The sequence below is a fragment of the Balaenoptera physalus genome, assembly GCF_965194825.1.
Source record: "Balaenoptera physalus genome assembly, chromosome: 16".
Classification (NCBI taxonomy): Eukaryota; Metazoa; Chordata; class Mammalia; order Artiodactyla; family Balaenopteridae; genus Balaenoptera; species Balaenoptera physalus.
In genome coordinates, this window is record NC_138898.1 from 50631544 (window position 1) to 51645076 (window position 1013533).

Sequence of the window (1013533 nt, forward strand, 5' to 3'; positions counted from 1 at the left end):
TTAAGAAATTACTCCTTCCCCACGTAGATGCTCCAAAATACATTAAGCGCAGTGAATAAACGTGCTGAAATGGATTATGGCATTTGCCTAAACAAAAGTACCTGGCGAGACAGCTACACATTATTAGAGAAAATTGATGGTGTCATAAATTACATGCTATTATTTCTTTGTTAGAAATAATACAAAGAGTACTAAATGGAGTCTCCTTTCCTATCTGTTTAGAGCTTTAAAAAAATCTTTCTCTGAATTAATTTGAGGTTTCGATCTCAAGAAAGAAATATGCCTTTGTTGTTCTTTCCAAAAGATGAGTGGAGAACCAGCTCCATGGCACAGTTTTGAGGTACATATCATTTAAAAGCTTAAGAGAGAATAATGGAAACCATTAGTGGAGCACAGAATGTGCTAGGAATTTGGACCAGTGTGTATATTATATTCAATAACAGCCACTGCAAACCTTTTCTTTTCCCCATTAAGACTTTTTATTTTTTTGGACCATGTGTTCTGTTAATATTCCTATTTTAAAAGGCGGGGGTTATCTTTTTGGATAAGGTCATTTTTATATTTTATTCAATCAATGATCAAGAATGGATTGGGGGGCTGTTCTGTGCCACGCGTGGCTCTGGGGAGACAGCAGGGAACATCGGACGTGCTTCTGCTCTCAAAGTCACGACTTTCTGGCGGGAGAGGAAGGAATTGCACAAGCAGGCAGATAACTAAATAGGAGAAAACCACCTAGAGACAATACTACAGGGAGATGTGCTACAGTGCCAGGGGTCTCCTTTGAGTTGGATGGTCAAGCAAGGACCCCATGGATGAGGTGACGTGTGATCTGATGACAAGATAGGCCCATCACTTGCAGATCGGAGAGAAGAGCATTCCCGGCAGCGGGAACTGCCAGTGCAAAGGTCCTGGGGCAGGAATGGACTGGCCTGTTCAAGCAGGGGAAATAAAGGGGACTGGGGGGGACGATGGAAAGAGGTGGGGACGATGGAAGGAGGGGAGGTTGAGGCGGGAGGCAGGGGCCAGGTGAGCAGCATTTCTGGGAGGCTCACAGCCTGAAAGGCTGGCTCTCAGTGTGAAATGCAGGGCTGCCTGCAGCAGACACCTTGGCGTCTAGTCAGGCTCTTTGTCCGGACCCCGCTCCCCCCACCCCAGAGCCCCACTTGCTCATTTCTTTGGCACTCCTCTCCACTTTTCCTTCTTGGTTCTGTTTTTCCCAGGAGAGCTGCAGAATGGGTTCATTTCCTGGCTTTTCCTCTCCCTGAGGTCTCTGAAAACAAGCAAGTTTTTATAAAAAGTAAACCCAGGGGCTCAGAGCAGGCCTCCCAGTGGCATCAAAGACAAGAGAACGCCGGAGCTTTGCCACGTGCCGAGGTCCCAATTTCCTGGTGCCCCGAGTGCTGGTCCTAACTGCTATATCAGGGGTCCTGGCCTCTTCCCCGACTCAGCCTCAAGCCCAGGACCGAGACTCTCCCAAGCCGCCTTCCCCCATAAAGAAGCTGTGACCCAGCCCCCCAGCCCCCATTCTCCAAGCGTCTGAGTCGGTGACCAGTAACTGCTGTCGTATCAGCCGCCCTGGTGCTGACCCCCCAGACCCTCCAAACCTTGCTGCTCTGGTTCAGGCCCACGCCCCAGGCAAGCACGGCAGGCACGTGTGACTCTGCCCCTCAGGGGCTCCTGTGGCCCCAGGAGTGAGCTCGGTGCACACACTGGGCAGGTGGGCAGTGCAGGGCCTCCCGGAAGCGGCACTCATCCAAGACCGGGGGCCCAGGTGCATGAAGGCCCCAGCGCTCGCACTTCTCTGTTGGGATAACTCCAAGGCATGTCGTACACAGTCCCCGGAGGGTGTCAGCCCCAGATGCCCATGGAGAAGCCCACTCATCTATGTGCCCTGAGTGGGACTCCTCCCTTCCGTGTCCCACTGTCCTGCTTCCCTACATAAAGATGCTTCCTTTCAAGTCAATGACTTGACCTCGATTCCTTGTGTCAGAGTCAGTCTTCCCAGCCACCTCTCCCACTGCTCAGGAGGCCCTCAGCCCTGATTTTGTCTTGAGGAGCTGCTTCTCCCACACAGGTTACAGCCCTGATGGGACCATCAAGACATCCTGCCTCCCTCTGCCTGCGGGTGGGCAAGTGTCCAAACCAGACCCGTTGTTGGAATAGGAGACCTGAGTCTAGCGAAGCCGAGACTGAATGTGCTGGAGCTGCCCCGTGATGGGGGAGTTCTGACGTGGTGCCACTGCTTCCCGCTGTGCGTCCCTGTGCCCAGGCTTGCTGCAATCCCTGTCCCTTTTCCAGGCTGGTTTGGGCCAGCTCTTCAGGCTTCCCTTCAGTTCTGAGAGCTACACTGCATGCTTCGGACATGCTGCTTGTTTGTTTTCACTAGTCAGAATTGGTTTCTGTTGCTTGCAGCCCCAGAGATCGCAAAGATAACTGCTAGTGAAGGAGGTTTGGTATCAAGGGGCAACTCGTGGAAGTTTGGATTAGGTTGGGTTGCCCCCAAAGCAGACCCTAAACAAGGTCTCAGGTGCAGGTGGTTTATCAGAGCGGTGATCACAGGAGCTCAGTGCGCCATTGGTAAGCACCAGTCTCAGCTCCAAGCCGGCCTTTCTACACTCCAGTGCTGGGGCTGGAAGCTGCAGCCCCGTTCTTGCTCTGCCAGCATCTCCCTGGTAGGAGAAGAGGGAAAGGCTGGAGGAGGGAGAAGGGCCCTGCTCCTTGTTTGTTCTCATCTCCTGGCAGCGCTACTTCACCCTGGCAGCGGCAGCTCCTTCCCAGAGCAGCTGAAGCCAGTTCTCAGTTTTTCCAACATTTGCCGAAGCAGCCTCGCTACAGTCTCCTCAGGGGTCTGCGTCTTCCAGGGCGGGCCTGCCTGCCAGGGGCACTCTCGCTCCACCTCTGGGCAGGCGGGGGAGTTGGGTGGGCGGTGCCCCCTCCCCGGGACCCCAACACCATCCGACAAGCCGCCTTCACCTTCACGAAGGTGTGAGACTCCTTGGTCCATGCGGTGCTTTAATGTTCTCTTTTGCTTTTCTAATTAAGAAGGCATTACGTCTTTATACTCAGTTTTAGTGCTTTATATTCAGTTCTCTCAGTTAACATCACCAGTGGGGTTTCTGTCCCCCGACTGGTGAAGGAGAGGGAGTGAGACTGGGAAGTGAGATGCCTGCACAGGCACCCACGGGGAAGAGACCAGGTGGAACATCTTCAAATTGTCCTGACAGGAGGTGAGGAAGCTGGGGTATCTGTGGACCAGCTCCCACCCTTCCTCAGGCGAGGGCGGCCATGGGGCGCTGATTCCCTGGCCCTTCTGCTCGCGGTACACGAGGACTTGTGTGCAGCCAGAGAACATCCCTGGCAGAGAGAACATCCTTGGCATGTATAGAAACTGTCTACAGGTGACCTCTGGGGCCACCCAAGGAGATAGATACAGGACAGAGGTTGGCAAACGTTTTCTATAAAGGATTATAGGCTGTACAGCCTCTGTTATAACTACACAACTCCGTCGTATCAGCATGAAAACAGCCACAGACAATACAAAAGCAAATAGGCATGATTGCTTCCAATAAAACTGTATTTACAAAACAGGCAGTGGGCTGGATCAAGTCCTTGGGCTGTAGTTTGCTGATCCCTGCTGTAGGGCAGGCACCAGCAAGGTCTAATACAAAATCCAATTTGCATATCAGGGGACACGTCTTACCTGGCATCGCTGCTTGTTTTTCCCTTCCCTTTTCATGTTGGAAAATTCCATTTAGGTCTCTCCTTGACTTGAAACTTATATTTTGAGAAAGGATCTTCAAGCAACCACCATAATCAAGTTTATCCTAAAACGGTTGTATCCCAGGTTTGTAGATGGGATGTTGCTGGTGAGAGAAGTCACCTCAAAACTCACACAGCATTTAGCACATTGATGATGAAGAACATTATTCAAGCCCCACGATTAGTGCAAATGTTCGACTCCCATCTCTCGTGCTTGGATACAAGCAAGTAAATGCCACAAAAAAGCCATGCTGACTTATGTTTTATTCAGACACATGGGGTTTTTGAGTTGAGATGTGTATTCTATCTAACAGGAGATTACATCCCTGGTCAATAACTCACCTGTCACACCTGCCCCTTCACCCGTGTGCTTGTGACCAGGAGTTACCTGGTGGCTTACCTGTCACCTGTGGCCAGTGGCTCCAAGACATGGGGTCGAAAGAGAAAAATATAGGTTGCAACCTCTGCCTTCCATCCAGCTTGGAGTAGACCAAGGGCATCCTCTTGGGTGCAGGGGAACATCTTTCAGGGCACTGTGATGTGGGACCCCTCCCTGCTGGGAAGGTGAGGGTGGGGTGGCCTGAAGCCTCCATGGTAGGAAATGGTGACAGTTCACATTATAACTAAGGAATTCCCAGCCTCAGTTGGCTGTTTGTGCATCTGAAACTCTGTGGGCTGAGATTTCTAATTGCCCCCATCCTACCCCACACAGCGCAGGGCTGAATATTAGGAATTTAGCAACGCAGAGTCTGCGTCTCCTGGCCCGGGCACATTTCTCATGGTCAAGTTCATTCTATCCCCAGGTTCACAGTGAGTCTCCTCTAAGTCCTGAGAGAAAAATGAAGCTGGCAGGCTGGCTTGGAGAATTTGCCTCGGGTCAGATTTTGATTCCTGGCGCCTTATAAACTCAAAACCAAATTCAACCAATGTTTTTTAAACCCAAGGAAAGGGACAATTAAATGCACAAGAGATTAGTGGACCAGCTCAAGTACGAGTTTATTAATTTGCAATGCAAAGAGGGAGCCTCCTTTCCTAGAGCTCCAGGGGCCCGCCACCCCCTCTCCTGGTGTCAATGTCCTTGGGAACCTGATGAAGGCATCAGGAGGCTGTGTGTGGGCTTAGAACCCCCCCTGGCAGGCGGATGGGGTTTCACGGTGCTCGTCTGGGGATGGCTTCTCTGTGCACTGGTCTCTGTCCTCAACAGACTTGAGCTCTTCAGAGGATGGAATCCCCCTTTATACCGGCGTCGCGTTTCCCTATGCTGAGCACCGCCAGATACTGTTCCTGACTTCTGTCCCCCACTCTCCATTTCCTAAGCTCCCACGTGCTGAGTGCTGGCCCCCCTTTCCCCACAGCTTGTTCCTCCTTTGGAGACAGGGAACCACCTGGCAGCTGCAACCAACCCCCTTCACTGGCGCAGGACACATCCTGTGCTCATGTTACTTCAAACTCCCAGTGTTTTTCAAACCCCTTCTTCTCTCCCACAGCTAGAGCCTCTAATCTTGGCATTCTGATTTTTAGAAATTTCTATCAAATTAGACTCTGCCTCCAAAAACTGACTCTGGCTACGCGTTCACCAATTCTCTTAATGCATTCAGCATTTTTCTCTCTAAATACGAAATGCTTGGCTATGTTTCCTAAAGGTTTTGTAGTGTGTGGTTTTCATGTGATGTCTCCAACCAGTGAAGGCATTGATCCCGTGAAAACCACTCATTAATTTGTAAGTGACAATAAAAATGACACATAGTAGTAACTCTATAAGAATGATCAGTTTTTTAACTTAATCTTTGGGAAATCATTCTTTGAACTTAAGTATTGAAAAGAAGCCTTCAGTCTGTCACAAGATCAGACTGGACTTTACACCTTTCAGTATGTGTTTTCAGCTTTTGGCTCTCAAGATTTTACAGTAGTGTTTCATAGGATGAAACTGCAAATTGTTTTTACAATGAACTATGATAAATATAATATATTTGTATTTTATTAATAACGATCAAGATTTGCTAGAACTGCATGTGGTCTCATGGGTGGAGCTGGTTTGTGATACTCTTCATGGTACCGTCCTGTGAGGAGAGGCTGCCATGTGAATCAGTACCTAAGAATATGTTTTTTCTTTTTTGAAAGAGATCAGTTCTTTTTAATAAACTCCTCCACAAGTCACAGGATTTGCAAAGTTGGTAAAGTACCATTTTCCATTTCACCTGGAAGCATGCTTAATTTTGTGACTACTAAATACAGTTCTGGATCAGGGAAGTTATAGCAAAATAAGTACCCTCTTGACACTGAACAGACACTGAAGTCAAGCTGTGGTGTTGATGCAGGGGTAGGCTTTCATTACATAGTTTATGTTATAAATACATCCCCAGTTACTCTTCCCTTATATTTTCCACTCAATTTACTTTCTTTACATAAGAATATGTTTTAAAGTGGCGTCAAGTTCTCTCTGTGGTAGAGACCCCAGTGCTCACCAAGTATTCCACTAGTTGTCCTATAATCTCTCAGTTGCTTCCCGTGTAGGCAGGGTCACTGACCAGTACTGGCCAGTGCACGGTAGGTCAAGTGACATGTGTGTCACCTTCAGAGTGAACGTAGAAGAGTGAACAAATCTTCATGGGTTCTTTTATCCTGCCTGCCGACTGTCGCAGCCTCGCATTGTGATGATAAACCTAAGGTTGAAGGTTGAAGCAGCTTGAATCCCTGGGTCACTGAATGGAGATCTGTGGCCTTAGGGAGTCACCCAGATCCTCTGTGAAATTTGTGCAAATCATAAATAAACCTTTGTTGTGTTAAACCTCTGAGATCTGGGGGCTGTTCATTACTGCAGTATAACTTAGTCTAGCCTGGTGAATATATTCTAGAATAGTGTTTCTGAAAGATCTTTGACTGTGACCCCAGTAAGAAATGTATTTTACATTGTGAGCCAATACACACACTCAGACACACACACACACATTTCTGAAAAAAAAATCTCAGGAAACAATAGTTATCATTAATATGCATGATCTATTCTATTCTATTCTATTCCAAAATGCTGGTTTTAACTCCCTAAATTTATTTTACAACTACTAATGGGGTGTAACCTGAGTTTGAAAAATGCTGCTATAGATCATAATTTGGGTATGATTTATTTGCTAATTATAAATCTTTCATGAATATTTATGAAAGCAAGTTTTTTAGATCTCTCTTTGGCAACTTTTAATTATCTGCTCCCAGAATGGATGGAAGTGTTTTTATGTAATACATATCACATCCCACGTAATTTCTGGAAGGTAATGTTTTATTGTTGAATCTCCTAATTTACATCATGTACTTTTAAATTTACTTATAAAATTTTGTCACAGGGAATAACAATGTTAACTTGATTAATTATTATTCACTTATTTTCATTTTTAAAATAAATGACTATAAATAACTATCTCTTGCATTAGAATCAGGATGTCATAAAAACCTCACTAGGTAGACATATTTTAGTGTTAATACTGGTGTAAAACATGAAATAGAGGCCAAATATTTTTAAATAGCACTATATATATTTTTATGTACTGTATACTCATATCAAAACTTGCCATTTCTATTAAGAAGCTGATAAGTTACTCTCTAATTTCACAAATTATACCATAACTGTGAAAATATGGACAACTATTTTATATCTGTGCTGCTATATAAGACACTTAATGTTTATACAGAGAGGTGCAAGATTACAGAGGTGAAGTAATGGGAGTTGACGAAAATTTCACCTGAATTTCCACCAGCCTTTTTCTTCAGCCAGAATCATCTTGATACCCTCTGAATATTCTTTTAGAGATGAATGTGGTGTCTGTTTCTTCAATAAATACACATACACACATTTTATGTATATGTGTGTATATACAGTTATACAAGTGTATATAAAGATATATACACATATATACACACGTGTATATAGTCTACATATGTATATATATTTCTGTGTGCACTTATACACACATGCACACATAACGTCCTTTGGTTTATTTTCAGACTGTTAATGTGAAATGAAATTTTGATGATTTCCATTTATTTTTTCTTTAACTCTAAACTGGTTTAAAAAGACCTTTGCAACATGTAATAAATTTCTTTTAAAAATCATAAATAGTATTACATTGTAAAGCATTCTATAGAGAAGGTCATATGGTGTTAGAGAAGACAGAAATTCATGCCAACGTGGGGGGAAAAAGAAAGAAAATGGGTTTTCCAGACTTTTCCCTTCAAGTTGCCACCTTCAGGGGATGGAACCTCCTGCTCTTGTGTTGCTGGCTTTAAGGAAAGGAACTCCAGGCTGAGCTACCCGCTCCCATGGGAAGAGAGAAGTGTGGACAGAAGTGGTTGATCAGTTCTTTGGAATCAAATCAAACTAACATATCATTTCTTGGGAGCGGGTGGGCATTGGGGTTGGTGATGAGGAGCCAATCCTCGAATAGGAAAACAAAGTGACAGCTGCTCAGAAAGCATTTCTATTTGGTGATGAGATGGGGTCTCTGGGGGTTGACTGGGGAAGAGGGTGTGTCACCTTTGGATTACATGTAAACCCCCTCCTGACAGCTTAGCTGCCGAGATGGTAACTGAGTGCTTCCGTACAGAGGGCTCCTCCTGCTTCCTTCGGGCCTCAGGTCACCGGGGGAATGAGCTGGCTTTTCCCCTCTTCAGCAGGAGGGGCTCCATACAAAGGGAGGGTCCATGTGAGATGGCTGGCCCCTCGCCCTTCACACACCTCTTCTGGAACAGAGGCCGTTTCCCCAACTCATCGGAGAAATCACAACATGCAGAAGGTGTTTCGCTCTAGTCATGTGTTTTGGCAATCAAAGCCCAAGCAGAAAGCTCTCGAAAACACTCAGCTTACCTCTCACTTCCATCAGATTAGGAAGCCCCAGAGTGACTGCAGAAAAGGAACATTCCTGTGTTAAAAACCACTAAGCTACCCTTTCCCAGAAGTGTTGCCATCCTGCCTTGCCTTTCTTCTTCTGAATAACTATGGGAGGAACCCCAGAAAATTGGGGATGAAGGCTACACACACAGGGTAATTTGGGCATCTCTAGCAGAGTTTACCATCACTCAGAGCAGCAGCTGGTAAAGGGCAGCCGGGCTACTGAGATTTTACACGTATCACGCTGGCCGAGTGAGACTAGCCATGACGTGGGCGTTGGTGGTAAGATTTCCAACCTTCATGCTTTCTGACTCTCTCTTCCCCATCTGGTAATTAGGGCACCTTTCAATTCACGCCACCTTCATTTGCGTCCCTGAAAAATCTTGCTAAAAGTCAAAACATCTTTCCCCAAAGGATTTACAGCATCTGTGCTTTAAGAGACTCAGAGCTCACCTCTGTCATAATCTTGGATTCTCCTTTTAAGTAACAGGTCCTCAGCTGAGACCGTGAATAAACGTCCTTGGAGTCACCGTGCCTGGCTTTTTAAATGCACTCTCTTCTATGAAAGAAACCGAGGGGAAAGCTGTCCCAGGTTTGTTGGCAAGATATCACCTATCTGAATGACAGAAATAAAGAACTTCGAGTCACAAATAGGACAGATGTGTTGGTGGGAACACTGTATTTGGGGCACAGAATAAAAAAGGTTGCTTCCATGGTAATGAAAATAATCACTGACAGTGAGCGAAGCTTCGGAGCAAGAAGTTGGAATCGCTTGTGTGGGGGGGAGGTTCGCTGCTAGGTGCCCGGCGGGGGCGGCGGGCTGGCGCTGGGGAGAGGGTGCCGAGGGGCTAGTTCTCGCCCAGGATGCTCTTCAGGCTTCTCTCCACCGCTTCGTCCAGCTCCTCCTCCAGCTCCTCCTTCTTGGACATGGCCAGCTTGGACTGGTAATCCCGCACCACCTGGTCGATGTAGGGGGCGCTCTGCGTGCCGTGCAGCATCAGCGTCCACTCCTTCAGCACCCCCTTCTGGGGCGCGCTCCCCACGAAGCCCAGCTCCAGGGTCCAGGTCCCCCGGGCGTCTTCCCCCCAGGTGTGGGTGGTCATGAAAGGCCACTTGTCAAAGCCCACCTTGGTGTCGTCGTCCCGCGGCCGCCGGCTCAGCAGGATGGACTTGGTGCCCATGGGGGACGTCATGTTGATGTTCAGGTCCCCTCGCCTGGTCGCGTTGACCGTGACGACAGCTTGCACGTGCTCCAGGTAGCGGACGAAGTTCTCCTTCCCCTCGCAGGCGGCGGTGGTGAGCGTCAGCACCAGCTTGCCGGTGGGCGGTATTTTCCTGAGGGCAGAGGGGAGGAGACCGTGAGGGCTGGGCACACCCTCCCAGGGGCTCTGGAGGCAGCTCCGGGGAGCGGGGAGAGCAGGGGCCCTGGGGTGAATTCTTTTTTTTTTTTAGGTAGCTGAAAATTTTATTAGAAAATTAAAATTTAGAACTATACAGTAGGGACTTCCTTGGTGGCCTAGTGGTTAAGAATCCGCCTGCAAATACAGGGGACATGGGTTCGAGCCCCGGTCCAGGAAGATCCCACATGCCACGGAGCAACTAAGCCCGTGCGCCACAACTAGTGAGGCTGTGCTCTAGAGCCCATGAGCCACAACTACTGAGCCCATGTGCCACAACTGTGGAAGCCCTTGAGCCTAGAGCCTGTGCTCCACAACAAGAGAAGCCACCGCAATAAGAAGCCCGTGCACTGCAATGAAGAGTAGCCCCCACTCGCTGCAACTAGAGAAAGCCTGCGCACAGCAACGAAGACCCAACGCAGCCAAAAATAAATAAATAATAAATTTATAAAAAAAAATAAAGAACTATACAGTAGGTTCGCATTAGTTACCTATCTTATACATAGTATCAATAGTGTATATGTGTCAATCCCAATCTGCCAATTCCTCCCACCCCCTCCTTCCCTATTGGTGTCCATACATTTGTTCTCTCTGTCTGTGTCTCTATTTCTGCTTTGCAAATAAGATCATCGGAGGAATGGATAAAGATGTGGCACATATATACAATGCAATATTACTCAGCCATAAAAAGGAACGAAATCCAGGGTTAACTCTTACACTTGCTGTGTGAGCCTGAGCAAGTCACCCACACTCTCAGAACCAACTGTGTGTGGACGGGGCAGGCAGCAGATGCTGTGGACACTGTTCCCGCTTCTCCTAAGTCACTGCTGGGTTTGCCTGCAGCTGAGGCTACTGTGGACCCTGACTGCATCCACCACGGTATCAGCATCTCCCAGCTTCTCTCCTGGAACCTTTCCCTGCCTCCTGGGAGCGTCCTCAGCCTGCGTGCAGGCCGGCCCCAAAGTGTCAGGGATTTAAGCCCACAGGGAAAGACCCGTACCAGCGACTGATGGAAGGTGGTGAGTACATACACCTGGCTTCCTCGTTCCCAGTGGGGACAACTCAGTGTTGCCCAGGGTGGCAAGATGCCGGTCAATCGAGCATCAATGCATCTTTATTGGATTGCTTCCTCTTCCCCGCCTACAGCTGTACCTCCTCACTTGTTTCCTGAGATCATCTCTCAAAAAATTGTCAGTACCCAAGTCCCATCAGGGTCTACTTTTGGGACAACCCAGACTGAGACAGGAGCTGATATACTTTTCTTTTAAAGTACTCACTACCTTGATAAGGAGAAATTATTGCTAATGTGATTGTTATCACTATCATAAAAAAGCTGAAATTGGGTTAATTAATCCTAGTGAAGAACAGTCCTTTGACAGATCAGGGGAATTTGGGAGTCTCTTCGGTCATAGAGTTGGAGCCCCACAGACGGTCAGTCTAAGATTCCTCAGCTGTCTTTCCATATAACTGATCTCCTTTCTGGAAGTGGCCTCCTTTGGAGGTGAGATGCTCAAAGGTTCTTGCACTAGAAACATAATACAGGAAACTACATTTGAGGAGTGCATGGTATAATGGAAGGACTCCAGACTTCGGGAATAAACCTATTTGGGTTAGAATTCTGCTTCTATGCTTAGTGGTCAGGAGAGCTTGGGAAATTTTTTCAAATACTTGAAGTCTCATTGTCGTTGTGGGTGGGTTTAAATAAGACCATGTAGGAAAACACTGGGCACAGTGCCTGGACCATGATACTAGCTCCCTTTCTCCGGCCCTTTGTCTTTGTTAATGTCCTCCCTGGACATGGCTTTTATTTTGGAGCATAAAATGCTGTGTATTTTTTTTTAATTTTTATTTATCTTATTTATTTATTTTTGGCTGCGTTGGGTCTTCGTTGCTGCATGTGGGCTTTTCTCTAGCTGCGGTGAGCAGGGGCTACTCTTCGTTGCGGTGCGTGCGCGTCTCATTGCAGTGGCTTCTCTTGTTGCGGAGCACAGGCTCTAGGCACATGGGCTTTGGTAGTTGTGGCTCACGGGCTATAGAGTGCAGGCTCAGTAGTTGTGGCGCACGGGCTTTGTTGCTCCATGGCACGTGGGATCTTCCCAGGCCAGGGCTCGAACCCGTGTCCCCTGCATTGGCAGGCAGATTCTTAACCACTGCACCACCAGGGAAGCCCATGGTGTGTATTTTTAAATACACATCTTGTAGAATACATCTACAAAAAGATGCTGGCCATACACCCAGCTCAGAGCCAAGCCTTGGTTCTACATTGCCCTTGGAACCAAGGCAATGAACCTGGGTGGGCTTGCTGGAGCTCCCCTGCAGCTCATTGATAAAGGCAATACTTTCCCAAGGAACTTAAAAATATACACATAAACAGTCTCATGGACCGTGTGTGCTCTGCGTGGACTCTGGCCACGGAGATCCAGTGATGGTGCAGGGGCGGGGGCTCCCCAGCACCAGGCTCTGGGGAAATCATCCAATCTGGTGGAAAGCAGGCATTAGGCCAGCTTTGGAGATGTGAGTACGGCAAGCCACTACCTGGACCTCTCAAAGAAGATGCCGCTTACTCAGAACAGGGTCAGAAACATAACAGGTGAGCTGATAAATGATTAATGATCACATGGGCTCCAGCCCCTGGGCAGAAAGCTACATGGGTAGACTAAAGGTCCAGTTGTGGGTAAGGAATTTGAACTTCCTGAGCTCATTTTCCTTACCTGTACAATGGGGTTATGACTTCCTACCTTGAAGAGTTGCTGTGAAGATAAATATAGACACACACTCATATACGTTGTACATTTACAAATGTCTAGACCAGTGCTGGCCAACAGCACTACCAATTCCTGCAAGGACGAAAATGTTCTATAGCTGTGCTAATACAGTAGCCACTGGCCACATGTGGCTTTTGGGCACTCGAAATGTGACAAGTATGAGTGAGGAACTGAATTTTTAATTAATTAAATTTAATTTTAGTGATCAATTTAAATTTATTTAATTTCACTAAATAGCCACACGTGGCTAGTTGCTTCTGTTTTGTATAGCACAGATCTAATTGTTGAGAAAATAATTGGAATTTTGCCATCCACCTGGGCAGGTTGGCGTGGGAACAAGCACACACACCTGTTAGGATTCACAAATTGTCCTAGAAGCCTTGGGGTTGTGGTGTGTGCCAGGATCAGAGGCCCCTCCAGGGACCCCTGGGCCCCAGGGAGTCTGGCTTGTTTAGCGCCTGGGGGACTTGCCAGCTCCCCAAACTCCCATCCCCACCTGCCCGCTGAGGGCGTGGGGCCCTGGGGAGAGGACATTCAACTGCACTCTTCTTGGAATGTTAAGTCACTTTGAAATTGACTTGAATTGTGAATTCCAGAGGCAGCAAGCTTGGCAGAGAAAAGGGAACACCACCCCCTCTCACAGGCGACCTGGCGTCGGTCGGTCGGGAGAGCCGGGGAGCAGCTCTCGTGGATGTTTCTTACCCTCTTCTTGCTGCTTTGAATGTTCTGACTTTCCTCCAGTGCCATATATTGCTTTTAGAAGAAAAGGAATACAACTCATTCTTATTTTAAAAGAACAGGGACAGGTGTTCAGGAAAAGTCAGTTTATCAGAAGGTTGCAGTAGGAGGTGGTTGTTTGCGGAACCAAAGAAGCTCTTCAGAGACTCTGATCTAGCCACACAGCCACGTTTGGGAACACACTCGCTGCTGAAAATGCGGCACCCATCAGAAGGTGTGAGCTCTCTGAACTTTCAGAAATAAGCACAGAAGCCTGGGGCTCAAGTCCTATAAAGACAAACATGGCTTATATCTTTGTCTTACTGCATGTTGGTGCAAAATGAGGGCTCAGTGACTTTGTGCCTAGAAATAGGCGTTGCTTCCCAGGGGGCCCTTGGAATGTCCTTTGGGTTCTCAATCCTCAGCCGTATGATAAAAACAGTTATGAAGCTGTAGTTGTTTTGCTAGAATAATAATAGTAACAATGGCAGCTGCCCTTTCCCGAGTGTCTAAAACGCCTGCCATGTGGTAGTCACTGAAGAACACTCAACAGGGGTCACTCGATGTTTGCTCTTCCCCATGTCACAGTGTCAGGTGGGCATTAACCCACACAGAAGACACTGCAGCTCAGAAGTGACCAGTCCACAGCCACCCGGCCAGCATGGTGTGGCCAAGCACACCCTCTGCTCTCTCTACTATGCTGCTTCAGGCATTCAGATCAGGTTTCAACGTTGATCTCCAAATTCACTTAAAATCCGGAGTTCGCCACAGTCTTCAAGGAGCTGAGTGAACAGGGGAGGGTGGAAGTGGCCTGCGCCTGACAGCGTGCTCTGGGGACACGCTGGCCGATGGGGCGGCCTGGGCTTCCTCTGCTCACGGCCCTTGGCTGGTCCAGCACAGATGCTCACAGCCAGTTCTATTTTTCCCTTTTATTTTAGTCAAGCATCCTTTACAGACTCTCCCGATAAAGTCTCTTTAGAAAATTGCTTTTCGAATTGACTGCTTCTCTGGGAAGATGAGTGCTGAGGAAACGCATAACCCTGACGGTTGCCACTCACCCGCTCAGAGGCCGTTTCTGTGCAGCCCTGCATAGAAAGTGGCAGCTGTCAAGCCTGCAGACCCCTGCAGACCCCGTCCCAGCCCCTGAGAAGTTGGATTCCTGGTGATAAGGCTTCCTCTGCCAGAGGCATAAGCTGGCCTGGGCATTGCCCTCAGGACCCCCTGCCCAGCCTCTGAGTTCTTCCATGAGCACATCTGCCCCAGACCTCACTCACCTGCATCTGAGAACAATTCAGGTGTGGGTGGACGAGGGGACACAGAGCCCTTCCAACAAGGCTGCCTGCCCCCTGCCCCTGAATCTCCCTGGCTGGTCTGGTGGTTTTATTGCCACCGTGTAGACATCTTCCTTGTGCCCAGGTGATGCTGGCTAAATGTTCATTCATTCATTCATTCCACAAATATTGATCCCATGACCACTAAGTTCCAGGCGCTGTTCTAGGCCCTGAGGACACACCAGCAAACGAGACAGACTAGGTCCCTGTCCTCCTGGAGCTCAGCTGAGTTAGTGCTGAAATAGCTCTCGAGTTTCCTTTCATTAAAATAATGCTGCTGAGACCACCCACAAATCTCAGTCTTCTGGACCTTACCCCAAACCTTAGAAATCAGAACCTCTGTGGGGTGGGGCGTTGATATACGTATTTTCACACGCCAACCAAGAAATTCCTCTATACTTTAAATTTTAAAAATTGCTGTCACAGTATATGTGTACATGTGTATTTTGTTTGGAATAAAATTGTCTCAACTAACAGAAGGTTATTTGTGGAAGGTAAATTCTCAACAGATTTGCATAAAAACCTGTAAGAAATATGTTTTCTATATAGACAAGAACATCTATAGATATTGTGAAATAAATTTCACCTAGTGAATCAACTGAAATATAATAAAAGACTTTTCCAGATTAAAACAAAATAATGCTGCTGATATTGGATAAGTTCCCAGTTAGTCGTGAGCCATTGGGACGGTCACATCTCAGGGCTTCAGGTTCCTTAACTAAAATGAGGCATCAGACAGCCTATTTCCAGTGTTGCCTCTGGCTCCAAATTCCAGCCTGTACCTGGATTATGACAGAATGTTCAGCGCACTCAGAATTGGGAGAGAAACGGTCATTCATCTCGGCATACGTTCCGCGTCTCCCTCCCCCTTCCGCCCCCCAGAAGCACAGAGCTTGAGGATCAACAGAGACCCATCGTGCTTGTCCAGGGCAATTGCGGGGAACAAGGTCTGATATCAAGGTGAACCTCGACTAAGCAGGCCCCAGCGCCCGTTCCCCTAAATACTGCAACCGTGCCACCTTCCTGTCAATCTCGAATGTAGCCAGGATGCAACTAACTGTACATCCAGCGCTGGTCACACTGCCCATGGTCCCCACCTGCTGTGGCCCAGCGTCCGCAAAGTCGCAGACGCTCTAAGTCTTCCCCTTGGCAATCCCTCTTTGTAAATCTCTCCCTCTTTGCAATAAGGGAAAGAAGTTCCAGGCCCCAGGGCTTTGTAGACTGGATACTTTGGAGTTGTGCAACACTGCAGCTCTGCCTGGAAGCTGGTTGTCCCTGAATCAAATCCAGTGCATCTCGGGATGACGCAGAGAGGGAATCTGTTATGGTCACCAGTGCAGTGGCGCCATCTCTGGGTATTTTCCACAAACAGCAGTAGAACTGCTGCCCCCACTTACTCAGGGTCCTGCACGGAGCCTCCCACACAGTGGAACCTCTCAGGCACAGTTTTCCAGTCTTTGGCCATTTTCACCATGGCGCCTGCGTCAAGCACCCCGTAGCCAAAGAGGTGATTAAACTCCAAGCCGACCCCGTTCCTCCGCCACTGATGGACCTCGTCATGAAGCTGGTTTCGTTTGGAGGTGAGCACGGTCAGATGCTGCATGTCTCTCCAGGTCAGACCCAGGCTGGGTACCGGAGGCAGAGTGTTTGAGAGCAAGGGCGGGGGAAGAGGGGGGAGAGAGAGGGAGAGAGACACAATGACTAAGGTAGGACATAGACCCCTGGTAAGATTGAAACACCTATGAACCCACAAGTCAAGGGAGGATTTCCATGCACTACTGAGAATATAGGTATAGATATATGTCAATTAAAAATATCTTGCCTTTCTTACTTAAATACATTTCAATTGCGATATCTAACACACACTGGAATGGCTAAAATGAAAAAGACTGACAATACCAAGTGTTGACAAAGATGTGGAGCAACTGGGTACTTTGGTGATGGAAGTGTAAGTTATTGCAAACACTTTGGAAAATGGTTTGGCTCTATCTTCAAATGTTGCCCATGTGCTTAAGCTATGGCCCAGAAGTTCCATTTTTAGGTATGTATCCAACAAAAATGTGTGTATATATTCACCAGACATATATGTATTGGAATGTTCATAGGCCTAAACTATGAAGTCCTCAAATGCCCATCCACAGTAAAGTGAATAAACCAATTGAGGTGTGTTTATAGGAAGTGGAACACTGCACTGCAATGAGAATGAACTATAGCTACTCAGAATAACAGGGATCTCACAATTGTGTGAATCTCACAATAAGAATTCTGACCCAAAGAAGCCAGACACAGAGGAGAACATACTGTATGGTTCCATTTGTTTAAAGTATAAAAAGAGGCACAATGAATCTGTGCTGTCAGAAGCCAGGTTAGTGGTTGGTCTTGGGGTGGCAGTGCCTGTAAGGGACACAGGGGGCTGATGGGTGCTGACAGAGTTCTGTTTCTTGATCTGGGTGTTGGCTACGCAGGAGTGTTCCATGTGGGGACATGAAGCTGTCAGTTCTTCAAGGGCAGAGACAACAGCTTCAGCATATTTGTCTCCCAGTGCCCAGGACAGCCCTCGGCACACTCTTCGTTCAGCAAATAGACAAGTTTGCTTGCAGACTTGTCTTTGGAAATTAATGTCTAATAGTCTGTGCTATTGACATTAGTGTCAATGTCTGTGCTTTTCAAAGTGTAAGTCATGACCTGTTTGTGGGCTAGGAGGTCAACTGATTGCACAGGCTATGTATCTTGGCTGCACAGTAAAACTGTCTGGTAGGGACATTTAAAACCCCACTGCTCAGGCCACATCTCAGACTATTTAAATCAGAATCTCTGGGAGTGGGACCCAGGCTTTGGAGATTGTTAACCCTTCCCAGGTCATTCCAGTAGACAGCTGAGGTTGAGAACCAGAGATTTAATGGATGGGGCTATCACAAGTGGAATAGAACAGAAAAGAATAACAGTGTGCACGTAATATGGGAAACTCTGTGTGTGTGTGTGTGTGTGTGTGTGTGTTTGCACGCACTCTTGTGTGGTATTGTGTTATGTGTTTGGGTTGCAATGCAAAATTAATTTCTCACTGAGAGTCACGGTCACAAAAGTTGGAAAACCCTGCACTACGGTTCTCCTTAGAATCAAATGATTCAAAGAACACCATCACTCATTTGATAAAATCTCAACACAGGCAGCATTCATTGGTTCAAAGCTTCAAAACAGAGTCAAAAGATGATAGTGATTCATATGCTCTTGAAATGCAGACCTTCAAGTTCTTTTCCCATTTAGGTTTGTACATAATATTGAGCAGAGGGAAGTCCAGGAAGACCTTCAGCTATTAAAGAGAAAGTTTCAAGGAAGGTCCATGCTTATTTGACAAATGTAGGAACATATCTTGGACATATGCTCCCCTGGACATATGGACCAGGTGAACAGTGTGAAATTTCCTGAAGTTGATTATGGCCGAAAGCTCAGTGTTTTGCTGGAATAGGATTCTGAATTCATTTAACTCAAAAGTGTCGATAAACGAGGATCTGGTGACCTCAAGGTGATCCAAGGGCTGGCTGGCAGGTGGAGCATCTCTCATCTTTGCTAGGGGTTCTGCCGCAAAAATGAGCCATGCTTCTAACCCCACTAGACGTTTCTCTGCGTTTTTATTCTCAACGGGTCCATAAGAGAGAAAGAATGTGTTAGAACAAGGATGTTCTATTTCTAAAATAAATCAGAGCGTGCTCCATACTCCAATGTCACTGAATTTGTGACACCATTTGAACAACCATTTGCTTATGTCTGAAAAGTAAAACAGAGTCCCTCTTATTTCCCCATTCTGAGCAACTTCTGAATTGACCGAAGATACTATTGTGTAAAATAATTATTTCATCAACGTGCTTTAGGCTTTAATCCTACCATAGCAGCTCAAGGATTGTAGGTGATACCTATTAAATAATAAAAAATAAATTTACAGAATATCTACAATATAAAAGTCACTGTGTTCAGTGCTACAGGACAAGGAACATGACATTTTCTCAAATATTTTATATAATAGCTGGGAAAGTAAGACAGATATATGGAAAGGTATCGTGTCCAGGCTCCGCACTAGTTCCGGGCAGGTCGTAGGAAGGTCCCTGCCCTCTCAGAGCCTACAGCCCGGGGGACAGACAGACAACTCAATATTTTAAAAGGTGGGGGGCTGTCATGCCAGGGGAGCCAACAGTGAGACCCTGAGTTATCCCAGCCAGGGAGTCTCACAGACTGTGGTCCTGCATCAGAACCGCATGGGGACTCGTGACAGATATGGATTCTTGGCCTCAACCTCAGGTCTCTGGAATCGGCCTCCTGGAGGCTGTGGGTCTGAGGATGTGCACTCAAGACAGAGCGCAGGTGATGCTTCTGCACACGGGTTTGAGAACACGGGTCTGAGATGGCGGTTCACAACCTCGTCTGCACATGTGAACCAACGTGAACACAATGACGAAGTCAGACAGGACCCAGAGATGCTGATCCCATGGGCCTGTCCAAGCATCTGCCAAAGGCTCCAGCAAACCTGCTCGGGGCGGGGGGGGGATGGTGGTTCCTAACTTCCTGGAGGCACTGGGGGTGCTTGTTAAAACTGCAGCTTCTGGAGACTCTGAGTCTGTGGGCCTGGCGTGGGCTTGGATATCTGTTCTTAGCAAGCACTCCAGGGATTCTGATCAGCGGCAAATTTGAGAAACTCTGGTCCGGGGGGTCAGCAAGGGTCTCTCAGGAAGCGGTATTTTTAGCTAAGGTCAAAGGGATGAGTGGGAGTGACTGAGTAAACACAGGGAAGGGGAGTTCCTAGGCAGAGAAGGTTCTGGAAGGAAGGATCTAGAGGCAGGAGAAGGCACGTATCAGCACAGGAGGTTGGGAGCCCTGCGTGAGTCAGGGAGGTAGAGCCAGGAACAGAGGTGGAGAGGATGTCACAGTAGAACGTAGGGACTTTATCTTAGCGACAGGAAGGGCAGAGAGACCCGTGATCCGATCTCCAGAAACATCATCAGGGAGAAGGAATCAAGACATGGGACTGGAAAGCAGGACCACACTAGTCAGCGGATGCTGCAGGAACCTGGCCCACGAACAAGCGACCACGAGGAACGAGCCGGGAGCTGTAACAAGGCCATGTGCAAGGAACCCCCTGTGAACTATCAGTGAAAACGGTGACATCTGTGCAGCTGGCAGGGCACCTATTGGCTGGGTCCAATCGCTCATAGGACCCTGTGATGTTCTGGGGTAAACGTTCAGCTGTCAGCAGACTGGTCCTAGGCCACTTGGGATGGGCCATCTGCCTCTCGGTTCAGAGAGAACGTCCCCCGAGGTCAAAGCCAAACCCAGGGCTTCTAGATAAGATGTGAGGACAGGCCAGGGCTCCAAGGAGAGAGGTCACTCAGGGCCTGGCCAAGGTGGCAGCCGTCTTGAGCAAGAGAGTATGGGATCTTGGAAAAACCAGTGTGAAGCCCAGGGAGAGACTGGCCCCGCATGGCTGGAAGAGGAATCTTGCACCAGGGAGACCTCAGGATGGGCTGTTTCCTGAGCCTCTAAAGCTGGTCCTGGCAAGTGAGTTTTTGCCAATGAATGATCCATAGAACCGTATCTCCTACAGAGCCCTGCACTTACGGTTGGGTTGGTGTACTAACTTCCCACTGGTGCAAAATAGTGACCTCTTTTTTCTTTTTTTTTTTTTTGAGTTCCCTATTTGTGAGGATTACCCCTGAAAGACCATTGTTTTTCAGAGTTCTTCTATTTATGGTATCAAATTCTCTGGAACCCAATTCACATTTTCCTCCTGATAATCAAGACAGCAAAGGGAATTTAAGGAGAGAACAGCTACAAAACTACATTTCCCATCCTCCCTTGCAGTCTGGGGTGGCCACGTGACAGTTCTGGCCAATAAGAAATAAGTCCCTGGGTGATTTTTCGAAAAACTTTTAAACAGGGATCACTCAGCTGGTGGATTTCTTTTTTCCCTTTGCTTTTCCCCTCTTCCTGCCTGACATGTAAACATGATGGCTGGAGCTCCCGTGGCATCTAGATAACACGAAGGTGTAGAAGAACAGAAATCTCGAGACAGAGTCCCTGATTCTCGGTGGCCACCCTCCACTTGCCCGGGCTCCTCACCTCTGTATTATCTTCTGCATGATAGAAAAATAAACTCCTTCATAAGAAACTTATTAAATTAAATTAATATTCTATTTTAAATATATTGTTATTATGCTATTAAAAAAAAAAGAAAAGAAAAGAAAAATAAACTCCTGTCTCAGTTTAGCTGTTGTTTTTGGATTCCCTGTTTTCAGTCTAATACGGGCACCTAGTCAGAGGCAGGGTCCGATGTTCATATTCCGCAAACGGCACCTGAGTGCTAGGTTCACAGAGCCTTTGCCGTACTTCTGGATGCCACACACCCCAGGCCACAGACCAGCACGGGGCTGGCTGCTCTTGTAGTCCCTGAAAAAGGCGTTGAAAAGACAGATTCCTGGGCCATTCATCCCTAAGGATGTGATTCAGTGACTTTTGGCTGAGTCTTGGGAATCTATCATTTTCAAAACTCCCCAGTGCTCAACTTCACTAGTTATCAGGGAAATAAAAATTAAAACTACAGTGCAATTCCACGGAATACCCACAAGAATGGCTAAAGTATAGAAGACAGATAATAGCAAATGTTGGCAAGGATGTGGAACAGCTGTAACTCTCATACACTGCTGGAGGGAGTGTCAGCAAGTGCACCAAGTCTGGAAAACTGCTAGACCTGCACCTATGTATACCCCATGACCCAGCTTTTTGACTCCCTAATATACAGAAATGCGTCCACACCTGCACCAAAAGACATGTACAAGAATGCTCACAGCAATGCTACTCACAATAGCCCCAGTGTGGAAACAACCCAAATATCCACTTATACAGTGGAGTACTATTCAACAACAAGTAGGAACCACCTATAAGCACACACAGCAGCATGGAGGAATCTCTCAGACATAATCTTGAACCAAAGAGCACATCCTGAGACTTAGGTAGTGGTCTGTTTCCTGATTTGGGTGCTAGTTACATGGATCTGTTAACTTTACAAGAAGTCTTTGAGCTGTACCTAATATTTGTGCACTTTTCTCTGCATCTAGCAGACTTTGATAGAGCTCACATGAAAAAATCCATCCCTTGGAAGGTCAGTTTTGGAAACACTGTTCTAGTTCAGTATATGGGCTGCTTTACTATGGATGGTTCCCCTGGGTCAAGTTTGCCTCTTTTGACATCTACCCCTCAAACCCAGCTCAGCCCTCTTGAACCACCCAGAAAGCCTGGGGTCATGGAGAGAACCCCAAATATCTGAAGGCAGCAGTAACACCCCACTAAAGAAATTCTCCGGAATTTCTCTAATATCGGTCTCACTGGGAAATGTGAGCAATGTTCCCGACAACTCAAGAAGGCATTTTCAAGCATTTGGCAGAAAAGCGTTTTATGAGATTAAACAACAAGGTGATGACTGGTCAGGACAGAGGCGTGGTTTCCCTTTGTCCCCTGGAGCCATGGGGGTGGTCATTCTCCCTCTTCCATGGTCCCGATGGGAATGCATTTGTTTACTGTATTCAAGTTGCTTTGGAAAAGCTGTCTTATTGGACCTCTGGGTGGGAAACAGCCCTCGACTGCTGCCACGTATGTCACCAAGGACTCCCAGCTGCCTCGTCTGAAGATAAAGAGAGATGAGCTGTAGGAAGTGTTCCTGGAGAGTCTTTCCCTCCTCCGCCCTCCGGGCTCTCTCCTGGGGCTATTTCATGCTGAGCAGTGGTTTCAGCTCTTGGCTGTTGGAGCCTCTTGGCCCACAGAGAAGCCTTGGAGTTTACTTTCTCAGGTGGGGCTCTTAGCCGAACAGCACAAGAATATGGCAGCCTAGCTCCCTTGTCTTGATGTGGAACAAACTCTGAGGCATAATTTACCCTCCAGAGCTCTCCCTGGGCTCAGGCTGAGGCCAGAACTTCTGAAATCGCATCCTTGCTCAGCTTCTTCCGCTCCCTTAACCTGCTTCCTCTCCTCCCCAGTGGTCCCTGCCAGGAGCCCTCTCTTAATAAATCGCTTGCATCAAACTCTAATCTCAGGGTGTGTTTCCAACTCAGGTGGTTGGTGTTCTGAGGAATTTTTGAGGACTGGCTCCCAAGATGGGCTTGAACCACCTACCGCCAGGTATCATTTTTTCCCTCTTTATGGCAATAGAGAGCACTCAATTCATGACCATTGCTCCAGAACAGAGTGTGCCTAAGTGGTGATTGCATTCTTTTCTGTAAGGAAATCTGCAAGTGTGCTAAAGAATGGAGAATAATCGGTGCAGAGCCCGTGAATCTGTTTAACGTTCCAGCAGCCTGCTCCATTACTTTGATGTATGTAAGGGGTCACTCTGCAGGCATATAGGCCTGGGAAAGTGACTTTTTGCTTGCCAGAATCGAAGGAGACTTTGAGTCAAGTTCTGCCCTCTTAGATTTAAGGGGACACCAGGAACCCCTTCTTGTTCCCTGTCCCCTGCGAGGCTCTGTGGCAGGCAGCAGCCCCCCTCTGTTTGTCTGCTCCCAGCTGGAGTGAGCGAGGCCAGCTCAGACTCCAGGACCCAACAGGCCCTGAGAGGAACAGCTTCATGTTCAGGAAATGCACATAATACGTGAGTTAAGTTTTGGTCTCTGTGCTTAATAGGAAGGCTTTGACCAGTGTCCATCTCCTCTTTCCTAAAATTTCCAACTGACTTTTGTTAAAAGAATCAAAGCTTGGCCTGGTCCAAAAGAGAAGTCACTCCCAATTTGGGGCCTTATCTGTAAAAGGAGAATAATGATGTCTTTTCTGCTTAAAGGCAGAGGGGTTGGACTAGATAATCTTTTGAAGTCCTTTCCTATTCTAGGAATCAGCTCTTACCTCCTTTACAAGTCAAAAAATGCACTGCATATGTGGAGAGTCAAGCAGGGCTGCCTGAAGAATGATGCTAGAAGCTCCGGTTGCCTAGCAATGGCTGACAGGGACAGGAACTCAACTTCCCTTCCCCAGGAGCCTGAATTCAACTTCTTATAAGTTGCTGGTTCTGTATTCTCGGATAATTCCCTGCCTAGCGGGCATTTGCACTTACATTTGAAGGACAGGGAACAAGAAGGGGTTCCTGGTGTCCCCTTAAATCTAAGAGGGCAGAACTTGACTCAAAGTCTCCTTAGATTCTGGCAAGCAAAAAGTCACTTTCCCAGGCCTATATGCCTACAGAGTGACCCCTTACATACATCAAAGTAATGGAGCAGGCTGCTGGAACTTTAAACAGATTCATGGGCTCTGCACCGATTATTCTCCATTCTTTAGCACACTTGCAGATTTCCTTACAGAAAAGAATGCAATCACCACTTAGGCACACTTTGTTTTGGAGCAATGGTCACTTACATTTGCACTTATGGGTGGTGCCTGAAGCCACAAGTTCATTGTTCAAACCCAAGGCCAGCCTCTGGTTTGCACTAAGAAAAAACAGGGGAGTGGGTGGGCAGGGACATCTGCTGATGTCCAAATCCAAGATGGGTCCAGCTGTACTGACGTGTGGCCTCTGCGGAGGTGGTGAGAACAGAGGGGATGGTCTCCCCTCTCTGGTAGCTGGCTGGTTTCCCAGCAAAGCCCATTTCTTGGTCTACGTTGTGTGACTTCGCCCACCTTGTCTCAGTGTTAAAATGAGTTCAGCCTTATAAGTTAACAAATCTGGAGCGAGAGCATCCTGTTTAACACGTGTTCTGAAAACCTTGCTGGATACCCGGCTTGGCAATGGTTTTCCTTCATTTAGCTGTTTGGGAGTATTATTAGAGTAAAACAGCCACGGGATCCACAGAAGATGAAAGGGTGTTTTCACCAAGAAAACATCTATGTGTCCCTATGCGTGGTTGGACGTTGGGCTCTTGTGCTCTCTCAGGGATGTAGTTTTGTGGTGTGTGTGTGTGTGTGTGTGTGTGTGTGTATGTGTGTGTGTGTGTGTGTGTGTCATTTAGCAATGCCCACCAGAGTTCATTGGCCCTGACTATTTACTGACTCTCACACCCACTTTTGCCTCTGTGGACACCTGGTATTGGGTGGGGAGACATGTCTCAGTCCACCCTGCAGAACCGGCCCTTGGTCCCGAGCAGGAAACATACTTAGCCTCTAAAGCCAGTGCAAATACTCCAGCTGCCTCGGGAGCAGCCGCGGATGTCCCAGAATGCCTCAGGGTGCAGTTGCCGTACAAATCTGTGGTTGCCTGGAGGGGAAGATAGTGAGTAATGAGTGAGTCACACTGCTTTAAACCCAAAACGTCATGGAGCAGAGGATTTTCTGTTTCTTTTACTTAAACTCTGCCTTGTTCTGAAGAAGATTAAGATGAAGCTAAGGATAAGCTTAGCACCCATGTATCTATTTTGCCATGCATTTTATCTGAGTTTCCTAGTAGCCCGTGCAAAAAGGGAAACACAATCAGTTATAGTTACAGCGTCCACAAGATAAAAGCAAGTCAATTGTTCAGAGAAGCGTATCTGCAGCTATTCTAGAGACCAGAGAGACATTTATCTTCTGGATCCTAAAAGGAAACATCATAGGTGGAAAGTGACAAGCCAATATCACCACCATAGTCAAAGCAATGGCGAATTTTGTTGCATTGGGATTGGCTCGGAAAGCTCAGGGCCAGTCCATCAGCAATTTCTTTTCCCTTCAGGAAAAAGGGTGGCATTCCCAAAGAGGAAAGACAAAACAAGCTCAGCCACAGTTTGCCTAGAGGGACAGGCCATTAAAGAGAAAGTGTTACATTCTCTACATCTAAAATCCACGGAGAGAGTCTGGAACACACTGAGCAACACATCTGATACAGGAGTGATCACCCCACGGGAGGCGGATCAACTGAGTTTTAAAGGATTTTACAAAGAGAAAATCCCCATTTGCAGTGTTTGCGAGAGCCAGGGTTTTCATTAAGATCATTTATAAACCACGAGAATACTCCTTCCTCCTGTTTGTCTGTAGGCTCCTCAAGTGGGCCTATTATTTTGGGGGACAAAGTATCAGGGAGGTTTAAAAGCATCTACTTGCGGAAAATGGCGATATTCAAAGAGAACTCAAGGCCCCTCCCCAGCCGTCGTAGAAAGAGAGTCATAGACAGGCGTTGAGGACAAAGTGACACCATTGGGAGGCTCTTGGGGCAGGGAGGGGGAGCTTCTAGAGGGAGGAGAAGCCTTACAAACAGAACAGGATTGGGGACGCTCTCACTCGTCCCTTTCTGCCCATGTAGCTTGTAGGATGAGAGAGGCGAAACCTCCTTCTGTGTGGGAGGAGCTGACACGATCTCCGTCCTCCCCAAGACCAGGGGAAGCCCCAGGCTCATGGAGGGAGTCAGGCTAAGGTCTGTGTCTCCTGTAGGTAAAGGGCTTCTCCTGGGTCACGTGAGAGCCCGGCCAGCTGGTCAGGTGGAGCCCAGGCAGGCACTTGGGACTGCAGGACTAGCTGGTATTGGTGACTGTGTTCCTCCCAACCCCAGAGGAGGCGGAGGCCGGGCAGGGTGTATCTCAGCGGGACTCCTGAGCCAACCACTAGATTCCAGGCTTGGAAGACTGAGGAAGGGCCCCTATGTGAGTGAGATACCCAGAGGGAGGAAGAGATCCAAAAATGCTCATTATGCCCTACAGACAGATATTTCTAGGGGCCTTGGAAAATTCACTATGAAACCTCGGTGCCCAGGAAGGAAGAGGTGCTCAAAGCGCAATAAATAAGTTTGTGATTCCTAACCTTTTTGTTTTCTCAGCCATGGACCCATTTTAAAATACGCTGGAACACACGACTCTTCCTTTGAGAAGACACGCATGTGCCCAATTTGGGGGGTTTTATGGACCCAGAAAAGTCCGTCCATGGATGCTAGTTTTAAATTACTGTAATAAATGGATGAGTTCTTGGCTCAGATGGGTGCAGGTGTGATGCCCCAGTTCTTAATATTAGTTATCCTTATAAGTGACGTGCTGGGGGCAAACCAGCGTTCATCATTATTTGTAAGCCAAAACAATGAACAAGAAAATCGATGGAACATGAGCGGGAAGGAGGTCATCACGTTCTCGTTTATCGTAGGTCTCTACCTTGATAACAAGGCATCATCAGCCTGGAAGAGGGTGGATCTCCCCCCCCCCCCCCGGGGATAGGCGCTGACTCTTTGAGGGAAGGGGGGCGGGGAGCTCCTCCTCCCATGACGTCACTGTGTCTGCACATGACGTCAGGAGTGTCCGCCCACCCGGCCTCGCACTCACCACGCCGGCCTCGGGGTTGCGCTTGCGCCCGTTGCTGAAGGTGGAGGCCAGGGTGGAGGAGCAGCTCTCGTCGTACAGGGCGGTCCTGCCGTCGTTGATGGCCGAGTTGATGGAGATGGTCCACATGCTGGAGGCGTAGCCGTCGCAGTTGCAGTCGTCGTAGCTGCCGCCGTCCCCTGAGGCCCACACGTAGATGCTGCCTTTGCCCCCTCGGCCCTGGTTTGGGGGGGGGGGAGCGACAGGGAGAGATGCGCAGGCTGCAGGGGGTCTCGCCGGGGCTGGGGTCGGGGTCCGGGTGGGGACCTGGGCTTCTTCAGCAGCTGAGCACAAGGAGTGGCTTCCTTTCTATCTGCCCTTGAAAACCACTATCCTTCTGGCCGGGCACCGTGAGAATCTTTCTTTTCAGGAAGGATTCAATAGAAAAGTCATCCGAATTTACAATTTAAGCTGGGGATAACAAAGTGAGAAAAACTGGAAGAATCTCCTTAAAACTGACAAATGAACTGCTTTTAAACATAGTACATTCTCATGGTAAAAAGGCAAAGTATATGGAAAGGAAAATGAAAAAAAAAAATCCCCCTGCATGTAATTCTTATATATTCTTTCAGGCATTTTTCAGCAAAAATGCAAATGTACCTGTATATTTATATCAATACTTAGCTAAATAAGATATAAAAGATATTTATAGCTTCTATTTTATATATTATATATATTTTATATAAGTTTACATATATATGTAGATATTGTAAGTATAAAATACACATTTTACTTACAGATTATATATATGTTGGTGTGTGTGTGTGTATATATATATATATATAATACACTTTTTTTTACTCAGTTGGCTCATACTAGAATTCTTTTAAGCAAAATATTATATATTGTACCTGTGTAAGGGAACACCAAATATATAAATATAAGAAGAAAGTCTAGTATGATCAAGTAAAACATACAGCAAAAATAATTTTAAACATAATGATGTGCACAGTGATTACTACCATATGCTAATTAGTTATAACCAGCAAGCTTAGTTGTAGGTACCCACAGTTTGCATTGCTTTTCTGTTTAAACCACTTTCTTAGTGCTTCTGTTTTTCTTTTCCTGTTCTCTGTCTTCTAGGAGAATTCTCTCTGCCTCCACAACCTGAAGTGGCCATTCCTTCTGGCTTCCTACATTCTGACCCCAGGGGCAGGAGGGCCGGGCTACCCTGCTTTGCCCCGCAGGCTGGGTGGGCGGTGAGGAGGGCAGGGGTGCCGTGTGGCAGGTGAGCAGTAGGTGTCCTGCCTGGCCAGGACGCTGGGTAACCCTCTAGGGCGAGGACACAAGTAGAAATCACGGCAGAGAAAGTCTGTCCCTGAGCGGCCACCAGCGGTCCTCGGTCCTAACTCAGTGGTTTAAGAGCAGCGACGCCAGAGGAGAGAGGATGATTGGGTCACTGCCAAAGTCTCTCTGCCTCCTGACAATGAGAAGTGACATTCTGATTGCTTCTAACAGGACTTGGAGTTAATTAGCCTGTGACTGACTGAGTCAATACATCAACAAAGGTTGATTCAGCCACTAGCTGAGAACTGTCTTCAGCACCTTGGTATACCTGTCCTGGAAAACTCTATCCAAACGAGCAACTGCTCTCAGAAACCAGGACACAGAGGGAAACAAATGCATCATCCTTACAGCTGGTGCAGGAGATCATCCTCTCAAGCAGACTCAGATTTGGGCTCAGTGTCAAGAAATGGCACCCTCGGAAAGTGAAACACGTGAATCAGGGTAAACGGGTGAGGCTGCCACCTGAAGAATCTTCCTCTGAACCAGCCCACAGGTGGGCTGCTAGTGAGACAAGCAACCTTCGCTAAAAGGAAAGCAGTGCTAAAAGCGTTCTCAGTTTGGTGTAGGGAGATGGATCGTGAATCTAACTTGTCAGGCTTTCTCTGTATTCATGCCCCCTTTACTGCATGATTTGCAGCCCTGCCCATCAAGAGGAAAGGTCTGTTTCTCACTGCTTGAATCGGGGCTGGCCTCCTGTCTTGCTTCGGCAAACAGGATGTGGTGGGAAGTGGTGCTGTTCCAAGCATTGGTCTCAAGGAGCCCTACCCACTTCCGCTCTCCCTCAGGGCACCATGGGAACCAACCCGAGTTAGCCTGCTGGTTGATGACCGACAGTCCAGTCGGGTTCACTGTCACAGCCAACAGCTGCCAGACAGGGGAGGCTACCTCAGACCAGAAAGTCTGTAGCTCACCCCACAGCTGACCACAAGTGCATGAGTGAGGCCACCTGAGATTAGCCAAGGATGGCCCAGGTCGGCAGACCTGTAGACCCATGATCAGACTTAAATGGTTGTTATTTTAAACTACTGAGTTTTGGGTAAGTTTGTTATGCGGCTTTGCTCACTGATACACAGAGAATAACTATCAGCGTGTTTCTGAAGAGTAAGCAGCAAACATTAGTTTTGGATGTAAGACTTGCCCACAAGAATACTTTGATTGGGGCTTCCCTGGTGGCACAGTGGTTGAGAATCTGCCTGCCAATGCAGGAGACACGGGTTCGAGCCCTGGTCTGGGAGGATCCCACATGCCGCGGAGCAACTAAGCCCGTGAGCCACAATTACTGAGCCTGCGTGTCTGGAGCCTGTGCTCCACGACAAGAGAGGCCGTGATAATGAGAGGCCCGCGCACCGCGATGAAGAGTGTCCCCCACTTGCCACAACTAGAGAAAGCCCTCACACAGAAATGAAGAACCAACACAGCCATAAATAAATAAATTAATTAATTAAAAAAAAAAAGAATACTTTGATTGCTAGGAATATTAAACTTCATTTTCCTAAGATGTGTGTGTGTGTGTGTGTGTGTGTGTGTGTGTGTGTTTACATGAGGCAGTAATAATTATATTCTTGCTTCTAATGATTGGCTATCAGCACCAAATAGTCCCTGGCTTCTGGGGAAGATGGGCCACTGAGGAGCAGACCCTAGTTCTGGGGGCAGATGAGTGGGGAGGGGCATCTCTAAGAGGCTGAGAGCTGGCTGTGGGATGGGCCTGTTATCAGCATGCCACACTTTCCTGTTGAAATGACACCCCAAGATCCACTTCTGCCCCCCAGCTTCACCTGAACAGCAGCTGGGCTGAAACCAAGATAGAACAACTGTGACCCACGTTCAAGCAATCATCCATTGGAGGGTATGACAGATGATAATCGCAGCAAGCGCTTCTGCAGCACTTACTGTGTGCCAGGGGCCGCTCTGAGCACTTTACATAGTAACTCACTGCATCCTCACAGCAATCCTATGCAGCAGCACAATTCATACCAGCCACACGAAGGATAAAATAGGAAGAAATTCAACAAACTAAAAAAAAAAAAAAAAAAATAAGACTTTGAAATTCTATGGAGGGACACAGGTAGAAAGACACATCAACACTGTCATGTTCTTGGATAGAAAGGCAGCATCACAGAGATGTCAGTTCTCCCCAAGTTAACTTACAAATTTAACTTGATCCCGACAGATACACTGCATTGATCGAGATACTGCCACGCTGGGCAGTTTAACAGAGGGAATTTTATCCAGGGAGCAAGTGGTAAAGAAGAGCAAAACCCCAAATGGGGTGTGGAAGGGTCACCCAGAGATGAGGGGGTAGATGGCCCAGAGCCTGCACTGTGCAGGGGTGGGCTTCCTCCTAGGGGTCTCCTGCCCTTACTCTGTAGCGCATGCTCAGTGGAGATTGGTGGGCACACTTGCCCTCCATGTTATTCCGGTTGACGATGGAATTGCCTTCTCTGCCTCTCCTGCCACTCCTGCTTTTTTTTTTTTTTTTTTTTGTCAAGTGCATTTAGATGAAATTAAATATGTGGTGCAATTCCACTTTGAATTCTGTCTTTGTCTTAGTCTTCTGGAGTATAGCGGGATTAATGTCTCTCAAAAGTTTTCACAAAAAGAGAATTTTTCGCCAAGGCACTACTGGCGGTATTTAACCACCGATGTTGTCAACCAGGGGGTGATTTTGTGCCCCAGGGGGCATTTGGCACCGTTGGAGACATTTTTGGTGGTCACAACCAGCATCTAGTGGGTGGATGTGTGTGGTGTATGTATTATTAGCATCCAATGGGTGGAGGCCAGGAATGCTACTAAACTTTCATAACGCATAGGGCAGCCCTCTGCCTCCTGTCCCCACCAGCCACCAACTAAGAATTATCTGGCCCAAGTGTCAACAGTGCTGAGGCTGAGTCTTTGCTCTAACCTATTGGCAAAGGGCAGTGAGTTGGAACTTGCCGATTTTAAAAGCATAGCCTAAAGCAGCCTTTCACAGACTCACATTTCTTAAAAGTTCTTGCCGATTTTGTATTTTGCTTATAATATAAAATAATGGCACAAATCGCTTACCATTGGCTGTGGTAAAGTTCCAGCTTTTGGCTGGTGCGGTGGCTCTGTGTACCCTCAGCACATCACCTGTCCCAGGAGGTGAAGATCCCGCTTTGAGAGACTTGGGGCTAAGGTGAGTCGGTCCCTTCATCCTCCCCAGTGCCTAGTGACCCGGACTAATGACCCCCCTCCCCAGGCCCTGGCCCAGTGGTGGTATCTGCCTGCAGACACTGGTGAGGCCAGCCTGATAAAGTTTGTATTTCCTAAACACTCAATTACACTCATTTTTATTTTCCAGTCACCTTGACATCTTAATACAACATTGACATACTTAAAAAAAGTCATTGTATTTTTATAATGAAAACCATATTCATTGTGGAAGAACTGGAATCTAGAGCATGAAGAAGAAAATAAAAATCCTATGTGATTGTCCATGAACAGAAAATCACTGGTGATATTTTGTGTATTCTTGCCAGTTATATATATAAATGCAAAATATAAGAACAGGTTTAAGAATGAAATTGGGATCATAAAGTATAGCCACCTTTGTGGCCCTGCTTACAATGTATTTCTCACTTACCATTACATTATTAACATTTCCTCACATAATTAAATATTACTCTATGTTATAAGTTTTTATTGGTCTTCTTAAATAACCATTCCATAATTTATTTACTCTTTTTCTTAGACATACGTGGAAGGCTGTTTCTACGTTTTAAAGTGCTGAAATGAACATTATTTTAAATACGTCTTTGTATTTCTGTTTATTTCTTCAAGCAGAGTTTTTAAAATAGGGAATTTTAGGTGAAAAGTAATGAATGAAGATTCTTGATCCATAGTGCCATATTATTGCTCTTTATATGGCTTATTAATAATTTATATTTTCACCAGCAATGCACAAGAACTCCACATCCAGCCCATCTGGGTCAAGATTTAGAATCATTAAAAAAATAGTTTTTCCAGCTTGGTGGACAAAACTGGTACCTCATTGTTTTGAGTTATATATTTTTTTCCACTATCAGTTGAGCTTATCTTTTTATACCTTTACTGCTCATTAGTATTCTTGCTTTATGAATACCTTAGTAAAGCACCAAGCCCCCAAAGATAACGTCCTGTACCTATTTTTTCTTTCATGATATCCTTTTTATTGATTTGTTAGAGCTCTTTCTATATTAAAGACCTTAACAAAGTTTTTGTCATCTATATTGCATATATATATTTACCCACTTTTTTCTTTTGTATTTTGCATTTTGACTTGCAGAAAAATTTCCACTTTATTACTTATGTCTATTATTTTTTTACAAATATATATTTAAATACCATATAAAACTATGTATTGATTTACAAGCACTGCTTTTCTGTACTCACAGTTCATGGAACAATTTTATTCAACCTATTCACAAACACATTTGACATTTGTGTGTTTGTCCTCACAAGATCACTGGTCACCTAGCAGTTTTTCTGGGCTCATTGTAGTAGTTGTTGGTGCTGATTGTCAAATATTCCTAGCTGCCCACTGTCTAGGCCCATGATAATGCCCCCTTGTGCTTGGGTGGGGTCTTGTAAGCTGTTTTAATCAGTGAGTTGTGAGTGGGAGTGACAGATACATGGTATCATTCTTTGGCTGAACCATTTACCGGTCAGTGCCAGCTGTGCAGAGCTCTTTCTTTCCCTCTGCACAGTGAGTAGCAATGTTCCAGGTGTCGGCTCTGATCCCCAGGAGACTGTGGTGAGCAGAGCCTTCTACTGACCATGATGGCTGAGCAGCTGACTGAGAAATAAACCTTTGTGCTTTCAGGCCCCTGAGCTTTGGGGGCTGTTTGTTACTGCAGCATAATGTAGCCTCTCCTGACTGATACAGTTCATCACGTTTGGTTCCATTTAGTTTATATAGATATAACATTAAAAAAAGATACAGCATTAAAAAAAGCTCTATCTTTTTAATATAGTCCCTGAAATATATATATTCAGGGAATATAATATAGTCCCTGAAAATTTTATCCCAAGCCACAAGTAGCCATTTGTATAATATTAGAACAGTTGCTGTTTTCACTTTTCTCTAAATGTATATTCTGACTCTTGACAACTTAACCACCTACTGAATTGCTTTTTGCTTTTTTTTTTTTTAGTGTGAATAAAAACCTTTTAACTTGAAAAACGTTAAGCGTCACAAAAACTAGAGTGAATAGTATAATGAATCTCCCTGTATCCATTGATCAGCTTTAACAATGACCAGAGTTGCAGAAATTTTGAAAGGTTTTATGAGTAATATTTATTACTCTTTTTTGGGGGGGGTAAATATTTCCTCTTTTACGTGTAGAAAGTCCCTCTCTGGCACAATATCAGTGATTACATTATATTTCTGTGTAGCTGTTTTATGTTTTCATTCTTTATTCCCTTCTTTTCTGTACCTGGAATGTTGGGGGTAGTGGTGAAGTCACACAGCGCCTTAAACAAGGGTGACAGATGAGTGGACCCCTCCTGGGAGCGGGGGCTCACTCTCAGAGAACTGCCGGTCACGCCTACAGGGAGAAGGGGTTGGTCCCAATTTATGCCCCTTCAAAAACAGATGCTGAGACCAGGACTTGGGGGGCGATCTCAGGAGGCACAAGTGAGCATGAGATGGGCATAGGGGTGGGGGGAGGGAGAAGGGCCAACCAAGTGTGAGCTGATGAGGAGCCTCCCCCCAGCCTCTGGAGACCCCCGAGAACCTGCCCCGAGGACAGCGCGCCGTTGGCCGCCCCACAGTCCGGGCTGCGTGCCCTGGGACTGGGAGCGCCTCCCGTGGGGCCGGCAGGTTCTCAGGCAGAGGCGCAGGGAGAGGCAGCCGGTGACGCGCAGGAAGCCGCCCCCGGGCCAGGGGACCGCAGCGCCTGCCTCGCACCCCCGTGGGTTCCACGGAGATCAGCAGGAGTGGGTGGGGTGTCAGATCCCCAAGAATGCCGAACGGAGGGTGGCACTACGTAGCCTCTGCTTAAATCCTTCACTTGAGCCCCTGTTTCACCACACCTGCGGTTGCCCCTGACCTGTGCTGCCGTATATCCACCTCGGAGGTAAGGCTCCTGTGCCATCCTGTCTCTTTCTAGCAGGATCCAAACACGCCGTGATGAACCTTTCTGATGTCACGGGGGTTGTTGAAGGCTTATGTCCACATCAGTCCCTTAACCTGGTGGTTGGGTTTCTCCCTGGGCGCAGATGGGTCGCCACCATCAAGAAGGTGAGTGACAACTGCCGCGGTTTGCCCGGGATTGGGTAGTTTCCTGGGAAGTGGGGCTCTCAGCGCAGAACCCGGGAAAGTCCCGAGCCACCAGGACGGTTGGCCACCCCAGCTGGGGCTGGCCAGCTCTTAGGAAGGGTCACCAGAAACCCGCCAGCTTTTCCTCCCGTTTCTCCTTCTCAGAAGTGAAAGGAGGGGCTGTAACCGCGAAAGGCATCTCAGAGGCCGAACCGCAGATTCCAAGCAGCAGCATCCGCTGGGAACCTTCGTTTGGTTCCAGAGCATCAGTCAGGGCTCCTGGAGGAGTCCTGAGAGCTTCTTGGCAGGAGGCATCATTGCCGCCAGAGGCCCCGGCACTTGTGCCGCTGTGTCAGGCCCACTGCGCTGATTAAATTTCAGCAGGGCGCCAGGCTCCTCCTCGCCCGTCCTGATTAATCACTGTCTCCCTGGGCAGCCTTCCCCCACCCCGCCCCCCTTCCTGGATGGTGGCTTTTGAGCCAGTCTTGCAAGTGACCCCTAGCACAACATATTCCAGCTCCAAGATCTGGGATCTGTGTTTGAGCCCTTTGCAACCTCCCATCCCCCGCCCAGGAAATAAACTATCAATGCTCTGTCTCATCTGTGCCTCAGAGGATTTTCTGTTCCCTTGTCTTTAAATATTCCTGAGATGTTCCCTCTGGTAGCAACCCTGAGGTGTGATTAATAAGAGGTTGGGGTGTAGTCATCAGAGCCAGCCAAAAACGTGCCAGAGTTGCCCTGGGTGCATTTCCTTAAGATGTGGAAAGAAGTTCATGAGTCAGTTGTCACTTTCAAGACCCTCTAGTGGTCTCTGAATTCCTCTTCTGGTTGTCAGAGTGATGTAAGATGCCGTATCCCATACCAGCTGGGCTTTGTTCTCCATCAATCTCTTTGTAAGGGCTACATCCTTTTCTGACCAGCAAACACATCGCCGTATTGGTCCTTTATTACCCAGAGAGGGATGACGCCAAGTTCAGATTAGGCTTTGCCCAAATTGCACTCTGGAGATTGTGGTAGATGGTAGTGGGTGTCGCCCGTATTCCTTCGAGCTTGTGGTTTCTTGTGCGCTGGGGGTTTCCAGATGTCAGCACAGGTGTCTCTTCATGTAAGGGATTTCTCCCCAGAGACTGAAGGCTGCCCTGCACACCTCCCTCCTGGCTGAAAGTGCTGGGACATTTATGCCCCTTGGGAACAACCTGAACCACTGACTCTTCCGCCAGCTCCCGTGCCGCCAGCTGGGATAACTTCAGTGTGTGTTCTGCATGGTTTCCCAGTTTCCCCGTGGGATTAAGCTCCAGTTGACAGTAGTAGCTGACTTGATAACAAATCCTTTAATAGTCCCTTTCTTCCCTGTTATACCTCCCCATTCACTCCCTTTACCTCCCAAATCAACGACCTGAACTCAACCCTCACCTCAGGGTCTGCTTCTGGGGGATCCTGAACTAAGAAGTCAATTCCAGGATATATCATAATTCAGGGGTCTCTGTCTGTCACCTATTCCCATATGTAATGTGAAGAATGTCTTAACTGTAAATTCAACACGTAGACTATAAAGAGGAAAAAATTGAAATAAACAAATGGGGGAAAGGTTTCCTTCTTCTCTTCCTTCATGCCAGCTGCTTGCTGTCTCCGTTAAGTATTTACTGAGAAAATTTAGGAGGTGCAAACTCAAATCCCTAAGGAGCCAGGTAGGTGATGTTTATGTGAGAAGCAGATGTCATCTGATTGGGAGTGGTGGGGTCTGTGGCAGACGGTACATCCCTGGAAAGTTCTCTTATCCTCTGTTTCCTCTTCCTCTTCCCTTTTATCATTACAGTGTTGGTCAAACAAAACCTATCTGCAAGATGCTAAAATTCAAAGACAAGCATAAGAATTTCTTTAGTGTAACGGGTAATTATCTGACTCCTTTGTTTAGGTGGAGATCACCTTTCAGGGGTACATTTTCCTTTAGACCTGACCAGTCAGCTGAAATAACTGAGAGGAAGTCTTTTTGCTCATGTATAATACCCCATTGCTCACACAATTCTATAACACTGTCCAAAAAAATTTCACCTTGAAATAAGGTAAGAATCCTTCCTACAGCTTGGGGGAAAGTCAAATGAGAAACTGTATGTTTCACCATACTCCACTTTGTAAAATATTTACATGCTGTCAGCTGAAGATAATTATTCTCTTCAGGGCTGGTCCAGCATCCGGATCCCTGTGGACAGAATTAACTTATTCTCTTAAGTTTTGGTGTACTTGGCATGCTTTGCAGAACAATCACACTTGAAAGAGCCTTTTCAGTTGCAGCAGGGGACGCTACAGATGGAAAGAGAGAAGTACCCTGCCTTGAAATGTGATGGAGCCGTTCAGAAGCGCCCGGGGATGCACTGCACTGAGCCCATCTGCACTGTCAACTCTGACAGAGGCCAGATGTCACCTACTCTCTGACTCTCTTTTGGCCTCAGGTGTCAAAAAATGCTTCTCAGTGAAAATCCGTGTCTGATGGGGAAGGGGGGCATCTGCCAGGTGTCCCCCTGGGTATGTGCTGTCACTGTCACCTGGTCCCGGGCCTGGATGTGCAACCATCTCTCTCCAGCCACACCGCGAATAACGCAATAAGGAAATAGCTGTCTGTATGTCAGAAGTCTCACCCTATAAACTCCTAAGGGTCTGGGCATTGAAATGGGGCAGCAGCACTACCTCCTGCCCCTCCCCCGCCATCCTATTGGTGACCCCCCCCCTCTGTAAACTGCACTGTGCCATTCCAATATCAGGGATCTTTGTGGCTGTCTCAGACGGGCTGAAGGAAGGGACAGGGCATCGCATCAACCTGATGGAAAGTCCAATCCTGGGAAAAGACTAAGACAAAGTGACTAAGTGCCCCGAGGAGACGGTGCCGTGGCACCAACGGCCAGTAATTCAGCCCCTCGCAGGAGCCTGCAAGCACACACCAGCCTGGAGATTCAAGTCCCCAGCCTTCCAGCTGAGGCCCAGCAATTGTGGAGCGGGGACAGGCCATCCCCACCGTTCCCATCTGAATTCTTGGACCACAGAGCCCACAAGCCTAGTGAAACACTGTGCATTATGCCTCAAAGTTCTGGGGCGGCTGGTTGAGAGTCCCTAACGACCCAGGCAAACGCCAGCCGTTTGTGGGGCCTCCCAGGGCCAGCGCTTGCATGTCTATCTCACACCTCACAGCGACCCCAGGAGAAATGCACCGTTATCACCATTTTACAGGCAGGAAAACGGAGGCGCAGTGAGGTCAGGTCACTGCGGATAGACACTCAGACCCTGAACAGCGGACCTGGGACCTGAACCCAGGGAGACTCTGGCCTGGCTGTGGTTTGTAGGGGGACTCTGCCCTGGGATCGCAGAGGCCACCTCCTTCCGCTCCCCACGGGCCGCTCACCCGCACAGTGACCCGCGGCTCCCGGCTGCCTCCCTTTGAGGTGCTGCTTTGGTCCCTGCTCCTTGGCTCTGTCCATTCCCGGACTAATCCCAGGGATGGGCAGCCACGAAAACGCGCGCTGACTCCCCCACGGGAACATCTGGACGCAGCTCCCCTGCTGTGCTCTGACGACACCCGGTTTGCGCGGAGACCCCGCTCCCAGGGCTGCTCCCAGCCACGCCTGCACGGTGGGGTGCTAGTGCAGCTCCCTGTGGGACCCTCCTTCCCCCCTCCCTTCGCAGGGGCCAGGATAGCGTCGCCCTCCGAAAGGCCCCCGCCCCCTCGCCTTTGTCCTTCATAGGCGCCCCCTCCAATAAGTCTGGACCTCTAACCCGATTTGGGGTCCATTTCTCGAAAGACCTGAGCTAAGGCACAGGGTAACAGCCCCACCTCCGCCGCCGCCCCGCCCCTCGCGGCGCTCAATCGGCACCTCCGCTCCGCCCCTCCCCCTCTTGTCGCCCCTCCCCCTCCCCCACCCCCACCCCGTACCCCTCCTCCCCGGGAGTGGCCCAGGGCCTCCTGGCACAGGAACGACCTTACCTTGTTCACGCCGTCCGCCATCGCCTGGAGTGTGAGCTCCCGGGGCCCGTCCACCGTCTTCCCGTTGTCGGTGGGGCCCCAACTGGCGCTGTAAATGTCTATCAGCTGAGGCATGTGGCTGATGGAAGAGGCCTCGATAATGTCCGTCATGAAGGGCTGGTCCAGCATCCGGATCCCTGTGGACAGTGAGGGCCGGGGAGCGCTGGGTGCCGGTCCCCGGTTCACAGGAGGCAAGGTGGGGTAGGGGGCTGGGGTCCTGGGTGTGGTTGGAGGTCTGCCTTCCTGGTGCCCTGGGCTCAGCCGGGCGATCCTGAATCCAGCCTCACGCTGTGTGTGTGATCAGAGGATCAGGCAGGTGCACAGACCGATCCACTCCATCCCTTTGGACCCCACCCACTCCTTTCCTTATGCAACTATTTGGAGACAATTTTATCCCCCTCGCAAAAGTTGCTAGAATTCCTAATGTGGTCTGTTTCTAAGGGGAAGCTTGGCTTCCAGGGACTGGGGGGTTGATGGGGGACACGTTTCAGAGGAGAAATAAAGCTACTGGGCATGACAGTGTGGGGAGGCGATTGCTCTTAGATATTTAAGGAACAATTCTAGAGGGCAGGGGGGAGGGGCAGGACAGTGCAAGGGGGAGGGGCAGGGAAGGAACTCTCATTTGCATCGTAGCTGAGAAGGGGCTTTGGCGGGGGGGACAGAAATGTTGAAGGGGTCATTCTAAAATATATTTGCAGTGGGGTGCAAGATACACCCCCTCCTCCTTCTCCCCTAGGCCACCTTTGTAAAGTTTGTGCTACTCTGATGCCTTGTAGGAGTGACTTCTCACTGGGAACTTTTCTCTGTGTGACTGTGTGTACAGGGACTCAGGAGGAGCCCAGGCCTGTGGCACCCACGGTTCACATCACCCTTGGACTCTAGAAAGGGTCTAGAAAAAGCCTGTCCAGGGTTCACTCAGCAGCAGCCAATGGGAAGGGCATTTGTTCCTTCATCATTACCCTCAAAACATTGCTGTTTGGGGCCAAGATTGTTCTCTGCCTGATACGCTATTTCGTAGCAAGGGACCTAGAGTGCTGCTGAAGCTGACCTAAGTCTTTCCATCCACAGGAGTTTTGAAACGAAGGGCTGGGCTGTACATAGTCAGAGCCTGGCTTCTGACCCTTCTTACTTGTCCCCAGTGGTCAAAGAGCATTATTACACAAGCATCACCTAATGTGGTGTGCACACCAACTTAAAGAAGGAAGATTCACATACATTGGTTACCTCTGTACCTGTCACCACTTTCAAAAATCTACAGACAGGGACTTCCCTGGTGGCGCAGTGGTTAAGAATCCGCCTGCCAATGCAGGGGACACAGGTTCGAGCCCTGGTCCGGGAAGATCCCACATGCCACGGAGCAATTAAGCCCACGCGCCACAACTACTGAAGCCTGCGTGCCCAGAGCCTGTGCTCCGCAACAAGAGAAGCCACCGCAATGAGAAGTCCACACACTGCAACGAAGAGTAGCCCCCTCTCGCCGCAACTAGAGAAAGCCTGTGCCCAGCAACGAAGACCCAACGCAGCCAAAAATAAATTAAAAAAAAACAAACAACCCCAAATCTACAGACAGTTCATGTGGATGAGACCTAACTGCTGATTGTCGAATAAAGTTATAGGACTGCCTTCGCATCTCGATTTTTCTTTTCTAGTTGCAGGTAATAGGCTTGTATATCTTAAAGCAGTTCCCAATCATAGGGTCACTTGGAGAGCGTTTCCTAAATACTGTGCCTGGGCCGCTTCACCCCGGTCCCTGGAGTTTCTGAATATTTGCACAAGGCCTAAGCAGGTATTGGTCGAAGGTGGTTTTGAAGTGCAACCTGACATGAGAATGACTGTTTAGGTAATTGGGACATTGGGTGTATAAAGTTAATGCCTTTACATGCATGTTTTGTTAATTCTGAGATAAACATTTTTCCAGAAAAAAAAATAAAGAAGGAAGATTCAGGCTCTTACAGGGCTCATGAAATTGACACAAAATTGTCTTTTCTCTTAAGGTTCTCTTTCCTCCTCCCACGTCGCATGGCCCGTCCCTTGCGCTTGCACTGCAATGTTCCCCAGCGCTCACCCTCCTCCTGTCTAACCTATGAGTTCAGTAGGCCTTTCCCCCGAAGTCTTTCTGGGTCCAGCTCTGCAGGCCCTCTGTTAGCACTGCACTGTCAGCCTTCTCTTACAATTGTTTATTTGTGTGTTTCATTTACCACCAGACAGCAAGGTCTTTGTGTACAGGGCACGTGTCTATTCTGTGTACTTCTATGTCCCTGGGCATCAGCATGGCGCTTGGAATTTATCTTAAGCTTGATAAATATTTGGTGAATAAATGCATGATATTATTACCTAATTGGGTTGATTTTTTCCCTAGCAGAGATAACAGGTCCAGACTTTCCATCCTCTACTCATAAATCAGGTCACCGTTTTTGCCAACGAGTCTAATTATTAGTTAATATCCTTTCTCCTGGAGAAAGCTCCTACAGCATAAGCATAGTCTTTGGTTTCAACTTTCCAGAAGCTAAGTTTTATGGTTCATTTCATTAGGGATAGGAAATCTAAAACTCCACATTTCGCTTTTGGCCCACCTATATTTTGCTCATTTAAAAAGTCTGTTTAGGGCTTCCCTGGTGGCGCAGTGGTTGAGAATCTGCCTGCCAATGCAGGGGACACGGGTTTGAGCCCTGGTCTGGGAAGATCCCACATGCCACGGAGCAACTGGGCCCGTGAGCCACAATTACTGAGCCTGCGCGTCTGGAGCCTGTGCTCCGCAGCAAGAGAGGCCGCGATGGTGAGAGGCCCGCGCACCGCGATGAAGAGTGGTCCCCACTTGCCGCAACTAGAGAAAGCCCTCGCACAGAAACGAAGACTCAACACAGTCATAAATAAATAAATAGAAGAACGTGAATTTCTTAAAAAAAAAAAAAAAAAAGTCTGTTTAACAAAGGTGGCCAACAGCTTACAGAATAAACTGAAGAGCACAGCTTCTTCTCACACGTCGTGTCCACTTTGTGGACTGGAAATGTCGCAGAGAGGCTGGTGTTCACTCGTCTGCAAGGAGGAAACTCAGATGGTCTTGAACTCATCTGGTGCCCAGATGACCAGCACTGAATAGCCTGCCTCCACTGGAAAGAGGGAGAAGTTCAACTCTGGCCAAAGTGCGCCCGGACTGTCCCACGTGCCAAACAGTGGCGACCTTGCATTTTGTCACCAGCTGGTGCCCTTTGCCCTCTCTCTTTGCAGGTCCTGTCTCTCTGCCTCTCTCCCTCTTCATCCCGCCCTGGCTCCCTTTGTGCCGCCCAGAACATCAGAGCTGTTGTGTATTAATCTTCTGACTGTTCAGCATCTAGGGAGGCAGGGGCGGCCACAGGCTGGGAGCAGGGCTCTCATTCACATTCAGGGGCCAGGCCCCCGGCATTCTTTGAATCTCATTAAGCTCGGAGGGAATGAGGCATGCATGAATTGAATGAAATACAGTATTAATTTTTGCAGGCAACTGCCCCATTAGCAGCCAAGACCCAGGCTCAGGGTGACCCAAGGGTTTTTAGGGAGGGACTCTGTCCCTGGATGGTCTAGGGGGTCGGGGGAGGGGGAAGAGAGAGAGCGAGAAAGATGGGGAAGGCAAGAGAGTGAGAGTGAGAGGCAGAGGGAGAGCGGGAAGCCCAGGGAGCCAGGACTCAGCATCCTCACGTTTGCACAGTGCTCTGCTGGCTGCGGCGAGGTGATGGCAGGAGAGCCTGCACATCAAGCATTTCTGTCCCCTGCCCTCCCGCCGGCCTGAGCACCGCATTCATGACCAGCAGTGAATCTGTGAGTCCCTCCTGCCTTTTAGAACCTGAGCCTCACGCCTGCTGCACTGCTTGCTTACAGCCCTGGGCTCTAGGGGCTGCACAGCCCAGGGATTTGAGCTAAATCCTCTGCCTCTCCTCCTGTTACAAAAGGTGAGCTTGTACGGACACCAGGAAGTGCTACATCTGTCCCCACACCTCAGTGTCGATAATCGCCACTTTTGTGTTCACTAATATGCATCTGCAGGCTAAGGAGCCGATGCATGCTGGTCTAGGTCTTAAGGATCTGGAAACATGTTAATCATTGTGCCAACAAGCGATTTTTACTGCTTTATTTAAAAACTCAGATAAAATATGTACAAACTCACTGGACTATTAGGAGTTCTACTGGCCAAATATGTGGAAGCAATTCATCGCTGGTAGAGAAATTTCCGGGTACTTTGATAACGGTCTACAGTGTGGTTTTCAAACTCTTTTTAGAATCTTTGCTCAAAGGAGCGCTCGTCAGCAGATGCATAAGTCTATCTGCTCTGCCTTCAGAGGAAGGCAGGTAAGGCCAATGCCACCTGGCCTGGCCCCAGCCTGGGGCTGCTCTGAGGGGTTCTGCAGAAGCCCAGGTGTGATGCTGTAGAACCTGCCCTCAAGTCCCTTGCCGTGCCCCGGCAACCAGCAATCATGATCTGATATTGTCGTGCTTGTTTGCTCCTTGTCTGGGTCTCCCTTTAGACTCGAAGCTGTGTGAGGGCAGGTGTCTTGTCTGCTGGCTCACTGCTGCATCCCTGCCCCCCAGCAGGACCGGCACACGGTGGGCACCCGGCTGCAACTCCTGAGTCCTGGAAGGGACTGAAGGCAAGAGACAGCATCTCCGAAAAGGCATGATGCATTTCGAGCCTTTTTCATACTCTCAGAGGTATAAATCTGACAAATTTGCAAGAAACATCATTTGAAGTGTTCATTATTTATATTGGTTGTCCATTTATTTGGTTTTGTGAATTTTGAATAATACACTTCCAATTTCGATTTTTTGTCTCAGTCCCTTTGGCTAAAGATGCCAAACATTGATTTAAAAATTAAAACTAAGAAAAGAATTAGGTTGTCTTAAAGAGTTACTCTAATAAAGGCATATTTAAAATAAAAAATGGAAATTAACCTTTCTCTTCAAAACATATAAATAAGTGGATAAGGAAATGTTAGTAATTAAACTTTCAAAAAGTTTTGAAGTTATTAAAGCTTTGAGACAGCACCAAGACTTTGGGACAGCCCAGATGTACTGGTCTGTGTGTTACAGAGCATTTACTCTTTGGGAGCCAGACTAATTGGAATTTTCCTCTCTCCTTGCCATGTGTTAGCTAGAGGAAGTGGTAACAGCTGTGCTCATGGAAACAAGCAACAGAAGTCAAAGAGAGAGCTCATCTTAAGGAAGAAGTTTCTAGAGTTACCCATGTCCAAAGGCGGAACAGACTTTGTTGTGAGTGAGTGAGTTTCCGGTCACTGGAGGCGTGCAGTTCCAGGTTGAGTCCAGGCTACATCAGGAGAGCAGGAAAAGAGAAGCTGTTTGGGACTTCCCTGGTGGCACAGTGGTTAAAAATCTGCCTGCCAATGCAGGGGACACAGTTTCGAGTCCTGGTCCGGGAAGATCCCACGTGCCGCAGAGCAACTAAACCCGTGCGCCACGACTACTGAGCCTGCGTGCCACAGCTACTGAAGCCCGCGTGCCCAGAGCCCGTGCTCTGCAACAAGAGAAGCCACCGCAGTGAGAAGTCTGCTCACTGCAACAAAGAGTAGCCCCCGCTCACTGCAACTAGAGAAAGCCCGCGCACAGCAACGAAGACCCGACGCAACCAAAAATAAATAAATTAATTAACTAAAAAAAAAAAAAAAAAGAGAGAGAAGCTCTTCAAGCGTTTTAGTGCAGGGGCCCAGGCTGCACTGGGTGCTAAATTGTTTTACAATTTACTAGCTGTGTGGCCCCATGTTCAGTTTCGTTCTCTGTAAAAGAGGGATAATAATATATAATAAATATGTTCTCTTTATAAAATATATAATAATGTATGATAAGGCTGTAAAGAGGGTTAAGTGAGTAAAGCGTTTTGCATCGTGCCAGACACATTGGAAGAGACGATATGTTATTATTATTATTGTTACTGCTATTGTTGTTATCATCATGCAAGTGTCAGTGGGTGTTCGGACTCAGGGAACTTTAGACCCTCTTTGGGGCCCAAGATTTTGAGATTCTGACGGGTAAATGGAAAAGATGAGCCGCTGGGAATTCACACGCTCTATTTCCAGCATCCAGATGACATACAGTGGTTGGATGGCCGTGATGCTCGTTGGCCTGGAGTGGCCTAGGGTGTTGATGCAAAGGGGTCCCCTGCCTGTCTTCACTGCTGGTGGACATCCCCAGTGTGCCCTTGCTGGGGAGGGGAAGTGGGTGATGAGAAGGCCCAGGTCTCCTTGGAACTAATTTGATTGGGATAAAGTAGCAAAGGTGAGACGGTGCTGGTAGAAGGGGAGATACCTGGTAGAAATTCCATCAGCTTTGGGTACTTAGATCTGTATGCCCTTAATCCCTCAACTCCATTCATCCACCGATTCTTTTATTCAGTGACTAATCTCTACTAATTATCATGGATTTATCCACTGACGCTTCCTTCTCTTTATTCCTTCCTTGCTTTCTGTCACTCAGCAAATAGGGTTTCAGCACCCTCTGTGTGCCAGACCCTGCTGTGGGTGCGGAGGGGAGAGTAAACAGACATGGCTCCTGTCTTTGTGGACACTGTTGTCTGCCTGCGGAGAATGATACTGATCAAAGAACCAGGCACAAGAATTTGCGATAACTGACAGTATTAGTGCTGGGAAGAGAAGATTCAGCATCTTTATCTGTGGATGGGGACTGGCCTGGGCAATGATGTTGGAGGATGCCGTGGGGACCCGCTTGTTGCAGGATGAAGAGGTAGTGGCCAGGTGGGCCGTAGGCGGCAGGTGTTCTGGGCAGAGGGAGAGCTCATACAGAGGCCCAGTAGAGGAGGGAGCATGGCTACACTTCCTGATTCACAGTTGCTAGAAAGTTTCCTCTAAATTATATTTACACAGAGACTAACCACATGTGTATGGGAACTTAATATACAATGAAGGTGGCACCACAAATCAAAGGGACGGGATGGATTATTAAATAGATGGTATTGGGGATGTTTGCTCACTATTTGGAGAAAAATAAAACTTGATCCCCAGCTGGCATGACATACAGAGGTGGAATCCAGGTGGACTAATGGCCTCATGTGAAAGTTTGGGAGAAGATCCTTGTGCTGATTAAAACTGATCAGGGGCTAATATGTGGGACATACCAAGAACATGTGCAAATTAACAGGAAAAAGACAGGAACCTCCGTGGAAAAATGAGAAAGTGTATGAATAGAAGAGAAACCCAAAAGGCTCACGGGCCGATGAAGAGATGCTCAATGATTTTTTTCCTTGTTTCCCTTCAGAGGACTCATTTTATCATCTCGTCTCCACTTTCCTTTCTTTTTCTGGACTGAGATTCTGCAGCACCTTAACTTTAGCCTTTTTCTGAAGACAAGAGACCCGGGATCCAGGGGGCATTTGGGACATCGCCTCCCTACCCTGTGACTAAACACCTTGAGACGAGCAGTGATATTGGTCAGCCACCAGATGGCGCTCCAGACCTCCCCAGCTCAGAAAGCTCGGGAAAGGAAAGTCTCCGGAGAGTACGGCCCATTTATCAATAGAAAAGGAAAATCAGCCAACTTTTGAAATTGCCAGCCAGAATGAACAAAATGTTCCCCCCAAATCTGTAAGGAAGAATTCTGCTTCTGTTGCGATTCCTGAGTACCTCTCCAGGGCGTTCTCAGGAAGAGTTCCTTTTGCTCCCCTGTGGGAGCCCTGAGTCACTGGATGTCGTGCCGGGCACAGGGTGGGGACTGGACCTTCCTGCCCATGAGCGCTTAGGACCCGTAAGAGTGGCTACAGAGGAGACAAGCTGGGGTTAAGGGAGCGCAAGAAGGCGGCCCCTTTGTTCAGAGCCTCTGTGGGGCTGGGCCTGCGCCCCCACCCCCCGCTCTGGGCTTGGCTCCTGGATCCTCAGAGCCTTGCCTTGAGACCTGTGAGCTATCGGGGCTCACGGACACGGGTCGGGTCGTGTCTTTGAGGTATCGGGCTGCATCCGCTCGCCTTTGGCATCAGGGGTGAGTCAGAGGCTGTCACACCCTGCCTGGATCTGCCGACCCCAACGAGGGGCTTGCCTGGGGCGTGTCCTCTGCCTTGGGGGTGGAGCTGCAGGCTGGACAGGCCAGGTTCTCGTGGCTGAGGTCCCATCCCCCACCCCCCCACCCCCACCGATGAGGGATGGGAGTTGGTGGATAAACTCCCAGCCTCCTCCTCTCAGGGGGCAAGAGCCCCCCAGAGCCCCAGTTAGGCAGCGACCAGCTCATCTACACACCCTCTGTTGGTCCCTCTTCCCACCATCTTTCCCTCTCTTTCTCTCACTGGCTTCCCAGGGTCACCTCCCAAAGAAACTCCTTGCACCCACATTCTTGCTTCAGGTTTGCTTTTAGAGAGTTCAAACAAAGAGAGCAGGAGAATCAGGTACATTTCATAAGCAGCTTAGATGTTTTCAGAGTGCAAATTACAAGAGAGAAAAAGAAGAAGCAGATGGAGAAAAAGACCCCAGTGGACCCCCAAACGCCATGAGCTAATCCCAACTCTTCACTGTTGCAGGCAGTTGTTCTGAGGAGCCCTTGTTCAAAAACCCAGTTACTTTGGGCATGCAGAAACTTCAAAACTCTTTTGAAGACCGTCATTGTGAATGAGAAATCCACGTTTGACATTTTCAGTTGCCTCCACTCTGCCCTGCGAACAGGGAACCCCCCACTCAGATAGCACCCAGAGTGTGAGCCTGGCTTATAAAATATTAACCAGGTGATATTCTTTCCCCTGAGCTCATAATGTCTTCTGACCTTCTGATGCCAGAATTTTGGAGGCACACAGAATACAGAGAGATGAAAGCCAAGGGGCAAAGCCGCCCCAGTTACATTTCAGAACCCTCTGGATGTATTCGTTTGAGGAATTCAGCACCCAGCTCAGGCAAACCTCTTAGCAGACAGTGTTGAAAGAGGTTAATGGTGGGTTTGTATAGGTTGCTCTTGCTTTATTTAGGTCCCTGGAAATGCAAGTGTCAGCACAAAGTATGTTTATGGTTCCAGTAAATCACCAGGAAAAAAATATCAAGACAGTTGTAAAAAAAAAGAAAAGCAAGGTTGGATGACTCAGCCTGAATAAATTAAGAACCAAATTTGATGCAAAACTGGGAATGAGCCAGGAGCCACTCCATTCTCCAGCATCTTGTTGAAAGCTTATGAACCCCTTTCTCTCATTTTCTCTCTCCCTTTCTCTCTCTCTCTATTTTTTTTTGGGGGGGGGAGGTGTTGGTTTCTAAATTTCTGGTGATCAGCCACCCTTGTTTCTAAAGGCCCATAAAGAGGAATTTGTTAAATATCTTTCTGGTGGAACTTAATAAAAAGGTTCTAGGTAGAATATTTTCCCTTAAAGATGAGAGGCATTGTGCAAACAAACAAACATACAAAAAACCCCACCAAAAACATTTGGAAGAGTTCTGAGTATGTTTACAATAATTTGTACACACCTCCTTATATTCTACCATCTTTATTTGATTCCTATTAAAATGTTATGGATACTTGGACAAAACTATAATTCGAAAAGATAGGGAACCCTCTTAACTGTTGGTGGGAATGTAAATTGGTGCAGCCATTATGGAAACAGTATGGAGGTTCCTCAGAAAACTAAAAATAGAGTTGCCATATGAACCAGAAATCCCACTCCTGGGCACATATCCAGACAAAACTATAATTTGAAAAGACATATGCACCCCTGCGTTCATAGCGGCACTATTCACAATAGCCAAGACATGGAAACAACCTAAATGTCCATCTACAGATGAAAGGACAAAGAAGATGTGGTACATATATACAATGGAATACTACTCAGCCATGAAAAGAATGAAAAAATGCCATTTGAGGTAACATGGATGGACCTGGAGAGTATTATACTAAGTGAAGTAAGTCAGAAAGAGAAAGACAAATACCATATGATATCACTTACATGTGGAATCTAAAATATGACACAAATGAACTTATCTAAGAAATGGAAACAGACTCACAGACATAGAGAACAGACTTGTGGTTGCCAAGGGGGAGGGCGGGTGAGGGAGTGTTGGATTGGGAGTTTGGGATTAGCAGATGCAAACTAGTATATATAGAATAGATAAACAACAAGGTCCTACTGTACAGCACAGGGAGCTATATTCAATATCCTGTGATAAACGGTAATGGAAAAGAATATGAAAAGGAATATCTATACACACACACACACACACACATATATATGTATAACTGAATTACTTTGCTGTACACCAGAAACTAACACAACATTGTAAATCAACTCTACTCCAATAAAAAAAAAAAGATGTTATGGATACTGACACACAAAGAGTACACACAGTACAATTCCATTTATATAAAGTTTAAAAACTGGGAATAACTGACATTTGCTGTTAGAAATCAGGGTCGTGACTGTTCTTGTGCGTATGGGCAGTAACTGGGAGGGGACACAAGGAGGGCTTTGGGGTGCCGGTCGTGTTTTGTTTCTTGATGGTTACATGGATGTGGTCAGTTTGTGAAACTTCATTGACCTGTGTGCTCATGATCTGTGCACCTTAAAAATTTTTTAAGTTTATTGATCTTGCCATATAGGCTAAGTTAAAAAAATGTTTTTCACTCTTGCTAAATGTACCAGTCCCCGCTCTCCGGCTCCACTGGGAATCTTTGCCGCGCCGTGGCCAGGCCCGAGACCCGAGTGTGATGCCTCCTGGGGTTGTTTGGCAGGGACAGCCTACCTGCGACCTTGGAGCCGTAGGCCACTCCGACCCCGCAGATGTTGTTGTTGGCGACTGCAGAAACTTCCCCGGCGCATCGGGTCCCATGGCTGCAGAGAACAGTAAAGACAAGTCAGATACAGGGTCAAATGACTTGGAGAAGATCCCTTAAACTCTATCTATGGTTCTTTTCAATGGTTCAGTTAGCCCGGAGCCAGCCCAGGCCCCTGGATTTTCCATCTGTGTCTCTCCTTTTGACTCCTTCCAATTCCCAGCTGCCCTTTCTGACCTTGGCTTGTTTCTACCATGAAGAGTCTTCTCAGAACATTTTCAACCTTGAGAGGTGATCTTTACTTTAAAATTCGAAGTGTCTTACTGCGGAAAACAGTTATAGGTTTTCTGTGAAAAGGAGACACAATCTAAGACAGGTTGATGCTGGTCGAAACAGCTGATTTTTTTTTTTTTTTGAAGCGCTAGAATTGTGGGCTGGTGTTTATTTTCAAGGCTGGTTCTGTCCACAGGCAGGTAATGAATGCTGCCTGTCAGTTGTGGGATAAAAGTTATTTGCCTTTTTGGATTATAGCCTCCTTTAGGACATACTGAATGCTACACATCCCCCACCTTCCTCGGGAACCAAATAAACACACACTGGCAACTGTTTGCATTCAATTTCGAGGGGTCCACAGAAACTTTGAGGCCGACCAGATTAAGAATCCCAGGCATCTATTAGATAATCTTTCTGAAGTTCGCCGGTCTTACAATTCTGAGCAAGGCCTTCTCAGGGCTTATGTTCCAGAATGTTCTCTGCAATAGACACTGGAATTTCATTAACTTTTTCCCTTTTGCTCCCTTTTCCGTTCCACCAAAGGAATCCAAACGGCTCTCCCCTTGAACTGGGCCGGCCTGGTGGCTGGCTTGGACCCATGGGAGGTAGCGAGAGGATGCCCTCTGTCCTCTGGGCCAGGGTCCGTACAGAGGAGCTTGGGCTACAGCTGAGGCCACGCGGGCAGTGCAGCTGGGCAGCCCCCGTTGTTCCAACACCTCAGGTGAGGCCCCTGGAGGCCTCCCTCCCCCAGACCCTGCCAGGTTACCCCGTCAGCAGCACATGGAGAGAGACAGGTGCCCACCTAAGTTGCAGGATTGTGAGCTAGTAAATATTCTCTTTTAAGCCACTAGGTTTCGGGGCCGTTTGTTAAACGGCAACGGGGAACTGAACCCTGCGTAAGCTCGAAGTCAATCAGAATGCCGTGTTTTAACCCCAAACAGCATTCAAGAGGAGGAGTGGTCCAATGTACACATCACTGGAAACGGCCAGCCCCAACCTGAAAGTCCATCCTAATGGCCCATGAGGCAGCTAAATACGAAGTCGGCTGCAGAAGTGTCAGCTTGGCCTGCAGAGGGGATGGTGGTGAGGGCTGGCTTCCCCCTCACTATTCACACGGCGGGTGCAGGAAGGGATGTGGGAAAGGGACTTATTGGCTGCGTTGCCCAAGAAGTCCTGATTTCTGCAGTGTAGACTCTTTGCCACATTCTCTTGGGGCAAGCAAAGCTCGCACCCGCCCTTAAAAAATCACATCGGAGGACTGAAAGTATACACACATATTTTCTTTCTCTATATGAGCAAAAGTGAATCCTGCCTCCACGAAGGCTACACATCTCATGGACTCAAAATTCCCTTTGGAACAAGAATGAAATCTGTATGCGGTGTCCGAGGAGACCTCGTCGTGACTGCAGAGGCCAGCCCTGTGGTCAAAGCTCTGTGAAGAGCCCACGTGCTGACTGAGTAAACCCCTGTCTTCTTGCCTGTAAGTTTTTGGTAGATCTCATTTGAGATTTTTGAGAAGGGACTTAGTTATGGTTTAACTTGCTGGGAGAAACTACCATGGACATGGCTTTCATGGCCGCCATCTTATTCTCAGTGCTGAAGAAAATGGTAAATAAAATTCTGAAAAACAGCATGGAAGTATATACACATGTATCTATATAAAGTGAAATATATACATACACATTTTATATTGATCCATATGTAGACTTTAAATGTATATATTTAAGTATAGAGTTGTACTTATATCTACTTATGTATTTGTAATTATATACTTCTATATTCATATGTATACATATTCATATATTCATATTCATATGTATATGTATTAAGAGGACATGCATATACTTTATATATACACACATATATATTTAAAAATGGAACTTGTGCAGACACTGATTAAATTTGGCTGGCTCCCTTGCTGTTTGGTTCATGCTGAACAAATAAATATTTGAATAAAAGTTTAAAAAGCAGTGCCAGATCTAATTCGAGTGAGCACTAATTTCCTTATTATTTAATAATCAGCCCTGCCAGGCTCTCCTTTCCGAGGCCTTGCCTGTAACACTCGATGCTGTGACCGACATCTGTGAAGCACATGTTATGCTGGTGGAGGGGGAGCCCCGCTCTGAGGAGCGAGGAGGACCAACAGCACCTGCTGTGGACGGGGCAGTAGTTCCTCACCAGGGACCACAGTTGGTGCTTTTCTTGTCGCACCCCCTTTACCCCTCGCGGGAGGAGGTACTGCTCCAATTCACAGATGTCAAAGCTGAGTATCCGAGGATCTGGGCCAGGTCTGAGACCCAGGGTCAGCTACTGGACCACCCATCACCCTCCCACCCTGTGACAGACCTTCTCTGCCCTAAAACTGCTCGTGAAAGGCTGGAGGACAAAATTGTGCGAACTTCCTTGAGCAGATTAAAGACACTGAATGCTTCCATATCCTTAATTTTGGCCTTTAAGTGGGGAGATGACCGTCGTGGTCCCTCCAGAGGAACATATGGGAAAAAACATTTCATTGCTAAATTAGGCGACACTAATTATAAGCGGGTAGTGGCTCCCTGTAATTGTTGGTGACACCAGGCCTCTTCGCACCCCTGGGCCTCTGTCAGCTCTGTCGCCACGGCCTTGAGTGCCTTCCCTTCAGTCCTGTTTTTCTGATCATCTCAGAGAGCGAGCTTGCTCCCCTGAATATCAGGAGAATCCTTTTCCAAGTCCATGTTCACCTGGTCCCTTTGCTCTCTCAAGCACATCCAGTAGCTTCCCTTTGTCTCTAGAGTAAAACATGAGTCTGTCAGAAGTGGAAATAGCTGTGGGTGTGAGGAGGAGGGACAAATCTCGGTGGCTTGATTGGCCTCCTTTTTTTTTTTTTTGAAATTCAGTAAATGTTTATTGATTGGCTGACTGAATAAAACAGTCCAGGTGAGAAGTCTGATGAGCTCACAAAAGAGTGGGATTTGGCAAAAAAGATGTTATCTAACAAAATCTGAGTAAGTTATAATCTTTTTAAACGTCTTCAACATTTTCAGAACGAAAGTAATTTAAAAAATAGATTACTGAACAGTGCACCACGGGAAGGGCAAGAAGACTGATTTTTGGTGAAGATCCAACACTTGTGTGGACCCATCGTCTGGCCCCTGGGAGACCTGAACCGCTGACTAGGGTTAGTGAGTGCTCTCTGGTTCTATAGAAACAAGCCCGTAACTTTGTGCTTTAACTAATTAATGGCCTCCTTCTGACGAAGGTCATCGGGGGGCAAGTGACAGGAGTCAGGGGTGTCACGTTGCCTCGATCTACTGTTCCCTTGGGCCCGTGCCCTTGGCAGTGTGATTTTCTTGCTCCTTCGTGAAGAGGCGAAGCACATTTCCCCTACCTTGAGTCTGGCTGGCCTCGTGACCTGCTTTGGACAAAAGAATGTGGTGGAAGTGATGGGCCTGGCCCTCAAGAGGACCACAGCTGCCCTTTCTCCTGAAACTGCCCTGGTGCCATGTGGACAAGCCCAGGCTGGCCCATTGGATGGTGAGAGACTGTAACCCCTCATGCCTGTCACCCAAGCTGACAGCCAGCTGTCCCCCAGACATGTGAGAGAGGCCATCCTAAGTCAGCCAGCCCCCAGCCTCCCTGCCAGCCAACCCTGGATGCAGGGACGAGCCAGATCAACAGAACTGTCCCGCTGACCTACAAACTTGTGAGCGATATCAGTGCTTATTGCTTTAAGCTACTACTTTTGGGATGATTTGTTATATGGCATTATTTGGCAATAGATAACCGATACGCTGGACAAGCAAGGCTGGAGGGACAATTGCAGATTAACCTGTTCAGGGTGGGGTTTAAGCCCGGACCCTGATGATGGCTGCACTGGGGCTTCCCTACAGCCGTGGCGGCTGCTGAGATGTCCAAGAAAACCCTGAGGACCTGCTCCGACCCGGGGAGGGGGCACATCTCCAGAGAGACAGTGCCCCTTCTTCCACATTGCTGACCTTTCACTAGAGCGACTGGCCACCCTTCTTGCCCTTTCCAGCCAAAGCATGCATTTCTATGTGACTCCATTCAGGGAGAGATGCACGGGGCAGCATGCATACAGCACCTCTCATTTACTGACACCCACCGTGGGTGGGCACCATGCCGAGAGTGCTGCAGGCTTTGTTTTATTTAATTCTCACAATTATCATTATCCCCATTTTAAAGAAGAGGGAGTCGAGCATCAAGATACTAAGTCACTTCTCAGTTCAGAGGCAAAACCAGAATTCAGATACAGGTTTGCTGCTTCCGACCCCCTGTTCTTAAGCATGACCTTTATAAACAAGATGAAAAGACAACATTCACAATCGGAGAAAATATTTGCAAAGGAATTTACAGACAAAGGATTAATCTCTAAAATATATAAACAGCTCATGCAGCTCAATATTAAAAAAACAGACAACCCAATCAAAAAATGGGCAGAAGACCTAAATAGACATTTCTCCAAAGAAGACATACAGATGGCCAAGAGGCACATGAAAATCTGCTCAGTATCACTAATTATTAGAGAAATGCAAATCAAAACTACAATGAAGTATCACCTCACACCGGTTAGAATGGGCATCTTCAGAAAATCTACAAACAACAAATGCTGGAGAGGGTGTGGAGAAAAGGGAACCCTCTTGCACTGTTGGTGGGAATGTAAATTGATACAGCCACTATGGAGAACAGTATAGACGTTCCTTAAATAACTAAAAATAGAACTACCATATGACCCAGCAATCCCACTAGTGGGCATATACCCAGAGAAAGCCATAATTCAAAAAGACACATGCACCCCAATGTTCATTGCAGCACTGTTTACAATAGCCAGGTCATGGAAGCAACCTAAATGCCCATCGACAGACGAGTGGATAAAGAAGATGTGGTACATATATACAATGGAATATTACTCAGCCATAAAAAGGAATGAAATTGGGTCATTTGCAGAGACGTGGATGGACCTAGAGACTGTCATACAGAGTGAAGTAAGTCAGAAAGGGAAAAACAAATGTCGTATATTAACGCATATATGTGGAATCTAGAAAAATGGTACAGATGAACCGGTTTGCAGGGCAGAAAATGAGACGCAGATGTAGAGAACAAACGCATGGACACCAAAGGGGGGAAAGCAGGGTGGTGGTGGTGGTGGTGGGATGAATTGGGAGATTGGGATTGACATGTATACACTAATATGTATAAAATAGATAACTAATAGAAAAATAAAATCTTAAAAAAATATATCATGTATTCCTGATGCTCAGAAATGTGCAGATAAAAAGTGTGATGGTTAAATTTATGTGTCGATTTGGCTGGGACATGGTGTGCTCAGATATTTGATTAAACATTATTTTGGGTGTTCCTGTGAAGGTGTTTTTTGGATGAGGTTAACATTTAAATTGGTGGGCTCTGAGTAAAGCAGATTGTCCTCCGTAGTGCGGGTGGGCCTCATCCAATCCGTTGAAGGTCTGAATAGAACAAAAAGACCAGCCTTCTCTGGGTAAGAGAAAATCCTCCAGCACTGCCTTTGGACTCCAGCTCGTCTCTCCTGGGTCTCCAGCCTGCCAGCCCACCCTGCAGATTTTGGACTTGCCAGACCCCATAATTGCATGAGCCAATTCCTTATAACAAATCTTTCTTTTTAAATACATATCTGATTCGTTCTTTTTCTCTGCAGAATCCTGACTAATTCAAAAAGTAACTTAGTGGTTTAACCAGCTTTCACTGGTTCTTTGGCTCACTCACTGGTTAGGGTCCTTGGCTTAGGTTTTCTGCTACAACATGGTCAGTCTTTGCCACATGATTTTTTTTTGGTGACAGAACATACTAACTGGTAACCAAGCTCATTTTCTTTTCTTCCTGGGATCTGGTTAGGCTCCATTTCCCAGCCTCCCCCGCACGTGCATGTGGCCAAGTGACTGGATTTCAGCTGATGTTATGTGGATGACGGGATGTACGCTGCTTCCAGGCCCGGCTCATAAAAATCCCCAGAGCCATTGTCTGTGCTCTTTCTCTCTGGTCCCTCATGCAAACCTCCAAGGTGGAGCTTTAGTTCCATTTTACAGATAGGGGAAACTGATTCAGGGATCACTTGTTCCATACCAAGCGATCAACATACCACTACCTTTGTCCATTATAATCTACTGTATTTTTCTCTCTTAAGAAAAGAATAATTGCCACCTGAGGACCATAAAATCCCCCCATATGGCAAACATTAGTTTCCAAAGTAGAAATGATTATACCAACATACAGATATTTCTTTTGCAATCTATATGATTCTCTCCACAACCCCAAATCTGTGTTACATCTATTTCTTTTAGCTGAAGGGGAAATTTTAAATAATGAAAACTTGTGTCATCCAGGTAGCGGACTAGAAATTTTTTTAAAAACTCACAACTTTGTGGTATTTCTCCAGTGGCTCAGAAGAACTCACAAAATTAAACTCTGTTGGATTTCACTGTGCTTTGGATTGGCTAGAGAGAGGGGGTTGATTGCAAAGACCAACTTTTGAACTGATGTCGGCTTATGAGGTAGTCTCAACGCTCACATGAAAGAAAAACTTAGATTAGATTTTGAAGGCAGTTTGGATTTTGTTATCCAGGAGGCAATTTCAGAATTAGTCCGTAAAGACAGAAGGGAAAGATGTTTGTCGATTTCTAAGCCATTACGTGTCCCCAGGGTAAAGTATTGGTTTCCATCACTGTGCTAATAGCCAACCAGAGAGAGCAATTTTCCCCCCATGTTCTTTTTTAGGCCTGTTTATTGGGTTCTTCAGAATAAAATATGACTTTTAATTAAAAAAAGTTAATCACTGAAAATCTTTCTTATTTGAAGGTTTAACTAATGCTATCAATCAAACGTGCTCACATAGAGACAGATGATCCTTGGCATCCATTTATCCATACTTCCCTTCATTTTGGTTGCTTGAATAATAAATGTCTTCTCTCTTCCTGAATTTACAGTAAACTTTTGTGACCAGGAATTGCATCTAATCCAGAATCTCTTACTCTTTAGGGCGTAATAGATAGAGCATGCTGCACCCAGTGGTGCTCTGTCAATATTGCCGATGGTGGGGATGACATTTCAGTGGTGCATGCCTGTCAAAGAAATGCTATGCAAGAGAGAGTTTTATGGACAACAGCACAGCAATGGAATACAGATCTGCAGTGCATCACCAAACATTGACCTAAAACCCAGCAAGGCTGGAAGATTATTGACAAAGTGTGAGCCGCAAACCTTGGGAGAAGCAGGCAGCTCTGAAATGGACAGATGTCAAGGGCACTCAACATCTTGGCATGGCTGAGAAAGTATGCCACCCATCCATCAACCAGCCAATCAATATTTATTGAACGCCAGAAAAAAATGTGATACTAGATCCTGATACCTCATAGCAAATCAGTTATAGCTGTGTTGCATATTATTGATGCTGATTAAATATGTATTATTTTCTACCTTTTTGCAGTTTGGGTTATTGTTGCTACTGTGGCTGTTATTATTTTGCTTGGTCGTCTGTATTTCTCTGATTGCAAGCTAGGAGGAAATGATACTCCTTTTCCAAATTTCTCAACTGTGTTTCAAATACATACCTGGAGCGCAGATACCGCATACAATTATCAAATGGTTCACAGTAGAATAAATACACTTGCTCTGCCGAAAAAGGAATAATCCTACAAAATCAAATGAAGCACAGGGCAAGGAGTTCTAATATACAGGTCCCCTAAAAGCAGTTCTGCATATGTATGAAATTTGCCTTCATAAGGAGTCCTTGGCTTGGAGTTTTAAGTATGTTCTTAAAGAAGCGTACACTTGAAGGAAAACAAGTTAACCTATAAGCACAGAGAGGAGATATGATGGTTTAAAGTGTGAGGAAAGCCCAGGGGAGACACGCGGCTATTAAACTCAGTTTCTCAACCAAGGGGAACGTTCTCCTTGCTTGCTTTTGAGAGCGCCCCTGGTAGAGCGTTTTATTTTCTACTTTCCACAGCAGTGAGAAGCCAGTGATGGAGAGCGTGGCCTTTTCTGGGCTGGAATTGCCTCTGCGTTCTAACCGGCCTGTGTGGCAGGCAGTGTGGCTGGAGATGCAGCGGCAAACCCACTGCTGGTCAGAATCGGGCGGCCCTTCATTGGAGTTTCGGTGCCGAAACTAGCTTATCCAAGAGCCCCGAGTCTGCTGAGCAAAGATGGGGTATTGGGACTGGTGCCCAAGCCCAGAAGAGAACACCTGAAGAAACTGGCAGGCCAGAGGCTCAGGCTGCCTGCTCCAGCCAAGGGCAAGTGCTCAAGGCTCTCAGAGCTTCTGGGCAGCGGCATTCCTAGAGTGCAATGGGAGAATCGTCCTTGTCTACGCCCCACACCCAGTTTCCGACCCAATCACAAGATCTCTCCTCTTTTCTCCTAGCAACCTGTCCAAACCTTTCATGCTCACCTCCTCCATGAAGCCTTCTCAGATTGCTGCCTTCTGCACCAGTCTCTAACTCCAGGACCAGTTATCCAGGACACCTCCTGAACACGTCTGTACCTCCTGCCTCTGCTTCTTTGCCTAAATTGTACCCTCACCCCAGAATACACTCCCCTCCCCTCCCAACTCTACCTAGTACCTTCATTCAAATCCCAGACCAAATGCCACATCTTCAAGGAAACCTGTCCCAGTTTCCCCAGCCAGAGATAACTTCGCATTTCTCCACGCTCTCTCTCCAAAGCACTTTTATTATGAGGCAGTGCTTGTAATGGCCCCTCACTGGTGTCAAATCCTGTCTCCAACACTTGTTAGCTGCGTGACCTTGCACACATTACTTAATCTTTCTGTGCTTCGGTTTCCAAAATAGGGATAATAATGTTCACACCTATTTCAGAGGGTTAGATTGAGAATTAATACGTGCAAAGCACTAAAACAGTGCCTTAAACATAGTAATTAATAGGCGTTCGCTTTCCTTGTATGATTTCAGCCCTGGCTACACTTAGCACTGCAGTGATTCGGGCTGCTGTCGCCTCCTCATGGGACATTGCAAGCGCCTCAGAAGCTTAACCACCAAAATGAATAGTTTCATGAGTACCAAGCTAAAGGCCCAGTTCTGTTTATCTCTTTTTACGTCCTACGCTTTTAAAATTTACTTTTTGTTATAGAAAATATCAGAATAGACAAAAGTAGAGTGAAATCTCATGTAACCATCATCCAGCTTTTTTTTTTTTTAATTAATTAATTAATTTATTTATTTATTTTGGCTGTGTTGGGTCTTCGTTTCTGTGCGAGGGCTTTCTCTAGTTGTGGCAAGCGGGGGCCACTCTTCATCGCGGTGCGCGGGCCTCTCACTATCGCGGCCTCTCTTGTTGCGGAGCACAGGCTCCAGACGCGCAGGCTCAGTAGTTGTGGCTCACGGGCCTAGTTGCTCCGTGGCATGTGGGATCTTCCCAGACCAGATCTCCAACCCGTGTCCTCTGCATTAGCAGGCAGATTCTCAACCACTGCGCCACCAGGGAAGCCCCATCACCCAGCTTTAACAATTATTAACTCATGGCCAATTATATTTCCTTTAAACCCCCCTTTACTCTCTTTCCTTCTTCTACAAGCCCCTAGTTATACTGAAAGAAATACTAGGCATAATATTCATCCAAGAGGGAATTTTTAATAAACTTATCTTACACTCAAGGGAAGGATGCTATCTTCAAATTCTATTTGTGCCAAGCAGGAACCACCTCCAGGACAGACACGACTTTTCGGACCACAGATCCTCCCAGGGCTGTGGCCTGAACTTTGACCCGCCTTCCTCTCATAATCACTTACAACAGTAGTTTTGTTTCGAGAAGCCGTGATTTGAACCGTGGTACCGTCCAGTCTTTGTAATAACAAGTCATGATAGATGAGGATCTTTGAAAATGACTTGATAATTGTGAAAAACCCCATTTATGGGTCAAAGTGGCCACTGTGTCTTGAGTCATTGGTTCCTTAAGAGGCAAGGATCATACTTGCCTGACTCACGATGACTGTGTCTCAGGCAGTTGGACACTTGGGGATTCCACCTCTGGCAATGAAGAATTTTAGTGCCCTGGGCTTCCCTGGTGGCACAGTGGTTAAGAATCTGCCTGCCAATGCAGGGAACACGGGTTCGGGCCCCGGTGCGGGAAGATCCCACAAGCCGCGGAGCAACGAAGCCCTCGTGCCACAACTACTGAGCCCTCGCGCCTAGAGTCCGTGCTCCACAACAAAAGAAGGTACCGCAGTGAGAAGCCCACGCACCGCAACGAAGAGTATTCCCCGCTCGCCGCAACTAGAGAAAGCCCATGCGCAGCAATGAAGACCCAATGCAGCCAAAAATAAATAAGTTAAATAAATTAAAAAAAAAAAAGAATTTTATTGCCCTAAGTGCTCATTAGTCCTAGAGGATCTTAGCCAGTTTAAAATTGAACTTTCAAGAACAAGTTTGCAAATGAAATTATTTAAGGTAGAGGACATCTCCGTTTTGCTTTTGTTTTTGTTTAAAGAATATTCTTACAGCTCATCACACAGGAAGACTTACTGGTGGGGGGTTGTGTTTGGGTTCAGAAAATGGGATGGAGGGAACCATTCTGTTGGTTATATTTTTGTGCCTGGGTCCATCCATTGAAGATGAATTTAGTACCTACTAGCTGCAGAGAGAAAGCTAGGAGCTGGCACGCGTGTTGCTACTGCCCTTTTTGATAGCGTGTGGACAGCTGGTGACCGATGGTGCTGAAGCCACGGCCACCCTCGTTGTCCTTCTCAGCACAAGGTTCCAGGCTGCTGTTAATAATTATGTCTCGCCTCTGGCTTAGTGACTTCACATCCCTGTGTCTGAAAACGGTTTATTAGCTAAGGGTATGCAAGGATCTAGGTGAGTAAGAGACACTTCAAGTCAAAAGTTCTCTGGCCTTTTTTATACACCCTCACCCCCTCAAACGCACACTTCCAAACCCTGCATGATGATTTTAAAGCTGCAGATGGGGTTGATAGAGAGTGAACTGTGCTCTTGGATATTAGCAATGATCTTTTAAAAATGTTACAAATTCGAATTGTGTTTCCCCCTTTATTCTTTTCTGCATTTTCTGTAATTACCAAGCCCCGTGTGCTCTGTCTGTGCCCCACACAGTCTCTGGTCAACTTGCTAACTGTAGGAACAGAGTTTAAGCTACCTGGTCCACTGGGGACCCATCCCTGGCCACTCTCTGGTCATCATGCCTTCTGTCTTTTATAATAAAGATGATGCTTATAAAAGAAGGGTAAAATTTGGGTTTAGAAACACTTACAGAGCTTGGGTTCAAGTGTCGGCTTTGATATTTACTGGTTGTTTGTCCAGGGAAGTCAGGCAACTTTTCTGAGCCTGTTTCCTTGTCACTAAACTGAGGATGACAGCATTTGTTTCATCTACGTTGAGTTTGTCACGAGAAGTAGAAGAAATGAGTAAAGTGCTGTACACACAATATATTTTTATATCATTAATTGAAGTTCATATGTTCTCATCAGCTCCACTCAAAAACATCAATAATGGGGAAGCACTAGGTTTAGAACTGAGTCAATTTTGATTGAACAAGCCACGTGCCTTAATTCCTTGATATTTCTTACATGTGATCAACAACTTAGGCAAGAATTTTACTTGGAGAAGAAAGAGACTGCATTTACACGTTTTGTAGCAAAACAGGCTGAAGAAAAATCACACTTTTGGATGAACCATTCATTGGGTAGTGTTACATAACAGGATGCCAAGCAGTATTTCAAACCTAGAGTTAACAATACTGTACTGCATATTTGAAAGTTGCTAAGAGAGTTGGTCTTAGAAGTACTCATCACAAGGAAAAAAGTTTTTTTATGTGACTATGTGTGGTGTCAGATATTAACTAGACTTACAGTGGTGATCTTTTTGCAGTATATACAAATATGGAATCATTATGCGGTACAGCTGAAACTAATTATACCTCAGTTAAAAAAATACCTCAAACCTCTGCCAATTATGCTTACTGTTTTGTCAAAAGGGACTACATGAGCTGTTATAAGGTTACAGCAAAAACACTTTGCAAAAACATATAGACACAGACCCCTGGGGCAAAAGAGCTCTCTGCAATAGTTTCAACAGATTAAGTAAAACCCATTTGTTTACAATCAACTTGTGGTGGGTTGAGAAAGGATTTCTTATTATTCCTATTTTTTTTTATCTTTAATAAGGTGGCAAATAATTCCTAGTTCAACAGAACAAAATAGTCAAGAGATAATTCTAGAAGAGCGTTGCCATATTAAAAAAAAAAAATCAAGAATTTAAAGAATGTAGCCACGAAGAAGGAAAAACAATCACCATATAATTTAGCAAGGCATTGAGAGCATTTTGCTGGTGATATTTAAGCCTTAAAAACACAACAGAGAGAAATAAAACCCCACACTTGACGTCCCAGACACCTCAGGAGGCCCCATTTACCTGTTAAACCAGTCATCTGTGTATCGAGGGTAAGGATAGGGGTCGTTGCTGCTGAAGTCGTAGCTTGCTTCGGCGTTCTGCAAAACACAAGGTGTGTCATTAGGTCATAAAGCCAGAGGCACGGGCACAAGAGGATCCAAGAGATGCAACCGTCTTATGTGGACGGTCCCTCCGTGGAGGGCTGTGTTAACATTCTCTCTGGACCAGCCCTTGAGGAGGTGACAGAGCAGACGTGTGTCCGTGGAGGGTTCTATCCTCCCGTTATCCTCTTTTCCAGACTCCCTCATCCCATCCTATTCCAGGCCCTCAAAGGGTTAGCAAATTTGCGTCCTGTGCTACCCAGGACTGTCTCCATTTTAAGCTGAGTGACACTTGTGGGTCAGTGGGTCTCCCCCGGAAGCCAGGACTCTCGTTAAGCTTCCTTGCACTGATGGCCAGAAGGATCTAGTTCTCATGTCACAAGTGAGGCAGCCTCTAGAGTTTTCTTGCTTTATGCAGAGCTCACTCCAGCTCCCTGCTTCAGGCTGACAGAGGCTTGTCTCCTTTACATTTACAGGTGTTAAACCCAAGCCCCGAATACTGGCCATGATATCAACCTCATTTATTCACTCAACAAATATCATTGAGTCTAATATATGCCAGGGACTTTCCCAAGTATGGGAATACAATGGTGACATCCCTGCCCACATGTCAATTACAGCCTGGTTGGGGGACAGACATCAATCCCACACAAAATAGTTGATTGCAAACAGGAGTGCTCTTAACACTACAAGATACAATGAGAAGTTTAAATTCTGTTCAGTCCAATACCTCCAGTTTTCCCATTGAGAGTCTTTCCCCACAGAAATCAACTACCTATTCACTTAAAATGATTTCATGCTTTAATTTTGTCCATTTAGGTCTTCAGTTGGTCAGCCTTTTATTTTGGTCCATGACGGGAGATGGTCCCCCACCATCTGTTGGCTAATCCCTTCCTTCCTCTCTGCCTGTCAGTTGCCCAGGGATGCTGAGCTCCGTGAAGCTCCTCTCTCCTCATCCCATCCTCCCTCCTTTGTTTCTGAGGTGTGCAGCCAAGACCCTGGATGGTTTCCTGGTCCGCAGTATACACTGGGCTGGGAAACACTGGGTTAGACACATATTCCAGCTGGGAAATTTCTCAATTCCATGGGCCCTGAGACGTTTTAGAGAATTGTGCTCTTTTATGAGTCAAAACACTTTAGTTTGTAAACTTAATGTATTAGTGGCATAATGGTTTTAAGAGCAAATTGACTAGTTCCATGAGTTTATGTGTTTCCATTTGCTGGATGACAAAGGGCCATCAGTAGCTGGAATGACCAGAATTGTAATACTAATTTATTTTTTAAAATGTGCTTGGGGCAGAATTCACCTTGAAATTTGTTTAAAATTTTTTTAACTTAAAAGTTTTTAGCTTTATTGAGGTATAATTCTTATACAAAAAATTCCACACATTTAATGTCTACATCTTGATATGTGTACACTCATGATGCCATCACCATAACCAAGGTACTAAACATACCCACCACCTTCAAAATTTCCTTGTGTTCTTTTGTGTCTGTGTGTTCTTCTTTTTTTTTTTGGTAAGAACATTTAACGAGATCTATCCTCTGAACATATTTTACAGTGTATAATACCGTATTGTTGACGTCACATGGCAGAGGTCTAGAACTTATTCATTTGCATAACAGAAACTTCATACCCATTGAAAAACAATTCCTCATTTTTCCCTCCCCCACCTTTCTATTCAAAATTTGGACCAGTCACTTATCTTGGGCATTGAACATGGCTATCCTGTGTTCTAGAATCTAGGTTTTCCTTCAAACCCTAGTCTTTAGAGAGGATGTGTTCCTGTCTCCACTGGCCATAATTACTGGCAAATACCCAGGTCTGCTCCTCCCCCACTTAGATCCCAAACTACCTTCATTCACCTTTAAAAGTTTAATTCTCTATCTGGGCTATAATCCCAGTCTTTGGGAGACCCTCTCAGATTTGGCATATTTTTTTTTCTTGATGTTTCTTGAGCTATTTGGATCTCACTTCTTTTGAGGGATACTATTTTGAAAGTAACTTATTCGTCTTCCCTAAGTATGTTCAATTACCCCAATCTTCCCTGAATTTTTGAGACAAGAGCATGCTTAGGTAGAGCTGGTGGGGATGGAATATTAAGAGGAACACAAGTTAATAGTTTTTCTTTGGGGTTTCAAAGCTGAGGTTGAAAGTTAAGCGATAGATCTGGAAGACTATTTGCTAGGCCTGGTTTGTTTCTCTGTAGAAGAAATGAAAATGGCCCAGTCTAAGGTGAATTGAATAGAAAATTCATTGAGTAGCACTTGTGTAGGGCCCTCAGAGGGAGCCCTGAGTGCTACCTCTCTCTTCTGAGCTGTGTTCTTGGAGTGGGAAGGGGGTGTGTTGGGATGTCCAACCTCAGAGATGTCTGGGACTCATCCTAGGACAGGGGCGTGGAGCTGAGGACCAGAGGTAGCTCCATGAGGCGTCTTAGCTGAGGGACTCGGGGACACCTCACTCCGTGTTCCTGTGACGCTCACTGCAGAACAGGAAACAGCAGAATATCGTGTAGGAGGCTGAGATTAGTGAGAACACGACAGAGAGAACCAGCTGCCCTAGGAAGTCCAAGGGTCACGACAGTGAGGATCCAGGGTTCAGGCAGGATCTGCGTGAAGTGATGACCGAGGCCAGTGGGGTGGGGATGCAGCAGTAGTTTCCACGGTGGACAGATGATGAGACGTGAGCTCCGGGAGCCCATCCCCTCTTCTTGATGCTGTGCTACTCCTTTGCAACTTGAGGGTGGAGGCAGGAGGGTGGGAGCAAAACCTGTGTTGGCCAAGGTCAAATTTCTACCATCGGTGCCAGTAGGTTGTTGGAGAGAAATTAAATTCCACTAGAGAAAAATAAAATCAGAATTTTCTGCACCTTTGTGTTTGCTGCCTAAGCAATTGACCTATTTCACCAGCTTTCCGCCCTGGCTCACCTTTCTTGCTCACAACTGTCACCTGCGGTCTCGGCCGAGGTCTTTGGCTCTGATTTCTGGTTCTGGAGAAAATGGCTTGCCGCGAGGTGGGTGGAGTCAGAGGGGGGAACTGGAGAGTTCAGACAGCAGAATTTGTTCCTGAGAATCCACGGGACTCTGAGACCACTTTTACAGCAAGAAGAAAGATCATGTATTGTCTGCAGTCAAATTCACCTCAATGTTGAGATGGATGAGGACTTAGGAATTCTAATTTGTTGTCTTTACAATTAATTTGATGACTAATGCTAATTCCTTGTGTAATAGTATAGGCTGAGGCTGAGTATTAAGGAAGGCAAACAGGTATTCTTCTTTGGTTGTATATTTCCTGGCAAAAAATCAAATGGCTTACAGCAAGAAAGAAGAATGAGCAATTTTTTGCAAGGGTTCTGTTTATACTTTTATAGCCCAAACCGACGAGTCATTTATTGATCTGAATTACAATGTCGTCTTCCATAAAACTGTTTGTGTACAGGAATAAATTAAACTGGTCTTAGATTATACTGGAATTTTCTAAAATATCCATTAATATAGACATGTGGGAGGAAGTGGAGTCTCTGTAGATTTAATGCTCTGGTATCCTAGGCTAAGCCAGAAGTTTGTTTTGGTTTGAATTCTGTAACTTCGTCCTAAAATGCATTAGTCTATTTTCTTTTAGAAAATACTAGCTGTTTAGTGAACATAATTTAATCATTGATGATTCAGTATCAGGATGATTCAGAGTCACCATTAAGAACTTGAATTATCATTGTACCATTGTGGAGAAAGTAGGAAGATTGGGCTGAATCCAAACTGACCTCAGGGCATCCCTGGAAGTTATTTCTAGAAGAAACTTCTGATAATGGCTCATTTTCTCTTTAAGAGTTGAGTGCAGGCAAAAAAATCCCTCTAGCAATTAGTATTTCTAAAGCTTAGTGTCTGAACACTTGAATGCATAGTCAGAAAGCAAGGCTAGATTAACTCTCAGCAAAGAAGTTTAATAATTATGCTTTTGGCTGTTGTTTGCGCTGCGCACTTTCCCATCAGATGGCCTGCCCGCACACTAGGCTAAGTAAGGACAAGGGACTTACTTATTTTCATGATATCTTCTGACTCCGTTATAGCTGAGGTGCTGCCATCAAAGGCACAGGCTGACAAATGGCACCTGTCTGATGCTATGGCTGGTCTCACCTTGGAAGCTGGTGGTGGACCCAGTGGCAATCATGTTTGTTGCTTTAACATTTTCAGAGGAGCTTCTGAGGCCCTTGAGACTGAACTCAACTCTAGCACTGCCACCCTTAACCCCCAAATCTGGAATTTACTGCCTCTGGGACAAGTGGACTTTCCTTGCTGGGTAGCCCAAGACAGATGTATCTGCAGGTGTCAGCTTGAAGTAGGGGAAGGAAGAGAGGCATTAAATCAGACAGATCTGGTTTTGAACCCAGGCTATTTGGTCTTGGCAATATTCTTGTTTTCTGGTAACTGAGGTTTTCCTGATCTTTAAAATGCAGACAATAAAAAAGTAACTGGTTGGTTGTTGTGAGGATAAAAGGAAGGAAGGGATGTGGGCCAGCTAGCACACTGCGGACAATGTCTCACCTCTTTCTTCTGCTTTTGTGTCCTCTACTTTCTTTGATCACCTACGGCAAGAGTCACAAAATATGACCCAAAGGCCAAATCTGGCCCACCACTTGTTTTTGTAAATAAGGTTTTATTGGAACATAGTCATGTGCATTTGTTTATGGGTTGCCTAGTGCTGCTTTCACAATATAACAGCAGACTTAAGTTGTTGTGGCAGAAGCCTACCAATCTTAAAATATTTACCATATTTTATAGAAAGTGTTCATCAACGCTTGACTGGCATCCTAGGCCTTTGGGCGCCCAGGCTGCCTGCTGATAGCCTGAGGCTTGCGCTACAGCACCTCACCCAGTCCTGCCTTCCTGGGAGGCTCCTTTGCCCTGAGACATACCTGTCCCATGGCCCTTTCTCTCTAGGTGAGCTGCAGCTGCCGAAAAGGAATCTGATACAAACTAACCTCACTATGTTGCTAAGAGTCTGAAGTTTACCTGTCCTGGGCCTCTCAACAATCAAAAGTAGGTTATCGGGTGTTCCTGTGGCCAGAAATGGGGGCTCAGCCCACTGGGGTGCTTGTGGAGGCTGTGAGGGCATCCCGCTGGGATGGCGGGGAAGCCCCACCATCGTCCCCACCACCCATCTGCCCATCATGGGTTGAAGGCTAGTCCTAGGGGCACCGACCCTCTAGTTCAACTGTCTTTCCATCTACAATTATCCTGTCTGTGCCCACGGTCAGAACATCACCCTTGGCATGTGTTTGCAGTAAACAGCATGTGCCCAGGTGATATGGGCACACGTGGTGTCTGCTACACAAGGGCTCACCCATCTTTCATTTTTAAACCTGATGTTGCTTTGACATTCTGACAATACCAGGCTTTCGTAATAGACCAATGTATTTAATATAAAGGTCCGTTGGTGTGATTGAATTTTTTAGAGCACTAAGGAGCAAACTCTGTGGTCTGACTATAAAATTAGGTAAGTGGCATTTTTTTTTAAACATCTTTATTGGAGTATAATTGCTTTACAATGGTGTGTTCGTTTCTGCTGTATAACAAAGTGAATCAGCTATATGTATACATATATCCCCATATCTCCTCCCTCTTGCGTCTCCCGCCCACCCTCCCTATCCCCCCCCTCTAGGAGGCAAGTGGCATCTTTAATCAGGGCTGCCTTGCACAGCCGTGCAGGTCATGCCTTCACAAGCAGCCACGCCCAAGGGGAGCAATGAGGGGCTGCACTGGACTCGCAAGCCTGTGCCCTGGGGAGGGGCTTGAAAAACTAATCAGTCCACCTGCCCGGAGGAGCCACCTTTTTCTCATTTGTCTGCCCAGAAGGGGGCACATTTTCTAATCTATTTGCCCAGAAGAAAGTGCTGTTTTGCAATTCACCCACCAGAAAGGGGCACTTTTTTCAATTTCACAAGAAGGCACTTAAGTACTAGCATGTCTATGAGCCACGGCAAGAAATGCGTCTCCTAGTTACAGCCATGTACAAGCTCAGACCGCAGAGAAATTGAACCAGGGAGACAATGTGGCCCCTGTGAGATGTCAGGTAATACCAGACTCACATAATATCTCAGGCAATAGGAGTTTGTGACTATGGGTAGAGCATGGCATAGGATACGTTGGCAATGTAATTCCGCAGCTATAGGCACTCAGAACAAGAAAGTACATTGCATATGTCCCTTTATTCCAACTTGCTACTTTTCCTAAAGGCATTTAATCAAATAACCCAGCTAGGAGCTGTGTAACGGTATTAGCTGAAATTGCACTGTGCTCACGGATTAATGAAGCAGGAATGAGCTTCCCCAGATAGACTCTCCGGCTGCAACCATATTGCCCCAGAACAAAGCTCCTCTGTATGGAAACTGAGCAGCAAAAGGGTCCAGTCCACTAGAGCCGAAAGAATTTTGCTTTGCACCTACTTGCATTTAACATGGTCACGGCAGAAATTTCCCGACTGTGCCTATTTGGATTTTCCTCAAATAATTCTCCCACATGCACTGGTTTAATGATAATGTTCAGCTCATTTTTGACTAAAACCAGCATTAAAGGGATTTATGTCTATCTTAAGTCTGGCTGTAAAACTTAATGAAATTTAACATTTCTCCAGCACACACACACCAAAAAAAGATGCATAGTCAGAAAATTGTTTGAAATCTTTCTTCTATACTCCTAAGATTTCCAGAGTCATGTGTTTTTCCAGGGACGGAGTGTTCTCTGTGGATTTGACACCCCTTACCATCACCTCTTTCTTGCTCCTAGACATTCCAGCAACTTCCCTAGTCACTGGATTACTGTCTGGGTAAGAGGAGCGTAATAGCCAGGCCGGGCAGGTACCACCAAGCCTAAGCCACGTCCTGGACCGCTATGCTTTTTAGTTTCCAAAGCTGAGCGGCTCCATTCTTTGGCCCTAATGTCACTCTTATCAGCCGATCTGAGGGAGGTTCTAAGAACTAAACATAACAGGAGGTAATAATAATAATAATGTAAATTCCTAATGGTTAACACAGTGCCCTAAGTTAATAGAGTGCCTTTACGTTTTTCAAAGCAGGTTACGTTCTCTTATTTTATTTAATATTCTCCAAAACCCTGTGCGGGTAGGAGAGCAGACACATTGAAGGCAGAAGTGGGGCAGTTACTATCTCTAAGACACGATCAAGGCAGCCCCTCTGGATGGCTTTAGAGCTATCTCTGCCTGCTCACGTCTTCTTAGTCCGTCTTACTGCTTTGGAAGGCCAACGAAGCCTGTCTCAGGCTAGATTGAGGCCAGTTCCCACTCATGAATTTTAATAGCTGCCCTAAAAGCATGAATTCCTGGGGCTGAACTGATGCATGGAGGAGAAGCTGCAACTCACTGTGATTAATCTCCAAGCGCTGACTCTGAGACAGGGTCCAACACTTGTTTGGAAAATATTTACATCTTTTTTTCTCACCAGCTGACAACTCAAATTTAGCATTTCCTTCAATTATGGATGTGAACTACAGGTCACAATATTACTAGCAGTGCCTGAGAGCTTGTCACCAACATGTACTTTCATACCGCATTAAAACTATTACAGATTTGCTGAGATATCTTTTCTACTCACTCCTGCCTGGCACTAGATTTCGTTATTTAGTGCATTTATTAAGAGGGATACATACTACTGTTTTGCAAAAGCATATTTTTAATCTTTTGATAACTGTTTCAATATAATTGCTTTTCCTTGGTTATCCTATGCATTTTGTTTCATGAATTTAAAATATTATCCTGAGTATGAGAAGAAAGACATACTTGTGTACATAGGTAGGTGGTGTGCAAACTGGTGTAATCTCTTCAAAGAGAAATTTGGCAATATCTATCAGAATAAAAGATGCACAGACTCTTCGACCAAGCGATCCCACCTGTAAGAATCTCTCCTAAAGGTATACTTGTACGTATATGAAAGATTTGTGTTTAAATGTGTTCACGGCAGCATGATTGTAAAAGTGAAAGACCAGAAGCGGCTTGTGCCCCACATGGGGGATGACGTAAGTCAAGGATGGTGCAGCCACACAATGCAAAACAGCAGTCCCAGCAAAGAACAAGGTACGTGGCCTGCAATGTACTCCTTCCCAAGAAATATTAAGTAAAAAAGACAACGTGTAAAACAGAGTGCATGGTGAGCCCCCATTAGCATAGAAGAGAAGGATACACTTGATGGTAAATGCATAAAGTATTTCTGGAAAGATACACAAGAGCCTTTTTATACTGCTTTGTGTCTAGGGAGAGGCCCAGGGCCTGGGGTGGAAGGAAGACAGATTTCATTGCATTGCCTTTTGTTTTGTGTGTTTTTCTGACATAATGATAACAACAGGTAACACATATTGAGCGCTTATTTTGTGCAAGGGGCTCTTTTAGACGCTTCGTCTGCATTTGCTCCTCCCTGCGATGTCCTTATGTGGTAGGACTCTTATTATCACTCTCATTCTGGGAGCAAGGAGACTGAGTGAGGCACAGAGAGGTTGACTATTTCCCCTGAGGTCACACAGATATAAAAAGGGGGCACAGCAGGGACTTAGACCAGGCAGTCTGGTCCCGGAGGCCTCTCCCCTAACTCCTCAGTCTTGCCTCTGCATTAGAATCACAATGTCACATTTTACGTGTGTTGCTTAAAAGAAAAACAATCAGCAAATAAAAGAGAATAATTCAGTGGGTTTATTCCCTGAAATATCAATGGGTCATTCTGTCCAAATCCAAGCATATGAACCGAGATAAGAATTTACCTCCCGACCCTGGGACACACCTCACTAAAGAGCCGGGAAGCTCGTCTCTTACTTTGTCTGATCCATTCATTTGATAACAGCATGGTTTTATTTAGTGACTTTTCTATCCAAGGCTTAAACCAACAAATATGCCTCCAAAGAGAAAGCTAATTCCCCTGTTTTCGACAGCCAGGTTCAACCTGTTCTGATTTTCTCTGTTGATGATGCTTTTCCTCTTAGAAGTAGGAAAACAAACATCACCCTGTTTACAGACAGATCACATGGATGACTGGATTCCCCAGAAACTGAGATCTAGGAAATACTTCCTTTTTTGTTCCATAGCCCCATCTGCACTAGTTGGTGACCCTTGGGTTTCTGGGTACAACTTGAACTTCATTGGCTGGGAATGGTGTTCCCTGAGGTGCTTGCATGTGGTGCCTTCAATACCTGGCATCGCAGAACTTGACTGTGACTCCTTGCAAAGCACCCCTCCGATCCTTCTTATTATGCCAACGACAAGCCTCCATTAAGTGCGCCCGTGTCTTTAATTCCTCCCTATTCCTTGCAAATCCATCTTCTTATCTGACAGGGGCAAGCATTGGCAGGCAGCAACATCCAGCTTGAGTTGCTTTCATTGTATTTATTTTGACAGGTACTTCTATATATGTTGAGGGATATTGGTTGTTTTTCTATTTGAAACAGTGATTTATAGTTTCCCTTTCAAATACATCCATCTATGTGAAAAAAGTGAGTCTATTGAAGGAAACATGCTAGGTAAGTAATAGCACCGATAGCAAAAATTGTGCAAGTGTGTTATGACTGGTGGATGACGGGGAAACACTGGAATAAAGAGATGGTGATGTTTATGGCTTTGACTCCTCTAGTTACCAGCAGATCCACCCTTAACAGTGGCTCGAGAATTGAGTGTCTATTTGGGGGATTTGTAAGAGTAATGGAAAAAACTTTCTGTCTTCAAATTTCAGCCCTGTCAGTTGTCATTTCAACGTTGTGAATTTAATCCTTGACAGTCTGTAGACTGTTGGCCTTCAAAGGTGTTCAATCATTCATGCATTCGGCCGATCATTTATTTATTCATGGAACACATATTTATTGAGTACCAACTATTTACCAAACATTGTGCAATAGCAAGTTCCCGTTGGAAAAGAAGATGCCCTTGGCTGGGGTATCTTGCCTTTAGCCCTCACGAGCTAATACATCAGCCAGGGACTGACACCTGAGGTTCCAATGAATTTATTGGCTAACAGCGGTTCTCAACTCAGGCTGCTCAATAGAACAACCTGGGGAGCTTTTAGAAATATGAATACTTGAGTGACCCCAAGATTTTGATTTAATTCATCTGGGGTGGGGCTTGGGCATCAGTAGTTTAAAAAAGGACACAAAAACTCTTCAGGTGGTTCTGATGAGACAAGGTCGAGAACCACTGAGCTGACATCTCTGTTCACCGCTCAAGTTCCGGCCCCCCTGCTGCTTAGTGTCTGGTCTGTGGACCAGAAGTACTGACATCACCGGAGAACTTGTTAGCATTGCAGGACTTCAGGCTGTACCCGAGACTGGCAGAATCTGAATCTGCGTTTTAGCAGGATCTCCAGGGAATTCATGTGTGCGCACTGATTCTTTTATTTATAAAACGAGTGCATGTTTGCCTTTGGCCCGTTCACTTCCCCTTAATCTCCTACTTTCCTTCCTCCCTCTTCTACCTAAATTCTATAACAGAAAGAAATTGAATTTGAGAAGCCATTCATACTTTAGCATGGATAAGTTCAGTACACTGCCCTTCCCAGTATTATTTGCTTTAACAGAAGAGCATGGACATTGGAAAAAGCTATAGTTCTCAATCTCTAATAGCAGAGATTGAAGGGTGGTATTTTGGGAGCATCAGGAATTTCTTGGCATCTCTTAGGCTGAAGTTCTTTTTATGGAGAAGTTCAGTTCTAAGAACAGAGCTGTTGCAATGAATTCCTTTGGTTGGGAAGGGAAGGCCTGATGAACCAAAGAAAACCAAAGAAAGCAAGATAAAGTGTGGCTATTTTGCACAATATGACTGGATTCCCTGTGCTCCTGGCAGGTGAGGGCTCTTGGGGCAGTGGGGAGTTGATTCTGCAAGAAAGGAGAGTAAAATTCAGAGTGTAGGGTCTCCTGCTGTTAGATAAATTTTGATGAATATTAAAGTTTGAATTATTTTTTGCCTCCTGCTGCTTAAAATAAAGTTTCTGTCAAAACTTAAAAAATACACGCAATTATAATCAAACTAAATGCCAAGCCGTTTTAGCAGCAGTAGGAGTTAAAACATTAAACAATGTGTTTATATTACGATGCATACCTATTTCTATGCCTTGCCTCTATTCCTGAAAAGAAATGATATGTTTCCTGGATCCTAACAAATGGTACAGACAAGCTAAAGTGAACAGTATAGCAAGATCTAATTTGGATTTGGTAAAAATGAGGGTGCACCCAGGTAACCGCAGGGGTGCTGAGATTCTGTGCTCGGTCTTTGCTTGGCCTCACAGTCCGAATCTGCGTATGGATTCAACTTGGAGCCAATCCAAGCTCCTGACCGGTTCCACTCAGGCGAGTACCCTAGAACTGGCCAGTCCTCCCAGCTCTGGGCCAGCCCTGCTGGATTCCTCCACAGCCTTTACTGCTGAGGTCTCTCTGTGCCCCCCACAGTGACAAAGGTGAACTTGAGCAAGTTGCATAAAAGCAGCTCTGGGCAGTGCTGGGAACCTTCATCAGTTCAGTGCCCACCACTCCAGCAGAGGAGAAGAAAGATGGAGGTTTAAGAAAGGCAGTTGAATTTAGCCTTAATGATGTAATAAGATGGTAAGCAGAGCGATCGCGCTCCGGGGCCCCGGACAGAAGGGGGGCAGCCAACAAATGGGCTCAAGTAGCTGCTCTTATGGACCTCCCCGGGTGGGAGATTGAAGGGGTCGGGAGCGACTGGCTAAAGACAGTTCGAGCCTGATTCACGCAGTTCCACAAAGACTGAGTGTGCTGTCAAGGCCCTGCGATAGCAACCCTGTAAATCAGCACGAGGAGAGAGAGACACAGTTCTGGGGTCTAAATTTGCACTGTCAAGGGGGCCAGGTACAAGTCAATTTGTGTTTCCGTCTCCTGTGACTGGGGGCCCTACGATGCTGCAGAGATGCTCAAGGCTGCTCCTCTGCTTCCTCTTTGAAGGCTCTGCTTGCCTTCGAATGGCTGCCGAGGTCAAGGCCACTACCTTTGAGTACCCTCCCCGTGCGACCGATTATACAACTTCAGCATCACCTGCTTCTCTTTTTTCCAGCCCTAAAAATAGCAAAGATGAGTTCACTGATAGCTGAGTCACCTCTTCGAAGGAGTTGTTCTGTCCAAATATTATTTATTGGAGACTTTGTCTTAAACACATTTACACAATGTTTTCCTTCTGTCAAAGGCATAGCTCTGTGAATAATAACTGTGTCACATAGGAGTCTGTTGCTATTACACATACACATGTCAGTTTTATGTATAAACTAAGTGTGTGTATAATTCAACACAAACTGAACTCAGCTGAGCCTCACAACAGTTTTTCTTTTCCTTTTCAAAATTAAAAAAAAATTACTGAACTATAGTTGATTTACAGTGTTGTGTTAATTTCTGCTGTACAGCAAAGTGACTTAGTTATACATATATACATATTCTTTTCCATTATGGTTTATCACAGGATATTGAATATAGTTCCCTGTGCTCTGTAGTAGGGCTTTGTTTTTGTCTCACAACAGTTTTGAGAATTGAGAATTGTAACCTCCATTTTACAGATATGAAAACCGAGGCTCAGGGAGGTTATGTAATTTGCTCAAGGTTTTCAGCTAGAAGTGGTTGAGTTAGTATTAAAAATTAGGACTTCTGATTCAGACTCATTCTCTCCTTTCTGTAGTGCATGGCATCTACAGCTCTTTCCTATGATAAAAAGTAAAGAAAAAAATTATGAGACTGATCACTTTGGTTGTCCCAATGCCCTTGGAGCTGAGTGGGAGCATTAAGACCTAAGATGTAGTAAATGGCAGAGAGATGGGGAGTGGGGACCCCAAGGCTTTGGATTGTTACGCAGTTTCAAATCGTTAATAAATCAAACTCAAAAGCTTGTCAGCACCCTTCTCGCTTGTCCCTTTTTGCTTCAAAGAGCTAATCTCTGCTTTGGTGATTCTTTTTAGGATAACCTTGCTAAGAGGAGAAGATGGAAAGAGAGTGCTGTGACCTTGGGAGATAAGCAAAGAGGATGAGGAGGCACGTAAATATCTCAGTGTTTATGGCTGGAAAAAAGCGAAGTGAATCAGTTCCCTTTCACGAAGAAGTTGTTTGAATCTTACCTTTGAACGAGACCAATTTTATGTTCCCAGCCTATGTGAAATGTGACACAAAAAAAGGACTGATCCCCCACTGTTCTGGAGAAAGATTAAATGCACTTCTGGTTCCTTTCACAGCTATTCATCATTTTAATTGGTTTTGAAGCCAAAAAACTTTGACAGCATTTGTGATGGGAAGCCAGCTTCATAATTCATAACCTATGGAAAAGTGATTACAGCCTTCACTCCGAGGCTGTGCACATACCTTATTAAGTTGCTACAAGGATCGAACAGCAGAATCCACATTGATCACACAATCTGTGTACGGGGGTTGCAGCAGTTGAATTATGGACACTAGTCCCTCGGGAAGGAAAATACTCTGCTCTAGACCTTTTGGGGACAACGTGCCCTTGACTCACGGTGCTCCTCGCCACCATTGCTGTTCCCGGCATTTCTAAGAACTATGACGACGCTCATCTGGCCCCCTGGCCCTCTCCCCGCCACTCCAACAATTCCCCTTCAATTTCACCCCAGTGTCTTCCTTCATCTTCTCATAACCCAGAACAGTGACTCTGTTGAAATCACAAAATTCCCCATTTCATTCTCCGCCCTCCACTGCCTGTTCCCCAACTTCTCTCCTTCTCTAATCACCGAGATGTTTCATCGGGGCCTGCAAATCCCTCGCCCACTCCACTTTCTTATTGCCACTTCTCCATCCCATTTCGCACGCTTTCTCTCAACACCAGGCTGCATCCCCCAGAGTTTTCAGGGTCAAGTTCTTAGTTCGTAGCTTCACTCCCAAGGCAGTTCATGATCAGCCTTTTACCAGTTTCTCTCTAGCTCAGGGGTCACCAACCTTCCCCTGGAAGGGCCAGATGGTAAGTGTTTTAGGCCTTGTGGTCTCTGTCCCAAGGACCCACCTCTGCCTTTAAAGTGGGAGAGCCGCCCTCAGTGACGTGTAAACAGATGGGCGTGGCTGTGTCCCTATAAACCTTATTTACAAACAACAGCAGCAAAAAGGTGGTGGGTGGGTGGGCTGTGGTTTGCAGAACCCCTCTTCTTGTGAGTTAAATGCGTCTCCCAAAAAGGTATGTTGAAGTCATAACTCGGGTGTGGAAAACCTAACGCCCACACCCCACGTGAAGATGACTTTATTTGGAAATGAGGTCCTGCTAGATTAGGGTGGATCCTAAGTCCCATGACTTGTGTCCTGATAAGAAAGTCATATGAAGAGACTGAGACACAAAGACACACACAGAGGAGAGGGACAGGTGTAGATGGACACAGAGATTGGAGTGATGGGTCTCTAAGCTGAGGACACCAAGGGCTGCCCACAACCACCAGAAACTAGGAGAGGCAGGGAGCAGACTCTCCTTCAGAGTCTCCAAAGGACCAGCCCTGCTTATACCTTTTGTTCTCTGGCCTCCAGAACTGTGAGAGAACCCGCTTCTGTTGTCTTAAGCCTCCCAGTTTGTGGTGTGTGTTACAGCAGCCCTAGGAGCTAACATGTGGCTCTACTGTTACCTTCCCCCCTCCCCAGCATGCAGCTCCATCCAGCCGTGTCTGAACTCCATGCTGTGGCGTCTGCCTGGAACTCTCTCCTCCCTCAGTTGGGCTCACTTGAGTCAGGTCAGATGTCACCTCTTTTTGGGTGACACTCTGCTGTGGGTAGATGTCCCTTCACAGCCCTCACCTCACTTCCATCCCCTCCAGATCACAGTAAGCAGTTCAAGAGTGTGGAGTGGGTCTTTTGATGCCACAGTGCACAGAGCAGACTTTCATTACACGTTGAATGAGTGAACGAACTAGTGATAAGAATTGTCTAAATTATTTTGTGGACTCCAGCATCATTTGATGTTATGGGACTAATCAGGTGGAGTGTACTCATTTTCTGTACCTTACAGAATTACAAAATTAGTAAAATAAGGTCGTTTGTTTTTGGAATTGGGCAAAACAGCACAAGTGTGTTTCCAAGGGTTTCCAAACCTTTAAATATTCACCTTTTCATTACTTGTATTTTTGTACATTAAATATTGATATCCCCAGGCCTCCTTTTATATGCACCAGCCTCATGCCACTTTATTTATACCACGTTTAGCAATGGTGGTGTTGTCAGCAGCATTATTTGCATATTTTAATTGCATTTTGCCCTTATTATTTTAGAAAAACAAGTGGAAAATGGAAAAATAAAATGAGCTGATATTAGAGATAAAAATAGAGGTCTCATAAACTTAATTCAATTGAAGCAAGATCGACATCATTAGTTGTGCTACAAACAGCGAACTTTTAGCCTCAATCTAACAGTCACTGGATTTAACTCAGCGGTGTTCAACTGTGATAGAAAAGAGGAAACATTTAAAATATTTATCTTTTTGAAGACAAATCATCAAAATTTATGTTTGAGTTGAGACATAATAGGGAATGTATAATTATGGTGATTTAGACTTTTTTTAGCTTTCTGGGACTATAATCACATAAATTCACATTTAATGTTCAAATTTGGGGACTGCATATATTTAAAAAATTCAAATGGAAAAATGATCAGACTTCTACTGAAATTTATTTCATTCAGTTAAAAATCCCAATATCTATTTGTGTGTAAATCTTAATGAGACTTTTAAGATACAAAAGTTGATGGGAAAAAGAAAGGAAATGGAAGTGTCTTGGTTTAGCTTGACTTAGGGCCTAAAACAAAAATGGGCAAGTGATTTTCTGAACTCACTGGACTGAAGGCATCAGAGTTCACACCCTGAGTTCCCTATCCCAGCTAGAATGGACGTTTACCCCCAGACCCATGCTGTGTGAGAACAGTATTCCTGGAGAAGAGCATTCTCACCCCAGAGGCAACAGAAATGTTTCCAGGCTCCTTGCACTCTCGGGACATTTATATTTTCTGGAAATTAACCAGCAGTTGGGTTAGCATATGACACAGCAATCCCAAGATAAAGGAAATCTTATTTTCTCACAAAAACGTGTATGTGAACATCTATGGTGACTTGATTTATAATTGCCCAAACTGGGAGTCATCCAAATGTCCTGCAAGTGGAGGATGGATAAACGAATTGTGGTACGTCCGCACAATGGAATACTACACAGCAATAAAAAGGAATGAATACTGATATACACAGCTGCATGGATGGATCACAAATGCATAAAAACAGCCAGACTCAAAAGACTTTTACTTTTTTTTTTTTTTTTTTTTTTTTAACTGTAGGATCCCCTGTATATGAGATTCTCTAGAGAAGGCAAAACTACAGGGACAGAAAACAGATCTGTGGTTGCCAGGGACTGAGGGTGGGGCTGCAGTGGGTTGACCACAAAGGGGCAGCATAAGGGGATTTTGCAAGGGTGGGGGTGATGGAGGTGTTCCGTCTATCAGTTGTGGTGGTGGTTACATGATTTTATGCATTTGTCAAAGCTCATAGAATGGTGCACCAAGAAGAGTAAATTTCACTTTCTGTAAATAAAAAGTGAATTGAAAAAATAGCAATTGGCTCCCAGACTAGAGTGATTTTAAGCGATAATAAGTGAAGTGCTCTTATCCTGGTGGAGTATGCAATATGATTTCTAGTTAGAGCTTTGGAATATACCGCCGTTTCTCTCAAATCTTTTTTTCCCCCCATTCTAAAGAACTATTTCCAACACAATTGACTACTAGGTGGGTCATGAATTCTCTCTGACCTGGTGGGCAAGATGCTGAAGCACTGCCTCTGGGTTTTTTTCCTGTTTGTGCATTTCATCTCAGGGACAGGCTCTGTTTCCTTCAGGGTCATATTCTTTCGGGTTCAGAAAGAGTTTAACTCCACTTAAGGAAGAAAAATACCTTGGGAATACAGCCAAGGTGTGTTTGTTGGCAAGTGTCCTATTTCCTGACGGGCAAGCTGTATGAGGCGGGGGGGGGGGGGGGGGGTGGTTTGGGAAGCCGAGGCAGGATGGAATTCTGTGTTTCTGAGAACCCAGCAGACATTTTGGAGGATGAGAGCTGCATCCTTTTCTCAGTCTAGCCAGTTCTCGCCGTCCCATCCCCACCAGCAGCTCATTACTCAGCACTTAGGTTGAGACTTGGCTGGCAAAGAGGGTCCCTGTGATTCATCTTCATCTTTGGTTAATTACTGTAATTGACATAACAGTGTTTCTATAACTCTGTTAACCAGCAAATGTTCAAGTCATACCTCTCAACTCTCATTAATCTCATAGCCTGAGTTTTTTTTTTTTTTAAATGATGTGTTTTATTTCCTCATTATGGAAATTTCAGATCAGCAGTGAAAATAGGGATGTGTTGGCCTCTGCATCACTTTTGTTTTTCAAGGGCGTTGGAGAGTCTTTCAACATTGCAGTATTCTCTTCAGTTTATTGTCCCTCTCTTTGAGATCAAAACAAGAAGTGATACTCTTGGGAGGACTGTAAATTAATTCAAGCTTTTCAGAGAATGATTTGATAAGCTTTATCAAAATTAAAATTGCATATACTCCTCGACCCAGAAATATTACTTCTAGGAATTTATTCTACAGGGATATTCACACAAGAATTCAGAGATCTATGTTCAAGGCAATATAGTCATTCCATAGTTTATCATAGCAAAACATTGGGGGAGAATCAAAAAGACAATTTTTAGGGGTTCAATTAAACAAATTATGGTGTATCCATTCTATGGGAGAGAAGATGTTGGTACATAAGAGCAGACTGCACAATATGATCTACTGTATGATTCCAGTTTTGGGGGAGAAAATCTGGAAGGATCCACACAAAACAGCTACATCACGAAAACTGAGAAGTGAGTAGGTTTTGTAGAGGAGGAGTAGGAGAGGGGAGAGAAGAGAAATTGCAGTTTTAATTTTATTTACGCTGTTATACAGTCTGAATCTTTTTTTATGATGAGCAAGCCTCCTATATTAAAAATGCAAATATGGAAAAAAGCAAGAGTAATGCAGTTCTTTTTAAAAATTTTTCAAAATTTTTATACAATTTTAAAAGTTACTTTTCATTTACAGTTACTACAAAGTATTGGCTATATTCCCTGTGTTGTACAATACATCCTTTAGCCTATCTTATACCCAGTAGTTTGTATCTCCCACTCCCGCACCCCTATATTACCCCTCCCTGTCTCCCTCTGGTAACCACTAGTTTGTTCTCTACATCTGTGAGTCTGCTTCTTTTTATATTCACCAGTTTGTTGTATTTTTTAGATTCCCCATATAAATATCATACAGTATTTGTCTTTCTCTGACTTATTTCACTTAGCAAAATGCCCTCCAAATCCATCCATGTTGCTGCAAATGGCAACATTTTGTTCTTTTTTACAGCTGAGTAGTATTCTATACAGAGTGAGGGGGTTCTAAGACTTAAGAATCATTAAACTACACCCCTTCCAGAGATTGGAGGGAGGAGGGCAGGCACCTGTCTTCTCCCAGGGCCAGTGAGAAAGCGCCTCTCCCAGGAGATGGGCGACTTCCCCTCTGCTTCTTCCCACATTCACAGGGCATTTTCAGTAGTAACTCATTTCTACATTGGCTCTTTTGCTAACAGGTAATTTTAAAAATTGTATTTAAAAAAAATTGAAGTATATTTTACCTATAGCAAAATATGTGATGTTAAATGTTCAGCTCTATGAGTTTTGGCAACATACACTCCCATGTAGCCATCACGGCAATCAAGATATAGAACATTTTCACCTCCTTGGAAAGTTCTCTCACGCCCTCCATCCACCTTGGTCAACCCCTCTTCTGATTTTTATCACTGTAAGTTAATTCTGCCTGTTTTAGAACTTGATGTAAATGGAACCAGAGAGTATGTACTTCTTGTGTTTGCCTTCTTTAACTAACATAACATTTTTGAGATTTGCTTACTTTGTTATTTGCATCAGTAGCTTTATTCCTTTGGCTGTGAAACAGTATCCATTATATGAACATGTTACAATTTTATTTGTCCTTCCACATGTTAGTGGGCATTTGAATTATTTCCAGTTTTTACAAAGATGAATAAAGCTGCTATGAACATTCTTGTATATGTCTTCTAATGAACATATGTTTTCATTTTCCCTTGGTAAATACTTAGGGTGGGATTGCTGGTTGTACAGTAAGTGTGTGTTTAACTTTGTAAGACTGCCACGCCTTTTCCCAAAGGGATTGTTCCATTTGACATTCCCACTAGCAACGTATGAAGTTGAATGTAGGTTTTGCCCCTGAAAACACCTACCTTTAGGTACATCTGTAAATATTGTTTAATAGAGTAAAGGCTAAAGGAATCTTTCAGCAGCAGTAAACACGGTACTGAGCTCCCACCCATTTCATTCCCTGCCCCTCCCCAGATAACTGAGTCCTGGTCCCTGGCCCAGGAGGTGAGTCCAGAAGACTAGCCTCTCTCTGTCTCTTAGCTGGTGGTCCCTGTAGCTGCAGCAGGTATTCACTGTTGTTCACCTGAGAAACCATCCTCTTTTCCTCCTCCATCCTTTCCCTGCATCACCTGCTGTGTGTTGCAGACTCACACAGCTGTGGGAACCCATGACCCTGGCTATGCATTCTGAGATCCTTTGCTACAAGCACATCCCAGCCCAGCATTTCTTGGGGCGTGCACAGGGGATTTGGGGTGGACTGTATCTATTTTTAAAGATTGTCCTATTTGCATAGCAAGTGAGGTTTTCCACTATGGTGGTAAACATATAATTACCCTTAAAAGCAATCTGATAAATGAGTGAGTCAATTAAGTAAAGATGGTTAAATAAATAATAGTATAGTGGATCATATTTAGAAAACCCCAGCTCTGGTCCAATCCCTCACTAGCTGTTAAAGACACTGAGCAATGTGGTTAATCATCATAATCAAAAGAGATGTGCTAAGCACCCACTGTCACTCAGGATATAATGAGCCCCAAAGTGGATATAGGTCTCTGCTTGTGACGGAACATCAGTGATGTTGCTACTAAATATATTCCTGTCAAAATCTTTGTCATATCTAACTGTCCATGGTGTGTGAAAAACCTGAGCATCCAATTAATTTCCAGATCAACGCTGCGTGCTTGCTGATTAAGGATCATAAATGCTATTCAGAGCTCTCTGTGGGCTGGTCCGGGTTCCTGCTGACAGTGGAGCAAAGCGTTAAGATTGCTACTGAATCCCCTTCCGTTTTTCCAGGACAAGGTTCCTTCTGGACCCTGAGCTTACACGGTGCCTAGTGAGGCCTGCATTATTTAACAATATTTTTGCCTACTATTGAGAAATATTTCGTTTGCAGACATCACCTTATTTTAAATGTTCCTGAGCTGTTTGTTTTTTGAGAGGAAGAGGGAAGTGATCGTTAGTTAGCGTCTCCTAAATTCAGAGTGTTACATTTTCTTTTGCTTTCTCTTTAAAAAAAAAAAAAAAAAAGACAGCTCTTTTAAAAATACTTTCTCCTAGAAAAGTCCCCCTATGAGGTCTCCCTGCTTCCATTCTTGCCCACCCCCGATCCATCTCCATAGCAGACAGATCTTTGAAAAAATACCAAACCCAGGCATATCATTTCATGTCACACTCCCACTCCACACTGTCACCCAAAAGAAAAATTTTCCCTTTGCTGCTAGGATGAAGTAGAAAATCTTTATGGCCCACAAAGTCCACACAGTCAGGTCTCTTTCTGCATCTCCAGTGTCGCTCAGGCTGTTTTCTCCCTGGATGGATATTGACAGGCTCCTGCGTCCACCCCATCCCACCCCCAACACACACAGCAGCTCTCTTCAGATGCTGGAAAGGGCTGAGCATATTTCTGCCTCAAGGCCTTTGCACAGCTGTTCCCTCTGCTGCCAGATACCTGGCTAACTCTTCCTCATACTTAAGGCATCAGCATAAGTGTCTCTTCTCCAGGGAAATCTTCCCTCACCCAGCAAACGAGATCAAGTTCTTCACATAAAACACATTTACAGGAACCAGTACTCTTGCACCACAGCAAAGCACCGCAGTTGTAAATAAGCAATTGTTTCTGTAATTATTTATTTGGAGTCTATCTGGAGACCCTTCTAGGCAAAAAGGGTTTTGAGGGTAGGGACCATGTCCACTCTGTTCATCAATGCATGCAGCCCGGCCCCCAGTGAGTCTGGCCTCCCGGCGTTCATGACCTTGCACAGAGGCTCCCACAGTGAGCAAGGCTCACCGTCTTGGAAGCAGAAGGTCCAGCCTCAGTCAGGCCTTCAGATGATGCAGCCCTGGCAACATCTCGAGAGACCCTGAACCAGAACCATCCAGCCAAGTTGTTCCAGAATTCCTGACCCACAGATACTGTATGTCCAAGGTTTGGGAGTAATTTTTCTGCAGCAAATATAATATAGGTAACTAACATAGCAAATATTATATACCAAATATTACATTAGGTAACTAATATACCATAGATCTTGTTCTAAAGTATAGCACTCAATAAATAGTTGTTGAATGACTAAATGAAAAGATATTACTATCTTTCTTTTACATTTGAGGAATGTACAACCCAGAGAGGTTGATTAACTTGCCTCAAGTCTCAGTAACTAAGTCGTAGAGAGGGATTGGACCCAGAGCCACCTGTTTGCATGGACCTTCTCAGTGCCATTTCTGTTGTAGTGTTTTATCTCCCTTGAAGACAGAAATCGTCATGTCTAGCTAGCCAAAAGAGTTTCTATTCAGAACCTCTTACTGATCACACTAGACAGGGTTACACACTGGCTAGTGAGTGCAAAGGTCTTCAAAATGGTCATGCCCACCCCAGGGGATGTGTAAGATGATCCACTGGAGTGGGGGAGAAAATATTACAACTTCCTTGTTTTAGCTTGATTTTTAAAATTATGTATTTATTTTCAGTTGTGGTAAAAAAGGCATAGCATAAAATTAATCATCTTAACCCTTATAAAATGTGCAGTTCAGCAGTGTTAAGTATATTTACATTGCTGGGCAACTAATCTCAGAACTTTTCATCTTCCAAAACTGAAACGCTCTACCTATTAAACAATAATTCCTCATTCCCCAGTTCCCTCAGCTGCTGGCAACCACCATTGTACTTTCCATCTTTATGAACTTGACTCTTCTAGGTACCTCAAGCAAGGGGAATCATACAGTATTTGTCTTTTTCGTGACTGCCTTATTTCACTTAGCATAATGTCCTCAAGTTCCATCCACAGTGTTGCATGCAATAGGCTGAATGATATCCCATCGTATGCATGGGCCACATTTTGTCTATTCATTCTTTTGTTGATGGACACTCGTGTTGCTTCTACCTTTTGGCTCTTGTGACTAATGCTGCCATGAACATGAGAGTGTATTATAACTTTTAAAATATTTATTTTTATTTTATCTTTAAAATTGTCTTTCTCGAGTATGTTTTATAATGTACACACTCCATTATTACAGTAGTACATACACTGTGTGAATAAATAACTATGAATATACTTGGTAAGTCTGCTCAAAAATTTTTATGGATGGGGATGTGTGATTAGAAAGTTTGGAGACTTGTAATTAGCAGATGTTGTTGGGTATCCCATTCATGACCTCTTGCTTTTAGCCTTTCGATTTTGACTCAACTTTCCTCTGCCAGATTTCCATCTCTGTGTCTCAGGAGCCCAATCTGCCCATGACCCTGGCAGCCCAGAAGAAGAGGAAATTGCTCTCCCCTCATCCTGATAGCAGCCCTCAATCAACTACTGACGGGAGTTGGTGTATTAGTACCCCAACTCTTTCCCCCTCATGGTCTAACCCACAGCCCAGGGTTTCCCAGCAGACCTGAGCTCCACGGCACTAACTTACTTAAAACATGCCCTGTCTGGACTCCTTCCCTTGCCCTTGCTTCCTGGGACCACCTCTCAAATAAACTATCCAAGCCTCAGGGTTGGTTTCTGGAGGAATCCAAACTAAGACAGTAAACAAATGCAAAACTCTTTGAAATCACTCGGCCACAGTGGTTAATGTAGAGAGCGTTATGCGTGGAAAAGGCGCATAACTTTGCCTTTATGTCTGTCATTCTCAAAAGCAAGTTAAGTAGATTCAAACTATTTGACAATTTCATTTCCTTAGAAAACTAATTCAGCTTTTGTTTCTTAATCAGTGATATTACTGGAAAGGAGAGTTTCATAAGATTTTAGGGTTCCAGCAGACAAGAGTCCAACTTTCTCCGCCTACAAATGAGGATGTTATGCCCCCAACATGTAGAGCATCTTGTCAGATGCCCCACAGCTAGAAAGTGGTTCAGCCGTGACTGGACCCGCATTGCAACTCTCTGGACGCGTGTTTCTAAAATAAGCCATTTTCCTATGTCTTGACGCACAGCAGATTACATGAGGGGATTTCAGCAGACTTTTCCTTAAAGAGTCAAATAGTGGAAATTTCAGGCTTTGCAGGTCTGATGGTCTCTGTTACAACTACCCCATTTGGTCATTGTACTGTGAAAGCAGTCCTAGACAATTAGTCAACAAATGGACATGGCTGGGTTCTGATAAAAGTTTATTTACCCTAAGAGGTGGCCGGCCTATGGATCATAATTTGCCAACTGCTAGATTAGATGATAGAGGAGACACAGGTCCTTTTTGTTTTGATATTTAAGGGAAAGATTTTAATTCTTCAAGCTCTCCTTTAACTCTTCAGCTCTTCAGTATACGCGGTATAATTTATTCTTAAATATCATGTAAGTGTGTTTCCTTAGACCCAGAGAATAGCTAAAATGTATCATTGCCATGTGTCTCCCGCCCCTTATTCCTGCTGTGTTAATCCTGCAAATTAGCCCTGCCAGGCACTACTTATAGCATACACAGCACACACACAGACAAGTCTGCACCTCCCCAGAATTTCGAAATAAGAGTGTATTTTTTCACAGTGTCAACATTAATTACTCATAATTTAGTGTTCGAAATTATTTTCTATATTAATTTCAACACAATGGAATGGGCCTAATTTGGAATGATAAGATTCATTTGCATTTAAATTGATATTTTAAGCATTCCCTGTGAGGAACAAAGAGCATCTGTGATTATAATTACAAGCTTTGTTTCCGGGGCAGGTTTGTTTTCCTTTGGGAGGATTTGTATATATGGTGCATTGAGTTTAATACTAATCATGAGGACACATGACACCACATGTTTCTTAGGAGAGCCCTGTGAGTAGAGGTCCCATATGTCGGGAATTCCCTTCTCCTGGTGGAATAGTGGATAAGCAAAGCTTACCAGCTAAGAACATGTCCATGTACAGCTTTTTTATTTTTCAATTTTCTAAATCTTTTAGATACTTAACAGAGTATAAAAAACCTAGGTTAATTTTTTTTAGCTTGAAAACGCATGCTTGGAGAAGTCGAATGGCTATTGTCACTTGCCTAAAACAAATGAATGAGTTAAACATCAAGACAACCATGGCTGTTGCTTTTTCTACTTCCTCTCTTGAGGGATACAAGTCAGCCTGGGTAGAGGGGGGTCTCCTGTTCCTTGGGTTGTGGCTATGAAGAAATAGAGCAGCTCTCCCCAGAAGCCGGCAAGTACTAACAAGTGCTCATTTCCTGTGCAGACCATCCTCCTGATGCACTGACCAGAGGCTTCCTTTCATAGTGTTTATGGAGGTGCACATAAATAATTTCTTCTATGAGCTGAACAAAAAGAGCAGAACAAAAAAAGCCAGGGAGAGGGGTTTTGTGAGGACAAAGCATGACCAGAAGATATTAGGGGGTGCAGGCTAAAGAAAGGGAAACAGAAAGCACTTCTTCATCAGACTGTCATCCAATGCATATTGGTCAAGGCCATTGTGCTTTGTTGAGGGTGAAGAAGTGAATGAGGTAAAGAAGACCCCTGTCAGCTCCTGGAGCTGATATTCCAATGGGAGGCACAAAACCCAAAAACCAAACACTTAACTACAAACTGTTTTAAGAGCTAGGAAGGGACTAAGCCAGAGGTTGAAACAGACTCAGTGTATGAGCCTTCTAAGTCTTGAATTAGGACAAATCCTGCAATTGTAGAGCTTGATAAATACTGAGGGAGCAAGAGGTAGGTTGAAAGGGTGGCCAGAGCCAGGACACGTGGACCTTCGCAGGGAGGGAGGGGTATGACTCTGGGTGCAGAAGGAGCCCCTGGATGGGTTTAATTGGGGGTGTGACCTGGCCTCTTGTCCTTTTTTTCCTCTGTAATAACTCTCTGGTTATTTTTTAGTTTTCGGCTGCTATGTGGGATCATAGTTCCCTGACCAGGGATCAAACCCACGCCCCTGCATTGGAAGCACGGCGTCTTAACCACTGGACCACCAGGGAAGTCCCCCTCTCTGGTTATTTTGGGGAGATGGCTTTGCAGAGGGCAAAAGTGGCAGCAGGAAGTTGGGGCTTTCATGGGGTCCAGGGGGGAGTTGATGCCGGCTTGGTCCTGGATGCCAGTGGCAGAAACAGAGAAGCAGATTTGTTGCAGAGTGGGGCTGGGACTAGCAGATCTGGTGGCTGAGAGGAGAGGGGTAAAGAGAGGAGTCCAGGACCACTCTTGCGTTCCGGGCTTTGTCGCTGGGTCCACGGCGGTGCCATTGGCTGAGCTGTGGGAGCCTGGAGGGGGACTAAGTTGAACAAAGTTGCTTGACAGATGGTGAACTTCACATTTCACCCCTCGCTGGCTGTGTGAGCTAGGGCAGATCACTAACCTCTCTGATCTTCAGTTCCTCTCTGTGGGAGGTGGATGAGAAAGCGCCTACTTCGCTGGTTTAACATGCAGATTAAATGCAATAATACATGCAAAACACAAAACCAGGCACATAGCACCTTCTAAAAAATTGCCGGGTAGAGAACCTCCACATTTCCAAAGAAGCCACTCAAGACCGAAGGGATCAAAATATCAGGACCAAGGCAGGGAGAAAAGAGGGATCTTACACTCCATTACAAACAGTCAACTCTCCGTGTTGGGGGTGGGGGGATGGATTTGTGAGCTAAGACCAAACAAGAAACAGTGAAAACTCCCAAACCAAACCATCATGTGGGATAGAATCATTGCAATTGCTAGCAAGTGACTAGGTTTTGAAGAGTTAATGAACTTAGGCTATGGTCTTGTTCACAGAGGACATATTTCTTGTTTGTAAGGTTCCTGGTAAGAATCCCAGCAAGGTACTGACTGTATCAAATGACTCAGTGCCTGCCTGGTCATCACGCTGGCACCCACACAGGGACTGGCTCCTTCCTGCCAAGGCTTCTGGAACATTCTCTACAAGTCCAAGAGAGGACATGTGTGTGTGCCTTTGTGGGGGATGTTGGAGAAGAGGCCCAGGATCAGTACCAGATGGGCATCCATGCCTTTAGCACTCTGAGGAGTTCAATGTATATTTTTTGATAGATCAACGAAGACCCACTGTTCATATCAGTAATATGGCCAGTCATCATATTCCTTTGATTCTGAAGTGGGAAGATGATCACCCCATTTTACAGATGGGGAAACTGAGGACCATGAAGATCAAACACGGCATTTTTGCTCACAGTGACTCAATGGGACTCCTCAAGCTGGTGCTCCCTGAATAGCTGAGATTTACACTAAACCTCTTATTTAAAAAATTGGCAACGTTTGAGCTATAAAACGTAAGCCTCCTATTTCCATAGCTTAATGAAAACATCTCCCACACACTGTAATACATCTTATTCTTCCGCATAGCACAGCACTCAGTGTGGAGGGGCTGTGTGCGCATGACATTCAAAGTACAGACCTCCCCACCCTCCTGCAGACAATGGTGAGCAGCGTTGCTCAGACCCAAGCCCCTGCTTCCTGCACTTGGCTTCAGGTTTTAATTATTGGTTGGTAATTAAGGGTTCTTTCTTTGTGAAAAATAATTTCCCGTAGGTTGGGAGCCAGCAGGGTTACCGTGGTTGAGAAGTTAATCTTATTTCTATGTCAGAGATTCTCTCTGCCTTGGCCACACAGGATGGAAAATTCTGTTTTGCCTGAAGCTCCAGATTGCTCAAATGTAAGGAGGTCAGGATTCCCAGTGCAGACTCTGAGATGAAGACTTGTGGGCAAGTGATTTATTAAAGATGTGCTCCCAGGGGAAACCAGTGAAGGAGCCAGGGAGGCAGCCCGGAACAGGGAAGAAGCCAAGCCAGGGTGTGATTTCAGGTGAGTCCGGCAGGGGGCCCTGGAGGGCTGGTTACAGCCCAGAGGTTTCCCAGCCTGAGACAAGGCTTTCAGGCTCCCACAGCCAGCCGAGGGTTAACGGGTGCCAAGACAGGGTGGACATTCCCAGTCTCATCAGGTCGCCACGCGTGTGGGGCAGAGCAGTTTCCAGGAGCCCTAGGGCAACCCTCCAAAAGAGCAACAGGTGCTGGGAGCTGGAGGCAAAACCAGACGAATGCCAGGGTGGGCACGGAAATCAGGTTCAAGGGGTTGGCGAGGCAGACGCTGCTCCCAAGGGCTCTCTTTGGTGGCTGAATGCGGGGTAGTAGTGGCAGAGGGTGGGTTGAGAGGACTTGGCAGGGGAAGGTTGTGCTGAGAGGGGCCGAGGGGCTTGAAGCCCCTGCAGAGGGACACACAGGTACTTCCCCACTGGGGCCAGGTTTGGCCTGATGTGTGCCTTCGCCCTGTGGTGTGAACTGTGAGGTGAGTGGGTGCAGCCATGCCTCAGGATCAGGAGATGCTGGAGACCCAAGTCCAGGACTAGCTCTGCTTTAACCTGCTGTGTGGCCTACGGCCATTCACATTTGTCCTGGGCCTCAATTTCCACCTGTGTATTGAGTGAGGGACTGGACACAAACACCTCTCAAATCCTAATAGTTTCATTAGCATCTATCCCCCCATCTATCCATCCACTGTCCATCCATCCATCCATCCATCCCCCATCCATCCATCCATCCATCCTCCCATCCATCCATCTATCCATGCATCCATCCATCTATCCCCCATCCACTCATCCCCACTTCCATCCATCCATCCATCCCCCATCCATTCATCCCCACTTCCATCCATCCATCCATCCCCCATCCATCCATCCCCCCATCCCCCATCCATCCATCCATCCCCCATCCATCCATCCATCCCCCATCCATCCATCCATCCATCCCCCATCCATCCATCCCCCATCCCCCCATCCATCCATCCATCCCCCATCCATCCATCCATCCCTCATCCATCCATCCATCTACCCCCCCATCCATCCATACCCCCTTCCATCCATCCATCTATCCATGCACCCATCCATCCATCCCCCATCCATCCATCCATCCATCCCCCATCCATCCATCCCCCATCCCCCCATCCATCCATCCATCCCCCATCCATCCATCCATCCCTCATCCATCCATCCATCTATCCCCCCATCCATCCATACCCCCTTCCATCCATCCATCCCCCCATGCATGCATGCCTGCATCCATCCATCCAAAATTCAGTCATTCATTTATAGAAGAATTTCTATTAATGATCTCCTTGGGGAATGAAACCTTTGGTTGAGTTTCTCATGAACAAAAGAATTGAAAGACATTACCTTAGTCTTTAAGACACTTACATTTAGTTGAAGAGACTCTGTCACTGACATTTGGGGATAAGAAAATGATTTTAATGGGTTACTTTTAGTCTAGGCTTCTTGGTAGAAACAAAGCTACAGATGAAAAACCAATTATAATCCAATGACCCTTTGTTCAGTATCATATAGATCAAGCTTCTAGATGAGTTCCTATGCTGTATCGACCCAAGAAAACATTCTTTAAATGCACTTAAGTATCTTCCCACCTCTAACATTTAGGGCCAACTTGCTTGTTCTTGTTGCTGTTTTCCCATAGTGGGCGGTGTTTTTCCTTCCAGGACAGGGCTGGGCATGTCATGATGTAATGATATCATGTCATACTTACTTGTGTGCCTCCCCCACTGAACTCTGAGCTTCCCAAGGGCAGGCACCGGATTTTTCACACTTTATCGTCCAGGCACCTAGCACAATATCTTGAACACAGTAGAAACTCAATACAGTTCTCTTAACTTTTGACTAGGTTCAATGGAAGAAAACTAGTCAACTGAGCAATGTGGAAAAATCTATTAACCAGATTTTTTTTCCCCTTTGCTTTCGTCTGCAGTTGTAAGTCTACGTCCAAATAAGTAGCTTCTTTTCAGTTAATCAAGATTCTATTTTCTTCTGTTTCTATGTCAAAGTACATTCCTGTAAAAATGGACAGATTCCTCTAGTACATGGCTTGAGTCAGATCATAGTCATTTGACTGATGGTCTGTCCAAATGATTGAAAAAAAATTCTTAGCCCCAATATTCAGTCTAGCCTCCTGGTGATCAAGTACCCGCTGTGATCTGGCCAGCATTAATGAGTACATCAAAAAATGCCAGCTCCTTTCAACAAGACACAAAGGTTGTTTAAACCTCAATTTCATATGCAATATTAATGTGCTTATTTAAATATTAATCAGCCTAAAAGCCTGAAGTGATGCATGCCATCAATACTTCATAGCATCTGAGTCACTCATGGCTGAGGCCTGGCCCATGTCCAGCAGCCACCCTCTCATCACAGCGGCCGTCTGCCACGTGGAGCTCAAAGGCCCCGCTTCAAAGCCAGTCACCAATCAGGAACCCATCAAAAGAATGGAAAAGTGTGGGTCCTTAGGGGTGGGCTTTTTTCTTTTCCAAGAACTTCTGTTGGTGAAATAACAGCCCTGGAGCATAAATGATGTTCCAAATTTTGAACTGAACCAAAGAGGATAATTCATCTTTTCCCATCTGGGAACTTAACTGTATCTCCCCCAACCTGAGGAGTTCTAGACATTACAGAAAAGAAAGAGCTCTTGGTTATGTGTAGGTGGTTTATCCACAATGAGAATCACATTCTCTCCAGGCCTTCAGCCATGGGGACCTCAGTTAGTTCCGGGGTCTTCTATCCCCTCACTGGCAACACGCATTATGGGGAATGGGGTGGTGGCATCACCTGGAGATGGTTGGCAGCTGGGGGTCAGAGGGAGCTCTGTATGCCAGCATTTCCCATCACCACTGATAGAGGCCCATCATGCGATTTAGCTCCTGATTTCATTTGCAAAGTATGAATGATTAATTAATATGCAATGCAATTTAACACATATTTATTAAATGCCTGCTTGGCACTGTGCTAAACGTGAAGGACACAAAGTTTAAAAGTTACTCACTGTTGAAGATGGGCGAGTGCAGCACACAGGAACTGATGGAAGAGCAGCTTTCTAAGTCTTGGCAAAAAACCAAGCTGACAATAGAGATCTATCTTTACATTTTTAAGAAAGGGGCAGAGGGGGTGTCAGCTGAGGTCCATCACTTTTTTTGCCCCCCTTCACCCCGATAGATTTTCTGTGGTAAGTGGAACTCAGTGAAAAAGAGGGGAGCCCTGCACTAGGCGTCCCCATAAACAGGTACTGTAATTCTTTGTATATAGAAAAAAAATTACCGTAAATTTTAACTTTACTCTTAAAAAAAAAAAAAGTTACTCACTTCCCTACACAGAGCTTGTGATCTAGTTGTGATAGAGTCACACATTTTAGGGGAATAGCATTGTGGAATGAATAAATGAATGACTGAATGAACGAGTGAGGAAAGTGCCGAAACGAATGATGACGTTAATCATCAGAATCTGGGAATGTTGTCAAAGAAATACATGTGATGACCTCTGTTCCTAGAGGTTTTGTTTCAGTAGGTCTGGGGTGCGGCCAGAGAAATCTATATTCTGCTTAGGCTGGGATGGGCCTCAATTACCGTCAGAGGACCCGGAAGAGGGTCCAGTGTGGGTGACTGTAACAGTTGCCGCATCAAAACCATCATGATGTGTCAGCGCCGTGTAACAGCAAGCATGTGTATCACTCATGAGTCTGCAGTTCGGCCGGGAGTGAGGTGACCCAGGCTGGGTGCAGGTGGGCAGCTCTGCGGATCTTGGCGGTGCCTGCTTGCTGCTGGGGGTTGCCTGGGGTTCAGCTGATTTTGGGGGGGCTCGGCTAGGCTGCTCAGATTCTTCCTGCCGTTCTGTAGGTGGCAGCGGGTGGCCGCGCTCTAGGCTTTGGCAGCTGGGGGAGCACTTCCCCACAAGCCTGTCATCGTACCCCCGGGTGCCTGCAGGCCAGCCCAGGCTTGCTCTTCTAATGGTGATGGTAGAAGCCTAGGAAGGCACGCAGGACCCCACAAGGCCGCTTGCGGCCTCTGACCTGGCCCACTGACACTTCTGTATTATTCTATTGCTTTAGAAAAGTCACAAGGCCCAGCCCAAAGTCAAGGGCTGGGAAATACACTTCACCGTTTAGGGGGAGGTTCTGTGGAGCCCCATAGCAGAAGCTGAGAGAAGGCTGGGGAGCGGAGTCAGGCAACCTTCCGCATTTGCTGCGTTCAAGAATTTGTGGAAAAACTGCAGGAAGAGCACGTGAACTTGCACCGATTCTCAGCGCAGGATCTTGGAGCTGCTCAGAGGGTGACCCACAGTTTCCAAGCTAATAGGTGGAGGCCCGAGTGTGAGAAGGGCCAGGATTCTCTGCGTCAGGGCAGAAGCCTGGGCTCCGCACTGTGACCACTTAGGTGTCAGGAGAGGTCATTTCTCCGGCCTGGAGAAAACCTCATTTGGAAAAGTTACTGTTGTACAATTCCTCGCCCACCTAGGGCATGAATATCCGTGAATATCGTTTTAGTTCAAAGGTCTGTGACGGAGAAAAACAGGTCAGAAATTCTCTCTCTGGGCCTCCCCCTTCCTTCTATCCTGGCTGCAGGCAGTTGGTTCTCTCTCCCTGTTCCTTCTGTTTGCTTGGCTGCTCTTTTTCAGATCAATCTTTTATTTTTCGAATAGATCTTTGAGATTGACTTTGGTAACCTCCACCTTTGCCCTCTGCTTTTCCTAGTCTCACAATCTTACGCTTAGTCTGGAGGTGCCCTTTTTTCTCTTTTGATAACGCTGAGCTCGCTGGGCGTGCCCCGAGCAATTGCACCGCTTTCTGGAGGCGTGTCCCTGCTTCTCCATCGGGACAGGCTGCCTTCGTGTCATCTCAACTCTTTTGAGAAAGAAATGGATTTTTATTGAGCATCTATTATCTGCCAGGTGCTGTACACACGGTATCTCAGCGATACCCCACAACACACCTGATACTCTTTCGGCCCATTTCACAAACGAGGAGATTAAAGTTCAAAGAGGTTTAATAGGTGAGTCTAAGGTTGCACATCTTAGACTCAGGCAGCCGGGAGTCACACTCAGGTTTCACTGAGTTTCAGGTTTCACCGCTTTCCAAGGGTCAGCACGGCCACCCTGCCTGACCCCACTCTGCGTGTATGGCGGGCAGGCCAGGAGAGGCGGCTCGTGCTTGCTCGGGTCTCCTCCTAAGTAAGCTACTTGCCTCTGAGAAAACCCTCACCCCCATGGGAAGGCTCTCTCTGGATTTTACAGAACCACTAGCCATCTCTTCTCTTCACCTCCTTAGCTCCAGCAGCAAAGCATCTGAAAGGCTCCTGCTTTTGGAGCAAAGCAGGAGATGCTCGGCTTCAGCCGCCCCCATGCTCTGAAAGCTGCCGCCTCACCCACACTTGCATGTTCTTGAATAGAAGTCTCCCTCTATTCTGCAGGCCTGAAAGGACCCCAGGCTTGGACCTGTACCGTGAACATGGGCCCGTGATCATTGCTGCATGGGGGCCACACAGCACCAAGACGGCCACCTCCCTGCCTGCCCACCCCTCACCTGCAAGCCACGCCCCACACCTGTGTCCTTACTGACCTCAGGCTCCTCTGGAGAACACCTGTGTCTGGTTTCTCTTCCTCCGGGGCTCGGCCATAGCAGGCCCAATGCACAGCCATCTGACTGAGCTGGAGCAAATATCCAGAGAGGACGGGGTAAAGGAATCCCAGTTTCAAGTTGGTCTAAAATAGGGTCTTGGTCAAGACTCATTTCATGTTATTGCTATTGAGATGAAGAGAGGTGAATGTATTTATTTGGAATAGTGAGCATTTACCAGTGAGACTGGGTTCCTCAGATTAAATTCAATCATAGAACGATAGAGTAACAATAAAAGTGGCCATTATTATCCTTTGCTCCTAACACTCAACAGATACAGGGTAGAATTGTTGAATTAAATGAACACTAATGACATATTTATATATTGATTTACAGCTTTCAGAGGATTAAAATTCTCAGTTTAAATAGAAAGAACACTGGATGACCAGCCTACCTTGAGTCTTTTCTTTTAAAATACAGAATAAACAAGCTTTGAAAATTATTCTGTTTCGGGAAACATTTTGCCTGGTTTGATTATGAAGAAGTTTTTGTCATATTTGTCTAAGAACCTCTGATACGGTTTTTACTTCTCACTGAGCACATTTCTGTTTATTTTAATCTTTAATATATTTCCAAGGCATCCTCCCTCTGGCAGACGTTGCCTGGACCCAGCCTTATGCCACTTTCTGTCATCTCTGCGTCCTTGGTGGACTCCAGCTGCCTGTACCCACTTCTGTTTGCCGAGGGCGTTTCCCAAGACAGTGGGAAGGTAGGAATAGCTGGGATGTTAACATCCCCCGTGACCAACCCTCAACCAATGACTGATGGGAGTTGCTGTATAAATACCCCAGCTTCCCGGGTATCCCATCCAGTGGGATAACTCTGGTGCACATCTTCTGCGTCATCTCACAGATGCCCCAGTGGGATTCCAGCCACTCACCAGAGTGACTTGTTTGAAATGCACCCCTTACTGGCTGCCTTCCCTTCCCCATCTCGCTCTCCCTTCCTCGGACCTTCCTCCCAAATAAACTAGTTGCCCTCAAACCCTTGTCCCAGGTCTGCTTCTGCGGAAACCCAAACACAGACCTCCCCAAAGTGCATTCCACTGGAAGGGCACGGGGCTCGCTGTCACATCCAAGCCATTAAGTCACCTAACAAGGTGTGAAGCTGCCTGTTAATCCTTTGCTCAAACAATTTTCGAGTATATCACCATCCACTGATTTCATTGCCCTCCTGGGCAGGTCTACTCCACTTGCCATGCTCATTCTGTTAATTATAGTGTAAAAATTTTAATTAAAAATAAAGAAGATAAATCTGGTTAGTAGCTTCAAAGTTGTCACTCTCAGCCCTTCAGAGTGAGGGAGAGCTGTGACTGGCGAAAACTAGCTGGTTCAGGTTCTCTGCTGAGGAATTAAGGATGAGCTATTGGGGCGTTCAGTTTTCTCACCTATACCAAAGACGTAGGACATTTTCAAAGCCATGTGTAATTAGATACAACTGGTTTGTAAAGTTCCAAGGGTCTTGATAATTGCTGAAGACTCAGACCTTCCTTTAGAGGGAAGTTGTCAGATTGTGCAGTTTTGTCCAGAGCTCACATTTTCTGGTCAATTCTTAGGTGTCATCTAGTTTAAGTCATCTCCTCAACATCCCCGCCAAAAGGCCATCAACTCTCCTCATAAACATTTTCAGATAAGGAGAACCCATTACTTCCTGGGAGAGCTAATTCTTTTTATTTATACCTTAATCATTAGATAGTTCTTCCTTTAACTGAACTAAAATCCTCCTCCTGCAATGGTCACACGTTGGTGGGAATTTTCATGGGAGAAATTACTGAACAAGTTGAATGCCTCATCTATCATGGAGAACTGGAAATATTTGAAAACATATTTAATGTGCTTCTTAAGTTGTGTTTTTTCCAGTTCTTTCCACTCTCCTAAGCATGTTGTGGTTTGGAGACCTCTACCACCCTTGTCACTGTCTGTCACACTCCCTCTAAGAGTGAGACTCCCATTGGAAGCAACCTAGTTGTCCAAGAATTAGGGATTGGAAAGTTTAAGTAAATTACCGCATGAGGCAATACTATATAGCCCTTATAATCATGTTTTGAAGATTATTTAATAATATAAAAATGTTCATGATGTATCACATAGAAGGGGGGTACTGTATATGCAACAAGAGCCCAATTTTATTAAAAATATATACAGAGAAATGAAGTCCAAAATATGTTAAAGTATTAAGAATGGTGATATAGCTAGTTTTGAATATGTTTTATGTTTTTCTACATTTTCTATAGAGGACAGGTATTTATTTATTTATTTATTTTACTTTGGTCAGCAGTGACTTATTGTATTTTATTTTGTTTCTATTGGAGTATAATTGCTTTACAATGTTGTGTTAGTTTCTGCTGTACAGCAAAGTGAATCAGTTATATGTATACACATATCCCCTCCCTCTTGGATATTTTTTTAATTAGAAAAAAGTTTTTTGGAAAGAAACAAAGGGGAAAAAAAGGAAAGCAGAAAACCACACTCAAAGAACCCATAGGGTTTTCAGGTATGTTCTGATATTGCAGAATTGGGTGGAGCTGGCACCTCTCAATGGTTATCTTTCCCTTTCCAATTTCAGATTAGAGTTTCTGGCAGATGAATCACACTGTCGACTGGCATCGTACCTGCAGTTCATCAGAGCCCCAGAGGATTTTTCTCCCACTTGAATTACTATCTCTTTTTAATCCGGTGACTGGTGTCAGGGGCAGCTGTCACGGAAACACCTGGGCTGGCCAGGGATGCCCAGGTCAGTCTCCATGTAAGTGGCCTTCGAAGGAGGGAGGCCGTGCGCTGCCCACCTTCCATCCTGACTGGCAGCCACCCCACCTTGAAGTCTTAGAAGCTGTAAGAGGAGCAACGCTGGTTTGCAAAAGTGAGCAGACCCTCATTTGGCTTCCCCAAGAGGCGCTGGTCTGGGGGATGGTGTGAACCCTGTGCAGCCGCAGCTCAGCTGGGAAGGAGACCGGAAATGCCTCGTGTGCAGGGCAGCCCTGAGGCAGAAACTGCCCCCCCTTCCGGCTGTTTTTTCTGCCATTTCTCCATGAGGAAGGGCCTCTGGGTATCAGAAACTTGGAGAAAATGAGGCACATGCATCTCTCAACCTCCCCATTGGAGAATTCTCCAAGGTCCTGCAGTTACTGGGGAGGCTGGGAAAGGCAGGGCTTTGGAGGGGACAGACGAGGCCCTGTGTGGCGCAGTCCCTCTAAGGAAGCAAAGGAACAGCCAGCTCCGTGTGCCAGCAGTGGGGCAGGGGGTCAGAGGGGAGGAGAGAATGCTGTCCTTGGACTCTGCAGATGGTCGTTGAGGCAGAATCTGCAACTCCTAGGTGGCTCTTCACTGCCTTATCTGCCAGAGTGGATTCTCATCTCGGGGAGTAGAGCTTTGGATTGATTTCTGTCATTTCTCTCTGGAGGCACGTTGGTTGGACCACGCCCAGTGTACACTCTCCCAGGTTTATAAGACCCATGCAGGAAATAGAGACCCAGCACCTTGGTGCTTTGTTTCCCAATTCCCAGTCCACTACACACATGGAAAATCTCCCTTCTCTTCTTGCAATGTGGACACTCACACCTTCCAGGAAGAATGACCCGGAATTTTGATCCCCAAACACTTCTGCTTGTTAACCAACTTTCCTCTATTTAAATTCATGTTCTCCTAAATATGAGTCTTTTCAGCAAAGAAATAACATTTAAAAAAATACTTAGCTCTGGAAGTTACAGGAGAAATGCAACTTAATAATAGTTTGGGTAATTTTAAGTGACTACCCCAATGCTTGAATCGTATACTCCCTGGGGTTAAAATAAAGCCATCGCTTAATGTTTAAAGGGTTTGGAGATTTTATCAGGAAATCAGCAGGTGACTTGCTGGGTCAAAAGTCAGAGCATGGGGTTCCAGTCCAATAGCATTTACTGTGATTCCCTGTTAATATTTGTTATTTGTCAAGGGATACTAAATGCTATACTCAGAGTTGTGGGGAAAGTCAGTGTGGAGCGCTCATCAGCCCCAAAATAAGAAGAAGGCGGCATGCTTGATTTCACAAAGCTACGGGTGCAATGTGAGTTGCTGCTCTTTTTGGCTTTTGCCATCGGTTTTGTCCAGCAAGACCCCAAATGGCTCATTCCCACCCACCTTTCAACATCCTCAGCTGGAGTTGATTTTAAACCTTGCCAAGGCTCTCTCTTCCCGCTCCCTGTAACTTTTTTCTCCGCACTTTGTTCTTTCAGATCTCAAGTTTCCTTCTTTTCTTCTGGTGAAGTCACTCACCCCTGCCTGCCGCCAGGCCCCATGCCTCATCTGTCTTTGGCCTGAGCTGTGGCTCTTATAAGATGGGCAGTCTGGGGTGCATGCATGTGCAGGCGTGCCCGTGTGCCCGTGTGCATGGCCTATGTGCATGCAGGCATGTGTGTGCGTCTGTGTGAGTTCCCACTCTGAGGGGCACCAGAACACTTAGGACACACGCGTTTCCCCACACAGGGCAGCTTGCACTTACATAGTTTGAGGCCAGGTCCGGGTGGAGATAGTCGATCCCTGTGAAAAGACAATAGTACAGAACAATAGATTAATACCTGCCACGTATCCTCAGGAAAGCTGCTCGAGAAGGCGCGCCCCTTATGTGCTGGCACCAGGAGATGTGTGTTGGGGGGTGAGCGCTGGGCCCCAGCTTCGAGTTTCCATCCCTGGGGGAGGGTGCTGCCCCGCCCACTTGGAGAGCCAGCGGCCACCAGATGTGTCAGAGGAGGGAAGCCAGTTAGAGCTTGAGGCCCCAGGATAACACTTCTGACATAAATGCCAGCTTTGTGACCTTAAGACGGATGGCTCAACAGAGAACTGGTCTAAGAGAGATTTGTGGAAATCCTGACATTTCTAAAGCATCAACTGGCATTTCTTCTGAAATGAAACCGGTTCTGGGGAGGAAGAGCGATTATTATTTAACAGAGCCCGGACAGCAATGGATTAGGAGCGCGTTGCCTGGCCCAGAAACCAGAGGAACACGGCTCGGCGAGAAAAGCCATTAGGCAAAGGGCAAGTGATTTCCCACGAGGTGTCCTGGGTGGGAGCTGGTTCTTGCCTCTGCAGAAGGCTTTCCAGGGAGCCTCCCAGCAGGAGTCCTGCCCTTTCTCCCGGATGTGGCCTGTCTTGCTGTCCAAGAGTTGTTGCAATGGTAGAATTTTGGTCCATGAGCACTGCTGGGTTCCATTAACACGTGGATCTAGAAAACACTGTGAAACTTCAAAGGGCAAATTGCAAAGCTCTCATCCAGGTCTGCAGAGCCATATAATCATTGCAGCAGTGACAACAGAGAATCCAGCCCTCTCAGAAATCGGCTGGCTTCCTGTACTACCTAGCATCATGGTTATGAGTGTAGATTTTGTAGTCAAAGACTCAAGTTTTAATCACAACCACGCTGCCAACTGGCTGTGTGACTTCAGGCAGGGTGCTTGGCCTCTCTGTGCTTGCTTTCTTCTCAACCTGGTAGGGGTGAGAACAGGGTGGTCCAATTATTCCAGTGGCATTCGTAACTCTATTGGGTTGCAATATTTGAAAGCCAGAAGCGTCATTAAGTCCCTATCATAGTGGCCATCTTCACTGCATGCACACCAAGGCCAGGCCACACTGCAGCTTTGTCCTGTGAAAAAGAACTTGTATCCAAATGTATATCTCTAAAAGGAAGTTTTCCTTTGTTTTTCCTGGTTACACAAGTAATTTCTGGACTGGGAGTCACTGTTCTGCTGACGTTTTGATGTTTTGACATCGGAAGCAATTGCTGTCCTCAGGCTGCTTGTGAGAGTATAGCCAGGCCCTTCCCCCCCACCATCCTCCTCTCCTCTCCCCAAAGCTGCAGGAGGACAGCAGTCAGGAGATTTATTTATTTATTTATTTTTAAATAAATTTATTTATTTATTATTTTTAGCTGTGCTGGGTCTTCGTTTCTGTGCGAGGGCTTTCTCTAGTTGTGGCAAGCGGGGGCCAGTCTTCATTGCAGTGCGCGGGCCTCTCACTATCGCGGCCTCTCCTGTTGCGGAGCACAAGCTCCAGACGCGCAGGCTCAGTAGTTGTGGCTCACGGGCCCAGTTGCTCCGCAGCATGTGGGATCTTCCCAGACCAGGGCTCGAACCCATGTCCCCTGCACTGGCAGGCAGACTCTCAACCACTGCGCCACCAGGGAAGCCCCGCAGTCAGGAGATTTAAAGGCTAATATTATAAAAGTTTCAGACCTTTGCTCTGGACCCTGATTCAGAGATGGTCAGTGTAGGCTGTGGGGTGGAGTTGGGGACAAGCACAGGCTACGAGACCAACAGATCAGTTCTGTCCAGGCTCAGACACTGTAATATTTGTGTGGCTTTGGCCATATAGCTTCTCTGAGCCTCAGTTTCGTCATCTTTGAAATGGGAATATTGTCTACCTTGCAAAGCAGTTTTCGAGGTTGGAGCCAGTTCATTCAAAGTGTTTAGCTTGCAGTAAACACTTAATAAATTACATTTCTTGCATCCTCATTAGTACCTTCATCTACCACATTATTAGGGTTCTGTGGATGGTGCAGATGAGCAGAAATATTTGAAAAATCTACTTGGTTTTAGAGTGTTGTGTTGAAATTAAATTGTCCTATATGTTTGTGGAAATTGGTTACATTTTTTGAACTCATTATTAGGCAAAACATTTTACAACATACAGATGAGTTTAAAAGATACAGAGAATACTTTTTTTTCTTAACAGGGAGTCAGTTTTTTTTTAAATATATATAATTATTTATTTATGGCTGTGCTGGGTCTTCGTTTCTGTGCGAGGGCTTTCTCTAGTCGCGGCAAGTGGGGCCGCTCTTCATCGCGGTGCGCGGGCCTCTCACTGTCGCGGCCTCTCTTGTTGCGGAGCACAGGCTCCAGACGCGCAGGCTCAGTAATTTTGGCTCACGGGCCTAGTTGCTCTGCGGCATGTGGGATCTTCCCAGACCTGGGCTCGAACCCGTGTCCCCTGCGTTGGCAGGCGGATTCCCAACCACTGCGCCACCAGGGAAGCCCAGGGAGTCAGTTTTTAAAACATGGCCTCAAGTTCTGATAGTGCAAGTTATTTAGGAAAGGAATTTTCTAAGAGGCAGTAGTCTCTTCTCTGTGATGGGAAAATATTAAAGCAAAGAGGTAATTTGAAACCAGAAGGAAATCAGAATGAAAATAAGATAAATTTAGCCTAATTAAAATAAAGGATGTTTAATTAGGTTAAGTGGAAGACTGAATGTGAAGTTAGAACAGATACAGACTTTGGTCTGAGGAAGAAAATATTATTGATAGATTAAGGATGACAGACATGACTCAGAAAAAATAATAATGAACTAAGCATGAAAATAATAACCTGGCAATTAAATAGTATTTCAATATTTTTGTATATTTGATTATCTTTGAAGGTGGAAGTCACTGAATACATCTTCTTAATCAGTTTGTTTATTTTTCAGTTCTTATATTCACTCTTATTTTCATTCACTGGTTTATTTTCAGCAATGAAAGCCAGGTGCTATGTAGGTCCTGGAAAAACACAATTTAGACACAGAACCTGAGCTGTACAACCATGTAAGCCTCACTGTCTACAGGGGGCACTGACTCATCACCAGCCAATCATAATGCACACAAATGACAAATACTTGGTTATATTTTTGTTCATAAACCATTAGTATCCTGTCATTAGTTTGAAAGTCTAATCTACAACAGTCCATATTCTCAGGAATCCCTGGCAGTTCTGGAGACCTCAGGGAATTAGTGAGCTCCATGTACATATTCTTAGTTATAATGCTAATTGTTCAGTTGAGATGTATAACATTTCTGGACTCTGGTCCTAAGCCCAGTTCCTTCCATTGTCCCAAGAGAGCTAGCCCTTGCACCACACTGAATGACTTATATGTTGATGAGGAGTAACCTCAGTGGATGGATTGGATTTTTCAAAGATGGTGGCCCAATATCTCCCATCCATATGGTCTTCTACAATGTGACAATGTGAGCCTCCCATTGGAGGTCGGTCTATTCCCTCCTCTTCAATCTGAGTGGGCTGAGTTGCTTCTACCAATAGGATATAGTGGAACACCACTGTGTGACTTCCAAGTCTAGGTGAGAAAAGGCCAGGCATCTTCCCCCTGTTGCTTTTGGACGTTCGTTTACTCTGAGGCAGCCAGTTGCCATGCAAGGCGCCCACTTGCAGGTGCTCTGACAACCTCAGCTGAGCTCCAGCAGCCAAAGTCAACCACTGGCCATGGGAGTGAGCCGTCTTGGACGCCCAGCCCACCCTAGCCTTCAGATGACCCCCACCCAGACAACGCCTGACCTCAACTGCATGAGAGACCTCAAGTGAGAACTGTCCAGACTTCCTGAATTCCTGTGCCACAAATATTATGAGCAAGATAGTTACTTTAAGCTGCTAAGTATTGGAGTCACTTGTTACACAGCAATAATAACGGGAACAGACACCCTGCTGGACCTTCTGGGACCTGCAGAGCCCAAGGTAGGAGAGAAAACACCGCTTTTCAGAATATGACAGAGTTCTAAATCTCCTGGAAGGCTGTGGGTGACTGTCTGGCCCTGAAACTTGTACCTCTGCTTATAAGGATGAGGCCCCATCACAAAGTCTCACCAGGGAGGCGGAGCCACAGGGTGTGTTTCAAGCACTGAAGATGGTGGTGAAGATTAGTTTGGGCAATTTCTCCTCTCCCTAAACCTTAATTTCTTCATCTGCAAAATGTGGATAATAATAACACAAACCTTAGAGAATAATTATGACTGTTTCCAAAATGTTAAGTGGAGCCTAGCACATAGTACTCTCGAAATGCTAGTTTTTATCTTTACTTCAGATTGAAAGCTCTCTCTGACCCTGCCTCACTGGCCTTCAATCTTACTTCCTTGGCTCCATCAGCTAAAGGACTTGACTCATGCCTTCGCTGACCATCTTTGACCTCGATAGCCAGCGCCCGTCCTGGGGCTGGGTGACTCCTGTCTATCGCCGAGTCTCCTTATGGCCACATCCTACTTTCCAGGTTAAGTTCCCAACACCAAACAATTCCATCACAACAAAAGGGATAAATCATCATCATTAAGCAGGGTCCTTGCTGACATCAACATGCCCAGAATGTCAGAGCAGACACTTAAGAAAGTCTTTCTGCCCTTTTGGCAACAGTTAGCCACGGAGGTTCTTTCCCAGAGGTATGTAGGGTATGGCAGTCACATTGGGTTGCACCTAACGAAAGCACCTACATGAAAGCAGTGAGCATCTATCAAGTCATTGGATCTAGCAGAGGGGATGACGGCTGAGTTTTTGAGCTGGGCAACCAGAGAGGGGTGAACGGGTATTAAAACTGTGCTTGTCCACAAATCGAACCTTCCACACGCAGATCACCAATTATTTCCCACACAAGGCAGGCTTGTAAAATATGACATTAATTTTGCTCTTAGGTCTCAGGGTCAGCATCCGTGTGTGTCTTTGACCTTGTTTTGGGGTGATGTCTTGCTGAGAGACTATCTGGGGAACGATTCCACACCATCCACGTGTGCAGGCAGCTGAGAGAGAAGATGCAGCCCTGATGCTCCCAGCTCATCATCTCTGCTTCCCGTCTGTGGCTGTTCAGGCAGAGATGCCCCACCACATGGTGAGAGGCTGTGCGTCTGGTCTTGCCCTTGCCGTGGCCGCTCTTGCCCCGGCTGCGCTCATCTTGCTGTTCAACAGTGGGTTTGGAGAACGGCTTAGTCGTCTTCTTTTCTTCAGTTATCCTACTGGACAAGCATGTGCCGATTTCAACATAGCCACAAATCCTTTGTCTCTCTCCACACCAGGAGGCAGGATCTATTGATATTTCTCCTCCCCTGGAGTCTGGCTCTCAGACTGTTTATCCCGTGGAAGGGGCAAAGCAATGCGTGCCCATTCCAGGTTCAGCCTTTGAGAGCGCTGGCAGTTCCTGCTTCTTGTCTCTTAGGATGCCTGTTCTTGGGAGCCCCGAGCCAGCCGTAAGAAATCCAGCCACCCTGCTGGGGAGACCACGTGGAGCGGGAGGGAGGCCGAGCTGTTTTAGCACCCAGTTGAAACTCCAGTTGACACTGGCCCCAGCAGCCTTCTTACCCCAACTGTATGAGAGACGCCAGAGAGACCAAGAGCCAAACTGTCCCTCTGAGCCTGGGCAACCCACAGAATGGTGAGAGTTAGCAACAGGGTGGTTGCTTTAAGCCACTCAGTTTTGGGGTGGTTTGTTCTGCAGCAGTGGACGACCAAAACAATGGAGAAGTTAGGAATACAATTGAGGGGCAGAGAGTTCACTTTTTTTTTTGAATCTCAAAGGCCAGTAAATCAGCAGGAGAAATAACATCAAATAGGAAATTCTGCTGAGACTTTGTAATGGGCTTGGCTTCTCGGGCCAGGAAATGTGGACCAGAGGCAGGTGACGTCCTCTCTTTAGCTCTCTTCAGAAGGGACGAAGAACGGTCAGTCAAGGGGTCTGGAGTTAAAGAATCGTGAAACGGGCATCTCGGGGGCTGTTGGGGGTTCTGTGAGAGCACCGTGCCTGTCTGTGGCCACTTTTAAGGGTGCTTCTCTGGTCCCCCACATCTGTGTGATGAAATGGTGATTACAATGTATCCCAGGCAGGTTTCCCCGAAACCTACATGCATGTTTCTCCTGGGTGAGCTGGCCTCATCCACGGTGGTTTCTAAGCCAAAGCATTAGGAAGGAGAATCAGGTAAGCTCTCCACATTGGCACACGCGCGCGCACACACACACACACACACACACACACACACACACACACACTCTCTCTCGTGAGAGCGCCTTTCTTCTTGTGAGAGCCCTGGCCCCTGGAGAAAGCTTTTACATCCATTTCAAAACACCTCACACCTCAGAAAACACTGCGCATTGTTTTTATGTTAATATTTAATGAGCCCACACAAAGACAGTGCTGATTTTAAGCACGCTGGCTCTCCTTGTTTTCCCATCAATCCTGCTTCAAAGGCTTGCTGTAGAGAACATAGTGTTCTCTGAGGATCTTGAGAAGAGAAAGGCTCCATTGTTTCATCTCTGTATAGACTTTATATGTAATTGGACCAATAGTGCACAGTGCAGCTTTTACGCAGGACCCAGACAGCTAACGAAGAGCAAGAATACACCCCCGACGGGACGACGGCAGGGCAGAGATGCTCCAGAGTCTTGGCGGAGCCAAGGGCATGTGTAGTTAGAAAAACAGCAATTCATCAAACCCATTGGTTTTCATATCACAAACTATAAAAACGAAAGCTCTGCTAAATCTTTGCTGGGCAGGCATGTGGGATAAAATAACATATTGCAGGGGGCATGTATAATAAAATGTCATCAGTTTGCTTTACAAGGACTCATTCTGAAAGTAGCAGTAAAGTCAAAATTCTCCAAACCCCAATCCCGTTACTAAAAAGCTGTTGTGGGGATCTAGAGCCACACTGACTAATGGAAATTTCTGGGATGCTAGAAATGAAGTTCAATTGAATTGCCACTAGCCCCATGTGGTTAGTGAGACCTTGAAATGAAACGAATGTGATCGAGGAATTGAATTTTTAACTGTATTTAGCTTTAACTAATTTAAACTTAAATGTAAATAGCCACATACTGCTACCACACTGGACAGTGTAGATCTAGAGAAATAGATGGTAAATATAAACAGAAGCTGTTTTAAGGTAAGGTGTAAGCAGTGGCCCAATAAGAAATTACAGTTCAATGATGGTCAACTTTCATTAGTTCATTTTAATTTTTTTAACTTATTAATTCGATAAATATTTGTGAAGGGCATCCTCAAGCTTGAGGACCACTGATGTGGAGAAATGTGAGGATGTCGACACAGTATAGACGACCATGCCCAGCATCTGGCCATTCTGCCTCTAATTTGCATCTCCAAAACAATGAATCTTTTGTGTTCCAAAGGTGTGCAAAGACACACTTGCTTCCAGGTGATGTACAGCCTTTGAAATACTCACCATCGTCCATAATTCCAATGGTAACACCTTTCCCTGTGTATCCCAGCTCCCAGGCTTCTGCCACATTCAAGTCAAGGCCAGGAGTACCATCAGCTTGCCCGGTATTGATCTGGTTCAGGAATTCCAAAGCAGAGAATCTTATTAGTTTGGTGTAGGTGGTAAAGCACCTGCGTAAATGTTTACTTGCCACACTCCTCAGCCACCCGGTATTCCAGGGCCAGATAAAGGGCAACATCGTCCATGAAACAGTGCTTTGGGGTGTTTTCCCATCCACCTCTTCTAGTCTTCTCCCTCCATTTTTTGATATACACAAAATCGATGTTTTCTGTTTCACGGAAATACGCAAACACAGTTTCAATCTTCCTATCTCTTATGACTAGATCATTATCTTTAAACTCCTTAGAGCCAACATTGCAAGAAACCCTCCCCAATTTAGAATTAAATGCTCGCTCTTGTAGCTCTTTTTTTATCCCTCACTTTCAGAATTCAGTGCATATTGTCTCGGATTATTCTTATTTGAATGTGATTTCCTCACTAAATAACAATATTCTTTACAAGAGGGAGCATGTTCTATTTATCTTTGTAATTTCAGTCCCACCACAGCAAGTCTTGCTTAAAAATATTTGTTGAACTGAATTCAAGAGAGTTGGCTCAACTTTGGTGCATGTTCTAATGCAAAAACCAAAAATGCCTTCCCCCTAAAAAATCAAAAAAGAAAGAAAGGAAAAAAAAGAAAAATTCCATACAAATATGTTCACTACCCTCTTTTTATGCTTTTTTGTCCTGTGCAGATTTTCTCAAAGATAAATCATAAAAAAAAATAGCGAAGTCAGAGCTTGTACTGGTAGAAGCCCATAGTAATGAGCTGGCTGTTACAGTGTTGCTGAAACATTGTGTGAATGTCATTAGTGCTGTTTATAAAAATGACTGCTCTTCCCCTCCTAGGCACATGCGAAGATGACACCCCTCCATCCCCTTGGAAGCTAGAACCACATGACTGGTTTGGGGCATTGGAATGTGAGCTCATGAACCATTTGTCACATCCAGGCAGGAGCTTTAAGAGCCAGAGTGTGATTTGCCCCTTCCCCTCGCTGAGATGCCCATGAAAGCAGGGGTTGGGATACAGCTGAGATGGAGCTTGGGTCCCTGGGGATTACAAAGCATTGGATGTGAAGCATGAGTGAGAAACAAGCTTTGATTCTGTTAATCCACTGCGATTTGGGGATTGTTCGTTATTGCAAGAAACGTAGCCGATCCTAATACACATAAGCTCATTCAGTTATGCAGATTGGATTTGTAGAATTCCATGCCCCAAAGCATAAAGCATAGTCAAGCTCTGAAGCCCCAAGAGGGAAGTTGTGATGCATTCCTACAGTGGGCGGTTTATAAATTATAAACATTTATAAATTAGTCACTCCTTTTCCTTCAATATGCCCTGCAGTTTGGGTTGGTTTGGAGACACTGAGCCCCTTTTAAACATAACCAACTCACCCAAATAGGTCAAGAAGGACTGCTGGTGTGTGAGAAAATATTCACTTCACCAGGCAGACGGGGTTTCCATGCCTTGAATCCTGCATCAGTTAAGCCCCAGTGAACTGATTTCTTGTCATTATTTTAGGAAGCACTAATACATGCTACTTTTGTTACTTTAGCCTCTGAGCTCTCTTGCTTGTCCCTTGTGAAGTCACCTGATTCTTTTTCTTATGCCTGTGGTTCCACCATGTCCTCCAGTTCCTCTGTCCATTGAGACCCCCGGATTGCTCCTCCCAGAATTTTGACTTGACTTTCACATGCTTTTGCAAGTCTTCACTCATACACTGGTCTGGGAGAATCTGATCAGCTCTTGGTGGTTGCTTTGACCCTAGGAGGTCATGGCTATTTAAGCCGTTCCAGAAACAAAGCAGATTAGAGGACAAGATGCATGGAGGGTGATAGAAAATCAATACCTATCAGAGGGGGCACTGAGTCGCTAGCACCGAGTCGGGTGCTATCAATACCTAAGCTAGTTCCGAGTGGGGTGTTAGCTGACATCCCACAGAATAATGAGGAAATAGAAACGCATCTTCTATCTGAAGTTCCAAGCTGAGAAACGTTAGGAATGATACCGAGACGCTTACCAGATACCACTGCTTCGTAAAAAGAGGGTCGTTCATGTTGATGTAGATCTCGTTGATGTCTCTATACCCTCGCTTTTTTCGGTTGAACCCTTCCTGTTGCAAGGCCCTCTTTACCTGGAATGACAATACTGGCATGTTACCTGAACACCCTTCTTCTGGACTTCATTTCTACAAATTCAAATTCTGTTTGTATATAATGTGTTTTTGGTTTTTTTTTTCCTCAGAAGAAACCAAGTTCATTTCATGCATATTCTTACTTTATGATTATTTTCCAAGATCATTTACTTCTGCTTGCGCTCAACAAAGAGGCCTTGGGGATGGCTCAAAGTGAGTGTCCTTAAAATAAGAAGGAGATGGAGAAAAGTATTCTCAAGGGAGATAAGGCGGTAGGGGCATTAGTGAAATAAAACAGTGAAGCACTTCTATTAAGGAAAGGAATGTGGATTCATAGAGGGAAACAGTGGAACTGGCACAGACTATTTTTCTGGAGGGCTTCCCAGCATCCATTTTGGGAATCAGCCAAAAACAAAACAAGAAAAACCTGCCTGACAAGCCAGCAAGTCCACGGCAAAGTTCTAGAAGGTAAGTGAGGCACCTTTGAAGATAAATTGATGCTGTCCTTGCAATGATGACGCTTCATTTGGGGACAGTCAGACAGAACCCCAAGCCCTTGGATGGAAATGAAACTTAGGAGCTGAATTAGGAGGCTCCTGGCAACAGCTGGGCTTTGTCCCAAATGGGAACCTTTCTTTCACTTGGGCAATAACTAGTTCATTATCCAATAGCTGTGGCCGAGCATCTACATACTCAAGGACTATGCAAATGGATAAAAGGGTGTGTGCTGGGTGCTTTTAATTTTTTAAAGTTATATTTTGCTTCTGAACATTCATTTCTCCTTCTGCCAGGACTCCCCAGTGCATTTGGGAGATTACCTCAAGCCCACTGGGTTCTGTGTTGGTGGGAGTGAAATTCAAGGCACCAGCCTCCTGTAAAGAATCTGAAGCCTCTCTCTGCCTCAGAGGTGCCTCAGTGGGTATCTCTCTTCTAGGATATGAACCTTGGGAAAGTGATGTGAAGGCAGAAGGGACCCTTGGAGGCTATTTATCTCAGAGGCTCACTCACCAGGCTCTCCCCATAAAAGATCCTGGCCATCGTCATTCCCACAGCCCAGCCTGGAGCTCCCCCAAGACCAATCCATCAGCCTCCTACAGACTGTGAGCTCCGCATCCCTTTCCAACAGATTCACTTTCGTTCACATGACCCAGAATCAATTTCTGTTGCTTGCACCCACAAATTCTGACATGGGATGAGGGAAAATAGAAGACTCCAAGTCAGGAACAAAGGGACCACAGATGTGGCCGATAACCCTCCCTTTCCTTGCTGCCCTGGAAGGCGGGGGAGGCTATGGGAGGGTAGTTCCTCACTTCCCTGCTCTACATGCAGACGCCGGAAGGCCCGGGGCTCATCTGCAGAAAAACTCTAATTCTACGAGAAATTCTACTTCTAGAGAAGTAGTGGGTATGGCATTTGCTCTGTGAGTTCTTTGAGGGGAATTCCAACAAGAGACAGTCATTGTGGCAGAGTTAACCCCTGCCCCCTGAAAGAAATAGCAAAATAACTGGAAAAAATGGGATGGATGGTTATTTTTATAATGTCACAAATCTGGACACAACTAGTGTCCATCAAATGGAGATAAATTATGATTCAAATATATCTATTCATATATGTATGTGAGTGTGTATATACATGTACCTTCTGAGAAGCAGATGTCAAGAGGAGATTAAATGTGTAAGGATTTTGTTAGGAGAGAAAACACAAGAAAGTGATGCAAGTTTGACCCCATAAAGAAGGGAGTGAACAGGCGGAGCCAAAGTGTCCTCCACTGCCCATCCACTGCCCCATCGCCTGAGGCAGGCTTGGCAAGGCTGCTGGCGATCAGAGGCAGCTGCTGGAGGAACCCTGAGTCTCTCAGGGTAGAACTGCGTCAGCACGCTTGCATCTCCCATCCTCGGCTGGAGCAGCTGTGGAAAGTGTGGCCTGTGGTCAACACAGTGGTAGCTTTCAGAGGATGGCAGCTAGGGTCCCTGAGGTCACAGGTCTACAAGGTGTAGTCTCACAGCTGCCACCATATATATATGTGCATGTATATATGTTATATATATATATATATATATATATATATATATGCTTATCTATGCATTTCTGTGTGTGTGCATTCATTAATGTAGAATATTTAAAATGTTGAAGTAAATGTAGCTCTTGTTGGAGCCCTGGGGGGCCACCCCAAATTGTGCCTCAATGGCATATTGATTATTTATTAAAGTTACTTAAGAAATGGCCAATGCAAGAGGGACACTCTGACCCTCCTTCCTGCCTCCCTAGAAACAGGAAATAAATCTCTTATATGAAAGGTGCACTCCCTGCAACTGGAGGTAGAAGGACACCCTATCACCAGAGACAGGGAATTCGAAGCCAAGGAGCCTGTATAAACAAACCTTCTTACTTCTTTAATTCACTACCTCAAGCCCCAATTCTATTTAGATTATTCACTAATTGGGCACCCAAAACCTGAATTTCTTCGTCCTGTCAATTTTTCCCAAATTTATTGTTTCTTTGTCTAAAAAGTATAAAAGCTTCTATGAGACCTGCACATGCATGAATTAAATTGTGTTTCTTTTTTCTCCCGTTCATCTGTCTCATTTCCGTGTATTATTAGTCCAGCCATAAGAACTCAAGAGTGGTAGGGGGGAGATTCCCCATCCCCTACATTCTCAACCTGTAAAGAACCACCACATGCCCCCTCAAAACTTCCTGTTACTGTGGAAGCAAGTTACTGGCCATCCATCCTGAATTCGCAACTTCCCATTTCAGTCCCACAACCAAGTCTTTACCTGCTCTGCTCACGGATGGGAGCCTTGCCTGACTTCCCCTGAAGGGTCCCCATTATACTGGACTCATATTGGAAAACTCCTCCGCAAGTTGTTCCCAGCAGTGTAAGGACAGGAAGACTCATCTCAGATTCCATCTTTTCCAATAACGGTGGAGGAATGGCTATTACAACACCACTCCAAACTCAGTTAGACCAAGTGCATTCTAATGAAAGGCTGTTTAAATTCATTTCCATAAAATTAATTTTTAATTCCATAAATTAGGTTTTAATGGAAACCAATGATGCTTTAGGATGTTGTGCTCCCTGGACGGCGCCCTCCTTGCAACTCAAAAGCACTGAAGCATGACTCAAGGGTCTGCCATTTTGCACCTCATGTTATTAAAAATCAGGAATCCTAAGACACTGCAGAGGGCTTTCTGAATCGTGACCTCAATGAAGATCACAGTTACAATTCCAAGAGAGATGAACACCTTTAAGACACATATTTTCACTTGTTACACACAAAAAACTGGAGAAGAGTGCACCCCCCCACAATGATGCCAGGTACTGCCATCAGCTGTTTCCATTTTTTTGGTTCTTGTCCAACCCTAACTTGCATTTTAACCTAATTTTTACATAATAGTAATCATACTATAGATAAAATTGTGTATCCTTTCTTCATTAAGTATCTAATCATAGAAATTTTCATATGTTGCTACATAGCTCTCATCTTTTATTTTATCTTTTTTGGCCGTGCAGCCTGTGGGGTCTTAGTTCCCTCAACAGGGGTAGAACCTGCACTTCTTGCAGTGGAAGTGAGGAGATTTAACCACTGGACTGCCAGGGAAGTCCCTCTCATCTTTTAATTTTTAATGACTACCTAAATATTCCATAGAGGAATGTACCATAACTTACCCAATGAGTTCCCTCTTACTGGTCATCTGGGTTTTTTTCTATTATAAGTGAAATTGCCATGAGCTGAGAGATGAGGTTATAAACTAGTTTTAAAGACTCCTGGGGAAGATTTCAGTGTTACAATTCTATGTGTGATAAAGCTCTTAATGTCAAAGAAGTATTTCCAAGCATTTATAATCCTCCCTCACATTATAACTAAAAGGCCACTTTCATTCTCTTTTCTCCCTCCTCTGAATTGTGACCTTTCACAGACAATTCCTTTCACTACCACTTAGATGTAGTACGAATGACATGCATACAACTTAACCATAGCTTCCTGCCTTCTCAAAAGAAACAAAAAACAAAAACAAAAACCATACAGCTAGCTTCAGTAGAATTCTCCCCCAAGTTGGCCCATTGACCTAAACATTTATACAAATAAGAAATATAAGAAAGCAGGTGTGTGTGTTACTGGGTATTATTTTATTAAAAATGAACAGAAGGATATTCTACAATTCTGGTTCAAATTTTAAGCCTCAATTTGACACATGTGCAAACACAGATTTTACCCAAACAACACCCACTGCCTTTGCTCTCCTGGTGTCTCTCCTTAATTAAGAATTTTTCAGTCAACAAAAGTTTTTGTGCATCTACAGTGTGCTAGATACAGATGATACTAGGGTGAAGAAGACACCACCCCTGCATACTGGCGTACTATTTTATAACTTATGTTAACAAGTTACTTTCCCTACATTTAGCCTTCTCAACAGAACTGTGGGTGGGTATGGTTACAACTGAGGAAACGAAGGTTCAGAGACCATTGTCCAAAAACTGAAAACACAACAGTCACCCAGGTTGATCAGTTCTAAAGGCCATGAACTTTCCACTAAAGCACGCAGTCTCTCCCTAAGGCACGGAATACAGTCAACCTTCCTGTATCTGGGACAGCATAACTTCATAAAACTCTCTAAGGATCAGGGCTGGGATCACTTCCCTGCTGGGCTGATAATTAAACAGCTGCTAATTAGCACCGACTGTGCAGGGCCAGGGAGGGGTCAGGAGAAAGGGGGGCAATCCAGAGTGCTGACTCCAAAGGGCGTGCAGAACATCTTGGCTTGAAGTGAGCATGAGAAGAAAAACCACAAAACACAAAACTGGTATGTTGCTGAGAATACTGGTTTATGAAATCTATGATGCTGTCGATCATATCACACTATTCTTTTCTGTATTACTCAGAATTATTTTGTTTACCACTATTACGCGTTGACTTAGTCCCCCTAAAAGATATATTGAAGTCCTAGCTGCACGTAAATTCAATGAAGATAGAACATGCCCTCACACCATGCACAAAAATAAACTCAAAATGGCTTAAAGACCTAAATATACGACAAGACACAATAAAACTCCTAGAAGAGAATATAGGCAAAACATTCTCTAACACAAATCGTACCAATTTTTTCTTAGGTCATTCTCCCAAGGCAATAGAAATAAAAACAAAAATAAACAAATGGGAACTAATCAAACTTACAAGCTTTTGCACAGCAAAGGAAACCATAAAAAACAAAATGAGACAAAAAGAAAAGACAACCTATGGACTGGGAGAAAACATTTGCAAATGATGCGAACAACAAGGGCTAATCTCCAAAATACATAAACAGCTCCTACAACTCAACAACCAAAAAACAAAAATCCCAATTAAAAAATGGGCAGAAGACCTAAAGAAGACATACAGATGGGCAGTAGGCATATGAAAAGATGCTCTACATCACTAATTATTAGAGAAATGCAAATCAGAACTACAATGTGGTATCAACTCACAGCAGTCAGAATGGCCATCATCAAAAAGTCTACAAATAACAAATGCTGGAGAGGGTGTGGAGAAAAGGGAACCCTCCTATACCGTTGGTGGGAATGCAAGTTCGTGCAGCCACTATGGAACACAGTATGCACGTTACTCAGAAAACTAAAAATAGAATTACCATATGATCTAGCAATTCCTATCCTGAGCATATACCCGGACAAAACTGTAATTCAAAAACATACAAGTACCCCTATGTTCATAGCAGCACTATTCACAATAGCCAAAACATGGAAACAACCTAGATGTCCATCAACAGATGAATGGATAAACATGTGGTATACAATGGAATACTACTCAGCCATAAAAAAGAACAAAATAATGCCATTTGCAGCAACATGGATGCAACTAGAGATTATCATATTAAGTGAAGTAAGTCAGACAAAGACAAATACCATATGATATCACTTTTATGTGGAATCTAAAATATGACACAAATGAACCTATCTACGAAACAGAAACAGACTCATAGACATAGAGATCAGACTTGTGGTTGACAAGGGGGAGAGGGGGTGGGAGAGGGAGGGACTGGGAATTTGGGGTTAGTAGATGCAAACTATTACATTTAGACTTGATAAACAGGGACTTCCCCGGTGGCACAGTGATTAAGAATCCACCTGCCAATGCAGGGGACACGGGTTCGAGCCCTGGTCCGGGAGGATCCCACATGCCACAGAGCAACTAAGCCTGTGAGCCACGACTACTGAGCCCGCGCGCCTAGAGCCCGTGCTCCGCGACAAGAGAAGCCACGTCAATGAGAAACCCATGCACCGCAACAAAGAGTAGCCCCCGCTCGCCGCAACTAGAGAAAGCCTGCGTGCAGCAATGAAGACCCAAAGCAGCCAAAAAACAAATCAATTTAAAAAAAGAAAAAAAAATTTTTTTAATTGCAAAATAAAAAAAAAGAAGAATGAATAAACAACAAGTTCCTACTGTGTAGCACAGGGAACTATATCCAATCTCCTGGGATAAACCATAATGGAAAGGAATATTTAAAAAAGAATGTCCATATGTGTAAAACTGAGTCAATTTGTTGTACAGCAGAGATTGGCACAGCACTGTAAATGAACTATACTTCAATTAAAAAAAAATACGGAAAACAAAATATGTTGAAGTCCTAACCCCCAGTACCTCTGAAGGTGACCTGATTTGGGAACAGGGTCGGTGCAGATATGATTAGTTAAGGTGAGGGCAGCCTGGGGCCCAGTGGGTCCTAATGCAGTGCGGCCGATGTCCTCATAAGAAGAGGATGGATAGACACAGGAGGAAAATGCCACAGAAAGACACACTCACCCTCCCCACCCATACACACCGCCACCCCCATGGCCACACAGACACAGAGTGAAGCCACCTCTGGAGGGAGGAGGCACAGGGCAGACTTTGCTACTAGAAGCCAAGGAGCCCTGGGACTACCAGAAGCCAGGAGAGGCAAGGGAAGGGCCCCAGCCAGAGATCTCAGGAGCACAGCCCTGCCAGCACATTGGTCTGAAGTCTGAACTGCTGGCCAGAACTGTGAGAGAGTAAATTTCTGTTGTGTTAAAGCCACCCAGTTTGTGGTACTTGGTTATGGAAACCGTTACAACAGCTAAGAGTTAAACTATGTCCCAATGCTTCCTTCTTATTTGTAAGCTTCATGTGGTACGTAAAGTGCTCTTGTAGTTTCATTTGGACAAAGATTGCTTTTTACCATATGTCACTTCTGCAAACAAACAAAAGGAAAATGTTAGTAAAATAAATTGGTTATGAAGTTCCTAAACTCCTTCACAGACAGAGTCAAACTCAGAGTTGTCCGTGTCTGTTTCCCTCCATGCCATCCAGTGCGTTGGTGGTCAACCTTTCTTGAGAAAATGCTTCACTCTTGTCTCCAGGGTTTTCCTCCAAGCTGCCCACACCTATTCCACACATTTTGTTGCACCAGGGGAGGCAATGAACATTTTGTCGCACCAGGGGAGGCAATGAACATTTTGTCACTCTTGGCATTTGCAGAGAGCAGTTGTAAGATGCACTTAGGAATAGATGGTGTATGATAGTTTTGGCTTTTCTAGATTTTCTGATGGTAAACTTTTCTTTTTTAATTTAATTTATTTTATTTATTTATTTTTGCCTGCTTTGGGTCTTCGTTGCTGCGCGCGGGCTTTCTCTAGTTGCGGCAAGCGGGGGCTACTCTTTGTTGCAGTGCGCAGGCTTCTCACTGCGGTGGCTTCTCTTGTTGTGGAGCACGGGCTCTAGGCACACGGGCTCAGTAGTTGCGGCACACAGGCTCAGTAGTTGTGGCTCGCAGGCTCTAGAGCGTAAGCTCAGTAGTTGTGGTGCACGGGCTTAGTTGCTCTGCGGCATGTGGGATCTTCCCGGACCAGGGATCGAACCCGTGTCCCCTGCATTGGCAGGCGGATTCTCAACCACTGCGCCACCAGGGAAGTCCTGATGGTAAACTTTTGAGGGGTTAATCACAGTGGAACTTCTCTCAGTTTGCCTCACCCCAGGACTGGAGACCCTGAGAAGAGGACTGGGAGACAGTCGTCTGTGGGAGCGATGAGGTTTTGCGGGCAGAGCCCTGGATCGGGGTCAGGAGCTCTGGGGTGGGCCTGAGGTGTAGCCACGAACGTGGGTTTGAAACCGGCACCTGCCCCTAACCCTGTGTCTTTGAGCATCATAGCGATCTTTCTGAGACTCAGTTTCCTTACCCCTAAAATGGGAATCATAATTACCTCTGAGGGTTGTTTTGAGAAATGAATCATGTCAACTGCTGTGACACACCCAGCACAGTGCCCGGCACACGGCAGGTCAGGTCCCACAAACGCCAGTTCCCTTGGTCGGTCCTCTAGTCGGCTGTCCTGGACCCGGGTGCACATCAAATCACCTGGGAGCTTTAACAGTCCCCACACTCAGGCCACACCTGGACCCAAGCAGACCCTCTGGGGCTGGGGCCGAGCATCGGAGGTTCTTCAAACTCTCCAGGGGGCCCCTCCCTGCACCAAGGTTGACTCTGTCTTAGAGGCCGGTTTTCTTCCTCCGTAAAAGACCTGCCTCCACCTCTGGGAATTGTGATGAGACTCTGGCTGGATGCAGGCTGTGGAATCCTCACTTGGTGAAGAGCTCTGCAGACGTGGGACTCGTGCCATCACCTTGCTGAAGGTGTCACCCCAAGGCGGGGCGGGGGGACGCCCACTGCCCTCAGCCAGCACCCCGCCCACTGCCGGGCCTGGCTCTTCCTCCCTCTCTGTCTGTGGAAGGTTGGGGTCGGATTGGATCATTTATTCTCTAACTGGGCCACACAGCAGAGTCAGCGGGGTGAGCTGCTTCTTAAATTAAACATTATTTTAAAACAGAGAAGTAGGAAAGAACAAAAGAAAAAACATGATTTCCCCCTACCTCCCCATAATTCCTGTTGACACTAAAAAGAATAAATAAGGTAGCACATGTGCATGATTAGAAAATGAAAGAGGTACAGTTACCTCTGTTCAGTTACCTCTGAAAATGAAAGAAAGTTACATGACGGAAAGGGAACATTTTATCCTGCCCTCCTCTTCTCCGCTCACAAATAGTTCCCCTGAAAGGTAACTGCTGCTAGTAATTTCTTGGGAGCTCTTCCAGGAAATGTTTATACATACGGTCTAATACATATATATACAGAAAGAGGGAAATTTTGTTAAAAGCAGCGTATTTAGCATGATCCTTTTACAGTGTAGTGAGTTGAATGTTCCCCCAAAATATATATCCCTCAAAAGTTTTTTTTGAATTTTATCTATATCTATCTATCATCTATCTATCTGTCTATCAATCTATCTATTAACTATCTATCTATCTATCTATCTATCTATCTACCATCTATCTATCTTTTGGGCCACATGGCTTGTGGGATCTTAGCTCCCTGACCATGAATCAAACCCAGGCCCTCAGCAGTGAAAGCACGGAGTCCTAACCACTGGACCGCCAGGGAATCCCCCTCCCTCCAAATTTTATGTCCACGTCCTAAACCCTGGAACCTGAGAATGTGACTTTATTTGGAAAAAGGGTCCTTGTAGATGTAATTATAGATCTTGTGATGAGATCATTCTGCATTATCTGGGTGGGCCCTAAATCCAATGACACGTGATCCAGAGCAAGTATCCTCACAAGAGACACAGGAGAGAAACACAGAGGAGAAGCCTCGTGGAGGTGGAAGCAGAGAGGAGAGTGATGCAGCCCAAGCACAGGAACGTGACAACCAACAGAGGCTGGAAGAGGCGGAAGGAATCTCCCCCAGAGCCCCTGGAGGGAGCACTGCCCCAAGGACACCTTGACTGTGGACTTTTGGCCTCCAGGACTGTGAGAGACTAAATAGAAGTTGTTTTAGATCACCAGGTTTGCGGAATGTGTTACTGTAGCCATAGGAAACTCATGAAACGTAGCAAATTTAAAAGAGAGATTTATATATACACATACATCTATACAATATCAATATATAATATCCATGTTTAATATCTAAATATAGATATTATATAGTATATAACTAGCAGATTTACATATATATGTTATAATCTATATATTTCTACATATCTGTAGATATATCTATTGTAATATAGATATAATATCTGGTGGTATCTTTTAAATTTACTATGAAAGGATCATGCTAACTATATATACTATTCTTTTTTTTTCTTGATGAACATAATCAAGTTTTTATTTTTTTTTCCACATTTTTTTTTTTAATAAATTTATTTATATTTATTTTTTTGGCTGTGTTGGGTCTTCGTTTCTGTGCGAGGGCTTTCTCTAGTTGCGGCAAGCGGGGGCCACTCTTCATCGCGGTGCGCGGGCCTCTCACCGTCGTGGCCTCTCTTGTTGCGGAGCACGGGCTCCAGACGCGCAGGCTCAGTAGTTGTGGCTCGCGGGCCCAGTTGCTCCGCGGCATGTGGGATCTTCCCAGACCAGGGCTCGAACCCGTGTCCCCTGCCTCGGCAGGCAGATTCCCAACCACTGCGCCACCAGGGAAGCCCCTTTCCACATCTTTGTTGGAATATAATTGCTTTACAATGTTGTGTTAGTTTCTGCTGTACAACAAAGTGAATCAGCTATACATATACATATATCCCCATATCCCCTCCTACTTGAGCCTCCCTCCTACCTTCCCTATCCCACCCCTCTAGGTGGTCACAAAGCACCAAGCTGATCTCCCTGTGCCATGTAGCTGCTTCTCCCTAGCTATCTATTTTACATTTGGTAGTGTATATATGTCAATGCTACTCTCTCACTTCGTCCCAGCTTACCCTTCCCCCACTGTGTCCTCAAGTCCGTTCTCTACGTCTGCATCTCTATTCCTGCCCTGCCGCTAGGTTCATCAGTACCTTTTTTTTTTTTTTTTTAGATTCCATATATATGCGTTAGCATACAATATTTGTTTTTCTCTTTCTGACTTACTTCACTCTGCGTGACAGACTCTAGGTCCATCTACCTCACTACAAATAACTCAATTTCATTTCATTTTATGGCTGAGTAATATTCCATTGTATATATGTGCCACATCTTTTTTATCCATTCATCTGTCGATGGGCATTTAGGTCGCTTCCATGTCCTGGCTATTGTAAATAGTGCTGCAATGAACATTGGGGTTCATGTGTCCTTTTGAATTATGGTTTTCTCAGGGTATATGCCCAGGAGTGGGATTGCTGGGTCATATGGTAGTTCTATTTTTAGTTTTTTTAAGGAACCTCCATACCATTCTCCATAATGGCTGTAACAAGTTACATTCCCACCAACAGTGCAGGAGGGTTTCCTTTTCTCCACACCCTCTCCAGCATTATATATACTCTTCTTAACAAAACCTCTTTCATTCCCTTTAACAGATGCATATTATTTCATCATGTGGTTCAAGAAAATTTCTTTATCTCGTCACCTGTCGAAGGATGCCCTGGTTGGCTGCATCTTTTGTTGTTGTTATTTTGCAGTTCCACTGAGTGCTGCAGTGAATATCTACACACACACACACACACACGCGCACACACACACACACACAAACACACACACACACAGAGTGGTGATGTTTCTAAAGTATGTCATCAGGATAAATTATAAGCAGTGGAATCGCTGGGTTGATGAGTACGACTTTAAATTTTCATCAGGCAGTTATTGCCAAATGCCCTCCAGAAAGTTTATAACAAATTGCGTGCTCACTGACAATGCATCAGAGTGTGGGGAACTTTAAAAAGTTATGGATCTCAGACACCGTAATGGGGCTGTTCTGAACCAGGGGCCTGGGGTGCTGCCCGGGAACCTGTACTTTGAAGAGCTCCCAGGGGACTGGGCTATAGACCGGGGCTGAGAACTTCAGGAGGCTCCAAACTCCGAGGTCCCTTCTGGTTCTCTGATGCATCCAGTGATGCTTCTGTCTGGGGAAGCAGAGGTTCCGAGCCCGGCCTCACAGAGCAATCGTCTGGGGAGTTGTAAAACGAGTCCCTGCGGGTGGGTCATGGCCTCTGGTTTTCTCGAGCTTTCCAGGTGATTCTGAAGAGCCCCCGGGCTTGAGACACAGTGTGCTGGACTCCTCTGCTCCCCTTTCTTCTCTCTTGACCCCGTCCTGACACATCACGGACAGAGAACTGAAATCAAATTAAACTACAGCTGAGAGAGGGACAAAGTGCATCTACACTAAGCAACTTCAAGAGTGCGCTCTCTGGAGGAGAACAAACCCAAATCCCTAAGAAAATACATTCTGTTTACTCACTAAAAATTCATCTCTCCTTATTCATCTCAGACTAGTTGCTGGGAGTGGGGAGAGGGCAGGCTGGGGGCGTGGGCAGTGGGAGGAGTATCAAGAATATAGCCAAGCTTCCAAAGAACATTGTTCTTTAAAAAATAATTAAAACCCTCTTAATTTGTGAGGTAAATTACCTAGCGTTTATTATGGGCCGAGGACTTCCGTTCCCTGATAGGTTCAGACAAAACAAAAATAGCTGTTCCAGAAACATCCTGTCCAATACATCAGCTGGAACATCCGTGGGTGGACTTGAAGATGAGTCCACACGGGGCGCAGGATTAAGACTGGAGTAGACGGCCCTCTGGCCCCTGGCCTGACCATCCTGTCTGCTGTTACTCTCCTGGGGAGGAGGGGAAAGACCCGTCCTTTCTGCTGTGTCAGCCAACCTGGAGAGAATCTGTCTTCCTCTTGTGAAATGCCAGAGGTGCGCTGGGGGGCTGTCCTTTGAAGATTTGAGCTGCCGGGGAGAACTGAAATGGATTGGGGTGGGCTTCATCTCACGGAAAGGACAGTACAGCTTGACTTCTATTTAGTATAAAATGTGGAAGAGGAGGCTGCGTGGCAATGTGGATGAGTTGGTCTTCGGGACAGGCAGGCATGGAGGCCCTGATGTACCTACTGTCCACTGCTGTGACATCTCGAGCAAGCTACAGAAACTCTTTAAGGCTCAGTTTTTTCACCTGTAAAATGGGGATGAGACCTAACACCGACTCACAATGCTTGAGGGCTGACTGTGTGCCAGGTGGTGTTTAGTCCTTTTCATACCTCATCTCAGATAGTTTTCACAACAACCTTGGGGCGGGGGCAGGGGGCTAGGAGGGAAGGCATGAAGAAGTTAAGTGGCTGGAAAAGTCACACAGTTAGCCAAGGGTGGAGCCATGAGTCAGATCTGTTACAGGTTGAATTATGTCCCCCTAAAAAAATTCATACCTTAACGCTGTAACCCCCAGTATGTCAGAATGTGATCGTTTTTGGAGAAAGTGCCTTTAAAGAGATAATTCCGTTAAAATGAGGTCATTAAGCTGAGCCTTAATCCAGTATGGCTGCTGTCCACGGAGTGAAGACAGACACCTTCAAGGCATGGAGAAAGGCCTGGAATAGGTCACTCTCTCATGGCTCTCAGAAGAAACCAACCCTGCCGATACCTTGTCTTGGACTTCCAGACTCCAGAACTGTGAGACATAAGTTTCTGTTGTTTAAGCTGCCTGGTCTGTGGTGCTGGGTTACGGCAGCCCTAGGAAACTCACACGTTGCCCCAGCAGACCCGTTGCACAGTCTGAGTATACCCCTACTGTCCCAGGTGGTTGCTTTGCTCCTGCCTCATATTTGGGTCGTGGTGAGGGTGAGGCTCAAATGAGACAATGCAGACACACATCCGGCCCCTGGTATATACTCAGTAAACGCCAGCAATTGCTACCGGAATTATTGCCAGTGTTGTCATATTTCCGGCCCTGTGGAAAGATAGCGGGGTGGCGCCTTCCCTTGTTCCATCCTACATCAAGCCAGGGTTGTCTTTTCCCAAAGCAGCCCAGAGAGTCTTTGATTCATTCTTTTTTTTTTTTTTTTTAATTATATTTTATTTTTGGCTGCGTTGGGTCTTCGTTGCTGTGCGCAGGCTTTCTCTAGTTGCGGCGAGCGGGGTCTACTCTTCATTGTGGTGCGCGGGCTTCTCATGGCGGTACCTTCTCTTGTTGCAAAGCATGGGTTCTAGGTGCTCGGGCTCAGTAGTTGTGGCGCACGGGCTTAGTTGCTCCGCGGCATGTGGGATCTTCCGGACCAGGGCTCGAACCTGTGTCCCCTGCATTGGCGGGTGGATTCTTAACCACTGCGCCACCAGGGAAGTCCCTGATTCATTCTTCTTGCTCTTAGCTAGTGGAAGACAAATCAAATTCAACATGGCAAGAGAAAGCAGCTGGAGTCCATTCCCATGTGTGTCCTGACAGCAGAAGACCCCCGGGCAGGAAAAGCACATCTCCACTTCTTTGCCTTCACCTTTCCAAGGCAGCATGTGAGCTCAGTGTTTGCACCGAGGAGCTGAACACAGCTCATCAAACAAGAGACCCAGAAAAGCCCTCATTGCTGGGGTGATGTGGGAGATTATGGAGGAAGGAGGCCACGGCTAAACTCAGATAGTCCAGTTCCTCACTTTCTACGAACCGTTGGCCTTGGTTGTCAGGATCTAGAGACGGAGGTTTGGGGAGGGAAGACTTGACCCAGGGAGGTCCATCACCGGCAAGCAGGGAGAGAGCAGGCAGAGAACAGTCGGAGAGTCTGGCTGCTTAACTTCCTCCTTGAACAGGCAGTTGTGACTTTTTGAAAGTCCAATTATAGGCAAATCACAGGGCTTAACTTTTCAAAGAACAGGGAGTTAAGCCACAATTATGGTTGAATGCACCATATTGATTGCCCTCATTTAGAGAGGTGTGAGAGAATGAAGACGATCAATTGAGGGGAGAGGATATGGCTTCGTGCCTCTGGCCACAGTTCCAGCCACTGCGTCTCAGTGACAAGATATTAACAAATTGCTATCTAACTACTAAAGCTGTGTATACAAGCTATGCTACGAGATAAGTCAGTGTAATTAGGGAGGGATCGAAAGATGCTTCTAGTAGAGCGAAGGGCAGAGGCCACTGACAGGAATGCCTGTAGAAGGTAAAATTCCAGCTGGAATGTGTGTGTATCATCATGATCTCAATCTTCATCTAGCTCCCGTTTCCACGGTGGTGGGGAATGTCACGAGTTGGATTTAGGGGATTATATTACAGAAAAGGAAATTAAAAGACAGTAGGTGCTGTGCCAGATGTTGGGACAGGGATGGTTAGACTGGGGTACACTTGAGAGGATGCCAGGATCCCCTAAATGCTGTCTGTGGCTACAATGACATGACCCTTTCAATGAGGTTCTCCTGACAAGTGAGTGTGGAAAAGAAGCAAAGCAAGTCTAAGTCGCTTTAATATATTAATAGCTTTGGGTATTGATCCAGAGCCTGTTGGCCAGGTGGACGGCTCTGATTCCCGTTGCAGGTGGGCAGAAGGACCTCAGTCTAACAGAGCAGTCTCCTGGGAGGTCAAATGGGGGGAGGAGGAGGAGGACAAGGGGGAAAAGAGGAGTGAGGCAAAGGCTCTGCCCTGTCCACTCCAGGTGTGGTCCCCTCCGAGTGTCCTCACACACGACCAGCCCACTCAGCGCTCCAACTTCCTAGAAAGGCACCGGGAGAAAGAGGTGAAGAGAGGCCAGCAGGGCCCACAGAGAAAGTGCTCATGGCACCCAGATGGGAGTGAGTGGCTACATCCCCTGCAAAGCCTCCAGTGTGATGCTGGTACATGGTCCAGTTCTGCTAGTGGACCAGACAGAGGAGACTGGGTAGGATGTATCCAGGATGTCCCTGTACTTTGCTGGACTGAGGGTTCAAGAGTGTGCTTCTGGAAGGAATGGGTGAATCTGACTGCATATGCAATGCAAGTTTCATTAACCACGTGTCTGCTGCTAGTAAGCCTCTTCAGGCAGAGCTACAAGGTCAAGGGCACCTGGCTCAGACCTGTGGGTTAGTTACCTTCACTTTGCTTCCATGATCGCAGGGTACTAATGGTACCCCAGCCCAGCTGCTGCCCCACAAATGTTTGTGGGGAAAAGGGGATGGCGGGGAGTGTGGGTGATTTGATACAAAGTCATGGCTCTACCTAAGTGCTAAAGACCATGCAGTGTGGTGCAGGGAACAAGCACTAGACTCAGAACCAGAAAGAACAGGGTTCAGTCCTGGCATGGTGGTTTGCTTCTTATTTGTGTGTGTTCTGAGGTAGGTCCCTCTAGGTCTCCGAGTCATGATTTCTTCATCTAGGGCAGAGACGTTTTTGTAAATAAAGTTTGTTAAATGCAGCGGTGCCCATGTGTTTGCATCCTGCCTCTGGCTGCTTTCACTGCAATGGCAGAGTTGAGACCACAAAGCCCACAAGCCTAAAGTAAGTGCTCTCTGGACTTTTACAGAAAGCCTGTCGACCCCCGATGTACAGCATGGAGATGACGGAATTCTTGACCAGACAGGCTAATGGTGAGGATCATGTAAAATAATCTTTCCTTGGTGGACACTACGAGGCATACGATAAATGTTACTCTCTATAACTAGGATGAATAATATGTTTTCAGAATCTGTCTCATCTATAAGCGTGGAAGCAGGGGCAGAATTCTGAGTAGTGGTGCAAATGGTGTGAATTGAGGGGCACAAAGAAACCTTTTGGGCGTGATTCAAATCACCTACCCTGACCACAGGCACACTGACTCAGTTCCAGCCAGGAAGAGTTAAGCTTTAATTTTAAACCTTCATCATCCAGGTTGATTATGGATTGAAAAGATTTGGAAAACAAGCCCTCTGGGAAAGGCAACACATCCAGGTGTTACCACTTACCAACACTTGTGCATGAACTCATTAATTAGACGGCTTTTCTCAATGATGCTGGTTGAGATTGGTGCAAGGAAAGAATGGGAGTTTACCGAAACGTTTGTGGAAATTCTTAGGCAGTTTCTTGCAAGCCAGGGAGAAGTGCTTACTGAAAGCAAAAACAAAGGATCCAGCGCTTAGAACTGGGTGCCCCTGGAAGAGGGAGGATTACGATAAAGGAGGAGGGCTTGCTTCCCTGGTGGCACAGTGATTAAGAATCCGCCTGCCAACGCAGGGGACACGGGTTCGAGCCCTGGTCCAGGAAGATCCCACATGCCGCGGGGCAACTAAGCCCGTGAGCCACAACTACTGAGCCTGCACTCTAGAGCCCGAGAGCCACAACTACTGAGCCCGTGCCACAACTATGGAAGCCTGAGCGCCTAGGGCCCGTGTTCCGCAACGAGAGAAGACACCGCAATGAGAAGCCCGCGCCGCAATGAAGAGTAGCCCCTGCTCGCCACAACTAGAGAAAGCCTGTGCAGAGCAACGAAGACCCAACACAGGCAAAAATAAATAAATAAAATAAATAAATTTATTTTTAAAAAAAGATAAAGGAGGAGAGTGGGCAGTGAAAACCCTCTCGGACTTGTTTGCTTCTCTGGACATTCTTTACGCCTGACGTGTCTTCAGCGCAGGATACGCTTACTGTTTATTCGCTATGACAAAGGTTGTATTGTTTCTTCATACTTTTTCAGTGGGGGAACAAACCAAAAAGCTGTCTGCTAGAGAGCATAAATGGATTCTTGAAAATTCACAATCTCCTTTTCTGAAACTCACACACACTGAAGGTTTGATTTTTGGATTAGGACCATAGACTAAAGAGTTCAGGAAAAGAGAAGATTCCCTTCCTCTTCTTCCTAAAGGACATCTATTTTTAATCTTCCTCAAAGGTTAGCCTCTTTGTCAACAGCAATGCCTTGTCAATTCTTTCCTTCTATCGGTATTTCATCAATTGCCAATGGAAAAATTTCGGCTTGACAGAGTGGAAAAGTAGATGTGTGTTGAAATTACAATTGGCGTATGTCTGAAATATTTGGGGGCTGGTTACTGTGCGTCCCCCGCACCAGGCGGCTGGAGAGTAATTCAAACATCAAGCCAAGCGGCCCACGAATGACAAAACAGCAACAGGGCATAAAGGTTAGAGTGATGGATTCTTAAAATACTTCTACTTAGGCACAGAGCACCTAGTGCAGAGCATTAACGAGTCCCAGAAAGATGATGCAGAACAAATGAAGAAAGTAATGAATTGACTTTGCAGTCGTGCTCCTGGAAGGTAGAGAAACAACCATGCGCTTAGATCTGCCCTCTGAGAAATGCCAGGAGAGAATAGCTTTTCATTCTGCAGTGTCTTGGTTTCCTATGGCTGCTGTAACACATCACCAAAACTCAGTGGCTTAAAGCAACATGAATTTATTCTCTTACAGTTCTGGAGGCTAGAAGTCTAAAATCAAGCTGTCAGCAGGGCTATGTTCCTTCTAGAGGCTCCATTTCCTTTTGCCTTTTTTTGCTTCTACAGGCTGCCTGCATTCTTTGGTTCATGGCCCCCTTCCTCCACTTTCTAAGGAAGCAACAGCGGGTCAAATTCTTACATGGTATCACTCTGACCTCCTCTTCTGCCTCCATCTGATAAGATCTTTGTGATGACCGGGCCTCTGGATAACCCAGGATAATCTCCCTATCTTAAAGGCAGCTGTTAGAAACTTTATTTATCCCTTGCCATGTACCATAACATATTCATGGACTCTAAGGATTAGGTCGTGGACATCTTTGGGGGCCATTATTTTCCCTACCACGTGCTGGAAGGGAGCTAATATTCATGCTGGGGAAGTGAGGCTGAGTGTTGCCTAATTCTACTGAAGATTCAGGGATGAAGGCAGTTTGATGGAGATACAGAGCACCCAGAATTCTTCAGAAAAAGAAACAAAGCAGCTACACTGCTGGATGAACCACAGTTGGCAAAGTGCTGATGAAGGTGTCTTACCTAGCGGTGAAAAGACAATAGTGGGGTAACTGGAACTGTTTCTATCAACAGCTGATGCATGATACTAATTCAGAAGAATGGCCAGTCTGTGGATGAGTATCTTCACCCCAAGAGATCTTAGCAGGTTGAACTGATTGGCTTATATCAACTAATCAAAATTTGACAGCACAAACAGATGTACGACGCTGTTCTTAGGTTAAAAATAATCAGCTGTACGATCACAGGAAAGAGAAGAGTGTCTTGGTGGGAGGGTAGGGTTTTAGCGACGACCAGCTTAACATGAAAGAATAATAATAGTTAATGGGAAAAACCTGAAAAAGCAAAGTCAAACTCTGGGTGCTTTAGGAGAAGTAGGGTCCCAGATGAAGGACAGGGCAGATGTTTTTGAGACATCTGGTCCAGTTCTGGAGTCCACTTGCAGGAGGGCACTGGCAAATTTTGTGTCCAGAGGAAGGAACTAGAGTGATGATAAACCTGAGAAACATCACATCTAGGAAACTGGAGACGAATATACAAACCCAGCTCATGGGGTGGACTGCAAGTGGGGTTACTCAGACTGGGGGGCTACTGAGAGTTCCAGATGGTGACCCCATCGAGCACAATCTTCCAAGGCCTGTTGCAGAAACTTTTACCAGTTGAACTACACTATTTGTATCTACTTACCCGCCTCTGACCTCCCACCTTACTTACAGGAGCGTATTTCTCTGCTCCATTGATACTGGGTTTGGCTGTGTAAATTTCTCGGAACTTATGCTGGAAGAAGTCTACTTGACCACTCCTGTACTTCTTGCCTTTCAGTCATGGCCATGAGAAGATATGCCCAGGGTGGCCCATTTTACTTTGGGAGCTGTAAATCACGAAAGCCCAGTGCCATCTGTGTGGGTAAAATCTTCTAGGAAGAGCCCTGGTGGCAGTGTATACAGTGGATTGCAATTTGTAACCACGTCATTTGTTCAGAGTGTCAGAGAACTATGCAGGGAGGGTCAGAGGAGATTCCATCTCAATCCTGCTAGTCCTTTAGACATTGGAAATTTGGCAAACTTTGTGCTCCCAACACTGTATCCAAGAAGGCAGTTTAACTAATAGGGCCAAGGGCAACCCAACAGTGAGTCAGCTGGCAAATGCTGGGTTTGGATAGAGCTTATTTCATTCAGAAATAGCCATAAAAAAGAAGAAAAAAAAAACAGAAAAAAGTAACCCACATAGGAGAACTGGAAAGAAAAATACTAGGAAAAGGGAGGGAGGTAATGCTGAAGACTTAGGGGAAAGGATTGCACGAGAAAGTGACTCAGCATCAGCGCCAGAAGGAAATTCTTTGATACATTGATTAGGACACAAATCGAGATTTTAATGAAATAGGTAGTCCACATCCATAAGACTGAGAGGAAAAAACACATCAAGACCAAAAAGTGAATTGTTGAAACATAGAACAACTAAGAGGATACCAAACACAAAAGCAAAATGAAAATTTGTTTTGAAAGCAGCAAAGAGCAGAATTGACAATGCAGAAACAGATCAGCAATGATAAAGGTAAATTTTAATGGTTTTACCAGAAAGAGATAAAAATGTTGAAGAGAAAATTATCGATGTGTAGGACATAGAGAAACAGAAATTCAACATAAAAGTTATAGTTAACTGGGGGGATGGGAATATTCCCGAATGCTTTCTCAGTAGCAAATATTACTGACCTCTAGTGGGAATAACTGAAGGTCAAATACCCAGTTCCTGGTGCCCTGGAGATCTCCATCTCTAAGGTGTCTGTGTGTTTTCACTTCAGAAGCTTCAGCTCCTTACTGAAAAGCCTCAAGAGGAGGAGATGAGGGTGTGCTTTCTTGTCTTATTTGTGTTTATTGGTGCCAGCCTTTTGGGTGGGTATCTTGTTTAGGAATTTATGGTCAGAGAGCCATAGTTTCTGAGATCTAAGGGGGGGGAGTGAGTTCCGTAACAGGCAGCGTCCTGTAGGGTGGGTTACACGGATGTTATAAAGGACAAAGGTTGAGCCTCAGGTCCTAAGAGGTCCAAAGTGTTAACTGGAGACCCTTCCACTGCTGGTATTCACTGTGATCACAAGTAAACTGAGCCTGTAGTCTGCACATAGTTAGAAGCTGCTTGACTCTTTTCTGCTGCTGGTCCTTAGATCTGGAGCAGTAACAGGAGGTGGGCAGCAGAGGGAGGTGGCTTGAGCTGAAGGTCCCCAATTCACCAGGGAGCCAGCTCCTCAGCTTGGGAGTGTTGCTAACAATATTCTTGTGGGGAGAAAGCGTTCAGAGCCATTGGAAGAGACAGAGACACAAAGCAAAACACTTGAGTATATAAATGGAAAGGCAAGAGTCATAATGTGAGATCTATACTTAGCCATATTCCAGGGAATATTTGAATTGCAGCAATAGAGACAAAATCTCAGAAGCATCCAAGCAGAAAAAAATACATATTAACCACAAAGGAATAAAAAAATCAAACCAGGCTGCGCCTTCTCTGCAACACTAAATGCCAGAATCCAAGGAGGGAATGTAGACAGCTCAAGAGGTCAGTGTTTGTGTTGCAGCTACTGCTGCTGCATAACAAATTGCCCCACGGTGTGGTGGCTTAAAGCAACCATTTCCTTACATTCACAGATTCTGTGCTTTAGGAATTTGGAGATGGCACAGAAGGATGGCTTGTGTCTGTGACATTATTTTGGGGGTCTTGGCTGGAATGACTCAAATACTGGGTGTGACTCAAGGGCTGGGGCTGCCTAAGGTGTAAAGATGTTCATTCCAAAGGCCAAATACTTTGGTCTCCAAAGTATTACTCTTTGGAGATTCTCCTTTATTGTTTCTTGAGGCAAGTTCTCTAGGAATTGATATTGGAAGCAGAGCCAATTAGAATCCCAAAGGGCCCTTCTCCACCCCTAGTCACTGATATCCTTTACAATGGTGTGAGTTGCAGGTGATTTCTAATCTGCCTCCCTTTGGCTGCCTGGGGGGAACCCCTGGCTTTTTTTTCCTGAGCAGAGATAACCACACCTTAATTTCCCTGGGTGTCAATGGCAATATAGTGTCCATGGGTGGTTTCTTGAACTTCCTCTATATTAAAGAAATTCTGGTTTATCTGTCACCACTGAGATAGACTAAGACAGACCTTCCTTATCATTTCCAAGGTTATTAGCAATTTTGCACTGACTCCTGGGATGCCTACCCCATCCTCAGAAACGCACAGCACTACCTGTCATCCCAGATGGGGCTGGAGCTTCGTTTCCATGGGTTGGTTGGGGATATTTTCCATGATGCCATTTAGTGAGTTGTATCATCAATTGGCAGATAATGAAGTGTGAACAATGGTGTGTACCTTCCAATCTAAAACCAAAGTTGGGGAGCACCTGAACGTAACCAGCTTCATGGTCAGAAAGCCATGGAGGCCTTTGTTGCTCCTCACTTGACCTATTTCTACGTGGTCTGTCATTTGCCTGATGTTTGCTCAGCACCTGGTAAGCAAAGAGCTTTCAGAAAAGGTAGAAAAGAAAATCAATATCTCGGCCCATTTAGACAGCCTCTCACCATTCAGCTACTTTCACACAGTGCTGGGGAGGAACGCAGGAGATCTATGCATTGTAGGGACCTGGAGAATGCACTCAGTCAATTCATCTAAGCGATCGATGGATTAGTTGCTAGCCTGGATTCAAGAGACTAGGATTTTATAAAACTGTGGCTTGAAGAAACTATACCGTCTACCCATGTTTCTCTCTTATAACGTGCCTCTCTGACTGATGAGAAGCAGCACCCTATCATCCTGCTATAAGCCAATAATTATAAAAATCTCAATAACGCTAGATGCAAAATACAATTACTAGATGTCTGGTCATTTCAGCAATCTTATAACATGGTGTTATTATTGTGGCAACTTTAAAACATGTCTGTAAATTCTTCAATGGTCCTCTCATCAACAGGGGGGACCCATGTCCCTCCCTGTGCTCTGAGTGGGCTTGTGACCAATTCGACCAGTAGAACGTGGTAGAAGAGATGTTGTCTGACTTCCAGGACCAGGTCAGAAAGGCCACCTGGTCCTTTTGACCCAGGGAAGCCAGTTGCATGTAAGGAGGTCCAACCACCCCGAGGCTGCCATGCTGGAAGGTCGTGCGCGAGTCCTCGGGTCCTGCAGCCATGGGAGTGGCCCATCAGACTGCAACCATGTGAGACCCCAAGCGGGAGCTGCTGAGCCCTTTCCAAATTCTTGACCCACAAAACAGTGAGCCGAGTAAAACTGTGATTGTTTCACTTCTCTAGTTTGAGGGTGACTTATTACACAGCAATGTTAACTGGAACAATTATCCACCATTTTACGAGTGAAGAAATTGAGCCTCACAAAGTTTCAGGAACTTGCCCCAAATCACACAATTTCAAAGTTGCCATTTTTTTTTTTTTGCCAGATTTGTTCTAGTTTGAAACCAATGCCCTTGACTCCATACCATAATGCCTTTCTAATCAGCCAGGTAATTGCAGGGGAAACACAACACCACTGAGAATGTGTGAATAAAAAATGAAATCTCACTATTTTATATGCTTCTCTGAAGATCCAGTTGGTGGTGAAGATCTTCATCCCAGGCCCACGAGTGTGTGAATGAAAAGTCCTGGTCACAGGATCCTGGGTCTTTTCTCAGGGCAGAAGCCTTGGACGCCTTTGCCCAGGTGTCGTGCTCTACCCCACCCTGGTGCTTTCCTGTTGACCCCACCAGCTGGACATTTACCATCAGCTTCTCTGCCAAAAAGTCAGCCATCCCCCTTTTTTGGGGCAAAGAACCAACCATCACTGACCACCGTGGCCCCAGACACATCCCCCCAGGAGTCATTTCATTTGATCTTAGCCACCCCACTGAGAGAGAAGTACTGCCACCCACCTCTTGTGGATGCAGAAATCGGGCTTAGAGAAATTAAGTGATTTGCTCAAGTTAATTGGTAAATTTTAACCCACAGTCTTCTGACTCATTGTACTGTGCTCCTGTGGTACCTGGCCCTTCCTCATTCTGATGAGTCTGATGAGAAATATTATTTCCACTTCAGGGGTGCCTGGTACCTTAAGGCAAAGCTATCTCCTACCTGAAAACTTTCTCTGGAAAAGCAAAGAGCGCCCTCACCACTCTCTTCCAAACCCCTAACCTTGACAGTATGCTGGCAGGCAGAGAGATTTCAGGCACAGGTGACTTGAATTGGTAAGTAATCCTGACAGGCTGTGTTCCCTCAGGCAAGTGATTTAACCTCTCGGGTTTCCTTTTCATCAGGTGTAAAGTTAGAGAGTGACCCAGATAAACTCGAACATGCTGTGAACTTCCTATGGATTCACAGCTGTCTGAACTAGAAGCCATAAATATATGAAGTGACTTATAATGAAGACACATATGGTAATAACAACGTGAGATTCTGTGAAATCAGTTGCATGCATACTGTCATGGTGATTCTACTTGCTTTTCCTTTTTGAACTTTTATTTTGAACTAATACAAAAAATTGGAAAAACAGAATAGAATTCCCACTTATTCTTCACTTAGACTTTCCAAATACTAATACTTACCACATTTGCTTTACCATTCTTTCTCTCTCACCACACACACACACACACACACACACACAATTTTTTTTTCTGAACCATTTGAGAGTAAGTTGTAAACAGTATGCCCCCTTACATTTAAATATGTCAGTATGTATTTCCTAAAAACAATTACATTTCAATTGTGAAAATCAGGAAATTAACATTGAAACACTACTATTATCTAATCTCCACACCTTATTCGAGTTTCATCAGTTATCCCACTAATGTTCTTTAAGGCAAAAGAAAAAAATGATTCAGATCCAATCCAGGATGATTTATATAATTTTCAAATGGGAAAATGTTGCCAACTTTCCATCTCTAGAGAAACCAAAGCCAAAGATAATACGAGGTGGGGTCCTCCTTGCAGGGCACTGGCTAAGAAGACTATAAGCAAAGCCATCCACTGTGTATCCAGTAAAATAAAGGCAGAGCTCACAGAACCAAGAGTCTGGAAGCCACAGTAGAAGACCGTTAACCTTTTAGCGGGTCAGCAGTGGTGAACGCTGCACGCAGCTGTGTTTGTCTGTGTTCTCAGAATCCCTTAGAGCAGTGGTTCTTATATTTAGAAGCAGCATCAGAAGCCTCTGAAAGCTTGTTAAAACACAAATTGCTGGTTCCCACCCCCAGAGTTTCTGATTCTGTAGGTCTGGGGTGGGGCCTGAGAATCTGTATTTCTATCAAGTTCCCAGGTAATGCTGCTGTTGCTGATCTAGGGGACCACAACTTGAGACCTGTTGCTCTAAAGAAACCTGTGTCAGGTGATGCCCCCACCCAGGAATTTCACATGCTGGCTTAATCAACGATCACCTCCTTATCAAATCCAGTGACCTATTCTCAATGCCATTCCATCCTGTGACAGAGGCAGACATGGGGCAATTTCTCTACTTGCTGGCAGCCTCCCATTTGTACCCAGACACTGAGGGACTCCAGTTCCCATTCAGGTGTACCGAGAAAATACTATTTATGTGTGAGATCCACTGACTGTGAACCCTACAGGCAAGATGTTATTTGTGTTAATCAGACAGACAGACACACAATGTAGGTTGGTCTCTGTAAATTCCCTGAAATGATGATAGAGATGTCTGTAAGTGAAATAAGTCAGAAAGAGAAAAACAAATATCGCATATTAACGCATATATGTGGAACCTAGAAAAATGGCACAGATGAACCGGTTTGCAGGGCAGAAATAGAGACACAGATGTAGAGAACAAAAGTATGGACACCAAGGGGGGAAAGTGGCAGGGGGTGGTGGTGGGGGGATGAATTGGGAGATTGGGATTGACATATGTATAAAATAGATAATAAGAACCTGCTGTATAAAAAAATTAATTAAATTCAAAAATTCAAAAAAATATTCAAAAAAAAGAGAAAAGATTAAGCAAAGCTGGAAATTGAGAGAGTACCCCCCCATTTTTTTGTTGTGCCATATGAATTCAATGTTAAGGAAGCGAAGCATGTTCTAGACAGAGTGAGTCCTATTCATCTTTCAACCACTACATCTCAACTCTAGCACTTTGTAGCTGTGCAACTTTGGGAAAGTTTCTTAACCTCTCTTAATTTTAGTTTCCTCATCTTTAAAAAAGGAACAATAATACAATTCGCCTGTGGTAGATTAAATTACTGTACAGCAGATAATCATCCTCTCCCCCTCAACCTCCATGGGAGGAGCATACTTCCCATCCCATTGATTTTAGGCTTGCTCATGTGACTTGCTTCGGCCAATAGGATGTGGGCATAAGTATGGGGGCTACAGAAAACCAATATATAAGTATAAGGAATCATGTATTTCTGTTTTTCCTTTGGGAATTTTTGACTTCTGTCAGATAACCCAGTGGTCATTAAGTGATAAGATAATTGGCACAAACTTGAACCCAGCCCTTGGCTTAAAGCCACACCAAGCTGAGCCTACCCTAGATCAACTGAACCACAGCCAAACCACATATACATTAATGAGAACTGAGCGTCTGTCGTAGATCCCTGAAAGTTTGTTGGTTATGCAGAAATAGCTGACTGATACACAACATTATAAAAGTACTGTGAAGATTAAATAAGATAACAAATGCAAAGGGCTCAGAACAGTGTTGAGCACATCATAAATGCTCTGTAGGTGTGGGCTGTAATTATTATTACACCTAGTGCCTAGACCACTGGGAAGGTTTTGATAGTAGGAGAAATGGAATCCTCCCTTCACCACTAGCATCCAAGCCTTTCTTATATGTTCTGGAATCCAAGACCTGGGTCTTAGCTCACATATTTTTTTTTTTTTTTATAAATTTATTTATTTATTTGTTTATGGCTGTGTTGGGTCTTCGTTTCTGTGCGAGGGCTTTCTCTAGTTGTGGCAAGCGGGGGCCACTCTTCATCGCGGTGCGCGGGCCTCTCACTGTCGCGGCCTCTCTTGTTGCGGAGCACAGGCTCCAGACGCGCAGGCTCAGTAATTGTGGCTCACGGGTCCAGTTGCTCCGCGGCATGTGGGATCCTCCCAGACCAGGGCTCGAACCCGTGTCCCCTGCATTGGCAGGCAGATTCTCAACCACCGCGCCACCAGGGAAGCCCTTAGCTCACATATTTGATCTTGACCCAATCACTTTACTTCTCCAAGCCTCAGTGATAATTAATTAAGTAGATCTGGACACTTCTGCCAACCTCATAGGTTTTTCTTCTTTTCCAATCACGTCAGATGATGGACAATACTCATCATTAGGTTTTTACCATGAGATTTTTATCTTCTCTTCAAGAATAAAAATATCCTGAGCAGATCACAGTAGAAAGATCATTCAGTGCCCCAGGATCTGTCTGCCTGGTGCTCAGACAAGAACTGGGCACACAGGGGTTTTCAAAAATACCAGAGATTATGCCCGGAAAGGACTGAAGCTTACACTGTGTTTTCAAACCGGTCATAAAATTAAGTTTGAGATTCTTTAATTATGCATTCAGTTTTCATGAACGATTCTTTACTGGTCAGGCAGATCTCAGCTGAGAACAGAAGAAGCAGTGAGTTTGTCGACAGAAGACCTGGATTTAAGGGATGGTTCATGGGAGAGCCTCTCCTTGTCTGTGACCTGGGGAAGTCATTTAACTTCTGGGTAGAATAAAGGCAATGCTCATAAAGGTATAACCTGTATAGGGATGTTTGAGAATCCAATCATGCCAATGCTGCTGCAGATGTGGTGAAACAAGTTTTTTTTAAATCCATTTTTGGAGGAACTGTAAATAGCCCACGTGGGGTGTGTGTTCAGTCCATCTGACTTTAAAGTGAGCATGCTGTTTGAGCCAGGAATCCCACTCCCAGACCTGTACATGATCTCTGGGTGCCTCCCCGTTACCCATTCCTGAGCCCATTCTCCTTTTCCGGCTTCTCACTGCAGAGACTAAAGTAGCCAGACACCTGTTTACCCAGTATTCCTGTGACTAGGGAAGGCTATGTGATCTGTTCTGGCCAATGAGCTATAAAGGGGGAATCTGGGAAAGGCTTTTCCCTCCATGAATAGAGGGAGAGCCTGTTCTCACTTTCCCAGCCATCCTGCTTCCTGTCTTTGGAGGCTGGTGGATGAAGATGTGCTCTCTGGACTGGCAGCAGCCATCTTGCAACCACAGGTAAGGTTGAGAGAATTGCAGAGACACCAACCCAGACCCTGGATTGTTAGTCGCTGGCCCAGCCTTGGAAATGGCTGCCTTGGAAATCTAGATTTCTGTTACGTGGGCTAATTAGGGCTTTTATTATTTAAGCTATTATTAGTTCTGTTACTGGCAGCAAAAGAACTCTTAACTGATATACCATCCTACACCTCTCTCTCTTTCTGTTTCACACACACCCGCACACATACACCGTACTCTCGATACATATAGAAAGAAACTTCTAGAGCTGCACGGTCCAATAGATAGTCACTGCCCCATGTGGCTACTGAGCATTTGGTCAGTGTGAATTGAGATGTGCTGTAAGCATAAAATGCACACTGGGTTTTGAAGACCTAGCACCAGCAAAGAATGTAAAATATCTCACTGTAATTTTATATCGATTGCATGTTGAAATGATAATATTTGGGATATACTGGATTACATAAAATATATTATTAATTTCACTTTCTCTTTTACTTTAAAAAATGTGGTTATTTAATATCATGCACCCATTTATGGCTTATGTTATATTCTACTGGACAGCACTGTTCTAGAAGGATAGATACCAAACTAATGACAATGGTGACCTCTGGAGTGCAAAAGTGAAAGAGGGGCTCGATATGGAGGGAGATGTTTTTCTATATATATTTCTTGAATTTTCTACAATGAGCATATCTTCGTAGGTTACTTCTGTGAGTTTTAGGAATATAGGACAAAATGAAAATAAATGGTTTACTTGCAATCCTGCCTTTTCAATTGTGAAGTTGTGCACATGTGAGTTGTAAGGACACAGCTTTTAAACCTGATAATCACCTATGTTGGAACATTATTTGCACTTGAATATAGGTACCAGGCATTTTAACTCTCTACAACTTTTAGACAACACATATACAGAGAAGTACTCAGGTAGTGTTTATGGTAATGAAAAAGAGTGTATCTGTTTTTTTACCAGAAAACTTTATATATAAAGTGAGCTTGCTTTTGAAGAATTGGGGACATTTTCATGAAATCAACATCAAAAAACTGAAAAGGTGACATAAAGAAGTTAAGGTGCTTTGGGGTTAGCTCGTATATAACTAGCAATATTGATGATACCTCTGTTTTCACTGGTAGAACTCATCCTGGTTCTTGCCTTTTTGTGATGCCTTGGGAGGTTTATTTTTCTCCAAAAACCTCTGAGTCATTGAATTTCAGATTTAACATTGATTTATTCCTTTTGAGAGTTTGCCAAATACAAAGATAAATTGCTCGGCCTAAGTGATTAAGGAAGAATAATGGTTTGTTTCTAATCAACACTGTGTTTAGTCCTTTAATTATTATTATTTTTAATTAAAAAGTCAGTACACAATTCTCAACCTGCTCGTGGAGCTGGAGAAGAAAATAACAGCTAGGATCCTGGAAACCAATGGCGGACAATTCACTGGCCCAGCTGTGGGGAGGGAGGAGACCCTGCAGGACGGCCTAGTTGCTGCTTGCTGGGTTCCGGCAAAGGTTTGATAATTGACGTTAGGTGTATACAGTGGAGGCTTCGAGTGTTTTCATGATTTCCCACAATTCAAGCAGAAATCCAAGTGGTTTTGCGTGTTTCATCGTTTTCCTCACAGCTCAGCCACAGGCTGGCTGTGTGACGTTCCCCTTCAGACCTCATCTTCCAGGCCAGTAAAACAGATAATCTCAAAAATCATTTCCAGCTTTGAACTTGTCTTATCCTGCCCTCCTCTTCCTTTCCCTTCTACATCACTCTCTCTCTCCAGATGTTCAGTGTAATCAGAGAAACATGCCATCGTCTGACATTTATAAATTTATTTATTTATTTATTTATTTATTTATGGCTGTGTTGGGTCTTGGTTGCTCTAGTTGCGGCGAGCGGGGGCTACTCTTTGTTGAGGTGCGTGGGTTTCTCATTGCGGTGGCTTCTCTTGTTGAGGAGCATGGGCTCTAGGCACACGGGCTTCAGTAGTTGTGGCATGTGGGCTCAGTAGTTGTGGTTCATGGGCTCTAGAGCACAGGCTCAATAGTTGTGGCACATGGGCCTAGCTGCTCCACGGTATGTGGGGTCTTCTTGGACCAGGGCTTGAACCTGTGGCCCCTGCATTCGCAGGCAGATTCTTAACCACTGTGCCACCAGGGAAGTCCCATCGTCTGACATTTAAAACCACAGTTAATTATCTGCATTACAGATGTCCCTACTACTAAAATATATACCTTATGTATATTAAATTGTATGTACTATATATTAAGTTATATATATTATATATTAAATTATAGACTAACATCAAAATTATATATAAGTATGTACAATATAAAATATTATACATTTAATTTTATACACTTTATGTATTTTATTATATTTTAATAAAGGTGATTTATCAAATATTTAATAACATAAATTTATATATAAATGTAAACAAAATAGAAATTTTTAATTTAAAAATATATTTTTAAATTAAATATATTTAATATATATTTAATATATTTTATATTATGTATATAATCATATATATAATTACATCTAATTATATACTATATTTAAATATTTGTATGTGTATACATAAATACACATACACGGGGAAGAAACTTCATTGTGGAAAACTTACACATAAACTCCCAGACTGCAAAAATTTCTCTGGGAGAAGTCAGAGAAAAAAACTATGTAATTATATTTCCAAATATGTAATAAAACCTAAGTTTAAAAATGCTTCATAACTGTTGTTTGGAAATTGAATTTTAGAGAATGGATGGTAAGCTTAAATTCTCTTTAACCTGCTTTGTTTTTCCATTTCCCTGACATCTCTAAACTAGAACTCCTTGAAGGATGAAGAGTTCTTTGCTAGCATTCATTCCACTATCTACTAGAATTTCATCACAGTTGCTCTAGGTGTATAGTCAGACTCAGGACCCAACAAACACAGACTATTAACAAACCTCTTCTCAACATGGGCATGGCGTGCGTGTATAAAAGCATGATTTACTTGGATTTATTGAGGCGGCAGTAAATAAATTTGGGAACCCTGAATTGCATTAGAAAAACATGACTGAGCATTTAAAGCTTTTTCTCAGTAAAATAAAGGGTGTGTTTTCTGATAATCTCTTTCCCATGCATTAATATGGAAAAAGTAATTTATCAAAAAATGGTAACAGAAACCAGCAAATACCTTAATTTGTGCTATTATCCCGGCCAATATAAAATTCAGGGAAGCAGAAATGGCTCTGGTGGAGACCAGCGGTAGCAGCTGCTCCACGACTCCATGGAGCGTGGTCTACTTGAGGGATGCCAGTTGCCATAGCAGCAGCGAGGCCAGTGAGCGGCCTGCAGCCTCAGACAGCCGACTCTGCCCCAGGGAAGGGGCGCAGAGTACGGGCCCTTCCTTGGGGTTGGCAGGGTGGAGGTGGGGCATATGACCTAGCTCTCCATTAATCTTTGGCGGATACAGGATGCATTCAAGTTTGTCCCTGCCTCCAAGGAACTTACAGTTAGGCTGAGATGCCCTAACACAGGTATATTATGTGATATAAGGGCTTCATGTGTCCAGAGGAAGGGCAATTGATGAAGGCTAGGACAGTCAAGGAAGCTTTCTCAGAAGGAGGTAGGATTTAAATTAGATCCTGAAGAATAAATGAAATTGAAGTGGCCACCCTCATCCCATCGTAGCTGTGGATTTTTAAGTTAGCCTGTTTGCATTGTGTAACTCCAAAATCTTAGAAGTTTGGTGTTGGGTCTAGAACTTATCCAGTCTTACTTTACGTAGACCTGAGGGAACAGAAGAAGGAGAGGAACGAGTAGAGGGTTTAGGTGCTGAGAGGAACGAGACTGCAGTGGCACAAGGCTGGAAGGGACCCGAGGGGAGGCACTTAGGCCCGGGGTTAGGGTTAGGGTTAGGGTTAGGGTTATGGTTAGACCTGGGGACCAAGCAGGCAGCTGTTTCCTCCTGGCTGACAGGAGCCCTCCACACATACTTCCAGCCCCTCTCAGGTGAGTGTAATCACTGGTCGTAGAGTCTCAGAAAAAGGGGTCCTCCCCCTCCCCAACCTCCACCACTCCCCCCTCCCCCAACCCCCGGATCAGGCAGCAAATCGGACGTTTGTAAGACAGTAATAAGGTTAAGTATTTGATGAGTCTGGACAGCAGATTATTCTTGCTATCATAAACCATATTCCATACCCGACTGCTTTTTTGTTTCAGTAGAATAGTTTACATTTGCAGAGAAGTTGAAAGTACAGAGAGCGTGCATATTCCCCACACTCAGTTTCCTATTATTAACATCTCACATTAGTTTGGTACATTTCTCACAACTAAACATTGTTGTTAACTAAAGCCCATACATTATTCGAACTTTCTTAGATTTTACCTAATCTCCTTTTTCTGTCCCATTATCTCATCTAGAGTTCCACATTATATTTTTTTCTTCTTTTTTCCTGATTCTTTCTTGGATGTGACAATTTATAGACTTTTCTTACTTTTGATACTTTGACAGTTTTGAAGGGTACTGCTCTCCACAGGAATTTAAACCTACATACCAACTGAGGAGGTGATTGTCACCTGACCATTTGTTTTTCTAAATGCATCTGATCGCTTACTTGACCTCTGCCCTTGAGGTCGATTGAATTGGTGGCCTTGATTTTTCACCCCTAAATGAAGGTATTTCCTGTATTTCCCCACTACTTGACTTTAGGTTTGATCATCTAAGTTCTGCTGGCCAAAGGCAAGTGGGCAGAAGTGGCAGCGGGCCAGGACTGAGCCGAGGCTTTTAGAGGACCCTCTGATTTCACTGACCCCCTCTGCTTTTGTCATGGCCACGAGGAGAATGTGGCCGAGCTAGTCCACTGCTAGAGGGAGCAGAGTCGCCCTCAGCTGTGCCAGGCTTAGACCAGCTCACCCCACCCAATGCATGGATGAATGAACAATATTCAAAGCTTGTTATTTTTAGCCTCTGAGCTCTGGAGAGATTTGTTATGCAGCAATAGTTAACTGATACATGCCCTGAGGCTGAATATACTTAAGATATAAAAAGCTTTTTAAAAAGTTAGTTTTAAAAAAACTTTTTCTGAGAACATATAATCAAGAGGACCACAGGCCTCATTGGGTTATTTTAGTGCCTGTCACGAGAGGACAGGCTTCTCACTGAAAATCTGAGCTGTCTCACCTCTGAGCCCAAAGGACAATGTCTTCAGCTGTTGACAAGCTTGATTTGGGTAAAATCTAGACTGAACTGTTGAAGAATGTGTTCATTCATTCCTTCAACAGCTATTTATGTGGTGCCTAATATGTGCTGGGACTTCTGCTTGGTGCTGATCACACAGGGATGAGCAAAAGGGGACAGACATGGTCCCCGTCCCCAGAGAGGTGACTTCAGGGGAGAGATGAGTAAGAAGGCAGTGACGAGGGGGTGTGGTTCTCCAAGGAAAGCTATTGTGCACGCGTTTGTGGGGGATCTGACCTGTCTGCAGTCTCAGGAAGAGCTTCCCTGAGGAAGGTGACCTGAATTCTGAATCAACGGGAGTTGACTGGGCAGAAGCGGGAAGCAGAGAACAGCACTTTCTACAGCAGGAGGACGGGTGGGCTGGACTTCAGGGCAGGGAGGGCCCGGGGGCAGGAGGGGCTTGGCTCCTGACTGCCTACCGTCTGAGCGCACGCTGCCTGTTTCCGGTGTCCCCACCAGCCGCTGTGCATGCCAGAGCGGGGAAGTTTCCTCTCCTCACATCCTGGCAACATGCTTATGTTCTTTTTTTAATTGGGGTATAGCTGTTTTACAATGCTGTGTTAGTTTCTACTGTACAGCGATGCAAAGTAGAGTTCCCTGTGCTATACAGCAGGTTTTCATTAGTTATCTATTTTATACAAATTAGTGTATATATTTCAATCCCAATCTCCCAATTCATCCCACCCCCCGCTTCCCCCACACGTTTGTTCTCTACGTCTGTGTCTCTATTCCTGCCCTGCAAATAAGTTCATCTGTACTATTTTTCTAGATTCCATATAGATGCGTTAATATACATTTGTTTTTCTCTATCTGACTTACTTCACTCCGTATGACAGTCTCTAGGTCCATCCACATCTCTACAAATGACCCAATTTTGTTCCTTTTTATGGCTGAGTAATATTCCATTGTATCTATGTACCACATCTTCTTTATCCATTCGTCTGTCAGTGGGCATTTAGGTTGCTTCCATGACCTGGCTATTGTAAATAGTGCTGCAGTGAACATTGGGGTGCATGTGTCTTTTTGAATTATGGTTTTCTCTGGGTATATGCCCAGTAGTGGGATTGCTGGGTGCAGATGGCCAAGAGGCACATGGAAAGCTGCTCAACATCACTAATTATTAGAGAAATGCAAATCAAAACTACAATGAGGGATCACCTCACACCAGTCAGAATGGGCATCATCGAAAAATCTACAAACAGTAAATGCTGGAGAGGGTGTGGAGAAAAGGGAACCCTCTTGCACTGTGGGTGGGAATGTAAACTGATACAACCACTATGGAGAACAGTATGGAGGGTCCTTAAAAAACTAAACATGGAATCGGTGCCATGCTTTTTAAACACGCCAGGCCTGCAGCTCTTTCTCAGGCTCTAACTCGAGGGTGGGCCAAGAAGGCACGTGATGGTTGGGGACTTTCCCATGGGGGCTGCTGGTGGCCGAGCCTTCAGTGGCGGGGGGTGTCTAGCCATGGCATCTGGCAGCAGAAGAGTGATCAGAACAAGGTGAAAATAGGGTGTCCAGGGGTTTCCTGCACAAACGGTTCTTCCAGCAGGACCTTGACTGCTAACCTCTGAATTAGCCTGGTTCCCTGCCTTCTAGCTGATTCTGTAAGAGAGGCCTTTCTAATAAATTACTTTTCTGCTTTAGTTATCCAGATTCTATTTCTGTTGCTAAAACTAAGAACCCTGAAAAGGAGCAGATCATGCTGGGTCTTCTAGGTCAGACTGAGGAACATGCCTCTAGCCTAAGAGAACTTGAGGTCCACAGAGCTGCCAGAGCCAGGAGTTAGAGATTCACGTCTCCAGCTGAGTCCCTAAGACAAGGAGTTGAGTGCAAACAGCTTATTAGGGAAGTGATCCCAGTGAGCAGCAGTAAGGGACAGATGGCAGCCATAAAGAGTGTGTTAACAAGCCAGTTACCTCTGTGGACAACTGGGGGTCAGTCCTACTGGGAGCTGTGGGAACAGAGTTATGCTACTTGAGGGAGGCCGGAACTGGGGTATTTAACCACCAACTCCCATGGGTCATTGGTTAAGAACTGCTCCAGGGAGGAGGGTATTCACTGCCCAGAACCTCCTGTCTGCCCTGAGCAAGGGCCAAATGGGCTACAGTGGCCAGGGAACCCGCTCAGGTGAAGAGTTGCAGGTGTTGGCAGTTGGAAGTCTCAGAATCTCTGCCCTCAAAAAAGGTCAGTGCTGGAGGGGTGTCGGGGGCTGGGTTGGGGGAGGGCAGGAGGCACAAGAATGTTCTCACCATCTGGTGCTTATATCTTGTAAACTGTAAATGTTAACCTAGCCTGGAGGCTGTAGGAAAAAAAACCGCCATGGGTGTCCAGTGCTGTCCCCTGCCCCATGAAAAGCTAACCATTCGATAAAAGGTATAACAAAGCCCATCACAGGATAGAACCCGTGTCCCCTGCATTGGCAGGTGAATGCTGATCCACTGCACCACCAGGGAAGTCCCTTTTTTTGTTTTTTTTAATTTATTTTTATTTTTGGCTGATTTGGGTCTACGTTGCTGCGTGCGGGCTTTCTCTAGTTATGGCGAGCGGGGCTACTGTTCGTTGTGGTGCGCGGGCTTCTCATTGCAGTGGCTTCTCTTGTTGCAGAGCACGGGCTCTAGGCACAAGGGCTTCAGTAGTTGTGGACTTCCCTTTGTGTGTGTCTGTGTCCCAATATTCTCTTTTTATGAGGATGAAGGCTCACCCATGTGACCTCATTTGACCTCCTGACAACCTCTTTAGAGGCCCTATCTCCAAATACGGTCTCATCCTGAGGTACTAGGAGTTAGGAGGAGACTCAAATAACACCAACTAAACAGCCTACTTGTCAAGATTACCTCAATGTGCTCACCAACCTGAAGTAAATAATAATAAAGTCATACATTTTGCCCAATTCCAACAAGTTCTTTGCCTTGCAGGATTCACCTCCAAATCACCTAGCTCAGTTCTAAAACCATTCTCTGTCAAGAGAGCATTCTCCCTTACTGCAGCAAGTCTAGTCAGTGTAGCTTTGCTTGATCAACAGCTTCCTCTGGGGATCTTTGGGGAGTTTGACAGGATCAAATCAAATGATAAAGGAAGACCCCATCATAATACCTGGCACTTAGAGGTACTCAATAAATGTCAGATTTTTTTTCTCCTGGTCCGATCTCATCACAAGAGAAAGGGTTTTCAAAGATCGGAAAAAAATTTTTTATTTTCTTCTTTTGGTCATGCCCAATTGACAAAATAATCTCACTTCAGAAACTTTCTATCTCTCTGTTTGGTTTGAATAAATCTGTGCCTAATGCAAATCAACAGTTTCCAAATTATTTTCAACTCTTATAATCTTCAGAATGTCGGAATCAATTAGAGCTTAGAGGTTTTTTCATGTGTAATACGATTCCCTTGAACATGGCAGCTGCTGGGAACTTTGCAGACTCTAGAAGTTGAGTGTGAATTATGGAACCAACTACTGTTATGTAAATTACAGGAAAATAGAGAATAATTTCTCCCTGTAAGATCGGAACATAGCACTCATTATAATGAATGCAATACCTACTGCTACCTGATTTTATTAGTTACTTCTATATATGTCTGCCTTTCTGCAAAGCAGAAAGTGACTGGAAGAAAGGGTTATGTTTTACTAACTCTATACTTCCCTTATAATCTAAGATGGATTTTTCGCACACAGTGAGGCTTCGATACAAATTGATGGAATAGAATAGAATTTAGTCTTCAGTAATGAGGAGAGCCTTGGAGAGTGAAGGAGGAGGGCATTTGTGTGCCTCTCTCATGGGTGAGCTGCTCAATATACTTCTTTTCATTCAGTCCTTACCCACGATCCTGTGCAGACAGAATTGCTCTTCTCTTCTAATAGATGAGGAAACTGAAGCTTGGAGAGGGTAACCTGGCCAAGGTCACAAATGAGATAAATGACAGGGACAGAGTGAAGTCCAGATCTACTATTGCTTCCTAATGGAAAGCAGTAAAAAAAATCTTTGGGACTTCCCTGGTGGCGCAGTGGTTAAGAATCCGGCTGCCAACGCAGGGGACACGGGTTTGAGCCCTGGTCCGGGAAGATCCCACATGCCCCAGAGCAACTAAGCCCGTGCGCCACAACTACTGAGCCCACGTGCTTAGAGCCCATGCTCCACAACAAGAGAAACCACCACAATGAGAAGCCCACGCACCGCAACAAAGAGTAGCCCCTACTTGCCGCAACTAGAGAAAGCCCACACGCAGCAACGAAGACCCAATGCAGCCAAAAATAAATTAAAAAAAAAAAAAATCTTTCCTTTCCTGTTGAGAGATTTAGGTAGATAACTGAAAGTCAACCAAGCATGTATTATTTAAGGCAGCCAAGGCATTCTTAGTTTGCATAAAAACAATGACAACAGCAACAAAATAAACCAACCAAAATGTCAATTCAAGAGGAAAAAAATAAAATAACCGAAAGGGTGGTTGTCATAAGGGTTTGCTCATTTTAATAATGTTTTGCTTTTCCGTGCTTCCCTTGGTTTTACTCCCAGCTTTTATACATTTATTTCTGCCCTTCTGGTTAGTTCTCCAAGGATGGTTAAGGCGGAAGGACTCTAGGCTCACCCACACACCTTCTGCACTGTCCTCTACGAGCCGAGAGCTGCCTCTGTAAACACACTCCGGTGACTCTACCTGAAGGCCTTTCTCGAATGCTAGGCCCCTGCCTCAAGAAGCCGAATGTGCTGGAGAATTACTTCTACTGGGAGCCCCCTTGACCGGTGCCTGCTAGGGATTTGGTGTAAACACCTTCACCGCCTCCCTGAGGGCGGGGTAACCCCAGGGCAGGTTCAGCACAGTCTCCCAGAGGGCCTCACAGGACTGAGCCCCTGTGCCACGACGGGAATTTGCTTCACAACACACACTTTATGGGAGTCAATCCCTCCCCTGTCTCACTTCCCCACCCCCTCCTGCTGCTTCCTGAGGCTCTTCTCCGGGTACAAAACCCTTTTAAACAAACTGGCCTGGACAGGGAGTGGGGCCGTGAGAATTGAGGCCTCCTCTGCCTCTTCTGTGGGTCATCAATACAGTGATGAAAGGAGGATGCCGATTCCAGGAGGAGGGGACGTGGGGAGAGAGGAAGGAGTCTCACTGAGGGACGTAGCGAGGGGAGGAATCTTGGTTTCAGGATATGTCTTATGCATGCTGTGTTATTTTGGGGGTTAACCTGAGTGAGAACTAAGTGTCTCCTGGGCATTCACCTCTCTCACCAGGAAGGGCATTGCAGTCAGATTTCTGACGTGTTAATATGGGAAGTGGTGATGGCAGTGAGGGGAGATGAATAAAGGCTGAAAACAAAGATGAGAGATGAGGAACTAGATAGACAAGACCAGCTTCTAGAGCTTTGCCGCCATGGTCCTTACACCAGCAGCCCTGGCCTCACCTGGGAGCTTGTTAGAGATGCAGTCTCAGGCTCCGCCTCCTGAATCAGAATTTGCATTTTAACAAGATCTCAGGTGATTCATATGCATACAATTTGAGAAGCACTACCTTATAAATCTAAAAAAATAAGAGGAAAATATACCTTGAGCTTTCAATTGGTTTTCCCTCATTACATCTACCTCTTCACCTGCCTACCTGAGCTCGGTCTTTTCTTTCCTAAAATATTTTCCACACTATCTAGTCCTGATAGGGTGTTTTTTTTCCCCCACTAAAAATCATTTTACCTACCCTAAACACTAAATCAAACTACTATATCAGTGATTCTAGATGCTTTCCAAAGTCTTTATAACTAATGAATTATCAAGTTAGTCATGTGATCTTGGGCAAAAAAGTGACCTGCGTGAATTTAAGTTGCCTCATCTTAAATCATGACTGCCTGATTCTAAGTCCCCTAATTTCAGTCTGATAGATACAGATAAAAATGTTTCCAGGAATACTTTCCTGGTAGATTGTCAAAGTAACGGTCCCAATTTATTCATCTCTCTCTCTCTGTAAACACACCTTTGAGTATCTCCTGCCCATCCTGACCCTGGGCCTGACTACGTAACTTGCTCTGGCCAATGGGATAGAGCAAAAGTGCCTCAAGCAGAGGCTTGAAAAGTGCTTGTGCCCTGGGGCTTGCCCTCTCTTGCTGCTCTCGGAAACAGTGTGACTACCAACATGTGAACAAACTCAGCTGGCCTCTTGGAGGTGCAGGGCCCAGTCACCCCTCCCACCCCAGCCGACAGCCAGTGCTAAACACCAGACATGTGAGTGAGGCCATCTGAGACCAATCAGCTCCCAACCACGCCACCATTTGATGGCACCCACTTGAGTAACCCCAGACAAGGCAAGCAGCTCTGCCCAGCTGAACCCGTCCTAAGTTGCTGACCCAGAGAATCAGGAGCTAATACAAGCTGGTTGTAAGCTACGGCACCTCGATGGCTGCAAAAGCCAATCTGATATGACTTCTTTGTCTTTAATTCTCCATTACAACTTCTTAAACAGGGCTTGGTAGTTATTTACAACGGGGATAAAAACAATCATTTTTATCATCAGAAATTAGTGCCCCGTCCCCTTACGACTGACCCTTTAACCGCCCACTCTAATGATTGATTCTTGGTTGACCGTACTCCGTTTGATGAAAAAAGAAAATATATTCTTCTCACAAAGTTAGCAGCATGCTCCTTCCTCAAACACTGGTGCAGAAATAATGAGATGGGGATTTTCTCTCTTTTTTCCCTCCCTTCTTTTGATTGCAGCTGAATTGGATGGTCCTGCACCGGCCATTCTGATTGTGTGTGTGCTGTTCCCATGGGCTTCTCGTCTAAAGTAGCAGATGTATTTCTCTCTGTCTCTCTGAAGAAATGACAATAGAAGTAAACTGTGGCCCTGTAGCTTATTCAAAGCTCTGAAAGCAGAGGCGGGCTTCAGAGAAACCCAGCGGAACTCTGACATTCGTATAGGCGTCCCCGCGGACGTGGTTGTTGGGTGGAATGCCCAGTGGAGGTGAAAGACCACCAGCCCCAAGTGGTTTGGGGCCATAACGGTTAGAAAATGACAAACATACTCATTGTTTCCTGACTTAGATGAAAACAAAACAAAACAACTCCCACGCTGCAATCATAGCCACTTGACATTACCCAGCTCATATACAATGCAGAATGCATTTTGCCTTTGAAATGGGCTGGTAATGTTGTTTTCTGTCTATATGGGACCAGGGCAGATGAAAAACATGAAGACAAACACGGCAACTTCAATACATTTTGGATATTAAATACATACTATTCTCCAGGGTCCAGGCACATCTCTCATCTCTCACAGTGGGCGGGCATGAAGCCATGTCCCCGCAGAAACTCTGAATGGCAAATAACAGATCGGAGTGCCATTCTGAGGACTGTTTTTATTTTTCCACATTGTGGATGGAATGGAACTGGACGTGTTCTGTCCTCTGCTTTCTTTGGCATTCGGAACTGTGTTCCTGCCGGGAGCTCAGAATCAGGCAAACATTTTTTTCCTCTTCTGATTTATACCCTTCATCTTTGTCGTAGGCTGTCTTCCAGCTATTTAGTTATTATTCATCTTTCCAGCCATACCCTAATTGTCCTTCCTGCATCTAGATCTCTTTTAAAAAATTCACTTTCTTTGTTATTTCCCAATATTTCACATGTTGCTTTTATGTTCTTTTTTTCTTTTAAAAAAACTCTTTCCACGTCTCTTTTATTTAGGGGTAATATTTTTATTAGTAGTTCTATTTTGAGTTACTTCTTATTTCTCTTCTTTCAAAAATTGGTTGTCAATTGAATGCACAAATGAATAAAGAACAGTGAATAGAAATATCTCAAGAGGATGTTGGAGGGAAAGGGGGATTATGTCGAGGTGGAGGGGAACAGATGGCAGCTGCTAGTGAAAGGAAAATACCTCTAATAAATGAATATTTAGTTACCCATTTTCCAAACCCAAGTTTGCCAACAGGGGCGCTAATGGACACAGCCAGAATCAGCCGGCCAACACACCAGGAAACTGCGAGAAACTATGCCCACTCCGGCAAGAAAAGTCAGAGAGAGACAGGTCAAGAGAATGGAAGGAGCTTCTGGAGAACCCGAGTAAATATTGGACCCCTGATGTACAGAACCAACAAGGATGTTCCAGGGAGGAAAGTTTAACAGCGGCTAAAATTATTAATGTGTAAACATTAACATTTCTCCCTTTTCATGCTCACCGCCTTCATCTGGGGATCAGTCGAGCCGGCTCCCAAGCTCCCCATTATTACGGAGACTTTGGAAACTGAGAGAAAAATTAATGCACGTGGAGACGCTAAGTGATTCCCCTAAGAGCTGGCTGGGGAAAGAGTTTGTTGAGAGAGGAAAAAAAGCCTTTTGGGCATGATGTTCAGGGTGCTGGGAGATGTGAGGGCAAGTAGAGAGGATGTGACACCCTCGACAAAGTGGAGAAAAGCAGAGCGTATAGAAAAGGTCTGTAGGAAATGCTCCCATTAGCGTTCTTCGCGAGAGGTCGGGCAAGATTTGAATGAATCTAAATTGGACTGGGAATGCAGTGCTGGCTGAGGCTGGACTAGGTGGAGGCTAGGTGGAGTTACCTGTGTAACAGAAGATCTCCTGGTTCAACTCTTAGGACCCAGCTGTCACGTCACAACACCACACATCACACACCATAACATCAGAAATGCAGAGAGAGTGGAGAGGGGCCACGCTTCCTTTAATGATCAACACAAGTTGAAGCTATTTTACGATCCTAACTCTCTTGTAAGGATGCAGGTTTTCTAGCACCTGAATTCTGGGAAAGGGTGCTATGTGCCAGCACCCTGGATTCCCCTGGAATCAGATCCTGACACGGGATTCGAGAGCAAGGAGCTTATCTGGAGGTGGTCAGAAAGCTCAGGTAGGCGAGCAAGGAAGGGACATAGGGAAGGGAAGGAAACCAGTGGAGGGTATGTTTTCAAGCCTGATGTCTGAAGAAAATTGTACAAAGCCTAGCTGAAATGGTATTTCACCTATACACGCATTTGTAAAGCAACTGAAACACACAGAGGCTGACATATATATATATATATATATATATATATATATATATATATATATGTGTGTATATATATATATGTGTGTGTATATATATATATATATATATATATATACACACACACATACATGTTTATGTGTGTGTAGACACATACACACACACATACCCGATAATTTCAAAACCCTTGAATGACTTGGATACATTACTCTGCACTCCTGGTGTGTTTTGCGTCCATCAGCCTAGCTTTGGGTCAGTAACAGTGCGTCTGGAAATGTGCCAGTGCAGCAGAGAGAGGGCTGTGGGGATGGCGCTAACATTTACTGAGCAGGGACAGCTTGCCCACACCCGGCGCCGGGTGCTGGGGTGCTGCAGTAACGCTGTGAGGTCAGGGCTACTGCCATTCCCACCTGATCGCCGAGGAAGCAGCCGTAAGAGGATGAGGCTTAGAGGTGACACCCAGGCAACCTGACTTCAGGGGCTGAGTCCTTGGCCGCCGAGCTGCACCTGCTCCTGGGGTGGGCGGCGGGGAGGCTAAGAGGCGGGGGAGCCGTGCTGTCAGCAGGGACGATGGAGTTGTTAACAGAGATGAGGGTGAAGCCCTGTGGTTAATCTTTAACTCTGGGAGATGGACGTGGCCGTTGTGTCCAGGGAACCCCCAGCTACCTCGCCCTGCCCTCCCCGCAGGCTTGGCGTCACTCTGGCGTGGTGCCTGGCCGTGGGGTGAACCCACAGGAGAGCGGGACGGTCAGAGGAGTGGGAGGCCCTACGAGAGGCCTTGAGGTCAATTTATATTCACCAGGTCTGGCTTCACCTTAACATTTGGTTTTCCTTTTTCTCAACTGTTCACCATATACGTGTCTCTGGACAGTTATGTGGGGAAGGATGGGCACGTTCGTGGCTAGAAGCCCTGCCCTGATTCTCTAGCCTGTTTGGGGCCCACGGTGCCATGTCTGGAGCCTGGAGGGGGCAAGGTTGGAGACACAGGGGAAGGGGAAGGAAGAAGGCAGCTGGCGTTGCCTGGGGTTGCAGGGCCTCTGCTTTGGCCTCAGGGACGTGTGGAGACTGCACCCTGCAGCATTGCCGCCGAGGAGCAGCCGGTCTGGGGGCAGGAACTTGCTTCTCCAGGAGGGATCTGCCCGGCGGGGAGAAGCGTCAACTGTCAGCCAAGCTCACTGTTCACTTCAATAAATAACTTTGCCAAGACCAACATTTATTGTGCTTTTCTAGGTTCTAAAAAAGCTAATTTCCACTTCTCTTCCTCTTCCTCCACTTCTCCACTCAACTCCTTTCCCCAGCCCCTCCCACCCTCCCCAGCCATCACATCCACAGATGCACATCAACACCAGCACCATCAGGCTGCATTCTGAGAGTCAGGCAGTTACGTCAAATTCACGACAGGAACTACCCCTTGCCGTACCCTCAGGTGTCGGGCTGGCGTTCCAAACTGGGGGACACACAGGGAGTACCATTTGGACTTTTCAGGGAAGCCCCACTAGAGTGGTCCCATTGCTTATTTCAGAAAGGATTTGAGAAGCTTCTTGTTGTGAGGAAGTCCTTCCTTATGTCTTCTCTAAATCTCTATTGCTGCAATGTAACAATCAGCGCATCCCCAGAGAACAAATTTGCGACCACAAGGAACATGAGACACAACAAACATGAAAAGAATCACATTTAGATTAGTAAATATTTAAGAAACATCTGATAGCGTTAGTGACAAAGGCAACATATGAAAAGTTAATTCTTGAGACCAGTGACTAGCAGAGACTGGAGAATTGGAAAGGGTTTTTTAAAAAATCTATAGAGCAAATCAATATCCTCTACTAGAGATATTGTTTTAAAAATCATTAAAAAAGCAAAAACCTGCATCTTTGAGTTTATCTGGTTTAACGTGCAGTAAGAGAAAACAAGCCCACCTGTGCAGACCAGCCAGAAACCAGCCTGCACCTTCCTTTGGGTCACTGTCCCTTCCCCAACATGGTCACACCCAAGGCGGTGACGGAAAGTTGCTCAGAACATAACTAGGGCAACACTCTTTCAGTCTACCACTGCCAAACCAACACGGTTTCTACACGGATGGTAAACGCTGCCGGAACTGAAGTATTGATATTTCACTGCCTGTAGATTTGGAAACCTCTGCCCACTTGTGCTCTGGGTCTGCATCTCAATGTCCTGGCAACGTTCTCAATCCCGGTTTTCCCTTGATATTGCAAAGTTGGTGCTGGATGAAACACAAAATTAAAAAGCTACGTAGGAAGGACATTAAAGCGGATTTGAAATCCTGGAAATTGCTTGGTGGAAGGTGTATTTATCTGGTGAGGTGCTGTTTTAAGACAGAGTTTAAATGGCTGCAATTGTTCGGTGTTTGGTCATCTGCATGTTTGTTTGGTGACATATGTTAATGCTCAGAGTTATCCAGCCTTTTCGGGGTGGGGTGGACGTTCAGGTCTGTTTCCCACTGGAGAGAAGCACTCAGTCTTTGGTAAAAACACAAGTGAGTCATTCATCCCTGCTACCTTGGCTGAAAAATGGAGTTTTCAGAGTTTACCTTGTGCATGCGAGCTATTCATTTACAATCAAGTACACATGATTTGTGTCTCATTTATCTAGTAGGAAATGTTAATGGCTTTGGGTCTGGGTTTCTCAATGGAACAAACATGCACCCTTTTATTCTCCAGTCTGTCAGCATCAACATTAATGTTGAACCACCATTAGCCAAAGTCGACTTGCGGAGAGAAACCTTATAAATTATGGTCCATTGTTGGTTGAATCAACCAGCAGTGACCCAGAAAGCGGCTATGAAGGCTTCTCCCCTCTCCAGGATGGAAACAGGCTGGGGACGAGGTTGGTGAGGAGGAGGGACAGCGATTCCTTTTGCTTTCCCCACGAAGACGCCACTCTACAGTCTAATGCCAACTGTTCTCCACCCCTGGCCTTAGTGCTGCCTGTGGCCTCCTTGGAAACAATAGTATGAGACCTTTTGGGGTCCCCTCTGGTGATGGGGGGAGCAGCAGGGGTGGGAAGGGCAGGGTGGGCTCAGCCCTGAAGAGACGGTTTTATGAGATCCGAGGCATAGCTCACAAGAGCCCTTGAGCTGTGCTGTCAACCACGGGCCATGTCACATGAGGCTCTGGGCACTCGAGAGGCGGTGGCCCGAACTGGGGTGCACTGTGCGTGTAAAGTACACGCTTAGTAAGACGTGGGAGGAAATTAGAAGGTAAAGAGCTCATGAACATATCTGAGAAGATTGAGTACCTGTTGACATGATAGCATTTTGGATATATTGGATTAATAAAATCTATTATTAAAATTACATCTTAATTGTTTTGTCTCCCTTTTAAAATGTGCCTGCTAGAAGTTTAAGATGGCCTTCGTGGCCCACTTTACATTTCTAGGGGACAGTGTTTGTCATGATGGTGAATTCAGAGGGGGAAAACACTTTGACTAGAGCAAGTGACCCAAAGTCTCCTTTAAGGAAATAAAGTTAGTACTTGTGGGAAGAGTCTGAAGGAGGGGGAGAAACTCTGAATTTGGGACAAATAAATCTAACGGTGTTAGAGTTCCAGACATACAGTTGTACCGGCTCCCTTCCCTAGTTTGGAGGCAATTCTTCAGAGCAGGTTGGTGGCCAGTGCTAAGACATTACAGTAAGTCCCCTACATACGGACCTTCAAGTTGCGAACTTTCAAAGATGCGAACGTGCATTCCGTCAACGTTAGGTGTGAGTGACATTGCAGCTTGCCCTCCGTCTCCTATTGCTGACGATCCTTCACCTCTACCATCTCCCACCTCCTCTCCCTCCTCCAGTCAGTAATTCTTCTTGCCTGTTCACTCGATGCCAGCCCCTGTGTGCCAGTTGTTGTACTGTACTACTGTACTTTTCAAGGTACTGTACTGCAAGATTAAAAATGTTCTCTTTATTTTTTGTGTTTGTTTTGTTTGTTTTTTCTGTATTATTTGTGTGAAAAGTATTCTAAACCTATTATAGTAGAGTACTATATAGCCGATTGTGTTGGTTGGTACCTAGGCTAACTTTATTGGACTTATGAACGCGCTCTCGGAACAGAACTCATTCGTATGCAGGGGACTCACTGTATTGGAAACACTCCACACCAGCCCACTGCTGGATAAGACTGCACCTCCTCCTTCACAGTCTTGAAGAGAAACTGTGCAGAGGAATAGGGTGGAAAAGCTCCCAGTCAGGGATCAGGTCAGATTTTGTTATCCTGGTGATGCTCCAGTTTTCTGTTCACTTTTGGGTTAAACACTTGGACACTCTGTCTCTCACTTTCTCATTCACTAAAAGTGTCAATATTTGTCCCGCCAACCTCATAAGATTGATATCTGGATCAAAGGAGTTCCCGGGTTTGGAAGCATTTTGGAAAGTATTGAAGTTTCTTAAAGAGTGATGGTCCAGGAAGAGAGAGGATTTACTTCTTGAGAAATTACAGGAAATCAGAAGTCCCCTGTTTCCCTGCCCCTGAATTTGTTGTCACTCTGATTTCAGAATTTATTCCTGGCCGGAGGTCTGGGCTGGATTGGAGAGCTGACATCTGAGTTTTGAAATTCGCAAAATCTAGTCTCTAAAATGGAAAAAGGAGAGATTGCCTTTCAGTGTCAACTGCTTTGTTGAAATGACGTGTTTGCAGCCGAAATAGATAATTCTCAATAAAAAGAGGTTGCAGCGAAAAGCAGTCACGTTATACCAAATGAAATATCTTTTATTTATTTATCTGGGTCCCTCTGTTTAGTTAGCCATGAGTGCCTACTGAATAAAGAACCAGGAAAAGTGCTATCTCCACAGATCTTTGGAGCAAGCTGGTTTTAATGGCATTTGGAGTATATGCCAATTACAGAAGCAGGGAGAGAGAAAGAGAATTATTCTCTAGAGATATTGCTAAACCTATAAAATCAGGTTTGGAGCCATTGTTTTATGTCTTGTAAAACTCACAGCCTATTTCACTCCAGTCCAGATTCCTTGCAGGGTCGTCCAGGGGAGTCAGGCTTCCTGTAAAGACACTTTACCAGAGCCAGAAGACGTGGGTTCTTGTCCCAGGCCCGATCTATCCATTTTAAACCACATAATGAAGGCACATCCATCATGGTCAACATGCACTTGAATGGCACAAGTTGCATCCGAAAAGCCGAGAACTTCTTCTCATTCCCCCAGAATGAAGTGATAAATCACCCACTTTTAGATTCAGTCATCTACTTTCTGGGTCACCTTGGAAGTCCAGCAGCTTACAGCATCAGTTCAATGGTACTGATACCACCCGGCCCTTCATTGCTCCTGTTGGAATAACAATCAGGCTATTTACGTTTAAGCTCTTTAAGAAATATATACACATGAGAGGAATTCCCTGGTGGTGCAGTGGTTAAGAATCCGCCTGCCAATGCAGGGGACACAGGTTCAAGCCCTGGTCCGGGAAGATCCCACATGCCGTGGAGCAACTAAGCCCGTGCACGACAGCTACTGAGCCTGCACTCTAGAGCTCGCGAGCCACAACTACTGAAGTCTGCGCGCCTAGAGCCCGTGCTCTACAACGAGAAGCCACCGCAATGAGAAGCCTGCGCACTGCAATGAAGAGTAGCCCCCTCTGGCCGCAGCTAGAGAAAGCCCGCGCATGGCAACGAAGACCCAACACAGCCAAAAATAAAAAATAAAAGAAATATATACACATGAGATATTCCTACATTATTTTTCAGGAAATAAACTATTCCAAATAAGTGAATTTTCCAGGAACTGAAACTGATCTACTTATCACTAACAGGATTTAAAAAGTAGGTATTTTTCAGTGGAAATCTTTCCAAAATCTATTAGAATGCAGAATAGAAATTAACGCTTTTCCTTAGAGGTAGAGTATTTTCATTAAGATGCTCAGTTAATACACAGTGATGAAATCAGGGTTTCTCAGAAGATATTTGCCCTGCACTTAATGGCCTCAAACTACTCTGATTGTTGAATCTTTCTGGTGGCTTTTAAATTTTTTATTTATTTATTTATTTAAATTGAACTATAGTTGATTTACAATGTTTCAGGTGTACAGCAAAGTGATTCATTGAATCTTTTTCAGATTCTTTTCCACTATGGGTTATTACGAGATACTGAATATAGTTCCTGTGCTATACAGTAGGTCCTTGTTGTTATTTTATACACAGTATTCTGTATCTATTAATCCCAAATTCCAAATTTATCCCTCCCCACCTTTCCCCTTTGGTAACCATAAGTTTGTTTTCCATGTCTGTGAGGCTATTTCTGTTTTGTAAATAAGTTTATTTGTGTCACATTTTTAGATGCCACATGTAAGTGATATTATATGATATTTGTCTTTCTCTGATTTACTTCACTTGGTAGGATAATCTCTAGGTCCATCCATATTGCTGCATATGGCATTATTTCATTGTTTTTTATGGCTGAGTAATATTTCATCGTATATATGTACCACATCTTCTTTATCCATTCATCTGTTGATGGACATTTAGGTTGCTTCCATGTCTTGGCTATTGTAAGTAGTGTTGCTATGAACATTGGGGTGCAGATGGCTTTTTATTTTTATCTCCTCTATTCTCGAGGAAAACTTCATTCACTTGTTCCACAAGTATTTTCTGATGACCCACTTGGTGCAGGGGGTTATGTGACCACCTGGGTGCATGAAGATGAACGAGGCCTAGTCCCTGACCTCAAGGAAGTTGCGATGCAATGAGGAAACAGACCACTTTTGAGAATTATGTTTCAATAGAAGAAAATATAGTTTGAACAATCTGACATGCATTGATTGGCAACATTTATTTTTGGCATTTCAGAGGTCAAGGTAAGATGAACAAGGCAAGTTCTCAACCAGCGTTAGTGATTACCATATTATTATTTTATTAGCTCTTTTAAACGGGTGGGTATATCAGATGATAAAATTTCCACATAAAGGAAATATAATCATGCTTGTTTATTATCATCAATGTTTTCTACCTTATGATAGCAACCAAACTTCCGGACATAGTGCCTGGGGGAAGAGGTCAAACTTTAGACGTCTGCTTTTGCATTTCTCAGCCTCTTAGGTGGCAGCAAATGCTGCAATGTCTTTAATCAAGCAGACAGCATGGTGGATGGAATGACTCTTGGATGGAAATTAGGAGACCTGTCAGCTCATCTGCTAACTCTCTGGAACTCAGTGAGGAGGAGAAGATCGCATTCGGATCAACAAAGCCTCTTCCAGCTTGACAATTCTAGAATGATCATCATTAAGGATTTTATTTCCTCCTTGCTACCATAGCCCTAACTGTCATTTTATGATCATATGAAAAGATACCCTCCCTTCTCTTCTGGTCATGGGTTAAGCAGCAGAGGTTGCTAAGCCCTTCATGGTCTGTCTCTGGCCAGTCTCTGCAGTTTTATGGGAGACTGTGCGAAACTGGCCATGACACTTCACTTCTCTCTGTATGCTTCACTCACTCTTTTTGCAAGGTGATTTTTTCCCTCTTTTCATCAAGAGGTAAAGTCTATTTCCCCTCTCCTTGAATGTGGGCTGGTCTTTTCACTTGCTTTGATATTTATTCTGCAGCGGAATTTGGCAGAAGTGATGCTGTGCCCATTCTGAGGCCTCAAGAGCCATGGCAGCCTCTGCTCTCCCTGGGGCCCTATGCAGTCACCAAGCGGGGTTAGCCTACGGGAAGATGAGACACCACAGGAGCAGAGTTGAGTAGCTCAGATGTCCCAACTGAGACCCCATACATGTTAGGGATCCTGGCTAAGACCAGCAAAGTTGCCTACATAACACACAGGTATCCACAGATGTATGAGGGAGTCACCTAGCTGAGCTCAGCCTGAATTATTGATGTGCAGAATAGTTAGCTGAATAAATCATTGTCATATTGAGTCATTAAGTTTAGGGATGGCTTGTTATGCAGCAATAGCTGCCTGATATTTATATACAAAACTCCCTACATTCCAGCCACCCTGGCCTCCTTTCTATTCCTCAAACAAATTAAATTTGTTTTTTCCTCAAGACCTTTGCACTTGTGCCCAAACACTCTTCCCACAGATCTTCGCATGTCTGGCTCTCTTTTTGTGATTGAGGTATCAGCTTAAATGGAACCTCTTTGGAAAGGCTTTCCCTGACTCTACTTCCTAATTGTACCACCTAATTATCTTCAGTCATATTACCCTGCTTTAGTACTCTACATAGTATTTACTATTTCTTGATATTTTCTTTTTAATTTATTGCTATTTTGGTTATTAGCTATCTTACCTAATTAGGATGTAAACTCCATGAAATCAGGGAGTCTGTTGTATTTCCAGGGCCTAGAATCCTGCTGGTACATGGTAGGGCACTCAATAACACATTGGTGAAGGAATAGAAGGCATTCTATAGCTTGCTACAGTTTGGCAGAAGCAATATATAAAATATGGGTAGTCATTACCCACTGGTACTAGCAGAGTTCCTGTAGCTCTTGTTCTGGCCTGGCCATCTCTCTGTCTGCTCCGGACACTGCCAACACCACCCTTTGGCCACGCTGGGCTGTGTGTCACATTCCCTAATGGCTCATTACTTCTGACCAAGCCTTCACTTCAAAATGGGCTTTGATACACTCCCATCCATCCCTCAAGGCTCTTGGCTCCACTTTCAGTTCCTTCCTCTTTTCATCCCTGGTCACCAAGGAGAATTAATTATTCCTTTACATTTTTAGAGCTCATCACAAATGTTTCTATGATATTTTTCTCCATTAGCCTGAAAATTCACTGAAGTTAGAGACTATTATTTATTCAACTTTGCATTCCCCGTGCTTGGCAAGAAGGCTGTCCAAAAATATGTATTTGCCAAATTAAACAAGACACAGTCTGTGAAATAACTCTGCATGGTAGAGGGGATTATAGTCTTACAATTTAACATGGTTGTTTCTAGGGCTGACCTAGCTGGGTAAAAATATTGAAAAAATTAACATCTCACCTCAGTCTTAGTGTAATGAATGAGTAAGGCACATTTGGAATATTTTTCCTCCCAAATTAGCTATCTAAATGAGTGATACATAACATTTGGATTTCAAAGTTTCTTCTAAGTATCAATATAGTTTTAAGAGAGACTTTCCTCTAAGACCTATGGCAGAGTTATAATTATTCCGACAGCAATTTCTTCAGGTAAGGTATCAAGACTGAAAGAGTTTGTATGCCACTCACTACATATTGCTCTGAACTCTTTACATGGGACATAAAGATTCTGGAGTCACTGAAAGTTCTGTTAATGAACCCAATGGTCTAACTAGGCCTTGTATAGGGGGAGTGCTAATGAGAAACAGTGGTGGGATAGGAGGACATATAATACACATTTAAACTTAGAGAAAAGCAGTTTCACCTTCAAACTCCAATGTCTGTGACTTACAGACACAGTAAGTCATCATCTGTCTGGGGCCATCTGTCTGAGGATTCAAATGCTTCTCCTTAGGAAGCTTCCACCTTTTATAATCAGGCAGTGTGCAGGCTCACTCACCAAAGGGCTCATTTTAATTAACTTATTTATTTTGGCATACTTCACTCATTTAGTGTTGATGCCAAGTTGAAAACAAATCATCTGCTTAACATGAATAATTTAACTGCAAACCAAGAAAGAACCATGGAACTAGAAGTTCACGTAAACTTTGCACAAATGGCATTGGCTATACTCTTTAGCTAAAGGGAGATAAGATTGTATTGTCCATCTTATGTCCATATAATTATGTTTTAGAAAGCCCTATAAAAATAGTTCATCCTAATAAATCCAGTGGTTAGTACTAAAACACTATTTATGCAAATTCTGCCCTCATTTTGGAAGTGACACTTTTGCAGAAAAATGTCTGGCTATGAAAATACTGTGGCACTTACAATGGGAACGTCTAACAGTAAGGAAATGTATCATGTTCAACTTAATGACAGTAGTAATATTCTTTTCAATGTTTGTGTATATGGCACCCTGCTAAACTTGCAAAGGTTTGATGAATTACCCATTCAGTGAATTAATAAAGCTTTTTTTGTTCATTTATTTGTTTTAGGAAAGATTTAGTAAGTGCTTATTGTTATAGATGCCATGTCAAGTGCTAAAAGTGCAAAGAATAAATAAGGTAAATAAAACCGTTTTCTGTGCTTATTTTATGTTTTAAGCTTCTGTGTCCTGAATGCACATTTAATAGGCTGTATGCTTCATCTTTTTCTAATTAGGTTCTTATAATGATCCTTTGAGGGATCTTGTACTATATTCATTGAGAAAAAAGAGCAAAGCTAGAGGTATCACAGTCCCTGACTTCAGACTATACTACAAAGACACAGTAATCAAGACAGTATGGTAATGGCACAAAAACAGACTCACAGATCAATGGAACACAATAGAGCGCCCAGAAATGAACCCACGCACTTATGGTCAATTAATCTACAACAAAGAAGGAAAGAATATACAATGGAGAAAAGACAGTCTCTTCAACAAGTAGTGCTGGGAAAACTGAACAGATACATGTAAAAGAACGAAATTAGAACATTTTCTCACACCACATACAAAAATAAACTCAAAATGGATTAAAAACCTAAATCTAAGACTGGAAACCATAAAACTCTTAGAAGAAAACATAGGAAGAGCACTCTTTGACATAAATTGTAGCAATATCTTTTTGGATCTGTCTCCTAAAGCAAAGGAAACAAAAGCAAAAATGAAACCTAATTAAACTTAAAAGCTTTTGCATAGCAAAGGAAACCATCAACAAAACAAAGAGACAACCTATTGAATGGGAGAAAATATTTGCAAATGATGTGGCCAATAAGGGGTTAATATTCAAAATATGTAAACAGCTCATACAACTCAGTATCAAAAAGACCAAAAAGGGCTTCCCTGGTGGTGCAGTGGTTGAGAATCTGCCTGCCAATGCAGGGGACACGGGTTCGAGCCCTCGTCTGGGAAGATCCCACATGCCGCGGAGCAACTGGGCCGTGAGCCACAATTACCAAGCCTGCGCGTCTGGAGCCTGGGCTCCGCAACAAGAGAGGCCGCAATAGTGAGAGGCCCGCGCACCGTGATGAAGAGTGGCCCCCGCTTGCCACAACTAGAGAAAGCCCTTGCACAGAAACAAAGACCCAACACAGCCAAAAATAAATAAATAAATTAATAAATAAATTAATTTTTTTAAAAAAGACCGAAAAAATGATTAAAAATTGGGCAGAGGACCTGAAAAATTAGGCAGAGACATTTTTCCAAAGAAGATACACAGATGGCCAACAGACACATGAAAAGATGCTCAACATTACTAATTATCAGAGAAAAGCAAATCAAAACCACAATGAGATATCACCTCACACTAGTCAGAATGGCTATTATCAAAAGCCTATAGATAACAAATGTTGGTGAGAATGTGGAGAAAAGGGAACCCTAGTACACTCTTGGTGGGAATGTAAATTGGTGCCACCACTGTGGAAAGCAGTATGGAAGTTCCTCAAAAAACTAAAAATAGAGCTACCATATGACCCAGCAATTCTGCTACTGGGTATATATCCAGAAAAAATGAAAACACTAATTTGAAAAGATACATGCACCTCAGTGTTCACAGCAGAATTATTTACAATAGCCAAGATATGGAAGCAACCTAAGTGTCCATCAACAGATGAATGAATAAAGAAGATGTGGTATACATATACAATGGAATATTACTCAGCCATAAAAATGAATGAAAATTTGCCATTTGCAGCAGCATGGGTGGACCTGGAGGGTATTATGATTGGTGAAATAAGACAGAGAAAGATAAATACTGTATGACTTCAATTATAGGTGGAATCTAAAAAAAATTTTTTAAAAAAAGAATGAATATCACAAAAAAGAAAAAGACTCACAGATATAGAGAACAAATCAGTGGTTACCAGTGGGGAGAGGGAAGGGGAGTCGGGCAAATAAGGGTAAGGGATTAAGAGGTACAAACTACTATGTATAAAATAAATAAGCCACATGGATATATTATACAGCACAAGGAATATAGCCAATATTTTAAAGTAACTTTAAATGGAGTATAATCTGTAAAAATATTAGATCACTATGTTGTACACCTGAAACTAATATAATATTGTAAAGCAACTATACTTCAATTTAAGAAAAAGATGAGAAAATAGAGACTAGTTTAAACCACGTGGCTGGAAAGTGGCAGAGCTGGGATTTAAAGCAAGAAGTAAAGGCCTGGAGAGGAAGAATAAACACAAGAAGCAAGAGTGAACAATAGGAACAAACAATCTGGGAAAATGTTGGTAAGTTTAATCGTGTTCAGGGATAAATGATAAAAAAAAATTGATGGAAACTGACATGGGTTGGAGGGGGGTTGAGAAGTGGGTATCGGTTCATGAAATTCCAGGATTAAAGAAAATTTAGTGTCAGATAGCTGTGTTGACATGAGCAGGGAGCCCCTGTTGGAAACCAACAAGAAAGTTCTTGGTTTCCTCAAGGCTTGGGGTTGCCTGAAGTTCTGGGTTAAGCAGAGATGGCCTATGGAGAGAAGTCAGAAAAACGTGTGATTTTTTTTTTTTTTTTGCCTGCCTTCTAAACCTGGCAATTTCTAGGTTCACACACATTGACTTGATGTGAAGGTCAAGGCTACAGTACCAAGAAGCGAGTGAAAGAGGAGAAATCTATCTGTAGATTTATTTTTATCTTTTGGATCCTGGTTGTTGGAAAATGTAGGGGATCCTTCAGTTTGAGGATCCCAAACAACTTCACTGTCAGCAGTATTTTTTTGCCAGCACCAAACAACCATCGTCTTTCGTGCCCCTTAATCGAAATTAAAATCATCAAGACACTCCATTGGGAACATACTGCAACTTGCTAATAAGCAAGGAGGACAACACAGAATCAACTATACATTGTTCATAACCTTGGTGATTTATAAGGTCATAAAGAGAATTGGGCTATAAAATGAAATGAAAGGGCCACTTCTGCCTTGCAATATTCTAGGTTTTATGACAGTGTTTATACTGAATCTGTCCAAATAAAAGGTGACCTCAAATCTAAGGCGAGGCCCCATTTTCCCAAGAAGAATATCCAAAAAATGTCTTAAGGGCAATGTGAATATAAAAGCTTTTTGGAATATAGATGAATCAGTCGAATGTCTCCTTATGGTAATTAGGTTATCTGTTTACTTGACTTTAAAATGACATCTATGGAATATTAATGTAAGAGTTGCTTTCTCACTTCCATAGTCTGTGACACTATTTTTTCCAAACTCTTTGCAAGTGCCTCGGACATCAGATCCTGACCCTGACCCTCCTCCTCCAGCTGCTTTTTGAGTCATCACACTTGTCAGGCAGGGCTTCTAACATTTCCACTTCTACCGTGAGTATCTGAGATACAGCACTTTTGAATCCACATAAGATGTCAGTGCTGGAATTTTTGTCCTAAGTCTCCATTCCTATTCATATAACATCAAACAGCTTTCCTCTTTTCATTTATCCTGTAGGTCACCATCTCCACTCTTAGTGTCTTGCTTTTTACATTGATTTTTCAAAGGCTTGTTTACAAGTAAGTTTGGTAAAATCCCAGCTCACGTTAGGACAAATGCAATACTTTATGAATTATTTTAAATAATATTACTGAAAATCCTTCTCGTCAATATTAATCAAAAAAGTATGAAAATAAGAAATGAGAAGAATAAGAATATTCTCACTTTTTAAACCATTGAAACATAAATAAAAGCTCAACTTTCCCCTGACCACCTCTGAACTTCTTAAATCCAGAGAGTGGGCTGGACACAGACCTCAAAATCTCATCCTGCCAAACTGCTGTGGAAATCACCAAAAGGGATGTAAAAAGAGAAACCCACACATAGGCTGTAAACTAGGGAGTGTTCCAGGATGGGCCTAGATGGGCCGGGCAGGGGCCCTCCGGGAGGACCCAGCCGGCCAGGCCCTGGGAGATGCACTTTAATCCCCTCAACGCCGCTCACTTGGGAGCAGCCGCCCACAGCAGTGCAGACTCCGCGCCAGACGGGCACAGATGGCCCTGCCGGGAGGACAGGGCTGCGGATGTGTAATGAGGGCAGCTGCCCCCAGTGGGCGGGGGAGACCCTGCTGGGGTTAATTCACGGCTGCTCCGCCAAGGGGACAGGGGGCCTTGGGCTCGGGCACCTTGCCCTGGGTCTCTGAACAGGTGGGATCCAACCAGAGTGAATCTCAGCTTTTCACTCCTTCCTTCCCTGGCCCCAACGTACGTGGACAGCAGTCTCTCCGGGAGCCAGCGAGGTAGATACACCTGCTTCCCCAGGCTCTAAGAAGCCTGAGTCATTCATTGCAAAGGCTTAGTGCTGATGCTTTCCACCAAAATAGATCCATGGCCAGCGATGGGAGGAAAGAGTGAGGTATTTTTTAATTCCCCACCAGGTTTGTGAAAGGAGAGCTGACAGTCCCCAAAAGGAAATGCTTTGATATCAGGAAAGATTGCATGAAGAGCAGAACAGGATTATTAAATTCAACACTGCCATGCCAGAAGAAGGGCAGATAAAGTAGAAAATCGGATTAGTGAGGGAGAAGGTAAATTTGAAAAATTCTTCCCAAACTCGGAGGAAACGATGAGGACATAAAAATGATGGGAGAAAAGAGAGATAGAAGATGTATCAGGGATATATCCAGTATTGCAAAGGTGTCAGTCCTTCACACATTAATTTCAAAATTTAATGCAATTTTAGTCAAAAGTTCCGAGGGATATTTTTTTGGAATTGGATAAAATTACAAGAGTTCTTTTGGAAGAATAAATGGGCTGGGAAATCTAAAACAGATGGTTGGTTGTTAACAGTAATTGTAGTGAAGGAAGAGTGGCAGGTATGAAAACATATTCTACAGCCAAAATAATTAAAACTGAGAAGTTAGTGCCAGAAAAGTTAGGTTCAATGAAACAAAACATAAACTCCAGAAACTGGCCCTTGTATTTAGCACATGATAAACGTGGCATTTCAAATTAGAGGGGCAAAGATGGATTTTTTACTAAACCATATTGTGAGAATTGCTTAACTGTTTGAGAGTATTTCATGATAAACACCCAGATAAATCCTGTTGGGTTAAAATTATTGCACTTGAAAACATAATTTGAGACAACTAGAAAACTATCTGATCTCAGGATGCAGAAGGCCATTCTGGCAAAAAAGTAAAGGAGGAGATCATATAGTAAATTTTATTTTTAAATATTTTAATACTTCATTTATAGTGTTTTTTTGCTATATGTCATTTCAAAAAATTTTTTTAATTTTTTATTTTTATACAAGTTTTAAAGGTTACTTTCCATTTAGTCATTAGAAAATATTTTAACATATACACACTACTATATATAAAATATGTAACCAACAAGGACCTACTGTATAGTACAGGGAACTCTACTCAATATTCTATGATAACCTATAATGGAAAAGAATATGAAAAAGAATATATATATGTATATACATATATATATATATATATATATATATATACACATATGTATAACCAAATCACTTTGCTGTACACCTGAAACTAACACGACATTGTAAATCAGCTATACTCCAATAAAAAAAAATTTAAAAAGGACAATATTGGCTATGTTCCCTGTGTTGTACAATACATCCTTTAGCCTATCTTGCACCCAGTAGTTTGTGCCTCCCACTCCACCCCTACATTGCCCCTCCTCACCTCCCCACTGGTAACCACTAGTTTGTTCTCTAGATCTGTGTTTGCTTCTTTTATGTTATATTCATTAGTTTGTTGTATTTTTTAGATTCCATATATGAGTGATATCATACAGTACTTATCTTTGTCTGGCTTATTTCACTTAGCATAATGCCCTCTAAGTCTATCCATGTTGCTGCAAATGGCAAAATTTCATTCTTTTTTTATGGCTGGGTAGTACTCCATTGTGTATGTATATATATACAATGGAATATATATATATATATAGGGTTCCCAAACAAGCTTTTTGGCTAACCCAATATATACCATGTTTTCTTTATCCATTCATCTGTTGATGGACACTTAGGTTGTAAATTTTAAAAGTAAATTAGAAAAACTAAAAATTTAAACTTTCTGCACATAAAAAGTCTGAAATATGATTAAGATAGCAATGATATCTTAAATATCATAGATTAAATATTTGTAGTCCATATTGTAGACATCGGGCTACTACTCATAGAGAATATAATTGCGTAAGAGACAACAGAGATAGAAACAGGGGCAAGCAAAAGACAGGCAATGAACGGATAGCAGTGTAAAATGTGCCAACGTATGGTGAAAACATCTACCAGGAAAAGACCCCTTCCCAGAGGAGGGGCGGCAGATGAAATAGTCTCATCTCCTTCAGGTGAGTGTGTCTGTGGGAAATGCTCCAGCACTGGGAGTTTCAGAAAATAGAGTTCTTCTCTAAGGTCTGTTTGACAAAAAAATTACTTGAAAACATTTTCTAGCCAGTCAAGGGATAAATAGCAATGGAAAATCTTTAAGAATGAGGGTATAAAAATACTGGCACTAAAAAAAATTTAAATATGATAAGTAATATTAACTTAACCATCACAGCAACAAAACCTCTAGAGCTCAGTTTCTCAAGCTCAACACTGTTGGCATTTTGGGTTTGGATAACTCTCTGCTGTGGGCTCTGTCCTGGGCACAAAGAATGTTGAACAACATCCCTGGTCTCTACCTGCTGGACGCTAGGAGCAACTGGGACAATCTTAACTGTCTCCAGGCATTGCTGAGTGTCCCCTGGGGGCCCACATCACCCTTCTTCCCCCAGGTGAGAACCATTGCTCTAAAGCTAAATTATAAAATGTCGCGATGGGGTGGGGGGTGGGTGGACTTTCGCTAAGTCTAAGCCCCACCTGCATCAGTTGAAACTGGAAAGTAGCCAAGTGGGGAGGCAGTAACAGCCTGCTGAAATGTAGTATCTGCCTCAGGAATGATTTAATAAATATTGCTTGATCATTGACATTTTATAATTAGCGAAAAATGGGTTCATATATATTTTCAGTTTTACAGGAACCATAAAGAGAATAAAGATGGATTACAGCTTTTAAAGCCCAAGAGGAAGGAAAAGAACAATACAAATATAATCCATAAAATAAAAAACAGAAAAAAGGAACTAGTGTAAAAGTCATAAGAACAAATGTACTAGTTTCGATAATAAATAAAAATGCCTTTGGGGCTTCCCTGGTGGCGCAGTGGTTAAGAATCTGCCTGCCGATGCAGGGGACACGGGTTCGAGCCCTGGTCTGGGAAGATCCCACATGCCGTGGAGCAACTAAGCCCGTGAGCCACAACTACTGAGCTTGCGCCTCTGGAGCCTGTGCTCCGCAACGAGAGGCTGCGATAGTGAGAGGCCCGCGCACCGCGATGAAGAGTAGCCCCCGCTTGCCACAACTAGAGAAAGCCCTCGCACAGAAACGAAAACCCAACACAGCCAAAAAATAAATAAATAAGTGAAATTCTTTTTAAAAAAAAGTAAAAAAATAAAATAAAAAAATAAAATAAAAATGCCTTTGAGTGCTTTACTAAAAGAAAAATACTTTTAGTTGAGACATGTTATTTTTAAAAATTACCTAAAAAAGTAATTGACTCAGGAAGGCAAAAGACTAAAGGGATTAGCAAGACAAATCTGGTTCATGTACTAATATGAGCAAGGGTGGTGATATTAATATTGGACAAAGTAGACTTGAGGGCAAAAAGCATTGAATAATATAACTTTTTATTGATAAGAAATTAGGTTCACAATGAGGATACAACAATGGTGGCCCTGAACCAAATAATATTATGTCAAAGTACATAACCCACTCTTGCCATTTGCCATGTGCTATAGACTAAACGTTTGTCTCCCCCCTGCAAATTCATACGCTGAAATCCTAACCCTCAGTGTGAGGTGATGGTATTTGGAGGTGGGGAGGTGGCCTGTGGGAGGTGCTTAGGTCATGAGGGTGGAGCCCTCAGGAATGGGATTAGTGCCCACAGAGTTCCTTGCCCCTCCTGCCACGTGAGGACACAGAAGACAGCCATCTATGCGAGGAAGCTGGCCCTCAACAGACTGAATCTGTGGCACCACGATCTTGGGCTTTCCAGCCCCCAGAACTGCGAGGAATAAATGTCTGTTGTTAAGCCACCCAGCCCATGGTATTTTTGCTACAGCAGCCCCAGCGGACCAGGCACCACGAAAAGGGCAGGCTCCGGGGAGCCGCTAGTCCTGGAAAGAGAGACACAGGGATAGACTTGAACCCAACTTGCAGGCTGAAGCGCCCTCAGGCCCGCCGCCAGCTAGTGCCGCTCAGAGATAACGGCACTGAGCCTGGCTCCCTCTGTGACAAGTCCATTCCCAGCTGGCCAGACGATGCCCCCATGCTGAATAGCCTCTCTGTCCCTCCTGCCTGAGGAAGTCAGCCTCAGCACCCGGCCACTCACCAGTGTCATCCTGTTGACATCCACCCTCTTCTAAAGTCTCAGCAGAGCCACCAGACTAGTCTCCCAAATCCCATCTCTTCTTACTTCCTTCTCCAAACTAAATCAAAGCTCACTGCCTTCACTTCCAAAACCCCAGGTCTCTACCTGACACTCAGTCCCCTGTCGCCTTCTACTCCCTCTTCTCTGGCCAGGCTGGCCTCTTCCTATTTCTCTAATATACACAGATCCTTTTTGACTTTGAACTTGGCTGTCCCATTGTGTACAGCACCCAGCATGTACTTTGCAAATTTGCACGTTCACTAAGTTCTCTGTTCAAACGCCAACTCTTAATTAATGTAGCTTATGCCATTGTAATTAAATTCTAATGTCATAAAAACATTGATCCTCTAAAATACTCTTAAAAATAAATATAAAAATACAAAGGGGCCACTTTGAATATTATCTGAGCTTAGGTTGCTCTCTAGGTACGTTGCTCTGTGATCTGCAACAAAATATATTTTACTTTCATGTAGCATCGTTGGGCCAATGAATGGAACTTTTTAAAACACATGTTAACATATTGTTAGGAGCTGTCACCAGTGAGCCTGCTGCCTACCTTTTAAAGTAGAAGTGAATTCACCGAAACTATTAGGGTTGAGGTGACTTTGCCATAAAGAAATCCATCCCACACTTTTTCATTCTGATTAGAAAAATTATGATAATTAATTTTAAAATATGCAACACAAAATCCGCTAGAAATACAGCAAGACCCATTTTCAAAGCAGTGATTTGAGCTCAGAGGTTCTTTTTCCTCCTTACAAAAATGATATTGAAATAACCAAAGGAATGTAAATGTAAGATAAAACATGCAACAGAGCTGAAAACCCAGAAGGACAGACTTGACAGTCCAGGTTGGAAGAATTTCCAGAAGACAGGAAACAGACGGCATCAAGGTGAGTCCAGGTGAAGGGTGATGGGGGCGCATATGGTTTGTCTGCTTCAAAGGTAGAGATGTCAGCAAAGTGTCATACGTCGTAGGACCTTTGAATTTATTCTTTATCTTAAAAAATTGATCACTCTTTTTACACTTTTAGATTAAAAAAAAAAAAACAACCTGTGATTTAGGTTTCACAATTTATGTAGGTGATTAGCTATCTCTTGTTCTGGGATGTTGGGAGTCTGCTGTGTGAGGTGTAGCAGATTCTGCTGATGTCCTGCTCATATGCCGCTGGCACTCACCCTCCCCGCACCATGTCTCTGGCCCCAAAGGAGTTGCCTGCTGTGCTCAGGCAGCCTTGCGGCGTTGCGCTGACAGTAGCATCTCTGCTCGGCAGCCATCAGGGGCTGGAGCCGTGAGTCAGACAGACACCAGGTCCTGGGGCTCTGGAGTGGCTCTGAGCGCTGCACCCTGGAAGCTGCACAGCTTTGCCCCAGGGCTCATCCTCACTGGAGCAAGCACTTCGCAGATTCCCTGCTATCATTTTACCTCGCTCAGAGTCACACTGGTTATTGATATGAATACATTTTAATTTTTATTTATAAAAACGAGGCAAATAGAAAAACCATAGACATACATTTATAGAAGCAGCAGCTTGAAAAAAGAGACCCTCCTGAGCATAAAAAGCAAACGCCAGGCTTGCACGGTGGGTGGTGGGGCTTTTAAGGCTCCAGAGCCAGATGGCCAGGGTTGGCTTCCAGGCTCTGCCCTGCTCTCCTTGTATGTGAAATGTTGGTAATGATAACCTCAAGGGTTGTTTGGGATTCAATGAGTTAACATACGTAAAGCATTTCAAACAATATCTAGAACACATTTAACTCTCCATAAATGTTACCTGAATATAAGTGTGGACCTCACTGAAACAAAGGAAAAAGCAGAGGGGATTATCCCAACTTTGAATTCATAACCTCAGTGAAATTTGAGGGATACTTCTATCAAAATGACAAGAACAATTTGCTATGCGAAAAGAATGAACAGGAAAAAGAGAACATTTTAAGAAATTCGAAACGATTGCTGTCCCAAATTTAATTTAGGAATAAAACAGACATTGCTAAAAGCCAAGTTGATGAATAAGAAGATGACTTCAAGGAGTTATCCCAGAGAACACAGCAAAGAGAGAGAAAGAAAGCAAGCAAGCAAGGGTCGGAGGCACGGACCCAGAATATCTCATATCTCTATGACATCACTTTGAGAAGGAGAAAACAGAGGCAACGGAGGAGAGTAAGCAAAAATATTTTTGATCTACAGAAGTTTTGTTTCAGATTGGTAACTCTCACTGAATGACAGACAAGGTTATTGGAAATAAATCATATCATGGGAAATTTCTAAAGTTCCAGGATAAGGGTAAACTTATATAAACTTTTAGACAAGGCAAAAAAAATTGCAAAGGAGAGAGAATCAAACTGGACTTAGATATTCTTAGATTCTAGACTTTTTTTATTTGAAATATTAAATGCTAGGAGAAAACAATAAGGTTTACAGAATTAGGGGGAAAAGAGATTGTGTCCCCTGGATTCAGTTGGAAGCTGTAACTTCCATGTGTGAGGGTAGAAGAAATAAACTTGGTTTTCCAGCAAAAGACTGGAAAGGGAAAAAAGGAGATATTGGAAATGTACAGACAACTTAATATGAGAGGAATAAGATACACATAAATCAGTGGTCATCATGAATATGAATGATTTAGACACCTAATAAAAGACAAAGGTTGTCCAAAAAAATAAACCAAAGCAAATGCCAGTTATATACCATCACCAAGAGACACATCTATAAGAGAAAGTTTGAAAATAGATGGTGAAAGATTTGCCAAACAAATGCAAAATGACCACCACCTCAAAAAGACAGCTGGCAATGTTAATATCAGGAGAAACAGAAATTATGTGAAAAGTACTAAAAGGAACGAAAGGGAATATTTCATACTGTTAAAAGGAACCCCTACCAGAAGCTACAACAATCACAAACTTTTACACATTCATTATAGCTTTGGGATATGCAAATCAACAGCTCCTAGCAATAAAAGGAAAAATCACCTGGACATCAGTTATAGCGGAGACTTTACATACTTCTTTCAAAAACTGGCAAACTAGGAAGAGCAAAAAACCATAAGGATACAGAGGACTTATGTAGCGCCATGAACACATCGAATTTTATTATACTATTTTATTTTATTATGTAGAAAACTGCAATTGTCAAGGAGTTACTGCACATTTTCTTCAAATACTCACAAAATAATTGTAGGCTACTGAGAAGGGAATAATAATGGAAGATCACATTTCAAAGCCTGTGAGATGAATCCAAATCTTGATTCAAAGGAAAACATTTTAATAAAGTATATATATAAATAGAAAATATACAGCTTTTACTGCAAATAAAATAACATAGCATTATATCAAAAAACAAAAACAATAATTTCAAAGGAAATAGGGAAAAGGCATTAAGATAAAAACAGAAACAAAATCCACCCCCTGTAAGAGTTGTATTGAAAAATAAATCCAAGTTTTGGTTTTCTGAAAAGGCTAACATAATAGACAAACCTTCTGAAAGTATAATAAAAAAGAAAGAGAAAGTAGCAATACACTACATTAGAAATAAAACCATATAATTATAGATACCGAAGAGATTTTTAAATGGTAAGAAAATACTGTACACAAGTTTACAGCAACAAATTTGATAATTGAGATGAATAAGTACTCTTCAAGGAATATATAAATGACCAAAATGGGCTCAGGAAGTGGTAGAAAACCTGAATAGACAATATGCATTTAAAAAGAAGTTGAAAAGTTGTCAAAGATACACTTCTAAAGAAGGACCAGAATAGCCCTGTTTTAAAACAAGTTCACCTTTAAAACATTGACCTTCAAGGAGCATGTTGTTCTTTTGTTATCAACTGTTAAGAAGCATTAGACGCAAGAGGAAGAGATATGGGAACATATGTATATGTATAACTGATTCACTTTGTTATAAAGCAGAAACTAACACACCATTGTAAAGCAATTATACTCCAATAAAGATGTTAAAAAAAAAAAAAAAAGAAGCATTAGAAAACAGAGCTTCCAGTTCATTTTATGGACTTAACAGTTCTTAAGAAACAGGCTGCCAAAAAGGGAAACCACAGACAAATATCTTTTAAGAATATAGATTTTAAAATTCTAAATAAAATATTGATAAATTAAATCCAGAGCATAATAAAGATAATATCTCATGACAAAGTAAAATTTAATCAATTAATTTGGGGGTGCTTTTATATTAGGAAATCTGTCAATATAATACAATTTATTGAATTAATTGTTTAAAGGAAAAACAGACAATATGATCATGTAGATGTATATTGCAAGTATGTTTGATAAGGTTACCATTTCTGATAAATACTTTTTATAAATCAGAAAAATAAAAAATGTTTTGAAACATGATAAAGGGTATTTGTTAGGAACCAAAAGACATAAAAACAAAGCAGAGGCACTCTCATTAAAATCATGAACAGCACGGGGACACCCACACTGACAGTTTTTGGTCATTTCTCTGGAGGTTGTAACCAAAACGTCAAGAAACAGGTATGAGATATAAATATTATAAAAGATATGACAAATGATCATTATTTATACTTCATCTGAGTTTCTTCCTAGAAAACTCAAGAGAATCATTTTACGGGCTATCATAATAAGTAAGATTCAGCAAGCTGGAGAAAGCCGACATTTAAGAATTTCACAGCTCTCCTATGCACTAGCAATAGTCTTGCAGAAAAAATAATTTTAAAAGTATTCATAATAACAATCCAAATGATAAAAGCCCTGGGAACAAATCTATAGGAAATACGTAAAAACTAAATAAATAAAACCATGAAATTTTACTGAAGGGCCCACGTGAAGAAGTAAATAAATGGGGAGACATACCATGATCTTGAAGGGGAAGCCCCAATATTTTAAGGGTATCGATTTCACCTTTTCCCATAATCTGTAAGTTTAATGTCCCGCTTCTTCTAGCCTGAAGGGGAAGAAACTCATCTGGTGGAGGGAGGTGGGGGGGAGGGCAAAGAACCCCCCTTTGCTCGGCGCCTTTCCTGTGCCACACGCTACATCTCCTCCCCACTCTGCAGATGAGGAACTCAGGCCAGAGGGGTGAGCATTTCCTGTGAGTCACACAGCAGGTGAAAAGCAAAGCTGGGATTCCAACACAGCTTATTTAGCTGGAAAGCCATTGTTTTGGAAGCAGCCCACCCTGCCTCTTTGAGATTTCTTTGGGAGAGGTGGGGTCTACACAGGGTTGCCTTCATGTGGGTGTCACTCGTGTGATCACAGGGACCCTGCCCTTGGTTAAATCGGTTCTGCTGCCACCACCCTTGAAATTCTTAATGATTTTTGAATAAGGGGCCCTGAAAATTGTGTGGCTAGTCCTGGGTCTACGCACAAAAGGCTGTAGGACCAGATGTCTCTAACTGCAGAGAGCTTTGGGCCAGTCACTTCTACTAAGAGTCCGTATCTGCACCGTAGGAGGCTGGATGAAAGGGCCAGGCCACGCGAGCATCACGTTCACAGGGCCTGAGTCACGCGGCCTTGGTGAGGACCTCTTGGGGGAAGAAGGACCCTGAAGGAGACAGAAGCTGGGGTTCAGCCTGGGAAGACCTGGTACCTGGTTGAGCTTTAGAGTGACTGACAGCTGCTGGAGACCAAAGAAGGGGGACACAGGAGCCCTCCTGGATGCTGTGGGTTGGTGGAGGGCCCTCACCAAGAACCCAAACTGCTGGCTTGATCTTAGACTTCCAGCCTCCAGAACCATGAGAAATAAGTGTCTGCTGGTTAACCCACCCAGTCTATGGTATTTTGTTATAGCAGCCTGAACTAATCAAGACAAAAGTTAGACTCTTTAAAAATATATATTGATTTATAGATACAGATAAATTAATGGGTTCCTTTCTTTAATAGTAAAAGTGTTTTTTAATTGTTACTATTTCAGTTCTTTTTTAGAATTAATAAACATTATTTTTAGAGCAGGTTTAGGTTCACAGCAAATGGAGTGCAAAGTACAGAGGGTTCCCATACACCCCCCTCACCACACACACGCACGGAACCCCCCACTACTGACATCCTGCGCCGCCGTGGAACATCTGTTATAATTAGCGTGTTTGTTAGTTTTTAAGAGAGGGTCATACTGACCCTCCAGTATACATTTATTAGCTCTTGTGGGGTTTTTGTATGCAAAACTAATTAGGTTCATTTTAGGTGTACAAATCTAGATTTCAAAAAGACCAACTCCACCACCCATTTTGCCTTTCAACCTAAATATTGATTAATCCAACCAGCTTATAAAATCAAGCAAAGGTGAGAGGTAATAGCATTGCATAAATTTATCTTCAAAATGGTAAGGAATTTTATCACTATTGATTCAGCATTGCCTGCACTCTGCTGCGGTTCCCCTTCTGAGGGAAATGAAACGTCTCCTTCTAGGCACCAGGTGTTTTGTAGCAACATCTGCATCCTTATTTCCTTCTATGATCCAATAGCACAGCCCAAGAACCCAGCTTTTCATTTCCCATAGCCTTTTAGGATAGCTTCGTGCAGTCTTTTAGAATTGCCAACTCTAATTCGATTTAGAGCGAAGCCGGCCGTATCAGCTTGCTAGGGCAGCTGTAACAAAGTACCACGGATTGGGTGGCTTAATAACAGAAATTTATTTCCCTGCAGTTCTGGAGGCCAAAGTCTGAGGTCAAGGTGTCGGCAGGGTTGGTTTCTTCTGAGATCTCTCTCCTTGGCTTGTAGACGGCTGTCTTCTCCCTGTGTCTTCTACATAGTCTTATGTCTGTGTGTGTCTGTGTCCTGATCTCCTCCATTTGTAAGGACACTAGTCATATAGGATTAGGGCCCATCCCGATGACCTCATTTTAGCTTAATTAGATCTTTAAAGACCCTGTCTCTAAATGGAGTTATATTGTGATATACTGGGGGTTAGGACAGCTACATGAGAGTTTTGGCAGGACACAGTTTAGCCTGTAACGCCGGCATCTTGTTGTTGGAGAGACCCGCCACTGCTGCCTCTCCTGGGCTCTCTCATTTCTCTCTGCACCCTTGGACTCGTACCTGCCCTTGCCTTGTTGCCCTGGTGTGGCTCCCTGTCAAAGCCACCCTCCCCTGGGCCAGACCATTTTGCAAAGTCCTTGTTATTCCCCTTTTTGAAGGGCTTTCCTGGATTTCCGCTGCCTTTGGGAGCATTCTCATATGTCTGAGGGTAACAGGGTACCTGCCGAGGTGGAGGTTAGCTGGAGGCCCCGTTAAAGGACCTCCTTGTAACGGTGCTGATGTCATCTTCCACAAGAAGGGTTCGCCTAAGAGCAGAGCTGTCTGTCCCAGGAAGGGCCTCGTGGAGGGCTCCTGCTTGGCCAGGTGGAATAGGTCAGGAGGAGGGAAGGACAGGTGCAGCCACATGATCCAGAATGCAGAGCCAGCCTGGGGGCGGGGCAAGGTCATTTTACTTAAGGAAGGCAGGGCATTATAGGAGAGAAGGAAAAACCATCCAAATCCCAGATTCCAGGTCAGGTGGCTCTCTCAGGGTGGGCTGGGGTGGCAGCTGTACGGCAAGGGCAACGAGGCCCCCGGAGTAAAGCCACGTTGAGGATAAATGCAGGAAAGCCTTCAGGCCAGATCCTACACGGCCCAGGGGCTCTGGGAGGCTCACCCAGCCTCCCCAGGCTTCCCCAGGCCTCCCTAAGTCTCCCCAGGCCTCCCCTCAGGGTGCCTTGGGAGAAGATTGCGTGGCCAGGAGTGGGAATTTTACCTACAAGGAGCTGTGGGTTTGGTGCCCGGATACCCTGGAACAGTGGCACCTATGACTGCTAGTGGCACTGCTGCCGCCGAAGCTCCAGGTTCTTGGAGAACCAAGGACCTCTTTCCAGTAAGGATGGGGATTCCCAAGCCAGCAGTTAAAGAATACACACCCACATTTGCTGCTATGCCTGAGGGACAAATCACACTGGACACAAAAGAATAACCCTTCTCCTCCTTGGCCTGTTTACCTCTACGGGGTCATTTGTATCACAGGAGCTCACTCCTCATTTTAACACATGAGCGCGCGCACGTGCACACACACACACAAACACACACACTCCCTCTACATTAAAAACATTCTGGGGACTTCCCTGGTGGCACAGTGGTTAAGAATCCGCCTGCCAATGCAGGGGACACGGGTTCGAGCCCTGGTCCGGGAAGATCCCACGTGCCGCGGAGCAGCTAAGCCCATGAGTCACAACTACCGAAGCCCGCGCACCTAGAGCCTGTGCTCCGCAACAAGAGAAGCCACCACAATGAGAAGCCCGCGCACCGCAACAAAGACCCAACGCAGCCAAAAAAAATTAATTAATTAATTAAAAAATAAATAAATAAAAACATTCTGGGCATGAAGACCCTTGAAATGTCCCCCTTGCCCCCCTTTTTGCTGTGGTATACGCTCCAGTTCATCACCTTCTCTCTGCAGCCCTCCCCAACACCCCTGCACATCAGTTGCTATTTGATTTGGTGGCCTTGCCCATTGGACTGTGTGATGGTTTTAATTTTATGTGTCAACTTAACTACATTATGGTGCGTGGATATTTGGTCAAACACCAGTGTAGATGTTGCTGTGAGGGTAGTTTTTAGATGTGATTAACATGTAAATCAATAGACTCTGAGTAAAGCAGATCACTCTCCATAAGGTGGGTGGGCCTCGTCCAATCAGTTGAAGGCTTTAAGAGCAAAGACCGAGGTCCCCTGAGGAAGAGGGGATTCTGCCTCCAGGATGCCTTCAGAATCAAGACTGCACCACCAACTCTTGTTGGAATTTCCAGCCTGCCACCCTGCCCTGAAGATTTAGGACTTTTGAGTCCTCCCCATCACATGAGCCAATCCCTGAAGATAAATCTCTGTCTCTTTACATATGCATCCTGTTGGTTCAGTTTCTCTGGAGAACCCTGACAGATACAGACTGCGAACACGACCCCCTCCAGCAGGGCGGGGACAAAGGCTGAGGGTGTTGGGAAGTGAGGTCAGGACCCGTCCGCAATCCATGAAGCAAAGCAGGTGGGCTTAGAGACATTGCAAACTCATTGAATTCTTGACAAAACCAGGATTTATATGTAAACCTCTACCCAAATATGGCGGAAGGGTAATAGTCAATGCATTGCAGCAATTGCTACATTTTTCTCCCTTCATATGCATCTTAGTAGGTTTTTGTGTTTTTTTTTTTTAAGCTTAAACTCCTGGAACGGTATTTAGTACATTTCTTATAAAGCATCTGACACATTCTAGGTGTTAAAGAAAAGGTTAATTTCCTTTCAAAAACATTCTGTGCAGAGCTTGCTCTTCTAGTGCAAGGAGGCTGCACCTAATTTCCCCATTTATCTTCAACACTCTTCCTCCTGCCTTTGAAACTCTTTCATTTAACATTAGCATTTGATTAACCTTTTATTCAAGAGGCATCTGGGTTTTGTTATACACTATTATGCTGATTATGGCCTGTTTTTATTTCAGATAATTTTCGAGTAGCCTCATGAGCCAGGTAGTAACGTCTTCTTTTACTGCCAGTTTTTGGCAGTGGGCTCCAGGAAGAGTAGTTTCCTCATTATGTGGAGAAAACAGGAACAACGGAGCGGAGATTTTATTTGCAGGACAGTCTTGGCCATCTTTACCTTATATGTATGCATTTTCTGCAGGCTTTGAAAATTAGATTTTCTATCAATTAAAATTCATATAAAATACAATTTAACTGAACATACCAACGATAAACCTGCAGTTACTGTCCTGTGGGAATACTTGCAGCAGTTCCCGTGGGTTCTGGTATAGTCAGATTGTTTTTCAAGTGTCCTCTGAGGCCACAGTGCTGAGCCACAGGTGGGCCTGTGATGTGCTCGGGCCTGGACGATGTAGACTACGGCCTGACTTCTAGATCTGGAGGAAGGAGAATTCCACTCCTGATTCTTTAACTGTAATGATGGGTCATGGTTGCCAGGGACAGAAGAGACCCAGGATGTGTGCAAAGCTTCGGTCTGAAGGTTACTCATCTCATGGGGCCACTCTATCCACCCTTGTCCAAAGGAGGAGCTCAGAACACAACCTCCTCAAGAATTCAGGGCAATTGAGAGATTTACAGCTTGTGTGAGCTTGCTCTCTTGCACAAGGAAATGACAGGGAAAATGCAGCGGATGTAATTCCTGGAAGGAAGAGCCAAATGGCCATGGTGGCAAGTAGGAAATGCCTCAGGGAAACCTGAGAAATGCTTCATGGATAGGGTGAAAGGCACTGCCAATAATAGCATGCCGAACCTTACAGTTAGCCAAACACGAGGGGGAGTCCCCGGAGATTCGGTCAGTCCTGTTAGCTAAGAAGTAGTCAGAGGCCAAGACTGATACCAATGAAGACGTGGATGTTATTCTCACTCTTCGACTTGTTAGCTCCATAAACCTCAGTCTCTCTGTCTAGTGGGAACAATGTCCCCAAAGTGGGGACAATGATACCTTCTGGATCATCTCACACATCCTCCATCGGGGAGGATGGAGAGCTCTGTAAACTCCCAACCCCACTGAGATGCTGAGGAGGGTGGGGGTGGAGGTAATACTATGGGATGCCCAAGAGAGGCAGGGCTACATGGGTGCTATATAGATGCCTGCCAAAGATCTAAATATCAACCGAGAATACCAGTGGAGCCAAACACATTGGAGATGGCGATGTGGGTTCCAGCCGTGGAACCAGCAGTGGTAAACTGGGTCATCTCAGGAAAGTCAGAACACTTCTACGAGGCTCATTTTGTTCATCTGTGCCATAAAGAGAGGCTTGAGTAGCAGTGAAGTAGATAAGTGATTTCTCTGCCTGTTGATCCTGGTCTGGGTGTGGCTGCAAATTCAATTTGGAGGGTGGGTTTAGCAACTTGAAATCGAATTGTCCTCTGCCTCTTTCCTTAGCGTGACAAGACAGCTATTAGTTCTTCATCACAAGAAACTGAAGCCTTAAGCACCTGTCAAAATTGCTTACCCTTGAAATCATACAGCGATCATACTCTGGCCTGATAGAGAAATAGAAATCAGGCCTGATCTAGCATCTAGATACCTCATGTGAGGAAATCAGCCTCAGCATCCCTTCTTTTGGTCCAGCAGGGATTGTGCTCATTGAATTGGCCAGTTTCTTCTGGAGATTCCAAGGCCGTTTCTGTGTGTAACCATCATGATGGGAGCGGGGTGGCAAAATGAAATCCAAATAAGATCTCAGCTTATCATGCAAATACTAGACATTACTCCGCACTTCCTTGAAACCTCCTTAAGGATTCACTCAGCCTAAGCTCCCCTATCTGTGAATAGCTTTTTTCATTATAGATCTTTCTTCAGAGTTGAGTCTTCAATTGTTCTCTAGTCTCTTTATCTATGTATCTGTCTATGTATCTATGTATCTATCTATCCACCCCTCCATCCATCTATCTATTGTAGCACCTTTTCCTTTCCTGTTTGACTGCAGCATCTTGAGGGAAGGGGTCATCTTCCCGTCCAGGTGCTCAGTGGGGAAGGACCCACAGAAGATGCTATTGGCAAGTGGTTGACCAGTTAACTGGGAATGATGGGGTCTAAGCCACCACACTTAGGTCTGACTCCCTAAAGGGGTTCCCAGTTCTAACCATCCTTCACACAAGACCATGAGCAGTGAAGAAAAATTTCCCCTAAGAACAGGGAGAAACAAGTAACCTGAGATCTGAATAATCTTCAAATCATGGTAGCTTATCTACAAGACTCACAGACTCATTTTCTCCAGCCTGTGTGATAAATAGCAAAAAAGACAAAAGGTCTTACTTCATTAAAAAGAAAAGCCTGGCATAACACTTTTTTCACAGCATGTATGCCCTTTCCAAGGAAATATTTCCATTAATGAGTCTCCTTTGCTCGTCCGTTCGTTATTAGACACTTCTTAGGAAAAAAACAACTTTCCTTTAATTAATGTGGCGTTCTTTAGGCCTCCTTTGGAGATTTTCTTTTTATCCTGAGCTACATAAAAAAGATGAGGACGAGGTATTATATTGGCATGAGCTTATCTGCATTTGATACAACAATGGGGCGCTTCCCTCTTTCTTTCCCTGAGTAAGCTTGCCATGGCTTAGAGATTATACTTGGGTCAAAAGCAAGCACAGCCAAGGAAAGACATGGATGTTCCATATTTAAAGTTACACAGGAATCAGCACAAATAGCACACTGAGAGCCACCCCCCCTTCAACTCCTTAAATATTACAGGGTGATAGATGATACAGAGATAGACAGATATTTTTAAAACCCTTAACTGCATTGGAAAATAAGAAAGGGTTCCCTTGGTAGCATATGCCATAAGAAATTTCTGAAAGATGAATCCAGAGTAATAGAGAATTATAGGGCAGGAGAGTGCTGTTACGGGTTGTGCACATGGCACTGGGAAGCTCAAAGTTTGAGAATGGATATAAGGATAGGGCGGTATCCAAGGGCAAGAGTCAAGTGGCTTATTGGGCATCAGAGTAACAATAGCCAAGTAGGATCCCAGAGAATTCCCCACAATTCCCAGAGAAAGCCTCCGTCCACAGGCAGGAACAGTGTGCCTGGGAGTCAGGTGAGAGAGGCAGGGCAATATCCAAGGTTCAGAGACATTCTCATTCCTATAGGAAAAGGTACTTAAATATCCTGCTTGGCTAACAGATACAGCATGCATTGGGATTCACAGCAACCAACAGGGAGCAACCAATATAAAGATGACTATCCAAGATAAGAAGCCATTCCACCCATGTTAAGTGGGCAGATTAATTAGAATAAAGAGAAACATTGCATAGGGCCACTTACATGCCCGGACCAACCACCCTGGCTGGTAGAATAACTGGGTGGGAGGTCTCTGAGACATTCTCAGCATCACCATGGGAACCCAGGTATAGCAAAGGCTGGAACTAGTTGTATAAAGCACCCAAGTCTGGGATCCTGACCTTACTAAGGTTTTCCCCCAAGGGGACAGGAGCACCTGACTTCAAAGTTCATTGACTTTTCTTCTGACCTCCACTCTTCATCAGGGTCAGGGGAAGTGTCCAGATAAGAAGGGAGTTCCAGGGGGGCTGAAACTAGGTGAGGGCCCATTGTAGGTATGGGAGACATCTGATTCCACTGCGCAGTTAGAAGGATAAAGAGGTTGCCTCCAAAGTCTGCGCAGCAGATGGGTAGTCAACATGAGTGGTAAATCAACTGAGAGGGAGGATCACATGGCCAGTTTGACCCAAATAGAGAGGCTTGATGGTGAACTTCACCAGGGCCACTTCACATTCAGCTAAAATGGTTTCAAAAAGGACATAAAGGAAGTCTTCAGGGAAAAGAGGGAGAAGGCAAAGATGGCAGAATATCAGATTCGGCTCCATGCTGTATTTACATCACTTGCTAGGCCTGCTGAGCAAGTAAAAGTGCAGTGTGTAGAGTGGAATAATCCAGTGAGGTTACTGAAAAGCAAATCAGAACAATTGATTTTTGCAGGAGACGTAGGGTCCCCAAACTCTTGACTTGGGAGTTTATCATTTGCTACGCTTTACTTGCAAATATACCTATTTGGACTCTAGAAAGTCTCATGGGACATGCAGAATGGCAATTAATTATTTAGGTTACTTTTGACCTTAAACACCTGGCACTAGGTATACCTCATTACCACTTCTTGAAGGGAGGAGTAAATGGAGAATCTTCTATTTGTCTTAGATAGATCTGATAGGTGCTGGACTATTTTCCTAACCAAAGAATTCTGGAACAAAGCCACCTACTTATTATATATGTCCCACAACACTTAGGCGTAGGTCCTCTGTGACTTTCATAACTCATTACTCTGTTCCATTGCATGCGATGCCAGGGTGTACTGGATGTGGCATCCAGTCTGATGGTCAGCATTAAGAGGTGACCACTGATGCTGGGGACATCAGAGATCAAGTGTCTCAACAGCGGGGAGGTGAGTCCATCGCACAGTGGGATAAAATTAAATGCAGACAAGGCGTAATTAGTTAGGCCACCAGTGAACTTCCTCTGGGTGACTCTGAGGACGAGAGGAAGGCTCTGCCACACTTTCTGAAACACAAAGGGTCCAGGTCCAAATTCTGTGGGATGAAGCCTAACCCTCAGTCCAGGGTCAAAACACAACTTTGACCCATCAATTCCACTTCTGGTGGCTACCCGAAAGAGGCAATTGCACACGTGCTCAATTGCTCAATCGCACATGTGCTCACTACATGGTAACAAGTTTGAAACAAATTAAACAAAGAAGGAAACCCTGTCATATGCTACAATGTGGGTGAATCTTGAGGACATTATTCTAAGTGAAATAAGCCAGTTACAGAAGGACAAATGCTGCATGATTCCACTCATATGAGGTTATCTAAGGTAGCCAAACTCATAGAAGCAGAAAGTAGAACAGTGGTTGTCAGGGGCTTGGGGAGGGGGAAAGGGAGAGTTCCTGCTCAATGAGTATAGAGTTTAAGTCACACAAGACGAGAAAGTTATAGAGATCTGCTTTCAGTTAACAACACTGTACTGCACGCTTAAACATTTGATAATAGGGTAGACTTCATGTTATGGGTTATTTACTGCAGACAAAAAAATGTCATTGATTTAACTGAACTGGGAAGCTGGAACCTAAGTGTACGCTGAGGGAGAAGCTAACAAGGTGCAGCTGACTCAGACCATGCCATCCCAGAAACACTAAAAAATCAGAGGCACCAGCCACATCAAAGGCAAGGAGAGGTGTTAAAAATCTGTATGGAGAACAATTAGGGTTTCTATTTTGGAAAATGAACCAGAAAGTTTCAGTATTGGAAATAACGAACACATAAAGAGCTGGGAATAGGTGTTATATTAAAAGTGGGGATTAACTGAAATGGTCTCACCACTGCACCATGATATTCCCTTCTCATGATTAGATCCCAGAATGCAAGCAGCCAGACTTCGCTCTTCTGGCTGGATGTGGGTGTATTCCTCTTTGGAAAACTGACATGATCAAGAGATAGGACCTACAGTTATTTGGGGGTACTCCCCCCAAAAGGCTGTGTCTCCATTCAGGCACACAGAGGTTCAAATCAATTTTTTAAAATGAATGGACAGCTAAGGATAATCAGGCATTTGAGAAAATACTCTAAAATAAAAGTTTAAGCAAATAAATACTAACTAAAACCATAAAATAGTGAACTCAGAGGAAAGAGAAAATGCAGGGAGTAGAACAAAAGTTTAAAAGAACTAGGAGTTCTATGTGGCAGAAACCTACATGGAAGGGTGCATTACAAGCATTTTCTGAAACGTTAAAAATTAAAAACTCAATATATAGGAATATTTTAAAGAAAGTCATTCTCAGTTGGGTTAATCCATTCTATATAGTGAAAATACTAGACTTGTGACACATGTATAGCAAGAAGTATATAACAGTGTATTCTTTTAAATCTTTTTACATTAACCTATGCATTAAGTGCCATAGAGGTTATTAATAAATACTTTGGTGGAAAACAAAAATAAATAAAAATAAAAGAACTAGGAGGAAAACTCTGCAGAGAATAGAAGTCGCATCAATGAAACAAGAGCACGATGCTATACAAAAGGAACAAGAAAGAGCTCTTGCTGTTAAAAATGTCTGTATATATAAACACACACAACATATATATGGATATATGGACATACATAAATCTTCTCAAAAAGTAGAACAAAAAGACAAAGAATATGGAAATAAAACAAGGAAAAATAATAAAACTATAAGATTTAGCCTATAATTTGCCCAACAACAAACTGATAGGTCTCCAGAAAAGAGAGAGCAGAGAAGGAAGTTATCAAAATAATAATAATATCAAAATAATAAAAATAATAATAGTACAAAATATCAATAATAATCATCTCACAGCATCCCACTCCATCCCATGTCCATCCCTTAGTCATTTGGTTATCAAATTGACTGTCAAGGTGTCTTGGTGCTTGTGTTCAAGTAACTTTTGTTTTATTGAATAATGGCCCCAAATCACAAGAGTAGCAATGCTGTGTTGGCAATTCGAATACGCCAAAGAGAAGACATACAGTGCTTTCTTTAAGTAAAAAGGTGAAAGTTTTGTACTTAATAAGGAAAGAAAAAAATCATATGCTGATGTTGCTAAGATCTACAGTAAGGATGAATCTTCTATCTGTGAAACTGTGAAGAAGAAAAAAGAAATTTGTGCTACTTTTGCCATGGCACCTCCAGCTGTAAAGGTTATGGCCACGGTGAGTGATAAGTGCTTCGTTAAGACAGAAAAGGCATTAAATTTGTACAATAAGATCTTTTGAGTGAGATAGAAAAGAGAGACCATGTTCACATAACTTTTATTAAAGTCTATTGTTATAATTGTTCCATTTTATTTTTAGCTATTGTTAGTTTCTTACTGTGCCTAATTAATAAATTAAACTTTATCATAGGTATGTATGTGTAGGAAAAAACACAGTATATATAGGATTCAGTACCATCTGTGGTTTCAGGCATCCACTAAGGGTCTTGGGACATATTCCCCAGGTATAACGGGGGACTACTGTATTCAAAAGCTGGAAGAAATATAAATGTGTGTGTGTGTGTGTTGCATTTGAAGAAGTAAAATTCTCACCCTCCATAGAAGAAAGCCAATAGACTATATCTGAGATGAAATAGCACATTTCAGCATACACATATTATTTTAAAATGTGGACTTAACACAAGGAACAGCTAAAGCATTGACGGATAATGCCTCTGAGGGACTGGGACTTGGTAGAGGTGGGGCAAAAGATCGCCATCATTAACGTTAAGCCTTGCATTTAATTTTTAAAACTGTATTATTTTGGCAAAATTACAGTGAAAATAAAATCACCTACTCAACTAAATGTGATGTGTTCATGACATAGGTGTAAAATTGTTAAAGGACTGCAGTGAATAAACGTGCTAAAACAGGTAATTTTCAGAAATCCGTATCAGTCACTTTGTAATTATACACTGCAGAGTAAAATATCGTTAGTCACGGCTATCATCTCCTGATCACTTACCTGAGCATCATCTCGTGATATGTTCACCCCAACCCTCGAGATAGGTGCTATTAATACTGACCACACTTCACAGATGAGACTATGAGAAGCTAAATAACTTATGTAAATTTATGCAGTTGGAGAAGGAAGTGGTGGACATGCGATTAAAACCTGAATCTACCAAAGCTCCTAAACTTGACCACAAGTCTACACTCCAGACAGACTAGGAGGTTACAGGAATTCAGAGAGCGGCGAGAGCTCTGGATTCACCCTCTTTTTCCAGACCGAGCAACCCAGCAGACGGCAAGTTTCCTTGTACTTCAAAGAAAATTTAAATCCAATGTAATTTGCTATTTGGTAAGGCACAGGTTTGCATTTTAAAAAATAATTTTGAGGCTCTTTTAAACTCACTTCCTACATGTTTTTCATCAGGTTATTTTTAGATTTTTCAGCATGAATTTTTTTAAATTAATTAATTATTTTTGGCTGTGTTGGGTCTTCGTTTCTGCGCGAGGGCTTTCTCTAGTTGTGGCAAGCGGGGGCCACTCTTCATCGCGGTGCGCGAGCCTCTCATTATCGCGGCCTCTCTTGTTGCGGAGCACAGGCTCCAGACGCGCAGGCTCAGTAGTTGTGGCTCACGGGCCCAGTTGCTCCGCGGCATGTGGGATCCTCCCAGACCAGGGCTCGAACCCGTGTCCCCTGCATTGGCAGGCAGATTCTCAATCACTGCGCCACCAGGGAAGCCCAAGCCAAGTGGTTTTGTGTAACCCACACAGACGATGAATGACAGGCCTGTGATTAGAACTCACAACTCCTGATGCTGCCTCCACCACTCTTCCCACCACCGTGCAGCTCTTCACGTGGCTCCTCACGGGGCACCCACTGGTCTCTCTGCCCTGGAAGGGCCATTTTGCTTTTGTCTCACGCCAAAGTTCATGCTTTGGAGAAACCCACCTCTATTAGATCTTTTGCAAATTCATTAATTTCTTAAACTTGAACAAACCTAAACAAGGAATGGACTCTTATAAGGAAAACCATTTTTCCTTGGCTTCCCCATCTTGGCAGGTTATTTAAAATATACACAAAATAAAATTTGGTAGCAACTCCTAATGCTTATACCTCCCGTATACCTATGAAACTAACACAAGTTTACAAGTAAAATATAGACAGCATAATATCCAAAGAAATATCATGGACAAAAAGACCCTGTGGATATGCTACAGACCACTGAGGGGCAGTGTCCCAGGGATCAGCCTGTCTGTCCATTGTAATAGGCTCCACGCCTGACTCAGTCCTCCACGATTCATCCCCAGCTGAATGGTGGGGAAATTATCTATTGCTGTACACTCAGCTACTCCAAAAGTGAGTGCCTTGTATCAACTCTTTTATCTGGCTCAAGATTTTGTGGGTCCGAAGTTCAGAGGAGACACAGCTGGGTGGTTTGTCTCCAGGTAGTAGCAGACGGAGTGGCTGCCGAGGCTGAAGGGACCACTTCCAGGATGATTCTTCATTCCCACGTCTGTATCTGCGCGCACTTTAGCATCCTCTCTCCTCGTGGCATACCAGCCTTTCCATCTGGCTTGGCCGTCTAATAGCAGGCTGTTCTCAGGGTAGTCACACTTCCTGCATGGCAGTTGGGTTCCAAGAGGCCAGAGTAGAAGCTACCAGGTCAGGTAAGGGCCATATCAAGAACTGGCATAGCATCACTCCTACCACATTCTACTGCGCAAAAAGTCACAAGCCTGCTCAGATTCACGGGATGGAGAAATAGACTCTAGCTATCGATAGAGAAGGGCCAGGTCACATTGCAGAAGAGCACACGTGATGAGAGATGTTGTTCTAGACATCTTAGCAAAATGCAAGGTCCCCAGTTTGGCACAAATGCCCCATCCGTTCTCACTAGCCAGAGACTGCATGGTAGTAATTGCTGCCGACATAATTATAAACGTGAGTGCCAAGCTTATAGGAAAGTCTCAGTCCCAAGGAGTCACCCATAAAGTTAGAACATGCTTTTATGCATATTTTTATTATGGTTCTGAATAAAAAATGCACCGTACAGGGGACTTCTACTGTTCCCCACGTCTAGTTTTTCTCTCCTTCCTGAGCACATAGGAGGGCTCCACTTCTCGGCTTCTTCACGCTGACTCAGGCGTGGTGTCTCTTTCTGGCCCACGGGTGATGAGGAGAAGTGATATGTGTCCTTTTCAAGATGAAGCATTTCATCATGCTTCCTCTTCCCCTTTCTCTTCCGGTGCCCTGGGAGCCATGTTAGGGTGGTGGCACCTCAAGATGCTGGAACCTTCAACAGCATCAGTTACTGAAAGATTATGTTAATCAGGGCCCCCATGGACACGTGCTGGTCATGCAGCACGAGTGCACGGTAAACATTTGTACGTCAAACCATTGGGACGTGGGGGCAACATAATCTAGCTTGTCTTAACTAATATTTGTATTATTCACAACCTACTGGTAGAAAATGCAAGGACCCCAACATAACACAGTTTGAGGAACACTGATTTAATTCACACTACAATTTTTCATGGAGTAGAGGCGGGCAAGGAGAATAGTGGAGAATTAAGTGGGAGAAAATGCAAAAGAAGTAGATGACACCATCCCCTTTTCTGCTCTGGCAAAAGTTATCATATATTTGTGAAACAACTATGTACTTTCAAAGATGAAGTCACCCTTATAGTTTTGAAATCTTAGGCATTTATTTGTAGACGTTTGCACTTTCATTGTGATTCCATGATAGAGATGAAAAATTAAGGCAATTTATTTCAGACATTTGGACTTTCATTGTTATTTAATGATACAGATGGTAAAAGAGAGGCAATTAGTGAAGGTTAAGTGACTTGCCCATGTCACATGAATAAGTGGTAGAGGAATTTTTTGGAGTGCTCTGATAGAAGTCAAATGATAGGTTATATTTTAGCCATGGAGAATATGATCCTGAGCTGAATTAGTCTATTTCTGAGATGTCTTCACTTACTCATTAAAAAGGAATCACTGTATTAAGTTTTAGAAAAATCTGATTTGGTCCACACATGAGTGCCACCTGGTACTCTCATGATTAGCGTTGATGATTACTCATTGATTTTGGTTTTTTGATTAAAAATTTTCATGATTAAACAACCATTTGCAGATGTGTGGACAAATTATCAAGTGAATTCAAATTACCTCTAAAGACGAGATTGAAAACTGATTGGTCTGGTGATTTTGGTCATGTGAATAGCTGAATTAGATTGCTCCATGGGAAACGAACTGATTGCTCAGAGAGCAGTGTACACAAACAAATCAACTAGATTCAGAGTGATGCAGTTAAGCTATATAAACCCAGTCTTCAAATAGCCTCCTTGGTGAGACACTGTTTTTCATTTAACCTGAATGCTGTTTTGGGGGCTTTGGGTACTTTATAATTTCCTTTCAATATGAGGTCAGTGTGAGATACTCCTTAGGGTCTATAGTAATAGATTTATATCATCCTGGACAAAGGGTTTTGAGCTTTGTCATTTTTTTCTGTTCTATTCAACCTTTTTATTAAGAACTGGTTGAGGATATTGATGTTGATCAAAATCAGAGATGACAGGGAGGAGACTGAATCAGGATCCAACAAAACCTTGACAGGTCATAATGAACTCTGATAAGATGAAACATTCAAAAATTAAACCTAAGTCCTTGCTTTAGGACCAATATCCCAATCTTCCAAGGACGGATTGATTTGCAGCATATTTGAGCAGAAACTAGAAGTTCTGGCTAGTTGTAGGGTCAGTATTAGTCAATATAAGATCTGTGACCTCTAAAGAAGGATAAAGTGATCCTATGGTATGTTCATAGAAGAACAGCTTTCAAAATATGGGAAATAAGATTCCAGTGCTACGCTGACATCATCAGAATGTAGCTGGATTGTCTGTTTAGTTCTCAGACAATGTTCAGAGAGGTGTGATGAGGAAGGCCAGGAAATAAGACCAAATTCAATGAAAACATCTGAAAGAACCAGGAATGTTTACTCTGAAGAAGGTCCAGGGCCATGGTAACTATCTTCAAATGTTTGGAGCTTTCTCACATGGAGGAGGAAATGATTTGGCCCCAGAGAGCAGAGCCTGGATTGTGTCCCAGTGCTTTGGGGTTGCCTTAAGGAAGAACTTTTATGCGGACCACCTTTGCAAACTGTGAGGTTGGGGGCTTGTCATAGAGGTGACTTGCCCAATGCCAAGTCATCTTGTTTTGGGAGGTTGAAGAGGACAGATCACAAAATGGAGTCCCATGGACAAATCTGTTCTGCTGACAGATTTTCTTCAGTTTTTTCACGTGTCAAGAATTTTTTATTTAGTCACTAATACTTTTAAGAAGCACAAAGATTTTGCACAAAGGTTGGCATTTTCTGATTTTCTTGAAAAACTGGGATATCTCGCAACCATGGACCTCCACTTTTGTGAGGTGACAATCATCTGAGGAAGAGGTTCTGCTTCCTCCTTTTGATAGGGTTGTAACTCTGGTTTTCCACAGTCCCCACCACTCCCTATTGTATTCCCACCTAGAGGCAGAAGAAAATGTGATCATTTGTCCTCTTGCTTGAGTTACTGCTTTGCTTACACCCAACCCACCTCAACTGGTAACTTATTTGCCCAGCCTCTCTAGGCATTCTGTTTGTGATCCTGATCTGACACACTGATTGACTGGATTGGAGAATAGAACTTAATTAGAAATCACTGGTTTTCAAACTTAATTTTTTTAGTTGAAATACCTCTGCTCCATCACACCCAGCTTGCCAAATGAAATCTTACACCAAATCCCAATTCATAAAACAGGATAGAGAACCTATTATCTTTGAGGTGGATGAAAAACCTCCACCTCATCATCTAGCATTTCCCTTGAGGCAAGAAGTGGAATTTTAGGGCTCTGATGAACTAGTTTGAACAACACACAACATGAAATTTTCTTGTAAAAGATGAGGATACTAACATAAATGGTAGTTCTTCCAAACACTTTAGAGAATTGGTTTAAAGAAAATCCCCATTTCTCAGATGAAAGTAAAGACATGCTAAGGAAGGATCACAAACTAGTGGGAAATCTGGGTTTTAGTTCTGGCTTTCACATCAACCAGTTGGAGGAACTTCAGAGTTGCCCCTGGAATCTCAGATATCAACACCTGAAGGGACATTTCAGAGGTTAACTAGTCTACACTCTTTACTGTATTGACAAGGAAACTGAAGACTGGGGGATAAAATGGTTTGTCAAGGAAATGTGGCTAGTTGGTATCAGAGCTAGTGTTACAACCCAAAAGCAACCTCAAGCTGCACGCCCTCCTTCACGCTCCTTTTCTCCCTCGTAGGCAATTATTTGAGTCTGTTTCCACACAATAGATTTGAACCACTTTGGTTTTCTTCTGCTCTCTGGGAGGGCTTTCTCCTGTCATTTCTCTGAGGTGTCCTTACAAACTGACATCCATTAAGCAATTCTTTACATGGGGTGGGCTGCTCTTCCTTTTCAAGGGGAATGGAAAATAGAAAATTGTTTTGTCTTACCTGTTTTCTCTCAGGCAGTTAGTTCTTTATTGCTAAATGGGACATACTTGCCATAGAGAAGATGGAAAACACAATATTTTTGGTACAGATAATGGGAAACCAATTAGATAAACTCCAGCAACTGGATTGTTATTCAGACCTGAATCTCTTTGTCTCGCTGCTTTTTACTCTTTTCCAGACCTGGCTTCAGTCATTTCCTCTCCTCAACCCAAAAGGGTTTGAAACTACCTGAAATGGTAAGAATTCAATTCCTCTCATTTTCTAAATTCCCTTGACTTAGATTTAAGAGCACGAAGCTTGTTTATGGATGAAGATGTGATCACAAACATGTCAATGGACATCATAAAAGGAAAATGGCTAAACCAATTTAAAAATAGCCAAAGAGGGTTTTAGAGTATTTTTTAAAAACTTTCTGAGGCTTATCAACTCCAAACATAACTTTGTCTCATGAAACATGATCTTAGCCAGATAGACATACTTATTTTAACCATTTGTTCATGTCATCGTTAAGGAACACCGATAGCCTCCTTCAGCTAAACGTTGAATACAATTCACTTTGGACCAGTGGTTTAAGGAGTGAGGAATTACTTTCTAGATAGATATTGAATCTTAATAGGGAATTATTTTAAGAACTCTATCTTTCTGAAATCCATGAAAATGTGATCAAGGTTGAATCAACACAGCTTGGATTTTTGTATTTCTTAATTGCAGATTAAGGTTCTTACCTTCGGGTCTACAGTCAAACTTGATCTGTCTCACAGCTTTTATAGTTCCTTAAAATTAAAAAGAAATGCCCAACTCAGATTTTCCTCTTGCCACGTCAGACAGAGGCTGTTTCCCGGTAACTTCACCCAGCAGCTCACAGAACTGGGTCTTGGCTCTGAGATATTGCCTAGTTGGGCTTGAGGTTTTAGAAGCTTGGTTCTTATGCATTCTGAGTCAAATGTGACACCATCCAGCCCAGATACAGCAGTGTCTGGTTGAGATAAAATTCATGCCACCATTTTTATTTCATAATCTCATGTTTGCACCATGAAGTTCAATACTCTTTCAGAAAAAATAGATTAGAGATGGAAAAACTGAAGAAGCATATTCCATTGATATCTCTAAGTGGTTCGTAAGAAATAATTATAGGGACGGCCAAGATACTCTGGTAAAATGTGAATGAGGTAGGGCACATTGACTAGATTAGTCTTTGCTTGACCTCTGATCCTCTTCCTCTATTATTTGTCCCTTCTCTATCTCCTCCGCTGGTCCCCAGTCATCTCCCAGGCTTCTACATTCTAGAATGCCCTAGGGTTCCGTCCCACACAGCTTGTCTTCTCTAGTTACACTCATTTCTTAGATAATCTCAACTAGTCTCATGGCACTGAATGCTATCAATGTGTGGGCGACTCTCATTTTATGTCTCCAGCTTCAAACTCTATCCTAAATTTTAATATCCCTTCGCTTATTTTACTTCTTGACTTGGATGCTCAATGCAACCCTCAAATGTTAACATGCTTAAAACTACTCTCTTGATTCCCTACCCATTCCCAGTCAACCTACTTCTCCCCCAATCTGTCCATCTACATAAATGCTACCTCCACGTGCTAATAACTCAGGCCAATAGCTCTAGAGTTACCTTTGCCTGCTCTGTTTCTCTCCCATTCCTTATCTAATCTGTCAACAAAAGAATCAGCAAATTTGAAGTCTCTACTTTCACAAAATATTCCTAAATATTGTTTCTCACCACCTCGACCAGCTTCTACCCTGGTCTAAGCCATCATCCTTTCTCCACCATCCTTTCAGAAAAGATGCCATCACCTTGCACTGATCTCCCTGATTTCCAGCGTGCGCCCCCATGCCCACCCCATCATCTATAATTCACCCCAAAGTAGAGAAATCCCATCTCATTCGGTCAGTCCAAAGTCCTTACCCTGACCTGTAACGTCTTCTCTGGTCTCGCTTCCTTGCTGACCTCATTTCTTTCCCTGTTCTTCTGGGCTCCCATCTTCTCAGCCTTCCTGGCGATCTTGCTGTTCACAGAACACATCAAGTGCGCCTTGGACACGAGGCCTTTACCTTTGCTGGTTCCTCTGCTGGGGATGCCCTTTCTCCACAACCATATGGAAACCTTCCTTACCTCCTTCAGGTCTATATTTAAATGTCACCTCACCAGAGTAGCCAACCCTGGATGCTTTTTATAAAATAACACCCCTCCCCTGCCACTCCCTCTTCCTCACAATTTTCTCTATTTATCCTCATAACACCTTCACCAGCAGTCACGTAATTGCTTTATTCATCTGGATTTCGTCTCTGTCCTTCATCCCCACTAGTATATAAGCTTCACGGGAGGAATTCTTGGTCTGTTTTGTTCCCTGTTGTGTCCCAGTACTTAGAACAGTGCACAGCATGTAGTTGAGCTTAGTAAATACTTGCTGAATAAATAAATGGTTTGCTAGCAAGCAACTAGATAATGGAGTTATATTGTGAGTTTAATGAGCGTACACAAAATGCTTATTTTTAGGTGATATAATAGAGGCATTTTAGATATTTAAAGGCATTTCCTTTGCATCTTGGGGAAGGCTGGGGAAGGAACGAGGTAAGGCAGGTCAGGAGAAATTTGCCTTAAAAACATTGAAGATTTTGGTAGAAAATCCTAAAAGTTTGCCAGCTCACCATTTGAGGGTCATCATCTCGTGAGTTCTGAAGACAATACAGAAGCACTTTCTTCTTTCCCTGTTGCTTTCCTCTGCATTAGAGCTTCTTAGAATTCTCCCAAAGACAGTTAAGACTCCCTGGAGATCCCTGGGCTTGCTGGAAGGGTGTCTTCCAGAGTGTCCTTCCTTCTCTTTTGGTACACGTGGCAGCGTGAGCAGGAGTGATCACTTAAAATACACTCACAACAACTAGAAAAAGCCTGGCTTACTCCTTAGCAGATTTGCCTGTGCCTTTCTGAATCCACAGTAAACACTTCTCCCCTGTTCCCCACAAAGAGTTAATTATATCACTGGCAGCAGTTCTTTGAGGCAGGAAGCCAGGCACATCTGCAGCGCCCAGAGGAGATACAGAAAGTCCTCCCTGCTGAATAATAAAACCAGCAGATTAGGGCAGATCAGCTTTTCCCACAGGTTAGAGCACCACTGAAGGCATCTCTCCTCTGCTTCCTCCCGCAATACACTTTCCCTTCTCCAGATGCTGTCAAGTCACTCTCAAAATGTGTAACCCATGAAGGTGTACACTTGCTGAGCCAACCTCTTGATGACGTGTCTAGAAAATGAATTTGGTCACCAGCTGGGATGCTAAGTCAGAAGCCGCTCCACGTGGGTTCTCAGCTTCACCCTTTGGGCTCGAAGTGTGGTCAGGGTTGTGTGCCTACAAATTCATGTTTCCCTCTGAGCTAAATGCAATCCCAGGAGCAGGGCAGTGCGGGGGAGCTGGGCTGCCTGGAGAAAGCTGCTGACCCTAGAGGCATGCCAACTCTTCCAGAAAGACCAAGGCTCAGGGCAGAATTTTGGCCCCCATGGTCTCCAGACCCTGGCGTTACTCTCAGGATTATGTGATATATCACATAGTAAAAGGGACTTCATAGTTGTAATTAAGGTGACTAATCTGCTAAGACCAAGAGAGAGAGATTATGCTGGGTTATCTAGGTGGGTCCAACAGAGTCACAGGAGCCTTAAGCAGAAGAGGAAGCAGAGAGATGTGAAGCACAAGAATGATTTGATGTGTGTGGTTGGCTTGAGCATGGAGGAAACCACAAGAGATGAAAACACTGCACACCACATTCTTAGAAACATCTTTTATACACGCAACTCCCCACCTCAGAGTCTGTTTCCAGGAAATCTAAGCTAAGATACCATCTTTGTTTACTTTTTTGTAGAGAAATCACACCGCAGGGATAGAGTTCTGAAGTGGGTAAAGTGCAAACTATGCACGGTCAAACTGAACTTTGAAATTTTCTTAGGAAAGTTAGAAATCAATATACTGTGTCTCAATTCATCACAAACGTGTGGAATTTCCTTCCACAAGGAATCTGGTCCTGTCCTATTGTTCACACAGCAGACGAACACGTTGGCTTGTGCTTAGGAAATATTTTGCATCAAAAGTATTATCTTTAAACGCTGGAGTCTCTCACCCAGAAAGGTGAACTGCTCCCACTTTGAGTCAGGAGGGAAAGAGGCCGTCTGCATTCTCAGATGACTCTACTTATTCATGCCACTTCAGGGCATATCCCAGTTGAGCAGAATCGTGAGCAGAAGTGCCCACCTTGCTATTATTTCCCCTCCTTTTTCACTTTTCTATTTATAGCTGAGTTCATTGAATTCACATAAATCACATAAGCCAATGATGTAACTTCATATTTTCCCATTACACTATTTCTGATTTAGAGAATCCAGTTATTTAGTGAGAACAAGGTCTTAAAGAATCACAAGTTCGTAAGCAGTATCAATCCTCATTTAGCTTTTAATTATTTATTTATTTATTTATTTATTTATTTATTTATTTATTTTTGGCTGCATTGGGTCTTCGTTGCGGTGTGCAGGCTTCTCATTGTGGTGGCTTCTCTTGTTGCGAAGCACGAGCTCTAGGCGAGAGGGCTTCAGTAGTTGTGGCATGCGGGCTCAGTAGTTGTGGCACGTGGTCTCTAGAGCGCAGGCTCAGTAGTTGTGGCACACAGGCTTAGTTGTTCTGTGGCATGTGGGATCTTCCTGGACCAGGGCTCAAACCTGTGTCCCCTGCATTGGCAGGCGGATTCTTAACCACTGAGGCACCAGAGAAGTCCCTCATTTAGCTTTTTATTTAAATCAGATGTGCTGTTGCAAGGAGTCGTGAGTTTTATTATTTCTTCCCCATCAGTTATGGTCGTGTGACCCCAGAGAAGTCATTTACCCTCTCTGGGTCTATTTTGTCTGAATTATATTTTAAAGCTTCAAGGCAAAGCGTTGAATCAATGTCTCCTTTGGAATCTTCCTGCTCTACTATTCTCTTTGTGCAGAGGAGGAGGGAAATTAGTTTATAAAATCTAAGTCAGTGACAGAGCAGCACCATGCAGTGTGAGAACCCCTCATAAACCACAGGATGGTCGGTAAGTCATGAGCCTCCCTAAACTCGCATTTCCTCACCCGTAAACTGGGGATCTGATACCACTTAATTTGCAGGAGATATCTGAGGTTTAATGAGATGACGCCTGCTAAATCCTTAGCACGGGTTGCATGGTAGGATTTGCAGCAAGAGTTCACCTGCCACTGCCGACAGCTTCTTGCATCAAGCATCTCCATCTGCCACTCTGCTTGGGGACTTTCTCCAGCATCCTGAGGCTTGTTCAGCCTGTGCACAGGGCAGTTCGGAAGTGCCAGGGATTTAACATCCCAGGTCAGCTTAAAAATGAGAGACAGAGCTAGTAGATTACTCATCGGGCAACCGCCTTCCCTGTGGGACAGCTCTGAAGGGCCCCCAGTGGGACTGAGTCTCAGCTGCCTACAATGCAGACCTGCTAAAAATCTCACCCTCTATTTGCTTTCCTCACTTCCCTCCATCATTTTACTCGTTCTCTTGTGCATCTGAGAATCAACCTCCCAAATAAGTGACCCTCTTCTAAGCCCCTGTCTCAGGGTTTGCTTTTTGCGGGAACCCAAACTAAGACAACAGCATTCAACAGACACGAACTAGTCTTACGATTGTTATCAAATTAAACTGAGAGGAAGCCCCAGAGAGATCCCCTCTGGCCTCTTCTTACTCAGTGGTCTGGTTCCTGCAGAAATGTCATGAGCGTAATCTTGCTTTCTCCTCACTTATGTGCAGAGCGTCACTAGCTGGCTGGCTGGGCATTGAGACGGATGAGCCCAAATGCCCTCCTAATGGATTGCGCTGTACAGGTATTCACTTGCATTTGTAGTTCAGTTTTTGTAAAGCAGTTTTCCTCTTGAACCCTGAGACACACATTCTAAAAGCGTGTGCTTGTTGCTTCTGGATTCTTGAGGAGAGGAAATAAGGTGGAGAGAAGCAGGGAGGGAAAACCAGAGGAAAAAGGGAAGAAATGATGCTAAACTTTGCTATGCACTCCTTATGGAGTGATTTGCCTCTTCAAGGTAGGCAATGTGGTTCCCTTTTTTATGATAGAAAATTGAGCTGTTAACAGAACAGGAAAGGTCCAGGTCACTGAAGGGGTCACATGACAACTGTTGGGAGGTGGGTTTGGGGCTGAGTCGCACCCAATAATTTTTTTTTTTAATGTTTCCTGTGCCTCTGTCTCTCCTTCTCTATCTTATTCTGCACTCTCTGGCATCAACATCACTTTATTTCTGTTCCATATGTCCCCAGTTTATTTCTCTGTCTGCAGTAGACATGCCAGATGCACCCATGAACCCTTGTTATCCCATGGAGGAGTCTCTCTTGGGAATTCTGGCTAATCTGTGCCTCTAAGGCCCCAAGAGTTAAGGGAATTTCATTCCACTTTCAAACCCCACCATTGGCCAACTCTATACTTGCACGGCTTTATTCATGGACCATCGAGCTCTTATGATCGTGCATCATGGACCGTCTTTTCCCCGTGAGAATCCCAATTCCAAATAGGTTGTTCCCTTGTCTGACCAAGAGACCTAAATCCAGGTTGGAAAAGATGGTCACCATTGTTGGGGACCCGAACTGCTGTTTTGGGCTTTCCAACTCATGTGCGACTCAGGCACACGTCAACCTCTTTGTTACCTCCATTTCAAGATGGAATAGCATCTGTTGGTCCAACTCATGGTACAAGGAAAGGAGAAGATGAAGAAAAGGCACCCATGAATGCCCTCTGGAATAAAAGCTCTACAGAAATTCAAAATACTATTGTATTTGCTATACGATTTATAATAAACTCACCATGTCTGTGTTTCTAAATAAGTAAAATATAATTAAATCTATCGGCTTTCTTTTTTTCCCTAAAGAAGACATTCAGAAGATAAATTAGGGGATTTCTATACATTTCTTAGAGCAGTATCTCAAAACCTCAAACCTCACTATTTTAGAGTTAAGTATGAAGATAAAAAACAACCTATTAAAAAAAAGAAATGTGGAAACCAGAAACAATTTTTTTAAGGTATAAAAATCAAAACCAACCAAATAAACCAAGCTATTTTTTCTGGGTGGGGGTTATAAATTTTTTTTAAAGGCACTAATGATCTAATTTCTATTTTTAGCAGTCCCGCAGGCTGAGACTCTCATGCGTCACTGTGACATAAGGAGAGGACACGCCCACTGGAGGAAGGTTTGGTCAAAACCAAAACGAAAAGTGAGGGAAGGCATTTTTCTCCACGACATTTTCTATTTGAAAGTAGATTTTCCAGAACATAATTGTGTTTTTTCTTCTCTTCTCCAAATTTTAATCGAAGTACAGTCAGCCCTCCGTATCCGCAGATGTGGAACCCGCGGATATGGAGGGCCAACTTCGCAATGCCATTTACATAAGGGACTTGAGCATCTGCGATTTTGGTATTCGCGGGGGTCCAGGAACCAATTCTCTGTGGAAACTGAGGGACGACTGTGATCAAACAGTTATTTAATATTAATCCAAGGAAAGACTCAATACATACAAGTGGATTGTCCTTATCATTACAAATTACTGTGACTGATGTTAGGTATTTGAAAAGATTGGAAGCTAAGAGCTTAGCGATTATGACAAAATTTCAGGGCTTCCCTGGTGGCGCAGTGGTTGAGAATCTGCCTGCCAATGCAGGGGACACGGGTTCGAGCCCTGGTCTGGGAAGATCCCACATGCCACGGAGCAACTGGGCCCGTGAGCCACAACTACTGAGCCTGCGCGTCTGAAGCCTGTGCTCCGCAACAAGAGAGGCCGCGACGGTGAGAGGCCCGCGCACCGCGATGAAGAGTGGCCCCTGCTCTCCGCAACTAGAGGAAGCCCTCGCACAGAAACGAAGACCCAACACAGCCAAAAATAAATAATAAAAATTAAAAAAAAAAAAAAAAAAAAAAATTTGTGGAGGAAGAACGTAAATGAATTTCTTTGCTTGTTTGAACTGCTGAAGTACCCAAAGCAATTACAAGCCATTCCCAGCTTCTGTCAACCACCTGAGTTTCAGCTATGATAATGAATCCATTAAAAAATAATATCAATTATTGTATTATTAAGTCCCATGGACAAAGGAAGCCTGATTCACTCATTATTCAGATTTTTACAAACAGATCACACCAGTCATGTCCAGTCAGTTTTAAAGAATAGGCAAAATTCTCTTTTGTTCAGATTGTATCATTCTATGAGATTTTTGAAGACTATCCAGTGAAACTAACTTTTGTGGATTTTTGGAGTGCCCTGAAAACTCACAAATATGCTCAGAATAGACCTTTAAAGAACAAAAGTGAATCACTGTGGGATCATGTGCTGACACCTATGGTCATAAGACATGTGAATACACTTGGATGAGGAAGAAGCTAGGAAGATACAGTTCCTGTGTACAGAACACAGAGGAAACATGAAACGTCCTTTGAGACCGGGGAACTGAGAAAAGGTTTCAGTGGATGGATAGGAGTTTCTGACTCGAAACGGGTGTAAAAATGATCCCAAGGGATAATTGGATGGTCTAGTAGCATTGCTGAGAAAAGGAAATAAACGTTTGTAATTCTTGAATCAAATATAACTTCTCGCAACAAATGACGTTCAGGTTATTTTTTGTTAAATTATCTGGCTTCCATATAACTGGTGGGTGTTATTGAACCATGTGAGTCTTTATGTTTCTGAACGTATTTCATTTCAATGCTCTCTATGTCAGATGAGCAGATATGATTCAACAGGACTGTGAAACAAATGTCTTAAATAAATCTATTCCCCAGCAGCTTTTCAAGTACTTGTAGAACGTATGGGGTTTGATGTGTAGACTGTGGACCACAGTCAGGTTTGACTTTGAGATTTGTTGACGCTGCTCTTAGCTAAAGTTTCACAAATGTCACAGAGGTTTTGAACATGGATTATTTGTTCTTGACCTTGATGCTGAGAAGGAATTTTTGGTTTTATTATTTCATTTCAGCTTTGGATTTATTTATTACATCTTCAAATTATTTTAGCTATCCACACACTTTCCAGACATGTTGTTCTTGCTTCGGTGGTTGCACTGTGACTTCGAATATGATCAGGAACACAGAGTGACTTTGGAAATTAAAAACGGGTTCCTCATGGGATTTTCAGTGACAAGACTTGAAAATGATGAAATGAATTGGTTTCTTTTACCCACAATTAAGAATGTATTTAAAGGAAGCGTTAGAAAGAAGGCTATACTTCTGTTTCCTAGTGGATGCACATTTTAGAATAGCAATGAAAACATAAGATGAGATGAACAGTATTATTTCATAGATTAAAACTCTGAAAAAAATCATTAACCATCCATCTATTCGTTTGACAGTCACTTTTTGAGCATCTACTGTGTGCTCAGAACTGCACTATACAGAGATACCCAGAAATAAAAAAAGACACCGTTTTTGCTTTTTAGCGTCTAAATGATGTTACACGGCATTATGCTAGTCTTTTTAGCAGAAAGAAATGGAAAGGCAAGAGAATACCTTTAAAACAGTCTGCACCAGAATCTTTTTCTTAGCTATTGCCCTGAATATTGATGAACAAATATAAAGATAATTGAAAGCAGCCCTGTATTGGCCTGGACAAAAAGTCCATGTGATCCCTTTCTAGTCATTTTCTTCTTTTCCTTAAACATAAAAGTTAGTCGTGAAATGAGGGACAAACATCCTTGAAATTTCTGTTCTGAAGCCAAAACAAAACCAAAAGTAAGCTTGGTCCTCTATCTTTTTCTTCTCTGTTTGTTGGGTTGATAGGCGATCTTGGTAGTTTCTTTGGCTAAAAAGCTACCTAGGTAGATTGAGCCCTGAGAGTCTATAGAAGCTGAAACCCTCCCGGACTTATGTACATGGCTCCTTGGGCTCTGTATTGTCGTTCACAAGCCAGGGGACAGCTAGTGAGAGAGGCCAGGAAGTAATGCAGAGACAGGGGAAGAATGAAGCTGGGGCTGCGAGCATGATTAAAGCTGATAAGCCTAGGAGACAACGTGTTTCAGAGAAGGATAAAACAACTTGCTCTTAGCATCTTGATTCATGAAAAGTAACTTGCAACGTCTGTGCAAGAGACAAAAGGATCCTTTTCAGCTACCTGATCCTTCCCCTTTCCTCTCTATACGTCTATTTACACCTCTTTTGGAAACGTGTTTGAATGTGCTTGGGTAACCCCACGTTGAGGTATCCTAACTCGACATATCTGCCCTTAGTTTAAGGTCTAGAAACCCACAGGGCTTCCAGAATCCTCATAACACTGCTGTTGTACTGTTCCTCATCAATGCTTTTTGTTTAAGAGTAGTCACCCGATTCCTGTCAGCCGATGCCAAAATTAGGTGACCACAAGGACATCCTGCAGGAAAGACTGAGGCCTTAATCTAATGTTTTGTAACGAGGCAGTCATTACTAGCAGGGTTTTTTGTTTTTTGTTTCTTGTTTTTTTTTTCTTTTTGCAAAGAATCATGAGGTTTTATGCTTTATTTCTTTTCCTAAAATGATTTTATTATTCACAGCAGCCCTGACATTTAACCTTGATGAGAAGGCAGATAAAAGCTACGGGAGATTTACGACCTTCAGTTTTGCTGCTCTCTTCTCTTGGTCTTTGTGGGCAGGTACATGCATACCCCCACCAGGTAGAGGCAGATGGCTACCGGGACCTTATAATGGGCAATGGGGAATGGAGGCTCCTTTCGGTTAAAATAGATACTATTTTTTTTGTTTTGTTTTGTTTTTTGTTTTTTGTTTTTTTTTATTTATGGCTGTGTTGGGTCTTCGTTTCTGTGCTAGGGTTTTCTCTAGTTGTGGCAAGTGGGGGCCACTCTTCATCACCGTGCGCGGGCCTCTCACTATCGCGGCCTCTCTTGTTGCGGAGCACAGGCTCCAGACGCGCAGGCTCAGTGATTGTGGCTCACGGGCCCAGTTGCTCCGCGGCATGTGGGATCCTCCCAGACCAGGGCTCGAACCTGTGTCCCCTGCATTGGCAGGCAGACTCGCAACCACTGTGCCACCAGGGAAGCCCCATAGATACTATTTTGAGGAGAAAGACAAATGATTGGAATCACCAATACATGATTTCCTTCCTTATTATCCATCCCATCTTTTCTTCTCTTTCAGAAACATCACTCCACACTTCAAGAATCAGCATTTCCAAGATCATTTCAAGTAAGTGCAAAAATAAGAAAATCTTAACCTAATGGGCCTGAGGAGTCTCTCTGAACCCAACAATGGCTTCTTAGTTTAACTGTTCCTTGGTTCTCTTTCCCTATCCAAGCCTTTTAAGCACCACTTTCCTTCTGCCCCAATTTCTTTTATGTGCTTCTCTGAATGATCTCGGGGCAATGTGTTTAATTGTGGAAGAAAAGAAACCAAAGGAACTTTTAAGAATTATATAAATAAAAGTAAAACATTGGCCATAAAGGGTAAGATCATGGGGCAGGTAGGAAGCATAGGGAAAACCAGTGTCACTTGCCCCAGAGTGGTCATTGTCTGCTGGTACCCACTCTGGGTCCACAGGTGAGACAGGCAGCATATCTGTCCAGGGCTTCTCAAGGGCATCCCCAGACACTGAACTGACACAGCCAGGCCAAGGCTGTGATGACAGAAAGGAGAGCTTCTCCCTTAGGTAACGGTGCCAGCTTCTACAACACACCCTTTACTAATGCTGGGCATGGGCTGACAGCACCGGCAGCTTGGATCTTACTGCAAAAGCAACGATAAAGGGGCTTCTCAGAGCAGTATTTTCACTCTAGGGAATGCGGGATCCCCTGGGTTGAGGAGATAAAGGAAAATTGCCTGTGGCCTGTCAGTTGGTGATCTGCGGGGAAGTCTGTTTCATCTGCGTTCCTAATTAAAGGCCACATTAAACCCAGTCAAATGTTCACATGAAAAGCCCCACAAGAATGATTCCAGATTCCATCAGCTCCAAAGGAGTCTCATGTTAAACCTCTAACTCAAACGTCTGACCCTCTTCACATCCACTGTCGCCCAAGTCCTGGGGAAGAGGGTATGAAGCCTTCAGTGTACAGAGAGCAAACTGCCTGGATTATTAATTTCCCTCTTGGTGAACTGCATATGAGAAATCAGAATCTCCCAGTTGAATGAGCTTGGGAAGGGCGGAGGAGGTGGGGACAGTCAGGATTCAATGACGCCCAAAGTTCTTATTCTGAGAAAACAGGAAGTGGGAACACTGGAAAAGGAGCTGCTTTATGGCCAAGATGATAAGTTTGGTTACAAGAAAGTTGAATTTAGGTTTCTGAGGGGAAAGGGAGTAGGAAATGAGAGCTGGTGTCCAAGAGCAAGGTAAAGATCGGAGGTAAAAGTGGGAGTCATGAGCATTCAGAAGGCATGGGGCATGGGGTATCTTATCAGAAAGAACAGTGTGGGAAGAGGGGCTGAGCAGGTCTTGTGGCTTCAGTCGTGCTTGCACACGGAGAAGCCCACTGCCTATTGTGAGCTGATCGCTCACTGGCCATATGGGGCACGGCAGTCTCCTCAGAGCATGTGGATTCGCCAGTAGAAACCGCCCATAAAATGACTTATTAAACTGCTTGGTGTCTTCCCATGCATCGCAGGCCAAAGCATGTCCCCGGGCAACCAGCAGTCCTCACACGGTAACGCAGGAGAAAAGGGCAGAAAAGAGGTGGTACTCCTGTTTACTCCCCCACCTCCGGCCGATCGAGGGTTTAATTATTATGCGTAAGACAGAGAAGCAGAGTCCCCAGGACCACTCTGCACGGGATCCATTTGGCCTACATGTCAAGTGCCTTTACTTCAGAATTCCTGCCTGCTCCCTTGTACACCCCCCCCACCGTGGGCTCATTTGCGGCAACAGAGGTTAGAAGGCAGGTTTCCAGGAAAACTCACCCTGGGGTCTCTCTCCAGCTGCTGCTGATGGCGCAGGCTGCGTCTCCTCTTGGCCTTTGCCAGGCCATTGTGATAAAAATGATACAGGCCTTCGGCGAAGGGGAGCTGTGGAGAGTCAAACAGACACAGGCGTGGTTAGCTTCTGGCAGTGCCCTAGAACAGGGACCCCAGAGCTGGGGTGCATGCCGGGGCCCCCTGGGATGGGCATGTATGTGAGAAAACCCCTGCTAACCCCCTGTCAGACTTGGCACTCTGGTTCCCTGTCACCGTTCTCCTCCCCATTTCCCTACCTTTTCTTATGTAATGCCATTCACCTCCCCTCCCCCCAAACCTTCTATTCTTTCCTCCATTACTTTAGTTTTTATCCATCTTTTAATCTTCTCTTCTCCTCCGTGGAGCCTTCCCTTTATATTCATCCCCACACCAAGTTCTCCATTCTCTTCTCTTAGGTATCACAAGAAGAGAAAACTACAGACCATTACCCATTAAATGGGCCCCATGTGGACCACAGCAAGCCATCCGCACTGTACCCTGTATGAATCTTTGATCCCAAGTCCATGAACATAATAAAGTGGTTGTTGTTTATACTAAGAAGTTTGGGGTTGGTTTGTTACTCAGCAATGGATAACAGGAACAAATAGCTAGCTGAAAAAAATGTTTTATTCCTTCATTTTTTAGGACTGTGCAGACCTGAAACTCTACAATAATATTGGCTCTGTCTGTCAGCGGGTGACACCAGCCTGGAGCAGCCCAGATAAGGGCCCTCAAGGGACATTCCTGGCAAAGGAGGAGGGGGCCTGAGGCCAGAGAAGCAGATACTGGATGAACTTCAAGGGCACAGCAAGTTTGGCTAGGGGTCTGGTGTGTAAATGAAAATCTTTTAGAACACTGTAGCATTTGTGATTTTGTTCCTGTTCATTAAAAACCACATTCTTCAGGGAGAATTAAACATAAATATTTCATGTGCATTTTTCCAGGCTCAGTGATTCTTGAATGTTTTCTCTACTTAACCCTGCTGATGTACTCAGGGTAATGGTAAGATCTGATCAAAAAGGTGCAGGGGTGGAGGGAGAAGGAAAGAAAATGTAAGTGTGCTTATCTTTTGCTCTCCAAAGACTTGTGCTCATGACCACTGTCAGGTGGTGTGAACTTGGAGTTTTACTTCCTATTCTGGAGGGCATGAAGAATCTGAGAATTTTTAACACAAGAAAGGAAATTTGGGGCTATAGAGCACCAGTGAGCTTTGGAGGGACATTGTTCTGGCTCTGTTTTACTGATTTTTTTAAAAAAATTTAATTTGAATAGAGGCAAATGGAAAACTCTTTCTTACAGTGGAATTCCAATTAACAAAAGTAGAAGTAATGAACAGAAATTGAATACCACCATTTGGAAACACCATAAATAATTGTGGCTGGCAAGTGTCACCAAAGGATGCTAAAATTAGTGGGGGAAATATAATGATAAACAAAGAGAAATAATACTTTACAGTGGAGAAACCTGGCAGAGACATCCTCAACCAAGTGATGTAAGTTAACCTCACTACAGATGAAACATATCAAAATCATGTGCCTCATGATACAATGCACTGAGAAGGAGACATCACTTACATAATTTCCTTGCCAGAAATACATAACCTGTATTCAGTCAGGAGGAAACATCAGGCAAACCCATAACTGGCTAGTACCCTTCAAAATCTTCAAGTTCATAAAAGACAAATAAGGACTGCAGAAATTTTTGAAACCGGAGGAGACTAGGGAGACAGGACAGTTAAATGTAATACAAATCTTGCATTGGATCCTGGATCAGAAAAAAGGACATTAGTGGAACACTTGGAAAACTGTGAACGAAATCTGTAGATTAATTAATAGTGTTATATCAATGTTTTTCCTGGCTTTGATAAATTGTACTATGGTTCTGTCAGACGTTAACTTTGGGAAAGCTGGATAAAGGGTATACAGGAACTTTGCTGCCATTTAAAAAAAAGTAATATTTTTATTGTGGTAAAATATACAGAATATAAAAATTTTTCATTTTAAAGTTTTAAGTGTACAGTTTAGCGACTTTAAGTACATCTCCATTGTTGAGCAGCCATCACCGCTATCGATATCCAGAACTCTTTTGATCCTGCACATTCAACTCTACATTCATTAAATGATAACTTCCTATTCTCCCCTCCCCCCAGCCCCTGGCCACCACCATTCTACCTTCTGTCTCTAAGAATATTACTACTCTGGGACCTCATATAAGTGGAATCATAAAATATTCGTCCTTTTGTGACTGGATTATTTCACTCAGCTGAATATCTTCAAGGTTCATCCATGTGAAGCACTGCCAGAACTCCCTTCCTTTTTAAGGCTGAATAATATTCCATTGTACATATGTACCACATTTTGTTTATCTGTTCACCAGATGATGGACACTTGGGTTGCTTCCACCTCTTAGCTATTGTGAATTATGCTGCTATGAACATGGGTGAACCTGTGTGCAATTTTTGCCAACTTCTTAAGTCTAAAATTATTCCCAAATTGAAAGTTTTTAAAATGTACAAATACTTTTAAAATGAAATTTGAATGCCCTTAAGAGGGCCATATATTTAAAAATTTCAAGCCAGAGGTCTCACCACTTCCCTTTGTCACATACTGAAGTCACTTCACATGGTTATGTTAACTGAAGGCAGTTGAGTGGCACCCCTGGCTTGGTCTAAGTGCCTCATTTCATAGAGAAAGACATTGTGGCTCAGGGAGGGGCAGGACTTGCCCAGTCAAGAGGGAGCTCGCAACAGAAATCCCTGGTCTCCTTGACTGTAACTCCAGACGCTTCCCACCCACCGCTTCCGTTGCTGTCTCGCTCTATGTGCCGTCCCCCTTGATAACCCTGGCTATGAATCCAACAGATTGCAGGCTGGAATTCCTGACAAGGAGGAGTGAGACTCAAGGACAGCCAGGCTGGCGAGTGACCCTCTGCGGTGTACTTGGGACCCACGACCCGGGATTCTTTGATTAGAAGCACTGTCTTGGCTATGGAAGAAATGGAGTTAATTGGTCTCATAGAGGTGAAATTGGAAACTTGGGCAATAAACAGGTAAACTGACTGACCACAGACTTAACAGGAGATTAACCTGCAGGCACTGGTTATTTTTCTGAGCCCTTTTTGCCTCTTGTCTTTGGAGTGCAGACCCCAAATCCACTGCCCTCTGAGCCTCTGAGAAGCAACTGTCTGGGGAGATCATGTGCAAGCACAAGCTAATCACGGGCAGGGAAAGACAGATGCCGTGCGGCTTACAGTAGTGCAAGATACCTGCTGCCCACACAGACCTCAGTGAAGAAATGCTTGCGCCTTCCTCCGTTTCTTAAGTAGAATGCTGATCTTCCAAGTAGAAAAGACATATTAAAAGCAATCTTAGGTCCCCAAACCCTCACCTGTGTCCCAGTAAGAAACCGCTCATGTATTTCAACACTTAGTATATTCTCAAATGTTTCCTTCATTTAAACACACACACACACACACACATACACACACACACACACACCCTTCTTTTCTTTTACACCATCACCTTTGTGTCTTAAGGCAAAATACACATGGTTCCAGAAGGAAGGAGAAAAAAAGAAACGAAAGAAGAATTCACAGCAAATTGTCAGCTTGAAGGTTCAGGCTGGGTGACAGTATAATAACGTTGCTAACTCAGACTTGCAGTTTTTAGAAATTCTCATTATGCCGCGAAATTTTATGGATCCCAGCAACGCTTCTCATTGCCTCTTTTCTGTCCCGCCTGCCTCCTTCTCCCACTGATAACCATGGCTCCAAGCTAAAGCTCCTCTCTGAACCCACACACTCGCTTTCCTCAACAGCCAGGAACCCCAGGGAACTGGCCGCCGATCGTGAACAGATAATAAGGCGTGTTAAATCCTCTTAGAGCCCACTGCCCACCTTCCTTTAGACCAGAGTTCTTTCCCCTCAGGCAACCCCTGGACGCTGGTCCGAGAACATTGTCTCCACCCCAAATTTTGTGCTTCTATGCATTTGCTTGTTTCAGGAATGACCACTGCTTCTCACAGATTCTCAAATGGGTCCAGAGCCCCCAAGCAGTTAGGACTCTCTGGCTCAGACCCATCACTTTTCCTTAAGCGGCTTTGTCCATTGTACTGATTTTCATGATGCTCAGTCATGTTTATTTGGGAGTCTAGTTTGGAAGAACAATGGACTTCATTCCACATATGAAGAAGTTTATAATTTTATTTTCAAGGGGAGCTGCTGTCAAGAGGTTCAAGGAATAAAAACTGGGAAACAATACATCAAGGATTGAAAACTGGTTCAGCTGATAACTGCTTGTCAATTTCATTTAGGGGTCCTGCATTTTACAGGGAGGGCTAGGCGCTGCATTTTACTGACATTTCCTGAGACCATTCTTAATTTCCCCGGATTGCATGCAATCTCTTACGGGTGGGGGACTGCACTTTGCAATAAGGATGAGGGAGAAAGGGAACTGGGTGGAGGTGGGTGGGGTCCCAGGCTCTGCCCTACTGGTACTTATAGGCCAATGAGGAAACACACGGGAAAACTACATTGTGCAATTGACAGAAACATATAATATTATAGAAAGAAAGAAGGATAGAAATAAGGAGATCGCAGCTGTGCATTAGACAAGAGAAGGTAAGGAAAGGGGAGAAGGAGAGAGGAAGGGGGACCCTTAGAACTTCTGGGGGAGAGGCAGTGTCAGCTGGTGTGATTTAGATAGCATTAAAAGGTTCCCACTCAGCCCCATCCTAACTTTAATTTGTGTGTGTGTGTGTGTGTGTGTGTATTGAATGCTTGCACGAAAGTCCAGTTATCTCTGGGGGGATGGGGTGAGTAACACCCTAAGCCATGGTCAGCTAAATGCCTCACTGAGATTTGCTGACAGGATGGAAGTTCCTAGGGCCAGAAAGGAAGAGAGGAGAATTGAGAGAGGAAGGAGAGGGGCACCAAAGGCATAGTCCTGCCTATGTTACAACCATGCTTCAGCCTGAACAATGTCTTGTTTACAGGTTCTCAATGCTCACCTGTACTGAGTTGCATCTTACCCCCAACCAAAGTTCCTCCTCCTTAAAGTTTGGACCTAGGATCACACATCTCAGCTATTTGAATACTCTCACCTCTTTCTGTCTTGCTTTGGAAAAAGAGATGGGTAAAAAGTGGGTCTGGAGAATAACAGGGAAAGGCCACCTCCTCTCCTGCACAAGACTCTTCCTTTGTCTTCTGCCTCAACAGGACCAACATTAATTGCCTCTGTTGTCAGGCTCTTAGGTGATTCACAAAGAAGCTCAGAGAACATGATTAGCGACTGAGAGTTGGAGAGATAAGCAAACCCATGGAGGTAGTCTGTGGCTCTGGTGGCTGAGGAGCCGCAGGGGTCCTCATTAAGGTTCTCTAGCCTTGGAGAAAGCCTCTCAGGCACTTGAGTTTCAGTCCTGTATCACCATGATAATCTGTGCTACAAACCACCAAAAATCTTAGTAGCTCCAAACAGAAACCGATTATTTAGCTCACGATTTCCTGGGTCAACAATTTAAGCTCACTGAGTAGTTGTTCAAGTATTGACTTCATTAAAATTAAAAACTTCTGTGAAAGACAATATCAAGAGAATTTAGAAAACAAGTGACAGACTGGGAGAAAATATTTGCAAAGGATACATAAAGGATTGCTATCCAACATATACAAAGAACTTTTAAAATTCAACAATCAGAAAACAAAGAACCCAATTTAAAAATGGGTCAAGGACCATAACAGATGCCTCGCCAATGAAGACATACAAGTGGCAAATAAGCATATGAAGAGATACTCCACATCTCATGTCATGAGGAATTACAAATTAAAACCACAATGACACATCATTACACATCTATTAGAATGGCCCAAATCTGGAACGCCGACAACACGAAATGCTGGTGAGAAGGTGGAGCAACAGGAACTCTCATACGTTGTTGGTGAGGATGCAGAATGGCACAGCCACTCTGGAAGACAGTTTGGCAGTTTCTTACAAAGCTAAACATACTATTACCATATAATCCAGCAATTGCACTTCGTGGTATTTACCCAAATGAGCTGAAAACTCATGTTCAGACAAAAACCTGCACACAGATGTTTATAGCAGCTTTGTTCATAACTGTCAATATTTGGAAGCATCCAAGATGTCCTTCAGTAGATGAATGGGTAAATAAACTGTGGTACATCTAGATAATGGAATATTATTCAGTGCTAAAAAGGAACGAGCTATCAAACCACAAAAAGACATATTACTAAAGCAAAGGAAGCCAGTCGGAAAAGTCTGAATGAGTCCAACTATCTGAAATTCTTGAAAAGGCAAAACTGTTCAGAGAAAAATAAGATCAGTGTTTGCCAGGGGGTGTGGGTGGGGGCAGAGAAGAACAGGCAGAGCACAGAGAATTTGGGGGAAGTCAAGAGATTTTGTATGATATTATCATGATAGATATATGTCATTAAACTCACGTCGAAACCTACAGAATTTACACTAAGAGTGAACCCTAAGGTAAACTACGAATTTTGGGCAATTATAATGTGTCAATGTAGGTTCATCTTTGGTAAAAATGTACCATTCTGGTGAGTGATGTTGATAAAAGTAGACAGTATGCGTGTGTAGGGGCAGGGGTATATGAGAAATCTCTGTACCTTCCTTAATTGTTGTCCACTTAAAGTGGCTTTTAAAAAATAGTCTTGAAAATAATATAGCCCATTTCAGTGGATTCCAATTGCTATAATGACCCAAACGGAGAGCAACGTGTTGGAAATGGAATATAGAGGATGTGGCTTTTATTGTTTTAATTTTTATTTATTATTTTTCTTTATTTTGATCATTCTTTTCCTTTTATTTTTTGAAGGGGCCTAGATGGGCAGTGAATAAAATGGAGATGAGGAGCTGGGCATTTTGAATATATCTAATGATTCTAAAACTATGAAAGGGTATAATAATTGGAACTGTTCAATAAGAAGTCATTCCATTCTTAGCAGAGAGGCATATGGAGGCACAAAAAATATGCTATCTCATAAAAATCAATCAACAAGAAACAGGCCAAGACAATTTCATATTGAAGGCAAATAAGCCACATTATTTAGATGAATAAAGTAAATATGATTTCACTAGAGGAGTGGAAGGCTTGACAGCTCCTTTGAACAGATGCCGCTCATGCCACAGAGGAGCCTAATTGTTTATTTGCGCCTCCAGCTCCTCTGTCAACAGAAGGAGGCCTGTGGTGTGAGGACTCATTTCTTTGAGTAACCAGATGTGACAGAGAATCTTATTCAGCCTGAACTTATCAGGGCATAGTGTAAGGTTAGCCTGCTCTGAGGAGGTCCTCTGGGTACAGAACCAGAAACCAGTTGCTAAACAGAGTTTTCCACACCCCAGCACATGAAATAGGTAACTTGTAAGAGACTGGATGGAACCATCAGATCAGGGGAAGTCTTATAAACTGGTCTAGAAAACTATAATATGCTTTTTGTTGCACATAAATCTAAATACGTTACCTTTCTGTCTGTAAAACCCATCCCTTTCGATGTGCTCTATCTCTGCAGGGCTCAATAAAAACTTGTCAATAAAATATAACTGTTTGGATGGATGTTCCTTTGGATTAGCTATTTGTAAGGGGGGAATTAGCTATCTGAGGGGAAGTGAGAGGGGAGAGTGGAAAATCCTTGACCCAGCACTCAGGACACCTGGCTCTAGGCCCACCTTGCCCATTTCTACGCTTCTCCTAGGTATTGTTCTCCATGGACAACACTCAACTCTCTTCTGTGATGCTAAGAGCTGCTCTTCCCTATGACCAGGAGCACAAAAATACCAAACGGCTAGTGTTGTCCAGGGTTGTTTGTTTTTGTGCAATGGAGCTACTGGTCCACAGTGGGATTCAAACAATGATACACTCCCAAGAACCTACACAACTTATTTATATCAAGTCTAAAATGACAGTCAGACAATGAGATAGGTGAAGAATAGCTGACCCTCAGCCTCATTCACAAACAGTTCCTTTCTAACCTAAGGCAAGATTTCCATGTATTATCTCAGAAATGAAAATGTAAGAACATGCATTCTTCCTGTGGACTATCAGGGAGTAAGCTACTTATCAGGAGTGCTGGGATGACATTATTGTCCTGGCTTTTCTTTTTGGCTTCTAAGTTAGGGGGCTTGTTTTAGATTCATGTATCTGTGTGTCTGGGAGGAAGTAGTACGCATTTAGTGATTTTGTTCTTAGCGGGAATAAATTTCATGGATAGAATTGGCTGCCTCTACCAGCCATCCACTGTGGCTTCAAAGACAATAATTAAGCTATTATTATCCCTGATGTCATCAGCCAGTGGCGGTAGGATCAAAGGCATGATTCCCTAGTAGCAACATCTGTTAAAAGGGATGGTGCTACCTGCTTCCAGGATATGAATGATTCCCTGGGACAGAGGAACAAGGCTGGGAGATCCAGGCCCCTCTACTTCACTACTAGCTCAACTTGTTTTTCTAGGGTTACCTGTATATGGCCACTCTGCTATACTTTCCAAGTATCCTTCAATGTTTCCTTCTACTTATCCACAAAATCCACGCTCCTAACATGGTGTGGGTGACCCCGCATGAACCATCCTCAGTCCACTTTTTTGGTTTCATCTCCCAAAAATGTTGTCTAGTCAGGCAACACTAATTGTAATCCTTCTAAAATTCCGGTGCACTTTGTTGCACGTGCTGTACCATCCTCGATAAACCCCCTTTTATTTTAACTTGTTGAAACTATGAGCCTCAATGCAAACTCACCTCGACTTGGCACTGCCTGCCTTGTGAAGGCTTCCCTTCTGCTTCACATGTCCTATATCACAGATCTCTCACAAAACACATTGCCAGTACTCTGGTTGCTCATAAAGAGCACTCCTACTTGTCTGTGATTCCTGTATTTTATCTAACCTGTGCCTTCCGTGTAGCAGATGATGTTTTGATGCCCTTTCTGCATTCCCTTTACCTACCCTGGAGGTCCCCTATAGACAGTGCCTGTACATGCCACAGTCTTCATGCATCTCTCTGCCTGAGGGTGTTCTCTGACTGTGGAAGCAGGCTTGGCCTGCTTGGGGCAAGCAGAAGTGCAAGGGATTTGATGTCCCTCAGGTGTAACCCTCAACCGAGGAAGAATGGGAGCTGGTGGCTACATTTCCTAGCTTCCTCACCCTTGGATGGGATAACTCAGAAATGCTGCAGCTCCCAGACTCTTCGGTAGGAGAATGTTGCAGAAGTGGTCCTCGTTTGTTTATGTCTCTCTGTATCAATTCCTTAGGATAGTTCCCTCCTGCACTGACTCTGAGCTTGGCCATATGGCTTGCATTGGCCAATGGGACTTAATAAATGTGACACAACCAAAGACTTGAAAAGGGTTTGCACACTGGAGCTTGATTGCTCCTTAGTATCTGAAAACTTTCTTACTTGTCCCCAAGTCCATGTCTCAGTGCCTGATATCATACTTGCTTACTGAATGCGCTAAGTACGTGTTTATTGAATGAACGGAATATTCTTCTGCTTCTGCGCGTCCCCCGCTATGACGGTGCTCCTGTTACTTTGTTTGTCCATTGGTTTCAGACTTCCATAACTTTTCTTTGGTCCTTTCCTCCTTTCTAAGTTAATGGCCAGAATGGCTTGTTTCGGGCTTCAACTTCTGGGTCCAAATTTGCTTTGTGCCAAGCCTCATTGAAGACACACTCTCCAAGGTTCCCTTTGGCCTGATTCTGCACCCCACCCCATGGTGCTGCCCCTGGACCCACAGTGGCTTGTTTCCCATCCTTCTCCCCCCATCTCAGGCTCTGCAAGCTCTCTCTTGGTCTCCCATTCCTGGTTGACACTCCCTAGAAACACAGTCAACAGGAACTGACTAGAATTGACTCTTTCATGCCAACTACCTTCTTATGTTTGAACTTCCATCATTTTTGAAGAGAACTGATAGCCTTCTGATGAAACTGATATTTTCCCCTCTTCACAGAAGTGAAGAACAAGCTAAGGGCAAGGAAAGATAGGATTTGTGAATCTCCTTGCTCTCCTCTGTCATTGGCTTCTTAATTTCTCATTAAGTCACAAAATTTTAGGCTATTAATGGTAGTTAATTAATCGAAGTCATTTAACACAGATACAAATTAGGATATTCTTATAACGTTTCCTCGCACGCGTGGTTTTCCTGATTGCGGTATCTCATAACACATCTGTCTGTCATTTAGTGAGCATCTGATGATAATGTTAAGCCTTCAGAATGTTTTCTAACCATTGATTTTGGTATTTATTAAGTGCTTGCTAAAAGTACAGCACTGTGCTCGTCACTAAGGGGGCAGTCAAAGAAATAGAAAATTCCTATTCTAGCTTTTTACCAAGTGTTAATCCAATAGGTTTTTGTTTTTTGTTTTTTGTTTTTTTGCTGCACCATGCAGCTTGCAGGATCTTAGTTCCCCGACCAGGGATTGATTGAACCCGGGTCCATTGCAGTGAAAGCCCAGAGTCCTAACCACTGGACTGCCAGGGAATTCCCCAGTAGGTTGTTGTTGGTGTGGAATCCCTGAACTTATAACTTTCCCAGTTTTGTTTGGGAAACTGGAATCAGTAAAAATTTTAGGGGTAAATTTGAGAAAAGCAGACCAGGAGGACCTGAAATGAACTGGTAACCAACAGGTTGGTTTATATGGTTAATCACTCATAGAAATCTCTCTCAATCTGGTTCTCTCTTCCAGCGTGAAAGGCTGGTGCAGTGGTTCTGATGATGCATCGTCTGAACCACCGTCAGGGAGCAACAGGGTTCCAATGCTCATTGCAAATAGTTGGGAACATAAACATCATGTTTGATCTCCGTTTCCTCATGTATAAAATTAAGGGTTAAACTAATGCCTTTCCAAGGTCTCTTCCTGCTCTGACAGGCTGTAATTCCATAATTTCAGTTACTATTTGTTAAAATTTAAATTAGTCTGGATAAATCTGTTAGAATAATCAGTCAAGTATGTCACAGTATTTTGGTGGGGTACCAATCTCCAAGTGGTCTGACAAGTGTTTAGAAACCATTACCATAAAGATCATTAAAACCAAATAAATTTGTCACCATAATAATACTTTTCTTCTTGTCCTCCCTTTACCACTATATTTTCTGAAGGAACTGTCTACACTTGATACCTCTACTTCATCATACTTACTGCAGCCTTCACAATTTGGCTTCCTTCCGGTCATAGACACTATCACTTTCCTGCTTACATCCCTTTGGGCCTTAGCATTTAGTGCATGAAAGCCTCTGGATCTATTTGTATGAGAGTTTTCTCTGGCGGCCAAATTCTGCTCTGTTTGAGCATTTGCCAAGTCAAAATGCTGGAGAGTCAAAGCCACCCAGGAAAAACTATCAATCATGAAAAATTATCTGATTGCAATTGGCATATAAATACCGCAGTTCCCTCACCCCTCAGGCAGGATGACTCTCAGACGTGTTCTAAACCATCTCCCAGAGTTTCCTGGTGGGATTGAGCCCTGGTTACCCGCAGTGACAACTTGTGCTATAATACACCCTTAATCCCTGCCTTCCCTTCCCGGTCTCAATTCCCCACTCCCCTACCGGTATTTACTAGAATCATGCCTTGGATAAACAACTTGCATTTAATTCTTGTCCCAGGGACTGCTCCTGGGGACCCAAACCGACATATTGTACTTCTCCTCTTCCCATGTGCTAAGGTGCCTCCTCCAATCGCACCAATGACTTCATCTCCAAAACCAGTGGCCACCGTTGCCCCATTCTTTCTTAATCCTCATCTCCATTCCTTTCACAGCCCTGCACTTTCTCAATTAATCTTCCATATCCCTAACTGTCCAAGTTCCGTCTCCTCTTTCTCCCTCCACGCCCGAAGTTCTCCAAGATTTTGTGCTAGAACCTCTTCTCTTCATTTTCTCTCCACACTCTCCCTTGGCAATGCTATTTAGCTTTGGCACGACTGAGGTGCACGAGGATGGATGCTTGTGCATTTGACTTTCAGCTCCTTGACCACCTTCACCTCCTTTTGGCTTTGGTAACTCACCTCCATGGACCTCATCATTGTCTGGAAATGCTCAATTTTGGGAGTCTTGAGTTCCAACACCCTACTCACTAACCATAGCTTTCTCCCTTTCAGCTCTCTCACTACTAATCCCAATTAACCTTCTCTTCTATTTTATGGCTATTCCATTTTTTAAAACTCCATTTCCTTCTCTCCCTACTTCCACCACCCCCACTTGAGTGCTATTGAAGAAAATGACTCAGTTGCTGCTGCTATAAATCCATGCTCTCCCACTTGGCCCCTCAGTACTGGCCAGAAGTCATTACCGGTCCTTTGTCAGAATCCTCTCCCATCCCCATTTGCAGAGCACAAAATTTTATCTCTTTTGAAGCCCCCAACCCAGCACCACTTCCCTCACTCGAAGAATTGACCTTGCCTCCTACACCTTTGAAATAACTGTGACTCCTAAGTGGATATTCTCCTGATATCCTCCTCTGTGACCTAAAAACTGAACTTCATCTGCTCATTCTTCTCTCTTTTATCTCAAAGAGAGGAGAGTTCCTTTTTCATGTACAGGCTAATCCCTTCGCTTTTCAATAAAACCCAGCTAACCAAGAGATGAATGAAAACGAAGAATTTGGGACTGAAGAAGTTCTGGTAAAAGGACTTGTGATGAAATTAGAATTTAAGAAAAACTAGGAGAAGAATTGGGTCTTTAGGGAGTCAATGCCACGTTTAACGTTATAAATGAAGGGCCACTCTAGGATCCTACAGTTTTCTTCATGTTCTTGTCAACTTTCTAACGGGGAAAGTATCAGCATGTTGTAACATTCTTAAGTCTATTTCACTCTATATCAGAAAATTAACAGTTTGTGTCAATGTTTCACTTTCAACCTAAGAGTTTATTATTTTCAATTATTCTCATCAGAGGATCTCAACACATCACAACATTATCCAAAAAGCCATGGTCAAATGAGCTTTAGGGACAAAAACAATTTGTCAAGAGAGTTTACTGCAAACGTTTATTGCTTTTTCTATATACCTCATGTAGAAGCAATCAATTAATATGCAATCATTACATTTAGGATAGAAGAGCGTTAACTCAGATTTAATTTCTTGATTCCCTAACCATTAGAGGATTTTAGCCACTGAATCATCTTTAGCTATAACAAATACATCTTAGTAGACAAAGTCAAGCTGTAATTCCTGTTTTTCAACTGCCCTGTGGTTCTTTGAATCTCAACTAATATATTCCAGAAATTTAGTACAGTGTTTCTGTTCAAAATGATGAACCTGGGCTCAAATGTAAAATAAAGCCACTGCTGTAGTGAGGGGAAAACATTTGAACTTCAGGTTTCACGTTTTATTTTTAAGCCTGACTTCTCTGAGCAGTTATAGCTGCATATATAACTATTGCAAATTTAACTATCAGCATTACTCTCTGATGTGCTATAACATTATGATCTACAACTAATAAGACCTTTTGAAATAGAAATTGATTTCTAGATAGTCATTCATTTGAGAAAAAGAGGTGTAATTTCCCTCCTTCTTTTGTATTTATCAAGTTTTAACTGCAGGCTTTATTTTCTCTGCTCAAAGAACTCATGTATTCTACTATTGATAATTTCTAAGTTGGGAATTTTAGGGAAAAACAGGAGTCTGTCAGTCAGTGATTTGCTGGTTGTTAACTACTTCTATTTCCTAGCTAAATTTCTGCCTATTAATAAATGGATATTACAGGGGTAGTTTCTTAAGACTAGTTCTTCAAGTACTTTCTCTCTGAGCTGACGGCTTAAACCATCATCTTGTGACCCAAGTGTCTTTATCAGTCAAGAAGCACAGAATGAGTATCTACTATGAGTAGGGCATACTGGTTGCCAGTGCGAGCAACAGAGAGTTGAATGGATTTTATATTCTTGCTGGAGAAGACAAGTCACAAAGACCTGAAAAGTTGGTTGATGTTATGAGATGAAAATCTAAGAACTCTCATAAGCTTTTAGATTATTGTTGTTGTGATTTGCCTTGGTTTGGTTGCAAAGTTTGGAGAGTCATTTCAACAGCTTGAGAAAAGGAATATTTATGGAGAACGTATTGGTTTAGGTAATACTGGTTGTTCTAAAGATAAACTCCCAAATCTCAGTGCCTTAATGTAATAGTTTAATTTCTGCTTCACGTAAGGAATGAGAAATTCTAAGTCAGGAATCAGGGACCTGGGCTCCTTTCATGTTGTGACTCTGCCATGTTTAGCATTTGCTTCCAGAGTTACTGTTCTCAATCACATCAAGCCTCAGAACAGAAAAGAGTGTGGAAAATCAACCTACACGGAGTTTTTATGCATCAGGCATACAAGAAAAGCACATCACTTCTGCTTACAATACATTGTCTGGAATTGTCATATGACCACACCTACCTGCAAAGCAGGCTGGGAAATGTGGTCTTTCTGTGGCTCCTGTAGAAGAGGAAATTAGTTTGGTGACTAGCTTTAAGCCTCTGTCACAGAGTTCTTTGGCTGGGAATTTGGGCTGGAAGTTATTAGAAACTCAGATGCAATGTTTGCATCTCCCACAACCTGGATGGGCTTTCTCATGCCAACTAGACTCCATTCTCCATTCTATAGCAACTAATGGGTCACATTTCCTAAAGAAGCCAGTATGATTGGTTGAGATAATTACCATGGTCTGTAACAAATTGTAGACCACTGAATTATTTGGGCCAGGCCATCTCATGGACCATGGTTGACTCATGGATGGGTTGCCATTGGGTTGAGTGTCTATTCCTCACTCATTCAGTTGTCACTCCTGAGAAAGTATAACCCACAACTGCTTTCTTGAGTAAAAAAAAAAATGTGGCTAGGTCATCACCTTATTATTATTACTACTACCAATAATAGGTTTTTATTCTATGCACTCAGCAGTGTGTCCAGAACCTTACATGCACTATATTATTGATTTTTCACAACTCCCATATTTTGTTAACCATTTCAAATAAAATAAGCCTCTGAGGGATTTCATAACTTAGCCAAGTTTCCGGTGCTGTCTAATCCAAATCCTGTCATCTTTACCTTTTAACATCACTGTTCCTGGTTTCCTTCAGCCACAGAGGGGCTTTGGGCATGGCGAGTGCTGTGACAGATATGACTGGTGACTGGTCCAAGGGAAAGGAACAGATTATATGCAATAGAAGTTCCAAAGAGATAGAAAACAACCAGAGAAGGCATGAGGGATGAACTTGGACTTGACCTAAGGCATAATGTATTAAGTTGGGGTCCAAAAGGAACTCATGGCAGTCATGTTGGGGAAATGGGTTTCTGGGCTCTTTCCCTTTAGCTATCATGATAGTAGATCTTGTAGTTCCAGAAAAACTGTCCCTTAAGGGTTTTTAAGATAGGAATCCTTTTGGAAATACTTAGGATCAAATCTTTTTCCTGTTATTTCTGCCTTCGTCCCCCAAACTACGTTAAGAGGACGGGGGAATATGGTTAGAGAATTCTTTTGACTGACAATTGATTGTGTGTGGAAGTGAAAGTAAAATTATATTATGGATTCAATATTGTTGGGACATTAAAACACCATTAAAAGGGTGAGAATATATATTCAAAATACATATATCTGACAAAAGATTCCTATCCATAATAGGTAAAGAACTCCTACAAACCTAAAGCTAAAAAACTACCCAAGTGAGCAAGAGGGGGACTTATGGAATGCTGATAATATTTTATCTCTTGATTTAGGTGCTGGTTACACATGTGTGCCCAGTTCATGAAAATTTATCAAGTTATGCTCTTTCCTAAATTATATTATACTTCAATAAAATTAAAATGACCAGAAGTTTATTCTTTCATTACATAACAGCACAATTATTAGATTAAAAAATTTTTTTAACAATTATACATATAAGAGCAGTCACATGATTTTACTTGTTTAATCATCCTAGCCTCAGTTCTACATGGATAAAAAATAAAACATATTATAGTAAAAGAAAAAAACTTAACTGTCAGTTATTTGGATTTCTACCTTAATTCTCACATGATTTTTGGCCAACCCTCAACACATTAATAAATAATTTTCATTTTCTTTTTCAAAGGAATTAAAATTAGTAGTGTACTGAGAATTTTAAGGCAATCTTTAGAATAACATCTTTGTCATTATTGCAAACTCACTCATTCTCCTAGACATATGCATCTTCTCTGGTGAACTTACATCTTTGGACCACATCATGATAAAATAGAAAATTTTAGTCTCAACACACCTTTCTGAGGGTAAAGTTATAGGTATTTTTATTCCTTTTGAGAGAGGAAATATAATTGTTTGCTCATGGTCTTGTAAGAGTTAGGCAAAATAATCAACAAATATTCATTGAGTACCTTATATATAGGACACTGTGCTAAATATAGAGGTTATAAAAAGACATAATATATTGTCTCTTGGGAGATTTACAACTTACCTGAAGAAGTGTATACTCATACACATTGGTTAACAACATATGTTAATACCAAATAAGTGTTAAATATATTGTAGAAAAAAGAAATAAAGGAAAGGAAAAATATCTGAACTCTAAAATGGTGCCCAAAAGGCAGAGTTCTTGGCAGTCACGGAAGGCTTCCTGGAGGCAGCATGATAGAAAAACAAAATTATTTTGGCTTTAAATCTGAGTTTTTTTCACTTTCCAGATATAAGCAGTTACTTTTAACCTCTTAGAGCTTTAAGATTTTCATCTGAGAATCAGAGCTGATGCCAATAATTTCTACCTCACAGAGTCGTGAGGTTAGATGAGATAACTTTGTAAAATAGTAGGTCCCTCCCTTCTTTCATATGAATAAATAATTACTGAGAATCTTTGCTGTCTGACACTGAGCGTCTGGAAGGATGGGGCGGTAGGGGGTTGGGAGGTATCCTAGGTGTTAGAAAGAGGAAGGAGAAGGAGGTATTGGGGGTTTAAAATGAAAAAATGAATAAGAAATGTTGACAAAAGTACAGTACAGCATGACGAAAAGAAGACGGGACAGTGTTTGGGAGACCTGGAGGAATAAATAAAACTAAGGAAGTTTTCTTACAGCCTGGCAATAATATGCTGGCTCTGGTGAGGAAACCAGAAATATAGAAGATCCCATCCCTGAATGTTTAACTTTTAAGTGGGTAGACAATACTTACACCCATATTTACTTACATATATGAACTGACTAGAGGACAAGTAATGAAATGTCCTAGCTTATGTCATGTAGTCTTTGCTTTTTAATCCCACAGGAATTTGGAGAAGGGAAAGCTCATGGCATCAGGGAAAGTTTGGAGCTCAGTCTTGGGGGATGGGTGGACATGGATCCAAAGGAGGAAAAGAGGGTTTATTCCAGACAAGTGTAGCTTCGTGCAACAATTCTTCAGAAGTCTCTTGCCATAGACTGATGTTTACTTAAATATGTATCAGAGCAAAAATCATTTGGATAAGAGTACTTCTGAGAGGTTATGGACAGGTAAGTAGGAGATGGCAAGGTAAAAAGCCCATTTCTCCTGGATGGGAACTGCCCGTTTGAGACTGTAATGCAAAACCAGTGGGCTCCTCTCCAAGAAAGGATGGGAAAGAGGCTTAGGTATCTGATTTCGCCCCAAAGTATGAGTTCCCTGAGATTTTAAGGTAAGTGTATTGAGAGGATTCAGATTCATTTATGGTGAGATTGTCTCTACACCTCCTTGTTCAAGTTCCATCACCAAAACTTTAAAAATCCTTCATTAGGCTGTTCACCTCTATACAAAAAAGAAGTAAGCTTCCTGGAGAAAATATGTTACGCCGTTATCAGTCTCAGCTACACCTAGATTTGGTTACATCTCTAAGATCAAACGCTAAGGGCATATTTTCAAAAGGGGAAGTAAAGAGGATAGTGCTGTCTGCCCACCCCATGGAAAGGGCGCTGGTATGGGGAGAGAGTAACAGGTATTTCTGCATCAACCGCAGCCCTTTCACAGAGCTTTTGTTTTGCTTTTGTTTTTTTTTAAGAGCCTTTTTAAAGAACCTGATGCCACATCCCTTTTCAGCATACCCTAAAGGCCAACGTACCCTGCAGAGCACTTAGCTTGGTGTGGCATGTACTAAGGGGTGAAGAACATAAGTTCATCTCTGAAAGATCTGGGTGTAAATTCTTGGCTGTTTTCATCTTGGGCCTTTATCTGAGCCAATTTCCTTATCAGAACCATCGGGTTAATAATAATAGTAGCTTCCTCAGAGTTGTTGAGAGTATTAAAGAAAAGTATTAAAGAAGAGTAGCTTTCTCAGAGTTGTTGAGCGTATGAAAGAAAAGTAAGGACTGCATCACATAAAGGTGTCCTATAACTGTCAGCTAATAATAATCACTACTATATTTATGGCTCCTGGGTCCTGGATCTTGCCAAGTTTGGGGCAGGGGTAAGGGTGGGAAGGAAGGAGGGTCTCCTTGTTTACTGTATTGGCGGCACTCTGTAAACAGCCCCCGGGCCCTGGGCTAGAGCGGCGGCGGGTTGCACCCTCAGCTGGCGTCTCCTCTCCCCTGCTCCACCCACACGCTTCCCGGGAGCAACAAGTTCCTCTGCGGGACCCGCCCGCGCGCCACAGGCAGACCCGGCGCCGCCTCCCAGACCTCTGTCAAACTCACTTGTCAAACCCATTTGGGGTCGAAATCGCGGTGGCCAACGCCCTGCGGAGGCGGGAGAACCTGCAGCAGGTGAAGGAGCCTTGCGGCGGCTGGGAGGGAGGCTGGAGACGTGGGAAGTCCGGACCGAAGGGACTGCGTCCCAGTTCGCGCTGCCCTTGCGAGGCAAGAGCAGCACAGAAGCACCCACCGCTCAACTCTAGCTTCTCTCCTGGGATCAGGAGGGAGGAAACGGGACCCGGAATCCCACAGACCTCCCCCCGGTCAGCGCTCTGGTCGACAGATCGCATCCCTCCCGTCCTCCAGGTTCAGCTCGCCCCGGTCTCTCCTTGCACCCTCACTCCACCGCACCCCTCGCCAGGTCCCCTAAGGACACTTGAGATCCCTGGCGAGATATTTCGCAGGAAGCAGGTAGGTCAGCCACGGCCCCCATCCGGCGCTCTCCACTCCCTTCCCTCCCAGACTGGGTACCCTGGCGTCTCCAAAGGAGTCCCGAGGCATCCGAGGCTGGGGACCTCATCCAGCTGCCCAAACGGTTGAACTCTGACAACTTCTTGGAACGGGGATCCCCGCTTTCTTGTGGGAAAGCCAAGTTGGCCGCCCACATACCAGGAGAGACACCCCGAGTTCTCCGTAGGGAACTACCCTCAAAATCTACCTCTCCAGCGTCTACAGCTGCGAGTTGAGAGCTAGAGAGATGAGTACGCTTCGGGGTGGGCGGGCGTGGGCGGGGGCGGGGGAAGTTCAGCCCCGATTTTGGAAAGAAAAACCAGTTCTGTCTCCAAGTCTCGAGCCAGGGAGCTGTCTTCCCTGGAAAAGAGCTGGGACAGGAGTCAGGGAGGGAAGTCCTCCTGGCGCCGGGTTCGAAAAGCGCGGAGACGAATCGCAGTGTCCAAGCTTCCAGCCTTGTGCGTCGGAAACTACCCGTTCTCCGGGAGGCAGGGGCGGGGGAAACATCCCTGACGAGTCTGCCAACGCCAAGCCCAGCTGTTCAGCACTTCCTACCTCATCCCCAGGCAGCCTTGAGAACTTGGTAGCTCGGACAGCAGCCCGGGCGCACCGCATTGTTTGAAAGGTGTTATCCTGTTTTCGCCCCCAAGTCAAAGAGCAATAAATTGTTTTTATGACCTTACGAGTTCAATTTGAAGGGCATTTTAATTACATAACCCGTGAAAGATCACCGGAGGCAACGTTGTGTTAAAGAGCCGATGGCAGAATATCTGCATCGCGCAAGAAAGAGAGAAAACTTGCAAATCTGCAATGAGATTGCGCAGGGCTGCCCCCGTTTTGAAACAACATGCGAAATGCAAGAGAGGTCTTACCTTTCGGACTCCAAAACCGTGTTCTGCTGCAACTTGGCGAGCTTCTTCCTCTCCTCCTTTATGCAACTCCACAAGAAAATGATTCGTGAAGACCGGTCTCTCGGCAGATGCAAAAACCATGACACAGAAGAGGAACCCGGCGGCCGCCTTCCACTGGGAGACACAGCCACCTTTCATCTTTCTTTGGGAGTGAAAAGTGGTGTTAGGAGGCGCGCAGGCTGGCGGAGCAGTGGTCCCGCAAGGAAGGTGCAAATAAAAAAAAAAGAAAAAAATATATATATAGTTTTTGTTGTTGCTTGTTTTTAAAAAATCTTTGTGTAGAGAAAAACACTGACTAGGGGTTTGGAAAGGAGCAAATCAGTGTGTGTTCTCTAGCATCTGGCTGGCGGGGAAGCCGTGCAGTCAGGCAGCCCGGCTTGCTCGCAGAGGTGCTAATGTGGAGAGCTGTGTGTATCTCAGAGAAAGAGCGAGTGTATCTGTGCCTGATGCTAAATCTGCATTTTCAGCTCCTCCTCAGCTCCAATTCCTCTGGGGCGGGAGGAAGGCTCCAGCCTGGGTGACGTGCGCCCGCCGGCAGCCAATGAGGGCTGCAGAAGCGGCGGGTCCCGCCCTGGGCCGCCCCGGGCCCGCCCCTGCCCGCCCCCGGCCGGGCAGGTCCGCCTCCGCCGGCGGGGGGCGCCGCGCGGCGAACCCGCGCCCCCGCCCCTTTCAGCACCCTGGAGAGCGCCTCCACCTCCACCCGGGCCCGCGCGCTCCCAGGAAAATCCCCCCAGCTGTAATCTGGTCGGCGGCGCCGGAGTGATGTCATTGTTTGTGGAAATCTGCAGGGCTCTGGAAAGGGAATTACTGTGTGTGCCGCTCTCTGAGGCCCCGAGGGGAGCTGGGGCACCGGCCTCTCCCGGTTCTTCTTCCCTGTTTATTTTCTGCTGCAAAACAACTCTCTCTCTCTCTCTCTCTCTCTCTCTCACGCGCACACACACACACACACACACACACACACACACTCACACACACACAAACACACACAAGCACTCAAGGCATACTTGCTTCCCCTTCTCTCAATAACAAAGCAAACATCAACCCTCCTCCCGCCACTTTGGGCAAATCCCAGGGCAGGGCTGCTCCCCTTCCTGGCAGGGGAGGGGGGCGTTGGGGAAAGTAGCCTTCTTGGGGTGACTCATGGGGGCGAGAGTGCAGAAGCGAGCTATTTTTTAATTATTTTGTAGGCTCCAGGCGGGTCTGGAACTAAACAGCTGGGAAGCCTGGCAGGAGATCAGGCTCGCCCCCATCAGTAAGTGTGAAGAGATGAGACCCCTCCAGAAGTCTGGGCTGCTCCGCTGAGACTGCCTTCAAGAAAGCCGCGGCCGGGATCGCCATGCCGCGAGGTGCACCCCCAGACTTGAGGACGTTGCGCAAGGACAGCCAGGCTGCGCTTTGGGAAAGGCGCAGCCACAGATCCCAGGCACTGGGCCGAGGCTGGTTGAGCGTCCTCGACTGGGGCGAATTCAGGCCAAGTGGCAAACGGTCAACTAAGTTATCCAGTTAAGAAACGTGCACTCACAGTCTAGGAACTGCTTACTACTGACTTCTTCCTGCCCTAGTGTAGAGGAAGCAGGGAGGCGATGTCTGCAACAAAATGAGAGTGATTGTCTTAAAGCAACTCAAATAGTGCTGAGTTACAGAGTATGTACACAGATCTTGACTGTGTAGCTCGATCTTGACTGTGTAGCTGCAAAGTCCAAAATCCTGCCTTACTTGGATAAGCGGTAAGAGAATTTTTTGCCTAGAGGCTTAAGTGTATGCAATACATCCAGAGAGAGGGAGAGGGAGGAAGGAGCAAGGGGGAGAGAGAGAGAGAGAGATTATAATATTGACACATTACATATGTGTGTGTTTCAGACTTCCTCCTTTTCACTTTAGCATGAAGTTAGAATCTACACAAGAAAAACACTAATGGTAGAAATGAATACACAATGCCACGGGACACACTGTCTTTGAAACAGATCTCATTGTTGACAGAGTTGGCTCCCCGAAAGCCCTTTCAAGCATTGCCAAGTAAAAATGTAGGGATTACTGAAGACTTTGATACAAGCACAAGAAATCTGTATGCAGTTATTATTATTATTTGTATTATTATTACTTGAATTTCTTTAAGAAAAGCTAAGTGAGATGCTGAGAAGGTGCTAGGACATAGGCTAAAGATGAAAGGGGCCAGAGTGGAAACAAAGTTTCTGGAAAAGTATTAATAAAAGGGAACTGAGCTACTCTATTTTTCTCAGTTCTTTACTGCTCAGAGGCTCATTTCTGCCAAGATTTAAAAAAAAAAAAAAATCACCCTATCTTACTCTACTGCTTACCCCTTATAGTCCATCTATTTGATTCTAACACAAGGTTTTCTTACTCAGAGACCTTCAACTCTTCCTTTCGCTTACTTCCTTATATTTTACCCATATTTTGAATCAAAGTACTAGGCTGGTATGAAGAAATACCAAGTGGTTCTTCCTGCCCTGTATTGTCATTTGAGAAAAATGGCACCAAATGTGAAAATTACATTCAATGGATTCACAATCATGGAGAGCATTTCAAAAGCAGCAACAGAGATAAAAATCTAAGCCTTTAGAAAAATAGATCTGAAGAGCATCAAATAAGTCAATTTAGAAGATTATGGGTGTTGGGAAATAGTGCTGCTAATGTAGCTAACTCTTTCTGAAAATGAACATGAAATTACCATCTATTCAGAGATATTTATTAATTTTTTCCTGAAACCACAGAGCAATACTTCATTTCCTAAATAAATTCCAAAGATGAAATGCTAGTAAATGTTGAATCTTATGTATCTGCATTTTAAATAATTAAAACCATGTAAAATTGGATACAAGCTAAATAAAGCCTGGATAGTTGATTAAAATAAGCCCTTTTTAGTGGTTTACACAGAATGCAGCTCATCGTAATATTGTCAGAACAGCATAGCAAATGAAAATAGAAATTTTTTGTGATGCAAATGCTAAATTTCTAATGCATAACAAAGTAGTAAGCAAGTGGAGGAAATGTATTGATATTATTTGAAATACAAATATACATCCATGTGTTTTATATAACTATTTCTAGCTCATTTTTTTGATTAACAATAGTAACTTTGGTGTAAGAAGGTGAACTGGAGAGTGAATGGCAGCAGAATATTTCACAGACTGAAATGGAATCCAGTTGACAGGAACTCTATTGTATCCTCTGCTGTCACTGGCTGTGCCACTGGGGTCGAACCATTGCATCTCTCAAAGCCTCTATCTCCTTATCTACAAAAGGAGACAGTTGAATTAGATACCTTCCAGGTCTGAAAGCCTACAATTTCAAAGAGATGTCAAAGTACAGACTGTGATGTAGAAAGCGTCACAAATAGCTTGAGGAATGTTGAGGATAATCATACTTTCTTAGGTAACATTATGGTGGCCAATAGATCTATTTATTTTTATATAACCTCTCTCAAGGAGTCTTGTGTTTACTAATTTTGTGAATTTGAGGAAAGAGTAACTGATACAAACTGGCTGACACTCAGATTCAGACATGAAAACCATCAGTACTGAGGTTCTTATTATTTAAGATACTGTTGTATATGTAGAGAAAACATGGGTATTTGCTTCTGGTTCATATGTGGCACATACCCCTACAGTTTCTTTGAAGACATTGTCCTGAAAAGACCAGAATATTCCCATTTTATGACTTCATAACTGTAAATCAGTAAGCTTATGTGTCATTAAAAGAGGCAAAATCACCCAAAGTATGATTGGGATCCTCCCATTCAGATGTATTTCTGGGGAGAATTTTGGGCCCAGGGAGCTTCAGGTGAAGGGAAACCCATCACTGCGGAGGAGAGAGAAAGGTAGAAGCAGTCCGAGGAGAGGTTGCTGGATCTTTGAATATTCTTTGGACCATTAGAGAAAAGATCTTATGTTTCTATTCATTTCTCTTCAGTTGGATGGGTGTGTAATCAAATTGGGTGAGATGAAGGGCAATAAGGTAAGAACAACAGAATGCACAGTTTAAAATACAGCCTTGTTAAAAATCAGGTTGGGCTTTTCCATTTCTGTTGAGTTCATTCTGAGCACTTTCAGTGCAGTAATAAGAATTTCTTTGGGTGCCACAACTCTCTACAATCATAGTGTATTACCAACCTTTTCAGGAAGATCCCTCCTAATGACACTGCCCTCCTTCTCCTCTCCACCCTAGTCCATATTTGGGCTTTCTCAAGTACTGTGATTTCTCACCTAATAGGTTTCTACCAAATTTTGAACTCAATACTGATCAAGTTTTTTAAAAGTTTTCTCCAGATAATTCTTATTTTCCAAGATGTCACTTCATTTCCCTGTACTATTTATTGACATTCTCATATTTGCTGTAACTTAAAATTTAGGTGCTCAAAATTTTTTATTTCCTTGGCATACATTCACTCCCTTTAAATCACCGGGACTCACTTGGTCCTACCTCCCATTCCTATAGCTTTTACCAACTTATACCATTTCCTTAAATGACCTATCTCTGTTGACTCTATCTCAGCTGACTTTTGTTATCTAAGCTGTCAAATCAATATAGTGCGGAGGACTCATGGGGCTTTACTGAGAGTTTTGTTATCAACAAGGCATTAAATCTAGAATGCTTTGGGTTGTATTCATTTTATAACTTCATCAACAAGCCATCAAATTTATTCGGACTAATCAACTCTTCATAAACAGAAGCTACTCATTGCTTCCTTATTTTTCAGGACAGTAAAAATTTATTTTTTGTGCTAATTTAGGTTCTACTATTTTGCTAGGATTTGAAGAAGCTAAACAATGAGGACCAAGGGCCCTTTTAATCTCCTTTTGAAAATTAGGAACACATTACTATTCACTATCTTTAGATTCCTCTTTAAGTCTACAGGACTACAAAATAATGTTTTCTCACTTGGAAAATTAATTAGTTATTTCTCAGGGCTTATTGGGAGATTGCTTATTGTCTGTAGAAAGTGATTACCTATTCATGAATTCTCTACCTTGTGTTATTTCCTTTTCTGTTTCATAGTCTTTTTAAAAATACAGCAAATCTTCCTCAATTCATTCTTTTTTCAATGATTATGGAAATTATCTTTAACAGGGAGATTTTTTTGAGCTCTTCAAACTACCTATAACAGAAATAATTCAGAGAGAACAAAGTACATGGCTTGTTAGCAAATATAACCTGGAATTTGAAAAGTTAAAAATTTTATGTGTGAAATAATAGTTCAGACATTAAAAATGTATATACTAGTTTTTTAAGGTTAATTCTGCCATTGCAAGAAACATCTGATTCGAGGAAAGTCCTTACTTAGACCTAAATTCTTTCGTTAATTATATAACCTTTAGTATTGTTTTGGATGACCTCATCCAAGTGGAGAAATTGATGTATGATGTTATTTAACATGCTGGAAGAACAGCTATAAAGTTATGGCTGTTCTCTCGGGTATCCCACTTTCTATTTCTTCTGAAAATATTCTAAAATTTCATGGTTTTGGAAACATGGCCTAGTCTATTTTTAGGAAACTTCATCATATAATATCCATTTTATCTTCTTATGATACTAAAGAGACTGAACCAAAAAGTACACCTTAGAAACACATTTCTAGAACTAGCTACTCAAAACAGTACTTAGTGGCTTTATTTATTTATTTATTTATGGCTTCATTGGGTCTTCGTTGCTGCGCACAGGCTTTCTCTAGTTGCGGCGAGTGGGGGCTACTCTTCACTGCGGTGCGCGGGCTTCTCATTGCGGTGGCTTCTCTTGTGGAACACGGGCTCTAAGGTGTGTGGGCTCAGTAGTTGTGGCTCATGGGCTCTAGAGCACAGGCTTAGTAGTTGTGGCACGCGGGCTTAGTTGCTCTGCAGCATGTGGGATCTTCCTGGACCAGGGCTCAAACCCGTGTCCTCTGCATTGGCAGGCAGATTCTTAAACACTGTGCCATCAGGGAAGTCCCTACTTAGTGGCTTTTATAGAATTATTTTCTCTTTTAAAATTCTACAATCAGGAGATTATAATTCATAGAGGACCTAATCACAGTACTCAATGTCTAATAACACCCTCTATGATGTATTAACTTATGCTAGTGGCATCTGGTTCACAAACATTTTTTGTATGGATCACAATGTTAAAAAAAAAATAGTCACCATCCTTTAAAAATGGATCATTTCCCATAAAAAATTCCAAGATGGGGCTTCCTTTGAAATAATTAAAGATTTGGCAATATGGTCACAGTTAGCTAGAGTTAGTAGTTACCATCAACCACCCCCAAATGTAGTAGGGCCTGAGCTGCCCAGTTTGCTGGAATTCTCACCCAGCTTTCTGATTCATGTGTTTTACATTCCTGACCTGGATCATAAAGTCATCTGAGTTTGTGACTTCTGGTTTAAACCGTCTATGAGGTCTCAATTACTTTTGCTAGAAAGATTTTTATAATGCCTTTAATGGGACACATTCAAATAACATGGAAATAAGAATGTATCCTTTAAAACAACTATCATCATAGGTGTAAGAAAATCTAACAAACTAGACTCAGATTTCCAGACTACAGACTCTCAGGGAAATGGAAGCAGTCTCGGCCAAAGGCACTCTTTTTTTTTTTTTTTTTTTTTTACATGTACACATATATTTACATATATACTTCTCCTCCTTCCTCATAAATACTTATGTTACTCCGAATCCTCTTTAAAAAGCAAATTTTTTTTTTCACACACACACACTGTATTTTATTTTTACAAGAGATAAATAGCCTGACACCAAGCATTGTACATGGATGACCACAACAAAAGCAACAATGATTGCCATTACCAAACACGAAACACACTCATACTATGTCATAATATTGACATTCAGCCCAGTAATCCTCCACTGTAACAGCTCCTTTACTTTGAAAGGCACTCTTCATCCACATTAGATAACACAGAGTAGACATATTGGGATTTCCTCCCTTCTCTTGTAGTGAAAACCTTTGCAAATGTCTAATATGGTTAGTTTTTCTTATATTCTGCATTCTGCTACAGAGTAGTTCTTAGAGGAATGCCAAGGGAAGACAGAATCGGGGTTGCCAATGTGAGAAGAGTGAGATATTGAAGTAGAGTATGAATTATTAGTCTATAACTACTGAAGGGAGGGTAGTAGAGAGGCTTTGTGGGAGGATCACGAAACTGGAAGTAAAGATTCCTTTGTTTAATGCTCGTTCTTTGTCATTTTAGCCATGTGACCTGAGGTAAGTGGCTGCATCTTCTAAGCTTCAATGTAAATTGGGTGCAGTATTTGCTTAGACTGATTGTGCCTAAGATGCTGTTTAAGGTTAATTTGCAATAATAATATTCTAGACCAAGCACTTATTTCTCTTGTGCCTGTCATATCCCTTAAGATCTACTGGCTGCATGAGCTATGCTATGGTACATGAAGCACAGCAATGTGGTTATACAAAGTATAGCAGTCCAGTATTGCCACTATAATGCTGTGTAACAAATCACCCTAAACTTAATGGCTTAGAGCAAGTGTTTTATTCTTATGTTACAGTTGCCTGTGGTTTGGCTGATCTAGGCTGGGCTTGGCTGAGTGGCTTTACTTCAAGCTGCAGGTTGGCTCAGCTTGGCTCTAACCCATGAATTTGGTTTAGATCTTCTCCATGTGTATTTTTTTCTGAAGCCCAGGTTGAAATGGCAGTGGTTACCTGAGGCATGCTCATCTTATGACTTATCAATGGAGCTCAAAACCCAAGCCAAGCCATGGAACAACACTTACAGCCGCCATTGCATCATGCCCACTATTATTCTATTGGTCAAAGCAAGTCACATGGCCAAGCCTAACTCTGTCCATAGTGAGAGAGTGAAGGGAAAGAATAGTTGTTGAACAGTAACCCAGACTTTAACACCAAGCAACGTCCAGCATCTATAGACATTTGAATTGAAAAGCATATTTTCACAAGCCAACTTAAATGATTGAAGACCAATTTGAACGACTGACTCCAGAATCATTTTAAAGTGTTAATTTTAAAATGATATCTATAATGTGTCTGCGGTATGTTGTTTTAAAGTGTTGGGAAAGAACATTTCAATAATTCAATTTCTGTGTGGAACAATGAATCACTCTCCTCTTAGAGACCTCAAGAATTAGAGTCCTTTTGGACATTTTCTTCAGAATAGCCAAATAAGCATTGCTGGGGTCTGAATCTGACTTAAATGGCAATGTTCAGTTTGAGGATGATGGAAGTAAGGCTGATCTTGGCTCAAAATGGATCAACTCAGACTAAGCCGTAATGCAATATATGAAGCCCAGAGTTGAGACAAGGTAATGGAATCTAGTTATGTGACCTGAGACTTTTGAACACATTCCAGATTGTATTAATCAGAATAATTCCTATTTTTCTCCCTCTTCCCCCTCCTCCCCTCCCCCTCCCCCTCCCCTCCTCCCCTCCTCCCCTCCTCCCTCCTCCCCTCCCCCTCCTCCCCCTCCTCCCCCTCCTCCCCCTCCTCCCCCTCCTCTCCTCCCCCCTCTTCCTACCCCCCTTCCTCCTCCTCCTCCTCCTTCTTCTTCTTCTTCTTTTTTTTTAATTTATTTATTTTTGGCTACATTGGGTCTTCATTGCTGTGCGCAGGCTTTCTCTAGTTGTAGCAAGTCTTCATTGCTGTGCGCAGGCTTTCTCTAGTTGTAGCAAGCTGGGACTACTCTTCATTGCGGTGCATGGGCTTCTCATTGCGGTGGCTTCTCTTGTTGTGGAGCACGGGCTCTAGGCGCGTGGGCTTCAGTAGTTGCAGCACGCAGGCTCAGTAGTTGTGGCACATGGGCTTAGTTGCTCTGTGACATGTGGGATCTTCCAAGACCAGGGCTTGAATCCGTGTCCCCTGCATTGGCAGGCAGATTCTTATCCACTGTGCCACCCCTTCTGATTCTTCTTATTCTTCTTATTCTCCTTCTCCTTCCCCTTCCCCTTCTCCTTCTCCTTCTCCTTCTTCTTCTTCTTCTTCTTCTTCATAGAACTACAACAGTAGCTGGCTTAAACAATGAAGGAAATTTCTTGTTTTGCATACTTAAACAGTCCACAGGTAGAAACAGATTTAGGTACGGCTTAATCCAGAACTTTCTCCATCTTCATTTTTAGGATCTGTTATCCTCTTTGTTGGCTTAACCTCAGAGGAGAGGGAGCTTTTTCCCCAGTAATTTTTATAAAATCTTGGCATAGAAGTTCATTAACTTGACTTATGGCATGAGACCAATTCTTCCCCAATTACAGGGTCCAGAGGATTGGAATCAGTTACTGGCCAGGCCTGTGTGTTGTGCATTCTCCTGGAGCTGACACATGACATGAACTGCAGGAACTAAGTATAAGGACATTTTTATTAGACAAAGGAAAACAAGAGGCTTTTCCCCAGAGAAAGGGGCAAGGATGTTAGGTGGGTAAAAACAACATGTGTCTATTAAAATTCCTGTTCAGCAAAGATGGACAATGCATTAGGGTGAGGGACAATTTATGAAGCAGAACTATACTGAAAAGTGTTGACTACAATAAAGCTAAGATGTAAATTGTCTGGTGCTATACTAACACATCCTCTAAATGCTGGGCAGAGAGAGAGATTTGATGCATCAGTTATTTGTCTGTGGATGTTAAGAAAGATCATTCCATTTTCATGGGCCCAACTGGCAATGATAGTTCCTAGTCCTATGTCACAAACTCATATCTGGTGACGTTGGTGATGGGCTGACTCAGCTGTTCTGGGTACAGCTGTAGCAAAGTCAAATCATGGGTTCAGTCTTTAAGAGGGAAAGTCAACGAGTCATTTTACTATGTAGAAGTATGTAAATTCCAGGATTCAAATGGTGATAAGAATAAATCTTTGCAAAGATATACATCTATGCTAGAATGAGTCTTCGTATTTCTTTCACTGGCAGGGAGAGGAGGGCTCTTGTTCTCAGTTCCACATGAGATGCCTTGCCCACAGTACTTTATGTATAATTACAATGTTTCTTCAAGGTGCCCTTATTTCTCCTCTCATCTTTCCCAGGAGACATGCACCAGGAAGAGTTGGCAAGTTCACTTGGCAAGAACAGACGAATAAATACGAAGCATGAGCTTGCGTCTTTTAGCTGAGGTGATTTGTCAAAAACCACAGCACTGTGGCTATGTTCAGATTTTAAGGGTTATGTTCAGCCTTAATCAAGGGGAATTTTAAAAGCTAAATCATTGAATGAATTGAGGAAAAGATTTTGGTAGAACATGAAGTCAATCGTTCTCATGTAGCTGAATGTATTGGCCTGAAGGCATTTCAAACATATGTTAGAGTATTAGACAATGGTGAGTTTTCTACTCATGTTTGTCTGATTTATTGAGTGAGTAGTATTGAGTGAGGAATCCCATGAAGAATAATGGGCTTTGATACTCAAGAGAGAACAAAACGAGACTTCCCTGGTGGTACAGTGGTTAACAATCCACCTGCTAATGCAGGAGACACAGGTTCAATCTCTGGGCCGGGAAGATCCCACATGCCGTGGAGCAACTAAGCCCGTACACCACAACTACTGAGCCTGCACTCTAGAGCCTGCGAGCCACAACTACTGAGCCTGTGTGCCGCAACTACTGAAGCCCATGCGCCTAGAGCCCCTGCTCCACAACAAGAGAAGCCTCCGCAATGAGAAGCCTGCACACCACAACGAAAACCCAATGCAGCCAAAAAAAAAAAAGAGAGAGAGAGAGAGAGAACAAAATATCTGAACAAGAGACCCCTGAGGTCAGCTACTTGTTATAAGGCCATCAGGTGGTGAATATGGATACATTGGGTTCTGTAATACAATCTGAGTTTATAATATCTTTGTAATTTTCAACATTATTATGTTTTATTACGTAGATGTCAACTATGCATATTATATCTGTCTGTTAATTTCTGTTTTCCTCTTCAGATCTCCGCTCCACCTTTCTCCAATGTGTGCTGTGCCCTGGGAGATTGACTTTTATGGGCCACATCAATGAGGTTCATTGCTTTATAGCATCCCATTGGATTCAGCCAATGGGAAGAACCGTTTGAAAAAAATTGGAGAGTAAGGCAGGAGAATCAACTCAAGGTTTTTATTTTCTAGGCTCCCGCCCTTTTGGGTCACTATATATTGACTTCATCCCTTTTCTAAATGCCACAGCTTTGTTGGGGAGCCCTCTCCATACAAACTCCCTCTCCAAATTCCACTGACCCCTCCCTTCCCTTGTCTCTTCAGGCTGAAGGGATAATGGCTCCTGTAGGTTACTAGTCTTAGAGAGTTGACTATGCTTCTTTGGATTTGCTTGATCCTCCCATACATTTGTAAACAGTCCCTTAATATGCTCTCCTTAATTATTCCACCTGCATGTTCCATCTCTTTTTTGCTAACATCTTGACTGACATATTACCTATGCAAAATATGACACATGCTACATATTTTCAGGACATAGAATACATTTACATTAAAGTTATTTATATTTAAATGCTGCACTTAGGACAAATATAACCAAAACAAATCTCAGCCTTCTGGGAGGCCAGCTGAAAAAAAGCAGTAGCCAAGGTAAAAACAAACAAACAAACCAACAAGAACAAAAATGTAACATATACTCGGGCCAGTGGAATAATGTTAAGGAAAGCTGTGTTCAGAGGCATAGATAAAATGGGAAAATCAGGATTTGTGGGAAAAGTTCCCAGGACCAAATACCAGAATTCAAAATTGTGAACAACCAGGAAATCTTAATATCGAGGGCTAAGAAATGAGAGAGACAGAAAAAGAGATGGGGGGGGGGCGGGAGAGAGAAGAGACATGTCAGTAAAGATGTGTGTCTGTGTGTGTGTGTGCGTGTGCGTGTCTGTGTGTGTGTATGTGTGTGTGAAGGGCATAAAGCGCTGGGATGGAGGTTGCAAGACCCTGCACTCAGAATCATCTGAAGAATCCGCCTGGTGGCTCTGTCCATGGTGCTGGCTGAGCTACTGCATGGACTGCTCCTCTCCCTCTGAGGACCAGGTGAGCTGAAAGAACTCAATGCTTGACTGATGTGCCTTCAGACTTCCCGGGAAATTACTTTGTACTAAAGGCATCCTCCAGAAGAGCAAACTGTACCAGGCTAAAAGAAGGGGGGTAATATCATCTGTCTCCCAGTTATTACACGTTTGTACATGATTGATACTAACATTACTGCTGCCGGCAATTGATCTAAGCATGCTACCATGCTAAAGCAATTTACCATGAGACAGGCGTGAATGTGAGAACTTTGAGGAGCACTTTCAAAATAAGAGTCCAGGGTGAAAATAAGATCATGGGATGGAAATACTCAAATGTCTGTACACAAATACAGGACTGAATTTCTCCTATTTCTTCCATTATTTTTTTCTGGGCTGAAAAAATGATTACTCTATGCAATGACATGCCCAAAAATGATTTTTAAAAGTTAAAGGTTAGGATAAAAGTAAATTAGCTTATACAACAAAGGATACTTTTGTGTTTTTGGAAGAAATCAAAATTTAAATCTAACGTTTTACCTTTTACATAACTGTTACATGTAACAACACTAACCAAGGGAAAGAAATAGGTCTTTTCTTTAAAGTCTGATCATTATTAAAGAAACAAAGAATGTAGATTCTCAGGAAAATATCGAACGTATAGTCAATGAGAAAATTTTATGCATCTGGCAGTTTTGAGCAGTTTTGCAGCTCTGATATTAAAGATCTTAAGTTTAAAATGTAGCATTTAATATTAATGGGAGCACTGTAGTGACTTCTTAGATTAGAATAACTGGTGTGAAGAGGGGAAAAGAAACCTGGAACGAATTGCAACAAGGAGGAGAAAATTCATCTGATGAAGTTACCAAACAGAAGCAGGAAGTGTCTTCCAAGTTTTGTGATCATGTTCTCAAAAAGCACAGAATACCCTCACAATCACAGTTCCAACCATCATCACTTGGAAATGCAAGCACTTGAAAGCCACCTTGTGTTCAACCTTATGCCTTTCATCCTCTGATTTTGGAAAAGTCTCTGGTGTGGTGACAGGAACATTAAAGTATCTCAGGACCCAGGTTCCCAGCCTTATCAGAAAGATGCTGGACAAGCTGTATAACCTTTTGCAACTTTATTTTGTCCCCAAAATACATGAGCTGTCTTGTTCACAAGGTTATCTTGGGTTTTAAACAAGCACACATGGATGTAAAAGAGATAAACATGGATAAAAAGTAACCCAGAGATCACCACTGCCTCTTCCAGCCTTTGGGACCTGAATAGAATTGTCCCAAGCCCCAATTGTATGTCCTGGAGGAATCCTAATCGTCCTCAAGGTGCCTGAAAATTCCTGAAGACTACTTTCTCATACTTGCATTCACTGCTGGACTCCTGGTACCCATTGACAGCTTTTCACAACACTGTATTAACTCAGATGTGGAACTCAAGACTGCCTTGAATTTTCTCTCCCAAACCATGCAGGTACTCAAGAGTATGTTTGCTTGTGGACTTAGCAGGAGGCACTCTCTGTAGAAAGCAGGTGAGTTACAGAAAGTAAAAATACTTTTCCTGTTATATTGATTTTAATGACCACTAATAAACTGATCATACAACAGAACCATGGAAACTTTCTTAAGATGACACAAAAATAAATAACAAGAATTCATAGACTCTACTCAAACAAAGCTACATAAATACTGACTGGTGCAGTCCAGTGAAATGTTACAGGGAGAAAACACTGAGAACTAGAGATAGACTTATTCCGTCTCTGTCATGATATGTTCATGTCAGTAGAGGATAAATCAAACAATCCTGTGGTATGACTGTCCTTTGACACTTAGCAGACGCTTTAAAGAAAAAATATGTTCAGAGCACATGGCGCAGCCTTTGAACTTAATTTGCAAGTTATTTTTAGATAACAGCCCCTCCTTTTCTTAGAAATTTGGGTTATTAGAAGTTTCTCTGGGGACTTCCCTAGGCAGTCCAGTGGTTAAGACTCCATGCTTCCAATGCAGGGGTGCAGGTTTGATCCCTGGTCGGGGAAGTAAGATCCCACATGCTGAGTGGCCAAAAAAAAAAAAAAAAGAGAAGTTTCTCTGCTTATGAACAAAATAAAGTACAGTGCACTTAATAAATTCCTTTTTGAAACTGGTGGTCTGTCCTAAGGGGTTCCTGGGGTCTTTGTGGAGGGTCTATTTTGATGATTTTGGTCATAATTTTTTGGATAACAGTGTTATGGAGGATGCAAAACAAGGACTACCACCCTTCTTTCTTGCCATGCTTCAGTCCAGATCATTGGTACCTTGACCCCATTAGCAGAATGAGAGGCTGTGCTTTTAAAATCAGAACAAAATTCCACCTTCTCACCAGAGTCCGACGTATGGACAATAAAACAAAGACCTTAATTATGCAATAGCATTAAGAACAATATATTAAAAGAATGTCTTTTTTTTTTTTTTGGCTGCTTTGGGTCTTTGTTGCTGCGCGCGGGCTTCTCTAGTTGCAGCAAGCAGGGGCTACTCTTCGTTGCGGTGCGTGGGCTTCTCGTTGTATGGAGCATGGGCTCTAGGGCACACAGGCTTCAGTAGTTGTGGCACCTAGGCTCAGTAGCTGTGGCGCACGGGCTTAGTTGCTCCACGGCATGTGAGATCTTCCCAGACCAGGGATCAAACACATGTCCCCTGCATTGGCAGGCGGATTCTTAACCACTGCCCCACCAGGGAAGTCCTAAAAGAATGTCTTGAAATGGATGTGTGAGTGGGCACATAATGTCCTGGCCCAACTCACGGACTGGGGTTGTGCGACTTTGAAGGAGGAGGACTTCAAGTGTTTAGCTTCCCAGGCATACTGAGATGAATTCCCAGAACCAGAATGTCAGTGGCAGTGTGCTTGGCAGCTCTAAGCAAAGCATGTAGAGTTTCTCATCTTGCTATTACACAGCCCTGGCAGGGTGAACAACCCAATCCAGTTGCAGGATGTGCTTGGCCTTCAAATTCCCCTGAAAACTCCAACACATCCACTCGTGGCAGTGCTACCAGAGACCAGCTTGGTGATTTCCCCCTGATCTTCCTTCTCTCCTTTTTGGACCCTTTCTTCCCCAGCACCTCCCACAATTGTGTAATGTCAAATTCCTGTAAGAAATTCCTTATTCCATAGCACTCAGAGTGGTTATGCTTTCTGAATTCTGCCCTTGTATTACATGGGATTACTGTCAGCATCATTCTTAGACCATATCAGCTTAATACCCTCAAGAAATCATTCGAACTGAAATGGATTTTAATGTTAACCTCTCAACTTGTTAGGCAAGTTCCTTATTAAAAGATCCATGTAAAAACCTGGTCAGCATTTTAAAAATGAAACTGGTGTCAAGAGACCTATCATGTCACTCAACATTATAAGATTCCACATGAGAAAAATATCACTATTTCTGGCCAGTTTAGACTTTATTTCTTTTGAAGCATTGGTATACTTCTTCCTTTCTGGAGCGTTCAATTTTTGCCCTGGCTTCTAGGAGGCTCAGAGACATATATGATGCCTAATTAAAGGAATCATCTTAGTTTCCAATGTATTTGGTTATTGCTCTCTTCCATGCATTTAATTAATTCTATTTAACTAATCTTAGAGTATACCTGTCCTTTATTTTAACTTGTGTCAAGTAGGAAATGGTTGAGACAGAACAAAGGATTGGCAAAATCTGTTTATTCAGTGCCTACCTAGTGTCATCTGGGTTTGATATTCTCTCTATCTTATTTTTTTCTTCCATTTCACATACAAGGAAACTGAGTTTCCACTAGATTAGGGGATGCTAAATGGACAATGACAGGCTGTGTCAGGCTGTCCTAAGGGCTGAAAGAGTCAGATAGAAACACAGGAGACACACTGAAATAAGAAATAAGCATCTCTGTCCCTCTTAACCTGACTTGAGAATGGAGACCTCAGCGTGGGTCCCTTCTTTGTCTGGCAGAGAAGTTTGTGCATATAAGTGAAACATAAAGCAAACGTGTTTTGAAATGGAAGTTGGTGATGAAGATAATGAAATTGATGGTGATAATGAAAATGATTAAGAGGATGGTGGTGATGAAGAGGATGATGTATCACTTTAGTTGCAAAGAAAAATTGTGATTACTTTCAGTCACTTTACTCCCTCATTATGTATATATTTTCAAGAGGTACAGCATATGGGAACTTACATCATGATTCAGAGGTTTTTATTACTGGATGCAATATATTTCCTGACTTCAATAATCACGTAAAATAGCTAAAACCGTTAACTGAGTGCTCAGTGTATGTCAGGCACTGTTCTAGGCACTTTACACACATTAACTCATTTCATATTTAAAATAGACATTTTTCTTATCCCCATTTTACATATGCTAAAACCAAGGCAAAGGGGTTAAGTTACTCCCCTGATTAAGATCACTGAGCTACCAAGTGGTGGAGCTAGAATTCAAACCCAGGGAGTCTGGCCCCCAAGTCTATGCTCTTAAGCATGATTGTGTCCCTCATTCTCTTTCCAATGACCAGGAAAAAGAGCAGATTTGGATTCATATCTGGATTCCATAACTTCCTAGCTATGTAACCTTGAGCTTAATCTCTTTAATTCTCAGTTTCTCTGAGGTTCTTTTCAGTGCCAAGAGATAGGATTCTTTTGAATCAACCATTTAGTTACTCACTGAGCACCTATGAGCAAAGAACTAAGCTAGGTGCCATGGGCTGAAAAATTAAACCACCAGTCAAGAGTTTTGCTCACGAATACAAGTATAAAGATGCCGAAAATACTTGCTTAATTGGAATAAATTTCCTGCAGCTGGTCCTCAAACATTCCAGCTTCCCGTAAGAAGACAAGTAAGGCTGTTATTGAAGAAACTCTTCCCTTTTGCTCTTCACTTTCTCCCTGCAATCCACTGCATCCTTGTCTTAGAGAATTCTCTTTATTGTATTCCTTTGGCAATGTTAACTCCTTTGAACATCTACCATCTACATTTACCTTCACAAATCACTAATGCACCCCAGGCCCCTCACTATGAATGGCCCTCACTGTGAGACCTGGACACTAGGACTTTTCAGAGGACTGTGAGTGTGTAGCAGAGCAGGAAGGATGTCATTTCACATCCCTACGTTAATACTTTTGGGAAAATAGCATCCTGGCCGTCACACGACAGCAAGTGCTAGTGTGGAAGACTGGTTCCTGGAAGATATGAGAGGCTGTGAGTTGGCTCTGAGCAAGGGGAAGGCAGCAGTTCCAAGAGACAGATTGTAGCTGTTCTTTTTTTCCTCTCTTCCTTGAGTTTGGTGGCAATAAGGCATATGGCATGGATCACCCAGCCCGATCAGTCTCAGGTTGTTAAATAATCTCCAGGATGTATGAAGGCAACACTCACATGTCCAATAAAGAGAAGCCACAGGACAAAGAAGGCACTTATTTCTGGCGACTGAAATTCTGCCCCAATCTGTGTAATCACCAAGGCTTTTTAGACAAAGGGAGAGCAAATGAAAGAGAAAGGCTTAAATGAATCTGCCATCTGAGGCCTCTGGGTTCCTGCTCAGTTGGCAAGAATTGAGAAGCAGACAGGAGACCTGGTTGCTTCCAGGCTGAGCACTCTCGAGGCATGGCTTAAATCGACATCAGGTACTTTTTCTTTATATTTTTTAATAACACTAAAATTATATATCAGGAAACATATAAAACAAGTAGAAAATATGACCTATACAAAATTTTTTTAAGCATTCTAACTGCATTTATTTATTTATTTATTTATTTATTTATTTTTATTTTATATTGGAGTATAGTTGATTAACAATGTTGTGTTAATTTCAGGTGTACAGTAAAGTGATTCAGTTATACATATACATGTATCTATTCTTTTTCAAATTTTTTTCCCATTTAGGTTATTACAGAGTATTGAGCAGAGTTCCCTGTGCTATACAGTAGGTCCTTGTTGGTTATGTATTTTAAATATAGCAGTGTTGACATGTCGATCCCAGACTCCCAATCTGTCCCTCCCCCCATACTTCCCCCCTAGTAACTGTAAGTTCATTCTCTAAGTCTCTAAGTCTGTTTCTGTTTTGTAAATAAGTTCATTTGCATCATTTTTTTAGATTCCACATATAAGTGATATCATATGATATTTGTCTTTCCCTGTCTGGCTTACTTCACTTAGTATGATCATCTCCAGGTCCATCCATGTTGCTGCAAATGGCATTATTTCATTCTTTTTTATGGCTGAGTAATATTCCATTGTATATATGTACCACATCTTCTTTATCCATTCATCCTTCAATGGACATGTATGTTGTTTCCACATCTTGACTACTGTAAAGAGTGCTGCAGTGAAAATTGGGTGCATGCATCCTTTTGAACCATGGCTTTCTCTGGTTATATGCCCAGGAGTGGGATTGCTGGATCACATGGTAGCTCTATTTTTAGTTTCTTAAGGAACCTCCATACAGGTGCTTTTTCTTTAAACAAGGGATCAATGTTTTCAATACCATACTTTCCAATGTCTATTTTTCCACCTGTGAAACACCATCCCTACTGTGGTGGAGCGTTCTTAGAATGGAGTCTGAAAATCTAGGAAAGGCCACTGGAACTCTTTTCCTCCCAAGGTTTCTTCTTGCCCACCCACCTCCAGCCTGCCTTGCAGTTTAGTGTGTGTGTGTTGGGGGAGTGGTCTGGGCTGGAATAGCACTCCCATTTGATGCTGCTGGAGGTCAAGAGGGAAGGACCTCACCACACCCCCAAGAGGGGCCCATGTGCAAGAGCTGGGATTGATTGGCAGGTGGGAAAGCAAGTAGTACTCTTATTTGAGTAGAGGGTTGGAATTTGAGTAGTGGGGAGAAGTAGAGGAGAGAGTGCTGGTTGCCTGGTGTGTGTGTGTGTGTGTATGTGTGTGTGTGTGGTCCTGTGCAGAGCATAACTAAGGCTTTTTCCACTTCATATTTGCTCAACAAATGATTGTAGAACTGATTGGAGCTCCCAAACTTTTTCTCATTGGAATATAGGGGGGACTAATAGGAAAGATAAGAGGTGTGTGGCTTACTTTTCATTATACACCCTTACTTCCCATAAGCCATTGCTTTGTCCTGAACTAATTTCTCTCTTTTCTGAGAAAGTGTCAGCAAAGTGTTTGTGTGTGTGTGTGCGTGTGCACACGTGCGTGTGTGCGCTGTTCTCCCTGAGACCTCAAGTGTCTGAGAATACTGATATTTTGCCTTTGCAATTAAATTGTAGTTTTGCTGAATGTAACTTTTACTTGTAGATTCTAAGTTTGAAGGTGTTACTCCATCTTCTTTTTTTTTTTAATTAATTAATTTATTTATTTTTATGGCTGTGTTGGGTCTTCATTTCTGTGCAAGGGCTTTCTCTAGTTGTGGCAAGAGGGGGCCACTCTTCATCGCGGTGCGCAGGCCTCTCACTATCGCGACCTCTCTTGTTGCGGAGCACAGGCTTCAGACGCGCAGGCTCAGTAGTTGTGGCTCACGGGCCCAGCTGCTCCGCGGCATGTGGGATCCTCCCAGACTAGGGCTCGAACCCGTGTCCCCTGCATTGGCAGGCAGACTCTCAACCACTGCGCCACCAGGGAAGCCCACTCCATCTTCTTACTAGATTTTTATGCCAGATTTTTTGATGCAAAAACTTGTGCTCATATTTACTGAATTATTTTTGAAACAGCCCTAGAAAAACCAGTTGGTTGTATAACTGAGGGAAGACACCAATAATAAGGCTTAGCAAACTACTTCAGCAGCCTAAGATATTTTTCACATTTTAATAGTCTTCCCATTTCTAGTCTCTTTAAAAATGACTTGAAATTATACTATCTGTGAGGATATATTTTCTGATCTGATACACCTACAACTGAGCAGGCCATTAAAATAAAACAAATAGCACATGGCTCTTAAGCACAGAGTGGAAACTCTCCCCACTGATTTTTGCAATTATTATAACCAAATATGTCTGAACTAAAGTATTCAACTAAGTTATTTTGAAAAATGCATTATGGCCTTACGTTTAGGTCTTTAATCCATTTTGAGTTTATTTTTGTGTATGGTGTTAGGGAGTGTTCTAATTTCATTCTTTTACATGTAGCTGTTCAGTTTTCCCAGCACCACTTATTGAAGAGGCTGTCTTTTCTCCATTGTATATTCTTGCCTCCTTTATCAAAAATAAGGTGACCATATGTGTGTGGGCTTATCTCTGGGCTTTCTATCCTGTTCCATTGATCTATATTTCTGTTTTTGTGCCAGTACCATACTGTCTTGATGACTGTAGCTTTGTAGTCTGAAGTCTGGGAGCCTGATTCCTCCAGCTCCGTTTTTCTTTCTCAAGATTGCTTTGGCTATTCAGGGTCTTTTGTGTTTCCATACACATTGTGCAATGTGTTTTTTGTTCTAGTTCTGTGAAAAATGTCATTGGTAGTTTGATAGGGATTGCATTGAATCTGTAGATTGCTTTAGCCAGACACTATAAAACTCTTAGAGGAAAACATAGGCAGACCACTCTATAACATAAATCACAGCAAGATCCTTTTTGACCCACCTCCTAGGGAAATGGAAATAAAAACAAAAATAAACAAATGGGACCTAATGAAACTTAAAAGCTTTTGCACAACAAAGGAAAACATAAACAAGACGAAAAGACAACCCTCAGAATGGGAGAAAATATTTGCAAATGAAGCAACTGACAAAGGATTAATCTCCAAAATTTACAAGCAGCCCATGCAGCTCAATATCAAAAAAACAAACAACCCAATCCAAAAATGGGCAGAAGACCTAAATAGACATTTCTCCAAAGAAGATATACAGATTGCCAACAAACACATGAAGGGATGCTCAACATCACTAATCATTAGAGAAATGCAAATCAAAACTACAATGAGGTATCACCTCACACCAGTCAGAATGGCCATCATCAAAAAATCTACAAACAATAAATGCTGGAGAGGGTGTGGAGGAAAGGGAACCCTCTCGTACTGTTGGTGGGAATGTAAATTGATACAGCCACTATGGAGAACAGTATGGAGGGTCCTTAAACAACTAAAAATAGAACTACCATACGACCCAGCAATCCCACTACTGGGCATATACCCTAAGAAAACCACAATTCAAAAAGAGTCATGTACCACAATGTTCATTGCAGCCCTATTTACAATAGCCAGGACATGGAACCAACCTAAGTGTCCATCAACAGATGAATGGATAAAGAAGATGTGGCACATTTATACAATGGAATATTACTCAGCCATAAAAGGAAACAAAACTGAGTTATTTGTAGTGAGGTGGATGGACCTAGAGTCTGTAATACAGAGTGAAGTAAGTCAGAAAGAGAAAAACAAATACTGTATGCTAACACATATATATGGAATCTAAAAAAAAAAATGGTTCTGAAGAACCTAGGGTCAGGACAGGAATAAAGATGCAGATATAGAGAATGGACTTGAGGACACGGGGAGGGGGATGGGTAAGCTGGGACGAAGTGAGAGAGTAGCATGGACATATATACACTACCAAATGTAAAATAGATAGCTAGTGGGAAGCAGCTGCATAGCACAGGGAGATCAGCTCAGTGCTTTGTGACCACCTAGAGGGGTGGGATAGGGAGGGTGGGAGAGAGACGCAAGAGGGAAGAGATATGGGGATATATGTATACGTATAGCTGATTCACTTTGTTATAAGGCAGAAACTAACACACCATTGTAAAGCAATTATAATACAATAAAGATGTTTAAAAAAATACATTATGATTTCAGTACTGTTTCTGTTCCCATTGGCTGCCCAAATATCTGTTAGATCAGTTATGTAACTATGCATTTGCAGATTACTGTGGAATTGGTTAATTGATGTAGCTTGTGTTGTTGAAGAAACATTTTCTTGATTTTGGGATATGGGAAAATAATGCAATTGTAAACGCCATATTATTTATCTCTTTTTTTGAAATAAGTAACATATTTGGTCCTCAAATCCAAGAAATGATAGAATCATACTTTACATCATAATATCCCATCTCTAAGGAATCAGGTAAAATGACTTAGTTCTGCTTTTCTGGGCCATTATATCCTGTCTAATGCCTAAATGTCTCTAATTGCACAGTGAGATTTGTATCACTCACTACTTTCTAGTTGCATAGAATGTCATGAAGAATGTAACTAATATTTCTTTTTTTGTTGTTTTTTATTTTATTTTATTTTATTTTTTGGCTGCATTGGGTCTTTGTTGCTGCGCACGGTCTTTCTCGAGTTGCGGTGAGCAGGGGATACTCTTCGTTGCAGCACTTGGGCTTCTCATTGCGGTGACTTCTCTTATTGTGGCGCATGGGCCCTAGGCACACGGGCTTCAGTAGTTGTGGCTTGTGGGCTCGGTAGTTGTGGCTTGCAGGCTCTAGAGCACAGGCTCAGTAGTTGTGGCGCATGGGCTTAGTTGTTCCGCGACATGTGGGATCTTCCCAGACCAGGGATCAAACCCGTGTCCCCTGCATTAGCAGGTGGACTCCCAACCACTGTGTCAGCAGGGAAGTCCTGTAACTAATATTTCTTATGTAATTTTTAAAGTGTAATTGTTTACACACACACACACACCATACCACACCACAACTTTTCCAGAGCTGACACAATCATTTCATTTGTAAAAGTATCTTAAACATTTGGATGGAAATCTAGCTCTTAATAAAATAAGGCAATACATTTGTGGTTGTTTTAGGACAGACTCTTAGAAGCAGACCAACAAAGGATTCACGTGTAAGTGGTTTATAAAGGATGTGCTCCCAGAACACTCTGATGAAGGACTGGGGGAAGCAAGACAAGGGAAGGGGATGTAGGTGGAACAGTTGTGTGATTTCAGGTGAAATCTCCACCTGGCCCTGCAGGGAAACTCTGGATATAAATTACGTCTCAGAGTTTGTCTTAACTGTAGGCAAAAGAGCTGTTTCCTTTGGACGTGCTCTTGAATTTGCCAGTCTCTACCCAGTCCACGTTGCTCATTCCTGCACTTGTTACTCTTGCAAGGCTTAAGCTGATAAGAGAAGAGACAGGTAATTTTGAGACCCTCGTACTTTAGTTACTGCTGTTAATGAACTTAAAATGATGAATAACTTGAGGAACTAAAAGGGATTGGAGAAATCTTTGTTGTCAGTTCTTGGAAGTTTCCCTAGTCCTCCATTATTCAAGAGCTGGGTCCTTTATGACCTGCTTTGTCTATGGGATGTGTTTTTTCTGCCTCTCCTTTGGGCTACATATTTCTTAAGCACTGCATTGCTAATTAACATCCTCTTTGAGAGATGGAGGGGAACCATCTTTATGCAAGAAGCATAAAGAATATTTTTTGTGGAGGTAAATCTGAAACTGACCAGTTAAATTAAGTCTTTGCCTAATCTGTAACATGTTTTCTCCTGCCACTCTTCCGTTTTATCAGCACATTTGAAGAGTTTATCCTCATATAAAACTATTTTTATGAACACACACATACACACACATCAGAGTTTTGTATGCCCTTTGCTCAAGGTGGGTATAGTTCTTATATTTTTCTCTGTGAGGCAACAAGAAGAGATGGGGATTAAACATCTAGAGAGCTGCTGGTTTGCCTTTAAATCTGTGATGACCATCATTTTGTCACTAAATCTCCTAAGGTTTCAGTTTCTTATTTAGTCAAATAAATAGTGTGGGAAGTTGGAAATGATGCTTAGTTAAGTTCCTCCTGGATTTAAAAGCCATATAATTTCCCAGCTCTTCCAGGATCACCTGACAATTTAATATTTAAGCTATGCATTGCCCTATATCTTGACTGTGATGCCCAGATCGCAGGCAGCCAACCCCTAGAGGAGGTATCATCTAGTTATAGCTTAAGTGGCTTTGACAATAACTTCAAAGATGGGAGACAAAGGGCTAGAAATTCTTTTCCGTAATTGTACCATTTTTAGGTACCTTCATGTGGTATAGCTTCTTCACCCAAGATTCTACTTTATTGAGGTGTTATCACATGAATAATGATTGAAATATAACTTAAATATATGCATCATTCTTTAAAATATCAACTTTATCCTAAGGCTCTTCCTAGTACAGGCCAGGTCCTACACATTTTACTACCAGACGTCAACACATTTGCCATGCCAAATTCAGTTCATCAATCTCATCCAATCAGAATATAACTGGAAAAAAAGAATAACTCAATGGAAAAATAATGAATCTGAAAGTAATTTTTTTAAAAGACGGGAAATAAAATCAATTTGGTGTTGCTTTAATTTTTGATGATTTACAGTGAGAGTTCTAATGCCCAGCAGGTACCATTTGACATTTTCATCTCCAGTGCTGTGAAGAGATTAGCACTTACTGGTATTGATTTAAACTAGGATTTATACCAGGGCTGTCATTTTTATGGAAAGCACAATAAAAAAAGATTAGAAAGAAATTGCCAAGCGGCCTGGGTCTAATCAATTGCAGAATGCTTTCACTGGGAATTTGCAACTTTACCAAGCAGAAAGTTAACATGCAGGATAAGCAACAGGAAATGAAATTCACATCACAACTTAAGAATTGTGGCCAGGCCAAAACCACAGCACGTCACACAAAAAGACACAGGTTATGGTTCAGCACCACTCTGTTCATTTTCCATGGAGTTTGTGAAAAATCTGTAAAAGACAGCATTTTAAAGCCTACTGAAGAGGAGCCGACCCCTGCCAAAGGACTGGGGGAAACATTTATGATGGAGTTCAAGACAGAATATTAGAGGAGAATTTCTTAGAGCTGAAGTCAATACGAATCAACAAGGGTATATGACTTTTATTTGGTTTTGACTGAGAAGGAAGAGTTAGTCTAGGACTAGCTGGAGGTCAGGAAGGGTGGCACCAGTGGACTCAGTGTTCACTACTGAAACTGAACTCACAGCCCAGGAAAGGCAGAGAGAAAGTGAATGTGGGGGAGGCACTGACTGCTAAATTCTGAATCCTAGCCCTCCAGCAGCTGGCAGTGCCATATGTGAACACTGAGACAAAAGTATCAAAAGGATACTTTTGAGATTCTTGGACATTCCAGCCAAGAGATACCCAAACAATCTCAGGCAATCTGCTCCACTGGAAAAATCACACAGAGAGAAAATTCTATTTACTATACAATTAATCACAAATTAAACACATACCTGATGGCAGTAATTAAACAGAGGGCTCAAGATAAAAAATTAAAACATGGGGACATTGGGAACTTCCCTGGTGGTCCAGTGGTAAAGAATCTGCCTTCCAATGCAGGGGACGCGGGTTGGATCACTGGTCGGAGAACTAGATCCCACATGCTGCGTGGCAACTAAGCCCGCGCACCACAACTGCTGAGCCCAAGCACCCTGGAGCCCACGCGCCACAACTAGAGATAGAAAACCCACACGTGACAACTAAAGAGAAGCCCACACGCTGCAACAAAAAGATCCCACATACCGCAACTAAGACCCGAGGCGTCCAAAAAAACAAACAAACAAAAAAACCCATAGGAACATTGCACATAAGTGGCTCACAATGTACAGGACAGAATGATAAATATGATTATAGTTTTATGTCTCAGAAGAGGATGTAGTTATGTCTTTCTGGGAAGGGAGAAGGAAGGGGATCAAGGACAGTTTCTATGGGGAGTTTATAAAGCAGAGTTTCGGAGAATAAATGGAAAGACAAGGGAGAGAAGAGGATATCAGGGTGAGGGAGCAGTGGGTGGAGGGGTACAGAATCATGACCTCTGACAGGATCATGTAGGACAGGAGTTGGGAAAGGGGTCCAGAGTTTGACTTTATTCTAGGGGCAGCGGAGAAAACTTTGGCTGGTTTTAGGTGTGTGTATGTGCAGTGCATGCAGGGGCCAGGTCGGGAGAGTGACCTGCTCAGAACTGTGTTTTAGAAAGACTGTCTGCTGCCATGCTAATCTTCACCACGGGGACCCATGCAATGATCTTGTACACTGTCCCTCTGCTTCCCCCTTGCCTCTTCAGTGTGATTTTCTAAAAATGTCGCCCCTTTGCTTAAACCTGTCAATCATTCCACCTCTGATATGGTTCAGCCTGTGACAGCTGCTCCAGCCACATCTCCTGGCACTCAGCAGAGATTCTCTGCCTTCTTACTGGCTCACGAACACGTCTGTCTCAGAGCCTTTGCATGTATCGTTTTCTCTTCCTGGAATGCTTCCCCACCCCACCCCCAAATCTCCATGCTCACTCCCTCAGTTGTCCCAGCTGCTCAGATGTCACCTCTTCAGAGAGGTCTTCTTCAGCCACTCACTCTGTGTACTCAGTATGATTTTTCAGTGGATGGTTGGATGGAAGGATGGATGGATGGATGGGAGATAGATGGTTGGATGGATGGATGGATGGATGGATGGATGGGGGATGGATGGATGGATGGAGGCAAAGTGTCCCTCAGGAAGTTTGTAAGAGTCTGAGAGGAAGTAATATGAGCATATGGGGATTCAGGATAATGAACGGTGCTTGGTGATTACATAGCTATGGCAGAGATGGGGGTGAGGAGACTGAAGGATAAGGTGCAGAGGATCCCTCCCAGGTTCTGGACTGGAGGACTGGATGGATACAGGACGAAGGGAACCTTTTTGAAGGGAAGCAGGAATGATCAGAGAATAAATAAAAAAAGAGTATTATCTAATTGTTATAGGGCACATATGTACCAGTCACTGTACCTTATGTATATCATCTCACTTAATTCTCTTAGGTAGATAGATACTCTTATCATCGTCATCTTCTTTTGAGGAATCTGAGGCTCAGAGAGGTTAAGCAACTTGCCCAAGATCTCACAGTAGAAGGTAGAGCCCAGACCTTAGGGCAGGTCTATCTGATGCAGTTCACATAAACTTAAGTTACTTTGGCTACTGCTATTAGTTTTGATTGTGAGAATCAACTGCAACAATCTATGTGAAAATCTAGAAAGTATATAAATTGGATATAGCTTTGTATCCTAAAGAGTGTTACAAATACATTGCGCCTACTATTATCTTGGAGTTTTTTAAAGTAAGAAGTTCATATATTGCTTAACTTGAATCTTTTATGCAATAGACTTAATCCGTTCCCCTCTACCTGAAACCCATAGAAATATTACTGCTAACTCCTCTGCACGGTGCTAGCCAGGCTGCTGCCTAAGGGGGGCGCTCTGAGCACCGCACAACGACAGAGAGTGGCATGACGCGAACCCCACCCCCCACCCCGGAGCTGTGCAACATGGCAGCTCCGAAGTTCTTCTGACACATGAACTAAAATTGGCATTCACTATACTAATATACCTTAGTGAAATAAGGTAAGTGGAATATTTTCAGAGAGATAGAGGAAATGAATAAAAGAATGAAGCCCTTGCCAACGGTGGAAAAAAGGCTCAACTCCTTTAGAGAGGATGTGGCAAAAATATCTCTGAACGGCACGGAGACCAGGGCAAGTCTTTAGCACATCCTAAGTCTGGGTGGCTGGACCCAGGTAGGGAAACAAAGAAAGAAAAGCCAAGGCTATTTTCATAAATATTTTATTCACAGCAAGAACACTGACCTTTTCTCCAAGCTAAGCCCTTTATAAACATATAAATGGGCAGTCATTTCCTATGAAATTACCTATCAAATCAAAGAGTAGTTGAAAATATTGCCTAGGATTTTTTTTTCATTTAGGCAAAGAACATCAGTCTTGCCAGTGGGCTAAATTATACAATTTCTTCCCTCCCTCTCTCCTTCTTTCCTTTCCTTTTAATTTGCATACAATTCACCTTTTAAATCTCTTTTATTATAAAATAGAATACATGTACAGAAAAATGCATAAAACATAAACCCACATTTTAGCAAATTTAGCAAACACTCAAATAACAGTCGCACAGGCCAAGAACTCTGCCACTACTTCTGAGATGCAGTCTCTCCCAATTACATTCTCCTCTCTCCCACCTAGAAGTAGCCATTCTTTTGACATTTATGGTAATCACTTCCTTGCTTTCCTTTGTAGTTATACTACCTAAAAATGTGTCCTGAAACTATAGTTTGTTGGCTTTTTGAACTTTATGTCAATGGAATCATATTGGAGTTTTTCTTTTGGTCTTGCTTTTTTTAGGTTGAATGATGTACGTTAAACACCCAACCTTGTTGATGTATGTAGGTTGGGCTCATTTATTTTCATTTCTTTGTAGCAAGGGTCAGCAAACTTTCTCTGTAAAGGACAAGAAAGTAAATATTTTAGTCTTTGTGGGCCACAAAGTCTGTCATGTATTTGCTATGGAAAAAGCAGGTCACAGGCTGGATTTGGCTGAACCCTGCTCTGTAGCATTCCACCAGATGATTTAATACTCAGTCCTAACGATGAGGCCATTTTGATTGCTCTCATTTTTTTTGGCACATTACAAATAATATTATTATTATCATTATTAGTGTCTTATGCAGTCAATCATTACTTAGAATTACCTATGTATTTATCTCTTTCTTTGATTTTCATATATTCTAGCTATTCTTATTTATTGTTTCTGCTGATTCTCATTTATTATGTCGTGTCTTTTTGTGTGCCTGTTTATCTTTGACTATGTGCTGGGCATTGTGTTTGAAATATTATTTGTAGAAATACTTCACAGTATAGGATGACTTTTCTTTCCTCCTCCAAAGATTTTCTGTTGACTTTTATAGGCACCTAGTGGCACCAGCAGTCTGGGATGATCTTAACCCAATTTTAAGATTTGCAATTTTCTGGACTACCCAAAATAGTTGAAGCAAGGCTACCATCTGTGTAAAGGCTGGCTTATTTTAATTTCACTCTTACTCTTGGAATCTTAGACCAAAATTGGGGGTGGTTTACTGTGGCAGGCTCAGAACTCTGGCACGTGTAGCCAGGTGAGATTTTTTCAAAAGTGCAATTCCGATTGTCAGGCCTGTTTTTAGGACTGGCAATTGTCCTTGGGATGGAGGTGGCCTGGAATGCTGGGCTTACCTTTCTGGATTCCCTTCCTCTCCTGGAACTTGATCCAGAAATTCTTTACTTTTGTTAGCTTTTGGTGCTTTTACGTATTTTTTTTCTGCTTGTCTAGTTTAGATATTACCTAGTCATTCATTACCAGGAACAGAAATTTTCCTAACTTACATTTTTCATTTAAAAAAGGACAAATTTTATATTAGTTTTCACATGAGAAAAAAGTATTGTAAAAAACAAATTAGGAAGTAATTCTGATAGGATTAAACCCATAAAACAAAATGCAGTATTCCATAATCTATAATCATTTTCTCTTCCCACAGTCAGTTCTAGAATATTTTCAACCTATAAATTATTTTATTTTTAATTTTTCTATCAAATCTATATCAAATCTGTTAGAACGTTTTAAAATGAATTTTTTTACCTAAATACAAAAGAAATTATGCTAAATCCCATATTCTGATTATTCTATTGGTGGATTTTTTTCCCTTGAACCGTTTATGAATTCAAGGAAAGAATCTGATCCCATAAGTGATTCATCTCACACTAATGAATACAAACACCACTTCACCTTGTTCTGATTTACTTCCCAAAAGAATTAAACTACAAAGTGAACTCAAGGCTTCAGGTGAATAAAAACCACTGTGAATCCTAAGCATGTACTGTCACTACTTTTAACAGTTTCAGGGTAGGTAATGAAAAGTTCAAAAGAGTTAAGATTTGGAGAGAAAATTGATATGACAAATCAACTAAAACTTGATTCCCAACAGAACCATAAAACAAGATGTGGAAGATAGATTTCCATGGCACTTGTCCTTTATGTGGCCAGATGAAAAGCACAGGGCATGTCGGATAATTAACATTGAATATTATGTTCAGATAGACAAATTATTAATTTGCACCAGGTAAAAAATACTGCAAACAAAATAATGAACAAAATCACATGCTGAAAGCTACAAAAATTTCATGGAGACTGGGGTGAAAATGACACAACAAGCATGAGTTTTGTTCTCCTTCCTTGTCGTGAGCTCTAAATTCATCTTTCCCTCTATTTCACCCTGGGGATCAATGATCTTCGGTATATAATGGAAAAAGCTAGAGAACGAAGGTTTCCACCTCACCCTGGGCCTTTAATGCATCCAGACTGAATGAATGTTGTGGCTTAAAGTACCAATTTGCTGGTAATAGAGTCCTTATAGCTTTCCCTGTGCATTATGCAGCTGAATCAAGGACTTCAGTCGTTAAACAGAAATAAAACTGTGCAGTACTCTTCCTGGTCAGCCAACTAAGCAGCAACTGTGGCAGATAGATAGAATTTAGGTTGAAAGTCAGAAGATGCTCCCATTTTGGAAGGCTTCTCAGATGCCTTTGAACAAATTGTCTCACTATTCAGTATTCCTGACAAATGCTTACTCAGTGCTTATTAACACTCTGTGCCCAGGACTGTACTGGATGCTGAAGATCATGACCAAGGGCCTGGCATTTGGAAGCTCACTGTTTAGTTGTGAAGCATAATGTAGACTTTGGAGCCTGCTGTCCTGCATTCAGTTCTGTGTTCTGCCACTCCCTGAGCCTTAGTTTGCTCATCTATAAAGTAGGGATAATGAGTACTACCTTATAGGACTGCTTTCAGAATTACAGACCCAAGTAAGCATGGGATAAACACAACCGTTGCTGTTGCTGTAGTAGCAGTAGTTGTTATTATTATTAGCAGTAGTATTAGTATTTAGACATTTGCACCAGATATGTAATTATCAAAATAGGCCATAAATAATAAATGACCAATAAGAAGTATAAAAGAAAGATGTTACTTGAGAACCAAACCATCTATACCCACACAGCGTAAAGCCTACATCGTATGACTTTAGTATTCCACTGTCTTTATTAACATGCTGTCACTATTTCAGGTAACTCTTGCCCAGGAAGTTGCAATATAACATGATTGATCATTCCAGAAACTTCCTGAAAGACCCATCAACTCTTCAAAGAAAGAATCAAATGACATTTTTATACCCCGAGGCTTTGAACCTCACAAATTTAAACTTCACCACAAATTCCCTACCCTGCTGTATCTACCAATCCTAAAGTATGATGTCATGATCCTTACCCATTCCTAACCAAGCCCACAGCCCCTCCTATTGAAAGATTCACTTTAAACTAGATTTCAAAATCTCATAAGTACCCCTACTTTGCCTTGCCCCCTCTGAAATGCTACAAAGGCCTGCTAAGTAATATTCTCACTCACTGCGGAAGAATAAACTCAGCTCTGTCTTATCAAATAAGTTACAACTAACACTGGGCCTTATTTCCAGGAATAGCTCAATAATGACTGGATGAACATCTGAAGTGACTGAACACATAAATGCTATCTTCGCAGGGCACCTTCCCCAGATGAATTTAAAGTGTGACTCCAGTCATTTTAAATATTAATAAAATTAATACTATAAAAGCTAATATTTATTGAGTATCTATTATGAGCTAGGCATTGTTCAAAGTTCCTATTAAAGGGTACTTTTTTTTTTTTTTTTAATTTTTTTTTTTTTTTTGAACTCAGATCACGTGAGACTTTAATCGTTGAACAAACAGACAATTAATAGCAGTTATACCGTTGAAATGTCGTGATCCAGCATCAAGGTCATAAACCATATTGCCCATATGAACTCCAGAGTACAATTACACTGTTATCCCTAGTAAAACTTGTTCCATTGACCAGTGTTTTAGAAGAACAGGTGATAAAGCATTTTGACTAGCTGGCCTAAATTTTAATCACTCAGAAGTGGTTTTATTCTCCAAAAAATAAATGGTGCACGGGCTCAAGACACACCGGCTTCAGTAGTTGTGGCGTGCAGACTCAGTAGTTGTGGCCCACTGGCTTAGTTGTTCCGTGGCACGTGAGATCTTCCCGGACCGGGGATCGAACCGGGTCCCCTGCATTGGCAGGCGAATTCTTAATCACTGCATCACCAGGGAAGTCCCAGATTCGCAGTCTCCTAAAGGGTACTTTTTTAACAGGTAAAATCGTGACACTTATACAGATAAAAATGAGCACCTGTCAAAGATTTATTTAACTCATAGCTCATCCATCTTGGTTATCTTCACCTTCCATTGTCTCTGAGTTTTTTCACAACTCTGTAACTTGTAGAAAACTGATAGTAATACAAATGATTCTTGTCCATGAAATGCAAATGCAGTCCAGTGGAATGCAATTGATTAATGTCTTGTGGCTATTGACTGGTTTTGCATCTAGCTGTCAATTTATTTTAGCATCTTTTGTCTATACCTATGTGTGGTACTTTGGATTCTCCTTTGAACTGGTTGTAACATCTTCCCAAACTGTTTTCCAAGGTGGTTAGACCATGGTTGGACCATTTTACATTCCCACCATTAGTGTATGAGAGTCCCAGTTCCTCCACATACTTACCAAAACTAGGAGTGGTCAGTCTTTTTGATTTTAGTATTCTAATAAGGTGTGTAGTAGCATCTCATTGTGGTATTAATTTGCATCTTCATAATGACTAATGATGTTGAGTATCTTTTCATGTATTTTTATGCCATCTGTGTATCTTCTTTTGTGAAGTGTCTGTTCAAATCTTTTCTTACTTTCACTGGGTTGTTTATTTTCTTATTATTGAATTTTCAAGGTTCTTTACGTATTCTAGATACAAGTCCTTCATCAGTTATGTGCTCTGCAAATGTTTTCTCCCAGTTTGTAGTTTCCCTTTTTATTCTCTTAGTAGTGTCTTTCAAAGAGCAGACATGTTTAATTTTAAGTTCAATTTAGCAATTTGTTCTTATGTGGATCATACTTTTGTTGCCATATATAAGAAAACTTTGCCTAAACCAAGCTGCAAATATTTTGTTTAATATTTATGTGTTTTTTGTGTTTTTTTTGTCTTTTTTAAAAAATTTATTTATTTATGACTGTGTTGGGTCTTCGTTTCTGTGCGAGGGCTTTCTCTAGTTGCAGCAAGCGGGGGCCACTCTTCATCGCGGCGCACGGGCCTCTCACTATCACGGCCTCTCTTGTTGCAAAGCACAGGCTCCAGACGTGCAGGCTCAGTAGTTGTGGCTCACGGACCCAGTTGCTCCGTGGCACGTGGGATCTTCCCAGACCAGGGCTCAAACCCCTGTCACCTGCATTGGCAGGCAGATTCTCAACCACTGTGCCACCAGGGAAGCCCAATATTTATGTTTAATTTGTTTATAGTTTTGGGTTTTACATTGAACTGTATGGTACATTTTGTGTTAATTTTTGTATACTATGCCAGGTATGAATCAAAGATATGAATATCTAATTATTAGAGCCCCATTTAGTGAAAAGACTATTCTTTCTTCACTGTCTCTGAAAAAGTACTCTCCAATTTAATCATCTCTTAATTATCTAAAATATTGAGCAGAGAGATAGCCATACACGTGTGTAAGTGTATGAGAGCACATACACACAAGTGTGTCTGTATAACGATCACCAGAAATGTGAGTCTTCAGACTCCAAGTGGCAGAGCTTCCTGTCTTACTCCTTACCACTTATTTCAGATGCCCAAAGACAGCCCTTACATCTTTATCAAACCGGGTATAGCCTCTCTAAGGAAGAGTTAGTAGCTCAATGTAAATGGCTGTCAGGGATGAGAAACGTTACCATAGAAAGTCGATATTGCTAGGTCTGAGATGTGACTGGATGCGTTTAAGCGGCACCATCTGTGATCTGCGTCTGGTCTCTCCCATCACCCTCTTGCTCCTCTCCCAGCAGACCCCAGGCAGAACTTCCTCTCACACAGTTCCCTGAGAGTTGTGCAATTCCCTGAGCCCAATGGATAAGCCATTCTGCTTTAAAGGTGAAGAAGGAGGAAATGCTTATCTTTCTATCCTTAGCTAATTTTGATTTTAATAGAGACTTCTGCTGCCATGGCTGCCCCCGAGATGGGGCTCCATCTAGACTAACTGGAAAGAGGGTGGATCCCTTTCTTCCCGTGAGCTCTGAAGATATCTTTAAGACTGTGCAGGTCCTGCGACACTTTGAGAGCTCTCTGTGTGCAGTCTGTAGTCTCTGAGACAAGGCCAAAGACTGATGTTATCACGGCGGTGATTGACAGGAGCCTCTTTCCACATTTACCATGACAAGCAAGCTAGCCTCTCCTGCCTATCTGCATTTGCCTGTGACAGGCATCTAGCTAGCTGACTTTATTTATTTATTTTTACTTTTTAGAACAAGAAGTCCTGCTATATCAAGTCATATTATGCATGCCTGTGCATTCAAAGAGGCTTAACCGAAGGAGTAAACAAACATGAAAAAACGTTAAAGGAGCTGCATAAATCATAGAACACGGCAAGATTTGTAAACAATCACGGGAAAGGGATATGTCAGAGAAAATTCTTTATATCTCCCCTCCCACGTTTGGATCTACGGGAAGCAGGGGGCATTGTGTCCCACTGCTGTTTTTAACACAATTCAAGTCTTTGATGCAGAGAACTCAGTTGACCCTATGTACCACCTTATTTTTCACTCCCGGAATGGCTTTAGAGATTTCATGTTTCCTGTGGCGGGAAGCTTAGAGGATTCCCGAGACATCCTGTGGCTGTGCTTGGCTATGTCCCCAGCCCAGACTGTAATTTCTTATCTGTGTAACCATGTTGGCAAAAACAGTGATGGTTTTTATTCATTTATCTCCCAAGTGCCCCACAATTGTGCTGACCCGACTTCTCACCGGTCCCTTCAAAGGGACTCTTTCCTGAGGCCAAGAGGAAGGCGTCCTGAAGTTAGTTTCCCTCACGACCAGGCCCTTCCCTGCAACCTTGCTTCACCAGGAGGATGGGCAGGAGCGGAAGTGGCCGTCAGAGTGCAGCCTGGTGCTTGTCTCTGGAGGATTCCTGACGCTGCAGGGTCCCAAGTATCCCTCACATCGGGCCTGGGAGCCAAAGGAACAGGAGACCTGATGGTGGCTGACACGTCAGCCACGGGGGGACTCGAACACCATAACCAGAATTCACTTTCTACAGCCTACTTTATTTTATTTAAAACAATGTGTAGAAGGAAAGATCTGTGTAGCAAAGAGAAAGTCCTGAAATAGACCCAAATGCATAAAAAAGATTAAAAAGATGGATCATTTATAGTAGTATTAGGACTCCAAGATAGATGTGTGGAAAATCAATTACATTTAATTTAATCTTTCATACCTAATACAAAACTGAATTCTAAACTAATCAAAGGTTTCAATGTGAAAACTGAAACTGTTCATAATTAGAAGAAAGCACTTTAAAAAATAATCTTAATGTGGGAAAGACTTTCAAAGCATGATCCAAAAGCCAGCAGCTATAAACATTAACTACATAAAATTATTTTTAAAATCCTGTATAGGGGCTTCCCTGGTGGCGCAGCAGTTAAGAATCTGCCTGCCAATGCAGGGAACACGGGTTCGAGCCCTGGTCCGGGAAGCAATGGAGCAACTAAGCCCGTGTGCCACAACTACTGAGCCTGCGCTCTAGAGCCTGTAAGCCACAACTACTGAGCCCGTGTGCCACAACTACTGAGCCTGCGCTCTAGAGCCCGTGAGCCACAACTACTGAGCCCGTGAGCCACAACTACTGAGCCCGTGTGCCACAACTACTGAGGCTGCGCTCTAGAGCCCATGCTCTGCAACAAGAGAAGCCACCGCAATGAAAAGCCCGCGCACCGCGACGAAGAGTAATCCCCGTGGGCTTCCCTGGTGGCGCAGTGGTTGAGAATCTGCCTGCCAATGCAGGGGACGTGGGTTCGAGCCCTGGTCTGGGAAGATCCCACATGCCGCGGAGCAACTAGGCCCGTGAGCCAGAACTACTGAGCCTGCGCGTTTGGAGCCTGTGCTCCGCAACAAGAGAGGCCACGACAGTGAGAGGCCCGCGCACTGTGATGAAGAGTGGCCCCCGCTCGCCGCAACTAGAGAAAGCCCTCGCACAGAAACGAAGACCCAACACAGCCAAAAATAAACAAATAAATTAATTAATTAAAAAAAAAATCCTTAAAGAAAAAAAAAAAAGAGTAATCCCCGCTCTCCGCAACTAGACAAAACCTGCACACAGCAATGAAGACCCAATGCAGCCAAAAGTAAATAAATTAATTTAAAAAAAATCTTGTATGGTAAAAATCCTGTATGCAAAGCAAAGTCAAAAGACAAATGACAAATAAAAATTAATTGCTACTCATATTCAGATTAATTACTTGAACATATAAAGATTCATACAAACTGATTATGCAAAATATGAAAACCACAGCAGAAAAATGGCAATGGATGCAAACGGATATTTCAGAAAAAAGAAATACAAATCACTCTTAAATAACAAGCCCATGAATAATAGAAATTCACATTAAAACTATAATTAGAATATAATTTTTAATTTTATAATCAAAGCATTTAATAACTTTGTGATAGCAAGAGTGTTAGCATATAGAAGCTTTAAACCTTGCTGGTGGGGCTGTTCAATGGCCACCATGGGGGGCTATTGGCAATACCTATAAAGATTATAAATGGACATTTGTAGGACGGCATCTTCTGAGTATTTATGGTAGAGATATACTCACATATATGTACAGAATTTTTGTATGTCCAAGTATGCTAGCTTTCTGTGGCTGCAATAACAAATTACCCCAGACTTGGTGGCTTAAAACAAGAGAAATTTATTTTCTCATATTTCTGGAGGCCAGACGTAGGAAATTAACATCACTGGGATGAAACCAGGGTGTCGGCAGGACCACACTTCATCTGGGGGCTCTAGGGGAGAATCCATTCCTTGCCTTTTCCAGCTTCCAGTGGCCGCTTGCCACATTACTCTAACCTTGAATTTCAGCATCTATGCTGCCTAAGCATCTCTGTCCACAAAACTGTCTGGTTCCCTCTGAATAAGATACAGTGACACAAAGCTAAGGTCAAGATAACCATTTGGGGTCCACCAGATATTGGAAGAGAAGGCAGTAAGACATTAATTTTACGACAACATTTTGAAACTTGGGCCAGGATTCTCCGGCTTAAAGGGACTTGGTTTGCAGGGGAGCTCGGTGAGATGTAAAACACAGGAGGTCAAGGAACACAGGGCCAGGCATTGCTCCCTAGGATTTGCCTCAAGTTAGGGCATTTCTGTCGCTCACTTCTTTATCATCAGGACTATGGTCTGTTTAGCAGGAATGGGTGTGCCGCTGAGAGAGACGCTTTGCACAGCAGGGCCCTTTCTATTTGGATACAGAAAAGTCGCTTCCTGTAGTTGGGGGTGGTCCATAATCAGAGGAAACTGGGGCAGAAAGATTCAAGATGGAGACAAACCCCACGACCCCCAGAGATGTTTGGGCTCAGAGCTGCCTTTATGCCTGTCTTATGAGTTTTTGCTTCAGCCCCTTTGGGGCCCAGGTGAGCTCCTTGTCTTTGGACCTTCACACTTATCTTTTTTTCCAGCTAATTTGAGTTTCTCCTTGCAACACTGAGAGAACTGACTAGAACATGGGTTCATTTTTCAACATTCCTTTCCCAAATGAAATGTATGCATAACACACAATGTGAAATCAATGCTTGTAACACTGAGAAGGGATCGATAACATTGTTACATGAATGCAAAATTGTGGTTGCAACAATGTGAGTTGCCAAATGCTAACGGGGGCATGTGAGGCAGTGAGAAGACACCACTTTAGACTCAGGCACACCTGTGTTCTAATCGTGACATTACCATTTCTCTCACCATTTGAGCTTACTGAGATGATTTTTTCATCTGTATTTTGGGGAAATACCGCATGCTGTTTTGCGTGGAGGATTAGAGATGACATCTCTGTTATCTCTGAGCAACGTGTCTGCACCTAGTAGGTACTTGATAAATAGTGACAGATCATTGTGACAATGAAAGAGCAATGAACTAGTTGGTCAATTGTGACTGTAATGGCAAATGTCGGAGTGAAATGAAAACCACATTCATGTGAACAGACTAATCTGAAATCAACATGTAAAATTGCCAACGACCAGGTCTGTAAGAAGGGTTGGAGTCTATGTGGAGATGGAAGCAGACTCCAGTTACACGAGGAAACTGCCTAACAAAGAGTAAGGATGTCGAGGAATTAACTGACAAAATGTACTTTGCGTCACATGGAAAACCTAGGAATTACCTCACTTGGAGCAGTGCATCGTGAAAGCCGACAAAGCAAGCAGTGGAATTCCCACACATTGGATAAAGGAGAGACACTAATGACAGTTATTACAGTAACTGTGGTAACTGTGACGGAATCATGCAAACCAGATGGGTTAGCCTCCAAATACACTTTGGGTATTAACAGATCTCCTGAAAATCAAAATCCCAGGCTTGTGTGCTATTTCATCTAAGGCTCTAAGCCCATGGGATCTTGAATCACAAAAGGTTATTTGTTCCCCTTGAAAAAGTGCAAGTCCTTTGCTCGAGATTTTTAAAGTGCATAATATTCACTTGGGATGCAAATCCTGTTAAAATGCAGATCCACACCCAGCAGGTCTGGGTGGGGCCTGAGATGCTGGGCATCTAACATGCTCCCAGGTAATGCTGTTGGCCCACTGATCACAGCTTTGAGAAGCAAGGCTCCATGTGACAGAACAACTCATGGGTGAAAATAAGCTTCACCTGTCCCTCTAGTTTTTCCGCCTCCAAAGGACAGTGTTTACGTAAAAGGAGTTGAGGGCTTCCCTGGTGGCACAGTGGTTGAGAATCTGCCTGCCAATGCAGGGGACACGGGTTCGAGCCCTGGTCTGGGAAGATCCCACGTGCCGCGGAGCAGCTGGGTCCGTGAGCCACGACTACTCAGCCTGCGCGTCTGGAGCCTGTGCTCCGCAACAAGAGAGGCGGCGACAGTGAGAGGCCCGCGCACCGCTATGAAGAGTGGCCCCCGCTTGCCGCAACTAGAGAAAGCCCTCGCACAGAAACGAAGACCCAACACAGCCAAAAATAAATAAATAAATAAATAAATAAATTTAAAAAGAGCTATGTCATTTAAAAAAAAAAAGGAGTTGAGAATGTAATAGATCTCAGAACAAAATAGTCCTCAAACCCACTTGCGAAAGCCTGGGCGTCGGAGGACAGCCTTGGGGTTGAAACCTGTGAACATCGGTCTCACTTTTCCACTGGGTGTCCAAACTGAGAGGCCACTGTTTGCGCTCTGTCCTTCCGCCCCTGGGCACTTTCTCCGACAGTGCCCTGCTCTTTCATACCTGTGCCATAGGCAGGAAACGGGCAGGTATGATTTCTGGGTAAGGCAGGAGGCGGCCTATGAATCGCGTCACACTAGGGGCTGTAATCCTTTTGACTGTGACAGTTCATTGTCCCTTAGCAGAAATTGCTCGTTATGAATATTTCACAAATTTGCAATCAGCTCATCTACCAACATGATCACCGAGATGGAACGAGCCATTGAATAAAGCTGGTAGGATTATGTACATAATGCCTTTCTGATTATACATGCCTACACATCTGTTTTTGTTTTTCCCTCTCTTCTGGCACCGTTTTTACTAATTTTTATCAAACCACATGCCACACCTCTCTGCCTTCTTACAGTCTCACGCTATGCTAAGTAGGTAGATCAAGGCATTTTTCAGATTCTTGGTAGAAAATTTAGTCTTAAGCTTCTGAAGTGACACCATCTGATGCAGGGTTACCCCGCAGCCAGAATGCCTGGAATCTTCCCCTAATTTCTCACGGATTTCATCTGCGGTCCAATTACCAAACTGTCCAAGTTTTTTTCTGTTTCCAAAAAGGCATCACATATTATCTGCTTGATTCATCCTAAGTGGGTTGTAACGCAGATTAATTACAAACAAATCCGGCGGGGAGGGGAGAGATCACTGGATCTGAAGTCAGGAAATCTTGCAACTTACTGACCACCTTGTGATCCTGGATCCAGTCCCTTCATCTCCCTGGGCTCCAGATTCTAAACCGAAGACAACCATTACTTTCTGGTATTTAATTATTAACGTCGTAGGTTGTCCTCTTTATTCTGTTAGAAACAGCTTCCTGCTACTCCTTTGGAGAAATAAAAGAAACACCAAAGAAAAGTAAAGGGTTTACTCTGTGATGGGAAGTGGTAAGAGTGTCTTATCCAGTGGAGGCTTTTTCCTCTGTCGGTGAAAACAAGTCGGAGCAGCCACATGAAAACACTTGTGTTTGATCCTGGAAACAAAAAGAAAGCATTGCATCGCTCAAAACAGACACTATTGCTCTGCTTTGACAATTAACCAGTTCTGCCGGTAAAGATTTTTATTTCTCCTAAGTGCATTTCAAATTGTCATTGAGGCAGGGCAGGTCATATTACCTTTGAGCTCTTTGATGAATTGTGCTGTCTGCCTGGTTGAGAGATCTTGTACTTTTTCTTAGCTATTTTAGAAAATAATCTTGATGATTTTTCACATGCAGCTTGAATTCCTAAAAAAAACACTGTTTCAGAAGTGCAAGAGATACTCAGGAATAGTATGAGTTACCAGAAGCTACTGATAATAAGTCACACCACTTTGTGTAAGAGCATAGGGATTTTACGTTTCCAAGATCCTTTCATGTGCATTAGGTCACACATTCTGCTGATGCTTGCAGACACCTCCTGCTTTTTAGGATGAGTTTTTCCCAGCCCTTCTGCTGATGGAGTCTGGGTCTTAGCATTTGGAATCATCCCAGCACTGATTACACTCTAAAGGCCAAACATATGAGTCAGAAACCTGCCTGTCCACAAAAACAGAAATATAGATCAATGGAACAGGATAGAAAGCCCAGAGATAAACCCACGCACATATGGTCACCTTATCTTTGATAAAGGAGGCAAGCATATACAGTGGAGAAAAGACAGTCTCTTCAATAAGTGGTGCTGGGAAAATTGGACAGGTACATGTAAAAGTATGAAATTGGAACACTCCCTGACACCATACACAAAAATAAACTCAAAATGGATTAAAGACCTAAGTGTAAAGCCAGACACTATCAAACTCTTAGAGGAAAACATAGGCAGAACCCTCTATGACATAAATTGCAGCAAGATCCTTTTTGACCCAGCTCCTAGAGAAATGGAAATAAAAATACAAATAAACAAATGGGACCTAATGAAACTTAAAAGCTTTTGCACAGCAAAGGAAACCATAAACAAGACCAAAAGACAACCCTCAGAATGGGAGAAAATATTTGCAAATGAAGCAACTGACAAAGGATTAATCTCCAAGATTTACAAGCAGCTCATGCAGCTCAATAACAAAAAAACAAACAACCCAATCCAAAAATGGGCAGAAGACCTAAATAGACATTTCTCCAAAGAAAATATACAGATGGCCAACAGACACATGAAAGAATGCTCAACATCCTTAATCATTAGAGAAATACAAATCAAAACTACAATGAGGTATCATCTCACACCGGTCAGAATGGCCATCATCAAAAAATCTAGAAACAGTAAATGCTGGAGAGGGTGTGGAGAAAAGGGAACACTCTTGCACTGTTGGTGGGAATGTAAATTGATACAGCCACTATGGAGAACAGTATGGAGGTTCCTTAAAAAACTAAAAATAGAACTACCATACGACCCAGCAATCCCACTACTGGGCATATATCCTGAGAAAACCATAATTCAAAAAGAGTCATGTACCAAAATGTTCATTGCAGCTCTATTTACAATAGCCAGGACATGGAAGCAACCAAAGTGTCCATCATTGGATGAATGGATAAAGAAGATGTGGCACATATATACAATGGAATATTACTCAGCCATAAAAAGAAATGAAATGGAGGTATTTGTAATGAGGTGGATGGAGTTAGAGTCTGTCATACAGAGTGAAGTAAGTCAGAAAGAGAAAAACAAATACAGTGTGCTAACACATATATATGGAATCTAAGGGAAAAAAAAAAAAAAGGTCATGAAGAACCTAGTGGCAAGATGGGAATAAAGACACAGACCTACTAAAGAATGGACTTGAGGATATGGAGAGGGGGAGGGGTGAGATGTGACAGGGTGAGAGAGTGTCATGGACATATATACACTACCAAATGTAAGATAGATAGCTAGTGGGAAGCAGCCGCATAGCACAGGGAGATCAGCTCGTTGCTTTGTGACCACCTAGAGGGGAGGGATAGGGAGGGTGGGAGGGAGGGAGATGCAAGAGGGAAGAGATATGGGAACATATGTATATGTATAACTGATTCACTTTGTTTTAAAGCAGAAACTAACACACCATTGTAAAGAATTATACTTCAATAAAGATTTAAAAAAAAAAAAAAAAAAGAAACCTGCCTGTCTCCCCATTTCTTTCCTATTGCTTATCATTACTCCTAAAAGAATATTTGAACATTCATTTGCTCATTCACTGAGTAATCAATAAGCATCCGATATCTGCAATTTGCTCTATTGTAGGGAAACAGAAATAAATATGATACAGTTCCTGCTCTCAGGGAGCTCAGTGTAGCGGCAAGCTTAGACAGGAAAGGCAAGGCCCCAGACAGCTGGGGTAAGAGTCTTGCTGGAGCACGGTATGGATAAAAGCCCCCCCCACCACAAACATTTCAGCCTGGAGTGGTCAGCAAATGCTTCCAGCGCCATTAGCCAGGAGAATAGGTGCTGTATGAGAAGAAGGGCGTTTCCCAGAGAAGGACTGATCAGCAAAGATTTGGTGCCCTAATAGCATGGCCCATGGGCACCTGCATTCAGTGATGCCGTCTGTATTCCACTACGGTCCAAGATGCAGTACTTGCGCAGCTCTTTCTTATGCAAACTAACAAGCATACACAAAAGTAGAGGAGATGGTATAATGAGGTCCTGCGGGCCCATCATCCAGCTTCAACGATTTTGTGTTATTAAAGGAAAACGAAATTCATGTCTGCTTTTAGCTTTATGGCTCCGAGCGATCACACAGTGGAACAAAAGAGAAGACCCAGAAGCAGGTCCGTGCCCACATGGAAACTTGATAAACGGCAGAGTAGGCAATGCAGATGTACTGAGAAAGACTGGAATATTCAACCAGTGGTGATGGGATAAGTAACTGTACGGAAAATTTAATTTCGGTCCTTCCCCCCTAATGTATGTAAATATAAACTCCAGGTTGGATTAAAAACAAAAATCAAGTCGTTAAATTTTTTTAAAAGAAACTGTAAAAGAATATCCTTATGGACTTGGAGTAGGGAAAGATTTCTAAGAGTTAAAAGTCACAAATCTTTAAAAAAGTGGTAAGTTCAACTATACTAGGGCAAAACACTTATGTTCATTGTAGGCCAAAACGAAAAATTAAAAAGACAAGCCACAGTCTGGGGAAAAATATCAGTGTATTTGATTGTAATATAATCAATATACATGATTAGGATTCAATTCCAGAATATATAAAGAACTCTTACAAAGATGAACACTCCAATAGAAAAATCAATTAATTACATGAGCAATTTTTAGACTAGGAAACATGAGCGGTCAATAAACATATGAAAATACATTCAACCTCACTAGTAATGAGGAAATTCAAATTAAAACCATAATGTTCTGGATGGGTTACACAGGAGGATTTGCTGGTATTTTTAATGTTTTATATCTTAAGCTGGATGGTGGGTGCATGGTGTCCATTATATTATTCTACTTGCCTTGTTGTATATCTGAAGCTTCATATATATGTATATACATATATATATGCATATATTTATATATTTATGTATAAAAAACACATATAGGGACTTCCCTGGTGGTCCAGTGGTTAAGACTCTGCGCTCCCAATGCAGGGGGCCCAGGTTCGATCCCCGGTCAGGGAACTAGATCCCACATGCTGCAAATAAGAGTTCACATGCCACAACTAAAGATCCTGCATGCTGCAACGAAGATCCCGCACGCGGCAACTAAGACCTGGCGCAGCCAAATAAATAAATATTTTAAAAAAGAACATATATATACACATATGTATTATGTATGTGTTGCATTTCATTAAGTAAGTTAGCACAAAACTCTTTGCAGTGTTTAATTATCTACCATGAGCACCTTAAGAATTGTATTGTACGAGAACAATGCAATTGAATTTGCTTCTTCCCCAGAAACCAAAATTGATATAATTTGATAGGAAGGTTTCGAGGAAAAGTTCGAGGCCTGGGGTGCACTGTGCAGTAACCAGATGGGTGATCCAGAGGCCTGTCATTAAACCTCCCAGACTTCAGTCCCCTCACCTGGAAATGGAAGGAATTCTATAAAAGAACGGCACTGCCTTCTGCGAGCTCTGTTACCAAACAAGTTGGAAATCATTTATCACTGTGATGCTCTATCCTTCTGGGGGTGTGGATGTGCAGTGCGGAGGTGGGGAAGGAACAGGGACACTTCCTTGTGGGAGAGGGAAGCCGGGGGTGGGGACTGAAGCACCTCGGGCGCGTTCCCTTGTACTGTCCCACTTCTGGCTCCGGGGGCGTGGGAGTCTTTTATGTGACAGGCACTTATTCAATCCTTTTGTGCAACCAAAGATAATGAGAGACAGGAGAAGGGACAGGGAGACCTTCGGTTCTATGCTTCCCAAGTCCCTTCTCTGGAAGCATGCTCCGGGGAGGCCATATATCGCTTTGGCCTGTGAGAAAACAAGGCCAGCTGGCTGCACCTGCTTCCTGCCCCAAGCTTCCCAGATGTACTGAAGTCAGGAGGGGTTCACACGCGGCATGGGTGCCTTCCTACATGAGGCTGGTAAACAGCTTCAGCCTGGGTTTTTATTTTCTGCCAAAAGCAACTGTGCAGTGAATAGGTGTGTGCTTCTGGGCACTGCACTCAACCCACCTGGGTTCCTTGTTCTCATCTTTAAAAAGAGGAGGTTTGATAAGATTATTTCTGAATCTTTTTCTTGTTCGTTCGTTGCATAAGACGTTTATTAACGTGGCCTTTCAAAAGCTCTTAGGACTTGGTTGAAGACGTTGGGGTAGGAGTTTTCAACAATAGTTCAGTAAGACATTCATCAACATAATAATTATTGAGGACCTACTATGTGGAACACTGTTTTCAATGCTGGGGAGACAGCAGGGAACAAAAGTAGACAAAGTTCCTTCACTTGTAAAGGTTACATTTTAGTAGGAGGAAGGACTTCGCTGGTGGCGCAGTGGTTAAGAATCTGCCTGCCAATGCAGGGGACATAAGTTTGATCCTTTGTCTGGGACGATCCCACATGCCGTGCAGCAACTAAGCCTGTGTACCACAACTACTGAGCCTCCACTCTAGATCCCACGAGCCACAACTACTGAGCCCACATGCCACAACTACTGAAGCCTGCATGCCTAGAGCCCGTGCTCCGCAACAAGAGAAGCCACTGCAATGAGAAGCCCACGCACCGCAACAAAGAGTAGCCCCCACTCGCCACAACTAGAGAAAGCCCGCGCACAGCAACGAAGACCCAACACAGACAAAAATAAGTAAAACATAAATAAATTTTTTTTTTAACAAATTTTAGTAGGAGGAGATAGACAATACACAAAACCCCAAAACTACCTATATCAGGTAGTGTTAAGGGCTAGGAAGAGTCAGAAAACAGGGAGTGTGGACAGGGGGCAGCAAGGGGTTATTTTGTACAGGATCTTTGGGGAAGACCTCTCTGTGAAGGTGCCATTTGAGTAGAAACTTAAATGAGGGGAAGGGTGAGCCACTCTTGGTGGGAAGAGTGTTCCAGGTAGAGCAGATGATTCCTGCAAAGGCCCTGGGGTGGAAGTGCATCTGGTGTGTACGAGGAATGGCGTGGCGGTGGGAGCAGAGTGGCAGGAAATGAAATGGGGGAGCCAGTGGGAAGTGGTGAAAATTCTCAATTTCATCAGAATGGGATGCTAAGTCAAAAGAGAACTGAGAAGACAACTGACATTTGAGTAAAGTTTTGGAGGAAAGATTCGTCTGGCTCTTGAGAGCAGAGCAGCCTGTGGAGAGAGGAGCAGACGGAGGGCTGCAGGGACCAGCTGGACACTACACAGTGGTGTCACAGTGGCCCGCGAGAGGCGACGTGACTAGGCTTTGGGGTGAGATTTTGAAAAACCCCAGGGAAGGACTCCGATTGGCTCAGCTACAGTCAGAGCGACAGGATTCTATGACCAGCAGCTCCTCCTTGAAACCCAAGACTGGGTCAGGAGACGTAGCCCCCCAGAGGAAGGTGCGGGTGTGAACAGAGGATGTACACTCAGCCATTGCAGAGATAAAAACAAAACCAAAAACACCACGGGAACGAAGAGTAGAAGACATGAAAACTAAGAGCTATGCTCAAAATTATTTCCTCTCATAACCATTATAGTTTTTTCAAAGAACATAGGGTTGCAACACATTAATTCTTCCTGTGGCATCGTCAATACATTGATGTGCATTGGTTTCTTCTTATGTCCCAGGTGCTGGGTGAGGGAGGAGAGCTCACTGGTGTGAAGACAAAAGAGAATTAATAGTATCAAGCTGCTTTCCATTCTTCCTTGAGTCTTGGAATGGCGCCATTTCTCGACTTCAGAATGTCCATCTGATTCATGGTTTCCTTTATTTCTTTTCTCACAGCTACCACCCTCTGTTTGGAAAACACTTCCTTTCTCCTTTCAGAAAATGCAGATCCTACAGGACCCTGTCCTCGGTGAGGCCACTGACATAGCAAAAGAGGAGGTATTCCTGGGCCTGCCCTGCACGTGGGGATGCTTTGGGGCTGGGGGTGCCATGAGGAGTTTGGATTGAAAGGTGTGGAAACCAGGCAGAGGCCCTAGGCTGCGTGCAGCGGGGCAGGGGTACTGAGTGTGGTGAGGTGAAAGCAGCAGTGAGCAAACAGCACCTGGGACAGCCTGGAAGATCTGGGACGGCAGGTGTGCAGAGACAGAGACCACCTGGGAAGTTACTGCACCAGCTTCGCCTGAGGAAAACCCTCGCTCCTCGGGTAACGGCCGTGACAAAAGAATAAAGGGGACAAAGCTTAGCTGCATTTCAGAAAACAAATCTAAAAGTTCTGTTATAAAAATGGAAGAAACAGCCTCCTTGGAACAACAGTGTAGAAGGAAAACTAGTGTAGCCTGGCCAGTCCTTCAGTGTTGCCCTATCTTGTTTTCTAGCTTGAGGCCAGGCACTGTTCTCAGCACTTTACAGGTATTAGCTCACTGACTACCCAAACAATCCCATTTTGCAGATGGGGACACTGAGGCACAGAGAACTTACACAATGGAGCTGGGATTTGAACCTAAGCCATCTGACTCCAGATGCCACCTTCTTAACCACCTTCTTTCCCACGGGGAACTCTGAGAGCTGAAACTGTGTGCCTTTGTAGTTTCTCGGGCTTCATTTTTGAGAAATGTCAATTCCACATAATTCCTTCACTCCCCAGTGGTTCGCTGGATTGGAAATCACAGACATCCTTTATAAGCACATCACTTCAAATTCGGTGCCCCCTCTCTCACTCCGTCTGTGGTAAAACACTGTTATTAACATGCATGAGAACATATATGGAATCTGCTGAGGCGTATATGTATTTGTATGAACGCACACACACAAGAAAAACCAGCATCAATGGCAACTGGGGAAATTCTTTGGGTTACCAGGAGAGGGCTGAGTTCTAGTTTTTAACTTCCACTTCCATGGGCTTCCACCTCTTCAACACACCATTAAATAGTTGCCATTTCTCAGCCAGAGCCTCATGAGAAGCGAAACCACAATCCCGCAAGCTCATGGCTCTGGAGCAAAGACAGCAGTGGCTGTGTTTGACGTGTGGTCCAGGCTAAACCCTTACCTGTAAATGTGTTGAGGATTTAGGACTCTAAGAGCTGCAGAGCACAGCTTGTTTGGAAGAAATGCCAGCCCCCTCGTATTTAGATTCAAAACACCTGCATTTGGAGAAACAGAAACAAACAGCGGGTGCTTTTTTGTTTCCTGAAAACAAGGTGCAAATCTTGCCTTCATTAGCCATTTCTCCAGGTTTTAGCCTCCATACTCGCTAAGACTGGAGGCGATGTTCCATCAACCAAATTTGCTTCAACTTCTTCTGAATATCCCAGAAGTGTTTCTCATTCCTGTCCTTCCTCTAGATCTACTCAAATCCACAATTTACATTATTGGGATTCAAAGAGATATAAATCTGGCCTTAGAGGCAAAATTAAGAGAAAAAAATAAATAAATAAGACTCACTCCAGTACCATAAATATCCCCAACAAGCAAGGCTTTAAGGCAGGCAGCTTGTTGGAGAGGGAAATTCTGTAAGTAAAAAAAAAAGAAAAATTTTAAGAGTTCTAAATATCACCTTCTTCTTATGGTAGGTATGTGTACCTACTACCACACCTGGCACTGGTGATTGCAGTGGACATCAGGGTTCACATTACTGTCTGTCTGGTGACTTATTGGAAGAGAAGGCCCCTGGCTGGCAGCTGGAATTCAACTTCATTCTTATTTTGATTTCACTTTTTAATTTAATTAATTTTATTAAACATGTCTTTTGTCTTGAGCCACATGAAATTCCCCCTCCTTTTTTTTAGCAGGTAGAATTTTAATATATTTCATGATTTTAATGAAGAAAAAGGTATTATCTATAAATTTTAGGTTTGATTTTGGCAAAAAAATGATAAGGTACAGAAGCAAGTGGGAATTCTTTCCCAGAAATATAAATAAACAAAGAAAAATTCCTTTTGCTCCGGGGCTTTGAGAACATGAGGTGTGATAAAGTGGCATAAAGGGCTGTGAACATTTGCGTCTTCAAAAAGCTGTATGTTTTGTTTGTAAATTCTGAGACAAGCAGATTTTAGAAAATTGATTTAGAAGAAAGTTGCTGAAAGGATTTGTTTCCGTAATATTAATTGAACATTAAAAAACCATAAATAGGGGGTACACAGGACTGCTCTTTAGAACTGGGATCCCTCAGTGCTAGAGCTTTAGAAGGAGAGGTGAATGATGGAGAAAGTGTCCACAGAATCCCTTTTTAGCCTGTTCACCCTGAGGTCCATGCTCCTGAATCTGTGAGAAGAAAAGAGTCAGTCACTAGGCAGGTACCTGGCAACACAGTAGTGATGTAATTGATTGGCCTGTTTCGTTATTTTATGTTCATTATATCTGTGAGCCACCTTTAGTTTTGCAGTTTTCTGAAACTTGGGAGGCTAGCAGCTCATTAAATTTTTGAAGGAGCTGAAATCCACACACAAAACTGATATATGTATTAGAAAACTAATATGTTTATAGAAACTAATATATATATATAGAAATATGTTTATATTTCTCTAAACCAATTTTCCCAAGTCCCTTTCATTTTTTCCATTTCCCATATTAATTAGAAGAGAAAACAGATAAATAGAATAACATTACATTCATGAACAAATGATACAAAAATGAACTTCATTTCTAATTAGTTTACCTACCTGTCTTCATTTTGCTTAAATAAAATGTAATTAGTGTTTTGTTATTTGAAAGTTAAACCTTGGCTATAACTGTGCCTTTTAATTCCGAAGTAGGTCATTAAAAAAATAACCAGGCATTTTCCTTATTGTTCTATACTATACTGAACTTGAATTATAGTTTGGTATTCACAATTTCTTTGCCCATTATTAATTGCATGTCTATTCAATGATGTGTGGTTAACATTAGACAGTGTTTAGTGTTTAGATTTGTTTCATCTTTTATTTCAAACACACTCATCATTTTAATTTTACTACAGAAACTATAAGCTATACATCTGGATTTCTAACGTCCTTAAATTACATGTGACAGCCTCAGATTTAATGGTTTAATTACCCTGAAAGCTTGATATGATAGTCATAAGAAATGATAGAAAACTCAGTCATCCTCTATCGGTCATCTATTGCTGAGTAACAAACTACCCTAATGTGTAGGGCATAAAACAGCCCTTTTGTTATGACCGTGAGTTCTGCAGGCCAAAAATTTGGGCAGGGCATAGTGGAGATGGCTCGCATCTTTGCCGGGATGTTGGGGATCTTAGCTGAAGAGGATAGAAGGAGACGTGTGTCTGGATGGCTGGGGCTACAATGACCTGGAGGTGTCCTCACTCACCCGTCTGATGGGGAAACTAGCTGTTGGCAGGAACTTACACAGGACCTGTTCATGAGATTCTCTGAGATTCCTCACAGCATGGCAGCTGGATTCCAATAGGAGTACTCCAAGAGAAAATCTGAAAGCTATATCACTTTTTACGACCTAGCCTTGTAAGAAACATAGCGGCACTTCTGCTGTAGTCACAGAACCTACCCAGAGTCAAGGAGAGGGACATAGACCCCATCTCTCCACGAGAGGAGTGTCAAATCACCATGCAAGAGGAGCATATGGGGAGAAAGCGATGTGGCCATTTTTGGAAAATGCAATCTACCACACACTCGTAGTTTATTCTGACATTTTTTTTTTCACTAGTTCTTTGGCATTTCTCCCGTGAGCTGCCCACCATCTTATCCATGATAAATGTCCAACAAATTCTTTTCAAATGTTTAATGTCTGAAAGACTTCTGCTCTTGATCAGCTACAATGAATCACACATTTGTGCAAATCTTTGCTGATTTGAAGCTTGATAATAAGCTCTAAATCAGTTATTCCAAGAGTGAGATCACATTCAACATTCCTAATTTTGGGTGTGGAACTTAGATATTTAAGTTGCTCTCTGCACTCCCAGAGACCCTCTCTTGAGAGGGTTAATCTTCCTCCAACTCTTCTCCACTCCAGGCCTCCCAACTCACTGGGGAGTTGAATGTTCACACAGCTGAAACCTGTTACCAAACCAGCTTTCTGGAGAGCACGGCATCTGGTCTCAATCCGTGTGCTATTTCTACAGCTCCAGGAGCTGAGTTTGAAGGATCTGGGTAAGAATAACACATGGTTCTGTTTTCAGATGGCTTGTTCATGCTTTCAAAGTCTACAGAATTGATTGACTGTGTAGGGCAAGTCCTGGGAGAATAACGGTGTCATGATATGGGCTATTCAAGGGGACCCTTAATCAGCAGACTTTATAAGTGAAGGGGAGAGGATGGAGGCGTGGGGAACCATCCTGAGGACGGAAAACAAACAACATATTTTAGCAGCAATTCACAGACAATGTGCCTCAACATAAATGTTCTTTGCCACGTGCACAGTTGTTGTTGTGTTTTTTTTTAACACATTGTCTTCCAGAGAAGTGCTTCTGGGCCTTGAGTGCACGGTGACAACACCTGGAAATCAAACCGGGATCCCCGTGAGTGAGACAAGTCCAGGTAATTGCAGGTGCACTGAAGGCTGAGAACCAATGCTAGACGGGGTACTCGTTTCTCGTTCTTTAATCCTGGGCCCCTCAAAACGTGCTTCAGAACAAGTAGCATCAACATCCCACAGGAGCTTTACTATAAATGCGGAACCTGGGGCCACGCCACTGCAGACCTACTGAGTTATAATCCACAGATTATATCTGCAGGTGAAGTTCTAGAATCCCTGTTCTGGTGCATTAGTGCTAAAACCTGACTACATGTTAGAATTAGGGAAATTTTTAAAATCCAGAGGCTCATATCTCACTGGGTCTAGACCAACTAAATCAGCATCTCTGGACATAGGATCCAGGAAGAATCCTGCAAACAGATCAGTTAACAATTGCCAGTGCTCAGGACCACTTTGTGTTTCTCGCATAAACCGTGCCCTGATTCACCTATCAGTTCCAATTTCTGATCTCTTTAAAGAGGGACAAGAATAAAATTACAATGACAACAGCAGGAACAACAAGAGGGACATAACCTGAGTGTGGAATCTTTCTGCTTTTGACATTTTCTCCCCAATATTTCACATTGAGGCCACATTTAATTTGAGAGCAATTTTTAAAGTCATTCATCTTTACTGAGATTTTCCAAAGTACTCAACTTAGTTTTATTTTTAAAAATCTCTTTTCATTCACATCTCGTTGTTTTATATGAGTTTTTAATAGCTTGCATGATTTTAAAAATTGAGAAACGTGGATAAACAAGTTTGGGAACAAGCACAATTGACTTGGTAAGGACAGGACTCAACTTTTGCAATAAAAAAGACAAGGTACTTAGAAAGTATTCCTTAATAGCTCATGTTGACCCATGAACAGCAGATATAAATACAATTCTCCAGGTGAATTAGACTCAGCATATCTCACTCCATTTGTGAACTGCCTCCAGATACAGGAATTACCAGAAATGTTGCCATCTTTTATGTGAGGACAAAGTTGCCTGCTCACATTTTATGTACAAATGTGTTGATGTTTTTGGACATTAGCTCCCAACAAACACAAGGGCTCCAAGTTTCCTCATACGCTATTTTCAGGAAAATACATCTTTCAAGTTACAAATATTAACCTTTAGGTAGAAATGGGTAGCATAGGTAAAGAGAGTTGGGAGGACACATAAGGTCTTGTTGGATGCAAAGACACCTCAGGAACCTGGTTTAAATGTGCACTTAGCTATTTTCGGATCTAATTTGTTCCCCAAGCAAAATCTAGGCAAAATCCTAAATTCCTCCCCCAGCCTCTTTGGAAATAAAACACTTGGCACGTGTCCTTTTGTCTGCAGTCCAAACCAACAACGATGCTTCTGCCAATTGCTATGGTTTAAGCTATTATGGTGAGCAAATGAAACAGTGACAGAAATAGAAACTCCAATTAAAAGATAATGCTATACCAGATCATTCTTGTTCCACACTTACTCCACATCCATAAGCTCCGTGATACCGAAGGAAGACGCAGTAAGAATGCACTGCACATGTTAAGCCAGGCTGCGGCTCTCTGCTCTCTCTCCGAATGCATTGCATTAGCAGTTAAATTCCCTCCTTGTGGGATCCAGGAAGAACTGATATCAGTGAAGCATGTAGTTATATTACAGTGAGTGACTATGAAATATGTATTTAAATAAACATGCAGAAATTGTAGGCACAATGATATATCAAATATTGATAAGCAATCTATTTTATTTTATTTTATTTTTTCCCTAAGTAAAAGGTTTTCTTTTTTTTTCTATTTATTATTTATTTTTTTATTTTTTAAAAAATTTTATTCTTTTTATTGGAGTATAGTTGCTTTACAATGTTGTGTTAGTTTCTGCTGTGCAGCAAAGTGAATCAGCCACACGTATACATATATCCCCTATTCCTTGGATTTCCTTCCCATTTAGGTCACCACAGAGCATTGAGTAGAGTTCCCTGTGCTATACAATCTGTTCTCAGTAGTTATCTATTTTATACATAGTAGTGTGTATATGTCAATCTCAATCTCCCAATCCATCTTGCCCCCGCTTCTCCCCTTGGTATCCATACATTTGTTCTCTACATCTGTGTCTCTATTTCTTCTTTGCAGATAAGTTCACCTATTCCACATGTATGTGTTAATATATGATATTTGTTTTTCTCTTTCTGACTTACTTCACTCTGTATGACAGTCTCTAGGTCCATTCACGTCTCTGTAAATGGCACAATTTTGTTCTATTTTATGGCTAATATTCCATTGTATATATGCACCTATCTTCTTTATCCACTCCTCTATCGACGGACGTTTAGGTTGCTTCCATGTCCTGGCTATTGTAAATAGTGCAGCAATGAACACTGGGGTGATGTATATTTTTGAATTATGGCTTTCTCTGGGTATATGCCCAGGAGTGGGATTATTGAGTCATATGGTAGTTCTATTTTTAGCTTTTTAAGGAACCTCCATACTGTTCTTCATAGCGGTTGTATCAATTTACATTCCCACCAACAGTGTGAGAGGGTTCCCTTTTCTCCACACCCTCTCCAGCATTTATTGTTTGTAGATTTTTTGATGATGGCCATTATGACCGGTGTGAGGTGATACCTCATTGTAGTTTTGATTTGCATTTCTCTAATAATTAGTGATGTTGAGCATCTTTTCATATGTTTGTTGGCCATCTGTATGTCTTTTGATAAGCAATCTATTTTAACAAGAACCTTGAATGATAATGTGTATTAAAGCCACCCAATTCTTACAGATATTTTCCTATGGTTTGGGAAAATGCTTACAAATTTTAATTTTATAGCTAAAGTTTTGCCTACAATCAGTTTACAACCACTGAATAAAAAGAATATCTATTAAGTTGTGAGACTATAAATAAACCCATTTGCAAATGGTCTGGCTCATCAATATCTTTAAAAAAATTGTCAAGGATGTATTCACATGCAAAAACTGCCTAATTCAGAATCGAAGCCAAATTATAGTTAATATATAAATGCTCTTACTGAATTTCATAACAGTAAACTCAAGCACAATTATGTTGATTAAAAAATCTCACATTTTTGAGAGTATATTTCATTTCAACAAAAACATCTTTCTTGTTTTTATTCTCACTACAAATAGTAAAAGTATTCAATATTAAAAAATCAGAGAGGGGCTTCCCTAGGCCCGTGAGCCGCAATTACTGAGCCTGCGCGTCTGGAGCCTGTGCTCCTCAACAAGAGAGGCCGCGATAGTGAGAGGCCTGTGCACCGCGATGAAGAGTGGCCCCCGCTTGCCACAACTAGAGAAAGCCCTCACAGAGAAACAAAGACCCAACACAGCCGTAAATAAAATAAATAAATAAATTTAAAAGACAGACAGCTGCTGGTGAAACAAGACTGTACATACTGCTGAAGGAATGTTGATTCTTAATGTTTCTGCACATTTCTACCTCTGCTTCTCTCTCTCTTTTAAAAAAAAAAAAATCAGAGAATGTAGAAAAATGTAAAACAAAACTGAAAATTATCTGTAATCCTATCACTCAGAAGTGACTCCTTTTAATATATAGGTATATATCCTTTCATACATTTTTTTATGAGCACACACACACACACACACACACACACACACACTCATACATACACACACACTTATTAAAGGATATCACACCATAAGAACTGTTTGATTAATTTTTAAATTTAACAGTATAGCGTGAACATTTCTTAGTCAATAAACTTAGATGCAGATTATTATTCATAATTACTTCATGGTTCTCCAAAAACTAAAATGCATCTATTTACTTCATAAACAACTTATTTTGGGACATCTAGATTATTTCTCAAAGTCACTTTAAAAATTAATTATTCTTAAATGTTTTATCTCAAAAATTGTATTGGAACTTAGAACACACTGTTTAAAACTTCAAAGAAGTAGTTAAAAAATTTAACTTTGTTTTTACTCTGAGCCGTGATTTTCTTCACGTTTACATAGGTCTTATTTTTCTACATTACATGAACATAGAGAATCAGGCCAGCTCAGCATCAAAGAAAAAAATCACATAGTGCTAGACCTGTCTGATACCTGGCTTTTTTTTCCTTAGAGAAAGAGTATGCTAGCATTTTGTCCTCTGACATGTCTTATTGTAATAGGATTGTGAAACTGAAGTTCCTAAAAAGAACCAAGGCACAATAGAAATGGAATCCAAAATGAGGATTTAATTTACAAATAATTTAATTTCTAAAAATATTAATTATTTAATTAATAAATAATCATTTAATAAAGAAAATAGAAGATAATCAGTTTCAAGACTTCTGGGCATGTCATCTAGAGGCTCAAGAAGTGTGCAGATGTAGAGAGGATTTTGTGATGAGTACTTTTTAGAGAAAACTGCTCCTGAGAGGTCTAGAGAGGTTAGCGATTCCTGCATCTGAACCCTAGTTGCTTGCGGGGAGGGCTCAGTGGGACCCCTCAGAGAACTTGAGATATATCCCCTGAGTTTTGGAGGCCCAGGAGCTGGAAGCCTGTCTCCTACCCTCCAGGAAATCTGGAGATCAGGGGAAAGCTGGTGAGATCCTTTGGTGTTCATCTGTGAGTAGCTCTTGCATGTGGGAAGTAAGTATACTCCCTTCATCCCTGGACATAGCGTGTATGAGTGACTCCCATGGACCAGCTATTGACCCTGGAAGAAAGAGACCCTCCTGGAGCCGTTTCAGGTCCAGGGCAAGAGGACCGCTTTGAAGGGATGATGAGACCCTCAACGGTGAGTATGTGCGCCGTGGGCGGGACATGGAGTATCTGGACAGAGGAGAATGGTCTGTGTTGTAAGATCTGCACCTGGAAGGACCTGCAAAGGTAACTGCAGAGCGAGGTTCTCACAAGCCCAGCTCTGCCTGGGCCAGTACCTGCAGGAGGAGAGAGCAGGATGGGGTAGGAGTGAAGAAGGACCACCCCCGCCTCCACCCCTGCAACCTGACAGGCTGCAGTGGCTGAGCTGGGAAGTGGGAGATTTGACACGAAATCATCACGTTCAGATATTTCATTGCTATCAAGGATGGGTCCTTCTAACTTCTATGTTGAAGCTTTGTGTGTTGCTTAAAGTAGCCGTAAAACTGTCTATTGCCTAATTCATTAGACCTATCCCAATCTTTACCAACAGGCAGGGAATTTACTTTAAAGGGAAATGGTAGAAAAAATTAAATTGTGTTTTGAGTATATTCTGTGAATGGTGAATGTTCAATGGGCTGGTCGCCTACTTTCTGGTGGTTTCCAACCGAAAACATCGTGGGTCTTCAGCAGCTCTGGTAGCAACACTGTCAAGTGGTGGGGGAGCGGGTGTCGGCATTTAAAGCCTCTCGTGCATCATGAAAAAGGCTCTAAAAGGCAAAGGTAGAACTTTAGAAAAAGAGTACAGGGTATACCCCACTTGGATATTCTTAGTGAAGGATAGTTTACGTGACTAAGACGAAAATAATGTTTCTTGTCAAAGAACAATTCAGAGACATTTGTTAGTTTATTTTGCAGGCAGATTGTTTACTCACATGAGAAGGAGCTGCTTGGCTTGAGCCAAGGAATGAAGGCAAAAGCAGGAGTCAAAGACAGAAGGGAGAAAATGAGATTGGTACAGTCTGGGAACAGTAAATCTTGTTTGCACCATTTTTGCATAAACTGATTATCTGGAAGCTAGCAGAGGGAGGTCCATCTGGGCAGACTGTTTTGAGTAGGCCAACTAGGGGCATCAAAGATAGCAATTTCCATTGTTTAGGAATTCTCCAGAAAGCCCTGGAGGTTGGGCTTGGAGCAAAGGGATGGACCATCTTTCTCAAACGTCCGCCATCTTCCTTCCCTTGGCCCTTCTTCTTGGTTCAGCTGCACCTGCACCGTGTGACCTGCTATAATTCCTCATTATTCGCAACCTCCCCCCACCCCGCTGCATCTGTACTTTCTAAAACAGTCTCAGTGTGTTTGCATTAGCAAGGAAGTTAGGGAGGAAAACCAGAGATGTTCCTAAAGGCTAAATTTTTCTACATTAGAAAGAACTGAGAGCTTTTCCTCTCTCTAAAAATGTGTATTTGTGCAGGGAGGAGGGTAGGAGAGGACAAAGGGGACAAGATCAGCTTGGAGCTCATCTTGGGAGAAAGCTTTGGGGAGGTTTATTTTAAAAGGATGACTACAGTTTGGGGGCAGTTGCTGTGAGGTGATCAGTAGGCTTGGGGAAAATGAATGAGGATTTAGGGGCATTTTTACTTTACATAATGTAGTATATTTCCCCTGTGGTGTTTTTCAAGAGTTCTGCAATAAAGATTTAAATTGCTTTTCAATTCTTTTGTAGCTCTTCTGAAAGCAATGCTGTGCCAAGAAAGGTAATGAAAAGGGACAAGCTTGTTCCGCTTTTACATGTTAAAGGTTTGTTAAGGCTTCAATAAAGACACTCTTCTTCTTTTTAAACCCAGCATTCACCAGACTTTTTTGAGCATACTATCCTAGTTTTAGAGAATGCAATTTCATACGTAATTATTTGGAACACACTTTGGGAAATGTGATTCTCAGCTCACATTATCTCAAGGTAGGTCACGAATTTTTTTTTTTAATCACTCTCTCTTCCCAATTTTTTTCTTTTTTTTAAATATATTTTTGGCTGTGTTGGGTCTTCATTGCTGCGCGCAGGCTTTCTCTAGTTGTGGCGACCGGGGGCTACTCTTCATTGCAGTGCCCGGGCTTCTCATTGAGGTGGCTTCTCTTGTTCAGTAGTTGTGGCTTACGGGCTCTAGAGCGCGGCCTCAGTAGTTGTGGCGCTCGGGCTTAGTTGCTCCACGGCATGTGGGATCTTCCTGGACCAGGGCTCAAACCCGTGTCCCCTGCATTGGCAGGCAGATTCTTAACCACCGCGCCACCAGGGAAGCCCCTCTCTTCCTAATTTGATTTAACAGAGCCATATAGCGTTTAATGGGGAGGGATGACTATACTTGGGTGCATAATGTCTCCCCAAGTTCATGTCCTTCCTGGATCCTCAGACTGTGAACTTATTTGGAAATAGGATCATTGCAGTTGTAATTAGTTAAGATGAGGTCATACTGGAATAGGGTGAGCCCTTAACCCAATACCACTGGTGTCCTTACACGAGGAGGAAAGACACAGAGACACACACATGCCATGTGACGAGGAGGCAGAGACAGAAATGCTGCATCTAAAAGCCAAGGAACACCAAAGACGGCTGCAGCACCAGAGGCTACAAGAAGGGCACGGAACAGAGTCTTCCCTTTAGTCCTCAGAAGGAGCAGGGCCCTGCTGACACCTTGATTTCAGATTCTAGCCTCCAGAACTGTAAAAGAAAAAAATTTCTGTTGTTTAAAGCCACGCAGTTTGTGGTAATTTGTTAAGGCAGCCCTAGGAAACTAATACAATGGACAGGTCTCAAAATTAAGAGGTACCTGATTTTGCAAACTTGCAAACTTGAAGACCCCACTTGGCAATAAAAAGTAATGGACTGGGCTTCCCTGGCAGTGGTTAAGAATCCGCCTGCCAATTCAGGAGACACCAGTTCGAGCCCTGGCCCGGGAAGATCCCACGTGCCGTGGAGCAACTAAGCCCGTGCACCCTAGAGCCCCTGCTCCGCAACAAGAGAAGCCACCGCAGTGAGAAGCCTACGCACCGCAGCAAAGAGCAGCCCCCATTTGCCGTAACTAGAGAAAGCCCGTACACAGCAACGGAGACCCAATGCAGCCACAAATAAATAAATAAATTTATTAAAAAAAAAAAAAAAAAAGTAATGGACTACTGACACATATAAAAAACACAGATGAATTTCAGAATAGTTATGGTGAGTGAAAGAAGCCAGATTAAAAAAAGGTACATACTGTATGGTTCCATGGATATAAAATTCTAACAATGTAAACTAACCTATAGCAACAGAAAGCAGGTGGTTTCCTGGGACAGGGGTGCCAGTAGCAGTAGGAGGGGACAGAGGAGAACATTTTGGGGTGACGGATATGGTCACTCTCTGGATTGTAGTAGTGGTTTTATCATGTATACATATCAAAACATCAAAATTGTACACTCTATTATATGTGTAATTTATCGTATGTTAATTATACCTTAATTAAGTTGTTTAAAATGAAACAATGTAGGAATTCATTACTTTAAAATAACCAAGAAAACATTGTGCCAGTTTATATGGAGAAATGGTGGTGGTGACACAACAAAGTACTTTCACTGTTGGGTATGTGCTCAGATCCATTCTCTCTGTCTCTCTCTGTCTCTGTGTCTCTGTCTCTGTCTCTGTCTCTGTCCCTGTCTGTCTCTCTCTCACTGTATTCTTGTCCTTAATTGAAAGTGGTAAAGCATACACATTATCAAAACAACTCTAATTATTTTCTCTAGACTAGTCTCCAGAAAATTAAGGAGAGGGAGCTGAGAAAGCCATTTCAGCCCTGAGATAACACACGAGCTCTACATCACGTGCCCAGGGGACATCCCCACGACCGTGTTTAGTATGAACCTTGGGTGATGTGCCTTTCCCCTTCTGGTGTTGACACATTTATTATCTCTCTCACTTTCCCTTCTGGCTTTAATTAAGCACCACAGCTGAAGAAGATTAGCAAAGCAAATGACAAGAAGAGTTGTGCTGTCTTCTACCCATCCTCGAAGACACGGGCCAGTCTGTCTTCCTATATCGAGGCTGTGCTCACTTCTTCCGCCTTGTTGATTCCCCACAGCGTTTACTCTCGTTCATGCCGCGTACAAGAGCTCTTCTTACATGCTGGTTTCTAGTGCTGACATCTTATGTGTTGGTCTTGGCTCCTCAGTCAAAAGGAACCCTGTATCTTTCTACTTTGATGCCCTCTTGTCCACTTCTAGATTCATCCCTATCCAGATAGTAGGACCTATTCCATCTCTAAAGGGCTCAACAACAGCCCACATGCTTTCCTCTTAAGCTTCCCTTCCCTTTCACTCTAGGCCCTGGATGCGTCACTTGTCTGCCTGGAATTCTATTATGTCAACGTACAGCTGATGGCTTCAGAGGCCTGCTCCTGCATCTCTGTGACTGGAGACTTTCAATAGGGCTACTCTGGCTCAGGACAGGCCAGAAGTGCCTGGGGATTAAGCATCCCCCAGGAGGACACTTGACAAATGAGTGATGGGAGAGGGTGTACAAATACTCCAGCCCCCTCGCCCCTCAGGTGAGCTAGCTCAGAGGTGTGTTCTACAGTTTCCTCAGGCTCTCCCGTGGCGTGAAGTTCCAGTTGCTCATTATACAGCTAACTTAACAACACACCCTTTGTAGGCTGCCTTCCATTCCTGTGTTAGGCCCCCACATCCTGGCCAGTGTTGAAGGAAACTTCCAGGTAAACTGCTTGCCTTCAAATTTTCATCTCAACATCTGCTTCTAGAACGCCCACCTGAGATTAAGATGTTGTCTTAGAGCCCATTGCACACTCGCTGACCTCCCTCCACACCCTCTATTAAGGCAGCATTAGCTGCCTCCTTCTCTTCAGAGCTCCCTGTCCTGTGGTCAAGTCCCCACTCGGACCCCCACCTGTCGCCTTGTGCTTGCTCCCTGAAGTCTGATTTCCTATTTTCCTTTCCATCACACATAGCTTGGAAGAATAGAGAAACTACAGCTGTTTCTCATGGACCAACACCACCACCAGAGAAATAGATCTGGTGTGGTGAAGGGGTGAGGAGACCTCAGCAGGAATGTGCTGGACAAACCTTGCTGAATGCACAGAAGCCGGGAGAGGAGTGCATTTGACCACTTGGATAGAGATGTACCTTCTTTTGCTCAAGAGAACTGCAGGGGAGCGAGGCCCTGCAGAGATTCTCTGAGGAACCCATGAAAGGGTCCTTTAACCATTGGCCAGGACAGTGAGTGAAAGACCCACAGCCCAGTGATGACTGTACTACCTTCTTGGCTTTCCTTACTCCAGGGCTTGGACCCTGCAGGGAGGGAGTGGAGAAGGGGAAGGAAGGACTACCCACGTGCCTTCTCCACCACAGGGCTTCCAGCTCAAAGAAGAACCTTTCTGTAGCTGAAGTGCCAACTTGATCCCCAAACTGTGAGATCTAACCTGTGCTAGGTCCCCCCCTTTATCCCACTGTGCAAAACAAAGGTTTCCCCCAAAGGTTCCACACCTTAGTGCCTGGAACTTGTGAACACATCACCTTACATGGATGGCAGAAGAGATGACGCAGATGTGATTAAGGTGATGCAGCTGGAGATGGAGAGAGAAGCCTGAATTATCCAGATGGGTCCAGTTTAATCACATAAATCCTTAAAAGCAGAGCACTCTCCCCAGCTGGGGAGAGATACACTGGAAGAAGGAGGAGCGATCTGAAGCATAAGTGGAACTTGACCCCCCACTGCTGGCTGTGAAGATGCAGAAAGGAGGTCATGAGCCAGGGGACATGGGTGGCCTCTAGAAGCTGGGGACAGCCCTCAGCTGACAAGAAGCAAGGAATCTTGGTCCTACAACCCAAAGGAAATGAATTCTGTCGACAACCAAATGAGCAAGGAAATGAATGCTCCCCCAGACCCACCAGAAAGAAACACAGCCCTGCCCACACCTTGATTCTAGCCCAGTGAACCCTGTTGAACTTCTGACTTAAAGAAGTTTAAGAAAATAAATTTGTGGTTCCATGAGCCACTGTTTGCAGTTATTTGTTCTGGAAGCAATGAGAAATGAATACACTGACCATCTAAAGAGTTTTTCTCCCTGCTTGGGAGTCCTCTGAGAGGAGAAAGCAAACCTTTGCAAGTAGCTCCCTGCAGGTTGCTAATACAGGGAGACTAATACTTTACCAAATCACTTATTGCACTTCTGCTTATCAGGGAAAAGAGGGAGAGAACTTGGGTACATGATTTGAAACCAGTGGATCTGTTCTCGGGGTTTCCTCTAACTGGACAACACCAGGACATACACCTGGCTCTTCCTCTTTTCTCATTGTTCTCTTCTGCTTAATCTTATTGACCCCCTAGAAGCTGCATGTACATCTAGACTGTTGTTCAGGAAGGGTCTCTGGAAAATTCCAGTTGATAAAAACTGTATTTGTTCAGTTTTTACCCTGCTGTTAAATCCACTCTCTAATTGGATAGAAAAACCCATCTCTTTATTGGAGCCTGTAATCCCAGCTAATACACTGAACTGTTTTTTTCCCTCCAGAATTTCGAACCAGTGATTTTCCAGGCAACAAAGCAGAGTAGAGAGGCCTAATTAATTGATAGGACTGTGGTCACCTGTGCTGGGCTTGACACTGTGTCGGACTCAGTACACAGCCTCCGTAAGAACACTTCCTGCCTCACACTCGAGATTAAGGAGGTCTGAGGAAAACCAGCTGCCTAACAGTACATTTATTAGACCTTGCAATTTTTTTTAAATTTATTTATTTTTGGCTGCATTGGGTCTTCATTGCTGTGTGCGGGCTTTCTCTAGTTGTGGCGAGCAGGGGCTACTCTTCGTTGCAGTGTACGGGCTTCTCATTGCGGTGGCTTCTCTTGGTGCAGAGCACGGGCTCTAGGCACATGGGCTTCAGTAGTTGTGGCTCTCGGGCTCAGTAGTTGTGGCACACAGGCTTAGTTGCTCCGCGGCGTGTGGGATCTTCCCGTACCAGGGCTCGAACCCATGTCCCCTGTATTGGCAGGCGGATTCTTAACTCCTGCACCACCAGGGAAGTCCCCTAGACCTTGCAATTTTATCTGTACATATTGTACTGGTTTTGGAATCAGAAAAAAAAATCCATAGGGTTTTTTTTTTTTTTTTAAAGAACATTCTAAACAAACTCATCCAGATATATGTAGGTGTTTTTATCTCAGGTATTGTCATGTTTTAGAATGGTTTTTGCTTCTCCCAAGAATGGTATTTATTTTAAAAGCAAGCTTTGGTGCCTGCTGTTACTCAAAGCTTCTCTAGCCTATGCTTCCTCCCCCCTCCCCCTTACCGACAAGGGAGAGTTAAACATCTCCTACTACTATGGTAGATTTGCCAGTTTCTTCCAGCCTTCTGAAAAATGTGTTTGTTTTAGAGCTTTGTTATTAGTATCATACAAATTTACAATTCCTATAATATTTTTTGTGAATTGCAAGTTTTACCAATTTTTAGTGACCCATTTTACCTCTGAATAATGCTTTGCCCAGAAAGTCTATTTTGCTTAATATTAATGTACACCAACTCTCCTTTAGTTAGTATGTACATAATATCTCATGTCATTTGTTTTAGATGTGTTTATAAATACCATTTGCTTGACAATTTAAAAGATTATATGGTGGTATGTAAATATTTTTTTGGTGGTCTGTAAATTTATGTCTTTTAACAGACTGTAAATTTTTGTCCTTTAACCAAATTTACATTGATTGCAATTACAGGTATATTTGAATTCTCTTTTATTATCTTATTTTATATTTTATTTTTTATTTTACCTTTTCATGCTTCTTTTCTTGTTTTACTTTACTTTTTACCTGGTTTACTGTCTTTTGTATCATGTGTGTGTTTTTCTAATTCATTCTTTCCTCTCATGGTTGGAAAATTATATATCCTATTTATATATTCTATTTGCTCTAGATATTTCCATCCTTATATTTTAAATTGTTTCTGAAATATAACTCACATATAGAAAAATGTACATATCATAAGTACACAGCTTCCTGGATTTTCACAATATGAACACACTTATGTAACCAGCGTCTAGATCAAGAAATAGAGCCCATGCCCAGAAGACCTCCTTATACACCCTAGAAAATCAAACACACTTACCTAACATAAGCTGAACAAGTTCTAAAATTCAGAATAATCTTTATGTTTCTTCCATACAAAATAAGATTTTACTTTAGAATATTTTACCTCCAGTCACTATACCTCCTGCTCTCTATACTATTGTTGTCAAGAATTTTAGTTCAACTTTATTTTTTAACACCATTAATTTACTATGGTGTTAAAAAATAAATTTAAATTACCATTAATTTACCACCATGTTTATCATTTTCTTTGCTTACCATTCTCTCTTGCATCTTAGATTTTCCAAGCATGACTTTTTTCTTTTTGAAGTTTATTTTCTGAAGTTTCTGTGCTTAGTATCTATCAGTAGAAAAGTCTCCATTTTTTTTGCCTGTAAATGTCTTTATTTAATCTTTTTTTTTTCAAATTTATCTTGACTGGCTGTACAATTTTATGCTGGTAGTTACTTTTTTCATAGTGCTTTGAAATATCTTATTCTACAGTCCTGTGCTTTCTATTGTCATTGATACAGCAGCTCCCTTTCTAATTGTCATATATTTTTCTTTTTTTCTGCCTATTAGATTTTTTTAAAATATGAGAATATATAGTCTTACTAGGATATATTTACATATGGGTTTCTTTTTCTTTATTCTGATAATCAAGATCAGTGTGTTTTCTGAATCTGAGGATTAATGTAATTTTTTTTTCTGGAAATTTCTTAGTCATTAGTTCTTCAGATATTGCCTCAGTTTTTTTTTTCTGGAACCTTGATCACATGTGTTAAACCTCTTTACCCTCTCCTCCTTTGTACTGTCACTGTACTGCATTCTGTACCTACATCTCTGGGTGCTTTCCTCAGAGCGATTTTCCATTCATGAACTCTCATCTCAAGATGTGTATAATCTGCTGTTTTCCCCATCCACTGAATTTCTCATTTTAATTACAACAATTTTCTTAAGAAGTTCCATTTGGTTCTTTTTTCAAATATGCTTAGTCAATTTTGAGTGTCTTTTATTTATTCCTTCATCATATTTCTAACTCTCTTCTATCTATACGTTTATTAAACCTATTTATCGTAGATTTTATCTCTGTTAATCCTAATGTCTGCTCTCATTACCAGTCTGATGATCTCATTTGTTGTTTTTCCTGACTGTCACTCATGGTACCTTGTTTCCTGTGTGTCTGGTGTTATTTGATTGTGAGCTCTTTTCTTTGGAACTTCATCTCTGGGAATGTTTTTGGATTTTTGAGTCAAGATAATAGTCCTCCCAATATGATGTGCCTTTGTTTCTGTCAGCTCTTAGGGTACTACCAACTCAGGAACACTTAACTTTACAGTCAGAGCTTAGATTATTTCAGGACACATGGGTTATATAAATTTTGCCCCCAGCTTGGTGATGGTGGCTTATGGTTACAAATTTTCAAGTTTCTTTTAAAAATTATTATTATCGGGCTTCCCTGGTGGCACAGTGGTTGAGAGTCTGCCTGCCAATGCAGGGGACATGGGTTCGAGCCCTGGTCTGGGAAGATCCCACATGCCGCGGAGTGACTAGGCCCGTGAGCCACAACTACTGAGCCTGCGCATCTGGAGCCTGTGCTCCTCAACAAGAGAGGCCGTGATAGTGAGAGGCCCACGCACCACGATGAAGAGTGGCCCCCACTTGCCGCAACTAGAGAAAGCCCTCGCACAGAAATGAAGACCCAACACAGCCATAAGTAAGTAAGTAAGTAAATAAATAAATAAATAAATAAATAAATAAATAAATAAATAAAAATACAGATTCCTAGAGTCTATTCCCTGAAGCTCCAACGTATCAGGTCTGGAGTAGGATATAGAAATTTCCTTGAAACAAAACGAAACAAACCACTTGAGAGAGGATAGGGAATTGTATACTTTAAAATAAAAAAAAAAATTATTATTATCATTAATGTTTCTCCCATTGCCACAGCCAGACATGAATGGATCACCACCCTCTCTTCCATTGGCAGAGTATTTTTTCCTGGTCTACACCCCCGAACATTGTCTTCAAAAGGTCTCAACTTCTTGTATGGATTTTTGATTAAGTCTCCCGCCCAGTCTGGGCCCAAGTTTTGTCTCTTGTTCCCTATCACATGCTTGCACTAAAATGCAAGGTTTAGAGCACCTGAGATCAGAGATAACTACAGAGAAAATGTTGGCATCAGCATTGCTTACTTCTTTGGATTTGGCTTTTCATTATTTCTACTTTTTAAAGAATTCCCTCATTCCTTTGCCAGCTAACTTATCCATGAGTTTAATTTTTTTGCTTTATTTTTTTCAATCCAGTATTGGGTGATCCATGTACTATTAACTAGAATTTCTCCTCACATTTTATTATACCACATTACTGCTGCATTTGTAACTATGTATATGATCAAGGAGTTTACCTCTTTGGCCAACTGGAGTGCGATGTAGCTGAAGAACTCTGGGAGACTGTGTAGAACACGCTTAAAGTTATCGTAAGTGAAGGATTAGGAAACTGAGATCATTAGGGACCAGCTCCCCATTCATCATTGGTTGAAGACAATTCCAGAGACATGGGAACAGGCTTGCTCTGGCTTGCTCTGTTCATAGGCAAAAAGAGAGCCTTCAGGCCGAGAATCACTGGGATTTGTTCTCAGCATGTGGAGGTGAGTACTGAGAGGTTACGGAAAGGATCCTCATAGTACCTGCCACAGGACATCGGGTGACATCAAGATTAAAGCAAACCTGAAACTTTAAGCACTTAGGCTTTCAGCTTCTTGTCCTCAGCAATTCAAGGGCATATGGAAGGATAATTTTTTTAGTTGAACAGAACAGACTTCAAGATCACTGATGCTCCAAAGAGCTGGCTGAGCCATCTGACAGTATAATTGATCAACTTCCAGGGTAAGGTAGGAATGTGCGGAAGACATGGAATTCTGTGCTATGAGAAGAATGATGTAAAGGGAAGAGACAAAGCTATGGACCTGGAGAAGGATGGTGACAGCCCAGGATCTTTTTGCAGATCAGAGCTGATAGTAAGTGGGTGCACACAGTGGGACTCTTTCTTGTAATGGGAGACTTGTGGCCTTACCATTTAAAGGTCAGAGCCTGCTTGAAAGACATCATGTGTGACTAGGGAAGGCACCAGGGACAAGCCCTGTTTATCCCCAGGCATAACCAGGTGGTAAGTCCAGGGTGCCCTGCCTCAGTTGCTCTGTCTTTATTTGTAAGAGAACTTCCCTGTCTGAATCACGGACATGCAATAATCAGCAGCAGATGAGAAGCTTGTCACAGTTTCCCACCTCTATTTCCAAACTCATTGCTTGATTGAAGTCCTGTGAACTGATTTAGGACTCATGTCAAAGGGTTTGTTTATAAAACACAAGTGTTGGCCTGAGAATCAAAGTCTTGTCCTAATACAGAAGTTACCTTTTCTAGCCTTAAACACTGTTGACTATGCCCAATCTTCCTGATAAGAAAAACAGCCACCGGTAGGAAAAAAAAAAAAAGCAGACTGATATATAAACAACACAGTGACACAAGAAGCACAGCTCATTTGCTGCTAATTGGTGTAGACTTGTCAAAACTTGGACCTAAATTGCTACTTGTTCAAAGACATCAATTTCCATGGTACTCAAGATTCTGCAAACGCTCTACCCCTGAGCTATACCCCCATCCAAGGTACCCAAGATTCTGAATGACAAAGGAATCTCTTTAGTGTTCTTGAGATAATATATTTCTCACCTTACACAAATGGCAACACAGTCTATATATTATCTTATTTTTTGCTTTTCCCGCTTAACATTAATTCTTGGCATTTGTCCCAAATCAGTACATAGAAGGCCTCCTCATTCTTCTTTGTGGCTGTGTGCTTTTCTATTCTATGGAGAAGCCACCAGTCCCTTATTTATAGGTATTTAAGATGTTCCCAGTCTTGCTTGATTAGAAACTGTGCTGTAATCATTAACTTCAAGCACATGACATTTTGTACTTGGGAAGATAAACATGAATGATATTTCCTAGACTTAGAAAGACATTGCTGAATTGAAAAATGTGTGTACTTGGGATTTTAATGGATTTTGCCAAATTTCTCTCTATAAAAGCTGTACCGACTTCCCTTCCCACCCGCAATACATCAGTCAGAGCTGATTTCCAATGCTCGGCGTGCTCTCCATTGCAATGTGTTGTCAGGCTTGTTGATCTTTTCCACTTTAACAGGAGAAAGAGGGTAACTGCAATTTTAATATGCATTTCTCTTCCCATGTACAACACTGAGCATCTTTCCTGATGTCTAAGAGCTGTGGGCTGTGGCTTCTATTCCTTAGGCTGTGATGAGGGTGGTTTTCTACTTTGTGGATTCCAGGAACTCACTAGAATTGTGTGTGGAGCAAAGTGAAGCTGACATAGGCAGAAGAAATTCAGGACAGACCTAATTTGAGAGTCAAGCTTATTTGTGTATGTAAAAGCCACAGGGAGATAAACTATGCTGATAAGATGGTGCTTAGATGCATATTTAATTACATGGAACATATATCTATGATATAGTATTAAAGGAAACAAAACAGGTTAAAATATAGTACAGTGTGATCTCTCTTCCTCTTTTAAAAATACATTACAGCTCTACCCACCACCAGTCCCTCCCATCAGGAAACTTGCACAAGCCTCTTAGATAGCCTCATCCACCAGAGGGCAGACAGCAGAAGCAAGAACTACAATCCTGCAGCCTGTGGAACAAAAACCACATTCACAGAAAGAGACAAGATGAAAAGGCAGAGGGCTATGTACCAGATGAAGGAATAAGATAAAACCCCAGAAAAACAACTAAATGAAGTGGAAATAGGCAACCTTCCAGAAAAAGAATTCAGAATAATGATAGTGAAGATGATCCAGGACCTCGGAAAAAGAATGGAGGCAAAGATCGAGAAGATGCAAGAAATGTTTAACAAAGACCTAGAAGAATTAAAGAACAAAAAAACAGAGATGAACAATACAATAACTGACATGAAAACTACACTAGAAGAAATCAATAGCAGAATAACTGAGGCAGAAGAATGGATAAGTGACCTGGAAGACAGAATGGTGGAATTCACTGCTGCAGAACAGAATAAAGAAAAAAGAATGAAAAGAAATGAAGACAGCCTAAGAGACCTCTGGGACAACATTGAATGCAACAACATTCACATTATAGGGGTCGCAGAAGAGAGAGAGAAAGGACCAGAGAAAATATTTGAACAGATTATAGTTGAAAACTTCCTTAACATGGGAAAGGAAATAGCCACCCAAGTCCAGGAAGCGCAGCGAGTCCCATACAGGATAAACCCAAGGAGAAACATGCCAAGACACATAGTAATCAAATTGGCAAAAATTAAAGATGAAGAAAAATTATTGAAAGAAGCAAGGGAAAAATGACAAATAACATACAAGGGAACTCCCGTAAGGTTAACAGCTGATTTCTCAGCAGAAACTCTACAAGCCAGAAGGGAGTGGCATGATATACTTAAAGTGATGAAAGGGAAGAACCTACAACCAAGATTACTCTACCCAGCAAGGATTTCATTCAGATTCGATGGAGAAATCAAAAGCTTTACAGACAAGCAAAAGCTAAGAGAATTCAGCACCACCAAACCAGCTCTACAACAAATGCTAAAGAAACTTCTCTAAGTGGGAAACACAAGAGAAGAAAAGGACATACAAAAACAAACCCAAACCAATTAAGAAAATGATAATAGGAACATACATATCAATAATTACCTTAAACGTGAATGTATTAAATGCTCCAACCAGAAGACACAGGCTTACTGAATGGCTACAAAAACAAGACCCATATATATGCTGTCTACAAGAGACCCATTTCTGACCTAGGGACACATACAGACTGAAAGTGAGGGGATGAAAAGAGATATTCCATGCAAATAGAAATCAAAAGAAAGCTGGAGTAGCAATACTCATATCAGATAAAATAGACTTTAAAATAAAGAATGTTACAAGAGACAAGGAAGGACACTACATAATGATCAAGGGATCAACCCAAGAAGAAGATATAACAATTATAAATATATATGCACCCAACATAGGAGCACCTCAATACATAAGGCAACTGCTAACAGCTATAAAAGAGGAAATCGACAGTAACACAATAATAGTGGGGGACTTTAACACTTCACTTATACCAATGGACAGATCATCCAAAATGAAAATAAATAAGGAAACAGAAACTTTAAATGACACAATAGACCAGATAAATTTAATTGATATTTATAGGACATTCCATCCAAAAACAGCAGATTACACTTTCTTCTCAAGTGCGCACGGAACATTCTCCAGGATAGATCACATCCTGGGTCACAAATCAAGCCTTGGTAAATTTAAGAAAACTGAAATCATATCAAGCATCTTTTCTGACCACAACACTATGAGATTAGAAATGAATTACAGGGGGAAAAAATGTAAAAAACACAAACACATGGAGGCTAAACAATACGTTACTAAATAACCAAGTGATCACTGAAGAAGTCAAAGAGGAAGTCAAAAAATACCTAGAGACAAATGACAATGAAAACACGACAATCCAAAACCTATGGGATGCAGCAAAAGTAGTTCTAAGAGGGAAGTTTATAGCTATACAAGCCTACCTCAAGAAACAAAAAATCTTAAAATTTGTATGGAGACACAAAAGACCCCAAATAACCAAAGCAGTCTTGAGGGAAAAAAACGGAGCTGAAGGAATCAGACTCCCTGACTTCAGACTATATTACAAACCTACAGTAATCAAGACAATATGGTACTGGCACAAAAACAGAAACATAGATCAATGGAACAAGATAGAAAGCCCAGAGATAAACCCATGCACCTATGGTCAACTAATCTATGACAAAAGAGGCAAGGATATACAATGGAGAAAAGACAGTCTCTTCAATAAGTGGTGCTGGGAAAACTGGACAGCTACATGTAAAAGAATGAAATTAGAACACTCCCTAACACCATACACAAAAATAAACTCAAAATGGATTAGAGACCTAAATGTAAGACTGGACACTATAAAACTCTTAGAGGAATACATAGGAAGAACACTGTCTGACAATCACAGCAAGATCTTTTTTGATCCACCTCCTAGAGTAATGGAAATAAAAACAAAAATAAACAAATGGGACCTAATGAAACTTCAAAGCTTTTGCACAGCAAATGAAACCATAAACAAGACGAAAAGACAACCCTCAGAATGGGAGAAAATATTTGCAAACGAATCAACGGACAAAGGATTAATCTCCAAAATATATAAACAGCTCATGCAGCTCAATATTAAAAAAACAAACAACCCAATCCAAAAATGGGCAGAAGACCTAAATAGACATTTCTCCAAAGAAGACATACAGATGGCCAAGAAGCACATGAAAAGCTGCTCAACATCACTAATTATTAGAGAAATGCAAATCAAAACTACAATGAGGTATCACCTCACACCAGTTAGAATGGGCATCATCAGAAAATCTACGAACAACAAATGCTGGAGAGGGTGTGGAGAAAAGGGAACCCTCTTGCACTGTTGGTGGGAATGTAAATTGATACAGCCACTATGGAGAACAGTATGGCGGTTCCTTAAAAAACTAAAAATAGAATTACCATATGATCCAGCAATCACACTACTGGCCATGTACCCAGAGAAAACCATAATTCAAAAAGACACATGCACCCCAATGTTCATGGCAGCACTATTTACAATAGCCAGGTCATGGAAGCAACCTAAATGCCCATCGACAGACGAATGGATAAAGAAGATGTGGTACATATATACCATGGAATATTACTCAGCCATATAAAGGAATGAAATTGGGTCATTTGTTGAGACGTGGATGGATCTAGAGACTGTCATACAGAGTGAAGTAAGTCAGAAAAAGAAAAACAAATATCGTATATTAACGCATACATGTGGAACCTAGAAAAATGGTAGAGATGAACCGGTTTGCAGGGCAGAAATTGAGACACAGATGTAGAGAACAAACGTATGGACGCCAAGGGGGGAAAGCCGCGGGGCGGGGGGATGTGGGGGGGGTGTGATGAATTGGGCGATTGGGATTGACATGTATACACTGATGTGTATAAAATTGATGACTAATAAGAACCTGCTGTATAAAAAAATAAATAAAAATTAAATTTAAATTTTAAAAAAGTATATGTGAAATCTCTATACTTTCCTTTTAATCTTGCTGTGAACCTAAAACTGCTCTAAAAAAATAAAGTGTATTTAAATTTTTTTTTTAAATACATTACATGTTTGTAGAAAGGTGATTATAAGGCAACATATGAAAAATTAACCATGATTATTTCTGAATGGAAGGACCATATGATATTTTAGTCTAATTTGTGTTTTGCTGTAGTTTTGAATTGTCAATTATTAATTGCTGCCTTAAAGAATTAAAAATAATATTATATTAAAATACATTCTGCCTCACTGACAGTTGTACAAAATATACAAAATGATGAGAAGAGCATTAGACGAGGAGTCCGGAAACCCAATTTTTTATCCCAGTTCTGCCATTAATGTGCTCTGAGACGTTGAGCTTATGGTTTAAATTTTCTGGGCCTCAATTTCATTATTTGTAAAGTGGGGGAACTGAACAAATTTATATTTTTAAATCTTTATACTAATATCCTCTCATATATTGAGATGAGTGGGACACTTTTAAACTAATGCTTAGTGAATCTTTCACAGATACATGTTTAAACTTTAAATAGTTGCATTCCATAAAATCAAGGTGATTCCACGAGCGCCTGTTGTTCTTACGTGAATGTCTTACGTTGTCTGTGAACTACATTGGTGTGCGATGCAAAGCAAGTCTTCACACAGAGTAATTCTCCTCTCAAGGCTTCTTGAAAGAGGTTACCTTGGTAACAAGAAATCAAACTCACCCACCTCATCTTAGGGGTCAGAACAAGGTTCTCAATGTAATCATCATTTCTACTCTTCAGGTACAAACTGAACCAACCTTCATGAGAATATTCAAATATTAGTAACAAGTACTTTTGCTCTCAAAGACACAGTGCTTTGAATTATTCTCTTATCATTTCATATGAGCAGGTTTACTCACAGCATCAGAGTGCAGGAAAGTCTTTGAGGACACAGACATCACTCTTACTTCTTTAGTACTTTGTCACCCAATGGGATAGTAATGGCTACCCTCTGTGGAATATTTAGTATATTCCAGGTACAGTACTGAATGCTATATTTGTGGAGCATCTCTCTAGTTCCTAAAACAACACAAGGTATATCAGTGAGCTTTTGCTGTGTAACAAACACTCCAAACTTGTTGGCCTAAAACAAAAAACCATTTATTTAGCTCATGATTCTGTAGGTTGGAAATTCAGGATAGGCTTAGCCAAAAGTATATTCTGGCCTCAGATGGGCTTACTCATGTGCCTGCAATCAACAGCTAAATTGTTGATTTAGCTAAATTCACTGGTCTAGGGTAGCCTCATTTGGAATGGCTCTTTTCTGTTCTATGTGGTCTCTCATCATTCAGCAGGCTAACTTGGGGTTATATGCATCACCACTGCAAAGTTCTAAAAGTGACAAGAGATCGTGCCCTAATGTGCAAGCATTTTTCAATCTTCTGCAGTATGCTTGCTAATGTTCCACTGGCCAAAGTAAGTCACATGGCCAAGCTCAGAGTCAGTGTGGGAGGGGACACCCAAGGCCATGGATAAGGGAGCTGTTATTGCAACAATTTACCACACAGATGGTTTGATACTAGGTCCTTGATAAATGGTAGACTAATGAGAGCCATAGGATTAATTCAGTGCATGTGGTCAGAGGGGTAGAAAGCATGCAGTCACAGGAAGCAAGAAGAGGAGTAACAGTGAAGCACTTATCTGGGTAATCTTACCCAAGGGGTGCTGCTCTCTTGAGATGACCACTTGTCCCAGTTTAAGTCTGTTGTCCGGGTGGAAACATTAAGAGCCCTCTCGTTCATTTTCAGAAGTTTCCTAGTTTGCATGAAAGACTATTCTTATCCCTCTACCTCCTTAGCACCTTGGACAGTTCTAATCCACGCCTGTAGCTGGAAGGATCTGACAGCACTGATGTTTCTCCTTTGGCTTCTACCCGATAACCTCACTGATCAAGAACAACTAGCATTAACTATTCGGGGTGCATTTCTAGGAATCCCAGACCCAAGAGGCAGTAGAGATTAGATAACTCCCTGCCATGATTTCATAGATGAGGAAGCTATAAGATTAGCAACCAAGCTTCTGACTCCAGGGGTCTTTTCCTGCCAGCACTTCCACCAATGAAATTCCAGCCCTGAATACTCCCTTATACGTGATTCCTGCCTCCCCCTCTCACAGTAATCAAGGGTTGCTGCAGAACTATACAGAACCTCTCCTTTCTTTCCTTTTTATACCAGGAGCACACTGTGTTCACCATATAGCCTCCTACTCACTTCACGGAACTGACAAGGGAAAACAGTGTGCTGGGGCACCAGAGCACAACACAGGCAAGTGACTTGAACAGGGGTGAAGTCTGGGACAAGCTCGCACTGGGCACCTTCCTGCCCTCCCTTCAGGTTCTCTGCTCAAGTTTCTGAAGGCTCAAGGCCATAGCTGGCAGCACCTGTCTGGGGAGACCCAGCCAGTCTCCCACCTGCACAGGCAGCCCTGATGAATCAGTCAAGAGGATGTTATCGTGAAACACTGGCAGGCTGTTGCTGAATGGCTTTTTATCAACAGTCCAGGGATCCCCTCTCAGGGCCTGGAGAAAACAAAGCCACAAGAATCAGGTTGTATTCAAAGCACTGAGCAGGTGTCAAAGGCAGCATCAATCCAGCCAACTGGAAACTCGCTTTAAATAAAACACAATTTTAGGGCTTCCCTGGTGGCGCAGTGGTTGAGAATCTGCCTGCCAATGCAGGGGACACGGGTTCGAGCCCCGGTCTGGGAAGATCCCACATGCCGTGGAGCAACTGGGCCCGTGAGCCACAATTACTGAGCCTGCGCATCTGGAGCCTGTGCTCTGCAACAAGAGAGGCCGCGATAGTGAGAGGCCCGCGCACCGCGATGAAGAGTGGCCCCCGCTTGCCACAACTAGAGAAAGCCCTCGCACAGAAACGAAGACCCAACACAGCCATAAATAAATTAATTAATTTTTAAAAAATGTGTGAAACATCAACAATGTAATAATTGAACACCTCTGAATCCACCCTATAACTTAAGAAATAGAACCAATAATAAAAAACTGAAACATTAAAAAAAAACAAAACACAGTTTTATACCACTAGTAAGCCTACCTTGGCAACATGGGACCCCCACCCCACTCCCTCAATAGAGATCATTTTATTTCCTTCATTAAAGGGAAGTGCAGAAAGATGACTGTTTCAGTGCCTGTAAATAACACAAATCAATCAATAAATGCAGCAATCTCTTGCTTAGCTCTGGGTTTGGAGGGGACCTGGAAGATCCTCTTACAGTCTGATCGTCTCTCAAGATTTCTGCCAACATTCCCCCAGAAGGTGGCTGCCAGCTCAGCCCCTGAGAACTGGCTGACTTGGCGTATGAGAGTTGGAGACGGTTAGCCAGATCTCTGTCCAGCCCACGCATTTTATACTCAGAAACACAGAATCAGAAAATTTATGAGACCTACCCAAGTTACATTATTTGCTATTTCATCATTTTACTACCTCTTCTAGAGAATTGTTGAGATGAGAGGTGACTATCAGATCAATTGAGTTAACAAGTAATTATTGAGCGCCCATAACATACTCACTGCCGGGAATGGTCCTGGGAGATGAGGAAAGGGCCCAGGAAACTGGCTTTCTGGGCTCCAGCCCCAACACCATCTCTAGTCACAATGACGTGACCCCTAACATCCTTTCCTCCTGCCAGTTCTACCCAACAAATGTGTCTGTGGTCTGCCTCTTCCCCCATGCTATGTCCTGGCACTTAGCCCCCAACCTGGACCGTCAAACCTCAACAGCCTCTGTCCAGTCTTCTCGCCTCTATTACTGTTCCCTCAAGTCATCATCCACACTGCTGCCGGAATGAGCCTCCTTAAAAACCTCAGGGGATGTGTCCCTGCCCTGACTAAGCACTTCCATAGCTATTTAAATTCAAACTCCTGCCCGACTGTGAATTTCTCCTTGAGGTGGATTATGTCTACTCACCCGCCTTTCTCTTTTAGGGTTGAGCCATAATACACGAGTTCCCAGACATGCGACTCCTTCCTGGTCCCACCCTTTGTGTTGTTGGTGCTTTGGTTGGAAATCTCTCTCCATTCATCTACCTGGGGGACATCTACCTAACTTCACAGAAGGGAGTCTCATCGCCTGTGAAGACTTGGTCCAGAAGTCAAGGTCAGGGAAGGTCAAGAGGCCAAACCTGGGATGGGAAGCCAGTATGGGAAGAGGGGTGAGGGGTACAGTGGAAGAAAACCTGCAGTGGTCTTGGTCTTCTTTGCATCACAACGGAGTGGGACCTTGAGTGCTGCCAGGCCACCAGCAGGGCTTTGACTAGTGAAATGCTCATTTAGTCATTCGTGGGTCCTCTCTCATCTCCTTTCTTATAGTGTGTCAGCATTCATCACAGGCCATTCCAGGCACTGGGCTTCATAGAATTGATAAGTGTGTGTGTGTGTGTGTGTGTGTGTGTGTGTGTGTGTGTGTGTGTGTGTGTGTGTGTGTGTGTGTGTGTGTGTGTGCACACTCTAAATTCCATAGCCTGACAACCTAGATTCATCAACTAGCATAAAATCCCTTGAAACGTGGCTTCAAAGAACACCACGTAACTATTTTCCAAAGGGCTTTCTTTGACAGTGTTTATCATCAGGCTCTTTAAATGACTGTTTTCCAGTCTCCTGGGTACCTTCTTACACAGAGAAGAGCAAGAAGGTAATTAAAGTAGGTTCCTATACATGAGTAAAGGGGAGTATTCTGCTCAGTGAGGTGGGTTTCTCGCTCCCAGTTCTCTTCAGGGGATGCTCGATGGCACTGCAGGTTAAGTCATTTCAAGAACTGTGACGCCTCCATGTTATGAGCAGAGCTGGGACGTTTCTGTAATTACCCTTTGGGTCATTGGGGGCTCGGGAAGGGAAAAACATACCTCTCCAGCAAGTGCAATTATAAAATAAATCAGCATGTGTGTAAATTAAATGCTAACTGGGTCTTATTATTAGTTCCAGAGCTGGCTTCTTCCCTGGTGCTCTCATTTCTTAGGAAAGCATACAGTGTAGCAAATGGGAGGCCGCCCCAAATTCTCACTCTGGAGGCTTGTGGGAGGAGAGGTTTCTCTCCCAGAGCACACTGTAGCACTTTTTTCATGCTCCTAGAAGGTTAGGTACTGACCCCAGAGCTCACACCTTCCTAACCCTGAGGTTTGCTTCTTAGTGATACTGACAGAAAGGATGCTTTTGAATGACCCCAGACATTTGGTCAGACATTTTTCTGCGTGTTTCCGGATGAGATTAATATTTAAGTCATACACTGAGTGAAGCAGATTGCCCTCCCTGATGTGGTGGGCCTCATTCCAATCAGTTGAAGGCCTAAATAGAACAAAAAAGTGGAGCCTCCCCTGAGTACGAGAGAATTTTTCCCGCCTTCAGTCTCAAACTGAGACACTGGCTCTTTCTGGGTCTCAAGCCTGCTGGTCTTTGGACGGGAACTACACTATCACCTCCCCTGGGTCTCCAGCTTGGTGACTCACCCTGCAGATCTTGGGAGCTTGCCTGTCTTCATAATCACAGAAGCCAATTCCTTATAATAAATATTTCTCGTCTCTCACCACCACCACCCCCTCAATCTCTCTGATTTTCAATCTGAGCAAACTGGAAATTCAGAATTACCATTTACTGAGATGAGAAAGCCTGGGAGGAACACTCTTGAGGGAGTAGGAGACCAGGAGGCCAGCTTTGAGCATTAAGTTTGAGGTGCCTATTATTCATCCAAGTGTAGAGATCGAGTGAGCAGTGTGATGTAGAGTGCTGGGTGAGGTCCAGGCTGGAGGTAAAGTGTTACAGGCTGCAGCATAAATAATTTTACTAAAGCTAAGCAACTAAGTGAAATCATCAAGGGAGTGAGGGTAGATGGAAAAGTTGTGCCCATGATGAAGTACAATAATTCAAAAAGAACATGAGGAAAGGACTCAGACAAAGCTGTAACCTTCCAGAAATGGGCTGGGGAGCCACAGGAATGAGCAGAGTCATCCCAAATCACCAACGTGTAAGACTGGCTCTGAGCAGGGATGATTATGGCAATATTAGGCTGATCTGCCAATTTCAGGCACGTTTCCTTTTCTCTGATTACCTACTGTCATGTAAGAAGCCACCCCAAAACTTAGTGGCTTTAAAAAAGCACCCCAGCATTTATTTTTCTTATGAACCTGCAATCTGGCTATGGCTAGGTGAGCACGGCTCACCTCTGCCCTGCACATCATCAGCTGTGGAGGCTGAAAGCCCAGGGCTAGAATCATCTGAAGGTTCGTCTACTCACATGACTAGTGGTGACATTGGCTAGTGGCTGGGACCGTAGCTGGAGCTGTTGTCCAGAACTGCTGCAGATGGCCTTGCCCAGAGGCCTGTACTTCCTTACAATGTGGTGGCAAAAGGGTGAGTATCCCAAAAGAGCAAGGGCCAGGTGGAAGCCATATTGCTTTCTATGATGTAGCTTTGGAAGTTACACAGCATCACTTTTACAACACTTGAGTATCTATGAAAGCAGTAACAAACCACCACACAGATTCAAGAGGAGGGGGAAATGGACTCCCACTTCTTGATGGGGGTGTGGCGAAGCTCTGGAAGACCCTGTGGAACTGGAGCTCTTGCTGTGGCCATTTACGGAAAATAAAATCTGCTGTACATCCTGCGGAATTTGCCACAGTTCAGGGTTGGCTCTCAAAAGTGGAAAATCCATCACTTGGTGGCTTCTTATATCAAAATACTGACGAATAAGACTGGAATGCCCATTTATTTTTTTTTTTTAATTAATTAATTAATTTATTTATTTTTGGCTGTGTTGGGTCTTCGTTTCTGTGCAAGGGCTTTCTCCAGTTGCGGCGAGTGGGGGCCACTCTTCATCGCGGTGCGCGGGCCTCTCACTATCGCGGCCTCTCTTGTTGCGGAGCACAGGCTCCAGACGTGCAGGCTCAGTAGTTGTGGCTCATGGGCCCAGTTGCTCCGCGGCATGTGGGATCTTCCCAGACCAGGGCTCGAACCCGTGTCCCCTGCATTGGCAGGCAGATTCTTAACCACTGCGCCACCAGGGAAGCCCCCCCATTTATTATTTATAATGAGAAGAAAATGTCATTGCTATAGGACCCCTCAGATTCTTTTTGCCTCTATACACCTGGTGAGCATGGAATCAGAACACAGGAGTGAGGGATTTGGGTGGATGACTTGAGGGGCAGCAGGTTAAAATGGGACTGGTCTTGTCAAAGGGACATGAGTTATGATATCCACGGACTGAGGCTTCCGGGCTCTCTCCCAGTGCTTCTCTTTGCCACTCCTCCTGCTGTAGCTTCCTCGGCTGGCCAACTGCTCCCTTGGCTGGGATATTTTCTTTGGGTATTGCCTGTCCACTCAGTCTTACCAGTCTAGGTTTGCTGAGGGGAGCCTTTCTACTCCTATAAATGCAACTTTCCACTTTTTTTTTCTGATTGTCCATGTCTTGGTCTAAGAGCATATCCCTGAGAAAGCAACCTTAATTCTTTATTTCCTACTTCTTGTGGAAGGGAGGAGTTCACATACTTATGGTAGCCTAGGTGAGGGATGGTGGCGTGGGCTAAGGTGATGTTGATTGAATAGTGAGACAAAGTTTGTGTTGGGATATCATTTGGAGGTCGAGCTGTCAGGATTTGCTGACTGAGTGTGGAGGAAGCAGTTCTGCGAGAGGAATAAAGGAATCCAGGATGGTATAGTAAACTCTGTCAGTGCTCCACGCAAACCCCTCCACCAGGTCAGTGCACCCATCCCCCAGCTGAGTTCTTAGCTGCCTCCTTCTCTGGAGAATTCACCTCAGGCAGTGGAAATATTGGGGTAGGAGGGGGAAGCTTGTAACCAATGACTCACTGACAGTGGAATAACAAAGGCCAGCTCCTTGCCTCACAGTGGCCAACGCTGTTGCCATTCGTGCTCCAAGCTCCCCGTGGCATCAGGCTAGACGCCAGCAGAACCTACATCTGCCAGGCATCTTCTCCTGCCCTTACAGCTTCCCTTACACCTTTACAGGTTTTTTTCCTATGAGCTTTCTCACAGTACGTCACATACACAAGAATCTCCAACTCAGGCTCTGCTTTTAAGGAACCCAACCTAAGACAGATAACTCTAAAGCTTTTGATTTGAGTAACTAAGTAACTTCTGGTGACATTTACTGAAATGGGGAACCCCAGGGGTAAAAAGGTTTGAGGGGAAAAATGAAGAGTTCAGTTTATATTTGTTAGGTTTAAGATGCCTTAAATTGGACATCCATTGGAGATTCCAAGTAGGTGGACACCAAAATCTGTGGTTCAAAGGAGAGGTCTGGGCTGTAGACTTGAGGATCAAATAAAAGTATACAATTTAGACTGGAAGGTGAGGGAATGCTTCTCTAAAGAAGTGATATTAATTCATGACTTGAAGTATAAGCAGGAATTAGTGAGGTTGTAAGTAAAAGGAAGAGCCTTCCAGGCAGAGGGTATGAAGTCTCTGAGTCATTTTTTATTGATGTCAGAGGCAGGAAAGTTCCCAAGTCATTGATTCCAGATGCATTGCTTACCCTTTGTCAGAGTGGGTAAAATTTCTTTGAAGCTGATGAATTTAGGGGTATTTATTGCTCGGTGACATCCTCATCATTTTGTCTGTTGCTTTTTAGGCAGACTCTATCTTCACCAGTAGGCAAAATTCATTAGAAAGCCTTATCCAGAAAAAGACATGCATGTCACAGAGTTTGCTATTTTGTGCTCAAAGGTAACTGTGGAAAATGTGGAGACCATTGTTCACAGGAAGAAAGGAGGATTAGGAGTCAGGGGCCAGCTGCAGGGACCTAAGGAGATACAATTTTTTGTTGAAGTGTAGTTGATTTACCATATTATATTAGTTTCACGTATACAGCATAGTGATTCCATATTTTTATAGATTATACTCCATTAAAAGTTATTATAAGATAATGGCTATCATTCCCTGTGCTATACAATATATTCCTTGTTGCTTATCCATTTTATACACAGTGGTTGACATCTCTTGATCCCATACCCCTAATTTGCCCTTCTTTTATTCCAAAGCTACTTTTAAAAGAAATTCAACAGTGAGAGAATTAAAAGGAAGTGAAAGTGAGCAAGAAAGAAAAATACTGCCATCAGGTAAACACTTAGAAAGGAAGAGTGCTGATGCAGAAAACAAATATTGACTGAATTGGAGAGAGTATTGAGTGTGGAGAGCAAACATTCCTAGGATAAAAGCTGGACAGAACCAAACCTGTAAGGAGAAAGATTCCAAATGCAATAAACAGGGCCAGCCAGCCCTGAATTGGAGCTGAGGGACACGGACCCAGGCAGGAGCCAGGGAGTATCATGACAGAGAGGATGGCTGACTCTGACCCCACATGAGGGGCACTTAGCATGGTCACAGGCTCACTGCAGAGCCCAAGAGCTGATCTCCTCTGTAGAGGAAAGGGGGCTGGTTACGTAAACAGAAGGATTACCCCTGGCCCATCAACAAGGGAGAAGCTGGCTCTCCATGTAAAGGAGTGAAGCCCCCAGGGAGGACAAGTCCTTGCAGAGCCCAGGGCTGTGGCCTTTGCCCATAGGACTAACGAAGTGACATGTAATCAAGTGTTCTTGCTGCAAACAGGAATGTTAAGAACCTGGGTTATTTTTATGTTTGGTGCAATGGCAATTAACGGCCCAAAGGAAAAACAACAGAGACTCAAAGGACAGCTTAGCTGAGAACACATGAAATAAAAAGTGGCTCAAGCTTCCCTCAAACCCCTCCCTTTGCCAATAAAATAAAACTGGAGAATCAGGCAAGTCCACACAGGAGTTGCTCAATGCTCTGATCCATTGGTGGGTTTGCTGTTATAAAAGAAAGGAAGATGGCAGCAAGGAAGTGATGGCAGTTGGCCAGTCGTGTGAACTTGGGTGCCTCTCTGAGCTCCTACAGAGCTTTCGCTTTTGCTTTTGAGAAATGAGTAAGGACTATTTTATCTCTAGGTTCTTTTCTGGATCTAAAATGGTTGGATACCAGATATCGTTTCACTTGGGTGATGGCACATGCCTGAGAGTTTAACCAGGGAACTCTGGAAGTGAGTGACAGATGGGAGATAAAGAGAGGACATCAGCAGAGGATGTACACAGAGCGCTGATGTGGGCTATATACGAAGCCCCCACTTGAAGGAGTCTTTCCCAACATCTATGCCTCACAGGCGATCTCTTATTTCTGTGTCTGCTGAGACATGGAGAGATTTTTAAAAGTTACTCTACCCATGAAAGGTTCTCATTTATCAGTGGCCAAAAATCAATGAGTAAAATAGAAAATAAAACAGTAATGTCAATACTTCTTCCTTTGCTTGAAGTCCTGGAGACTTAAGTCAACAAGATGTTCATGGTTGGATCACAGAGGATTCCCAGGGTCTCCTTTTATGCACAAAAACAGAATAAAGTCCCTACCTCATAAGTAGGTCCAAAGAAAAATAAATTTTCTTTGAATTGGAAGAATCTATTGTTTACCATTGTCTGTTGTATGTCATCATTTTTTTTTAGTATTCAGTGCAAAGGCAATTAAAGGCACAATAAACTGAAACAAAACTAGTTAAAGAAGGCGGCAACCTTCCATATGTACAAGTATATTGTTTCTTCTTCCACAATGCAGCCTTTAAAAAAGTCAGGGAAGCCCACTGTATGTCATTTGGTTATTGGATTCCTATGGTTTTTCTCAAGTGAAACTGTAATCAGGCTTTGATGAGTAACAAAGCTTCCTCTTTAAAGAATGTTCAGACTTCCCTGGTGGCACAGCGGTTAAGAATCCACCTGCCAATGCAAGGGACACGGCTTCAATCCCTGGTCCAGGAAGATCCCACATGCCCGTGAGCCACAACTACTGAGCCCAAGCGCCGCAACTACTGAAGCCCGTGCACCTAGAGCCCGTGCTCCGCAACAAGAGAAGCCACCGCAATGAGAAGCCCATGCACTGCAACAAACAGTAGCCTCTGCTTGCTGCAACCAGAGAAACCCCACGCACAGCAACAAAGACCCAACGCAGCCAAAAAAAAAAAAAAGAATGTTCTGTCTGAGCACATTAGGGTTTAAACTGGATACACACACATGTATTTTTATAAAAATTATGATTTACTTACTAAATATCCAAAATAGTCTCAATAATATCTGTTTAAAGTATTAGAAAAGTACTAGAAAAATTCTAGAAAATGTTAGAAAAATACAAAAATAAATTATTAATACAGTTTGGTGAGTAAGTTCACTGTATTGGTTGACACTGTAGATTCATATATGCATACTGCAGTTAAGTATTTATTTTTTTTAAAAAAACTTGCAGCATGTTTTAGCCTAACACAACTTCTCCCCAAGAGCACACCCTGACTTTGCCTGAGAAATATCGTACCTGCAGAACCTAAAACCTCTGACATTAAAGAGTGTGGAAGTTGTTTCTCCTATTCTTACAGGAAACATCCGGACAAACTGAAATCATAGACTTTTCTTGGATCCATAAGAGAAGTGAATTTGCAGGGAAAATCGACCACCCCAAAATCTGGAGAGGAAAGGCAATGCTGAGAATCATGGCTGAGACTTTCTTGGAGTGGAAGCCAGGAGCCATGAACTGGTTGAGTGTTCGAAACACTTACATGGCAATTTTGATGAATTTCTGGAGGCTGAGTGTGGACAGCATGAGAGGGAGGAAATCCTGGGAGCTGCCATCTGCGCGGGCCCTTACATTGGTGTAGGCTTTACTTGCAGGAACCCACCATGTTCCATATTAAAGATCTGATAAAGACCCTATTGTGAATCTGGCAGGGGGAGGGAAAAAGAAATCTGTGTGGAAGGTGCCCAGAGCTTTCTCCATAACAAATGCTTACCCTCCCAGGGAGGACTTAACCAGAGTCTCGTCTCAGAGCTGTGGGGGAAGGGTATCCCTCCCACCCCAGCCCCCGCCCCCACCCCAGCTTCCTATCTTGCTTCAGTAGGAGGAAGTTCTATAGGACAAAACACACGTGAAGGTCACAATCCAGAGACACAGGCCCACTGTGTGACTGAGATGTAACTGAAAGATTACAGAATGCTCCTCACCCCCAAACCTGCCATCATACTAGCTGGGCTCTAGTATAACAACAGTGAAGTACAACTGGAAGAGTTGTAAGACACAGACTTTCTCTGAGGAGGAGCAATTACAAGAAGCCCTAAGTCAAGAGGGAAGACAAAAACTAACAAACAAAAACGAGAAGAACTTGAAGCTTCTGACTCTATAGCTATAGGAAACATTAAACAAAGCCTAGGTTCTAATTAGAGTCACATAAATCTTCACACTACAGAGCTATTTACTTAGTTCCTATTACCTAATACGACATGTCCATCAATTAACAAAAGACTACAAGTCTTTCCAAAAAAGTGAGAAAAGCACAGTCTGAAAAGACAAACCGAGCATCGGAACCACACTCGGATATGACATAGAGTTTGGAATTATCAGACAGGGAATGAAAAATAACCATGATAAATATGTAAAGGAATCTAATGGAAAAAGTAGACAAGATCAGATGCAAGAATAGATTGATAGCATAAGCAGAGAGAGGGAAATTCTAAGAAATAATCAAAAGGAACTGCTGTAAATAAAAATACTGTTGACTTGGCAAGGCAAAGGGTAAGTTAGCTTGAAGATAGGTCAATACAAACTTCCCAAACTGAAATGCAAAGAGAAAAAAGAATGATAAACACAGGACAGAACATTCAACAACTGTGGGGCAATTTCAAACGATGTAATATACCTATAATTGAAATAATAGAAGGAGAAAAAAGAAACAGAAGAGCACAAAAAGATATTTAAAGTAATAATAGCTGAGAATTTTCCAAAATTAATGACATACACCAATCCACAGATCTAAGAAGCTCAGAGATCATCAAGCAGAATAAATACCAAAAAGCAAAAACAAAACTAAAAATTCTTATACCTAGGTATAGAAAACTGTAACAAGCATGGTTGATGTTAAACCAAATATATCAAAATCTCTTTAAATAAGATTAAATATACCAACTAAAAGATAGAGATGGCCAGATAAAAAACAGGACCCAAGTATATACTGTCTACACAAATCTACTTTAAATATAAGGACTCTGGTAGGTTAAAAGTAGAGTTGGAAAAATATATACCATGCTAACACTAATCAAAAGACAACTGGAGTAGCTATATTAATTTCAAACAAAGCAGACTTCATAACAAGGAAAATTGTTAAGGATAAAGAGTGTCACTACATGATGATAAATGGGTCAGTTCTCCAAGAGGATATAACAATCCTAAACATACATGCACCTAACAAAGAAAATCAAAATACATGAAGCAAAAAACTGATATGACTGAAGGAGAAATAGACAACTCCACTATTACACTTGGAGACTTTAACACCCATGTCAGTAATTGATAGATTATAGTCAGGAAATCAATAAAGATATAGTTTACCTCACCAGCAGTATCAATCAACTTGACCTGGTCAACATTCATAAACTGCGTACCACATCCAACAATAGCAGAATACGTGTTCTTCTCAAGCTCATATGGGAAATTCTCAAACATAGACCACATTATTAGCCACAAAACACACCTTAACCTGATTGTGGTAATCATTTCACAAAGTATACATTATCAGATCATCATGTTGTACACTTTAAATATATATAATTTTATTTGTCAATTATACTTCAATAAAGCTAGAGAGAAAAAAAAAAAAAAGGAAAACCTAATTCTCCATTCCTTAGAGTGGGCTGTGCAGTGACTTTCTCCCAGAGTACAGTAGAGAAAGGTTGAAAAAGAAGGGCAAGTTTTCAGTGGAGAGACCTGACAAAGGTACCTCACCCTAGATGATTAAAGTTAACATCAACAGTGATAAATCACATTGATGGTATGCACCCTTAACATGATATGATGAGAATGGTACTTTACCTTGGTGCTTTTCCTCCCCCAAAACATATTATCCTAGTTTAATCATTAGAAAAACATTGGAAAAATCCCGAGAGGGACATTTTACCAAATACCTGAAACTTTAAAGGTTTTCGAAAACAAAGAAAGGCTAAGAAACTGTCACAGCCAAGAGGAGCTAAAGGCAACATGAAAATCAAATGTAATGTGGGGTCCTGGATGGAATCCTGGAACAAAAAAAGGACATTAGAAAAAAACTGAGGAAATCTGAATAAAGTATAGGCTTCAGTTAATCAGTGTCAGTATTGGTTCATTAATCATGACAAATGTATCATAATAATGTTAGATGTTTATAATGAGGAAAACTGAGTGTGAGGTGTACACAAAGTCTGTGCTATCTTTGCAATAAATCTAGAAATGTATGATACTGTAATGGTGGATACTTGTCATCACACATTTTCCAAAACCTATAGAATGTACAACACAGAGTATGCCCTAATGTAAACGCTGGACTCTATTTAGGAACAGTGTATCAATATTGACCCTTGATTGTAACAAATGTGGGAGATTTTAATCACATGGGACATTGGTTGGGGATGAGGGGTCCATGGGAACTCTCTGTACTTAGCATTCAATTTTTTTCTGTAAACCTAAAACTGTATCCAAAGAAGTCTATTAATTAAAAAAAAAAAACACAAAAAAGGAAAAGCTAATAAATCTAAAAATTTTTAAAGCCTCCAAACGTGCAGCTAGAAGAATTTACTACTGAAAATTGAATAGACGGGGGAAAGAAACCTAGAAAGTACTTTACAAATAACTGGAGAAAAGGCTCAGCTGGCTGAAGTTTCTCTAGCTCCAGAACAAAGTTTAGCAATGAGGGTCTGCATGGCCAAAGGGTGTGCATGTTGGGGCATCTCAGGACAGAAGAAGGTTCCCTGTGGCCACCTGAGTTGCTGGCTCTGTTATTTCCTCTCCCCAGACCCTCACCTCAAACAGAGTGGTGTTCTGCTGATTCATGGCTTTGCACCACCAAGCAAAAGAAGTCATCCATATTTCTGTCCAAACACACACCACCTGGGATTTTAGATCCATTAAGCTCTTCCAAATGATTGGTAATGGAAAGCCTCGCAGCTTCATTAGCAGAGGCAAATATTTGACTTCATGAAGGATCATGTCCTGTTGATTCCAACTAAAAGAGACCTGAGACACAGGGACAGGTGATGATGCCCCACAAGAGAAGATCAGAGTCTGACACTTAACACCGCCCTGACGCTTTTGGATAAAAAGGACAACTGTCTCGTTTCTCACAGGTCCTGATGGCTCATGCCAGGTACTTATTTCTACATACCAATTTATCCCATACTTAATGCTTAAGGCAAACATTTTATTTTGCCCAGACATTTGGAGAGGGTTTGCCTGGATGGTTGTCGTCTGATTCACGTGGCATCAGCTGGGACAGCAGGGCTGAAGGATCCATGCCCAGGATGCCTTCTTCACCCACATATCCGGTGTCTTGGGGCTCCTTGGCCTCTTTCCTTTTTCACGTGGTGCATCATCTTCCAAGGCCTCTTCATGTGGCTTGGGCTTCTCACAGCATGGTAGTCTTGGGGGCCGTACTTGAACTTCTTCCATGGATCTGGCTTTCCTTGAAAGACAAGTCTTAAAGTGTGCTCTATGAGACAGAAAGTGGAAGCCGCCGGTCTCTTATGGGCCAGGCCTGGAGACAACTTGCGTCACTTCTGTCACATTCTGTTAGGCAAAGCGGTTCCAGAGCCTGCCCACATAGGAGGGTTGGGGGCATCGACCCCACCTCTTCATGGGAGGAATGTCAGAGAATGAGTCGCCATCACTAGTCGGCCACATAGCTCCCAATACCCTACCTAGCTGTAAGGACGGCAGTGTCTAGTCTAAGCTGGCCCATATCCTATGAACCAAAATAAAGACCAGCCGTAAACAAACTTCTGGGGAGATACAATTTCCTTTTAGGTGCATCCTGTCACGTGATCAACAAAGTGTGGACAAAAATGAGTAACAATTAAAACGATCTAAAAGGATGATGGGAAAAATACTGTTGCTACTCCATGATGAGACCCATATCCTGCTTTTATTTTCGTTTTGTATTTTGCTGTATCTATACCTCACTTAGTGGCAAGCAAGTAGGATGCCCTCATGATGATAAACGTCCAGAGTGAGTTGCCTTGTTGTTAGTTTTGTTACCATCCCTATGTCAAAGTGTGGGAAACTTTTTGAAATGTTCTAGAAACTCTCATTCGCTGCTCTGTAGGAATCTTAGAGCCGTGAGCAATGTGTATACCATTTAATACACATTCCCTTATTTTACATTTGACAGAACTGTGGCCAGAGTGGTAAGTCGCCTTGTCCAGGGTCCACAGTGATTCAGTGCATTAGCCAGAACCAATATGAGGCAGCCAGCTGGCTGCTCTGTCATCACACCGTGCACTGTGGGAAAAGGCAGGACCAGTTTTATAACAGGAATGCGGAAGAGCTTCTACTCACAATTCCTCAAAAACTACCACTGATGCCTGAAATTCTTCCCATGGGGGCTCATTTGATGTTATTCCTGGTAAAGAGTAATTATTACATTAAGTGAATGTCACTGTGTATAAGGGGAATGGGAGGGAGTTAAAACATAAAATTCCAAGGTTTGGTGTAGAACTGTTTCTTAGCCAGGTCTGCCCTCTTGTCGGCAACAGCCAAGAACAAAATGAAGAACATGGGAGATTCTGTGATGCAGATATGGCAGGGGATGTCAAAAGGAGGACATTTACAGAAGAAAAGGGAAGATTGGGAGAAGGATGGGCCATGACAACCCTTTTTGGCTTTCCCATGTGGCTGAGGACCATAGTTAAAAGGATATATCCCCTGAAGAAATGAGAAAGAAATACCCATCCTTTCGGCTTCAGCTCAGAGCCCTGGAAGTGCGGATAGATACAAAGTGTCAGTTAAAAAAAAAACCAAGAGAAAAAACAAGATGAACAACTGTTAGCTGTAAATTGAAAAATAATTCCAGCCTAGATGCAGCCTAGCTGTTACTGTATATATCAGACTGTATCATGTGATTAAAAAAAATTAGCCGTGTCTTGTCTGTCTTTTTGCGGGTACAGAAATGCTGCATGCCACAGATGTTTCCATAGAAAGATGTCAAACCTGAAATGACAGTGCTGGCAATCAAAGACATTGTACATCAGAGAATGCAAAATGCAGCAAATCACGATCTCCCAGCAGAAAATTCCCTCTGATTGCAGCGCCCAGCCGGCTCCGTCCCAACTGTCAAATCTTACAGATGTGACATCGTATCATAGGCGACCCAGTTTCCTGGGAGCCGAGTGCTGCCCTGGACCATATGAAAGACACACAGCTGAGAGTCAGGTGATTCAGACTACCACAGCCATCAAATATATGAGCATCCACAAAGAGTAAACCTCCTTATATGAAGTATCAGCTTAGCCTCATTAAAAGGAGTTCTAGTTTGAACTTTGCTGCGGAGGTAACACATCGCTTGCCTCTTGGTGACTCAGTTGAATGTGGGTACAATTTGGATATCCCCACTTGCCTTACTTTACCATACCATAAAGACATCTGGGGACAAATATCCAAAATGATATCTAGAAACCCCCAGGACAAAGGATTTGAGAACTGTGGAGCTGAAGAAGACTTTAGAAATACATTGATCCAAAGTCCATATTAAATATACTCAACTTTGATTCAGTTTAACATAGATTCCCCTACTACCAACTTCAGTGTCCCAGTCAAGCTCTGGATACACGAAGATAAATAAAATACAGCCCAATGTCCTTAAGACATTTCCAGTGTACTAGAAAAGAGAGACAGGTGAATAGACAATTCGGATTCCATGTGATAATCTCTATACTCAAATACACCTAAGAGGGATGGAAGCTTGGTAAGTGAAGCTAATCAAAGAGACTTCCTACAGAAGGTGTCATTGGTTTTAAAGAATGAGTAAGAATAAGCCAGGTGGATGGGGTGTCAGGGTGGTGAGGGTATTCCTGACAGAGGGAATGGACCATCTCACATATCACATGGCACAGGTAAGGAATTGCCAGTAAGCAGGCAGAGCTGTACCGGGGGATTGTGCCTGGCTGAAGTAAGCCTGCTGCGAAGTCCAAACCACTGCTAAGAAGCTGACTTTACTCTGAAAGAACGGGAGGAGTGAAACCCAAAGAGGTTCGTTGGCTAAGGCATTGGCAGCCAACTGAGGAAAAGGCTTCGGATTTGAGCCTTCAATGTGGGTAAAATTGTCTTAAATGAAGAAGGGCATTCTAGGGGTCACCTCCCAAAAAACAAGTTTCTTTTTCTCTTTCGGGAAAGCCTATGGAGCCTGTAGAAAGTGGATTTATTTTTGCTTGACGTACTAATTCCTTTTCCTTCTCACTGGCTCTGCTCATGCAAATGTCCTGTATTTGCTTGAATATTTGCTCTTTTTCTGCCTACCTAATCAATTCCGTCCTACCTACTTTTTCCATTACGCGTTTCCACATCTAGAAATACCCATTTTGCACTTTAATGCATTCAGCCTCACTTTTTATCTCCAGAACTTAAAAAATATGACATTTTAACATGTGCTTCTGCTCTGGGACATCTAAAAAGGCAGGCTTCTCTCTCTTTGATCACATTTTTCTGTAACATTTTAAATGCATTTTTATTACAATATGAAACAAGGAATTCTGTTTTTCTAACAATAATCTAAGATGTGTTTGCTCATCACATCCTACTGCCTAATTTTGACTCTTTTGAAAAACTGATTTCAGTTATTACCACAGCATGATTGGAAAAAAGCTTAACCCATTACCTTTGAATTCCACGGCTTCTTGCTTGCATGTGGATTTTTGTCAGTTCTATTGGGCAGCCTCCCAGGGTGGAGAGCTGGGGGACAGTGGATCTGCCAGGAGCAAAGGGAAGACACCCAGCACTCCAGGTGAAGAACATTATGATACTAACATGAAACGGCAATTACTTTCATTGGGCAACTATTTATGCACAACTTACAAAGCAGCAACCAAATATACTTTGTTACCAATGAAACAGAAACAAGAAAATGCCCTGCAGAGATATTAAAACTTGAAAACCAGTTTAGTAAAAAGGGACTTGCCAGTTCTAGATGCTTGTATTCCCAGAGCCATGTCTGTGTACCAGTGGCAGGGCAAATTAGCTCTTCCCATTTTATGAGGCACTGTGGTGTAATGGGAAGAGGCATGTGGGACTGAACCAAGTTTTCCTATTTACTAGGAGTATGATCTTGGGCTAGTTACTTAATGACTCTAAGTCTTAGTTTCCTTGTCTGTAAACCAGGGATGAACATAGTTTATCAAAAGTGTATAAAGGGTGTCTCATTTTTTTGTTCCTCTAGAAGCTAATACTTAGTGACTATAGTTAATAATACTGTATTGTATATTTGAACGTTGCTATGAAAGTAGATCTTAAAAGTTCTCATTACAAAGAAGAAGTTTTTATAACTAGGTAGGGTGCCAAATTTTAACTAGACTTGTCATGGTGATTGTTTTGCAAGGTGTGCAAATATTCAATCACTATATTGGACACCTGAAACTAATATAATGTTATATGTCAATTATACCTCAACAAATTTTTTGAAATGAGCCATAAAAAAGGAAGCTAATCCTGAGACAAGGATTATCCAGATGAGGACCCCAGGAAATTTAGGGATGTGGGAAGTGAGATGGGGAAGGAAGTCAATCCAAAGAGCTTTAGTGAGCAGGATACAGTGAGGGCACCTGGGGCCTATATCCTGCTGGGACTTCCAGGACACAACATAGAACATGCTTCCAACTGGTCCCACCTGAAGGAAACTAGGATATTTGTTTACCAAATTTAAAAAATCAAGACTCAAAGAATTGCATAACTTGGGGGTCCATCCATTCCCAGATGTCCCTGTGACATGACACTCCAGCTCTTTAGAAACAACCTTTCTACAAATATTGACAAGTACACTTTGGTCACCAACTCGGAATAATTCAAGAGATCCCAATAGCCCAGAGACACATCGTACCCAATCATGCCAAGCCTAGTTGTGCAACTTTGATCGTCACACTGGCAGCTACCTTCTGGCCAAGGTCCTGTAACACATGCAGAGTGAAGGCTGCAGCTGAAGCGGGTCCAGGGACAGCACCCGCTGTTACAAAGTTCTAACTGGGAGGGATTGGGGCTGGGAGATTAACAAGCAAAAAAAGCTAAAATTTTGGAAATTTTTATTGATGGTGTTCTTTTTGGATGTTGTGTTGATGAAGAGAAAAAGCTACAAGAGGGTAGGAGAGAAATTTCTTTACCTGAAAAAGAAGCACACTTTTCTCAAACCCTTCAATTATCTGAATGGTTTGAATAATTATTTGGCTTTCAGGAAGCAGAAGAAAGTTCTGAGGAAACCAGTTCCAACTTCTTGGTATATTTTGAGCTCAACTGATGAAAACTGAATCTAGAAGGCTATACCTCTTGACGAGCATAATAAGTTTTTTTTCCTACCAGAAATAAGGGTTCATGTTAATTATTTTGACACATAGGTTGTTGTTAGCAGGTACGCTCCTATGTTCCATCAGCCAAAACTCAACAGTTCATGAGATTGCAACCCAACTGCTTTATTATTATTATCGCCATTATTATTATTTACTATTATAACACATGGACCTACCTTGAATCCGAGCATCAGTACACGAACGTCCTGTCAAAGAATTAAACCTTGAACCTCCCACTCATCACCTCTTACTGAAAAGGCAGCGGAGAAAAGCCACATTGAGGGAAGAAGTTGTTAAGGACAAGTCCCAGCTTCCTCCATGTTGTCTGAATTCTGTCCCTGTACTAAGTTTCATCACTGTCAGGCCCCATTCTTTTTTTTTTTTTTTTTTAAGTATTTGTTTATTTATTTATTTTTGGCTGTGTTGGGTCTTCGTTTCTGTGCGAGGGCTTTCTCTAGTTGCAGCGAGCGGGGGCCACTCCTCACCGCGGTGCGTGGGCCTCTCACTATCGTGGCCTCTCTTGTTGCGGAGCACAGGCTCCAGACGCGCAGGCTCAGTAGTTGTGGCTCACGGGCCCAGCTGCTCCGCGGCATGTGGGATCCTCCCAGACCAGGGTTCGAACCCGTGTCCCCTGCATTGGCAGGCAGATTCTCAACCACTGTGCCACCAGGGAAGCCCCCAGGCCCCATTCTTGAACTACAGCTGAGTAATTCCCTGAAGAATCACCTTGACTCTGTTGGATTTTAATATTTAGGCTCCCAGTAGATCCAGGGTCTATATAAACAACAGTCACATGGAAACTCTTCAGTATTTTTTTTTTTGGAAACTGGCCTCAGAAAATCACACGTAAAATTTCACAAGAAAAACATCTTTTAGAATTTGAGGTCAAGGTAAACTCATTTTTTTTTTTTTTTATAAATTTATTTATTTATTTATGGCTGTGTTGGGTCTTTGTTTCTGTGCAAGGGCTTTCTCCAGTTGTGGCAAGCTGGGGCCACTCTTCATCGCGGTGCGCGGGCCTCTCACTGTCGCGGCCTCTCGTTGCGGAGCACGACTCCAGACGCGCAGGCTCAGTAGTTCTGGCTCACGGGCCTAGTTGGTCCGCGGTATGTGGGACCCTCCCAGACCAGGGCTCGAACCCGTGTCCCCTGCATTGGCAGGCAGACTCTCAACCACTGCGCCATCAGGGAAGCCCCTCATTTCTATTGAAGAATTATGTACTTCTTTGGGGGAAAACTTCCTGTGTAACCCAGAGCCAAATATTAGCTGTTAGAACTAAATTGGCTCTTAATGGTTTACATACTTGCTTCCCCTTCCCTTTTGTGAGTTTTATTCTTTGTTTTCTTATTCTGTTATGTAAATTCCGTCCTTTGGAGGGGGTCAGGTGGGGACACGGAGCTGATTCCAGAGGTCTGGCTGGTGCCTTCTACGTTGCAAGTAAGTGGCTCTTGATCTCCATTTGATTCCAGAGGTCTGGTTGGTGCCTTCGATGTTGCAAGTAAGTGGCTCTTGATCTCCATTTGCTCACTGTGAGGTACGCCCTATTTTCCTCTCCTTTTACAGATGAAGGTATTTCCCCAATTGCACCTACCCTTAGTGATACAGCCTAGATTTGACCTCTGGTCAGGGGGCCCTGAACCCTGGTTCCTTGGACACATCCAGTCTTCTTTGTGCCAGGCTGAAAGTAGTGTGGTATGAACAGTGAATCATGGTAAAATCAATCAGTCTGTGTCCCTCTTTATCTGACTCAAGAATGAAGACCTCAGCACATGCTCCTTTTCTATTTTCTCAGGAAAGGTGGTAGCATGAATGAGAGCACGGAGCAGAAATGCCATGAAACGGATGATAATGAAGTAGAAGAGGAGGAGGAGGAGGGTTGGAGGTGCGAGTGGAAGTAATGACGCCGATGCTGAGGCTGCCGGCGGAGCTGACGGTGACGGCAAGGTTGATGAGGATGACGGCCTGGATGCAGATGCTGATCTTGCTGCACCCTTCCTGGTCACAAGGTATTTATGGTGGGTTCCAATCACCTTCCCCTACTCCCTCAATTGTGCTCAAGTTTCCCAGAGATGAAGCCAAAGGAAAACTATAGCTCATTTCCAGGACTGGATCCAGGTTTTGAAGGACCAAAAGCTCATACAATGTGGGGGGTTCTCTACAAGAAAAATAATAAGACATTACTAACAGAAATTAAATGAGAAGCCCTGGAGCTTACGTTTCATTAGTTTCATAGTGAATGTACCTCTGTCTGTGTCTTTGTTACTGGATGAGGTTTCTGCCCTGACTTTAGTAATAAAGAGCTGGAAAGGTCTAGTGAACCCTCCTGTTGTAAACGCTCCCTATGTCATTCATCGAGCATCATGTGTTAATTCATCTAATCCTCAAAATAATTCCAGAAGGTAGATGTGACTGTCATTCTCATTTTAGACCTGAGGAAAGTGAGCTACAGAGAGGTTAAGTAATTTGCCCAAAGCCTCACAGATACACTAGGGACTGGGATTCCAACCCAGGCAAACCACCTACAGATCATGAACTCCCCGCCACCACACGATTCTACTTCTCAGACAAGGAGAGCACAGGGCGTCTGCATGCAAAGGGTCCCTGAGAAAGGACAGCATTCCCTGTCCCTCGTCACCCTTTCGCCTGCTGGATTTTGATAGGCTTGGAGAGATTGAAGGGTAAAGGAGGCCTAAGCCCAGCTTTGTGGGTGGAACTCATGGGATGGCAGGTTTCTACTATGCCTGTGCCTAGCCCAGCACAGCAGGGATGGTAGCAGTGGCTCTGGGCTGCCCCGTCCAGGTGGAGAGGACACCTTTCCAATGGGAAGGCTGGGGAACTGCACAGAGAGACCGAGGGAGGGCCCTGCAGGGGGCTCTGTGTTCTGACCAGGTCCCTTTGGGTCCCTTTCACTGTTTGGGTGCACCCTTCCTGCGGCATCAGTGTGCTTTTGTGTCTACGGGGGTTCTTCAGAGAACTGGCCTTGGATGAGTGGAGCTGCTTTGCCTGCATAAAAAGTCAGGGTGGCTGAGCGTTTAAGCTCCCCCCAGGGACGCTACCAGTGACTGACAGCAAAGGAATAGGAAAGCCTGGCTCCCCTGGAACCTACCAGAACTCCCTGCGGGATAAGACTAAAGGCACCCTCTGCAGGACTTGCCTGGGACCGTCCTCCTGTGTAGCTTCCTCCCCTTCCCTGTCCTGCTTCCCTCACCCCCTTACCTGTTTCTCCCAGGAACTTTTCCTTAATAAACCTCTTGCAAAGGAGTCTTCACCTCAGTGACTGTTTTTAGATAACAACCTGAGGAGGCCCCAATGCCTAAATGGTTAAAAATGCTTAAAAGCTGCACCAGCTGTGTATCATACACATATAGAAACAAGTTAGGAACTCTTACGGAATGGCACATAAACAAATACTTGTGATGAATCAAATATAATCTAAATATGAATACTTTGGCACTAGGTAGATACAGTCTTCTGTATCAGATGCAGCTGCAAGCAGGGAGGACTCCCTGAAGGAGGTGAGCTAATGGACTTATAAAGTGAATGTCATGAATAGATCGAGGGATATAAAACAGCTCAAGCCAACTTGCTTTAGCAGGATCATGTTTGGGGGCCCTCAAAGTAGAGTTCACACTTGGGGGATTTTTGTAAATATTTAGGTGTGAATATTTGAAACCTAAACAGCTGTATTGGGATAGTCACTGAATATGTGAATTTAGTTTACACCAATTCTGCTTTAAATTTACAAAGTACTCCTCATATAAATACCATGGCCAACCATCTGATATCCTAGCCTGAAGCATGCAGTAAACCCTGGTGAATGTTCTCTGCTTATGTGAACAAAATACTCAACTCCGTTAATACTTTAAGATTAAAATAAAGTTTGAAAAAACTTCTTGGAGGTGAACATACATACTATAAAGTACGTACTTAAAACTTAAGCGTATAATTCAACCTATTTTTGCAAAACAAACACACCCTTGTAATCACTCCCCAGCTCATAAAATAGAGCTGCTAACACCCCAGAAGTCTCCTTGTGGTTTCTTCCAATCAATGCCCCTTGCCATTCTGACATCCATCACATGATAATGTTTTTCATGTTTTTGAGCTTTATATTAATAGAAGCAAGCATTATGCACTTCCAGTCTAACCTCTTTAATTTAACATTATCTTGATAAGCTTCATTCCTGTTGTTTGTTCTTTTTCATCACTGTAAAGTATTTTATAGTGTTTTATGTATTCATGCTACTATTGTGAATGTAATAGTATTCCAGTTTGGGGCTTGTATTGTTTTCTAGGGCTTCTGTAACAACAACCACAAACTTGGGCACTCAAAACAACAGAAATGCTTTGTCTCACAGTTCTAGAGGCCAAAAGTCCGAAATCAAGGTGTCTGCAGGGCTGCGTTCCCCGTGAAGGCTCCGGGGGGAGATTCCTTCTTTGTCTCTTCCAGCTTCTGGTGGCTCCAGATGTTCCTTGGATTGTGGCTGCATCACTCCAATCTCTGCCTCTGTCTTCACACGGCCTTCCCTTCTTCCTCGTCTCAGTTCTCCTCCTCTGCTTCTCAAAAGGACACTTATCATTGGATTTAGAGCCCACCAGCTAGTCCAGGGTGATCTCATCTCAAGATCCTTACCTTAGTTACATCTACAAAGACTCTTTTCCCAAATAAGGTCACATTCACAGGTTCTGGGGATTAAGACCTATCTTATAGGGGCCAACATTCCACCCACTCTAGGACCATTATGAATAGTGCTGTTGTGAACATTCTCACACACGTCTTTTGGGGGGCATGTGCGTTTCTGTTGGGTTTACACCTGGGAGTAGAAGTGTAAGCCATAGGGTGTTGTTTGAGCTTTATTACATCTCATCAAACAGTCGTTCAAAGCGGTGCAGTGCACCTTAGAGATGACCAAAACTAATCACAGCATGTTACAAATGCAAAATTGATAAAAAGGGAAGCTCAGATATGTTAACTAATTACCCAGAGTTTCACAGATGATTAGTGGCAGAGCAGGAATGAACATATTTTTTAAAACAGCACAGGACTCTGCTTAGCAATGTTAACATCCCCCTGGATTTTCCTTGAATTTCACTTTTCAAGTAAAACACGATTAGCAGATCTGTTTATTAGCCCAGATGCCCAGATGCTGACATTTCTTTTCCACGTGCACAGTGTTGGCTCCCGATGGGCTCTAGGAGAATCCCAAAGTGGGGAATCACAGCTCCACTCTGGCATCTTAAAAATGAGAAACTCAAGTACCAAGATGGGAAGTGCCTTTCTTAATGCCCAGTTACCATCATGATTTCAGTTAGATACAGGGCTAGCTTTTTTATAGGATCTTTTGTTTGCTAGAGTTAGACAACCAAAGAAATTATTAAAGTGCTCTTTGGGATAAAAAGGGGAAGGGCTTTCAATTATCGGTCTTTGGAAGAGAAGAGAAAGAAAAGAGAGAGGGGAGGAAGGGCTGCCTAGAAGGTCAAACCCCATAGTTGAAGGTGACGATGGAGGACCAGGAAGCTGGGGTTGGCAGGGTTACCAGAAAGATTTTACGGAGGAGGAGCACCTGACCTGTGTTTCTCCAAGGCTTGCTACACGATGCACGGTGTTCTTCTCCCCAGATGCTTGATGTGAATAGGTATGTTATGCAGACAAGGAGGGAGAGACCAGGTTCTATGTGTGGGTTGAAAGGATTTAGAAGAGAACACATATTGAAAGATGAACCAAGATCAGAGATACCACGGCAACATTTACCTCATCCCAGAAATGTACAGAAAACCTGGGAAATTGTGGAATTCTATATCATTTAGAAAAAGGAGAGTGAGGCAATAGTGTAGAGGTCTCAGCGAGCCAGGAATGCCTACTGGATATTAAGGTTCCATTATATGGATCCTTTCTAATAGAGTTGGTCTAGTACCAGGATTTTCTGACACCTAGCCTAGTGGTCCTTTCTGTAAATTAAATGTGGGTGAAATGCCTAAATATGGCTCACAAAATGGATGAGACCTTTGGGAAAATTACCTTTGCAGCTGTCCTACACTGGGACAGGCATAATATCAACATACTCTTTGAACAAGAACTTGGCTGAATTCAAATAAGATACTGGCAATCAATGACTAGCATTGCAGCTAGTACTTTGGGGTTTATAGTTTTTTCTCTTTGTCCTAAATCATTCCTTGGCTTTGAACTTTTCCTCTGCTTTCCCCAGGGGGACCCTTCAATCCATATTACAGGTGCTTCTTCAGCTGCCACTGAAATCCTACATTTCATCAAATGTTTTCCTCCTGCCCCCAAGACAAGCCAATCCCAGAGAGACCATGTTTGGTGGCCTGGCAATTGGAAAGCTTGCATCCGCTTCCCACTTTGATTGCTTTCTCTGATTCCTGGGGATTCAAATCAAACTGTCATCTTTGGGAGCAAGTGTCTAGTTCCGAACAAGATGCACTTTCGTAACAGCCTGATGGTAGAGGAAATTATGTATTGTCTGGCCCCTGAGATTGATGAGTAAAGGAAATTGAAGAGGCCTTTGCCTGGTTTGGGTTGATAAGGGGCACTTGGGCATGCGGACATTGTTTACCACCAAACACTGCAGATTCGGGCTTTAGGACAAGCCATACAAGGAGGGGCTGGTCTGATCACCTGGATGTGGATAAAACTCCATGGTGTTCCCTTGAGAGCTTCTAAGGAGACTCCCACAAGAGGAAACAAAAGCCAAAGAACAGTCTTGGGGCAAATGTCAGCATTTACTCATGTGAGAGTGGAGGAAGGAGGGAATTAGTGACTTTTTTCTTTTTCCTTTTCATGTACGTGTAGGGAGGAAGGCTAACGTCAGCTCAATCAAGAAGAGAGTATCAATGGCCCTGGGAGGGGGCAGACCTCTTCCTTGTGATAATTTAAGCCATAAAGCTGAATGCTATGACTGGCTACCAAGGCATGTGAAGCATCCAATCAGTCTAAAATCTAAGTCAGTCATGTTATGTGGGTCTGAAGGACAGCTTAACTCTTCTGACACTGGAGGAAGTGGTACAGGGGCAGCAGGACAGGTCGCCTTAAATGTAGAGAAGACCTTTCTAATTTGTAGAAGGAGGGAAGGATACATCTCCCTTTTAAGGTTTTCCGCCAAGAGAATACTGTCCTTCAAGGCACCAGGATTAAGAAAATGTTTTAAATAAGGATGAAATAGACTTTTATTTACTTTAAAAAATGTATATTTCAGAAAAGAGCTATGTCTTTGTCTTGGGGCACTCTGAGCTCATACACTTCATTCAGTTGGCTCTCACTGAAGCTTGCAGCTTGTGGAAACGTGAGGGGTTTTATGGGCCATGGAAAGACTCTGAGGATGGAATATGATTTTCTGTTTCAGGGCTTGAAAGCAGTCCAAGTCTAAGCTTTGACAATGTTCCAGTTACTACTGCTGCATAAGAAACTACCCTAGAACTTAATGGCATAAAACAATCTTTTTATTACGCTCATGGATTCTGTGTGTCAGGAATTTGGATGAAGCACAGTGGGGACAGCTTCTCTCTTCTCTTTAATGCCTGGGGCCTAACTGGGGAGATTCATAAAGAGCGACTGGGATCTTTTGGAGGCATCAGCACTCCAGTGTCTGGTGGTTTTTGCTGGCACTTCACTGGGATCTCAGCTGGGCCATTGGCTGGAACATTTACACATGGACGTTCTGTAGGAGCCAGTTTGGTTTTCTTGCAGGGAGCTGGATTCCAAGACCAGTTGCACCAAAAGAACAAGGCAGGAGTGCATAGCATTTTAATGATCTATCCTGGAAAGTCACAGAGTATTATTTCTGCCATACTTTGCTGGTCATGGCAATGACAAAGTTCCGTCCATGTTCAAGGACAAGGGACATAGAGTCCAGCACTCAATGGGAGGAGCCCTGGAGTCACATTGTAAGAAGACCATGTGGGGTGGGAGATATTGTTGCAGCTGTCTTTGGAAATACAACCAGCCACAGCCAACAATGATTTTTAGAACAACGTGGGAGATAGATTGGTGATGGGTAGAAGGATGAAGGGTGCAGCCCAACTGTGCATTCAGAAATAGCTATGGTTGAAGTAGACCAAGGTCGTGGAATCTATACCTGTAGGCTCAAGGCCTATGGCCATTCTCTACCATGAACACATTTACAAATGCGTGTGGCTGGTCACAATTGAGACGAGGGAGGAAAATTTGAGTAGCTTGGTGAAAACTGATCTCCACTGCTGACAGACAACTCAACAATGTGCTCTTCTGCCTGTGAGCTGGCAATATGCCCAGTCTGTATATAGAAAGGCAAAGGTGCTTCCAAAGGTCTCAGTGTCAGAAGGTCTCAAGTCCCCTTTGCCTGTTGGCCAGTCATCTGGAGTAGGTAGTTGATTAACTCCTGAGACACTGAACAAAGAGCATGTAGCTTCCATGGGAAGCACAAGCCTGTATTGTATTCATCTGCCTAGGTCATTTGTTGGATGCTATCATATTTTTTAGAAGAACTAATTTTGGGTCTGGTTCTCTCGGAAATTTTACTCACAGTTTGCACCCTCTGTGGGAATTACAAATGAGCATCATCACCTTCGTAAAATCAAGGCATTTAATGGTCCTTATTTTCATTAACATTATATATCATTTCATACCTATATAGACTCTTTAGAGAGGTTTATAAGTCAGATGATTTATTTCAGGCACTTAAAAGGTGCCTGTTCAGTTAGCTTAGTACTTAATAAAATCATGAGGAAGTGCAAAAGTTCTGCTTCTCAATAGTAATAGAGGTTTTCAAAGTGATAAAAAGCTCTTTCATGTCTTAGGGTCTTTCTTTTGTAAGAACTACACTTGTGGGACTGACAATGGTAGCTCTTTCACTTTCCAGTGTGTTTGGGAACCTGCAAAGCATGATCTCAAGGCTGGATCTGCTCTGCTTTACCAAGTACCACAGACCTGCCTTTGGCCACGTGAGTCCAGATCCTATGTCACCTCCATGCATGACAATATTGGCTCTGATTCTAATTTTCTATTAACTCTCAAACAGCTACACATGTATTGAAATGAATCAAGACTTACTGCCAGCCCACTTGGCAATTGCATTTGCATCTGAGAACAATTGGGATGAGTTACCAGCCAAGTGGCTCTTGAAGATCTAACACAATCTTAAATGTTTTCAATATGCCTAAAAAACAATGAGGCTGGGAAAGGAGAAGATGGGAGAGAATGAGAGATGCACAAAACCCACAATCTCCGCGCTCTTTCACAAGCCTCTAATTGGAGAACCTTAAGAACGAATCAGACGACAAAGGTGACCTTCCTCTTGCCAGGAAAGTGGCATGGAAGTGCCTGCCTGACTGGCCCGATGTGAAGCACATCTTTCCCCAGGTGCTTCTGTAACAAGGGGAATGGAGGAGGGAAGACGAGGAAGGAATTTTAGAGACCCAGAACTGAGCTGTTCAAATGACTGAAATATTTGGGTTCTTCTTAGAAAGTATCTATTTAATTTTTTTTCTATGAGTGTTCTTCAAGAGGGTGTTTCCAACCTGATTTATTACCTTTCTCTTGAGAAAAGTGGATTTATGGAGCAAAACTAATGTTACACAGACACATTTACACATACAAACATGTTCACACATATTCCTTAAACATTTCTGGGACAATCAGCCTTTCAATAGGAAGACAAAGGGCAAGAGCAGAAAAAGGAAAGAAGGAGACTTCTAAAGGAAAACAAGTAGGATCAAATCATTACCTCCACCTGTGCTGTTCCAGAAGCCGTGGGCTCCTCCACCATCTGCTTTCAAGTCCAGAAGTCAGCAGACAGAATCATCCCTCCTGCGTGGAGAATGCTTCATTAAGTCTCCCAGGTGACAGCAAACATGGCATTTTATAGCCAACACAACTCAACTGCTCCAGTAGTGTGAGCAAGGAAAGAGACACTTTGCTTTCCACTGTGTGCACATCCAGTCTGCGGGCTAAAAAGATCCTAAGGACCTCATAGCCAGGAGCTTGTATTCCGGACATTTGAATGCATGAGGTCAGCTCACCCATCCTTTTTACAAACTAAGTGCACTTCCAAAAATAACTTTGCTTCAGATAAGACTAGTTCTCGTGACAAATAAGCTAAAGGAAACAGCATTCCTTTCCTTCAAATAGTTCCTAGGACAGTGTACCATTACTTCTTTGTACGATTCTGGAAAGTTGCATAGTCTATTACTCTCCAAAACTGAGCGGACTTGACTCCCAAATCTATTTCTTCAGCTTACGACCAACCTCCAAACTCATTAGCAAAATAGAGATAGTAATATCTCATTATATAATTGAGAGAATTATACGAAGCTGCATATGTAAAGGACCTTTATAAATTGATCATCATTGATCATCACTACTTAAACATAACGCATTTCAATCAGTATTATGACTTTGTAGTCCACACTACAAGCTCATGGTCTGTATTTGTGGAGAATATAGAAGGAGAGTCAATATATTTTTTGCTTCAAAAAGGTGGCAAGACAAAGCTCACAAATATTCCAGCATGATTTCACACACTATTAGTTTGAAAGATTATGCACACGTGGCCTGGGTGTTTCCCAGCCATAGGCATTTGCTTATTGTACTGTCAATTCCGTCCTCTTCAAATGTACCTCTATAAACTAACTACAAAGAACCCTAGTTTATATGTCACCAGTCAAAGACTTGGCCAATTTTGAAAATTACATTTTTAAACCATGGGCATACAAGGAAGAGTATTTCATGTTTTTCTGAAAAAGACATAATCTGGGAAAATTTTAAAAATAAACTGAATTTGTGTGGATGATTGCTTCTCTAAAGATCAAGCATTCATTACCTAAGAACAGTGCAAGTAGTGCCTTTTCTCCATGCTGCCAGAATGTCAGTGATGAATACAGGGACACTGATTGATTAAACGGAACTAGGATACAAAACAATATTCAACCACCCAATGACAATCAATTGAATTTGATATTATCTGATGGCAGAATACCAAATACAGAAGCCAAGAACTATCCAGGCTCCGTCAACCGTAAAGCAGCCCCACGACAACTCAACACTCATATAATTGACTCAACTCTATAGACACTTTCTTAATCTAACCATTAGTCAAAATGGAATGAGCTAGGCTTCCTGCTTCCTTCATGCAACCTCTGGGTGTGAGGAATGGGAGGAAGAGAAAGGGGACTGGAGTAGAAAGAAGAGTTCAGAGGAGGACCTGGAAAAGGTCAGTCTCACATAGCTCTGCATTTCAGGATGTTGACGTAGCCAGAACCAAGCCTCCACAGTACTCATGCCTACTTTTTCAACCAGCCACTCTTTACAGACATCAGGGGAATAAGTGATGTGACATCTCCAGGCCACAGTGTGACATCCTTTATAATTATCCTCTACGTGAGCTGCACTTCGTCACCATAACAACCTGCACCCCATACTAAGCAGGAGATAATCGTGGAAAATGGAGAAAATGAATCCTATTTCTGATTTGCCTCTGTACCCCATTAATGGATATTTATCACGGGGAGACTGTTTTATTTGGTGACCTCATGAGCTCTTTATATATCAATACATGGACCAAAAAATACTTTAAAGTCACCATCTGAATCCAGGTAATCAGGACTTCTTGGCACCAGTGTGGTTCCTGGCATGATAGGCAAAGCTAGAGTGTCTATATCATTTAATGTGCAACCCAGGACCCTTTGATAGGAAAAGGGGATGCTATTAATACTTATTACAGGGCAACAGGCATAAACCAAGGCTACCTTGAGCCAATGAGACACAGGTAAAATTCCTTCATGTGAACCTGATGACGTGTTCACCAGCCCGAGGTTGACAGTTGGCCAGGACAGCGTTTCACTTTGAAGCCTTAGAAGCAGGGGAATAAAAATAACAGAAAATGACGTCAGACACTTCACCTGCTGTGGTCAGCCATGCCACGTCCTTCCATTTCTAGGAGAGACAACGCTTGGGGGGAAGACAAAAGAGGTGTGTGCCAGTTAGGAAGGAACTGCAGGGACTGGGAGGGAGACTGGGAGATGGGGTGAGAGTCTTGAAAATGAAAGGTTTACCCATTCAGGTTTACTCCCATGCTGTAGAGTTGACTATGGCAGGATTTGACATAACTCATTATATTTTTCTGGGAAAATACAGAAGTATACACTTATGTTGAGTTAGAAATACTAGTTGAGTTAGAAATACTAGTGCCTTCCGGACCTGGTAAAGAGGTAAAGTGAAGATTTCCACAGAAGGTTACCGTAAAGGAAAAAACACTCGCGTGTGCCTCCTTTACTGCCCTCACAGAACACTTCACTTCTGACACTTCTGGTTACCAAAGGTGTGGGTTTTTTCCCCCATATGCAATCCTCTGTGACACCAACTGGATGTCCTACAACTCAGTTCTATTCTGAGACTAGCCAGAGTTATCACGAACCCCACAGCTCAAGGGCTGGGTCTCATGATTTCCCCCACTTTAGATGCCAATCACAGTAGCAGGTCTCCAGGTGACCCACAACTTCTGTCCTACTTGGTTACAAATCAGAGTTTCTCATGTCTCCCTCCTTGGATTCAATCATTTGCTACAACAGCTCACAGAACTCAGGGAAACATGTTTACCAGTTTATTATATAACAAAGGATTCTATTAAGGATACAGATGAACAGCCAGATGAGGAAGTACACGGGGCAGGGTCTAGAAAGGTCCTGAGAGCAGGAGCTTCTGTCTCCATGGAGTTGGGGTGTGCCACCGTCTAGGTACATGGGAGTGTTCACCAACCTGGGAGCTCTGTGAACCCCGTACTTTTGAGATTTTTATGGAGGCTTCATCACATAGGTATGATTCATCATTAACTCAATTTCCAGCCCCTCTCCTCTTCCTGGAGGATAGAGGTGGGCTGACAGTTCCAGGCTTCTAATCATGGTTTGGTTTTTCTAATGACTAGCCTTCATCCAAGAGCCCACCAAGAGTTGCCTCATTAGAACAAAAGACGATCTTATCACTCAGGAAATTCTAAGGGATTTAGGAGCTCTGTGTACAGAACCAGGGTCAAAGACCACATATTTGAACAAGAGATGCTCTTAGTATTCTTAACACTCAGGCAATCACAAGGGTTTAAACACACTGATTCAGAAACTCAGCCAATGCCCTGCCACGGTGGTTATCTCTGCAGTACTCATGCTTGCCCAACCCTCTTTACCTGGGATTGCACAGGAGCAGTCCCACACCTTTACATTCTCCAGGTCCCTGCAGTTTCCCTCCACTCCAAAAGTAGGGTAACTAATCCTACTGTAGAATGTGACCCTCCCCTGTCTATAGGCTGAAGGTTTCCGGATTTGCATAATGCAAAGGGAGAGAAACTCAGACTCAGAATTCAGTCCTTCCATCTTATTGTTGAGTACCGTAGAATTACGACATCACTGTTTATTAAAACTACAAAAGGACTTAGAGATCATTTTCTTCATTTACCCTCTCATTCCACAAATGGAAGAAGCCAAGCCACAGAGAGATGACAACAAGCCAAAGGTCAAATGTGTAGGTTAGGGGTAAGTCAGGGATTAGGACCCAGGCTTTCTGACTGCCTATACAGAGTTCTTTCCACTATGGCACCCTATTCTCTGGAGCATTATTTATATGCTTCCCAGGTGTTTTATTTAACAGGTAGGAAGATGGATTGAAACCTTGTTCAGTGTTTCTAGGCAGGTCCAAGAGGTAGCCATGTTGCTTTTTGCCACTTTCTTTTGACAATGTACAGTCCAAACCCTTAGGTGGCCACCAATCAGCTTCTCTAAAACCCACAGATTGTTGTGTAAGACTTTGATCAGGAGACAATCATTTTTTTTTTTTCTAATTTGAATCTTACAACATCTTTCCCTACTAAAAAGCCTCCTGCTATCAGCAAACACAAAATGTAGACATCAGTGCCTTAAAGCTTGGTAAGGTTAAGATTCTATTCATCATTTAGAGCTTCCTGCTAGTAGGAAATGTATTCAGGAGAGAGCAAGAACAGATGAAAAAGAATCTCAAAGGGAAGAGAAAGAAATAGTGCAATTAATGTGATCTGAAACCAAAATAAGAAAATCTACTTTGAAGAAGCAACACCACCAGATACGGGAAATATTTCTTTGGCTGAAGGGAGAATGTTTTGCATCCGATTTCTCTGACAACGAAGTTTTCAAGTTGAAAAATGCTAAGGGGTAAGAGAGAAAGCTTGCTTCTCAGAACCTTATGTTAATGCATATTTGGGGGCATTTTTAGGAATCTGAAGGTAGACAAAGATTGGGAGGAACAAATTTAGATGTTTTGTTTCACACAAAGAATAAAGTGATTAGAACTGAAATTAATTAGCGTGGAGGTGGAGGAGGAGGTGTTTATCAAGCCACAGATGTTTCCTGATAGATTTGACTATAGTCTTCTATTAGCTTTAGGAAAGTGATGCTTATGGTGGCAGCACAGAGGTGAAAAGCGAGAGAAGATCAAAGCTGGAATGCACTGGGATAAGACTGAGTCACAGAAACAGTTCTGCCCCAGGCCTGCAGAACAGAAACCAAAAATGTCATCAGAATAGTCCCTGTGTTTTCATTGCACTTGAGAAAAAAAAAAAAAATCCTTCTACAAGGAATCACAGCTACTGCCTCTCTAAATGAGTACATTCTAAGGAAGCCCTATATGCATACAAGCAAAGAGGATGCAAAAAATGTTGAATAAATATGCAGTGGATTTAACCAAACTATTCTGTTTCTCCCCCACCCCTTGGCAGCTTTCTTGGATGGTACCATTCAGATAACTGCCTCTCTTTTCCCCTGCATGCACCTGTGTAGAAAATATTCGTGGTTCCAAGGAATCAGCTGGACTCAGGGACGTGATATCTCACACAACACTCAGCAACACACAGAGTCTAGAAAAGTGGGTTTTATTGCAAGTTTTCCCAAATGAACACAAATCTGTGAATGGGTTCAAGTTGTTATAGGTGGTTCAGTTTTACAAGGAGGGACTTCTGCAGCTTTTGATAGCTGCATATTATCAGCAGGGATCAAGACCTGTTTTCTGCTGTTTCATGTTGGAGCAGGTTGTTTTATCAAATGACCGTAGTATAATTGAGTGATCAAAGGATGGTTAAGTCACAAAGCCATGGAATATTCTAGTTACAGGATCCTCTATGGCTGTAAGGTTTACAAAATATTTAAGGTAGAAAAACATTGCATAGCAGGTGCCTCTGAAGTGCAAGCTGGTTCCCCAGCATTGGTAAAATATTAGCTTTTAATTTCCTTTCCTTTATCTGATGATACCCATGCAGGTTTTTACTTTTCATCAGTGATTGCTGCCCTTGAGAATGAATTTGAAATAGATAAGTTTTGCAAGAAACTCATAATCAACACAAATACTATGTCATCCTTGGATGCCTCTTGAAATAATCTCAGTGCTCATTTCTGCCACTCATATTTTTTCCCTTCAAGGGTCAATTCATTTCTTCTCAAGAACACACCAACCCCTGTGAACTCTCAACGCCTCCACCTTTACCCTTCAGGAGCTGATTGTTCAAAGGGCTGCCTTGTGACATTTTCTGTGTTTTTGTCTTGCAGAGCTATTCGACCTTCCCTATCTCCCTCTCATCTTCCCGGCTACACACTAAATCAAATTCTCTGTCCAAGAGCAGTAGCATTTTCCCCCACCTTTCAGCCACTTTTTGGACACATGCTTAATGAACTTACATATTTTAAAAACATACCAACAGAAAGTTAAACATACAGGAAACTTGCAATACTTTCATAAGCTCTGTCCTACCCACAGCTAACAAATCCACAAGGAGAAAAACACACTAAATCGCCATGATTCATTGGGTTCGCACAGCAGGAAAACCTATTCATCCTCTATGATTGCTTCAAAGAACTTGCCGAAGATAGGTGTTATATTAATCTAAGAGATTCCTGGTATTGCAATGTGGCCTAATGTAATTCTTAGCTGTTAAGTACCTTTATTGATTCGAAAGAATTCATCGGAGAGACATGGAATAATAAGGTACATGAACACTTTCCACGATGCATAATCCTTCTCAGGAAGCTTTGATGCCCTAAAGGACCGGAGCTGAGAAAAATAATTTTCTCTCCAGTCTCCTGTGACTCTTCTCCAAGAAGGAAGGCAATTTCTGTCAGCAAGATTTGCATTTCGCTGACTGTTTTCCATACCCAATACAATAATATTATCGTATTAATCTTATGCTTGCAAAGGAATGTGCAATATTTACAAGGGTTTATTTTTGTTGTTGCTCTTTAAATAATGCATGTTGTTTCTTCACAAATCCTGGGATTAAAAGAAACTGCTTAGTTCTAACTACATTCGACAAAATAGGAAAATTGATAAGCCCTAAATAATACAATCCACACCAGTTTTCCTGGCACTGGATTTAACTTGTTGTTCTTTACCTAGAAATGTGGGCCATAGAAGTCAGCGTGTAGAGAAGAGGTTGAGAAGCTTGGAACTCTCTGGGGTATGATAGGGTTCCTGAACTGAGGACTGAAGAGGGAGCCCATCCATTTAGTTACTCAGTCACGCAAGTTGTGTTTCTTGGTTGTCTACCATCTGCCAGGCACACTTCCGTAGCCATAGAAGCCAACAACACAGGCCTGGTCCTTGCCTTCATGGAGTTTATACTCCAGTGGTGAACAAATCATCAGTCATAACCTTATGCCCACATATTTACTCAGAGTGCCCCAGGGGAGGCAGAGGCACAGGCTGAGAGGATGTGCCCTTGGCCCCACCTCCTCTCCCTAGGCCTTCCAACGTGAACCTTAGGCACTTCGGTCTTTTAAGACATCATGGTGAAAATCACAGTGGAAGTTAGGCAGGAATAAGCTTAGAAAGAACACTTTGGTTCTAACGTCTATGGGGCTTAGAGAGACACTGAGTCCTCAATACTAGATTTTTTGCCCTAGCTCTGACATCTTGGATAATTCAGTCCTGCCTTGGGAACTTGGATTTTGTCTTCTGTATAATCAGGATGTCAGGATGGGTGGTGAGTGAAGTTCCTTCCGGAGCCTTAAGATTCTCTGTCTCAAACCACAATTTTTATATTTTCTATTTTCTGCTTGAATCCACCCTCCAAGCAAGGATCTTTCAGATCCCTCCATGTCTTTCTTGCCTTCTGACCTTTTCACAGGTCGTTCTTTCTGCCTGGAATGATGTCCTCCGCCTGAATAACTCTAATCCATTCTCCAAGTCTCCCTTAAGGGTCACTCTTCTCATCTCTTCACTCTAATTGGTGTCATCCTATTGCACGCCACCACGGCTGCCCTCACAACCACTGCCTTCTCTTAATACCATTGTTTTGTACTCATCTATGCGTACATTTGTCTAATGACTATCTCTGCAACAGGGCTGCAAGTTCCATGAATGCAAAGACCATGACCGTAGAGCTTATCGCTGTTTTTCCAGAACTTAGTACACAGCCAGTGCTCAATACATACTTGTCAACAGAATGGATGCTTGAATTTAAAGGACTAATCTTTTCATGCTAGCTCATTTTTAGATTATGTTCTAAACTTAACATTCCGTTTTCCCATAGATTTCCATTCTAAGCTGAAATGCTTTGTTTCCAAAAACTCCAGAAAATCCATTCCTCTTTTTTGTTTTTTCCATTTGGTTGACAGTGTTCAGCTGTTGTTTGGAGCAGTATTTTTCACAGCGTCTGTCTCCCGACCTTGACAAATTAGCAGTCACTTAGGAAGCGCTTCTCTATGCTTTTGCCCAAGGACTTTATAAAAGGTTAAAATAAACCTTTTTAAAAGATGAGCTTTTATTGGCAATTTATTTCTCTAATTGATGGAATTAAAATAAGAGTGGCAAATTAGCCAAGTTTGATCTCAGGTACAGGGATTGGACGTGAGCAATCCCTGTAATGCAGTCCTAATTGCCATCTGCATGACTCTGGGAGAGGAACATCACATTATTGATTTAGCCTTTGATGCTAATCTTAGAACCAGAACCAACCAATAGTTCTTCAAATTGCTACTCTCAGGCGCCGTCTGCTGCTTCTGTAAATTTAGACCATGAGGCCCAGGAAGCTGCCCGTGGTGTACCCAAAGCCTGATGAGGGGACATCTTAGCTGCCTGAGGAGACCAGAAATGGGGAGGAACTCCGGGTTATGAAACACTGGGGAAAGTACAGATCGTCAGAACAGCAAGAGCAACAGGCAGTGTCTTAGAAGAAGAACCACACTAGCAAATCTGTGAGGTCAGCAAGCTTGACAGTAGGAACAGCAGTAGATCAAATTGGGGGTAGGCTTGTATTGCCCTTGGTGTACCCGTCAGGCTGCCCTCCTGAGGGTCTGTTTCTCACTCCTTTTCAAAATTGCTCTCCTCGGTGCTAATTCCTGTTCTTAATTACCCTGATAAGGGAGGCAGCTTGCTGTGGTGCAGGGGCAGGGAATTTGCTGTCACAGGGACCGGGATTTAAATCCCAGCTGACAAGCATAGGATCTTTAGCAATATCTAATTACCTTTTGGCTAAACTACTGTTTCCTCTTATAAAACCTGGGGATAACAAGAGCTCCTTCATCAAGTTTTATGTAGTGCAGACAAGGATCAATAAGATATTACTTTCCTGTCCTTTGTAACTATTAAAGTCTTCATTTGTTAGCTCTCAGGTAACAAGAGCTTTATCAGAAATAATGTCTCAGTCTGAAGAAGTTACTGTGTGTTGGTAAAATGTCAGATACTAGAATGTGTGTGTGTGTGTGTTGAGGATTGGGTACCTTCGGCCCAACGTGGTAGATTGAACCATTAGTCTCTGCTCTTCATTCCTCTGAAGCTTTTTTTTTTAAACATCTTTATTGGAGTATAGTTGCTTTACAATGGTGTGTTAGCTTCTGCTTTATAACAAAGTGAACCAGTTATACGTATACATATGTCCCCATATCTCTTCCCTCCTGCATCTCCCTCCCTCCCGCCCCTCTAGGGAAGCTGACTTTTTTATCTTGTCATGCCTCATGGACCCAGTAACTAGACTCTTGGCTTTTTTCTTAAAACTGAGCACCCTCAACCTCCACACCTACAACTCCATCAGATGATCCCTACTCTTGGTTGCCCCTGGCCAGGGACTATGTCTAGATTCCTGGTGCCCATGCTCACCTGTGCTTGCTCAGCCTTGACTATTTGCATACAGAGCCCCCCCTACTAAGTGAGATATGCCCAATTCTTGAGTTCCTGTCATTGATGATCTGTTCTCCTTCAACACTGGCTTGAGGACACGTTGTGACATATGGCCAGTCGTCCTTTCTTGCAAACCTCTGATGGTGTGAGACCATGTGATCAGCACAAACATTTAGTAGGTAAACCACTATGGGCACTGCATTTGTAATCAACTGTGTTTCCAGTAGACTTATCGGCACAGAGGACCTATTGCTATTTGTCTGCTATAAAGACGGGTGAAAGCATTGTAATTAATTCTTAAACCACTGAGAAGAGAACTAGAAGGGGAAAAAGTACTCAGGATTTCTTATAAAGTGGATTCATCCAAAGCTGACCTCTTTGTCAAGGAGATCACTTAGCACCAATTGTAAAATTTCCCAACACCCAAGCGATCGTTTGATGGAGTTCGCCACACTCCAGTCAGCACTGTTCAAGTTGCTAATTATTTATTTTGGATTAAAACCTTGCTAATGAGAAGAAACTTTGAGAGGTCTCATGCAAAGCCATGCTGGGATTACAGTGAGAAAGCAACTAACAATTTCTAGGAGGTTCCTTCTGCTTTGGGAGAAGAAAAAGTATAGGATACAGTTCCTGCCATGAAGATGAAGCTTCTACGATGAAACCAGCAGGGATGAGATAAATTGAGAAAAATACTGTCATGAAATAAATAATGACACAACTAACACATCACTCAGCTTTAACCAATATCAAGTTAATTTCAGATTCTCCTCTTTTTAAAGAAATAAAATACTACAGATACAGGTGAAGCCCTCACCCATTAAATTTCCCTCTCATCCAGAGGTAAACATGAGTCTGATTTTGGTGTGCATTATTCTCAGTCATAATTTTATACTTTTACTATGTGCATAGGCATCCTTTAGAAAACATTTAGTCTTGTTTTGTTTTAAAATTTTACATTCCATCACACTGTGTATTTCTTCACAACCTGCTCTTTTGACTCAACATTGTTTTTAGATTCACATGTATTGATACATATAGACCTAGCTCATTCATTTTAAATGCTGTATATTATCCCATTTAAATACTGTAATATATATGTGTTTGTATCCATTTCTTCTACTGATTGACAGTTAAGCTACTTGATTTTTATTTTTCCTTTATAACTAGTTCTGCAATGATATTCTAGAACTTATCTCAGTATCCATGCTTGAGAGTTTTTCTAAGTTATACGCCTAGAAGTAACTGCAATTTCAACATCCTATCTATGATATGGTATATTTTCCTCTTATTTAGCTTATTTTATATGTATTTCACTACAGACTTACATTTTTCTCCACAACGGTTTTGTACTTATTTTGATAGATAAATATTTCTTGCCTCTTAGAATTCATGTTGCTTTTGATGATGGGTTTATTATTATTATTATCACTATTATTATATTTCTAATTTGTTTCTGATTATTGATCTTGTATCCAGAAATCTTGTTGAATTTGTAGTAATAAATGGCATACATATATTGGGCTTTTTTTTCAATGTAGATAATGTTATCATCAGAAAATACTGACCGTTTTGTTTCTTCCTGCTGTATATGATTTCATTTACTTGCAGCATTGGCTATTGGTAATACAGATAAAAACAACTACAGTGATTATCTTTGTTTTATTCCTGAAATAAAGGGAATGGTTCTAATACTTCACCAGTCGGAATAGTTTTTGGTGGCATGTTTTTAGGTAAAGTAACTTCCCTTTTATTTCTGTTTTTGTTTGTTTTGTTTTGTTCTATTAATTTCTATCATGAGGATTTTATCAAAAGCTTTTTGCATCTATTAAGGTGACCATACGGCTTTTCTCTTTTAATTAATACAATAAAATCATTGAAATGTTTTCAGATTTTATGCTATCTTTTTATTACTTGGGCCAATATTATTATTTTTTATATCTTACTGGCTAAAAGTATGAACATATTTTCTGCTAGAGTCAAAGGCAAGAGCCCTCTGTGAAACTGAGACCAATTTACACAGTAATATCATATGTTCATCCATCTGACCCCTGGGTTCCTGTTCTTTTCACTCAAAATAAAGCAGGGATCCTCTGTCTACACAGTAACCATCCACATGGATGCAGTAAACCTCTTCCCACTGTTTTCATATTTACCCTTGGAGCTGTGGTCAGCCATTGTCTACACAACTAGGGAACGAGGGAATGTATGACCCTGTTGGCTGCCTGGATCTTTTCCTTAGGGACTCATGGCCATGCGTGGCCTGTAATGTGTTGGGAATTGTGTCGATGATGTTGGATCTCAGTGACATCATTCCCACAAGAATGAACCCCACCTGAGAGGACTGGGGAGAGAGCGTCTCTGCAGACACCCTGGAAGGCTCTCAGTTCACCCTAGAACTTAGGGAGTTTTTTATATCTATAATGCCTGCTCTTGGAACCCCTGTGCCCAGGGTCACTCCTAACTGTAGTCTCTCAAGATTCTCTTTCAAAGATCCCCTCATGTTTAACCCTCTCTCTCCTGCATACAGAACACTAGGTATTTCCCACTTATTCCATCCCTGTGTTCACTTAACGGTAGGTTTAGTCCAGGGTTACTCAAACAGGTGGGTCCCAGTGTCTGTGGTGTATGAAAGGTTCTCTGGCAGCTGTGATGCTGACAGAGGGTTGAGAACCACTCAGAAATACTCTGATGTTAAGAGTGGTTACATATGAATTATATGGTCTCTGCCTCTTTCTTTTATACATACATTTCTGAATTATTTCCAATTAGCTTTTCTTTTAAAGAGAAAAATAGAGTGAATTTCATAATCTAAAGGAAGATTTGAATTTGTACAACTTGTCCAGTTTTCCTAGAATAGGCCGGAGGTGCCTGACACACAATCCACACCACCCATGTACTGGTCCCAGTCACGGCATCACCCGGAAGCTTGTTAGAAATGCAGCCTCTCGGGCTCCACCCCAGACCTGCAGATCGGAGCCTACATTTTAACAAGGTCCCCAAGGGATTTGTGTGCACATGAAAGTTTGAGAAGTGCTGATCTATCGAACCAAGAATATCCTGGGCTTTAAGTATCTCCTAAGATAAGAAAGTTCCCAAGATGAATATCAGTAGGCCGTCTCTCACAAGCTCCAAGAAGGCTAACTTATTAACATTAAATCAAAATTTCAAGTTAAGTGTTCCTAAGTGTTCCTCTTTGAAGCCACAGCGGTAAACTGTGTTTTAGTCACATTTGCCCGTAATGCCATATATGCCATAAATACAAGGAACCCTCTCCAATATGAACATAATTCCTTTAGCAATCATTCCAAAGGTAAATGAGGCTCTGCTTACGCTTCTCCTACTGCATGAAGTATTTCTGTAACTCATTTAGAACATGTATCAGGATGACCTAATCCAACTTGTATTTTTGTTTCTACTCAAATATTTGGACTCAAATATGCTCCTTGTTGAAATATGCATTAATTTCTCCTTGCTCTGCTTTCCAGGGGAATGGAGAAGAGCTTGTCAGGGCCCTATAATAACAAATTATATTTCTAAAAATCAGAACCCATAATAAACACAAGATTGTTCAGATTTAGAGACTATTTATCAAAGCCCCTGAAGGATTTTGAAAAACATAATTTCCAAGCTTCTGGGGGAAGAACTTTAAATGTTCCTGCGATGTTCTCAATGTGTCAGCTTTTGACACATTCACTACCGGGGTCCTCTGGTGGGTGTCTTCATAAACACCATTTCCCATCTATTCAGAAGATGAAATACATGAAAAGGGCTTAATTGGGCGTGTTGTTCTTTATCCTCTGACAGTCAGACAATCACAGAAGGCAAAGAAGTCGAAAGAAAGCAGGAAACCTATACACGCAAAAACCAGCAGACAAATGAGGTTCCCATACCAACGGCACCTGTTTTCCGAGCTCCTGAAACGTGTACCTGGGATGGAGGTGATGGTTACATGCAGTGCCTGATGGCGGCCACTTGGCATGACATTTCCTACGGGCTGAGAATCTGTGCTGTTGAGCGGATTTAACTCATCTGCTGAAACGGTGGTAGCGAGGCACACATCTCCTCTTAACACGCGGCGCACAGCTACCTGTGGCCACGTAAGAGAGCTTGGTACTCACCCCAGCTTTGAGGTCCCACTCCAGTTGGGTGAGTGTCCCCAGGAGGAGAAAGAGAATATTTGAAATGGCAACAAACCAACACTTGCCCACTGTTTGTGGTACTGAGTTAACAAAAGAGCAAGGTCAGGTCATCTGAGACATTTGCCTTTAATTTGGACAATAATCTTCCTTGAGATTTCATGTGTTGCTCACTTTAGGTGACTCCGGAAAATGGGAAAAAAATCTTCAGTACATGAATTGCAGTACGTGAATGAATTGGTTTATGAGCATGACTGTTACTTTCTCATAATATAAAGGGCCATATTTGAAAAGAAAATGTTGTTTTAAGCTTTCCCTTGGTGTTCAGAGTCCATTCAATATTCCTGATCTATGTCTTCAAACCAGCCGACAGCTTCTAGAAAATCCCAGGCCAGTCAACATGCATTTCTAGAGTATGCTTTTAAGTAGAAGAACTGCTAAGGTTTAAAAAGAAAAAACATGACAGACATCTACACATTGTTTCTTCTGGAGCCTGACCTTAGGATCAAGGCTGTCTGTGTGGGAGCTCTGAGCCGACCTTGAGCCTCTCTTTCTAGCAGAGCCAGTGCTGCTGCCCAAGGGTGGGCAGAGAAACTTCCCCGTGGGATTTTTAGTGGGGTCACAAGCTACCGGGCCAGGATGTCAAAGCCCTGAATACTCCTTGTATAACTTTGCACAAAGGTGCTGTTCAGAAAGCCTGCAATCAAGTGGATACATTTTGTCCTATTAGCACAAATTAGTTCTATTGATTGGTTTATTGGATGGCACCAAGCACAGAGCTGGTTTCCAAAAGGATAACACCTACACAGTGGCTGTGTGATTTAATTAAAGAGACCGCATAAGGGATACACAAAGGTACCATATGCAAGGCAGTGGAACTGGACAGGACAGAGCAGGTGCCACGCAGACGGTGACAGAGCACATGGGCTTTAATATCTACTGGCTCTTCAGTTACGTCCTTAGTTGGCAACTTATTAGCTCTGTGGCCTTACACTCGCTTCTTAACCTCTCTGAGCCTCTATTTCCTCATTCACTAAATGAGTGATAATGTTAGTCCCCATCTCCAGAAGCTGAGTAAGCACTAAAGAGTTAACCACTCCCTTCTGTGTAAATGGCACAAGCCAGCACCTCGGAGTCTTTCTGGACATTCCCCCTCCCCTCTCCTCACATCCACCAACTCATCAAGTCCTGTGCATTTTCCTTTTTTGAGATCTCCCCATTCCACTCATACCTCCCCATTTCTTCTCCTGCCACACCTCGCAGCCTACTTGTACCTTGCTGGTAAGTTGCTGGGGTCGTCTCTTCATTGGTCTCCCAAATTGTGGCTGATCTACTCCAACCATTCAGAACTCTGGAACTAGAGCGATCTGCTAAAATGCAGTCAGACTCTTCCCCCTCTCTACCCCTTGGCTGTAGCTTCAACTTGGCAGTGGCTTCCACTGCATTTACCCTTCGTGTGTCCTTCACAGTCTCCAAGCTTCCTCTCTACCACTCACCACACACCCACCTTGTTCATTATTTTCCAGCCACACTGGTCTGCTCTCAGTTTCTCCAAATTTCCATGTTCTATCTTCCCTCAGGGGCTGTGCATGTGCTATTGTCTCTACTTGAAGTGTTCTGATCCCACTTCTCCCCTCGTTTTCTCCTGCTCATCCTCCAAGCCTCAGCTTACGTGTCCTTTTCCTGTGCACTTTCCTCTAAACCCCCAGGCTAATTAATCGGATCTCCAGGAAGTGCAGTTCATCCATCAGAACCCTCGCCCGAGCACAGACATTTATTTATATCACTGTTCAGCTCATGCCTGTTCCCTAGTCCACCCTCCCGTAAGGGTAGAGGCAGTGCTTGTTTTGCACATGACGTTATTCACAGACTCTATCACAGCTCCTGGCTGTGGGGAGTATTTGATGAATTTGGCTGAATAGTTGAATAACTAAATAACTGATCAATGGACAGAGCTGAGTACAACGCCTGGCACATTGGAAGAAACCTTCTCTGCCTGCGATGGATTATTATTATGGTTGTTGGTTGGGGTGAAAAAAAAGATGGTGAACAGAGACAGAAGATGGGAACTTCAGTTCAGCCCCACACATTGTAGCAGAGCTGCCAGAGCCCCGCCCTTATCCTCGGGGCCCTCACCTCTACACGCAAGACTCTCTGCCTGAGCAGTCTCTTGTTTGTATGTTTTGTTTCTGGCTGCAGGAACCTTTTCTACGATCATTGAGGAAAAGCCAGAGGTGCCGGAGAGCTAACACCCCTGGAAGCAGCCTTCAGCAACCGATGACCAGGGGTTTGCAGGGCGATGCTGCAGCGTCCTCTGCCCTAGGTTGGTAACGCTCATGTTCCACACTGCTTCTCGGCACTCCCCAGTGGGGCTAAGCTCTACTTGCCCACCTCGTTGAACACTCCATCCTTTTTGCTTCCTCCCCTTCCCTATAGCACTTCCTTACTTCCCTACTGGTGCTTCCTGGGATCACCTCACAAGTGAACCACTTGCCCTTGACTTTGTCTGGACTCATACTCTGAGGAGCCCGTATGATGCAGTTTCACGGTGAGGAAGACAAACTTTAAATCCATCGTGACTGGGTTAACAATACCTACGCTTACTCTTAGCACGTTTTACCTTGTAGGGCACAGCTGAGGTCCTGGAAGAGGCCCTGTAATCCTTGTTTGGGCTTCAGACCCAGATCTGAGGGGCAACATGTGCCTTCTGAAGATGCCCTTGCAAGAGGATCTACAGAGTCTGGCTCCAATTCCCCAAGTGCCAGGTGCAGCCCCCCGACAAAGCTGAAACCCTGGTTTTGAGGGGTGTAGAGTCAGTGACAACAGACTATAAAATCTAGGAAGATAGAAAGGAGCTTGCAGAACTGTCCAGCTCAGTTCCAATCTATCTCAGAGTTCGTTACCTTCATTCCACTCCCAACACATCATGTGAAAAACAGGCATTTACCGTGATTTGGTGATTCTCAGGTGAATGACTTGTCGGCATGCACACAAACCCTGGTGGAAAGAAAGGGCGGAGCCTGTTGGATATTGGGGAGAGGATGGGACATGGACACTTGAACAACTCTGTACCCCATTCTGTTGCCTTTCTGCTGACAACACATTTACATTACCGTCCTGTCCCACAGGGCCGCCTGGATTTATGATCTTTGCTGTGGCTTAGCTCAAATAGAAACCCTCAGTGAAAGCTTCCCTGACCACTGAGGCTGAATAAATCACTGCCTCCTCTTGGTCCTCATAGCAATACATAAGCTACTGTGCAAGATTCTGCTAGCATCCATTCCCCACTGCATTAGAATGAAGTGGGCACACCTCTCTCGCCCCTTCAGGTCTTTCATATTCACCCCTATCTTCTTTTTCCCTTTTGAGGTGAAATTCACCTAACATCAAACTAACCATGTTAAAGCGAGCATTTCAGTTGCATGTGGTACATTCACAATGATGTGTAATCAGCTAGTTCCAAAGCATTTTCATCACCCTCAAAGAAAACCCCATACCCACTAGGCAGTTACTCCCAACTTGCTTTCTGTCTCTCTGTATTCTTAGCACTAAGCATGTAGTTAGCATTTGATACATTCTTTTTGGGGGAATGAATGATAATTTACTGTGATAAGAGGCAAGGGGTGGAGCTGCAGCATCTTCAAATCCAAGCACAGGTGGTTGAAAGGATCACTCTGGATCCAGACTGCCTGAATTTGGACGCCAGGTTTACATCTGCATGACTCAGCAAGATAGCTAAACTTTTGTGCCTCAGTTTCCTTGTCTATAAGACGAGAACAAAAATAGAATCTACCTTGAGGAGATGTTATGTCAATTAAATGAATCAGTATGTATAAAACACTCAGAGCAGTACCTGGCATGTAGAAAACCAGATTAGTGTGTGTTAAATAACAACTGACACCCTACACTATTGCTGTTGGAGTAATAGCCTCTGAGTTCATCTTCCAAGAGAGAGTTAGAACAGAAATCTACACCTAGAAAACTGCCATGCTGACATGTGACGGCTCTCCATGAAAAGGATGTTCATGCTGCATTCGCTCTTAAGTAACTGTCCGTCTTCTTATCCCACTCCTGCCACCCTGACCACTCCACCCCACCGCCCTCCCCCACCCCAACACCCAGACTTCTGCCCTAGTCTCAGTTGTGTGTATTAATGCGATCAGCATGCAAGTTCCAGGAGGGTAGGGACCACGTCTGTTTTTTGCATCTCTGTTTTCCCTACACCTAGCACATAATCAGCACTCAGTGGCTGACTGTTGAATAAATAAATTAATTAATGTATACAATGATCTATCCTTCCAACCATAAAATTTCAGAATATATTACCATCTCTGCCTCCTCAGCTGCTCCCTCTGCTTCAAAAAGGAACTTGTCAGAGCATAAAAGCTCGTGCAAGGTGTACTCCTCCCTCAGCTTCCTGTCTGTACCTGTTCACGCCTCCTCTTTCCACCTCTGTCCTTGGTGGGGGAGGGAGGAGAGTGACAGGGGACAAGGGTTACTGATCCCTCGTGTCCCTTTGCCTCTAAGCTGGTCCCCACACAGCTTTATGTTCTAGCTGGGCCTCAGCCTTGATGTAAAACTCTCCAGTTCCATATAAATAATGGTTGTAATTAATAATAAATGAAGAGCCTGGGGGATTGCAGAGCAGAATTTAGTGGCTGGAGATATTACACAGCTGTATTCGGTGCCAATAGGAGTCATGGATATGGAAAAAAAACGGTGGAGCTACCATCTCAGATCCAGGACACTGCTAAGAGGCACCAGGCAACCGGCAGCTCTCAGCCTTGTAGAAAATCGCAGTTGTAATCGCAGTTTCCTGGGTGTAAAGGAGAGGAGGGTATTTTTATCTTTTTGGTCTTTCTTCCTCCAAATCAGGGTTATATTCCCCCAAAGTCCAAGCAATTTATTTGGGGAAAGGCAGAAATCTGAACATGAAAGCAAGGCTGGGGAAAGGATTTGGGTACATGGAAGGAAAACGAAATAAGAGCGCTGTGTACTTTTACAGGAACCAATGGGACCAATGAGTCTTGAAGAGATGGTGAAGACTGACTTCTACAGAAAGCAAACAAAAATGGACCATAGGATGCACGGTTGGGGTAAAAACCTCTTAGCTCAGATGTTCTCACTGAGTGCAGTGGGTGAGCTTCTTCATTACATTCGGTCCTTCCAGGCAACACACGTCTACATTTCCCAGTCCAATTCCTCCACCTTCTCCCAAATCTTGATTTCCTGAGATGGAAGTCAACAGCTGCAAACATTTTCAAGGTCACTGGCTGATCAACTGCCCATAGCCACAAAGAGGCAGGAGGTAGAACAATGCCAGGTTGCTGACAGGATTCCAAGACAACACATGTGATGGGCTGAGCCTAGTGGCTGACACATAGCAAGCACCTAATGAGTGAAAGCCGTCATTGTGATGTTCCAGGCTCAGGGCTGCCTGATACCTGTATATTGTCCCATTTTCTCTACGTGAAACACACTTGAGATTCAGAACTCTGCTCAAAAGCAGCTCATAGCACTGTAGAAAATTGCATTTGTAACCACACATTTTTTCTGAGTGCAAAGGAGAATATTGTTCTTCAAGTACCATTGTACTTAATTTATAGAAGCTGAACTGAGGCTTTAAGATGTTAGGTAACTTGGCCAAAACTCCAGCTTGTAAATGACAGAACTGTGATTTGAACACAGATCTGTCATTTCCAAAGTCCCTGAACAACAGCCTCCCTTGTCCTGGACCTCCAGGTTAACATCTCTGTGTGAAAAGAAAAGGGAGAGTGGTCACTAGGAACCTTAGGGGCTCACCAAGTCAAAACTTACCAGACTAGGGACTTCCCTGGTGGTCCAGTGACAAGGAATCCACCTTCCAATGCAGGGGACGTGGGTTCGATCCCTGGTCAGGGAACTAAGATCCCACATGCCGTGGGGCAACTAAGCCTGCGCACCACAACTACTGAGACTATGCACCACAACAAAAGATCCCTCATGCTGCAATGAAGATCCCGCGTGCCGCAACTAAGAACCGACATAGGCATAAATAAATAAATAAATAAAATATTAAAAGAAAAACTTACCCGACTAAACACAACTCCTTCTGGACGCGATGGATGAGGGAGACACCCTGGACATACACAGATCATATAAGACGTTGGATAAGTAACTGTAGTGACTGTGTGGCCAAGATGAAGAGATCCGAAGTAGATATTGGTACAGATGACTAGAAATATTGGGTGCAGGCTTTGAGGAGGCTTCACGCATCCATCCCAAGCAAGGAAAATGTCTAAGTTTTTATTCATCCCATGCATAGTTACAGTTGGTGAAATGGCAGGGTGCTGTGGAGGCACTAAAAGAGATGCCAAAAAACAGGCATTGTCTTAGGTCAGATCCCCTAGAAGCAGAGCCTGAGAAAAAGACTTGGGGGCATTTAATTTTTTGAGGACATTCTCTTAGGAGAAGACTGCAAAGGAGTAAGAGAAGCAGGATAGGAAAAGAAATAAGATAGGATGTAGTCTCAAAGAACATTTAGCCTTGGCCTGATCCACAGGAACATTCTGGAACCTAAATTATATTGGCAAGCTGTCCTCACCTTGAGTCATGGGGCTGGATTTTGCACTCTGCATAAGTCCATCATGTCTCTGGGTTTCCCCTCCCAGGGTGGGGCATCCCATCAACAGAGGGCAGTTCTCCAGAGAAGGGAGCAGCTCTGGGCCGTTAGCAGCCAACGCTCACAGCAGCTGGGGAATGGTTGCATGGCAGACACCAAAACAGTCTACTACAGACATTTTCTCTATAGGAAATGCCATGACAGTGAGAGGAAATCTCAGTAGAGAGACCCAGCCAGGCACTGAGTGGGGTTCAGAACAGGCCAAAAGAGCAGGTATGATTAAGAGACTGATGAGAAGGGATTCTGAACATGAGAATGGTACGGTGGGTAGGATTATTGCTTTCAATTCTTCACTCCCTCCCGGTTATAGAATTAAATGTCCCTGCCATTGCCATGGCTTCATGGTGGACTGAGGGCACTTCTTCACCCCTTGTTTTGGGCCTGATTTGCTTTGGTCAATGAAATATTAATGAACACCATTTGCACAGAAGCCCTGAACATGGCTCCCGCACTGCTGTGAACCTCCATGGAAAGGGCATAACCTCAGCGGCTACTGGTCAAGGAGAAACGTAGGGAGTAGACATCAACCCAACTGGAACCTTGAGCCACATCGAGCTGAGACACAGCTGACCCACAGACCACAAGCAAGAGGATAAATGTTGTTGTAAACCCACTGGTTGGTAGGCAGCAGGATCTAATTGACTAGAGGGAAAGATTTTAATGGTTCACTCTTACAATTGTAAGTGGAACTAGAATTTTATTAGGGCACCTGTACTAAAAACACAATTTTAAACGGTAAACAGAGCTCAAGTTTCTCCACCTCCTGATATGCCATCTCCTCTCATTGGATTTTGTCTAGTCCACCTTTTCCTGGCCTAGAAAAATATCCCAATGACTTCATTTATCAGATGGGGAGACTGAGGCAACAGAGTGAATGACTTTGGGGACAGTCCTCAGCCAGCAGAGAATGGGGGCAGGTGGACGGATGCCCAGCCTCCCTCCCCACCGCGGTGTTGACTCTGAGGTTGATTGCTCACCAGGTGCCCCCAGGGGCAACACTCAGTAACACTCTCTCTCTTGCCTTCTTTCTTCCTTGCTTCACTCTCCTCACCTCCTCACAGAGCTTTGTGGGACTGTCTCCCAAATAAACGCTCTACTCCCAAGCCCTTGTCTCAGGATCTGCTTCTGGGGAAAACCCAAACTAAGGCTCTGTGCCACTTCTTCCCAATGCTGTTTGAAATGGCAAAGGGGAAAAATGAATGTTAGTAATGGTTTGACTAGAGAAACAGAACTACAACGAGGGATATACAATGGGGCTTATTATGGGGATTAGACCTCAAGGCAGTCTCCTAAACTATTATACTATTTTGGCCTTCTGCTTCAAAAGTTCTAAAATTTGATAAACTCCTCCACATAAAAGGTCTGAATAATTTTCTTGATGTGCCACACATTTCTCTACAGGGGGCCATTCAGTGGAGTGAGCAAAATGTATATTGAGTAACCATTGGTCAAAATAGTTGAAGTACTTTGTTGACCTGAAATGTTAGTTGGGGCTTCCCTGGTGGCGCAGTGGTTGAGAGTCTGCCTGCCAGTGCAGGGGACACAGGTTCGAGCCCTGGTCTGGGAAGATCCCACATGCCGCGGAGCAACTAGGCCCGTGAGCCACAACTACTGAGCCTGCACATCTGGAGCCTGTGCTCTGCAACAAGAGAGGCCGCGATAGTGAGAGGCCCATGCACCGCGATGAAGAGTGGCCCCCGCTTGCCACAACTAGAGAAAGCCCTCGCATAGAAACAAAGACCCAACACAGCCAAAAATAAATAAATAAATAATTTTTAAAAAAAAAGAAATGTTAGTTGACACGCTTGGACCTTCTCTGGTAGGAGTGAGCTTCACCCATGAAGGTAAAGGTCACCATCCCTGGCTGCTGAATCGGAAGTTCAATGGACCATGGTTGTTTGCCACCATTACAGCATCACTGCCTCAAAATTGTTTTCCAGAGTGTGCTTCAAAGGAGGCATAGAACTTATACCTAAGGAATGAATGCCCTGTCCAACCAGCTTTGGTATTGTTGCTTTTCCTAGCACAGAACATTGAGAAAATTAGCACATGTGGAAATCATGTATGTATTCAGTTTGTTCCCATTCTAACTTGACTCATGTTTGAAGAATGTGACATTGGATTATAGGAAATTAAAACTGGGCAAAGGAGAAATATTTCCCTATTTACCGTACACATGCATATATTCACGTATACACACACACACACACACACACACACACACAAAGCCCTAAAGTGCAGGATCCAACTTCAGAGTGATAAATATATTCCATCCAGTCAATGAAAGGATCAAAGGAGAAATGAGAGAGAGAGAGAGAAGGTGAGAAAATGTAGTACAAAAAAGGCCAATTAAAAAAAAATAGAACATGTCTACAGAGGTAATATGATTTCAAGTAAATCATCTTTACTAATTTTTTAAGAGCTAGATTTTTAAAAGAAAATATACAATTTAACTGGGCAGATACGTATATGTCTACTGAGACTTTGAATATACCTTATGTAATCAGCAAAACTTCTTCTCCTTCCTGTATCCACGTTGTTGCTCTCCTTTGACGCTGACTCTGACCTTGGCCGTGTGACTTGCTCTGGTCAATGGGACAAAAGCAAAGGTGACAAGAGCAGAGACAAGGAAGTGTTTGCACACCGAGCCTTTCCTCTCTTGCTGTTCTTGGAAATCTGCTGTCACTACATGAAGGAGCTGGGCTAGTGTGCTGGCTGCTGAGAACCCTGCAACCCAATCAATCCCTCCACCTCAGTCAACAACCAGCCAACTCCAGAAGCAGCGCCGCCGACATGATGCAACACTGAGCACAGATCTGCGAGTAAGCCCAGACAAGGCCAGCACAACAGCACCACCGAGCCTAGCTCACATCGTCAATTCACAGAAGCACAAGCTAAGTCAATGGCTATTATTTTACGCTCCTAAGGTGGAGCTTAAGTTTTAAGGTGGTTTGCTATGCAAACCTAACTGGTACGCTTGACATTATGACATGAAGTACAGCAGAAGGAAGTATAAGACAAGGTCCCTGCCAATAGGGACCCACAATCTAGCTGGGAACCAAAGAATGTAGAATAAAATAGCCAGGTAGTGAGGCAGCATGCTGTCAGCATTATGTTCTGGCTTAATAAATTATAGAAAAGGTGCTAATTAGGAGGTACAAGCAGGAAGTGAGAAAGAAGTAAAAGGTGTGAGCTAATAATGTGTCTTTAGAGAAGGCAAGGTAGGACAGCCTGAATTCGTACAATCCAGGGAGGTACTTGGCGGGGGGACATGGGAAAGGAACACATGCAGGGAGTAGGGTAGCAGGAGGGCTTGGGGTCTTCTTGGCAGAAACATCAAAACAGAAGGCAACAGGCAACTGCTTAAAATTCAGAAATAATTTAATTCTCAGTAAGTCCAATAATGTGCTTACCTTAGAGGCTGTACTGGGACATTAATGAGGACGATGAACTGTCTTGGATATCTAGGGTTCCATCTGCCCAACCCTTCTCTTCAGAGCCCCGTGATCCCCATGGCAACTCTGGGCCATCATGTTATTACTCTGGGTCTTAGCTTGGCCCAACGAATCCTCCCAGAGGGAGAAAAGGGAGGGATTGTTAAGTCCCTCTGTGAAGTTGTTAAATACAAAGCTTGGGAGATGCCATCAGCCATGCTTTCCTTCTCATGGGAGAGAAATGAAACTATCACAGAGAAACAGACATGAAAGTCAAGCACAGACCGAGCACCATTCAGGGCTCCCGAGCCGTGGGTTCACCCTGTGGAGGGAAGCAAAAGTTTTCCTGGACCCTTGTAGGGTGCCTGACCGGGTCTGAAAAGTAGACTGCCAGAGACAGATGAACAGGAGAAAAGGATACACATTTCGTTAAGTTTTACCTGACATGGGCTCCTTCATAAGGAAAGGAAGATCCAAAGAAACAGAACTGGGTATTTTTATGCTGGGTTTGAGGAAGAGCAGATAGTCGCGGAGGAACATGACAGGTTAAGGGGTAGGAGGAAGGCTAGTAAACAGGGGAGACTTAGCATGTCCTGTTTGCTTAGATTCTTCTTGGTGTCCCTTTGTCTTGGGAGACAAAGATTCTCTTTCCTGTGGGTATAGGAGGGCATCCATCACATGAGGATTTTATGACCTTTTTCAGGGAGAAGGTAGTTCTGCTGTTTTCTCAGACTCCTTTAGCTTAAAATTTTCAACACGTCAAGGTGCCGTATTTGGGGGTAGAGGATCCTGAACCCCATCACTGGTCACTGTCCTTCCCAGCGTTTGGTTGTACAACCCACTTGGATCTGGCTTAGGCTGGGTCTGCAACCAAAGTAACACACTGTGAAAACTGAGGTGCGTAATTAACACGTAGATCAAGATTTCCCCAAATAGAACCTGGGCTCTTTGCCCTCTTTCATGGACCTATCTGAGGGAGACTCAAACAAAAAAAAAAAATGCTACTGGGATGGGGATTTTTTTAATCGAAGTAAAGAAAGAGCATCGATTATGGTTCTGGGGAGACCAGAGAGAAGGAGAAAGATGCTCTTCGTGTGGAAAAGATGAAGACACACCCTCAGGAAAAGGGGAATAGTGATTGGAGAACTGGAGAGAGAAAATCCTCGCACCTGTCTTCCCACAAATCCTGTGTGTATACAAATGGAGCCAATCCCCAGTGCCCTAGTATTGTCACTTTGAGCAAATCCAGGATCTGTTAGGAGAGAGGAGAGAGGAAGGGACAGTGGCAGACAGCAGTGGCGTCCTGAAAAGACAGGAATTCCGTTTCCCACACAGCTCAGGGAGCCCAGCAAGGAGAGCATTTCTGTCCACCTTGGTGGACTTCAGACGTGGTTAGGGTCAGCGTCCTCATCTGTAAAGTGGGTATGATAATCACCCGTAGCTCAAGGGCAGCCATCAGTGTTACACGAGATAACCCACGAGAACACTGGAATGGTGCCTGGCACTCAGCACACACTCAGGACGCGTGAGTTATTCCAAAGAACTATTCAACAGTGAAAACCCTGTGGTCTCAGAAGGTCACATGACTGATCTATAAAGCAGAATATCAGGAAGAAAACAATTATAGTAGAGGTGAGTCTTCTGAATAAGAGTTAGCCCACTAGCACCTCGAAGGCATGGCCTCCAAGACCCGGGAGCAGAGCTGGGAGTCTGCATAGTTCTCACTGATCCCTGCTATCTTCCAGATCCTGCAAAGGACAAAGAACGTAGACTCCAGGGAAGCTGTCCCACAGTCGGAGTGCGGTTGTCTGGAGGGGGCATCGTACATAATAAGCAATTCTGTAGTTTCATAGAGTCCCTTTGGGTGTGCCCCAAAGCCCGCCTGGCCCACCAGGCCACTGGCTCATTAATGGGGCATCTTTGTCATGCAAATGAGATCTCCAGCCAAGCACATTTTGGAAATGTTGGTAGAGAGAGATAATTGCTCATCTTTCTTTAGTGGCTGCACAAAGCAGTAAACACAGGAAAGATCAGCTTCCTTGGAATTCAGGCATAAAGGCAGCAGAGATAAAAGGCAAAGAGATTCTGTCAACTCCAGCTTTCTTCTGCTGTAGACTGTGGGGAGGAAGGACTGGACAGGGAGTTTCCATAAAGCACAGTGAAGCTAACAGAGCAAATAATGGAGACGAGGGTACTGCCTGCTCCCCTTCTGGGATGGTTAATTTTCTCGTCAGCCTGACTGGCCACCGGGTACCCAGAGAGCTGGTTAAACGTTAATTCTGGGTGTGTCTATGAGGGTGTTTCTGGAAGAGATTAGCATTTGAATTGGTAGTTTGAGTAAAGCAGATGCACCTCCCACCCCCCAGTCGGGGTGGGCATCATCCTATCTGTTGAGGGCCTGAATAGAACAGAAAGGGGGAGGAAGGTTGAATTCTCCTGCTTCCTACCCTCTTGGTTCCCAGGTCTTTAGGCTCAGACTCAAACTTACACCATCAGGTCTGCAGCTCTCAAGCCTTAGAACTACCGTCCTTCCTGGGTCTCCACCTTGCGTAGGGCAGACCTTGGGACTTCTCAGCCTCCAGGATTGTGTGCACCAGTACCTTATAATAATTCTCTTCTATCATATTAATTCTATTTCTCCAATACGCTTTCCTTCCCTCCCAGCACGTATTTCCAGGTGCAGAGACTAGAATGAGGAGGGAAAATCACGTGCTCCCTGTCCTGTGGAGCAAGCAGCAGCTGCTTGGCCAGTTGGCTGGTGGCAGCGAGTCTCGAGGGCAGAAGATTTGTGGTCAGGTGACATCTGTGATGTACGCAGCGAGAAGGACCTGCTCCTCCGAGGGTGCGTCTATGTCAAAAGTACCAAGAATAGGATGGCTTCTTCTTCACAAGACAAAGTCACTCCAGGGTCTTATCTACGTAGTTTGTGTTGAGTAGCATTCCCGACCTGTGAAAGGGCTCACACAGCTCTGGGAATGAACTTCGGGTCCCTGTTTAGCTCTCGGGCCCCACCTGACCTCTGTTCTAGTGCTCTAGCCCCTCTGGCCTTCTGGGATGCCGTAACCCTACCCCCTCCTTGGAGCCTTCGCCTCACTGCCGTTTCTGCTCCGTTGACCCAACGCCCCTCTGCTGGCACCTCCCAGCTGATCAGGCCACGACTAGTTCATGCTCCTCCCCGAGTTCAGTGCAAACATGCCCCACAGAGAAATCACCACTAACCTCTCCTATTAACGTCCAGTTTAATTTCTTCATAATGGTTATCACTTCATGGCACTATCAGTCTCTGAAACTCTCTTTTTTATGTTTACTTGTTTACCAGTTGCTTTTCTTCTTTAAAGGGGCGGCATAGCCCGATGGTTGAGTTTGGACTCTACAACTAGACCCCCGGTTCTAATTCCAGCCCTGCCACTTTCTAGCTGCGGGATCCTGGGCACGTCGCTCTACCTCTCTGTGCCCCTCTGTAAGAAGGGTGTGTAGTAGCACCTATCTCGGGGGGTGGGGGTGTCCCATGGGGGATGGGGGGAGGTCGGATGACATTACTCACCCGGTGGCTGCCTATTGTTAGCGCTGCTCCGCATCGCCCACTGGTACGTGTGTTTCATGACAGGAGGGTTGCCCTGTCTCACCTCTTTACTCTGCGCATCTGCAAAGTGCCTGGAACATAGTAGGTGCACAATAAATGTCTGTTGAATAATGAATGGGTATCACTGATTCAAACTAATGGGGTCACAACCAATCAGCCAGTCTTTCAGGTATGCATGAAAGTTTTGTCAGGCTAGCCTTTCCTGGGAAATGTATTGTTCAGTAATAATAAATAAACAAATGTTTTATTCCATAAAAATGCATTAAAATTGCTAAATGAATCTAAAGAAAAAAGAATCATTCTAGAGAATAAAAATGTAAAGGTAAACCTAATGTCATACAAGTATTTTGAAGAAAGCATCTTCTGTCCTTGCTAGTATAGGTTTAGCCCGAGGTTGTAATTTCCTTGAAGGTAGTGGATGTTATATTTCTCTTCAACCTCAAGGGTTCTGTTTTCCTAAATGTATGTTGAGGAACTTCAGCCTTTATGGGAGAAGTCTATTTGTGAACTTGTTCAAGTTCTTTCACTTGATATTTTTTCCATTCACTATAGTCAAGTAGAGCATAAAATACTTAATGAGAAAATATACTAATGATATTTTACACATTTTTGTGTTAACCCGACTCCCGTGGAATTGACACACTGACATTTTGTCCATTTGTGTATCCGTCTAACTCTTATGAATTTGTTCTGTTCCTTTAGCTCCAGCACCAGGAAATCTGCCAAGTTCCTTACATAATTTAACTAGTTAAACTTCATGGGACTCTATAGGAGGTAGTATAAAAATCCTGTTTTATAATCAAGAAATTAAGAATCAGAGAGGTGAAGTGACTTGCCAAACATCACACAGCTATGAAGTGGCACAGCAGAGATCTGAATACAGTCCTTTAAACTGTAAACCCCATGTTGTTAACCACTACCTTAAAGGGTTACCCTGAGCAGAGGAGGGCAGGAGAGCTAAGCTTTGTGGTCATCCTACCAGGGCCCTTGATGCCTCCAGACCTGAAATCCCACCTGACCTTCGGTTTGAAGGTCCCCCTTTTCAGCCCTCTATCTGTTACCCTGAGCTGGCCTCCAAGGGAAGCTTCCTAAAACAGTGCCAGCATCCGCCGCCCTTAATGGGACTTCCCAACCAACCACTACCGTCAATTGATTCCAGAGTTGGCGGGAATTCTCAGGTAGGTGCTTCATCTCCCATCCCGTTACAATGACACCTGTCCAGCACCAGCATTTCAAAATGGCACCATTTTTAAAGTTCATGGCCCTTTGTTAATTAATTCAGATATGTACTCTTTTTCAAATAAAATCGTCCTTTCTGGCCTGGAATTACTTTCACACTCACTGTCATAAACTGGCAGGTTCTTTAACTCTTATCTGTAATGTATTCATCTAAAAGATTTTTTACCACAAATTTGTACAACTAAAAAAAATAAATCCTACGCTTTTAAACATAATGCGTGGGGTTTTTTGGGTTTTTTTTTTTAAACATAATGTATTTTATGGCACCTCCTCTCTCAAGATAGTTATGTGATTATTTTCTTAAGGGAAAGTAACGTGGATTGCTTTTAAAGGAAACTCACGATTTCCAACCAGATCAGGACTTAGAATGCCAAGCTGAAGACAGGGGCTAGGAAGCTGTGGCTTGGCACTAAATACAAACCCTATTCCACAAAGAACTCGTGCATTTCTGTAAAATGGGACCGATGATACCCAACTCCTAAGAATACAGCAAGAATTAAAGGAGATAATACCTGTAAAGCATTTAACTCACTGTCTGGCACATCGTAAGTGACCCACCTAAACTTCCATTCAGTAGTTCAAGAGTTCCTTGGAGGGAATGCAAGATACACTTGCCTTGTTTTTAATTCTATTCAACAGAGAAAGCACAAAGACAGATCCTAAAGCCCCATGGCATGTAAGTTTCCAAACCCTCATTGGACGTTTATATTCAGTTCTGCTTTTAAGACTTCCCTTAGGCCGTTCTCAGTTCTGAATCTGTACAAACCTCACTAGTTCTCACAGATAGGAATGGTCCCTACAGCTGCAGCATCAAAGCATTTATCTGGCCAAACACAGGCACAGTTCTGCAGGTATCCCCACTCCGGAAGCCTGAATGGAGGTGTTTACTAAGTGGGGAGGGGTTGTGGATGGACCCGCATCACTTGACAGCAGTGTTTTAATACTGCTCCGCTTCTGTATACGTTGGCCAAAGCATCGTTCAGTACTGTAAAGCCAACAGCCTGTACTTTTCCATTTAATTTGATTAGATTATTTCTAAAGAGAGTTTCCACACTGTTTGAAACCCACGTTTCCATTTTAAGCCACTGAAGTTCATTCCAGTAAGGGCTCGGTGGCCTCTTTAGTTCAGAACAGGGAAGGAAAGGGTGTAGGTTTGGTACCCATATTTATTTAAGATGCCCATCCCTTACTGGGGGACAGACTTAATGCAGCCACATTCCTCATCCCACCCTTCTTCCTTGGCACTGCTCTTTTCTCCTCTCTGCCTCTTGTGTTATGCAGCCTTTTGAATAAATACCCATTCCGAAAAGCATCTTGACATGTTGTTTCCAATTAGTTTCCTCTGTAGATTTGGCTCCAACGCCAGCACCTGCAGAGGTGGCCGGTAACATCTACAAGGTTGTTTTTACATAACTGCACGGCAGAAGGATAAAGCCTGTGCGTACAAGCTAAAGTGGTTTGGAAACCGATTTGAGAAACAAATATCCCAGGAAGTGATTAATAATTTAAACCCTGACCCAAGCTCAAAACAAATGTAGGATGACAGAGAAAAATGAGCCTTCTGCAGTGCCGTGTTGGGAGGAGGATGTGAGTGCCCAGTGAACAGGTGTGTGGCTCACGGCCAGAAGCCCTCAGTCTGTTGGTCTTGCCTGTCATTCAAAGTCAGCTTCCCTCCATGACACATCTGTAGAAGGGAACTGAAGGACACTAAAGAAAATACCTTGGGGCTTCCCTGGTGGTGCAGTGGTTAAGAATCCACCTGCCAATGCAGGGGACACAGGATAGATCCCTGGCCCGGGAAGATTCCACATGCCATGGAGCAGCTAAGCCTGTGCACCACAACTACTGAGCCCACGTGCCACAGCTACTGAATCCCGCACGCCTAGAGCCCGTGCTCTGCAACAAGAGAAGCCACCGCAATGAGAAAACCATGCACCACAACGAAGAGTAGCCCCTGCTCGCCGCAACTAGAGAAAGCCCGCACACAGCAACAAAGACCTAACACAGCCAATAAATTAATTAATTAATTAATTTTAAAAAAAAAAGAAAAAGAAAATACCTTGGATTCAGGCCAACTCATTCAAAACCAAAGCCAAAGTGAAGAGGTTCCTCTGGCTACCTGTTTCCCATAGATTTTTTTTTTTTTTTTTTTTTTTTGGCTGTGTTGGGTCTTAGTTGCGGCATGCAGGATCTTTCATTGCGGTGTGCGGGCTTCTCTCTAGTTGTGGCATGCAGGCTCCAGAGCACATGGGTTCTGTAGTTGTGGTGTGCGGGCTCTCTAGTTGTGTCATGCAAGCTCAGTAGTTGCGGCACGTGGGCTTAGTTGCGCTGTGGCATGTGGGATCTTAGTTCCCCAACCAGGGATCGAACCAGCGTCCTCTGCATTGCAAGATGGATTCTTAACCACTGGAGCACCAGGGAAGTCCCGCCCATAGATTTTAATCCAGTCACTTTGGCATTTGGTATCTGCAGCTTTCAATTGCCTTAAATCAGTGATTCTTCATCTTTTTGCACCATGATCCCTCTGGCTGTCTGAGCGAGTCAGTGGGCTGCTTCTCAGGATAATATTTTAAATCATAAAATACAGTACACAGGATTTCAAAGGAAAAGAATGATTTTAAATACTTTTGTCAAAATGTTCGAAAAACAAATTTTGATAGAGTAATATATGTGGTTCTTTATTTGTTCTTCAGTTCCTAAATGTAATTCTTTCTAAACTTTTCTTTTGAAATAACTTTAGACTTACAGAATGTTGCAAAAATAGTAGAGTGCGTTCAATACACACTTCACTCAGAGTCCCCCAATGTTCACATCTTAGATAACCGTGGTACATCTATCAAAACTAAGAAATTAACATTGGTGCAATTCTCTGAACTTAACTGTGTACTGTATTTGGATTTCACTGGTTTTTCCATCAATGTCCTTTTACTGTTCCAGGATCCAATCCAGGGTCCCACATTGTATGGAGCTGTTGTGTCTCCCTAGTCTTTTGTGACCTTGACACTTTTGAAGAATACTTTAGTTATTTTTAGAATGTCCCTTAATTTGGGTTTTTCTGGTGTTTCTTATGATTAGATTGTGATTACGCATTTCTTACAAGAATGTGTTTTCTTATGAATACATTTAATAACCAGCTACCTTAATAAATGCAGCAAATAACTATCTATTTAATGCATTCAATAGCTAACTACCTTAATACATAACTATCCTAATTTTGAAGTGGCGAAGGGCATAAATGATATTTTGTGAGCTGCAACAACTAAAATGTGGTATGAAAATATCTGTGACTTCTGTTAGTGACAAAATCACAAATACTGCTAATAGTGCTGTGGATTGTTTCCAAGCTTTAAGTTGGAAGGAAGTGATAAATATCAGTCAGGAAAATAAAGACTTTCTTCAATCCAAGTTCAAAGACCTCCCTGATTTCTATTTATGGATCTGGGGACCCCTGGTGAAGAACCCTGTCCAGAGCTACCGATATTCACAGATAATAGAGATGAATAAACCATATGCTAAAAGTTATTGCCACAATTGATCTCCCCATTTTTGCCTAGAGACTTTGGAAAAATGACCACAGCTGGATAGATGATCTTTCTTGGAATGCCTCCAAATCATTCAGGTATAAATCTACAACAGAGCAAGGAGACTAAAAGGTGACCCAACGGCTCTAAGGTACAAAGCCTTCAGTTCTTGGGGGAAGTCTGAGGGACAGACAGCTCTTTGTAAAAATACAAGGGACTCATGTGGCAATGGAACCAGTGACTGACCTGATTTTTTACTACTTTCATGGAATGTCCTCGTTTGTGTGTGTATGTGTATTTTTTTTCTTCATGCTACAACTCACATTTACAAACATATCTTCTATATGTTTCCATCCTCATGACTTTGTTTCTATTTGGATAGGAAGTTTCGAAGCAATGGTTTCCTGACCCTGGTTTTGAGACAGCCAATGTCCAGTGTCAGACAGGTCTGGGTACCGAGTCCTTCAGTTACTAAGGCCTAGAAGGGTGAGGTTGGGGGGATGAGGCCTCCAACCCAAGACTGGGCTGAAGTGGAACCTGCAACAGTTAGTAACAATGTCCTGAATGACTCCATCATCTCTGAGTAAGAGCGTCACATGCATTATTCCCCTTAACCCCCCACCAACCAGCTGAGGTAGACACCTCATTTTATAGACTAGGAATCAGCAGCACAGAGAACAGCGTCACAGAGAGCGTCTTAGCCCAAATTCAACTTCACGTCTGACTCCAGAGCCCTCGTTTCTAACCGCTGCACTGTTCTGTGACGGGTGGACCTATTCCGGCCCTACCTGGGGCTTCCCTTGTCACAAATCTACAAAGATAGCCTTGTTAGGCAAGGTTTTATTTCTCAAAGGCCCGGCTTTTATGGAATATAGTCAAAGAGCAGGGCCCTGGATCGGTGGCAGTTCTAACAACCAAATCTTCGAGGTATCAGGCGTTGGCAAGAGGGTCAGACAGTTGTGTGAGGTCTAAACAGGGATAAACACCTGGGAGTCATGAGAGCAGCCTGGATTATGAGGAGGGACACACAGAAGACTAAATTCCAGTGCACAATTCCGTTCCTTATCACCCCCTTTCGTGTTTCCTGCTGAGTGTGGATCTCATTAACTTACACTGGCTCCCAGGTGTGTGTGTATCTGGAATTCTACTTATAATTCCCATAGAGGACCAGGAGAACCTTGAAATTAATTGGCAAGACAATGGGCTGATGCTTCCGGTGAGACTAAAAGAAGAGCTAACAACTCCTATGATACAGATGAAACATAACAACTGTGCCTGCCTGGGTATCAAGCTCTTCTCTCATCACTGTTAATGATGGAACTCCCAAATTCTTTTTTTCTTTTTAATACAATTGACTTTTTTTTTTTTAAGGCTTTATTGAATTTGTTACAATATTGTTTCTGTTTTTTTATATTTTGGTTTCTTGGCCACGAGGTATGTGGGATCTTAGCTCCCTGACCAGGGATCGAACCCGTACCCCCTGCATTGGAAGGGGAAGTCTTAACCACTGGACTGCCAGGGAAGTCCCTAGAACTCCCAAATTCTTATCTCATAGCTGGCTACAACAGCTTATAGATCTGACCCTCATATGTTTTATTCAGGCTACTCACTTTATTAGGACCCCATGTTTTCCTGTTTATTGTATTTTCTTAATCTCTAGGAAACAAATTGCCCTAGTTTACAAAATAATTAGTAAGTTACTTTCAAAAGGAGTTTTTTTCACGTGCTTTGCAATATCATAGGAAAGTTGTGGGCCTTATTATCTGGCCTTCATCAACAGACCACTTTCAAGTGGAATGAAAATGGAAGGAAATTAGAATATATTTAAGAGAAACTATTTCTTTAACTGGATGGATTCATAAAAATTCATAAATTTTGCAACTGTCAATGAAAGAGACCTCATGGAGGGTCTTATAAAAATTTTAGTTAGGAATTTTCCCCTTTAGACCTCCATGGAAAGAGGGTTCCAGGATGAATTTGGGATATTGCCACTCAGTTGTAAAAATGCTTTATTTGGATTATAGCAAATAGCCCCCAGCCAGAGCACACTATTATCAAATTACTTCTCCAGCATGAAGGTCATCCATGACTAATCATTTTCTAATTGGCAACTCAGTGCAAGGTTCTACTGTGTTCCGAGTTCCTGGTTCTGAGGGTGTTGTTAGAGCCAAGGAGATGTGTTTTCAGGGAAAACAAAACCAGCCTGTTATAGCGAGTCTTTTAAATTTATAGTCATAATAACAATCACAGGCTGATTAAAGGCCATCTATGAGTGGAAGAGAAAGAGTTTGGAAAAGGCCATTTTGGTCCTATCACTCTACCTATTTTGCTCACACATTCAACAGATGCTTAGAAAGCACCTTCTCTGCCATAATACAGTGGTGAATGGTCCCATGTGGATGGGTCGGAACTCTGGGGCCTGGGTTTTGTGAGTGGGTCAGGAAGGTCAGCCTTTTGTCAGATGCCAGGCCTCAAAGGCTCTCTGTCCTGACCTTGACATCTGTGTGCACTGCATGTTTCTCTAGGGGTCCTCATTTGGGGCGCAGTCAGCTTCCACAGGGTACAGGCCTCTCCACTCAGCAGCCCTCCCTCCTCATCAAGCATGCTTCCTTGTTACCTCTGCGTCAGATGTTGGTCTCCAGAGCAACAGTGATACTATATACAGAAAAGTTTGGTTTTCTGACTTATTAATAACTCTTCATCCTTAACATCATCTACTTCTGCAATCCCAGGGAAATTTAGACTCAACACCTAAGAAAATTTGCTAACATGTTAACAGAAATTATCTCCGAGTAATGAGTTAGTGATGCTTTCTTGTTGTGCTTATCTGTATTTTTTCAAATTTTACATACTGAGGATTTATAACTTTTGTCACTAGAAAAAAATTAAAATCTTCAACAGTGACATTAAAAGCATCAAATGTAATGTGTTGATTCTCCACAGTTTCTCCAGGATATGTACTTTCAACCCAAGATGGTGGCATGGGCAAAGCAAATATGATTCTTTAGTGACTCTACTTTCTGTACCATGTACCCTTCAAAACAGGGTAAATCACACTATATTTTTTTCTTCAAGTTTTACTGAGTCATAATTCACACATAGCACTGTGTAAGTTTAAGGTGTATAGCACCTGATCTGACTTACATACATCACAAAATGATTACCAAAATAAGTCTAGTGAACATTCATCACCTCATATAGATAAAAAATTAAAGAAACAGAAAAAATATTTTTCCTTGTGATGAGAATGCTTAGGATTTAGACCCTTAACAACTTTCATATACAACGTACAGCAGTGTTAACTGTATTTGTCACACTGCACATTACACCCCAGTATTTATTTGTCCTGTAACTGGAGGTTTGTACCATTTGACCACCTTCATCCAGTTCCCCCATAGCCCCCCCCAAATCTGATCTCTTTTTCTATGACTTTGTTTTTGAAGTATAATCGACCTACAACACTATGTTACTTCCTGTTATACAACAGGAACTTGATATCTCTATACATTTCAAAATGTTCACCGGGTAAGTCTAGTTATGATATGTCACCATACAAAAGTGTTACATAGTTACTGACTATACTTCCCACACTGTACATTTCATACCCATGACTCATTTATTTTGTAACTGAAAGTTTGTACCCTTAATCTCCCTCACCTATTTCTTTCCTTCCTCCACCCCTCTCCCCTCTGGCAACTACCTGTTTGTTCTCTGTATCTATGACTCTGTTTCTGTTTGATTGTGTTTGTTCATTTGTTTTGTTTTTTAGATTCCACATCCAAGTGAAATCATACAGTATTCGTCTCTCTCTGACTTGTTTCACTTAGCATAACACCCTCTAGGTCCATCTATGTTGTCACCAAGGACAGGATTTCATTCTTTTGGTGGCTGAGTAATATTCCTGTGTGTGTGTGGTATATTTATGTATGTATGTCGTTTAAGTGTTTCCTAATTAATTTTCTGTCTGGATTTTCAGCACTGGTGCTGACAGGCTGGTGGGTGGGCCGGTGCCTGTACTTATAAGCTAGAGGCAGGATTCCAAAATAGTGCTTGTCAGTACCAGTGTCCTTGTGGTAGAAAGAGCTCCCCCATGTGGCTGCCCCCAGCATCTATGGCCCCAAGGGGAGCTCCAGTCCCCTCCGGCCCCTCCAGGAGGGTCTCTAAGATCAGCAGGTGAGTCTGACCCAGGCTCCTTTCACACTACTGCTTCTGCCCTGGGTCCCGAATCTTGCAGTATTTTGTGTGTGCCCTTTAAGGGTAGAGTCTATTACCCCCAGCCCTCTGGCTCTCCCAAAAGCAAGTCCCACTGGCCTTCATCGCCAAACGTTCTGGGGGCTCATCTTCCCCGCACAGGATGCCTGGACTGGGGAGATCACTGTGGGGCTCAGACCCCTCACTCCTGGGGAGAAACTCTGCATTTGTAATTATCCTCCCGTTTGTGGGCCGCCCACCTGGGGGTGTGAGTCTTGACTGTACCGCGACTCTATCCCTCCTACCTATCTTGCTGTGATTTCTTCTTTATATACTTAGTTGTAGAAGATCTTTTCCTCTAGTCTGCTGGCCTTTCTCCTCAATATTGCTCTGTAAATATTTGTAATTTTGGTGTGCCCGTGGGAGGTGAGCTCAGGGTCTTCCTACTCTGCACTTTCATAAGTCACACTGTTACCGAGTCCCAGCTCGCTCTGCTCGCCGCACGACTTTATTCGGAAAGCCGGCAGACGGAGAAGATGACAGACTAAAGTCTCAGAATAACCATCTTACCGGGGTTTGGATGCCAGTTTCTTTTATAGCACAGAGAGGGGGTGGAGATGAGGAAGTAAAGTAAACAGGCCATAAGATTTGCAAATATCACCGGAATGGCCAGCCTCCGGGAGGGGATGTGTTAGTTTCTTCTTTCCTGCAGCCATCCACAGGTGGACAGGGTCGGGATGTTTCCCTAAACAAAGGCACTTTGGTTTAACATTCGGGCAGAGGGGCAGGGTTCCCCGAGGCAGGCCATTATGTGCAGACGGTATCCTTTTAGTGAACAAAAGCAGCGGAAAGCAAAGGGTAAAGTAAAAGAAACAGATCCAACATGTAGTCAGATTTGGCTCTTCCGTTACAACACTCTTTAACGTAAACATCAATGATTTATGTATAGCTGTTATTTTATTCAGAAACGTGTTTGAGATTTTTGTATTCAGTTAACATTCTAGGACTTTGGGGAAAATGTTGTTTCAGAAGGTCTTGCCCTCTTTTTGTTGATTTTAAAATAAATCAATCTTCACAGGAGAACAATCTCCCTTTTTTCATAAAATGTTGGGGCTATTTGTTCCTTATTATTTAATTTCTTCCAACAAACACAATACAAGCTAGAGAAGTGACTGCAAACCCTTAGAAATTATTAGGTCCAAAGTATCTTTCATAACCACTGGTATGCTAAGGCATGCTAGTATACTGAAAGCCATCACAGGTATTGCCAAATTTTAAAATCGTAATTATTAGCAATGCCATTGGTGGAATGTTGAGCTGGATAAATTAACATTATTAACATTATAAAAATGTCTGGAACTGGAGAATGCTTATTATAATATTAATTTAAAAATCGAGACAAATCACGTGTCTTAATATTAAGTAAAAAAATCAAGAATCAAATCACATGTATGGCAGAAAAAAGTCATCAAGACTATTAGTAAGCCAAACCATTCCATAAAACCCACTAGGACAATCCATTTGATCATGCTTAATCCTCAAGTGTCTTCCATGAAGCAAGAGCCAAGGGAAGCAGTGTAGCTCCAACACCCTCATGTTGTCTACACTGATTATGACTGAGTCATTGGGGGATGATAATAGCTAATATTTACTGTTACTTTTCCTTGGATCAAGTGCTGTTTTTAGCATTTTACATCCTTTAATTCTCACAGTCATCACCCCAACTATTACCGTTCCCATTTTACTATCAAGGAAACTAAAAGGCTAGGCTTCTTACCTAACCAGGCTTTGAACCCAGAGTCTGAACGTGGAGTCTACACCTTTAAACACTGTACTAATTTGCCTCCTCAAATCTGTGGGGTCTGTAAACTCTCGGATTTTACTTAGAACCCAAGTCCATTCCCCTCGTGATCTCTTTTTCCTACTGAGAAAACTACTCTCTCTTCTTCCTTGGCCTTCCCCCAGGTGGAACTTTCTAGAACACACATGCCTTTGCCCCAATTACTGCTTACTTCAAATGCATGTGGCATTTCTCATTGTATTATTATTGTCCTAGAGGGGCCCATAACTGGGGCAAGAGGAGTTGCCCCTGCTGGGTTTCATCTTACCTAGACCTCTGCTTCATTTAGTTGAACTCCAAAATGAGTTACTGGCTCAATCCTTTCTAGTCTCAAAAATGTAAACATTGTGCAGTCTCTTCCTCCTTATGTTTCTCCTCATGTGTCACTTTCTTAACACACGTCATTTTCCTGTACCACCACACACAGAACATTTCCCCACATTCCCAAACCCGATTCAACCTACCACTTACGTTTTATACATGTGTTTTAACCAAATACAATACCCTCCTCTAATACAAGACATTTTACTTCCAATCATACTATCAAAGTCTATGGAAAACAAAAATGTTAGCAGTTTCCTCTCTTTAGGGTGGGTGAATTTATAAGTAATTTTTCCCCTTTTTTTCCCAAAAACTTATAAGTATTTTAAAGAAAATAAATAAATCATTTAGTTTAAAAAGGGAGATTCCCTTTTATTTCAAAACTAGGGAGCTCATAAGTGGTACTTAAAGGAGCCAATCAATGAGTAGTGTCACATTTTAAAGCCTGAATCAGGTTTATCTCTTTCTTTACGAAGCTCTCTAACTGCCAATTGTACACAAGCTGACATGTGTCTGTGGGCCAGCCCCTGCTTATGGGTTATAAAATTATCCAGTCATATACAGTTCACATGATCCAATGGTAGTACAACTGACAAATGTACAAAGTGAATGTTATTTATGACAAATAATTCACAAATTTTATTTGGACCACAACTTTTGTAGCAATACCAAAGCTGCAACTTTGTAAATACAATGGCTTTCTTGGAGAATAAACATTCATACTCACTGCAAAGAATCTATGATGTCTGAAATAGACAAATTATCTTCTTGCATACAAAGCAGTCTTATGTTTTTCTTTAGAAAATAATTAGCATATTACAATTACAGCTCTGAGTTGATTTGATCATGCACGATTTGACATGCATGCAAGTGCAAGAGGATGCATCTGGCTTTATTAAGGGAATGCATATTGCAGGAGCTCTAGAGAGCACGGAAGCAAAAGTCTTTACTCTCCTTCCCTATAACCAGCTGCCTTGAACAAATGCTTACCTTTAATATAAGAAAACGATTCACAAGCCATTGGAAATATCTCCTCGGTTAAATTCCACACTTGATAGTCAACGATGGGGCCAAGAAAATGGACCATCAGGTCCCAATGTGCTGGAGACTTTACCAGGTCGAATGACAAAGTGTGTAAATACATGAGCTGGCCATGGGGTAATGAGCCATTGAGTCACCAAGCAGGGTTGCCCAAGAGTGGTTTCCATCTGGCACCTTAAAGAAAGCCAGGAACATCAGCCCCGCACAGCAGAAGAACAAGGGTGGGACTGGCTCTGCTTTGCTTGCCATCTGCAGATTTAATCCCAGTTGTGTTGGAAGAGTCTCTCCTCTTCTTGGCTTTCACATATCCCAAGAGTCACCTTTAATTAAGAATAACAACCAAATGGGTTTCCCTGGTGGTGCAGTGGTTGGGGGTCTGCCTGCTAATGCAGGGGACGCGGGTTCGAGCCCTGGTCTGGGAGGATCCCGCATGCCGCGGAGAAACTAGGCCCGTGAGCCACAACTGCTGAGCCTGCGCGTATGGGGCCTGTGCCCCGCAGCAAGAGAGGCCACGATGGTGAGGGGCCCGCGCACCGCGATGAGGAGTGGCCCCCGCTTGCCACAACTGGAGGAGGCCCTAGCGCAGAAACGAAGACCCAACATAGTAATCAATCAATCAATAAATAAATCTTTAAAAAAAAAAAAAAAAAAAGAATAACAACAAAAAAAGTTAAACACTCTCGACTATGCACACCCATTTGAGTATTGCCCTTTCTTCTTACATTCACAGCCAAGTTTCCAAGAGGAGGGCTCCTATTCGACCATGGGGTTCGTTTAGGGCAGTAATTTTTTTTTTTTTTTTTTTTTTTGGCTGCGTTGGGTCTTCATTGCTGTGTGCGGGCTTTCTCTAGTTGCGGCGAGCGGGGGCTGCTCTTCACTGCGGTGCGCAGGCTTCTCATGCGGTGGCTTCTCTTGTTGCGGAGCACAGGCTCTAGGCGCGCGGGCTTCAGTAGTTGTGGCTCGTGGGCTCAAGAGCACAGGCTCAGTATTTGTGGTGCACGGGCTTAGTTGCTCCGCGGCATGTGGGATCTTCCCGGACCATGGATCGAACCTGTGTCCCCTGCACTGGCAGGCGGATTCTTAACCACTGTGCCACCAGGGAAGCCCTAGGGCAGTCATTTTTGTGCCACATTAAGTCAGCTGAGTCAAAATGGGAAATTACTGCTCCTTATTACAAGGTAATGGATATGACTGACGTTACCTCCATATTACTCCATTCCAGTCTCTTATCCAATCTTAATTCCAAACACAAGTATAAGGACCTTTATCTTATTCATGTCTGTATTGCTTAAATGATTTATAGGTTTGAGAAATTTTATGATTAAGAAATAAAGGTCTACCCTGGAGCTGAGAGTAAGAGCTCGCACTGTAAGCTAACACCTCAACACCCCCACGGTCCAAAGATAAGAGATCAAGTAAGGTTGGCATAACTAAGAAGCCTCTAAACAGAATGTGATGTACACTCCGAAAATTTCAAGTGGAAAATGGGGTAAGTTCCACTAATAATAGGCATCCATAAATGACATTGTTAACATGGCGACACAGGTGGTCCCCAACACAGTACCCCTCACAAGGAGACCAACTAGCAACTATCCAGCTATAGACGAGACACCACTGTGAAAATCCCAGAACCAGAAGGTGAGGCTGAAGCATCCCCTGGACCATAAAGACTGAGAAGGATGCACTCTGACTGCATCACCCCTCCTCCAGGCCGGCACAGCACTTCCCCGGGGGGGGCCCCCCGGGCCTGTGGCTTCTCCAGTGGGAAAAGAGAATCAGAGTTGAACATCCAGCTTCCACAATATTGGAAGCACTTCCCAGAGGCTCACTCAGGTCTGGCCTCATGGGGGTCACTGGGGCAATCTACTGAACTAGACCATGGAGAAGGGGGAGGGGCTTACCGAAATTGGTGCTCAGATCTTATTGGACCCCATTCCTGAGCACAGATCCCAGCCAATGGCTCTGCCCATCTACAGAGCTAAGCTGGTGGCCTCATTTAGCCAATCTTGAAAGAAGCCAGAGGGGGAAAAAACACCTTAGCTGTAGAGTAACAAATACAAGAATTACATCCAACTTCTCCTTAAAAACTATGCAAGCAAGAAGGAAGTGGGATGAAATATCTAAAGCGATGAGAGAAGACTTTGAACGGCAAAAGGAGAAGAAAGCTTTGTAAGAAGAATGTGGACGAAGTGAACTCTACACCTTGATGTCGGGGGTCTGAGAGTCAAGGGAACCACTCTTCTGTCTCCTGCCTGGACCTCTTGGAGATGGAAACACTGCACTTTCTGTCTATCTCACCTGCATGATAGAGAGCATTAGAGAGCTGCAATCATGGCAACTCTTGGTGTTCAAGACACCTCACCTCCCTTGAATCTAAGTGGTGTGTAAGAGAATCCTGAAGTTTATCATGACTCCAACCCTGGTATGAGGTTTGCAGAGAGAGAGAGAGCAAGTACAAGGTTGAGATTGACAATGAGAGAGAGAGAGACAGAGAGACCACTTCTGGGGTCACATGGTTAAACATGACATGCATTATTGCAACAAAATGTGCCATGATAAGAACCGGGGGAAACGTAGTTACAGCTCCAAGACTGAGTACATACGGATGCTGGAGTGAGAGTGGAACTCTGCCTGGTCCACACGTGCATCATTGATTTCAAGATCGCTTTAGACAACAAGTAGTGGACATAGTTCACCTCTACAGGTACCTCTGCTAATATCCCCCGGGGTAATGGAGCTGTCTAGGTGGCTTAGGGCTTCTGAGCTCTAGTCTGTAACTGGGACACAAATGTAAATGAGCCTCAGCTGACCTGAGAAATCACTGTATTTCACAGGGACAAGAGCACAAGTAAACTAGTTTGGATTATACTAGAGAGACAGCGTGCAGAGTCATCCAACATTTTCAGTTACAAAATCAAAGAAGATTACATGTATAGCACACCTGGGTTTGAGACTAAATTTCATATGCATTGCATTTCTTTTTTAAAGCTAAGAGTTTGTTTGTTCTTTTAGACTTATCATGACATCCTCATGTAAAAAACAACACAAGGAACATTTTTTTTCTTTTGGCCGTGCCATGCAGCATGCCAGGGAAGTCCCCAAAAAACATGTTGACATGACTGCATGTCAAAACTAGCTATGTCAAAAAGTCATATACCAAAATTTCAGTTATGAAACAAGTCCTAGGGATGTAATGCACAGCATGGTAACTATGTTTAATAATACCGAATTATATATTTGAAAGTTGCTAAGAAAGTAGATCTTAAAAGTTCTCAACATAAGAAAAAAATTTTTGTAACTATGTGTGGTGACGGATGTTGACTAGACTTACTCTGGTGATCATTTCACAATATATACAAATATTGAATCATTATGCTGTACACCTGAAACTAACATAATGTTAAATGTCAAGTATATCTCAATTAAAATGTATAAATAAAAGTAATCTACCCAGGACTTGAGGATTACAGGGGCAGTTTGAGAATAGATTGCCCAAAATATTTTCTTTTTGCCATACAAAATAATAAAGACACCGCCAAGAATAAAGTAGTAAACATCAACAAAAGAGACGCCATCATAAATTAAAGGGAAGAAACATATGGCATACTTTGTGAAAAGAAAAATTCAATGAATAAAAGAGCCAAAAATGTCTAAGAAACAGAATAACTTATTATAGCTAAAGCTTAGTTCATAACAAACTTTAAACTCTTAAATACCATATAATTATTAGGAAACATAATTAAATAAACAGCTAAATCAAATAGACAAAAAAAAGAATAAAATTAGCTAAAGGAAAACAGAAGGGAAAAGTAATAAAGAGAAAGTCAAATAAGGAGTTAGAAACAAAATAAGAGATCAAATAACAAACCCCCAAACACGTTTAAAACAAAATGACAATAAACTATAAATGACAATACACTATAAAAATAACTCAATTAGGAAAAAGAGGTGAGAATATGGAACTATAAAAGAAGTAAAATGTTAAAAGGGAAACACTAATTGATATAGAGAGATTTAAAAATAATCACAAAACAGAACATTTCTAAAAGCTTTGGGAATAAAATGGAAAGTCTAGCTCAATTAATTCTAGAATAAATACCAATCTTTCTCTACCTGTGCACCCAGCATGGTAGCCACATGGAGCAATTTAAATTGAAATGTACTTAAATTAAATTAAAAGTTCAGTTGCTTAGGTTCACTGGCTGCGCTTCAAGTGTGCAGTAGCCACATGTGGCTAGTGGTTACTGAATTGGGCAATGCAGATAAAGAGCATTTCCATCATTGCAGAAAGTTCTATCAGCCAGCACTGGTCTAGAGAGAAGACCATCATTTTCATTAGTGTTTGCACAACATTCCAGCCCTGTAGTTGCCCATGTGGAACTGTTTCCTGATGTGATGACTATGAACACCACCACAAATAAACACACCTGCTGAGGTCTCTTTGTCTCAGAAACCTAAATAAGCTCAGCCCAAACTCTGCCTCAACACTCCATGGAGGTTTTAAGTCCTGCCCCAGATTTCTGGATGTATTCATGATCCCTTTGTTCCTATGGCGACCTCTGTCTCCCCGATTCCTGCTGTCTTACCGCATCAACCCAGACATCCAGCCAGCCCCTTGACATTGTTTTCCACGCACAAAATATCCCACCCACAGAAAATGCTTATGAGTAGGGTAAGGGAAGAGAAGACTTCCCGGTGCAGTAAAACGAAAGTTGTCAGTTTAATATCAGGCATCTTGGAATTTCCTCCAGGTGCCTGAGCATACAGCACCCTCCACCAGCTCCTAAACTCCAGCATCAGCACACGCTGCTATCTCCCCTCTCCCCACCTGTTTCTCACTCTTCTCTCCTGCTCTCAGGCACACCACGCATACCTCCTCTGGTGCCACACGGAGCTCTTTAGGCGTATTTTATAGTCCTGCCTCTTTTCACACCCTTTCCCCCCTCAGGATCTCAGCTACTCAAAGAAAAGCTACTTTTGGTCATTTCCAAATAAGAAACACTCTAGAACTAGTAGCTATTAAGAGAATGGACATTTCACCTCCATAGATGAGCACAATTCCTGTTTTCTTTGAACCCCTTAAAGCCTGCATCATTATATAGATTCTTTACGCTGTTGCAGTATGCTAATGGAACAGAAGGAATATGTTCTATGCCAGGGAGAGGCTATCCTCTGAGTCACAGAAAGGCTTGCAGTGGACAGGAACCCCCAGCTCTACTAAGCACAAGGCTCAGAATCTCAGAGTACGGCAGTGTTAGATGAGGAGGATTTTAAGATCCCACGGAGCTAAAAAGGATTAATGCAAACTTTTCAGGTTATGACTATTTTTTCTTTAAAGTCACCTAAATGACAATGATTATTTCTACATGAAAATAAACATCTGAGCCTTCATTCCTCAACACATGACTGTTACCTATAACCCCAACATTGCTTTAATTTCCTGGGTAAGTAGCTGAAACAGAAGCAGAAAACCATTTTGGGGACTGGCTCCTCTCATTCAGAGTTCCTTTTTGTTTTTTCTTTTTTTTTTAATGGTGAGCTGTATTTTTGGGTTTTTGTTTTTTTTAATTTTATTTATTTTTGGCTGCGTTGGGTCTTTGTTGCTGCATGCAGGCTTTCTCTAGTTGTGGCGAGTGGGAGCTACTCTTCATTGTGGTGCACGGGCTTCTCATTGCGGTGGCTTCTCTTGTTGCGGAGCATGGGCTCTAGGCGCACGGGCTTCAGTAGTTGTGGCACACGGGCTCAGTAGTTGTGGCTCGCGGGCTCTAGAGCGCAGGCTCAGTAGTTGTGGCACACGGGCTTAGTTGCTCCACAGCATGTGGGATCTTCCCAGGCCAGGGATCAAACCCGTGTCCCCTGCACTGGCAGGCGGATTCTTAACCACTGCGCCACCAGGGAAGTCCCCAGAGTTTCTTTAACATAGTGGTTCCCCAACCTTAGGGTTCCCCAGGATGCCCTAGAATTCTCATTAAAACACAGAGTGCTTGGCCTCACCCTGGAGTTTTTGATTTAGTAGGTCTGCAGTGAGAATGTCTGTTTCTAAATGCAAATTTGGAGACTTTAAAATTTAAAGATTAGACCTTTTTTGTGTTTGTGTGTGCACGTGCACACATGTGAGCATGGACTGACCCTACACGTCTCCCGTAAATGCGGGCTTATTTTTCAGTTTTCATCTTTATAGCCTAGACTCCTTTCAATTCCCCAGGCAGACTGGGGAAGATTTTGGGAACACAGAGATGATAGCACACCTGACTGATTATCCCACCTATATTCGGCAGATGGCATTTAATCCAAACCAGAAATCTAGAACCCCTAACTGGCTTCTGATTACCTCAGAAGACAGGACACTTCTGGCAGACAAGGTTTTCAGAGCTTTCCAGGCAAGGGAAAATAGATCAGTTATAATGGTAAGGCCAGCCACACTAGGACTGCACCTCAATTTTCGAGGGTTCTTCATTGCAGGAATAAAGTAAAGGTAGCTATGGGGTAGGGAGAATAAAAGGGCCTATGAATCTGTTGGCCTGTTCGCATGTTTACCTTCATCAGGACAACTGTTCTCCCAGAACCCTCCTAAGACCCTGGGATTTCCTTGTCCTGAGCTCTCTTTAAACCTTGGGGACCATCTATTCACCCTGACAATTGGCAGCTACCTGTCTTGGCCAATCTTACCATAACAGCTGGCTGCGATGTGTCTCATCCAATGTTGCTTCCTGCTAAAACTGAAAACTGTATGTACTGGGACTTCCCTAGTGGTCCAGTGGTTAAGACTTCGCCTTTCAATACAGGGGGTGCGGGTTCAATCCCTGGTTGGGGAGCTAAGATCCCACATGCCTTGCGGCCAAAAAACCAAAACATAAAACAGAAACAATAGTGTAACAAATTCAATAAAGACTTTAAAAATGCTCCGTGTCAAAAAAAATCTTTAAAAACAAAAAAAGAAAAGAAAACTTTATGTATTGCATGGCTCCATTTTAACTGATTATTTTATATAGGGTAACATTAATAACCAGAGATTTTTCACGTGTAATTACACGGGACCCCCAGACATCATGACTCTCAGATGGAGAGTCCCGGTAACCCAATGCCATTCAGAATAATTAAAGCTTTCTTCTTGTCATCTGTTTTATTCTTCTGAAATTGGAATGCAAAAAAAATCACAATTCATTGAGCCAGCTTGAGGTTTAGCTCAGTTAGTTAGGTTTTACAGTGAAGAATTACTTTGTTATTAAGTCTTTTATAACAAAAAGGGAATTGTGTTTAAAACAAAGTGCATCTTAAATCATGAGAAGCTGGATTATCTTGCAGCTGAGAGGCAATGCTTACCTGAACATACATTACTAGAGTGCACGAACCAGAAGTGTCCTGAAAATGTTTTGCTACTTCTCCACTAATTGAAGAGGAGGATGGTAAGAAAGGAAGCCCTTGGTAAAGCTGTGAATTCGTGAAAGACTGTCTTTGTTCACAGCGTCCTCCTTCAGCTTTTACCTTTACCTAATTGGATATATGGGTGCATTCTTGCAACTTTTCTATAATACTTAAATCATTACAAAATAAAAAACATTAAGTATACAGTGACTGTGGTTATTATTGAGTGAAAGGTGGGTCCTGACAGTAAGCACACTCTTCACTTTTCTGATATTCTGTATTTCGCCTCTATTCCTTCAAAAATATTGCTATTCTTAGTCATGCTGTTTCTGGGGAGAAAAATAAAGTTTTTCTAGAATACAATTTCTGTTAATTTCATTAAAAGAAAAATTTATCGTCTATGAATTCAAAGCTCTCCACTGGGGTTTCCCTGGTGGCCCTGTGGTTAAGAATCTGCCTGCCAATGCAGGGGACACGGGTTCGATCCTTGGCCCGGGAAGATCCCACATGCCTCGGAGCAACTAAGCCTGTGCTCCACAACTACTGAGCCTGCGCTCTAGAGCCCATGAGACACAACTACTGAGCCCAAGTGCCACAACTACTGAAGCCCGTGTGCCTAGAGCCCGTGCTCCGCAACGAGAAGCCACCGCAATGAGAAGCCCACGCACTGCAATGAAGAGTAGCCCCTGCTCACTGCAACTAGAGAAAGCCCGTGCACAGCAACGAAGACCCAACACAGCCAAAAATAAAAACAAATAAATAAATTTATTTTAAAAAAAAAACTCTCCACTGCTACACTCACCAACCCTAATAGCTAATATTGAGTACTATAATATGCCAATCACTTTGCAAGTTGCTTTATTCCATGGAATCCTCATAAAATCTTTAGAGGTAATTTCAGATGAGGAAACTGAGGCAGGGAGGTAAACTAAACAGCCCAATGTTAGTGTGAAAACTCATGCTATCTTCCAAAGGTGGGAACTCATTTTTTGCTTCCCAGTAGAGGGGGAAATCCAACACCCCACAGGGAGAAGGACAGCTCCCATAATAGGCCCTGCTGGCTGTAAAATAGACTATTTTATAGGGTGATATAAAAAGCAGGCAGAAAGGTGATGTTAATGACACTTGAGACTCCTTCTTGGTATCTTCGCAATTCTAGATGCTGAGCGGGAAAACTTCTCTGTCCCTAATTGCTTTTGACAGTCTTGAAAATGAAGTCAGGTCAAAGTTACAGTCAGAATATTTAGTCAGAATATTCAGGCTGCAGCCGAATTTATTATGAGAGGACAGAGAAGAACTTGATTTTAGTATATACAACTCAGTCATTGCTTAAAAAAAAAGAGTTAGTAGAGGCAAAGGTGAAAACATATATAATTGAAGGAACAATAATAATTATGAAGATGCAAGGTACATTCCTATAGAACCCAGTAAATACCCAAGTCAGCGCTTAAATCATAGCTTGTAAATTTATCTGTCCTCTGTGATGCTAAAGCAATGTTCTAAACCTGCAAAGAAATGATGGAACTGAATAATGAAAAGAACGAAACGGAACACTGTCCTTGCAACTTCAATGGCCCTGTTCTTCAAAAGAACTCATCATCTCTCATGGAGAGACCCAGAAACTCTTTAGAAACACGTTCCTTCCTCGTTCTGTGACTCTGCCCTATTTGCATGGGCCCCCCGTTTCCTCCTGCCATTTCCCCTGACTGCCTCGCCCCTGACGCTCTTCTTGACCTGTTTGGGTCCTGCCACGCTCCACGGTCGGCCCAGTTTCACTCTTCCAACATCCCACACAACACAAATGTCCTCTCCAAGACAGTTATCACACATGGTCTCGTGGTCATTCTCAAATTATTGTCTTCAATGGCAGTTTAAATCATGAATCCTATTTTAACGTTTAGTATAACACAGCTTTGTGTTTTTATCCAGTTTGGAAGTTTTTTAAGGCCAGGTTTGTGTCCAGCGTGACTTGATGGAGAGTGGGACCCTTGGCTCTGGTAGAAATGGCAATGGGGCTGTTGGAACAAAGTGGAGGCGGAGGGGAGGGGAGACAGCCCAAAGATGCTGGGGCAGAGGTGAGACATACAGTAAGCAATTTATAAGGTACAGAGCTCGAGAGAGAGAGAGGTCAGGTAGATCCAGATAAAGAAATGGGGAGAAAAAAAAAAGGATTGGGGAGAGTAGTACTAGAAGTTTGGAAGCCAGGGTCAGATAAAATTAGCTGCTGACTCTCAACGTTGAAGATGTTTTAAACGACGTGCAGAGAAACTGCAAACTGCGAAAATGAGGCAGAATGATGTAAAAGAAAGAACATAAGCTTAGGAATCAGACAGCTGTATTTGGACTCTGATTCTGCCACTTCCTAATTGAGTCAGATCAGGCCAGTTCCTTCAGCTCTCTGAGGTTTCCTCAGCTGTAAAAAGGAGATAAAACGACTTATCTCTAAGTACTGCTGGGAGGATACAATGAGATAACGTATGTGAAGAGCCCATCATGATGTCTACACCCTGCAGCTGTGAATGCATGCCCCTTTCTTTCTACTACAGGGGAAATGTGAGAAGAATTACAGGATTGGAAGTGGGCTCAGTGGGAAAACATGGGAGATATTTTGAGACCCAAGGGCCAACCTAACATACATGTAGTAAACATCTGAGTTCCAACTCCATGATGATGAAAGAAAGAAGAGGACAAGGGAAAACAAGTGCTGATCATGCACCTCTTATGTCTCAAGCAGTCTGTTGGGTTCTAGGGAGTCACGGATAGTGAATAAGACACAGTCTTTGCAGCCTGAATCCCAAATAACCGGAAGTCTCTTGTAGCAGATTAAATACCCAGTCTGGAAAATTTAAATAACATTATTTAAAGACAGAATATAAGCTGGAGTAGGGACTTCCCTGGTGGCGCAGTGGATAAGATTCCGTGTGCCCAATGCAGGGGGCCCGGGTTTGATCCCTGGTCAGGGAACTAGATCCCACATGCCACAACTAAGAGTTTGCATGCCGCAACTAAGGAGCCCACATGCTGTAACTAAGGACCTGGCCTGCCACAACTAAAATCCAGCCTAAATAAATAAATAAAATTAAAAAAAAAAAAAAGAATATAAGCTGGAGTAAATAATTACATGCTAGTCAGCTTAACACCATTTGTGGAAAAATACTAGAAACAGTTTTGTGAAAGGAACAACTTGACAATCATAAGGTAATTTGATTAGGAAGAGGCAATATGCTTCTAACGGGAGCGATGTTCTGACAGCTCACTTGTTGGCTTTCTCTGACAAGTCATTTACTGCCATTGTGTCTGACTTCAGACCAACACCCCTCCTAATAACTATAGAGAATTTGGACCAGTAATCATATGATAGCTAATAGCTTAATATTTTTTAAGTGTGGAAATAGAACAAAGAATAAAAACAAAGGAATCCAATTTTAAGCTATCTAAATGTTGAAGGTGAAAGAGACAGTATGTAAAGAATATATAGTTCAAATCTGAGAAAATCCCAGATAAAATGTGAATTTTTAAATTTCCACAGAGTTTGCATTTGGAACATGGGTAAGTATTCTCATTCTTTCAAAAATACTGTATGGAAACCAAAAGATTCGTTAGAAAATTTTAGTTAGTGAGTGCATTAATCAATGAATGTATTAATAAACTAAGGACCATTTAATGAAGATGGTTAGTGGAGGTACCTGGGGATGAACCTACCCCAGTGCCTCAGATAACACATGGCACTATCACCCCGCCTTGATTTTCTCTTCGCCTTGATTTTCTCTTCGCCCTGATCAAGAGCTCCGCCTAAAGTCAGATGCTAGAAGGTGGCCGATCAATGACTTCTGTCCAGCCATGAGGACGTCCGGCTCTCTGTCCAGGCACTCTATGAAGGCTCCAGGTAGAATGTGGTGAGGGCACAACCATCTATTCTGGGTCAGCTTCATGTCAGATTCACTCCATGCTGGGGGTGGGATTGTCCCGCCTCCTGTCTCAAGTGCTCTGGGGTCTCACTGTCCTTTGGATGTGCAGATCCCATTCCCCCCCAGAGCAGCAAATTCATATTAATATTTCCCTTCACTTCCAACGGTGAATTCTTGCCTTTCTCTGGCACTAACCTGCTGTGTGATCCTGAGCAGACCGTATCATTTATCTTGTCTTGTGGAGACAATCACAGCCATCTCGCCGCCCGTCAAGCTGTAAGGTGCCATCTTTCAACCAGAATAGAAAAGCATCATCCCCTTTATCCCTTCGGAGGCCTTCCTAAAATACCTTCTGGATTGGAACGATAACATCTGTGCTACCTATCTTACCAGGTTATCTGGGTGTTGAAATAAGCTAAATCATGTCAAAGGTTTTTGAAAAAATTGAAATGAATACAGGACAGCAAAATAAGACTTTTTTTTTTAACACTACCATTTTCTATGAGATCAGTTTTTGCAAACTTCCTAGAGGAGATATTTAAGTAATATTACTGCAAATAATCTCTAAACATTTGACTCTGTCACAAAAGACAACTTGATAAGTGAAACATTTTTATTTGTTCATTTTTCACTACAAAGATAAAAACTAAAGCTGAGATGAAAATTAATGATATGGAGACATCTGACTCTTTAACTCCTTCATGACTGCTACGTGTTTTATTCGTCTCTGTCTCCCTAGGATCAAGCAAAGTGCTGATCCCCCAGTAGAAGCTTCACAGATAATTCTTGAACTAAGAAACATTCTCCAGGCCACATGGCTCATCTAAATAGTACAGATCCTCAAGTTCCCTTGTTTCTCTATGAATAAAGACAGTGCACGATTAATTCTCTTCACATGAATGTTTGTGAAATGCCAAACACCTTTTTGAAGAATTCAGTGAATTATCTCCTATTGCCTTACTATTTCTTATGATGATAAATGTTTCCTAGTTCCCTCAAATACACATGAAAGCCTTTTCTTTCTCTCCTGATGGTCAGAGCATTGCTGGACTTCCTGTCACATGGGAAGAATGAGGGCTCCAGTGCAAAGTCTGGGCTGCACACCACTTTGTGTTAGTGAAAATGAAAGGAAAAAGAGAAAAAGGGATTGGAAATTAAATTGATAGAAAAAGTTCCTCATATGGCTGGTGAAGTGACCCACAGACCATGTGGCACTTCACCATTGCCAAGAATAATCTGCAATTTGGTCAGAAGTCATATAACTCACCTTAAAACTGGAGAGACAAGGGGTTGCCTGGAGATGGGGTGTCGGGAGAGATGGATTGCAATGGGACACAGGAAACAACGGTGATGTTTGGTATTTTGGTCTTACTGGTCGTTTCATGGGTATATACATCTGTCAAAACTCATCCAACTGTATATTTTAAATATGTCCAGTTTATTATAGATCAATTGTACTTGAGTAGAGTTGTCAAAAAAAAAAAAAAGGTGAGGGGGCAAGACAAAGAGCACAGTAAGAATTAGCAGGTGAGGGAAAGAAAGAACCTTGGCTTTAATCCTAGTAGGGCTCTAAAAATCATCGAATGCCATATTTCCTAAAGTGGGTTTTATTCAACAATAGTCTTGAAAGATGAGAGGAAAGTGTGCTCCAAGGTCAAATAAATGTGGGGAAAGGATGCATGTTTTCCATCAGAATATGTTAGCATAATAAATGGGCTTTAAGAAGTCCTGTAAAAAATTCTCATTTAATTTATTTCATCTGGCATTCCCCTAATGTATTTCAAGTGACATCTATTCCAAATACTCTTGTCTAATTCAACTCTTTCATGTAGACATAAGAAAAGCCATGTGGGTAATTAGGAGACAGTGCTCATTAAGAGAACAGGCTTTGACAGACAGATGTCTGGGCCTGTTCCACTATTTACTTCACAGTGGGATCATGGACAAGTCATAGAAACCCTCCAAACCTCAGTTTTCCTCTCTGTAAAATGGGATAAATAATAGACCCTAAATCATTGGACTGCTCTGAGGACTAAATAAGTAATTTGTGAAAATGCTTAGGGCAGCACACAGCAGGCTCCAATAAATACTAGATTTTATGGGTTAGTAGGAAAGCTGTGACTACAGTTCACATTTCAGATGTCCCCCAGCCCATCACCTCAGATTGCTGAGCCATCAGCAAGAAAACTACCTCTGAATTGGTCAGGCTCTCCGTGGACATTCATTGCCCACACTTAGTATTCCACAGCTGACCTCCTCCCTCTTTGTCATTCACACCATCTTACAAGTAGCACAGGGAAAAAAGCAAAGGATGTAGAAAGACTGACTCCGTGAAAGAGAAGTTCATCCTCCTGAGGTTAAATTTGCCGCTCTACTCAAATCAATCAAAAATTTTTGTGACATTTTTGTCATTCCTCCAAATAAAGATACAATTAACCTCCAGGAGGTGGGGGCTTGGAGTGGGAAGAAGTATAAAAGTAGCAAACTCAGAGAATCTCTGAAAAAACAAAAACCAGAAACCAGCTCTCCACTTGTTTTACCTGTGATGGACCTGAACCAAACACCCAGACACTTAATTCAGATTACCGAGAAGTGCCGCTGATGGTTAATATTCAGATGCACTTTTATTTAATTATCCTGCTCTATCCACAAGTCCTCATCTCCAAATTGACGACATGAACGATCTGCACTCCATCAGAGGTGGAGCCCACCGCACAGCACAGGCAGCCTTTCAGAACACACGCTGGGAAAGGATGGGGTTGCCATAGCAACATCATCCAGCACTCCCCTTAGCACCCTCCTTGCCAGGCTCTCATCTTCCCTGGCAGATTTCTTTATTTTTTCACTTCATGATTTACACGGACAAAGAGTGCAGAGGGGCAGTTAATGCCACACCATGCTAAGTGCTAGACCGCTGTCTTGCTACAGCACCCAGGATCAACAAAGTAATTATGTCCAGTTATTCCCAAAATGGGATGTACATGAGAATCATCCGTAACTTAAAGCCTGGGTGCCTGGGCCTGACTCCAGACCTATGAACTCATTCTTCCTAGTAATTCAGCCTAGGAATCCAGACATTTAATAAGCTCCATGAATCTAGGGAGACATTAATTCACTCCAAATCTTTTATTTTGTACATTAAAAAAAATGAGATCCTAAGGCCCTGGGAAATGAATGAGCCAAATCTCCTGACCCTTGGCAACTTATCTGTATTTGACACTCAAACTGAGCCCAATTTGATGTCCCCAACTTCCAGGAGAATTATCTGCATGTACCTGCTCTGTGCCTAGTCTTATGGTAACATGCCTTTCCCCAGATTCTCTGCCTCTAATTTGCTTGATTGATTAGCTGCTTGGCTTGTCTCTAAGTGTGGCTGATTATAAAGATTCTCTGGAAAACCTAGAAGAAGCTTCCAGCTCCCATGTGTTTGTATTGGCTTCTGTACAGATTTTCCATCAAATAAATAAATCTACAAACTTTATTTCTGGGCTAGATAATGGCTAAAATTCCCCTCCTCCACCTTGTGAATATTTTATAATCCTTTGAAATTGGATTCAGAAATAACACACCGTCAATGAATTCTGATTATTTGTAAATTAAGATAAATTTATTTTCCAGTCTTTAGAATAAATGGTAACTTTTCTTTGATCCCTTAGAGTTTATGAAAGATACACTAAACGTGGGACATGCCTATAGGAACAAATTAAAGATATACTATTTTCTATTTATTTCCAGTCTACCAGCTCTTGGAAATTGGTCAAACATCAGTGAATTTCCCCCAAGCCAGAACCTGGGTGGTCAGCAACTCTATATAAGAATCAGACTGAAGGCTGTTAGACTGAAATTCTCAGTATAAATGATGCCTTTGGGTAATAACGTCCTACCTCTACTTAATCCAGATTCGTCTGGTAGGGTGGGGAATATAAAGAACAACCCTGTGAAGTAGGTACTACTATTTGTCTGACTCCTTTCAGCTAAAGCGGAATTTCTCAGCCTCAGCACTACTGACATTCTGAGCTGGATAATTCTTTGGTGCAAGGGCTGTCCTGCACATTGCAGGATGTTTAGCAGCACCCTTGACCTCTACTCACTAGGTACCAGTAGCCTTCTTCTCTGTTATGACAACTTAAAATGTCTGGAGACATTGCCAAATGTCCCCTGGGGGACAAAATCGCCCTTAATTGATAACCACAGCTCTAGAGTTTACTGGTCTGGGATACCCCATCTCTGATTCTTCCCCACAGCTACTTTTAGAATGTTTTCCCCCATCGCTTCAGCCAAATTACCTACTTAGTTCTTTCCTTTTTAACATCTTTATTGAAATTCATCCTTTTGAAGTGTACAGTTCAGTGGTTTTAGTATATCCACAGAGTTGGGCAGGCTTCACCACAATCTAAGTTTAGAACATTTTCATCACCTTAAAAAGAAACTGCCCATCAGGAGTCACTCCCACCACCTCTGTCCAGCCCTAGACGTTCACGAATCTACTTCCTCTCTGTATAGATTTGCCTATTCTGGACTTCTCACATATACAGACTCATACAATATGTGGTCTTTTGTGACTGCCTTCATAGTGCTTTCAAGACTCATCCATGTTGTAGCATGTGTCAGTAATTCATTCTTTTTTATTATTGAAAAATATTCCATGGCTTGGACATACCATATTTTGTTTATCCAGTCTTCAGTTCATGGACATTTGGGTCATTTTCATTGTTTGTCTAATATGAATAATGCTGTGCTGAACATTCATGTACAATGTGTTTTTTTTTTTTTTGCATGGTTATATATTTTTATTTCTCCTGGCAATATGCCTCCAAGTGGAGCTGCTGGTCATATGGTAAGTCTATGTTTAACTTTTTGGAGGACTGCCAAACTGTTTTCCAATGGCTGCACCATTTACATTCTCACCAGCAGTGTGTGAGAATTCCAAGTGCTCTGCAAATCTACTTCATTCTTGTGATCCGTCTACATCACTAGGGGCTGTCTCCTAGGTGCTTATTCAATTTAGTGGCATTACATATAATGCTATGCCCTTTGGTGATAGAATAAATATAAAAAAAATAAGAAGCATTCTCTTGTCTGCAGTTGGTGAGGTTTTATCATCACCACCTATGCAAGTTATTGTCAGGAAAAAGGGTTAGAAAGCGGTCATTTAAAACCAAAACCTTTGGTTTAAAACACTAACTCCACCTCTACCTGCTTTCACTTAAGCTCTGCATATTTGACATCCCTCTGAAACAACTCACCTCATTCAAATGTGCAGTCTGCAGTTAGCTAATTTTGGAGGAAGTTGACCTTCCAAAGTTGGACTTTCTCATTTTCTGAGTTTTATTTTACTTTTTAATATGTCTAAAGTTACTGTTGGTTATACCAGCTTTAGAATTTTCCTACAACCATGCTTGGAAAGCATACTTTGCCCAATTGTCCAATGTGGTTAAACCAACCAAAGATTGTCTTCCGGAGAGAATTGTGGACCCACTGACAAATGCTTCCTCTGATTACCTTTAAGGGGAGATGAAGAAGACGTTCCTTCAGGAATATGGCCTTTCCCTCAGCTTTTATACCATGTGAGTCCTGACCCTAAGCTCTTGAGTCACTTAAGCAATGGTTCTACATTTAACTGAACCTGCAGGGTGGTTGACCCACAGGTAACAGCACACAGACAACTGGGCACTAAGCACTTGCTATTCATCAGGAGCCAGGCTTACTTTGAAATGTTTTTCTCATTTATCTATCACAACAATCCTGTAAGGTAGATATTATTTCAGCCATTTTATAGGTGAGGAAACTTAGGGAGCTTAAGTAACTTTCCCCAGATCTCACACTTAGGAAATGGCAGAGTTCAAATTTCACCAGGATGACCTGAGCTCGTACTCAGTCTGGTACTTGTTAGGGTATGTAATTTGGAACTCTTGGTGGCTTGATATCTTCAAATGCTTGGCAGAAAGAAACAAGATTTAATTAGAAACACATGATGCATAAGAAATCTTTTCATTCCCCTAGATACTTTGAGATATCCCTGGATTAACTTGGATTTGTAGACAGCCACACACTTGGGCCAAATCATTTTGTTCCCCCTGAAGACTGCTTATTCTGAACTGTGCTGTCACAATCGCTTCAGCCTGTGCTAAGGGATGTTGTCAGAAATAGCCTGATGGCACTAATTTTGGTTATTACTATGGAAAGGCAGTGGTTAAGATCATGGACCAACTGTTGTGTTGTGTCTGTCACTTGTTCCTCATCTGTAAAATGGGCATGTTGGTTGTTTCTACTTTATGTGATCATTGTGAAGATTAAAACAGTTCACACATGTCAAGTACCCATGACACTGCCTGGCACACAGGCAGGGGAAATTGTGTGCCCCATAAGGACATTTGGATCAATAAGGTCTTTGATCCCAAGCAAGAGAAATATATTTGCCTAAATTGAACAGACAAAGGAATTAAATAGAAGGAAGCTCACAGAACCTAAGAGTCAGGGGAGGGCCAGGAACCCCAGGGAGCAGTAAGAATTCAGACAGAGGAAGGAAATGATGAACATGTTGTGTGGTCTGTTTTGAGGATTTATGGAATAAAATGTTGTTTATTTTAAAAAATTATAAATAGTTGTACCTCTTCTGAACAGTTGGTTGGTTTTGACCTTCTGAATATTGTGAAACTTTTAACTGTTCATGTTTCTTTCATGTGATCAAGTCTAAACCATCTAAGTGGCTCATAACTGGCAAACAGATAAACTGTATAGCTAGAGGTTTGTATTTGTATTCTGTCTTCTATTTATTTAGCGATTCTTATGCTCCAGGAAGTATGCTGAGCACCTTAAGTGCATTATTTTCTTTAATCCACATGCTCACCCGCCAACAAAAGCCTGACATGAGGTTATTGTTATTATCACATTTCACAGCTGAAGGCACTAATGTTCAGAGAGACTAGGTGACCTTCACAAGGTCACATGGCTATAAGGAGCAGAGTTGAGTTTCAAGCATTTAAAAGTAACAAGAACTTTTTACAGTTATACATAACTTCTCAGCTCACTTTAAACACACCTTCAATTATACTTTTAAATAACAGTAGTGATGGTGTCACAGCCATTGCTAACATTCATCTACTGTGTACTGTGCACCAGCACTGTGCTAAATGAGCTACATTCAATACCTTGTAGAATTTTGCAGCAGTGTTACAGACTGAATTGTGTCACCCAAAAGTTATAGCTTTAAGCCTTAACCTCCAATGTGACTGTATTTGGAGAGAGGGCCCATAGGAGGGACTGAAGGTTAGATGACTCATAAGGGTAGGACCCTAATCTGATAGGACTAATGTCCTCTTGAAGAGGAAGAGACACCAGGAGTGCATGCACATGCAGAGAAAGGCCATGTGAGCACAGAGAGAGAAGGTGAACACCTGCCATCCAAGAAGAGAAGCCTCAGGAGAGATCAACTCTGCTGACATCTTGATCTTGGACTTCCAACCTCCAAAACTATGAGAAAATTAATTTCTTTTAAGTTACCTCGTCAGCCCTAGCAAACTAATATAGGCAGGTATTGTTATTGTCACCTGTTTAAGGAGAGAAAAGATTCCTGACATTGGATTTGGCAGTAATTTGTTGGCTATGACACCAAAAGCAAAGGCAACAACAACAAAAATAAAAAAGATAAATTGGATGTCATCAAAATTTAAAACTTCTGTGCATCAAATAACACAATCAGGGCTTCCCTGGTGGCCCAGTGGTTGAGAATCTGCCTGCTAATGCAGGGGACACGGGTTCGAGCCCTGGTCTGGGAAGATCCCACAGGCCGCAGAGCAACTAGGCCCGTGAGCCACAACTACTGAGCCTGCGCGTCTGGAGCCTGTGCTCCGCAACAAGAGAGGCCACGATAGTGAGAGGCCCGTGCACCGCAATGAAGAGTGGCCCCCGCTTACCGCAACTAGAGGAAGCCCTTGCACAGAAATGAAGACCCAACACAGCCCAAAAAATAAATAAATAAATAAATAATAATTAAAGGTGCTAATAATTTAAAAAAAAAAAAAAAGAACACAATCAATAGAGTGAAAAGGCAGCCCACAGAATGGGAGAAAATATTTACAAATCATGTGTCTGATATCAGGTTAATATCCAGAATATATGAGGAACTCCTACAATTCAACAACACCAACAAAATATCTCAATTTTAAAATGGCCAAAGGACTTAAATAGACATTTCTCCAAAGAAGATACACAAATGGCTACTAAGCACGTGAAAAATGCTCAAGATCACTAATCATCAGGGAAATGCAAATCAAAACAATAATAAGATAACACCTCTTACCCATTACGATGTCTCCTATCAAACAAAACAGAAACAGATAAAGAAGATAGCAAGTGTTGTCAAGGATGTGAAGAAATTGGAACCCTCGTGCACTGCTCACTGGAACATGAAATGGTGCAGCCACTATGGAAAACAGTATGATGATTCCTCAAAAAATTAAAAATAGCATTGCTATGTAATCCAGCAATTTCATTTCTGGGTATTTGTCCAAAAGAATTGAAAGCAAGGACTTGAAAAGATATTTGTATACCCATGTTCATAGCGGCATTATTCACAATAGCCAAAAGGTAGAAACAACCCAAGTGTCCACTAACAGATGAACGGATAAACAAAAGGTTGTATATACATAAAATGGAACATTATTCAGCCTTAAAAAGGAAGGAATTCTGACATATGCTACAACATAGATGAGCCTTGAGGACATTATGCTAAATTAAATAAGCCAGACACAAAAAGATAAATATTGTATGAGTACTTATATGACATATGTACAGCAGTCAAAATCATAGAGACAGAGAGTAGATCGTCAGTTGCCTACATTTTGGGGGCCCGGGAGAGGAGGAAATGGGGGAGTTATTGTTTACATGTAATTTCAGTTGTGCAAGACAAAAATAATTCTGAAGATGGATGGTGGTGATGGCTGTACAACACTGTGAATGTACTTAATGCCACTGAATTATACATATAAAAATTATTAAGATGATAAAAATTTATATGTGCGTTTTACCACAATAAAAATTAAGCCACATAAAAACCCCATATATTTGTAAATTTTTAAAAATTCCAAATTACTCAGAAGTAAAAGAAGAAATTATAATAAATTCTTTAAAATCTTAGAACTGGGGCTTCCCTGGTGGCGCAGTGGTTGAGAATCTGCCTGCCAATGCAGGGGACACGGGTTCGAGCCCTGGTCTGGGAAGATCCCACATGCCGCGGAGCAACTGGGCCCGTGAGCCACAACTACTGAGCCTGAGCGTCTGGAGCCTCTGCTCCGCAACAAGAGAGGCCGCGATAGTGAGAGGCCCGCGCACCGCGATGAAGAGTGGCCCCCACTCGCCGCAACTGGAGAAAGCCCTTACACAGAAACGAAGACCCAACACAGCCAAAAATAAAAATAATAAATAAATAATAAATTTAAAAAAAAAAAAAAATCTTAGAACTGGATAGTAATTTTAAAAACTCTTCTTTCCAAACAGATGAGATATAGATAAAATGGTATTTTAAATCCTTAAAATTTTAGGAGAAAAAAATAAGAGCATAGTCTTTTCAATTGCACGATGAGAAACAATTTCTTAGGACAAAGAAAACTTTTTTAAAAACTCTTTAGAAGTGTAGATATGCCAGAATCTACAATTTCTGTTCACCAATAACCCCATTAAAAAGTGAAAAAGCAAGCCACAGCCAGGAAGAATATGTCTGCAGTTCATGTAACAAAGAAAGGACTGCTATCCAGAATACATAAATAGATTCTACAAATCAATAAGACAAATCGCTCAATAGAAAAATGGACAAAACATATGGAAGGAAAAGTGACAGAAGAGAGAACAAAGAATACACATATGAAAATACATTCACTCTCACTACTCATCAGGGAAATGGAAATTCAAATAACAGTATGATAGCATTTCAGAAATTTCCGTTGGCTACTGTGAGTCTGAGGCTACTAAGTGTGGAAAAGATGCAGAACAAAGGAACTCTCATTCACTGCTGCCGGGAGGGTCAATTGACACAACATTTGGGGGAAAAACTGACAGCATTTGTTAGAGTTGAAGATACATACATCTGGTGACCTAGCAATTTTATTCCTAGGCACATAGAGAAACTCTTGCACATGCGGTCAAGAAGATATATATACAAAATGTTTGGAAGAGAATGTTGTAATAGTAAACATTTGGCAACAGCATAATTCCATCAGCAGGAGCCTGGGTAAATCAACTGTAGCATATTTATACAGTAGAATACAATCCAGCAATGAAAATACATCAACCAAAACTACAGAAAACAATATGGATAAATCTTACAAGCATAATGTTGAGGGGAAAAAATCAAGTTCCAGAAGAAAGTATATTATTATTTTATTTATAGACATTTGAAAAACATGTAAAACTGTATGGGCCCAAGACTAAAATTACTGAGTCTTAGGATATGTTAATCTTTAGTTTTATGAAATAACACCAAATGTTTCTTAGGGATTGTTTTGTATTCTTTCATCAGTCAGTCAGGTGCAGCCACAAGGCTGGGACACAAGAGAGACACAAGGAAACAAAGTTTATTACACTCTCAGGTCCGAGAGACACAGTCACCCATGCCATGAAGGGAGCCTGTGGGAGGAGCGCCAGGGGAGTAGGCTCAACCAAGCAGGTAGGGAGCAGAGAGAGAGAGCGTGCGCCCTGGGAGCAAGATCTGGGTGGAGAGCACCAGCAAAAGGCAGAAGGGGATTTCATTGGTGCACCTGAATGTCACTCAGTTAGGACAAATTAATTCTTTGGGCAGTCTAAATCCCTCTTCTCCCCAACCCTTCATTTCAGTAAAGCCTGCCCTACACAGAAATAGTAAGAGAATGTAAGCGCCTCCAGAATTTAGAGAAATCTTTGGGATTTCCCAATGCCCAAAACCAGGGAAAGAGAGATCAAATCAACTTCATCCACATAGCAAAATACTGTAAGGCTCTTGACTTCAGCAGACATTTGGGGAAGCCTGGGTATTTACAAGGGCCGTGAAACTGCATCTGAGAGAAGTTGTATGTAGCTCTCACTGTGCTCCTCCTAGGGAGATGGCAGATCTGTGGACTGTTTAGTTTTCCATGTGAACCTCATGTGATTCTTAGGGTCCATTTTCATGCTCACAGCACAACTCTTGAGTAGGGAAATGGCACTAAGATTGTCATTTACTTAACCATGCTGGCCCTGGGATGTCTCTTGAAGATTGCAAAATGCCAGGTATCAGCCACATGTTCTCATCTTTGAAAGAACCACACGCGGGCTCACACAGTCCATCTAATCTTGAGTTATGATCAGTGAGCATCTCTAGCTCCAACCTGCTCTTTCTCACCAGCCCTCTCCCTCCTTCCAAACAAGGGGCAACAATAACGTCCCACATTCAGCGATGTTCAGAACAGGAAGCTCTTCAAAAGAGCCTGCCTTGACTAAATGCAGTGAAAATCCCCAGCACCACCAAATTTTAGGAATCGTGGCTCATTTTCCCAAGGACAAGTGGTACCCATTCACTGAGGAAATATCAAGTACATAAGCCTCAGTTATTTTTTATTTTTAAGCCTCAGTTTGCTGTTCAGTTATAGGAACACAAGATGTGATTTAATTACCTGTAGGCTAATGTTTTATGTTTTGTTTTGTTTTTAAGGTTTGCATCATCTAGACTGTATTTGGAATAAGGACAAGTAGAGATTCATATTTGCATTTTTGCAAAGAGCTGGCCATCTGATCCAGAGAAATCTATTACATAGCCTTCCTTTTCCCACTTACATTTAATGCCACCTTTAAATACAAGCAATTCCCACATGCATTTGGGTCAATTTCTGAACTCCCTATTTTATTTTGTTAAATTGGCTATTTTCGCCTATACTAAGCTGTTTTTAAATTGTTTCGATTTATATAATGGTTGAATAGCTCATAAGGTCAGTCTCTACTTATTACCCTTCATTTCCCTGGATATTCCCAAATGTTTATTTCTCCAGCTTACCCTTAGTATGATGGAGACTTCCAAAAATAGTGCTGGTAATATTCCCACTGGGATGACTTTGAAAGTATAGATAATGCCGGTAGACTTGATACCTTCACATCATTTGTTCCTCCTACGTGTTTCTCCATTAACCTGCGTGATCTCTTAAGGACCTCAGTACCTCTCCAAACTTTTCTGTGAAAATTTTCGAAGATACAAAAAAGCTGAAGCAATAGTAAAATGATAATCCCTGTACTCACCACTTAGATCCAAAAATTGTTGATACTTGCCATATTTTATTTCTATCTATGGATTTTTAAAATTTTATTAATATTTTTTGCTGAGCCATTTGCAAACAAAATACGGCCATCATGATACTTTATTCCTAAATATATCAATATGTATCTCCTAAAAAAGACATTCTACTGATAATCACAATATCATTATCAAATTATAGGCATCATGATATCTTATTTCTAAATATATCAATATGTATCTCCTAAAAAAAGAAGTTCTCTTACTCACCACAATATCGTTATCACACCTATGTAATTTCTTTAATATCTAATATCCAATCTAAATTCAAATTTCCACAAAAGTTCCAAAAATGCTCTTTATGGCTTTGGGGTTTTTGTTGCCTTTTGCAGCTTTGCCCTATCACCTATCTATCTATCTATCTATCTATCTATCTATCTATCTATGTATTTATCTATCTTCCTATCTATCTATCTTGAAATATAATTCACATACCATAAATATCACCCTTTTAAAATACATGATTTCATGGGTTTAAGTATATTTACAAAGTTATGCAACCATCATTACTGATTCCAGACTATTTTCATTAACCCAAAAAGAAACCCTGTACCCACTTAGCAGTCACTCCCCATGTATTATTCTCCATTTCCCCTCCTACAGCCCATGTCAACCACTAATCTAATTTCTGTCTCTAAGGATTTGCCCTATTCTGAACATTTCATATAAATCAAATCATACAATATGTAGCCTTCTGAGTTTGGCTTTTTTCACTTATGCTATTTTCAAGGTTCATCCATGTTATAATATGAATCAGTCCTTCATTTCTTTTTATTACTGAAAAATATTCCATTCTATAGATATATCCCATATTTTATTTATCCATTCATCAAGTGATAAATATTTGGGTTTGTTTTAAAACCAGAATCCAATTAACGTCCACATGTTTTATTCTGTTGTTATGTCTCTTTGATATACAACAGTCCTCTACCTTTTTTTGTCTATGATATTAACTTCTTGAAGAGGCCATTTGCTCTGTAGAATATCCCACACTCTGGACTTGTATGTTTATTTTCTTAAGGGGTTGTTTCATTTTGTCAAAAATTTCAACATAGCAAAATTAAAACCACCAGATCTATAAAATAATATTTAGTAAGAGTTTGTTGTGCATATCAGAACAGTTTGTGAACTGGGAGCTCTCAAACCAACAGTAGAAAGAGACTCAGAGGTACGTGGTGATAAGACAATTTATACAGTGAAAATGCAGAGGGTGTTTATTCTTTAAAATGATTAGTTGTAGGGACTTCCCTGGTGGTGCAGTACTTCAGAATCCGCCTGCCAATGCAGGGGACACAGGTTCGAGCCCTGGTCCAGGAAGATCCCACGTGCCACGGAGCAAATAAGCCTGTGCGCCACAACTACTGAGCCTACACTCTGGAGCCCGAGAGCCACAACTACTGAAGCTCACGTGCCTAGAGCCCGTGCTGTGCAACAGGGGAAGCCACTACAGTGAGAAGCCCATGCACTACAACGAAGAGTAGCCCCTGCTCGCCGCCACTAGAGAAAGCCTGCATGCAGCAACGAAGACCCAACTCAGCCAAAAATAAATAAATAAAAATAAAATAAATAAAATGTTTTTAAATGATTAGTTGTATCACTAGAGTTTTCCAAGTTACAGGGGAGTGTTCATTGCAGCTCTATTTACAATAGCCAGGACATGGAAACAACCTAAATGTCCATGACAGATGAATGGATAAAGAAGATGTGGCACATATATACGATGGAATATTACTCAGCCATAAAAAGAAATGAAATTTAGTTATTTGTAGTGAGGTGGATGGACTTAGAGTCTGTCATACAGAGTGAAGTAAGTCAGAAAGAGAAAAACAAATACCGTATGCTAACACATATGTATGGAATCTAAAAAAAAAAAAAAAAATGGTTCTGATGAACGTAAGGGCAGGACAGGAATAAAGACACAGATGTAGAGAATGGACTTGAGGACACAGGGAGGGGGAAGGGTAAGCTGGGATGAAGTGAGAAAGTATCATTGACATATATACACTACCAAATGTAAAATAGATAGCTAGTGGGAAGCAGCTGCATAGCACAGGGAGATCAGCTCAGTGCTTTGTGACCACCTAGAGGGGTGGGATAGGGAGGGTGGGAAGGAGACACAAGAGGGAGGGGATATATGTATACATATAGCTGATTCACTTTGTTATACAGCAGAAACTAACACAACATTGTAAAGCAATTATACTCCAACTAAGAGTATAAAAAAATAAAAATAAAAGTGGCTACAGCATGCCAATTTTGGAGAACAGCTTAAGCTTCCTTTATGATTTTCAGAGGCATTTACAAGAGGTAGCCCAAGTAAAGTTCCACTTGCTCTGCAGAATATGCTGTTTCACTTACATGTAAGTTTATGTAAGCTTCACTTAAATGGTTTTGCCTGCTTAAGGAATTTTCAAGTTTGGTCTCCATTTTGTATTTTACTTTAACAATTTGCTGTTTGATATTTCTATATTTCCTGTAAATCTAAAGTGAAGTCAAAAGGCTTGACTAGGCTAGTGTGCATGCATCACAAGAGATGCTCTCTTCTTCAGACTGGATCATGCAGGGAAGCCCGCAGTATCAGGTTGTTGCAACGCTAATGATACTGTTCCATCAGTTGGTCCAGGTGATCTTGCCACTGTGAAGGCTGGCGATTCCCTTGGGTGTTAGGAAGTGCTCTATGGAGTGATACTTTAGCACCACGAAGATATCTTGCTCCCTAACAACTTTTCACTATCTTCTCCACATTTTTACATAAAGAATTTTATCCATTCTATTCTGTAAGAGTTCCACATGAGATAGAAAATTTTATGCATCTTATTAAGTTTATATCTGGTTTTAAAAATTATTTGGCCTCCTTTTTAAAATGAAATCTTTACTTCAATTATACTTTCAAGTTGTTGGTAGCAAACTGTTCCCCGATATATAATCTCACTTTTTCTCTACTAATAGAAGCTTCCCTGATAGGAATGAGCATAATAGTCCCAAGGTTACCTACCTCTGGACTTGGTGAGAGAAAAATATATATCCCTATTTTCAAGCCACTGTTGTATTTGTTTTGTTGTCCTGAAGACTCTATTATTGGTAGCTAGGAAAGCTATTAATTTTTGCATTTTAATTTTGTAACCAGCAATCTCTTTGAATTATTCTATTGTTCATTTTGTTTGTTTCTTTCTTTCTTTCTTTTTCCTAGATTTTCTTGGTAGACAATAAAAAGGTCTACAAATAATGGTATTTTCTGCTTTCTTTCTAACATGTAAATCAAATGCCTTTTTCTTGTCTCGTTACATTGGTTATTATTTTGAGAACAATGTTAAAAATGATAATGATGGTGTACAACCTTGTATTTTTCCCAAATTGAACGATAATGTTTCTGTTCTTACCACCATTAAGCAGTGTGTCATAGTTCCAGCCAAGAATCCAGGTGCAAGCAACAAAAACTAAGTCTGATTACCTTAAGCAGGAAGGAATTTCTGGAAGATTATCAAGTAGTTCCAACAGTCAACAGATGCTAGAAAACCAGACTAAGAGCATGAAAAACTAACATCTGTCTGATTTGTATCTTATTTCTGAGGTTCTCCACCACTGGACACTACTGCCTTTGTCACTAGTTACCATCTAAGATATTTCTTTCATAACAAATAATTGCTCATTCTTTTTCTCTCTCTCTTGCTCACGGTTTAAATTCCCAAATAAAAGCATGAGCATGCTAAGTCCTCTCTACCTGATGGCAAGAGGAGAGAACATTCAACCCTTAGATTTCTAATGTGGAAGAAAGGACTGTACTTTTCACTAATTAATTCAACGGGAAATTCCTCCCAAACAGAGTAAGATTGGACACTGGGAAGCCCTCCTCCCCCAAATTAACAAATACTGGCTTACAAGATCCTGGCTTTAGTTTTATACATTTTAAAATTGTTTTGAGTAATAGGGACTTCCCTGGTGGTCCAGCGGTTAGAACTCTGCACTTCCACTGCAGGGGGCACAGGTTCCATCCCCGGCTGGGAACTAAGATCCCACATACCTTGCAGTGTGGCCAAAAAAAAAAAAAAGAGTTGAGTAATAGATGAGTGTGTTGTAAGGCAATTTGGTTTGGTTTTGTTTTCATAGAAATGGATGTTAAATTTTCTTAAATTTCCCCCTTAATTGATATTATTTTAATCTATTGTTTAACATTGATATAATTATGTATAGAATATTATAGATATAATACATAATATTGCTATATTTCACTATTGTTAGATTTTACATCATATTAATATTTATTAATTCTTAAACATTCTTGTATTTTAGGGACTCACTCTCCTTGATTTTAAGGTGCTAATAGCCTCCATTTGCTTATATTTTTATTTATGATTTTTAAAATTATTTTGTGAGATCGAATTCAAACTATATCAAAAGGTTCAGTTTACTCTTAAATGATGTGGGTGAATTTTCCTTGAACTCTTGAGGCTATTTTTCTTGCTCTCAGAACTTTAGTTTAAAAGCTGTGAAAATTGAGGACTTTTCTACAGCTTAGTGGATTGGGAGTTAGAAATACTTCTATTTTCTCTTTTGAAATTTTAATTGCCTTGAGGGCTTCCCTGGTGGCGCAGTGTTGAGAATCCGCCTGCCAATGCAGGGGACACGGGTTCGAGCCCTGGTCCTGGAAGATCCCACATGCCGCAGAGAAACTAAGCCCATGCGCCACAACTACTGAGCCTGAGCTCTAGAGCCCGTGAGCCACAACTACTGAGCCCAGGTGCCACAACTACTGAAGCCTTCACACCTAGAGCCCATGCTCCACAACAAGAGAAGCCACTGCAATGAGAAGCCTGCTCAACGCAACAAAAAGTAGCCCCCACTTACCACAACTAGAGAAAGCCCTCGCGCAGCAACAGACTCAACGCAGCCAAAAAAAAATAAAATAAATAAATAAAAATTTTTTTAAAAAATTTTAATTGCCTTGAACCAAGGTTTACTCTATTTGGTCTAGGAGACACTTATGGACATCTGCACATTTCAGATCATTCTCCCAATTCAAAACTGGGCCTTAGAGCCTTCACTCTCACCAAACACCCCCAGTTCATCCCTTCCCCAATATCACCTGCTTCTCCCTAGGTCAATTTCACATCCTCCAACAAGTGGAGGGAAAATATAGCTGAGACCAATGAGTTTTCAAGAGTGAGGAAGAAACTTCATCTGCAAGCCTCACTACTCTTCCCCCAACCCTCGCCTTGCTCCTTCAAAGAATCTTGGCATATTTGTTTCCTCTTTTGTCTTCTATTCTGCTAGATTCCTATTCATCTTTGGAGATAATTAGTTCAGAGTCATTATGATTATTTTGTCTTCTAGTTCATCTTGTCTTCCAGGAGGAGAAACAAAATGGCAAAGCCTGATAGAATTTTTGTCTCTGTTGGGACCTCAAGGTGGTTGGAGCATTTATTTTCACAGATGTTTCATTTATTCCTGGACTGCCTACACATCTTTTTAATTCACTCTTCTCAAAATTTGGGCAGATTTCTAAAGATTTTTTCCACATCTTCTTTCCTCTACACTGCTTTGGGGTGGGGTAGGGGCTCTGAGTCATGACAAGATCTGTCTTTCACTTCTATCACTGCCATTTTTCAAATATTAGAACATAGAGTGTTGTGCTCTTATCTTATTTAATTTCTTCTGGTCACCTTTCTTGATTTTTAATTTCTGTCCAACTTGCAGGTTTAAAAAAGAGTGAGTTTGCACACAGCATCATTCTTACCCCTGACATGCAAGAGTAATCATTTTAAACTAATAATATATCAACACATAGCCAGTTACAGCTTATCACTACAAAAGGCTGTGATATATACCAAGCACAATTTATATCCACAGCTTATCATTTTAGTTCAGCTGTGATAATTAACTAATGCAATATTATGTCACCAAAATTATACTTTATGCAATGCACCAAAAACAACCTAGCAATATTATTTTTTGAACAACCCTTAAAAATGTTATTTGATAATAACAAGCTGTAGGAATAGTGATTTGGTATAAACGCTGAAGCTCAATTTCAGAAGAGATAGGCAGTGAAGACTCATCAAAAGCACCTGGAAATTAGGTGCTGGAAATAAATCTACAAATTAGATCATGTATAAGCTAATAAAATTCTTGGTGTCTTTGTTTTTCCATCTATAGAAGAATAATTATACTCCCCAATCCCTTTCATTGGGACTTTGTCTTCCAGCTCGGCTAGTATTTGCAAGGATGGTCTGTGAAAGAAGGATGAAAGCTGGGGCACAGAACCCAGGATTCTGAGTGGTAAGGATCTCCTACCACCACAACTCATGCAGGCGTCGTTGTGCAGAACACAAGGAGAAAGATTCAAGAGCAACCACCGATGACCTGAGGGTGGTTGGATATGCAGAAGGCATCCCCCCTTGACAACCTCTCCCCTCAGGTCATATGCCTCCTCCTGGTTTGCTCCTGGACTCTAGGTTGGGACCTTCATTGCTCATTTGGACTTATTCTTAATTGTTACCTGGGACTATGCTGTATTGGGCATTTAAACATGAGCACACCTGCCCTGTATGCGGACTTTCTCCGTGGTCATAGTGGAAGCCTCTTCAACTGGTTGGATCAGCCCAAACAAAGCCACACCTTTCACTTGTTCTACATTTTGGAAATATCTCCACGTGTTTCTAAGGCACATTCAGATTTGGCAATCACTGAGGACCTTAAGTTAGACAGCCTCAAATTTTAATCCGATAGACCTCTCTGAACCTCCATGTCTTAGGCTGTGAGGGGGCACCAGTGCAGAACCTCTGCCCTCAGCTGTTAGAACCATCAGAAGAGAAGGTGCAGGATCAGTGCTCCCTCCAGGTCTGGCCACACGAGACAAGGCATCACTGTCATCGCTGTCCTCATGCCTCTCCTTTTCTTCCTCGGAAGAGACCACATGAAACCCAGCATGTTGTTCACTATTCCTTCCTCTTTCTGTTGAGTTTGTTTTTGCTGTTCTTTCAACTCCTCTGCTTGTTTTATGTTTCCTCTGCCACAGCCAACAGCATCCCTTGTCATCCTGCAGCTCTTCTACCCTCTGGTCCAGCCCGGTAAATTGGCAGCTAGACGGGGACCTCCCCCTTCTTTCCCCTTTGGTAACCATAAGTTTGTTTTCTGTGTCTGTGAGTCTGTTTCTGTTTTGTAAATAAGTTCATTTGTATTATTTTCTTAGATTCCACATGTAAATCATATCATATAATATGTGTCTTTCTCTGTCTGACTTCACTTAGTATGATAATCTCTCATTCCCACCTATATTCCAAGAGTCAGTCAGTCACATTGTCAAACCCAAATCAAAAGGGCTGAAAAGCAAACTCCTCCCACAGGGAGCAAAACAAAGGGTCCTGAGCAAAACAAAGGGTCTTCTTGTGAGTGAGCTACATGGAAAATGATTTTTCCTTCTGATTTTATGCATTAACTGGGCTTCTCTATGCTTCTCTTTCCATCACCTGAAAGTTCCCCAGAGCAACCTGGGTTTACGACCAGCACTCAGTGAGCCTGGAGCCAGCTAACAGAAGGTTGAAGTGATCCAGGTGGCAGTGATAGGGATGTCCCTGGGATAGAGGGTAGGCCACTTGAGGTGAAAGAAGAGGCACGTTGAAGGAAGAAGTAATAAGATTTGATGGTAGGCTGGGTAGAGTAATAAAAGCAGGCCGGGTTCAAGGAGGACTCTGAGATTTCTAATTTGGAAAAGTGGAAGAGTAGCGGTATCAGTAAAAAAAGAAAAAAAAAAAAGGAATTATCACAAAAGGCAATTCTAGTGTTGGAACCATCTGGGACATAAGAGTTAAGTTGTTATGTTACTCTGTCACTAGGACATTGAGAATCATAGCAATTTTTGCATTCTAGAAGTAGTTGATTTTATAGTCAGTTCTAGTAAAGAGGTTCCTATTTTTTCGCCCACTGGCTTTCATTGAAAAGTAAGAAATAAGTTCCTATAGGAAAAAAGGATCAGAATCTCCCAATTGATATGATTTTCTGTTTTCTTTTTTTGGGGGGGTGGGGGGGTGGAATAACAGTGTAAATAGCAGTGTTGGAATATCTTGAAATCTCTTCTCAATAATGGCACCTCCCCTCCACTGCCACCACTCTAGTCCCAGTCCTCACATTAAAACTTAACTCCTCTCGGGACTCCCCGTGTGGCACAGTGGTTAAGAATCTGCCTGCCAATGCAGGAGACATGGGTTCGATCCTTGGCCTGGGAAGATCCTACGTGCCTTGGAGCAACTAAGCCCGTGCGCCACAACTACTGAGGCTGCGAGCCACAACTACTGAGCCCACGTGCTACAACTACTGAAGCCTGCGCGCCTAGAGCCCGTGCTCTGCAACAAGAGAAGCCACCGCAATGAGAAGCCCGTGCACTGCAACGAAGAGTGGCCCCTGCTTGACGCAACTAGAGAAAGCCTGCATGCAGCAATGAAGACCCAACACAGCCAAAAATAAATTTATTAATTAAAAAAAAAAACCTAACTCCTCTCCTCTTTTTAGCCTGGTTGCTTCTGTGTTTAATAGATTTAGCATCAATTAAACTCCCTTATAATATATATGTTTCAAGTGAGCTGGCCAAAGCAAGAGATGTCCACTGTAGCTTTCAATTCACAGTTAATGTCTTAACTATTCTTCCAGTAGAATTATTCTAAAGCACTGAAGTTACAGACGACCACTTATACCACTGTTTAATGGGACATCAATGTATTTTAGATATGAGCATAAAGCAGCAGTCTCATCCTAGCAAAAAGCACAAAAGTACCATGACCGTGTGTATACGTATTCTTCCCTCCCTCCCTTCCTTCCTGCCTTCTCTCCACAGTTACATATTGAGCATCTGCCCTGTGCCTGGTACTGGGGATGCAGCAGCAAGAAACTAAAGTCTTGGATCCAATGGAACCTATAGTCTAGAGTGAAGAGATAAGACACACAAATCAGTGGTGATAAGAGCTCTCTGGGAGGGCTGTGTCAGGGAGAGTGAAAAGCAAATTCTCAACCTTTACATTTTAAGACTATTTCCCAAAGCTATTGTAAACTTTTCTTCCCAGTGGCAATACTTGATAAGTTTCAGAACTATGATATTAATTGTTATAATTGAATATGAATATCAGTGTTAAATTTCACTCAAAAAACTTTAACTTCTACTCTGTTATCCAGGGGCTTCTAATCTAGTTGGAGACAGAAATATACACCTGAAATAACAAAATATGATACCATTTTAGAATGTAATGGACACTATCCCTGACCAGAAATACAATCTGAATTTTAATAGAAAGGATATCTGAGTTCAAATAGTAAGTGAATAAGAGAATAATAGACACATATACTTCTCATACATATTTTCATACCAGATAGCTCTTATAAGAAATCAAAGAAAGGAGACAAATAAATCAAGTGGAGGAAGGTAGAGAAAACTTATCCATTCACAATCTTGTCTATAAAAGCAAAGATGACTCGGAAAAACAGGGTTTTATGGCCATTAAATTTGGGAAATATTGTATTGAGAGATTTACAACACACATTAGCAAGATACAGATTCTGGGAAGTCCTTCAGATTAAAATGAACAACAGTTTCCTCATGTAAAGTCTATTTATATTCTCACAGAACATAAATTTGACTGGGATCAATCCTCTTAAAACAAATTTCCACTAAGAAATGTAGCGGGAAGTAATGAATTGAATTTGTTCCTACCACCAGCAGCTGTGACTTTGAGCTCTAGACCAGGAGAATTCTGATCTCCTCATGGTGTCTGGGTAAATTCACCACCTGACACTCCCAATTCTCAGGGCAAACGTCCTACAGCCATAATACGTGGCAACTCATGTAATGAAATGTCCCGTGCAAGCTAATTATGACTCCGTTCTTCAGACTCAGAATTAGCTTCTAACTCCCCTCCAACTTGAGTAGGTTTCCACAGGGAAACTGTTAACTTCTGTTGACCGAGAGGAGGGGGTATTCTTTTGTTCATTAAGAGAGTTGATTTATCAGTCTCCCTAGTCATATTTCTCAAAATGAAAAAGTCACTTTTTATTCCTGTCATTAGAAGATTGAGGCTTATTATCATTCCAGTTTTGATTTTTCCCAAAAAACCCTGAGAGTTCAGAATACTGTTGCCATCTCCACATTCCTGAGATGTTCTGATGAAATGTGTTTGGGCACCACCAGTAAGAGAGTCTACAATCTAAACCAGACACTAGTGCTGAGTAGGAAAGCCCCTTTGAGCACGTGGATTTCTAGGACTATCTGTTGAAGAGGACCTTAGACTGGATTCCTGGGAAGAGGCATTAAAAAAGAATTTGTCAGGCATGTATTAAGGAGATTCTCCCAGGAGAAACCAGCGAAGGAGTGGAGACACAAGCCCAGGGGAGGGGAGGAAGCCGAGCAAGGGTGTGATTGCAGGCTCAACCCCACCCTAAGGGGAGCTCTAGAACATAAGGAGCTGGGCCTTCCTCTCCACACTCACCAATCTTTGCTAACAGCCACCTTGGGGTCTTAAACTCAAAGGCATTTCCAACTCTACACATGTGGGCAAAGTGGCTCCAGAAACCCAATGCCTGGCCTTCTTAGAGAATCAAGATAAAGGCCTTTAAAAGCAAAAACAAACAGAAACCAAGGGAGAGGTAAAGAAATGGTAAAAGAGACCAAGAAGATGTGGACGCAGCCCCTAGACTGTCTGATAGAAAGGTTGCAGAGAAGCCCATGAGGACCCAACCAAGCCAACGACCATTGCCTCTGGGTCTTGAAGGTCAACTCAGTTGTCCTCCTTTCACTTTCAGTAACATCCATCCCTTTTCTATGCGAACAAATTCAGTTTAACCAATGGTAACTCTTCTTCCTCTTTAAGGAGAAAACCCTCTGCTTCTACAGTTCCTCCTCTTTGAGTCTGGACATGACAGTCCCCCTGCAGGGGAAATAAGATGTAGAGTGTATTCACCTCTACATCTTATTTCTATCTAATGATTTGCTTCCATTGTGCAGAGATGGAGATGGACTTTTGTGGAGAGGCCAGTTCACAGCACTGGACACAGAGATGGACCCAGGCTGCCTGAGTGCCACTAGACTTGGCGCCACTCATTGTCAACCCACGTGGATTTCTACAGAGATGAGTAAATTTCAGTTTCCTTCAGAGCAAGTGCCATCTGTTAGCACCCCGGAAAGTAGCACTGATATATGATTCATTAGCTTATGTATATTCTAATATGATCCGTGAGTTAAAAATAATTTTTTCAAACCTTTGTGGATCTTATGACTCATTTTAGAATATTCTTCCTTTATTTCCAATTTATTATTTGGCTCCAGAATCAAAATTAGAAGCTGAAGTGAATATTTTATGGCCCACACTGTCTCTTGGTTCCCGTATGCATAATACCAAGTATTTGCAATTAAAGGCAAATGAAGAATTTCAAAAATACCGTTCAAAACTAAAGAAGCTTAGAAAAGGTTGAATTTCTAGTATATGGAGTCTATTCATATATAACTCATGTTTTCCCAGGGAAACATGAATAAAACCAGGAATAACATTTATATTGCTGGCTCTCACCCTGCCAAATATAGCAGACCCTCCAATACTCTGTAAAACAAACCCCACACATATCTCTGGGCACCCATGGTGGTGTCCCACACTTTCTCACAAACAAATATTGTTGGAAGATAAATGGCTGCCTTCATTTTTCTTCCTTTTCTGCTCCAACCCTCCCCAGTGGTGTCCACTAAGGCTTCAAACGCCAGTGAAGCTCCAAGAAGTCTCTCTCGTCTCTAGAACTGGCCTCAGAGCTGTCCCTTAGGTACATTCCTGTTGGATAATGCAGTTTATTGGCAAATGACCAGGAATCCGCCCCCCCAGAAAAGAAAAAAAAAACTGAATTCAGGAGGTGGTGAGGCAATGCCAGAAATTCTGCAGCCCTCAAATTTCTGAAGCTATGTGTATTTCAAGCAGAAGTAGGGAGATTTCATACTACGTGCTGTTACCCAAATAATACTAAATATTGGGACTTTAGTATTTATATTACTGTTTGCTTATAAGGCTCCTTCTCCCTAGGACAAAAGGTGAGAGAGTTCTTCACGGAGTTTTTGCAAAATGATGGGCAATATGACTTCATTCTTTGCTTCCCCAGTAAAATCTTCACTAATTCCTAGTACTTGGGGGGTTAGCTTAGAGCTTTGATGGAGGAAAGGAAGAAAGAGAAAGGGAATACTACAGTGAGCTAAAGGCATGCAGAGGCCCTGCAAAGGGAACCCAGCTACGTATATGCTTCATAAGTGTATTCATGGAAAGAAGGGAGTCTTCTTCTGAATATATTATTAAAATTGTTTGAGGAAAATTAGCTATTGCAGTTCTAACCCAAGTGTCAAATGCTATGAAAACTATAGATGCATCCCTTTGTGTAAAAAAAAATATTAGAAATATCTCTGCCAATCAGCTACTTCCCACCCACTGTGTGCTTCTCTAGCTCCCACAATGGCTTGGAGAATGTCAAAGAAAAATTATTTTAAGCTGTCTGTCAGAGTAATGAAATATTTTTGTTGCTGCCGGCTGTGTCATAATGAACTCTAGTTATAAAAGGTGAAAGGGGCCAGGAAACTTACTGAGGATTATAAGACTGAACGATTTGCCTCCATATTTGACTCATAGCAGGCTAGAAAGACAGATGATGTCAAGGGAAGAGAAATATTAAATAGCCTTGGAATTCTTGAAAGAGGGAAAATCTTGGCAGTGAGCAGTGCAGAAGGCCGGAGAGTATCACCAGCACTGAGGAGATGAGGAAGGAAGCTGGACCAGCCCCCATCTCAGCAGAAGTGGCTGGTCGATTTGCCCACGTTAGATGTGTGGTCATGTACCCACATAACTGCCTACACACTTCCCACGACTCAGTCACTTAGAACAATAAGTATAAATTTAGCCCATGAGTCCGTAGGTTTATACTTTGTGCTGAGCTCAGTTGGGTGGCTCTTCTGCTCTCGGCTGGGCTCACTCACATAGCTGGGGGATGGCTTGCTGTTGGCTGATTGTGACTGGCTTCCCCTGGGGTGACTGGGGTGACTCGACTCTGCACCACATGCCTGTCATCCTCCAGAAAACTAACCCGGGTGCTCACGGCAAAGACAGAGATGATGCAAGAGAGAGAAAGCTAAAATAGGCAAAGCCCACGTCAAGCCTTTGCTGGCATGGTGTCTGCCAACAGGTCACATGGCAAAGCAAGTCACATGGTGGAGCCCAGCGTCACGAGCCGGCGGGTTTCCCAAGGTGGCAAGTACCATACTGCAAAATCTTGTGGTGAAGGGGTGGGTGCAAGGAGGGATGGATTGGGTCGTATTTGCAACCCAGCACATTAACCGTTGTAGGCTTACGTTGATTTATCAGTTCTGTGTTATCAGACTTCATAAGCAAAACAGTAGTACGACCAAGACCAGGAACTACTCACATTTAGAATAAAGCCAAGTGACCAGGAAATCTACTGAATAAAATATCTTTTAAACCGGTGGCGCACTGGAGAAAAATAGCACCAACTCTAAGCACTGATACAGCTCCATCTTTTTCTCTGGGTACCCTGAAATACAGTATTCCACATTTGTTACTTAACATTTGTATAACACTTCCCTATGTGCCATGTGCCTCACAACAATATTTAGGAATTATCCTCACAACAGCCTAGGGAAAGTGGTGCTATGCTTATTTCAGTTTATTCTGAAGGTGGCTGAGATGGCAGATGTGTCCCAGCTACACTAAAGTAAGTAAGTGAAATGAGGAAAGTTTCAACGGTCCCCTGGGTATTGGGTTTATACCAGCAAACATGTTTCTGGCTGAACTGACTGATGATTAGACTGAAGTAAATAAACCAAACAGATGTTTTAGCAACATGTTTTCATAGCTTCAAAGAATATTAAGGATTTTAAAAAGAACAATTCATTTTCCTCAGCTTGCGATAGATGATTTGCTTTTATAACTGATGACCTGTAACTTTTATATGTGGTGAATCGTCCTGTAACCTAACATATGCCACCCCAGTGAACTTGGGGTATCAGACTGTCTTAAACTGAGCTCCTGCAGAAGCAGATCTGAAACAAGGGTTCCAGTGAAAGTATTTTATTTACGAGGTGATCCCAGGAAGCACAATATGCGAAACAGGGGACGGACACTGCCAATAATGGCGCACTGTGAAGCCGCCACTGCTGAGGGTGACCGGAGCTGCACCCCATGGAGAACTCTGGGGTCCACACAGGACACACACCTCAGAGTTACCCTGACTGCGGGGCGAGGGAGCTGGGGTGTCGGTACCCTGAATCTTGTTGGTCACTGGCTGACACCTGCTCTTAGGGTGTATTAATTTCTTGACACATCTGAACTGCCATGTGCTTGGGCAGAGCAACTCTGCAGCTTCAGAAAAAGCTGACAATAAGGAGATTTAGATGTCGGCGGCGTAGGTGGGTACGCTGAAGTGCTGAGGCCCAAGGCATACGAGCAGAGCACGGACAAGTCTGCTGCACACACAGTGATGCCAGAACAAATCTGCTTAAGTGTGGAATAGAGGCATGTGTGCCTGAGCCTCCCTTCTAAAATCAAATAAAAACAACAAGGAGAACAAAAGTAATTTTTAAAAAGAGAGAGAGTGAATGAGAATATCAGTCAATGTTCAAACAGGAGACAAAACCGACCCCACTTACTTGAACAAGGAAACTTTAATCCAAAGAATCATTAACTAGTAGAAGGTAGTTAACTGCCAGAAGGGGTAGAAGAGAACTTGAAGAAGTGCAAAAGCACAAGCACAAAAATCAGCTGCTTTCCCTCGGCTCAGTGGCCATGGAAGGAACTAAGGATGGGGACAGAGGTCTCCCTACCCTTCCCCAAGGCAGAGATTCCGGTGAGGGCACCACAGAGGTAGAAGATGAAAACCACATCCTTCAGTGATATCAGCTAGAAGAAGCTTCCCTGAGCAAGGTGGTGGTGAGCGTGTGATAGGCAGAGGCTGGGATCCTCAGGCTGTGCGTCCCAGCATCAGTACAACCCACATTTACCTCACTCCAGTTAGTCTTCCCATGTGGAATCCTTTTATCTGCCCCTCCCATTGCTCATCTTTCATCTTCCCCAGAGGCTCCCCAGCCCCACAGAACCTTCCCAAATCCCCACAAATATAAGTACTTTCACAGGGCGAGGCTTAGTCCCATTTTGTGCACTTATTCTTTCTTATTGCCTTGAATGGTAATCGTGTACATTATTTAGCTCCTCTCTATGAGACTAGAGACCCTCTTTTTTTTAAAGGGAAGACTGAATATTTTTATTTTATTTTTTAATTTATTTATTTGGTTGTGCCGGGTCTTAGTTGTGGTAGGCAGGCTCAGTTGCAGTAGGTGGGCTCCTTAGTTGCGGTTCCTGGGCTCCTTAGTTGTGATGCAGTCTCTTAGTTGTGGCATGCATGTGGGATCTATTTCCCGAACCCGGGCCCGCTGCATTGGGAGCAGGGAGTCTTAACCACTAGACCGCCAGGGAAGTCCCCAAGACCCTCTATTTTTAACCTTGCAACTCCTTAAAGCTGCACTGTCAGCTACAAGCCACCTGGGGCTACTGAGCACCTGAAAGGTGTCTAGTCCAAATTCAGAGGGGCTGCAGGAGCAAAAGACTAACTAGAATTCAGTCACTTAGTATGAAAAAAAAAGAATGTACAATAGCCCATTAATAACATTTTTATGTTGCTTATATGTCAAAATAATATTCTGAATGCAATGTGCTAATTAAAATGTATTATTAAAATTAGGCACCTATTTATTTTTACTTTTAAAAAATGTAGCTACCAGAAAATTCAAAATTACATAGTTGGCTCACATTTGTGGCTCACATTTATCTCTCCTGGATGGTGCTGCCTTAGGACATTCATGTACAAGTAGATACTCAGTAAATGTTTGATGAATAAATGAGTGGGGTGAGCATATTCTCTAGAGATTCTAAAATGTTTGAATGCCATGGTCCAGCATGTTTGTGTTTCTTTAGTTTCATATGGTGATCAACTTTTTTATTTTGCCCAAAGTCAATGTAAAACCACTTAAGTCATCTACTATTGTTTTTTTTTTTTTTTTTTTGGCTGTGTTGGGTCTTCGTTTCTGCGAGGGCTTTCTCTAGTTGCGGCAAGCGGGGGCCACTCTTCATCGCGGTGCGCGGGCCTCTCATTATCGCGGTCTCTCTTGTTGCGGAGCACAGGCTCCAGACGCGCAGGCTCAGTAATTGTGGCTCACGGGCCTAGTTGCTCCGCGGCATGTGGGATCTTTCCAGACCAGGGCTCGAACCCGTGTTTCCTGCATTGGCAGGCAGATTCTCAACCACTGAGCCACCAGGGAAGCCCCAGTCATCTACTATTGATACCGAGCAGGACCCTGTGGAGCTCCTGGGTACAAAAGCCTTCCTGTGTCCCCCATTTCTTGATTACAGGAAATAGGCTTCATTCAGCCTCCAGGACCTTCCCTGAGTTCCAATGGGCAGGTTCAAACAGTTACTAATTAGGAATGTGGAGACAGGGAGGAGCCCGCAAAAGAAACAATAGTGTAGCCTCAGGGCAGGGTCCCGGTTCCCCCTCAAGGGATACACATAACAACATCTTTGAGCTGTTCTGCAGAGACTGAAACCCAGGTGGGAAAAGTTAACAGTATGCTTCCCACAAGCACTTAGACCCCAGACCAGTTGGAACCAGAAGGTTGATGAAGCTGACACCCGATGACCTCACCACCAACCAATCAGAACAATGTCCACGAGCTGATCACACCTTCTTTGAACCATTACTACAAAACTCACCACTACGCCCTCCAGGTCAGGACACACAGTCTTGAGGGCATTAGCCCACTGTGGCCCCCTTTGCCTGGCAAAGCAATAAAGCTATTCTTTTCTACTTCACCCAGAACTCTGTCTCCAAGATTAATTCGGTGTCAGGGTACAGAGGCCGGATTCAGCTTCACTATAAACATCAGTTCATGAAAGAAAGGAAACATTTTAACACTCAGAAGCAGGCAGTAAGTGATCTCAGATGAAGGAGAATTGTGGTTGATGTTACACAATTAATTTTAAAACAAACAAAAGAAATAGAATACAAATTTAAATTTCCAAGTGCAGAAAAAGTGCAATGTAAACTGCTCCTCTGAGTTATTCCATTGTGAGCCATTGTTTTCTTGACACAGTTGTCAGTTTTAGGACAGCCGTTCGGCAGGAAGTGGAGCTGCTCAGCCCAGCTTGTTAGCTCTTTGTTTTGACCACGCTTGCCGAAAATCCAGTTTGGCGTGGGAACAGCAGTGAAAACAGGACAGATACAGTTAACACGACTTCAGTCCAGTTGGAATGTTCTGAGGTGACTGACTGCTAAGGTCCCATCCTCACACTGACATCACTCCAGCTAGCCTTCCTGGATGCATTTCCCAAACTCAACTCTGTTCTCTACGGTTGGAGCAGACCAGGGCTCTAGCTTTTCAGGGCTGCAGGAAAGAGGCTACAGGGCTGACCACTTGACCAGTGACTCCCCAGCTTGCACTGTGGTGGCTCAGTATGGAAGCAGGGATTGGTCTGAAAAGGATGCTGTCCCAGTGAACGGTCACAGAGCAAACGCCGGTATGTTTGGAAAGCGGATGAAAATCTTACCTGAAGCGCATTAGTGTTGTCAAAGAAAAACCAGAGCTGGACAGAAGTTAAAGAAGATAGATTTTATTCAATAAATGATTGCAATAGGAGATGAGGGAACCCAGCTTAGAACTGGGCTCGATTCCAAATACAACCAGAACAAGTGGGGATTTTACAGCCAAGGAGCAAGTGGTGGGGAGGGTGCAGCATTTGTGGGTGGAGTTACTAGGAGGAGACCTCAAGTCTGGGGGGATTCTGGCTGAGCTGACCCAATAGGATTCTTGCTAAGGGTGGGCCAGGGTGATCAGCTATCACCTGAGTGGGAGGGGTGGGGGGGGATGGTAGGGATGAGGAGTTTGATAGTGGGGAATTCTTGCTAAACTGACTTCAAGGATTTTTGCTGAAACTGGTTTCTACAATAAAGCACACAAATAGGGCTAGGGAGATGGTTCAGGAGGCCTGACTAAAGTTTGGTCAAGCAAAGAATCTTTGTCAGTGTCTCATCAATAAGCTGCTATGATGCTGCTTTATCTACACCCACAAGTGGACCTAGAATCACTCCTTTTCCTATCAGTCCAAAGATTAAGATAATCACTGCCTTCGGTCCCCAATATCCCTCGTCTGTGATTTGTGTACTCCCTGTATCCGAACGTCCTCTGCTTATCAGGACCCTGGATGTGGGGGAGGGATGAAGATTGTGGAAAGAGACAGAGGAGGTGGTTATTTCACCTGCACCTCTTGGATTCCTCAGCTGTCAGTTCCCCTGGGGCATCATCACCGGCCAAATGAGGGGCTCTTAGGCTGGGTTGAACAAATATTATCGTCCATATGGGAAGCTGCACTTTTTAATCAGAGCTTCTGTTTGCTTCACAGCTCTCCAGAAGGCAGGGGCATTTTCTCAAAGTTTCCTTCCAGTGAGAAAAGACAAAAATAATGGAAAATAAAGATTTTCGTAGGAATCTATTTTCCAGAAAAGTGTTTGCATTGGTGTAGTCCTTTCTTCACTCACTGTTTCTTGTGCTGCTTCTGGGAGGTCCCTTATTTATATATATCTAAAAAGCCGAAAGTTTTTTTAAAAAAGGAAAATGGCATTTTTTCCTTCTCTGCATTAATCTTAGGAATCCAGTGATGGGATCTAGCGGTCTGACATTTACAATCGAATGCATCGAGATCCAGGCTTACAATATGAGCCTCACAAGCTTTTGTTTCCTCCTAGACTGCGTGGGTGGTCCTCCCACACAGGTGAGGGTGGAGCCTGCTTCAGCAGCAAGGGTCAGCCCCAACCTGAGAGTATGTCTTAGGCGAGATAAGAAGAGAGAAAGCTGGAAGGAAGACGGCCCGCCATCCTGTCAACTGTGCATTTCCTTTAAGTATATAATTATTTGTTTGCATAATTAGCATCATATTTTCACTATGTCTAATTACCATGCAAAAATACACAAATACACAGATGAAAAAACAGTCAAAACCAATGTTACAATTTGTTATCTTTCTCATTCCAAACTTCACCTATTTCTAATCACTCTGGGGCCCACCATGTTAAGAATTTTTCTACCCTCTTTGTCATGTACTAGGAAAAATAAGGACCCAGTCACATGGTTCAGTCACTCAACGGCTGCAGGGTCTGACAGAGCCTTCATCTGCTTACCCTTTTCCTTGGAGAAGTTATCCCCCAGCCCTCCCTGTTAGCATTTCTTCTGACTATGCCAGAAAGGTTTCTTTCTCCCTTTTCCTTCTTACTTTCTTTTCTTTTAAGAAAATCTCTTTGCTCCAAGTGATTTGGCCAGAGCCAAAAGAAAATCACCCCGGAATACACTGCAGTCAGAGTGTCCTGTCCTTTGAAGCTTAGCTGGTTTAATGTAGTACTTAGGTCCAAATGCCAAAGATGAACACTTAACCATGTCAGAATCCTCCAGTCCATCCTAAACCTGTTCCTAAAAGATGTTTCTCTTTTTTAATTCTATTTTTAATACAATTGAACAGGATGAGCTGCACTCAGAGCTGGCTGGTTCTCTCAAAGCATTCATTTTGAGGTACTAGATAAGAGAAACACACCACCCCTCTTTTGAAGGTTTTTAAAACAATCAGCCTTCAGGTCCTGCCTGCTGGTGACCTGTTATGCATTTATGTAGCAGAATTCAGGGCAGACTGGCTGTTTAGAAACCACTCAAATTCTCTTCAGTCAAAAACACTACAATCTTGGTCGCGAGGAGGAAAAAGCAGACAGACGTCATGTGTGCCTCCTACAGTCTCTGGCTCAGGACCACTCGGGTTCTGAAATAATCTGCTTCCACACGATCTCACAGATTTTTAGGAACACAAAGCAAGCTACACCAAGTTGCTACAAACTAAAAAGTAGAATTGAGAACATCGTGAGTGCCCTTTACTCAACGTTCTGATGTTTACCCAGAGAAGCACATCATATTCTATTTACTAAATAATTTGCCAGTGTCTGAGCTTCGGCTGACTGTCCCTCTTCTGTGTCCAGTTCTTTTCCTCATCCTACTCTTCATTCAAGAATTTAAAGAGAAGCCCTAAGGATGTAAGAATGAATGTCAACAACCGTGGTACATACTTAATTTAGTCCTGAAAAAAAGCAGCAGAATATTTTATAGTCCCAGGCATTATCCCCATAGGAGGAGAAAGAGGTTCAAATACGTGAATTCCAAATTATATATTACTCAAAAGATGAATGATTTTTCCCTTAGATAAATAGACCATTGAAGAGGCTGATCTTCCATGCAGACAACTAGTAGTTCAACCTGGGAATGAGGGGCTGGTGTGTTAGCCAGAAAACTGAAGCTGGAGATTAGGACCAGGTCAGTAGGGGTGGCCCAACAGGGGCAAATGTTGGGAGATAAAACGGAGTGGGAGCTGTCAGAAAGGAAGGTGCCTGGTGTGGGCGCAGATTTACAGAAATAAAACCCAAGAAACCTTCCCTCCTGGCTCTGTGAGTGGATGAGATGATGAGGAAGGGGTGGGGCGTCAAAGTTTTTGGTGACGATACAATTTACCACCCAAACCAGGCACGTTGAAGACTAAAAGGGACATTTAACCATGTTGCGTAGGGTAGTGACTAGAATTACGTCTCCTGAAAAGGTACATTCGAGTATTAATCATTTGGAAATAGGGTTGTAATCAAGTTAAAAGGAGGTCACGCTGCATTACTGTGGGCTCTAAAGCCAGTGACTGGCATCCTTATAAGAGCCAAGAGACACCACGTGAAGACACCATGTGAACGTGGAGGCAGAGGCTGGGGTGATGTGTCTGCAAGCGCCAAGGATCACTGGCGACCACCAGAAGCTGGGAGAGAGACGTGGAATAGATCTTCCCTTAGAGCTTCCAGAAGGAGCCAATCCAACAGACACCAAGTTCTGGACTTCTAACCTCCAGAACTGTAAGAAAATAAATTCCTATTGTTTTACACCTAGTTTGTAGTATTTGGAAACTAATGCACAGGGTCAATAGATGTAAACCAGGATGATTCTATCCAAACTGGGACATGGCCACCCAAGTCCAAAACAGCTTCAATGTTTTAGGTTTGGGTGACCAAGACAACGACACAATTAGCCACACTATGAAACAAGTCAAGTGGCAGGTTCTGCAGGCAGATGCTGAGTTTGGTTTTGGACATTGGGGACTGAGGCACTAAAGAACATCCACCTAAATAGAGATGCAGGTAAGTTTTATACAAATCCGCCCTGCAGGTAAAGGCCAACACTTTCAGCTTTCATGCATGACTACATTGCTAATCTTGGCTTTGTACAGAACTCTTATTTTTTTAAAGCATTTTCACATCAACTATTCCCAATTGATCTTAATAGCAACACTGGGAGGTATAATTATCTTCAATTTATAGGTAAGTAAAGGGAGATTTTGAGAGGCTTAGAAACTTGTCCATAGATACATAGAAAGCTAGGTTATCAGCAGAGAAAGATGGATGAGGAACCCAGGACATTTCCTTCCTTATCAACTTTCATTTCCACCATTGTCATGCTGCCCCTTTTAATGTTCAAATTCAGAATAATGTAAATTTTTGCTGACTTGGCCAATAAGCAGTGAAAAAGAATGAATAACATTAAATCCTTAAAGAACAAAAGAAATGGTTATCACTAAATTAATGTACTTTAAAATAAGAAAATATAAGTTCTACTTATTTTTAAGTCTTTTATCTTTTTTTAATTTATTTATTTTATTTATTTTATTTTTGGCTGCGTTGGGTCTTCATTGCTGCGTGCGAGATTTCTCTAGTTGCAGGGTGAGCGGGGGCTACTCTTCATTGCAGTGTGCCAGCTTCTCATTGCGGTGGCTTCTCTTATTGAGGAGCATGGGCTCTAGGTGCACAGCCTTCAGTAGTTGTAGCTCGCGGGTTCTAGAGCACAGGCTCAGTAGCTGTGGCGCACGGGCTTAGTTGCTCCGTGGCATGTGGGATCTTCCCGGACCAGGGCTCGAACCCGTGTCCCCTGCATTGGCAGGCAGATTCTCAACCACTGCGCCACCAGGGAAGCCCTAAGTTCTATTTAATTATCAAAGTTTCTCTGAGAAGCAACTACCAAAGGGTCATGAATGATAAAACCAGGAATTGAAGAAGAGGCCAAAATAGAAAGAAGCTTGACCAGGGATTTTATGTTTGACAAAGATGATTGTGGATACTCAAATGCGGATGAAGGAGGCAGGAGGGTGTCAGGGCTGGATGGTGGTGTGTTGGGAAGCCAGTGGAGGATCAATGAAAGAAGCTGTGAGGGGGCTTCCCTGGTGGCACACTGGTTAAGAATCCTCCTGCCAATGCAGGGGACACGGGTTCAAGCCCTGGTCTGGGAAGATCCCACATGCCGCAGAGCAACTAAGCCCATGCACCACAACTACTGAGCCTGTGCTCTGGAGCCCACGAGCCACAACTACTGAAGCCCGCACACCTAGAGTCCGTGCTCCGCAGCAAGAGAAGCCACCGCAATGAGAAGCCCACACACCCGCTTGCCGCAACTAGAGAAAGCCCGCATGCAGCAGCAAAGACCCAATGCAGCCAAAAATAAATAAATAAAATAAATAAAATTTAAAAAAAAAGAAGCTGTGAAGCTATAAAACTGTTAATTCTCTAAGAATAAATGAAATGGGAACCACTGCACAGAGAAACACACATGACAATAAATTACCTACAGTTTATGTGAACTCACTGAATTCCACATGAAGGTCTTCTCATCTTGTTTTTGACTCAATTCAGTGATTGAAATTCAATGTTTAATTTAGTTCAAAATACTTGTTAATCATAACTTCTAGGCATTAGAGGGATACACATGAGATATAAGACTGGGGTTTCTATGCCCAGAGCTTGATTTTATTGTGCAGTCAAGACAGGCACTTCAACAAAATTGTCCAGCCTGACAAGATGGTGTGTGGCTTGCCCAAGAGCAGAGCTGATAACAGAGACTGCATCAGAAAAACCTCCCCGCTGGTTTCCCAGCACAGGTAGTTTAGAGGACAGGGAGGAAAAACAAACAGACTTTGTAGGTCCAATTGAAGAGTCATTTTCCACGTGACCTGAGACGTATTAATGAATATGAACAGCTCACACCAGATGAACAATTTTATATCATCAAATTATGTCTATTAAACTACATTTCATGCTTCCTAATTGTCGAATTAGAGAGGTCTGTTAGAATAGCAATAACACACTCAAACTGGTTGAGATTTGTGCTTCAGCACCCATTTTATTAGAGCGATAGCTAATGAGGCTTAACTAATGGCTCATTAATTAATACTTAAAACTCTTTGAGATGGAGCAAGCAAGGTGTCCTATGAGTAATCTTAATGTGGTTTGTGGAACAGCACCTCAGGTGGCACCCTGCTGGGGCACTTCTTTCAAATCAATTCAGCATTTCCTGTGCGTTTATTCAGTCATGTCTCTGCTTACCTGTGACCTTTCCCCTTCACTACTTGCCCATTATCAGGGATTTAGTGGAGAATTGCAGAGCAATGAATTTCCCAGAGTGATCTGTGGTCAAGAATGTATCCCTTCCTTTTCTGAGGTCCTGACAGAGTGGGGGGAAAAAACACCAGGAAAGCAGGTGGAGATCAAGGAAAAAAGGATGAAACAAAGACAGAAAAAGAGCTAGAAAATAAGCGGGGGAAAGGGACAGAGCTTCCATGCTCTCTCAGAGTTTACCACTCTCCCCAAATTTCTACATGTTCACCAACACGGAAGCTCTCCAAACCCCCTCCTTTGGGATTTTTGTGGAGACTTCATTATTACGGCGGTGTGGTTGAGTAAATCATTGGTCTTTGGTGATTAATTCCTCTCTCCCCTCCCCAGAAAGGGTGGGACTGAAAGTTCCAACCTTCCATTCCTGGTTGGTTTCCCTGGCAACCAGCCCCCCTTCTTAGATGTTTTCCAAAAGTCAACTCATTGACATAAACCCACATATGGTGGAAACAGGCTTGTTATGAATAACAAACAAGATGCCCATTTCACCTTTAGGGATCTGAAGTGATTTCAGAAACTGAGGACAAGAGATAAAATATTATGACAAGAGCTACTCCCATTGTTCTATTGCTTAGGAAATTCTAAAGGTCTGGGAAGCTGTGGGCCAGGAACCATGAATGAAGACCAAATACATATGAGAAATATATTTCGATCATCTGAATGACCAGATATATATTTCTTCTAAATCACAATATCACAGATATCCAGTTGTTCCATCATTTGTTGAAAAGAGTTTCTTTACTTTATTGAATCTCACTGAGTCCTTTGTTTAGAATCATTCCACCATATATGTACCACTGTGCTTCTAGGCTGTCTATTTTGTACCATTTATCTACATGTCAATCATTACTTCACTGTCTTGATTGCTATAGCTTTATAAGTCTTGAAATCAAGTAGTGTAAGTTCTCCAATTTTGTTCATTTTGACAAAATTATGAGATTTTCATAAAATTTTTGAGCTTGTCAACTCCTATAAAAATCATGTTTGAATTTTTATTAATATTGCATCAAAGCTATAAATTGGTTTAGAGAGAATTACCATTTTTAATAATATTGAGTCTTCCAATTCATAACATGGTATTTCACTTTATTTATTTAGGACTTCTTTAATTTCTCTCAGCAAGATTTGTAGTTTTCAGTATAGAGGTCTTGCACATCTTTTATTAGATTTATTGCAATGTAATTCATATTTTTTGATGCTAATGTAAATAATGTTATTGTTACTGTCATTTTTCCAATTGTTTGTTCCTGGCATAGAAATACATTTGACATTTTTATATTTAACTTGTATCTTGTGACCTTGACCTTGGTAAATCAACTTTTTTCTAGAAGTTAATTCCTTTAGATTTTCTATATATACAATATGCTGTCTGCAAATAAAGTTTTACTTCTTTTTTCCAATATTTATACCTTTTATTTCTTTTTCTTGCCTTAATGCATTGGCTAGGACTTCAATTACAATGTTGAATAGAAGGAGGGATGGTGGCAGATTGCCTTGTGGGCTTTCCTCTGTTGTTCCTCTCTCAGAAGAAGGGAAGAGTCAGCTGGCACAATGCCCTTTCCTACTGTGTGTGGTCTGCCTGCCACCATTTTCTCCAGGTCCATTCCCTCTCCAAAGACAGTCCTCTGTAAGAACCTTTTTCTTATTCTTTGTACTTCAAGTTAAATAACATCTTGCCATAGAGCAAGTCTATGAAGTACTGATGACAAGTCTACATAGCATTCCTCGCTACTCTGATACAACATACCACGTGGGTAAGCTCCACCCATAATTATCACTTTTATTTAGTTAGCTATTAGTTTTCTGCATCTCCTACTGAAATTTAAGCTCCCCACAAGCAAGGGTCTTGCTTGTCTGCTTTGCTAATGTACCCTGGGAACTTAGCATAGAGCCTGCTGTCTAAACAGACATCTAGCAGATGAATAAACATTTTTCAAGCCAGTTGTCCTACTCGGAGGAGAAATCATGACACTCTCTTTGCACCATAAATAGGACGGCATCAAGCGGTGGGAACACACTGCTAAACCTGGTCACGTGGTTGATAATCCTCAAGTATGGAGAGTGTGGATTAAGCCACATCTTTCCTCTGAAGGTCCACAGATCTCAGATAACAACAATAACAAGACTGGAGATGGGGTCTGCTCCGAGGTTAGGTCAGCAGGGAGGAGAACTGGTAGGTCACAAGAGGCCTTGAGGGTCAAGATATCAGAGAATTTTGAACAGGGGGCCCACAGAATTAAGTCTGGTCTTGAGAAGGTTGTCTCCAGGAGCCAACTGTAGCATGTGGAGAATGAAGGCAGGATGCCAGTGAGAAACCAGTAATGCAAGTAAAAGTGGCAAGTGATGGTGGTGAGCTGAACTAGGGAATGACCATGGGTGTGGAATCAAAGGGAAATTGTCAACAGAACCTGTGGTCACTATAGTGCGGGGACCAAGAGATCAGAGTAGGGTTAAAGGTAGTGCTTTAGTGTTAACTCTGGAAAAATAAAAATAAGGCCCATCTCTCTTAATCTAACCTGCCCTCTCGACTTAGCAGAAACCCCAGGCACAGCCTGTCAGATAGTCAGGGCTGTCTTTTTCCCATGGTCCCTAGCTTCCTCATTGTGAGAAGCTCTTTTGAGGTCTAACTGAATCCCATACCCTGTAACATAAAAGGAACAAATAGCTTATTTAAAACTCAAATATTTTTACTAGAGGCTCCTCTGTCTTTGTTTCTATCATTCTTAGGAAAAGAGAAAACCTCAAAAGTTTCTAGCACTTCATTCCGTTTTCCTTGACCACTCTTGGGTTGCCTTGGGGGAAAAGCTCAGAATAAAATCAGATCTGCGTTAGGCACCTGTTCCTCTGCAGTCACAGCCACAGCTCTCTGCTTTGGCAGCAATTTTTGGTCCCCCCCGCCTTTCAAGAGCATTTTGATAATAAAAGCAGTCAGATAATAAAGGAAAAGGCCATTACCCTGCACGCACACCCACTACCAGCTGCACTGAGAAAGCAAACGTGGTTTCTGTCAAGCAGATAGCAAAGGAAACCCCAGCTCCTAGACACCAACACCACAAACAGCGCTGCCTTCAGGCTGTTTTCTGTGGCCTCTCTGGGGGCAGTGGTTTGTTCTCAGACTGTGCAGAAGAGATTTATATTCAGGTTGGTTTTTCAGAGCTGCCCGTAGAGACAGACATCGCACGAATGAAGCAAGTGGGACTGTCTTTCAGAGGATCAAGGGTGCTGTGCAGCCATCGGAAGCTGGTGGCTGGTCTGGCATGCTCAGAGAAGAACTCTGAGGGCAAAAGGTTGACTTCAAACTTTCCAGCTTTGTCAGCCTCCCACAGTACCTGGCAACCTCAAGAGTTTTCCAGTGCAAACTAAATGACTTTGCTTCTTTAAAGAGATAGAAAACAGAGGTTCAGGGAGAGAATTTACTTCTCAAAAAAACTAAAATGAATTCCAGGCATGCAGAATAACGCAGTGGAGAACAAGGAACATCCTGTGTCTTTCTCCCAGTTCTGCCATTGACTAGCTGTGTGAACTTGGGAAATCCATATAAACTCTCTGATCTTTTGTTTCGTCATCTGTAAAATGTGGGGATCCGTGTAGATAATCTGTACCATCCCTTTCAGCCACAACACTCTGAAAAGACAAAATTTATTCTCTGTTACTCCTGCCAAGCTAACATCTAGTCTCCATTTGAATGCTCCCAGTGATGGGGAGCTTGCTGCCTATTAAAATGGCTCATTTTGAGTGGTAGAACTTTCTTCCTTGCATCTCTTTTTTCTGTGCTCTGGCAATGTAAAAGTAAATCTGTTCAGAAGGGGCCATATTTCTAGGGTCAGCACTAATATCCTGGAATTCTAAAAGTACCACATCACTTCAGTAAGAGCTACCCAGCCTTTCTTTACTTGCTGCCAGTCTCTTGGGATTGTCCTAGCTCAAATCTCAAAATATTCATGCAAATTAAGCCAAAAAGGAAGAGAAGGCAAAGCAAAAAGCAAAATACTGTACAGTGGATTTGTTTTTTGCTTCTGTTTTTGTTTTTGTTTTTTTGCTTTTACTATCTGAACAGTGATTGTTTTTTTAAGGACACCATTTCTCACAGAATCAAAAAACGTTAGAGCTGGGAAAACTGCTGCTGGTGAACTTCATCCAACACTTCCTTTGATCCCGCGACAACACTAAAGGCCAGAGAAGCGATGTGAATTACCCAAGATCACACAGCTAAGATGAAGCCCATGTTTCTGGATTCCTAGTGCTCAGTCGACAAACCTTTGGGTGTTTTCCAAAGGGTGCACCATGGAACACAGATTCCCCCGGATATTAGAAGGTGTTTTCTGGGGGGGCAGGGGCTAGAGTAGGATGGGGGGATAGGTTCTGTGATCAAGTATGTGGAAAGTGCTAGTTTAAACTATTTTGTCTTGTCTTACAGCAAGACTTCTCAGAAGCTTATCTATGCCATACTGTTGGGGTCCAGTCAACAAAGCAGCAACCACATTAGGATTCCAGCAGAAAAGGATTGACCGCAGGACATGGGGAACTTACAACCCTACTGAAAGGGCTGGAGTTGCCAAGATCAGGTGAAGGTACCGTGAGGTCCAAGGATCAAAGAGGTGGGAAGTTGCAGCAGACACCACTGCCATCTCCAGCCCTGAGACAAACGTTCAGGGAGCTCTCTGGAAAAGACTGTGAAACCTCACATCCCCCAAGCTCATCCGCGCTCCTGCCACCTGCGGAAAAAAGACAGTAGGTCTTCTCTCCCTTCTGTCTTCTCTCTCTCTGGTAAGTGTCTCTCTATGGCAGCGTCTCCTCAGAGCTCTGTCCCTTAGGGAATCTCAATAATGTACTTATCAGGCTTCTAGTCCCTAAATTTTGCAGACATCACAAAAGGGAGTGACGTATTTTGTTGTTATTGTTTTTGGAATTACTCTCTTAACCCAGTTTTGAGGCCCTATCAGTTTCCCCTGATTATGTCCACATCCCAACCCTTTTACCCACCAGGATCTCATACTTTGGGCCATTATGCACTCACCCCAGTCGCCTGGGGTCTGGTACCAGACAATGAAGGACAGCCCCTATGCTCTAGAGCCCACGGAATTATTCAAATGAGCCAGTTCACAGAGAGCCTGTGAAACCTAGCAAGCCCCAGCCTGCTGCCCCAACATCTCTAGTTTGCTGTCATCCTGCCCCCAGATGCAACCTGCTGCACAGCCCTGTGTGGCAGCCTTCTCTCCTGTGGAGCGCTAAGTGGCAGAGTTTTGCTTTCATCTAGCCAAGCGTCCCTGTATTATGCCCTGCTATCATGGAATCTTTAAGACTTATAAAATGGGGGTAGGGACTTCCCTGGTGGCACAGTGGTTGGGACTCCGAGCTCCCAAGGCAGGGGGTCCGGGTTCGATCCCTGGTCAGGGAACTAGATCCCATATGCATGCCGCAACTAAGGAGCCTGCATGCCACAACTAAAGAGCCCGCCTGCCACAACTAAGACCTGGTGCAACCAAATAAATAAATATTTTTTAAAATAAAATGGGGGTAGGAGTGGGTTGGAGTTACCAAAATCAATCTGGCAAAGCTACCAATGGGTATTGAACGTCTCTGTTAGGGACACAGTAGGTAGTGTTTCCTAAACTTTTCTGCCCACATGTCTTTATTTTTAGGGCAAGACCTACTGATATACTTCAAAAGGTACAAAGGTTCCGTGGAACTCACTGCAGGCATCGCTGTTGTAAGTTATAATCTCAAGGGCTTGTGCACTTTGAAGGCCCTGTGACCCAAAAGCAAGCAGGAGTGAGGACTCCAGCCTGAGCTCTGCCATCAGTGTATCCAAGATCCCGGTCTGAGCCCAGGTCTGAGCCCAGCTGTACCGTGGGTTACACTGCACATAAAGGCTCTGCCTGGGCGGACCCAGCGAGCTGATTTGCACATTCCTTCCACTTGCAAAGCCAGCCTTGTTTTCTTTTCTCATCCAAATCCTAGTCAATCATCAAGGCCCAACTCAAGTCCCTTCTTTTCAACAGGAAATTCAATGAGAAGCTCAGCTTTCACTCATCTCTTCCTTCTCTGAAATCTTGACTTACTGTCAGCACTTGTCATATATCTGCCCATGACATCGTTTGTATGACTTCCTTGCTCTATTTAGCAGCTCTTAGTGTCATTCTCATAGCTTCTCAAAGGCAGGGATTTGACCTTATGCTGCTGGGCACCTCCCCAAACATTCCAAACAATCCTTAGCACGTAATGGGCTCACAGATATCTGGGGACAGGATAAATTAATTCATTAGCCACTTCAGTTTCTAGCTAAGTTTTCTTTTTTTTTTTTTTTCTGGAACTTTAGTTGAAGCTGGACCTAGTTTGCATATGGGTATATTTGTCATACAGATGAGAGTAAAAATGGAGTTCCATAAAAACAACTATTATCAGGTGGTAGGAATGCATTTTCTTAGTAACATGTCTTAGCTCCTCTGGTGTTCTTAAACCATGAAGAGCAATGTGACACTTATGAAGTCCCAAATGACTTTCTTGCTTCCAAGAATTATTTCAGGCTTGGATTCCCGGCAATTCAGAAGCAATTTCTATTTCTGCCATGTTCATACTTTGCATCTATATAGACTTTTAACTTTTTTTTACATCTACGGTCTGTTCCTCTCACTGCAATGACCCTCTGATCTGGGTTGAGCTAACACAACATTACTGTCCTCACTTAAGCACTGAGGAACTGAGGCCCGAAGACACCATTTAGCTGGTGGCAAAACTGGGGTTTAAACTCAAATCACCCGCCTCCCAATTCATTGCTCTTTCTAACGTGTTCCAAAGTCGAGAGAAGTGTTTGAATGTGAATGTGTGCGTGTGTGTGTAATTAATCAGATAAAGGAAAGAATTCAAATTAGAAAATATCCAATTGTTTTTCATCTCATGGTTTTTCAGTAGAAAGATGACCATACATCCAATGCCCAAAGTAATTTTTATCCCAACCAAAAAAAAGGTGTCTGCCTGCCTCTTCTTTAGCATCTTTAGCAATTTTAGAGCTTTCATACTGCTTTAGTCTGCTCAGGCTGCCATAACAAAATATCATAGACCTAGAGACTTAAACAATAAAAATTTCTATTCTTACAGTTCTGGAGGCTAGAAGTCCAAGATCAAGGTGCCAGCATGGCAGATTTCTGGTGAGAGCTCTCTTCTGGCTTGTAGACAGCTACCTTCTCACTACGTACTCACACGGTAGGGGGAGAGAGAGAGAGAGTGCTTTTCTTTTCCTATAAGGGTACTAATGCCATTATGAAAGCTCCACCATCATGACCAAATCAAATTACCTCCCAAAGGCCCCACCTCCTACTACCATCATATTTGGGGTTAAGGTTTCAATGTCTGAATTTGGGGTGGGGGACACAATTCGGTCCATAGCACACACAGAAACGTACTTTTAGAAGTGTCTGTGTATCTACAAGTTGTGTGTGGCTGGCCGATGTAGGTAAAAGGTTCCTGGAGAGTAGTTTTAAACCTGACTCCATTTGCCAAAATCCTTCTTCAAATCCATCCTTCTTCCAGGCAGCAGAGTGTAAAATCTAATCTAACCGTGTTCCACTGCCCCTGACGCTCCAGCAGCAAGACGAGACCCAGTCCTGCCGTTTAAGAAACTTCCTCACTGAGTCTCTCCAGCCCCACCCATCACTCCCAACCCTGAACTCTAATTCACACCAAAATGTAGTCAGTTCTTGGGACTTCCCTGGTAGTCCAGTGGTTAAGAATCTGCCTTACAATGCAGGGGACACAGGTTCAATCCCTCTTTGGGGAATTAAGATCCCACATGCTTCGGGGCAACTAAGCCTGTGTGCCGCAACTACAGAGCCTGCGCACCACAACTAGAGAGAAGCCTCCGTGCTGCGACAAAAGATCCCACATGCTGCAACTAAGACCCGACACAGCCAAAATACATAAATAAGTATTTTTTTAAATGTAGTCAATTCTTATTATTTGCTGTCGTTGTGTTCTATAAAGTCACCACGAACAATGAATTAGAGATTATTGAATCATTGCTCCCAGGGGAAATACAGGGTTTAGTTCCTGGGAGCCTCTGGTCACATTTTCATCAGCTGATCAGCAGGTACCTTGTTTTATGTGACTGTCTGTTTTAAAACACCGTATTTAACGTGTATTGTTGACTCGTTAACACTGACTGCACAGCCGACAGCCCTGTAACTCACGCCTGAGTGAAGCTTGTCCAGCACCGTATTTCTCCCTGAGGCACATCACGGGCTTCTTGCACTTAGGAAAGCGAGACGGCTCTTCGGCGCTGTGCTGGGGGGCTACTCTGAACAGTAAAATCACCAACAAAAAGCACAGAAACGTGGAAAAGGTGGCATAGTACACAGATCATGAAAAGGACACTTGTTTACGGTATGAGAGCTGAAACATCCCCTGGTTCCCCTCACCTGGGGATGTGCCTGTCGAGGGACTCAGATGTTTTCCCTGCTCTACACACGTCTGTGAATGACCAGAAAAACTTCACGACAACTGATGCTGAGGTAACAGATTTCAGCAAGTAGGTGAGTTTGCCAATGTGGAATCCGGGAAGGAGGAGGCTCGCTGCGCCTGCGGCTCCCAGCCCTGCTCTGTGACTGTCTGTGCCCACGACGGGGCAACCCCTGAAGGTCGGGGACTACACTGCGGACCCACAGGGAGCAGCCACGTGTTAAATATCTGCTGAACTGAACGGAACTTCACGTGTCTTATCCCCTTGTGGTTCGGCAGCCAGTGGATGATGGAGCCAGGTTGGCTGTACCAGCCGGGGACCCTTTGGGCTCACACAGCGAGGCTCTCACCTGGGGTCTGGAGCTCTCACATCAGTCTGAACTCCTGGGAGGCTCCCCTGCCGTCACCTTGCTTCCCCGTGCACTCACGGCCTGGGAGGGTAGAGGGGCTAGCTGTTCACCCCGTGTGCTGAGGGACAGCCCGTGGGCTCCCAGATGGCGCGTCCTGCAGAGGTGGCTGTCCCAGCCAGGGGCCTCTGACACTTAAAGTTCTCGCTGGAACTTTATTTCTTCAGGTTAAGCACTTCCATTCTGAGGGGAACGAACATTTTAAATTTTAAAGGGTCTTTGCACATGTTACCCTCTCTAATCCATACAAGAACCCTGTACAACAGGCAGAAATAACTCTTTAGAGGTGAGTGAAATAAAGGCAGTGAAATAAGAGTATGTGGTCTAGCTGACGTTTGTAGCCAGATTTGTTTGATCACAAAGACCTGGTCATTTTTGTCACCCCATGCCACCTTTTAAAACACATTTGAAACAAAAATGCTCCTGGCCAGGAGGTCACACAGCCATTATCAGTCACGAGTTATTTCTTTGATTCACTCAGCAAATATTGGTAGAGAACTTACAACTTGCAAAGCAGTGTGCTGGGGATGAGAAGAAACCAAATTTGAATCGGACATGGCTCCCAGCCTCACAGGATATTTAGGATGTGAAGTAGAAATAACATGTGCCACAAAAAAATGGAATAGAAGCGGGAGGTGTCTTCTTAGCTGGGAGAGCAAGGAGGGCTCCATGGAGAAGGGGACCCATACCTGCCTGAGGACCACGACTGGGGGAAGAACAGCGAGGAGACATCACGGCACCTGGGAACAGACAGTGGCCATGGGAGGGCAGCGAGGAGCACACAAGGCACTTAGTCTGCGGGCTTTCCCTTTTGTACGATGGAAGACAGCCGCAGCCAAAGTTCCGTAAAGGGTGCAGTAAGGGAAAAGGAAAGGCAGCCAGATTAAACGGGGCAAATTTTCCTCAACCCAGGGAGACATCCCAAAAGCCATCACTTCCCACTGCCTCCCTACAGAGAGGGGGCTGCTGCTGATTCCCAGCCCACCCAGGACCAAATGTCTCATTGCTCTACCGTCTCACGGGGTTTACATCACACACTTTCACGCCCAGAATCTGAATCACAGCCAGGACCTTCCTGCATGACAGTCCCCACCAACTAATTATTAATGTTCCTGGCACAAAGTCTGGGTGAGCATTTATTTCCATTATCCAAGCCTGGTGATGAATTGAGCTTTGCACAGGCTGCATAATTTCTTCATTTCACCATAAGTCTGTGCCTTCTGCTGGCATTTTAAGGAATGTATTTTTATGGAGTTGGGTGCTGTTCAGTAATTTTCCAGGAGGGCACATTGCCCAGGCCAGATGGACAGAGTTGTTTCTATTTCCAGCTGGTGAAGTCCTGTCTGATAAGATTCTATCCCATCCTACTTAAACACGACTCACAGTTCGCTTGCAAAGTGGGTGGTAAAGAATTAATCAGCAGTTCATTACGGTGGACTGGGGTAGAAGGACCACCCTGGTACCTAAAAGCTCCCTAAGCAAGCAATGCCACAGAAAGACATCTTTTTAGGAAGAACTGTTATCCAAGTATGGAATGTAATAAAACAGGATGTTGAGAAGCCATTCTGTCTGAACAGAGTTACTCGGTTACGACATCAAGAATCCTGCGTTTCTCTCAGGACCCACTTGTCTTTAGAAAGAGAAAGAAGCCTGGTGTGTTGAAGTGTGATAGGGAGGAATGAACTTTGGCTTTCTGAAGAGGGTCCCTTCAATTTTTCAGTCCTGCTGCATGATACGGTTCACTCATAATCAATTACATGTGCAGTTATTGGGACTGAGCCTCCTTGCAAGTTGACTTCTCATGGGGAGGTGTGAGCACCCAGAGAGAGAGGTGTGCAAAGTTCCTTATACAAGAATCCTTGGATTCAGTATATGGGATCTTCTTGTTTAATTTTTTATTAACCTTCTAAAGGGAACTGAGCCCAGACAATACTTGCACAGAAAAATACCGTTCCAAAGGACGTCCTAACTACATCATCAAAGAATAAAAACACCTGGCTTTTTATTACTTTTCCATTTGGGGACTTTCTCTTAAATTTATTGAATATTAATCATTTTTTATATCTGCTTCCCAGACTTCTCTCTTCCTGCTCTGGAGTCTAGCCATGTCAAGGGGAAGTCTCTCTGCTTACTGCTGCTCCTTGTCTTCCTGTAAGTAAGGATCCAACAATACTTTATTCCATCATTTCTTCCCCTGTAAATGCTCACTTCCTTTTTGCCTCTTCAACCTGCTGCTCCTAACGTAAAACTCTCAAAGCCCAAACATTTCTTTGCCTTTTCACTTCAGGCAAATGTCTTCTGGCTTTTATCCTAGAGGCAACACAAATGTTTCCCAAGAAAGACAGGACTGTTGTTCCCATTTAACAGCTAAGAAAACTAAGTCACACAAAGGCTAAGTGACTTGTCCTGGCTATGGCTTTAGAAAGCAAGACTTGTATTTTTTTTTTTTTTTCAGAAATTCTCTAAGAAGAAAATCATTCAGACAAAGAAGTTTAACCAACACCAATCAAACAAAACAAATAAATGTTAGCATGAACCATAAAAGAAAAAAAATAATAAATTGGACTTCATCAAAAGTTTAAAGTTCTGCTGAATATCTTATTTGGCAGTAAAATTTTGCAGGACTATTCATGGGAGCTCCCTTTACAGTGCTCAGGGCTTTTTTTCTGGGATTCAAGCAGCTCACGAAGGAAAATGCTAAGCACTAAAATTCTGACAGGATTTTACCACCTGGAAAGATGACAAGTGGGGAAAAGAGAAGAGGCAGCCAGCAGAAATTTCTGGAGAAAGACCACCATCTCTGCCAATTCAATACTGGAACTTTTAGCTTTTGCTTGAAGAAGTTAACAATCCCTATGCACCCATATCACATGTAAGAATTTCCACCTATACCCAGTGTATGTTCTTCTGCGGTTCTGCTCATCAGCTGTTTCAGGTTCTCAAGAAATACAGGGGATCCAGCATTCTGTCCCCATCACATTATCGGATGTTTCTCTCCTGGCATTTCTTCGTAAGTACACACAGTAGGTAAAATCTCAGGCCAAAAATGCAGGGATATAGGAAATGTGATGTGCTATATTCTTCTTTACCTGAACTTTATGTCCATTTTGAGTTCCCACTGGGCCATCTGGTGGAAATGTAATAGAATTCAATTCATAGCCAGCTCTGACCCTACCGCTACGGGTACAGGTACAGTCCAAAAGGATGTGAGAATGCTGGGGCGCTCTGCATGGCTGGACTGGACGTGGTCTATCCGCTCTGGCATACATTGGGCTGAGTATGGTTGCTGCCACTGCATCTCTCACTTCTGGCCTCTGGTCCACCCCAGGTCTGACTACCCCTCAGCTGAATCCTGGGCTCTCTGAATTCCACAGAAGATATGTTTCTGCTCCCACCCTTTCCAGGGAGTCTGAAGCTAGATGCCTCTGGCCCTCTCTATCTAGATGTGCTGGACAGCCATTTCTACTCCATGGCTCTCTTAGTTCAAGAAAAAGTATCCACAACTTTAAAATAAGACAAAAACATGGTTGGGAGTAATTTAAAATTAATTGTGGAGCATCATCGAACAAGCCCTCTTACGGGTCATCTGAGGAGGCTCTAAGGCAATGTTTCTCAATGTGCTTTTGTTTTTTTTTTTAATTTCCCTCCAAGGAGAAAATTTTAATTACATTCCATTTTAATTTTAATCAATGAACTTAAGCTAGTTAATTTAATTAATAATCAGACGCAAGAGGGAGGAGATATGGGGATATACGTGTATGTACAGCTGATTCACTTTGTTATAAAGCAGAAACTAACACACCACTGTAAAGCAATTATACTCCAATAAAGATGTTTTTTAAAAAAATTTTTTGTAAAGTTTAAAGTTCTGCTTTTCAAAAGACACTGTTAAGATAATGAAAAGGGAAGCCAAAGGCTATGAGAAAATATTTACAAGTCACATATCTGATAAAGATATTATATCTAGAATATACAAAGAACTCTCAAAAGTCAATAATAGGGAAATTAAAAAACCAATAAGAAACACATAAAGATTTGAATAGACACTTCAGTAGAGAAGATATACAGATGGCAAATAAGCACATGAAAAGATGCTCACCGGGACTTCCCTGGCGGTCCAGTGGTTAAGACTTGGCGCTTCCACTGCAGGGGGCACAGGTTCCATCCCTGGTTGGGGAACTAAGATCCTGCATGCCAAAAAAAAAGAAAAGAAAAGACGCTTACCCTTACTGGTCTAAAGTAATGCAGATGAAAGTGCGCAGTTAGCTGAGTGTTCTGGTGAGGAGGAGGAACTCTCATACATCGCTGGTCAGAACGCAAAAAGATACAGACACTCTGGAAAGAGGTCTGTTCATCACACACTTACCCTATGACCCAGTGATTCCACTCCTGGGTATGTTCCCAAGAGGAATGAAGACATAAGTCCACACAAAAGCTAGTTCATGAATGTTTGTGGTAGCTTACTCATAACCCCCCAAACGGAACACAATTTGATGTCCAGTGGCTGGTGAATGAACAATCTGTGATAAATCTATAAAATGGAATACTTCTCAATTATAAAAAGAACTGAAGTACTCACAGCAACCATAACAGGAATGAATTTCACAAGTGTTATGGTAAGTGAGAGAAGTCAAATTCTAAAGGCTACGTATTTTATAATTCCATTTATATGACATTCTGGAAAAGGCAAGACTAAAAGAACAGAGAATAGATGAGTGTTTGCCAGGGGCTAAGGGAGGGGGTGGGGATGGATGACTACAGAGGACACGAGGGAACTTTTTGAGGGGATATGAGATTTCTATCTCTTGATGTGGTAGTGATTACCTGAGAGTATATACATTTGTCAAAATTCATAGAATGGTACATCAAAAAAATGAACTTTACTGTATACAAATTATACCTCAAAATATTTTTTTAAATGTTAAATGTAAGAAAGGGTTTTGTGACAAATACTCTACTTTCACTCCTTCTCTATCAGATCCTCCCCAGGGAGGTCCTGTTTGTCAGGTGCTGCCCAACAGCTCAGAAATCTGGACTAAATAGTGGGGTCTTTACTCACAGTGTGCTGGGCAACGTACAAGAAAATCTGTCTGTTTTAGGACAGCATATTCTTTGCTGTGACAGAGTCAGCTGGGAGAAGTGCTAAGGTTGTGGAGGAAGAAGAATAAGAAAGCTCCCTACTAAGTCTTTACCAGAGCTGAGGCCAGTAGAACAATTAGAAGGGGAGGCAGAGGGCGCCCAGTGTAAGGAACAGCAGGAGCGAACCCAGAGGGCAGCGAAGAGCCAAGGGAAGCGGATCCTCTCCTCCTCCCTCTGCAGCTGTTGTTTTGGGGATCAAACAGCCAACGGGAGCTTAACTGACCAGCACTGAACCCTCCAAGAACAGAAGGAAGGCTGGTTCCCTGACCTGCTGCCCTCACAGCACAGACATTTAGAACATACTTGCTAAATTCTGCCTTAGAGTCAAATTCCAACTGACGAACATTGAAAACATAGAGGACATGATTAAAATGGAAAATCATCTTAGGTAGACACCACAGTGATAATTGTTGACAGAATCTTTGATGGGTTCTGAAGTTAACAGATGAAAGTATGATGAACAACAAGAATATTTACATCGTCTCAAAGTATGTCCTTACAGCATTTTACCAAAGGGAAAATAGGAGGATCTACAATGAAAAAACTCTGTAGACACCACCTTCATCAAGTAATCGAGTAAACCTCTGCCAGAGATAAGACAGGTTGACACCATGTTTCCTCAATATGATACACTGAAAGGGCAAAGTACACACAAAGTATCACCACATTGGGGATTAAGATTTCAACATATGAATTTCAGGGGACACAAACATTCAGTCCATAACAAATGCACAGCCTAACTCTAATTCTGAGAGAAACATTGGAAAAACTCAAATTGAAGGATACTCCATGAAATAACTGATCAATATCCTTCAAAAGTTCCAAGGCCATGAAAAAGAAAGAAAAACTGTCATAGATGGGAGAAGACTAAGAAGATACAGCAACTAATTGCAATGTGGGATTAGATTCTAGACCAGAAAAATGTCATTAATGGGAAAACTGGTAGCATTCAAATAAGGTCTGTAGGTGATGTAGGTTACATCAATGTTAATTTCTTGACTTTTATAACTGTAGCAGAACCCTGTAAGATGCCAACATTAGGGAAAGCTGGATGAAGGGCTTATGGGAACTCTCTGAACTATATTTGCAAGTTTTCTGTAAATCTGAAATTATTTTGTCAAAAACTTAAAAAAAAGAAAATGTTTTCTAAAAAGAAGCAGGATAACAATAGAACTTTTTACATCTGTGCACAAGGACATTCCTTCTATGTTAGTTATTTTTATTTATTTATGTTTTTCCTTAGACTTAACAAAGCCCAGTTATGAGCTTCTGCAACTAGAGGCAACAAAATCATTTTGTAGGACAGAAACATGCTCTTACTTTGCCTTTTTGCTTAAAACATGATAGGATCACATATTCAAAAGTCATCTAGTCCATCCCAGTTCTCAGGGGTCTCAAACCTAAACTCCCTCAGATATGAGAAAACCTATGCTATGCACTACATTCCGCATACAATCAACGTTATGAAATCCTCACAACTCTAAGTTCAGTCCCACACACTGCAGAATAGAATATATCTGTGATTTGCTTGAAAGTCAAGATTACGTACAGCAGCCAATAGGCTGATGCTGCTGTCACCACTGGCTACTCCCCGGGGTCAAGTTTCCATAAGAATGTCAGGTTTTCTTGTGTGCATCTATGCTCTCTTTAGCTCTCTCAGACACTGTGGTTTTGGTTTCTGTCTGAAGAACTAAAGGACAAGCCGAAAGAACACGTTTTTCTTGATAACCTTTTAGTATGTGAAGCTAAAGTGGGTTTTAGGACCCAACTGCAATTGAAGTACGTAGAATGAATCCTTTCTAATGCCACCGGAGTATAAGGGACTGTTGACATTTACTCAGACCAGCCTCCATTTGCCTTTCCTGACTGCCTCAGTTTCCTCAGGGTAATTAACTCTCCTCCACTCTGTGCAGTCTTAGTGGGACAGCAAACCCAAGTGCTTGCACACACACAGCAATAGTTGATGGTGACCTTGAGGGCTCCTGCTAGATCCTTCCTTTTACTTTCTTGGTACATCCACAGGCATACTTTATGTCCTGATGTTGGCCAATTTATCCCTTCATTCTCAAACTTTGAAACTTGAGTTGAGTAATGCAAGTAGCAAAAATTGCTACAGTTCAATTCTTCCAGTTTTTTTTACCCCCATGAGGCTGGGGAGGTGGTCCTGCTGAGGAAGCACTCTGAATTCCCTTGGCCTTACTTGTTTCAAACCCAGTTCTTCATCTTTCTTCATCCTACGAGCTGGACCACATCCTTCCAATAAATTCCCTGATACCAAAGCAGACAAAAACACTACAAAAAAAAAGAAAATTACAGGCTAATATCTTTGATGAATACAAATGCAAAAATCCTCAACAAAATATTAGCAAACCAAATCCAAAAACACATAAAAAGGATCATACACCATGATCAAGTTGGATTCATCCCAGGGTCACAAGGATGGTTCAACATACACAAGTCAATCAATGTGATATGCCACATCAACAAAAGAAAAGACAAAAACCACATGATCATCTCAGTAGAAGCAGAAAAAGCATTTGATAAAATTCAACATCCATTCATGATAAAAACTCTTACCAAAGTTTTTGAGGGAACATATCTCAGCATACTAGAAGCTATTTATGACAAACCCACAGCCAACATAATGCTCAACAGTTAAAAGCTGAAAGCCTTCCCACTAAATTCTGGAACAACACAAGGATGCCCACTCTCACCACTTCTATTCAACATAGTACTGGAAGTCCTAGCCACAGCAATTGGAAAAGAAAAAGAAATTAAAAGTATCCAAATTGGAAATGAAGAGATAAATAGGTCACTATTTGCAGGTGACATGATACTCTATATAGAGAACCCTGAAGACTCCACACAGAAACTATTAGAACTAATAAATGAATTCAGCAAAGTAGCAGGATACAAGATTGACATACAGCAATCTGTTGCATTTCATTGTAATGAAATATCAGAAAGAGGAAGTAAAGAAGCAGTCCCACTTAAAATTGCATCAGAAACATAAAATACCCAGGAATAAACCTAACCAAGGAGGTGAAAGACCTATATGCTGAAAACTATAAAACACTGATAGAGGAAATTGAAGATGATTCCAAAAAATGGAAAGACATCCCATGCTCTTGGATTGGAAGAATTAATACTGTTAAAATGGCCATACTACCCAAAGCAATCTACAGATTTAATGTGATCTCTATCAAAATACCTTTGACATTTTTCACAGAACTAGAACAAATAGTACTAAAATTTAGATGGAACCACAAAAGACCCAGAATTGCCAAAGCAATCCTGAGGAAAAAGAACAAAGCTGGAGGCATAACCCTTTCAGACTTCAGACAATACCACAAAGCTACAGTAATCAAAAGGGCACAAAAACAGACATGTAGATCAATGGAACAGAAGAGAGAGTCCAGAAATAAACCCACACACCTATGTCAATTATTCTACAACAAAAAAGTCAAGAATATACAATGGAGAAAAGACAGTCTCTTCAGCAAGGGTGTTTGAAAAGCTGGACAGCTACATGTAAATCAATGAAATTAGAACACTCTCTCATACCATATACAAAAATAAACTCAAAATGGTTTAAAGACCTAAACATCAGACATGACACCACAAAATTCCTAGAAGAGAACATAGGCAAAACATTCTCAGACATAAATTGTAGTAATATTTTCTTAGATCAGTCTCCCAAGGCAAAAGAAATAAAACCAAAAATAAACATATGAGACCTAATCAAACTTAAAAGCTCTTGCACAGCAAAGGAAACCACAGACAAAATGAAAAGACAACCTACAGAATGGGAGAAAATATTTGCAAACATGAAACTGACAAGAGATCAATATCTAAAATATGCAAATAGCTCATACAACTCAATATCCAAACAAACAACTCAATCCAAAAATGGGCAGAAAACTTTCTTCCAAGACGACACATAGATTACCAACAGTCACATAAAAAGATGCTCGACACTGTTAATTATTAGAGAAATGCAAATCAAAACTACAATGAGGTATCACCTCACACTGGTCAGAACGGCCATCATCAAACGTCTACAAATAATAAACACTGGAGAGGGTGTGGAGAAAAGAGAACCCTCCTACACTGTTGGTGGAAATGTAAATTGGTGCAGCCACTATGGAGAACAGTATGGAGGTTGCTTAAAAAACTAAAAATAGAACTACCATATGATCCAGCAATCCCACTCCTGGGCATATATCCAGAAAAGATAAAAACTTCAATTTGAAAAGATACATGCACCCCAATGTTCATAGCAGCACTATTTACAACAGCCAAGACATGGAAACCCTCCCAGGTGCCCATCAACACACGACTGGTTTAAGAAGATATGATACAGACACTGAATGAAATGGTGCTCTCTCAGCCCATTTGAAAGTATTCTATTGTATTTTTGCCAAGTCCAGTGCAAACTTTTTTAAACCAATCTTTTCCTTTTAAACCACATTAGTGAAATTTTACTGTTTATGTTTTCTCGTGTTTGATTATAGAGTAGAAGGATTGATGGAAGTAGACCGGAGAGGTAGGAAAAAAAATTGAGAAGACTTTGCCAAGAAGAGAAAGTTGTTTCTTTAATTGAACTTGGTATAGAGCAAAAGTAATTTAGCTCTGTGAAAAGGGCTTTTGCTTTCTCTGACCTGAATTTTATTTTCATAATCCAGGAGCAGTGCCACAGATACACGCTCATGACCAACCTTAATTTAAATTTGTTTCCACCAGGACAATATATGTGCTACCAGCAGGACTGCCGGTATGATGCGCTCAGGAATGAATAGGTTGGGGAGGGTACTCTGCTGTGATTCAAGAGATCATGACTTTTACAAGATTTTATAGAACTTCTGTGATTAATTAAAATAAAACCAGATGCTTCCCTCTCCCATTTCTGGGTACCCACCTCCCCAGGTATGACCAAGGTTGAAGTGACCTGACCTCAGTGTCCATCTCTTCCATAGGAATCCATATACATAAGTGACGGCTGTCAACAATGGCTTTTACAAGTAAGACTCACACATGCACAAAAAGCTAGCTAAGCATTTTTTAAAGGATTATGACAAAAGTCCTATGATGTTTTTCCTTCTATATTTTGTATCATATGGAAAGAGGGGAGGGAAAGCTGTTACTCCATGCCCAGCCTCAGACCTGGGAGCCCATCGTGGAGGTCTGGGGTTTCTTCCTGAATCCCACCAGGGCACGGAGCACCACAGAGAGCATCGTGGACTGAGTTGACAGAAATGGGGAGGACTAGGTGAAGGGCTAGGTGAGTGTAGTTTCGTGGGGGATATGGTAAAGAGCTCTCACCTTCCTTCTCTTGAGAGTGGCACGGGGACAACCATTTGAGAGAAGGTGGAAGAGTAGTAAATGCTTGGAACAGCTGCTGTGTAAAATGGAATAAAGGAGGGGGGCACTGAGACTGAGAAAATAATTGCTGAGCAGTGTGGTGGCCCTGGGGAGGCTGGGAGTCAGGCTGCCAATCAGTCGGATGGGGGGACTCTCTTGCACCAAACTTTGGATGGGATTGAGCCCAGGTTAAGGGAGACAGGACAGGAGCAGAGAGTGTGATGATGCAGCAAGAACAGCGGGAATTAGAGATCCTGGTTGCAGAGCCCTCCATCCTCTTTCCCAAGTGGCACTCTGAGAAGTCGGGGACGATTTTAGCAGAGAAACTGTGCTACCCTTACTCATCCCCGAGGTGTGAAAGCTGAAGCCACAGCTGAGTCATGCCATGAACAGTATCCCATGTTGGCCGAGCCTAGCTCTTCTGATTGGACGCACATAGGGGCCTCTCTGAGTTGGCACCTCTGCTGTGTTGCCTCACGCATATAATTCTGAGTCCAAAGTCTGTCTTTCTTGTTCAGTGACCGCATTTTTACATACCTGATACATATATTTGAGGGCTTAAGGAATGAGGAAACTTGAGGTCAAAGAGGACCTGAATTGTCAGGTAGAGATGGGCACCATCTGGCTCCCCGAGCCTCCACCAATTGCAATAACTGCAAAATTAGAAAGTGATCTGATACAGCCTAGAGCAAGGTACTTTCCAAGCCTTAGTTTTCTTTCCTGTAGAATAAAAACTGCTATTAATAGTAATAACCTCCTCATAGGGGGGTTATTCGATGGCATATAAAGCACTTTGAAAAAACTTTGGGCACTTAGGTGCTCAGTAATGGGTAGCTATAAATGAGGTAATGAGCACACACAGTGCAGTATATCCAGCTCTATCTCGCTTGTTAAGACTGTGTTGTCTTAGCCTGAATTCTCCAGAAAACAGTGGCTGAGCCAATAGCTTATCTGAACTCTTTTATTAGGGAGTACAATCCCAGGGAAGCAGAAGTGAGGGAAAGGGAAGGGGTCAGGGAAGAGCAAATATGAGGGGTGCACCACAGAGATGGCCAACGTTTCATATTAAGACCAACTAATTGCATCACTTCAAGGGACCATCTTCTGAGAGGCCATAAGGGCTACTGCATCTTAAGATTGTCTGTGGGGAGGAGGTGAGGTGTGAAGCAAGAGGGAGGAATATTTATCCACTAACCCTCAGTTCCCACTGATCGAAGGTTTATCCCCTGGGGCATTAATTCCTCTGCACTTTGGTATGTATCGCTGTGAGTTCCAAGCAGGTCCCGATGTATCTTAAGTCTCAATGTCAACGGGGAAGCCCTGTGTTGAAGACAAGAGGCTCAAGCCGTGGGCTTGAGACAAGCTGCTGTCAGGTAATTCTTGCTCAGTATCGCGTGAGGCCATGGCAATTATGAGAACCTACGTGAAGTTTGTCTCCAAAGTGAAAGCTGGAGAGAAAAAATGGCCAAGAGTCTTGGAGAAAGATGAGCCTAGGATGATCTGAAGTAGAACTAAAATTTCCTGACATACCTAGGTTTTGAAAAGCCCTTTTAAACATATTGAATTATACTTCTTCACGTAAACATTTCAAGAGAAGGAGCTAGAATTCCAACCTTCATGGATTCCTAATATTCAAGCTTCTGTTTACTTGGCAGTTCCCCTTAACCATATCAAATAGCTGTTGGTACAAAAATCAAGAGTTAAGTACTAGAGGGGTACTTAACAAATCAAACATTTTATAAGAAAAAGCCTTTATTCTGTGCCATAATTGCCCTTTAACCATTCTGTTTTGATATGTTGGATTTTCTACCAATAAAATGCTCTTGTAAAAAAATAATGCTCTTGTACAATGTCTTTCTTTGGAGGGACTATTTTCGTTCGGTTTGCCATTAGATTCTGTGACATTGGAATTCTTAGTATCTTCTGCTGAAATGTGAAGGCTATTTGTTACACAGTCTATCTGACTCACATATTCAGTCTCAAATTCCTCGAGACAAGAGGTAGCTCCTTATATATCTTGTACTCCTGCGGCATCTCTAGAGAATAACAAGCTTTCAATTAATATTTGTTGAGTGGGAAACAACCTAGATGCCAGACATTAGGAGACTAGTAAATAAATGGTAGGGCAGCCATACAATGGAATTTCACACAGCACAGTTGTAAAAAAAAAAAAAAAAAGGGCTTCCCTGGTGGCGCAGTGGTTGAGAGTCTGCCTGCCAATGCAGGGGACACGGGTTCGAGCCCTGGTCTGGGAAGATCCCACATGCCACAGAGCAGCTGGGCCCGTGAGCCACAGTTACTGAGCCTGCGCGTCTGGAGCCTGTGCTCCGCAACAAGAGAGGCCGCAATAGTGAGAGGCCCACGCGCCGCGATGAAGAGTGGCCCCCGCTTGTCACAAATAGAGAAAGCCCTCGCATAGAAATGAAGACCCAACATAGCCATAAATAAATAAATTAAATTAAATTAAAAAAAAAATAGGAGTTTCCCTCTAATATAGACATGGAGAGATGGAAGACGGTTATTTTAAGTGAAATAAGCAAGGTTCAGAACTAATGTATAGGATAATCCTATTTTGCTTGTACATGCATACACACTTGTATGTGGATATGCACATTTAGAAATCTAGAGGGACTTCCCTGGTGGCACAGTGGTTAAGAGTCTGCCTGCCAGCAGGAATAAAGACGTAGAGAATGGACTTGAGGACACGGGGAGGGGGAAGGGTAAGCTGGGACGAAGTGAGAGAGTAGCATTGACATATATACACTACCAAATGTAAAACAGATAGCTAGTGGGAAGCAGCTGCATAGCACAGGGAGATTAGCTCAGTGCTTTGTGACCACCTAGAGGGGTGGGATAGGGAGGGCGGGAGGGAGGCTCAAGAGGGAGGGGATATGGGGATATATGTATACATATAGCTGATTCACTTTGTTATACAGCAGAGACTAACACAACATTGTAAAGCAATTATACTCCAATAAAGATGTTAAATTTAAAAAATTTTAGAAAAGAATCCACCTGCCAATGCAGGAGACATACGTTTGAGCCCAGGTCTGGGAAGATCCCACATGCTGCGGAGCAACTAAGCCTGTGCACCACAACTACTGGGCCTGTGCTCTAGAGCCCATGAGCCACAACTACTGAGCCCGAGTGCCACAACTACTGAAGCCCTCGCGCCTAGAGCCCGTGCTCCACAACAAGAGAAGCCACTGCAATGAGAAGCCCATGCACCGCAACAAAGAGTTGTCCCCGCTCGCCGCAACTAGAGAAAGCCTGCATGCAGCAACAAAGACCCGACGTAGCCAAAAATAAATAAATAAATTTATTTTTTTAAAAAAAGAGAGAGAGAAATCTAGGAAGGAAGTGTACATACAAAGTTGTTAAAGGCTATTATCTTAAAGGATGAGATTGGTAGGGGGAAAGAATTTTCTCTTTTTACTTGTATTGTTTGTGGGGTTTTTGCAACAAACATTTATTAATTATGCAATCTAAAAGATGAACAAGTAAAACAAGCAATGCTTTGCATGAATCATGGGTGTTTGATGACACAGTAGAAAAAAAAATAGTCTACTGGGTACAAATGACTCTTTAGTTTTGACACTGAATTAGTCAGGTACCATTCTTTATTTAATCCTGCATGGAGAAAATGCTAGTTCCATTTTTTTTTAATCCCTATGAGAGCCATTAGAACCTCTGCATTCTCAATTAGCCCCAAAATAACAGTGTTCTTGGCTAACTTGCTTGGCTGTATATCATCGTATTTGTAGTATCACTCTTCCTTCTACAGAGAGTTCTGTTTGCAGCTCTACTGAGGAGATTAAAAAAACTTCCTAGCCAATACTGGTCATCAGCTATAGATAACGAGCACAGTCTTTTGCTTTTTAAAATTCGTATATTTTCACTACCTAAGTCTACTCCAAATGGAAATACTCTTGTATATTTCAAACAGTTCAACAGTAATATAGGAGTCAGATGCCCTGGCATAAACGGTCTCCACACCCTAATGAATCCCACATAGCAAAGCATGATAAGTACCTACTAAAATTCTTTGAAAAGAGGGATAGGTTATTTCAGGTTCTTTTCATTCCTTAGATCTTTTTGTGATGTCCCCCACAATACTTAGAGAATTACCCAGAAAAGGCAGAGGAATGGGATGAAACATAGCTGCTTTCTGGGTTTGCATCAGCAGCCCTAACACCCGGCCCCTCCAACATTTCCCCTAAACACTGACCAGAAAACATCTTTGTCATACCAGAAGAACTGGGTTTTCATCTCATTCTTCATCCCTCCCTATTTATGTACTTCCTGGTCTCACTCCTCCCCACCACCCGCGCCGCCCCCCCACCCCCGACAATCTTCATCCTCAGGCTACCAACTACAAATATGTTAGAATGGCAGACACTTATCTCAGGCATCAGAGAATCCTTTGGAAATATAAGGTCGAGGAAGGCTCATGTAAGTCCTGTGAAAATAAGAGAAGGGTCAAAGAGAGCTCCCTGGAGCTTTAGCAGAATGCCAAAGAACCTCACATCTGAGTTAGGAGGAACATTTTGTTATGCTAGACACTGGAAGACAACACATAGCCCATTAAAAACCCCAAGTAATAACAGCCAACAAAAATTTGAAAGAACATGTATTCATCAAAATGGAATCACTATTTCCCCAGATTTTTGACACTCACACCTTTGCTTTTCTTAAGGAAAAAAGAAGAAGAGTGCAGCCGTAACCCATAAGCAGATTTTCCCATTTACGTAGAGGAGAATAATGACCTTGAATGGATAAAAGAAATCTGCATCTTGATTTTTCACATCTTCTGAAATGATATTTAACATTTATTTCCGTTATGAATTTAGGCAACAGATGACAGTCATATTGTTAGAATTCATGACTTTGGAACCAATAGAAATAATAGGTATACCACATTAAAGTTTTTGCAGAGATCTCAAAATATTGTTTACATTCACCACTATTCAAAATTATAGTAGTTAATTGACCGGCCACTGGATCTTGGTACTCCATGTGTTAATAAAGAATCCATACACTGCGATATAAAAAAATCTGTAGTGTCTCGACACTTGTATTTCAATATAATTGGTTTCCTTTGTAATTCTATGTATTTTATTTTATGCCTCTAAGAACACTATTTTGAGAAGGAATCCATGGGATTCAACTCACTGCAAATAATGAGAGAATCAGCTGGGACCAGAGCAACCACTCAGCTGAGTCTAGCCAGAATTGCCCACCCACGTTATAGGATAAATGAAATGGTTCTAGTTTGAACCACTGACTTTTGGAGTGGTTTGTGATACAGCAATAAATAACCAGTAAATATCCTTACTTTTAGGTATTCAACATTTTTCTCTAAAGCAACTTTTCCATTTAAATAACTTAATTTTTAAATAGTCTTCGTAGCACTGTGCAAATAGAAAAAAAATTCGCTTGACACAAATATAGAAGTTAACCAAAAACAGATACAATGAAAACACTAAAGAATGTTACTACAATTTGGCTAGATATGTTGTCTGGGAAGGTTTTTTTTTAGAAAAGAGAGGTTAAGTGCTAGAGGAGTGATAAAGACACATTACCTTCAAAGTGAGACCTTCACCTTGATGAAGGCAGAAAGACCAAAAGAGAAATATGTGATTCCATGTCATTTAATTCCTGTCCCTTTCTCTTTTATAATCAGAACTCTTAGTGGGTGATCTTAACCCATATTTTGGGAAGCACTGGTTAGGACAGTATAGTCTGACTGGACTTAACAGAAAAATGAAATCTTTGTATAAGCGGGTGCTTTATCTCCTAATATTGGGATAAAATGGCCACACCACAGACATTCCACCCAGACAATGGCTATGAAGAATCTAAGATGTCACAGACCAACCTCACATGGATAAGAAAACTAAGGCCCCGTGAGATTAGACACCTTGGCCAGGGTCACACAGTGAGCCTGGTATATGAATATAATTATGAATAATTTCACTCCCGCCACCAGAGGACAGAGAGCACGGTCCTCATGATATACAGATGTTCAGATATCATCTGTTAAATTAAGGAGCTAGTAGAAAAGGCACAGTTCTAGCTTTCTGTGAACGCATGAGTTTAAATGTTATAACAAGGAACCCAAAGGATTCACTAAGGAATAGTAAGGAAAGGAGCAAGGAATTAGGTAACATTGACTCACACATTGAGGAAAATCATCTCCTTTTCACTCTCTTTTGTCCCTTGGCGTTGGTCAAGGCTTTGCATCTAGCTTGGCACATATATCAGTAAATGATATTTATAATTAATCATTATAATGCTGGGACTTCCCTGGTGATCCAGTCAGTGGTTAAGACTCTGTGCTTCCAATGAAGGGGGCACAGGTTCAATCCGTGGTCAGGGAACTAAGACCCCACATGGTGCACGACATGGCCAAAAAAATTAAAAATATAATATGTAATTGTAAAATTTTTAAATAATGATAATGCTAATATTAATAACACTAATAAATAGCTGAGCAGTTAAGAACATGGGCTCTGGATTTGAACTTCATCTCCTTGCACATACCAAATTTCCTACCCTGGCAGCTGAATTTGCTTCTCTGAGCCTCAATTTCTTCATTTGTAGAACGTGCATTAAAAAGTATTTACATAAACAAATGGGACCTAATGAAACTTAAAAGCTTTTGCACAGCAAAGGAAACCATAAACAAGACCAAAAGACAACCATCAGAATGGGAGAAAATATTTGCAAATGAAGCAACTGACAAAGGATTAATCTCCAAGATTTACAAGCAGCTCATGCAGCTCAATAACAAAAAAAAGAACAACCCAATCCAAAAATGGGCAGAAGACCTAAATAGACATTTCTCCAAAGAAGATATACAGATTGCCAACAGACACATGAAAGAATGCTCAACATCATTAATCATTAGAGAAATGCAAATCAAAACTACAATGAGGTATCACCTCACACCAGTTAGAATGGGCATCATCAGAAAATCTACAAACAACATATGCTGAAGAGGGTGTGGAGAAAAGGGAACCCTCTTGCACTGTTGGTGGGAATGTAAGTTGATACAGCCACTATGGAGAACAGTATGGAGGTTCCTTAAAAAACTACAAATAGAACTACCATACGACCCAGCAATCCCACTACTGGGCATATACCCTGAGAAAACCATAGTTCAAAAAGAGTCATGTACCAAAATGTTCATTGCAGCTCTATTTACAATAGCCAGGACATGGAAGCAACCTAAATGTCCATCGACAGATGAATGGATAAAGAAGATGTGGCACATATATACAATGGAATATTACTCAGCCATAAAAAGAAATGAAATGGAGGTATTTGTAATGAGGTGGATGGAGTTAGAGTCTGTCATACAGAGTGAAGTAAGTCAGAAAGAGAAAAACAAATACAGTATGCTAACACATATATATGGAATCTAAGGAAAAAAAAAAAAAAAGGCCATGAAGAACCTAGTGGCAAGATGGGAATAAAGACATAGACCTACTAGAGAATGGACTTGAGGATATGGGGAGGGGGAGGGGTGAGATGTGACAGGGTGAGAGAGTGTCATGGACATATATACACTACCAAATGTAAAATAGATAGCTAGTGGGAAGCAGCCGCATAGCACAGGGAGATCAGCTCGGTGCTTTGTGACCACCTAGAGGGGTGGGATAGGGAGGGTGGGAGGGAGGGAGATGCAAGAGGGAAGAGATATGGGAACATATGTATATGTATAACTGATTCACTTTGTTATAAAGCAGAAACTAACACACCATTGTAAAGCAATTATACTTCAATAAAGATGTTTAAAAAAAAAAAATATTTACAACATACTTTGTTCCGAGGATCAATGGAGACAATATATGAAAAGTATTAAGAATTCTCCTTGGGGGCTTCCCTGGTGGTGCAGTGGTTGAGAATCTGCCTGCCAATGCAGGGGACACGGGTTCGAGCCCTGGTCTGGGAAGATCCCACATGCCGTGGAGCAACTGGGCCCGTGAGCCACAATTACTGAGCCTGCGCGTCTGGAGCCTGTGCTCCGCAACAAGAAAGGCCGCGATAGTGAGAGGCCCGCGCACCGCGATGAAGAGTGGCCCCCGCTTGCCACAACTAGAGAAAGCCCTCGCACAGAAACGAAGACCCAACACAGCCATAAATAAAATAAATAAATAAAAATTAAAAAAAAAAAAAAAGAGAATCTTTAAAAAAAAAAAAAAAAGAATTCTCCTTGTTTCATAGTAAGTAAATTACATAGTAACTTTCTTACATATTAAGTATATTAAGTGCTCAACAAAGTAACTGATGATGACACTGATGGGGAGGTAAATCAACTTGTCAGCAGCAAATCACAGGTAAAGCAGAGACTCTGAAACACAGCTTCCCTTTCTAAAACAAATTCTCACTACTTCTCCACATGACAAAGGTAGAACCTTGAGATTATCTTTTGAATTCATAACAGTGTTTCCAAGGTATATGTTCAGATACAGTATGACTTTTGCTGTTGGTGTTGAGCATCTTTATACTTTGTGACATCATTTGAACCCAGGCTGATGTATGAGATTCACATGCAAATCTACTCCTGCATGAAGACTCTGCTCACCCCACCACACCCCTCTGTTACCCAGCTCCTTTTCCTCATTACCATGTGCTGGAAACCTCTACAAATAGACGCAATATAACTACATTCTGGTTCCAAGAGCGACTCTGGCATTTGCACAAGATTCATACATGGCATGCTATTTTGGTAAAAATCATTTTCCCAAAACAGCATTATGAGAAAGTGAGGCCAAAAAGAACTTGCTGTTCTCCCTCACGCTGGCACAGTGTGATGTGCTCAGGTATTCAAAACCTATGGTACGAATGTTTTTCTCTTTTGCTTTAAATGGCATTGCAACTTTGCCTGTTGCCTAGTCTGATTTAAAATAAACCTAGACGTGCAAAGGGATGGTACTGTTTCCTTAGGTCCTTGTGTGAGACTAGGTGGGTTAATGAGTTGCTATGGTGATGTTTTTAGTAATGAAATTGAATAACGGTAAAGAGAATCGGTTTTGGAGTCAGATTTAAGTTCAAACTCACATTCTGTCTCTTACTATATGTTTGACTGACTTTGCGTAAATTAACTGACCTTTCCTGGTACGTGTTCTCATGGGTAAAATAAGCCTAACAATACTACCTTGGAGAGGTATTATTTTGATTAATTCTCAGAACAACCCTCTGGTGTAGGTATTACTAGCACCATTTTAAGTTGTATAATCTGTCCGAAGTCACACAGCTAGTCAATGGCAGAGCTGGGAGGCCCAACTCATGATTTCTGGGGGGTCAACTGGGCTTAACTAGGTGGTTTTCACAGAGTCAGACAATGGCTGCGCTGCAGGCATCTTAAAGGCTTCCTTACTCTCCTGGTGGCTGCTGCTGGCTGTTGGCTGGGACCTCAGTTTGGTGCTATCTGCTGGAACGCTGTGTGCAGCCTCATCACATGCCCTGGGCTTCCTCACAGCATGGTGGCCGGGTTCCAAGAGCAAGCGTCCTGAGAGAGGTCAGATGTAGGCTGTATCACTTTTATTAAAGTAATAAAACAGTTAAGCAACATCACCTTCTATTCATTACAAGCAAGTCACCAAAGTTGGTCCATATTCAGACAGATGAACAACCAAATGCAAGATGACAGTAGATTAATATCTTCCAAGTGTTGATGGAAAATAATTAAATCGTAGAATTTTATATACAGCTAACATCAAATCACAGTTTTCTTTTCTAAATGGATCCAATCTAAGACATTTGAAATTGGTCATGAAATTTATTCAGTAGAACATTCAGACCACTTAGTTTATTGACTTCTTTGTTAGTAGGTTTTGTGGCTTGGTGTGGAATATGATTTCTTCATCAACACTAGAAGGCAGAAAAAAAGAACAACAAAGAGAGTAGAGGTAGAAAATAATAAAGATAAAAGCAGAAAATAATAAGATACTGTGATGGCTAATTTTATGTGTCAACTTGACCGAGATAAAGGATGTCCAGATAGCTGGTAAAACATTATTTTAGCATTTGAATCAGTAGACTGAGTGAAGAGAGCCACTCTCACCAATGTGGGTGGGCATCATCCAATCCTTTGAGGGCCTGAATAGAAAGAACAAAAAGACCAAGGAAAGGTGAATTTGCTCTCCGTTGAGCTGGGACGTCCACCTTCTCCTGCCCTCGGGCCTTGGTGCTCCCAGTTCTCAGGCCTTTACACTCAAACTGAATTACACCCTCACCTTTCCTCGTTCTCCAGCTCACAGACAGCAGGTCATGGTACTTCTCACCCTCCATAATCTCAGCCAATTTCTATAATAAATCTATCTATATCTATATCTGTTCATATTTTATGTATTTTCTCTGAAGAACCCTGACTAATACAAATACAAAACAAAAATGCAATATAGTTGATTAATATAATTAAAAATGTAAATTTTGAAGACTAATAAAATAGATGAACCTTTGGCAAGTATAACTAAAACAGAGAAAGAGAATGAGAGAGAGGAAATATACACCCATAGGAAAAAGCATAACTGACAAATATAGAAAACATAAAAATAAGAAAATACTATATACAAATTTATACTGATAATTGATACAACATAAAGTAGAAAAATATGAATCATCATACTTGACAGGAAAATTAGAAAATCTGAATAGATCAGTAATTACAGAAGAAAATGTCACTGTAGTGAAAGATCTATTCCCCAGAAAGGCAACAGATCCAGGAGTATTCCACTAGACTTTTAAGAACAGATAATTCCCATCTTAAATACATTATTTCAGAGGATCTACCCAACTCATTTTATAAGACAAGTACAACTTTTAATGCATAAACCATAAAATGGTTGCAGAGGAAGGGCAAAATCATAAGCCAATCTCACTTATGAATATGGACTGGAGAAATTTTATGTAAAATATCAGCATACTGAATACATATTAAGACAAAATGATCATAACTGAGAAAGAGTTACCCAAGAAAAGTAGGTATTCCTCAATATTAGAAAAGCATTCACATAAATTACTACATTTACAGATTAAAGAAGAAAAAACTGCAACAATTGCCGTAGATACCAGAAAAAAAATATTAGAAAAAAACTAATTCTTCATAAACCAAAATGAGAAAGATATTTACCAGAGCATTTCAACAGACACCACACTAAATGTGGAAACATCATAAGCAATTCCATTAAAATAGAAACAAAGAAAAGAAGCCAGCTGTCACTACTACTATGCAAAATTATCCTTGGGGATTTAAGCTAATCAATTTTTAAAAGGGGGAGGAGACACAAGTAATTAATACTTTCAGTTATATATTTATCTACCTAGAAAACTCAATAGAGTCCACTTCAAACTATTTAAATTTTACAAAAATTCAGTAAGATGTTTAGAAATATGATTGGCATACTAAAATTAAGTGCCTTCCTATAGAGCAGTAAACAAAGAGAGCTCATTACATGATCTGCATGAAATGCTCATTCCCCTGGGCCGGCTGCTTTGGAGCGAGGCTTCAGCCCAGAGTAAACCCACTATAAAGCCCCCGCTCTTCCTGGCCACTCTGGATCCACCTCCCTTTACTTCCTTCCCAGCTCTACCACACCTTAAATCATCTTGTCTTTCATTTCTTACTTTCTTTTTCATCACCCTCCACCAGAAAGTAAATACTACAAGCCCAACACACAGGACATGTTCCATAAATATTTGTTGAATGAATGAATGGATGAGCCTGGGTATGTCCGACTTCAAATCCACTATTTTCCCACCATATTGAGTTGCCTCCTGATGGAGTCTACACATTTTCCCTTTGTCATCCATTGTGGCTAAAAGCATCAGTAACAAAAATGCTTTTTGAGGGCTTCCCTGGTGGCGCAGTGGTTGAGAATCTGCCTGCCAATGAAGGGGACACGGGTTCGAGCCCTGGTCTGGAAAGATCCCACATGCTGCGGAGCAACTAGGCCCGTGAGCCACAACTACTGAGCCTGCGCGTCTGGAGCCTGTGCTCCGCAACAAGAGAGGCCACGATAGTGAGAGGCCCGCACGCCGCGATGAAGAGTGGCCCCCGCTTGCCGCAACTAGAGAAAGCCCTCGCACAGAAACGAAGACCCAACACAGCCAAAAATAAATAAGTTAATTAATTAATTTTTTTTTTTAAGTAGAAAAATGTTTTTTGAAATGGTGAAGTATGAGTCAAAATGGCACCAAAGAGCTTGACTATTTTTTTAAATGTTTACATCTATTGAGGACAAGAGTCACAAAGTGGAGGTTTTGAATCATTAGCAGAATTGGCAACACCAATGAGCTTTGATTTTTCCAGTTGTGGGGAACACATCGCCCCCTTACTGAAGATGCATTTATGGCATTCTGCTGTCCTTACTACATTAGTTCCCTGATGGCTAGATGAACTACATCTTTCTACAGGAAGAACACCTTTGTGCTGTCCAGCTTGAAGTCACAAGCTGGATCAGGAGACTCAGAGCACTCCCCAGATCCAATCCGCTGCTGGAGGTCATATTTCTCCTCTCCGTGCTCTGTAATCCAGCTGCATCATCCCTGACCTCAGATAGCCTCACTCAGCCTTCACTTTTTTTCTACTTGCCCCCCGCGGGGTGACTCACATATTCTCTGTCCTTCCCGCAGCTCCTCCCTCCCTCACCTGCAACGCTCTCTCCCCTGAACCCCTCCTTCCCTTGGCTTTGCTGAGCCTCCCACCGCTTTCCCAAATCCGCCTGTGGTCCCTGCCTTGTCTTTGTCCTCCCTCCCAGGGAGGGGCCAGCTCCCCATTCCACTCCCCTACACAGATGCTTAGAGCTCTCACACGCCACAAGGTAGGGGAAGATAGGTGGGGTTTCATAAGCATCCGGAAAGATTTTATTTGACATTTTGTTTCTGGGGTTTTCAATGCACTTATTGATTTGGGGAGGATGGTGGCCGGGGTGAGATTTCATTGGTTGCTCTGACCCCCGCAGAAATCATCTTTCAGCCTGGCAGGAGATGGATATTTTTTTCCTCTCTAAAGTTGATCACATATAAGCTTTGAATGTAAATTGGGTGTCAGAACCCTGGGTATTTGATATTCTTACCAAGTGCCATGTTCTGTGTTTATTTACTTCTCACAGCAACCTCGTAAAATATGATTTATTATTCCTATTTTATAGCAAAGGAAATGTACTGAGAGAGATTAAGCAAACTGTCGGTGGTGTTTCACTCTAAATCTCTTTCTTTCCCCAGATCATGTAAGGAGGTACAATGTAAATTCATAAAACCAGTTTCCTAGCTGTTCTCCCACCCTGCCCCCAAACTCCAGCCACAGAACCTCGGTCTGGCACTATCCCAGGCCCAAAAGCCTCATTAATTCACATATCAGATGGGTATCACACTGCAACTTCTCTTGCATAGCAAAAGGAAAGTTTGAACAGCCAAGTAGAATACAAATGAACAAGACAGCCTTCTCATGAGCAGGTTTTTATAATGCATTCTCCAACATTTTTAATTATGAAACATTTCAAGCATGCAGACCACCTCTGCTCTGCCTACGTGCGTGCATGCGCGCGCGCACACAGACACACACCCCCTACACGCCACCACCATCACCACCAGAGGTAACCACTATCTGGAAGATAGTATGTACATTTCCTGGGCATGCTGTTATGGTTTCTAACACACACACACACACACACACACACACACACACACACAAAAGCCCAAGTGTTGATTTATTGAATATATATTCATAAGCAGTGCATCATACTACTTCATGTTTTACATTTGACATAAAGTATACCACACTGTATTTATGTATAATACTGCGACTTTCTTTTGCTTTTTTCACACATTATGTTTTTGAGACTTACCCTCATTGAACATATAGATCCATATATTTATTCATTTTCACCCTTGTATCGTAATAGTGATAATTACCATTTTTAGTGCTTTCTGCCAATCAGGCTGTATTTCAGTATTTCATATGTATTTTCTCATTTAATCCTCACAGCACTGCCATGAGGAAAGCACCAATACTATATTCTCCAGGTGAAGAAGCTGGAGGTGGATGGTTAGGTGGTTCCCTGGAGGTCGTAGTCCTGATCATTGACTCATCAGGATCTGACTCCAGAGCCCAAGAGCCTCACCCGTAGGCCATTCTGCCTGTTCCACAGACAACCTCACGTTCCCGGTATAGAGACGTGGATTTAGCGAGACTTTTAAAGGAAGGAGAAAACCCAGATTGGCAGCCTGGGTTCTCCCTTCTCAGCTGCCCCACCCTGCACACACCTAGCAGACAGTGTGACTCTCTTTCTTTTTTTAGTTGAAGTATAGTTGCTGTACAATATTCTGTAAGTTACAGGTGTACAACATAGTGATTCACAACTTTTAAAGGTTATACTCCATTTATAGTTCTTATAAAATATTGCCTATATTCCCTGTATTGTACAATATATCCTTGTAGCTTATTTTATACCTAATAGGTTGTACCTCTTCCTCCCCTACCCCTATGTTGCCCCTCCCCCCTTCCCTCTCCCCCCCCCCCCCCCGGTTAACCACTAGTTTGTTCTCTATATCTGTGAGTCTGCTTTTTTGTTTTATTCACTAGTTTGCTATATTTTTTAGATTCCACATGAAAGTGATATCATACAGTATTTGTCTTTCTTTGACTTATTTCACTTAGCATAATGCCCTCCAAGTCCATCCATGTTGCTGCAAATGGCAAAATTCTGTTCTTTTTATGGCCAAGTTAATTCCATTGAGACAGCATTACTCTTGAATGAGAAACAGGGGCTACTAAAGCTTCAAAACAAGTGTTGAAGGGGGAAGGCCATGCTCAGCTGTCAGATGTGTCTTGGTGGAATTTTTTTTCTTTTAATTTGGAATCATGTGCAAAAGGGATCCTGGAGGGACTTCCCTGGTGGTGCAGTGGTTAAGAATCCATCTGCCAATGCAGGGGACGTGGGCTCGAGCCCTGGTCTGGGAGGATCCCACATGCCGCGGAGCAACTGGGCCCGTGAGCCACAACTGCTGAGCATGCGCGTCTGGAGCCTGTGCTCCGCAACAAGAGAGGCCACAATAGTGAGAGGCCCGCGCACCGTGATGAATAGTGGCCCCCACTTGCCGCAACTGGAGAAAGCTCTCACAGAAATGAAGACCCAACACAGTCAAGAATTTAAAAATTAATTAATTAATTAAGAATCCATCTGCCAATGCAGGGGATACGGGTTCGAGCCCTGGTCCGGGAAGATCCCACATGCCACAGAGCAACTAAGCCCATGTGCCGCAACTACTGAAGCCTCCGCGCCTAGAGCCTGTGCTCCGCAACATGAGAAGCCACCGCAATGAGAAGCCCACGCACCACAACGAAGAGTAGCCCCTGCTCGCCGCAACTAGAGAAAGCCTGCACGCAGCCACAAAGACCCAATGCAGCCAAAAATAATAAAAATTTTTAAAAAAATTTTTTAAGGGATCCTGATATCAGAAGATCCAACAGGAGTCAGGACAGATGAGGCCCTGCTCCCTGGGGGCCTGTATACACCTTGGTAATGGAGATGATGAGGTGGTCACAGTTGCACAAAAGAGGGGGTGTGCTGGGGAGGGGGAGGAGCAAGGGAGAATTAGGGTTCAGTGGGCACAGCGTTTCAGTTTTACAAGATGAAAAAGTTCTAGAAGGCTATTGCACAATGTGAATGTATCCAACAGTACTGAAAAATAGTTAGGATGGTATATATAATGGTATGTATTTTTTACTACAATAAAAAATAAATAAATATTAAAAAGTTGAAAGAGGAGATGTGATGGGTTTGGGGTACCCGTCTCAGAGGGGGGCAAACTGGAGGTGGATGAGATCATGTCACGTGGCCAGATGTCCATTTCTGGTCTCCTTCTCTGCCGTCTCAGTGTCTTTACTGGACTGTGGACTACTCTTGCGGCTGAGGTGCTGTCAGTTCACCCTCATCAGAGCAGCAACGCCCATTCTTGCCGCACATGCAGAGGCCACCCGACAAACGCTGAGGAGTCTCCAGAATGTCTTGGCAGTCTTCGGTTGCAGGTGACAGAAATTCAGTTTGTGGAAGTTCAAGGCCGGGGGAAATTATTCACTCATGAAACCAAGGAAACACTGAACAACCTTAGCATCTATGTGAACCAAATCACCATGGGCCTTGGTTAAATGTAGAACCAGCACCTTGAAGTCTCCCTACTTTACAGTTTTCACCATTGCCTCTCTCTGAAATGAGAGCTTTCTCCCAAATGGGATTAATCATAGGACTTACTTCCTGGGGTGAGTTAATACATGTAATTAAGCATATTAATACATGCAAAGCATTGTGTACAGAGTAAGTGCTCAGTAGATATTCACTACTGTTGTTGTTATAATAGCAGTTTTCATTATTATTATTAGTAGTAGTAGTAGTATTATTATTATTGTGATGGTTGACCAATTCTGGGCTATATTTTACATTTATATATTTATTTGTCTGCGTGTTTGTCTCCCCACGCCCACCAGACTATAACCACTCACCATGAAAGAAGGCACTCTCTTTCATTCAGTGCCAGAGCCTCAGAGCCCAGCACAGTGTCGAGCCCTAAGCAGGTACTCTGCTTCAGAAATTAGAGAGAGACAGTCCCATTGCCCTTGGTCCCCAATCCAAAAATTCCACACGGGGATTCTGACTGGCCTATCCTGGTCAGGTGCCCATCCTTAGACTAATTAACTGAGGTCAGAAAGATGGGGTATGTTGTGCAAAAGGCTGCGTTTCGTTAGCTGTGATGAGAGAAGGGAGAGGTACCCGAGCCAGGCAATCCTGCAGATGACCACGAGAGGTCATGAGGACTTTCTCCAAACACCAAATCAGACGCTGATGACTTACCCATCATAGCCATCTTAGGGTGATCGAGGGTCTCAGAATACCCATAACAACCTCATAATCTCAAGGTTGAAATATCCTTTATGCCACTTGTAAAACTGTGCTGTGTGGTTTGGGCAGACAAAAAGGAATATTGAGAAATAAATGTGAACAAATTTCCAAGCACCTGACAATGGGGATAACGCCACTGTCTGTGGGTCTGTTCAGAAAAAGATGGAGGGTATCCAATTATAATTCCTTAATGTGCAATAAAAATACCACCTGAGACAGACTCAAAGCTATTTTGCAAACCAGGACCTCAGAGGGAGACTTCGGCACGTCGGCCCCCTGGTGTCGCCCAGCATTCTGTCCTTGTTGGAGCATGTCACCCACCCACCCCCACTGGCCTGGATGGCTTTCAGGGATGGTTCCACATCTCATCTTCCTATGCAGCCTCCCAGGCACCAGTGTAGTATGCTTCAAGTTGCCATTCAATAAATAATTAGCTAAGGAATAAATGTAGGAAGGCATGGACACAGGTTGATCACCACCTGTGATAGAGCTTGTCCATCCCTGGGAAATAGAAAGAGAGGAGAAGAGGATGCCTTGGTAGTTGGAATGCACTACCCCTAAGATAAGAAGACTCCAAAAACCTCTATACCTGTTTGGGGTACCCTGTAGATTTTTTCACAAGAGAATTCCCTTGGGCTCTTTGATAGAAAAACAGGCTCAACAGACTGGCCAAAGTCTTATGACTTCTCCCTTTATTGCACTTTTGCAGATGGACATGAGTGTGGCAGGGTGTGGTCTTCAAACCCAGCTCCATGGCAGTATACCTGGAGAAATTCAGGGAGAGACAGTTTCCTGAGCCTTCCCCCAGCCGTACTCATCCAAAGCTCAGTAGGGGGGCCCTGGGATCTGTTTTTTCTCAACAGCTTCCAGATGACTTTATTATAAAATTGGGGGAGGGGTCCAGAACTGACCCCAGACTAGGAATCAAGACGTCATGCTCTAGTCTAGCTCTGCCACTCACCTTATCCCTCCTCTTGGGACCTCAACTATTCTCTCACAAAACGAAAGGCTGGATGAGCCACTTTAAAGGTCCCTCTGGTGCCAGCGAACAACCTGGCCCAGTACAGACCTTCCAGCAGAGAGAGTAGGAGAATTCTTCTGCTCTTGCCAAAAGATCCCAAATCCCCCCTGAGGCAGAGAGAGGGAAAGGCACTAAATTAATGCTATCAGAACAGAGATTTGGCTATGACGTCTTCAGGAACCATAGATTACTTTTTTTTTTTAATATTTATTTTATTTATTTGGTTGCGCTGGGTCTTGGTTGTGGCAGGCGAGCTCCTTAGTTGTGGCTCGCTGGCTCCTTAGTTGTGGCATGTGAACTCTTAGTTGCAGCACACCTGTGGGATCTAGTTCCCTAACCAGGGATCGAACCCAGGCCCCCTGCATTGGGAGCGCGGAGTCTTACCCACTGTGCCACCAGGGAAGTCCCCATAGGTTACTTTTTTTATTTGAGCTATAACTGACATTTAACACTGCACTAGTTTTAATGATTTGATATATGTATATAGTGCAAGATGATCACCACAGTAGGTTTAGTTACCATCCATCACCTTTTGTTTTTCTTGTGATGAGAACTTTTAAGATCTACTCCCTTAGCACCTTTCAGCTATGCACTACAGTGTTGTTAACTCTAGTCATCATGCTGTACATTTTCACCTACTTTACACCTAGAAGTTTGTATCTCTTGACCACATTCACCCATTTGCTTACCTCCACCCCCCGCCTCATATCTGATGCAGCGTTACATCTGTGAACCCCATCTGTGTTGCTGTCGGCACCTCCAGATCTTCCCTCCCAAAAGCGGGAGTCTATCGTGTCTTCTATGCATCCCCCCAGGGATGGGCATCCAGATCAGCTCTAACCCCCTCCCCACCACCACCACAGGCCACGCTGCAGGGTTGTCCTTCCTGTTTCCTATGGACCTGGGGGGCGTCTCTTCGGGAACTGTAACCCAGAGTGGAAATGCTGAGCCACATGCTGTGAACTGACCGTTGCCCTTTGGAAGCACCGTCCTTTCAGTGCACGTGCCAGCCTGGCCTTCCTCCTCAACAAAAATCTCTCTCCCACCTCCATAAAGTGTGTGAAATTCCACCAGTAGAAATACTTCCAGGCCATAAATTCTTTTAGGTCTTTAAGGGTTCCTCTAACAAAATTCAAATATCCCTCTGTATGAAATATGGGACATGTTTTTCTACTCTTTGGGTTTTTGTGAAGATTACATAAATAACTCATCAAAGGTGCCAAGACCAAGTGCCTGGCACATTCATGGACACTCAATATGTTTTGATTTCTTTCCCTTTTTTGAATACAGAAACTTCTAGAAAAAACACTTAGGAACAACACCTGGGAAGGGAGAGCGATTGAGAGGGGGTGGGGATGAGGTACCTTGCAGAACGCAGCTGCCAGAGGAGGAGGAGCCTAGGGCAGCAAAGTCCCCTTCACCCTCAGGATTGTCACCTAGGGCAGACCTGACCTGAAAGCTCATCCTTAAGCCCGGACACCCTGGAGGGTCACATGAATCCCTTGGAGGGCTTGTCAAAACACGGAAGGCTGGGCCTTCCCTCAAGCATTTCTGGTTCAGGAGGTCTGGGTGGGACCTGAGAATGTGCATTACTTACAAGTTCCCAAGTGATGCCGATGCTGCTGGCTTGGGACCATGCTGCACTGCCTAAATTTCCATCACAGAACTCGGAGACTGTTTACGCTTTCTCTGGATTTTCCTTAGAAGTAATTCACTCTGACAGGCCAGACAAAAGATAATTTCAGGCATCCAGAATGAGTCAGATGTAGCCCTCAGTGATATGAACAAGCCAAAATACACCCCAAGATTTCATTTGATATATTCTTTTAATATGAAAACTTGGCAAATGGGTTTTTATTTTTAGGTTTTAGGCTGGATGGGCAAATTCACCTCCCTTACCTCTATTGAGCCTATAATTCCCTTTCTATGTTTATTTTTTGACAGGAATGTTTTCTGAGAAGACAGCTCACTTTCTGAGGGCTCTCAGGTGTCAGAGGGCCTGGTCTTCTCATTGAACATGGATATTCTGGGCTCTGCCCTGGGCATCGGGACCTCTTTGTATTGTCCCTGCAGCATTTCAGAGCTGGCGGAACTGAGGAGGACCTCTATTCCAATCTTCTCAGTTTACACAAGCGAAGTCACCTGCCAAAGCACTGAGAAAGAACCCACGTGGCTGTACACAAAGCCCCAGAAGTGATGTCTGCAGAGGACGTGGGTTTGAATGCAGCCTGTGCCACACTTCATTAACCTGACCACCAGACCCAGGCTGTGCATCAACTTCTGCAAACCTCAACTTTCCTTTCCACGGAATGGGCATCAAAATACCTACTGTCAAATAAACACCAAACTTAGTAAGAATTATTGCAAACTGTAGGGGGGCAGCTATTGTCATAGGATGAGGGGGGACTGTTGCAATATGGAAAACACTGTAAGCCCATAAGCTCTACAAGCATCTCAGAGTTAGGTAAAAAGGAGTTCCCTTTTATAGAGAGAGGAACGAATAAAGCTAGAAAGAAGCAGACATGGGGAAGCAGGGTAAAAGGGCCACGTAATGGGACAGTAGATCAGAGAATGTTTTACCCTGAGGAGAGGCTGTCTGCTGCCGTGGCCTGAGGGCGGGTCAGACTTCAGGGGCCTGGAGAAAGGAGAGAACCGTAATCAAAGTTCGGCTAACAAACATTTTGCTCCGAATGATCAATGGGGACAAAGCAGTCCAGCTAATCATTTATGGCAAAGAAAGGGACCGTGTAGGCTTGTCACAGGTAGAGAAGGGAGGCATTCGTAAGCCTTCAGGGAAGTCATGTGGGGAAAGGTGGTCCTTTGCAGTGAACCATTTTCCAGAACACAAAAAGGTGGGAGGATTTCTTAAACTTCAGATCAAATTCAACATTGTCACTGCCTTACCTCTCACAGAATTGACAAGAAGTTAAATAAGGTAATGCTGTGTGAAAGCACTTTATTAACCGGTGGGAAGTGTGATGGAGGCTGGACCAAATGGATACCTGGGTCTCCTAACTTCTAGCTTGTCAGGATTGCCTGTCCTCTCCCCACTTCACACTCTCTTTTATAGATTGGAGTTCTGAGTAAGATTTCAACTGATAGGGATCTCTACAACTCAATTAAAAGAAAGAGAGAGACAGCAAATCGTGGAATTGCAACTGCCCCTTTCTAACTCTTACCTCCTATGGGTCTATAAAATATTTAAGAGCCACACCAGGATGGGGTATAATCAGTGTATGGTCAAATGATAAACCCACAACATCGAATTTCAGTTCCTCCAGGAAGATTCTCTGGAACACCAGTGCCAGCCAACACCTTGCAGAGGTCAAGGTGAAAAAGGAGAGTGTTGGAAGCAGGTTTTCAGAGGCGGGTGTCCTGGCTGGTGCTGCTCTGACCATCCAGGGCTGAACCATCTACAGGAACCAAGGCAGCCCCTCTGCCCTGGGAGTGGTCTTTGAGGTGATCACTTCCTGATCACTTCCTGTCTCGACTATGCCAGGGCTGGAGTCTCTGAGCCCTGAAGACCACCCTCTTGTCCCTCTTTCCGTATTGTTTTTCCTATCTCTCTTTTTCTTTTCATCTCTTAAAATAAATTCTGGGAACTTCCCTGGTGGCGCAGTGGTTAAGAATCCGCCTGCCAATGCAGGGCACACGGGTTCGAGCCCTGGTCCCGGAAGATCCCACATGCCGCAGAGCAACTAAGCCCATGTGCCACAACTACTGAGCCTGCGCTCTAGAGCCTGCAAGCCACAACTACTGAGCCCATGTGGCACAACTACTGCAGCCTGCGTGCCTAGAGCCTGTGCTCTGCAACAAAGAGAAGCCACCGCAATGAGAAGCTCGCACACTGCAACAAAGAGCAGCCCCCGCTCGCCGCAAATAGAGAAAGCCCGCGCACAGCAATGAAGACCCAACGCAGCCAGTAAATAAATAAATAAAAAGATCAAGTTGAAGAAATTTTTAAAAAATAAATAAATAAATTCTTGCTGGAAAAGAAAAGTCACACTATTCCAAGTCACTCTGGCAGAAACAGGCTTGAAATATTAATTTGAATCATGGCAAAATAAATCAAATTTATCTATTACACAGCTGAGCTTGGAGAATAAGATATATATCTCTTATGTTTCTTTTCTTAATTCTACATCTATCACGTCTTTGGTTTCATGATACAATTAGAACCCTGAGAATGTGCTTAGAATGTGCAGCCTCTCCCCGCGGCTGCCCCGCATGAATGCTGAGCTGTATTCACTGTGGTGTATCTTACTGCCAATTGAGGCTAATAAATAAAACTTGTCACTTTCACTCCATAACCCAGAATTACTCAAATATGTCCTTGTCAAAATAACCTATGTTGAACAAGCACTGGTAAAAAATGTAATTTTTTTCCCTTTAATCAAGAAGACTTTCACTTCCTGGAACACTGAACAGCAGCAATACAATCAGAAGCAACGCTAAGGAGCACTTCCTCACATTTCATGCAGCTCTTTGTGTAGCGCGCAAGTTCCCTCTCCTGGAGCCTGATCATTTCTCTGTGGTCAGGCCAGAATTTTTATGAGTTTGACTAAAGTCTTATGAGATCCAGAGCTCAAGGAAAAAAGACAAGGTGACCTTCTTAAAAAGTCACAGATTAGGGACTTCCCTGGTGGCGCAATGGTTAAGAATCCACCTGCCAATGCAGGGGACATGGGTTCGAGCCCTGGTCTGGGAAGATCCCACATGCCACGGAGCAACTAAGCCCATGCGCCACAACTAGTGAGCCTGCGCTCTAGAGCCCCAGAGCCACAACTACTTAAGCCTGTGCGCCTAGAGCCCGTGCTCCGCAACAAGAGAAGCCACTGCAATGAGAAGCCCAGGCACCACCACAAAGAGTAGCCCCCGCTCACCGCAACTAGAGAAAGCCTGCACGCAGCAACAAAGACCCAACGCAGCCAAAAATAAATAAGTAAATAAAATTAAAGGGCAAATAATTTTTTAAAAGTATTAAATGGTTATTGATCTGGTGAGGTCTTCTATTTGAATTAACTTTGAAAATTCATGTTCTTGTAGAAAATTGTTTATTTCACTTATAGTTTCACATTTATCAGCACAGAGTTACACAGTTTTCTCTAAACATTTTTAAGTGTCTGTATTTCTCATTTTGTGATTATTTTACAAACTTAAATGTATGTATTTACTTTATAATAAAGATAACATTAGATCAGTGGAGAAAGGAAAAATGATTAGAAAATAAAACTTTGACAGCTATTTATAAGAGAGAGCAAATATCTTGAATATAAGGTGAATATGTACTTACATATTCTAGTTGAAAAGCATAAAATATTTTTAACTTGACAGATTTTACATCATAAACTGTAAAATTTCATGCATCAAGTTATAAACAAAATTTTAAAATAAGCAACAAACTGGTGAAAAAATATACATTTTTTTTTGCAAAGGGCTAAAAGCCTTATTACACAAAGAATTTGTTAAAATAAATATGAAAAATCTTCTGGCACAATCACTAGAAAAAATAACAAAAGATATGAAAGGGAAATCCATAAAAGAAAAAATTCTAATGGCCAATAAGTACATCTTTAAATGTTCTGTTCAAAGTTAAAATGTTCACATCAGAGATAAGCAACTGAGATCTCATTTTCTATCCAGGAAAAAATGAAAAGAATAGTAATGTGTCACTTATGAAGCAACAGGCATTCCCATACACTGCTCGTAAGCATGTAAATCAGTATAACTTTCTGTAGGAAAATTTGACAATCTGCATCAAAATCTTTGACTCAGCAGTTTCAGTTTTACAATTTATCCTAGGGAAATCATCTATGTTTGCAAAGATAATGCACAGGGACATTTCAAAATATTGTTTTTAACAGAAAAAAATGGGATAAACCTAAATACTGAACAATAGGAACGTGGTTAAATGAATTATGACTTATCCACAAAGAGGGAACCCTGCAGCTGAATCATGAAAAATCACCCTGTAAGAGCATCTATGTGGGTATCTGGACTCTTCTCAGGGCCCCACTCCTGTCCTTGAACTCACCCCCCCAGATAAGCTCCCTGCACAAGCCCTAGTCACAGGCTCTTTTTTGAGGAGGCAATCCCAGCTGAGAAAACTGTATGTCATTTCCACTCTAGAATGTAGGCTTGGTGGTTCTCCACAAATTCACCAGTCATCTTCAAAAAGTCCCACATTAAAGAACTCCCATTAGACGGCTTTGTACCTAAAACTATAGTTTGGGCAGACCCTGCCTACATTTTTTTTTTTTTTTTTTTGCCTGCATTGGGTCTTCGTTGCTGCGTGGGGCTTTCTCTAGTTGCTGCAAGCGGGGGCTACTCTTCGTTGCGGTGCACGGGCTTCTCATTGTGGAGGCTTTTCCTGTTGCGAAGCACAGGTTCTAGGCTTGCAGGCTTCAATAGTTGCAGCACGCAGGCTCAGTAGTTGTGGCTCATGGGCTCTAGAGCGTAGGCTCAGTAGTTGTGGCGCACGGGCTTAGTTGCTCCGCGGCATGTGGGATCTTCCCTGACCAGGGTTCGAACCCGTGTCCCCTGCATTGGCAGGAGGATTCTTAACCACTGCGCCACCAGGGAAGCCCCCCTGCCTCCATTTTTAGAGTCAAAATTCTGGAGCTCAGTTTTGGCAAAACCAGGTAAGGAGCCTCATCTTAGGATACTGTTCTAAAGAGGCTTACTTCTGACTGAGTTTTTATATGGCATCGGTCCATCTTATATTTTTGCCATAAACTTCCTCTTTTTTATTCCACGTAACATCTGATACGTTCTTAATTACATAGATATTGAATAACTGCTCTGGCTAGCCAGACACATTAGCTGGAGCCAGCAGCTGAAATATCAGAGGAAGCCTTTTAAGCCCTGAGCAAGTGGGAAATTGCCTTTCAGAAAAATAATCCATTGTGATCTGTGAGATGAGGCAGCAAGAACTTGCCAGGTTAAAGCATCAACAGTCTCTCCTCCTATTCCTGGAGGAGATGCAGTACAGCCCTGAAGGCATTAGAAGTCTCTAGCAATGGGTCCACTTTGCAGAGAGAGAGCAGAGTAAGGTCACGGCAGGCGGTGACGGATAGGTTTCTGTCCTGCAGTTTCCGCAGGAGGCTTTGGAGTTGCTGATCAGATGTCAGCAGAACATAAGATCTGAATGTATTTTTACTTTCACAGTGATGGATTTTTGCTTCTCTTTCCAGTTGCCCTTATTATCAAGAGCACAAACTGAATTTGAGGGAGGGAGGGAGGCCTTGAACTTGGAATGGTGACCATAGACCCAACACAATTTCTCTTTTTAGTAAGTTTCCTAGAACACTGACCTTACCCCGAATCACACCATTGTCTGCCCCTCCCTCCCCCTTGAACTCTGGCATGTTCCAATATTGACCGGTAAATTCTCTGGCCATGGAGGTGCCACCCAGCCTAGCCCACATTTATCTAACAAACACTATAAAGGGATTCTACAGCCCAGGCACTGTTCTCAGCCCTTGACCATTGTCAACTCACTTAATCCCATTAACTCCTTATCAGGTAGATACTGTTATTATCCGTATTTTATTAGTCTCATCCACTGGGGGTTAGTAGGTAGTTTATTTCCTTACTTCTTGTCCAAACATCACAGCAGGCTACAGATTTGTTTCCCTATTGCTAGTCTCTCCATTTTATCCTTCATTCATTCTGTTTCTAGAATGTTCTTCTTGCCCCCAAACCTTCAGTAGCCCCCTAACTGCCTGTAAAGCAAAGTTATATTGCATGAGCCTGGTGTAGAAGACCTCTTTTCTCACTCCCCACCACGTCACTCCATAAATCAGCTTTCCTACATTCAGCCACAATAAATTATTCAGCATCCCTCAGAAAAAGCAAGCCCTTTAACATCTACATGCCTGTGCTTTCTCTCTTAGGATGGATTTCCCAGGAAACAGACTCCGAGGCAGAGATTTGCAGGCAAGAAGTTCTCTGGAGAGTTCTCTCAAGGACATTTGTAAAGGAGTGTACTCACTATCTCTTACATAGAAAATTACCTCAAACTCTGCAGCTTAAAGCAATAAACACTTATTGTCTCCCACAGTGTCTGTGGGTCAGGAATTCAGGAATGTTTAGCTGTGTGGCTCTGACTCCCATGAGGATTCATCAAGCTGCCCATCCATCGGGGGATCTACTCCCAAGCTCACTGCATGGTGTTGGCAGAACTCCTTCCTGGCCACGTGGGCTTCTCACAGTGTCCATAACAGGGCAGCTGGCCTCCCCAAAAGAGCGTAAGACAGGGCGAGAGAGGGATGGGGTGTACCCGAGACTGAACCCGTCTTTCCATAAACTAATCCAGGAAGTGACACCCTATCCTGACTGCTGTGAATCTGTTCACCAGGTTGAGTCCGTAAGTCCCGCCTGCACCCAAGAAGAGGGGAATTAAACTCTACCTCTTGAGGGTAGAGATGCCAAAGAGTTTCTAAACAAACCTTAAAAGCCACCACAGAGAATGAGGGAAAGAGGGATGGGCAGAGGGAGAAGTTAAATGGATTCAGTCTCAACAGAGGCTCGGCTGACCCTAGGAGAGGCTCTGAAGCTTGGATGGCCCTTCAGAAACATCACAAATTGAGGTAAGGGGGCCAGCTTTTTTATGCCTGCATCTCCTAGTCATGGAAGCAGATTGGTCCCTGGAGGGGTTTGCCAAGGTCTACGTAGTGTCTTTTGCCCCATAGATTCCCCTCATGCCTTAGGGTCTGATGGAGCTTATGGGCCAAGCAGCAGGGCTATTTATACCAGAGTCTGGATCTGCTACAGAATCCTTTCCTGTCTGGCATCGACTCCAAACTGGTGGTCTCCCATGTCATCTAGCAAATGGATAAGCACTATATGATGTGTTGGACATGCTACTCTAGAATCTAAAAAGTCCTGCCAGGAATTGTGCTTCCTTCTTAGTGGTCAAAGTTTTTGGAAGACCCAATAATTTGCATGGAATATCCCCCATGTTCCCAGACCACTGTACCCCTAAACATTTCACTGATGTAGGAGGTCCTGAATCCTTTATAGGGTTTACTCCTTCATCTGGAACACAGGACTCTTACCAAGATCGCTGTACTCTTTCCAATCTTGTTAATTTAGCCCAACCAACATACAGGATGTCCAGATGGTAATAATTTGACCACCTTCTCTGGAATTCTGCCACTTTTTACATTAAATTCTAGGCCTGGTCCTTAGATTTTTACTGCCTTCCAGCTACAGGATATGACAGTTCTTTCACACAATGGCAAGGAAGTCCTCCGACATTCACATGTTGCCTTAAATTGAGGATTAATCACTCTTGCCCATTTATTAAATTTGTCCAATGCATCATTTGTACTTAGCAAGAGGCCTCCAATTCCATAGTCATTATAATTACCGCTTCCCCTGTGCCTCTCAAATGCCAGAGCTTTCTGTTCTACAGGAATCACACTCCAGGTGGCCAGTGAGAATACAGACTCCTATGGGGAGAGATTTTGGGGTCTTCTCTCCACTGCAGCCTAGACCTTAGAACAAGGCCTGGCATTTAGTATTCCCTCAATAAACACGTGCTAATCTGTGGATAACTTCACTGACTTCTGACATCACACACTCCTGGTATCCCATCTAGCTTATGCTATTCTATCTTTCTGGAATATTCTTACTCAGTCACTGAGTATAGACTCTCTCTCTCTCTCTTTCTCTCTCTCCTCTTTCTAAGACTTCCAGTCATTCTAAGAATCGAAGTACTTCTCATCTCTTTCTCCCTTAAGCCAGTGTTTACCTCCATCCTTCCATAACAATAAAATACTACATGATATCACTCTTCAGTGGTTTCTCATATGATACCTTGTGTCTTACCTTGATTCCCCCAACACACACACCAAGACAGTACTGGTTGCAGTTAGTTTCTATGGGGAGTGATTCCAGAAGCATAAATGATGGAGCGGGGAGAATGCAACAGAGAAGGAAGAAAAGCCAAGCGAGTACATTAATAAGTGGGTTACTTCTATGGGAAACCTCAACTCCATTCTGCTGGGAACTTCCTGAGATACTGTGTCCAATACACCTCAGAATCAACTCCACAGAGGCTGGGGCTGCTGGAGGGGCTGGGGCATTGTCCACCAACTTCTACACCTCACAGTCTAAGAGCTGCCCCCAAGGGCATTCATTCCCTCGCATCTCAGAGCTTCCCTGCACCTTGGTGCTGAAGAAAACCCTCAAGCAGAAAAAAGAAAAATAGAGGCATTGAGGAGAGAAGTTCTCAGCTTGGTGGAAGCTGTCTGCTGCAGCTGCAGTTGGCTCTGGGAGATGAAGATATGGAGCTGACAATACTGTTTGCTGGGCTGGTCTTTCAAAGTTTCGAGTAAGTGTTTTAATGGTAGGGATTGCATAACATAGGTCTACCTGTCTTCACAGTGCCTGGCAGAGTTCTGGATGTCATGACACCTGTTGTGTTTGTTTTACCCTTGTTTGTTTCTGATTCTGCCCCAATTCCTTTCACTCTTATTCTGGAAACTGTATCCCATTGTTCCTCTAGGAAGTCACTTCCTGCCCTGCTCTAGTTCATGAATTTTCAGTGGAATTGATTCCACTGTGGACTCAGTGGACATGGCTCCAGAGAAAGACAGGTAAATCAGGTCTGGCCAAAGTATTTTATTTCTCTGGCCATAGTAATCAGTTCAGAGATGGGCAGGTGATGCAATCATACCCAATGAGTCACAAGGAGACTTCTACTAAGATTGCTGGGAAACCGTCTCCTCTTTTCTCCCAGCATTAAACTTGTAGGTCTTCTTGAAACCCCATGTTCGAGAGTTACCCACGAATAAAGGCAGCGCCTAGAAAACTGACACAATAAATAAATAGAGGAGAACCAAGTCTTGCTGACATTACTTGAATCAGATCAAATTGGGTGCCTGGAGCCAAGCATCCCCATTTGGCATAAGCCTGTTTGGTTGATTTTGCTGTTACATCAATGAAAAGAGTTCTGATACATGTGCACATTTGTCTAGTCAAGATGCTGGTTTCAAGGAACAGCTGCCAACTCAATCTTCCTCAAGTTTTAATAATTAGAAAAAAGCCACTAACTCAATCCACCTCAGGTTTTAATCTCAAGGACTCTTAGCAACAAGGAACAAAGCTCAGAAAGACTACACAGGAACAACGGCTCTGGAAGGCAGCTCACAAGTCCTCTGGCTTCTCTACTGGACAATCACTGAGGGAACTACTGAAGGATGAGCTTCAGGAAGGAGAGAATTAAAGTCAGAGGAAGGGAATGAGATACAAGAATAAATGGGGGGAAAGTTGCTGAACATGAGGGTATATCTGAGAAAGCTCAACTGTACAAAATGGCAACAATGGCTAGACTGACGGTTTAAAAAGACAATGAGGACTTCCCTGGTGGCGCAGTGGTTAAGAACCCGCCTGCCGGGCTTCCCTGGTGGTGCAGTGTTTAGGAATCCGCCCGCCAGTGCGGGGGACAGGGGTTCGAGCCCTGGTCCGGGAAGATCCCACATGCCACGGAGCAACTAAGCCCTGTAGGCCACAACTACTGAGCCTGTGCTCTAGAGCCCGTGAGCCACCACTACTGAAGCCCATATGCCTAGAGCCCACGCTCCACAACAAGAGAAGCCACCGCAATGAGAAGCCCGTGCACCGCAACGAAGAGTGGCCCTCGCTCGCCACAACTAGAGAAAGCCCGTGCGCAGCAACGAAGACCCAACGCAGCCAAAAATAAATAAATTAATTAATTAAATTAAATTAAATTAAATAAAAAAAAGAATCTGCCTGCCAATGCAGAGGACACGGGTTTGAGCCCTGGTCCAGGAAGATCCCACATGCCGCAGAGCAACGAAGCCCATGTGCCACAACAACTGAGCCTGCACTCTAGAGCCCATGAGCCACAACTACTGAGCTTGCGTGCTGCAACTACTGAAGCCCGTGAGCCTAGAGCCCGTACTCTGCAACAAGAGAAGCCACCGCAGTGAGAAGCCTGCACACCGCAACAAAGAATAGTCCCCACTCGCCCCAACCAGAGAAAGCCCGCGCGCAGCAACGAAGACCCAGCGCAGCCAAAAATAAAGTAAATAAATAAATTTATTAAAAAAAAAAAAAAAGACAATGAGATTCATTCATGAAGCCCAGTGTCATGTGTGATGTGGGGTTGAGATCAGAGTTAAGCCCTTCAAATGTGTTTGCATTGTTTGAGAGAGGAAAACGAGTATTAATCACACTTGGCATAGTTTTCTTTGAGAGTAACCACTAGAGTATCAGAAATAAATATACCAGCATTGATTGTAGTTTTAGAATATTGGAAGCAATTTAGTGTCCACCTGTAGGGGGAAAAGTACAAATAATAATTCTGTGTATATTCAAACAATGCAGTACTACAGCTGTGAAAGTGAATACAGACCAGTGATGTATATTAACACAGAAATTTTCAAGATGGAATAAGTTAAAAAAAGCAAATTGAAAAATATATGTAGGGCTTCCCTGGTGGCGCAGTGGTTGAGAATCTGCCTGCCAATGCAGGGGACACGGGTTTGAGCCCTGGTCTGGGAAGATCCCACATGCCGTGGAGCGACTAGGCCCGTGAGCCACAATTGCTGAGCCTGCGCGTCTGGAGCCTGTGCTCCCCAACAAGAGAGGCCGCGATAGTGAGAGGCCCGCGCACCGCGATGAAGAGTGGACCCCGCTTGCCACAACTAGAGGAAGCCCTCGCACAGAAACGAAGACCCAACACAACCATAAATAAATTAATTAATTAATTTTAAAAAAAAGAAAAAAAAAAAGAAAAATATATGTAAAGTATAATACCATTTGTATAAATGTGGAATAGTTTTACGAGAATAATATGTAACTTTTACAAATGGATATGTACGTATATGTGAATATACATATGTATGTACATGTATTTATATGTATATATATACATATATACACACAGTCATGCATAGGAGTTATAAACACAAAATTTAGGATAAGGCTACATCTGGGGGAAGAAGGGAGAATAGGATTGAGGAAGAGTATACACATTAAAAACAGAATACATCTTCTTTTCATGTGTCCATGAAACTATCAAAATCTCAGCCAAGTCTAAAAATCAATACAGGCAACATTCTCAGACTACAATGCAATATAACTAGTATTTAATTTTTTTAAGTGAAAAAAGCTCATCTACCTAGAAGTTAAAAATACTTCTGCTTAAAAATTTTTTGCATCAAAAAGAAAATCAAAATTAAAATTACTGAATATCTAGAAAAGTAATAGTAAAATAATTTGTCTATTATATAAATAAATATGAATATGGATGTAAATATAGATATGATTTAGGTATAAACATATATCAGAACATATAGGATTCAGCTGAAGTGCTCAGAGGAAAATTTATAGTCGTATACCTAAACAAAGAAAAAGGAGAAAATTAATCAGGGAGTTAGAAAAAAATGTAATACTAAGGAAATCAGAATAAAGAAATTAATAAAATTAAAATTAATAAGTTAGATAATATAAAAATAAGTAGATAAATTTAAAAGCTGATTTTTTTTGGAGGGGAACAGAGTAAAATAGCTAACTCCTTCCAGAAAAAAATGAGAATGCATAAAATAGTCAAAATAAGCAATAAGGTCAGGTAAACAATACAAATGAAAGTAAATTAAAAGACTAATAACAGATTGCTTTATTCAACCCTAAAACTTAAAAATGTAGATGAAATGGTGCCTTTCTAGAAAACAGAAATTATCAAAAGTGACCCCAAAAGAGTTAGAAAAATCTAAATAGACTAAAAACCCTGGAAACAATTGAGAAAGATCTCAAAGAACTATGTTCTCTCAAAAAAAAAAAAAAAAAAAAAAAGTCAAGGTTCTGGGCTTTTCACAGAGGAATTCTATCAAATCATTAAAAAGTAGATACCTCAGCATGTATTTAAATTGCTTCAAATCACTGAAAAAAGGAAAAATTCTAAGTTCTACTTACAAGTAACAATGCTGCCAAAACCTTATACATAAATCCTAATAAAATCTTACCAAATAGAAGCTGGAAGCACATTTAAAGAGCAATAGCACATGGATAAATGGTGTATATTTTAGGTATTCAAGGATGTTTCAACATTAGATTTATTATTACATTTCAACATATTAATAGATCAAAAGAAATATATGACTATCTCTAATACTGAAAAGCATTTTCAGTATCTATTTTTAACAGCAAGCAAACAGCCTTTTAGTTAAATAAGACTAGAAAACTACATCCTTAATGCTATGTATCTCCTGCAAACACTGAAACACCCTGCTCAGTGGGGAAAAAATAACAGTGTGGCTAGGCAAGGATGTCCAGAGTTATTTAGCATTGTTCTGTTATTTAGCATTGTTCTGGAGGTCCTAGCCATTGCTTTTAGCAAGAGAATGAAATAATAGATATTTAAAAACTGGAGAGGAGGTGGTGAAATTATTATGAATTATATATAATAGGTATTTAAAAATTGCAGAGGAGGTGGTGAAATTATTATGAATTATATACTCTGTTTACCATGGAAAACCCAAGAGAATAGACTGGAAAGTTATCAGTAAGCGGCCTGGGTACATTAATATACAAAAATCAATACTCTGCTCTATATGAACAACAACCAAATGGAAAATAGGAGGAAGAAAAGAAAAGTTAGGAGAAAAAGGAATTAAAATACTAATATGTGTAGATTATAGAAGAAACATGTAGTATATAGAAATAAGCTTAACAAAAGACGTACAGGATTTATATGGGGAAAACACTAAAATGCTACATGAGAATATGAAAAAAATGCATGCCCCGTTTTGTGATAGAAAGGATCGGTAATATATTTTAATTCATTAAAAAATATGCAGAGGGCTTCCCTGGTGGCGCAGTGGTTAAGAATCTGCCTGCCAATGCAGGGGACACGGGTTCGAGCCCTGGTTTGGGAAGATCCCACATGCCGCAGAGCAACTAAGCCCGTGAGCCACAACTACTGAGCCTGCGCGTCTGGAGCCTGTGCTCCGCAATGGGAGAGGCCGCGACAGGGAGAGGCCCGCGCACCGCGATGAAGAGTGGCCCCCGCTCGCCGCAACTGGAGAAAGCCCTCGCACAGAAGCGAAGACTCAACATAGCCAAAAATGAAATAAATAAATTTATTTTTAAAAAAAATACGCAGAAAGTTTTTTTTTTAAAGAATGAACTCTAAATTATTTAAAGCTGATTCTAAAGTTAACACACACAAAAAAATAAACAAAAATAGCCAGAATGTGAATGAAGTGGAACTATCCCAACCAGGTATTAGAACATATTATTTATAGGTACAACGCAGGCCTCAAATGCAAGACCACAATGAAACAGAAAAAAGTTACAGAGTAAATGTGATAAAGATAATAGTGCATGTCAGTGGGGGAAGATGGATTATCTACGAACGGTGCAAAACATCCAAGCAGCTTCCGGGTAAGATATGTGTTTGTGTCTCTGCCTGTGCTAAAAAAATTTTGGATAGATTAAAAAACATAAATGCAGAAATAAAGTCCCCAAAGCACTAAACTAAAACATGGGAGATTTTTCATAATCTCGAAGTGTAGAAAGTCCTTCTAAGCATAAAGAAAGAAAAGAAGGAACGAAGAGAGGAGGGGAGCGTTAGGAGGAGGGAAGGATGGAGGAATTTCAGCATCACAAAAACATTCTTTAAAAAGTCAAAGTGCAAATGACAATCTATGAAAAAAAAAATTGCCACCCATATCACAAGAAGAGCTATTTTCCTGAATATATAGAGGTCCCCAAAATCAAGTTGATAAGGGAGCAAGAACTCGTAGAAAAAATGGAGAAGGGGCATGAACAACACTTAAGAAATCTCAAAGCCCCTAAATCACATGAAATGATGTTCAATGTCATTTACAACAGGAGAAGCACAAATTAACCTGCAGTGAAATTCCATTTTCTCATTTATCAGATTGGTAAAGTCATCACGTTTGGTAACAGGCTTAGGGAAGATTTGGAGAAGCCAGCCTGCTGGTGGGCATACAAATGAACACATACCTAACAAGGGCCTGCTGCCTCTACAAAAACTCAGCGGCACATGCCCATTGACTCAGAAAATCGCTGCTACAAATTTATCTTCAGATGTTTTACAGATATGCAAAATGACTCATGCAAGGATATTAATTGCAGGGCTGCTTGTAATAGTAAAACTACGTTAAGTGTTTATCAGCGGAGGCAGGTTCAATAAGTGACAGTTGAGCTGCATGGTGAAAAGTTACACCAGCGTAACAAAGAATAAACCAGGTCTGTATATAATGGTGTAATAGGACCCCCAAGACATACCGTCAATTGACAAAATTAAGATACATGACAGCGTATGCCATTTGGAAAATATTCACATAAGTAAAGTATGTCTACATATATATAAAATTTAGCTGTAAGAATACACAAGAAACCACTAACAATGTTTGTCTCTGGGGAAGGAAACTAGACAGGAGTGAGAAATAGTTTTACTTTCCCCTATATAACATTTTGTACTTTTTATATTTATTTATTTATTTTTGGCTGCGTTGGGTCTTCATTGCTGTGCGCGGGCTTTTTCTAGTTGCGGTGAGCAGGGGCTACTCTTCATTGCAGTGTGAGGGCTTCTCATTGCGGTGGCTTCTCTTGTTGCAGAGCAGGAGCTCTAGGCGCGCAGGCTTCAGTAGTTGTGGTGGGCAGGCTCAGTAGTTGTGGCTCGCAGGGTCAGTAGTTGTGGCGCACGGGCTTAGTTGCTCCGCAGCATGTGGGATCTTCCCAGACCGGGGCTCGAACCATGTCCCCTGCATTGGCAGGCAGACTCTCAACCACTGCACCACCAGGGAAGTCCGCACATTTTATATTTTGTTGTGTTTTACCTACCCAGAATATTTTTTAATTAAACAAATAAACAAAAAAGCAAATTAACCTCAAACTGTTTGACTATGTGTCTGCTGGTGTCAAGCAGAGGGTGGAGGTGAAAGTAAGTCAATACTGCTGTTCTTCTCCAAGCTAGACAAATGTTTTATAAAGGCAACACATCTCAAGCTGAGAAGACCCTTTTGTTTACTTGCTTCTGAATTGAAAACGATGCCTTCAAGTATCGCTCTAACTGTAAACACCATCAGCTGCTCTAAAAATATTTTCTGAGTAAATGCCACTTGTACCTTCTGGCATTTACTCAAGGCATCTTTTAAAGCAGCTGGGAATCTTGTTAGCAAGGCTATGGATTAGGGAGCGATAGAATAAAACAGCAAAGTAAGTAGAGGCTCAAATTCTAGAAATAGCACAAAGGAGAGAAATCAACGTTCACGAGAGGCCATAATAGATTCTTCCCCTGTAACCAACAAATTCTTACTGAGTGTCAAAGATGGACAAGACACTTGTCACACATTTCAGGGGGTTCAATGAATATGAGTAGTGTTGCCTTCAAGGAATATGGGGGTAAGATAAAAACAGAAGTGACTAGAATATTACATAAAGCAAGAGAAAATTACATCACAATTTTAAATACTACACACACACACACACACACACACACACACACACACAAACCTTTTGGAGATCAAGGAAGAAAATTTGAGACAGATAATAATCCTGAAGGCATACCAACCAGACAGTTCCCAAATCCAAGGTGCAATGACAATTTGTGCCCAGTGCACCAGGAAAGTGGTAGTGCCATTTAAAAAAATGGAGAAAGTCAGTGCAGAATTAACCAGGATGTATCCAGAAGAGAAACAGGTGAACTGCAGATGTTCTCAGCCTCTCCTTCCAAATATACATATCTCAACGTCATAAGCACCTTCCACTTCAAATATCAACAGCCCCAAATGCTCACAGGATTGGATCCAGGAACCATCTTAAGAATGAGCTTGTCACTAAAACCTTTTTTCCACTGTTTCAACCCAACCTGATTTCTCCTTCTGTCCATTGCTAATACTTTTATGGTCATGCATGAGTGCTCAATCAGATTCTACTTTCTGTGTGAATTATCATCCTTTTTGGATTATAAGGTGTTCAATAAAAGAGACAGTCTTATGCTTCACTTGAATGGTTACTCAATGGTTACATCCATTCAACTTGCAGAAGACTCAAAACTGTTAGATTACATTTTTTCTTGGAAATTATAAAACCGAAACCAAATACCACCATTTCCTGAAGACTTTATGAAAAGTGAACCTCTAAAGGTAGCTGAGGTGGGCATGAGGTATGAGAGTTCTCATGTTTTCTAAAGTTCTCTTGATGACTTCATCCATCTACAGCTCCTATACATTTCAAATGGGCTATTTTGGTCCTAAAGACAAAGTACTCATTCAAATGACCTGCAGTCTCTTGAGTACAGGGCATTTGATAACTATTTCCTAGGCATCAGATCATTTCATTCTCAAAATGCCTTGAAAGGTAGATGCTATTGAAAGTTCCACTTAGTCTGTGAGTAAACTGAAGCATGGAGAGTTTATATCATAGCGTGAACCTTTTTTAAAAATGCTGGTTATCCAGTGTCTCTGCACTCTCCCTAAGTCTAGGAAAGTCTCTGTTGTATGAATTCAAATGGGAGATTGACCCCACCACCCATCGGTAAAGGCTGAGGAAGGGGTGATCATGGGATCATTTCTATGCAAGGACCTTGGCATGGTTACTTAGCTTTCTTTAATAGAAAAAAATAAAATTGTTATTGAATTCATAAATAATCACAATTGCTTTCTAATGAGATTACTTTCAGGTGTCCTGTTGGGCATGAAACAACTTCCAGACTTGGAATTGGATTAGAAAAGGGCTATCTCATTTCTTGTTTTATGTTCATTTTCACTCGATGCTTGCTTCTTAACTTCCAAGATTATACTTTTTTTTTTTTTCCACAACTGGCATGTCATGGAAGGTAATGTGGCACAATCTAACGCTGAAACTGCTAAGAACCTTAAGTTAGTAGTTTGTGGCGTGTCCAGCAGATGTCGCTGTATTTCCCGCTGTATTTCTGCTGTTCATCTTATGCTTATACAGTGATGTATGCCAATTACATCTCAATAAAACTGGGAAAAATAGCCCGTAGCACCTCTGTGAGTTGGAGTCAGTGCCCCAGACACCTGAGTGCACCTCGTAGGAACCGTGGATCTAGAGGAAAATCATCCAGACGGAAGCAGCGGTCCACGCCAGTGCCCTGAGGAAGCCGGAGGGGCTGCGGTGGTGAGAAATGAGCATGAAACTAGTAAGGACTTACATTTAACATGATCGCTCTGGCTTCTGTGCTAAGAGCAGAGTGTGGCAGGGGTGGCAGGTCAAGGGTAGAGGCGGGAAGACTGAATAGCTGACTAGCACAGTAATCACCATGAGAGATCATGGTCCTCAGATCAGAGTTGGGGGAGTAAAGAAGGGCAGAGGTCAGATTCTGGATATACTTTAAATATGGAACAAGGAGAATTTCCCAATGGATTGAAGGGGAAGTGTGAGAAAAAGAAGAGTGAGAAAGTGGAAGAATGGAGTGAACTTTAATTGAACGAGGAAGAACAGAAGTCCAGTTTTGGGCATGCTGTGTTGAGTTTTCTCTCGGACATCCCAGCGGAGAAGTTGAGTAGGCAATGGGGTATGAGTCTAGGGCTCAGGACAAAGGAGGAGTGGAGATGTAAATTTGGGAGTCAGCATCATAGAGGTAATATTTAAAGCCATGAGACCAGGTGAGACTACAAAGGGATTGAGTGCAGATGGTGATGAGAAGACCAAGGACTGAACCTGGGCCTCTTCAATACGCTCATTGCTTACAACACTCAAGTCCAGGGTGACTATGATAGCATCCGGTGCAACGGTGGCAACTAGTGTCCAGGCATCGTGATAGCAGCCCCTCAATAGATGCTCCTGGAGTGGGACGGAGGCTGTGGTTCTGCCTAGTTTCCCTGTTCTTGTGTGTTTTCCTCTCCCTGGTTTCCCAGACTTCCTATCTGTTATCCTTCTAAATAATTCCCACCCTGTCTAAGTAAGGCAGAGTCTTAGTTGCTGCTTATAACCAAGAACCCTAATCAAAGCCAAATAATTCATCAAGTTTATTTTGCTAGTAAATGGTGAGGCCAGACTGGAGAAAAATTATGTCTGTTATCAAAGGAAAGACTTGCTTTTAACCATTAGCCGTGTCACACCTATATCCCCTTAATTGTAAATGGTTAAATTTTAGGGTAAAATTCCCCAAATAGATGTTTATTATTGCAATATCATTCCTGTATCAAGCTATTGTCACTCTACGTAAACTGCAACATAAATGCACTAATTTGGCTTTAGAGATATAATGAAATGATTTGAGATATGATTAAAGTTCTAGACATATCTGTATGTCTCAAATTATTTTATAGATAGGGCTATGATCTCTAAAATAGCATGGGACTTAAGAGAAATTCATATAAAATATCTGCTTTGCTGCTTTTTACATCTGCAGTAATATAGGAATTTGCAATTTAATAGGATTTTACCTCAGACTTCCTTTTGTTATTCCAATGACATAATTATCTGTCCTATTTACAGGATGGCAGAATAATGAGGGGGGAAAAAGAAAGAAACCCTAGTTGATTGTTAAAAATAATTGAAACATGGCTTGAAAAGTTAGTTATAGTTCTGTCTTTATGTATGAAGCGTCTTTAGTTCTCATGAAATGTCCTATCAGAAAATCTCAAAAGATACAACCACAATAAAATTTGTATGATTTATTTAAAATAGCCCCCTAATTAAGTGGGCTCTTAAACACACTGAGCATGATACAGACAATAAGGTTTCTGTTTTTTTACTTACTTTAAAAAAAAAAAAGAAAGAAAATCTCCAAAGAGAAAAAGATGTCCCTGTATCTCTCTTACTCCCTTTGCTTATTAAAAAATAAATGTTATTAAATAAATAAATAAATGTTGTGGGTACCGTGCAGAGGTGACCTTTCCTTTGCATATCTCTCCTCCAAATTCACATAAGAGAAAACTAGGGACATCTCAGGCACCTCCTTTTAGAACCAAGAACAGCAGAATTATTTTCCATAACACACGATGGCTCTAAATGACACATCAACAACCTTGGAAGGTTAGAAGCCCACATGCAGGGCCTGTTCAGGACACAGAGATGGCCGTGAGTGGCGAGGCCTTGCACTCAGGAGCCTATAACCCACAGGGGAGGTTGACAAGTAAGCTAACATTTTTATAAGACTGAATGAAATAAGTAGTAGATTAAAAGCTAGTATAGGGCTTCCCTGGTGGCGCATTGGTTGAGAATCTGCCTGCCAATGCAGGGGACACGGGTTCGAGCCCTGGTCTGGGAAGATCCCACATGCCGCGGAGCGACTGGGCCCGTGAGCCACAACTACTGAGCCTGCACGTCTGGAGCCTGTGCTCCACAACAGGAGAGGCCGCGATAGTGAGAGGCCCGTGCACCGCGATGAAGAGTGGCCCCCACTTGCCACAACTAGAGAAAGCCCTCGCACAGAAACGAAGACCCAACACAGCCAAAAATAAATAAATAAATAAATAAATTGATTAAAAAAAAAAAAGCTAGTATAAATTACTCCAGGGGAAGGAGCAAGTCGATCTCATAGGAGCATTGTGGAAGATGGCAGGAGAATGAGAGCCTTTATCCTGAGTCTTGACATGAATGGAGGAATTATGCTGCTGTGTATTTATTGATATATTTATTCATTCACATATTCACTCACTGAACAGGTATTTATTCAATGCCTACTATGGGCCAGGCACCATGATGTTCCCTGGGGGTGCAGAGATGACCAAGATGAAGCACTGCCCTCAGGGCTTATATTCCAGTGAGAGGAGACCAAAAACAAACAAGCAGGCATTGTTTCCGTCTGTGGCCACCAACTGCACTCTAGAAATTAAAGCAGGGCAAGGGGATAGAGTGAGCTGCAGGGGCTCAGGCACCATCTCAGAGGAAGTAACATTAGGGAAGAGGACTGGATGTTGAGAAGAAGCACGTCGTGCAGATTTCTAGGTGGCAGTAAGGAGGCTGGGTTTTATGCCAAGTGAAGTCAGAAACACTCGAGGGTTTTAAGAATTGTGGAATGATATGAATGGATTCATTTTTATCACTTGGGCTGCTGTGGAGAATGACTCCAGGAAGCAAGAAGGAAAGAGGAGGAACCTGTGGGAAGGTAGGGAGGCGTCAGTATGGTCCAGGCTGGAGGTGATGAGGTTGGTATAAGACTGATGGGGGGCGGGGAGGCCAGAGTCAGAGCTGGGGATGTGTCTGCAGAGAGAGCAGGCGGTCAGAACTCATTCAGGAGTTGGATGTGGAGAGGAGGAGGCCAGGAGGACAGGAAGGTGGCTTCTGAGTTGAGCAGCTGAGCCCGCGGGAGGTGCCTGTGACTGGGATGGGGTGGAGGAGAAGCGGGTAGGGGATGATCCATCAAGAGTTGGCGATGGGGGCTTCCCTGGTGGCGCAGTGGTTGAGAGTCCGCCTGCCAATGAAGGGGACACGGGTTCGAGCCCTGGTCTGGGAAGATCCCACATGCCGCGGAGCGGCTGGGCCCATGAGCCATAATTGCTGAGCCTGCGCGTCTGGAGCCTGTGCTCCGCAGCAAGAGAGGCCGCGATAGTGAGAGGCCCGTGCACCGCGATGAAGAGTGGCCCCCGCTTGCCACAACTGGAGAAAGCCCTCGCGCAGAAACGAAGACCCAGCACAGCCATAAATTAAAAAAAAGAGTTGGCGATGCCTATTCTATAGCTATGTTACCCACTCTGAGGATTCTACAGCAAGTAATATTTTGTGATACAAACGTTTATCTAAAACTCCGAGAACTGGGAAATGGATAGCAAGTATTTTAGGCTGAGAAAATACCCCCAAAGAATGGGACTGGTGTGACTGGGGAACTGTGAATAAGATAATAGGACTAGGGCTTCCCTGGTGGCACAGGGGTTAAGAATCCGCCTGCCAGTGCAGGGGACACAGGTTCGAGCCCTGGTCCGGGAAAATCCCACATGCCGAGGAGCAACTGAGCCTGTGCACCACAACTACTGAGCCTGCGTGCTGCAACTACTGAAGCCCACGCGCCTAGAGCCCATGCTCCACAACAAGAGAGGCCACCGCAATGAGAAGCCCGCGCACCGCAACAAAGAGTAGCCCCCTCTCGCGGCAACTAGAGAGAAAGCCCACGCACAGCCACGAAGACCCAACGCGGCCAAAAATAAATAAATAAATTTTGAAAAAAGATAATATGAAACAGAATGTGCCAAAGGATGCAGAGGTTGGTGGAAGCTAGGAGGATTGGTCAGAGCCTGATGCTGGAAGACCTCCAACACTGCTCTCTATTTCGAAGACAGTGGAGAGCCACCAGATGTTTTGGGGTTAGAAGAGGAACATCAAGCAATATCAGTTTTAGAAGAGTAACTGTGATGAAAGTGTAAACAGATGGATTGGAAAAGGGACCTACTTAAGTCAGAAAGTTTTGTAGTGGCTCAAGAGAGACATAACTAAAGGTGCAAAGATGAGCAGAGGTCTTATGGCTGGAAAGGAAAGGAAAATGCACGTCCAAAGAAGACTTGGGAGACTCCACTCCTCAGTAGGTACCCAAGAGAAATGCCTGTGTGTTTCCACAAAAAGATACATTCATAAGAGCCAAAGCCAGAAATCCACCCAAATGCCAGTCAATATTTGAAAAATAGAACTGAAAAATAAACTGTGGTATATTAAACAATGGGACACTCTATAGCAATAAAATGAACAAGCTGCTACATGTACCAATGATTTAAACAGCTGATTAAATGTAATATCGAGTGAAAAAAAGCCAGACTCCAAAGAGCACGTGCAATACAATTTCACCCGGGTGAAGTTCAAAAGCAGGCAAAACCAATCTAAGGGGTTAGAAGTCAGGGGAGTGGTGCCCCTTGGGAGAGGGATAGTAGCTAGCATGAGGGGACATACTGTTTTCTGGGGTGACTGTTAATGTTTTGTTTCTTCATCTAGGAGCTAAACAGGCATGTTCATTAACACTACTTGTATTCAACACAGTGTGTTAGTGATTCTAAACAGCCTCAGTGATAAATGAGTCCAGCACGATGATTCTCTGTAACACAATAATACCAACTCACCACCTCCCATCCATCACTGGCAAGCACTAAGTACCCAGGTCTTCCAGCCTGATCCTTGACTGGGCTGAGAAAAATCCTGTGGCCAGAGAAAACTCTTAGGCAGAGAGTAACAGATGATTGCAGTAAGAGGCCATCAGAGTACAAAGAAAGATGCTTATCCAGAGCTAAACAATGGTATATAATGAGGAACTTGAGTTTGAACTGTCCCTAGCATTTATAACCCAGGTGTAAGTCTGTATAATTGAATAAAAATGGCCACAAATCCTCTGCTATTCCTTTCATGAAGAGGTCAATTCTCACTCCCTTCCCTTTGAATCTGGCTGCGCTTGGTGAGTTGCCTGACCAATAATAGAATATGGTAGAATTGCTGTTCTGGGACTTATGAGCTGAGCTTTCACATATGAATGCTTTCAGCTATCACTCATATTGGAGTCCTCACTCCAGAAGCTCTGAGCTGCCACGGAAGAAATCTGACTGTCCTGAGACTGCCTTTTGGGATATGCCATGCGTAGGTGTTCCATTCCAGAGACCCAGTGGAGTTTAGCTCTCCACAACCCCAGCCAAGATGCTGGATGCATGAGTGAAGCCACCTTGGACCCTCCAGACTAGCCCTTCTACTAGATGAATACCAGCAAGTGACTTGAGTCAATGCCCCATGGAACAGAAGAACTACCCAGACGCACCTATCCCGAAGTACCTAAGAAATCATAAGACATGATAGGCAGTTAATTGTTTTAAGCCAGTGAAGATTGGGATTGTTTCTTACATAGAAATAAATCATTAGAACCGTCTAGACCATGAATCTGGAGGGATGTTGGTCTCTGGCATGTGGGGCTGCACAGCACTATTGCATTCATTTAGAGTAAATCAACTTCAGAAAGCTTCCTTTCCAACTCCAATTCCATTCCTTATTATCTGAGAAGAAGGAAAGGCTGTAGCACAATTTTTCTGGCTTTTGAAAACAGTGAACACTAGCCCCACACTGTCATTGAGCTCCCATTCGGGAGAGTAATTTATGGTCCTTTTTTTTTTTTTTCCTGTTGTTAAGCTTTGGGTTGGGTTTTTTTTTTTTTTTTTTTTTTAATTTTATTTATTTATTTATTTATGGCTGTGTTGGGTCTTCGTCTCTGTGCGAGGGCCCTCTCTAGTTGCGGCAAGTGGGGGCCACTCTTCATCGCGGTGCGCAGGCCTCTCACTATCACGGCCTCTCTTGTTGCGGAGCACAGGCTCCAGACGCGCAGGCTCAGCAATTGTGGCTCACGGGCCCAGTCGCTCCGCGGCACGTGGGATCCTCCCAGGCCAGGGCTCGAACCCGTGTCCCCTGCATTGGCAGGCAGACTCCCAACCACTGCGCCACCAGGGAAGCCCCTGGGTTGGGTTTTTTATTTAACAGATTGGCTTCTATGGAGTCAGTTTCATATTTCCTTTCTGTGACTCATTTAATAAAAAACTAGGAAGGAGTACACAGAAATATTTTGCCTGGTTCACAATCACTCATTCACCGTGGCTTCCTGAGTCATCACTCATTTAACTTCACATACAAACATCATAAAATTTCTATTAGTCAGCACTCAGTGTGCCTGAGTGTAAGGAAAAAGGCTCCTCACTCCTCCATCCACTCAAAAGAGCTACAAGTTCTTTTTCTTTTCACTTTCGCAGATTTTAGGTAATTTTCAACTTGTAGAGAAAAGCACACCCTTGAGAGCTAAGAGAGTGTCTAACTCATTTTCCACTCCTCTTGCTACACCTGATGTAAAGGGAATAGAAACAACATCAAAAACAATAAAAATCAATCCCACCTTAGAACCACAAGGCGTGGTACTGTTATACCACCATGACAGCCCTGACTTTCGAGAAGGTTTGATATTCACTCCAGCTGACATATGAGTGACAAGACTGGGTACTGAGCCCGGATCTCTCTGACTCTAATGTTCAGGCTGTTAGCCCCGCACTATGACACCTCTCAAAACCTGGAGGAAGACTGAACATCAGGATTGAAGGGGCATTTTTTTTTCACTAGCCTGTTGGAGAATGGTGTCTTCACACTGATTTGGACAAATCCCCTACTGCCTGTTTCCTCTCTCCTCCAAGTGCAGATGAGAGACAACCACGCTGTTCTTGCCCCATTGGTAGCGTTTAACTACACAGTATGATGACTTTTGTCCTGTTCCCATGGACCTCACACTCTTTCAACATCTCATCAGTTTATTGTTGTATTAACTATTCTTTCACCACTTGCATGCTACAGAACCGGTCTCCAGATGTTTGTGAATGAATACAGGGATCTATCAATAACCCACTGTTCCTTAGGGCAGTGGTTGGTGGGTAAGACATGGCTCGTGGACCAGCATTCTGGAAAAGGGTATAGTTGACCCCTCTTCCATCCCTAGTACAGGGACACCCCAAACGTTTGAAACTTCAATGCTCAAGAAATACTGACTCTACAAATGACCCAATTTCATTCCTTTTTATGGTTGGTATTCCTTTATATATGTACCACATCTTCTTTATCCATTCATCTGTCGATGGACATTTAGGTTGCTTCCATGACCTGGCTATTGTAAACAGTGCTTCAATGAACATTGGGGTACATGTGACTTTTTCAATTATGGTTTTCTCTGGTTATATGCCCAGTAGTGGGATTGCTGGGTCATATGGTAGTTCCATTTTTACTTTTTTAAGGAACCTCCATACTGGTCTCCATAGTGGCTGTATCAATCTACATTCCCACCAATAGTGCAAGAGGGTTCCCTTTTCTCCACACCCTCTCCAGCATTTACTGTTTGCAGATATTCTTTTCTTTTAATTATTTATTTATTTTTGGCTGCATTGGTTCTTCATTGCTGTGCGTGGGCTTTCCCTAGTTTTGGCAAGGAGGGGTTACTCTTTGTTGCGGTGCACAGGCTTCTCATTGTGGTGGCTTCTGTTGTTGCAGAGCACGGGCTCTAGGCGTGCGGGCTTCAATAGTTGTGGCACACGGGCTTAGTTGCTCCGCGGCATGTAGGATCTTCCTGGACTAGGAATGGAACCCAGGTCCCCTGCATTGGCAGGCAGATTCTTAACCACTGTGCCACCAGGGAAGTCTCTGTTTATAGATTTTCTGATGATGCCCATTCTAACCAGTGTGAGGTGATACCTCACTGTAGTTTTGATTTGTATTTCTCTAATAATTAGCGATATTGAGCAGCTTTTCATGTGCCTCTTGGCCATCTGTACCCAGCAATCTCACTACTGGGCATATACCCAGAGAAAACCATAATTCAAAAAGACACGTGCACCCCAATGTTCACTGCAGCACTATTTACAGTAGCCAGGTCATGGAAGCAACCTAAATGTCCATCGACAGACGAATGGATAAAGAAGATGTGATACATATATACAATGGAATATTAGCCATAAAAAGGAATGAAATTGGATCATTTGTAGAGATGTGGATGGACCTAGATACTGTCATACAGAGTGAAGTAAGTCAGAAAGAGAAAAACAAATATCGTATATTAATGCACATATGTGGAATCTAGAAAAATGGTACAGATAAACCGGTTTGCAAGGCAGAAATAGAGACACAGATGTAGAGAACAAACATGTGGACACCAAGGGGGGAAAGTGGGGGCGGGGGGGGGGGATGAACTGGGAAATTGGGATTGACATATATACACTAATGTGTATAAAATAGATAACTAATGAAAACCTGCTGTATAGCACAGGGAACTCCACTTCACTGTACTAACACATTGTAAAACAACTATACCCCAATTAAAAAAAAATTTAAAAAGAAATACTGACTCAATTTTCAATTCACTTCAATGGCCAATGATTGATGCTTGCTCTGTGCTAGACTTACATGATCCCATGAAGTTGACACAACGAGGACTTCTAAACTCTGGTGTTCCTCTTCGCCCACTTGCCTGTCTATACTCCCTCCTAAGTGACCTCATCCAATCCAATGACTTAAAACCCTGTATATAGGCTGAAAACTCTCAAACATATATTCTTAGCATAGGTGTCTTTTCTGGTTTCTTGACTCTTGCATCCAAGAGGTTACATGGGAGAATGTCCAAATGACTCACAATGAGAGTATAAAGGAAGGAGAGATTATTTCCAAATTAGAGGGGAGATGCAGATCAAAGATGGTTTCATAGAGGAGGACAGGATATTGAAGACAGGATTTCAAAAGTCAAGAACAGGGAGAAGACGGTGCCCCAGGAGCAGAAAACCACAGGGCAAATTAGGCAAATTTAGTGGAAGTTTAGGGAATATGTGAGTGCAGTAAAGGAAGCATTGGGAAGTAGTGGGGTCAAAGGCCGGATAGGTGAACGAGGACAAATGTTAGACAAAGGAGTTTAGAGTTTCTTCTGTGGTCAAGATCCAACCCAGACTCTTTAGCAAGAAAGGGTCCTTATCATAGCTGTGTATAAGGAAGTTATGAAAGACGTCAGGAGATGGATGGAGTGAAGAAAAAGGTATCTTGGGATCAGCAAGTAGTCCTGGTGAGCGGGCGGTAGGACTATTACAAAACAATGTAAGGGAAATCAATGAAGGAATGTTAACTGAAAGATGGGGAGAGAAAAATGAGTATGTAAGATGGTTTCTAGGTTTGAGTCTTGGTCCCTAGATGCATGGTGAATCCACTGTTCAACGATGGGTAGCAAAGTGTCCTTCAAAGGATAGTCCCTCCCAGAAACTGCATTTCATGATCCTCATTACTGTGTGTTGTTTCTTCATGAGGGAAGTTGCTGGTTATATTTTAATATGGGCTGTGGCAAAAACATATCGAGACAGAGCTTCTCAGTTACACTCTCACACACGTAGTTATAAAATTATAGCATTATGTAATCTTATACGTTTCAAATATTGCTCCGAAGAGGACTGTGTGAGTCACTTTTGGAATCCAGAACAACCACCTGTGCACCCCTCCAGGATCAGTGCTAGGCCTACTCCGTCAGGCCTACCCTGCTTTGGCCCTTATTTCTCTGGGTTTTGGCCAGTCATTCTGATTCACAGTGACTGGTCTTCTAATCTGGAAGTTGCAGAATCCAGTGTTCCTGCTATCCCGGGAGGCCCTATCCTCCTTTCCTGGGCTTGGAGCATCACCCTACTGACCAGCACTGCATACCAAGAGGTGGGGCAGGTTTTTCTCAAAAGGTGTAGAAGGAAAAATTATAATAGACGTCCAAGGATTATGAAGTTCTTCCTACCCTCCTTAAACTTAAAAAAGTTCAAAGATTTCTTGACCTGTCTAACTATGTAGAGAGGAACAGAAGAAAGTCAAGAACGTGGCCACACTTGTAGCTGCCACACGGGATGGTTGCTGGGGCAGAATCTTTTCAAAATCCCAGGGGTTCTGTAGGAGATGATGTCTCCGGGTTACATTCAGTCAAGAACACATCAAGCCCAGTAGGCCTGTAGAGTTCTTGGCAGACAGGAAATGACCTCCAGGGAAAGTATTATTGGCACCAGAAGCAATTTCCCTCCTTGGGGCCAGTGCTACCCAACAGACAGACTCAAGCGTATTCCTGAATCCTTCGGTCTCTAGGGTGGTCCTCTGTCACCACACTACCCATTCCTCTCGTCACAGATACCCAAGCATCACATGTTCTCAGACTGGAATCCATCCCCTCCAGAGACCCATGGTCTCAAATATTTCTCAATACAGAAGGCAAGGAATATGGAGCACTGGAGAGGAAATAAACTGGACTTCTGGACTTTATTCTGTGACTCTCTACATAGATAGAGAAGTCATGTAATTTCCCTACATTTATGGCTAATAAATGGCAGAGCTGGGATTCAAGCCCTGGTCTGTTTGACTACCACACCAAATTGCCTCACAAATTATCTTTGTCTCTGTGTTCTGAACACCTAGCTCCTACCCAAACACAATGTAGATACACAATAAAAATTTAACAGAAGAATGACAGTAAATCAAATATCCTTGCTTTATTACTTAATGCAGTCCTGCCCAGCGAGTTGACAGCAAAACCAAGAATAAGATCAGTGAATGTTTTAAGTGATGCTCTGTCAACTGCTTCTGACTGCTTCAAAAAAAAGATCCCAGAGTATATGCAATAAAACTTTAAATACCACCATGAGGTGATGAAAGAGCACTGGATAACGAATCACAACTCTAAGGTTTCAAGTCAAGTCCTAATCTTTGAAGGAAACTCATGACTCCTCTGGGCTTCAAATTCCTCACCTGGATGATCATCACAGTCTCTACATGTTCTGGAGTTCTGTAGACCTTAAATGATGAAGTCCTTGATTATCTGGAATTCTTGTGGCAATATACTGTGATGGGAAACAGCAAATGTACAGACCCAAATACTCATATCTGGAATTTTGTTGAAACAGTCATGCATGCAAAGGGGTGCCTTGGGTCCTGTGGCTAATCCTCAAGTCTCACCATACTGTGGCCCCTCTACTCCAACTGCAGGGACGACGTTACACCCTCAGGGTGTTCAGAATGACAGCAAGTGAGTCTGCAAGGCACCCTCTCAAAGGAGTGGGACTACACTCACCACATGAGAGACATTTTGTGGCACTGCCCTGACACAAAGAGACACATGCATTCACATGCAATGTTGGGAACCAAGATAAAGAAGGAACAAGTTTTTTTACCAACCCCAAGATACATGACTTAAAACATTATATCATGAAAATAGTTTTTTAACCTCTAAATATAAGCTAATAATAACAGCTGTAGCAAATACCAGGAAATTCAATTAACTTGAACACTCTCCACTCAAATGTTCTAATTTATCAATGTCTTTTTGGATTTTCTTAAATTGCTTTTTATAAGTAAACTTCATTTTCAGACTTGAGTGGCCCTCATGGTGCCATGTTTCAATTCTAGTTTCCCAGAAAGCCAATCAGTAGGAAGTGTATGCCTTAAACACAACAGGCTAATGGTGTTATAATCATATACAAAAGACACTCAAAAACAATTACACAGCTAGTAATATCTTTAGTAACCCATTAGGGAGTCAAATGATAGTTTGTGTCTTTATTAAAATGTAAACAAAGCCTGTCTTTATATCATATCTAAAATAGTGTGAATATCTATAAAATGACCCAAAAGTTTAGTAAGAGAAGGCTTGGGAAATTACAGTACATCATACCCTATGATATTATGTCACAGAGTAGTTACAAACAGCCATGAGAAATGGGAAAAGGTGTTTATGACACAAAGATAACTGAAAATAGCAGAATATAAAACCAACGACAGTTGGATTATTCTACCAATACCTCTGTAAAGTACATATGCTCCATACGTAATATACATAAGGACCAGAAGGAAGCACAATGATATAAAATAATTGATACCGTAGGGTGGTATCATATTTCTTTGGTTAAAAAGGGCGCCTTCCTTTGTGCTGTAATACTGTCTGTGCAATACATTGTATATGGAGGGGGAAAATGGAAAACGAATCACCCACAAAGATTTAGATACCCTGAGAGCCTGCGGCTTGAGTTCAGAACGCTGGTTTAGGACAATCGATGAACATAGTTAAACTTGTTGTGGGCTTTGAAGCCTCACTGCCCTGTGCAGTTGGAAAGCCCAACGTCAAATCTAGACACAAGATGCCCACCAAATATCCCGTAATTAACAAAAACTGTGCCATAGGGCTTCCCTGGTGGCGCAGCGGTTGAGAATCTGCCTGCCAATGCAGGGGACACGGGTTCGAGCCCTGGTCTGGGAAGATCCCACATGCCGCGGAGCAACTAGGCCCGTGAGCCACAGCTACTCAGCCTGCGCGTCTGGAGCTTCTGCTCCACAACAAGAGAGGCCGCGACAGTGAGAGGCCCGCGCACCGCGATGAAGAGTGGCCCCCGCTTGCAGCAACTAGAGAAAGCCCTCGCACAGAAACGAAGACCCAACACAGCCAAAAATAAAATATAAATAAATAAAAATTTAAAAAAAAAAAAGAAAAAAAAAAACTGTGCCATACTCCCCTTCTCGCCTAAAGATAACAAAAATGGCAAAGAAAACTATGATGCAAAAATTCTCTCTTGTTGGTTGAACTTCATTTTTTTTTCCTATGAAATTTTCCCAGAATAAGCGTGGGGTTACTTAAGGAGAGATGCCCTCTCTGCCGACTACGTTCTGCACAGCACCCACTGCCAACCTCCACGTTACTTTTGATAGATTACTCAGGACCAGCAGAGGGCTGCCGAACATCTAAAGGAGCAGCAGGTATGGAGCCAGGCCTTCAGGTCCTACCAAGCCTAACAAACGGTCCTAAGAGAAAAAAAAAAAATAGGAGGAAAGTGAAGAAAATGTACTCAGTGTTTTGTGTCTTTTCATTCATGTATGGGGCTTTATGAGTTGGGGTTTCTATTCATGGAGTTCCTTTCATTTCACAAGGTGAGATTCGGGGGACCCACAAAATGGTTAAAGTCTTCTGCAGAGACCCCTCAGCTTCTGTCTGCCCCACGAGGAAGCGTTGCTTTGATCCTCTGCAAACAGCTTTTCTCGTTTCTATAGATAGGTGTTTGTTCCAGTGAGAGTGGCTGAACAAGGGCCCCCATGGACAGGCCCTGTTGTGGGGTCTTCCCTTTCTTTTTAAAGCCTGTCTGGATAGGAAGATCACTGCCAATTAAAATGTTTTCAGGTTTAAAAAAAAGGATAGACTGGCTTGTGCCAGGAAAATCTGGGCTATCCTTTATTTGTCAATTATTTTATTTACTTCATCAAGAAATTAGCAATCTGCATTAAGAGGCTGCTAACTTGGCTTATCTCACCAGGAGGAGGCAGGTCTGTTTGGGGGACACTGTTCCTATGCAACCAGCCCAGATTCTGCACAAAATCGTACCTTTTTCACTTTGCTCACACAGGAAAAAATACATACCGAGGATATTTGAGATTTAGCACTGGTTAAAAATAACCTAGCACTCTCTTCAAGTGACCAGGAGCCATGACTGTCAGAGTATTTATAATTGGCTCTGAAAAATATAGCCCATATGAGAGGAATTCTAAGTTATAGACCTCGGGGCTGAACTGGGGATTAGAGGCTATCTTCTCCCAGTGGCAACTAAATGAAACTCCTTCTATGGAATTTCTGTCAGTTAATCTTCTCACTTCTGCTCACTACCTCTGCTGATGGGTGCTTTATTGCCTTATAACCTGCCCCACCTTTGAGCAGCTCTAACTATTAATATGTCCTTTTACTTTTTTCTGCATTATTATTATTATTATTTTAGAAATTTATTTATTTTATTTATTTATTTTTGACTGCATTGGGTCTTTGTTGCTGCACGTGGGCTTTCTCTAGTTGCGGTGAGCGGGGGCTACTCTTCATGGCGGTGCGCGGGCTTCTCATTGCGGTGGCTTCTCTTGTTGCGGAGCACAGGCTCTAGGCACACGGGCTTCAGTAGTTGTGGCACGTGGGCTCAGTTGTTGTGGCTTGTGGGCTCTAGAGCTCAGGCTCAGTAGTTGTGGCGCATGGGCTTAGTTGCTCCGTGGCATGTGGGATCTTCCCGGACCAGGCCTTGAACCCGTGTCCCTTGCATTGGCAGGAGGATTCTTAACCACCGCACCACCAGGGAAGCCCTGCATTATTATTTTTATGAGACAAGAAATGCAGACTCATGGATAAATATTAGAAAACATAGATAAATAAAAAGAAAGAAAAACACTATTATCATTTTAAACTAAGTCTTAAAGTTTTTATTGTGCATATATGCACATTTTCCTTTTGATAAAAATAGTATCATACTATAAAGACTGCTCTAGAAACTGGGATTTTTTTTTTGGATACAGAATATATTATGAATATGAAGTCATGTCATCTTTTTAAGAAAGTTCTTTCACTTATCAGATTGAAGTCTGCCTTCTAAAATAAATTCCACTCATTAGTCTAAGATGTCTTCTGGACCAGTACAGAGTTATCTTCTCCCTCTTCGACAAAACAAATTCCAAGACTTTGTGCATAATCTCAAGAATTTTATTCAGAAATCCCGGCATAAGATCCAAAGCAAATAGATTTACCATTTCGATGATTGGACATTTTTTTGTTTGACTGTGTGTGTTTGTGAGTGTGTGTGTGTGTGTGTGTGTGTGTATTTTTTAAAGAATTTTTTTTTTTTTTGGGTAAAAACAAAAGTCAGAATTTTATTGTTTTTGGCTTGTAACTCCTCTTTTTTTTCCCTACATTATTTAAAAGACAAATACATAAAATAATCATTATAAATCTATATTAATGGGCACAAAATGTATATAGATGTAATTTGTGACAATAACATAAAGGGAAAGGATAAAATTGTATAGAAGCAAAATTTATGTAAAGTATTGAAACTAAGTTGGTATTAATTCAAACTAGATTGCTATAAATTGAAGTTACTAATTGTAATCCCCACAGTAACCTCTATGAAAAAAGTATATAAATTACTTAAACACAAAAGAAAGCAATGGGGGAACTGAGGACAAAATAGGTATAAGATATACAGAAAACAAATAGTGAAATGACAGAAGTCCTTTCATATTAGTAATTACTAATTAGTAATTAGTAAATGTGAATGGACCAAACTTTCCAATTAAAGTACAAACATTGAAAAAATGGATAAAATAACATGATCAAACTATATGCTGTCTACAAGAGACTCACTGTAGATCCAAAAACACAAATAGTGTGAAAGTAAAATGATAGAAAAGATATTTCATGAAAATTGTTATCAAAGAAGAGCTGGGTGGCTATACTAACATTAGACAAAATCAACATTAAGTAAAAAGAAAAATTACAAGAGATGAAGAAATATATAATATATTGATAAAAGGGTCAATACATCAAGAAGATAACAATTATAAACATATGTACACCTAACAAAAGAGCCCCAAAGTATAAAAAGGAAGAACTGATAATTGAAGGGAGAAATAGTTCTAGAATAGTTGGAGAATTTAATACTCCATTTCCACTAATGGATGGCACAACTATACAGAAGATCAATAAGGATAATAGAGGACTTGAACAACACTCTAAAATCCAGTAGGCCAGATAAGTATATACAGAACACTCTACCCAACACCACCAGAATACACATTCTTCTCAAGAACACATGAAACATTCTCCAGGATAGACCATATATTAGGCCAGAAAACAAGTCTCAAAACATTTAAAAAGATTAAAATCATACAAAATATCTTCTAAAACAACAATGGATGAAACTAGAAATCAGTAACAGAGGAAAACTGGAAAATTTACAAATATGAGGAAATTTTAAAAAGCACTTATAAATAACCAATGGGTCAAAGAAGAAATCACAAGGGCAATTAGAAAAAAAATTTTTTTTTTGAAAGGAAGGTTTAACCCAGCATTCCACAGGATAAGGTCACATCTTACTACATCTTAAAGAATTAAAGGGAAAAGGGGTTGTCAAACGTTTTTTTCTTTCAGTAAAAAAAAAAAAAGAGAGAGAGAGAGAGAAAATGTTTCCTGTTTATTTCTGACAGAAAGTAGCTTTCCTCTTCCGCAGAGGTGATCATACTAACCATACAAGACAAGGTAAGGCTGAAATGAGCTCTTTAAATGAAAGTCCTTCATACAATCAGGCCACGAGTTTATGATGGGGAGGGCAGTCTCTCAAACATTTACAGACTCTGTGTTTCATCAGTTCCACAGGAATGTCCTAAACATATCAGACCCTCCATAGATAATGAGGTATAAAAGGCACTTCTTGACTTAATGAAATTAGGTGCTGGTTTAAAGATACAGAAGACACGCAAAAGGGGAATTCTTAAAAGAGAGTAATTTCCAAGGGGAACAGGGCGCGCTCAGATTTGTCTCTTGCAACCCCAGATGTTCTCAGAGAGGGCAAATGGGAGGCGTTCCTAAGACAAGGTGAAGGAAACGTGGCAGTGCCCTCGGCATGCATGTACGCTAAGCCACCCCTGCATCTTGAGCGTCCTGGTGTCCTGGGTCTGGCCGTTCAGGTTTCACTGGATAATGTGTGGCTGTTCTGTTCAATGACCTGCACTTAGGCTCAAAAAATGCTTCAGACTCATGTGTGGGCTCATCCTCACCTCCAACGAGTCCCATCCTGTTCCCTTTGCACTTCTCTTCACGGGAATTATACCAATGTAGGGATGACCAATGTTAATCTTCAGAATGGTGTAACAGGCGTGGAATTACCATGGATGAGGCTCATAAAGAACTGATCTTAGAGGCATATACACCTTTAACAAGGGTCAAAAAAATTATCCACAACATATCTTATATTTCCCAAGCCACTGACGGCACTGACAGCAGTAGATTTCCACTCTAGCATCAGCCAGCCCAGGAAGCTGAGAATTTCACAGTGAGGTAAATCCAATTAAATCAGCTATAGTAAACACCTCTAAAAAATTTGCCCAATAAAAGTGTAGAGCCCTGCATTTTAATCATTGTAACAGGTATTTGTGGCCCACAGTATTTGAGTAGATGAATCACCATATTTCTTTATTCTTTAAAACAAGTTAAGCCTGGCTCCCAGCTTCCATTTACCAACACCAGTAAGATGTCCATCCAATATCAGTCCTTACTGGGGCTCCCTCACCCCATCTATTGGATCATAGAGAACCCAGAGATTTTCTTATATGACATCAAGAAAATAAGAAAGAAGTCTGGCTCAGGAAAACCACAAGTTGGTCCCTCTCAAGTGCTCACCCCACTGACCACAAGCTGGACCACTGGGGCTCTTTTCCTCTAATCCCCAAACCACAGTGCTTACTGCCCAGCCTTCAAAGACATTCATGCTGACACTCCTTAGGTCCTGCCATCCCTGGAGAGCTTGGGGGCTACAGTTAGGATCTTCTGTGTGCTCCAAAGCACCATCTCCCCATCCCAAAGATGAGGAGGCCATCTTCTCTCCTTCCGAGATAATTCAGCTGATCTTATAAAGTGAAACCAAATTCCATCTTAAACAGAGTATATTCAAGGTGAAAGGCTGCCCTCTTACTTTTATATAAAACCAGAGCCTTCACACCAATTACCTGTAAGGAAGAAGTGCTATCACCTGTGGGAATAGACAGTATGAGGAACATTAGGACAGCAGAGGCTGGAGGACACAGAGCGTTTCTCTGGAGGACTTTCCAACACTATAAATAACTGGGTGTGGTACTCTTTTAATGAGGTCCTGACTCAGAGGTGGATAGACAGACGTGGCATTTCTAGACTCCTTCCTTTCATCCCCTCGCACGGCAACCTGCCATGTCACAGTCACCCAACTTCTTCAATGTCTCTCCAACAGGTTAATTCACGTCTGTTCCTGGTGCTGCGTAAGCTCTCCTTATTTCTCACCCAGACAATTTCCAAGAGCTTCCAAACTATCCTTTCTGCTTCTAATCACCAAATTCTTAGATAATTAACCCGTCTATCACCACAGTAAATTTCTTGAAAGCAAATGTTGGTTTTATCAATACTCCATTCACAGAATTTTAGAGACTAACTCCTCTGGCCAACTGAATTCTATGCAAATTTCTGGGCTCTGTGTTTAAGCATTTCTCTCTCTCGCTCTCTCTCTCTCTCTTCACTGTGAGTGTGTGTATGCACATGTATATGTTCGATGTTTGACATCTTGCTTATACACACACTATATATAGCAAAGATGTTATGCAATAAAATCTGAAGGTTAAAAGTATTTACACAAGAAAAGATCTTTTCAAGGGCCAGGGGTGCCGTGCAAACACTCACGATGTACCAGGTATGAATCCTGGCCACAAGTAGCTTGATGTCTACTGTAGTTGAGGAAACAGGCTGCTGTGACCCATCAACGGAGTAACTGGTTCACCTCAGCTTCTTAGCTTTTAATCGTCTGCATCTCAAATTCCATCCATCTATTTAAAATGGGCCCTGATCTCCCTGACCCGCTGTCGTATTCCATTGCTCTGCCAGGAGCCAGAGAGACACACGGCACTGGCTCACACAGGCTCTGTGGGCTGAGAGAGAGTTGAGGAATGAAGTGGAAGATAAAGCCCACTTTGGTGTCCACAGTTCCACACCTCAAATTACATGTAAAATTTTCTCAGAAGAAAGGTGCTCTCCTTTCCGTTTGAACTCATAAAAACTGTCTTTTTAAAGCATTTTTAGTTACAAAAAATTGATTTGCCACTCAAAATGTGTGTTTGTTTTGGTTTCTCTTGCATTTCACGCTCTCTTCATATTGTCAACCTCTGTCTCCCTCCAATTCTGTCCCCAGATGCATGCATGTGCCTGTAGCAAATGTACTTAGAAACATATCCCCACTGACAGAGCCTGCATGAAAATTCACACCAAGTAGGTGGAGAGGGAAGAGGCAGCCCTTGTTGCTCTTCTCTCCCCATCGGTGCCTCTTGTCCAATTCTGTTTCAACATCGTGTTTTTGGCTGGGAGGGGAGAAGCTTGCTGAGCGAGGAATTCTGACATTAATTTAAAGATTTTTTATATTTTTAATTTTACAGAATTTTAACCAAACCATAAATAAATTAAAAGGCCACAGGTCTAACAAATCAGTGAATGCGAGGCATCTCATGAATACTTCTGCTATAAAATGATCAAAATAATAAAAAAGGCAGAGGAGCGGAGTCAAGACGGTGTACTAGGAGGACGTGAAATTCGCGTCTCCTCACAACTAGGGCACCTACCAGGCACCGGTGGGGGACCATGGACTCCTAAGGGGACGGGAGGAACCCCCCAGCGACCGTGTAGGATGTGGGGCGTGGGGGGGGGGTTAAGGGGGAGGAGAAGTGGAGGCCAGGGGGCGGCTGGGGGAGGGGAAAGGATCCCCCGCGGAAGGGGGAAATTGGGGAACCATTGGGAGGGCAGAGGATCAAAAGGGAGCGTGGCCAGGTTTCCCCTGCCCACTTGGGCCCCCAGGAACCTGCTGAGATCCCGGGCCTGATCCTCTGCCCACCAAGGCCCCCTCCACCCGCACGGGTCCTGAGGGGGTGGGAGGGAGGGAAGGGGGAGCAAAAGTAAAGGCCAGACCTCCGGGAGGGGACCCCTGAGGGGTGGCTGGGGGAGGGGAGGAGTTCCTACACCCAGAGGGACCCACCCACAGTTAGGGGTCCAGCGGCAATGGGGGAGACGGTGGGGGAGGGGCACAAAGGAACTGAAGGGAACGTGGCCAGTGCCTTCCCTGTCCACTTAGGCACCAGGGAGCCTGCTGGGCTCCTGGCCCTAATCTTCTGCCCTCGGAGCCTCCCTCCTGCCACGCAGAACCCAAGCCCCGCCCCTACACCCCCACCCAGGGCCCTACCTCTACACTCGGAGAGCCCCTCTGAGACCCCCTCCAACTGCACTGGGCCTAAACCCCACCCACACACCCTCACTCAGGGGCCTACCCCCACACTCCTGAACTCCACACTCTGGAGGCCGGCCTTTCCACATGCTGCCTCTCTGCCTTCCTTGCAGGTCCTAAACAGAGGCCCCGCCCCACGCTCAAACGTCACCCCCCCCACCCGCCTAGGTTCTGCCCCACCCTAAACCCCACCCCTGCCTAAGTTCCACCCCTGCCTAAACTCCACCCCCATACCCAAGGTTTGTTTTTTTTTTTCCTTTCTTTTCTTTTTTCCTCTTTTAGATTGGGGTTTGGTTTTACCTTGTTGATTAATTGTTGTCGATTCTTTTATATTTTTATTTTTCCTAATAAATCTTTTATTTTTCTAATTTTATTTTATTCTTTATACTTTGTTATTGTTCTCTCCTTTTGGCTTCTTCCCCCCACCTTTTTTTTTTTTTCTGTTCTGGTTTTATTTTATCTTGTTGCAGTTGTTTCAATTACAGTTTTATTTTTCCTAATATATATTTTATCTTTCTAATTTTACTTTGATTTTTTTAATAAATTTATTTTTTTATTTAATTTTATTTTTTATTTTTGGCTGTGTTGGGTCTTTGTTGCTGTGCGCGGGCTTTCTCTAGTTGTGGTGAGCCAGGGCTACTCTTTGTTGCGGTGCACAGGCTACTCATTGTTGTGGCTTCTCTTGTTGTGGAGCACGGGCTCTAGGTGTGCAGGCTTCAGTAGTTGTGGCATGTGGGCTCAGTAGTTGTGGCTTGCGGGCTCTAGAGCTCAGGCTGAGTAGCTGTGGCACACAGGCTTAGTTGCTCCACAGCATGTGAGATCTTCCCAGGCCAGGGCTCGAACCCGTGTTCCTTGCATTGGCAGGCAGATTCTTAACCACTGCGCCACAAGGGAAGCCCTTATTTTGATTTTTATTCTTTGATATTGTACTGCTCCTTTGTTTCTTTCTTGTTTTTACCATGCCACGAAGCTTGCGAGACCTTGTTTCCCAGGCCAGAGGTTGGGCCCAAGCTCCTGTGGTGGGAGCTCTGAGTCCAAACTGCTGGACTAACAGAGAACCTCAGATGCCAGGGAATATTAACTGGAATGAGGCCTCCCGGAGGTCCTCATCTCAGCACCAAGACCCAGCTCTATCCAACTGCCTGCAAACTCCAATGCTGGACGTCTCAGGCCAAACAACCAGTAAGACAGTAATACAGCACCACCCATCAAAAAGAGGGAAAAAAAATGAAACAACAAAAAGACATGTTGCAGATGAAGGAGCAAGGTAAAAACCTACAAGACCAAATAAATGAAGATGAAATAGGCAACCTACCTGAAAAAGAATTCAGAGTAATGATAGTAAAGATGATCCAAAATCTCAGAAACAGCATGGAGAAAATACAAGAAACATTTAACAAGGATCTAGAAGAACTAAAGAGCAAACAAACAGTGATGAACAACACAATTACTGAAATTAAAAATACTCTAGAAGGAATCAATAGCAGAATAACTGAGGCAGGAGAACGGATAACTGAGCTGGAAGATAAAATGGTGGAAATAACTGCCAGAGAGCAGAATAAAGAAAAAAGAACGAAAAGAATTCAGGACAGTCTCAGAGACCTCTGGGACAACATTAAATGCACCAACATTCGAATTATAGGGGTCCCAGAAGAAGAAAAGGAAAAGGGGCTGAGAAAATATTTGAAGAGATTATTGTCAAAAACTTCCCTAACATGGGAAAGGAAATAGTCAATCAAGTCCAGGAAGCACAGAGAGTACCATACAGGATAAACCCAAAGAGAAACACACCAAGACACGTATTAATGAATCAAAAATTAAATACAAAGAAAAAATATTAAAAGCATCAAGAGAAAAGCAACAACATACAAGGGAATCCCCATAAGGCTAACAGCTGATTTTTCAGCAGAAACTCTGCAAGCCAGAAGGGAATGGCAGGACATATTTAAAGTGATGAAAGGGAAAAACCTACAATCAAGATTACTCTACCCAGCAAGGATCTCATTCAGATTAGATGGAGAAATTAAAACCTTTACAGATAAGCAAAAGTTAAGAGAATTCAGCACCACGAAACCAGCTTTACAACAAATGCTAAAGGAACTTCTTTAGGCAGGAAACACAAGAGAAGGAAAAAACCTACCAAAAAAACCCCAAAACAATTAAGAAAATGGTAATAGGAACATACATATCGATAATTACCTTAAATGTAAATGGATTAAATGCTCCAACCAAAAGACACAGACTGGATGAATGGATACAAAAACAAGACCCATACATATGCTGTCTACAAGAGACCCACTTCAGACCTAGGGACACATACAGACTGAAAGTGAGGGGATGGAAAAACATATTCCATGCAAATGGAAATCAAAAGAAACCTGGAATAGCAATCCTCATATCAGACAAAATAGACTTTACAACAAAGACCATTACAAGAGACAAAGAAGGACACTACATAATGATCAAGGGATCAATTCAAGAAGAAGATATAACAACTGTAAATATTTATGCACCCAACATAGGAGCACGTCAACACATAAGGCAAATGCTAACAGCCATAGAAGGGGAAATCGACAGTAACACAATAATAGTAGGGGACTTTAACACCCCACTTTCACCAATGGACAGATCATCCAAAATGAAAATAAATAAGGAAACACAAGCTTTAAATGACACATTAAACAAGATGGACTTAATTGATATTTATAGGACATTCCATCCAAAACCAACAGAATACACTTTCTTCTCAAGTGCTCATGGAACATTCTCCAGGATAGACCATATTTTGGGTCACAAATCAAGCCTTGGTAAATTTAAGAAAACTGAAATCGTGTCAAGTATCTTTTCCGACCACAACGCTATGAGGCTAGATATCAATTATAGGAAAAAAAAACTGTAAAAATACAAACACATGGAGGCTAAACAATATGCTACTAAATAACCAAGAGATCACTGAAGAAATCAAAGAGGAAATCAAAAAATACCTAGAAACAAATGACAATGAAAATACAACAACCCAAAACCTATGGGATGCAGCAAAAGCAGTTCTAAGAGGGAAGTTTATAGCTATACAATCCTACCTCAAGAAACAAGAAAAATCTCAAATAAACAACCTAACCTTACACCTAAAGCAATTAGAGAAAGAAGAACAAAAAAAAACCCAAATTTAGAAGGAAAGAAATCATAAAGATCAGAAATAAATGAAAAAGAAATGAAGGAAAGAGTAGCAAAGATCAATAAATCTAAAAGCTGGTTCTTTGAGAGGATAAACAAAATTGATAAACCATTAGCCAGACTCATCATGAAAAAAAGGGAGAAGACTCAAATCAACAGAATTAGAAATGAAAAAGAAGTAACAATTGACACCGCAGAAATACAAAGGATCATGAGAGATTACTACAAGCAACTGTATGCCAATAAAATGGACAACCTGGAAGAAATGGACAAATCCTTAGAAAAGCACAACCTTCCAAGACTGAACCAGGAAGAAATAGAAAATAAAAACAGACCAATCACAAGCACTGAAATTGAAACTGTGATTAAAAACCTTCCAACAAACAAAAGCCCAGGACCAGATGGCTTCACAGGTGAATTTTATCAAACATTTAGAGAAGAGCTAACACCTATCCTTCTCAAACTCTTCCAAAATATAGCAGAGGGAGGAACACTTCCAAACTCATCCTATAAGGCCACCATCACCCTGATACCAAAACTAGACAAAGAAAGACAAAAAAAGAAAACTACATGCCAGTATCTCTGATGAACATAGATGCAAAAATCCTCAACAAAATACGAGCAAACAGAATCCAACAGCACATTAAAAGGATCATACACCATGATCAAGTATGGTTTATCCCAAGAATGCAAGAATTCTTCAATATATGCAAATCAATCAATGTGATACATCATATTAACAGAATGAAGGATAAAAACCATATGATAATCTCAATAGATGCAGAAAAAGCTTTTGACAAAATTCAACAACCATTTATGATAAAAACTCTCTAGAAAGTAGGCATAGAGGGAACCTACCTCAACATAATAAAGACCATATATGACAAACCCACAGCCAACATCATTCTCAATGGTGAAAAACTGAAACCATTTCCTCTAAGATCAGGAACAAGACAAGGTTGCCCACTCTCAACACTATTATTCAACATAGGTTTGGAAGTTTTAGCCACAGCAATCAGAGAAGAAAAAGAAATAAAATGAATACAAATCAGAAAAGAAGAAGATGACATGATACTATACATAGAGAATCCTAAAGATGCTACCAGAAAACTAGTAGAGCTAATCAATGAATTTGGTAGAGTAGCAGGATACAAAATTAATGCAGAGAAATCTCTTGCATTCCTATAAAGTAATGATGAAAAATATGAAAGAGAAATTAAGGAAACACTCCCATTTACCACTGCAACAAAAAGAATAAAATACCTAGGAAGAAACCTACCTAGGGAGACAAAAGACCTGTATGCAGAAAACTATAAGACACTGATGAAAGAAATTAAAGATGATACAAACAGATGGAGAGATATACCATGTTCTTGGATTGGAAGAATCAACATTGTGAAAATGACTATACTACCCAGAGCAATCTACAGATTCAATACAGTCCCTATCAAACTACCAAGGGCATTCTTCACAGAACTAGAACAAAAAATTGCACAATGTGTATGGAAACACAAAAGACCCTGAATAGCCAAAGCAATCTTGAGAAAGAAAAATGGAGCTGGAGGAATCAGGCTCCCTGACTTCAGACAATACTACAAAGCTACAGTAATCAAGACAGTATGGTACTGGCACAAAAACAGAAATATAGATCAAGGGAACAGGATAGAAAGCCCAGAGATAAACCCACGCACATATGGTCACCTTATCTTTGATAAAGGAGGCAAGAATATACAATGGAGGAAAGACTGCCTCTTCAATAAGTGGTGCTGGGAAAACTGGACAGCTACATGTAAAAGAATGAAATTAGAATACTTCCTAACACCATACACAGAAATAAACTCAAAATGGATTAAAGACCTACACGTAAGGCCAGACACTATAAAACTCTTAGAGGAAAACATAGGCAGAACACTCTATGACATAAATCACAGCAAGATCCTTTTTGACCCACCTCCTAGAGAAATGGAAATAAAAACAAAAATAAACAAATGGAACCTAATAAAACTTAAAAGCTTTAGCACAGCAAAGGAAACCATAAACAAGATGAAAAGACAACCCTCAGAATGGGAGAAAATATTTGCAAACGAAGCAACAGACAAAGGATTAATCTCCAAAATATACAAGCAGCTCATGCAGCTCAATATCAAAAAAACAAACAATCCAATCCAAAAATGGTTAGAAGACCTAAATAGACATTTCTCCAAAGAAGATATACAGATTGCCAACAAACACATGAAAAGATGCTCAACATCACTTATCATTAGAGAAATTCAAATTAAAACTACAATGAGGTATCACCTTACACTGGTCAGAATGGCCATCATCAAAAAATCTACAAACAATAAATGATGGAGAGGGTGTGGAGAAAAGGGAACCCTCTTGCACTGTTGGTGGGAATGTAAATTGATACAGCCACTATGGAGAACAGTATGGAGGTTCCTTAAAAAACTAAAAATAGAACTACCATATGACCCAGCAATCCCACCACTGGGCATATACCCTGAGAAAACCATAATTCAAAAAGAGTCGTGTACCACAATGTTCATCGCAGCTCTGTTTACATGGACATGGAAGCAACCTAAGTGTCCATCAACAGATGAATGGATAAAAAAGATACGGCACATATATACAATGGAATATTACTCAGCCATAAAAAGAAACGAAATTGAGTTATTTGTAGTGAGGTGGATGGACTTAGAGTCTGTCATGCAGAGTGAAGTAAGTCAGAAAGAGAAAAACAAATATCGTATGCTAACACATATATATGGAATCCAAAAAAAAAAAAAATGGTTCTGATGGACCTAGGGGCAGGACAGGAATAAAGACACAGACGTAGAGAATGGACTTGAGGACACAGGGAGGGGGAAGGGTAAGCTGGGACGAAGTGAGAGAGTGGCATGGACATATATACACTACCAAACGTAAAATAGATAGCTAGTGGGAAGCAGCTGCATAGTACAGGGTGATCAGGTCACTGCTTTGTGTCCACCTAGAGGGGTGGGATAGGGAGGGTGGGAGGGAGACGCAAGAGGGAGGGGATATGGGGATATATGTATACATATAGCTGATTCACTTTGTTATACAGCAGAAACTAACACACCATTGTAAAGCAATTATACTCCAATAAAGATGTTAAAGGGAAAAAAATAATAAAATAAAAATAAAAAATAAAAAAGGCAAACCCACTTCCTGAAGTAAGATGGGGTAGAGAGGGAAAAGGCAAGGGCGTGTTGTCAGATGATCAATGAGGCACTCTTCCCCACTCAAAACTCAACAGCTAAAACCTAATATGTTTTGTGGGAGAAGGTGCTGCAGATGAGGATTTTTAAATCCCAGGACAGAAGCAGGACGGCTCAAAGCATGCAAGGCCACCACGCATGTTTTTACTGTCAGTCCGATTCTCTAAGAGTGAAAGCTGCATCCTCGGGGAATGGAGCCGCAACCCGCACACTCACACCGGATCACCGCAGGGATGCGAACCCCGCGCCTGCGGGCTTCACGGGTCTGACAAATTAATTCTTTCCTCTGCCTTCTTCCTCCTTCCTCGCAGGTTGCAGCCAGTCTCAAGGGAGGAGGGGACTAAATGCTCCTGAGCTCCTGTACCCACTGCAGGCACTGGCCCAGTTCATCTGTTCATCCTGAATATGATGTTAATCCATCCTGGCAATAACTGGGAAGTAGGTAGTGTGGTCCCCGAGGTTCTGATGCAAAAACGGAGCTCGAGAGACTGATTCACTCCTGGGGCACCCAGAGAGTGAGGGGCAGGCCAGGATTTGAATGCACATCTTCAGTTGCGTTTCCCCCAAAGAGTCCCTGAGGCAAGCACTGGGAAGCAGGTCATTTTATTTGGAAGGTGATTCCAGGAAGCAGGGGGGAGAGAGAGGAGAGGGTGAGACAGGAAAGGTCGAGGTGGCTGTTAAAGTGAGATGCAGTGAGTGGGTCCCTGCTGTGGGCGGCAGGCTCTCAAGCCACTTGGAAGCACGTGGGTGTGGGAACGGGGAGGTTGGGAATATCTTCAGGGACCCCGATGGGTAGACACTGCCACTGAGGGTGCCACTCTCCCTGTGTGCAGGGGCACAGGTGATGCAGGTGGAAGTCCTGGCTCCGGACAATGTCAGCAAGCTGGAGGGTGACAGCCCCAGCTGCTGGCAAAGTAAGGTGGGACATCCAAGTCACCTGCCACCCGGCTCTGTCTCCAGTGGCACACGTAGCCCATCCTCCCTGCTACCCACCCCCCCAAAGCCCCCTCATGTCCCAAGCACACACAGCAGCTCTTCCTGCTTCACCTGGACTGTGTCCAACTCTCCTTCCCAGTTGGTCACTCGCCCAATTCCAGCCCTCGGCGTGTCAGAAGGCCAAATTCTCATAAGGGAGTAGTTCTCCAAGAAGCATCCCACACCAGCAACATCAGCATTGCCTGGAAACTTGCTGGAAATGAAGACTCTCAGCCCACACCTGCATCAGCAGTCCTAGGAGAAAAGCCCTGGTGATTCTGATGCTTCAGTTTGAGAACCACCGACGTTGGCCTCAGGTTACCCATGTGACCTTACACTCAAAGGTAGCAGCCTAGAAACTTTTCTGAAGATTTGAATTTTTTTAATAAAAAGAAAAAGAGAATTCATTTGACCATGAAAGAAAAATATGTACTCAACATATTGTGCTACAAGAGAGGTTTTTAACCTGGGAGACCACAGACCTCTCCCCTGGCACCAGAAGTTTCTAGATAGAATGGAGAGGATTCTTGAGCATATATGGGGAGAAATTACATTTTTTTTTAAGTTATTTATTTATTTTTGGCTGTGTTCGGTCTTTGTTGCTGCACGCGGGCTTTCTCTAGTTGCGGCGAGCGGGGGCTACTCTGTTGCGGTGCACAGGCTTCTCGTTGCGGTGGCTTCTCTTGTTGCAGAGCACCGACTCTAGGCACGCGGGCTTCAGTAGTTGTGGCACATGGGCTTAGTTGCTCTGCGGCATGTGGGGTCTTCCTGGACCAGGGATTGACCCCGTGTTCCCTGCATTGGCAGACGGCTTCTTAACCACTGCGCCACCAGGGAAGTCCTGAGAAATTACATCTTTATGTTCACTGAATTCTACCACAATTTAACATTTTGTTCAATATTTCCTTGCTTTCAACCGTGAATGTCAGTTGATAAACCAGAGTAGCATTGGTGGTTCCTGTGACTCTGTCACCAATAACATCAAGCTACGTGCAGACCGCATCAGAGTTGTAAGTATCTCGACTATTCTGCTTATCACTACTTCAATCTTGTCATTTAATGTGTTAATAAAAAAAGCTCGAGGAAAACAATTTCTCCCCTCACAGTACTTCTGACACTAATGTGCAGGGTTTTTCTTCTAACAACCGCCACTCTCCCGACCTCAGCTGTAGGGGGTGTCTTACAATTTAATTCAATTCTGACACTAACTACCCAGAGTCAGCAAAGACCCCACAGTTAGGGAACCAGCCCCACAAGGATGTCCCCACTCCCAAGGTCGTCACACCACCTGTACTTCTGACCAACCAGATGTAGATCTGAGGTTCCCACAACCCTTCCCAGGTTCCTTAACTTGTGGAAATGGCTCACAGAACTCAGGGAGATGCTTACATTTGCTGGTTTATTATAAAGAATATGATAAAGGATACAGATGAACAGCTAGATGAAGAGGTACATAAGGCAAGGTCTGGAAGGGTCCCATGCTCAGGATCTTCTGTCCTTGTGGGGTTGGGGTGCATCACCCCCACACACGTGGATGTGTTCACCAGCCCAGAAACTCTCTGAACCCCACAGTTTAGGAATTTTTTTTTTTATGGAGGCTTCACCATGTAGGCATGATCCATCATTAACTCAATCTCCAGTCTCCCTTCCTGGAGGATGGAGGATGGAGCTGAAAGTCCCAAGCTTCTAATCATGTCTTTGTCTTTCTGTGACCAGCCTCCATCCTGAAGTCATCCGGGAGCCCGCCCAGAGTCACCTCATTAGAACAAAATATGCTCCTATCACCCCAGAAATCCAAGGAATTCAGGAGCTCCATGTCAGGAACTGGGGTCAAAAACCCAATATTAGAACAAAAGATGCTCCCAGCATCCCTGTCACTCAGGAAGTTACAAGGGTTTTGGAAGCTCTGTGCCAGAAACTGGGGGCAGAGACCAAACATATTTTTTTTTTTTTTTTTTTAGTTATTTATTTTATTTATTTATTTATGTAGGATCTTCCCAGACCAGGGCTCAAACCCGTGTCCCCTGCATTAGCAGGCGGATTCTTAACCACTGCGCCACCAGGGAAGCCCCGAACATATGTTTTTTATTCTACCGCAGATGCACACGTATTAAGAAAGAGAGAGGAAAGGAGAGGAGAGGAGAGGGGAGGGGAGGCGGGAAGAGGGAAGGAAATACGGCAGCCCAGAGGCAGACTGCACCAAGCTGTCTTTTTATAAGAGTCAGAGAAGGAGAAAAAGGAGGAGGAGGAGAAAAAAGACTCAGCTTAAAGCAAGGAAATATTGAACGTGGACACATTTATCTCAAGGCAACGTTCATGTATCAAGGGCCCGCACTGTTCTAGGCAGGATGCTAAGCACTAGGGTAAAAATCGCCCTTTTCTCAGGAAGCTCACTTTAAGATCAACTAATCATACAAAATTTTTCATCAAGCAAATGTCAATCAACCATCTACATGCAAGCACTACCAACGGTTATTAAATTAAAGGTGGGGTCCCAGGACCCAAAGAGCTTTCTGAAATGGTCAATCAGACAAGGTATGAAGCAATTCAAAATTACAGGGGGTGTCCTGTAATAAGTTCCCAGTGAGTGTCCTGATGAGGTGTTACGGGGCTCTGGGGAGGGAGGGGTCCCTGAGGGCCGGAGGGAACCAGAGGGCGACCTGGGCACGGGCAACTTGAGCGTTCTCTGTCCGGGGAACTCAAAGGTCAGAGGGAGTTGGACATCAAGTTTGGAAGAAGGTGATTACACTAGACCTTAACCACCCACCCTTCAGGGTGGCTGAAACAGAGGGTTTATGTAGGGGTCTGGGAGAGCTCAGAAGAGCATAGAAGTTTAAACTAGAACCAAGTTTGATAAGGTTTCAAATGCCAGGCTAAGTCTAAAATTCTATCAGCCACCCAGATCTGTAAGTAGCAGACCAAGATGCCATCACACAGAATCTTTTCACACCATCTTTTCACACCAAGATGCCATCAACACAGAATCAAAAACCGATAAAGGCATTCTCAATCCCCATGCTCTGTGAATATTTAATGCATTTTTTAAAGAACTACCAAAGGCAGTGACCATCAGTCTTATTTTCTTTATTCTTTCCTCCTTCCCCCCACTTATCTGATTACCTGAAAAAATTAGGCTGCCAGGGTGACCCTGTATTAGATGGAAGGGCAATTCCCTGGCAGTCATAAGCTTAGGATGCCCCCTAGTGGTCTCATGAAATATATTCACTTAAGAATCTTTTAAAAGGGATTTTCAGCGTGGGCTGCACAGAGGAATTAGCTACGGGGGCCTCAAAACCTCCTGCTGCTGGGCCCCACCCTTAGAGACTGAGATTTAAACCATCTGCAGCATGGACTGGGCCTCAGAATTTTTAAACATTGCCCATATTTATGAGAATTCTTGAAATCAGGTCAAATTATCCCTTCAACTCTGTTGTTCTTTTCTCAAAGTTATTTTGTCTGTCCCAGGTCTTTTGCATTTCTGTATGAATTTTAAAATCAGCTTATCAATTTTTACTCCTAAAAATGCCTGCTGGGATTTTGATCAGTATTGCATTGAATCTGTACATCAGTTTGGGGAGAATGAACACCTTAACACCCTTGAGCCTTGTGACCCACGAACACGCACCTGGCTCCTTTAATTTTTCTCAGCACTGCTTTGTAATTTTCGGCATACAGATCCTGGAAAACTGGATCCCTCACACACACAAAGCTGATGCAAATGTAAAAGGTTACAACCACTTTGGAAAAGTTTGGCAATCTCCTAAAAAATTAAACCTAAATCTTGCATATGACCCAGCCATTCTGCTGCCAGGCATTTCCGAGAAGAAATGAAAGCATGTGTCCCATAAAGACTTGTACAGGAATGTTCCAGCACCTTCATCTGTAAGAGCTCTACTGCTCTTATTGCTTTTCCTCCCATTCACTGCCACCTCCCAAATAAACCACTCTCGTGAAAACTCTTGAATTGAGGTCTGCTTGTGGGATCCCAATTTAATAGAAGCTGCAAGCTAAAATAATAATGAGGTAGAAAAATTGTCATCAGTTATTTAGCCAAAAGAGCTTCTCTTGTTTTGTTTTGTTTTGTTTTTCTGAATATAACTTGATATATACCAGGATGAATGGTGACACCTTAAAGGAGGGGGTCCTTCCTGGGACCAAGCCGCAGAAGGGAAGGCAAAAGCAGCCTTTCTTCCTAAAGAAGGAAAAGTCCTTATGATTCAGGAAGACAAGGGAGAGATGAGAGCAAAGGAAGGATGGGGAGAAAAGAGCATGCAAGGTGGAGGTGGCTGGGACCAGGTGAGGGGGGATCTGGCAAAGGAAAATGGTAAAGCTTACGACTCCACGGCAACGTGATTTCTATCGATGTCCTCCTGTGAACTCCCCTAAAGTGTCCCACAGGTGCACAGTGCTCACCAGTGCTTTGAGCAGGCGGGCTTCTGGTAAAACACAAAGAAGGTATTGAGGTTCATACATCATGGGACAGAACAGAACCAGGAGGAAGGGAAGCCAGAGCCCAGAGGCTGAGAAGACTCCAGAAACTGAAGCCCCTAGAAATTCTCAGTCCAATAGATTTGGTCTTGGATATCAACCAACTCTGGCATTGATGGTCAAGTTAGTTTACCTGGCTCTCTGGAAGGCGGGGTAGAAGGCACTGTGATAAGTGAGTTACCCCAGGAAATTATACTCTCTTCTATACATGCCAGATATAGATGGGGTTCCTCTTCTGCAGATGAAGAAAGAGCCACTGCCTTTTCTCGTCTGGTGGTAGGTGGAGGGCAGTGAGTGTGAGTCATCCAGAGCAAGGCCAGGGGGTGTTAAGTCAGCACAAGGCACAGGGATTCCCTTGAGGAAGGCAGAGGAATGAAAATCAGGAGGAACAAAGAAGCGAGCCTGCACCAGCACAGCAAGGGGGATTCAGACGCAGAACAGGAAACAAAGAAAAAAGGTCAGTAAAGGAAGTGGCTCTGCTCCAGAACTGAAGCTCAGTACAGTAATATCCTCACATTTCACTGTTTAGAGCAACTGTAAGTTAGAAGGGATGGATGATCTCTGAGTGCACTGACATCAATACGTGGAGGGGAAACATCAACATTTTAGAGCATTGCTCATGGGGCTGGATGATTAGGAATGGAGACCTTACAGAGTTTAGCCTACAATCATCACAATTACATTCCAGGTGGTACGCATTACATCTTTGGAATGATGTGGCTTTTTCAGAACAAATTTCCCAAGGAACACACTGCATGAATATATACTCTATCATATACTTTTTCATGATACTAGGAAATTGGCATTTCTATGTATATGATAGCTACAGAATTGTGAGTTATCATGCAGAGAACTGCTTCTGTAAATTTAGTGAGAGAAATTGAGTTTGCAGACAGTGAAGGATAAAGCCAGGGCCAAGTCTCACAGTAACTTGATGTTCACAGTAAGAAATCGTTCTCTTGGTGCAAAGAGTGGTCAGAGAAGTAGAGGGTTTCCTTCAGGGATAAGTCTGATCTCGTTTGACAGCTGGGAATCCAGAGATGCTTTCCAGCCTCAAGGTCGGGTGCAGATGGACCAGCACTCACTAATGGAGGTGCTGCCACTAAACTGTGCTTGTTTCCTCCCTGCAGGTTTGGGACCATCCTCGAAGCCTTAAATTTAAGCTAGGGCTGGGGAGCGTCCACTGTGTGTTTGTGGCGCCACCTCCTGGTGACATGTGGTATTGAATTGCACACTAAAACCGTAGTTCTCAAGATTTTTGTTCATAGGACCCCTTTACACCCCCAAATTACTGAAGATCCATATTGAGACTCAATATTTATAGTATTATAAATTGAAAACAAAAAATGTTAATATTTCTTTATGTATTAAAATAGCAATAATAAAGGCATTATATATTAACATAAATAACATATTTTTATGAAAAGTATCATTGTTTTCCAAACCAGAAAATTGGTGAGAATAATTGCCTTGTTTTAAATTGTTGCATACCTAGTATAGAACTTAATAAAAGACACCTAGATTCTCACGTCCGCTTCTACATTCAATTTCAAGACATTGCTCTGGTTGAAGTACAAGAAGAAAATCCACCCTCACAGACACATAGCCTTTTCAAATAATCGTGTATATTCTTCTCTGATGCGACACTGAAATTTGACAAGTGACAGTTCTTAAAGTTTAAGTTTAAAAATATTTTGTCTTCCTCCCTTCTCTCCTCCCTCCCTCCCTTCCTCCCTCCCTCCCTTCCTCCCTCCCTCCTTCCTTCCTTGATTCCTTCATTAACAGGTTATCTCGGGAGACTCTGATGCAGTTGTTCTACTGATCACAGTGTGAGAAACAGTTTTGAGCCATCAGGTCCTGCTCCTGCCAATCCAGACCTGCCTATTTCAGGAGACAATTTCTGCAGGTGAAAGAAAGTCAGCTCTCACTGTGCGATCGGTTAGCTCTCCCCTGGGTACAGGGACACAGCAAGGCTGAGCAATTGTGATTTCTTCCCTTGCTTTTACGTTAAGGAAGTCATTCCCCACCCAAATTCAGCTAAAATCCATCTACTAGTTTATCAAAAACTATTACTTCTTTCTTTTGTTTTGTTTCCATTTGTTCCTTTTTGCTGGATTTTATTTGAGCATGTAATGTAAATCAAGGATCTACCTTTTCCCCCTATCCTATTTCATCATTGATTTGTGATATTTCCTGTATCCTATTTTCAAAGTTGGTGTCTTTTTTTTTTAATTTTAGGGTCTCTTTCAGGACTCATTATTTTGTTTGATATATTTTTTAGGTTTTTGACCAGTGCCACATGGCTTTAATTCTTGTAGCTCTCCAGTTTATTTTTATATTAGGAGAAACACTATTCTCGTTCTTTCTCTTTAAAAACTTTCTGGCTATTTTCACCAATTACTTTTATTTTTCTTCCAGATGAACTTGAGGAATAAATCTGTATTGATTTTTCCTTCCCTTTATTTATTCTTTTAAACTGGGCCAAATAGGCTTCTCACACTCCTCACTTATTTTTTCTTACCTTTCAGCAATCTTTCTTTCCTTCTCCCATACTTAGAATTAACCACTCAGGACATACATAATAAATTGATTCCTTCTTTTGTCTTTAAGACTGTCATAAGAAATAGTCATATTTTCTCAAAAAGGACTGACTTTCACGCCTCTCAACCGCTCTAAATTTTTCTATCTTTTTGACCTTGAAATAAGGGCAATAAAAACAAACCTCAATCCTTAAAGTTTAAAAAAATCAATTTTTGAAAACTGTACTTATCTCTTCCTTATCCTCTAAAAACAAAGGTTATTCTTTTTACTTCAGTACAACGACAAATGCTAAAATTATCTTCATAACACAATTTAAATCATGCCTTTCTCTGCCTTATACTGACACAGCTTAAATATTCAAACACAGCTTTCTTTGCTGTAAACACAAATCACCAGACTTTCCCCATCACTCTACAATATATAAGTCACCGATAAGCTAAGCGAATTTTAAGAAAACACACGGAAAGTTGCCCAGATTGCCCTGGGCCATCAATATTGTCTATGCAGATACCTAAGTAATATACAGAGATGTCGTGGTGCACTTTGGAGTGTTTTTCCAGTTCCCACTGTCTGCTCTGTTTATGCCTGCAAAGCTATAACCACCAGCACCGCCTGCATAGTGGTAGATGTTTGGGTTCAGGTTTACCAATGAAGCCAAACTGAGCCAATGAGGTAGTTTCTCTTGTAAGAATTTGGAACTGAAATGCAGAGATGTCACGAATCCCCATGGGAGATTTGATCATAGGGTGTGTAAATTCTGAAGCTCTAACATTTTCACCATTAGCCATGAACACTGCGAGTCTGAACAGAATGTCTGCAGAGAAATAATGATGAAGCAGACAGGCTGAGAACAGGGATAAGGGTGAGGGAGGAGAATTAGAGAAAGTGGAAATTAGTTGGCCTGCCCTGATATGCTTCCAGCTCCTGGCCTGCACTTCCTGAAAGCCATGGATTTCATTTACTCTTGTATCTTCTACAGGTATTTTCTTTGTGAAATACTCCTTGGGAGTATTCCCTCCTCTTCAATTTTAAAAGAGTTTGAGAAGGACTGGCATTCATTCTTCTTTAAGTGTTTGGTAGAATTGAAACAGATGGCTCAGTGAAATCATCTGATCCTGAGCTTTTCTTTGTTGGGAAATTTTTTAAATTACTGATTCAATCTCCTTACTCATTATCAGTGTGCGCCAATGTTCTCTTTCATGATTCAGCCTTGATAGGTTGTTTGTTTCTAGGAATCGACCCACTTCTTCCAGGTTGTCCAGTTTTGTGGCATATAATTATTCATGGTGGTCTCTTATGATTCTTTGCATTTCTGTGGTAGCAGTGATAATGTCTCCACTTTCATTTATGATTTCGTTTATTTGTCTTCTCTATTTTTTCTTAGTCTAGCTAAAGGGTTGTCTTTTTCTATCTTTTCAAAAACCAGCTCTTAGTTTCATTAATCTCTTCTATTGTTTTTCTGGTCTCTAGTTCATTTATTTCTGCTCTGATCTTTGTTATTTTCTTCTTTCTGCTAACTTTGGGCTTAATTTGTTCTTCTTTTTCTAGTTCCTTGAGATGTAAAGTTAGGTTGTTTGAGATCTTACTTTTTACTTTATTGATACATTTATTGCTGTAAATTCCCCTCTTAGAACCAATTTTTTAGCATCCCATAGGTTTGATATGTTCTGTTTCCTTTTACACTGGTTTCAAGATTTTTTTTTTTTCAAATTTCCCTTTTGATTTCTTCTTTGACCCATTGGTTGTTCAGAAGTGTGTTTTTTAATTTTCACATATTTGTGAATTTTCCAGCTTTCCTCCTTTTACTGATTTCTAGTTCCATACCACTGTAGCCAGAAAAAAATATTTGGTATAATTTCAATTTTCTTGAAATGGCTAAGACCTGTTTTGTGACCTGTCGTATGGTCTAACCTAGAAAATTTTCCATGTGCTTTTGAGAACAAAGTGTATGCTGCTACTGTTGGATGCAATGTGCCATATATGTCTGTTAGGCCCATGTGGTCTAAAGTATGGTTCAAGTCCAGTATTTCCTTGTTGCTTTTCTTTCTGGATGATCTATCCATTGTTGAAGGTGGGATACTGAAGTCTCCTACTATTACTGTATTGTGGTCTAGTTCTCCCTTTAGGCCGGTTAATATTTGCTTTATATATTTAAGTGCTCCTATGTTGGGTGTATAAATATTTACATATGATATATCCTTTTGTTGGAATAATCCCTTTATCATTAGAACTTTCTTTGTCTCTTACAGTCTTTGTCTTAAAGTCTATTTTGTCTAAGTGTAGCTACCCCAGCTTTCTACCATTTTGCTGACACCACCAAGCTAACTCTTGATTATTATATCATCATAAAGAGAGCCATCCTTTTCAGAAAGGAATTACTTATCATGTATATATTTTTATAAGTTATTTTGATACATTTTTATTATGTTGATTATTTTAAATTTTATGTTTAAATTAAATCAACTTATTGCCATTATAAATAACTCCTATTCATGGCAAAAATAATGGCTTTTCCTACTTCACAGTGATATGAAGATTATGCTTAAGAGATAATTTCAAATAAAGGAAAATTTTAATAAATAATAGTACATGTTGTATAAGATATGATAAAGTTCATATGAGTAAAATTTGGGAAACAGATTTGTCACCTGGTATCTTAAAGGGCATTTTCTTATTTTATAAGCATCAAAAGTATTTCTTGGGTCTTTTTTTGTAGAAGGTAAGGATATTCAGACCTATTTTACCTCTCACCACTGGTCTTCCTTCTTCTACTTTCCAGATTCCATCAGCCACAGCTTTGCACTATCAAGATTAATAATACGTACATTCAGATTTTGGCCCTAATTAATTTTTCATTCTTCTTGTACCGTGTATTCTGAAAGAGTGAAGCTACAAGCATTTATATTATTACAACTATGTTTTTACAAATTATTTTCTTGCGATGAGAACTCTGAAGATCGACTCTCTTAGCAACTTTCGCATACACAACACAGTGGTGCTAACCAGTCACCTTGCTGTACATACATCCCCAGGGCTTGTTTATCTAATAGATGGAAGTTTGTACCTTTTGACCATCTTCACCCATTTCGCCCACCACCCTCAACCCACCCCCACCTCTGGCAACCACCAATCTGTTCTATGAGTTTCTATGAGTTTGGTTTATTTTTTCGATTCCACATATAAGTGAGATTGTAAGTAAGTAGTTGTCTTTGTCTGACTTATTTCACTGAGCATAATGCTCTCAAGGGCCATCTATGTTGTTGCAAATGACAAGATTTCCTTCTTTTTTTATGGCTCAATAAGATTCCATTATACATGTATATATATAATATGTATATATCACATTTTCTTTATCCATTCATCTGTCGATGGACACTTAAGTTGTTTCCATGTTACTGAATGCAAGTTCGTGTGCCCAATGAACAGTGAAGCCAAACAAACTGAAACGCTGAAGCTTGGAGCAGGGCCGAGCAAGGAGAATAGATGGCTCATGCCCCCAAAACCCCAAATCCCCAAAGCATTTCAGCAAAGGATTTTTAAAGGCCAGGTGAGTGAAGGGCGTCCTAGGGATGTGACCAGCTCCTGCACAATTCTCGGATTGCCTCATGGTGAGGTGTCACAGGGGTTAACAGTATGAACCCTTAGGCTCCAGGAGCCCTGGGGGCTATGTGCTCATGGTCACCAAGTAGTTAATGTCTTCCATTTGGTGGTGGTTTTAGCATCTGAAAAACTCAGGAAATATGCATGAGATACTATGATCTGGGTACATCAGAGAGGAGCTACAGCAGAGAATATGGGGGAGGGGTCCGACCCAGGAAGGCCCCATAGGGTCCTCCTCAGTTACATCCATATCTTGGTTGTAAATAATGCTGCAATGAACATGGGAGTGCAGATGTCTCTTCGACATAGAGATTTAGTTTTCTCTGGGTATATTCCCAGGACTGGAATTGCTGGATTATATGGTAGTTCTATTTTTAATTTTTTGAGGGACCACCATACTATTTTCCACAGTGACTGCACCAATTTACATTCCCACCAACAGTGCACAGATTTCCCTTTTCTCCACATCCTCACCTGCACTACTAATCTCTTGTCTTTTTGATGATGGCCATCCTGACAGGTGTGAGGTGATATCTCATTGTGGTTTTGATTTGCATTTCCCCAATGATGAGTGATGTTGAACATCTTTTCATGTACCTTCTTTGGAAAAATGCCTATTTAGTTACTTTACCTATTTTTAAACTGGATTGCTTGGTTTTTTTGCTGTTGAATTGTAGGGGTTCTTTGTATGTTTGGGGTGTTAACCCCTTAGGAGACACCTGATCTGAAGGTACTTTCTCCCCTTGTTTGTTGCCCTGACCTCTGCTTTCTGGATGTTGGGGGTCCAGGCACTCAGGATCCTCTGCTTCTCGCACATGCAGTTCCAATAGTGGATGGGGCTGTGCTCCCATAAAACTGTACTTGGCCGTGGATCACTGAGCCCTCTTCCAGGAGGCTGGCTATGAGGTGTGTCGTGGTGGGTGGGCACGATTCCCCTGAAGTCATCAGATGGTCACGTGCTCTGGAATTCACATCTCCTGACACCCAATGATGGGGCAATTTGTAAAGGGAGGACCTTGCGGCTGAAACACTGAGCAGGTGCTTTTGCTCCTTGTTGGAACGACCTGGAAACCAAGTTGTAGGGAACAGGGAATTCCCCCAAGTCACGAAAGCTCAGTTCAGACTTCCTGGGAGGCTGTGACCTGCTCCGAGCCACTGTCACTGAGGAGGGAAAGGCCTCAGGCAGGGACTGGAGGAGCTGCTAGATTGCACTTGTCCTGCTTGTCAAGGATCAGCTTTGCTGACTTGTGGCACACATGCTTTGCTTTGGGCACGTAAGAGGCACAGTTCTTTGGGGAGGACTGGCTTTTTCCTCTGGTTGAGGGCCTACTGTGTGCCAAGCACAGCAATCCTCTAAGTCAGGGTTGGAAAGTCAGGCACAGAGAGGTCAGGGAATGTTTCCAGGTCCCACAGCTGGTAGGGGCAGAGCTGGGGTCTGATGCAGACCTGACGCCCAGCCCACACTCTCTCTCCTTTCCCCAGGGTCATTGTGATCCCACGTGTCAACGTCCCTCAGAGAGGCCCAGGGATCGGTGCAGGGAGCCTCCCTGCCTAAGAAGCCAGGACCCAGAACCTGCCGTAAGAGGGAGGACGGGGCAGTTCCAGAGTCTGTGATGCCCAGAGGCTGCTCTCAGCAAGGGGCCCAGCGCACACACTCTGGCCTGAGTCCTGGCTCTGTCCTTGGGGCGAGGAGGAGGGAGGATACATGTGTCCTCTATGCCTCAGTTCTCCTGTACACATGGGGCTGGAACCAGCAGGCACTTCACAAGGTTCTGAGGAACCTACAGAATCCTTGAAGCAGCCCCCGACACGCAGGGAGTGCCGTGGGGTCAGCTGTACTGGTCTTCTTATCTTTTCCTCTTCCCTTTGCTGGATGAGGAGGACACCCAGTCGGGGCTGGGCTTGTCCAATTCTCACCCCCCACTCAATGTCCAGCAGGGGGCGATGCCAGACTGGACTCCATCCTCTGCCCCTCCTGGCCATCACTGTTGCCACACCTTGGTTGCCTGGAGACTGTCTTTCAGAGGCCTCTCTGTGCTTCCCCCAGGGGTTATTCCAGTGCCCTCTGGCCCTTGGCCCCCACATCTTCTCTGTGCTGGGTGTGAGTGAGGTGATGGACACACTGTGCCCCTCCTGGATGGTCTGGGGGAGCCCGATGCCCCAGTCCAGCCCACGGTCCCGAGAGCGCAAGGCGGGGAGCAGGGCCTGTCTTCATTCATGCATTAACTTGATCAGAGGCTCTTAGCACCTACTTTGCTGGGTGGTTACAGGGGACAGAGAGATGAGGTGAACACAGGAGAGCTAGACAGAGAGGGGACATCAGCACAGCATGAGGAGAGGGTGAGCCTAAGCTGGTCTCATAACCCCTCTCAGCCTTGGTTTTTCATCTTTAATATGGGGACAGACTGTTGCTGAGATGAGCGGCAGGCTGATCCGCTGCCAGACACTGTCTTACATGCCTTAGAAGCAGGAACCCACTTAATCCTCAAGGAAATCTGTGGGGGAGGTACCAGTATCATCACCCCTTTCTGCAGATGAGGAAACTGAGGCACAGAGAGGTGAAGTGACTGCCCCAGGCCGTCCAGCTCCAGCATCCAGGCTCATGGTCAGTGCCCATGCTGGGTGTCCCTTGACTCCTTTACCCTCCACTGGGACCCACGGCTGCAAACTCAGCTCAGTGATTATTTGCAGGGAGCAGGGTGGGGGCACTGGGGGCCTGTTTCTCTGAGCACTGCTTTCCCAGGAGGCAGGCAGCTCAAGAGGCTGGGTCATATTCACTGGTGGACGCCCAGGCCCAGGCCCAGGCCGGCCACACTGCAAGGGCTGAATCAACGTTTGTTGAGTGAATACCTGAACATCTGCATGTACCTGCACTGTGCCCACCATTTCCTCGTCTCCACAGCACTCCTGGCTGCACAGCTGACACCTCCTGTCACCAAGCCCCTTGCCAAGGATAGTCAGAGGGACCAGAGCTGCTTAAGTGGGGACAGGGAGCCTCAGGGGCCCTGTGACTTCCCACAGTCTCTCCTGGGCTCCCCAGGGTCAATCAACAGGGAGGCCCACCCAGCTTCCAAAATCAGCAACGAGGGGCTTCCCTGGTGGCGCAGTGGTTGAGAATCTGCCTGCCAATGCAGGGGACGCGGGTTCAAGCCCTGGTCTGGGAAGATCCCACATGCCGCGGAGCAACTGGGCCCGTGAGCCACAACTACTGAGCCTGCGCGTCTGGAGCCTGTGCTCCGCAACGGGAGAGGCCGCAACAGTGAGAGGCCCGCGCACCGCGATGAAGAGTGGCCCCCGCTCGCCACAACTAGAGAAAACCCTCACACAGAGACGAGGATCCAACACAGCAATCAATCAATCAATCAATCAATCAATAATTTAAAAAAAAAAAAATCAGCAATGAGGTCCCTGTCCCTGGGGGTGAGCAAGTAGGTGTTGAGGGGTGTTTCCTGAGGGTGACTCGGCACTCGATGAGGCCTGGGGCTCAGTCGGCTTTCAACGTCCATTCCAAGCCGGCACCGCTGCTGGCAGCATAGAGCCGGTTGTAAAGGATATGGGCCGTGGGGCCTGGGTTATAGCAGGGCTTCCCTTCCCCTCTCTGTGCCTCAGTGTCCTCATGTGTAATACAGAACTAGTAACAGGGCCCCAGGAAGGCTCATTAAGACCCTGCTCTCTGCCATTGAGCGAGCAGTGCCCTCTCTGTCATCAATTTTGTCACTGTAATGGAGAACTAGTAACAGGCCCCCTCAGGATGGCTGCCTAAGACCCTTCTCTGTAACCTTGGGCCACCATTCCCCTCTCTGTGCCCCTGTGTCCTCATCAGTTTTAAGGAACTAGTAATGAATCCCCCAGGACGGTTCTCTAATACCCTGCTGTGTGACCTTGGGTGGCCACTGCCCTTTCTGTGTCCTTGTCTGTAACAGACAACTAGTAACAGGGCTCAGGAAGGCTCACTGAGAGCTCATCAGCAGCCCCATCGTTACAGAGGAAGGGGGAAGAAGGCCTGCTATAGGGACAGGGTCACATCCCCTCTACTCCCCACACCTTTTGAGCCATTGTGCATGCTGTTCCACCAAGCACACCTGTCCCCTGTCCCCACCAGATCACATCGTGGTGATGCTCCATGGCCACCCCAGTCACCAGCCCCCCTCCGCCATCACATGTATCCTCCCTCCTCCTTGAAGCTCTGGACACCACTGCCTTCCATCTGGCATTGTTTGATCTTTTGTGGTCAGATGCCCAGGCTCCCCCCGTCCCCCAAGCTCTCATCCTAGGACCAGGTACACAGCAGGTGCTTAATACAGGTTTACAGCTGCAGAGAAGTCACTCTCACTCTCCTTCACAGGGATGCTTCTTTGGAGGAGGCCAACTCTAGCTCTTCAGCATGCAGAGCAAGCCTAGTCTGGTGCACAGAGGGCTGGATCAATGCTGTGGGGCGTGGGGGCAACAGGTGGGTCTCAAAGCTCCAGCTTCCGAGGATCCGCTGAAGGAAAGGGCAGCCCCGGAAGAGTCCTGTCCCCTCCATACCCTGACCGGGGGCTGGTTCCTGCGGGATGAAGCTGTCCCCTGAACATCCACGAGGAGGCACTGGGCCGGGACTTGGGATCGGGGGCTGAACGGTGACAGAGCATCCAGTCTGGACCCTGCCTTGGGGCAGCTGCCCAGCCCACCCTTGGTCAAGCATCTTAAACCAAGGGCCTCGAACTAGGGCCCAGGGGCAAATCTAGTTTTCTTGAATTAATTCTAACATTTAAAAACTGGAAAATTTCAGACAGAAACTCAGGTTTCTAGCTTTGTTTTTGATATGAAATAAGAAGATCTGGCCTCCTGGGTAATGTTCCCTCAGGGCAAAGCTCTTCTGGGGCTGAGTGGGAGCCCCCTCTGGATGGACCTTGTATCCCCAGCTGGCCACTGTCACCACCACTCTCTAAGCTTCCCCCAGGCCCAGGCTCTCCCCTGGCCTCTCCTTGCCTGGGCCCTGGAGACATCTGAGTTTGCAGTCCTCCCTCTAGCCCCATGGAGCTTCCACTGTTTCACAAGCAACATGAGGGCCACAGCCATGTGGAGCCTACCCTGACCCCCGGGGCGGGTGGGATAAATGCGCTGAGAGTGCAGCCCTTAAAGAAGGGGTTCATGGCGTGCTCTCTGAAGGCAGCCAGGAAGGGGTGGATGTGGACAAGGACCAGGGCCAAGGGCTCTGGCAAGTGTCCCCTAATGCCCTGTCTTCTGGCTCCAAAGCTGCCCTCTAACCTCTGCCCTTCTCCCACCTCCTCATGCATTGCTGCACCCAGGCTTTCTGCAAACCCTGGCCATGGGGGCCCGGTCCCAGGGTCAGCCCTGAGGCCACAGCCACAGGCCCCCAGCCAGCTCCGCTTCCGGCAGCTCCACCAGCTCAGTGTTGCTGTGGGGTGGCCACTGCCAGACACTTTACAGTGAGAAACGGAGCCTCCAAGGGGATAGGGACTCGCCGAGGGTCACGCAGACTTAGAGAGCTTATAACTGAGGTCTGCTGGTCCCGAAGAGTAGACCATGTCCCAGGGAGACAGGTCATCCTCAGGCAATGACAACCAGGAGAGCTGGGTGCAGAGCAGGTGAGTGAGTCACGGTGGGGTGGGTGCCCTGGGCAGGCAGGGTCAGGGAGAAGCCCCCAGAAGAGCAGGGTCTTGAAAGCTGAGGACGTTGCTGCTGGTGAGTGGAGGAGAGGGGCTCCTGGTGCAGGCCCAGCCATGTGAGGGCCTGGAGGTGTGATGCAGCGTGGGGAACAGGCTCCCATGTTGAGGCAGGGGCGGCAGGAAGTGACAGGAGGGACCCTGGGAGACCCTGGTCTCCCCTCCTCCTGCCTTGACCTCCTCTTCTCTATCTCCCCTCTTCCTGCACCCGAGGCCCAGGGCCTGAACCATCCCCTCCTCCACATCCTGCATTTCCATCTCATCCAGTCTCAGCTCAGACACGACATGGTTCCCACTCCTGAAGTGGTGAATAAGTTTCTCACTACTGAGGGGCACCGTCATGACATGGCTTCCAAGTTAAAAAAAGATTAAAATTGGGGAAAAAAATCCAGACTGTTAATGGTCTAAATGAGCATGAGGGTGAGAGGAGGTCCCTCTGGTTCCTACTGATGATGGAGCCCTGGTCCTGGAATGACAGAGAAGGATGATCTTGATGCACACGTGGCCCCTGTTTAATTCTTTCATCTATTTGGTGTTTTATCCTCATAACAGTTTTCTGAGCCCCTTTCTGCATTGGGCCCAGAGTCCCCACAGATCTCACAGGCTGGAGAGACAGAGTGTGATCAGAGCACTGGGGGTCCCAGGTGAGGCCAGAGAGGCTGCAGGCGGGGATGGGGATCAAGAAAGGGCTTCATGGAGGAGGTGATGTCTGAGCTGGGCCTCCAAGGACGAGCCGTCATCCAGCCGGGGCCTGGCACAGAGCAGGAACCAAATACGTGATGAATGAATGAGTGAATGAATGGGCATCCCCCTAACAGAGAGTGATGGGGGCCAGCCACCCAGGCCGAGGCATGAAACACAGGGCGCCCTGTGGGGACAGAGAGCAGGGGCTGCAGTGTGAGGCCTGCCTCACCCCTTTATGGGCCTCTTGCCGCCACCATAGCCTGTGTTCTGGCCGACTGGGAGCCCTCATCCGTCTTGGGCTCTGGGATCTGGCTCTTCGTTCCCCCTTCCCCTGTTCTGAGTCACCTGGACTTGGCCTCCTGCCCGCCTTGTCAGTCCCCTCCTCCCCCAGGAAGAGTCCTTCTAGGGCCCACTTTTCAAATACAAACCAACCACGTCCTCTACTGGACTCACACTCCAAGCCACTCTCCACCGCGCTGCTCCCGCAGGGTCAGGGTCCAGGCTGCTCGCGGCCCCCGCACCTCAGAGCCCACACAGTCACTCAGAGCGGCCAGTCCCCAGCCTGCTCACCCCGCCTGCCGTTCCCTCCGCAGAGATGCGATGAAGGCTCCTGTCCGTCCACAGCGCCAGGCTCCTCCGCCTCCTGCCCTCCCCGTGCTCCCCGCGTGGTGAGGCCCTGCGTGGTGCGCCTTCCCCATCCTCCGGGACTGTGAGTAGAAACTCTCTTTTCTTTTTTTTTATTTTTATTTTTTATAATTTTTTTAAATTTATTTATTTTTGGCTGCGTTGGGTCTTCGTTGCTGCACGCAGGCTTTCTCTAGTTGCAGCGAGTGGGGGCTGCTCTTCATTGTGGTTCTCAGGCTTCTCATTGCGGTGGCTTCCCTTGTTGCGGAGCACAGGCTCTAGGCGCACGGGTTTCAGTAGTTGTGGCGCGTGGGCTGAGTAGTTGTGGCTCGCGGGCTCTGGAGCGCAGGCTCAGTAGTTGTGGAGCACAGGCTTAGTTGCTCCATGACATGTGGGATCTTCCCAGACCAGGGCTTGAACCCGTGTCCCCTGCATTGGCAGGCAGATTCTTAACCACTGAGCCACCAGGGAAGCCCCGAAACTCTCTTTTAAATGGCAGTTGTCTCCTGATCTGCTGGTCTACTGACCTCAAATTTTCTACTAAACGTTCTATTTTAAACCAGCCTACGAGACGCTTTGCAGACACAGAGTAAACAAATGAAGAACAAATGAACTATAAACCTTTTTACAATATCATCAAGTTTAATAATTTAATATGTATTAAAATTCCTTTTCCCATAAAATCACAGGCTCCATCCAGGTGGAGGGCATATAAACATCACATGGACAGGACCAGACACTTGTGAGGTCTTAACTATCTGTCTCCCCGAAGTGAGGGCTCAGGCGCAGGCTTGACCAAGTCCCAGTATCTGCCTTCACACTGTGAGTGGAATTTGGTTGGTTTTTCAAATTAAGGTTTTACACTTGTCAGCTTAGCAGGGAAGCTTTCGGTTCCAAACTCATCTTTCCAGCAATAATCAAGTTACACCACACATGAGATGGCCTGTTCCCTGAGTTATTTGATTAGAATCTACAGATATTAGCAGGAAAACAGTCAGTGCAGCATATTTCAAAACAAGCTGCATCTCTGAGACAGAGTGAGGGTGGTGCCCCAGAAAGATATCAGCTCCAGACTCGTTTAGTCGGGAGCATCGATCTTCACGCATTAGTTTCCAGAAAAGCACCCGGAGAGGAGAGTGGGATGGAGCTGAGCTTGGCTGTCACCCATGGAATGGAGGGCTGGAAACGTCAGACACCTGTGGTCCTGGGAGCAGCCAGACCCAAGGGAACCCCAAGAAATGTCCCCTCCAGGACCGCTGCCCTGCTTAGGATAAGGCTCAGCGGCTGCAACAAAGGGCCCCAGAGCCGAGTGGCAAACGGACTGGCATCCCTCACGCTGGGCCTGGAGGCAGACAGTCCAGGGCTGGTCCAGGAAGGCCCTGTCCCTGATGCCCTGTCAGCCCAGAGGAGTTGGACCAACTGACCCCAGAACCCGCAGGAGGGGCGGGCCCCCAACACCTTGATCTAGGGCTCCGGGCCTGAGAGTAAACGTCCCCTTTTCCAACCCCTGCCACCCATCTGGTGTGCAGTGACGGGGCCGCAGGAAACCCACACCCGGCCTGGTGGAGGGGGGCGCTGTGCTTGTTGACACCCAGGACCGTCACTGGCCCCTCCCCTCTGGGCATGACCTGCACTCCTCCTCGGGGAGGGACCCAGGGCCCCCATCCCACACATCCCTGTCACGGCGACCTTCCCCCCCCACAACCGGGGCATCTCAGGCCCCAGAAAGGAGCCGCAACGGCATGGTGACCACGGCAAGTGGCTGCAGGCCACCCCACCCTACCCCGAGACCTGAGCGTGGTCATCTGAGAAGTGACCCACCAGCCCCCCCGACCCAGGCCACCCATTTCACAGGGCAGGTCCTCGTGCCGAGTTCCTGGAGGGGGATGTCGAGCAGGGGTGACTGAGGCCTGTGAATTTGTGGTTCAGAGAGATCCTCCCCAGGAGCCCAGGCACAGCTAGGCCAGGACGAATCCATCCCTCCCCTCCCGTACCCCACGGAGTGACGATAAAGCCCCAGTGACCCCCAAGAAGAGACATGACACCCAGAGGGCTAGAGCATCCACAGACCGGGGACTGAGTGCCCACCTCATTCCCCCAAAGAGAACGACGTCTTCACCGGGGCCACCAGGCTGGCCCATGTCCCCACAAACATCCAGCCTCAGTGAACCAGCCAGACAGAAAACTCTCTTCCAGGGTCCCCTGTGTTTATAGACCCAGGCTCGGGGGAGGCGGGCTGGCCCGAGGGAGGACAGACATGCTCCAGCGCCGGACACTCACTGACCATCCCCCTGCCCATCCTCTGTCCCTCTCCTTCTCCCTGTGGTCTCACCCCCTCAGGAAACCCTCCTCTCCAGGCTCCAAGCAGCCACATTTCCCACCTCAACCCCATCACTCTCCAATTCAACTTGCTTGTTTCCCTGCTGGGTGAAGAGGAGGGTGAATGCCCTGCACCGGTGTTTCCAGCAGTGTAGACGGGGCTTCCCTTCTCTTCCGGGCTGGGGTCTGGCCAGACACCGGGTGGTTTCCAGCTGTGCGGGTCTCAGGCACCAAACAGCAGGGAGCAACCCTGATACCCGCGCCTGCAGCACCGCCTGCTGGTCTCTCCGTCCTCCCGTCGGGCACAGTCTTCACCTTCCCCGCTGCCTCGGATGGTCCGTCTCCTCACTGTCCAGCCATCAGCCCCTTCTCCCCACCGCCATCACCCCCAGCTCCACACCCCTCGTCCAGCCTCAGGGATGACCCAGGACCCTCCCTGGGCTCCCCGCCTGCCCACCCTTGGTCGCTGTCCTCAATCCACCTGTGCAGACAGGTGAGGGTTCCCTCCAGTGGCTCCCAAACGCTTCAGCCCCACATCCTCCCCGAGGTCGGCCCCATGTCCCGTCGGATGTTCCACTATCACCAAGCCCCCAGCTCCATGGCAAGGGCAGGTATCAGGTCTGCTGCATGCACTGCTGTGTGTCCTGCTGTATACACAGGCATGACCCTGCCCCAGGACGCAGGAAAGGTGGCCCTACCGCGGGATGTGGGGAGGTGTGACTGACCACAGGGAGCCCTGGCGTGCTCGCACCCTCCCGGGGAGGACACTTCAGCGTGGTCCCTGGAATGACCGGGAGGTCGGCCAGCAGCGCCCCCACCCAACCTCACTGTCACCACAAGAAACAAAAGACGCCTCCGTGCAGAAACATGGAACATCACCAGCCTGATGCTGTCCTGAGCAAGGTTGGGAACTGGGCTGCTGTAGTGGGTTGAATGGGGGGCCCCCAAAAGTTACGTCATGTCATGCCCCCCAGAATCTGAGAATGGAACCTTATTTGGAAGCAGGGTCTTTGCAGGTACAATTAGTTACGGATCTGGAGATGAGGTCATTCTGGATCAGGGTGGCCCTAAATCAATGACAGTGTCCTTCTAAGAGACAAGAGGAGAGACACAGAGGAGACAGCAGGTGAAGATGGAGGCAGAGATGGGAGAGATGTGGTCACAAGCCCAGGGACGCCTGGAGACCCCAGAAGCTGGAAGAGGCAGGAAGGACCCTCCCCTGCAGCCTCCGGAGGGAGCGCGGCACTGGGACACCTTGATGTGAGATGTCTGGTCTCCAGGACTGAGAGGACAGGTTTCTGTTGTTCTGAGCCTCCGTTTGTGGCCGTTTGTCACAGCTGCCCCAGGAAGCTAATGCAGCTGGTGAGCAGCTCCCTGCCCTGATCTAAACCCTCCCTCCTCCTGCTAGAGGCAGGCCGCTGCACCTGTGCTGTCTTCACAAACCATGTGGTTCACGCCGAACCCCGGCTCCCCTTCTGGGCACTGGCATTTTGGAGGGTGAGGGCAGACAACACCACGTGACCAGCCCCCAGCCAGGTGCCAAGTCTCTAGTGAGCTTCCCCGGGGGGACAGGGGTGGGGGTAACTGTCATGGTTCTGCCCTTCCTCGCTGGGGGAAGAGACACCCTAGAGACCCTCGAGGGAAGGAGGGGACACGAAGGGTCATGACGTGTCTGGAGCAGGGGCCCTCCCACCCGTGCATCGCTACTGTGCACTGTGACCCGTCTCAGCCGAGAGCACACAAACGTGTGCTGAGTCCTGCGAGCCTCCCAGCAAGTCCCTGAAGGTGAGGGCAGCCCTGCAGACCCCAGCCCTTTCCTCCACGTCTAGTAGGTGGAAGACCCACTTCTCCTTGCCATTCCAGAAGCGGTTCTGGAGCTCCTCTGGGAGTGGTTCTGGGGTTTTGCAGGCTGAACCCCTGTTGCTATGCCCCCACTTCCCCACAGTAACATCCAGAACAAGTTGTTTGCTCTGTTGCCTGAATGCCCCCCCGCCCAATATTCTCAGGAAAGAATCGGAGAGGACGCTTATTCACATGCCCCTTGCAGCACACAGGGCTCTCGTGGGCAGGTACCCAGCAGCCCACAGGGCTCACATGGGAAGACCCCGCTCAGGGCACAGGGCCCATCTTTGCAGGCACCCCAACAGGCACAGCACACAGGAACCGTGCACATAGCCCTCGTTGCAGAGTACCCCCATCCCACCTGTTGGTCAGAGCAGGACCTGAACTAACAAACAGCAGCTCCTGGATAGGTCTGTGACCCTGGGCTTCACTCATGCGCCTCCCTCCACCGGGTCTTCCAGAGGCTTCCGCTGCCTCTGGGGCACTGGGCTCCTGTCTCCACCCACCACCCCTCCTCTCCCTGACTCCTGGGTTCTTCTCAGTAGGAGAGGGTCTTCTTGAAATCATCTCCCACTCGTGGGCCAGATAAAATGATTAGAAAACAAGCGAGAGCTACAGCCTCATGTCCATCCTGATCCTCAAGACACCTGTTCCCTGGACTTGGCCAGTGCAGCAAGACCCATTTTCTGCAATTACAAGCCCCTGATGGGCGAGCACTGGCTGACCTGGGCAGCCTGACCCGGCCAGTCAGCGCTCCCCAGGTGTGCCTGGGTTGAGCTCTGTATAGACACCCTCTCCGGGCTGCAAGAGCACCCGCAGCTGTACCTGAAGCCATACTCTCTGCCCCATCAGCCACCGCGGGGCTGGGCTTGTGGGAGGGAGTGAGGGGCCGCGGCCTTGTGGGTGGCCCGGTCTGAGTGGGGCTCTGCTGGACCTTCCACAGGAGCTGCCGGGCTGCTACCTGCTAAGGTAGAGGATGTGTCGCCCATACATCCGTTGGAAGTTCTCCCCAGGCAGAGGTGAGGAAGCAAGAAAAAAGGCATTGGGGGTCACTAGAGGAGGGATAGCTCAGGTAGGTAAATGGAAAGCTTCCAGAAGAGCACCTGGGGCCAGGACCATCCTACATGGCCTGGGGGAACCAACTCAGTAAGCATGCTGTCACTGTCGTGCTGCAAGCCCTTTCCTCCAGCCTGTAAGGTCCTTGCACATATTTAGGTTTGCTTCCCTGCGAAGGGTGGATAAAGTTCAGGAGCAGCTGGCCTGGGGGTCAGCTAAGGTTTACTCAGAGACGCCGCCGCACCAGCTTTCCAATGAGGACACTCCTTGGGGTGGGGGAGCTGCTGGCTGCATGAGAGGAAACTGCCCACCTCCGACCAACTTGAGACTTGTTCATCGGTGTAGCAAGTGTCTTGATAGGGTTTTCATCTGTGTACCTGGCGGGTTCTTAATTAGCAGCGTGAATGGTGACATCAAAGGTCCTGAATCAAGACTGAAAACTTACCGCCTGCGGAGGCCGTGTGCAGCTGGCACCCTTAGGGATGGGCTTCCGACTTGACCCCCAACATTCTGGTGCCCAGCCACTGCTTTAGGGTTTCTGGGGACCCAGTGCTGACTCTAAGGGTTCCGCAATCCAGTCTCTGTCTGCCTTTAGTGAGACCCACACTTCCAGGATCCTACAGAGCAGGGTCTGTGTGACTGTTCTGTGGCTTCTCTAACAAATGACCACAAGCTGGGTGGTTTAAAACAACAGGAATTCATCCTCCCCCAGTCCTGGAGACCAGACAGCTGAGATCAAGATGTTGCAGGACTGAAGTCCCTCCAGAGGCTCCAGGGGAGGCTATTTCCTGTCTTTTCCAGCTTCTGGGAGCTCCAGGCGTCCCCAGGCTTGTAGCTGCATCCTTCCCGTCTCTGCCTCCGTATTCACGTGGCTTCTCCTCTGTGTCTGGGTCTCTCCTCTTTTGTCTCTTATAAGGATGCTGTCATTGGCTTTAGGGCCACTCTAACCCAAGATGACCTCATCTCGAGATCCTTAACTACATCTGCAAAGACCCTTTTCCCAAATATGGTCCTGTTCATGTGTTCTGGGGGGACACATCTTTTGGGGTCACCATTCAACCCATTGTCTGTGTATGAAATAACCCTCTCATTTTAGGAGATTACCAAGGTCCTGTATAGACTGGCACAGACAGTAGCCATGTGGGTGGGGATCTGGGGAGAATGAGGACCCTGGAATCACCTGGAAAGGATCAAGGCCTGCCTTCATCAGAAGGTGAGCTCTTCCACTATGGGCCCATGAAAACAGCCACTCCATCCTGTCTGTGGAAAGGGGCCCAGTGCCAAGTCCAGAAGTGGTTACCTTGCAAAGCTGGCTCTTCTGGGATTTCATCATCAATAGCATCATGTAACCAATAACTACGGGCTTGGAGGAATCGCTTTCTGGTGTGTGATGACGGCACTGTCACTTTAGTCTCAGCAAGCCTAGAATAGGAATGTTTGAAGGAGAAGAGTTTGGGAGATTGTGAAGCTTGGTTGTCAAGGAAACCGAGCAGGTTTGCCAAGGTTGTCAAGGAAACTGCTTTGAAGCACCATCACCTGAGTGGTGGTCTCAGCGTGAGCTGTGGTTTGAGAAAAGTGTGATGAGATTAAGCCTTACTTTCTGTAACAGCTGGGGAGGGGTTTGTAAAGCACCTTGGCTTTTAGGGCAAAGGTTCGTTGCTGGTACAAAGTGTCTCCCAAAATGGGCTGAGGCTCAAGGTGTCTCTGTCCCCTTCATGTAAGAGTCCAGGGCAGGTGGGTGTCAGGGCCCAGGCTCTGTCCCCCTTGCTTCTCCTCCCTGCTTCCAGGTGGAGAGCTCCAACCAGCAGGTGGGGTGACCACGTGGGCACCAAGCCCTCCATCCTAGGATGCAGACTGGCCAAAGCCCTCACCCCCTCCACCACTTCCCCTTAGTAACAGGAGACACCGCGCCCCAGCTGCAAGGGGTGAGAAGGCTGGGAGGCGCAGGGGAGCCATGAGCAGGAGAAAGGAAAATGGGTTCTGGTGGGCAGCTGGGCGGCTCTGCTGTGAGGGTCGCCCGGACACCAGTACACAGTCCTGGGTGCTGTGAAATGACACATCAGCATGAGCTCTTCGATGTTTTGTGGTTCTGGAAATCCTATAGGAGGTGATTCACAGCAGCAGGTGAAGCTAATGCTCTCAATGGAGGTGGTCAAGCCAAAGGTCTGCAGTTCAGACTGAAGGTGCCAATGTACACACAGGACAAAACCATCTCCTGTGAATGTAGTTCAGGCATGTTAAACGTGAATGCAGTTGTGTTATGCCTAAAATCTTCTATCTTGGGCCTCTCCTCGGGGACAACATCCTCAGTTCCTGAGATTTCTGTAACTCACGTACGGGGGAATGGAGAGTGGGCTCTGTCCATCTGAGACTTGAGTTACCCTGTGTGTGAGTCTGCTCGGGGCTGCCCTAACAAATACCACAGACAGGGCAGCTTAAACAACAGACCAGTGTCCTAGTCCTGGATGCTGTCTGAGATCAAGGTGTCTGCAGGCTGGTTTTTCCTGAGGCCTCTCCTCTTGGCATATAGACAGCCATCTCTTCTCCCCATGTCCTCACATGGTCTCCCCACGTGCCTAACTGTGTCCTAATCTCTTCTTGTAGGACATCAGTCCTATTGGATTAAGATCCACCCTAGTGACTCCATTTTACATGATCACCTCTTTAAAAACTCCATCTTCGGGACTTTTCTGGTGGCGCAGTGGTTAAGAATCCGCCTGCCAATGCAGGGGACACCGGTTCAATCCCTGGTCCAGGAAGATCCTACATGCCGCAGAGTAACTAAGCCCATGCGCCACAACTACTGAGCCCGCGTGCCACAACTACTGAAGCCCGTGCGCCTAGAGCCCGTGCTCCACAACAAGAGAAGCCACTGCAATGAGACACACGTGCAACGCAATGAAGAGTAGCCCCCGCTTGCCGCAAGTAGAGAAAGCGCAGGTGCAGCAACAAAGACACAACACAACCAAAAATAAATAAATAAAATAAATAATTTTAAAAAAAAAAGAAAACTCCATCTTCAAATACAGCCACATCCTGGGGTCCTGAGGGTTAGGGATTCAGCATGTGAATCTGGGAGGACACAACTGAGCCCACACCATCCTGCTTAGGAACAACCAGGTGCCTTGGTCCCTCCTTCCCTCAAGTCACACAGGGACCATGCGATGGCGCAGGGAGAGGCCACTCCTGCAGTGTTTGTGTCCCAACTGGGGAACCCTTCTCTGCTCTCTTTGATCACGCAGCAGCACTGCCAGCCCCCTCCTGAGGTGAGCAGTTTTGGGGTTTTGTGCCGTGTCGCCTGGCCTACTGAGGTGCTCAGTGTCAGGGAACCCAGGAGCCAGCAGCTAGTGGGGATGCCGGGGACTCTCAGGGCCTTAGCAGATGTCTCTCCCAGCAGATACCCTAGCGAAAGTGGGGAAACACTTGGGGGATTACAGGTGGGAGTCAGTCACATTTATGTTTCAGAAAGACCACATTGGGGTGGGATGTGAGATGCACCGTGGGGGTGGGGAGCTTTGTCAGGGTCTGATGGAGGAATCAGGCCCAAGATCGGGCTTGGGCCAGGGCTGTGGGTGTAGAGGGGAATTAGCGTGGGGACTGGCCATAGACTCTGGAGGAGGAGCTGACAGTCTGGGGCACAAGGGCAGTGGGAGCCTGGAGACCCCGGTGTTACCGAACCAAACTGGGTTCCACGTGCCCATGCATGGTAAAGCCAGTCTACTGACACCAAGCTGTGGTGAAGGAAAGTGCAGCGTTAATTGTAAAAGCACCAGTGCAAGGAGGACAGGTGGCTTGTGCTCTAAAAACCCCGAACTCCCTGAAGGGTTTCAGCAAAGCAATTTTAAAGGCCAGGTGAGGGGATCAACTGGTGCACAATTCTCTGGCTGATGGTGAGGTAACAACGGTTAACATTATAAATTCTTAGGCACCAGTAGCTCTGGGGCTACGTGTTCATGATCATCAAGTAGTTAATTTCTTCCATCTGGTGGTGGGTTTAGCATCTGTAAAACAACTTGGGAAGTGTGCATCAGATACTATCTAGGTACTTCAGAGAAGAGTTACAACAGAGGATATGGTAGAGGGGTCTGTCCCAGGAAGGCCCCAGAGGGTCCTGCTCGGTTACAGCAGGTGTCTGGGCTCAGCAACCAGGGGAGGTGGGTGCCTCCTGGGTGTGGGGAGCAGCAGGATGACAGTCCTCTGAGGGGCCTGTTAGCCCCAGGGTGAGGTGGGGATGCAGTGGCTGGACAGAGGTGTCTGGCCTGGGAGAGGGGTCCAGGCTGGAAACGTCACTGGAATCATCGCAGGGAGGAAGAAGAAAGACCAGGCTGAAGCAGGTGGGTCATAGCAGATTATGTGCAGGTGACAGTGGTCCTGACAGAAGCAACTCAGAGCCAGAAAGGAGTAGCTGTCAGGGGCTCAGCTTCATTATCTTGTTCCTTTGTAAAACTCCTATGACAGCTTGAAACACTGCCAGGAGACTTCTGGGCCCAGCGCTGCCATGGCTTCATCATAGGGGCCCAGGTGGAAAACAGAACCACTGCAGGCCCCGCTCATGTCCCCACTGGGAATGAATCCCATCAGGGCACCGGGGCTCACAGACTTCAGTGAACCCCTGCCCTCAGGACTAGTCTTCCTCCTTGCTCTCACCTGCTGGTCAGAGGCCCAGGCACCCATATCCTGGCTCCACCCCCCGACCCCCGGGACTGAGTAGTGTTCCATTTTATATCTGTACAACATCTTCATTTTTCTGTCAATGGACAATTTGGTGGTTTCTCTGTCTTGGCTATTGTAAATAATGCTGCCCTGAAAATAGGGGTGCACATGTCCTTTCGAATCATGATTTTCTCCGGATCTAAGCCCAGGAGTGGGACTGCCAGATCCAATGGGAACTCTATGTTTTGGTTTTTAAGGAACCTGCATACTGTTCTCCACAGTGGCTGTACCAATTTGGATCCCCACCAACAGTGTAGGAGGATTCCCTTTTCCGCATGCCCTGTCCAGCATTTATTCTTTGTAGATATTTGTTGGCGATGGCCATTCTGACTGGTGGGAGGTGATACCTCATTGCACTTTTGATTTGCATTTCTTTAATAATTAGTGATGTTGGGTATCTTTCCACGTGCTTATTTTTTATACAGTGTGAGTAAAATTTACCTCTTGCAACTGGCTTCTTGGAAGTCAGCCTGTTTTGAATTCTTTTCTGATGATTTACCCCATGGCATTTCTTGAGGGCAGGTGACATTTAGAGCCCTGCAAGCCTTGTGAAGATTGTGTCCATCAGCACCGGTTTTAAAGTTGTTATGGGAAACGGCCACAAGGTGGCAACATTTCTTCATGCCCAACTCTGGTTACTCGGGCAACCAGAGCCTTAGGCAATGTCCTGTTCCTGGGTTTTCAGTTTGAGTGGAATGTGCCTGAAGAAACACCCAAGGCTTGTGTGACATTACTTCTCCCCCTAATTCCTTGCCCACGGGACAAATCCCAACTCCTGTAACACCACTCTGCTGAGGGTGCTGTCATCCGTTAAGCGGCGCGACCCTAAGGAAGGAGGCTGGAGGTGGGAGCCCACCACCAGGAGACATGGAGCCCAGGGCACTTTTCAAAGCTCTTCCAGCTCCGAGGCTCCACCATCCTGTGGATGCACTAGGCTTGCTTTCCGTGTAGGAGGGCCTGACTCGATTTGGAGATTGTGGGCTCATGCAGAGGAGAACAGACACGCCAGGTCCTTCCGGGGGGCTCAATGGCTGGCACATCCTCCCCAGCTCACTCAGCCCCATGACAGTCCAGCCTTGAGACCCAAGCCTGCACAGGTTCCAGGGATGTTACACAAGCCCAGGTCACAAAGGACTGAGGGGAATAGAGTCAGCATCTCTTTTTTCTTTTTTTTTTTTTTTTAATGTTTATTTTGAATTGGAGTATATAAATGACTTACAATGCTGTGGGTTTTTGTTTTTGTTTTTTTAAGGTGTACAGCCACTCGATTCACTTATACATAGACGTATATGAGTTCATTCTCGGGTTCTTTTCCCATAACAGTTTTTACAGAGTGTTGAGTATGGTTCCTTGTGCTATACAGCAGGTCTTTGTTGATTATTTTATAAATAGTAGTGTGCATATGTTAATCTCAACCTGCTAATTTCTCCCTGCCCCTCAACCTTTCCCTTTTGGCAACCATCTGTTTCTTTTGTAAGTCTGTGAGGTTGCTTCTGTTTGGTGAAGAAGTTCATTTGTATCTATTTTTAGATTCCACCTAGAAGTGATATTATATGATACTTGTCTTTCCCTGTCTCACTTACTTCACTCAGTATGATCATCTCTACTTCCGTCCATGTGCCTGAAAATGGCATTATTTCATCCTTTTTTATGGCTGAGTAATATTCCATTGTGCCTGTGTGGCACATCTTCATTATCCATTCATCTGTCCTTCTACACTTAGGTTGCTTCTACGTCTTAGCTATTGTACCTAGTGCTGCCATGATCATTGGGGTGCAGGGGTCTTTTAAAATTTTGGATTTCTCTGGATCTATGTTCAGGCATGATTGCTAGGTCACATGCTAGTTCTATGTTTAGTTTCTTAAAGAACCTGCATGCTGTTCTCCATAGTGGATGTACCGACTTACATCCCCACCAACAACACAGGAGGGTTCCCTTCTCTCCACACTCTCTCCAGCATTTATTGTTGTAGATTTTTTGATGATGGGCATTCTGGCCGGTGTGAGGTGATCCCTCATGGGACTTTCGATTTGCATTTCTCTAATAATTAGTGATGCTGAACATGTTTTCATGTGCTTTCTGGCCATCTGTATGCCTTCTTTGCAGAAATGTCCATTTAGCTCTTTGGCCCATTTTTTGATTGTGTTGTTTGTTTGTTTGTTTTTTGATACTGAGCTGCATGAGCTGTTTGTATGTTTTGGAGATGAATTCCTTGTGGGTATATTCGTTTGCAAGTTTTTTTCCCCTATCTGAAATTTGTCTTTTTCTTTTGTTTATGGTTTTCTTTTGCTGTGCAAACACTTTGAAGGTTAATTAGGTTCCATTTCCTAATTTAATTTAAGGCAAATTTCCATTTGTTCATTTTTGTTTTATTTTTCGTTATTCTAAGATGTGGATCATTAGAGAACTTGCTGCAATTTATGTCAAAGCGTGTTCTGCCTATATTTTCCTCAAGAGTTTTATAGTATCCATCCTTATATTTAGATCTTTAATTTATTTGGAGGGTTTTTTTGTGTGTAAGGTGTTAGGGAATATTCTACTTTCATTCTCTTTTTAATTCTTTAAGGAAGCTCCACACTATCTGTCACAGTTGCTGTTACCAATTTACATTCCCAGCATCAGCGTAGGAGGGTTCCCTTTTCTCCACATGCTCTCCAGCATTTGTTTGTAGACTTTTTGACGATGGTCATTCTGACATGTGTGAATGTGGTACCTCGTTGTAGTTTTGATTTGCATTTCTCTAATATTTGAAATGTTGATAGCTTTTCATGTGATTTTTATTTTAAACAGTGTGAGTAAAACTTACCTCCTGAAACTGGCTCCTTGAATGTCTGCCCTGTTTTGAATTCTTTTTCGATGACCTACCCCAGGATGTTTTTGGAAGACAGGTGTTTTCTACTCACAGTCCTGCAGGTCTTGTGAATATTAAGTGCCCATCAGCACTCGTTTTAAAGTTGTTACGGGAAATGGCCATAAGGCAGCAGCATGTTTTCAGGCCCAACTATTTTTTTTTTGTAATTTCATTTTTATTTTATTTGGCTTCTCTTGTTGCGGAGCATGGGCTCTAGGCGTGTGGGCTTCAGTAGTCATGGCACGTGGGCTTAGTTGCTTTGCAACATGTGGGATCTTCCCGTACCAGGGCTCGAACGTGTGTCCCCTGCATTGTCAGACAGAGTCTTTACCACTGCGCCACCAGGGAAGCCCCCCCGGTACATTTCTTGATGGTGGTGTCATTTACAGCCCTGCAGGCCTTGTGAATGTTAAGAGCCCATCCGCACCAGTTTTAAAGTTGTTGTATGGGAAGTGGCCACAAGGCGGCAGCATTTCTTCATGCCCAAATCTGGTTACTTGGGCAACCAGAGCCTTAGGGAATGTCCTTTTCCTGGGTTGTCAATTAGAGTGGAATGTGCCTGAAGAAACACCCAAGGCTTGTGTCAAAGTACTTCATCCACCTTACCCTTTTCCCCCCCAGGACAAATCCCAACTCCGGTAACACCACTTGGCAGGAGACATGGAACCCAGGGCACTTTTCAAAGCTCTTCCAGCCCAGAGTCTCCACCATCGTTTGCACACACTAGGCTTGATTTCAATGTAGGAGGGTCCGCCTGGATCTGGAGATTGTGTGCTCATGCAGAGCGGATCAGGTACTCCAAGTCCATCTTGGGGGCTCATTGGCTGGCACATCCTCCCCAGCTCACTCAGCCCCACAAGAGTCCAGCCTTGGGACCCAAGCCTGCTCAGGCTCCAGGGATGCAACAACAGCCCAGGTCGTCAAGGACTGAGAGGAATAGAGTCCCATTTTTTTTCTTTTTCTTTTGAATTATACTAAATAATTTAGTATTTATACTAAATAATGTAAGTCAACATCAGAAAGACAAATATCATATGATATCACTTACAGTTGGAATCTAAAAATACACACCCTTGAACAAATTAAGAACACATAAAGTGATTCAGGGACTTAGAAAGCAAACAAGTTGTTACCAAAGGGACAGAAGGGGTCAAGGAATAAATAGGAGGTTGGAATTAACAAATACAAACTGTTTCATATAAAACAGATATTCTGCAAAGATCTATGTATACCAAGGAAGTGCTATCAACCCTCTTTAATAACATATATGGGAAAAGAAACTGAACATGCACAGACATACGTATATGTATAACAGAAAAATATTCTCTATACCTACAACAAACACAACATTGTATATCAATGTTACTCCAATAAAAAATAAAAATTAATCTAATTAAAAAAGTGGTAATGAGACACAAGATTTGGGTGTCTGTTCTGACATATTCCACTCGAATTCACAAGCCCCAAACAGGATTTCCCTAAGGCTTCAGTTGCTGCGGTAACCAGAGTTGGGTCCGAGGAAATCCGGCCACCTTGTTGCCGTTTCCCAAAAAGCAACCTCAAAACGATTGCTTATGGGCACTCAATATTGACAAGGACTGCCTGGCTCTAAATGATACCTACCCGCAAAAAATGTCCAGGCCTAAGGGTTTGAAAACAGGACAGACTTTCAAGAAGGCAATTTCAATTTCAGTTATTGTGTTGTTCATCACTGTTTGCTCTTTAGTTCTTCTAGATCCTTGTTAAATGTTTCTCGTATTTTCTCCATTCTGTTTCCGAGATTTTGGATCATCTTTACTATCATTACTCTGAATTCTTTTTCAGGTAGGTTGCCTATTTCATCTTCATTTATTTTGTCTTGTAGGTTTTTACCTTGTTCCTTCGTCTGCAACATATTTTTTGTCGTTTCTTTTTATTTATTTATTTTTTTGATGGGTGGGGTTGTATTCCTGTCTTACTGGTTGTTTGGCCTGAGGCGTCCAGCACTGGAGTTTGCAGGCAGTTGGATAGAGCCGGGTTTGGTACTGAGATGAGGACCTCCGGGAGGCCTCACTCCTGATTAATATTCCCTGGGGTCTAAGGTTCTCTGTTAGTCCAGTGGTTTGGACTCGGAGCTCCCACCACAGGAGCTCAGGCCCGACCTCCGACTTGGGAACCAAGATCCTGCAAGCCGGTGGCTGGGGGTTCCTCCCGTCCCCTTAGGTGTCCATGGTCCCCCACCGGTGCCTGGTAGGTGCCCTAGTTGTGCAGAAACACAAATTCCGTGTCCTCCTAGTCCGCCATCTTGACTCTGCCCTCAAGAAGGCAATTTCAACAGGTAAATTCTACTCACACTTTGATGAAGAAAAACAGCCCATAAAAACATGCTCAAAATAGCAATGAACAGAGACATGCAAATCAAGACTACAACTAGGGATCACCTTGCACCAGTCTAAAACACCATCACAAAAAATTACAATGAATAAATGGTGGAGAGGGCATGGAGAAAAAGAAAGCCTTCTATGGTGCTGGTGGGATGTAAATGGTAAAAGCCACTATAGAGAACATTATGGAAGTGCCTTTAAAAGGTGAAATAGTGTTACCACAAGATCCAGCAGTGCTACATCTAAGAGTATATGCGGAGAAAACCATAATTCGAAGAGACACATGCACCCAAGCGAGCACTGCAGCACCATTTACAATAGCCAAGATGTGGAGACATACAAAATATTCATGGGCAGATGAACAGTTTAAAAAGAACTCATACATGTACACAGTGGAATATGACTAACCATGTAAAAGAATGAAATAATGCCATATTTGTAGGAACATAGAAAAACCTAGAGATAATCATACTAAGTAAAGTAAGTCTGAATCAGAAAAACAAATATTATATGAGATAACCTCAAGGTGGAATCTAAAAAGACACACCATTGAAATAACTGAGAAAACATAAACAGACTCAGGGACTTAAAAAGCAAACATATGGCTACCAAAGGGGACAGAAGGGGTAAAGGGATAAATTAAAAGGATAGGTAACAAACTATTTCATATAAAACAAATATTCAACATGGATCTATGCATACCAAGGAAGGGCTATCAACACCGTCTAATAACCTATGTGGGAAAAGAAGCCGAACATGCCTCCATATTTGTATATGTATCACTGAAACTGATTCAGTATACCTACAACATACCCAACATTGTATATCAGTGCTACTCCAACAAAAAATTAAAATTTATCTAATAAAAAAGTGGTGATGAGACACAAGATTTGGGTGTTTGCTCTGGCACATTCCTCTCTAATTTACAAACCCCAGAGAGGATTTCCCCGAAGGCTCTGGTTGCCAGGGTAACCAGAGATGAACCCAAGGAAATCCTGCCACCTTGTGGCCATTTCCAGCAAAAGCAACCTCAAAACGATTGCTTAGGGGCACTTAATATTCACAAGGACTGCTGTCCTCCAAATGATACCTGCCCTCAGAAAATGTCCAGGCCTACATGTTCGAAAATAATTGAAAACAGGGCAGACTTTCAAGAAGGCAATTTCAACAGGTAGAGGGATCACCTTGCACCAGTCTAAAAGGCCATCACCAAATTTATAATGAAAAAAAGATGGAGAGGGCATGGAGAAAAGGAAATCCTTTTACGGTGCTGGTGGGATGTAAATGGTAACAGCCACTGTAGAGAACAATATGGAAGTGCCTTTTAAACGTAAAAGTAGAGCTACCACATGATCCGGCAGTGCAACCCCTAAGAGTATATGCAGAGAAAACCAGAATTTGAAAAGACACATGCACCTGAGTATGCACTGCAGCACCATTTACAAGAGCCAAGACATGGAGGCAAACAACATGTCCAGATGAATGGATAGAGAATAAGTGATGCATGTACACAATGGAATATGACTCAGCCATGTAAAAGAATGAAATAATGCCATTTGCAGGAACACAGACAAACCTAGAGATAATTAAACTAGTGAAGTAATTCAGAATAAGAAAGACAAATATCATAAGATATCACTTACAGGAGGAATCTAAAAATGCACACAAATAAAATAACTGGGAAATCATAAACAGTCTCAAAGACTTAAAAAAAAAAAATTGGGCTTCCCTGGTGGCGCAGTGGTTAAGAATCCGCCTGCCAAGGCAGGGGACACAGGTTTGAGCCCTGGTCTGGGAAGATCCCACATGCCGCGGAGCAATGAAGCCCGTGTGCCACAACTACTGAGCCTGTGCTCTAAAGCCTCTGAGTCACAACTATGAGCCCGCGTGCCACAACTAATGAAGCCCACGTGCCTAGAACCCGTGCTCTGCAACAAGAGAAGCCACCGCAATGAGAAGCCCGAGCACTGCAACAAAGAGTAGCCCCTGCTTGTTGCAACTAGAGAAAGCCCGTGCACAGCAACGAAGACCCAACACAGCCAAAAATAATAAATAAATAATAAAAAAAATTAAGGTTACCAAAGAGGAAAGAAGGGGGCAAAGGATAAATTCTGAAGATTGGATTAACAAACACAAACTCTTTCATATAAAATAGTTAATCAACAAAGATGTATATATATACCAAGGGATATCTATCAATACTCTTTAATAACCTATATGAAACAAGAATCCAAAGATGATTAGATATATATGTATGTATAAATGAGAATCTTTGTGCACACCTACAACACAAACAACGTTGTATATCAATGTTACTCCAATAAGAAATAGAAATTAATTTAATAAAAAGCGGACCTAATGAGACACAAACTATTGGGTGTTTGTTCTGGAAATTTCCACTCAAATTACAACCCCAAAACAGGACTTCTCCTAAGGCTCTGGTAGCCGGACTAACCAGACTTAGCCAGAAGAAATCCTGCCACCTTGTGGACATTTCCAGCAACAACAACCTGAAAACTATTGCTTACGGGCACTTAATATTCACAAGAACTGCTGGGCTCTAAATTATACCTGCCCTCAAAAAACTTCCAGTGGCAAGTAAACGAAAATAATTAAAAACAGGGCAAACTATCAAGAAGAAAATATCAACAAGTAAATACAACTCACACTGTTTAAAAAAAAGAGCACATGAAATGATGCTCATCACGGCAAATTATTAGAGACACGCCAATGAAAACTACAGAGATGCCCCCACGCACCAGTCAAAATGGCCGTTATCAAAAAGACTACAGACAATAACTGCGAGAGTGGGAGCTCAGAAAAGGGGACCCTCCTATGGTGTTGGTGGGATGTAATTGGTAGTAGCCATTATAGAGCACACTATGGACGTGCCTTTAAAAGGTAAAAATAGAGCTACCATATGATCTGGCAGTCCCGCTTTTAAGAGTATATGTGTTGAGCAGACATAGAGAATGGACTTGAGGACACGGGGAGGGGGAAGGGTAAGCTGGGAAGAAGTGAGAGAGTGGCATGGACATATATACACTACCAAATGTAAAACAGATAGCTGGTGGGAAGCAGCCTCATAGCACAAGGAGATCAGCTCGGTGCTTTGTGACCACCTAGAGGGGTGGGATAGGGAGGGCGGGAGGGAGACACAAGAGGGAGGGGATATGGGGATATATGTATACATATAGCTGATTCACTTTGTTATAAAGCAGAAACTAACACACCATTGTAAAGCAATTATACTCCAATAAAGATGTTAAAAAAAAAAAAAGAGTAAAACCAGAATTTGAAAAGACACGTGCACCCAAGCGTGCACTGCAGCACTATTTACAATAGCCAAGACATGGAAGCAAACATGTCCATCAACAGATGAATGGATAAAGAAGTGACACGTGTACACATGGAATATGACTCTACCATGAAAAAAATGAAATAATGCCATTTGCAGTCACCTGTGGACCTAGAGATAATCATAGTAAGTTAAGTAGGTCAGAAAGAGAAAGACAAATATCCTAAGGTGTCACAGCTGGAATCTATAAATTCATACAAATGAACTAATTTACAAAACAGATACAGACTCACAGACTTAGAAAAACAACTCAGGATTATCAAAAAGGAAAGGTGGGGGAGGGATAAATTAGGAGGTTGGGATTAACACATATACACTAATACATATCAAATAATTAATCAAAAAGGACCTACTGAAAAGTACAGGAACCTCTTCTGAACACACTGTAATAACCTATAAGGGAAAAGAACCCGAAAAAGAATAGACATATGTCCATGTAGAACCGAATCAAGGTCCTCTACACCTAAAACAAATATAACATCGGAAATCATTCTACTCCAATATAAAATAAAAATGAAATTACAAAAAAAAAAAAAAAGGTGGGCCTGAAGAAATGGTGCCTCCTATGGCCGTTTCCCATAACAACAACTTTAAAACCAGCGGTGATGGACACTTCATATTCACAAGGCCTGCGGGACTGTAAGTAAAAAAACACCTGCCCTCAAGAAATGTCCTGGGATAGGTTATCGAAAAAGAATTCAAAACAGGGCAGACGTTCAAGAAGCCAATTTAAGGAGGTAAGTTGTACTCACACTGTTAAAAAAAAAAAAAATCACATGAAAAGATTTCAACATCGCTAAATATTACCGAAATGCAAATCAAAACTACAATGAGGTATCACCTCACACGGGTCAGAATGGCCACTGTCAAAAAGTCTATAAACAAGAAATGCTGGAGACGGTGTGGAAAAAAGGGAACCCACCTACACTGATGCTGGGAATGTAAACTGGTAACAGCCACTATACTATGGCAGGCAGTGTGGAGGTTCCCTAAACAATTAAAAGGAGAATGAAATTAGAATACTCCCTAACACCATACACAAAAATAAACTCCAAATAGATTAAAGATCTAAATGTAAGGATGGATACTATAAAACTCTTGAGGAAAATATAGGCAGAACACGCTTTGACATAAATCACAGCAAGTTCTCTATTGATCCACCTCTTAGAATAATGAAAACTAAAACAAAAATAAACAAATGGGACCTAATTAACCTTCAAAGCGTTTGCACAGCAAAGGAAACCATAAACAAAAGAAAAACTTCAGAACGGGAAAAATTACCAGCAAAAGAAGATACCCACAAGGAATTCATCTCCAAAACATACAAACAACTCATGCAGCTCAATATCAAAAACAAACAGCAACAACAAAAACCCAATCAAAAAAAGGGCCAAAGAGCTAAGTGGACATTTCTGCATAGAAGGCATACAGATGGCCAGAAAGCACATGAAAAGATGCTCAGCATCACTAATTATTAGAGAAATGCAAATCAAAAGTCCAATGAGGGATCACCTCACACCGGCCAGAATGCCCATCATCAAAAAATCTACAACAATAAATGCTGGCGAGTGTGTGGAGAGAAGGGAACCCTCCTACACTGTTGATGGGAATGTAAATCAGTACATCCAGTATGGAGAACAGTATGGAGATTCTTTAAGATACTAAACATAGAAGTACCATATGAGCTAGCAATCCCACACCTGGGCTTAGATCCAGAGAAATCCAAAATTTTTAAAAACCCCTGTGCCCCAGTGATCATGGCAGCACTAGGTACAATAGTCAAGACACGGAAGCAACCTAAGTGTAGAAGGACAGATGGATGGATTATGAAGATGTGCTACATAGGCACAATGGAATATTACTCAGCCATAAAAAAGGATGAAATAATGCCATTTTCAGGCACATGGACGGAAGTAGAGATGATCATACTGAGTGAAGTAAGTGAGACAGGGAAAGACAAGTATCATATAATATCACTTCTAGGTGGAATCTAAAAATGGATACAAACGAACGTCTTCACAAAACAGAAACAACCTGGAAGACTTAAAAAAGAAATGTATGGTTACCAAACGGGAAGAGTTGCGGGCAGGGAGAAATTAGCAGGTTGAGATTAACATATGCACGCTATTTATAAAATAATCAACAAAGACCCACTGTATAGCACAAGGAACCCTACTCAACAGTCTAATAACTGATATGGGAAAAGAACCTGGAAAAGAACACATATAGATCTATGTATAAGTGAATCAGGCTGTACACCTTTAAAAAACCCACAATATTGTAAATCACCTACATACTCCAATTCAAAATAAACTTTAAAAAAAGAGAGAGAGAAAAGAAATGCTGAATCTATTCCCCTCAGTCCTTGGGTCCTGGGATGGTGTCACATGCATGGGACCTGAGCAGGCTTTGTCTCAAGGCTGGACTGTCATGGGGCTGAGTGAGCTGGGGAGGATGTGCCAGCCAGTGAGCCCCCCGGAAGGACCTGGTGTGTCTGTTCTCCTCTGCATGAGCCCACAATCTCCAGATCGAGTCAGGCCCTCCTACATGGAAAGCAAGCCTAGTGCATCCACAGGATGGTGGAGCCTCGGAGCTGGAAGAGCTTTGAAAAGTGCCCTGGGCTCCATGTCTCCTGGTGGTGGGCTCCCACCTCCAGCCTCCTTCCTTAGGGTCGCGCCGCTTAACGGATGACAGCACCCTCAGCAGAGTGGTGTTACAGGAGTTGGGATTTGTCCCGTGGGCAAGGAATTAGGGGGAGAAGTAATGTCACACAAGCCTTGGGTGTTTCTTCAGGCACATTCCACTCAAACTGAAAACCCAGGAACAGGACATTGCCTAAGGCTCTGGTTGCCCGAGTAACCAGAGTTGGGCATGAAGAAATGTTGCCACCTTGTGGCCGTTTCCCATAACAACTTTAAAACCGGTGCTGATGGACACAATCTTCACAAGGCCTGCAGGGCTCTAAATGTCACCTGCCCTCAAGAAATGCCATGGGGTAAATCATCAGAAAAGAATTCAAAACAGGCTGACTTCCAAGAAGCCAGTTGCAAGAGGTAAATTTTACTCACACTGTATAAAAAATAAGCACATGGAAAGGTACCCAACATCACTAATTATTAAAGAAATGCAAATCAAAAGTGCAATGAGGTATCACCTCCCACCAGTCAGAATGGCCATCGCCAACAAATATCTACAAAGAATAAATGCTGGACAGGGCATGCGGAGAAGGGACTCCTCCTACACTGCTGGTGGGGATCCAAATTGGTACAGCCACTGTGGAGAACAGTATGCAGGTTCCTTAAAAACCAAAACATAGAGTTCCCATTGGATCCGGCAATCCCACTCCTGGGCTTAGATCCGGAGAAAATCATGATTCGAAAGGACATGTGCACCCCTATTTTCAGGGCAGCATTATTTACAATAGCCAAGACAGAGAAACCACCAAATTGTCCATTGACAGAAAAATGAAGATGTTGTACAGATATAAAATGGAACACTACTCAGTCCCGGGGGTCGGGGGGTGGAGCCAGGATATGGGTGCCTGGGCCTCTGACCAGCAGGTGAGAGCAAGGAGGAAGACTAGTCCTGAGGGCAGGGGTTCACTGAAGTCTGTGAGCCCCGGTGCCCTGATGGGATTCATTCCCAGTGGGGACATGAGCGGGGCCTGCAGTGGTTCTGTTTTCCACCTGGGCCCCTATGATGAAGCCATGGCAGCGCTGGGCCCAGAAGTCTCCTGGCAGTGTTTCAAGCTGTCATAGGAGTTTTACAAAGGAACAAGATAATGAAGCTGAGCCCCTGACAGCTACTCCTTTCTGGCTCTGAGTTGCTTCTGTCAGGACCACTGTCACCTGCACATAATCTGCTATGACCCACCTGCTTCAGCCTGGTCTTTCTTCTTCCTCTCTGCGATGATTCCAGTGACATTTCCAGCCTGGACCCCTCTCCCAGGCCAGACACCTCTGTCCAGCCACTGCATCCCCACCTCACCCTGGGGCTAACAGGCCCCTCAGAGGACTGTCATCCTGCTGCTCCCCACACCCAGGAGGCACCCACCTCCCCTGGTTGCTGAGCCCAGACACCTGCTGTAACCGAGCAGGACCCTCTGGGGCCTTCCTGGGACAGACCCCTCTACCATATCCTCTGTTGTAACTCTTCTCTGAAGTACCTAGATAGTATCTGATGCACACTTCCCAAGTTGTTTTACAGATGCTAAACCCCCCACCAAATGGAAGAAATTAATACTTGATGATCATGAACACGTAGCCCCAGAGCTACTGGTGCCTAAGAATTTATAATGTTAACCATCGTTACCTCACCATCAGCCAGAGAATTGTGCACCAGCTGATCCCCTCACTTGGCCTTTAAAATTGCTTTGCTGAAACCCTTCAGGGAGTTCGGGGTTTTTAGAGCACAAGCCGCCTGTCCTCCTTGCATTGGCGCTTTTACAATTAACGCTGCACTTTCCTTCACCACAGCCTGGTGTCAGTAGACTGGCTTTACCACGCATGGGCACGTGGAACCCAGTTTGGTTCGGTAACACTGGGGTCTCCAGGCTCCCACTGCCCTTGTGCCCCAGTGACTCTCAGCTCCTCCTCCAGAGTCTATGGCCAGTCCCCACGCTAATTCCCCTCTACACCCACAGCCCTGGCCCAAGCCCGATCTTGTGCCTGATTCCTCCATCAAGGCCTGACAAAGTTCCCGCCCCTGTAACAGGGAAGAGCTCAATCAGACTCCAAGTTCGATTGTTTCTTTGACTTTAGCCTTTGCTTTTCATTGCTTTTGTTATTTTAATTATACAGAATGGCCTGCCTCAGGGAACCCTGCCCCTCTGCCAAAATGTTAAACCAAAGTGCCTTTGTACATCCTGACCCTGTTCCACCTGTGGATGGCTGCAAGAAAGAAGAAATTAACACATCACCTCCCAGAGGCTGGCCATTCCAGGGGACATTTGCAAATGTTATGGCCTTTTTACTTTACTTCCTCATATCCTCCCCTCTCTATTCTATAAAAGAAACTGGCATCCAAACCCCGGTAAGATGGTTTTTCAGAGACACTAGTCTGCCATCTTCTCGGTCTACCAGCTTTCCAAATAAAGTTGTATTCCTTGCCTCAACACCTCGTCTCTGATTTATTGGCCTGTCGTGCAGCAAGCAGAGCAAGCCTGGACTCAGTAACACCCACACGGTGCAGCCTGGACTCAGTAACACCCACACGGTGCATCTCACATCCCACCCCAATGTGGTCTTTCTGAAGCATAAACGAGACTGACTCCCTCCCTCCTGTGATTCCCCCCAAAAGTTTTCCCTCATTTGCTTGGGTGTCTGGTGAGACAGACATCTGCCAAGGCCCTGAGAGTCCTCGGCATCCCTGCTAGGCTGTAGCTCCTGGGTTCCCTGACACTGAGGCACCTCAGCAGGCCAGGCGACACGGCACAAAACCCCAGAACTGCTCACCTTAGTAGAGGGCTGGTACTGCTGCTGCGTGATCAAAGAGAGCAGAGAAGGGTTCCCCAGCTTGGACACAAACACTGCAGGAGTGGCCTCTCCCTGGGCCATCGCATGATCCCCGTGTGACTTGAGGGAAGGAGGGACCAAGGCACATGTTGGTACCTAAGCAGGAGAGTGTGGGCTCAGTTGTGTCCCCCCAGATTCACATGCTGAATCCCTAACCCCCAAGACCCCAGATGTGTCTGTATTTGGAGACGGAGTTTTTAAAGAGGTGATCAAGGTAAAATGGAGTCACTAGGGTCGATCCTAATCCAATAGGACTGATGTCCTACAAGAAGAGATTAGGACACAGTTAGGCACATGGGGAGACCATGTGAGAACATGGGGAGAAGAGATGGCTGTCTATATGCCAAGGGGAGAGGTCTCAGGAGAAACTAGCCTGCAGACACCTTGATCTCAGACAGCATCCAGGAGTAGGAGATTGGTCTGTTGTTTAAGCTGCCCTGTCTGTGGTATTTGTTAGGGCAGCCCCGAGCAGACTCACACACAGGGTAGTAACTCAGGTCTCAGATGGACAGAGCCCACTCTCCATTCCCCCGTACGTGAGTTACAGGAATCTCAGGAACTGAGGATGTTGTCCCCGAGGAGAGGCCCAAGATAGAAGATTTTAGGCATAACACAACTGCATTCACGTTTAACATGCCTGAACTACATTCACATGAGATGGTTTTGTCCTGTGTGTACATCGGCACCTTCAGTCTGAACTGCAGACCTTTGGCTTGACCACCTCCATTGAGAGCATTAGCTTCACCTGCTGCTGTGAATCACCTCCTATAGGATTTCCAGAACCACAAAACATCGAAGAGCTCATGCTGATGTGTCATTTCACAGCACCCAGGACTGTGTACTGGTGTCCGGGCGACCCTCACAGCAGAGCCGCCCAGCTGCCCACCAGAACCCATTTTCCTTTCTCCTGCTCATGGCTCCCCTGCGCCTCCCAGCCTTCTCACCCCTTGCAGCTGGGGTGCAGTGTCTCCTGTTACTAAGGGGAAGTGGTGGAGGGGGTGAGGGCTTTGGCCAGTCTGCATCCTAGGATGGAGGCCTGGTGCCCATGTGGTCACCCCACCTTGCTGGTTGGAGCTCTCCACCTGGAAGCAGGGAGGAGAAGCAAGGGGGACAGAGCCTGGGTCCTGACACCCACCTGCCCTGGACTCTTGCATGAAGGGGACAGAGACACCTTGAGCCTCAGCCCATTTTGGGAGACGCTCTGTTCCAGCAACGAACCTTTGCCCTAAAAGCCAAGGTGCTTTACAAACCCCTCCCCAGCTGTTACAGAAAGTAAGGCTTAATCTCATCACACTTTTCTCAAACCACAGCTCACGCTGAGACCACCACTCAGGTGATGGTGCTTCAAAGCAGTTTCCTTGACAATCTTGACAAACCTGCCTGGTTTCCTTGACAACCAAGGAAGACTGGTTCATAATCTCCCAAAGAAGATTCCTTCACAATCTCCCAAACTCTTCTTCAAACATTCCTATTCTAGGCTTGATGAGCCTAAAGTGACAGTGCCGTCATCACACACCAGAAAGCGATTCCTCCAAGCCCGTAGTTATTGGTTACATGATGCTATTGATGATGAAATCCCAGAAGAGCCAGCTTTGCAAGGTAACCACTTCTGCACTTGCACTGGGCTCCTTTCCACAGACAGAGTGGAGTGACTGTTTTCACAGCCCCACGGTGGAAGAGCTCACCAGGCCTTGATCCTTTCCAGGTGATTCCTGGGTCCTCATTCTCCCCAGACCCCCACCTACTTGGCTGCTGTCTGTGCCAGTCTATACAGGACCTTGGTAATCTCCTAAAATGAGAGGGTTATTTCATACACAGACAATGGGTTGAATGGTGGCCCCAAAAGATGTGTCCCCCCAGAACACATGAACAGGACCATATTTGGGAAAAGGGTCTTTGCAGATGTAGTTAAGGATCTCGAGATGAGGTCATCTTGGGTTAGAGTGGCCCTAAAGCCAATGACAGCATCCTTATAAGAGACAAAAGAGGAGAGACCCAGACACAGAGGAGAAGCCACGTGAATACGGAGGCAGAGACGGGAAGGATGCAGCTACAAGCCTGGGGACGCCTGGAGCCCCCAGAAGCTGGAAAAGGCAGGAAATATCCTCCCCTGGAGCCTCTGGCGGGACTTCAGTCTGCAACATCTTGATCTCAGATGTCTGGTCTCCAGGACTGGGGGAGGATGAATTCTTGTTGTTTTAAACCACCCAGCTTGTGGCCATTTGTTAGAGAAGCCACAGAACAGTCACACAGACCCTGCTCTGTAGGATCCTGGAACTGTGGGTCTCACTAAAGGGAGACAGAGGCTGGATTGCGGAACCCTTAGAGTCAGCACTGGGCCCCCAGAAACCCTAAAGCAGTGGCTGGGCAGCAGAATGTTGGGGGTCAAGTTGGAAGCCCATCCCTAAGGGTGCCAGCTGCACACGGCCTCCCCACCTGTACGTGTTCTTACACCTGTACGTGTGTGGGGTAAGTATTTCAGTCTTGATTCAGGACCTTTGATGTCACCATTCACACTGCTAATTAAGAACCCGCCAGGTACACAGATGAAAACCCTATCAGGACACTTGCTACACCGATGAACAAGTCTCAAGTTGGTCGGAGGTGGGCAGTTTCCTCTCATGCAGCCAGCAGCTCCCCCACCCCAAGGAGTGTCCTCATTGGAAAGCTGGTGCGGCGGCGTCTCTTAGCTGACCCCCAGGCCAGCTGCTCCTGAACTTTATCCACCCTTCGCAGGGAAGCAAACCTAAATATGTGCAAGGACCTTACAGGCTGGAGGAAAGGGCTTGCAGCACGACAGTGACAGCATGCTTACTGAGTTGGCTCCCCCAGGCCATGTAGGATGGTCCTGGCCCCAGGTGCTCTTCTGGAAGCTTTCCATTTACCTACCTGAGCTATCCCTCCTCTAGTGACCCCCAATGCCTTTTTTCTTGCTTCCTCACCTCTGCCTGGGGAGAACTTCCAACGGATGTATGGGCGACACATCCTCTACCTTAGCAGGTAGCAGCCCGGCAGCTCCTGTGGAAGGTCCAGCAGAGCCCCACTCAGACCGGGCCACCCACAAGGCCGCGGCCCCTCACTCCCTCCCACAAGCCCAGCCCCGCGGTGGCTGATGGGGCAGAGAGTATGGCTTCAGGTACAGCTGCGGGTGCTCTTGCAGCCCGGAGAGGGTGTCTATACAGAGCTCAACCCAGGCACACCTGGGGAGCGCTGACTGGCCGGGTCAGGCTGCCCAGGTCAGCCAGTGCTCGCCCATCAGGGGCTTGTAATTGCAGAAAATGGGTCTTGCTGCACTGGCCAAGTCCAGGGAACAGGTGTCTTGAGGATCAGGATGGACATGAGGCTGTAGCTCTGGCTTGTTTTCTAATCATTTTATCTGGCCCACGAGTGGGAGACAATTTAAAGAAGACCCTCTCCTACTGAGAAGAACCCAGGAGTCAGGGAGAGGAGGGGTGGTGGGTGGAGACAGGAGCCCAGTGCCCCAGAGGCAGCAGAAGCCTCTGGAAGACCCGGTGGAGGGAGGCGCATGAGTGAAGCCCAGGGTCACAGACCTATCCAGGAGCTGCTGTTTGTTAGTTCAGGTCCTGCTCTGACCAACAGGTGGGCTGGGGGTACTCTGCAACGAGGGCTATGTGCACGGTTCCTGTGTGCTGTGCCTGTTGGGGTGCCTGCAAAGATGGGCCCTGTGCCCTGAGCGGGGTCTTCCCATGTGAGCCCCGTGGGCTGCTGGGTGCCTGCCCACGAGAGCCCTGTGCGCTGCAAGGGGCATGTGAATAAGCGTCCTCTCCGATTCTTTCCTGAGAATATTGGGTGGGGGGGCATTCAGGCAACAGAGCAAACAGCTTGTTCTGGATGTTACTGTGGGGAAGTGGGGGCATAGCAACAGGGGTTCAGCCTGCAAAACCCCAGAACCACTCCCAGAGCAGCTCCAGAACCGCTTCTGGAATGGCAAGGAGAAGTGGGTCTTCCACCTACTAGACGTGGAGGAAAGGGCTGGGGTCTGCAGGGCTGCCCTCACCTTCAGGGACTTGCTGGGAGGCTCACAGGACTCAGCACACGTTTGTGTGCTCACGGCTGAGACGGGTCACAGTGCACAGTAGCGATGCACGGGTGGGAGGGCCCCTGCTCCAGACACGTCATGACCCTTCGTGTCCCCTCCTTCCCTCGAGGGTCTCTAGGGTGTCTCTTCCCCCAGCGAGGAAGGGCAGAACCATGACAGTTACCCCCACCCCCGTCCCCCCGGGGAAGCTCACTAGAGACTAGGCGCCTGGCTGGGGGCTGGTCACGTGGTGTTGTCTGCCCTCACCCTCCAAAATGCCAGTGCCCAGAAGGGGAGCCGGGGTTCGGCGTGAACCACATGGTTTGTGCAGACAGCACAGGTGCAGCGGCCTGCCTCTAGCAGGAGGAGGGAGGGTTTAGATCAGGGCAGGGAGCTGCTCACCAGCTGCATTAGCTTCCTGGGGCAGCTGTGACAAACGGCCACAAACGGAGGCTCAGAACAACAGAAACCTGTCCTCTCAGTCCTGGAGACCAGACATCTCACATCAAGGTGTCCCAGTGCCGCGCTCCCTCCGGAGGCTGCAGGGGAGGGTCCTTCCTGCTTCTTCCAGCTTCTGGGGGCTCCAGGCGTCCCTGGGCTTGTGACCACATCTCTCCCATCTCTGCCTCCATCTTCACCTGCTGTCTCCTCTGTGTCTCTCCTCTTGTCTCTTAGAAGGACACTGTCATTGATTTAGGGCCACCCTGATCCAGGATGACCTCATCTCCAGATCCGTAACTAACTGTACCTGCAAAGACCCTGCTTCCAAATAAGGTTCCATTCTCAGATTCTGGGGGGCATGACATGACGTAACTTTTGGGGGCCCCCCATTCAACCCACTACAGCAGCCCAGTTCCCAACCTTGCTCAGGACAGCATCAGGCTGGTGATCTTCCGTCTTTCTGCACGGAGGCGTCTTTTGTTTCTTGTGGTGACAGTGAGGTTGGGTGGGGGCGCTGCTGGCCGACCTCTCGGTCATTCCAGGGACCACGCTGAAGTGTCCTCCCCGGGAGGGTGCGAGCACGCCAGGGCTCCCTGTGGTCAGTCACACCTCCCCACATCCCGCGGTAGGGCCACCTTTCCTGCGTCCTGGGGCAGGGTCATGCCTGTGTATACAGCAGGACACACAGCAGTGCATGCAGCAGACCTGATACCTGCCCTTGCCATGGAGCTGGGGGCTTGGTGATGGTGGGACATCCAACGGGACATGGGGCCGACCTCGGGGAGGATGTTGGGCTGAAGCGTTTGGGAGCCGCTGGAGGGAACCCTCACCTGTCTGCACAGGTGGATTGAGGACAGCGACCAAGGGTGGGCAGGCGGGGGAGCCCAGGGAGGGTCCTGGGTCATCCCTGAGGCTGGACGAGGGGTGTGGAGCTGGGGGTGATGGCAGTGGGGAGAAGGGGCTGATGGCTGGACAGTGAGGAGACGGACCATCCGAGGCAGCGGGGAAGGTGAAGACTGTGCCCGACGGGAGGACGGAGAGACCAGCAGGCGGCGCTGCAGGCGCGGGTATCAGGGCTGCTCCCTGCTGTTTGGTGTCTGAGACCCGCACAGCTGGAAACCACCCGGTGTCTGGCCAGACCCCAGCCCGGAAGAGAAGGGAAGCCCCGTCTACACTGCTGGAAACACCGGTGCCGGGCATTCACCCTCCTCTTCACCCAGCAGGGAAACAAGCAAGTTGAATTGGAGAGTGATGGGGTTGAGGTGGGAAATGTGGCTGCTTGGAGCCTGGAGAGGAGGGTTTCCTGAGGGGGTGAGACCACAGGGAGAAGGAGAGGGACAGGGGATGGGCAGGGGGATGGTCAGTGAGTGTCCAGTGCTGGAGCATATCCGTCCTCCCTCGGGCCAGCCCGCCTCCCCCGAGCCTGGGTCTATAAACACAGGGGACCCTGGAAGAGAGTTTTCTGTCTGGCTGGTTCACTGAGGCTGGATGTTTGTGGGGACATGGGCCAGCCTGGTGGCCCCGGTGAAGACGTCGTTCTCTCTAGGGGAATGAGGTGGACACTCAGTCCCCGGTCTGTGGATGCTCTAGCCCTCTGGGTGTCATGTCTCTTCTTGGGGGTCACTGGGGCTTTATCGTCACTCCGTGGGGTACGGGAGGGGAGGGATGGATTCGTCCTGGCCTAGCTGTGCCTGGGCTCCTGGGGAGGATCTCTCTGGCCCACAGATTCACAAGCCTCAGTCACCCCTGCTCGACATCCCCCTCCAGGAACTCGGCACGAGGACCTGCCCTGTGAAACGCGGAGCCTGGGTCGGGGGGGCTGGTGGGTCACTTCTCAGATGACCACGCTCAGGTCTCGGGGTGGGGTGGGGTGGCCTGCAGCCACTCGCCATGGTCACCATGCCGCCGCGGCTCCTTTCTGGGGTATGAGATGCCCCGGGGGTGGCGGGGGGAAGGTCGCCGTGACAGGGATGTGTGGGATGGGGGCCCTGGGTCCCTCCCCGAGGAGGAGTGCAGGTCATGCCCAGAGGGGAGGGGCCAGTGACGGTCCTGGGTGTCAACAAGCACAGCGCCCCCCCCGCAAGGCCGGGTGTGGGTTTCCTGCGGCCCCGTCACTGCACACCAGATGGGTGGCAGGGGTTGGAACAGGGGACGTTTACTCTCAGGCCTGGAGCCCTAGATCAAGGTGTTGGGGGCCCGCCCCTCCCGCGGGTTCTGGGGTCAGTCGGTCCCAGGCCACCCTCAGCCCCGTCTCTGTCTCTGCCATCACACTGCCTTCTCCCCCGTGTGACTGTGTCCAAATCTCCGCCCATGAGGACCTCCCCACACACAGGTCAGTGACCTCGTCTCTCCCCTGGCACCTCTGCGGTGGCCCATCTGCCCACAAAGTTCCATTCTGAGGTCCCAAGGAGTCCGTCTTCCGGGGCCTCTTGAGGTGACCAATCCTAGTGGTCGACACAGCTCGTGGGGGTGGGGCCCCAAGGCCGGAAGCCATAAGCCTCACGGAGGACGTGGTGTCCTGACTCAGGGAGGACGGACAGACAGGCAGAGGCGAGAGGGCGGCCGAGGGGGCGGTCAGCCCTGCCCTCCGGGGAGTGAGGAGTCTCTTGAGGGCCGGGCCGGAGCTGGCGGGCGGGACGCGGCGGTCAGAGGCGGGCGGCCGGGTCTGTGACGTGTGGGTCACATAACGGCCACCAGCCCCAGCCTGCACACCAGCCCCAGCCCTAATGCTGACCCTCCAAACCACCAACACCCATCCCGATCTATTCAAACCACACAAATACATCATACAAAAGAAAATTACACCAGTATACCTTGTAAATATGAACGCAAGCAAAATTAGAGCAACATGAAACCAACGGGACATGAAATGGACGATGCCATAAGCAACTCTCTCTACACCAGAAATGTCAGGTTGTTCAACATATTAAAACTAAGCAATGTATTGAACCTCTATAACGGTGTGAAGTAAAAACACATGATCGTATCAATTACTGCAGAAGAAGCTATAATCAAAATCTGGTGCTATTTCATGATACAAACACTCAAGAAAGTAGGAATAAAAGGAAATTTGTTCAATATGAAAAAGAGTAGTACACAAAGCCACAGCTAACATCATGCTCAATGTTAAAAACTGAAAGCTTTCCTCCTGAAATCAGGAACAAGGCCAGGAAACTGGCCTTCACCACTGTTACTTAATAGTGTATTAGAAGTTCTACCCAGAGTTTTGAGGAAAGAAATAAAAGGCATCCATATGTGAATGGAAAAATTAAAACTGTGTCTACTCACAGAACACAGATCACATCATCTTATATATAAAACATCCTGTAACAACAAAAAATTATTTGAGCTAGTCAACTAATTCAGCAAAGTTATAGGACAAAATATCAATTCACAAAAATCTATCTTATACGTATACACTAGCAATAAATAATCTGAAAAAGAATTTATGAAAACAATTTAATTTTAAATAATGTCAACATTAATATTTAAGAATATATTTAATCAATATACAAGACTTGCTTTTATGTATGTAAAGTTGTCTGTACATTTGAAATTACTGGGAAGTAAATTACTTTTCAAACCACCATGTCAAAACCATGCCAGAAAAGCAGAGAAAACATCAAACTTCCATACAGAGGCCAAGCCTTACCCAGACCCAGTTCCCCCAAAGTCCACATGTCATTTAGAGGCATTGTGGGAAGACTATATTAGGACTTCCCAATATAAAGGACTTCCCTTTCTTCCCTGTTGTGGATGACCTGGATGTGGTAAAAACAGTGGGATTTTGGAATTCCAATTTTCCACAACATTCCACAAAAAAACTATTAGAAATAATAAATGAATTCAGTAAAGATCAATTCACACAAATCAACTGCATTTCTAAACACTAATAATGAACCATCAGAAAGAGGGAAAAAAAAACCCTATTTACAATTGCATCAAAAAGAACAAAATACCAAGGAATAAATTTAAGCAAGGATGTGAAAGACCTGCACACTGAAAACTTTAAGACGTTGATGAAGAAACTGAAGAAGACACAAATCAATGGAAAGATACCGCGTGCGCATGGAATGCAAGAATTACTATTGTTAAAATGTCCATTCTGGGCTTCGCTGGTGGCGCAGTGGCTAAGAATCCGCCTGCCAATGCACGGGACACGGGCCCGAGCCCTGGTCGGGGAAGATCCCACATGCCGCGGAGCAACTAAGCCTGTGCGCCACAACTACTGAGCCTGCGCTCTAGAGTCCGCGAGCCACAACTACTGAAGCCCGCAACTACTGTTGCGGAGTCCGCGCTCCGCAATGAGAAGCCAGCGCACCGCAAGTAAGAGTGGCCCTCGCTCGCCGCAACTAGAGAAAGCCCGTGCGCAGCAACGAAGACCCAACGCAGCCATAAATAAATAAATAAACAAATTTATTAAAATAAAATGTCTATTCCCCCCAACGCAATGTACACAGTGAATGCAAGCCCTTCTAAAATTCCAATGGCATTTTTTCACAGAAATAGAGCAAAGCCTCCTAATATCTGTGTGGAACCACGAAGGACCCCAAATAGCCAAGGCGACACTGAGAAAGGAGAACAGGCTGGAGGCACCTCCCTCCCCGACTTCACACTACCGGTATGAAGCTACAGTCACCAACACAGTGCGGAACTGGCACAAAAACAGGCGCACGGACCAGAGGAACAGGACAGAGAGCCCAAAATTCAACCCACATGGAGGGGGTCCATTAATTTATGACAGAGGGCCAAGGACACACCAAGAGGAAGGACAGTCCCCACCATAAACGGTGCTGGGAAAACTGGACACCATCTACACCACACACCAAACTGACTAAAAACACAGTTTTCCACAGCAAGCGCTTCTGGGTCGTCTGAAAACAGCCGTCAGTCACCCACAGGAAGCTTCTCCCCACTTCTCCCCACTTCTCCTCACCTTTTCCTCCCGGCGTCGCCTGGGTCGTCAGGAAACCCAGCTCCCGTCAGCGTGGACGCAGCCCCGTGTTGTCCTAAAGCTGAAACCCCGGCGAGTCCTAAGGAGACTGAGCTCCGTCAGCAGAGACGCTGACCCGGGCGTCCCAGCCGAAGCCCCGGCAGTGCCTGAGGAGACCCAACTGCTCTCAGCTGCGCGCAGAGTCGAGCCCCCGGGCAACGCGTGTGCGCAAGCTCAGGAAGTCTCCCCACTTTCTCCTCACTGTTTCCTCCCGCGTCGGCACCTCCGGGCAGGTCCTGAGGAGACTGGACTCCTGTCAGCGAGGACACGGCCCCGCGTTGTCCCGAAGCCCTGGCGGGTGCCGAGGAAACCGAGCTCCCGCCAGCCGGCCGCAAACCGAAGTCCGGGGGCGGAACTCGCACGCACGGTAGGGTCAGCCGGCGGGGTTGCGCGCCCCCTGCGGGACGCCCAGGAAGTGCAGGCCCCGCCGCGCTCCGCTTTCAGCCAGGCCGCACTCCCTGCGGGCCCTTGGGCTGCTCCCACTAAATTTTGGAAATTCAAATTGAAATCGAGCTGAATATCCTGCCGTGTCTTCTCAAAACATAGTTAAGGAGCAACTAATTGGAAACCATATGGAATGAAATGAATGCAGACAGAAGCTTTTACAACTGACACCGAAAGGCACTCAAAATTGTCCACAAATTTAAGTCGCAAAACTAACAATTCTAGAGGAGGGACTTCACTGGAGGCCCAGTGGTTAGGACTCCGCACTTCCAATGCAGGGGGCGGAGATTCATCCCTGGTCGGGGAACGAAGATCCTACATGCCCTGCGGCACAGCCAAAATAATAATAATAATAATAAAATTTTAATTAAAAAATACGAGCTAGTGGACTAGACAGTGATGGCGGGTGGCCTCGGCCTGCAGCGGCTTGAAGCAGGGTTTCGGTTCCCTGCCAGAGATTGAAGTCAGGCCGTGGCAGTGAGAGCGCTGAATCCCAGCCACTAGACCACCAGGGACCAGTGGCCAGTGACAAGGCCCCGGCCCGTCAGCTGTGTAGAAATGAACTTCTACATAGAGACGGAAAGTAGTGAAGCAAGTAAAGTGTTTATTAGGAGGAAAAAGGGTACCTGTAGATAGTCACACGGGCAGGCTCAGAGAGAGATTTGCACCCTCGTGGTAGTTTGAATCACTTTTATGGGGCATTTCTTCCAGGTTTCCTTTGGCCAATCATCTTGCTTTGCCTGGTTCTGAGTCCGTATTTGGTTTATCTCAGGGTCCTCCCATGTGTGTGCGTGCATCTCTTAGCCAAGATGTATTCTAGAGAAGAGGCCTATGGGTAGGTTGGCATCACTTACTATGGGGTGTCGGCCCCTCCCTATTTGACCCCCAGGAGCCGTTCTGCGCATGTGTAGTGGGAGAGGTCTCCTTGACCTCGAGAATGAGGAATATGTGGTCTTTTATCTCTTATCTGGGCAGGACTCAGCTCTTCTCTTTCTCCTCATCTTGGAGTATCTGTCCACATGGGACAAACTCCAACTGCTCAGCCTGGGGCCCGTCTATCTCCTGCCTCAACAGGAGCGCTCCTTCCTTGCTGGTGGGATGCACGTACAGCCACGTTGGAGGTCAATTTGGCAGTTTCTTCCAAATCTAAACAAATCTCACTTTAGTATCCAACAATCACACCTCCAGTATTTAGACAACTTCTTTGAAAAACTGTGTTCAAACAAAAACTAACATAAAATTATGCACAGCCCAGGACGGTTGTTTTGGGTCTGTGTAGGGATTTTTGGCTGTTTTTTGTTTGTTTCCTTCTTAACTCCATAGACATTATAACTGTACATACAATCAATGTTTGTATTTACCTCTATTTTTGTTATTCATTCTTTCTTACAGCTCAGACTTCTGAAATATATCCTTCAGTAGAGTCAGGACAGGGGCACGACATTCAAGGAGGAGATCCTGGGACTTCCCTGGTGGTCCAGCGGTTAAGACTCTGAGCTCCCAATGCAGGGGGCCCAGGTTCTATCTCTGGTCAGGGAACTAGATCCCGCATGCCGCCGCAACGAAGATCCCACATGCGGCAATGAAGATCCCACGTGCCACAACTAAGAACCGGCGCAGGTAAATAAATAAATAAATAAATATTTTTTAAAATTATGCACAGCACATTCCTAATGGCTAAAAACTTAAAGATATCAGGATGTCCTTCTGTAGATGAATACATAAGCAAATTGGGGCACATACATATCAAGGGGAGCAGAATGTGCCACCCCAAAATATGTCTCTTTGGCATAAGGATTATTGTTGAGCTCATTCATTTTTTTTTTTAATATTTATTTATTTGCCTGCTTCAGGTCTTAGTTGTGGCCCGCGGGATCTTCATTGCAGCGCCCGGGCTCCAGAGCACGTGGGCTTACTTGCCCTGCGGCATGTGGGATCTTAGTTCCCTGACCAGGGATCGAACCCACGTCCCCTGCATTGGAAGGCGGATTCTGAACCACTGGACCACCAGGGAAGTCCCTGAGCTCATTTATTTTTAATTAATTTATTTTTAATTAATTAATTTTAATTTAATTAATTAATTTGGGTGTGTCAAGTCTTAGTTGAGGCACACGGGATCTTTGTTGAGGCATGCAGGATCTTTTTTTTTTTTAAGTTGTGGCATGCGGACTTTCGTTGCAGCCAGCGGGCTTCTTAGTTGCTGCATGTGGACTCTTGGTTGCGGCATGCGGGATCTAGTCCCCCGACCAGGGATCGAACCTGAGCCCCCTGCATTGGGAGCTCGGACTCTTACCCACTGGACCACCAGGGAAGTCCCTCATTTATTTATTTATTTATTTATTTATTTTTAATAAATTTATTTTATTTATTTATTTTTGACTGCATTGGGTCTTCGTTGTTATGCGCGGGCTTTCTCTAGTTGTGGCGAACGGGGGCTACTCTTCATTGCAGTACGCTCCCTCATTTATTTTTAAAAACAGCAGACACAGGAGAATCTCTGAAAAAATGAGTAGAATTTGCCCTTTTGGGAGGGAGATTTACATTTATGCAAATCTCCATTTGAAAGGGTTCTCCCTTTCCGCACAGGGAATTGAAGGATGACTAAATCACATGAAACTGTTGTCAATGGAGAAGGCCTGAACTTAAATCTGCATAAGAATCATACCCTTGTTCACTGTCCTTTGCCTGATAAGCTCCCTTACTGGCTCCCCCGCAACCCCATCATCTTTCTTTTGTTTTTAGCTGAAGATGGCATTTAAGGAAATAACTTGGGTCATTTCAGGGAGTTAGTTTTCCTGGGTATCTCCCATGTATACAATAGGTATACATGTTATCAAACTTCTTTTTTTTTTTCGCCTATTAATCTGTCTTTTATTGGTGGGGGGTAAGGGGATCTCAAGCAAGAACCTAGAAGGGTAGAGGGAAAATTATTTTTCCTCCCATACACATGCAATAGAATACTATTTACCGATAGAAAGAAATGAACCATCAACCCATGCAAAGACATGGATGAATCTACATATGACACCATGCAACTCAGATTGGGACTTGAACCCAAGAGGGAGTGGACATTACAGATAAGCAAGGGGAAAACCTTTGCCCTCATAATCCTGGATCTGGGCTTCCTGGGAGGACGGTGTGGGGAGTCGACTGGCTGGGGGAAACACACAGATCTTCACGCTTGGAAGACCCTGCAGACATAGGAACCTCACACCCCATCTTTCCACCCACACCTGCAGCACACACTCAGCCCTCCATAATCAGCCAGTTGCAGTTTTTAAGACATTCTTGGGACTTCCTTGGTGGAGCAGTGGATGGGAGTCCACCTGCCAATGCAGGGGACGCAGGTTCGATCCCTGGTCTGGGAGGATCCCACGTGCCATGGAGCAACTAAGCCCGTGTGCCACAGCTGCTGAGCCTGCGCTCTAGAGCCCGCGAGCCACAACTACTGAAGCCCGCGCACCTAGAGCCCACGCTCCGCAACAAGAGAAGCCACTGCAGTGAGAAGCCCGTGCACCGCAACGAGGAGTAGCCCCCCGCTCGCCGCAACTAGAGAAAGCCCGCGTGCAGCAATGAGGACCCAATGCAGCCAAAATAAATGAATAATTTTAAAATCTAAAAAAAAAAAAAAAAAAAGACATTCTCATCCCCAGGCAGATAAAGGAGTGTGAGGGTCTTGAATTACCCCAAAGCTGTCCCAGGGGACTGGAGCCAAGGTGGGGATGCCTGGGCTTCTGACAAGCAGGTGAGAGGAAGGAGGAAGACCAGTCCCAAAGGCAGGGGTACCCTGAAGTCTGTGAGCCCTGGTGCCCTGATGGGATTCATTCCCAGTGGGGACATCAGCGGGGCTGCAGTGGTTCTGTGCTCCACCCAAGCCCCTTTGATGAAGCCACAGCAGTGCCAGGCTCAGGGGTCTCCTGATGGTATCTCAAACTCTGACACAGCAGCTTGACAAAGGAACGAGAGAATGTGCTTCAGAACCTTCCGAAATGAGGGAGAGAAGAGTGAAATTGAAAAAGAAGAATCTGAGGAGCTTTTCCTATAAGGACCCCTGTTGGGAGAGGCAGGGATGGAAAAGCAGGGAACTGGTGGACAGCAGCCCTCACCAAGCACCTCCCTCACATGTGGGCGGTTTTGAAACACAGAGGACCTCATGCCCTCCTGGAGGAGAGCAGTCCCAAGACCCACATGCATCTCCTGGTTTGGGATGGGGGTCGGGGTGGGGGACCCCTCACCCAGCATGTGTCTCTAGGTGACACTCCGGTCACCTGACACATCAAAGGCCACCTACGAGGGGACTCTCCCATGAAGACCTCTGAGAGGTGGGTCCGAGCAGGGTAAAGTGGGCTGGAAGGAGGGGGTGCAGGCCTTACCAGGGATGTCATCTCGAGGCCCCTCCAAGTGTCAAGGTCTCAGGGGGTGCCAGCTGCTGGACCTCATCCCTTCCCCTGGTCACACTGACCACCCCCCCACTCCCCAGCAACCATCTCCTCAGCCTCCACACTGGGACAAGCGGACATCCTAACCATGGGGGCATCTCCTCTAAGGAACGCAGGCCTGCGGGTGCTCCTGCCCCCTCTGCAGCCCCGAAGTGCCCCTAAAGCACACATGTTCTGGTGGACAGGTTGTCACCCTGAAGAGGTGAGCATCTGCAGGCTGCAGGGGGATAAGCCAAGAAAATCACACCCAGTGGTGGAAATGATGAAGAGACACCCAGACCTTTGGCAGCAGCTCTCCTCCCCGACCCCATGAATCCTCCCCCCGGAACCCTGGACCCTGGAGCACCAGCCAGGGCTGGTGTGAAGCACTGGGCTGAGAGCTGCTCTTTGCTTGTAGTTGATCTTTCCCTTCTCAGATGTGACTTGGAGTCTTGGAAAGAAATGCTGATTCTGTGAGGTTGGCTTTTTCAAGTGGTCTCCTTCCGTCTGGTCCTGAAGCAGGAGGTTGGGGCCGAAGATGACTTGATGCTGCCAGGGATGGGCCAGAAGGGGGAGAAATCGGACCTGGGACAGTTTGCTGCTCTCCACCTCCCAGGGCTAATACCCCCTCACTCACCTAGAACTGGAATTTCTAGTCATCCGTTTATGGCAGGAGGAGGTGGGGTAGGGAGAGGCCAGGGGGTCATTTCAGCACCATGGATGTCTGTGTCAGAGCCATATGCCCAGGTAGCTCTGCTCTGCGGGCTGGATCCCCTTGGACGTTACATCTGGGCTCAGAGAATTGTTAGTCTCCATTCCAGCTTCCATGCCAGCGTCCCATCTGGTTGTGCTGAGGTGTGTACGTGCCATGGACGGAGGCCAGCCCTGGGGTTGATCGCCACCAGGCAGCAGCAGGAAATGTGGCATGAGCCACGGAGAGGAGTTTATAGGAGGGCCTCAGCTACAAGCCAGGTCACTGGGCTGTGAGTTGCTGCTCCGTAAGTCGTGGCTTATTTTCTGGAAAACTTACTTGTGGGGGTAGCCTTCTCTGTCAACTCAGATTTTCAAAAATGCCTAATTTGATTTGCTGTCAACTAATGTAATATGATAGAACCTAATTTGATCTTATTGACATTGATGAGGCTGAATTAGCTAATGTCAGGCCCATTTCCAAAGTGCACAAAGGTTGCCGACGAGGGGGCCCCGTGAGGTCAGACATCGCTGCATTGGAGGCCTCGTCCTTACTGCAGCCCCCTGAGACCTGGAGGCCTGGGGTGCAGCTTGCAGAGACCACTGATGCTCTTGTTCCTCGGACAGTGAGAAAGACACCAGCTTGAGTCATGACTGCAAAGCACCTGCTACAGAGCCTGGGAAATCCCTTGCCCACCGGCACCATGGCATGCACGTCTGCAAGATCAGGCCACGCCTCACTGAACAAAAGAACGGCTCTTGGACCCAAGGAAGAAGCCCTGATACCACCTGCCCTGTGTGCTGGGCTTTTTGATCTCTCAGATCTGCTGCTCACAGTTTTCCAGTCTCTTCCTCTGGTCACCGCTGCCAGCATGCCTCTCCTGCAACAGCAAATGCCTCCTGCCTTCCATTCTCTGTGCTCCAGTTGTCCTGCGGCTGCACTTTTTTTTTTTTATTTTTAGAATTTGATCTCTTTTTTAAAATTTATTTATTTTATTTACTTATTTTTGGCTGCATTGGGTCTTTGTTGCTGCGCGCAGGCTTTCTCTAGCTGCGGCGAGCAGGGCCTGCTCTTCCTTGCAGTGCTTGGGCTTCTCTTGCTGCAGAGCACGGGCTCTAGGCACGCGGGCTTCAGTAGTTGTGGCACGTGGGCTCAGTAATTGTGGCTCGCAGGATCAGTAGCTGTGGCGCATGGGCTTAGTTGCTCCGTGGCATGTGGGATCTTCCCGGAACAGGGCTCAAACCCATGTCCCCTCCATTGGCAGGCAGATTCTTAGCCACTGCACCACCAGGAAAGCCCTGCACTTTTTATAACAGAGCACAGAGAACAAGTGCCTGGTGAGCGCACTGTGAGCAAAGCGGTGCCCTCACTGTGACTGTCGGGATGTGGTGTGGCTCCTTAGGGCTTCCTGGATGTCGGGGTCAGCCGCACGTGGGTGTCACCTGGTCACATGCATGTAGGCGAGTGCCCGCTCTTCCTCTCATTAGACAAAACGTCTGACCTCAGGCAGGCTGCACACCTGTACACCAGGTGACACTCAATCTCCTGAGGCTGACAACCATTAGGGACAGACGCCATCGGGGCCTTGTGTCTGAGTCAGAGAGGGAGCTGATGCCTCCAACACTGCACGCTCCCCGAGGGCAGGCAAGACGTCTCACCTCCCTCCCTGGATTGGGCATGTGCACTTCCAGAAGGAGAGCAGCCCACAGGACGGACACTTCATTTGGAAAAGAGAAGCAAAATTTAAGTGAAGCAATTTGATATCTACTACGATGATATCTTAATCCCGAATACTACTCAAGTGTATTTTTTAGAAGGTTAACATTATTTATTATAGCTTAAAAAGTGGAATATCCAGCAACATGGCACTAAGTAAACAAAGGAACGCTCTGGAACCTTTGCAGACCAAGAGAAGATGTTCACGTAACAGTGTTTACTGAAATGAGAAGAACACAAAGACTATAGCATAGATGTGAATAGGTGCCTGGTTCTGCACATGCAAGACAAGTGACATGACAACTGTGGACCAAGTCTGGGGACGGACCAGGGGTTCTGACGTCAGGCAGCAGTGACCTCAAGTAGAGGCCAGGTTTCCAAACCTATCTCCCCCAAACCTAGATGTACTTCCTGAGAGCAATGGACACAGGAAGATGGTGTAGGAGACAAAAGAACTAACTCATGGGCTTAATGTCCCCAAGACCGTTTGGCCTTTGTCCTCCACCCACAGATCTAAGCATCTATTAAACAGGAGCTAACCAGGGCCAGAGCCAAACATAGAAGCTGCTACACAGCAGGTGCTCCATAAAGAACCGTTGAATTAATGGAGCTGCTCCTACGTGGAGGCCGATTAAGGGATCTGACGCATCTCACTGCCCTTTATTGACTGAAAATGCCAGCCCGCTAACAAGGTCTAAGTTGATTAATTATAGAATTTAACACATTTATTTTAAAAGGGATTGCAAAAGAGTGCCTTGATAAAAATACATACAAAACCGGTCACATTCTTTATCATACAGATTCATTGATTTATGTGCAATGCAGCCATTTATTGAAAAGCTAGCATTCACTAGATATCAATTTTCAGGTGAAAACTGGATATAATGTCCTAGGCGTGCATATTTATTCACATGCTAAATCATGGATACAATCGCCTCTCTAGATGCAGCAGAAGATACACAACGCGAGTTGCCAATTTATTTCTAGTTCATGATGAGGTGGTGGGCACATTACCAAACCAAACTCAGGTCCACTCACCTGCGCACAGCAAAGCCAACCTACTGACACCGGGTGGTGGTGAAGGAAAGTGCAGTGTTTATTTCAGGGCCATCAAGGAAGACGGGCAGCTCATGCTCAAAAGGCCCAAACTCCCCGAAGGCTTTCAGGGAAAAGTTTTTAAAGACAGGTTGAGGGGGGGCTTCCCTGGTGGCGCAGTGGTTGAGAGTCTGCCTGCCAATGCAGGGACACGGGTTCGAGCCCTGATCTGGGAAGATCCCACATGCCGCGGGGCAACTAGGCCCGTGAGCCACAACTACTGACCCTGCACGTCTGAAGCCTGTGCTCCGCAACAAGAGAGGCCGCGACAGTGAGAGGCCTGCGCACCGCGATGAAGAGTGGCCCCCGCTCGCCACAACTAGAGAAAGCCCTCGCACAGAAACGAAGACCCAACACAGCGAAAAATAAATAAATAAATTTTTTTAAAAAGACAGGTTGAGGGAGAGGGTTGCGGGGTACATGATCAGCTCATGGACATTCTTCTGACTGGTTGGTGGTGAGGTAATTGGGAGTCAGCATCATCAACCTTCTGGTTCTAACAGGTCTGGGCTCTATGTGTTTGTGGTCAGCATGAAGTTAACTTCTTCACCTGGTGGGGGTTTCAGTATCTGCAAAACAGCTCAAAGTATATGGCTCAGAATATTATCTATAGCCCTTGAGGAGGAATTAAAGGTCCTTGACTTTGTTTAATGGCTAAACTATTATTATTTTGTCTTGTCTGACTGTTTTCCTTTGTCTCTGAATTTTTTCCCTTCTCTGATTATATCTGTTCTTTGGAACTTGGGGAAGGCCTAGGAGGCTAAAGCTTTTCTACAAACAAGAGGCCATGGACACAGAAGGGGGGTGGTGTTTCTGTCCCAGGGAAGGCCCTGCAGGGTCCTGCTTGGTTTCAAAACTCTAAACCCAGAGGAAATGGGTGATTTCCTAGTAAAGATACACATTGACAAAATGGACAGCAAACTAAGGAAAATATAAAAGCTCCCATTGGAAAATACTGGTTTACAGTTAACAACTGAATGTTAATTGACCTTTAACACATTCTGATTTTAATATCAAAGCTTGATGTACTTACATATTTCATCGAATATAGGATGTCAACGTTTAACAAAACAGACATTATTTTACGTACCATTAAAACTTTGATGCCAATTAAATTTTGACTTGCTCAGAAAAAAATTTCTTGATGAGATTACTTCCATTAAAGCCAGAAAAGTAAATTTAAAATAAAAAAAAATTTATTTACTTATTTGGCTGTGCCGGGTCTTAGTTTCAGCACACAGGATCTTTAGTTGCGGCATGCAGGATCTTTAGTTGTGGCATGCAGGCTCTTAGTTGCAGCATGTGGGATCATTTAGTTGCAGCAGGCAGGCTTTTTTTTTTTTTTAAGATTTATTTATTTATTTGGTTGCGCTGGGTATTAGTTGTGGCAGGCAGGCTCCTTAGTTGTGGCTCCAGGGCTCCTTAGTTGTGGCATGTGAACTCTTAGTTGTGGCATGCACGTGGGATCTAGTTCCCTGACCAGGGATTGAACCTGGGCCCTCTGCATTGGGAATGTGGAGTCTTATCTGCTGGACCACCAGGGATGTCCCCAGAAAAGTACATTTTTAATAAATTCTGGTTTGGGTCTAAATATTAAATTTAAACTTAAATAATGCTGCGAGTTTTAATACACCTACTTTTCAGTGTGTCAATTTATTTTTTCAACTGTGTTAACACTGTAACAAAAAAGGACCATTACAACACTCTTGAGGGCAAGAACACAGGGGCATCTGGCCCTCAGGTGGACGCAGGACTGCCATCCCCACGGCCCAAGAGTTTCTCCTCTTTCTCTGCAGGGACTTCTCCCCGTAAACACCCTGAATCTTTAAGAACCACAGGGTGCCATGAGTAAGAGCGCCCAAAGCCTTCATGCAGGGATGCTTTTATAAAATAAGTCCTGCTGAAATACTCCAGGAGAAATAGAGATACACCATGTGGCAGAGTCCAGGAGACAAGCGTAGAAGACTAACATCTCTGGGAGGATGCCACACCTCCCCCCTGCGAACTCAGAGCTGCCAACACGATCCCAGCTGTGTCCTCCAGGATGCAGCGCCCAACACGCCCCACTCACAGTTTAGCAGTGGCCAGTTCATCCCCTCCAACAGTCCTGGTGAATCTCTGAAATTCAGTGTTCTGATTATTCAATGCCATAATTTAGAAATTCCAACTGAAGTAGAGCCCACCAGTCCTGTGCCTTGATCAGAAAATATACAGGTAAGGAAAAGCAAAGTAGAAGGTCAACCAAAGTCAACTGATTTTCTATATCACAGTGCTATGGTCAGAATGTTTGTGTCCCCCCAAAATCCACACGTGGGAATCCTAACACCCATGTGATGGTGGTAGGAGGGGCAGCCTTTGGGAGGTGATTAGGTCATGAGGGTGGAATACTCAGGAATGGGATTAGTGCCCTTGTAAATGAGACCCTAGCCCCTTTCCTCCATGTGAGATACAAGGAGAAGTCTGCCACCAGAAAGCGAGCCCTCACCCTACCAGGCTGGCACCCTGATCTCAGACTTTCAGCCTCCAGAACTGGGAGACGTAAATTGCTATTGCTCATAAGCCACCCTATCTGTGGTAGTTTGTGATAGCAGCCCAGATGGACTAAGGCAATCAGCAACGATGTAGGGGACAAATTGGAATTTGAAAAAAAAAAATTACAATAGCGCACAGCAACAAAGAGTAGCCCCCGCTCGCCGCAACTAGAGAAAGCTCGCGTGCAGCAACGAAGATCCAACACAGCCAAAAATAATAAATAAATAAAATAAATATATTTTTTTACAAAAAACACTACGCTAGGAGAAAAAATGAACACGAAAGGCCATGCATTATATGACTCCATTTATATGAAATATCCACAGTAGGTAAATCCATAGAGACAGAAAGTGGACTCGTAGTGGCGAGAGGTCAGAGGGGGCGTGGGGAGGAGAGTGACTGCTTAAGGGGCAGGGGATTTCCCTTTAGAGGGTAAAGATGTTTTGGAACTAGATAGAGGTGATAGTTGCAAATATTACAGACATACTAAATGTCACTGAATTGTACACTTTAAAATGGTTACTTTCGTACTATGTAAACTTCACCTCATCAAAAGCCAAAGAAAGAGAAAGCGTCCTGCAGCCTCCCCTGAGCAGGGTGAGTTTGCTCCCCTCACCCTGCCCTGGCCGGGCCTCCGAGGTCTTCCCCGGTCCAGCCACATTTTGGACCTTTGTGCTCCAGCCACACCGTGCACTCAGCTCCTCCGCAAGCAGCTTCCTCATCGAGTCCCAGGCCACCTTCTCTGACTCCTTCCTAGACGCCTGGGGATCAGCGACCCCTCACCAGGGCTCACGGGGTCTTTCGAACGTTGCGATCTCAGCGTGCGGTTTCCAAGGGTCGTCTCGTCGGAATAAGTGGAAATCAGCGTTTTCTGAGCCCCACGACATGCAGGCACCTGGCTCAGGTACTGCCAGGCCTGTGTCCCGAGGGGCGGGCGCGGATCACCTACAACCACCGGCCTCTGAGTGGCTCCTCACTCAGGCGCCACCAGGACCGAGTGTGTTAGTCAAACAAACACTGTCCCCAGGTGTGGGATCCCATAGGGGCCCGAGTCCACGTGAAGCCACAGGAGCCATGCAGCTGCTGTCATATACACAGCAGCTGGGGGTTCCCCAGGGTTGGCTCCAGGAAGTGGAGTCACGCTGGTATTTTTACCCTTGGTTAGAGTGGATGGTGCCTGTACCTCATTTCCGTCTACACCCCTCCGCTCTCTGGATACTAAAGATACATGCGGGGTCCTCTTCGTCCCTGCTGACCGGGATCCGGTTCCGCTGCGGCCCCCGCAAAACCTTAGGGCTCCACAGGCACACAGAGGGGAGGGGGAGGCCTGTCTGAGCCAGAGGGACCTTTGCCTTTTGGGGCCTGGGGCTGCATGTGCTCCTCTCTGCTCAGGCTGCAGGGGACCCTGGAGCCCCCTGAGAGGTGCCCCCTCTGGCTCAGCACCCAGGGGGACAGACCTCCATCTATCCCACATTCAGTACTTCAGCACCTCCAACCCCAGGACCGTCTTGGCCCAGCCCTCACTGGGCGGAGGATCCCAGCACCAGACCCAAGTCCCGCAGCCCGGCGGCGGGATAGGGTCTCCTGCTCGAGGCCCCCAGTAAGAGTGACAGGGCTGCCCCCGGAGGGACCACGGCGGCTCAGGCCAGCAGGGAGGTGGGCATGGCTGGCATGGGCACTGCCCAGAAATTCATATGTTGAAGTCCTAACCCCCAGTACATATGAACATGACCGTATATGGAAATAGGGTCTTTGCAGATAATCCAGCCAAAATAAAGTCAGTCATTCAGGTTGGCCCTAATCCACTATGATTACGTTGGTATAAAAAGAGGGGCTTTGGACAGGAACACACAGAGGGAAAACACCTTGTGAGGACTGGAGCTGCGCTGTCCCAAGCCAGAAACTACCAGAGGTGCAGGGAACCCTGAATCAGATCCTCCCTGGTGCCCTCACGGCCCTGCCAACACCTAGATGTCAGACTTCCAGCCTCCAGAACTGTGAGACAATAAATCTGTTGTTCTAAGCCACCTAGTTTGTGGGACTTCGTTACGGCAGCCCTAAGGGATGGACACAGGCGCCCTCTGCTCTGTCCTCCTCTCTCCAGACCACGGGGGTGGGGGTAGAGGCAGGGCCCTTCAGAGACCAAGACCACTGCTGGGTGGTCACTCTGGCCCTGACCCTTGGGGGCTCTGGCCACAGCTCTCAGCCCCGGGGGGCCATGGGAGGACGAGGACAAGGAGGGGCGGGGAGGCGGCCTCCCTGGAGCTGGTCACTGAGCCTCCCCCTGCTATTCCTGGAGCCCAGAAAGCCCAGGAGTAGCCAGACGCCACCCTTCCTATGTCCTCTGGGCCCCTCTCCCAGCCATCAGCAGTTTGAAACAGCTGCTGTGTCCCTTTTCATCTCAGTAGGGGAGAGACCTCAGGAAGGCACAGAAACAGGACACTAGGCCTGGTCACGGTGTCTCACCTGTGTCCACGGGGCCCGGGCTGGCCCTTGAAGGGACGGAGGGCAGAACTGGCTGTGGGCCCTTGGGTTAAGCCAGGAAGCGGGGAGGGAAGCGGTGGACGGGAGGCCAGGATGGCAGGATGCTGAGGGCAGAGCCCCCTCCCAACAGATGCAGAGGGAGGGGAGGAGGGGAGAGCCTCTTGCCTCCATCCAGACCGGACATCTGACGGCTGCATGGGTGGCCCTCCGCAGGTCCAGTGCCAGTCAAGCGCTGGCTCCGGGGACTTTGGTCCATGTTCCCCAGGATGGACGTGCTGCAGCACCGTGGGGACGGAGCCCACCGTCTGCCAAGAGCAGGAGGGCCTCACGCGGCCCATCCACCAGAGTCCTGCCTCTGACTGTGACCAACACCTGCACAGTTACCTCCTGGCCGGGCATCCAGGCTCTGCTGGTCACAGAAAAGGCCACAGGCCAAGGCAGGGTCGGGCTCAGAGCTCTGCGCGTTTCCTGTGAAGGTGGAGGGGCAGCCCCACCTGGAGCAGCCCAGGGCACAGTAGTCACTGCTGCTGCCCTGGGACTGCGGGGGAGCCAGCCTGGCAAGGCCTGCGGGGGCCCAGGCCTCCTGTGGCAGGTAGGCAGGCGGCGCCCCCCCCCACTCCACACATCCTGCGGGCAGCGCATCTGCTGGGAGGCCGGTGCCAGTGCTCCCCTCCTCCTCCAGGCCCGCTAATGGCCCCACGTCCACCGGGTCACAGGTGAGCAAAGCGATGGCCTCCTGGACATGGGACTCCCAGGCTCCTTGTGCGGGGCCCATGCAGTCCGGGCTTGGCTGTGGACCAGCTCTGTGGGCCCCTATCCAGGTCTGGAACAGAGCACCGAGAGGAGGGAAGGCCTCAGGCAGTGTGTTCAGGACTCACCGTGGGAGCAGCCTCCCCTCCTCCAGGAAGCTCTCCAGACATCCACGCCCAGAGGCCAAGAACACCTGTGCCCAGAACATTCTATCTTCCCCCCATGGGCCAGCCCAGCCTCAACACAGAACCCCCATTCCCTTCAGGCCCCTCCCTCGGCTCCCAGCACAGGGCCTGTGCTCACAGAGGCCTGAGCCAGGGTACAGACGGTGACAGGGCTGAAGACACTGCTGCCTCACACACTGCCAGCAGCTGCAGAGCCCGGGCACCCTCACCGCAACCCCACTACACGCTCGCACGCACGCACGCACAGGAGGTGCTGTTGGGCCTGGCACCTTGGGGCCAAGGCCAGCAGACCTGGACCCCTCTGTGGGGCCACAGGAGGCCCCCTATCTCCAAAAGGAAGCTGTTACTGCATGTAAATCAATGACGTTAGCACACACCCTCACACCATACACAAAAATAAACTCAAAATGGCTTACAGACTTCAACATAAGACAGGACACCATAAAACTCCTAGAAAAGAGCACAGGCAAAACATTCTCTGACATAAATCATACCAATGTTTTCATAGGTTGGTCTCCCAAGGCAACAGAAATAAAAACAAAATAAACAAATGGGACCTAATCAAACTTATAAGCTTTTGCACAGCAAAGGAAACCATAAACAAAACGAAAAGACAACCTATAGAATGGGAGAAAATATTTGCAAATGATGTGACTGACGAGGGCTTAATTTCCAAAATATACAAACAGCTCATACAACTCAATAACAAAAAGAAACCCAATCAAAAAATGGGCAGAAGACCTAAATAGGCATTTCTCCAAAGAAGAAATACAAATGGCCAAGAAGCACGTGAAAAGATCAACATCACTAATTATTAGAGAAATGCAAATCAGAACTACAATGAGCTACCATCTCACACTGGTCAGAATGGCCATCACTAAAAACTCTACAAATAACAAATGCTGGAGAGGGTGTGGAGAAAAGGGAACCACCCTTCACTGTTGGTGGGACTGTAAGTTGGTGCAGCCACTATGGAAAACAGTATGGATGTTTCTTAAAAAATTTAAAAATAGAGCTACCATATGACCCAGCAATCCCACTCCTGGGCATATATCCAGACAAAATTCTAATGCAAAAAGATACATGCACCCCTATGTTCATAGCAGCACAATTCACAATAGCCAAGACATGGAAACAACCTAAATGTCCATCAACAGATGAATGGATAAAGAAGATGTGGTACATACATACAATGGAATACTACTCAGCCATAAAAAAGAATGAAATAATGCCATTTGCAGCAACATGGATGCAACTAGAGATTATCATACTAAGTGAAGTAAGTCAGAAAGACAAAGACAAATACCATATGATATCACTTACACGTGGAATCTAAAATATGACACAAATGAACTTATCTACAAAACAGAAACAGACTCACATACTTAGAGAACAGGCTTGTGGTTGCCAAGGGGGTGGGGGTGGGATGAACTGGGAGTTTGGGGTTAGTAGATGCAAACTAGTGTATATAGGATGGATAAACAACAAGGTCCTACTGTATAGCACAGGGAACTATATTCAATATCCTATGATAAACCATAATGGAAAAGAATTAAAAAAAAAAAAAAAAAGGAAGTCGTTTCCTAGGAGGCACCAGGAGTCTCCATCGAGTGCACCACACACCACACCTTCCATCATTGTCCTGCCCCCTGGAGAGCCAGCCCGTGGCTCCAGACCACCTCCCAAGGGGTCTAACTAACCTCTGACAGGTGCTGTGGTTCTACAGAGAACGGGCTGGGTGCCTGCAGCCCAGAAGATGAGTGCAGGGCATCAGAACATTTACCCCCCATGCAGCCCTGACAAAGTGCTCGGCTTTAAGCTTCAAATTATATTTTTGGATGACAAGCTTGAAAACTAGACTCCCTGTTAAGAGAGAAAAGGGCCAGGCGGAAGGCAGCCATGCAGAGCCGGTGGGGGAGAACCTGGGCAGCACCACCTCCATCCTCTGCCCAAAGTGAGGGGCCCGAGAGGGTGGGGACCAGAGACCACCCATTGGAGCTCCTCCCCCCACCCCTCCTGCCTGTGGAGCAGGAACTACCAGGCCAGCAGGGAGGGTCCGACGGGGTCTCCAGGCTGTTCTCAGCGTCATGGCCTGTGAGAGGCCACCACGATGTGTGGGGGGGTGTAGGGTCAACTCATCGCTACCCAGGGGGCCGGGAGGGGCCAGGCACTCCACGACGGCCACCAGAGTAGCCCAGGGACCAGGGAGGGCCCCAGGGCAGCACAAGACACAGATGCCTTCAGGTGCAGACAGCCCCCTGAGCTGGCACCTTGAACTGACCATTTACCTCCAAGGGCTGCTGCAAACCAGAAGAGGCAGAGATAACGTCATGAGAAACTTTACATCTTTTCCCACCAGCAATGGAATCAGAGACATGAGAAGAAAAAGAACTCGGCAATAGAGAATAAAGCTAATTTGTCTTTGGCCCCTTTGAGCCACAGTGTGTACATATACTACATATATACTATATATACCACTATATATACCAAAAAAGCTCAAAGCACTATATATATACTATATATACCACTATATATACCAAAAAAGCTCAAAGCACTGACAGAGGCCCCCAACCCTCACCCAGAGCCCACACCCTGGGCAGTCCAGACATCTGGGCAGCCCGGGCCCACCGGGTCACAAACCTGGAAGTCCCCGTTGTGCACACTGTACAGTGACTGGAAGAACGGGCCTGGGGATGGCACGTCCTGGTACAAGGCTGTCTTCATCCTGAGGTCAGGAGACAGCAGTCAGAGGCCCAGCTCCAGGAGGTCACTGCCAGGAACGCGGCTCCTTCCAAGCAGCAGGGACCGGCCCTGCCCCGTCGGTGCTGCTGTCGCCCTCTCCTCTCGTTGGGTCCAGGTCTGACACCTGGCACCTGCGGCCCCCTCGCTAATGACCCCACAGGACTGACTTATACCAAGACATGGGTCCTTTTAAGGTGAGTGGTGATGGGGGTTCAGGGGTGGGGGTGACCAGCTGTGTCTTCAGCCGGAGGGGGAGACAGCACTTCTGGGAACCCCATCAGACTTCTCCCCGAGCACCGGATCTACCTGCCCAAGACCCACTGCTCCTCCCCTGAGGACGGCACCCCAGACTCCGACCCAGCAAGTCCAGATCAACCTTGCCAGCCTCCCTGGGGGCCTGTCCCGATTCCCCACCCCAGGGTGGCATCAGGGGCCACCAGTCACATCACATCCACCCCACGTCCCCTCACTTTCCCATCCTGAGACCCTGTCACTCCCTGCACTTTGCTCCAGCTCTGCTTCTCCCGCCAGCTCACACACAATTGCCTCCCTTTGGACCCCATCTCTGGCCACCCCGCAGGTCCTCCTCCTCACTTGTACCCCAAAACTCCATTCTCAAAACATAAACCGGATCCCATCCCACATGACCAGGCTTCAGGTGCTTTCCTGGGACCCGAGGGCAAGCCTGAGCCTTTCCTGGCTTTCTTGGCCACCCATCGGGCCCTGCCCAGCACCCCATCCCTCCCTCACCCTGGCTGCCTCTGTCCAACCTCCTCTCATCCTCTCTGCTACCCATCCACGCCTGGCCGGTCTCCTGCGGGACCCCCTCCTGCGGGACGAGGCCCCTGCACCTCATCTCGTAAGTTGACATGTGTGATCGCTTGTTTCAGGAGGGCTTTTTTGTTCATCTGGTTGTCCGTGGCACCCATCAGGGCGGGGAACAGGGCCCTGTGGAAACCAGATGCCCAACACTGCCTGCATAGAACCACTGTGCAAATGAGCCAGCGCCAAGCACCTCCAGAGGCAGGAGACAAGGGCCTCAGGTGACTCGGCCCCAGGGACTTTGGGTCATTCCAGGGCTCTTTTGGGCCACACTGCCCGCCACCCACATGCACCTGGCCAACTGGGGACATCCCCATTGGTCCAGGGCAGAGGCCTGAAAACCCCTCCCCACCCAGAAGCATTGGGGGAGGGGTGCGGGTTTGGGCCCTCAATGCACCGCCTACCCCACACCCACAAACGCACACACACGCTCATGCACACACAAATTCTCACACCCACACGTACAATAACACATTCACGTACATGCACACACTCCTACACACACTCCTTGGCTACCGACCTGGGTGATAGCTTGAACAGCAGGTAGGTCAGGCTGGTCAGCAGGAGAAAGATGGACACAGCGACCAGGGTGCTGTCGGGCTGCCCCAAAGCTGGGACCAGGTGACCTATGGTGGGAAGGGCCCAGGGCTGTGTTCCTCCAAACTCACCTGGCAAAGGCACCTGGACGGGCGCCTCGGGCCAAAATGGAAGGTTTATGTTGCGCCTCCGAGAGCACTCTGGGTGAATCACACACCCCTGGGCCTTGCCTTTCCCATCCACAAGATCATCAGGGTCCGAGATCCTTTCCAGTACCTCTGTGCACAAGGGTCAGCCCAGCCCCCTAAGCAGACGAGGCCCTGCCCGGGCTCCAGAGACAGCAGCAACAGCCTGCTGTGTAGCTGGGGCCACACTCGCTCCAAGGAGACTGGGAGCTGCAGCTCCCTGGGAGGCCCAGCACTTGGCAGGTGTTTCCCCTTCACACATCTCAGACCTCCAGGGGAAGGCAGTCAACTGGGCCACGAGGGAGGGGGTCCCAGGAGGGGGAAGGGGTGGGACGCGAGGGGGCGGAGAGGCCCCACCCAGGCCCCTGAAGGCGGCAGCACCCACCTTGTCTCTGCGGGGAGTGGAAGCAGGCGGGCTGGCTCCAGTCACTCCACGGGCCCTCGTAGCGCTCCTCCTCCGCCACCGCATCCTCCAGTGTGGCCATCTGGACACGCAGCCGGGCCTCATAGGTGGAACCAGGGTCCAATTCAGTGGCTTCAAGTTTGAGCCAGGTCACCCCAACGATGTGATCCTTGTGCCAAGCCCGCTGTGGGGTGGAGAACAGTTCGGAGGTGCTGGGGGTGAGACTGGGCCCATCAGTCCTCGAGGACGCGTACACACAGCGTGGGCACACTTACACGTGTCCACAGACTTACATGCATCCACGTGCATGCACACTCATCCACACACACACACCCTGTGAACGCTCACACGTACACACAGGCACACTCACCACACCTGCACTCACTTACCCTTGTCTCTGGTCACCTCCCTCCCCACAATTCCAAGGTGACACCACCCTAGATGGGACGAGGAGTGACCCTGGCTGCTGCTCCCAGGAGAGAGAGGCCCCCAGGGTAGGCAGACCCAGCCTTACCTCCCAGGTCTCCTCCTGCCTCTTGAAGGCCAGCTCATAGCTGAGGAGTGAGGCCAGCGGCTCCAAGGCAGGACTGATGCTCCAGGTCAGGACACAGTGCTCAGAGCTGATGTTGCTCAGCAAGTCAGAGGGAGGGTCCAGCTTCACTGAAACAGAATGAAGCCACGTAACAGTGTGGGGGCCAGCACGCCCAGGACTGGGGATCGGAAAGATTCCCAGGAAGCATGGGGCACATGGCCAAGGCCTCCTCAGAGCAGAGGCCTCACTGGAAAACTGGTCCAGAGAAGCCCCAGGTGGGACAAGACAGCAATGACTTCCTCCAGCCTCTGCAGCCAGACAAGGTGAGTTTCAAATCTAACCTGCTGCTGGAAGTTCTTCCTACTGTCTTACTGAAGTCCTTCCTGCTGTGACTGAAGTAGATCGCAAGTGACTCAAACTGCGGCTCCTGCCCCAGCTCAAAGCCCTGCACCTTCATTCTCCTCCAAAACCCTACCCCTCCCCGGGGACCCCGCCTGCTCTTAGCCCTGGATCCGTCAGCAGGGACCAGGAACACTGACTGGGCCGTGGGGGTGATGTAGCCAGGATGCTCCCGGCCAACGCACCGACCCAGGCCTCACCATGTCTCCGGGGCAGGTACTGTGGATCCACCAGGCTGACCTGCTCCTTCCCAGAGACGTGACGGTGGAAGGTGATGGTGAAGTTGTCAGAAGGCACGAGCACCTCCTCGGGTGGCAGCTCCACGGTGCACACGCTGGCCAGGAAGACACACCTGTGCTTGCTGCCTGGAGCGTGGTTGCTGGAAAGGGCACGTGTCGGCACTAAAGGGCCACTGCACCAGCCCGGCTCCCTACCCTCACCCCTGCCCTCCGGCCTCACCTGGTGAAGAGCAGCCAGGGGCCGGCCCCCTGGTCCAGCTCCGGGGCAGACCAGTGGCAGTCTATCCTGAGGATGTTGTTGTTGTGGCACGTGAAAGTCCCAGGCCCTGGGAACAGTGACCCTTGCAAGCCCACAGTGGCTGCTTCAGGGCAGGGCTGGGGGAGGGGGAGGGCGTGGCAGCTGACCCCTCCGACAGGGCAGGCCCCAGAGAAGGAGCCCGGGAGAAGTTACCGCGGGCAGGGCTGGGAGACCCCGAGGGGATGGGCTCTGAGCGTGCAACCTGGGTGGGGCTGAAGCCCCGGCTGATCTCAGGAAGACGGGTGCCCGCACAGCCCAAACCCAACCCTTCCCCGTGGAGCCTGATGGGGGCAACCCTGCCCCCAGCTCTGCCCCCACAGCCCCCCACACACACAGTGCCAGCCCTCACCTCCTCCATCCCCTGGGACAGAGACGCCCAAGCCGACCCAGGCGCAGATGCAGGTGCAGGTCAGGAGCCAGGTGCCCACCTCTCGCATCAGGACCTCGCTCTGCAAGGTCCAACCTGGAAGGGGCTGGGCTGAGGGGCTGTGGGCGGAGTGCCCCAGTGGGTGCTCCTGTGAGGGGCACTCCGAGTGGGCCACCACCTACACCCTCACCCTGTCCCGCGAAGGAGGCTGAGCACCGCTGTCCAAGCAGCACCGGCAAGAACCTCCAGCTCAGGCCTCCCGGGGTCACTGGACTCTGACTCAGCCACGTGTCCAGGTCTGCCCAGCGGGCGCCTCTCTGGGCCCGGCCCCCCATCCCTGGGCCCAGGTCCCCTCCCGCAGGGGAGGCACGGTTGGGGGAATGGGGTCGCGGACAACGACCACAGGGAAGCTCTGCTGGACCCCCTGGTCTCACACCTGGGCCAACTGTGTGAGGCGCATCACCCACGCGAATTCCCACCAGAGCCACATGAGGTGGGGGACAGTCCCTGATCACTGACAAGGGAGCTGACCCCAGGGTCACACAGCTAGCTGCTCCCATCCTGGTGCTTTGCCCCAGGAAAGTGGAGGAGGATGGCAGCGGGGTGTCCACGCGACAGCCAACACCTCCCACACGCTGTCTGTCACACGCCTGTCCCCAGGTGCCCTGCAGAGGAGAGCGCCCCCGGGAGCAGGGCTCTCAATGCAGGGGTGTCAGCCCCAGGATCACTGGAGACAGGGGCTGGGTGCTGGGAAGCGCCTGGGGCTGAACAGGCCGCTAACACCCTGTCACCCCATTTGCAGCTCCAGATGGTACACTGATAGCTCCTCTGCAGGAAGCAGGACCAGCCTGGTTATGCAAGCCTGATGAGTGATAAGGAAGCAGAAAAACAGCAGACATGCACAGACCGCAGCACGGAGGCACTCCAGGAGCCCGCACACACTCACCCGGTAGCAGACACCCGCCCACCCCACCCCCCACAGCCTCTCCGTGGACCCACAGGATGGGCCCCTGTCAAGGCCAACAGTCAGGAAGACCCCACCCTTCCCTAGACTGAAGCATCACCTGCTACAACCAGCCACGGCAGGAGAGGCTGCAGCGACCACTGGATGGAGACAGGCAGCCTGGCAGCAGCTGGCTCTCAGGGCGCGTGAGGACGGGATGAGAGGGAGCACCAGGATGGGGGTGGCTCAGGCACAGCCACCGCTGCCCGGCTGAGAGCTGGCCCAGGCCACAGTGGGGATGGCCACTGCCCCAGCGGTGGAGGGACACCTGCATTTGTGAGACTTGGGCCGGCAAGGCCACAGGCTGACTCAGGAGCGTGGACTGGGGCGCTCCAAGCTCAGCTGGCCCCAGGGGCAGGAGTGGGGAGGACAGGACCCACACGGGACACTCGTGCGAAGTAGCAGGCCAGGCCCACCCTGGGGAGAGGTGGGCAGGGCACACGGCAACTCGGCCATCTAGGGGGAGGGTCCCTGCTTTTCATCTGCACGATTCTGTCCAAACATAGTGAGCCGGGCAGGGCCATCACCCTCCTATGGACGAGGAGGCTGAGGCCCAGAGACACCAGACTTGCAGGATCGGGGGCACTGGTCACCTGGCCTGGGCACTTGCCCCACCAGCTCCCACACAAGCCTGTGAGCTTCCCCCTCCCCGGGGCATCAGTCTCTCTCCTCAGGGAGCCTCAACACTGAGGCAGGGCTGCCCCCAACCTTGGCAACAGACGCTGGGCCAGGTGGGGCAGAAACCCCACCTGACTACTCCCTGGTCCTGGCAGAGGCACTGGGATGGCCCCAGGGAGGCCTAATCACAGCTCAGACAAGACCAGGTCACGGGATGGCTGTGACGGCAGGAGGATGGGACCCAGAGTCTGGGCCCTCGGGCAGAGCTGCCCACTACACCTCCCATCCTGCTGGGAGCCTGGCTGACATGTCCACCCAGCACCGTCCCTTTCCATCAGGACCTTCAGCACACAACCACTCCGGCCCCTTCTCAGGACCCCATCTCCTCCCTGGCCTCTGGGTCAAGTTCTGGCCCAAATGACCACTGGTCCCCACAGCTTGCCTGCCCCGGTTTCCCGGCCCAACATGAAGTCATGGGCTGCCGTGCACTGGACCCCTGCCTCGGGGCCCACAGACGCTGCCAGCCCAGGGCCAGGTCTCCAGAAGGACTCAGCCCCTCCGCTCCCGAGCGCTCACCTGCTGCCAGGCAAACTGCCTGGCCAGAGCAGGCCTCTGTCATGGGGCTGATGCATCGCAGCACGCCCTCCGGACTGGCTTCATGGCAATTACTGCACCCACTTTCTGTCACCTTTCACACAGAGTCTGTATTTTTAATGGGGAGCGAGGGGTACCCTGTTACTCTCCCTGCCCACCCCAGAAGCTGGCAGACACAGAGGGGGGTGGGATGGAGGCTGCTGCTTAAATGCACACTTATCCACCACTGTCCTCTCTGCTGGAGCAGGAGGAAGAAATCCAGGTCCTGGCTCCCCAGAAGCAGCTGGAACCTGGGGGAGACGGGGACTAGCCAGGAAATGAGGCTGGAAATGGGAGCAGGTGGCTCCCGCTCTGGGCCCCACATGCGCAGGTGGGCGACCCCAGCACCCTGGGACCTGACGCTGTGGGGCGGAAGTGCTGGAGGACTCTGCTTCCCATGGTGGTGCTGGTGCCGACCCTGCTGGGGAAGGGCAGGGAGCAGAAGAGGTCAAGGCCAGCTGGGGAGAGCGCGGAGACGGCGCAGAGGGCAGAAGAGGGAGGAGGTTCCACGGCGCACTTGCCGCCTGCCTTCCTAGAGGGCTGAGCTGGACGGGCGCCCGCCTCAGTGGGGTGGAGGTCCGGGAGACGTGGAAAGGCCAGGCTTGAGCCAGGGGCGGCCTCGGGTGGACAGGGGCACAGAGGGTGGGGCCCAGGGCAGAGGGAGGAGGAGGTCCGAGGATGGAAGTCGGAGGAGCAGAGAGGACCTGAGGGACCTCAGGACGAGCCCTCACTGTCCCCTCTGCCCGGCTGCCTTCTGCATGATGAACCTTCATGAAGCCCCCCGAGTCCCCCAGGCTGTCTCCCCAGCCAGAGCAGACACCCCTGAGCCAGGCCCAGCCTGCTTAGGACAGGGGCGGGGGCGGGGTGGGCAGTGGCTATGGGCACGGGCTGGAAGGACACTGACACAGGCCTGGGGCTAAACGGGGGGAAGCAATGCCCCTGCTCTTCCCGTGCTGCCCCTGCAGCCCTGGCAGCGAGGCTCAGCCGGCACCGCCCCTGCATCTGGCTCCTCCAGGGCAAGAACCTGTCTGATTTATGCTGCGTCCCCTGCACCCAGCCCCTCACTGTTGAAGAAACACATCCTGAACCTCCCCACAGGCCCGCCCTTGCCTGGGGTAGGCGGTGTTAATGCCTTGGGTCCCTTGGGGGGCTCTGAAACATTATTCGAGCAGAACCCTCTACTCCCCTCCCTCTGCTTAGCTGAGTAACCCTCCTGGAATCCCACCCTCACCCACTGCCCCGTCCACAGCTCCAAGGGGGGTCCACAGACTCCCAGCTCCTCTTCTGCCCTAAAGCTCCCCAAAGGTGTCGGGGAGAGAAGGGGCCTTACCAACCTCAGGACTGGACCTCAGCTCCACTTGTGGTCGTCACGGCTGAGACCACCTGGCCCCAGAACGCCCACTCACTCGTCCCCACAAAGGTCAGGAACTACAAACTGCCTGACAAGCTCAGCGCCCTTCTTTCTGCCCAGAGGCACCCGTGACCCCTACAGGCCTGGAAATCGCAGCCCAGCATCCTGTCATCAGCACTGCAATCCTGCTGTCTCTGGGAGATGCCCGAGGCCAGGACACCAAAGGCGGTAAAATGAGGGTGGCCGCCCAAACGCCCTCTGCCCTTCCCGTCCAAGTGTGGTCCCCAGGTTCTTTCTGGGGCCCACGATGGCGGGCCACCAGTCTCTCTGTCCCGCCAAGTTCACGCTGACCTGAGTGGTTGAGAAGCCCAGATTACAGACTCACCTTCCCAGACGCATCTGCTAGGTCCCATGGCAAGTCTGACTGGCCCCCAACCCTGCAGCCCTGGAGGTGACTTGTCGCCCTACCACCCCTGCGTTTGCAGCAAGTCCCTCAGCCTGATTCAGGAGATAACTGCACGGCCCGGTGACGTGAGCCTCTCACGGCAGGCTGATATAGGCCGCCCACATCTGAAACCACAAGCGCAGAGCCGAGCAGCTGTCCCAAGTGGGGGTGACAGGCGACCATCATCCCAGTCATAAATCCTACCTCTCAGTCCTCAGGAACAGAAAAGTTGCTGAACGTGGACTTTGGTGACTCGTCCATTGATTGGCGGATGAGTGTCTGCCGCGTTCCTCTCAGGAAACACCAGTGAGATGTATTAAATTAGCGCCGGGAGGTGAGAACCCTGACCAGGCACAGAGCAGGTCTCCTTTCCTAGGCTTCCTGGGAGGTGCCGCTCAGGCGATCCGGGAGTGCTGGGGTGGGTGGCGGGGGTGTTAAACATAGAAGTACTGCAGTCTCAGTTCAGGAAGGAAATAAAAAATGGGAGTCCCCTTTGACCTCAGAGAGAAAGCCCCTGTAAGAAGTTAGGCACAAGTCCCTCCAGACGACGTTGAAGCTCCAACAAATGCACATTTAACGGCCTCGTTCCTCACTCTGAGCTTTGCGGCCTCCTCGCTGCTCTGGCTCTTTTCAAAATCTTTCTAGGGAAGTACATAAAAACCTACCTCACGCCTTTACTGGTGGTACAGGCCATGGTTTAATAATCCTGTTGATGGACATTTGGATTGTTGCCTACATACGCTATTTCAATTTAATTGTCATATATATAACTGACGTTATCATATTAGTTTCAGGTGTATATATGCTACATGCTATTTTAAATGAAGGTAGGAGCTTCCCTGGTGGTGCACTGGTTAAGAATCCGCCTGCCAATGCAGGGGACACGGGTTCGAGCTGTGGTCTGGGAGGATCCCACATGCCACAGAGCAACTAAGCCCATGCGCCACAACTACTGAGCCTGCGCTCTAGAGCCCACGAGCCACAACTACTGAGCCTGGGCGCCTAGAGCCCATGCTCCGCAACAAGAGAAGCCACTGCAATGAGAAGCCTGTGCACCGTAACGAGGAGTAGCCCCCACTCACCGCAACTAGAGAAAGCCGGCGTGCTGCAACGAAGACCCAATGCAGCCAAAAATAAATAAATAAATTTATTTTTAAAAAAAAGGTTAGGTGTGGAACTGTTGTGTCTAAGGTTGACTGTTGTAAAATACTGATAGATATTGCCAAGTGGCCCCCCAAAAATGCACCAACTTCTACTCCCACCAGATGTGTAAGAATGCCTGTAGCCCTCACCAACTGTATACATTATCAGTCTTTTAAATCTTTGTCAATCTGATAGGCAAAGACATTTCAACGTTGTCTTAATTTGCACTTCCTTGATTATCAGTGAAGATAAGCATCTTTTCATATACTTATTGGCTATGTGTTCTTTGGGGTACCAAATAAGGTCACATTTCAGTGTGTCCCTGTGCCTACGTTTAGGTGTGAGTGTGCATGTCTGTATTCTGTGCATCTGAGGCAAGGTCTAGAGACCCCAGAGCTGGTTTCCAGTTTCTCTGGAGTCTGAGAAACCAGGACCCATGGAGAGATGGAATCAAAGGCTCAAGCCCGTGAAACACCTTAAGAATGACCAGGGACATAATCATACTTCTTTCTAATATTTAAATTTCAGTTAGCTTGGCCCCTCTCTTACCTATTATAAGCATGTACTTTTATACTCACTGGCGCCATCCCTTCCCTAGTATCCTTATCAAGAGCTTCCTTCTCTCTGTCAGGCTAGAACTTACTGCCTTGAGACCAGCAGACCACACACCACCCACACCACAACCCCACAAGGAGAGACCACCAAGGCTACAAAGGTGGGTTATCATGGACACTTAGATGCGGGAAGACCAGTGCCACTTTGTCCAGGAAGTGTTCTGATAGCACAACCTGACACTCCACCCCCTCCCATAACAAATGGAGATAAACAGAAAAACAACATCCATAGATGGAGGGAAAAAGACCATACAACCAGAGTCACCAAACACCTGTTGAAACCCAGCCCCTTGAAAGAAAGGAACAGCCAATAACAAACACCATTAGTCAGACATGTCCTAAGGATGTTATATGTGAAGCTACATAAATCCTCACAACCCTATGAGGCAGACCAGAGGTTAGCAAACTACAGCCCACAGGCCAAATCCACCCCACCCTTTCAAAAAAACCTGTGAGCTAAAAATAGTTTATATGGAGAATTCCCTGGCAGTCCAGTGGTTAGGAATCTGTGGGCAGTCCAGTGGTTAAGGCTTTCACTGCCGTGGGCCCAGGTTCAATCCCTTGTGGGAGACTTCCCTGGCAGTCCAGTGGTTAAGACTTCGTCTTCCAATGCAGGAGGTACAGGTTCGATCCCTGGTCGGGGAGCTAAGATCCCACATGCCTTGCAGCCAAAAAACCAAAACATAAAACAGAAGCAATACTGTAACAAATTCAATAAAGACTTTAAAAATGGTCCACACTGGGCTTTCCTGGTAGCACAGTGGTTAAGAATCCGCCTGCCAAGGCATGGGACACGGGTTTGAGCCCTGGTCCAGGAAGATCCCACATGCCCCAGAGTAACTAAGCCCGTGCGCCACAACTACTGAGCCTGCACTCTAGAGCCTGGGAGCCACAACTACTGAAGCCCGCGCGCCTAGAGCCCGTGCTCCACAACAAGAGAAGCCACCGCAATGAGAAGCCCACGCACTGCAATGAAGAGTAGCCCCTGCTTGCTGCAACTAAAGAAAGCCTGTGCGCAGCAAAGAAGACCCAAAAATAAAAAAATAAAATAAATAAATTTATTAAAAAAAAAAAAAAATGGTCCACATCAAAAAAATCTTAAAAAAATGAAAAATAAATAAAGTCCCAATCCCTGGTCGGGGAAATGAGACCCTGCAAGCCGCACCTCAGAAATGAATTAATTAATTAATTAAAAGAGTTTATACACTTTTAAATGGCTGGGGGGAAAAAGCTTAAAGAATTATACGACATGTGGAACTACTATGAAATTCAGATGTCAGCATCCAGCTTCACTGGAAGACAGCCACACCACCCACTCATGTTGTCTGCAGCTGCTCTCATGCACTGACAGCGAAGTACTGGTGACAGGGCTTCCAGCCCTTGCTCTGCTGGCTCACAACTCAGCAGTGACCTTAACAGCGTTTCAAGGGCCACCATACGGTTGTATCCATTTTCTTTTTTTTTTTTTTTTTTTTTTTGCTTACTATGAGTGCACACCCAGCATGTCAAAATAAGAAAAGTGGACACTGAACGTCATGTTTTTAAGGCACAGGGCAGTGCAGATTATCCTGTCAGCAAACTGGATCGCAGAGCAGTGTTTATCACGCAACGATACTGCAATGGTCGACGTTGCCAGACCGAGCACTCGTCACTGGCAAGAGTCTCAACACAAAACAGAATTCCTGGACTTCCCTGGTGGCGCAGTGGTTAAGAATCCGCCTGCCAATGCAGAGGACACGGATTCAAGCCCTGGTCCGGGAAGATCCCACATGCCGCGAAGCAACTAAGCCTGTGAGCCACAGCTACTGAGCCTGCACTCTAGAGCCTGGGAGCCACAACTACTGAAGCCCGCGCGACTAGAGCCCGTGCTCTGCAACAAGAGAAGCCACTGCAATGAGAAGCCCGAGCACCGCAACGAAGAGTAGCCCCTGCTCGCTGCAACTAGAGAAAGCCTGTGCGCAGCAACGCAACACAGCCAGAAATAAATTAATTAAAAAAAAAAAAAAAGAGAGAAAGTGCTCATGGCCTGTGAGTCTGCACTGCATTATTTACCTGCAAATATGCTGAGGAAAACATCTGCATCCCTCAGCACACTGCATCTACTGAATCCATCAGCAATGTCAACAGTGAACTTCCTCTGCTCTCATGGCCTGAACCAGTATGAGATGCACGTTTGCAACGCTGATGACAAGGAACACTAACTCTGAACCTCAATTATGCAAAATGGTATCCATTCCTTTCATCAGTGGACTTGCATTACAAAATATTGTAGGATTATATTTTGAATTTCTTTATAAGACTTTGTTTTCTTGTGTTCTCCTAGATTTTGACTCTTGACCCACAAAACCCAAAATACTTACTATCTGGCACTTTACAGGAAAAGTTGTAAACCCCTGAAATAGACTATTATTATCTCCATTTTACACAGGAGGAAACGGACTTGACAGGCAGGCAGGCTGACTTCAGAGGGCGCGACCTTCGCCACTGATCCACCCTACCCTGCCTCCAACAACAACCCAAAATGAGAATAGGCATCTGAGGAAATGTAACTAACTAACGGCACAGAAAGAAGACACTGAAGATAACAGCCACAGGATAAAACCACATTTGCAAATCCAGCGCAAACTGCTCTGAAACAGAAAAAATTGGACACAGTGAGCTCAGGACCTGGTCAACCATCACATGAATGATACAGATTAATAGTTTCTTGGAAAGATACCAAGTTTCAAAAAAGTAAAAATCTGTATCAAAGGCATAAATTTAAGTCCCATCATTCCATAAGTGAGACTTCATTATGAAGAGAAGAGATACAGGGAACTATATTCAATATCCTGTAATAAACCATAATGGAAAAGAATGTGAAAAAGAATACATGTACGTATAACTGAATCACTTTGCTGTACACCAGAAATTAACACAGCGTGGTAAGTCAACTATACTTCAATAAACTAAAAAAAGAGACAGATCTGAAAAAGCAATTAAGTCTGAGCAAGAAACCAATCCATCAATAACCAAGATCCTGTCCCCTGCTAGCCCAGGGTGTCCTTTTTCTCTTTAGAGTAGACGGACACAGAAAGTATAAAGTGTAAAAAAAAAAAACATACTACCTATTAAGTTTATTGCAATCCTAGGAAAAAAGAATACAAATCATAAAGAAATAGAAATCCATGTTATTCACAATTTTGTAACTAGTTTGGCCCTAAGTATAGTAGTTAGTTTTGGAATCCTGTTTTGGGGTTTGATGTCTACTTCTTCAGGCATTTAAAACACCGAGAAGGTGATATTAGACTTTTAACTTTAATTAAATATTCAGAATAAATTTTGATTAAATAAGTTTGCAATTAACAGTTAAATACTGAGGGACATCTAATGTACTAAACTACTAAGTTTTACTTTATTAGTTGTGCAAACAATGTAAATATTTAAGAGTGTCGGCTGATGGTGAGAGAATGTCAACTGCCCAATAAATGTAAAAGATGCAGAACAGGACCTTAAACAGGATGCACTTAGTTATGGATACTCCTATCCACACACACAGCCTCCTGGACATTAATGAGTTAATCCACTGACTGGGAGATGGGCTACATCTCCTCAGCCCCTGGCCAGCCACCCTAAATGGGTTTGCTTTCCACCACACCAGCCAAGACCCTCAGGACACAGAGTTCACACTCGCAGCTGGGAATTCACCCTGGGGAATACGGTAAGCAGACGCTGACACAGCTGGGCCAGCCTGGCCCTAGTCCCGCCAGCGATGTCCACACTGAGCATTGCAGCACTTGTAGAAGGTGGTCATGGGCTCGTCTGCAGAGCGGGTCTGAAGCTGCATGAAATAGGCACGAGGGTGTTCGCATTTGGGACACGGCTCTGGCAATGAGAAAAAACAAACAAGTGACCCACGTTGACTTAAAAAAATGATGCTTGTGACCAACACACTTGTTAGAAGTAGGTGTTACATGAAAGACAGCTCATCTGGAATCCCTTGCCCAGGGTGTCCTGCCCCACGATTTAAGGTTACCAACAGCGTTATCATTCCCACTGCGCTCTCACACTGAGGGAACGAGACCTGTGATCTTGGAAACAGTCCTCCTCTCCCTGGGTCCCTCTTCTTCAAGTCTGGCTGAAGACTGGCTAGAAACACCACGTGAAAGGTGACACGGCTGCCGTGTGCTTTACAGGGTCCATGCCCTGCAGATTCCCCTAAAAAGTGCATCTCCACCACCTGGTAATGGACAGGTCCTCTCATCTTCCCAAAGGAAATCCCAACGCACGACCAATCCACTTCCCCGTGAATTTAGAGATCCGTCTCGGCAGAAGTTGTCCAGGCTGTTCTTATCAAGATCTCAACAGACATCCCACGCCTTTTCAAAGTGTCCCAAGGCACGTATTTACTTTCACTGAGATTTCAATTTGAGAACCTTGCTTTTGATGGAAATGCCTTCAAACACTCTCAAACACCATTTTGGTACGTAATTCATCTCCTAATGACAAATTCTGCCAGTGCTGGATTTTTAACATAGCAGATCTGGATGTTCTCCGGGGGGAAAAAGACAGCAGTGATCATGCGCTAGCCCTTCCTCCTCTCAATACAGGTAATGTCTAGGGCTCTCCTTCCTTCTTTGGTCACATCTATCTCTACCAGAAATGAATCAAGACTTGGAATAAATATTTATTTTACTGAATGTTTAGTGCAGTTTAATACTCTGTATCATTAACTTTTAGAAATCTGTGTGAGAACAAAATCCTTAAACTGGTTTTTTATTACTCCAATCACACCTGCTAAGTGCCTGCTATATGCCAAACGCTCATTTGTGCTCTCACAATCTATGACTATGGATTAGCCCAGACAAATCAAGGACCCCCTGAGACTCTAACTCAGGTCTGAAGGACTCCAAAGCTTGTGCCAATGTTGTTTGCGTAACAAATACATTATAAGAGAAGAAAACACTTTCTAGTTTTAGAAGCCCATTTCACACAAGTACATCACAGACTCTGCCGCAGAGTGGCACAGCCAGCAGCCTCATCCTTACCCACAGCTCTGGAACAGAAAAGGTTTTCCCTCTCACCTGCAGTAGAGTCAACATTCTCCCACGCAGCTGCTCCACCGAGCACATCATCCACTTCTTTCAGCTTTGGATACTTCCGATTTGTTACCTAATAAGCAACAGCAGGTCTTCAGACTCTACAAGTAAGTGAACGGTACAAACCTGGGTCACCAAACCATACCCGCCCTCAAGTGTCTCCCCAGCCTTCGCTTCCTGCCTTCAACACAGACTGGAGGAATACTAAATGAAAGCAGAGTTCCTGCTGTCACACAGCAGGATGCTCCGTCAGAATTTAGAGGATCCGCGATTGGGATGTCCCCAAAAGAAGTGAGAAGACCTCTGCAAGGATTGGATGAAGCAACAGAGCAGGAGGAAAAAAATAGCTTAGGTGTGACCCTCTTCTTTTCCCACACCTCTAAGGTACTTGGTAATCCAAGATAAGAGAACCAAATACAACTGAAGCCAAAAAGGAGTCCAGCCACTCTCCCCAGGCAGAGAGTTTTCTGTTTTCCAAGTTTTACCAGACGTCCTTGAAATGTCACCCTTTGCATAGTTTCAGACTCTAAACTCCCACAACACAGCTATACGGTGGAATACTATACAAACATTAAGAATGAGGTAGTACCAACGTGCTCTACTTCTAAAAATTAAAGGTGTTCTAAAAAGGAAAGATGCATTACCGAGGGAGAGTAACAAGTTATATAATAAAGTGTGCATCACTCACGTAATGAACATCCAATACATTCCAGTTGTTCAGACTAGAACATAAGAGGGAACAAAACTGAAAAATCCCTGCCCTCCTACAGCTTATGCCCTAGTATTAATAAACAAATCGCATTAGTAAATTGCAAGGCGTATTGGAAGGCAAATGAGTCTTACGGAAAAAATAAAGTTAGGGGAAGGAACATAAAATTTAGAAAGAGGCTGCAATTTTAAATAATCCTTTAAGCAAAGACACGAGCAACGACTGACATGGGTACCTAGGGACAAGAGCGACCCGGGCGGAAAAGTCGTGTACAGGCTACGGGAGTAGTGCCCGTGCCGGGCGGGAGCGCCTCCGAGAGGCTGGCGTCGCGGGCAGAAGGCCCACTGGACCCGAAATCCGAGAAGAGGATGCGCGGGGAAGGTTAGGGTCAGCCTCCGCGCTGTGCGCGCCGCGCGGCCGGCCGGGGCCCACCTTGCGGGTGACGTTGTGCACGTAGGGGCAGGTGTTGCAGGCGAAGCGGTGGCAGCGCTGCCCCTCCTCCACGATCAGCCCGTTCCCGCAGCCCGGGCAGAAAAGCAGCATCGCGGCGACTAGCCCGGGTCTCCCGGCAGCTCTCGCGGCCGTTCGGCGCCGGCGCTCCGACGCTCCTACGCTCCGAACTCCCATTGGTCCCGGCCGCCTCCCCGCCCCAACCAGGCCACCAATAGTCATGCCGACTTCGCGCTCCCAGGGAGCACTGCGGCAGGCCGGCTCCCAGTAACTCACTGCTCATTGGTCCTCGAGGTAGCCCCGCCCCTCGACGCCCCGAAGGAGAGGCTGCGGTTGCGGTCCCCGCGCGTGCGCGCCGCACCACGGTCGCGCGGAGCGACCGTGCGGGCGGAGCCCTCGGGAGGCTAGGCAGCCTGGAGGAGGCGGGGGCCGCGGCGCGGCGGGAGCCGCAGGAGGACGAGGAGGACGAGGAGGAGGCGCTGCCGCACTCCGAGGCGGTGGACGTGTTCCAGGAGGGTCTGGCCATGGTGGTACAGGACCCACTGCTCTGCGACCTTCCGATCCAGGTGCGCGCGGGCCGGGGGCCGTCGGGGCGCGGACGGACCCCGGAGTGTCGATGGGGGCTGCGGCCAGAGGCCTTGGGAAGGCGTCTCCGGGCGTAAACGAGGGTCTAGGCTCCGGCCCGGCCTGGGGGCGAGCGAGGCTGTGGCCTCTGGCGCGGAATTTAAAGGGGCGCCAAAAACCCCCACTAGTTAGCACACATGACTTTTCACCAGTGTTTTTAAAACTCAAAGTTGGTTTACAGAAGCGTACGGCAAACAAAATAATATCATTTTCCAATAAAAGATCACTGTTACCGGTTTTTCCTTTCTCTTCAATCTTGTAAGTTTTGGCATTGTCTTGTTTTAAAATCCTTGTTATTTTGCCCATCGTGGAATTTTTAAATTAACTTCTGTTGTGTTAACGGTTGTATTGACATGTTTATCTTTACCGTTTTTTGGTGCCCCAGCCTTGCCTGAGGCCCTGGATCCTGATGATCAGGGGCTGTCAGGCTGGACAGTGGGGCCCAGTGTTCCTCCTCCCACCCAGCACCTGGCCCAGAGGAGCCAGGGGCTGTTCCTCAAGGCGATTCATTCTCCTTGCCTGTTTCCCTGAGCGTCCATACACTTCATAGAAAACGTGGATGAGACATGAGATTAAAGTGCTGAAAAACCGGGAAATCCTAACATATATGCAAGAATCTCCCAAAAATGTGGCAACACTTTTTGAAGACTATCAGCTGTTTTTCTTTGTTGTTTGGGGTGGTGAAGAGAGCTCCCATCTCCAGCCTTGGTCTTTTCTAGGTTACTTTGGAAGAGGTCAATTCCCAAATAGCACTAGAATACGGCCAAGCAATGACAGTCCGAGTGTGCAAGATGGATGGAGAAGTTATGCGTAAGTGCTGCCCTCCCCGTCAGGCCGTGCGGTCTGAACCTTCACGGGAGAAGATGTTAGCAGGGCTGGTCAGTGGAAACTCAGGGCCGTGCCCAGGGGTGTTGGGGCAGCCACAAGCTCCCCCTGCCCAGCCTTGAGCCTCAGGAAGAAGCTTCTGGGTTCCTCTCCTGCCATCTGAGGCTGTGGCTGTGGACTCCCACCACGGATCTTCTCCCATTTGTGCAGCTGTGGTTGTAGTCCAGAACGCCACGGTCCTGGACCTGAAGAAGGCCATCCAGAGATACGTGCAGCTCAGGCAGGAGCGCGAAGGGGGCATTCAGCACATCAGCTGGTGAGTGCAGCCACAGCTCCTCCGTGCAGCCCTTCCTAGGAGCTGGACTTCACAGGAGCACTTGCTGGACGTGAGCCGTTTCATCACTTGAGCTCTGCTCCAGAGTGCAGCCTGGAGCAGCGAGCTCCCTGTCCCGAGCCTCGGCCAGGGCAGGTGCTTCTGTGCCGCGAGCCCTGCCTCAGCTGCTCTTCACTGACATCACCCCACCCAGGCAGCTGGGTATCTTCACGTGAGGACACCTTAGGGCACTTCCGGTGTGTCCGGAGGTGGTTTCCCTGGTTACAGATGGTGCAGCTGCCAGCTCCTCGCCTGGGTGCTCTCAGCTCTCAGTCTCCTTCTGGATCAAGTGTCCCATTAACTGTGTCTTGGTACAGCCACCCGTTTCATTAGCAATGTGGGTTTGGCCCCCAGCCACCCCATGCATCCCTTTGAGAGCAGTGCGTCCTTGAACCTGCCTCAGGCCTGGTACACACAAGGTACAGGGAAAGAGCCCAGGGAGGAGGCTGGCGGCCTCAGGCCCCGCAGAGCTGAGCGCCTTGAGCCCTCCTTATGCACAGCTGCATCCCAGCTGCCCTGCTCACCCTGCTCGTGGTTGACTGAATTCCCATCTTGCAGGTCCTATGTGTGGAGGACATACCACCTGACTTCCGCAGGAGAGAAGCTCGCAGAAGACCAGAAGAAGCTCCGAGAGTAAGTTCAGGCTACGCCTTGAGCTGCAGGGAAGTATCTGGTCTGTGGCCCTCTGATTCCCCATGCCCTGCCATAGGGCTGGGGTCCTCTCCAGAGGCTCGTAAGGGAGGGAGGGAATGTGTGAGACCAGGAGAGTCCCTGTTTGGACTGAGGCCCTCCTGCAAGGAGCCCCCTGGAGGCCTCCCTGCCAGGAGGACGGAAGACAGAGGAGCAGTGGAAGGGGCCCTGCCGCTCCTCACCAGCAGCGGTTCAGGGCTGCATAGAGCCAAGAGGAGAGAATTAAGAGTGTGCATGGCCCTTGCCACCTCCTCACCTTCCCAGACACCATGCTCTTCCCACCTGGTCTCTGTTATCCCTCACAAGCCTCAGGTGAGGCGTCACAGATGTGCCCTTCTGTAGATCGGACACTCTGTGCCTTTATTTCTTTCTCAGTTATGGTATCCGGAATCGGGATGAGGTGTCCTTCCTCAAAAAGCTGAGACAAAAGTGAATCTCCAGACATGGAAAACCCTCTGTGCTGGTGGCCGAGCTCTTCCCCGAGAGGAGGAAGCCTTGGCCACTGGGCCCTTTTCCCAGAAGAGTGTTGAGATAGCCTAACCCCAGCTGGACCCGCCTGGACTCTCAACGTGAACCCCGATCCCATGGTGGATCCCACAGGGCTGTGGGCCTGTCCCTGTATACAGAATAAACCTATTTGCTTCTGAGTTTGGAAAGTCAAGCCACTGTACGGGGGCAGGCGGGACTGGCGCTGCCCCTCACAGTGAGGAGGCGAGGGCAGGGAACGTGCAGGCATGTCACATGGTCTGAACGCTGCACCTGAGCCCTTGGCCACCCCGTTCCCCAAGCCACACACACCTGTCCCTGTAATCTCTGCAGCGAGGAGGTGAAAGCTGAGCGGCTGGCTCTCTGTTTCTGCTTGTGGGGAAACAAAGGCCTGTGTCTGAGCCCAGCCATGGACAGGGCCTTCCGCTTCAGCCTAAGGGCTCACCTACAGTAGTGCCTTCACCAGCTCCTGGAAAGGGTGGTGGCCCGGGGCTGGAATTGGAGCTGCCAGCTGGGCAGGGAGGGCTGGGGTGGGGTGCCTCTCAGTGTGGGTGGGGAAGTGTGACTGTGCATTCATAGGTCCTTGTCCCTTTGTCGCCTACCACTCCTATAGAACGGGGACAGGGTGTGTGCACTTGGCTGAGGACTTCCCTGGGAGGTACATCTGACACTGAGTCCCCTGTTTTGGGGACTTGTGAGTGGGAGGCCTGGGCACTGAAGGACCTCCCTCCACAGCCTCCAGCCAGACCCAGAAAGGAGGAGGCAGCTCTGGTCAAGTTAGTGGCAGCTAAAACGCTCCCGGTCCATTTATTGGCCACATGAGGTGGTCGTCAAGAGGCTAGTTAGAGGGTAATCTCGGGAACTACTGTGATAAATGCCCGGAAGTACGAGGGGTTCAACAGCAGTGAACACAGCACAAGGGGTCTGTGCAAGGGGAGCAGGGCTCGCAGGCGGAGTCCCGAGCCTCAGGCCTGGCCCCGGCCCACAGGGCACACAGCGCCAGCACCCCGCCAGCTCAGTGGAGCTGAGCGTCCAGCTCGTACTTCTCACAGAACTTGTCAGTGAAGGGGATGCAGGTGAGGAACTCGCACCACTCACAGCGCACAGGGTAGAAGTAGAAGAGGACCACCAGGCCAGCCAGGAGGCCCAGGAAGACCACCTGAAAGATGATGATCTGGCAGCGCTTGCGGTACAGGTCAAACTTGCCAAAGCTGATGTAGGGCAAGAAGGCAAAGGAGAGGAAGAGGCCGCTGACGAAGCCCGAGATGTGGGCGAAGTTGTCGATCCAGGGCAGCAGCCCGAAGGTGAAGAGGAAGAGCACCACAGCCAGCAGCTTGAAGAAGGCACGCCAGGGCCGTGCCAGGATCTGCCAGCTCTGGAAGAGCTCCACGAAGAGGCAGGCCAGGATGCCGAACTGCGAGCCGGCGGGGCCCACCTGGGGGCGTGTGGGTGCCCGTGAGCTGGTGGGCCTGAGCAGGTCGCCCCGTCCCACCTCCCTCCGCCCAGAGCGAATCGGGACAGGAGCCAAGTGGAGCTGCTCCCAGGCGGGGCACTGTAGCAACTCGACTCTGTGCTGGAACCAGTTCGTGCTGGGCAGCAGGTGCACGTAGGAGGGCCCCACCCTGGGGGGCAGCCTTACCTCTGCCCGGTATGGCAGGAAAATGGCACTGGCCAGGTTACCAGTGACGCCACTCAGCAGGTAGATGATGGCTATGCGGTGCCAGCCTGCCAGCTTCTCCAGGTCCCGCAGGACAGTCATCTGGAAGCAGACAGACACCAGGCAGTGCAGGATCCTGTGGGGAGGGGGGCCATTCAGCAGGGAAGGCTCATCAGCTACTCCTGGGGTCCCTGGGACCACCCACTCCACCCAACCCCGCTCAGCCCACATGGTGTCACTTGCCCAGCGTGCAAGAATAGGGACAGCCACAGGCGGTAGAACTGGTCGGGCACCTCGGGGTTGAGGAAGGGCAAGAGCCCACACACGTCGTCCATGCAGTGCACCTGTGCAGAGTGGCCTGTCAGCACCCGCCGTGGCTGCGGGGACGGGGAGGGACCCTCACCCCGGAGGCCTACCTGAGAGCAGAGTGTGGCCTCCTCGTGGAAGTAGCCCCTCATGAAGTCACAGTACTCCCGGGAGGTGATCTCACACCTGGAAGGTCAGGCCAGGGTTGGGAGGGCTTCCAGGCCCAGGTTTCGGCCCCACTTGCCCACCTTTGTTGGCCCTGGATAGGTCCAGCCCCTTCCTCACCCCACGCCCCTTGGTATCTTGGGTTATTTTGGGACTGCGGAAGGGAGGAGGGCACAGCCCCAGGGCAACACTTTGTGCCCAGGACCAGCTGCACATGCCCACACAGGCAGCCCTACCTGCCCTTGGTGCCAATGCAGCAGGGCCGGCCTGTGATGACACAGTCCATGTGCGGGTGGTTGGTGTGGTTCCCAGCGCTGTTTTTGGTGCAGATCTGTGTCACAAACGGGGGTGAGTTGGGTCAGGGTCTCCCCTAACCTTGGGCCCCACGCTATGCTTGGTTGGGGCAAAGATGGACAGGCTCCTAGGGTGGGAAATAGGCTTCCCTTGACTTCAAGCAGGTTCTATACCCTAAGCCTCAGTTTGACCATCTATCAAATTGGAATAATGTCTTTTGACCTCCCAAGGCTCCACATGGGGTTCTGCTCAGAGAGGTCGGCTGTGGTGGACGGACAGGCTGGCTAACAGCCAGGGCCGAGCATCTGGAAGCACAGGGTGGTCCCACAATGGGGACCTCTGGCATCACTGATGGATGAGGTGTGGATGCCTCCCCCACACGATAAGGGCGAGTCCCAAACAACCCCTCCACCCCGGCTCACCGGCCACTTGGTGATGTCATCTGGCCACTCATGAGGGTCCTCGGAGGAAGGCTCATCACACACCCTGCACGAGCCCAGGATGTGGTCAGTCCTTGCTTTGTGCCCTTGGCTTAGCCCCCTCCTGCCCGACTGGACAACAAGGAGAGCTATTATACCTCTCTCCACCCGCACTCCCAAGGGAGACGTGGACAAAGGAAGGTAAGGGAGGGGCCAGCAGGACTGACCTGGGGTCCTGGTGGCAGACAGAGCCAAACTGCCTCTTGTGGCCAGCAAGGTCTGGGGCGCTGGGATGGAAGGGCCACTTCACCCACACTGCCAGCGTGGACTGTGGGAGGACACGGGCTCAGCCCTGGTCAGAGCCCACCCTGTCCCGGTGCAGTTTCCAGATGGCGGGAATCAGAAGCACTGATTCTGAGCTCCTCCCTCTGGTTCTACACCCCCACCGCTCTGAACTTACACTCTGGAAATTGCTCGCATGTTGGGAGATGGTTATAAGGAATTCAACAGCATAGTTCCTATTAGCTTAAAAATAGAAACCACCAGTGTCCAAAATCAGAGAACTGGTACAAACTATGGCACCTCCACATAAGATGATAAAAACTTGGATAACGTTTTTAAAATTCAGGGACTTCCCTGGTGGTCCAGTGGTAATGAATCCGCCTTCCAACGCAGGGGACACGGGTTCGATCTCTGGTCGGGGAACTGGGATCCCACATGCCGCTGGGCAACTGAGCCCTCGCGCCATAACTACTGAGCTCGTGCTCCTCAATGAGAGAGCCCACGTGCCATAAACTCCAGAGCCCATGCACTCTGGAGCCCGCGCACCACGACTGGAGAAGAGAAAAAACCCACATTCCACAACTAGAGAGAAGCCCACTCGCCGCAACAAAGATCCCTCCTGCCGCAAATAAGACCCGATGCAGCCAAATAAATAAATATTCAAAAAAAAATTTTTTTTTAATTTAGTGGGAAAAGGCAATACCATTTATAGAAACTTAAGACACGTGCACAAAAACAAGATGGACACGTGTGGGAAGAGCACACCCAAATTAAGGACACGTGTAATTCCCTGGCGGTCCAGTGGTTAGGACTTGGCGCTTTCAATGCCGGGCCTGGGTTCGATCCCTGGTCGGGGAACTAGGATCCCACAAGCCTTGCAGCGCGGCCATAAAAAAAAAAAAAATTAAGGACACAGGGTCTACAGGGTGAGCAGCAGGAGATGGAGGAGGTGTGGGATAAAAAGGAAAGAATGTGATGCAAGGGGCCTGGCACAGACGGATGGCATAATGTGCTGAGAACTAGGGGTTTAGGATAACCAACCGGCTCTATCTGAAGTCCCAAGATAACCACAAACACAAGGTGCAGACAAAGGTGCGGGCTGAGCTGCGGGCGGTCACTCACCGAGCACTCCTCTTCCGAGGTCTGCACGCAGCCAGACCGGTCGTTACGCACACAGCAGGCCGAGTGCTTCTCACGCTCACGCGCAGCGTGGATGAAACTATGCACCTGCGGATCCTGGCGCATGCAGGGCGAGAACTTGGCACCCAGGTGAATGAGAGCCTCCTGTGGGGAAGAGGATGTGCAGCTGCGGCCGGGCCCTCCGCCAGCCCAGGGGCCCCGCCCCCGCCAGGCCCCGCCCTCACCGAGCTGGGCCCGATCCAGAAGTTCTCCTGCTGAACGTACTTGACATTCTCATAGACCCCTCGGTTGCGCAGCACCTGGGAGGGTGGGGAGAAAGATCGGACGGATCTCAGCCGAGCCCTCTCCTCGGGTGGGAGGAGAATGGGTGGGAGGGAGCCCAGAGCCCAGGGTTCGCCAGGGAGGGCGCCAAGGCTCACCGAGTCTACGGTCTCGTGCTGTGAGAAGCCTACGGGCGCCACGCCATAGATGCACACGGCTAGAATGGTGACGAGCGAGTGCACAAAGGTGAGCCAGTAGGTGAAGAAGGGCCTGCGGGGCAAAGCGTCAGCAGAGGCGGCATCCCCAACCCGGAGCCCCCACGCCCACCTGGAGCCTTGCCTTCCCGAAGCCGCATCCCCTCCACGCCTACCTGTGGTCGTCCATGTCCTCAATCTGGCGTTTGACATAGCTGTCAATTCGCTTGCGGTAAGTGCGGTTGGTTAGCCGGCCCACCATGCCAAGCCCATATGGCCGCTTCTCCCTGGCGAAGAACTTGCGCACCGGCATCGCGATGCGCTGGCCCCGCCGCTGACCCGCGGCGCTCACCACCTCCTGCCGCAGCCGCACCTTGGGCTGCGGGGCCGCTGCACTGCCCTCCTTCTGCTTGCGCCAGCCACGTTCCAGGGGCCTGGGGGAAGGGGTGCCATCACTCCCAGCCCCAGACCTCCCACCTGCCGCAGTCCATCCCCGGCGGGATACGGGCGAACACGGGCGACCCTCCTTGTCTGTCCTGCTCCCAACTAGCGGTGAAGACACTGTGTGGCAGGCTAATGTCAGCCCCCTCCTTACCAGTAAAAGCGTGATCCCCAGCCACTCCTGGCATGGCAGGGAGGTGGGTTCGGACCTACAGGAGGGTCCCTGCTAATCTGCGAGTGTTAACTACGTCACCTCCTCCTTCCCCCGAGATTCTCTCCAGCCTGTGGGCTCTGGGACTGTGATCCTGTTCCAGGCGTGGGCAGCCCAGACTCGAATGGTGCCCACCCCTGGGTTCCCCAAACACAGTTGCCAAGCTGGGTTCCCAGTCCACAAGATGACCCCCTCCCGGAGCCCTCTAGGGTCGTGCCTTTGGGGCCAGCTGCTCCTGAGAGCCGCAGGACCTGCCCCCCGGCCCCCTCAGAGCGCGCCGGGAGGCACTCACAACATCAGGTGGCTGCGCTCCAGCTCGCTGCGGGCCAGGGCCCCACCCGTGAGGTCCGCCTGCTCCGGGGCCCTCTCCCAGTCCTTGAGCGCTGCCTCCGATGGGGACTCGAACACCTCATCTGGGTACGTGGACAGCTCCTCGTGGAGGACACCTTCCTGAGCAAACACGCACGGTCAGCGTGGGAAGCATAGGCACCGGGGTCATGGGTGATGGTGCCAGGCTCTTACCCGGGCAAAGAAGGATGTGTCCAGCTCGTCGGGGAAGTCAGCCGTGTCCTCCTCCAGGAAGCTGGCAGGAGTGAAGCTTCGGCGCTGGAGCCGGCGCAGTGTGCCATCCCTAACCGAGCGGCCCTGCCAGCGAGGGGGTGAGGACGCAGCGTGGTGCTGGCTCAGCCCCTGCCCCCACCCCGGCCCCTGCACCCACCTTCACCAGCGCAGCGGCTGCCCGGAAGCTCATCTTGGCCACCGACTCGCGCTTGCGCCGCCGCGGGAGCCGGTTGAAACCCGAACGGGAGCTGGAGAAGGAGCAGAGGGAGGCGGCACCCGGCGTGACCGGCGTGTGCGGGGCACTCAGGCCGTCGGCGGCATCATCCGCCAAGCGGAAGGCCCGGCCCCGGGCCAGGGGGTCTATGATCTGGAGGAGGGGAGGAGATGCAGGAGTCGGGGGCTGGGTCATCGCCAAGGGGGCTTCTTCCCCACCCCAGAGCCCACCGTGGAGAACACAGCTGCTGCTCGTCCCACTCCCCAGTGGGTCCCTGGACAGCTGAGTGGGTACCACCCCACCCCATTGCACCAGAGGGGTCCCGTTCTCCGCCTGTATTTCCTTTACGCTGCTGTTCATCCTGAGATGCTCTCCCACCCAGAGGCTGGCATGTGGTACAATCCCAGGACCCTGTCCTCTCCCCCAAGCCCCCCTTCCCAGAGAGTATCTTAGGTGCCTTTACGGGACCATCGACCACCCTCCCAGACCGTGAGCTCCAAGCAACCTCCTGTGCTTAGACTGGCTGTGTCCCCAGCCCCAGCTCAGGGCAGCAGAGTGAGGGAACTGTGGGAGGCAGCAGCGGGAGAGCATACCTTCTGCATGCCCAGCTGGCATGGCCCCACGTACAGAGGAGGGGGCGTCTCAGTGCTGGTCAGCGACACATTGTCCTGGCTGGGCAGGTCTAGCTCCCGGATGACCTGGGGCTTCAGCTTCCCGTAGCGCTGGCTGCAGTGACGGATGCTCTTGCGCTGCCACTTCTGGGTGCTGTCACTATCCTTGCTCACTCCAAACCAGTCAGCAGTGCCCCTGCCAGGGGAGGGACTCAGCAAGGGGAGGCCAGCTGTCCCCTCTCCCCAGCAGGGGCCTCAGAGGCACTCCACCTGGGCAGCATGCCCGCCCCAGGCCTCCGGACACTCCAGGGTCTGGGGTCCAGGTGGGCTGGGTCTGATAAAGAGGGTAAGTGGGTTTCGGCCCTGGCCACCCTCTAAACAATTAGCCAGCTCCAAACTGCCACCAGCACCAGAGATGGCAGGCCTTGGTGAAATAGGTGAGTATTTCACACAGGCCCTCACGCCATCCCTGAGACGGGCATTTGTCGGGAGACACTGAGTCTGGAGACAGAGGTCAGAGTTCAGCCCTTAGCTCAGCCAGAGAAAGCGTGGCCCTGGGCAGCAGCTTGACCTTGGACACCACAGAACTCAGGCAGTGGGCGCCACACACCCAGGCAGGCTGCCCACAGTCCTTGGACGCGCACGCAAAAACACTGCCAGCACCTGCCGTCAGGAGCCCCGGGGGACACCAACCACGCTGGCAGCTCCCGGGAGGTCACAAGCCATGCACACACCAGCTGACGCCAACACACTCATGCCCTGCCCAAGGTACCTGAGCAGGGACCGAGAGAGAGACGAGCGCTGTGTGAGGGCCCTGCGGGCAGCAGGGGGGCCCAACAGGGGCAGAGTGTGGACACGCCCAAAGCGCACCTGTCGGCTGTTCGGGGGGGACCAGAGTATTGGGTGGGGGGGTGGGGAGAGAGAGAGGAGAGAGCAAGCGCTGGGCGGGGGGGCAGAGAAAGGCAGTAGGTGACAGCAGTCAGTCCCCAGAGCAGGAGGAGGACAGGGTGATGTGGGGACGGGATGGAGGAGAAAGCCCTTGCCCCACTCCCAGCCCCAGTGCCCGAAGGGGACCCTGTATGCCTGCCTCTGTCCCACCGGCCCAGCCCCCAGCCCGCCGCGGAGCAGCCAGGACAGCGAAGTACCTGCGGATGGTCTGTGTGATGGACATCTGGCGCTGCAGCCCCAGCCGCCGGGGCTCCTGGTGGGGTGAGGGAACGCGGGCGGGCTCGGCCGGCATGCTCACGCTCCGCAGGAACGCCTGGCGTCTCAGGGGCTGGGCAACGGGGACCCAGTGAGGCGGCTGGATAGGCTGCACCTGCAGCCCCCGCTGGCCAGGGCCTACCTGCAGGAAGCTGGACTCCTCTGCTGCCGGGGGCACCACGGCCGGGATATCCAGCTTCAGCCATGGCGGCTTCTTGCGCTGCAGGCTGCTGGTGCTGTCCCTGCGGGCCTCACCCATGGTTCCAGGCAGAGCTAGGGGGGCCTAGGGGGCGTGGTGTGTTATTCAATAACAGTGCTGACAGGCACTTCCCTGGCGGCCCAGTGGTTAGGACTCCACACTTTCACTGCCGGGGGCCCGGGTTCAATCCCTGGTCGGGGAACTAAGATGCTGCAAGCCGTACGGCGCAGCCAAAAAACAGCACTGGCAGATCTCTGAGGGTTCACGCGGCCCAGATCCAGGAGGAGGAAGAAGCAGGGATAGCCTAACAGGCATGGGCACGGCTCCACTGCCAGAGTCCCAGCACGGGCTCAGCACCCACGCGCTCGGTTCCTGCCTCTGTTGTCCCGAAAGACACGGCTGGACACGCACTAGGTCCTCAGACGACATGCATTCATGTGATGAATAGTTGAGGACCTACTATGAGCCACTCCTAGGTGCTTGGGACATCTTGGTGGAGAAGCAGGGAAACAGAAACACAAAAATCCCTGCACTCCTCAAGCTTAGAGTCCAGACAAACAATAAGCTTACACGTAGATACACTGTGCTAAAGGCTGCAACGTGTGACAGGGATAAAACAGCCCATTAGGACTTCCCTGGTGGCACAGTGGTTAAGAATCCGCCTGCCAATGCAGGGGACATGGGTTCGATCCCTGGTCCGGGAAGATTCCACATGCCACGGAGCAACTAAGCCCGTGTGCCACAACTACTGAGCCTGCGTGCCACAACTACTGAAGCCCGCACACCTAGAGCCCATGCTCCGCAATGAGAGAAGCCACCGCAATGAGAGGCCCGCGCACAACGAAGAGTAGCCCCCACTCGCTGCAACCAGAGAAAGCCCGCGCACAGCAACGAAGACCCAACGCAACCAAAAATAAATTTTTTTTTAAAAGTTAATTTGAAAAAACCCAGAAAACAGCTCATTACAGTTGCCAGAGGAGCGATGCCTCTCTGTGCAGTGACATCTGAGCAAAGGCTTTCGAGTTGATCTAGTGAGCAAGGTTAGGTGGCAGGGTGTTACCCATACAGGGAATGGCCAGTGCAGAGGTATGAATAAGCACGAGGGCAGAGGCAAGCTGAGGGGCTGACCCGGTCTGTACACGGGGCAAATCTCAAGCCTATTGGACACAGACCTCAGTTTCTTAACCACCATGACAGCTGCTCCAGAGACAGAGGGCTCACTATGCCCACGACAGGGTGCGTGGTCCCTCCATCTCTCAGAGGAGGGACCACCTGGCTTCCCAGGGGCCAAGGGCTCCTATAGCCAAGGGACCTCCTGGAAACCACCTGGTGAAAAGGCCGCTGTGACCACAAGGGGGCGCCACAGGCCCAGAAACAGCAGCAAAGCCCCACAGTGCTTGGAGACGCCTTGCTCCGTGCCACCTTAAGCATCTGAGACCCAGAGCAGAGAGGCCAGGGCTTGATTTGGGCCACCCCAGCCTGGCCATGTGACCATGAGGCAGTGGCCACATAAGCATGGCTCCTTGGCACTTAATTCTCCCTTTACGAAATGGCAGTTTCAGGGCATATCTGCTTCCCCGGCCCCAGAGAAGGATCACAAGGCCTGGAAACAGGATATCCAAGACTAGAAGGGTTCCTAGCACAATGGGGGCAAGGATAGCAGGAGCGTGGTGGAGACTCCAAAATTCCTCAGCCTCTCAAAGAGCTTCAGACTCTGAAGATTCTGACCTGCGGGGTCTGTGACCCATCCACTGAGGTCGCTAGAAACAGCTTCTACTTTGGAGCCTCCCTCTCAACTGCCTGGAGAGATACAGAGAAAATACTTTACAAATAGGGAAACTGAGGCCTAGAAAGAGAGGCTTGTCTTGCCCAAGGCCACATATTCAGGCGGCATAACTAAGGACACAGTTGCTACTGGCCCTTTACAGATCAGGGAAGGTCCAGGGGTCCAGAACCCTGCTCAGTACCACCCCACAGCTCCCTATGGACCTGGGAATGGCCAGGGATGTCGCTCATCCCCCACCCCCACCCCTGGCCCCCCGACACAGATGCGGGATGGCACAGAACACTGCTGTGCTGCTCACAAAACACGGAGAGCCCAGGATGCTGCTCCCAGCTCCTAGCGGCCCTCTGCCACCCAGGGATAGGCCCAGGACAACACTCACAGCTTCTATTGGCCCTATGACAATCGGGGACCGGCCCAGGACCCAGCACACAGGTCCTACTGGCCCTATATTGACCGGAGACCAGGCCAGGATGCAGCTGGCAGCTCCTACGGGTCCTGTACCAAATGGGGCTGAGCCTGAACACTAATCCCGGTTCCCACTGGCCCTACCCCAACCAGGAACAGGCCCAGAAGGAGGCAGTCCTTCGGGGATGCCTTCTGACTCTTGGCCCATCCCTCACATTCCGACCTTTTCCCTGAGCTGACTATGCACCCAGGAGTCTTTCCATCAACACAGCTCCCAGGGCCAAGCCTCTCTCCCCTGCCCTCACCTGCTCTGGTCTCAGGAAAAGGGCTGAGGGCAGCATTTGTTCCCACATCCCTGGGAATCCCTTCCTGGCCCCGCCTACACTGAGCCCCACAAGCTGTGGTCAGATGGAGAGTCCCTGGAGGGGATGGAGGCAGCGTCTGACATGAGGGCATCCTGACTGAGAACTGGGTCCCTCTGGGACCTGAACCAGAAGACCAGCACTCGGCATCCAACTCGCACCACAACCCAGCCCAGCCCTGCACGGCTGTGGCTGACCAGGCCACAGGTCAGCATCCTGGGAGGGCAGCGTCTTCCTTGTCATCCACCAGCCCTCCCTTCACAGACCAAGGTGATTGTAAGCTCTCCCTGCTGGTAAGGAAATGACTGGGCAGGACAGCTCCGGGTCTCAAGCACTAATGGTGGAACCTCAGACAGCGTTAGGCGTATCGAAAAGGCAGAAGGTGCTGAGAGGCGCGCCCAGAACCTGCAGGGCTGGGACAGCACCCTGGGTGCACCCTCTGAGCCACGGCGGGCCGGGCCTGCCAGGTGGAGATCCGGGCGATCGGACCCCTCAGATGGTGCTGTGCCCATGGGGCCTTGTCAGGAAGGGGCCAGACAGGATGGGGACCTCCTTAGCATTTCAGATGGGAGAGGCTATGGTACCTTAAGTCTGTCCCTGCCACCCGACCACCCCATGCCTCACAGAGTTTCATACGCTCCTGGTGAAGCTATTGTGAGGTCCAGAGAGGCCAAGTGTGGACCCGGGATCACTGCTGGTACCAGGCAGGCTGGGTGCCAGGGACGAGCCCCTACAGGAGCCTCCCCACGCACGCCCAGCACCTCTAGGTGACAGAAGCTGGTTCTCCACTCAAGAGTGCCAGGAAGGGACTTCCCTGGTGGTCCAGTGGGTAGGGCTCCATGCTCCCAATGCAGGGGGCTCGGGTGCGTTCCCTGGTCAGGGAACTAGATCCCACATGCCGCAACTAAGATCCGCATGCTGCAACTAAGAAGTCTGCATGTCACAACTAAAGATCCTGCACAGCCTAAATAAATAAATAAATATTAAAAAAAAAAAAAAAAAAAGAGTGCCAGGAACCTTTGCCAGCTGACTGGCTCAGCACCACACACACACCTGCGACCCTCCCTGGCTCCCACTGTGCGCCCACAGCCTCTCCTCACACCTGGCTCTCCCAGTACACACATTCTGCCCATGTGTTCAAGGACCCCCCGCCTCAGTCAGGCAGCCCCTCCCTGACAGGCCCTGGATTCCCCTGGCACGGCCGGGAGCACACCCACGTGTGTGCTGTCCGGTCCTGTCATGCCAGGTCCACAGTGCCTAGGACAGGCCTGCTCCAGAGCCACTGCTGAATGATCACTGGTCATTTCAGAGCACGAGCTAGCAGGGGCCCGTCCCCATGAAGTGGGGTGATGGCAAGTTCCCAAAGATGCCTCTTCACTTGGGTCTGGGAGGAGGAGCTACCACATGACCGGGTGGGAACAGAAACAGCACAAGCAAGGAGGTGGGAAGGGGGTGGTGAGCACACACAGGAGCCAGACGCCCCCCCGACCCCCGCTGGCCTGGGCCCACCAGACACAGGAGCCGCTCCCCTCACGAGGGAGGCACCAGCTCCCTGCCTGGACACACAGACCTCCCAGTGGCCCTCACCCCACCAGATCCCTCCTGTGTTTGGGGCAGAAGCTGGAGGGTGCCCCATAACCCACACAGCTCCCTGCCCTCAGTGCTATGGGTTCCCGGCCTGACCCGCCCCTGTGTGCCCAATCCCCCAGCGCCCCTGCGGCAATCTGGGCATCAAATGGGTGGGATTCACAAGCAGGGTCGGGGGTGGCTCCACAGTGGACCCTGAGGGTGTGGGGGAGGGTCGGGCCCAGACCGGACAAAGAGTCTGGGCCGGGAAAGGGCACAGCGCCCGCCCAGAGGAGACAGTGGCTCAGTGTCTGGGTCTCCCCCAGGCGCACAGTGGGCTCTTGTTCCTAGACGGTCCCTGAGGGGGAATCCCAACAGCATCTCTGCTCTGCTGCCCCTCAGTGCAGGGAGAGACCACAGCCCAGGGAGGGCCTGCCTGCCGTCTGAGTCACTCTGGTGACATTTGTGGCTGCCCACCCGGGGCCCAGACCCACCAGGAGACACCCAAACAGGCAACTAGAAGCGCAGCGGGGAGGCTGATGAAGCAAAAGCTAACTGTGAGGACGGAGCTCTGAGCAGCTCAGGAGTGTGGGGTGAGGCTGGAGGGGATGCAGAGGGAGGGCCCGCAGGGTACCGGGACCACCAGGGCTGCTTCAAGCGGGAGCGAGGGGAGTGGGAGCCGCTGCAGCCAGCAGGGTGGAGGGCTGTGGGGCAGCCCTGAGAAGCAGCCACGCCTGCTCTGGGGATGACGGGGGACCCTGGGCAGGGGTCCAGGAGGGTCCAGAAGCAGGAGCCAGTGCAGGCAGGCCAGTGTCGGGGAGCCTGGCCTGAGACACTGTGCACTGACCCAGCTCCCCTCTACCACCTGCAACCCTGAGAGAGCCTGAATTTTCCCCTCTGAAAATCAGGGGCCACAGCAGTGCTGGGCACACAGTAGGTGCTCGAGAAGCGGCAGCTGAATCAAAAAAAAAACAGGCTGGACCTAAAACGAATATAATATTGTAAGTCACCTATACTTCAACTAAAAAGAAACAAACAAACAAACGAGCAGGCTGGTGCTGCCTGCCGGCTGTGGGGAGCTCCCCAAGGAGGACCCGGGAGCGCGTTCAACCAGAGCACAAGGCATGGGAGGACCCAGGCGACACCCTTTGGGGAGGCCCAGTTTGGGAAGGTGTGGCCAAGAGGCAGGAGGAGACCGGGGAGAAGTTCTGGCCCACCCAGGCCTGGACAGGCTGTGGCCGGGATTAAGCTGGACCCTCTATTTCTGCACTTAGGCCTGCCCTGCACACTTGAGGGACAACACGGACCAGGGGCAGCTGGAGGTCAAGCAAGCGGCCCGGCCCCAGGACCAGACCCACCAAGCCTGGGGCCTAACCTGCCCAGGGGACCGCCGGCCACCCATGTCAGCTGGAGCAATTGGGCCCACCCCAGGACACCTGCCCAGACGTGTGCCCAGCTCACCTGAGCATGGTCCCAGGAGGCGCCAGCTCCTCTGACCTCCCCACGTGAGCCCAGACCTCTGACCCTCAGTGTCCTGTCTGACCCCTAGTCTGATGTCCGGCCCCAGGTCTCCCTTGGGAGAGGGGATCGCCAGCTGTCTGGCAGCCTAGAATTCAATTAGTCCTCCACTACGTGCTACTATGTGGCAAAGCGAAAGTGAGCTGGCTGCCCTGTGCCTCTTGACCTCATCATCAGTAACCGGCATCTTGTCCGGAATGATCCTGGCCAGGCCCTCACCCCTCCCAGAGACCCCTCCACTTTTCTGTGGAAGATATGAGGTTCAGAAGGGAGCAGGGCAGACCTGACACCTGGCCAGTGGCTTGCTGGGTGCCCCGTGCTGTCCCCAAGAGGACATATCAGATCCCTACCCCCGCAAGGCGCCATCACCAGCTGTCACCCCAGATGATAGGGATGCAGGGATCCAACAACAGAACCACAGGAGGCTCTCTGCACAGGAGGCCCTGAAGGTAACTGCCCTGGGAGGGTGGTGCAGGAAAGGGGGCACTGGCCCTGTGGACTGGGAGCTGCCCAAAGGCTCGGCAGACTATGACCCAGAGGGTCACTGGCCACCAGAATTAAAGCCTATGACCCGGCTGGGTCTGGCAGGGTGGACGCACCCTGGGGTCAGGGAGCCCCAGGCTCAGAAAGGTCAGAGGACCCATCCATGCCACACAGCCAGCAGCGGGGTAGGGCAGGGGCTCAGCTATAGCAGCTTCTGGGTGGGACAATCTGGAATCTAGCTGGACCTTGGGAGGTAGGTGCAAGCCTGTCTCAAGCTGCACAGTGGAAAGACCCACATCCCATCAACAGGCCTGGACAGAAGGCAGATGAGCAGCCTAATCACCAGTCAGAGGCCCCACAAGTGCCCCTGGCCAACCCCCCACCCCCACACGAGCTCCCGGTACCCACATACCCTCTGGCTTAGCAACCCTTCTCAGGACACATCAGCTGCTGGATAGTATCTGCAAGGCCGCGGGAGGGGACACCAAGCCCCTGAAATCGATTATCAGAGCAGAAATGGCTTCAGTCAGCAGAAGCCTGGCACACCTGCCTCAAACCTGACTCTGGCTAGCCCCACTGACCTGTCACAACCCCTGCAGGGGTCCTCTGTGTCCATCTTACAGATCAGGAAACTGAGGCTCAGAGAGGCCAGTCACCACCTGTGGTCACCAAGCCTCCAGGGGGGTTCAAGCCTGGGGCCATGTCTGCCCAGGAGCCGGGGAGGTAGCCACAGCCCCCCAGGGGAGGGGCAGACCATCCGGGCTCCTCAGGCTGGGGAGGGCTAACAGGCCCCTCTGGGCCACCACTCCACTCCACCTCCACCCAGAGCATCTCAGTTCAGGGAGGAAGGAGTCACCCTCAAACGCACCTAACCCAGAAAACAGGCAGAAGCTAAGGAATCTGATCCTTGGGCTGAAAGTCGATCCTGTCACAGACACCGATGACATGGAGGGACTGGAGCTGGGGAGGTGCGGGCAGGGGGAACCCCTCACATCTGGGGAGAGGAGCTATAGGAGGTGCCCTGAGCAGCAGCTTGAGTCCAGAGGCCCTGAGGGTGGGCCCAGGAAGGCAGGCAAGGCCTGCGTGACTCCCTCTGAACCAAGGGCTCCCCTAGAATTCAAGCTCCCAAGGGCAGTGGTTTGCCGGCCAGCCCACGGACGCTGGACGGGGATGCTGTCACTGCAGTGCTCCAGCTCTGGTGCTCTCAGTCAGCTCTCTGTGCAATGGACGGAGGTTGCTTGGAGGGTTTGGGAAGCAGCCTGGGGCCTGGCACATTCCATCCAGGGCCACTCAACTCTTATGCCCCACTAGTAGCCCCTGCTAGTAGCCCCTGCTTTTCTCAAGGAAAAGGACCCAGCTTGCCCAGAATAACCCCTGGTTGCAGGGAACTCAGCCTCAGGGACTCCTTGGGCCCCCGCCATCTGCTGGGTGGCCCAGCTTCCTCCCAACCTCTGGGTGGGGGCTAAGGGGGCTGGGGCTGGCTCCACAGGGGTGGGGAGAACCCAGCATCTGGCTGGGCCAAACCTGAAAAGCCAGTTTCATCCTTGAATCTTCTCTGCCAGGAAGTCCCCAGGTGGGGGTGGGGGGCCTTTCCCAGCACAGGGCTAGGGCCTCCAGACCCAGACCTCGCCCACCCAGACAGACACACAGACACGCCACCCCAAACTGCACACACAGAAGAAGGAACTCTGCTCAGGACCATCTGGCTCCCCTGCCCATTCCCCACCCAGCCCCACAGACATGCCCCCGGCAGGGCAGACAGCCAGGCCCTCCTCCAGTGCCCTGAGCACCTGGGGTCCAGCAATCTCCCCAGCAGGCCTGCTTTGAGGCACCGTGTAGTGGCCACAGGCTCAGCCCTGGCCTGCTCCTCTTGGCCACTGAGCACAGGGTAGGGAAAGTGCCCGGCAGCTTCCAGTGTTTAAAGCCGGGGAGATTGGGTTGTGAAGCGGAAGGTAGGGTCACTCCCTCCTCGCACCGCCCGCCCCCCAGCTCCACAGTTACTGCTATTATTGCTGAAATTATTCCCATCCCCAGGGAACACGGCTGGGACAGGGATGATCCGGAGAAGTCCCACCCTCTGAGCTGGAGTTTCGACTTGGAGACACCACCCACTGGTGGTGGCCGGGAAGGAAAGCGTAAGGGGGGGGGAGGGTACAGCTCAGAGGCGCCTGGGGACACCCCGGACTCCGAGCCCTCCCGCTCCCGGGACCCTCAGCTGTCGGGCGGGGGATGGAGCCGAGACGTCCGGCCGGGTCAGGCCGCCGGGGCGCGCTAATCCGGCCACGGGCTATTTTTGCGGCGCGCCGGGTTAGGAATCCGGGGCTGGGCCGCCTCCTCGGGCGGCTCGGGAAACTCCGGGAAGGAAAGTCCGGCCGCCTCGGGCGGAGAGTCGCCCGAAGCCGGGACGCAGCCAGACTCCGGCCGCTCCGAGCGGCTTCGGCCGTGGAGGGGTGGGGACGGGCCCCGCGCGCGGCGGACGCAGCCCCGGAACCCACCCGGCCCGCGCCCCGCGCCCCCCACCCCGCGCGCTCACTCACCGCCGCCGCCGGCACCGGGGCCTCGGGGGTCCTGAGGGCTTCGGGGAGGGGCTGCCGCCGCCGGCCCGAGGGCACCCGCGCCGAGTCCCCGCCCGCCCGCCCGGGAATGCCATGGAGCGAGGGGCGTGCGCGCCGGGGGCGGGCCCGGCCGGAGGGGGCGGCCGCGCTGACTCAAGGCTCAGGAATGCGCGCGGCCCGCCCGGCCCGAGTCACCTCCTCCGGGAGGGCGGCGGGGACACCTGCGGCTGGGGGTCGAAAGCGCCTTGGTCGGGGAGGGAGGACCTGGTGGCCCAGCTGGACCGAACCTGATGGTCAGCCTCAGCCACTCCCGAACTCCGAGTGAGTCCTGACCTTTTTCTGCCTTGACTTGTGCTTGAAAAGTGGGCGGGGGGCGCTGTGGCGGAGGGGGAGGGGTGAGGCGGCCCTGGATCTACCGTAAACCGAACCGCCAGCCTCCTCCGAAGGCCGCGCTGCCCAGTCTCTCACCCTAAGCCGCACGGCAGCCTCACTCGCACACACATGCCCCTGCGTTCATGCACTTACACACACGCTCTGTACCCACTCACACTCATGCTCGCCCACGTGTTCCTTTACCCACACCTGTTTACACAGACTCAAATACACACACCTCCGCATACACACACTGTAACACTTCCATGCTCACTCTCACCCATTTACACACGTGCACACAACCACTGATGCACACTCAGTCGCACTCGCACCAAAAGCAGGATCAGAGCAGTGACCTCCTCTCGGGGCTCCTGTGCTCCCCACCCGCTGAAGCCCTGCTCCCCCAACAGGCACTCCCAGGCCAGGCTGGAACCCCTGGAGCAGAGGCGCAGAGGCGGCAGCACCATTTCCGGCGACCACTCTGTGCTCCTCCCTCTGTGCTCCTCCCTCTTTCAGGGCTCACCCACCAGCCCTGTGGGCCCATCCCTGCACTCCCTGAGTCGAACACAAAATGGCCCATCTGCTCTAGGCTGAGGCTGCTGGCGGGAGTTTTCCAGCATTCCTCTCCCTCTCTCCTGACATTGCAGGAGTTAGTGGGGCACAATCACCAGAGAAAGACCCGGGAATGGGGGAGGGGGTGCCAATAGCAGGGCAGGGCTGACCAGGAGCTGTGAGTGGTGGAGGGGCACAGACTTCCCCCGCAGGGAGCAGAACTGGGACCATGGGTGTCTTAAGGACACTTCCGCTGGGAGCCAGAATACTGAGGCACATGAGGCCCAGCCGCTCCAGCTTTGGAGGGCCCACAAATGTGTCTTCACAGGCCCTTTGCTGGTCTGGGACCAGGAGGGAGTGGTCCTCTCTGAACAGAGGTGCTGCCACGGTCAGGTCAGCAAGCTATGCCCAGGGTACGACCGCAGACAAAGCCCTGGTCCTTGGCTACACAGAAAGTAGACAACTTGAGGTGGCAGCCAACTCACAGTTGGCCTTGGAACCTGGGAAAGGGACAGAATCCTCCGACTGTCTCCTCGTCCACACCACAGGACAGAGTGGTGCCTGCACACTCTGGGTCATTTACGAACTCAGGTGTATCAACACAATTCCTAGGTAGAGGGAGACGATGGAAGCTTTGGAGGGGCTACAAGAGGACTCCTTCACTGGGGGCTGGGGTGGTGACTACAAGTGTCTTGGGGACACAAGGCAAGAAGAAGGCTGAAGGCTGCCCAGTGCCGATGCTCAGGGCTCCGGCTGCCTGCACTGCCACCCCTCCCATGCCAGGCTCTCACCCACAGAAAGGACAGTCTCTCCATGCCTGGCATTCTCGACCCCCCCCCCCCCGCCCAGGAATAAGCATGCCCCGTCCACCTGGACGCTCAGCCTGGGCCGGCAGGGCCAGCGGCAGTGGTGTCATCTCTGGAGTCCAGGGCCTGGGCTCACCTCCAAAGCTTGCCATGGCCAGGCATCCAGTGCTGCCAGGTCTCGTGCAGTGGGTGCTGCGGGGTACCCAGGCCCCCTCCATGACCCAGACACTCATTCCCAGCTGCCAGGAGCACAGCCATAGCTGGCTCACAGCTGAGAAAGGTGCCCATCCCCCAGTCCCCCCACCTCAACCCCCGCCCCACCAGGAGTCACCTTCAGTGAATGAGAGCTGCCTTGCCCCAAGTAACACCCCCTCCCCAGAGAGGGTGGTCTATGTGTCCAGTCACAGCTATGTGGCTTCCCCCTGGTTCATTCGTTCGGGTTACCTCCAAAGGACCCTCTCAGCTCCAGTGGGACCCCCAGCAGCCTCTGTTGCAAACCCTTGCCCCTCACAGGTGTGGCTCCCAAGTACACCCTGGCAGGCAAACCCAGGAATCCCCAGGTTCTCAGCCCACCGAGCCTCCTGAGCGAGGACCCGGGTATCAGAAGGACAGTATGAGCAGAGGCCTGGACCCAGTCCACAGGGACACGTGTGTGCACACACATGTGCTGTGCCTCACACCTGGCCCACTGCCCTGTGTTCTGGTGGAGGAGGCCCTGACATGGAAACCCAGCTCCCTGTCCCTCTTTTTCCTTTTCCCAGGCCCTGGAAATAGAAATCAGCTGCAATTGCCCAGTATGTGTGCAGGTGACTGGGGATGGGCAAGTGTCTGGAGCACCCCCTGACTACACTTCACTCTAGGACCTGAGGGGGTGGCAGTCCTGACCACTGACAGGAATCCCCACCAGCCACTCTGGAATCAGCTCAGCAAGCCAGCCTGAGCTTTGGGGGGCCTGAATGGGCCCGGGACCAGCCCCTGGCTATTTGGGGAAGAGGCAGAAGTGGGCCAGACCAGCCAGGGCCTGAAGTCACTGTCTATTTGAGGCAGCTGCCCCTCCCCACGTCTTGGGGCCTGGCAAGGGGGCCCTTAAGTACCTGGCCTCAGGGCCCGGCAGCACTGGCAGCACAGCCCCGGGAAGGGAAGATGCAGCCCACAGCTGCTCGCTCTGCCCAAGGAGCCTCCGAGCCCCCAGGACCCATCAGCTGCGCAGGGCCCCAGAGGCCGCCCTGCTGAGATGGCACCCCCCAGAAGGTGCTGCCCCTTTCACGGTGTTAGCTGCCCCTACATAGAGAGAAGAACAGTGAACAGTGTGCTGGGTAGGAACAGTGCTGGCCTCTGTGGCTGCTGGAGCCGCCGTCCTTTCTCTCAAGGCTCCAGGGTCTGATGGCTCCTCCAGGGGCCGTGGCTGGCCTGGCAGGGCACAGAGCAACTCACCCCAGTACTGGCCCCTTTCAAAGCATTGAGGGTGTCCTCACCTTCATCCTCCACTGCCATCCTCCACAGAGCCTCTCCCAGCCCAGAAGCAGGGCACTCTGGGGATGAGAAGAGAAGGCCCCAGGCCCCTCCTCCCACCGAGACCACCTTCTTACCCCCAGCCTGCCTGCCCTGTAGGCCACAGTGGGAATGCTCAGCCCACCGAGCCTCAGACCACAAACCAGGAAGTGGGGGGAAGGGGGGGCAGAGGTTGTGCAAGGCCCTGCGCTCAGGCTGGAACATCTGGAGAAGGGGTTGCTGGCTCCAGCCCTGCCTCCTCCTCCTGGGCTGTCCTCCAAGCCTCTCTTTCCTCATCTTCAAGTTGGGAAAAAGACGCCCCTCTGGGAATGCGTGGACTCCCCATGATTTCTACAAGGACCATGCACTATTTGTGAAATCAAAATGAAAATGAATACAAAACCGCACCCACCCTGCCCCTGCCCCCACCAGGGGGACTGGCCCAACTGTAGCCTCAGTTTCCCTCCCAGAGCAGGGAGAGGGGGAAGGGAGGAGGGAAGGGAGGCTGGGCACACAGGAAGGCAGGAGGGGGAGTCATTGTTCGGGCAGAATGGCTGCAGCGGGTAAGGAGGAAAGAAAGGGGTGAGAGTCACATCCAGGCCCGCCTCACAAGCACTCATTGACGACACACTGCCCACCCCCGGAAGGAAGCGGCACAAAGTGCCACAGACAGCTGGGTGGCTTCCAGCAGGCGGCTGAAAGGCTGCTGCTCCTCCCTCCGCAGGAAGTCCTGGTTGGGGCCCTGGGGGGAGCGGGGAGTACAGCTGGGCCTGGGCCTGGGCTGGAGTTGAGCTCCTGGGCTGGTCCACGGAGGAGGAGGAGGAGTTGGAGACCAGGGTTCTCCCAGTTGGACTTGCCCTGAGACCAGGTGCCACACTCGCTCATCCCAGGGCCCCAGTCACGTGGCCCGTCCAGCACCTCCCCCCGCACACACACACCATCCTTTGCCCAACTGTTCTCCAAGGCCCCACGGGTACCCCTCACAGGGCCAGGGTGACACAAGTCAGACAGCTCAGGACATGGTCCAGGGCAGGGGCGTTCCCCCTGCTGCCCCAAAGGGCAGTGGCATACCTCACACTGCCCCCAGCCACTACCCTGCAGGAGGGGTGTTCGCGGGTCCCCACAGCCCTCCTGCTGGCCTCAGCCTCTTGAGGAGGCTGGCCATGCTCCAGCAGGCCCACCCCCGGACTTGGGCGGGCTCCTCTCAGCATCCTTCGGTGGTGGGAAGGGTGGGGGCCCCACTGCAGACACAGAATCCCAGGACCCATCCATATTGTGATGGCAGTGGTGGTGCTTCCAGAAAGGCCTGGGTCCAATTCCAGGGCAAAGTCTTCCTGGCCCACTCCCCCGCCCTATCTGTCCCCTCCACCCAAATGCTCGGCAGGTATGGAGCAAATAATGCCCCTCCGCAGTCCCAAGGACCAGGGGCTCCGACACCACCTCCCTCACGCACACTCCACGCGCACCCCACCGAACCGTCTGGTGCACCCCCAAACCACTACACCCCCAGCCAGAGCCCCTCTAGGGCCCAGTCAAGGTTCACAGGGACCAAGCCTCTTTCTTGGTGGTCTGAACACCAGCTGGAGGTCACCAGGTGGAGTGAGCGCTGAGGCTGCGGCGGGACCAGGATGCAAGTGGGGCGGGGGGCATGTCACTGGGAGGGGCGCGGGGAGGAGGGCTCCCCTCCACCCCAGTTGCCTGCTCCCCCTCCTCACACCACAACTGCCCCAGCAGCCCCGGGCCTTTGTCCCGGATGGGAGGTAGGGCGCCGGGCAGAGGCGACGGCGGGGAACTCCGGTCGCTAGCCCGGCCCCTCCCCCGGGGCTTATCCGCGCCTGCGCCCGCCCCCTCCCCCGCCGGGCTTCCGTCCTTCTCAGCGCAGGCGCCGGCTCCAGCCCCGGGCCGGGCGGCGCTTCCGGGTGGGCGCGGGGGTGTGCTCCGCGCCGGGCTGGGCTCCGCGCAGGCAGGTACCAGCTTCGAGAGCCCTGACGGAACCGCCGGCTGCCCGCGCGCCGCGGGGCCCAGGTGAGTGCGCGCCCAGGTGAGCGTGCTCCTCGCCGGGCGCACGGCCTTAGGACTGGCTCGGGGGCGGACCCCCCCGGAGTCGCACCGCCACCGCAGTGAGCCCTGAGTGGGAGCCAGTAATGTGCGCACGGGCCGCCCCTCGGCGTCTGCAGTTCCCAGACGAGCGCCTGACGGCGGGGTTGGGCCGGCTTGGCTGCTCCACTTGCCAAAAACAAAGCCGAGGCCCGGCCCGAGGTCGCCAGTGAGGTCTGGGAGGAGCGCCCGCCACCGGTTTCCTGGTTACGTGCTGGGCGCTCGGCCTGGCTCAGACGCCCCCTGCCCCAAGCCCGCCTGCAGCAGAAATGACCATAGGGTTGGCTCGAGGGGCCACTTCCCCACACTCCTCCCTTCAGTGTCTGTCCCAGACGGATAAATGCTCTCCCTTTATTTACTAACTCACTGTTTGCCCAGGTTTTGATGGAGGGCTGGCGGGTCCCTTGGGTGCCCCCATCCAGGCTGCTGTTTTCTGCCCTCCACTGGCTGGGCCCAGCCTGGGAGGAGACCCTTGTCCCCAGGTTTTGCGTTTCTTCCTAACATTGGGGAGCGCTCGCTGTACCCAGACAAGTGCTTACCCGGCTTCTCATTTTATTCTCAGAACCATCTTGTGTGACAATGTTGGTTCCCTTTCTGCAGATGAAACAGAGGCACAGACACCTTAGGTCACTTTCTGGGGCAGCGGTCACTCTTGGGTGCAACGGCAGGGTCACCCCACTCTTCAGCCTGAGGCTCTGAGGCAGGTTCAAATCCTAGGTCTGCAGAGGGGGAGCCAAGGCCTCTCTGAGCCTCAGTCCCAGGGCATCTGCATGAGCCCCCCCTACCGCGCAGGGTGGGTCAGGGCAGAGACCCAGCGCCACCCCAGAGCCTACGGGCAGGCCGGGGGCCAAATTTGGGCGGAGAACAGGGGCCGCAGAGTCCTGGAGTCAGCCTGTGGTGGGTGTTGGCAGATGCGCCTGGCTGCAGACAGGGTCATATCAACATCCATTCTCAGCAGGGTGGCGGCTCTGGCTCCGCACAGCATAGAATGTCAGCACTTACGTTAAAAATAATGGGTATGTCACATGCCAGGGAGGTACGGGAATCAGCCCCTGAGGAGGGTGTTTCCAGGCCCCAGTGCTCCCCTGCTGTTCCTTTCCTTGGAGAGCAGCTGGTCCCAGAACGGCCAAGCGCGTGTGGTCAGGTTTCCCAGGCCCTGTGGCAGCAGGTGGGAGGCAGACAGTGCGCCGGTCTCGGCAGATCCTCCTCATTCCTCGCACCTCACTTTTGCCTCACTTTTCCTTATTCTGACATCCTGGGTCATGAGACAGAGGATAGCTGGGGGGGACTCATTGGGGGTCACACCCTGAGCGCTTGGGATGGGGCCAAGTAGACGATCTGCCTGGTGCTCACCCATGTGCATGTGTCAGGCCTTCTGGGCCATTCTAGGAGGGGTCTGGCACAGTGGGAGCCCTGCCAGCATTGGGGAGGGGTGTGGATGACACAGTGACCCACAATCCGTTCCTCGACCAGGCCCCACTGAGGTCACAGCTGTTTTAAAATTCCTGGTTAGGGGCAGGTGCAAAGGGCAGGGTTCCAGAAAGAAGCTCAGAAGTTCATTTGGAGACCACGTGATGAGTGGCAATCAGAGGGTAGTAGCCCTCCTGTCCCAGGCTTGGGTGCCACTGTCCCCTCCCCAGGCCCTGCAGCCCTTTGCCACTCCTGCTTGTGGATGGCACGTGCAGCAGAGTGGCTACCTTGTCACTGCCGCCACCAGCCTGCCTTCACGTGCCGTCATTTCCCAAGTCCTCCTGGGTCCCAGCGCAGGGCTGAGCATGCCAGGTATGGCTCAGGTATGGCATTCTGTTTGCACAGGCTGGTTGCCCCTTTTTTGCACATGAGGAGACAGGCAGGCAGTTGAATGAGTCCTTGAGCTCCTGACTTCACTGCACAACCATCTATCCTCTCCTTTTCAGACCCTTTATCTTGTCCTTTCCCATTTCAGCTTTCCTGAAGAATGGGGCAAAAAAAGCAGCGACTGTTGGAGGCCAAGCGGCATCAGAGCCCGCCAGGTGCGACCCGGACAGCTTCCCCCAAGGAGCCCCGCTTGGGGCCACCCATGACCCTCGGCCCCCAGCGCAGCATCTATTTCTCAAGCCTAAAGGGCCGCCCTGCTCGCCTGGGATCAGAGTTTTTCGACCAGCCCGCAGTCCCCCTGGCACGGGCATTTCTGGGACAGGTAATGGAAATGTAGCGGCGTGGCCTCTGCTGAAGGGTCATCACCGTGCAGTGTCTGTGGGCCCAGCCCTCTCCCCGCTGGGCTCACGTCCCTGACTTGGCCCTGCGTGGCCTCATGCAGGCAGCCGCTTTGCCCACATTTGCTCCTGGGTAGCTTCACCTCAGTCATCTGGGGCAGCGTCTGGGTCCGGGGTCAGCTGGGAAGAATGCCGAGGTTGTTAGGGGTGCCTGCCTGCTCTGGGCAGTGAGGACGGGGCAGCTACAACATTAGCCTTCCCCCTGGGGCTGTGGGAGCATTACCCCTGGTCCACCTGGGATTGCCCTCAGGGCAGGTTTCTTACAAGGACCACGGTCAGTGCTGGCTCCTCTGTCTGTGAGGGGCTGCTTTTGCCTGCCCCGTCCCCTGACACAGTCAGTGCCCCTGCTGGAGCTTGTCTATGTGTGTAGCAGCTTTAGACACATGGCAGCTGAGGCCATGGCCTACGGGCTGCCCAGCATCAGGATTGTCTAGATGAAGGACAGCCTCCTTCTCCCCACAGTGGCTCACAGTGCCAGAGCTGGCTTCCCAGCAGCCCCTGCAGCTCCAAGTTTTGGGGTGGGAAACAGGACCGCCCAGGGCCCTTGGGGGTGGAGCCCGTCACCATGCGGTGTGTACATGGCATGTGCTGCAGCAGCAGAGTTTTGGCCACATCCGTCTGGAGTACCATCTGGCTAGGCCTGGCTTTCTGGTCTTCCTGGAGGTTCCATGGCTACCCTGGGTCCTTTAGTGAGCCTACTTTTAGGTTAAAGTGGCCAAGGAGAGTCAGTTTCTGTGGCTAATAGAAAATTGGTGCCAGGAACAGATCCTAAAATGTGAGCTAGTGGAGTGTGACCTAAAGTGTGACCTCATCGAGAAGGGACCAGAGTCTGTTCCCATGAGGATGCTTTCAGCTGCAAGGGCCAGAAGGTCCTTGTAAAAGCACCTTAAGTCAGGAGAGGTTATGATCTCACGTAAAAGGGCACATGGGGCAGGTGGGCCCAGCATCAGGTCGAGGGCCCAAGGGCCTCAGTGTGTCACCGTCTCCCCCTAGGCTCCCCTAGGCTCGCATCACGCCTGTTTGAGCCCGAGGGTAGACAGGGCGATGACCAGCAGAGAAGGGAGGGTCTCACCCTGTATGTGCCTTTGGTTAGGGAGGAGAGCCTTTTTCATTACCTCCCAGTGGATGTCCTCACAGACCTCTTGACCAGGCTTGGGTCATGCACTCATCCTTAAGCAGGTCCCTGCAAGGAGCAATGAGTTGCCATGACAACCCAGACCACTCTTGTGTCACCCTCTCGGCTGAGAAGGGTCTTGCCTCTCTCGGGACCCTCCACCAGCAAGGAGGAGATGCTTATGATGGGGGTGAGGGGCAGCCACCATCTGCTATCTGGAAATGATATCAGTGAAATTCAGGACAGGAAAGAAGACAGTGAGGAAAGGGCTGTGGGAGGCTCCTCCCCAGGCCCCATGGAGGTGTCAGGCTGACAGGGAATGCTCCCTCTCATCCCCTGGGAAGGTGGGAGGGAGGCCTCACCTGAGGTGCTCTGGCCAAGCCCACCTGTGCACACATACGGGGATTTATGGGCTTTGTCTCCAGGAAGGCCTCCTCTAACCCTTACCCCCGAGTCCAGCCTCCAGCACACCCCTCCCTGCCCCCACGACACTGACCCTTGTTGCAGACACATTGAGCTCCGTGGGCTAAGGCATGGTGGCCTGGCCATCCAACTGGCCTAAGGCTCTGGCCTAAGGACAAGGCAGGTGCTAGGGACAGCCCGGGTGAGGTGGCTGGCCCTGGAAACTCCACAGTGAACCCTGGTTGAGTCAGACCTCGGGCTCCGGACACGGGCATGACTGCTGGCCATTCCTGGGGCCGTACCATGGTGATGCGTGGCGAAGGGCAGAGGGGCTCCAGGCGGGGGAGGACTCAGCTCCTGGGGTACTCAGCGCTCCGCAGGCCCTGCCTGGCTCTCCTGTGGCCTACTCTGTTCTCCTAGGTGCTCTGCTGGCCTGAGAGCACCCACCCCTCTGGGGACAGCCCCTGACAACTGCCCCCTGCCCTGTCCTCAGCTGGCCCCTCTGTCCCCTCCTGGACCCACCCTGCCCAGGGTGCTGTCCGAGGCAACCGTCGCCAGGCTCGCCTTCCTGGCCCGCTGCCTGCGCTGACCCACTCCTTGTGGAGCTTGTTACCCCCAGGCCAGGCCTGGGGCACTGCGGGGCAGCTGGTCCTGCTGCTTTTCAGAGTTGGCTGGGTGGGGGCTGAGTGTGATGGTCCTTTGCAGTTAGTCCAGGGGGAGGGGGCTCCACAGGCTCTGGAATCCCAGGCGGGGCCCTGTGCCCTTCACACTGCTCGGCCCCAGGCTAAGCTTTAAGTCCAAGGGGAACCTGCTGAGAGGAAGTGCGAGAATTCACTAGTGCTGGTGCCCAGCCCAGCCCTGGCCGGCCTGAGATGGCTGCACGCTGTGGACAGGGCACTTGGTGAGCAGGGCCTGTGGTCCAGTGGTCCAGCAGGATGGAGGGGATGGTGGGGAAGAGCCGGCTGTACCTGGGTGTCCTATACCTACACACCCTGAGCTGGGAGATGAGTCCAGGCTGTGGACTGTCAGGGTGGAGCGAACCCGGCTCCTTCCTACGCTGAGCAGGTCTTGGTCCGACGGCTGGATGATGGCACAGAGCTCCGTGGCCGCGTCGTGGAGACTGAGGCATACTTGGGGCCAGAGGATGAAGCTGCCCATTCGAGGGGCGGCCGACAGACCCCCCGCAACCGCGGCATGTTCATGAAGCCAGGGACGCTGTATGTGTACCTCATCTATGGCATGTACTTCTGCATGAATGTCTCCAGCCAAGGTGAGTGGTGCTGGGCCTTGGGGAAGCAGGAGGCCTGGGCAGAGCCCCCTCAGCTGGCAGACCCCGGGAGGACCAGGTTGGCTAGGCGATTGAGCAAGGGGTTCCCTTGCTAGGCTAGGCGGGGGTTTCAGGAGCTTTGGCTGCATGGATGGTGGTTAGAGGTGCCAGGGGCCCCACAGAATAGAGGTCACGGGTTGACTTGAACACAGAGCACGTGGGTTCACGAGCCCACCGCTGGCCTCAGAGCTCAGTGCTGGTGTCACTGCCGGCCCAGAGAGGACTCGGGAGGGGCTGATGTGGGGAAACGAGTGAGATTGATTTGGGGTGAGCTGGGCTCAGGCAGGAGCCTCGCCAGGCAGCCAGTTATGGGGTCTGGGTCAGTTCTCAACTGGGGATGATACTGCCACCCTGAGGAACATTAGGCAATGTCTGGAGACGTTTTTGGTCATCACATCTGTGGGGATCTCCTGGCCTCTAGTGGGTGGAGGCCAGGGAGGATGCTCAACAGTTCACAATGCACAGGATGGCCAACTCCACAGAATCATGGCCCCAAAGGTCAGTGGTGCCGATGGGAGAGATGCTGGTCTAAAGCTCCCGGGAGGGTCCACGCACCTGGGGGACCCACTGGGTCTTCCGTGGGTAGGCAGCTGTGTTTTCTGAGTGGTCTGTGCTGGGAAGGAAGCGCCCAGCACCGTCTTGCCAGAGCCGCCGCTGAGCAGCAGCAGCGGGGGTGAGGGGTGGGTGGTGGTCTGCCCAACCCACTCTGGCTAGCCAGTGCTAGCGTCCATCTGCCGAGCCTCCCGCCGCCGTCACAAGATGAATGAAGGCTCGAGGACAGTAAGGGGCTGCCGGTCACACACGTGGAAGGATTCCACTGACGTGTGAGTTGTGATTGCCCAGAATGGACAGCTGGGGATGCCTGATGCCAGAGCCACAGGGCCAGAGGACACAGGGAATCCACGACTGGCCTTGTGCCCAGCAGAAGGCAGGTGCTGTGTGAAACTGAGTGACAGGGACTGCCCCTGAGGGCCCTGTTACCAGGCGCAGAGCTTATTCCGGTCGCTAAGCTTTTCTTTGGCGTTAGAACCAACCCCTCATGTGAGAGGAGACTGCACTTGGACAAGGGGCTGCAGTCAGTGAGGAAAGGGAGGAGCCCAAGTTTCTGCAGGTACAGTGGACAGAGCAGATGTGGGAGGTGGTGTGTTCCTTTCTGGTTACATGACCAGGATGCCCCAGGAACGTCGAGGTTAGGGGAGCAGAAAACCACATGGGTACAGACAGGGCCAAGGGTCATCCAGGTGGAGTGAGGGAGAGGGGCAGCCGAGACAGTCCTTGCCTGTGGGGTGGAGGCCGTGCAGAGACCAGACTTGGGGCTGCGCGGTTGGTGCAGGCAGACGGGGTTGGCGGGGGTTGATGGGGAGGCCTGGTGCGATGAGGTGGGGATGTCCTGCTTGTCAGGAGTCTGGACTCAGGTGCGTCCCAGGAGATGGGTCAGCTACTCCTCCAGACCTGTCTGCAGGTGGTACCCAACTCCGCTCAGGATGGAACCAGAGGGAGCTTTGAGGCCAGTGAGGGGAGTGGCCCAGGAATCACAGAGGGACTAAAACTCAAGGCTTTAGGTGCCCTTGGGCACATCCTGAAGTGCTTTGAAAGCTGGCTGGTTAAGGGGCATCTGGTCGCACACCCCCCCCCCCCACTTGCTGGCTGTGCAAGAGGCCAGCTCCTGGGTGCTGATGGGAAGGCCTGTGTGGCTGAGGTCTGAGAGAGGGACTGGCCTGGCCACACCTCAGGCTGAGCCCCTCAGACTCCCAGCTAGCGGGTGGGCTGAGAGGGGAGCAGGTGTCCCAGGACAGTGGCCTTGCTGGGGGGTCAGGGCGCCCCTGTCCAGGGCGCAGGAAGTAATCACTGTCCCCAGCCAGGAATCCAAGGGGGTCTGGACAGATGTGTCTTCTCGAGGGAATCCCTGGGCCTGGGTGTCTGTTTGCCGTCCCACAAGTGGCCTGGTTGGGGAGGGGACCCCACAGGGGTGGGGGGCTATATCCGGTACCTCCTGCTCTGTCAGTTTCCGCACTGGGTCCTGGGGTGGGGCTCACCTGCGTCCTGTGCACACTGGTGGCTGCTCCAAGCCAGGCTTCCAGCTTCCCCAACAGCCAGTGGGGGAGATGGTTGGGGGACCCTGGGGTTTTCTTTGCTGACCTCACAGAGGGAGCCAGGGAGCTCCATGTGTCCCCAGCTGGTGCCCTTAGGAGGCACAGGTGCCTTGTGGGTGCAGGTGTGCAGGAGGGGGAGGCAGGCAGAGGGTCTGGACGGTGAGTGAGCACAGGTGTCACCCAAGCAGCTTTGGTCGGGTCTTGGGTAGCGGGGCAACAGCCTGGGAGGCTCCATCTCTTCCACAGGGGACGGGGCGTGTGTCCTGCTCCGAGCGGTGGAGCCCCTGGGGGGCCTGGAGGCCATGCGGCAGCTTCGCCACACCCTCCGCAAAGGCGCTGCCGGACGAGCCCTCAAAGACCTTGAGCTCTGCAATGGTCCCTCCAAGCTATGCCAGGCCCTGGCCATCGACAAGAGCTTCGACCAGCGGGACCTGGCCACAGATGAGGCTGTGTGGCTGGAGCGGGGCCCCCTGGGGCCCAGTGAGCCAGCTGTGGTGGCAGCAGCCCGAGTGGGCATAGGCCACGCAGGAGAGTGGGCCCTGAAGCCCCTGCGCTTCTATGTGCAGGGCAGCCCCTGGGTCAGTGTGGTAGACAGAGCGGCTGAGCGGGACGCACAGGCCAGAGCAAAGGCCAGCCGGGATGAGGATTTTTAATTGTTTAAAAATGAAATAAATGCTGTGTTTATAGAAAACAGTGTCACTTGTGTCTTGGCCAGAGTCCCCATCGGTGGCCAGCTCATCTCTGTGGGAGGACCTGGGGCCAGCAGGCAGACTTCCTCCTCAGGCCTGAGGCAACCGTGTGTGGGGAGCACCGGTGCACCAGACACCCCCCCCCCAAGCGAAAGCTAAGACAGCTGCAGGACACCATTAGCCCAGGTCCTCGTGCCTCAGATGGCACGGGGGTGACCACTTGGCCATGGCCTCCTGGTGGCTAACACAGGACTGTGGTGGGGGGAGGGGCTGGGCCAGGCACCGGCAAGCTGGGGGGAAGGGTGCCTGCAGGTGGCCGGTGCTGGCCATACAGTCCAGGCCAGGCCCTCAGACCTGAAGCTCTGGACGGCCCAGGCCTGGGGAACACGGGAGGGGGGGCGGGGCTCTGAGAGAAACATGGGCCGAGTTGGTGTGGGCAGCCTGCAAGCCTCACTCAGAGGCAAGAGTCCTGGACGCTCTCCCAGCTCGAGCCTCACCTTCTCAGCTCAGAGCCCCTGAGGCTGTTTCCAGGACTGGAGGCGGGTGAGCATGTGGAGAGCAGGGGCCCCGTGGGGAGGGAAGGAGCCTGGGGTGGGGGAGGCTCCTTCCGGTGCCCCAGCTCAGGTGAGCAGGGCCTGGAAGACAGTGATGACCGGATCCTCGTGGGTGGTCACCACCAGGACACTGCGGAACTTGTCCACGAGCGCGAGCAGCTGGGAGCGCCGCGTGTTCTCGTTGTACATGATCTCCTCCAGGTGGTGGCGGCCGCGGAAGTAGTGCAGGAGCCTGGGGGGTGGGGGGAGGGTATGAGCACAACTACGGAGCTGGTGGGGGGGCGGGGTCCTCAGGCCCCTGCCCCGAGCAGTGCCCTGGACCCGCTGCCCACCGTGGCCCCTGAAATATCACCCTGCTTCAGTGCCCTGACGGAGGTGAGGGCAGTGCAGGGTCAGCTGGCAGCTTCTCTGCTTCATGCTGCTGTGGCTCTTGGGGCACCTCGGCTGGGGGCTCAGTCCCTGACAACCTGACGCTCCCAGAACACCATACACCCAGCGCACCCAACTCAGGGTTGGGTGTGACAAGTCTGTGTCACCTATGGTGTGGAGACCAAGGGCCCCACCCGATCCCCATGAGGACAAGAACTTGCTGCTGCTTCCCAAGACGTGACAAGAAACACCCAGGAAGTACAGGAGAGACCCCTACATGCAGGTGCCAGGTGGGGATGGCTGTGTACTGCGGATGCCACCTCAACCAGTGAGGGCTGTTTGCCATCGGGATTTAAGCTGAGATCCACTTTCTGTCCTGACCCTAGATGTGGCCCCTGCTCCACCTGGCAAACATGCGGAGGTCCTCGGGGTTCTGTGCTGCGGGCACGCTGAGGATGGCTGCCCGTTCATGCTCGGACAGGCTGGCCAGCAGGTTCTCCGTCATCCTCCTGTTGAGTGGCGAGTCCCCACTGGGGAGCAGCTCTGCACTGGAGTTGTCCATGCTGGGGCTGGTGAGGGTCATGTCATCACTGCTGGCTGAGGACGGGCACAGTCAGGGAGCGGCTACCCCCAGCCCGAGTCACCTGCGCCCACCTGGGAATTAAATGCTGTGCCCTTGGGGAGCAGCCCCTCACCCCAAGGCCAGCCTGGTCATCCAACCCCTCCCACCCACTCAGAGGACAGGAGCCCTGGGCAGGCAGGTCCCGCACTGAGCCTGACGTCCAAGGCCCCGCCTTAGCCTGGGGAGGTGCCTCCCCCTAAGCCTTCCAGCCCCTCGTCTTCCCCAAGCCAGGGACCTGGGGCTCGGGGCTGCCACCTTAGGGGGCACACCGTGGCCAAAACAGCTCCTTCAAAAAGGGACTATGACAGTCACTGTCTCCTCATAGGCCCTGAGCACGGAGGTTTCAGCGGTCCTCCAAGGGATGGGGTGCGGTCTGCTCTGACCCCAGGCTGGGCCAGGATGCTCCTGACTCAGCAAGGTAGAGCCTCGTCCTCAGGGAGGCGGGCGAGGGGGCCAGGGAGAGCTGCCCAGCTGGGCGAAGTGACATCCTCGGGGACACAGCTGCCCACGGGCACTGTGTGTGCACGTTTTCGAGTGCAGCCCTGTGAAGGTGCTGTGGTCATTCCCTGCGGCGCCCAAATTGGGCCTCCTGGCCGCCTGCCTCTTCCAAGGGCGCCCAACGTGCTCACCCCCCACCAGACAGATGCCCTGGGCAGGGGGTCCTACTTGGGGAGCCAAAGCTGAGGGCGTTGGGCGTGCTGAGGCTGCGGCCACCAACCCTGGTGGTGAGGGGCACGTCGTCCTCCCGGGGGCGGGGCTCGTCCTCACTGGGCGAGGCCATCAGGCAAACGTAGGTGTGCAGCTGGACCAGGAGCCTGTGCTGCAGCATCCACACCACCATCTGGATGAGCTGCGTCTGCAGGACGGGCAGGCCTGAGACCTGACCCCCAGGTCACCCCGGAGGTCAGGGTGAGGCCCCACACCTCAAGAGAGGGAGCGCCCCGCTGCCACCCGCTCTGCAACCCCAACTCCCGTCCAGGGGAGGCAGCGGGGCCACACCTGCCCTTGCTCCATCACATGCCCGGGCTGCCCACGGCTGTCCTTTCTTGCCCAGAGCTGAGGAGCAGGACCTGTGACACGGAGGACCTGCTCTGCCTCCTCTTCCCCAGCCCACTGGCCTCTATGAGGACCCTGGACACTGTTCAGAAAGAGGCTGCTGGCAGCTGCCCTGAGAGCAGAAAAGTCCTCCCCTTGGGTCAACCTGAAAGCCTGCCCGGGCACAGGGAAGCCTGTGCAGGTGGTGCTCCAGCAGCCGTAAGTGGGGGCGTGTGTGCACATGGTGCCCACGTCCTCAGACCCACACACCCGCCTGCTCATCCCTGGGGGTCCCTTGCTGGGAGGGGCTGGCTGACCGGGCATGGAAATAGGGGCATATGTGACCCAGTCACACCAAAGAAAATTGAAAAGGATTGTAAAATAATTAAATTATAAGGGACTTCCCTGGTGGTCCACTGGTTAAGACTCCTTGCTCCCAATGCAGGGGGCCCCGGTTCGATCCCTGGTCAGGGAACTAAGATCCTACATGCCACAACTAAGCCTGCGCGCCACAACAAAGACCCAGCGCACCCAAAATAAATAAATAAATAAATTTAAATAAATAAATAAATAAAAATTATATTAAATTAAGAGACTTCATCAGCACTTGAGCACATTCTGGGCCTGAAATAGTGGGTATGGAAGGCAGGTGGCCTCACCCTGGGACTGAGCAGAACCAGAACTGGCTCTATCCGGGCCCCTCGGGCTCGGCCTAGAAAAGCCACCCGCCATCCGGACCATCGGGAAGTTTCCGCTGGGGAGGGGAGAGGGTAAACATGCAAAGTGTGTCTTTTATTCAGCTGGCACGACCTGGCACAGTTCCTGGAAACCAAAGGTGCCGTGAAAGACGGTATTCAGAACAGTCACGCTTGGCATCTAAATGAGCGAACCAACAGGGTCTACTCCTCATTCACAACTTGAGTTTGCTTAAGCTTTTAAGGACTGTTTTTGCCTAACAGACCTGGCACTTATTAAAACAAATACTTCACTTCTGAAGACAAAGCCTTGAGAACACCCAGACCCATCTCCAACACCTGTCCCACCTGGCCCTGCCCAGAGCCCCAGAGCCCCAGAGCCCCAGGTTTGCAGTGGAGGGGAGGAGGCAAAGCCTCTCGGATCCAGGCTACACTCAACCCTGCCACAAACGCAGAACTCACCAGTTCGCTCCACACGTCTCACCCCTCCCTGGTGGCCAGCCCACCACACCCAGCACCCCTGCCTGCCTCTCGCCCTGACCAAGACCCAGGACCCCTTGGATGAGGAGATTCTGGGGACCAGTGAGCCCAGGACTTATACCCACAGACCCTGTGGCTACCTGGACCATGGCAGGCAGGGGAGGGAGTAGGAGTGTAGGGACCAGGCTCAGTGAAAGCAAAATCCCCTCTGCGTCCCCCAACTATGGGATCCCCAGGCCCAGAAGGGAGCACCAAGTGGCTCTGTCCTCCCAGGAGAGGTCACCGATCTCCTGCCAATTGGGCCTCTTAACTGCGTTCTAACCCTAAGAAGTGCCCACCATGGGCAGGGGGGGCTCCATGGGGGGAGGGACTTGCAATGCCCAAGTGTCTGCAGGTGGCCTAGCCAGGGACCCGGCTTCTGGTCACCCTGGCAGGGCAGGTACCATCTACACAGCAAGCACCTCCCCACAAACCAAGGCTAAAAGCACGGCAGCACTGAGAGCCTGGGATCAGGGACTGACGCCAGGTGGGTGGTTCCTGGGCTCCCTGAGCTCCTGAGACTCACCTCCTGCACAGCGGGGGCCAAGGGGTTCCTAAATTCTGACAAGGAGACTGGCAAGGAGAACTTAGCGAGGACAGATGGCAGGTCGTGAGATGGAAACTGGCGTGAGAACTGCTCAGCCAGCGGAGAGTACCTGGGGACAGGGGATGAGGGTCCGTGAGCTCAGCAGACTTCCCCACCATTCAGGCGTCTGCACCCTTACCATGAGCCTGTGGTGGGCAGGAGGGGGCGCAGGCTGGTGGGTGGGCCAGGATGGGTGCAATGACAGAACCCAGATGCTTTCCCCACACCACAGCCCCTATGAGCCCCCAGGTCAAGGCCAAGGCTCCCGACCTCCCACCAGGTGCCCCATGCAGCACCCACTGGCCGGCAGGTACGGGCAGGCGCAGACCCTTCCTGGAGGCCGTAGGTGCTGGAAGAGCACAGGCCAGGGGTGCCATGCAGGGCTGGACCAGGCCAGATCTGGAACGTGGGCCCAGCTGACCTGGGGAGCACCACCTGGCCGGCCCTGCCAGCCACATCCCTGCCCACTCGGGGGCCCTGGGCTCTGGCAGCCAGGGGGACTCACAGACACACACTGGCGTTGGGAGAAAGCATGTAGACGTTGTTCTCACACAGCGGGTAGATGATGATGGCCTTGCCCCAGTACACCAGGTGCGCCGCAAGCTGGAAAACCTGCGGGCAGAGGGCCGGGAGAGCAGTGCTGGGGAGGCCAACCCACGCAGCCCCCTGGCTCATGGCCTCAAGCCTCTCCATCACTGGTCCCTGAGCCGTCCTGGCTGGCACCAGCACAGGGACACTGGGGCACCCGAGATGAGGCCAGTCCAGCTGATCAAGGGGCTTGGCTGCACATCCTGGCAGAGGCCAGCCCACAGCCCAGCAGGCGCCCAGCACGGGGACGGGGCTCCACGTGACAGTGGATGTGGGTCACTGCACCTGCCCCCACTCCACACACTCATCCCTGGAGAACATCCCACTGTCCTGCTGCCCTGCACTCTCAAGACATCAGGATGGGCCACACACAGACCATGATGCCAGGACAGGGAGCCAGGGTGAGACCACGGCAACGGGCACCGCTCATCCTGCAGCACCACGGCCGAGTGCCTCTGAGGGTGCATGCATACCTGTGACAGTGCCGGGGACACCTCTACCTCGTCTCGGCAAACAGGGCCTCCAGTGCCACAGCCAACTCGAACACAGAGGAAATTTCAGTTCCATCGCTGACCCTCTTCTTTCTCAGCCCAAGTCCCAGTGCTGATGGCTCTAAAGGACACAGGCCCCCTTCCCTCCATCTCTGCCACCACCCTCGCCCAATGGGCTCCACCTCCCACCTCTCCCTGCAGCCAGAGCGCCCTCTGCAGGCCACAAGTCTGAAATCAGGATCACCCGGCTGGAGTCAAGCTGTCGGCCGGGAGACTCTGTTCTTTGCTTCCAAGCTGCTGTGACCACACGTCTCATCTCTGCCTCATGGTCACATCCGAGCCTCCCTCTAACAAGGGCCCACCCAGGTCATCCAGGATCATCACCCTGTCTCAAGGGCGTTATTCCCATCTGCAAAGTCCCACATAAGGAAGGTCACACTCACAGGTCCCAGGGATTAGGTCCACTGGGCCACTGCTCACCCAATCACAAGTAAGGTGTGATCCTAATTTTGTTATTCAAAGATTATGTGTTAATATGTATATAAAAAGCTTGGGGCTTCCCTGGTGGCGCAGTGGTTGAGAGTCTGCCTGCTAATGCAGGGGACACGGGTTCGCGCCCTGGTCTGGGAGGATCCCACATGCCGCGGAGCGGCTGGGCCCGTGAGCCACAACTGCTGAGCCTGCGCGTCTGGAGCCTGTGCTCCGCAACAAGAGAGGCCGCGATGGTGAGAGGCCCGCGCACCACGATGAGGAGTGGCCCCCGCTTGCCGCAGCTAGAGGGAGCCCTAGCACAGAAACGAAGACCCAACATAGCAATCAATCAATCAATAAATAAATCTTTAAAAAAAAAAAAAAAAAAAGCTTGGAGGAATCTAGGTTACCACTAGGATATGGGATTATGGGGACTTTCTCTTTTTCTGTTTATAATTTGTATGATATTTGAATTTTTATAAGAATATATTAATTTCATCATGACAAAAAACCCTCAAAATACTTGTAGAGCTTTTTTGCCTAGAATGGAACATGAGTGATTTTAAATCATCTGGTGACATTCACACCTGCGCTCGAGGTTCCAGCTGGGCTCGCTGGCCTGCCTCCCCACGGGGCCTCCGCTAGGTGGTTTGCTGCAGGAAGCAGCAGTCCCAGAGGCTGGTAAGGTCCACCACCAGGGCTGGGCCCCAGGGGGCGTCTGCACGACCACACCAGCGGCAAACCCTGATTTGCACCGGGTTCAGTGGGGAGGGGCATGGAAGGAAACAGCAAGGGGACCCCATGGCAAGGCCGGGGAGAAGCGAAGGGGACATCATCAGAGCTTTGTCTGTGTCTTGGGGAACTGTGAGGCACAGCGTCCAAACAGGCTCCGTGATGGGCAGCCTCAGGGGACAGTGAGGGTCACCCCCTCAGAGCTGCACACTCACAGGCATCTGCCGATCAGCCAGTACTGGTCAGAACACAAACTCCGCGGTACACACACAACAGCTAGCGCGTTAAATGTTCTGTGTCTCGTGGGTGCTAGGAAGGCAGTCCAGGAGCCCATGTGAAACACCAAGGCAGAGTCCGATAAACACTTTCAGACAGGGTGGACAAAGTCATGGGGTAGAGACGGGGGAAGGGCTTATTCTGGACGACAGAATCCAGAAAGGCTGCTTTGGGGAAAAATGGCCTGAGAGTCAGGCCTGGTAGACAAGCTCCCCTAATGTGCTAAGCAGCAAAGGCCAAGGGCTCCCTGGAGGTGCCTCGCAGAGGCCTAGGTGGGCCTGCCTCATGGTGCTCCACCCTTGGCCTTTGTAGGAGCCGCTGGTCCCTGGGCCAGGCCCTGCTGCCCCCTGGCGGTCATACAGTGCCCCATTCCAGACCCTGAGTCCACCCTCAGGCTGTCGCTTGGAAGGCCCCCTGCCCCTGGCCTCCGACTTCTCCCTGTGCTCTTCCTTGGCCCCAGCCCCTGCCCAGGTTCAAACCAGATCCACGGGCAGGGCGGAGGGGCCCCCATCTGATCAGAAAGGGCAGCTCATGAGCACGTGGCTCAGCAAGGAGGTGGCACCTTGCACAGAACACAGGCCTGTGTGCCCGCGGGGCGTGGCGGGGGGAATCAAGGCCACTGGGTTTGGTGCTGGCTCTGCATGGCTCCCACATGGGCTAAGGCACCCTGCGTGCCCCTGCTTCAACCCTGCAAGTCCCCAGCCCTGGCTCTGGTCCTGTGCGGCCCCATCACCTGGCACCACGACGGCCTCACTCCTCTGCCGCAGTTTCACTGCCCCCTCCCTCCACAGAGGAGGAAGTCAATCCCGAGGCCCTGATCCCAGGTCGGACTCCAGATCCACCCATCACCACAGCAGGCCATGCAGCAGCCCTCGGCTGGACAGAGGCCCTCGGGAGGCGGCTTGAAGTGCCAGCTGTGATGCATCCAGCCCCTCCCTGCTGCCCATCCTGCCCACCCAGGGTGTCTCCCCAAGCCCCCAGGGTACCTGCAGCAAGGCCAGGTCTGCGTCCTGGGCCAGCTGCTGCAGGTTCTTCACAGCAGATGTGGTCTTGATCACACGCACCAGGGCTGGGGAGCAGTCGATCGGGAGCTCGCCCAGCAGGGACTTCTCGTCGCTGAGCAGCAGCAGGGCATGGTACGGGCTGTGGGGCAGAGACACGGGTCAGCACAACCAGCGAGCCCCAGGCCCCTGCCCTGGGTGTGCACCTGCAGAGAAGAGGCCGGGGAGGAAGCGGAAGACAGCGCTCTGCCCTGAGGCCTTTAAAAACCTGCAAGGATCACCCACAGCAAAAACTGAGGAAGGCCTGACGGGTGACCAGGCTCCATCCCACCACCTCTGGGATTGCCCAGCAAGCGTTCGTTCAAAAACCAGTGAATCTTTCCTAAGGAAAAAGTCCCAAATACGGGAAAAGCAAAATCCCCACTGCAGACTATGAACAGAACTACCTAGAAATACGCTTAGCAAGGAAGCCCAGGGCGGCGCACAGGCCTGGGGAGAAAGGAGGGACCAGGCAGTGCTTTGCTTTCTGTTGTCTCCACGTTTTCTGTTATGTACCCAGATTTCTTTTTCTGGTTAAAAAACATTTAAGGAAACAAAGGACTTGGTGGAGGAGGGGGAGGCAGAAGATTGGGCTCAGCGCTTTCCTTGAAGGAAATCAGTGACATGAAGAAACAGATCTCACAAGCTCTGATCTGAGCAGGAGGTCCGGTGAGTACCACCATGAAGACACAACGCCTCCGGTGGTCGGCTCCCGGGCCCCGCCATGATGCTCAGCCCCCCAGCCCTGCCCAGGCCCTCATCTGGGACCGCAGCACAGTGCCCCGCTTGGCCAGGCAGTGGGGGCCCGTGAGAGCCCTGAGAGGGCCCGTGGGGAACCTGGGGTGGTCATCTCTAGACAAAACTGGACACAAAAGCGTGTGTTTTTACTCTGTAAACAGCAGCGCCCTACCTGCCAATTTCTGTGGCAGGAAGGGGAAAAGACGATTTTTGGAACCAAGTACTTGGTAAACCTCAGGACACAGGAAAGCAGGGCCCCAGCAGGGTGTGCGTGGGGCTGGCACTCACCGGATGGCCTTCAGGCTCCGCTCGATGGCCTCGGGGGGGATGAGGCTCGTGGCTGCGTAGTGGATCTTATGGGGCAGGCAGAAGCTCACCTCCAGCCAGCTGTTGACGTGGAGCCGCACCACGCCAGATGTGCACAGGCTGCAGAGAGCGGGCCATCAGCCACCCACACAGCAGCTCCCAGCCGTGCACACAAGCCACACAGACCCCTCTGAGGGCGTCTCCTCCCGGCACACGGAGTAAACTGCAGGGGGAGACTTCCAGAGCAAGAAAGCATCTTGTCCCAGACCTCAGTATGTGTAAGAGAAGAAAAAGTATTAGGAACACCCACAAAAACTGTATTCCTGGCCAGCCCTGGAATCTGTAGTCCAACCAGAGAGCCAGGGCTCCCATCTCTGTCCCACAGGTTCAATGCACTAGGAGTATCCTGAGGCTGCCTCTGCACACCTGAGGAAGGCTCCATCACAGTGGGCTGCCAAGCAGGGCAGGGCCTGTCACCAAAAGGGAGAGGTGAGCAGGAGAGGACGGTCCTGCCAGGGAGGGGCCCATCCCCCTGCAGACACCAGCAGCCCCAGGGGCTCCACGGCCACCGCCCACGCCAGCCTCAGCTCAAACCTTCGGCTTCCCTCGTCTCCGTGATGGAACTTTGGTTCTTTCAAGCCCTGGCCTTGCTCAGGCCAGACATGGCAACTCTTGTGTCTGACCCTCATTTCTCATGTCCCACCTCAAACCATCTGTCAATCCTATCTGCTTCATGGCAGGGACAAAGTCCAGACCTTCTCCGCTCCGGCCCCCTCTGTCCGCCCTCCCCACTCAGACCCCCAGGGCTCCCACGTAAGCAGTCCCAACCAAGACCCCAGAGTGCCAGAGCCCGGTGGGACCTGCCCATTCTTCTCCGACCCTGTCTCCTCCCCGCCTCCCATGGGTCCAGCAGAACAGGCTGCCCTGCGGCTCTCCAGGCCCGTGTAACTGCCCTGGGTCACACACTCTCCCCCAGGTGCCCTGGGGTTCCTTCCCCCCTTTTCAGATCTCAGCTCAAGCGCCACCTTCTCAGTGGGTCAACCATGAGCCAGGCCCCACAGGCCGCTCACAGTTCCCGTGTCCTGTGCACCGGACAGCAGCACGACCTGCCGTCTGCTGGTCAGTGCTGCTTCCCGACCAGAATTCAGTCACAGGGTGCACTGCTCACCGCACAGCCGGTAATGGTGGGGTACGCGGGGGCACTGAGGGCATTTCCTGAATGGAGGAAGGAAAAGGCCCGAGGAACATGTGTCCGCTCTGGGGGGACCATCTCTCAGGAAGCCCCTGCCAGGAGAACAGTCTCTTAGCGGCACCGTGCAGGGGGACCACACACAAAGCTGGGGCCACGGCTCCGTGGCATGGCACCTGGTGTGGACACGGGGGGAGCGACTGCTGGAGCAGAGGGCAAGGGGGTCTGTGCCCAGCCGAGGTCCGCCTGCCCTGCCCGGGGTGCCCTCCCCGTCACACTCCAGCCCCACTCTGCTGGCCCTGCTGGCGCCCAGGTCTCAGGGCTCTCAGGCACACAGATGCAGGGTGCTGGGAGGCGGCCCCGTGGCCCCCGCCCTGCGCCCACAGGCCGTTCTTACAGTCTCTCCCCACAGTTCCGCCCAGACGGACGGCAGAATCCATGGTCAGCAGTTTCAAATGTAAAAATAAGCCTTCAATGTCTCCAGCAGGGAATGGGCAACGGGCAGAGGACCGTGGGAAGAACAAAGAGCACGTCTGTGACCTCAACTTCCCCAGGACTCCTGCCAACACCAGCGTCTGCTCCCTCTGCCTGTCCTGCCACCAGGGCATCAGGAGAACCAGGCCCCCAGGAGCCCCCCTCAAGGGATGGTCTTAGGCTCTGAGCTGCAGGGGTGGGGCTGCAGGCTGTGGCTGAGTCTGGAGGGCAAAGGTTTGGCCACTGCTGATGCCACAGCCCCTCAGGGTGAAACCCAGGCACGAGTTTGGTGACTGTCACGATTTGGGGAAGAGACCCCGGGTCCTTCCCCAGGTCCCAGTGGAGAACACCGCTCTTGGCTTCTTCCAGAAGGAAGCAAGTACACCTGAGCAGACGGAGGCTCCTGGAGCCTCCCCACTCCTTGGCCAAGGGCCTTTGTGGGCTGGACGGCTCACGTCAAACCCTGAGAAACAGCATCTTCCGGGATCAAAAGTCACATGAAGAGACTCGCCCAGGGGACCCAGGGTAGTGGCTCCACTTGACTGGGCAACATTTATGCTCTCAGCATCTGTGTATGAGGGAAAGCAGGCAGGGGAAACCGGGCGCCAGCTCCTCCTCCATTCACTTCACCCCTGCTCAGAAAGGCTGGTGGATTCAAAATCAAGGCCTTCCTGTCTCTGAGCTCCCCTCTAGGACACGGCTCAAAGTGCCTGCTGGAATGAATGCCACAGAGTCAGAAGTAAACACTGAGAGGCCTCTCATTTCAGAGGTAGCCGTGTGGGCTCCTCCAGGAGCCCAGGGATGCCGCGTGCAGGTCGCCGAGCCACGTGGCACGTGCAGAGGCCCCAAGCACTGGTTCGGGCTCCTGGGGCGCAATTTACAGCCCTGCACCTGGGGGCTCCCACTCAGCGGTGCCGAGAAAGACATGGGGAATCGTAAGCAAACTGTGTGAACACGAGAAGCTGGAGAGAGCGGTAAGAAAAGGATGGGGGGAGGGTGCAGGGGTGTGTATGGGCTGGGAGGGGGCTCAGGACAGGCCTCATGGAGACTCAGCTGCAAGTGCCGAATCTGGGTACCAGGGAAACGAAGAGTCAAGGCCTGTGCAGCCTCTCCACCATGTCACTGTCCCCAGAGCCCTGGCCACACAGTCTGGGCACACGCTGGCATGGGGTCCTCTTCTCTGGGGGGAGACACGCCCTCCCTGGGTCCCTAGTTTCCACGTGGACTTTACTCCATGTTCCCAACACTGGCAACCTCCTCCCGTGGGGCACTTGGCACTGAGGCTGGTGCCTCTTTACAAACAAACGGAGCTCTGTAGCGTGCAGACCCTAAGCGCCACCTCCAGCAACACTCGAGGGCCAGCAGCAGGCCCAGGCGAACCCCGGGACACCGTGGAACAAGCCAGGAGGGAGGGCGCCACGCTGGGAATGCCCTATAAACCCCACCGTCATCAAGAGGTGAGCCCGGAGCTGTGCTGAGGTCTGTCAGGAGGAAAGAGAAACGTTTGCCCTTGTTTCTCAAGTGCGTGCGGTTTTAAGACAAGACTAGCAGAGTAGAAGTTGGGCCCGAAAAGGGTCCTGGGAAGCTCTCACTTCTATTTGCCGGCAGTTAACGGTTGGGTCTGGGAACACTGAGGAAAAACACTGTCCCTGTGTGAGGCTTATCCGGCCCCTCACACAGCTCCGAGACGCCGCCCCGCCTGCGACTTGAGATAGATGCTCCTCCAGAGCCCGAGTCCTGAGGCGGCCACACCGGCCTTCCAACAAGCTCTTATCTTTCACACCCCAGACGACTGTGCACCAGCTCATTTCATCAGCTCACACCTCAGCATCCAAGAGAGAATTTCAATTCCTAACCTAACGTCCTCCTCTAGCCTCGGACCGGTCACCCTTCTTCCTGCCCCAGGCCAGAGGCCTTCGAAGGCAGCCCTGCACCCTCTGGTCCCAAACACAACATGCAGTGGGACGAAACTGCACATGACCCACGAGGTCTGGGTGGGCTCCAAAAGGCCAACCTTGAAATGTTAAAGTTTAAGTTAAGTGCGTTTCATGGCAACAGGGACTGAAGTTCCCAGGACACTTGCGGACGCGTCTGTGGGCCCACCCCTGCTCTGGGTGGGCGGCAGTGAGGCAGCATTCCCAGCGCACACAGCACCACCCGCAGGCCCGGACCTGGGTGGCTTCCCCAGGCTCCCAGCCTCCCGGGCCCACCACAGGCCCTGTCAGCTCTGAGAACTCTTCAACAAACACTTCTTCGAGCCCCACGGAATCCACATCAAGGGGACTCCTGTTTACTCATCCCTTCAACCACATGCCGAGCACGAGGGCTGTGTCACAGAAAGCGAGGGGACATCCCTGACCTCGCGGGGTGCTGTCACTCAAGTCACCAAGCTGCACGGGGAGACACAGGTGCTGGGCAAGTTGAGGCGGCCACAGACGCGTAGGTCCCGGGGCACAGGACCGCCAGGCCACACCACAAACCCGGACTTTAATTAAAGCAGCCAATCCAGAGCCATTCCTTTGCAAAGTCCCACCCCAACCCCTAACCTCAACCAGTTCTCACAGCTTCCAGCCTCTCACTTCTGCTCTGAGAACGCCCTTCCCAGGGGTCAGCCAGCAAGTCTCCACCAAGAAAGAGCTGCATGTTCCCCGCCACCTGCGCAGCCTCCCCTTCTTAGCTCCAAGGTGCAGTCCACCCTGCAGGAGCGGAGCGGGCCAGTCCAGACCCTCGAGGCCAACGCAGACCTGGCGGGTCAGAGGGAAGGCCACAGACCAGGGGGCTCCTGGGAAGTCTCAGAGCCGCTGCTGTTGCCAGGCGGTGACAGGGGACGGGGAGGACACCGATGCCCCTGGGACTCCTGCGGGAGAAGCACCGCCGGTTTCCCTGGGGCCGGACCCAGGAGCCTGTTTCCAGACCCCACTTGGTCAGAGTGGGGTCTGGAAACAGGAAGGATGGGGTGGGGTTTCACCTGGAGGAAACTGACACACCTGGGTTCTGGAAGGAAGCTAAGTGCTGACTGGTGGACCCTGGCAGCTGTTTTCGCCGCAAATGCTGACTCCTGTCCTTGGAACTAGTGCCACTAGAGGGTGCTGGGCTGCCCCAAGCCCCAGCTCGGCCGGCCCAGCAGGTCACCAAGGAAGCAGCCAGCTCTCCAGGGTCTCATTCCCTCCAACTTTCCAACACAATTCAAACCTAAGAAATCACAGCTCATTATTCACTTAGAAACATAAAGTGTGGTTCTGGTTTGCTTTTTATTGTAATTCCACATTAGCGTGAATTTAGCTTGTAGTCTAATCCTACTTGAGGCATGCAAACTCCCACTCAGAAAATGGCAACAGTTTCCAAGGAAGGGGTTTCTCATACCAGCCCACCCAGACCAGAGGGCAGCAATTCTCCTACTGCAGGAAAAACTTCCATGTGATCATGTGGATAAAAAGAGACAGGGTCAGACTACAAGACCAGAAATCTGTTCTGGGTCAAGACCAAGGCTTCGCCAAGAGGTCTCCAGAGCAGGAAGGACCAGAAACCAAGGCAATCACGCAGCAAGGGGCATTTCATGCTGCTCTGATTTCCCCCAATGCCCAGAGGTCACCGAAATAAAGAAATGGAAACTCCAGCCCAGACGCACACCCCAAAGGACAGCTCTCCCTCCCACATAAAGGGACCTGTGCCCCCAACAGATCATGGGTGAGGGGGGAAAACTTCCCTGGCAGTCCAGTGGTTAGGACTCTACACTTTCACCGCAGAGGGCGCAGGTTCAACCCCTAGTCGGGGAACTAAGATCCCCCAGGTTGTGCAGCTGGGCCAAAAAAGAAAAAAAAAAAAAAAAAAACAGGTGAGGGGTCGGAGCAGAGCGCTCACAGAAAAGGAAACAGGGATGTTCCACACGTGAAGTCGTTCACACCTGCGTTCAGATAAAGCTGCCCTGAGACCCCGTCCTCCACCCATCACAGTGGGCAGAACCCAAAAGCTCACAAGACCCTGTGCTGGCAAAGCTCAGGTGCTGCTGATGGGAATGCAGACTGAGCCACAGAAGGAAGTGCCTCCAAATGACATGCACACCTGACCTATTCAGCCCGGCAATTCTACTTTTAGGAATTTATCTCATGGATGCACAGGCACTCGCACAAAATAACACGCATATAGTTGAGCAGCACGTCTTTCAGCAGCAAAAGCTGCAGCCAATGATGCCCCAGGGAGGGGGCAGGCAGCTGTACAGCAAGAAGTCAGTCCCTATTTACCAACAGACAGAAGCCTGTCGGTAAGCTACACGTTAAAGTGAGGAGGTAAAGGGCAAACCGTGCACTCAGCGCGCTCTGGCTGCAAAAGGGTTCGCCGTATGTGCTTTAGCACCTTGCGACAGGGCGTACAACACTCGGCTGCCTGATGCAATGCACCCTGCCACCAGGAAGGAAACCTGGCGAGGGTGCAACGGGAAAGAAACTCTGTGCTCTGACTTTCAGACTCAAAGGACAGGTGACCTTTTCAAAGGCTTAAGTTAACAAAAAGGAAAATTACCAAAAGGTCATAGTGATTATCACTGGGTATGGGATTATAGATGATTTTTATTTCCTTTATATTTTTTTATATTTCCTAAATGTCTATAATAAACACATATCATTGGTGAAATCAGAAAAAATATTAACATTAAAAAAAAAGAAAGGGACTTCCCTGGTGGTCCAGTGGCTAAGACTCCACGCTCCCACTGCAGGGGGCCCGGGTTCAATCCCTGATCAGGGAACTAGATCCCGCACACCACAACTAAAGATCCCGCACACCGCAACTAAAGATCCTGCACGCTGCAACGAAGATCCCCGATGGTGCTGTGGCCCCAAGCTCTCAGATCAGGTCCACCTCCAGCAGGGAATGTGGGTCCACTGGACGGAGCGAAGCCCCGAGAAAGCCGGGGCGGGGGAGGTGGGGGAGCAGAGGAGAATGTGGGGAAGTTGGGGGTGGTGGAGAGGAGGGAGGCCTGCACCTGCACACTATCTGTCCAGCAACATGCCTGGTGCTGCGAGGTCCCCTCAGCCCTGAGAGGCCCCTGGTGAGCCAACTGGCCAGGTGCACTTGGGCAGATGGCCCCCCACCCCCATTCCCCATCCCATCCCCACTGCAGACCCAGGGCCAGGGAGCAGTGGTCAGAGCCACACGGATGCTCTTTAAAAAGAAGAGAAGTGCCTTGCTGGTCCACATTTAAGAGAGTTGGTGCTGAGCCACTAATATGAGCAGTGTCTCCAACGCCTGCTGCCCTCACACACTCAGGGTCCCAAACCCCCACGACCCTGGCATGGGGGGAGCAGAGCCAACCCCAGCCCCAGCCTCTGAGCCTCAGTCTCCTCATGGGTGAGGTGGTGACAGTGACCACGCCTAACGAAGGTGGGCCTGGAACTTGGCACGGTGTTGCACTCAGTCAGCGTCACCGTGCATTTCAGGTCCCATGCTCAGCTTTCTTCAGGTTCACTTTCTGGCTAAAGACAAGTGTGGAGGTGACCGTCCCAGTGGGGCTCCTCCCCAGCCTCCCTCCATCTCAGGCACAGCAGGGAAACGGCACCAGCCTGGGGAGGCCCATGGGAAGCAGGCCACCGTCTCACCTGTCGTAAGCGTCCTTGAGGTCCCTGGCCAGCTTGCACTTGGGCAGGATGTGATGGAACGGGGACTGAGGCCCATCATTTGCTGCAAGAATTGTAACACAGAGGACTCGACTCAGAGTCTGCACAGCGAGGAGCTTGCACAGGCCAGAAGACAAGCTTAACCTAAAAAGAATTTTAAGTGGCTGTAAACCAAACATCAGGAAATTCCCCACTGGTGTGCTCAACCGTCTTTACACGGGATGTCTGGATTTACCCTTCACCAGTGGCCCAACCTGACCCTGTAGCCACAGCCCTACAGGAAGAAACCCTTCTGCAGCTACCCTGCAGGCTCCCCGCAGGCTGCCAGAGCCACCCCGACCTCAGACCAAGCACTCCCTGCCTCACCCCACTCCTTCCTCCACACACTTACACTAGTGCAATTTATTTTCAGGATCCAAAGTCTCTTGTTAATCTTTTCTCATAAATGTCTAACAAAAAATATATGTACTTAAATTGAACTTTTAAAAATTTCCTGTGAAAAAGTCAGATTCTAAAGAGAATGTTTAAAAAACAAAACTTCTGGATTGTTATTAGCTAGTACATAACTGGGCAAAATAAATATATTACAAATTTTGACAACTAACTGTCAAACATCAAAAGCTAATTTTTACTGAAAAAATGCACCCGAGTGACACAGTTCATGTACACTTCTACTTATTGCTAAAATTAGCCCAGGTTCACTGGCAAATCTGTTCCTAGTTTTCTCTTCGTTAGAGAGGTGCTGACCCGAGAAGACGGAGGTGAACAGTGTGTGACAGGTGGGCATCTCTCTGCTCTAAAATATTGACAGTACACCAAAGCCTCATGGGGATCTATTAGCAGACATTACTTTTAATAACTGGTCAACTGACAACTCCGTTGGGTCCCCCTTCAATTTAGGTGAAAGCAAAGAACTGGCCCCCCCTCAGCCAGCTCAATCTTCCTGCTGCCCCTCTGCATGCCCCCTGCTTCAGGGGACTGTCCAGCGGGACCAGGGCGGGACAGGCGGTGCCTGACCTGCAGGAAGAGCCACCATGCAGGGGTCTGGGGGGAGGGGAACGTCTGGGGCTGGGAAGTCACTCCCGGAACATCAGTTCAGGAATCTGGGTCTAGCTGTGTCCCTTGGGGGTCTTCCTGTGCACCCAGGGCATGCTCAGCCCACCATACAGACCATTAGTTTCCAGATCGGCCCACCCAATGGGGTCCCTGCCCAGAGAGGCTGCCCGCAGCCCTCACCGTCGGCCATGGCAGACACCTCGTCCTGCAGCGCCAGGATCAGCTTGGCCTCCCGCGTGAGGTACTGGCAGCGGCGCTCCTCGTGCTGCAGCACGGTGGCAATGCGGCGGGAGAGGTTGTGCAGACAGTTTATCACCGATGGGTCAGCGTTGGCCTGCAGGAGAGAGGCCACAGCCAACTCGATCGTAGCACACGCACTCGGGGAGGACACGCAGCAACACTCAGAGCCCCTCTCTGGGCGCCACCACTGTCCCCAGTCCCGGGTGCCCTCTAGGGCCTGTCCCAGCAACGTGGGCATGGAACAGCCGCCTGGACGGCAGCACAGATGGCTGCGTGGGGGTCCCCGGTGTGGAGGGAGGGGGAACACAGGCATTTCTAACAAGCAGAGAGAGGTGCCCATGCCCAGGGCCCCAGGCCAGGGCCATCCAGGAAGGCAGAGGACGTTCAGGCATCCACTCTGGGCATGACAGGGGCAGCCCAGTGGCACAATGGAAGGCACAGATCCCATCAGCCACCTGCTGTGCAACCCTGGGTCACAGGCTCCCATCTGAGAAAGAAGAACAGTGGCCCCTCTCTGAGCAATCAGTCAACATGTCAGGTGCTCAGAACAGAGCAGAACCCCTGGCAGTGTCTGCGGTCACCAATGTGCCGCTGAGTGCTAGCGGACAGGACCGGCTGTGTGAGAATTTGGTCACACGGCCCATGTTACAATAAGGACACAGTGTAAGAAACAGAAGCACCAGGCCCACTGTTCAGTGAAGACCTGTCCTCAGGGTAAGCAGCTCTTCCTGAGACCCTGGCTAACAGAGAAGCCAGGAGGCGCCAGGCCACCCCCTTCCCTCCACACCCGTGCTCACTCTGGGACCTATCAGGGCCACAGCCAGGCCAGGCGGGCGCATCCACCCAGGCCAAGGGTGGGGCAGGCAGCTGTGGGGTCTGTGAAGATGGTCCACGGAACAGATAACCAGCCCACCGTGACTCAGCGCTCCAGGAGGCCGCCAGAACAGCTGAGTCATCCCGCGGGTGGAGGTGGGAGGAGGGGGAGGAGTGGTGCCCACGATTAGAACCTCTGGTCGCCCCCGCTCCCGGTTATCTACAGGCAGGGCCCTGTGGTGAGTGTCCACAGCCAGGCTCCTGGGCCAGATCCTGACCTGACTCAGTAAACCCCCTCACCACCTGGAGCTGGAGACACTTTCTGAGCTCCTAGCAGACCCATGTTCGCAAACAGAGCACACCCCAGGCAGCACACCTGTGCGGGCACAGGGCTGAGGGCTGACTCCACGCCGGGCCCACCTACAGGCAGCAGCCCTGCCCCATGCCCAGGACAGCCCCTCAAGTGTCCCCGCAAGGTCATAGAACGGAGGGTCTGGGGTATAGGGTGTACACAACTGCCTCAGAACAAAATGTTCTGCTTTAGATTTTAGAGAAATCTGTGTAAAATTCCTCCCTGCAGCAAAGCAGAGAGAGGAGAATGACCTGGGCGCGTGGTTACTCCCTTGAAGAAGTAGCCCAGTCACACCTGAGGGCCTGACCCTCCATCACGCTCCTACTGGCTGGGGCACAACAGTGTCACAAGTCAGGCGTCCAGGGCCGCACGCTCACACTCCGGGATGAGCGAGGATGGAGCGTGCCTGGGTGTCCCCACCGGCTGCACAGGCCAGGCTCGGCTCAGGGTGCCCACAGAGCCTGGGCTACGTGGGGCCACAGTGAGAAAGCGACCACCCAGGCCGTGCCAGCCCTGAATGGAGCTCTGAGAAACACCCACTCTCCCCGCATGCGACATGAAGCAACAATGAAGTGTAGGGACTTGCCTGCGAGACTTTCTCACCCTGAAACTTGTACCCAAATCCAGTCAGGCCTTCAGAGCTAACGTTCAGCTTGCGGAAAACACACGGACATGGAGCAAGCCTGACTGCGCACTGAGATGGGTCCGACCGTGGACCCTTCATGGGACAAAGGAGGGGAGAGTCAGAGACCTGGAGACACAACCCCCAAGCTTGTGTGGGCTGGCTTCTGGTTTTCACCCCGGTTCAGACAGGTCAACGGGAAAAAACGCTGTGGCAACTAGGGCGCGTTTCCATGGACCAGGTAGTAGTTGATACCAACTTACGGTGAGTTCTGTCAGGTATGGTATAAAATAGCTGTCCCCCCTTTTCCAGAGACGCCTTCTGAAGTATGTGGGGGTGAGCAGACATGAGGTCTGAGACTTGTCTTGAAATGCTTGAGCGATGGGGTTGGGGGCAGATGGAGCCAGGGTGCAAGGCAGCAGCTGTGGCATCTCAGAGATAGGTGTGCAAGGACCATCAATCTATTGTCACTAGCTCAGGGTTTGTTTAAAACTTTTCAAAGTAAAAAGGGTGCACATTTTTTTTTTAGCATGCACATTTTTAAATGACTACAGAAAAGAAGAAAAAAACTGGTCCACCCTTTACGCTATTTTAAATTCCTCCCACTGTTCACCTCACGGCCTCTGTGCTCTGAAATCCTACACTGCCCTGTTCCCACTGCTTTAACCTGGCAGTGAGCCACCCACCCGCTCCAGGGTCTGGCCTCGCCCCCATTTCTCATCTTCAGTGGCCACAGGACGTTCCAGTGTGTAAAACCACCACCCTGTCTAATCATTCCCCAACTACTGGATACCAGGATTATTTCCAGCCTACTTATTATAAAAATCTTCATACAACTTTAAAATCTGCCTGTTTTCTTGACTGCCATGTCCATGGGTGTCATACACTCCGCTACCACACCCTGCTCCCCAGAGATGAGGGCTTGCCAGCAACGTCCAGGGTGGGGCCGAGGCTGCTTCTCATGGCCCACCCCACAGGGCTATCAGTGCTGACAGGGGGACAGCACTGGTCATGGTTTTGGTTTGCCTGTCTTTAACTTGAGTTCTCTTTGTGGATGTTTGTATTACGTAACGATATAAGTAATAAAGGGACACTGTGAAAATGCAAACACTATGGAAGTGCACGAAGCAGAACGTAAGAGTCTCCTCTCGGAACCTTGAGCCCCAGGGATAGCCACCAGGAACAGTTGACTTTGTTTTAACTTGCAGCTCTTTATTTATCAACAAGGTGGGCCAGTTTTAAGAATTAAGCTCCCTTCAGAAAGGAGAAAGTTCCATTTAGGAGCTTTTCCCTAGCATTATTTTGATTCTGAACTCTTCAGTGAGACCTGTGGTCTCCACAACAGAAAAGCCTCAGTGGGAAAAACACTCTGAGACTAAGACGGCACCTGATAGGACAGGTTCCCTCCTGCTCAGGCTCCCCCCCCACCACACCAAAGGGTACAGAGCACATTGCTCCTTGTCACCAAGATCTAGCCACTTTCTCACTGACACTTCTGTACAAAAGCCATCGTGCAGCTCACATGTGCCCAGCCAGAAAGAACTACTGAATTCTTTGGTGAAAACTGATAGTGGGATATTTCTGAGGAATGCCATTATTTAACAGTACGGAATATACACATTTCCTAAATTTCAAAGTCCCTTCGTAATACCAGCCAGTCCTTACCCAGGGGTGCTTTTTATATTTATTTAGATCCCTTGTATTTTGACAGCTTTATTGAAAAGAAATTCCCTGTAACTAGTGAAAACACAACTTCAGACAGTGCTGGGAACTGCCATAAGAAATAATTAAGCTTAATTATAAAACAACAGAAAATAACAAGTGTTGACAAGGATGTAGAGAAATTGGAACCCTCGTACATGGCTGGTGGGGATGTAAAATGGTGCAGCTGCTGTGGGAAACAGCCTGGCAGCTCCTCAAAAGGTTAAATATAGAGTCACCACGTGACCCAGCAACTCCACTCCTAGATATCGACCCCAAGGGAAAGGAAAATCTGTCCACACAAAACTTGTACACAAATGTCCTTAAGAGCATTGTTCTTATAGCCAAAAGGTGGAAACAATCCAAAAGTTCACCAGTAGATAAACAGATGAAGTACGGTCTATCGTACAATGGAATATGATTGGGCCATAAAAAGGAATAAAGTACTGATATACATTATAACATGGATGATTCAATTAAGATTATTTTTAAAAAAAACTAAAAATAATTTTTAAAAACCCACAAGGACCTGCTATATATCCCTACTGTATAGCAGTAGAGGTATGTATGTATATATAGATATACATGTATATTCTTTTTCAGATTCTTTTCCATTATAGATTATTACAAGATACTGAAGATAGTTCGTATACCTAACTGAATCACTTTGCTGTACACCTGAAATATTGTAAATCAACCACACTTCAATTAGAAAAAAAATTGTAAAAAAATGGCTGAATCTCAAAATCATTATGTTAAGTGAAAGAAGTCAGACACCAAAGGTTGCATATTGTAGGATCCCTTTTATATGAAACATGCAGAACAGATAAATCCACAGAAAGAGAAAACACATTGGTTGTTTCTGGGGGCTGGGGGAGGGGAGAGAATGAGGAATAACTGGTATCCTTTTGGGGCAACGAAAACTGGATAGTGGTGATGGTTACACAACATTGCTACCAGATGCCACCAAAATGTCTCTTTAAAATGGTTAAAATGGTAAATTTGATGTTATGTATATTTTACTTAAAAAAAAAAAAGAGGGAAACAATGAAGTTAGACTCTTCCAGCACCCCACGAGGGCCAGTGCCGTGCCCACAGCGGTCTGAGCTCTAAATCAACAACACGGTCACCGGAAATGAGCTCTGCCCTCCCACCCCCTCCCCACCGTCCTCCCCACCCCACCTCCCTGATCTGCTCTTCAGCCATTTATACACTCACCCTCAGTGCAAATACCACGTTAAAAAGAATCATGGTGGGAGCCTCCCTCTTCGGGGATGGATCTGTTTTGGAGACCTGTGAAAGAGGCACAGTTCTAGTGAATGAGAGCCACCACTTCCCAAGAAAAGCACTTAGAGCTATTACTTCAGGCAGGGAAAGTGTTCCAGAATACAGCAGAACCAGAGAAAAACAGAGACCTAGGTGTCTGATAAGTGACCAGCGCCCTTGCACAGACAAGTGCTGGCTGCATGGACAGACAGTCGCAGTGGAGAAAGGAGCAGGAAGGTGCTGAGACCCAAAGTGACGAGACTGTCCCAGTCACCTCGACTGAGCTGAGGTGCCCAGAGGAGAAAAGGTGGAGAGGTGCTCAAGTGGATGGAGTGCTCCCTGCCCAGACCCTCCTTTCCCCACGCCAACCCCCGTGCCCACTTGAGTCCTCCCAGGCAGGACAAGTACTCAGGACAATGCTCCCACCCAGGAGAGACAGGGCTGCCACCCAGCCAGCCCAGGGCCCAAACACCAAGCTGCCTACAAGTGTTGCCACCAGAGGGCAGAGGAGTCCCTGGGCCGTCTCAATCAGGCCTGTCAGAGAGGGTATGGCACAACAGTAAGAGCTAAATTAATAACAATACTGGCTATGATATCACTTAATAAGTAAGAAGAAATGCTTGTACTACTTTATATAAAGTTCAAGAATCTGACAAACGCTGCTGATCTCATTCTCTTGGCCTCCCCCGAGAAACCGGCATCATATCTACAAAGTAGAAGGCCACAGTCAGGAGAAAGGCTGGATGCAAACAGCAAAAGCTAAGGGCAGGGGCTGAGACACCAGGGCAAGGATGCCTGTGTCCTTCTTAGCCAGACCCTCAGGGCCCAGGAGGAGGTGCAGCTAGGCAAGCACCTGATGGGGTCTGCTGCACGGGGCTGCCTTCTACAGGCCTGCGTCAGCCCAGGGAGGGTGTACCTGGCCCAGCGCGTGCTGCAGCAGCGTCGGGTGCCCAACAAAACGCACGTTATCGATCTTCAGTTCAAACTTCTGCCCACACATTTCAGACTTGGTTGCCAAAATTGTTGCCAGAATAACATCTGAAAACCTTAAAATTAAAAAAAGGTAGAGTGGGAAAGAGTTAATCAAGTGCCACAGCACCAAGCCTGCTGCCCCAGGGGTGGGGGGCAGCTGCGCGCAGGGTGGCTCTGCCCCCACCACTGACCTGGAAGCTTCTGACAGTCTCCCTTCTTTTTTTTGGACGTTGGATATTTTTCCTTTATTTTTTATTTATTTATTTTTTGATGTAGACCATTTTTAAAGTCTTCATTGAATTTGTTACAATATTACTTCTGTTTTATGTTTTTGGTTTTTTGGCCCCAAGGCATGTGGGATCTTAGCTCCCCGACAAGGGATCAAACCCGCACCCCCTGCATTGGAAGGCGAAGTCTTAACCACTGGACCACCAGGAAGTCCCTATTTTTAAATTTATTTTTGGCTGCATTGGGTCTTCGTTGCTGGGCGTGGGCTTTCTCTAGTTGCGGTGAGTGGGGGCCACTCCTCGTTACAGTGCATGGGCTTCTCATTGCGGTGGCCTCTCCTGTTGCGGAGCACCGCCCTAGGTGCGCAGCCTTCAGTAGTTGCAGCACGCGGGCTCAGCAGTTGTGGCACGCGGGCCCTAGAGCGCAAGCTCAGTAGTTGTGGTTCATGGGCTTAGTTGCTCCGCGGCATATGGGATCTTCCCGGACCAGGGACCGAACACATGTCCCCCGCATTGGCAGGCGGACTGTCAACAACTGCGCCACCAGGGAAGTCCCCCGACAGTCTCCCTTCTGAAGCAATCCCCAAGACTAGGGTCGCAAAGTCACCAGAACTACAAGGCGGAAGGTGCGTGCTGCCACCCTGGGCCCTGCCCGCCTGGGAGGGCAGAAGGAACAAGGCACCTGCCCGGAGAGGAGGAAGCTGCGGGAGCCCGCGCGGCTTGTCAGGCTGGGGGCCTCCCCCACCGGCCCAGGTGTGCTGGGCTGCTCCCCTCAGCCCCCGGGACGCCCACCCCTCAGTGCTGTGCGAAGGCCGAGAGGAAGCACGCATTGCAGCGTGTGGATCACTCTCCTCACGGCTCGGCTGCCCGTCCCTTCCCTTCCCCTCAACACTTAAACCTTCCAGTTTTTATTAGGGAAGAAAGGTTCCAGATGCACTAGATGTGCACACCCACTGACTGACATGGACGGAGGGATGGACAGGGCTGGACACCACGGAGGAGGAATGACTGGGTGCAGGTAAGAGCAGATTTGGATATGATCCCTGTAAAACTGCCCCTTTTCCAGGCTCTTCTGCACCTTTAGGTCTCCTTCCTGCCCGGGCCGGTGGCGGGGGGAGGGGGGGGGCGGATCAGATAAGGGAGAGTCACTGCAGGGAGGAGAGGACAGTGCAGACTCTTATCTCAGAGCCCAGGCTCGGGGCCTCCACTCTGGAAACCGTGTCTAACCTGGAGCCAGAAGGCAGACAAGTCCTGTGCTCATTTCTCCACCTGGGGAAAGCATCTCCATCACACAGGTCAGGTCGGAGGACAGGTTGTGCTGGGAGGGGCTCCAGCCTCCCTGGGGCTGCATTCTGTCCTAAAGAGCCCATCAAGGACAAACACTCAGCGTTGAGTCCTGGGCCTTCCAGAGGAGCTGTGGTGAACAGGCACCACACCAGATACTTCTCTCCAGGAGGCCCTTGCTCTGGGGGAAGGGAAGCACTTCACACCAGAACCCTCTCCTTCAGAGAAGGGAAGGGTGCTGCACACTGCTGCAACTCCAAAACAGCAAACACCTCTGGGATAAACGGATCTAGGAGAGGGGCCACTCGCTCCCGGCTCCTCGCACACTGCAGGGCTCACCAACCGAAGCAGGAGTGACTCGGAGCCAGCTGCAGCAAGGGCCTGGCTACGCTCGACCAGCACCGAGCAAGACAAAGCACGGGACTTCCCAAGCCTCTCCCCGCCAGCGGGTGGGGAGCCTGGGGTGGGGTCACGCTGGTGTCCAGCCTTCCTCCAGGACTGACGTGGTCTTCTAGGCGTCCTAAGTTGCCCTGTGGCCCCCAAACAAACCAGATGCAGAGGGTCTGTCAGAATGGGCTGCCGTTCCACTTGCACAGTCTGGGCTGCGGTCAGACCTTCCGACACCAATACCATCAAAGACATTCTGGGACACGCAGCCCCCACAGCCGGAGCTCTTGGCCTCCCCTGTGGGTGTCTCGCCCTGGAATACTGTTCTCTGGAGTGATTAAACCAGAGATGGAATATTCCAGTGTCTTAGACCGGAATCGTTACATGCTTTCTTCAAAAGCCCCCAATGGCTCACTCTGCCCTGGAAGCTGCATCTGGGGGCCCAGTTAGGGTGACGGAGGGCCCAGGGTGGTGGAACCTAACAAACACTGCTGCCCTAGCGCCTGACCCAGTGCCAACACTACCCGCCCTATCTGAACAAACACCTCCCTCTACTCTGCCACCCACTGACTCAGGACACACCAATTAACAGATAGAAAAACAACCTCCCGCCACCCCAGAGACTTCACTTTTTACCGTGATATCCAAAAATCTCTACCGAAAACCTCTGCTCTGCCACAAAGAGCCTCAGATGGGCCTGAGCCCTGACCCTCAGCCACCATTCCAGGAACCTAAGTTAGCCGGGCTGTGGGATGGGGCCTGAGATTCAGAGGCAAGAAGTGGTGGCCAAGTTCACAACTATAAATGTCCAAATCCAAAGGCCAAACAGAAAGCGCTTTCCCCACTTGGGCCCAGAGAGGCTGGGGTCTGCGAAGGCAGCCAACCAGAAAGCCAGGTGCCGCTCAAGTTAAAAGTCACACTGCCCTAAGTGGCCACTCAGGGAGGTCCCTCTGCTGTTTGGCCACTCTGCTTGTCTGAGCAAGTCTGGTTCACAGAGAAATCCACTCACCAGAGCTTAATATTACACACTGATGACAGAAAAAACACTTGAGTGGCTTTATACTTTATACAGCATCTGCTGACATAACATGCACAAAGACAGAGTTATGTCCCTCATGACATAACTGCCATAAATAGCAAATTGAAACAAAAACAAGGTCAATGTTTGTTTGTTTGTTTTGGCCGTGCCACATGCCTTGCAGGATCTTAGTTCCCTGACCAGGGAATTGAGCCTGGGCCCTGGTAGTGAAAGCACCAAGTCCTAACCACTGGACTGCCAGGGAATTCCCTCAATATTTGCTTGTTGTTTCCAAAATTTAGAAAAATACTTTTCCCTTGTTTTGATGGTGAAAGGCCTGGTAAATATATTGTAACACAATAAAATCGCTGCTACAAAAACTAACATTCCTGTAATAATTTAGAGATTAAGAAAGAAAACACATTTAGAAAGATGAATCAGCCCAGCTGGAAGACAAGCCAAGACCTTCCATTCCTGCTAAGACACTTGGGAACAGGGCTTGTTCTCTGACCTGGCCAAAAAAAGAAGGGACAGCACGGAAGAGAGCTCGACTCTGCCCCCTCCCATTCTGGGGGCTCCCAGATGCTCTGTGCACCTCCAACACCCAGCGGGTACACCCTGTTGGGGATGGGAGGGCCCCACTGTATCCTTGCCTTCCAGTAAAGTGTCATATAAACCCCATGGGAACATTTTTGCCTCTAATGGGCACACACAACAGCATCCAAGCCCAAGCATCACATGGAACACTCAGCCCTTGGTAGAGACCCCCACTAAGCCCCTCTGATAAATGAAGGCAAGGAGCAATGATCAAGGGTCTCTCTGGGGGGCAGCAGGCGGGTGAGACAAGCAAACCTGCTCCTGCTTGCCAACCACCCTCCCAGGGCATGGTGTCTGCCTGGAGGAGGGGGCATTTGTGTGCATGCCTAGTCCCAGAAGTCCCTGGTGCCAGCCAACCCTGTCTTGGCACTCAGGTACAGAGAACCAGCTAACTAAGTCCAGGGGGAGAAAGGGCAGGGGCTGTGGAAAGCCTGGGCACTCATGGGGCACAGGGCAGTGAGCCTGTGTGCCCATCAGTCCTTCTCCAACACTGAGGGAAATCAGGAGTCCAGCACAACCACAGGAGAAGGCGGCAGGAACTGAGACAGAAGGACGGTGGAGAACCCTTGGCCTTACCCTGCAGCCAACCGCCCATCGCCTGGAGGACACGGCTCGCTGAGATGGGAACAGGACCATCGAGACCAAACAAGAACACACCGACTCTAAAAATCATGAAGAGTTACGAGGTCGTGATCAACACAGTGCTAAGGTCTGGCAGAAGTACCACCACTTATATTAACTACTGAGGTCAAGGTTAAGCCACTTTGCCACACAAACAAGAACAGACACTCCCCACGTGGAAGACGTACTGCACAGTCTTTCCACCAACGCTGCAATCCTCACGTGTGAACCCAGGCCAGGCAAGAATGAGTCAGTTCCCAGAAGCAAGAGCAAGGCCAGAGGACCCCGGTCAGAGCCCAGCACCACACGCACTAGCTAGACGCCTGGGCACAAGTGTTCAATCTTCTGACCAAACCGTCTCAACAAGATCAAATGAGGTCCCACAGGTGGAAGCCTCACGAAAACCGCAGAGCGCTGATGAATATCTCAGCCCCAATTCCCGAGGTCCTGTGGCCACCTGCAGAGCTGACCTCCCTGACAGCAAGACCACACCTTTTCTAAGCTTGACCTTCAGGCTGTAGAAAAAACAGACAATAACCATTTTCTTCTCTCCCTAGTGAATTCTAGAAAAGGGTTAAAAAAATTGTGACGGTCAATTCGTGTACCCTGAAACACATCATGATGATAATTCATCTTATAAAATTAGCCCGTGCTCTAAGGCAGTGCAGCCAACAGAGCTTTCTACACGATGGAAAGACACTAAACCTGCGCCTTCCAACACAGTGGCAGCTGGTCACGTGTGGCCACTGAGCACCTGAAATGTGGTCAGTGCAACTGAGGAACTCAATTTCTTTCTTTCTTTCTTTTCTGGCCTCACTGCACGGCTTGCGGGATCTTAGTTCCCCAACCAGGGATCGAACCCACGCCCTCGGCAGTGAGAGCGCAGAGTCCTAACCACTGGACTGCCAGGGAAGTCCCAGTTTCTAATTTTATTTAATTTCAGTCCACCTCATTTTAAACGGCCACCCGGGCCAGGGAGGACAGCCCTGGGCAGCACAGCTCTGCGTCCTCCCTCCCCTGAGGCCGGCCATCACCACACGCAGAGGCGACCCATCAGCCCTATTAATGTGCCTCTGACCTGGCAAACTGACAAGCAGGAACGTTCCACCGGTTACAGAAGAAAAAGCACCTCTGAAAATGACAACTAAGGAAAATGGAGAATGGATGTGAGGCACCGTCACTGCGTGGCTCCGGGAAGATGTCTGGGCTGGGACAGGGCCCCCCCGGTGCCAGGGCAAGAGCAGGAGCTTGGCAGGTCTGTAGGACAAAATGCAGCCGGGCCCCTGGGGGTACTGACCTGCACCTCTGCAGGTGTGGGGTGGGGAGTGGGCTCACCAGGTGCTACAATGTGTTGAAATGACCAAATAGAGGCATTCTTCAGTTTAATGAACGTCTAAAGAGACCAGCTTGTTCTCCTTAGGGAACAAGGATGTCTGGGGTCCCGAAAGACCCACAGTGTCTTATTCCCTTCCCCTGGTTTCCTCTCTTTATTATGCTAAATACAGAATGAATTCCCCAGAAAACATCCTCATGGTCATTTTATTACAAGCCTCTGAAAAGTAACTGCAGCAATTAGGTGTTGCCGGTCCTCCTTACAGACTGTTCCAAGAACTCTTTCTGAGCCTTCAGAAGCCCGAGCCTCACGTCACGGAGCAGGCAGGTGGCCAGCCCTGCTCTGAACTCTCCATGACACAGGTCGGGGACAAAATGCACTCAGGGGGTGTGCAGGGGCAAAAGCTTTCTATGTGCCTCACAAACAAGAGTTTGTTCCCTGTTGCCATCTTTAAAGGACATGACATCCACAGGCCTCTAAGTCAAGCAGGATGACCCACGGGATATCCAGCAGCACCCGCCACCACTGGTCCCTCTTCCAGAACCCACTCCCCTCAGAGATAGTCACTGGTCATGCCAGAGGCCCCTGACATCCTTACACAAAGGGATACAAACCACTCTTGGAAGTACACAGCGCTATGGCAGGCATGGTGCCGTGTCAGAGAACTGAGGGAAACCGTACTAACACACTGCATGGCGAGGGCCCAGCGTGGGGACCTCAGCGACTTTCCCACAGACACTACCTCACGCAGGACTGGCAATTTACAATCTTTTCTTCTTCATCTGGGCCTGAGTTACCATTCATTAAGCTTTAAAATGAACATAAGAAGGCAGAAGTGGTCATTTCTCAAGGTTGCCACCCAGAAAGCACTTCCCAGAGAGAAGAGGGGTAGCATGCACAGGAAAGAACAGGACCTGCCTTTCATCCGGGCCCTAAAAAGCAAGGGTCACAACAGCCCTGGCTCTCAGGCCACCTCACCACCTGGACAGGCTGTGCTGCACCTAAGCACCTACATTTGACCTCTGGACACGTGCCTGACGACTAGGGTCTGAGGACAGCACCGGGATCTGCCGTCCTGCACGTTCCTCTCATGGGAGATAAACGTCCTGCAGCGACACGGCCTCATCTGTTCTCCAACCTGCCCTACCAACCACACAGCCCACAGCAGGACCATGAAACTGAATTATGCAGAAAGCCAGAGACTGGCAACACAATCCCCACCTGTGTCTGCCTGAAACACCCACCAAGTGGAAAAGAGAACACGGGGTTTCTCAGGGGAGAAAACATCTGGGTCAACGGGAGGACCAGTCCTGCCACGGAGTGACTGCAGAGCCCGTACCTGGAGTCGCCATCCTGGTCCTCGGCATGCTCTCTGGTGCTGTTGACAGCGTATCTGCTACGAGGCTTACCTGAGTGAAGGTAAAAAGGGGAGAATAGCTAAGAAAACAGGATCCATCCACATACAGTAAGGTTGTTGAACCATTAAAAGTGATGGCTTCTGCTCTTGGATTGGAAAAATTAATATTGTTAAAATGGCCATACTACTCAAAGCAATCTACAGATTTAATGCAATCTCTATCAAATTACCCATGATATTTTTCACAGAACTAGAACATATAATCCTAAAATTTATATGGAACCATAAAAGACCCAGAATTGCCAAAGCAATCCTGAGAAAAAAGAACGGAGCTGGAGGCATAACCCTCCCAGACTTCAGACAATACTACAAAGCTAGAGTAATCAAAACAGTGTGGTACTGGGACTTCCCTGGCGGTCCAGTGGTTAAGACTCTGTGCTTCCACTGCAGGGGGCGTGGGTTCAATCCCTGGTCGGGGAACTCAGATCCCGCATGTCACATGGCGCGGCCACAAAAAAACAGTTTTAAATTATAGTTTCCAAGAAGTTGTGATAACATGGGAAATGCTCTTGCTATTATGTTAAGTTAAAAAAAAAAAAGGGATTATATATATACGCGTGCATGCGCACACACACACTCTCAGTGTATGCTGGCAACTAGGTTGGAAAAAGCAAAGGCAAAAGAAAGAATTTTTAAATGTCCATACAGCAATATCCTTCATATACAAAAACAACAATATCTTACCCAAATAATAACGTTTAAAGACTTAAGGACATTTACCACAGGCAAGTTTTTCATGTACAAGAGGCCCAAGAAGAAAACAGAAATGCTAACAAGGGTGACGAGAATGAAAAGAGGACAGACTATGTTCCTGAATGAGAAGATTCAACATAAAGATCCCATTCTCCCCATTTAATCACCATGTTTAATGTGACCCCCAAAACAACAGCAATGGCTTGGGAGTGGGGCCTAACACAGTCACTACTAATGTTTACCAGGAAAGCAAGCAGAAACGCCAGGATGATGCTGAAGAAGAAAAGTGATGATAAATGACTAATCCTACCTGATGGTATAACACAGTATAAAGTTACAATAATTCATCTGTGTGGAACCCACACATAGATAGATAGATTACTGGGAGAGGTAAGAAAAGTCAGAAAACAAACTCAAATAAACATGGGAATTTAGTATGCCATGAAGGCAGCAAAACTAATCAGGAGGGCAACGTGAATCAGTCCATAAAATGATGCTGGGACTAGGCAGACACACGGAAGAGAAAATTATACTGACTCTGAGCCAACCCCTCTCCAGCCGTGTGTGGGCCGCATGTTCCCACATCCTTCCTCATCCATCACAGCGCCCGCTCCACAGGACTCCAGGAGGCAAATGGGGGCACACACACAACTCTCAGCAAGTGCCCAGAAAATACCAGCTCCAGGGAGGAGCCTTCACCTTACACCAAAAGAAACACATTTTAAAAGCAAGAAGATAAACATTCCACGGGAAAACAAGAGAGACTCCTTTTGTTAATAATCTTGGAGAGCAGAAGGCCTTTCTATGTGTAACAACACTCAGAAACCACGAAAGAACAGACTGAAAACTTGACTCCATAAAAATCAAAACTCAGAGGCTAACTGGCTAAATATGTACAGCTTTGTCAAAAAGGTGTATCTTTATCCTAAATATATAAAAAAATCCTTCAAATCTGTAAAGAAAAAAAAAATCAAGCAATCCAAGAGGAAATTAGGCAAAGGTTATGAATAGGTGGTTCACTAAAAAGGAAATCCAAATGGCTTTGAAAACAAGAAAATATGATCACTCTCAGCTGGAAGGCAAATGCCCATAAAAACTACTTTCAGATACACTTTTTCACCTATCTCATTAACAAACATAGAAAAATCTGATCTATTAAAAATACAGGGCTTCCCTGGTGGCGCAGTGGTTGAGAATCTGCCTGCCAATGCAGGGGACACGGGTTCGAGCCCTGGTCTGGGAAGATCCCACATGCCACGGAGCAACTGGGCCCGTGAGCCACAATTACTGAGCCTGCCCATCTGGAGCCTGTGCTCCGCAACAAGAGAGGCCGCGATAGTTAGAGGCCTGCATACCGCGATGAAGAGTGGTCCCCGCTTGCCACAACTAGAGAAAGCCCTCGCACAGAAACGAAGACCCAACACAGCCATAAATAAATTAAAAATATAAAAATTAAAAAAAATTAAAAAAAAAAAAAAAAACATAGCGGAGGGGCTTCCCTGGTGGCACAGTGGGTGGGAATCCGCCTGCCAGTGCAGGGGACACGGGTTCGAGCCGTGGCCCAGGAGGATCCCACATGCCACGGAGCAACTAAGCCCGTGCGCCACAACTACTGAGCCTGCGCTCTGGAGCCCACGAGCCACAACTACTGAAGCTTGCGTGCCTAGAGCCCGTGCTCCGCAACAAGAGAAGCCACCACAATGAGAGGCCCATGCACCGCAGCGAAGAGTAGCCCCTGCTCGCCACAGCTAGAGAAAAGCCCGCGTGCAGCAACAAAAGACCCAATGCAGCCAAAAATAAAATAAATTAAAAAGAAATACATAGCAGATTATCCCTTGGATACAAACACCCCATTTCTGTGAATCGATCATATATTCTGCAGAATGAAAATATATATCCATAAAGGACATTCACACTGTATTAGCAAAAGATTGGAAACAACTTAAATGCCCATCAACAGAAGACTGGATGACTAAATCACAGCAAGTTCCTCCCATGATTCTGATAATTCTGAATCTATAATCCAAGATGTAAAGTGAAAATGAAAACAGGGCAGAACAGTGTGAATCGTGTGCTCACTTGTGTTTAGAAAATAAAACAATGCATGTATATGCTTGTATTTACACAGAAGGTTTCGGAAAGATGCACAAGAAAATGGTAACAGCACGTGACCCTACAAGGGGATGTGGGTGGCTGGGATCGATGAAAGAACTCTCATTTCATAATCTAAATCCGTTTGTACCTTTAAAACTTTGTACCATAGTAACAAACTTAAAAGCAATTTTTAGGGCTTCCCTGGTGGTGCAGTGGTTAAGAATCTGCCTGCCACTGCAAGGGACACGGGTTCGAGCCCTGGTCCAGGAAGATCCCACATGCCACGGAGCAACTAAGCCCTCACGCTGCAACTACTGAGCCTGCGCTCTAGAGCCCACGAGCAACAACTACTGGGCCCGCGTGCCACAACTACTTAAGTCCACGTGCCTAGAGACCGTGCTCCACAACAAGAGAAGCCACCACAAGGAGAAGCCCGCGCGCCGCAAGGAAGAGCAGCCCCCGCTCGCCATGACTAGAGAAAGCCGGCGTGCAGCAACGAAGACCCAACACAGCCAAAAATAAAATAAATGAAATAAATAAATTTATTTTTTTTAAAATCACATAAATTACAAATTGAACATTCATTATAGTGAAAAACTGCAAGTAAGCTACACTTCCATCCATAGGGAAAGGGCATGTTCTTACCAGGCAGCTGTGTACAACCAAAAACGGAGGTTATCTGTTTACTAGGTTGGAAAATGCTCCAAGGCAGATGGTCCAATGGAAAAAAGAGCGACTGAGAACAATACATCTATGTGAGAGGGAGAAAAACCCAAAGCAATAAACTATTTTTCTGTGGAGGTATATTTGGTGTCTATGTACAGGAGGAACAATTATGAACATGGTAAGTGGTTATCCCTGCAAGCGGGGGAGGAGCAGCAGAACTGGGGGGAAGCGGTCAAAGAAAACTTCAGATGTACCTGTATTTTCTACTTTATCCAAGCTGAATACATTCATACGGTGCTTTAGCTCTTTTAAAAGGCCAGAGACACCGATGAAACGTTAGCAGGAGTGGCTTTGGCATGCTAAAACTGAGTGATTTTTTTTTTCCCTGCTTCTTTTTACTTTTCTATCCTTCCCCAACACTCTTGTGATGAGAAGGCACCGCCTGTACGATAAGGAGAAGGAAAAAGGAAACGACATCTCCGCTAACGGCGAGGGAGGCGGCGCCAGGCCCTCCGCCCGGCGCCCACTTACTTGTCTGGGACGCCGGGTGCTCCTGGCTCCTCTGGAAGGGGTACCTGAACAGCAGCTTATTGCCCCGGCTCCCCGAGCTCACCAGAATCACGCTGATGGGGCTGGTGTTGTCCCCCATCCCGCCGGGGGCCTGGGGAGGGGTCGGGCCGGGACCAAGGCCGGGACGGGGAGGTGGGGACCCCCAGGAGGACGGGCCGGGGACGCGGGACAGAGGGCTCTGAGGACTGGTTGGGGGCGGGGGGCGAGGGGAGCCAGGCCGACGCCGCCCGCGCGACAGTGACGCAACCCAGGCGCCCCCTAACGCGGCCGGCGACGCTCACGAGACTCGCGCGGCAGCACGGGGCAAACGCGCAGAACATGCCTGCGCGCAGACCGAAGGAGTTTGCGCAGGCGTAGGCTGCCGTGTGCGCAGGCGCGAGGCAGTCTCTGGGCGCTGTGCTCGCGCGCATGCGGGGGGCGGCATTTTCCTGGAGTGGGGAGAAGAACCAGCGGGAACGCTAGCGGGAGGGTGCGGCCGGCTTAGCCGTCCGGTTCAAGGAGTCTTTCTCTAAATGTTGCTTTCTTCGTTATAAAAGGAACACTTGCTTTGGGCAGAAAGTTCTTTTTTAGAAACATAAAGTACTAAAAATAAAAAAGTAAAAAAAAAAAAAATTACTTCAGTGGATCACGGACCTAAATGTAAGAGCTGACCCTGTAAAACTCTTAGGAGAAAACACGGGGGTAAGTCCTCGTGACCTGGGGCTAGGCAGAGGTTTCTTAAATACGACACCAAGTGCACGAGCGACCAAAGAAGAAGTTAATTGGCCTGAATAGAGTTGCGAAATTGTGTGCTTCAAAGGACAAGACCAACAAAGTTAAAAGAGCGCTCACGAACCGTGAGAAAATGTTTGCAAGTCATATATCTGATGAGGGAATTGTATCCAGAATATATATATATATTAAACTCTTACAACTCTACAAGAAAAAGACAAGTAGCCAACTGAGAAGTGGGCAAAAGACGTGACTAGATATTTCCCCAAGGAATATAGACAAGTAGCCTGGAAGTATGTGAAAAGATGCTCAAACGTCTTTCCTCGTTAGAGAAACGCAAATCAGAACCAGAAAGAGAACACATCACACCCACTAGGATGGCTATAATCCAAAAGAAAAATGACAAGTGTTGGTGAAATTGGTATCTTGAGACACTGCTGGTGGGAATGTAAAATGGTGCAGCTACTGTGGAAGACAGCCTAGCAGTTCCTCAAAAGTTTAAACATAGAGTTCCGATATGACCCAGCAATTCCATTCCTTAGTATATACCCAATAAAATTAAAACATACACCCACTCAAAAACTTGTACTGTGTTCATAGCACCACTATTCATAATAGCCCAAAAGTGCAAATAACCCAACTGTCCTCCAACTGATGAATGGGTGAATCCAATAAGGTATAATCCATGCAATGGAATAGTATTCAGTCATAAAAAGGAACAAAATACCGATACATGAGTGAACCTTGAAAAAATAGATACTGTATGATTCCATTTATATAAATGTCCAGAATAGGCAAATCCTTAGAGACAGAAAGTAGATTACGTTGTCTGGGGCTGGGGTAGTTGGGGGGTGTGGCTGCTAATGGGGATGGGGTTTCTTTTGGGTGATGAAAATGTTCTAAAATTGTGGTGATGGTCACATAACTCTGAATATACTAAAACCCGCTGAATTTCACACTTTAAATGGGTGGAATGTATGATATGTGAATTCTATCTCAGAATACAGCTGTTTTTAAAAAGTAAAAAAAAAAATCACCCCACCCACCCCATCCCAGTCTTCCCCCAGAGATTACTGTAGTGAAGAGTCTACTGCAACTGTTTCCGAAATCTTTTCAAGCACATCAGATGCATGAGAAAGTAACCAATGGGCTAAGGAATGAGATTTTCATTGCCAAAGTAACCTCTTGCACTGAGATGACACAAACGTGTATTTTGCAGGGCACATTCATGGGTTGAATCTGCCAGGATAACGGGTACATGCATTTGAAGTGTCTCAGATGTTGCCCACCAACATATTGCCCTGCCCAGGGCTACATAGCATGGACTTTATTTTTTCCCAAAATTTCAAAAAAAAGGAAATAGTGTCTTACGTTGCATTTTTTTATTACTGAGGAGCAGAACTAACTGTATCACTTGATTATTTGCCAGAGCCTAAGAATTGCCTTCATGTTTCCTTTTGGGTTGTTTGTCCTTTGATGTATTTTTATTTCGTGAGGGTTAGTTACCCTCTGTTACAGATTCTGCAAGCCTTTTTCCCACTCTAGAATATATTGATTTTATGTATCATCAAAAGTTTTCTAAGTTCTCCCCCCAGTTCCCATGAATGTCCCCAGAATGGAAACAAGGGCACAGGAGCAGGAAGTGAGGCTGGGAGAGCTGGGTAGATGGGCTAGCTGTGGTAATGGGGGCCTCCCCACAGGGGTGCTGGGACTCTGCGGGTGCCCAGACATAAGAACCAGGACTCCGACTCAGGCCTCCTTCCTCCGACTTCCCTGGACATGCTGCTACCCATTGGATGGTCCTATGGCCCCAGAACCTGGCTGTCCTTAGGCTGGGGGAAGGCCCAGACATGGAGAAACCACTATTCCTCAATTACCCCCTTAGGGCCCGCTCCCTGCTAGCAACCTTCACAAAAGCATCCATTGTTTATTTTTCTGGCTGTGTGGCTAATGTCTTTTTATTGTAACAAGCACTGGAATCAATGAATGGTGATGGGAGCTCACCAGGATCCCTGCTCCCGGAGGTCCCGGATACAGGATACAACCCTTCCCAAGGCCCAGGTGCAGGGCTGTCGAGGGCTGGACTGGAGAAAGCGGGGTCCGAATCCCACATCACCCTCACTGGCAGCATCTCAGTCCATGTCTGTCTGTCTGTCTGCCTCACTGGGCTGTTAGGGAAGCCAGGGCTCACGGTCACTCCCTGGCCAATCCAGCCTGGTGCCAGCAGCCAGAGGGACCGAGGGTAGGCTGGCCCTACTTTGGGCCTCAGGTTCCCCACCAGTAACAGCAGTGGGAACAAATGGTCTCCTGAACAATGACGTGCCCAGGCCCAGCCTCTGCTCACTGCAGGGTATGTCCTCAGACTCTTCCCTGCCAGCACCCCACACCTCTAAGTCCTCATTTTAAATTTAGATAACTCTCTTTAGTAACCTGCTTTTTGGAAGGTAAGTGGATTCTTGGAAACTGAAACTCTTGACCTTTCCTCCCAGCCTGGGTTCTCCCCCTACTCCCCGGGGCAGGGCCAGGAGGCTCCTTGGACTGCCAGGCCTTATCAGTCCTGCCACTTGGTCTGGGCCTGATAGAGCCACCACTGCCAGAGGGCCAGGCGGGGCTCACAGACCCTATCTCAGACCCACCTTGACATCTCCACCATCTCTGCCCAGAAAGAATCATTCACCTACAATAGGAACCACGATAATCTTGAATTCATGCTGCCGTGTCTCAAGGTCACATGGTGACAGCTCATCCCTTCTAAGAGTGAGGTGGAGGCTATTCTAACCCCCACCCGAGGTTAAACCAGGGAAACTGGGGCTCACAAGTTACCTGACCCTGCCCAGGGTCACCCAGGGGCTGCTTTCTGGTGAGGGTATGCAGATCCCTCTTCGGTCTTCTGCTGAGACCAGGGCCCTCTGAACTCAGCCCCAGCTACACAAGCTCAGAACAAGCCTGGGGCTTGGAATTCGGCCCAGAGGCCAGCAGGTTTCAGCACCCTGAAGTCCTGCACAGGCTCGGGCCCCTCTTGTTTTCAGCGGGGAATGCAAGGCCTAGAGACAGAAGACCTTGCCCACAACAAACCTTGGTCTCCTCTGCCCACTCGGGCTGGTCCCCCTCCACTGAAACTGAACGTGTTTCGTAACCTTCCCGAGCCTCTGTTTCCTTATCTTAAAACATGTCATGATAATAAAATAAAACTTCTCTCACAGAGTTGTGAGGGTCAAATACCCAACATGAAGAGTATCCGTCTATGCCCAGGACTTAGAAAGCACTTGGTAAATGTTAGCTAGGGCCACACAACAGACTTCACCTCACACCACACAAAATCAGTCCAAGGTGGACTGTTGCCTGGCTCAAAGGACCAAACAGTAAAGTTCTTAGAAAAGTAATACAGAAGGTTCACTTCACTGAAGCCTTCAGTCCAATGCTTATTCCCCTTTTTTAAAAAATTGAGGTAAAATCTGCACAACGCAAAATTAACCATTTGAAAGTGAACAGTTAATTCAGTGGCATTTCGTATATTCGTAATGGATGCAACCATCATCACTAACTAGTTCCAGAATATTTTCATCATTCCCCATCCTCCCCATTGCCCTCCCCCCAGACCCTGGCATCCACTCATCCACTTTCTGTCTCTTTGGATTTGCCTGTTCTGGATGCTTCATATAAGTAGAATCACACAATATGTGTGGCCTTTCACATCTGGCCTCTTTCACTTAGTATAATGTTCTCAAGGTTCATCCATGTCAGGGTGTGTTGGTACTTCCATTTTATGGCTGAATAATATCTCATTGTATGGAAGTATCATGATTTGTTGATCCATTCCTCCACTGATGGACATTTGGGTTGTTTCCACCTTTTGGCTGTTGGGTATAGAAAGGTACAACATTTTTAAACCCAATTTTAAAAATCACTATATTTTATTGCATTAAAATTATAAACTTCCGTTCAAAAACAGTGCTAAGAGACTGCAGGCAAGGTACAGACCTGGGGGATATAAGACACATGAAACTGACAAAGAACTTATATCCAGAATATTTTTTAAATTCCTGTAAATCAATAAGACTGGCAACACAAGAGAAAAATGGCCATGACTTGGAAACTTCAAAAAAGAGGAAATCCAAAGGACAGCAAATATGTGAACAGGGGCCCAAACTCATCAGTGTTAGGTAAGTGCAAATTAAGACCACATGAGAAACTAATACCCACCCACCAGAATAACTAAAATTTGAGACCAGGAGACCTACCACAGCAAACGTTTGTAAGGATGTGGAGAAAGAGGAACTCAACCATCACTAGGGGAATGCAAGGTGGTACAGCTGCTCCAGAAAGCGGTCTGGCATTAATTACTGAAGCTGAGAATTCCCATGCCCTAGACGCAGCAGCCCCACTCCTAGGAATATATCTGACAGAATGTTCACTGCAGCATCATTCACAACAACCAAGAACTAAACAACCCAAATGTCCATTCCCCAGTACCCTGCGTAACTTTGTGATATACTCCTACAAGGAAATACAACGCAGAGATGACAATGAACACCCACAGCATCTCTGGCATGTCACAAACATGGGTGACAGAAGACACTGTACTGTTTCATGTACCTGAAGGCCAAAATCAGGCAAAACCAACTAAAGTGCTTAAGGACACATGTCTGGGTAGTAAAAAGTTAATTGAAGGACTTCCCTGGTGGCGCAGTGGTTAAGAATCCACCTGCCAATGCAGGGGACACAGGTTCGAGCCCTGGTCCGGGAAGATCTCACGTGCCGCAGAGCCACAACTACTGAGCCTGTGCTCTAGAGCCCGCGAGCCACAACTACTGAAGCTCGCAAGCCTAGAGTCTGTACTCCTCAACAAGAGAAGCCACCACAGTGAGAAGCCCACACACTGCAACGAAGACCCAACGCAGCCAAAACTAAATAAATAAATAAATAAAATTTTTAAAAAGTTATTGAAAAGCAAGAAGGTAAGTCAGGGTAGGGGTCACCTTTGGGGAGGATTGGGGTGCTGAGATGTGCCTTATAATAATTAATTAGGCTATGACATAATTCATTAGGCTATGATGTAATCTTGTGCTATATTTTACAATGAAAAAAGTAAAAAAAGAAAAGGACCCCTGCCCACACCAATGCTTTGCAGGGCTTGGTCGTTTCAGAAACAAAGTGGCTTCCTGTGGCTCCCTCTCCTATGGAGGCCAAGGGTGGGGGGAAGTGCTGCCAGGAGAGTAACAGGAGGCCCTGAGGCCGGAGAGGAGGGGAGGACCAGCCCCATAGTGGGAGGCCTAGAGTCCGCACTCATTACCTCCCGCACTGGCTCCTGGCCACAGACCCCAGACGCTGCAGCTGGGGGGCTTCTCCCAGACACATCCCTCACTGAGACCCCACTGTGCCTCCCCCTCTGGCAGACCTAATACCTTCGCCTGGCAGGCCCACTCCAGCCTCACCCAGGACCTCCAGACTCCCTCCCTCTGCGTGACCTTCCACCTGGCGCTCAGCCTCCTCTGTCTCCCTCGCTCAGTCTGTTTTCTCTGCCAGTCTGTCCATCTGTCTCTGTCTGTCTCCCTGCTGACACCTCTCCTTTCTAGGAGCTGAAGCCTCAGGATCAGCCTTACATACCCTTATGGAAGGCCCATATGCTGGCGGTGGCCCTGGAGTTTCCTTCTGAACCAAGCAACAGCCAGAGGTGACTGGGGAGGGCCGGGCTCATCCCATTCTGGAACGAACCCAGAGAGGCAAAACCGCACTCCCTGTGAACACCTGGGGCCCTGGAGTCAGCACTGCCAGGAGAGGTAGCAACAAGCCTAGGGCCAGTGGAGGGTGAGCGCCTCCCTGGGAGAGGGCGACCCTGTCACAGTAGAAGAGGGGGACAGCTGTGAAATGTAAGTAGGGAGAGACCTGGAAGGGGCTTCCATGAAGGCAGACTCGACCTCCAGGCCACAGACAGGCACCAACAGCCCGGGTGAGATCCCCGCCCTGTCTGCTCAGCAGTGGGGAGGCATCCATTGGACTCAGCTCCTGCACTCAAACCTCCACACTCCCATCAAGCCCGGCTTGGGCGTAGAAGAGACCAACATCATGGCACAATAACGTGCCAAGCACAGTGTCTGGCATATAGAAGGTGCTCGATCCTTGCTTATTCTTGTACACGGTTTCCAATCAGAGGGCTTGTCTGAGCCTCACAATTTTCTCTAAGAATAGTTCAGCAACATATCTGTGATCAGAACTTTCCACGCGGGAAACGTTTACCCATTCTGTAAAAAGTCTAATAGGCTTTTATGCAGATAACTCTTTGACTAACTCCAAAATTCATATGGAAAGGCAAAGGAACCAGAATCACTAAAACCATTTTGGAAAAGAATAATGAGGGAGGAATGACATCACCCAGTCTTTTAACACCTTTATTTAGATAAAATTCACATACCATATATTCCACCCATTTAAAGTGTGCAATTCAATGGGTTTTAGTATATTCAGAGAGTTATGCAGCCATCATCACAATTATAGAACGTTTTCATCACCCCAAAAGGAATCCCATCCGCATTAGCAGTCACACCCCCCAACTACCCCGGCCCCAGACAACCTAATCTACTTTCTGTCTCTAAGGATTTGCCTGTCCTTGACATTTATATAAATGGAATCATACAATATGTATTTTTAATTTTTTTTGTCCGTGGTGGGTCTTCGTTGCTGCATTCGGGCTTTCTCTAGTTGCAGCAAGTGGAGGCTACTCTTCGTTGTGGTGCACGGGCTTCTCATTGCAGTGGCTTCTCTTGTTGTGGAGCACAGGCTCTAGGCCTGCGGGCTTCAGTAGTTGCAGCACTCAGGCTCAGTAGTTGCAGTACACGGGCCCTAGAGAACGTGGGCTTCAGTAGTTGTGGCATGTGGGCTCAGCAGTTGCGGCATGTGGGCTTTAGGGTGTGTGGGCTTCAGTAGTTGTGGCTCGTGGGCTCTAGAGCACAGGCTCAGGAGTTGTGGCACATGGGCTTAGCTCCACGGCATGTGAGCTCTTCACAGACCAGGGATCAAACCTGTGTCCCCTGCATTGGCAGGTGGATTCTTAACCACTGTGCCACTAGGGAAGTCCCACGATATGTATTTTTTCAAGGTTCATTTATGTATCAGTACTTTGTTCCTTTTTATGACAGAATACTATTCCACTGCATAGATTATACCATGTTTGATTCACCCATTCATCAGTTGAAGGACATTTGGGTTTTTTGCACTTTTTGACTATTATAAATAGTGGTGCTATGAACACAGTACAAGTTTTTGAGTGGATGTATGTTTTCATTTTATTGGGTATATACCAAGGAATGGAATTGCTGGGTCACGTGGTGACTCTGTGTTTAACCTTTTGAGGAACTGCCAGGCTGTCTTCCACAGTAGCTGCACCATTTTACATTCCCACCAGCAGTGTCTAAAGATTCCAATTTCACCACCTCCTCACCAACACTTGTCATTTGTCTTTTAAACATAGCCATTCTAATAGGTGTAGGTAAGGTTAGGGCTAGAGTTCAGGGTTAGGGGTTTTGATTATAGCCATCTTAGTGAGTGTGCTCTTTTTGGTTTTGATTTGCATTTCCCTAATGAGTAACGATGATGAGCATCTCTTATTGCTTATTGGCTTATTGGACATCTGTATGTCTTCTTTAGAGTAATGTCTATTAAAGTTCTTTGCCCAGTTTTCAATTAGTTTTTTGTCTCTATTTTTGAGTTGTAAGATTTTTTTTCATTGTGGATCAGTCCCTTAACAGATGTATGATTTGCAAATGTTTTCTCCCATTCTTGGGACAGGATCTAATTTTAAGACCGAACATAAAGTTTACAGTAATAAACACAGTGTGATTTTGGTGAAGGATAGATACATAGATCAATGGAACAAAACAGAGAGTACAGAAATAGACCTGCAGAAATATGTCGAATTAATCTTTTACAAATGAATTAGAGAAGGCAATTCAATAGAGAAAGTATAGTGTTTTCAACAAAAGGTGTTGGAAAAATTGAACACTCATAGGCAAAGAAAAAAAAACCCGGACATAAACCTCACACGTCATACAAAAATTATCTCAAAATGGATCATGGATCTAAGTGTAAAATATAAACTATGAAACATTTAGAAGAAACCATAGATAAAAGTCTTTGTGACCTGGGATTAGGCAAAGAATTCTCAGGCATGACTCTAAAAACATGAATCTTAAGAGAAAAACTTGATAAATTATACTTCATCAAAAATAAAACTTTGGCTCCGCAAATGACACTATTAAGAGGATGAAGTGACAAGCTACAAACTAGGAGAAAATATTTGCAAATTGCATATCTGACAAAGGATTGCATCCAGAATATATACAGAACTCTCAAAATTCAACAATAAGAAAACAAACAACCCAATTTAAAAATGGTCAAAAGACCAGAAGAGATATTTCACCAAAGAGAATATATGGGACTTCCCTGGTGGTGCAGTGGTTAAGAATCCGCCTGCCAATGCAGGGGACACAGGTTCGAGCCCTGGTCCGGGAAGATCCCACATGCAGCGGAGCAACTAAGCCCATGCGCCACAACTACTGAGCCTGCACTCTAGAGCCTGCGAGCCACAACTACTGAAGCCTGCGTGCCTAGAGCCCGTGCTCCACAACAAGAGAAGCCACCGCAGTGAGAAGCCCGTGCACTGCAATGAAGAGTAGCCCCCGCTCACCACAACAAGAGAAAGCCTGCGCACAGCAGCGAAGACCCAGCGCAGCCAAAAATAAATAAATAAATAAATTAATTAATTAATTAAAAAGAGACTACATGGATGGCAAATAAGCACGTGAAAAGACGCTCCACATCACTGGCCATCAGGGAAATGCAAATTGAAGCCACAATGATATATTGTCTCACAACCGTCAGAACTACTAACATGTAAAGATGCTGAAAAAGATGCACGGAAACTAGGACTTCCCTTCATTGCTGAGTGGAATGCAAAATGGTAAAGCCACTCTGGAAAACAGTTTAGTGGTTTCTTACAAAGTTAAACATACACTTAGCGCATGAACCAACAATCCTACTCCTAGATATGGTATCATCCCAGAGAAATAAAAACTTATGTTCACATAAAGACCTACACAAGAATGTTCATAGCAGCTTTATTTGTAATAGCCCCAAACTGGAAAATGCCCACGTTTGAGTGGGAGAATGAATGAACATTAGTACCGTGGAGTACTACTCTGCAATAAAAGGAAGCCAACTACTGATACAGGCAATAACATGCACGGATCTCAAGGGTATTACTCTAAGTAAAAGAAGCCAGTCCTACAAGATGACATGCCGCATGGTTCCATTTATAGGATATTCTTGAAAAAGACAGAATTATAGTGGTTGTCAGGGTTTAGAGGACAGAGGAGGGTGAGACTGCAAAGGGGCAGCCTGTGGGAGTTTTGGGGCTGATAGAGCTGTTGTGTGTCCTGACTGTGGTGGGGTTACACAAATCTACACACGTGTCAAAATTCACAGAGCAGTACATTAAAAAAAATCAGCTGTATTGTATGTTGAAATAAAATTAAAAGGCATATTTGCCTCATTATGTTGAAATTATAACATGGTGAGCAACAGAGCAGTCCCCAAAAGCACATGACATTAGGATTCTCTTACTGACTGGCCACCTCCTCCAGCTTTTCGGGAACAGGACCAGTCAGCACCTCTCTCCTCAGGGCCCACTTGGCAAAACCATTGCTTTCTTGGAGGAAACCCAGGGATCCTAGAGCCAGTGTCTGGTGGGGAGAGGGGGTGCGGGGGGGGTGCTGGCACGTGGGTCCAGCCACAGGACCCACCGAGGAGCAATGCAGGCAGCACGGGCACAGGCCAGCCGAGGAGGGTGTGTGGGCACTGCTCCTCTGGCTTCTCCCATTTTGTGATTCTGAAACGGACAAGGGCAGTGCGGCACTGGGCTGCCTGGGCCCCTATCTCCCCTGGAGTCTGGTCAGGTTGCAGCCAACGCCCCCTCTAAGGCCCAGCAAGGGCAGCCGGAGTGATAGCCCCTCACCCCACCAGGCCCACCGGGCCCTGACTGCCCACTGTCACTGGATCTGATAAGAGACCCACCCCCCATGGCCCCCTCCCCTCTCCCAGCGATGACCACAGCCTGGCCCCCACCCTGGCTCTACGTATATAAGGGGACCCTGGGGGCTGAGCACCACGGACGCCAGTTCTCAGCACGCCCAGCTCCCACTCAGCCGCCACCATGTCTCTGACCAGGGCTGAGAGGACCATCGTCGTGTCCATGTGGGGCAAGATCTCCACACAGGCAGACATCATCGGCACCGAGGCCCTGGAGAGGTGAGCGCCAGGTGGGAGGGATGGAGCCTGGTAGGGGACAGTGTGGGTCAGTGAGGACAGGGGTCAGTAGGAGGGGTCAGGGAGGATGGGTCAGCGAGGAGGGTCAGTGAGGAGGGGACAGTGAGGAGGGTCAGTGAGGAAGGGTCGGTGAGGAGGGGTCAGTGAGGAGGGGACACTGAGGATGGTCAGTGAGGAGGTGACACTGAGGATGGTCAGTGAGGAGGGGTCAGTGAGGAGGGGTCAGTGAGGAGGGGACAGTTAGGAGGGGACACTGAGGATGGTCAGTGAGGAGGGGACCGTGAGGAGGTGACACTGAGGATGGTCAGTGAGGAGGGGTCAGTGAGGAGGGGACCGTGAGGAGGTGACACTGAGGATGGTCACTGAGGAGGGGACAGTGAGGAGGGACAGTGAGGAGGTGACACTGAGGAGGGGACAGTGAGGAGGGGACATATGCAGGTTCAGTAAGCATGAGCAGCGGTGAGGCGGGTGCACGGTGGTCAGCGGGCAGGAAGAGGAGGGGAATGGGGAGGGTGATGAGGGTCGATTGTGTCTCTCCCTCCGCGCCCAGCACCCAGGTCTCCACAATCATTGCTGATTGAATGAGTGAGTGAAGGAAGGGACGAATGACTGGAGGACGGGGCGGTGAGGGTGAGGTAGGCCGGGCCATACTGGAGCCAGGGCAACAGCTGAAGTCCGCAATACCGATCCTGTCTGTCTTTAAAATGTTCATATTGGGGTCAAGTTGCATTTTTTGCCCTAATATTTACGTTTCAACTCCCGCGTGCAAACGTGACGTGTCCCGGCCCGCCCCGCCCGCAGGCTCTTCTCCAGCTACCCCCAGACCAAGACCTACTTCCCGCACTTCGACCTGCATGCGGGCTCCGCGCAGCTGCGCGCGCACGGCTCCAAGGTGGTGGCCGCCGTGGGCGACGCGGTCAAGAGCATCGACAACGTGGCGGGCGCCCTCTCCAAGCTGAGCGAGCTGCACGCCTACGTGCTGCGCGTGGACCCGGTCAACTTCAAGGTGGGCGCGGGGCGGGGCCCGGGGCGGGGCGGGGTCCGGGGGCGGGGCTGGGTGCCCGCCGCTCGCGCCGCGCCCGCCCTGAGCCGCCCTGTCGCCCCAGCTGCTGTCCCACTGCCTGCTGGTCACGGTGGCCTCGCACTTCCCCGCCGACTTCACGGCCGACGCGCACGCCGCCTGGGACAAGTTCCTGTCCATTGTGTCCCGCGTCCTGACCGAGAAGTACCGCTGAGGATGCCTCCCGACCCCCAGGGCAGGCTTCGAGCCCTCCCCTTCCCCTGCACCCTCTTACGATTCCACCCGGGACCCCCAATAAATGGATGAGGATGGAGGGAGCCTGGTCGTGCGTCTCAGTATTGGGGGAAGCGGAGGAGAATGAAGGGAGGGAATGGGGGCTTCGCAGGAACACGGCCGACCCTAGTGTCACCCCCGGCCTGGAGGTCACTCCAAGGGTGCTTTGGGGGCGGTCCTTGGTCCTGAGGACCCCAGAGTCGCGACCGGAGGGAGCAGAACAGCCCAGGACCGCCCACGCCGTTTTCTCGGGTCAGACCTGAGTTTGTGCCTCTTTCCCGCCTCCCAAATCACCCAGTCTGTCGCTTCAGTCAGCGTATTGTGTGTATGTGTAGGGTATGTGTAGGGACTCAGGGGCCTTTCCTCAAAGCTTGTTGTCACAGCTCACGCACTGAGAGGACCCTTGATACCTCCCGGCCCTCCGAGCTCTTTCTCCCAATCCCTCCATCGGCTCCCTGTGGAATAATTGTAGATCCCCCTAAAGTCTGCAGCCAAGGCACACACACACGGCGTGATTCAGTTCCTCCGCGGTGACAGGGACCTGGGTTGGTAACCAGGGTCCCCAGGATCGCGCCGCGCTCCTGAAGATAAGGGCGGGCAGGGCGCCGGGGGCAGGGCCGCTATAAGGAGGCCGGGACTGCGGGCGCGGCCCCCAGAGCACGCCACGCCAACGCCATGCTCAGCGCCCAAGAGCGCGCCCACGTAGCACAGGTCTGGGACCTGATCGCCGGCCATGAGGCGCCCTTCGGGGCGGAGCTTCTGCTCAGGTGGGTTGGGGCTGGGTCTCCAGAACCGCAGCGAGGAGGAGACTGGGGTGTTGAGCCTGAGTCGGGAGTGGGGCGGACCTGACCAGGGTTTCGCGGGGTCTGGGCGGCGCAGACGCTGGAGGGACCGCCCTCCCTCCTCACCCTTGCTCTCACAGACTCTTCACGGTGTACCCCAGCACCAAAGCCTACTTTAAGCACCTGGGCGACCGCCCTGACGAGGTGCAGCTGCTGAGCCACGGACAACGCGTGCTCGAGGCGGTGGGAGTGGCCGTCCGGCACATGGACAACCTGCGTGCGGCCCTGAGTCCGCTTGCCGAGCTGCACGCACATGTGCTGCGCGTGGACCCCACCAACTTCCCAGTGAGCCACCCCGGGACGCAGCAGGGTTCGCGCGCGCAGCCGAGGTGGGGAGGCATTCGGCAAGGAATTGGCGAGGACAGAGCTCTTCTCACCAGCCTTTTCTCCCGCAGCTGCTGACCCAGTGTTTCCAGGTGGTGCTGGCCTCCCACCTGCAGGGCGAGTTCACGGTGGAGATGCAGGCGGTGTGGGATAAGTTCCTGACGGGCCTGGCGGTAGTGCTGACAGAGAAGTACCGCTGAGTTCTGTGCCCCAGGTCTAGGTCTGCGCATGTCAATAAACAAGCCTCAAAAGGCTGGACCCCGCGCAGGTGTGGTCTTTGGGGAGCGGGCGGACTGACGTCACAGTTGCCGGGCAGAGAAGCTCCGGGTCCTGAGGGGAGCCTCGCGGAATCTTAGGGCAGGATCCCCAACCTTTGCTGACAATGGAACCAGAGGCACAGGAACGGGACCTTGGGCACTCAGCAAACCCTGAACGAGGACAGTTCCCGGTCTGACAGTCTGGGGGTCCGAGCTGGGTGTGTACACCCAGAGGCTTGCACAGAACAGTTGCCCTCCCGGGGCAGGGGAATGTGGTGGGGCCGAGCGTGTGCTCGGATGGGGGAAGGGTCTTCAGCTTCATCTCGCATCTGACACCCGTGCGGTGCCGTACCATTCGCAAAGCACGTCCTCATTCACACACTCATTCATCTCCGTCCCTACCTCGCTCCGGGAACTGCAAGCCTCAATCTTCGCCTCTTTAACAGACAGGCAGGGCACTGAGGCCTAGGGGGCAAGTTTCTGGCCTGAGGTCAAACAGACTTTGTGGCCCAGGGCTCCACGGACCCTCATCTCTGTCCTTTCCCATCTTCTCCCCTACCTCCAGCGCTCACTCTGTAGTTGCCTTGCCCTGGTCCGAGTTAGTCCCTTCCTCTGAATCTCCTGGGGCAGGGAGTGGGGGTAGGAAGGAAGACCTCTATGGCCACAACCCGTGTCACGTCAACATGAGGTGCGATACTAGGCTTGTCCCTAAGCGAGCTGAGCCTAATGCATCCGATGGAAAATCCCCAACCTCGCTGGGTCTTGAAACAATTTAGAAGATCCTAATGTAGGGTGGGTGCCTGGCAGGCCCACGGCCACCCAAACCCCATCCCAGCTCCAGCCGCCCCGCTCAGTCTCTGGGGTCCCTGGGCCATGGCGCCCCACCTTACACACACACACACACACACACACACACACACACACACGTGCCCTGTCAATCTGTCTTCCCTGCGCAGCACTGGTGCAGGGATCTTAGTGCTCCATTTAGATAGAGCCTCTGCGAATGCAGGAGCCTGACCCTGGGAGCTCTCCAAACTCTGAATGAGAATGGTTCCCTGGCTGACAATCTCACATCTGTGCAGGGCTGGGAACTGGGGGACCAAGTCCAAAGCAGGGGGTGGGGAGGGGCTGCTGGATGCTAAGCCCTGACCCTGGCTGGGTGGAATGCCCCCGCCGTCCATGACAACACCTGCTAACCCGCGCTGCCCCAGGGCCTGCCCACCATTGTGGGTACGCTGCTTAAAGGACTTCCCCCCTGTTACATCCTGCACCCACATTATTTACGTGGGCAGTTTACAGCTCTTCATCCTGAAGAAAAGTTTAGTGTGAAAGCAGCTTGTTTCACTTCGGAAAAGATTGTGCTCCTCTCCAAGACTGGCAAATAGACACCTCGAGGCTACCCGAGCTGGGGACAAACTCGGGTGCCAGTGGGTTTGGGTGGCTCGGAAACATGTGTGAGCTCCCAGACCCACAGGAGCGGGAAAAGAGAGGGCCCTAGAGAGCTGGATCTAGGCAGCTCTAGGCAGGACTGGGTGGGGCCTGCTTGGAACTCCAGCACTCCTGCACCCTCTCGAGACCAAGCTTTCCAGGCTGGCACCTCCTGGCTCCGTGCCAGCCAATGAGCACAGCACGATCGGGTGTGTCCCTCGCACCCCAGGCATAAAGGCTCGCACACTCTGAGCTCTGCATGCTTCTGGTCCTGACCCAGACTCAGAGAGAACCCACCATGGTGCTGTCTCCCACCGACAAGAGCAACGTCAAGGCCACCTGGGCTAAGGTTGGCAACCACGGTGCAGAGTATGGCGCAGAGGCCTTGGAGAGGTGAGCAGCCCACCTGCCTGGCTGGGACCGGGGCCAGTCGCCCCATCGCGTCCTGGTCCTGGGCCGACCGGCCTAAGCCCGGCTCTCCCGCCTCTTCTCCACTCAGGATGTTCATGAACTTCCCCAGCACCAAGACCTACTTCCCCCACTTCGACCTGGGACACGACTCCGCCCAGGTCAAGGGCCACGGCAAGAAGGTGGCCGACGCACTGGCCAAAGCCGTGGGCCACATGGACAACCTGCTCGATGCCTTGTCTGATCTGAGCGACCTGCATGCCCACAAGCTGCGTGTGGACCCGGTCAACTTCAAGGTGAGCTCGCGGGCCGGGCCGGGAGAGATCTGAGCTAGGAAGGCAGAGAGTGCGGTGGGGTTCCAGAGGTGGAGCACGGCAGTGCCCCCCAACCCCACGCCCCCTGACACCCCCTCTCTCCGCAGCTCCTGAGCCACTGCCTGCTGGTGACCCTGGCTCTCCACCTCCCTGCCGAGTTCACCCCCTCAGTCCATGCCTCCCTGGACAAGTTCTTGGCCAGTGTGAGCACCGTGCTGACCTCCAAATACCGTTAAACTGGAGCCTCCGCGATCCCTACCCTGGCCTGGGGCCCTCTGGAGCTCTGGGCACCCTCACTTCCCAATCTTTGAATAAAGTCTGAGTGGGCTGCAGCCTCTGTAGCCTTGGTTCTCTGTGTTCACGAACCGTGCCGGGGTCGGGGTGGTTCCCAGCAGCGAGGAGTGGGAGTGCGGACGAGGGACGGGAGCTAAGGCTGAGGCCTCCCAGAATCTGCTGAACCAAGTGAACCAAGCTCTGACTTGCAAGGGCTCTCCCCGAGGTGGGGAGTCCTAAAATGGCCACCCTGTTTTGCAGTTTCTCTGATCCCCCTTAAAGATAGTTAGATCCAAGCAAACAAACCACACAAATAGGCTTTTCCTGGTGCAAATGTAGGAGCTGGACAACCTCCCTGAGTTTCCACTTCCTTCCTACCAGAGGGAAGGCGAGTTGGAACAGGGGTCGAAGGCCCAGGCACCCTTCCTGGGGTCACAGTAACTCCCTGCAGTGGTGTGGAGGGAGGCAGGAAGTCAGGGAAGAAGAGGGGCCTCGAGCTGTTTGCAGCCTTGAGCAGAGTTCCTCTCTCCCTTGTCCCTGTAGTCCCAGATACACCTGAATAGCTGACTGTGCACCCAGCCCTGTGATCCCAGCTCGTCATGCACCCCACCCCCAACCTCTAGCCCCAGGCTCCTGGGGTCTCCCGGCAGTTCTGCCTTGGTGCTGTGAGCAACCTTCACAAAGGCCCCCATCCCACGTGCCAGTGCCCCGGACTCCACGCTGAAACCTTGCACACCCTACCCACCCTGTAGCTCTTAGGGACCCTATCAGCACCTCCAGCCCAGCCCTCATCTTCAGGGCAACACCCAGCGCTGGATAAAAGTTTGGGGAGGGTGGTGGGGCCCCTGCTCACCACTTTCTTTCTGGACAAGGACCTCTTTGAACAGCTGGGGAGTGGCTTCCCCCTCTCCACCACGCACTCTTCCTCTGCCCCACAGTCCAATTCACTTTCATTTAAATATAGAAAAACACTGAAGAATTAAATTAAAATCCACCCATGGTTTTTTTCACACACACGCGCACACCCTTTTTGTGTGATTCAAAGGAGGGAGAGAGTCCCTCTGTCCTGTCCACCTAACCCCCGCAGAAAGAGCCAAGGCTCACAGTTTGGGACTGAGCCCACTGGCTCCTATCCTGCGCTGAGGGGACACAGCTACGTCTACAACTGTACTTTTTTTTGGTCAAAAATACCTTTCTACCTTAGGCATTTTCTTCTTCAACCTGCTCTTCTCACTGAACTGTGTCTCCTCTACCTGTCTTCTGGCCAATTCATTCAGCTCTGTCTCACTTCATATATTTGTTGGTCATTTTGATATTTCCATTAATTTCCTGTTAAAATCCTCTGTCAACTGTTCTCATAAGTCATTTGTCTTTTCCTTATATCTTTGTGGGAGGTCTTCCCATATTATGAATGTAAGACATCAGCTGAGAAATGTTCCTCAAATCTTGCCTTAAAAGGGCCGGGGTGGGGACTTCCCTGGCGGTTCAGTGGTTAAGACGCTGCATTTCCACTGCAGGGTGCACGGATTCGATCCCTGGTCGAGGGACTAAGATCCCGCATGCCCCGCGGCTCGCCCCCCCCCAAAAAAAGAAAAGGCTGGGGTGCAGCAACTACCACCCTGGAAGAAGAAACTTGAACCCGGAGCCCCCCAGCCGGAGGGATTCCAGGAGAGATTTGTTGAGGACATGTGAGCGATGCGCACACGTCTTGTGTGCATCCGTCTCTGGCCTGAACTAGACGCACTGAATCGCCCATTCATTCACTGATTCTGCCCAAATTTAAAATGCCTAGCGTGTGCCAAGCCTAGGTCCAGGGTGGGTGGGACGGGATGACCTACTCCCTTCCATCCTTCGGGGGTTCTAAAGGGTGGAAGAGCGGGCAACCACCCCGCTCCGCAAACCGGCCCCCGCCAGCTGGGACCAGGATATCACTTCCGGGGAAGGTGGACGCAGCGGGCGGGAAGCAGCCGGTGGGAGGGAGAACACCCTGGCCAGAGTCTCCAGGTCCCTCCACAAACTGGGAGCGAAGCACCCACCGCTCAGCCAGGCGCAGACCTTGCGCCGCGCGCCCCCTGCTGTCCAGATCCAAAGGCGCATCCCGGCCCCGCGCCAGCCAATGAGCGCGGCGCGATCGGGCGTGCCCCTCGCGCCCCAGGCATAAAGGCTCGCGCACTCCGAGCCCTGCACGCTTCTGGTCCTGACCCAGACTCAGAGAGAACCCACCATGGTGCTGTCTCCCACCGACAAGAGCAACGTCAAGGCCACCTGGGCTAAGATTGGCAACCACGGTGCAGAGTATGGCGCAGAGGCCTTGGAGAGGTGAGCAGCCCACCTGCCTGGCTGGGACCGGGGCCGGTCGCCCCATCGCGTCCTGGTCCTGGGCCGACCGGCCTAAGCCCGGCTCTCCCGCCTCTTCTCCACTCAGGATGTTCATGAACTTCCCCAGCACCAAGACCTACTTCCCTCACTTCGACCTGGGACACGACTCCGCCCAGGTCAAGGGCCACGGCAAGAAGGTGGCCGACGCGCTGACCAAAGCCGTGGGCCACATGGACAACCTGCTCGATGCCTTGTCTGATCTGAGCGACCTGCACGCCCACAAGCTGCGTGTGGACCCGGTCAACTTCAAGGTGAGCTCGCGGGCCAGGTCGGGAGAGATCTGAGCTAGGAAGGCAGAGAGTGCGGTGGGGCTCCAGAGGTGGAGCACGGCGGTGCCCCCCAACCCCACGCCCCCTGACACCCCCTCTCTCCGCAGCTCCTGAGCCACTGCCTGCTGGTGACCCTGGCTCTCCACCTCCCCGCCGAGTTCACCCCCTCGGTCCATGCCTCCCTGGACAAGTTCTTGGCCAGTGTGAGCACCGTGCTGACCTCCAAATACCGTTAAACTGGAGCCTCCGCGATCCCTACCCTGGCCTGGGGCCCTCTGGAGCTCTGGGCACCCTCACTTCCCAATCTTTGAATAAAGTCTGAGTGGGCTGCAGCCTCTGTAGCTTCAGTTCTCTGTATCCACGAACCATACCAGGGGTCGGAGTGGTTCTCTTTGCCTTGGACCAAGCAACTCTCCGAGGCAGGTGAAGAGAGGGAAGGGGAAAACAGTGCAGAAGAGTGGGTTGGAGCCAGTCCCACTGCCACTGCCCGGGATTCCCTGGGCAGCCCTCACCCTCACCCTGGAGTGACTTGCTGAGTACATCCGCCCTTTACCGAATTAATTCTAGAGACTTGCATATTCATCGCGGGTTTGCTCAAATAATGGGTTTGTTTCCTGTCTTTACATTTTATGGCACACACACTTGTGCTGAGAGTTGGTGGACCTCCAGCCTAGGACCTTGGAGCTCTCCCAGGGCTCTTCCCAGAGTTGGGTGGTGGGGAGAACACAGAGATCACACTTCTTCAGAGGCTCACTGAGTGCCCCCTCCCCATCAAGTGCCTCCCAAGTACATGCACAGTCTAGAGGAAATTGGGGTGAGCAGTGCCATTGCAGAGCCAGGCAATTTCCTGGATATGCCCCTTTCACCTGGTACACCCCCCAGGACACTCACAGGGTCTAAAGGCCTGATTTGGGGGGCCCAGCTCAGGATCCACTGCATCACCCTGAGGCCCACTGACTCCCCCCAGTGCAGCAGTGGAGAAGAGAGCCCGGGGTGGGGGTGGGGGTGGGGCGCCTGCACTCCGATGTGCTTCCTTCCCATGGAGAATGCCCCTAGTGCCTCTAGTGTCCAGTCCTGGTAGTCGTCCAGCCCTGAGCCCCCGACTGAGAGCAGTGTCCTTTCTTCCCTGGGCCCAAGTGTCATCCTCAGAAAATGCGATGGCGGGTTCCCTGACTCAGTGTGTCATGCTTTTAGCACAGCTGGTGGCACAGTATGAGCTCTGTAAGAGGCAGTCTTCCTTATTTTATTATTAGGAAAAATGAGGGCCTGGGCTAAAAGTGGAAACAACCCAGATGTCCATCAGCAGATGAGTGGACAAACAAAATGTGATCTATCTATCCATAAAATGGAATGTTATCCGTCCATAAAAAGCAACGAAGTGTCAATACACGCTACAACATGGATAAACCTCAGAAACATGCTAAGTGAAAGAAGCCAGACACAAAAGACCATATATTGCATGATTCTATTCACATGAAATGTCCAGAATAGGCAAATGCACAGAGACAGAAAGACTGGTAATGGCCAGGGGCTGGAGGGCAGGGGTTATGGACTGACTGCTAATGGGGACAGAGTTTCTACTTGGGACCATGAAAACGTTCTGGAACTGGACAGTGGTGATGGTTGCACACACTGTGAATGTAATTAAAGACACTGAATTGTACACCTTAAAATAGCTAAGACAGTAAAATTTATGTTATATGAATTTCAACGCAATTAAAAAAAAAAAAAGGATGTATAGTGATGCCTGGCACAGCATGAGTGCTGTATAGGTATTAGCTATTATTTGGGGATATATCCCAGGCACCCAATATAAATGCTCATTGTCAGAAAGGGGCGTCTGTTATGAACCAGGCACAACCTTGGAAAGAAGAAATTGTTACCTTCCTTATATACCATAAATGAGAAAATACTCAGAAAGGTGTCATAATAGACTCGGGAGGGAGGTAGAATAAGCTGACGTTCAATGCTAAAATCCATGCTAAAATTCAGGGCTACCTAATATTAATGATACATACTAAATATTAGTTTCCATAGAGTAAACCTTCAAAAATAGGGGCCTCAGAGTCCAGGGCGATTAGGAAGGCCCCAGGTCGGAGCAGACGCTCCGTGGAGCGGTCCGGGCCCCTGGGGCCAGATTCTGCGACCAGAGGCACGGCGAACCCCGGAGGCCAAGGGGAACGCAGGCAGATACGCGCAGGCGCAACCCGGGCTTCATCAAGGCGCCGAGCGCGCGGCCGGCCGGGCTCCACGATGGTGCTGGAGGCGGCGGACCTGGCTGCGGTGCGCGCGCTGTGGCTGAAGCTGGGTAGCAACGTCGGCGTCTACACGACCGAGGCCCTGGAGAGGTGCGCACAGGCCCCGAGCTCCCCTGCCTTCAGCCCGCTCGGGAAAGCGTCCTCCTTCCTCCCCAGCCTGACTCGCCGTTCCTCCCGCAGGACCTTCCTGGCCTTCCCTTCCACCAAGACGTACTTCCTCCACCTGGACCTGAGCCCCGGCTCCGCCCAGGTCAGAGCGCACGGCCAGAAAGTGGCCGACGCGCTGACCCTCGCCGTGGACCACCTGGACTACCTGCCCGGCGCCCTGTCGGCTCTGCGCGAGCTGCACGCGCACAAGCTGCGCGTGGACCCCGTCAAGTTCAAGGTGAGCTCGCCGGCGGGGCCTGACCCCTGTCGCCGGGGGAGGGGGCTCCCGTCAGGGAAGGGGTGTGCACCCGCGTGGGAACGACTCCCTCTTTCCGCAGCTGCTGGTCCACTGCCTGCTGGTGACCCTCGCCCGGCACTACCCCGGAGACTTCAGCCCCTCCCTGCAGGCCTCGCTGGACAAGTTTCTGAGCCACGTGATCTCGGCGCTGGTCCCCAACTGTCACTAAATTGGGAGGGTGGTCGCGTGGGGCTCGTATTTGAGTAAAGTCCTCGGACAAAGCCTCATGTGCGCGCGTCTCTAGGGGAGCGCGCCCTGGGCCTGACGAGGGGCGGGGGCGCCCCTCTCAAAGGAAGTAGGGGTCTGAGGAAGCCCGAGTCTCACTCCCAATTGTCAGATCCCAGCGCGGACGCCCCCCGAACCCCGGCAGCCTGAGGCAAGTCTGGACAGCGGGTCCCAAATCCCAAGTGGTAAACTCCGACTCGCCATGCCCTTGGGCGCGGCCACTTAGCGGTGCAGACCCGGGGCTTCGGCCGCTCGGGAAGGGGTGGCAGGTGGCGGTCATAGGCACAAGCTGGCGAGGCCGGACCCTCCTCCGGGCTGCCCACTTCGGACACCTCAGATCCACCTAGAACCGCGCGGCACAGCCTGGGAGAAAATTAGGGACCGGCGCCCCTGCCGGCGCGGACCGGAACTCCGCCTCCGGAACGTGCTGGGGACTTTGGGTAACCGGTAGGCTTGGGGTCAAAGGCGCCTTTGCCAGACTCTGGACCTGGTTTAAGGAGGTGGCTCCTGCAGCGGACAGGGCGGACCAGGGAGCCGTCAGAGAGCCCTGCCCACATGCCACACTTCTCAGGAGGCAGACCTCAGAGCGCCTTCCTTTAAAAAATTCGGATAACTACTCCACTTGCTGCACCTGCCTGTGTATCCCAGTGGGCCCAGCACATCCATTATTCCTTCACTCCCCACTTGACACATGGGGAAACTGTGTGAACAAATGGAGGGTATGGGAGTCCCATCCAAGAATACACGTGTGACATGCACAGACAGGAGTCCCCTCTTATCCTGAGGGATATATTCCAAGACCCCCAGTGGATGCCTGAAACCTCAGTACCGAACCTGAAGCATGCTATGTTTTTTCCCATATGTACACACCTACAATAAATTTAACTTATAATTAGGTACAGTAAGAGAGTAACAGCAATAACTAATAAGACGATAACGATGTACTGTAATAAAAGCTATGTGAATGTGGTCTCCCTCTTTCAAAATATTTTGCTGTGCAAATTTGATCTTTTCCATCTCAATACCAGAGCAGTTACCAAGCACTGTGGCTGTAACTTTTGCAGTTTGAAGTGAGACAGGAAAACAGCATGAATTTTTTTCCTTCTTCACAATTTCACAGATAGAAGATTCGTTCTTACCATAGATCTTAGCAACCTCAGCATACGATTTTTTTCTTTCCTTATTAAGTCTGGAACTTTTAGCTTTAAAAAAAAAATTAATTTATTTATTTTTGGCTGTGTTGGCTCTTCGTTCCTGTGTGTGGGCTTTCTCTAGTTGCAGAGAGCGGGGGCTACTCTTCGTTGCGTTGCGCAAGCTTCTCATTGCGGTGGCTTCTCTTGTTGCGGAGCACGGGCTCTAGGCACGCGGGCTTCAGTAGTTGTGGCTCGTCGGCTCTAGAGCGCAGGCTCAGTAGCTGTAGCATGCACAGGCTTAGTTGCTCTGCAGCATGTGGGATCTTCCCCGCCCAGAGCTAAAACCCGTGTCCCCTGCATTGGCAGGCAGATTCTTAACCACTGCGCCACCAGGGAAGCCCTAGCTTTTCATTTAAAGGAAGCACGTAAGGTCTTCTCTTTGGCACATCAGTCCTCTTGTGCTTTGAGGCCATTATTAAGTAAAATAAGGATCACTTTGAACACAAGCACTGAGATGCTGGGACAGTCTATCTGATAACAGAGAGGGCTATTCAGTGACAAATGGGTGGTACACACCGGACAAAGGGATGGTTCACATCCCAGGCGAGATGCAGTGCGACAGTGGAGATTTCATCACAATACTAGAATGCACATTTTAAAACTTATGAATTATTTCTGGAATTTTCCATTTAACATTTCTGGACTTGGGTGGACTGTGGATAACTGAAAGCATGGAAAAGTGAAACAGTGGATAAGAAGGGAATAGAGGGCTTCCCTGGCAGCACAGTGGTTAAGAATCCACCTGCCAATGCAGGGGACACGGGTTCGAGCCCTGGTCTGGGAAGATCCCACATGCCTCGGAGCAACTAAGCCCGTGCGCCACAACTACTGAGCCTGCGCTCTAGAGCCCGCAAACCACAACTACTGAGCCCACGTGCCACAACTACTGAAGTCCGCGCACCTAGAGCCCATGCTCCGCAACGAGAAGCCACCACAATGAGAAGCCCTCGCACTGCAACAAAGAGTAGCCCCTGCTCACTGCAACTAGAGAAAGCCCGTGTGCAGCAACGAAGACCCAACACAGCAAAAAATTAATTAATTTAAAAAAAATAAAAAGAAGGGAATAGACATACCACACACACACACACACGTGCACACACACACACACAGGTGCAAACACCCACAGGCAGAACAGCCCCACAGAGACATGTGACAAGGTAGCATGTAATGTAAGCCTTCCAGGTCCTTCTAGGCACATGTGCAGAGATTTTCTTTTTTTTCTTTTGGCCGTGCAGTGCAGCAGGTGGCATCTTAGTTCCCCAACCAGGGATCGAACTCATGCTTCCTGCCGTGGAAGAACAGAGTCTTAACCACTGGACCACCAGGGAAGTTCCTTGGAGAGATTTTCTTAAGAAATGGTATCCTCAAAGTGTCACTGGAAAAAATGGACACACTGGATGATATAAAGAGCAAAAACTTGGTATGGGAGGAAAAGACACCATAAACAAAGTTAAAAGAGGAACTGGGAGAAAAATATTTGCCACAAATAGCAAAGGGTTATTATCTTTTTCTTTACAAGATCCAAATTCTTCTTTCCCACCCCCTCTACATTTTTTTTTTTTTTAAACACCAGTCAACCCAATAGAAAACTAAGCCAAAGGACAAACAGGCAACTCATAGTGTTCCAATGACCAAGAGACATTTGCAAAGATGCATAAAGACATGCAAATTAAAATGCTCATTAACAAGACACCTGTCATGGAAATATTTAAAAAGGCAAGATCCAATACACTCCTGGTGGAGTATAATTCAGATGTATACAGTTGTGGGCTGGTAAACATTTAAATAACTGGCACTCAGGAAGAACGGAATGGGAACTGATTTGTAGCATTTGCCAATTTCCGTGGTATAACTACTGCCATCATGGTTGATTCAGGCTATCAAACAGGTCATCACTGAATGGGAAATTAGGAAGAGATATATAGGGACTTCCCTGGCGGACCAGTGGTTAAGACTCTGTGCTTCCACTGCAGCGGGGTGCCGGTTCAATCCCTGGTCGAGGAACTAAGATCCCGCATGCTGCATGGCTCGGCAAAAAAAAAAAAAAGAGTGATTCGGTTTCACCTTTTTTAAAAAAAAAAGGAAGAGACGTATAGTAGCTGCCATTGTGTCGTATTTCCACTGTCCAGATACAAGAGACGTTAAGCATAGATGACAGTAAACTGTAGTAACATAATTAGGAAGTAATTGGCTTTCAGTATTTATTACCTGTTTTTCACATGACCTATTTAGTTGTAAATTACTATAACTTAATTTTTAATAGTGGTTGTGTTTAACAACAAGCTCTCAAAATTCCTACAACTTAACCTGAGCCAACTTAACCTGTGCAGGCTCCAGCACACCGCTGGCTGTATCCTTTATTTATTTTTTAAAAAATACTAAATTTCTTTTGGACTTCCCTGGTGGCACAGTGGTTAAGAATCCGCCTGCCAATGCAGGGGACACGGGTTCAAGCCCTGGTCCGGGAAGCTCGCACATGCCGCAGAGCAACTAAGTCCGTGCGCCACAACTACTGAGCCTGCGCTCTAGAGCCTGCGAGCCATAACTGTGAGCCCATGTGCCGCAACTACTGAAGGCCATGTGCCTAGAGTTCATGCCCCACAAAAAGAGAAGCCACCGCAATGAGAAGCCCACACACTGCAACAGAGAGTAGCCCCGACTCACCACAACTAGAGAAAGCCCGCGCACAGCAACAAAGACCGAACACAGCCAAAAATAAATAAATAAATAAATAAATTTATAAAAAAATATATATATATATTAAATTTCTTTTATTTCTTTACCTAGGAATAATTCTACATCAAATATCAGTATATAGGGATTTCCCTGGTGGTTCAGTGGTAAAGAATCCACCTTCCAATGCAGGGGATGCGGGTTTGATTCCTGGGCGGGGAACTAAGATCCCACATGCCATGGGGCAACTAAGCCCACACGCTGCAACTACCGAGCTCGCGCGTGCCTCAATTAGAGAAGAGAAAACCCTCACACCACTAGAGAGAAGCCTGCACGCTACAACGAAAGATCCCACATGCCTCAATGAAGATCCCGTGTGCCACAACTAAGACCTGACACAGGAAAAAAAAAAATCAGTATATAATTTATCATTATCACAAAAAGTTATTCTGGAATAAGAGGGAAAAACAATTTCAAAATTCACCCATCATGATGTTCCAATGACCAAATCAACCTCATGTTCACCCTGTTCATCTACAGAACTCATTAATATAACCAAATTTGCCTCACAACTACATATATATATATTTTTTGGTAGGCCCTTCTTGGTTATCTATCTATCTATATTTATTTATTTATTTATTTTTGGCTGTGTTGGGTTTTTGCTGCTATGCACAGGGTTTCTCCAGTCGTGGCGAGCAGGGGCTACTCTTCGCTGCGGTGTGTGGGCTTCTCATTGTGGTGGCTTCTCCTGTTGTGGAGCACGGGCTCTAGTTGTGCAGGCTTCAGTAGTTGTGGCACTCGGGCTCTGCAGTGCAGGCTCAGTAGTTGTGGCACATGGGATTAGTTGCTCCACGGCATGTGGGATCTTCCCGGACCAGGGATTGAACCCGTGTCCTCTGCATTGGAAGGCAAAGTCTTAACCACTGGACCACCAGGGAAGTCCCGGCAGGCAGATGCTTAACCACTGCGCCACCAGGGAAGTCCCGGTTATCTATTTTAAATATACCACTGTGTACATGTCAATCCAAAACTCCCAATCTATCCCCCCACCACCAACCTTACCACTGGTAACCATGTTCTCTAAGTCTGTGAGTCTGCTTCTGTTTTGTAAGTTTATTTGTATCATTTTTTTTTAAGATTCCACACATAAGCAATATCGTATGACATTTGTCTTTCTCTGATTTACTTCACTTAGTATGATAATCTCCAGGTCCATCCATGTTGTTGCTAATGGCATTATTTCATTCTTTTTAATGGCTGAGTAATATTCCATTGTATATAGGTACCACATCTTCTTTAACCATTCATCTGTTGATGGACATTTAGGTTGCTTCCATGTCTTGGCTATTGTGAATTGTGCTGCTATGAACACTAGGGTGCATGTATACTTTCAAACCAAGTTTTTCTCCAGATATATGCCCAGGAGTGGGACTGCTGGATCATATGGTAGCTCTATTTTTAGTTTTTTAAGGAACCTCCATAGCGGCTGCACCATCTTACATTCCCACCAACAGTGTAAAGTTCCCTTCTCTCCACACCCTCTCTGGGATTTATTGTTTGTAGATTTTTTGGTGATGGCCACTCTGACTGGTGTGAAGTGATATCTCATTGTAGTTTTCATTTGCATTTCTACAATAATTAGCGATTTTGAACACCTTTTCATGTGCCTCTTGGCCATCTGTATGGCCAAGAGCAATGTTTATTTAAGTCTTCTGTCCATTTTTTGATTGGGTTGTTTGTTTTTATGGTATTGAACCACATGAGCTGTTTGTAAATTAGAAGACTAATCCTTTGTCGGTCTAATTACTCCCAAACTCATTCTATGAGGCCACCATCATCCTAATACGAAAATCAGACAAAGATACCACGAAAAAAGAAAATTACAGGCCAATATCACTGATGAACATAGATGCAAAAATCCTCAACAAAATATTCGCAATCCAAATCCAACAATACATTGAAAGGATACACGGTTCCATACAAGGATCAAGTGGGGTTTATCCCAGGGATGCAAGCAAGGATTTTTCAGTATCCACAAATCAATCAGTATAATACACCACATCAACAAACTGAAGAATAAAAACCATATGATCATCTCACTAGATGCAGAAGAAGCTTTTGATAAAATTCAACACCCATTTATGATAAAAACTCTCCAGAAAGTGGGCAAAGAAGGAACACACCTCAACATAATAAAGGCCATTTATGACAAACCCACAGCTAACATCATACTCAACAGTGAAAAGCTGAAAGCATTTCCTCTAAGATCAGGAACAAGACAAGCAGGATGTCCACTCTCACCACTTTTATTCAACATAGTTTTGCAAGTCCTAGCCACGGCAACCAGAGAAGAAAAAGAAATAAAAGGAATCCCAACTGGAAGAGAAGAAGTAAAATTGTTATTGTTTGCAGGAGACATGACACTATACATAGAAAATTCTAAAGATGCCACCAGAAAACTACTAGAGCTCATCGATGAATTCGGTAAAGTAGGCAGGATACAAAATCAATACACAGAAATCTGTTGCATTTCTATACACTAACAACAAAAGATCAGAAAGAGAGTTAAAGAAACAATCCATTTACCATACCATCACATCAAAAAGAATAAAATACCCAGGAATAAACCCTACCTAAGGAGACAAGACCTGTACTCTGGAAACTGTAAGACACTGATGAAAGAAATCGAAGATGATGCAAACAGATGGAAAGATATACCATGTTCTTGGACTGGAAGAATCAATATTGTCAAAATGAATATACTACCCAAGGCAATCTACTATCAAATTACCAATGGCATTTTTTACAGAACTAGAAGAAAGAAATCTTAAAATTTGTATGGAGACACTAAAGACCCCAAATAGCCAAAGCAATCTTGAGAAAGAAAAACAGAGCTGGAGGAATCAGGCTCCCTGACTTCAGACTATCCTACAAAGCTACAGTCATCAAAACAGTATGGTACCAGCACAAAAAGAAATATAGACCAATGGAACAGGACAGAAAGCCCAAGAGAAACCCACCCACCTAGGGGCACCTAATCTATGACAAAGGAGGCAAGAATATAAAATGGAGAAAAGACAGTCTCTTCAGTAAGTGGTGCTGGGAAAACTGGACAGCTACATGTCAAAGAATGAAGTTAGAACACTCTCTAATACTATATGCAAAAATGAACTCAAAATGTATTAAAGACCTAAACGTAAGGCTAGATACTATAAAACTATTAGAGAAAAACATAGGCAGAACACTGACATAAATTGCAGCAATATCCTTTTCAATCCATCTCCCAGAGTAATGGAAATAAAAACAAAAATAAACAAATGGGACCTAATTAAACTCAAAAGCTTTCACAAAGCAAAGTAAACCATAAACAAAACGAAAAGACAACCCACGGAATGAGAGAAAATATCTGCAAATGATGGTTGTATCCTTTAAATCCAAAAAGTGCAAATTCTCTAGGCCTACAGTCCTGATTCTGGGATTTATCCTGCAGAAAACAGGCACACACATGAAGATGTATGCACAGTGACGTTCTTTGCAGATCTGTTTATCAGAGCAGAGAAATAAAAAGAAAATAAGAAAAAAATATGGTGCACAACCAACACATTCATCAATAGGAGAAAAGTTTAAAAATTAGGGTAGATGACACCATAAAACTCCTAGAAGTAGAACAAAGGCAAAACATTCTCTGGCATAAATCATGCCAATGTTTTCTTAGGTCAGTCTCCCAAGGCAATAGAAATAAAGGGAAAAATAAACAAATGGGACCTAATCAAACTTACAAGCTTTTGTACAGCAAAGGAAACCATAAACAAAACGAAAAGACAACCTAGGGACCAGAAGAAAATATTTGCAAATGATGTGACTAACAACAGCTTAATTTCCAAAATGTACAAACAGCTCATACAACTCAATAACAAAAAAACTAACAACCCAATCAAAAAATAGGCAAAAGACCTAAAAAGACATTTCTCCAAAGAAGACATACAGATGGCCAACAGGCACATGAAAAGATACTCAAAATCTCTAATTAGAGAAATGCAAATCAAAACTACAATGAGGTATCACCTCACGCCAGTTAGAATGGCCATCATAAAAAAGTCTACAAATAACATGGGAATTCCCTGGCGGTGAGGTGGTTAGTACTCGGTGCTTTCACTGCTGTGGCCCGGGTTCAATCCCTGGTCGGGGATCATCCCAAGAGCCGTGCGGTGAGGAGAAAAAAAAAAAAAGCCTATAAATAACAAATGCTGGAGAGGATGTGGAGAAAAGGAAACCCTCTCACACTGTTGGTGGGAATGTAAATTGGTGCAGCCACTGTGGAAAACCGTCTACAGGTTCCTAAAAAAACTAAAAATAGAGTTTCCATATGAACCAGCAATCCCGCTCCTGGGCATATATGTGGACAATACTATAATTCAAAAAGATAAATGCACCCCAATGTTCATAGCAGCACTATTTACAACAGGCGAGACACAGAAACAACCTAAATGTCCATCAACAGAGGAATGGATAAAGAAGATGTGGTACATATATACAATGGAATATTACTCAACTATAAAAAAGAATGAAATAATGCCATTTGCAGCAACCTGGATGGACCTAGAGATTATTATACTAAGTAAATCAGAAAGAGAAAGACAAATACCATATAATATCACTTCTATGTGGATTCAAAAATATGACACAAATAACTTATATGTGAAAGAAAAACAGACTCACAGACATAGAAAATAAACTTATAGTTACCAAAGGGGAAAGCAGGGATGGGGGAGGGATGGATTGGGAGTTTGGGGTTAGTAAATGCAAACTATTATATATAGAATGGATAAACAATAAGGACCTACTGCATAGCACAAGGAATTACATTCAATATCCTGTTAAACCATAATGGAAAAGAATATGAAAAAAAAATGTATATGTACACATAACTAAGTCACTTTGTCGTACAGTAGAAATTAACACGTAAGTCAACTATACTTCAATAAAGTAAATTTTTAAAAAAATTATGGTAGAGGCACACACAGGGAGGTCAGCCTCTGGGCACAGACAGTGAACAATGCCAAGACGTTCATGGAACAAAATACGCAGCAGGTCACTGTAGAGAATAAATCCAGGTTCATATTGACATAATCACAACAAAACTGAAAACAACACACACTAAGTGATGGCAGCAGTTTATGGGCGTGGGACTAGGGAGGCAGAGAAGTCAGTATACCTGATCTAATCTCAGAAAAGGAAAGTGGTGGGGGTATGAGTGATTATTCATGTATGTGTATGTGTTTCGCCCTTTCACAATTAATTTGCAGAAAACCTTGCCCTGAGCATTTGTAGCAAAAATTCTATGCACAAACATAATTATTTCCTTGGGGGATTTTTACAGAAGTGGAATTTCTGGTATGCCCATTGCTATGGCTTTTTGATAAAATTTCCAAAACTGCCCTCCTGAGTTTCGTGAGCAAGAGGCGGAAGCCTGCACCCCCAACCCCGCAGCCCTCATTTAGCTCATTACTTGTGAAGGTGAACGCTGCTTGCTCCATCTTGACCTCTCTGTAGAATCACCCACTTTCCCAGGGTGGTGTTTGCTCTTTTGTCAGGTCTGTGGACCTGACGCCTTTGCCCATTTTTTTCTGTCTTTCTTGGGGGGGAGTCTCTCCTCGAAATATACCCAACCCTTCCTTCAGGCCTCTGGGCCCTGTCATGCTCCAAGGCTTTGCCTGCTCTGTGCTGCCATTTCCCACCTGGCAAGAAAAGAGGCTACAGCTTCATTTATGACAATTTAAAATGCTGGATAAGATGCCTTCCATCTTCTCAATAGCACAAAGGGCAAGCAAGATGATAAGGAATTTTCAGACCAAAAACCAAGTAAACGTGAGAACTCAGAGAGGTGTCACAGCACCTATACCACCTGGGTTCTGATGTACTTGCCGAAACTAGCAAACTTGAGCTGGGATTTTTTTTCCTCACGGCCTCATAGGTTAAAAGGGTAAGTATAAGGTGACGTACCCAAAAGGTGACTCTTCCCCATAAACCTGGGGCCCTAAAAGGATACCCCACTGGGTATCCTTTCCCCAAACACAGGGACTAGGAAAAACGAACAAAGAAAGAAAAAAAAACAAAAAGCAAAAACAAAAAAACCTTATGTTCAGCAGAAAAGGGAAAACAACTCCCTGATAAACTGAAATCACATGCCGATACCTGTGGCTTTGCAGACCAAGTTCATATACCAGAGGGGTCCTCCCCTTAACAAAATCTCCAGGCTGTGGATTTTGTGTAAAATGATCCTGGACTCCCTCATAGACCCCAGGCACCTGGCAAATAAATCGTCCCTAGAAGCAAGCACTTCACCATAGGCCACAAAGGGCCAGAACTAGCAAACTCACCAGGCACAGGGGGAAAGAAGACACCGTGCGTGAAAGCCAGCAGATACATGAGTCAGCAGAATGGACCCGCCAAAGTGTCAAGATTCAATTACAACTTTGCTTGTTCAGAAAATTAAAGATTTCAAATATCTGCAGGGAGCCATAAAATATAATAAGTCACACAGCACATGTGAAAAAGAACTTTTAGAAATGAAAAATATAACCATCAACAATAAAAATGCAATGGATAACCTTAACAGACAAAACACAGTCATAGAATTAGTGAACTTAAAAATTAAGTCAGAATCAATTATCAAGACCGTAAGACCCTGCACAACGCCAAGCAGGAGCTCTTCCTTTTTTTTAATTTTTAATATTTATTTGGCTGCACCGGGTCTTCGTTGCAGCACACAGGCTCTTAGTTGTGGCATGCAGGATCTAGTTCCCTGACCAGGGATAGAACCCATGCCTCCTGCACTGGGGAGCTCAGAGTCTTAACCGCTGGACCACCAGGGAAGTAGCTTCCCAGGTCTTCCTTGAATGTCATGCCCCTGGTGCCTCACTTGCCCCACCCTGTCCTGACTCTACTGAAGGATATATTTCAGGAGAAGTCTGAGCTGTAAGAAGAGTGAATAACAAAAACACTGGTAAATACTAACACTGATTGTATGTAAAGTTATAATGTCTATGGAGTTAAGAAAACAAAAAAACCACCAGAAAGCCCTACACAGACACGAAACACCCGCCGATACTAAGCAAGAAGGGGTTCAGAGCCCTCAAGTCCTCTTAAGTCCTTGTATCATCTGTCATGCAAACAATGTTTTCATTAACTTTAGACTGTTTCCTGTTGCTGGTGTAACAAAAACTCAGTGACTTAAAACGCAAGTTTATTCTCTTACAGTTCTAGAGAGCAGACACCCAAAATCAGTTTCTCTATGCTGAAATCAAGATGTCCGCAGGCCATGCCCTCTCGGGAGGCTTTGGGGGAAAATCCTCTCCTCATCTTTTCAGCTTCTAGAGTTGCATTCCTTGGTTCTTGGACACTTCCTCCAGCTTTAAAGCCAGGAGCACCCGGCCTTCTTTGGTGGCCAAATCTCCGTCTGCCTCCCATTTGTGATTGCATTAGGCCCATCTGGATAATCCAGCATCATCTCCATCTCAGAATCTTTCACTTAATCACATCTTCAAAATCCTCTTGCCATATAAAGGAATATTCACAGGTCCCAGGGATTAGGACCTCTATATATTTGGAGGCTATCATTCAGCCAACCACAACACATCAAGTATGCATGTTGTAAATTCTAGGGGAAGAATAGAAAGAATAGAAATAGAGCATACGACTTCCAAACTAACAGAGTGAAAAACACTGTTAAAATAAAACAATCCCCCCAAAAAGGGGCAAAAATGGAGAGAAAGAGAATGGGTATGACAAATGGAAAGCCCCCCACAAAAGACAGTGTCAACAAAACCAAGAACATTGTTAACTACACCAACTAAGTGACTTAACTGATCCAAAGAAAGGATAAAGATCCGACAAAAGACTTTCAGACAAGACACAAATACAGTAAAAAGAAGTGTCACTAATAATAATGGTGGGGACAGACTCTAGACTGGAGCCCGTAACCCCACCTCTTGGTGTTCTCCCCCTGTGTTGTCACCTCCCTTTGAGTGTGGCTTTGCTTTTTGTTTATTTAAAATTTATTTTATTGGAGTATAGTTGATTTACAACGTTGTGTTAGTTTCTGGTGTACAGCAAAGTGACTCAGTTATACATACATATAATAGTTTGCATTTACTAACCCCAAACTCCCAACCCATCCCTCCCCCAAGCTTTTTATTTTTAATATGGTGAAATACACATAACATTTACCATTTCAACCATTTTAAAGTGTACAATTCAGTGGTGCTTAGTACATTCACAATGGTGTGCAATCATCACCTCTATCTAGTTCCAGAACTTTCTCATCCTCTGAAAGGAAACCCTGTGTCCATTACCAGTCACCCTCCACACCTCTCCCCCGTCAGCCCCTGAAAGTCACTCACCTACTGTCTGTGTGGATTTACTGATCCTGGACTTTTCATGGAAACAGATACAGTACGTGGTCTTTTGTGTCCGGCTTGTTACCCAGCATAAGGTTTTCAAGGCTCATTCATGTTAGACATGCATCAGAATTCCAGTCCCTTTTAGGTCGAGCAATATCTCATTGTAGGAACAGACAATCTGGGTTTTGTTTGCCCCTGTATCTGTTACATTTGGGTTGTTTCCACCTTCTGGCTACCGTGAATACCATAAACACGCGTGTACAAGGATTTCTGAGTCTCTTTCAGCTCTCCCAAGTGTGTCTCAAGGAGTGGACCTCTGCTGGGCTCTGTGGTAACTGTTCCCCACACCCTCACCAGCACTTGCTGTCTCCATGTCTCTCTAGCCCGCACTCCCCCATCCCCACCCCGCGACCACTTGTCTTGTTTCTAACCCACGGATTCGGGGCAGGAATGGGAAGGCACTCCCAGGACTGAGGTGCTGCCTGTCTTGCTAGGAGACCCTCTCCCTCACCCGTTGCCCTGAGCCACCCTGTGGAGGGCCTCCTGCCAAGGCTGGAAAGCCGCTGACTGCTGCCACGACCAGGTGAGCTGGGGAGGACCCTTCCCCAGTACAGCCTCAGATGAGACCCCTTGACTGCAGCTCTGGGAACCCTGATGCTCAGAAGCGGTGGGACAATAAATGTGTGTTGCTTGTGGTAAAGAGAGCAGAGACCTCTGACAGGGATTGTGGGGGAAGATGGGGGCTCCCAGGAGCTGGAGATGTCCTAACTCTGGACCCAGGTGCACATGCAGGGCCTGCTCCTCGTTCTCTAAACAAAGTGTTTTGTGCTTTCTTCTGTACAGAGCCTAGGCCTGGCCCGGGGCTGACTGGCCTGGATTCCCAGGCAGGCTGGACTTCGGTGGGGCTCCAAAGGAGGCACTAGCAGCTTCAGAAGGAGGCCCAGGACAATACAATACTGTATTGTAATATTTCACATTATTATGTAATTATAAGCATCATACTATATATACAATGATACTGTGTTATATGTTTGAAGTTGCTGAGTAGAGGTTAAAAGTTCTCACCACAAGAAAAAAATCATGTCGCAATATATACATGTATCAAATCATTATGTTGTACACCTCAAACATAACAACATTTGTCAATTACATCTCAATAAAAATTTTAAAATGAAGGTGGTCGGGCTCCAGGAGGGGGAAGTCCCCTCGGCTGGCCGCTCATGACTTCTCTCCTGGACAGTGAGGACGGTGCTCCTCGCACGACCTCCTCGGGAGGGCACCCCCCACCCCACGGGCACTGGGCAAGGAAGTCAGGCAGGCCAGGCTGAGGGGATGACACGGGGAAGGGAGCCAGCCATGGAGGGCGGGGAGCAGGTGCCCCAGGGAGGGGAAGACAGAAGAGCAGAAGAGGCCGGAAAGCGCCAGAGAGCTGTGCGTGCTCAGGACATGCAGGGACCACAGGGACCCCTCGGGCTTTCCCAGTGGACTCCCAGGTGCCCTGGGGCAGGGGGTGGAGGGCCACCTCCGACCAGGGATCACTGGCACTTGGTGGCAGACGTGTAGGTCCTCAAGCAGCCATCAGCTTCGTTGCCTGTGACCCCACGCCCAGGGCCACGTGGCACCAAAGCCTCCCGTGCTGGAGCGTGCCCAGGGGTGTGGGAGAAGGAGGAAGGGTTGTCTGAGGGCCGGGCTTAGGGCCTGTGCAGTGGACATAAAGGAATACACTGCGCCAGCAACTGTGGACAGGACTCTCTTTTCCTCAGGTCCAAAGAGAACAAGTGTTATCTTCCTCACGTGCCCTGGTGGCAAGAGCTTGAAGCCCTGCTCTAAGGAGTCGGACAGCAGCTCAGTTCACGTCCCAGGAGAGATGCCACTGAGGGTTTGCAGCTGGTGGCCCAGCTGTCGGGGACCCCTCCTGCTGCCCCCAGTCCAGCTCTCAGTGTGTTCCGGACCAGCAGCACCAGCAGTCCAAGGAAACTGTTACATTCTTGGTACCAATACAGGCTACAGCGTGGATGAACCCTCCAACACCATGCTCAGTACTAAGAGGTGCTAGTCACAGGTCACATCGTGTGATTCCAGAGACAGAAAGTAGATTAGTGGTTGTTCAGGGCTGGGGCCAGAGGGAAGGGGGAGTAACTGCTAATGGGTACAGGGTTTGGGGTGATAAAAATGTTCTAAAGCTACACAGTAATAAACTAGACAGCACAACATTGTGAATATACAAAAACCACTATACCATACACTTTAAAGTGGTTAAAATGTTGAACTTCATGGTAGGAGAGTTTATCTCAATCAAAAAATCTACCTGCAAATAATAAAAAAGGTCTACATTTTTGGACCCCTCCCTAGACCAAGAGAAAGTCTGCAGGGGGTGGGGCCAAGTCACCTGTTTTAACAAGTCCTCCAGATGACAATGACATGCAATAAAGTTCAAAAACCACTTAGGTGACCCAGTCTCCCCAGAGCAGGACCACGTGTACGTTCTAAGCCCCACTGTGGCCCCCACCCCATTCCCAGGCAGGGGGCCCACCAGAGGCACTGCTTGTGCACACCCCCTCCCCAAATCACACAAAACATGGCTGGACACGGCCCCCCAGCCCCCAGGCCCAACCAAGAGCACCCAGCTACATCCTGGGAGGAAATCCCTGTATCCACATGATGCAGCGAGGGCCTGGGAGCTGCCCTGGATGCAATGGGCTCCCACACAGCAGCAGGGCCAGCACAGATCCTCCAGCCCTCCCTTCCCTAGACTGTAGCTCTGGGCCTGGCTAGAGACCCCCAGAAAGAGAGGGGAGAGCAGCCGAAAGAGCCCTGCCCCCTGGCTGCCCTGCCCCGCAGACAGCCTGGGGCCTCTGTGCACTTAGGAGACTCCACAACCTACACAAGGTGCTACCACCATGCCACACCCCACCCCCGCCAGTGGCCAGAAGCATGGTGTGTGTGGGGGAGTCCTTGAGAACCTGATGACAGGGAGGGGCTGAGGGCACCATAGAGCCCTGGGGCCGACCCCAGGGGCCTAGGGCCCACCATGACCATGGGCCCCGGAAGCATCTGCACCTATTGGCTGGGCCAACCCAACTCTCTGCTAGGACTGCAATCACCTCCCTACTTGCATCCCTGCTCTTCCCTGTTAAATAAGTGATTCCCCACATCAGTATTTTAACAAGGCGTGAGGGGGCTTGGGTAGGTGGCCCCCTCCGGCTCCAGTCCCCTCCTCTCAGCATCCTCTGGGTCCTCCACCCACCTACCAGGCCCTGTGCTGGGACCCACCCAGGGTGCGCTGTGGCATCCTCAGAGCAGCCCCAGTGTCCTGGGTTGCGCCCCAACCAGTCTGACCTCTTCCTCTGCCCACCCAGAGCAGAGGGCCACGGCCGGTCTGCTGCACTCCTGCGCCCAGGAGTTGGGCCAACACGGAGAACCCAAGGCTCAGGGGTCGGGGGAACTGGGCTCTCAGGCCCTGTGATGTGCCAGGGGCAGGCGGGTGCCTCCAGCACTGACGCTGGAAGAGCCAGGCAGCAAGGGCTGCCACCGCCTGGTCCTGGACTGACTGGTGAGCATCCAGGTGTAAGGGGAGCAGAAGCCGCCCTCCAGGCCCTCCCGGGCATCTTGACCCCAGCGCCACCTGCTTTCTGGCTGGGACCCCAGGCCTCCAAAGTCCAGGGACACCATCTGCCCCCTGCCTCTTCAAAACCACCCCTCCACGGACGGTGGCCACCACAGTGATTACCACTCAACTGCAGACTCACAAATGGTTACAGTGGTAAATGTATGTGTACTGCACGACAATGAAAACAGGACAAAACCCCAAAACATCCCTTCCAGAGGTGACGAATGGAGGTGTGAGGAGTTGTGCAGCCCTGCCCCTGGCTTCCCGCTCAGTCCAGCCCCCACTGTCACAGGCCAGGCTGCACCGTGGAGTCGGGAACCCATGACCACAGCCCTCACCCCCTCTGCCTCTCCCCTCCCAGGAGCACCTTTACACCCCCACCCCCTGCCCCCGACCCAGGCTTTCTGCCAACTTGTATCCACTTCCCACCTGGGAGGGCACACCTCCATCCACCTACCAGACAGATACGCACCCCTGGCTTCCCAGTGGTCTCCCACTGTGAGCAGGGTTATGTTCCAGCATGTTCTGGCCCAGCCAGAAGCTCCCTCCAAAAATACCCCCACAAAAGTGAAAACAAGAAAAGAGCTCCCAGTTATACTTTTACGAAGGGCTCACTTTAGCAATACGTGCAAAAGGGCTGAGGGAGAGTGGGTAACACCACCAGCCCCCCCAAGGGTAAGTCAAACCACACCTGACCCCAAAGTCAGCACACCCTCCTCTGAGGACCTTGTGGCTGTCATGCAGATACTATCCACGGGTCTTTCTTGGCCCTAAGTAACTCCAAGAGGGGGAACTGCAGTTCATCTGAGCTTGAGTGCCAGGTTGAGGCTGCTTACCACAAATCAGACAGACAGCCCTCGGTAAGAGGGCAGCTCAGACTTCAGAAAGACACGTGGAGCCCACAGAGCAGACAGCCGGGCACATCCGGCCCCAGCCAGTCTGGGTGTTGGAGGTGCACAGCGCATCATACGCCAAAAGTCAAAGGGGAGTCCAACGGTAAGTCACATTTCTAGGCTCAACTCAGATGACCCCTGGTGTGTCCCCCAACCTGTGGAAGCCACGGCGAAGTCTAGCGCACCGGGGACAGGAGAGACGGCACCGTGGCCATCAGGAGGCAGTCTGTCAGGCTATTTATTCCCACTTGACATAACCCAGAACACAGGAGCAACTCTGTACATCTCGAGAAACTCACAGCTAGCTCCAAAACAATAGAAATGGTAAACTACAAAAGATGAGTTGTATTCAGCAAATATAAAGAGTAACGTTAGGCTGTGTCAAACATGTATCGGACTATTTACAGCGCCTGGGCGTGGGTTCAGATCTCGCCGGCCTCCTTCTCCTCCGACCTCCGTGACGCCGTCTTCCCGTTGGTGCTCTCGAGCCTCCAGTCGGTGGCCCCCCGCTCACTCCGCCCGCGCTCCCAGGACTCCTCCCTCGAGGCCCGCTCTCTGGAGAACCTGGGAAACAGGAACCAGAGGCTCAGCAAGGGCTGGCCCTCCCTCCTGGCTGCTCCTCAGGCACTGACACCTTGGACCCTCAGCACCAGGCCAGGGAAGGGCAGGACCCACCACGGCTGGAAGGGCCCTAGCAGACCAGAGGGTGCCAGGCCTGCCGTCTCGTGCCCAACCCACTGCCCAGGGAGGGCTGGGCAGCCACTAGAAAGTGACATCTGCAAAGGTTTCTAGTAACAGGAAAAGTTTTCACTGTAATTTAAACACTGCAAAGGAAAATACAACAAGAGTCCACACATGGAATACGATCCATTGCGTAAAAACACAATGGAAAAAAAGTTGTTTAAAATCCATCCTACCAAAGCTAACAGTGGTCATCTCTGGATATGATTATTAGTGGTGTTTTTTGTTGTTGCTGTTTTTCCTTTAAAAAACCACAACAGAGGTAAGCAGGGCCTAGTCAGGGGCTCTGTGTACCAAAGTGACAGTGAGTGTGCAGCCCCTGAGCGTGGCCATGCCCACGTGCGACCACCTCCTCAGCCTCTCAACCGTCCCAGCCCTGAAGCCATCTGCTGCCCTCGGCTTAGGGATCTCAGTACCCTGGGCCCCATTCAGGACTCCTCAAGGCCCTAACACTCTGTCCCACAGATGACAGACCCCCAGACCCTGGCACACAAAGAAAGGGTTCACTCCTGGACGCAGCTACTGAAGGAGTCAGAGTAGTTACTTGTATTTCGAACTCCGGTCCCTGGATGCCCGGCGGTGGCCCCGGCTGTGGCTCCGGGAACGGCTTCGGTGGCGCCGGTGTCTGTCTCGGGACCGGGATCGGGATGACTTCCGCCGCTCTCTGGAGGTAGACCTTGACCGCCTCCGACGCCGGTCCCGGGAGCGCGACCTGCAGCAGATGTTCTGCTGATGCTTTACTGGTATCTCCCCTCCTCCCACAAACTTACAACTTGGGTTCACAATAATCCCACCAACTACTCTCTGGTAACTACGGCCAGACCCTTCCTGCTGACGCTTCCTGTACATTGGCCAGGAAACTCCCAGCTGCCCAGCAGGCCCCAGCAGCGCCCTGACTGTCCCTCTCATTGACAGTGGGTCCCCACTCCCACGCTACACTAAGCCCCAGCCAATGCCAGCTACAAACGGGACTGGAGTCTCACCCACATCCTGTGCCCTTCATGAGCCAGACCTGACCACCAGATAATAACTGTGAAGCTATAAAAGTTAAGTATTAAGTGCACATAGAAAAGAACATCTCACTGAGAACACATAAATGGAAAACCTACCTCCTGCGATCTCTGGTTCTTGATCCAGACCTAAAATAGAAAAAAAGATGAACAATTTCCCCAAAACAGCTCCATCCCTTACAGCTGAGGGGAGGTGCCTCAAGTTCACATGGTGAAGGAGGGCTGACTTCCCGGAGGACCTGCTATAAGGCCCGCCTCCAGCCCCAGCTGCTTGGAGGCAGAACGAAGAGACCAGCACCCAGTGGTCCATGCTGCACTGAGTTGAACCAGTGGCTCTGCAAACTCTTCACGGTGGACACCACCTCAGCTACATAGATAGTCACATGGCAGGCGCAGGGCTGGGCAGGACACCCAAGTTGGAAACACAGGTTCACTGCCAGTGAGTGCCACATGAGCTCCCTGCGAAACATTATACAACCAACTAAGAAATGCACTTTACAACGAGGTCTCATTTCACACCGTTCCAAGCAGAAATCTACAAGATCACCACCAACGTGTGCTCAAGGAGGAAGTGACAAAAGATGCTCACACATCATGTGGCTGGAGGATGATCTGACAAAGCCTCTTGAAAAGCAATTTTTGTAACACCTACCAATATTTATATATTGTATTCCTTTATCCCAGGAATTCTAAGGAATTTTATAAACCCTCAAACACATACAAAGATGGTCACTAGATTACTTGTTCAAAAATAGTTTCATAGGGACTTCCCTCGTGGCACAGTGGTTAAGAATCTGCATGCCAATGCAGGGGACACGGGTTCGAGCCCTGGTCCGGGAAGATCCCACATGCCATGGAGCAACTAAGCCCGTGAGCCACAGCTACTGAGCCCGCACGCCTGGAGCCGGTGCTCCACAACAGGAGAAGCCACTGCAATGAGAAGTCCACACACAGCAACGCAACTAGAGAAAGCCCACGCGCAGCAACGAAGACCCAATGCAGCCAAATATAAATAAATAAATTTTTTTAAAAAAAGTTTCATAAAAACTTAGTCATCAAAAATTTTTTTTAAAAAGCAAAGGCTTCTAAAAAAAATAAAAAGCAAAGGCAACAAAAGCAAAAGTCAACAAGTGGGACTACATCAGACTAACAAGCTTCTGCACAGTGAAGGAAACCATCAACAAAATGAAAAGGCGGCCTACTGAACAGGAGAAAATATCTGCAAATCATGTATCTGATAATAGGCTAATATCCAAAACACAAAAAGAACTCTAAACAGAAGGGAAAAAAAAAAAAAAAAGGTAAAAACATGGGCAGAGGACCTGAATAGACATTTTGTCAAAGAAGACATGCAGATGGCCAACAAGCACATAAATAATTGCTCAACGTCACTATTCAGCAGGGAAAAGCAAATCAGAACCATAATGAGATATCACCTCACACCTGTCAGAATGGCTGTCATCAAAAAGACAAGAAATACACGTGTTTGTGAGGATGCAGAGAAAAGGGAATCTTTGTGCACTGTTGGTGGGAATGTAAATTGGTGCAGCCACTATGGAAAACAGAAAGGAGGTTCCTCAAAAAATTAAAATGGAACTACAATATGATCCAGCAATTCCAACTCCGGGTATTTTTACCTGAAGGAAATGAAATCACAATCTTGAAAAGATAGCTGCACCCCCATGTTCACTGTAGCATTGTTTACAGTAGCCTAAACATGGTAACAACCTAAGTGTCCCCTGATAGATGAATGGATAAAGATGATATGGTTGTACGTATACACTGGGATGTTATTCAGCCACAAAAAAGACGGAATCCTGCCATGTGTAACAATATGGATGGACCTTGACAGCATTATGGTAAGTGAAATAAGTCAGACAGAAAAAGATAAATACTGTATGATCTCAGTTATATGTGAAATCGAAAAAAACCCAAACCCATAGATACAGAGAACAGACTGGTGGTTGCCAGAGGTAGGGAAATGGGGGTGGACAAAAGGGGTGAAGGTGGGAGAATAAAAGGATATAGTTAATTACAGCATCATAGTAGGGACTCTGTGTAGCCTTCAAGAGCACAGCTGTTATGGGAAGGTCTCACATGTGGAGGGTCCCACATATACCCATGCACACAACATGTCCAGCGACTGTTGTCACTTCTGTCTTTTTGCTTAATATATTTTTACACTGTTTTGAGTCTATTTATAATCAGAATCTGTTAGTTAAAATAATGAAAAGAAACACAAAAGATACAATAAAGGATTATCTGTCCTGAGTTATTCACTAAGGAATTCCTCCAGGAAAGCCCAGTTTCTGTGCCCAATATGGGAGCGTGGTTACTCGGCGCTCCAGCCTCTTCCTTGAACTCTGACCAGGCCCGCTGTCTCCATCCACCTGCATGTCTCTTAAGCTGAAGGGATGTCTCTTAGGCCCGAATACAGCCACAGCCAAATTCTCCTCCCCACCTCCTCCTAATCCCAACACACCATTCCCAGTCTCCCCACCGCCATAAGCGGCCACTCCTGGTCAGAAACCCTGAGCCAGCTCCACTCCCCCTTTGCACAACTCGCATCCGTCCACTAGCAAATCCTATCAGCTCCACCTCCAGAACACATCATTCCCTCCTGGCCCTCCCAGGGTTCGACCTGCCACCTCCTCGGCCTGGGCCCTCCCAGCCAGCTCATGTTCCCTCTGCTTCCACCCTACCACCCACGAGCCTGGGCCCACACCTGAGCCCGTCCCTGGTGGGTCCTGCCCACGGCAGGCACGGTGGCGTGAGAGCGTGCTCCTCTCCAGTGTCCCAGCTCCTGCCTGTCCTGCTGGCCAAGGGCTGCTCCACAGGGGGTGCTGTGACAGGTCCCCCTCCACCCCTGCCAGGGAGTCCACATCTTTCTAGGGAAGAATCAGGTGGCCACAGCTGCTCGAGCAGCTTGGGTGTCCTGTCCACACCACACAGCTGAGCACACAGGTGCTCCTGGACCAGCCAGAACCTCGCTTGACTGAACGTGCTATGTGTTTGCTTATTTTTCTTTTAAGAGCCACCCAGGTAACTGGCAGACCTCAACTGTCAAGGGCAATAAATACGCAATGCTGCCAGGAAGAAGTGGGGTGTCCTCAGGTCGCATGTGCTCACCTCCTGCTCAGTCGTTCTTCCCGCTCCCTCTCCTCTCTCCTCCTCAGCCGATCCTGATTTCTCTTCTCCTGCTTTTCAGCCACAGTTTTCTAAATAAAAAGGTGGAAGATGGGGGAGGAGCAAGTCACACACTAGAGTGAACATTATTGAACAAAGCACCTTTATGTGACCTCAACACTGGCAATTTAAGAACCTAAGAGAAACTAAGGGAACAGGAACACATTCTTCATAAAACCTCTTCAACAATGGAAAATACATGGGGAAAAAAACGCTGTATCATTTTATAAGTTCAGTGACAAACTACATATTCTAAGTGCTGTACATCCAAGTCACAGACATTTTATCATATTGCTCACATCAATCCATAAATTTAGTTTTTTTTTACCCCAAGGAGACTCCACAAACTTCATGTAAAAGAGAAAACATGTATCTGACCGAATCCATCTTGCTGCGGGAGCCAAGCTGCAGCCTGTCCCGGGCAGCAGGCTCCACACGTCCCATCAGGCTGGGTCATGGTGAGCGCAGTGTGGACAAGGAAGGCCGACAGGCAGAAGGTGGCCTAGCAACCCCCCTGCCAGAGCACCATCCACCGGCTAGCTCAGAGTACCCCAAAATCAACTCAGAGCCTTTCAATGCCTCCCCTCGCGCTGCCGAGGGGAAGGCCCTGAGGGGGAGGAACTTAGAGCCAGGAGACAAAGGCCCGAGAGGGCATAAAGGGTGACCTTAAATCTCAGTTCTGATGGGAGCCAGTCCCCAGGAAGAGAAGGCATGGCCAGGACAAGGAGAGGCCGAGAACCGGCCTGTGGGCTGGCATCACCTCCTTCCCAAACCCTCCCCGCTCCCTAAAACACTAGGTTCCCCCACCTGAGGAAAGTCCTCACTCTTCTCACCCTGCATCCACCTTGGAGCATGGCCCGGTGGGTGCACGGCCCAGGCGGGGTGCACACCTCCGGTACCACTGGGAGTGAAGCCATCTCTGATTAGGGCACACAACTCCCACCTTCCTTATCGTTAAGAGGTGCACTTCCAAATACATTTTCTGTTGATAGTTTAACAGCTATTTATCAAAATCTGTAACTTAGTTGGGTTGTTCTATCAACTATATACTGCTCATAACTGCAATGACAATACATGACTTCTAGATCAGGTGAATACTTAAGTTCTAAAGGTTTCAATGTATTCTGAAGCAAAGGTACATCTTAAGAAAAAAACAAAAGGCTTTCAGATATAAGAAATATCAGGACAAAATTCTGAGGTGTTATGGAATGGGAAAATAATTTAAAGGAAATTCCCTAAGGAGATTTTTAATGGGAATGGTAGTTGACACCAAATTGTTATTTACATTCTACTGACTACATATAAAATATTTTTATGTATTTTATACCCATAAATTTATAAGAAAAAAATTCCAACTTAAAAATGTGTGACAAAGAATATCATTTTTCAAAATTCTACTGGGAGCACAGGAGCAAATGTTTCAAGACCAGTGCTGAGACTGCCACCCAGCTCCCTCTCCCAGGGCCGAGTCGCACATCACTTATGGGGGACCGTCCTTGGGTGCAGGGCCCTGCCACCCACTGCTCCTTCCTGGGGGCACACAAGGCCCAAGGCCTTGACTATCGTGGTGTCCTACAGTCAGGTGTCATGTGTCTGTCCTTCCAATCGATTTCAGGTGTCTGGATAAAAGGCCTGCACATTTCCCAGCATCCCATCATAGGGTCCCAGTACACAGTTAGGGAAAGCACCATCCATTTGAAGAAGACAATTCAAAATATCACAAACTTATTTAACCTTCCTCCTTGGCATTCTGTACCCAAGATGTCGAATGTTGTAGAGCTTAACCCAGAAAAAGGAGGAGCCCCGAGGAAGGGACACAGGCATCCAGTAGTGGGGCAGGGCTATCAGAAAAAGCCCCATCACCTTCTCATCCTTCTAGCCAGACCACCCTCCATGTGTCCGCCTCTGTCCAAGAAGAAAAACTACAGACTACTGGCTCTTTCCCATCACCAACAGAAGTGTTTTCAGAGGGGTACGAGAACTCTCTGTACCGTGGGACTGAATTCTGCCATTTTCCTCTGTAAACAAGGGGTAGCAGACTAAATAAATATGCCAGGCTCTGCTGGATTCTGAGATCTTAGATCTCTTGTAGGAACATACGGATAAAATCTGAGTAGTTCACTGTAAAACTCAAGTATAATACCAAGGCATGATCTTAGGATCAGAACAGAAGGTTTTCAGTACCTCCACCAAAAACCCCCCCAAAAAACAAAACAAAAACAAACAAAAAAGAACACAAGGTTTTCTACAAGCAAAGAGATGTGAAGATGATCACAAAACTTCTCGGGTTTCTTCAGAAACGCAACACATTAACGTACCCTTAACTGATCGAGCTTCTCACGGATCTGAATGAACCCCAAGTGTAACTTGCCCCCGAAGTGGTCTGCAAGACGACGGTCATTGTCATGGAGACCAAGGTAGGCTGAACAGACTTCACAAACACGCAGCTTCTGCTGCTGAAAACTGGATGCAGGCATGGAATTCCTGTATTCTTCCTGGAGAATGGGAAGAGAGTGAGAGTCAAATGCCACTGTCTACTCATCCCCTAAAATGGAAGTATGCGAAGGGACTACAGAGATGCCTTTTTTTTTTTTTTGGCTGCGGGGCATGTGGGATCTTAGTTCCCTGACCAGGGATTGAACCCCGGGGGCCCTGGCAGTGAAAGTGCCAAGTACTAAGTACTGGACCACCAGGGAATTCCCTAGAGATGACTTTTATTTTTTTAATTTTTTAAAATGTTTTATTTATTTTTTGGCTGCATTGGGTCTTCGTTGCTGCGCGGGCTTTCTCTAGTTGTGGCGAGCGGGAGCTACGCTTCGTTGCAGTGCATGGGCTTCTCTTGTTGCGGAGCACGGGCTCCAGGCATGCGGGCTTCAGTAGTTGTGGCATGTGGGCTCAGTAGTTGTGGCGCATGGGCTGAGTTGCTCCACGGCATGTGGGATCTTCCCAGACCAGGGCTCAAACCCATGTCCCCTGCCAGTGGATTCTTAACCACTGCGCCACTAGGGAAGTCCGAGATGACTTTTAAATACATAAAAACTGAATCGTTCAAAAAGCTTCAGATTCTTGTAACCAACCCAATTTTAATTGTTTATTTAAGAAATGAACTACCAGTCATGATTTCAAAGCAACAAGGGGTATTCAGAACACTCAGACACACAGGATGCTGTGTGTGCTAAAAGGCCAGCAGGGAAGGTGAGTCCCTGCTATGGTGGAGAGCTCTGCAAAGACCAAAGAAACAAGAGGGGAGAATCTTAAACAGGGGTCTTAAAAAAACAAACAAAAAAACTAAACCAAACAGACGAGCAAAAAACACAGGAGCATCTATGGAGATTGTCCCAATGTTCAGGAAACTGTATCCCAACGCAGCCCCAAAAGGTAAAATTTGGAAGGACAAACACATTAGACACTCTCTTCAAAGGAGGAAGTGTGCCAAACATAACAAAGCACACTCCCTCCTGCAGCCAGTGCAGTCTGAGTCTAATTATAAGAAGTCACTCGGGACTTCCCTGGTGGCGCAGTGGTTAAGAATCCGTCTGCCAGGGCTTCCCTGGTGGCGCAGTGGTTGAGAATCTGCCTGCCAATGCAGGGGACACGGGTTCGAGCCCTGGTCTGGGAAGATCCCACATGCCGCGGATCAACTAGGCCCGTGAGCCACAATTACTGAGCCTGTGCGTCTGGAGCCTGTGCTCCGCAACAAGAGACAGGCCGCGATAATGAGAGGCCCGCGCACCGCGATGAAGAGTGGCCCCCGCTTGCCGCAACTAGAGAAAGCCCTCGCACAGAAACGAAGACCCAACACAGCCATAAATAAATACATAAATAAATAATTAAAAAAAAAAAAAAAAAAAGAATCCGCCTGCCAATGCAGGGGACATGGGTTCCAGCCCTGGTCTGGGAAGATCCCACATGCTGTGGAGCAACTAGGCCCGTGAGCCACAACTACTGAGCCTGCGCACCACAACTACTGAAGCCCGTGTGCCTAGAGCCCGTGCTCCACAACAGGAGAAGCCACTGCAATGAGAGGCCCACGCACCGCAATGAAGAGCAGCCCCCACTCTCTGCAACTAGAGAAAGCCTGCGCGCAGCAATGAAGACCCAACGCAGCCATACATACATACATACATACATACATACATACATAAATAAATAAGAAGTCACTCGGTCTCAAAGCAAAATACACGAAACACAAAAGAAAATGAACCAGAACATGGTTACTGCTGCTTGTGCTCAAGTTAAAACATTCCTTCAAAATTTAGGTTTAAGAAATGCATTTCAATAATCATTTGCCCTTAAAGGGAAGATTGAATGTAGTAACCTTCCATTAATTCACACATTCAAAATGTTCCCTAGGAAATGCAAATCAAAATAAGACATCACATCACTCACTAAACAGGCAAAGATACAGAAAGGCACTCTGGTGCCCAGGACCCCCAGTGTCCTTACTCTGGCCACTGTCCCCATCCTCATCACCTGAGTGCCCCCCATAGGCCTTCCTCAGAACTACAGGACAGGACAGGATTGGGTAGGGTGGTGCCCTTCCTCCCCTTAGCAGGAGGCAAGGCTGTCTGGTCATCCTAAGAAATGATACAGAGAGGTGCTGTGTACACTTTACCCAGTTTCCCCCAATGGTTCTATCTTTAAAAACTATAACTCAACATCACAGAAAGGACGCTGAGTGATACAGTCAAGGTTCAGAACATCCATCACCACAAAGGTCCTGCCTGCTGCCCTTTCACAGCCACACCCACTCCTCTGACTCCTGGTGACCACCAATCTGCTCTCCATTCTTATGGTTTGGTCATTTTAAGAATGTTATATAACAGATCCACATAGTATTTAACCCTTTGGGATTGACATTTTTCACTCAGAATAATTAGAATTGATTTTGAAAGAGATTAGAGGAAGGCATTCAAAGTTTTACAACTACAGAAAGGGGCAGAATAATATCACAAATAACCAGTGTACCCATCATATTTAGCACTTTTGCTTAAGGTTTTTTTTTTTCTTTTAATGAAAGATGTAGAACATTATGATGGAAATTCAGTTCTTGATGTTTCCCTCTCTAGTGCCAGTTCTCTCCCTCCCCAGAGGCATTCGTGTGCGTTCAGCATAATCTTCAGTGCTGTCTCTGTACTTCATTGCACATGTGGACCCATAAACTGTGTGTGCACCTGGGGCATTTAGAAGTCCTGCATCAGCGTTACAGGTCTTTCTCCCACCTGTGTTGCTGGCGAGCTCTCTCCAGGATGCTGCAGGCAGATGTGTTCAGTTCGTTCACTGCTGCAGAACTCCATTTCAGGGGCACATGGCTGTTTGTCCATGGGTGGTTTTCTAGGTTACAGACGGTTGCTCATTTTACCAGTTCTGCTGTGAGCGTCCTTGCAACTGTCTTCTAGCAAGGATGCTTGGAGTCCTGGGCACAAGTTGCCATGGGTCCCCTATCCTGCTGCCCTCTTGGCTGTCTGCAGCCATCCAAGTGGTGAACCCCACATCTACAATTATTCAGCCTATGCATAAATCTCAGAGCCATCTCATGGGTTTTTGGTGTCTGCTCTGCTCTTCAGAGCAGGAAGGCCTGGCCTCAGGACTCGCTAAGAGGCCACAGAGCTTCCTTCCTGACCCTCTAGCTTTTCTGCTGGAGCTGTCAGCAACCGAGGGAGCCTGACTTTTTTTTTTTTTTACATGTAAAGACAAATTTCCCATTTAAGTATACAGGGGTTTAGTATACAGCCGTGTAGGATTTCTACGCAGGACTTGCGACTCTTCACACACACGCCATTGCCTCAGTGGGCCTCGCTCGAACACCCACAGGCAGTCAGCAGGATTCGTGTGTTCAGCTGAGAATCGTTGTGTCATCGCTGAGCTGCTACTATGTATCAGGCACCATGACAAGCCGGGGGTGCAGCAACAACCAAAACCAGCCCTGCACTGGGGCACCGCCCACTCCGCCATCTCACCTCTACCCACCATTCTGAGAACCTTCTCATCTGGTCTCAGCTAAGGGCCTTCCAGGGTCCCTCTGCCCTACCTGGACACGCCCTGCACCCCCCAAGTGCACCCGTCTTCATCAGAATTAATCTTATCTGTTGCTCACATTCCCTTCTGCCTGGCCCCCCTCCCCAAAGCAGTGCCATCTCCAACAGGAGAGGGAGTCTTCCGGCTTGCTCACAACTAGAGAAGTGCCTGGCCCATAGCTGGAGTTTGACAAGCACTTACTAAAGGAACACACCCGCCCCGTCTTCCTCTGACTAACATTCCCACCGTTCTCGAAGCCTACCCAAGCCATCTCCGATTCCAGCAGTGAGATTTGAGAACCAGGGAGTATGCAACAGAGTAAATAATCTAGGAGGAAAATAGTTGTCATGGATACAGACATTGAGTCCCTGACTCAGCTTCTCCACCACACAGCAGTGTGTCCTGGCCTGGCAGCCTAGCGGACACCACCTGGGTACCACCCGCAACCTGCACGGGTCTCTCTACTGAGGACACAGTGTCACTAAGCACCAGGCCTCACTGTACATAGCATCTGCAAAGCAAGTCTGGCCCAATTACACCAGCTGAACACCCACCACGCTGCCCCCTCCCTGGGAGCCAGATGGACAGACAGGAGGTGCTCAGTAACACTCCTGCGCTGACTGTTATACTCAGGACGCACTCTACACGTGGGAATAATGCGCAGAGCTGGCAAGTGCCTAGTCTGAGGCCACACGGGGTCACAGGGGCAGAGTGAAGACACAAACCCCAGTGTGCGCTGACTCTAAACCGTACAATCCTGACAATATACCACCCTATTTCCAACTCCTTCCCAATATGTATACAAAAAAAGAAGGCATGGCTTAATTTTAGCCCAAACGGTCAACTCTCTGGAGTTACTACTTCCTCCCTCTCTAAGACATTTTTGTCACCAACCTCAGCTTCTTTTTTCTTTGCACGGACTTTCTCCACTTCCATAAGAATCTTCTGGGATTCATCCACATTTCCTTCGGCTCCTAGCTGTTCAGCTTTAGCAAGAAGCTTCCCTATTTCTTCGTTCAACTCATGTACTTTTTCTGCCTAGGAGAGAGAAACAATCAGGTAAGGAGACATCTAAAAACAACAGATTTTTTAATGCAAAGAAAACGAGTGTTTCTCTTGTTGCATTTCTGGTCTGTTCCACTGAAAATATTAGAACAGCTGGAAACCCTCACTGATGACATGCGAATTCTAACAATTACGACATCCTTAATCCCACCACTGAGACTGATCATAACTAGACCTGTGCACCGCGTTCCAGTAAAAGCAGTGGCACCGCTGTTACTGCCAACAGGTTGCAAGGACCATCATGTGGGTCAGCTTCTAGGCCATCTCTTTTTATGCCTTCTATTACAGTTCAATCTTCTGGGTAAGGGTAATAAAATGCATGGGTCTAAATGCATACACTTATAATTTAAGCAAAATGCCTAATTATTGGGATTTGTTTTCAGAAATAAAACGGCACCGTTGATCCCGTTTGCAACTATTTCCTAAGAAATACTTTTATAAAACTGAAAGGAAAAAAGATACTGAAGAGAGTTCCGTTGAAGAGGAGACAAGGGTCATCCAGATGACACACAGGCCAATTCCACACAGATCTACTTTCTTCTTCCATGATATGGATGCACCATAGTTTAACCATTTCCCTGCTAACTTTTCTCATTTCCTGTTTTATATAGGGATGTTAAAAAAAAAAAAGAACTTTAAAACACACGCACACGTGCACACACACACACAAAAAACAAAACAAAACAAACAAAAAAACCCCACACGCACAGTGCGGGGAGGGGCTAAGAGCTCAGCGACGGCCTTCCCTCCTCACTGGGAACAGCCAAGGCGGTGGGTACCATCCACCCCAAAGATGCACACTCAGCAGTGACCGTGACTGCCAGCCCGGTGGCAGCCCAGTTTTTACGACAACAATGTGAGGCGAAGGCCTCCCCAGCATACCTTTGCGGAAACTTCTGCACTGATCTCCTCCTGCGTCTCTGCCAGCCGCTTCTTGGCAAGCTCAGTTCTCCGATCACACTCAGCGATAAAGGACTCCAAGTGATCCATCGCCTAGCTCAGGAGAAGAAGAGAGCTACAGTCAGTGACATGCCTACGACCTCAGAACTCACGTGTTCGACAGGAAATAACAGTCCTGGGTTGGTTCTTAAAGCCTGTAGGTTCAGTGGGAAGATCTGAAGCTACACTACAGCTAACATGTCCACAATCACATTCCATCAAGGGTCTCTGTTAAACCAAATGACCACTCAAAAGCATGGTCTTCTCATCTGATTTATTTATTTCCAAAATTTGTAAAAGAACCCCCATCCCTCAACAACATTTCCAAGAAATTTTTGAGGAAAATTAAAACACCTGGCCGTAACTAATAGTGGTCTCTGAGGGTCAGAAAAGGCTGGACTGAGCTAATAATGTCAGAGGCCCTCTCCTAGTGAGTCGTGGGAGATGCAGATGATGTACTCACTGGTCTTTGTGAGCCACGTAAATATTATTCCCTCATGTTCTGAGGGTAGAGTTCCCCCTTCCACCTCAAAACAAAACAATAGAACAAATGTTACTGAGAGCTGTGAACACGTTTAGTTATTGCCCACCGTCTAAAGTAGCGGGAAAACTGGTTACTACTTACCCAAAAAGGTAAAGGAAAAGACACTCTGAAAAGAGTTGGTGGGAATCAATAAAATACTAATTAATAAGCAGTCACATATGCTAAGCACTTAATTTGCCGTAATTAGTCAAAGGTCCCAACATAACTTCAGATAAACATACAAACAGGACGTTACTTTCCCAACTGTCAGGCTAGGACCAGTGATAAGTAGCACCTCCCAAGTTGCTGAAGTCAGCATCATGTTACATAGACAGCAAGTGAGGTTAGCAGTGGATGACGGGGTTAGACAAGGTGAATGATCCACCGCTGAAAAATAGAGAAAGGAAAGTTCTGGGTGGAAATGATAATAAGGCAGGTGAAAGTTAGGCCAACGGACCAAGGAGTGATAATCTATGTCTCTTCCTCCAAATATGGTCAGGAGAGAGCACTCCACAAGGATTGGTGTGACACTGGAATGGACAGTAGGGACACTGGAGAGGATTACAGTCCCCTCTTTTCAAATGAACGCATACTAGGGAGTAGGTCAAGACATGGAAGAGGCTCGTGATGGTGCCAAGCCCCACTGCCCACAAGGCCAACTCCCAGATTTCACTCCACACACTTGGAACTCAGGACCTCTTTCCTGTCATTGGTCCCCAAATATTCTCGATAAACATTTCACTATCTTCAAATCAAACGAGCAGGAAAGCCAATGACTGGCATTTGTTTGCATGCATGCACTGCATCTCCTGGAAGTATGTCAACTTGACCAGCTCCGCTGACAAGGTGGGGACTCGCCAGGATCAAAGTGCCAGTGAGCTGACTCGGGTCACGTACCACCTGTGCTCACCTGGAACAACAGCTTCTAACAGACCAGCCTGAGAGGTCCAAGGGTCATGCATGCACATGTGCTGAGACTTTGATGCAGAGTTCCTCTATTGTCTACCCAAAAAGAGGGATCTCACACCTAACACAACCAGGGATCCGCTCAACAGGGGTTGAGTGGGGAATACACATTGACAGTTCTGCCAGTGCCTTTACCAATCAAAGCAACCAGCTGCATCTAAGCAAAATATAAACTGACTCGGACATCTGATAAACTAAAAATTAAATGGTAAACTTCACAACACAGACAAGACATACTGCAGAGACGTCTCTTAACTGCCATGTTCTTTAAAAGATGGCTCTGTCCTACTGCCCCTCACTCTCTTCAATGTGTTTCTCAATTCTAGATTGGTTCCTAAATCAAAGAGCAGGTTTAGCGTTCCCCTGGTGGCGCAGTGGTTAAGAATCCGCCTGCCAATGCAGGGGACACAGGTTTAAGCCCTGGCCCGGGAAGATCCCACATGCCGCGGAGCAACTAAGCCCGTGCACAACTACTGAGCCTGCACTCTAGAGCCTGCGAGCCACAACTACTGAAGCCCGCGCCCCTAGAGCCCGTGCTCTGCAACAAGAGAAGCCACCGCATGAGAAGCCCGTGCACCGCAACGAAAAGTAGCCCCCTCACGCCGCAACTAGAGAAAGCCCGCATGCAGCAATGAAGACCCAACACAGCCAAAAAACAAAACAAAGCAGGTTTAAATGATTAAAAAAAAAAAAGGTACTCAAATCTAAAAATTAAGTCTTAATCACAAGATACCACTTACTAGGAAGTCATTCATCTTTGCAACTCAGGGGTGGTGTGATGAACCATGAACTACTCAGGGGGCCTGAGCACACCGCTGGCACGGGGGGCACACAGGTCTCACTGCCACTGGAGGCTGTCCGTCCACACACAGGACCATGAGGTGCTCTCCCTGACCCTGCCTGCCTAGCAGCATCAGTGAGCCTAAGAGGAGCCCATGCTGTCAGCAGAACAGTCACAGCAAACGTGTGCCTCAATACAGCCACGCAGGGGCTCTCAAGGTACCCAATTTTCAGATGAAGAAATGGAGGCACAGTCTCCAAACTCCTGAGCAACGGCATCAGGATGTAAAGACCCTTGTGGTTTGACTCCAAAGTACCTACACTTAGTCCTCACAGCTCTGAGGCAGTTATCACCAGCCCACTTTATATAAAATAGCAAAGGGCAAAATAACTTGCCCAGGGTCGCACAGGGACTCTCACCCAGGACCTGACTGAGAAAGCGTGACTGTCACACTGCACACGTGTAAGACAGAGACCAGGTGTAAGCAGAACTGGTCCCATTAGTTGATATGGTGTGTTGCTCTGGAAACCTGTCAAATGAAACATCACAAAGCAAGACAATGTGGGGGAAAAGTGAACCATATTTTCACTGAATTAGAGAGAAGCAAATCTTTACATTTTCCACATGTGAACACTGAAGAAACAGGCTGCCCTGTAACCTTAATGTTCTGTGTATCTGTGTCCAAGTTGAAAAACTTGAGATGTATTTATAGAAATGACCAATTCCCTCTCCTAGGGAATTCCTGGATATAACACTCTCAAGAAATCAAGGCCTGGCCCTGGTGCAGTCAGGATGAGGCTGTACTGGGCTAGAAGGAGCCAATGGTGAGGCACTTTCTCCCAGATAACCTGAATTTGGGGTGGAAAAGTGCCAGAGGTCCCAGCCATCAGCCCAAGCTGAGGATCTAGGCAGCGAACACCTATACAAAGAAACACCTTTATGACAACCCTGTCAGGCCCACAAAGAAATACCTTTTTACACCTTTCTGATTGGCAAAAACTGAAAGTTTGGTAACTCGCTGCTCTGTTAGTGAAGATGTGAAAATGGGAACCCTCACACATCACTGGCGGGATCATTCACCCCTCTGGAGAATTCCATGACACTATCTACCAAAACGACAAAAGCACATCCTTTCTGGGCCAACAGTCCCGCTTCTAGGGATCTTTCCTAGATACACTCACAATGTGCCAATGTGCAGTGCAGCACTATGACCATCAACAGGGAATGGTCCTATAAAACAGACACATATCCTGTGGAATACTATGTAGACACAAAAGGATGAAGTACACTATACGATAGGAAATAATCTCAAAGATATGCTGAAAACTTAAACCAAAAAAAAGGGAAGGGAGGACAGATATAGAGCATGTGTGCAGCAGACTACTATTTGTGTTTAAAAAAAAATAGAAGGGGCTTCCCTGGTGGCGCAGCGGTTGAGAGTCTGCCTGCCAATGCAGGGGACACGGGTTTGAGCCCTGGTCTGGGAAGATCCCACATGCCGTGGAGCAACTAGGCCCGTGAGCCACAACTACTGAGCCTGCGCATCTGAAGCTTGTGCTCCGCAATAAGAGAGGCCGCAACAGTGAGAGGCCCGCGCACCACGATGAAGAGTGGCCCCCACTCGCCGCAACTAGAGAAAGCCCTCACACAGAAATGAAGACCGAACCTAGCCAAAAATAAATAAATAAATAAATAAATAAATTTTTTAAAAAATAGAGGGCATTCCTGGTGGCGCAGTGGTTAAGAATCCGCCTGCCAATGCGGGGGACACAGGTTCGAGCCCCGGTCCAGGAAGATCCGACATGCCGCGGAGCAACTAAGCCCGTGCACCACAACTACTGGGCCTGCGCTCTGGAGCCCGCGAGCCACAACTACTGAGCCCACGTGCCACAACTACTGAAGCCCGCGCGCCTAGAGCCTGTGCTCCACAAGAGAAGCCACTGCAATGAGAAGCCCACAGACCGCAACGAAGAGTAGCCTCCGCTCGCCGCAACTAGAGAAAGCCTGTGCACAGCAACAAAGACCCAACACAGCCATAAATAAATAAAATTTATAAAAATAAAATAAAATAAAAAGTAGAGATACATGTCCCTCGGGTATCCACATAATCTCCAAAGGAAAGAGAAGAAACCGAACAACTCGTTACCTCTGGGGCCAACCAGGGGGCTGAAGAACAGAGAAGGAGGCAGGCTTCACAATATACCTTTCATATCTCAAACTCTTAACCACGTGAGTGTTCTACGTGTTTTTAAGTTACGGACAGGACTTCCCTGGTGGTCCAGTGGTGAAGAGTCTGCCTTCCAATGCAGGTGATGCAGGTTCAATCCCTGGTCAGGGAACTAAGATCCCTTATGCTGTGGGGAAACTACACCTGCGTGCCACAACTAGAGAGCCCGTGCTCTGCAACTATTGAGCCCGTGTGCTGCAACTAGTGAGCCCATGCGCTACAACAAAGAGCCCGCGTGCCGCAAAGAAAGATCTCGTGTGCCGCAACTAAGACCCAATGCAACCAAATAAATAAATAAATGAACAACTGACAAGCAGTAACCCTAGTGACATAACTGATCTAGGCAATAATCCTCAACTGCTGCTTAAAGCATGAGGCCAAAGGCTGATGGGGGCCTGTGCAACCAGGTCAGGCTGCCTGTGACACCCAATTCCACTGACGTTTTGCCACCCGATGTGACGCACCAGCCAGTGCCTGGCCCGGCCCCTGCACTAACTACTCTGTCAAACGAGAACCTGATTCTGACCATCAAGCTTCCAGATCTAACTCCCAGGTTACAGGAAATTTCAAAGATAAAGGAAAACACGTTAAAAAGACTGCATTATAAGGATGCAATCAGCAAAGTCCAGGATATGAGAGACTTAAAAATTAATTTCTTCAAACAAACAGATTTTAAAAGACTTACAATACATCTTAACATGTGGCTCTTATTTTGAATTCTGAGTCAAACAAATGATCGTAAAAAAAATACTTTTTGAGATAGTCTGGGAAATTTGAGGACTTAGATAATGTTAAAAAATTATTTCTTAAATTACCAATACTTTGGGGCTTCCCTGGTGGCGCAGTGGTTGAGAGTCTGCCTGCCGATGCAGGGGACGTGGGTTCGAGCCCTGGTCTGGGAGGATCCCGCATGCCACGGAGCGACTGGGCCCGTGAGCCATAATTGCTGAGCCTGCGCGTCTGGAGCCTGTGCTCCGCAACAAGAGAGGCCGCGATAGTGAGAGGCCTGCGCACCGCGATGAAGAGTGGCCCCCGCTTGCCGCGACTGGAGAGGGCCCTTGCGCGGAAACGGAGACCCAACACAGCCATAAATAAATAAATTAAAAAAAAAAAAAAATTACCAATACTTTAAATAAAATTATCTTCTAGATGTACTATTTGCAGTACTTACAGATGAAATTCTATGTCTAGGAACTACTGTAAAATAATCCAGTGTGGAAAGACAAGAATAAAGATGAAATAAGAGTCTTCACGTCAACAATCATTGAAAACTGGGAGATGAAACCCAGACATCTCTTTATATTATTCTGTTTACTTCTGCATGTTTAAATTTTTCCTCAACATATTTTTAGAAACATGCTAATAAGATACAAACTACTATATACAAAATAGACAAACAAGGTCCTACTGTACAGCACAGGGAACTATAGTCAGTATTTTGTAATAAACTATAATGGAAAAGAATCTGAAAAAGAATTTATATATATGTATAACTGAATCGCTTTGCTGTACACCAAAAACTAATGCAACACTGTAAATCAACTATACTTCAGTTAAAAAAAAAAAAAAAAACATGCTAGTAAGGAGATTCTGTCACAACCAAATATAATACCAGATCTTTGTATGTAGAGTAAAGAGAACTTCAAAAGCCAATGGCAACACTGAAATATTTACAGATGAAATGACAGGATGTGTGAGGTTTGTTTTGAGATTTGTGAGAAGTGGGTACAAAGATGAAACACAGTTGGCCCTGAGCTGATCATTCCTGAGGCTGAGTGATGGGTGCATGGAGATTCATTATACTGTTACATCTCCTTTTGATGTTTGAGATTCTCCATGGTAGAACAAACGAACAAAAAACCCTGACCATCCAAGGTCAGCCTGTGGCACTTGAGCAGCAAGCTGTTGCTTCCTTGCACCTTAAAGCTGTGGTAAGGGACTGCCTCCAGGGAGCGGGAGGGGCACAGGGAAAGGGGGCTTTTGGCGTTTTCTATGATAGTCAATGAATTCTGATTCAGCCACACACTTCCAACGAGAGCACACAGAAATCTCCAGTATACACAATTTTATCTTTGTCTTGCTCATGATTTCCTAAGGAATTTTAAGTCATTAAACAGGTCTCACAAACAGTTTCAAGGGCACAGTCTACCATTTGAGTGCATTATAATTTGCTCATTCATCATTGAGCCTTTTTTGTTGCATCCAACTTTTCAATCTTATAAACAATGCTAGCTACCACAAACATCTTTGTGTACCAGTGTTTGCCTGTGTTTTCAATCACAGTTGACCCTTGAACAATGAGGGGGTTAGCAATGGATCGTGTAGTACTGTAGTATGTATTTATTGAAAAAAATCCGTATGTAAGTGGACCCACACAGTTCAAACCTGTGTTGTTTAGTAAGAGGCCACTGTACTTCCTTAAGATAGAGATTTGTAGAAGTAAGTTACAAGGTAGAAATATTTTAGCAACCTGACTGGACCTAATAACTTTTCACGATTTCGCATAATTCGGAATTCCCCGGCGGTCCAGTGGTTAGGACTCCGTGGTTCCACTACAGGGTGCACGGGTTTGACCCCCAGGTGGGGAACTAAGATCCTGAACGCCATGAGTCAAAAAAAGAAAAAAAGAAAAAGAAAGCATAATTCTTTCTCCTCCCCTAATAAATAATCACTTAAGAGCTTGGTATATACCTTTTAAAATTGTATTAAAATGCATATACAAGCAAACAATTTTTACTCCATTTAGGAGTTTTTCAAGCTTTTTTCATTTTTCACATCAATACACGCATCTTCTATATCTATAGCTGTGTTTCACTGTATTTTAACACAACCATAACCATTCCACAATGAATACATATTTGCATTTTTTCACTTTTCACTAATCCAAAACGATGCAATAAACATCTTAAGTCTTCTCATACATAGGCAAATATTCTAGGACAATTTCTTACAAATTGCTTAGAGGGGACTCAAAGTCTATAAATATTTGAAAGTTGTATAAAGGGCTGATGAGCTCTTATAAAAGATTTACCAAGGGACTTCTCTGGTGACACAATGGTTAAGAATCCACCTGCCAATGCAGGGGACACAGGTTCAAGCCCTGGCCTGGAAAGATCCCACATGCCACGGAGAAACTAAGCCCATGCGCTACAACTACTGAGCCCACGAGCCACAACTACTGAAGCCCATGCACCTAGAGCCCGTGCTCCGCAACAAGAGAAGCCACCGCAATGAGAAGTCCGCACACCACAACAAAGAGTAGCCCCTGCTCACTGCAACTAGAGAAAGTCCATACGCAGCAACAAAGACCCAACGCAGTCAAAAATAAATAAATTAAAAAAAAAACCTTGTATGATAAACATGGCTTAAAATATAATTCAAATGCCTGTTACATTAATAATATATTTAATTTTTTCATTATTAAGACAAAATAAATGCTGTACTTTTTTTGTCAGCTGTCTAATACAACCTAGATAAAAATAGCTCCTAAATATCCCTGACTGATATGCTAAATGGAATGATTCCTCTCCCAGCGTCATTTGATGCTGCTTGCATTAATTCTGGCATCAATCTTATTATACTTTCAGAGACTTTGGAGATAAATGTTTGGCCCACCTCACAGATTCACTGTCAACAGTGAAGGCATTCTACCAAAACACTTGGTGAGATACACAAATATAAGTTATTAAGAAAAATCAGAACAAGTCATGATTTAGCGATGGTTCACAACTTGTGAAAACAAAACCTGTGTCCATCTTCCAATAGTGATGACTACACTGTAGTCCCTCCAGAAACCAACCTCAACATGGGAGCTGCTGGTCCCACGCCTGGGAACTGAACAGCCCATGGGCTACGTACGTGGCAGGCTAGGAGCCTAGCACCAACAGCAGGTCATCAGGAGGCAGCAACAGGTCAGTGATAGCAAGAGTCAGCTCACTGGCCACATCTGGCCAAAAAGTTACTGAGGTGTTGTGATTTACCAAAATTGCAATTTTGACAAGAAAAATCACAACTAGCCTTTCTGACATATACATATATACACCTATATACATACATATATATACGTATATACATACATGCATATACATATATATATATATACACACACACATATATATATATGTGTGTGTGTGTATATATATATATATGTATATATATATCTGTTCATCCTGAATGGCCTATCTTTGAAAGATACAGGTGACCTCTGAAGACAGGTACTGGATGGCTAGTCACATGCAAAGGGGAGACTTTTCACCTCGAATCTGTAACAGTTATGTTACCTACCGAAGAGATTTAAAAATTGATTTTTATCAAATTCTTTTAACAAATCTATATTCTGGAAAAGCACTTTATTTTTTCCTTCTAAGTTTATTCTGCATAACTAAGGGAAAAAAAAAGTTATTTTAGTTTGGTATTTTAAAGTCAGGCCACATTTACCTCTAGTAAAGTAACCCATCCCGTGCACCACAACGAAGAGTAGCCCCCACTCGCCACAACTAAAGAAAGCCCTCACGCAGCAACGAAGACCCAACGCAGGCAAAAATAAAATTAAGTAAATAAATAAATAAACCCATGTACATCTAAACCCTACTGATATATATATATATATATTAAAAATTTTAAGGCAGGGTAAATTTTATGGCTTGTGAATTATATCTTAAAGCCATTATTTAAAAAACCTTTTTATGGTAAACTCTCCCTAACACCCAGAGGTACCTGCTTAGCGCTCCACAAAGCACCACTCACCGTGTGGCAGGACCACACCTTACGCAAGTAGCCCCCACTAATAAACAGTTCCAGTACATCCTCCTCTTTTCACTTCAGTCTTTCACTTTCACAAAAAAAGCTGCAATGGGCACCTTTTCTGTGTACCCATTAACACGTATCACTAAGATACAGTCCCAGCAGAGTTCTAGAACAAGCGTATACAAGCATTTGACATGCTGAGAACCTCCTGACAAGACTGCCCTCCCACAAACACAGCTGCTCCAAGTCACCCTTCGTTCTTCAGGACAGGAGGCCCTCCTCCGTAGGTTTACAGCACTAGCTATCAAACATTTCAACATGAGCCATCTGTAAGGTCAAATATGATTTTTAAGGAGTTGAAAGGACAGGTGGTTACCTCTTTAACAGGAAAAGGTATTCCTGCAAATGATAAATTTTCACAATACAAAAAGGTCTCGTGACCCACTCGAGCCCTCCAACTAAGACAAGAATGTTCATAATCTCTTGGTTTCTTCTAAAACTACTCTGTACATCTAGGCACGTCAATGAGTATAAATGTCCTTCCTTTTTAAAAATCACACTACGGAAGCCATCATATCACACTTGCTTTTCCTCTTTATCTCGAAGATAATTTCACAACAACATACACTGAACTACACTGAACTCAATCCTCTTTCCACAGCTATACATCATTCCATTGTAAAGAAGAGCAATGACTTAGCCAAGCTCTCACTGAAGAAGCCTACAGGGTTCCGGCTTTCTGCAGCTCTAATGCTGCAGGAATATTCTGGAGCAAATTTATCTTTGTGCATATGCACAAGTATCGGTCAGATATACTCTCAGAACTAGCACTGCTGGGATATGCTTTCACATCTTCAGATGCTCAATTACCCAGGAGGTGTATCAGGATTACTTAACTCTCCATCTCCATAGCTCTGAGTGAGGGTGAGTATCTGCCATAGGATTAGATGCCTACCAGAAAGTGTCCTTTTCTATTCTTCGCCCATTTTCTATTCAGCTATTGTTATGGTTCTTCTCAATCATGATGAATTCTATATACAAAGCATACTTGCCCTTCGTCATATATGCTGCAAATATTTTGTCCCAGTTGAATTGTCTTATTTTATGTATAGGAATTTTTGATATGCTAATATTTTAAGTCCCTACTCAGAAAAATGTATCCATCTTTCCCTTATAGCTTCTAGGCTTTATAACATGTCAAGATGACAGAACAAAATTCTCTTTTGGGGGATCCAACCTGGTTTTTCCCCCAACTAGCTGATCCATAGTTCCTAATAGTGTTCACTGAAAAACTCATCACCACAGTGGCTGAACACATGCCTTTCACAAAATACTAAATTACCATATATGTTTCAGTCTTTCTATAGTCTAAATTTCTTCTATTAATCTATTCTTCAGCATAAATTCATCAGGGCATTTAAAAAGTACACTGACATTCTCACGTAGCAGAAATGCTTAGATTTGTGATCCAAAAAAATTACGTTACTAAAATTGAAAATTTAACCTACACATTTGTGTATCTATCTGTTTCTGATATCCCAAGGTAATGGCCTCTTTACATAAGCATTTTTCAGGTACTAAAGAATTAAAACTCACAATAAAGAAAACTTCCATCTCCAAGCCCTATCTATTAGTTGAGCTGTTTGTTGCTAAAGGCATTTTTAGTTAATTCAAAGATTCAACGCTGATGTTGAAGACTGTACTTGAAAAAGAAATGATAATTTTAATCACTTTTTAAGATTACTGATTTAAGTAGAATTGACTCTAGCTATAATATATCCTCTAAAATGTCCATTGGCAGAAAAAAAAAGTCTTTCCTTGGTTTTGCTTTTCTCTTGACTTCCTCCCACCAAGCTCAGTGCCTTCCCAGTCTTCACTGAGGAACCTGAATGGCATCAAATCCCTCACTGACCTCTGGTCACACCAGGGATGGAGGACTTGGAAAAAGAAAAAACTAACAGAGTGACTCCATGGGAATTCCCTGGCAGTCCAGTGGTTAAGACTCGGCGCTTCCACTGCAGGGGACCTGGGTTCAATCCCTGGTCAGGGAACTAAGATCCCACAAGCAACACAGTGCGGCCAAAAAAAAAAATCTAAATAAACAAACAAATAAATAAATAGAATGGTGTGACAATCATGCATTCTCAATGGGGATAGGGATGAAAACTTGTCATGAAGAGTGAAAAAAATCTTAGATATTACAATGGTTTGTGGCCTGGAAAGGATCACATAAACTGATATGCTGGGTATCTGTGGTATCAAAATTTCATGGCAGGGAAGTAGACAAATTAGGGGAAAAGGTCTAAAAAAGGTTCCTTTGGGAGGCAAAAATGACAATAAAGTTAGGAAATGCCATTTTATAACCACTAAATTGCAAAAATTTAATGGTCTGACAATACCAAATGTTAGTGAGGATGTGTACACTGCTATTAGGGCTGTAAACTGATACACTTTCTCAAACAACAGGGAGAAAAAAGAAAAAGACAACATTACAGATCTTGCAAGAATAAACGTGCCTCTCCTACAATCCAGCAATTCCTCTCCTAGGAATATACCCTAGATAAACCCTTGTACACGTGCACCAAGAAGATATTCAAGAACATTTATAACACTGTTCATAATAGTTTAAGAATTAAAAAAAAAAAAAAAAAAGAAACTAGTATCAACCCAATTGTCTATGAATACAAAATGGATAGTTTGGGGAATACTCAAGCAGTAATGAAAACAAACAAACCAGACTCAACAAAATATGTACACTGGAACATAACACTGAAGGAAAAAAGTTATTAAAGATTACCTATGCTATGAAACCATTTTTATAAGACTCAAAAAGAAGAATAAACACAATGTCCAAGGAATCATAAAATATGTAACAAGAAACATTTTTAAAGAAAATGATACGTACAAAACATAGAACGGAATAGGGATGGCAGACACACAGACACAAATTGGTACTGGCCACGTTCTAGCTCCCAGCCAGAGAGCGGTGGAATGACATCTATTTCATTATTCTGCTTCATAACTTACGTAGGTTACATTATTCTTGTTAGTGCAGTATTTGGCTCTTCACAGTAGGGAATAATTAACACAAAATAAAACTTACATCCAATTCAAAAAAGAGGTCCCTTTCTTTACTTGCAATCTCATAATCTGCTCGGAGGGCCAAATCGTGGATTTTGGTACATTCTCCTAAATCCATGCGCTGTGAGAAAGAAACAAAAATTTACACATGAACATCCACCCATTTGTAGGAAGCACGTGACCTGGTGTTTTAGCTGTCATCAAAATAAACAATATTTTGGATGTTAACTATGATAAGAAAATTAAAAAACAATATGGCTAAAAAGCCTTATTTTCCTTTTATTGATACCATCATGACTATATGACACTCAGAACAGATGCATTTAAGTGTAATGATTTATATCTCTTATAGAACCAGAAACAGACTAGTGATGTTTTCATTATTTAGCTTTTGCCAGTTTTATTACTGCATTAGTCACATAAGAAATGTTATTCAGTGAATAGCAGCATGAAGGGTGAGAGGGTGGCAAGGAAGAGGCCAGGAAACGAAAGTATCACTGATAGCAGCAAGTTTCCATGCATTCCTTCTTGCAGTCTTGACTACTCAAGATGCTACAGAGACAAAAAGAGGAAAAACAAGAACAGAGAGAAACCAGGTTTTGGAAATTACAACATAACCTAACACCAGGCTTTGTGTAGCTCTCTGTATACCAAAGGAAATAAAGCAGAACAGCTGATTCAGAGCCAAAGCAATTCTCCTAACCTGCTAAATGGCTCTGGACACATAACTGGGAACACAGACTGGACCACTCACTTGCCCCATTTGAAAAACAAAAGGCTCTTTTAACAAAACTAATTATTTGTGTTACCAGTAAGATTCGCCTGATGTGCTATTAGATGTTGTGAGCATGTACAGAACAATTAGCAGTGCATATTTCTTATCTAAATCCTAAGTAGAGGACCCTGTACAGGGACACCCCCACCCCCACCCCTGCCTCTGATCATCTAAACAGCAATAGGGACGTTTGGATGCTGAGGGTCAGACTAATAAGTCAGAGAATGCAAGTTAACAAAACCCAACAGCCCAGTAAGGAGACACCTCGGGAACCCAAGCTGTTGGTCACAAGTACGACTAGCAAACAAAGAATGATGGAGTTCAGGAACTCCTTTAAGCTCTAACTACAAGTGTGTTCAAAATGAGATTAAAAAAATCTTCACGGGTTACAAAACCCTCAATATTTTAGTTTTTAGGCACATGAGAGAGGCTCGCAGTGCCTGACTCCTGGGTCCGAATCTCAGAAAGTGTGGCCATGCTCTTAACAAAATTTCCTTCAGTATCCCAGTAACAGAGCCATGAGGGGACTGCCTAGGGCGGAGTTTATCTTCATTTTGACTGAAGGCTACATGCCAAAAGCTCTTTTCTCCTTCATTATGCTTACTCCGAAGTCCTGTGTAGTTTATGCATGTTGGTTACATGGGGAATCCAGAGGTGGGAAACAGAAGTTCCAAAAGCCAAAGTTGCAGCTAAAATTGCTATCGCTGTAAAGCTGACAACTTTTGCTTCCTTCACTCTTTTAAATAGCAAATATAATTCTTTAAAAATATATAGCTTCCACAAACAAAACTAAGTGCAACAACTGAAAAATGAAAGATAGCTATCAGAAATTCTTTAAAAGCTAACGAAATTCTGTTACTCAAAGAAAAACCACCTCCAGATGCCGCAAGCACCGAAACCGCTGAGTACCATAATTTTAACTCCAAATCAATTTCCATTCTAAAAACTTCAACTGTCAAGAAAATCTCAACATTAGGGAACCACACATAAAGCAAAATTCACCAATATCCTCCTTCAGGTGGGAGCTCTCAAGCAGCCACTGCTAAAGCAAGTGAAGACAGGCCTGGGGTTCCATGGTTACTCTGGAGGTAGCTTTTCAGCTTTGCCAAGGAGGCAAGGAAGTACTGGCCAATTCCCCTGGCAGCCAAACACCAAGCAGAGCTGAAATACCACACTCATAAACTTCTTCCAAAATATTCCAAATGGCTGTCAAATCCAGCATGTCAGACCCCCCCTTTTTTTTTTTACTGAACAAACATCTGTGTTCTCTACCCTCCAGTGGTCTCACACTGCAGACAGGGAAGGGCAAATAAATGCTCCTTCTAGAACCTTCAGAAAACCACAGTTCTTCCACCGAGACAAGTTACACTACCTTCCCTCCAGCTATCCCTCCGCTCTTACTAATCAATACATTTTCCCATCAAGTCTCAATAAAATGACTGCTTCCATTCCTCCATTGTCTCACTCCTACTGACAGGAGACGGTTCTGAGCAAAAATTTGGGTGTGGAGCACTCCTTGGCAAGCTGAGGGTTATAACCATTTTCACCTTGCATCTGTGTTCTAAAGAATTATATTCATTCCAATTTAACACAACACAAACTCTACCTCTCACTTGCCACCTCCACGAAGCCCACACCAGTAAGGCTCAACCTTTACAACACCCTCCATCCAAGTTCCCAACCCTCATCTCAACTGACCTCACGACCCCGCACACTTGTTCACGGCACCCTCACATGAACATGGGTCTCCTGGGCTCCCTCCTCCTCAGTCTGAGCTGCCCTGTAACCCACGCGGGACGGAGTGATGCTGAGCAGTCCTTGGCCTCTCATCACTGCTCTGGTTTCACAGCCTCTGTTCTCCCTCCCCCTGAAGTACACCAGCCCAGAGGCACCCAAGGCACCCCTGCTTCCCTCTGCTCCAGCATCCACCTGGAGCATTAATCCCCCAAACGCACACGTGTGTTTTTTCTCACCACTCAGGTCTCTGCTCCCATGTTCCTGAGAGGCCTTTCCGTATCACCCTATCCAACAGTCCAGAACCTACTCATTCATTACTTACTGTCTGTCCTGTTCCTCCATTAGATGAGAGTAAAAATTTTTTCTTATTGGTACCACACCCCCAGTGCCTGGCACAGAGTATGTGTCCAACAAATATCTGGCAAATGAACCTATACCTAACACAATAAACATTTGTAGGAAATGCCCTCATTCACCAGCATTCTGGAACAATGCTACATAGGGATCCAATCAAGAAAAATATGGTTGAACTGCTTCACTCTGGTGCATGTCTCTCTACTCCCTTTGACTTCTTCCACTGAGACCTACCAGCAATTCCAGGTTATGATGCCTCCTACAGGAGTATCCTACCGCTGACTGCTTATGACCAGTGGAAGCCAGTAGTCTACAGTGATGGCACCCACAACAATCTGGAGCACACACTAGTTATAATGTTTTCCTATACCAGGTCAACCGCAGGCAAAACCTCAGCTAACAAAGGCACAAGGCTTGGCTTTCATTTCCTATTTGCTGTCAGAAGAGCCAGCTTGAGAAGATTCAATACAACTGAGCAGTTTTCCAGACGCTTCTCCCCCAAAATGGTAATAATAAAAGCAACAATTAATTATGAAGAAAACGTTCCCCAGCACATGCACATTTGACCCTTAAAATGAGTAGACATTCCAGGAGGGAGCTGTGAAATCTTAAAATGGTGATGGTGTTTACAGGACTCGTTTTCTGTAAGTGGCTGAATCACGGTAGATAATCCAACACTCTTTAGTCTTCTTAAATCCTACCTAATTTTGAATAAATGCACATTCTGCAAAACTAGCATTTATCTGTTTGGTTCATTTGAAGTGAACTTAAAATTTCACTTAGAATTTTACACTTCACTTAGAAGTAGAGAGGTCTATACTTATTGGATCATGTACCGATTTCTTGAAAGGGTGGTATAACACGAAATTGCAAATCGATGTTAGTCCTGATTTTTCAAAAACCTAAAAATCTGGGGAAGAAACATACCTCAGTAGATCAAAAGTCTAACATGTGTTTAACCTGAAAACAAACCAACCTAGAATCTTAGAGTTACAGGCTGACCTGAAATACTCTTTTTGCTAAAGCCAAAGGAGACTAGTATTTGCACTACTTAACTGTGAATACCTCAGTATAAATGACCCTACAAAAACCTGATAACTTTGCAAGGAGAACTTTATAGAAGTGAAATATGTCATTATATAAAATTCCACCACATTAACAGAACCTATCACTTGAAGGGCAGTAGGTAATTTCTGCCTGGTAAAAGAAAACAGAATTCAACCTGAAAAACCTTCAGTGCCCACACAGCATACATGTCTGAATGTCCTATGACATCCCCCCCAAATGTACCTACCGTCCCAGCCAGAATGTCGTGGGGGCAGCAGTCCAGAAGGTGACTCTTGCAGACACGGTCATCTGTAAACTTGACCCTCTGTCTGGTTTCGTCTCCTGAAATTCATGTGTGGTTTTAAATAAGACAATATTATCACATTAAGCACAAAAGCATATCCGGTACAATTCACCTGGATGATTTGCAGACTACCAAATACACTGAAAAGCTGATCTAGAGGTATTTACAACTGGAACGAAATACAGATGATTTTTGATGCTAAATATATCATGAAGAATCACACTTAAAGAGACGTGACTCCGTCATTGTGCCAAAGAAGTCAAGGAGTCAGAAGTAAAATCCTGAGCACCAAACGGCCATTAGCCCCACACATACATGTGGGCAATGAGATACCAAAACCCATGCTAATCAGAAGGCGATGAATCACCATGTATGACTTAAAGCTGGTAGTTTCCAACAAAAGCTACTTATTAGTCTAATCATTTTGCTATAGACCAACGTATAGGCAGTATTTTGCCCAAAATTATATGAAGAAAGCTTTCTCTCTCTACTACTGACTGATAAATAATCTGAACCTAGTCTACCTATCCCTCTTTAACCCCCACCCTTAAAAAAGACAGTTGGCACCTGAGAGTCACTTTTAACAATACCAAGAAGAAAAAAAAAAAGGCAAAAAAGGAACTAGGTTAGTCAATACACACTGTGAGTTCCAACACATACTGTACCCATCTGCATTCTTCAAGACCTCAGCTGCAGAATTTTATGCCCGCTGTTGAAAAGTTTTAAAGGAAAAGTTTTCTTGCCCAACCTGCAGTAAGGAAGTCAGGGGAATGATACATAAAAGTAAAGGCAAAGTGGAATGTGACAAATTTTAAAGCTAATCTGTGTATATGACACAGAGCTGTGTAATACTAAAGGAGGAATATATTTTAGGATTTGCAAGCATCCAGGATTAATGTAGTGTCTTTTTATTGAAAATGTTTTCTTTCTAAACTACACTTTTAAAGTTACTTGTGAAAAAAAGCAAACACTTTTTTGTTATAACAGCTTAGAAATTGGTTGTGACTCACGGCTCGATGAACATGAGGCTTTTCTGCAACTCCCTTGCAGATTGATGTAGGCAGGCAAAGATACACTGAACCTTTATAAATAAAATAGAGGGGCCACAATTGTTCAGTTTGTATGAAATAAAAATATGGGAAGCAATTCAAAAGCAACTCAATATACAAAGAAAGCTAAAAAGCACTTATTCGCCTATGAAATAAAGTGCAAACAATCTGCACAGCCCTGCGAATGTGCCAGTGTGAACTTACAACTTCATTACTTCGGTAGAAAAGAAAACACAAACCACAGCAGGTATATAGTTTTGCAAAGATGCAACCGCTTTCTCCTGAGACAACCATCAAGATCTTGCGCTCCTCCCTACAGTACAACCTACCTAACGACTGCCAAGCGCTGGCTAAACAGAGGCTCTCCTGTGTGACTAGAGGAAAAGGGGGCTGGAAAAGCACGCGGCAGGAACCCACGTTAGAAAAGCTCAATTTACGGCTCCCCTTGCAACGGTACAGAACAAGAACGGCCGGGGTTTCCAGGCCATCCGGCTCCCTTGCGCGGAGGAGCTCCGCCAGCCCGCTGCCAGCGCCCTGAGCCCACGCTGGCTGCAGCCCTTCGCCTACTCCCGGTTCGAGGGGCGGCGGGGGCCGCGGGGGTGGAGTGGGGGCGGAGAAATCGCAGGAAGGTCAACGGGGAGGGGGCTGGCGCCCCACCGACGACGCGGGCTCCGAGGGAGGAGCCCGCCGGGGACCCAGCCTGCGTGAAGAGCTCAAACAAAGGCCCGGCGCCCCCGGTCGGCGCGCGGGGGAGGGGAGGACGCCCGCGCAGGCGCAGACGGTCGCGGCCCCCCGCCTCAGGCCGCCCGGCGGCCTCGCCTTGCTCCCGCCCCAGCCCCCGCCTGGCCGGCCGCCCCTACTCACCGTCCCGGGCCGTGCCCATGAGCTGGTCCAGCAGGGCCCGCATCTGCGCCTGGGCGGACATGGTGGCCGGAGGGAGCGGCAGGAGCGGCCGCGACGGCTTCTCTCAGACAGCGGCAGCGGCGGCGGCGGGGGCGGCGGCGGCAGCGCGGCGGCAACGAAGAAGGGTCGCGGCGGCAACGAAGAAGGGTCGCGTCGGCCTCGAACCCGCTCGGCTTCTTCCCGCCGCGGGGCACGCCGGGAGGAATTGCGTCGGCGCCGGCGCGTGGCCTGCTGGGAAATGTAGTCTGGGGGCGGAGCCAGAGCCTCTGATGAGCAAGCAAGCTGTGCAAGGGGCGGGGCCAAAGTCCCAGCCCTGATTTTAGTGTGGAGCCCAAAACTTACGTGCTCCGCTGAGGCTAAACCGCAATAAAGTGAAATAAATGTAGACAATACAAAACAAGAAAATAAATCCCGTGTTTTCTTTCTAGCCTTGAAACTGGGAACGTATTCTTTAGCTACTCTCAGACTGTTTTTTTACACCTGTGAAAATGGTGTCTGTCACATGACTTGTGAAAGTTAAAGGAAGCATGGAGTTACTGTTAGGTTCTGTGACTACTACTTGGTGGTGGTCCCTGAGTTCACAGTCTGCCATCCACCAAGACTGCTCTAGCCCTGGCCACTTCCAAGACTGACAATGAGCCTCTGACACATTCGTACAGCGGACACTAGGGGACCGTGATTCATACCACTGGAACTGTCCACAAATCCAGATGTGTATTTGCTTGTTCTGACTGCAGTGCCCTCACACCCAAAGGCCTGCAGGATGCCTGATTTACTGACATGGAATCCTGCACAACTTTGCCTCATATAAAGAAATCCATTTTATGGTAAAGCAGGTCAATTATTTATTTCTGTGTAGCAAGCCACTTCAGAACTCAATGGTGTAAAACAAAAATGATTTATTATTTCTCATTATTCTGTGGAGTTCAGGCAGGGCTTAGCTGGGCCCTGGGCTCTTTGCTCTAGGTGGTTTGGCTTGGTTCACAAAATTGCTTGTATGAAACTGGGCTGAGCAAAGATCCAAGAAGGCTACACTGATGGTCTGGCCCCTCTGTGGTTCTCCATGTGGCTTCTGTCTCTGTACATGACATCATAACATTCTGAAGTCTAGCCCAGCTTACTACATAGTATGGCAGCTGGCTGCCCCAGGGGAAGGAGTGGAAGCTGTCAGTCCTTTTAAGGCCTAGGCTGAGACCCCCAGAACTCTCTTTCTACCATTACCTATTGGTCAAAGCAAGTCAAAAGGTAGGACTGCCCTGGTGGTCCAGTGGGTAAGATTCCACACTTCCAATGCAGGGGACACGGGTTTGATCCCTGGTCAGGGAACTAAGATGCTATATGCCATGCGGCATGGTGCAAAAAAAAAAAAAAAAAAAAAAGGCTGTGATTTAGTTAATAACAATGTACTAATGTTAATTTCTTAGTTTTGACAAATGTATCATAGTTATGTAAGATATGAACCCAAGGAGAAACTTGGGGAAGGGTATATGGGAATGTTTGTACTATTTTTGCAATTTTTCTGTAAATCTAAAATCTTTCCAAAATTAAAATTTATTTTAAAAATAGTATGTAGAAACAAATTCAAACAAGTTATTATCACAATAACTATAAAGATTAAATTTATTAGTTAAAAGAGAAAATCAAATAGGATTTCATGAAAATCCATTTTTATGCTATTTAGAAACAATACACTTGAAATACAAAGACATGTAAAGGTTGAAAGTAAAAGTGTGGGAAAATATGTAGGCTAACACCAACATAAAGCTGATATAGTTACAGTATAAGGTTTAAGGGAAAAAATATTAAGGATGGAGAAGTCATTGTATTCAAAAGGGTTTTGTTCACAGTAAGATTCAACTATTTTTTTTTCAAAGCTTTTTTTTTTTTTAAATTTTATTTATTTTTGGCTGTGTTGGGTCTTCGTTTCTGTGCGAGGGCTTTCTCCTGTTGTGGAGAGCGGGGGCCACTCTTCATCGCGGTGCGCGGGCCTCTCACTATCGCGGCCTCTCTTGTTGCGGAGCACGGGCTCCAGACGCGCAGGCTCAGTAATTGTGGCTCACGGGCCCAGCTGCTCGGCGGCATGTGGGATCTTCCCGGACCAGGGCTCGAACCCGTGTGCCCTGCATTGGCAGGCAGACTCTCAACCACTGCACCACCAGGGAAGCCCCAGATTCAACTATTTTAATCTTGCATGCACCTAATCAAATAGCCTCAAAATATGCAAACCAAAAGATGACAAAACTGCAGGAAAAACAAATAACACCATCACAAAAGTGGATTTCAGTATACACCTTTTAAAGTGTTTTGACTAACACAACATTGTAAATCAACTATACTTCAATTTTTTAAAAAATGTAGGGGGCTTTCCTGGTGGTGCAGTGGTTAAGAATCTGCTGCCAACACAGGGGACACGGGTTTGAGCCCTCGTCTGGGAAGATCCCACATGCTGCAGAGCAACTAAGCCCGTGCGCCACAACTACTGAGCCTGCGCTCTAGAGCCCGCGAGCCACAACTACTGAGCCCATGCACTGCAACTACTGAAGCCTGCGCGCCTAGAGCCTGTGCTTCGCAATAAGAGAAGCCACGGCAATGAGAAGCCCGCGCACCACAACAAAGCGTAGCCCCCACTCGCTGCAACTAGAGAAAGCCTGCGTGCAGCAACGAAGACCCAATGCAGCCAAAAATAAATAAATGTATTTTTTTAAAAAAAGAAGGAAATGTAGGGAATGCCCTGGCAGTCCAGTGGAGGTACTTTCACTGTAGGGGCCCAGGGTTCAATCCCGGGTCAAGGTACTAAGATCCTGCAAGCTGCACAGTACGGCACCCCCCCACACACACAAAAAAAGTAAATGTGTAGTCTTAAATGCTTAAAATATTTTTTTAAAGGCAGTAATTTCATGACCTAACAAGCATTCAACTTGAGTTAGAGAAGGAAAAACACAACATGACTGATGAATAAAGCAGAAAGGAGATTACAAAAAGAAGACAGAAATCAACATAAAAGAAAATAAACATACAATAGAAAGGATCAACTGGGCCAAAAGGTGGTTTGTTTTTCTGAGGTTTTTTTTTTGGCTGCATTGGGTCCTCGTTGCTGCGCGCAGGCTTTCTCTACTTGCAGCAAGTGGGGGCTACTCTTTGTTATGGTTCACGGGCTTCTCCATTGTGGTGGCTTCTCTTGTTGCAGAGCACGGGCTCTAGGGCTCTAGGGCTCTAGGGCTCTAGGGCTCTAGGGCTCTAGGGCTCTAGGCGCACAGGCTTCAGTAGTTGTGGCTCACAGGCTTAGTTGCTCTGCAGCATGTGGGATCTTCCCGGACAAGGGATCGAACCGTGTCCCCTGCATTGGCAAGCAGATTCTCAACCACTGCGCCACCAGGGAAGTCCCAAAAGGTGGTTGTTTGAAGAGACTAACAACATAGACAAACTTCTGGTGAAACTGATGGAAAAAAAAAAAAAGAGAGAGATAGAACAAAGTAAAGAATAAAATGGGAGTGTAACCACAGAGAAGAAGTTAAAAACTAAGAGAACACTATGAACTTTATGCCACTATATTTGAAACCTTGTATTAAATGGAAAATTCCTAAAAATATATAATATTAAAATGGACACAATAATAACAATAAAGTCAGAACTGCCATGTAACTGTTAAATAAACTAAAAGAGTATAATTTAAAATCTTTCTCAGGCCCCTTGCAGCAGTTTGTGAAACTGCTGAAAAAGCATCTGAACTGCAGGAAGAGAATGATGATGGCCAGCAGGTTCATGTGATGCCTAGGAGACACCTTGACAGTCCACAGGAGCAGGTAGGCAGAGGCAGCCAGCGTTGGTCCAACCTCCTCACAGTGGGGTCTTGCTGCAGCTCTAGGAAGAGGGGAAAGAAGGCCCCCAGAGAGGAGGAGACTGCTGACCATGGAAAAAACAGATAAAACACTAAGATACACTTAATAAAACTAAGCTCTAACTCTAAATATTACAATGTATGTGAAAGTACAAAGGAAAAAAACACACACTTGTATACTAGGGAAAATTCTATTTTGCTTTCTCTAAATTTTAATTTTTCTCAAGAGTCAAAAGGCTGTAACTGTGCTTCATTTTAAGAACAGCAAGTCAGAAATGTCAAAAATTTAAAGTGTCATCCATCTTGGGGCAAAAACCAGACTTATGCTATCAGTCTTTAAAAGCCTTAAGCCTGGGATTTCCCTGGTGGCTCAGTGGATAAGACTAAGAAGTCTGCATGCCGCAACTGAAAAAAAAAAAAAGAAAAAGAAAAAGAAAAAAAAGATCCCGCATGCCGCAACTAAGACCCAGCACAGCCAAAATTAAAAAAAAAAAAAAAAAATGTCGCTCTCCATCTGGCTCTACAATGATTAGGTGACCAGCCACTGCAGTCGTTGACCTTCAATACACCCTGAAAGAAATTCAGGGTCGAGATCAGGAATGAGGCCCTCTGTGCTCTGGGAAAACTGGCAGAACAGGCCTTCAGATAGGTAGGTATTTTCATTACAAAACTTTATGAACCCAGTTTCTTGCATCTTTTCATACCTAGAAAAGCAGTAAAATAATTAACAGAGACATCTGCCCCGCATGACTAGCAGCAACCTCTACCAAGATGTATGCTTGATTGCACGTTACTCCCCTCACCAAAAGCATATACATAATATATACTGACCCCGCCCCCCACCGCCCCGCCCCGCCCCGTTGCAAAGTTCAGAGCTCACTGAAGGGCTGTCTCTATTTGTCCTCAGTAAGCCGCAAATAAAACTGAACTCACAGCTCTCATGTTGTGTGTGTGGTTTGTTGGGTTTTTTTTCAGTTGACATTACCCAGAAGGTCACCCCAGTATCTGAAGTTTCCCTCTGTCCCCTCCTCCTCTAATAAGTTGGTGTTTTATGCACCAGCATTAAGGTATTAATAAAACTTATTTTAAAATTTTTCCTCAAAGAATGCATCAGGCCCACCTAGTTTTATTGGGGAAAGACTGGTTTTCTACCCAACTTTTTAAAGGAACAGACCATTCCAATTCACAACCCTTTCTGAAAAATATAAAATGATTAAATATTCCCCAATTCATTCTATGAGGCCAATATAATCTTGATAGCAAAACTAGACAAGGATAGTAAAATAAAGTGCAGTATAATCCAACCTCACTCATAAACATAGAGCCAAACATTCTAAACAATATCAGCAAATGAAATCCAGCAACATGTAAAAGGATAATAGGTCATAAGCAAATTGGTTTAATCTAGGCATACAAGGATCAGTTATCTTTAGAAAGTTAATAGCATTTACCACGTTAAAAGATTAAAGGAGAAAAAGAAAATGATTAAAGGAGAAAAACCGCATAATCATCACAAGAGATGCAGAAAAAAAACACTTAATAAAATTCAATGCACATTGATGATGTAGATGAAAAATTAATCAATTGACCTGAGAAAGAAATGAAAAATTTTATCCGAGCCAAATTTGAGGACTATAACCCAGGAAGAGCAACTCAGAAAGTTCTGAGAACTGTTCTGCCCATTAGAAGTCAAGGAACAGCTCTGTAAGTTTTTTGAGACAGAGGGCTGTACATCAAATGACATATTATTGACAGTTTACATGATCCAGATCTAAGTGTCATCGTGGTAGGTCATGTGGTCCCGTACAAGATCAAGAAAGAATGTTATCTTTTAAGGAGTCCTCTTGTGGGTGCTGGAAGAACGCTGCTGTTTATGGTTGAGCAGGTATCTCTGCCGATGGGGAGATTTGGTCGACGCATAATGCAGATATACAATGCACAGTGGTGGGGAGAGGGGAGGCAAAGGGCAGAGAAGAATTTTTTATGATTAAATTTTTCTTGTTTTGCCATAAAATATGAATTTTATTTCACAACAATAAAAAAAACTCTTAGGGAATTAGGAATAGAAGGAAACATTTCTAACCTGTTAAAGAGTATCTACAAAAAAAAATCCTACAGCAAATGGTCAACTATTGTAAATATTCTCTTTAAAATCAGGAACAGGACAAAGATGCACACTACTGCTTCTATTTATCAGCTCAGAATGGCAAGAAAAATAAAGACATAAGGATTGAGGGGGAAGAAACAAAATTGTCTTTATTCAGATTATATGATTATATTCCGAGAAAGTTCAAAAGAATCCACCAACAAAGTATTAAAAATATTCTTAGCAAAAAAATATGGAAATCTTTGCACTATTTCAATATGCCAACAATGGAAAATGTAACATTTTTTAAAGACACTTTTTTTTTTGACCGCACCTCACGGCTTGTGGGATCTTAGTTCCCCAACAAGGTATCGAACCCGTGCCCCCTGCGATGGAAGCACAGAGTCCTAACCACTGGACCGCCAGGGAATGCCCAAGAAACTATTTTCAATAGCATTGAAAACTGCAAAATGCCATCTAACAAAAGAAATAAAAATCTTACTGTAAGACAGCACAGAAGGCCTAAATTAAGTGCAGAGAGAGTCTGAGCCTGTGTTCTTTTTATTTATTTATTTATGGCTGCATTGGGTCTTTGCTGCTGTGCAAAGGCTTTCTCTAGCTGTGGTGAGCGGGGTTTACTCCTCGTTGCGCTTCGTTGCAGTGCGTGGGCTTCTCATTGCAGTGGGTTCTCTTGTTGCGGAGCACAGGCTCTAGACGAGCAGGCTTCAGTAGCTGCAGCACGCGGGCTCAGTAGTTGTGGCTTGCGGGCTCTGGAGCACAGGCTCAGTAGTTGTGGCACAGGGGCTTAGCTGCTCCACGGCATGTGCGATCTTCCCAGACCAGGGCTCGAACCCGTGTCCCCTGCACTGGCAAGTGGATTCTTAACCACTGCGCCACCAGGGAAGCCCTGAGCCCATGTTCTGTGTAAGAAGATAAATCATGTCAGTTCTCCAGTGTGATTTACAGATTGGGGACCATTCTACTGAAAAGCCCTACAGGGTTCTTTTGTGGAACTTGGCCTGATTGTGATTTTGACCGAAGAATGAATGGCTGAAGCTTTCCAGAAGAAAAATAAGGTGGAGGGACCTGTCCAACCAGGTATCATGAGTTACTATTATGGTATTGTAATTGCGATTGTGTGGCACCTGCACACCAGAAAAGAATATGTAATGATCCCAGGAAGAAGCTGTGGGCATTTAAGACTTCCCTCCATTTCCCAGTGCTCCAGTAAAAAGCCCTAGTCCCCTGAGACTCTTCAGATACTTAGGAGAATGAAGTCCAGAGTAATTTGTCTAGTTAACTGCTGTGATTCAAAAGTATAATAACTTGCCTTATCTTTCTGAGAGGGTCAAGTAGTTACAGCCTGGCTTAGGTGCCCAGGTACTGAGGAGGAGAAAGGCAGCCTATCTTTCCAGGTATTTACACTTCAAGGAGAGTGAGGCCCAGGAGTCCTAAAAGTCTAGACCAGAGACCCTGGGGCTGCCTGGGCCTGGAGAGATTCATCTAAATATCAAAATACTTGAGTCCAGAGGGGATCCTTTCAGGAGATGAGGAGGACAGATGCCTCCTTCCCTTTATGAACAGCTTAAGTTATTTCTCTGAATCCCTCACCTAGGGATGTTGTGTCAGTCCACTCACAAAGGAAAAATTTCCATCAGTTCTCAATGGGTTGGGTCGGGGGAGGCCTGTGGGAGGTGTGAGGGATGTTTCATACTTACTATTACTGTGGAGTAATTAACAAGAAAACTGATCTGATGCAGAACACCTTGTGTGAGCATTAGGACAAAGTTATCAGTAATAAAGCTGAGGACTTCCCTGGTGGCGCAGTGGTTAAGAATCGCCTGCCAATGCAGGGGACACGGGTTCGAGCCCTGGTCCGGGAAGATCCCACATGCCGCGGAGCAACTAAGCCCGTGCGCCACAACTACTGAGCCTGCGTTCTAAAGCCTGCAGGCCACAACTACTGAAGCCCGCGTGCCTAGAGCTCATGCTCCGCAACAAGAGAAGCCATCGCAGTGAGAAGCCTGTACACCACAACGAAGAGTAGCCCCCACTCAACACAACAAGAGAAAGCCCGCGTGCAGCAATGCAGACAAAAATAAATAAATAAATTTATTAAAAAAAAATAATAGAGCTGAATTTTATTTTATTTTTTAAAAATTTTTATTTATTTATGGCTGTGTTGGGTCTTCGTTTCTGTGCGAGGGCTTTCTCTAGCTGCGGCAAGTGGGGGCCACTCATCACGGTGTGCGGGCCTCTCACCATCGAGGCCTCTCTTGTTGCAGAGCACAGGCTCCAGACGCGCAGGCTCAGTAGTTGTGGCTCACGGGCCTAGTTGCTCCGCGGCATGTGGGATCCTCCCAGACCAGGGCTCGAACCCGTGTCCCCTGCATTGGCAGGCAGACTCTCAACCACTGCGCCACCAAGGAAGCCCCTAGAGCTGAATTTTAAAAACCCAACAGAAACTCATGCATATACAGAGTTTTTTAAAAAATATGCCAGATCGTTTGGGGAAAGAGGGGCTAACTCAATAAATGGCATTAGGACTCCTGGTTATCCGAATGGAAAAAAAAAAATGAAGTTACCTTCTTACCCCATACTAAAGCTACTCCAAACTGAATTAAGGACTTAAATGTTAAAATCAAAACGTTAAAAAACCATTAGGAAAATACGTGGGAGAGTAAGGAGGTAGGAAAGGATTCCTTAAACAAGACACAGAAAGTACTAACCATAAAATATTGGCACTTTTTTTATATTAAAGTGAAAAGACGAGACGCAAACCGAGTTATTTACAAGACACGCCACCGACAAAAACTTAATATCCAATACACAGCGCCACGAAATAACACGAAGACAAGCCTTTCAGCAGAAACCTGGACCAACGACCAGAACAGGCACTTCCGGAAGAGGAAACGTCGGGCCAACGCAAGTAAAACTAATGAAAGATGCTCGAACGCGCTAACAACCGCGGAACCGGAGCAGACCGGCAGCACCCCCAAGGCAATCCTCGGGGGCTAGCACTACCTTCTGCGTTGCTCAGCAACCGAGCCGGCCGCGGGGCGGGGCCTGAGCGCGCTTCCGCCCCGCCCGACCGGAAGTGACGTTGGGGGCGGGGCCGAGAAGTCTGGTGGCGGTGCGGGCAGCAGCTCTGGCAGCCTCGGGAGGGCGCGGCGGCGGCGGGTGAGTAGCGCGTCTTCTTCCTTCTCGCGCGTGCGCGCCGCGGGCCTCGCGCGGGTCCACCTTTTCCCTCCCGGGCCGTGTCTCTCCGCGTCGGCGCGGGGCCCCAGGAGACCCCAGCCCCAAGAGCCCGCCCGTGCTCTCGCCCACCGCCCAGCGTTGGAGTCCGCGCGTGTCCGCGCCGCGCTGTGGGTGGGAGCCGGGCAGCGCAGCGGGTTGGCAGGACCGACTGACGCAGCCTGGGCTTCCGTGGCGCTCAGTTCAGCCCCGCTTTCCCCCAAAGACAGGATTTAACTCCCATTAGGAACCTTCCCACCCCCGTTGGCTGCATAGGAGGCAAGCTAGCCATCGCTGTACGGGTTGCCTGGAAGTAATTAAAAAATATACTAATACTAAAACAGTATGTCCATGAGCTGCCTCTCGCCAGGGTCAGATATGCATGTCCTCTTTCTAGGACGGCGTCTGTTTGACGACTGGCTCAGTAACCCAAAGCTCAGCTGACGGTTACTCATCTATAGAGGTGATTGCTCCCTACAGCCTGTCTTACTGAGCAAAAGCAAAGCAGAGTTTAAAAGCGAGGAAGAACGCTGTCAGTCTGTTAGAGTTCTCAGCTCCCCCATGACTTGATTGCCTGGGAGCTGACTGGTAGGTTATCAGGGTATAGACAAGTGCAAATACTTGCAACCCCGTGATTTCAGCTGAGGAGCTTGTGTGACGTTCTCACCTACCCCTAGGCTGCTAATGTTCTTCTGAGCCTCAACCAGATGGCTCCATTGCTCTCTTTGCACTTTCCCTGTGAGCCTGAAGTTATAGCAGCTTAGATGAACTCAGCAAGTACTGAGTGTCTGCTGGGTGCCAGGCATATAGCACTCATCAAGACAGAATTCCTGTCCTCAAGGAGCTTCAATTCTACGGGAGGATACAGATAATAAGTAAGATAAATAAGCAAAATATGGAGCATGCTAAAGAGAGAATACGGATCAGGAAAGAGTGAAATGGAAATGACCCTGTTATCAATGAAGTGGACATTTATTGGGGCATTTTACCAGTTCTTTGAGTCCTTGTTGTACGGATTGGAGTGCTTTTGGCTTCAAGTGTCAAGCGTCCATTAAAACTAGTTCAACCTCTGGAGGCATTACACCAACTTTCACTTAGGAAAGTCCAGGAGACCAGAAATAGATGGGGCCAGGGGCTTAAATGAGATCATCAGGATTTAGTGATGGAGTGTGAGGGTCTTACTACCATCCTCTCACACACTTTCTCTTTGATCTGTTTCTATGTTGCCTTTCTTCTTCTCAGGTTCTTGTCTGTGCTCTACCTGCTTGTATTAGTTATCTGCTGCTCCGTAACAAATCAACATCAATGATGTTTTAATGGATTAAAACATCAAACATGTATTACCAGTTTCTGTGGGTCAGGAATTCAGGAGTGACTTAGGTGATTATAGTTCAAGGACTCTCATGGGATTCTTTTTTATTTTTTGCCGCTCCACGCAGCATGCAAAATCTTAGTTCCCCGACCAGGGATCTAACCCGTGTCCCCCGCATTGGGAGCATGGAGTCTTAACCACTGGACCGCCAGGGAAGTCCCAAAGGACTCTCTGGGGTTACAACCAAGATATTGGCCGGGGACGCAGTCATTTAAAGTCTTGATTGGGACCGGAGAGTCTGACTCCAAGACCGTCCACTCACTCAAGACCTCAGTTCCTTGCTGGCTGGCTGTTGGCTGGAGTCCTTATTTCCTAGCCACAGGGCCCATGTCCTCAAACGTCGTTGTCTTCCCTCCGAGCAAGCGGTAGGAGAGAAGAGAGAGGACGGTGGAAGTCACCATGGTTTTTATGATCTAGTTTTGGAATTTTGCTGCTGCTCCTGCCACATTCTGTTTGCTGGCATCACTAGGTACTAAAGACTTCACCTTTGAAGGGAGGCACATCAAAGAGCTTGTGAACATATTTTAAAACCACTCCTGTGGGAAAAGAGTGCCTATTCCTGTAATTCCAGTTGCAGTTCCGGATTTAGTATTCAGTTGGGTCCTAATCATGTAAATCTGATTAGTTAGCTAGCCCTGGGCAAGGAGCCCTCCCCAAAGTTATCAGAACCACACTAAGCTTGTGGGAAAGTGGATTTACCAAAGAAAATCCAGGTGCTGTTACAGAAAGAAGGAGTGGATGTCAGGTAGTCAAATTGACCCCTATGTCTGATACATGCTATCTATTTCAAATCAATTAGAAAAGTTTACAAGCAGAGCATAGCAAGAATTGGACATTTATTCAGACAGGTGAATGTGTATGTTTATTTTATGCCGCGCACTATGCTTTGTCCTGGGAAGACAAAGGCAATAAACGAGTGATGCCCTCCGAAGTTCCTCACCATCTGGGGGTAGGCCTCACCAGTGGGTCAGTGAGTATGGCGCAGTGGCGGGCGACGGGTGAGTGGGGGTCTGGTTTGAGTGGCCTGTGAAGGCCCAGCAGGAGTTACTGGTAGGTCAGCCTGTGACAGGGGAACAGACGTTGGGTGTAGGGTTTGGGAGGACATGATACTAGAGGTAGGCAATAGCCAGGTGGTGGATGGACCTGCAGGCAAACTCAGGTGGCTGAGCTTTGTTCTAAAGTTGTGAAGTGTCAGTCAAGAGTTTCAAGCAGGGGAATGACATGATCAGGAGATATTAGAAAGGTGTCTCTTGCAGCATCAAGGAAGGTTTGAGAGGGCTACAGAAATCCAGGTGAGAAGTTATAAAAATACAATCTAAAGTAGCGGCTGTTGAAAGGAGGGGTTCAACTGAAGAGATACGTCAGAATCTGCAGGGTTTGTGGTTGTTTCAAAATTTACTACGTACCTCACCCGAAATCAGTCTTTAGAAAACCCACAAACTTAGTGAGTTTTGTTCCCCCTCTGACTTTGTAAAATCCTTCGTGGAGCTTAGGTTGTCTGGATGTGGTGTCCAAAAAGAAGAAGAAGAATGCTGATTCCTAAATGAATAACCAGGAAACAGATATTGAGAGATCAAGTGGCATATCTCTAACTTTTTAAAAATTGGAGGAAATTTTTTAAGAAATTGGAGGTGGGGCATGGGAGAGAAGTGTGGTCTGTAGATGGAAAAGGTTGGCTCTGTGTTGGTAATTGTTGAAGCTGGGTCGTGGATGAATGGGGCTGGTGGTCTCTACTTTCATGAATATTTAAACATTTATGTGACAACAGGTTTTTAAAAAATAAAGATAAATAAGTAAATTGAAGTTAAGGCCTATTTATAGGGTTGATCAAAAGTGATCAAGTAAGAATTATACTTTATCTTCTTAAGAGCTTCTGCTGTCCTTAATGTAAGGACAAGAAGAAACACTGATTTGTGGGGGAATCAAAGGAAATTAAATCTTCCTTAGCACGCAGGAAAAAAGCTTACTCCATGTTATTTTACAGACAAACCTACAAAACTTGTTCTGTGTAATAGTTGCTTGTCTGAAATTCTGATAGCCATTCCTCCGTAACTCCCTTTTAGGTGGTATGCAAGCCGCCCTCAATTACTCTGAAAGTTTTGCATCTCGTGAAGGAGAGGAACTGTGTGCTGAGGTTCAGGTCCTAAGCACTGACCTGCCTGTGAAACACTTGCCTTTATCCGGGAACCATGCATGACCTTAAAATTTGTTCTCATTTGAAAGATGATTAAGGGCCTATTGTCTGCCTTGAGATTATTTTTTGGTGAAGAGAAGAAGTAGTTGTTCTGCTGTAAACAACTGAACACTGTAGCCGTCATTGTCTGACTTCTGCTTTGCTCAGCCGAAAACCCAGTCTGCCCAGTTGGGTTCTGTGGGTGTCTCTCACATGCCTCTGGTTGAAGTGCTGTCAGAACACTCGGGCCACTGGGCCAGGACACAGGCCTCCTAATGTAAAAGACATTCCTAAACCGTTTGTATATGTCACAGCTGGCTTTGGGGAGCATTTGAACACTCACACTATAAGATGGGTTTGTGATTACAGGTCGTGAGGTCTGTGCATCCACACAAGCTCTTGAATGAAGAGCATGATGGGCCTTATCTCACCTTCTTGTCAAGGGATGGCTCCCAAAAGCTCTCTCCCCCGTTTCACTGACACTTAGTTTGACACTTACCAAACGTCTGTCGTTTGTTTGGCACCAGGGAAGTCCTGCTGCCCTAAAATAGCTCTCAGTCAGCGGCTGTGGGAGGAGTATTATGGGTGCTTTGAAAGAAAAAGTTCGAGTTCTCAGGTGGAAGGTGGCATTCCTGGTCCGCGGTGCTCACATAGGCTTGATGCGAGTCCAGCCGAGGCTCGGAGCACTGAGAGGGCCTCCTGGCAGGGGGACCAGCCAGAGGAAAGACTTGAAAATCAGGATCCCTGGGAGTTCCCTGGTGGTACAGAGGTTAGGACTGTGCGCTTTCACTGCTGAGGGTGCAAGTTCAGTCCCTGGTCGGGGAACTAAGATGCCATAAGCTGCCTGGCACAGACAAAAAAAAAAAGAAAAGAAAAGAAAACCAGGATCCCTTACTGGTCAAATCACAGCAGGGCCAAGTGGACAAAGGCAATTTGCAGATAAAACGCATGCCCAGTGGATACATGACAAGATGCAGTATGTTTTGTCCAATGTAATTTCTGTCCTTTAGTAAAGTAGCCCCGCTGAGTGTGAACTAGGGCTGAGAGCTCCCCAGTGGAAAGAAAGAAATCTGCTCCACTCTCAGCTGCACCTTCGAGTCACCCTGGACCATATCAGTATGCAGTCCGAGAGTGGTAAACTGATCTTTTCATGGTCTAATCCAGTGACAAAATCCTTTCAGTTTCTGTTACTAACTGGTGAAGCTAGATAGTAAAGTTAATCTATAATCAGAGTCTTTTCCTAAGTATTCCTTACATATTTTCTCCATTTAAAAAGCTCATCTGCACAACTTTGTAAATCAACTACACTCCAATAAAAATTTAAAAAATAATAATAAAAAAATTAAAAAGCTCATCTGCTGTTTCCTCCAAGCCTGTCCTCTGCCTGTTTAAATGTATTTTCTCTCTGTGTGTTTCTAATTTGCAGGTACCTTTGATTAAAATAATGTCTACTTTGTGAAATTGTCACCCTAGTGAGGTCAGGTAATACGAGAAGTAGCTATTCCTGTGTGAGTGGAGGAAGGTGTCCTGTGTCTGGGCAAATAGAATTGGGCTACTCCTTCCTTATTCTGTCACAGAGCTGACTGTGGTACTAAGTTCTCAAAATTCTCAACTAAAACCAGAGTTAAGATTTTAAGGCATCCAGTTTAAACTGAAAAAAAATTTTACTTAGTTTAAACCAATTTTTAAAATATACAAACTACCTTTCCAGTGGAAGTGCTTAATTTTCAAAGTCTGATCTCTTTGATTCGTTGTCCGAAAAGAATTCTGTAAAATTGAAAATTTAAAAACTGGGAGGGGGGGTGCATCTCTTATTAAAGTCCCCTGAAGTGATCTTTTCTCCCAAAAAAAAAAAAAGTTACCAAATTTTAGTTTAAAAAGGTAAAACCCCCTACTTTCATAATAGCTGTAGAATTGTCAGTTATTTGTTGGAGCAATTTTCCCTTTTCCCTCTGCCCTTATTAGAATCTTTTTTTTTTCTTAAGATTTAATTTTATTTATTTTTAGCTGCATTGGGTCTTCATTGCTGCATGCGGGATTTCTCTAGTTGTGGCGAGCGGCGGCTACTCTTCGTTGCGGTGCGTGGGCTTCTCAATGTGGTGGCTTCTCTTGTTGTGGAGCATGGGCTCTAGTTGCGTGGATTTCAGTAGCTGCAGCATGCAGACTCAGTATTTGTGGCTCGCGGGCTCTAGAGCGCAGGCTCAGTAGTTGTGGCGCACGGGGTTAGTTGCTCCGCGGCATGTGGGATTTTCCTGGACCGCGGATCGAACCCATGTGCCCTGCATTGGCGGGCAGATTCTTATGCACTGAGCCACCAGCAAAGTCCCTGCCTTTGTTAGAATCTTTTTTTTTTTTTTACAGCATCATTGCTTATTTATCCTCAGTGTCTCACCTGTTAGAATCTTTATGCTTTCTTTATCCATCAAAAAAAAGTTAGAGGGCTTCCCTGGTGGCGCAGTGGTTAAGAATCCGCCTGCCGGGACTTCCCTGATGGCGCAGTGGTTAAGAATCCGCCTGCCAATGCAGGGGACACGGGTTCGAACCCTGGTCCGGGAAGATCCCACATGCCGCGGAGCAGCTAAGCCCGTGCGTCACAACTACTGAGCCGGCGCTGTAGAGCCCGCGAGCCACAACTAGAGAAAGCCCGTGTGCAGCAACGAAGACCCAACACAGCCAAAAATACATAAATAAAATAAATAAATTTAAAAAAAAAAAATAAAAAATAAAAAATAAAAAGAATCCGCCTGCCAATGCAGGGGACACGGGTTCAAGCCCTGGTCCGGGAAGATCCCACATGCCGCGGAGCAACTAAGCCCGTGCGCCACAACTACTGAGCCTGCGCTCTAGAGCCCGTGCTCCGCAACGAGAGAAGCCACTGTAATGAGAAGCCCGTGCACCGCAATGAAGAGTAGCACCAGCTCGCTGCAACTAGGGAAAGCCCGCACGCAGCAACAAAGACCCAAAGCAGCCAAAAATAAAAAATAAATAAATAAATAAATAAAATTAAAAAAAAAAAAGTTAGAGTGAGACATTTTTATTTTTGAATTTTCTGTTCTCTCTGTCTCAGTAAAGTGTTCTCAGAGAAAGAACTCTTGGTGAAAAAGGAGTTATTTCCTTTATGCAAATACTGCGTATTCCTGCCCCTCCAGATGTTAATTGTTACTGGGCTTTACTGTCCTTCCCTACCAGGCAGGAGGGCAGGTTTGGCCTTGAGCAGACACACCCGCAGGTGTGTGGCCCTTTGAAAAGCTGTACACAACGATTGCATGTTTATCTCAAGCAGGTTATTCTTAGGCTCATACCTTTTACCCTAATATGTATCATATTGATACACTTTCTTTCTCATCTCTCACATTTTTCTTCATTTCTTTTTTGTTTTACTTGACATTTAAGTCAAAAAGTGCACTGCATAGTCATCATTTCAGAAGCTCAGAAGTGGCAGGAGAAAATCCCAGTCAGTGACTGTCTGGAAATCCTGTGAACCAATTTCTGATTTCTGTCCTTAAGACCACGAGCTGGTTAGAAATGACAGAAAAGGACATTAGATGCAAATGAGGTAAAGATACAAGTCTCTTAACCTCAGGGGCTTTCCCTTTATTATCTTTTCTTCATTTGTTGTGTCCTAACAGCTTTTGTTTTAAGTGAAAACTTCTTCATTCCTTTTCAGTATCTGGGAAGTGTTCCTTTAATTTTCTGTATATGTGTACAAATGTGCGTTGTGTTTCCTTTAAGATCTGCTGCCCTGATGTTCCCCAGGACCCCTGTTCTCCAGGCTTCTCACGTTGAGTTTAGCTAACACAGAAATATGCGTTTTTATGCCCAGGTTGGACTTCCAGAAGCCTGTCTTTCCGGTGGGCCTATTACTTAGAGCCCATAGGCCGGTGGCTATGGGTCTTTTCTGTGCTGGCCAACGAAGAACTAATAAACACACCTGATTTCAGGGATGCGCTTTATTCTAGGTTATGGTTGCGGCTGCTTCATTGCTGTATTAGAGGCAAAAGACTTTTTAAGTTTCCCTTACTTCTTTATGTGGAATTTAACAACAGCAGCTTCGATTTGAAACAAAAAGGAAGAAAGCCTGGAGTTCACAGACTTAGTGATTCGGCTTAGGGATAACCCTTTGCGTCTACTGGGGTCAGGTTGGCACCTTGAGCTGCTTGTGTGCCTTTGGTGTGAGCCTTCTGCCACAACACCTGGGCTCAGGATCAGGCGTGTCCTCAGTGTTGGCGGCGCTGGGGCCCCGCCGTCCCCACACGCGCTCCCCTGCTGCCTGGGCGGCCCTGCTCCCGGGCCCTCCGTGACCTCGGGCACCTGCGTGGTACTGTACATGTTCCCGGGCGTCACTGTACACGAGCAGCAAGGAACCACACGAACCTTTTCCCCACGGTGGGAAGGGAAGTGATTGCCGTGGGGGGTTTGCAGAAAGGCGGTAATTATTTTGAAATAGTGGCAGGTTGGGGGTTGGCTGTTCTTTTGGATGTCCTCGTAGAACTGCACTGTGGTTGATGTTCTGCCAAGAACAAGCAGAACAAAACAGAAACAGTTCCCACCTCTGGAGCAGAAGCTTCATGATCGGGCGGCTCTGAGGTGTCGCCGGGCCCTGGGGAAGCTCTGAACCCCTGCCTTGCTCAAAGTTTGTTTTTGTTTTCGTTTTTAATTAATTTTAAATTATTTTTAATTAATTTTAAAAATTTATTTATTTATTATTTATTTATTTTTGGCTGCGTTAGGTCTTCGTTGCTGCGCGTGGGCGTTCTCTAGTTGAGGCGAGCAGGAGCTACTCTTTGTTGTGGTGCGCGGGCTTCTCATTGCGGTGGCTTCTCTTGTTGCGGAGCACATGGGCTCAGTAGTTGTGGCTCGTGGGCTCTAGAGCGCAGGCTCAGTAGTTGTGGCGCACGGGCTTAGTTGCTCCATGGCATGTCGGATCTTCCCGGACCAGGACTCGAACCCATGTCCCCTGCATTGGCAGGTGGATTCTCAACCACTGTGCCACCAGGGAAGCCCCTCAAGGGTTTTTTTATTATTATTTTTTAAACTGTTTCTTTGGAACTAATTATAGACTCACAAGATATTACAAAAAGCTTGCAGTGCTTTTCCCCGGGTCCGGTGTTGACGTCCCTGGGGCCAGCGCAGTATCAGAGGTGGGAGCTAGATGTTGGCACAGTGCTGATCACTGCGCCGCAGACCTGCCCCATTCCTGTTTCGCCAGTTTTCACACGGGCTCCCCTGTCTGTGTGTCTGATGATGTGAGAGTCTATCACACGTGGATGTTTGTGCAGCCAGCAGCACAGTTGGCACATGGACCGACCCACCTGACACGGCCCATCCTCACTGCCCCGCCCCACCCGGCACTGTGGTCCCACCGCCTGCTCTTAGGGACCCAGCTGAGGGGGAGGATTCTCAAGGAGTCAAATAGGGAGGTTATCATCTCTCCCTCTCTCCAACTCAGTTTGTTTTTAGGTGAATAAAGTTTTGTTACTTGAGTTGGTTATGCTGGGTATGCCCTCCCTACCCAGCTTTCTCTCCTGAAGAATAAAACCTTCCCTGGAGAAGGATCACAGTATCTTTCACCTATTTGTTATGAAGTACCTTTAACTTGGAACTCTGTTAATGATTAAAAGGAAAAAAAAAAGAAATTATTCAGAGTAATGCAAGCGAGCCAGTGATTTCTGATTTCTGCGGGAACAGTGAGTGAAGTCCTTGCTTTTAGAGGGATGACGGGAAGCAGAGCTTAGGACCAGTTCTGCTTCAACCTCCAGTCAGAAAACACCAGAGCTGGAGCGTCCCGAGCCGTCACTGCGCTGGGACCCTCTGTCTGGAGGGCATTGTCGCCTCACAGGAGCTGAAATGGCTGCTGTGGCTTCTGCCCTTTGGCCCTCGTCTTGCTGCCACCCTTCTGCATGAAGCCCGTCAAATATTCAAAGACGTTACAAAGCAGAATTCAGTATTGCACTTTTCGGAATTTTTTTTACTGACCCCAGTATAAAAATAACGCTGTGAGGTCAGGCTTTGCCTGAGGTGAGGGCTGTGGCCATTGGTGTTGCTCACAGTACAGTGTCCTGAGGCCTGGGGTCTGCGTGGCTCGACTCGCAGGACTGGGAAAGCCCAGGTGTGACGTTTCCCCTCTGCTTCTCTATGTTTGAGAGCTGTGTTTCTTTGGGGCCAGTTTGTGCTTGGCGTTGTCTCCGGACTTCTCCAGGGAGCTGGTGAGAGCGTGTAGGGGAGAGAAAGGGTCCCAGCCTGTCCTGGGAGGGTCCCCCTGAGGAAGCCCGGGGGCAGCAGGGCCTGGTGCCAGCGGCTGTGTCTGAACCAGACTGCCCCCACGGCCATGGGCCCGCCGGAGCCTCAGCCACCTCGCATCCCTGGCGTCCACCCGTTTTCTGAGTTTGACTCTCTGGTCTCCCCATCCATTCTGGGCACTGTCTAATCTCTTTCCAACAAATTCTCTTTCTACCTACACTAGCTAAAGTGTTTTTGGCAAACAGGAACGTTGACTGGTGTAGAGAGGTTGGGTAGATGCCCGGGTGCCTCGGATGGGAGGGGGTCTCCAGTCCCAGCCCCTCCTCTAGACCACACCACCACCTGTGGTGACTTAGATTAGCTAGGGAATCATTCCTAAATTGTGACCTCCCTTTTAAACAAGTATCCCCACTGCCAAGAAAAAAAAACGCCAGACTGGCTTTGGGTCACATTTGGTTAGAAGAACCAGAAAAGGCTTCATAAATAAGATGGTATTTTCCATGGGCCTTGAGGGGTGGGTAGGGTTTGAAGGGGAAGGATGTTTTAGGTGGACTTAGACACAAGGAAGTGTTAGGATTAGGCTTTTCAGGGACACCGGAGGGTCTACAACCCGTCATGGGGGCCACAGCTTTGGGGGTAGCAGGTGACAACCTCCCGAACACAGTTTTTTCATTTATGCTCTTTAGACACTTGAAGGGCTTACATGTAGGTAAAGGGATTAGATATTATTCCAAAGCACAGAATCTGGATCAGGGGACGGTTACAAGAGAGCAGATTTTAGTTCAGAATATGGCAAATTCCTAGTAACCAGGACTGTGCAGCGTGTAGGGCTTGGCTCCATATTCCAGGAGTGGAGGTGTCCCCAGAAGGGACAGGAAAAGGCCAAGAAAGCAGTGTTCCCACTTCATTCGTGTGCCACTCAGGATTGTGCCATACTCGCAGCATAACTATACAGTTATTTTTATTTAGTACTTTTCTTTAATTAACTCACTTTTTCTAGTTAAATACACTTTAAGAGAAAACACCAGAGAGGCCGGGGGCACAGAGCTGGAGGAGGGAGCCATGTCCCGAGTCCCCATGGCCTGGGCTGTAGCTCTCCCACCCCAGATTCTCACAGCTGTGCTGCTGCCCCAGAAACCAAAATAATGGCCGAAAATATCCATCACTTGGCAAAAGATGTAAACCTACAGGTTCAGGAAGCTGAGCAAACCTTCAGCAGGATAAACCCAAAGAAACCCACGCCAAGACACATTGTAATTAAACTTCTGAAAACTAAAGACAAAGAAAAAAATTTGGAAGCAGCAAGAGAGATTGACATCTTGAGTTATGGGGAAAAACAATTCAAAGGACAGCAGATTTCTCACTGGAAACCGTGAAGGTCAGAAGGAAGTGGCATCATGTTTTTCAAGGGCTGAAAGAAAAGAACCTATCAAATGTCAAGCACTGAATTCTATATCTGGGGAATTATTCATCAGGAATGATGGAGAAATAAAGACATTATCATGTGAAGGAAAATGAATTGGTTGCCAGCAAACCTGCTCTAAGAGAATGACTGAAGGAGGTTCTTGAAACGTAAAGGAAATGTTAAGAGAAGGATTCTTGGAACATTAGGAAGAAGGAAAGAACAACAGAAAAAGCAAAAATATAAGTAAATGTAATAGACTTTCATTCTCTTGAGTTTTCTAAATTATGTTTGATGAATGAAGCAAAAATATAACACTGATGTGTAGATGTATGTAGAGGAGATATTTAACACAATTCTATTACACACAGACTGGTAAAGGCTTAAAGCAGGGACGTGAGGTCTCTACACTTCACTTGAACTAGGAAAATGCTGACAGCAGGAGACTGATAAGTTAGGTGTGTCTAATAATGTCCAGATCAACCACTAAAAATCTGCAGCGAAACACGCTAAACACCTAGATAAATAAAACTGGAATTGTAAATAATGTTTCCCTTATTCATAAAGTAATCCACAGGAAGTCAGGAAGAACAAAAGTGAGAAACAAAAAACAGAGAACAAACAACAAAAGGCAGAATAAAGGCCTAATATATGGATAATTTCCTTAAAAGTAAGTGGTCTGAAAATACAGATTTGCAGAGTGGATTTGAAAAAAAAAAAAACATGATCCAGGGACTTCCCTGTCAGTCCAGTGATTAGGACTCAGTGCTTTCAGTGCCTTGGCCCAGGTTCGATCCCTGGTTGGGGAACTAAGATCCTGCAAGCCGTGTGGCACTGCCAGAAGAAAAAAAAAATGATTTCCTGTGCTGTCCAAAAAAAACCTACTTCAAATATATGATATAGGTAGATTGAAAATAAAAGGATGGAAAAAGATATACCATGCAAACATTAAGAGAAGATAAGAAGAACTATTAATGTCAGATAGACTTTAGAGCGAGAATTACTTAGGGACAGGGGGGCATTGTGCAATGATAAAAAGGCTGAGCCACACAGAAAATACAGCAATCCTACATATGTGTGCAACAAACTACAAAGCTGCCATTTCTTTAAAAACTGAATTGGCTGTCTGTATCCCCTGTTCCCCATCCGTGAATTCAACCAGCTGCAGATTGAAAGTATTCCAGGCGGAAAAATCCAGAAAGTTCCAAAAAGCGAAACTTGAGTTCAATGCACACCGGCAACTGTTTACATAGCATTTACAGTGTACTGGGTATTACAGGTTATCTAGAGATGATTTAAGGTGTACAGCGAGGGGTGTGTGTGTAGGGTTATGTGCATCCCATTTGATGTAAGGAACTTGAGCATCTGTGGATACCGAGGGACGACTACTCAGCAATACAAGGACTCAACTGTATTCATACAGCAGCAACACAGAGGGACCTCAAGCGCATTGTGTTGAGTGAAAAAAGCCAATTTCAAAGTTCACATACTATGTTATTCTATTTCCATAACATTCCCCAAATGACAAAATTTTAGAAATGAAGAACAGGTTGGTGGTTGCCAGGGGAGAGGAATGGTGGGTGTGGCTCTTTGTGGTGATGGAATATAGTTCTGTATCTTGATATACATGAATCTACACAGGGAACACCATGGCATAGAACTACAACGTCGCTCTCCTGGTTTTGATATGGTTCTGCAGTTGTGCTGTAACTGCTGGGGAAGGCTGAGACGGGGCCTCTCGGTATGATCTTCGCAACTTCCTATAGATCAGTAACTTCAAAATAAAGAGTTAAGGAAAGAACCTTTATCAGTTACCGGAAGTCTAAGACCACTGTCACCATAAACGGAAAGACATCCGTGAAAAAATACAGAGATAACTAGAGATAAAAATGTTCTCCTGGCACTACCTAAATTGTCTTGTGTGCTGCCAGTGGTGTGGGACCCAGGCTTTGTGAAGCCCCCTTACGGAGGGGTGGGAGGTCATGGGACTTCACTGGAGGACTTGGGACCCTTCAGTGCAAAGAGACTGTGTTCCTTAGTGAAGTTCAGGTTCTCAGGATCTCAAATATAGACCCTCAACTCCTTGGGCAGCTCCAGGCTTGAAACGCTTCATTTAACAGGAAAAGAGGGCGCTGGTGAGATGCCTGAGGTCTCTGTGTCTGGAAAGAGAAGGAGCAGCACAGGGAGAGGGTGGTGACAACGATGGAGGGAGTCCACCCCCCCCCCCCCGCGCCCCCGCCGCACACTCAGCCCCCAGCTTTACATGCACTACCCGAACCTTCCCAACAACCTAATAGGAAAAAGAAACTGAGGAAAGCCACAGTCCAGAGGCAGAGCTCACTACCGAGCCCAGCTTCAAAATCTGCTCTTTCTCGCCATCCTGTACCTTACGTACATGCATTTAGGGTTCTTTTATGTTGGTGCTAATCTCTCTCTCTCTCTTTCTCTTTTTTAACCACCAAAGCATTTTTATTTTTGTCACTGACAACGTACACAACAGTGGAATTGTACTATTACTTTGCTTGACTTCCTTAAATATTACTTAAATATGCATGTACGTTTAAGAAAAGTAACACCTTGAAGAAGTATTCTGTAAACATAACCCCTCTCAATATGTTTTCCTGCTTTGTTTCATACATAAATAGCATTTTACAAAGTTATGAATAAAACTCTGAACTCTTATGGCCTAAAAGTATGTGTCGATTCTGGAGCTTGACAAGATGTTCTCTTTATGATTTTATAGCTAACATAAGTGTAGTTGATTTATAATGTGTTAATTTCTGCTGTACAGCAAAGTGATTCAGTTATACATATATATATATATATGCCTTTTTTAATATTATTTTCCATTATGGTTTATTATAGGATATTGACTATAGTTCTGTGTGCTATACAGTGAGACTTTGTTGTTTATCCAGTCTATATATAAAAGCTTACATGTGCTGACCCCAAACTCCCAATCCATCCCTCCTCCAACCCCCTCCCCCTTGACAATCACCAGTCTTCCTCTGTGATTCTGTTTCTGTTTCATAGGTAGGTTCATTTGCGTCATATTTTAGATTCCACATATAAGTGATATCATATGGTATTTGTTTTTCTCTTTCTGACTTACTTCACTTAGTATGATAATCTCTAGTTGCATCCATGTTGCTGCATATGGCATCATTTCATTCTTTTTTATGGCTGAGTGGTATTCCATTATATATATGTACTGCATTTTCTTTATCCATTCATCTGTCAACGGACATTTAGGTTGTTTCCATGTCTTGGCTATTGTAAATAGCATTGCTATGAACATTGGGGTGTATGTATTTTTTTTTTTTTTTTTTTTTTTTTTGGCCTCACTGCACAGCTGGCAGGATCTTAGTTCCCCAACCAGGGATTGAACCCAGGGCACCGCAGTGAAAGCGCTGAGTCCTAACCACTGGACCATCAGGGAATTCCATGTATCTTTTTTTTTTTTTTAATAAAGTGATTTTATTTATTTTATTTTTTTTTTAAAAGCATTATTCATTTTAATTAATTAATTTATTTATTTATTTTTAGCTGTGTTGGGTCTTCGTTTCTGTGCGAGGGCTTTCTCTAGTTGTGGCAAGCGGGGGCCACTCTTCATCGCGGTGCGCGGGCCTCTCACTATCGCGGCCTCTCCTGTTGTGGAGCACAGGCTCCAGACGCGCAGGCTCAGTAGTTGTGGCTCACGGGCCTAGTTGCTCCGCGGCATGTGGGATCTTCCCAGACCAGGGCTCGAACCCGTGTCCCCTGCGTTGGCAGGCAGATTCTCAACCACTGCGCCACCAGGGAAGCCCTATTTATTTTATTTATGGCTGCGTTGGGTCTTCATTGCTGCACGTGGGCCTTCTCTAGTTGCGGCGAGTGGGGGCTACTCTTCGTTGCGGTGCACAGGCTTCTCATTGCAGTGGCTTCTCTTGTTGCGGAGCCTGGGCTCTAGGCGCACGGGCTTCAGTAGTTGTGGCCTATGGGCTCAGTAGTTGTGGCTCGCGGGCTCTAGAGCGCAGGCTCAGTCGTTGTGGCACACAGGCTTAGTTGCTCCACGGCATGTGGGATCTTCCCGGACCAGGGCTCGAACCCGTGTCCCCTGCATTGACAGGTGGATTCTTAACCACTCTGCCACCAGGGAAGCCCCATTCCCTGTATCTTTTTGAATTATAGTTTTGTCTGGGTATATACCCAGGAGTGGGATTGCTGGATCATATGGTAATTCTATTTTAGTCTTCTGAGGAACCTCCACACTGTTTTCCACAGTGGCTGTAATGTGCGCTATTTGCAGTGTTTATCATGGGTCCAGTGACTTATCATCACAAGTTACTGCACGAGTTCTGCCAACGACAGACCTTCCAGTGCACTTAGTAAAGATGCCATGTGTTAAAAAGTCAAAATAGGGACTTCCCTGGTGGTCCAGTGGTTAAGACTCCCTGCTCCCAATGCAGGGGACGCGGGTTCAATCCTTGGTCAGGGAACTAGATCCCGCATGCCGCAATTAAAAGATTCCCGCATGCCACAGCTAAAGATCCTGCATGCCGCAATGAAGAGCCTGCGCAGCCAAATAAATAAATAAATAGATAAATATATTTTTTTTTAAAAGTCAAACTGGCCAAGAGACATCATTATTATTTATCTTATTTATTTATTTTTCTGGCTGCACCACATGGCATGTGGAACTTCCCGGACCAGAGATCGAACCCAGGCCCCCTGCATTGGGAGCGCGGAGTCTTACCCACTGGACCACCAGGGAAGTCCTCCCATGAAATTCTGTTACAGGAACAGAATCAATACGCTCCTAAATTTTCCAAATTTTATTTTGAACCACCACTTTGATTAGTTAAAACTTCCAGAATAAAAATAATGACACACAAAAATGATCTTAGAAAGGCACACTTACAATTCCTGGCACAGAACATTTGATTTTTAGTTTTTGAATGACTGGAAATCATTATTCCTTAAGAAAATATTAACGTATTTGTTGAAAGTGATTTATTAGGTAAGTGAAAATGAATCTTGCACGTTGGCTATGTTTCATTTTATATAATGAGTAATTTTTTAGGTCTTCATTTATAGGGTATAAAACTTAGAAAAACATTCTCAAACTAATATGCTCATGAGAATTAAATGATTCAAGCTGAAAATAAAATACTAAGCTAAGATTGAGGTGGGGATCCCATTGGTGATTTTATTTTATTATTTTTGTAAATTTATTTGTTTATTTATTTATGGCTGCATTGGGTCTTCATTGCTGCGCGCAGGCTTTCTCTAGTTGCAGCGAGCGGGGGCTACTCTTCGTTGCAGTGTGTGGGCTTCTCATTGCGGTGGCTTCTCTTGTTGTGGAGGACAGGCTCTAGGCACATGGGCTTCAGTAGTTGTGGCACACAGGCTCAGTAGTTGTGGCTCGTGGGCTCTAGAACGCAGCCTCAGTAGTCGTGACACACGGGCTTACTTGCTCCGTGGCATGTGGGATCTTCCCAGACCAGGGCTCAAACCTGTGTCCCCTGCACTGGCAGGCGGATTCTTAACCGCTGCACCACCAGGGAATTCCCCTCATTGGCGATTTTAAACGAGTTTCTCACAAATTCTTTTTGATCTCAGATCAGTTTAGGACCTCAATAGATGTCTTAGTGGCTCATTCACAGTTTTAGAAGCCAATGTCTGCTGGTTAAAAAGGTGGTTCCTGGAGGGATGTTTATCGCAACATGGCCCTGGACCAGGTCAGCCCACGGGGTGCTGGTCTCGCAGGGCTGCCTTGGCCCCTGCAGAGGGGGCTGGCCTCCTGAAGCCTCTGTCCGTCCTCCATCAGGTCTGTGATGGGTCTTATTTTGTCCTCCCCTGCACGTGGGCCTGGCCAGACTGTAGGTGCTGACCTGACTCCCCAGCTGTGTTGCTAAGGACCGTTTGCAGAGTTTCCCTTTCTGCTTCTACATCCAGATGGGTGGCAGCATGGGGAAGGGGTTCTTTCCGCCCTCACTGGGGGACCAACAGCATTCCTTGTGTTCCCTCCATGATGCACCATTGGTCTGACTTAACAAGGAAACCTGTGTAGCAGGGACTAGAGAATAGTTTGGGCTCATATTTCCTTTAATTTTCAGAGGTCAGGTTTATAACTCGATTATTCTACTCACATTTTAAAACACACTTTATGGTTTTCAGTGCACAGAATATTTCTGGAGGGAGCCGTAAGAAACTAGTACCACGCTTCTCCTCTTGAGCCTGGGGTCTACAAGAGGAAGGGCAGTTATGCTTTTATATCTTTCACACGTTGTATCACATAAATTTATGGCTGACTTAAAAAAAAAAAAACCAAACTACATCAGTAACTGTTTTGCACTGTCCTTGTTTCTTAGCTTAGGGAGTCAAAGACTGATTAGGAAAGGGAGTGGTTTAACTTACTAGCTTGGGGCCGGCATTGGGGTTTACTTTACTAAGCTTGCCGAGAACTCCAAGGACAAGAACCCCCAGGCAGCTGGATGGAGGGAAGGGGCTCTTCCTCCCTTTGCTTTGCTTTCCTCCAGGCTGGCAATGGGGAGGTGGCGTCTCCATGGCAGGGCAGGAGGCAGGAAGAATCTAGCCATGTGATGGTGAGAGTGGGGTGACCACAGCAAAAGGGCAGACTCTTGGGCCAGCGCTTTTTCCCGTGGCTGGACCTGGGAGTCGCCTCCTGCCCGGCCCCACCCAGACAGGCTGATTTGATCGGGTGGTGAATGTGCCCAAGGTGAGGATCATGGCTCGGGAGGGACCTCTGTGCTCACCCCCGCCGCGTTCACAGACTGCCTGGTTGCATTTCACCAGCACTTTGCAATCCCCACATGCGCCTGCGTTTGTGAAAGCAGATTCCCTGTCCAGACCTGGTCTCCAGGTGTGCCAGCCGTGAACGAGGTCTGGGAAACAGGGTTGTAGGTGGAATGTGAGTGGTTGTCATTTTGAGCAGGTGCCCTCCTGCTTGTACAGCCGTGGTTGAGAGAGCTTGAGTTTCTGGCCCAACGTTCTAAAGCTCTTACGAAAGAGAACTTTATAGATAGAGCTTTTAAAATCAATAATTTTAGCATTCTGGTCTCTCGTTCAGTTTTCTTTCCTTTGCTAAAAGAATCTACGCGTGTTAAATATTTCACACACCTCTCGCTGGGACCACAGAGGCTGGATGTGCCAGGTAGATCCAGGCTCTGCTGCCGGCTCTTTCCTGTCCCTCCCAGACGGGCCCCCACCTCCCGCCCCACGGGTAAGATGCTTGGGCTTGAGGAGGGCCCTGGTCACGAGTCCTTGTTTGATTTCCTGTGTCCAGCTCATTACCTTGACAGGCTCACCTTTTCTGACTGCAGGATGTTAAAACTCATGTCTCAGCACTAGGGGGAGGCACAGAGGTTTGTTTGGTTTTCTTTTTAAATTGTGGTAACATACACACAACATGAACTTTACCATTACTGACATTTAGTACATGCGTGGGGTTTTGCAGCCATTGTTACCATCCCAGAAGGAAGGCTCACCTATTAGCACTCCCCCCAGCCCCCTCCCCCAGCCCCTGGCACCCACTCATCTATTTTCTGCCTCCAGGGATCTGCCTATTCTGGACATTTCGTATAAATGGAGTCATACGATACATGACCTTCTGTGTCTGTATAATCTCACCAAGCATCATGTTTTTGAGGTTCGTCCATGCTATTGCCTGTGTCAGAGCTTCACTCCTTTTCATGGCTGTGTAATAGTCCACAGTGTGGGCGGACCCCATTCTGTTTATCCATCACCTGTTGATGGATACTGGGGTTATTCTGAACAGTGAAGCTCAGAGCATTTGTGTACAGGTGTTTGTGTAAGTCCCTGTTCTCAGGTCTCCTGGAAAGACACCTAGGAGTGGAGCTGCTGGGTCGGACAGTTGCTCCGTGTTTGATCGTCTGAGGAACCGCCAGGCCGATTCACAGCGGCTGCCGTGTTTCCTCCTCGCCGCTGTGCACAACTGTGTTTCCCAGGGTCTCCACCTCCTCACCCACCCCTGCCATTTTACATTTTATTACTAAAGCTGCTCTAGTGGCTGTGTACACAGGCTTTTAAATGAATTATTTTTATTAAATAATAGAGAAAAACAGTTAAAGTCAGAAGGTAAGTCGTTTATACAGAAAACCAGCATTCTGTTGTCTCTTCTCGCCTCCCTAACCCACCCCTTCCCAGAGGGAGCCCTTCCCGCTGTCCTGGTTTTAACCACTGGCACAGCCTTCCTCTCGGGTAGATGAGGCTTATAACCCACTCAGACCCTTTGATCCCTTGCAGCCTCTCAAAATAATTTGTGTTGGTTAGGACACTGGTTTGGCTGTTTAAAAAGGACTAAAATAACAAATATCTTGCCTTACGCCAGGCAGAAATTTGTTTCTTTCTCGCACGATGAAGAGCACAAAGCTTGGTGATGGAGGTTTCCAGCTGTCAGGCCCACTCTGTCTGTGGTTCAACTTCAGAAGTGTTTTCCGTCTTGTTTTGCGAGGTGGCTGCCCCAGGTTTCCTCCCCGACAACGCCCGGTGCTGCCAGCAGGAGGGGCAGGAAGGAGGGAGGTCGTCCCCCATCCCCCCAACCCCCCGGCCTGACTTTATCTTGTTACCAATAATAATTAGCTTGAGCGCTCACTGTGTGTCAGATACTGTTATAAGTGCTTCTGTGCATTTACTGCTTTAACCCTCAGAGTCTTGTAAACGCTGTTGTTTTCCTTTCACAGGGAAGGACACAGGTGCCATCAGACCTCGCAGCTCGCTTGGGTCACCCGGTGAGTAAGTGCAGCCCCCTCCCTGGGGGGCTGACCCCGACTCGGGGCGGGAGGCCGGTCAGAGGTGCCTCAGTTAATAGTTAATGTTTAATGCGTGCTCTGCCGTAGTCTAGCCCGGCCGGCCTGCCCGGGTCAGCAGGCAGGAGCTGCGGAGCGTAGAGGGAAACCCGTCCTGCGTGCTGCCTCTGTGCGCCCACTGCCCTTCTGAGTTAGAGGCCTTCTCCAGTGGAGTCTGTGACACCCTTTCTTGGGCTGATGGGCCGCGGTCACAGCCACCCCTGGGGCTCCTGACTGCCTCTCCTGTGTCGCCACCACAGTGGCCAAGAGGTGAGCTTGGGGGTGTGCACACGATGATGGACAGCAAGGACTTAGAAGCCGAGATCCACCCGCTGAAGAACGAGAACAGGAAGGTGCAGGAGCATCTGGGAAACCCAGCGGGAAAGGAAACCAGCGTGAAGCCGCCCCCGCAGTCCCGCCTCTCCCGGTGCCGGATGGTGGCCTTTTTTCTTTCGCTGTTCATCTGCCTTTTCGTGGTGTTCGTGGTTTCCTTCATCATCCCATGTCCAGACCGGCCGGCGTCACAGGGGGTGTGGAGGATCGATTACGAGGCAGCAGGTGCGGGCGGCTTGTGGGGCAGGGGCGCCGAGTGTCCCTGGGTCCCCTGGAGTCTGGGGGCCGGGGGCCGCCTCTCAGGGAAACAGGAGCGTCCTCAGGAAGGACGGGAGGGGGGTCAGGAAAGGAAAGTGGTCCATTTGGTTACTTTTCTGAATTAAAAATACATTAGTAAAACAGAGCAACTGGCAGAATAGATGTAGTGAAGGCTGTTCTAAATGTGAAAACCAGGCAGCAGATTTGTGGCTGGGTCTCCCTGACGTGCGCCAGCCGAGTTTCCAGTCCGCCCCACCGCAGTCGAGCACACTTGATTTCTCTCTCATAAAATCTTGGCCTTTATGGGAGCTGCTGAGTCAGATTTCCTCTGGGCACTTCCCTGCCTCTTGGGAGTTGTCCCCGTATCAGCGGGGGTGGGTGCCGACAGCCTGGCAATGTTTCTTTGCACAGACTTGAAGCCCTCTCTGGTGGAATAAGGGGAATTTCTTGTTTAAGCCCCACTGACGGTCAATTTTGTTCAGAATTTGGTGCCTAATTTTGAGAGAGTGAAGTAATACCTGTTTATGTTTATTTTTGGCAGCTTAATTGAGATATGATTTATGTATCATAATATTCACTTGCTTTGAGTATACGATTCGATGATTCTTAGTCAGTTTAAGACTTGAGCACTGGGACTTCCCTGGTGGTCCAGTGGTAAAGAATCTGCCTTACAATGCAGGGGACGCGGGTTCAATCCCTGGTCAGGGAACTAAGATCCCACATGCCGCGGGACAACTAAGCCCACGAGCCACAGCTACTGAGCTTGCGCACCTCAACTAGAGAGCTGCAACTAAGACCGGACGCAGCCAAAAATAAATAAATAAATAAATAAATTAAAGAACTATTATTAAAAATAATAATAAACTTGTTTAAAAAAAAAAAAAAGACTTGAGCACCTGTGCAGCTGTCGCCACAATCCAGTGTTTAGCACATCCATCATCCCTACACTATTCCTTACCCGCAGGCCCCAGCCCTGCCTCCAGCCCTGGAGCTGCCAGTGGGCTTCCCGTCTCTATACACTTGCTGTTCCTGGACGTTTCATGTAAATGAAATCATGTAAGATGCATCTTTGGCCTCTCTCACTTACGTGAGTTCATCCATGTGGTAGCATGTTCCTTTGTGTGGACAGACCAGAGTATTCGTCCATTGACCAGTTGGTGAACATTTGCATCGTTTTCAGTTTTTGACTGTTATGAGTAACACTGCTATGAATATTTGTGTACAAATCTTTGTGTGGACATACGTCTTATTTCTCTTGGGTAGGTTGCCAGGAGCAGAACTCTTGAACCTCGTGGTAGTTTGTGTTTGACTCCTGCCAGGCCTTCCCCAGCAGCTGCACCGTTTCATGTCCCCACTGGCTGTGTGGGAGAGGATTCTGGCTTCTCCACATCCTAGCCAACACTTGTCATTATCTTTTTTTTTTTAATTAATTAATTTGTTTGTTTGTTTTTGGCTGCATTGGGTCTTTGTTGCTGCACAAGGGCTTTACTCTAGTTGCGGTGAGCGAGGGCCACTCCTCGCCGCGGCATGCAGGCTTCTCATTGCGGTGGCTTCTCTTGTTGTAGAGCATGGGCTCCAGGCGTGCAGGTTTCAGTAGTTGTGGTGCATAGGCCCAGTTGCTCCGCGGCATGTGGGATCCTCCCGGACCAGGGCTTGAACCCATGTCCCCTGCATTGGCAAGTGGATTCTTAACCACTGCCCCACCAGGGATATCTCTGTCTTTTTTAGTGTAGCCTTCCTAATGAGTGTGAAGTGGTACCTAATTGCGTTTATAGTTTGCGTTTCCTTGGTGACTAATGATGTTCACGTGGGATATTAGCCATTCTTACGTCATCTTTGGTGAATGTCTATTCAAATCTTCCGCTCACTTAAAAATATGATTGTTTTATTATTGAGTTATAAAAGTTCTTTTAACACAACATTGTAAGTCAACTGTATGTCAATAAAAATTTTTTAAGTTCTTTATATGTTCCAGGTACAAGTCTTTCATCACATATGTGATTTGGGAATATTTGTGACCCATCTGGGGCTTGTCTTTTTATTTTCTGTAGGGTGTCTGTCTGCTGAAGCACAAAAGTTCAAATTTTAATGAAGTCAAACGTATCATTTTTTTAGCATGGATTGTGCTTTTGATGTCTAAGAACTCTTTGCCTAATTTAAGGTCATGAAGATTTTCTCCTGTTTTTTTCTTCGAGAAGCTTTAGAGTTCTCGCTCTGCCGTTTAGGTCTGTGATCCATTTTGAGGTCGTTTTTGTGTAGAGTGTTTGGTGGAAGCAAGTGGCAGGATTTCTAGAAATGGTCACACATGCCTCCCTCCCAGCAGGACCGGCTCAGAGGCACAGGGGCACTTCCCTGCTCTCGGCACTGACGCTGCAGAGCTCCCGTGAGTCTGGGGGTGGGAGGTGTGCATGTCGACAGTGTCGAGAACGTGGTCCTTCCCCCACTGAGTGGCCTGGCGCCTTTGCTGAAACGCATTCAACCGTCAGTTGTGTTCTGTCCTTCTGCATCCTTACACCAGTGCCGCATTGTCTTGATTTCCACAGCTCCACAGACGGAAGTCTTCCAACTCTGTTCCTTTATTTCTCCTCAACATCGTTTTGGCTCTTTGGGTCCTTGGCATTTTTATAAAATTTTAGGAGCAGCTTGTCAATTTCTGTAAAAAAGGCTTCTTGGGTTTTAACAGAAATTGTGTAGAATCTATAAATTAGTTTGGGTAGAGTTGCATCATAACAGTATCCAACCTTGCAGTCCCCATATAGGGGGTATGTCTCCATTTGTTTAGATCTTTAATTTCTCTGAACAGTGTTTTACAGTGTTCAGTGGGCAAGTCCTGCACTTCTTTTGTTAAATTTATTCCAAAATGTTCTTTTTTTATGAGTACTTTTATCTAAGCATATTTTTTAATTTTATTGAAGTACAGTTGATTTACAATGTTGTGTTAATTTCTGCTTTACAGCAAAATGAGTCAGTTGTACATATATATATTATTTTTCATATTCTTTCCATTATGGTTTATCCCAGGATATTGAATATAGTTCCCTGTGCTATGCAGTAGGACCTTGTTGTTTATCCATCCTATACATAATAGTTTGTGTCTGCTAACCCCAAACTCCCAATCCACCCCTCCCCCACCACTGAATGTTCTCTTTGATGCTCTTGTGATAGGAATTGTTGTGTGAATTTAATTTTCAAGTTCCCTTTGGTAGTTTATAGAAACACTGCTGGTTATTATATGGACCTTTTAAATTGTGGCCTTGAACTCATTAACTAGACTAGTAGGGGTGTATGTGTGTATTTAGAATTTCCTACCTACAGAATCATGCAATATGCAAAAAAAAAAAGAGAGAGACGGTTTTACTTCTTCCTTCCCTTTTATTTCTTTTTCTTGCCTGATTTCATTGCTCGAATCTCCAGTACAATGTTGAACAGATGAGGTGAGAGCAGGTATCCTCCTCCCAATCTTGGGAATAAAACATTACATGTTTCAGCAGTAAGTGTGCTAATAGCTGTAGGCTTTTTGTAGATGCCTTTTATCTGTTTGGGTTTTTATCATGAAAAGGTGTTGGGTTTTGTCAAATGCTTTTTCTCTGTCTGTGAGACAACTGTGTGGTTTTTGTCCTTTATTCTGTGAACCTGGCATATCACCTTGATTTTCAGATGTTAAATCAACCTTGCGTTCCTGAGGTAGAACCCACTAGATCATGTTGTACAATCACTTCTTCAGGTTGCTGGGTCCAGTTTGCTAGTTTGTGTCTGTAATTAGTGACGGATATTGAACATAGCTTTTCCTCCCTCCCTTTCTTCCCTTTCTTTCTTTCCTTCTTTCTTTTTTTAGATTATTAGCCCCATTTTATTTTATTTTTTTGGCCATGCCACACGGCTTGCAGGATCTTAGTTCCTTGACCAGGGATCGAACCCATGCCCCCTGCAGTGGAAGCATGGGGTTCTAACCTCTGGGCCTTCAGTGAATTCCCAAACACAGCTTTCTTTTCTGGTGATGACTTTGTCCTCATAGACGTGGAGAGAGCAAGGGCCATCTCTCGTCTCTCCTGATGGTGGGTGAAGCCTTCAGACTGCCCGGAATATGTGGGGTCTTATCAGAACCAACCAGGGTGTCTCACTTTCTGGCCCGTCTCCCTATGTGTATCTCACCCTGGAGCTTGCTCCAAAGTTGGCCTCCCCTTGGTCTGCCCCGGAGATCACTCCTGTTTTCAGCCCCCCTGGCAGGAAGCTGCTGCTTTCTAATCTCACCCACTGTGGTACCCGGCTGATGGAGGGTGAGCATGGGAGCAGCCCAAGGTGAAAGGCCCCAGACGCCCGCTGTTCCAACCCACGGCTCAATAGTGTTTCTTAAATCAGTGCTTCTTGATTCAAGGTGTGCCTTCAGTCTGGTTCCAGCGTCCTGAAATGGGTGCTTTTGACAACTTTGCCTCATTTTACTGTTATTTTTGGAGGAGAGGATTTATTTGCCAAGCTCTTCACTCCATGATTCTGGAAGTCTTGTGTCTAGTATTCAGTTTTATTTTTAATTATGGTAAAATACACATCACCCAAAAATCGCCATTTTAAAGTGAACAATTCAATGGCATTCAAACATTCACAATGCTGCATTGACCATCATCACTATTTTCAAAACCTTTATCATCTCAAACAGATATTCTGTGCCCAACACACAGCAGCTCCCATCCTGCCCTCCTGTCCAGCCTCTGGTAACCTCTGTTCCACTTTAGTCTCTAGAATATGCCTGTTCTAAGTACCTCATATAACTGGAATTGTCTGTTTGTCTTTTTGTGACTGGCTAATTTCACTGAGCGTAATGTCCTTGAGGTTCATCCATGTTGTAGCGTGTTGCAGAACTTCATTTCTTTTTATGGGTGACTAATACTCCATTGTATGGATGGATCACATTTTGTTTATCCATTCTTCTATCCATGGGCACTTGGGTTATTTTCACCTTTTGGCTGTTGTAAATAATGCTGCTTTGAACATTCATGTACAAGTAACTGTCTGAGTTCCTGCTTTCAAAATTGTATTTTTATTTTTGGCTGCGTTAGGTCTTCGTTGCTGCGCGCGGGCTTTCTCTAGTTGCTGTGAGTGGTGGCTGCTTTTCGTTGCAGTGCGCGGGCTTCTCATTGCGGTGGCTTCTCTTGTTGTGGAGCACCGGTTCTAGGGGCGCGGGCTTCAGTAGTTGAAGCACGTGGCCTCAGTAGTTGCAGCACGTGGGCCCCAGAGCATTTGGGCTTCAGTAGTTGCAGCACGTGGGCTCAGTACTTGTGGCACACAGGCTGTAGGGCACGCGGGCTCAGTACTTGTGGCTTGCGGGCTCTAGGCGCATGGGCTCAGTAGTTGTGGCACACAGGCTTAGTTGCTCCGAGGCATGTGGGATCTTCCCGGACCAGGGATCGAACCTGTGTCCCCTGCATTGGCAGGCAGATTCTTAACCACTGCGCCACCAGGGAGGTCCCCTCATGGTTTTGATCTGCATTTCCCTTATTACTAGTGATGTTGAGCATCTTTTCATGTGTTTATGGACTATTTGTATATCTTCTTAGGAGAAACATCTATTCAAGTCTTTCGCCCATTTTTGAATTGGGTTGTTTCTTTTTGTTGTTGGGTTGTAGGAGTTCTTTGTATATTCTGGATATTAATCCCTTATCAGAGGTATGGTTTGCAAATATTTTCTCCCCTTCTGTGGTGTCTTTTCACTCCCTCGATGGTGTCCTTTGATGAAGTACAATTTACTTATTTTTTTCTTTTCCTGCCTGTGCTTTTGGTGTCATATCCAAGAAATCATTGCCAAAACCAATGTCATGAAGATTTAGCCCCTATGTTTTCTAAGAGTTTTACAGTTTCAGCTGTTAAGTTTAGGTCTTTGATCCATTTTGAATTCATTTTTGTATCTGGAGTGAGGTAAGGGCCTCATTTTGTTCCTTTGGTGTTTGATCTTAAAGCATGTAGTTTATCATTTGAGTCCTTGCATGAAGGAAGGGGTAGCCCCTGTGAGTGTGGACATGTGGACTCCAGACCCCAGACTGATTAGGGAGGGACTTGGCCCTGAGCAGAAGGTGTGCAGAACGTTCATTTGTGATGCCCAGGTGTCCTTAACAACTGACACCCAAGTGATGAAGAATTGCTGCTGCTCTGAAGGGGTGTGGGGTTGCCAGCCCACGAGGAAGCAGCGCTTCCCTGTGGTCGCTCTGCGGGCAGCTGCACCTGGCACTCAGCCCCACGGCGCCCAGAGTGGGGCGCGTCAGGCCTGGCCTGGGAAAGTAGTCGGTGGTTTCCTTTTCAGTCGCCTATGACTTTCTGGCCACAGAAGACGTGAACAAGGACAGGATCCAGGATGTTCTCTTTCTTTATAAAAACACCAACAGCAGCAGAAGCAATTTCAGCCTCTCCTGTGCTGATGAAGGTAATTTTGTTTTCACCCAAAAAATGAGGAGCTCCCTGCAGGAGGAGGAATCCCCTCGCCCTCTCGGTTTTGGGGGAAGCAGTTGGTGGAATTTCTGGGAACCTTCATGTCACTCCCCTTCCCCGCTGGGCTGCTGACCCCATGGGGTCAACACCAGGGATCCAGGGACGGAGCCCAGGGCAGGGCCACAGCACGAGGCCGGCACGCTCAGCCCTGCAGACCTGGGTCTCTCCCTCCAGGCTTTTCCTCCCCCTGCACCTTTGTGGCCGCTGTGTCGGGGGCCAACGGCACCGTCCTCTGGGAGAGGCCCGTGGCCCAGAACAGGGCCCTCGTGGAGTGCGGTGTCCCCCAGCTGAGGGGCAGCGGGGCGTCTTCTGCCTGCATCATCCTCGGCAGACCTGGCCCTTTCATTGCAGTAGACTCGGTCACAGGTAGGCTGCTTCCCGTGGGTCCCCCAGGCCTCCACACACGGGTCCGATGCCAGAATGCTCTGAGGAGGGTCAGCCCGGGCTCTTGTGGGCGGCGTGGCTGGATAGGAAGGCAGGCACGGGTGGGAGGGGGACGCCCCATGAGGAGTCACACTTCACTGTCATCCCCTCCTAAGTCCCGTCTGTGGCTGCGGCACGGCACCTGGAGGGGGTGGGGGCATTGCTGACGCCCGCTCATGGGGCAGGCCCCGGGGATGGGGTGTCTGGGTCTGGCTAGCTCGAGCCCTGAGACCTGCAGTCTCCGCCTTAAGGCAACAGGCCCTGGTCCTTTTCCAAAGCCCTAAGGAGTTCTGTGCCTTGATGCTAGGTTTGGGGGTAGCAGCACTTCCTTTGTAAGTTGTGGTTTGAAGAGTAGGGAGGAAAATAAAGAGCAAGCTGGAAATATTTTAAGAAGAGAAGAATCCGACTAAAAACGGGTGTGGGCAGATTGTACTTGGGTCAGATGCTGTCAGGCCAGGACCTGCAGTCCCCGGGTCCATCCACAAGGCTGCACTTTCATTCTCGTCCTGTGCACGGGGCAGAGGCTGCATGCGTGACCCCAGTGGGTGGCAGGGAGGCCAGGCCCTGCGCATCTGAGGGGGAGGATCTGCGTCAGCCAAACACTGGAAACAGGATGAGAGAAAGGAGGGGGCCGTGCTGCCCCAAAGTGATGCTGCTGACACGTGCCTATGGGCGCCAGGCGGCTACACACGCATGTCTGTTTCCATGGCAGCACACGGGCCCTGTGCTTGGTTTTAGGGGAGACCCTGTGGAGCCATCCCAGCAGCTTCGGGGGGAACGTGTCTGTCCTGAGCCCTCTGCTCCAGGTGCCCGACATTGATGCTGACGGGGTCCCAGACCTGCTGGTCCTCACCCAGGAGGAGAACCAGGTACGACCCTCGTTCCAGCCACGTGGCCTCCCTCGCTGCCCCGAGCTCGGGTGCCTGCAGACCCGGCGGGCACTTCTGGGCCCCCCAAGAGTGGCAGAGAGTGCGCTTCCCACCGGTGCCATGGGCGCAGCTCTGAGGACGGTGCGGGCGGCCCCACGTCTCCCGGCATCAGACACTATAGGTTCGACCCAGCGGGTGGGCCTGATCCCCTTCTCCTCCGTGCGCTGCAGGTCAACGGCTATGTCTATTCAGGCAGCACCGGGCAGCAAGTCGGCCCCCCGGGCAGCCTGGGTGTGGACGGGACCAGCGGCTCCATCCTCTATGTCACCAGTGCAGGTGCCCACTACGTCCTCATCCCCTGTGGTACGTGGCATCCGCTGCCCCAGGGCGGCCTCCCTCGTGGGCCTGCTGGCACCTGGGAGGAAGCAGGTGTGGGGCTAGTGGCTCCCGCTGTTGTTCCAGGGACTCGAAGTCATCGCCCGCTGACAGGTGACGCAAGGCTCTTCTTTGTTCACAGGCACCTCCTTCTGCAGCCACTCAGTGAAGGGCCTGTACGAGAAGGCCACCGGGAGGGACAGCTCGCTCAAGAGCGACCCCCTCTGGGAGGGCAGGCTCAACGCCACCTCCCACAGGCTGCAGGAGCACAGGTCGGGGGTGTGGGGGCCTGTGCGCGGGGCCCCGGGCGCGAGGAGGAGCCGTAGGGCGGGCACAGGGCTCTTACTTTGTGTCAGGTGTCTGAGGTTGTCCTGGGCTCAGACTCAGTAAACCGGCAAACAGAAGACGAATAAAAATGGGGGCGAAGATGGGCCCCGCCCCGGGCTCACTGGGCGCTGCATCCAGTGAGGGCCTTCCTTTTAGTTTGAAACTGGAGAAGCAAGAAAGATGAGGCTGAGCCCTGGGAGCCTGAGGGAAACAGCCCGGCAGGCAGCGCTGGGGAGGGTCCCGTCCCCAACCCTACCTGGGGCCCCATCCCATCCCTCCTGCCCGTGTAGCTCGGGAGCTGTCCGCTACCTGATGAACGTTCCGGGGAAGGTGGGTGAAGACCTGCTTCTCGTGAGTGCCGAGGCCTGCGTGCTGCTGGATGGGCAGGAGCTGGTGCCCAGGTGGACCCTCGGTGCAGCCCAGGTCCTGAGGTATGGGGTCCTTCTCCAGGGAGCTGGGTACCCCAGCGTGTCCCCCCACCCCCACCCCTGGACAAGGCCCATATGCTTCTGCCAGAGGCCACTGCCTGTCACCTGGTGCCACCCTGCCCTGGGGAGGGGAGTGAGACCCCCTGGCGTCAAAGCTCCGGCCCGTGCAGGAGCAGCCGCAGCCTATCCCAGGTATCTCCTTCAGAGGCCCGTGTGAGCCCTCCTCTCCACTCTCCTTCCAGAAAACCCATCCTCGGCTACTACAAACCCGACACCCCGGCCATGGTCATTGAGAACGGGACCGGCTCCGAGAGACAGGTTGCTGCACTTGCTCCTGGGTCTCACCTTTGCCCGTAGCTGAGGGAAGCTGTTCTGAGCCGTAGGCTGAGTGGGGACCAGAGGCTTCGGTGAGCCGCCCTCAGGGACGCAACCCTGTGCTGCCCCTCCCTCTGCAGATCCTGCTCCTGGACCTCAGCTCCGGGGCTGTCCTGTGGAGCCAGGCCCTCCCAGGCCTCCCCAGGGACCCGCGGTCCACCAGCCTGCCCACCGCAGACCACCGCTCCGCCTTCTTCTTCTGGGGCCTCCACGAGCTGGCTGGTGCCAACCAGACGGTACAGTCTTGGGTCCTGGTTTGTGGCATGGGGTGGAGCCGGTGGCTGGCTGAGTGCAGATAGATAGAAGCCATGCAGGGTGGGCAGGACAAGGGGGTCCGGGCTTTCTGGGAGAAAGTGGGTGCGAGGGGCGGCAGCTGGAAGACAACCGAGAAGGGTCAGGGTCAGGCGGGGAAGCGGGGCGGGAGGTGGGTGTTTTGTGGGACCCCGGCGGACACAGCTCTGGGTGTGGTCACGGTCAGGAGCATCCGGGAGGGTCAGCCTCATGCCCCCGCTGCACTCCCTGCAGGAGCCCGGATCCGCCGGGCACCGCCTGTACATGTTCCACCCCACGCTGCCCAGAGTCCTGCTGGAACTGGCCAACATCTCCACCCCCATTGTCACCTTCCAGGGTGAGTGCGCCCCGCATGGGCCCGGGCCGCCAGCCATGGGAGGCCCGTGCTGGCCGGTCCCGGGACCTGATGGCCATGTCCCCACAGTGGTTCTGCTTGAGCCGAGCCGCCACGCTGCCTACATTCTCCTGACGGGCCCGGCCAGCCCGGATCCACCCGGCCTGGTCTCCGTGGCCAAACACAAGGTGCGGGACCTCATTCCGAGCAGCAAGGTAGTCCGCCTGGCTGAGGGTGGCCCCGACAGCGACCAGGCCGTCAGGGACCGGTTCTCTCGCCTACGGTACCGGAACGAGGCCTAGACGTGGTTTGGCCAGAGCCCGAAGCAGAGGCGGCTGCTGAAGTTTCACATCCTGGGAAGTCAGCCCTTCACTGGCTCGGTCTGCACGCCGACTCCTGACCTGGTGACCTGGCGACGCTCTCCACTGGGCCCGTCACCCCAGGGACGTGCCGGGGCCTCTCCCCTCTCCCGCCAGCATGCCAGGTCCTCACTCAGGTTCCCACTCCGAGCCCCACCCGGGTCTCCCTGGGCAGAGCCCGTGCTGGCAGCAGCTCACCCTCACTTCTCCATGCCTGGCCAGAGCCTCGGCTGCAGAATCCCCTCCCTCTTTCCGTCTGAGCCTTGCCTTCTCTGCACTGTCTCCCTGGGGTCGTAGAGCTCAGAGGGTGGTGGGCCCTGGGGTGGCTTGAGGCAGGCCCACACCCCAGTGTGGTTGGTGGTGACTTGCCCTGGAGAGCCCATGATGGGGCCCATGAGGAATGGGGCCTGGGAGGATGTGACGGATGGGCTGCCTGGAGCTGTGAGTGTCCCGAGGACCTGGCCCCAGGATGCGCCCTGGGGTCAGCGTGCACCCCTGGGTACACACTGGGGCTCCTCGTCCCTCAGGGATCCCTGCGCCCCTGGGTGTGGCCAGCGGCCCCTCCTTCCTGGTGCTTGGACACCCCCCACCAGTCGGTGTCACCTGATGCAAGACTCACCTCTGTGCCTTGGTCACCCCAGACCCGCCTGGTGCTGTGGGACTCAGCCGTGACCGGACAAAAGCAAGCAGCCTGATGACCCCGGGTACCTCGGGAAGAAATCAGAATAAACACTGGTTTTGCACTGTCTGGAAAGCCCCATGTGTGCCTGTGTTTGTCTGCTGGATCAGTGGGAAAGGCTGCTGGGGAGGTGAGGCCAGCACCCACACCACCCAGTCAGAGACTGGGAGGGTCCAGCACGGCCTCCAAGTGCATCTCAGGTCTGTGGTTCCCGCCCTGCTCACCCACAGCAGGCTAGGAACCCAGCCTGTAGGCATTCTCCCACCCGGGACAGGCAGGGGGTCCCCCAGCACCTGTGTCCTCCAGGGCTGAGCTCTGGTAGCCGCCCAGGCAGGAGGAGCCCAGGCAGGGGGCTTCAGTGAGATGAAGGTTTGGGTTACCAAAGTGATGGGGGCTGTCGTGGAGAACCCTGCAGGAATTTCCTGAAGGCACTTACGTGTGACAAGCCTGCTTCCAGAACCAGGTCTGTTTCTCCTTGCGAAGGCCTGGGAGGCAACAACAAGGCTGAGGTTGAGGGGTTGGATTCCCTGTCCCTGGAGAAGCCACCCGGGCCCAAGGGCCCAGGTCTGGGTCCACAGCGGTGGATGGAGGAGCCGGCTCTGGGCAGGGACCAGCCTTCAGGTTCCAGGACGATGTGCAGGAGTTCGGGGTCTGGGCTGCCCCGGAGACACCCTCACCGGTGCACCCTGGACTTGTAAATAAAGCCCGCACTGTGCTCCCTGTCACTGTGATGTCTTAGGGCACAGCTGACCCTGGAGAGGCTGGGTTCAACACCAGACAGCACCCTGGACTCTGTGCTCACTCTCCCCTGGAGGACTCGGGCATCCGTGTGCCGCCAGAGCACAAGCTCCCCACTGTCTCCCCAAGTCTGCAGCCTGAGCCCAGCCCCAGGCCTACAGACCCCACACAAGGGATCCTCCACCCACTGCCTCTGACACCTGAACTGCCCGTTGTCCTTCACCACCTCCCTCACCAGTGCATGCCTCACCCACATGCCACACGTGCATGCACACCCACCACAAGCACACCCACCACGTGTGCACCCACCACGATTTGGACCACAGCAGGACAGGCTCAGAGTGAGGACCCAAAGGTCTTTTATTTCTGCGCTGGGAGCGGGAGGGTGTGGGCAGCCCTGAGGGAGGGGTGGCGCTGCCCCAGCTGAGCCAGTCTGGCTGCACTCCCAAAGGAGCAGCTGAGTCTCCCGGGGCCCTCGGAGTGGAGACTCCCTGGTGTCTTTCCCCAGAGGCTCTGCCTCCCTGGCTGTGAACCAGGGCTGGCTGTTGGAGGAGCAACGATGCTGGAGCCATCTCTGTCCAACACCGGGGAGAAGCCATGGAGGCGGAGAGGCCACGGCCCAGTGGGAGCAGCACCTCCCCCTGCATTCCCGCGCCCCCTGCTGGCGGCCACCTGACTATGAATGTTGCCCTGGGAGTCACCAGCGGGTGCGCTGCCATCTTGTCTCAGTCCAGGGCACCCCTGCCCTGGGAATCAGCCCCCAGAACAGCCCCGTCTGGGGGAGGGTGTGACAAGGGAAAAGGTGGAAGCCAGAGAGGTCGGTGCCCCCGTAAGGCCAGGCGCTCGGGGCCCGAGGGGACTCCCGCGCCGGGGAGTCTCAGTGGCTGCAAGGACCCTGGGCAAGAGGAGTTGATGAAGGCAAGATGGCCCCCTTCTGCCCCTGCCCAGGCCCACCTAGGCCTCCCCGTCACCACCCAAGGGCTCCCCGGAGGCAGAGGCAGGAAGGAGAGCAGGGCTGGGGCTGGAATGGCGCGGCTTCCGCATGAACGGGAACACCCTGTGGAGAAGAAGGGGCCTGAGCGCAGGGCGCCACCCCCGGCATCCCACCTGCCTCCCTGGGCACCACCTGGCTGACCGTCGCTTGGTCTCCGGGGGCACCACGGCCTCCGCCAGCAGGTCTTTGTACAAGTCTGACTTCAGGAACCTCGGGTAGGAGTCCTGCAACAGACAGCATCCGGGCCTGATCCCTTCCCACTCCTGGTCTCAGCCAGCACTGCCCAGGCTCCTCCAAGGGCGGGGCCCACAGTGGACTGGGCCGGAGCAGCCTCCCCAGACCAGCCCAAACCGGGTCGGACTCAGGGAGACCGGCCCCCAACCACGCAGGAGACCGGTGCCCACACGGGGAGTGAACGTGGCGCCTCCTGCGAGAGGGAACCGGTGTCACTGGTTCTCGCGGACCCACAGAGTGAAGCTGGGCACGTGGAGCGGGACAAAAGCAAGGTCGACAAAAACCACGGGATTCAATAAAGAGGGACAGTAATCTACGAACCCAGGTGCTTATGTTTTAAAAAGAAAAATACACATTTTAAATTGTTAACTTTTGGTGGAGGGGCAGGGGTATAAACAAGATTTAGTTGAATGTACTTTGTAGATTGGATTCTGAAACTGTGTAGATATTTTATGGGATTATAAAATAAATAAGCAACCCCCAATCACTGAAGGGGGACAAGTGAAGCTGGGCGTCCAGCGGGCGACACCACCCTAGCCACACGTAACCAAGCGTCCAAGGGGCGTCTGAGGGGCTGTGGACAAAGGACCGAAAAAACAAACAGTAAACGACTCTCAGTCACTGTGAATGGTAGTGTCGTGCTGCTCAGTTGAGCTACTGAGTGAATCTCGAGAAAAAGCAAGTGAGTGATTAAGCTGGCACCACTGAAAACCCAGATTTTCAGTAGAGGAATGAGGAGAGAGAGAGAGAGGCCAAAGAGGTTAAGGAAACTCTATAATCCTGATTCCGAATTAGAAGTATCAGTATGAACTCCTGGTATGTTTTATTTAAAACACGTATTTCCTGATTCTGTCCACTGAAAGGCCTGGGAACCATGACCACCCCTGGCGCTATGATGGGTCTGATGTGCAGGTCATGGTTTCTGAACACCACCCCCGAGGGAGGGCTGAGGGCCCGAGGAATGGCTGGCTCTAGGTCTGGAGTAGGACGGCCCCTTAGAAAGCTAGGAAGCACCATAGATTTCGGACACGTCACAGGACTCAAGAGCAATCAGCCGGAGAGGGGGACCTCTGCACATCCCTTTAGACAAGGACTGAAAGGGATTGAAACCCATCAAATATGGTCAAAATGTGAATTTACAATGGTATTAAAAGCATCCCAACCTCACTGACTACCCTTGGCAGACACCAGGGGTCCAACTGCTTATTTTGAAAAATGGTAATTAAAAAGGAATCAAGGGACTTCCCTGGTGGTCCAGTGGTAAAGAATCTGCCTTCCAATGCAGGGGACACAAGTTTGATCCCTGGTCAGGGAACTAGGATCCCACATGCAGCAGGGCATCTAAGCCCACGTGCCACAACTCCAGAGCCCATGTGCTCTGGAACCCGAGCGCCACAACTAGAGAAGAGAAAACCCACACGCCACAACTAGAGAGAAGCCCGCGTGCCACAACGAAGACCCGATGCAGCCAAAAAAATTAAGAAAATAAATATATATATATATTTTTTAAGTTTAAATTATTTATTTATTTATTTATTTATGGCTGTGTTGGGTCTTTGTTTCTGTGCGAGGGCTTTCTCTAGTTGTGGCAAGTGGGGACCACTCTTCATCGCGGTGCACGGGCCTCTCACTATCGCGGCCTCTCCCGTTGCGGAGCACAGGCTCCAGACGCGCAGGCTCAGTAATTGTGGCTCACGGGCCCAGTTGCTCTGCGGCATGTGGGATCTTCCCAGACCAGGGCTCGAACCCGTGTCCCCCGCATTAGCAGGCAGACTCCCAACCACTGCGCCACCAGGGAAGCCCGAAAACAAATATTTTTAAAAGATTATGTTTAGGACTTCCCTGGTGGTGCAGTGGTTAAGAATTCACCTGCCAACACAGGGGACACGGGTTCAACCCCTGGTCCAGGAAGATCCCACATGCCGCGGAGCAACTAAGCCCGTGTGCCACAACTACTGAAGCCCGCGCACCTAGAGCCCGTGCTCTGCAACAACAGAAGCCACCACAATGAGAAGCCCGCGCACCGCAACGAAGAGTAGCCCCCGCTTGCCGCAACTAGAGAAAGCCCGCGCACAGCAGCAACAGACCCCAACGCAGCCATAAATAAATAAATAAATAAATAAATAATTATGTTTAAAGGAGGAATCAAGCCTCGGTCCTGCCTTTCCTCTATGATCGGTACCACTGGGCCAGCAACGAGCAGAGAGAGGAGGCGTCAGAACAGGGAGGCAGTGATGGGTTAGAACATCCCATACCCTCATGGAATCATGGATCTGGGCCAGACTGTCAAAGCTGCTTTCGCCACGAAAGAGAGAGCTGGACTGACACCCCTCCTGAGTGGAGAACACATCGGACACCACCTCTGAAGTAACTATTCCCGACCAAACCGAACCAACAACAACAAAACTGAAAACAATCTGATCAAGGAACACAGTGTCCACAGAAGCTGGAGAAAGGAGGACGGATTCTCCCCTGGAGGCTCCAGAAGAAACCAGCCTGCTCTCACCCTGATCTCAGCCCCGAGACCCCATCAGGCTTCACCTCCACAGCACAGAGAATAAGCAGCAGTGGGAAACTAGCCTGAGGTCACGTAGGGAAGGGGACGCAACTGGCCACTCGAGGGCGTTGAGTAAATACTGTTGGTGTTTCCGGTGTGATGCTGGCCTCTGCAGCCACGTTGAAAGGGAAGCGGTGGCCGTGTCCTTTAAGGGAACTTCCTGCAATACCTACAGACAGGAAGTCTGGAAATGGCTTTAAAGTCGGGGGTGGAGTGTGTGGTAGGCCACTGGACAGGATGGACGGTGAGTCCGGATAGGCCCCGAGTTGACAGTTTGTGAAGGTGGGCTGGAGGTACGTGGGGATTCGTCATTTACTTTTTGTTCATATTTGACCTTTTCCACGTTAGAACACTTTACAACCACAGCTGGACAAGCCCTGCAGCCGCCCTGAGCCTCGGTTTGCTGCTCTGGAAAGCGCGGTGTGAGCTGCGGGACTAAGCTGGCAGGAGCCGCGGGGAGCGGGTGCGGACCAGCCTCTGAGCTGTGGCCACTGAAGCCACCTGACACCGGCTTGTGGGGGGAGGGGGGCGGGGGAGGAGGCGCCCACCTTCTTCATCAGCATGTAGATGTGCAGCTGGGCGTCGTCCAGCACATGGCGGTGCGGCCGGCCCAGGCCCACCAGCGTCCGCTCCATTGTCCGGCTGTCGATGTTGACCCAGCGGGCAGCACCGGGGGCCAGGAACTGCCTGGCATGGGAGAGGGGAGCCCCCGTGGGTCTGGGCCATTCGGGCTGGCCGCTGCCCGCCCCCCGCCCCCCGCCCCCCGCCCCCCCCGCGGCACTCACTGGTACACGGCGTCCACCAGGGCGGGGACCTGCGCCTGCCCTCCGTGGCGCAGCTCCTCACAGGCCTCCCAGAAGCTGAGGTTTTCGGCTGGGGGTCCGGGCACCGGGTCAGGCCCACCCAGGCTGGTGGAAACCTGGGGTGGGGGGCTCGAGCAGGGAGCAGGGGAGGGGGCTTCTCACCACTGAACTCTTTCCTGAGAAAGTCCATGAAATGGGCCCGTCCCACGGGGTCTTCCAAGAGTTCCCGGAAGCTGAAGGCCCACTGCTCCACACGGAGCCTTGTGGGCACGGCCGCGCTGGGGGAGGGGCGGGCGGATCAGGAGCACGAGGAAGGCAGGGGCACACCTGCAGCTCCTGGCCCACCCCGGGCTCACCTGGGTGCATTCATGGCCCAGTAGGTATCGTTGTCTGTGACCCAGGGGTTGCTGGGTAGGCACCCCGACATGATGGGGTCGTGCGGCCCACGCTGGCTGCTAAATTTCAGGTACCTGGGGGTGGAGGGTGGTGCCAGGGCCAGTGCAGGGAGTGCTGTGGGGACGAGGGCGCTGGAGGAAGGGTCTGGGCTCTGGGCTGGGGGTCTCCAGCCACCACCCTCATCCCACTCACGCCTCAAGGCAGACGGAGGACTTCACCCGGGTCCTGCCCAGTGCCTTTCGTAAGCACTCGACCTAGGATGGGAGACCTGTGAGGGGGCCGGGGCTGGGAGCCACCAGCCCACGCCTCCCCTCCCTGCTGCCCCCAGGACCTACCTCCCGCCTGTAGAAATCCACGGTCTTGGTCTGGAAGGGGCCGGTGGGCTGCAGTTAGAAGGCAGGTCCCTATACAGACTGACATCCCACCCCTGCCCTGCCCTCCGGAGCCCTGGCCTCTAATGCAGGGGTCTGACTTTCCAGGACGCCTCCTGGGACCTCAAGTCTGGACGTTTCGGGGTGTTCACCAAGCCCTCAGGTGCTCAAAGTTGCCTTGAGTTTCCCCAACTGTCACAATTTCATATTTTCAAATGTACTGAAAGGAGGGGCGGGCAGACAGCACCCTCAGGATGCTTGTGATGCCAACCTTTCCTCTCAGCTATCTTTGCGTGACTTTGATGGAAATCACAAACCTATGACCGTGAACTATGATTTTGAAGTCAGGAAGATGTTTTCTCAGAAAAGTACTAGATAACTCTGCTCTATGTTCTGGGTGTCGTGGGATCTGACCGAGGGCTCTGCTGCTACAAAGTTCGGACATGTGTCCTCGTCCAATTCCATCCAGTTTGGAGGCTTTGGAGGCACATGGTTCATTCCGCCCTGGTCGCTTGGGCCCGTAGCCCTGCTCGCCACCCCTCCAAGTCCCCACAGACCCTGATGCTGCCCTGGCCTGGGGGAAGAGACCCCCTCCCCCCATAGGGTCTACTGTACTTACTTGCACCCAGGGCAGCAGGTGGGAGGTGAGAGAGAGCGAGAGTTAGCAGGGGGCTGGGAGTCGGGGCAGTGAGCCGGGGAGCAAAGCAGGAGACTTGGAGTGACTGAATCATGGGACATTTGGATGGACAAGTGGACAGGTGGGTGGGCAGCCCCCAAGCAGTCCCCTAGTGGTGGAGTGGGGGGGTAAAGTGGCGGAGGGGGTGGAGGGGTTAAGGGAGGTGGGGGCACATGGAGCGGAGGGCACTGTGCAGGGGTGGGGAGTGGGCTGGGGGGTGTGCACGCAGGGTCCTCACCATCTGCACTCGCCCAGCAGTGCAGGAACCCCGCTGTGGACCTTGCTCCAGCACGCTGGGGACCCCGGGCTGCAGAGGGGGGATGAGATGAAGCGGGGGCACAGCTCAGGCAGGCTGCTGAGACCCTCCTAACCCCATACACTGAAGCTCTGCGCCCATGTCAGGCCCTAATGTGGAAACATGCTCAGGGGAACTCGGGACCTGTATGCTCTCTGCCCATCCCCACCCCAGGGCACCCTCCCTGTCTAGCCCACCCTGGTCCCCTCTCCAGCCCCTCACCCAGCTCCTGGCTCCTAAAGCAAAGTCTGTGACCTGCCCCCAAGCCCCCCATTCTTCCTCGCCTCAGCCAAGCTCACCTCTGAGCTCCTGGCTGCTCAGGCCAGAACCCCAGCCCTACCTGAGACAACCCCTCTGGCCGCACCTCGTCCTGACCACCCCGCCCCCAGACACACATGCCTCACCGGAGGCCACGGGCGCCATTACTGGTGCCTCCACAGGACCACCGCCGGCCCTCAGCCCACTGCTCAGCCTTGGCCACGCCCACTCCACCCTCAACGCCGGAGACCCCGTGACCCTCAGGTGGAAGATTAAGGGTCATTTTCCCAGAGACACCACCCACACCTGATGAGGTAATCAGGCCCATGGGTGCCTCTCTTTTTTTTTTTCATGGGTTTTTTTCCCCCGGAGCTTCTATTCATCTGCTGTGACTGCCCCTCACAGCACACATCTGTGTCTGCTGGTCTCTCCACTGCCCCACACAGTAGGGGGACCTCAACCCACCTGCCAGGCCCACGGATCTGGGTAAGGCCTGACCCCAGGCTAGCACCTCAGAAGCTCTTGGCCTGTGACCTCAGTCCCTCATGCTGCAGCTAAGCCCGCCCTCACTCACCTCCCCCCACCCCAAGGGCCTTCAGGTGTCCTCACTCGCCACCCCCGCCCAGGGCCTTCAGGTGCCCACATTCTGCTTCCTTAGACCCAGAGAGAAGCTGCTGTGTCCTAGTCTGTGGGTGGCGGCAGCTCAGGCCTGGCCTTGTGACCTCTGGGTTCTCATGAACCACAGAAAAAGAACTTCCTGTCACCTGACAGGATCCCTAAAAGCATGTCCTTCCCAGGGGTCAGAAAGCAGGTCCTCCTCAGCAAGCACCTGAGGAGGCACACTGACCGATGGCAGGACTCCGCTGCTGTCCAAGGACCACCCCCCACAAGGGGCTCACCGGGGGCCTGTTCACCAGCCAGTACGTCTGCTCCTGGCATGCGATGACCAGCCTGTCCCCCTTCCTGCGCTGCTTAGCTGCCCTGGGGGGGGGGTAGGCAGAGCTGGGGGGACACTGTGCCCACCACCTCACCCCCCACTTCAGGCCGAGGCCTGGGCAGGCAGCCAAGCCTGGGTGCGCTGTTTCTGGTCCCAGGGCTGCCATTGCCCGGGCAGGGGGCGTGCGGGGCATGCAGGGCGTGGCCTCACCGCAGCTGCTCTCTCGCCTGCATCACTACCAGGTCCCACGTGTGGCTGATCTTCCTGTGCAGCTGGTCATAGTGCTCCTGCGGAGTGTTGAGGTCTCCAGTGGGAAACTCTCTCCGGTGCCCAGCTCTGGGGTGTGGACCCCCCACCTCCCCTCTGAGACCACCTAGGGTGTTTGTGCTTGTGTATCCACATCACTCTGGGGCCTGGGCTGTGTGCTCTAGGGCCACAAGTAGGGACTGGGTTCCTCTGGCTGGATTCAGCCTGGGAGGGGTGGCAAGGGTGTCCCACCTTTTCGTGGTCAACCAGGCCCCCCCGCTTTCGGATGTTCTTCTTGGCCAGGTAGATGGCTGGAAGGACAGGGCACAGGCTGCAGAGGAGCAACGTCAGCTCCCCCTCCCCTGTGGCATCACACCTGCAGCCACCAGTCCTGGGAGTTTGTCCCCGGCTAGCCCAACCCTCCTCACTCACCGTAGTCCAGCTCAGCGGCTGGCCACAGGGTGCTCATCCAGAAATAGGGCGTCTGGTGCAGTGCAAGGACAAAGGTATCTGTGACCTTCCGGGCCTTCCCCTCCCCAAGAGTCGTCCCCACCCTCTCAGCTCCCTTGGGAGGAGACTGGGCTGGCTGGGGGGTATCTTCCCACTGCCCCAAGGCTCAGCTGACCATCCACCATTCCCTCCACCTGGACCGAGCTGCACTTGGTTCACTGACTCTGGGCACCCTGCCCAGGCCCAGGAGGTAGTTGCAGTGCTGGGGGGTCGGGGACTGAGGGCAGGCCCTGCCGGGGTCCCTGGTGTGGCCAGGGAGGGCAGGAGGGGGGCTCCATCATGATTGAGGACGCACACTGAGGTGCAGGGATCCTGTCCTTAGGCCCCTTCTTCAGGGCTGCGGCCTAAGGACCCTGGCTAAGCTGGTGGAGTCCTCTGCAGGTACTACCCCTTATGGGGCCCTGCTAAAGGTCCCTCCCCTTAACTTGGCCTTTCCGTCACAGGGACGCTTCCAGTCCAGGCCTTTTGGGGAGGGGGCAGTGGACCAGGAGATCTGTGGTGACATCACAGGTCCTGCTCCTGCCCCAGCCCCACCCCTTCCAGGAGTCCCCGCCAAGGGGCTGCCTGGTGGGATGGGTCCTACCTGCTCCCAGTTGAGCCTGACCTGGAACCTATAGGGCGTTTCATCCAGCCGGAGCTCGAGGTGGCAGGGGTCTCGCAGTGGGTATAGGTAGCCATGCCGCACTAGGAGGGTGCCCAGGTGCAGGGCCTCTGGGGAGCAAGGTGGTGAATTCTTAGTGGGGAGAGCCGAGCCGGGTCCCCCAGCACAGTGGGCTTGGCCCCAGCCCTCGGCCATCAGCACAGCGACCCCAGGGCCGGGTATGGGGCGCAGGAAGAGCAGCGGGCTGACCCCTTACCCTCCTCTGTGATGCAGTACTTCTGGATCAACCACTCCATGACGTCGTTGCCTGCATAGCAGAGACTGGGGTAGGGGGAGGCCGAGGCAGGGCCGGCACCCCCATCCCCGCCCCTGCAGCACCTCACCAGTCACTGCGTGTGGAATGACGGTGACGAGCAGGCGCTGGCTCCGCATCTTCACGCCCTGGTCGGGGTCCTGCATACTCACGACCATCCGCTCCATCTGGGCAAAGGAGGTTGAGGGCCTGTGGTGGCCTCCTCCCCCACCCCCAGATCCAGATGCCCCCGAACAGCCCGGGATGCGCCGGATCAGTGTGCTTGAAGGAGATTAACGCTCACTGATGGTGGGATTTCAGGCCGTGGCTGACCGAGGAGGCGAGGGGGGGCGCGAGCGAGCGGCGACCCCAACCCCGGGGTCTCCGCCGCCCCACCCCGCTCACACAGTGCCATCGCCCCAGACCCGCGTCCACACTCGCGCGCTCGCGTAGTGTCCACACTCGCGTGCACACGCACTCACTCCTCTCCTGCCCCTCCCGGCCTCGCGTGTCGGGAAATCTGGGGTGGGGGATGGGGGGCGGGCGGGACCCCGGCACCCACCTTGCTCAGATGCGGCCTCTGCGCGCGGCGGTGCCCGCCGTGGGGCGCGGGGCCGGCGGCCATGGCTGAAGCAGGCCCAGCGGGGCGAGGGTGTCCGGCCGCCCCGCCCCGCCCCTCCCCTCCCCTCCCCTCCCGGGCCGCCGCCCCGCCCGCGAGTTAACCCTCCGCAGCCGCGGGGTCTGGGGTCTGGGGACGCGCGTTCGACCATCCACCTCGAGCAGGCTCCCTCACGTCACGAGAAGCCGAGGCCCGTGCCCGCGGGAGCTTGCCTGGAGCTTCGAGAGGGGGCTTGGACCCACCCGGACAGCGTGGGGGGGAATCAGCCTCCACTGGGACGGCGGTGGGGGAGGCTCAGAGGTGGGGTGGGAACTCAGGGAAAGGATGGGGACTCAGAAAAGGAGAGAGGGGACTTGTGGGGAAGGAGGGCTGGGGTGGAGGACAACTGTTTAGGGTCACTGTAACCCCTCCCCCATACCCACCTCCTGTGTGGCGCCCCAGGATATGGGCGACCAGCGCTGCAGGGGTTGTAAGGTCTGGGTGAGGGGTCGAACTGCCCTAGGAGTGTGTCCCTGCAACTGTGACACTGTCCCTGACGCATGCAGGTGCTACCGGGCTGGTATGACACCGTGTGGCTGCGTAAGTGTGCTGGGCGGGGGCCCTTGAGGCCTGGGGGAATACGGCAGGCAGCTCACTTCCTCTCTGCTGCACTGATGATGCCTGGGGCACCAGTTGGGGAACAGACAGAGACCCCACCCGGGTTACCCCGAAACTGTGGGAGACTGTGGGAAGGGGCTTTACCGGGAGAGAAGATCTCAACACCTGCCCCCCAAGATTCGTGGGCAGCCTCTGGGCTCAGGGCCCAGCCTGGCCGTTTCTCTCCCTCCTCCAACAGCTTGGCCACCCACACCCCTTTTGTTGGGGCCATTTTAAAGTGGTGCAAACAGGTCTATTTCTGATTTTTAGGTGCTCTGGGCAGGGCAGGATGTCGGGCAGAGCCTCCGACATGGCCATCTGAACCCATTTCCACTGCAGGCAAAGCCGTGTCCAGGCTGAGCTGGGGCAGGGGTACTGGAGGGGGGTTCTACCCTTCCCGGGTGCCATTCTCCCTTACATGCCAGTGAAATTCTCTCACCCAGCCCCACCCACACAGGTGGGGTCAGGCTGGCCCCAGGCCTGGCTGTCCTCTCTGCATGGATGGGCTTCCAGAGAGGCTGAAGGCCCCCAGAGGCCAGAGTTGTCCCCAGCCTGGGGACAAGTGGCTTCCCTGACCACCCCAGGGAAGGGGCAGTAGGATGTGACCCTAGAAGGGCTGGGCTCCGGCTGGGGAGATCCTGCCTTGGAAAGACCGTGGGCAGGTGCAGCTCCAAGGGGGCAGTCCCCACCCTAGCCCACGTGCCTCCCGCACCCACGGCCTGCTGGCCTCCTTCTCAGATGGGGAGGGGGCTCCTTTGGGCCAGGGCAGATCTGATCCCTGGGTGTCCTCAGAAATGGGGGGCGGAGGGGTGTAAGGAAGCAGGGGGACTCTAGCTGGTGTTCTGCCTCCCCCTCCACTTTGACCCAGCTGTCCCCAGCCTCAGGTCCAGCTCACCCCTGCCCCTGCCCTGCTGACCCCCATCTACCTGTCACAAGGTCTGTTTAGGCATCAAGACCGGAGGCCCCTTCTGTGCGCCCCTCTCAGCACTCCACCACCCTTTTCTGTTTCAGATCAGTGTCCTTTTCTCCCCAAGGACGGGGGCCTCTGAGCACAGAGCATACAAAGACCCCTCCACCCGCTGCCACGCTCACACAGCCCAGTCAATAAACACCGGAATAATGGCTGTGTCTCCAGACTGCACCTCACTGTGTGTGGGGACCCCGGCCCCTGTGTGTGTGGACACTGGCCCCTCCGTGCTGATGCCTGTGAACCTCTGGGGTGCGGGGCCAGGAGGCTGTGCAGACACACACAACATCCCCCACCCCCCAAGGCTGGGCAGACTCCAGGAGTCCCCTCTGCCCAGACATAAATAAGCTCCAGCGGGGGTGGGAGTAGGGGGAGGGTGGGGGGCTGTCGGGCCCCAGGTGCGGCCTGCACTGCCTGCAGGTAACGAGAGCCTGGGGACTTGGGGGAGGGGACGCACCTGCTCCACTCGCGCCCCCAGCCCCACCAGCCCCGCCCAGAGGGCTTCCCCGCAGACTCCCCAGACTCTGGGCGGCGCCGTGGGGTGGGGCAGCCCTGATGGCCAGAGCCGGGTGCAGGCGGGGCGGGATGCTGGGACCGTGACCGCGGCGGCTGTGCGGGGTCCGAGTGCGCCCGCGGCGGGGACGACCGGGTGCCGGCGCCAAGCGGGCGACACGCGCGTCTCTGCGGGGCTGCGCGGGGTCCGCGGAGCGGCTGGGGGCGCGCGGCGCGGGCGCGGCGCTGGGCGCGGGGGGCGCTCCCGGCCGGGATGAGCTCACCGCAGTCGCGCCGGGGCTGAGCGCCGAGCCGGGCGGCGGCGGGGCGGGCGGCGGCTCCTCGGCGGCTCGGCGGCGGGGCCGGGCCGCGGGCCACCATGCTGGGCCTGGACGCGTGTGAGCTGGGGGCGCAGCTGCTGGAGCTGCTCCGGCTGGCGCTGTGCGCCCGAGGTGAGCGGGCCTGGCTAGGGCCAGGGCGGCCACGTGGGCGGGGGGCTCAGCCCGGGGCGGGGCGGCTTCTCCCCCGCGGAAACTTTGGGGGCGCTCGTGGGGACCTCGCGGCGGGGGTGGGGGGCTTCGTCCAGGCCACTCATGGGGCAAGGGGTCAAGAGTGGGCGGGTCTGTGAAGCCAGGGTGGCAGGGGGACCCTCTCCCCGTGGGAGCCTGCCCCTGAGGGCCCATCTCCCTTGGGTGGGGCTGGGGCTCCTTCAGGGAGGGTGTGGATCCCGGGAAAGACTGGAGCGCAGTGGGCAGGGACTCGGAAAGACCCTGCCCCAAGGCACCATGGGAGCTTCTCCTAGGACTGTGGGAAGGGCTCAGAAAGACCCCTGCGTTAAGGCGCCAGGGGAAGGGGCCTAGCTGACTGGGTCTGGAGGCACCTGGGGAGGTGGCCTCAGAGCATAAGCTGAGGGGTTTAGAGACAACCACCCCTACCCTTCAGGAGCATTATGGGGAGGAACTCCCAAGACTGTGGGGAGGCATTCAGGGAACGCAGTCCCTGAGCAGGGTGGTGGGGACCCTGAGAGGTGTCCGAGAGCCTTATGGGACTATGGGAAGAGGCCTAGGGCACTGGGGACCCTGGAGAGCAGCGAAAAGGCAGAGCCTCTGCTCTAGAGAAGACCTCAGTAGTCACCACTCCGTAGTGGTGGACCCTATCCGTTGGGGCTGTTCCCCATTTGGGATCTTCCTTCCCCCTACAGTCAGGGAGGGGCCTGGGATGAATGGCTGGGCCAGGAGGATGCAGCTGGAGCCTCCAGGGATCACCTGCCTCCATCTCTTGGGAGCCTTCTCCACTCCCCAGGCCCTTCCCGAAGAGTCTGGGTTTGGGCGCTGCTCTGCATCTTCTCGGCCCACCCCTCTCCCAGAGCCCTCACCGGACTCCTGTTAAGTTCCTTCCTTTGGGCAGTGGGAGGTCCAGCTGGCCAGAGGGCAGGCTCCAGCAAATGCCAGGTCAGCTGGCAGCAGCTGCTCACACACCCTCCCCAACCCCCAGTCCTCCTGACTGACAAGGAGAAGGGGCAGCTGCCGCCAGATGAGGTGCTGGATGAGGCCGTGCCAGAGTACCGGGCCCCGGGGAGGAAGAGCCTCCTGGAGATCCAGCAGCTGGACCCGGACGACGAGAGCCTGGTCAAGTACAAGCGGGTGCTGCTGGGGCCTGAGCCGCCTGTCGTGGGTATGCCCACGCCCTGGGCTGGTGGGGGAGGGTGGGTTAGGGTTAGGGCACCTGTACACTTCTGGTTTCTCTTCAGACCCAAGCCTGCCCAACGTGCAGGTGACCAGCCTGACACTGATGTCTGAGCAGGCCCCAGGGCCCATCACCATGGACCTCACAGGTAACTCCCAGGATGCCTGGTGCGACCCTGAGCCCCAGGTAGGGACCTCACAGGTAACCCCCTCCGCAAAATACAAACTGATCTTTGGGGTAGAGACCTGGGCTCGTTGCCATGGACCTCTTAGGACCCCCCCCCCATGCCCAATTCCAAGTACTCAGACCTAGACCTCACAGGTACGGGCCCCCCATGGGGGCTCCTGGGGCAGGGTCTCAGCCATCACAGGAGTTCACACTTAGCTGCACTTTCCCTAACAGGGGAGTTGGCTGCGCTGAAAAACCAGGTGTTTGTCCTGAAGGAGGGTGTTGATTACAAAGTGAAGATTACCTTCAAGGTGAGGGAGCTGTCACGGGGGACACCAGCCAGCCACAGGTCCAGCCCCCCAGGTTCCCCCTAACACCCTCTGTCCCTCAGGTCAATAAGGAGATCGTCAGTGGCCTCAAGTGTCTGCATCACACCTACCGCCAGGGCCTGCGAGGTGAGGGCCGCGTGGAGGGGGCAGCCCAGGGGGAAGGCTCGGGGTGGGGGCCAGTGGGGCAGAGGGCAGCCCCTGACGCCCTCACCCTCCCCCAGTGGACAAAGCCGTCTACATGGTGGGCAGCTATGGTCCGAGTGCCCAGGAGTACGAGTTTGTGACTCCGTTGGAGGAGGCGCCCCGGGGCGTGCTGGTGCGGGGTGCCTACGTGGTCACGTCCTTCTTCACCGATGACGACAGGACCCCCCACCTGTCCTGGGAGTGGGGCCTCCACATCTGCCAGGACTGGGAGAGCTGAGCGCCCCCTGCCCCAGGGCTGTGTTCCCACTTGCAGTCCTGGTCTCCCCCACCTCTGTCAGTCGCTGCAAGGGACCCCTGACCATTCCCCGGCCCCCTCAGTGGCCAGACCCCCCTGCCCTCTGTCCTGTCCCGGGATGCCCCCTCCCCAGGCCTGGCACTGTGCCCTGAACAGTCCTATTAAACGTTGCTCTGTCTCGGTGCCCTCGGTGTCGCCTGTCTGCCTCCCCGCCCCCGGGGTGGGGGGGCCTCCCAGCCTTATCTTCCCTGCAACCAGGCCTGTGTGCCACGTGGCGGCAGCTGCTTGGCCCCCCACCCCCTTATCTGCCCCCGCCCCGTGGGCCCCGGCACTGCCATGGACGGCCAGCTCCTGCCGGTGTTGCTGCTGCTGCTCGGGGCCTCAGGCCTGTGGGGACGGGGGCCAGGGCCCGAGGGTGCCTTGGAGGAGCCCCCGGAGGAGGAGCCCCCGGAGGAGGATGGGATCTTGGTGCTGAGCCGGCAGACCCTTGGCCTGGCCTTGCGGGAGCACCCTGCCCTGCTGGTGGAGTTCTGTGAGTGCTTGGGGCCGGTGGGGCTGGGAGACCCGCAGGGGCCACCTGGGGGGTTCTGCCCCCCCATGCCAGGGCCACTCGCCCCCACCGTGCTCCTGGAGCTCCGTCAGAAGACACCCGAGGCACAGCCCTGGGGCTGAGCTGGGCCTGGGGGCCCAGCCTCACAGTGGTGAAGGGCACAGGTGCAGGGGAGGCCCACGGTCATTGTCCTTCTACAAACTCTTCCGTAAAGGGCCAGCCAGCATTCAGGCTTGCACATTCTTCTGGGTTTTTACAAGCTTTTCACACGTGAGAGCCATTCTTAGCCGGCAGGCCTCAACAGGCAGGCGGCCGGGAGCCGGCCTCAGGGGGCGGCAATGGAAAATTCCTCCTAAATTCACTGTCAGGACAGTACTGGCCACTGCCTCCCCAAGCTGGGGGCCTTGAGGAGGCTGGTCTCCAGTGCTTGGGCTCCATGTGGCCAAGGCTCAGGTGGGCCCCTGATGAGGGAGGTGTGGACAGGACATGCTTGCTCCCTGCTGGACCTGACTGGCCCCAAGGTCGGCGAGCTCTGGCCGGGCGGGAGCAGGGGCTGCGACTGGGGCCATGGAGGCCTGGGGCGCTCATGGCCCTGTCCCCCAGACGCCCCGTGGTGTGGGCACTGCAAGGCACTGGCCCCTGAGTACAGCAAGGCGGCTGCCCTGCTGGCAGCAGAGTCGGCCAAAGTCAGGCTGGCCAAGGTGGACGGGCCCGCAGAGCCAGAGTTGGCCGAGGAGTTTGCGGTGACAGAGTACCCCACGCTCAAGTTCTTCCGTGACGGGAACCACACGCACCCAGAGGAGTACACTGGTGCGGGGAGTGGGCATGGGCGGGTGGGCGGGTGGCAGGGCTGGCCCAGGCTGAGGGGAATCTCTGCAGGCCCCTGGGAGGCCGAGGGCATCGCTGAGTGGCTGAGGCGGCGGGTGGGGCCCAGTGCCACGCGGCTGGAGGATGAGGAGGGCGCCCGAGCGCTGATAGATGCCCGGGATGTGGTGGTCATTGGCTTCTTCCAGGTGAGCTGGTGGCACGGGGGCCGGGCCTGGGAGCAGGGTCTGTGAGGCCAGTTGGCCTCATAGGCTCGGGCCCCTTAGGACCTGCAGGACAAGGATGTGGCTACCTTCCTGGCCCTGGCCCAGGATGCCCTGGACGTGAGCTTTGGCCTCACCAACCAGCCTCAGCTCTTTCAGAAGTTCGGCCTCACCAAGGACACCGTGGTCCTCTTCAAAAAGGTGGGTCAGGCCCAGAGTCAGGGCGGAAGTGGGGGTCGGAGTCAGGGCGATGGCTCCTGCTGACCCACCCGGCGTTGTCCAGTATGACGAGGGGCGGGCAGACTTCCCAGTGGATGAGGAGCTGGGCCTGGACCAGGGGGATCTGTCACGCTTCCTCCTCACGCACAGCATGCACCTGGTCACGGAGTTCAACAGCCAGGTGAGTGGGACCGGAGGGCAGGTGCGGGTCGGAGCGGAGGATGGGAGGCGAGCGCAGGAGTAGCCCACGAGCACCACTTGCCCCCGCAGACGTCCCGTAAGATCTTTGCAGCCAGGATCCTTAACCACTTGCTGCTGTTCGTCAACCAGACGCTGGCCCCCCACCGGGAGCTGCTGGCGGGCTTCCGGGAGGCGGCTCCCGGCTTCCGGGGGCAGGTACTGGCTCAGCCCAGGGTGGGGGGTGGGGTGGTGGTGGGGAGGCGGGGCGCCCACGCGGACTCCCTGCTGGCAGGTGCTGTTTGTGGTGGTGGACGTGGGCACCAACAACGACCACGTGCTCCAGTACTTCGGCCTCAAGGCCGAGGAGGCCCCCACCCTACGCTTCATCAACACTGAGACCACCAAGAAGTACATGCCTGCGGACAGGGGGCCAGTCACCGCCACCTCGGTTGCAGCCTTCTGCCACGCAGTCCTGGGTGGGGAGGTCAAGGTCCGCTGCTGGACTGCCCAGTTGGGGGGCGGGGGTGCGAGCAGCGGCTCTTGGGAGAGACCCCCAATAAAGCACCTGGCCGGTTCTCCCAGCCTTATCACTTGAGCCAGGAGGTCCCCCCCGACTGGGACCAGCGGCCAGTCAAGACCCTCGTGGGCAAGAATTTCGAGCAGGTGGCTTTTGATGAAACCAAGAACGTGTTTATCAAGTTCTGTGAGTGCAGAGGGCAGTGGGCTGGTGGGCAGCAGGGACCCTGCTGGCTGTGCTGATGCCCCCCTGTCCTAGATGCCCCATGGTGCACCCACTGCAAAGAGATGGCCCCAGCCTGGGAGGCACTGGCTGAGAAGTACAGGGACCACGAGGACATCGTCATCGCCGAGCTGGATGCCACGGCCAACGAGCTGGAGGCCCTCCCTGTGCACGGCTTCCCCACCCTCAAGTACTTCCCCGCGGGGCCCGGTCGGAAGGTGAGGCAGGACCCATCCTTGGTCTGGGCTCAGTCTAGGCTCTTCAGACCTCGGCTGGAGATGGGGCGTGGCCTCGGAGGGCTGGCCTTAGACCCCGGACAGTGTGTCCCCCAGACCCGCCCGTCCTTCCTCAGGTGATTGAATACAAAGGCACCAGGGACCTGGAGACCTTCTCCAAGTTTCTGGACAGCGGGGGTGAGCTGCCTGCAGAGGAGCCCACGGAGGTGCCCGGAGCCCCCTTCCCGGTGGGTGTCTCTGTCCCAAGGCTCCAGGTCTCTGGACGAGTCCTCTGGACGCATGGCTGTGACATGGGCTGGGATGGGCTGAGGGTGCAGCTTCCAGCTGAGTCTCTGTGACCCTTTCCAGGAGATGCCAGAAAACACAACGGAGCCCAAGGACGAGCTGTAGTTGCACCGCTGTCAGCGCCCACCCGGGGAGCCATGTCCCTTGGTGCCCATGGAAGCTGTGGGCTGTGAATAAAGAGCTCTGGTCCTGGACTGTGTGTGTGGTTCCTAAGCAAGGCAGGCACCCTGGCCCTTGGTTTGGGCCCAATCTCAGCCTCCTGGGTCCTTCACATCTTGGATGGAAGATGGGTCCCTGGCTCAGGTCTGAGGCTCCACTGGGGCAGGAAGGGGGAGCATGGCATTGCTGCTGGCTTTGGGCCCACTCTCTCTCCCAAGCTCTGCTAGCGTTGCTCCATGGCCCCCCCTCCCCGCCACGGAGGCTGGCCTGACTTTCTTTGGTGGCTGGGAGACAGGGCACACATCCCAGGAGCCAGCCGAGGGGCATTCCCACCAGCCACGTTGGACAGGTGCAGTCCACAGCCAGGGAAGATTCAAAAATGGTTTTATTTCATTATTATCCAAGTACCTTTGAAAAGATAATTGTACAAGTCAGCGCATGAAAAACGGGCTTGGGGCAGCCCCTCCCCGCTGGCCCAGGCCTGAGAAATGTACATATTTACATGGGCCCTTAGGAGGGAGGGGCCCGGGACCCGCTGAGCCCACGCTTGGGCCTCGGTGCTCCGTCGCCAGGTCCACACAGTGAGGCAAGAGACAAGCTGTGTTGAAGGCACTCGGTGACATGTACAATGGACAGAGGCCCCATGGGGCCCCCTGCACCCCGGCTCTGGGACAGGCCTGACCAGGGCAGGCCATGGCGGGCGAGTCCCAGAAGGAGAAGCAGAGCCTGTGGGGTGAGCGCCAGGGGCGTCCGCGGTTAGCAGCAGGGGGCCGTGGGGGAGGGTCTCAAGGCGGCCCCATGGTGGGCTCCCTGCTGGGTGGGCTCTTGAGTGTCCTGCAGAGGAGTGAGTGGAAGCCTGTGGGACCCCAGAGGGACCCCCGCCCTCCTGGACAGAGATGGACCAAAGGGGTGGCGACTGTGAGGTGGGCAGCACCCGGCCTTCCGCCAGCAGCTGTGTGTCTGCCACACTCTCGCAACCCGGCACAGGCCCTCGTGGTGCGCAGCGCGGAGGCCAGGCCCGCCGGTCAGTCCACCTTCTCCACCTTGCCGATGACCTTCTCCTCGAAGACGGGCAGCACGGCCCCGTCCTCACGCACCTCCTCGAACACCACGCCGCATTCGAACTCGTCGCTCACCTTCTTGAAGTAGTATCTGCGGGCGGGAGGGGCGGTGAGGGCGGCAGCATCTGGCAGTTCGGCGGCCGCCCCCGACACCTCCTGCAGGGCATGCGAGCCGGTTCTGCCCGGTGCCTGAGTGCCGGTGCTGGACACGTGCGGTGACCACATGCGGGGTCCCTGCCCCGGCCTCTAGGTGCTGTGGGGGAGGAGTGGGTGGGCGTGGGGTTTCTGTCCTCTCCACTGGGCTAAAGCACCTGCACTCGGCCCAGGCCCTCTCCAGTAGCCACAGCAAACCACCCAGGCAAGCCCACTGTGGGCTGACCCCAGCCGAGACCCCATGGGCCCCACCCGACCTACAGAGCCCGATGAGGAGCCTGCAGGGGCTGGTCTCAGGCCGGCAGGGCGGCCCAGGGCAGACCTGCGGAGGATGGTTAGGAGGCTGAGATGAGGCCGACTCAGGTCACACCAGCATGGGGACCAACAGACCCTCCAGACCCCTTGCTCGGCCTGGAGCCCTCAGCCACCTGAGACCACCCATACCCCATCCGTCACGGGGCTCACGCTGACAGCCCATGGCCAGACAGGTGGAGGCAAGGACTCAGCAAGGCGCGAGCACACAGCACTGTCTCCTGAGCGGACCCCACCCCTGCCTCTCACCTGTAGTTGCCTTTCTTGGTCAGCAGCTCCTTGAACTGGCCCAGGGTGACCGCACGGCCCCTCACCAGGGTCCGGTAGGGGATGGGCTCCCCACAGAAATAGTAGGCCACGACGATGCTGTCGCACGACTGGGCACTCCCACCGCCTGCCTTCCTCTGTGATTTTGTCCTGGGGGGCGGAGAAGCAGCGGTGACTGCTGAGCCCCAGGCCCCCCAGTAAATGACAGAGCAGGGCCTGCAGGGTGGGCTGCGCCATGCTCAGAAGTGCCACACATCCACAGGCCCTGATGCCCGCCCCACCCACATAGCCACGTCCAGCCCCGGGGGTGGGGGCTCACCCCGCGTGGCGCCTCAGCCCAGGTTTCCAGTCCTGCACCAGCCACATGCCCTGACCCACGCGGACAGCAGCTCGTTGCCTGCCCACCAACTGTCCGACCAGCGCCTCGGCCTGCCCACCACCCACTGCGAGGCCCTGGTCTCACTGTGGCTTGAGCTGCCTGGCGGGCAGCACCCACTACCCAGACCACGTGAAGTTGGGCGAGCAGGCTTCTCAGAGCCGGAACCCACAGCGGATGCCTCTGCTGGGCTGCATGAGACAGCCAGGCCACGGGACCCGCCACAGCCCCCGCCTCGAGGCTGGGCTAAACTGTTCGTGTCCTAGTAAGGCCTACAGCCCCAAACTTCAGAAACACCTAAGGCCGGGGACTGGACGAACAGAACTGTGACGGATCCTGACATGGATCTGCCTCATGGCAGAGAGCTTGTCACAAGACCATAGGCAGCAGCCAGCCACACTTCCAGAGAGGGCTGAGGCCAGCAGCGCCTCCTGCCCAGGCTCAGGCAGCACCCGTCTCCTCTAGCGTCCAGTCCTGTGACCGCTCCAGAGCTGCGCATGTGGAGCCTGGCACAGCCTTTGCCCTGGCCAGCTGGGCACGTCAGTGTCACGTCAGGAAGACCACCTGAGCTCACAGCAGGCTCTACTCTCCCTGGGGACCCCCCCGCCCCGGTGCTCCAGGGCACAGAGCAGGTGGTCACCTCAGCTGTGTGGCCATCCACTGCCTGAGCCAGGCTCCCAGCGCCCACTTCCCTTCCCTCAGTCCTGCGACCTCAAGCCCAGGCTGTCCTGGGAGCCCAGCTGGGGTTCCTGTGGGGTCCATTCTCTACAGAAGGGACGCCGAGTCCCTGCTTCTCCGGGGGCCACTGGAGGAGTGACCTATGGGGAGGTCGTGAGCCCCTCAGGACACTCAGCCGGGTGTGATGATGTACTGTCTGGGGTCAGCCCGGCAAGGCTGAGGTGGGGGTCCCTTCCTTCTTCTCTGTCTTGAGCAGAAGTGCAGGAACAGGGTGGCCAGCACTGTCTACATACGGCTCTTGGCTCCCCAGCGCCCAGCCTGGCCCGCGTATGCCCAGGGACCGCAGGTGCCTGTGGTCCACGTGAGAACAGAGCCCGCTTGCTGTGCACAAGCGCCCGGGGCTGACGCTTCCGGTCAGCAGCGCCAGGGGAGTCAGGGCTGCACCGACCGCATCAAGCCGGGCAGGTCGCTGACCAGCTAGTCCCAAGGCCTGGTGGGGACATGAGGCCAGAGTGCGGGAGGCGAGTGGACCTCCTCTCTGGCCCGCTGGTCACTTGTCACCACGTGGACGGTCAGCGGTTCCTTTGACAGAGATACACTTGCAGACCCAACTCTTCAGGTGCAGTGCCTGAGCTCCCATCGCGGGCACAGCTGCGCCACTGTAGCACCTGGCCGGAGGCGCGGTACGGCTGGGCGGTACCGGCAAGACCCGGGGGGAGCGCACGTACTCTGTCTCGGAGAGCTCCAGGTCGGACACCGCTGGCACCACGCTCAGCACGGGCGTGCACGCTGGCCTGACACAGGAGCGCCCCCGCTGGATGACCTCCTGCACATACCTAGGGAACAACGGCGTCAGTGAGCCGCGTGGGCCTGGGCAGGGCCTCCAGCAGCGGTTGGCGGTGACCACAGGAGACCAGCGGGCAGACGGAGCAGGGGCTCCCAAGACGCTCTGTCACCACAGACGAGGCTCCCACTGTGTGCAGCCGACAGGACACCAAAGCCCTCCTTGGGTTGTGGAGCAGAGCGGGAGGATCAGGGCTCCATCAGGATGAGTTGAGAGGCCAACGCTGCTTCCATCCATCCAGGTTTCCCAGACCCTCATCTGGGCAGAGCCTTGGGCACCGGGAACATGCTGGGGTCCTGTCACTTCGTGCACACTCAGAGGAGCCTTCGCCTTCCGAGAGGAGCTGCCCTGGCCTCCTCCCTGGGGTGCAGCTCTTCCTACTCAGCACTCGACACAGACCCGGGCTCTGGAGCGCGGCCACTGCTCTGTCTGAAGGGGACTCGCTGCCCGGCAGCTCCTCTCCCAGTGGCCTTCCACCCCGGGGGCGATGCTCTGTGGCCCCAACATGACTTCTACTTTCATCGGCCTGGGTGGAGGTCACCCCACAAGGAGGGCCCAGCTCTCTGGTCTGTAGCCGTTTACAAAAGGCCCATGTGCCCTAGACTGACCACCGTGGAGGTGCCAGAGCTGCCCATGTGGCTCAGCTCAGCATCACCAGCCAGACAGGACGTGCCGCTGGGCAGGGCCTGTGAGTACTCACGGGAAGAACAGACAGTGGGCAGCAAGGACGATGGGCCAGGAAGCCCCTGCAGGGGGTCCTCAGGGCAGGGAGGGTGTCCACACGCCCCGGCCCCCATGGTGGCCCCGCTGCTGCCCCACTGGCCTCCAGCTCACAGGCTAGCACCAGGGAGGCCGCCTGCACAGCCTGCTCCCTGGCTCTGCGCTGAAGAATGAGATCACAGGGTGTGAGACAGCTAGGCGTAAACATGGTCACCTTCAGTGACCCGGGGGACACATGTGGGCTTCCAGCTATGCCCGAGACGGACGCTGGGCAGGGTCTGCACCCTGACGCCAGCTTCCCCAGAGCAGCACGGACCCAAACACGGTGAGGCCAGACCCCAGATGCCCAGCTGACCGAGGGCAATGGGAGCCAGTAACATCCAAGGAAAACAGTGGCTGCAGTTTGATGACCACACTCCCCAGCTTTCCAGGCCCCTCAGAGACCCTGATCCACCTGGGAATCCTGATGGGTCAGCAGGCCCGGAAAAGTGACCTCAAAGGCCCAGCTGCAAGGGTCCAGCCTGGAGGGACGACCTGTCCCCCACAAAAGGGAGGCCTTCCTGCCCCCCTGGGGCCACCCTGGCCCTGAAGGCCAAGGAGGGCACAGTGAGGAGGGCTGTGGAGCTGGGGTCTTTCCAGAAGAGTTTACACCCGCGCACATCTCAGCACCGACATCCTGCCTGCACGTGACATCAGGGCTCCCCTCCGTGTAGCTGTGAACCACATGTTTTGGGCCCCCTTCGTGGAGGCAGCTGGGAGCCCACAGGACCGCCCCCTCCTGGCTCAGCCAGCACAGCAGCCAATGGTCATCTGACTGTGACCTCCAGCAGTCCCAAGGTGAGGGTGAGTGAGCACATGCGCAGGGCAGTTGAGACACAGGAAGGGCTCCCCCTCCCTCCCCAAAGGGACAGTGTGATGACCACCTGCCCTCCCAGCACTTGGCCACACAGCAGGCAGCCCTGCTCTCCCGAGGTCCCGTACCTCTGCCTTGAGGGCGCCTTGCTGGCCCTCTTCTCCTCCTCCTCCAGGCGCCGGCGGGCCTCCTCCAGCTGCGTCAGAGGGTTGGGGGCCGGGTTGGGCGGCATCGTGGGGTCCTGGATGAAGAGATGCGAGGGCTGCACGGAGGTCCGGAGCTGGGCGCTGACCCAGGGGTGCACGGCCCCGGGGCGCTCGATGGACAAGGGCCGGGAGCTCTCGTGGGCCTGCTGCTTTTTTGCCCCGGACGACCTGTGGGGCCAGAGAACAAGGTGAGCAGCGCCCACGCCCCCCACGGACCCCTGCACCTCGAACGTACAGTCCTTCCTGGAAACTTGTGTATTGAAATATAAATCACGTCCTATGTGAATACTTTTTTTTTCTGCTTCCCCATGAAAACTTCTTTTAAAGAAAAGTTTTCAGTGTTATTGAAAAGTATTTTGATATTAAAATAAGTGCTCTTTGTGAAAAACCTGAAACAGTCAGGAAATTCAAAGAAAAAATAAATGTAATTCAGCAACAGCCACTCTCGGTATATTCAGTGTATTTCCTTCTCCATTAAAAACACTTGACACAGGGACTTCCCTGGTGGCGCAGTGGTTAGGAATCCACCTGCCAATGCAGGGTACATGGGTTTGAGCCCTGGTCCAGGAAGATCCCACATGCCGTGGAGCAACTAAGCCCACGCGCCACAACTACTGAAGCCCACGTGTCCTAGAGCCCGTGCTCCACAACAAGAGAAGCCTATGGCAACGAGAAGCCCGTGCACCGTAACAAAGAGTAGCCCCCGCTCGCCGCAACTAGAGAAAGCCTCTGCGCAGCAACGAAGCACCAATGCAGCCCAATATAAATAAGTTAAAAAGAAAAACAAAAATACTTGACGTAATTAGCATAATTCTGAACATGTGATCTTTCCTGATTTCCCCCTCCACGTGACATCATGCTCCCCGTCATCAAACACTGAGAACGTGCTTTACATCTGTGTGACCTGCTGTCACTCAACCACTGAATGGAATCTGAGTGAAAACATCTGCCTCTCTCAGCTAGGCTGGAGGTCTCAGAAAGGGGGGCTTAGCCCCAGGAGCAAAAAGGAGGGAATCCCAAGAAGGGGGCCCTGCGGGGAGTGGGTTGACCCAGTGCCCTTGTGATGCCAGAACTGCCCAGGGAATGTACCCCAGAGGGAGGTGGACTCCTCCTAAAAAGTCCCACAAGGCCGGCCACAGGGAGACCTCACCCCGTCCCCCTACCCCTCACTCCCTGCCCCCACCTCCCCCCCATCCTCCCCTCTACAGGCCTCACCTCCCCTGGGCCCACAGATCCCAAGAAGCGCCTGGTGGAGACGCTGCAGCATCAGCATTTGATAGAACCCGCAGCCCAGCCAGAGGGCAGGAGCCTTCCAAACCCAGGAGGCTGTTTCTAGACTCTTACTCTTTACCCACAGAAACTCTCCAACCCTCCATTTGGGGTTGGGGGAGCGGCCAAGGACAGAGCCAGTCCCTGTGAAAATCGCAAAAGAGAGAAATCCAGAGAAGCCAAAAATCCACCCCCACCAGAACAAGAGAGGGGCTCCCAGAGAGGCCCCCCCCAACCAGGTCAGGCTCTGTGACTGCAAAGGGTCTGCACGCTGACAGGGGGCTTGTTCCAAGGTTATGTGGACACAAGACACAGGGACCCCGTGTCGCCAATGACCTGCCTCACCTGCCTCACACACACCACTTGGCCCTTCCCAGGAATGCCCAGGAACGGCGAGGGCCAGGGAAGTCCGCCCATGGGCCAACCCCACCAGCCCCAGGCCCCCCGCCCAGCCCTGTCTCCACCACGAAGGGGATAGGGGTGACACTAAGACCGACACAGAGCTCAGAGGGACGCAGACCAGATGAGAACTGCCCCCGGCAGCCGGAGGACAAGCAGGTCAGGCCCATAAGGTTCCTCGTGCAGGCCCTGTCTTAGCTCCTTCTCACAGGAGAGCAGCCACGTGGCAGCAGGCCCCCCCACCCAGGTGGGGCGGGGGGCGGGGGCGCTGCAGCGACTTCAGATTGACCCCACCAGTGGGCACTCCTGCCCAGGACATTGAAGCTCATTGACGACCCCCACCCCATCACAGGGTCCACACAGGCAGGCGTTGACCTCATGCTGCCATGGACTGGACCTAATTCCAAGGAATTCCTGCTTCTGTGGCATGTGGCTTGCACTAAGACCAGCTGCTCGGGATGCTGGCAGAGGGGCGCTAGAGGCTGGCAGGGTGGCTCTGGACGCCTGTGTCCACACCTGCACAGGGCCCACGCCCACACACGGCCCACGCCCGCACACGGCTTCTCACCCGTGGCCAGCCTTCCGGTGCCTGCTGATCTCCTTCTCGCCCTCAATGATCCACTGCATGATTTTCTGGTTCTTCTCTGCGTCCTCAGAGGGGCCTGACGCCTCCACGCTGGTGCTCTTCCCCGACTCGGCCTTCTTGGAGTTTCTTTTGGAGGTCATGCTTGCCTTCCCGCTGCAAGAGCAAGACCCGGGTCACCTGCTACTTCAGCTGGCCCGATGCTGGACAGCTGGCCCAGACCCGCATTGCTATGGGAGGGTGGCCTGGAAGGGCCCCTCCCTGAACGTGGGGCCTCTGCCCTGGCTCTGCGGGCATGAGTGGGGTTGTTTCGGCGGACTCTATGGTGGGAAGGAAAGGAAGGAAGGCGTCCGGGCAGCATGGGCCGGGAGGGTTGGAGCCAAGGTGGCGGCATCCAGGGCCTGGCCACCCTTCCTCACCCAGACACTGCCCTCCGAAACGGGCGCATCTGACCCGACCATGCTTCAAGGCCGGAGCTCCAGCGGCCAGTGCACCCAGGTGCCTGCTGTCTCTGTGGCTGACCGTGATTTAATGACTTTTAAAGGGGAATCCTGGCTTGAAGGCTGAACAGAGGCCACAGGAGATACGGCCTCTCGCCTTGACCCGTTTCTCCTGGAGACACACACAGCCTCACTGACACAGATGCAGAAAGAGGGAACCGCCGCAAACACTCACCTGTAGGCCAGGCTGTCACTGGTGGTGGGGGCGGCGCCCATGCTCTCCACGTGGCTTCGGGGCTTGGCCGCGTGGCCGTGCAGCTCTGGGCCCCACGCGAAACTGCTCTGGACCCGGCGGGAGGCCTCGGCCTCAGCTGGCTCCTTGGGCCTAGCTGAGCCATGGTGGCTGTGGTGGTGGCCGTGTCTGTGGAGGTGCAGGCCAGCTGTGTCCAGCTTCGCCCCCGACTTGGGCACGTGCTTTCCATGCCCAGGCACTGTGCCCCCTAGCACCCCCATCTTGGGCATGTGCGCACTGTCCGGGGAGCGGTGGCCGGGCCCTGGCGACTGGCAGCCCGGTGTCCTCATGACTCGCTGCACGTGCTCATCCAGGATGCTCTCGGGGTTCTCCTCATGTGCGTCCCGCAGCCCCACACAGCTCATGTCCGCGTAGCGCGGTGGGAAGTGGTGCCAGGCCGGGGCCGAAGGCAGCTTATGACTGGCCCCTGGGGGGCCAGAGGACACATCACCATCCTCACCTTCTTCCTCCTGTGGGTACAAGGCCATACGTTACCTCTCGGCACTGGCAGCACTGCGGAAACCTCACGCTTGGGGAGACAAATCACAAGCAAGCAAAGGCCAGGAGCCCCGAGCCCGGGATGAGGCCGGGCAGGTGAGGTGCTGTCAGGGCCGCCCGACCCAGAGCGGCCCCCAGAGCCCCTCCTGTCCCTGCTGAGTCCGAGCAAGCGTGGCTGGGCCCTGGGCAGGCTGCGCGGCAAGAGGGTGCAGACGGATGGAGGCTGGGTTCGCCACCCGAGTGTGGCGGGTGTGTGGTGAGGAGGGGCACAATGCCAGTGCCGCGGAGACCACCGGGAATCCTGGCACTAGTTCCACTTTCTTTTATGCTTATCGATAAAAATTTTGGGTTTTTTTCAGTTGAGTTTTCCTATTTCTCAATCTTACTGCCGTATTTTCCATCATATTTTCAAAGGGAATGTTGCCCTTGTACAGAAGAGCTCTTGGTTTTCGCTTATCTTGCTATTGGTGTCTTAATAAATTCTGACATTAAACTAATAGAATTTCCTTTGACTCTCTGAGAATTACCATAACTACATCTATAAACATAAATATTCGATCACTTTAATTCTGAAAGACACTAGTCACATTTATTTTCTTGTCTTATTGACTTGTCCAAACCAGAATGCTGAGTATGTCTGGTCATAACTGAGAAAACGGGCGACTAAGCCACCCTGCACTTTAACACAAAAAACCTCTGGGAGTTCACCACAAAACTCACCACCGCAAAAGTACCTAAATGTCATTCGGGCATGCCGTCAGCTGTGGGCACTGCCACTCAGGATGGAAAATGGCACTGAAGAGGACAGACAGGGAGAGAGGGATGGATGGAGGGGGAACACACACCCTTGTGGGCACAGATGGGAGCCGCCCTGGAAGAGCCTCAGACCCCTGGGCTCCTGCGCCCCATCCTGTGTCCCCATCTCGACCCCTGTGCTTTGCAGGGATGAGGGGCTGGGAGACTCCTCGCCAAGTCTTCCCCAGGGCACTGCAGTGTTGACACTATTCACCTAGGGCAGCAGAGAGCAAGAGGGAACCTCCAAATTCCTGGGGATCTGACATCTAGTTTTTCTTAATAGCTCTGCATGTGCAGAAATTCAATCTTAGAGTTCTATAATATTGATATTATAGATTTACGTAACCATTCAGCTGCTAGTATTCGTTTTCTTTTGTTTTTACTTTCCAAGTTTTACAATGAAAATAAGTTATTAAAAAATCTGTAGTGGGACTTCTCTGGAGGTCCAGTGGTTAGGACTTGGCGCTTTCACTGCAGGATCCTGGGTTCGATCCCTGGTTGGGGAACTAAGATCCCACAAGCTGCGCAGCACAGCCAAAAATAAAAATACTGTACTTACTCCTCTTAAATAAGGACTCTCTCACTTATAGCATGATTTATATAGCTTACAAAGTCACACTGAGTAAGAGACTCAAGACCGCACTGCCAGCTGCTGGGCAGGGTGCCACACCCCTGGGGACTGAGGGATGCCTGTGGGAGCAGACCAATCGGAGCAGCCGTGAGCCTGAGAACGTGATCCTGAGGCCGGGCACCCATGGCCAACGGCCACTGCAAGTGGCAGCCTGCCTGAGCTTGAGGCCCTGTGCCCGCCGACCAGTTCCTGAACTGACACTAGACATTCGTTTGGACACTTTCTGTTAAGTCAGAGAACACCGTTCGGTCCAGCCCCTCCCCTGAGAGCTCATGGGCTCCAGGCACAGCCACCAAGCATCTGCCAGGGACGCCACAAAGAGAAAGAGTCTCAGACTCAGACGTCAGAAAAGCACACTCAATACCTAGAGCTGCAGCTGCCTGTAGGATGTCTCACCCAGAACGCTGACCTGCCAGGACCACAAGCACACGCAGCCCCTGAGCCAAGACTGAAAACTTAACAGAACGATTACGAAAGCTCAAGTCCACATGAAAAGGTGGTGAATTCTCGCTTTCTTAAACTTCTTTCATGGAATGTTACACACGTCATGTCCTAAGCACGTTGGTTTTAAGAGTTGTTAACAACGACGTGCTCGGGGCTGCCTCACAGAGAGGTAATGCTGTGGAAATGCTGCTGGCCGAGGAAGACGCGGCCTCGTCACACGCGTGACCTGGGGCCAAGCTCCTGCCGAAGCACCTGCACTCCACGGGAACTCTGATCTGTGTTTGTTTGTTTTTTAACATCTTTATCGGAGTATAATTGCTTTACAATGGTGTGTTAGTTTCTGCTCTATAACAAAGTGAATCAGCTATACATATACATATATCCCCATATCTCCTCCCTCTTGTGTCTCCCTCCCACCCTCCCTATCCCACCCCTCTAGGTGGACACAAAGCACCGAGCTGATCTCCCTGTGCTATGCGGCTGCTTCCCACTAGCTATCTATTTTACGTTTGGTAGTGTATATATGTCCATGCCACTCTCTCAGTTTGTCACAGCTTACCCTTCCCCCTCCCCGTGTTTGTTTTTTCAGAGCGGGGTCGCAGGAGGCGGAAACCACGCCCCTAACTGTCCCTTCAGCTCCTCCACAGCCCCCCACCCCAGCCCTGCTGGCCACTCCCTCCCAAGCAGTGAGACCAAGTTACGGGAGCTGGCAGGGTGGGTGCCTGTCGGGTGACCTCGGGCAGACTGCTGAGCCACGAGGGCCGCGCGATGACAGCTGGTCAGCTCAGGGGAAGCCCTCAGGCCGCACCTTCTCTGCTGTGAGGGCCGTGCCATTGCCATGCGGGCGGAAGAGAAGAGCGTGGGCCGAGCAGGCTCCCTGAGGCTCCTCGCGGCGCAGCCCCGCCCGCCAGCGTCTCACTCTCAGGGCTGCCTTCTGGTGCTGTGAGGGGTCCCAGGTTCTGACACGCTATGGGAAACCTGCCTGCTGTCTCCCCGCGGGGGAAGATGGGAGAGCCAGGCCCCGTTTCAGGGCTGGGCATCACTGGGAGCTCTGGAGCCGGGTGCAGGCAGCAGGAGAGGGGACCGCCAGGTGTGACCACGTGCCAGGCCCCATGTCCACCCTGATGGCAGTGCCTCCAGACTGTTGTGCACACGGCCCACCCGGGGAATGTGGAACTGAAACAGCAGGGCCCTCCCAAGGGTTCTGATGGGATCTAGCGAGGGCTCAGGTTCTGTATATTAAATAGGAAGATCGGGTAGAGAAACAACTCCTTCAGGAAACGTCACATTTTTGAGTTTCAGGTATTGGGCAAAATATCGAAAAGAGAATAGATTTCTGCTCTAAGAGAAAAAGCAAAGACCCGTGTGACACAGCACTGAGGCCCACGGAGTCCAGGGGGGACTGGGCACAGGGAGGGCATGTGAGGGGCACGCCTATCACCAGCACCTCTGCACGGAGGCCCTGAATGTGTGGAAACGAGTCTAGTAGAATGACACGCCCAGGGCAACAAAAGCAAGGTATCTCTGGCAGTTGTGGGCAGAAAGGTATTAAAGCAAATAAATTACAAATATTATGAAACTTCTTAGCCTCCAAAGTTCCATCAAACAAGGCTGCAGGTCAGAAAACAAGACAAAACAGAGCCTGTGTCCAGACCTAAAAGCCACTCTGCACTCGGAAATGACAAGTGGGAGCCTCCTGCCCCTCCTGCCCATGTAAGGGCATCTCAGCTCCGCGTGGCAGGGAGGGCACTGAGCAGGATGCAGGCCAGGCCTGGGTCCGGGAGCAGGTGTCATGGGAGAGCTGCCCACAAGCCCCCAAGTCGGGGCGGAGCACGATCCAGCGGGGCGGGGAGGTGCTGGGGGGCCCTGGGGGGAGCAGCTCAGGGCCTGAAGGCCCCCTAAACTCTACTGAGTATGGTCACACACCTCAGAGACCCGGCGTGGCGCCCCGCCATGGGACCCACTCACCATCCGGACGCGCTTCAGCCGCTCCTCCAGCTTCTCCTCGGCCTCCCGCGTCCGCTGCACGGCCTCCAGGCGGTGGATGAGCTCTGCGGCAAACTTCTGGGGCTCCACACGGACTTCCTTTGGCATTCGGTACGTGCGCTGCAAGGAGACGCCGCTGGTGAGCCGTGCGTGCAGTGTGGAGCTGCTCCGCACCTGGGTGGCCTTGCCACGCCGCAGGTGAGGAGAGAACATGGGGCTTGCATTTTATCCAAATGCAGAGACCATTTCTCCCCCACCCAGAGCTGACTCGGCAGTGAGAACGAGCAGACACCGCTGCTTCCCGCCTCGCATGACCTGGATAGAGACACTGAGCAGGCCGGGAGCTGCGTCCCCGGGACAAAGGCCACCCCGGCGCCCTCAGCCCACGGGCGCCTACCCCAAGAGCTTCTGGCCTGTCCCAGAGAAGCGCTTCTCGTGACTGCCCAGGCTGGGACCCAGGGCGGCTGGGGCCGTGGCAGAGGCGTGGCAGGAGAGCTGCAGCTGTGAAGACCACTGAGGACAGGACGAGCCCACGGGCCAGAAGGGCTGGCCGCTCCCTGCAGCGCCCGCCCTGCACACAAGGGGGCAGCAGTGCCCGGCACTCAGGTGTGCATGGACCAGGCTCTGGGCTCTGATGTTGGGACGAGGGACACAAAACTCTGGGTACAGGAAAGAGTCAAGGGAGAGGCGGGATGACAGACGGCTCTTCCTTTCAGAGAACATAATTCCATGATGCAGTTTACAACAATACACTGGATAGCTTTTTCTTTTGCGGGGGTGGGGAGTAGCTAGCTTTAATGTGAAATAATTTCAAATCCAAAACAATTGCAAGAAGAGTACGAAGAACTCCTGTGCACCCTCACCTGGACCCCAGCCCACTGCCACCTGCCACACTTGCTGTCACTTTCTCCCCTAGACACAGACACGCACACACTTTCTTGAGCCAGCAGAGAACACTCTGCACGTGTGACGCCTGCTAACTCCCATATACTTTAGAATGTATTTAACAAAAACCAAGGACAATCTTGTACCTAGCTACAGGACAATTATAAAAAAAAAAAAATCCTGATACAGTATTCTTATCTAATCACAGATCTTATTCCAATTTCACCAGCTGTCCCAATAAACATCCTCTATAGCAAAACATGTTTTAAAAATTTAAGCCACTGAGGTCTAAGCGAGGGAGGGATGGGAGCGGCAGGAGTGCTGCATGAGGAGGCTGGTGAGGGGGAGGGGAGACCCAAGGGAGGGAGGGCCTGGCGACAGGGTGGCGCACAGGGGCCCTCTCTGACCTCTGAGTGGACAGTGGCTATGTAGAACCCTGGCCTCCAGACAGAAGCAGGCGAGGCGGGATGCCGCGGGACAGGGGTGGGAGCCTGGGTGGAGCTGGTGCCCACACAGCCCTCCCACCAGGGGGCTCTGGACATGGTCTGGATCTGCACACCCATTCCTCATCTACAAGACAGGAGTGAGAACAGTTCCTGGTTCCTCAGAAACATGTAAAATTAGGGAAGAATGTCACATCAAGGGCTCAGAGACAAGCCACTGAGGCTGACGCTGACCACGACAGGCTCAAAGAGGCCTGGACACAGGCCAACGCTTCAGAGGTGGAGAAGTTGGGGCCAAGGGCCAGGCAGTGCCCAACACCAGGAAGGGGTTTGTCCTGGAGCTGAGGAGGCCATGCCCAAGAAGGGCAGTCAGGGTGCCCAGCACTTCTAGAAGGTCTTGAGAGAAGGTGGGCGTGAATGATGAGCTCCAGACGACTGGGCGGTGGGACCGCCAAGAGGCCGGGCCCTGGAAGGAGTCCTCAAGAGCGGGCGTTGGGACAGACCACAGGGACCCGAGGGCAGCCTGGCCCCACCAAGCCGGCTGGTCAGACGCCAGAAGCAGGAGAGCCGGGGCAGGGAGCACTGAGCCAAGAGTGCTGTGACACCAGCACGACATCCAGATGGTGAGAGCGCAGGGTTCTGACCGCACAAGAGCAGAAGGAAAAGCTCTTGACGAGACCCAGCGAGTCCACTCTGGAAAACAGCCTCCAAGCTGTGCAGCTGTGACTCCGAAAACAGGAAAGCTGTCAGAAGTTACAATAATTATCAGATTCATGGAAGAACGGTAACCTTTCCAGCTTTGAAGAAATAAAAAAAAAAAACCACAAAGGAAAATATTTCAAGTAAATAAAAATGTGAAACTTCTGAGGAATTTAAAAGGCCAGCAAAGAAAGAAGAGGCTCCTCCCTCAGCCTTAAGGATCTCAGGACCAGACACTTCACATGTGGAGGGCCACAGGCTCCCCCACATGCTGGCACCTCTCTCCCATGACACAGTCACCCACATGCGTCCCCTCCACTGGCCTCCCCAAACCCCCGTGCATCTCGCAGCGAGGAGCACTGAACGCAGTAGACCCCCCGAGAAACAGCAACTCCCGAAAAAGACATGCAACGGCAACAGGAGCCCCAGCTCCCTGGACCTACCTCCGCCCACCACCCAGCGTCCGGTCCAACAATCAAACAAATGTGCACGGGCTCCCGGGGCACCAGCCACAGAAGACATGTCACTGGCGAACAGAGATGCGAAGCAGCATTCTCTTCCCGTTGGCGGGGAAGGCGTGCATGTGAGTCGTGGTGGATGAGGCTGAAGTCTCTTCACCTTGAACCTCAAACCACATCACTGAACAAAACTCGGCTGCACCTTCTGCCCCGAGGACATGGCCAAGCTGAGCACAGCTGCCGACCAGCCCCCGACCAGCCCTCGCCCTGGCAGGGACTCCACTCCCCGCGTGCAGACGGCCGTGCCCCAGGGAGGACTCCCCCGGCTGCAGGCCACTCACGGTGTGTTTCTCCTCTTGCCCCCATTTACCCGGCACGGCCGTTCTCTTGAATCTGGGCTCAAGGTGCAGGGCCAGGAAACACAGACCCTCAGGATGCAGGACTACCCTCCAAGGGCCTTGGGGACCCAAGGGCACTGCTGTTCTGATTCTGGAAGCTGCTCGGGCAGCATGTGGGCTCTGGGCCACGCTGTCCTTTCCGCCCGGCTCAGTGCTGCACGCAGACAACCCGCCCCCGTGCTACTCCGGCTCTTTCTGTAGGTTTTGTCTAACACTTTGTTTAATTGTTCAAATTAAAAAATTTTTATTTTGGAAAAAATCTCAAACTTGCAGACAAGTTGCAAGAACAACACGAAGAACGTTTTTTCTGGATCTGACAGCAGACGGCGTGCTTCCTACACGCAGGGACTCTCCCACACGAGCACCTCCGGCCCCGACCCGCCTCCCTGGGCTCACCCTGGAGGGTGCGGTGGCCTCAGCTGGGTCCACATGGGATTTTCATGACCCCGTGACCTATGAGAGTTAAAGGGCAGTTCTTGTGCAGGACGGCCCTCAGCTCAGGCTATGTCCTCGCAGGGGTAGCTCTGGCGTCCTGTCACGGACGCAGGAGCCCAGGCAGGTCCTCTCGCAAAGCAGCTTTCTCCCCCGGGAGTATGTGGTCTGTGAGGGGACACTGGGGACAATGCTGACACCCTGCTCGTCAACGGGCTCGACCCCCCCATCACATCAGCATCCACGCACGGACCCCACTCCACGGCACTGACTGTGACCCCTTCCATGTCCCCTCGCACCCCTATTTTCCGGGACACAAGATGCCGGGCCCCTCCTCTGTGCCCCTGCCCGGCCTGGTCCACAGAGCAGAGAGGACACGTGTGGCCACGGCCTCGGCTCAGGCCCAGGCTGCTCCAGACACAAGCCAGCTCAGCGATCCCCAGCAGGCTGCCCACAGGCAGGCACACGCATGCGCACACGCGTACATGTACACACACATGTGCACACACAGCCCTCATAGCGTCTTCCACTTGTCCCTAAGCAGACACCATCGGTGCCTGGTTCAGGCGCATCTGTGCCAAGGGCTAGCTGGGAGGTGACAAAATGCCCTCTTCTCAACCATATCACTTTTCTTATTTGGAAATTAAAGCATCTACAGAAAAGTGAAAAGACTCTAACCAAGGAATCCTGATGGAGGGCAGGTGTGTGCAACAATCCTGAGACGCATCTGCTCTCCCTGCACAGAAACCGCCAGGAAGACACGAGTCACTGCGGACGCACCAACGCGACGAGACCACATCTTCCCTGCAAGGTCTTTCCCGCTCCAAGTCAACGCGTCCAAACGAGGACAGCTAATCCCTCCCGTCATCAGCAAAGGAACTCTCTGCCCAGCCCCACCCTGCACTGGGCTCTCTGAGGGTCCCCAGTGCCCACGAACAGGAGAACCACTATCACCTTGTTATTTTTATCCAAGAGGTGAAGTTGAGGCAGCTTTGAAGTCAGGATGCCCCACAGTTCAGCCACAGGCGGCCGATGCCTTGTTTCATCCCGAACAAAGCAGTGCTCATGGGTGCTCAGGACGGGGGCACTGCCACGCTGTCCACAGAGCCGCCGGCCGCCAGTCTGGCCAGGCCTGGGCATCGAGCCAGCGACAGGCTCCAAGCGGTTCTCCCACCTCCAGGAGAAGCACCTCACTTAACACGATGGGAAAGGCTGTGAGGAGGGCAGTCCCTGCTCATCTGTACCGACTGTGCGGGCACTGCCCCCTCCAACCGCAGGGCGAGAATGCGTGTGACCATGTGCCGTGCCTGGACCTGAGCTGAGCTCCTAGGAAGCCAGGTCAGTGCCACAGCAGCCTGGTCAGAGTGGAGAGAACGGGTGGGCACGGGTCCAGGAGGGTGGGTGAGCCCCAAACTCGGAGACGGGGAGGGCGAGGGCTGTGCAGACGAACTTACAGGAATGTGAGGTAGAGGCACACGCCCGTTGACCTGGACGCTCTCCTGCATCTCCCGGCGGTGCTGCTTGCGGATCCTGTAAGGTGGGACTCCATCCCTGTCCAGAAGAAAGAGACAGTCCAGCGTGAGCACAAATAGAATGGCTCAACCAAGTTCGGCTGAGCTGGCTTTATCTAGAGCAGGGCCAGCACAGTCTATTTTTCTGAGGTGTGATAGGCTAAGAATGACTTTTACATTTTTAAAGTGGAGGAGGAACATGGGACAGAGACTATTCGTGATCCTTTATGGAAAATGTGTGCTGACCCCTGCTTTACTGCCCAGGCAGGATATGGTGTGCCTACCTGGAAGGGGTGCTCTAAATGGACTGGAAACATTGGAGGCCTGCAAAATGGGTGGCCAAGACAATCTAGATCCCGTTGAAAGAGATTTCCAAGGTTCCTATATTCTGGTTTCTTCCAAGGTAAATTGGTAATGCAGTGTAATCTCTCTGTCAAATGCTCAAATTAGTTTCCTTGCCATAAATTTTAGTTATAAACCCTTTTGAAGATTATGATAAAAATAAAAATTAAATTACATACTGTTGGGACTTCCCTGGTGGTGCAGTGGATAAGACTCCACACTCCCAATGCAAGGGGTCTGGGTTTGATCCCTGGTCAGGGAACTAGATCCCACATGCATGCCGCAACTAACAGTTCACATGCCACAACTAAGGAGACCGTGTGCCGCAACTAAGGAGTCCTGGAGCTGTAATTAAGGAGCCCACCTGCTGCAACTAACACCCGGAGCAACCAAATAAATAAATAAAATTTTTTTTAAATTACACACTGTCTTTAAAATAACGAAGCACTTATTCAAGAGAAGTAGCAGATCCAACACATGGCTCACTGCACAGGTGCTGTCCCTTAAGAACTCGGCAGCTCTCTCCTGCCATTTGAAAGCTACTCCGGGGAGCACAGCTCGAAGAGATGGCCCTCCCAATCGTCTGCTACTGAAAGACTCTAGCTTCCCAGTTGTCTGGCAGGTGCAGTGAATGTCTGTGCCAGTGATCCTAACCCCTTGCATCCTGCTCAAGCACTGCCCACAGGGGAAGTGCTGCCAGAGCAGTGCTGTTTTCACTGGACACCAGGATGTGAACACGCAGCCATGACAATTCTGATCTCACTGCATCGACTGCTGGAGCGCCTAGCGAAGGCACCAAGCACACAGCACTTGGTGTGTCCTGGCCCCATCCCGGGCAGACACACACCCACAGCTCTGTGGCTTTGTGGGCAGGCAGGGCTGCACCCCAGGCTGGGTGGAAAGGGTGCACTTAGGTTCAGAGCAGGGCAGAGAGAGGCTGTGGTGTGCCCGGGTGTCCCTGGCTGTCAGGGTCCCAGGTGGTACCACAGTGCAGATGGCTCAACAGTCCAGCGGGGCCAGGCTGCTCCAGGGGACAGGCATCAGGGAAGAAGAGCATCAAGTACATCTGAACGCCCTCACACAGCCCAGGGCTTGTTCAGGTGTCCCAAGCCACCAGCTTGTCTGTTTCTCATGTACTCTGACAGGGCACCTAAAATCCATACACTTCTGAGGATCAGGCACCATCCTCAGAATCTATGCCCGAAGTCAGTGGACTAGGAAGCACTTCGCCAGGTGGAGGCGACCCTGAGTTGCCATCAGAAATAATTTAGATGAAACACATGATCCTATTTTTTGCCTCATATATGTTCAAACACCTGCCACAATTTTACACTCCTAATTCTCGACTATGCCTACATTTCTGAGTCTCAGTGTAAACCAAGATGGATAGACCATCAGGGAAAAAAATATTTTAAAATTTTTAGATCTTCCCTTTAGCAAACACATATGTCCTTTTCTTGGAGAGAATTAAGGGACTAATTGTCATTGCAGTAACTGAGTTTCGGGGAAGAGGAAAACAGATCTCGTTCTGTCAGCTGCTCCCGGGGGTCTGAAGGGCTGCAGTTCGTTGGAACCCTTCTATGTGATACTTTATATTCATGGAAGGTAGTGTTTGAAACCCCAGTAATTTCAAATAAGTTGTTAAAAACATGTCAACATTTTATATTAAAGATTCAAGACAAAGGAGAAGGTAATGATGAGAAATGCCCCACAGAGACTCAGCCTGACGGGATGACGCCTCCACCGTGTGGTCACCAAAGGGGAAGAGAAAAGGCACCAGATGCACACAGCACGGGGCTGCAGGAACCTGTTCAGAGACCCGTCCCGTCAGCGGCCTGACCCCCCATCCCATCCAGCAGCCTGACCCATCCCGTCCAGCGGACAGCGTGGAAAGCAGCACAAAGACACAGGCAACACAAAGCATATACTGAGAAGACGGCCCACAGAGCAAGACCTCAACGTGGAAAGGCCTGCTCACCTACAAAGACGAGCACAGCAGCCTTTTCCTCTTTATTTAAACCTATCTGACCTCTAGACCCTAGCCAGGGCGGGGGCAGAGTCCCCATGACCCGCTGAGAGCAGCCAGGGCCACAACCCCATGTGCTCTCGTGGGGACAAGACACCTGCGGATGCGGCCATGGGCCCACACCTGCTGGCTTCACAGCCAAAGGCTGCCTCCCGTCCTGGACCTGGGCCCGGCCAGAACCTCCCCCTCGGTGGTGGTCAGACGGCAAATGGCGTACGACCGAAAGCTGGGCGAGCCTGACACTCATGGGTGGTGGAGTCAGGGTCCCACGTGACCCAAGCAGGCAGACAGGCAACACCCTGATGTGACATGGGCATGTCTGACACAATCAAACTTCTGACGCACGCCTGGGTCCCCAAAGTCACCTGCTGAACCAAAGAGAAAGGTATCAGAAACAGGCACTTCCCCCAAGGGAGGGTTTTCCCTGGAGAGGACAATGAAGGAAGCTGTCACCATCAAGTGACACAGAGGCTCAATGTGGTTCCTGTGGCCCCTGGTGGCCATCCCTGAGCCGTCGGGCACAGAAGGCCAGTACAGAACCACGCTGAGGGGACGACAGGCACTGCTGAGCAGGTAAGACGGCTTCCAGATTAAAGGAGCGTGATCGCAGAGCAGGATGGACTGGAGACGCCCTCGGGGACGGCCTGCCTTGGCCGCGCCTCCGACGTGAACACCAGAGAGACCCAGAACCTGGGGCGCCAGCCCAGGCAGCTCTGAGGCTTTCCCTCTTCCAAAGGTTCCAGCAGCCTTCGGCCTGGAGGGAAGCAACTACAACAAACCTTGGCTCCAGTTTGCTTGAGGATTTCTAGCGACACTCCCTGCAATGCGGATGCACTGACACCCCACTGGGGAGGGCCCCAAAACAGCTTCTGGGGAGATGGCCCTGGCTTCCCCCTTAGGGGCTGCTCTCCCAGGCAGGGGCACTTACACGCTGCTGTCGGTGAGGGACAGGCTGTCAGCATCGCTGGACAGGCTCTGCTGCTCACTGTCGTTGGCGCTGGTGGCTGGGGCGAGGGCATAGCCAGAGTTGACGTAGTAGGGGTTGACAGGCTCCCGCCAGGATCCATACCTGCCAACAAAGAGGCACGTTAGCAGCTGCCGGACAACGTCCTCGTGCATCAATCCACATTTTCAGAATCATCTGATATCCCAATATGTCAACTACAGACGCAAACAATTCAGAAGACAGAGCAGAAAGGGCTGGCGTCTCCACCCTGCCTCCCACCCCGCTGTCCTTCCCAGGGAGATGGGCATCTCCCACATCTTCCCTCCACATTAGGCAGACGTGTAAGTGAACACACGGAGCGTTATTTGGGTTGGCATTTTTATGCACATAACTGGAAATGGGGCACGGCTGCTCTGCTCTCGCTGCTCCTACAGAGCGCTGCCCACAGACTCGCTAATCTGTCGCAAAGCCACCCGACCCTGTGGGCACAGCCGCAGCACCGGTGCCACGGCCCCCTCAAGAGGGTCACGGAGCGGGGCCAGGGCTCCCGGGCACTGAGAACTGCCACAGGACGGATGAGGGCGATGGCGGGTGAAGGGACCTGTGGGTTTAACAGTGGCTGTCTTGCTGTCCCCCCCACCCCAGCCACTTCCTCCCAGGAGCAGTCCAGCACTCCCTGGGTGGGACCCAACACCACTTGTCTAGTGACTAGCCAGAAACTGACACCTGGGTTTAGTTTGCATTTCCCTGGTTGGTGGTCAGGCTGGACGTTTGGGTGTCACTTAAATTCCCTCCTCTTTAAATTACCTGTTCATACCTCTGTCCATTTTCTATTAGACTGTTTATGAGTTTCTTAGTGATTTACAGATGTCTTTAAATATTCTTACTATTAACCTCTGGTTATATACGGGAAAAATATTTTCTCCCTAAATGTCACTTTTTAACATTGTTTATGTTGATCTTGATATTACAAAAGTTTTTTATTTCTGTGAAATCAGATTTACCAATCTTTCCCTTTATAGATTTTTCTGTATCTTACATAGGCCAGCTTTCCTCATTCAAAGAACAAATATATTCTTCTGTTTTTCCTCAAATGCTTCAATAGTTGTTTTTTTTAAATTTAGATCTCTACCTGAAATATGTGCGTATAAAACCTACCTACTCCCTTGCATCAAAATGGAGAGCCAGCCATTAGCATTAAGTACTGCACAATCCACCTTGTTCTGAATCCATTCACACCTAACTCCCGAAACACATGCATCGATTTCTGGAGTCTACCCTGCTCTGCTCATCCCATGACGGCCCTACCGGCCCTTCGCTGCTGCTCCCCACACTGCCTCCTCTTCCCAGAGCCTCCCTGGAAGCAACGCTGGTCAGTCCCCGCGGGTTGCCGAGGGCTACGACGTGCTGGGGGCCCATCGAGCCCGTGCAAACGCCCCTGGCTCCAGCCTCGCTCTGGTCAGGGCGCTCGTGAACAGCAGCTGCACTGACTCCAGGGACGTGGTAGGAGTCACCTCGTCCCCTGGACTTGTGTCCTCGATGCGGGAGGAGAAGGGACCACAACGCTTCTAAGTTGACGGAGCCCCGCGTGGACGCCCACCACCGGAAGAACAGAACCTCTAGAAGCCCTGGTTTGTGCTGTGCGCACACTCAGGAAAAGGCACTTTAACGAGACGGCGGGACCAGGCACCTTTCCATCTTGGACGCCTGTCATGCAGCACACGTGGGCCAGGCTGGGCAGCACAGCTGGAGAGGAGCGGCCCACCTCCCCAGGGGCCACAAGCGCAAACAATGCAGAAACGGCACCCCACCTGTTCTGCCACTGAGGCCACAGCAGTGGACGGTGATGTGGCACACGACTCGCCCGCCAGCTCAGGATCAGGTGCTCATCATCCCCACACCACAGGGGGACACTGCAGACGGTCAGTCACCACGCACCACGGTCCTTCTGACCCACCCACGGCAGCCTGAGGGCATCCCCGGAGCCCACTAACATGTTCCGGCCAAATGAGGGCAGCGGCAGCGCCACAGAGGCTTATGGGAAGGGATGGGGACACCTTCACAGACAGGGACCCGCACCTGGTCCTACGTTTACGCTGACACGGAGCAGACGTCTGCAACGTCACGCTCTTTCTCAGGGACACTGCTATTCCTCTGGTTCTTTAAAAACAAAACCGCCAATGCTGTCACCATTAACAGACACTGTTAACTCAGATCACAGGGAGCGCTAAGCTGCTCTTCAGTGTCCCCGTCACATCGTGGCCAGCACCCCGCACACCCACGAGGGCAGGACCAAGCCTGCGACGCCAACGCACCAGGGCCGTCTGCTCCCTCCTCTGACAGGTCCCAGGCACGTCTTTTACGCGTATAGAAAAACCAGCTTTGAGGCGATCAGCAGGAAAAACATGGATCCTTTCCACGGCCTCCAGTACAGAGCAAACCCCACTATGTACACAGCTCCCAGTCCAGACACAAAGGGAAGCAAAGGGCTGTCGAGAGAGAACAGAAAGGAGGGAGAGCAGCGAGGTGCTGACCGTGGACAGGAAGGCTGGCTTTCAGGACAGAGGCGCTGCAGGCTGCCGCACGACAGAGGAAGTCCTGGGAAATGTCACTCGGGGGACGCTGGGCTGCTCCCCACAAGACGGCCAGGAACCAGAACCCAAATGTGGCATCCAGGGAAACCTCCAAGCTCTCTGTAGTTTCCAGTCCTCAGAATAAAAGCCCACCGGGGACTGTCCGGCCTCCCCGTCGCCTGCTCTCTGGGGTTGCTGCTGGCAGGATTTTGCTTTCCATCCTTTCACACTCAACCCTCCTAGATCCTTTTACTTTTGTGTGTCCTTTGTAAGCAGCTAGCCTTTTCAAGTTCCAGTTTGACCATTTTTCCTTTTAATTGCTTCCTTTGGTCCTGCTGCATTCAGTGTGGTTACAGAGAGTGGATCCACCATCTCATTGTTTGCTTTCTGTTTGTCACAGCTGTTCTATTTTCTTTTGTTCTTTCTTGTCTTCTTTTGGAATATTTTTTATTTTCCATCTCCTCCCTCTAACAAAGTAAGCCTTTTACTATTCTTTCAGTGGTTCCTTTAGAGATTATAATAGGTACCCTTGATGCATCAAGGTCCAATTAACTGCATTTTACCTGTTCCCAGGCAACACATGGTCAGAATTAACTCCACCAGGGACAGTCCAGTGGTTAAGACTCCGAGCTTCCACTGCAGGGGGCACGGGTTTGATCCCTGGTCAGGGGACTAAGATCCCGCATGCCCCCCAAAAATAATTAACTCCACTCACCTCCCACACACACTCATGTGCTGTTGCTATCCTGGATTTTAATTCAGTGTAATGTCTTAAATCCCACAAGACATCATCAGTATTATTTTATCCCGCCAGCAGTCACCTAGAGTTACCCACATACTTGCCCTTTCCTTCCTGCATTGGGTGTTTCCACCTGAGAGCATTTTCCTTCTGCCTGAAGAACACCCTTAAGTATGTCCTTTAGTAAAGGGGTTGCGGCTGACAACTTGGTGTTTGTTGGTCTGAAACTGTATTAATTTCCCCTTTATTCCTGAAGGGTATTTTTACTGGGTTGGAATTCTGGTTGGTAATCATTTTCTGTTTCTAGGGAACTTTGTAAGCTTTTGGTGGGAATGTAAAATGGTACAGTCTCTGTGGAACACAGTGTGGCAGTTCCTAAAAATTAAAAGAGTCACCATATGATTCAGCAATTTCCCTTCTTTGCATATAGCCAAAGGAATTGAAAGCAGGGTCTTAAGAGACGTCTGTACACCCAGGCACTTTGAAATGTCACTCCTCATCATCGACCTCTCCACCTCCCGCAGCTCCTGGGAAGGTGAGGTGGTGCCGGCGCCACCCACCCACCCTGTTGCTGCCCCCCTGCCACACCCACCCCAGGCAGGCTCTCCTCCAGGCCCAGGGCCTGAGGCCAGAGTGCCACATCAACCCACACCTGGGATGCACAGCGGACAGACACACCACAGACCAAAAACAGCAGGCAGCGCGACCCTGACATGGAGGTCGAGCTCGGACCCCGTCCACTGTCCCAGGAGTGGCCTCTAGAGCTATTCCTATGTTCCAAGATGCAGGCCACAGCCACATAGTGACTGTTGTGTCTTCAGCCGCCTTCAACCTGGCTCCTAGTCCACCTCCTTCCCGAAGTGACATTCTCAAGAGCCTGGGCCAGTCGTTCCACAGAATGTCTCACGTGAGATCTGCGTCTAAAATTTCTGGCAGAACGTCACAGAAGCGATGCTGTATCACCTCAAGGAAAACCATGGGACTTCCCTGGTGGCGCAGTGGTTAAGAATCTGCCTGCCAATGCAGGGGACACGGGTTCGATCCCTGGTCCAGGAAGATCCCACATGCCACGGAGCAACTAAGCCCTCGCACCACAACTACTGAAGCCCGTGCGCCTAGAGCTCGTGCTCCGCAACAAGAGAAGCCACCACAATGAAAAGCCCGCGCGCTGCAACAAAGAGTAGCCCCTGCTTGCCGCAACTAGAGAAAGCCCGTACGCAGCAATGAAGACCCAACGCAGCCAAAAATAAAAATAAATAAAACAAAATAAATTTATAAAAAAGAAAAAAAGAAAAACACCATGCCGGTTGATCCCAATATCGGTGGCAAACCCAGTGCCTGTCAAGTGTTTCCACTCTAAATTTATTACTTTTCCTTTGTAATTAAGACGTAATTTGTGGCGGAGATACTTTGAGATTATATACAAATCCTGTTCACACCCATCACTTGATCTGTATTTATCAGTTGGCGTCCTATGTACCCGAGTGGATTTTTATTTTATCCAGTGGATTATAATCCATTCCTTCCGGCTCTGCTCTTCCCAGAGCCCAGAGTCTGTCTGAGAACACTCCCCCACTCCCAGTCCCAGCCCTGACAGATTTCCACCAAGGAGGTATCCGTAAACCTCCTTACCTGGATCCCCAAGGCTTCCTCCTCCACATTTTTTATCACATTGTCTTGTATTCTTGAGTGCCTGATTATTTTTCATTCAGTACCTAGTTATTCTGGATGGAAAGCCAGACACTGTGTGAAAATCTTTCTAAACTGGCCGCCTGGGATGATGCTTTCTTCCCCAGAGCGTATGCATTTTACCCTGGCCTGTGGCTGGGGCACTAGGAATCCAGCCACCTTAATCCAAAGTCAGGAACTGAGAGAGTCCGGGCTGGGCTGCAGGCTCTCAGAGGGCCCCCTCTTCCCAGGGTTGGGGGATCCCGACCCACGTGTGGGGCACCTTCCTCCCAGGCAGGCCCCAGCCCCCTGGAGCCCAAGGACCAGCCACACTTTCCAGACTGAGACAGTCTGGTCTACCTGGGCTCCCTTCTCCGATGGGGCTGCCATTCCTTCCTGCTTGGTTAGCTCTCCAAAGGCTTCAATCTGATTAAAAAGAAAACCAGTTCCCAGCGTTTCTAGCTATTCTCAGCAGTTTGCCCTGAACTGTGTGGTTGTCCAATACTAGAAGTGTGATTCCTCCATTTAATGGGAGACCTCCTACCCCCTGGAAATCCTCTGGATGAAAGAGGATTCCTAACTTGCACCACTCCCGGGAGGAATGTCGATTAGACCTCTCTGCCGGCCCCACCACCTGCAGCCCAGCCTGAGTGCTCGCCGCACACAGCCCCGCAGAGCCCAGTGGGTGAGGCCTCATGGAATCACTTCTTCACCTTGGTCAGCATCCTTCAGCAGAAGTCTTGTGATTTTTTACTCAGAAATTCAGGCACATACTGCATTATGCTTCACGTTATGCTCCTGCTTGTTCTGGCATAAAAGTAATGCCTTAAGTGGCTTACCAAGTCCGCTGAGCATTCCAGAAACACACTCAGGTTCCCGTCCTGCAGCAGCTTCACACGCTCAATTTGAGAAGCAAGGCTTCTGGTTGCCGCGGCGAGACAGTCCCTGTGCCGCTCACCTTCACGTGGGTCTGGAGGAAACGCTGGAGACCAGATACTCCACTCCCTAACTGTCTCTCCTAAGCAAGGTGGGAGATCTCTGAGGGGCCAGTAAGGTGCAGTTTGCTTTTTTTAATGTTATAATTTGGCCACATACAAGTGCAGTTGCCTCAAGTACTTCCTAGAATTTTACTTGTGATTCTACTGGCCCCTAAAATCCCAAATCTGCCTGTGGGACACTGGTCCTTGCTAGTCACTGGGCCTTGGCCCACACGGAGTTGCTAACTGTGGTGTGCGGTGCCCATCTCTCCTCCGGCAGGTGGCAGCTTCGGAATGGCGCCTGGCACGCGATGCATTCACTTGCCGACGGGGGACATGGCCCAGCTACAACCTGAGGTTAAGTAGGAAAGGCACTTGTCTCCGTGCCAGGTGCCGCTGGGAACACAGCCAACGAAACAGTGTGGGACGGGGCAGGGATGTGAACAATGATTAAGGTCATTTCAGACAAAGAAAATAAACAGAGACCAGAGGAAAGACGGAGCCTACGTGGCTTCCCCAACCGGTCAGACATGAGGCCCACTCCATAGTGGGCCTCAGCACAGCCCTGGGAGCCCTCCCTGCCCCCGTACCCAGCACCCTGCCACCCACTTCCTGACTCTGGATGCTGGAGTCGTTTCCGACCGTGGCAGCCTCGTGTCTCAACCCACAATCCTTCTGCTCAGTGCCACACGTGCTGGAACTGGCAGGGCCCAACCCCCAGGAAGTCACACCCATCTTCACCCAACACCTACTCCTCACTGAGCTCAAGCCTCACCACGTCCCAGGCCCACATCTGCGTGCGGGGGGGCTGGCCTGGGCACTGTGGGGGTCCCTGCTCACACGGAGGTGTTGGGAACGCACCACTGCACACTGTTCACAGAGGCCTGCAGTGGGAGCTGTTGGGTGGGAGGCTTGCCACATGGCCAGAATCACTACCCCAAAGGGACAGCAAGTCCACTCCTGAGAGCACTTCCTCCATCAAGACCTTTAACTGATTAAAGGTCACACCTTCTGGACGAAACAAACCATCCCAAATGCGACCGGCATACCACCTGCTGAAACAGCATATCTATCCATGCACACACTCGTGGTCCTCGGCATTAAGGAAAACGCGCTTTCCTCCTGCCCACAGGGAGGCAGTTGGTGGCGCGGCCACCTGGTCTTTAAGGCAAACGTGCGCTGCTTCCTCGGCCCTGCACCCCTCGCCACGCTCACCCCGCTCCATCTCTGCACGTGCAGCCCCGCAGCACCTGGGAGCTCAAAATGCTCCGGGCCACGGACACTTCAGGGTCTGAGGCCAGGGGGCCTAGAAGGGCAGAAGTGTGATGGAGGGAGGGGACTGCCGCGCTGCCCAGGGTCCCCGCCCTGCCCACACCACTCTCTTCCCTGAAGAGACCATCCATCGTGCACGCATCAGTTACCACGGGAACCACAGCACAGGTCCTCAGTGAGCAGAGGCCGAAGCCCACTCGTGCCTTGGCCCTTCCTCCTGGGCAGGTCTAGGGCCTCCACCTGCCTCTCCCCAGCCCAAAGGCCACAGCTGCCACGTATCTTAATTCCTACGCTGCAGTGCCTCCAATAGTGCTACGTAATTCAACCAGACTCCGCAGTTGCTTCCAACTGAAGGGCTGATCAGAAGACCCTGACTCTGGAAATAGGAATCCCGCCTTCCTTTGTTTAGGGGAGCAGAGGGGGCAGTGTTGCTTCCTTCTCTGGGGTCTCCATCAACTCTTCAAGGTGCAAGAAAATCCAGAAACCTCTTGTCTCAAGGTCTGGCCCACGCTCACCCCCTCACTCACAGACGTGGTGTGAGGAGAGCTGCGGCTCGGGCTAGGCCCTGGTGAGCTCGCCCCGCCTGCTGGACCCACCTACCCATCGTCAGCAGGAACCGACCCCTCTCCGCCTTCGGCTGGTTCTGTGACCACGCCTGGCTTCCACACCTGTAAACTGAGGAGAGCAGACCCAGAACGAGCCCCACAGGCCCACGCACGTTGCTAAGTGGGAGCGGGCGGCCTCGTCCTATGAGCAGGAGGGCAGAGTCCTGCTGCCCTGGCAAAGCATCAGGAGAGGTGGGCTCTGGTTCCTGTTCTCTGTTTTTAAACCCACAGAGAATAGTATAGTTACGGAATTCATGGGCAGGAACCACAGCGATGCTGAACGGGTGTAAGGGAACATGGCTGACCTTCCCCATGCTGCTTCTGCCAGAGAGCTTCTCTCTCTCTAAGCAAACGTGAGGATTTAACTTTCAGAATACGTAATTCATTTGTATATTCAAACATAAGAAAGGTTAAAGTTACACCCCTGTGAGCAGGGGGGTTTATCATCCCCATTTCAGAGGATGAGGGGAGCTGCCATCTGGTCTGCTCGGCCGGCCTGCAGGAACACGGACGCTGCGTCCCCTGTGCTCCTAAAACCCTGGGTCCCTGAGAGAAGGCACATGATGTCTTGCACACAATTACAGAGCACAGTGTGAGGGCTTCTGACACACGTCCACCCTGTGCGGCCGCCACCGTGACCGAGAGGATGAGTTCGTCCACCCCCCCCCCTACGCCCCGGTTTCCTTGTGCCCCTTCCGATCCCCTGTCCAGCCCCACCCCCACCATCACTGTGTTCTCTAGAATCTCACACAGGAGCACACGCCCCCTCTCATCTGCTTCTCCTGCTGGCACATGGCTCCTGCAGTCCACGCACGTCGGCCCTCTCATGCTGAGTGCTGCCTGAGGATTGGGGTGCTGCAGCGCGCCCTCCACCGCCCGGCAACCGCTCTCCTCTGGGGCTGCACGGCTCCACAGCGGGCCAAGGCCAGCGCCCACCCTTCACTGCACCAGCTCCAGCGGCAGGGAGTGCGGTCTATAAAATCACCTGGGGGAGGGCACCCAGACCAGAGCTCTCTTCCCCCCCACCCTCAGGGAGCCCAGCACTGAGGGAGGAGCTCCCACCCAAACCCCAACAGACATGTGGGGCTCGCCCCGCGTCCGACCCCACCCGTCAGGAGGAAGGCAGACAGGGCGGCTCCCAAACAAGGCCACTTGCCCTAAAGCTCATCTTCTCACATTACAGCACCCTCAACACCAGAGAAAAACCACCAAGACAAAGGCACAGATGGCGAGGACACTTCCTCATTTCACTTGTAAGTCCAATTTTTTTTTCCCACGCCACGTGGCTCACGGGATCTTAGTTCCCGGACCAGGGATCGAACCCGGGCCTTTGGCAGTGACAGCCCATGTCTTAACCACTGGACCGTCAGGGAATCTCATTTCAGATCAATCTCTACAAGATGCAGAGCACAGACCCACACGTAGGATGTGCTTTAGTTTTTTTGAGCTGCGGTGACATTTAAATGCACGTTGCCACATTCACACACAGATGCTATTACTTTCAAATAACTTACTACCTCTGCAACCAAAGGTCAAAAAGTTTATACTAAAAAATGTGATAGAAATCAGGCCAATGTCAGTATAAAAATCTCTGTTTTACAGACTCCAAGAAAATCAGGAAATCTGGCCTCTGTGCAAATGATCAGCCCAAGGTCAGCAGAGTCCCCCCACGTCCCCACTTACACACCGATCACAAGCTCTGCTTCGATGACAGACACTTGGGGTCACCACTGGGGTCAGGAACAGGTGATGTCAGAGGTGAACAGGGGCCACAGGGCACGTACACTACCTCCCTCACAGAGCTCAGCGATAACTCGGGATGGAGGAGACGCAACACTGAGAAAATGAGTCACCTGGTGGCACCAGGGGGAGCTTCCTGCTCAGCCATCATATTACCTGTGCCATGAGGCTGCCTCCTGATTCCACACTCCTTTTATTTATTTCATTTATTTTTATTACCCAGCTGACACACGCCACCCACCACCGTGACCGAACTCTGAATTGCACAACACATCAAAGGCCATTAGGGTCAAAATTCGACAGGAGGATGTATGTTCTGTGGAACAGGGACAGCACAGACTGGATATGGTGGCCACCGAGGCACCAGTCACACCTGCCCCCTAAGAGGCAGACACTGGTGAACCTGGCCCCAGGGTGGCCTCCAGGGCCCAATCTGCCCTCACCACCACTTACCAGCTACTAACCTCGGGCAGGTTCCTCCCCTGCAAAGTGGACCGACAAGGGTCGCCTCTTTGAAAGGAGTCCAAGCATCCTACAGAACAGCACACACAAGGCAATGCCGAGGGCCAGACTATGCAGAAGGCCCTCAACTCAGACGGGTCCCCACGCTGTCCTGCACGGTGCCCCACACAAGGAACAGGACAAGGCTGTGTGGTAAAGGCTGCAGGTCACAGTCAAATCCCACAATTCCACCTAACTTCCTGTACGATGCTTAAAGAAGCATACTCAAAGCTCTGAAGTCAGAAGAACATCATACTCAAGGGGGAGGCCAAGCACTCCTGACTTGAAAAATTCACAGAGGAGAAAGCCGGGGTGGGGGGGCTTGTTATAATTTCCTCTTTGCCACAAATCTTTTATGTAGCTATGCTACGCAAACCAGTAACTCTTTATAATAACTGTTGAAAATTCACATTGTGGGTGAAGTGGATTATGGAGCCCATCTTCCCAGGGAAAAGATTACACATGTGTCGAGAAGACTCTGGAGGGATTCACATAGAACAGTGCTACCTCTGAACAGTGGGGTATCAGATCGTTTTTCACTTATCTTTATTTTTCAATTTTCCTGCACCAAATATATTTCTTATATAACTTTGATAATAACACGTCCCTGGATGTTTATTGCTGCAGAGCAGTTGTTGGTATCTATGGAACAATATATATGAAGACCACTTTGAAAATTATAAAGCGCTATACAGAAGTCACATCTGGAACTTGCCAACGAGAGCTCAAACATGGTGACAACCAAACCAGAAACCCCGTTCCTCTCTGCTTAGTGTAAACACTGCAAATTTAAATCAGCTTTCTCTGCTCACAACCGGTTTCTCAAATGTCAGCAGAAATCTCTTCAGGACCTGGACTTACACAAATGTTTCACATCAGATTTTTAGGTTACATGGATTTGATGAAGAGGAAGTTTATGTGGTAGTGTTTAAAAAGTGGAACAAAAAATGTTTCACAGAATCTGCCATCATGATTTTTAATAAATCATTCTCGTTTCAATGATGGGGGTCAGCCTGCATCTGGCACTACCCTCCCCTGGAGACTTCAGCCCCTCCCTCTAGCTTTGACCACTCAAAAACAAGCTCCAAGGAACTTACCAGTTCCAAAGAAGTGCCAATCACACTTCACGCACTCACAGTCACAATAAACATTTAGAAGTGGCAACTCCCAACAAATTGCAGGCAATTCAGAGTAATTTACAGAGATGCTATCTATGCCTGCCCCCTGAGGTCTTTCAAACTGAGCCAGAGACTCTAGACATGGGTCCTTGCTGATTTCAAAGCAGCAGATCCCATGGCAGACCCATCACCTCTTTAACACAGGTCTGAATCAGTCATCAGTCAATAACCTGAAGCGAGGCGGGAGGCTGAGGGCTGCAACCCCGAGATCCCACAGAACTCTGCTAAGGAGACAAGTTCTTGGGGCTGAAGCTACAAGATCAAATCGGTGACTTTCAAAATGTGGCTTATTAAAAATTAAAAAACATACACTTATGAATCTAGTAGTCAAAGTCAAAATTCTGTTCATGTAACAGTATGATTTGTTCCCTTGAAGTAATTCAGAAATCAGAAACTCCAAGCCTCAGGTCACCCTTTTCACCTTGTAACATCACCACGTAATCCTCAACCCTTCTCTAAGCTAACAGGACACCCGTGTCTGCTTTCCTTGACGCAGCACATAGAAGTCTGTCCAGAAAGTGAAAACCTGAGGGAGAAACACAGATTCTTTGGGTACTTTGCTTTCATAAGAGTTATTTGATTTTTCTGCTTATGAAGCTTTCTTTCGCAATGTTTCAAAAGGATTTTCTTTTTAAAGGACGTTCACTGTATCCAAATGAACTTACCCTGACCACCTTATGAGAAAGCCCAACTAGGTAAGATACTTCCACTGTTTCCATATGTACATAGGGTGGACCCTGTGAAAACAAAAGGCCTGGGCTGCTCTTATTTGCCAGTCTTTGTTCACCATGGAAATGTTTATCTTTATATTATCTCCAGCACAACTGCAGGTGGCACCACAAAACTTTACATTCCAAAGTGAACCGAATTTCAAAGAACCAAGGGGCAAGTCTGACATTCCTTCAATGCTAGAATGTCCAAAAGCATTCTCTGTCACTGGCCTAACCCTGGCTCAGGCTGCCACCTCAGGGCACAGCGCCAGGCCTCATCAGGCCCTTTCAACACTGCAGTTTCCACGCCTGTGGCCCTCAGAGGCTGCCTTGAGGGTGGAGCACAGCCACATGGCTGGGAACCCAAGACGGGCAGAGGATGGGAACCCCCAGTGGGGATGGGAGGGCTCCAGCACAGGTACACCTGCGGGCCTGTTTTCCGCCCCCAGCAACAGTGCTGGCGACGTGGGCTCAAACGTGGGCCTGCTGCAGAACGAATGCTGAGCATAGCACCTCATGCTATGGCAGGTGCACATGTCCTGTGCACACACGGCATGCGGGGCTGAACCCGTCTGGCGTTTGTGCTGGGTAACGATGGCGTTTGTGCTGCGTAACGCTCTATCCACCAGAGCCCTGAGTCTGTTTCTCATTCAGGCCAGTTTGTTACGTTCACACTCTTCCCCAACAGTGAACTTGGCCACTAATCCACCCAGCCACCTTTGTCACATGAGGAACAGGGCAACAACACTCAGATGGATAAAAGCAATAAAAATCGAAACAAAAGAAAACTCTAAATTTGTTTACAGTGATTAGTAAATTCATTTTACACCTGAAAAACGAATACATATGCAATAGGTCTAGAGTTTATACTCAATGTATACCACATTCTGTGTGATGGACCTAATTTTTTAGGTCACGTCCATTTTTCAAAAGAAAATTCCTACTTTAAAATGTATTAAGCATTAAAAATATAAGAATATGTTCATATTAATTTCTATATGTTTATAAAGACGCTTTGGAAGGACACACAATTATTCAGATTATTTACCTTTAGACAGTATTGAGAGGGTGAATGGGGTGGGTGTCTGGACCTTGAAGAACATTTGAGTTGTATAACCCATGGAGCATTTACTCTGATTTCCACTGATTTCCGCAAGGCAGGACAGCCTCTCTGCCCAGAGGCAGATTAAGGCAGGCCCAAAGAAACAGGGATGCCTATCAGGACTCGTCTCTTCACAGACTTTTCTGACTTTTAAAGCCACACAACAGAACTACCTAATATAAGCGTTCATCTAAATCAAGCTCTAAGTAAACAGCTGATACATAAAATAAATTGAGCCTTGGATTTTGGTGTGCAAGGTGGACTTGCTTGCTGCACACCTCACCATCTGCAAGGACAATTAGAAAAACAGACAGACAGTTGGGAGTGGGGCTCCGAGCCCACCGTCCCGGGCGCGATGTAGGGGAGGCTGGTGGCAGCCACTGCCGCGGTTTTGCCCCCGTGCCCAGCGGAAGCGGCCACCGCGCCAACTGCCCAAGTGTATAGAATTTAAGCATTCTCTCAGAAGTGTATGGTAGAGCTAAAGAAGACAACCAACCAAGGGTCATCTGAAATTGTGATTGGCTAATAATCCCAGAACAAAATTAGAGATCACTACTCAAGCATAAGGCCTCTACAAAGATGTTTGATATAAAGGCTTGGGCTGAGTATGCTGTGGAATGGGCTGCAAAGGACCCGTATGGCTTCCTTACAACAGTTATTTTGGCCCTAACTCCATTGTTTCTAGCAAGTGCTGTACTGTCTTAGAAATTGGCCAAGATGATTGAGGCCAGGGAAAAGGAGCAAAAGAAGGAACAAAAACGTCAAGAAAATACTGCAAAAGCTAAAGGACTAAAAAAGGACTGAAAGAATGAACAGGCTCTGCAACCAGAGAAAAATTGTCTGGAAAATTACGCAGCTTTGGAAGGACCCACTAAGGTTTCTTTTCAGATCTCATGACAGTATTATTTAGTAAACTAAGTCTGAGCATATGGAAGAATCATGTTCTCACCTGTACTGTAGCAACTTTCAGGCTTCGGTGTAGAAGTCTGTTGACAGTTACTGTAAATTGGCATTTATTATGCTACAAATTCTTTATAACTGACTTAGTCATTTGCCTTTTTGCAGCATATGTACTAAAATGAAAACATCCTGTGGAGAAAAATGGCTTTAGATTATGGACTCTATTCAAATAATGGCTTAAAATGGGGTCCTGTTCTGGACAAAGGAGATTAAGAATGTAAAAATCAGAATTGTCCTGAGGTGAAAAGTGTGCTTTGGCTTAAAAGAGATACAATGTATTAATCACATCTTTTATCATTATTACTTATTTCTTGGAATAGAATCATTTCTGGCATCCTCAAAGCAAAATAATGTTATTCAACGAGTACTTCTATTTTCTGTATTTTTCTCATTTTACCTTTTGAGATACTGCTAATCACCAGACATTCTGCATTTTTTAAAATCTAATTTTATAAAGAATTCTCTTATTATCTTGACTATGTAGAATACCACTTACTGGATATAACAATTTTTGTACTTATGAACGCTGCCATTTTCTTAGCAATGACTTGAGTAGAGTAACACTATGATTTAAAGCGAGTAAAATTGCCAAGCCTTGTAGTACCGTGGAACCAGTTAATTCTCACCTGTGCTAAGTAGAAATATGAAATACTTAAAATGTCTTATCAAATAATTTGCTGATTATATAATACCACTTTTGTTTTTTATTCCATTCTTTTAATTCATGTGGTAGTGATGTCCTTTACTTTTTTGATCAAACAGGTTCATGGTGAAAATTAAAATTTCAAATTCTTTTAAGGAACTTTTAAAGAGTAACAGTTAAGTCATATTTCATAAATGGTAAAGAAAGGCTTAACAGTTGGAAAAATTTTGTTTAGCATAGTATTAATTGGGTGAAAAAGGTGTAAATTATGTCAAAATGAGAACGTGTTATAATTAGAAATAAAGGGCTGGAGGATATTTCCTTCAGTTAAGTAGTGTAACTGGAACTTTTTACTCTTTAACATGTCTTCTATAAACACATGGTTAATAATTTTATTTGTTGTCAGTAATTAATAGCTTATTAACGTTTTCCTCACCTCCGATAATGAATCTTAAATTACAAAAAAATTGTCTAAAAGCTTTAACTTAAAAATGAAACTAGATATTGAAATAAATTTGATACTTTTTTATAAAAAAAAAAAAACAGAAATGTTTTCATCTGTTTTAAGGCACAAGATAGCTACCAAGGAAATGAGATCTCTCAAGGGGCCAAAGCATGAGAGAAAAAAGGAAAACAGGCAAGTCAAACATACGGTCCCACTTTTCTCCTTGAGGTTCTCAAGCAATGACTTCCAAGCTGAGAATGTGAAAACTTCAGAATTCTTAAGTGGGTGTTCCAAGTGCACCAAAGATGTGGGCCCTAGTGAAGACCCCAGGCCTTCAGTCAGGACCCCAATGGGCTATATCCTAGGAGAAGGGATGAACCTGAAATAGACCAGCCTGCCCAAAGACTGAAGTCTTGTGTTCAAATCAGATTGGTTCCTGGCTGGAGTAAAGTGACAGGTCCCCACACTAAAGGCCAGTCAGAAGCAAAAGTAAGCCCTCATTGGAGAAAATTATGATCAGGAACTTCAAACGATCTCTGAATTTTTCATATACAATGTCTGCTGTTCAATAAAAACTGCCCAGCATACTAGGAGACGGGACAACAACTGACTCAAGAACAAGAGAAAAACAGACAACAGAAACAGAGTTAAAAGACAAGCTGGAGAGTTTGAGCAGGGGACTGAATATTAAAAAAAAAAAAAAATCAAATGAACACTAAAACTGAAAAATATAACAAATGAAGTTAAGAACTCCACAGACAGACGTAACAGTAGACTACACACAACTGAAGAGAAATTAGTGAATGGTACATAGGTCTGGAAAATATGCATACTGAAGCATGGTAAGGACAGAAACTACTGAAAAGACTTAAAAAGAAGAAATGTCTGACACGTGAGTAACTGCAATCCCAGAAGGAGAAGAGAAAGAGAGAATACAGCAGAAGCAATAATTTGAAGAGCTAATAACTGAGAACTTCCCAAAATTCACGAAAATCATCAAGCCAGAGATTCAAAAAGTACTTCAAACCCCAAGCCAGAAAAACAGACATGATAGTAAAACTTCAGTAGTTTTACCAAAGACACAGAAGAAAATCTTAACGGTGGCACCAAAAAATGACAAATTACCTTGGATGGTTTAGCTGTAAGACTAAGATCTCACATGCCGCAGGCAACTAAGCCCGCACCACAACAACTGAGCCTGCGCACGGCAATGAAAGATCCTGCACGCCTCAACAAAGATCCTGTGTGCCGCAACCAAGACCCGACGCAGCCAAATAAATAAATACATACATACATACATACATACACATACAAAAAAAATAAACAACAACTGCATAAAAAGCAATGGGGGAGTACATAACTTGTGTTAGATTAACCTTTAGTCTTTACATTTTCTGGTAAGTGACAAAAGAACCAACTTACACTCGAATAGGTCAGGGATGCATGCTGTAATCTCTAGAGGGACCACTTAAAAAGTAATAGTACAGGGCTTCCCTGGTGGCACTGTAGTTAAGAATCCACCTGCCAATGCAGGGGACATGGGTTGGAGCCCTGGTCTGGAAAGATCCCACATGCCGCAGAGCAACTAAGCCCATGCACCACAACTACTGAGCCTGCGCTCTAGAGCCTGCAAGCCACAACTACTGAGCCCGCGAGCCACAACTACTGAAGCCTGCGCACCTAGAGCCCGTGCCCCGCAACAAGAGAAGGCACCACAATGAGAAGCCCGCGCACCGCAAAGAAGAGTAGCCTCTGCTCGCCACAACTAGAGAAAGCCCACGCACAGCAAGGAAGACCCAACGCATCCAAAAATAAAAATAAATTAAAAATTAAAAAAAATAGTAGTACATAAATGTAGAACAAGCTAACAGAGGGGGGCATTTGAATAACAAAAAAATATTTAATTAATCCAAAAGAAACGAGAAAGGAGAATGAGGAACAAATAAAACATAAATACTAAAAGATAGCTTTAAGTCCAAATATATTGGTAATTATTATATATTAAATATAAATCAACTAAATATACCAATTAAGAGTAGATCATCTGGGGACTTCCCTGGTGGCACAGTGGTTAAGAATCCGCCTGCCAACCCAGGGGACACAGGTTCGATCCCTGGTCCAGGAAGATCCCACATGCCGCGGAGCAACTAAGCCCGTGCTCCACAAATACTGAGCCTGCGCTCTAGAGCCCATGAGCCACAACTACTGAGCCCACACGCTGCAACTACTGAAGCCTGCGTGCCTAGAGCTGATGTTCCGAAACAAGAGAAGCCACAGCAATAAGAAGCCCACGCACTGCAACGAAGTGTAGCCCCCGCTCGCCGCAACTAGAGAAAGCCCGCGCACAGCAACAGAGACCCAATGCAGCCAAAAATCAATCAATCAATAAATAAAAATTTTAAAAAAAGTAGATCATCTGGATTTTAAAAAAACTATCCATATCCACCTTATAAGAAAAATAACTTAAATATAATAATATAGAAAATTGGGACTTCCCTGGCGGTCCAGTGGTTGGGACTTCGCCTTCCAATGCAGGGGGTGCGGGTTCAATCCCTGGTCGGGGGGCTGGAATCCCACATGCTTCACGGCCAAAAAACCAAAAAACATAAAACAGAAGCAATATTGTAACAAATTCAATAGAGACTTTAAAAATGGTCCACATTAAAAAAAATCAAGAAAAAAAAAAGAATATAGAAAATTTCAGAATTCCGTGGCAGTCCAGTGGTTAGGGCCCTGCACTCTCACTGCCGAGGGCCTGAGTTCAACCCCTGGTCGGGGAACTAAAATCCCACAAGCCGCACACTGCGGCCAAAAAAAAGAATATAGAACATTTGAAAATAAAAGACTGAAGTCTCTTCACAAGAAAATAAATTTTTTTGTAACTACATATGGTGACAGATGTTAACTAGACTTAGTGTGGTGACCATTTCACACTATATACAAATATCGAATGGTTATGGTGTACCCCTGAAACTAACAGAATGTATGTCAACTATATCTCAATAAATATATAAAAGATTGGAAAACACCTAAATCAGCAAATACTCTTAAAAGAAAGCTGGGGTAGCTATACCAAGATCGGACAAAATAGATTTTTAAGCAAAAAGCATTATTAGATATAAAGACATGTTATAATAATAAAACGGTCAATCCACAGAAAAAAGTAACAACTCAATGTGTATGCATATAAACTATGGACTCAAAACACACAGAGCAAAACTTGACAGAAAAAACAACAACAGACAAATCCACATTCATAGTGGGAGATTTCAACCAATAAATTCAGCCCCGACATTCAACAGTAGTGGCATATTGAAACACATAAGCCATAGCTTGTTTCTGAATCCTTAATAAAAGGAATCAGACAGAATTTCTCACTTGATCTGATTTTTTTTTAAACTAGATTTCTTTATCAAAGGTGGGAGGCCAAGAAGGGTAAAACCAATGCAGAGGTAGCTCCTGGCTGTGACATGAACCACAAGGGAAGCAGCCGCTTCCTTGATAAAGGTCAGGGGTCTCAGGATGGGGACGTGAACGCTGTACTCAAGGGCACAGGCGGGCGGGTGGATTCCACACATCTTGCAGATGTTTTCTAAGAGCTCGAGTCATTTCTTTCAGTACATATTTATCAAGAGCAGACCTGCAAGACAGTATCTTAAGCCAAGGACAAATAAGACTAAGACATGGTCCTTCTCAAAGGGCTCTGAGCTGTTTAAAGCTCAATCTGAAAGCCATTTCAATGTGATTTTACCATCTCCCACCAGCACAACTCAGGGTCCCCAACAATCTCCAGGTTGCTAGACGTAAGGACACCAGCCCCCATCTCACATCACCTACCAGCAGCGCCAATGGCTACTCAACCCGTCTTCCTTGGTGCACTTTCTTCATTTGGTCTCCAAGACCCCATACTCCGCTGGTTTCCTCCAACCTCACTGCCAGGTCTCCTGTAACCCTCGGCAGTGGAAAGCCGCCAGAGGCCTTCTTGTCTCTATCTACGTTCGCTCACTGGGGGGTCACAACAAGGCTGACGGCTCCAAATACCATCAATACACTGACAATTTGAGAGAGACCAAAGCAGAAGCCGCAGTCTCAGAAATGCCAAGTCACCTCTCTGCGCTCTCCTCCCACCCCTCGCCCCTCGGCCACTCTGCCCCAGCTAGGCTGCCTTTCCTACTTGCTCTTCCCTCGTCCTCCTCCAGGTACACGGTCTCTCACCGTGCTCTCACCTTCTTCAGGCTTTGCTCAAAAGTCACCCTCCAGAATGAGACCCTCTCTGGCCACTCTTGTGAAAATGGCAACACTCCCTCTGCCCCAACTTAAACTGCACCATCTGAAATGCTCAGTATTTTACTTGCGTTCTCATCTTGTTTCTCTCCCTGTTAAAAGTGTAGGGCTTCCCTGGTGGCGCAGTGGTTGAGAATCTGCCTGCCAATGCAGGGGACACAGGTTCGAGCCCTGGTCCGGGAAGATCCCACATGCCGTGGGGTAACTAAGCCTGTGGGCCACAACTACTGAGCCTGCACTCTAGAACCCGCAAGCCACAACTACTGAAGCCCATGTGCCTAGAGCCCGTGCTCCACAACAAGAGAAGCCACCGCAATGAGAAGCCCACACAGCACAACAAAGAGTAGCTCCCACTCGCAGGAACTAGAGAAAGCCCACGTGCAGCAACAAAGACCCAACTCAGCCAAAAATAAATAAATTAAATATAAATAAATTATAAATAAATAAATAAACTCTTCCCAAACTGACATGAGTTTAAAAAAAAAAAAAGAATCCTTCCACAATGTTACCACCTACAAATTACATATTTTATGGTCATCACATTAGATCTTCCCTAAACAGCAGTGCTCCACATCTCCTTTTCCTTCACTGACTTCTTCCCAAAGAATTCTCATTTGTATTTAAAATAAGTTTTGCAAACTAGGCCCAGCTCTATAACCATAGGAAAAAGGAGCAATCTTTCTCCCACATAAGCAGGACTTCTTGACATAACCCACCGTGTCTCCCTACTGAAGGGTGGGTAGGGGCATGATGCTAATGTGAAAGTTAATACACAGAAACCTCACTTAAAATGGAGATGGGGGAATTCCCTGGAGGTCCAGTGGTTAGGACTCCATGCTCTCACTGCCAAGCGCCTGGGTGCAATCCCTGGTCGGGGAACTAAGATCCCACAGGCCGGGCAGCGTGGCCAAAAAATAAATAAATAAAAATAAAAATAAAAATAAATAAAATAAAATGGAGTTGGGAGGCCAGGAAAGGGAGCCCTCACACCCTACCATCATCAATTGCAGATGCAACAGGAAGAGACATACCTTTGCATCTCCAACATGAAGAAGGACCACCCAGCAGGAGGGAGAGAGAATTTCTCTTTGCCTGGCAACAGCTCAGCCAATGAAAAGCCACTGTACTCTGAACTCCCAGTTTCCTCCAATGGGCTCTTTGTTTATAACAGCCCCTCCCAACTCCTCCTTCTCCTCTATAAAAGAAGTTCCTCTCCTTTGTTCTCTGGACTTGCCTGTGGCTTCACTATAGACTGCATGTCCCAAATTGCAATAAACCCATTTTCTGGTAAAATAACTGGCTGTTATATTGTTTTAGGTCAACACCAGAAAGATTTTTAAATGCTGATCCATGAACAATAAAAAAAAAACAAAAAACAAAAAGGATGATTTCGTCTTTTTAGAGCATATATTCAGAAAACAAGAGCAGGAGAAATTTAGTGGAAAGAGCTGAAAACACAACAAAAAGAAAAGAAACAGAAAATAGGAAAAAAAGAAACAAAATTTAAAGGATCATTCCAAATGGTCCAACATCTAAATAATACAGGCTCCAAAATGAGAAAAGTAATGAGAAGTATTTTGACAGGCACTTTTTAAGCCGATGCAGCATAAGGGAAGATTTATGTCAGAAAATCAAATATCTAATCAAATGAAAAAATGCAACAACCATAACTTTAAAACGCACACACACAAAAATGGCACAAGAAAGAAAATGATTGGCCCAACTTGGCTCAGCAATGAAAACACCAAATATGGATATAAACCAAACCCAGAATGTGTTAATAATCAGGCCAGGTGGTGGGGAAAGGAGAGCATCCACAGAGACTGGCTCAGGGCAGATGCCCCAAGGACAGCAGTATGAGCACATTACTTAGAAAGGGGGGTGTGATGGACTGAGAGTCTATGTCCCCCAGATTCTGATGTGGAGGCCCTTACCCCCCCATGTGGCTGTATTTGGAGATGGGGCCTCTAAGGAAGTCACATGGTTAAATGAAGTCATGAAAGTGGGACCCTGATCTGACAGGATCATTACCCTTAGCAGAAGAGATGCTGGGGAGCTGTCTCTCTCTCCACACAGACACACTGAGAAAAGGCCATGTGAGCAAACCATGAGAAGAATGGAATGAAACCTACCTTGCCGGCGCTTTGGTCTGGGACCTCCAGCCTCCAGAACCGTGAGAAATAAATGTCTGTTGTTTAACCCCCAGGTCTATGATATTTTGTCCTGGCAGCCTGAGCTAATACACTAGGGTAAGATACAGTTGGAAGCGGCCATCCTGGAAAGGCCAGGGGGTCATGAGACTGCTAAATTTAGTTATCAGCCTTTCAGCATTATTTGAATTTTTCCTTCTCTCCATTTTTTTAATAAAAATAAAAATTAATTAAAATACTGGTATAGGGACTTCCCTGGTGGTCCAGTGGTTAAGACTCTGAGCTTCCAATGCAGGGGGCGCGGGTTTGATCCCTGGTCAGGGAACTAAGATCCGGCATGCCACGCTCAATGCAGCCAAAAAAACACAAAACAAAGCAAAACTGGTATAGCAGTGTAAACATTAAGAAGACCTAAGATCATACTAAAAGGAAACATTTATATGCATCCTTTTAAAAGAAAAAATATGCTGTTTGAAAAACTGTACATAATTCACACCCTCTTGTGATATATCTTTGTATATATTTTAATAACATACTTTCGAATTACAAAGGTTTATGTTTTATAGGAATTTGGAAAATGTAGAAAAACAAAAAGAAGAAAATAGAAAGCCAATGTTCTCCAACCACGCAGAAAAAAACCCCTGTGCAATCAATCCTGCTATTAGACATTCAAGTTACTCTAACTGCTGGCTATTACAAGCAACATTCTTTATGATTATTTTAAAATATTTGTTCAAGAGAAGACACTAGCCCTACAGACTAAAAATGAGCCAGTGATCCAGAGAGGGTCAATACCAGATAAAAGCACGTTAAAGATTCGAAGGGCACAAGGCTGGATGAGCAGAGGGCCAGGGAATGGGAGCCTCCTGCTGCTGGGGGGCTGAGAAGGGTGCCCACCCAGCCACACAACGCAGGGCTCACCTCTATCCATCAAAACTGGAAGAGTTTGGTCCAAACAAAAGAGCTGAGTCCAGCTGCTACAAAGAGTTTCACCAGTTCCGAGAAGGCTTGTGGGCCGAGGCTGTAATCCACCCAGAGGAGGGGTGAGGAGGGGTGAGCCTGAAGCCCTTCACATGCACGCACAAGGCCCTGTGCACGGCCTCTTTGAAGACTGCGTTTATTTTCACAAAATCAGATAGCCAGCCTGAGTTCCAGGAAGGGACTGAAGAGATTTACGGAGTTGTTTCCTCAGAGCAAACACTTTTTGGAATTAATGAGCTCTGAGAGGACCCTGAGTGGCTCACAAAAACATGCATTTGTACTGATGTGACATGGGGGAAAAAGAAAGCAACGATTTTCTTACACACACACACGTACTCGGCCTCAAGCTGGACTGAAGAAAGAATTATTAGACTGCTTTCCTTTCCTAACTGAACAACCACTACCTGGCCAAATTCCATTATTTACAATGATTGCTGGGTAAACTGGTGTAAATGAAGTCAGGATTCTAGAGGAGATTAACAGAGCCAGTGAGTATGAATCAAATTCCAGTCTCTGTGACGCTAACTGGTGCACAAACCTGCGAACTGGCTGATCCCCCGGCAGCTGATGCACAGAAGACAAACGCGGCCAGCCGCCAGCCCAGGCTCCCCAACCCAGCGGCCAGGCGGCAGAACCACGGGCAGCGTGGGCCTCGCAGGCCGCAGTCTCTGTAGGCACTTCCGTTTCATAAACCCACCAATGTGGAGCCCCAGACAAAGGGGCCTCTCTATTCTAAAATTCTTCAGTCTGACAGCTAACTGAACTTTCCCGGACTTTGTCGAAAACTGTCATCAAAGACTACAGACTTTTGGGGCTTCCCTGGTTGTCCAGTGGTTAAGAATCCGCCTTCCAATACAGGGGACGTGGGTTCAATCCCTGGTCGGTGAACTAAGATCCCACATGCCGTGGGGCAACTAAGCCCATGTGCCGCAACTAATGAGTAACTAATGAGCCCATGCGCCACAACTAGAGAGAAGCCCGCGCGCCCCCCTGCGCTGCAACGAAAGATCCCACGTGCCGCAACTAAGACCTGACGCAACCAAAAATAAATAAATAAATAAACAAATAAATATTAAAAGAAAAAGGCTACAGAGTTTTATATGACTAAAACAGAGAAAAAATATTTTTTGACTCTCCTGTAACTAGTTTAAAAACTTTTATTAGCCAGCCTCCCCCCACTGATAGGCATGTAAAATGCTCACAGCGTGCTGGTACCATGCATGACAGGGTCTCCCGTGGACATGCTGTGTCACAGGAGCCTGGGGTGCAGTCCAGGGGCAGTGGGAAGTCCCCACGTCGTGGAAGAAGGAAGAGCGTAGTCAGACCTGCATCTAGAAAGGTCCCTTTGGGCACTGTGGGGAGAAAAGACTGAGGCAGAGGCTCACCCAGAAGGCTCTGCGGGTCCAGGAGGAGGGTGTGGGGGCCGGAGTGCAGACAGCAAGAGGCAGAGGGTTCAGCACACATTCGGATGGGGAATCAGGTGGGCCACGTTGATCTGGTAGATGGTGGTGCCACTTCTGGAGGTAAGGATGGCCATGAGAGCAGGTTTGGGGTGGGGAATTAACATGCTTCACTCTCAGGAAATATGATTATTAAAATCGGAATGTGGGCTTCCCTGGTGGTGCAGTGGTTGAGAATCCGCCTGCCAATGCAGGGGACACGGGTTCGAGCCCTGGTCTGGGAAGATCCCACATGCCGCGGAGCAGCTAGGCCCGTGAGCCACAACTACTGAGCCTGCGCGTCTGGAGCCTGTGCTCCGCAACAAGAGAGGCCGCGATAGTGAGAGGCCCGCGCACCGCGATGAAGAGTGGCCCCCGCTCGCCGCAACTAGAGAAAGCACAGAAACGAAGACCCAAGACAGCCAAAAATAAATAAGTAAAAAAAAAAAAAATCGGAATGTGTCATTCGCTACTTTGAAATCATTTGTAACCCAGATACAAATTTCACCAACATCTAGCAGACCACTAAGTTCAGATGATGATGAAGAACCACAGGAGGATGTGAAAATCCCTGAGCACCTGCTGTGTGCACTGAGCCTGCTGTGTGCGGGCACCCCCAGGGATCAGTTCACGGAACCTCCCTGACAACCTCATTGGGCAGGCCCTTACTTCATCGTCCCCATTTTTACAGAAAAGCTCAGAGAGGTGAAGCAACTTCCCCACCATCACACAACCAGGAGAAGGCTGACCCAGAAGACACAGCCTGTAGAAAAGTCACCAAGTGAGGGGTCCTTAAGTTAAACCACTGAGATTAACGTTCTCCCATTCAGCCAGCAAGGGGAATGGAAAGATTTGTAAACTCCTGTCTTTTTGTTTTTTCAGTTGCGCCACATGGCTTGTGGGATCTTAGTACCCTGGCCAGGGATTGAATCCAGGCCCTAGGAAGTGAGAGTGCGGAGTCCTAACCACTGGACCGCCAGGGAATTCCCTGTCAACTGTCTTGAGAGCCCCACAGCTGCACACTAGGGCCTGTCTGAAAACATCTCCAGTGACCAACCTTGGGATCATCTGTTCAGTTAAAGGAATTCATCCAGTTGTACAAGTTACATACCTGGAAGGTGACAAGGGACTGGCAGCAGGGCCATGCTCTCTTCCCTAGCTTCGTGCCCTACATTTAAGAGTGACTAAAAGCACAGCAGTAGGAAGAAAGAGGGGGAAGGCCACAGCGAGAGCCACACTTTACAAATGAGTCACCTTCCATCACAAATGACCTAAAAATTCAACAGTGAAGAGTATTTGCTAAAGGTCAAATCAAACAGGCTCACTATTAACGGGACCAGTGTCTTGAGACCCCCACCTGGACCACCGCCACCCTTTGGACTGGAGCCTCTCGGCAGCCGGGTGCCAGAGTCACCGCCCCACCCCCACCCCGCTGTACTGGAACGCCAACCAGAAACCCCAGATCAATCTCACTTTTCCACCTTCCACACGAAACTATACACATTTGAGTGCTTCCTCTTTTTACATTTCTTTTAAGCCATTTACCAGAAATACAGTCGATAAGGCAACAAACAAATCAGGCAGTTCCTCAGTCTGGAGAGGAAGGGTTGGTCACCCACCCTTCAAAGGACCCACAAGTTGCTGAGTTATTCCTGCTACAAACACCATCTGTGCTCCACTCTCTGGCCACGGCCACGATGACCAGCCCTGACCAAGAGTGCCTCACTGGCTGGCGCACCAGGAAGACGTAAGGAAATATCAGTTGGACCCTGTCCTCGGGGAACTTCTCAGTGAGGAAGGTAGTGAAGAGAAATGGAAAGCATTTGCTGCTGTTAGACATTAAAACCAGCAGTGAGGGACTTCCCTGGTGGTCCAGTGGTAAAGAATTGCCTTCCAATGCAGGGGACGCGGGTTTGATCCCTGGGCAGGGAACTAAGATCCCACACACCACGGGGCAACTAAGCCCGCGCACTACAACTACTGAGCTCGCGCTCCTCTACGAGAGAGCCCACGTGCCGCAAACTACAGAGCTCACGCGCCCTGGAGTCTGTGCACCACAGCTAGAGAAGAGAAAATCCGCACGCCACAACTAGAGAGAAGCCCACGAACCACAATGAATAGCCCGCGCACCACAACAAAAGATCCTGCATGCCTCAACTAAGACTCGACACAGCCAAAAATAAATTAAATAAATAAATAAGTATTAAAAAAAAAAAACCCAGCAGCGATATAAACAAGGTTCTACTGAAGAGCATAGGGAATTGTATTCAATATCCTGAGATAAACCATAATGGAGGGATTTCCCTGGTGGTCCAGTGGTTAAGATGCCACGCGCCCAATACAGGGGGCCCAGGTTCGATCCCTGGTAGGGAACTAGATCCCACATGCATGCCACAACTAAGAGCCCGTATGCTGCAACTAAACATGCTGCAACCAAGAGCCCGCATGCCGCAACTAAGACCCAGCGCAGCCAAATAAATAAACAAATAAATATTTAAAGTGATAAAAAATAGGACTCCCCTGGTGGCACAGTGGTTAAGAATCCACCTGCCAACGCAGGAGACACGGGTTCAAGCCCTGTTCTGGGAAGATCCCACATGCCGCAGAGCAACTAAGCCCGTGCGCCACAACTACTGAGCCTGCACTCTGGAGCCTGCAAGCCACAACTACTGAAGCCCGTGCGCCTAGAGCCTGTGTTCGCAGCAAGAGAAGCCACCGCAAGGAGAAGCCCACATACCACAACAAAGAGTAGCCCCCGCTCATCGCAACTAGAGGCAGCAACGAAGACGCAATGCAGGCAAAAATAAATAAATAAATATATTTTTAAAAAATAAAAATAAAAATAAAAATTGGGTTGTCTTTAAAAAAACATAATGGAAAAGAAGATAAAAAAGAATGCATATTTTGGGACTTCCCTGGTGGCACAGTAGTTAAGAATCCGCCTGCCAAGGCAGGGGACACAGATTCGAGCCCTGGTCCGGGAAGATCCCACATGCCATGGAGCAACTAAGCCCGTGCGCCACAACTAGTGACCCTGTGCTGTAGAGCCCGCAAGCCACAACTACTGAACCCACGCGCCTAGAGCCCGTGCTCCGCAACAAAGACAAGCCACCACAATGAGAAGCCCACGCACCGCAACAAAGAGTAGCCCTCGCTCGCCGCAACTAGAGAAAGCCTGTGCGCAGCAACGAAGACCCAACGCAGCCATAAATAAATAAATAAATAAATAAATAAATTTATTAAAAAAAAGAATGCCTATATATGTATAACTGAGTCACTTTGCTGTACAGCAGAAATTAAGACAACATTGTAAGCCAACTACAATTCAATTAAAAAAAGAGAGAGAGGGGCTTCCCTGGTGGTCCCGTGGTTAAGAATCCCCCTTCCAATGCAGGGGACGTGGGTTCGATCCCTGGTCGGGAAACTAAGATCCTGCATGCCACAACTAGAGAGGAGCCCATGCGCCGCAACAAAGAGCCCGCGAGCCGCAACGAAACTCCCACGTGCTGCAACTAAGACCTGACGCAGCCAAAAAGAAATATTTTTTTAAAAAAAAGAGAGAGAGACACAAAAGAAAACCAGCGGCGATCGCTAAGCGCAGGTGGTTGAAGGGCTGAAGATGGCCTGACTGAGGCCTGACCAACCAGGCCCAGCACAGCCCCTGGAGGCCAGGCCAGGCCAAGCTTCTGAGCCTGCTAATGTCTTACAGACTCTGGCCCCCCAGGCCAAAGCATTAAGTAAATAAACAGCCAAAACACCTACATCATCAGAGGACCCTCTGCCAAGTCACACCAAATTTAAATGGTGCGTATGAACTAACCAAAGTTATGTTCAAAGTTCCACTGACAAAGGGCAATAAAGACTGGGAAAGTCTTCCACACAGAGAACAGAAGAGCAGCAAGGGATTTTGTGACCCCTCAGCCCTGGGCTCTTTATCCTAGTCATCCCAGGTGACTAGGATAAATGCAGAAAAAAGCCAGGGGCATCCCTGTTTTCTCAGTTTTGACAAAGACCCACGTAAAAGTCTCATTTACCATCTCTCAAGTCAGCGATCTGAAGAACAGCCGTGTGCACACACGTGAAGCCAATGAGGACTGCTGCTCAGGCCTCCCGCCAGGGAACAGGGAGCCTGGGCGACACCAGTGAGCACAGTGGGAGCAGCCTCACGGCTGACACACTCCTCCACGCAGAATCAATGCTGAGAGAAGCACCTGCTGCTGCAGGAAACACATCCCCTGAGCTGAGGTTCCCACCCGGCTCCTCCTCCTGGCAGCGGGCATTCACTAGCTGCCTATTCACTACCCACTCTCCTCCTCCCTTCCCCGTTAACCCCAATCTTCCCCTGAAGGACCACTCCCCCTGCTGGAGAGTGGTGATGCTGTCTGGGTGGGGCACCCCACTTTTCTTCTGGGGTGGCCCTATTTGGTGTAAGCCCAAGAGCAGAGTCTCAGCCCTTGCACAGTGATTATGCTGGAGTGGGCAGGACACACTGGCACACAGCACCCCCAGCCACTCTGGGCAAACTGCAGGACTTTCCTTCAGTGGGAGGCATCTGTTTACAAAACAAGGGAGCCAACCTGAGAGCAAAGCTGGCCGCAGGAAGGCAAAGGCAAAGAAGCATTCAGAAAAGGGACAGTTTCTTACAAAAACGAACGTGATCTCAGCATACAATCCAGCAATTGTGCTCCTTGATATTTACCCAAAGGAAATGAAAACTCAGGTCCACACAAAAACCTGCACATAGGTGTTTACCGCAGCTTTAGTCATAGCTGCCAAAAACTGGAACCATGAGGATGTCCTTCAGCAGGTGAATGGATAAGTAAACTGTGGTCTATCCAGACAATGGAATATTATTCAGTGCTAAAAAGAAATGAGCTATCAAGCCACGAAAAGACACTGAAAAACCTTAAAAGCATATTACTAAGTGAAAGAAGCCAATATGAATAGGCTACATACTGTATACTTCCAGCTACATGGCATTCTGGAAAAGGCAAAACTGTGGAGACAGTAAAAAGATCGGTGGTTGCCAGGGGTTGGGGGCTGGAGACGATAAACAGGCAGAGCACAGAGGAAACTACCCTGTATGGTACTAGAGTGATAGATACAAGTCATTATATATTTGTCCAAACCCCCAGAATGTACACCACCGAGAGAGAACCCTAATGTAAGCTATGGACCGTGGGTGATTAGTGTAGGCTCATCAGCTGTAACAAATGACCAACCACCCTGGTGGGGGATGGTGATAGTGGGGGAGGCTGTGCATGTGCGGGGGGGAGGGGTGTATGGGAAACCGCTGTACCTGCCTCTTAATTTTGCTGGTAACCTAAAACTTCTCTGAAAAAAGAAATCAAGTCTTTGAAAGAAAAATGGCTGGAGTCCGAATCAAACCACATCTGAAGCTGGGCCTGCCTCTGGACTTTTCATTTACCTGAGCCAACCAATCCCGTTCAGTGTTTTAAGCCGGGGTGGGCTGGCTTTTCTGTGACTTTCACACTAATGCATCCTAACTGCACATCCTTGCAGAGCAAGTAGAATGTGCTGGACTCCATATCCTGCTAGTGCTGATTAACAATGACCCTGACACGGGGGACTGTCCACCCGCACAACCGCAAAGGCAGCCCCCAGAAGGACGGGGTCCGAGAGCAAGCAGGACTCGTGAGCGCCAGACTCCCACGGCCACCAGCAGCTCCACGAGAGGCAAGTTAAAAACGAACATGTACCAGAGTCCTTACAGCAACATACTCTATTAATTTGATAGTAAAGGTTATTTATTACAAATAGAGCAAACCAAAGAGAGAAAAAGCAAAGTTGCTGCTATGACCAACCCCCGACCGAGAACTGAAAAGTGTGCAGACTGGCTGGTTGGGGGAGGGGTGGCACGCAGGAATTTCTAAAATTAGAAATCAGAATTGAGCTCAATTTGTTTTTCCCTGCAGCCCAGGCCTCAAATTTAATCTCATTTTTAAACTGTTCTAATCAAATATGACAACTTTCAGGTTAGGTCTGAAAAGCTGTGTCAGTTACTAGCCTTACTTATCAAGATAATTTTATAGTATATTCTGCCCTAAAAAGATTGCTAAATCAATAAGGTTTAAAGACAGTGAGCAAAAGGCCCACAAAAATTACCTAAACAGTGTATATTCAATCACATCACTTAAAGGACATTTAAACCTTAAAAATGTTTAATCCTGTGTTTTATTAGCAAGTGACCAATTTCTCTGCCACAGTAAGCCTGAAGAAGTGATCTGCGCTTTTACTAACTCCACGGGAGAGGCCCAGCACCTGGGGACGTGCTTGCAGACTCTTGATTAAATCAGCAGGGTCACAGGAATTCCAGGCTTTCAAAGTTTCACAGGCAGGAGTATCCAGAACCAGCTACAGGGAAATGAGTGAGAACGGAAGTGCCCACTAAAATCGGCAACAGGCTCCAACTCGAGACCAAATAAACTTCCAGCAACCACAGAAAAGAGAAAGAAGAAACAGGTTTCCAAAGTAGTAACAACTTCCAGATAGCACCACTCCATGCCTCCAAAGCCGCAAATGTGCCCACATGCAAAGACTGTGATCACAACTTCAGAATGCTGGGAACTGAATACACAACAGCTCAACTCATTTTCTTGGCGGGAGAAAGGTCCAGTACTGGAGCCACAACCACTTCGGAAGTTCCCAAAGTGCTCAGACAACTTGAAGCACATCAGCCTCCTCACCACCACCCCCCGACCTCTAGGAAGAACCTTATAAGACAGTTACAAAAAGCAATGATCCAGAATTCTCTACGTACTGATGCACTGAAATGTCCACTCTTCTCTTTATTAAGCCAAAAGGATTATATCTGCCAGGTAAACCACCTTCTGTGCAAGAGGACACAAATTTTACTGCTAAAGGGTAAGGTTTAGGGACTTCCCTGGTGGCACAGTGGTTGAGTGTCTGCCTGCCAATGGAGAGGACACGGGTTCTATCCCTGGTCCGGGAAGATCCCACAAGCTGCAGAGCAACTAAGCCTGTGCACCACAACTACTGAGCCCGCGAGCCACAACTACTGAAGCCCACGCACCTAGAGCCCGTGCTCTGTAACAAGAGAACCCACCGCAATGAGAAGCCAGTGCACCGCAACAAAGAGTAGCCCCCTGCTCGCCGCAACTAGAGAAAGCCCACGCGCAGCAACGAAGACCCAACGCAGCCAAAAATAAATAAATAAATAAGTAAATTTATTAAAAAATAAAAAAATAAAAATAAAGGGTAAGGTTTAAATGTCATATCACTTCTAAGAATTCCAATGTTCCTAATGACTTACAAAGCCATATATTTTAGGCTGTTCTTGATAAAAGTGCCCTCAAAATACAAACATTAAAAACATCTAATGACAAATGTGAAGGCACCATGAGTAAAGACTAAAACCACAACTTGCCCCAGCTCCAGGAGTCCACCCACTTTGGGGCTGAAGGACAAGACCTTTCCCTGCTAGTTCTCCAGGTCTTGGAGGTGAGCACAGAAACGGAGGCCTCGGGTCGGACTCACCTGAACTCTCTGCCTTCGCTGTACCGTCTACTTGAGGAGGCCCTCGGGGCGGCGGTTTCCAGGAGCAGCTTCTGTGTGAGCCTGCCGGGGGGAGCAGGGTCTCTGCCATCGTCTTCGTCTACATCTTGGTCACACTTCCATTCCTCATCTTCGTTCAAAGTGGGTAGGTACCCAGGTACTCCCTTCCCTGTCCCCGACCCAGAGCTCTGGTCACTGCAGAGCTTTGGGCTCTCCGAGCCTGTCCTCGTGTACTCCAAATAAATATCGGACTTGAGGAACGAGGGGTAGGTGTTCTCCTCCATGGTAGACTGGATTTCCGTCTGGGCCTGGTCGAACATGGCAGGATCGATCTGCTGCTTCATGATGCAGTCCTTTATGAAGCTCTTGGTGGCTGGCTTGGTCTGCCTGGACACAATGCCATTGTTATCGAGGATGTACTTCCGGTAGATAGCTCTGGCCAGCTTCAGCCTCTTCTCCTCATTTGAGTCACAGGGCTCCAGTTTCCTGAAGCCGCTGCAGGCAAACCAGAAGTCCAGGAGATCGGCACAGTCCTCCTGCTTCAAGAAAGTCCTAAACAGGTTTATCCCGTCTTGATCGTCCAGTAGGGAGTGCAGCGACTCGGCCCACTTCAAGTACGGAGGGGTGGGCGAAGCGCTGCCCTCAGGCTCGTACCCCAGGTCCAGATCTGAGCGCCTCGGAGTGGCTGTTGAAGTCTCACCTTTAATCCCGGCACCTTTCCCAGAGCAGAAGCTGTGGCTGATGGGCCTGGGGTCCGTGGACACCAGTTCACCCTCCTCACCAGGCACTGGGGGTCGGGGGGCATCTTCGGTGAAACTTGCTCCGAGGTCCAAGGGGAAACCCTGCTCTTGGATATTCATTTTGGGACTCTGTGCGTCAATGAACAATGAGCGCTGCACCCTAATACATCAGTACTTACAGCTCCAAAGTGAATCAATCTGTCCTGTTGAAACCATTAAGAGGACAAGGATTAGGAAAGGTGGGTCCATGGAAACATGACCACAGAGGTTTTCTCAAGACAAGACTCGCAACGATGCCCTCCCGCTCGAACTCAAAGCCAGAAATTCAGTTTAAATTTTCAATCTTTTGTCACAAAAAAGGTTTGTACTATATTAGAACAATTTCTGGAAACTTTTCCAACTACAGGAATGCCTCTGGCACTAAGAAATGAATGTCCAGAACACAGAGAGCGCCACTACCCTCAAGTGTCATTCTGTGAGAACAAAGAGAGACTAGCAGCCCATCCCAGCTGCATGGCCAGTCCCTCTCCTCAGGCTCCAGGAAGGCAGAAGGACTGGAGGAAAGAGAGGTGCTTCTGGTCCTCCCAGCTGTATAAACCTCACATGAAAGACGAGGATGTGTATCTGAGTAGAACAGGGTCGCTGTGATACTCAGATATGGCACATCACTCACCAGAAGGAAGGCAGTCTGCTCCCCACTCCACACTCTCCAGGCCCACAGCCACTGTGCTTCCTGCTGCCCCATTACTTCACACTTACTGTGCCTCACAACATATGCGAACACACAGCAACTTGTTCCTCTAAGTCTCAACACGCCCAGCAGAGCAGTTAACCGTGGGTCGTTTTCAGCATCTTCAAGTGAGTGACCAAAGGACATCACTCACATGCACAGGCACAGGGGCCTTCTCACGCCACCAATGATGCGGACAGTCTTTTTTCTTTTTTTTTTTTTGCGGGATCTTAAGTTTCCTGACCAGGGATTGAACCCGGGCCCTCAGCAGTGAAAGCACGGAGTCCTAACCACTGGACCGCCAGGGAATTCCCGTGGACAGTCTTAAAAACGCTTCATCAGAAAGCTGCTCTCGACTTTATAACCTTGCTTAAAAGGAAAGTGTCCTTCTGATAGCAAATGGCAATTGAGTACTCTGAGGAGCAGAGAAGGTATAGAACAAACAAAATCCAAACACAATTAGCTAAGGAAGCATACAGCTCACATGATTCAACTCCATAAAATGAAAACCAAATTACCCACCCTCTTAGAGGTCAGGGGACTATGGGTTTTGTTTCTGCTTCCAGATGCCTGTCTTGTATGAGGGAGGACTCTCCTGGACCGGGACTCTGCCATGGTCTTTGGTCCTCCCTGTCACTGAGCCCACGAGCTCAGGCTACACCTCCCCACCTGGCCTGTTGGATGTAAGTGGTCTGCCTAGAAGGAGACTGGAGAGAAGCATGACAGGTCCAAATGCCTAAAGCACTGAACAAGCCAGAGGGAGCAGAGTGAAATCCTAAAAGCTGGTACAAACACAAGGTGTGGATCTCCCCGGCCACCTCTCCACACTCCAGGCCCTGGCCTGCATGTAATCTGCCCCGGTACCTGCATTCTCACACTGCACACACTTCACCTGCCAGCAGCTGCCGAAAGCTAGAAGCATCTAGAGATGGAGGATGGGTCACAATTATTGTTCTGCAGCTAATGACTTTGTATGAAAACTACTGGGTAGGCTGCAATCTCAGCCTTGGCAGGAACAGCCTGCTCCTTTGTCAAGGCCCACGGGCTGTGACACCCTGCTGCTCGTGGACCACTTCAACTGCAAAGTCCCTTTTTTTGAGTCCCATCAACATGGAATGAGCACCTTTGATGTCTCCACACCAGCTCATGGATGTCTAGCGTCCTCCTATCGGGGACACCATCTCAGGAAAGAGGACCCACACCTGGTGCTCCGAGCCTTACAGATGGAGATACTCTAGTTCACTAGCCTTGAGAAAAAACCAAGTCACTGCATTCTAACAGGAGGCTAATGACAAGTCACTGTCACTTATCTCTTAAAGTGCTTATCTCTTCCATGTAAATGATTTGTAGCAGGCTGATTTAAACATTTTCTGCAGGGCCCACAGCATCTAACACAAGGTCTTGCAACTAATGGGCACCAATTAACACCTAATTCATAAACATTAAGGAAAACAACACTTGTCATAGACGCCAAATGTCAGCTCTTCACAGGTGCTGAAATAGCAGCAAATTCAAGATCTAGCCGTTTATTATAAAAATGTGCTGTCTTGGTAGACTAACTTTTCATTTGTGTGTGAACACGTCCCCCTAATCATTTAAACTATTTTTTCATAGCCCAGAAGAAACATTTCTTAAACTTCACATCTATTTTTGGCTGTCAAATGACAGAAGACCTTTGGTGTCCCTGGAAGCACACAAACATCTCTCCAAATTACTGCTGTTATTGAAACGTGCTCCAATTACCAAAATATCTGGGTTCCCACGGAGAAGTACAGCAAGCATTCAGTGTGCACACACATACATACCACAGATAAAGCAGTTATATTAATTCAGGTTAGAGTCAAACGCCCACAAACACGGAATCTGGCCAACAGCCTGTAACCACCATCAATAAAGGGATTCCATAAAAGGAATCCACAACTCTGATACCTCATTTAAAATCGCCTTCAGTCACTGCCTAGGCGCACCCCCTGGGTACCATGGCAGCCAGCTCAATGCTATAGGTGTGTGTATATTTATTTATTTTACTCAAATAGAACTTTTGAATTTTTGATTTATGTGGAGTGTGGAAACAATAGAGCGTGATTCTGACACATTCCCAATTGTCCATTAATTAAAGTCTTGAAGGGTTGGGACTACTGTTTTACATGTAATCTGTTCCCCCACCACCTAAATCCTCAATGACTAATGTAACCCAAAAAATCCACTTAGCTTTTCTGGAACTATAAATCCAAGAAACATCAATACCCGCTGAAAAATCAAACAGAAACACTGTATTTTGCATGCTTTCCCATCCTTGTCCCTGAATAGAAGTTCCTAAAACTGAAACCCAGATACTGCTATCTTGGGAGGTCAGGTTTAGACTGTGTATGTTCTCCAAAACAGGGCCTGGTCCAAGTACATCTGAGATTCTTCCTGAAGCAGCAGAGAACGTAAGTACAAGCAAAAAGGAGGGGCTGAGATGCACAATAACTCTTTATTAATTATCTTAGAGATGGGCTGAGAAAAATTCCCAGAGTACTAATGTATTTTTCTCTTCTGTCCTCGAGGCTGAGCTATAAGTTTCACTGTCCTGACTATACAGCTCTGGTTTCATGAGCGACTGAATTCCAAAATGTAGGCCAGAGATAGATTCTAAGATACACACCCAAGAGAGAGTTTTGGGGGCGAGGCATCAACCTGAAAGAGTAAAGCCCCTCAAGCAAGCCAAACCACAGCAGAGACCCAGACTCAGGCACCTCTGCCTCAGAGAGTACCCTCCCTGGGTTTCATACTCACTCATTTCTACTTTTTGCTGGGGGAGGGGAAGGGACACTCCACTGTCCTGCTTATCTCCAGGATCCCTCTGCACCCCACCCACTCTGGCCGAACATGCCCCAGGCCCACAGACCACAGCACTGCACCCAGCACCATCCAATCAAACACATCAGCTGCACACCCCGGTCTCTTCCAGGAGGAGCCCCCATTCCTTCTCAGAATCCTGAGTATTCCTCACCCCCTTCAGCTCACCTACAGCAAGTGGCTGCCCCTTCTGAACCAAATCCCACTCTTCTCCATCCATAGGCTCCAGAGTCAACAGACCTTGCCTTCTGCATCACCTGCTAGCATCCCTTCCTAGACACACCCGACCTCCCAAGAGTGGACCCACACACCTTCCTCACACCTCCAAGCCCGCACAGCCTCGGAGCCCGCACACCCTCCAAGCCCCTCTTCCGGGTCCCGCGCCTGGCCCGGCCTACGCGGCCTACAATGGGCGCCGAACAGGCCCGCGCCCCTCAGGAATGCGCGCCCGGCCGCACTACTCACCCGAGCGGCGGCGGCGGCGGGGCCCCGGGACCGGCTCCCAGAGCGGCGCGGCGCGGTGCGGCCCATGCGCTCAGCGGCGACGCGGCGGGCGGGACCGGGCGGGGGCGCGGCCCCGGGCGGCCCCCATCGCAGCGGCGGCGCGGCGGCCCGGAGGCGAGCGCGGGGCAGGCCGCGGGGGCGCCGCCGAGGCCGGCCGCCCACTCCCACCGGCCTGCTCCGCGGGGACGCGGCTCCGGCCCGACTCCGCCCGGTCCGGCGGCGGCGGCGGCGGCGGCGGCGGCAGCGGCAGCGGTAGCGGCCGCGATCGCTTCCCCGAGCCGGGAGCCGAAGCTCACAGCGCCGAAGCCCAGGCCGGAGCGCCCCCGCCGGCGCCGTCCGGAAGTGCGGGGGCGGGGCCCGGAGCGTGAGGCGGGGCTTGGAGCGCGGGGGCGTGCCAAGAGCGTGGGGGCGGGGCCAGGAGGGTGGGGCGGGGCCAGGAACACCAGGCGAACCCCGAGAGGGGTGACAGGGCGAAGAACTGTGGTGGGCGGAGCCTCTAGCGTGGAGGCGGGGCCGGAGCGTGGAGGCGGGGCCAAGAGAGTGGCAGTCCGGCCGAGAGCGCTAGACGGAACCGGAGCGCAGGGAAGGGCGAAGAGCGTAGCGGGTGAGGCTTCGAGCGTGGGGGCGGAGCCTCGAGCATGGAGGCGGGGCCTGACGTAGGCGTGGACCCTGAGCGTGGAGGCGGGGCCAAAAGCGTCTAGGCGGACTCGAGGCGGACCCGAGGCGAACCCGAGGCGTACCCGAGGCGTGACGCAGAGCCCGAGCGAGTGGGCGTGATCAAATGTGTCTGTTGGGGAGAGGCCTTGGTGTGGACGGTGCCAGGACGCTGTCAAGGGTGACCCGGGAGGGGGCGCCGGAAACTGCGCTGGGCCCCTGGGGCTGTGTGGTCCGGGAGGGTAGCCCGAGCACCGAGCAGACAGACGGCCCCCAGGCGCACCGCGGGCGCACGCCAGGTTGTAGCCCTTTTCTGCCGCCCACACGGTGTCCGCCGGCCCAGGGCTCCCCAGGTCGGCACCTACAGGCCCGGCCCGCGCCCAGCATGCCTGCCACGGCCTCGGAGCTCCCTGAACGGGAAGACCCTCGCAGGAGGACGGCCACCAGCTGCCCACGGCACAGAAGAAAGCAGGTGTCCAGGAGTTGGGCGGTTGGAGAGCACAGCCAGGCTGACCAGGAACTAAGCCCCTGGTGACATCCAGCCTCTTTGTCCCCCTGCTCCGTGCCTGCTGCCCCCCAGGCAGCCAGGACCCTGAGAAGGTGGGCTTGGGCTCTGCCCTCCCTGAGTCCCCAGCCCATCAGGACCCAGCCAAGACCAGGGCACACAGTAGGCATCCAATAAATGTTGGATGTCACTTGGGCAGGGGCCCCAACCTTCAAAGAGCTGTGGGCGGGACTGGCTGAGGCCCCACCCCAACTGGTCCAGCCTGCCTCTATTTCTCCCAGGCACCATCCAGCGTCCTGGCAAGGGCTCCACTTCCCATCACTGCCCCGTGGGTCCCACTGGCCCAGGCCAGCCTGAGAGCAAGTGCTTCTGGGTGTCCTGATCTCTGCACCCACTACCCTTCTTCCCCTCGCTGTTTCCATGGCAGCCCTTGCCTGATCTGCAAGCCCAGCTGGCTAGCTCCCATGTTGCCCACCCACCACCAGCCCTTCCCAGAGGAAAAGGATGTGGGCACCAGGAATTGATTACTGTCCCTAAGGAATTGCTTCTGCCACTCCCATGATCACCCAGGACCTTGTCCTCCAGCAGTGCCATATCAGACCTGGCACCTAGAAAAATGCTCTTGACAAGCTCCAGGGCATGGCTGTACCCCCATGCTAACACAAGGAAGTTGAAGCTCAGGCCACACAGGGACCTGCTCACCTCCTCCTGGCCCAGGGCTCCCCAGCCCCTCATCCATCCCACACTATCCTCAGCAGCCCTCACCTGGCCTGCTCTCTGGAGCTCTCGCAGCCTTCAGGGCTCTTCCCTGGGTGCATTTGGTCACTTGCCCATCTTCATGCTTCAATTATGCTGCCCCCCCAACTCCCCAGGTCACCTCTAATGCCATCACATCTTCTCCTGGTTCACCCTTGCTGCCCATCCTCATCCCTCATAGCTCCCAGGCAAGGGGAGAAGTCCAGGCTTGGGGCACTCTACCCACCAGCCAACCTCCTACCCAGCTACCCACTGCTGGCCCCTGCCTGGGGTGAGTGGCACAGAGGCATCCCAACCCCCAGCATCCAGCTTCCCAGGGCTCAGCACAGCCTCTGACGCCCAGGGTTTCATAGGAAAGGGGAGCAATGAGGGACGAGGGCCACCAGGGAAGAATCCCCAGCCTGCCAATGGCCCAGGCCACCACCCAGGGCAGGCTGGGCAGGAGCAGGGGCTATGGGTAGGGACAGCACATCAGAGGAACTGCACTGCTGAACCCACTAGAGTCCTGGTGGCAGGTGTCACTCTCACCCACATCCAGCTGGGATGGCCCCAGGCCTCCCAGTGCTGGGTACAGGAGATGCCTTTGCAGCCTCCCCGCGACCCTGTTCAACCACAGAGCCTTAGAGACAGAGTAGGTGGCCATAATGGCACAACAGAGTCTCTGTGGGGTGCAGGAGTCCTCGGTGGGCCAAACAGACATCAGGACCTCCAGGACACTGGTCCTCAGGCTGTCTTTCCACCCCCAGACACGGGCCCCCAGTGCTTGCCTTGGTTCTGCAGAGCTGCTGCTGTGGCCAGGCCAGGCTCCCAGTGTCGTGTCCACATCCATCCTCCTCCTGGCCCATGGTGGCAGATGTCCCCAGGCCCTGGGACCAGAACAGGGCCCTCGCGCCTCTGGCTCCTCGGGGCCCTCGCCCTGTGGGGACAGGAAGGGAGTCAGAAAGCCTGGAGGAAATGCTGTAGCCCTGCTTCAGGGTTGTGGCTATGGGCACTCAGGGGAGGCTGGAGCAGGGTGGTGGTGGGAGGAGCCCAGAGGAGGGGGCTTGGGGAGGCTCTGAAGAGAGGGAGGTAGGGAGGGCAGCCCTGGGGGCCTGCACTGGAGCAAGGGTGACCTGGCAGAGGGACTGCGTCAGCCACCCAGAGCTGAGAGCAGACACAGAGCCGTGGGAACCTCACTTGGGAACAGGGAAGTCCATGATGGAGCCCTCTTTTCCTACAGAAGTCCTTTAAAATGCGCCCCTCCCTGGGGGCAGGAGTCTGCCACAGGAGGCTTTGATGTGATAAACTGTAGATGACATTTGTTCAGGCTTTCCAGGAATGAAATAAAAAACTTAAGAGCAGAAAATAAATCATTTTCTTCAAATGAGACATAAAAGGAATATTTGAAATTGAGTGAGCTCTGAAGCCTTACAGATGTTTGTCCACTTGGCTGGGGGAGACCACTTACAAGAATTAATCCTTGGGAATCATCCAAGATGCACCAAGGTGCTATGTTGAGGGGCGTCCAGCATGGCGCCATGTGTGGGGGATGAGCCCCGCAGACAGGCTACTGAACGTCAGATCTGCACCACTCCTGACTCCCAGGAGGGGAGGGCAAGGAGGGGCTGTTCTGAGTCAGGCTTCTGGAGGGAGTCGCAAGCTTCAGGCTGAGCCCCTTCTGGGCTCTGCATTTTCAGCTCTTCTGCCTGGCCCCAGGTGTGCACAGTGGGAGTGCGCAATGGGCAGGCAGGTGAGGACCTGGAGAGGGAGGAGGCCTTGGCTCATCAGTTCTGACGAGTGCAAGTGGACTTCCCTTCTGAGAGATGGCCCCAGCCACAGCGGCCAGCCACCTTCCTGGCCATGAACCTAGACCCCTGGGCTCCATGTTTTGTCCTGAGTGTCCTTTTTCCATCAGTTCTGAGCTCAGCGAGGAGGGCCAGGTGTTCCTCCATCACAAGTTCAACAAAGGATGTGGAGACATCACACCAAGGGCGTGAGAGACACCACCAAGTAGAAAGGCTTGGAGCCCACACACACGGTACGCACTTGGGTGGACGCAGAGAGTGTGCCTATAAAGGCAGGAACTACCCCAGAGCATTAATACCGGTCGTTGCTGCAGGGCGATTAAGGTGGGCTCCAGTCTCTTCACACGTCAGGAAGAAGGTCTACAACAACGCTACAGCTGAGATCTTAGGAAAACCAGGAAGCTCTGCAGCAGGCCATCGTCCCATCAACGGTCAGTATAAATTAATCCATCAGAGTGAGGCCAGCCTCAGGTGAGGATCCTGGGGTATGGGACAGAGCTGACCCATGGGGCAGTGTCAGGCGGGGTGTGACTGCTGCGGTCACCCCAAGTCGGCCTTGGGACCAGCAAGAAGGTGCCACCTTGAGCTTCCTGGGCCGGCCAGCTCCATGGCCACCCTGGGCTGGGGCCTCCCTGGGCCCTGACTCTGCCTCAGGCAGGTCCCCCACCTCTTTCCACCTGTGTCTGACTCCTCTCACCCTTCCCACTTGGGGGCAGGTGTGCCCTCCAGGCTGCCATTTTGCATCCCTCTTGTTGCCTGGAGTTCTCTTGCCAGCCTGCAGCCAAAGCTGCCGCAGACAGACGCCCAGGAGCAACCCCAGTCCCAGTGCCAAGCTAGGGAGGTTGGGGGACAGGAGCAGGGCTTTGCTTCAGACAAACTGGCTCCAAGGTCACCTCAGTGGTGCAAGACACTTTCTGACCCTGCTGCTCTCTGTCGTCCAGTCCCGGTGGCCCCTGCTCCTAGGAGGCACCTCATCCTGCCCTGGCCTCTTACAGGCCAGGAGGTCCCACCCACAGAGATGGAGAGCTGAGCACTCTGCCATTGCCGACGCGGGCAGTACGCTCACAAACGGGCGCGGTGGTCACCTGCTTGCTCCCGCTTGCTCAGAGCCCGGAGTCCCAGGCCACGCAAGCCGGTGGCATGCTCGTCTCAGGGTCCCTGCACAGACCACTCACCCAGCAGACCTGACACAGCTCCCCTCATCCCTGCCGGCCCCCAGGAGTCAAGGGCGAAGCCCCAAAGTCAGCACACTCCACACCAGGGTGCCCTCCACACACCCCCAACTCAGGTCGCACCCTGTGTCCTGAGGGGGGTCCTGTCAGTCCAGGCCGAGGGGCACAGCAGAGACACCTTTCTGCACTGCCTCTCTGGAGGATTCTGACTGCAAGGGTGTGTCTAGTGGGCTCACGGATAGAGGATGGGCATTGAGGGTTCGATGGCCAAGATGGCTCCCACCAGCCACAGGGGCTTGGGAAAGAGGAGGGGTGAGCAACCCACCCACCCGCAGCCCAGCACCTCCCCAACTTGGGGGCCTCAGCGTCACCCGCCCAGCTCCTGCCTCCCTGGACACTTAAGCGTCTGCCTGTGTCTTGGGCTGGCCAGAGACTCTGGGCACCTTCTCGAGCCAGAGTATCCTCCTTAGCAAAGTGAGAGTCCCAACGTGATCCTGCTGGCCTCAGAGGTCTGTGTGTGACCCTCCATGAATGGGCCCAGGCCACGGAATGGAGCCCACGCTGGCTGTGTTCTCAGACACGTCGCAAACAGAGGACTGGGCCTCCTGGTCTCGCCCACCCCCAGTGCTATTTCCCCAGGAGCACTGGTGTCCACATGGAAGGGCCAGGTTCCTGGGGACCTCGGCCCAACTTCTGGAAGCAGCAGGTAAAGGCCCACCTTCCCAGTCAGCCTCAGGCTACTCCTCTTCTGGTCTTGGGGCCGCCTGCCCTCCTGCTGCACTGACCCTCACGCCGGGCAGACTCCCGCTCTGTCCTCTCTGTCCCTGTCCTGGCTGCCCCATCCCCGAAGGCCTCTCCCAGTGCAGTGAGAGCTCACACCCATCTGAGGGTTATTGTTTCTCCTTCCACCTGACACACCTCATTCCACCCCCAGCCCCCGCCCCGGCCAAGTCCCCATAGTCCTGGGGACCAGGGCCACCCCTCGAGCTGACAGCTACGGGCCTTGGCGACGGGAGGCAGGGAAGTGCTGCCCCAGGTGGGCCAGCTGCCCCCGTCCCCAGCCCACCCCTCCAGGTCTGCCTCCACCACCCGCCCTCCACTTTGCCATCCCTCGATGTCTCTCTCGGCTGCCTAGGAGCCCTGCGGCTGCCGCGGCCCAGTTGTAAGTATGTGATTATGTATGCCGGGTCCCTCTGGCCCCTTTGTTGCTGCAGAATCTGTCATGGCAAACAAAAGTGCACTGGATTAGCCACAGTGGATTAAAAGATTTGCTTCTCAGAGTTTACCTAATAACCTAACAATCGCACTGACGGAGGCTTTGAACCTCCGAGACACGCTCGCCAGGCCATCTGGGAGCCCTCAGCCTCTGCGGGCAGCAGGACGGTTGGGGTGATTACAGGCAGCCTCCACCCGTCTTCACACCCAGCTCGGCCGTGGCGGGCCTGAGCGCTCGGCTCCTGCCAGGCCCGTCTGGGCCCAACGTGGGGACGAGACCAGACTCCAGGAGAAGAAGATGGAGGCCCAGGTTGGGGGCCAAGGCCCAGGCAGGACCTCCTTCCAGAGGGCCCGCTGCCCAAGGCCAGGTGTGGGTGGTGGGCACCAGCCCTCGCCTGCACGGGCCCACCCCCCCAGGGGCATCCACACGTCACACACAGCAGCAAGGACACTGCAACATGGACTGCAGCCATGGCCGGCAGGTGACACTCCAGGCTCCACCATGCCATGGCGCACAGCCCCACGGCCAGCGCCCCTCAACGCGCGTTCCTGCACACACGCGTGCACACGCGCACACACGCACACACACACGAGCGCGTCCCTCTTTGATCTCCAAAGGACACTCCATTTACAAGCTCTTAATCGCAGCTGCCTTTTCGGGGCCTGTCCTCTGAAGTCCCGAGTAATGGGATTTGGCGCTTCTGATCCATCTTGGGCTGACCACTCCCCGTTATAGGTGGACATTTTTTCCTTTTTTTCCGTCTTTTTTTTTCTTCTCGAAAAAATGCTTCTGAAACCGCACTGCCTTGACATGCCTGTTGCCTAGCCCTGGGAGCAGTGGCCGGGCAGCTGTTACGCCCAGGGCCTCGGCCAGTTGGGGGTCTTTGATGCCGCCTCTACGTGAAATCTGCCGAGAAAGACCCACGAGAGCGATTTTCGGACCTCGGTGCACTGGGATTCATCCTGCCTTGCGCCGTTTCCTTTGTCTCTCTTCCCATGACCCTTCCTTGGGGTATTTGGGGAGAGGGTCCCGGGGTGAAGGTGCAGAGGGTGGGGTGGGCTGAGTGCTGTGGGCTCAGCCACAAGAACAATGGGCAGCAGGGAGCGCGTCCACCTGTCTGCCTGTCTGCCCGTCTGTCTATCCGTGCACCCACCCAGCTTACCTCACCTGCCTGGCTCCGTGTGCCTGCTCCCGCCCCACCGGCCCGCGCTCCGCCATGCTGGGCCTGGCTGTCCGTCCGAGCACTCTGAGCCACTCCAGGAAGCGGGTCCCTGCTCTTGGCCACTGTGTGGCTGCAAGGAAGAAGCGTGACTCTAGGCTGCAGCTCGGGCTCCCACCGCCGATTGGCTGAGGCAGGGACCAGATGACGGCCTCGGAACCCTATGGTAGCCATGGCAACCAGCCCCTTTAGACACCGCCACCCCCAAGCCACTCCTGACTGCAGAGGGAGCAGGCGGCACCGCTGGTGGGCCCACGCCAGGGTCCCCTTGGAGGGTCGGGTCAGACGTGGCTGGATGGTTGCTGCTCCTGCACCAGCTTTTGGGTGTTTTTTTGTGTGTGTGTTTCATGTCCAGTGTTAGGGGTCCCTGTCCCTCTCTTGGGACATGTGCTAGGCCACTCCATGCCCTTCCTGATGCTCTGGCAGTGGCAGGAACAGTGTCCTTGCAGCCCCTACTGAGAGGAAGACTTCAGGTCAGGCTTGTCCCAGGAGCTGAAAGCCAGGCCCAGTCTGGTGAGAAAATGCGTGAGGGCAGCAGGAGGAGGAGCAGGAGGAACTCCGCACCCCCAGGAGGCAGATCCAAGCTCTCCTCCACCTCAGACCCCAAACGGCCTACGGGCCTCACCTCTGCCTGCCAACCCCTCCGCAGCCCTCTCCTTAGTCCTTTGGACACACAGACACACACAACCCCAGCATGGCCCTCCTGCCCCACAGACCTTGTGTCTCCACCCAGTAGGACCCTGGGACACTTTCCAACCCTGTGTCTTTGCACCTGCTCTTCCTGTGGCCTGCCCCAGGGTCTGCTGGCCTCAGTGAGGCCTTCCCTGATGTCTCAAGGCCACAGCTATTCAGCAAGGGCACAATGCAGCATCACTCCAAGAACTGGCCATCCTGGGTGTTGCAGGATAGAGAGCAGCCCAGAGCCACCCCCACCCCATCTCCATGACAACCCCTGGCCTTTCAAAAAGTCCTCGGGGTCAGCACCTCCTGGTCAAGGCCCCCACGTAGGGCACCTGAGAGCCCTAGGAGGCCCAGCCCCACCTGCTGAGCAGAAGATGGAGGAACAGCTGCAGGGCTTGGAGAAGCAGGTGTGGGCCTCAAGCCCCCAGGAAGAAGCCAAGGCTGAGGCAGGCCCCTGCCGAGGCCACTGCCAAAGCCAGAGGGACCCAGGAGTAAGGGGGAGCATGGAACAGGAGTCCAGAGTGGTCACACATCTGAGGGAACATGCACAGGGCAGGCTGGGCTGGGCCCAGAGCCACAGGGCACAGAAGCTGCTCAGCCTGCACCCTGGACTTGTCCTGAACTCTTCACACTGGCCTGGCCACACCCCAAGCTGCCCAGTCACGGGGCTTCCACCCCCAGCCTTGGGGCATCCCCTGCTGTGCTGGATGCCATGTGCAGACAGATCTCCTCCAAGAGCAAAGTGGGCTGGGTCACCTGTGGGTGGTAAAGGGGCCAGGGCCTGGAGCCTCATTCTGGGGCTCAGGGTGAGCTGGGGAGGGCTCTGGCATGCTACGGCACAGGGTGCCAATCTGCACAGGGCTGGTGCTGCTGGGCAAGTTCTCCTGACCCAGGGCTCCAGCTAGGGGGTAGCCAGTGGCAGTGGGAGGAGAGGGGCTCAAGGGGGCAGCAATGGATGGTGAAGGTTGAGGTGGGTCCCAGTGCGTGTGGATGGGCCCCACAGCGGCTCCCTTGTGCTCCCAGCACCCTGAAAGGGCGCAGGTTGCCCTCTGCACACCTGCCACCCTGCAGACCCTGATGGTGAGGGGTCAGGCACAGAGCCCTGGACTGAGCCCTGCCCCTCTCAGCCTAGGTTGTCCCCTCTCTAGGTAGGGTTGGTCCTTTTGCCTGCCCTGGGACACAGGGGCAGTGGAATCAGGCAGTGGACACAACAGGGCCTTGAGACATCATGGTGTTGATGGCCATGCTACTGTCAAGGCCTCCAGTGCTGGTCCCAAGAGCCCCTCCCCAGTCCATAGCCATAGTGACACTTCACCCTCCTGTCCACAGCCCAGCATGGAAGCCAACTGGTTGAGCTCTGTTGTCATAGAAACACATAGGAGGGTTGACCCAGCTGGTGCAGAGACAGGGGCATTGCCTGTTTGCAGCCACGGGTCAGTGCAGGGCAGCTCAGGATTCCACAGGTTCGACCTTGATCAGCACAACCCCCTGCCCTGCACCAACCCAGGGTCCTGATGGGCTGCAGGGCCTCAGCCAGGGCAGAACCGGAGCTCTGACAAGAGTAACAAAGAGACTGTGGTTGAGACTGTGCAGAGATGTGGTTGACGGGAGACGAAAATGAAGGCAGCTCAGGGGCCTCCGCCTGACCAGGGCCGGCCTCCGCCTGACCAGGGCCGGGGCGGGGGGGTGGGTGGGACATGTGGAAGGCAGGGACGTGTAGCTGATGGGCAGCTCAGCTCCTGGATCCGTGCTTGTGGGTGAGTGCAGCCTTTGTGTCCTCTCCCCACTCCCACCTCCCAGAGGAAACCAGAAGGTCTGGGTTATTGTTTTCTTGGGGCTGGGGAGTGAGTTTGTCACTCAGTGAGGGCTTCTGAACCTTTCCTGAGGCAAGGATTTTTGTGAGAATTTGAGGAAACTGATGCTGCACCACCAGAAAAAGGCTCATGTTTTAGTTCTAGGGCCAGGACCACACTGAGACCCCCAACTCAGTCCAGCCTCAGGCTAGGCGGGGGGCAAGTGACCTGCTAAGGGCATGCCAAGCTCCTCCCAGGAGCCAGCAGAAGCCAGCCTGGGCCCACCAGTGCTGACAGGGAGGCCAATTCCACCCTCCATCCACCTCTCCCTCCCCCGGACTGCTCACACCTGGCCCAGCCCCCACCCTGCTCAGGCCACAATCCCTATGTCAGCGCCAGGTCCCTCAGGTCCCTCGAGGCTCCAGGAATGGCACAGGCACCCCCTCGGCCTGTGGCCTTAGTTGGGGCAGGAAGGAGCAGGCAAGGGAGGGGTACCTGAGTCAATATCAGTGAACTGGGGATGTTCTGGGTGCGCATCGCAGGGGTACCCAGGCAACAGACTGGGGTGGGGGGGGGGCGGGGCACAGAAAGGGGATCCTGAACGTGGGAGGGAACCAGGAGGTGGAAGCTGGGGAGACTGGCCCACCCAGAGCACCAGCAGTCTGTGTGGTTCAGACAACTGGGCTGGGCGTTGCCAGCCCACAGAGCCGGGCCAGGCGTGAGCTGGGCATCATCAGCTTTTGGTAAAATTCTTAAAAAATTAAAACGGTCACAGAATAGGGATGAGGACACATGGGGTCTCAAGGTGTCCCTGGAAGAGACTGGGACTGGTGACCTCTGGGGCACTCCCCCCAGGGCTCTGACCCCAAGGCAGCCCCCCATCCTGGATGACCTCCTTGCGAGCCATGGAGCCTCCAGGGCCCTCTTGCAGCCATGCTCACTGGCCAGCTGCACGCTCCCTCTGGCCTCCCACCCCATAAACACAGCCCAGGTGGCATCACTTCCACGGCTCCCTCAGGGGAGCCTGGTGCCCCTCAGTCAGCTGCCAGGACCAGGTCAGGGGAACCCACCTGTGTCCTCCCAGAGAGACCCAAATGGGTCTCAGTGCTCAGGATTTCCAGGTAGGGTCAGCGAAGAGGGTCATGCCACCCCCAAATCTCAGAGCAGGAAAGGCTTCAGGTGCCTGGTTCAGCCTCCCACTGGGGGCCACATCCCCACCCAAGTTCAGGTCTGGGTCAGCTGAAGAGGGAACATCTGTGTCACAGGCCCCGCAGGCCATGTGGCTTCTGCCTCCTTTTGGACCATGACAGGGAGGTGCTAACAGAAGCTCCAGACTCAAGGCCTTCCCTGTGAGACACTGGCACCAGCAGCACCCTCTGGGGCCCCTGCACCTCCCAGAGCTGGGGGGGGGGGGGTGGTGCTCACCACCCCAAAGGCAGTGCTGGTGCAGACACCATACAGCCACTCCCAGAGCCAGAACATAGCACCAGGCCTCTGCTCTGGAGAACATTCCAGGCAATGTGCAATGAGGAGGAGCGAGCACAGTCCTACTCTATCCTAGGATGCCTCCCACAATGCTGGGTTCTCCCAGAGAAGAGAAGAGCACCAAAACCTTGCACACCTAGGGACCACCACCCACCTCAGCTGCGTCCCGGGTCTCTGAGGCACGGGGTGAGCCTGATCCTCTAAGCAAAGCAGCACACACACAGCCCGGCTCAGACTTTACTCACACTGTCCCCCGAGGGTGGTGACCTGCCTTGGCAGGGCCTCCACTGCGGGGAGGGGGGGACAGAGGCAGCGAGAGGGCCCCAGGCCTCTGGGGATCCTGGGACAAGAGACCTCCTGGGGCCTCCACAAAGACCACCCCACCCGGGAGCTGCACGGCCAGCACACACGACCACGGTTGGCCCTCACCACCACCCCAGGCTCTGTCCACAGTGCCAAAGGGGGCGGGGTGCTGAGCCTGGCTGTCAGGCCCAGGTCCCAGTGCGGCTACGTCCTGCTGGCTCTCTTCTGCACCACTGCCGGCTCAGACAGCGCTTGCTGCTGAAGCTGCTCAATCAGCTCCTCCACGTAGACCTTGAACAGAGGAACAGGGTCCTAGAGAGACAAGACAGGTCACAGTGAGGCGCTCTGGGGAGGGTGGGGATCCAGCTGCTGACCAAACACCAAGAGGAATCGAGCATGAGAGGACCAGGCCCCTCCTGCTTGGCCACGGGGTCAAGCAAGGCTACTTGCCATCCGCTAGCCCCCAGCCCAGAGGACAGTGCTCTGTTCGTGGGAGAGGGGCCGCAGGGGCCTTGGCTGCAGAGACTCCGGGCAGAGAGAAGGGGCAGCAGCTACAATGGGCCCCCTGTCCTGGCAGCTATCACACGCTCCAGACTCCTCTAGAGACAGACACAAAAGGCCTCAGTGCAGTACTGGGCAGACCCTGCGGAATACTAGGTGGCCACAGAAATTGATGGTGCCAAGCATCCAGCTCTTATCCATCTTCCCATCCACGAAACCAGCCAGGGGGGGCAGGAGAGGGTCAGGACCTGGAGGGGAGGGAGTGGGCCACGCGGGGACCACAGCCCACGGCTCCCGCTGGGTAGCAGTGCCTCCCCAAGCCCACCCAGTGCCCCTGTCAACACACCCCAGGGGCTGCTGCTTGGCAGCTGTGCCCACTCCTGAGAGGGCAGGGCAGCTGGTGCTCACACATGCTCACCTTCTCTTCTAGGAGCCTCTGCTTCTCCACAGCCTCGTCCAGCGTCAGGCCAACCCACTCGGCCTCTGCCTCCGGGATGACAAACGCCTGGGCAGACAGAGACGGGCTCGCGGGTGAGGTCAGGGGTGGGCAGCCGGCCAGGGGGCCCACGAGGAGCAGTAAGTAAAGGCTGGAGCCCTGACCTTGTACTTGTCGTAGATGGCCGCTCTCCTGTCGGGGTCATCTGGGTGCAGCTGGGGGTCCTGTCGGGCGAGCCGCAGCAGCATCCCTCGCTTCAGGTCCATCCCAAACTTGGAGCACAGGTCCTCCTTCGGGGTCTGGCAGGAGGCTCTGCATGGGGCCAGGTGCTGCAGGCAGGGCCCTGCCCACCCCACCAGCCGGCCCCTCCAGCTTCCTCCCCAGCAGCTGGCAGCCCCCAGGCCAGCCTGGTGGAGCACTTTAGGCGAGGTGGGCAGCCCCAGCACCCAGACCAGAAGCGAGGAAGGTCTAAGAGCAGAGAAGGAGGCAGCTGTGCTCTCTTGGCCACATGGGCAAGATGGCCGTCCACAATGATGGACTCCCACTGGGGCTGCCCAGAAAGGGACATGGTCCCGTTTATATCTCACAGGGAACCCCAGCGTGGTGCAGATCTGCTTGCCTTGAGAATGTAGAAGTCAAACCCGTAGGCCTCGTCGATGAGGTCCAGGGTGCGCATGGTCACGGTCACGGTGAACCTGGTATCCAGGATCTCACTGTAAAGCTCACGCTGGAACAACTGCGGTTTCCACACCTTCTTCACCCTCTTGGAGAGCTGAGGGGGCAAGAAACTTGGTGAGCGCTGCTGCTTCTCCCCACACACTGGAGTGGGGAGACTGGGCATGTGGAGCTGCATGAAGCAGTCCCCACCTGGGGACCCAGGTGCCCACCCAGAGGTCAGCTTCTCCCCAGATTTTGCCCAAGTTGCTGGTGTTTATTCCAGACACACCGCACACACGACCATAACTCCACGGTTCACAGGTCATCACATCCCAAACCAGGGACCAAGGGGCCAAAGGCAAAGGGAGACGCTAGCCTAGGAGGCCTCAAAGACATAAGCCCCCTCCTTTCCCCAGGCTCCCCACCAGAGGCAACACAGCTCAGGGGGCAGACTCAGGAGACCTGCTCCCAGGTGAGCCTCTCGGCCTTCCTAAATGCCAGCCCTGTAGGTGTCACGAGGAGTAGAGAAAGTATGGCGGTCAAGCTGACAGGTGACCTTAAACCTCATTCTCCATCTCTTCTCACCACACAGGGCTCCTCATCTATACACTCGATCTGGCTACCGAAACTGTGACTTTTTACTCCTGAGGACACTTTTCAGATGGAGCTGTGTCTCCACCAGTCTGTAAGCTCCCTCTCCCAGAGGGGTGGGGGTCCCTTTCACTGTCCAGGTACCTCCGGAGCCCGGAGCAAGGCAGCGAGACCCAGGAAGTACCGCTCAAGCCCGTCCTGCTCACCCACCTTGTCGTTGTTGACGTATCTGTGACCCTGCACCCAGCCCTCGCCGCCCCAGAGCCCCAGCTGGGACTCCGGGGGATAGTGAACGGGAATGGGCACGTCCTCCACGCGCTCCCGCTGCCCGTTCTTGGGGTTGATCTTGAATTTGACCCCGTGTGGCCTGTAGTGCACGGGAGTGGGCGTCCGCGCCTCCTCCAAGGAACGCAGGTAGTGCTGGGGCAGGCGGGAGTAGATGCCCTCCCGCAGCCGGAGCTGCTTCCACAGGCCGACCGGGACCTTGTGCAGGGGCATCGTGGCGAGCCTGGCAGGAGGCAGGGGCCACCGTCACGCGCGCCCGGCCGGACGCGGGCCCCGACCCCCACCCCCGACTCCAGCCCCCGGCGCGCCGCCTCTACCCCGGCCCCATAGCCCCGCGCGGCCCCGAGCCCAGCCGCGTAACTCCAAGAGGCCCGATCCCCCGACTCCCGCCCCCGGCCTCCAGCCCCATCCCGACCCCCGGCTCCGCCTCCGTCACCCCCGCGCCCGGCCCCCCGCGCGGCCCCAACTTCGACCCCGTGCCCCCGCGCGGCCCCGACCCCAGACGCGTGACCCCGGGCTGCCCAACCACCGCAAGACCCCGATTCCAGAGCCGGCCGCACCACCTACCTACCTGAGTCCCGCTCCCCGCCGGAACCGGAAGTCGTGCCGCGGCACCTTGCCTTCCACCCGCCGCTGACTGGCTGCAAAGCCGGTCGGTCTACAACGCCCCCCCCTCGTCCCGCCCCCTTTCCCGTCTTTAGGGACCGTGGAAAACTCGCTGCGGAGACGGCGGCAGCTGCAGGCACCGTCGGCAAGTGTGGGCCCATTTCCTGGGAGCAGGGACTTGTCATTCTCGGTCCCACCTCCCCTCCTCCCGGGAGGAGCCCAGAAAACAATGTAAAAACTCTTTTGCCTTGAAACATCATGTAGAATATTAAATTCACTAATCACAGTGCAATCAGAGCTACAGAAAAATACGTCTTAAATGTCTTGAAAAAATTCCTCCCCAAAATACTGTATATAAATGTTTCCGCTTTACAAGCCTAGAGAATGCTCCAGTGGCCAAGTGCTGGGTGACTGGGGGTGCGGGAAGCCTCCAGGAAGGCCGCAGCCTGGACAGGACTCAGAAGGGGAGATGCCAGGGCCAAAAGATGGGAGAGTGCGTGCCCCCCACCCTGGGCTCAGCAGCCCTGTCCAGCACCCTCACACAGACAGCAGCCCCTTAGGGAGGGGCAGGGCACTGCTCCTGGGGCAGTCAGCAGGCGATACCGTGCTTCCACCACAGAGGAAGGAGAAAGGCAGGGCCAGGTCTCCAGGAGCCCCCTCCCCAAACGTGTGGTTGGGCCAGTGCGGGCCGGCAGCCATCACCTTCTCTCCTGGGAGTAACTCAAGGAGATGCTCCCTAGACAGGGCCCAGGAACCCAGGGGTCAGTGGGACACAAAGATGGGACAAGGTGTGCCCTGCAGGCCCAGCACTCCCAGAGCAGCTTGGCAGCCCCCTCCCCAGGAAGCTCATCTCAGGGGCCTGCAGCTCCAAAACTGAGAGCCAAAGGGAGTAAAGGGGGAGGGCTGGACAGCCAGAAGTCAGCCTCCCCCATGCTACCCATGGCAGCTGGCCCTTATGGACACCCCAGTGCCATCAGCTCCCTGGTAAATGTGGTCACTCCTTCCCATGGCAAATGTATCAGCAGGGGGCATCCCCATGCCCGAGGCAGGCTGGCATTCAGGGGCACAAGGTGTCAATGAGCCAGGGATGGCATAGCTCCCAGCCTACGGGGCAGGGGCCCATGGGAGGTGGGCTCAGGCCTCCTTGGCCCACCTGGGTCTCTCATACCACAGCCTCACAGGGGAATAGGGCAATGGGGGACTCTTACACCACATCTCCCTCCAACCATCCCCAAGCCAGAAGAACTCAGAGCCTGACCCCACATGGTACCTGTGGTCTCCAGGCAGCCAGGCCCAGGCCCCAGGGGCCACTGCAGATACCAGCTGGGACCTGCAGAGGGACCGAGTCAGCTGGCAGCCAGTGGGCACAAGGGAGTTGGGGGTGTGGTCCTCTCCTCTGCAGGAGAAAGCAAAAGAGTGCTCAGGGCAATTTTATTCAGTTGGAAATGGATCTGGACAGGGTCCCTCTCCCTTGGTCCTGCCCCTGGCTGGAGAGATCATCAAAGCTGCAGGTGTCCCCAAGCTGGCTGTGTCATGTCACTGTGTACAACTCGTCCCGGTGGTTCTTGCAGATCTCATAGTGGCAGGTGAGCTTCTGGGAGCAGGCCCAAGGCTTGGTGTGCTGTTCACGTGGTGGCAGCAAGAAGGCTGCGCTCCCTGCCAGCAGCATGTGCCAGATGCTGTGGGTGTAGTAATAGTTGTCGCTGGTCATCATGGAAGTGTAGATGGTGATGGCCACAGCGGCCATGGAGATGCCGGGCAGGAGGTAGAAGACCCAGCGCTGCCAGGATGGGGGGTAGCAGTGACGCCGGCGCCCACAGCGGTACACCTGGAGAAAACCACCGCACGAGTGTTGGCACAGGGGCTGCAGCCACAGCTCCCAGGGGCCTGCCCAGGTCTGGGAGTGTGGGCTGCTTGGAGGGGTTCAAGGGCACAAAGATCTATGGGTTCCTCAGGCCCAGGCCCTGGGCATGAAGCCACACTGAGCCCCTGTGGGTGCCACTGGCAGCCCTCGGCAGATCTGGAGGACTCAGACCCAGGACTGAGAACATGGCCAAAATGAGGGGCCATGCTCTCTCCTCCCAGAGCGAGCGTGTATGGAGAGCCCATGCTCTTTTACCCCAATTACCAGGAGAGGGAGCCTGGGCAGGACCCCAGGCCTGCCCTAGTTCCTTACCCACATGGTGACCATGACCACAATGGCAAAGAGGCAAGGCCCCATTGTGTTCCAGGCGGCCCTGCGGTCCAGCTGCAAGGACATGGCGAAGACCAGAGCGCCCAGGAGAAACAGAACCTGGGCAAAACACAGGGACGATGGCAGGGTCACAGGAGCGCTAGGCCTGGTTCGTTTTTGATGGCACAAGGTCCAGCAGGAGCAGGTGGTTTGGGCCTGCTGGTCATCCCACTGTCCCTACTGCCCCCCAGCACCTCTGCCAGTCCCCTTGGAGCAACTGGCACACCCTGCCCTGCTCTGCTGGCTGGGAGGGAGGTGCCCCTCCTCCAGCTTCTGCATTGCTGGGATCCATCAGTCCCAAGGGTCCATCCACAGGTGGATTTCTAATGTGTTTTGTTTTGTTTTGGCCGTGCTGCACAGCTTGCGGGATCTTAGTTCCCTGACCGGGGATTGAACCCACGCCGCCCTCAGCAGTGAAAGCACGGAGTCTTAACCACTGGACTGCCAGGGAATTCCCCACAGGTGAATTTCTGGGGCACAAACTTGGGCAGGCAGGGCACCAGGGCACGCATCTCCATCAGCCAAGCCCGGCTGCAGCAGAAAAGTCCCCAAAGTGTCCTCAGCACCAGGGACTCCAGGAGCACAGCTGGGCGCTTCTCAGAGAGGTCTGGTCCAGGGTTGGGGTTCCAGGCCTCCTCTCTGAATGGGGCCCTGGGAGAAAGACAGGCCTCGCCCAGCCCTGCCCACCACCTTCTTTTCCTGGCATCCTCCGAGCAGCTGACACAGTCCCTTCACAACTGGAGGCAGCCTCTTCTAGCAGGCGACTGGTTAGTACAAGAGGTTTCGAAGGGCAGCGGCCATACCCCCTTTCTGGTGTCTCCCTCGACACACTGCGCACAAGGGCCTCCGCCCCACCAGAGCCCAGACCCCGGGTATCAGGAAATCGCTCACGTATTTCAGGGCGGCCTTCAGCCGGGCCATGCAAAGGATGGTGACCCAGATGGACACTCCGGAGCCCAGGAAGTCGCAGTACTGCAGTGTGTCATAGTTGAGGATGCACAGCACCGCTTCACCCGGCTGGTCGCAGGCGTGGTAGAACTGTGGGGCCGGGTGGTGAGCGGCAGCCCAGGTCCCCCTACCACCCCCAGGGGAGCAAGCAGGCCTACCGTGGAGAAGAACATGGTGTAGGCGTAGACGGAGGCCTCCACCAGGAGGGAGCGGTGCACGGAGATGGCGATGGGGGCCAGGAACACGAGGTTGCTCAGGGTAAGCAAGAGGGCGGCCACCTTCTGCTGGGCCGCCGTCTGGGCTGTGCTGTTGTCTGTGCAGCTCCACCCACGCCAGCCTGTGGGCCAAGGCAACGCAGAGGGGGCTGAAGCCGGGCAAGTGGGGCAGGCTCGGCAGGGGGCGCTTTGGAACCTCAGGGCCCGCCCCTCACCCAGGGCCCTGCAGAGAAGCCCCTTCCTCACCTCTGAGCAGGCCGGGACAGGTGTGGGTAGGTGTGGGGCACACGTGGGTAGGTGGATGCCAGTGTGGGTAGGTGTGGGCAGGTGTGGGCAGGGTAGGCAAAGATCAGAAGGCAGTACCATCTCTGGGGGTGCCTCTCTGTGCCCGCACGGGGGCACGGTAGGGGCGGGAAGGGGGCATCTGTCCTTGCTCTTCGGGGGCAGAGCTGGGATGGGCTCCCGGAAGAAGGCACAGGGCTGGGAGGCCAAGGGCACGAGTTGGGGGAGACATCAGGACCGTCCCTCACCTGCCTTGCAGCTGCAGCCCGCATACAGGTAGCCATGTCTGCGCAGCAGGAGGCACTGGCCGTAGGGTCCACAGTCGTTCAAGCAGGGCACCAAGTACAAGGTGGTCTCCACGAGGACCGAGGCCTGCTCACACTCCCTGCGAGGAAGGGGCCATAGGAAGGCTGGCTGCTGAGGTCTGCCGGTCAGTCCCCCACCAGTGCTCCCAGCAGGGTCTTGGACACATGAACCCAGAGTTGTGGCCCCCGAGCTCCGAGCCCTGGAGGACAGCAGCCACGAGCTCTGCGAGGCCAAGATGCCCCTCTTCCTCCCGCTGTCTGAGTACCAGCCTGTCTGGGGCTGTGTCCTGGACCAGTCCCCCTGCTTGTGTCCGGACTCTCAGAGCTGCCACGGGAGGAGTGGCCAGGTGGAGGTGGGGAACCCTTTAGAACTCCCAAAAGGCAACTGACCCTGCACGGCTTGCAGGAAGTCGGGTCAGCCCCAAACTGGGACACGGGCAGCCCTGTCCATGGTCCCGAGCGCAACGATTTGGCCGGCTGCCCTCAAGTTTACTTACTCAGGTCTCTCGGGGCACATGAGCTGCAGGGAGAGGTACCAGTTGTCTGTCTCTGGGTAGGGGATGATGAGGTTGGCCGTGGGAGAAGAGGCACTCAGAGACAGGGGGTGGCCCTGGAAGAAGGCTGCAGGGGAGGAGGAAGGCCTGGTCATAGGGAGCCAGAGGGCCTGCTGGTCCCGGGGCCGGATGCCACCTATACCTGTGGTGCAGCTGAGCGAAGCGTTGAAGCTGAGCAAGGGTGAGGCAGCAGTCACACAGGCTACCACTGAGGTGTTGGCAATCGCAGTCTGGAAAGGAGGCCGTTCAGGGTCAGTCCCCGGCCTCCACCTCAAGTTCACCCCTGGTGCTGGGTGCTGTTCTCTGTGGTCCCCGCTGGCTCAGGGCCCACCAGGACCCTTCCCCGCCAGGCCTGGGGCACCCAGCTTCTGACCCTACCTGCAGCCCTGGGCCTGCCGACGGGGACCTGCTGCCCCGCAGAACAGGCCTTCTGTTTCTCAGATGGTGCCTGTTCTGGCCCAACGCCTGCCGGGCTCACTTTGTTGCCCAAAAGGCCACCCCAATCCCGTCTCCGTGCCAAAGTCGGCACAGGGAGGCCTGAGCAGCATCGCTCCGCCCAGGCAGGTCTGAGCCCTGGACCCTGGGCCCTGATCCGAGCCAGGCCTCTAGGGGTTCTTGGACCAAGGTACCTTGTTGACCCGCATGGAGATGGTGAGGGAGCCCCCGCTGTCCATGCCCGTGTTGAGGTTCAGCCGCATCACCGAGGGCATGTCTGACTGCACGAGCACCGAGACCCTGTCCAGGGGCTGGAAGCGCACGGATACCACGTCCACGTCTTCCCGCAGGACGGGGAAGCTCCTGAGGCAGAAGGGGCCGCCGCCCACCCTGCCCCTCCGGTCCAGGTCCTGGTAGCTGGGGGTCGGGGGAAGCAGACCGGTGGAGGCGTTGCTGCTCTGGTTTGGGCTGCTCTGCAGAAGGTGCTGGAAGTTCACACTCCACGGCCTGCAGGCTGTCAGGACCACAAGGAGCTCAGCTGGAGGAAGGCCTGAGGGCGGAAGGCAGGGGGCAGAGCCATCTCCCTGCTCAGCCCACCTGTGAGGGCAGCCACAGCACTGAAAGCCACGGACACACGGGGCCCGGCGAGGCTCTTGGCCGTCACTTGCAGCCACCGGTCCCAGGGTGGTGAGGGCAGCAGCAGGCGGCAGGCCTGCGTGGGGCCGCTGCAAGTAAGCACCTTCTGGAAGTTTCCAGGCAGGGTGGCCGAGCCCACGGTGAGGCGCACAGGGCAGCCCAGGCTCCCGTTGGATGCACAGCCCTGCAGCTCCAGCCGCAGCTCTTGGGTGTACTCGGGGACGAAGACTCTGCAGCCAAGGGGATACGGCCTCACTTGGGCTCTGCGGCTTCAACCAACCTCCCCGTATACTTCACCCTCAGAGTGGTAGCCAAAGGGGGCGAGACACCTGGCCCCCACTTCTTAGCACGACCCAGAGACACAGACCCACCGCTTTCACCCGCAGTGAGGACAGCAGTACCACCCACTCCACCAAACCTCCACTCACTTGAGGTAGCTGGGGTGGGAGAGGAGGGTCTGTGGAAAGGGCACGTCAGGCTCCAGGATGGAGACCTCGACCACTCGCACGACCAGCATGTCAGGCTGGAAGATGTAGGCACAGGTGGGAACAAAGCCCTAAGGAGAGAGCAGGCACAGGGGAGAAGAGGAAGCAGGAGGGGGCAGCAGGGCTGGACCAGAGAGCCCTAGGGTTGGGGGAGGCGGGGCTGGACCAGAGAGCCTGCGGGGGGAGGGTGTCAGGGCTGGACCATAGAGCCCTAGGGTGGAGTGGCAGGGCTGGGCAGCAGAGCCCTGAGCAAAGTCTGCCCTGGGGAGATGAAAAATAGGGACTGGCCATTCATGCACTGTGGGGTCCTGCCCACCCCCTGTCCCTGGAGGGAGCCCCCTTACCTTCACCTCAATCTTATGGGATGAGGGGGGCAGGTGGGCGGCCACAAACCAGTCCCCGGGTGCTGGGTGGGAGATGTTGATGGAGGCGTTGCTGTGCCGCATCTTGAGGAGGAAGGAGGGCTGAACGGAGGTGTTGTCAGGGAAGCTGGTGCCCAGTGGGTTGATGACGGGAGGGGCACCATAGCGGAAGTACCTGGAGGCAGGGAGAGCAGGGCAGGCTCAGGTGTCGGCCCAGGCGGCTCAGGCGGGGGCGGGGGCGGCGGGCAGGCACCTACACAGTGATCTCCATGTTGGTGCAGGTTGGGCCACTGCCCCTGGACACCTGCAGCAGCCAGCGCAGCAGCACTGTGTCTGGGGGCACCCGGAAGTGGAAGAGCCTGGCGCTGCCATACCAGCTGTAGAAAGCCAGCTTCTGCGGGGCCTGCGAAAACTGCTCCGACACCAGCCTGGCATCTGCGGAGAAGGCGCTGTCAGCCAGGCCAGGGTGCCCAGGATCCCCCTCCCCTGGGGAGAAGATGGAGGCCCTCATGCCTGGCCTGGGCCGGAGAGAAGGGGCGAGGGAAGCCATGGAGCCCCTGGGATGCCTGGCATGCCCACTCTGACCTCGGAAAGGTCACTGCTCCCCCTCAGCCCTTGGCAAGGGTCCAGGGCTCAGAAGTTTTCACTCAGGCATCACGTTCCCACTCACGTCCACACATCCATCTTTCTAAACCCCTCCAGCCCTGCCAACGATCTCTAGCTCACAGGCTCAGTCCCCCACAGCCATTCCTCTGCCAACTTTCCCCAGATCTCCACATCCCACCCACCAGCCACCCCTTATCAACGAGTCCCACAGCCACCCAACACCGATCACCCCAACGGTCTCAGACCTTAGAAGCAGGAAGAGCTCCACTCAGAGGGCAGCTCCTCTCCACACTGGTCACAGCCCCCCCTCCCCTCCCTCCACTGCAGCCCTGGCACATCCAGGGCTGAGGGATGGAGTCTGAAGGGCACAGGAAGTGGTCAGGGCGGGAGCCCCCACAACTGCCCTGGGCACTAGACGCCAGGACACTCTCCCCCACCTCCTCTGAGCCTCCCCAGCTCCAGCATCCTTGATCCTGGTTCCACTGGACAGGCCAGGGAGTCCAGGTCTGGAGGCTGGCCGCCTGCTCAGGCCATGATTTGGGATACAGTTGCACCAGAGCCGTCATCCCTCCTCACCCAGACGGGAGGCAGGCAGAGACCCTGTGGGGAGGGGACCTAGGCTGGAATGGCTACCCCCAGCTCCAGTGGGCACAAGCCCCTGAAGAGTGGCCCCAGCCCAGGGCTCCCCTGCGCCCCAGTCCTGGCAGTGGCTCCCAGGCCCCCACCTCCATGGCTCCCCAGCTGCCCTCCCCCACACACTCCAAAAAGTTTGCACTTGCAGCCCCCTTTTGTCATGCCAGCCTTTCCCAGACCAGCTCTGAAGGTCTGCTGGGACTGGGCACAGAGGCCTGCGGCCCCACCCAGGATTAGGGCCCTCCTGGGAGTGTCCATTAACCGCTGGAGCATGTGTCTGGGGCCCATGGTGTAACCACCTGCCCAATGAGTGGGTGAGGGTGCCCACTCAGACCCTCCCTCTAAGGCCTCCCACAGAACAGGCATGCTCTGGTGCTCTCTGTGTCCCAGGGGTGGCTGACAAGGCACCTGGGCTGCATGGTAGGAAGCGTGGCCCCAGCGCCAGCTCAGGCCTTGTTCTCCTGTGACCTTGACCATCCTTTCCCCTCTCTGGGTCCTAGCTTCCTCTGAGTTGGCTGAGTCGGACAGCACCTCCCTTTGGCTGCCCCTCCCTCCATGGTTAATGGATGTTAAAGTGCTTTAAGAAGAAATGCATTGTGGACACAGCAGGGTGTGGTCTCCCTCTCCTCAGAGCTGGGTACCTCCCCCTGCCCCACTGGGAAACTGGCGACTCACACCACCCCAGCAGCAAGCCCGGGCCCTTCCAGGTGGGCCAGGTGAGCAGGTAAGGGAACCAGGTGAGCAGCTGGCTTTCCTGCCAGCTTCCTGACCCTACCATGGAAACACCCTGAGAAAAGATAGCAGCCCACTTGCAAAGCCAGTCTGAGCTCGGAGGAGCCCGGTATTGGGGGCTGGGCAGGGGTAGGCATCACATAGGACACACTCCAGGCTTTCCAGGTGTCTACTGGCCACCAAGTCCCAACTGCCAACTGTGGCCTGAGTGCCAGGAGACTAGTAGCCACTGAGCTAATACAAACTTTCTCCTGAGGCTGCTGCAGCCCTCCCCCACCCCACCCCACCCCACCCCGGGACCACAGGGCCTTAGAGAAACAGTCAGCCAGCCCACCGGGCACCCAGCTTCTAGATGGGGCCAGGCAGGGGAGGTCCCGCTGCAGTGTGCAGCCCCCTGACCAGAGAGTGGCCAGGTCCTCTGGCCCCTGCCAGCCCTGGACACCTGCAACCCAGCTGGTGGCTGTGAAGTTTCACCAGGTGCATGAGAGATAAGAGAGGTCACCCTAAGACCTAGGGGTCCCCACTCCCAGGCCACACAGCCCCTCCAGCACCCCACCCCCAGCTCTGCAGGTCTCCATCTGAGCCAGATGTGGAAGACACATTTCTGATATCAGGGAGCTCCAGCCACATGCACACCTGCTCTGCCCACAACCCCCTCCAAGGACACAGGGCTGGGGGTAGGAGAAAGAAAGTCCCTGAGCCTGTCCTGGGAACCCTAGTAAGGGCACCCTGTCCCACATCCTCCAAACCAGGACGGGCACACAGTGCGGAGACCCTGCCCACCCAGAGACCCCAGAAGCCAGGATCACACAGAAACCAGGATCACTTTAGCAGGCCTGGGAGGTGAGCGGCTGCCCAGATTTTCCATCTCCATAAACTCTTCATCAGTGACCCCTCACCTAGCCCTGATCCCGGAAAAGGAGGAAAGGAGAAAGTAAGGATGACTTTCTCATCGGTACCCGATGGAGCAATTTCATCAGGGGCCCATCTCGGGGAAACTGCCTTTCATTTCAAGCTGTGCCAAGCTCAGAAACCAGAGGCACAACCCTCAAAGAAACAGGAGCTTGGAGAAGCAAGATTTCAGAGAAGGGGGGATGGGCTGGGAACCAGCCCCAGGCTGTGTTGGGTAAGCTGCCTACTGCCTGGTGGGGCATCTGGGCCCTCCCAGCCCCACCAGCCTGGCCACCAGAGAGCCCAAGGCCTCAGGAATCAGGCAGTTTACTCAGCATCCTCAGGTGTCCTGCAGAACCCCAAGGACAGCACCTTCTGGTCTAGCCACCTCCTTGGGCCTTCATCAAAGGGAGTGGAAGTTCCCAGACAACACAGAGGTGCCCATTTCTCAGAACCACTCTGGCCTGCTAGGGTTCTGAGGACGACTGGGAGTCTAGCCTCCAACAAGCAAGGCCAGCTGTTGAAAGTGACTGCAGTAGGGTGGTGGTCACCTTGGGAGGGGTGGAGGCATTACACCCACCCCGGCTGCTACTTTAGGATCTAAGCAACTTTTTCCCAACTCTGGCCCTCTCCCAGACCAGATGGGGACCCGGGAATCCCACGGCCCAACGTTTCTTCCCAGGAGCTCACAGCTCCCCCCCGCAGCTCCTGGAGTCCCAGAAGAGTCCCCCTGGGCCACTTCACCCCCACGTCCTGGTGTGCGAGGCTCGTGCCCGACCAGAACCCGTTGGGAGGAGGAGGAGCAGGAAGGAAGGGAGGACTCGCTCCAAGGGGACCGTCTGGCCGAACCCGGCCCCGGGGACAGAGGAGGGGGCGCGGGTGTCCCTTCTACCGCCCGCTCTCACACTCGGTGCCCCGGAAGGGGCCGCCCTGCGCCCCCAACCCAGGGTGGGGACCTGGGCCCTACGTCCGCGCCAGGTGAGCGCACAGGTGCCCCCAGGTGACTCACAATCCCGGCCGCTCCCCCCGCTGCTCCCTCCGCCCCCCAGCCCGAGCCCCCGGGATGGCGCCCGCGGGTCCGCGCTCGCTCACCGCTCTTTTTGCCGTCGCCGGCGGCGGCAGGCGGGGACCGAGCGAGCAGCAGCAGCAGCAGCAGCAGCGGCACCGCCACCGCCACCACCACCGCCGCGCCCCCGGTCCCGGTCCCAGCCCGGCGCATGGCTCCGCGCTCGGCCCGGCGCTACCCAACCCGCGTACCCGGCCGCCCACCCCCGCCGCCGCTCGGGCAGCCACGGCTGCCACTGCGGCCCCAGCCGCCGCCTCTGCCCTGGGTTCCCATCGTCCGGGCCGGTCCCAGCCGCCGGCGCCCCGGGCACTTCCGCCTGAGAGGCCCCGCCCCGCCGCGAGCTGGGCCGGAGAGGGGCGCCGGGCGCACGGCGCTGAGCTGGGCTCGGGGGGCGCGCGGGGAAGGCGATCTGAAGCAGGACGCGGGGCGGGGGGCGACGCGGGGACCAAGAGGGCGCGCAGGGAAAATGGGTCGGAGGGAGGTCCGGACTGGTGGGGAACTCGGGCCCGCGACAGGGCGCAGGTGGGGGAGGCGGGGCGAGATGGAGTGGAGGGTCGCAGGACACGTGGGGCGGAGGGAGGAATGGGGGCGAAGGGTGGCGCAGGACCCCGGGAGCCGCGGGGGTCTTGGTTCAGAGGGAGAAATGGTGGGGCGTGACTTGGAACGCGCAGGAGATTCGAAGCGGCCGCGGAGTGTCCCCACATGCTTTCTGGACGCGCTGCGGGGACCCCGGGACGCGAGTGTCTTTCGGTCCCTGCTCGTGGGCCAGGCGCCGCGCGAGGTCCGGCCAGCCTGCGACGGCTCCTGCCTCCCGGAGCTGGGCTCCCCGGCCGGCCTCCCGGCGCGTCACACCACAAAGGCGCTACGAGTATGTGTGAAAAACACTTTCATGGAAAAATGAAAAGGCTCCTTGTACATATTTCGTACACTGTGAAGGTGGCGATTCACGTCAGTGGGTGGGACTCACTCACCCTTGACATCCGGGTAGATTCCAACAGATTAAGGATTTCAGCGTGAAAAGGAAACGATGGAGGGACTGGAAGAGAACATGGGGAAACTTTCACAGTTTAGGGGAAGCGAAGGCTTTTCTACATGTGACCCAGTAGGCTAGAGGCAAGATAGAAATTCAGCTACGAGCAAAACTGCATAACCAAACTCAAAAAACAAGCCTCAAATGGGAGGACACTTGCAACTCACATCACAAAGGGCCGATCTTAATGAGACTACTACTAATAAAGAGTTCCTACAAGTAAATAAGAAATATCAACTCTCCCACAGCAAACCACCAGAGAAGATTCCTAGAAAGGATATGCAGATGACTATTTCCCTCCTTAGAGAAATGCAAACTGAAAAGCACCCAGAGGCTTTTCTTCTTTCACCTAACAAATCTGCAGAGATCAAAAAATTTGATCCTACCGAAAGGGTGGCATTGCCCACAGACTTTCTTAGGTTTGCTGAGCCTCCCGGGAGCCTCAGTCCTGCCACCAATGTGCATTTTCCCTGCAGATACGGTCACAGAGGCGTGAGGCTGCATTCGAGTGCAGCATGCACCCAGATATTGGTAATGAGGGAATGGGCATTAGAGTCATGGGTACCCAGATCGAAATTCAAACACTGTGATATTATAAACACTGATCCAGTGGGCTGTAAAAGGAAAACCAGGAAGCTCTGTGTACTAATTGGGAATGGTCTACCAGGGGGACCATTAGCTGAAAAAAGGGAAGGGCTGAATAATGTGTTCAGAAAGCTACCATTTTTGTAGAAAACAAATTTTTTTAATTTGCATGTCTTAAAGACATAGACTGCCTGGAAGCATCCAGCAGCCGGGGAGGGAAGGGAATCCTGTGGCTGAGGATTGGGAAGAGGGGCTATACCTGTTTGCACCTTTCGAACTTTGTACGTGTGTGTGTGCGCGCGCGCGCGCGCGTGCGTGAGGGTTTACCGGTCGGGAGGGAAGAGAAGCTGACCCGGGGAGCCCAAGGCCACTGAATGCTGGGGGGTAAGGGGGGGGTGAGGCATGGCGGGAGGGTGGGGGGAGGAAGCCCCAGGTGTGAACCCTTAAAACAGACCCTTTATTCCTCTGGAATCTAGGCTGGACCCCCCTCACCCGTGGCCGCAGGGGGCTCCCAGGTTCTCAATTTAAAGGGACAGAGACCAATTCTGGATTTTGCTGAGCTTCGATTTTAGTGCACTGTACTGACCCAGATCATGCTGGGAACAGCAGCTGTGGTCAGCACTGAGCCGCGCAGACTGTTCCAGCCGAGATCCATCCCTGCCCCAGGCTGGGCTCAGCGGTCCCCCACCAGCCCTACCCACTCTGAGGGTCACCTCAGTGTGAGGCTCCCGGGCCAAGCTCCCCAAGCAGGCAGGAGAAGAGGCATCGGTGCTCCATCTAGGGGACTCAGGAGAACTCTGCTAAGTAACAGAGTATTAATAATGGAAAGGAGGGACTTCTCTGGTGGTCCAGTGGGTAAGACTCCATGCTCCCAATACAGGGGGCCAGGGTTCAATCCCTGGTCAGGGAACTAGATCCCACATGCATGCTGCAAAAAGGTCCCGCATGCCACAACTAAGGCCCAGCGCAGCCTAAATAATAAATAAATAAATATTTTTTAAAAAATGGAAAGGACCCACCTGGGAGGCCTCATCTGAAGATGGAAACAGGCCCAGTGGCAGGAGGCCCCTTCTGGAGGTCTTGCGAATACACGGTTCTGTATCCTACCTCACACTACACAGAAAAATGAACTCCAACTGGATCAGGTTGTCAACTGTCAGGAATAAAATGATAGTGCTCGCCTCAGCAGCATATATACTAAAATTGGAACGATACAGAGAAGATTAGCATGGCCCCTGCACAAGGATGACACGCAAATTCGTGAAGCGTTCCATATTTTTAGGCGGGAAAGAGGGGGGAGGGATAAATTGGGAGATTGGGATTGACATTTACACACTACTATATATAAAATGGATAATTAATAAGGACCTACTTTATAGCACAGGGAACTCTACTCAATACTCTGTAATGACCTATATGGGAAAAGAATCTAAAAAAGAGTGGATATATGTATATGTATATGTATAACTGACTCACTTTACTGTACACCTGAAACTAACACAACACTGTAAATCAGCTATAATCCAACAAAATTTAAAAAAAAGAATAAAATGATAAAAATATTAAAAGGAAACTATGTCCCCTAGAATACAGGCATGGGAAAGAATTTCTTGAGCAAGACAGGGAACCGGGGAACATGAAGAAAAAGTTACTTATTTGACTACATTTTAAAAAATGCTATGTAATTATAAAAAAGTGTGAAAGGCTAGATGTCATCAATTAAGTCAAAAGACAAATGGGAGAAAACGTGCTATGTGTGATAAAAGGTGAATATACCTAAGATAGAAAGGAAATTCACACACTGAAAAAAAGACAGTCCAAAAGAAGACACTGGAAATATCCCATAACCCAGCAATTTACAGGAGAAGATGAGAAAGATGAAAGTGGTCCACTGGTGGCAGTGGGTGACAGGGGCAGAAGATGTTGCCAGGGCAGGATGCCCTGAGAGTGATGCTCTGGTTTGAGTGCTCCCCCTTGGCAGCCCTCACCAGCTTCCCTGGGCTGGCAGATGGGGGTGAGGCTACCTGGGACCCCAGCTCCGAGAAGAAGCCACCCACACTGGCTCCCCCTGCAGTGACCCGAGCAGGGGTGAAAAGAGGTCTAACATGTTTAAAGTTGGAGTCCCAAAAGGATAGAACGAGGCAGAAAAAACATGTGAAATTTGGTGAAAGACATTAATGCACAGATTCAAGAAGCTCAGTGAATCCTAAGAAGAAATTGTACAAAGAAAATCACACCCAGGCACATAATAGTCAACTACTGAAAACCAAACAAAAAGAAGAAATATTGAAAGCATCCAGAGAAAAATTACATTCAAGGGAATAACAATTCAAACAACGTATGACTTCTCTTCAGGAACAATGGAGCAGACAGGACAGGGGGAAGGAGAAAACAGACCTACATGGTTGCAAGATTCCTGCATCTTACATGAAGTGGCACAGTATAAATTCTAAATAGTCTGTGAAATGTTAGGGATGTAATTACAATCCCTAGAGCAACCAGTATAAAAATAATGCTAAAGTATACCTAAAAATCCAATAAATAAATTAAACGGTATTTAAAAATATTCATTTAATCCGAAAGAGGTCAGGAAAGGAGGAAAAGAATATAAATCAGAGGGGGCAAACACAGAACAAATAATAAAATAGGAGATCTAACTCCAACCATATCAATAATTACATTAATTATTCATGGACTACACACTCCAATTAAAAGGCAGAGATGATCAGACTGGATTTTTAAAAAAGCAAGAAGACACAGATGGGTTTAAAGTAAGCGGATGGACAAAGACCCAGCATGCAATAATAAACATGAGAAACTGGAGTGCCTATATTTCTATTAGATAAGGTGGACTTCAAGACAAAAGGTATCACCAAAAAAAATTTTTTTTCATAACCATAAAAGGGTCAATTCATAAGGAAGAAATAAATATGTATGCACCTATTAAAAGAGCATCAAGGGACTTCCCTGGTGGTCCAGTGGTTGAGACTCTGTGCTCCCAATGCAGGGGGCCTGGGTTCGATCCCTGATTGGGGAACTAGATCCTGCATAACACAGCTGGGAGCCCGCATGCCGCAACTAAGACCCAGCGCAGCCAAATAAATAAATAAATATTTTTTTAAAAAACAGTTCTCCATAAACTTCAAAGAATTTGGGTGATACAGAATATGTTCTCTGACCACAGTGGAATTAAATTAGAAATCTATAACAATAATTAGGTATCTAGAAATCAGTTAAAATCAGACTCAGGGTCTTCTGAGAGGCTGCTGGTTTGCAGGTGATGGGGAAGGGGCAACCTGGAAACTTCCACATTTACCCAAAGAAGCACAAGATTAGAAACAGCCAGAGAGCCGGTGTAGGGCAAGGAGACAGCAGCAGCAGGGCTGGTATGGAGTCTGGTTCTCCTGGGTTGCCCCCTCTTCTCACCCTGCAGGGCAGGGTCTCTCCAAGCAGGAATGTCCCAGAAATCCAAGGCTGTCGCCCCTCATTCCCCACCCACCTCATCCTTAGTCAGGCTGCAAGTGTCAACCGGGGCTTCAGTCACCTCAAGGCTGGACTGGGGTAGGATCTGCTTCTAAACTCACATCCGTGGCTGTGGCCTCAGGTCCACACTGGTTGTTGGCCAGAGACCTGGGTTCCTTGTCAAGTGGACCTGCCCGTAGGGCAGCTGGAGCTCCATGCAGGATGGGGGGAAGGAGAAAGGAAGAAGCAGATCAGCAGGTCTGGTCACCAATCCTGAAGGCAACCTCCCATCTCCTGCTGTTTTCTCCTTGTCACTGGGTGCAGCCCACACTCCAGGGGAGAGGGTTACGGGAGTGTGTGGGCGGAGTCGTTTTCTGTTATTAACTTGTAAGAGTTCTTTGTAAATTCTTCATACTAGACCCTGATCAGATTTATGAGTTGCAAATATTTTCTCTGGCTCTGTAGCTTGTCTTTTCCCTTTCTTGGTAACTCCACGATGTTCACCTAAAGGGGTTTGGTCAGCTGAGATTCTCACTAGCACTGAGGAGTTCCAGTGGTCCACATCCTTGCTAATATCCGGAATTTTCAGACTTGGAGATTTGTACCATGACTTTATTTGCGTTTCTCTGATTACTCCTGAGGCTGAGCACCTTTGCGTTATTTACTAGCTGTTAAAATTTCCTCTTTGGAGAAATGAATCTTCAAGTATTTGCTGTGCTGTTGGGCCACTGGTCTTTTACTCACTGATTTCTGGTCATAGAGCCCTAGACGTGCATAGGTTTTAAGTGGTGGAAATATTCTTTCCTGTTCTGTGACTTGTCTTTTTCTTTCTTCATGGTCTGTGTGTGTGTATTTAATATATTTTATTTTTAAGAGTTTTAGATTCATAGCAAAGTTAAGCAGAAAGTGCAGAGGGTTCCCATATACCCTCTACCCCCAAACATGCACAGCTTCCCCCAATATCACCATCCCCCACCAGGGTGGTCATTTGTTACAGCTGATGAACCTACATCCTAATCACCACCCACAGTCCATAGCTTACATTAAGGTTCACTCTTGGTATTGTACATTCTATGGGTTTGGACAAATATATAATGACATGTATCTATCATTATAGTACCATACAGGGTAGTTTCACTGCCCTAAGTATCCTCTGTGCTCTGCCTGTTCATCGTTTCCAGCGCCCAACCCCTGGCAATCACTGATCTTTTTACTGTCTCCAGAGTTTTGCCTTTTCCAGTATGTTATATAGTCAGAATCATACAGTATATAGCCTTTCCGAACTGGCTTCTCTCACTAAGTAATATGCATTTACGTTTACTCCATGTCCTTTCAGAGTTTGATGGCACATTTCTTTTTTTTTTTTTTTTTTTTAACGACCTGTTTTGTTTTTTACCTTTTATTATAGAAATTTTCAAACATACACTGAAATCAAATAATACACTCAAGCCCTCACATACCTATCACCCCAGTTCAACAATCATCAACATTTTGACAGCTTTGTTTCATCTACTCCCCACCTTTTCTTCTTTTTCTTTTAATATTTTTATTTTTTTAAAATTTATTTATTTTTGGCTGTGTTGGGTCTTCGTTGCTGTGCCCGGGCTTTCTCTAGTTGCGTCGAGCAGGGGCTACCCTTCATTGCGGTGCGCAGGCTTCTCAATGCGATAGCTTCTCTTGTTGCGGAGCACGGGCTCTAGGCGGGCGGGCTTCAGTAGTTATGGCACGCGGGCTCAGTAGTTGTGGCTCGTGGGCTCTAGAGGGCAGGCTCAGTAGTTGTGGCGCATGAGCTTAGTTGCTCCGTGGCATGTGGGATCCTCGCGGATCAGGGCTCGAACCCGTGTCCACTACATTGGCAGGCAGATTCTTAACCACTGGGCCACCAGGGAAGTCCCCCGTATTTCTTTTCATTGCTGAACTATATTCCACTGTCTGGATGCACCACAGTTTATTTATCCATTCACCTACTGAAGGACATCTTGGTTGTTTCCAAGTTTTGGCAATTTATGAATAAAGCAATTATGAATAAAGCTGCTGTAAACATCCATGTGCGCTTTTTGTGGGGACATACATTTTCAACTCATTTGAGTAAATACCAAGTATAATGATTGCTGCAGCACATGGTAAGAGTATGTTTAGCTCTGTAAGAAACCACCAGAATATATTCCAAAGTAACTGTTACATTTTGCATTTCCACCAGTGATGAACTAGTGTTCCTGTTGCTTTACATTCTTGCCAGCATTTGGTATTGTCAGTGTTTTAGATTTGGGCCATTTTAATGTCTTCATGGTGTTTTTTATGAAGTCCTTCATTTTAATGTAGTTGAATTTGTCAATCATTTTCTTTATGATTAGTCCCTTTGGTGCCTAAAGAAATTCTTCCTCTTAAAAGGTCCTGCTTAGGGCTTCCCTGGTGGCGCAGTGGTTGAGAACCTGCCTGCCAATGCAGGGGACACGGGTTCGAGCCCTGGTCTGGGAAGATCCCACATGCCGCGGAGCAACTAGGCCCGTGAGCCACAATTACTGAGCCTGCGCGTCTGGAGCCTGTGCTCCGCAACAAGAGAGGCTGCGATAGTGAGAGGCCCGCGCACCGCGATGAAGAGTGGCCCCCACTTGCCGCAACTAGAGAAAGCCCTCGCACAGAAACGAAGACCCAACACAGTCATAAATAAAAATAAATAAATAAATTAAAAAAAAAAAAAAAAGGTCCTGCTTATAGTTTCTTACCTTCTGAAAGATTTATAGATCTGCCTTTCATATTTAGGCCTTTAATCTACCTGAAATTTATTTCTGTGTATGTAGGATTAGGTCTCTCTCTCTCTTTTTCTATATGGATACCTGATTGAGCCAGCAATGTTTACTGAAAAGTCTGCATTTCCCACTGATCTGCAGTGGCTCCTCAATCATATATTCGGTGCTGGTACATGTATGAGTCTGTTTCTGGGTTCTCTATCCTGTTCCCTTGGTCTACTTGTCAATACCTGGGCCAACACACGGTCGGAATTATTACAGCAATGTAACGAGGACTGATAGCTTGCAGAACAAGCCCTCTCATACTCATCTTCTTCAGAGAGTCTGGGTAGTCAGGTCCCTTGCATTTCCATATTGTAATTCGAGACCACAAAACAATCCTGTTGGAACATTGATTGGGGTCTGTGGGTCAAGGTGAGGACAGCTGACCACTGGCCCTGGGCCCTGGCTCTATCTGAAGGGCTCAGGGGTGCAGGGTCCGAGACAAGATGTCTGTCGTCCTAAGCCTCAGAAGGAACTAGGGCTGCCTTGCCAGGAGGAAGCTCAATGTGAACAACTTGGAGACAAGAAAGTCATGCACCAGATCAGGACAGAGATTGAGAGAAAGGACGTTGTTGCAGACCAGCCTCACTTGGACCAAACCCGGCCGGCTTGGGGGAAGGAGAGAAAAGACTCTTCAGGTGGATACATGGCGGGGGTTTTAACCCACGTGAAACTGGACCTGTAACAACTGAAAATGATCTGAGGGCTATGAGATCTACTCCTCAAGAGATGGGAGAGGAGAGTCTAGAAGGGAGCAATGCGGTCACGGAGAAATAAATACCGAGCAAATGTATTGACAAAGTGCTTCCACGTTTAGTGCCGGATGCGGGAGGAGAGTCAGCATCAGAGGAGAAATGAACAGCCTCGTGTTTGTGCTCTGCTGTATCAAATGTGGTCATAAAGTGCTTCCTTCTGGTATCTTCCTGTCTGAGGCTGGGTTTCCTGGAGGTGGACCCTGATGTGGACCTGTGTGAAAATGTGAAAACGATGTTTTAGGATGTGGTCCCAGAGAACACTCAGGGGGAGTAGGAACTGGGTCTGGAAAGGGAAAAGAAGGAGGCCCATGTCATGGAACTCTGGCCTGATCTCTCAGGAACCTCTGAAGGCACCCCAGAACTGTTGCGATATGGGGGCCAGGGAGATGCAGGGTGCACATCTCTGCCTCTGGGGGAGGTAAATCCCCCAGCAATCCCATTTGACACAGTGGCAGTGGGTCTGGAAGCCTGAGGAGGGCGTCAGGGTGCAGGAGAGGGACAGGAACAGGGACCAGAGGGGACAGGACAAGACAGGACAGAGCAAGAAGCAGCCCATGTGCCAGAACCCTATTCCCTGAGGCACCGTCAGCAGCACCTTACAGAGGAGGGGACGGGGCTCAGAGCGGGTAAAGCTGTAGCCTTAGGAGAAGGACCAGGGTCGAAACTCAGGTGTCCTAACTCACTCAGCCAGCCACCTGTGAACCTGAAGTCTTCACACAGAAGCTGCACAGATCCTGGCCAGAAGAGGATGCAGGGAACTGTGGTCGGAGGAGCAGTGGACCAAGGGCCACTTTTCTACTTGAGCCCTGGCTTGGCCACTGAGAAGCCAAGGGATTCCACATCTCAGATGAGCTCAGTTGAGCCAGGCTGGGTTGAGTGGGAGGCATCTCAACAAACTACCCCAAATCTCAACGGCTTCAACCAACAGCCAGGATATTTTCTGCTGATTCTTTGCTGAGTCGGAGTTGGGCAGGGTTCAGCTGGTGGCACTTCTGCTCCTTGAGGCATAAGCTGGGGCTGGAACTCTCGAGATGACTACCCACACTTCTGGTGCTTTGGTAGGGATAAGCTGGGGGCTGGTGGCTCTTTCTTTCTCGTTCTCTGTGGCTGCCTTAGGCTTCTTTACATGGAAAGGAAAGTCCAAGACCGTGCATCCCAAATGGCAAAGGCAGAAGTGCAGATCTCTAAGGCCCAGATGAGGATGTTACCCAGCGTTTGTGCAGACACAACCAGCCACAGGGCCAGCCCAGATGCAAAGGGGGTGGGGAAGCAGGCTCACCTCCCAACAGGAAGTGGCCACCTTGCACAGAGCAGGGGCGTGAGCCATGTGATGCACTGTCTCTGGGAACAGGGATCAGTCTGGGGCTGGGCTACAGCAGCCTCAGAGTCCCAGAGCAGTGTAGGGCCAGACCTGTGTAGGGTTGGAAGTGGTTTGATGAAATAGCAAGATGTCTCAAGACATTTAAAATATGTGACATAATAATAAATGCTTTTTCATTTTTTTGGTCTTTTTTGTTTTGTTTTTTCTTTTCTTATTTTTTCTTTTTCATCTTTGAAAAAACAGCTTTGTTGAGAAATAATTCCATACTAAACCATTCACCCATTTAAAATTTACAATTCAATGATTTTTGGTGTACTCACACATATGTGTAACCATCACCACAGTCAATTTTAGAACATTTTCATCTCCTAAAAAGAAGCTCCAGGGACTTCCCTGGTGGTCCAGTGGTTAAGAATCTGCCTTCCAATGCAGGGGATGCGGGTTTAATCCCTGATCGACGAACTAAGATCCAACATGCTGCAGGGCAACTAAGCCCGCACGCCTCAACTAGAGGGCCCGCACGCCGCATTGAAGATCCTGCGTGCCGCAACTAAGACCTGAAGCAGCCAAAAATAAAATAAAATAAATAAATATTAAGAAAAAAGAAGCTCCATACCCTTTAGCTATCACCCTCCCATTCCCCCACCACTCCCCACCCCCAGCCCTAAGCAACCACTAATACTACTTTCTGTCTCTGTATACTTCCCTATTCTGTACTTTCACATGAATGGAATCATACAATATGTGGCCTTTTGTGACTGAATTCTTTCACTCAGCATAATGTTTCCAAGGTTCCTTCAAGGGTATTCCCTTGCAGTCCAGTGGTTAGGGGGAAAAAAAGTTCATTCAGGTTACAGCATGTGTCAGTATTTCCTTCCTTTTATGGCCGAATACTATTCCACTGCATGGACTGACCACATTTTGTTTATCTATTCATCAACTGATGGACACTTGGGTTATTTCCACCCTTTGGCTACTATAAATAATGCTGCTGTGAAAATTTGTGTACAAGTTTTTGTGGACATGTACTTTCATTTCTTTTGGGTATATACCTAGAAATAGAATTTCTGAGTCATATGATTCGATTTTTAATCATTTGAGAAATTGCCAGACTATTTCCCAAAGTGGCTGCATTATTTTACATTTCCATCAGTAATGTAGGAGGGTTCCAATTTTTCCACATCCTCACCAACACAGGTTATTATCTGACCTTTTGGTTCTAGCCATGCTAGCGGGCATATAGTTGTCTCTCAGGGTTTTGATTTGCATTTCCCTGATGACTAATGATGTTGAGCATCTTTTCAGGTGCTGAATCAAAGTGATTCAGTTATATATATATATTCTTTCTCATATTCTTTTCCATTATGGTTTATCACAGGATATTGAATATAGTTTCCTGTGCTATGCAATAAGACCTTGTTGTTTACACATTGCATATATAATAGTTTGCATGTGTTAATCCCAAACTCCCAATCCATCCCTCCCCCACCCTCCTCTCCCTTGGCAACCACAAGTCTGTTCGGTGAGTCTGCTTCTGTTTTGTAGATAAGTTAATTTTTTTAAATGATACTTTTTTAAATACATTTTTATTGGAGTATAATTGCTTCACAATACCGTGTTAGTTTCTGTTGCACAACAAAGCAAATCAGCCATATGCATACACATGTGCCCACATCCCCTCCCTCTTGAGCCTCCCTCCCATCCTCCCTACCCCACCCTTCTAGGTCATCGCAAAGCACCAAGCCAGTCTCCCTGTGCTATGCTGCTGCTTCCCACCAGCCAACTGTTTTACATTTGGTAGTGAATATACACCGATGCTACTCTCACTTCGCCCCAGCTTCGCCCTCCCACCCCATGTCATCAAGTCCGTTCTCTATGTTTACCTCTTTACTTCCTGCCCTGCAACTAGGTTCATCAGTACCTTTTTTTTTTTTTTAGATTCCATATATATGCATTAGCATATGATATTTGTTTTTCTCTTTCTGACTTACTTTACTCTGTATGACAGGCTCTAGGTCCATCCACCTCACTACAAATAACTCAGTTTCATTCCTTTTTATGGCTGAGTAATATCTCATTGTATACATGTGCCATATCTTTTTTTTTTTAACTTATTTATTTATTTATTTATTTTTGGCTGTGTTGGGTCTTCGTTTCTGTGCGAGGGCTTTCTCTAGTTGTGGCAAGCGGGGGCCACTCTTCATCGCGGTGCACGGGCCTCTCACTATCGTGGCTTCTCTTGTTGCGGAGCACAGACTCCAGATGCGCAGGCTCAGTAGTTGTGGCTCATGGGCCCAGTTGCTCTGCGGCATGTGGGATCTTCCCAGACCAGGGCTCAAACCCGTGTCCCCTGCATTGGCAGGCAGATTCTCAACCACTGCGCCACCAGGGAAGTCCCCACATCTTCTTTATCCATTCATCTGTCGATGGACATTTAGGTTGGTTCCATGTCCTGGCTATTGTAAATAGTGCTGCAATGAACATTGTGGTGCATGTCTTTTTAAAAAAAAAAAGCTATTTATTTGGCTGCACCGGGTCTTAGTTGTGGCATGCGGGATCTAGTTCCCTGACCAGGGATCGAACCTGAGCCCCCTGAATTGGGAGCGCAGAGTCCTAACCACTGGACCACCAGGGAAGTCCCGTAGATAAGTTAATTTGTGTCATATTTTAGATCCCACATATAAGTGATATCATATGGTATTTGTCTTTCTCTTTCTGACTTACTTCACTTAATATGATAATTGCTAGGTCCATCCATGTTGCTGTAAATGGCATTATTTCATTCTTTTTTATGGCTGAGTTATATTCCATTGTATATGTGTATCACATCTTCTTTACCCATTTATCTGTCAATGGACATTTAGGTTGTTTCCATGTCTTGGCTACTGCAACACCATTTGTTAAAAAGACTATTCTGTCTCTCATTGAATGGTCTTGGCTTCCTCGCCAGAATCAGTTGACTGTAGATGTATGGTTTTATTTCTGGACTCTCAATTCTATTCCATTGGTCTATATGTCTATCCTTGTGCTGGTACCACACTGACTTGATTATTATTGTTTTGTGATAAGTTTGAAATCAGGAAGTGTGAGTTCTCCTGCTTTGTTCTTTTTCAGGAGTTTCTGGTTATTCTGGGTCTCTTGCAAACCCACTGAATTCGAGAATCAACTTATCAATTTTTACAAAGAAGTCAGGATTTTGGCAGGGATTGAGCTGAATCTGTAGATCAGTTTGAGGAGCATTGACAGGGATTGAGTTGACTCTGTAGATCAGTTTGAGGAGCATTGACATATGAACATGTTAAGTCTTCCAATCCATGAATGTGGGATTTTTGTCCTGTTTAGATTTTCTGTAATTTCTTTCAACAATGATTTGTAGTTTTTAGAGTATATGAAATCAAAAGGGAAATCAGAAAATACTTTGAGATGAAAGAAAATGAAGACACATCAAAACTTATGGAATATAGTTAATGCAGTGTTTAGAGGGAAATTTATAGCTGTAAATGTCTATACTAAGAAAGAAAAAAATATTTCAAAACAATAATCTAATCTCCTCTCTTAAGACAGTGGATGGGAGGGAGGGAGACGCAAGAGGGAAGAGATATGGGAACATATGTATATGTATAACTGATTCACTTTGTTATAAAGCAGAAACTAACACACCATTGTAAAGCAATTATACTCCAATAAAGATGTTAAAAAAAAAAAATTCTGGACCAGAAAGAAAAGAGAAGAAGAGAAGTACATCTTGTATATTTGTTTGATTTTCTGAATTTGCTATAAATGACTATTGGGATAGTGGAAAGAAATCTGAATGGAGTTTGAAGGTAGGGTGGTTGTATTGTACCAATATTAATCTCCTTATTTTCATGGATTTACTGTGGTTATATAGGAGATTGTCCTTGTTTTAGAAAAATATACATTCAATAATCATCATGTCTGAGACTTATTCTTAAATGCTATAAAAATATAGAGAAAGATAAACAGACAGACAAAGAGAGAATAATAAAGCAAATGTGGTCAGATGTCAACAACAGTGGAATCAAAGTGAAGGGGATGTAGGTGTTGTACTGTTCTTGCAACTTTTCTGTGATTTTGGAATTGCTTCAAAATAAAAAAGTAAAAAAAAGAAAAAAAAAAAGACAGTGGAAAAAGAAGGTCACTTGTATTTAACATTGTACTGAAGATTCTAGCCGAGCAATTAATTAATAAAATGAAAAAAAAGACATCCAGATTGGGAAGGAAAAAGTCAAACTATCTCTATTCCTGTATGACATAACCTTGTACGTACAAAATCCTGAGGAATCCACTAAAAAACTATTAGAATTAATAAATGAGTTCACCAAAGTCTCTGGATACAAGATCCATATACAAAACTCAATTGTATTTTTATATGCTTGTAATGAACAATTGAAAATGAAATTAAGAAAATTCCATCCACAACAGCATAAAGAAGTATATATGCTTTTTCAAAAACTCATTACAGGGCTTCCCTGGTGGTGCAGTGGTTAAGAATCCACCTGCCAATGCAGGGGACACGAGTTCGAGCCCTCGTCTGGGAGGAGTCCACATGCCACGGAGCAACTAAGCCCGTGCGCCACAACTAGTGAGCCTGCGCTCTAGAGCCCGCGAGCCACATCTACTGAAGCCCGTGTGCTACCACTATTGAAGCCCGCACGCCTAGAGCCCGCCTGGGCTCCACAACAAGAGAAGTCACCACAATGAGAAGTCCGCGCATTGTAATGAGGACTAGCCCCCGCTCCCCGCAACTAGAGAAAGCCCACATGCAGCAACGAACATCCAACGCAGCCAAAAATAAAATAGATTAAAAAAAAAAAAAAGAAAAGAAAAGAATCCGTCTGCCAATGCAGGGGGCACGGGTTTGAGCCCTGGTCCGGGAAGATCCCACATGCCACGGAGCAACTTAGCCGTGCTCCACAACTACTGAGCCCATGTGCCACAACTACTGAAGCCCGCGTGCCTAGAGCCTGGGCTCCGCAACAAGAGAAGCCACCACATTTAGAAGCCTGTGCACCCCAACGAAGAGTAGCCCCCGCTCACCTCATCTAGAGAAAGCCCACGCACAGCAACGAAGACCCAACGCAGCCAAAAATAAATAAATAAAATTACATAAGATCTTGCAATTGATCTCATATTTCAAACAGTATTGCGCCACCTTCTCAACTGGAACAATATAGTAAATGAGAATATCTGTGATTTCTGCTTGCGATAAAGTCACAGGGACCGTAAGGGTTTAAGTGGAAGCTAAATTCCTTCAGTTAGAGGAATGCAGTTACATGTCCACTTGAGAATAAAGGTGGGATTTTCCCCATCCAAATGCAGAGATGCCCTGCCTGACCTTGCCTGACCATCCAGGTCCACCCTCTCCAGATGCAGGGTGTAATTTCCGAGGGAGACTCAGGTGGGAGGACATTCCCCGCCCCCAAAAGCAGGTCCTGCTGCCAGGACGGGGTACAGCCCAAGACAGGCGCAAGAGGACTTGCATGAACTCAGAATGATACTTAAGAACTGTGTTGGTATAAAGACGAACACAATCCATGCTGTGTTCGTCATCATTGTTATTTTTTTCTTCTGATTTTAACAGCAATTGACATTAAATACTTCCCGAGGCCGCTTGAGTGAAGCAGGGTCGGTGTGGGGCCGCGAGGGTAGGGGCCGTGGGGGCCTTGCGCCGCTCTCCCTCCCTCCACCCCTCCTCCTCTTCCCCCTTCCCCTCCCTCCCTCCTACCTTTCTCCCGCTGCCCGTTCCCCGGGTTCCTTTTCTCCCTCTGCCCCTCCACCTCCCTCCCCTTCCCTCCCTCCCTCTTCCCTCTGTCCCTCCAACCCTTCCCCAGGTTCCTTTTCTCCCTCCACCCTCCTCCCTCCCTCTTCCCTCCGCCCCTCCCCCTCCATCCCCGGGCCTCTCTCTTACGCTCTCAGACGGCACTCGCGGGCAGGGAGTCATGCGCGGTCTCTCCGGGCGCGCGGCGCTGCGGGGGCTGATGTGCCGCACGCGGGCCCCGGTCGCAAACCTGCTTGCGCGCTCCAGCTCTGGTGAGTCCGCCCACCCGGCGGCCATGCGCGAGGTGGGGCGGGCTGAGGCGCCGCAGGCCTCTGCTGGCGCACGTGCGGGCCCTGGCGCAGGGGGCTTGAGGCCTCGGGACAGGCCGGCTGGAGCTGCGCGACCGTCGGGTTCCCGCCGGGCTGGGGCCCTGCGCACACAACCCCCCCACCGCTCACTCCCACCCAGCCCCCCACGCCCCCGCTCACCTCCTCACCGTGCTCAGGGCAGGGGGTCCCCAGGGCTCCAGGGCAGGAGGAAGCCAGAAGCCTGGTGGCCACACTTTGCGGCGGACCCGGGACTCCTGAGCGGGGTCATTCTCAGCAGATGAATACTCCCGTCCTGGGGCGTTTTTCCGCCTGGCGTATTCCTGCCCGCTGGTATCCACAGGGACCTCTGCCCTAGCTGCTGGCCCTCAGGCTCTTCCTGCTGGCCCTTGGGCCCTTCCTGAGCGGCAGGCAGATGTCCTGGCGTTCCAAATGCTGGCAAAAGTGAACTGCCACCGTCTGAGGCATGAGCCAGCTGGCAGCAGGGCCCCCAGGCACTGGGCTTGGGGGATGGAATAAGGAAGGGGGGCCTTCCTCCAGCGCGGTTCATTGAAGGGATGTGGTGGGCACCCACTGCCTGCTCTCCAGGCCCTGCACAACTTTGGTTAATTTTCCTCCTGGGGATGGGAAGGCAGCTGCAGTTGCCTACAGGGACACTGGCCCTCCTGGACCCTACGTCTTATCTCTCCTCCAGTTCTCTCCTCCCTCTTTGCAGGAATTAGCTGGACATCCAGGGTCTGGGCTCCTCTCAAAAGTACACTTGACCCTGGACCCAATGCTGAGGGTCAGCGTAACTCTGGAAGTGGCCTGGGGCTGTAGGAGGGTGATGATGCTGGGGGTCTCCCGGGCAGTGTCTCCCCAGGAGGGGGAAGACTGTGGCAGTGTTGACTTTAGGTCTGGAAGCGTCCCACCCTGGAACCCCACAGCAGCCTGGCCAACGAAGGTGTGAGGGGAGGAGGCCTCTCAACTCTCCCCACCTGCAGACAGGAACCCCTCCACCTTTCTCCTCAATCCCCAGGTCCCTTTGTCCCGTTGTCTGTGGCCCACCCGGTGGGGAAAGTGCACTTCTGCCTCCCTGGTCCCCTGCCATTCCTTCACCTGAGACCCAGAAGATGGGTGGTGGTTCCTTCCTGATGTGGCAGGTTGGGGGTTCAGACATTGTCTGTGCTAGCACCACAAAGGACAAGAGTGAAAATCAGGCCAAGGCTTGTACTTTCTTTCTAGTGTGGCATCTTTGGGCCTCCGGGTGGCCTCTGAGCTGGACTGTGCCTCCCCAGGCCTCCAGGCTGTCTAAGATAGATGCCTTTTCAGGGGACATCAGCTCTATCATGGGCAGCTTCTGCCACTGCCTGGAAGGGCCCATGGCCCCTCCGACAGGCTGAAGTCCCCAGGGGCCCCCTGTGCTGCTTGTCCCAAGGGGTAGCACCACGCTGGACAGTCCTGGCTGTGGACACCACACTTCTCCCCTCCAGAGCTGCTCTGCCTGAGGCAGACACTCTGAAGTCCAGGTGACACCTGGGTCCTGGCAGGGGAACCCAGGTCCGGGAGACATGAAAGGGTGAGGCCTCGGCAGCCCCGAACCCCCCTCTTCTAAAGGAGGACCCTCCTGGACCCTGGAGCGGACACTGGTTGCGGTGAAGCCAGACGGGGTGCAGCGGAGGCTTGTTGGGGATGTGATCCAGCGCTTTGAGAGGAGGGGCTTCAAGCTGGTGGGGATGAAGATGCTGCAGGTACCAGGGCTCTTTGCCTGTGGGTGTCCCTGAGGGGACCGGGATGGGGGGCTTCTCACATCTCAGCCCTGTGTCAGGAAGACATCATGGTGTTGGCAGTAGAAGGGGAGGGGTGGGGAGGTGTCTGCCTTGTGCTTTTGTGGCTGGAGTGCTGCCCCATGTAGGTGTCGTCTGCAAAGGGCCCTGTGATCAGTACACCACGTCACTGTCCCAGTGCCTGGTGGGGCTCCCTCTCCAAGGGCTCCTCTCACCCCCTTCCCCCAATGCACCAGGCACCAGAGAGCATCCTTGCTGAGCACTACCACGACCTGCAGAGGAAGCCCTTCTACCCAGCCCTCATCAGCTACATGAGCTCCGGCCCGGTGGTGGCCATGGTACAGCGGGGCAGGGGTGGTGGGAGGGGTGGAGGGTCCTGGACTGAGCCCTTGGTGATACCCACCTCTCCCCACCTCCTTTATCTCTGTGCTGCAGGTCTGGGAAGGCCCCAATGTGGTCTGCACCTCGAGGGCCATGATAGGACACACCAACTCGGCTGAGGCCACCCCTGGCACCATCCGGGGAGACTTCAGCATCCACATCAGCAGGTATGGGGGCCCTAACACACTCGGCCACTTGGAGCTGAGGGCCAGCTCACTAGGGGCTTGGGGCGGCGGCTTGCTGCTAAGGCAGATCCACCGGACCTGGGCTTCTTGCTCAGGGGAAAGTAAAGCCAGAAGAGACTTTTACTGGTGGCACATCACACCTAACGTTTGCTAGTGCGGTTTTTCAAAAAACCCTTTCATGCACACAGAAGATAAAGCATTCCCTGTGTGTTGTGTATGTGCTCTGCCATCGTTGTCTGTCACCTGACTTTATCGCCAGATGCCCCGGGGGGTTGGCACGGGACAGATGAGGTTGTGGCTAAGAAGCTGAGATCAGGCTGGAACCCAGTTTTGCAGCTCCCCTGTTCTTCCTTTCCCCTCTGTACAATCACCCCGCTTGCTCCCCTAGACAGTAGGGCATCAGGAGACTGTCCCTGGGACCTCCAAGGTGCACGCAGCAGACTGTCCCTGGGACCCCCAAGGTGCACACTGAAGCCTGTGTCCTACCTCTGCCACCTGGCACAGGAACGTCATCCACGCCAGCGACTCCGTGGAGGGGGCCCAGAGGGAGATCCAGCTGTGGTTCCAGAGCAGTGAGCTGGTGGACTGGGCAGACGAAGGCCACCACAGCAGCATCTATCCAGCCTGAGCACACAGGGTGCCCTCGGTCACCCCAGCATCCACCCAGGACCAACTACCTCTGTCGACAAGACCTTGAGCCCACACCCATGCTCTGCCCATCTGTCCCAGACCCACCCGCCTGTCCACCTGCTGCGCCAACCCCAGCCCAGAGGGGTTGAGCCACCAACTTTATGTGCCTTTTAGTATTATCCGAAGCAAGCAAGAGATTGGACAAAATCCTTTCTGTACCAAAGTGCCAGACAAGCTTTGGGGTGCCTCCAAAAGCTGGTAGTGTGACCTCCCTTCCCCCAAAGTGGGAACATTAAAATTCACTGTGCTGTGCGTGGGGGTGGAGTGCTCATTACAGCCTCTGCCATCTCTGAGGTAAGGATGAGGCCTTTATGCAAAGTTGTAAGCAGCTTGAAAGTAGAAATGAAGCTTACCATCTCTCACACACCAGGAGGGGATCAGTAACTTTGTTGAATGTATAAGACAGGCAGAGGTCCAGAGACCTCCAGCCTGAAATCTGGGGAATCCAAGCTGAGCCCCTGAGCTAGTGCTCTCCCTGAAGGAGGAGCCCTAGGCAGGATTGGAGGGTTGCAAAGGGGTAGGCAGGGAACTGAAGCCGCCCCCAGGGCAGAAAGGCTGGTGACCACACTGACACTACACACTTACGCCTGGTCCTCAGGTGTGTCCCCGGTCACTTGTCACAGGTACTGGACACCACACATCATTACACCTGCTGAGGCCGACTTGGTCCTCACTCAAATTTGACGTCTTGCAGACGGAAGCGCTGGTCCTGGATTCCCGGCTTTGGTTGCTCCCTGTGCCTACACATGAGGGCACGGATGAAGTGTACTGACTTTACTGGCCGCGAAAGGGTCATGTTGGGAGCTAACCCTGGGACTGGCCATTCGAGGGAAGAGCCTTCCTTGTTTCCCATGGCTTTTCCGGGCTCTAGTCTCCTTCCCGCTTCTACGTCACACTTTTGCAACAGGAAAGGGAAGCGTCCGGGAGGCGAGGAACTTTAAATGCTGGGCGAGTCCGACCAGGTGTTTTAAATGCACAGCAGGGCCCAGGGCGGTGAGGGAAGCCGAGGGGCCCTGGGCTGGCCCGCGAGCTCCACCTTAGCCCGGGAACCGAGTGTCCCCTGTGTCCGGCTGGCTCCGACCCCGGCACTAACGCCCAGTCTTGTGAAAAGGAGTCGGGAAAGCGGACGGCTCCCAGCCGTGTTCACCCCGCCTCCGCCGCGAGAAACTACCCGCCGCACTGCGCCTGCGCACACCTTGGCGCCCAGACTGACTTCCAGTCCCAGCAGGCCGCGCGGCCATGGGGCCGGAAGTCCTCGGAGAAGCGGGGGGAGGGCCGGGAAGGACCCGGTTGTCCTGGGAAGAGGGAGGGCCGGGGTGGTTGGGGCGTCCTGGGAGGAGCGAGGGGACGCGGAGACGGGGCTTCCTGGGAGGAGAGCGGGCACGCGGAGGCGGGGCGTCCCGAGAGGGGCGAGCGCCGGGTGGGCGGGGCCTCCTCGTCCCAGGCCAGCCCGAGAGGAGGGCGCGGGCACAGCGCCGCCTGTCCCCGGAGGACGAGGTCGGAATCCTGATCCCGGTGGGTCCCTGCTGTTCTAGCCGCCCAGGCCAGCACCGAGCGCCATGGCCCAGCCACCGCCCGACGTCAGGGAGGACGACTGTCTCCCGGAGTACCGCCACCTCTTCTGTCCGGACTTGCTTCGGTGAGGGCCGTGTCGGGGACGCCCCAGGGAGCCGGGCAGGGGGCGGGAGCGCCTGCGGTGCGGGCTGCACGGGGACTGCGGTTTTACTGGGATGCGTGAGGACCCCATGCCTGGTGGCCAGACTGTCCGGGGGTCCAGGTGCCCCAGAGATGCAACTGCTGGTGTTCTGATCTTTGCATGGCTGTGAGCACGGTTTGTTTGTCCTGTGGGTGGTGGCGGGTGTTCATTAGTAATGCTCCGAGGTGGGGGTGAGTGTCAAAGGACACAACCAAGCCAAAGGTCAGGAGAAGGAAGGATTTATTATTACTAGCAGCAAATAAGGAGAACATTGGAGATTTTCCCTAAAGCGGTGTCTCCCCGCACAGCAAATTTGGGGAAGTTTTAAGCTAAAGGTGCATGCATCTTCATGAAGGGTTTGGGCGGTTGAGAGTCCAAGCTTTAGTTGATTGAAGTCACGAGGGTCATCATCCCTGAGGTTCCAGTTGATCTGGTGGTTGAGCACTTCAGGCTAATCTTTACCATGGAAACAAAACTGGGAGTCTTTAAACCTGATTTATTATCTTTGCTATTGTTACTTCTCTTGCCTGATGACAATCGTTAGTTTCTGTATTCTTTTTTTTTTTTAACTTGGATAGAGTTTGACCCCTACCCATTTTTTTTTTGAATTTTATTTTATTTATCTTTTTATACAGCAGGTTCTTTTTTTTTTTGGACTTGTTGGGTCTTCGTTTCTGTGCGAGGGCTTTCTCTAATTGTGGCAAGTGGGAGCCACTCTTCATCACGGTGCGCGGGCCTCTCACTATCGCGGCCTCTCTTGTTGTGGAGCACAGGCTCCAGACGCGCAGGCTCAGCAGTTGTGGCTCACGGGCCCAGTTGCTCCGCGGCATGTGGGATCTTCCCAGACCAGGGCTCGAACCCTTGTCCCCTGCATTAGCAGGCAGATTCTCAACCACTGCGCCACCAGGGAAGCCCTAGCAGGTTCTTATTAGTTATCTATTTTATACATATTAGTGTATATATGTCAATCCCAAACTCCCAAATTCATCCCACCAGCATGCCTCCCCGCCACTTTCCCCCCTTGGTGTCCATACGTTTGTTCTCTACATCTGTGTCTCTATTTCTGCCCTGCAAACCGGTTCATCTGTACCATTTTCTATGTTCCACATATATGCGTTAATATATGATATTTGTTTTTCTCTTTCTGACTTACTTCACTCTGTATGGCAGTCTCTAGGTCCATCCACGTATCTACAAATGACCCAATTTCGTTCCTTTTTATGGCTGAGTAATATTCCATTGTATATATGTACCACATCTTCTTTATCCATTTGTCTGTCGATGGGCATTTAGGTTGCTTCCATGACCTGGCTATTGTTAATAGTGCTGCCATGAACATTGGGGTGCATGTGTCTTTTTGAATTATGGTTTTCTCTGGGTATATGCCCAGTAGTGGGATTGCTGGGTCATAGGGTAATTCTATTTTTAGTTTTTTAAGGAACCTCCATACTGTTCTCCATAGTGACTGTATCAATTTACATTCCCACCAACAGTGTAGGAGGGTTCCCTTTTCTCCACACCCTCTCCAGCATTTGTTGTTTGCAGATTTTCTGATGATTCTCATTCTAACCCGTGTGAGGTGATACCTCATTGTAGTTTTGATTTGCATTTCTCTAATAATTAGTGATGTTGAGCAGCTTTTCATGTGCCTCTTGGCCATCTGTATGTCTTCTTTGGAGTAATGTCTATTTAGGTCTTCTGCCCATTTTTTGATTGGATTGTTTGTTTTTTTAATATTGAGCTGCATGAGCTGTTTATATATTTTGGAGATTAATCCTTTGTTGATTCATTTGCAAATATTTTCTCCCATTCTGAGGGTTGTCTTTTCGTCTTGTTTGTAGTTTCCTTTGCTCTGCAAAAGCTTTTAAGTTTCATTAGGTCCCATTTGTTTATTTTTGTTTTTATTTCCATTACTCTAGGAGTTGGGTCAAAAAAGACCTTGCTGTGATTTATGTCAAAGAGTGTTCTTCCTATGTTTTCCTCTAAGAGTTTTATAGTGTCCAGTCTTACATTTAAGTCTTTAATCCATTTTGAGTTTATTTTTGTGTATGGTGTTAGGGAGTGTTCTAATTTCATTCTTTTACATGTAGCTGTCCAGTGCTCCCAGCACCACTTATTGAAGAGACTGTCTTTTCTCCATTGTATATCCTTGCCTCCTTTGTCATAGATTAGTTGACCATAGGTGCATGGGTTTATCTCTGGGCTTTCTATCCTGTTCCACTGATCTGTATTTCTGTTTTTGTGCCAGTACCATATTGTCTTGATTACTGTAGCTTTGTAGTATAGTCTGAAGTCAGGGAGTCTGATTCCTCCAGCTCCCTTTTTTTCCTTCAAGACTGCTTTGGCTATTCGGGGTCTTTTGTGTCTCCACACAAATTTTAAGATTTTTTGTTCTAGTTCTGTAAAAAATGCCACTGGTAATTTGATAGGGATTGCATTGAATCTGTAGATTTCTTTGGGTAGTATAGTCATTTTCACAATATTGATTCTTCCAATCCAAGAACATGGTATATCTCTCCATCTGTTGGTATCATCTTTGATTTCTTTCATCAGTGTCTTATAGTTTTCTGAGTACAGGTCTTTTACCTCCTTAGGTAGGTTTGTTCCTAGGTATTTTATTCTTTTTGTTGCAATGGTAAATGGGATTGTTTCCTTAATTTCTCTTTCTGATCTTTCGTTGTTAGTGTATAGGAATGCAAGAGATTTCTGTGCATTAATTTTGTATCCTGCAACTTTACCAAATTCATTGATTAGCTCTAGTAGTTTTCTGGTGGCATCTTTAGGATTCTCTGTGTATAGTATCATGTCATCTGCAGTGACAGTTTTACTTCTTCTTTTCCAATTTGTATTCCTTTTATTTCTTTTTCTTCTCTGATTGCAGTGGTTAGGACTTCCAAAACTATGCTGAATAATAGTGGCAAGATTGGACATCCTTGTTTTGTTCCTGATCTTAGAGGAAGTGCTTTCAGTTTTTCACCATTGAGAATGATGTTTGCTGTGGGTTTGTCATATATGGCCTTTATTATGTTGAGGTAGGTTCCCTCTATGCCCACTTTCTGGAGAGTTTTTATCATAAATGGTTGTTGAATTTTGTCAAAAGCTTTTTCTGCATCTATTGAGATGATCATATGGTTTTCATTCTTCAATTTGTTAATATGGTGTATCACATTGATTGATTTGCATATATTGAAGAATCCTTGCGTCCCTGGGATAAATCCCACTTGATCATGGTGTATGATCCTTTTAATGTGTTGTTGGATTCTGTTTGCTAGTATTTTGTTGAGGATTTTTGCATCTATATTCATCAGTGATATTGGTCTGTAATTTTCTTTTTCTGCAGTATCTTTATCTGGTTTTGGTATCAGGGTGATGGTGGCCTCATAGAATGAGTTTGGGAGTGTTCCTTCCTCTGCAATTTTTTGGAAGAGTTTGAGGAGGATGGGTGTTAGCTCTTCTCTAAATGTTTGATAGAATTCACTTGTGAAGCCATCTGGTCCTGGACTTTTGTTTGTTGAAAGATTTTTAATCACAGTTTCAATTTCATTACTTGTGATTGATCTGTTCATATTATCTGTTTCTTCCTGGTTCAGTCTTGGAAGGTTATACCTTTCTAAGAATTTGTCCACTTCTTCCAGGTTGTCCATTTTATTGGCATAGAGTTGCTTGTAGTAGTCTCTTAGGATGCTTTGTATTTCTGCAGTGTCCATTGTAACCTCTCCTTTTTCATTTCTGATTTTATTGATTTGAGTCCTCTCCCTCTTTTTCTTGATGAGTCTGGCTAAAGGTTTATCAATTTTGTTTATCTTCTCAAAGAACCAGCTTTTAGTTTTATTGATCTTTGCTATTGTTTTCTTTGTTTCTATTTCATTTATTTCTGCTCTGATCTTTATGATTTCTTTCCTTCTACTAACTTTGGGTTTTGTTTGTTCTTCTTTCTTTAGTTCCTTTAGGTGTAAGGTTAGATTGTTTATTTGAGATTTTTCTTGTTTCTTGAGGTAGGTTTGTATTGCTATAAACTTCCCTCTTAGAACTGCTTTTGCTGCATCCCATAGGTTTTGGATCATCTTGTTTTCATTGTCATTTGTCTCTAGGTATTTTTGATTTCCTCTTTGATTTCTTCAGTGATCTCTTGGTTATTTAGTAGTGTATTGTTTAGCCTCCATGTGTTTATGTTTTTTACGTTTTTTTCCCCTGTAATTGATTTCTAATCTCATGGCGTTGTGGTCGGAAAAGATGCTTGATATGATTTCAGTTTTCTTAAATTTACCGAGGCTTGATTTGTGACCCAAGATGTGATCTATACTGGAGAACGTTCCGTGTGCACTTGAAAAGAAAGTGTAATCTGCTGTTTTTGGATGGAATGTCCTATAAATAACAATTAAATCTATCTGGTCTATTGTGTCATTTAAAGCTTGTGTTTCGTTTTTAATTTTCTGTCTGGATTATCTGTCCATTGGTGTAAGTGAGGTGTCAAAGTCCCCCACTATTATTATTATTATTTTTTAATTTATTTTATTTATTTATTTTTGACTGTGTTGGGTCTTTGTTGCTGCATGCAGGTTTTCTCTGGTTGCAGCGAGCAGGGGTACCCTTCGTTGTGTTGTGCAGGCTTCTCATTGCGGTGGCTTCTCTTGTTGCAGAGCACAGCCTCTAGGCGCACAGGCTTCAGTAGTTGTGGTGCGTGGGCTCAGTAGTTGTGGAGCACGGGCTCTAGAGCACAGGCTCAGTAGTTGTGGCACACGGGCTTAGTTGCTCCACGGTATGTGGGATCTTCCAGGCCAGGGCTCGACCCTGTGTCCCCTGCATTGGCAGGCAGATTCTTAACCACTGAGCCACCAGGGAAGCCCAAAGTCCCTCACTGTTATTGTGTTACTGTCGATTTCCTCTTTTATAGCTGTTAGCAGTTGGCTTATGTATTGAGGTGCTCCTATGTTGGGTGTATATATATTTATAATTGTTATTTCTTCTTCCTGGATTGATCCCTTGATCGTTATGTAGTGTCCTTCCTTGTTTCTTGTAACATTCTTTATTTTAAAGTCTATTTAATCTGATATAAGTATTGCTACTCCAGCTTTCTTTTGATTTCCATTTGCATGGAATATCTTTTTCCATCCTCTCACTTTCAGTCTGTATGTGTCCCTAAGTCTGAAGTGGGTCTCTTGTAGACAGCGTATATATGTGACCCCTACCCATTTTTATTTAACAAAAAAATTTATTTATTTGGCTGCACTGGGTCTTAGTTGTGACACATGGGATGGCATGTGGGATCTTCAGTTGTGGCATGCGGGATCTAGTTCCCTAACCAGGGATCCAACCTGGGGCCCCTGCATCAGGAGCTCAGAGTCTTAACCACTGGACCACCAGGGAAGTCCCAGTTTCTGTATTCTTTTGAGACCTGTTCGAGGACAAGACTGTGACCAGGCTTAGATCATAGAATGTCTTAGGCCAAAAATGCTTCTCTTATGTCAAGAAAGCCATACCTGTTTCTCTTTCTCCAGGAACCCTCTACCCTATCTGCTTAGAGGGTGGCTGGAGGAAGGCTTGTATGTTTTGAAAACATTTCTCACTTAATTGATAACTTTCTGCATAGAGACTTTTATGCATAGAGACATTCTTCCCAAAGATTCAAAAAGCTGAGGACTTTAAAAAGCAGCGTTTCTTGGGGCTTCCCTGGTGGCGCAGTGGTTGAGAGTCTGCCTGCCAATGCAAGGGACACAGGTTCGAGGCCTGGTCTGGGAAGATCCCACATGCTGCGGAGCAACTGAGCCCGTGAGCCACAACTACTGAGCCTGCGCGTCTGGAGTGTGTGCTCCGCAATGGGAGAGGCTGCGACAGTGAGAGGCCCACGCACCGCGATGAAGAGTGGCCCCCGCTTGCCGCAACTGGAGAAAGCCCTTGCGCAGAAACAAGGACCCAACACAGCCATAAATAAATAAATAAATAAATTTATTAAAAAATAAAAATAAAAAAGCAGCGTTTCTCAAATTTGACAGAAGTGCCCAGTGCAGAGGGTCAATGTCCTCCAAGAGCACCTCCTCCCCTGCCCCCATTTAACAGGGGCCTCTTTAAAGAGCCTCTGTTTTCTTCTCTCAGGGACAAGGTAGCCTTCATCACAGGCGGTGGCTCTGGAATCGGGTTCCGGATTGCTGAGATTTTCATGCGGTAAGCACTGCTCTGTGCCCCATCTTGCTCCCCACCCCCTTGCATGGACCCCACTGGACCCTGGGATCTTGGGCAAAATGCCAGTGGGTGGTGGGAACCCCTCTAGGTCCAGGGCCATCAGAGAGCATCTGAAAGGGGTCAAGTGCTGTCCTGGGAGAGGCAAGACTCCAGCCTCTCCTAGAGATTAGTCTAGACTGTTTGTCTCTGGCCTCAGCACCCCCATTTGTACAAAGCGGGAGGATCCAAAGGTTGAGGTAATTCTACTGCAGGGTCCCCCAGGGCCTTGCCGAGCCAGGGTCAGGGTGGGCCGAGTTGGACCCTGGCACCATGCAGAGCACAGTGTCTCTTGGGACACAAGGTCTGTGGTCTCAGGCCCAGGTCAACAGTTTGTCATCCCCACCTAGGAGAGGCCTAGAGTTAGGCTGGGGTTAGGGGAGATGAAGCTGGTTTCCTCCAGGACCCTGCTTTTCAGAGATGTCCCACTGGATGAGATTTTGGGACTCATCCATTCCAGGTGAATTTGTTTTCCGAGCTGGAAGCTTTGTTGCTTCTCTGAGCAGAGTGTGGCCAGCTGGCTGTGGTGTTCTGAGGATTCAGTGGGACTGGCTTAGCAGGTGGTAGCTGGTACTGTTACTGAGTTTGAGGCTGGGTTTTTCGGGAGGTAAGGCAGGGGAGGTGCCCTGGCCCTGGAATGGGCTCTCTGTCCTTCACACCATCCTCCTGGGAGACCCAGGTGGACCCAGCAGGACTCATGCAGAGTCTGGGCCCTGTGTCCGAGACTCACAGCTGCTCACATGGTGTTTGGGGCAAGGCCCACATCCCTGCATGGCTGGCATACCTCGTGCCAGAGAGACCCAGCCCAGAAACCAGTGGTGGCTGCCTGAGGTCCTGCCACAGTCACTCAGCCCCACGGAGGCCCCTGGGTCCTCTACTAGCTGTGCCTTCAGCCCTAGGCTGGTGTTTAAGCCTGAGAGACCCTTCGGGGAGGGGGACCTTTGCTTTGAGCGCCAGGCAGGAGCCCGGCTGGGCGTGTCCCTTGCACCTTGCTGCCCTCACGCCTGCCCTCTGGCTTTGCAGGCACGGCTGCCACACAGTCATCGCCAGCAGAAGTCTTCCTAGAGTGTCGATGGTAAGGGGTCTCTCCTGTGCCCACACATCCATGGGCGGCTTTGGGGGCTGGGAGCCTGGGCCTGGAGGGTCCTGAGGTCCAGAGGATGATTACACCAAAACCTGCCCCTCTTCCAAATACAGAGCTTCAATGGAAGTGGCCTGCAGGGACATCCTTGTCTTTTTAAAGAATCTACTTATTGGGTACTATGCAGGAACCCTTATGTTGGGTGGTAATGTGGCCCCAAGACAGATCTCTGGGCTCACCAGGGTCATGAGGGTGGAGAGTCTCTCCACTGCCATGGCTGGTCTCGGGGCAGGGACTGGATGTCAGCTGGAGCTGCCGTTGACCTGTGACTAGTGACCACGGGCCTGGAGGGTGATGAGAGGGGAAAGGGTGCGGGCTGTCTTAGCAGTGTCCACCAGGGGTCATGGCCCTGGGGAGTGGCCACTTGCCAGCTGTGTCTCTGCAGAGTGGGTTTCCGCAGCAGAGCCCGGCTTCCTGGCAGAACCTGGCTCATCATCCTCATCAGATTCTGAAGGGCTGTTCCTCCAGGCTGAGGTCACAGGCCTGCTGCCCACCTCTCTCTTCCTGTCCGGCTTCTAGGCTGCCAGAAAGCTGGCTGCTGCCACTGGCCAGAGGTGCCTCCCTTTATCTCTGGATGTCCGAGCTCCCCTGGCCATCATGGCAGCCGTGGAGCAGGCTCTGAAGGAGTTCGGGAAGATCGACATTCTCATTAACTGTGAGTCACTGTTGAGCGAGGCCAGGGGGCTTCCTTTTTTTTTTAAGAAAAAACACAGGACTTTATTATTCCCAGCGCAAAGGGCAGGTCTTTGAAAAACGAGGGGGCAAGTTCTAACGGTGGGGAGAAGGCCCCTTCTTGCTGGCGATGCATGAGCGGGTTCCGCAGGACCACAATGACCGAGTCCCCACACAGGACCATCTTGGAGATGTAGCGGTCCTTGTTGACTGGCTTGGACTTCTTCTTGCTCTTGCCATTCTTGGGGACCTTGGTCCACACCTCCTTCACTTCCTCCAGCACCATGTTGCGGTGCCTATCAAAGGCCTTCACACGGCCCAGGAGCTTCTTGTTGCGGCAATTGATGAGCACTTGGGTGTTGTTCTTGACCGACTGTGTGAGCACGGGGAGTGGACCCATGTTAAACTCCTCCTTCTCCCGCTTCTGCAGCTCCTCCGGGGTCATCTCACCCTTGGGCTTGTTGAGGAGGCACATGGTGGCAGTGGTGGTGGCCGTGCTCTGAAGTCACTAACGTCTCCTCCACATTGCTTTGGCCTTCTGGCCAGGGGGCTTCTGACAGGTCAGCAATACCAGATCTCCCTGTTTGGAGGCCCCGGAACTGTCCTGGCTCCAGGCCACTGTCTTGGCCTAACTCAGCTCCTCCCGGGTCAGTGCAGCCGTGGCTCAAGAGGATGCCCCGTGAACTAGGCTGAATCAAGAGTAGGGCCACTCTTGTGTCCTGAAATTCCCCCTTAAAGAAAAAGGACTACACGTTATTGTTTTAGTATGGTTTTAGATTCGCAGACTAATTGAGCAGATAGTACAGAGAACTCCACGTACTATGAACACCTTGCATTTGTTACAACCGAGGAACCTATATTGATACATACGGTTAACTATAGTCCCTATTTTACATTCAGGTTCATTTTTGCTGAAATTTCCTTTAAAAACATCCTGCGTATTATTTTCCTGCCACTGAAAAAGTCATAAGCTGGGCAGCTTAAAACAACAGAAATATATTCTCTCACAGTCTGGAGGCCAGAAGTCTGAAAACAAGGCTCGGGGGAGCTTCTTTCCCAGGCCCTGCCCTCAGCTCCTGGGGTTGCTGCCTGGCGGGCCTTGGCTCTGGGCTGCACCCCTCCAGCCTCTGCCTCCTTCACACTGCCATTCCCTGTACACGTCTGTGTCCTCTTCTTTTTAAGAACGCCAATCCTTGGGCTTAGGCCACCCTAATTCAGTATGATCTAATCTTACCTTGATGACATCTGCAAAGACCATCTTTTCAAATAAGGTCACGTTCACAGGCACCAGGGTTTGGGACTTCAGCAAATTATTTTTAGGGACACAATCCAACCCATAAAACCCATCCTGCCCATCATTCAGGAACTTGTCCAAATGCTCAGGTTTCCTTCCCTGGCCAACCTGGGCCACCCTGAGGGTCCAGATGCTTCAACTGCCCGGGGCTCCAGCACCATCTGCTGTCTCCTTCCACTGGCAGGTGCAGCCGGGAACTTCCTGTGCCCTGCCAGTGCCTTGTCCTCCAACGCCTTCAAGACTGTGATGGACATCGACACCTTGGGCACCTTCAACGTGTCTCGCGTACTCTACGAGAAGTTCTTCCATGTGAGTGTCCCGCGGCCAGGGCCTCCCCGCTTCTGGCCACTGCTCACTGCCCCTCTTGTGTGTTGCAGGACCATGGAGGGGTGATCGTGAACATCACTGCAACCCTGGGTACCCGCGGGCAGGTGCTCCAAGTGCATGCAGGCTCTGCCAAGGCGGCCGTGGGTACGGGCGCCCCCTCTGGTCTGCCCACGTGGGTTCCTCCCCGTCCCTGTCCCCGGAGGCCGGCAGTGTCCCGAGTGATGCTGAGCCCCCACCCCCACCCGGGCCCCCCTAAAGGCAGAGCAGCCCTGCTTCTCCCTCATGCCTGCCGGCCTCCCGTGCAGATGCGATGACACGGCACCTGGCTGTGGAGTGGGGCCCCCAGAACATCCGCGTCAACAGCCTTGCCCCCGGCCCCATCAGCGGCACGGAGGGCTTCCGGCGGCTGGGTAAGGCTCCCGGGGAGCCCAGGCCCCCCAGCGAGTGCTCCCCTGAGCACAGCCCCCCCCCCCCCCGTGCCTCCGAGGGCTCCCCTCCCACCTGGCTGGGACAGGCCTGGGATCAGTGCCAAATCCTCATGGCTTCCCAGGGTGGGCAAAGAGTCCGTCTCCAGGCTGGGGACAGTTCGCACAGCCCTGCAATGGACTAAGGGTCAGCTGGACTTGGGCAGCTGCCCCCTAGAGCTAGAGGCCAGGGGCTGCTGGCCTTGATATGTGAGCCAGACACAAAGTGGGGCCCCATTGAAGCCTCCAGAGCCTTGGCAGGGTGAGCGGAGAAAGGCCCTGTGCTGGTTCTGTGGTGGTGTTACTGTACCTGGCCTGTTCCTGCTCCCCCAGGATGATGCTAACGATGCCCCCAACATTCCTGGGTGTGGTTCAGGGAAAGCTGGGCAGGGGAGGGTGGAGGGCCCCGGGGTCCTGGGGCCCATAGGGGCTGAGCCTCCCGCTGCTTCCCAGGTGGCCCACAGGCCAGCATGAGGGCAAAGGTCCTGGCAAGCCCCCTCCAGAGGCTGGGGAACAAGACAGAGATCGCCCACAGCGCCCTCTTCCTGGCCAGCCCTTTGGCATCCTACGTGACGGGGGCCCTGCTGGTGGTTGATGGTGGGGCCTGGCTGACATTCCCTAACGACATCCAGTCGCTGGCGGACTTCTCATCCTTCTCTGCTAAGCTCTAGGTGATGTGCCGCTCCCACATTCAAGGGTCACCTGTGTCCTTGGCCCCCTTCCCAAAATACCCACCTGGTGGACTGATGGTCACTGTGCTGGGCCTGATGCCTTTCCTCTCAGTCTCTTACGTGTATTTCTAGATGTATTCTCGGGCACTTTTGGGTTCCCCTGCTCCACACATAGGGCAAGGCTCGAGTCTTCCAGGGCAGATGGGTGGTGCTGGGAGGGGCCAGCCCCATGGAGCTGCACTGCAGACCTCGGGGCCTCCCTGAAAACCAGAACCAGTATGGCTTGCCTGAAGAGGATGGGAACCCTGTCTCTCTTTGGACGCTCCCCTGGGTGATCCTCTCTGGGGGCCTGAGGGCTTGCTGGGCCCATGGGGGTGGGGGAAGGTGCCACTGCTCTCTGCTTCCCCTCCTCCCCCACCAATCCCAGGGGCGTGGCCAGCCCTTGAGACCTGCTCATCCTAGTCCTCTGAGCAGCAGCTTCCTTTGAGGATGGCTGAGGAGATGTAACCCCCCTGCTTGGGACCTGGCCCCTAAGCCTCCTGGGTCCCCATCGCAGGGTGGTGGCAGGAACGTTCTAGGACTTTGGCTGGCTCCTGTCCCGTCCTGGGGCGGGAGCGGTGGAGGGACACGCAGGAGCTCACAGCGTTCAGTCACACCGTGAAGCTGCAGTTGGCGTGGGCTTCTGTGGAGACCCCCAGTCTCAGAGGTGGGCTTGTTCGTAGGACAGGAACTGCTGATTGGCCATCTGTGGTTTGGTGGCCGGCAGATATGTTCTCGGTCCCTGGGGCATGCGGGCGACCAGGCGGCGGGAGGGTGTGGGTGCTGGGCAGGCCCCCCGGTCGCTGGGGTGAGGAGTACTGATGGTGGAGGGCTGGGAGGGGGCAGAGGGGGCCACTGTATCCACCTCCAGGAGACGCACACGGCCTGGTGGCCTGCTGCCCGCCCCAGCCTGGCCACTCACACCCCCCGGGCTGTGCAGGAGGCGGGCCCTGGTGCCTCTCAGTGCTCCCCAGTGACCTTGTGTCTGCTGGCATTTCTGACAGGCAGGGGACAGTGTGCGGCAGAGGAGCTGGTCTGCACCTGCTCTCGGATCCCTGCGACCTGCCTCCCGCCTGCCCAGCCTGAGCGCCAAACCCGACAATCCCAGCAGAGTGTCTGAAGCAGAGACTGACCTTTCCTCTAGGAACTGTGCTGCATCCACACTCCCTCCCCATGGCCCTGTCTCCCATGCATGGGGGGCAGTGACTAGGCAATGTGGCTGACCTGCTGACCTGCTCACACATGCCGGGGAGGTCTGGGTTCCAGCACTTCGAGAGTGTTGAGGAGGCCAGGACGCAGGGGTGTCCCCCTTGCACAACCCAGGGTCAGGGCTGTCCTGCCACCCCAGCCCCTGCCTAGGCTGGCCTCCTTTCCCCTCCTGCCTGCATCCAGTGGGTGTCCTGAGGTGGCTCCCATGGCCTGGGTGGAGAGAAGGGGGCATTTCAGGCTGTCTTCTCTTCCTTGCTCTCCCGCTTTGAGACCTTTGCTTGGCAAAGAGATGCCAAACTAGGGAGGCTGGAGAAGCGTGTTTGAGCCTCTCCACAAGACCTGTGTCCTGGGTCCTATCACCGGGGGTGTGGGCTGCAGAAGGGACCTCTGCCGGCCTCCAGTGACACGGGCAGGGTTGCTCCCCACCTGCCCTGGAGTCTGTCCTTTGCTGGGACATCCCTAGAGGACTTAGTCCTTGGTCATTTAGGGGCTCACTTTCTAGGTCCTCCACGTGGCCTGTCCCCATTGTCACCAGCACCCTCCCTCAGGCCCAGGGGGTGGGGGATCTCTGGACCCTCAATTCTTCCCCAATGACCACTCTTTGACACATACCCAGGCCAGGACCTAAGGGGGCCACTTGGATCCTGGGCTTCTTTTCTGTGCTGTTTGATACAAACTTCAAGGTGCTCAAAGCTGTCGATCTGCCCTCTGGGCATGCGGCTTGGGTGCCCCCTTCCTCCCTGCCTCCCACCCTGCCCCCATCTGTACTGTCCATTTGCATAAGCACAGGTCCTAGAGTTTTGCCAGAAAATGCATTTACTTAAAAAATAATCTTTTTACTGCAAAAACATCTATTCATTGGACTTCACAAATGTTTTTAGAAGGAGGAGGAGGGCACCTGAACAGAATCACTGGTGATCTGGGCGTTTAGTGGTGTGTCTACTTCCTGTCTTTTTCCTGTGAAGAGTTTAGAAAACACTTTTTACCTAATGTGTGAAGCCCTGGTCCTGACGCAGGGGGAGCCCACCCTGAGGCAAGGGGAGGCTGTCTGCTCCCCTGGTGGGAGGGGTGTCCTCCACAGCTGGTCCTGGAGGGGGGCGGGGGGCGCTGCCTGCCCTGCAATTTCCTGGTGCTGCCACTAGAGTCCTGAGCTTGAGCCCTCTGCCCCAGACACCCACACCCACCTGAGTTCCTTCCCGCCTTCATGGGTGCAGGGGCATGGCAGGGAGGCCACAGGGCAGAAGGAGTTCCGCTTGCCATTTAAACGGAGACCAGGGTGTGGTGGCATCAAGTCTACCAGCAAGGCAGGCAGATGGGCGCTCGTGATGCCACGGGAGGAGGAAAGAGAACCGTGAAGGCAGTTCCTGGGGAGCTGCAACCATAGACCCCACGTGCCAGAAAGATGAGGCCTGCCGTCCCTGGAGGAGACAAAGAAGGCCCTGGGGAGGGTGTCCCGCCAGCCACATTCGAAGGCCTGGGACTCAACAGCAGCGTAGCTCCAGGAGGACAGAAGAGAATGAAAGGAGTGAGCCTTTTATTACTGTTAGTCAGGATTCTCCAGGAAACAGAGCCAGTAGGATATATATAGATCTACAGGAGGAGAGTTATTATAGGGACTGGCTCATGTGACTGTGGGGGCTGAGAAGTCCCATGATCTGCCAACTGCAAGCTGGAGCCCCGGCAAGGCAGATGGTGTGATTCAGTCTGAGTCCAAAGGCCCAAGAACTAGGGGCTCCGACAGCCAAGGGCACCGGAAGGTGGATGTCCCTGCTCAAGCAGCGAGCGAGGGAACTTGCCCTTCCTCAGCCCACACTGATGAGGGCAGGTCTTCCATCTACTGAATCAAATGCTAATCTCTGAGAAATACCCAGAGATACCGATTTACCAGCTATCTGGGCATACATTAGCCCCGTCAAGTTGACACAAAGTTAAACATCACAGTTGCACAGACCATGAGGTCCGTGCCCATGCTCATCGTCTGCATGTGGTGGTCAGTTCGGCTGTAAGGAATCTGCCTCGCTGTTTGGCTTAGTCCACCAGCCCCAGCTGTCGTCCTGCAGGTCCAGGACGCCTGCCGGGGGCTTGTGGGTCATGGGCACACCTGGCGTGTGTAACTTGCCAGGTGGGCTCCAGGACAGGCTGGCAAGGAGGGCCAGGTGCACGTGGTGAGGGGGCTAACACCGGCCCCAGCAGTGGCACTCAGACTTGGTGGCAGTTGGCAGAGAATTAGGTTGTCCCCTTCCACATTAACAATCTCTACAATTCCCTTAGAAAATGCCAGGTTCTCTGAAAGGAAGGGTCATCTTTTATGTGTGAACCTCAGCTGTGGAAGCTGATTTACAGACCCCGCCCACTCCGAGTCCCCCTTCCATGGCATGAGGATGCCTCACGTCTTTTCAGAACTACACATAAAAACATCACAGCCGGGCTTCTCTGGTGGCACAGTGGTTAAGAATCCGCCTGCCAATGCAGGGGACACGGGTTCAAGCCCTGGCCTGGGAAGATCCCACATGCCGCGGAGCAACTAAGGCCGTGCGCCGTAACTACTGAGCCTGCGCTCTAGAGCCCGCGAGCTACAACTACTGAGCCTGAGTGCCACAACTACTGAAGCCTGTGCGCCTAGAGCCTGTGTTCTGCAACGAGAAGCCACGACAATGAGAAGCCCGCGCACCACAACGAAGAGTAGCCCCTGCTCTCTGCAACTAGAGAAAGCCCGTGTGCAGAAACGAAGACCCAACACAGCCAAAACAAAAACAAAACAAATAAGTTAATTTAAAAAAAAACAGGAAACATCATGGCTACAGCATAGGGCTGCCCACCACCGGGGTGCAGCCTTCCAGCCCCTGCTCCACGTTGTACATTTTTTTGAATGAATATGTGAATGACCCGTGTGTTGTGAGCCACACAAGGTGTCCCCAAGTCGTCGCCATGATGCAGTGAACTTTAAAATTCACTTAACTAAACTGTTAACCTGGGGGAGTTTCTCTGCCGACTCCTGTTGCCATGGTAACTTGGTAAAACTCACTGGCTTGCCTGTGCTTTGTCTGCGGGTCACCGCGGAAAGGCTGGAGGTCGTTCTGCTTTGTTTCTTGGTCCCTTGGTTGGCATCCTCCACATGAGGGTCTCTGGTGGCCCCGGGCACTGTGGGACCTGCCAGGGCTGGGCCACCCCGATGGAGGAGGAGACTTGGGAGGCTGAGGCTGACCTCGCCCGGACGCGGTCCACCCACCAGGTGCACACTGAGCCCTTTGCCCGGTGCCCTGGCTGGGGGCTGGCACAAGCACGACTGTCCCTCCGGAACTTCCTCTCGGCCATGCTCGTGGGCTCGCTGAGTGAATCAGGGAGAGATGGTAAATCCCCGAGCACCTTGCCAGTTGGAGGCTCAGCAGATGTTCCCCTCTCCTCTGACCCTCACATCGCTTTGTCCTTCTCGTGTGGGTCAGACCGAGCCTGCCTTGCAGTGGTCACACCCCCACCCTGGACTGTGTGTCCAGGTGGGGTCCTGCTCACCCCTGGCTCTGCCCCGAGGCCCCATCATGCTGCAGCAGGGCAGCCGTGTCCTCTTGAGCAGGGCAGAGGGTTTCTCCGGGGTCAGGGCTTTCCAGGCCGGGGAGGGGGCTGGGCGTGGGCCCCTTGGGGCATTTCCCTCTGGGCACTTAGGCTGGTCTCTGCTGGATGCTGCTACAGATATGAAGAGGGGATGTGGGGGGAGATCCTGGGAAGTTCACAGGCTCCAGGGCTGGGATGCACTGGAGCTTGGGGACGAAGCTGGGGCCCAGGGCTCGGGGGTTCTTCCTTCTCCCACTTGACCTGCTCTGTGAACCTGCCCCTCCCCTCGCTGCCCTTCTGCTCTCTCTGCCCAGGTCCCAGCCGCCCTGTGTGCAAGCTGTAGCCCAGCCCCCTGAAGAAAGACAGTATTCCTTCTATCAGACACACATCCCGGTTCTTGGGAAAGGTGCTCCCTTCGGGTCAGGGTCTGGCTCTTGCTCAATAAACCGTGGCCAAGGGTTGACTGCATTATATGAACCTGGCAACTCCCACTGCTTCTAGAAAACGCATGTGAGCAGGCATCCCATGTGGGTCCTGACTCACATCAAACACACTCACTAGAAACCAATGTGTAGACCAGCGTGCTGAGAACGTGTGTGTGCGTGTGTGTGTGTGTGTGTGTGTGTGAGATCGCATGAGTCTCAGGTCCCCTCTCTGGCAAAACCCGAGGGCCAGTGGGAGATGGCAGAGGCTCCCTGCTCACCTCTCGGGCCAGAGCTCTGCCCAACTCGGCTCTTCTGTCCTAGGGGCCGTGGGGGACCGGATCCTTCTTTGGACTTCCCTCTTCCTTGCTTGTGCTAATCGGGCCCTTCAAGGGAACAGCCCCTCAGATGGGATTGCTGGATTTCATATTTACCGCTGCATCCTGGTTCAGGTCTCTGGGATTAGACCTACATTACCCTGTCAGCAGACAGAGGTTTCTATAACTCTTTAGTCATTTATTTACTGATTATCTTGCATTATTTCCTAGGTGACACATGTTATTAGTATGGAGTTCCTTAACTCAACTCCCAGAGGATAACTTTATTTTCACATTTTGGAGTATTTGGGGAGCACCTCATCACATCCCTACATCAGAGCATCTCAATGAGACAGCACCTGACAGGTGTCTGCTGAAGAAGGAATAAGGAATGTTAGGAATATGCAGAATTAAAGTTTAACTCTTCCACCATCACGTGTAATTTGGACAATTTTTACCCCATGGGAGGAGAATGGTGTGAATTATATCTTCACCTCTGGAAAATGTGACCCGAGGCTAAGAAAGGAAGTTCTGAATCTGCGTACAAACCTCTCCCCAGCTGGTGCTTGATGCCCATCCCCCGACTGTGGGCTGTGATTCTGGCTGCAGGGGAGGCGTGGGAGGTGTGGGATGTGGGCGCCGTGGGGACTGGAGATGCCTGTCCTCACAGGAAGATGGGACCAGGTGCCAGCAACTGCAGAGTGAAATGTTAAAATAAGAAAATCATCCAAACCTCGGCTGAGTCAGGAGGAATTAAATTGTGCCTTACAAACTCATGGTCTATTTTTACTCTAAGAAATGTACTTTACTAAACTTGAAGGTGAGAAAAAAATCCTTCCCAACTGAATAAATATCAGTAAACACGAGTGTGGACTGTGCTCTCGGCTTCAGGAGGCCACGGGGAGGGTGCGTGTGATCTAGACCTAAAATTGACTCTGCTCTCAGTTTACTTACCCTACACAAAATGTATATGTAGTTTTTAAAATTTGTAAATTGAAAATATTTGGCCAGCAGTTTGTAGCTTGATTGAGGTATAATTGACATTCAGAAGACTGCACATGAGTGAAATCTACAGTTTGGTGAGTTCTGACATTTCTACATCTGTGAAACCATCACCACAATCAAGAGGATGAACATACCCATCGCCTGTAAAGCGCCTCCTCCCGCCCCTTGGAAACCCCCTCTTTTCTCCCTGCCCCCTCATCCCCAGGTGACCCAGCCAGGATGGCAGCTCAGGACTGGGAGGGGGAGGCCAGCCTCTTCTGGGTGGGAGGAGAAGGTGGGACAGGAGGTAGAGGTGCTGGGCCCTCAGCCGGGTCCAGAACCCCTATCCTGGGGCGCCCAGTGGCAGGCTGTTCTGTTCGGCTGTTCTGGGAAACCGGCTCATTAAGTGAGAAAAACAAAAGTGGGTCCCTATTTTACACCACATTTTTAAAAAGTCCAGGGACTTCCCTGGTGGTGCAGTGGTTAAGAATCTGCTTGCCAGGGCAGGGGACACGGGTTCTAGCCCTAGTCCGGGAAGATTCCACATGCCGCAAAGCAACTATGCCCGTGTGTGCCACAACTTCTGAGCCTGTGCTCTAGAGCCCGCGAACCACAACTACTGAGCCCATGTGTCACAACTACTGAAGCCCGTGTACCCAGAGCCCATGCTCCACAACAAGAGAAGCCACCGCAATGAGAAGCCCGCGCACAGCAACGAAGAGTAGCCCCCGCTCGCTGCGACTAGAGAAAGCCCGTGCCAGCAATGAAGACCCAACGCAGCCCAAAAAAAAAAATTCCAAATAGCATAACGACATACTTGCGAAAGGAAAAGCTATAAATAGAGGTGGATATCTTTGAGACTTTGGGTACAGGATTTACTTACTGAATTTAAAAAGTGTTTAATTATGAAATCCTTAAAATATGTGGACAAGCCCGGATGCACGTGTACTCACCCGCCAGGTTTACCAGATGTTGGTACTGTGTCCTGTTTATTCCCAGTCTGCCTGTTTTTGGAGGAAATAAATGTTACAGGTACAGCTACCTTTTACCACTTTCCTCCTCTGTCCCCCTCAATATAATTCCCACTTTCGTTTTGGTATTTTTACTACAAATGAAGGTGTTCAAAAACAATATATGTATTGATGATATGTTCTGAAACTTTGCAAAAATGGTATTACACAGTATCTGTTCTGTAACTTGCTTTCTCACACAGCTTGTTTTAGAAGTCTGCCCATGTGGTTGTGTGAGGATGTGATCCATTTGCTGAAACTGCTCAGTATTCCATCGCAACAGACTTCCCCTCAGCCAGCCAGCAAGCTCTTCACAGGACTATGGAAACCAGGGCTGCCTCAAACACCCCTTTCCTGCCTCCTCTTGGACCTTGAAGGTGGAGAAGCAGGAGTGCCAGGTTAAGGGGACACAGAGCTTCAGCTGTATTAGTTCTGTGAATCCCCACACTTGGCTGACATCAGACTTAATTTCTACTGATTGATGTCAAATGCTATCATTACTCATTCCCCTGATTATCAGCGTGGTTAAGCATCTTTTTATATGTTTATTGGCCAATTGAGTTTCTTCCTCTGGAATTGCTTATTTGTATTCACTGCTGATTTTTCTACTAGGTTGCTGTTCTTTTACTGTTTTTTGAGGGATTCTTGTGTATTCTGGAAATAAATCCATTGTCAGTTCCATCTGTTTTAAATATCTCTTCCCAGTTGCTATGGACTGAATTGTGTCCCCCCAAATTCATGTGTTGAAGCCCTAGCCCCCAAAGCAATGGTATTTGGAGATGGGGCCTTTTGGGAGATAACTACCATTAAATGAGTTCATGTAGATGACCTCCCATGATAGAATTGCTGCCTTATAAAAAGAGGAAGAGGGAGAGATGGCTCTCTTCACCATGCTAGGACACACCTAGAAGGAGACCCTCACCACAAGCTAGGAAGAGGGCTCTCAACAGGAAGGAATTTGCTAGTGTGAAAAGTAATAAAAGGAAACCTCACCAAAATGGAACCAGGGTTCCAGAAGGGGGAGCTTTCATGCACATACCACTCAACATCAGCACAGATCCCAACGTGTCCCAGCAGGAAGGGATACTACTTTACTACCCAGCAGGAGGAAGAAAAATTTCTCTTTGACCAGCAACAGTCCAGCCAATGAGAGACTGTCACAACTCAGCCAATGAAAAGCCACTGCACCTAGAACTCCCAGTTTCCTCCAATGGGCTCTTTGTTTATGACAGCTCCTCTCAACTCCTCCTTCTCCCCTATAAAAGCATTTCCTTTCCTTTGCTGGACATAGTCTCCAATTACAACTCTTTGCAGCTTCTGAATAAACCCACGTTGCTGGTAAAATAACTGGCTTTATTTAGGTTAACACTGGCACCTTGATCTTGCATTTCCCAGACTGCAGAACTATGAAAAATAAATGTGCTTTTTAGCGAACCAGTATATGGCATTTGGTCACAGCAGCATGAGCAGACTAAGACACCAGTCTATGATGTGTCTTTCATCAAACAGAAGGATAATTTATTTTTAATTAATTTTTACTAAGGCATAATTTACATACAGTAAAATTCATTCTTTGTAGCGTATAGTTCTGTGAATTTTGACAAACACATTCAGTTATAGAACCACCATTACAATCAAGATATGAAACAGTTCCTTCACTTCATCAAATTTCCCTCTCCCCCAGCCCTCCCACCCCCTATTTGATTTGTGTCCCTTAACTTTTGGAAAGCTTAAATTTTAAAGTATTTAAGTCATTGTCTTTTTTTTTAATGGTTTGTAATTTTTATTCGAAACTTTCTTGCGCCAAGGTCATAAAGATATTTTTCAATGTCTTCTAAAAGTTTTAAAGTTTTGCTTTTTTTTTTTTTTTTTTCTGGCCACACCTTGTGGCTTGCAGGATCTTAGTTCCCTGACCAGGGATCGAACCTGCACCCTCAGCAGTGTGGAGTCCTAACCACTGGACTGCCAGGGAATTCCCTTGCTTTCCACTTTTATGTCTTTGATCACTCTAATTATTTTTGTATCTGATATGACATAGGGATCTAGTTGTAAGGTTTCTGTACAGACAACTAGCACCAGCTATAGAAAAGTCCATCTTCCTTATGATTAGCAAAGCCACCAAGGATAAAAATGATGGGTTTGACTACCCAAAATGAAAGATTTATGTCTAATCTTCCCCAACAGGCAGAGTTCATGAAGGGGTCACAGGCAGGGAGAATATACTTGCAACATCAAAAACATGAGGGATTTTACCTAAAAAAAAAGTCAGAGAACTCAAAAGAAAAGCAAGTGCTACAACTGGGCAATTCACAGATCCTAGTGGTCAGTAAACACAGTAAGAAACACTCAACCACATTAGCATTCAGCTAAATTCAAATAAGACAAGATGAGCTGCCATTTTAAGTTCATCAGACTAGCAAAAATGGGGGAAATCATATGTAATGTCTACTGTAATTTTGGTGTATTTCCTCCTGGTTTTTAAAAATGTGCATTAAATAAGATAGATTTGTGATCAAATTTAGCCTTGCCTGTCACCTTCCCCTTCCTCCTGTCAGTGGCCAGATCTCACCCAGGTGGTGGAGAGGCCCTATCCCAGGAGAGACATGTGCATTCTTCCACTGAGGCTTCTTGACCTACTTTCCCTTTGCTCCCTTGTCAGGTCCTACAGGGCTGTGCTACACAGCTAAGAATCTGCTGAGTCACCTTGCTGGTCTTCGTTTTCCCATCTTTCTCCATAGGTCAAAGGTCACCAGGGAAGAGGGATCAAGGAGACCCATTTGCTTGAGTTCCAAAAGGTAAGTGTTTAACCCAGGTACCTTTCAAAAAGAAAGACTCACAGAGGGAGGTTTTCACAGACATTCACTCAGACCCAAAAGCCAACAACTGTGAGCTGCACCCCATCCTCTCCCTTCCTCTTCTGTGTACCTGTTACATGGCTAAATTAAAAAGTGCATGGCGTGGGCGTGGAGGAGCAGGTTAAAATGGCAGCAGGGGCTGCTTCCCTTGAGCTGGTTCATTTCATCTTGAATGTTAGAGATCAAAAATGTCTAAAGGGAGGACTTCCCTGGTGGAGCAGTGGTTGAGAGTCCACCTGCCAATGCAGGGGACACAGGTTTGCTCTCTGGTCCGGGAAGATCCCACATGCCATGGAGCAGCTAAGCCCATGCACCACAACTACTGAGCCTCCGCTCTAGAGCCTGTGAGCCACAGCTACTGAAGCCCACATGCCTAGAGCCTGTGCTCCACAACGAGAAGTCACCGCAATGAGAAGCCCGTGCACCATAACGAAGAGTAGCCTCCGCTTGCCACAACTAGAGAAAGCCCATGCGCAGCAACGAAGACCCAACGCAGCCAACAATAAATAAATAAATAAATAAATAAATTTTAAAAATGTCTATAGGGGATGCTCGAGGTCCAAACGCCAAGTCCAAGTGCCCAGGAACTTGTTACCTTTAATGTTTCAGGAACAGAGTCTCTTGACGTGGTCTAAGCAGGAAGGTGCATGCTTTCCATGCTGGGGTTCTGTTTGGGTGCATCAGCCAGCCAAGGAATGCAGATTTTTCATGAATTGGCACAGCAGCAGTAGGAGTGCTGCTTCCTCAGGGCGCAGCCCTCGCCTCATTTGGTTTTACCTCCCCCACATTAATACCCTTATTTAGAAAGGTTGACACATCACTATAACTACCTCTGAAAACTGTATCTGGCCAAAGGCACCAGTCCAATTTCAGATTCTTGCCAAACTGGAGATAATTTATTTTCGTTGAATGCAGTATCTTCCTCATGAAAGCATACAGTTCTTATAAGAAATTGAGAATATAGTTTTTGGGTTGCGGGGTGGTATTCCCTTGCCCTTCTTTTCCCCAATGCCAACCTCACAAAATCTGGTGCTACGTGCCCTGTGATTTTGTCATGGGAGATGAATCAGTTAATTAACACACTGCTCCTCACGGTACACTTGGAAACAGGTTCAGTTTCCTTTGGTTCTTGCCAGAGATGCTTATGAACATACCTAGTGCTGGTGCTTTCCCCGATACATCTCATTACAGGCTCTAAATGGAGCCTGTAATGTTAAGTGCACCTCGCCTGAGGCCTGGCAGCTCACCGGCTCCTATCCAGCATGTCTCCGCTTTCATGCCTGCTTCAAGGTTCCCATGTTGCTGCCTGGCGCCCTGTGTCCCCACTGACGATAGTGACATCTAGAGAAACAGATGTCACTTGTCAAAGACAGCCGCAGTGCTTGGGAGGCTTGACTGTACACTGGTGATGAACACTGGATATCCTACGGGGAAAAAAGCCCTTGTCATAGATTTAAAAAAAGGTCTCAGTGTTTGGCCACGCGTTCCTTCGGTCATAAGTTTCATTTTCAGGGCCCTTCCAGACTCAGGCGGTGGCTGCTCTTGCTGCCGCAGGTCAACGCCTGGACTTCTCCGCGCGGCGGGCGTCTGCGGAGGGCGCCACTTGCACTTCCCCCACCCAATTAGGATCGTGTTTGCTGCTTATCAATTTGTGGGAGCGCTTTACACTTGCAGGACTCAGTCCATCCGTCCCGTGCGTGGGTCGATGACGTCACGCCCGGGCCCACAGCCTCGGAGCACACCCGCCTCTTGCTCCCAAACGCCGGTACACGACGAGGGACCGAAGACCCCAAACCGCGCAGCCGCGCCGGCGCCTGCCTTTAAAGCAAGGCGGCGAGGGGCGGGGCCAGCGTGCGGCGCGACGTGCTGACGTCAGGCCGAACGGAGGGCGGGGCGAGGGCGGTGGCGTGCGCTCCGGTACCTCGGGTGCCTTCTTGTCGTCCGCCTAGGCTGCATCCCCCTCAGCGTCCACCTCCGCGTCGTCGTCCTCGTCAGGGTCTTCCTCCTCCTCCTCAGGGTCCCCTCCTCGGCGTCCCCCTCCTCGGCGTCCTCTCCCCTCCCTCCCCCTCGACTTCCCTCGGCCGCCCGCCGCCGCCATGGGCCCGCGCCCGCCGCGCCGCCGGGCCGAGGACAGCTGAGGCGCGGCGCGAAGATGGGCGAGGGCGGATCAGGGCCCGAGCGCCAGCCCGAGCAGTCCGGGCGCCCCGCGCGCGCCCGCCCGCGCCGCCGCGGGGATGCCCGCGCCCGCCGCCGCGCCTTGAGCGCCTTTGTCTGCCGCCCGCGCCGCCCGCCGCACCACTGGCCTCGCGGGCCCGCGCCGCGGCTGGGGGCGCGCCCATGAAGATGGACCCGGGCTGGCCGGCCTCCCCAGCGGGCGGCCCGGGCCCCGACCCAGAGCCCGGTGGGCCCGGAGCGCCCGCCGCCCCTGCCCCGCGCCCTGGGCTCGGCCCGCAGGACCTCGCGGCCGGCGCGGATGCTGGGCGAGCTCCGGGGCGGGAGCGGCGACCGCAGCGCTCGAGCCGGGACCCCGACCTCGACCCGCCGCTGCCGGAACTCGGTCCGCTCTTTTCCTGGACGACGGAGCCGGAGGGTGACAGCCCCCCGCACAGCGCGTCTGTCCGCGCGCAGGACTTCAGCCGCAGCCATCACCTGAGGGGCGAGGTCGACTTCTTTCCTTCCTTCGCGTCCCCCGCGGTGGGCGAGCCGGCCCTGGAGCTGGGTCCCGGGGACCCGGACCGGCCCTCGGACTTTAGCCAGACCCGCCCCCTAACGAGCGAGCCCGCGGGGTGTCCGGAGGACGGCCCCCGCCTCCGAGCCGTATTCGATGCCCTGGACGGGGATGGGGACGGCTTCGTCCGCATCGAAGACTTCGTCCAGTTCGCCACCGTCTACGGGGCAGAACAGGTAACTCGCAGCGTGGCAGCCGGGCCCCGCGCGGTGGTCGCGGAGTGCAGGTCCCGCGTTCTCTTTTGATTCATTTCTGCTCTCACCTCTGGTTGAATTTCGCTGAAGCACCTCTTCCCCCTTTAAAGAGGTTCTATTCGCGGGAGTCAGTTTCTTTCCCTGCCATCCCAAGCCACACAAGCTGATCTTTCCTAACTTGAGAGGAGCTCCTGGCGTGGGGACATGCCCCTAGGCTGCCGGATAAAAGTACCCTCTGGATGGAGAAGTGCCAGCGGTTGCCCCAACTGAGGGCCCAGGTCTGGTTTGGCTGAAGTAATTCACTTCTTCGGTCTGCAAAGGCCAGGCTGCACTTGGACGCTTAAGATCATGTTAATCTATTTTGAGCGTAGTTACTTTACTGTGTATGTTTGGCTGTTTTAGGTAGATTCGTTGTTGGGGAGACAGTGGACGTGAAAAACGGTCATTTCCATACCTTCTCTGCGGAAGGGAAAGGGATGAACCCCAGCGGGAGGGGAATGAGCCTAAGAGCACAGTGGTGAATACAAACTCGAGCAGAACTCCATCAGGGCCATCTCCACTCTTGTAGGACAGGTGAGGTGCTGGACAGGTGACGGGAATGCACAGGGCAGTGTGGCAGGAGTCCTGTGCAGCTCCCAGGGCTGCGGCTGCTCTGGGAGAAGGTGGGCCTCAAGATCCAGGCCTTCCCCCATCTCAGCACTTATGAAAGTTTATGTGGAGACAGCAGCAAGGCTGTGTATGTTCTGCTGTTAACCCAAATAGACATCAAATAGGTTACTGGTGTTCATTTTTAAATATTTTACTTAGTAGTGGGAAATCACAAAAGGTTGATCTGCTAGTTTCTGTATTTTATTGACTTTTCATACATGTGGGTATTTGTTAAGTGGGTGTTCAGGTACATATGCATGTTTAAGCCAAGAGGTAAAATTGACATCCTGCTATTTAGGGTGTCTGCCATAACCTTAAGAACCTTTATAAAGGATCTGTGTGCCCCCTGAGTATTCACAGTGTCCATTGAGCTGTCATGTAAAGAACTGGGTCGTCCTGAGTCAGGGCTGCTTGTTGAGTTTTCAGCGTGGGCATGTCCCTGTGGGCATCCTGAATGTTGGCGTCTAGGTCAGTGTGAGCTCCTGTTTAGCTCTGGGTTGAAGACATTGCTCAGGACAGGTCTTCCATCTCTTAGTGTAATGGGCAGAGAGAGAGATATGTGACTGACAGTTTCCTGTATGGTTAGTATGGATTGTGATTGCTGGCCTAAGTTTTTTTTTTTTTTTTTAATAAATTTTAAAATATTTTATTTATTTTTGGCTGCGTTGGGGCTTTGTTGCTGCATGCGGGCTTTCTCTAGTTGTGGTGAGCGGGGGCTACTCTTCGTTGCAGTGTGCATGCTTCTCATTGCAGTGGCTTCTCTTGTTGGGGAGCATGGGCTCTAGGCACATGGGCTTCAGTAGTTGCAGCACGTGGGCTCAGCAGTTGTGGCTCGTGGGCTCTAGAGCACAGGCTCAGTAGTTGTGGCGCACAGTGTGTGGGATATTCCCGGACCAGGGATTGAACCTGTGTCCCCTGAATTGGCAGGTGGATTCTTAACCACTGCGCCACCAGGGAAGTCCTGGTCTAAGTTTTTTTGATGCTTTTCCTTCTTGCCCCTCGGCTGGAGAGCACCTTGGGTATCCTTGGTTGTTTCTCATTAGTGTGATGTGTCTTCTCTGCAAACATTCCCTTCCTCATTACACCAATCAAGAATGTTAGGAAAGTGGCACATTTGTTCTTCTTTTTTATTTATTTATTTATTTATTTATGGCTGTGTTGGGTCTTCGTTTCTGTGTGAGGGCTTTCTCTAGTTGAGGCAAGTGGGGGCCACTCTTCATCGCGGTGCGCGAGCCTCTCATTATCGCGGCCTCTCTTGTTGCGGAGCACAGACTCCAGGTGCGCAGGCTCAGTAATTGTGCCTCATGGGCCTAGTTGCTCCGTGGCATGTGGGATCTTCCCAGACCAGGGCTCGAACCCGTGTCCCCTGCGTTGGCAGGCAGATTCTCAACCACTGCGCCACCAAGGAAGCCCTATTTGTTTTTCTTTACCATAATCTGACTCTTAATAGAGTGCCTTATAGCTTATATGAGGCTCATTTATGTTTTCACTGGATTATCAACCTTTCTCTGAGGTGGTAGGAGGCAGAAGGGATTCATCCCACTTTACAGATAAGAAACTGGAGGCCCAGAAAGGTTAAGTTACTTTCCAAGGCCTCACAGATTGTCAATGCAATAACAGGGACTACACCTAGGTCTTCTGGGCTCATAATGTTTAGGTGGCTCTCAACTTCCTAGGTTTGGTGCTCCTAAATAATCCCACAAAGTTTCATCTTATTGACTTTCATAAAACCATTTTCATTTGAGAACCACCTTTTGTTGTATCATTCTTACTGATCACAGTGGGAAAAAATTTGGGTTGTTATTTGGGGCTGAGCTTTTTCTAAATACAAAGTAGAAATGAGTCAACATTCTTTGCTCTGGTAGCCCCTGGTGGAATTTTAAGTTTGGGGGTAAGGCCAGGATGACTCAGGATTTGGTGAGGATGGGCAAGTGTGGGAGATCTCCTGTGGCATTGCCCCTTCCGTCTGCTCTCCCAGACTTGTCAGGAAGAAGCAGTGTTGGATGTGATCTAAGTACTGGACTTGGACAGGCTCCCTGGGATGGTGGAGGAGAGCTCTTGTTTTGGAGCAGATAATTAACAGTGTAGCAAAAGGTTAATTTTTGTGTCTGTGTAAGCTTTGCTAGCCTTTATTATGACTCAGTCTTGCTTTTCCAAGTCCAATGTCAGAATACATTATAGAGGAGCAAAGAGAAGTATTCCTTGATAGTGAAATAATTTAGAGAAAAGTGAAGAATTCTACCTCATGATAAATACTTTTAATTTTTTAAAATGAAAAGTATTGAACATACATAAGAGTAGAGAGCATAGCCTAGTGAAACACTCTACCTGCCCCCAAGCCATTGCACAGTTTCCGAAGTCTTGGTTCATTTGTGAACTCCCTACGCCCCACCCCCAGATTACTTTTGAAGCACATACCTGACATATCATTTTACCCATAAATATTTCAGTATATATCTCTAAAAGATAAGAATTCTTTTTTAAACATTTATGATTTTTTTTTAACTGTAGGAACAGTTTGGATAAGCTGGATAACAGCAATAAAGACCGTAAGTTGCTGTACTTTTCCACCTTGAGATTTCAAAATACTGAGTTCATGAGTCTCTTAGGCCGGTCACATTACTGTCCTTGATGATTGCAACTCAATTATCTTGATTATTGTCAAATTTTCAAAGGTAGCACTTTCAGTATCTTTTATGTAATCTGTTTATGAAGGAAGTGTTTTAAATTATTTAAGTGGATTATCTGAATTTTTAATAGAAGCAGTTCCCATTCATAATACAGGCGGCTTTTGTGTCCCTCTTTCTTTAGCAATGTCATGGCGTGTTTGGCTCTCATTACCTCATCTGGTGATAGATCAGGTGTGGTGTAATAGAACACAGTGTTGGCAGGAATTGAAAGGGGAAAGAAGACTACAGCGGAGCTTTCTGGTTGTATTTTCTTGACCAGGAATTTATAGTCACATGTGCCCAGGCACTAGTTCTGAAGTTGCAATAGGTTATCTTTAAGGCCTTGACTATCTATGAAGATTCCTCGTTGACGTGACCCCTTCGTACTGAGAGGACTGATGCTTTTGTAGTCATCACCAACTTATCATAAAGCAGAAATTGTAAAATAAACTGTGAGAGTATTGTGAGAAAGGATTCATTTCTTTTGGTGTTATTTTTCAAAGGAATTAATTATAATTGTAAAGATTATTTTCACAGTATAACACTCACTTAAGCATTTACATTTTAACAGTCACGGGTCCTTTCCAGAGAGCCCTGCACGTTGGAGCCGTGAATGCCCTTCAGTAACCTTGTGGGCCCTGTCCGTCTTCCTCAGCACTTGCAAAAGGAGGCTGCTGGAGGAGGTGTCAATGCACAGAAGGTCTCCCTGCTTTTCATTCCTTTCCATTCCTCTGCTGGTGGGCAGTTGGAACTCCCTGGGGACGTTTGGCCGCACATTTTAGTTGCTTCAGTTTCCTTTCCAGTTTCTGTCCTAGTCTTGGGTTTGCATGTGTGTGTGAGAGAGAATGAGTGTGCATGCGGGAGCAGGTGCACGTGAGAGCTGGTGGTGTGTGTGTGTCTGGGTCTGTGTGTCAGAGGAATTGCTAAAAGGCAGATGACGTTCCTTTCTGTGCTTGGATCCCAGGCAATTTTGTTAGTGTCTTAAAAAATGCCTTTTTCATAGTATAAAAGTAACACATGCTTATTATTTTTAAAAACTGGAAAATACAGAGTGTTATAAAATATAAAACAAAAAATGACCAATAATCCCACTATCACAAGAAAAGCACCATTAGCATTTTTGTGCATTTCCTTCCAGACTTTTTTGTATACACACACACATAACTGTATAGAAGTACACAATTGAGGTCATATTGGATAGAAGCTGAATTATTTTTATAGATGTTTATTGTTTATTTTCTATTATTATTTTTAAATGTTTATTTATTTATTTATTTATTTGGCTGTTCCGGGTCTTAGTTGTGGCATGGGGGACCTTCATTTCGGCATGTGGGACCTTTTAGTTGCAGTGTGCAGAATCTTCAGTTGCAGCATGCGAACTGTTAGTTGCGGCATGTGGGATCTAGTTCCCTGCCCAGGGATCGAACCCGGGCCCCCTGCACTGGGAGCACGGAGTCTTAGCCACTGGACCACCAGGGAAGTCCCAGATGTTCATTGTTTAAAAAAATAAAAGTAAGTAACACCAGTAAGCAAAATATAAAAATAAGAATCACCTATAATCCACCATCCAGAGATAACTATTTAAGTATTTAATGTGTAAATTAAAATATATGTAATAATGCTTCATTGTCCAAAAATGGTATAATTCCATGTCTGTTGTTTTGAGCCTGCTTTTTGACCTGTTTTTTAAAATTGAAGATCTCAGATGTATACATTTGTCCCTCTGTATGGAGGGTAGGATTGGTTTCAGGACTTACCCCCCTTGGATACCAAAATCCATGGATGCTCTAGTTGCTTATACATAATGGTGTGATATTTGCATATAACCTATACACATCCTCCCATATACTTTATTATTTTTTGTTCTGTAATATTTTTTATTGAAACATTGTTGATTTACAATGTTCTGTTGATTTTTTTGGTTTTGTTTTGTTTTATAATTTTTTCCTCCTATATGCTTTAAATCATCTTGTTGTTTTTTTTTTTTTTAAATTATTATTTATTTATTTATTTTTTGGGGCTGTGTTGGGTCTTCGTTTCTGTGCGAGGGCTTCCTCTAGTTGCGACAAGTGGGGGCCACTCTTCATCGCGGTGCGTGGACCTCTCACTATCGTGACCTCTCTTGTTGCGGAGCACAGGCTCCAGATGCGCAGGCTCAGTAGTTGTGGCTCATGGGCTTAGTTGCTCCGCGGCATGTGGGATCTTCCCAGACCAGGGCTCGAACCCGTGTCCCCTGCATTAGCAGGAAGATTCTCAACCACTGCACCACCAGGGAAGCCCCTCATCTCTGCTTTACTTATAATATTTAATACAATGTAAATGCTACATAAACAGTTATAAATACAGTGTGAATGCTATGTAAATAGTTGACAGCAGGTGACAAGTTCAAGTTTTGCTTTTTGGAACTTTCTGGAATTTCTTTCCCCCAATTTTTTTTTTTTTTTTGGCCACTCTGCACAGCATGTGGGATCTTAGTTCCCCGACCAGGTATTGAACCCATACCCCCAGCAGTGGAAGTGCAGGGTCTTAACTTAACTTCCCTGGACCACCAGGGAAGTCCCCCCAGCCCCAGCCCCCAAAATGTTTTTGATCCTTGGTTGAATCCGTGGATGTGGAACCCACAGATACGGAGGGCCAGCTGTACTTTAATGGAAGCCTAAGGCTTACTTGTCCTCAGGGAGATTCAGAGTCATGTGGGATTATTCCAGTGTAGGATCTAACATTTAGGAAGAATTAAATTCCATGTGGAGTACACGGACCGCATTGTAAAGGGCACCAAGTTAGGGGTTGCTTCCTTTTCAAACACTTATTTCGTTTAAATTCTGGGCACAGGGTCTAAACATTAATTATAATCGAAATATCAGACAAAAGGGTTAGGCACCCACTGAAGACTGTTTAGGTGGCCATTGAAAGTACTTTCATGATAATTGCAGTCTCCAGAGTAGCCTAGATTATCACTTCTGATATAAGTGAATAGTCGTATATAAATTCATTGTATGTATACCACAATTTTAACTGGGTAAAAGTTATCCATGTGAAAATAAAAGTCTTAAAGGAAGTATTAAAAATTATTTTTCGGGGCTTCCCTGGTGGCGCATTGGTTACAAATCTGCCTGCCAGTGTGGGGGACACGGGTTCAAGCCCTGGTCCGGGAAGATCCCACATGCTGTGGAGCAACTAGGCCCGTGCGCCACAACTACTGAGCCTGTGCTTTAGGGCCCGTGAGCCACAACTACTGAGCCCGCGTGCTACAACTACTGAAGCCCATGTGCTGCAACTACTGAAGCTTGTGTGCCTAGAGCCCGTGCTCCGCAACAAGGGAGTCCACTGCAATGAGAAGCCCGTGCACCACAAGGAAGAGTAGCCCCCACTTGCCGCAACTAGAGAAAGCCCGCGCACAGCAACGAAGACCCAGTGCAGCCAAAAATAAATAAATAAAAATAAATAAATGTATTTTAAAAAAATATTTTTCGTTGTGTCGGTGTGTGTGGTGGAAATGGGGTGGTTTTATTTGAAGTATTGGCCAAATTCTCTATTATGTTACTCATTTTATTTATTTTGAAAAGTAGTGCCTGTACATATACCATAAATTTCAAACAGTATAAAAAGGAATCTAGTAAAAAATTTCATTGTCATTTTTAGAAATAAAAAATGTAAATAAACCTGAAAGACAAAATATTTACATGTTTTACTTTGACTCTGTTAAGGTATTAGATCAATATACAAAATACATCTAAAGAAACTCAGATTTTCTAGTAAACTTAAAAACTGCATAGAACGTTGAATTAGCATGTTCAGATGCTTATTGAAGATGGAATTTTAATTTTAATTTTAAAATTTTATTTTATTTATTTTTAAAATGTATTTATTTATTTTTGGCCAAGTTGGGTCTTCCTTGCTGCGCGTGGGCTTTCTCTAGTAGTGGTGAGCGGGGGCCACTCCCCGTTGTGGCGCACAGGCCTCTCATTGCGGTGGCTCCTCTTGATGCGGAGCACGGGCTCTAGGTGCGCGGGCCTCAGTAGCTGTGGCTCATGGGCTCAAGATTGCAGACTCAGTAGTTGTGGCACGCAGACTCAGTAGTTGTGGCTCACAGACCCAGTTGCTCCACGGCACGTGAGATCTTCCCAGACCAGGGCTCGAACCCGTGTCCTCTGCATTGGCAGGCAGATTCTGAACCACTGCGCCACCAAGGAAGCCCTTTAATTTTTATTGATATTTGGAGAAATGCGTATGAAAATGCCTGTAATTCTTGAAGGTTGGCATTGAGCTTTCATCAGCATCTAACATAAGTAAGTAAGAACTTCCTGGTGAAAAGAATTGCACTGATTGCATTGGAAGTTTCAAAAGCTTTTGAGATTAGTCGATTAGTGTAAATGGATTCAGTATCATGGTTAGGGAGAAAAAGAAATTTTTTCAGTAGGTACATTTTGTTTCTTCTGTCTAAATATTTAATACTTGTTTTTGGCAAGTTGGTATTACTCTGGTTACAATCTTGTGGTGGTGTGTTTTTCGTAAGTTTCAAAACCAGAGCTAATGTTGAGCCAGTGTCCTGTCTGTGCTGATGGATCAGCTGTCCTGGCTCCTTGTCTGTAAACCTCTTGCTGGGCAAGCTGAACCTTGGGCTGAGAGCAGCAAGCCTGGAATGGGTGCTGCCCCCTTTCAGCAGGGACATATTGTGGGCAAGGTGTCCTGGATGGCTGCTCTAAATATGAGACAAACCAGAGGGCCAATAACATTTTAGTATTATTATCTGTAAGTTACAGGAAGCACTGTCACCATGCATATTAAGTTCTTTTGCATACAGTGTCTGTATGTCTATTACCTGGGATTTCTAAAATCCCAGGTATTTTTAGCTATTTTCTTGAAGTCCCAGCTATTTTTTAAAGACCCATGTCTTCAGAAGGATTTAAGGGTATATAACTCCTGTAATTCTAGTTTGTTAAATGACCTACTTTGCTTTTTCTTTTGTTGGATAATTTTTAAAAGCATTTACAAAAGTTTTAGAGCCTTCTGTGCCCACAGGTAAATAGTCCTGCTGTAGTCAGAAGTAAGCTTGCCTGTTCATATCCCTGTTCTGAACTAGGGCTCCATGGTGTTGGGACCTCACCCAACCTCACCTCATCCATGGTGTGGATGTCAGAGGCTTTCAAGATCCATTGTTCTTTTTTATTTCACATACTTTATTCTGATTTTTCTTTAAGTGAGTTTAACCAGCTTAAAGCCTAAAACTCCGGTTATGAATGATGTGATGGCACCTGTTGGCTGAGTGTGTTGGCAGGTGGTTTATGTGTTTGGACCAGAGGCATTGTTCAGGACTGTAAAGGCCTTTATTGCCATAAATCACTGGGTCAGTAAACAGAACAGTGGCTTAGCATTTTACTGTCACTAGCAATCCAGGGATGTTTTATAAACCTTTTTGTTTAGATTAAGCTTCTTGCCAGTGAACTGATTAATCATATATATTTTAATTTTTTAATTTTGAATTTTTTAATTAAAATTTTTTATTGAAGTATAGTTGATTAACAATGTGTTAATTTCTTCTGTACAGCAAAGTGACTCAGTTTTGTGTATATATTTACATTCTTTTTCATATTCTTTTCAATTATGGTTTGTCACAGGATATTGAATATAGTTCCCTGTGCCATGCAGTAGGACCTTGTTGTTTATATATTTGTCAAGTTAATGGGTAATTTTGGGCTTCCCTGGTGGCGCAGTGGATAGGAGTCCGCCTGCTAATGCAGGGGACATGGGTTCGATCCCTTGTCCGGGAAGATCCCACATGGCGCAGAGCAGCTAGGCCCGTGCACCACAACTACTGAGCCTGCGCTCTAGAGCCCGAATGCCACAACTACTGAAGCCCGCGTGCTTAAAGCCTGTGCTCTGCAACAAGAGAAGCCCCCACTCCCCGCAACTAGAGAAAGCCTGCGTGCAGCGACGAAGACCCAACGCAGCCAAAAAAAAATTGTTTTTAAATGGTAATTTTTATTTTACTCATAGATTGCTTGAGCCACAATAAAAGTAAATAAAAATTTACACTGATTAGAGAGATTAGCATTTCCTTTGAAAGCCTACTAAAGTACCTTTAAAAACTTCAAGCAGTGAGAATATTTTTCTCACTTGACAAACAGATGAGGATGGTTCGAAGGTGTGAGTTGCGGGAGAGATCTGAGCAGAGGATGGCTGGCCTCCTGGCTCTGCCAGAGTTGATGGCTGGCTCTGTGTCAGGTCCATCCTGGACCTCCTGACCACGCCCACACAGGAACACAGGTCTTCATCTGGGAGAAGCGGGAAGCACAGCCAGCCCAGGACACCTCTTTGGCCCCAGTGTTCTGGAGTAGGAGCTCTCAATAAAATTTTTTAAAAACATGTGAATCACAGATAAAAGGCTGATATAAAAACTCTTAAAAGTCAAAAGGAAAAGAGACCACAGGTGATAGAAAAATGAACAAAAGATACGAAGACATTCCACAGAAGAAGATACACAAATGGCCCTTAAATATATGAAAAGATACTCAGCTTCACTTATGATAAAAGAAATGCGAATTAAAATCGCTGGGATAGCATTTCTCACTCTTGGCATATATGTAAAAGCTTGAACACATTATTTTGGTGAGGCTTTGGGAAACAGGCACGCTCTCGTATTGCTGTGGGAGTGCAGGGTGGTACAGTCCTCTTGGAGGGGAGCTTGGCAGTATCTGTGTGTGCATTTGCCCTCAACTTCACAGTCACACTTCCAGTCATTTACCCTGAGGATGTACCTCCCCAGGTGCAAAACACCGGATGCACGGGGTTATTCACTGCAGCATTATTTGTGATACAAAAATGGAAACAACCTAGATGTCCACCCAGGATGAGTGAACCAAGGTACATCAACTTAACTGAGAACTGTGCAGCTGCAAAAATAAAAGAGGAAGATTCCTACGAACTGGTAGAGAGTTATTTCTAAGATGTATTAAGTGAAAAAAGAAAGTATTGATACAAATTAATATGCATACTATGCGGTAGGAAAGAATGGGTGCTTATAGGAGGCCTGCTAGAGTAAACAATGGGGATAGAAAGTAGAATGGTGGGTGCCTGGGGAGGGGGATAGTGTTTGATAGGTAGAGTTTCAGTTGAGGAAGATGAAAAAGTGCCAGAGATGGATAATCGTGATGGTTGTACAACAGTGTGAATGTACTTAATGCCACAGAGCTGTATACTTAAAAATGGTTAATTTACTCCAGTTTAAAAAAGAAAAAGAGAGGAAAAAAAAAAAAGATCTGAGGTCCAGAACACTGAGTGATGGACTTCAGTCTTCAGTTCAGAGGAGGAGGAACTGACGGGAAGAAGAAGGACCCTCCTGACCCCCAGAGCAGGCTCTTCTCACCTACCCTCTCAGCCTCTAATCTGATCCTCAACCCATCCGAGGTTTCCATAGTCAGAGGCTCCAGGACAGGGCCTGACTGAAAAGAAAAAAAGGGAGAAAGAATGTGAAATAAGAAAGAAGAGGAAGTAAGAATATGTGTATATTGTAAATCAAGTATACTTCAATAGGAAAAATTTTTGACTATATATATTGCTTCTCTTAGCAAAAAGAAACATAGGAAGGATAGACTAGAAACTAATTAAAATAACTTATCCAAGTAGGTGGGGGCAAGGAATAAGGGATCTGGAGGGGAGTGAAACTTATCCGAGTATGCCTTTTTCTTGAGGAACTTAGGTACAGCAGCACCATAAAGCCTTTTTTAAATTTTATTTATTTATTTATTTACGGCTGTGTTGGGTCTTCATTTCTGCGTGAGGGCTTTCTCTAGTTGTGGCAAGCGGGGGCCACTCTTCATCGCGGTGCCCGGGCCTCTCACTATCGCGGCCTCTCTTGTTGTGGAGCACAGGCTCCAGACGCGCAGGCTCAGTAATTGTGGCTCACGGGCCCAGTTGCTCCGCGGCATGTGGGATCCTCCCAGACAAGGGCTCGAACCTGTGTCCCCTGCCACAGAGAATCCCCGGATTCTCAACCACTGCGCCACCAGGGAAGCCCCCCCGAGTATGCCTTTTTATATAATTTTGACTTTTTAAACCATGCAGATATTCTGCATATTCAAAAAGTAAAACAACAATGATAGAAAAAAAGACTAATATTGAGTTCAAATAGAAACAGGTGAACCTAGAAGTATATTGAATTAATAACATAACCACATAAGAAAGAGTAATTCCAATCACACACACAGTACTCTGTATTCCTTTAGTGGGATATATTCAGAAGAAAAAAAAGAACTACAGAGAAATATACTACAGAGTAGGTTTGTTGTTGATAGATCAGAGTAGTAGTTCTGAAGTGACTTTGGCTGTATTTTAGGATAAAATGAGCACATGTACTGGTGTTGGGAACCAGGGTTCTCTGGGAGGAAAGAGATGAAATGTGAAGAAGAGGTGAGGAAGGACCCTGCTGTCTGGTGATTTAAATCGGAGGTATGAGTATGAATACATGATTAACAAACATTCCTAACCCTGTTTTCTGAGAGGGTCTAGGGGCAATGATACCCCAGTAGCACTGAGTACACCTAGTCCCCAGATCTTGGTTGCCAAATACCATTTTCCACTAAAGGGATCAGGGATCCTTGGAGAAATGACGTATTCCAGGTTCTGGGCAGGGAAAATTCAATGTGAGCCTGGATTATCTTGTACCAGAAAGCAAGGAAGTGTTCAAAAATTGATGGGGACATGTCAAAAAAAAAAAGAGCAGCTTGAATGGGTTCCTAATGGGCAAATCTGGGGCATTTTGAGCACAAAAAAGAATAACGATCATGGATATGTTGAATTTAAAAAGTCCATGGCACAGAGAGTAAAAATCACTCATAGTGATACTCCAAAGGGGGTGCATGGGGCTTCTTATAGACAAATGCCAGTTAAGGTAGAAAGTGGGAAAGATTTAGACAATCAGTATTTTGCAACCACCAAGGTAATAATTGATTCAGGCAAGGATCATCAGTGGTTGTCAAAAAACGTGGTTTAAACATTTTGTTGGCGGCAGGGACGGCAGGATACTCACACAGTCTAAAGTGTCTTTCCAGTGATGATTGATTACAAAGGGAAAAGATCTCTTTACGTTGGAGAAGTCTGGTGGCTTCCGCCTTGAGCACGTGATCAAACTCAGACTCCCCAGTAGTGGACAGACTATGCCCCTCCATGGGATGCAGTGGGAGGGACAACATTCTTGCCAAAAATGTTTGACCTGAGTCAAGTAATGAGAAAAAAATCGGACACATGCTGTAGGGCATCTACAGGACAGCTGCTTGGACTCCTCAAATATGAGTGTTGTGGGACTTCCCTGGTGGTCCAGTGGATAAGACCCTGCACTCCCAATGCAGGGGGCCCAGGTTCGATCCCTGGTCGGGGAACTAGATCCCACATACATGCCACACTAAGAAGTCCGCATGCCGCAACTAAAGATCCTGAGTGCTGCAACTAAGACCTGGTGCAGGGCTTCCCTGGTGGCACAGTGGTTAAGAATCCACCTGCCAGTGCAGGGGACACGGGTTCAATCGCTGGTCCGGGAAGATCCCGCATGCCGCGGAGCAACTAAGCCCATATGCCACATCTACTGAGTCTGTGCTGTAGAGCCCGTGAGCCACAACTACTGAAGCCCACGCGCCTAGAGGCCGTGCTCGCAACAAGAGAAGCCACCACAATGAGAAGCCCGCACACAGCACAAAGACCAGTGCAGTCAAAAATAAATAAATAAATAAATAAATAAATAAATAAATAAATAAATAAATAACGACCTGGTGCAGCCTAAATAAATAAATAAATAAATAATAAACATTTCAAAACCCCTCATATAATAAAATATCAGTGTCGTAAAAAGGGTCGGACACGTAGATTGAAGAAGACTAAAGAATCATGACCACTAAGGCCTGGCCCTTGACTGGATGCTGGATTAAAAGAAAACAAAACAAAACTACAAAGGCCATTATTGGGATGGTTGGGAAATTTTGAGTATAGATGGAACACTTGATAATAACAGTGTTAAATTCCTTGTGGGTCATAATACTGTTGTCATTATGTAGGGGGGTCTTGTTCCTAGGAAATACATGCTGGAAGGGTTAGAGAGGTATCAGGACGTCTGTGGTTTATTTTCAGCATTCCCACAGAAAAAGCACATGTGTGGAAAGAGACTTACAGCAAATGTGGAAAGACGTTAGTCATTGCTGACTCTAGGGGAGGGATGTAGGTGTTTCTTGTGTTCCTCGAACTTTTTCAGTGAGCTTGACGTATTTAAAAATAAAAAGGAAAAATACAATATGGGAAGTTCATTGATGTAATCTACACTACATCTTGTACGGAATGTTAGGTTGTGTGGCTTTTATCAATCTTAAAAACAGCCAACAAAAAGAAACAAAAACTCCTTTATTCCCAAACAAGTGAAAGGAATGTTACACCTATGCACCCAGGTTTTCCTTCTTATTGACTCAGTGCCCCGTCTAGCATTGTTGGTTCATCAAGTACACAGGGTATGCCATGACCCCTCTCTTTGACACAGGGGTTGAAATGGGAAATTAAAACTCCTCTTAAACTAGGAATAGCTATGTGATAAAACCATATTCTTATTTATCAGGAGATTCTGCTTCCCCAAGGGGCGTGAATATCTTGTTCAGCCCACAGGCTCACTGAGAAGGGAATTTAGAGAGAGCCCCTTTCCTCTCTCTGGTGACAGTACTCAAATGGGATAAACCCATACTTGAACAAATGTGTGAAAGGACCTTAGAAATGCTTAGGGACCTAAAAATAACTTATTGTTTCAGGGCAACTTCATGTATTTTATGCTTTGTGTTTTGTCATGAAAATGGCTGGGTGCTGCTGTGGAGCGTGTACATACACATACCTTGAGTGTGTATGGCGGGTGTTGCACATTGCGGTCCTGAGGTTCGTTCACTGTGGGTTTTAGGTATCAACAGAGTGCAGCAAAATGGACTTGTGTGGGGTTGGTTTAAGCCACAAAGATCCTGTTGTCACTGCTAGTGATGTAGAAAGCCTTTAAAGATGGTAGAGTATATATTGTAACCTTTGGGTGATGGGCAGGAGACTCCTTGTGTATGTAGGTTGTCAATGCCTTAGACCACTGATTCATCAACTTTTTGTCTCAGACCCCTGTACATTGTTCAGTGTCGTTGAATACCAAAGAGACTTTGTTTATTTGGGTTATTTCTGTTGGTCTCTGCTGTATTAGAAAGTAAAACTAAAAACATTTAAAGTATCTTTTTTTTTTTTTTTTTTTGCTGTGTGGTGCGGCATGTGGGATCTTACTTCCCGGATCAGGGATCGAACCTGTGCCCCCTGCTTTGGGAGCGTGGAGTCTTAACCACTGGACCACCAGGGAAGTCCCTAAAGTATCTTTTTATTAATTCATTAAAAAATAATCTATCACATGTTAACATTAATGGCATTTTTTTTGAAAAATAACTGCTTTCTAAAATAGAGGAGTGGCGTTATTTTACATTTTGGCAAGTGTCTTAAATGTCTGGCTTGATTGACAAGAGCTGGTTTCTTTAATATCTGCTTCTGCAAGCGATCTGTTGTGTCATGTAGCCTCTGGAAAACTCCACGGTACATTCGGGAGAAAGTGTGATGAAAGAAGGCAAAGGACGTCTTAGGATGTTATGGAACTAGCGTTGATCTTGCAGACCCTTCTTCCTCAGACACTAGGGTCCCCTGGGGTCCCTGGACCACTGGTTGGTTGAGAACAGCTGTCTTACACTACTGAAGTGGCTGAGTTGTGGCTTGATCTCACATGTTTACACGCATCCGAATCACCTGTAGATCCCGTAAACACTGGCTGCTGGTCCGCCCCAGAGTGTCTAATTGATCTGGTCTGAGTGGGGCCTGTTTCCTTGGCACAGTTCCTGGCGATGTTGCTGCCCCTGGTCCTGAGGTCATGTTTGGAGAGCCACTGTCCCAGAGAGTTTTGAAAATGTTTGCATCTCTTTAAAGTCCACGCTCCCCAGTCATATTTTAACATCCCTCTTTTCCTCACTGCTGTATTTATCTGGACATTAATTTCACCAGTGTTTACTTGGGGCCCACTCTGCCGGCCCCTCAGGAGGCCTCCGGGCTGCCCTCTGCCCTCTCTGCTTTGTCTGGTAGAAAAGCACAGACAAGAAGCCAGGACCCCGGCGGAGAAGTCTATCCACCTTGGCCCGTTCTTCCTGACGTGTCCCTGCTACTCTCTCACTTCAGCTTGCTACGTGTGTTTGGTAATTACTTTATATTCTTTCTTTCTTTTTTTAAAATTATTTATTTATTTATTTATTTATTTATTTATGGCTGTGTTGGGTCTTCGTTGCTGCATGCAGGCTTTCTCTAATTGCGACAAGCGGGGGCTACTCTTCGTTGCGGTGCACGGGCTTCTTATGGCTTCTCATTGCGGAGCACGAGCTCTAGGTGCGTGGGATTCAGTAGTTGTGGCACGCAGGCTCGGTAGTTGTGGCTCATGGGCTCTAGAACGCGGGCTCTAGAACGCAGGCTCTGTATTTGTGGCGCACGGGCTTAGTTGCTCTGTGGCATGTGGGATCTTCCTGGACCAGGGCTCGAACCCGTGTCCCCTGCATTGGCAGGCGGATTCTCAACCACTGTGCCACCAGGGAAGTCCTACTTTATTTTTTTCTTAATTTATTTACTTGGCTGTGCGGGTGGGCTCCTTAGTTGCTGCAGGCGGGCTCCTTAGTTGCGGTATGCGAACTCTTAGTTGTGGCATGCATGTGGGATCTAGTTCCCCGACCAGAGATCGAACCCAGCCGCTGTGCATTGGGAGCATGGAGTTTTATACACTGCGCCACCAGGGAAGTCCCTACTTATTTTAATTTTACGTTTCCGTTTGATTTTTTTGTCACGTGTATAGTTTAAAAAGTCAAATAGTGTACCACACGTCATATGACGAAAGTAGCTGCACTCTCCTGACTGCCACCTCCCGCTCCCAGGCTCCTGGCTGTTTCCTCTGTTGGTGTTTTCCTCCAATTTTAGGTACTTTCTATTGACTTTTTCCTGTGGAAGGTACACCCACGTATTTCCCTTCCGTCTCCTCCATTCTTTCAACACGGTTAATCCCAGTCTTGGCTAAGTAGGCATTCTGAGTTTGTCTTATTTTGACCGCAGATATTTTTGATGGCTGACCCGTTTAGTGTGCTGTGATTACACTTCCTTTCTAATACAGCCTTTTGCTTTTCCTGGAGTTAGTGATCACATTATGTTTCCCTTTGCTCAGTTTTCTGCATACCTGTCAGTAGTTCTTTCTAGCCTGTCTGCCGGGGTCTGACTGTTCTGCTTGTACCCTGGGGCTCCAGCGGGGCTCACCTCCCACCTGTAGGAGTACCTGTGGTTGCATCTCCTAAGTCGGCCTCCCTGCCGGGGCTTCCCTGTTAGACCCTCTACCAGGCTTTCCTTTTCAGGTATGACGCCTAGTGCTGGGTCGTCCGGCATCCCCTCTGTGTGCTTACATCTCTCTGTTCTCTGCTCTAAGCAACTTCCTGCTTGTCTGTTCCTGTGCATCTTCTGGAACCTTGGGGCCTTGCCTCTGGAGTTGCGTTTTCCTGGACTTCGAGAGGGAGTGGAGAGAAGCTCCCGTGTTCTGCATTTAGCTCCGTTTTGGCCCTTCTCTCTCCTCAGCGTCCCAGACATGCATTTGTCAGGACAGGCTTAGGCATCTGCCTGCAGGCTTTTCTGTCTGTTCCACCGTCATCCTGTGACCCAGGCAGAGCAGGACTTGTCAGTGTCCCCTGGCTGGGGGGACAGGACCAGATGCAGGCTCTGCTACCCCTTTCCATTGTCCCCCAAATGTTATCTGCAGGAAATCTGGGTCAACAGATGATTTGATTTAGCCTTTCTCGTCTGTATTTCACATGTGTGTGAAAGTTTTCATATTTTGACAAAATCCACAAACATGAACTTAGGTTGTTTAACCTTAGAATATTCCATTACGTTGCTGTGCTGTGATTGGTCAGCATTTATTTTTTCCAGTGTTTCTTTACTAGGAGTAATGCTGCTGTACCCCCAGCTACACGGGTCACTTTTCATGTACCTAAGTCCTAAGCAAGAGCTAATTTTTGTGATGGGGAAATGGAGGTTATTGCCTTGTGCTTGGAGTCGTAGATATACGGAAGAGTTTTACTCAGGCTTTTTTGGCATTTCAGAGCTTTTCTGTGGGAGCCGAAGTAGGTACTAAAGAGAGGAGACAGAAAGCCCTTGGCTGTGCTTCTGGAAATACCTCAGCTGCTCAGCGAGGGCTTCCTGTTACTGGCTCTGAAATGCAGTCCCTGGAGAACCTGCAGGCAGTGCTCCCTGCCCACAGGTCCTTCTCTTCCCGGTTTGCAGGAGCTCAGCCCTGGACGGTGCTGGGAGTGTGACCCCAGGGCGCCGGCACTGAGGGAACTGAGCCCAGGGCACTATGAGTCCTTTGTGCTGTAGCACGTGTCCTCTGGATGTAGTGTTCTTTCATGTTTGGGGCCCCTATTTTTCCATCTATAAGGTGGATGTTATATGTGTTCAAGGGCACAAAACCGTCAGAGGGACCTGGGTGTGGCTTCAGGCTCGGGCACCTGCCATTCGTTCACTCAGCACCTGTGTGCAGTGGCGTCTGTGAGCACCTTACCCATCCAGGTGGTGCCGTGGGTGCGGGGACGTGGGGACATGGTGGTGAGGAGGGCTGGCCCGCTTCCTGCCCTCCTCAGGACGTGGGACAGGTCGTCCCCAGGAGCTGCAAGCTGATACAAGTGCTGCGCAGGAGAAGCAGAGTGTTTGAGGTTGTGTAACAGGGAATCCAGCCTAGTTGGGAATGTTTCCCTCAGGGAAGTCGGTTTATTCTTCTTCTTTTTTTTTTTTTTTTTTTTTTGAGGTAACTCTTGAGCCTACATACTGAGGCTGAGTGGAATTAGTGAAGCAAAGGGTCGAGAGGAAGAGCACTCCAGGTGGAGGCACAGCCTGTGGAGAGGCCTGAGTGGGAGGAAAGAGGGCGCTTGAGGGGGATGAGGAGCCGCGGGGGCAGAGGAGGTGCTGGGCCAGGCCTAGCAGGGGATTTGGTCTTTAGTCCCAGGGCGGGTTGAAGGCGCCGAGGAGTTTAAGTAGAGAAGGGTCGGAAATGAGACTGACTCTTCCAGAAGATGGTTTGTTTGGAGAGGACAGGGGTGGATGGGGAGACCCGACAGGAGGCCGGTGAAGGGTTCGGCCAAGGCTGGTGACCACTTGGACTAGGTGGTGCTCAAGGGGATGGAGCGGGGGGAGGCTAGAAGGGACCCCGGGGGGCAGTAATGGTCCCATCCTGTGGCCGAATAGGTGTGGGCGGGATGGAGGGCGTAGGCCTGGGTCTGGGGGGCATTTCCATGGATGTCCAGTGCTCTCTGGCCTGGAGCTCAGAGACCAGTCTGGGCTGGACGTAGAATCTGAGAGGTCAGTATGTAGAAGGACTCAGCAGCACATAACACAGCCAGGCTCCAAGAATGAAGAAAGTGCGTCCTCTCACACCGGACAAGCCTCCGGCGGGTGACCCTTGACAGCGTCCTGAGATCCTGTCCGTCTGGGCTGCAGCAGCCGGGTCCCTGTGTTTCTGTCTGAGGAACTCTTCCCCAGTCTTCCCAAGGCCCACTGGACCCCCTCCCCTTTGTTGGCCAGTTTGCTTGTAGGCACTCCCCGGGTTGGTCCCTGCAAGTAGGGTCCCTGGACTGGCAGCAGGGCCCAGAGGCTTGTTAGGGACACAGCATTCACTCTGCAGGGTGAGGCGTGTGAGAACCACTGGTTGACCAGTCAGGACCACTCTGCTGGCCTGGCTCCAGGCAGCCTTGCTTGCTGGGCCTCCCCTGCACTAACAGGCCATTCCTTGCCTCTAGCATTCTCTGTTCCCCTTTCCCCACTTTGCTTTTCCCCTTAGCACTTGAACCATCTAGCAAAGTCCATGTTTTACTTATGCTGCTATTTGTCATCTCTGTCTCCATTCCCACCTGCCCACCATGAACATGCCTGGTGGGCCTTCCAGATATTTGCAGACACACATGGATGAAGGAAGGAAGACCTGGACAGGATGGGGGTCTGTCAGCAAGGACAAGGGGGAGTGGTGTGGGCGACCAGCCGTGGCCGATGGTGTCCAGCTGGAGTCACCAGTGAAGCCTCTGGAAAACACGAATGTTGAGGCCCCTGGGGGATGGAGAACACAGAGGGGGCTGAGGAAGGGGGTGTGAGGGCCAAAGGCTGGCGGCCCTGGCGAGATACTCACCTGCTCCAGGCCTCTGTCCAAGTGAGGGTCCTGGCAGTGCCTGGTTCACAGGTGCTTGTGAGCAGTGAATAAGGCAGGTGTGGTGCTGACACGGGTTGGGGGGTACTCTGAGTGACTGAGGGCTCACTGTGTGCAGAGCCGTGTTCTCTAGATTTTAATTCCCTTTGGGACGCCCTAGAGGAACTTTAAAAAGCTGCATATATATTTATGGCTTGTGGCTCAAGGGCCCTGGGGCGGTGTGTGGTTACCTGAAAGGTGTGCAGGAAGCTAGTGCTGGCCTTTTAGGGGGAGTTGCCAAAAGAAATTAGGAACACATTTCCTGCCTTCTAGGAATTAATGGTTTGGGGGCTGTTTGAAATTGGGTAGGAAGAGTAAATACTTTTCTTTTAAAGGGAGGCTCTGTTTCTTGTCTGTGGTTTCTGTGTGTTTGTTTTTGCCGTGTCTTGATTATTTGGGACCCTTCAACAGATCAGAACCTATTTTTTCCTTTGGTTGATTTTTAATTAATTTCTATTTTGTGAAAAACATTTATTCTGCCTCCTAAGAATCTCCTGTTTCCAATTCTGTATGTATGAGTAGCATATTCAGTGTTAACCTTTTCATTTCCTAAGTAAAGTCATGCTCCAAAACCATGTTCCACTTACCTGGTTATGTGTTAACTGTTATTATGTTGTATTATTAATGTTACATGTGGTGAGCTTGTAAATAGTTTCAAAAATTGGGAATTGCTTAAAATGTTTCTGGACCTTACCTTGCTGTGTTTCTTTTCTTTGTATCGAAAACTTACTAAGTGGCTCAAAAGACTTGGGATACCATGTTGGGGATGAAACTGGTTTCTGTAGAAGCCAGAAGTGCAGGGAGAGGTGGACCAGGCGGCTCCTTTCTCCCCCTCCTTCCCCTCTCCCCTGAGGACAGGTGATGGTGGGCACTCCGTGGCCTGGCTGGCACTCTAACTTCCTGAAGGACGCCCTCTTGCTGGAAGAGAGCCCCTTGCTTTGCCCCAGCGTCCTGCCTCTGGTTTCTCAGAAAGTCAGAGATGCATCTTCCTCACAGAGCTGCTCAAGAGACACAGTGAGACCCTTCTATCCCTTAAGGAAAGACAGACTCACTTCTGAAGATGCTGTGTGCTGAGTCTGGGCGGCACAGCTGGGGAGGCGAGCTCTGTCCATGCCTGCCCACCTTCTTCCTCATCCAGCCTCTTGAGACCTGAGAAGATCAGCTTGGGTCCATGTTCCTTCAGCCTTTGATGCTCCTGATGACTGAAGTCATATTTGTCCATTACTGAAAAAACAAATGTTCCAGAAGTGTACATCCTAGGACATGAAATCTCCCCCAGTTGCTGTTGACAGTGGAGCGTGTTCTGTCTCCACATCCACCCCCTCCCCGAGAAAATGCTGCTTATTTATTTAAAGACCCACAGATAGACAAGTCACAAAAATTAAATATGGATTTGAAATTTCCTGTAATGGTAATAAAATAATCCCTTATGTCTGATACTCTGTAGTTTCCACTACAAAGAGATTTTGTACACAAACCCTCCTGCGAGCTGGGACGTGCCCAGTTGGTGGCGCCGTGCATGGGCTGGAGTACTTCGCCCTGCCCTGCTCTCTCCTGTCCTGAGCCATACACACTCGTGGCCCCAGGCCCTCTTCCTGTGATGTAATAACACAGTCTGCCCTTTGATTGTGTGTTTAAGGAAGGAGGAATCCAGGTTCAGATTCACAACCTATGAAATAGGAGGGTCCCTACATGGCACTGTTTTTTGGAGGTGGGGTTAATATTCCCGCTTGTGGGTGTCTCGGTCTGGGGATGGTGGTTGGAGTTACTTTTTTTTTTTTAATAAATAAATTTATTTATTTATTTATTTATTTTTGGCTGCGTTGGGTCTTCGTTGCTGTGCGCGGGCTTTCTCTAGTTGCAGCGAGCGGGGGCTACTCTTCATTGCGGTGCGCCTGCTTCTCATTGCGGTGGTTTCTCTTGTTGCGGAGCATGGGCTCTAGGCGCACGGGCTTCAGTAGCTGTGGCTCAAAGGCTCTAGAGCGCAGGCTCAGTAGTTGTGGCGCACGGGCATAGTTGCTCCGTGGCATGTGGGATCTTCCTGGACCAGGGCTTGAACCCGTGTCTGCTGCATTGGCAGGCGGATTCTTAACCATTTTGCCACCAGGGAATCCCCTGGAGTTACATATTAACAAACAGGTTGTTTGGCTCCTTCAGCCCCGTCCTGTCTGGTCCCGTGAAGTCCTCCTGGGGCCAGGCCTCTGCTCCTCCTTCTGCTCAGAGAGTCTCAAGCTGCAGTGGCATCGGATGGCCTGGATGGCTTGTTAGAACACAGTGCCAGGTCTCACCAGCAGGTCCCCTTTTCAGCAGGTCCTGGGTGGGACCTGAGAGTCTGCATCCCTAACGAGTGCCCAGGAGGTGCTGCTGCATCACTGGGAGACTTCTGCCCCAGAGCCGTGCATTTGGACCCTGGCTGCACACAGTGACCCGAGGGCCCCGCTGTGCCGTGGGCACTTTCCGTCCCACTCTCTGGGGTGGGACCAGGAACAGAGGTGGAGAGCTTGGCTGCGAGGGAAAACCCTTGTCCTGCCCAAGCAGATGTGTCGAGGGTGAGACCAGGAGCTTGTTGCGGAGCCGCTCTGAGAAGACACAGTTGCTGAGAGAGGCTGCATCTGAACCTGGAGCTGTCAGACCCAAAGTCCCATTACTTTCCACTTTGGGACGCTGCCTCCTGGGGAGAAAGTCCCAGCACTGTGGTGACAGGTGACTGGGGCCTCGCTAGCTGAGTGTATTAGTGGGGCCTTTGTGGCCTTTTTAAGTCATCAGTAAACAAGTATGTTTTTTGGTCAGGCTTGAAAGTCAGTGCTTGGGCCTGGGCACAGGCTTCCTTTGTGGCGGTCACCATGGAGGTTCCCTCCTGGCTCCTGCCCCTCTGCCTCACCCAGGCCCAGTCAGTGTGAGGGGTACTTGTGGAGAGAATGGGGGGGCGGGGGCGCACATACTTTGAATTAAAGCACTTTTTCCTTTCCTTCTGGAGCCTTGGGTACTTCTCGTGAAGGCTGCTGCTGTTTGCAGAGAAGCAGAGGCTGGGCAGCGCTGTGTGCAGGAGCTGGCTCTCCTACTCAGCTGTCCACGGTCCAGGTGGTGGTGCTTTCCTGGGAGCAGCACTCCAAGGGAGTCGGGAGGAGATAAATTGTTTTCTGTGCTGTCGGAGCAGCCCTGTTTGCTGAGCTGTGGGAAAGCACAGAGCTGTGCTTCCCGTGTGTGCGTGGGGTTCACGGGCAGCGCCTGTGAGTGACCCTCTGGGCAGGAGCTCTGGCTCCGCTGGCTGCTTATCAAGTGGCTCTTTGACCACAGAGGGGACCTCAGGACAGTCTCTCTTGTCGGGTGTGGTTCTCCCAAGAGTCAGGAGAGACGCTGTGGGGGCAGGTGCCTCCCTCTCCTCCCCTCCTCCACCCGCCCTTCTTCTTTTTCCACTTGTTTACGGTTGTGTTTCATTCCAGCTTTGGGTGGGTTGGTTTACTCTACTAAAATCTAGGAAAAACAAGGCTGACTTTTTTGCTGTGGGAAACAGAAAGCCCTTTTATGAGAAAGTCCATCCTTATCAGCATGATTCACTCTGGCTGGTGAGGAGAGAAAAGCCACAAAATCACCAGACATTTTCCTCTTGGTGATTTTATTTTTAAAAACTGCCTTCAAGGAGCCTGCCTTATGATGCCTTTTGCGAGAAGTACTGGTTAGTGGGGCTTAATCCGCATTTGGAGGAACATTTGGCTTTCTCTTTTACACTAAGAACTTTCTCGTAGGAGGAATCTTAGCATTTGTAACATGTGAATCAAGAACCTGTTCTCAGGTTGGTATTGCCTTTAAAGCAATAACAAGATAATGTACATTTACATAAAAACATGCAAATAAAGGAGAAAACGAAAATCTCATCTGGCATTGTGAATCATTTCAACCTTCTAGGCTTTAAGTCATTATTTATATAAGAGAGATAAATAAAACCAGAGTCACAATTAACTTACAGTTTTAATTTACTTTAAATCAGTATATTGTCATCATCTCTCAATGTTGGCAGATTTACTCCTACAACATGATTTTAATGCCTACTTTTCCATCATATGAATGAATGTGCTAGAATTTATTCAGTTAATCCTCTGTCTTTGGTATTTTAGGTTTTCATTTTTCTGCTGTTATAAGCTTTCTCCTAACTGAATCTTCCTGCACAATCTTTATTATGTCTTTAGGTTAAAGTCTTAAGAATGGAATTGCTGGGGAAACATGTATAATAGATCTTAAATGATTTTTTAAATGTTTTTAACACCAAATTGTCCTCTAGAAGAGTATTGCCAATCTGATACAGGGACAATGGTATATCAGTGTAGTTTTAACTTGCATTTTTCTTATGAGTGTATTTGACCTGATGTTTCTCTAAAAGTGTTAGTGAACAGTATTTTTGTGTGTGTATCTTTTGTGTCATAGTGAGTGCTGACTGGCCTCCATTTCTTAACCTGTGATGTGGGGGTCGGCTCAAGCAGCCTCTAAAATCCTGTGGAGCTGTAAAAATGTTATGAGTTTCTGTAGAGTTCCTTTCTTTTTTGCTATTATCCCTTCTTATATATTTCAGATGGATGCCATCAGTCTGTATCATTAAGGAATAAATACTGTCTTTGTTTTGGTTTAGCATTCTGCTTTTAAAGAGCAAAGTGCAGAAGATGAAGGCAGAGAAAACAGGATGACAGTGGACAGAATGAGAGCCTGAAGAATTTTCATTTTGTGCTGACTTAGAAGTTTTCTCCACTGTTGCATGATCTCTTGATAATTTTTTAAAAATTGTGATGATCATAGACATTAGGCCAGTTCTACAGTTAGCTTTATTTAGCTCCAAGGTTTAACACTTCGCATTTTAGAGCTTCTGGAGTTTTTTTTCAGTCCTCTCAAGATTTGTCCTAGGTACTGTCACAATCTAGGAACTGTCACTTTTAGGTTTAAACAAATCTCAAAACAAAACAAAACTACTGAAACCCAACCACAGACTACATGGGTGTGGCTGTTTCTGACCTGGTCTGGTGCTGGGGAGTGACATCTGAAGGGCGTTGTCCCCAGTCAGGTGGCTGAACCAGGTAACTGTTGGCTCCTGTACTGGGTTTCCTGTGGGGAAACGGTTCTGCGAGAAGACCCGAAGGACTGCGGGAGAGAGCCTGTCTTCTGGGCACTCGCGCGTTTGTTCCCAGCTGTGTGCCACCCTGGGCCAGGTGCAGGTCAAAGCCCCAGCGAGCAGGATGGGGCACGTGGGGGGAGAGACTGTGCTGAGTGCAGTGTGGGGAGTGGAGGAGGTATGTCCTGATGGTCCTGGGGTGGGGGTGTCGGTCTTCCTGGGTCTTCTGGGACCTGCATGGGAGGATGTTCTTTTGCGTCTTGTCATCTCTTCTTTACCCTGCTGATTGCCTTGGCCTCTCTGGCCCACGTCACAAGTCGGTTGTCCAAGTGAAGCAAAACACTGGCACTACTTTAGGGCGGGGCTCTACTTGAGGTTTGCCTTGTTTCTGGTGGTGACTTTGCAGCATCAGCTCTCCTTGTAGAGGGTGTCTTCTTCCGGGGACTTAAAGAGTGACGCTCGCAGGCCGTCTTCCCAGCGTCGCCCTTGGTACAGCTCACCTGGGGGGCTTGGCTCACCTGGGCAGCCTGCGAGGGGCAGAGGACCATCTCAGAGCTCTTTGTTTAAGCAGAATGATCACATAATGAAGTCCTTGTGCCACTTGTAAATCTGTGCCTTCAGATACACCCAGGAGGGAGCTGAAGGCACAAGGGAAAGAGTTTTGGGTCCCAGGCTGTGCTTACCCAGTGCCCTGGGTTGTAACCGTCTGGAGCACACAGGGGCAGCCTTAGGGCCAAGGGCGGTCAGGTACCTTAAAGTAGGGATTTTATCTGTTGTTTCACATGGCCTGTGGTGCTGTGTCTCTTCTTATCTAGAAAAGTGAGTATGTGCAAATCAGAGGCTTTGCCATGTTCTGGAGCCGTAGCTGCTGGAAGGCCCTGAAATGTGTGCCCCCAGCTCTTTCCTGTGCTTGTGTGATCTTCCTAGGAACAAAGCGAGGGTTGTACCACACTTTTATGAGAAAGTCCATCCTAATCAGCGTGATTCACTCTGTGAAGAGCTTGTTTTCAGTGGCGACTCATGCCATGCCAGCCTGGGCCCAGGAGCCACCAGTAGCAGCCTGGGCTTCTGTGGTGGTGTCTTTCTTAGACACTGTCCCTACATGGTGACTCTGGGCTGCCTGCTCCACCAAGGAGAGAGAGGCCTTTCCTTGAGCAGAGCACAGGGTCCAAGAGGACATTGGTTCCCCAGTGGGGAGGTGGGGGTCTCTCCCCATAAAGGGGGACATGAAAGTCCACTCTGGGCAGCCACCTGCTCTGGGAGACGCAGGTGTTCTTCTGGGGCATGGTTTGATCTGGCCGTATTAAGGGGGTCTCGACCAGCCCCCCACTGTTGCGTCCAGCTGCTGGTCCCTGAGATAGAGCCCTCCTTTCACTGAGTAAATGTTTACTGAGCACCTGCCATGGGCCAGGCACCATTCTCACCCTGGGGTATAGCATTGAGCAAAATGGACCATGGCAGTGGGCCCCTGCCAAACGGATGAGAATAAAGGTTTAAAATCAGCATTCAGTGCAGCAACATGGATGCAGCTAGAGATTATCATACTTAAGTGAAATAAGCCAGAAAAAGAAAGACAAATACTGTCTGATATCACTTAGATGTGAAATCCAAAATATGATGCAGATGAACCTATCTGTGAAACAGAAGCAGAATCACGGACATAGAGAACAGACTGGTGGTTGCCAAGGGGGAGGGGGTTGGGGGAGGGATGGAGTGAGAGGTTGGGGTCAGTAGATGTAAGCTTTTATATAAAGAATGGATAAACAAGGTCTTACTTTATAGCACAGAGAACTATATCCAATATCCTATGATAAATCATAATGGAAAAGAATATATATAAAAAAGAATGTATATATGTATAATTGAATCACTTTGCTGTACAGCAGTAATTAACATTGTAAATCAACTCTACTTCAATAAATAAATATATAAATAAATGTTAATAAAGTAAAATAAAATCAACATTCAGGTAAGCTGAATTTCTTCCAAGAGGAGTGGATTGACTTAAAACAGTAAGGGTGGAAATTGTATCTCAATAAAGTGTTATTTTAAAAAAGTAAGTTGGGTGTGGTCGGTTGACAGTGGCCCCGGAAGACATCCAGGTCCTATTCCCTGGAGACTGTGAACATTACCTTACATGGCAAAAGGGACTTTGTGGATGTGATTAAGTTAAGGGTCTTGAGATGGGGTTATCCTGGTGGGCCCTCAGTGGAACCACAAGGGTCCTTATAACAGTGAGGTGGGAGGATAAGAGAACTTGGCTGTGTGGCGATGGAAGTCGGGCTTGGGGTGTCCAGCCTCAGTGAATGCTGGCAGCCAGACGGCCAGGGGGCAGACTCTCCCCTGGAGCCTCCAGGAGGGACCAGCCCTGGCAACTCCTTGATGTCAGCCTAAAGACTCATTTTGGACTCTGACCTCCAGAACTGTAAGAGAATAGGTTTCTGTAGTTTTAAGCTACTAAGTTTGTGGTAATTTGTTATAGCAGCCACAGGACGCTAATACAGTAGGGGAAAGTGTCCATGATCCAAGAAAGGAAAACAACCAGTTTCAAACAGAGGACATAAAATTCAAAGCGCTTCAGTAGCTGTGGAGGGAGACTAGGAAATGGGAAAAAACCACTAGCGTTTTACACGTAGACCCTCTTGAGAAGTAATATGATAATATTTACCCAGGTTGCTAAATGTCATTGTGTTAGAATCACACTGCATGTACATTTTTTCTTCTTAACATTATACCATTATATATTTGCACATCCTTGTTCATAGCAGCACTATTTACAGTCAGCAAAAAGTGGACGCAACACCAGTGTCCATGGTCAGATAAATGGATAAACAAAATGTGGTGTATGCATACAGCGACTGCCACTTATCCTTAAAAAGGAAGGACATTCTGACACACACTGCAACACGGACAAACCTGGAGGACATTTTGCACAGTGAAATGAGCCAGACACAAAAGGACAAATCCTGTATGATCCCTTCTATGAGGTCTCTAGAACATCAGATTCAGAGACAGAAAGTAGATAGAGGTTGCCAGGGGCTGGAGGAGGGGGTGGGGAGTTAGTGCTTAGTGGGGACAGTTTCAGTTGGGAAGATGAGAAAGTTCTGGAGTTGCTGGGAGTGATGGTGCACAGCAGTGTGAATGTACTTAATGCCACTGAGCTGCGCACCTAAGAATGGTTAAGATGGTAAATTTTATATATATTTTATCACAACTAAAAGATTTTTGAAAGCGTGCCATCATAGCCTTTCTGAAGGTAAAGTAGCAGTAGACATTGAAAGCCTTCAGAAAGTGAAGGCTCAATGAGGCAGCCCCATTTCTAGGTCAGAGTGAGGAAAGCCGCAGACGCTCTGGACGCCTGCGCTGTCATGGTTACGTTGGTTCGTGATTGTGCGTTACCTGCCTGGCCTGCCCTGCCGCATGCAGCACTGAACACCACTGGCTGTTGAGTCTCACTTCGCTAGTTCCTCACCCAGGGCTGGAGGCCCAGGGCTGCTCCTCCCCCTTTGGTCTCACTGACTCCCAGGCTAACACTGTAAATGTGGCCTCTGTGCTGATGACCCCCAACATCACTTCTCCAGCCCGGCGCACTCCTGGATGCTGGGCTCATGCTGGGATGTCAGATGGACGTCTCAGACTCATGGCTGAAGCTTTGAGTGCCACCTGCAGTGTCCCCATCTCAGTAAACAGCAGTCCCACCCTTTCAGCGACTCGGGCCAAAACGTCTTTCTCTCACCCGACTTCTGATCCATTTGGGAAATGCTGCTGGCTCTGTCGTCAGGGTACGTCCAGAGTCCCACCACTTCTCAGGCTTCGCCTGTTGCTCTGCTTGCCTTGTGGGAGCACTGCCTTATTGCCCCACCATGCAGCCTTGGCTCACAGGCAGCCAGATAGTAGTGTTAAGGCAAATCCTGTGACTCCTGTGCTCGGAGCTCTCCCAGGGCACTGACCTCCTTTCTGCTGCCAACCCCTCACTCCCTCTGCTCCAGCCACTGGCCTCCTTGAGGCTCCCTGTGTGCCACGGGCTCGCCTCCTCCGGCCCTTTGCACTGGCCGTGCCCTCTGCCTGGTGTCTGTCCAGGCTGCATTCCCGCCTGGGACTCAGGGTCCTCCACCACGCTCATTCAGTTCCTTGTGGTTGTAGGGCTGATATCCCTGTTTTCTTGCTGGTGGTTGGCAGGCAACAGCCCTTGGGTCCTATTGGCCACCCTCAGGTCCAGCCACGTGGCCCTCACAGCACAACAGCTTCTTTGTGACCAGCTGTCTGCTACAGTTAACACACGCACTGGCCTTCATGTTTGCCGCACATGGCTATCCCATCATATTCACAAGCCCTCTCAGGACCCTGTCCCCATAGCGTCCAGTCCTGGAACAGCGGACAACACAGAGCCAGGTCTCTGCCCAAGGCACCTGCAGTAAGGTCCCCAGTCGACAAGCCCAGCTCGTCAGCTTTTTAGTGACCACTTTTAAGTATAGAGGGACGGTCAGGGACCTCAGATACTTTAGGGAAGCCTCCAACAAGAAAGGCAGAGACCAAAACTGAAAACAAAAAAGAAAAAGTGGAAGGCACTTGAAGGGAACAGAGTCAGTGCAGAGAGCAGAAGAAAACTTGGAAAATGAAACTTGATTTATGTTGTCAGATTAAAGAACACATCACATTCAGGGAACTAGAACACACCCTCAGAAATTAAAAACGAAATAAAAGCATTTCTTTAATAAGAAATTAAAAATGAAGATCAAGTCAAGAATACATCCCAGAAACTTCTTTAAAAGGCAGAGATACTAGGAGATGAAAGATAAGGACGAGGGCGTGATTAATGAGGTGCCCTGCTGGACCAACAGGTGTGGGGAGGGGCCCAGAGACACCGTCATAGGGACCTTCAGGAGGACTGCGTCTCCAGGTGAAAGGGCTCTTCCTGTGAGGAGAAAGTACCCCCAGCAAATATGGCGAATGCTGCCAATAAAGAGAAGGAGATTAAAACAGGCCACACACAAAGCATTACGATGGGGTTGGTATCAGAGGCCACAGCACGTGCAGGAGTGGGGTGGATGGCCTTCCCACTGCATCGGGACAGGTTTCCACCCTACAGCCGGGTGCAGGCACCTGCCCAGGTAAGGGGAGGGTGCTGGCCTCAGATGAGGATGCTCAGGGTGCACACCACACACCCCCTCCTCACGAAGCTGCAGGGCCTTTTCTGAGATGAGGGGCACTAAGAAAGGAGGATGCTCAGGGTGCATACCGCACACCCCTCCTCACGAAGCTGCAGGGGCTTCTGTGAGACGAAGGGCACTAAGAACGGAGGACACAGGGTTCCCAGCATGGAAGGTGGGAACGCGGGCTGGGAGCAGCAGCATGAGGAAACACAAGGAGTCGGGTGGGGCTGGGGGGTGGGGGTCTGGGGAAGGTTGGATAGAGCAGTAGGTGTGTGGACAGTGGAGGCATGGAAAGCAAGGGAATTGCTAAGCAGAGGAAGAAATTATGTAAGAAAGGCAGTGCTCTCCAGTGAAAAATATTTCTGTACTCCATGATGTGAACGCTGCAGAAGGCCTAGCTAAACTGGGGTGGGAGGGTGGTGTTGAATTCTTGCTTTTCACCATAGGAGGCCAAAATGCAGCATGTAAATTTGACAAGCCACGAAGTAGCACCAGGAGCACATTAGTTAGACGTAGAGGCAGTGAACCCCCCAAACCATCCGAAGCTGAAGAGCAGAAAGAAGGGCTTCCGAACGGAGCCAGGCGGGCGGGAGTGAGGGAGGTCTGTCCTGCTCCAGCCTGCAGCGCCGCGGCTGCTGAGCTGCATACCTGTGCGTACCTGTGCTGGATAACTGTGCGGTTTCTTCTTTTCCTCCTTTACTTATTCTAAGGGGCCTGGGTTAGGCTGGGAGTCCAGGGGTGTCCCGTAAGGAATGACGCCTCCACTTCTGTTATGTGCGGAGAGGTGACAGGCTGGAGGGCACACTGCACGCTGCCCTCACATGTCCGGGAGCAGGGCCTGATCGTCCTTGATCCAGAGAAGGGCCATGAGGGGGACCCTTTCGTAGCCCCTTGGGGGGCCCATAGTGCCCCTTCTGGGAGTTGAGATGCAGGGAGGGGTGGAGAGTCCTCTGCGTCCAGCGGTGCCTCCTCTTCACCCTGATTAACAGGGTTGCATAAGTTGAACAGACATGTTCTCTGTTACTCCTGTAAATTCTGTTTCATCTTTTCAGCACGTTTGCATAAAGCTTGAGTGTTTCCACTTGACTATTTTCCCGAGTATTCTCATGTGCATTTTAAGATTTTATTGTTTTTAAAATAACATGGAGACGGCTCTGTGAATATACGAAAAACCACTGAACTGTACCCTTTAAATTGGTGAATTATATGTCCATAAAGCTGTTAAAGAAATAAGGTGGTAGGAATGGCTGCATCCCCTGAAGCGGCTGGAGGTGCCCCTGCCCCAGACCCCAGCCTCCCTGACCCCCACCTCCCGCACCAAGATCTTCAAACAGCAAGCCTCCAAACTCCTAGCGATGACAGACGTAGGGAGACAGCAGCTTCTGGTGTCCCTGTCCCAAAGCACGGCAAGAAGAGCCTCCCAGTCACAGGGTACAGCTGGGCTCTGAGTGGGCGCCTTCCATCCACAAAGGACACGGCTGGCGACACTGCAACACCTGTGTCTAAAGACAAAAGTGGATTCCTGAATGTGATACATGAGGAATGACCTTGTCCATCTAAGACCAGCACGATGCTTTTATTTTAGAATTTTCTAAGCCCTCCCTCTTAAACCAGGGGTGGTTAATCAGTTCATCGTAACAGGTGATCTAGGATCACCCCTCCAGGTGCAGAGGCAGGTGGCCTCTGGCTGCCTCGGGCGCTGGCTGGTCCCTCCAGGTGCTTGGGCAGAGCAGCCCAGGACAGCTGAGAGGAGTTCTCGGCAGCAGGGAAAGCCATTGTATATATACGGCACGTAGTTTAGCTGCTTTATAGATGCTCCTAGAAAGCAGGTCAGATGTCTTTAGGTGGGCGAGCTGCAGGGCTCATTGTGGACGTTCGGGATGAGCTACCATCAGCTTCTCTCCCACCCACGCCTGCCCACCCTCACGTCGGTATGAAGTTTATGTATTGCTACAGGAGCCCCTAGAACATTTTGCTTCTTGTCACCATGGCTGCTGCTGCTTATTTTTTTCCCCCATGGAATACCACATTTTATGCATTCTTGGGTGGATGGACATTTGGGTCGTCTCCATTTTTTGACCATTACAAATAAGGCTTCTGCTATCCTTCGTCTACAAGTCTTGCTTTGGACGTCTGCTTTCATTTCTCTTGAGTAACACCTAGAAGTGAAATGACTTCTTTTGTGTGATTGTGTGGTAGGAATAAGGCTGACCTTCTTAGGAATTTCCAGACAGTTTCCCAAAGTGGTTGTGGAATTTTCCAGTTGGCAGCAGAGTGTAGGAGAATTCCAATTCTCATCCTCCAAACACTTGGTGTGCGTGGTGTGGCCAGTCTTACATTCTGGCCATTCAAATACACACATGCACCTCACTGCAGTGGGAATTTACGTTCCCTAATGGTTAATGACGTTGACTTGAGACCTGAGTCTTTTGAAACTTGTTCTATGGCCCAGTATATAGACTGTCTTGATAAATATTCCATGTGCACTTGTCAGGATTCTACTTATGTAGGCTGGAGTGTTCTGTAAATGGTTGAGGTGCTTCTGATAAAACACAAGCTGTTTTGAAAATGTTACAGTTCAAGGACAGTAGTAACGAGCAGGTGCAGGAAGAAGGGTTGCTCTCCTTGTGAAGGGCTGTGCTTTCCCATGATTTCTGTGACTGGGGCTTCTGTGGCTGGAGTTAGCTGTGGTTGGAGAAGTTGTTCTGGCTTCTTCTGCAGATCATGTCTGCACGTCTGTAGCAGAAACAATATAATTTGCCAGTAAATTTCTCTTGTTAGAATAACCGTGTGGAAGCTGGGCCCGCCTGCCTGCAGCTGGTTGCAGAGTGGGGTTCTCTCCTGGGGTGTTTCTGTGGTCTCCTGTGTCTGTCTGCCCGACGGGGTGTTGGCTGGCTTGGATGGGGTGTACTCCTCTGAGCTTGGTTTTCTGTCTCTTCTTTGCAACAAAGGGCAGGTTCTTAATTTCCAGCCTTGTTGTTTTCCTGAAGGCCTCTGAATGAAGTACTTTTGGGCTTGGAGAATAGAACCATCCCCCAGTCATTAGCTGCATGGACATTGATTTATCCTCCAAATCATAGAGAAAAATAAAGTGGATTTTTTTTTTTTTTTTTAATTTTGGCTGTGTTGGGTCTTCGTTGCTGCGCATGGGCTTTCTCTAGTTGTGGCGAGTGGGGGCTACTCTTCCACGCGGTGCGCGGGCTTCTCATTGTGGTGGCTTTTCTGGTTGCAGAGCATGGGCTCTAGGCACTCAAGCTTCAGTAGTTGTGGCACTCAGGCTCAATAGTTGTGGCTTGCGGGCTCTAGAGCACAGGCTCAGTAGTTGTGGCGCATGGGCTTAGTTGCTCTGCGGCATGTGGGGTCTTCCAGGACCAGGGATCGAACCCGTGTCCCCTGCATTGGCAGGTGAATTCTTAACCACTGTGCCACCAGGGAAGTCCTAAAGTGGAGTTTAAAAAAAATGAATGCTTTGATTCATCCTTGCTCTTTCTAACATGGTAACTATTTAATAATTTGTTTAAAAAGCATTGGTTAATGTTTAGGAATGAATAGCTTGGTACTTTGTGTCCAATTGGTAGCTTCATTGTTGAAATTCTTAGGAATCTTAAGGACAGATTGGCCACTGTGGATTTCAGGTCCCCAGCAAGCGAGGAGCTTTAGGAATGAAGGCCTTCGTGAGATAAGGAGGGAGGATTCAGACTCCATGGTCTCAGGAAGTCAGCTTCTGAGTGGACTTCCAAGCCCAGTGTCTCAGGAACACACAGGCCCTGGGATGGGGGAAGGCTAGAGCATCCTGAGCTGTGGGTCCGTCGGCTTGAGCTGGTCCCTGTCCACGCACGTCAGCAGATGGGGGAGAGGGCTGACCATGGCAGCGTCCACCAGCCTGCCCAGCACAGAACAGTGCTTGTGGGGGGCCTTGGCCAGAGTGGGTTCTCCACTGCTGAGCGCCCTGTTTGCCTGTACCCCTCCCCGAGTGTGCCCTGTCCATGCGCCAGCCCTTTGTGGTCCAAGGTCCGCCCTCTCCCTGGCTGACTGCCTCCTCCTTTGCTCCCTCTCCTCCCCCCGTCTTTCCTCTCTTTCTTTCTTGCTCTTCTTTGGTCTTTTTCTCCTTTTCTCTCTTATTTTCATTATGGAAAGTTCAAGCCTATAGAAGACTAGAGAGAATTGTGTGATGCCTCCCTGGTGTGTGCCGCCCTGCTCTGACACTTCTCAGCCATGCCAGCTGGGTACATACGTGTAACCACATATATGCCTTACCCCCTAAATATTTCAATAAGTATATATCAAAAAAGCAATGCGCTGGGACTTCCCTGGCTGTCCAGTGGTTAAGACTCCATGTTTCCAATGCAGGGGGTACGGGTTCGATCCTCGGTCGGGTAACTAAGGTCCCACATGCCACATGACGTGGCCAAGAAAAAAAAAGAAAAGCAATGCACTTGGAAAAATTACCAAAATATCATTGTCACACCTATAAAAATTAACCACCATTCCTCAATATCATCAAATAATCAGTATTCAGTATCCTGCATCAGTCAGTATTCAAGTTTCTAGTTATCTTATAAATACAATTAAAAGCTTTAAAAATGTGAGTCCAGATCCAAAAAGTCCCTGCATGGTAGTAGGTTGATGTATCTCTCCTGAGTCTCTCTTTTTTTAATTAATTAATTTAATTTATTTATTTTTGGGTGCTTTGAGTCTTCGTTGCTGTGTGTGGGCTTTCTCTAGTTGCGGCGAGAGGGGGCTACTCTTCGTTGCAGTGCGCAGGCTTCTCCTCGCGGTGGCTTCTCTTGTTGAGGAGTACAGACTCTAGGCTTGCGAGCTTCAGTAGTTGTGGCTCGTGGGCTCTAGAGCACAGGCTCTAGTTTTGGCTCGCAGGTTTAGTTGCTCCACGGCATGTGGGGTCTTCCCGGACCAGGGCTCGAACCGGTGTCCCCTGCGTTGGCAGGCGGATTCTTAGCCACTGCGCCACCAGGGACGTCCCTCTCCTGAGTCTCTCAATAAAGGTTCCTCTCCATCTTTTTTTCCCTTAAAGACAGCAGGTCCCTTGTCTGTCTCTGTCAAGGGTCTCACGGACTGGGTTTTGTTGATTACACCCCTCAGTATTGTTAACACATGTTGATCATTGTATTTCCTGTAAATTGGCAGTTGGATTCCGGGTGGATTCAGGCAGTGTCTCGCGGTTCCATCAGAGACACATGGTGTCTGGGTGTGTCTTCTGTGCCCTTGGGGGCACTGAACATCGTATTGTGTGATGTGTGACGTGTTGTTACCTCACCAAGGATTGCGGGCAGGACCTGCTGTTCTGATCCCATCGCTGCTGTGCTTAGTAGATGGGATGTTCTGTACAGAGCTATTGCCCTCGTTCATCTACTGTGGCCCCATTATGCCTGTGTAGGGAAGGCAGGCCCACCGCTGGATTCTTTCCCTTTATGGGTTAATTTTCACAATAATAAGCGGGTTCCCTAGTGTCTCCAGTGATAAGCGGTGACTTTTACTGCTGTCACTCCATTGTGGGTTGAGGCGAGTTTGGTGTGTCCAGTCAGTGCTCAGGTCAACTCACTTTCAGGTTGGCTCCTGAGTTCTTTGATGTGACCTGACAAAGTCTTTCACAGCATCTTTGCTCTCAGGGATGACAAGATAGTCCAGGCTCAGCCTGCACTTTCCCTAGCACTTCTCCAAGGGTCCTGGTTCCCTCTAATGGGAATTGGAATGTAAATACCTTCACCTGGGTGTGAGGGGTGCTGACTGCTAAGTGGACAGAATAGAAAGCGATTGTTTTGTTTTTAGTACATCATGAGTGATGCTTCATGGTGGTACTTAAAATTCAAAATCAGGATAATAGGGTATTTGCCTGGCATCTTCAGTCTTATATCTTTTTCTCCTTTTTCAGTCGTGTTGGGGATCCCAGTCCTCAACAATACATGGGATGGTGGAATTCGAATATCCCTTGTTACTTGGTGTTGCTGCCAGAAAGGTTAATGATCATCTAATTTTCTTTTATAAATCACTTGATTTTTGCATATTCAAAGGATTTTTTTCTTTTCCTTTAAAGTCTAAGAAATTCACCAGAGTAAGTCTTGTATGAGGTCTTTTGGGGATGGGAGTTGATATTCTTAGGGACGTGATATATTCTCTCAATAGGTAGTTGACACCTGAAACATGGTAAGTCAACTGTACTTCAATTAAAAAAATAATAAAGTCTCAAGGAAAAAAATAAGGAAAAAACCAAATATGTAGTTAAAAACATTTTTTTTATTCTAGGGAATTTTTCTTAAGTATAGTTTTTTCTTTTTAAAATTACTTTTTTTTCTTGTTTTTGAATTTTATTTTTTATACAGCAGGTTCTTATTACCTATCTATTTTATACATATTAGTGTATATATGTCAATCCCAATCTCCCAATTCATCCCAGCCCCCCACCCTTGGTGTCCATACGTTAGTTCTCTACATCTGTGTCTTTGTTTCTGCCTTGCAAACCGGTTTGTCTGTACCATTTTTCTAGATTCCACACATATGCATTAATATACGATATTTGTTTTTCTCTTTCTGACTTACTTCACTCTGTATGACAGTCTCTAGGTCCATCCACGTCTCTACAAATGACCCAATTTCGTTCTTTTTTATGGCTGAGTAATATTCCATTGTATATATGTACCACATCTTCTTTATCCATTTGTCTGTCGATGGGCATTTACATTGCTTCCATGACCTGGCTATTGTAAATGGTGCTGCCATGAACATTGGGGTGCATGTGTCTTTTTGAATTATGGTTTTCTCTGGGTATATGCCCAGTAGTGGGATTGCTGGGTCATAGGGTAATTCTATTTTTAGTTTTTTAAGGAACCTCCATACTGTTCTCCATAGTGGCTGTATCAATTTACATTCCCACCAACAGTGTAGGAGGGTTCCCTTTTCTCCACACCCTCTCCAGCATTTGTTGTTTGCAGATTTTCTGATGATGCCCATTCTAACCCGTGTGAGGTGATACCTCATTGTAGTTTTGATTTGCATTTCTCTAATAATTAGTGATGTTGAGCAGCTTTTCATGTGCCTCTTGGCCATCTGTATGTCTTCTTTGGAGTAATGTCTATTTAGGTCTTCTGCCCATTTTTTGATTGGATTGTTTGTTTTTTAATATTGAGTTGCATGAGCTGTTTATATATTTTGGAGATTAATCCTTTGTCTGTTGCTTCATTTGCAAATATTTTCTCCCAATCTGAGGGTTGTCTTTTTGTCTTGTTTGTAGTTTCCTTTGCTGTGCAAAAGCTTTTAAGTTTCATTAGGTCCCATTTGTTTATTTTTGTTTTTATTTCCATTTCTCTTGGAGGTGAGTCAAAAAAGATCTTGCTGTGATTTATGTCAAAGAGTGTTCTTCCTATGTTTTCCTCTAAGAGTTTTATAGTGTCCGGTCTTACATTTAAGTCTTTAATCCATTTTGAGTTTTTTTTTGTGTTTGGTGTTAGGGAGTGTTCTAATTTCATTCTTTTACATACAGCTGTCCAGTTTTCCCAGCACCACTTAATTGAAGAGACTGTCTTTTCTCCATTGTATATCATTGCCTCCTTTGTCATAGGTTAGTTTACCATAGGTGTGTGGGTTTATCTCTGGGTTTTCTATCCTGTTCCACTGATCTGTATTTCTGTTTTTGTGCCAGTACCATATTGTCTTGATTACTGTAACTTTGTAGTATAGTCTGAAGTCAGGGAGTCTGATTCCTCTAGCTCTGTTTTTTTCTCTTAAGATTGCTTTGGCTAATTAATTTATTTGTTTGGCTGTGTCAGGTCTTAGATGTGGCATGCAGGATCTTTGTTGCAGCATGCGGGACCTTCATTGCAGCATGAGGGCTTCTCCAGTTGTGGTGCATAGGCTCCAGAGCGTGCAGCCTCAGTAGTTGTGGTGTGTGGGCTCTGCAGTTGTGGCACGCAGGCTTACTTGCCCCAAGGCATGTGGGGTCTTAGTTCCCCGACCAGGGATTGAACCTGTGCATTGGAAGGCAGATTCTTAACCACTGGATCACCAGGGAAGTCCCTTAAGTATAGTTTTTTTGTTTTGTTTTGTTTTCTTTTCTTTTCTTTTTTTAGTTTATCTATTTATTTTGTTTTTGGCTGCGTTGGGTCTTTGCTGCTGCACGCAGGCTTTCTCCAGTTGTGGCGAGCGGGAGCTACTCTTCGTTGCGGTGCGCGGGCTCCTCATTGCGGTGGCTTCTCTTGTTGTGGAGCACAGGCTCTAGAGTGCAGGCTCAGTAATTGTGACACCTGGGCTTAGTTGTTCCACGACATGTGGGATCTTCCCAGACCAGGGCTTGTACCCGTGTCCCCTGCATTGGCAGGCAGATTCTTAACCACTGCGCCACCAGGGAAGTCGCTAAGTATAGTTTTAATATTTGTTCTTTGCTTTGATTTTTCTTCTGAGGGACTTCTAATATCCATATATTAGATCTTCTTTGCCTTACTTCAGTATTTGTCAGTTTCCCTTGAATCCTTTTTATCTTTCTATTCATTGTTTCTTAAGAGCTTTGTTGAAGTATAACATATATACCAAAAAATTCATCCATTTAAAGTGTACAGTTCATGAATTTTAGTAAATTTATAGAGTCATGCCCTTCACCTCAGCCTAGTTTTATAACATCTGTACACCCCAGAAAGATCTCTTGTGCTGTTTGCAGTCAACCCTTGCTTCTACCCCAGAATCCCAGGAAACCACTGAGCTCTGTAAGTTTGTCTTTTCTGAAAATTTTCTGTAAGTGAAAAGATATGATTTGTAGTCTTTTGTGCCTGGCTTTTTATCTAGCAGAATGTCTTTGAGGCTCTTTCACGTTGTATGTGTGTCAGTATTTCATTCCTTTTCATGGCTGAAGAGTAGTCCTTTGTATGGAGGGACCACATAGTGTTTATCCGTTCCTCAGCTGGTGGACATCTGGGTTGCTGCTGCTCCTTGGCTGTTTTGAATAATGCCGCTTGCTGGAAACATTTGCATACACGTCTTTGTTTGGACCCACGTTTTCCTTTCTCTTGCAAAGATCCCTAAGAGTAGAGTTTCTGTGTTGTGTGGTTGGCCCTGGTTTTCCAGATTTCCCAGACCATTTCCCACCCTTCCTGGCAGCGTCGGAGGTTCCTGTGCCTCCACTTCCTCGGCAACACTTGTTGTTGTCAGTTGTCTTCATTACAGCTGTTTATGGTTTTAGTTTGCATTTCCCTAAGGACTTAGGATCTTGACCATCTTTTCGTGTGCTTATCAGCCATTTATATATCTTGTTTGATGAAATGTCTATTTAAATCTTTTGCCCATTAAAACGAATTGTGTGTGTCTTCTTGTTGAATTTTAAGATTTCTTTATACATTCTGGATGCAAGTCCTTTATCAGATATATGATTTGCAAATATTTTCTCCCAGTCTGTGTCTTTTAGTTATACTAATGGTGTCTTTTTTTTTTTAATTAATTTTTATTGAAGTATAGTTGATTTACAGTGTTGTCTAAGGGTGTCTTTTAAAGAGCAAAAGTATTAAATTTTTATGAAATCCAGTTTATACTTACAAACAGAAACTTATCTTCTTTTTGGAGAGTTTCATTCTCTGGAACATCATGTGTGAATTATCCCACTGACTCTATTATTTCTGATGTCCAGAGTCTACTTGCTGGAGTCAGTTTTACTAAGGCCTCTGCACGGCTGGGGTGCCTGTTGGGATGGGCAGGTCTGTGCTGTGCATAGCGCCTGGATCCTGGCTGCAGTAATGCCTAAAACTTCAGCTCACTCAAGAAGCATGGCTTTTGGCCTGAGAGCAGGGTCTTATTCCGTGGTTCGTGGTTCATGGTTCTGGGTACTGTTGGCAGCATCTCCCCAGATGCCACCTGTGCCCTGGCTGGAGCTGTTGCTGGCACTCCAGTCAGAGGACCCGATGGCCCTTACTTTCAGCACCGCCCCTTGCAAGCCTCCTGCTTCTCTGAATGTGGTGAGATGTCACATGCATGACCCCCCGACCACCCAAAGTGTGAAGGCTCCGATAACATTCTCACTTGGCCATTGCAGGTGAAGGACTTAACGAGGTACTTGGATCCCAGTGGGCTCGGCGTGATTAGTTTCGAAGACTTCTACCGAGGGATCACAGCGATCAGAAATGGAGGTCAGTCACCCCACCGTGTGCTTCTGTCGCCTCACTCCTTCCTTAGCCCCCTCCCTCAGCCCCCTGCCCCCCGATTAGTGACCCTCACTCCTCAGACTCCTTTTGCTGAGCTTCACAGCCTCCTCCTCCTTAGAGCCCCTGAAACATCCCAGGTTTCAGGAGGCCCTCTCTCCCACCTCGTTCTTTGCTCCTCACGCCCTGTACTCCAGAATTCACTGACTCAACTACTTATTTGTAATGTTAGAAGTCTACTGCCCCTTTCCCCAGAAGTTTTTTTTGTTTTTGTTTTTGTTTTTTTAATTTATTTGGTTGCACCAGGTCTTAGTTGCAGCAGCCTGGCTCCTTAGTTGCAGCTCCAGGGCTCCTTCAGTTGTGGCTTGCCGGCTTCTTAGTTGCAGCACATGGGCTCCTTAGTTGCAGCTGGGGGGCTCCTTAGTTGTGGCATGCATGTGGGATCTAGTTCCCTGACCAGGGATTGAACCCAGGCCCCCTGCATTGGGAGCATGGAGTCTTGTCTGCTGTGCCACCAGGGAAGTCCCCAGAAGTTTTTTTTTTTATGAAAACTTCCAAACATACAAAAACATTGCAAGACTTACACAATGAACACCCACACGTGTGTTTGCTGTCCACAGTCTGCAGGGAACATCTTCCTGCGTTTGTGTCATTATATATCATATATCCACCCATACATCTGTCCAACAATCCATCTTTTTTTTTTTAAATGGGATGCATTTTAGACAGGTATACTACCATACACTCCCCCAAACACCTCGTCCTGTGTATCAGTCATTACTTAGAGTTCAGTATTCATTTGCAGTCTTATTTTGAGTCAAAATTTACCTTTTGTGAACACACAAATCTTGTGTGCCCGTCTGTGAATGTTGATGTTCTCCTGCTGGGATGCAGACCCCTGCCCAGAGCCTTACTGCCCCCGGAGACAGCTCCCTGCCGGCCTTCCAGTGATCCCCTCCCTCCTGCCGGCATGTCCTTGGCTGGTTCTGTCAGCATGGATTAGCCTTGCCTCTTGTGGACATCACATAAATAAACCATTGGCCGCACTCCTGTGTTGCGCTCGCCCGCCTGTGATGCTTGCGACTCACCCGTGCTGCCGCGTGTCAGGGCACTCTTCCCGTGTGGAGCTGTGCTCGCCTGCATGCCTATGCAGTTTGTCTGTCCGCCCCCCAGGTGATGGACAGTAATATGTCTCCAGTTTGGGGCCACAATGAATGAACCTTCTGGTGACGCTGGGGTCCAAGTCTTTGTGTGGACAGTGTTGTCATGGCTTTGGGGCCTGTGCCCAGGGATGGGATGGCTGGTCGCGTGCTGGCTGTGAGCTTAGTTTCGTACAGAACTGCCAGAGCGAACACTTCACACTCTCACTGGTTGCCCATATGCTGTCCTTTTAAATAAAATCCCGAAGCTCTGAATAGAGCTTTCCTTCTCATTCCCCATCTGTGGCCATGTGCTGGGGTGAGGGTGGTGGGAGGTCCCAGTCGCAGGCTTGTTCCCTCCTCCTGCTCTCGGCGGAGGAAGAGGAGGACGGCGGAGGAAGAGGAGGACGTGCAGACCTGGGTGGGGCCATCAGTTACCTGATGGGGCTGGGTCAAGGGATGCCCTTGGGTCTTATCAGCAGTTGTTGGTAGTGTCACCTGTCTTGTCTGTCCCCGCCCCCAAGTTATTGCCTAGCAGTGTCACGTGGGCAAGGTTTCCTAAACCCCAAGTCCCCACTGGCTCTTTCTCCCAGTCAGTCTGCACGCACGCCGTCGGAGGCCCCGCACAGCCTGGGGACCCCATGCGTGCACGGCACATGCCGAGGCCGTGTAGCTGCCCTCAGTGTGGTGGGTGGGGCCGGGCTGGAGGACCCCACGGGCCAGGTCCGGGCTGGCAGCCCTCTCTGGGCCGGCTGGCACGAGGCTGGTCCAGGTGGGGGGCAGTCCCAAGGCCCGTGTGGTGAGCTGGGTAGTACCACCCAGAGGTGGTACTGGGGTGGGGGGTGGGCGAGGTGAACCCTGGGCTCCAGGCTGAGAGTCCGCAGGCGGAGGCTTCGTGCCTGTGTCTGGGTCTGTGTAACCAGTGGGTTGTAGTCCTTCAGTGATTTTTTGGAGGTTAGGTGTGCGGTTAAAACAGAAAGCTGTTTAAAACTTCATCCCTTGCACAAAGTTTTTTGGTGGCTTCATGCAAATTTTTGCTTCTCCACCTCCAGTGTGTCTTGGTGCTTCCTGATATGGTGTGCTCACCGCCCCACAGCAGGCACCCGAGCCAGGCCTTCGGGAAGGTCACCGGGGCCGGGGCCACCGCAGGCACGCCCAGGACGCTGGGGGCTGGCTTGTCCGCCCACAGCTTCCTCGGTTAACCTTTGGGAAACTCTAGGTGTGGGCTTTTTTCTCTTAGTTTTAACAAACCAGTGTGATTTTTTTCTTTGACTCATCAATTATTTTAAACAATTTCTAAATGTATTTTAAGATCTTGTCAATAATTTGAATCTAATCATGTGTGTGATAGTCAGAGAATGGGATCTCTGTGCTGTGCCTGGAGTTTGAGGTCTGCCGTGTGACTGGTTTTCACGCGTGTGCCGCGTGTGCTTGAGAGCTTCCCGATGGGTCCCTGGGTGTCCGGACCCAGCGGGGCTGGAGCCGCCGCGTTGGGTTGCCTGGTCTCAGTCCCGGGGGTCAGTAAGGAGGTCACATGTCCCGGAGGAGGTGGCTCTGTGGGTCTTTGTCTTCAGCAGCTTCATTTCACCTTCACCCCATGTGATGGGTTGGCCGCAGGTTGGTGGTGATGGGAGCCAGGGCCCCAGGACTGGTGGGTCGTTGGAGAAGGATTTGCAGCTCTGCCCGAGGGCTTGGGGGTGGGAGGGTGGTGGGTGCATAGGGGTCAAGCCCAGGACACCAGCAAGCAGTCACTCATGCCAGGAAAAACAAGACGTGGAGTAAGAGGAAAATGTGCTTCTGGAATACTCTCGGCCAGAGGGGATCAATGTTTATGTGGTCACAGTAATTAAACAAATTGAATATTCAGGTAAGCAGAGACTAAGCCATTTTGTGGGGAAGAAGGTGCTAAAGTCCCTGAGTGCTGTACCAGGACGTCAGCAGAACATTCTAGAATTCAAGAACTTACGGGAATTGCTGGGACACTCGGCCTGACATGAGCCAGGCTAGGCATGCTGCTGCCCACCCTCAGCCCATGGCCTCGGGGGGGAGTGGTGTGGACCATTCCCTGGGGTGACCACGGAGCAGCTGCTGACCACGGGGCACCTTCCAGCCAGGGCCGAGACCATGCTTTCTCTGAAGGGTCAAGGCCCCTGGGTGTGGGCAGGAAGGAGCCCAGGACAGTGGCCAGCGAGAGACGGTGCCGGGGCTATCTGTGTGGCTGTGAGGCCCTCTCTGAGCCTCTCTGAGCCCACATCCCCAGTTCTGTTGCTGGGCAGTGGCTGCTCTGTTCTGATAGGCCCACAGGTGACGAGAAACAGAGCAAGCTCAGCTGTAGGAATTCCTGGGGGGTCGTGACCTATGGGATCCCAACCCTGGGCCTCAGGAGTCAGAATGTGCTCCCTGGAAAACTCATGACCAGGCGGGCGCGACCCAGTGCGCTGTCAGAGCTCTCCAGCCACCAGCCCGTCAGGCCCCGGCGTGGGAGCAGAGTGACCCTCATCTGTTGAGCCGGAGGGGTGCCAGCTGCTGTCCCCGAGGCTGTCCCCTGGTTGCACGTGTCTCGAAGTTTCGTGTGCATAGATTTATCAACCTGGTGAGAGAAGATGGTTGTCTGAGAATGTCTTGTCTCCTGGGTCCTGCTTGTCCCTTGTGGTCAACCTTCCACCTGATGCTGAGATGGGGCTCGCCACACCCCTCCTCCCTCCTTGCCTTGGCCTGGGCCCTTCCCTCTGCAGCTGCGGGGCCCTCTGTCCTCACTTCCTCCCGAATCAGAGCCTCCAGGTCAGGACAACTTTTTTTTTTTTTTTTTTTTTTTAATATGTTTTTGGCTGCGTTGGGTCTTGTGGCACGCGGGATCTTTCGTTGTGGTGCGCAGGCTTCTCTCTAGTTGCGGCGCGTGGGCTTAGTTGCCCCACGGCATGTGGGAATCTTAGTTTCCCGACCAGGGATCGAACCAGCGTCCCCTGCATTGCAAGACTGATTGTTAACCACTGGACCACCAGGGAAGTCCCCAGGTCAGGGCAACTAGGTGAAAGTTCCGCCTCTGGGACCCACACACATCACTGAGTCTCATTATTTTTACGTTCTTTTTTGGTAACATTTCCACTGTAATTAAGAATAAAAGCTTCCTAGGCTGTCCCAGAGTTAGCCTGAGTGCTCCGGGAAGTGGTGCTGTGATTCTTCAGTGGCACGAATATTCTGGAACAGCAGCGTCCCACGCGGTGGTGTGGGAGGGTGAGGCTCGGTCTCAGCGTGATGCCACACTGCAGCTGGTGTCCCCCTGCCCCAGTTTAGCCTATGCAGAGCAGACCCCACTCCTGAAGTGAGCAGACCCCACTCCTGAAGTGTGTGCCGGAGGGAGCAGAGAGGGTGGGGGGTGGTGGGCAGGGTTGGTCAGGGGCCCAGCCTGGCCAGCAGATAGGGCGGGGTCCTCGGGTGGGCAGGCTACGGGGAGGCTGCCATGATGAGAGCTTGAATCAGGCGGATGAAGGGGCTGCGGCTGTGGGAGGGGGCAGCTGAGACCTGTCAGGGCCGTCGGCTTTGCCGAGAGGACCATTCCAGGCTCGGGGACACAGCACCCGTGGAGCTGGCTTTCTAGTGGAGGACAGCCCGGACAACCCCGGGAGGTGATGGGACTCGGGGGACGGTGAAGCTGGGGGCACACAGGTCTCCCGGAGAGCGTCCGGGAAGGGGACCTGGGGTCACGCTGCACATTTGGGGCTGCAGGGAGGCCGGGGGGCTGGGCTGGGCAGCGTGGGTGCCTCAGGAGACTTGGCCTTTTCTGGAGTGGGCAGTGCTGGTGGGGACGCCCCTCCCCGCACAGTGGGTGAACTGCTGGGCAGTTCAGGGCTGTGGGCCCTGCTTTTCCTTTTTTTTGTTTTTCTTGTTTTTTGTTTTTTTTTTGGCCTCACTGCTTGTGGGATCCCAGTTCCCCAACCAGGGATTGAACCCAGGCCCTGGCAGTGAAATTGCGGAGTCCTAACCGCTGGACTGCCAGGGAAGTCCCCCTGCTTCTTTTTTTTTTGGTAATTTGACGTCATCATTTAACTTTTGTTACGAATGGAGAGTGAAAATAAAATTAGAATAAAAGCAAGTCAGAGACGATTTTGAAATTGTTAACTCGTAGCATTTGGGAGAATGGGAGCATGATCACCTGAACTGCTTTCAGCCAGAGCTCACCTCACGTCTTCCTGCCGGCACGCCTGCCATGACCATGGCCGGCCTGTCGCGTCTGTCAGACTTTCGTTCTGCGTCCTGGAGTGGAGCACTGACTCCGTGTACTGACCCAGTTTTGCAGAGGAGTGCAGGAGTCTGCTGTCCTCGCCACAGGCCTCGTTTCAGGAATAGAATGAAATCAAGGGTGGTTGTTACAAATGGGCCATTGCTCTGGCTCATCCCCGACCCCCAGGCTCTGGAAGAATAAGATAAATAAACAGTAAAAACTGATACTTAATTGAGAAAACTGATAAAAAAACCATATTTAGTTCCCATCGAGATCGTAGAAATGCGAGCTGCGTTCACATGTTCCTCCACTGCATGCGGCTGGACCCCCCCCCCGGAATCTGAGCTCATGTCCACCGTGGCTAAGATGATTGGCTGCTTTCTGAGAGTTTTGAATTCTCTGTTTCAGTTTTTGGAAGTGCAAGCAAGACTTAACATTTGAAAGTGGAAAGATAGGCAGAGTCAGCCTAGCGTTTTACAGCTTTGCGCCGGGGTAAGTGGTCTTCTCCCTCCCCTGCCCCAGATGCCAAAGCCTTCCGTCCACAGTCACCTTCTCCCCATGGTTCTGCCATAGTTCACCTGCACCAAAGACCAGGCCTCCAATGAGGGGCTGCAGGGCTGTGGGCTGGCATGGTGGGCAGCGAGCACGGGGTCCAGGTCCAGCCTGCCACGCTCTGAGGCTCCTTCACTCCAGCCACCGTCTGAGCCACACTCCCCTGGGGAAAACGGTACAAAGCAACAGCAGCAAAAGTACCTGTGATTCTTAAGACGGAAGCAGCCAAAGGGCTTTTGCAGTCTTGAATTTGGAGCAGCATCTCATGGTTACTGAACGTGTAAATGTTTGAATCCGCTTGACTGTCGAGGGGAAGCATGATTATTCTGTTCAAATTGAGAACTCTTCAAAAACAGGACATAGGGCTTCCCTGGTGGCGCAGTGGTTGAGAATCCGCCTGCCAGTGCAGGGGACACGGGTTCGAGCCCTGGTCCGGGAAGATCCCACATGCCGCGGAGCAGCTAAGCCCATGAGCCACAACTACTGAGCCTGCGCTCTAGAGCCCACGAGCCACAACTACTGAGCCCACGTGCCACAACTACTGAAGCCTGCACGCCTAGAGCCCATGCTCCACAACAAGAGAAGCCACCGCAATGAGAAGCCCGTGCACTGCAACGAAGAGTAGCCCCCACTCGCCACAACTAGAGAAAGACCGTGTGCAGCAATGAAGACTCAACGCAGCCAGAAACAATAAATAAAATCATAAAATAAATAAATTTATATATAAAAAAAAAACAGGACATAGCCACGTGTCCTTCCGCTGAGGGTCCAGCAGCATCCATCCCCCTCCCCAGGCTGTCCTGTGGCTCCAAGCCTCAGAGCCCAGCTGGGGACGTGGTGTCCAGACGCCAGACAAGAGCGTCCTCTGGCCAAGGAGGCCAGTACTGACCCTTCAGAGTCCTTTTCCCAGGAGCATCAGGAGGCTTGCTGGTCCACTTGGTCCTCAAAGGCCTCTACTCCATACAAATAAGTGACTGATGTTTTGTTAGGTCACGTGAAACACACTCAACAAGGAACTGATGTGTTTGAGTAGTCACTGCTGTGATCCGTGTTGTGGGTTTTCCTCACCACGCAGTCCTCTGTGCTCTGTGGATACCACCTGGGACACCAACTGCCCAGGTGCCCGGGTCACCCTCCCTCCTGTCTGACTTGACTGCAAATCGAGAGTTCCCACAACTTCCTCCGCAGGTTTGATAATTTGCTAGAATGGCTCATAGAACCCAGGGAAGCGCTTTACTTACTGTTACCAGTTCATTATAAAGGATATTATGAAGGTTACAAGTGAACAGCCAGGTGAAGAGGTATATGGGGCAGAGTCTGGCATGGAGAGGTTTCTGTCCCCATGGAGTTTGGGATGTGCCACCCTCCTGGTATCTGAGTGTGTTCCCAACCCGGAAGCTCCCCGAACCCCTTCATTTGGGGTTTGTGTGGAGGCTCCATTACACGGGCAGGACTGTTTAATCCCTGGCCATTGGAGATTAGCTGTGTCTCCAGCCCCTCCCCCTCCCGGGAGGTCAGAGGTCAGGAGTGGGGCTGAAAGTTCCCCTGGCAACCAGCCCCCATCCTCTGAGAGCCACCTCACTGGTGTGAACCCAGGTAAGGCTGAAAGGGGCTTGTTATGAATAAAAGATGCTCCTTTCACCCCTTCACTCAGGAAATCCCCAGGGTTTTAGGAGCTCTGTGCCAGGAACCAATGGAGACAAAGACCAAATAAATATTTCTTATGATATCACAGTAATGAGACAGCTTCAGGAAACATAGGCGTCTTGCATGCTCTTTGGGACGGGCTATGCCCTGACATTGCCTAGAGGCCGTGGGAGCAGAGCTTTTCCTGCAGAAGGGCCGCTGCTGTGGGCTCGTGTCTGAGAAGTGGGGTCTCTGGTGCTGACGTCAGCGTTATCCAGCATGAAACAATAGCGTTTCCTTCAAACTTATTACAAAATAAAATGTGTTGTAGAAGATAAAGTTAAGTAAAAAAGGAGAAAATAAAAGCTGCCGTGGGTCCAGCACCTTGGACAGATGTTACCACACTGACACCTCCCCAGACAAGACAGATTCTTTAAAACGTGGAGTCTGGGACTTCCCTGGCGGTCCAGTGGTTAGGACTTGCGCTTTCACTGCCAAGAGCCTGGGTTCAGTCCCCGGTTGGGGAACTAAGATCCCGCAAGATGCTTGGCGTGGCCAAAATAAATAAATAAAATGTGGAGTCTGGCACCTCATTCCTTCTCCAGCTGGGGTGGCGTGGCAGAGCTTGGTGTCTTACTCCTTCTCTTTACAATACTGCCAGCTCTTTAAGAAACAGCCCTCTTGTCATTCGGGCTCCCCCTCCCCGGCCCCCTGAGAGCTGGCCCAAAGCCTTGTTTCCCTGGGGGCTGCACTTGCCTCCTTCCCACCGGGTTTCTCATGGCCAGTCCAGGTCCCGCTCACGTCCACCGTGCACGCACCTTCCCCCTTGACCTCTCTGGGGATACTCTGGGCCACCTGCTGAACAGGGTCTTCTTTCTCTAGCAGATCCCGACGGCCAGCTCTGCAGCGTCACGCCTGCCCCTGACGAGGAGCCGCCAGCCTGCCCCGAGGAGTTCGATGACTTCGTTACCTTTGAGGCAAGTGGTCTTCCCCAGAGAGCTGAGCGGGCATCTGACAGATACACCCTCTCTTCCTCATGTACCCTAAATCCTGCTTCACTCGTTGGTCCCCACGGCTGTTTCTTTTTTTTTTTTTTTAATAGATCTTTACTGGAGTATAATTGCTTCACAATACTGTGTTAGTTTCTGTTGTACAACAAAGTGAATCAGCCATATGCATACATATGTCCCCATATCCCCTCCCTCGTGAGCCTCCCTCCCACCCTCCCTATCCCACCTCTCTAGATCATCGCAAAGCACCGAGCTAATCTCCCTGTGCTGTGCTGCTGCTTCCCACTAGCTAACTATTTTACATTCGGTAGTGTATATATGTCGATGCTACTCTCACTTCGCCCCAGCTTCCCCCTCCCACCCCGTGTCCTCAAGTCCATTCTCTGTATCTACGTCTTTATTCCTGCCCTGCAACTAGGTTTATCAGTACCATTTTTTTTTTTTTTTTTAGATTCCATATATATGCGTTAGCATACGGTATTTGTTTTTCTCTTTCTGACTTAACTTCACTCTGTATGACAGGATCTAGGTCCATCCACCTCACTACAAATAACTCAATTTCATTTCTTTTTATGGCTGAGTAATATTCCGTTGTATATATGTGCCACATCTTCTTTATCCATTCATCTGTCGATGGACATCTAGGTTGGTTCCATGTCCTGGCTATTGTAAATAATGCTGCAGTGAACATTGTGGTACATGTCTCTTTTTGAATTATGGTTTTCTCAGATATATGCCCAGTAGTGGGATTGCTGGGTCATATGGTAGCTCTATTTTTAGTTTTTTAAGGAACCTCCATACTGTTTTCCATAGTGGTTGTATCAATTTACATTCAACAGTGCAGGAGGGTTCCCTTTTCAGCACACCCTTTCCAGTATTTATTGTTGGAGATTTTTTGATGATGGCCATTCTGACCGGTGTGAGATGATACCTCATTGTAGTTTTGATTTGCAGTTCTCTAATAATTAATGATGTTGAGCATCTTTTCATGTGTCTCTTGGTCATCTCCATGGCTGTTTCTGTGGGGAATGGCATGAAGGGCAGGCAGGCAGGGCTCATTCTGACACTGGTGGGGACGCTGTGGTTGGCTGGTGTCTGTTGTCCGTGCTGTGCACCCAGGGCTGGTGGCCTGTTGTCAGCAGAGGGACAGGCTCGCCTGTGACATTGCTGTCCCCTTCTGCCAGACTGCCAAGCAAGGCCAGAGCACGAGCTCCTTTGTGAAATGAAGAGCTTCTGAGAGTCCCTGTGAATGGTAACACCCCACAGGATCCCACTGCCCTCCTCTGTGTCTCTGTAGCTTGTTCCCTGCTCTGAGAAACTGCCCAGGTATTAGTCATCCCTCAGATGACACAGGTTCACTTCCTGACTGTCTCTCACTTCTGCCAGCACAGGCCTCCAAGCCTCCTGGGAGCGTTCACCCCTCACAGCTTTGTCCCAGAGTCCCACCTGGGCCTGAGTCCCTGAGGGCAGGGACCACCCCACCTTGCGTTCCCCATTCAGCAACAGCTGGTGTGTTCATTCTGTGCGTGGCCTGGTGGTGCCAGGCCCAGTCCTGGTACATGGAGGCCAAGTGCCCAGCTGGGACGTGTGCTGGCTGTGGCATGGTGTGGCTGGGCAGGGCTGAGGGTGTGCAGACCTTGACGTGTCAGCTGTCAAGTCAACTGCCAGACCCCGAGACTGTGGGATGGCGAGGCATGGAAGGCTCTGTGTGGAATGACACACCTTGAACTTTCCAGAAGTGCAGCTAGGTCGGGGGAGAGCCTGCTTTTCTTGTTCAGAGCGTCTGGAGAACCCCGTCTCTTCACTTAGTGGTCGGCCAGCAGCAGACCTCTCCTGCACGTTGACACACCAGCACACACTTTACCATCAATGTCGTCTGTTTTGTTCTTCTCTCGTATTTCCATGTGGGCGTTATGTTGATTCTTTGTATTTTATGTGTATGTGGGTGTCATGGGTTGAATGGTACCCCCCAAAAGGTCCATCGGAACCCGTGAACGTGACCTTATTTGGAGAAAGGGTCTTTGCAGATCTCATTAAGGATCTCAAGATGGGATCATGCTGGGTAGAGTGGGCCCTGAATCCAATGACCAATGTCCTTTGAAGAGGGAGATGACACATGGGGGAGAAGGCGGTATGAAGACGTGGGCAGAGCTGGAGGAACACGGCTGCCAGCCGAGACATCCCCTAGCCACCAGGAGCTGGACGAGGCAGGAAAGGTCCTCCTCTGGAGCCTCAGGAAGAATTCAGCCCTGCTGACACCTTGATTTCCAACTTCTGGCCTCCAGGTCTCTGAGAATATATTCCTGTTGTTTTAAGCCACCAGTTTATGGTAGTTAGAAATTGGCAGCCCTGGGACTTCCCTGGTGACGCAGTGGTTAAGAATCTGCCTGCCAATGCAGGGGACACAGGTTCGATCCCTGGTCTGGGAAGATCCCACATGCCACGGAGCAACGAAGCCCGCGAGCCACAACTACCCAGCCCACGTGCCACAGCTAGTAAAGCCTGCGCGCTCTAGGGCCTGCGTGCTGCAACTACTGAAACCTGCGTGCCCAGAACCCGTGCTCCGCAACAAGAGAAGCCACTGCAATGAGAAGCCAGTGCACCACAACAAATAGTAGCCCCTGCTCGCCGCAACTAGAGAAAGCCCACGTGCAGCAACGAAGACCCAAATGCAGCCAAAAAAAAAAAAAACCAAAATTTAAATTAAATTAAATTTAAAAAAAAAAAAGAAATTGGCAGGCCCAGGGAACTAATACAATGAGTTTTGTTACTCAGGATAGTAAAAAGTGTCAACACATTTGATCCAAAAGGGTGAGGCCCACTGACGCTGGGGCTGCCTCCTGAAGCCTGGGTGGAGCAGGCTTGGGGTGCTGTCCGACCGCTGGCTCCCGTCCTCTGCAGGGTGGACCCCCCTGGCATCCCACAAGTGTGGCCCTCCCACCTTTATGGTGCCTCACCTCTCAGGTGTGCCAGCCCCCACCTCGCGCTTGTCACCTTCTGAGGACGTGGGTGGGAACCTGACATTTCAGAGTATGCAGCAGGAATGCTTCTCAGGTTTTCAGATCTTCATTTTTTTTTCAACAAGGAGGGAATATTTCTTTTTAAGTTTTTTGGTTGCTGTAAAAGAATTAATACACTTTACATTTTAGCAGTTTTAGGTTTTCTGCTCCATAGAAAATGGAGCAGACGGTACAGAGAGTTCCCGTTACACCCCACACACATACACAGTTTCCCTGCAGTGAACATCTTCCATTTGTTATAAAGGGTGAACCAATGTCGATACACTGTTACTAACTGAAGGCCATAGTTTACATTAGGGCTCACTCTTGGTGGTGTACATTCTGTGGGTTTGGATGAATTCATGACATGTATCTACCGTTGCAGTTTCGCTGCCTTAAAAATCCTCTTTGCTCCCCAGATTCGTCCCTTCCTCCCACTAGCACCTGGCAACCTCTGATCTTTTACTGTCTCCATCGTTTTGCTTTTTCACAATGTCATAGAGCTGGTTAGAATCATACAGTGTTGGGCCTTAAAAGTTCCTCCGTGTGTTTTTATGCTTTTCAAGGTTTTTATGTTTTATTTTATTTACTTATTTATTTTTTATAAATGTATTTATTTTTATTTATTTATTATTGTTGGCTGTGTTGGGTCTTCATTGCTGCGTGCGGGCTTTCTCTAGTTGCAGCGAGCAGGGGCTACTCTTCGTTGTAGTGCGTGGGCTTCTCATTGTGGTGGCTTCTCTTGTTGTGGAGCACCGGCTCTAGGCACGCGGTCTCAGCAGTTGTGGCTCACGGGCTCTAGAGTGCAGGCTTAGTTGTTGTGGCACACGGCTTAGTTGCTCCGCGGGCTTAGTTGCTTCCCGGACCAGGGCTCGAACCCGTGTCCCCTGCATTGGCAGGCAGATTCTTAACCACTGCACCACCAGGGAAGCCCCGTTTTCAAGGTTTTTATATGTAATTTTGAGGGGAGTGGAATTAGGTGCTATACAGAAACTTGTAGAAAGCTGTTTTTTTTTTTTAGATTGATTGATTGATTGCTATGTTGGGTCTTCGTTTCTGTGCGAGGGCTTTCTCTAGTTGTGGCAAGCGGGGGCCACTCTTCATCGCGGTGCGTGGGCCTCTCACTGTCGTGGCCTCTCTTGTTGTGGAGCACAGGCTCCAGACGCGCAGGCTCAGTAGTTGTGGCTCACGGGCCTAGTTGCTCCGCGGCATGTGGGATCTTCCCAGACCAGGATGCGAACCCGTGTCCCCTGCATTAGCAGGCAGATTCTCAACCACTGTGCCACCAGGGAAGCCCTAGAAAGCTGCTTTTAAAAAAACTTTTGAATCGTGTAATCCCAGTAAGTCCCATAACAATATGAGTGAAGATTATGTGTATTATATCCAATACCACATCTGGAGACCCTCTGCTGGCGATCTTCAGAGATAAATAAGCCTTTTGTTGAACATTTTCTGTCTGGGCACACAGCAGTGCTGGTCAGGGTGCACTCTGCAGTACCACTTGGTGGACTGCTGCTCCCGAGTCCTTTCCTGCTGGGAACGCTTTGGGGGACCCGTGGCTTCCGGTGTTTGACTGAGCATCCCTTTGGCTCCAGCTTGTAGGAGAGCTCCTAGGAGAAAGTTTTTATTTTTCTCATTTTTAAAAAAATTTTTTGGCCTCACCACATGGCTTGTGGGATCTTAGTTCCCTGACTAGGGATTGAACCTGGGCCCTCGGCAGTGAAAGCACGGAGTCCTAACCACTGGACATCCAGGGAATTCCCCAGGAGAAAGTGGCGATTCTGAGAAGGGGAAGGGCGGGGCGGTGAATGAGGGTTGTCCCTGACGTTCTGGGGATGAGAAGGTGGTTCCGGGTCTGAGAGTCTGCTCGAGGTGGAGGGCGGACTGGCAGAGGACCTGATGCCCGCGGGGACGAGTGCGTGTCAGGACTTCTAGAGGGACGATGGGAAAGTCGCAGAGAGCAGGTGCCAGCGGAATGATAAGCGTGGTCTCTGCTGTGCCTTCTCCGGCCTTCCCTTCTCCTCCAACTCTTGGCCTTAATAAGATGATGGTGAAATAGGTCTTTTGTTCAAACTCTTATCAGAAAGGTTAGAAAATCAAGAACAAAAGCTGCTCTGTTTTGAGATCTGACTGTTAAAAACCCAGCAAGCACTTCCTGAACTTTGCCCCCCTTGCCAGCTAGCGCAGTGGGTTTAATGGAGCATGTCTGGGAGCGGGTTAAACTCCTTCCGAGACAGTGATGTACCTTCAGGTGGACACACAGGTTTTGCAGAACCTCAGCACGATGGGCAAATAGAAGGCCGCTGGAAGCTGACGACCGGTCTGGACAGAGTCCGCAGCACTCCAATTCCATGGGAAGGCTGTCTCCACGAGCGCGCCCTTCCTGGAGCTGGTGTGAGGAGCCAGGCCCTGGCCAGGCTGGCATCTGAGGGTAAGAGGAGGCTGGACACTGGCCACGGTCTGCCCGGCAGCTTGTTCCCCTTGGAGGGACCATGACCAGACAGCGAGGGCCCCAGGCAGGCCTGGGCACCCTCGAGCCCCTCACTGATGGCCGTGAGCACGGGCTTCCTTGTCCACCCGCTGGCCCAGCGTTTGTTAACCGGTGAGGAAACACAGCCAAGCTTTCTAAAGTGCACTTTGATTTCCACATGAGCTTATCCTAACGTGTAATTTGTAATCATTTTTAAGTTGGCGGCATAGACGGTGGGCTGGCAAAGCGAGGTCCTGTCTGGCAGCACATGGGGGCCGCTGGGGTGCCTCTCTGAGCCCTCGGTGTTCCTCCAGTGGACCACGCTCACAGACAGTTTTCTGCCCTCTTGAAAGGCAGGTGTTCTCCCGCCTGCCCTAGAAAACTATCTGGCTTGCTGAAATTTATTCAGGACAGCCTGGACTTCAGGGGGTGAGCAGGTGGGCAGTGTCTGTGAAACGAGCTGGCCCCGTCCTCCCGGTCCCCTCGGCCCTCCCTGGGCCTTGCCCTGGGTCCTCTTGGAGCCTCTGGGCCTCCTGCCCCTGGGGCTGCTCTGTGTGCCCCCGGGGCCGGGCTTGCTTTAGGAATGAGGATGGAAGGTGGGCGTGTCTGCTTGCGAGGTGTGGGCGCAGTCGGGTTTGCATGGCATCTGCCTCGTCCTGCATTGTGGGGAATTACTTCCACCCTGAACCGTCCTCCAAGCCCCAGGGAGGGTTCCGGCTGCAGCCCGGCCTCAGCGGCATGACTGCGGGTGAGGTCAACAGGCCTGAGCTCCGGGCCTCCCCTGGCACCAAGCTGGCCGTCACTTCTGCGCACCCCACTGCCTGCGAGGACCTGGGGCCACACTGGCCAGAGGAGCCTCTGCTGGAAGGGGTGGTGGTCGGCTGTCTAAACGCTGACCTCAAGAATCATGTTCTGTCCCCTACAGGAAGCCATCTCTGAGGCCTCCAGTCCAAGTCTGGGGTGTGTGGGCCCCGCCTGCTTCCAGCTCGAGGGCAAGCAGAGGGGAGGGGAGGGCTCCGGGCAGCTGTCCCTCGGCCCAGGAGCAGCGGGCCCAGCCTCGCACATGGCGGAGCCTGCCTGGCTCGGACAGTGTCCCTACCTGCAGGCTGAGCCCAGAGCTACCTGCTTGGTGGTGGGGAGAAAGAGTGGGGGCCTCTTGAAGGGATTACCTGATTTCAGATTTTGAAGTGAACGCTCTTTGTGAATTACTTAGTTGCCTGAGATTCCAAGGAATATGGGGTTTTCCCTTGGAAATAAGGAGCATCATGGAATGCCTGCAGTAGGTACCTCGGGTGCCTTCCCTGCTTCATTCTGTCCTATGTGCAGGAGGCGGGGGTTGCACCACCTATGACACATGAGCCCCCGGCTTTCAGGCTCTATTCTCGCACCTGCCTGTGTGATCTCTAAGTCTTGAGTAGTTGCGACCTCTTGAGATCAGCATTGCAGCCCCTGATCTACAAATGAGGCAGCACAGCTCGGATGCTCGAGAGCCCGGGCTGGGGTCACACGGCTGGTGGACGGCAGACCGAGGATGGGCCCTGGGTCTCCATTGGGTGCAGGTGCGGAGACAGCCATCAGGGGCCCTCTTGCCCCCCTCACCCCATCCTCATCTTGTGGCACCAGAGCCCGAGGACAAAGTGCACCGTCTCCAGTTGCTTCTCTGAATTCTTGTTTGCAAATTGTTAACCTCAGACTCTTTCGAGCATGAAAGGTTGGCTACTTCTCCTAACCAATGAAGTTGCCCTTCAGTTAAAGCTGAGATTGTAAATTGAAAATGGCCTGTTTAATGGTTCTTCAGTTTTAAGTTCATTTGGACAATCCACAAATATCTACTGTCTGCTGTACGCCCAGCCCTGTGCTCGATGCTGGGTCCACAAGAGTAAAAACAAAGATGTGTTTAGTGGGAAAGTAGACATTTTTAAAATTAATTAATTAATTAGTTTATTTTTGGCTGTGTTGGGTCTTTGTTGCTGTGTGCGGGCTTTCTCTAGTTGCAGAGAGCAAGGGGCTACTCCTCGTTGCAGTGTGCGGACTTCTCATTGCGGTGGCTTCTTTTTGTTGCGGAGCACGGGAGGGCTCTAGGCGCGCGGGCTTCAGTAGTTGTGGCGCATGGGCTTAGCTGCTCTGTGGCATGTGGAATCTTCCTGGACCAGGGATCGAACCCGCGTCCCCTGCATTGGCAGGCGGATTCTTAACCACTGCGCCACCAGGGAAGTCCAGGAAAGTAGACATTTAACCAGCAAACATAATTGGTCAAATAATTGATGAATTCGTATTTTGAGGTTAGACCACGTAATTGAATTTCAAAGCAATAGCTTGCACGTACATAGCAGATATTGATGGGGACTTTTAAAAAGACATAGTCTTACATTATTGAACATTAGTTCCTGGGGTAGAATTCATTCCAGTGCTGGAAAGCCACAAAACGGGCTGTTCTGGCATGTATCCTGTGATGTTGGGATACTTTGTGTCCATTTTAGGCATATTTCTATAACTAAGTTTAAAAATCACTCCAGTCATTTTTTCTGCTCTTGAACGTGTGCCTATTTTTCATTTTTTAAAATACTGAAGTGTTTTGTAACCTACTGTTTCTGCTTAGAAGTACAGGAGGGACATCTCCCACGTGCAAGCTCCTCCTCCACGGGGTCCTTTCCCAGGCCCCGGGACTGACTCTTGGCTCTCTCTCCTAGGCCAACGAGGTGACAGACAGCGCATACATGGGCTCCGAGAGCACCTACAGTGAGTGTGAGACCTTCACAGATGAGGACACAGGCACTCTGGTGCCCCCCGAATGCCTGGATGCCACGGAGGAGCCCAGCCACGGCGCCCTGCTGCTGCTCCCGGGCAGGTCTGTTCCCATCTACATGGCCCGGGGCTGATGGCAGATGGATTCATGGGGGGTTCATGTCGGGTGATCCAGAGGGGAGTGTGAGCCTGTGGAGGGCTGCGGTCCTGGGAAGAGCCTGCACCCAGCTGACCGTGCAGCCTCCGTCAGGAGGTGCTCCTCTGTACAGATAGGAATCCTAGGAGACAACGTTCGCTTTGTCTTTTGGATTTTGTTATCACAATTCTTATGACCCAGGGCGAGACACACTTCAAACGTCTTCATCTTTATGTCACCCTGACTCCATGCGTTTGAGGACAGTGAGGGGAAAGGGCCGGCTCAGAGAGGCCAGGTGCCAGGTGGCCCATGTGGGCCCAGGTGACGGCTGGCGGTTCTGCCCTCGGCTCCCCGGGATGCCTTGAAACTGGAATTTTGCTTATTGTATTTCGTTGTGTTTCTTGTTTGGCCCCTGCAGAGCTTGTGTTTTTCCTCCCTAATTGAAGAAGGCATGCCTGTCCCAGGCGCCAGCCCTCCCGCCGCCCGCCCCCCCCCACCAGCTCCTTCCCTGGTACCCTGGCTTCTGGTTTGTTCCTCACTCAAGGGTCATCACACAGTGTGTATCCTTTCTCCACCTGGCTTCTCCCACTTGGTATCATGGCTGTGAGGTTTATCCGTGTCTGTGTGCACCGTTGTGAGTGGTTTATTCTGGTTATTATTGAGTGTTCCACTGTGTGAATGCCCACAGCTTCTTAATTTCCTGTCAGTGGGCATTGGGGCATTGGGTTTGCTCACAGTTTTGGTTTCATGAATAAAGCTGCTGCATATAAGCATCACGTCTTTCGGTGGCCGGGTTTGTTCCTCGGTGGCGTAGGGCGCACCTGGGGCACAGGCTCCTCTGTAGGAGTTACTGCAGGTCAGACACTTACAGGTGGGGTTTGGTAGCTCCCTGCCTGCCAGCCGCCTGCGGGTTCCAGCTGCTCTCCATTCTCGCAGCGCCTGGCATCCTCCGCTTCTTCACGCCCGTTGTCCGAGGGCGCGCAGAGCAGGTGGTCCTCACTTGGGTTTCCCAGGTGCCTGACGGGGGCAGTGCCTTTCTTGCACTGGCTGCCCACGTGGAGACCCTCTCCTGTGCGGTGCCTGTTCCAGGCTTTTGCCCCTTTGTTGATTGCAGGACTCTGCAAGCTTTTCCGTAGAGGCCAGATAGTAAACAGGCTCGTGGCCTGATGGTCCCAGCACTGCTTCTCAGCTCTGCGTCGGCTGCCTCTGCGGATACAGGCGGTGGGTGGATCTGGCCTCCCCGGGTCCCGTGGGCCGTCTTTTCCTCCGTCTTCAATTGTGGGAGCTCTTCCTCTGTCTCAGGGGACTCCTTTGTCCCGGGTGTGTTTCAGGCATCTTTTTCCCCCTCTGCAGGTCGTCTTCTCACTTCCTTGGGGTGTCTGAGAACAGACGTTTTTAATTCTACTGTAGTCCAGTGTATCTGTTTGTCTTTTGTGGTTGGCACGTCTGTGTTCTGCTTCAGAGGTCTCTGCTTACTCTACATCACTGTGACGTTTGCTTCTGCTTTATTGTTTTGCCTTTGTTTTCAGCTCTTTCATCTCCCCGTAAGGGAGTTTTTGTGCATGGTGTGAGGCAGGGGTCATTTTACCTGTATAGATGTCCATCAGCTCAGGCTCGGTTTTGAAGCTCCCTCCTTCCTCACTGCCCCACAAGGTGGCCGAGTGCATGGGCTGTGCTGGACGCCCTGCTTGGCCCTGTGTGCCCTGCGCAGGTCAGCACCACTCAGTCCTTCTGCTCCAGGCTTGTCGCCCACCGGTCCTGCCGTTCGGCCATGTGCACCCTCCAGCCTCGTTCTACAAGGCTGCGTTGGCACCTTTGGCCTTCACATTTCCATGTGGATTTTATATAGATTTAGCTTGTTAGTCTCTGGAAAAAAGTACCTGCTGGGATTTGGATTGGGATTTTGCTGGATCTGTAGATTATTTGGGCAGAACCAACATCTTCTCCCTATGGGTCTCCCAGTCTTTGAACATAGTTTATTGCTCCATTTATTGGGGTCTTTCCTTGATTGCTGCGGTGTGGGGTGACCGTCTGGTGGGGAAGGGGGCGTCGTGTGTGCACATTCGGCCATTGGGCTCTGTTGGGACTGAAGGAACACTTTCCAGGGCCACCAGGGGCCAAGCCCAGCGTGTGGAGATGGAGCCCGGAGTGGCTTGCAGTGACCAAGGAGGGAGGTGTGAGGGTAAAATACGTGGGGTTGGGGATGCCACGTTCGCTGTAGCTTCCTGATCAGTACTTTTTTTTTTTTTTTAAAGAATTTATTTATTTATTTATTTATTTATTTATTTATTTATTGGCTGCATTGGGTCTTTGTTGTTGTGCGTGGGCTTTCTCTAGTTGTGGTGAGCGGGGGCTACTCTTTGTTGTGGTGCGCGGGCTTCTCATTGCAGTGGCTTCTCTTGTTGCAGAGCACGGGCTCTAGGCGCACGGGCTTCAGTAGCTGTGGCTCAAAGGCTCTAGAGCGCAGGCTCTGGCGCATGGGCTTAGTTGCTCCGCGGCATGTGGGATCTTCCCGGACCAGGGCTTGAACCCATGTCCCCTGCATTGGCAGGTGGATTCTTAACCACTGCGCCACCAGGGAAGCCCCTGATCAGTATTTTTTTAAGGTAATAAGGTAAGTTCTTTTAAATTTTTTAAAATATTTATTTATTTATTTGGTTGCACTGGATCTTAGTTGTGGCTTGCGGGCGCCTTAGTTGTGGCTCGCGGGGTCCTTAGTTGTGGCATGTGGACTCTTAGTTGCGGCATGCATGTGGGATCTAGTTCCCTGACCAGGGATTGAACCTGGGCCCCCTGTATTGGGAGTGTGGAATCTTAACCGCTGCACGACCAGGGAAGTCCCTAAGTTCTTTTAATTAAATTCAATTTGGGTCAAGTAATCAAAGTTGAAGTGTCAAATCTGGGAAACCATTATGAGGTCTTAGTTTTTCTCTGGAAGTTTCTAGGCTCTGGGCTGTTTTGCTGCTTAAGCAGTGACTTGCCCTTAGGATTTGTTGAAGTCATGTTGGTGTCAAATGAGAAAATCTTGAATTGCCGCGAGGATGCCGATTGTAATCTAAAGCCACCCGTTTTCTGTCGATGTGGTGCGTGACAGCTGCGTGGTCTGCCCTGGGTCCCCAGCACCAAGCGCGCATCCCCTCTGACATGAGGACAGGCGCTGGGCTCCTCGCCGCCCACGAGCGTCCACGTCCGGCACGTGGAGGCTGCGCATGGTCCCTCTCACTTTGGGGGCAGCTTCCTCTCCCGGGGTCTGGGCACATGGATCCACGAAGCAGCTCATCTACAGAAACAGAAAGCAGCGTAGTGTGAAATGGTGTCTGTCGGAAGGAATCATTTCTTCCTGTCTCTGTGTGAGAAGGTGAGGGCTGGTAGCAGGCGGGCGGCAGTCAGACTCGGACATGCTCTTCAGAGAGCCGTTGGACGTCCCGAGACCATTGGGGTCAGGTGCCTTGGGGAGCTTGCGCTGTGTGTCGTGCGACTGTGGGTCTGGGCAGCGGACGGAGACTGGCCCCTCCTGACTACCAGGCCTGCCCCTCTGAGGGGGCAGCTCCTGCGCCTGCTCACAGGATCTCGGGGGGTTGGGGGGGGTCCGTGGTGAGGTGGTGGCCCGGCCCCGGGGCAGGGAGCACCTGCCATGTGCCCGGGGTGCAGCGAACACCAGATTCAAAGGCTTATTATGACACAAGGACATAGATAATGTAAAGATCTTGTTTTGGAAGTGATGATTTTGGGTATGTTGGGCCAAGTGAAGTACATTGTTAAAGTGTATTTCACCTGCGCATTTACCTTCCCTAGTGCGGCTGTTAGAACACGAACTCACACGTGTGGTCACCTCACGTTTCTGCTGGAGGCTCAGGTCACGCCCGTGGCTCTGGGGTGCCCGCAGCCCATGTCGGCAGCTGACACTAGTTTGCCTCTGCAGGTCCCACCTGCACAGCCAGTCGGTCGTCACGGTGATAGGAGGCGAGGAGCATTTCGAGGACTATGGTGAGGGCAGTGAGGCGGAGCTGTCCCCAGAGACCCTCTGCAACGGGGAGCATGGCTGCAGAGACCCCGTCTTCCTCACCCCCAGGTAACAGCCCTGCACCAGGGCCCTGTCTCTTCACGTTCTCTTCTGTTAAGGGGGAGGGTCCCCTTTTGGTTCACAGAGAACTTGTTTTATACACTGTAATATAATTGAACAATGCCACAGTCAAAATTTTAAGATTTCTATTGGGATAACAGCTGGCTGTGGTTCCTCTCATCGGTTATGGTCCCAGTCACTCCCCGTTTATGGGGCCTCAGCCGAGTCCCAGGGTACGGAGCTGGGGCTGGGAAACTCGGCTTTACGGGTTTCACAGTGCTGTTTGTGGATCACATTGTGGTTTGCAGTGAGCTTGAGGGAGGCTGTGTGTGTGTGAGAGAGTGTGTGAGTGTCAGAGAGTGTGTGTGAGAGAGTGTGTGTGAGTGTGTGTGTGTGAGTGTTGACACCCTGCTCAGCAATCTCAGTCTTGCTGTGCAGGTGGACCTCGTCCTGCACTTCCCTTTGTGTTTTTTACTCACTGAAGGCCTGTGGAAGCCCTGCATCATTTTTCCAAAGCCATTGCTTGCACCGTGTCTCTGTGTCACATTATGGTAATTCTAACAATATTTCAGACTTTCATTATGATTGTTTGTTGTGGGAATCTGTGATCAGCAATCCTTGATGTGACTGTTGCAAAAGGATTACAGGGCTTCCCTGGTGGCACAGCGGTTAAGAATCCACCTGCCAGGGGCTTCCCTGGTGGCGCAGTGGTTGAGAATCTGTCTGCCAATGCAGGGGACACGGGTTCGAGGCCTGGTCTGGGAAGATCCCACATGCCGCGGAGCAACTAGGTCCGTGAGGCACAATTACTGAGCCTGCACATCTGGAGTCTGTGCTCCGCAACAAGAGAGGCCGCGATAATGAGAGGCTCGCGCACCGCGATGAAGAGTGGCCCCCACTTGCCGCAACTAGAGAAAGCCCTCACACAGAAACGAAGACCCAACACAGCCATAAATAAATAAAAAAAAAAAAAAAAAAAATTTTTAAAAAAAGAATAAAGATGTTAATCTGAAAAAAAAAAAAAAAAAGAATCCACCTGCCAGTGCAGGGGACACAGGTTCAAGCCCTGGTCTGGGAAGATCCCACATGCCGTGGAGCAACTAAGCCCGTGCGCCACAACTACTGAGCCTGCGCTCTAGAGCCCACGAGCCACAACTTCTGAAGCCTGCGTGCCTAGAGCCCATGCTCTGCAACAAGAGAAGCCACCACAACTAGAGAAAGCCCATGCACAGCAACAAAGACCCAGTGCAGCCAAAAATAAATAAATAAATAAATTTATTTTAAAAAAGAAACAGAAAGAGCTCCTCTCCCCAACAGGGAGCAGCCGTCTACTTAAAAAAAAAAAAGATTACAGCTCCCTGAAGGCCTAGATGCTGGTGAGCATTTTATAGGAATAAAGTATTTTTTAGTTAAGGTATGCATGCACATGGGTTTTTTCTTTTCTTTTTCAATTTTTAATATTTTAATTTTTGGCTGTGCCACGTGGCTTGCGGGATCTTAGTTCCCTGACCAGAGGGCGAACTCGTGTCCCCTGCGGTGGAAGTGCAGAGTCCTAACCGCCAGGGAATTCCCTACGTTGTTTTTTTAGATGTGATACTTTTACACACTGATTGGACTACAGTATAGTGTAAACGTCACTTTTACATGCACTGGAAACCAAAAACTTCACATGACTCACTTTATTGCAACACTCACTTTATTGCGACAGGCTGCAGGTGAACCCGCAGTATCTCCGAGGTCTGCCTGCACAGTGTTATCATCTGTGGTGTCCTCGGACCTTATTCCTCTTGTAGGTGAAAGTTTGTGCCCTTCAACTGGCCTCTGAGGGAGGTTTAACATCACAAATGGCTCTTCGGATTCATTTTCTTATGAATTCCCAAACTCTCTGGAAAATTCCGGCTTTGAATAAACTCAACTGTGGCATCTAAAGGGCAGGACCTACGCTCAGAGAGCTGGCTCCTGCCCGGCTCTCCTGCCTCTTCGGGCTGCAGGAGGCCCTAGGAGAAAGTACCCACCCTCGTATCCAGGTCAGGGGATGTGCCGGCCCCTCGGGGAGACCCTGGCCTGGTCGGACAGCCTGCACACGTCAGTCACCTCTCCCTTCTGCCCCCAGTTCTGGAAATTCTCCAGCTGTGCCAACAGCAGAGGCCGAGGGCCTGGGCGGGGGCCAAGCCAGGAGGGCTGCCTGACGTGCTCCCAGTGGTGCTGCCCCGAGGGCCAGGCTGTGGCCCCACGGGACGTGTGTCTCCCCATTTTGGTGATCTCTCCATTTGTTCCGTGTCTCCGTCCCTCATCCCATGTCCGCAGGGTTACTTCTGCGCTACGACTGATGTCTCACTTTAACTTTTCTGTAGCCTGGGGTCCTAATGCCCCCAAGACGTGGCTGCCGTTACCAGTGCCCTGAAAGCCCACTGAGATTAGGTCGCGGCACGGCTAACGGAATTATGAGTTTTTAATGAAAGTCGTCCACCCATAGTTCTTGGTTCTGGTGGTTCTTAGACAGTTACTGATATGGTTATAGAAAAGGAAGTAAGACGCCCCCTGGCCATGTGTGTTGCTCTCGCGCTGACGTGTTTCTGACAAAGGAGGATGCAGTGTGTCCAGTCATTTACTTCTTGGCAAAGCAGGGTTCTTGTTTTACAACGAAGCCGCAGGGCTGCACCTGCGTCCTCTGAGAGCCTGACCAGGAAGGTGCCCTCAGCCACTGCGCCGGGCGTTGCGGGTCCCGGAGGTGGTGCCGAGGGTGACAGAGGCCTCCGCGTCATCCGCCTGACAGCTCACCCCGTCCAGCCACCCGGTCCTTGCTCTCTCCTGAAGCCACACCTCTCGTCCCTCCAGCGCTGACCCGCTTGCCGCCAAGCTGCACAGCATCCTCACGGATGAGGCTTTTGAGTTTTACTGTAGCCAGTGCCACAAACAAATCAACCGCCTTGAGGATCTTTCTGCTCGCCTGAACGATCTTGAAAAGAATAGGTAACCTGTGCGGTGCCTGGCCTGCTCTCTGTCCCAGGGGAGGCAGACTCCGCCTGCCCGCAGCCGCCCCCACTTCCCTGGGCCAGGTGCCACTCCCTGTGCCCGGCCCACTCCGGGGGCTTCCTCCAGAGGCCGGGCAGGTGTGCGGACAGCAGACTCTTCTCCGGCCCCTGCCCTGCATGTGCTGTTCCTGGTCTGGTGCCCCGTGTGCATGCCGCGGTCCAGTCCCCTGCCTCTGCCCTGCCTGAGGACAGCCAGCGTGTGGGAGAAAGTCTGCTTTTAGAAAGATGTGCTTTCTCCGTTTTACTAAAAGATGTTTGAAGTTGAGAATCACAAGAAGCAGCACTGGGAAATCTAAAGTGAGAGTAGGTCTTCAGCGCAGACTTGTGAGCAGCTGTCAGAGGCGTCAGTTTGAATCGGGGTGAGCCCTGCCCTGAGCTGGTCTCCGGGAGGCTGTGCAGCCTCCGTCAGCGGCAGGGTCACTGGCTGCTCTGTCCCCAGAAGGGGCCGCTGGGCCCACCATGCCTGCTGCTCTTCGCCTCTCCCTCTCCTCATCTCCTGGTTCCCTCTCCGCCCCCTGTACCCACCCCCAGTCAGAGAGAGTCCCAGGAGGAGGCACCTGGCTCCTCACAGCCTCACAGGCTCCAGCTGCAGGAAACATTTTGGGTGGTTTGCACATGCTGACATGTCCGTTAGGCAGATTGTTGATTAGCGTGTTGTGTGGAGGAGAGATGGGCCCTCGTGCGGCGCACCCCACAGCCCCAGCCCAGCGGAGGGGGTGAGGGACTGCCAGGCGCTCTTGTGCGGGCAGCAAGGAAGGGGTGGGACGTGCCAACCAGTGCTGTGGGCTCCCAGGCAACTTCCTGGAGGAAGGGGCCTTGGACTGGTGGGAGTTGCATGGAAGGTGAACCATCCTAATGGTTTTGGCATGTACGCTTCCTCCCGGGCCTGCCATCTGCCCTTGGGGCTTGGCCTCGGCCGCTCAGTCTGCCTGGTGGGCCCTGCGACCGACAGCCAGTCATTCCCCGGTGCTGGTTCAGCCCTTCCTCCTGCACTTGTGCAGCTCAGAGCTCGGGCCGGGGTCCAGCCAGCACCTGGTCAGGTGAGGGATAGGGCGATTGGCAGCTTCAGAGGGGAGCTGGGGGTGCCAGCAGCGCTGAGGAGACCTGGAGGTGCTCTTTGAGGGGCTTCCGGGGAGACCGGGGATTCCAGAGACCCGCCAGCCTCCCTTTACCCATCGTGTTCAGCCCAGTCCTCAGCGCTCCAGGATGGCCGCTCAGCCTGGCTGGGATGGTCATTTGTCCTTCCTGAGTGGGGACCTGTTGTCTCCGTATCTCAGCTCTCACCCTCCGAAGGTTCTTGATGTGGAAGTGATCTTTTCCCACATTGAGGACCTGCCCCAGGACGGCCATAGTCGCCTCTGCTAGGCTTTGTGGGGCAGAGAACAGACCGGGACGTGGCCGAGTCCAGCCAGCAAGTCCAGTGGGTCTCACGTCCAGTTTCAGCCACCTGTTCCCTAAAACAGGCACTAACAAGGGGGTTAATATGCCATCAGAACCCTCATTATAATCAGTCAGGAACTTTCCCCTACACACTCACTTAAGGAGATGTGAATTTTACCCATTGGTTTCCATGAAATTGCCTCAAAATAAATGTATTTGGTCATGCTTTGTGGTTGGTGAAAGGTGATTTAGTCCAAACCATATTCAGACAGCAGCTTTGACATCTGATATAATTTCTACCCATTGAACCTCAGAACATACATATTTTCCACATACCTGGGAGCCTGTGTAAAACGGTTCATTTTGTAGAAACTGAGAAGTCTGCTTTACCCAAAGGTGCAAGTGATGCCAGCCCCTGGAGGGGGACAGTACACTGGACAGTGGTCTGTCCTTTCCTGTTGCTTCAGGATGAAATTAGACTTGTGTTAAATGTACAGCATCAGTCAGGGCCCAGTCAGAAGAGGGGACCACACAGTAACTTGAATAGGAAAGTTTAATAAAGAGAGTGACCACTGTAATGGGGGATTGGAGTAACGTGGCATTGGCTGGGAGGAGAGCTCAGGAGGAGACGGGGCAGCAGCTGTGAGGGAGGAGCAGCGGCTCACGCCCACCGTCTGCAGAGGGCGTAGCCGCACCTTCTAGAACTTGCCGAAGTCCACCCGCTGGCTGCTAGGAAAGCTGTTCGCTGGGAGGGGTCTCACCAGAGGGACTCCCACCATGGAACTGCCTGGGAGGTGTCAGGGGCAGCCGCCCAGGTGGGATTTGGGAATGTGGGGATCAGGGCCCAAGTTCAAACCCTGGTGCTGCCCAGGCAGCAGGGGCACCTGGAAGCAGGCCCTTTCCTGGGTCCCTGTCCAGCACCCTCTGCCGACGCAGCATCGCAGGGGCCAGGAGCTGGTAGGCAGGACGAGCCTGGAGCGGAGAGGCAGTGCGTTGGTAATGGGTACAGTTGCTGGTGACGGGAACAGTGTGTCTCCCCAGACAGGGTTTTCTGCCCCAGCCTGAGGGGGTCACAGTAACTGACGGGGGTGTGTCTGTCTGGCCGTGACACTGTTCTTGTTCTCATAGGTTGAAGCTAATAGTTTAGCAGTTAAATTGGGAAGCAAAACGAGGGGGTACAGTAAGCTTGGCCCTTTTGCCACTGCAGGTGATCACGTCAGGCAGGCAACATGGGGCTGACTTTCCTGTCCTGAATCGGCGGCAGGAAAGCTTTGCGAGTCTCTGAGCAGCTGGGGTGGTAGAGGGTGAAATGTCAGTGCCAGAGTTAAAACCCATGACAGAGCTTTCCTGTACACATGGGCCCGTGTCACACCTTGTGTGGAGCCTCTGACGGCCGAGGCTTTGGAGGGCAGTGTGGCTCCAAAAGCACTTGGGACGTGCTGGTGGCCGATGGCTCGAACCCAGCATGGCCACCTGTGGGTCCAGGCGCTGGGGCCAGCCCCTGAACCGAGGCCCGGTTGTGACACCATCTGAAACTTCCTTGAGGGCTGGGACCAGGTGACAGGCCCCTGAGATTGTCCCCGTGCCCCTGAATGTTTTGCTGAGCAAGCCTTTCCGTGCATGGAGCTGGCCTCGGGAGCGGGTGCTGCATGCCTGCGGACGCGCCCCCGCCCCATATCTCTTTTGCCTGAGTTTCCTGCTTCCTCTCCATCCTCCCTGTCTGTTCTCTGACACCGTTTTCCTGTTTGTTTTGATTTCTGCAGTCCATCGAAGCGGCTCTCCAGCAAGAAGGTGGCAAGGTAGGAACCCTGGGTGCCCACTGAGGTGCTCTTCTGAAATGTGTCACTGGTCGCAGTGCTTTAAAAACTTGTTTAGAAAATACTGTTTTCAAGGTATTTTTAAAAAAACTTCTGAAAGTTACTTCTCATGGTTTGGGATTGAAAATAGTTTGAGGGGACGGGTTGTAAAAAGAATTTCCAAAGCAGTAGATTTGGACCTGGGTTTGTGGCTGGGGGTCCATGGTGAAAACTTTTGTCCTTCCTCCTGTTCAGTTGAGTCTTTCCCATGTGAGGGCTGTAGGCTAACCTGGTGGGGAGGGTCAGCGGGGGCCCGGATGCCACAGCCCGGGTCTGGGTCTACCTCCTTCAAGGGCTGCGTCCTTTCCACCCCTGCTGGCTCCCCAAGGTGAGGAGGAGGTGGAGGAGCTTCTAAAGAACAAGCGTTGGTGACCATTTCTTCATTTTTCAGTTTTGGGAGCTGCCCACTGGCTTCCTGCAGTGAGAGGTAACAGCACATGCGTTCACCCCTCCTGCCAGGCCCTCTCTAGGCTTGTAAGACGCCAGCAATCTTCACAGGAAGCCATGTGATGTGTTACTGGATTTCCTTTCTAAGATGAGTTGTTGCTTCTCCTGGAGGCAGTGCTTGCCTTTATGTTTTTATTTGCATCGTCTTCTGCCTCCACTGCCTGGCCCTGCAGCTGCCTGGATGGTTCCCCCAGAGCCCTAACCCTCTCCGCCCGTGCTGTGGGGGCTGCACAGCTGTGGCCCCGCGTGTCTCCCTGACGCTGGGTCCCGGTGTCTGTTTCAGGTGCTGGATCATCTCACCCCCTGAGCCCCTTCTTCCATTTTTTAATCTCCATTTTCTATCCAGCACGTCTTCTGGTAGCTTCTTGAGAAAAGACATGCCCAGGAAATAAATTTTTGAGCCCTTGTTGGATATTTTATTCCTGTGGTTTGGCTTGGGGTAGAATTCCAGATCAGAAGTGGTTTCCGTTTAGCCATTTTGAAGGCGTTGCTCATTATCCTCTAGTCCTGGCGCTGCTGCAGGACAGTCTAGTGCTTGCTGGTTTTTCTTTGTGACTGCTTTTCCCTTCTGGAAGCTTTTAAAAGATGTTCTCCCTGTCCCTGAAGCTCAGACATTTCAGGGCGAATCTTGTGCGTCCTTTCCGCCGTTAATTACGCTGGGTGGAGTGAGAGGTGTGGTTCCAGTCTGGAAGTGCCTGCCCTGAGCTCTGCGGGCCTCTCTGGAGCGCGATCCGCAGAGCCCTCCACCCCACCTACTGGTCCTGGAGCTCCTACCCCTGGAGCCCCTGCCCCCAGAGCCCCTGAAGGCGGCCTCTCTGCTCTGGCTCCCCCACCCTTCTCTGAGCTCTGTCTCTCTTGCTAGAGGTCTCCTCTGAGCGGGGTCCTGCTTGGCTGCCAACCTTCAGGTAGTTCACAGGCTATGGTGCAGCCCGTTTGGAGGCCCGCAGTCCTGAGTTGGGCGCCTGGTGGGGGCCGCCCCTCCCCCATCTGAGCTCCTCCCTGCTGCCCCTCAGGTGCCAGCCGCCTGGGCTCTCCTCCAGCGTCCGGCGCCCTGGACATCTCATCTCTGGTGCTGTCCTACTCTCCTGCTTCTGTCCCTGAGGATGTAAAACACTTGTTTTTCTTTTCCTATCATGTTAAGGGCTGAGGGTCCAGGGGAAGCAGAGGTGAATCCAAAGGCCCACCCTCCTCACTTGCTCTCTCCATCACCTGGGTCTTGGGAGCGTCCTAGTAATTCCAGACCATGCTTTGATCATAGTTTCAGCGTTACTTCCCTTCTCGCTCCACCTTTTACCCAAACAGCCTGCAGCTGGTGAGACTAAGGAAGCTGACTTGCCCTCCCAGCTCCCACACCAGGCACGTGGATGGACCTGGAGCCACCAGGGCCCCGCTCCTCGGCTTTTGGCCTCTGCGGCTGCTGCTCTGAGAATTCATCTTCCTTTGCAGATACCCTTTGGTATAAAAAAGGCCAGCCTGCAGGTGTTTGTTGTTTACAAACAGGCATCATCTGCATTCGGTGCACACACACTCACACACATGTGCACTTTGAATCTGCTGCTCTTCTGCCCTTAGAACTGCCACCAGCCTTCCAAGGAAACTCAAAATGCTTGCTGTCATTTCACTCTTGTGGCAGCATTTCAGCCCAGGCCTCTGACCTGGGTGTGTGCTCGCCTGGGTGCAGATGGCTCTGGAATCGGTGTGCCTGGGGACCCCACAGGGCGACAGCAGGTCTGGGGTCGGGTGACATTTAGGGTGCAGTCCCGTCCACCGGCCAGGCTTGACCTGATTCCCTTTGGGGTGGGTCAGGCATCCCCCCTCCCTTCTCCTCGTGGGTCTCCTGAGCCGGGATGGGCTTAAATAAACAAGCTCCCCACCCACCATGGGAGGAACCTTGGCCTTACCCTAAGGTGGCTACATGCTGTGGCCACACACCCCCGACCCCAGATTCAGCCCTTGGAAAATGCCTGAACCCCTGGTCTGAGATCAGCATCGGGTGTCAGCCCCCAGGCTTCGGCCCCTCCTCAGGGTGGTCTCTGGGTCTGGGGTGGGCAGCTTCCTGCCCCAGGAGTGGCGTTAGGAGCTCACATTTGGGTCAAGGTCATGGATGTTAAGAGGAGTGATTAGATGGCAACTTGATGGTCTGTCCTCCCCTGGCCCTTGGGATTCAGCGCCCTCGGGGAATTGAGTGAAATCCACAGAAATGCGCTGATACGTACCCCCCAGGGCACAGTTGGGGGTTTGTGGTCTACAGGGATAAAGATGCCCTTCCTTTTTGTTCCCCTGAGAATGTTTCTGGAAAAGAAATGTAAGGAATGCGCAAGCTCAGTCAGTGCTGAAAAGGAAATAGAACTTCATATGTTTGGTAAAGAGACTGTACTTTTTTTTTTTTTTTTTTTTTTGGCCATGTGGCATGGCATGCGGGATCTTAGTTCCCCAACCTGGGAACGAACCCTGGGCCCGCTGCAATGGAAGCACAGAGTCCTAACCACTGGACCACCAGGGAAGTCCTGAGAGTGTACTTTTTAACAGTGTTTTATTGAACTGGATCTGTGCTGTGTCCTTAGTTATGTGGCAGCCTGCAGATCCCCGTTCTGTAGCATAGTGAGGGTGCCTAGCTTCCTCAGGGTCACGCAGTGCTGAGGCTCCTCCCGCATGTGTCAGAGCCAAGGGCCTGTGCCCTTTTCACGCTTGGCCCCCAGAGGCCCCGAGTGTGTCTTGCCGTGCCTGCCCCAGGAGGTGTGCTTGGAAGTCAAAGATGGAGAGGGCGTGGAAGTCATGGTGTGCCCACAGGTTGTGACCTTGAATTAATGTTTCACGGCTCGGGGGGCGGGGGGGGGGAAGATGAGATTATTTCGTATCACCGAGAGGAGTGACATCCTGTTTTATTGCCCAAGTTCAAAGTATCTTGGCCCAGTAGCTGGTAGGGAAGGAGGCCGGGCCCGTTGGGCTCCACAGACTATGGCCTGTTCACCCAGCCCTCGGTAGTGGTGTCCTGCCCGGAGTCCCCTTCGGTGGAGACCTGCCCGCCTGCTGCTGGGTTCTGCTTTCCAGACCGGCCTGGGAGTGTTCATGTGTACAGGCCTGGCCGTGAAGTTGTTCCCCTTCTTTGCTCTCCTTGCTCTGCTGAAGGACCTTCTCTGGACAGGGCTGTTGTTTATTCTCCCCAGGCACCTGCATCAGTCAGGGGCCCTGACCATGGAGGCCCTGCAGGACCCTCCCCCAGACCCCGTGGAGGGCATGGAAGAGGACATTGCTGACAAGGTAGGCCCTGGATGCATGGCAGGGCTGGAGGGCCACGTGTGGACAACTCAGCGGCCTCGGGCGCAGGCCCCTGGTGGGTGTGTCGGGTGAGGTGTGCAGAGGGCATAGCGGGAGGTGGTGATGGCACCATCGGGGCTGCGCCGTCCGCCAGCCCTGATGATCTCTGGCGGGTTTCCTCGGGTTGGCAGCCGTGGGGTGAACAGGAGAGGTGTCACATTGTCCATGGAGAGGTGCCGGCCAGGGAGGCGGGAGGGCCTGCAGCCTGCAGTGATCCTAGAGCCAGGACGGTGGAATCGGCCACTCCTGAGAGGTTGCCAGGGGCAGGGCAGCCTCCCCGTGGCCAAGGCCCCGGGGCTCCAGGACCAGCTCCAGGAAGTGCAGGGGCAGGGTGGCCACAGACCCCCCCCCCCACCTTCTCTCCCACCTCCTTCTGTCCCCCTCGCCCACCTACCCCTGCCCCCCACCTTCTGGACCTCTACAGCACCTCCAGCATCTCAGCTCTGCAGAGCCCTCCCCAGCTCTCTGGTCTGGCCGTCACGCCTCCCACCGCCTGGTGAGCGTGTCTGGCTCCAAACCCTGGGCCTTTCTGTCACTCGAGTCCCCAGCGTGAGCTGCCTCTGTGGGCTGTGTCTGGCAGAGCAGTGGCCCTGCCTGCGGCCCCTCAGCTCCTCTGCCTTTGAGGTTCAAGGGCACCGCGTGCTCCCTGTCCTCACTGGTGCCCATGGGGCTGCGCTGCCTCGTTCACGGGGTGTGTCCAGCCTGGTGGGCGTGGCCTCCAGGACAGTCTGCGTGGGGCACACACTCTCCCGCCCCCTTGATTCTCAAGCCACCATCTTGCTCCCCAGGTTGTCTTCCTGGAGAAGCGAGTGTCGGAGCTGGAAAAGGACACGGCTGCCAACGGGGAGCAGCACAGCCGGCTGAGGCAGGAGAACCTCCAGCTGGTGCACAGGTGAGCGCAGGCCTCTTAGTGCCTGTGGGGTGTGATCCGCCCCCTGGTTGTTCTCCTCCCCTCAGGTTCTCTGAGCACCACCCTCCATCCAGCTGCTGGGGGCCAGCTCGCTGGATGATGTGGGGTGAGCAAGGCTCTCGCGGAGGGCTCTCCCCAGAGGAAAGGGTGAGGGAGGGACCTCTCAGGAGAAACCGGGGCCAACACCCTGCCTGCAGAGTGCCCAGCTGGGATTCCCGTCTGGGGGTGTCTGGTGTGTGCCCCGCTTCCAAGACCCGTCCTGACCAAAGGCGCGCCCCCCACCCCACGCAGGCTTGCTTCCATCTCCGCATCTCCTGGACGAGGAAACCGAGGCAGCAAGTGGGGGCTCTGGGGCGGGGCCAGTGCCCCCAGAGCTCCCTGTGCTCGGGTACTTGACCCACCCTTGAAGCATGGGGTCCTCCTGGGGTGTAGCAGCGCGACCGAGCCCCACGTGGGAGCTGCGAGCTCTGAGTTAGAAATAACAGCCGTGCGGAAGTCGGTGTAAGGAGGGAGCAGGCGCTTCCCCATCTCCTGTTTTGCAGACTTTTCACAGCACATGGTGTGGTTTTCGGTGTTGGGAAGCCGGTCACGCTGTGTACCTCACCCCAGTTTGCATCGCTTCTCCTGCAGAGGACAAGGGACTTGGCCCATGTGCAGCTGGAGGCTTGGGGTCACAGACCCCTTTCAGGAGGTCCAGAGGCTGGGAGCACGGCATGTGGTCTGGGCGAAGCCTGGCCCTGCCGAACCCTCTGCAGCCCCGGACTCCTCGCCCTCCGAGCACTTGTACCAGCGCTGGACACGGGCCCCGAGGCTCCGGGGGACGCTGGCCTCCTGTTGTGGCTTCTCCTGGGCGAGATGGGCCTTCATGACCTGTCCTCCTGCTCTTGGAGGCTGGGAACCGGGATGTGCCATGTTGTCCTGGGCGCCTCGCCCGCTGCTATAACAGAGCAGCAGAAGCATGTTCTCCTGTGTGGTCGAGACCCTGGCTCGGGGGCCGCCCGCTTTCCTGCCCGTGGCCCTGCTGCAGAGCCAGGGGTGGGGTCAGCCCTGCTCGTGCGAGGGCTGGGGCTCCAGTGCTGCGTCTGCAGGGCATTCCTTACTTCCTCCCTGTCCTTGTCCAGGGAGATCTGGATGGGCCACCAGACTCCTTTCTCCAGCTGACCGGAGGTTCATCTCATCCAATGGGCATTTATCAGTTATCCACATATGTGGTGGAAAGTCCACACTTTGTGCCCCGCCTGGCCACCCAGCCCTGGGGCCTGTCATATCCACTTCCTGGGGCCGTCTCTGCCAGTGTTTGCCTAAGTTCCCCTCAAGCACACACTCCTGCCGCTGCTGCTTGGCGTTTCCCAGCCGCACTGACCTGCCGCACTGCTCTCCTTTCCCTCCATCCCAGGAGTTCCACCTGCTTTCTCCACATCTGGTTTCTTATTCTCCAGATCCCGCATTTCTTCTTTGCTTACTCGCTTTCTGAGCAGATGCCCTGCTCGCAGCATAGGAGCCAGGCTTCCTAAGGCCTCACATGTCTGAAAACGGGGTTGTGTCGTGTCCCCCCGCCACCCCCACCATCGACAGTGTGGCTGAGTCTGGGATGCCGCTGGGAGCTGGGTCCCTGGGAGCTGGCTCCGCTGCCGTCTGTCCCGTCTGTGACCAGGGCCCTGGCACCGCTGGGCTCACTGCTCTGTGAGGTCCTGTTCTCTCCCGACGCTGTGAGGGTCTCTTGTTGTTTCCTGTGCTGAGGGCACGTGGTTTCCAGCCTTTAAATCTGGAAAACGTGTCTCTCAGAGTTTCTTCCATTTTCTTGTCTGTCTGAACTTCTGTTAATCAGATATCAGACCTTATGGACCTTCCTTCTCATTTTCTTTACTTCCTTATTCTCTACCTTTCTCATTTTTCTTTTTTTCTGTGTAATAATCTTTGGTTTTCTCCTTCAGTTATTCTGTTGAATTTAAAATTTTGTCGTGTCGTAGTTTTAATTGCTAAGAGTTACTTCTGTTACCCATTCCTTCTGCGACAGCTGCTCCTGTTTCGTGGACGTGGTGTCTCAGGCCTCTGAGGGTGATAGTTACAGGGCTTCTGTGGTATTTCCCGCGTGATGTGTGTCTCCTTCAGGTCGTTTATTCTGTTTGCTTTGACCACTTTGTATTAAGAGCTTTCCTGTGATGTCTGGTGGTCTTTGGCTGTCTGTTCACTCTTGGGTGCGAAGTACCAAAAAGCAGATGAGAAGCCGTGTGTGGATGGGCAGCTTGGGGGCATGGGCTCCGGCCGTCCACAGGCAGGGCCCGGAGCCCTTCTCTGTGGTTTGGTCCGTTCCTGTCTCCTGCACGTGGGAGTGGTGGTCTGGGAAGAGGCCAGGGTCAGGGTCCCCATGTGTATCTTCCTTCTGTCCCCATGTTCTTGCTATACCTGCCTTCGAGTCTGCCACGGCTGACCTGGGTGGGGTGGGTCTGTACACCATGTCTCCAGCCTGGAGTATCAGTGCGAGGTGCCCTGGGGCCAGGCACCTTGTGGGCTTGTGCCCGGGAGGGTCTCCTGCCCACACCCAGCGAGCAGGAGGCAACTGTGGGTGCAGGCCAGGATGGGGGTAAGTTCCCCTGGGAATGATGTCCTTGCTGTCAGGACTGTGCCGTGGTCTGAAGGCCAGGCACCCTCAGTGTGAGGTGAAGGCTGTTTGGGGGATACATGTCCCGCTTCAGAACTGCCCTTGACTAGAGCTGTGGGCCATTGGGGGACGTCTCAGTGCCTTCCTGTCCCCACTCTGGGCAGGGCCGCTCTCTCCAGCTCCAGGCGCAGCATCTCAGGACGGTTTCTCCCCTCCCCCTCTGCCTTGCAGAGCCAACGCCCTGGAGGAGCAGCTCAAGGAGCAGGAGCTGAGAGCCTGCGAGATGGTCCTGGAGGAGACACGCAAGCAGAAGGAGCTCCTGTGCAAGATGGAGCGAGAGAAGAGCATCGAGATCGAGAACCTGCAGGCCAGGTGGGGGAGAGGGGGGACGGGGGACCCGCGGGCCAGGTTGGGGAGAGGGGGATAGGGGACCCGCGGGCCAGGTGGAGGAGAGGGGGACCAGGGACCCACAGGCCAGGTTGGGGAGAGGGGGACGGGGGACCCGCAGGTCAGGTGGGGGAGAGGGCTGATGAGAAATGCAGCTGGGCTCTCACCACAACAGCTGGCCACCCCAGGAGGGCACGATACCTAGGAACAAATTTGATTTTACAAACAGTGGAAAAACCTTCGTGAAGAAAACTAAAAAATTCTACTGAAGGCCACAAAGTATTTGAAGGCAAAGACTGACACTACCTGGATGTCACTTTCTCTAATCTTTCTCCAGTGGATGCTGCACCATTCAAAATCAAAGTCAAAATCTTTTTTTAAGGCAACTTGAGAAAATTACCCCTATGCTTCCCTGAAGGCATAAGCCTTAGATGAGTCAGGAAAAGGGGAACATACTCTGTGCAGACACCCCACAAAGGCACAGGAGTGGACCAGGAACTCGGGCTGGGGGCGTTCACTCACGGTGACACGTGGATCTCAAACGTTGTTTGTCAAAGAAAACCAGCAGAGAACCTAAATGTCCACAAGTCAACAGTCACCTGGAGGTTCCTGCTCGTCCTCCCCCTGCAGAGCTCGCTCCTGGGTGGGTAGTGACGGGGAGGCGGGTATTTCACAGTCTTTTTAACTGAACAGGCACCACTCTCAGCCTTCAATGTGCAGCCATTTTACACTCGTGAACGACAACTCCAGGCTCTTTAGCACGTGTTTATCTCCAGCTCTTAAAGCTGGAAAATAAATTTTGACACATTTTCAACAGTGGGAGGTGGCAGGAGGGGCTGCACACAGAGCTGTGCTGGGGTCTCCCTGGACGGGAGGCCTCCCCGGGGGCAGGCCTGCGGTGTCACCTCCCGGGAAAGCCTTCTTCCTGGGCCTCGGCACAGTGCCGTCCAGTGGACCCGCGGGCCACAGCCTCTCCGTGGGGCCCTGTCCACCGGGCTGTGGGTGCCTAGGGGCGGGCCGTCCTGCCTCCTGTATCTGCCAGCACCAGAGCCTGCACGGCAGGGGGCATCCTGCTGGCCAAGTGGGACATCCTGCTGGCTGAGTGGGACAGCATATGCAGGGGCCCGAGGTGGACAGGGCCTCATGAGGCCCTCACAGAGCGAGATGGGACTCGGGGTCACCACTGCCTGCTCTTTGCACCTCAGTTAGCAGCTCCATGTGCCTGGACCCTGATGGCCTCCCTCAGCTCCCTGGGGTTCTTGGCGGGGTGAGGACAGCGGGGCCATGGAAGGAACTGGGGCTTCTTGGAGAAGGGCTGGGTCTGTGGCTGGCACAGAGGAAAACCGGCAGAGCCTGGAGTGCCAGGAAGCGGGGAAGTGCTTGAACAGAAGCACACACAGACGACGGTGTGTCATGGCTCCCAGTGGGCATAGCTGGGGCACGGCAGGAACCGCCATCCAGAGTGTAACCCAATGTGGACTCCTGCAGAGGAGACCAAATAACACACAGACATGCCCGCTCGGGGGTCCCTGGAGCGTGGACTGGACCCCGTGACTGGCCTCCAGACGACAGAGGAGGGACGGGAGAAGGAGAACTCGACAGAGGAGACACCTGGCAGACACACCCCAACCAGGCAATCCAGGTCAACATCACCCGTGATGCGAAGGGTACCTCTCCTCTGTGGGATTCTCCCCAAACCCACAACCTTTCCAGTCATGAGGAGACACCAGACAAACCCAATCTGAGGGACATTTTACCAAATACATGACCAGACTTGCTCAGAACTGTCAAGGTCATGAAGAGCCAGGGAAGTCCAGAGGCTGCTGCAGACCAGAGGGGACAGAGGAGCCATGACGGCTAATGCGGTGCGGGGACCCCAGACGGGAAGGGGCGCTGGTGGGAAAGCTGTGTTGAGTCCATGGGTTGGTCATTTGCGTTTCCAGTGTGGGTGTGATGAACGCCACGATGCTGAGCAGATGCCTGGAGAAGCCGAAAGGGGCTCAGGGTCCGTGGGACTCACTCTGTGTCTGCAGCTTCTCTGTAAACCGGAGGTGTGTGGAGACACCATCCTGGCTTACGAGAAGCTTTGGCCCAGGACCCTCGTGTGGGTGCGTGTGGCGGTCGGGGGACAGCTCCGCGGGTCCCAGCCTTGTTCTTGTGCCCCAGGCTGCAGCAGCTGGACGAGGAGAACAGTGAGCTGAGGTCCTGCACGCCCTGCCTGAAGGCCAGCATCGAGCGCCTGGAGGAGGTGAGCTGCCGGCAGCCTCCGCCCCGGGTGCCTGTGGGCCATCAGGACCTGAGACAGGTTCTCCAAAGCAGGGCAGCCGCACTGTTGGCCGATGGGCCTGCGGGGGTGTGGCCGGCCAAGGGGTGCGCCTGCAGGCCAGGGAGCTGTGCTGCTCGAGAGTAGGCTGGTGACACCGGGCCCTGCGGCCCCGGGGGTGAGGGAGCCAGGACACGCTGGGCCTGGCCGTCCCTTTGCTGGAAGATGCGCGACCCTGCCCGGCTTCCCGGCATCCTTGGGCCTGGAGAGTCACGCATAGATTAACCCCTGGTTTGAATCTAGGATGATGTCCTTGAGGGGCTGACTTCAGCTTGACCCCCTGTGCCCCGTGGTCCCCTCCCCACCCAGGGACCCCTGGGCAACTCTGCACCCTGAGGACATCTGAGAGCACTTGGGCTCTGGCCTCCTCTCAGAAACCATCCCGGACGCCTCGCAGGCCCACCTGCCACGTGTCGGGTGCAGACAGCTGAGGAGAGCTGCATGGACGGGCGGCAGACGGGCATGTCTCCGGCAACTGTTTCGTTCTCGCAGGAGAAGCAGAAGCTGCTGGATGAGATTGAGGAGCTGTCGCTGCGGCTCAGTGAGGAACAGGAGAACAGGAGGAAGCTGGGGGACAGGCTGAGCCACGAGAGGCACCAGTTCCAGAGGGACAAGGAGGCGACCCAGGAGGTGAGCACAGAGCCCCGAGGTCCCCCCCCATTGGCGTTCAGACCGCCCCAGAGGTCCTGAAGCCAAGCTGAGACAACCCCCGCTGCTGCAGCTGATCGAGGACCTGCGCAAGCAGCTGGAGCATCTGCAGCTCTTCAAGCTGGAGGCCGAGCAGAGGAGGGGCCGCAGCAGCAGCGCAGGCCTGCAGGAGTACAACAGCCGCACGCGGGAGAGTGAGCTGGAGCAGGAGGTCCGGAGGCTGAAGCAGGTATGGGCTGGGCTCACGCTTCCGGGGGCCGGTGCCGGAGCTGGTGGTCCTGCCTCGGCCCAGGAGTGACGCCCCGTGTCCCCCAGGACAACCGCAGCCTGAAGGAGCAGAATGACGAGCTCAACGGGCAGATCATCAACCTGAGCATCCAGGGCGCCAAGAACCTCTTCTCCACGGCCTTCTCCGAGTCTCTGGCCGCAGAGATCAGCTCCGTCTCCCGCGATGAGGTAACACCCCACCCCATCCCCTGTGGGCGTCCGCAGTCTGGGCACCTGGCACCGACCCCTGGCTCCTCCCACAGCTCATGGACGCCATCCAGAAGCAGGAGGAGATCAACTTCCGCCTGCAGGACTACATTGACAGGATCATTGTGGCCATCATGGAGACCAACCCGTCCATCCTGGAGGTCAAGTAGTGCCACTTGGCGGGGTTCCAGCACAGCACGCACACGGCCGAGACCGAGGTCCCTCGCCCACCGTGGAGCACACAGCTGGGCAGGGCAGGGTGGGGGAGGAGGGATGCTGGGGCCGGAGCCCGTGGTGGCTCTGGCCTCTCGCTACGCCCTCCTTTCTGCAGAGAATGGGAGACAGTCTCTCAGGCTGGGGTGAACCTCTCTGTGACCTCTCCCACGCTTCCTGCCTTGTCAGGGAAGAAAGGAATGAAATGGGTCCCCGCCAGGCACCCTGACCTGGTGCCGTCCAAGTCTCAGCCGCTCCTGGATGGCATAGAAGCCCCAGGACCCTGGCGCCAGACATGGTGGGGCAGGGGGAGGACAAGCAGGAGAGGCCAGTGTGTGTCAGGGTCTGGCCAGGAGCTGCAGGGCCCCCCCCCCTCCAGCTTTCCTGGAGCTGCTCAGGCTGGCACCCAACCAGAAGGGGCCCCTTGGTCCAGATTCAGGCCCAGGGGCCTCTAGGCCATGGGCCTGTGCTCACGGCCAGCCCCTCGCTGCAGTAACCCTGGGCGCTGACCCTCCTGTGACTTGAGAGTCATGGCGTAGAATGTGCTGTCTGCATCGGGTGGGTGTTGCTGTTCCCCTCTGACTCTGGGGGTTCAGGCAGGGCTGTGGCTCCCAGGGGTGTGTCCTCTCCTCCCTGTGCGGACCTCCGCTGGCCCGAGGAAACCAAATGTCTGGAACCAGTTTCCTCTGGGAGTTTGAGGTCTTTAGGAGTCGTCGTGTCTCCACAAGGTGCACTTTGCAGCAGGCTGGGGCAGGCAGGCTCTCACAAGTACACAGTTCAAGGCCTTCCTGGTGGCTTGGGGCTCCTTCAAGGAAGCCCCTGCCCGGCACCTGCACTGCCAGGAGCAGCAGCATCACCCAGAGGGGCTGCTGGGCCTGCCCCCCGAGCCTGAGTGCCAGCCAGGAGCCTCCGGGTGCTCCCAGGTGGGCCAAGACCCTGCACACAGGCGGGCCACTGCTGTGTGCGAGCGCATACGTGAGGGTGTGTGTGTGCGTGCGTGCGTGAGCGAGCGTGTGTGTGGCTCTGTGTCCCTCCACCCTCCACGTGGCCCACCTTCTACACTAAGATTTAAGTTGCCTCGTATTGTATATTTTGGGGAAAGCTTTGGGTGTAAATCAATGTAAACTTGGAGGAGAGATTTTTCTATTGTGTAGAGTAGGTATTTTTTATAGATTGAAGGTTGATCAATTTTTTAATACTTCTAAGAGAGAAAACTATCTGTGTATACACATGAAATATATATATGTACGATAATAAACACTGGAACTCTGCTCCCCGCCCTGCTGTGCCCCGCCACACAGACTGGGTCTGTTTCTGTGAACACAAGCTGCTCTGAGACCTTCACGCAGACGCTGGGCACTGGCTGGCACGCTGACCCTGTTTTCACCCCTCGAGAAAGATCTCCAGGCCAAGCTACAGTGGCCTGGATGACGTAGGAGCATGAGGCCAGGGGACCCAGCACCGATGAAAGTTGGTGCTGCATCTGAGGGGGCTGAGGGGCGGGCCAGGAGCTCCCCATGGCGTCGTCTGGGCTTGGACAGCAGGAGGCCTTCTGGTCCAGCCAACCCCTCCCAGAGGCGGCAGGATTCCCCCTCCCGGCTGGGCCCACATGGGAGTCCAACTGGGGATGCTCCTGGGGCAGGGTGACGTGGTGGGGCCCCAGGGCCATGTGTTCATGGTAGGACACAGCCCCCAAGTGCAACCTGGCTGCTGACATGGTGCTGAGGGCCAGCCAGGCAGAAGTGGGTAGGGGCAGACAGAGAGTACCCAAAGGAAGACACAGGAAAGGCAAAGGCACCATGGGATTAGGCAGGAAAGGCTTGGCAGGGAAGCCAGGGAAAGAGAGCTCAGGTGCGCCACTGCAGTCATGGGGATGCCACCAAGGAGCTTCTAAGGGTGAGTGACCAAATTTCACTTGAAGGGGGGCTGTTAGCTAGAAGTCCCCCAAACTTGATTCCCTGGCCCAGGCATCTCCCACCCCCTTGCACTGAGCTACCTGCGTACCAGACACAGATGGAGAAACTGAGGCCCCACCCGACCACCCAGTGGGGCAGAGAAGGGCTTGAGCCCAGGTCTGCTGCCCACTCAGCCCCCAGGTGATGACAGGTTGGCCTGGCCTGCAGCAAGCAGGGCCCCCAGGCCTTGTCCTCAGCTGGGGGTGTGGCATTAAGACTCTGAGGGTCGCCAGGAACCCTGGGTGCTGTGTGAGTAGCACCGAAGGGGCAATTGGAGGGTGTGGACATGTCACAGGAGTTCCTGCCTGGAGCCGGCATCCCTGCCAGGATTCGGGGGAGGGCCTGGAGAGGATGCAGGCCCCCAACCATGCTCCTGGGGCTCAGAGGGGGTAGCTCCCCGCAGTCAATACATACATCATCAAGTTCATTAGTGGGGCTGGGACTTGTACCTGGCCACCCCCAGGGCCCAGTGCTTGCCAGGTGCAACCAGTGGGCCACGTGGCCAGGGCAGCCAGGGAGGGCAGCATTGTTGTGGGGCCTGGGGTGTGGGCTTCACCCCCAGACTCCTGGTGGAGTTGCACAAGGGGGCTGGCTCAGCACTGGAGGTGCTGGGGTGCTCCAGCAGGTTCAGGAGGTCAGTGGGGGCCTGGGAGGGCCTTGTCCCTAGCCTTGCTGCACTGGGGACGTCTCTACTGACCTGGGAGGAGGCCATTGCCTCCAGTGCCTCTGCTTTGACACCAGGTGATGTCCCGGGCCTGTCTGTCAGGAGCCTGAAGGGCCTGTCTCTGCCTAGGAGGAGAAGCTGGGTGTGGGGAGGGGCCTTTCCATCAGGTGAAGCCAAAACTAGGAAGGGGCTCCTCCCCGTACCCCGCTGAGGCCTGCCAACCCGTTCCATTTCCACTCTTAAACATGGGGGCCTGTCCGCAGTCCAGCTGGTCCCACCAGGCTAGGCTGAGATCCTTGCCCTGGTCCTGCAGGGGTCCCAGCCCTACTAGAGACAGAGCCCCTTTGGGACAGGGTGGGGTGGGAGAACACATGACAAAAACCCATTGTAAATGGAAACGGCAGTGCCTGGCTGCTGCCCAGGGAGAGCTTCCTGGAGAGCCTCTTACAGAGGGTGGCCCAGGCGGAGCGTGCCCAGAGAGTGCTGGAGGGGGCCGCAGGGGACACGTGAGGCCAGTATCAAAAATGCATCTCTCCCGTGTGGGGACCCTCCACCCCCAGCCCCAAAGCAGATCCTGTCTCAAGTCAGCTCCTCCCTCACGTTGCTAGAGCCCCGGCTTCACCCTTCGAGGTCTTGGCCAAAGAGCACAGAGCAAGACTCTGCCCCTCCCCTGGAAGCAGACTGCTGGCAGGTGGCTGCACAGCCGGCCCCAGCCCCTGGTTCCTCGTGCCCCACATGTACTGCCCGGGTCCTTGGCTCAGGCCTGCTCTAGCCTGTCCACACTAAAGGAAGGGGTGCCCGCCTTCACCCCCAGCCCTGTGGCGCCAGTGCCTGTCACTCCACCTGCGGGTGGTTAAGAGACCAGGAGATGGAGGCCCTGTGAGGGCGTCTCACAAAGCAGGTGATTACGGGTCGTTATGTAAAACCTGCCAGAGCACAGGTGTGTCCTGTCCTCAGCCGCCTGCTGGCCTCAGCTCCCACGTGCCTGTCACACCACGGAGGGTCCCTGTGCCCTCATCCCCATAGAATCTCCACTCCTTGAGAGCGTTTGGGTGTCTTGTTCACTGCTGTGTCCCAAAGCCGCGAAAAGCGCGAGTGAGACCTGCACAGGGACACTTGAACTAATGCCGCCCCCCACCCCCTCTCCCCTCTGGGTGGCTATCTCCTGAAGGTCACTTATCTTCTGCTTTATAGTTACTTAAAATTTACACCTATGTGCCTGAGAACATCTAAGATGATCACAGGTTGATTATACAGATGCGTCCCTGGTCTCGCGGCTCTGGTCCTCCTGCTGCCCCTGCACATGAAACCTGTTCCTTCCAGTTCCCTCCTGGGACAGTCTTGAAGAATCCTCCTGAGGCCCTCTTCTGGTGACTGGGCTTTCTCCCTATGACAGCAGGCCTTGGCCCCTTACTGGGGAGAGCTGGGATGCTCCTGCTCTCTCCCCACCCCCACGTAGGGACTGGCTCTGCAAAACCCTGCAGTGAACTGGCAGGAATCTCAGCTATCAGGTCACCAGGCTCAACTTCGGCTGTTTTTCTTGTTGGGAGGTTATAGGGCTGTGGACACCGGTTCTGGCCCAATCACCCCAGGCAGTGCAAACGGAAGGGGGCTGGGAAGGAAAGGGACTTGTGGTCACTGAGCCACCACTAGGAGTCGGCCCTTGACTCCATCCTCTAGTGATTCTGCAGCCACCAGGCCTTGGTCAGAGGCCTGTCATTGTCACCTTCGTACAGGTGAGGAAGCTGGAGATGGGCTGAGTCCCCAGAGGCACTCAGGAAGCAGCTCTGTCTCGGCTGTCTGAGCCCAAGCACCTACGATTGGGACGTGGGTGTCCTGGCTGCAGCACCTGGAGAGTAAGATGGAGGTTTTCCAGGAGCATTGAGCACTGTCCCTGAAGGTCCTACTGACTGGACGCTGGAGCAAACATTACCTAACCTCCCCTTGCAAAACTCCTCTCCATCTGGAGGCAGAATTGGACCACAACCACTCTCCTTACATCTGTCTTAGCTCAGGGGCCTTGCTTCCGTGTCTCCTGCATGGGCCGTGCCTTCTCAGGATCCCCACGCGCCCCTGAATACCACGGTCCCTGGAGCTCCGCCCTCAGCATCCCCACTCCCCGCCGTGGCTTCTCCGTGCTTCATTTGTGCCTGGTAAACCGCTGACACCAAAGCTCTTTCAGCAGGTCCTGCTGCCTCCACAGCCTCTAGGCGACAGAGGGACCTCCGGCTGCCCAAAGGGCAGGGGGCGGCCGCCCCTGAGGAGGCTCTTTGCGAATGGGGGCGGATTCTGCTCAGAGGCCCCCCGCTCACCACACCGGCTTCCTTCCTGCCAGGCGCCAAACTGCGCCTCCCTCCGTCCTCCCAGCGGCGCGGGCGTGCTGGTTTCCCCGGTGGCCGAGGAGAAACTGGGGCTCAGACAAGAAACGTGCCCAACTCACACTGAGTGGCGCGGCCTTGGGTCAGCCCAGGTCGGTCCCAGCGAATCGGAGCTTCGGACCATGAAGCCTTTGCGGGGACCCGAGGAAGCAGACAAGTCCAGAAGGACCCCGTCAGGGAGCTGGCGGGTCTGCGGAAACCGCAGACCTCAGGGGCCCGAGAGAGGCCAGCGGCCGCAGCCCCGCGCCTACCGGCACGGCAACCGGAAGCGCCGCGACCGGGGAGGGCTGGAGGTCCCGCCCCTTCCTCCCGGCGGGGCATTCTGGGAGTTGTAGTCCCGGTCCCGTCGGGGCCCCCTTCAGCACGCAGCGCCGCCAGGGACCGGGCTCGGCCACCTCCCTGGGCGCCCCGGGAAGTCGGAGAGCGCCAGTGGAGGCGGCTACTGGCCATCGCCCCGGACTCCGCCTCCCGGCCTACCTCGCGCGCCGCGCCGCCTTGTGGGAGTGGTAGTCCGGGCGCGGGATTCACAGCGCCGCGTGCGCCCCGGGCGCGCCGTAGCCGCGGGGCCCCGGCAGGGCGCTACGCTACGGAGGCGGCGCAGGGCGCTGCGCGGGACGGGTCGGGCCGGGTCGGTGCGCTCGCCCGCTCCGCCACTCAGCGCGGGAGGCCGTCGGGGCAGCGCGCCGGCGGCAGAGGGCCCGCCCGCTCTCCGAGAACAAGTTGTGGGTTGGCCGGCGCAGGCGAGCGAGCCCGGGCCGCGGGGACTGAGGAGGCGCCGCGGGTTTGCGGAGGTGAGTCCCACTCCTGGGCCAGGCCAGGGTCGGGGGCACGGCCTGGACCCCCGAGGGGCCGTGGCTGACGGGCGGCGCCTCCTGGGCATTGGCCGGTCCCGGCCGGGCTGGGGGCGCTGCTGGAGAGGGGAGCCGGCGGGACCTCGGGCAGGGGGAGACCAGCCCAGGGTGTTAAGGACACGGGAGGCGGCCTCAGCCCCTCCTGCCCTTGAGTGCCCTTATCTCCGGGCAGTGTCCCGGCCCCGGCGACGTTAGGGGATGTGTCCCGGGGCGGCCCCGTGGAGTGGGGGAGCAGGCGCGCCCTGTGTGCCCACTGGCCACCAACCACACTTCCTCCTCCCGTCCCTCTCTTGCTGGCGCTGGAGCGAACCGAAAAGTTACCCATGGTGGCCCTGAGAATGTTTGCTAGGCTGCCGGCTGACCCAGCTCTTCCTGTTGCCCACAGGAGGGGCCCTTCTGACCCTGACCAGCGCAGCCTTGTGTGGTCAAGTGGCCCTGACTGGGCTGGCTCTCGGGACCCCTTAACACACAGGAATTTGTGACCGGATTCCAGGCAGCAGGACCCCAGTAAGGCCAGGCCTGGGAGTTTGGGGTCCTGTGGCTCGGAGCCATGGCGTCCTGTGAGGGAAACGGGCTCAGCTGGGTGCTTGGTAGTTCCGAGCTCTTCCTGGGAGCCCCTCCTTTGGAGATCCCTGAGTTCCTCCCTCTGCCTGGGTCTGGGGGACTGTGTGAACCACTGTTAGGAGGATGCCGGTAATCACCCTCCCGCCCCCAGAGGCTGGGGGGAGGGGGTAAGTCGATCCTTCTACTTCTGAGTGCTTTTCTCAAATGTGGGGAGAGAGGTAGTGTTTCCCTGGCCCAAGTTGCAGAAGGAGGGCCCCAGATGGACGGGGAGCCTGAGAGCCACTGCTCTGCAGCCTGGCTGGTGGGAGCAGGTCTTGGAGAGGCCAGCTCAGCCTGGCCTTGGTGTTGAGCCCCCCTTACTTCCTCTCAGGTCGTTCTGCTCCCGGGAGGAGCACCCCTCTTTTCTTCTGCATCTGAAACTCTCTAGAGCTGCTTCCCCTGAGCAGCCAGGCTGGTGACCTCGTGACCTACTGAGAGCCAGGCTTAAGCCCCGCTGGGCCCAAAGCTCAGTGATTGCACAGCTTTAGACAGGGACCTTCGATCTCGGATCTTGTGTCTCTGCTTTGAGCCCCCCCCCCCAGACCACAGGCTCTGAGAGCAGGAAGTGGCTGGGCCCTCCGATCCTGCATCCGGAGGATGGCTCCAAACCCCTCTGCCCTTCTTGATGGGGTAATTTTGCTGAAACTCCTTGCTCTCAGGCCCTGCATGAAATTCTCTGGGCCCCTGTCTCTCAGGTAGCACTCTACTAAGCCCCACTTTACAGACCCGGAGGCCGAGGCTGAGGGGCAGCTGTGGCTTTTGGGGAGGGTTGGATGGGGCTGCACATCCAGGTCTCTGATCCACGAGGATGCCTTTCAGCCTCTTCCTTCCACCCCCGACGGTTTGTCTTTTATACATGGAGTTGAGAAGAAGGATTCTGCTGCCCTAAAAATTCTCTGAAACCACAGATGTTTTCACCGGCCTGAGCTGGTTGGTGAAGAGCCTAAGGGGTGCAGCCCAGACCCTGACCAAGGGTGCTCCGTGGCCTCCGGGTCAGCTGGCTCCTCACCCTGCTCTTTTGCCTGGACTGCCTCAGGCCCTCCCACCCGGCACCCACAGGAGCATCCCAAAGCAGGAATATGGTTTTGTCTCTCTTGCCTAATCCTTTCTGCCAAGTTCACAGGCAGGGACCACTCCCCCCCACCCCCTGCCCCGCTCTGCCGAGAATGCCCAGCAGGCCTGTGGTATCCCTTTGGCTGTCCCCAGCTCCCCCTGTGCCCAGCACTGCCCCATTCGCACCAAGGCAGGGTGGTCAGCGAGCATCCTCTGTCAGCTGCTCGCTGGCAGGCAGCTCTGGTGACCTAGCTCTGAACTCGGAGGGGAACTCCGGGGTTGGAGGGGGGGGCATCCAGAATGGCCCCTCTCAGCCTCTCATGGATGAGGAAGGGTCACTGGCCTCCACCTTCTTTGAATGAGCTGGAAGGAGGCTGTGGGTGGAGTTTGGGCTTGGAGACCTGCCCAGCCACACCCTGTCATCCTGGGTCACTCTGCAGATGGCTGTGCTGGTGCTGCCAGGACAGTGCAGGGAGCCGGGGGCTGTGGGAGAGCAGCATGGGGCCTCCCGATGCCTGCGGGATGTGCTGTCCCTCCAGTAAGGACTTGTCTGGGGCACCCAGGGTGGACTCGCACAAGGCCGAGTGGGACACACGGCCTCACTACCTGTCCTGGCAGCACCATCTCGCTTGAGCAACTGCTCCACACCCTGCTGTCTGCTTCCCTGAGGTCAAGTGCTGCAACCCCCTTTTGCTGGTGGCCAGGCTGGGGGACATGCCTGGATGGTGCTGCAAAATATCAGAAGGAAAATAGGTTGATAGCTGCTGTTGACAAGAGTCATGGTGTCTTTGTCCCGAGGAAGGCATCCATGGCTTCTACTCCTCTGGGTCGTCTTGGCCCAAGGCCAGAGTAGGGGAAGTCCTCCCACACCCAACCCCTCCACATCCACACTTCTAGGACCTCCTGCCCCTCCCCCCACGGAAGGGGAAAGGCGCGTGTTTGGAGCCCCTGCAGCTCCTGAAAAGGTACCTCCCTTTGGGGTGAGTTCGAGGCTCCAGTGCCCTCACTGTGAGGTGGCTCTGCCACCCTCGAGGCCCGAGGTCACTGGGCTGCCCGGGCCAGGGCTGCTCCTGCTGCCACTTGGCGAACAGAAATGTGGCAGTGCCAAAACCAAGCACACACATCATCAGACGGCAGTGAACTCGTGAACTAGAAACGAGATCCTGGTGGCATCCCTGATTCCCTGACAATAATTTCATTTTTCATGACGTACGACTGAGGCGGGTACGACTCCAAAGACAGAGGACAGGCCGTGACCCTGTCTCCTTCCGGGAGGCAGCCCAGACCCCCACGGCTTGTCCTCCAGCCTCCGTGCTGACAAGCTGCCCCTCACCCACGGGTTTGATTTTGAGGGGCCTGTCTCCGCTCCTCCCTCCCCAGAAAGCAGGGGCCCTAGAAGCAGAGCAAATCCCACCTGACACCTGCTGGTCGTTTATGTGACCAGTACCAGTGGGGCCCTGAGTTCTGGCCTGTGGCTGGATGCTTCAGGGCTGAGGTGCTGGACAGACAGAGAAGTCCAGAAACGCCAGCAGAGCGGCCACCTTAGAGTGTGTGCAGGCAGGGATCTGGGGCTCCAGCATTTCTCCCCAAGTTGGATGACAGGGAGTGCTCATTACCATTTTGTTCCTGGACCTGGTTCTTAGGGGCGTTGACAGCAATTTTCAGCAGAACCTCCACAGTCTCCTCTCAGAGGTTGACGATGCTGTTGTGGGGTTCTGGCCCGGCTTGGGAGGGCACCTGGGCCTCACAGCACTCCTAGAAAAGACTGTCAGGGGGACATGTGCCCTGTGGGCAGTTGGAGTGGCCAGGTGGTGCCAGGACCTGGGTCCAGATGAGTCTCGATGGCTACTGGCTGCTTGCCCAGAGCTCTGCCCCACCTGGGCACCTTTCCCTGGTGGCCCCAGCCATGGGCAGAGCCAGGCTGAGGGAGGCCTTGTTCCCTATGGCCCTGGCTGGCCTAGAGGTAGTTGTGGCCTTGGACCAGGTAGCAAGGAGCAGCTGAATCAGGCCACGCCCCTGGGGCCTCCAACCTCTGGGTGAGGGACAGATGCAGCTTCTAAAGGGTCATAGTCCCTGGCCACTTCCCATGGGAGTGTTTCCCTGGGGCAGTGGAGGTGGGACGGCCTCTGTGTGGCCTTTGCCTCGGGGTTGGCCCCAGTCTCGGGGTGGCAGGCAGAGTCATGTGGCCGGTCGACACCACTCTCCGACGGACTCTGGCTCCTGCCGATAAGCCTGGGGGCTGGGGCTGCTGCTCCAGGGGCCAGAGTCCAGACCCTTCCAGGAGAGGGACAGGGCATGCCCTCTGGGTGGATGTGCTCTTGGCAAACCTGCCACAAAGCCTCACCTCCCAAGGCAGAGCCCAGGCACGAGCACCGTGGATTTGTCCGGCTGCAGTGGAGCGGCGTGGGCACCCCCCTGAGAACCCTGGTCCTCACAGCCCTGCAGGCCGCCATGCCCCTGAAGCCTGGGGCTGTGGTCCCGGCATTCCGGGCACACTGCAAGGCAGACGTGTCTCCTGGACTGTGTCTGCTGTCCCTTTGGTGCTCCCCAGGTAGAGCCGCCATGTCCCCAGTGGCCCAGCCCCTAACTCTGCACCCCACTGCCCTCCCACCTTGCGGGTTTGGGCCCATGAGCTGCTGATATGGGCGCCTGACCCCTCGAGGGTGGCCGTGGGAGGATGCTGTCCCACCCATGCTAGGACAGGGCCCTCCTGGCATGGGGGGTGTTGTCCCAGCCCGGTTTCTGGAAGGGACGTAGGTGGGTTCATTCAGTGTCCTGGCCTGTCCCTCCCTCAGGCAGGAGTACCAGGCTTCACATCTGGTGGGTGCAGCTGGGGCACCCGGGCACAGGGAGCGATGCTCTGGGAAAGCCTGGGGTCCCCTCACGGCTGCTCTCCCTCCATGCCCTGTCCAGGCTGGTTTTGGGCGGCCTGTTGGGGTTGCTGCAGTTGTGAAAGCACCGTCGTTACAAGATGAGATTTAACGAGACTTGCGCCCGGGGCCCTGAGTGGGAGGTGGTGTGCAGTTGGCACATGGCAAACCAGCCAGGCGTGGGGCACGTACACCGTGAACACGGCTGGGCGAAGCGTGTACACGCGTGTGGAAGCATCATCAGGCGGCCCGTGTCTGCAGAGCCTGGCTGTCCCATGGGACTCTGGTGCCCTGTGTGTGCGCCCCACAGGCTAGCGGGGGCAGCCTGTGCTGATGCCCGCAGGACTCACGGGAGCCCCCGGAGCGTTGGGGGTACAGGGAGTAAGGATCCCGTGCCTCCCCGCCCTGGACCTGGGGTTCAGCCTCTGCCAGGTGTCGGCTCAGCCCTAGTCCTCAGTCGGGTAACTTGCCGTGGGAAGTGCCCTGAGGGCAGTGGGACGAGGTGAGCTGGGTGAGGCTGTGGGGTGTCACCCCCGGGACCCGGTTTGCCACCACCAAGACAGGCGCGTCCCACGCAGGGTCCTGAGGAGGGGTCACCCTCGTCCGGCCCTTTGTGCTCTTGTCACTCTGGGGGAGGGTCCCCTGCTGTCCCCAGCCGCTGCAGAGTGCTGGTAACGCCGGGTGGGGGGTGGGGGGCTGCCGTAGCCCCATGCCTGCACTTCCCTGAGGCCAGATCTAGGCCACCATCCCACTCAGATCTAGGGCAGCGGTTCCCGAACAAGGGCAAGGAGGCACTGGCTTGGTCTGGGCGGTGGGACAGGCACACCCACCCTTCGGGCCCTCAGGAGGCTGGCATTGCCAGCGTCTGAGCCCAGGCTTCTGCCGGGAGACGCGATTATGTTGCATTGTTCCTGAGACAGAGCAACCAGGGAGCGGCCCTGGGCAGTGCCGTCGGAGCCCAGGCGGCCTGGGCGCTGGTGAGTGAGTGAAGGACACAAGAAGGCATGGATGAAAGGACCTGACTCGGGGCGGGAGCACAGGGCCTGGGCCAGGCAGCCAGGGCTCCCCATCACCCCGGCGGGCCGAGCAGGGTGTGGGGGTGTTGGTGCTGCCATCCCCAGAACTCCCCAGAGAGGCCCTTCCAGGTCACCCTCCCCCAACCCTCTTGATTGCAGGGTCGGAGTTTCCTGAAGGTGTGTCGGGAGGCTGGCACGTGGGGTACAGCTGCTGCCGGGCTTGGGTGCAGAGCTGGCCCCTCTTGGTGCCTCGTGTGCTGTTCACATGCGGTAGGGGCACCAGCGTGCACCCCAAGTGTCTGTGACAGGCCTGAGTGCTCAGTCCCCCGAGGCTAAGGGCGTCGGTGAAGAGCAGGCGGGTCCTCACAGGACCTTGGTGCTCCTTCCTCCCAGCGAGCCAGGCCCACAGGCCCCCGGGAGGTCCAGGGCTGTGTCCTCACTCTTCCCTCAGCTCTACCTGCGTCAGGCACACGTGATGCCAGCCCTGACCTGGCTGCAGGTGGACTGTCTACCCTCACCCGTCCTTTGTTCTCACAGTGGACACAGGCCTGGACCCAGGCTTGAGTAGTCTTGCTCCATGGACACCTTTCACTGGGCTCAGCTTCAGCTCAAGCCCTCACCTGCTCAGGATTTGGCTGTGAAAGGGGAGTGTCAGAAACGCTTGGGCTCTTTTCCCACGAAGGGTTCCTATGTGGAGTGGGGTTCAGGAACCTAGGGGGGCTGTTCTAGTTGTTGTGGTGTCCGACTCGTAATCATGGGAGAGGCAGGTGTCTTGAGTGACCCCGCTTGAGATGGACGTGACCACTGGGAGTGTGCTCTAGCACAGCCCAGTACGGAAACCTTGGGCGGCCATGGCTGCTGCCCCTGGAGTGTGGCCCATCTTCGTGGAGGTGAGCATCAACCACAGTAGAGGAAGGACCTCAACTCAGCATAGGTGGTACGTGGTTCACGCGTGTTTCCTCCTGATTCCAAACCGACCTGGCAGCACATTGGACGTGTTGGGTGATGTAACATATGCTACAGAGATTCCGTTTACTTGTCCTGCCTTTCTTTCGTGGCTGTCGGAGGGTTAGAAATGACACCTGAGGCTCGTGTGATGCTCCCACTGGACGGCACTCCTGTCGGCAGGAGCCTCAGCCCTTCCTTCAGGGTCCAGGTGGGCAGTGTTGGCTTTAAAGGCCACTGGGGCCTCTGCCCCCACCGTCGGCTCTGGTCGTGCTGAGCAGGGGAGGCCTGAGTGGTAAGTGACTTTCGGGATCTCCAGGCCTTTTGGGCCCTATGCTGCTCTATCCTGTCCATGTCCCTTGGAGGAAAGGGTCCAGGTGAATGGTATTGCTACAGGGGACTCGGCTGGTCTGACTGAAGCCGTTACGGGGCAGGGGCCCAGACTTCTTCCACCTCTTCAGCCTCCAGAGCTGCGTGTGCTGCTAGTCACTTAGGTGTGGGCATCCCCACCCGTGTCCCCTGGACGCAGCATGGACCAGTGCTTCAGAGGCCTGGGCGCCCTCCAGCCTGCCTGTGTGCAAGGACACGTCCACCATTTCCACCCCTGCTGCTGGCCCCTGTGTCCGAGGGACTTGTTTGGAAGCTGGGAGAAGGGTGTCATTGGGTGACGGTGGACCTGGGGGTGGGGGCAGGGCTGCTGGTCACCTCTTTGGCCAAAAAGCCAATTGGACGCCCACCTTGGCCCAGAGCCTGGCCCAGGCATCTTCCCTGAACCTGACTGGAACGTGCCTTATTTGAAATGAGATGCACCTGGCCTTCCATTTCAGGGCAGATGCTCTTGGGCCCATTGGCCTCCCCCTGGAAGGCGGGCAGCCTCCCGGGTCCCTCCCTGGTCACCCATCTCTGGGTGCGGGGAGCTGTCCCTTCGGAAGGGCCATGGTGGCGACTGCACCTCCCTGTGACTTTGGACGGTGCCCAGTGCCCCTCCCAGAGGCCGTCCTGCCAGGGCTCACCTGCCCCACTGGGCTCTCCTCCCTTGTTTTTCTTTTCTCTGGCTAAATATCCCCTAAATCCTTTCTTTTAAGGCTGATACCCTTTTGGCCAGCGACCGTGGCACAGCCGCTCCTCCCCTGTGGGAGCAGAGAGGGGGTGCCACTCCAGGGCGGAGGCGAGCTGTGCGCCGGGGCTGCAGCCCTGTCGGGACCCCGGCTGTGGGGACCCCTAGTTTGGGCTCTCCTTTGCCACCCCAAGGCCACTTGTGTGCTGGGAACCTCCTTGGGCTCCTGGGGGCTTGGTGCCTGTGAATCACGCTGTTTCTTCTCTCTCTTTATTCTCTGTGTCATTTCTGTTGTTGTTGTGTGACTCGGACCAGCCCGGCCGCCCTGTCTCCTGCGTGGGTGCCCTCCTCCATGCTCCACCTCGCCAGCCGCCGCCGGCCACATGTGACCAGGCCTGGCTCTCAGCGTGGCCACCGTCGCGGGGGCCATGGGGAGCTCCGCCTCCTCGCTGGCCACTGAGACCGAGTCGGACCACGGCTTCCCCAGGGGACTGCCCTACCCGGGGCCCCCGGCAGCGGCCGGCTGGTGTAGGAGCGGCCCTGGGGGGCCTGTCTGGGGTGACACCCTGGTCACCCGGCAGCACCAGCCCCCACGCCCCCGGGCCCGAAGGTAAGAAGGTGGAGATGGCGTGGCCCCGAGGGGCCCTGAGGGGCGGGTGCTGCTGTCAGGTGCCCCTTCCTCATCAGAGGGACTTTCAGAGAAGTGGGGTCCCTGTTCCTTAGGGTCCTCTGGCAACTCACATTCCCCCAGACACCCGAGAGGCTCTGGGGTTGTTCACTCAGTAGAGAAGGCCCGGGATGCCGGCCCCTCCTGGAGCTGGGCTGCAGGTCTCGCCCGGCTGGTCGGAGGTGGTTGGGACGGGACCTTTCAGCCCACCTTGAGCCCGGGGCTTGCTTGTCTGCTGGAGCTGGAGCTTCTTGCTGGGTGGGGAGGGGCAGGGGCACAGCATGCACCGAGAATGCTGGCTTGCTTCCCATGGGATTTGGGGGGCACTGCCCTGGCCCCCCACCCGTGTGTGGTGCCCTGCTCTGATGTGGCTGCCTGCAAGGGAGCAGAGGGGGGCGTGGGTCCCCGCTGGCAAGGCTGCACACACCAGCTCCCGCCAGCTGCAGCTGTGGCTGCGCTCAGACCCGCCCTGGCTGCCCTGGATCACCTGGAGAGCTTCCCCTTGGGGTGCTGGGGTGACGGGCGTGGGGCAGCCCGGGCACTGTGCCCACTGCTCACGTCTGGGTGAGTTGGGCTCCGACGTCAGCCACGCACACACGGACGCCCCCGCCTTTGCCCCGTCCTGCGGCCTCACTGGAGGGAGAGGTACCTGGTGCACAGCAGACACTCAGGGTCCACGGACCTCCAGCCAGAAGCAGCCTCACTCTCCTGGGCCCCCACACCTGGGCTTAGTGGGTAGCAGACACCCTCCTCCATCTCCCGAAGGCCCCTGCCAGCCGCCCTTGGCTGTCACTTCTCTCGGACACAGCCCACTTGTGCAGGACAGTTTCCTGGTGTCTGTGGGCCCCACGCATGTCCTGGGCTCACCGTCTAGGTGGCCAGCAGGCGAGTGGGAGCAGGACCCGCCTCCTGGGAAGCTTCAGGGGTAGTATAAGTGGTCTTGTCTGAGTTACCCTAGTGGACGGAGTCATGAGGGCTTGAGGTCCAGAGGGATGTGCTGGGAAGCGGATGGTGGCAGGGACCAGGAGTTAGCAAATCGCCTCAGTTCGCTTGTTACTGTATCAGTGACGCGTTTTATCGGGGTGTAACGTAACCCACCGCCAGACCCTCCGCTCCTAAGCCTGCGGCTCAGTGGTTTTAGTCCACGTGTGCGGTTGTGCAGCCATCAGCGCGATCCAGTTTCACAGCATCTCTGAGACCCCATCTCCTGTCCATTTGCGGTCACCTCCCACCCCCTGGAAATCACTCATCCACTTTTGGTCTTTGTGGATTTGCCACAGAGACCAAAAGTGGACATTTTACGTTTTACGTCAAGGGAATCACACCTTTGTGTCTGCCTCTCTCACCGAGCATTGTGTTTTCCGGGCTCATCCATGGTGTAGTATCAGTGCTTCACTCCTTTTATGGCTGAATGATGCTCCACTGTGTGGAGTTTACCTGCTTATTAGTTGATGGACATTTGGGCTCTTCGCCCATGGATTTTATGAATCTGCTGCCGTGAACATTTGTGTACCGGTTTTTGCATGGACGTGTGTTTTCACTTCTCTTGGGTAGATACATAGAAGTGAGTTGCTCGTGTTTATTGTAAGTTTATGTTTAACTTTCTGAGAAACCGCCAGGCTGTTTTCCACAGTGGCTGCAGTGTTTCCCATCCCCACCAGCCGGGCAGGGAGGGTTCTGGTTTCTCCCCACCCTCCCAATGCTGTTACCGCCCACCGTTCTGATCCTGGCCTCCTGGTGATTTGAGGTGGTCGCTCATGCTGGTTTGATCAGCTTATCCCCAGTGGCTGGTGCACCTCTTCACGCCTTTCTCCATGCACACGTGTCATTTTATTTCTGCGTATTTATGTCCTCAGGATAAATCGCCAGGGGTAGAATTACTGGGTCCAGGGGGCGGGGGGGCTGCGGTGAGCAGCAGAGGTGGTGACCCTGTGCCCCAGCGCGTGTGTGCCTGTTGGATCTTGGCTCACACTGACCAGCCAGTGGCCTGGGCAGGCAGCGCCCTCTCTTACTCTCTGGCCTCCCGCCAGGCCTCTCCGCGGGCTGGCGCATCCGGCCTGGCACTCCAGGCAGGTACTGTCTGCCCCTGGGAGCAAGTTGTGGGAAGAGCTGCCAGTGACCTTGAGGAATCCAGACACCCAGCATGGACACTAGAAGGAGCGGCGTGGGGGGCTGGGCGCCACAGATGCAGGAAGAGGGGCAGAAAGGCCGGCTGCCAGGACCCCTCCCCACACCCATACCTGGACACGTGGACGTGCACGTGCAGACGGTCCGGCTGACTCTTCCCCTGCTCTCATGGGCCCCGGGCATCGTGAGGACACCCGCCGCATGCAGCCCACCCTTCACTGAAGAGCCTCCAGGTCTGGGCGTGACACCCACCACCAAGCCAGGCCAGGAGCTGCGAGGCCTTGAGGAGTAACGGGCATCCACCACCTACGAGCTTGGGCCTCCCCTGGGGACACAGAGGCGGAGAGGACAGCCCAAGGCTGGCTGAGGATGACCTTGGAGGGAGGGGCCCACGTGCCCCTCAGAACCAGCAGGGGGTCAGGTGGCCACATCCTGCCTGGGAGCCTGGGCTCGGGTCTGCTGGCCTGACCAAGCAGGGTCCTTGAGTGGGGACAACACTTAACTCCTCTCAGCTTTTTTGGGGAGGAAAAGGCCGTCCCCAGGCTCCTGCAGGCCCTGCGTGTCCCAGGCCCTTCCATCACCTCCCTTTTGAACTGGAGCTGAGTGTTGCAGCCCCAGGGAATTGAGGGCAAAGCAGGTATTTCGTGTCCGTTTCCCACTTGGCTGGCCTTCCTGTCGTGCGGAGTAACGCCCGTGTCCTGGAGTTCGGTATGCTGGTCTCTGACTTCCAGGCTTTGTCTGGTGCTCTGGCCTCACCTCGGACACTCTAGGGATCCAGGTCCTGGGCCCCCAGCACACCAAGGTGGCTGTGAGGGTGACCCTGTGTGTGGAGACCAGAGCAGGGTAGTTGAGGGGGTGGGGGTGAAGGCCCAGGGCTCCTCCGGACACCTGGTCGCTGACCCCAGAGCCACTTCATCTCCGCCCACCTGGTGACGCTGAGGTGCAGACTGAGGTGTGGGCCGCAGGGGTCCCTGAGGGAGCACAGCTCCCACCGCCTCCAGGTGTCACTTGCTGTGTGTCCTGGGTGTGGCCTCATGTTCATCTGGCCCAGGGACTGGCCAGCTGTTGGGTCATGAGAGTGGGTGGGACTTGGGCTCTCTCCCCCTCCTGTGTCTGCTCAGCATGTCTGGGACCCAGGGGCCTGGAGCTGAGGGCAGGTGTGTCCTAGGAGGGCCCCAGGCCCACCTGTCCTGTGCTGGGGGCAAGGGCCCAAGTCTTCTCCCTGGACACCCCTGCCAGGAGCAGGTGGTCCACAAAGCATCAGACCAACTCTGCAGGCCAGGTGGGGCACCCAGGGCAAAAGACCATCCTCTGAGCCTGGGTCCCACGTGGAGGCTGCCCAGGACCCAGCGTGCGTGTGCACGTGTGTGTCTGTGTGGGCACACATGTACCCATGCCTTGACCATGGGCCCTTCTCTCAGTGGGGAGCAGTGGGGGAGGCTCCAGTCATCTCCAGGCAGATTTCTTAGGCTTTTGGTAGTGCAGAAGCCAAGGCCAAAGCTGACCTGGCCAGGCCCCACCCCCGTGCTGGTCACCCCAGGGCCCGTACACCCACTTGGGTGCTGTGGGCAGCCTGTGAGTCTCAGCCACACGCCCGAGAAGGCGGCTTCACGGTTTGCTCTGGACCAAGGAACAGTGCGCTGCTTGGGGGACATTGTTTGTTTGTTTGTTTTAATATTTATTTGGCTGAGCTGGGTCTTAGTTGCGGCATGCGGGATCTTTATTTTTTATTTTTTTATTTTTTTTTAAATTTTTATTTATTTATTTATTTATTTTTTGGCTGTGTTGGGTCTTCGTTGCTGTGCGCGGGCTTTCTCTAGTTGCGGCAAGCGGGGTCCATTCTTCATCGCGGTGCGCGGGCCTCTCACTATCGCGGCCTCTCTTGTTGCAGAGCACAAGCTCCAGACGCGCAGGCTCAGTAATTGTGGCTCACGGGCTTAGTTGCTCCGCGGCATGTGGGATCTTTCCAGACCAGGGCTCGAACCCGTGTCCCCTGCATTGGCAGGCAGATTCTCAACCACCGCGCCACCAGGGAAGCCCACATGCGGGATCTTTAATTGAGGCATGCGGATCTTTAGTTGAGGCATGCAGGATCTTTAGTTGCGGCATGTGGGATCTAGTTCCCTCACCAGGGATCGAACCCAGGCCCCCTGTATTGGAAGTGCGGAGTCTTAACCACTGCACCACCAGGGAAGTCCCTTGTTTGTTTTTTTTGAAGAGGGAACTTTTCTTTCTTCCTGAAGGATTTGGCACAAACATACCATAAGAAGCACAAGCTTCATGCCTTGTTATAAAGAACAGTTGAATTTTCTGCCAAGCAGAGCAGCTACAGCCAGGTTAGGAGACTGTGTGTGTGGAGCGTGGACGCCCCTCGCACCCGGGTTAGTCCTCAAGAGGCGGGTTGCGGGGCCAGCTCTGCCCCCCCCAGAGGCTCCCAGAGCCCTGCTCCCACCCACCTCCTCAGCCCCCAGGAACCATCAGGCTCCTCTCTGCCTTTGGGTTTGCCCGTCCTGAACATTTCCTGTGGATGGAATCACACCGCGTGTGGCCTCTTGTGTCTTTCGGGGCTCGTTGGTGTTGTGTGTTGGTGCTTCGTTCTTCTTGGTTGCTGAATGATACTTCATGTTTCGTTTATCCATTTATTCATTGATGGATACTTGGGTTGTTTACACCTTTTGACTGTTGTAAGCAGGTCTGCCATGAGCATGTGTGGATGTGTGTTTGTGAAGAGCACCAGTTTTCAATTCTTTGAGCATATACCTAGGGGTGGAATAGCTGGGTCACAATTGTGGTAAGTCTGTTTAACTTCTTGAGGAACTGTCAAACTGTTTTCCAAAGCAGCTGTAATATTTTACATTCCCACCAGCAACGTAGGGAAGGCCTGTGGTTTCTCCAGATCCTCGCCAGTGCTGTTACCATCTGCCCTGTTGGGTATGAGGTGGTACCTTGTAGTAGTTTGATTTGCATTTTCCTGATGGCTGCTGGTGCTGAGCATCTTTTCATGGGCTTTTTGTGTATCTCTGGGGGAAAGTCTCCTCAAGTCCTCTGCCCATTTTTTTAATAATACTTATTTATTTATTTGGCTGTGCTGGGTGTTAGTTGCAGCATGTGGGATCTTTTAGTTTTGGCGTGCGGGATCTAGTTCCCCAACCAGGGATCGAACCCCAGTTCCCTGCATTGGGAGCACGGAGTCTTAACCACTGGACCACCAGGGAAGTCCCCATCTCTGCCCATTTTTAAAAACAGGTTGTTTGTTGTGTAGTTATAAGAACTTTTTATATATTCTGGATACTAGACCCTGATCAGAAATAGATGATGGGCATATATTTTCTCCTCTAGGTTACCTTTTCACTTTTTTCATGGTGTCCTTTGAAGCATGGAAGTTGTTAATTTTGATGAAGTTCTTCTTTTTCCACTTTGTTTGCCTGTACTTTTGGTATCGTATCTAATAATACATTGCCAAATCCAAGGTCATGAAGATTTACTCACATTTTCTTCTTCGAAGAGTTTTATAGTTTTCGTTCTTACATTTAAGTCATTGATGCATTTTGAGTTAATTGTTGAATGTGGCATGAGGTAAGGCTCTGGCTCATTCTTTAGCATTTAAACCCAGCTTTCCCAGCACCATTGATTGAAAAGACTGTCTGTTCCCCATTGAATGATCTTGACACCCTTGTCAAAAATCACTGACCGCGGCCTTCCCTTGCAGCCACACGCACTCGCCCGGGCCCATGGCTGCGGTCGGGGAGTGGTCCTGCGCACGCTGCACCTTCCTGAACCCGGCCGGCCAGCGCCAGTGCTCCATCTGCGAGGCCCCGCGGCACAAGCCTGACCTTGACAAGATCCTGCGGCTCAGCGTGGAGGAACAGAAGTGGCCCTGCACCCGTTGCACATTCCGCAACCTCCTGGGCAGGGCGGCCTGCGAAGTGTGTGGCTTTGCCCCCGAGCCCATCCCCGGGGCCTCCCTGCTACCCGTCATCAACGGGGTCCTGCCGGAGCCTAAGGGCAGCTGCGGGGAGGAGGCAGGGCCTGCGCGGACGGCAGGGCTGGCGGCCGTGGAGCCAGTAGGGGGGCGGCCGGAGGAGGTGGAGGGGGAAGAGGGGAGTACGGCCGCATCCGGGAGTGGCTGGGCCTGCCAGCGCTGCACACTGCACAACACGCCCGTGGCCAGCTCCTGCTCGGCCTGTGGGGGGCCGCGGAAACTCTCGCTGCCCAGGATTCCTCCCGAGGCCCTGGTGGTCCCAGAAGTCGTGGCTCCTGCAGGCTTCCCCGTCATGCCTGCCCCGCCCCAGCCCGGGGAAGGTGCCGATGCCAACCCTCCCTCTGCTGCGGACCAGGAGCCTCCCCGGGGGCCACCCTTCAGCCCCTTCTCGCCTACCCTCCAGAACAACCCTGTGCCTCGCAGCCGCCGCGAGGTGCCCCCCCAGCTGCAGCCACCGGTGCCTGAGGCCACCCAACCCTCGCCCTCTGCCAGCTCCAAGGGGCCCCCCCAGGGCCTGGGGCGGACCGCGGCCGGGACCTCCCGCCTGGCGGAGCTACTGTCGGGCAAGCGGCTGAGCTTCCTGGAGGAAGAGGCAGCTGAGGGTGGCACCACGCTGCGCCCACCTGGTCCCGCCAGCCCTGCCCACTGTGAGGCTGGTGGCGCCACACCGGGCAGCGACGTCATTGACCTGGCCGGCGACACCGTGCGCTACACGCCCGCTAGCCCCTCCAGCCCTGACTTCACTACCTGGTCGTGTGCCAAGTGCACGCTCAGGAACCCCACAGCTGCCTCCCGCTGCACAGCGTGCGGCTGCTCCAAGCTGCATGGCTTCCAGGAGCACGGCGAGCCTCCCACCCGCAGCCCCGACTGCAGCGTGGACAAGCCCGGGCCCTGCTTGGCCCACAAGGCTGGCCGCCTCTTCCCCACAGCACCATCTGAGCACCCGGGCCAGTGGGCCTGCCCTGCCTGCACCCTACTCAACACGCCCCGAGCCAAGCACTGTGCCGCCTGCCACACCCCCCAGCTCCTGGTGACCCAGCGCCGGGGTGCAGCACCCCTGAGACGCAGAGAGAGCATGCACGTGGAGAAGCGGCGGCAGACGGACGAGGGCGAGGCCAAGGCCCTGTGGGAGAACATTGTGGCCTTCTGCCGGGAGGTGAGGCCCCTCTGCATCGTCTGTCCTCCCCCGCTGTCTCTTCTCCAGCTGGGGGGAGGGTGGTACCCTCTTCCCGAAGCTCAGAGCACCTGCCGGCCCTGAGCTTGGGTGGGGCCACCAGGTCACTGCTCGCCTGAGTGTGCTGGACCCTTCTCCCTCTGTGTCCACAAGGGTCCATGACCCTACAGTCCGTGGTCCTGACCCCTCGGCCCCACTGTGAGTTCCTGCAGATGGTGGCCCCACAGGGAGGTGGGGACAGGTAGCGGCTTCACGCCAACAGGCAGGCCTGGTGCTTCCCGAAGCCGCAGAAACCCTGCTGAAACTCAGGGTTGGGGTGCCCCTTCATGCCTTCTTCCCTTGGAGCTGCAGGAGGCCTGAGCCCAGGGCATCACCCACCCCCAGGGGCGTCCCTGGAGAGGGTGTCCATTCCCCCTCATGCTGCTACCCTCTGTCAATGCTGGCAGCCCATCCAGGAGCTTGTGTTCTGGCTGCCCTGCCCCTGTCAGGTCCCCCCACTTTTCTTTCTGGGGCCTGCAGTGCAGTGGGCTGTGCAGGGAGGCCACCCAGGCCCCCTGCAACCCAAGCCCACCACGCAGCCTACAGGCTGGGCGCTGCACCCTCTCCCTGGGGCTCACATACTTCCCACTGACCTGTTGCCCGGCCAAGCCATCCACAAGGGTCAGGGGGCTATACATGTGCCCACCTCTTCCTCTGGGGCTCAGGCAGCAGGGTGCTCTCTTGGGCAGTGGGTCCAGCCTGACCTGAGCCTGTGGCCATGGTCTCTGCAGAATGGCGTGAACTTTGTGGACGACAGCTTCCCCCCTGGGCCCAAGTCTGTGGGCTTCCCCGCGGGCGACAGCGTCCAGCAGCGTGTGCGACAGTGGCTGCGGCCCCACGAGATCAACTGCTCTGTGTTCAGGGACCACAGTACCTCGTGGTCCGTGTTCCACACTCTCCGGCCCTCAGACATCCTTCAGGGGCTCCTGGGGAACTGCTGGTGAGTTTGGGGCACCCACTCGGGGCGGGCAGTGGGCGGCAGGCAGGCGGGCCGTGTTCTCCGTGAGCCCCAACCTCACGCAGGTTCCTGAGTGCGCTGGCGGTGCTGGCCGAGCGGCCGGACCTGGTCGAGCGGGTGATGGTCACGCGCAGCCTGTGTGCAGAGGGCGCCTACCAGGTGCGGCTCTGCAAGGATGGCACATGGACAACGGTGCTGGTGGACGACATGCTGCCCTGCGACGAGGCCGGCTTCCTCCTCTTTTCCCAGGTGGCGCCGGCGGGCACGGGGTGGGTGGCAGGCGGGGGCCGGGCGGCAGCAGGCCTCACAACTCCAGCCCCCCCCTGCAGGCTCAGCGCAAGCAGCTGTGGGTGGCCCTCATCGAGAAGGCTCTGGCCAAGCTGCATGGCTCCTACTTTGCCCTCCAGGCCGGGCGCGCCATCGAGGGCCTGGCCACGCTCACCGGCGCCCCCTGTGAGAGCTTGGCCTTGCAGGTCAGCTCCACTAACCCCCGCGAGGAACCAGTTGACACTGACCTCATCTGGGCCAAAATGCTGAGTTCTAAGGAGGCTGGGTAAGAGGAGCGGCCATGCTGGGGCATGGAGTGGTGGGAGAGGCGGGGCCAGCGCCCTCTGACTTGTACCACGTCTCACAAGATATCTCGGGCATGGGCTGACCCCAGCTGGAGCCTGGCTCCCCAGCTGCACTGCCCGTCCCACCTGCCCTGGCAGGGTAGCAGCAGGCAGGATGCTGTCCGTTGGCCTGTACCTAGAAGGCCCTGTCCTGACTTGGGCCGGTGATGACCATCAGCATCCTCATGGAGCTGTGTGGAGTGAGCCCCACAGAGGCACCTGGCGGCAGCAGCCGGGGCAGACGGGTGGGGGGAGTCGGGGGGACTTCTGAGCCCCAACACGCATTGGCCAGTGTCTGGGGGGGGTCCCGGACCCCAGGCCTGGGAGAGACAGCTCATTGGTGCTAGGACCCTTGCACTCAGCTGTTGCTGGGCAGTTAGGCGGCCCCACCCCTCAGGGAGCAGCAGCCCTGAGCTGGCAGGATCAGCCGGCCTCACCAGGCCTCCGAGGGCCCTGGGTCTGCCTGTCCCCCAGCGCAAGCCCTCTGAGCTCTTGGGCCAGCACTTCCTGAGTCCCATGTGTCTCACGTGGGTCTCCCAGAGGCAGGGAGGGCCCCCCATCTCGTGCTGCACCTCCCCGGAGGCAGGTCCGGGCCGGCAGGGGTCCCCTGGAGAGTGAGCCCACCCCCGCGTCATTGAGGCCCGTTACTGAGGCCAGCGGGGCTGCTCTTCCTGCACAGGTTCCTCATGGGCGCCTCCTGTGGGGGAGGCAACATGAAGGTGGATGATGCCACCTACGAGAGCCTGGGCCTGCGCCCCCGCCATGCCTACTCCATCCTGGACGTCCGTGACGTCCAGGGCTCCAGGTAAGTGTGGGTGTGTGGATGTGGCAGGGGCATGGGGGCATGAGCGTGGCCCTCAACCCTGTGGTCCGCAGGCTCTTGCGCCTTCGTAACCCGTGGGGCCGCTTCTCCTGGAACGGCAGCTGGTCGGACGAGTGGCCGCACTGGCCGGGGCATCTGCGGAGCGAGCTCATGCCGCACGGCAGCAGCGAAGGCGTCTTCTGGATGGAGTACAGCGACTTCATCAGGTACTGGACGCTGGGCAGCCATGTCCAGTGTCGGCCCCACGGCTGCCCTGCTTGCCCCAGTGTATGCGGTGTCCTTCCCCGGGGAGCCTGGCCTGTCCTTCCTGCCAACCAGAGGCCTGGTCCATCCTGGAATCCGGGTCAGCACAGGGTGGGGGTGTTTCTGCCAGGGCTCTGTCTGTGGGTCAGCCTTAGGGCTTCATGCCCCCTGGTGGTGTCCACAGGCAACAGCCAAGACCAGGGCTTCTGGGACACTGATCCCAAGAGATCCCGATGGGCAGAATGCCTGCTGGGGTTACCCTGCCCAGGGACGAGCGCCGTGTCCGGAGCGAGGATGGGGGCTGCTCAGCAGGGCCGTCCTCTTGCTGCCCAGGTACTTTGACTCCGTGGACATCTGCAAGGTGCACTCGGACTGGCAGGAGGCGCGTGTGCAGGGCTGCTTCCCCAGCTCGGCCAGCGGGCCGGTGGGCGTGACGGCCCTCACGGTGCTGGAGCGTGCGTCCCTGGAGTTCGCCCTCTTCCAGGAGGGCAGCAGGTGGGTGGGGGCGGGGTGGCAGGGGTGGGGCCTGGCAGGGGTGGGGGCGGGGTAGAAGGGGCGGGACAGCTGGGCAGGGCCTGGCCACCCGTGACCCCTGTGGGCCACTGCAGGCGCACGGACTCGGTGGACAGCCACCTCCTGGACCTGTGCGTCTTGGTGTTCCGGGCTTCATTCGGCAGCGGTGGCCGCCTGAGCCTGGGCCGCCTGCTGGCCCACAGCAAGCGTGCAGTCAAGAAGTTTGTCAACTGCGACGTGATGCTGGAGCCCGGCGAGTACGCCGTGGTGTGCTGTGCCTTCAACCACTGGGGCCCCGCACCGGGCCCACCAGCCACACAGGGTGAGTGACCCATGCCCGCTCACACAACCCCCACCCAGGCCCGCTGGTGGGACCCCTGCCCCACCCAGGCCCAGCATGGACCCCCACCCACGCCTTCCGGCCACTCCGCAGGGTAACCGCCCTGCCACACCGGCACAGCCCTGCCTGCACCCAGCGGGGAGGTCTGCCCGCTCTCCTCACCCAGTGTCCCCCACAGTCTCCAGCCCCTCAACAGGGGTCCCACGCGGCACCCCGGAGCCACCCGGCCACGTGCTGGCCGTGTACAGCTCAAGACTCGTCATGGTGGAGCCCGTGGAGGCCCAGCCGACCACGCTGGCGGACGCCATCATCCTGCTCACGGAGAGCAGGGGCGAGCGGCACGAGGTTGGCGTGGGTCCGGGGGGGAGGGGGAGGGCGGTGGCTGCCCACCAACCCACCCACACCTGCACTACCTGCACCCAGGGACGCGAGGGCATGACCTGCTACTACCTGACGCACGGCTGGGCGGGGCTCATCGTGGTGGTGGAGAACCGGCACCCCAAGTCTTACCTGCACGTGCAGTGCGACTGCTCCGACAGCTTCAACGTGGTGTCCACGCGTGGCAGCCTGCGCACCCAGGACAGTGTGCCGCCCCTGCACAGGTGGGCACCCCTGCACCACCACCCCCCCACCGCCCCGCGGCCCCCAGCCTCCACAGGCCCTCATCGGCCCCCCTCCCCCAGGCAGGTCCTGGTGATCCTGTCCCAGCTGGAGGGCAACGCCGGCTTCTCCATCACCCACCGCCTGGCGCACCGCAAGGCGGCCCAGGCCTTCCTCAGTGACTGGACGGCCTCCAAGGGCAGCCACAGCCCCCCACTCACGCCCGAGGTCGCTGGCCTGCATGGGCCTCGGCCGCTGTGACCACCCTGCCCCCACCTGCCTGCCCCCACACGCACTTTACGAGGGAGACCCCAACACAGGATGCTTGAACCAGAATCTCAGGACCCCCACCCAGGGAGCGCCAGCGGCATGGCGCATCTTCCCCTGGGCCTTCCTTCCTGCCCCTCCCTCCTACCCAGGGCCTCATAACCACCAAGCAGAATACCTCGAAGTGGCCTCTAGCTCGAGGGAGCTGTGTGCCAGCTTCTCTGACCAGCCCACCTTGAGGTCTGGCTCAGATTGCCAGGGCCAAGGTAAGGCTGCCCCTTCCCATGGCCTGGGGCCTCCTGCCTGGGTAAGGCAGCAAAGAGCTCCATTCACAAAACCAAATCTGGCGGGTCAGAGGCCAGGACCCCAGCATAGGAGCAGGGACCACCCCTGTTTTGGGGGGGTCAGAGAACAGGACCCTGGGGTGAGCAGGGACCACCCCCCCTTGAGGGGTCAGGCCAGGACCCCAGGATGAGAGCAGGGACCACCCCCATTTTGGGGAATCAGGCTAGGACCCCAGGATGAGAGCAGGGACCACCCCCATTTCGGGGGCTCAGAGGCCAGGACCCTGGGGTGAGCAGGGACCACCCTCCTTGTGGGGTCAGGCCAGGACCCCAAGATGAGAGCAGGGACCACCTCCATTTTTGGGGGTCAGGCCAGGACCCCAGGATGAGAGCAGGGACCACCCCCGTTTTGGGGGGTCAGAGGCCAGGACCCTGGGGTGAGCAGGGACTACCCACAGTTGTGGGGTTAGGCCAGGACCCCAGATGAGAACAGGGACAGTCCCTTTTTTGGTGTGTCAGAGGTCAGGGCCCCAGGATGAGAGCAGGGACCACCCCCTTGTGAAGGTCAGAGGCCAGAACCCCAGGTGAGAGCAGGAACCCACCCCCTTTGTGGGGCACGAGGTCAGGAGCCTTTTCTCCCCAGTTTGTCCCTAGGTCCCATCTCCCCCCAAGCCCTCATGAGGCAAGCAGGGGTTCCTGGAGTCCCAGCAGTGTCCCAGGAGGCAGGTGCCTGGTGACCATGGGCTCAAGCAGGGGTGGGGAGGGACACTATGCAATTCCTGGAGCGCCAGCCAGGATTGAAGCCATGCCCCAGGCTGGGGTTGGGGCAGTGGGTCAGGTGGTCCTGAGCCCAGGCCCAGCCCTGTGCTTGGTGAGGGGGTTTGTCCTCAGCACCACCTGACCTCTGCTGGGAGGAACAGTCCAGGAGAAATCCTTGGCCAGCCCTGTCCAGGCACATGCAGGGTGTGGCCCTTCCCAGCCCCTCCACGCCTCAGAAGCCCAGCGTCCTCCCTGTGGCTGCTCAGCCCTGAGTTCTGTGTCTGCCTGAGGATGACTGAGGCCGGCTTCCTGGGCCACCTGGCCTCACTGTCCTGCAGCCCCCAGGCAGCGTGTGGCCCAGTCTGTGGCCCCTCGCTTCCCATGGGACTTGTAGGGGGGTGGGTTTACACCTGGAGAAGCACCCAGAAGCACTAGACTCCCCTTTGGGCCTCCTTTATATTTCTCCTTTTACTCTGAGCTGTGAGTATTTTTAACCCTGTACATACGGCAGCTCTTCTGACACAGAGGCTATTTTATCAATTGTCAGTACCATCCCTGTAGGATGATTCTCCATGGGTGTTTCCAGACTCAGGCTCCGATGGACCAAATAAAAATGTTTTGTTTTGTAAGGATTCCTCCTCATCTGTCTCTCCCAGGGGTTCCTGGCCCCTCACCTCTCCTCCAAGGGCTGAAGGGCACCAAGGCCCTCCTGGTGACAGCTCCTCGGGGTGGCTGAGCCAGTGCCCAGGCCAGCCTCACAGGGAGCCTTTAGGGGTACCCTGTTCACCAGCTGCCTGCACCCCAGGAAGGACTGGGTATCCAGGTAGGACAGAGGCTCAGGCCAGACCCCACAGTGGTTGGCAGACTGGTCCCCACGAAGCCTCAGAAGGACCGTATGTGTGCTTGGCTTTTCCCAGAGAGACATCTGCGTTCAGGGCGCCTTTCTGCATCCATCAGAGTCATGGGCGGAGCAGAGGAGTGAGGGGCAGGGAGAAAAGTTTGTCTCCCACGGGTGGTGGGGTCCTGTGCCCCCTCCCTCCTGTCCCATTTTACAGATGGCGGCCGGGACCAGGCACACAGCCTGCAGTCCCAGCCTGGGCTCCCAGGTTGGAATGGCGGCGGGCCCGGCCTCCTAGCCGAGAGGGGGGCTGGGGTGCAGAGGCCGCTCGGCGCGTGTAAGAGGCCTGTCACAGGCCAGCCTATCGAATGTGAAAGCAATTAAAGCCACCAGCAGTGTTGGCTCCAGGCGGGCCTCGGGCAGCAGGGGAGCTGCCACAACACATCTCCCCTCAGCACCCAGAGACGCCCGCCCTGCTCCACGGCTGCGTGGCCACGCCAGACCTTCTCCCGTGGGCCGGGGGCTGGGCTCCCCCGTCACCACTGGGACGTCCCGGGCAGCCTGCACCCACGTTCCTCCAGCCCCAAGATGGCCCAGGAAGCAAGATCAGAGAGGCCCAGCAGGGGTCTCCACAGTGGGGTGGGGGCTGCGTGCCCACCCTGTCGGCTGGCCTGGAGACCCCGGCTCACCCCAGCCAGCACCCGCTCCCCTCGCACCCCTGCTCCAGCAGGGAGAGGCTGAGGGGAATGGGAGCTGGGGGCCCCCCGCTGGCGACACCCTTGGTGGGGACGCGGCAGCTCATGGGAGGTGCTGGCGGGGGCTCAGGTGGTGGTCCAGCCAGGGGCGGGGTCAGGGCCCTGGGTGGGGGCGGCCACCGTGATGCGGGAGAAGGAAGGGGAGCCGGCTCGAGGAGTGGACTTGGCCTGCTGGGCCTTCGGCCTTCGTCGGGTGGAACCTGGACCCAGGCCTGTGCGAGGGGTGGACGAGGGTCGGAAGAGGGCAAGCCGCCTCCACACCGCCCAGCCCCGCTCCCCGCCTCAGCCACTGCCCGCTGTGTCTTTGACCCTCCGGCCACAGGGGCCCCTCGTCCGGAGCCCACCTCCACTCCCCACATCCCCGGTCCCCTCCCCGTCTCTGCTGGGCCAGATCCCCCCACGACCCCCTTCTGGCCCCTCACCCAGGCCGCCTGGCTGCCCACCCGTTGGCCACGGTGGCCTTCCTGAGGCGGGTGGTGCTGTGTTCTCACTTGTGAGGCATCCCTGTCAGAAGCACTTAGTGTACAAATTAGCTGCGGCCTCCCGCCTCCTCCGCACGGCTCTGGGCTCTGGGCGCTGGGCTGACTCTCCCGCCTGCCCTGGGCGCCCACCCACGACGGAGCAGCGGGGCTGGTCCCGCTGACCACCTCCTCTCCCGGGATCCTCTCTGGGCCCCCGACCTTGACCTGGACGGGGTGATCGCAAGGGGCGGGCGTCTGGCGGGATGTCGGGGTCTCCCACTCCAGGCCCGGCACCTGCGTCTGCCCCGACTGGCAGGGTCAGTGTCGAGAGCCATGGGGGACAGACCCAGAGTATGCACAGGCTCTGCAGCCCCCATCCGCCCCGCCCGCTGGCCGGCCTGCCACTCAGGCAGGGAAAATCGCCTGTGACAGGCCCAGGAAGGCTGGGCCCCAGGGGCCGCGGAGGGACTTGCACAGCTCCTCTTCCAACATATGGTTGCTGTCGGCCCCGGGCGCTGCTCTGCCAGGGCGGCTCGGAAGCTGGGTGGGGGCTCTGGGTTGGGGCTCGGCGGCCTGAGCCATTCCTCCCACTCGCCTGGCCAGGCTGCTCCCTCAGTGATTGGAAAGGCCCCTGCCCCAGCTGGCATGCCTCTCATAGCAGGGAGCTCACTACCGCTGCAGCCCCTCTTGGCGCCTCCAGAGAGCATCCAGGAGCCTCTCCATCCCAGGGCCTGAGGCAGATGGAGGATTGGATTGCACCCCACCCCACCCCACCTCACCCCAGGGTGGCCGCTAATCAAGCATGCAGGGAGCAGCCGGCCTGGGGTGACTTCCAGAGGAGGGAGCTAATTGGGGGAGGGGTGCAGTGAGCAGGTTTGGGGCCAGAGGCCTCCTGGGGTCCCCGGTGCCAGGAGCCTCCCAGCTGATGCCCTTTCCCTCAGGGGGGCCCGCTCCACCCCACATCCCTGGACCAGCTTGGGCAGTACCCCCATACACTCCCTGGAGAATATCTGGGCCCTGCATGTGCCCACCATGGGCCACACTTCGCCCACCCCTCAGAGGTTTATAGTGGAGTTCCCCAAACCTGCTTGCAGCCCTCTCCACACAGTCACCCAGCACCATCTCTCTGGCTCTGCTGCTCCCACACAGACCTGCTGTGAACCTGCTGTGGCTCCCCAATGCTCTCAGATTCACTGGACTCAGACTGGCACCCAGGGCCCTCAGGTGTGACCCTGCCCCTCAGTGGGTTTT

At 48.0% G+C, this 1013533-nt stretch overlaps 25 protein-coding genes, 4 long non-coding RNA genes and 2 pseudogenes across 82 annotated transcripts; 16 read left to right on the forward strand and 15 right to left on the reverse strand.

Moving 5' to 3' along the window:
• Positions 1-4803: 4803 nt before the first annotated feature.
• PCSK2 (proprotein convertase subtilisin/kexin type 2) lies at positions 4804-225357 on the reverse strand. The gene is made up of 12 exons (XM_082431692.1): positions 224834-225357; positions 204884-204988; positions 108991-109104; positions 106874-106982; positions 99403-99440; positions 62099-62175; positions 49382-49470; positions 38643-38818; positions 27088-27303; positions 24967-25067; positions 16246-16473; positions 4804-9973 (listed from the first exon to the last, which is right to left on the reverse strand). Exons 1-12 carry the CDS (start codon positions 225008-225010, stop codon positions 9487-9489), a joined length of 1917 nt encoding a protein of 638 aa, XP_082287818.1. The 5' UTR covers positions 225011-225357; the 3' UTR covers positions 4804-9486.
• A 78358-nt stretch (positions 225358-303715) lies between these two features.
• LOC309645913 lies at positions 303716-557454 on the reverse strand. 3 transcript variants are annotated; one of them, XR_014255106.1, is made up of 7 exons: positions 548263-557454; positions 426243-426330; positions 353946-354055; positions 346378-353249; positions 343210-343303; positions 326773-328895; positions 303716-315468 (listed from the first exon to the last, which is right to left on the reverse strand). It is a non-coding gene; the product is annotated as an uncharacterized lncRNA (long non-coding RNA). The 3 variants fall into 3 exon arrangements; XR_014255107.1 differs by lacking the exon at positions 303716-315468 and adding an exon at positions 318185-319208; XR_014255108.1 differs by lacking the exon at positions 303716-315468 and having other exon boundaries at positions 326773-326855; positions 328793-328895.
• Positions 355839-385457, forward strand: LOC309645926. Its single transcript, XR_014255131.1, has 2 exons — positions 355839-369578; positions 385113-385457. It is a non-coding gene; the product is annotated as an uncharacterized lncRNA (long non-coding RNA).
• A 6-nt stretch (positions 557455-557460) lies between the features above and the next one.
• On the reverse strand, positions 557461-577934 carry IL9R (interleukin 9 receptor). Its single transcript, XM_082431706.1, has 9 exons — positions 573413-577934; positions 569141-569277; positions 568714-568819; positions 568455-568633; positions 567838-567983; positions 567306-567507; positions 566719-566824; positions 565275-565359; positions 557461-562522 (listed from the first exon to the last, which is right to left on the reverse strand). The coding sequence occupies exons 2-9, from the start codon at positions 569226-569228 to the stop codon at positions 562025-562027; spliced, it is 1410 nt and encodes a 469-aa protein (XP_082287832.1). The 5' UTR covers positions 569229-569277; positions 573413-577934; the 3' UTR covers positions 557461-562024.
• Positions 577935-578053: 119 nt separating this feature from the next.
• Positions 578054-581350, reverse strand: POLR3K (RNA polymerase III subunit K). The gene is made up of 3 exons (XM_082431736.1): positions 581185-581350; positions 580029-580116; positions 578054-578829 (listed from the first exon to the last, which is right to left on the reverse strand). The coding sequence occupies exons 1-3, from the start codon at positions 581293-581295 to the stop codon at positions 578702-578704; spliced, it is 327 nt and encodes a 108-aa protein (XP_082287862.1). The 5' UTR covers positions 581296-581350; the 3' UTR covers positions 578054-578701.
• Positions 581351-581523: 173 nt separating this feature from the next.
• On the forward strand, positions 581524-584361 carry SNRNP25 (small nuclear ribonucleoprotein U11/U12 subunit 25). The gene is made up of 5 exons (XM_082431741.1): positions 581524-581768; positions 582546-582636; positions 582862-582967; positions 583583-583657; positions 584090-584361. The coding sequence occupies exons 1-5, from the start codon at positions 581727-581729 to the stop codon at positions 584145-584147; spliced, it is 372 nt and encodes a 123-aa protein (XP_082287867.1). The 5' UTR covers positions 581524-581726; the 3' UTR covers positions 584148-584361.
• A 611-nt stretch (positions 584362-584972) lies between these two features.
• Positions 584973-601144, reverse strand: RHBDF1 (rhomboid 5 homolog 1). 7 transcript variants are annotated; one of them, XM_082431647.1, is made up of 19 exons: positions 601016-601144; positions 592302-592442; positions 592102-592232; positions 591729-591833; positions 590939-591152; positions 590289-590498; positions 590093-590215; positions 589863-590020; positions 589095-589352; positions 588883-588994; positions 588688-588762; positions 588446-588607; positions 587269-587369; positions 587045-587108; positions 586565-586659; positions 586274-586349; positions 586101-586201; positions 585840-585993; positions 584973-585635 (listed from the first exon to the last, which is right to left on the reverse strand). In XM_082431647.1, the coding sequence occupies exons 2-19, from the start codon at positions 592416-592418 to the stop codon at positions 585216-585218; spliced, it is 2676 nt and encodes an 891-aa protein (XP_082287773.1). In that variant the 5' UTR covers positions 592419-592442; positions 601016-601144; the 3' UTR covers positions 584973-585215. The 7 variants fall into 7 exon arrangements, with proteins under 7 accessions (XP_082287773.1, XP_082287772.1, XP_082287770.1 ...); XM_082431646.1 differs by having other exon boundaries at positions 591729-591770; positions 592102-592442; XM_082431644.1 differs by having other exon boundaries at positions 592102-592442.
• Positions 601145-601217: 73 nt separating this feature from the next.
• On the forward strand, positions 601218-614233 carry MPG (N-methylpurine DNA glycosylase). Of its 4 annotated transcripts, none has more exons than XM_082431718.1 (4): positions 601218-601354; positions 608297-608530; positions 611188-611392; positions 613789-614233. In XM_082431718.1, exons 2-4 carry the CDS (start codon positions 608309-608311, stop codon positions 614193-614195), a joined length of 834 nt encoding a protein of 277 aa, XP_082287844.1. In that variant the 5' UTR covers positions 601218-601354; positions 608297-608308; the 3' UTR covers positions 614196-614233. The 4 variants fall into 4 exon arrangements, with proteins under 4 accessions (XP_082287844.1, XP_082287845.1, XP_082287843.1 ...); XM_082431719.1 differs by lacking the exon at positions 601218-601354 and adding an exon at positions 606118-606295; XM_082431717.1 differs by lacking the exon at positions 601218-601354 and adding an exon at positions 606118-606279.
• On the reverse strand, positions 614177-648806 carry NPRL3 (NPR3 like, GATOR1 complex subunit). 9 transcript variants are annotated; one of them, XM_082431693.1, is made up of 13 exons: positions 648416-648805; positions 644354-644423; positions 637492-637621; positions 636528-636602; positions 631762-631915; positions 630508-630589; positions 623236-623373; positions 622156-622312; positions 619117-619223; positions 618552-618681; positions 616443-616632; positions 615559-615751; positions 614177-615017 (listed from the first exon to the last, which is right to left on the reverse strand). In XM_082431693.1, exons 1-13 carry the CDS (start codon positions 648531-648533, stop codon positions 614852-614854), a joined length of 1710 nt encoding a protein of 569 aa, XP_082287819.1. In that variant the 5' UTR covers positions 648534-648805; the 3' UTR covers positions 614177-614851. The 9 variants fall into 9 exon arrangements, with proteins under 9 accessions (XP_082287819.1, XP_082287820.1, XP_082287821.1 ...); XM_082431694.1 differs by lacking the exon at positions 648416-648805 and adding an exon at positions 647864-647884; XM_082431695.1 differs by lacking the exon at positions 648416-648805 and adding an exon at positions 645662-647085.
• Positions 648807-659309: 10503 nt separating this feature from the next.
• HBZ (hemoglobin subunit zeta) lies at positions 659310-660762 on the forward strand. The gene is made up of 3 exons (XM_082429602.1): positions 659310-659467; positions 660287-660491; positions 660592-660762. Exons 1-3 carry the CDS (start codon positions 659373-659375, stop codon positions 660718-660720), a joined length of 429 nt encoding a protein of 142 aa, XP_082285728.1. The 5' UTR covers positions 659310-659372; the 3' UTR covers positions 660721-660762.
• Positions 660763-661411: 649 nt separating this feature from the next.
• HBM (hemoglobin subunit mu) lies at positions 661412-662208 on the forward strand. Its single transcript, XM_082428914.1, has 3 exons — positions 661412-661546; positions 661702-661906; positions 662017-662208. Exons 1-3 carry the CDS (start codon positions 661455-661457, stop codon positions 662143-662145), a joined length of 426 nt encoding a protein of 141 aa, XP_082285040.1. The 5' UTR covers positions 661412-661454; the 3' UTR covers positions 662146-662208.
• A 1674-nt stretch (positions 662209-663882) lies between these two features.
• LOC309644812 (hemoglobin subunit alpha-like) lies at positions 663883-664684 on the forward strand. The gene is made up of 3 exons (XM_082428913.1): positions 663883-664023; positions 664130-664334; positions 664460-664684. Exons 1-3 carry the CDS (start codon positions 663890-663892, stop codon positions 664586-664588), a joined length of 468 nt encoding a protein of 155 aa, XP_082285039.1. The 5' UTR covers positions 663883-663889; the 3' UTR covers positions 664589-664684.
• A 2107-nt stretch (positions 664685-666791) lies between these two features.
• On the forward strand, positions 666792-667605 carry LOC309646128 (hemoglobin subunit alpha). The gene is made up of 3 exons (XM_082432111.1): positions 666792-666944; positions 667051-667255; positions 667381-667605. The coding sequence occupies exons 1-3, from the start codon at positions 666850-666852 to the stop codon at positions 667507-667509; spliced, it is 429 nt and encodes a 142-aa protein (XP_082288237.1). The 5' UTR covers positions 666792-666849; the 3' UTR covers positions 667510-667605.
• A 779-nt stretch (positions 667606-668384) lies between these two features.
• On the forward strand, positions 668385-671187 carry HBQ1 (hemoglobin subunit theta 1). The gene is made up of 3 exons (XM_082431740.1): positions 668385-669621; positions 669712-669916; positions 670017-671187. The coding sequence occupies exons 1-3, from the start codon at positions 669527-669529 to the stop codon at positions 670143-670145; spliced, it is 429 nt and encodes a 142-aa protein (XP_082287866.1). The 5' UTR covers positions 668385-669526; the 3' UTR covers positions 670146-671187.
• A 16008-nt stretch (positions 671188-687195) lies between these two features.
• LUC7L (LUC7 like) lies at positions 687196-718684 on the reverse strand. 3 transcript variants are annotated; one of them, XM_082431711.1, is made up of 11 exons: positions 718389-718684; positions 717486-717556; positions 716419-716513; positions 712281-712379; positions 699878-699988; positions 698825-698968; positions 694231-694407; positions 691856-691944; positions 688826-688855; positions 688261-688428; positions 687196-687539 (listed from the first exon to the last, which is right to left on the reverse strand). In XM_082431711.1, exons 4-11 carry the CDS (start codon positions 712374-712376, stop codon positions 687398-687400), a joined length of 957 nt encoding a protein of 318 aa, XP_082287837.1. In that variant the 5' UTR covers positions 712377-712379; positions 716419-716513; positions 717486-717556; positions 718389-718684; the 3' UTR covers positions 687196-687397. The 3 variants fall into 3 exon arrangements, with proteins under 3 accessions (XP_082287837.1, XP_082287838.1, XP_082287836.1); XM_082431712.1 differs by lacking the exon at positions 718389-718684 and adding an exon at positions 717854-717905; XM_082431710.1 differs by lacking the exon at positions 717486-717556 and having other exon boundaries at positions 718389-718587.
• An 8771-nt stretch (positions 718685-727455) lies between these two features.
• Positions 727456-759185, forward strand: FAM234A (family with sequence similarity 234 member A). Of its 3 annotated transcripts, none has more exons than XM_082431704.1 (13): positions 727456-727531; positions 747478-747525; positions 747634-748140; positions 754466-754585; positions 754825-755016; positions 755812-755942; positions 756173-756305; positions 756460-756589; positions 756935-757075; positions 757315-757390; positions 757528-757683; positions 757973-758075; positions 758163-759185. In XM_082431704.1, the coding sequence occupies exons 3-13, from the start codon at positions 747876-747878 to the stop codon at positions 758372-758374; spliced, it is 1659 nt and encodes a 552-aa protein (XP_082287830.1). In that variant the 5' UTR covers positions 727456-727531; positions 747478-747525; positions 747634-747875; the 3' UTR covers positions 758375-759185. The 3 variants fall into 3 exon arrangements, with proteins under 3 accessions (XP_082287830.1, XP_082287828.1, XP_082287829.1); XM_082431702.1 differs by having other exon boundaries at positions 727462-727531; positions 747843-748140; XM_082431703.1 differs by lacking the exon at positions 727456-727531 and adding an exon at positions 732130-732264 and having other exon boundaries at positions 747843-748140.
• Positions 759186-760190: 1005 nt separating this feature from the next.
• Positions 760191-769659, reverse strand: RGS11 (regulator of G protein signaling 11). 3 transcript variants are annotated; one of them, XM_082431708.1, is made up of 17 exons: positions 769581-769659; positions 769110-769206; positions 768983-769033; positions 768730-768836; positions 768048-768099; positions 767868-767926; positions 767580-767656; positions 767332-767413; positions 766118-766186; positions 765168-765191; positions 765025-765086; positions 764793-764906; positions 764599-764714; positions 764419-764506; positions 764182-764320; positions 760984-761066; positions 760191-760905 (listed from the first exon to the last, which is right to left on the reverse strand). In XM_082431708.1, the coding sequence occupies exons 1-17, from the start codon at positions 769641-769643 to the stop codon at positions 760803-760805; spliced, it is 1386 nt and encodes a 461-aa protein (XP_082287834.1). In that variant the 5' UTR covers positions 769644-769659; the 3' UTR covers positions 760191-760802. The 3 variants fall into 3 exon arrangements, with proteins under 3 accessions (XP_082287834.1, XP_082287833.1, XP_082287835.1); XM_082431707.1 differs by having other exon boundaries at positions 765168-765197; XM_082431709.1 differs by lacking the exons at positions 765025-765086; positions 767332-767413 and having other exon boundaries at positions 765168-765215.
• A 2146-nt stretch (positions 769660-771805) lies between these two features.
• Positions 771806-774538, forward strand: ARHGDIG (Rho GDP dissociation inhibitor gamma). The gene is made up of 6 exons (XM_082429908.1): positions 771806-772184; positions 773227-773406; positions 773483-773566; positions 773821-773897; positions 773978-774041; positions 774137-774538. The coding sequence occupies exons 1-6, from the start codon at positions 772112-772114 to the stop codon at positions 774334-774336; spliced, it is 678 nt and encodes a 225-aa protein (XP_082286034.1). The 5' UTR covers positions 771806-772111; the 3' UTR covers positions 774337-774538.
• Positions 774539-774575: 37 nt separating this feature from the next.
• On the forward strand, positions 774576-777785 carry PDIA2 (protein disulfide isomerase family A member 2; the record flags this gene model as incomplete). 2 transcript variants are annotated; one of them, XM_082429906.1, is made up of 11 exons in its annotated part: positions 774591-774886; positions 775508-775714; positions 775784-775917; positions 775996-776133; positions 776216-776332; positions 776422-776547; positions 776624-776821; positions 776914-777034; positions 777107-777288; positions 777423-777533; positions 777655-777785. In XM_082429906.1, exons 1-11 carry the CDS (start codon positions 774691-774693, stop codon positions 777694-777696), a joined length of 1572 nt encoding a protein of 523 aa, XP_082286032.1. In that variant the 5' UTR covers positions 774591-774690. The 2 variants fall into 2 exon arrangements, with proteins under 2 accessions (XP_082286033.1, XP_082286032.1); XM_082429907.1 differs by lacking the exon at positions 777655-777785 and having other exon boundaries at positions 774576-774886; positions 777423-777644.
• Positions 777786-778117: 332 nt separating this feature from the next.
• On the reverse strand, positions 778118-835320 carry AXIN1 (axin 1). Of its 4 annotated transcripts, none has more exons than XM_082429902.1 (11): positions 834977-835317; positions 830183-831143; positions 798680-798820; positions 795327-795423; positions 790540-790677; positions 786147-786673; positions 785457-785627; positions 783143-783388; positions 781326-781433; positions 779526-779693; positions 778118-778902 (listed from the first exon to the last, which is right to left on the reverse strand). In XM_082429902.1, the coding sequence occupies exons 2-11, from the start codon at positions 831058-831060 to the stop codon at positions 778776-778778; spliced, it is 2601 nt and encodes an 866-aa protein (XP_082286028.1). In that variant the 5' UTR covers positions 831061-831143; positions 834977-835317; the 3' UTR covers positions 778118-778775. The 4 variants fall into 4 exon arrangements, with proteins under 4 accessions (XP_082286028.1, XP_082286029.1, XP_082286030.1 ...); XM_082429904.1 differs by lacking the exon at positions 778118-778902 and adding an exon at positions 778912-779064 and having other exon boundaries at positions 834977-835320; XM_082429903.1 differs by lacking the exon at positions 781326-781433 and having other exon boundaries at positions 834977-835316.
• On the forward strand, positions 810619-827379 carry LOC309645180 (small integral membrane protein 15 pseudogene; annotated as a pseudogene). The gene has a single exon. The product of its transcript is annotated as a small integral membrane protein 15 pseudogene (transcript).
• An 11183-nt stretch (positions 835321-846503) lies between the features above and the next one.
• Positions 846504-849740, reverse strand: MRPL28 (mitochondrial ribosomal protein L28). 2 transcript variants are annotated; one of them, XM_082430859.1, is made up of 6 exons: positions 849625-849740; positions 848979-849276; positions 848140-848292; positions 847685-847819; positions 847503-847589; positions 846504-846895 (listed from the first exon to the last, which is right to left on the reverse strand). In XM_082430859.1, the coding sequence occupies exons 2-6, from the start codon at positions 849264-849266 to the stop codon at positions 846788-846790; spliced, it is 771 nt and encodes a 256-aa protein (XP_082286985.1). In that variant the 5' UTR covers positions 849267-849276; positions 849625-849740; the 3' UTR covers positions 846504-846787. The 2 variants fall into 2 exon arrangements, with proteins under 2 accessions (XP_082286985.1, XP_082286984.1); XM_082430858.1 differs by having other exon boundaries at positions 849621-849684.
• Positions 849741-851073: 1333 nt separating this feature from the next.
• Positions 851074-860332, reverse strand: PGAP6 (post-GPI attachment to proteins 6). 2 transcript variants are annotated; one of them, XM_082430848.1, is made up of 13 exons: positions 860069-860332; positions 856372-856549; positions 856097-856289; positions 855696-855790; positions 855229-855497; positions 854826-855145; positions 854339-854426; positions 854140-854263; positions 853586-853722; positions 852999-853177; positions 852784-852930; positions 851836-851952; positions 851074-851487 (listed from the first exon to the last, which is right to left on the reverse strand). In XM_082430848.1, exons 1-13 carry the CDS (start codon positions 860193-860195, stop codon positions 851191-851193), a joined length of 2271 nt encoding a protein of 756 aa, XP_082286974.1. In that variant the 5' UTR covers positions 860196-860332; the 3' UTR covers positions 851074-851190. The 2 variants fall into 2 exon arrangements, with proteins under 2 accessions (XP_082286974.1, XP_082286973.1); XM_082430847.1 differs by having other exon boundaries at positions 855696-855823.
• Positions 860333-860911: 579 nt separating this feature from the next.
• On the reverse strand, positions 860912-880323 carry LOC309645581. 3 transcript variants are annotated; one of them, XR_014254968.1, is made up of 5 exons: positions 879700-880323; positions 870308-870544; positions 865157-868877; positions 862677-862810; positions 860912-861078 (listed from the first exon to the last, which is right to left on the reverse strand). It is a non-coding gene; the product is annotated as an uncharacterized lncRNA (long non-coding RNA). The 3 variants fall into 3 exon arrangements; XR_014254967.1 differs by having other exon boundaries at positions 860912-862810; positions 868693-868877; XR_014254969.1 differs by having other exon boundaries at positions 860912-862810.
• Positions 875739-879366, forward strand: NME4 (NME/NM23 nucleoside diphosphate kinase 4). 3 transcript variants are annotated; one of them, XM_082430868.1, is made up of 5 exons: positions 875739-876038; positions 877692-877822; positions 878095-878196; positions 878294-878406; positions 878929-879366. In XM_082430868.1, exons 1-5 carry the CDS (start codon positions 875948-875950, stop codon positions 879050-879052), a joined length of 561 nt encoding a protein of 186 aa, XP_082286994.1. In that variant the 5' UTR covers positions 875739-875947; the 3' UTR covers positions 879053-879366. The 3 variants fall into 3 exon arrangements, with proteins under 3 accessions (XP_082286994.1, XP_082286993.1, XP_082286995.1); XM_082430867.1 differs by having other exon boundaries at positions 875744-876038; positions 877689-877822; XM_082430869.1 differs by having other exon boundaries at positions 875748-876038; positions 877565-877822.
• On the reverse strand, positions 877921-878999 carry LOC309645584. Its single transcript, XR_014254971.1, has 2 exons — positions 878911-878999; positions 877921-878005 (listed from the first exon to the last, which is right to left on the reverse strand). It is a non-coding gene; the product is annotated as an uncharacterized lncRNA (long non-coding RNA).
• Positions 880324-880481: 158 nt separating the features above from the next.
• Positions 880482-899803, forward strand: DECR2 (2,4-dienoyl-CoA reductase 2). 7 transcript variants are annotated; one of them, XR_014254964.1, is made up of 9 exons: positions 880482-880753; positions 886904-886972; positions 888050-888101; positions 888687-888822; positions 890318-890442; positions 890511-890604; positions 890766-890870; positions 891378-892301; positions 892639-893691. XR_014254964.1 is itself a non-coding variant. In XM_082430863.1 (9 exons), the coding sequence occupies exons 1-8, from the start codon at positions 880674-880676 to the stop codon at positions 891593-891595; spliced, it is 879 nt and encodes a 292-aa protein (XP_082286989.1). In that variant the 5' UTR covers positions 880482-880673; the 3' UTR covers positions 899329-899430. The 7 variants fall into 7 exon arrangements, 6 of the variants coding, with proteins under 6 accessions (XP_082286989.1, XP_082286986.1, XP_082286988.1 ...); XM_082430863.1 differs by lacking the exon at positions 892639-893691 and adding an exon at positions 899329-899430 and having other exon boundaries at positions 891378-891595; XM_082430860.1 differs by lacking the exon at positions 892639-893691 and adding an exon at positions 897363-897997 and having other exon boundaries at positions 891378-891595.
• On the reverse strand, positions 888831-890307 carry LOC309645580 (small nuclear ribonucleoprotein Sm D2 pseudogene; annotated as a pseudogene). Its single transcript has one exon. The product of its transcript is annotated as a small nuclear ribonucleoprotein Sm D2 pseudogene (transcript).
• Positions 899804-903793: 3990 nt separating the features above from the next.
• Positions 903794-984720, forward strand: RAB11FIP3 (RAB11 family interacting protein 3). Of its 7 annotated transcripts, none has more exons than XM_082430849.1 (16): positions 903794-904884; positions 944789-944882; positions 953316-953410; positions 961603-961760; positions 965716-965865; positions 968695-968829; positions 972035-972070; positions 972519-972554; positions 975742-975835; positions 976681-976784; positions 979636-979776; positions 981958-982039; positions 982607-982744; positions 982836-982991; positions 983078-983218; positions 983293-984720. In XM_082430849.1, the coding sequence occupies exons 1-16, from the start codon at positions 904318-904320 to the stop codon at positions 983404-983406; spliced, it is 2241 nt and encodes a 746-aa protein (XP_082286975.1). In that variant the 5' UTR covers positions 903794-904317; the 3' UTR covers positions 983407-984720. The 7 variants fall into 7 exon arrangements, with proteins under 7 accessions (XP_082286975.1, XP_082286976.1, XP_082286979.1 ...); XM_082430850.1 differs by having other exon boundaries at positions 903795-904884; positions 953319-953410; XM_082430853.1 differs by lacking the exon at positions 968695-968829 and having other exon boundaries at positions 903797-904884.
• LOC309645579 (uncharacterized protein) lies at positions 982957-988896 on the reverse strand (the record flags this gene model as incomplete). 3 transcript variants are annotated; one of them, XM_082430870.1, is made up of 3 exons in its annotated part: positions 983430-983561; positions 986102-986206; positions 988509-988896. In XM_082430870.1, the coding sequence occupies 3 exons, from the start codon at positions 988894-988896 to the stop codon at positions 983548-983550; spliced, it is 507 nt and encodes a 168-aa protein (XP_082286996.1). In that variant the 3' UTR covers positions 983430-983547. The 3 variants fall into 3 exon arrangements, 1 of the variants encoding a protein (XP_082286996.1); XR_014254965.1 differs by lacking the exons at positions 983430-983561; positions 986102-986206 and adding an exon at positions 982957-983089 and having other exon boundaries at positions 988509-988813; XR_014254966.1 differs by lacking the exon at positions 986102-986206 and having other exon boundaries at positions 983423-983561; positions 988509-988813.
• Positions 988897-989003: 107 nt separating this feature from the next.
• On the forward strand, positions 989004-1010857 carry CAPN15 (calpain 15). Of its 3 annotated transcripts, none has more exons than XM_082430845.1 (13): positions 989004-989237; positions 997157-997451; positions 1003345-1004773; positions 1005562-1005770; positions 1005854-1006037; positions 1006118-1006341; positions 1007079-1007204; positions 1007276-1007428; positions 1007799-1007960; positions 1008074-1008300; positions 1008497-1008663; positions 1008742-1008920; positions 1009006-1009149. In XM_082430845.1, exons 2-13 carry the CDS (start codon positions 997270-997272, stop codon positions 1009013-1009015), a joined length of 3252 nt encoding a protein of 1083 aa, XP_082286971.1. In that variant the 5' UTR covers positions 989004-989237; positions 997157-997269; the 3' UTR covers positions 1009016-1009149. The 3 variants fall into 3 exon arrangements, with proteins under 3 accessions (XP_082286971.1, XP_082286970.1, XP_082286972.1); XM_082430844.1 differs by having other exon boundaries at positions 989007-989237; positions 1009002-1010857; XM_082430846.1 differs by lacking the exon at positions 997157-997451 and having other exon boundaries at positions 989009-989237; positions 1009002-1010857.
• Positions 1010858-1013533: the final 2676 nt, after the last annotated feature.

Bases quoted from the DNA above. Each gene is read 5' to 3' on its own strand.
- PGAP6 (XM_082430847.1), bottom strand. From the start codon at position 860,195: ATGCGCCGGGCTGGGACCGGGACCGGGGGCGCGGCGGTGGTGGTGGCG. The intron at 854,264-854,338 runs GTATAGGTGGCA...CCTCCCCTGCAG, and splicing joins TTCGCTCAGCTGCACCACAG to CCTTCTTCCAGGGCCACCCC. The intron at 851,488-851,835 runs GTAAGGAACTAG...GGTTTTCTCCAG, and splicing joins TGGTCATGGTCACCATGTGG to GTGTACCGCTGTGGGCGCCG.
- HBM (XM_082428914.1), top strand. From the start codon at position 661,455: ATGCTCAGCGCCCAAGAGCGCGCCCACGTAGCACAGGTCTGGGACCTG. The intron at 661,547-661,701 runs GTGGGTTGGGGC...TTGCTCTCACAG, and splicing joins GGGGCGGAGCTTCTGCTCAG to ACTCTTCACGGTGTACCCCA. The intron at 661,907-662,016 runs GTGAGCCACCCC...TTTCTCCCGCAG, and splicing joins TGGACCCCACCAACTTCCCA to CTGCTGACCCAGTGTTTCCA.
- ARHGDIG (XM_082429908.1), top strand. From the start codon at position 772,112: ATGCTGGGCCTGGACGCGTGTGAGCTGGGGGCGCAGCTGCTGGAGCTG. The intron at 772,185-773,226 runs GTGAGCGGGCCT...CCCAACCCCCAG, and splicing joins GCTGGCGCTGTGCGCCCGAG to TCCTCCTGACTGACAAGGAG. The intron at 773,407-773,482 runs GTATGCCCACGC...GTTTCTCTTCAG, and splicing joins GCCTGAGCCGCCTGTCGTGG to ACCCAAGCCTGCCCAACGTG.
- HBZ (XM_082429602.1), top strand. From the start codon at position 659,373: ATGTCTCTGACCAGGGCTGAGAGGACCATCGTCGTGTCCATGTGGGGC. The intron at 659,468-660,286 runs GTGAGCGCCAGG...CCCCGCCCGCAG, and splicing joins GGCACCGAGGCCCTGGAGAG to GCTCTTCTCCAGCTACCCCC. The intron at 660,492-660,591 runs GTGGGCGCGGGG...CTGTCGCCCCAG, and splicing joins TGGACCCGGTCAACTTCAAG to CTGCTGTCCCACTGCCTGCT.
- POLR3K (XM_082431736.1), bottom strand. From the start codon at position 581,295: ATGCTGCTTTTCTGCCCGGGCTGCGGGAACGGGCTGATCGTGGAGGAG. The intron at 580,117-581,184 runs GTGGGCCCCGGC...GTTGCTTATTAG, and splicing joins TGCACAACGTCACCCGCAAG to GTAACAAATCGGAAGTATCC. The intron at 578,830-580,028 runs GTGAGAGGGAAA...TCTCATTGCCAG, and splicing joins GAATGTTGACTCTACTGCAG to AGCCGTGTCCCAAATGCGAA.
- NPRL3 (XM_082431693.1), bottom strand. From the start codon at position 648,533: ATGGGGGACAACACCAGCCCCATCAGCGTGATTCTGGTGAGCTCGGGG. The intron at 619,224-622,155 runs GTACCCTGGGGG...CTCTGCCCGCAG, and splicing joins CAGACCTGGCCTTGCTGCAG to GTTTTCCAGCTTGCGGCGCA. The intron at 615,752-616,442 runs GTAGGACCCCCT...GCCCGTCCTCAG, and splicing joins CCTCAGCTTTGGCTCCCCAA to CCAGCAGTGATGACATGACC.
- DECR2 (XM_082430863.1), top strand. From the start codon at position 880,674: ATGGCCCAGCCACCGCCCGACGTCAGGGAGGACGACTGTCTCCCGGAG. The intron at 880,754-886,903 runs GTGAGGGCCGTG...TTCTTCTCTCAG, and splicing joins TTCTGTCCGGACTTGCTTCG to GGACAAGGTAGCCTTCATCA. The intron at 888,102-888,686 runs GTAAGGGGTCTC...TCCGGCTTCTAG, and splicing joins GTCTTCCTAGAGTGTCGATG to GCTGCCAGAAAGCTGGCTGC.
- RHBDF1 (XM_082431644.1), bottom strand. From the start codon at position 592,418: ATGGGTGAGGCCCGCAGGGACAGCACCAGCAGCCTGCAGCGCAAGAAG. The intron at 590,021-590,092 runs GTAAGAGCCTGG...GTGTTTGCTCAG, and splicing joins ACACATCCTTCTTTGCCCGG to GAAGGTGTCCTCCACGAGGA. The intron at 585,994-586,100 runs GCAAGTGACACC...CCCTCCCCACAG, and splicing joins TCCCTATTCTTGCACGCTGG to GATCCTGCACTGCCTGGTGT.
- CAPN15 (XM_082430844.1), top strand. From the start codon at position 997,270: ATGGGGAGCTCCGCCTCCTCGCTGGCCACTGAGACCGAGTCGGACCAC. The intron at 1,004,774-1,005,561 runs GTGAGGCCCCTC...TGGTCTCTGCAG, and splicing joins TTGTGGCCTTCTGCCGGGAG to AATGGCGTGAACTTTGTGGA. The intron at 1,007,429-1,007,798 runs GTACTGGACGCT...CTTGCTGCCCAG, and splicing joins GAGTACAGCGACTTCATCAG to GTACTTTGACTCCGTGGACA.
- PCSK2 (XM_082431692.1), bottom strand. From the start codon at position 225,010: ATGAAAGGTGGCTGTGTCTCCCAGTGGAAGGCGGCCGCCGGGTTCCTC. The intron at 109,105-204,883 runs GTGAGTTTTCCT...TTGTCATTCCAG, and splicing joins AGCTGGAGAGAGACCCCAGG to GTAAAGAGGGCCTTGCAACA. The intron at 49,471-62,098 runs GTAAATGGGGCC...TGTTCTCTGCAG, and splicing joins ACAGATGACTGGTTTAACAG to CCATGGGACCCGATGCGCCG.
- FAM234A (XM_082431704.1), top strand. From the start codon at position 747,876: ATGATGGACAGCAAGGACTTAGAAGCCGAGATCCACCCGCTGAAGAAC. The intron at 755,017-755,811 runs GTAGGCTGCTTC...GCTTGGTTTTAG, and splicing joins TGCAGTAGACTCGGTCACAG to GGGAGACCCTGTGGAGCCAT. The intron at 757,391-757,527 runs GTTGCTGCACTT...CTCCCTCTGCAG, and splicing joins GGACCGGCTCCGAGAGACAG to ATCCTGCTCCTGGACCTCAG.
- MPG (XM_082431718.1), top strand. From the start codon at position 608,309: ATGGGGCAAAAAAAGCAGCGACTGTTGGAGGCCAAGCGGCATCAGAGC. The intron at 608,531-611,187 runs GTAATGGAAATG...TACGCTGAGCAG, and splicing joins CACGGGCATTTCTGGGACAG to GTCTTGGTCCGACGGCTGGA. The intron at 611,393-613,788 runs GTGAGTGGTGCT...TCTCTTCCACAG, and splicing joins CATGAATGTCTCCAGCCAAG to GGGACGGGGCGTGTGTCCTG.
- IL9R (XM_082431706.1), bottom strand. From the start codon at position 569,228: ATGCGAGAGGTGGGCACCTGGCTCCTGACCTGCACCTGCATCTGCGCC. The intron at 568,634-568,713 runs GTGAGGCCGGAG...TGCCCTTTCCAG, and splicing joins CCCTGGCTGCTCTTCACCAG to CAACCACGCTCCAGGCAGCA. The intron at 565,360-566,718 runs GTCGGTAGCCAA...TCCTGACCTCAG, and splicing joins CTGTTCAAGCTATCACCCAG to GATGAAGACAGCCTTGTACC.
- RAB11FIP3 (XM_082430849.1), top strand. From the start codon at position 904,318: ATGAAGATGGACCCGGGCTGGCCGGCCTCCCCAGCGGGCGGCCCGGGC. The intron at 968,830-972,034 runs GTAACCTGTGCG...TGATTTCTGCAG, and splicing joins AACGATCTTGAAAAGAATAG to TCCATCGAAGCGGCTCTCCA. The intron at 982,745-982,835 runs GTGAGCACAGAG...CCGCTGCTGCAG, and splicing joins ACAAGGAGGCGACCCAGGAG to CTGATCGAGGACCTGCGCAA.
- SNRNP25 (XM_082431741.1), top strand. From the start codon at position 581,727: ATGGTGGTACAGGACCCACTGCTCTGCGACCTTCCGATCCAG. The intron at 581,769-582,545 runs GTGCGCGCGGGC...GGTCTTTTCTAG, and splicing joins TCTGCGACCTTCCGATCCAG to GTTACTTTGGAAGAGGTCAA. The intron at 582,968-583,582 runs GTGAGTGCAGCC...CCCATCTTGCAG, and splicing joins GGCATTCAGCACATCAGCTG to GTCCTATGTGTGGAGGACAT.
- MRPL28 (XM_082430859.1), bottom strand. From the start codon at position 849,266: ATGCCCCTGCACAAGGTCCCGGTCGGCCTGTGGAAGCAGCTCCGGCTG. The intron at 848,293-848,978 runs GTGGGTGAGCAG...TTGCCCCCTCAG, and splicing joins GATACGTCAACAACGACAAG to CTCTCCAAGAGGGTGAAGAA. The intron at 846,896-847,502 runs GTGAGCATGTGT...TTGTCTCTCTAG, and splicing joins AGAGGCTCCTAGAAGAGAAG to GACCCTGTTCCTCTGTTCAA.
- LOC309646128 (XM_082432111.1), top strand. From the start codon at position 666,850: ATGGTGCTGTCTCCCACCGACAAGAGCAACGTCAAGGCCACCTGGGCT. The intron at 666,945-667,050 runs GTGAGCAGCCCA...TTCTCCACTCAG, and splicing joins GGCGCAGAGGCCTTGGAGAG to GATGTTCATGAACTTCCCCA. The intron at 667,256-667,380 runs GTGAGCTCGCGG...CTCTCTCCGCAG, and splicing joins TGGACCCGGTCAACTTCAAG to CTCCTGAGCCACTGCCTGCT.
- AXIN1 (XM_082429902.1), bottom strand. From the start codon at position 831,060: ATGAATATCCAAGAGCAGGGTTTCCCCTTGGACCTCGGAGCAAGTTTC. The intron at 785,628-786,146 runs GTGAGTGTTTGC...TTGCTCTTGCAG, and splicing joins AGTGACAGCCTGGCCTACAG to CGGGAAGGCAAGCATGACCT. The intron at 779,694-781,325 runs GTACGTGCGCTC...TCCGCCCCCCAG, and splicing joins CTGGAGCTCTCCGAGACAGA to GACAAAATCACAGAGGAAGG.
- RGS11 (XM_082431707.1), bottom strand. From the start codon at position 769,643: ATGGCCGCCGGCCCCGCGCCCCACGGCGGGCACCGCCGCGCGCAGAGG. The intron at 768,100-768,729 runs GTCAGGCTCAAC...GCACTGCACCAG, and splicing joins AAACGCCCTATAGGTTCCAG to ACGCCCTATTTCTGGATGAG. The intron at 767,657-767,867 runs GTGGGACACCCT...AACACTCCGCAG, and splicing joins GCCTGGTTGACCACGAAAAG to GAGCACTATGACCAGCTGCA.
- LOC309644812 (XM_082428913.1), top strand. From the start codon at position 663,890: ATGCTTCTGGTCCTGACCCAGACTCAGAGAGAACCCACCATGGTGCTG. The intron at 664,024-664,129 runs GTGAGCAGCCCA...TTCTCCACTCAG, and splicing joins GGCGCAGAGGCCTTGGAGAG to GATGTTCATGAACTTCCCCA. The intron at 664,335-664,459 runs GTGAGCTCGCGG...CTCTCTCCGCAG, and splicing joins TGGACCCGGTCAACTTCAAG to CTCCTGAGCCACTGCCTGCT.
- LUC7L (XM_082431710.1), bottom strand. From the start codon at position 718,449: ATGTCCGCCCAGGCGCAGATGCGGGCCCTGCTGGACCAGCTCATGGGC. The intron at 712,380-716,418 runs GTAGGTACATTT...TCTTTCTCACAG, and splicing joins ACGACATTCTGGCTGGGACG to CGCATGGATTTAGGAGAATG. The intron at 687,540-688,260 runs GTAACTACTCTG...CCTGTTTCCCAG, and splicing joins GACCGGAGTTCGAAATACAA to GTTCTCCAGAGAGCGGGCCT.
- HBQ1 (XM_082431740.1), top strand. From the start codon at position 669,527: ATGGTGCTGGAGGCGGCGGACCTGGCTGCGGTGCGCGCGCTGTGGCTG. The intron at 669,622-669,711 runs GTGCGCACAGGC...TTCCTCCCGCAG, and splicing joins ACGACCGAGGCCCTGGAGAG to GACCTTCCTGGCCTTCCCTT. The intron at 669,917-670,016 runs GTGAGCTCGCCG...CTCTTTCCGCAG, and splicing joins TGGACCCCGTCAAGTTCAAG to CTGCTGGTCCACTGCCTGCT.
- NME4 (XM_082430867.1), top strand. From the start codon at position 875,948: ATGCGCGGTCTCTCCGGGCGCGCGGCGCTGCGGGGGCTGATGTGCCGC. The intron at 877,823-878,094 runs GTACCAGGGCTC...CCAATGCACCAG, and splicing joins TGGGGATGAAGATGCTGCAG to GCACCAGAGAGCATCCTTGC. The intron at 878,197-878,293 runs GTACAGCGGGGC...TCTGTGCTGCAG, and splicing joins CCGGCCCGGTGGTGGCCATG to GTCTGGGAAGGCCCCAATGT.